This window comes from Camelus dromedarius, chromosome 4 (genome assembly GCF_036321535.1).
Source record: "Camelus dromedarius isolate mCamDro1 chromosome 4, mCamDro1.pat, whole genome shotgun sequence".
NCBI lineage: Eukaryota > Metazoa > Chordata > Mammalia > Artiodactyla > Camelidae > Camelus > Camelus dromedarius.
In genome coordinates, this window is record NC_087439.1 from 7466941 (window position 1) to 8620373 (window position 1153433).

The window sequence follows — 1153433 nt, forward strand, 5'->3', positions numbered from 1 at the left end:
GAGAAGTTAAGATTTTAGGAGTGACTCAGGATGATATGTTTTAAGGCAAGTGGCAAAAGGACAAATCACAAGGATGTTAATAATTCTGGTAAGCAATTGATTCAGATGTTGGCTTGAAGCTGGTTAGCAAAGTGAGTATAGAATGGCTTTACAGGCTAAGATCAAAGCTTCCAGATACCAGTTCTTCTATAGAAATGATTTGGTCATGAAAGCCTGAGAAAGGTGAATCAGTGTTTACAACTCCCAGGGTACAACAATTCTTGAAGATGGCTAAATCCACAGTATACTATACGAATGGATAAAATGGTGTTGAGATGAAGATTAGGGGTACATTGTGTTAGAACAGATTGACCACAAGAATATGGATTTTCTCAATGATATATAGTCCAGTGGAGAAGAAATCTGTGGTCCTCTACCCTATGATCTCTCATTAATGAAAGTATAAGAGTGACACAAAAATTGATTAATGGCCAGAGGAGGATTGGAAACTAATAAAATCTCATAGTTTACAATTTGAAAAGAGAGAGGCTTTGAAAGAGAAAACAACAAGAATTTTTTCTTTAATTGAAGTACAGTCAGTTACAATGTGTCAATTTCTGGTTTACAGCACAATGTCCCAGTCATGCATGTATATACATATATTCATTTTCATATTCTTTTTCATTAAAGGTTATTACAAGATACTGAATGTGTTTCCCTGTGCTCTACAGAAGAACTTTGTTTTTATCTATTTTTATATATAGGGATTTACAAATCTCAAACTCCCAAATCTGTCCCTTCCTACCCCCTTTCCCTGGTAACCATAAGATTGTTTACTATGTCTGTGAGTCTGTTCCTATTGAGCAGATGTGTTCATAGCGTCTTTTTCTTTTTTTTTAGATTCCACATATGAGTGATATCATATGGTAGTTTTCTTTCTCTTTCTGGCTTACTTCACTTAGAATGACAATCTCCAGGTCCATCCGTGTTGCTGCAAATGGTATTATCTTATTCTTTTTTATGGCTGAGTAGTACATTATATAAATATCCCATAACTTCCTTATCCAGTCATCTGTCGATGGACATTTAGGTTGTTTTCATGTCTTGGCCATTATGAATAGTGCCGCTATGAACAATAGGGTGCATGCATCTTTTCAAATTAGAGTTCCCTCTGAATATATACCCAGAAGTGGGATTGCTGGATTATATGGTAAGTTTATTTTTAGTTTTTTGAAGAATTTCCATACTGTTTTCCACAATGGCTGCACAAAACTACATTCCTACCAACAGTGTAAGAAGGTTCCCTTTTCTCCACATCCTCTCCAGCATTTATCATTTGTGGACTTTTGAATGATGGCTATTCTGACTGGTGTGGTGATTCTTCATTGTAGTTTTGATTTGTATTTCTCTGATAGTGATATTGAGCATTTTTTCACGTGCCTATTGGCCATTTGTATGTCTTCATTAGAGAATTGCTTGTTTAGGTCCTCTGCCAATTTTTGGATTGGGTTGTTTTGGTTTTGTTTTTGTTTTTGTTTTGTTTTTTGCTATTAAGTTGTATGAGCTGAACAACAAGAAATTTTTAAGTGAAATGGAGAGATTGTGGAAATAGGCTCCAGGTCTAGCCTTGTAGCATAGAAATGTTAGGAAAATGAATACTTCCCATTGGAGTAGGCTGCAGGGAAAGCAGGAATGGAGAAGCAGGAATGGTGAAGCAGGAATGGTGAAGGAGTGTCTGTGCACAGATTCCAGACGTAGGTGTAAGTACCCACAACGGGACTCATATTTCCTACATGACCACCTCTCAGCTTCCCCATTATTTTAATAAAGTGAGCAATTTGGATTTGACAACTACTAGAGATTTTCTCTAGTTCTAAACTTTTCAATCTTTTAATTCTCAAGAAAGAATTCTTTCTGTGAACGTCCTGGGGTGATGTAAGGCACAGACCCTCCAAGTGTCACTTGAACTCCCATGAACCTCAAATGCCCTAGGTGGTAGTTTAGCAAAAGAAAGAATACAAATGATGCATTTATAAATATACAAACAGAACAATAATCTAATCTGTTTTGTCAATAATACACCAATAAGATCACACAATAGATTATGGATGAGTAAGCAAGTTGTTTAGTTTAATTAAATGCAGAAAAATTCTTTTCCTTCAAGAATACCTTGCTCACCTAATCTGATCATCTTTTGATTTTCATTACTTGTGATCATTTCGCTCAATACATTTTCCTCTTGAAATGAATTCTTAGGAACATGAGCCCTTACTAAAGCCATGTTATATTAAATCTTCGATGACAAAGAAATGGAAGCTTTTGAAATTCTGCATGTGGGGTCAAATTTGGGGTATGAGGCAAAGAGAAGTTTGTGAGACTGAAATATTACCAAAACTGAAAGCTGGAAAAGTAATTCAGTATCAAAACTATCCTTAGCTCAAAGTGTCAACCACATCAATAAATATTTTTGAACATTGACCAGAGGTCTGATAGGTGTAACACTGGCTTAAAGGTTAGAACTTCACTGTGAAACATACTGTAGTAATCAACCATGACCATTTATACCATGGAATAAAATATTACCAATTAAAGCAATGAATCAGCTCTATAATTAAGTAAGTACTAGATTACAATGTTCCACCAGACGTATTTATGTAAAAATAATGAAAGTTTTTGCTAGTAAATAAAATATGATAAAATTTTGGTAAAAGAAATGAAGGAAAGCTATATACTTTTCTTTAGTAGGTTAAGTACCAAACTAACACTGTACCTCTAAGGTGAGTAACAGGATTGTAAGGAGTCAAGGGTGGCTTTATTTTTAATCCGCTCTGTTTGAAATAGTTTCTACAATGGTTGTGAAGTAATGCATTTGTTATGTAATAATTATATAAAAACTAAATATGAGATAAACCTAAATTTGCTAATACTTGGAAAATAACTCTTTCTGTCTCCCTGTCTCTGTCTCTCTCTCTCTCTATATATATATATTTATATGCATTTTAATTTTAATTAAAAGACAAAGGAACCTGTTTGTATGATGTACTCTTATTTTATATATATATACACACATATATATATAACACATACACTCACATATGTGCATATTATGCTATCAATAGTTTTAATTTTCCAACTTTTCCTTTCTCTATTCTCCCTGGGAAAGTAATCTCGCACAGTGCCCTTGGATAAAATTCCCCCAGGCCCCATGGCATTTCATTTTTCCTCAATCTCAGTTAAATGTTCTCATTCTTAGATAAAGTTGAAGTGCAAATCCAGCCTCACTGCATGATCTAGATTGTCTCATATACAATTTCAATAAGGATTCTACATTTGTACATGTCAACAAAACCTAACCATCACCTCTCAACTTTTAGCAGTTTTCTCACCATCTTCTACAGGCTGGCTGTGTGCAGGCAGGGAAAGTGATGAAGCGGGTCTTCTGTGAACTGGTAACCAGTAAGCCAGCTCCGTGCACACTGGATGTAGGAGAGCTTACAAATGACTTTGCTGCAAGGAGCTTTTTTGAAAAAGGTTCACAGCTGGGATCCTTTCCTCTGCTCTGTGCATGTATTTCTCCTTCAGGTGGTTGCCTCTTGTTTCTTCTTTTGTTAATGAGGCTTAAAACGTGGAGATTGTCATCGTTGTCATTCTTCTCTTTCTCTAGGCTGCCATACTTTGACAGGGACCATGAGGGATCCATGCCAATTGCTTGTACACTCACTGTGTCTCTGCTTTGGTCTCCTGGTGTCATCTCTCTGGGCCCCTGAGAAGACCCCTGCATCTTCAGCCCAACAGAAATCCATGGAACACAAGCAGATTCTAATTCGGAGATCTCTCCTGGCTCCACCACTAAAGCTCAAGGCACTCAACGGGTTTCTCATTTTCTAGATTTCTCTGAGGGAGAGTTAGGCCCAGACTACAATGTTGCAGAACGGCAGAGAAGTACATAACAAGTTTTCTGAGGTGCCGATTCTAAGTCTCACACCTCTAGGTCCAAGCTTGGAAGGCAGAATCACCTCCAGAAGCTCTCCTCTTGAGACAGCAAGATATCAGCTCCCTCCAAAGAAATCTCTTCACAAATCCTTTGTACGCTCAGAGTGTGTTTCATGTGCCTGATCTGGTTGGTGAGGGCAAGAACTGAAGATCTGTTTCTAGGAGACATTTCCTTTGTAGATACTGCTTTGATTTTTCAGCTATAAAATTTCACAATGATTTTATCTTACTATTTTTTTCCATCTTAGCCTCAGTTCCCCAGAAAGAAGATCATGAAACAGAGACTTACGTGCAAGTATTGTATTGGTTAGTGTTCCAGGGAGCTGGATTTGAGAGACAGGAGGGGAACAGTAAAAAGGAGGGGAAGATTAATACAAGGATGGAGAATGGAATTTACCATCACTATATGCTACTAGTTGCTCGATCCCATGGAAATGGATGATAAAAAAGTATGTGATATGCTTTTCTGGAACTTCAGTGCCCAGATGGTTAAAACTTTCGATATGGGCTTTATCTGAAGGACAACAATTGGGTTGTTAAGCAAAGGCGTCCACAGAAAAGGCAAAGGGCAGGAAGCAAGAGGGTACAGTGATGGACTGAAAAAGAAGCTAAAGGTTCCATCATGTTGAGGCTGATTATGCCCACACCACAGCAGCTGGAAAAAAGGCAAATGATAACAAGAGGAACTCAAGTTGAGCATAGGAGGTGCCCCTCGACTCCCATCTCACTCCTTGGGCTGCTGCACATGGTGTCCAGAATCTTCCAGCCCAAAAATTCACTGGCACCATTCTGGTACCTGGGCAAAATCCCAGAGGATTAAAGGGTGGTGCGCCTAACCAAGCTGGTAAAGCTTCCACTTCAGTGTTCGACTACATGTATGGGTATATGCACATATTAGAAAGGATACATAAGCAATTATTGAGATGATTACATTTGAACTACGCAATTGCACTCTGGGGGTAGAAAGTGAATTTCCTTAATTTTCTTTTTCCTTTTTTAAAGTTGAATCTGATATTTAAAAAAGAAAACTCGATGACGGTTGACTGAAGCCTTTCATGTACACCTCCTGAAGCCCATTTATCTTTTGATTTCTTCCAAGTAACCTGTATATTAAATTGGGTGACTATATAATCTCTATGCATCTAAGAAAGTATTTGCTAATATACTTTATTATATTACATTGTAATATATTATTTTGAAGGTTTCAAGATGTTACACAAATGGTATCGTCTTAAAGCATGAATTAACTGCTTTCAGTTTTCTTAGAATTATATTTTGAAAGATTATCCATTTTGAGACCCAATGCTCTGTTTCCATAGTGATGATTACCCGATGGTGTTCCACTTTTGAGAACATATAATGCTGCATTTACCCATTCTTTCCCGCGTGAGCACTGAAGTTTTCTCAGTGGTTGTCTATGCCAGGTTGTCCAAGTTGCTAGAAATATCCGTTACATATTTCCCTGGGCACGTGGGCAAGAAAGTCTTTATGGGTTATACCTGAAGAAGGACTTGCTGGGGCAAAAAGAATGTATATATTGAATTGTACTTCATTTTGCCAAATGGCTCGACAAAGTGGCTGCATAAATTTATATTCCCACAACAGTGCCCAGTGCACTACCTTCTCCCTGGTGGCGCTGTCAGTCTTCTTAAACCTTACCAATATAAATGATATGGAATGGCATCTCATCACAGTTTTATTAGGTATTTATCTGACTGAGGCTGAGCATCTTATCAAATGCTTATTGACTGTCTTGGTTTCCTCCTTTCTGAATTGCCTGCTTGAAGTCATTGCCAACTTTTCTATTCGATTGCTTGTCTTGCCTAATTTTTATGAGTTATTTACATATTTTGGACACTGAACCACTAAGAGTAATATACATGGCAAATATCCTCTCTGAGGCTGTGGCTTGTCATTTAATTTTTTTTCTCGTAGTGACGTTTATTGATCCAAAGTTTTACATTTTAATGTAGTCAAACTTATCAGGGTTTTCTTTTCTGTTTTTAAGAGAAACAGTTCCTATATCAGATCATAAACATGTGATCCTGCATTTTATTTAAAATATTTGTTTTTATCATAAAGTTTTTTTATTCACCTGGAATTGGGGGGGTGTGTGTGTGTGTAGTGTGTACAGACACACACAGGCTGTGCCATGGAGCAGAAGTGGGGTAGGGATAATTGGAATTAATTTTTTTTCTTCTATGTGTGTTAACTCTTGCTTCACCATAGTTTATTGAATTCTGTTTGCTCTAATTAGCTTTGCCATTTCACAAAGATATGATGATTCCATATAAGAGCTTTTTTCTGGTTTATTCTATTCTACTGGACTATTGATCTATTCCACTTCTAATACCATGCTGTTGTAACTCACAGAGCGTTACACTAAGTTGTGAAATTTGGCAGGGCAACTTTCAAGTTCTTTAAACTCACGTTAGTGACTTGTGGTTTAATTCATATGGATTTGAAGGTCAACTTGTCAGTTTCAAAACCAAAGCATCCTCCCAAGTTTCCACTAGGCACTCATTAAATTTATGCATTAATTTAGTTAGAGTGGGAATTTTTATGCTACTGAGAAGAAGACACATTTTATTACATTTTTTAAATGACTTAACATTATAGTTGTATGTTATTCTACCTAAATGTCGCCATTTTAAGCTGGTATCCAAGCTTTTTTTTTTTTTTTTTGAGAATCTATAATGTAAAATGTCACATTATTTTTAAAGATAGCCTGAATAGAAACAAAGATCAATTTTAGCTGAAAAACTCAGGTGCTTGTAGTTCCCTGGAGCTGTAGGCACCCGTGTCATAGTCGATGACAGGGAACTATGTAGTTCTCAGCCTTTGTGTCCTTTTTTTTTCAATTATCAATTATTCAATGATCTAAGTGTTCTTAATCGACATCCGTTTTACCTGTTACTGAGCTCAGGGTCTGCTGCTCGCTGCTCGAAAATCAATACGCAAGGGAGAAGCAAGTGTTGATAGAAAGGAAAGTTGCTTTTCATCAGAACGCTGGCAATTTGAGGGGGATGGTAGACTCAGTGTCCTCAGAAACCAACTCCAAAGATGCTGCTCAGTCATGAAAGTTTTTTTTTTTTTAATTTATGTTTTATTGTAGTATAGTCAGTTTACAATGTTGTATCAATTTCTGGGGCACAGTGTAATGAAAGCTTTAAAGGGAAAAGGGGAAGTGATCTCAGTCACTCATGGAGATGAGCGGTCAGAGTTGGCGTCGTCTCCCACTGCGTGCAGGTTTGTGGACCTCTTGTGATTTTTCTCTAAATGCTGTCTTGTTCACAGTTTGTGCACTAAATTACTAAAGGAGAAGCCAGGAAAGAGGAATGGCCGTCTGTTAATTATTTTTTCTTCATTTCTACCTCTTTGATCTACAGAAATAACCAACAGGTTAGCCAAGATATCGTGCAATCAAAAGATTTGAATAGTGTACCAAGGCCAGAGATGAGTAGAACATGGGGGCACCTGATTTTAAAAGTTAGTTACAGTGTAGCTTTGCCTAAATTGACAAGAAGAGGAGTTTCCAGTGGAGGGTGGTTTCCTGCCCAGGGCTGCTTCCATTCCTACCTATAAATGCTCATGGCATGCAGGGTTGAGCATCTTAAATTTACACTTTCGCTCTTCATGTTGTATGTTTACTAGGAGTCGATTTAGTTTTTTCCCAAAGCCTATTTATTCCAAATTTCATACAATACAGTAACATAATTTAATTATCATGTAAACCAATTAACATGAACATGAAAAATGACATTTATTCCATAAAACATAAGCAATATATTTAGGAAAGAATAAAGAAGAGGATACAAAAACATAAACCAGTCATATGAAGTGTGGCTGAGAGAAGAATGAGGGAGAATTATGTTAAAATAAGAAAAATTCTGCATTCTTTGCTTCAGGTTTTCACTTTTACTTTAAATAAAACAAAACTGAAAATAGCAGAAGTTTCACTGAGGATTCACCATTTATGCAAAAAAGAAACTTACAGCCTAATCAACCACTTATTTTAAATATAAAGTCTTGGCCCTATGATCAAAGATTAGCAAATTATCATTTATGTGTTCAGGTAAAATAATATTTTTTAATATTTGGTAAAAAAAATTTAAGGCAGAGATAGGTTCTATATATGTAATTTTAACCACTGATCCCTTTTGTCTTCCGTATATTTGTTTGGTTACTCACGGCACAGACTTGAAACCCAAAACTCTGTAAATGATTTCTACGAAGCTTGTCTTCTCTTTGACATGTTATCATTTGTGATCTGTGGCTCTAACCCTCCAATCCAATCCCATTCTAATGTTAAAATCTTATACCTCTTTTTTCACAAGTCAAAATTATCTTCCTGCAATTACAGGAATTTCTAAAGGAACGCTTTAAAAGAAAGGCTTTCTATCTTCTTGCACATTAAATTGAAAATGACTTCCCCATTGAGTAAAACACAGATAACTTGAATGTTTCTGAGAAACTCCATCAAACTCCATTCCTTAAGCAATACCTCTAGGCTGTAATGGTTTATCTCTTTAATCAAACACCTGTGAGCTACAACAAGGACTTAGCATATAATGGGTCATGGAATGGACTATTCATAGCCATTTTCTAAATTTGGGGGTAGAATACAGTTCCTGTCTTATTGCACAATTGTTTAATTGTTTTTATTTATCCTTCATGTTGTAAAACTGGTTGCCTTGAGGAGTTGGGTGCTCTGTTTTGTTTTGTATATCTAAAACATACTAATACAAAAAGCTGTCATTAGTTTTCTGGTTCTGGATGCAGAAACATCTATTTCACTTCAGAATGCATACTTATTTTTTGTTTGTTTTGTATCGTTTTGGTTTGTGAGAATATCCAGAAAAATGGATTTCAGCTTCACAAACATTGAGTCAGAAACTCCCACAAATGTCCCTGGAGAAAAATTTAGAGCCAGCCTAAATATGGATACAGATATTGCAGACCAAGATACCGTATTCACAGGATATGTATATAGTGTAAAGAATTAAGTAAACAAAAATCCAGCTAACATCAAGAAGTGTATTTCTTCATTTTATAAAGCAAATTCCCAACTATTCTTAGGATATGTATTCATTTACTGACATTTTAAAAAATATTTTGGCATGGTATAATTACTATGGCTTATAATAAAAAATCAAGCAAAGTTTAAATACTCTGTCAAGTGGAAATTAAATAATTTTATTTAATATGCTTTATTATTTAGTATTTAATATCTTTGTTAAGGATGGCTGGACAACATAATATTATAGAAGGATATTTATCAATTGTTACAGATTTATATCAATTATTAGCTTTAAGATGTTAGAAAAATGTACACTTTTAAAAGAAAGATTTTAAAAAGCAATTTAAAGAGTTAAACTCAAGTTCTCTTAAAATTTCCCATACAACATGTAATAGAATTTTAGTCAATAAATATTTTATCAAAATATCAAATATTTTTAATTAATATTTGACTATATCCAAAGTTGAAGCTTTGTTAATTTCACAAAGTCAACTATGCTAAGATAAATATAAATATTAGGCAGAAATTACTGCTGCCATTTTGCTATTAAAATATTTTAGTCACATTCATAAAGTTTTTATTTGTGTCCAGGGATAGCATTGCCTCAGCCCTCTCCATAGCTAGATGGCTTCTGACATCATTAAAAATGAAGTTTCAACTAAATTTCGTGATTTTTTTTGTGAAAAATACTTTATTATCTAATTACATTCTCATTTCTTCCCAATCTTTCTATTTTATTAATTTAAGATGTTCAATCATGGATACTGTTTGATCTAAATTTTTCCTTCACATGAAATCTTGAGATGTCAAAATTGGCAGTTTTCTTTTTCTTATACAAATAATATGTAGGTAGCCATTTATAATATATGAACATTTATCAAATAAGAATAGTTGAAAGAATCATAGCCAATGTGGAATTAAATAATGACCAACTGAACACATTTTTAACTTATTTTCCTTTAATTCCATAAATGTTAGCTAACATACAGTTAATTCTATCAGTAATATAAATATAATATATCAGTATTTCCATTTTTTTATCCCAGATTATTTAAATTTTATTTTTTCTCAAATACTATATAATACAGCAATGAGAATTAAATCATGGTCACTTCGGTAATATTTAAATTAATTTTTGGAATTTTTTTTTAAATTTTATAATATTTTTTTTTCCTGGGACTGCTACAGTAAATTATCAGAAGTTTGAAATCAAGCTATCACCAGGGTTGGCTCCTTCTAAAGAAGACTCAGTAGGTGAAATTATCTGATGCCTTTCTCCTAGTTTCTTGTGGTTGCTGACAATCCTTGGCATTTCTTGACTTAGAGAGTCATCACTCAGATGTCTGCCTCCACCCTCACGTTGCCTTACGCTCTGTGTGCCCCCTTCTTTGCGTCATAAAGATACTCTCATTGGATTTAGGGCCTGCACGAATGTAGTATTATTCCTGAACTCAGGTCTGGCTGCTCTCTGCTTGAAAATGAATACTGAGAGGCAAGTGCTGGTAGAAAGGAATGCTGTTTATCAGAACGCCAGCAATCTGGGGAGCAGGGTGGGCTTGTGTCCTCCAAACCAACTCCCAAGATTCTGCTCAGCCATGAAAGTTTTTCAAGGGGGAAGGGGATGTTATCTCAGTTAATCATTGAGATAAGGAGGGGCAGAGTCATCACCATCTCCCACTGTGTGCAGGCTGTCTACTTCTTGTGATCTTTCTTTAGATACTGTCTTGTTTATACAGTTTGTTCATCAGATGACTGAAGGGGAAGCTAGGGAAGAGATTTTCATCTGTTACTTACTTATTCTTCATTTTGATTTCCTTGGTCTATGGAAAGAACCAACATATTAGGCAAGATGTTGTGAGATCAAAAGTTCTGAAAAGTGTGCTGGGAGATGAGCAGATCATGGGGGCAGCTGGATTATGGCTAGTTAAAATGTAGCTCTGCTAAAGTGATAAAACAAAAAGATTTCCTGCTGAGGGAGATTTCCTGCAAACCCCCCCTCCAATCCCATCAGCTATCATTCCTTTTCTATGGGATTAGAGATTAAGTCCATCTTTTGTCAATTCCTCATGCTGAGAAAGGGCTTCAGGGTCTAAGGGTGAAAGATATTGACATGGGTTTGAAATATCTCTTTGATTACGATTTTAATTGTCTACTTACATATTACAATTATTTTGATGCCCACAAGGATATAGATTATTATGAGCAGTAGTGTTAATCCCATTCTCTTAAAATCACTTCTTGGGATTGTGTGAACCATGGAATCAGTCCTGCTCAAGAAGGAGCAGCTCATGTCATGACTGCAGTCTGGTCATCATGCAATTAGCTTTTTCAGTATCTGTAAAACAACTCAGGAATCTTCATCACACTGAGTCTGTGACTGCTTGAGCCTGCTCTTTTGTGGCTCAAAGAGGCCTGGGGGACCTCAGCTTTTCTACAAACAAGAGGCAGGGGACATAGAGAGGCTTTTGTATTTGGGGGGGTTCTGCAGATTTCTGTTAAATTCCAGTATTATCTCATTTCCATCCTTAGCTTAATTGCTTCTGCAAAGACCAAATTTTCAAATAATCTCATGTTCTAAGTTTCTGACTAGTCATAAGTTCTGGGAGGACATTATTCAACCCACTACAGTTAGCTCTGTGCTCCCCCAGTCCAAATTCCTATCTGTTCATATGGAAAATATATTCACCCCATCCCAATATCCCTAAAAGTCTTAACTTATACTTCAACTCCAAATCCCAAATTTTATCTAAGTTTAACCCACTCAAAAAGTACCAACTCTTACTCTCTAAATCATGTATAGATGGATCTAAAAGGTTGGTTCAACTGGGGCATGACTCCTCTCTCTACCTGTGCCCTGTGAAACTAGAAGATAAGGTCTTTGTTTCCAAAATACAGTGATGGGACTGGCATTGGGTAGATGACCCAATTTCTACAGGTAGAAACTGGACGAAATAAAGGAGCCATCATTTCCAAGCAAGTTTACAATATTGCAGGGCAAATTCCATCGGGTGTCAAGTCCTGTGAATAAAAATGTGTGGCTTATTGTTCTAGTTTATGAGCCCATCCTATCAGACTGACTCTTCTGGCTTCTGCTTCTGCATACGCTGCCCTGTTCTTGGCATCATTTTTTTTTTTTTTTTTCTAGAAGGGTAGCACGTACTTCCAGCTGGGTAGATTATCATTCCACTTCCTACTTGCACAACTAGGAAACTTTCATTTTGGACAGTCTCTTTCCCCTTCCAGTCCAAGCTGGCAGTGTTTCTGCTTATATAACATCCTTGACAGTCTTGCAGTCTCCCATATGTAGGTCAAAATTTCTATGCCATTAGACAAGAGGGCTCTCCACAGATTAGTCTAATTCTGGCTTCTGCTGAAATAGATTCATGACCACATAACTAAGTTCTGTAGCAAACTGTTGTCCGGCTAAATCCTTGGCCCTTTTTCCAGAGCATGCTTTGGCATCTTACGCAATTTGGATAGGCTGGAAATTTTGTGAATGACCAAATTCTGGTTCCTTTTTTGCTTAATGGCTCCTTCAATTTATCTTTTTCTTCACATTTGACAATAAGCAACAAGGAGAAGCCAGACTGTGCCTCCAAAACTTGTTGGAAAATATCTTCAGCTAAATATCCAATTTCATTACTGACCAGTTTTACTTTTCACTCAATAATGGAAGAAAATTCAGCCACGTTTTTTGCCACTTTATAACAAGGATCCTCTTTCATCCTAATGACCAATAACCTGTTCCTTGTTTCCTTCTAACACCTCAACAGAAGCACCTTTAATGTTCACATTTCTACCAACATTCTGTTCCTGATAATATATGTCTTTTCTATGCCGATAGACAATTTCTTTACCATCCTTTCCACTTCCTTCTGAGACCACTCCATAATCACCTTTTTCCATTTTTCTACCAGCAGTCTTTTCAAAGTAAGCTTTTCTATTATGCTTCTCCAAATTCTTCCAACCTTTTTTCCATTACCTAATTCCAAAGCCATGTCCAGATTCTTTAGTATTTATTACAACAGCAGCTACTTCCCAGTACCAACATCTATATTAATCTAAGTTTCTCTTGAGAAGCAGAACCAACTATCTATGTATCTATCTCTGTCTATATAAATATATCTGTACACACACAATTCAGCACAATTCAATCTGAGTCTGAAGACCTGAGAATTAGAGAGAGTAGGGGTGATGCTATAAATCCAGGTCTCTTCAAAATGTTGAGAACCAGGAGCCTGACAATTAAGGATAGGAGAAGATGGATGTCTCAGCTCAAGCAGACAGAACACATTTGCTCTTCTTCTGCCTCTTGTTCTATTCATGCCCTCAGTGGACTGGGTGATCCCCACTCCATTGCTCAATCTACTAATTCAAATGCTAATTTCTTCCAGAGACATTCCCACAGACACACTCAGAAATAACGATTTACCAGCTACTCGGGAATTGCTTAGCTCAGTCAAGTTGACACATAAAACCAACCCAAAGAGATGCCATAGCAAATTATCATACACTCAGTGGCTTAAAACAACAGGCATTTGTTTTCCCACACTTCTGGAGACCAGATGTCCAAAATCCAGCACCAGCAGAGTTGACTCCTTCTGGAGCTTCTAGAGGAGAACTTGCCCCATGCTTCTCTTCTGGTTTCCATCTGATGTGGGGATTCCTTGTTGTTGGTTTGATGTCAGTCCTTGATGTCCTGTCACTCCAATCTCTGCCTCCATCATAACATCACCTTTTTCTCTGTATTCCTGTAAGTCTTTTTCTGTTTCATGCAAGAACAAACTCTCATTGAATTTAGGACTCATCCTAACTTGCTATAATCTCATCGTGGTCCTTAATAACATCTGCAAAGACCTAACTTCCAAATAACCACATTCCAAAGTTCCAACTGAATGTGAATTTTTTTGTTGGAAGGGGAAAATATTCAACCTCCTACACTTACATAAATTGTGTTAATAACTTTCTGTCTGTGAAACTAGCAGCTTTAATAACAATACATTATTTAAGTGGATTTTACTCTTGAAACAGTAAATATGTATAATATATTTCAGCTATATTGAATAATAGTTCATCTGAATGATATAATGCCAACAAATTAAGGAAAAATGGAAAAGTTTTATTTTGAGTTATATTTAGAATGCATACCTGTATTGGGAAGTAAATATTTAGGCATTAAAAATGCACATGAATGACAGAACTTGAATATTATCGATACTGTTATTCAGTATTATTGATAACAGCATTATTGATACTGTTAATACTGACTAGATACGTTGGCAGCCGACATAATTGAAATAATGTCACCAGTGAGAATTCAGTAATTTAGTGTGCCTTCCAAAGGTCTGAAGCCAAAGGAAAAAAGAAGTAGCAATTATTAGCCAATAAAGCCTCAGAATGTGGACAGGGGTGTGGATTAGGCATTGACAATCCCAGACTTGACCCAGTTTTTGCATGCCACCTAATGAGATGAAATTTTACCTCCTTTTAAAGCTTGCTGTTCAGATCCTCATTTAAGAAAAAGTTAAATTTTCCAAAAGTTTTATATGAGTTCTCCATAAGAAATCAAACACTTATTTTAAGCACTTTTATTGTGGTATGTTTCCTGTACAGGAAACTACACACATTTCAGATGCACAATTTGATGAGTTTCAGGCGATGTAGACACCCATGAAACCACCATCAGCACAATCAAGACAGCTAACGTATCCATCACTCCCTAAGAGGTAATATTTTCAAATTCCCAATTTGTCCCTTTCCACCCTTTTTCCACCCTGGTAACCATAAGTTTGTTCTCTGTGTCTATACGTCTGTTTCAATTTTGTAGATAATTTCATTTGTGTCCTTTTTTTTTTTAGATTCCACATATAAGCAATATCATATGGCATTTTTCTTTCTCTTTCTGGCTTATTTCACTTAGAATGACAATCTCCAGGTCCACCCATGTTGCTGCAAATGGCATTATTTTATTCTTTTTTATGGTTGAGTAATATTTCATTGTATACAAACCACAACTTCTTTATCCAGTCATCTGTCTATAGACATTTGAGTTGTCTTGGCAATTGCTGTGAACATTGAGGTGCGTGTGTCTTTTTGAACTGTATTTTCCTCTGGATATATGCCCAGGAGTGGGATTTCTGGGTCATATGTTAAGTCTATTTTTAGTTTTTTAAGCAATCTTCATACTGTCCTCCGTAGGGCTGTGCCAATTTACATTTCCACCAGCAGTGTAAGAAGATTCCTTTTTCTCCACACCATCTCCAGCATTTCTCATTTGTAGACTTTTTAATAATGGCCATTCTGACTGGTATGAGGTTTAAATTTTGACTATTTCTTCACTAAAAATTTATGGATCAGCAATGAAACAGAACAATAATTAGCAATTTGATATGATCAAATATAAGCCTCAGTTTGATATAATGCTTTCTACACATGAGTATATCCACTGGTAAAATATGCAATGTATTTATTGGTTTTTACATTAAAAATTAAACATCAATTATAAGAATAACAGAGGGCATATCTAACTCTATAGAAAGAGGAAGTTTAATTTGAGGTCAAGAGACTTAAGTGATTTCTCTAGAAATGCACTAAGCAATATGGTAGCCACTAGCCACAAGGACCTCTTTAAATGTAAATTAATTAATTTAGATAAACATGAAAATACAGTTCCTTAGTCACAGTAGCTGTATTTCAATGCTCTGTCACCACTTCTGGCTAATGGTTACCATATTGAATAGTGCAGATAGAAAACATTTCCATTGTAGAAGAACGTTTTATTGACAACACTTTGCCTTCTAGGTATCAAATACTCAGTGTTGTTCAATGTGCATATATATGCACATACGTGTGATTTCACGTGCATTTATAAATCAACATATTTTAGATGCTAATAAATAGGTACTAGAGACTAACAATGAAATGTTCAAATAACTAGTCCACTGTGGTGCTAGGCCTACTTGCTTTTGGCTGCAATAAAATTGCATTACTGAATTGGAAACCTTACCTTTTCTAGAATACATGAATAGCAATGTGGCTCCCTGAGACTTGATTACAAAAACCAAGAACTTAAGTTCAGTTGACGCTCTGGTTAGAAGGCTGAGAAGAGAGACAGACAGCCTACTCTATCACTGGAAATTTACACACAGATTAAGTGAAACACCTGTCAGAGTGATGAATGGGGTTTCTTGTTATCTTACTGTCTCTATCATTTCCGCCTCCAGCTCCCCGCCAATGCCCAGACTGCATGGGGAAAGCAAGAAAGGAGAATTGTCCTGCATATTTTATTTCTGCTCAAGGAATATGATTTTTACATAGGATTGATCTCATTTTTACTTCATTAATCTTAGTATTTAGAATAATTTTTGCCTCACATAATCCAAAACCAACTTCTATAAGTCTTGTTTTTTTTAGATTGATATGGTAAGTCCTCTCTGTAAGATTAAAGGAAATTTATTTTGAAACATGCATTTGTGTTTTAGAGTCAGGTGGAATGAAGTAAGAAACTCCAAGACGTTCTGACATAGCAAAATAAGAAATACTGACCAATTGGTAGGTCTGGGGGAAGGTAAGTGTTGGCATTTTTCATGAAAATCTGCATGTTCTCTGTCGGAGTGCATATGCTATAAGAAGGAGTCATTCCATTGGAAGCGTGACCCCACCTCGCCCGCTGCCTGGGTTTATCTACAAGAGCACGGACAACTTTAGATGTAGAATTAGAGTGATGACTTCTCATTGTAGCTCATCTATGCAACCTTGAATAAACCACTTGGCCATTCTGAGCTTCAGTTCTCTTCTAGAACATGTGTTAATAAAATATTCCCTGCTTGCTATTTGACAATTAAATAGCATGAAACTAATTAAGACAATCACACCATCTACATTCATTTCTCACCAGGTATACACTGGACCCTAGATCAAATTTAGGCTTGCGTTACCTCATTTAATCCTCCTAACTCTACAAGGAAAGATTTATTATATTTATTTTGTAGGTGAAAAAAACTGAAGTTTCCTTAGGCTTAGAAGAGTGACCAGATATACTCAGAATCATGCACACATTTTTTTTAGTGGCTTCTATGCTCTAGTCAGGATTCAGTGACTAATTCCAGAATCTGTATGTCAATCAATCCATATACCTATATAATGATGCTCAGTAACGATTAAGCATTTTCAGATTATTGCCACTTTAAGAAGATTAGAAATAAAGTACCTGGAAATATCTTTGCCTTTCCACCCCTCATTTTAGAAATACATCTATTTTTTTTTTTTCCATAATACCTAACTGGACCACCCTGATCTTTTCTAGTTTTTTTGATTTTTATGTGCTAATATACCTCCAAGTACATTCAAATCCATTGATTTTATACTCCAAGAAGTTGAAACTTTTGATGACAGTGGTCACTCCTTGCATTTGTGCACTGCCATTTTTAAACAGTTAGACTTCCTTTCATTTCTTGATCATCTGTTTTCTCAGATGAGGGTGGTGTGGGTTCTTTTGTTCAAGTAGGTAGAATATGATTATCATTCTTACTTGACTTCTATGGTGATTTTTCCAAGGGTATTAGGAGGGAATCTGAGGAATGGACCATGTAGTTCCTAAGTCTTATTTCTTGTTTCTTTTCATTCAACATAAAAAGGTATATTATAGGACTTATAGGAAGAAAAATGCTCCCATAGTCACAGAGAGAAAAACTTGTCACAAGGTGACGTGCAGTATGATTTTTTGAACGTGCTCTGTAGGTGTGCTCGGTCCAACATGGTTCTGATTCTCACTCACCATCCCCCGCCTCAGACGTCCTCCCAATGTTCAGTATATCTCCTCCCCTTGCTGTTTCCCAGAAAGAGCCAGGAGAGTCTTTTTTTGTTTGCTTTTTGCACACGACTGCTTGAACCATATCACCTCATTGCTAATATTTTTCAGGTGCTCGTCCTTGTCTTTATTATCATCACAAAACTCCTTAATTTGGTATCAGAGGCTGTTTAGGACCTCACTTCTTTACAGTGTATACCATCCAAAAAACTGAGTGTTGCGCATGAATCTACACAACATGAGCTTTCAGGTCTCCTTGTCTTCTCAAGGAATGTTGCCTCCTAGTTTTTCCTCCCCGGGTATTCTTTCAATTCCATTTTGCAATGCATTAGTAAATTTGCATTATTTCCTCTTGCAGTCTTCCTTTTGCAAAAAAAAAAAAAAAAAAAATCCTGTGTTTGTTCTGGTTCTTGCAATAGAACAATGTGTTGGTATCATTTCTGATGAGTCCTCCATTTAAGGCAGGCGTGCTGTTTTGTTTACATTTGTAGCCAGCAAAGGCGATCACAGGATGCCTGGCCCTTAGTGAATAGAATTGACTCACTCTATTATAACTCTTCCCTGATGGGTGCAAGGAAAGTTAGATTTATATACTTAATGCACACATGATAGGTCTAATTATTAAAAAAGAAAAGTTCTATAACTCATAATTTGATTATTTGTCTTCAGCGAAGTTACAAGTCATTTTCAATTTCCAGACCTATGAGTCCATGAGTGCAAGCCCTTTAAGGCAAACTCCGTGTCTTGTTTACTAGGATGAGCTGTCCTTGTTCTTTCTTGTCATATGTCCACCTTTTAAGCTTGTTTGCTGTAGTTTTGGCTTCACAGACCACCAGTCAGTCACTATGTCGAATTCTTACTATGTGCCAAACAAATGCTTAAAAATTAAGAGATGTATATTGCTGAAACTGACAAGAAACGAGAGTGCAACTTTTCCGGTTTTTTTTTTTTCCAGTTCATAAATGGGAAAACTGAAGCTCAAATTGTTTAAGAAACTTATCTAAAATCTTCCAGCTAATAGATTCTAGAGTCTAACGTTTTAATCTGTCAGACATCAGAGCATGTATGTTTCATCTGCTACGTGATTATTGTGCATCAGTAAGTCATTATTAAACATGGCCATTTGTCAGTGCTCGAGATAAAAATTCCAGGCTAAGAAAAATACTAAATCACTACATATTGCAGATCTTTGGGGTGGACTGTAAATAGTTAAAACTCTGCAGAAATGATCAGATGACCAATTACCTTTCTTGCATTCTAGGTTCCCTGGCAAAACTAAACGCATTGAAATGCTCCTAAATACCTGAGCTGTAGCAGTCATTCTCCCTTTGATTTCATTTTTTACCTAGTGTCTTCACATCTTTTAGCTTCCTAAGTAATTTTCTTACTTTTCTTCCTTAAAGAAGAAAAATTCCTGATAAGGTTGACTCAAGACAGTTGACAGTGACATTACTCAGAGTAAATTTATGGATTGAAATGTACATCCATAGTTCATTGTCTGGTGAGAACTCTTAGTGTGTGTTTTGTAAATGTAAGTTGACAGCCAAGCTTAAAGACAATTCTACAAGATTCAGCCTCATAATTAAATAAGCTAATCCTGAAAGCCAGTTGGCTAAACCTGCTTTGTTTTACATGGATCTGAGGGTAGGAGACTTAGTGGCCTTGATGGTAATGAGTGCTAAATTTTATTTAAATTTATAAATCTTTTCATCATTTGGTTCTCAGTAAGTGTTTGTTTATTGCCTTTCTTGGAATTGAATTAAATCATGCTAAATTTAATTTAATTGACCCATATAATAAGCCTGTATCTGTACAGATGGTACAGATAATTCAACTTGACTTTTAAAATTTTATTTAAGTAAAGTTCTAAATTCATTGAGCCAGGTATGGAGTTAGAAGTAGGAGTGACAAAACTCCTAGGTTTTCTGTTACAAAATCACTGTGAAGTCCTAATTCAAATGCATTGCTGATCTCAGCACAACATTTTGAAAAACCTAACCCAGCTAAAAGAAAGAGGAAAAAAAGTTCAATAATTTAGAGTCTATGTGTAGGACTGTCATAAAAATGAAAAAGAAAATTGTTTTCAAATTAATCATATTTTCTTTTCTCTTTCATCTCAGCCAGCTTTCATCCCAACATTTGAGGGTTGCAAAACCTAAGTGAATATTTTTCTTTCAGTAACCAATTCCTATAAAGAATTTTTTAGCCAACCTTTGCTATTTGTGGTCTTTTTGATGATAGCCATTCTGACAGGTGTGAGGTGATAACTCATTGTGGTTTTGATTTGCATTTCTCTGATGATTAGTGATGTTGAGCATATTTGTATGTGCCTTTTAACCATGTATGTCAGACAGAGAAAGTCAAAGATTCTGTTATAACTTATATGTAAAATCTAAAAAAAAAAAACATATATATACATATATATATATATATATATAAAACAAAACAGAAACAGATTCAGATACAGAGAACAAACTAATGGTTCTCAGGTGGGGGGAGGGGCGTGATAGGGGTAGAGAATTAAAAAATACAAACTACTATGTATAAAACAGATGAGTAACAAGGATGTACTGTACAACACAGGGAATTATAGTCATTGTTTTGGAATAACTTGAAAGGGTGTGTAATCTATAAAACCATGGCTTCCCTCCTGAAACTAATATAATACTGTAAAACGAGTATACTTCAGTTAAAACAGAGAAATTCTTAGCCAAAAAAAGAGGAAAATTCTGGGTTCTTAATTTTTTTCATAGAACATGGTGCTTTCTTATTATGTGAATTAGATGAATGCATAAGCAATGAGATATTTATTCAAGTTGAGCTAGAGTTTTGTTGCTCCATGGAAACTTCTGTTTGCAGTTTTCAAACAAAAATCCACAAAGACATTTTGTATTGATTTGGCTGTTCCAAAATATCATTTATTTCTCCCCATCTTTGCGTAATCTGACCATTTCTCTCTCCCCTCCTGTCTCTGGATCTTTGCTCCTTCTCCACATTGCCACCAGGTTGTTCTTTCTACAGTCTTGCTTTGATCATTCACTAATCATGACCTCCCAAGGGTTTCTATAATCATTACATAACTTCAGAATATTTCAGTCCAGGATTCAAAGGATTAGAGAGTCTTTTTATTACCTCTTCCTTGCTGGCCTCCAGTATATCTATTTCACTTTATTCAGACTGAGCTGCCTCTGTTCCCAGTCTGTGATTTACATGCTTATATCTTAGAAAGATCACTCTCGATTCAGTATGAAGAGTGGCTCAAATGGTGGGAGCGAGAAGCTATATAAAATCTTTAGAAGGAAAGATAGCATAGATGCCAGAAAAAAAAAAAAAAAAAGAAAAAGTCAGACATGTAATGAGGATGCTTTTTTTAAATAAAATGAAATACACAGCAAGAAGTAGAAAGTATTGGGTTCCAAGGAGAAAAATGCTGAAGTTTGACAAATGATTACATATACATACCACGGTGAATTTACCAGACTCACTGAAGGAAAATTAATAAGAATATAGAAAATATATATTATAAAAAGGCTAACAGAAAGAACAACAATAATATGCAGCCAGTTTAATTTTTTTATTTTTAGAAAGTTAAAAGAAAAAAGATGACTTTACATAAAAAATGGAGATGATACAATGATATTTCAAGAAATTACAAATCTATCCATTGAAAGCATTGATTGGATAATAATGATCAAAAGTATATATTGTGTTGGGATAGTTGCTAGCAATTTAAGTGAAATACATTAGGGAAGAGGATACAGATTGAAAATACATAGAACCAGACAAAGCAGGAAGAAGGGGCCAAGGGAACTGTAGACCTCTGCATTCCTTCAGCTTCAGGAGTGAGAGAGTCATCCCCAAAAATACGTTTTGTGTTTCAATAAAAGCTTAATTGTGCAGGCGTTCCTTCCCACCGCAGTGGCCATAGAGCTCTCATCTTACCATAGTCATTTTTTCACAAGAAAATGATCCTGAAAATTATCTAGACCCTGATTTAAAGTGGAGTAGGATGTGACCTAGCCAATGCCTTACTGAAGGGAAATCCGGGAAGGGGTTTGAGACCTATCTGCGACACTCGCAAAGAACTAGATCATTAACGTTAAGAAGTTGAATTATACAGGAAAAGATTGAGTGAGGACTCAGTACAATTCGTACATGTTATCTGTCATGGGTTTTGGTGCAACAAATGCAAATACATCTGTATTTGCAGATTCACAGCATCACACTGGCTCTACACATTTGCACTGCTGCTTGAAGGACACTTGACCGAGAACAGTGATGTTGTCTTTCACCTGTGTAGTAATTTTAGGGATGGTGGCAGCCTGCTGTTTCGATATATGCCCTACCTTCTACTGCAAGTGATTAGGATTGCCCTATAAGAGAATTTATAATTATATTTGTAATTTAACTAATTACAAAAGATACTATCTGATGACATCCTTACATACAAAAAAGCAACCATAAATTATTGTAAAAGATTCAATTTTCAAAACGATATAATATGAAAATTATTGAGGGGTTTACAGAAATCTTGACTATAAAAATCATTTGCTTTCTTGGCTAGAGGTGCAGTCTCAGAAAAATCAAATTATTCCAAAATCATTGTGGGAATTCCGTGGGTTTTGAATAAACACATTAATATGATTCACAGAAAAAAGGGGAGTATGGAAAAGCTCAATCAGAAGTCCACATGAAAAATAAACATGCATTAGTAGCCTGATAGTTTGTAAAAACAGAGTAATTAGAAGAGAATTGAACCTACCAGGTAATATTTTTGGGGAAAAAAATAGATTATATACTCTGTTCTCACAACAAAATAAATTACAGATAGTTTGATGGTTTAAATTTTGAAAGATTACTATAGAGAAATTAAAATAAAAATGAAGAAATGTCATATTAAAATTAATTCAAGCTAGACTTTGTAATATGCAAAATGTAGAGGCCAGAACGGAAAAGACAGACAATTTGATAATTTAAAACTATAAAATTTCCATGTGAAAAAAATTATGCAAAGCTGATAGCCAACTTATAAATTAGTGAAAATTGAAGTAAACATGATAAAAGAGTGCAAATTCATTTAAGGAATAAAGGACTTCATTATATTAATAAGTCAATAGCTCATCGAAAAAGTCATATTAATCTACACTGGATACACAACCATACATATAATAACGCAAATGCAACACAATTTTAAATGAACAAGACGTAATTATTTTTATTTCCTTAATTGTGGAAATATAAATATTTTAAAATACCAAATTTGGATGTTTTGAGAATATAAGTACTTCATGTACTGCAGCAGAGTGAGTATTGCAATATATTTGGACAGGTTAGCAATGTTCATTAAAATTTTAATTGTATATATCCTTTGATATTAAAGCTTTACTTCTAGAAAATTATCTTACAAGTATCCATTCACCTCAGCATACATATTTCATAAAACATTATTCTGTGAAGTATTTTGTTGTTAAAGCAGAGAATAAAGCAATCTAATTGCCCAGAAGCAGAGTTGGGCTAAAAAATGTGGGATTTAGTACAAGGGAGTCCTCCACAGACAGGCACAGAAAAACTGAGGTGCTTGCGTGTACTGAAAGGAACATAAAGTCAATATGTTAAGTGTGAAAAGATATATGTCCTGCCTTGAGTAAAAAATAAAAAAGACATACTGTGTGTGTGTGTGTGTGTGTGAGTGTGGGTGTATGAGACAGACAGAGAGAGAGAAACTACAGGACACAGAACAACACGCAAACAACTGCTTGAGTGTGACTGGGGAATGTGTGCCCGGAGATCCAAAGTGGGAGAAACACATTTTCTCACTTTTCTGTCTTTGACTTTTTATTTTTTAACATATATGCGCATTATATTTTTGACTCTAAAAAGTGTTTTAAAAAACACAACTGCTATGTGACCTGAACTTGGAGACGGTCATCATGATAGAGAAAAAATAGCTGTGGAATTTAAACATAAAGATAGCGTTGTCAAAATCTGAGTTAGGGAATTCATGAGAAACAGGGAGTTTGGGAAAGTGTAAAATTAGTTCAATTTTGGATATCATAATAAAACTGAAATTATTCATTTCTCATAATGTGCTAGTCATAGTTTTAATTACTTTACATGGATTAATTCATTTTAATCCTTATAACAACTTAATAAAAAAGTATTAAGTTCATGATGCCTTTTCAAAATCCATGTCACAAATGCACACAGAGTGACTATGTCATTCATCACAGTGCACACCCGTCAAGTCTGGGACGCTCCCCGTCAATACATATAATCACATTTTTGCAGAACATCCATGCATATGTACCCTGAGTGTGATACAGAGAATCTTAGCCTCTAGGCCATCCTAACCTGAAAGGTTTAAAGTTCTTTTGGGACATTCAAGGAAAGGCATCCAGTTACAAAATTCAGAAAGGGATCTGGAAGCCATGACCGGAAGAATGATCATTGCAGGCAAGAGATGGATGGAATTATCCGAGGTCTGTGTGCATGCTGAAAGAGGACACTCCGTGGTTGAAACTGAAGTGGGTCAACATTGAAGGGACAGGTGGAAAAAATGGATTGGTAACAGTATGCATGAAGCATTCTCTGTACCCGAAAGCACCCCTGTATCATTGTATCTTATCTTTCCATTAACTCCATCAGGTGGATGTTGTAATTTCCATTTGGCAGATTAGGAGGTGGACCCTACTCGTTATGTAAGAATGAGGTCACAGGCTGGTGAATGTCAATGCCTTGGTGTTGTTCCAAAGACATTGCTTTTCCTACCACACAGGGCTACACAAAATGCGAGAGACTGAGAATCAAAAGTTTTTACCAGTTTTGCTACCTTTGTGATTAGCTACCCTTGACTTTTAATTAATTAATCAATTAATTTATTAAATAATTAAATTTTTTAAATTTCTTTCTAAACTCCTTAATTGTGTATTAGTTTAACTTTTATTTATTCCAGAAACCTCTATTGCATCTCCAGAGGTACTGCTGAGCCTGCTCGATGCTTGGGATAAAATAAAAAGTCAGTAAAATTTCCATTCTCAAGTATCTTATAGAATTAATAGGTAGCTAGTTACAAAATTAGGTGATCCTAGCTTTTCAGGGGGGAACACAAAATGCATTTGGGAGGTGTCAGAGATGACCTGTCCAAGGAGTTGACATCTAAACTCTAAAGTATGAATGGGAAAAAGAGGGCAAGTTCTTCCCGCAGAATCGTGAGAAAAATTCTCCAAGAAAACACAGCGTGAACAAATACATGGCACTGTAGACCAGAAAGAAGTTTGTTGTGGCTGCCTGATCACGTGGAAAGAGGGGAGATGGAGGAGAGGGCAGAGGGATAAAGGTCTATCTCAGGAGAGCTCTTTGTGTGCCCTGGTGAGAGGCTTTGTTTATTGCGTGCTGTCCGAAGTCACTACCAACATGTGTCAAACTCAGAAGGAAGTTTGACAATTAACTTGGAATTTCCTTTCCCATATTCATTCATGCATGTCACAGAGTCTGCAGTAAACAAACACACAGGTGAGAGCATCGATGAGGTGAGAAGTGCACAGCACGTGAGATATTATTTTGATTCTCTATCAGGGAGAGAGTTCCCGTTTTCAGTAAGGTGCTATTCCCATGGTTTGGATCATGAGTAACATAAAGCTTGGGTGTCCTTTCTGGTATTTCAGGACAGCGGTGGCACTGATGTAAGTCTGTCCAGCCAGTGAGCAGTAATGGGAGGCACCTGGACTTCAGAGTAGAAGGTCTTGGGTTATATGTCAATTATATCACAATAAAACTGGAAAAAAAGGTCTTGATGTCATTCCTGTCCTTTCCATTTCCAACAAAGCGTTACTTTGGGAATTTTTTTTTTTTAACTTCTTAAATCTTATTTTTTCCACCTGCCCAATTGTCCTCTTCAGAAACAGAAACTGTGAAGGTTGGGTTCTCATTCCTTCTCTTGGTGTTTTAAAACCTAAGATGAAACACATTTGTATTTTCCTTCTGCACCTGATTGTCCTTACCTCCTGGGTGGTGGGAAGAAAATTTGCTTATTCTATTGACATTTGAGTTTGCCAAGTAGAGGATAAAAAAAAAAAAATGAATACAGGGCACATGATTAATATTAATAATGGTAGTAAAAGCTCCCACAAAGGTTTCCCACAAATCTTTTATTATTTAGGTTCTGGTGCATAATGAACATTCTGAATATTTAATAACTGAGAGAAAGAAAAACCAACTGGAAGAATCTTGAGCTGTCACATATGTGCATGAAGAAGCCCCGTGTCCCCTGACAAGAGAGCACATACTGAATCTGTCAGTGGTGAAAGGCGACATTTTTTTGCACCTTGGGTCAAATGTCACTGAAGATTGAGAGTGACATCATATAACGAATACAACTTCCCACAGATTACGGAAAATATGTGTCTTTCCTTGCAAAGAATTTATACAGAAAGGTCATTACAGAGTTTATAAAATCCCACTGAAGCTGCTTCACACACTTCCTGTTTTTTTCACTCCGATGATACCATCAGGTGGTGAGGGTGGGCCTGGGCTAATTAAAAGCAGGCTGTAATCTGCATAGGCAGAGGCACAAGAAAAGCAGATCAAAATAATGGGGAAATGATGGAATTAAATTAAATTGCCTGAGCCTTTGCACTTTGTTTGTAGAAAGGCTGTTTTTGTTGTTGTTGTTTTTTTTGTTTTTCTTTCTTCTTCTTTTTCTTGCTACCTTCACAACAAGACACCGGCATCTCCTTAGGGCAAAGGCATGTTCTTTCGGAGCACATAAAGACTTTACGAGATACAAAGTTTTCTTAAGAAAATGAGATTTTTTTCCAATTCAGTTCACCCTCCAAATAAAATTAGTTTGGTGTATTATGTGCATTGTGGCTTTTTTCCCCTTTCTTTTTACATTCAGCATTTTTGAATATAACCACAGAGACTAAGAGAATAGTTGGGGGAAGAGAAGAGACCCCAAAGCAATTGATTTTTATTTGGAAAATGAAAAAAAGTACTATCACAAGAAAAACTGAGCCTTCCTTTTTATGGGATAAGATGTTATGTTGCATTTTTCCTCTTCATTTATAAATTGTCATGTTTCAGATGAGGTCTCATTACTATATCTTCTTTGCTTCCAGTGTTTTATTCCTACCCTAAAAAACAACAAAATGCTTTTCAACATGGCATCCCCAGTTTCGTCTTCACTAATGTCAATCTATTTATATTTGGCATAATGAAGTTTTCACTGAAAGACTGACAAGCCCTGAATCCAGGTTAGAAATCCTCTAAAAACTTACCGCCAGCTGGAATTTCCCAAATGTGTCTAAGATCACAGAGCCATTGGGTGTTGAGAAAGATTTCTCATCAATGTGTCATGACATCAGTGGTCCAGGATATTATAAAGTCTGAAGACTGACAGAGATCTGTTGGGTTAATCAGTCCATTCCCAGATCTAAACCAGGTATAAAACAAAAGCAGGAAAAATGGAAATCCATTCTATTCTGAATGTTCAAAACTTCTTAGGTATATAAAAAGTGCCCTATATCTTTCTACACTGATTTTTAAAACCCAGATACATTTTACTGTGCTTCAAAGTATTCTTCTTCATTTAATAGAAAATATGCCCTTCACATAGGAATGGAGCTATTAAAGCAAAAAGGTAATATCGTGTTTATATGTTATGTTGATAACCATGAAATCACAATATGCATATAAGAAGACAGGAAGAATGCTTTAGATATTAACAGTGATCGTTTCCAGGTGTTGGAATATGATTTTTTTCCTGCTTGGAATTTTAATCCATTTGCTATATTCTAAATGACAAGATTTTCTGTAATAATAGAAAACAATTACTGTAAAACTGCACACTGTAAACTATATTTTGGGTCAGATTCCCTACTACTTTGTATTGTGAAATTTCTGTATTCACATATAAAATTGAAAAAACCTCCATAGTTGAACTAAATTAAAGAGTGTCAATGACAGATATTGGCTACACGGTATACCATGGGTCTATTCACTCATTTATTTGTTTAATAACATGTCTGAGTGCTTGTTAATTGCCTAACAAGTTACCCACCAGGTGGACAGTAGGTACATCATGGACGTTTATTAAGTTAAGGAAAAACAGAGAAAAGCGGTGTTAGGTACTCTGCTGGGCAAAGCGTTTATTAATACGATCAAGATACCTATTTCTCTCTCTTTTTTGAGGACATATCTATATATATATTCTGAAAGCTCAAAGGATTAAATGTCCAGATGTCACTGATCAACTTTGGAAAATCTTAAAACAGTCCATCTCTTTTCTTTTAAAAGGAAAGAAACTCCACTTTGTGGCATTTTCTCTGCCATTTTAGCTGTCACTTCCTCCAACCCCTTCATCACGTTGGCCAATGGAAAAACAGTACCCCAACAGTTGCACAGTATCTGGTAAAAAGATATTTTTAATGCAATAACAAAAATCATGACAGCTTCTGTTAATGTGTGTGCTAAGGTGTGCACACATTTTGTCCTCTGAGTCGGTATGTTATTATTTCATTTTACAAATAATGAAACTGAACTAGGGGTACGTTATGTCCTTCCCCCAGTCACACTGCTGGCCAGGGAAGAGGCTGGATTGGAACCACTGTGTGTAGCTCTCTGGAGTCTGCGTCGCGTTCACTTCAGCATGAGTTTGATTCCATAGATTCTCACTAAGCAGGTTTTAAGGGTATTTTATAACGTCTCTAAGATTCATATAAGCCATCACTTATACCTGTCCTTTATTTTGTTTGTTTTTTCTTTGTTTCATTAAATCATGATTGACATACAGAACTGTGTAAGTTTATGGTGCCCAGCATAACAACTTGCCTTACTTATGTTGTGAAATGATGACCACAATAAGTTTAGTTAACTTTCATCACCTCATATATATTTAGAAGAACTTTTTTTGTGATGAGAATTCTTAGGATTTCCTGTCTTAATGACTTTCATATATAAGGTAGAGCAGCATTGATTACATTTATCATGATGTACCTTACATGTTTATCTTATAACTCAAAGTCTGTACCGTTTGACCATATTAATTCAGTTTCTGCACTCTCCTCACCCCCAATTCTGGTAACCACACATTTGATATCTTTTTTGTTGAGCTGAAGGATTTTTGTTTGTTTTATTTAGATTTCACGTATAAGTCAGATCATACTTTGTCTTTCTCTGACTTGTTTCACTTAGCATAATACCCTCGAGGTCCATCCTGTTGTCAGAAATGGCAGAATTTCCTTCTTTTTATGGCTGAATAGTATTCCACTGCATCCATTGAATGAATATACATATTTTATCCATTCTCTTCACAATGAGAATGTATTGTTTTCAATATTTTTGTTACCATGCAAACAGCACACACACATACATACATGAACACCTACATGTGAGGGTTGCTGTGTCTGTGTATAAGAGTTATTGGTATTCTAACAAACATATACTTAGGAGTGAAATGTCAGATCAATACATGTTTGATTATTCAGTGTGGCAAGAAAACGCCAAACATTTTCCCAAATGCTTTTATCAAAACACACAACTTCTAGTGATTTATGTAAATTCATTTTGACAGGCATTTTTTTCAATACTTGGTATTGTTAGACTTTATACATGTTAACAATCTAACGAATGTTAAATTATATCTGAGCATAATCTTAATTTCCACTTCTCTGCTAATCAGGATGACCATTTTTCATGTCTGTGGGCCATTCACATTTCCTCTTCTGTGAAATACCTGTTTACGTTTCAGTTTTAATTGGATTATGTGTAGGTTTCATGCTAAGTTATTTAAAAATTTCAGAGACAACACTTTATTGTATACGTCTTCTGTCAGTTCAGGGCTTGCATTTTCAACAACTTATGGTGAGTTGTTTTTTTTTTTTTAAATCAATACCCTAAATCTCTAACTTTCTTTCTGTGATCTTAAGATAAACTTCTGTACTCTGAGAAAACACATATTTTTCTACATTGACTTGGAAGAGTTGAAGTTTGGTCTTTAAAATTTAGGTCTTTAATAGTGTATAGTATAATATTATGATCCAGTTAATTTTTCCATGTGAATAATTGGAATATTCATTAAACAGTCATTCATCTTCTTACTTATCTATACAGCCATGTCCATCATTTGATGTTTTCATATTATTTATGGATCTGAGTTTTGTTTCTCTTTCTGTTCCATGTATTGATCTCTGTGCTTGTATGAAATATCATGATTAGTACAATATTATATGTCTCAATATGTGGTTGGCAAGCTCACCCGCCTCATTCTAGGACTTTGCTCTACTAAAGAAATTTAGAATCAGTTTGTCAATTTACTCACAAAAATGAACATCTACGATGTTAATTACAAGCAAAATTATAGATAAATTTGGAGAAAATTGAGACATTTATAATATTAAATTATTTTATCCGAGAACACACTACATTTCCTTAGTTAGTTAGGGCTTCTTTAATATTGTTCACTAAAGTTGTATGATTATCTCTGTTTCTTTGTTATATATCTTATCAAGTTTACTCCTTGTTACTTTATAGTTTCTTTGCTATTATAAATATTATCTTTGTAAGTTATCTTTCCCAAATCTTTTTAGCCCATTTATTATATTTTGAATTGTATAAGTTTTTGATTCTTATATTTCTAAAAAATTTGGGGTTTTTTGAATTCTGCATTACTATTTGAAGCACACATTTCTTATTCATGTGTTAATTTCATAAGCCAGTTAAAAAATGCATGTAATGATCTCATTGCCTGAGGACTTTCAGACTCCAAGACCTTGATTTTAGTTTTTACTGTTGAGCTGTTGAGTCTTATTCATGGTGGTCTGTCTCCTTTAGATCCAGTGATTTCATTTTTGAGCCCCTGTAAGCTTCGTAGTGATCTGCCGGAATCCTGGGTGGATAAATTGATGAGTCAGGACGTTCTTGGGCACTTAGAAATGAGGAAATGCAAATGATCTGAGATCAATGTGATCTTTTTTATGGGACCCCAGGGTTCTAGGCTTATCTCTTATCTCTCATCCAGTGCTTGTATCCCAGATCACAGTGCCAGTGGAGCATTTGGCCTTGGTGTTCCTCTGAATTTTGCATTTGGCATCACTACTTGTCTCAGTTTCTGATTTTCATAATTTGTGTGCTTGGGTCTGTTTGATCTGAGAATCTATAGTGATTTCCTTTACCTTAAAAACTTTTAAAAAGTATCTCCTACATAGAATCTAGTTTTTGGTTTCTTGTCTTTGTTTTTTGCTTGCTTGTTTGTTTTTGTTTTTTTTTCCTTTTTGAGTTAGAAGGTCCACAATTTTGTTAGAAATGGAGTTTACAGACTAGATATTTTGACTCTGCAAAAAATATAACTTGCAACAGAAGTATAAAAGAAATCTATGAAAACTGGTGCTATGATCACAACTTAGTTTGAAAGTCTGGGCTCTTTAATCTTAAGGTGACTCCTTGTCCCATAGGAAAAAATGCAAAAGCCCATAGACTGTTTCATACTTTATGAAAAAAAAATCATAAAACACATATTGCCGAAGTTTTGTTCTTTCATGTGTCTTTATCCCATCAACTCAAGATGTTAGGGGTCTCACTGATGTTAGCTTGGACATCCTAAATGTAGAATCCACTATTTTCCCAGAATGTTGACACTTCAAGATGACCGTGTGGGATGCCTGCTTGTAAATTCTTATGTAAGTTTCTGTGTGCCTGTCTTCACTGATCCAAAGATGCAATTCAGTCTTCTTTTCCCTCCAGCCAGTTTCCAGTCATTCTGAAGCAGCTCAGACTCTATCTTAGCCACTTCCCAGATGCAGCTGGTGCTAATTGCTGTGATGGGATAATTATTTAAATTCTGAAGCACTGAGTTGGTTGTTTGCATTTCCTATGCCCTAAGTCTGTACCCTGATATAGGAAGAGCCAGCTCAGGACAGGACCTGGGAGTGGTTCAACATACATTGGGCACTAGGTTTTCTCCCACTCGATGTCTGATTATACGAAGAGAAAGGTAGTTGCCTCCACCTCGGGGAGCATTCCCCTTAAGAGAGAAACAAGGCAGTTGAAACTGTTTTTTTCAGAATGAAGGATGTACACTGTTGGTGCATGTGAGTGTTCTTGTATCTGCTTCTAAATTAAATGAAATTTCTAGTCATCCAATACCATACATACACAGATAGATAAGTAGGTTGATAGATATATGGATAGATGGATGAATAGATTATAGATAGGTAGATAGATAGATAGGTAGATAGATAATGGTGTTATACAGAAGTAACCTATTAAGATCATGGAAAGAACAGAGTCTGAATTTGACTCCATCCGAGAAATTTTACCCTATGCCCTACCTTTCCTGAGAGACCGCTACCAAATTAGAGAAAAAATAAACCTTTTTAAAATGAGATCTGATATAATATTCCTTCCGTCTTAAACAGAAAGGATGCAACATCCTGAAGACTTGCTTGAAGGCTCAGCTACATTGTTGTTCAACATAATAGTCTTTGTCTTTGTCCATCTCTCTCTGTCTCTGTATCTCTGTCTCTGTCTCTGCCTCTCTTTCCAGTACCTTTGTGCAATCTGCCTGGAATGTGTTCATTGTATTAATGTCACCCGCAGCCACCAACTCTGCCCCAGCACCTGGATGACTTGGCTGGTTTTGTCACTTCATCTGGGAGGGGCTCCTTACCCCAGCATCACGTCCACGGGTCCTGTGTCGTCTCAGCAGCACAAATGCCGATTTCCGGCTTATAGCTATATGAGTAATTATTTGTGTGACACAAGGCACTCTCTCTCTCTCTCTAAGCCTATAAGGACAGAGATCATATATTGCATTTTCACCACTGTATTTTCAACAAAACATATGATGCAAAGCAGGCAATGAAAAAAGTTCTTTGACTGTTTCGCTAGATTGTGATTCTAAAATATTTCGTCAGAGTCAAAACAAAAGAGAAGAAAAGGTTTTCATTCTTCCCCATATTCTTGTATTCCTTAACAAGAGTTTTAAAAACTTATTGTTATTTTAATCACAATACAAACGTAATTCCAAATTCTGTTGGATTCATCATTTGTCTGGAGGCCTTATCATTTTAACTCAAGAATTTTCCCATATAACTTCATCGTCTTATATTGTTACATTTAATGGCTTCACAATGACATTAGGTGATGGCACCCCTGTCATGTACTTAATTCTTCTTCCCCGGCTAGACATGTGTTAGTCTTCCTCCTGGTCTTTTTTATTTTTCTGTTTTTGTGTATTATCTTGCAATCAACCATCTTTTCCGTGCAGAAAACTTTTAAAAATTATTTATTTTCTTTGGATACATTCCCAGAAGTAGAGATCACTATGTATATAGATACTTACAGCTCTAAAAATGTTTTCTTAAAATACACTCTGCCAGCAATGTCCCGGTTTAGATTTCTTATACTAATTATGTAGGAGCCCCATTCTCTCTCCTCACCTGCAAGATAAATAATTTTAGCAGCCTGGTCTGTACACTTGCACATTTTCCTCTGTGTTCATAGAAACATGAAAACATGAGTATACATGAAGAGGAATTTGTGTTTGTACATTTTTCTATTTCTTGATTTTTTTTTTGGCTCAATCTTCCCCCCCTGTAAATTAAGGAAGACCTAATATATCCTCTGAAATAACTGCTCACTATTGAATGGATTCACCAAATTTATTCTTCCCATAATAGGTGTTCAAGGTTGTTTTCAAGTTTTGTTTATGTCAGCACAAATAATACTGTCTTGAATATTCTTGTACATAAACTGTATATAGCAATGCTGTGGCTTTTAAACTCTCTAAAAAGATTCACACAAGTCAGACAACTGAGTCAAACACTATGTACTTGTAAATTCTAATAAACACAGTTAGTTTTCTTTCCAAAAATTGCTATAAATTCCACCTCTCTGCTACATGAAATATATATATATATATATATTATATATATATATATATAAAAGCAACCATTTGTCTGAATTCTTGCCGGGACCAATTGGATGCTGGTAATCTGAATTTTTCAGTCTTTTATGACTTGCCTGCTTCCAAACTCTGCCAATTTTTCTAAATGTAATTTGTTTTTTTCTCACAAATTTTAAGAACTATTTTCATTAATACATACACATATCCTTTTATCTGTCATATGGGTACAAATAGTTTATCCCAACTATATTATTTGTATTTTTTTCCCTTTTAAAATTAGTCGATGTACACAAATGTGCTGACAGCCTCAGTTGTAACAATTTTGTAGCCTCTGGCAGTTGTACAACTGAAAGTCTGCATACATATTTTTTTAATTTAGACATACTATGTCTAAATACTGAAGAGTTATAAAATGAACTGTTAAATGAAATATATTCTATTTCCCTACCTTAAATAATATACCTACCTAATTATATGGAAATCCAGTTGAAAATCTAGACTTCTACCCCAGATCATACATGACAGCATAGATATAACTGACCCCTGGACCATGTTATCTTGAGCATGGGCGCAATTTCACTGTCATTATTTTCTTGAATTTTTTTGTAGGTAATCACATTGCCTGCCAATAAGTGTCAATGATTGATAAATTACACAGTGTGAATACTTTTTTACTTTCTCCTCTCTCTTCTTTTTTTCTCTCTTTCTCACTCTTTTGCCTGCTCTTTCTTTCCTTTTTATTCCATTCATCAGTTCCTTCTGAACAATGTGGAGAAGAAGCCATGATGGTGGTGTTTTTCGTCATGTTCCTGACTTTTTAGGAAATTATTTTAAAGTTTCATGGATAAGAGAATGATTGCTGTAGATTTCCAAGAAAGGCATTTGATCAAGTTAAAAAGAAGCCTTAATATTTATTCATTATTTCCTAAAAACATAAATGTTGAATGATTATTTATCAAAATATTTTTCTGCATCTATTAACATGATAGTAGAATCTTGGTTTTCAATCTCTTTCTGTGGTCTGTAACATTTCTGATTTTGAACATCCCTTCATTCCTAAAATAATCATCTATTTGCATACTTTTTTTTTTTTTTTTTTACAAATTTCTGTGAATATGACTTTGACTCACTTTTGGAGTTAGCTCACTAAAGATTTCCAAGCTTGGCATCTGTTGTGGTTTTTGAATCTGTTTTTTAAAATGTTTTATTGTCCCTTGCCTTGATTTATTTTTATCTGTGTGTCTGCCTTCAGTGACCATGAACCCACTTGTTATGTTGCTTTCATTTGCTGCAGTCTCCCTCAGCACAAGCCAGAAGCCATACATTCTCAAGAGCATCTGGGAAATATGTTAAGTGCATGTAGATTACACTTTGTCACTTACTCGTACTGGGTTTTCCATGTTGCACGTGCGTGTTTGTAATAACCTCATTTATTAAACTACGCTATGTTTTTCCAGCCTTAACTGGAGCAGAAATTGTGACCCGCAATTGGGAACAGAAACTGGAGATTATCTTAAGTCTCCACTTAACCTTTGCCCATGTTTCTCAGTATATCCAGCATCTGAACTCCGCAGTTATTATCTATTTAGCTGGTGCTTCCAGCGTTTGCTTTGTCAGTTTCTGTTTCAGTCTCCCCTGCTGTGTTCCGCGTGAGTTTTGCTTTGTGACTAGACATCACTGCTCTGCCTTAACAGCCATCTTTCTTCATAAATCTAATATAATTTATTAATGCCATGAGCCAATCATAAATATTTAGGTTCTATGAATCAGTTCAAGTATTCTCTTAGAAGTAAAATACACATTTTGAGAATAGGGACACTAAGAAATTCTATCTGGGTCCTCAGAAGTTTTTCTTGCCTACTCATAGTCTCTGATTTTTGTTATTGTTGTTCGTCACATAGTTTTTTTCTAGATAGTTTATAAATTAAGCACTACCTTGATGAATGCATATGTATTGATTGCCAAGCAAATACTAGCCCCTCTCCAGACTTTATAGGAGTTGTAAAAAAAAAAATGACAGGCGTAGTTATGAAATATTCTCTCTGAAGTAGAAATCCTTAGTATTTAATTATATATGACAATATCTAGGATAGAATAAGTGAAAATCTAAGAAAATGGCAGTGAACTAAGAGTTAGGAGGTCCAGACTCACTTTGCACCCAGATTGAGTTCACATTAGGTATTGTGAAATCTTGCAAGTCTAATTTTCATATTAATTTTTAAATCAAAAGTAAATCAAACTTTTAAAATACAAGTTGCAAGCACATAGATGAATAAACATTTCCAACAAGTCTACCCATCTTCAAACTAACAGTTAACCATTTGGAGTCTGTTCTTTGACGTCTTTGTTGATACACATACAACTGTATATCCTAAAGAAGGCTTTTGTTTTTGGTTTTACTTTTCTACTGAAGAGTCATATTATTAAATAATCTCACTGTTTGATTGCTTTGTCTAATGATACACCAAGGGAAATTCTGCAAGTTAATGACTGTGGATAGGTCTCAACTTTATTAGCTAAAAGCCATTATAAAATTCGATATTCAAAGACTTTTAGGTTTTTGCTGCTTGTTTTTACCACTCAAGCAATTTTGCAATAAAAATATCTGCAAATGTATTTTTACATGTGACATATGACCTTTTTATTGATTTAACATTGATTCAAACAGTTAGGATTGCCATGTTAAAGTCTGTCATCATCATCATCATCATTATTTTTTATTTTTATTATTTTTACATTTTAGATACTGCAAGATAATACCCAAAACACTGTGGAGATTGTGATTTCCACAAGCAATGGATGAGACCAATAGTATTATCAACAGCCCATAATCTATCTAAATAGGTAGTGATATGATGGATTTAAATTATATTATACTATAATTTTAATGATTAATTACTATTATTGAGATGTAATAGCTTTATCAATCATTTTGATACCTTCAATAATCAACTGCCCTTCACAAATCTGTCAACAATACTGAGACAGGAAGAGAGAGGGCATCACCTGGGGACAAGACAAAGAGTGTGCTGTCATCCCTCACACTTACAGTGCAGCTGCTGTTGCTCAGTACTCCCTGATGATGGTGGTTGGAGAGAAAATGACTACCACGTCAGTAGTTACGTACCGAATGCCGGACGCTATACTGATACGTTTCAGTACAGAGGCTCATCCCATGTTCCTGGGGTTACTTGTCAAGTCGTGGTTTCCTGTCATCAGTATTTTGAAGGCAATAAGGGAAACTGACTATAGTTATAACAGAGACCACTGCATTTGTAATTTAAGTCTTTGATGGTGGTGCTATTTATGAAATTTTTACAGGGATAAAACATGGCTTTTTTATTTATGACATTAGTCAGACAGGGGCAATTTCAGGTGCTTCCTCTTGATATCTCCTTGTCTAATAACTCTTAACTTTCAATTATAAAGTGGAGATGATAAAGCCAAAAGTTTCTACATTTCTTTGAAAAGACCAACAAAATAGCAAACTTCTGACACAATTGATAATAGAACAATAGAAAGAGGTATTTAGAGACAGAGAAACAGAATGTCCACTCACAAACACGCATGCAAATCACATCACGTGCAAAGAGGAGACGTATGTTCAACTAAACTGGATATTTTTTAAAGGTATATCTAATCTCAAATATATACCAATACATTTGAAAACTCCTAGAAGGAACAATTTCCTAAAATATGTGTGGTCGCCAAAATTTTCTCAAGGGGAAATAAATAATATGAATAAACCTATAAACATTAAAGACAATAAAATCCTCTCCTAAATAAGTCTATTTCATAGGTGAGTTTTAAATGTCAGGTAATAACCAATGTTACTTGATGCATAGTACCATAAGACAACTATAAAAGAGGGAAATCTCTCAAAATTTCTTCTAGAGTCACTATAATCTTTATAACAAGCCAGGCAAGTAGTGTATTTACTTACTATTTTCACTCATAAATATAGATGCAAACATTTCTAAACTGTCTGCAAACAAAATCCAATCATGTGTAAAATAACATCATATGACGAAGTCAAGTTCCTAGGAGTGCAATAATTATGTAACACTGTCACATTTGTCAGTGTCTTTTACCGCATTATGAGTTAAAGTGAAAAGTCATAAAATTATCTGAATAAATGAAAAGAAATGTATTTGGTCTATTTTAGCACCCATTTGTCCTAAACCCTGAGAAAACTAGGAATGGCAGGGAACTTCTTTTATAAGATAAAGATTATCTACAAATCACATATTGTGCCTCAAGGTAGAACATTAGAAACTGTTATTTTAATTTCAGAAATGAGAAGAATATGTTATTACTGCTTCTATCAATATAGAAACAGAGGCTCAGAACAGATGAGCAAGAATAACAAATAAACAGCAATAAGAAAATTTGGAAGAAAGAAACAAATCTGTCATCAAATATAATATGATTTCCTATATACAAATATAGGGATTATAAAGGCAGATATAGACTATAAAGTTCAGCAGATTTGCAAGATATGTCAATACATAAAAATTAATTAAATATATATTTTATCAATTTATAGAATGTATGCTTTAAGAGTCTTGCATGTACAGTGGCCATAAAATGAAAGCCCCTAGGGATGAATCTCATAAAACCTATTCATGAGCCTTCAAGAGAATTAGAATGTATATTTGAATGTATACATACATATGCATTTATACTTAGATTCTTCTTTGTGAAAGGGCCAATATTGTAGATATTTTAATTATTCTCAAGAGTATCTACACTTTGAAAGTAGATTTAATTTAAAAAAATCTTCCAGAGTGTTTCATGGAACTTGATAAAGAGTTTCTAAGTTGTATATTAGAAATTTAAAACTCAGGGTTAGCTTGATTAGGGAGTATTATACAGAATAGCCCAAGGTGAAGACAGCCCACATGTCCATCAACTGACAAATGGCTAAATGAATGCACGATATATCCGTATAGTGGACGGACTGTAGTCATAATAAACAACTGATTCATATTGCAACATGGATGAACCTTGGAAACATTACCCCACGTGAAAGGAGTCAGTCACAAAACACGTACTATATGATTCCCTTACAGGACATGTCTAGACTAGGCAAGTCTATAAAGAGCAAAAGTAGGCTAGCATTTGCCTACAGCTCTATGGGTGACAGACACTAGAAAGTGTATGTTACTGGTACAAGGTTTCCTTGTAGCTGTTTTGCAAAATTATACGCTTTACATGTGTGGAGTTTATAGTATGTAAATTATATCTCATAAAGATGCAAATACAGGGTACAAAAATTTTGCAGAAAAACAGCTAATATATATTATGAGAGCATGCCTTGGACACTGTGATTGACAAACAATAGTGAAAAACAACAGAGAAGCCAGAGATGGACAGATGCATTCATAAACAATTGTTAAAATAGCTTTACAATAATTGAGAAAAAAGATGGAATAGTCAACAGATGGTTTTTGAAAAAAATAAAATTGAATCCTTCACATAGTACAAAAATATGTTAACGATAAATTAGGAGGGAAGCAAAATGTTAAGTCTTCTTGGAGGAAATATATAAAAATATATTATTATAATTTAGGGAAGGAATTATTAATCTAGCAAACAAATGGAAGAAAAGATTGATACTTTTATCAAGTGTAAACTTCTGTGCATCAAAAAATTACAAAAATGCCATAAGTCCCAGACTACCAGAAGTTATATGCAACAAATATATTACATCAGTATCTAAAATAAATTAAAGAACCACAAGTAAATAGAAACAAGATAAAGTCTAGTAGAGAAGGCTTATGAATAAGCAATTAACAGAAAATGAAATTCTAGCTAACGATGGACTTATGAAAACTGCTGACAATTTTCTACACTCATGAGAGGATAGAGAAAACAAGTCAAAACCACAAGGAGCCACCTTTCACATTCCTGTTCTGCTTTGGGAGAGGGGGCGGGGAACAGGCAGTACCAGGTCTGGATGAAGACGTAGGACCATCGGAGTGCTTGTGGATTGCTTTTGTTAATGTGATCACGGATGTTAAGCGCTGCCATCCCTTTGAATAGCCATTTGCTTTTTCATGTTAAAGGTGATAATACACATATCCTGTTACCTAGCACTTCGTTTGTAGACATACGTCCTGGAGAATTTCTAATGTATTTATAAAGAAGACACATAGCTTCATTTCTGTTATTAGATAGCAGTGCTTTGAGTGTGTGTCTATAAATGGAAATGTATGTTTATGTGTTATACATAACATTTTGTTGTATTAGTGAAACTAATACAACAAAATGCCCATCAGCAGAAGACTGGGTAAAGTAACTGATTTATGTACAATGAGACACGACACATGAGTGAAACCAGAAACACAGGATCAACAAAAGTCAACAGGAAGAATCTGACAAATCTACTGATTGAAAAAAACAAGTGACAAAAATGCGTATAATAAGAAACCACTTAGATAAACAAGCAAAACAAGACACACTCAGTTTTAATACAGAAAATGTTATACATGTATATAGTTACTGCAAGAACAGAGGCATAGGCATGCGAGTAATAAAATCAAGTTCAGATCCCTGATGATCACTAGAAAGGAGCGTGATTTGATACAACCAGATGAGCGTCAGGTACCACAACTAGTTGGTACCATAATATTAATTTATAAAGCTGGTGATGAGAGGAATTTTGTTATTTTATTATTTATGTCTTTATTATATTTTAGATAATTTATAATAAGTTAGAAAAACGAATTTGGTATATAACATATACTACTAACAATGGACATTTAGGAAATATGTAATTTACCTTCATCCTTTTCAACAACATAATAATTCTCCAAATTTTTGGAACTCTCAGATTATCCTCAAGTCAATGTACACATGACCCTAAACAACTTCTGATAAAAATCTTTAGAGGGGGAAGGTATAGCTCAAGTGGCAGAACACATGCTTAGCGTGCACAGGGTCCTGGGTTCAATCCCCAGTACTTCCATCAAAAAACTAAATAAATAAATAAACCTAATTACCTACCCCCTGCACACAAAAAAGGAAAGAACTTTAGTAATATTTGCTACTGCTACATGTCTTGGTAAGCAATCATACAGACCATGTTCTGTGATGTCCAGTCCAATGTGTCCAAAGAAAAAGATAAAGAACTAACAGGCTTAATAATGCTTGTTAAATTCATTCTAAAAAGAAACTATATATAACATTTTAAAATATATTTTAGGGTAGGAACATGGCTATCGTTACTGAATGAATTTTATTCAAATAGAGATATAATCAAATTGAAACTCAAGGTTAGCATCATGGTGGTGTAAGTTGTCCCTTCTTTTACTAAATAAATTCAGCATTCGTTCATAAACAAAAATTCCTCTGTGGGAGCTGTGTGGCCCAGCACCAAATGCCAGGGGACTCAGGTGGAGTATTGCCCACCTGTACATCAAGGAAGAACAGACCGTGGTACACAGAAGCTGTGGCACCAGCAGCTTCAGCCTTCTCACTGTATTCAGCAAGCACCTGCAGGGCGCTGACTTGAGCCAACATCCACAAGCTTAAAATAGCCTATATATCTTAAAATATTTCTGGAAATGGACATAAGATTTTTTAATCTGTGGGCAAGGGCACTAAGGCTAGAAGACAGGGATATGGGAGGGACACTTTTCACTCAATGATATGCTCTTATTTTAAATTCTGAACCCTGTGAATACGTGGCCCATTCAAAACTTAAAGACTGTTAACACTAGGGGAAAAAAAGAAAAGACAATCAAAGCCCAACTATTTACATAATTTAAGTACCCAAGCTCTAAACTACAGGGATCTTTAATTTCATGCATAGTTAAATAAAATTTTCTATTCGGGAAAAGAAGTTTAATTAACTAATTGCAAAACTAACAGTGTCCCCGTTAACCATTAAGTACTCTTTTCTGATTTATTCTTCCCTGTCATTAAAAAGGCTATTTGTGGAGAGGTGAATTTTGCGGGGGTACTCAGGTTTTTTAAGCCCCGAAGGAAATTCTGTAAGACTGACGCTTTTAGATATCTCATTAACTCCGTTATTAATTCATTACCTGCTGAACTGATCACTTACTAGGTGCTAGGGTAGAAAATGCCCGTCTCTTAAGGACTGTGCAATCCAGCAGTTATGCAGACGAATGCTCACACACACACACACACACACACACACACACGGATTGTGGATTCCAAATAAACAACACCTAGTCTAGGAAGAGCTGTGTGTGTGCGGTAATCAGTGGCTTCAGAAAGTGATATTCAGAATAAAGAATCCCCAAAATAATAAAACACATCAGTAATTGTGAGGGATGTAGAAAGAAACTGGTATCATTTATTTGGGCAAAGATTTATTTAAACAAAAGACCATGGGCTCCATGATCCACTGACCTTCATTCTAGAATGGTCAACAGGGACAGTATGGTGGCCGAGTGCATCTCGATACAAGGGATGAATAAAAAGTGTTCTTTCCTTTATCTCTTAAGCTCAATTTTTCATAATTGTGCAGAAGTTACTCTCAGGATCTCACCCATGGTGCATGAATTCAGAAGACACAAATGAACTTATTTACAACACAGAAACAGACACACAGATATTGAAAACAAATTTGGTTACTAGCGGGCAGGGAGGGTGGGAAGGGATAAATTGGGAGTTCGAGATTTGGAGATACTACTAGATATAAAATAGATAAACAACAAGGTCCTACGGTACAGCACAGGGAACTATATTCAATATCTTATAGTAAGTTATGATGACGAATATGAAAACGATTATATGTATGTATATATATAACGTATGACTGAAGCGTTGTGCTGTACACCAGAAACTGACACAACATTGTAAACTGACTGTACTTCAATAAAATATATATATGTGTATGTGTGTATATATATATATATACACACATACAGAAGACATAAAACTCAGAGGTGCCTGGGGTAGACACAAAAGACTGATGGTGAAGAATTTGGAGATGGGCAAAATTTTTGCAGGGGCATAGGATGGGAGAAGGCATTTCTCTGAATAACAATTTTCCCCCTCAGGCAGAAGCTGTTGATTTTAAACAACCTCAAGTAATTTAGTCATTTAATTTTCAAAAAGTCTTGCTACCCAAGGAGGTGCTAGAAGTCAAGCAATCAAATAAATTTAATATTCAGAGCGAGGCTATATTTTGGCTTTCCGGCAGTATTACATAATTAAGATAGAAGTTGAGATAAGAATAAAAGATAAGCAAACGTATTGCTTTTGTTATTGTCCATTTGAGTGATTCCTCAAAATTAATCTGCATTGAGTTGCAATATTTTTTGAATAATAATGCCTGGAGCTAATGTAAAAACCTTCTCCAAGGAGCTAAATGAGTTTTCTGGAGATTATCTAATTGGTCTTCTTAAAGGTGTGTGGAAAAGAGGACTGGAGCCAGGGGTCCCATGATCACAAGTGAGAGAATGCAGATAGGAAACTCTAACCCGCATCACTTGGCAAAGCAGTAGTCGTGGCTCCTTGAAGATGCTCTCCATGTCATGCCAGGTGTTCTCAGCTTGCCAGGTAGAGGCATAAACACAGGGCTTGCAAACGGAGGAGCTCAGGTCTGAAATTCCAGCTCTGTTAGTTGTTAAACTGTGTGATCGAGGACACGTCTGCTCTTTCCAAAGCTTCTAGAAAGAAGATCTTTCTGAAAATCTTCCTTCCCTCTGCAATAGGAACGGGCAGAACAGTAGCGTTTTGAAGATTTAATTAAATAATGCCTATGAAGCTCTGAGCACTGTAAGTTCCAGAGTAAATGTTCAGCCAACGTTACTTCCCTTGACTACACAATATTAGCTCTCAAACATCACATCCGATACAGCTGATACTAATGCCAGAACCAATATTTACATAATGTATTATGTTGACTTAAAAGGATCCGTCTGCATCCTATTCCTTCAACAGAGCCTTGACCGACTTCTGGACCATTCCTCAGCCTCCAGCTCACCGAGGCCCTGCGGCTTCCAGCATCTTCCATGGCTGTACAACAGACTCGCACCCTCTTCACTTTTCAGCTTTCTCATTTTTGTCCCTCCTGACCCTCAACACGGGACCTTCATTTTGGACCCCCATTTCTCCAGGCATTTTCTAAGTGATCTTTTCCATAAACTCATTTATATTGTTATTCATGGTTCCAACAAACTGTCTCCAGTGTTTTGTTTTGTTTTTTGCATAAGGAAAGAAACTTCCCAAAGGACGAATCCTATTATTTCACACATGGCTAATATTTAAGGGACAAACTTGCCTCTGCTGCTTTGTAAATCACGTGAATGGATGGGATAGGGGTTCAAATATCTTCTCAAGTTCCAGGGACTTTGTAACCATCTTCTCTAATTAAGAACTCAAGTAGTGTCTGTTACACCAGTGCGATTTATTAAAAAAAAAAAAGTACTTGCTCAGAAGGATATCATTTAAATCAATCAATTATATAGTAATATATACACAACCACATGCATAATTTAATTTTAAAAGTAGTATCCAGAGAAATTAAGTAATTTTTATCTTAAATCACACAGAAATGCTAAAGCCAGGGGACAAAATTTACAGCATAACGCTTAGCATGAGGCAGTTAACACAATTTTTTTTTCACGAACTAATAACAGCCACGGTCCTACCACTTCCAGAATGACATCACAATGTCTCATCAATCCCAGGTTGAAAATGCTGTTTTATTTAAATCCAGCTTATGATGTTTGTACGTCCAAGTGCCCCGAGGAAAGAAGGCAAAGAGAACTGATAGCTGTGTGCTTGTAACAGAAAAAAAAAACTAAATATAAGAATGTGATTGAGTTGAATTTTGAACATCCTGAGTTTGAAATACAATGGGACATTAAAGCGGAAATGTCGAATTCAGAGGAGGATTGAGGTGTTTGAATTTATAAAGGCGTTTCTGGAGTTAAGAATTTCAGGGGCATGAATATATTGACAAGAATGTGAAACCATTCCATTGGGTTTCTAATCAAATGCTACCATCCTCGTTTTTCATGACGGTTGCTGCATGCATGTTGAGTAAATGAGCAGATTATTAACTTCTGAACAGAAGGAAAACAGACCACCAACACTGTTCACCAACACCATACTAATCCCATCGCAATTATCAAGAAGTAATCATTAAGTTGCTTTTCTTTGACACAAATAAACAGTGACCATGTGTCTCTCAACTCCTATGGGCTTCAATTTTATCATCCATAAAACGAGGGTCTGAGCGAGACGCCGTTTCTATTTCCTGTCAAGTCAAAAGCTCCGATTTTATATATTGTTGAATGGTACTGTATTCCCCTGTTGCTAGTTTCTTAAATGCTTGCAGAGGGATTTTCAAAAGCCCACGATTAAGTGAGAGATCCTAGTTGTCATTCCAAGTGAGCAAAGAGAGGCTTGACTTATGCTCTAAAAATAATTTTATTGTACAAAAAGTCTATGAGGCCAGGAAACATATTTGGTTCAAGCAGTTGGTTTTCTTATTGAAAAATAGCACTGAATGTCTCATCCTGTTTTATCTACAGGAGACAATTTATTTGAGGTGACTTTTATGAATGTGTGACTTTTAACCTCTTATGACTCAGAGAATGGAATACAACTGGAAAAAAGACTTTTTTTGGCAACAGAAATTCAAAGGTTACGCACTCCAAGGAATTCTTTAGGAAGAAACAGGTGATTTTTCCAAATAAAGAGTAGCCCTGTGGAGACAGGCATTCATTAACTGTTTGGGAATTGCGGAGTTTTCAGAAAACTCTTTTTCTTTCATTTCTTTCTCACAGTGTGTTTACTATCTGCAGGGTCTTGTCAAGTGGCTTAGGTTCAGGGAGCCTCAGTTTTCACATGTCAAAATGTTAATATCATCAAGAACCAGTTCCAAAGTTCAAATTAAACTGTATTAAATGGTATTACATAAAGGTGAATGTACATATGTATGAATATATTTACATTATTCAATATAATTCTACCAAACACAGTACAGGATTTTAGTAAGCCCTTGAAATATAATATTTATTTCTGAATGGGGTAGTCATGGAATAAAATAAAAAGATCAAGCAGATTTTTGAGGGTTTGATATACAGAAGAAAAAGGTTAAGATACAGAATCTGAATGCGACTTTATATAATTGAATTAACATTTCCTGAGCATCTAAGCTATGGCAGATGCAAAGATAAGAATTCTTCCCAGAACTATCTCCCTTTATGTCCTCAGTTCTCCTGTGTGGTAAATGATGTCTTCATTTTACAGATTAGATCATTGAGTTTCAGAATTCAAGGATTCTTTCCAAAGTTTCACAAAGTATTTCTCTATGTTTTTGGTAGGTAAAATGCAGGTTATTTATTTAAGTTTGATTTAGATAAATGACTATTATTTTTAGCATTATTGAGTACCCAAAATTGCATGGAACATGTTTATACTAAATATACAGAGTTTATCTGAACTTCAAAATTAATTCTGTATCCTGGATTGACACTTGCTAAACCTGGTGACCCCCATCTATGATAGTACCCAGAAATTTTCACTAGAATACCCCTCTATTTCCAGTATTTGCTATCTAATTTAGGCATATCAAAATGGGTGTTTTGGGTCCATGCAGTAAAATGTAAAAGGTGTACAGAATTTGCAGAGAGAAGCTGCAAGTCTACGTGGCTACTAGTTGACTGGATAGCCTTGTAGAATTGTTCAATGCGTTAACACCTACTTTGTTTAGTATAAAATGAAAATTGTTCTGAGTGAGAGACCAAATAATCTACCTAAAAACTGAATGACTTAAAAATAATTTATTAGTATTATTATATCTCATGCATTTATGGATTAGTAACATGAGTAGGATGCAGGTGAGAGTTTCTTCTACTCATGACATTGACCAGACAAGTTTAGTCGTTGTCAGCTGACAGCTGGGCCAGCCTGGAGAAACAAAGACAACTTTTCTTTCAAGCCTGTTGCCTGATGGTTATAGCACAGAGGCTGGACTCAGCTGTACCTCTCTCTCTCCATCTCCAAGTTGTCTCTTCTGTGTGTCAATCAACCTTCTTCCACAGTGGCTCCAGATTCAAGGAGATCAATGTAGAAGCAATAGTTTCTTTTTCCTCTTTTTTTTCTCCAATTGAAGTATAGTCAGTTTACAATGTTGTGTCAGTTTCTGGTGTACAGCATAATAGTTCAGTCATACATATACATACATCTATTCCTTTCCATAATCTTTTTCATTATAGGTGACTACAAGATATTGAATATAGTTCCCTGTGCTACACGGTAGGACCTTGTTGTTTATCTATTTTATAGATAGCAGTTATCTGCAAATTGTGTATTCCCCAATTTATCCCTTCCCACCTCCTTCCCCCCAGTAACCATAAGTTTGTTTTCTGTATCTGTGAGTCTGTTTCTGTTTTGTAAATAAGTTCATTTGTGTTATTTTTTTAAGAGTCTACATATGAGTAATATCTTGTGGTATTTTTCTTTCTCTTTCTGGATTACTCCACTTAGAATGACAATCTCTGGGTCCATCCATGTTGTTGCAAATGGTATTACTTTATTCTTTTTTATGGCTGAGTAGTATTCCATTGTATATATCTACCACAACTTCTTTAGGGCTAAATTTGGAAATATCAGGGCATCACTTCTGATGCAGCCTTTTAGTCAAAATATTTACATGCCAGCGCAGGTTAATGGGAAGAAGAAATAGACAATGAGAGGAGTGTCCAAGTGTTCAAAGACTAAACACTGGATGAAGAAAATTAAGTGATAACATATGATTCACTACTTAGAAGCTACAAATAAATCAAATGGATGTTTATTTCTACTGTTATTTTATATTTTTTCACGTTCAACATACCTAACATTTTATCCTGTTTATATTTCAGTAACTGACACACTGTGTGCTCAATGACCAAATATATATGTATGTGTGTGTGTATGTGTGTATATATACACATAAAATAAGAGGAAAACAAAATGACAAAAACTGTTATGTACTCAAAATAATTAGAAATCTTCTAGAAAGGAATGTAAAAATTAGGTACATGAGGAAGGCCATTAAAAGAGAAGTAAGATGCTCTCGGTGTTTAAAGGAAGGAGTTGGTTATATCCTGTGGTGACAAATCAAGAATTATTGGTGTGTCCCAGTCTTGGGAGTCTCCAGTCTAGAGAGAACGAGAGTCCCTTAGAAGTATTTATAAAACAAGTTTCCTCTGATTGTTACCAGAAGATATTTAATTTTTCCAAAAGAATACCTTCAGTAGTAAAAGAGAAGGGAGTGGCTAAGTCAAAGTGAGAAATCAGGGCAAGTTTCCCTGAGCTTTTCATGTTTGAACTGGGTCGCCCTCAGGCAGGGGATGGTGTCACCCAATGGTGCACTGAGTCCAGAGCGTGGAAGGGGACTGGCGAGTGGCCAGGCTGGCCATGAGGTCTGCAAACACACTCGGCACAGTGTGTAAGGGAGGTAGAGCAGGAAAGGGACTAGAAATTGAGGCTGGGGAACTTCTGATGGCTTCACATGGCACAAGGCTCTTGGCTTGTATGGTCTTTCCTTAAAGGAACCACAGATCTCCTCTTTCATAAAATAAGTACCACAGTTACATAACTATTGGTGGGTTGTAGAAAAGAGACACTGGTTTCAGTGTAAGGCTGTAACAGAAGAAGTGGCTTTATGGCAGGTAGTGCATTACGACTTATATTAAGAACAAAAAACCATAGTAGGGAAGGTATAGCTCAGTGGTAGAGCACCTGTTTAGCATCCACGAAGTCCTGGGTTCAATCCTCAGTGCCTCCGTTAAACAATGAATTAATCAATCAATAAACAAACCTAATTACCTCCCCCCCAAAAAGTTAATAAGACAATAAAACATTTGAAAAAGAATGAAAAACCATACATAAGGAAGCAAATATAAAAACAGTGGCATGAAGAATGAAAGGACAGGGCACGATGGCAAATTCTATGGTTTTTCTACAAATGCAAATAAAGCATGAAGATTCACTCATTAAATGTGACATTATAAGAAAATTGGCAGTGGATCATTAGGTGACATTGCTGGGTTTGATCCTCAAGAGGAAGGTTGGAAATAGAGACAGAATTGGACGTCATTTGTGTAGAGATGGCTGTGAAAAACAAGACAGAGGGTAGTCTTCAAAACAGTTTCTTCATCTATTTAAAAAAAAAAGAGAGAAAAGAAGAAATTTTTATTGATAACCTACAAGATCTTCCCTCCATGAGCAAATTGATGCTAGGCATTTATTAAATACCAGGTTCTGTTTCAGGTCCTAAAGATACAGGTAAACATTGTCAAAGACTGCTCTGATGGAACTTGAGTAGAGTGGACAGAAATGAATAGTACATAAAAAAATAAACGTACAGACAGATAGGATAATTTTATACACCAGCAACTGCTGAAATTAAAGATGACAGGATAGGAAATGGTAACGGTAAGGCAGATGTGAAGACAGGTGGCTCAGATACAGGTACTTCTAGGATTCCATCGCTGAAGAGGGTGCACTTGAGCTGAGAACCTACATAATGAAAAGGAATGAGCCAGAAAGTGATCTGGGAAGGGCTGTCTCATGCAGGAGGATCAGGAAGGATGAAGTTTCCAAGAGGGAGCAGCCCTGTTTCAGTAACAGAAGGAAGGTCACAGCGGTCGGTGGCTGGGGCAGAGCACGCGAACCACAGGAAAGGAAGTTAACGGTGGAGGCTGAGGGAGGTGGGGGCAGGAATTCATAAGATTCCATTTGGTCTGAAGAGATGAATCTTGTGTTGAAATCCATACCGCAGCTTTCCACAGCATCAGTCTATATGATATTGCTCAAGTCCAACAAATGTGATGCCCACAGTTAGTAACTTCAGTCAAAGGAGGTATCTCACAGGGCTTAAAATTATTTTCAATAGCTTTATTTACTCCTGAGCTTCTTTTTCCCCGTATTCCATTTCCTGCTCACATTTGTATATGTACACGGGCACAGAAGGTAAAGATAAAATTAATTTAGTCACTAAAATGACAAACTCCCCGCCAGTGCCATCAGTTATCCAGATTGGACTAGGGTAAAAGTCAACAGAACCACTGTGTGCCAAACAAACAAACAAGCAAAAAAACTAAACACCTCTACTTTCATGCAGAGTCTAGAATACAAAACACATCCACTTTCCTTAAAGCCTAACTTGGAGCTTTTTCTCCCAGAGCTGTTTCTGTTTCTCTTCCCTGTATCACGGGCCAGGTAGCTCTTTGATGATGCAAAGCAGACGAGCGGAATCTTGTGATGACTTGTATGTCAAAAGGGACCAACATCAGAGATGTGGGTCAGAGAGAAGAGGCCAAACACAGTCCTGTCCAAATGCAAACATCAGGTGGGACCATTCACAACCTACTTGAGTCAACACACTAAAAATTGGCGATTGCTAAAACTTATCTCAGTGTAACTATTTTCAACATGTCTAGGCTTTTCTCTCAAGCACCTGCCACTGTGTATTAACTTCTGGGTTTCCCTGACCCTTCCCTTGCTCTGAATTCTTTAGTCTGCCTTATCATCTTGGGAATCCCAGAATGTCCTCCTGTGACTGGCGATGAGCAGACACTTGGTGATTATGTAACTTTTAACACCCAGAAAAAGAAGGACAGCACAAAGTAACAATGAAAACACTAAAGCATTGAGTACAACTTCTCATAGTAATAAAATCTCCATTACACCTAAATTTCATTTGACATTATATATCTTAAAGGTATACTTTGCCCAACTAGTAGCTTTTTAGATGTGTAATTTATTCCCATTTTTCTCTGATAAGTAATGATTTCAAATGAATCTCTGTATCTTCCCTTCAATTTCTATGTGAACCGGAAACTGCTCTAAAACAACTGTCTTGAAGTATAAAATAATAATTTTAAAAGAGAGGGTCTGAGAACCTTCTTGGTGAAAGGTCAGAAAGTAAATGTTTTAGGCCATTTGAGCCATCACTGTCTCTGTCTCAATTATCCAACTCAAAAATCCTATAGACAAGACATAATTGAACACATATGGCTGTCTTCTAATAAAACTTTCTTTTTTTAAAAAAAGGCAGTGGGTCAGATTTGGCTGGGAGGGGTCAAGTCAGAACTTTGCTTACCACTGGTTTAAAGCATGTTACTAGCGTCCACACATTGGATCTTTGCCCAAGTATCCAGTATCGAAAGTAAAATATTTAATCCTTCAACAACTATTTCAGAACTGGCTATTTCTGCCTTCAATTCTGCCAGCTTTACATATATATATATACATATAAAAGCTTTTTTACTAAAGGCAATTTTGTCTGATATTAGTCCAACCATTCTAGCTTTATTTTTGTCATTATTTTCATGAAATATCTTTCTTCTAGTCTTTCGCCTTCTACCAAATAATATCTCCAGGTCTAAAATCATCTAAAAAGAACTTATAGTTGAATCATGTTTTTTTTAATTCATTCTGTCAGTCTGTGGCTTTTGCTTAGACAGTTTAAAGCATTTACAATTTAAAATAATTCTAATAAAGATTTACTTCTATAATTTTTCTATTTGTTTCTGTAGGTCTTGTAACATTTGGTTCCTCATTTCTCCATCAATGCTTTCTTCTGGGTTTAGTTTTGTGTGTGTGTGTGTGTGTGTGATACATTTTGATTAATTTCTCATTTTCCTTTTTGTATAGTCTGTGAATTTTGTGTTTTTGTGTGGTTACCATATGGATTACATATCACATTCTAAAGACATAACAATTAATATGAACTGATGCAAAATTAATGCCTTCACATGCAAATCGTTGACTCCTACATTATTCCTCCACCTTTACATCAGTCAAAATACAAATCACAACTTTATGCATTGTGTGCCTAACATTATATAAGTTATTATATAATTGCATTTATCTTCCAATTCTGTAGAAAAAACATTTTAAATGGAATTATAAATTAAAATTATAATATTACTGCCTTTTACATTTGCCCATGTATTTACTTATATCAGGGAACTTATGTCTTCATATGTTTTGAGTTACTACCTACTGCCTTTTTGTCAGCCTGAAGGACTTTGATCAGTATAAGTCAGATCTAGTGTTTATCAACTCCCTCAGATTTTGCGTCTCAGTGTATCCATTTCTCCCTCATTTTTTAAAGGACAGTTACACAGGATATAGAATTTTAAGTTAACTTTCTTTCAGCACTTTAAATATCATCTCCTCATCAAATTCATAGAATAATTTGCACAGAATTGCAATAGTTCATTGATTGTGTATTTCTAGAGCCACAACTTTATTAATTAAAAATTACCAAGTACATGATATTTGTATTAAATATCAACACATATGTGACATTCCCTCAGTGAGAAAACAAGTCTAAAAAGAAAAAAATTATATATATATACATATATGCACATGCATGCATGTATATATGTATGTGTATAAGTGAATGCATGTCTTTCTGTGAACCTTTGTAGAAAATTAATTTTCTGGGAGGAATCCATATAAACTGGTCAAACAGTGTTATCTCTATGAGTAAAAGAATGGAAAATTAATTTTATTCTTTATATTTTTATGTGTTTTTCTCTTTCAATAAGTATGAAGATCGTGTTTCTTTTCTCATCAGAAAAAATATTACCTAACTTAATGGGAAATTATAAACAAATAATAATATAATAATAAATAATAACAATAAATAATAATTAATAATAACAATAAACAAATAATAACAAATAAGTAATAATAAAAAAAACACCACCAAGGACAATAACAAAACCCCAGCCAGAATGATTTGACCTGGGAAGAGACGATCGTGGAAGCTGAAAAGCTTGACAGAGCTTTTTCACATTTGTTTTCTCTTTTATTATGTGGAAAAGAGCGGAAAGAGACTTAAAAATTAATGTGTCCCTGACCTTTCAGTAGCATGTGAACGCTCAGGGAACTCCCTCTCATTGGAAAAGAATGAAAGTGAAGGGGCAGTTAATACTGAATGGAGCTCTGCCACCCAGACCTGAGCAAAGAATGCTGGTCAGGACTTGGATACCTAGTTTAAGACAAGGGGGAAGAAATACTGTTTCTGAATTATTAGTGTGTTAACTGCATTATCTCATATTAATCTGAACCATAGCCTGATGAGGGAGACACTACTATCTCCATTTTAGAAATGAGGAAACACAGGATCAGTGAGTCCAATTAAATTTCCCAAAAATACACAGCTAGGAAGTGACAAAATCTGAATTTATAACCCAGATTTTACATGCCAGGGTTTTTCCCTTCCTATTTTTAGAATACATTTTTTTCTTATAAAAATTACCATTTAAATATTAGGACATTTCAAAAATACAAAAAAAAGAAGAAAATTAAAATCATAAAATATGTTATTCAATTATATATAAACACTTTTTATAGTAATCAAATTATAGAGAATAAACTAATGCTATATATATATATTTTTTTTAATCAATGATGAGAACTTTTAATGGTACAAACATGTTGGAAAAATTAATTTAACCCTACAAATTCTGCACCAACAAGATATCCTGTGCTCAGGATTTTACTCAAGGGGAAAGAAAGTCCATAAAAAATTGTGTCCATACTTGTCAACAGCAACTTTTACAGTTCACTCCTATAATTTTAATAGTTCCCAATGCTGTCTTGAGAAGCGAGGCTTAATGAATATTCAAACTAAGTAAAAGATTCCCCTCACTTAGCACATTCCTTTCTCCACGAAGAAGACATAACCTAAGCATTTGCTGAATATAGAAATAGGTCATCATTTCGTGGCGTGATCTAAGAATTCCAATATATTTTAGACAAGAGAAGTTGACCATGGAGCAGCTCACTGTTGTGCACAGAAGGTGAAGTTGGAGAAACTCTGATTGTTGGAGGGGCTTGCCCGCTTCTACTGGCTTCAATGCAGCTCAGGTATTGATCCTTTGAAATGGATGCCTGAGTGGAGGGGAGGGAACAGCAAGTCCTTGTTCCCTAGACCCAACCCTGGGAAAAGGATTACCAGGACTTGGTGCTTGGTCCCTTGAATGGTTTGAAAACGCCCCTTGGGACGTGTGGATTCTCATGTTGTCTGCCATGAACTTGAGCACTTTTAGCATCTCTGCCATCTCTTCCTGTTAGATTGCAGGAATCTTGAACCGGTTCTTGGACCAGCGAATTGAGTTCCTTCCTCAAACGCGCGTCGACCCTCATCATTTTTCTGCCAGCATCAGTGAGGCTAAGTATATTTCATGAATCTCTGTCGAGCCTGGCATTCTCTACAGATGTCTCCATGCCAGCGCTCTCCTTTTGAGCAGCACAAATCTTGTCAGTGTGTTGGCATTTCTCCTCAATCAGTGCAGCCAGCGTTTCTGCCAACTTCTCTTCGTGTCTCCCATAAAGTCGGCTTCTACATGACTGAGCAAGTCTGAAAGTACCTAAGACCCCCACCAAGAAGCTCATGACAGGCAGACATGCCACCACTGTCTGCCCTTCTAGGTTCTGGAAAGTGAACCGTGACCTCAGGCCATTGGGCAGCAGCAACACCACGACCTCACTCAGTTTCCCAAAGAAGACCCCAAAGCCAAGCTCCACAGAGGACGGCAGCCCCTCCATGGCACTGAGCCACCACAAGGCTCTGCCCAGTCACCATGGAGCCATCAGCCACAACAAGCCCCACGGAACACAGCAACATTCCACCTGGAACCCAACCAGCAACTGACATCCTGGATTGGTCAGTATCTTGTCCGTGTTGGGGGAGGGGCTGTGTCAGAGAAGAGGTTTGTAACAAAAATGTGATTCTCTCCATTAGGGTCTAATGGTCCTTTCTCCTTCCCTCTTTACTTTTGTGTTGATCTCAATACACAAGACAAATGGAGTGAAGCGTGTCCAGGTTAAACTTATGGTTTCACACGTCTTTAAACTTTTTAACACTTGACAGTATCCGAAGACCCACTGTAGGAATCATATGTTAGAATCATATCCGTTAACCCCAGAATATACACCTCTGAGTAATGCTATATATTCGTGTTGTTCTATTTCAACTGATATTATATTATGTGTATGTTAACATTTCATCTTATTGTTTCACATAAACAATTGATTTTTGTATTGGTTTTGAGGAATCTTTCATATGTTCTGGTTATTAATTCTTTGTCACTAAATAAGCGGTAATAAGTTTTCCCAATATGTCTGCTGTCTTTTTTAACACAATGTTTACACTTTAATGAAGTAATTTTAGTCAGTAATGTCTCTTCATTCTATATTGGGTTAAAAATACCATCTCATTCACAAGCTTCCCAATATACCTCCTAAATTTTCTTCAAATACTTGTTTTTAGTTTGTTAGGACTAGGGGTTGGGGTGGTTTTTTACATTTCTATTTTCCCCATAACAGCTTTATTTTTTATAGAGTAACTGTAGGCTTTGCCAATTGTATATAATCAATGATCCCAAATTTTTTGGAAAATGACATTCTTCTCCCAACATATATAAAGGTAGATTTATTATATGAATGTCAATTTGTTGCTATGTTAATATCACATTACTTTCATTTTTGTTGACTTACAATTATGCCTCGTTCTGCTCATGCAAATCCTACCCTATCAGCCATCTTCAAATTTTTCATAACTACACCCATGTGTTTTCTTTTCCATGTGATGTTCAGGGTCAGTTTGTAAAGCTGCATGAAAAATCATATTTGACCATTGACTGGAAATTGTATTACAGTTATTACATTTATGAATTACATATTTTTCATTATATTAAATTTGTAGATTGACTTGAAGGAGAATTATTACTTTTAAAATATAGTCTTCCAAATGTAAGTTACACAATTTTGTCAATAGTTAAGCCATATAGAACAGATTTATAGCAAGGTTGGCAAAGGATGTAATATGAAAAAACAGAATCTGAACAATAGTAAAGAAATAAAAGGTGATAAATTGTGGAAATTATACTGCAGGCACTATGTGTATTTGTGTTAGTTATCCAAATTCATTGTGTGCGTGTGTGTGTGTGTGTGTGTGTATTTTAAGACTCTGCTGTTCAAGTAAGTTTTTAAACTGATGTGTTGGCCGCTTTGTGATATCTGAACAATAGTGTTCATTTGTGGGGTTTTTTTCTATTCCATGTAAACCTTATTACTGCCAGTCACTAGTAGGTATTTCCTAGACTTTCATTCTGATTAAAAGAGAATTGCTTTCCAATTACATTCTCTACTGGTTTCTATTAACATGTACAAAAAAATGCTTTTTCTATGTTGATTGTTGTCTGTAGTCCAATATCTCATTATTGTATGTGCTAAAAGCATGGTCAACTGATCAACCTACTCTTTTGTGTAGTTTTGTGATAATATATTCTGATGACAATTTCACCTTCTTTTCTAATATTTACACACGTGAATTTTTTTTAACTTCATTAGCATTTCCAATCCAATGTTGATTAAGATTTTAATAGAATTTAACAAGATTTTAAGAACGAATGTTTCTGAATGAGCTTGTCGTGTGGGAGCTAAGTAGACTGTATGTGAATACGTACGTGTCTATGTTCCTAGACACATAAGGGATTCTTGTTTGATTTTGGTTATTAAGGTTAAAATAGCTGGGAAGAAAGTCTTCATATTAGGAAGAGTCTACATTATCTGGAATAACATTAAGTGTACAACATTCCCATCATAGGGATCCCAGAAGGACAAGAAAGAGAAAGGGTCAAAAAGATGTTTTGTAAAGTTATGGCTGAGAATTTCCCAAACCTGAAGAAGGAAGAAGCATCCAGGTACAGGAAGCACAGAGGGTCCCAAACAAGATGGACCCAAACAGACTCACTGCACGACATACCACAGTCAAAATATTGCAAGTTAAACATAAGGAGAGAATTATAAAGGCATAAAGTTCCTAGCTGATAAAGCTACTAGCTGATTTTTCTGCAAAGAATTAGCAGGTCGGAAGGGAGTAGCATCATATATTCAAAGTCCTGAAAACCTGCAGTCAGGGATGCAGGAACTAAATGAAATCACTTCAGTGGCCAAAGCTGGAGCAATTCGAGCATCAAAATAAATAACATAGTTTGGAATTATAATCTAAGTCCAATGTATATAATCTAATATATATATATATATACACACACACACACACACATATGTATATGTGTATATATTTGTATATTCATGTATATATATGTATATTTTTCATACTGATAATACTTTAAGAAATTAGTAATTACAGAAATATTTGAGAAAACATATCTTCTGTGCAGAAGAATTCCAAATAATTTACTTAAATATCCTGCCCGGAGAAGATAGAGCATATCTCCCCACTCTTTAAGTGTGGGCACTGAACAGTGACGTCCTTTCAAAGAAAATGGTACAGAAAGGGAGATAAAAAGAATCAGTTTGCAGCAAAGAAATCTGTCAAACACTGTTGACCTTTGAAGAACAACAAAAAAAGAGCTAGTTATTTTACTAGCAAAACTGGTATATTCCAGAAGAGCAGAAAGTGGCAATTTGAGATGAGCAAACTATGGCAGAGCATGGGCAAGTCCAGAGAACAGAGGAGAGGGGCTGGCTTTCACAAGGGACAGGAGGGACCTGGGGAGAGCGGTGGTGGTGCTTCACTGGCTGCAGGTGGGCAGTGTGTTGTTGCTGGGTGGGGAGGAAATCCTCCTTCCTCCGGGGGTCTGAAAGCTGCTGAGTGATGCGTGTGTGAGAGCTCCCCGTTCAGGGCTTCTTGACTCCACTTTGAAAGAGATTTCATTTATTCTTCTTTTTTTTTAATTGAAATATAGTTGATTTACAATGCTGTGTTCCTGGTGTACAGCATAGTGATTCAGGTATACATATATATTTTTTTCATATTCTTTTTCATTATAGATTATTATAAGATATTGACTATAGCTCCTTGTGCTATACAGTAGGACCTTGTTTATACATTTTATATGTAGTAGTTAGTATCTGCAAACTCCTAATTCATCTCTCCCCATCCTTTTCCCCCCTGGTAACCATAAGTTTGTTTCCTATGTTGGTGTGTCTATTTCTGTTTTGTAAATAAGTTCATTTGTATCTTTTTTTTTTTTTTGGATTCCACATATAAGTGATATCATATGATATTTGTCTTTCTCTTTCTGATTTAATTCACATAGTATCATAATCTCCAGGTCCATCCATGTTGCTGCAAATGGCATTATTTCATCTTTTTATGGCTAAGTAGTATTCCATTACATATATACCACATTTTCTTTATCCAGTCATTTGTCAATGGACATTTAGGTTGTTTCCATGTCTTGGCTACTGTAAATAGTGCTGCTATGAGCATTGAGGTTCATGTGTTTTTTTAAATTGGAGTTTTCTCTGGATATATGCCCAGAAGTGAGATTGCTTAATTATATGGTAAGTCAATTTTTAATTTTTTAGGGAATCCCCATACTGTTTTCCATAGTGGCTGCACTAAACCACATTTCCACCAACAGTGTAAGAGGGTTCCCTTTTCTGCATAACTCATTTATTCTTTTTCACAGTATCTCAGCAATGTGATCAAGATTAACATGTATATAGTCAATATCAACATGACATGATAAATAAATGACACTTACCCCTGTAGTCTTCTTCCCCAAAACCCAACAAAAAGCATCAAACATATTCAAATAGAGGGATATTCTACAAAATACTTGACCAGAACTCCTCAAAATCATCAAGATCACCAGAAATAAGGAAAGTCTGAGAAACTTTCACAGACAACAGGATTCCAAAGAAATGTAACTACTAAATGTAATATGATGTCCTAAATGGGATCCTTGAACAGGAAAAGGATATTGTGTCAAAACTGAGGAAGTTTGAGTAAAGTATGAACTTTAGTTAACTACAGCGTATCAACACTGGTTCATTAAGTAAAAAAAAAAAAAATGAATCCCGTAAAATATTAGCAATAGGGGAAACTGGGTGAGGGGTATCTGGGAACTCTCAGTACCATCTCAGCAATTATCCTGTAAATCGAAATGAAGGCATCTAAGTGCCTATGTTCCAGGCCCTCTAGAGGGAGGGTAGGTCAAGAGATGAACAAAATAGAAGAACTTCCTGCCCCATTGAATTCATATACTGGGAAGAGACAGAAAACAAAGCAGTAAGAAAGATGATTTTACATGACATAAAATGATAAGACAGGAATGAATCCAAGGTTAAAATAAAGAATGACCCTGTGAGGTACAGTGGATGATGAGGCCGATGGGTATTTAACCAGGTTATCAGCAAGACTAGTTACAGCATTGAAACCCACAAAGCCTCTAGACCATTCACTCATATACTATTCAAAGTGAAACAACAATTTTAAAATAAGTAAAACATTTTCAGATACTTTTCTTTCCTTCTGACAAATTATTATTATTTTTTAAAAACACTTACCCAAAAGACTCTGCTTGCAGAAGCAGTAGCCTACATTTATTCTGAGCATCAAGAAACTCTATCTGAGCTTAGAATCTGGAAATTAAGAAAGAATCAGGGATTTCAAAAGCAAGGAAGGGCTAAAGATAACAATGGTTACAACAAAAGTTAACAATATTAACTAAAATATATTGAGCACGTCCTGTATGTCATGGATTGTTACTGTTTTACAAGTACTCTCTGCTTTGGTTCTAACAACAGCCCTATGTGGTAGGTATTATGTATCCCAATTGTACAGGTTAGAAAATTGCCACAGGGTAGGATTTGAGCTCAGCTGTCTGGGTCCAGAACATGTACTCTTAACCATATTACCATACTGCTAGCTTCGTCTTAGGTAACATTTGTTGAGTGTTCAATGTATGTTCTATAGTAACGCATTTCATTCTTGCTATATAATAAGGAAGTTTGGTCCTATAAATATCTCTATTGTAGAGATGAAGAATTAAAACTAAGTTTTCAGCCCAGGCAGTTCAGCCCCAGAGTTCACGGTCTTATCTATGTAGACACTGGCGCTGGGGTATGTTTGAAGTATTTTTAGGATAGAGATGAGCCAGGATAACCAGCACCAGAGTGATATTAGAAGATTCTACTTTGATTCTATTTTTTTTAATTTTTCTAAATTTTCTATTTTCTTTATCTGCATAATCACATTGACTGTTGAGTTTTTCATAGCTAGTATCTTTTAACTCCTTGAGTTAGCTTATTTGATGTCTTATTTTCTACAGTTAGCAGATACCTTAAAATATTTAAGACTGATTTTATTCCTTTGCCTTTAAACCTTGAAATGTTATAAGGAATTCTGAGAGCTTTGAGGTTGAAGGTTTGTACATTTTATGATCAAGCAATTCCACTCCTAGGTATATATCCTAGACTCAGCCCTCCCACTGTTGTACTAGGATGTCATTTCCACTTTTATCATACATGTATCTGTTAATACTTTCCTCCCTCTGTAGTTTACAAGCTCCTTTAAGGCAGGCACGAAGTCTTGTTTATTCACTTTTTTCAGTTCCCACAATAGTACTCAACAAAAGTGAGAACTCAAAGTATGTGTATTACAACATACTCAAAAATTTTAAAGAAAGTGACATAGTAAAGAGAATATATATTCAGCTATATCTTCTCCTTTAGGAAGTTTTCTATAATTCTTCAGACCTTTTCCTTCCCAAGTAGGTTGTAGGGGGTGGGTAGTTGCAAAATTTAAAAAAAAAAAAAATCAGAACAACTTTCTTATTGACAACTAGCACATAAAATATCAAAAGGTTTTACTTTTGGAGAGATAATAAAATATTAAGAAAACCTGAGAATGATAATATCTGAGACTCTCTTTTTGTATTGTGTACTTCACTGTATTTTGAGAATTTCAAGAGATTAAGGGATGTGTTGGATTTACCATTATGTAAGCATCAAATCCCAAAAGATCTTATCATTTCTTCAACACAGATAACCTACAACATACTTCAGTGCTTACATGACTACTATGGAATTCAAGTTCCCTACTCTCAAAAATACTCAGGTATTGAATATTTAATTTTTACCTTTCATCAGAGACTAAAGTTTAACTGTTATGAATTTATTGCCTAAAACTAGTCCATTTACTTTCTCCCAATAAGACAGTCTATACATATTTAACATTTCAGATGGCAAGAAATAACAAAAATCATTCTTTGCAATTGCACAACATTTAAATTTTTAATCAAAATATTTATACCTGAGAACTCATGAATTTTTAAAAACTTCAGGACTAGCAAATATTCAAAAGCTCATCCAAGGATGGAGGGTATAGCTCAGTGGTAAAGTGCATGCTTAGCATGCCCAAGTTCCTGAGTTACCATTCCCAGTAACTCCATTAAAATATAAATAAGTAAAAACTTAATTACCTCCTCCCACCCCCGCCAAAATAAATCACCCAAAATTCTAAATTATGATTAATTAGTATTTTAAGTTTATGCTGTACATCTAAGAAAAAACCAGAAATAAGGGCATTCAAATTACAGATGAGGACAAAAAAGGAAAGTGCCAAAAAACAAAACAAAAAAAACCCTGCCAAATTACAAATATGGAAATCAATGAAGGAGAATATTATGAGTGTAGTGGACAGTGTGGTGCAGCCGCATAAGGTAGCGGTGATGCTACTGGGGAAACAGCTCAGAATGGAGCCTGATTAGTCAGAAGGCAATCCTATCAGCAGCGTTTGGTTCAGGAATAAGCATGTGACTGCATGCTAGCCAATGAAATGCAAGGCAAGGTTGCTGCAAGATTTGAGGAAACATACTGTTCTTGCACTAAAGATAGCTAAAGGATTCTATGTCTATGAGTCTATTTCTGTTTTGTATTTATGCTTTGTGGTTTTTTTTTTTTTAGATTCCATATATAAGTGATCTCATATGGTATTTTTCTTTCTCTTTCTGGCTTACTCCACTTAGAATGACATCCTCCAGGAGCATCCATGTTGCTGCAAATGGCGTTATGTTGTCAGTTTTTATGGCTGAGTAGTATTCCATTGTATAAATATACCACATCTTCTTTATCCAGTCATCTGTTGATGGACATTTAGGCTGTTTCCATGTCTTGGTTATTGTAAATAGTGCTTCTATGAACACTGGAGTGCAGGTGTCATCCTAAAGTAGGGTTCCTTCTGGATATATGCCCAGGAGCGGGATTCCTGGATCATACAGTAAGTCTATTCCTAGTCTTTTGAGGAATCTCCATAGTGTTTTCCACAGTGGCTGCACCAAGGGGGTGGAAGGTGGGAAGGGATTGCCTGAGATTTCAAAATTGTTGAATAGATAAACAAGATTATACTGTATAGCACAGGGAAATATATACAAGATCTTATGGTAGCTCACAGTGAAAAAAAGGTGACAATGAATATATATATGTTCATGTATAACTGAAAAATTGTGCTCTACACTGGAATTTGATACAACATTGTAAAATGATTATAAATCAATAAAATATGTTAAAAAAAAAAAAGAGAGCTAAAGGAACACAGACTTTCGTTCCATGAGGATATCAACAAAAAATGCACAGCATTCTTACTATAAGTTAAGAGCAAAGGAATGTGTTTTGTATTGTGTTTTGGTTTTGCAAACAATGTAGATTGTAGGACAGAGTGGTAGAAACACCCAGATTTCCAGTGCCTGTGAGCCTGCGTTAACTTTAGACTTCGTATTTTGTGCACTAATGAATTCATAATTGTATAAAGCAGCTTGAAACAGGTTGTCTGGTATTTAAAGGCAAACATTTTAGCTACTAAAGAGAGTTCTAGAAATAGCTACTGTTAAAGCTATTTTCTGACATCCAACCTGCCAACTTTCTACCAGGGAGCTCTGCTCACAGCACAAGCCTTTCATAAGGGCAAGTGATAAAAGTCAACTTACCATTTTCACATGTACTCTTTGTCTTTTTTTTCCCCAAAATATTTCATGTATTTTTTTTATCACTTCCTGGAAGTAAGAGGGTATAAAAATTAGAAGTCTGATTATGGCTTTTTTTTTAATTACTTAGAGATAATGAACAGCAGGGCAAAATGGAAAAGGCAGAGTTAGGTGTTTGCACAGGAATCTATCAAGAAGAAGCCTCTCTTGTCTGGTCCTGCCATTTCTTGAGTGCTGAGAATTTTCCACTTACAGCCATTTTCCAGAACACTATGACTTCACACAATGCACTTCTTCAACTAGCTCTTTTTAAGGATTTGTCCTACATGAGGTGCTTACAGTGCTTACAATCGACAACAGTGACCCCTGCCTCTTAAAGGATGATGAACTGATCTGTAGTGAGTTGAACGCACTTACAAAATAAGGAAGCGTCTGGGCAGGAAACTGACATCTGTTGAGAGATAAAATTAGACCAGGGTCACTAGGTGTTTCCACATGGCGCTTAGGCGAGATCCCTCCCAACTCTCTGAAGTTTGTGGTTTCATCCCCATTTTATAAGTGTGGAGGCAGAAGCTTCAAAAGTTAAATAACTTCTAGAATTAACCCAATTGTAGAAAGGCCGCCTCTAATAAGCACATGAAAGATTTAAAGAAAATTTTATAACTGAATCAGGAATGTAGATTGAATGCCTAAGTCTGTAAATTTTTTGTGAAAAAGAATTCTTGAACATCTGAAAATATGATGCATAGTGTTCTGGAAGACGGTAAGGGATGCCATTAGCCGAACAAAATGCTGAAATGTAAGCAGCCTTTGGCAGGAAGAGCTCTTTGCAGGGAAGAGTTCTCTGTAGGAGGCCCCTTTGTCTTGTCGCTAACCTTAAACCAGCCACCCCCACCCTCGATACATCTCTGGCCCAAGTACACCTTTCAAATCTTTTGATCACACAATACTTTACCTAACGTGTTAGTTTATCCGATAGATCAAAGAAGTAGACATGGAGAATAAGTAATTAACAGATGACCAGACCTCTTCCCTAGCTTTTCGTTCAGTAATCTCACCAACAAACTGGGTGAACAAGATAGCATTTAAAGAAAAGATCAGAAGAAGCCCACAAGCCTGCCCGCAGTAGGGGGTGGTGATAACTCTGACCTTTATCTCAATGATGAACTGAGATCACTTCCCCTTTTCCCTTTGAAACGTTCATGGCTGAGCAGAGTCTTTGGAGACAGGCTTTGGGGGACACTGAGACCACCATCTTTCCAGATTGCCGGCATTCTGATTAAAAGCAACTTTCATTTATAACAACATTTGTCTGTCTTGAGTTTTGATTTTTAAGCAGTGAGCAGCAGACCTGAGTTTGGTAACAGAAGTGTTTCTGAATCATAAGACACTTTGGAAGTGAGACAGAAAAGTAAGTCTTCTGGAAGAGATGCCGTGGTTCATGCAATGGTCGGGGTCTTGGTCAGTAGATGTGAGATCAAAAAAGACCTCTGGACCAATAGTCAGAATGCTGGGGTAGGTAGAGGATGCACTTATACTGCAGAGTCACGGGCATATCTCCATGTAGACCATAAATAACCAGGGATGTGCAGACTGTGCCCCAAGATGACAAGCCCCGCTTTTATGATAGCTCTTACACGAACTCCTTATCACCACCAGGTGCAGTCATGCATCGTGACAACTTGTCCCTACAATGACGATGAAGGAGGAATTATAGAATACAAAAGGGAGCAGACTCAGCCAAAACAGCCAACACTTGAGGGAATTAAAATCAAGACAAAAGAAAAATTAATGGAAAGACTAGTACATGAAAAAAATGAGTCGGTAGGCCAAATAAAGACATTAAAAAATAAAGATAATACCCATGGTCAAAGATTAAATAGACCATTGCTTCACACACAGCTATGCAAAAGAATCTGACATTTTGACATTTGAAATGTAATCACACACAAATGGATGAATGAAACAGTTGAGAAGTGATATATCTTTAAATTATCCTAGAGCATGGCAGAAAAGGGCAAAGATGCAACTTGGGAAAGAAAATTCAACAGACAAGGATAGAATCAGAAATAGAACCAGAAGTAATATTAATATTAAATAAATATTATTATATTTAAATTGAAAAACACACTTTAGTCATCAGATTATAAAAGGAGTCGATTGTACGGAAAAGTATTAATATAAAAAGATCAATATCCAGACATGTTTTGGAGAAATTGTGAAATTTGAGGATAAAAAAAAATAAGAAAACCCCTAAAAGGAAAAATAGATCTGTTATCTATTGTAAAAAGATAACTGAGCAATAACTTCAAAGTTCATATGAACATCACTGTGTAAATGAGAATCTCATAACCCAGAAATACTAGCATTAAAATTAAAAATATATTAATTTAAACATTTATGCATACAAGAAATCGGAAAGTGTATTACAGCCACATCTCTATAAAAAGATAACTCAAAGATTTAAAGCAATAAAATAAAAAGTACAAATGTGGAAACTATGAAATAACAATATAATTAAACACAAAAAAACCAGGTGTCAATGTTATTATCAGATGAAATAGAATTCCAGGTGTAGATAGTAATAGGACCAAAGTGATTATTTTTCTTTTATAAATTGTTCAATTAACCATGGATATATAGCAACCATGTACATTTCTTTACATAGTTACACATTTCCTCTATCCCATGAGCTACAACAGCTGCAAATCGATAAAAATAAAAGTAGATATTTAAAAAAATCTATAATGTGAAGTTTGATTTTGAAAAAAAATTATCAATAAAATAGAAACAGGTAAATTATTTAACAGTAATCAAAAGCACAGAATCTATATAATTTATATAAATTTTACCTCACATGGAATGCTCATTTTTGGGGGGTATGACTATTTATTTATTTATTTATTTATTTATATTTATTATAGATAAGATAAGGAATGTGAGTTTATTGAAGTATAGTCAGTTTACAATGTCGTATGAATTTCTGGTGTACAGAATAATGTTTCAGTCACACATATGCATACCTATATTCATTTTCATATTCTTTTTCATTATAGGTTACTACAAGATATTGAATATAGTTCCCTGTGCTATAATGGAATGCTCATTTTTAAAACACATTTAGACCAACTAAAACATAAATACGCTTATTTATTAAAACAATGGCGAAACACCAGTGATGGCAATAACATTGACAGTGCAATGAATGGAAATTGAAAGTGGGAATTGTTACAGAAAGGGAGGGGGATCGATGGTGATCTGGGGAATTTTAAGGGATATAATCTGCTGTCTGCTTCTCTGATCTCAAGCTTATCTGGGAAAGAAAATTCTAGAGAGAAGGATAGACTCAGAAATAGAATCAGAAATAGTATTAAATATTAATATATTTAAATTTTATGGGCTGTAACATTGTGGTCGAAGGTCACGCAAACTGTTGAATTCTCATGGTCCAATTATGAAAGGTGCTTGGTCAGCTTTGTAAGACTGGGATAAAGGGTAAGGATGGAGAAGCAACCACTGATGGTCGGTGTGTTATAGACTAAATTGTTCACAGTTAGCTTTTGTTTTAAGAAATAATAATAAAATACCTGTTTGGCACACTGGGTTAAATGGGGAGGAGCTTCAGCTGCTCCCATCCCTACTGGGTGCTTCCAAGCTCAGGAGAACAGCATGTTGGCACCTACAGCCAATTCACAGAACAGTTGTCAGCTTGCATTGCTGTAGGAATCAGGCTCGGATGATTTAGAAGTGTAGGACTTAAGAACATGTGCATAACACAAAGAGAAGGCATACCAAAAAGGAAAATAAGACGATAAATATGTGGTTTAAGTATTTTTTAATATAGGATACTCTGTGTGTGTGTGTGAAAGAGACAGAGAGACAGAGACAGAGGCAGAGATGGAGAGACAGAGACAGAGAGATAGAGAGGGAGAGAGACAGAGAGAAGGAGGGAGACCTACCGAGCATGTTTGCCCTTTTCTTGTCCATTTCAACGTGTATATGAGCAAATTAGTAATTCCCCTTGAGTAATCTCAAAGCTCAAAGAGCTCTTACATTTTTATAGCAACGTGCCACATTCAAACCTTGTTAGGATTGTTCTTTTTATTTAAATTATACTAGAATGTTTGGAATATTAACACTGAAGCTCTTCAGATTTCCTCTTGTAGGAATAATACTCACAGTTGACTAAACTATATTCCTCAGTAATTACTCATTGATAAAAAAAAATTGGGGGATACATTACTTAGGTTAATTAAATGTTGTTTAACAGGCATTTCTGCTATCTTTCTACACAGTCAATTCTGAAATGATGAATACATTTGCTCATTATAATTATAATACATGAACTTTTTGGCAGACATGCATCTGGGCATGAAAATCACTCTTTGGATGTAGAACCCTATGTGCCAATTTTATAATATTTACAGATGCATATTGACCCTGTTTCCTACACACATACACACACACACACCCTAACTGGATACAGAAGAAATCCGGAGGATTAGAAGGTCATCAGTTTAGAATCAGACAGTCCTAGGATTCTCATTCATTGACTGGATGTGTGATTTTAGCATCTTTTTTAAAAATTGTCAATGTAATCTTGGAATTTGCTTCACAGTAATGTTGTGGATGATGTAAGTAGTATATAAACATCCTTAACACAGAACTTTCTACCTGATGCTCAGAATATGGTACCTGATACCATTATACACTGTTTAGTCAAAACTAATAATATACATTTATTGCTTTCTATGTTGCAGGCATTATTTTAAGGCTTCAGTGCATTAACTCTAACAAAACCCTGTGAGCTGGGTATTAGCAAAATTATCTCCATCTTATAGCTGAGATCACTGAAACACAGATAAGCTAAGGGACTTATCTAAAGTTACATAGCTTGACAAAGAATACCAGGTAGTCATTAATAGTGCCCCAAGCATCCTTATGTTGGTCTTTGTGTGAGTGGTGCTTCCAAATTCAGGTGCCTCATACCACATAAGTGACCAGGTATGGTCACAAGAGTTCTTCCTACTATGCCCTCCAAACCCAATTTCTCTGATAATTACATACCTCCTCCTTCTCTTTACAAAAACTTCTGTGATCCCAGGCCTGGTACCACTTCTAGGAAGCCATATTAAAATTGTCACAGGTCGTTTTCCTACATCTGAGGAACTTTGAAAATATTTTTAATATCCATTTCATTCTACAGTTCATGGCCATCTTTCACTGATTACTTTGAAAAGTCACCCTCTCTCCTTGGTTTAGAAATGGTGTGTTCACCATCCAACACACCGACCTCTCATTTACTTAACTTTTCAATTTCAATCACCTTTAACTGCTCTAAAAACTGTCAAATTCAAGTGTGTCACTTACTTCTACTACATCATATCATTACTTTATTCCATTACTTCTGCTCTGTTCTCTCTAATTTCATGAGCTTCATGTGGCAATGATTCCCAACCCTGACACATATTACAATTTTCAATAAGAAGTCAAAACGATGCATTTGCCTAGCCCCGACCAGCAGGGATTCTGATTCAGTTGATCTGTTTGAGTTCTGAGCATCCATATGTTTTAAAAATCTCCTCCTGTGTCTTAATACGCAGCTATTATTAACCCCCACTATTCCACATTCTTTCAATTAGTCCTTGTTTTACTAGGCAAAAAGTAAAGTCATCCCTCGCTTTCCACCAGGCATTGGTTCCAGTACCCACCTCAGGTATCAAAATCTGCAGAAGTTCATGTCCCATAGTAGGCCCTGCCTGTCCACAATCACCTAGAGATTCAACCTACCAAAGATCGTGTGATACTGTGTTTATTGGAAAAAATCTGCATACAGGTGGACTTGCGCAGTCCAAACCCACGTTGACAAGGGTCAACTGTGTTAAATTCGATGGAAGCTCCCCACTTCATCTTTTTTGAGTAGTCTTAACTCCCCTTTTCTTTTGGCCATAAGGTTCTCCAACCACAATTGGGCCATTACTTCTGCATTTCAATTCTTCCAAGTTTCTGTTCCATCTCTGATTCACCATGGGCTTCTCCATTCTCTTTTCCTCCTGGTCTCTTGTTCTCAAGAGCTCCCTAAAAAAACATTCTTCCCTTTTGACCAGGCTGTATATCTTGTGAAGGAAGATAGTCATATGTATTTATTCTGCTATCTAAAGTTGGAAACTCTGTAATAGTTTTAACTCAGTTGTATTTGTTTTGTCTTGTTTTGCTTTTTAATCCAGGCCATCACAAAGTCTGTTACGCTAATGGACAATGTAAATTATCAAATGGCGTATGCAGTTCTTACCATTTCTAAAACGAATTGGTCTGTGTTCTTCTTCCAACTTCCCATGTTTTCCTATTTTTTCTTATTTTTTCCCCTTTGAAAATTTCTTAGCAGCTCTTTTAAAAAATGCTGGAACACTGAAAAAAACCCTCCGATTATAAAAAAATAAGTCGTCTCAATTTATTCAGCATCATGACTGATGGTCATTAGGTCTTAATGTTCCATCAGATGCCCTACTCCAATGTCTTATCTCCGAAGTCCTATGTCACAGAAATCAGAAATATTAGGTGGGAAAAAGAAGGATTCTTTCCTGTGTTCTGACCACTAAAATCCGTAGCTATCACACCTGAGCCCTAAAGTGAATGCCTCCGGGCATCTATCTCTTTAGAGCCACAGTAAGTTGGCAAGACAGCTTCCATCTTGGAGACTTTCATTAGAAAAGCAAAGGAGCTGAGAATGAACCATTAGGGTTTATAGAGAGCGTTTTTTCAGAATTTGAAAGAAAGGCTCTGATAGATTGATAGACTTCAGAGGTCCTCCTGTCTAAGAATTCATCTCGGTTCACTTTGATTCAATTTGAACATCTCCTAGTTAAATCTACCTCATCTTTTAAAATGTCCTGGATGGTTTCCGAGGAGATATGTAGGTTATTTCCTGGGGGGAATGACAGGGCTTTTGAGACTAATGATTTGCCCTGGAGGATCTGGTCCTCCAGCAAGGGCTTACATTTCTGACAATATAAGAGAAAGGGGATTACTTTTTAACACAGTGGCCATTATTAAAGTTTCATGAAGAAGAAGATTAAAAAGGTTTTAGAAAATGTGCTAGGGCAGAGAAAGGGAACTGCCTGCCTAGCAGGGAGACCAGATGTTTCAGGTTTGTTCCAAGGATGATGGACAGATTGAGAAGAATGTAGTGCTGATATTAGGGAACAATGGATGATGCAGTTCTAAGAGTACCATCAGACCAGATTCCCAAGTTGTATATATTAAAGTAAATCAAAGTTCTCAACCTCAATGCTTGTGACACTTTGCATCAGACAATGCCTTGTTGTGGAGCTCTTCTCTGCATTGATGGTAAGCAGCATTTTTGGCCTCCACCCACTAGATGTCAGTAGCACCTCTGACCTCAGTTGTAATAACCAAATATTTCCCTGCTTGAGAAACACTGGGCTAACTGAAGGTTTTTAATTAGGAAAAAACATATATATCCTTTCTGAGGTAATTCTGGTGAGATTATGCAGAATCTATTGCTGAGTTGCAATAATGCGGAGAACCAGAACTAAACGGTGGCCATAAGAAGATGAGGACAAAATGTTAGTGAGAAGAAAGGGTTTAGGGAAACCAGCAGAGTGATGACTGAGCTTGAGGAACAGAGAAGAGGGAGGTTGATTGTTTCAAGGATGTAGGTGGTAGAGACAGTGAATACCGTCTTGTTCTCATTCCTTTTACTCTTGTGATTTTGTTGTGATTCCTTCACTTCCACCTTTGTGCAGGGACGAGTTGAATGTTTGTTCTTGATATGTTAAAGAGAAAAAATGTGCAGTACTTCGATGGTGATTTAGAATTAGTTATGGGTTAAAGCTGGAGAACAACTTTGAGGAATTACAGGTACAGAAGTTCTTGAAGAAATAATGTGATTGTCTATGAAGAGAAATCCAGGTGGAAAAATTAAGGAAGATGACGAATGTCATAGATAAAGTCTTCCTGTAAAGAGGAGGAAGAAGCAGGGGACAGGAGGAGGAAATGTCAGAAGGGTCAACAAAGACTCTAAGTCAGGAGGAAAAGGAAAAAAAAACCTTTCAAGAAGTTTAAAATCAACTTCAATATTTTGGGAAGTTAAAGATCATAAGACCTCACAGGAGACCAAGATATTTGTGTGAATGAAAGACAGAGATCATTTATTGAGTAGTGGTGGGGCTGGAATTAGATGAATATGAGTTATGAGGTGATGGGTGGTTACAGAGAGGCATATGATGAGGACTTTTCAACATTTTGTCAGAATGAGAAAAATAAAGAAATGGAATGTTATCCTGAAGGCAAATACAAATCACATAAACAATTTCTGAAGCTAAGTGATAGCTATGGATATAGGAGGAATGAGTAAATGGGAGAGAAAACAATTGAAAACTTGAGAGATGAATTCCAACTATTATGGATGCTGGTTAAATGTGGACACATCCCTGTGTTAGTGCGGCTTTCGCAAGTGAACTACTTCTTGCTTCAAGAAGTAGTTTTTGTCTTTGAGCTGTGTTGCACCTTTTAACAGAACTAAATGAGGATGACACAGTTGGATAGCGTATCTATTTATGCCAAAAAGAAAGTGCAAATCCTATGAAGCTAGCCATTTTTCAAGAATTAAAAATGTATGCCTACAAAAGGGAAAAGAAATTAACGGTGTTCTTTAAATGTCAAAATCAAGAGCAGAAGGACATCCACAAGAAACAATAATACTGGTGTATGTATACCCAGTGCTCCTGGATCTCCAACATGTAGTCTTTTTTGTTTTTGCTTTTTTTGTTTTTTTTGGATTTTTTTTAGTGAACTATATACTCTGGCCATTTGTTGCTCTTTAAACCTTTGCCATATTTTTGCAAGAGGCCTCAAATTTTCTCAGCAAAGATTATTACCCATAGATGTTGAAACAACGAAGTTGTGCAGACCATGTTTACCCAATTTGTTTCAGAAAATCAAACAGAAATAACTTACTTACCGGCACTAAAACAAGAAGCTTTAGTCATTTCAATGGAAGGACTTTATTTTTGTTTTGGTTTAGACATCAAGATGAGGACTGACATTAAAATGCAGAGCCTCAACCCTGCCTGTCTACAGCTCTCCAGATCGCTGCCTGCCTGTCCCAGATTCCCACTGTTGACTTCAGCTGGGGAAGGTAAAATATTCAAATAGATTCTGGGGCATGCTCTTGAGGTGAGTTAGAATTGTGGACAATGTACACATTATTCATTTAATGCTCTGTTTCAAGTCAAGGGTGAGAAACGAATGCAGTCACTAGATAATGTGAAATAATGCAATGTCATTTTTGTATGTATGGTCGTCCCTTGTATCTGCAGGGAATTATTTCCAGGAACCCCTGTGGATACCAAAATCCATGGATGCTCAAGTCCATTATAGAAAATGGCACAGTACTTGCATATAACTATACACACCCTCTGATATTCTTTAAATTTTCTTTAGCATACTTATAATAACTCATACAATGTAAATGATATGTAAAGAGTTATAAATACAATATAAATGCAGTGTAAATAGTTGCCAACATGTGGTAAACTCAAGTTTTGCTTTTCTGGAGCTTTCTGGAATATTTTCAATTATTTTTGATCCTTAATTGGTTGAATCCGTGGGTATGAAACCTGCAGATGATGAAGACCAAGTGTATAGTCATAGTTTTTTAAATTATTATTTAAAGTTAAAATTGAATACTTGATTATTCAACATGTTCTTCAACTATAACCTTAAAGAAATCAGACTGTGCATCATCAATCTTTATTACCATAGGTATTGGTGAACTTCATCTCTGTTTCCATCTACAAGTTAAAAATACAGACCACAGAAACTGACTACAGAAATTTAGTTCATGTGAACGTGTTGCTGATCTCAGGTTTGTCTGCTCACTGCTCAAAAGCCAATACTCGAGAAACAAGTGTTGGTAGAAGGAAAAATTGCTTTAATCAGAAAAGCCAGCAATCTGGGGAGAGGGCGGACTCATGTCCTGAGACCACCTCCAAAGATTCTGCTCAGTCATGATAGTTTTTAAAAGGGGAAAAAGGAGAAGTAATATCTATTAATCATTGAGGCAGAAGATTAGAGTCTGCATCATTTTCCATGGCGTGCAGTCTGGCTGATTCCTCACAATCTTTCTTCATTTGTTATCTTGGCCATGTGGTCTGCCTGCAGAGTTGCAAATGGGACTACTGGGAGGAGACAGCTAATCATTCTTTAACTACTTAGTTCTTCATTCTGACTTCTTTTAATCTAGGGAAAGAATCAACAGGTTAGGAAAGATCTTGTGTGCATTTAGCAGAGCTTAAATCAAGAGTTAGAGCAAATGTTATCTAGGAATCTCATTTTTATAATTAAGGTTAAAGGGGAACAGAAATAGACAAATAGGAAAGGAACAAAAGAACTACTTGCAAACCCACTTGCCAACCCCTAGCTACTTTCTGCCCACATTGTCCTAACTGTTACTCACTGGAGAAAGACTCTGGAATGCCTTCTTTGTGCAGGCCTTAGACTAGAGACTGAGGATAAAAAGAGGAAATGAGAAATACCTCCTACATTCTCATGGCTCACAATGGGGAGAATCACACAGAAGGTGCACCTCCACAGTAGGGGAGTGGGGAAGAATCAAGGAAACCTTCAACAGAGGAGGAGACCCGTGAATGACATATTGCAATATGCCAGGTCATCAGATGTGTTAAGGTGACTGGGCATCCAGGAAGCTAAAGCAGCAAAAGCACAGAAAATCCAGATTCTGAGAGCCCATGATGTATTGGCACATTTTAAGTTTTTCAGAATCTCCAAAGCCTGGAGAACATGGCTCCATGATTAAAATGAGGAAAGGCTTAGGAATAGCAGCGTGAGGAAGTTGCAATGAGAGGAATGTTCTGGAAACTGCATCTCCCTAACAAAAATATGATCAATATTGACTGAGAGTAGCCTTTGTGCTAATGGAGAATATGAGGAAGAGAAAGTCTGTCCTGCTCTCCAAAACCAGCATCTGAAGCTTCCTCCAAGGATGGAATTTTTGTTTTCCCTCAAGAAATCAGACAAAAAAGGCAAAGGATAGATCCTAAAGATCTTCTTGCCCTATTTTTTCCTGAAATGATGGGAGTCATAAAATGTTCTCAGCCAGAATGAGACATTGGTTTCACAATTCAAGAGGAGCTTTGAGGAATTCAGCAAAGTCTGGGTTGGAGGGGGCCATGGCTGGAGTCGGGGTGGGTGCTATGTTTAGCACTCTGTCTTGGGAATTAAAGGACACAAAGATGTGGTTGAGATGAGGCTATGAAACTCCTGTGGGACAGACTGGCATTTAATTTGTCTGCCATTGATCACACTTTAATTACTTCTGTTTTCAAGTGGCATTAGGTAATGAAGTCAGACAGTCAACTTCAGATTAGAATTTGCCCAATCGTTAGCCACAAGACATCGGGCAAATTCTAAAACCTACTTCCCTCCCTTGCTCCTTTCCTCTCTTCCCCTTTCTCACATTGAACACACACACTCTGGTCTGCCCATCTTCATCTCCTCCATTCTCCCAACACAGGTGAGCCATAATTAAATCAAATCGATTTTTTACATTTTTATGATCATGTGGGAGCTGCTGTTCCCAGTTGGAGCACATGTCACACCACCTTGACCTTCCCTCTCCTCTACAATATTTTAGTTGTGTTGCAGTTGAGCTTTGTTGTCATTTTCTATTTTCTTTCTGCCTAGTTTTCTATAAACTTGTAATTCGTTCAACTCTAAACCATCTCTCTCCATATAATGTTTCTGTCAGTTGTTCAGTGTTACTTGGTATTATATTGCTTTTATTTTTTTGATTGTTGAATAAATGAATCCTGGAGCCTCTGGTCTACTCTAGTTTCCCAGTTTCTACTACTGGAACCCCTGTACAGGCAAGGCATAGCCATCATCCTAGGCAGAATTTGCCAACAGAAATTGAATGGAAGCTACATTTGTAAGTTTAAAGTTCTAGTAAAAAGTAAACATCAAACAGGCAATTTTAATTTTAATAATATAGCCTAGGCAAACTGCTATGTTCAATAATCTATCGTTTCAGCATACGATCAATATATAAATTTAAGATATTATGTATCGCTTTTGTTTTTAACAAATGTTGAAATCCACAGTGTACTCTATATTGAGAAGGGATCAGCAAACCTATTAGCCAAATCCTGCCTCCTACCTGCTTTTGTAAATAAAGTTTTATTGGAACAAGTCCTTCATCATTTGTTCCGCATAGTCAATGGCTGTTTCATGTTAAAATGACAGAGTTGTCCAGTCTACAAGGCCTAAAATATTTACAACCTGGCCCTTCGTAGAAAACTTTTGCCAATTCCTGACTTAGGTCATGTCCCGATTTGGACTAACCACATTTCACGTTCTCAGCAATCTTGTGTGGATAGCAGTTTGCATGCTGAACACCTCTTCAATGTGTACCTGGAGATTTTGCTTTCCTTTCTCTTGGCTTATAGACTTCTAGTCTATTCTATTCTTCTTCCCCTTTTATTTTTCTTCCATGTCTTGGTAGATAGAGGATATCTTCCAGCATCTTTTCTAGAAAAAAGTGCATCTTTTCTAGAAAGTAAAACATTTTTTAAACTTCACATGTATATTGTATCATCAAAATGAATCAATCGATTGACTAGGTAAGAATATCCAGATTGGGAGGCATTTGTCCAAAATTTAAAATTTAGCTTCTTGGTCTTTTGACATTCAGGACTGCAGCTGAGAATCTGAGACTCCTTCCTATTTTCCTGATGTTTTATATGAGACTTGTGTGTGTGTGTGTGTGTGTGTGTGTGTGTGTGTGTGAGAGAGAGAGAATGTGTGTGTGAGTGTGTGTGTGTGTGTGTGTGTGTCTCAGGAAGCTTGTAGCATCTTCTCTTTGTCCACAGTACTCAGCGCCTTTACAAGGTTTAACCTGAATTTCTATTTATGAGTATTCATTTAAATATCCTTTACTAGTGTCACTATTTTTAGCTCCAAGTGGTGTCCCCAAAGCCAGAAACACTCTGTTTTGACTACTGTAGAAGATAAATCGTTCCTCTTTTTGTTACGAAGCAGTTGTCCAATTAGGCAAAGTGGGAGAGGGAATAAGAAGAAATATGTCTTTAGCCTCGCCTTCACCCCTACTATTGTAAGGAAGTGCTAACACCAGATTATGGACATTTTCATTTCCTTCCTTCCTTCCTTCCTTTTTATTTTGTTTTATTTTTTGGTACTTGGTGACTTGCTTTTTATTTTTTCTAAGGCTAGCTAAGGGTATATCTCTCTCTGGTCTGAAAAGACAATTTCCACGCATCTGTCTGCTTTTCAGTTTCCAAAACATTATAGTCATTATCCTTGCTTCTATCTCATTGTATATTTATGGTTGTAAACAAATTTTTTTATGTAATTCTCATGGGATATTGGGATAGAGTATGCATGTTTAATCCAACAACTTAAATAAGAGTTCCTCCAATTGCTTTTAAACTCATATTTCTCATATTTAGAGTGGGGGGAGTAATATTTACCTCACACAGTTGTTTGAAGACTAGAGACAATATTTTCCTAAACAATATTTCTCACCTATACACTCCATAAAAATAAATCAAACCACTTTGTTAAATGTCTTCAGGATAAGACACAGTGAGAACAAAATCAGATAATGACAAAATGAGAAGATTGTGTCACTAGACTTTCGCTTTCATAATTGGACTACAAATTCAATTGTCATTTGTTTGTACTTTCTAATCTCATTACTTCATATGACTGCTCATTTGTACTGTGACTTAGAGACAGATAGAACTCAGGCCAATTATAAAGGAAGTAAAAAGTTTGGTGAGGCTAGACTTTTTAAAAATAATATATATTCTTTAAATAAATCTGTAATCCTTTGTTTCCATACTATATATTTTTTATTGAAGTACAGTCAGTTACAATGTGTTCACTTCTGGTGTGCAGCACAATGTCCCAGTCCTGCATATATAGACATACATTCGCTTTCACATTCTTTTTCATTAAAGGTTATTACCAGATATTGAATATAGCTCCCTGTGCTCTACAGAAGAAATTTTTTTTTTATCTATTTTTATACATAGTGGTAAACACTTACAAATCTCCAACTCCCAAATTTATCCCTTCCCACCCTTTTCCCCCCAGTAACCGTAAGATTGTTTACTATGTCTGTGAGTCTGTTTCTGTTTTGTAGATGAGTTCATTAGTGTCCTCTTTTTTTTTTCTCTTTTTAGATCCCACTGATGAGTGATATTGTATGATACTTTCTTTCTCTTTCTGGCTTATTTCACTTAGAATGACAAAGTGCTGCAAATGGCATTATTCTATTCTTTTTTATGGCTGAGTAGTATTCCATTGTATAAATATGCCACAACTTCTGTATCCAATCATCTGTCGATGGACATTTGGGTTGCTTCCATGTCTTGGCTATTGTAAATAATGATGCTATGAGCATTGGGGTGCATATGTGTTTTGAATTAAGGTTCCTTCTGGATATATGCCCATCCATTTTGAGAAGAACTGAGTCATCCTAAAAGAGAAAGGACAGTTAAGCTCAGCAGAAGTCATCCTTCTGATGCTTTCAGGACTGGGAGCTCATGGGTACCTGAGTAGCCATCACAGGAGAGGTGGAGAAGCTACCCTTTTCCAGGAGCTCCAGCAGCCATGAAGCAAAGCATCCTCATTCAGAATCCAGTCTACAGAGCAGACTGTATCTGTTCCAATCATATTGCCAGGAGGCAATCAGGAAATGGACATCAAAAGAAAATTGAAGATCCTGAAAAGCTATGGACAGTGAAAAACCCAGAGGATTAACAATAGAGAAGATCATTAACACCTCAAGGGGCACTGGGAGGAGGCAGGTATATTTAGCCCAAGATCTGGGGTCACCAGGCAGAAGCTGGAACCCTGGTGTGCCTATTAAATTGGAGATGAGAGCCCAGAAGAAGTGTCACCTGGGCCCAAAACAAGGGAAAGAAATACGATGGTTTTTCCTTTCCTCTTGGTCTTGAGCTTATTTCAGTGCCTTCCATTGGTCAAGCCTGTTAGCAGTCAAAGCCTTGGTGGAAATGCAGTTGACAAGCGCCAATTTCAGAGCAGAGGGGAAGGTTGTGGAACGTACCTGAGACAAAGGTGCCCCAAACAACCACAGCATCAAATGAGACCTGCCCCCCTGTGGTACATGGTACAGAGAGGAGAGAGGGAAGCAGCGCAAGACAGAAGACAGAGAAGAAACCAGCTGTTTTCATCCCCCTGCCGCTCACTCCCAGACCCCTCTCCACGCTAAGCCTGTGCTCAGGGAGTCTAATCTCCGTAGTATTAGGCGGCCTGGCAAGAGCAGACCAAGTGCACATCCACACCCTGCCCGCGGCTCAAACTACACCCACCGCAGGCTGGTTCTATTCACTGGATGACTCACTGACAATAACAGCCTTTTTCCTTAGAAAAGAAGGCAGAGTTAGGAATTCTACGGATTCTGATTCAAATCAGGCTCTGTCTCTGTCATTACTCCTGATGTCATTCAAGTTGTTTACCCTCAGAAATGAAATGTCCTCCTCAGGGTGTGGGGGTAGCAATGTCAGTCATTAGGTTTTCCCAAGGACAACGCCGCCATGTGGACCAGAAAGATGCTTGCTAGTATTGGTCTCTCTGCAGTTTCATGAATAGGGTTATTTTTAATCTCCTCTCTGTCTATGAGAAATCCATTTATTGGATAAAACCCTTCATAAGCCTCTCTTTTTACGATAAAACTGTCAGAGAGGAGTTCTGTTTATCCATACATCTCTTTTCACCAAGCTCATTCCGCAGTGGCCACATGGTAGTTATTTGATATATTAATTATGAAGGGTCTGGAGGATGAAGTGTGTGGGATTCAGATGCTTGGAACCAAGTCCGGTGCCTGGTGGGCACTAGGTAGACGTTGGATATTGTGGTCCTTTAGATGTACAGATAAGCTTTTAGATCTCCCATTAAGTTATTAATATTCAATCAAGTGTGGCTTGTTAGTGGGGGCTTTTTCTACTATTTATTTGGCATTTATTTATTTATCTATTCATTCATTCATTTTTAAAGATGATTTTTCCAATATATTTATTATCCACGAATATACATGTGCACATAAATAATTGCCAAGATGCGGCCCCCTAAATACTTTGGAGAGACATAATCTGTTTTGTAGATGGCTTCCCTACACTAAATGAGAGATATCTGTATAAAAATCAGCACAGACTGAATGGAACCCCATGGTAAAATGGAATCTTACCATGTATGTATTTAAAAGGTACCTGTATATACACCATCTTGGTGGTTGCTCGTTCCTCCCATAATAAATGTTAGGAAATTAACTCTTGTTTATGCAATGCATCCATTTTATTTTTGCAAAAAAGGAAACAAGTGAATTTATGTTTTAATATGTTTTTGACATGTTTGCTTTACCATCTGTTTGTATAAAAACTTTGGTCCCTGATTTTTGCCTCTAGTGCTAAACTCTGTGCATCCCTGCCGCGTGCTGTCCTTCTGCACAATGTGTAGGTTGCAAAGAAGAGGAATCAATTACACGTCGGTCTGCCCTGGCAGAGGTCCTCACCTTAGTAGGCAATCAGCTACAAATCTACAGGTCTACAGCCTTACATCGCTTACCTTTGGGTCACTTTTGCTTCGCCAGTGGTCCTCTATGAGTTTGATTCTCTTGGCTTGTGCCTTTCAGGTAGGGTGATGAACACCTGTCATTTTTAGACCAATATAATTTTAAGCACTGTTTGTTTATTTTTCTCTCCTTCCCTCCTTTCTAAATAAAGATTATATCACCACCCATGACCCAGTACTCCCCCCACATACACTCCTCTACCACCAAAGGCACATCCAGCCACACTGTTTTATGTCCAATTTGTGTATCGTGATGAGAAATGTGAAAATCTTTGGCAGAGATCATTAATTTTATAGCTTGTGTTTCGAAAAGTAGTTCCTGGGCTATTTACATCTCTTCATATTAACACCTGAGAAAATGAGTGTGCTGAAGATATAAAACTTGAAAGCAAATTGTGTTTACTGTCTCCTTCTAAGTATAATTCATGGCTTAGAACAGATCTTTATGACTCATGATCAAATATTTTCCTGGTGTTGCGTTTGATGTGTGCTGTAGTGACACTGAAGGTCTTTGGGCCCTTTGAGTCCAAGGCATTTAGCTGCCTTTTGGATTTCGATATTCAAGGTGAAATTATTACAATTCATCTTGGCAGGGACAATTGCTCTTGAATTAACTGATATGAGTATGATGAGTTGCAAAAGATTTCCAATTCTGGAACTCAAAATTTATTCACCTTATGAAAGGAGGAGTTGAAGGGAATCCCAGAAGTTATATAAGGTCATTTTATTTATTCTATTTCATTAATTTTTAAAATTCAGCTTCATTGAGGTATAATTGATGAAAATGTAAGATATTTAAAGTATCCATTATGATGATTTGATATATGCATATATATTGTGAAAGGATTCCTGCCCCCTATTTGGTGAATTGATACGTGTATCCTCTCAAGTATTTTTCTGTTGTGTGTGTGTGTGAGAGAGAGAGAGAGAAAGTTTAATTTCTATTCTCTCAGCAAATTTCAATAATACAAACTAGTGTTATCAACTTGAGTCAGCATGTTTTATGTCAGATCACTAGACCCCAGAATTTATTCATCTTACAGCTGAAAATTTGTACTCTTTTGCCAACCTCTCCTTTCTCCTCCCATCCATCAGCCCCAGCAACCATCTTGCTACATCTGTCTCTATATGAGTTTGACTTTGGTTTTTAGATTTTATACGTAAGTGTGATCATACAATATTTGTCTTTCTCCATTTGGATCATTTCACTTAACATAATGTCCCCAGGTTCGATCCCTGTTGTCGCAAAAAGAAATTTCCTCCTTTCTCATGGCTGAATAATATTTCATTGTATATTTACACCATATTCATCTTTCCCTTTATCCATTGATGGGCAACGGGTTTGTTTTCATATCTTGGCTACTGTGAATAATGACGCATTGAACCAGGGATTGCATACATCTCTTCAATATCCTGTTACAACAGCGGTGAGAACACAGCCCACAGAAGCTTAAGGGCTTTGTGGCTGTTTTCACAAGAGAGAGGCTCTGGTTTGATACTGGTGGGCAGAGACCACCAGAGAGGGGTAGGATCAGAGAGGTTAATCAGTCGGTGATCAGACGCACCAGACTGCGTCCCACTCCACACCTCCTGCAGAATCACAGGCACCAGAGAATTACTCCAATCGAAAGTGAAAAGATGATCAGCCAGTGGCATTTTACCATTTCCCCTAGGAGAGTCAGCGCTCCTCATTTGTACCTAATATAAAGCCTCTGCCTTTGGAGCTGTGGGGTGAAAAAAGTGTAGGTGATTTTATACCCCTCCATGGTCAACCACCTGCAGTAAAATTCTCACTCAAAACAACCCTTCCCCATGTTCACGCTCGGCAGCGTGATAGTCAGCCCCCATCTCCTTCAGACACAGGAATTTACAGGCAAACAGATCCATTCAAGAGCAGAGGAAGCTCACGACAGCTTCTTATGCCAATTAGCATTGCCTTTCATCCATAGCTACAAACAAACATCCAGAGATTCTCACACGCCTTTGAGAAAAACAAATCTAAACAACAACAATAAAAAAAAAAAAAAGAAAAAAAATGAAGATGCAAAGTGCATACGCCCAAAGAAAAACAAGAATTCGAGGGGGAAAAAAAAAAAGAGAACTTAAAAAAAGCTAGGAGAAAAATAAAATACTGTCTTCATGAATGAATTGACTTATTAATAAGAGTACATATTTAGCAGACGTCTGCTATGAGCCAGACACTGTTGGGGCAGAGAGGGTAGGGTTACTGCAGTGAGAAGACGGGTAATGGCTCTCACCTCGTATCGCTTACTTTGTTGTGGGAAAATAGACACTGAAAAAAAAAAAATAGCAAATAAAAGATAAGTTCAGATAGCAATTAAGTACCAAAAAGGTATTTAAGCAGGTTAAAAAACTAAAGAGTTGGCGGTAACAAAAAACTGAGTCTGTCTGTCTGTAACAGAGAACACATTTATTACTTGGATTTCAAGGAAGCCTGGGGAATCAGGCTTTTATAGCTCCAGAGAAAATTACCCTGACCCAGATCCCACCACGAAACCAGTACGATGGAGAGATCGGTGATTGAACCCCTGAGGGCTCTCTGTGTTACCTGGCACCCTCATCATCAGACACACTGAGAAAGCACTGCCATGGTGGCTTTGGGACGGTCGATGGACTCGTCCCCTCTGTCAAGGAGAGGCGGCGACCCCACCTGAGACACATCACTAGCTTCCAACCTGAAGTCGAAGGTGGATGCCTCTGGTGGGGAGCCCTGGCCTTCCTAGCAGCCAGGAAGCGGGTAGAAGTCGGTGGCATTTTCAGTTCTAGAATAGGAGGCACACTCCGACTCATAAATGGGGGAGTTTTTTGAAATACAGGAAAGGGTTTCAGGTAGTGGGTTACCCAAACCAGTGACAAACATCTTCCACAGTGGATGGATGAAAGGATCAACTACAACTCTAGGACACACTGTCATCTTCCTCTGCCTTCTGTGCCTTCGTTTTCCTCATCCGTAAACAAAAGACCAGGATCTAATTATTGCTGACGTTACTCCCATCTTTTACATTGTAAGACTCACTGGTTCAAAGAGAAATGGCAAGACGAAAACAGTTCACACAGAATGTTCAGAACGAAGACAGATGAAGCCAAATGAGGAAAGAATTCTCTGAGGCAAACAAGAAACTCAGAGCAGCCTTGTCACGGCAAAATGATGACAGAATTCAGCCTTATAAGAGGGGGGAGAGGGAGAGAGAGAAAAAGCGAGAGAGACTGAGAAAAAACAGTCTACAGAGAGCTGAATCATGCATCTGAGAGGCAGTTGAATTCCGCTTAGAAATGCAATCATCCGAACCGACTGATGGAAGAACATAACGATGAATATTCCTTAGCTTCACATTCACGGCAGCGTTCTCCAGACAAAACTTACAATGCTGAGTGCCTGACCCGAAGGGGGGAAGGTCTAAGACTGTAATGAAGGCATCTCACACATTCATTCATTCAGCAAATTTTTGTTCCACCTTCCACATTTTTTTAAGGACGAGACACGTGCTCCCAGCTGGCAGTGACTCACAGCCTAGAAATCAGTGATTGCAAGATCACGGCACACGTCAAAAAGTTAGGAACACATGTGACATCAGAGAACAGAGGGAGAGTACCCAACAGCCCCAGAGGCACAAAAAATATGTCCAAAAAGTGTTTGACTTGATTTGAGAATTCAAGGTCAGCGCTGTTGAGATGGGGTTACATATGGACAAAGCACCCGGGAACCTAAGACGGGAGCCACGTCACACCAGGCTTTGTGCTTCTTGCCAAGTAGTTGACACGCAATCCTGGAAACAACAGACTGGCACAGAAGGAGGTGGAGCCCAGGACAAATTAGAGGATGGTTTTAATAGTGCCCGAAAGAAGTGATGATAGATTCAGGGCAAGGGGATGGGGTTGAAGGAAATAGCATGATGGATTCAAGAGAAAATACAGAAGATCAGTAAAGAAAAAAGCTGCAGTGTAGTATAATCCTGGGTGTGGTGTCCTCAAGCCCTAACTTCAAACTAATTTCAACCTGAAAAGTAGGACAAAAAAATATGTGTTTTTATATGTGTGTGTGTGTGTGTTATGGAAAAGTCTAAGAGGGTCTATTTTCACATCAGAATTGTTTTGTGATCAATATTCTGACTGCCACGTTTCCTAAATGTTAGCATTTTTATAAGGCTAATGTATTCAAGAAGCACTTGTTTTACGGAAAAGGTGGAATTTGTAGTACATCTTTAAAAACAGGTGATATTTATCTCCCCAGAAGGGAGAATGGCAGGCTCTGCTCCATGGGAAGCAGATTGATCGGTATCATGAGGTCGAAATGAGTCTGATTCGGGCTAGCGATGATAAGAAGATGACACCAGCTAAATCCACCAACCACATATGCAGAGAACAAGTGTAAAAATAATCAGCTTCCTCTGGAAGAACTGCTGATCTCCGCTTACCGGCGGTAGTAGGAGAAGGAACTGAAGAAGGTTGGTTTAAGAAATCATTTGAAGGCAGGATGGGGTTAAATTAGATGAGCGGACTGCCCCATGAGGGACAGGCGAGTGGCTTTCAGTAGCTAGGGAAAAAAAAAAAAAAGACGGGAAGAATCAGGAACTGGGAGGGTTGTGAGTGTTTCTAAGATCAGGAGAGATGGAAGAGATACACTTCGATAGCTGAACTGCGATCTAACAAAGAGACAAAACAGAAATGGTCATTTCAGAGAGCAGCACGATTACCTGTGAGAAGACAGGCGAGCTCTCAAAGGCGAGGTGTGTTTGCGGCACTGAGAGAGACTGAGCAGATTGGAGCCAAGGGCACGTGTGAGTGCGGGCTCGCCCATGCGCACCTGGGCTAGGGATGCTGAAAAGGAGGTGCCGCTCCGTGTTGGGGGTTGTAATGGATGAAGAGGGCATGAAGTTAGACAGGCAGGAGTCAAATCTTAGCTAATCTTCTATAGAATACCATTGAATTTGAGCTTTATCTGATAATGTGTTGTCATTAAGAAGACCTGGGACATTGTGCTGTACACCAGAAACTGACCCATTGTACTGAACGTACTTCAATAAAAAAAAAAAAGAAGAAGAAGACGGTGGGGAGGAAGGTATAGCTCAAGTAGTAGAGTGCATGCTTAGAATGTACAGGGTCCTGGGTTCAATCCCCAGTACCTCTATCAAAAAATAGAAGTAAATAAGTGAAGCTAATCACCCATACTGAAAAAAAAATTTCCTTAGGGGGAGGGTATAGCTCAGTGGTAGAGCGCATGCTTAGCATACACAAGGTCCTGGGTTCAATCCTTAGTACCTCCTCTAAAAAATAAATATATAACTAAACTTAATTACCACCCCCAAAAAATAAATAAAAAATTAAATTAAAAAATGTTTAATGAAGAGCAGGAGAACTGAAAAATTAAAAAAAGACCTAGGATAAGATTTGCAGTTTTGAAAGATCTGTCTTTATGGTGGACAATGAGGGGAGGTAGGAGAGAGACAAAACTGAGCCATTCTGTTTTTCCTAGTGATCCTCAAAATGTATTCTCTATACGAATCACCCAAGAATCTTGTTAAAACACAGATTATGATTCATTGGTTCTGGGTGGAACCTGAGTTTCTGTATTTATAAGATTTCTTTCAATTATAAGATTCCAATTGCTAATCCTCAGGCAGCATTTCAAATAACAAGAGTTAAAAGGTCATTTTTCTGACCCTGGTGAAGTGTTGACAGCCTGAAAATTAGACTGTAGCTGTTGCTGTACAACTAATTAGTCTTAACTAGGTGATTTCATGATTAGTCATATTCCTGATATGTGACACACATGAACTTCCATTATTAACAGCTATAACCACTTAAGAACGTTGACACAAGCCTGTAGCCTCTGGGTTTTCTCCTCTGTATAAATCAAAAACACATTCTATTAACATGTTTCCCTTCTTCATGTAAATACCTGTTCCACAAAATTATATGTCTGATTTTTTCCGATAGAGATATGAAAACAGGTAACAGAATCATAGTGCAGTTCTTGCGTTTCTCCAGGACTCACAGGATTGAGTTTCTGCTCCAGCCTGGAGAGATGGTGTAAATTAAATATGCCCTTTCCCAGCCTATGTTTGAACACTGATGTAATGAGGCTTCTGTTTCCTCTCCTGGACAAATTGATTTGAGAATCAATGAGAAGATTTTCTTGTGCTTTCATATTCTTCCAGTGCATATTGCTGTATTTAGTGACTGGTTTTAGTTAAAGAGTTACTGGGTATTCATTTTCTAAACACAAGAACCAAAGAAGAAGGGAATTTCTGCAGAGGTTTGATTTTTGTTGACTGGATCAAGCCATTCCCTAAAGTCACTCCTCCATCACTCCCTGCATACGTTTTATATATGATTTGAAAGAATAATAATGGATAGTTGATTTAGTTGTGAAATATTTTCTCAGGCTCACTTGTGGCTTTTATTTCTTCCTACCTCATGTTTATTCTTTTTTATCTTCTTGGCCCCTTTTCTAGTCTCACCTGGGAAATTTGCTTACTCAAACTACCCTCCAAGTTTCTCTTAATAAAATTAGATGCATATTGATTAAATAAAAGGAAGGAAAGTAATGAAATATTTCTTTGAAAATAGAAAAAAAAATAGATTTATTGTCAAAAACTGTGAATGATCAGAGATTTTAAGCCACGAAGTTCATCTGCTGGTTTCAGTGTCCTGAGAGGAGATACAAGCAAGACTCCTGGGTCAGGATCATAGGACATTAACAAGAGATTCAAGATCCAGTCCATCTTCCTTGTTGCCCCACCTACTTTCACAAGGGGGAGAGCCCCAGTTGGATGTCACCCCTGCAGTGAGTTTGCACCACAGCTCAGAACACTGAGCTTAGGGAATCTGAATATTTTATAACGGGCAAGCAAGCAAACTTGCCCAATATTTCCCCTAGAGGGAGACATGATCATGATTATAGAGGATGGTAAACAAATCTGCCCTCTGCTCTGGAGGGCGACGCTAGCTTTGTATTCCTAGGCTGTTCATTGTACAAACATCCTTGAAGAGACAGTCGAGTGGAGAAGATGTTAGTTCCAGCAGTTGAAAGAGGTTTAGAAATGGGAGAGACCCATGGACAATTATCTCCCAACACTTATAAAATGATTTTTTTGTAATTTAAGATATAAACCAACTTGATGACTCTAAAAGATTTTTTTAAATTTCATTTTGAGCAACTGCCACAATGAAAAGTCACCATTTCATTATTCAAAAAAGGCAACATTAAAGGGCTTTGGATTTTGAAAGTTGTGAATTTCATTGTGCTCAGCTACACCTTGATAAATAACTTTGGACAATACATCCTGCCTGCCTAAACCTCAGACACCAGGAACCCAAGGAAGGTAGAGCAGCTCTTCTGCAGCACCGATCTCCCAGCGTGTGCCTGGCGGAGTATCGAAGGCCATCACTAAGTATGTCTGCCTCCCACGTCCTTCTCTCCTCCCCTCACTCTGGGAGTTTATCCCTCTACATAACAGCATCCTCACCTTCTGACTCAGTTCTAAATATCATGAGGAGTGCTCACGTCTGCTATTTATGTTCCATTTATTCTCTGATTGACCAAAGCAGGAAAGAAAATGAGGTATCAGTATTTTTAGAGGCACAAAAAGCAGATACACTGGACCACATACCTTATCGCAAAATAATTGAAGAAGGCTGTAGTTACAGTGGTGCAACTGAATTTAGAATTATCTCTGGGCACCTTGCATAGCAGCTGGAAAAGAACAGAAACTTCAGAGCTATGCCCACCTGAAGCCTGACTCTGTTGGCTTAGTTGATAAACTGGTAAAGTTATCAGACCTGGATGATTTCAGTCTTCCACAAATAAATAAATACATAAAATTACTGATTCAAACACGTGTCTTTGTACATTGAAGTTCATTGTAGTTTTCCTGTGATATACATGACCCCTTTTCAGCTTTGACCTTTCCAGTTGGTTGTGATCAGTACAGAAATATTGTCATTAGTGAGCATTGTTCAATATTACATAATATTGAAGATAATTTTCTAATCAAATCAGTGAATTGCAGAAGGATCTTGGAAAGAGAAAAAAATCTGTCATAGAAGACTATCATTTTGATTTATCATAGAAAAGAAAATAAATAACAAGTTTGCAGGGCAGTATCTCAAAAAGACTGTATTTTGCAAGAGAACTGCTACTTCCTTGTAAGTATTGGGTGGTTTATAAATAATTAAAAATCTGTGACCCAATATTGATAAATTGCAGATACATCTCCCCTAGGGAGTTGAACAGGGACAAGTGACTGAGATTCTTGAAAGGCTATGACTGATGCATTCCTTCAAGACACTGCTTTTGCATCTGGAATGCCTCTAATTTGAAAAGCAAGAAAAATCTGGCGTGAGGAGTCTATTGAGACACCTACTTTCAAGTTGTAGCAGTAACATCTGAGCCCCGGTCTCATCATCTCTAACATTTCATATCAACCATTAGATCTATTAACAGAAAAAATATATATATAAAATCAAATGTATTTGCTCCAAGAACATAATGCATTTATGATGAAGAAAATGCAGATCGCTACAGATCAAAATGCCTCACCCCTGATATCTTATGATTAACGTAAACAATGAGCAAAAAGGTCCAAAATGTGTGAATTCTGTCAGATGATTGAAAACCATGCATTCACTCTGACTTATGTTTGAAGTGCTATCCACTGGCTTGGAGAATGGCCAACAGGCTAGACCTAAAGTCGGTTGACAAACAAGCTTATTCAGTCAGGAGGCTTTCCTGCGAGGCGCCAAAGGGATGAGAGTGGGTTGCATTTAATTTATCTTTGTTATTAATGATATGGAGCAGAGGATAAACAACAGAGAAATTAAATGAGCAGGCGATAGGGGATCGGAAGGAGTTTCAGGCCAGTGCAATATAATGATAAGCCCCAAAGCAAGCTGGAAATCCACAATGCACCCAGGAGATGAGAAAGAACTTTTCAAATTGGAAAATACAGAAATACACACAACAAGAAATAAAATACTTAAATTCAGAAAAAAAAAATTAAATTAAAAAGGGTCAAGTTAAAATAATTAAAACTTGCAAGACTTAGAGTAAATCAGATATGTGATTTTAACCGGGTCAAACAGCCAGGGACCTCTGAGCACTGTATTGACTTACTCTCTGTTGTAATTCATCACAATCGCCATGCCAAGTAAATGTATTAATGTTTATCGTCAATGTTTACTTAAATGAACATGTATAGATGGTTAGTGTGTGTCCTTCTGGAAAAATGATATAAACCAAAGTAAAAAGGACAATGAACTTGTCAAAATTCAGCTTCTTCGTGACTTTTTTTCAGGACCCTATCAGATGTAGTGGGGACTCTGGGGCAGGGAAGATGCCTACTGAAACGGGCTCCATCTGCTCTTGTTCCCATCTTTTCTTGTTTTCTTGACTAAATGCACTGAGGCTTATTGCTCACGTTGGTGTGGTCACTTTCCATGGATTTAAAACCTTACAGTCCTATAGCCCCACTTTGGAATTGCCTTCTATGAGATCCTAGTTATCTTTCAACTCTTTGAAAGAGTTTACAACGATTTTCATGATTTTACAAATTGTGAACCATAAAGGGGAAAATAGAAAAAACTTTATTTATTTTTTGTGCAGAAAAAAATAAAGATTCTTGAGAACAGTGTTTGGTGCTCACCTCTGTACATATTATGGCTGATTGCTTCTTCTCTCTCTGTGGGAAGTCAGAGCGAAGCTGGGATTGGAAACACCAATCAACATAAGAGAGCCAATTTATTGACTCCAGCTATAATAGACTTCAAGAAGGTATATAACAAATAACAAAACACTAAAAAAAAAAAAAATCAAGGGGCTGCTGAATTGGTCATAGATCCGCCAAATTGTGTTGGCTCAAGCTGCTAGTAATCACATTAAACCATTCTTGGAATAGACAAAACCAAGTATCAAATCATGGGCTCTCAGAATGGGAAGTAAGATTAGGTCTATATTAACCCTCTAACTGGTTGCATAAATTCCACATAAGTGGTCATGTAGCCTCCAATTTCTCACTTCCAGTGATGGGGAATTCACTGCCACACCAGGCACTTCGTTCCACATCAGGACAACTATAATCATTTGAAAGTCTTTTCTTCCATTAAGCCCAAATCTAGCGCCTAATAATTTCCACTTGTAGATCTTAGTTCTGCTCTCTGTGACTACAAAATAGAAAAAGCCTAACAATTCCACCTTAACATAAGCCACTCACTTTTTGCAGACAGCGATCACGTTAGCCTAAGTCTTTGGCATGGGCTAAATACCACCATTTTCCCAATTTTTCTCTTGATACACCCTCAGTTGCATACCTACCACTATCTTGGCCTCCTTTTATGCCTTCATCTCCAGTTTATCTTGGTCATTTGGAAGAGTTTTATGCAGGATTCAACATGCCACTGCTCTAAGTGGTGACACAGCATGAACCAGAGTCGCACATCCTCACCTGGTGTGAACACAGAGTTCATTCTATTACCGAAGACAACACCAGCCCTTCCAGAGCCTCTGCTGGCTGATGGTGGCTGTTTTCCACCTGCACTGGGTGCTTTCTTGTCCCTTCTCTCAAAGCTCTTTTTTCTCAAGAGACCATTGGTACTTCAATAATCTTCGAGTAAAAATGTAATTTCTCATGCCACAGTCCCTTGGTGGAGGGCATATGATGATTTTAAATCAATTATGTGATGGCACAGATACTTATTATTAAATTATTGATGAGTGAATGAAGAATCTAGTAAAGTAAATGGGGATTTGTATAGAGAAGAAAGTGGGGTAAAAGGACATCTCTCTGTAATAAAAAAAACCTACTTTTCTAACTTGTATGTTTTTCCTATAACCATTCCTAAAAAAAAGAATGTGAGGAGATATAAATGTCATCTTTGAAGACAAGTAGATCTGACCATGAATCTCTGCTCGTCCACCCATGGGAACTGAAAGGATTTGCAAAATTTCTCTAATACATAATTTTCTTCTTTCTAAAACTGAGATAATTCTAACATCTAGTCTGAAGATTTAAAATGAGAGGTAAGTAAAATAATGTATGAAATTGATGAGCTCAATTTAGGAGTATGAGGCTCTGCATGAATGCCCAGTAACTTCCTTCACCTCCCCGGTACCTAAGATATGACTCATGAAAAGTTTTAAGTCTGCAGATAACTCCTTAGTCATTCTGACTGCTCTTCTTTCAAACACAGCCTAAGAGTAGATAGATGCCTATGAATTGTGACCAGAGAGCAAAAAGGTAGCTTTGTCTCCAAGCACCCTCTCCACCTCACCGCCACTGTGTCTTGATTCCTTCTTAGTACTTTCTCAAATCTCTTTTCCCTGTGAAAGCTGAAGGATCAGGAAGTTTGGGGGAAACTGAAAGAAGGTAGAGAGAGGAAGATGAGGACATGAATCACTGACCACCCGGAGAAGGTCAGCTCATGAAGGATGCTCTGTACACCCGGGAAATGGGAAAGCCACAGAGTAAGTGACGTGGATGGTAATAGGGGGGACCAAATGGGATATTTGCTTCTCCTCCAATATTTATTTATATCATATTCCAGAATGTCTAGACCTATACCTAATTGGCATAGTAGGCATTCTACTACCTCTGCCCTTGGACCCAGCATGTGCAAAATTCTGTGTACACTTCCCAAGAGAGTAACGTCTCTGTTTCCCCAGTCCCATGGGGCTCCTGGACTTCAGCCCCACCTGGGGGTATATCACAAGAATGCCCCTCCTAATGTCTCTCTGCAGTTCCCTCTTTATGTTTCCAGTTGAAGAGGATCATTTTTGCTAGAATCCAGTCCTTTTTTTTTTTTAAATCTGATGATTGTTTAGCAGTCAGTTGTGGTTTTGTTGTAGTCATGTGGAGAGATGAGCTTGTGGTCCTACTGCTCCGCCATCTTGACTGGAACTCAGGAGGGGCATTCCAAAGCCAAAAGATAGCTGATCCAAAGGCAAGAAAGACTCATTTTTCACTTTTTTTTAATTACCAGAAGAAAAATAATAAGAGCCAGGGCATAAGACTCATGGCAGGGCATAAGGCAATTATTCAGGAGCCACGTGTTGTTGAATCAGGATGCAGAAGATAAGTGAGACGAAGGGCTCTGGATACCCCTTGGGGAGAGCAGGAATACTAGATTTGCATTGCCAGTGGACAATGGTCTCTGGGAATGGGAAATGGGATTCTCCAAGGGTTCAGACAGAAAAAAAAAAAAAGCCAAATATCCTTTTTAACTGTATCCTGTGCTATCCATGACCAAAGCAATGGACTAGTTCAATATCTTATATCCTTTTTTTTTTTTTTTTTTTTGAGGTACTGGGGATTGAACCCAGGACCTCGTGTATGCTAAGCATGTGCTCTACCACTGGGCTATAGCCCCAACCCCTTCTTACATCCTTTTGTTAAGACATTTTTATTTTTCAAGACCTAGAACTATTTGGAATGTAATAATATACATGATTAGGATAAATCCCACCACCACAATTATCACCGGCATTTTAACCAAACATAATGAAGTTGTTGGTTAGATCTGAGCACGTAAAACAAGAGGGCATCGGTGACTGAATCTGCCACAGTTACGCCTGGTCTGTTGTTTATTTTATTTTAATTCTGTCTATAGATAATGGTGGTGCCTGTTAACTTGCCTTGCTTTAGAGGAACTCTGGTTTTGGTTTGTTTCATTATGAGATTTTTTTTTTCACCTACAAATAGATATGATTACGATATTCTTGGCAACTGTATTCTGTCTCCTATTTACCATAAATGAAGTAAGTCAGAAAAAAATAATCCTTTTCTTGAATAAGAAGAATTTTAAAAACTACTTCTCTAAAAGAGCAAGTCAAATCTATCACCTTAATCATGGTTTGAATAAATCCAATTTAGTTTTTAAGGACTCCTTCTGCCCTAAATAATGTGCAATTTCAGTTCTTAAAAAGGCTATCTTGAAAAAGGTCAACTGAGCTGTGAGTCTTTTGTCAAGAGCTTTTATTTCAGACATGTATATAAAGCAGCCTAAAACCAGTGACTTCACTGCGTTCCTGTGCACACGTGCGTACACACACACACACCCCAGCCTTGGAGAAGAGCAGAACAAGATCATGCTGCAGAATCAGACTAACCCAGACTCAGTTCAATGCCCCTGAGTGTGCTAGCTCCGTGACCTTGGGTGATGCATCTAATGTCTCTGAACCTCAGTTTCCTTGCCCGCAAAACGTCTCCACGTTTATTGTACCAGGCTGAATAATGCTAGCACTGCTCCTAGCAAATGGAAGATGTGTATCATATAGTGGCCAACAGTTTCACCATCCACATGAATAAAGAAATTCGCATAGTGCCACAGATATAGATGCTAGTTAAGAAATAGCGATCGTCATTCTAAGTGATGTAAGCCAGAAAGAGAAAGAAAAATACCATACGTGGAATCTAGGGGGGGACGAAAAGGACACTATGAAATCATCTACAAAACAGAAACAGTCTCTCAGACATAGTAAACAATCATGGTTACTCGGGAAAGGGGGTGGGAAGGGATACATTTGGGAGTTTGAGATTTACAAATGTTGACCACTATAAAAACAGATTTTAAAAATTTCTTCTGGATAGCACAGGGAACTATGTTCAATATCTTGTTATAGCCTTTAATGAAAAAAATATAAAAATGAATATATGTATGTATGTGCATGACTGGGACATTGTGCTGTACACCAGAAATTGACACATTGTAATTGACTGTACTTCAATAAAAAATAAATAAAATAAAATAAAACAAAAAGTGCCTAGTGGTATAGTTACTTCTCTTTTATCCCGCATTAGGGGTAAATCATCAGATAGAATTACCACACACATAACTGACGAGGAATAAATGACAGCTGCACCGTGTGATATTAACCAAAAACTGTTCTTACACAAACAGAGCAGGGAGCAGCACCTCGGTCAGGACCACAGGCATAGGAGGCTGGGGACAAATGGTCCCGGTAAGAGGGGTGATTCGCAGTGCACTTGAAGCTCCAGGTACCAAGCTAAACCCACAAGAGCTGCTAAATAAGTGGTAGATATTAGGGTCTCCATAAACAATATCTGACCTGATCTCTTTATCCATTGTCTCAACTGCTTCACATGTGAATAAGGAATATTTACACTTCTTATGCGGGTGGTTCACTTTACTTGAGGCATCCAGTTTGCCTTTTCAGTAAGCCTTCTGGTATTTTGTTTTGCTTTCTTTTTTCAAAGTGTTTACACCTTTATTGATAAAGTCTTATCTAAAACCAACAGCAGGAGTCTGCACAAAGGGACTGTACGTGAAAGGAGAGAGGTGTCGGAGTCAGAATCCTGGTCAGTACAGGCAGATCCAGTACCTGCTGACAGGGAGAGTCCACACATCCTTCCCTCTGTGCTGGCGTTCCGGAGCTGGCAGTCACTAAACAAGCTCACTGCAGAATGCCGACGGCGAGGCACACATCTAAAGGGGGGCTTTCTGTTGAGGAATTTCCTCCTCTGTCCACAATTCCAAGAAGGAGGACCACAATCTCTTCCATCTCCGATGGGGAATCTGCCTTAGCCAGATTTCACTACCATGCTTCTGATAAAAGTGACTGCAGCCAAGCTAATGGAGACCATGGCTACCTGCTTTAAAAGTGCTTTGTTGTTTGTTCTGTTTGTTTGCTTTTGTAATTGGTCCTGGCTCAGAGCCATCTAAGCCTGCTATTAGGTGGAGCTTCTGATAGTTGACTAAATTCATCCAGGATTCACTGGGAAAACACACATATATTCTCCAAACAGAAGAACAAATAGAAATTTTCAAGTACTATTTGACACAAGCTTAAGGATAAATCGTATTTCGTGTACCATAGATTTAGACGTCCTAGGTTTGTGTGCCTACTGGAAATCAGGCATAAGTTCTCAAATAAATGCAGTACTTCTTCCTTTCTCCTTTGAATGTTTTTGTTGACTTAGGTTTATCACCTATACTCAGGAGAACGTATGTTTGATGTTTGAAGTTACCCTCAGACTTGCTAGAAAGGTGTGGGTCATGGTTATAATTAAGCAGACGAAGTCATGTTTCTCATGAATGAATTTCAGAGGCACAGGCCTTCTGGTTTATCTATCATTTCTTTGACAAAACCTGACACTCTTTTTTTAATTTTTTAAATTAAAGTATAGTTGATTTACAATATTGTATTAGTTTCTGCTGTACAGCATAGTGATTCAGTTACACATATATATTATTTATCACATTTTTATTATAGATTATTACAAGATACTGAATGTAGTTCCCTGTGCTGTACAGTAGGGCCTTGTTCTTTATTTTATATATAGTGGTTTGTATCTATTAATCTCAAACTCTTAATCTATCCCTCCCTGCCTTTCCTCTTTGCTAAACATGTTTGTTGTCTATGTCTGTGAGTCTGTTTCTGTTTTGTAAATAAGTTCACTTGTGTCATTTTTTTTTAGATTCCACATAGAATTAATATCATATGGTATTTTTCTTTCTCTCTCTGACTTACTTCACTTAGTATGACAATCTCCAGGTCCATCCATGTTGCTGCAAATGACATTATTTTATTCTTTTTTTTTTTACAGCTGAGTAGTATTCCACTGTATAAATATATCACATCGTCTTTATCCAGTCATCTGTTGATGGACATTTAGGCTGTTTCCATGTCTTGGCTATTGCAAATAGTGCTGCTATGAACACTGGGGTGTGTATATCTTTTCAAATTAGAGTTTTATCCAGATATATGCCCAGGAGTGGGATTGCCAGATCATATGGCAGCTCTATTTTTAATTTTTTAAGGAATTTCTATACTGTTTTCCATAGTGGCTGCATCAAACTACATGCGCACCAACAGTGTAGGAGGGTTCCCTTTTCTCCACACCCTCTCCAGCATTTATTGTTTGTGGGCTTTTTAATAACTACTGAATGAGTGAGAATATTTGCCAAGGATGTGATTGACAAGGGCTTAATTTCCAGAATATACAAACAGCTCATACAACTCAATAACAAAAAAAAAAAAAAAAAACAACCCAATCCAAAAATGGGCAGAAGACCTAAATAGATGTTTCTCCCAAGAAGACATCCAGATGGCCAATAGGCATGTGAAAAGATGCTCATTATCACTCATTATGAGAGAAATGCAAATCAAAACTACAATGAGGTGCCACCTCACACTGGTCAGAGTGAGACTCTGTTTTTAAGAGGTGACTATAAACTCTAGGATCTTTGGGGAATGAACACGATGACTTAAAGTTTATTCAGTATAAGTGACCATCCACCATCTTTCCTGAAAGTGGATTCAGATGCAAGAAAAAGGAGAAGAGAGAAGAAGGTGTTGGAAGATAAAGAAGGGACCCATGCTGGGGCAGGTCCTCCCATGGGGCCACAGGTGGACTGCAGGTTGAGTTGCTGCTCAGTGGTGTCTGCTCCTGGGCCCACGGGAAGGAGGGCACAGAGGTGCCACCATCCTGAGTCAGAGTGCAGAGCACAGACCTGCTAAGGCTGCTGGCAGTGCTGGGGGTCTGGAAGCCCATGGGGGTAGCGAAGGGGCAGGGTGGGGCCCTACGGACAAGGACGACCACCCAGCTCATGCCGTGGCTGAATCACTATCACGATGCCAAGCTGAGCATCATGGCAAATGAGCCAGAGGGGGCTGAGCTAATTTTCCGTGACGTTCTTCATCTTGCTTGTCAGAGTGATAACAAGACCATTGGGATGGCTTTTACCAGAAAGACACGGGATAACAGATGTTGTAGGTGGTGTGGAGAAGTGACCAAATTCATTGATTAGTTCAGTTAGTGATAGGGTAGAAATGGGAAACCCCAAAATAGCTCATTCCTATTATAGTTTTTTTTTGGCCTGAGCCACTGGGGAAATGATATGTTTAATAAATGACCTTCGGAAAATGAGGGAAAGCATAGATTTGGGGGTTAGTGAGCTAAAAATTCTGGGGCATGATAAATGTAACTTGTGTCTTAGCCACGCAAGTAGGAGTATAGAGCAGGCAGAGGAATATGCCATATTTTATTGATTCCAGGGCTCATTTTTCTTTCACACTTTAATATCAGTGTAAAATAGGAGTGTCTCTCCCAATCGCTGTTCTCGTCCATCACGGGTGGCCAGGGGCTGGTCGTGATGTGGTCGCCATCATCAGATCCTGGACAAGCTTGCTTACACTGTTTATATTTTCAGGACTTCAATTAAGTGCTGTGTAATGTTAGTCCTTTGTTATATCAATGCCTTTCTTTGAGTTATTGGAAGTATTTGAAACTCTACAGCATATAAGTAGCATTTAAGGCGTAGGAATGGATAAGATGCCCCATGGCATCAGTAAAGAAAGCAAGACAGTAAGACCGAACCTTAACCCAGTGACATGGCAACAGTTAGAACTCTTAAAGGCAGGGTGGGCTCAGTGAGGAAATTTAAAAAAAAAAAAAAAGGGTCATCAATCAAATAGACAGGAAAATGAAAGGAAGTGGATCCTAGACACCAGAGAAAGTGTTTACAGAAGGACCAGCTAATCAGCTGGGTGAAATGTTGCTGAAAGCTAAATTAACCCAAAAACTGAGGACCGACCATTGAAACTGGCAACATGTAAGCCTTCAGTGACCCTGACAAAACCAGGAACAGCTCTTTGGGAGAGGCAGAAACAGAGATAATTGACGTGACTCGGACATGAGGAAGCAGCATCATAGGAGGGAACCGCTTTGAAGAAGTTTGCAATAAGGAGGCAGCGAAAACACAGATGAGGCGTGTGTGTCAAGAGACCTATTTTGTTTAAAGAGATAAGATCTGACAGCCTGTGTATAAGCTGATTATAATGTCCTAAAGGAAAAAGAAAAATATGGTATAGGAAAGAAGGTGTCAACTGAAAAAAAAAAAAAATGCACAACCTGAAAGTTAAGAAGTATGTTTTATTTGGCAAACTTTCTGAGGACTTCAAGCCCAAGAGACAGCCTCTCAGATCTCTCTAAGGGACTGCGCTGAAGAGGCAAGGGGAGCAGCCAGGATGTATAGGAGTTTTTATAACAAAGTGCAGGTAGTCCGAACATTAAAAGATCACTGTTAATTAAGCAAAACCAGACATCTCAAGTTAAGGAATTTAGTGCTTTTCTATGTATGGGAAGATGCAAGAGTCTGGGCTCATTGAAATCATTCCTTCGAAATGCACCTTAGCTGTCCAGGGCCAGCATCCTGTGCTTTCACATTCTGAGTGCCCCCAGGGTGCACCATTGGGGTGGCCTCAGAGGCTAAGTACATGCAGGGGGTGCCCTGCTTGTGTCCACCCTGAGCTCCCTCCAGCTCACCATAATGGGCGGTGGTAGTGGCTGATGACCTGATGGCCACCGCATCCTTTGTTTACTGATGCGGCGGGCGGCATTCCTAGTCCACAAAGAAGACTAATTACGGGAACAAAGTTGCTAAGTACGTGAGAAGGGATGAGTTTCGGCCAGAGTGGGTTTGGCCTTAAAAGAAACAGGAATAAGGCTGCCTTGGCTGCCTTGAAGAACTTTCTTGACATTGAGTGGAGGGGAGGTCACACAGCTGTGCTAAGGGTGGGCAGAGTTATGTGCGGACAATGACCTGGACTGCGGACTAAGGTGCGGGTCTCCAATGCCCTCCTCTGTCAAGTGCGTCTACACCAGGTGCCTTTACATGACACCCACGATACTTACAAGGACTCAAGGCGAGTGAGATGCTAGGGTCGTCTGAACAGTTCCAAAGAGTCTACCACAGCAAGGCGCTATGATTGCCTTCCATCCCACTGCTGTCAGCAACATTTCCTCATCCCTGTGCCACTGTGTCTCTGTACACCACCCCCACCAGCACCCGGATTTATTTTATTAGCAACAGTAAGAAAGCCTTGCAGGAGGAGAAACCATGTGTTCCACTCCACGCGGCATGTTGCACGCCAGTAGCTTATATATCAGGACAATTTGGAACACAGTGGGTGCCCGGGATCTCCTGGTGTGACTTTCTTCAGGGTGTGATGGTTGTCCCAGCACCACCTGGCACCCCCAGAAGCCACCAACTGTTGTGCTTTGGAAGAACCCATGAAAGCCTGGGACGCAGGAGAAGATGTCAATACCATACATCTGCAGAAAATTAGAAGATGTGAGAGAATTGCTCGCATTTGCTAAACAAAGAGTTTGGGATTTTTTCTTTCTTTCTTTAGGAACTTCAGGTAGGTGCTGTGTGTTCATTTCTATGATTGCTGTCAACTCAATCCTGCAGATACCTGTGAAATTTCATTTCAGGTATGGCCTCAACCTTGAGGGGCTCATAGCCTAGTGACAAAATTGACGAGCACACAAGTACTTGTCTCAGGACAGCCACGTCAGGAGAAAGCTCAGGTGTCAGGGTTTCACAGTGGAATGAATCGATATCTCAACATCAAGCAGGTATTCAAGGACCTTGCTTCGGTAGTTGGTTTTGAAGGAGATGGTGGGGTGGAGGGGTGGGCCATTGTGGGAATTCCAGAAAGAGAAAACAAGCATTTTAAAAAGCCAGAGATATAAAATGGCAACATTTGGGAGACCTGTTCATTTTTATCACTCTTCTGGAGATGAATTGGATCTATTTTTTATTTTTCTGTGATCTAACCAAGGAAGTGGTCAGTAAAAGATGTACCTGAGGTGCGGTCAACACGGAGATGCATCACCAAGTCCCCTTCCGAGGAAGGGTCTCTGCCCAGCTGCGGGGGTACCACCAGCAGACCGCATCCGGCTGGCATCCGTTCTGGACTGCTCTTCAGCTGCAGAGAGTAGCCTCACCTGGGGACACCCTCTTCCTGGGATGACCCACGTGTGGTCACTGAGCAAGACTGGACCATCCAGGCCCAGCCTTTTGACTCTATACGAAGACCGCACCATCAGCCAGTATTCCCTCCAGGGCTTCCCGCCAGCGTGGCTGAGGCTTTGTGGGCGTGTGTGCCAATCCCATTTGCCTTTCGCAGGAATGGATTCCTATGAACACATTGCATTTTAAACTCCGTGTCAGTGTCTATCTCTGGAAAGCCTAAAGTGTAGCAAGGGAGTGCATGGTTGGCTGCCTTTAAGCTCTGGGATGCCCTATAGGAAAATATCTTTTCCTTTTTTTTCTCCTTTATAATTGATACATTCTTTTTTTTTTAAATATTTTTTATTGAAGTGTAGCCGATTTACAATGTTGCCTTAATTTCTGGTGTACAGCATAGTGATTCATTTATATATATGTATATGTTTTTCTTTTCATATTCTTTTTCACTATATCCCATTGCAAAGTATTGAATGTAGTTCCCTGTGCTCTACAGTAAGACCTTGTTGTTTATCTATTTCATATATAGTAGTTTCTATCTGCTAACCCCAAACTCCCAATTTATCCCTCGACCCCTTTCTTTCCCCAAACCATAAGTTTGTTTTCTGTGTCTGTGAAGGACATGAAAATATCTTTTTCTTATGGGATATAGTTTTTACTTTCAGTCGTATTCAATTTTCCTTAGTGAATTAAAAACTCTTTATAAGGATTTAAACTGTCTTTTACAACATTTTTTTCCATTAGAGTGTCAGGTTTTTTTTTTTTTTGTTTTTGTTTTTAATGTGAGAGGCAGTTGAGATTAGGGCATTGAAGGGCAGGGACAGGAGAGAGAGAGAAGCTTTGAGGAATTAGAAAGCTGTGACACAGAGGAAGCCGAAAAGCAGTAGGAGGGTCAGGAACCCAGTCGTCCCCTGGGTTGGGTAAGAGCAAAGAGCGGAATGAAGGAGATTCAGGGTGGAAACAGAAGATGCTGCCTGTTGGGGTGAGATGGGAACTAATCTCGTAATGCCATGAGGCAGCGCCTTGTTACAGCAATATTAATATTACAATACAGTGTATTGCTATGGTAATAACTCAGTATATAGTGAATATTACTATTTTCCGTTGTTTTCATTATAGTTATTATCAGAAAGAGAAGAGGGAGAGAGAGAGGTGAAGACAAGCTTCCACTGCTCTGTAACTGTGCCTACAGCCAGTCTTCTTGCCCGGCCAAACTGAAGAAGCAATTACTTAGCATCAGTAGTTAAGCAAAAATAAATGAACAAAAGAATGATAATTTTCTGCAAAATCTTTACACAAACACAAAAATGGGGAAATGAGAAACAAGAAATTAGAGATGATAATAAAACTTGAGGTAATGAGCATTGGAGAATTAATGGTGATTCATTCTTTTAATTGTCGTACAGATCAGCATGGATTCAGGCCATCTGCAGAGAAGAAATGTGAAGAAGAGGAGGAGAGGGGTCTGAATACCAAAATGATTGCAAAGGCTTCAAGAGAAACTCAGATAAAAGGCCTGTGAAATATTGAATTTGACATAAGCATTCAAGGGATTAAAAAGCTGTGGGAAAAAACTCCTCTCTCCTGTATAAATAATGAGGTCTGCTTAAAAGGGGTGTGTTTATCTTAATATCTGTTGTTTTGAGAGATATTAACCAGGTTTTCTTCTATGAAATAATTTTATATGTATTGTCAGGCAAGTAGCTTCAGAATATACTTCTTCTAAGTCAAAAGTTACCCATCAGGAGAACTTTTGTTTCAGTTTAGCCCAATCCGTTCATTTTGAAACTGATGCTACAGATCCCAAGGGGAAACAAAGTGGTTTATATGAGGAGACAGAGGTATCAGAACCAGGATGAGAGTTCAGGTCCTGGAACTCAGGCTAGCATACTTTAAAATATCACAAGATAGAAAGTATCATTTAATTGCAAGTAAGAAGTGTTAGGCAGTTAGATAAGTGGGGGCACCGAGCAGATAAGGTGGAGGAGAGGAAGGATGGTCCAGGAGATGGCGTTATGTCTGCCTCCAGCATAAAGGGGCTTTACCTCCTCCAAATGAGTGCCAGCAAGAAACCAGTTAGAATCTGACAGCCACGACTGGGTGGAAGTAAAAAAGACTTAACCGGACACAACCCAATGTTCATTGTATTATAATTAGCATTGCAGTTTATCAGCCCCCAACACATACCCCGTGGGATTTTCTGTGTGCATCATGGGCAAGGACATGCGCAAAAGGAGCCAAAATGACTGAGTATTCCAGGGACAAGAGCTGTCAATCAATCAAGAGACCACCTCTAAGTGGGGGTGTAAGAGAAAGAAGAGACAAAAACCCATTTTTCCTCCCTTGGATCAGCCTGCCTCCCTCCCGTTCTTAGAGATACACTTTTCCTTTTTAAATAAATGTTTTAAAATCTTTCACTACACAACGCACTGTCTCCCAACTGTAAACTTATCTTTCTGGTGTGGCAAGAACTGGGGTCTTTCCCTTTGGGGGTATCAGAAGCAGTTCCGTTTCTTTGTCAGAAGTAACAAAATTTTCTTTGTTTGCAATAGTGGGAATTATGAAATAACTCGGGGTGGAGGTATGATAAACTAGAGAGTGGAAGAAACAAGAGATTGGCCACCTTGTTGGTTTCTGTGATGTAAGTATTTACACATTTGTTCACCGTGAACAATTTCAATCCACTGAAATGGCATCACCAGACTTGAGCGAGATGTGCATAAACAGCTATAATCACAATCACCCAGACTCAGTTGGTGCGTGGCAACCCTCTCCAACCCCTCTTGCCTTCCCGGATGCTTTGTGTGCTCAAAGAACACATTCCTTGTAGGCTGCGAATAAGGTTAACTAGACAAGAAACAAAGTTCAGCTCCCCCGAAGAATCAGTAGAACGGATCCTGCAAAATGAATCACTTGCTTTTAAGGTCCTTAGTGAACAGGTGGGAAAGACGAAATGGCTCCAGATCTTCAGGGATTAGGATACAAGATAATATGCTTGAGAATCGTGTCTCAGTTTGTACTTTAGAGTCCTGGATCCGTGCAACTGATGTCATTTAATAACTTAAACTAATGAACAACTTTCAACACATAACAGAGCTTTCCTATTGTTCCCCATAATAGATGAGAACCAGAACTCTGTGTACAAAGCATCCGGGCAAGATGAGCATTAGAATCCTGTCTCCTGACTTCCGAACATTCTCAATCCACTCCTCTCTGCTGCCTTCCTCAGGCTTTTTTCCCAGGCACATTCCTCTGCCTGATCTATACTCTTGCTTGCATGGCTAAGACACAATTTACATTTATCATGCCCCACAATTTTCCAGGAGTAGTAATAAGTTTCTGTAAAACCATTTGTCTCTCCCAGAAATAGGAGGTTCTGGAATTTTTTTCCCACTGTGGGAGAATCTTAATACCAACTGTGCCCTAGATGAATAGCTCAAGCCTCTGGTTCCAACATCTCCCTCTTGAATTCTTTTATCTCAGCATGATATTCTTTCCTTCATGTGTTCATCCTCTGATCTACTGATAAAATATGTAATATACAGTAACAAAACCTCAAAATTAGCATTCAGAATGCCCGTAGTCTAAGATGGAAGGAAAACAGGGCAAAACAAAAACAACAAAAGTAATATCAGGATTAAAGAATAAATATAACAATGGATGCAAACACACATGGGAGACAGGAAGGGATGTGTGGTAGGCAATTTTCTTTGGTAAGCAATAACAGGTTTAAAGGGTTTTGGAGTTTGCCAATGGGTTGGGGAAAATGATTCAGGAAGAGGAAGTAGTAACATGTCCACATGTACAGGTGCTTTTTTCAAGATTTAATCAATGAGCGTATTTGCTCCTGGTATATAATCACTTTGTACCATTTTCTCTATCAATCCATGCTACTGAGTCCAAGGAATATCATACACAAGTGATCATGAAACATATAGACCTCAAATCTTAGCATACATTGAAAAAACAAAATTAAAGTTCTCACACTTGAAAGATTTTGAAAAAGAAATACCTTTAGATGTAATGTTCAGACCTTAGAAAATATATGAAATTGTTAGATCTAGGGGGCTGAAGGTTTGTTAAAGAGAAGGTAAAATAGAGTAGCTGGTGGTATCTCTGAGAAAGTGCATGGGTCTAGGGAGTGTTCTGAGCTGGAAGAATATTAATAGAACCCTCAGTTAAGTTTGGCAGTCTGAGGCCAGCCATCATCTGCAACCTGCTTTGGGGTATAACCCTGAACGGTACCTGCCTTTTAGGGGTTTCTCTTTGCACTGAGTTTCCAAAGCAGAAGAATCAGATATGTGCTGGGGAAGAAAGGAACCAAACTGGTAGCTTCATGGCTCTTATTGCCCCAGAGAAGAATGGAGGAAGGATTGCATTTCCCTTAGTCACTGAGAAGAATTCTCATTTGTTCTGAAGGACAATGTTGAACACTCTCATGACAGCATCAGGACCTGGGGATGCTGGAGGGATGAAGACAGTGGACAGCATGGCATCAGAAGTCAAGGTGGGGAGAGGATCATACCTGAGATCAGACAAGAATGAACGCCTGAAAGAATTCCACAGGATGTCGATGAACCCTGACTTTTCCATATTTTTTTCTCCCCACCTTTAAAAGAGTCTCCTGAGAGTTAAAGTAACCCCAGAGTAAAGAGAAGAAGGAAAATGAATTAGCATCCTGAATGTCCTGTTTAAGCTAAAGTAACTGAGAAACTCTGAAATGACTGATAGGGGACTGGAACTGACTAGACTGGGTTTTCAGCTCTCTAATAGAATAGATGATTTCGATGAAAATTTAGTTCAGATATAGAAAAACAAAGTGTGTGTGTATGTGTGTGTGTGTGTGTGTGTGTGTGTGTGTGTGTGCACACCTGCATGTGTATGTATGTAAAGAGGTTGGGGATAGAGAAAGATAACAGCAATATTAAAGGTGCTGAAAATTCATCAGAGGATTAACTTCAGGCAGAAAACTACTGGGAACTCTTGCAATTTGCACTCCAAGTAAAACTGATAAAACTTATGTAATAACAAACAAACAAACAAGCAAACAAACAAAAACATTTAAAACTTAAAGAAATCATCTGAAGGAGAAGGAGCAAATGAGGAAAGATCTTTTTAAGCAAATCTATGAAAATTTGTCGAGAATGGCAAGAGTACATGGTATTTGAATCGAGACTGATCCATCCCTGGACACTTTCGGCTCAGTAAGACAAACACTCCACTCCAGATTTCTGTAGCCAAGAGGACAGCACTCCCTTTCCACCCAGGATCCAGACAGAGGGATTTCTAGGACTTCAGCATTTCTTATCTTATTTCCTGGTGATTGTTGTTGAGGCCAAGTCCCGAGTAAGTGCAGTTGAGAAATGAGGCAGAGGGGGTCTCTTTTTCTGCCCATCCTATGCTGGTGGAACAGAAGCTCTACTTTGGTCATGGGATGCTAAGAATCCCATGCTTATAGCCCTTCCTCCAGCTCATGAGGTAGTGATAATATGCCAGGAGATGCAAGCCAAGAGGCTGTTGTCTCTGCTTCCACTGAGCACTCAACACCTAGAGCAGAGGTACCACTCAGAGAAAATAACTCATTGTCCACACTCCCAGTTCCAGAGCCCTGGCTTACAGATTTTGCTTGGGGGAAGGAGAAATCAAATGACTTCTTATCTCTTCCCAAAGGAACATTTTGCTTTTACTACAAAGTATAGAAAACCTTAAACCTAAGAAAATCTAAAAAGTATGATGAAGGCAATTGAGAAGAGATCTGTGGATCTGATGATGTCATAGCCTAGACTGTAGGCTATTTAGTTTGCCAACGAGAACTGGAGGATAAGAGAACATGGAGAAGACATCTTGCGATCAGAATAAATATCCAACACCAATCTCAGGTGATATTTTGTTTAGGGAGCCATGATTTTCTTGGAGTAGTTGTTTATAGAAGAACTTCTTTGCAAGGCATTTTTTGGAGACAGTAGAGCAATTGCTGTCAATTAGTGGAGTACAGAAGCTGGATGCAGTCAGGAAAAGAGTGGCAGAAAGCCTTACCAGTGCTACCGTCATCCCAGAGTGACAATGAGCATATGAAAATATGTGCCTTGCTGAGGAAAAACACCAGAGGCTTAGTGCTGTTTATGGGGGTAGATCAGTGGTGTGTTGACGTCACTAAAGAAATTCAGCTGGTCACTAAACAAATAAATAAGCAAATCATAATAACAAGCCTCAGAAGGGGGCAGAAACTAATACCCATAATTTCTACAATAAATTATCAAACGACCACTTTTCAACAAAAATTTATGAGGCATACGAAGAAAGAAGAAAGTATAGCTTGTACACTGGGGGTGGGGAATGCAGGTGATGGCAGATGACAGACGGCTTGTGAGAGCAACTAGATATTGGATTTAACAGAAAAAAGATTCAAAGTAGACATAATAAGTAGATTCACAATATTGAATGAAAGCATGATTCAGGAAGGATGATGACAGTGTAACATGATACATAATATGAATAAATAAGCAGACATGATAAGGAAGAACTAAATAAATATTCTGGAATTGGAAAGTATAATAATTGGAATTAAATGTTACTAGAGGGTCACAAAAGTAGATGTGAACTGGCAGGAAAATTAGTGAACTTGAGGATAGATTAATAAACTTTATGGAAGATGGAGAACAGAGAGAGTCATGGAGGAGAATGAGCCGAGCCCCAGAGAATGTGGGATACCACAAAGTACACCAATATAAGCATCATGGGAGTGTGAGGAATGGGGAGGACAGAGAAGAAAAATATTTAAAGAAATAATAACTGAAACTTTCCAAGTTTAATGAAAAAGAATAAATAACCTATACAGACAGATAGTTTAACAACTCTTAGGTAGGGTGAAAACCAGCACATCAGAGGAAATATGTTGAAAATCAAAAGACAAAGAGACAGGGGAGGGTGTAGCTCCAGTGGTAGAGTGCATGCTTAGCAGGCATGAGGTCCTGGGTTCAATCCCCAGTACTCCCTCCAAACAGAAATAAACCTACTTACCTCTCCCCAAAATAATAAAAATGAAGAAAAAAATTGTTTTTAAAAGACAAAGAGAAATCTCAAAAGCAGCAAGAGACAACTAATGTGTCATTTATAGGAGAAAGCAATAAAATTAACAGATGACTTAGCATAAACAATGGAGGCCAGCACGCAGTGGGATAGCATATGCAAAGCACTAAAATTTAAAAACAAAACCTGTTAGCCAAGAATCCCGTATCCAGCCAAGCTATCATTAAAAAATAAAAGCAAAACAAAGACTTTCCTAGATAAACAAACACTAAGAAAATTTATTACCAGCATACTTTCCTTATGAGAAATACTGAAAGAACTTCAGGCCTTAAACAAGTGACCTGACATGGTAATCTGAAGCCACAGGAGCAAACAAAAGGACACCAATAAAAAGGTAGTGATTTAACTATAAAGACACTGTAAATGTATGCTTTCCCATTTCTTCTTTTAACTGATTTAAAAATCCATTTCACGAGATCGTAAGTTTATAATGTATTGTTGGGAGTGTAACATGTAGAAATATAATACCGGTTTCTCTTGCTATCCAAAAGTGGAAGATGATTTTGAAAACTTCCTTTCATAAAGTGTAATGACATGAAGCAAAGAAGCAAGTTTACCTTTGGACACGTCTTGCTAACGGATGCACACAATAAATGTAAATAAAGCAGAGATGCTCAGACACAGTTCAAAGCGGTGGCAGCTTGGTGCCGAGATGCTGAGTGTAGTTCATGGCGATGCCCTTCTCACCGCTCAACGTGTGACCTGCCTCTAAAGTGTCTCACTGCAAAACAAATGCTGAATGCTAGGTTCACTCTGAGTGTTTTTCTACAAGCAAAAATCCTCTTCAGATTGCTTTTGGCTAGTGAAAACAGGTACTAATGTAGACCTTTTATGGAAACAAAGTGGCATGAATCAAACTTCAAAAGGCAAGGGATACCTACATATGTGTAATAGAATTACTAATTATGGCACAAAGGAGATGGGTGAAAGTAAATCTCTAATATGCTAAGTAAATGATGGCAGATGCTCAAGTAATAATTATAACAACTTATTATTCAGTTTACAGCATTAGTGGATATAATGTATATGAGCTATATAGGACCAATGATTCCATATGTTACTTGATTCAAGCTACTATACATTTAAAACTGATTCTGATAAATTAAATGTATACAGTAAGCCCTGCAGCAACCACTTCAAAAATCAGAAAAGATACAAACAACCGTTAATGAAATTAAAGTGCTACAATAAAACTTCTTCACTTAATGAAAGCAAGCAGTAAATGAAGGAGAAACAAATGAAAAGAGGTATGAGATATATAGAAAACAAATATTTAAACGACACATAAATTCAATGGTATCAATAATAACAATGTGATAATCTTATCAAAGGAAAGTGGTTCTCATATGTTAAAGAAGAAACAAAATCCAAACTTTATGTTGTTTATAAGAGGTATATTTATAGTCAAAAATACACAGATTGAGAATAAAGGTATGGGAAAGCATTTATCATGCAAACAACAACAGAAAAACTGGAGTGCCTATTTTAGTATCAGACAATAAAATTAAAAACAAAAAAAATGAGTTGAAAATAGTGTTCAAAAAATAGATTTTGTTTTAAAACATTACAAAAAGGGACCTCTTATAATGATAAAGAGGCCAACCCATCAGGAACAAATAATAATCATAAATATACATGCACCTAAAACAGAGCACCAGAGTACACAAAACAAAAATAACATTTTTGAAAAGAGACATAGATAATTCAACACCAATAATTGGAGCATTCAATACGCCATTTTCAATAACGGACAGAACAATAAGGCAGAAGATCAACAAGAGAACAGAAGACTGGAACATGAATATAAATCACCTAGTCCTGATAGATAGAGATAGATGGATAGATGGATGGATAGATAGATAGATAGATAGATAGATAGATAGATAGATAGATAGATATCGACTGATCAATTGATCAATCTACATATATAGGATGTTCCACCCAAACAGCAGAAAATGCACACGTCTCAAGTTTACATGGGATACACAATGCAAAGTATGTACCCAACCACAATGGAGTTAGGAAACTGATCATTTCTTTATCCTGAAAGAAAAAAGGATCAGAGGAAATCGTTTAAGCAGTAATCTATTCCACCGTAATTAGGAAGCTAGATCAGAGTTGATTAGATGAGCTGGAAGGAGACCAATTAAAGGATCTTGTCAGTGCTCTTTGTCTGAGTAAAGGCCCTAGAGGGGCCAATTTAGATAAAACTCACAAAACGTTACCTTTATCCTACCACTTTCCTTTTGAGTTTGTACTTTGAATCACAGACAACTTCTCAGCCAGTTCCAATTTAACTGCTATCCCCATCAATGGAATGCACTACTTAATAGTCAATTTCTTTTGGGGGGGAGGCAACACTATTAGCCAGAGCTTCTGTCTCTGTGAAGTATGACCTGACCCAATTAGAAGGATGCTGCTATCGACAACAACAACAAAGCCCAGTCCATGTAGTAGCAATAGTAACAATAATAGCCACAGCAAGGACAAGTGCCTAAAGCAAATAAATCAGAGTGAGGAGAGCGCGTACAATATCAACAATACTGAGAAATGTTTGGGCATGTTGGGTCTTCATCAATAACGTGTGAGAGAGTACAGTGTACATCAAAATGAGAGAGCTCTTAGGAAAAAGAAAGCCTGCATTTTGCAATGGAATTTTTGCCCCTGAGTTTCTTCCTGTGAATTGAGGCAGAAGACAGCCATCAGGTTAGTAAGGTGATTTTGACTAGGTTCTTCATTGATTAAAAGCCAGAGATACCAACCCCTATGCAAACTCACATGGGGGTGAAGGATAAAATTAACACTAGGTGGGAGGGGACACAAGAGCTCCTAGCTGAGCTCACCTGTGCAGACACAAAGGGGGGAGATGGAAATGCGGTATTGGACGTAACTCCAGATGGGATTCCCAACTGCAGATGCAGACAGAATGGAAGGTAGTGGGTGGAAAAAAAGCAGATGACATAAAAAGGGCTGCATAAAAGGAGGGTCAAAAAAATTTGGCATTAAGCATCAGATTGAGTGGCCCTATGAGTTATGGGATGACAACCAAGGTGTTTCTTGCAAAGCCCATTCTCCATTGGGTGGGTCAGAATTTCTGAGGCGGGATTGAATTAAATTTACCTGCCAGCCCCAGTCATCAAAGGGAAATAAGTTATTTGAGCAGGCAAGAGATTCTGCTGCATGGCGTGGGCTGAAGATTCATCTTAGGAAAAATCTTCATTCACAGTACAGTCAAGGGAATAAATAGAATGCCAATTAAACTTACATCTCCAGAAGTGTGGCAAATACCCATATTGACTGAGAAATTGCTCAGAAGTGCCTAAAGAGGTGATAATTGTGATACAGTAAATGAAATAAGCTATTGGCAGCACAATGTGTTGAATCATAAAATAGGGCTTAAATTTAAAAAGAAAAATCCATCAGGAGATGGTGAACACAACTGAACTACTTATTGATCTGCAGACACGACCTCCTCATTCCCCTCCTCTGTGCCTTTGCCGGCACATCCACACAGTCCAGATGCCAGCACACCTGGGATCTGTACTCCCTGGGAAGTCCTTCCATGATTCCTACCCCCTAAATGTGCACATATCCACTTCTCAATGGTCTGAGAATATTTTTGAACTCCTTATACCAGAGAAGCCTCCTTGATTGGTAGTTCATTATGTAGAATGAGCCTCCTACCCAGCTGCCCTCTTGCTAGGGTGTTAGATGTGTAATTGCAACTCCTAAAATGCTTTAGGTGGAAGAGGAGGAAATGAAGAAGAGGAAAAGATCGAGAGGAGAAGAGAAGGGAAGGGAAGGGAAGGGAAGAAGACCAGTGAACTGATGCTTAAGTGTTTAAAGTGTTGATGCTTGAAATCAAACACCGTAATTGGGAAGTGCTCATTTGCTCACATGTGGACTTACATATTCTAACCCATAAAACTCTTCCAGTGTATCCAAAGAGAAAAAAATGAGGGGTGGGGTGAGGATACATTAGGATGTTGGGATTAAGAGGTACACATTACTATATATAAAAGAGATAAACAACACGGTCCTACTGTATAGCACAGGGAAGGAACTATGTTCAATACTTTGTAATAACTTATAATGGACAAGAATCTGACAAAGTACACATATATGAAGTAGTTATGTATATATAAAAAGCATTTATACATAAAGTGTGTATATACATCTAACTGAATCACTATGCCGTACCCGTGAATCTGACATTGTAGACACATTGTTGTGAGACAAGGCAGATCACGACTGCAGGCAGTAAAAGAATTTACCAAAGACAACGGGTGAAAGTTGAAAAGGAGTTTGTTAGGTACGCTGTCACAGACAGCAGTGGACCACACAGAGAAGGGGTGTCTCTGTGTGCACTGATGGGGGTGAAAGCTTAGGGTCTTTTATGGGGAAGGGACTGGTGAACACAAGGAGTTGGCGGCTGCATGATCAGCTGGTGCACAAATTTCTGATTGGTTGTAGGTGAGGCAAGAAGGTGAGGGTCTGTGAAGGGGCGGTGGGATTTATGACCCTGATAAGGTGGAGACCTGGGTTGAAACAAACCAGCCTGAGTTATTGAGAGATTAGGCATCACCAAAGGGCTATTAATTCTGCAAGGGCAAGCACATGTCAGAAAAGAATATACTTTATTTTTGAAGGATCGCAGGCCGACATCTGGGAGCCCAGAAATGGGGGTCGTTGGCCTTTGAAGGATGCCAATTGGCCCCACATACATCAATTAAAAAAAAAAAAAAAAAAGAAAAAAACGCATTTATAATTTCTTTTGTTTAAAATTAGAATAATTAAGTTTTGGAAAGATTTAGAAAAAAGAAATAATTGTCAGTTGTCTGTGAATGGTTAAGATGAAACTTGGCCCAAACACAGAGAATCTGATAAAAAAGACAGGAGCAGTGAGGAGATCTCAGAGTCAAGAACATCTTCCTGGGTCCAGATGATTTCTCATTGGAACAGGGAAGCCAGGGCCATAGAACGTTCCTATAGCATCTGAACTGATACCATAAACAACAAGTGTGTTTAGAGGTGCCAGTGAGACAGGAAGGGGGCAGGACACAGCCATTCAAGGAATGACGCAGCAGTTAACACCAGGATGGCAAAAGATTCAACCCCCAGGAGGCCTTGAGGCTCAAGATGGTGAGAGATTTGACCTCTAGTGGACCTTGAGCTTCATTATATGCCCATTGCAATATATTAACATGGTGAATAACACACCCACAGGTGCCGTGGCAGTCTCAAGTCTAGCCAGGAAAGGTCAAAGAGTGGAAAATGGCCAACTTCCTGGGAATCCCAGCTGCTTCGCCAGGCTAGTTAGACTGGTCCTTCCACTTATTAGCATATGAAGACACTGAGCCCATAATAACTGGCAACAGGGCATCTTGCAGCTGCCCCCTCTCTCCCCCTCTATGAAGACGGCTCACACGCTGTCTATGGAGTGTGTACCTACTTTTACTCTAATCTGATCACCCAACCCCCACACCTCATGGCCTTTCTCTTGCCTTTTGATGTGTCTGTAAATAAATCTACCTTTTCTCAGCTGTGGCTCGCTCTTGAATTCTTTCCTGCGCGAAGCCAAGGACCCACACTTGGCAGGACATGTCCCGAGGGCTCAACCAAAGCCTGGGACATGGCCCTTTTCATGTTCCACATCTGTTTTTCCTGCATCATCAGAACTTATTTTATTCTTCACTTAGATGAATATAAAATATAAGATCACTGTGGTGATGTTTTTGCTCTTCCTTCTAGACTTACTCCTGATTTTTGGAAAGACATGGTTTAATGCAGAAATCCTTTCCCACAAACATTTTCCTACATTGCCTCAGAGAGCAACCCAAGGACTTAATGTTATTGATGAAAAGGAGGAGGATGTGAGAGGTTACATGATTCCTCTAAGGACTTTATCTCAGCATTTACAAAGCTATAGTTGGAACCCAACTCTTCTTATTCCCAGGGCCAATGCCTCTCACATTCTCCTGCTCTCTTAAGAAACCTCCATTTATGCGGACTAGCATTGAGGCCACAGGTAAACACTAACATTTCTCTGAGAGAAAAGGGCTCTGATCCAAATTCCAGTTGATCTGGAAAAGCCAGACTTTTCACAGAAGCAGGAATAAGATTGGCATTTTGGATTATGTTGGTTAATGATGACCTGGGATAACAAAATGTTCTCTGTCTTTGCCTGCTTCTGCGAACAGAAAAAGAGCAAAGAGCATCACTCATCATCCAATTATACAGGGGTTAAATTGCAACCTGCTACAGTCAGTGTGCCCTGAGGGGAATTCCAGATCCACAAACAGGATGTTGCACTTTGTGCTTCAGATAATTGCCCCCAGTTAAGACACATTCCTCAGGAAGAATTTCAGTGACCACGGATTATAGCATCCTCACCTACATAGAAAAGCACTAAAATCATTAAGTTGAGAAATCTGTTCTTTGTTATTAGCAGTGTTTTTTTTTTTAATCAAAATGCTTGACTACATGTATTTCCCAGCCAAAGATAACTGGGAAATCATTCCAGTTTCCCAGTTATTTTTGTGAACTGGGGTTGGCTGTGGAGGCTGACAGAGCCTGCTGGTCTCTGTCCTCAACTCCCTTCCCCTAACCTTGCTGGGCAGTGATAGTGGCTGTTGGCTGCAGCATTCTTTGTTTACTGATATGGCAAGTGGCATTCTTAGTCAGGTGACAATATTCTCAGAATTTGAGATGCTTTAAAAAAGATTAGCTATTTTCTCTTTAGTTATTATTGTACCCACCTTATAGTTAGAAAACGGAGTCTCAGAGACATTCAGAAATTTGCCATAGTTACACAGCTAAAGAATGTAGTGTGAAGGAAAACCTTCCAAAGTCCTGCTTCTTCCAAGAGACCGTATTTATCTCCCATATAGCCTCCAATGCCTTTTCCAAGGTGTTTCCTCCATCATCCCATTAAAGCAGCCTTCCCTAACCTCCCTTCATATCAGCATGACCCCTCAACATTTTTTGGTTGCTAAAGCATCTGATATAAGATTGTTCAAACTGTTGCTGGTGGATGCAACCGGTGCTCCGGGTTCTTGTCCCGTCCCAGAAAGAATTCAAAGACAAGACGTAGTGGTTAAAAAAAGTAAAGTGAGAATTTATTAAAGGATGGATAGTACACTCTTAAGGGGAGAGCAGGCAGGCTCAGGGGAGCGGCTGCCCTGAGTTTCTTTGGCAACTTAGTTACATAGGGTGTAAAAATGAATGGGTAGAATATTCACTGGGGAGGGAAGGGCTTTGGGGTCATATTCCCTGATTTTCATCCCATCCCCACGTTCCCAAAGGGAGGAGGGATTTTTGTCCTTATTTAGTCTAGATGGGAAGTGTCATGGCATTGGTGTATGATGGGTACATCTAACCTGCAAGGCAAATTTTATTGAAATGAGGGCATAAAGAGCAAAAGGTTACATTCAGACACTAGAAATTCCTATCTTTTCTCACCTTCCTTTGTTGGTCTCCAGGCCACTCATCACCCCAAAATGTATGACCACTTATCAGCCCAAAGGTTCCTACTTTGCTTTTTCTGCCCAGGGACCCCTGGTGCTTACATGATGTGTGGTTTCCTGCATTTGGCCCGTGCCCCTCCTCTCGGCCCAATTCCTGCCATTTGGTCTGTGTCTTCCTTTCTCTGCTCATATCTAGCTCTCTGCCTGCTCTAACAAAACTATAGTAATGATGGTGTTATAATTACTCCCGTACCTGTCAATCCTCCAGCTGGACTTATATTCTAGGGAGATGAGTCAAGATAGTCCCATCCATGTCTCCCTTGGTTGCAGAATTGTTTAATAATTGTTTTTAGAATAAATTGCATTCTCCTTTCAAAAGAAAACTGAATTGAAAATCCTATGGAAGAAAAGATTAATAAATTCTATGTTACAAACTTGCACATCTTCCTGTTAATTTCTTCCTTGTAGATAAAATACCCTGCATTATGATTGAACCCCTGGTCTTCCTTTATCTGAATGTATACCTTAGGAAGTTACTTACCTCCTTCTATTTCTCTCTCTTTCTTTTTTTTTTTTTAATTAGACATAGCAACTTCTAGTTTATAGGGTTGTTTAAAAGTTGACATATGAAGGCATTTAGCACTATGAATGGCACAGATTTTCTATTAACATCTTCATTCTTATTCTCAAAATTCCGACAGGATCTACTTACTAACCCAGAGCTTGTGATTAATAGATAGCCTTTAAAATTTTTATTTTCTCAAATATCTGTTCATCTGATTAAAAAAAAAAAAACAAAGCTAGCCTAGATATTGTATTTTTCTTCTGTAGTTGCTTCAGTATAATCCAGAGACACAGCGAAGTATCTGTTACACTATTCACCAGAGCAATCGTCAGACTAACATGTGATTTTATCTTTCTAGACTTGTGGCTGCCCAGAGCATGACGTGGAGAATGATTCTGAAGTCACATCTGAACTCTTGGAAAGGGTGCCAAGGCTGATCATCGAGGACTGTCATGTCAGGAGGAAGAGGGAACATATATATTGGGAACTGTTCATCTCTGGACACTGTAATTCATCAGGAAGTCACAAAAGTGGAAAAGAAGGACTTGGTAGCTAAGGTTGATGTTTGATGCATCCAAACACTCCTCTTGAGTCTTCAACTTGTGGAGTCCTGTCCTCTTCTTACTAAGGAGTCAGTGTGATAAAGGAAAATGGGTGTGAGAGGACAGCAATGTCCCAGGTCCCAGGCATGTCCCTGGGACCCACAAGTGAGGGTTCTTAGCTTCATGAGAGAAAGAATTCAAGACTGAGCCACAGTTGAGTAAAAGCTGATTTATTTAGAGAGATACATACTCCCTAGACAGAGTGCAGGCCATCTCAGAAGGCCAGAGAGGCCACAAGGTGTGGGGATGGGTGTTGAGTTTAAACTAAAAGTAGATGCACACTCCACAGACAGAGAAGGCAAGAGAGGTGGCCCCGAGATGTGGGTTAGTTTTTATGGGCTGAGTAACTTCATGTGCTAACAAGTGGGAGAATTTTTCCAACTGCTTTGGGGAAGGGGTGGGGATTCCCAGGAATTGGGCCCCTGCCTACTTTTTGGCCTTTTATAGTTAACATGAAAACTGTCATGGCGCCTATGGGTGTGTCATTTCGCATGCTAATATATTACAGTGCACATATGGTAAAGCTCAAGGTCTACTGGAAGTCACGTCTCCCACCATCTTGGGCCTCAAGATCTACTGGGAGTCACATCACCATTTGCTGTGTCATTCTTTTAAAAGTTGTACCCTTTTCCCTTCCCTCCTGTCTCAGCTGTGTTACCTCAGCTGATGCTCAGGGGACTTACAACTTGACTAAGCTGAAGGCTTCAGCACCCTACCCACCTTCTCTGATCTCCTGCTATCTGCTTTATTAGCATGTGTTACATTTGTTCTCTAATCCACTTCTTGAATTATTTTATCTAATACTTTACTTTTAAGTTCTTCATTGGTCTGAACCAACTCTGAGTAAAACTCATCTCAGATGCTGTGTTTCTTCAGCTTTGTCCTCAGTACAAGTACATGAGCAGCCGGAACACTAAAAACAGTTACTATGTGAAGGTGGTTATTTATATTGAGTGTTTGCTGCATGCTCAGCCAACGTGTGAAAAATGTTTGTATGATTCTCTTCTGAGAAATTCGAGGTAATCTATTGAAAGATGAAATTCCTTTGTATGTGAGACTTAACAATTAGAAAGTTTAAAAACATGGAATGGACCCATGGATTCTGAAGTGCCTTAGCCTCAGCTTCCCTGAAGGCAGAGCTGGAAACAGAAGTTTCCAATGTCAGTAGTTCATTTAAAAATGCGATTGTGGGTAGCAAGTGTGAGGGACAAAGGAGTGAACCGAGAAGAGGGAAAAGGTGAATAATGTATCCGTGAGGTGTCCATCGCCACAGGCCTTTTTGAAGAGCTCATGGAGAGCTTCACAGAACCAGCTGCCCAGGAGGCCAAGGGGAGAAGCATTGATCCAATGGCTCCTCTTCCCAGTTGGTCAAGGTGACCATGTGAGTGTCAACTTTGATTTTATTTTGGATTACCCATGATGAGCAAGAAGCAGTTTCCTGTGGCTATATTATGCTACAGAGTCAGAAAAACTCCAGGATAGGAAGTGAGAGGTCTACAAAACCAGGTCAAGGTGAAGCACTGACATAGTGCACCTGCGTGAACACGTGAACACTTACACCCAGCTAGTCCTGGTGGTGGTTATAGAGAATAAGAGGTGGGTTTAGAAGATAAAAAGTAGTGCCCGAGGGAAGTAAGACTGTCTGCTCCTCCTGTTCAGACCCATTTTGCCTTACATTAAGTCCACTTTGTCTCAAAGTCTCCTTCAAGTTGGTGACCAGTCATGGTCTCTACAAAGGCTCACTACAAAGGGTAAATGGAGTAAGCGAGGCTCCCCACTGTCATAGCTGGACCTCAGGCAATAATGGGTTTTTATCCTCTTCCTCTTCTATTCCAAGTCCTACAACCCTTTGCTTGCTTGATGCGAAGACCCAGGTATTATGTGCCTGCAGGTCCCTTGCCCTTGTTGATCTGAGGTTATTCATCTATCCCCTTCGCCCTTGCCACCTACGTGTAGGCATCGGGAGTGACCTTGATGAATTTCTGGGATTGTGAGATCCCCTGCTCACTGACCATATCATGAAGCAGAAGCTCTGCCCAACGGTAACCAGGGTTACTTACCCTTACTAGTAAGGCAACCCATCCTTTGCCTTTTGGTCCACGGGCAGGAAGAACCCAAAGTGTCTACATTATAATTGTGGCTTGAAGTTCTGAAGAATGGTTTCTCTCTGTCCCCTAACTGAACATTTCCCCCACCTCTGCCCCAGAAACAACACTCTCTACTACAGCACAGCTTAAGTTTGGGAGGAAAAGGAGAAAAACAATTTATAAGCATGTCGCTGTGAGTGATGGTAAAACGGACATCTTAACTTCCATCTTCTGCTTCAAGGACTCTAAGGGCTAGCTTTTGGGGGCATAAAGACCACATATGAGCAATTTATTCAGCACAGACACTTGAAAGATCACTTCTCAGTGCTATGCAATATTTTCTTTGAACTGGCATCTTCTCTGAGACCTTACTGGAACATCCCTTACCCAAGCCTTCTGTACCTCCAGTTACATAGTCGTTAAATATCTCAGTGGCAAGAGCTCAGGCCCTGGTTAGGGTCCACAGCATGCCAGTGCTGATTTCAAATGCCGAGTTGTCCTCTGTCACCACAGACATAGCTTTGTCCTAGAAACCTAAAGGTGTACCCTGCTAATATTCCATTGGGGCTTGCCAACTTCACACAGCATTTTTATCCATTCTGTGTAGTCACAGCTCCAGTAGATTTGCCAGGTCATATGACTCTGGTAGGATAGCAGTTTGCACCCCGCTTAGGCCTGCTGTAGAGATTCCCTTGTTTGGGACATTTCTCAAAACGGCCAGCCTTGTGAGTCACTAGGTGAGTAAGTGAGGGTGGTGTTTCCAAGCACAGTATGTGCTGACTGCAAAATCCAGAGGCCCACCAAGTGCTGTCTATGCCTCTTTCTTGGTGATAGCAGGAATGAGAAGCAGCAACGTGTTTTTGACCTTAGATACCATATCTCAACATGCTTCAAACTCTTGAACTAAAAATTCATTCATGCAGCAGATCCACAAATCCTTGCTGAAGTTTATCCCCTTTATCCTGGCACAACAGAGTCTTAGCAGGGTAGAGTACTTACTACCCTACTCATCTGATCCCATTAACATTGTGCCATCAGAATAGTGGGTTCGCAAGATGATCTAGAGGCCGGCAAGATAATCCACATCCCGTAGGACTATATTGTAAAAGAGAATTGAATTAACGTAGCTCATGGACAGTTAACGTAGATGTCCTTCCCAAAAATATTCTTTTTGTCAATTTTGCTTCATTTCAATAAAAACAGCTCTCAGTTTTGCTGATCTTTTCTGATGTTTTTCTTATTCTTCATTACATTTTTTTTTCTGCTTTGATCTTTGTCATCTACTTCCTTATGCTAAGTTTGGGCTTAGTTTGTTATCATTATCATTATTTTTTTCTCCTTGAGGTGTAAATTTAGGTTGCTTATTTGAGATCTTTATTTTTAATGTAGGCATTTATTGAGATACAGTGGAAGCTCTTGTTTATTTGAGACCTCGTAAGTTTTGGTATATTGTGTTTCTGTTTTCGTTTGTTTCAAGATTTTTTTCAAGACTTTTTTTGATTTTTAAAATTTCATCTTTGATCTGTTGGTTATTCAGGAGTGTTTTGTTTATTTTTCACCTAGTTGTGAACTTTCAACTTTTCCTGCTGTGATTGATTACTAGTTCTATACGATTGTGGTTGGAAAAAACACTTGATATGATTTCAATCTCTTAAAATTTCCTCAGTCTGTGTGTGTGTGTGTGTGTGTGTGTGTGTGTGTGTGTGTGTGTGTGTGTGTGTGTGACCTAACATATAATCTATTCTGGAGAATGTGGCAGGTGTACTCGAGCAGAATATGTATTCTACTACTGATTGCTATAATGTTCTGTATATGTCTATCAGGTCCATTTTGTGTAAAGCATGGGTCACGTCCAACATGTGTTTACTGATTTCCTATCCAGATGATCTATTCACATTTGAAAGCAGAGTACTGAAATCCCCGATTAGTATTGTACTGTTTCCTATTATTCCCTCCAGATCTGTTAGTATTTGCTTAACCAAGAAAAGTGAAGGCTCAAATAAATACAGTTATAAACGAAAGAAAAGACATTACAACTGGTACTGCACAAATACAAGGGATCATAAAAGAAAACTATGAACCATTGTATGCCAACAAATTGGACCACCTGAAAAAAAAATAGACAAGTTTCTAGAAACATGCAAACTACCAAGTCTGAATCATGAAGAAATATAAAATCAAGACCAACCAATAACAGATGAAAATATTTAATTAAAAATCTGGCCTGCATGGAGAGCTGATGGAACTTGCCCAAAGGCCACAGATCGTTGGCCAAGCACTGTCCCCACCGACGACCTTGGATCACTCAATCCTCATCCCACCCTGGAGGTGTGAGAGCAGTAATGAGGCAAGTTTACTGACCCTGGATGAAAAACAAGGGAAACAAAGTGCCACACTGTTAAAACAAAACAAAACAAAACAAAACAAAACAAAACAAAACAAAACAAAACAAACAAAAAAACAGGTTGCTTCTCTTACCCCACAGCTGGCTCCTTGGTTCCAAGCCATACAACAGGACATTTCGTGTTCCACAAACACTACATCAAGCCCAAGGACATGCCCCAGTATCTCTTTCTTTGTTCTCTTTTTTTCCCCACCAAAGTTTCTGTTTTAGGGCTGAGATCCTCTGGACTAATAGAAGTAATAGAAGATGATTGGTGCCAGGGAATGAAGGTGAGGATAAAAGACCCTGAGGCACAATTGGGGCTGGAGCCAACTCGACCAGTGACCTGGCTGAACGCTCTCCATTGGAGTGTCTTCCTTTTCTGTTTCTTTCCCTTTCTTTCTCTGAACAATAAAGTGGCTCTTTTTCACATTGTCCCTCTCCGTCTACTGAGAATTCTTTCTCAATCGGTGGGCAAGGACCCTCATATTTGGGGGGCTTGCCCACTCATTTGGTGGGTTTTCAAATCTGGGGCGTCTCTCTCTGCTAACAGGCACATTGGGGCCAGCATTTCAGAGAAGCCAGACAATGTGCCTGCAGTCCCGAGGTGCTATCCAAGCGGTCTGAGTCTAAAGACAGACTTAACCACTGTGCCCTGCTGGCCTCTTTTGATCAGTGAAATTAAAAAATTAAAGGAAGTGATGGAAAAATGACTCAATCTTGTAATCACTTTCTGATGAAACACTATTGCTTTTTTAATTGAAGTATAGTTGATTTACAATATTATGTTAGTTTCAAGTGTAACAACATAGTGATTCAGTTTTTTTTAGATTATATTCTGTTTAAAGTTATTACAAAATAATGGCTCTATTTCCCTATGCAGCACAATATATGTTTGTTGTTATTTATTTTATATATATATAGTACTTTATATCTCTTAAACCCCAATTTCTATCTTGCTCCCTGACTTCTCTCTGCCCACTGGTAACCAGTAGCTTGCCCTCTATATCTGTGAGTCTGTTTCTGTTTTTTTTTTTTAATTTAATATTTATTCATTTATTTTATTGTTTTAGATTTTAAATACAAGTGATAACATACATTGTCTTTGTCTGATTTATTTCACTAAGTATGATACCCTTTAGGTCCACCCACGTTGTTGTAAATAGCAGCATTTCATTCTCCTTTATGGTTGATTAATAGTCTATTTTTACTCTTTCTTTATCATTCTTTATCCATTCATCTGTCGATGGACACTTAGGTTGCTTCCACATCTTGGTTGTTTTAAATAACGCTGCTGTGAACATTAGCATGTGTATGTCCTTCTGAATTAGTGTTTTTGTTTTCTTTGGATATGTATCCAAAAGTGGACTTGCTGGATCCAATGGGAGTATTAGTTTTAATTATTTGAGCAGCCCCCATCCTGTTTTCCATAGTGTATGTGCCAATTTACATTCTCGCCAAAGGTTCCTTTTTCTCCACATCCTCACCCAAATTTGTAATCTGTAGACTTTAGGATGCTAGCCATTCTGACAGGTGCAAGGTGATATTATGGTTTTGATTTGCATTTATCTGATGATTAGTGATGTTGAGCATCTTTTCATGTGCCTGTTGTTCATCTGTATGTCTTCTTTGGAAATAATTTGTTATTTTTTATATCATGTTGTATGAGCTATTTACATATTTTGGATATTAACTCCTTATCAGTAATATCATTTGTAAATAGTTTCTCTGATTCAGTAGGTTGTCTTTTCATTTTATTGATGTTTTCCTTTGCTGTGCAAAAGCTTCTAAGTTTAATTAGGTCCCATTTGTTCCTTTTTGCTTTTGGTTCTTTTGTCTTAAGAGATTGATCCAAAAAATGATTGCTGTGATTTATGTCAAAGAGTATTCTATGTTCTCTTCTAGGAGTTTTATGGTTCCAGGTCTTACGTGGATAATTAACTATCTGAAAGGGAAAATAAGCAAACAACTCCATTTAAAATCATATCAAAAAGGATAAATAACCAAGGAATTAACTTAACCAAGGAGGTGAAAGACTTACATTATGAAAACTATAAAACACTGATTAAGGAAATTGGTGATGATACAAATAAATAGAAAGATATCTTGTATTAATGGATTAGAAGAATTGATATTGTTTAAAATGTCCATACTACACAAAGCAATCTATAGATTTAATGCAATCTCTATCAAAATACCCATGACATTTTTGACAAAAATAGACCAAATAATACTAAAATTTATGTGGAACCACGAAAGACTCTGTTTCCAAAGCAATCGTGTGAAAAAAGAACAGAGTTGGAGGTATCATGTGCCTCGACTACAGATTATACTACAGAGCTACAGTCATCAAAACAGCATGGTCCTGGCACAAAAACAGACACATGGACCAATGGAACAGAATAGACAGACCAAAAATAAGTCCAAGAACTTATGCTCAGTTAATTTACAACAAAGGAGCAAAGAATATACAATGGGGAAAAGAGTCTCTTCAATAAGTGGTGTTGGGAAAACTAAACAGCTACATGTAAAAGAATGAAATTTGAACATTTTCTCACATTTAAAAAATAAACACGGAGTGGATTAAAACCCTCAGTGTGAAACACTATTGTTTTTTGTGTGTGCCTTTTCATTTATTTTATTTATTATTATATTATTATTATTATTATTATTATTTTGACAGGATGGGGGGAGGCAATTAGGTTTATTTATTTTTGGAAGAGGTACTGGGGATTGAACCCAGAACCTCAAGCATGTGAAGCATGTGTCTACCACTTGAGCTGTACCTTCCCTCCACCATTGTTTTTAATTATAGTGCATTTCACGGACTCGTGGGACCACTGGGAGCCTCCTCTGAGGATGAGAAAGGGAGAGTGATGTTTCTTCTCCCCACTGCAAGGGGGCAGCTCCTGTAACACACACAGCATCATTCTCAGCTTGACACTAAGTCAGTACCCAGCTGCAAAGCAGAGATAAATGGGGACCTAATTGGTTTCCACATCTCAAGTGAGATGTATATTTATATTTATATTTATATTAAAATAATTTGATTTAAAAACAGTTCTGAATAATGCCCCCATATTGTATGTGATGAAGGCAGAAGGGAAGATATTTCCAGTTAAACACTTGAAAACATCTTACCCACAAATTATTTTTTGCCCAGTTTCCAGCAATAAATCCCAGAGAAGCTAATATGGGACTGGGAAAAAAATGTTTTCTTCCAGTGAAAGAGGGATAAAGAAAGCACATCAATCTGACCTTAATCTCTTCTGAGACACTCCCTGAGGAAATGTGGTCTTTACTGAAGTAACTGTCTTGCTGAGTACTTATAAAAATATTTCATCAATTTTTCTTCTTTTTCTATTAACTCAAGTATGAGTTGTGTTCCACATCCACCCATGACACCATGTAATTAAACCTTACCACGTTGTGTTTCAATTCTCCGTTTATTTCACTGTCTTCTCCACTAGACTGTGAGCATCTTGAGTCCACTTTGCATTGCGTTCTGCTTACAAGAAACTCACAGTCCATTTCTGTGCTTCTCAACTGTCCTTATCCCTTGTTGGTCCAACCAAGAAGATTTTTGAGGGACTTAATTTCTACAGTTTGTGTTATGAGAACAATACATACTTATTCTAAATATAAAGTCATAGCAAAATACTGAACCTGTTATTTGTTACTACCTGACAGCCATGTCACTCCTGGAACGCTCATCCCCTTTAGAGAGGAGTGTTTCCTCGCCACTGATTGTGAATAATTGGTATTGGCTGAGTAAAATCATACTGCCTTTAAACATCTGTATCTAATTGAATTAAACCACTATGAAAAGCTGGATAACTAATCTGCACTGTTTAGCATGTTTTGCATATGCGCATGTATGTTTTAGAGATTCAACTGGCGTCATATTTGAAGCAAGCATCCTTTGTCTACTATTGTCCCAGATTAAAATGGATATGTTTAATCATCAAAATAGAAAACTTCATGATAAAGCTGATCAATCTCTCTTTTTGCTGCTGTGAGTTTTTGGCCTAAGGGGGTGACTCCACTTGAAGATAAGGACACAGAAAATGTCATCCCCACTCCTCAGTTCTGAATGCTTCTGCTGAAACCGCTTTGCCTGTCAAGAGTCTGAAGCTCACGTCAATACATTTAATTTGGTCTCAGCTTTATTTTGCTCTGAATCGTGGTAAGCAGACCCCTTTTAGTTTCATAAACCTCACTTGTCCCCTTTCTTGCCTCACACCTTCCTGACAATGGCTCTTCTGCCCCATTCTCTTCTTGAAGTCTGTTTTCCCACTGGTCCTCTAAAGACTATTTCTTTATGCTATAGTTCATGGCAACTAATCCTCTAAAGACTTATTTCCTTTTGCTAGTTTATGACCACTAAAAATAAACAAACAAGGTGGAGATACTTTTCTACTGTGGAACTAATTTATTTATGCTTTTCCAATTACAGAATCTTCTCATCTGTTGGTCAATTCACAGCGATAACAATTCTCACAGACTGGTTGGTGGTGTCAGCCATGCAACTTTAGGCGAAGTTGTGGAATTTGGAAACGACCCCTGGAATAGCTGGAAAAACTCAAGGAAATATTTCAGGAAATGTGGTGGCTTCTGGCAAGTACATTCATTCCTGCCGTGTTCCCTTCCTGTGTACGTGCGCCAGGCACTGAGCTGGGCTCCGTGGGTGAGGGAGCAAAACCCAAGGATGGGTTCTGCCTTCCAGAAGGTGATAGCCGATTGAAGAGAGACTTGTGTACAGATCCCTGCAGCTCACCGTATGGTAAGTCACTGCTTCCAGAGTCCAGGCAATAAATACTGCAGTGGTTTAGAAACAGGAAAGAGTAATAAAATGTGAATTGGAAAAAAAATAAGTTCTGTCACTTATAGTCTCAGTGTCCAGAATCAATGCCTTTTTATGAATTAGGCACAGGTCAGCTGGCTTCAAACACTCCCCTTTCTTCCCCATAGTACACACTCCAACATTGCTCATGGAGTGGGGGCTCCTTTGTTTTCTTGGAGTTTATCTTGGTGACCTCATTTTTAATCTGTCTTCTGCCCTTTCAGCGTATCCTCTCATAAAAAGGCACTAAAAGAATCTAAAACAAATGGGAAAAAAATTAGTCCTTCTACTGTGAGCACTGGAAATCACCCTATGTTTACAGACATGGATGGATTTCCCATAACAGAGATTGTTTCAAGGGTTCCCCAATGTGGGACAGGCTCTGCAGTTAGCATTCTGAACACATTTTCCTGTGGGACTGACGTGTAAATCAGGGTTAGTTCTCAGGTCAACAATACCCACATAGGAACACATACAGTACCAGAAGCATCATGTTACACTGTTTTAAAAGCTAAGTTCACTGTAAAGCAACGCATTCCAGTAGAAATCCCAAAGAGGATCTAATTTGAAATTCCAGAAAGTTTGATATGGGATCCAGGGGAAAAGGTATCATAAAGAATCAAGGATTGACATCACTGTCCAACAGTGTATCTTTTCCCCCACTCCACCATTCCCAAGCTCAAGTTTCTGTCTTGAAAATTCTGGTAGAATAGATGGACGAGACTGTTCTGTATAGCACAGAGAAATATACACAAGATTTTATTTTAGTTCATGGAGAAGAAAATGTGACAATGAATATATGTATGTTCATGTATGATTGAAAAATTTTGCTCTACACTGGAATTTGACCCAGCATTGTAAAATGATTATAACTCAATAAAAAAATGTTTAAAAAAAAAGAAAATTCTGATCGTCTATATAATTACTTCTCAAACCACCATGGATAACCCTACCACTTTATCTTTCCAATATGTATTGTCTTTCCTTGAGCTCTGGGTTCTTGCAAAGTTTCTCTCCTGCCTTCCAGAAAGTACTCTAATTGAAAAACATTTCAGGGCTAGAGAAAATGGAAAATAGACAAGGGTCATGATAGCTATTTGAGGCATCTCCCATTTCCTTCTCTTTGTTCCTGACTGTAAGACTTTGGTGAGTGGTGGCTTTTGTTAATAGTTGTACCGCCATGGGTTCCCAAGGGATTTAACAGATGGATGCCTTATAACTATTTCTTAAATTGAATACTTTCCCGATATTAAAAAAAAAGCCTTGTCAATTTCTTTATAAAATAATGAACACACAGTTTAGTTTTATAATGCTAACTTCTTTACTTCTTGACATAAATGCCTACTATAATATTGGAAAAGCTTGCCATTGTAATGGACACAGAGTAGCTTGTGTTAAACATGCATGCCCGTGCATTGAATTCCTCAAAACAGAACTTCTCTCTCCCACTCCCTTTGTTAGACAGATGGACTACCTGGCAGTCATGCTTGTTCAATGTAACAAGGTGATATCTAGTGATATGGTTCAGTCCAAGGACCAAGTCATGGTAATAATTTTTGCCAGATATAAGGAACCAAATATTCGTAAGATGGGTTCAGTGAAAGTGTCTTCTTAGTGGAGACTAGGTAGTTTAAGTTCAGTAGAGCCAACAGCTGGAGGATCTCAAGTATGAATGGGAACAGAGGGTCAGAACCATAATTCACAGCATCAAAATGTGCACTGATGTTCTGATAACTAACTCTAGGGTTTGCTGCCACTTATGGTTGGACAGCTTAGGACCAGGATAGCAGAAAGGTACTGAATCCATTACTTTATGCTGTATTTTCAATGTGAAAATAGATAACCTTCAGAACCTTCTGTTGCACTTGGAAGAATGGAGATGATGTCAATCATTCATACCTCACTCATGTGGTGGGATAAAATGAATGTAGATTGAAAAGTACATTGCAAAACATATCATTGAATGGCCTCTTGATCTTACTTATATCTCACCTGAAGCCTTCATGGTCCATATCTAAGGGTAGACCTACATCCTTGCACAAGGGATGGCTTCTAATCGCTTTCTGCAGTTGAATTCCAGATCCAAATATGGCCATCTGTAGATATTTCCCATCTGTATGGTACTTAAGTCCTCTGAGGCAAAATGGCCTCAAGAGAATTCTTTAATGTCTTCCAGAAAATTTCATCCTTTTCTGAGTTATGACTGGCACCCCTAAGTGCTAAACCAAAAAATAAGCAGTCACCTTTATTCTAAACAACGAATCTAATTAATTTTTCTCATGCATTGTTGCATCTGTCTTGTTGCTACTACTGTTGTTATTGTCTTATTCCAGGCCCCCAGGTTGTTGCATTAACCTTTTAATTTTTTTTTTTTTAATTCCTTTCTGACCTGTCTTATACATGCTCTGGCACCAATGACAAAGTATTCTTTTGTCATTAATAAAATTAAACTTTTACTTTGACAGAACTCTTCATTAATGAGCACTATACGTTGTCAGTAGATTATCTCCTCTACCCTCACCTGGCCCCATTATTTGTCCCCACCAAATCCTGAACTCTACTCCCCAACCTTGATCAGTATTACGCAGCAAGGAAGGGGTAGATCAGGACCCAAACCCAGTTCTAATGACTTTAGGACTCTGTATGGCTTCCTTCACTTGCCTGTAAATTTGGGGGATTTTTGGTTTTTATAGCTGTCTCATTCCCCAGGAATTACATTCCACAGAATTCTCTTCCTCTTGCTTACTCTCAGAAGGTGCCTGGCTGTGTCTATCATAAGTCACTCCCTCTGGATAAGTGCATTGTGTCGTGTTCACTGAGATGGAAATTGCTACTCCCACCATTAACCCCGTGCCACCTCCTGGCGAGAGCAGCTGTCATTACAATCACCTTAACATCACTTAAAACCAGTCAGGCTATTCCAGTCTTTAAAGGATATAAAATCGATAGAAAAATAAAAATGTAAACAGTCACTTAATGAGTTGCATGTAAGGAAAAAGGTGTTTGAAGGGGCATGCCAAGGTGCTGCGGATGATGGGAACCAGACAGGCACTGCTGAACTCATAGATCAGGGAGAGCAACTGCATCTGAGTATCTGGAACAAGACACCAGTGTCCTACAAGGTATCGCCTGCATTGTCAGTGAAAGGAGTGTGGGGCAGAATGGGGTACCATATTGGGAAACTGAACACAGCATTAAAAGCTACATCATTGGAGGTAGAGGAACCTTTTGGAGGAGCAAAAATAGTGACACTAAAGATGGAGGTCTGGGAAGAATGTGATGGTGTGCCTCCTCCTGGTCAGTCATCCAAACACAGAGAGATGCATCCTCTGCATAATCTTAGAATCAAATGGAGACTAAGCAACCTAAATGTCCATGGACAGATGACTGTATAAAGATGTTGTGGTATATTTATACAATGGAATACTACTCAGCCATAAAAAATAGTAAAAAATAAAATAATGCCATTTGCAGCAACATGGATGGACCTGGAGACCTTCTTTCTTAGTGAAGTCAGCCAGAAAGAGAAAGACAAATACCATATCATTCCTATGTGGAGTCAAAAAAAAAGAGAGAGAGAAAGAGAACACTAATGAACTCATCTACAAAACAGAAATATACTCACAGACATAGTAAGCAATTTTATGGTTTACCAGGGGGAAGAGTGTGGAAGGGATAAATTTGGGAGTTTTGCAAATGTTAGCCACTATATATAAAAATAGATTTAAAAATTTTTTCTTCTGTATAGCACAGGGAACTATATTCAATATCTTGTAATAAATTTTAACAAAATAAATATGTGTAAGTGTACATATAACATTATGCTTTATGCCAGAAATTGACATATTGTAACTGACTTACTTCAATAATAAACAAATAAAAGCAAAAAAAAGAGGAGACTCGGAAGTCATCTTAGTCTCATTTCTATCCAGTTACGAGTTCCTCTTTCAGAGACGTAATCCAGCTTCTGCTTAAGGAAATCTAGTCCTTTCATTGTTAAGAGGAGCTGTTACTTAATTTAGTTACTTTTTCTCCTTATTTTGACCCTAAATCATTCTACAAATATCACAAACCAACAGACAAGCTCTGTTCTCTACTTTTAGGCGGAAAACAAAACAAAACAAAACAGAAGAGACCAGAAATGAAAAGAAAGAGCTCGTGCAATCTCCTACATGTCACCTTTAAAATGCGGAATTTGAAAGTGACTTTGTTCCTCAAAAGGGGGTATGTGTGTCTATACCTGAGGCACATCCAGAGATGGCAAAGGACACACGATGCCACAGGATCAACGCCGGTAAACTTCTTAGAGTAATAGTTCCATTCAGATAAAACATTGGGTGAGAACTCTTAATTTTAAATTTTAAAAGGGTTTGTATTACACCTGCACCACCTAATTTAATAGAATTTTCATGTTGGCTAGCCTCACGGATTTTATGAAAGCTGGGAGAGTATAAAACTTATATGTGCAAGAAATGAGTGGAAAATTTGGTTTAGGCTCTTTTCTGTTATAATTCTTTTCCTGAAGGTAAGTGATTTAATTTTGATTAAATGGACATCAACTTATTATTGAATAAAATAAAATATTTCACACACATTTATAATGGAATATGGATCTTAATATAGCACTCCAAGTGTTTTTTCAACCATTTTAGGTAATTTTCTGAGACGTCCTTGAGTAATGTATAGAATTTTATAGAAGCATGGAAATGATCCATCCCTGGTCTCCAATGCCAAATCCTCTACTATAATACAGCTTACTTGCTTTTATTACAAAAATAGTCATTCTCATTGCTTGCAATTTAGAAAATGTAGTAAAGAGAAACTCAAGAGTTAAGGTCATTTGTAAATAAAATTTGGCATCTGACTTTTTCTAATTACCAGCACATTATGAGCATTTAAGAGGTATCTAAATATTCTTAGTAAATAGAATTAATAATGGCTGCATATTATTCTGCCAGAAGTTTACAGCTTAATTTATTTAATCTTTTCTTTATTGGGTTGGGAACTTACGTTGTTTCAAGATATCCTCTGTTATAAACAATTCTTTGTAATGCCATTTGCAGCAACATGGATAGACCTGGAGATCGTCATTCTAAAAGAAGTAAGCCAGAAAGAGAAAGAAAAATACCATATGGTATCACTCATATATAGAATCAAAAGAAAGAAAGAAAGAAAGAAAGAAAGAAAGAAAGAAAGAAAGAAAGAAAGAAAGAAAGAAAGAAAGAAAGAAAGAAAGAAAGAAAGAAAGAAAGAAAGAAAGAAAGAAAGAAAGAAAGAAAGAAGGAAAAAGAAAGAAAGAAAAAAAAGAGGACACTAATGAACTCATCTACAAAACAGAAATAAACTTGCAGATGTAGTAGGCAATCTTATGGTTACTGGGGAGAAGGGGCTGGGAAGGGATAAATTTGAAAGTTTGAGATTTGCAAATGTTAAATGTTAAAATGTTATTTATAAAAATAGATAAAAAATAAATTTCTTCTGTATAGCACTGGGAACTATATTCAGTATCTTATAATCTTTAATGAAAAAGAATATGAAAACGAATATATGTATGCATGTGCATGACTGGGACATTGTGCTGCACACCAGAAATTGACACATTGTAACTGACTGTACTTCAATTTTTTAAAAAAACTATTTATTAAATTTAAAAAAATTGATAACAATTTTTTTATAAATATTTGTCATTTCATACCCTATGTTTAAAAAAGATTTCTAGAACAAAAAACAAAAAAAAGAAACAAACAAAATTCTTCTTTATTAAGGCTAAATAAATTATTCCCATGTGTCTCTCTGATACAAATCGATATTCTTATCTAAACAAGTCTTATAGATCAATCAGATTACTTATGAGTTCCCCATAGTAGGTAATCTTCAGACAACTCCTTAGCATACTGTTGCCCAGGGGAGAGGCTTTTGCCAGAAGTGAGGGCTGCCTTCTGGGAAGCCCTGTGCCCTCTGTCTGATAGGTAGAAATCTTGAACACTAAAAACACCTTCAGTTTTGGTAATTCACTCGAAGTACTCACAGAGCTCACTGAAAGCTATTACACTCACAGGTATATTTGAGAACAGTGAAAGGATACAGATCAAAACCAGACAAAGGAAGAGAGCTGGGGCAGAGTCTGAGTTAAACACTTTGGCCAGTGGAAAGTCAGAAGAGTCAAACGAGCTGCTTGACGTAGGCTCAAAATAATTTGAATATTCTATCCTCAACCTCGAAGACCTCCTGGAGAAAGAGAAACGTGTTTGAGAAGGAAAACATTTCAGAAAGAAGAGATAAACACAGTGACAGTAATATCTCTGAAGATAGTCATGGAAAAGTGAGGGGCCCAGAGGGGGGATAACTAAAACCCAGTCAGAGTGAGGGGACTGGAAGGTTTTGAGTAGGAGGCGGACAGTCAGGACAAATTGGGATTAGAGAGGTAAAAGTTAGAACAAAAAACTTTGAAAAGGCTTATCTCATGCCTGTACACAGGCAAACACGTACACGCACACACACATCACACAAGAACAAAATAATCTATGTTAAAATAATCAAGATAACAATAGCAAACCCTTATTGAACATATAATTATGGGTCAGGTGCTGTAATAAGCTTATTGCTTTTATTAACTTACTGTTTGACAGACAGTCACAAAGAACCAATTTTATCTTTTTTATTTTTGGTGGGGGCTAGTTAGGTAGGTTTGTTTGTTTGTTTATCTATTTATTTTAATGGAGGTACTGGGGATTGAACCGAGGACCTCATGCATGCTAAGCATGCGCTCTACCACTGAGCTATATCTTCCCCCTTATATTATTTTTAATCACTCCCAGTTGTGCAGTAATTCCACTGGGCATGACTGATGCCAAAATCATACCACCTGCAACTCAGCGTGTAAGTTTGACAACATCAAAACCTGTTTCCACCCTATTCAACAAGACACATCCACTGATTACACATTTAGATGTCAACACATTGACAACTTAGTATAAAAAATATGGATTCTTCTTCTTAATTTCTCTACATTTTCTGGACCAGTAACTAACAAAGCTGCACAGATAAAGCCCCTTCATGGATGTGTGACTGTGAAGCTGTACAAGACACGTGCCCCCAGTGGTCTCATGTTAGTTCTAGGCTCTGTGGTTACCATCTTGAAATTCTTAATAAATAGTGGACAAGAGAACCCTCACTTTATGCATTGGACCCTGCAAACTGCACAGCTGACTCTATCCAAAGGCCACACTTTGAGAAGCACTGTATTAATACACTGAATTGTTACAAACACCCTAAAAGGTATTTACTAGTGTTATCTTCATTTTCAGGAGAGAAACATGAAGCCCAGAGTGGCGGAGGTGCATACAGCTGGTGCGGGGACAAACAGACCTTAAGCCAGACAGTCTGACTCCCAAGCCCAGAGTCTTAACCTCATGCAAAGCAAGATGAATTTAGGGGAAATTATTAAATATCCAGTGTTGCCAAAACAGAAGAAGAAAAAGTGAAAATAAAAATCCCTTAACAGATTCTTTTCCACTATATGTGATTACAAGAAACTGAATCAGAAAAGAAGAAAAATATCTGTATGTACAGGTATAACTGAATCACTTTGCAATATACCTGAAACTGGCAATGTAAATCAACTACACTTCAATACAATAAAATAAAAAATCCCTTAACAGAGAAAAATAATTTGCCTTTGACCACCAGAAGGAATAGCAGTGCTCATTTCAAAGACACTGGAGTGTGGACAATGAAGCTTTACTTTCTGCAGCTTGGTGAAGACGGCAAGGAAGGATACAGTACCGGGCATTTGTCCTTCGTGGAGCTCCCACGGCTGTAATTCCTGTCTATTTGGAGTGCAGTCCTGCTAGAGATCCGAGTGTTCCAGAATCTCTCTCTCTTTTTTTTTTCTTTTTCATCCTTTCTTGCATCAGAGGATGGGCAAGTGACTGGGTATCAATGAGATGGATGTTCGATCCGCTGTATCAGACCAAAGGCTAGTGAGGGATGGGAGCAGCTACGGCAGAGGCTTCTCTCTGGTGGCTAAGGATGGTGGCAGTCTGTCTAGTCGTGGGGTCGGCGATGGGGCTGGGCCCATGTCCAGTGCAGAAGTCTCGGAGGTGCCTTCGATGGTGGCGTGGATTCAGTGAGGGGGCAGTGGTGTCCCTCACTCACGCAGTTCTGGGATGTGGGTGGTAGGTATGACCTCTTCTGGCGTCTGCACATTTACAAACCAAGTTTTCCAACCTTCACTACTCTGTGTGACATTCGTCCAATAACTTCCACTTTTGCTCGTATCAGCCCTAATGTGTGGCTTTGACTTGCTAATAGGAGCCCTTGTAAAGAAAAAGACCGAGTACAAAGAGGGCATAAATCTTGGCATTTCAAAAGCAAATGACGGCCCCGGAAGAGTGAGGTGCTCTGGGGCACGCGTGAAAGAAAGTACAAGTTCCCGAAACACCATAAAAAGGTGGAATTAGAATGAGGTTAATTATTCATTTTAAAATTAAATAGTAATAACCAAGATTAATAACAATCTTACATTTATGGAATGCGTTTCCTATTTGAAGAAACTCCAAGAGCCCATTTGGATTTATAAGCCAAGGTAATATATAGAACATAAAATCATTAATTAAAACATGAAATTCATGAAATATATACATCTTTAACCAGCAAGAAAAAAAAGATTACAGGAACCTAATTAGCATTCATCAGTAACAGAGTTTCAGGAAGTCACCAGCACTGGGTTGACCAGTTTTCCTTACTGATGCCTTCGTGGTGGACAGTCCTCTGCCTCTTTTGTCTTGGGTCCCCTAGCAACCCCTTTGGGCTACTTCCCCTCCTCTAAAACTTGTTCATGGCCCTGGATGACCCCTGCCAGCCACTGTCTCAATAACTGGGGGTTGGAGGAAGAGCCCTGGGGACTGGCACCTTCTCTGCGTCAGGACTGACATTTATACGGGCTTCCATTCCAGTCCCCTGGGCTGCAGGCCAGAGTTCTGAGTCTGGGGTGTCCTGGGTGGGTGGCATCTTGGAAATATAAACCATCCACTTCCTCATCGACCACCATCTCTTAGAAATACGTTACGCATTTGCATTTTAATAGGCATTTTATATGCTTTCTCTTTTAGTCCTCATTAACAATGCTTTTATTAAAAAAAAAAAAAATCTCATTGTCTAGGTGAGCACTAAAGTGCAAAGAGAAAAAAGAAGTAACTCACTCAAGGTCACAAGGTTTAAAATTGGAGGACTCTGAGTCCCAAACCCACACTAGCCAATGCTAGTCCTGCTCTGTCTGGATTCAATCTCTAACCCCAAAGACATGATCCCACGGGACAGAGTGACCTTGGTGGAGACAGAGCACAGGCCTTCCTAAAAGTGGTGTCAGAATTCTGTGTTGAGTTAGGGCTTGAGTCTCACCATCAAAAGGAAAACAATGAACAGTGATGGCCCCTGTCACACCCTATGATGGTGCCAGCCAGCCGTGTCACATCTCAGCCAAGGTCAGGGGCTGTAATCCCAGGGACCTGGGCTCATGCTCAGTCTTCCTCATACATGTGCCAAAATCTCTGCCAACTTATTCAACTTTCCCAAGCTTCTGTTTTTTCATCTGTAAAAGGAAATAAATAGTCCTCTGCACGGACGCCATTTTGTACTGCACCTGAAGCCTGGTTCCTGGATCCTAAGGTCTTGCAGCAACATTACACCTGTCACCTTGATATCACCCATTAATATCCATTGTCTATGTCTGTATAACTAAAAAGAGTTGATGTGTTTTGTATTTAGGAGAACCAAAGAAAGAATTCAGGTTTAGAAGAGAAAAGAGATGGCCAAGTTAGGGTGATGAAACTTGACCAAACCCCTGGGACTGGGGGCGAGAAAGAGGGGAATGGGCCAGCTGGATGCCTAGCAGTGCCCTGGGTGGGACTCACCTCTTACTAAGGCAGTGCAAGCAGTGTGGAAGCAAGAGTGAACCAAAGACAATTTAGGAAGTAAAACATTTAATTGATTGATTGCGTACATTCAAAACACCAAAAATATGAAACCTTTCTTGGCAGAAAATGATGAGCACGTTATTGCCCAATTATCTGTGCATCTCTCCTCTACCGCCTGCCATCTTGGAGGAGATGCTTTTCAGCATAAATTAGTTGAGATAGTAACTTCACTCTTTAATATCTTATCCATACACGTCTCCAGATCCTAGTCAGGCACCATATTAGGGTCAGAGTGAATGTTCTTTAGTCCATGTGTCACTGTTAGCTGGCTGGTAGGAGACTTCTAATATGACCGTGTAAGCCAGATATGGTATGTATGACCTTCTGAACAGGGAGAGTAGGTGGAGACGGAAACAAAAACAAAACACCACTGTCAACGGCAACACCATAAATCCTCCCTCAGGGCCCGATTAGCTTCCTCAGACCTGAAAATGTATGACTCTCCTAGGGGTAAATGTTCCCTGAAATACTCTGAATTCTTCTGCCTTGAATATCATCTCGTATTTTTTTAGCCATCGCCTCCCTGCAAAGGCGGGGCTAGTAGAGATTAAGGGATAGATCGTTTTATCGGAATTAAAAGGCATCTTCTATGCTTTCTGTTAAATATGATTTACCAGACCCTGTAAGGGAGCGAGGCCTCAGATGGTTTGACATTCATCTTCCTGATTGTCATCAACTGCACTGACTTGACTGGAGAAGTAGCGGGAAAGATGATCATTTTCCTATAATAAACACCCAACCAGGATAAGCCATCCAGATGCAAAGGGAGTTTTGAATGTGACCTTATGGGGAATGAAGCAAAGCCAGTTTAATGTTGACTGAAATGCCTTGTTCTTTCCCGCCAGCCCTTTTGTTTATTTCTTCTCCCCTTTGGAACTTTCTGCCAGTCCCTGTGGCAATTTCTTCTGCCATTTCATGACTTGCGCTTAGAATCTATGCAGTGAAAGGCCACTTCTGTAATTTAAAAACAAAACCACGTTGTTCTGTGGGTTAGAGAGATCCCCCAGGGGGAGAGGGCGTGAACTGGTCCAGGTGTGCAGGACTGACCTTCGCCCAGCAGAGAGCAGGCAGTCACCCTGCAGGAGTGATGGATGACACCACTGGATGCTCCCCAGTGGATTTTGTGTCCTTCTGCTGGTCTGGGGAACCAGCCTCCCTTCTGGTCTAAGCTACAATGGCTCTGATTAGTGGCAAATGGGTGAGAGAGAAAAGCTCTCCAGACTCCTGGAATGTGTCTCTCATCTGTACCTTGGACTTGCCAGGTCTCTCCCGCATCAGGACCTCTGTACTTGGTCTTTGTCTCCTCAGAGCACTGTCCTTAAGAAAATGTTATATCTGCTTCTTTTCTGCACCTGGGCCTCATTTGCAATATCTCCTTGTTAACCTATCTGAATCGCACACTCTAAGCCCTGTTACTCTCTGAAGTTATATTCTTCCCAACACCCAGCTCTACCCCAAGTTGTCTTCCATTCATTTCCTCCTTTGTTGTCAGTTGCTTCCCACTCAGAGTATCAGGTCAAGGAGAGCGGGGACTCGGATTTCTTCCTGGCTCTATTTCTTGCACCTAGAACAGGGCTGATGATGTAAACATGGTCTGAGATGGAACCAGAGTAGAAGGATGTGAGGAGTACAGACAGTGTGGTTATACCCAAGCCAGAGAAAGCTCAGTTTGAGCGCAGGCTCACCCTCTGTTTGCTCTTGAGTAGAATATTTAAATCCTCTGGACTTCAGTCCTTCCATCTGGGCACAGAACACCTAACTTGGAGGGAGGCAGGTAGAATTCCTGTTGGATGGGAGCAGAGACACAGAGCTGTCTTCTCTTCTGGCTTCTGTGTATCTATAGACGTATGGATTGGAGTTGCATTCAGAAGGTGCATCATTGAAGCATCAGTGGTGCCTTGGCTGCTGCAGATGAGGTGAGATTATCTGTGAAAGGTTGCTAGCAGAATACCAGGTGAGTTGGCACTCCGTGAGTATTAGCATCTTTATTCCCTATGACACTGTATCAAAGGTCCGATTTCCCTGACTTTTCCTAGACACTAACAGACCCCCCAGGTACAGCTAAGAGAGAGCTGCTGTTTTCTTTTTTTTTTTTTAACATTTTTTATTGATTTATAATCATTTTACAATGTTGTGTCAAATTCCAGTGTTCAGCACAATTTTTCAGTTATTCATGGACATATACACACTCATTGTCACATTTTTTTCTCTGTGAGTTATCATAACATTTTGTGTATATTTCCCTGTGCTATACAGTGTAGTCTATTCTACAATTTTGAAATCCCAGTCTATCCCTTCCCACCCTCCACCCCCCTGGTAACCACAAGTCTGTATTCTCTGTCTGTGAGTCTATTTCTGTCCTTTATTTACACTTTGTTTTTGTTTGTTTGTTTGTAGAGCTGCTGTTTTCATGCTTGTAGAATGAGGTGAAGGGTAGAGGGAATTAAGGGGGAAAAGGCAGAGAATAAATCTTAATCTTAGCGGGAGCATCTGGAAGACAATGGACAAAGGAGAGATGCTGTAAGGCCATGCCGTATCTGTTCAGCCTGCTTCCTCGGAGAAGACTAGACGGTGCCCATAGACAGCTGTCATCAGGCAGGTACCAAAAATCAACCTTTTGCTGCACCAACTATCCCGCTGGAGTATTATAGCAGCTGGACCTCAAGAGATCATCCAGCTCAAGTCCTACAAAGACAGCACTGCATCCCAAAGGAGTCAGCGCACTACATCTGAATCCCGGATGTGGTCCTCACTGCCTTGTTCACTTTGGACAAGCTACTCAACTTACATGAATCCCAGTTTTATCATCTTCAAACTGTTGATAGTATCACCTAGCCTAAGATTACTATGAAGAGTAAATGAAATATTTCAGGTAAATATTCCTAGCCCAAGATCTTCTTAGAGTAGATTTTCAATAGCAGGGACCTATTACCACTCTTTAGCAGAGAAATGACAGTATTTTATTATGTTTCATTGCATTCTATTGTGGTACATTTGACAAAAAAGCAACTGAGGTCATAATGTTAACTGATTTTTTTTCCCTAGGTCCCAAATTCCAGTAGAAAAGAATTTGGAACCACTTCTGGTGCTATTTATTCAGTGTTGGCTTTGCCCCCCCACCCCACCCCACTCCATGAAGCAAGGATTTGGACATTTTCAGTGACTTGATCAAGTTCCCGATGTTTAAGGATTTATAGGATCTCTTTTGCCTTGTCTGTTGATCAGCAAATCTATGAAAGTTTAATGACCTCTCAGAGTCTGGCAGGATGCTGAAAGACATTGAATAGATAAATGGTCTAGTTGGGGCTATAAAAAAATATTATTGTTAGAAAAGAACTTATCATCATCTGATTGTAACCCAAACTCCAAGATAGGTTAAAGGCACAAGAATGGCATCCTCCAAAAAAAAAAAAAAAAAAATTAGTTCTGCCTAGATTTTCTTATAGTTGTCTGTCTGATTCTTCAAATTTAGGTAGATGGGGAGATGGCACGAGATTCACACAGAAATGGTTGGAGGCCACCGAGAATGGGCTACGCCACCACGCTTGTGACAGTAAGAACGCCTTGTGTAAACACTGAGGGTAGATGTTTACCCCCGACTTCTGTCATCAGAACAGTCTGTGGAGAGGGGCACATCTAAGTGAAGGATGTTGAATATTGACAGAAAAAGTGAAGTAGAGGGTGTTTCTGCACAATATGCCACCAACTGATTACATTCTGTTCTGTCAGAGAAGTTTATTGCCGTTTCCTGGGTGCTTTTAGATTATACTTTCACTTTTCATAAACTCTGAGAAACTTCTCCCCAAGTTTATCTTATGTTTTGTGATCTTTCATATCCAGCATCTAGACATTCCACATTAAATGCTTGGCCACAAGGAGAAACTAACCACTATTTTTTCTTCATCCTCAAATGCCTTTCTCTCCAACTTGGGACTCTGATGGGAAGGGACCCGTCTTAAATGTGAGCACCCAGTGTGAAAGCCCCTTGAAGCAGAATACTGCCCAGGGTCAAGGAAGAGAAGTTTCACAGGCTGTGTCACCATCCTGGGTTGAATAGTGCCCCTCCCCACCATTCACTCCCACTGGGAATCTCAGAAGGTAACCTTCTTTGGAAATAGAGTTTTTGCAGATGGAATTGATTAAGTTAAAAATGAGACCCCCCCCCCAAGCCAAGGATGGATAAGGAGGAGAAACAAAGACAGAGGAGAATTTAGAGAACGCCGGGTGAAGATCATGAAGATGGAGATAGAGATTGGAGTAATGTGTCTGCAAGTTAAAGAAGGCCAAGGGTTCCAGCAGCCACCAGTACCTAGAAGAGGCCGGGAAGGATTCTTGGTTAGAGCCTTGAGAAGGAGCATGGCTCTGCCAACCCTGTGATTTTGGTTGTTTGGCTCCAGAATGGCGGAAGAGTGAAGTTCTTTTGTTGTACACCACGTGGTTTGTGGTACCTCATTATGGCAGCCAAATAAAGCCAGTAGTCATCTGCAGGGTGAGAGGAAATAGGATACAGACCATGGGAACTTGCAGGATGATGCTTTTATCAACATTTTGGGAATAACTGGGAACAGAATACCACTATAACATAGAGGGTGGTAGCAAAAGTGGCAACATTTATTCTGACTTCTTGAGAGAAAGAGATAAATTTCTGGCAACCATGAGCAACTTAGACCTTACAAGACATTCTCTTTTAGAGAAGACAGCATTGGATTACTGAGCCTCGCCATCTCCTGGATGGAAGTCTTCAGAAAATTCTCTCTCTCTCTGGTAAAATTTCACATTTCACAAGCCTTAGCTGGAGGCACAAACACGCTTGTCCATAGAAAGGACTATTGATCCTTTATCAATAATTGACCCTATATCAATAATATTGGCATATTATTGACTAAGAACATATTAATAAACTGGCACACTAGCATATTAGACTTATTTTTCTCCAGGTTCTCATGAAGTCCGGTTTCCAGTCTAGCAAGGATGGGGGCAAGATTCCACGTGTGGAGGATGTGACGGAGGGTAATCCCCTATCAGGGCAGGGATATCGACTTCATTCTAAGTGGAGTAAACACTCACTGAAAAATTATGAGTTCAACTCCTTTGGGAAGTTTTTTTAAATTCCCTCATGATACAACCACAGTTTACTGCAAATATGTGTAATTCCTGCAAATAATATTCCTCAAATTTGCCTGCCCAATGGAATCACCCAGGGAGCCTGGAATGTATTTATGCATGAATTTCACCCTTAGAGACTCGGACATAATTGCTGAGCACAGGATTTGTAAAACCTCCAGGATGTGGGGCTGGCAGAGAAAAAGCACAGCAGACGAGTAGCTACAACTTGAGAATTTTACCAGAAGTAGGTAGGACTTTCGTCTGCCCATGCAGAAAGATGACTTAAGCTAAATTTTGGCTTCCTGAAGAGATGGATGACTAAACGAGACTGCTTACCTTTCAGTCAGGTCTGTTGTCAGTGGAGACAGCCTGTTTCAAAATCCAGTACTGAGCCCACATATAATTCTAGAACTTTCTCCCTTCCACCCTACTCCAGGTCTTTCGGCCGGTGAGGATGCCTTTGGATGTGGAGAGAGAGGAGCTGACAAGAGCATCTGAAACGGAACAAGGAGACCCACCGACTCAAGGATTCCCATGAAAGGACTTTCTACAGGGAGAGAAGAAGGACCTCAGTTTGCACCACAGCTGAGCTGGGCTGGGCTGGAAAGGTGAGAACAGGCTGGCTTTGTTCAGGTCCAGCCTCCGTCCACAGAGACAGTTCCACACAGCTGTCATCGGACGATGATGGTGCAGCTTGTGCTCTCCCTCTGGGTTTCTGGAATTCTGCAGGTCTTGGAAAGCTGGCCTGATATAGAACACGGAGAACAAGACCTGTCCCCTCCCCAGTGACTTCAGTGCCACCTTCGTTGTCTGCGGATCAGCCCCTCAAACAGTAAGATGCACTTCTGCCCAGAACAGCCACTAAAAAGAAATGAAGTTTTTATCTCCTGCCTGAGATGAGTGTGGACAGGAGGGCAGAGTGCTCTGTGGGGAAGGGTGGCATCTGGATGCGACTGGAGAGTGACCTTCTGAAGCACATTGTTTAGGCTTTGTCTCCACTGAAAAGACTTGCAATCTCATTTCCCCCACAGGGTCTTCGTCTTTTTTTTTCCCCCCTTCTTTCATTTCCCCTATTTTCTTTTCCTCTTCCCTTCCCTTCTATCCTGTCCTGCTCTTTCTTTCTTTCTCTTTCTTTCTTCCTTCCTTCCTTCCTTCCTTCCTTCCTTTCTTTCTTTCTTTCTTTCTTTCTTTCTTTCTTTCTTTCTTTCTTTCTTTCTTTCTTTCTTTCTTTCTTTCTTTCTTTCTTCCTTGCTTTCTTCCTTTCTTTCTTCCTTTCTTTCTTCCTTTCTTTCTTCCTTCCTTTCTTTCTTTCTTTCTTTCTTTCTTTCTTTCTTTCTTTCTTTCTTTCTTTCTTTCTTTCTTTCTTTCTTTCTTTCTTTCTTTCTTTCTTTTTTTGTGGGAGGAGAAAGTAATTAGGTCTATTTATTTATTTTCAGAGGAGGTACTGGGGATTGAACCCAGGACCTTGTGCATGCTAGGCATGCACTCTACCACTGAGCTATACCCTCCCCTCTCCCTGCAGGATCTTAAGTTTTTGTTGTTTTTTTTTAACTTATTTAAAATATTTTCCTTTTTAATTAAAAAAAGTTATTGTATTTTTTAATTTTTTAAAAAAAATTTTTAGAGGTCTTAAGTCTTTCCACAGGTTTGCCCTTACAGGACTTAACTCCTCTTTCTACAGGAACCCTGAGAACAGCAGCAGTCCTTCACTCTCAGAAGGGTTAACAGCTGAGACGGGGGGAAGGGGTCAGGGCACAACCACTGAAGGAAGGACACAGCCTCTGAGGAGAAGACCAACTAGTTAGAACCGTGATGGCAGAAGATTGGACCTACAGTAGGCCTTGAGCTTCATGGTGCACCCACAGATGCCATGACAGTTTCCAGGCTGACTTTAAAAGGCCAAAAAGTGGGTGGTGACCTGATTCCTGGAAATCCCTACTCCTTCCCCAAAATAGGTGGAATAACCCTCCTACTCATTAGCATGTGAAATCACCAAGCCCATGAAACCTAACAACCCGCACCTCATGGTCACTCTCCCTCTTGCCTTCTGAGACGGCCCACACTCTGCCTACAGAGTGTGTATCTATTTTTACTTTAAACTAAACACCCCACACCTCTCGGCTTCTCTCCGTCTCACTTGTTGAGATGGCCCCCATTCTGCCTGTGGAGCATGGATCTCTTGAGCTGCTCTCCCTTCTGAGTGAGATGGACTGCACTCTGTCTGTAGAGTGTGCATCTCCCTTTACTGTGCCTTATTCTTGAATTTTTTCCTGCGCGAGGCAAGAACCTATTGTCTGGCAAGCCAGCTACTGTGTTCTAAAATCGCAAATGAATCTCATGAAGACTTTGCTCCATACCTTTGACTACGTGCTGTGCTGGGCTGAGCATATTTATTCAAGGGGCTTGGAGGGAAGAAGCAAAGATTCTGGGAGGAGGTGGCAGACCTCATCTGTTAATCCATGAAGCACTCAATACATATTTGGGTTGGGGAGGAAGAGAGAAGAAAAGAAAAAGAAGTGAGAAAGTGAAGAAAAGCAACGGGGGGCGGGGAAGCCAGCAAAGAGCTTGGACAATCTGATCTTATAAATGGGAAACCTGAGTTTGAACCCAGTCAAAGGAAAAGGCTATGAGTTCCCAGTGTGAGAAGCTGAAGGGACTGTCCTCTGTACCCCACTAAGACTTCCAGGTACTCATTCTTCAGGCAGAACCTGATTCTCATGCATATGAATGAAGAACGTTGCCAGCCATCTCAGTAAATAAAGGATGCTGCGGCCATCAAACCATCAGTCACCCCCACCCTGATGGTGAGCCCCAGGGAACTCAGGATGGAGACCAAGCCCTCAGCCTCTGTAGCCACCTCAACAGTGCCCCCTGAGGGGACTCAGGTTGGGAAAGGACAGGATACTGGCCATAGACACCTAGGTGCACAACAAAGGAATGATTCCAATGAGCCCAGAACTCTGCACCTTCCCATGCATAGAAAAGGGCTAAATTCCTTAACTAGTTTTCTTTACTTTTTTTTTTAATTGAAGTATAGTTGATTTACAATGCTGTGTTCATTTCTGATATACAGCCTAGTGATTAAAATTATCAGTAATCTTTTGACGTTCCAACTACCTGGTCTTTGTTGCAAAAACTCATATATATCCTAGCTCCTCCCTTTCCTCTTCAGAGCAGTCTCTTAGGGCTTGAGGTCCTCAGAAAGTCTGCCAAATAAAACATAACTCTCAACTGTTAGGTTGTGCACTTTTCTCAGTCAACAGGCAGGATTAGTCTTGGAACAAACAGTTAGAAGAAAGTAAAGAATGCTGGTTGATGGGGGAGTGAGGAGGGGAGCGGATGTGAGCTCCTAAGAAAAAGTCCACAACGCTCTGTGATGGATCAGATTGGGGAATGTGAAATTCCAAAGGGAAATATCAACCCGCTAAGTTGACACTCCCCTCCCCCTTCTTTCCCTGCCATCACCCCTTCTGATTGGATGGATAACCAAACTTCCTCAAATTTGTCAACATGGAAACCTAAGCCAAGTTGGAACATCATGTATGATTTATAAACTCATAACTCATCATGTCCCCAAAGAATTTGAGAAGTTTAAAACCACTTACAAAAGTCCACATAAAGTTTACACATTTGATGGCCAAATCATGGAGCACTGTTATGAAAAAAGAAGGCATTTTCATCTATTTTAATACATGAACACAGTTTATCTTATTGTTCACATATAAATGATTATACGTATATTTGTTTAGAAATAGACACACAGAGTTTCAAGCCTGAAATATGAGACAAGCTGACATTTTACTCAAAGATGCCGTTTTATTGGAAGATAAAAAGTAAAATCTGAAAATCTTACTAGTAAGAAGAGACCAATGTTGCAAAGCCAGGTGCCTTAATTGAATTAGTCACCTGGATCACGTGCTTCTATTTTGTTATAAAAGAAAATAAAAACTGTAAGCAGATAGCTAAGTCTAAAGAGATTTGAGAGAAAAAAAATTGAAATATTTTCACCTCCCAAGAGAAACCATATATCTATAAATGGGGACATGGGGAGTATATATTTTCCTCAAAACACATCTGTTTCATGCAAAGAAAATTGCTAGCACACTTGTATTTCCATACAGAAGATGTAAACTGTAATATTTTACACTTTGAATGGCTCAGAAGAACAATCTTATATTACTCCATGGATGGGAGATAAATTGATATTTTTCCCAGGCTTATTTTTCCCCAATTCCAGAGTGATTATGTCTGATTCAGTGAGATTACAATAGAGAGAGGCAGAGCTGAAATACAGGCTTATACACTATGTTCCATAGAAATCTTGGCGTTATAATGGAGAATACAATTCTGCCAGCCAATGTGTCTCCACTCACTGACTGAGTCATGACCAAACCCTTCCCCCTTCCAGTCTTCTCTCTGTCTGTCTGTCTGTCTCCTCTCTCTCTCTCTCACACACACACACACAGATACACACAACTCCCACTTATACAACCCAGTGATTCTTTTTTTGTTTTCATTTTTGTATATATATTTTATTGAAGTATGGTCAGTTTACAGTATTGTGTCAATTTCTGGTGTACAGCACAATGCTTCAGTCATACATATGCATACATATATTCATATTTTTGTATTCTTTTTCACCATAAGTTACTACAAGACATTGAATATACTTCCCTGTGCTATACAGTATAAATTTGTTGTTTATCTATTTTATATATGCCAGCCAGTATCTGCAAATCTCGAACTCCCAATTTATCTCTCCCCACCCTCTTTCCCCCGGTAACCATGAATCTGTTTTCCATGTCTGTAAGTCTGCTTTTGTTCACAAAGCAGTTATTCTGTCTTGTTACAACTCAATAAGTCAGTCCTGAGGCTCTGTCCCCTTTTATTCCAGAAGATCTAAGGGTTGAAACTTTATACACTGCTTCTCAATGGTGTTTGAACCCCCATTTAATTCGTTAATATAATAGACGGATATTCTTTATTTGGAACTGTAGTTTAAACTCTACGTGATACTTAACTTGAAACAGTAGTATCACTCACAGAGCTGATGTCCAAAGGGTGAGGCTGGATAAACCAAAAGGTCCTACTGCAGCGCACAGGGAACTATAGTCAATACCTTGTAATGGCTTATAATGAAAAATACGAAAAGAAATGCAAATATATGTGTGTATAAATGAATCGTGATGCTGTACCCCAGAAATTAACATTGTAAACCAAATATGCTTCAATAGAAAAAGAAAGGGTGAGACTAGCAACGTGTGATACCACACAAGAACAGAGGAAATGCTGTGTTCTCCATATTTCTTCCCACACGGGAGTTTATTTTCAAGACCGACCTGAATAGGAAGTGTTGGACATGAAAGCGTGAAAATCTCCTCTTTCGCTCCAGCCAACCAGAGGTGACCACACAAAAGGACTGCTTACGTTAGGCTGGACCAGAGTTACAGAGAATCTTATTGGCAGAAATAATTTTCCTTAGACCTTCCAGTGAAAACCAAAATGATCAACCAATCCTAAGAGACTTAACGCAAAAGAGTGAACATAGTCTATTGTCAACCACGGTGAGACAAAGTGAGGGTGAGAAATGCCTTCAGAAAGACCAGAACACAGACTGTTTAAACGGGGTTGATTGTTCGTAACTGTTTCTGAGGAAGGAAACACCAAAGCTTGTGTATTATTTCCCTTATGGTTTATTGACAATATCTGCCCATCATTTATTCTGACACGAGTTCAGACACATCTAATAAAACCCGGTTATGTTTTTTTAGGTACTGAGTTTTCTGATTGTGAGATGGGTGATTGGATTCAGTGGGTCACCTCTGGCTACCAGAGTAAATGTTCTGCTCCCAGGAATGGGGGAACCAAGTCTTCGGTCTTGTTTAACAACTGTACTTTAGTAAGTTGTCCTGTGTAGAACCTACCACGCATTCTATCACGGTACGTGAAATATTTCCACAATTGTCTGTAATGGATTTTTCTAATCCCTATTCTTTCTTTCAAAAAAATTCAGACAAAACTGACTCTGAACTGTTTTGTGTCCTTAGACCAAGACGGATAACTGACCAAAGTGTTCTGGAAGTGTAGTGATTTGTAATCACTTCTCACTCTGTGGTCTGGGGAAGCTTACTTAACCTGTAAGCTGCCGTTTCTCTGCATGTAAAGTATTATAAAAGACTTTGTGGAGCTGCTGGAAGGATTAAATCGATCCAAAGTCACTTACCTCATTACTAGTTTCGTCTTAGTACCATTCTCAGTGAATCATGAATCTCTGAAACAGAAAGTAAACTCAAATGCTAAAAAAGCCAGTGCCTTGGTTTTGAAGGGTTTTTTCCCCCCTTTTTCTCATCTTATGAGTCTTACTTATTCTCTGGAAGTCTGATTTGCTACAGAAAATTATTTAGCAGTTGAGGGTTGGTTTTCCCTCCACTGATGCTACTGAAAATTTTACTCCTGCCGGCAAGACAGGCTTATAACTCCTTGTGGTGCTCTGTCTTCTGCAGCCTCACCTGCTCTGCTGGCCAGTGAGGGGCCTTGGGGCTCTCAAGTCCTTTCTGCCTGCAGTGTCCTCATGTACCATAGAAGGAGATTTTAGAGTCTTTCTAAGAATTGAGCATAAAGCATTACAAAATGGCTTGCAGGTTTAGGGGGAAATGTTCTATGCAGATTAATGTTAACTTATCAGAACAGCAGTGTGGTTGCTTCCTTTTTATCTAATGAAAGATGAGAAAATCTCATCTTAATCTAATGTCGCTAGAAAGTAGTTCTGTTTTTTTTTTTTTAATCCTGGCTGTGACTATTTATAATAATTTTAATTAGTAAACTAAAAATAGTTAATGCCTTAGCTGGTATTATTTGTATAATATCTTGGCCACAAGATGACCTCTTTTACCTGTTCCAGAGCTGTTGAAATAAACCTCAAATGTTCGATGGCACGAACTCGGCGTCAAAATTTTCTCTATTTATCACCAAGTTATATAAACAGCTGATTTGTTTTAAAATCTTTTGAAGTCAGCTATTACTTTAAAAAAATGGGAAGAATAGTAGAAATCAAAATAGGAGATTTCCAAAATTGACTGTTTTTCTAAAAATAGTTACCATATGATCCAACAATCCCACTTCTGGTTATATATCCAGGGAAAACTCTAATTCAAAAAGATACATGCACCCCAGTGTTCACAGTATCATTTTTTACAATAGCCAAAACATGGAAGCATCCTAAATGTCTATCAACAGATGGATGGATAAAGAAAATGTGATATGTATTTTTCTTTTACTTTAAAAAAATAGACAATTGCAAGTAAATTATAATTTAGGTGAACATCAAACAGAACAAAAAATGTTGCAAGGAAATGAGAAAGAGCCTGTTGTTGAAAATGTGAGTGCATATTATTTTTTTAACAATATTAAGCGGCAAATATGAATTTCCCAGATGACTAGGCGTACATCAGCATCCATCAGCCCAAAAAAGCCATTAAAGATTTTGCAAAGCATCTTCCTTGTAACATGTATGTTAATGATGAAGCAACAAACCTGGTTGACAGGGGAGAACATGTTATTCAGAAATCTTCCACATGTTATAAACTGATGTCCTTGGATGGGAGTCGAGGCTGACCATGTCAACTGCAGATCGAGGGCTTGGCATCCTGGCGTCATTTCGAGGTGACTCGATTTTCTAATACACCACGCTGATGCTGCTCTAGACAGGAATGGTACCAAATGGGACTACGGGCTTTAATAGTCGGGGGGTAGGCTGGAACATCATCTTTGGGCAAGACACATGGCTTGTGTGAAGAGGAGTTTGGAACTAAGGGTACTGAATAAAGGAAAATTCTCTTTAGCTGCCTTTTTGCTGAGATACTAAACACACCTCCCCCAACGGCCTGAGGAAGTGTCACGTAAAAAGCAGTGAGACCCAAATCTACAGCACCCATGAATGCAGAGGGAAAATTTATATGCCACATACTGAATATAAACCAACAAACTGAGAATTTAACACAAAACTGTCAGTGCATCTGCAGTCTGTGAGCAATGCACCTGGCTCCCCAAGGTCACATCCATAAACGCAGGGTAAAGTAACATGTCAGCAAAAGTAATCCCCAATTGTATTGAGCCCACAAAGAAAACCCGAAACCACACATGAGGGAAAACCAAACGAAAGAGTCAGAAAGATTAAGGGTCCAAAGAACTTAAGATAATAAGACAATTTGATAGACACTATAAATATGTTTAAGATTATTAAAGGGATAAAAATAAGAATATAGATCAAAATGAAAGAAAGGAAGAATACTATAAAAACAAAATAGAGCTACTTTCAAAATGTACTAACTAGAACTTCTAAGAAAGGAAAATGTAATAATTTTGATGAAAAATGCAACAGGTAAGTTTAACAACAGACTAGACACAGCTGAACTGAGGACTGACCAGAGAAAACTCTTTGAAATGCAGGACTGAGAGATGAAGATGAAAAAAGTAAATAAATAGATGAGCAGTAATGAAACCTGCCTAGTAAAATCATATGATCCATTGAACGAATACCCAGGAGATATCGATGTGAATTGAGAGAACAGAAGAATGCTACATAAAACAGAAAATGGTGAACATTCTCCAAGTTTGGTGGGAGAACCCCTGGATTGAACAAACAAGCCCAGGGCTGAGCAAGATAGACTTAAATCCATACTCAGAAATTTTTCCAGAAATAGCAGAACACCAAATGCTGGGGAGATAACTGAAAAAAGAACCAGAAAAAAAATGGAATCATATTATTATCCCTGTGCTGATGGAAAGTAACTCTCAGCCGAGAATTCTCTGCACAGCAAAAGCAACCTGCCATTCAGCAGGGAGGGCACACTCAAGCTATTTTCAGCCAAAAGGAGTTGACAGGTCACAGATCCTCTTGGAAACAAGTTTAGGGGGGAAAAAAAGGATATTGGAACAAGGAGAAGGAACGCCAGATGCGATCATGAGCAAATAAACACAAACATAAATGAAAACCAGGTATCCACCAAAAAAGCAAAAACAAAAGGACTAATTTTGGATTTGAAAAGTAGACAGACATACAATTCTAAAGCCCATCATCAAAATAAATCATTATATATCTCCTCTATTGTTCATAAGGAGGGTGGTGACATTAACTCTAAACTTTCCTGTGGGTGCATGTTCTATTTTAAGGGAAACGATGAAAATAATGCAAATAAAAGAAAGGCTTCCAAACAGGGGAGCACAAAGCAATGAAACAAATTTTAAGTTTAGTGGAAAGATGGGAATAATTTTTTTTAAAAAAACAAGGTAACAGTATAAAAAATTTAAAAATGATATAGGGAGCAAATTTAATTTATTAATGATTTGAATAAATTATAAGTAGATTATACTTGTCTTTTAAAGCTTAGAAATTTGTAATCTGAGTAAAACATTATTTTCTTTAATGTATTTCATTTGGAGGGATGATAATGTAAATGATATCTTCTTAAAATTTTCAAATTCCAGTTGTCCATTGTGTGTGTGTGTATATATATATATATATATATACATTGTGTGTGTGTGTATATATATATATATATACACACACACATATATAAATTGACTTTTGTATGTAAGCCTTGTATTCTGCATCTTTGCTATAATCACTTACTAGTTCTAGGCGTTTGTGTTGGTGGTGTTGATTCTCTTTAACTGTCTACATAGACAATCATGTCATCTGCAAATAGACAGTTTTATTTCTTCTTTTCCAGTTAGCATAAATTTTCTTTTCCTTCTTTTCTTTCCTTTTCTTTCTTTTCTTTCCTTTTCTTTCTTTTCTTCCCTTTTCTTTTTGCTTTCCTTTTCTTTCCTTTCATTTTCCCTTTCCTTTCATTTTTCCTTTCCTTTCCTTTTCTTTCCTTTCCTTTCCTTTCCTTTCCTTTTCTTTTCTTTCTTTTCTTTTCTTTTCTTTTCTTTTCTTTTCTTTTCTTTTCTTTTCTTTTCTTTTCTTTTCTTTTCTTTTCTTTTCTGTCTGTTGCTTTAGCTAGGACTTCCATCCAATATGATGTTGAAAAGAAATATTGAGGGTGCACTCTTGTTCCTGAACTTAGTGGAGAAGCTTCTAGTTTTTCACCATTAAGCATATTTATCTATAGGTTTTTTGTTGATCTCTTAAGTTGAGAATGTTTCCCTTTATTCCTAGTCTTCTGTGAGCTTTTATCATAGATACACGATGCATTTTGTTGAATGACTTTTGTACTTCGATTGATACAATCATGTGATGTTTCTTCTTTAGCCTACTGTTGTGCTAGATTACACTAATGATTTTTGAATATTGAACTAGCCTTTTATACCAGGAATTAATCTCACTTGATTATGTTTAATGGTTTTTATATATTGTTGAATTTGATTTGCTAATATTTTGTTGAGAATTTTTGCATCTATATTCCTGAGAGTTATTGGTCTGTGGTTTTCTCTCTTATAATGTCTTTGTCTGGGTTTGCTTTAAGAGAATGATGGATTTGTAGAATGAATTAGCAGTATTACTCTGCTTCTGTCTTCTGAGATTGTAGAAATTTAGTGCATTTTGTTTCTTGTGTTTGGTAGAATCTGCTAGTGAACCCATCTGGCCCTGGTGATTTCCGTTTTGGAAAGTTATTAACTATTAATTCAATTTCTTTAATATATACAGACCTATTCACATAATCTTTTTGTTCTTGTGTGAATTTTGATCGATTTTGTTTACTACTACTACTATTGGATAAACATGTCATTGAGTTTAGATGGTTAGTACTGTGTTGAAAATTATTGCATCTCTATTTATAAGGGATATTGATCTGCAATTTTCTTCTCTTGAATTGTGTTTATCTGGCTTTGGTACCAGGGTAAGACTTGCCTCATAGAATGCACTTGTTCTATTTCAGAGGCCATCTGCTGGCAGAATGTCTTCTCGCTTGGGTGAGGTCAATCTTGGTTGCCCTTCAACTACTTAGGCGAGGCCCACCCACATTATGGAAGGTAGTCTGCTTTGCTCAAAGTCTACCTATTTTAAATGCAAATCCCATCCAAAAAAAAAAAAAAAAAATCCTCAAAAAAAAACATCCAAAATAATCTTTGACTAAATACCTGGGCACTGTGGTCCAGCCAAATTGAGCCATAAACTTAAAGCAGCACACCCTTACACAAACATAAACATATATGTATCATTTTTATTTTTCAAAATTAGTCTCTTTATGAAACACAGTGATTAAGAATAGGAGTTCAGGCCTTAGAATCAGGTAGATCAAGAATCTACCTATTTTATCTAAAATTCACTTTATTCTCTTCTTCATCCTCTGCTGCTGCTGTCTCTCCCTCCCCTTCCTCCACCTCCCCGTTCCTCCTCCTTCCCACTTCTCCTCCTCCCTCCACCTCCTCCTCCCCCTTACCCCTCCTCCTTCTGTTTCTTCTTCTTCTGTTTTCTTCATTTTCTTATTCTGAGGAGGAGGGCAGTATTACACACCCTTCTAAGGAGAGTGAGGGCTTATGAAGTAGTTAGAAGAATGAATTGACACTATGTGTGTGAAGCCAGACTGCCTATCTGGCCTGTAGGAAGGTCCCCACAGTGTGTCATTTCACTTTGGTTACTACTATGGTCCTTGCCTAAATATTAATTAAACAGAGAAACATTTCCTTCCATTTTATCTAAAATAACGTTCTCCATCACTCATTCACCCCCTCCCTTCTGTATTTCAGCACTCTAGGAGGGCAGAGGTCTTTCTGTTTTGTTCATCACCGTATTCATACAAAGTATCTCATATATGAATTTAACTAAAAAAAGAAGAGAGAAAAACTGAGTAAGTGGATTATCAATATCACAGAAAGCTGATATCTACTCCAACCACTTGCACACCTGTCTTCACCTCTGACTATATCTCAAAAAGGATTAAGACAGTTTTCAAGGCTAAGCGTGATATAAACGACTCTCAGTAATAGAAAGCAGGATGATATTAAAAAGGAAACAATGATCTTTTGTCAAAATAGAAAGTTTTACTCATTATTTACATGATTAAGAAAATAAATGAATAAGTCACAAACAGTGAGAATGTATTAAAAACAAAATAGAAAACCTATAGTTGGCAAAGGACTGGCATTCAGGATACATAAAGAATTCCTACAATTTAATAATAAAAAGCCAACCAATCTAAAAATACTGAGCAAAATATTTTGACACCTCACAAAAGAAGATATAATGGCCATTAAGCACATGAAAAAATGCTTAATATTATTATGATAACAAAGAAAATCTATGATAACTACCATCAGTGAGATACAGTTATCTCCCAGTAGGAGGGACGGAATTAAAGACTTGAAGGGCAGGAGACAGCTCAGTGGTAGAGCACGTGCTTAGCATGTGCGAGGTCCTGGGTTCCATCCCCAGTACCTCCATTAAAATAAATAATAATAATAAGTAAATAAGTGAACCTAATTACCTTCCCCTGCAAGAGAAAAAAATTAAAAAATAAATTAAAGACTGACAACAACGACTGTTAACAGGTATGTGGAACAGGAACTCTGTTACAGTGTTGGCATGAATATAAAATGATACTGAACACACATCTCTCCAGCAGCTCTAAAACCATGTGTGTACCTAAAATAAATGAAAAAAATATATACCTGCAAAATGTGTATCCCCAAAAATATATATTCACAGAAGTCTCTATCCACATATGAAAGGATTTTTACATGTTCACAAAAGTTTATGCATGATAAACAAAATATGAAAACAATTTGATATCAGAAATGGATACAGAAACAGCCTGATATATATACATGAATAGATAAACTGCAGTATATTCAGACAAAATATTATTCAGCAATATAAAGTGAGGAACTATGTACATCAGCGGTGAATCTCAAAAATATTATGCTGAGTAAAATAAACCTTTTATGAAAAATCACATACTGTATGATTCCATTTATATAAAATAATAATAATAAATAATAAAATATAAATGATAGAATCAAAATTAAAAGATAATAAAATAAACACATCCAATCTATGGTTGAATAAAAAAGAAAAAAAAAAATCAGAGTTGTATTTGCCTGTGGTGGGGGTGGAGGGAAACGTCTGGCAGAGAGGATAAAGACTGTTCATAGGTGGTTGTAAATTTTAGTATATTAATAGGAGTTTGGTCATACAGTGTCAAAATTTTTCAAAATTTAGCCAAAAATTTAAAAAAATGAGATATATGCAGTTTATCATTTGTAAATGTTTCTTCAAAGGGGGGAAACACTATTCACAAAACAATATACATGATATATTGTAATTATGTACGTAGTAGAGTATTCAGTATGTTCATTTATTTAACTTACTTTGAAATGCATCGGAAATGACAACTTAATAGAAGAAGAGAGGGGTGGATAGAAAGACAGGCATATGGTAAAGCAAGCATTATAAAATGTTAATGATAGTTTCTAGAGGTGTTTACTGTAAAATCCATTCCATTTTGTTGTATCTTTGAGGATTTTTGTAATAAAATGTGGGAAAACATGAAATGAGAATAAAAGAAAATAAATACAAATCAAAGAGACTGTAGGTTTTCAGACACCTGAGGTTTGGCTGCTGCTCTAGTCATACATTCAAGGTTTGAGTTTTCAAGATGTCAGGACAGAGGATGGATGAGGAAGGGCATGGAGTCCTTGTTGCCTGGACTTGGATGGCCATTGGCCCTACAAAGGCCTTCCTTGCTCTCAAAATATCACTTTAGCTCAGATACCAGCTCTCCAAAAAGCAGACATACTCCTCTTTCCCTTGTCTTTGAGAGTACAAAGAAAGCCATGTTTTCCAGGAAAGTTCCATTTAAATGTCAAAGATGTGAACCTTATTCCAAGACCACAGAGCCTCTGCTGCTGACCTCTAGTGATACCGGCCCCGTGAAATTTTTCCACAACAATCAAACTTCCTCTGGTTAAATCAATACCTTTAACTTGATGCCTGGAGTTTGGGTGTTTGATTACCACCGAGGGGTTCCAAGCATGCTGTTTCACTGAAGTTAGTTTAAACACTATTGTTCAGAAGAGGGTTTGGGAAGAAAAAGACGGTGCTATGTGTCCTCAAAAATGGATGCTCCGTGATGCAAATATTGCAAAGTGGAGAGAAAAGATTACAGAGTCCACACACTTTAAGACTCACTTTAGACAATTTTTTGCATCCAAAGCCTTCTTCATTTTGCAAAACAGACTTAGTTGCTCCAGGTTTAAGTAACATTCATCTTAACAATTTTGGGATGGGGAGGCATTAATAACAGTGTTCACCCTGCATTAGAGCCATTTGCAAAGAAAACTTTCTCCTAGACCATGAACCCTCTTAAGCAAGGCCAATAAATTTTTATCTCTATTTTTCATCTAGGTACTCAATATATTTACAAAGTACAAGTAAAATTAACTATTTAATAAATCACTGATTAATTAAAAATGGATCTGTTGGTCAACTTGTGTTTAGATTTTGATTCTACATATTATCCTATGCCACGTCATAAGATGGTGTATAACTTAGGAATGTTGTTACTGCAAATAAACAAGAAAAACAGCCCAAGTTGGCTCAAGCGAGAAGACTCATGTAATAAGAAGGTCAGTGATAAGACTGGCGGTAGATATATGTATATAATCTGAGACTAATGTGAGTCTGTGTTTCCTTCATCTTCTCCCCTTCTCTTCTAACCTATGATTCCCCACATTTTTGTCTTGGTCTCTCTTAGAGCCTTCCTCAAGTTCCCAAAGTGGCTGCCCACAGCCCTCAGGAAACATCCTTCCAGGTTCAGAGCAAGAATCTTTTTCCCTGTGTCCCAGCCGTAGTTCTGAGCACTACACTGATTGCTGTAGTTTGAACGTTTCCCCTTCTTGCACGTCAAAATTTTTGCTTCACATAAACTACCACATTCAATATACAATAAATAAATTAAAAAATCTGTAAAGAACCTACAGACTCTTATTTGAATGACCTATATACTGAAATTGTTTTTCTCAAGCATTCTTCGTATGCAATACTAGACAAATTGGTTTTATTGCTTTTTTTCACTCCAATTTATCTTTCCGCCAGACAGTAGATGAAATAGAAAACCACTTCCTTAATGTGTTTCTCCATCTTGCCATAAAAACTTAACAACTTTTCCTGGTTGCTAAAGCTTTTTCTTGCTTATCTGAATCCCACCTAGTCATCCTTCAAGGCCAGTTCAAATTCTCTGTCTCCTCCCTGGAAATTCTTTCCAAATATCCCAAAGACAAAGGTCTGGGCCTCCTGTCTCTGAACTACGATGATGTTTAAGGTCCTTGCCAATCATTTTGTATCACCCACAGTATATTCTCTGGCAGTGAATAAGGTCCTTTGTTTTGTACAGTAGATAGAAGCATTCTGCATGAACTTTGTGGCAACATTTCTCACCTTCATTTTTTCTTAGCTGAGATGTGAGCAGAAAAGGTACACATCAATCTATCCAGGAATAAAGAGGGGCCAGAAGCAGTATTTTCAGCATGTGTTTGGGATATGGTAAACATTCCAGAAGTTGTAGCTGCAATTGTCATTATTTTTGCCATTACCTTTTAAGGACAGATAATCTATACCAAAGTTTTTTGTTTTGGGAGGGTTTGTTTTGTTTTGTTTTTTTAGCTTCTGTTTTAGTTTTTTGTTTTGTATGCTCAACATATACCACAATGCCTTGAAGATCAATGACGTTCAATAAATTTTGATCGCATGTCCCCAGGTGTTATTATGTGCTATGGGAGGTTTGTGCAGTGGAAACTTTTAAGCATAAGATACTATATGCTGGTTGGAAGGTATCTTTTTAGTAAAATATTTATCACTTTTTAATGGAGTTTTTGTCTTTTGTGAAACTGTTTTGTCCCCGGTACATTTTTCAAGGGTCCTTGTCCACAGAAGTTCATCCACACAGACCGTATAACACTGAGTTATTTCTTTTCCTTTTTTAAAATCCTATTGAGATAAAACTCTGGCAGTAAAATAATTCAGCAGGGAAAAAAATTGCTTTTCATACGTGATGATTTTAAGGTGGACAGGCTCTCTTTAAGAACATTCTTAGAAAAGGATTTTCAACGAAAGTATTTGCCTCCACTGTGCGTACCTCTGGTAGATCTTCTGAGCTTGATTTTCCAGATATTTCTAAAATGAGTAGCTTACGTAGAAATATGCTATGTTGTGACATGCGATCATGATTTGCTGCTGGAGTGGTTTGAAAACATATTTGCAAATTATATATATTTGCTCTCCATCAAAAGACGGAGCCTACCTTCCCTCTCCAAGAAACTGGATAAGAATGTGGGGCTGCCTCAAGGAACAGGAAGTGACGAAGATGACCTGGCCTGACTGTCACAGCCGGTTTAAAAAGAGACATGCAGCTCATGCCAGTTTCTCTTGGGACGGTCACTCCAGGAGCCCTGAGCCAACATGTAAGATGTCCCACTAACTTGAGACCGCTTTATGGAAGGTCAAAGTGGAGAAACCTCCTAGAGACAGGGATGCCCGTGGAGCCCCACCTCGCTCAGGCTCCAGCTGCTTGTCTCCCCAGCCCAGGAGCCAGGCATGCCGAGAAGGGGCCCCCAAGGTAGCTCCAGCCTCAGCCACCATCTGACTGCAAAGGCATGAGAAATCCAAGTCAAAAGTGCTTAGCTGAGCCCAGTCTCAAACCCCCCAAATCGGTGATCAAAATATAATACTGCTAATGTTTCAAGCTACTGCTTTAAGACTGGTTTGTTTTGCAGCAATAAACAGCTGCACTAGATAACCGCTAGAGATAGCAATGTTTTTCACAAAGTTCTAATTCCAACATATCGAAGCCAATCAAAACTACAATGTAATAGTTTTCATCTCCATATGGGTGGTTGGAAACACTTGACTGGAAAAGGAAGACGAGCATTCGGTTCTAAGTGGAAGATAAAAGTGGTGTATCTAGTTAAGTCTTTTCCTCCCAATTTTTGGTGAGTATATTTCACATCGTGTGATAATAGAGGGTGCAGAATGTACTTCTGAGGTCTGACACACTAATTTACTAATGTGTTATTGATAACACTTATTATCTGTGTCCCTTGGCCCCACAGGAGAGACATTTTTCTCCAGTTTGTTCACTGAGGTTTCCCAGAAGGTAAGACCAGTGATGGACACATAGTAGATGTTCGATGTAATATGCAACTTTATCAGTGATCAGAAAAAAATTTAAAATACTGAGATTTTATTTCGAATTCATCAATCACAGATGACTTAAAGATCACAAACTCTAAAAGTTGACAAAAATGTAGAGAAGCAAGCTTTGAAGATGTAGCAATAGATTGTTTCTGAGATTTCTGTCCTTAATAAATGGATAAGTTGTGGCATAAACAATAGAATGTTTTATAAAATAGCTTTCAGTAATAAATCTGATCCACATGAATAAAAACTGAAAATTTAATGGAGAATGAAAATAAACTAGCAAAAGGATATAGGCACTATGATACCAATTATGCAATTAAAAAAGGAAACAAAAATTTAAAAAAGAAATTTAACAATGTATATAAATAATATACATTATCTAATGTGTATTTATATAAACTAGTATGTGCATATAAATGATATATTTTGATGGCCACACACATATATAGTAAATGTATAAAAGATTACTCAGAAGAATACATATGAACTTCAGAATATTGGTTACTTTTACTAATAAATGGACAGGAATGAAAACAAGAAGAAAAATTACCTTCATGGTATATATTATATTTTACATCCTTTATAAAATTTAAAAGATATGAATCCTAAATGGCAAAGTGTTACCGTTTGTTAAATCTAGTCGGTTGGTGCATGAGAACTATTTTTTTTGTACTTCTATCTATATTTGAAAAATTTCACAAAAAAGAAGGTAATTAATGTCGTCCTGGGATCTGTTTGTAATATTCCACAATAAAGGAGTAGATTATGTAGGCATCAGGAGAGAAGAATTCACGGAGAGCAGTGGGGCTCAGATGAGACATTGAACAATATTCCAGGAGCAGTGGTAAGAAAGGTTTCATAAAGCAGATAAAACCATCTCTAAGCTTTAATGACTTCTCAGGCTTCATGAGGGAGTCACACTGAGAACAGAAATCCCAGTTAGAAGACACTGTATAACCAATGGCTTGGAGACACGAGGGGAGATGCTGAGGCTGAAGCTAGCTGCTGTGCGGAGGACCACAGAGGAGGGGCCAGGCTGGTCCTCAAAGTGGGCAGAGAGCTGGATGCCTTGGTTGGCACCTCTGGTATAGACACGTCCAGGTCCCAGTGCTTAGTGGTGAAAAGGCTGCACTTTCCCCCAGTGGCACCACTAATATATTTTATAACCACAGCAAGTCATTCCTTAAACAATTTCCTCTTTTATTGGACATTATTTTCAGTATTAAAGATTAATAAAACTAGTAATATCAATGGCAAAGAAAGGAAATATGGATGGTAAAAATGTCCTTTTAATGAATTTTGTCTATATCATCATGCCAATCAAAATTTTAAAAAAATTAATAAAAGGGGAAATAAAGTGAAGAATACAGGACAAAAAAAGGCAAACAAATTACACAGATAATTTTTAATTTTAAATATATGATTCATGTAAGAACGATATGTCATGAGTGAATTAAATTTTATATCTATGAAACAAAAATGTTCTACCTCAGTTCCCACTTTTTGATGGATGGGTTAATCAATTTGATTGCAGTAATCATTTCACAGTATACGTGTATATTACATAATCACGTTGGACACCCTGAATGTGTGCATTTCTTATTTGTCAATTATATCTCAACAAAGCTGGAAAAATGTTTAGTCCAATATGAATTCCAGTTGATCACCCTGAAGTAACTGAAGTTCTCTTTCTATATGTTTTCATCACTGTTATTTATTTATTTATTTCTTCCTCCTACAGAAATCTGTGCAGTACCCTGGGCAGGCAAGACACAGCATAACAACCAATCTTAAATAATTCCAACCCGTTCCTAACTCCTCTTCAAGTGAACACATGCAGTGAGTCCAGCCAGACATCTCATTCCCTTATTCTCTGCCTTTCTTTAGTGGAATTGGAAACATCAGCTTGTAAGTAAATTCTTCAAGGTGTGGGATTTGACCAAGAAAAATATTACCTTCCCTACCCCTTCACCATAAACAGCCTTCTAGCCAGAAACAGCGTTTCCTGTTTGGGAAGGAGAGGAGTTTTAAGTTTCAAGCCAGTAAAGTTTTGATGAATAACTAGACATTTACAATTTCTCAAATGAGACTCTGTCTGGGATCTGAAGTACCTCTAGACTTTCAGCTAAGAGCTCCACAAGGTCACAGAGACCAAGGTTCACACAGAAGTAGAGAAAGGAGGTTCTTACTGTTCTTTCAAGCTGATCATTCCTGGAAATTGGTGGTTGGATTCACCCCACCGGACCCAGTATAGCACAGTCAAAAGAGTTTGTAAAAGTTTGATTTATTAGATAACTGTATTAGTCCACTAAGGTGGCCATAATAAAATGCCACCAACTAAGGGGCTTCAACAAGACCTTTGTTTTCTCGCAGTTTGGGAGGGTAAAAGTCCAAGGTCAAGATGCTGTCAGGCTAGGTGTGAGCTTTCTTCCTGGTTTGCAGATGGCCCCACCACCTCCCTCCTCCTCTACCTCCCAGCCTCCTCCTCACATCACCTCCTCTGTGTGCTCACCCAAAAAGAGATGGACAGAGAGCTCCCTGCGTCTCTTCCTCTTAGAAGGACGTCACTCCTATTGGATTAAGGACATACCCCAGTGACCTCCTTTAAACCTTCATAACCTCTCTGAAGGCCCTATCTCCAAATACAGTCACATTGAAGGACTGGGCTTCAACGTATAAATTTGCCTGGGGACATAATTCAGTCCAAAAAAATAATTCTGGTAGAGAAAAGACTAACTGACAAGTATTCTTGAATACTGAATTTATTTCAATACGATGTAACATCAAAGCATCAGCTGATGAGATGTGATAAAGTGCGGTTAGCAGTGAGGAGGGCAGGGCAGTGAAACCAGCCCAGGACGGGAAGGGAGGTCGTTGGTCTGCTGGTCCCAAGTCCTACTGTTTTAGCGCTGGTATCTCGGAAAGAGCCTGTCTTCACACCTGAATCACAAATGTGTGCTTGAGGGGGAGGGTATAGCTCAGTGGTACAGCGCATGCTTAGCATGCACGAGGTCCTGGGTTCAATCCCCAGTACCTCCTCTAAGAATAAATAAACAAACCTAATTACCTCCCCTTTCAAAGAAAAAAAAAATGTATATTTGAACAAATCTAGTTTAAAGAAGTTTCACCCATAAGAGTTTTCCTCAAAGCTATTTGACAATGTGAATTTGCTCAAACTTGTAATGTAGATTTGCCCAAACTCGTATCGGTAATGCAGTTAATTTTGATGAAAGAAGACAGAACATGAAGGGGGAAAAACAGGATACTATAATAAAGGAAACATTAAGATAATATAAAAGGACACTTGGAAAGCAAAATTATAATAGCGGAAGCTATCAAAGGTCCAAACCAGAGTGGACAACATGTGAAAGAAGAATAAAATGATGGAAGAATAGACCAAAAGAAAAAAAAAAAAAAAAAAGGGCGTGGGGAGCGGAGAGAGAGAGAGAGAGAATCAGACCCAGGTGCCCAAAATCACTTGTTCCACCAAGACAGATGGATAAATCAGAAAGGAGAAATTTGTCAAAGAGAGGTTGAACTTTTCAAGCCACAGCCTGGAGCAGCTTGCTGTGTGCAGGGCACAATGAACGGAAAAGCACTCACTCCAGACGGTAGTGTCGTGGAATTTCAGAACAGCAAGGGGAAAACCCACAAGGTTTTAGAAAGTGTAGATAAGCAGTCACCCTGTGGTGAGTAAGGAGTCGGCACGGTATCAGATTTCCCAGTCGCTACATCAGAAGCTGAAATTTCACTGGAGCACCGCCTTCACAATTCTAACAGAAAGCCTTTCCAAGCTACTAGCTCTGTACCACACCTGGCTAGTAATCAGGCATGAGAAAAGAGCTAGGTCTTTACGAATAAGCAAAGTCTAAATTTTTTCCTTTGCCTCATATGTTTTTCTTAAGATACACTCTTCCAAATCGAGGGAAAGAGCCAAAGAGCAGAAAGGCATGGATGGTATCCAGGCAAAGGGAATATAATTGCAAAATGAAGCACAGTGTATTAAGCTTCCTGGATGCCCGGGATGGGATGCCCCAGGTGGATAGCTCAGCAAGGAGGCTGGAAAGCCAAAGTCGTGGCAGGAACAGGCAGATCAAAGGCTTCAGGAGAAAAGGATGAAATGAAATCACAGACCTGATGTGTTTCAGCTTATTAAAGGGAGATGCCCGCGCCAGGCAGTTCAAGGATAACCCGGTGATAGGCATTTAGCCAAATAAGAAGGTGAAGATATAAGGAAATAAGGATTTGCAAGGGAATAAATGCAATTATTATACATTAATTGGCCTGGGTTGGACAATAGATATGTAGTCACAGTGATATAAACACTGATTATTGACGGAACCAACAATGATGGCTTAACTTTTCAGGGTGGATGGCAGAGGGTGTAGAACAAAGCTAAACCCTTATTGTCCCCAGTAGGAAAATCGTAGTGATACTTAAAATTGAAAAGTCAAAAGTTAGCTGCATAAACGTGTTATTTAGAAAAATAGAGGATGATACTGTTAGAGCAGGCAGAGAGCTAGATACGAGCAGAGAAAGGGGGACACAGAGCAAATGGCAGGAATTGGGCAGAAAGGAGGGGCACGGGCCAAATGCAGGAAACATACATCATGTAAGCACCAGGGGTCCCTGGGCAGAGAAAGAAAAGCAGGAACCTTTAGGCTGATAAGGGGCCATGCCTTTTGGCCTGGAGACCGACAAAGAAATGTCAGAAAAGGCAGGAATTTCCAGTGTGTGAATGTAACCTTTTGCTCATTATGCCCTCATTTCAATAAAATTAGCCTTGCAGGTCAGAAGCACCCATCAATCACGGACACCATGACACTTCCCATCCAGACTAAGTAAGGACAAAAATCCCTCCTCCCTTTGGGAAGGTGGAGCTGGGATGAAGATCAGGAAAGATGACCCCAAACCCCTCCCCGCCAATGAATATTCTGCCCATTCATTTTTACACCCATATAACTAACTTGCCAAGGAGACTCAGGGCAGCTACTCACCTGGGTCTGCCGGCTCTTTCCTTGAGAGCGTATTACCTATCCCTGAATAAACCCTTGCTTTGCTTGTTTGATCTCTCTGTCTCATTCCTGAGTTCTTTCTGGGATGAGACAAGAACCTCATCACTGACAGCACTTGCTCTAAGACCTTGGTGTTTAAACTCTCTAAGATTCTGCTTCCTTATCTGAAATCTAGAAAAGAAAGAAAGAAAGAAAAAAAAAAAAGAATGCTTATTTCACAGGGCTGTTATATTAAAGGAGGTAATTAGCATCAAGCTTCTAGCATCATATCTAGCATTTTAAGTTTCCAATACATATCAAGTATTCTTATTTGGTTCAGTTTTTTTTTTTTTTTTGAATTTTTCAGGGACTTATCAAATGTGTGTTTCCATCTTAACCCCAATCAACCCACCGGTTACTTTAGGACCAGCCTTGGTTCACTAACTGCAGAATCAACTTTGAAATACACATTAACCAGCCACGCCCAGACGTACATCTGAATCCTTGTCCTTCTCTCTTGTCCTTCTCTCTTTCTCGGGACACTTCTTTTAAGGAGGTGAACAGAGTGATGTCGGTTACGCTGAAGAACAAGGCATTTGGAATGACATCCTCTCCCATCAGCTTCCTCCCTCTTCCTTCAGGGACTAGTACAGCAGTTATTGGAGCAATGATGTGATCTTTTGGAACTACTTTGAAATGCCAGGACCGACCCTGTAGAGGTAGCGTGAGAATTAGAAATAATGCATGCAACTCAGTGCATGGAATGTACACTCATTAGAAGCTGTCATCACTGTCATGGCTGGAACGGAGCAGGGCCTGGTGGGGCTCTTCCCCTTTCCATGTCCCCCCTTTCTTGTTCGTAGGAAATAAGCCTCATTCAGCCTCCTTGACCCTCCCTGAGTTCCTAAGGACAGGCTCAAACGTTTGCTAATCAGGGAAGGGAGGGATGAGCAATCTGGAAACAATAGTGCAGCCTTGGGGCAGGTCCTGATTCCTCCTCAAATATGCATAACAATATCTTTGAGTTCTTCTGCAGGAACTAAGGCCCCCCCACCCAGGTGGCAGATGGCAACTTCTGGCTGAGCACAGGATTTCTGAAGCACCACCCTGCTACCTCCCCAATCAGCCAGAAGACAGCCTGCACACAGTGGAAGAAGACTCTGATCCCCTCCCCAAATGATTCTCCCTGAAAAAAAACACTTTCATGGTCCAGCAAAATCTTCAGAGTTGAGTATTGGACATGAGACCCCCGTCTTCCTAGGTTACAAGACCCCTGAATAAAGCAACACTGCCTTTTCCAACCAGCACTTGTCTTTGGAGCAGCCAAGCCTGAATTTGGTAAGGAGACTGCTGGCCAGAAGGAAATATTAACTGGTCATGATTTTCACTTCTGATTTTGATCATGATAAGTGCTAAGATTCCTTTTCTTTTCTTTTCTTTTCTTTTCTTTTCTTTTCTTTTCTTTTCTTTTCTTTCCTTTTCTTATCTTAATGGGGAGGTAATTAAATTTTTATCTTTTGATTCTCCCCCAAATATTCTGAAAATATTTCTGAACTCTCAATGATCTATTATTTTTCTCCGAAAGAATCATACAATTATAAATTGAGTGGCAAGGAATCCCAGAACACATCTTGTCTAGTCTCTTCATTTTAAGAGGAAGAAACTGAAGCCCAGGATGGTAAAAGACTGATTTAGACCCACACAGCTCATTAGGAGAATTTTTGCCTGGTCAGAGGGGTTTCACAAATTATGGAGCAAGGTTCAATTGCCTGTTCTTTGCTGAAGTTTAATAACATATTCTGCTTTTGGAAGTCTTTTGAGCATTTGAGATTTTTGAAACAGGTAAACACCCAGGATTAAATCACGACACTGCCATTCTCTTGGCTCCTTGCTCCACTCTCCAACCTTAACACAGCATCTGGGCTGTATCTTCTCTGCACAGAGATGAACTCGGATCTTGCCCATTCACATCACTAACCTGTTTAAAGCCAGGCTTCAGGGACAGTGAGCATATCGGGTACCCTGCTCCAGCTACCACGGAGCCATTCAGAAATGTGTTTTGTTTTTGTTTTTGTTTTTGTTTTGTTTTTAACTGACAGCCTAGCTCCCATCAGTTGACACTTTCATAGTCATATATCTGATACTGAAAGCCAGCACATTCAAGCCCTTCTCAGTTTTCATCTGAATTAATTCTGATTCTCCTAATTCCCCTTTTTGGGTCTACTGTGATGGTCCATTATCTTCTCAGCTTTCTCTCTTTCTTCATTCCCAGGGGCAGGCTCCCACAGTTTAAGGGTATTGTATTGCTTTGAATGGACCCAGTGGGAAACTTCTTCCTGACAAAAGGATCTGAGGACAGGCTAAGATGTTTAGGTGCCCTCAGCATACCTGTGGAGGATGGAAAAAGGCAGAAAAATCAAGACGAGAGAGACAATGGAATTCCAAGGCTCCTACAGCCGTCTGTAACTAAGACCATCCCTCGTGTCCAGCTGTGACAGGCTTAGCGGATGTGTCTGAGCCTTGAGTTCCCCTCCATGTGTCACTCTCATATTTCCCTGCTCACCCCTTCAGGCATATGAAATTACTGAGCCATCCCACACCTTGTGATCGCTCTCTCTCTTGCCTTCTGAGACGGCCCGCACTTGCCTCAACGGAGTGTGTATCTGCTTTACTTTAAACTAAACACCCCACACCTCTCAGTCTCTCTCCCTCTCACCTGTTGAGATGGCCCCCATTCTGCCTGTGGAGTGTGCAGCTCCTGAGCCGCTCTCCCTTCTGAGTGAGACAGACCCCACGCAGCCCATGGAGTGTGTGTCTCCCTGAGTAAACTTCCTTGCACGTCACTGTGCCTCGCTCTTGAATTCTTTCCTGTGCGAGGCAAGAACCTATTCTTCCACAATAATCTCACTTACCTTCAGCTTCTGTATGGAGGAAAATGGGGGTATGAACGCCTGGAATTCATCCTGTGAAAATCTGAAATAGTCACTCAGCATGTGGGAAGAGAGACGCTGCCACCATGGGTGGGGAATCAGGGATAATGGGCAGAATTCACCCCAAAATATTGGGGAAGATGATGCTTCCTTAATTCTTCAGGCTATTATTTTAGAAAAATAGGCAACAGTAGTTTGTTTCATCCTGGAACTCTAACCTGTGGAATTAGCTATGCAGACAAATTTTAGCAACTAAAATAGGGCTGAAAGAGAGACTGTCCTCATATAATAGACTTTGGGGGCGGGGGGGGGTCACCAATACTGATGTGAAGGTTAATGAGGATGGCGGGAGGTGAATTTTACTTTGTGGACGATGTCAGGACAGCTAACTAGGAAAGAAAAAGAAAAAAAGCACAAAGAACTTCTGTGTCTTCTGCTCACATGCTGTAATCCTGGGCCTGATGTGCTGGACTTGCATTCTCCCTCATCAGTCTCTCTCCTGTGTCCGGTCATCCTTCAGACTCATCTGGGTTCAAATTCTTGATCACATTCAGGGTACAATTTGAAAATTCTTAATGTTTTGTGCTAATTTTTTTGTTGTTGTTCTTGTTGTTGTTTTTCTTCTCCAAAAAGGTAACTCATTTATCAGCCCTCAGTCTTATCTTCCATTGATATTTTTGTTCTTAAGGCCGACTTAGACTCAAGCTGAGAAATCAACATGGGAGAAGCTGCATCCTCTTTGCTGAGAACTTTGTTAGTTTCATGAGGCTGCAGATCTGCACCAGCCCCGAGCTACATCTGCATTAGCGCCCTCTTTTGATAGCAGAGGGAACTGCATGGCTGAGAGTTGAAATGTCCAAGGTCAAACAAGGTGCTAGGAACAGATTTGAAGCTAGGATCCAGCCAGGCTTTTGACTCCTGGGCCGGTACACTGTCTGCTTTCATAACTAGAAATTAGTTAATGGGGTTTGGGAGACAATGTTCCATATTCACAAACGCTGGTGTACGTGGGATAACCAAAGGTCATCTTGTTTCTTTACCACAGAGATGCTTTCACCTTGTGCACACACACTGAACTCCCAGATTTGGAGAACACACTTCTCAAATATCATTGCTTATGTGGTTCTTTTTTTTTTTTTTAATTTTATGGTATTTTAGTTTTTCATAGGACATATATGTACAGCTGTTATAACTCTTTCGCAGACCACAGTTTAAATGGTGCTGCATTAATTACCCGCAGCCTTAACTCAGCCTGTTTTTAATGCCCTCAATCCCAGGGCCAGCATTAGTCATTCCATATCTATGAGACCACTGAAGACCTGGCGTGTAGTGGGTCCTATGTGAGTTTAAACACTATTTCTTATTTTCTTATTTTCATCATAATAAAAGCAAAGCCAGTGAGCGGTTAGGCCAAGAACTGAAAATGAATGGCAAGTGTTATACCTGAGATAGCCTACCATGCTACTGTTGGGAATGTAGTTTAATAAATGAGTTGGAAGTGGGGTGGGGGGGTGTAGCTCAAGTGGTAGAGCGCATGCTTAGCATGCACAAGGTCCTGGGTTCAATCCCCAGTCCCTCCTCTAAAAATAAATTTTTAAAAAAGTAAATGAACCTAATTACCTCCCCCTCCAAAATAAATAAAATGAAATAAATTAAAAAAATAAATGAATGGTCTAGAAGTCTTGTCTCTATCAGTTAAAAGTAATCAACTAAAACCTTAAAAAACAAAACAAAACAAAAAAAAACTTTCCTTAACATGAGGTTCATGTTTAAAGGGCATATTTATGAAACTCATCTACAGAAACTCAGTAATCGCTCGGTGACTAGAAGCTAGGGACAATATCTGAATTTTCTGGGAGAAACGAATCATTCACTTTCCTGCCAGATTTTCAGGATGTATTCTCAACTTTATGTATGTCTTTCTCAAATCCCAAATATTTTGTGGGATATCTTTTCAAATACTTTAAACTATTAAACTATTTTCTGAATACCCATCACAGGCCTCACTGGCCCACACTTCTCACTAAAGTTATTGGGGTATTTTAGTCTGACAAATCATTGAGTGATGCAACGATAGTAAAGGAGATGTCCCAAAGCCTTCTCTGTTTCCACGAGTGTCTCAGGGAGGGTACGAAGGTCTGGCCACTGCCCTCCAGAGGCTCAGATACTGGCGGGTAAGCATGCAAACGGACCATAGGCAGGGAAAGTCCTAAAAACAGAGGCAGGCATATGTTACTGAAAATCTCAAAAGAAGACATCTTTGGCATAGATGAATGATACTCAATGGAGACAGAGGTCTTCATCCTCACTTTAATTTATATTAAAATTTTGGTCTTCACTGACCTCTGTTTATCTTCCCATACAAATTCTTCCCCTTTCTGAGTACACATGTTTGCTTATCTTCCTCGTGTTCATCACATTTCATCACCTTTTCTTTTTTTTCAGTGGTGAACTTTGGCCAGCTTATAATATCATCTTGACGTATATTTCTTTCTTTTATATGAATAGTTTTGCCTTCCGAGTTTTATCCATAGATTTAACTAGCACATTCCCGATTTTTAAAAGAGCAATTCAGTTATAAAATGCAATATATTCTAGGACTCATTATTGTTAAATAATACATATGACCCTCGCTGAGACTGGGTCAGAGATAATCACTTCAAAGTCAGTTATTTTTCTATCAAAATATTATACTCAAGTCTGCAGTTTTGTCCCTTATTGAGAAGAATGCCCTTTTGAGGTGGAACTGATCAAAGTCTTCTTGAAAACAAGACAGATGGCTGCTCCATTGCTTTACTGTTCCAACTTTCTGGTACATTTTTGTGGAAATAAATTGGATTTGTCTAGAAAGAGTCATTCTCTTCAGAATCTTGCATTTAATACCGTAGGATCTCAGGCTGTCTTAGGTGACCCACAATAGGTTACTTGGTGGTTTTCTAGGATCTTTCTTCCTTTCTTTCTTTCTTTCTTTCTTCCTTCCTTCCTTTCTTTCTTTCTTTCTTTCTTTCTTTCTTTCTTTCTTTCTTTCTTTCTTTCTTTCTTTCTTTCTTTCTTTCTTTCTTTCTTTCTTTCTTTCTTTCTTTCTTTCTTTCTTTCTCTCTCTCTTTCTCTCTTTCTCTCTTTCTCTCTTTCTTTCTTTCTTTCTGACTGGTCAGTAACTTTTTAGAATGTTGTTTTTCCTCTCTTACGGGCAGGTACCTGGGGTCAGTGCCAGGGATCACGGCCAAGCCCACTGAAAGCCTGGAGGGCACAGCGTTCAATTCTTCTGATTTAAATATGACACTGCTCCTGGTTCTTCTTTATCTTTCAACATTGAGATCTGACCTTGCAACAAAACTGACAGTTATTCTCCTCAAAAAATTCACATCCAGCTTTCTTAAAAACAAGAAGTGAATAAGTCACACAAACCCTCAGGGTTTGTGCAGCTTTCTGTTTAAGAGTTCCACATTTAAGGAAAAACAGAGAACTTTCGATTTTCATCCTTTTTCCTTTTCTTTTGCTTAACATTGATTGTCTTACTGGCTGTAGTCTTAAATTTAATCCTTAAATAGCCTTTCCATGTTTTTCTGATTTCTGCTAAGCTATTTAGTTTGTCTTGTCTGTCTTATTTCCAAGGTGGAGATTGGGGTTACGGAATTTGATCTGCCCTCCCCACAGTGTCCCTTCTAACCAGACCATTATTTCAAGACTTCAGACATGATCACCAACCTAAGTATTCCCACGACCCAGAGCCCTGCGGTACCTAAGGACTCAGGGAATTGATATCTTACTATACACCCATCCTCCACTCAAGACACACAGGTTTGGAAGTTTAGAACTGTCCTATTGATCCTCCTGTACATAAACATCATCCACCCTGGGCAAGCAAAACCTCTTCTCTTCACAGTAATTCCTATTTTTCTTTAAAGTGACTCAACCTAATTAGATGTATAATCCTACAATTAAACGTATAATCCAGTTTTATCCTGGGGCTTCTGCAAAAGTGTCTAACTTCCTTTGGGTCTCCTAAAGGAAACAAGTGAGATTACATCAAAGGAGAGAGTTCGTCACAATTCACATTTATTGTGCTTTATGGATAAGAAGTATTTTGAAAAACTTTTCTCTATAAACCATCGAGGCATTTGGGGGTTTTGAGCACAAGCCACTCATTCTCCTTGCTTGGTCCTGCAATAAACCTTTCTCTCCTCAAAAAAAAAAAAAAAAGTGTTTTCATATTTACAGTCTCTTCTTTTTTTTTCTTCTTCTTCTTTGTTTTTTTTATTTTATTTTAATAGCAACTCTTTGAGTTAAGCAGGAAGCTGAGGTTATGCCTGTCAAAGCTGTGGCCCAAGGGGACCCACTATTTAAGTCCTTTCCCATTCAACTAACTCAAGAGCAGTCTCGATTTCTTTTGAATTCAACACCTCTCTACGCAGCGCTCGACTGTTTCAACCTTATTTTCTACGTTTGTGCGCACATTTTAACGGTACTGGACAACAGTACCAGGACAAGAGAAATTATGTTGTACCTCCACTTCTCACACTCAGAGAGGCTAGACTTCAAGTTCAATGGAGGGTTTGTCCAATTAAAGGGCTAGTGAACCATGGCCTGTGAGTCCAGTCTGGCCAGCTGCCTGTTTTTGTGCAGCCTCTGAGTTCATATTTTTTGTTTATTTGTTTGTTTGGTTTCATTTTTAAATAGTTGAAAAAAATCAAAAGAAAAAAATTTAACTTCATGACCTGTGAAAAGTCTATGTCATTTAAGTTTCAGTTTCCATAGATGAAGTTCTACTGGGACTCAGTCTGCTCGTCTGTTTGCACACCGTCCACACGGCTGCTTTCATCTCGCGAGGGCAGAGTTGAGTATCTGCACCAGAGACTGGCCCTCAAAGCCTAAAATATTTCCATCTGGCTGTACCATAATGATACGTACGTTTTCCCGCTCCAGGCTTGCAGGTGTAATAGTAACTATTACAGATTACAATTAATTACACTTTATCACAAATAAATAATATTTGCACCAGTCTGTTTAATTTACAAAATACATTTGCATCTCTGGTTTTTTTTAATTATGGAAAAACTCAGTGAATAAATATTTCACATTCGTATTACCAATTAGACACCCAAAGCTCAAAGTACTAATTTGATGGCCCCTGGGGTACACAACCAGAAAGGAGAAGGTTTGGACAGGATGGGAATCTTCTGACATCAAATCCACCTAATGCTTGCTTGGACATGGTAGATCCTAAATATAATTCCATTTCACTATTACACATCCCGTTTGTCACCTAGCTTTCCTCATCCCTATGCGGAAACTTTGATGCAAAAGGTCATTCTCACACCTTTGTGGGGCTGCCTGTTACATTTGAATAACAACCTTCTAAACTTATTCTGAGCTGTACTGAGCTACAGACAATTTCCTGAATTGGCACACTCACTCTCGTCTTTGTGCCTTCTTTCAAATGCTGTTTCTTTCCTTGTAAGTGCCTTTTTTGACCCAACTTCCAACCATTCTCTAGACCTGTGAGACACAAATGAATCAATACCTCCCTTGGTCATGTGCCGGCTGCCCCATCATTTGTGTTAATTAGATACAGCTTGCCATTTCCCCGCTGGCGTCCCCAGCTAGACCTGTAGACCCTTTACCAGCAGGTGCCATGTCTTATTATGGGATGATCTCCATCATCTCACTCAAAACACACATCAAAAGAGCACACAGATTTTTGCTGGATGAACGAATGACCAAGAGAATGAATGGTTGCTCTCAGATAACACACAACAGAGGTGGTATGACATAGGATAATGTTAACACTGTGAAGTCATCTTACAAATCATAAATGATGACAGACTAAGAAGATGTCTTTTCATATAAGGTCAAGTGCGGAAGAGCCCAAACGCACACACACAGTAAATCGATCTCTGTTTGACTTCGTGCAGTTTGTTTTGTAAGTCTGTGGGCCTTATAACATTTAAATAAGAAAAGCAGAAATAGGAAGGTCAGCATATAGCAAACTGCAGGCTCTCAATTCATATCACATCATCATGTTCCCCAGATAAGTTTACCAGCCTCTTCTTAGACCCGCAGGGAAGACACACGGGAATTGGAGAATATTATCACTAACCCATGAGTGCACCTGCAACATTCCAGAACGGGCTCTGTGGGTGGTGGAAGTTCTCTACCTGCTCATTGGGAGAGGAGCATTTGCTTCTTACTTGGTTGAACAGGTATGTGCTTCAAAATGTTTCCTGTTGGCCCCAGCTTCAGGTGAGCACTATTATTCCAGAAGAGACTGCCTTTCTAGACATCCATCAAAAAATTATCACCTACTCTCCCTGTTCACGAGAGACTGGCTCAGAAGTAGGTACATCACAGGGGGCTTTTTGCAGACACAAAACTATTCCTACTGTCCCAAGTCATGCTCTGCTGGTACCTCAGTTTCAGTGCCAGATTAATGTAACTGCTTAGAGCTTGAGAAAGCTTTGTCTTGATATTCAAGGCCTCTAACAACTCTCTTTAGCACTTATTTATCTTTTTAGATGGAGGTGACCCTCTAGTTTCCCTGAGCAGGAGAAGTCAGGACAGAGCAGGTGCATGAGGGCTCCAATAGATTATCTGAATTAGTTCTAACAGCAGCTGGGGAGAGCCAGGTGTGATTTAAGGCCGAAAGGATTTGAATCTTTACTCCTTCACTAACTAGCTATATGATTCTGGGAAATAGGAAATAACATTCCTATTTTTCAGATGAGAAAGTGAGTCACAGATCAGGTAAGAACCTTACCTAAAGCTACGTAGGTGACCGAGTGGGCACAGAATCCAAGTGTGTGTGACAGCAAAAGCTATGCAGTTCTTTTTAGCAAATCAGTTTTCTCAAGCTGGACATTTTTATTGTGCACAATGAAAAAAAAAGAGAGAGAGGGGAAAAGAAAGGAAGGAAGGAAGGAAGGAAGGAAGGAAGGAAGGAAGGAAGGAAGGAAGGAAAGAAAGAAAGAAAGAAAGAAAGAAAGAAAGAAAGAAAGAAAGAAAGAAAGAAAGAAAGAAAGAAAGGAAGGAAGGAAGGAAGGAAGGAAGGAAGGAAGGAAGGAAGGAAAGAAAGAAAGAAAGAAAGAAAGAAAGAAAGAAAGAAAGAAAGAAAGAAAGAAAGAGAAAGAAAGAAAGGAAGGAAGGAAGGAAGGAAGGAAGGAAAGAAAGAAAGAAAGAAAGAAAGAAAGAAAGAAAGAAAGAAAGAAAGAAAGAAAGAAAGAAAGAAAGAAAGAAAGAAAGAAAGAAAGAAAGAGGAAGAAAGAAAGAAAGAAAGAAAGAAAGAAAGAAAGAAAGAAAGAAAGAAAGAAAGAAAGAAAGAAAGAAAGAAAAAGGAAGAAAGGCAGGAGGAAAGGAGGAAAGAAGGAAAGGAAGAAAGGAAGAATGAAAGAAATTCCTCTCGTACAGTTTGCGTGTGACCATAAGAAGTGATGTGCCGAGTAGACCTACCATAGACCCAAACAATCGGTAATTATTTGATTACTGCATTATTATTGCCCGAGAATTTCTGGCTCACGCCCACGCTCTTCATCAAGCCGGCAGCCCTTAAAGGAAAGCACTGCACACAACAAAGGGCGCTGGGTGACAAGAACACGCTGTCACATTTTCCAAACCGGAGTGCGGGGGAAGCGCCCGGCCCTTTCACGGGAGCGTCTGCCTGCGCTGGCTCGCGGGTGACGTCGCTTCTTCTCCGGCCAGGGAAGGAGATGCTGTGACAGGCTTTCATTCTCTCGGGCCCCTTGGGGCAGCTGGGGCTCCTGAGAGGCCGAGGCCGAGCTGGATTTGCCATTTCAGCTGGTCAGCGCTGTCAAGAGCGCCCCTGTTTCCTCCCCACAGATGGGCTGCTCATTCCAACCTCTGCTCTCGGCCCCCGGGGGTGTTGACGTCAGGACTGGGCTGCGCCAAGTGCTTCCAAGCCTGGCTCGGATGTGGATGTGCAGGTCGGTGAGATCATTTACCTGATCCAATTCAGGCCCTTGCCAATCTGTTACTTTTAAAGCTTCCCGAAAAATAAAAGTAATTCCTATATAGTTTCAGCCTTTATTATTGAAAGTACAAAGAGGGTTTTTTCCCCGCGTGTTACGTCTGTTTGGACTGACGGTCATCTTTTTCTCCTCTTTATGTCACAGGCTTAAACCAAATACAGACAGATATGAAAAGAATGATGAGATTAACACAGTCCATCACTAACTTCTTTCACTCTCTGGTTACATGATGTAACTAGAAAACAGATCGCAAAAAAGAAGGTAGGGAACAGAATTTTTTTTTAGTACGTGAGTATTGTTTCACAATCTATTAAGCGATGAAGCACTGAACATCAGAAATGAAAGGTTCGTTTAGAGCTGTCCCTCAGCTGCTAATTAGAAGGGTTGGAATTTGAAGTCATGAGTGTCTGGCCAAATTCTCTGATCAGTTCTTCTGATACGAAGATGTATTGCAGAAATTTCTTTTAAGATACTGGAGTCATTCCATTACTTAGAATCCTGTACTCTCTTTTGGAGGGACAGGTGAGGGCATCTCAAAAGCTCACTGATGGCAGAACCAGAGCTAGACCTCAAGACATCTTCCCAGTTCCGTCCACAGATAAAATCTCCTGAACCCCCTTGCCGAACAAAGCCTTTTCTATACCTTACTTTATTCAACTCTGTGATATGGGTCATTTGTCATCTGTGCATTAATAAATGGTAAGGAAATCATGTTAGGTAGCTTTTATGGATGGATCTACTGCCCAGGTACCCAGCTAAGTGGTTAACTCTTCAGGCTCTGCAAAGCTTTTTATTTAAATTTTTTTGTATGTATAGTCAGTTTACAATGTTGTATCAGTTTCTGGTGTACAGCACAATGCTTCAGTCATACATGAAGATACACACATTCATTTTCATATTCTTTTTCACTATAAGTTACTGTAAGATATTGAATATAGTTCCCTGTGCTGTACAGTATGAACTTGCTGTTTATCTATTTTATATATATATTAGTTTGTATCTGCAAATCTCAAACTCCCAGTTTATCCCTTCCCATCCCTTTCCCCCACTGGTAACCATAAGTTTGTTTTCTATGTCTGTGAGTCTGTTTCTGTTTTGTAAATAAGTTTCTCTCTCCTCTCTCTTTTTTTTTTTTTTTGGATTCCACCAATAAGTAACGTCATATGGCATTTTTCTTTCTCTGTCTGACTTACTTCACTTAGAATGACAATCTCCAGGTCCATCCATGTTGCTGCAAGTGGCATTTTTGCTTTTATTTTTATTTGCCAATTTACATCTGCAAAAAGTAACAGTTACAGGGGTTTCTTTATTTCACCAAAACTGGAGGATGGGCTTTGATGGGACTTGAGCCCCAGCTTGCCTGGCTCCCAAGTCCACGAATCTCTACCACATTAGACTCTAAGCCTTAGTCCATGCTGTCCCCAACCTTCTCCATCACTTCAGCTGACCCCCAAATGGAGTTTTCTCCCCACTTCTTCTTCAAGTGCCTTTAAAAATGGTCATTGGTCCCTTCATCTTGCCAAAGCCAATGGTGTTTATCTATTCTCATCTGACTTAGTTTTTCATAGATTTTCAGTAGCATTTAAGGACAGTGCACTCCCCACTGATTAAGCATTTTGTTTTCTGGACTCCAACTTACCTAGTTTCCTCCTTCCTCAATGTCTGGTCCCTTCTCCTGTAATAGACCACTGCTCCAGGCTCTGTTTTCTAGTTACACTCATGCTCTAGGTGAGCTCGATGAGTCTGTCTCTCTCACGCACACATACACTCATCTATATGTGTAGACCTAAGTGTACATATACATATACAGAGCTCTCCCAGGTGTCTCTCTGGGCCCGACCTCACTCCTGAACTGTAGACATAGACCCTGATCTACACCCACACTCGTTCCCTGGTTGGAATCTCAAACTTAACAAAACCCCAGACTGAACTCATCTTCCCCCATTCCCACTTCACAGCCACCTTTCCCCAAAACAAAACGATTTGCTCTCATCCATTCAGTTGTTTAAGCCTCAAATTCTAATCTCTTCTGATTCTTTTTTCCCCTCCTACTTTCCTTCTAGTCCATCTGGGTCTGTGTGGCCCTAGCTGTCATCACAATCATTGCTGGGACACCCGTAGTCCAAGCCACCATCATGCTCCCCCAGGCTTCTGAAATGGGTCCCGACTCCTCTCTCTTCCTCTGCTTTTGTTTCCCTGTGGTCCACTCTCCACTGTGCCATCAGAAGAGTTTTTGCAAGTTCAGTCTGATAGTGTCATGATCTTGTCCTGTTTAAACCCACGTCAGTGTTTAATTTCTCTGCTAACTGACTACCCCACACACAGAAATCTGAATAAACACTCTATGAAGTGAGTTCTGTTTCATGACGATGTCTTTTGAGTATCTCAAGCAGTTGGAGTTAAGACTTTCTGTAAGAAGAGGAAAGCAGGGAGAGATAAGAAATCTGGCCGCTGTGAGTGGGTGTTGATGAAGGTTTAGGAGAGGCACCAGGTTTCAGGAAACCAGAACAGCCTCAGAGCCCTGAACGTGACTTCTGACCAAGTCAATGAACTTGCTCTTGTAGATGTGAACCGGGCGTACAAGTCAATATGAACCACTGGGCGCTGAGAGAGCCCACGGCAGCACTTTTTGGTCTGTTGAAATCAATAAACCCTGAGAGTGGGAGTTTCATGTTTCTCCAGCAGCCCCACAGCTCATGTTGTCTGGGAGTTAATGGTCTGAGGAATGAGAACTGGAGCCGAGGGATTAATTGTTTGACTCTTCATTAACCCAAGAAAACACAGCAAGACACATTTGTCTTCCACACAAAATCATACAAAATTCTCTCTTTATTAAATATACATTATTTACAGTTTAAGTCTTTCTTCTGTACAACAGGAACCATAGAAAACAAAGAAATCTAAGGCTAACTTTTATTTATTTTTTTTCCCCATACAGTGTATTAAGACTTGTTACGTGGTCTACAAAACTGACTTGGAACGAGGCAACATCACTTGGGATTCTGTTTTGGGAACGAAAATGAGCAGGTCCAAAGGAGAGGCTAGACTCAGGAGGATCTACAAAGAGAGGTGACCTGTTTTGTGCTTTTGCCATAATAAAGAGTCTGACATAGATTTTGAGGGAGGAAGTTATTTTGTACTTTATTGTTTACTTGTTCAAAAGTATCTCCCTACTCTTTCTCATTCTTCAAAAAGGAGGACCTCAATATTCCAAAGTGGGACCGATTGCCCAACTGAAGTGGACAGGGTAATATTCTATAATAGGGGTCAGCAAACTATAGTCCTTGGTTCGAATCTCTGACCTGTTGCCTATTTTTGTAAATAAAGTTTTATTGGAACACAGTCATGTCTGGACCACTTCCTGTGACAACAGCTGAGGGGAGTAGTTGCAACAGAGACTGTCTGTTCTGCAAAGCCTTAAATATTGAGTCTCTGACCCTTTACAGGAAGTTGGCCGACTCCTTCTCCAGCACACCCTGGGGACAGACCCTTGGTTTGCCCTCAGCCCTCATTCCAGCGATGTCTCTGTACCTTTTTGGCCTCTTCTGGTTGACTGGGGGAAGTGATAGCCAAAGACAGCACAGTCTGTCAGGAAGTCTGTCAACTATCAGATTCAGGAGAAAATTCTTGGTGTTGGACCTCACTGGATACAAAGTCCCTCTCATGATAGAACTCTGCTGTTGTAAGCAAGATTTGGTATTTTTTTGCATGAATCTTTAAGGCCGGACAAGTTTACACGGGTGGACACTGCCATTTAAAGAGAAGAGACTACGTTAATATTTGATGTGAAGACTTGAGGATGGGGTTGACTAATATGGGAAAGTCCGACTAGGCAGAAGCTCATTAATACTATCCCTCAGGTCTCACTGAAAGTTCTACTTGTGGGGAGGCCTTCCAAAGAGTCTGCAGAGTGATACAGCGATCCTGTTGCCTACCCAGCACATCTTCCATGTCCTCAAGGCTACTGCTGGCTTCTGAGGCAGGGGAGAATACACGGCTAATGACAGTGAAGACTGGGATTTAATCACTGAGACAATGAGCTTCACCTTTGGCTATGGCCTTAGACTACTCTCCTAAGTTTGTCCTGCTATCTTGCCAAAGTTCCCTTGGATGACTGGGGAGGATTGAGGACAACAGTGTTCCCAGAGAGCATCAGATGATGGGTCCTTGGCAGTATTCACTGTCAGGGATGGGATGTACCATCTTCCTCCTCTTCATGGCAGATCTATGCGTGGTAGGACCAATGGAGGGGAGACAGAGGCCATTAGACTGATTTCAGGACCTCAGGGCTTCTACCCATGGGGATCCTGATTCAGGAGAGTGGACCCAGGGAGCTATCTGACAGCCCCTTCTCCTTAAAGTTGTATCTGGGTGTTCACTCACTCCGGGCAGGTTAGGTCACTGTGGTGATAGCTCTAAAGCATCCTGGGACAATCAATCCTGATGGAATAAAAATCTTGGGGGAAAAAAAGATGTCACTGAAGTAGAGCTGGGAAGGGTCAAAAATATCATGCAAAGGTAACTAAGGAACATTTCATGCAAAGCCCATTGTATTGCCTCTTTCCTTAATGTGTAAGATGATGACCCAAGTGCACTAAAGAGACTCCCGAGTTAGGAGCCAGGAAAGGGGGAAGGGCGGCTGCAGGTGGATGATTCACGCGGAAGCCAAGCCCCTCCTCCTGTGGACAGGCCGTCACTTGTTGCCAAGCGTCCCTCTTCCTCCTCAACCTCTTCCCAGCAGGTGCGCTCAAAACACTGACACCCACTTTTGCCTCAGTCCTTGCTCACGTCTGTTCGGCCACTTTGTAGACTATAAACGTTATAAAAGACAGACGACTAGTTTACAAAGTATGATATTTCACTAAAAAATGTGCTTTTCTGTTCCCCCTCAGAGTACCTTAGTGCAAAAATAAGACCACCGTTACTCAAAAGCAGAAAAAGAGTTAAATAAGAAAATCTTCTATGAAGGTTTCAAATAACTGTCAACTCAAGTGGAAATGTGTCTCTCCCTATCAAACAGACATGTATGGAGGATGTCATAGGGAAGGAAGCTTGAGTAACAACCCTATTTTTACAATGTGTTTGTGTGTGTGTGTGTGTGATTTTTTTTTCCCCATTAGGAGGTTCAGCTATTTGGAATTTGTGAGAGCAGAGATGAAAACTAGGGACCAGCAACATCTGCCAACTAGATGTCTTGACAAGTAAGAGTGTGGGTTGAGGACATGAGAGAGGAGGGTAGGAAAGACCTAAGAATGCTGTATGGAAGTAATTCAATTACACTATGTCTCTGTGTGTGTGTTTTAAAGAAAACATCTTCAAACTGCACAAGAGGCATAAAATAGCACTCAGGAGCCTCCAAGTATTCTGAAGGTTTGGAGTTGCCTGCATGTTGTTCCATTAACCACTTTTGCATCTGCAGGAACAAAGAAAGCTCCTGATGTATTTGGTCGACTTGTGACCTGCAGGACAACCGAGGACTAAGTCTGCCCAAGCCTTGAGGTTAAGGAAAAATGAGTAGCGGCTTATACGCTGTGTCTCCAGTTCCCTTTGGCGGGCTGATCTCACAATGTGGTTTTGATGGATCGTAGCTCTGGGGGAATTCAAAGGAAACCCAGGAGTTGGTGGACAAGCTGTCAAGACTTTTTATAAGAAAGAACTCACAGCCTGATTCCTATCTCCCTGAACACCTTGGAGAAGACGCTCTGCCTGTCTCCTCTCAGTATAGTTTCTCTAACTGACTGAGCTTCCTGCGGAGGAAGAGAAATGTGCAATTTTTCAGGACTGGAACAATTCACCCAGAGCACAGAGTGGAGATCACTCTTAGAGGGACAACGCCTTTTAGTCGATTACTTACTCAAAGATACATTTCATTTCATTCTCAGAGATCTTCCAAAGTTAAGTCAAAAACAGTTGATCAGGATGAAGGTGGGTTTTAGGAGGAGCTGGGGGACAACAAAGATACCTTAAGGAACGTCTGGAAAAGCAATGCGTGCAATCGGTCACCAAGAGATGGCAAAAAAGAACTGAGAAAAGAGAAAGAGGGGTGCAGGAGTGGAGATTTTTGTTTCCTGCCTCAAAAAGAATGCCCAGGTCATCTTTAGGTCTGACCCATGGAAGAAGGACTTGCAGAATTCCCCAACCAGAATTAAAACAAGAATGGAGAGAATCCAGCCTCCCCAGAAGGACTGTGGACACAGAGACCGTTCATTCTTGCTGTCACAAAGGAGCCAATCCATCTCTCTCCACAGAAATATACCTGCATAGATAGAGATTTGCTTTGAAGAAGAGAAATGAAGCAGCTCATTGAGGGTGGAAGTAATAAACAAGAAAAACAATATACATACTTTGCAGAAAGTATCTATTTCTCTCAGTCTCTAGCAAAGGCTTTACAAGAACAACAGTGTCGAACCTTTATTCTCCATTTTATAGCATCTCATGCAAACCCCTAGTGCAACGATACCTACCTCCCCTGCTAGACTCTGAGCTTCCCAAGGGCAAGAATAAGGTGTGATGTATATTTGTTCACCTAATGCTTAGCGCAACCCTAGGAATACTGGGTAGTCAAGAAAAGAAAGAACAAAGTAGAGATCAGATTGTGTCTTTTGTCCTGATCCTCCTCCCCTCGCCCTGTGATGGGGGTTGGTTGGACAAAATATGGAAGTCAGGTTAGTACCATCTCTGTTATTACTAAAGGGAATCAAAACTGTTTTTTAAAAAAATCAGCCCTAGGATCCTTAAAAGAAATATCACATTTGTGGTTGAGTGTAGAGAAAAGGCTAAGCTTTTCTTAAAAAATATATCTAGAGGAGTGGCACATGTTTAATTCTCCAGACAAACTCTGGTGGAAACCATGGCAATCTAACCTACATGCACAATGAGTGATGCAGTGGCAAGTATTTATTTAGCGGAAGCAAATGTACTGTTGCTTACATACACAGACTCTGATGGGAATGACTTTGATGTAGTAGCCCCCTTAGAATGTGAAATTGCACGGGTATTTTTGGTTTAATAGTAAAGTGACCACATTCCATCAAATAATGTTGTAAACAGCAATTACCAAAGACTGAGAGTTACAGTGTCAGATCATGGGGTCCAGTTGCCCAGAGCGTGGGGTCGGGGAAACCTGATTACTGAAGCAGGAAAGGCCGATTAACGTGGGGATTAGGACGCTTTCAAGGACTGGGTGTTTCAGATGATGATTGTTCAAGAATCGGACCACTCACACAACTAAACAATTGCACAAAACTATGTGGATTTTGGTGCCATTGAGGGAAAGACAGGCAGAGTTAGCACTTATCTGTAATTGAAAGCTGTGTTCTCTTTTTTGCAGGGAGCAGCTTGCTTGCTCCTCAAATACGTCTGGTGAAAGTTAGTGATCTCTGGGGTTATGAAATATTCCAACCCTGTAAAAATAATTCTGGTTTAGCCCTGAGACTCTGCTTATAAGAGTGGCATGCAGATTGCCCTGTCTTGGTATTCGTCTTTAAGTCTATGAAACGTAGTAGGTGTGTCTCTGTGGTCTACGTATGCAGGGAGGTATGCTGGGGGACTCTGCAATGCAGATGCAACAGAGATGGAGCCTGACAAATTCTCCACCCTCCAGAACTACCTACAAGAGTGTATAAGTAGATGAGAAAAGCAAGTACTCTAAGTTGGCCTTTGCTAGTCCTCCAGTTCTCTCAGCACCATGTCAGCAAAATATAGTCCTCGCTCCTCAGAGACCTGAATAATGAGCGGTTCCAGCTTTATTACTCACACCTTTCTTTGCCTTTCCATTTCATTATTGGGAGATGCTTCAGGCTAAACCCACTCCACTTCATGGTGACTTTTATGTCAGGGGACAAAGGACTACGTAGCCAAGCAAAAGGCTGATTTATACAGCCTTTTTATGGAAATAGAAAATTCAAAAGTGAAAATTGGAAACAGAGGAGGACAGGGCAGGAGGAAAGAGTATTTAAAGCTTTCTCCTCTTATTAATGGATCATTCATCTTATTAAAGCTAGAAGGAAAAAAAGTGCCCTTGTTAGAATCACTTTAAAAGAAATTTACTAGCAGAAAGATACCATGGGAATGAGTAAGAATCCACAGAAATTTTTTTAAGGAGAATGTGTATTTAGAACAACACCTTAAAGTTGAGGAATCGGGTGACAAGCTAAATCCTTACCCCACGTGCTCGAACACTGACAGAAAAGTCTGACATGGACCTGAAATGGGATGAAACTGAGGAGTTCCTCAATGGGAGCCTCTTCACGCAGGAAAGTGTGAAACATTCGAGATGAGGGACACACTGAGAACAAGAAGGGATGCCTGCCAACTGTCAAGGCTGGAGAATGGAGATGTGGTCATTGTCTTCCAAATCGAGCCTGTGTTGTGAAAAGAATCAGCAAGTACTTTCCACATCTGTGGACTGTTATACCGGCATTCCCAGCATATGGAGCATTTGTATTGTTCCCCCGTTCTCTTTTCCCTTAAGATGGCCCAAAGGCAAAGAATGAGGGATGTCACTATAGCAAAATCACCAGGATTCTGACCGCCACATTGTGGAGCAGCTCAAGATACCTTCTTGAAGGAATGACTGTGTTTCTTGTATGTTTCCTTGTCAAAAGGGGGAAATGGCCTGACATTGATCACTGCCTCGTCTGGGAATGTATGCCTACAAAAAGAAGTGTGGTGGGCCTTTATACACACAGGATGCTGCAGATCTGAAACTGTGATGTGCTATAGAGCTTAAGGGCTCCTCTGAAATTAAGCAGTGGGGGTTCACTGGAGCTAACCAGACGCCTCGTATGACAGTGCAGCCTAAGCCTCTAAGATAAATGGCTCGGTGGACAGTAGTATGTCTATTCTAAAACGTGAAACCTCCTGTATTTATGTTCCTCACCAGATCTTTAGTGAGTGGATGGGAGGAAAGAACTGTGTTTGGTGTTTCTTTTCTTTCATGCAGTTTTTTGTATGTTTGTTTTACTTTGCTTTTTGTTTTTGCTTTTCTAAAGCTGCATTAAGATGATTTAAACTCTTTCATGGAACCAGGCACTATTTTAGACTTTTATTTGAATTGCTTTATGCTTCAGCATATATATATATGTATATGTATCAACATACATACATATATATATATATGTATCAGTATAATTCCAGGAATAACCTAGCTAACATTTCTTACAAAATTGGAAGAGGCGTGTTTGAAGTTATGGAACATCTACTTCCTAGCAGATTTCTTATTGTCTCCTGGTTTCAAGCTACTGGTTTCCACGCTTCCCCTAGGTTTCTGCTATTGTGTGCGGTTCTAAGTGTCAGCCCCAGGAGAGAGCAGTAAGAACAGAACAAAGAAATAGCTCACTACTATCAGGTGTCCTATATTTGAAAATACTCAGGGGCCAGGAGTCAGAGTGAAAAATGATGATGTGTTAGGGCTTCCTATGGGAAGGAACATTAATATGAAAGCAAACCTCTCTTTTCCTTTTAAAGTGCCGCCGACACAAACCAGGCCTTGGCATCTTCTTTCTGCACCCTGAGTTCCCTGGTAGGAGTGGACTCACAATGGGGGGGATGACTGTTAAATGCTGAAGTCACAGAGCTCAGGTTCAAAGGAGCCTGTAAGCCTGGGCTGCAGGGTGCCTCTTAGAAACTGGAAATACAGAACCGACTATTCACGTGTGCACACATGTGTCTCTTCCTTGTCTAAAGGGGTAAAGTCAGTCTCTTGAGCCAACACGTTCACCACAAGAAGTGTGTCAAAGAGGAAGGCAGTGGCCATAGCTGCCTGGTGTTCTGGGCTGGTTCAAGGGGATAGGTGCTGGGGTGGACGCAGGTATGTCCCCAGAATAAACAGAAAACAAGTAAGAGAAGGAGAATGACCAAAAGCAAAAGAGAGAAGGAGGAGGAGAAACAAACAAATGAAATGAACAACCGAGGAAGAGAATCCACTGACCCTGCAGTTCTTCAGATGAAATATTCCCGCTTACACTCGCTCACTGTGTTTTGCAAATCAATGTCATTTCTAAAGGAGCTGTCCAAATTTTCAGGATATTCCTTCTCCTTCATCTGGTTGGTACGATGTGACTGCTTGTGCTGGTAAAGGAAGCGGGTCATGATGCCGATGACGCAGAAGATGATGAATATCACCACGGCTATGACTCCTGTGGGGAGACGCGGGCGAGAGAGGGGACAGCACCGTCACAGAGCAGCCCATCAGAGAGTAAAGTCAGTTTTGATGAGAAAGCCACATAGTGGAGAGAACCAAACAAAACCAAACAAAACCAAACATCACACCCCGCCGCAGGTCCGGAAACAAACACGGACCTCCAGTCTTCAATGACAAAATACTTCCTCTTTCAGACTAGCTAGGAAGGGAGCAGGCCAGTTTAAATCAGAGAATGTTTTATTTCATCGACTAAGAACTCCATCAAGGAGACAGGAAATCAGACCAGCAAAGATTTCATAGACAATTTCTTCAAGATCTGCTTTAAAGAATGCATCAAAATCATTTTTAATCAGTGCATTTCTTTGCTACCTTGCAAATAAGCATCTTAGAACTACTCTAGCATCCTGGAAAGTAATAGAAAATGATATTTAAATATCTCACATCTCAACACATGCACTTTGGCTATAAATTTGTTTATGGTTTGCTAAAAATGTTTTGTTAATAATGGAATGTTTACCAAACATTTGGAGCATTCCTCCCTGCTCTGCACTCTCCTAGACTCAGGCTAGCTCGAAGATGGTACCCTCTGTCCCCCAGAGTCGACTGAAACGGCACACTTCTGTCCCGTTGCGTCAGATCCCCCTCTACTTTGATTGCATGTGATTTTACTGGATTTTGCTGGCAAGTTGTCCTCACTGACCCTAGGGTCTTGTCCCTATCTTTTCAGGAAAGATCTTGAGATGTGCACAGCCAAGTCAGCAAAGGGACAGTGAAAATGTGGATAAAATGTCAAATTTTAAAAGGGAACAAGAGTCTATACGTGAAGAGAGGTTTTTCAGCATTAAAATATTTGAAAATTATTTATGACATTCAGATATAAAACTCATTCCTAATAAAGTGTATTATCTGCTGGGTTTTTTTTTTTCTATGTATAATGGATATTGAGAAGATGTTTATTTTACAAAGTTATTTTTGGAAACCCTGCATTATACTTTATATAAGCACGAGCATTTGAGAGTTAAATATACTGAGTGCATATCTGACACCAATTTCTATCAGAGCTGAGCCCATGATTAGGATTGCTTACTTTCTAAAATATTCCTAAGCCAGGATGTGACATTTTTCCCCAGCAATTTTAGAGCAAGGCGGAGTAGAACCAGGTAAGTTAACAAACCTAGAAATAAACTGGATGTGGTGAGTGACTCTCATGAAGGGACTAAACTGCTAAACGATGAGCTACAGAACTGGTTTCTACTCCTTCAGTGCAGGGAGTCTTCGGAGTTGAAGACTCTGAACCTGCAGGAATTTTCCCTGGAAAGAACATCTTGCTCTTAAACAGGCTCACAGGAGCCTGGACAAGGATGGGGAAAAGTCAGCAGTTACAAGAGTCTTTTCTCCACCTGTCAAATGAGAAATTACAGGAAGAGAAGCAGGCACCAAAATGATTCCTACATTTCTTGTTGCCGAACAAAAGTCAAGGTGGACTCTCTTCCCTGAAGCAGAAATTCAGGTCAGACAATTTAAGAACATCCTTGAGGACAGGTTTTGTGTGTGTGTGTGTGTGTGTGTTTCCCTCACAATCTTATGGTAAGGATGCACCTCTGTGTTCCACTAACCATCCGTCCCTCCTCCCTCAAGACCCTACTCACTGGCTCTACTGTTATCTGTTTATCTGTCCCATCCCTACCCCACCACCCCTCCCAAGCTGTGAGTCCTTTAAGGACAGTGTCCCCGTCTTTCATCTTCCTATTCCTTTGCTTAGCACTGGTTCTGACCCACAGTGTGGACTCATTACAGAGAAGTTAAATAAATGGTTACTGGTGATGGTTAAGAGGAGAACCCCATCTGGCATGGGTCCGTCCATCTAGCCCGTGAGGCAGAGATGTGGGCATCTCCTCAGCATCTTACATTAAACAAGGCTTGGGAGTCAGGCTGTGTTGCAAGGCACAGGCAGACAGAAAAATCAGGCTCCTGGAGGCAGCAGCCAGGCTGAGGCAGAATAAAAGGGGGTGAGGCCAAGAGGCAATGAGAAAAGGGAAAAGAGAGGGAGGAGGGGCGGGGGCGGAGTTCACAGCAGAGCTGAGACTCTGCCCGGTAACCGTGCACACGGCTGGATGTGAAAACACAGTCCTGTGGGCTTCACCTCCTCTTTAGACCCACTTGGTGGAGAAAACCCGACAACCCTGCGGCTTTGCCCATCTGTCTGCCCCAACGTGGCTTCTTCCCATATGTAGCTTTATTGGTTTGCTTTGTTTGTGCTTTAGGAAAAGTGACAACTGGATGTGAGGAACAGGCTGCACACTGCCTGTCTCCAAGTACATTATCCAGCTGTTGACTCGGTGTTCAGCTGCCTGGTGGTTCAGGGGAGGGACGTGTCCACGGGGCTGCTGGTACCTGGCAGGGAGGGGAGGTGCATTTGACCATCACAGCATGTATGATGGACAGATTCATGTAAAAGCTCACAATCTTGTAGATCATGCAGGGTTCTGGGCGCTGGGGAGCTGCAGTTGAGGATAATTTCCTCCAAAGCACAGAATCGCTTACATATGCCTTTCCTGCTCTCAGCAACAAAGAATGGTTTACCTCCAATGACTGCCGAGTCGCTTCGAACTGCGTTGGTGAGTGGTTCTCGCTCGTCCGTCTTCCCAAAAAGATCTGAAACGATGAAAAGACACTCAAAGTCCTAGAAGGAGGTCTGTGATATGGAGTGGAGGTGACACACCTGTGGATTAGACCAGGTGCTCTCAGATCGGTGGGAGCTGGCATTTTGGAAGGAACCCAAACAAACACAAAGATAAAAGCATTTGAGGGACACTGCGTACACCGGGTGGTTTCAGGACCCCGTTAGCTTCTATGTGAGTTATGAGATAAGGGGTTAAAATAGACGATGGTGGTTCTCTGCTCATTTGTCCGCTCTGGCCTACAGCTTCCCTCTCAGCCTACCCTTGAAGTCCCTCTCTGCTGGGCTGGACAGTTCCTGTGCATGACTTTGGCTTCCTACCTCAAGGACACTTGCCTCTGCTTCAGAGGTTTCTGTAGCTGCAAGAGATTTCTAAGTCCATTAACAGGAAAGGACAAAAGTAGAATTAACACCCGCCAAGAAACCTTCACACATGCTATTGTATGTTCATTAACATACATCGTAGAAGGAAAAGAGCATCAAGTTTGAAAACACACAGACCAGAGTTTGAATCTTTGCTTTGACACTTATGGGTTGGTAACGTTGAGCTACATACATTTTAAAGTAACAATCTGCAACTATATTAAAAGGGGGTAATGACACCTTTAGGCATGCTTATAGTGCACATGAAATTGCCAGGACCCGTAGCATCTATCACTAGTGTCATTGTACCATTTACTCCTCAGAGAATGACTACAACAAGCTTATTATTTTTCCCATTTCACAGATAAGATTGTTATATCAAAGCCATTAATAACCTGCCCAAAGCTCTAGAATTCATTCATAGAAGATCTAGAATTCATCTTTACTATTTCTTTTTTAATTGAAGTACAGTCAATTACAATGTGTCAGTTCCTGGTCTACAGCACAGTGTCCCAGTCATGCATATACATACATATATTCGCTTTCGTATTTGAAGATTTAGAATTCAAATCAAGGCCAGCCAAGGGTCCACTCAGGCTCTTGTCTATTACCCGATGCCACCAACAAAACAAGACCAGTGACGAGCAGGGCAAAACCCCATGCCCTTTCTCTGCCCGTAAATCATAACTTATTTGGCAACTGACTGCCACAACTGATTAAAGCAAATCCTAAAACACTCTGAGGCACCTAGGATGATGGTAACTAAGAAAAGATAGAAAGGTATTTCAGGGAATGGTAAAATAAGAGAAGATAAATGGATGACAGTGCTGTGACACTTTCTTATTATTAAGGAAGGTTGATTTTAATCACATGAATTATTAGTTCAACAACCAGCCTTCCTTCCTGACCTCTAAACTCTTCATCCTCAGACCAGTAGCCACTTAAACAGTAGTGAATGTACATATATATATAAAATTATATATATATACATATAGAATATATTTTATATATAGAAAATATAAAATTCTATATGTATTCTATATGGAGAATATATATATTTCTAGCTACTCAACACATTAAAAGTAGGATTATTTACATATACTTAATACCACTCTAAGAAACCAGTCATAATTCTGTAATCATACAAGGCAAAGAACTGAGTAATCTTAGCTTTAGCCTGGAAGCACCTTCAAGACATCAAAGTAGCATGAGTTGGAGGTGGGTAGGGCTATACTCAGTGGTAGAGCACATGCCTAGCATGCATGAGGTCCTGGGTTCAATGCCCAGTACCTCCGCTAAAAAAAAAAAAAAAAAAAAAACAGATTAACAAAAGAAAAAAAATTTTCACTAGTGAGCAAAGTTCCCTTGAGTATTTTTTTGTGTACCTGATGAAGAATGCACCGTGGTCACTGCGTTCACATCTGAATCCATCATGGAGGCACAACTGGATTCTGTCAGGGTCCCTTGGACAGTTACAGGTGCAACGGTGACATGGCGCAGGGCTGCCTTTAGTGGTGCGATGTGGTCGTACTGGACGGAAGCCAGACATCCAACAAAACCCAGGGTGTTTGCTTTAGCAACTTCCGAATCCAATCCAAGATTATCTGCAATATGAAAGAGAATCAGTTTTTTTTTTCCAAACTATGCTCCATATCTTCTTTAAATAATGTCTGAAATTACAGAAATTATCTTGTTATTCTTGGAATAAAAGAAATTATCCCCTCTCTCTCCTCATCTCCTCTTTCCAAACTCCATCCCCACTACAAGTATCAGTGTATCAACCACATACAGAAAATTGCTAGGGCTATCTCTACTTTAAGATAACGTTTCAAATTTCTAAATTTTCACTCATGTATTTTATGAACTGTAACAAATACTTCATAAATCTCTTTTACACTCTAGATGTTTTATAAAATTTATATCATTATCTCCATCAGCATTTATTTACGGATACTGGTGATTAACTCAAGCATACGATAATGCTCATTACAACATTTCACTCAAAACTACAGCAAGGAAAAAAAAAAGAAAAGAGGCAGACAGAGAGATCAGAATTCAAAGTGGTCCTTTCAAGTTTATCCCATTCGGTGTTTTAAGTGCCCTGCACATGCTGACCATCTATGCAAGATGGTCACATGCTTAGTTCTGTCCATGGTTCTGATGGGTGAGCATGGGTTTTATATGACAGCACTCAACCTCCCGAAGAATCTTTGAGTCTTCATGGAAGATAAAGAGGCTATCATTTATGATTCATGGCAAGATCAAATGTCTCATTGTCTTCAAATTGTGTGATAAGATTACTCAGAAGCCCATTTCTTTATTTTAATAAGGATCATTTGAACAAATGGCTATGCTGCAATTACATAAAACTGCAATGCAGAATGAACTTTTTTTTTTCCTTAAGGCATAATAGTTTCAACAGAGCTAGATGGTCCAAATAGTTATTTTATTATGACAATCTGTTTATTTTCTGGAAATAGACAAGGACTTTCCTTTCTGTCAGGTGGAGTACAATTGAGTTCTATTCACATATGAGCAAAGAATGCCTCCATCAATCACGAAGCAAGCGTTTTGTTGGCTGCATTTAGGAAGAGATGTAACGGACAGAGCAAAATGAGAAGTTAACCTCCCTTAACAGAGCTTTTTCTAGTTTTTGACCTCATTATACTTCCCCACTTCAACACCCATGTAAACCTAATTTATCACCTCTCTCTTCTTACAGTAAAAAAAAAGAAATCATGTGCATTAATTTTTTGTGGCTTTATTGTAACAAATTAGCACAAACTTAAACACTTAAACAGAATAAAACAACACAATTTGTTGTCTCATGGCTCTGCAGAAATCTGACACGGGTCTCCTTGGGCTAAAATCGAGGTGCTGACAATCTGCATTTCTTCCAGAGAGTCTGAGGAAATAATCCATTTCGTTATCTCTTCTAACTCCTCCAAGCCACCCACATTTCTTGGCATCCAGCCCCTTCCTGTAACTTCAAAGCCAGCAATGCTGCATTTCCTTGCTTTTCTTCCAAAGTCACATCTACTTCTAATGATCTTCTTCTGTCCCCTTCTTTCACTTGTAAGAACCCTTGTGATTGCACTCAGCCAGATAATCAGGCATCATCTCCCCATTTTAAGGCTAGCTGATTAGCAACACTAATATGATCAGTAGCCTTACCTCCTCTTTGCCAGTGAGCCCAGCATATTCACAGGTTCTGAGGATTAGACACTGTCTTTGTGGGTCGATATTCTTCCTACCATTGCATTCTTCTAGATACTCCATAGCTGAGATCCTGTGAAGACTTTTCGGGTGATTGATAATAAAAATCAAACACAGATGTGAAGTGACACCCTTCTTCCAGTGTCAGAGACCATTGGGGTCGGGGAGGAAACTGCTTCTAAAAATTCCCACAAGTATCCTACGGTGGTGGTGCGTATCTGTTACTTACTTATGCAAGCATCACGAGTAAGCTTATTCCTTATTATAAGCTTAAAAAAGACAGGTTGTGAGCATACGAGACTTTTCAAACATTGTTATGCAACAGTCCTCCACACCACACAGCTTTAATTAAGATGAGGTGGTATTTGCCAGTTAGCACTAGAACTCAACTTACCGGGGGTAATAATTTAGAACACACATTAGCTACCCATTGGTAGTTATCACGGGGCAGAGTTAGAGATCAGAAGTCTTCACAGAAAGAGGCAGAAGACCAGAGAAGGGAAGCATTCTCTGGCAGGAAGTTTTTGCCTTGTAGGATTTCAAAGCAGTAGAAAGTGACATTCCACTGTAGCTCTGCCTCAAGCGTCTAAGTCAAAAGTGCCAGATCTCATTTTTAGAACTCATTTAAAAAGAAGCCCATATTGGTGCCAAGATCTTGGAAGGGCATTGCTATTGTGACTGCCATGAACACAAGTTCCAGGTACAAGAACAGGCACATGGGGGAAGTCAGGGGAAACAGCAAAACATGCTCATCTCTCTTTAGCGAAGAAATGTTTTGTATAAAGTCCTATCTCTAGGAACGTTTATTAAAAAATGTGACAATGAATATATATGTTCATGCATAACTGAAAAATTGTGCTCTACACTGGAATTTGACACAACATTGTAAAATGATTATAAATCAATAAAAAATGTTAAAAAATTATTCTATATGTATAAAAAGCAAACCTTGAGAGGTTTCTGAAAATAAATGAAGAGAACAAGTGTCTTTGATAGGAGAAAATATTCTCAGTGTGAGGCCCGACAAAATGATTTCTCAGATTGTTACATATACAGAGAGACAAAAAAATGGTAAGATGGTTCCCAATTATATTTGCTTCTTATAACTTTGTTAACTAATATATGGTAGGACACAATTACTTGCATTTGTTTAATATTTAACACTTACTGAGTACCTCCTCCGTAATAATGCAGTATTTTTTATTATTGAAATGTAGTTGGCATTCAATGTGATACTAGTTTCAGGTGCACTCTATAGAGATTTGATATGTACATACATTGTGAATGATCCCCATGTTAAGTCTAGTAACCATCTGTCCCCATACAGAGTTATTACAATATCATTGGCCATCTGTTCTCCTACGAAGTTATTACAATATCATTGACCATATCTCTTAAGCTATATATTATATCATGATGGCTTATTTATTTTATAACTGGAGTTTTATACCTCTTAATCCCATTCACCAATTTTGGCCACCCACCACTCTCCTACCCCTCTGGAGACTACCAGTTTGTTCTCTCTCTGTTTTAATTGTTTTGTTTGTCTTGGTTTTTAGATTCCACATATACGTGAAATTATATTATATTTATTTTTCTCTATCTGCCTTATTTCACTTTGCATAATATCTTCTAGATCCACCCATGGTGTAGCAAATGACAAAACTCCATTTTTTATGGCTGCATATTACTCCATTGTATGTATTCCACAACTGCTTTGTCCATTCATCAATCCATGGGCACTTACGTTGTCTCCTTATCTTGGTTGTTGCAAATAATGCTCCAATGACCTTGGGGTGCGTAGACATTTTCAAATTAGTGTTTGTTTCCTCTGAGTAAATTCCCAGAGGTAGAATTGCTGGATCATGTAATAGTTCTATTTTTACTTTTTTTGAGGAATTTCCATAAAATTTTCCATAGTGGTTGTACTAATTTACATTCCCAACCAACAGTGTATGAGGGCCCCATTTTCTCTACATCCTCACCAGTAGTTGTTACATGTTGTCTTTTTGATTATAGCTCTTCTGACAGGTGTAAGTTGGTATCTGATTGTGGTTTTGATTTGCAATTCTCTGATGATTAGTGTTGTTGACATCATTTTATGTTTCTGGTGCCCATCTCTGTATCTTGCTTGAAAAAAAGTCTATTAAGATTCTCTACTCATATATTTAATATTTTGAAATTGAGTTGTATTAGTTCCTTGTATATTTTGGATATCAACCCCATATTGGATCTATCATTTGCAGTATCTTCTCTCAATCACTAGGCGGCATTGTCATTTTGTTGATAGTTTCCTTTGTTGTGCAAAAGCTTTTTAGTTTGATGTAGTCCCATTTGTTTATTTCTGCTTTTGCTTCACTTGCCTGAAGAGACTCATCCAAAAAAAAAAAAAAAATGGTGGTAAGATTGATGTCAAAGAGTATACCCCTTTGTTTTCTTCTAGGAGTTTTATGGTTTCAGGTCTTACATTGAAGTCTTTAATCTGCTTTTAGTTTATTTTTCTATATGGGATAAGAAATTTATCCAGCTTGATGTTTTTGCATATAGCTCTCTGGTTTTCCCAGCACTATTTATTGAAGAGATTTCCTTTTCCCAGTGTATATTCTTGAACTACTTTGGTGTGGATTAACTGACATATAAATGTGGGTTCATTTCTGGGTTCCTTATTCTGCTCTGTGAGTTTTCTGTTATGTTTATTGATCTGTGTGTGTGTGTGTGTGTGTGTGTGTGTGTGTGTGTGTGTGTGTGTGTGCCAGTATCATACTGTTTTGATTATTTTATCTCTAGTATAGTTTGAAATTTGGGAGTGTGATATCACCAGCTTTTCTCTTCTTTCTCAAGATTGCTTTGACTATTCATGGCTTCTTGTTTCCATACAAATTTTAGAATTATTTGTTCTAAGTTTTGTGAAAAATGATTTTGGTATTTTGATGGGGATTGAGCTGAATCTGTAGATTGCTGTGGGTAGTATGGCTTTAACAACATGAATTCTTCCAATCCATAAACATAATATATCTTTTCATTTGTTTGTATTAAATTTGTTTTATCGATGTCATAGTTTTCTGAGCACAGTTCTTTTATCACCTTGGTTAGATTTACTCTTAGGTATTTTATTCTTTTTGATGTAATTATAAATGGGATTGCTCAATTCCTCTTCCCAATAGTTTGTTAGTGTATATAGACACACAACAGATTTCTGTGCATTAGTTTTGTATCCTGAACCATTACCAAATTCAATTATTAGTTCTAATGGTTTTTATGGCATCTTTAGGATTTTCTACATATAGAATCATATAATCTGCAGACTGTGACAGTTTTACTTCTCCCTTTCCAACGTGGATTATGTTTGTTTCTTTTTCTTGTCTGATTTCTGTGGCTAGGACTTCTAACACTATGTTAATAAAAGTGGTGATGTGGGCATCTTTGTCCTGTTCTTGATCTTAGGAGAAATACGTTCAGCTTTTCACTGTTGAGCATGATATTGTGTATGAATAGGTTTGTCGTCTATGTCCTACATTATGTTGAGATATGTTTTCTTTATACCCATGCTGTTGAGAGTTTTTGTCATAAACAGATGACACATTTTGTCAAAAGCTTTCTCTGTATCAATTGAGATGATAATGATTTTTTATTCTTCACGTTGTTAGTCTGGTGTATCACATCGATCGATTTGTGGACACTGAACCATCCTTGCATCCCTGAGTTAAAGTCCACTTGATCATAGTGTATTATCCTTTTAATGTATTGTTGAATTTGATTTTCTAATATTTTATTGAGGATTTTTTGTAATTGATGTGCTTTTTTCCCTTTTCTTTTCTTTCTCTATTCTTTTCTTTTCTGCCAATCTGGTTTTGTTATCGGAGTGATATTGATCTCATAGTATGAGTCCAGAAATATTCCTTCTTCTTCAATTTTTCAGTATATTTTGAGAAGTATAGGCATTAACTCTTCTTTAAATAATTGATAGAATTCACCTGTAAACTCATCTGGTCCTGGAGAGTTTAGATTTCTAAGAATTTACCCATTTCATCTAGATTGTTTCTTTTACTGGCATGTCATTTTTATAGTTATCTCTTATGATCCTCTGTATTTCTGTCATGTTGGTTGTAATGTCTCCTCTTTTATTTCTGATTTCATTGATTACATCCCTCTCTCTTTTCTTCTTGATGAGCCTGGCTAAAGGTTTATCGATTTTATTAATCTTTGCAAAAAACTAGCTCTTAGTTTCTTTCATATTATTGTTTATTATTGTTCAATTTCATTTATTTCTACTCTGATCTTTATTTATTAGTTCTTTCCTTCTACTACCTTTGGGTTTTGTTTATTGTTTTTTTCTGGTTCTATTAGGTAAAAAGTTAGATTGAGATTTTTCTTGTTTCTTGAGGCAGACTTGTATTGCTATAAACTTTCCTCTTAGATCTGCTTTTGCTGCAGCTCACAGAGTTAGGGTCATTGCATTTCCATTTCCCTTTGTCTCCAAGTATTATAAATTTTTGCTTTGGTTTCTTCAGTGACTCATTGGTTCTTTAGTATCATGCTATTTAGACACCACGTGTCTGTGGGGGTTTTTTGCAATTTTTTTTCCTTGTAGTTGAGTTTTAGTCTCACAACACTGTGGTCTGAAAAGATGTTTAATATGATTTAAATATTCTTAAATTTATTGAAACCTGTTTTGGAGTCTAAGATGTGATCTATCCTGGGGAATGCTGCATGTGCATTTGAAAAGAATATGTATTCTTCTGTTTTTGAATTAAATGTTCTATATGTATCTATTAATCTATCTGGTCTAATGTGTCATTTAAGGCCGTGTTTCCTTATTGATTTTCTATCTCAATGATCTACCCATTTATGTAATGGGGTATTAATGTCCCTACTGTTATTACATTACTGTCAACTTCTTCCTTTATGCTGCTTCCTATTTGCTTTATGTATTTAGGTATGCCTATGTTTGGTGCATACATATTTTCAATTGCTATATCATTGTTGTTGGATTGATCCCTTTATCACTATATAATGTCCTTCTTTGTTTCTTGTAACTGTCATTATTTTAAAGTCTATTTTGTCTGAAGTAAATATGCTACCTCAGCTTTCTTTCATTTTCATTTGCATGAAATATCTTTTTTTATTACCTCACTTTCTGTGTGTGTCTTTAGATCTGAAGTGAGTCTCTTGTAGGCAGCATATATATGGTCTTGTTTTTGTCTCCACCTAGGCATTGTGTCTATAATACTTGTTTTTAAAGTGTTACTTGTATTTTCCTTAAAGGCTCTTCTACATATATGTTATTATCATCCAACTTTACAGGTTAAGAAACTGACACTATGAAAGTTAAAATATATATAGGAGATCATGTGGTCAAGTTGAGACTTAAACCAAAATTGTTATGACTTGAAATGCCAAATTCTTTATGTAAGCTATGCTGCCTCCCTAAAAGACCTCCCCAAAATATCTTAGATATTTTTGAAAGATATTTTTTACATAAATGAGCTAAAAATAAATAGGTTGCAAAAACTAAGGAAAGCACAAGTCATTCTGAACTCCTCATTATATTAAAGATAATGTACTTCGTAATTAATTTTATTCAACTTTTAGGCTACACCTGCATTAGATTTATAAGGAAAAGGTGAGAGGACTCTTGTATGTGCTGAGCTACAAAATAAATATGGAAGACAAGCTTAATGGTAAATGTGGCTCCTGAGACGTGGGAGGGTGAGAGTGCAAACAAAGGTCCCTCTACTGGAAAACACCACTGTTCTCTTTCTCATTCACCCCAAGGTTTTTAGCTAACATATAAGGGTCCCATTCAATCAAGATGAATTACAAGTTTTCTCTCTCTCTCTCTCTCTCTCTCTCTCTCTCTATATATATATATATAAATGGTTTTGAGAAGTCCCAGGTCTCTTACAAATAAAAACCTTCAGAGCTTCTTATTTGAAACTGACATAGCTTCTACCTCCCAACACATTTTAAATATCATTGAAATATAGTTTCCAGTTCTCATTAGAGGTCCCCCCTCCCCTCAGATGCTGATGTAGAGGTGGCATGGTGTGCCGAAATAGCACAGGTTGGAGGTTAGACAGACCCAAGCTGATGGATTATGACCACACACGTACCACCATCATCATCTTTATTCTTCCCACTACTCATCCAAAGAGTTCCAAATGCCTTTGCCTAGACTCAATGGCCCTCAAAATGCCCAAGTGATACTGCATTTATATGCGAGAACTAGGATGTAAATGTTGAAACGCTTGCTGTGAAGACGAAATTCCCACTTCCTGGTGATAAATGTAGCACTAAACGTCTGAACGACTCAGTTGGTTAAGTTATTATAGACTAACTTATTTAAGCATCTTAAGACTTGATTTTCTACATTAATTTACAAACACTCATTTCTTCAAAGCAAAGCTATGTGCCCCTCTATAAAGTCAAAGATTTATAAATCCAAGGGAAATGGCACAGAACCAATTTTAGCCCTAGAATATGCAATACTTCACACAGTCACTATTGTTCAACACTAAGAGAATGATAGAGCCAATCCAGGCTAATTTTATGCAGGCAGTTTTTTTCCCCCTGGATATTAAAGAAGAAAAGATCAGCAATTTGCTAAAAACAGACATTGCTCTAGGATGTAACATGACATTTGCTATATGTCAAAAGCCATTTATAACGTTTGAATCATGAAGTGTCAAAATACAAGTCATGCAGACCCACATAACCCAGGGTTATGAGAGAAAAATGTACCATCATAAAATATAAATAGAGGAAACTGATGTTAATGGAAGGTATAAGCATTATATACAAGTAAAGAGTTTTTCCCTTATGAGTACTTTGTGGCTTTCAGGTAAGAGAGGAATGGTCTGAAAATTTAAGTACCAGGAGCATCCAAAGTTTAAGAACTGCATCTCTCAGATAAAGCTTCTAATCCTGAAAGGGGAATGCCAAATTACATTTAAAGAAATATTTAGCATTTACTTAATACGGTTGGAATGCACATTTGTACATCCTGTGTAGTTTCATCTTGGTGAAATAAGAAAGTGTGAGATAATGACAGCCACTTACCCATTAGGAAAATTAAGACACAGGGTCGAATAATTGTTTAAAGGAAATTAACCAGTTCATGGCCAATCCAGGTTTAACATCTAAGATTCTAGTTTTATGATCAAAGTGTCCCTATTTACTTTACACTAATGACCTATTTCTTAACATAGTATTTTGGACATAGAAGTTGCTAAATAAATATTTTTGTATGATTAAACGAGTGAATTGCACAGAGTCTGGCACATAGTAGGTATTCCATTACTCTTTAAGTAAAACTATATACATACAAATGATTGACAGACAGCTAGACAGATGCTAGTGATACAAGAAACCTAAACAAATAACAAAGGTTAGTCAGTCAACAAAAGTTCTAGCACTTGAGAATTCATTATCTCAACTGAACAACTCACTGGCTGAGGTCTAGTTTTCATTCTTTAATTGGGTTGCTTAGTTACGTGCATTATATAAAGGCAGCTCCATCGATACATGACAATCACTCCTGAATCAGTAAAACCTGAGCAATACGTCCAAATTTTAAAATTCTAGATTTCATACTCCCAATGTTAATTCTCCTTATTTTCCACAGAAAAATCACTTTTCTGACTTTAAGTCTGCAGTTTGCAAGTTGATGTGTAAACTTACTCCTTTGAGACTGAAAAAAAATACACACAAAAAAAAATTCCTCCTCGGGTGCTGATAATTTATTTGATGTGGGCTCAGACACTTACCTATGTTGTTTATGCTGTTAAAGGAAATGCGCAAAACTAGAGGCTGGCATGTCCCAACAGAGTCTTTTATCAAAGTCCAAAAATAATCCATATAAATATATTCTACTCTGATGTGGAACTGCTGTAACCAAGCAGACCCTGGGGGGCCTTCCCAGGACAGACCCCTCCCCCGTATCCTCTGCTGCAGCTCCTGTCTGAAGGATGCAGTATCTCATGTATGTTTCCTGAATTTTTCAGATGCTTAAAACCACCACCAAACGGAAGGAATTAATTACTCAATAATGGAGAGCACGTGGCCCCCAGACCTTCTGGTCCTCAGGGGTTGATGGTGTTGACTGCCTTGTTCCTTCAACATCAACCAATCACAGAGCTGTACACAAGCTGATCACATACCTGCCACTCCTTTCCCTTAACTGGCCTTTCAATATGCTTTGCTGAAACCTTTCAGGGAGTTTGGGGGTTTTCTTGGGCATGACCCACCCCATCCTCCTTACTGGGCCCTGAAATAAACCTTTCTCTGCTCCAAACTCCGATGTTTCAGTTTGTTTGGCCTCATGGTGTGGTGGGCACATGAACTTGCCTTCAGTAACATTGCTAGTTGTGAAGTTAAAAGCACCAAGAAGCGTGAAAGCCGTATTGAGCACCTCCAGTGATTTGATGTTATTTCATTTTTTGTGTGTACAGAGGCAGGCATAAGGCAAATTTTGGTAGGAGGCATTCTGCTGCAGGAAATAGAGACTCCAGTTTGCATTAAACATTACAGAGACAAGTTACCTCAAGTAACAAAGTGTTTAGAGTCAAAGAGGTCTCTGAGGATGGAATTTCAGGGGGTCTCCTCTGTGGCTTTCTTATCCTCACCTGGAAATGCAGTTCCAAGCATCACATGCAGATGCAACTGTGTCGAGAAGCAAATAATTAATAAATGAATGCATAAATCTGCCTCATTCTGTATTTCTTTTTAAGCCTGGAGAATCCTTTCTCAGAAACACATACTGTCGTCAGCTACCCTGCAGATATTTTCCTATTGGTCAGATTGTGTCCCAGGTTTATGCTACTCCATCACTGGCAATGGAGAGGGAACCACAGACATTTGCTTAGATCAGCAGTTCTCAAGACCTGTTTTTAATCTCAATTCCCATTTCCACTCTTAAAAATCCTGAAGAGATTTTGGATATCTGTATCTGTTTTGTATCTATCAATATTAACTGTGTTCAAAATTAAAACTGAGAGTGGTATCATCACACATCCCGTAGCTTCTGAAAAGCTCCATTCTGTAGTGTAAGAAAACAGGAGTGTCAACATTCATTAATGTCTGTTAGTAAAATGAAGATAGTTTTGACCTTGAGGATTCCTTGGAAGAATCTCAGAATTCTACCCTCCCAATGACTGACCAAACTTTGAGAACCACTGGCTCAGATCAATCAGGAGGAATCCTCAGGAATTAAAGATAAAAAAATAATTCCTAGGAGTGCACAACTCCATAAAGAAGCATGAATGGTTAAATAGAATTGGAATTCTGTTAGGAAGGGAAAAAGAAGTCACAGTAAATTTTGAGTAGGCAATCAAAACTGTCAGATACATATGTGGGAGCCAATTTCTGGAAGCCCAAAGAGAGAGGAGGAAAGACAGGAAGAAGGAAGGGAGGAAAGAAGAAAAAGAAAGAAAGAAAGAAAGGAAGAAAGAAAGAAAGAAAGAAAGAAAGAAAGAAAGAAAGAAAGAAAGAAAGAAAGAAAGAAAGAAAGAAAGAAAGAAAGAAAGGAAGGAAGGAAGGAAGGAAGGAAGGAAGGAAGGAAGGAAGGAAGGAAGAAAGAAAGAAAGAAAGAAAGGAAGAAAGAAAGAAAGGGAGGGAGGGAGGGAGGGAGGGAGGGAGGAAGAAAGGAAGAAAGGAAGAAAGATGACGAGTCATATATTGACCTGTATAAAAATTCGCATGTCTAGGTTGAATGACCTAAATTTGGTTGCCCTATATAAGGGAAAATAAAAATGAGCTATTCCTTAGGGACTGAATGGAGACCAGCCATCGGTAAAATTGCCCTGTTGGTGACGATTATATTTAGTGCTGCTTTTTTTTTCCTCTTTGGTGCCAATTATTTTCTATTCTGGTGCGTATCTGCATCACACATCTCATACTACTAGACAATACTGTGTGTCACTCAGGAAGGCTTTGGAGAACTGTTCTATAATAATAGAGGATACTTATCACTGAGCATCTTGTATGAGGGGTGAAGTATCATGCAGACAGAGGGCACAGAGTAGCTTTAAGACTTGGAAAAGATGGAGTACTGTGCCATTATACCCACTCTGCAGATGAGGAAAAGAGTCACAGGAATTCAAACTTTCTGTAGATAAAATTCCTTGCTCTTCCACTATATATATAATGTACACTACCCTTTGAACCACAGATCAGAGTTTAACAACCAAGCCCCCAGCTTGTCTGTCTTTACAAAATGGCTCACCTTGTAATTTTAGACAGTCAACTAGTACACATGGTGGCTACAGTAAATCTCTTTAAAAAGAGGCCATTCTCAAGGCTCCTGGGATAAGGCATGCAGGAATTTTAGTCACTGCAATTTAAATAACACCAGTCCCCCGACAACATGATCCAAGATATAAGTGTAAGTAATCGCATAAGGTACAAACTCTGCTGCTAGCTCTTCGGTCCACAAATTAATATATAAGTAACAGGCATGCATCAGGAGCAGTGACCAATCACATCATTTCCTTCAGAGTCTGTGCGTGCTTGGTCACTGTGCCATTGTTAATTCAGTTCACACTCAGACAGCAAAGCGTATGGTTGTGTAGCTTCTTTGTATTTCATTAATAAACACATGCAAAGTTTTACAAAAAAATAGAAAAGTCAAAAGAGAGAACTGGTCAACAAAGATGATTATGCAGTCAAGAAACAGTAAGTGATTACACTGGAAGGGAAAGTTAAATGCTAATGGATTTATAGAAGAAATAGCCAACACTGATATAAAAGGAAAGAACAAATTGATTCTATATTGAATCTTTTCCTTTGGCTCTGACCCTGTGCTCTGTCTCCTGGGCTCAGTCCTGCTGGTTCTGCACCTTTTGTAAAAGAATGTTGCCTAGAGCCTGATATAGACAGGAGAAGCCCTTCTCAAGGCTCTGACCTCTAAGGGTGTAACACTTTCCCATTCATATAGAGATAAAAAGTTGCAGAATGGAGAATAATACTTGTCTTGTTGGAGGTTTACAGGAACATAATGACCTGATCTACATGGTAAGCAGCAAGAACAAATGATTCTAACCCCAAGAGATTTGCAACAACCAACCACAAGCCCCCTCTCCCTCTTTTTTAGTATAAAAGGAGCCTAAATTCCAACTTGGGGAAGATGATTCTCCAGGACATTAGTCTCCCATCTTGTCAGTCTCCTAGCTTTCTGAATAAAGTCATTATTCCTTGTCCCCAACACCTTGTCTCCCGATTTATTGGCCCGCTGTGTGAGCAGAACAATTTGGACTCAGTAACACTGACATTGAGAGGCACTAGATCTGCAGTGACAGGAAACAGTGAAGGTGATATGAATTGATATAAATGATGTGGTTCATGACAAACAAAGTGACAGTGTCCCAGAGGAAGTGAGGCCAGCAAAAAAATTCACATTAAGGGACCTCTCCAAGACATTTCATGACATTAAAAACACACAAGATAAAATGTTACAGGTTGATCCAGAATTGGGAAGCAGTAAGGCAGTTCACCAAGGCATAGAAAAGATGTCACCTCCGTATTTTTCCCACACATCTAGAAGGCAAATACCATGAAAACTACTCTTGAAGTTTTTTACAAACAAATGAAAGACTAATTCTCAAGGTTTCTAATATTTTAAATGACAGTCTGCTAAATTATTATCAGTTTTTTGTCTGTTTCCCTAAGAGTGATTTTAATGTTTTGACAAAACCTTTTCAAAGATCATAGAACCAATTGCAATTTTTCTCATGAGTTATTAACACGTCTTTTGCTACTTTCAGTGTGTGCAGTCACCTTTACTGTTCTGCAGTTGTGTAAAGTAACGCCTGCTTCTATGATATCTATCACGAAATGATTGCTTAAGAAGTGCCACATGCTGCTTTAAGTGCCTTATAACACTCTGCCATCTTCTGTGACATTATGCCCATTTTAAAGGTAAGAAAATGGAGACCAAAGAGGTTAAACAATACAGAGTAACAGCTGGGAAGTGGTAGAGCAGGGATTTGAACCCAGCCCATCTAAGCTCATTCCCAGACTGCAGGACACGACACCAGCTGCCTCTTGCAATTGCCAGCACTCCTAGGACATGAATGATGTCCCAGCTTTGCCCCGCTCAAGTTAAGTGAACAGTTGGGTTGTGTTGATCACCTCACAGTCACCTTGCAAAATAGGAGTTATGCTACTGTCCCTTTCACAGATGAGTAAAAGTAAGGTTTAGAGAAATGAAAGAACGTGTCCAGGGTCTCACAATTAATGATGAAGCCTGATTCTAGACAAAGAGTCCAGGTGTGGGAAATGTCAGGTCATAATATATTGTGTTGAATAAATGTGGTCAGTGATTGGACCTTTAAATTCTCTTCTCACATGTTTCAGAACTTGGTAGATATTTCTCCTGTGAATTGGTTAACCTACTTCAGCAAAATGTGCTCCTCCCAGGGATCCAAACTCTCTTCCACCCTGATACAAGGAGCAGCTAACTGGCTGGCCACCCAATGACACCATCCTGGTTGATGATTGCTTACTTGCTTTTCTTTGGGCCAGCATCTCTGTGCTTTAAAATGAATCTGCAAAGACTTATGGAAAAGAAAAGCATATTTCCTGGGATTTTTATTCCAAGAGGGGGTTTGAAACTAGTGTGTTTTGCTGTCTGTTTCAAATGACATCACAAATTTAATTCAGTAAATATGAAATGAGGATGGACTGTGTCCAAATCATTGGTTATGTGGTCTGCAGAAAGACTGAGTCTGCTTAGCTTTTGGAGAAGCCAGGCTACAATTCCAGTGCCATACCCACCAGCTTGGAACAGCCCCAGCCCAGAAGCCTCCTGCTAAGGCAGCCTCCCAACCATGCTGGTTTAGAGAGAGCTCTTTCCTCCACAGCCTGCAGAAGCCCTCATCTACGGCTCTTGTCTCACACTGGATCTTCTGCTCTCTAGTATTGTCCTTTGAACTGTTTTCTTTGATAAACCAAGAGGTGGCCTCCAGCAGAACCAATAGTAACTAGTGTCAATGACCCAGATGTGGGCAAATCTATTCCTCTGCTGACTTCTCAGTACAGCAAGAAAACCCATGAAGGATGTTCCTAGCCCTCACTCATCATTTCTCAGTCATTTAGACAACTGTTCTTCATCTTTGAGCTTTGGATTTGGCTAAAATGCGAACATATTCTTCTGTCTTTCTCCATCTGATTTAGAGGGTATAAAATCACAAATTGTCCCTGTGAGTGATCATTTGCATTTGATGGCATGTATCAGAAAATCAAAAAGAAAAAAAAGGAACAGTAGCTTGAATCAAGTAAGAGCTTATTTTATTTTTTATTCCCAGTTAATGAGAAGTCTGATGTCAATTAGTTGAGGGTTGATATTTTGGCTCCAGATATCATCAGGGGCCCAGATTTTTTTCTAGATTTATACTTCCCACTTCATAGAGCACAGCTTTTTGCTTCTTCCTCATAAGAGGACTTGAGGGGCTTCAGCCACTACCCCTACGTCCAGGCACAGGAAAGTCAGGAGGACAAAGGGTAAAAGGGTACATACTTGCTAAGTCAGGCTTTTTGAAAACCCTAGTGACTTCTTCTTGGAGCCAATTGTCCATAGACAATGTTGTATGACCATTCTTAACTCAAGAAGGAGGCTGGGAATGTTCTGGTTTTAACTGAGATCTTTGCTCTCTCAAAACAGAAATGAAAATTAAAAACAGAAAACAAAACAAACAAAAAACAAACAAACAAAAAACCCACCACTGTGTTCAATTAAGATAAAGATAATGAATATTGAATGTCTGGTAGCCTGTGAACAGTCTTTGGCTCAATCCCCTTCTGACAAATAAACTTGCTTGTCTAAACTTTCCTCCAGTTAAGCTGCTACACAACATCTCCTCCAGAAACAGGTCTCATCTCCAAGGATTCAGAGTCCCTGGTTCAACATTCACCACTTCTGTTTATTAACATTGTATCCTTAGGGCAGCCACATGATATCTTTTGGACTGTTTCCTCATCTACAAAATCAGAATCCATGAAGTGCATGCAACTGGCAGATTAAAGGAGATCACCTTTGACACACCTTCTGTTGAGACACTCCTGTTTTCTCTCCCTTGTAATATGAGTTGACTTGGGACTGCTGTGCTCAGTGGAACACATTGCAAATAGTACTCTGATTGTTCTGGGACTAACCTTCCAGAGGGCTAGTACCTCTGCCTTGGGGACTGGGAGCCCCAAGTTACCATGCAAGAAGCTCTATCATCCTGAGAAGCCACGCAGAGAGACCTTGAGACTAAATGGACCTCAGCCTTCCAGATGTCCCTGCCAAGGTACCAAGCATGGGAGTAAACCTGTCTTGTCCACCAGACTGGCCCAGCTACTGGCCACATCTCACTAAGGGAGTCTTATCAACTCCGCAAGGAACTGAAGAAATCAACAGGGAAGCTCTGTCCAAGGTCCTGACCCACCAAACTCAGATATTTGAAAAACAGGTGTTGGGTTAAACTATCAAGTTACAGGGTAGTGTGATAGCAATTGCTATGCAAGATTCTACCTCGTATGTTTGTTGTGATGATTAAATGTAATAATGAAGGTAAAAGTCTTAACTTGTGGCCTGGCACATGGTAAATAATAATGTTCGGCTTGTACGTATATTATCCTCTAAGATTCCATACATCTGCCTGTGGAAGAAGACATTGGAAGGAGACATCTAACATGCACTCACCACCCCAGAACTAAGCATTCTCATTAGTGTATGAGCTGATATTTCACTTGGATTCAGTCATCCCATTTCACCTTCACACTTCATGTACTGATATGAGTGGTTCTAAAATTTCAAGCTCTGTATAATGGGTTTATGCTTTCTATGCCTTTTATGAAAGGCTATCTGGTATAGTGGAATACATAGGGTGTCTGGAGTCAGGCCAATCTGGTACTGCACACCAGGTCAGCAGGATTAATGGAAGGATGGGCGAATGTTGTTCCTTGAATCCTGCCCCCTACCCCTGCCATGCCCCAAGCAGTCTTGAAGGCAGGCATTAGAGTGCAAATATTTTATTTACAAAGTGAAGAAAACACTGGTGGTGGTGAAGATAAGGCTTGAAAGGAAACTAGTAAAGTTTTTTTTTTTTAAATCGCACCAACCAGCATAAAGGGCAACTAGAATTAAATCTTACTAGAAAAACTCCAGGAACCATTGGGAAATACACACTCAAACGTCAGACTTCTCCCTCCTGATGGTTAGGAATTGGGGTATGAATACACTGGTTCACAGGGTGTTCCCAGCAGGCATTAAATCCTTGACACTTCTGGCTTGTCACATAAACAGGCAAAGAATGCTTCAGCAGCCAGAGAAAGCCCTCAGCAAAATAATTCAGGTTTTGGATGCTGTAAATGAGCCGGCTCTGCAGTGATAAAGGCAAGAGAATAGGGTGGACCACCAACAGCATCTTCTAGGGGAACCTTGGGCAAGTTACAGAACCTTAATCCCCTCATCTCTCCAATTAGGATGAAGAGAACAAATCCACAGTGACTACTCTGAACTCCATGCACATTATTTCTAAGACTCATGGAACTCGCAGATATAGAATAAAGTTGGAGAAATAGCTGGGGCCAATAGAGGGTGATTGACTGAAACTCAGTGGTTCTATTAAAAATAACAATATCTAGCTCTCTTCAAATACTTCTCCCCATCTTCCTAGAAATGGCAATGGAGATAATATTGTCTTTGTTTACATAACTCAAATACTGTAATAAAAACAAAAAGAACATACTAAGCCAGAAGAAAATCCTTCTGTGAAATGATAATACAAAGCAAAAGCACCCACCTGTGGCTTCCATCCTAGGAATTACTGGCATTAGCAGTAACAGATAAGAGTATTTGCATTGTAATTCAATCAATAAGCACTCGTTACATTGTAGAGGAGCGCCTGAGTATGTGACTATAAAAATATTCCACACTATGATAAAAAATATGATACCACAGCTTAGAAAAAGAGCTCTCTAGATAAAGACAAAGAAAATCATACACTTAAGAATTCCATCTTCTTTCTATTTAAGAGGGGAGAGCTTAACTCAAGTGGTGGAGCACATGCTTAGCATGCACAAAGTCCTGGGTTCAATCCCCAGTACCTCCTCCAAAAATAAATAAATAAACCTAATTACCCACTCCATACAAAAAAGCATCCATAACTTTGCATCATATTACAGATAAAGTAAAATCAACAATCTTGACTTTGCAGGACCTAGAACCACCTGTTTATCTCATCTCACCCCAACTGCCTCAGCTCTGGGCTGTACAGAACTGTGCTTTTAAAGGGGACACTCCTTGCCAAAGAGTAGAAACTGTACAGGAGAGAGTTAGGAGACACAGAGTTTCTCACCTGCTGAGTTTTATCCCTGGCCTGAATTTCACAGGAATTCTTTTTATCATTTCCACTTTCAGATTCCCCCTTTTGCAATTGTCCCCATATAGTATCTCAATATTAGGCAGTCACTGTACCCTAAGCAGTGTGTTTGCAAATAAGTAATACGTACCTAGTCTTCCACATACACACGCAAGCACACAGACACTATTATTTAGTTATCAAGACAATCCTGATAAATAGCAATGATTATTCCTATTTTACAGATAAGAAAACCGAGGCCCAGATAAAATGAGGAAATTGCCAGGGTCTCAACCAACCAGTGGTTGAGACACAATTCAGGTTCAGTCTTCTCCCTGATGCCAGACCTGTTGCTCTCACAGTGTACTCTTCTGCCTTTGTGACCTGTGCAAGTTTCACTGCACTCGGCTATGCAGATGAGTCCTTAGCTGATGATAAATAAATAAGTGGCTGTCATTTATGACAGCCAAGACATGGAAGCAACCTGAATGTCCATCAACAGATGATTGGATAAAGAAGATGTGATATATTTATACAATGGAAATCTACTCAGCCATAAAAAGGAATGAAACAATGCCATTTGCAGCAACATGGATGGACCTGGAAATTGTCATACTAAGTGAAGTGAGTCAGAGAGAGACAACATTATATGATAGTATTTATATGTGGAATCAAAAAAATGATAAAAATTCAATTTACAAACCAAAAATAGACTCATGGACATAGAAAACAAACTATGGTTATCAAAGGGGAAAGGGCAGTGGGGAGGGACAAATTAGGAGTTTGGGATTAATATATACACATACTATATATGAAATAGGTAAACAACAAGAGCCTACTGTATAGCACAGGAAACTACATTCAACCTCTTGTAATAAGCTATAATGGAAAATAATCTGAAAATATATGTGTATATATTTGCATGTATATGCATAACTGAATTGCTTTGCTGTACATATGAAACTAACTTTGTAAATCAACTACACTTCAATAAAAATAAAATAAAATAAAATAAAATATAAAATAAAATAAAATAAAGTAAGTAGCTCTCTCCTAAATAAGAGTCATATATTTAGAGACATTTGGGGAGGTGGGACCACTAGCTAAGATCTTCAAGAAAGCTAAACCCACCCTTCATTGTCCATGGAAGCCCTGGATAGAAACACTCCTGAAGATATTTGTCCATGAGCCAAAGGATGGCAGTTGCAAATCTAAATTTGGTGCTTTTCAATGTTACTGACATATTGAAATACAAACCACAATTGCTAATAACTTAGATGTTACTCATAGAATTTTAGAGCTTCCAGGAGCAGAGCCCCAGGAAGGCTAAATGTTTCATATCTCATGTACAGACAAAGGAGATGCTTTTTCTGATCGACATCCTAGGGGCATCCTAGGTGGCTAAGGGCAGTTTCAGAACCGGAACCCCCACTGTATGAGGCATGGTTCTCCAGAGAAACAGACCAATGGGAGGTATAGATAGATAAGATATATATAATGTACATATTATTATGAGGAGTTGCTTTGTGATTACAGAGGCTCACAAATCCCAAGATCCGCCATCAGCAAACTGGAGGACCCGGAGAGCCAATGGTGTGGCTATAGTCCAAAGCCAGCAGGCTCCAGACCTGAGAAAGCCAGTGTTCCCATCCAAGTCTGAAAACCAGAAAGGATCTATGTTATGCTCAGTCATTCCTTCGACCCAGCCTTTTCGTTTGATTCAGGCTTTTAATTGATTGGATGAGGCTCACTCACATTAGGGAGGGTAATTTTCTTTACTTCATTGATTCAAATGCTGATTTCACCCAGAAACACCTCAATGTCTGGATGGTCTATGGTCAAGCCAACACATAGACTAACCATCACATACATAGATACATAGATCAACACATCTTCTTGCCTCCCTTGACTGAAATTTTCTTTTCCCCACCTCACGCAAGGGAAGTGTTGTTTTACCAAGTATCAAAACCTCACAGTGAGTAGATTACATGGGTACACCATGTATATAAACAGCACATAAGGGAAATTTTAGCCGTAGAAAAGACACCACCATCATCCTCCGATGCAATCAGATGGGATGACATTCTGAGCACTCTCCAGACAGAATCTTCCACAGAGCGCTGTGAAGTCCTGAGCCTTATTTGTCACCACGGCTTTTGGACAGCCTCCTTCCTCCCCGTTTGAAATCCCTTGGCATGGCCAACACCACGAGTCCCAAATCCCTTTAGTCTAGCAGCCCTGAAGTGAAACTAACAGCTTTATGTCTCTTGTCACAAAAGCACCAGGGGTGAGAAATCTCTTGTTAAAAAGGTTTTAACCTTTAAAAAGGATTCTCCCAGCAATTACATTGCAGAATCCAGACTACAGTGGACGTGGGTGGCGTGTGACTCCAATGCCCACGTTCTTTCCACGAGGTCAAGCAAAAGGAAGAGGCGTAAGGGTAGCTTGGATGGCTAAATGCAGAAGTTACAATATATTTCAAAGGAGAATGAGAGTCCCTGATGGTCCCATGGCCAGGCACATGTCTGCAGAGCCAATGAAAGGAGTGATGTCACAGCAAACCCCAGATACAGGCATGGGCCACACACAGGTTCAAAGTACGTATATAGAAATGGTGCTGCCCAGTGGGGTAGGGAGGGGGAGCTTAATCTTTAAAATGTAAAATGGTGGTAGCTCAGTGGTAGAGCGCATGCTTAGGATGCATGAGGTCCTGGGTTCAATCCCTAGTACCGCCACTAAAATAAATAAATATACCTAATTACTTCCCCCAACTAAATAAATAAATACATTTTTAAACATATAAAATATCATAAAACTTCCAAATGTCTGCCTCAAAATAATTATTGTATTCATGTCAGTCTTTTAACACACAGACTATCATTAAGCTCAGTTTCCTTTTATTTCTGATATTGAAAAGCATTTCTACCAATAGCCTGGTGATTCATCCACTGGGGTCAGCAAAAGTGGCTTTCAGTTGCCTTTGTTTTGTTTTGTTTGAACAGTGTTAAAAAAAAAAATCACTTTGGCATTAGGATTTTCCAAGTCCAAGTAGATGAAATTTCCATATATCTCAAAATCCTGTCATGCTCAACATGAGAATAAACTTCAAAGATCGTCTGGCAGACCTGGCAGCTCAAAGAGGACGGGTTTGCAGCCAGGAGATGTTGAACAGCTGCTGAGTGTCAGAGCTCTTGTGAGGATGGGCACTCTCTGGCCTCGGATCCTACTACTCCTTCCTACATTGGTTGTTAACAAAATCTCCTTGAACTACGTATTACAAAAAACAAACAAACAAACAAACAAAAATAAAACAAATAAACAACATCAAAAAACTGTTGGGATGGTAGCCAGTGATTGTTCTCATTCTAAATATTTTATATCTAGGGCTTAGCAAAGTAAAGTCCAGCAGTGTGTTTGCCTGCTCAGGGATACACACAGGTGAGGTCTTCAAAAGAATCAACACAACCAGGAGTCTTCTTTAAAGACCTCTTTGTATTAACAGAGAGCGTGAAAAACACAGCTTATAAGGCAGGATTCCCTGAATTGCTCCCCCTTCGCTAACCTCTGGGTGTGATGGTTTTGTCAAAGGTAGCAATATCCTCCTAGATATAAACCTAAGAAGATGTAAACCTGGTATTCAAATAAATGCATGTACACACGTGTTCGTAGCAGCACTGTTCAAAATAGCCAAAAGGTGGAAATAATGAAAATGGCCCTCAGCAGATAAATGGACAAACACAATGTGGTATAACCATTTAATGGAACATAACCATTTAATGGAACGTTACTCAATTGTAAAGAGAAATGAAGTATCAACATGTGCTACAATGTTTCTGAGCCTCAAAAACTACACTAAGCGGGGGAAAAAAAGCCAGAAGTAAAAGGTCACAAATTGCGTGGTTCCGTTTATATGAAATATCCTAAATAGATAAATCCATAGGGACAGAAAGCAGATCATTGGTTGTCAAGGGCAGGGAGGAAGGGGGAATGGGGAGTACCTGCTTCTTGGTTCAGGGTCTCCACTGTTGGGTGATGGTTGCCCACCCTTGTGAATGTACCTAAATGCCCCTTACACTGTAAAATAGGTAATTTCATGTTATGTGAACTTTACTTCAATTAAAAAATAAAACTACAGAGAGGGTGGGATGATGGTCAACTGATGGTTCTACCTGGCTAGACTACAGTGTTCTGTTAGTCAATCAAATACTAATCCAGGTGTTGCTGGGAAGGTGTGCTGTAGATGTGAATCAAATCCATAAGCAGTTGGATTATTCCAGATAATCTGTGTGGGTCTGATTCAATCAGTGGCAAAGATTTAAGAGCAGAATGGCTCTCAGGCTCCTTGAAAAAGAAATTCCACCTGCAGCCAGTTTATGCCTGAGAGTTCCAGCCTGAACTTCCTGATAATCTGCCCTGAGATTCCAGACATCAGACCCAGTCTCTATAATCACCTACACCGATTATTTGCAGTACATGCCAATAGATCATCACCTACTAATTAGGCTTCACTGGTTAGACCCTGACTGATACAAGTGGATTCCAAATTTGGAAGGCATGTCATCTAAAAGCCTTTGGTTTTCTCTTAGCCAGTTCAGCAATGATTGTGTCACCAAGATGGAAATCCTAGAGAAAGAAAATGGTTGCAAACAGTGTACTTTAGAACTTCACTCAGCCACACTTATTGGAGAAATGAATGAATAATTGCTATCCTATAGTCAACATCTTGCAGTAACCGATAATGAAAAAGAATACGAAAAGGAATATATGTATGTATATGCATGACTGAAACACTATGATGTACACAGAAACTGATGCAGCACTGCAAACTGACTATACTTCAATTAAAAAATAAGAAAAATAAGTGCTGTGGTGGTGTGGGATTGTGACAGGTAGGCAAAGGAAATGCCCATAGCTGCGGGCAAGGATGCTCGTTGAAAACAAAGGACATAAAAAGATATTTCCCCAGCAGATAATGAGATCCACCAGCTCTCTTTGCCAACCTGATGTTTCAGGACTTCCCACCCTCCAGGAGGGAGATTGGAAAAGTCTTTCCTAGGAAATATGCCTGTTCCAAGAAGAATGACCCAAAGATGAAGTTGATGTTTCTATAATTAAAGCCCAACTCTATCTTTCAGTGGAGCCCCCGATCGATGCAGTCTATTCACCTTGTTCTTAAAAATGAGCAGATTGCTCAGGGACTTCAGAAATCTGAGGAAATCCTCTAGCAGGAATGAGAAAGATCAAACGACATAACGGAAAAAGCAACAAGGCAGAAATGAGCGAAACCCAGGTAGACGCACACACAGATCATTAATACACTCAGAGTGATAAGAAAAGATAATTCAATCTTGAAACCTCATGTTTATCTCCAAGAGCTAAGCTGATTCCCATGGACAAAAACTTCCATTCATGCTTTGGGAGAACCACTTGACCTACATTTGTCATCAAGACCCCCTCCTCCTACAAACATGGCCAAGAGAGGTCCCAAGAGAAAGAACTCTTGCTGGAATGGAAGATCCACATGAGACTTCTGGTTCCAAGATCCGGAGCAGCTAACATGATATGCATTTGACATGCTTTCCAATGGGAAGACATTACTGCTCACATGGCTAGAAATGGTTGACTCATACACAAGGACCCGACCTTCCACCCAAGGTCCGTTGGGGAACAGCAGCCTGGCTACTGATAGTTTTACTTCTGATTTTTCCTTTCTCTGACCTCCTAATGCCCCTGGAATCCAATTTCCATGAGCTAGGCTTCCATTATTCTATAACTACTGCTTGTGTGCAATTTTATGTCCCTACCACATCCACTGGAGTTTTAAGGGCAGAAACAACATCACATTCTTTTCCAGTTATCTCAGGACACCTGGCTGCTGGGATCTGCACCCCAGGAGGGCTCGGCGTCAGCAGATGGGCTGATTGGTTCATTCTCACTCTTCCTGCCTCACCTGGGTCAACATACGGCACATCTGCTGGGATGGTGGCAGCTGGGCTCAGCTGTGACTGGGAAAGACATGAGACTAAGTTGCTCATCTTGAACAAATTTGCCAACCCCAGAGTCCAGCTCCATTGAATTATTCAAAATCCCTAAACTAAGTGTGGTTTAGGGGGACTGACTGCCTGATTTTTGCCCAGGATTGTTTCAGTTTTAGCACTGATAATCCCACATCCCTGATAATCCCTCAGTCTGGCAGACCAGAACGACCGTCCACCCTAGTATAGATGATAAAATTAGGAAGATGAACCCAGGCACCTTCCTCCTGAATTGAAAACAGGGACTCGTAATATGCAAATTAAAAGAACTGTATTGTTAGCCAAGACATGGAAACAACCTAAATGTTCGTTGACAGATGACTGGATAAGGAAGTTTGGTGTACACACACACACACACACAGACTACTACTCAGCCATAAAAAATGAATAAAATAATGCCATTTACAGCAACATGGATGGACCTGGAGATCATCATTCTAAGTGAAGTAAGCCAGAAAGAGAAAAACAAATATCATATGGTATCACTCATATGTAGAATCTTAAAAAAAGAAAAAAAATAAGACACTAATGAACTTACCTACAAAACAGAAACAGACTCACAGACATAGTAAACAAACTTATGGTTATCAGAGGGGAAGGAGGTGGGAAGGGATAAATTGGGAGTTGAAGATTTGCAGATACTAACTACTATATATAAAATAGATAAACAACAAGTTTCTATTGTACAGCACAGGGAACTATATTCAATAATATATTCAATACTTGTTACTTCAATACTTGTAGTAATCTATAATGAAAAAGGATGTGAAAAGGAATATATGTATGTGTATGTGTGACTGAAACATTATGCTCTGCACCAGAAACTGACACAACATTGTAAACCACCTAAACTACACTGCAATAAAAATTCTAAACACTCAATCTGCATAACAGTTATCAAAATTCCTCATATTGTAACTATTAAATGTGTCTTATTCCCAGAGATAAGGGTTTTATCGCCTTGGGAACAAGGATACTTGGGTTCTACCTCTTAAAAATGTTCCCAGTTTCACCTAATGTCTTGATTTGTACATAACAGAGGCACAAATGGCACGTGCTGAATGAATTACCTATGAATAACGCTAAGGTGTAATTTCCCTAATTCCAAATATTTATATAATATTATATTTCACGAGAGCCTTGACCTACCCAAAGGTTGTATTCTGGAGATACATTTTGAAAAAAAGTGAGAAAATATAGGGGAAAGAGAAAGCACATATCCAAGTTTTGCGGTGGATTAGAATAGAGAGCAATTCATTCTAAGACAAATTCAAACAGAACATTTCCAGGTAGAAAGTTTCCAGATTTACTGCTTTCCCCTCCCCACAGGAAAGCCAGCAACGTGCCTCTTTATAGAGCAGAAGGTGGAGAACATTAGTATGTTAGCCACTAGTCTCAAGTCCTGACTCTGATCCCTGGCCATAATTTTTGTGGAAGTAAAATGGAAAAATACAGGGACTGAGATCAAATATATCCTAGAAGTGGATGTCCTATGATCACATCTAAGCATAAAGGGCTTTATGTTATTTTAACCTGGCTTTTAAAAATTATTTTTATGTATCTTTTTGTGGGGGAGGTAGTTGGGTTTATTCATTTTAATGGAGGTACTGGGGATTGAACCCAGGACCCCGTGCATGCTGAGCACACTCTACCACTGAGTAGTACCCCTTATTTTAACCTGTTTTAATACTCAATGTATTATCACTAGTGGCATGTTCCAAAAATAAAATCCCAGTGGACGACAAAATGAGTCACCGGTAACCACATGACCCTCTTTGTGTTTGATTCCTTCTCCTCCTTTGTGGAAAAATGGCCAGAAATGTGATCTGTGCTGGCCCCACGTGTTCCTTTCAACTCCTGACCACTTGGGTGTTTCCATGCCCGCCGAGCCTGGGAGAGAGCTCGCAGGCTGGTTGCAAGAGTAGGCTATTCTTAGCTAGGATCCTCCTCACTTCCGTCCCTTGTCAACACTGACATCTCTAACACCGGCCCAGATTCCCCAGGCAACGGTAAACAAATCAATAGCAGTGCCACCAGCAAGGAACGGGGGTACCAGCCAAAGGAAAGCTGTAAGCCGCATGGCTGTGTGATCCCAGGGGCGGCAGCTGCTGCTTTCAGAGCCCACCTCGTGCCAGGCACTTCACACACGTGATGTGTTGTCTTCACAGCAAATCGATTAAAAAAAAAAAAAAGGATTTCTCTTACTTTACAGATGAGGAAACTGGAAATCAGAGTGGTAAACGGAGGACTGACAAAGGTAGGAAGTGACCATCGTAGGATTTGAGCTTTGGACTGTCTGATTCCAAACCCAGTTAATTTCCGCCTCACTGCCAAGCACCATGGTGAGAAAAAAGTCAGCGTGCAGGGAGACTGGAGGTCCTTACCCACCATCTAGCTGCAGCTAATTGTGTGACATTGAGGATGTGAATGTCCAGTCTTGGGACTTTTCAGTTTCTACAGCTCTAATGTTTATGTATTACCTTTTATTTTTCCTTCAAGAAACATTACGGAACACTTCATACGCACCGGCCAATATGGTAGCGAGAAAGATAAAACCATAAATGAGATGGTTAGGGTTAGGGTTAGGCATGCTTTAAAACACATTATTCATGAGGAGGTCAGATTAGACAAATGAGTCTGAAATATTTTATTACTCAGGGAAATAGTATCATTAAGAAATTTCTGGACGTAATATGAGATGATTACACACAATAATAGAATTTGAGTCAGGAAGGGCCTGTGGTTTGGAGATCTTTTCTATTTACGAAAGATCTAGGAATGACCATAAACAAAAGGGAACATTACTCAAGGAACCTATGCATTCAAAATGCAATAATTTTTCAGGAGTCTCTTGGGAAGCTATAAACTTGTTCCAAAGAAGACAACGTGTGTTTTTCAGAAAAGCAACTCTCAACCGTTATCTTTTCTCCAACATGCTTGGACGTAGCACAGTGCAGTTGCCAGATTATGCAAAATTCCAAACCTACCTCAATATAATGGTATCCTATTAACTTCTGGTTAAAAGACATAGCAGAATGTGAATGAGAAAAATCAGTGATGTTATTGCATTATTGTTTTGTCTTCCTAAGTGTCAACCTCATTCTTCAATGAGAACACTTGTGTTCCTTTTGAGAAATAACACTTCCCTATTCTCAAAACGTGTAGTTAATACTGAGCATAACCCTTCACTCCATCCAGGGCTGGGTGCATAACCCAAGCACGGCCACTCAGTGTCTGCCAGTCCCTTGGACATTGTAATCATCTGAAATTGTCACTTGACGCTAATGGGCCCTTTGAGACTCAATCCACAACTTTTTCTGGAAACTTTAGAAATGAGAAACTTTCTTTGCACCAGGGTTGTTGACATGGTAGTATTTAAGCATGGAGTTGGTGATTCCACCTTTGTCATCATCGGAAGTCTGCCTGAGAATAAAGCCCCATAGAGAGGCAAAGAGGGTCAAAGATGGAGTGAGAAACAGACAGATGGACAGACAAAGACTTATCATGGTCATGTTTGAACTTCTGAACCCAGCTGTGCCTGAAGCAAAGCCTGCACTTTGAACCTTCCATTTTCACCAACTATTACGTCCTCAGTTGTCACCGTTTCAACTGGTTGAGGCTTGATATACCCTCAAGACAACCTTACTTGACAGCAGGGCTCCCTCTCATCTTCAAGACTTGTCCTGGTTGAGAACTGCTCTGTAAGTTTGTGTCCCTCTTTGGAAGTTACCTCTATGGCCACTTTTCCAGACACATGAAAACAAAAACAGAAGCAAAATAAAACACAATGCTCAAAATATGTTCCCACAATTTTCAAACATCAGAAAGTTCTGACATGTACGGAGCCTGTGCTAAATACCAAACACTTTGCAAATGGCATCTCATGAGATGCTTAATCAGCTCTGTAAGTTAAGTGAATTCAGTGTTATCAGCTACAGACTGGACAAGTTCACAATGGCCACACAACAGTCATTACAGGAGAGAGAACCAAACAGGAGTCAGTTTGTCTCTAAAAAGCTGAGTACTGTGTACTGTGTATAAAATTTAAAAAGAGAGAGAGAGAGGAAACGGTCTTCCAAAACGAGTACTTTAAAGTACCCACCATTCAATTATATGCAGAAAAACTTCCTGTGCTTTTTCAAAATGGCAGGCATCCCTCAACATCTACAAAATGTTTGGGAAATGAGTTAATGTGAAAACCATCAGGGTATTTAGTCAGTGATGCTCTGATGTGCCTAAAGACAAGTTGGCTGGAAGTTCAAAACTGAGGGACCTGGGAGAATCAAAGAATCCTGTTCTAAATCCATAATCAGAACTCACTTCAAGGTAACAGGTCCAAAACATATGCAAGTGCTCATAGCTGGCCCTGCAATTTCTAGCTTAGCTGGGCTGTGTGCAGGTTGAGAAGGAATTCTTCCAATTTCTAGATGGCATGTTCGGGCCAAGTGAACTTTGAAGCTCCGTGGGCCAACAGTCATCAAAGCTAACAAAGAACGTCTCTGCCAGGTATGAGTTTTGACCTGTCATATTGGCAAGTAGGCAGGAAATTAATACACGCTGGCTGCATAAAGAAATAATCCTGAGTGCAAACCTCATTTTACTGTCTATTCAGAATCTGGGAGCTAAACGTTTAAAAGCAATACTATAATTCCTTTCCACCCACACTTCAACACGTTTCCATATTTTAAATAGGAATGTGCAGGATAGTTAAGAGTCTCCTCTTGGGAAAGAAAAAAAAAATAACAGCAGTAATTCCTTAAGTTTTCATTCCACCAAATATCTATATATTACATAGATATTAATGTATATCTATTTAATATATGTGATGTATACAAATATATAGATTATGTGTATATATATATATATAATATATATATACACGTAAGTTTGCAGTCAAATTTGATGATATATTCTGGCACTGTAAATTAAGAGAAACCAGGACCAAAAAGAAAAAAAAAATTTAAAAACAACAAAAAAACACAGTTTCTTTTAGAAGTTCCAAGATTTTTAAGTTCTAAATCTATCTGAATGTCCATGTTCTTATACCAGGACTGAGTTAGATAGAGACTTGGAAACACACAGATAAGTCAAACTACTTGAATCTAAGGAAAGCACTTCAAAATTTTCTGAAGAATTAAGTAATTTTCCAGAAACAGATGATCTTGTCCAAAAAGGGTGACTTCTCTAAATATATATCCTCTCTTTTTTTTCCTTTTTAAGGATAATTTCCCTTAAATCCATTGATGCAACAGACCCAAACCAAGAAACCATTCTTAAAAGTCAAAAAGAGAAAGTAAAATACCATATGATACCACTTATATGTGGCATAAAAAAAAAAGACAAAAATGAACTTATTTGCAAAAAAGAGACAGACTCACAGATATAGAGAACAAACTTATGGTTACCAAGGGGGAAAGAAGGTAGGAAGGGACAAAATGGGAGTTCTGGATTTGCAAATCCTAACTACCATATATAAAAATAGATAAGCAACAAGTTTCTACTCCAGCACAGGTATGCCAAAAAAGACAGAGTCAAAGAATGTCAGTAAACCAAAGAATCAACCTGACAACATTCCATGACTTACCTTTGGTAATTGCCCACAATACAGTTTTTTGGATTTTTTTTTTAATTGAAGAACAGTCAGTTACAATGTGTCAGTTTCTGCTGTACAGCGCAGTGTCCCACTCATGCATATACATACAGTCATGCATATATTCATTTTCATATTCTTTCATTAAAGGTTATTATAAGATATTGAATATAGTTCCCTGTGCTCTACAGAAGCTTGTTTTTTTTAAATCTATTTTTATATATAGTAGCTAACATTTGCAAATATCAAACTCTCAAATTTATCTTTCCCACCCCTTTTCCCCAGTAACCATAAGATTGCTTACTATGACTGCGAGTCTGTTTGTTTTGTAGATGAGTTCGTAATGTCCTTTTCCTTCTTTTATTTTTGTTTTAGATTCCACATATGAGTGATATCATACAGTATTTTTCTTTCTCTTTCTGGCTTACATCACTTAGTGTGATAATCTCCAGGTCCATCCATGTTGCTGCAAATGGCATTATTTTATTCTTTTTTATGGCTGAGTAGTATTCCACTATGTCTGTCTGGTCGATCTATCTATCTATCTATCTATCTATCTATCTATCTATCTATCTATCTATCTATTTATCTATCTATCTATTATCTGTCTTTCTATTATCTATCTTTCTATCTGTCTGTCTGTCTATTATCTATGTATCTATCTATCTATTATCTATCTTTCTTTCTATCTGTTTATCTATCTGTTTATCTCTCTATCTACCTATCTATATCTCACAACTTCTTTATCCAGTAATCTGTTGATGGACATTTAGATTATTTCCATGTCTTGGCTATAGTAAATAGTGTTGCTATGAACATTGGTGTGCATGTATCTTTTCAAATCAGAGTTCCCTTTAGATATGTTCCCAGGAGTGGGATGGCTCGATCCTATTACAATGCAGTTTTAACGTCAATGATTCCATGTGCTATTATCATGGACTAGTGGAAACTACTCCACAATCTAGGAATTCTCAGGAAAGAGAATGTTTTACTCATCATGGTGTGTGTGTAGCACATACCATTCAGCGCCATCATTGGTACGAGATCACCACCCTCTACAATGGTGAAATGGCCCTTCCTCCTACAGAACGAAAATGGATAAATCTGTTCTTGCTTTATGATGAAAAGCTATTCGTGGTACTGAAGAGAGTGGGGACAATAGATTCACTACTCTCGTGAGTGCTTCAAATCGACTGTGAAAAATGCTTGCAAAACCTTGCTTTAGAGTCAAACATGTCCAACAGGTACTAGACGCCTCTAAAGTTGTGGAGTAGGGTTACATTTGTCATAAATAGCACCCTTCCATGTCTGCACCATCTCTTCCCCTAGCATCTGTCCCTCCTGCAAACTCTTTCTGACGCACGAGGCTTACTTCCAAAGGGTCTGCAGGACAGGTGTCCCCACTTAATAATAAACCCGATCTCTGTATCATCTTCCCTCACCTCCAGCTATAGACCTTTCATAGACTAAAAGCATCGAGGTTAATTGTGGATCCAAATGCTCTTGTCTGCTGAACAGCGGTTTGGATGGGAAGGCAGGGACGTAGGCAAGATATGCTGACACTTAGCACAGTGAAGACACTTTATTGGATACTTACTCGATCACAACCAACTTCTTTGCTATCCTTCCTCACGAAGAATCTCAAGCACAATGACAAGGTGTCCCTCAATAATATAGTACCTTGCTTTAAATTTTCATCCTTTCAGTCTTTTGTATAGATGAATGGAGAGAAGTTTTTAAATACAGGAGGTTTCCAGGGCTGCGCCACACAAACCAGCTGCTGTGAAAGGAGCCTGGGTTTTCTGACCATGCAGCCCTTCTTATCTCTCCTCCCAAAATTCCTCAGGTTTGGTTGAAGCGAGGATTAAACGACTCAAGATATATTTAGGTAGCAGAGGGCATACAATAAACCAGATGCCCTCAAAAGTAATTCTGCTTCATTAAAACCAGACAAACACATTTGTAATGTTTTGCTAAGTTTCCACTAACAGGAAGAAGCCTAAGTTTGGGACGGGATTTGGAGGAAAGGAAGAGGAAACCAAGGCAATGAGTTATAAACCTACATTAAGTTTGCATCAAGGGAGAAATAACCTGAATCATGTTGAAGAATAAGAACCCTAGCCTCCAGCTATTGCCAAGTAAAGATGTTCAGAGCAAGACTCACATTTAAAACAGTGAAAAGTGGACTAGAAAATAAAATCACCTAACAGAAGAGGGAATAAACACAAAACCTCTTCACCTCAGATTGTGGCTGTGGATTGAAAAAAAACTGTGATAAAAATAATCAAATGACGTATTATGATATTGACAGGAACAACATTTCTACCAGAGGCTTGCTCTCATTTGGGCCTGGAGGACAAGTGTATACTCACTCTCGTACAAAAAAAAAAAAAAAAAAAAAAAAAAAACCCAAAGTGAGAAACTGAAATAATCTGAAATTGGCAGCACCACCTAGCCCCTGGCAGAAGTAAACTCAAATCTTGCCTGGAAGAAATCTTTCCAATGTCTGATGATCAAGGTTCCTGCAGATTAATTTCACCCAAGTATGAGCTCACACACACATAAACGCACAGTAATAAGAGAACAAACCACCATAGGAAAGAGTTAAAAAACAGAGAAGAATAGATTTAGATCCAACAGACTTCCAAGATTGGAAATATCAGAGACAGAATGTTCAATAAGTATTAGTGGAATACTTAAAGACATCAAATATTTTAAAACTAAGGGGGGACAACAGACTATCTCAATTAACAGATGTGTGTGGAAAAGAATTAAAGTAGTCCTTCTAGAAATAAAAAATATGACTGATGAGAAAATGACTAACTGAATGGGTTTTATGGGCTATTAGGCATAGATGAAAAGAGAATTTGTGAATTTGAAGATAAAACCCAATATACTGCACAGCACAGGGGACTGTATTCAATACCTCATAGTAACCTGTAATGAAAAAGAACATGAAAAGGGTTATATATATGTATGCTGCACACCAGATATTGACACATTGTAACTAACTATACTTCAGTAAAAAAGTGAAAAAATAACTCAATAAATTGGCCAGAATGCAAGTTAGGGAGAATAACACTTATTATAAGAAGATGGTATATTTCTACAATGGAATACTACTCTGCCATAAAAAAGAATAAAATAATGTCATTTGCAGCAACATGGATGCACCTAGAGATTATCATACTAAGTGAAGTAAGCCAGAAATAGAAAGAAAAATACTATATGGTATCACTCATATGTGGAATCTCAAACAAACAAAAAAGGACACTATGAACTCATCTACAAAACAGAAACAGACTTGCAGACTTCGTAAACAATCTTATGGTTACGGGGGAGAGGGGGTAGGAGGGGATAAATCTGGAAGTTTGAGATTTACACATATTAGCCACTATATATAAAAATAGATTTAAAAAAAAAGTTTATTTTGTATAGCACAGGGAACCGTCTTCAATATCTTGTATGGAAAAATTATGAAAATGAATATATGTATGTATATGCATGACTGGGACACTGTGCTGTACACCAGAAATTGACACATTGTAACTGACTGTACTTCAATTAAAAAAAAAAAAGATGGTAAGAGACAGGAGGATACAGTTAAAAAGTCTAAGATTTTTCTGGTGCATGTCTAAAATAACCAAGTAGAGAGAATAAGAGAGAAGCATTACTGAGACGCTGAGAATTTCTGAGAACTAATGAATAGAAACATATGAATAATACATAGGAACCAGATACACAGGAACTAATGAATAAATACAGGAAATGTAAACATAGCAAATAAGACAATTAAAAAGAAATCTACCATCAGATGTCTGGTAATAAAACTGCTGAACACCAAATTGAAAGAAACGGTCCTAAAAGTAGGTTGTGGGTGTTGGGAGTGGGGGTGATGAGAGTGCTTTTCAAGGTAGGACAGACTGAGAGCCACCAGCCTGTCTTTGCAGCAGCCACATTAGGAGACAGAAGAGACCAGTCATCCAGGGATGTGCTGGTGAGGGTTTAACCTGACTGTCCAGCAGCGGGATAGCCCTGACTTGCAGCGTTCCTGAGCTCCATGGCATTAACACTCCTGGTATGGTCTATTTCAGACTACCATTGTGACATCACTGAATGCAGAATTGGGCAGAGATGTGTGTATAACAGGTTCTTATGAGCCAGCCGAGCTGGCTTCAACATAACCATGAATAATTCTCAAGATATGAGGGAAAATGTCCTTCAGCATTGAATTCCAGGTCTAGCAAAATTATCTTCCAAGAATGAAGGTGAAGACTTTCTATTTTTCAGATAAAGTCTCTCTTACAGAGAAAAACTTCAAAATAATTTACTTTGGAAAGAAGGAAACCAAATCTGGTAAAAGGCGAGGTTCTGGGACAAGGCAATTAGTGACTGCACTGGTAAATCAAAAAAGCAGTGTCTACATAAAATAACAGTTTTCATTCAAGGGAGAGGGGAATGAGATGAGAAGGAAAGATAAAATTTAGTCTAGAAGTCAGTCACTGTTGACTGGCTCATTCAACTGCAATTTTGGAAAGGAAAATGGACATTTTCCAGACTTGACAGCCCTAGGGTTTTGGACACAGATTTAGCTATGAAAATTAGATACTGTTTAGGAATCTGGAAAGCTGGAATGGGACAGAAGTCATTTTTCAGGCTTTTTAGCTCTTTCTCCCGGACAGCAAAGTCATGGTAACGCGAAATGGTCTTTGCCACCGTTTTAACGAGACCTTCTGCCTCTTGGGAGTTGAGATGCAACCCTGTGGCCACGGTGGCATCTGGACTCTCGCTCAGCATTAGTGATGACCTCAGAGTTCACAGCTCTCTGTTAGTCAGCTCGGAACTGCTTGGGGAGCCATTCCAGAAGATTCCAACAGGAATGCACACTTCAGGGTTGCCACCATTTTGCAAGCAATTGATTTCCTGCTTAAAATGTCTCCGGTTGTTAATGTTTTCTACTCTGTACTGTGACTCAGAGAATAAGAAAGAACAGGATAGAATCCCAGGAAAAGGTGAACAAGCAGAAAAGAAGGAGGCAGACACCAATCCAACCATACCAGTAACTGGAAATTGTCAAGGGGCTTAAATTTGCCAATTGATAAAACTGAGGTGACCAGGTTGGATCAAATGATGTGCATTCAGCTGTAAGCTCTTCATAAGATTATATATAAGGCTTAAAAAAAAAAAGACTAAAAGGAAACATATGCAAATGATATATCAGGCTAACGTTAACTAAAGCAAAACTGAATTAGCTGTATTAATAACAGAAAAAACAGGTTTAAGCAAAGAGAAGTTCAAGTTAAACACCATCACTTCAAGTATGAAAAAAAGTTTAATTTGCCAAGAAGATATAAAAATTTCAATCTTGCCCACACCTAATAAAAGCCCTCACAGTACATATAATGAAAATTCACAGAACTTCCTGTAGAAAAAAAGAACACTCATTATCGTGGGAGATTTCAATCCTCTTTGAAGTTTTGGTGAGTTCGCAAAGAGATTAAGGATTTGCAAAATCCAGTAGTTGGGTTGTGCAAATCCTTAATTTCTTTAGGTAAATTTCATGTAAATTTAACAAAAAAATCGAGTCAACATTTTAAATTAAAATAATCTTACTTAATTGCGATGCTAATTTACTTTACTCAAGCTTCTATGAAGTCGATATGAAGGGGATGTCAGTTTCCAAACTTGACATGTATGTATCGCAGTGTTTCATACAGCAGACATCTTGGTTCTAGATCTTGGATATTATCGAGACCTTGTGCTTACTGTGATGAAAAGTATTTGCTTACTTATTTGTTTTAATAGAGACTGCTGGGAAGGAACAAACTAGAACAACAAACCTGTGACTTTGCCCAAGGTGAGTGACCTGATAGCCCTGAACTCGACTTCTGGGGAGAAGTTGTAACTGAGTCGGAGTTGCTGGTCCATCTGCGGGAAAACAGAAAACACAGGTGCATCAGCAGAGATCCCCGTGGACAGTGCATAAAACACTCCCGTCCGGAAATAGCTTGAAAACACACACAGGGCAGACTCCTCTCTGGGATGATCTCTCCAGAGAGATGAGAACTGCCTTGCTAATTCTCCAACAATGCACATAAAATATGCTTTTCTTTCCTCTTGGTGAAATAAAGGCTTTCACACAAGTCTGCTCCCTGGGAAATTCTGTACAGCTTCTGACAGGTATTTATCTCCCCACTGAGATTTTCTTACCAAACTCTTTGCTGCAAACAAGCAAATAAGCGAAGCCTTCTCGGGAGCGTGTGGTGCTGGATTAACATTAAGTGGAAGTCGGGCGCTCGCCTGTTTTTCCCTCCTTCTTGCCATTTGGTCTTTAGAGCCTTCACTGCTCCCTCTCCTCCGATAATTCTGACCTGGTCCCATTCAGGTGTGCACAGAGGGATTTTTCCCAAGCAAATATTTCAGTTTTACAAAAGACTGGACCCTGGGGAGGTGAGGCCTGCTGAACGGTTGCCACCAACAAGAACAGCTGATAACCGCAGCCTGCAGGTAAGCAAAAGCCGCCAGGGAGATTCTCCAGGACTTTATTTCTGGGATCGTCCTTTAGGAAGCCTTCATTTCCTTGGGCAGTTTTCTCCAGTTCCATCTCCTTGTTCTCCCCTCCCCATTTCAGGGCATCATCCACCATCCATGCCCATCTAGTCAAACCCTACCAGATTCTTCCAGGCTCTACTCTGAATATTCACATGATGTCATCCCTGGGAAAGATCTTCGTAAGGTATTTGCGTTCCTTTGTAAGAAGAGGAGACTAGGAGCCCTTCGGCAGTGTGCCCACCTCCAGGCTCCCAAGGGGAGCAGACCCCTTGGGGGGCAGCTGCTGGGAGACTGATACCCAGTACTCCTGGCTGCCACTGCCAGGACTCTTCCGCACCCCCTGCTGCTCAGAGTGAACCCCACCAGCAGCAACCTCTGCGTCCTGTGGTGGCGTCTGCTATGAGACACGTCTGTGGCTGTGACTTGTGCTATATGATTATGTGCATTATGGCTTTTTCATTTACAAAATTAGACTGTAATAATATTTGGTGTTTATTGAAGACTTGGTATGTATGAACCACCAAACTATTGGTATGTATGAAGATACCAAAGTATCCTTCCAAATGCATTCTTTTGCTAATTATCAGAGAAATGCAAATCAAAACAACAATGAGGTATCACCTCACACCAGTCAGAATGACCATCATTCAAAAATCCACAAACGACAAATGCTGGAGAGGCTGTGGAGAAAGGGGAATCCTCCTATACTGTTGTTAGGAATGTAGTTTGGTGAAGCCATTATGGAAAACAGCACAGAAATTCCTCAAAACACTAAAAACAGACTCATCATTTGATCCAACAATCCCCTCTCCTGGGCATATATCTGGAAGAGATTCTAATTTGAAAAGACACATGCACCCCAATGTTCACAGGAACACCATTTACAACAGCTAAGACATGGAAACAGCCTAAATGTCCATCAACAGATGACTGGATAAAGAAGGTATGGTGTATATATCCAATGGAATACTACTCAACCATAAAAAAGAATAAAATAATTCCATTTGTAGCAACATAGATGGACTTGGAAATTGTCATACTAAGTGAAGTAAGCCAGAAAAAAAAAAAGAAAAATACCATATGATTATCACTTATACGTGGACTCTAAAAAAAAAAAAAAAGGCACAAATAAACTTATTTACAAAACAAAAACAAATTCACAGACATAGAAAATATACCTATGGTTACCAGAGGGGAAAGAAGGTGAGGAGGGATAAATTGGGAGTCTGGGATTAGCAGATACTAACTACTATATATAAAATAGAGAAACAACAAGGTCCTACTGTCTAGCACAGGGAACTATATTCAATATCTTGTAATAACCTATAATGAAAAAGAATCTGAAGAAGAATATGTATATGTATAAATGAATCACTATGCTGTGCCCCAGAAATTAGCACAACATTGTAAACTGACTGAACTTCAATTAAAACAAAATGCACGCTTGGCCCAGAACACACAGTGCCACACAGTCGTGTCCCCTGGTCACGCGGCCCACCAACCACATGGCATGGTGTTTGCCTTACCTGCCCTTGCCTCTCTAGATACTGAGCAGCTGTAGACCATCACTGTGTTTTTATTGCTGAATTTCTGCAAAATTCATTCCACAAACATTTGAGCACCTACTATGTGCCAGACATCGTCCCAAGTGCTCCCAGAATCCACCCCTTCCAGGAAGCTTTCCTTGATGGATAACATGGTTAGATTAACTGAGCCTCTCCCCTGTTCTCACAGTGTTTGTTTTTTTTTTTCTACCTCTAACCTTGCATTTAAGATGCTGTATTGTAATGATCTGTTCTCGCTCTTTCTCTCTCTCATGCTCTCATTTTCTCCTACGAGGATATGGGCATTTACTGATGCACATTTTCTCTAGGGCCTACTAGAGAAACTGGTAAAGGAACTTCCAACACAGGTTTGCTGAGTGAATACATGTAAGTAAACGGTCTGTATTGATTCCCTCTCTGTCTCCCGGGCTATGGAGACAGAGTCCATCGCATCTCAGGATGCCTCTGGCCGCCAGGTGGCCTCCACACCTACAGATACAACATACGGTTTTCACACCCGTAGTCTCCATCCACAGTCTATTTAGTGCTCAGATGCTGTCCTGGACCTGAAGGAGTTTTCTCCCTGCCTTATCCTTACTGGCCCCGCCTACTCTCTGGAATTGCCCCTCCCAGCAGGGGCCAGGGTGCCGCCCCTCGTGATTTGCTGCCCAGCTTGGACAGGAGGCTAAAGAGACTGAGAATCTCCTGCTGAGTGGAGAGCAGCAGAAGATTCTCAGGACAGAAGGTTGAGCTGAGCCTCCCCTGGCTTCTGCCTCTCACCTCCTCCCCAGGATCCGCATGCTCGGATCCCTCTGCAAGTGATTCCCTGAGCCTGGACGGGCCCCGCTCACATGCCCCGTGAGGAAGCTCTAATCGTTCTGGTACACGAGTCATTCCTGCCCTACCTCTCTACTTTGTGGGGACTTACCTGTCCTGACACTTTACCCGGAGGACAAAGGAAAGAGAGAGAAGGTCAATAACACTTAGTTAAAGGGAGTTTTAAGAAAATCAGTATTTGTAAAGGTTTGGAAAGGAGGACAGGGTGACTCAGAGAAGGCTTGAGGCTTCTGGTGACTGGTGACTCTGGATAGCTGGGGGACAGGTTCCAGCTCTGACATAGAGCAAGAGCTTCACTAAGACTGGCCCAGGGGCTGGGTCACCGATTTGAAAAGCTTAGCAAATGCACAGGGCAAACTCCAACAACAAAACAGGGGATGTACCACAAATATTTATTTCTAATATATTGACATTTATGATAGGGCATAGGCAATCTCTGAAGTATTCAATGGGAAATTCATTATTTTGTTACATTTTGTTATGTTTATGTTATGTTTTAGTATTGTTTTTATTTTTAATTACTCTTGGTGAGGGGGTAAGGGGGTGAAGCACTATTTTCCTTCAAACCTTAGGTTGCCTGAAGACTTGAGCCTTCAGAACCACTAGGCAAATGACAATTCTCAGATTGTCACCAGGAGTTTGTCCTCTGGGCTGCAGCCCGGTCCCTAAGGACTGCTTCCTACAGCACACAGAGCAGAGAGGAGAAGGTATGACCATTCAGGGCCTGGAGGCCTTGGGAAGACCGTTCTGAGCACGTGGATGCCTCTGGCTGAGTTTAGTGATAAGCATCTGCCCTCTCCTTCTAACAGGTTGTGAGGAAGGTCGGGGACCCTGCACCAGCTGAGGGGTGAGACTGGGCATATAGCAGTAGCTTTACCTTTTCTGTCCTTACTGTACAGCCTGTTCTAAGTGAGGAGGAAAAAGGAACAGTAGGATGAGGGTAGGAGTGTCACAGAGACAAGTGTGTTGTGTTAATAAATCAATAAACTGATTTCAAGTTGAAAAAAAAAAAAACAATTAGACTCTCAGCCTCTGGATCTTTCTGCTCCTTCAGTGCTTTGGAAATCATATGTCTTCCCCCAATGTATGTTCATCATGGACTATTCGTTCTTTGGTAGAAATCCTTTAGCTGCAGAAGAGGAGGGAATACGCTTTACTGTTCCCTTGCTGCCCTATTTGTGTCTTTCATTGTTGGAAAAGAGGACAGGAAATATAAAGAAAAAGAAAAGGAGCCTTTTATACTAATGCCCACCAGAATGTGTCCCCAATGTCCCAGCAAGACCTCAGGCAAAACATATTCAAACAAGAAGTCTTCGTTTCCATCGCTTTTATCCTCCAATCTGGCTTCAGCCCGAATTTGCTCTGAAGACTTTTTGACCCCTAAATTCCAGAGTTAATTCTAGAGGTAAGTCCATTCAGTTATTATCACTCAGGAACTGCGATTTGTGCTGGGTATTTGCCAATTATTCCGGAACTTCCACCCAATCAAGAAAATGAACGGTCAATCTTGACTTCTCCCATAGTCCATACCCAAAGGGTCACCCAGTGCTACTGATGTTACTTCCAGACCTCTCTCAGTTCCCCTGTCACTGGCTGCCCACTGCACTGATGAGGACCCTCCTCTTCTCTTCCTGCCTGGTCTCTGCCTCATGTCTCATCACTCTCAAATACATATTTCCACAGACAGATCATAGCGCCTCTGGAAATGAAAATTGACCCCATGATACTTCCTCCTCCCCCTCCACAGGGCCAATTTAATGATCTCTACACAGAACAGTAAGCCTTGTGGAATTCATCCATTTAGTTCACATGTATTTATTAAGAACCTGCCGTAGGTTAGGCACTGCTCGACAAAGTGGGAGTTCCGTGGGAATGAAAAGAGACCAAAATCCCTGTCCTCGTGAAGCTTACATTCTAGAGGAGGGAGAGGGGACAAGACAGTAAGTAGGTAAGTTACACTGAATGCTAGATAGTGTTTAAGTGCCTTAGAGTTGAGGTCAAGGAGCAAGGCTGCTGTATTAAATACGGTGATCAGAGATGGTGTCATTGAAGATGACGTTTCCAGTGAAGTCCTGGCTGATGGGCAAGGACAGCTGGCAATGCAGGTGTATGGGCAGTAGCATTCCAGGCAAAGCAAGCTCAACCGAGTTTGAGAGCTCTGGGAACAGCCAGGAGGCCAGGGTGACATGCGTAGGCGACGGGACAGTGATGGGTGAGCTCAGAGAAGTCACATCAGGAAGGGAACAACTGGTGTGGGGTCGTGGAAATCCTCTGAAGCCACTGCTAGGTCTTTGGCTTTTCCTCTGTCTGAGAAAGGAAACGGTTGTGAAGGAATAGGAAACAAAGTTACAAACTGGCTTCCCTGATGCTAAAACTGCTGATTCGTTCTGACTAAGACATCCTGCAACTTGCCTTTCCTCCCTCACTGCGTTTGTTCTAACTCCCAGACTTTTCCATTAAGCTCTCCTCTCCGTACACATTCTTTACTGGGAATAGCTCTAACCCACAGGCTACGCTCCAGGAAGGAGGTAACAGGCTGATAACCTCAGAAGAATGGACAGACCCTCTGGAGGTCCCCTATGATGCCAAGAGGATTCATCAAAGTTAAGAGGAATGTAGCAGGCTGTGAAATGCCCTGATTGCTATCACATTTTCTGTTCCATCCAGTTTTTCTATAAAACCTCAAGACCCCAAACCCAAGATGGATTCACAGTCCCTAAGGCATGACCCTGCTGCGACTTCCCTTTGCCTGGCAAAGCAAGAAAACCATTCTTTTCTGATTCTTCCAAAACTGCCTCCGAGTCTCAACGCATGCAGAGGCCAGTCTTGTGGCAACAACTGAAGGGTTTTGGAGAGAAAAATGCTGCAATATGACTGATGTCTTAATAGGATCCCCCTGGCTGCTGTGTTGACAAGAGGCTGAAGTGGAACAAAAAGATGAGCAGGGACATGTCAATGAAGAGACAAACTTCAAACTGCAACAATTCAAGGAAAGGATGAGGATGGCTTGAGGCAGAGTGGAAGCTGTTACCATCAGGATGTTGCCTGTGAGAGAAAGAGAGGTTTCCAAGATGACACCACAATTTGAAGACCAAGAAAATGCAAGCATGGAGCTGTCAGGACCTGAGATGTGGAAGGAGATGGGGAAAGGGGATTGTGTGGGGGAAGAATCTCAGTAACTCAGCTGTAAATATGCTACCTTCAAGATGCCTAGCAGACATCCAAATAGCTCTGGAATTCGGCCAAAGGGCTGCAGTTAGATATACATTTGGGATTGGTCCATAAGTATAGACATGATATCTGAGAATGTGAGTTTGAACGGGATTCGCCATGGAATGAGTGTGCATGCAAAAGAGAAGGAACTTAGAGTCCTGGGATTCTCCAGAGATGAGAGTGTGGATGATGAGGCAGGACCAGCAGAAGAGATGAGAATGAGCATCTGTCAGAAGCAGGAGGAAGAAAAGGTGAGCGTGGTGTCCTTGTAGCCAAACACCAGTCAGCTTCAAAAGCAGAGAGCACCACTGAGTCAGATGCCAGCGAGAGGACACGTGAGGAAAAGGTCATGGATCTTGCAAGATCAGGTCACCTGAAGTGTCATTTTGAGGTAGCCCAGTGACAAGATCTTCATCGGGTGGGTTTAAGAAAAAAGGAAGAGGACATTTGGATACTAAGTATATAAGCAACATTTCCAAGGATTTGAGCAATAAACTGAAAGAGAAAATGGGGCCATGTATGAAGTCGATAGGACAGTAAGAAAGCTTCCCTTCCCTCCTGACACAGGGTTTTTGGTTTTCTTTAATGCTTGTAATACTTGCATGCATTATGCTTTGGGAAGCCATGTAGTAGAGCTGGAAAAAAGGGAAGGGGGGTGGTAATGCTGTAGTGATGTCTGAGATCTGGTCCACAAGTGGTGGGTCAGGTCTTAACTAGAGCCACGAACTGGCCATATTCAGCAACAGAAGGGAAAGAGGGGGAACAGACAGAGAAGCAGGCAGGTGGACACGTGTGCTGAGAGTGTGTGGATTTCCTTTTCTGAATGCTGCATTTTTTTTTTTTATAAGAAAGAAGGAAGCAAAGTCATCTGTCAAGAGTGGAGGTAGAATTGGAATTGTTGGTGGTAGAAGGAGAAAGAGAAGGGTTAAAATTGGCATCTAGGAGATCAGGAGGATGGGCGAATTTTTTAAAAAATGGGGTGATTTCTGGGTAGATTGAAAAGCTCACTTGAGGTCCTGATTCTAAAGAGGATGATGGGGACTCTGCCCATTTTCTACCGTGATCCACTGTCACCTGCTGCTGCTCCTCAAACCAAGATCACTGGACCTTTGTGGCGCGCCCTCTATGCACTACACTCTTTCAGACAGTTTTGCAGATCTTGACTCGGACCCTCTGCCTGAACACTGCCCTCTTTCTTCTCCACCTAACCAACTCCTACTCACCTTCCAGACTCAGTTTACTGCTAACTTCCTCCAGAAAGTAAATCCAGTTGACCCTTAAACAATATGGGTTTGAACCATGCAGGTCCACTTATATGAGAAGTTTTTCACCAGTAAATACTGCAATAGTACAAGATCTTCCATTGCTTGAATTCACAGATGTGGAACCATGGATACAGAAGAACTGAGTTCAGGGAGGACCATCCATAGCGACTCAGACTTTTGACTGTGCAGAGGGCTGGCACCCCTAACCTCCTCTCCTGGTTGTTCAAGGGGCAAGTGCACTGATGCCTAGATGAGAAGAGTGCCCTCCTCCGTGCTCCCACATCACCTGCGCACACTCCGACCTTAGACCTTGTCGGCCCCTTGTGATTCCTCCCACTCCTTATCTCCCTCATTATACCACAGTTATGGGTTATCAAAATTGAACAGGCATCAGGGTCACCTGCTGTCCCCTCGCCCCCAAAACAGCTTCTGGTTAAGTAGATCTGATGTGGGGCAAGAGAATTTGCATTTCTTACAAGATCCCAGGTGATGATGATGCTGGTGGGAAGGGGAAGGCGCTCTGAGGACCACTAGTCCAGTTCTCCAAAGGCCGGGGTTGAGCGCAGCTCACATCCAACCCCAGAACTTGGCTCCACACTTGGCTGGGCATCGACGCTCAGAAAAGTTTTCTTCAGCAGCCAAGACGCGTTTGGTTGAATGAGAAGAAGGGAAGTGAGTTACCTGAATGGTAAGCCCTCTGCCTTCTCGGCTGATCTTCAAGTGGTGCAGTCTCCTGTCGGCAAAGTTCTCCGTATCGATGGTGAATACGTGAGGTTTTTCCTTGCTTAGCTGATAACGAACTTGTAAGCTTCCTTGGAAGAAAAACATGAGAAATTAGAATTAAAAGCGGGACTTGTAAAATGCAAACATAGGATCAGATTGTCTTTTCATTGATTATGACTATTCTCTAGGGACACACGTCTCAATTCTTTCATCATTCACATTAAAAAAAAATTTATTTATTATTTTTTTTTACCATTTGCTGAACCCTGTTGTATTTTTTTTGAAGGGGCAGGTATTAGGTTTGTTTATTTAGTTATTATTATTTATAATGGAGGTACCGGGGATTGAATCCAGGACCTCGTGTATGCTAAGCACGGGCTCTGTCACTTGAGCTATACCCTCCCCCTTCATCATTCACATTTTTAAATGGTATTGCAAATATGCTGTTACTACAGCATCTAGGTCCATCTAGGAAATCCTGAGTGTAGCTGAAAACTGTGTGTGTGTGTGTGTGTATGTGTGTGTGATCAGAAACCACAATACCAGTTTGGAAAAGAAAACAACCACAAGTTTATTTTGTAATTAGATTATGAGAACTTTAATGAGACGAAGTTCTCTTCCACGCTCTTCAATTCCCATGACTTCCTAGAACTCACTTTCTCCCTAACTGCCTTCAGGGAAGTTCAGAACACAACGGAAAATACAAAAAGTTACGCAAGGCAGGACAGGGGAAAATAATCTGGGGCGATGGGGCCATCACCCAAGAGTCAGCAAATGGAGGAAGCTCTGTACAGCTGCGCCTGGTTCTCCTGATTCGCCCTCTCCTTTTGGTCCTGACCGTCACAGATGGGGAACTGACTGAGGGAAGACACTATCTATGAATCTAATAAACAAAAAGATGAATTGTCCCAGCTAGGTTCTCACTATGATTTATCTAAGGTACTATAATGTATTCTCCTCTATGGTCTCAATCTTTTTGTTCTATTAATATATGTTACATTTCTACATTATAAAGAGCGTGCATTTCTGTGTGTGTGAATATGGACTGAAATAAGATGTTCGTTGTGTGGAAATTATATGTGAAAATGCCTTCAGCCCCAGTCACGGCTTTGCCAAATATGCTTCTGGAATAGACATATATATATATAATCAGATGACTTTTGGTGAACAGAAGTATGCTGTAAAAGTTTTAATGCATCCTATTAATGTTGGGGCGCTCCAGATCTATCTTGTCTTTTTTTTTAAAGGTCTTCTGGCAAAATCCATGTCATTATTTTTAGAATTGAACAAATATATTCATGTCACTTAAAAATATTGGGGAGATCTCAATTACAAAAGAATGTGTTTAAACACAATGATAAGGAATCTACTTTAAGTCAAAGAAGATGTCGTCATATTCTATTAAACTTCCTTGCTACTTGCTGGACAAAGTTATGACCCCTTGGCTTATATCCAGCTTGAGTTCCTGCTTATGACTCCTCTTTCATCTACAATATTTTTTTCCCTTCCTCTGTTTTACAAGTGAAGAAACAGAGGTGTGGGGAGGTGAGTAACTTTTCATCATTTGTAGCAAACGATGGACGCAGATTTAGAAACTAAGTCTTGTTAGGTCTGAAGCGCATGGTTTTCCATGGAACACAATGGTCCCATGTGTTCATCTCATCCAGAATGGTCTTCCACTCCAAACTTGCCCATTAAGCTTGTTCCTACACAGACTCCAAAACTAAGCATGATTACCTCTTCCAGGAAGCCTTATCTGGCTTCTCCAAGGCACCCTCTTTGGCTCCTACAAGTCCTGTGCTCACTTTGATCCTAACACGTACTGGGTTGTGTTGTTTATTTACTCGTCTATTTCTTCTCTCCTTTTTTCCTTCCCTCCGTCCCTTCCTCCTCCCTTCCTTTTATAAAAAATTGAACTAAGTTTACAATGTTGTATCAATTTCTGGTGTACAGCATATAATGTTTCAGTCATAAATATACATACATATATTCCTTGTCATATTCTTTTTCACTATAGGTTACTACAAGATATTGAATATAGTCCCCTGTGCTGTACAGTAGGACCTTGTTTTTTTTATCTGTTTTATATATAGTTGTTTGTATCTGCAAATCTCGAACTCTCAATTTATCTCTCCCCACCCCCTTTCCTCCCTGGTAACTATAAGTTTGTTTTCTATGTCTATGAGTCTGTTTCTGTTTTGTAAATCAGTTCATTTGTGTTTTTTTGGGGGGGTGGGATGGATTCCACATATAAGTAATATCATATGGTATTTTCTTTCTCTGTCTAACTTACTTTTCACTTAGAATGATGATCTCCAGGTCCACCCATGTTGTGGCAAATGGCATTATTTTATTCTTTTTATGGCTGAGTAGTATTCCATTGTATCAATATACCACAACTTCTTTATCCAGTCATCTGTCAATGGACATTTAGGTTGTTTCTGTGTCTTGGCTACTGTAAATAGTACTGCCTTTCTTTCTTTTTTAAACATTAATTTATTGTTTCCAATTCCAGAGGCTAGAAGTCTGAAATAGTCTCTCAAAGGCTCTAGGCTAGGATTCTTCCATGTTTCTTCTTGTCTTCTAGTGGATGCCTGCATTCCTTGTCATTCCCTGGCTTGTAGGTGCTTAGCTCCAATCCCCTTCTTCTTCACATGACCTTCTCCCTGGGTGTCTCTGATAAGCCTATAGTCAAGACGGCTCCATTATTCAACAAAGGACAGCTATGTTCCTTTCAGCCATTTTACTCTTTATGTAATTCTTGACCATCACCTACTCATGATATTGTGAAATTTATGGACTGGAAACTCACAACTGGAAAGTCCAAAAGCTATCTAGGTGAGGTCTTGAGGTGAGCCTTAGGATAAAGATTCTCCCACTTCAGTTTTTTCAAAACATCATTTTATTTTGTTTTGTTTTCCTTGTTCCCACTTTTCCAGTTTTCTGACACTAATCTGTCTCAACACTGTCATTAGGGTGAGAATTATATACTTACTCGGCCATATGATTTCAGTGCTTTAAAAAAGACCAAGTCTCCCTAATTTTGCATGATACATTTCCACTTCTTAGCCCGACATGCAAGGGCCTTTTGTTACCTTTCCAACTTTATCATATACATATTATTCATAACTTAACACACCTGAACCATCAGCATCCCTTTAAATAATGCTCCTCCTTGTCTGTGTGTCTTTTATTTCTTCCCCTGGAAATTCCCCTGCCTCCTTATCTGTATAGCAAGACCCTCTTCATTCATTAAGACCCAACTGATGTGGCCCAGGTCAGGTAAGGCCAATATTATCTTTCCTTCAACTGTATTGTCACTGTGCTCACCGTGCTCAATTTATCATGCTTCATTTGTCTCTCTCCTTGAATTTAAGCTTCTCTAGGAGAAACAGCTGCTTACTCATCTTTGTGTCTACAGCAAATAACACGAACCTCTTATCTGAAGTCTCCAGAAGACATCTGTTAAATAAAATAGCTGGTCTGAAGAATGCTATTACCATTCACCAAAATTATAAATGAACCGTTGTTTGATGCCTACTGTGAGTCAGACGCTAATTAACATACAGTTATAATGTTACAATTCTATATTGAAGGAGTTCAGAATCTAGTTGAAGTAGGCGAAAACAAGGTCATACTCGCCTACTTATATGGCGACCATGTAATTAGGCTTTCAACCTATTCCTAAAGACGTTTTTTAAATCAAATTCTCAGATTAGAAAATATCATTTCAGGGAAATAAAATGCTCTACAAGCAAAACATAATCATCATAACTAATAATAATGATATCCATAATGAAATGAGGAATGCAGACCCAGGAGCACAGAACTTTAACAGGTGTTCTTCCATGACACCACGTTGGCCCCAAAGGCGTGTCTGGTCAAGAAGATGGAGGAGCTGATGTGAACAGAGAAGTGGCTTAGTCTGTGGACTTCTTTTCACTGTCAACACTCATTGACTTGACGATCTCATCCAGCGTTATGGCTCCAAACACCATCTTTTTTGGTGTCGTAGGGTTGCTGCACCACACAGTTCTGGTTGCTAGAGGTTTGAAATCCAAGTGTCAGCTGGTCCGTGTCTCTATTAAATGCTCTAGGGGAAGTATTTCTTTGTCTCTTCCTAGTTTCTGGTAGCTCCTGGCAATGCTTGGTGTTCCTTGGCTTGTCACTAAATCATTCCCATCTCTGCCTCTACTGTCATGCTAGGCGGCCTTCTTCCCTTTGTGTGTCTCTGTATCTCTAAGTCTCTGTGTCCATATCTTTCCTTTCTTAAAAGGACACCAGTGATTAGATTCAAGGCCCACTCTAGTCCAGCGTGACCTCATCTTAACTAATTACGTCTCTTATGACCCTTTTTCCAAATAAGTTTATATTCAGAGGTTCCAGGTGGATACAAATTTAGGGGAGACACTGCTGAATCTAGTATACTATGTCAATGCAGACCAGGTTCTAAATTTATATCCCCAGCCTGGTCTTCTGCCCGCCATTCCAGACTCCTCCATTCTATGATCTGTACCTCCAACAGTGAACTTACAATCTCTTCTTGATCTACTATTTCTATGACTCTTCCCAACTTGAGCATCAGCCATCCTATACTTCCAGGTGCTCTGCCAGAACACCGTGGCTTCCTCCTTGATGTCTTTTTTTCATACCTTATGTCCCGTGGGCTTTTGACATAGTTTTATGCTCCACTCTTTAGAATGTCTCTTGAGTCTAACCCCTTCTTTCACTCCCCACCGATTCCATCATTACCATCCTCACCCAATCGACCAACGTTTCTCATCCAGACTATTTCAACATCCTCCTAACTAGTCTCTTTCTAGTGTAATCTTTCATAGGCTGTTCTCACCAGAGCATCTAGAGCAATCCTGTTAATGCACAAATATGCTCATCAGGCCTCTGCTCAAAGCCCTGCAGGGGGTGCCCATCATCTTTCCCAGAGCAGAAGTCAATATCTTTGCTGTGATTACAAGGTCCTCAGGTCTTCCTTACCTCTCTCTTCATTATCTACTTCCCCCCCTTTGCCCCTGGGGCCCAGCCACCCTGCTCTCCTCACCAGTTCCCAAAGAACAAGCACACTTCTGTTTCAGTACTTTGCATTCCCTGTTTTCTCTGTTTGGAATGATCTTCTCTGGATATGCACAAGGCGACTCCACCCCATCCCCAACTCCGCCATGTCTTTGCTCAAATATCGCTAGTTTCAAGAGTTCTTCTCTTACGATCATACTACAACCTGCAAGATCCCCACCCTCCTCATACACGCCTCCGATTCCTTTACCTTGCATTTTTCCCAACAGAGCTTATCTTCTTGTAATATTTTGCTTCCTCTTACAATTACTATTTATTGCCTATCTCCATCCATTAGAATGGATAAGAGCGGAGATTTTAATAAGGTAGAAGCATCTAGAACAGAAAATTTGAATATGGTCCACCATACGTAGGGAAAATATTGTTTCAGACATACAAACCCTTGCTGGGTCATTATGTGAAAACATTTCTTACTGTAGATTTTGGCCAGACATTGTTGGAAAGGCCTGATCTTTCAAATAACTTTCTTTTTTTTTTTTACAGTATTATCACCAACCTACTCATGTGTTAATTTTTACGTTTTTCAATTTGTTTAGTGATTTTCATCCTATGTTTAATTGAAATATCCCTGATAAGAGAAATTTACCTGTATTTTCCCTGGGGTATTCTCAGTGTCAGGAAAATTTCCTAGCACATAGTCAGGGTGGGGTGGGGGAGCTCAGTAAATATTTATTATATGTTTTTTAATAGAATAAATGAATGAATAGGGAGTTTCAGTGATATATGAAATATATCTCCTTTAATCTCATCCATGCTTAAACATATAAAATGTAAGCAATTGGTCAAAGGTTGGTAATAATAATTATAAGAATTATCATTGCTATAGCTATAAATGTTAGCTATTGTCATAATCAGTATCATTAAAATATCATTTATTGCCCATTTTGTTCTAGGAATTGTCTTAAATGCTTTTCTCATATTTCATCTTTAGACCTCAAAAATATTTCATACACGTTAGTACTTTACGCTAACTGTACATATGGGGGAGATTTAATTTGTCTAGCCTGGTCGAACATTTAAATGTCAGCCATTTCACAAAGACTTGCCCTCTTACCTGACTGTGATCTGCATTTCCCAGAACCTCACAAACATGGAAGGGTGGCGTCCACGCTTGGCCTCCCTTCCTTAGCACTCATCATGTAAAGATACAACATGTAATAAAACCTATTTAGATGAAGGCATATCTCTGTATAATAATCCTACTTAGAACTCACCGAGAAAACATGAAAACACAGTTTGTGGCTATTCTGAAGCCAAACCCATATGTCCTGAGCTTGTTCTCAAATCACTGCATGCACAAATGCATGCTAAATTTCATGAGATGCCTCCCAATTAAAAAAAAAAAAAACCTTGCATTTTTAAGCTTCTTTGAAAAAGAGACAGCTTATACTGAAAGGAATTGCAAAGTTCGTGGAAGATAAAGTCAATTTTCATGGCAAAATGAAACATGATGGTTATTCGCCTTACTTTCTATCTTCGGCAAGGTGAGGACAGATTAGAACTGAAAAGAATCAGCTACCCTAAAGAAAATATTCTCAGCTACTTGAGAATTTCTCATGAGTCAGTAACTGCGAGGCACTGGGCCTTCCCAGATCCACTCAGCTATGATGGTTTTCCAGGGCTCAATTCATTTCTTATTCAAAAACAACCTTGAAAGCTCTCAGAGGAAGTAATAAACAGGTACCACGTCTTCCAGCCTATTCGGTGATGGGTTCTGGTTTACTTCGTTCAGCCCTATTCTAAGCACCTTCATAAGCAACAATTATCTTCTATTTCTGTTTACATTTGTACAGAATATTCTACGACCTCCCTTACCTTTAAGGGAAAAGTCATTTGCATTGAAAAGGAGACCCATTCCTGGGGGGTAAATGCAGACCCATCGTCTCCCTTCCGTGGGACTCTGTCTAGACCCACTGTTTCTCTACTGCCTGCATCACGTGGTGGCAACCTTTTTTCAACAAAAGGAAGATGCATTAAATTGTAAAATTGGGAGTTTATTTCTTTTTTTCCGTTGCTCTGTGTGAATGAAACCGAACAGGTTCCTCTGGTTCAGTCTTGCCCTCTGAATTTAGTCGTGTAGGAGGCACAGACCACGAAACTCCAGGGGAAGGACCAGCTGATGCTTCACGCGCTCAGAGGTTTCATTGCGCTACTAAAGATCTATCTGCCTTTCTTCTGAGACCTAATTAGTGTTCACTTACATTTAAAAACTCTCTCCTCTTATTTGTGTATGATTTAGGGGGTTTGAAGGCAATAGTAGTTAGAACTCGAGATCATAATTAGTCTTGAAAGTATTCATGGTGAGGCAGCTTTGTAAATTTTATGTTCACTTTTTACGATCCAGTTGCTTTTGAGTATAGATGCTTTTGATCATGGCACTTACAGTTTTACAATATTTGGAACTAATGCTAGTTGTGCGTGTGTTTGAACTTTTTTTTTTTTTTTTTTTTAAGCTTTGATGACCACCAATTCTAACGATACAAGGCAACGCAAATTCACTGGAATCCTGGGTCAAGATTTGTGATTTACTCCCTGGTTGGGGACAATGCTGCTGCTTCCCTGTAACAAGGAGCTCTTTCCTGCTCATTTCTTTACATCTTCCTGGTACCCAGTGCAGGGGTCCCAGGGCAGCACCTCCATCAACACAGAGTAGACTGAGATCCACGCCCCTGGATGTGCCAGGAAAGGTGTTACTGACACCGACTGAGAGAAGAAAGATGCAGCCTTTCTCCCCAGACACACACAGCCTGGTGTGCAGCCCAGAATAATAAGACCATTATGAGAAGGGAAAGGGAAATGCTTAGAAAAAATATGCAAAGGGAAGAAAAATCACAGGAAGTCTTCAGGGATGTTACACCTGAAGCGGAGTAGCAAAGAACACATCCAAGTTAGCCACGTGGAGGAAAAGAAGAAGGTGTTTCTAGAGGAAACAGTATGTCAAAGGGAAGGAGATGGAATAGAGGATGGACTGTGAGTCTGTGGTTGGGTGGAAGGCAGGTCTGCATTTGGAGAATAAGCAGAAAACCACACTTAATACAAATTTGAGATGTGAAACAAAATTGTGTTTCTGAGGAAGCCATAAACCTTATTGAGCCATGATTTTTTTTTAACTCATCCTTTTGCTTTTTCCAACTGTTATTTATAAAGTTAATTTCAAAGGCACTGCTCTGGATGACTGCTCAAATACATTTTCTAAGGCTGTCATTTCAGGCAGTGGGGTGGGTGGTGGTTTGACCCACCGCACAGACATATCCCTACAACCAGGAGCTGAGCCACACGGCATTCGATGATCAGATCTGAAAGGTACCCTCAGCATCCACCATCATGCGCACCACGTAACAGAAGGGGTAAGGAAGTACCACTCAAAAAATGTTGAGCATAGAATTTATACATACTTTTTAAGTTTAAAGAAATGAGAAGTGCAGCTTTGTCAGAATGGTACCCAGACTCCTGGGTCTCTGGGTTTTCCTAACGTCCATCAGTTCCAAGCAGGCTGCCAAGTTCAAGGATGGCAAAGCAGCTCGTGCTGGCTTCAGGCACTTTCATAAATGAAAATATAAATGATGGTCAATTAGAGATGATTTCCTAAAGCATTTTCTAAAATCGTTCACAAAGAGCGTGACTAGCTCATGAATAACTTCAGGCACTTTTCACAATGCAAAGTCATCAAGACAGAACCACAGAATCCTGTTTCATGACCCAAAGACAAACAGATGGCATTCTTTCCTGGGAGGCAGGGCTCCTCCGGTTTCTGCTGGTGGAGTCCCACCTGTTCAGAAGTGAAGTGAGGGTCCCGTCCGGGAGGCGGTCCCTCCCTAATTCCTTATTCTTATTCCAACACTAGCCTGAGTGACGAAAATGTTGATTTGCTTCTGAAAGATGCACTTGGAGAAGAGGATGGACATGTATGTGGAGGGCCTATTCTGTGCCTAGGCTTGGGCAAGCCCTTGTGTGCTTATTCAGGACATTTCACTTGATGAAGGAGAACAAGGTGGTACTTAGGGAATGTCCAGGATGCAGGCCCCTTGAGTCTGTTTCTGGCCCCTCCCCAAGATCCGCTCTAAGATTCCTGCACCCATCTCTAAGAGGAACCAGCCACTCCCCTGAGTCAGAGTTCATGGCAACAACAATGTACAATAGTGATTATATTCTGCTATAAATGTGAAAAAAAAGAAGCTCAAGGATATTAAACATCTACTGAAAGTCTCAGTGGGAACATGAGGTTTTGAACTCCAGACTTAATCCTCTAATCAATGCTGTGGATTTGGGGTAGGTTGAGAAGCTCAGGGGAGGGTCTCTGCCTACGAATGTGAGATAGAACAGAGAGAAAGACTACAGCAGCAGCCCAGAATACTTTCTGTTTTTCTCCCCAGTCTTTCCTTCCTTCCTGAAGATTGGATAAAATGGAACTGAAATAACAATAAAGAACAACATTGCCCCCAACAACATACTAATATACTGACTCTCTCACACTCATGCATTTGTCCACACGCACACTTACACACACAGTACCTCCTTCCTAACTATTCAGTTGACCTCAAAAAAGATTTAAACATCACTTATGCACCAAAGAGGGATGACAAGCAACCTTGTTGCCTCCCGAGACAGTGAATGCCCTGTAGCAGGCCTCTGGGAAAAACAAGAGCAACACGAATAATGGTCCTTTGAAGTGGGGAAACCAAGGGCCTTCTAATGATTCCTCCATATTTTACAGGTGAGGAAAAGTTGGGTTCAGAAAGCATGAGTGAGGTCATGAGAATGAGCCATGATGCAGTGATGTCATCCACTCGGCAGTCAGTTCACAAGTGTTTATTGAGCATCTACTGTGTGCCTTCCTTTTGTTGGTGCTGGGACCACAGCCAAGACTTCTGCTCGCATGGAGCTCAAGCCTCCAGCTCAGGATGGAAAGTAAACCCACATCTACTAACAAAACTAATGTCATGACCCAGACGAAGTGTCCCAGACTCTGTGGGAGCATGTAAAAGGTAGACAGGGATCCAGCATACTCAAAGAGGTCCTGTTAGAGCAGGCAGACAGCTAGATATGAGCAGAGAAAGGGGGAAACAGGCCAAATGGCAGGAATTAGGCAAAAAGGAAGGGTGTGGGTCAAATATAGGAAACCATACAATATAAAAAAACAGGGGCCCCTGGGCAAAGAAAGAAAAGCAGGAACCTCTGGACTGACAGGAACACATACATTTTAGGGTGACAAGTATCCTGGAGGCTGACAAAGAAAGGTGGGAAAAGGCAGGCCTCTCTGGTGCCCAAATGTAACCTTTTGCTCATTATGCCCTCATTACAGTAAATTTAGCCTTGCAGATTAGAAGCACCCATCATGCACTGATGCTATGACACTTCCCATCCAAACTGAAAAAGGACAAAAATCCCTCCTCCCCTTGAGAAGGTGGGTCTAGGATAGAGAACAGGGAATATGACCCCCAAACTCCTCCCTCTCCAATGAATATTCCACCCATTCATTTTTACACCCTATGTAACCAACTTGCCAAAGAAACTCAGTGCAGCTGCTCACCTGAGTCTGCCCACTCTCCCTTTGAGAGCATCCTATCACTTAATAAATCCCCAGTTTACTTTCTTGACCTCCATGTCTCATTTCTGAATTCTTTTGGCAATGAGACAAGAACCTATTCACCAGCAACAGTCCCCCCACCCCAATATTCTCCAATTCCTGAGCCAGTGCGAGGTCTTCACACTGACCATCCTTTCTGTAGCATCCTTCTACAAAACAACAACAAATGCACCTTCCTTTACCACTCCTGTGACAGCGATACATCTCTGAACAACCCTACCTATCAACATCGTAAAGTCCAATGCCCTGCCTGTATTCTCTAATCTGATCTCCACCTTTCTATTAGCCACATCCTCACAAATCCCCTCCCAGTATCCTGTGCTGTGGCCCAGAGGGGTTCATACCCTTGCAACCTTTATTGTGTTTCTTCCAAGTGTTCCTCATATACAGTGAGTGCTGCTCACCAGATGAAAGAAAGAATGCCCTTAAGAAAAACCCATGGCTAGGAGAAAGAAAAAAACTCATGTGACTTTTCCACATTGTCAAATGTATTTGTTCACTGGTGGAAAAGTTGAAGCAGAGACAGGTAAGCGTTTCTTGAAAGAAAAGCAATATATAATTGCACTTGAGTTTCCCCACCATCCCTCACAGATCTCCAGAGCTCCCCAGTCACCCCTTCTGATGGACCAAACGTTCTAGCTCAGAGAGCAGAGGTCAGAGTGGGACACTTGCTGACAGGAGGTGCCATTCCCCATGTAAAACTGGGCTAGGACATTAGCTAAAAGGCTTTGTACACCATGCCATGGGGTTTGGGTTCATACTGCAAAAGTTGAAAAGTCAGAGAGGGTTCACATGGAAAGAGTATTGTAAGTTACATATTTTAGAAAAATCACAAAGAACCCCCACCCCCAGGCCTCAGTGAAGGGAGTGTCCTGGGGCGATGAGGGCTGGAAGGTGGACAGACGACCTAAAGTCCTCTAGAAAGAGATCAGGCAAGATTGAGGAGATCAAAGATGATTTTGAGAGGGAAATAGCAAGACAGCAAGACCAAGGGGATTTGGTGGTAGGCTGGGTGTATTAAGGCAAGAGGAGAGCTATGACCCAAAGATTCCAGGTCTGGGGGTGATCAGAGCCCAGCTGGCTCACTAACCCCTCTCTGTGGCCAGCTGGACCACCCCTCAGTGTCTCCATGTACACCCTTCCTTCCAAGAGGGCTTTTGCACACAGTTCATCTCCTCTACTGGAACCGACCGCACACAACCAGCCAGCCCTGCCCCCGTTTCATCTTTCATTAGAGATGTTTCTCCCAAGGGGAAGTCTTCTCTGTGTCCCCTCCCCCTAGTTTTGATATGAGCTCTCAAGGTATCATGAATTTTATCATGTGAAACTTTTCATGGGTTGCAACTGTATTCCTTTAAGTGTAGTTACTTTATCAACATGTGCCTCTTCACACAGAAGCCAAACTCTAGGGTGACAGAGGTCCTATTGGTTTCACTCCTCTCTGTCTCTTCAGTGCTTATCAAAGACATCTGGCAGTCAGTGGTCAATAAATAGTCATCTGGTGAATACATGAAGGACTTAATTCATAGCTTTAACTAGAGAAAGTAGGAAGAAAAAAGACAAGTTTTAAAATGGGGACAAAATAGGTTTTGATGACTTAATTTTATCTGGGGTATTAAGGTTATGATAGAAATATAAAACTGAAGATGGCAGAGAAACAGCAAGAAAAGTGGGGACTGGAAATTTGGAGAGAAGTGGAGGCTGGACATGGAGCTCTAAGCGCCATCGACAGGGAGGTTGGAAGCCTGCCACCCTCCTACAGTCACAGTCAGTCAGACACGGCTTTACAGGAAGGGAGGAATGTTGCCTTTAGCTCAGTTCTTCCCGGCTCCCCAGCTCAAAGACGTATTATAATATGTGAGAAGAAAGCCATGTTCTTTCATGAGATACCCCATGCCCCTTCCAATGACAGAATCATTAGAGTTCCATGACATTGGAAGCAGCTCTTTGTAGAAACTGCCCTCAGCAGGAAACCCTATCCTTGTCACTTTAGCTACATTGTCACTAACTTTAATTCAGTCACCCCCATTCTCTACTCATCTCTGGCCACAAGCATGCCTTTCAAGTCTTTTGATCAGACAAACCCTTGCTAACATGTTGTTTTTTTCCCTACAGATCAAAGAAGTACAATGGAGAAAAGTAACAGATGGCCAGACCTATTTCTCAGCTTCCCCTTCAGACGTCTCATGAAAACACTATGTGAGCAAGATGGCATCTAAAGAAAGATCACAAGAAGTCAACAAGTCTGCACACAGTATGGGATGGCAACGACTCTGACCCCATAACTCAATGATTAGTTGAGCTTACTTCTCCTTTTCCCTGTAAAAATTCTCATGGCTAAGCAGAATCTTTGGAGTTGGCTTTGGAGGACACGAGTCCACCTTCTCCCCAGATTGCCAGCATTCTGATTAAAAGCAATTTCCTTTCTACCAACAATTGCCTCTTGAGTATTGATTTTCCAGGGGTAAGTGAGCTGGTCTTGCATTCAGTAACAATATGGTGACCCAGTTCAAATCTTGAGCCTGTGTGCTTGTCAACATGTTTTCAGAGAGGTAGGACAGAATAAGAGCTCTGATTAGCTAATCTTCCTGGGTCAGATCCCAGTACCTCTTACATGTCACCAGTGAGGCCCCAGGCAAATAAAATGGAGTCCTGGTACTTCAATCCTGTGTGCAAAATGGCTATAATCATCGCAGGGGCTTCATGAAACTGATCGAAGTTTTATTAAGTAGTTTAAGTGTACACGACAAATAACATTCATGAATGTTAACTCCTATCATGATCATTATTTAATCTCTCTTAACAGTTTGAAGATTCCTTAAAAAAACTGAAAGTAGACTTACCCTACGATCCAGGAATACCATTCCTGGGCGTGTATCTGGAAGAAACTAATTTGAAAATATATATGCACCCCAATATTCATAGCAGCGCTATTTACAATAGCCAAGACATGGAAGCAACCCAAATGTCCATTGACAGATGACTGGATAAAGAAGCTGTTGGTATATCTATACAGGAGAATACTACTCAGCCATAAAAAAGAATAACATAACACCATTTGCAGCAACATGGATGGACCTGGAGATTGTCATACTAAGTAAAGTAAGTCAGAGAAAGAAAAATATCGTATGATATCACTTTCTTGTGGAATCAAAAAAAAGACACAAATGAACTTATTTATAAAACAGAAACAGACTCACAGACATGGAAAACAAATTTATGGTTACCAAGGGGGAAGGGGTGGAGGGATAAATTGAGAGTTTGAAAGTTGCAGATACTAACTACCAAATATGAAATAGACAAATAACAAGGACCTACTGTATTGTACAGGGAACTACATTCAATACCTTGTAATGGCCTATAGTGAAAAAGAATATGAAAAGAAATATATATATATATATATGTGTAACTGAATCACTATGCTGTATATCAGAAATGAACACAACACTGTAAGTCAAATATACTTCAGTCAAGAAGAGTATATGACATATAACATTTATAAATATTAACTAGTACCATGATTATTATTTTGATTATTATTTAATCTCCCTAAAGTTACATTTGTAGTGATTCCTTCAGGAAGCAGTGAAAAGAATGCACCATCCTCATCACAAGTTGTCTCGGGCTCTATCCTTTGGGTCATCATTTGGACAGTTAAAATGATTCTGAAAGGAGCATCATTAATGCAACACCATATTTAGAGCTCCGTTTACACAGAGGGAAATTCGGAAGACGCGAGTGTGCTGTTGAACACAGACACAGCTGCCCGGAGAGCTGGTCTCATTACCAATTGATAAGCAATTGAATGTGTGCAATTTGCTCGGTAGCAGCAGCCTAGAAGAATTTTGAAAGGCCGAATCCTCATCTCAAGTTCAAATTTCTGCCTACTGAAAGGGAGATTTTGGAACAGTTTCCTGGGTGAAGTGGGCTTATATAGAAAGTAACCAGCGGTTCTTATTTATTTACTGTTTTGTAAACAAAACTGTGCTGAAAATATCACATTTGCTAGATCCTAATTCAATTGCAGATGAATTCTGTGCTCAACTCCAAAATGGCTCAAATAATTCTTCTACTGCTTCTCCTGGAGGAGGGACTAAAAATAGAGGAAATTGTTAAACAAATAGGTCTAACCTATCTGTATATATTTCATCTAGATAATTCCCTCCCGTAGGAAAAGAAATGAGTTATTTTAGCCAAAGATGAGTTAGTCACCAAGGTACTTCCAAGCCAGCAATTAACTCAGGATCGTAAAATTGTAGCCCATGTTTCGTTCACTCCTTCTCTTCTCATGTGTGTGGTTAATTAATGACCATTTCTGATGGCCCCAACTTAGTGTCAAGCCTTGGTGTTCCATCTAAAAGCCACTTACTGTCATCTGTCTGGTTTCCAAAACCCAGTTACAACATCATTCTCTCTCTATTCAAATTCTGCTTTGGTAAAATGGAGCCTGGTAATAATCCACAACTTTTCTTACAGGGGAAGATGAAAGATGGCTCTTCTTGCCCTTGGGTTGCGAGGGATTCACTCCTGTTAGGATGCTGAGACCAGTGTAAAACTAAACCCTAGGGATAAGTGTATCAGAAACCTAAAGGCATTATTTATTGTGAGTGATGTATATTTGCGAAAGTGCTCTGAGCTCTCTGGGGAACGCTAGAACACAAACACTAGGTACGTGTGTAATTAATAACCCTTCAGTAGGGATTATGGTCTTCCCGAGTAAGTGTATTTATAGGTTGACACTCACCAAAGATAGTTAAACAATTTCAAAACAGCTCAAGGCATATCCCCCCTGGATATAGGGAGAATTCATGTGCCGGACTCTCAGGAGCATGGGTGGCAGCTATCACAGACAAGGTGCATTTCAATTTCATCCCGGGAGACATTCCCATGGGAAATGACTCGCCGGCCTTACTTGAGGACTTGCAGGATGGAGCAGAGATGTCAGTAAGACTAAATGTGCACAGAATCCTCTCCATGAGAATCATAAAGCAAAACAAAACCAACCTCTGGTTTTCAGTTCTTCCTTTGATTAGCAGTCCACCAAGTGGACATGCGTGACTGACCTGAAGGTACGGATGCCATGAAAGCCAGCAAGGAGTGAGCTGTCTGTGGCAGAAATCGTTTCATTTCAGAGCTTCCTTCTGTTTTTCGATGATGATTCAAATATCATCCCTAACATAGCATCTTTGGACCAATCCCACTAATAATATACAAGCGTATTTGTAAGGAGTTTCTGGGCTTTGCAGAACATTTGATTAACTACCCACTGACTCCAGAATCACACAGAAGATCTCTGCAGTGAATAAGTTTCCTCCATCTGCTTCTCGGCACGGCTTCCCTATGGTCGTTCCCTTGGGAAATGCTATATTTTCCCCAATGTCCCTTCATTCTTGTTTCTACCCTCCCCGTCTTTAGACCTTTCTCTGCCTCATTACATAATAAAGTTGAAGGTTCTTACCATGCATGATGAACGACAGTTCCTAGAAGGAAGTGTCGCTGTTCTAACTGGGAGACTGGATAGGGCAGTGTAATTGTCGTGACATTAGTGTCTCCCTTAGTGATGATGGTGTGTGTGATCTGGGGCAAGACACGGAGCTGCTGAGTCAGGACAGAAGGAGGTAGGCAGACGTTCTCTGTGTAATTTTTTTTTTTAAATAACTTTTTTTGCAAGAGGTAGGTAATTAGATTTTTTTTTAAATTTTTAATGGAGGTACTGGGGATTATACCCAGGACCTTGTGCATGTTAAGCACGTACTCTACCCTTGAGCTATACCCTCCCCCCCTTTTTGTGTGAGCTTTGCCAAGCCACCTAACCTCTCTGCACCTTAGATCAAAAGAAGAATATTAACATCTACTACAGAGATGCTGTGTTAGATCTGAAAAAAAAAAAAAAGAAAAGAAAACTAAACTATGTTCCAACCATGCACGATGCAAAATCAGACATTCAACAGTCACTCACTGCTCAGAAGCCAGACACCCAGAACTACCCTGGGGACAGGGTAGTGCTAAATGCTGTGTCAGGGTTTGGTTTTATGACTCCGACCTCCTCATTACCAAACTAGCTTTCTGGAGCGGCTCTGGATGTGGGCATCCTGGAAGATGCTCACTCCCTAGGTAAGCCCTCTTCCTTCTAGGTGCTGGGCCAGAGATGTCACAGGAGAGCTTTACCAAGTTCTTCAAACAACCCTGGTGATTTGGCAGTGTAGACCTAATGCCTGAAAAGATGTGCGTCTACATCGATCCAGAAATTCTACATCTAGGAATTTACCCAGGGCAGTAATGGAAGCCCCAAAGACTCAGCAGGAAGTAATTCATTGTAACATTTAAGAAAAGCGTAACATGAAAAATCAATCTAAGTATCCAACAGCAGGCAAAATATGAACACACCATATAATCTAACACAATTTATCTGCTGGTATATAACAATATAGAAGGATTTTAGAACGTGGCATTAAATGAAAATAATTCTAAGACAGTATGCATAGTCTGATTACATCTGATTTAAATAGCAGTCGCCAGAGAGAGTCAAGTCACTGTTAATTACACTTTCCAAGGGAGGCACTGTGTCTAAGTGCTTCCCTTATGTCATCTTATTTAATGCTCGCAATAACCCTTCCAAGTAGGTATTAGCTGTGAGTCATTTTAAAGATGTCCTTAAGGCAAATACAACAGATTAAGGCTTTGAAGAGGCACCTGCTGGATGTGTAAGTGGTACCTTTAATGCCAGGGCGCGTTCGCATCCATGGGGATGGTTTCGTCCAGACTTCCCTTGATGTGATTTAGGGGAACCTGCTGTCCTGTTACTTACAGATTGCACCGTGCCCGTCCCTGCTCCCAGTGCCATTCAACACGAACTATCTCCCGGCAGCTTGCAGAGCACCCGCCCTCGCTGCCACTCCTCCCCTTCAGGGCCTGGATGTTTAAACAGGAACTGCCTCTCTCTGCGGGAAACAGCTGGCTGGGAAGCCTGCGCCTTAATTAGCCATTTCTCCCCAGGGATCTGTGCTCAGTAAATTCACTCTTCAGAGCAAGTACAGATGGTGAGATGAAACAACAGAGCCGATGGTCGAAAAATTTGTTTTGAAGGGAACCGTTATCTGTGACCATGTGTGGAGATGGTATATGAGGACACTAGACCTCTGTCTCCAGACTGAGAGCCACTCCTCCGACCTAACCTCTGGCCCATCGGGGTCAAGAACGGAGATTTTAGTGTTGAGTCACTGGTGTAAATCTTGGCTCCGTCCCTTTATTAGTGCTTGGTTTCCCCCGCGCTACCTCAGTTTCACTCTCTGTGATTTGGGATGGTGCTGCCGGCCCCCACTGCGTGGGACCATCCTCAGTTCAATGCCCAGGATGCAGTGTGCAGGCATCACACACGTTTGTTCCCTTTTCATCTTTTATCCTTTGGGTTTATGTGCAAGGCACGTAGTGGGTCTTCAGGAAACATCTGTTAAGCCAATCCTTATACTTTACTTATATAGACGCCACTCCTCAGGCAAACCAACCATACAGACGTCTGAGAACTGGCTGCAAGGAGGCGGAAACTTGCATCTTTGAAAACCTATCAGTACAGGTATGGTTTCAGGTATTTTACATATTCTTCCTTTTTTTATAGCACATTTTTTTAAGAGAAGTAGACATCATTCTCGAACTCTGTCCAAGAGATCCAGCAGCCCTTGCAAGGTCAGGGCTGTGACGACATCAGGGCCCCACGTGTGACCGGTCAAACCAGGACACTGCTCCTGACTCCAAGGTCTGTCCTCCCGGCCCATGGTCCCCTGTTAGCACCATGCGGAGGGGGCGCAACTAGGGGCTGACTTGGGACACTAGTTTCCTCCAACTTTACACAGCGGACAGGTGACCCAGACAAGGGACGACCGGAGACAGCAAGTTAAAGGGCTCCCTGTCCAGCAAGCCCCTGGATCTGAGGTGGCTGACGCAAGGAGGATGGGGAAAAACCACAGAACACAGACAAGAGGACGCAGCTGCCTTAAGGCACACGGCAAGCACTCGTGTGTATTGGCCTGACACAGAGCTACTTCAAAAGGACACGTGATGTCTAGCTGATAATTACAAGACAGAAGCAAAATGTACTACACAAAACAAACCCTGAAATGGTCCTGTTTTATTTAAAAAGAAAATAAGGGTGTAAGTGGGCTATGGTCTCCCTGACTCCCTCCCTCTGTCGTGAGATGCTGCTCTGTCTCTGAGAGGTCCAGGGTTCGGGACTGAAGCACTGCTATCTGGATGGCTTGAGTCTCTCCCGGGAAAGTGATGGGGTATGAGGGGTCAGGTCTGGAAGGCTTCACGATGCTCTCAGCGTACCACCTGTTAGAGAAGCTGCAGTCCCCCCACCTGGCTCTTCAGAGGTGACCAGTCCAGGATGTCCACCAAGGAGTCCCAGCTCAGGGACGTCCTGGAAATACTGTCCGGGGAAGGCGGTCATTCTCAAACTGGAGCCTGCCTGCGTCAGAGTCACCAGGGGACTTCTTAAAGCAGATCGCTGGTCCCCCCACCCCACCCAAATTGTCCAGTTCAGTAGGTCTAGGGTGAGGCAGCAGAATTGGCATTTCTAACACATCCCAAGTGATGATGATGTGGCTTGTCCAGAGACCACACCTTGATAACCTCTGGGTTAACACAGCACATCTGGTCCTGCAGTAAAATGGGGCAGGGGACAAGAGGATACCCTCCCGGAGCTGTGTTCTGGAGCACGGAGATTGGGGTTGGGGGAGGGGCTGGAAAGTGTGTGGAAGCCCCACTCACCTCCTCTCTCTCCTTCTCTCTCCACCTCCCACCTTAAAAATTTCTTAGTTTCCTTTGCATCCCTGCTCCCAGTTCTAAGCCTTCTCCATCAACAACCCTGAACACCTCCTGGGGCCCAAACTGCCTCTGAGAAAAGGCCAGGCAACTAACTTAAGATATTTTGCTTCACTAGCAGTTCAGGGAATGAGATTCAACAAGACAGAATAGTTCAGAAAGATTTTCAACCGGTACAAGTATGGTCCTAAAGTTTCTTAAACTAAGGTACCTCTTTCAGTGTTTAACATTTAATGTGGTGACAAATCTGAGTAAGGTCTCAAAATCCAAATGATTCAAATTTTTAAAAATATCATTTGAAAAGAACGTGTTAACTAAATGTATATAATATGAAAGTATTTTGGTCATATAAAAATAGCAAAGTGGACTAAAATGCAAGGCTATCCAAAATAGAAGTTTAAATCCCTAAAATTGCTTATTTAATTTAAAAAAAATTAAATGATTTAGAAAGACTCTTGAGCCCTCTTACTTTTCTATAGTTAAAGACATTTTTGAGGTTCAAATAAAAGCTATGCATCCTGTCCCCAGAAAATTCTCACACACACGCAGGTGGATCTAATTCCAGAGGCTCCGGGATGGGCTGGAGGGGTCACCTCACAGCTCCCTTCCAAGACTGCCTGGTGCAGATGCTACAGCATGTCTTCTGCAGAAAGCGTATCTCCCCCCTCCTCCCCAGATTCCACAATTAATCAGACCTCTGATTAGCACACACCTCCATGCCCTGAACTATAATCCCCCCCATCTCAAAAGCTGTTCTGATTGGGAACCGTTTGTGTTAGACCAAGCATTCATATCTTCAGCTCGAAGGTTCTGTTTCCCGTCTTATAATGTCCTTACTCCCTCTGCTCTTCCACAGAGCAAAGGACTGTCCCACAGCCAACCTGAAATAATCCACGAGGCTTTTCGTAGATCTGTCCCGTTACCTGTGACAGCGCTTCCGGGAGAGAGTCAGCTCACATGGAGCTTTAGATCAGCAACGACATGGAAACGTTCCCGGCACTGACACACCTAACTCCAGATATAGACCAGGATTTTTGGGGAGATGGGGACAATATAAGAAATCACTCCTATTGGAGGCAATCAATGACTGTTTTCCAATTATTTTAAGAATAAAAACTTGTTATTGTGACTATGAGTAAGGTGAAGAGATGGTACAGATCTTTGGCCCTGGGCGAGAAAAATAGATGATGGATAGCAGAACGTGGTACTTTTTAAAACCAGAAGTCAAAATATACATGTATATTTATATAATTTATAGTATATTTATAATATAAATATAATTTATAGTATATAATATAAATATAATACACATCTATGAATATGCATACACATGTATGTATATATGTATATTATATGAACAAACATGTATATATGTATGCATATTCACAGATATGTATTATATATTCATATATGATATATGTATTATGTATTCATATATATGTATTATTATAGATATACATACATAAATAGTGTATACAAAATGTGCATTGTGTTTATAATATAAAATTATAAATAATAATTAGATAATTGTTGTCATCATCCATCAAATTCTTAGCTTTTGCCACTTTTTTTATTGGCTACTCTCCCATGATTAAGAATTATGAGCAGCTGTAATATTTGTATGACTAGAAGTCTATTGTTTTCAAGAAAAAAAAAAAGGCATAGGTGAGAAAGAACAATGGGAATTCGAACTGAATTTGGTTTTCTCCCTGAGATGTTGCGGAAGTGTCACACCTAGGAATAGAAGAGCTATTGGAAGATGGGTAGGTGAATAAATGAGGCATAAGGTCTTTTGCTGGCTTGCCGGTCCTGCAGGCAGGCAGTTAATTCAGGGACTAGGACCAGCATGACCATAAAGGGACACAGGAGCACAGCCACCACCCGCCCCCGCCCCAGGCAGGCACCTCTCACGTCCTCCTTCCACCCAGGGCCAAACAGCTTCCCAGTTGTTCCCAGGGCTGCCACTATTCATCGGCGGGAGTCTCCACCTCTGGACAAGATAGTATTTTAAATGATCGCCATGACACTGCTTTCCTTGTGCCAACATTCACCGGGTGCCGAGACTGAGTGATGCGCCTGCCGACTCTCTGCCTCAGGCACCCTTCAGAGTGAACATCTCACCCAGGAGCCCCCTTCCGCGGATAAAACACACTAGCAACCTGCATCCTCCCAGCTCTGTGTCTATTCCTTTCAGTCAAACACCAAGCACCTGCGGGCAACACGCTTCTTCCTGTTTGCAAATGCAGCAGGCCACGAGCCGCCAACTGTTTGTGGCATTTTAGCAGGAACGTGGAAAATAACACAGAGCTGGAAGGAAAGGAACGACGGCTCCCAGATGCTTCTGGGGAAGGGCAGGGTCACTTGAGGAAAAGGACATCAGGACGGCCGCTGACTGCCAGCCCTGGGGGTGCGGCCTGCTGTTACATCAGCAATGGTAACGACAGAAACGCATCTCCCTGTACCGGTTCCCTACTTTGCGGGAGACCCTCTGGCGGGACGTCCAATTCTGGACCCACCACTGCTGTCAGCCCACACAGCTGCCCTCTGTGGCACTCTGGTTATTACCAATGGCGACCCTGCGGTGCAGACATGTCCGTGGACTCTGGTCAGCCAGCTGGTCCAGGTCACAGATGGGATGCGTCCTGAAGTCTACCTGCTTCGCTACCCTACCTTCTTCAGTCTGATGGGGGCGCCAGAGAACAACGTGAGTGGGGACAGCGCTGGGCGCCTTCGTGAGTGGCGTCCGCTGACCTGCCCACGTTGCGTGGCTAGTCTGCAGGAAAGTCAGGGTTAAAACCCAAGTGCTTATTATACACGTTACTACTCTTTCTGCATTCAGTCTACAGGGCACGGGGTTAGAGTGGGGAAGGTCCTCGTCGTGGGGGAGGGTGTGAAGGTGGTAATGGGAGTTCCGGGGACCGCGGGTGCATCAGGGAGCCAAGCATTTGAGACTGGGCCCGCTTTAGAAGGTGATGCCTACACCGAACACAAGAGCTCATAAATAAATAACAAGGGACATCCAGATATCTGGGTGACAGTGATGCATACTCGCTCCTTTAGCTCTTAATCTGGTGTCTCAGGGAGCTTTCCCAGAAATACCCCTCAAGAAGAGGTTGGTTCCCAGCCTACTCCCTACCTGTGGGTGTTGATTGCGGCGAGGGCAACCATTTAACCAGGGTGCCAGGAGCAGTGCCCAGTCGCACCTGTTATGAGCATGACATTATCATTAGCATTCCCTTTTACTGTTGGAAGGTTTCCTGCTTTGGGGGTAAATTATTGGTTGTACGACACATAGCATTTATGACAACATACTTGATTTTTTTTTAATGTTGTTTTTATTCTGCAAGACCATGAGCTCCTTGCGAACAGGAAGAGAGCTTTGGGCACATCTACATCCCCACATTTCAGGATGATGCGGGGAGCACAGAGGTACAGTGGGGGCTCAGTAAATATTGACTTGTTACTAATTAGAGTCTTCCTGAAATTTTCACCTAAGATGCACCTACCTCAGTTTCTGCTAAAGATCTATTTTTTTTTATTATTGAAAATTTCTCTCAGCAGGCAAACCACACACTGTCTTACAGAATCCCCCAGTACAGTTTCCCATTCTTTTAAATTCTCTTTTAGCAAATGCTCTAGAGATGAGTAAACATAACATCTGTATTTGCTATATAAAATCACAGATTTGGAATAAAATGACCCAGGATTTTCCCAGAAATCATTTGAGATGTTGATGTGTTGCTTGGACTTTATTGTCTGCAGCCTTATTTTTCCTTTCTCTCTCCCTTTCTCTCTTCCTTCCTTCCTCCTCTCCCTCCTTCCTTCCTTCCATCCTTCCTTCTTTCCTTCCTTTCCTCCCTCCCTCCCTTCCTTCTCTCTCTCTCTTTTTAAAGAAAGGGCTAAATAATTTTCAGATACAGAAATACTTTACAAAAATGACATTACCACATCTGGTTGGAAAGGGGCCACTAACCACATAATGTTTTCCACAAACAATCATGCAAAGGCAATCACGTTGATTCTTTAGATGGTTCGTGTTCCATAAATACACAGTAGTATGACTGTAATTATTTGTTTAATAGATTGCTTAAAATTGCCCATAATTCTAGTCTCAAACGATGAGGGGAGTTAAATAGGAAGATCTTGTAATGAAGAAAAGTGAAGAATCAAATTGAGAGACTCAGAGGCACGCACTTCTTTCTAAACCTAGAGAGGTCACCCCTGTGTAAACTTCCCCACACCAACCTAGCTGAGAAGAGGGTTGGGAAGGTGCACCCGGGCTAAGGTTCTGAGAGCTCACATTGGCCAGGAAAATACTTCGTGTTGAGCTCTGAGGCTGGAGATCATAGAACCAAGGGTCACAGAGGGGTAAGATCACATCAAAAGTCAAGCAGAGAGCCTGGTGTAAGTTAGGCTAAATGGATGGATAATAAGACTTGATCCAGATACTCGGCAGTGAGAGGAACGTCCAGGGTGGGAGGAGGAGTCAGTAGGTCTAGGGTGGAAACTGAGAGCCTGCGCTGCTCACAGGGTTCCTGGTGATGGAGATACTAGATACTGCTGGTCTGTGGACCAGACTTTGAATCTCAGGGACAGAGTCCGGAACCTCGGCTGGGTGTGGCGGTGCAAGTGCAGGGCGGTCTGTAGGACCAAACCCGGTTCTCAGCGCAGGGTCTCCATCAGAATCACGTGGGTCCCTGGTTAAAATTCGAAGTCCCCCAAACCTGGGATTCGGTTGGCTTGGGGCAGAACCAAGATGTTGCACTTCCAAGTGCCAACACTGCTGGTGCGGGGACCACACCTAGGGAGCTCCTGCTGGGAGGGCGTTCCAGCCGCTCCTAAATTCCAGTGGTACCCGATAAAGTCCTGGGCCCAACTCATCTCATTCCCTGCCCACTTTTCTGAGTAAAGCACAAAAACGAAAAGCCAATTTAGGAGTTGTTTATTACACCACACTCTGGAAATGGGGCCTTAAGGCAGTGATTTTTGGAAGTGTGGTCCCTGGACCAGCAGACTCAGCCTCCCCTGGGAATCTGAACAGAATGATGACGAGGCCCCACTCTAGACGTATCAAGACGGGGGCCCATCGACCTGGGATTCAAGGAGCCCCAGAGGTGATTCTGACACCCACTAAAGTCTGGGAAGAAGTACCTTAGGGTGAAAGAAAACACAGGTGGGAGAGAGAGACGTAGGTGGATATCATGGCAAAATCAATGCGCTAGAAATTAGATGACCTGAGATCCAGGCCATGTGCTGCTTCCCTTTGGTTTTATGAGTCTGGGGAACCGCTTGGGCTTTTTGTCTCAGTTTTCCTATCTATGAGTGGAGCAGACCCACGAGCCTTACTTCCTTACTCGGGTAATGAGGCAGGCTGTCCCATTTTCCTCAAATAACATATGTACACATCCTGTAAAAGGATTCTACACCCCTGCCCGAGGCTACGAGCCGGCAGTGCCCTAGCTGACATTGAGCTGACTCTCTGACTTGCCAAGGGCTGATGAGCAGAAGTTTTAAGAAGCACTGCCTGCTTCCACCAGGGTGTTTGCCCTTCGCCGCTCCTCCAAGACTAGAAAGTCCCAGAGGGAACCACTGCCTCAACCTGGGACTGACTGAGATGACACACAGGCAGCAAATCACACACGCTGACCCACCACCAGAGGATGAGGACTTGCTGTTGGGAGCCATGGAGATTCGGGCTCCGTTAGATGTGACAGTAAATCAGACTCATGTGAGCAGAGCAACCAGATCAAAAGACACAATGCACGATGTAAAAGCTTGCTGATTCAGTATAAGGTGTGGCCATATTTCCAGGAGGATTACAAAGGCTGAAAGCTGGAAACCAGTCAATTTAAGGGCTTGCCCAATAGGACGTTCCTAACTGGACTTTGTCAATAAGCTTGATTCTCCTTGGGTGGCGCCCCTTTCCTTTCTCCCTTGTTTGTTCCCCTTTCCTCCTTCTATTTCTCCTACTGTCTTTGTATTGTCATTCCCCACCACCTTCCCCACCTGATATGAGGAGCAGGGCTGGGGATACAACCAGAGAAGGAGGAGAGATGCTCCTGTCTTGGTTACTAATCAGGCATTGGTTTAGACCTCATTCCAGGGTACCAAGCCATCATTCTCCCCAGGTATGATAAAATGGGCCCAAAGCACTGAAATCTCTATTCTAAATGGATACAATCCCAATTATTATAATGACGAAGCCTCCTAATTAAAAATGTCTCAACATTTGACATCACATCCACCTTCTGGGCAAGCAAACAAATGGACTAACGGCTCCATACAAGTTCCAGCAGATGATAGCTTGACTCTGGGTGTGTAACACACAACAGAGGAAAGGGAACACAGTACGGTCAGTGCACACTCATGGAGGTTCTAGGACTATCTAGATCTGCCCAGTTCCAGAAGGGGAACCTTCTCTCTTCCAGGGCATTCCATTAGTTTACAAATCAGACAGGTATGTTTCTCTGAGGAATTAATGAAAGCAGCTGGTTTTCCCCTTTTCCTGTTTGCCCATTTCTGTCCCCTTCTGACCTTAAAAGAACCCAATTATAGAAATGAGATCACTAGATCCTGATTTGCCCTCTCCTGAATGCACACCATGCCTTACCTAACCTGTTGATTCTTTTCCTAGATTAAAAGAAGTAAGAATGAAGAATTAAGCAGTTAAAGAATGACTAGCTTTCTACCCCTGGTAGCCCCTTTAGCAGTCCTGCAGGCAGATCACATGAGCAGGATAACATCTGAAGAGAGAGTCAGCCCACCTGCATGCAATGGAGAAGATACAGAACCCAACCTCCTGCCTCAAGGATTCACTGAGATTCTCCTCCCATTTCCCTTTAAAAACTGTCATGGTTAAGCGAATCTTGGGAGTTGGTCTTTGGACATGAGTCCACCTTCTCCCCAGATTGCTGGATTTTCTAATTAAAGCACCTTTCCTTTCTACTGACACTTGCCTCTTGATTTTTGGCTTTTGACTGGTGAGCAGCAGAACCTGAGTTTGGCAACATTAGAAAGATTAAGCTATTGCACTCACAGGCTAAAATCCCCACAAAGAGAGAGGGCTAATAAGTGAGGTAGAGCCTGTGTGGAAAAGCATGAGGACCAGGAAAATAAATGTCAAGAAAAGAACTCCTGGTAAATGTGCAGCTGTGTCAGGTGAGGCAGCACTGATGGGACATCTTTGTGTCATGGAGCATGGTGGTGAGAATGTTTCTCTTGCTGTCTTTTCTCCTCCTGACTCTGTTTCTTAATTGACTTTTTTTTTTCACAGTTTTGCTGTTCTTCCTTCTTCTCATTCCTTTCATGTCTGTTTATGTTTCTTTCCCTTAATTTTATATTATCTAACCTGGTTCTCCCTGGAGCTAGAGGAGTAAGTCATGCAAACAAATCTCAGTTCATCAGGTCCTCAGACAAACTGCTACTTTAAATATAAATTTAAGCAGAACTCATAGACATAGAATACAAACTTGTGGTTGCCAAGGGGGCAGAGGGTGAGAAGGGACAGACTGGGATTTCAAAATGTAGAATAGATAAACAAGATTATATTGTATAGCACAGGGAATTATATACAATGTCTTATGGTAGCTCACAGAGAAAAAAATGTGACAATGAATATACATACGTTCATGTATAACTGAAAAATTGTGCTCTACGCTGGAATTTGACACAACATTGTAAAATGATTATAACCCAATAAAAATGTTTAAAAATAAATAAACAAATAAATTTAATTATATGATGGGCTAGCTACCAATTTCATGTAAGTGCCTCATCCACAGCATCACCAATTGTTTACTGATTTTTAAAAAATAAAATGATGATGAAACTGTAATAGAATAGATGATTCAAATTTCCAGCACACCTCAAGTAATGGGGTCCAGCAGACCCATGTTGCCATTTTATTAGTTAGAAAAAAATGTACCTGTAGGAAACAGAAACCCCCTGCCGTGATGGTGGGGAATCTAGAATGACACATGGAAAAGCTAGAGGGAACTTCCAGTTATTCAATCAGCTGATTGAAATGGATTGAAGCTGATTGAGTGAAGCTGTGCTGAGCTCTGTCCTAGGTCCTGAAGATATAAAAACTCCAGAGCATACATTCTAGTTTTCATCACCAGCAACAAACAAATGCTATAGTAGACTATAATGCTAGGTAATAAGTTGGTGAAAAAACACCAGGCAAAGAGAACAGCAGGGCCAGACTCGGACACAGTGTGGTCCTTATAAGCCCTACTCCCTGGGGCCATCACCTTGTAGTGTGTGGTCGGGTAAGGATGCTCAGATGCGATGACATTCACAGGGGCCTAAATGAAACTGAACCACTTGGTGTCTGGTGAAGGAGGGTTGCAGGCAGAGAGAAAGTTAGTGAAATCTCAGTGCATCGGCCTGCTCCACATTCTAGAACAGGGAGGAGGCTGGTGAGCCAAGCCCAGGAGAGAAGGTGGGAAAGCCTGGGGGTGAAGTCAGAGGCCAGACTGTCGAGGGCCTGTGGGACCCAGGAAGAAACCTCAGTTTCCTTCTGAGTGACAAGAAAGAAGTCACTGCATGGATTTGAGTAGAGGAGTGACAAGACTGGCCACCCACAGGACAAGAGCAGAGGGAGGAAGCCTGCTAGGGGGTGAGGGCAGCCAAGTAGGGAGAGTGATGATGGGAGCCCAGGGGCCTGGAGCAGTGCAGGAGGTCAGCAGTGCTTGGCTTCACAGTCCCTCCTGAAGCTGCAGATGACAGGATTGTCTGGGAATTCCTATACTGAAGATTTCTAGCATGAGCTCACTGCCAGTTTTAACCTAGGCAGGTGTCTCTGGGAGCCCAACACTTAGTCATTCCAGAAGTCACTGTTGGTCAGTGGGGTCTGGACGAGGGACCTAAGGAGGCTAGAACACATTAAGTGTCTCACCTTATTTGAAAATCCAGAATCTTCTTTGGAGTAGATATTAGTTTCAGCTGGAGACACAGCCATCTCCTTAGCTTCTCTGTCACATTTTCCAACATAGAGACTCACATCTTAGCTATTTCTGTAGCCCAGGGCTTAGCACGAGTCTGACACAGTGATGGCCCCACAGAGGTGGGCACAGTGTGGGATCACTGGTGTCACCTAGGATGGCAGGTGCACGGTGATTATACAAGTGGACCAATTTTACTCACTTTGATCATTGTTTTCAAATTCTCTACAATGAACCCCCTTTTTGCCCCTATATTAAACCCTCCCACTGACTGCTTTCTACCCTTACAATACCACTGGTGCCTGGTCTGATTTCAGCAAGCCATAGACAGTTCCTGAGCTGAAAGGCACTAAGGAAACAGAAGTCCAATGAGACAAATTTGATTTTCTATGGCCAATACTTTGTATTTGTGTTTGGAAGTGGTATTTGGAAGTATTTTGAAAGTATGTATAGAATGAAACCATCATTCGGAGCTGTATTTGGGACAGTACTGATTCTGGGCACCGAACAGTCATCCAGGGAGTTTAACAGCCCTTTGGTATTTCATGCAACTGCACACATCACGTCAAAGGGTCCTTAAAAGTCACCAAGGCCAACCTCATGGTAAGGATCAGAAAACTAAGGTCCATGGAAAATAAGTGACTGATCTAAGGTTACCCAGGGACTTTGCTTTAATTTCTATTGAACCATGATATGTAATTCTACTTATGTTAAGAAAAGTGCACATATCATGAGGGTGATGCTCCATGTACTTTCACAGATGGATGGCGTCCAGGACAGGAAAAACATTCCAGCGCCCCAGAGGACCCCTCAGATACCCTTATCATCACTGTGCCCCAAGGTTAACCTGTCTTATGCTTTCTAATTGCATAGTGTAATGTTTCCTGATATGGAAATTTATAAAAGTGGAATCAAAAAGAATGTACATTTTTATGTCCGGTTTCTTTCAACATTAAGTTTGTGAGGTTTATCAATTTTGTTTTATGCTTATATAAACCGCTCATTCTTATTGCTTTGAGAAAATATAGAAGAGTACCAAATTTTTAATGACCAAGAACACTATAAATGTGGTAGGAAGACTCTAAGGTGGACCCCACATTCAAGCCCCCTATATAGCCCCGACCCTTAAGTGTCGGTGAGATCTGAGACTTGCTTTCAACACATGGACTATAGCAGAGGTGATGGGCTGTCACTTCTGTGATTACATTTTGGGATTCATCCATTTATATATATGCTGGTACACCCTTGCTGGCTTGAAGGAGCAGCTTTGATGGCCTTTGGAGGGTACCATGTGGCCAGGAACCCTGGGCCACCTTTAGGAACTGACAGCAATGCCTACTCGACAACCAGCAAAACACCAGGAACTCAATCCTAAAACCCCAAGGAACTGAATTCTATCAACAACTCATGGAAGCTTAGAAGCAGATCTTTCCCCAGTGGAGACTGATGAGAACACAGCCCACCCGACACTGAACAGAAGATCCAGAGAAACAGCGCTTGGAATCTAGACCCAAGAGGCTGAGATACAAAGCAGGTGTTCTTGTAAGCCACTGAGTTAGTGGAAAGGTATTAGTTAGCAGTGGAAAACTCATTCAGGAACCCAGTTTCCTGGCTTTTTAGCACAGTGATTTTTATCCCTTTGTGCTGCTAAAAGTAGAGCAAACATCCCATAAACACCTCAACATTCTTTCTCTGTAACCCGTTTTCAACAAGAACCAATTTGGCAACCATAGATCATGAAGTACCTTAATCCTGGTTTCATAATTTAAAATATATATAACGTTTTAAAGGTCTCTTACCCTTTAAAAAGTCAATTATTAATTGGTGAGACACAAATGGGGAAACAAGCAGTAGAGACTAAGTTTGGGCATCTCGGGAAAACTTCTGGGAAGAAAGATCTTAGAGGAGGAAAAGAAAAGGAGGAGAGAAAACTGGGCTCGTATAATTCCATGGTGCTATTTTCAGCATGTATTTCCCATCGATGCTTCTTGAGCCCTTTGGAGCAATGCCAACCAAGGTGTGATGTGGACATAAGTCATTATCATCACAACACAGGTGCCTCACAGGAAGACGTGCCTGATGCAATACACTTGCCCGCAGGAGAAGAAAGCTCCCCGGCTCTGGGGAAATACACTTCTGATGGCCCATTTCTATTCCTTTTCTCTTTGTCTTTGATTTATTGCCTTTGCCCGGCTTCGGCATGACCCAGGCTTCAGCTTCCAGCACAAAATGATATTCCAGACTCTACTAAATATGTTTGTTAAGACAAAGGCAGCCAACAAAATTAAACTGCCGGCACCAAGATCGGTGGTTATTTTCAGCTGGAGAAAGATTAGAGAGGATTATTACTTTATCAAAAAAAAAAAAATTCAGCCACGAAACTAGTGTTTATTTCTCAAGTTCCTTTGGCTGTGTGCTGCTGTATCTCCCACCTCGCACAGATTTGGTCTTTCATTGCCAATTTGTTGAAAAGCCTGACAAATGTCGGCAGCCTGTGTTTTAGGACACTCAAGCTTACTTAGTTATTGCTACAGAGAGCTGGAAATTAGGGCCCTCACAGGGGGTTACGTGTGCTGTTTCTTTGACTTTTATTGTTGTGCTTTTATTTCCACCATCAGGTGCTTCATCTTTAATCTCGTTTGTCTTTCTAGACGTCCCACCTACAGATGGCAACTCAGACAACTAAAAACCCAAGAGCATGACCATCAGAGAGCCAATGACTCCATCATATTTTTTTCTCTATCTTTTTTTTTTTAAATTGAGTTACAATCAGTTTACAATGTTATGTCAATTTCAGATGTAGAGCACAATTTTCTTTTTTTTTTTTTTAAGGCAGTATTTTATCTATTTCAAATTGCCTCCCTTTTAAGATGTTTTTCCTCAGAACCTCTAATATACTTGGAGAGGAAAAATACCTAACCAAATTAGAAATAAGAGGATAAGAGTAATCTGTTTTTACTATCTGCTGCTTTTTAAAGTATTTCTCCCATTTTAGCTTCATTCATGCTTTTAAGTAAATTTGTTATCCAATTTCATTTATTTCCCTTGATTCTTGACTGTGCTTTAGTGAACCGCAAAGATGAGACAGTGAACTCTTTTAAAGATGAACCATTAGAATATACTTCTAAAAAGGCCCTTTGCTTGAGAAGAAAATGTGTTCTATTGTCATTAAAAGCTCTCAAGCAATGTCACTGGAGAATGTTGTCTGTAATGGTGGCGCATTTATCACGTGCAGACATGGGGCCCCCGAATGGTGCTGGAGCAGCCCTGGTCCCTGAGTTAGTGTCATTGTGGGGGATCCGAGAAGTCAACAGAGGTTGTGAAAAGGTGTGTATCAGGCTGTTGCAGAAGTCCATTAAGAGAGCACTTAACATAGTCTTTGGAAGGGAACCAGGGGTGCTTCCCAGAAGTGACATTAAACTTAGACTTGAAGAAACAAGAGTTGGCCAGCAAAGAAGGAATGAAGGTGGGAAAGGAAAGCATGTTTCAAGGGAAGGTAAAAATATACAAAGACCCAGACGTGAAACAGAACATGATTTATTCAATAATCAGAGTGTAACTCAATACGGGTAGAGGGTCCAGTGAGGTGTGAGGATAATAAAAATTGAAACTTCATAGGAAAGCAAGAACCTGGAATTGCGGAGTTTGGAAATAAGCCCAAGGGCAGTGAGGAGCTATCAAAAATGAGTGGCATACCCATATATCTGAACTTTAAAAAGATCATCCTGGTCAGAATAGAGAATGAGTCAAAATGCACAGGCCTAAGGGTTGTGAGAAGTGTTGGAACACCTTTGCAATAATCTGATTCTGAGATTAGGGAGGTCAGAACGAGGCTAATGATCATAGTGGGAATGAAAAGAATCGGACAGGTATAAAAGAGCCTGAGGAAGTAACTATGGTGCAATGCAAGGAGACGGAACACACCTTGGTGACTGATGGACTCTGGGGAGGCGAGGAAGAGGAAGACATGGGTGAGGCATCGTTCTGACTTGGGTAAACGTAGAGCACTTCTTGAGAAAGGGGAAACTCAAGCAAGAGAATATCTGGCTCTGTGTGTGTGTGTGCGCGCACATGTGTGTGTGTGTTGGGAGGCAGGGTTAAGCTTGGGGTCAACTGGGGACACACGGAGTTGGGGGAGTCTATGGGACAGCCAGGCGAAGTTGGCTCAAACACTTAAGACAATTCTCTTAAAGTCACAAAGAATCTCCATGAGAGCTAACTGAAGTCATGAGAATGAATAATCCATCTCAGTGAGGGTTTGTCTTTCCTCCCCAAAAAAGCCAGAACCGCCACAAGAAAGCCAACATTGAAAGGGCAGGCTAGGGACACAGTACCCACAGTATTTTGTTATCGCGGCTCAGTCAGACGAAGGCAAAGCCCAGAGGAGATGATGCAAGCGGACGTGCCCCTTAGAGCATAAAGTCAAAGTCAGAGGAAGCACCCAGAAGCATTACTCACTCCATGAAGTGCATGGAAGTTAAGGTCTGAAACAGATCAGGCAATGGGGCCACTTCGTAGTAGTCTGGACATGGACCACTTAATAAAGTGAACTTAACCATCAAAGAAATAGAATCACTTGTTTCTGATTAAATTTATTTCATTTATTCTTCCATTTATTCACTGAAGGACTCAGTTCACTAATGGAAGCCATGGAAACGGGGTATCGTGTGCAACTGTGCAGATAAGCATCTGAGATGTCTTCAGCCGATAGCCTTTAAGTGCATCTATCGGTGAGGGGAAGGACCCGTTTTTCATCAGCTAAACTGTACACCTCTTTCTTTATATTCAAACAATGGATTTTTTCATGCTTTTAATGATTTCTTATGAACATTATACATCTTAAAAGTCAAATAGTGTAAAAAGGCTTAAGATGAGGAAGTCACCCCTTCCCCAACACTTCCTGTCCTTAACCTGCCTCCTCTTTTAGTTCTATTAGTTTTCTTGCTATTTTCCTTCAAATGTATTTTATTAAAAATATCACTATTTCTTGACTTACAAATTTCAGATATTATATTTTGCCTTCTGACATGGAGGAATTACCTTCCTCGGACCCTGTCCCCTATGCCTCTAATACAGGTATACCATGGTTTTAGACAGGTTGGTTTTCTGACATAAATATCCTTTGCTGGTATCTATTACTTGCAGGTTTTCTGTAAGAGTCCTCATGTTAAAACCCTCTGTCGGTATGCCTCATTCTAGGCCCAGTTTTCTCAGTCTCAAAGCTATTGACTTTTTGGGCCAGATAATTCTGTGTACTTGTGTGGGGTGGGGGCGGGGCGGTGACTGCGCTGAGTCTTTAAGATGTTTAACAGCATCTCAGCATCTCCACCTCCGGTCCACTATACACCAGTAGCCCTTCTCATCCTGACAACTACAGACGTCTCCTAACAGTGTCATGCACTCCCTGGGGGGGGGGGGCAAATCCCGCCTATAGTTGAGAACCACTGGCCCTGACCATAGCCGTTATCCTGAAATTACCTTCCTGCTCTGCAGAGTGTGACCTATTTATTGGAACCCATATCTTTCTTTTGAAAATTCTGCTTCCTTTGGGTGAAGCACAGGGTGCAGGCGGGTCCTATGATGGCCCCCGGATGACTCCTGCCTCCTAGTATTCATATGGAAGCTCCCCCCACATGCTACACTATGTTTCCGGGCTGAGTTTAGGCTCTAAAAGATTTTGATTTCTGCCTGAAGCACTCTCCTTTTGTGTATCTCTCTCTTGCTCACTTGCTCTCCCCTCTGCCTTCCTCCCTCCATCACTCCTTTCTCGGTTGGGGTGAAGCCAACTGACTTGTCTGTGCAGCCCTGTCTTTGACTTGTCTTTGCAACTGACTTGACTTTGCAGTTTTGCAAAGTCTAAGAGCAAAGAGCGGAAAGCTCTTGTCCACAGTCACACAACGGAGTTTGGAGGAAGGTGGTCCAGTCCCTTCTCTTCCCTGAAGGCCAGGCCAAGAGTCTGATTCCATGAGCGACCATGAGACCATGAGCCAGAATCATGCAGCCAAGCCCGTGCCGGACTCCTGACCTCTCACAGAACCACGGGAGGCGATAGATGTTTGTTGTCTGAAGGTGCTCAATTCAGGGGTGATTCTTACATAACATTAGTTAACAAATACATTTGAATCATGTGGCATCTTAGTAAAGGTGCTTAGGAAGGTTGAAAGGATGACCTGAGATATCTCTGCCCTTTTATGTACAAATTCTTTTTATTTCTCCATGACACACAACTAATCACTTGATGCAGCGTAGAGTCCTAGTTTGAAACCCATTTTCCCTTAGAATTGTGAGGATGTTCTTCCATGATCTTCAAAGTGCCAGTGTTTCTGTTAAGAAATTGAATACTAGCCTGAGTCCTGATCCCATGTTTAGCAGATAAAGGATTTTGCCTTTGTGCATCTTCTGCTCACTGTGCTGTGGAGGATAGCACACTTTTAGATCAGATTTATTTCACTCTAGAAAGTGTTTTAAATCACATCTTTGCTCATGTCTCCACTCCATCTATTCTCTCTTTCTGTAAATCTTATTAGACATCAAAACGTGCTGTTCGACCCTCTGATTTTCTCTTCTGCTCTCATACTGTCTACTTTTATTCTGTGATTTGCTCAGCTTCCTGGGAGATTTCTCAAATTGTATTTTCCAATTTTCCAGGTCCTTAAACGATTCCTCTGTTGCATTTTCAGAGTCCTTTCTTTCTCTTTGCTAGTTTTATTTTAAAGCACCATGTTCCTGCTTCGTGGTTTTATAGATTCCCCTACTTCTTCTTTTTACTGACATATAGTTGACTGACAATGTCTCCTCCTTCTCTGAAGATGGTTTCAATGTTTTGTCTGCCTCCTGCCTTGTCCCTGTTTCCTTCAATTATCTGTGTTTGTTCACTTTGAGCTTCATCTTTCCTGTCGGAGGTTTTATGGGAGCATCTGATGGTCCTTGTTATCTGTTCGCACTTATGACTGAGGTGTTACAAACTGGACTGAAGATTCCACTGCGCAGGGGCTGAGTTTTTTCAGTAGCTGGGCTTCACTCTCAGGTCATGATATGGGTAAACTTTTTTTTTAGGGAGCATCTCTAACATCTTAGTTATTACACATATTCCTAATGGGGCTGTTCGGTTCTTCTACGAAAAAAATTCTTCATCTCTTGCATGGAGATGGAAAACCCTCACTCAAGGGCTCTCGAAAGAGGGCAAAAAATAATGCGAGGGGTCCCCAGCCCAGGGCACAGAGTGTCACTTTTTTGCTACCTTTAGTCTTTCTTCTCTCTCAACTCTTGACCCCACTGGGTCCAGTTCTTGTATGCTACAGAATAAACCTCTGGTCTCCTGAGATGGAAGAGGAAGGACTTGCTCACCTGGCTGGACATGGAAAAGTGGGTCTAGGGACAACAGCTCCATGTAAAAGCTTCAGCCCACTTCCCCCAGCTCCATGTCTCAGCAGAGCCTCTCTGATGTACAAACAGCCCAAGTCTGAACCTCTCCCACGCCTTCGCAGAGACCTGAGGCAGCTTCTGCCTCCATCTGCTGCCCGATTTTCAAAACTGTTTTGAACCTCTAACCCATCCTGAGTTCTCTCTTTTGTTCTTTGTCTTCGTGAGTTCCTACCTTTTCTCTTGTAGTTTTTCATTTCTTTATGTCATTGTGGAGGAGTTTAAGAAGAGACTGACAATATATTGGCGCACTCATCCTCCATGTTTAAATAAATAAGAACATGCCTTGCTTATGTGTAATTTTTCTGAACCCCCCCAAATTTTGCGGAATTCTATTAATAATTATAAAATCACTTGTTTTGAGAAAGTAGCACCCCTCCCATGTGCTGTTTCATTTCAAAATTTCCACTGAAGAGTGGTCGCCGTGTTTAGTTGGCTGGTCTCAGAGTGGTGGGCTCGAGCTGCACCCTACAACTTGCATCATAGGAATTGGCATCGAATGGTATTTTCTTTCCACCTGCTGGTCCTATGTGCCTCAGTACACAGCAAAGTACACTTTACCAAATATAAGAGCTATCTGGCAACCTCTTTTGTTGGCCATGCCTTTCTAAATATTCCAATGGGGTTTTAGAGCTCTTGGTATTTTGCCCCATCATTTTTGTCTGGTGCAATTCCCCCCCCCCCCAACCCCTTGATGGAGATGCTGGGGATTGAACTTAAGACCTCATGTGCACCAAGCATGCACTCTACCACTGAGCTCTATCCCCACCTCCTCGTCCATATTTTAAGTAGCGTTCCATCAGCAAGGCAGGCACTGTGAAGTGAGCATGGCATTCCTGACAGGCGCACAAAGTACCTGGAAGCCAGCACAAATACCAGAGAAGCCGACAGGTTCCACAGAGCTGTTCACACAGTAGAAGGAGGGTTCAGAGCAGCGAGCAGAAGAGTTCACAGCATGACAAGTGAGATGAGCGGGGCTGTTCAGCCTCACCGCCTCAGCTGTGTCTTCTTGAACAAGTCACTAACCTTTCTGTGCCTCAGTACCCTCATCTGTAAAATGGGGAAAAGTGGGCGCACCCAACTCCACAGCCATTGTGTCAGAACTGCGCGAACGGGTGTAAGCAGGTGCTGGAAGCGCAGCTCGGCACACAAGGGGCACTTTGAAAGTGCTGGCTGCTGTCAGCTGTTTTCCGGCTGGGAGGTCAAGGGCAGAAACTTCCACGGCACTGCAAGGCGGAGACCGGGTCCTCCTTGTCCTCACGACTGCACAAGAATACGGCATCCTGTTTCCAGAGCCTTCACTTCTAAGCATCAAGAGGTCAAGCTTCTCATTATAGTGGAAGCTCATTATCAATATCTTTAAATGAAGAGAAACGATGACAATCCAGGGCCCACTTGCTGCGCAGAAGAGAACTGAACGAGCCCTGAGTGTGGGCTTCCTGCTGAGTTTGTCCCGCATCCCAAGACGTGAGTGTCTACAGGTCAAGTGGGCAAAGGAGAAGAGAGATGTCTTCTTTTTTTTTTTTTTTTCTGAGAAAAGCTTTTTTCACACAGACTTCAGCTACTTCCTTCATCCTGAAGCCTCTAATTAGAATTCTAATCCGTAAGGTAAATATGCCGCCCCCTGTTCTCTCCACAAGCTTGAAACAGGAACATCAAGGTGGCTCAGTTACCTGCCAGCTCCTTGGCCCGTTTGGCGATAACCCTTCTTTGTATTTATCCCACATCTTTCGTCTGAGCTCCCTCAGCCCCTCTGCACACGGGATCTCATTATCCTCAACACCAGCACAGCGAGACCCTTGACCCCTGCAATTATCCCCGATTCACACATGACGGAGCCCAGGTTGGCAGCACACGCCATCCCTCGTCTCACAAACAACGAAGCCCAAGAACAGAGCAAAATTCTCCTGCTTCTCACTCTGCGGTTGTCAGCAACTGGCCTTGACGAGATGGCACAGGGTCGCTCAGTTCCTGGGAAATTTCTGAAGAGTTGTCTAAACTGGGAAAGTCCAAGCTGAGACGACCCAAAAGCCTTCAGAAAATACAACCGAAGTAAGCCAGCTCCACAGAGCCCCGCTGCCCAGATGGCACTGCCTCTCCCTGTGTATTACAGGTGACAGAATAGAATCTCAGGGAAAACATTTTTGAGGACATTAATACTCAATGAATAGAATGTATACTCATGACAATCTTCACTAAGGTATCTTTGGTGATCCACTGGGAGGAGCTGCTCTCTCTCCCCAATTTGGCCCTGCTGTCATCCTGTAAAGACTCTTCATGGAGTGTGTGAGGTGTTCCCACGCTTGCTGGGTCTGTATCTTCTCCTACTGGATTCAAAATACATCATTCAGTCCAAGAACACCAAAGCCAACTATGTGTAGGGTACTCTGCAAGATGCCAACATTACAAAGATCACTTATACATGGAAGCTGACCTCAGGAAACTTTCTGAAGCCAGCTACACCCTAGTCATGATTCTGAGCACACAGGATAAGATCTAGCTCATGACAGGTATCAGGGACTGAGTGCTTCATCCCCCTCAAATTCCTGTGCTGAAGCCCTAACCCCCCGTGTGGCTATATTTGGAGACAGAGCCTCTAAAGAAGTACTTATAATCACATGAAGTTATATGGGTGGAGCATTGATCTAACAGGAAGATTTTATTTTTTTTTCAGAAGAGACACTGGAGAGCTCTCTCTCCCTCTCTAACTCCCCACCTCCCTCTTCAAACACCCACTGAGGAAAAGCCACAGGGAGAAAGTGCACCTGCAACCCAAGGAGGGGAGCTCCCCCGAGACTCCGCCCCTGCTGGCACCTGGATCTCAGACTTTCCGTCCCCAGAACTGTGAGAAAACACACTTCCGTAGATCTAGGCGTCCAGTTTGTGACATTTTGTTATGGCAGCCCTGGCCAAGGAAGGCAGTAGGTATCAAATAGATGCTTGTAGAGTTCATTGAAATCTGTTTCTTTTGTCATTAGCCTTATTTCCATGGCAGTCTTTGATGTCTGCTCTTCACCTGGAAACTACCAATGGTGATTCGGGAGCCATTCTTTCCCTATTTTGGTTTCCTCGATGCCGCCTCACTCGCTCCACAGCCAGAGGTTGGGGTTGGAGAAAGAGTTTGCCAAGTGCTTAACTGTCTCCGCAGCTGTGTCCTGCTGGGCCTGGCCTTGTGGCGAGCAGATCTCCCCAACTCTCCATCAGCCCTATCCTTGCATTCACTCTCTCTCTGTCTTTCCTTTAGAAACATCAGACAAGTTTCCCAAAGGTCTGGTTCAGAGGGTATTAGGGAAAGCTATTCTTTAAGTTATTTTTTTCCATTTCACATTTTTCTATATCACAAGCTGCTGTCCACGCCTAGTGACCGCAGCTGCAGTGCCAGGCGGACACCCTGTGTCTCATCTTCTGCCGTCCTCAGGCGAACGCCCTGCTCATTGGTGCCCTGCCTCTAGGAAAGGGGTGACTGGCATGTCGGCTGTGTATTCACGTTTAATCCCAGTTATCCCGAACCTGGCGTTTTATATTCGTGATAACCCAAGCGTGCAGATCATTCATACTAGTTTATTATCATCAATAAGGCAACACAATGTGTTTTGTGCTTTACAGCCTACGGGGCACGTCCACTTGCACGATCTCATCTGAGCTCACTCTTAGCCTGACTGAGCTGCGATTTCATAATGCTGTTGACTGAGTGACCTGAACAACGGAGTTTTATTTTCTCACAGTTCTGGAGGCCAGCAGAGCCAAGGTGCTGGCCAGTTCAGTATCTGGTGAGGGCTCTTCTCCTGGCTTGAAGTTGACCACCTGCTCACCATGTTTCCACGTAACAGAGATGAGAGAGACAGAGAGAGAGAGAGAGAGAGACAGCAGTGGTGTCTGCAAGGACACTAGCCCTATCAGATCAGGGCTCCCTTATGATCTCATTTAACCTCGTTACCTTCTTACTCTAAATCCAGCACACTTGAATCAGGGGGTTAACCTATGAATTTTAGGGGGTCATGATTCAGTCCACAGTAACCTTCAAGGACCAGTGAGCACCCCACGAATGAACAGACCCACTACAGCAAAGAGTCGAGAACGATGCCCTGAACTCAGGCGTACCCATCATGGCTCCATCTCTCCTCTCAGACCCACCCCTCGGCACGTGGACCGACTACGTGGAACTGGAGATGCCATCTGCTCCTGCCCATGTCACTGTCCCTCCTCCAGAGGGAGAAGAGATCTCTCAAGGTCACAGTGTGTCACAGCCACGTTGTTGTGGGCTGGAGGAGACACCTGGTGTCCCCAAGCCAGAGAGGGCTGGAAAGCTCAGAAGTGTAAGAAGTGAACTGATTAAAACACAGTCTGGGAGATATCAAAAGACTTGGGGACTTTAAATTCAAAGCAGCCAAGTGATGCTTGACACAAGCCCAGAGATGGAGGTGATCAGGGCTGATTAGGGCCAAGAAGACAAGCCTTCTGTGGCATGCTTCTCTTGGGCTATTTATCAACATTCCTGTTGCTCTGAGGAACCCCAGCACCTGCCAGGGTCAGAAGGTGGGTGGTGGGGACAGCAGGGAGCTTTGAAGCTCTCCTGGGAGAATCAGCCAAGGCAGGGAGGTTCTAGGGTCACCCTAGCCCAAGCTAGACACTGTTGAGGATTGCACTTTGAAGACACTCCCTCTCTGGCTTCCTCTTTATCCCCATCTCCCTGGAGCCAGTCTGTTCCAAATGTGAAGTGTCTGGGTTCATCATTATTCCTTCCAAGGTGTGTGCAATCACACAGGCAGACAGTGCATCTCATGAATGTATATATTGAGAAAAGACTGATAAAAAGAAAACGCTGAAGCAAAGTCAGACATGCCATTTGGTGCTGGAGGGCACCTGAGCAGCCACCAAGGGGAGGTGACCTGGGAACTCTGCTTGGATTTCGTACACAAGTGATTTCATCACAGATCGATGGTCTTAGAATTATCACATATTCTAAATTCAATTTTTTAAAATTTCTACCATCAAGAAGCCAAGAAGGACAGATGATGAGAGAGTAGAAAAGGGAATTGATTGGAATAAAATATATACATCTCAACAATGGGAATAAAAAAGGGAAAATGAGGACCAATCAAAGGAACAACTTATTTTATTAAAAAATATAGTATCTGCATAGAGAACACTGATTTATCTTTCATGGACCAACTCAAGGGTCACTATCTCCATGAAGACTTTTCTGAAGACTTTCCAGGAAGAACTGTTCACTGCAGCTAGAACAGACCTCTAGGCAAGCATCTCTGACACATTGTGGTCCTTATTTGTTTTGGATCTCTGTTCCCAGACTGATCTTAAAGGCAGGATAGGAGCCTGTCTATCTCTGTCTCTCTGGTCCATGAAATAGTGCCTGCTACACAGTAGATGCTCTGTGAATATTGGTTACAGATGAGCTTGAAGGCGATCTCCCTGGTACCATACAGAAGGCAGAGCCATCACTCAATAAGATGCTGAGAAAGTTAAGTGTGTCTTTAGAACATCTCCTTCCCTAGACCCTTTTCCTTCTTCAAATGCCCATTGTCCCCCAACTGCCATGCCTCTGAGAAGTTTCCTTTTGAGAGAGGATGGAAGGGGGCAGGGCACAACCATTGAAAGAATGACACAGAAACTATCACCAAGATGGCGGAAGATTCAACTCCCAGTAGACCCTGAGCTTCAGTATACGCTCACTGAAATATAATAGGTGCTAAATGGTCCTCCCACAGGTGCCAGGACAGTTCTGAGGCTGAACGTAAAAGGTCAAAAAGTGGGTAATGGCCCAGTTCCTGGAAATCCCACCCCCTTCCCCAAAGCAGCTGGAATAATCCTCCCACTTGTTAGCACATGAAGCTACCCAGCCCTTAAAAACTAAACATCCCAACGCCTCGTAGCCTCCCTGGCCTTCTGAGATGGCCTGCACTCACTCTGTCTATGGAGTGTGCATCTCTCTGAATAAATCTATCTTCACTCTTCTATGGCTTGAATTCCTTCCTGAGTGAAGCCAAGGACCCTCACTCGGCGGGGCACATCCCAGGGATTCAACCAAGACTTGGGACATAACCATTCATCCTCTGGCCCCATTTTTCTGTCTCACGTCTTCTGACTCTCTGACCCCAAAATGCCTTCCTTTCTGCCACTCTTTTTCTATCTGAGAAATTAAAACCATTGTTTTCCTTTAGGAAGAACCTGCTTTCATTTGCAAAGACAGCAGCCCCTCACCCTGAATGTCTCTAGTTGGAGAAAAGTCGAGAACAATGATAAAGGATGAAGAAGAATTCCAAGGCTGTTGCATCCAACCCAGCCAGGGAGGGACCCATCCGCATGGCTTTGAATCACACTGCTCTTGCTTCTCTGGCCTGGACATCCTTATTAAAGACATTTGCCAAGAATTCTGCTCAAGATTTACACAGTTCATCCACTTGCCCCCACGCCCTGGCTTCTTCACCCTGAGAACTGAAATTGGAGCCATCTTGTATAATGGGGCCATAGGCATTTTCTTCCTCTTGGGAAGAACAAAATAGACTCCTTTTAAGAGTGACCCTGTCCTCATAATTTCCACCAGACTCCCAAAAGTGTCTTAAATCAAAGTAAGGTCAAAAACTTGTACCAACAGAAAACTCTTAGTCCACCTCGGAGAGATGGGCATCAATCTCATCCTAAAACCGCTTCCAGAGACTTTCCCAAGTTAACCTTTTACTGCCTTTGTTCTCCTGATCTTTTTTTTTTTTTTCAATCTGTAAATACTCTTCACTTCCATGAATGTTTTTAGAGGTACGTTTTCCACTAAAACGTACCAAAGTTAGTTGTATTCAAAATATTTCTAGCTTGTTACAATGCAGTGCCCCCCATATTCGTCACTGGCAGGTAGGCAGGTGGCCTAATACTGTGAAACTTCTGCAACAAGTTGTAAGGAGACCAATTCTTAATCCCTCATAGAAGCATTTCCAAGTCTGCAAATGGAGCCCTTGCGGAAAGAAATATGAATGTAAGACTACACAGGAAGGAAATGGAGACTCACAAAAAATAAGATTTGGCAAGAAACTCAAAGATGATTTTTCTCTGCCAACCGCTGCTGGAATTCTCACTATAGTTTCTCCAACAAGTCATCATTTAACTATTATTCAAAGACCCCTCTCATGACAAGGAATTCAGTGTCATACAAGGTATTTATGCTACTGCTATAATTCCTTAATTCTTAGCAGATGCATCCTTAATGTTAGGCAAAATCTAACTTCCAGCGAGATTGCTTGAGAAATCTGGGCAGCTGGTGTATCTAAATCATCTTCCAAAAACTGTAAGGTGGCTTTTGAGTCTCTTTTTCCTTACTGTGTTAAGACAGCACTGTATCCTGCGTCCCGTGTGTCTTTGTTGGTCTCCGCAGTTCCTGATAATGTGCAGCAAGACTAGTCATCACTCCGGCATTAAGGAAAGGAGGAATGACTGAGCGCACATCTTAGCCATGTTTCTGTGGTAGAAAGAGATGTCAGGAAAAGCCCCAGGATCCTAAATCACTGAGCCAGCCAGCACCACTATGAGCCAGGAGGGAAGGGGGCAGGGCATAGCCATTAAAGGAATGACACAGCCATTAGCACCAAGATGGCGGATGATTCGACTCCCAGTGGACTGTGAGCTTCAATATACACTCACTGGAATTCAATAGCAGCTACATGGCGCTCCTACAGGTGCCAGGACAGTTTCAAGACTACCCATAAAAAGGTCAAAAAGTGGGTGATGGCCCAGTCCTTGGGAATCCCAGCCCCTTCCCCAAAGTAGTTGGAACAGTCCTCCCACTTGTTAGCATATGAAGTTGCCGAGTTCATAAAAACTGACAACCCCCCGCACCTCATGGCCTTTCTCATTTCTGACTAAGATGGCCTGCATTCTATCTACAGAGTGTGTATCTCTCTGAATAAGTCTACTTTAACTCAACTGTCACTCACTCTTGAATTATTTCCTGTGCAAAGCCAAGGACCCTCATGTGGGAGGGCACATCCCAGGGACTTGACTGAGACCTGGGACGTGACCATCCTCTCGCCCCACATTTTTCCTCTATCACTCCTACAACAAGTGTTCCCTAGAGCAACTGGGGCGGGGCGAGGTGGGCGGGAACAGTCAGTCTCTGAACTGAGTGAGGGGAGTGGGGGGCACTCTGTTACTACCAGCGCCTTGGAGCCCATTTCTTGTATCTTAGACGGAGCTGAAAGGCTGGTACTTCTACACTACCCCTGAGATCTAAGCTTAAACAAATTTGTAAGCCACACATATCTCCTTGCTTCTTGCTCCTAGTCAGGATTCAAAACATGTAAATGCCTATGGGGTCAGGTAGAGCTTTCAATGAACTGAGACTTTAAAGTATAAGAAAATAGAGGATAAGGCAAAATTCAAGAAGGCCTTCCCAAAATAAGGAAAGGAAAGTTATTTAACTGGAGAATGTCATTCTAAGTGAAGTAAGCCAGAAAAGGAAAGAAAAATACCACATGCTATCACTTATATGTGGAATCTAAGATAAGAACAACAAAAGACAAACAAACTTATTTACAAACAGAAACAGACTCACAGACATAGAAAATAAACTTGTGGTTACCAGTGCGGAAGCGGGTGGGAAGGGATAAGTTGGGAGTTGGAGATTTGCAGATACTAACTACTATATATAAAATAGACAAACAGCAATTTATACTGTACAGCACAGGGAACTGTATTCAATATCTAGCAGTAACTTATGGTGAAAAAGAATATGAAAGCAAATGTATGTATGTTCCTATGTGACTGAAGCATTGTGCTGGACACCAGAAATTGACACAACATTGTAAACTGACTGTACTTCAATAAAAATATATAAAAAATATGCAATCTTTTGAAAAATAAATAACACTCTTAGTTTATCTCTTGTGGTTAAACATACCTACTAGACTTAGGAAGGGCGGATTGAATTCCCAAACTTCTCTTACTGGCTGTGGGATTGTAAACAAGATGTTTAATGCCTGTATGTCTTGGTTTCTGCAACTGTAAGATACTGATTATATTAACACCACTAATGACACAGCTCTGTACATTAATTAGAATGGTGTCCAGGGTAGAGTTTAAAATACATATGTTATAATATAACAAAGTATATGAAGTAATATACATGTAATCTGATATATTTTTATGATGCACTGTCTGTATCCATGAACACGAACCTACAGGTGCCAGTATGTCTGCAGAACCACACCCAAAAGATGCTTTGGGGGAAATCGTGCCTCTCAGTGCTCTGTAACCATCTTAACACAGTCCAAGCACATGAGAGCAGGATGACCTCCTTTAGAGGAAAGATCGCTGGGCTGATTACCAAGATACCTGGCTTCTGCTCCCAGCTGTGTCATGAATTAGCTGGCTGGCCTATGTGAATCAGTGAGTCCATGCCTCAGTGTCCTCAGCCATCCTTACTGACCTTTCAGAGACATTACAGGCGCCAGGTTTAAGAACTGACATGTTGATATACTGGTTCTAATCAGACAAAGGTCTGCTAATAAATAAGAGATCTAACTAATAACCCATAATGTTTTCCTTTTCTCTTATAGTCTTTCAAGACCAGACAGTCTTGGAATGACCATTCATAATCCTAATCTCTCTAGATCCTTTTTTTCCCCTTCCCTTCCATGTTGCTTTTATTTTTTATTTTATTTAATTTTTTTGTTGGATGTATAGTCGATTTACAATGTTGTGTTAATTTCTGGTGTACAACACAGAGATTGAGTTATACACACATGTATATATAGATACTGATATATATAAACATATACATGTTTCTTTTCATATTCTTTTTCATTATAGGCTATTCCAAGGTATTGAATATAGTTCTCTGTGCTGTACAGTAAGACCTTTTTGTTTATTCATTTTACATATAGTAGTTAGTATCTACAAATCCTGAACTCCCAATTTATCCCTTCCCACTCCCTTCCCCTCCTGGTAACCATAAGTTTGTTTTCCATGTCTGAGAGTCTGTTTCTGTTTTGTAAAGTTCATGTTGCTTTTAGAGGGAAGGAGTCCTGTGACATGGAGTTAGCTATTATTATTATTGTAAATCAGGGCCGATTCAACCCACAGGTCCACCAGTTTGGATCCTTGCTTGGGGCTCACACATCATTCTCAATTTTCCATGTCGTAAATAGTTGAAAAGCAAGATGGCACAAAGAAGAATAAACCCAAGAAAAAGCAGAGCAGGGGAAATTTCTAGAGTCTCCAACAGCCATCAAAACCTATGCCCTTCAACATCCCTTCTACGAATTGGGTTCTGTCCCTTGATTATTCTAACCTTTACATATTTCATTTTGTCCACCTTCTTTCCAAAATCTGATTCTCACAACCGAGCCCCATGTTCCACTAGGTTAAGACTCACAGAGACTACTTCTCTGCAAGACCTCAGCCATCCCCTTCCATTAATACAGCCTGCACAGATGCTAGGTGTTTTGACAACCCTCCAGAAAGGATATATGTGACGAGTGTCCTTCGGCAACTCAGCTACGCCTACGATATTCTCCTTCCACTTAATGGATCCCAGCACAGAATAAATAATAAAGAATTACTGCTACACCGTTGAGGCAAATTAAAGTCAATACATTCGAGAGTTCAGGAATGCGTCAACACGGGTCCTGAATACCAACTTTAAATCATAAAGGCAAAGTACAGTCAAAGGCTTGGCTGGAGATCTGGAAATAAGCTGCCCAGATGGGACCACACTGAGGTTGCAATTACGCAGAATTTGGAGGGCATCTCCTGTCTCTCCAGCCCAGAATGACACTCATCAGGCTTCGTGCCCTCAGGACTCACCATTCTTACAGAGCAGGACAGCCAGGAAGTCCTGAGAAGACGAATTGATGAAGAGCAGGAGGCTGGGGGCCCGGGCTGTCACAAAGCTAAATGCGATATTTTCTTTGGATGGAGCAGCGTCCGCGTAAATTGCGGAGGATGAGAAGCTTACGTTCTTGGTCACCGGGTAGGGTTCTTGAAACCTGTAAGTCACTGAAGTGCCAGCCTCAAAAACAGCAGAAACCTCTGCAAAATAGAAGAGAGGAAAAGACATATGAAAACATTTAGTCGCGTTTTCAGAACAGCAATGCTAGCGTGTTGATGGTGTCCTATGAACCAGTTACCGTGTGAGGGTTTTTGCAAGAGTTCTAGAATATGCTTCCCACCATCACTTTGAAGTGGCAGAAATCATCACTTCTATTTACAAATGAGAAACATGAGGCTTGCCAAGTTCGAGCACCTTGAACAAAGTTGCACAGCTAAAAGAGAGAACTCAGATTTGTGCTGTGAAATGTCAGTCCAGCTTAACATAGATTTGCAGAAAAACCATCATGTGCCAGGCTGGTTTCTCAAGAAGCAAAGATGAAATGTCCCGGCCTCCAGTAGAGTAGAGAGAAATTTCACCAGGATTACCTTACTTTCAGAACAGAAATCCTAACCATTCTGGCTGATGTTTTTCTTGTGTGTCTGGAAGATGTTAAGTGGGCTCTTAGCTACTGGGAGTAAGACACTGGGACAGAAGGCAGTCATTCTCTGTGGTGTCAGATAAAGTGCAGGGACCCATGGAAACAGAGGAGAGGAAGGCTGGGGAAACAGGATGAATTTGGTTTAAACCACTTGTTCAGTCTTTTTTATTTTAATATTTTTAATTGAAGTATGGTCAGTTTACCATGTTTTGTCAATTTCTGGTGTACAGCACAACAGTTCAGTCACATACATATATTCGTTTTCATATTCTTTTTCACTGTAAGTTACTACAGGATATTGAATATGATTCCCTGTGCTGTACAGTATAAACGTGTTGTTTATGATCATTCTTATCTTCACATTTTGTCCATCTTCTTTCCAAAATCTGATTTTCAGAACCATGCCCAATGTTCCACCAAATTACAACTCACAGAGACTACTTCACTCTAAGACCTCGACCATCACCTTCCATAAATACAGCCTGCACAGATACCAGGGATTTCAGCAGCCCTCCAGAAAAGATCCTGCAGGCAGGTGCCCACCAGCTCCTAGGAATTGGTGTTGAGTTCCAAAAAAAGAGCAAAGACTTGGGTAAGTAGGTTCTCCCCTGGGAAACAACTTCTATAGCCCAACATGTTGGGTAGAACTCTGCCACCACTGTGGAGAAAGGAAGCTTCTAGAGGCCAATGACATTCAATTAGCAGGAACAGGCAAGTCACGCCATCCTCCCTGTCTGATGTCCTCACTCCAAATGCTACCATTTTTGTTGCGTGGGACCAGCAAGGATTTGGCTTCAACACTGATCTTCAGACTCACTCGATTTCATGCTAGCTGTGTGGTCCCAGGTAAGGTAGTCAGCTCTATGGACTGTTTTCTTGTCTGGCCAATGGGAGGCAACACAACTCCCTCAACAGGATGTCTATGTGGATAAATTAGATGGATGTGTCAAAGAGCTTAAGAGAGTTAGCCAACACTGATTAAACCCATAGACTCTCCAGATTCAAAGAGAATTTAACCTAAACCCATCCCAGTTTCCTCCATGTAATATAGCTGTTTAATGATTGTGCATGTATTCAAAGGCTGAGATATTTTCTTCTTTCAATCAAGGCTGTTCTTAAGTTCACTCCCGATTTTATCTCTACACGGTACCAGGGCCGGGGGCAAAGTTTCCTTGGTATAACACAGCTGAAATGTGGCAGTAAACCTCTGTCATAAAAAGAGTACAATAAACATGAATCTATATGGGCATGATTAATTTATCCTTCTCCTGAATGGTCTGTAGAATATCCCCAATTCCCCATGAAATTCTCTGATTAAGTTGGTGGCACCTAGAACATAATCCAAACTGGTTTTTGCTCTCTAATTCTATTGCAAATTTGTTCTACCTTGGTGAAAACTGTAACAACCTGTAACAGTGCCAAAGAAATTAAAGTTGCATATTTTAGCAGACGGCTTAGCAGATTGGGAATACTGGCTCATTTTTACTGAAGGTTCAGGGAAAGTGTTTTGCATCTCTCATGCAGGTTACAACCTCGGTACTCCTGATTGCAAAATCTGCAGCAGAAACTTGTGACAGGAGCCCAGTTAATCATCAGTTTGATTAAAGTACTTTTCTTAATGTGAATTACCTCGGGGACATTTGGCCAGCATTTTGTGCTCTTATCTCCTGGTTAACAGAATAATGGCTTTTATTTGATGTTGGTGTATGTGTTCAAATGTAAGGATAATTCAGAGCATTTTGTAATGAATAGCATATTAAATACAGGCATTCATATTACATTTTTTTCTTTATACTCAGGACGGGAAATTAAAATGAAAAGCATATTCTAAACTACAAACGTCCTACTAAGTTTCTGTGTCCCCTCCTCCCCTAGCCCCAGTTTGAAGTATTTTTTATCGTTTTGATATTGTGAATTTCAACTTTAAACTAAATTCAGCCAAAAACCTGGATTTGATTATACTCTGTTTCTTTTCTTTTATAATCTAAGAGTTTAGACTCTCTGATCCTGTTTATGTTCTGTGATTGATTTATCTGAACATCCAAAATCGCTGGGGTAAATAGAAGAAAAATCTTCACTTGAAAGTGATTGTCAATGACCTTCAGGCCATGCCAAGGCCGCAATAACCAACATCAGCAACATCTCTCACAAGATCCCATTCCACCTCGGGTTATTCAAGTGCACACAGGGATGAATTCAGTCTTGCCGTGGCTGTAAGGATTGGAAGAACGTTTATAAAGGAACAGCACACAGTAGGGATGCGATCAACAGCAGCTGGTCTTTATAACAGTAAATGAATTAGATTTAGAATTAGAATAAGTATAAAGATCAGGCCTGGGTAATGAATGGGCTACCAGTTACACAGAAATCAGTCAGGCTGTAGTTGATTTAGAAAAAACTTCATACAAACTGAAAATAAATGAAACACTTGGAAATCCGAATGCTGAAGGGATATTTCATCATATTAAAAAAACTATTCTTAAAACTTTCTTATAATAGTCCTGTGGGTATATGTTTTTATGGGTCCTCATTTTTTAACAAAACCTATTGCAATATTTATAGATGAAGTGATGCGGTACCTGGAATTTGCTTCAACATAAAAAAGAAGAGAAATGGATGTTAGCATATAGACAAAATAAAACTGATCATGAGTTAATAACTGTGGAAGATATCTGCAGACCCATGGTCAATTAATCTTTGACAAAGGAAGCAAGAACATACAATGGAGAAAAGACAGTCTCTTCAGCAAGCGATGTTGGGAAAACTGGACAGCAGCATGTAAATCAATGAAGCTAAAAGACTCCCTCACTCCATATACCCGAATAAACTCAGAATGGCTTAAAGACTTAAATATAAGACATGATAAATCTCCTAGAAGAAAATATAAGCAAAACATTCTCTGACATAAATTTTAGCAATGTTCTCCTACGACAGTCTACCCACGCAATGGAAATAAGAGCAAAAATAAACAAAAGGGACCTAATTAAACTCAAAGCTTTTGCACAGCAAAGGAAACCATAAGCAAAAAAAAAAAAAGAAAAAAATAAATAAAAAAAGAAAACAAAAAAAACCAACCACCACCACCTAAGGAATGGGAGAAAATATTTCCAAATGGTGTGACTGACAGAGGCTTAATTTCCAGAATATATAAACAGCTCATACAACTTAGTAACAAAAAGACAAACAACACAATCCAGAAATGGGCAGAGGACCTAAACAAGCAGTTCTCCAAGGAAGAAATACAAATGGCCAAAAGGCATATGAAAAAAATGCTCAGTATCACTAATTGTCAGAGAAATGCAAATCAAAACTATAATGAGGTATCATTATAAATGCTGGAGAGGCTGTGGAGAAAAGGGAACCCTCCTACACTGCTGATGGGAATGTAGTTTGGTACAGTGATTATGGAAAAGAGTATAAATGATAAATGATAAATGCTGGAGAGGCTGTGGAGAAAAGGGAACCCTCCTACACTGCTGATGGGAATGTAGTTTGGTACAGTGATTAAGGAAGAGAGTATGGAGATTCCTCAAAAAACTAAAGATAGACTTGGCATATGATCCAGCAATTCCACTTCTGTGTATATATCCAGAGGGAACTCTAACGCAAAAAGACACATGCACCCCAATGCTCATAGAAGCACTATATATAATATCCAAGACATGGAAACAACCTAAATGTCCATCGATAGATGACTGGATAAAGAAGTTGTGGTATATTTATACAGTGGACTACTACTCAGCCATAAAAATAAAATAATGCCATTTGCAGCAACATAAATGGACCTAGAGAACATTATTCTAAGTAAGCCAGAAAGAGAAAGACAAATGCCATATGATACCACCCAAATGTGGAAACTAAAAAAAGGCACTACAAACTGATACACAAAACAGAAACAGACTTGCAGACTTAGTAAACAATCTATGGTTACCAAGAGAAGGAGATGAGAGGGGATAAATTTGGGAGTCAAAGATTTACAAATGTAAGTCACTATGTATAAACACAGATTTTTAAAAAAAAATTTTCTTTTGTATAGCACAGGGAACTATGTTCAATGTCCTTTAATGGAAAAAAATTTTGAAAACAAATGTATGTATGTGTATGCATGACTGAGACATTGTGCTATGCACCAGAGACTGACACACTGTAACTGACTGTACTTCAATTAAAAAAGAAATGTGGAAGTTAAATAATGGGTACATGCCAGTTCTGAAACTCTTCTCTCTACTACAGAGTATAATTGAATGTTTCTGTAATAAAAAGTTAAAAAAATAATATAAGTTGGCAGGAAAGTATTTATTTAAGATTTTTTTCAACAGGTTTTGGCAATTGCTAAATTACCTGAATATACATACTATTTTTTTTCACTGAAACTCCATTATTAAGGAAATAATCAATATATATTTTTTATCACAGCATGATTTAAGTGCAAAATTTTGAGGAATTAAAATTCCAAAGCATTCATAAAAGTAATTATTTAGTGGGACTTTAGATGTCTGGCATTCTCTCAATGGCTTTATGACATGCTCCTTAAATTTTCATCACAGTCTTTCATAAAGAATTTCATGAACTTTCCAAATTCTGTAGACAAGAAAACTAAGGGATCAAGATGTTGAATGACACAACCAGTGTCACATAGTGTAGACTGTAGATGAGCCAGCGTCTGACAATAAGCAGATCTGGTGTTGGAGATCTATTGCTAAGCTGAAATGCTCCAGTGATAGGGTGGGTTAAATACACAGAGGCAATTCTACCAGATGGAATATTTTGCAATCAAAACCAATGACATGTAAATTTGTAAATGCATCAGTAAAAACTGATAAATTATATGGGAATGCCTATGAAACAAAATAAAGAAAATTCAGGATATCACATGGAATGGATAGAATTATCTCAGCTACAATAAATGCAAAGGAAAGAGCTAGAAGAAAATCATATTTTCTTTTTATTCATTGTCTTTGAATGATTCAACTGACTTTTATTTTCCTAGATTTCCAAATGAATCTCCAAATAGAATGTCAAATGTATTCTCTAACTTGTTAAATTATTTTTTTTTAATTTTTAAATTGAAATATAGTTGATTTGCAATGTTGTGTTAATTTCTGGTGTATAGCTTACGTTTCAGATATACATATATACATATGTTATATATATATATATATATATATATATATATATATATATATATATATATATTCCTTTTCATATTTTTTTCATTATAGGTTATATTTTTAATTCAAAAAAATTAAATGACAGTCATTTCCAGAATCCTCAGGTAGTCATGGGATGAAGGCGGGTTAAAGACAAACACAAATCAAAAAATGATGTTGGAACAACTGGAAAGCCGCAAACAAAAGAACACAGTAGGGCTCCTACCTCACACCATATACAAAAGTTAACTCAAAATGTATCAAAGACTAAATATAAGAGCTAAAACTATACAGCACTTAGAAAAAAACACAGGCATACATCTTCAGGACTTTGGGTTAGACAATAACTTCCTAGATATAATACCAAAAGTACAAACACAAAAGAAAAAATAGATAAATGTGACTTCATCAAAATTTGAAACTTTCGTGCTTCCAAAGACACTGTCAAGCAAGTGAAAAGGGGAGAAGTTTTTTGCAAATCTTAGATCTATTATGAGTGATATTCAGAATATAAAAAAAAATTCCCACAACTGAACAATATGAAGAAAAATAACCCAGTTTAGAAATAGTCTAAAAATTTGAAAAGACATTTCACCAAAGAAGATACACACTTGGCCAACAAGTACATGAAACAATGTTCCACATTATTAGTCATTTAAGAAAATGCAAGTCAAAAATTACAATTTTGATACAATTGAGGTGCCATTTTGCACAGTCACAGCAGAACATCTCTTACAGAAAAGACAGTGACAAGTGTTGGTGAGGATGTAGAGAAACTGAAATTCTCATACATAGTTGGTGAGAATGTAAAATGGAACAGTTACTTTGAATAGAGTTTGGCAGTTCCTCAAAATGTTAAATGTACATGTGATTACTATGTGACTCAGCAATTCCACCTCTAGGTTTATACCCAAAGGAACAGAAAACATAAATCCATACAAAAATGTACATGAATGTTAATAGCAGCATTATTCATAGTAGCCAAAGAAAGGGGAAACATCCCAATGTCCATCAACTGATGAATGGATAAATGAAATGTGGTATACACAGACAATGGGATGTTATTGAGCTTTAAACTAAAATCATTTTGTTAAAGGAATGTTGAAAACATTATGCTAAGAAACCAGACACAAAAAGGCTACTGACTGCATGATTCTTTTTTTTTAAAAAATATCCAGAATAGGCAATTCCTAGCAACAGAAAGTTGGATGAATGGTTTCCAGGGAGTAGAGTGGGGGGAAAGTTGAATGGGGAGCAGCTCTAATGGATGTGAGATTTATTTTGGGGAATGATGAAAACGTTCTCTTATATAGTGGTGATGGTCCTGCAACTTTGTAAATATGGTAAAAACCCTTGAATTGTGCATTTTAAAAGGGTGAATTTCAGTATGTAAATTACATCTCCATAATTAGAAAAGGAGAAAAATACACACACAAACAACAACAACAAAACTATATATTGGAATCCTATGACCATATTCCTATACAGAATGAAATTAGGGTCAAAAAAGGGAAAAAGGAACCCGAAGATGCTGGATGGACCTCCAGCTCTGACATTTATTAGCAAGTCACTAAATCAATGTAGCCTTCAATATTCTCATGTGTTAAATGCAAATATTACTTCTTTCCTTCTAAGTTGGGGAACAAATGTTGTAGTCAATAATTACTAACTAATACATGTTATCATTCTGTTCTATCACAGTCAGAAACAGAAAGCGGGTCAGTAGACTGTGGTTCTAACCCAGGCATTGATAACAGACAAATGTCCCTAACTCCACCCCAGATAGCTTCAGTGTTTGCATACCCTAAAACACACATGCTATAGAGTGTTGGCCCAGAGCACTAGCCAGGAGGGAGCACCCTGGTCCAGGACCATCTTGTAGCTAATGGCTCCCATCTTGGTGCCAAGCCACATTTCCCAGAGGCAATTTGCATGGCTAAATAACGCAGTTAAAAGGTTCATCTTACCTACTTTCCTGCTAATACAAACGAACTTGTTTCCTTAGATTTATTAGATAAGGGGCAAAGTTTGGAAGCAGTGAAATATGAAGCCAGCTGAAAAGGCTAAGCACATATTTGTCTATTTCTCTTAGAGATCAAAATAAAAAGTGGGGGGACAGCCCTGCAGATATTTCAACAAATGCAGTCAAAAGATGTGTGGCATGGACAAACGACAATTAATGCCAGTTGTTTCTGAGAAAGGAGCCAATGGAAAACTCGGCTGAATTTGGAACAAGGTGATCTAGGATATGTTTGGACAATGACCCTGAAGAAATGCAGTTTTCCTTTCCTTTAATTTAATTTAATTTAATTCAATTTTATTTTATTTTATTTTTTCACAAGCGGACACTTGGGTATAGATCTTGTCAAATGATGCCTGTATACTTTGGTGACTGGGCTTGATCGTGTTTGTTCTGCAGGGGCCTCGAACGCAGCCTGTCTAAGGATGGTATTCAAAATTTTAGGGGAAGTTATTCAGAGACTTCCATCAGTGGGAAAAGCCAGGAGCACTTTGTCTGTCTTTGCTCATGTAAAGAGCCTGCTGGGATGAGACCCATTTATCTCAAGCTACATCCAGACCCAACACTCCCTTGGCTCCAAAATTTCTACCATAAATTTTCTCCCAGGAGCATGATACTTCCCAGTAATAATAAGCAAGTAATTCAGACTAACTGGGGAGAAGCTCAGTGTAAATGAATGAAGAGCTTAAACTACAGAGTCCTTCAAAGAGAACACTGGGTGCTTTCCCCCTAATTTCCAATGATAATTGGAACTAAATAGAACATGGTTTGTTAAGGGTGTTTGAAAAAATGTGTTTTAATGAACTGGAAATAAGTATTTATAATTTTCATCATTGTTCATATGTAAATAGTGTTTCATTTTAATAGGTTAAATGATGCTCTTGAAATATTGTTTACATTATTTGCTCAATAAAACTTTTTTTTTCCCGTCAATAAACTAAACTTAAAAAAAAAAAATCTGTGAAGATGGATAGACCGGATCTTCCGTCCTTCTGTTTGAAAAATGTGAAGTATTTATACAAAATAACAAGTTTTTATAGTTTGTAGAGTTACCTTGACTTTCTGTAGAGAATTTACACCAAAACCATCATTCCTTTTCCAAGGTATATATTTTTTCTTGGTTAGCTTTTGTCAATGCAATGAATTCATAAGTTTAGGAGGTGATGTGGAAAGGCACAGGGGCAGGAATTTTGACTTCTGGGCTCCATACTTAGCCTCCTGATGGACTAAATGTGAATCGTTGGGTAAGACTTTTAAAGCCTCAACCCCCACTCGTGTCACCTGCAGAGTAGGGAGATTTTACTAAATACATGATATTGATTTTACTGACTTACTCACGCTCTCCCTACTGTAAAAATGATTTACAATGGCTTAAAGGCCTCTAAGGGTTTTCCAGGGCTAGATTCTATGATTCTTTGAGCACATCCAAGGACTGAAAAATTGGAACTGAAAAAGTTAGTGCAACAGAAATCACAGTCCACCTCTCCCCATGCTCAGCGGGCTCTGGGCCACATACAGTGTTTCCCTGCACTTCCATCCAGTTTAACGGTACAGCCAGTATCCACACATAATGATGATCAGGACATGGAATGATGTTGAAGACTATACAGTCTCTAAAGAGAGGGAAATTGAGGAAGAGTAAATGACTGAGGACTGTGTAAGGGTGTGGTCAACCCTATGGCTTGACCACAGCCTGTGGGCGTTGCAAGGCAACACATGGGAAAAGCAGAAGCGCCAACGGTACCTTTTTTACAAAAGGGCCCTTCGTACGGTGAGCGGGTGCAGTCACAGAAGTAGCCACTGCGCTTCTCCACGCACTTGCCCCCGTTGTGGCAGACGCCGCCGTAACTGCTGCAGTGGCCTGGGCAGCCCGGCCGGGCTCCGGGCGCGGCCTTCGCCCTCTCCTCCAGGTCCAGTTTCTGCCCGTTCAAGTGGAGAGAGCGTATGCACCCTAGGAAGCCTTTCTGTCTTGATGATGTCCCCCCTAAGCCGTGAAAAATAAAAGGAAAAAATACATGTATAAATATAAGGTACAGAGTTCAGAATTTGTGGTTTCATATCAGCAGTAGTAAGAGTTAACCATTGTTCTGTTGGCACGTGGTGTTGAACTTTTTCGCTAAAGTTTCCAGGGAGAATTCGGAATTCAAAGAACCTGGGGAAAAGGCATGTATTTCTGGGATGGAAAATGCAACCCTCCACCAAAAAAAAAAAAAAAAAAAAAGATGAAGTTTCTATGTCTGAAACTATGGCTACCAAAGGGGAAAAGGATTGGGGGGTGGATTGTGGTACATCCTTAATCATTGTTCCTCACTGTCCTTTCCCTTGAGCCCTCAAGATGACTAGAACCACTAGGTTGTGTGTGTGTGTATGTATATATATGCATGCATATATATGCATTTTTTATATATATATAAAAAAATCCTGGTTAATACCCTCAAATTATTAGCTGGAAAATAAAACTCTCCATTTGGAATATAGAATAGAATGGCCACCCAACTTTCTGCTGAGGGTACATTTTGAAGGTTTTAGAGGAATTCATAATGATCAGTGCAAATTTTTCAAGAGCAGAGGAGATTCAGGGACAGAGTGTTTAGTCATCACTGGAAATCTAGGATTCTAGCAGCCTGCATCAGAGGATATTAAAACCATGTGTACTGAGAGACAGCAGCCAATAATTAAGCTAAATCCCATCCACAGATATTTTCTGGTGTCGAGAATTCTGGGAGATCCTAGAGAAAACACAGGGCCAGCTTGCCCTTAAAAAGACACAAATGTGATGTTTTGGGCTCAAGTCCATACAAGTGGATAAATGGAAGACACTCTCAGGTCTTCAAAGTCTACAAAGTGTCCTCATGGACCAGGGGAGGTGTGTCGGGAAACAGAAAGGGCGGGGCTCATGTGCCATTTGTTACTGTGTGTATCACTTCTCCTTTCTGAGCCAGTCAGTTGTAGTCCCTTGTGCTGCAATTTCATTAAATCTTGATCTAGTAAAAGACCAGATAAAAGTATATTTCCATCAGGGTGGCTACAGATGTGAATTCCAAATGTGTTATTCTGACCTGGAGCATCACCTTAAACAAGAAACAAAGCTGTACATTAAATAAATGAATATGTAACCTAAAAAAATTCTGGCATTTGTCTGCCTGGACGGGCGGACAAGATAATCATTAAAAATAGTGTTGGAAGAAGGGAGAACTCTGACTTCCTTGAATCACACCAGGCCATCAGAAGCATAAATATATGTACAGCCATCACTGGCTGCGTCTAAGAGACTGAGACAGGATGTTCCTAAAGGATTAATCTAGTCTCTTATTCTGGAGTAGTGATAAAACTCCACTCTATTTTCAGTTCTGATAAGTGATACCCAAGCAGGCCAGAAGGTCAAACCCAAATTGCTTTCTCCTGTCTGTCTCAATTTTAGTGAGTAAATCTCCTTTTAACCACAAGATAAATCAATTATAAATACCACAGATCACAGAGAGAGGTTCATGATTTCTTTCCTAGAGACTGTATAGAACAAAGAGAGGAGGATTTATGTAGTCAAATGCTTTGTTTTATTTCCCCTTATTTTGCAGTCACCCCCTGTGGTGGATTTGAATAATTCTTTATGCATCTTGTTCGTGGCATTTCTCTTCTAAGCAGAGAATTCGAGATTTATTGCACATTTTCTTGAGTGTGACTTAGTCAACACGGTTATAAATGGAGAAGAAGGTGGCTGGGCTGTTTCTCCGGCAGAAATGCACTCCTTGAGGTTTGAGACATGCAGAGTATGGTGAGAGTGACCCCAGACAAGGGGATCAGTTCACTCTTAGATTCTGATAAAACACAACAACACGGGAAACATGAATTCAATTGCCCAATGAACTAAATTTAAGTTTTCACCTGATTGCTGTTTATTCTTGAAGAGGGAGAAAAACTAGAAGTCAGGCTCCCTTTTTCTTCACAGAGAGGTAATACTGTAGACTAAGAACAGAATAGTTCTATAAAGATGCTCCCCTCCCACCCACACTCATCCCATCAGGGCATTGCTGGTCTCCGTTTTCTGACAACGTTACCAACTGCGTATGGAGTGTTGGTGGAAGTGTGAATGTTCTGTGAAACTTGAATTCTGTACAGAGATGCGGCCACAATCTCCCCTCCCCGCCCTCACTCCCAGCCCTCCTCCCCAAGCCTGTCCTGTGGATATGGTCTCCCCGTTATCTCTGGATCCATCTGCTTCTTTCCACACCAAGGGCTGCCGTCTTGAACTCCTCTCATCCCCACCTGAATCCATGGAACCCCCTTCCAGCAGATCTTCCCCCGCCTCAACCCTGACTCCTTCCATCCGTGGGCCACTTTGCAATCAGAGAGATCAACCAAATGCAAAAACTGGATTCTGCTATTCCTGTTTGTTGCCTTTCAGAGACTGGTCGTTGTCCTGAAGATCAAGCGCAATTGTTAGCGCAGCTGTTACAGCAGGAGGGATCAAGCCTCCACTTAGCTCTTCGTTCTCCTCCTTGTGCGCCTTCTGTCCTGACGTCGGTGCATTGGGCTTTCAAAACTATTAATGGCCCCCCAGCGCCCCATGGTCTCTCTTGACTTTGGACCTCCCCTTGGACTTTGCATTTAGGTGGGATGTTGCACAATGCACATCTCCCCACGGCTCACCCTACCCCATCCCTCAAACCTCACACCTGCACTCACATACATGCAATCTTTAGTCACATATTTTCCACCTACCCTGTATTTAATTAGTTGCCAATGTTTTTAAAACATAAACTGTTTTAAAACTTCTAATAAGTCTTCCATTGAAAAAAATCAGAAGCTCTGTTAACAGGAACCCTGTTTTCCTGCAGGATCAAGCTCAGCAGCACTGGGGTCAGTTCCTTTAAGACAGGCCATGCCCTCTCTGCGTGGCCGCATTTCCCACCAGGACCACTTCATTCATTCACCCTGCCTTCCTGGACCTTGCAGGTATTCGATTTTTCAACTGCTGCTCTAATATATTTTTCTCTTTACTTGTTGGCCTCTTGTCTGGAGTTCACTGTAAACTTGGAAGAATAACAATGACAAAAATGTAGCATTATCCTTAAAGCAGCTGAAAGTCATGTTTTTGAGGCTGCTACTTAATCTGCAAGCTGTTTAAAAATCAGAACAATACCTCTAATTTAAAAAAAAATCAAATATACCTGTATGCTAGAAACTTTACAATGAACTCATTCAATATTTAATAGGAAAGAAAATACTCTTCGTATTATTCACATTACACAGTTGAGGAAACTTATTAGTGTTGGAGAGGTTGCTTTGGCCAGAGTCAAGAATCAAACCGATTTTTTGTGGCAGAGCCAGGAATCAGACCGGAATCTCTTGACCTTCAAAGCCTGAATACCTTCAAAGCCCTAAAATCCTAAAATGAACTATTTTGATGAGACACCTTGGGTCAGTTCCACAGCTCACTGCTTCTTCTACATTCCTCTTCTCATTTCTCACCCGGTTTCTCCCACCAAGTAATATACACATATGCATTTATCCTCTTGGCTTCTGTATCAATCTTCTTGATCATGTGCACAATCCGTTCGCCAGCCTAGCTAGAAGCAATTTTGTATGAATCTCTTCTGTTGGCCCTTGGTATCAAGTGTGTTCATTATGGTGATGCTTCCTGGGACCGAGTATGAATCAACTCTTAAAAACGCTAGCATCATCATTCTAAGCTTGTCTTAGGAAACCTCCATGTGTCAGCTCGACAAATGCTCATCATTCCCGGAGAAACATCTCAATGCCTACTGCCCTCCTGGAACACAAGTGCAAGGCCCCCATTTCTCTTGGGTGTGTGTCCATTGCCTTTATTTCACAAGTGCAAACACAACTCCTGTGTGGAGGACCTTTTTTTCCTGGAACAATATTGAATGTACTAGGTTGAGGTTGTACTTCACAAAAATAAGCAGTGTAGTTATCTCTCTCTCTTCTTGAACTTGGAGCTGCTGTTTTCTATATGAAACACTTTGCATAAAGTCAAGAGCTGGCTGAAGTGCAGGTGCATGATCACCTAGATTTCATACTAAAGTGGGGGCAAGGCTAGCATACACATGATGAACAAAAGCAGACGCACCACCCATCAGTTATCTTCTGTGTTTATCCTGCCCCTTCCACTGGCAGAGTGTTGGTACCAGAAGGAAATCCCAGTGGAGGCTTCCATTCTAAAATGTAATTTCTTTAAGGACACGGCAGGTCTCTGGTTAAGTTTTTCCAGATGCAGTGATGGCTCACTCATGAATCAATAAACACACACTGTGCAATAATACAGTTTGTACTAATTGGTTGCCTACAAAGTAAAATAAGGATTGCATTAGTCAATTTGAACTAAGAGCTTAGTTCTGAAGCACCTTCAACCTGCTGGGCTTCACGGGCCCTTTCTATTTAACCCTCCCTACAAACTGCGGCACCCCAACAGAATGCCAAGCTCCTTAGAAAACTGGAAAAGGGTTCGCTGACGATGTAAAATCAGTTAAAAAACAGATTGAAATTACTTCCTTGTTTGTTTGGAAGACTTGAACGCTGTGAAAAGCTTTTGAAAAATAATTCAACGACACTTATCAAGATCCATTAAAGTGTTATTATCATTGGCCTTAGTCCATATTTTAAAAGAAACATCCTAGTTGGAGCTGGAAGGATGATTATACCCAGATTTACTTAATTTAGCTTTAAACACAGTCATTACTAATGTTTCATTATTTGCACATATAGTAGGGTTGTATACTTCCAATTCTCCCCCTAAATAATAATGGCAAATTATTACAATTAAAATGAAAATATAAGAATGTGGATGGATATAAATACCAATATAGAAAATCAATAATGGTCCTATACAGCAACAGTAACCAACTAGACCATATGATAGCAAGAAAAAAATCCCATTTAACAATCAAAGCAGCAAAACACCTAGAAATTGACTTCAGGTCTATGACTATAAAAATAAAATAATAAAATTTTTTCTTGGCTCATAAAGAGTATATAAAGAAATGATAATTTGTTTCTGCATAATTTAGAACATATGGTTATTCTCTTTAATGCAATAAAATTCCAGTTGATAACCCAAGAAAAAATATTTTCATAGAACATAAAAAGATAATTCTAAAATCCATAAAGAAGATGACTGACTGTTAAGAAAAGGAGTCAGGTCTGTGTGTGTCGGGCGGAGGGCTTCTCCTATTTAATATGTATCAAAATATACTCTGTACGTGGGATGTCCACGTGGTACCTGGGGAGTGGGGGGGAGCTATGCAAATAAAGCAGAGTAGGAAATTCAGAAACACACTCCTTATAGAAAGAGACTGTATACCTAATAATATATATTGGAGTTCCAAGCAACTAGGTAAAGGGGGAACCGTGAAATAAATGGAGATGAGAATAAAACGTTTTGGAAAACAAATACAATTACAATCCTACCTCAAAACCAGAAGCAAATTCCAGACGCAATAAAGACATAAAAATAACAGCAAACAAAACAACAACACACACAAAAACGAAAAATATTAGGGAAAATACCGTAGAGCAATTTAAAATAATACACTATTTATACTGACATGCTGTGTTTCCCATGGCATATGTTAAGTAAAAAAGCAAACAAAAACAGAAAACAGCAAGCACGCTGTATTATAATACATAGAAGTATACTGTTTATGTAAATATATCCACAAACAATAATATCATATGATGTTTCCTGAGGGTATTTAAACGCATGTAACCACCTTGAATAATGTCTGGCAAGTGTTACATTGTGTTAATATCTGTTGTCTGTCAGAAGAGTACTAGGATTATCACTGAATGTGTTTGTGTATTGATTGTACAATTTAAAATAAAACTTTTCATCTATTATGTATGTTCTACATAATGCTGTTGATCTCCTTTTTTGAGTCATTTAAGAAACTATTTATTATTTCAAGTTTCAAAAGAAACCCCTTGCTATAGAATTATGCCTATCTCAAAAAACCCTTTACTAGTCTATGTGGTATTTGGATATTAGCAAACCCCTTTCCCAGAAGCAGCATGTTGGTGCCCGTTGTGCGGGTTGGACTGTGCATGGAATGGCCATCTTTTTTTTTTTTTTTTAAGACCACAGGCTCAAAATAAAATTTGCCTTCTTTTTAGCAGAATGGTAGCAAGGCACAAGACTTTGCCCAGACAGAGTGCTGTATGTGTGCTGTATGGAAACCCCCATTTGGTCATTATGTACGATTTAGGGGGACTCGAGGAGGAAACAAGCGAAGACTTGAATTGTGTGTCTCTGTTGCCAGCAGAATTGTGGAGCGATGGGAAACCAGCCCCACCGCAGCTCACGGCGGCTGACTCAGTGGTCCAACCGTCCTGCCAAAGCTTCCTCTGAATGCCTGCCTTGCCCCTCATTTGGAGAGACCCCCCAAGAAAACACCAAGATGATGGGGCCAGAAAGCCCACCACAATCCTCATCACAGAGTCTGGAAGGGTAACCGGAGCCATTTTGGCTGAAAGGACCATCTCCTGCGTCCCAGAGACAAGAGCCAAGTCACAGCTCACCGTGCTTCCGCTGCCACAGTGAATGAAGACGGAAAATCACAGGTGCTCTCGCTATCAGAAGCAGCCTCCAAGGAGGACCGTCACCAAGGGCCCTTGCGAAAGCGCAGTGGGTACCGCCCTCCTTCCAAGAGCAGCGGGACAGGACATCTCATAAAGCCCCAGGCTTGTTCCAGACTCAGCTGGAGGGGCTCCCCCCTTCTCCCAGGCCGGCTGCCAGGCCAGGCAGTGCCCAGTAGGCAGCAGTTTCAGGATTTCTTGGATGTTGAGGCCCCTGGGAATCACTCTGGTTACTTTCTCCAGGGAGGCGCTCCTGAGGGGAGAGAGTCCCAGGAGCTGAACCACAGACTCATTCAAAGAAACAAGCAGATAAATAAAAGCCTAGAACTATAAACTTTAAGGATGCTCCCTAATAGTCTCACCTGACCTGGAGTGATTTTACGGGTGAGCCCAGGACACTCTGAGATATCGAGGGAGCCTCAAACTCACTAGAAGGACCACAGCAATGGCAGCTCACAGCCAATGTATTAACATCACCGTGACACTCAGATGCATTTGGGTAGGCACCGCTTCAGGGCTCTTTGCTGGCCCAGCTTCCTTTGTGGACGTGATGGCTGTAGTCCGACTAGGGACACACCATCGAACGTGGGAGGCAACTCTCTTATCAGGAAAATTAGCTGAAACTTGGATAGAAAGCAAAAAACATGGAAGATATCTGCCCAGTGGAGATGCAGCTAATTTCTTCTCAGTGCAGCAGGTGACTCCAAAGATGCTCTGGTGAACAACCGTTTCATATTTAACCCAACAACTTGATTCTAACGTTTTTGTTGCTGTTAAATTGCCCACACATATCCAAGCTTTTCAGACACTCCCTGAACTGGTCGTTGACATCCTAATGGTTTCCTCACTAATTAATGAGTTAAATAAAGTCTTTGACACGTGTACTGTTTCCATTTGCCCAAGACTCATGATTTTAGCTTTTTGAGGATTATATTTTAACACATACTGCCAGTATTAGTTAAAATGGTGTTGCTCATTATTGGAAAGTAGGAAACTGGTATGAAAAGGTCTTAATCCCACAATGCACAATAGCTGGGAAATAATAATAATAATAATAATATAATAATAATAATAATAATAATAATAATAATAATAATAATAATAATAAAAAATACAAAGCTAACAGAGGTTGGAAAGGGATAAATCTGAGAGCTTGGGATTTGCAAATGTTAACCACTATGTATAAAAATAGATACAAATAAGTTTCTTCTGTACAACACAGGGAACAATATTCAATATTTTGTAATAATCTTCAATGAAAAAAATCTGAAAATGAGTATCTGTATGTATGCATGACTGGGACGTTGTGCTGTACATCAGAAATTGACACATTGTAACTGACTATACTTCAATAAAAAAAAAATACTAAGCTATCTAAAGAGCTTATAGTCTTTTGTAATCATGAAGCAAGTTGGACATATTATCAATCTACATTTTCTTGCTGAGAATGTGGGCACCCACAGAGACCTTCAGAAATAAGGAAGGAAGCAAGGCAGCTTTGCAGAAGGGAAGGGAGAAGAAAAAAATGAGGGTGAACAGACAACGGGACAGTATGATGTCCTCTGATGGGACTGGAGCAAACATGGAATGCAGCAGGATCTGGAGGAAAGGGGAGGCTGTAGACATCAGGGACCCCAGAACGCTGCTGCTGTTGTAAAAAGAAATGAAAAACCACATACACACATATATATAATTGATCCTCTGCCTTGTACAGCTTCTAGAATGGAGCGAGAACTACTTCTTATTCCAGGTGGTGCAGGTGAGCTCCTAGTAAGTCTACACCACAATCTGGTTTCAAGGTGACAATCTCACCCTAATGGTACTTCCGATCCCTGTGCTTTTGATGAATTAGTTTCCTTGGGAAGGTGCACCGGTATGAAAGTTTGGAAGGGAAGGTTCCCAGGAACAAAGGTGTAGGGGGATAGGATGGGAACAGACAGCAGAAGAGCACCTGACCCCGTTGCTGAGAGGAGCACCATCTCATCGTATTAATATAGACCCAAGCTCCGAGCTGCAGGGAATACAATGTCCTGAGGTTTCTGTAGGCAATGGCCACTTGTGATACCCAAACAAGCAACAGGACAGCACAATACTGATCTCCCTGAGGTTCTGGACACTTGGGCTTCAGTGGTACTCCCAGAATTCTAAGTAAGTGAGTGACTGGTGAAACTCAGGCGAGAGATACTCTCCTTACACCCTGAGTGTGCACACATCCCAGGCTGCCTTCCAAGGGCTGATTCCCTGAAAGCCTAGGTCTCATATCAATCTATTCCCCCAACAGAAGGAAGAAAAGCAGCAGGATATCAGTGCACACTGTGTAAGGGATCTTGTCTGCAAGCTGTGTCCCCTGGGCCCCTTGGTTGGATAACCTACACACTACATCCTAAAGGACCTGTCTTAAAATCTCTCTTCCCTGTTTGATAAATCTATTAACGAACTTGCACTATGCCCAAGGATGTAAAGATAAATTAACCACTGTATCTGTCCACAAGGAAACCAGTAGAGGAGAGGGAGACAAGATCAAGTCACTATAACCCAGCTTGATAGGTGGAGGTGGAGGGTGGTTGGAGAATACACTCCCCTGGGAGAAGACAGTTCATCTGAATCATCACAGGTCTGTACCATCACCAAGACATGGAAACAACCTTACTGCTCATTGACAAATGACTAGATAAAGAAGTTGTGGTATATTTATGCAATGGAATACTACTCAGCCATAAAAAATACTAAAATAATGCCATTTGCAGCAACATGGATGGACCTCAAGACCATCATTCTAAGTGAAGTATGACAGAAAGAGAAAGAAAAATACCATGTGATATCACTTATATGTGGAATCTAAAAAAAACAAAAGAAAAAAGAGGACACTAATGAACTCATCTACAAAAGAAACAGACTCACAGACATAGTAAACAATCTCATGGTTACTGGGGGAAAGGGGTTGGGAAGGGATAAATTTGGGAGTTTGAGATTTGCAAAGGTTAACTACTGTATATATAAATAGATTAAAAACAAATTTCTTCTGTACAGCACAAGGAACTATATTCAATATTTTGTGATAACCTTTAATGGAAAAGAATATGAAAATGAATATATATATGCATGACTGGGACACTGTGCTGTACACCAGAAATTGACACATTGTAGCTGACTATACTTCAATTAAAAAAAAAATTTAAAGTCTGTGTCATCAATATACAGGAGTCTGCCAGGCAGCTCCAGGGTGGGATTCCTCATTCTAGTTTGAAGGACAGGACCACCAAAAGGGTATGAATCAAAACAATGCAAACTCAACCCTAAGAAATCCATTGGATTTTAGAATGTTTTGGAGAAAAAAATGGGAAAAGAGGAGGTATGATTTTATGGTTAATCCTGGGGAGGAATGCTTTGGCAATTCTAGTTCTTTTGTGTTTCCATACAAATTTTATTATGATTTGTTCTAGTTCTGTGAAATATGTCCTGTGTAATTTGATAGGGATTGCATTAAATCTGTAGATTGCCTTGGGCAGTGTGACCATTTTAACAATATTGGTTCTTCCAATCCAGGAGCATGGGATATCTTTCCATTTTTGTTAAATTTTCTTTAATTTCCTTAATCAGTGTCTTATAGTTCTCTGTGTATAAGTCTTTCACCTCCTTGGTTAGATTTATTCCTAGGTATTTTATTACTTTGGGTGCTATTTTAAAGGGGACTGTTTCTTTACTTGCTTTTCCTGTTGATTCATCATTAGTGTAAAAAAATGCAACTGATTTTTGTACATTAATCTTGCAACCTGCTACCTTGCTGAATTCAAAGCAAAGCATTACTGAAGAAAAAGAAAGAGACTGGACTCTCTCAGACTTCAGACAATACTACAGAGCTACAGTCATCAAAACAGCATGGTATTGGTACAAAAACAGACATATGGACCAATGGAACAGAATAGAGAGCCTAGAAATGAACCCACAAACTTTTGGTCAACTAATCTTCAACAAAGGAGGCAAGAATATACAATGGAATAAAGACAGTCTCTTGAGCAAATGGTGTTGGGAAAACTGGACAGCAGCATGTAAAACAATGAAGCTAGAACACTCCCTTACACCATATACAAAAATCAACTCACAATGGATCAAAGACTTAAACATAAGACAAGATACAATAAACCTCTTAGAAGAAAATATAGGCAAAACATTATCTGATACACATCTCAAAAATGTTCTCCTAGGGCAGTCTACCCAAGCAATACAAATAAAAGCAAGAATAAACAAATGGGACCTAATGAAACTTACAAGCTTATGCACAGCAAAGGAAACCATAAGTAAAACAAAACGACAACCTACAGAATGGGATAAAGTTTTTGCAAAAGATGAAACTGACAAAGGCTTGATCTCTGGAATATATAAGCAGCTCATGTGACTTAATGAGAAAAAAAAAAACAACCCAATCCAAAAATGGGAAGACCTAAACAAGCAATTTTCCAAGGAAGAAATACAAATGATCAATAGGCACATGAAAAAATGCTCAATATCACTAATTATCAAAGAAATGTAAATCAAAACTACAATGAGGTATCACCTCATACCAGTCAGAATGGTCATCATTCAAAAGTCCACAAATGACAAATGCTGGAGAGGCTGTGGAGCAAGGGGAACCCTCCTACACTGCTGGTGGGAACGCAGTTTGGTGCAGCCACTGTGGAAAACAGTGTGGAGATTCCTCAAAAGACTAGTAATAGACTCACCATGTGACCCAGGAATCCCACTCCTGGGCATATATCCAGAAGGAACCCTACTTCAAAAAGACACCTGCTCCCCAATGTTCATAGAAGCACTATTTACAATAGCCAAGACATGGAAACAGCCGAAATGTCCATCAACAGATGACTGGATAAAGAAGAAGTCGTATATTTATACAATGGAATACTATTCAGCCATAAAAATGACAACATCACGCCATTTGCAGCAACATGGATGTCCCTGGAGAATGTCATTCTAAGTAAAGTAAGCCAGAAAGAGAAAGAAAAATACCATGAGATAGCTCATATGTAGAATCCAAAAAAAAAAAAAGAGCATAAATACAAAACAGAAACAGACTCATAGACATAGAATACAAACTACTTGTGGTTGCCAAGGGGGAGGGGAGTGGGAAGGTACAGACTGGGAGTTCAAAATTGGAAGATACTGACAGACATATGTAGAATAGATAAACAAGATTATACTGTATAGCACAGGGAAATACATACAAGGTCTTGTGGTAGCTCACAGAGAAAAAAATGCCACAATGAATATATGTATGTTCATGTATAACTGAAAAACTGTGCTCTACACTGGAAATTGACACAACGTTGTAAAATGACTATAACTCAATAAAAAATGTTTAAAAAAATCCTGTGGAGGAATGAAAAACAAATGTCTCTTAAGAAAATTACTTTGATTTCAAAAGGTGTGTATGTCTGTGTGCACATGTATGTGATGCACAAGAAATCGACCTGATTCTGTCTCAGGTAGGGCTCTCCAGTACACAGGCTGTGAGATGAAGTTAAAAGGGGCAGGAAGCAGGGGTGGGCAGAGGAGAAGTGAGCTGTGGGGCAGGCCTGAGGACAGTCTGGAGCTAGAAAACCTTGGAGAGGTGGTTGAGCCTTTATCCCCTGGACTCGGTCGATTACTGCCTTGGACAGCCCTGAGAGGGATGTGATATGGTGCTGGTGTTTTACCAGCAGGGGCAGTACCCACAGGGAAGGACAGATGGATACTGTCCATCTGTCTGCCAACAACACTCCCAGAGGCAGGGCCTTCTTGAGTGGGGACCCATGCAGCCCCTCCCAGTGTCCACACCGGCTCCTAAGCCCCTCCACACATAGTAGACGAGGCCTGAGACATGCATGATGATGCCAAAGCTGAATTAAAACTAGGCACGCCTCACCTCCTCTGCAGAACTGCCTTCCCTTCCTCAAGTGGCTTTGAAGCCACATCCGTTTCTTGCTGGATCAGGAGAAACTTGGTCACAGAATGAGAACAGAGTGTCAATCTGCCAATTTTCAGAGGGTTTCTGAGGACAACTTCCCTTCTATCTCTCTGTCACTAGGCCCTCTCACCTCCTCCGCTGAGTCATCCGCTTTGTACCCAGAGCCTTGGAAAAACGGAAGCAGGTTACAGGCAGCTCGCTCCATCAGCACGCCTCCCTGGGTCTGATCTTCCTACACTAGGGTTTCCCTAGCTGTCCTGGTTACACCAGCTCAGTGGCACCTTGGCTTTGGAAAAGACTCCACTGTCCCTCAATTTGGGTCCTTCAGTGTCCAGGGAGTACTGTTTAATTTTCCAGAAAGATCTGGCTTGGAATTCCTTTTATATTACCACCCTAGCCCCACATAAACGGTGCCGTCCTGATTTTTTCTTCGATTACTGAATTTTAAAGTGATCAGAATGACGGCGTCTACCCTTGGGTTTTTGTGTGACCCGTATCTCTGGGCTTCTCTCCCTGGGCTGTATGAGAAAATGATGCTGTATTGCACCTTCCTTTAAAAAAAAAGTGTGACTTGAGATATGTTTTGCCAAAGGAAAAATTAAGGCTTAAAAAAAAAAAAGAAGAAAGTCAAACCAAACAAGGCACCTCAGCATTCTCCTTCAGCCTCCCATTATCAGTTCCATGCAGCCGTATGTGATGAAATGTGCTTCAATTAAAGCATAAGAGATTATTGGATAAACATTTCAAAAAGTTTGTGGAATATTAGGGGGTGTCAGACACTAACCTGGGCTATCGGGATGGGTTCATTGTGCTCAACTGTCAACGTCTCAAAGGCGAGACAACATTTCGTGGAAGGGGTCATTTAATCAGTCACTTCTCTGAAACTAAAAAGAACCAACGTTCTTTCAAAGCACTTTCAAGCAGAGGAGCCTGATTTTGTGGAGCAGGGGTGTTGGTGAAGAAAAGCGTGTGGGAAATCAGGTACATTTTCATCGTTATCCCCCCCTCCCATTGGAGAAGCATTCATTGAGTGACTGCTGGTCACTGAGTAACAAGGAATTAAAGCCTTTGTGGGACTTGTCCACGAAGCTTCTGAGGTCTCTTGTCAACTTCTTAGGCTAATCAGAACATTTTCTCTTATTTAGCTATTATGGAGGACATCAGAAATCATGCATTTTTTTAAACTAAGGGAAATGATTCAAGTGTACTTGATATATTTAATTTTGAAAATATAAACTTTGGGTGAATCAGACCTGCTAATCAGAAATTTTTAGGATGCTGAGAAGACAATTAGTTCTTCCCTGTTTTGTCTCACCACTGACACAACAATTCGTACCCTCCTCCACGCACAATGGTTTTATATAAAAGATGGGCTAAAAGGTGATTTCCCAGTTATTCCTTAATGTGAGGAAGTACCCCTTCTCCTGCGCTATGAGACATATCACATCTTCTCAGACAGAAAACCCTGCTGGCCTGTGTTAGGAAAGCCCCCCATGGAGGGCACTTATGAGGACAAATAGAAGTGACTACTCCACAGAGAGACTCTTGACCGCTTATCCTTGGGGACACATGTTGCCACCAAGCACCAGCTGACGACGTGAAGGTGTGCTTGTCTGGCCGGCTTCACGGCTGACCGTGCCCAGTCTGATGTGCTTCACCTGAAAATAGGAGTCATGACTGCCAATCAGTGCAGAAGCTGGAGCAGCACTGGGTGGGCTGGGGGAGTCTTTCCAACTTTATGATTTATCAGATCAGTGCAGTATTTTCCCCAAGGAGTTGTAAGTTGAGAGTGATTTCAGTTTACTTTGGCATTTGGACCAAAAAAGGAAGGGAAGAAAAAGGTGCCACTGAGCTGGTGTAACCAGGGAAAGGAAAGGAAAGGAAAGGAGAGGAAAGGAGAGGAAAGGAGAGGAAAGGAGAAAGAAAAGAAAGAAAGAAAAGGAAAGGAAAGGAAAGGAGAAAGAAAAGAAAGAAAGAAAAGAAAGAAAGAAAGAAGAGAGAGAGAAAGAAGAGAGAGAGAGAAAGAAAGGAAGAAAGAAAGAAGAGAGAGAGAGAATGAAAGGAAGAAAGAAAGAAGAGAGAGAGAGAAAGAAAGGAAAGAAGGAAGAAGGAAGGAAGGAAGGAAGGAAGAAGGAAGGAAGGAAGGAAGGAAGGAAGGAAGGAAGGAAGGAAGGAAGGAAGGAAGGAAAGAAGGAAGAAAAAGAAATCCATGAAAGGCAAAAAGGGTCAGAAGTAAAGTCACCCAAAAATGAGACTCACTGGTCCATGTCTTGACAAACCGTCCATCCTGTAACTGCAGCCTACTTGGAAAGATGGGCTGTCCCAATTGGGGAAAATGAGCTATTTTCCTTGCTTTTCCATACCCCTGGGCATGAGGACAAGGACGATGGTCACTCCGAACACACATGGAGGGAGCAGATCCTCAGATTGTAAGAAACCAGCTGCCTGACTATGTTCATCCTTCAGAGAAAGACAGTGACGACACTTGTTCCGCCAGGGTCCCATCGCCTGCTGACAGTCGACCTGGGGTCCACACCCAGATCTCGCCATACACTTTCCCCTGTAGGGGCCAGTCCTCGGTTCCTCCTGCTGCACCCTCGGATGGGCCGGCAGAGCCAGCAGGGAACAGCAAAGCAGAGGGGCGATATCCCCAGGAGTTTTAAAGATGAGACAAACATGAGACATTTCGGAAGTTCCGTGTTCTGCAGTTTCTCCGACCCTATTAAAGAAATGGGCCCAGTGAAGTGGCATGGTTGCAAATGTCCCTAACCATCACAGTGGCAAAAGCCTGAAGTTAAAATGTTGATTCCAGGAATCCAGTGACAGGGGCAGTGAGAAGAGGTACATCAATTGTATCCAATTCAACCTGTTTCGGGTACTCAGGAAGCACTCGCCAGCACAACGGCGACGCCCGTGGTTTCCTGGCAGAAGGATGCCGTTTGGATGGAAAGATCCTTCCGTGTTTAAAGGCATCGAGAGAAACATATCCAAATTAATATTTACATACTGCCACATTCAATCTATCTCAGTAACAGAGTGCACAACAATCATATCTTTTTCTGCCTAGCAAATACAAAAATCCAGTGTCTCTAAATCTCTGAATGAAAGGAAATAGGATTCATCATTTGGCTACTATACCTGAGTAGGGGGCTTGAAAAGAAAAATAAAACACTGAATCAAACACATTGGAATTACTGGGACTTCTGTAGGTTTTTTTGGCCGCGTGACATTTCTAAATGGACATATTGCTGAACACAAAACAACGAAATTCAAGCCCACAGACTAAAATGACCTCCAGCAGCATTTTTTGTCTTCTTCAAGTACATTAAGACAAACTCAATAAAGTAGAGTAACATCTGAGATGGAACTTATTGGAAACAAATACAAAAAAAGCCGGGGCTCTTGCTGCAGCCGACCTTGGCTCCAGCCCGAGCCAGATATCTCCCACAGACCCATCGACGTGCTCTCAGGACACACTGCATCTGTGATCAATTTAATTGAAACGTCTGGAGAGGAAAACCTGCAAGGAAACACAGCTGCCTCTTTTCCCTTTTGACTTGCACAAAGTTTATCACATATTCAGGCCATATGATAATTTCAGAGCCACATGAAGTTTGCATGAAGCGATTAAAAAAAATAATCCATCTCAATATACACCTTTCAGCCAGAAAGAGTCATAAACGTAGCCCAAAGATAAATTAAACTCCAGCATGGAATAAAATTTATGAAAATTGCGAACTACTTGAATTGATTACACCAAAAAAGACATTAAATCTTGATGACTAGCAAACTTATTCAGAGAAATAAAATGGGATGCTTAAATAGAATTAAAACATCAACATAAATTTTAAAAAAATATTTTAATAGTAAATCATGTCACTTATGTAGGTTAATGAAGTGAATGTCTTTTAATCATAAAAATGTTTTTAATCACTTATATCTTTGCTTCTGCTGGCTATGTAAAACATGACAGATGAAGAAAGAAATCTGATTCTTGTTGGGAAGAGCGATATGATATATTCTGTTACTTCCTTCCTTTTAGCTGGTGTGTTTTTAATGACGATTTTTCTCAGACTTACAAGTTGCACAGATCCAAATTTAAAAGAAGCAAGTAAGAAACACCCATTGATTGCTGATGGAGTTTCATTACTAGCAGTAAAGCTATGCTGTATTAGAGTTGGTAAAATAAATAAATAAGGAAAGAAAATTAAATCTGGGTATATTGGCAAATTTTGGAATTTATTTATACCACTGTTCTAAGTATCTGAACTCTAAGTTTTATAGAAGAGCAGCCTCTTGGCTTTGATAAAATTACATTACCCCTAACATGCGCTGCTCTGCTTTTTCCTTTAAAGTTGTACCAGCCCTGCTCAAGGGAATTTCAAAAAATCCTTTTTTATATTATACCTATAAGGCTGACTGTTCCTACCTGGGCTAATATGGCTAAGTTCTCTCTCTCTGTCTCTATGTCCTTCTGTCTCTTTGTTTCTCCCACTACACACACACACACACACACACACACACACACACACACAGAACCATGAGCCCTTTGAAAATTAATGCCATTGTCCAATTTCTCTTGCAATCCCTACCATCCAACAAGGTGCCTGACTTGTTTTAGGTGCTCACTATTTCTGAAATGAAGGAAGGAAGGAAGGAAGGAAGGGACTGACTCAGAGAATGGTGTTTCAGCCTTTCCAGTCCCCACCGCCAGCTGGTGGCGACCAGTTCAGTTGAACGACTTGTCTAAAGGCTGATTCTGAGTCTCATGGAGATCAACCAATGGAAAGACGTCTGCTTGGGGACATTCCAGGGTTACTTGTCTGTGCAAGTGTAAGGCAGCTGCCTCAGTGATGTGATCTCAGGGAGAGTCAAAGCTCCTGGTCTGGAAACCAGCAGTCCCTTCCCCCACCACACTACTGATGACCAAAATCCCTTTGCGATGCTGTAACATAGTTCACTACATGGTTATCAGTAATTACCAGGAGTTAGGTATCACTAGAAAGGGTGAAGGATGTCCCAGTGAATTAGAGTGGTCACTTCTTAAGGTGTAAATAGCTGAAACGTCCTTTTTGTAAGAGTAGACTTTGATTATAAGGATGAAAAATAACAGAGATCCTTGGATCTCTGAAGACATAACATGAACAAGGAGAAAAGATACCGAAAGAATCTGAGACCCCCTCAAAATTTGCTAAGGGATGGTATCATCTTCCCTTTGCTGTAGATAATTAATCTAGAAAGGAGGAACCTGTACAATTAAATTTATGATTATAAATTCTTTATGAAATAGTCTAATAATGTCCTAGTTCTACAGTAAAATAGTAATCGTCCTTGTTCACACAGTGGTCCTGTAGGGCGTTCGGCACAAAGGGCGCCCTAGGATGTCCCTTACCTACAAACAGCTGGCTGTTGAGCTGTAGCCGGAAGTGGCCCTCCTCTGACGTCTCCCTGGTCACCCTCGGGAGGCTGTCCACCTGGAGCGAGGTCTCCTTGAGGTTCCTCTCGGCTCGGATGTAATGCCACTGGTTGTCGTTCAGAACGGAAGGAGACTGAACTACGAGCTCTATGGGGCCATTCCCAACATCAATGGCGAAAATGATCTCAGACGGAGCTGAAACCAAAGAAGGAAACAGGTGGAAAGATGAAGGGCATCATCAGTGCATTTAGGGCACAAGCATATCCTGAATGAATGGTATACGTGATCATAAGTCAACAGCTAGGTAGGGAGGTCTTCGGCTGAAATCCCCACAGCACTGAAATTACCATCACTAGTAAGAATTACCAACTGCTAAGTCCCAAAGTCTATTTTGGGTCCAGTTGGTTCTCACTGTGATAATTCAGGAAACAGGACAGGGGCCAGGAGCACTGACGCTGAACTGACAAACATGCACCAGTGCCAAGGTTCTGGGCTTTCTGGGTCTATTCTAGCTTCAACATTGTCCTCACAGATAGCTATAAATAGTGAATTAAAATAAAATTTTTTAAAAAAGGGAGGCAGGTATAGCTCAGTGGTAGGGCACATGCTTAGCATGCATGGGGTCCTAGGTTCAATTCCCAGTACTTCTATTATGAATAAATAAAAACCTAATTACCTCCTCCTCCAAAAAAAAAAAAAAAACAAAATAATAAAATAAAATAAAATAAAATAAAATATAATAAAATAAAATAAAATAAGATAAAATAAAATAAAATAAAATAATAGTGGGTTAGCTAAGTAGCTATATTCCTACAGGGAGAAGACCCACACCCTGGAAAGTCCTAGTGCTCTGTATTATTCATTATGTATATTATAATATTTCATATATATAATTATGTAACATTATATGTATTTATATATTAAATATTATACATATATTATTCTATAATGTTATTTCATCAATACATATGATACAAGCATTCATGCTATTCCTATGACTTTTTTTTTAATTGAAGTATACTCAGTTCCAATATGTCAATTTCTGGTGTACAGCATAACATCCCAGTATATACATATATTCATATATGTGAATATATACATATATTCACTTTCACATTCTTTTTCGTTAAAGGTTATTACAAGATATTGAATCTGGTTCTCTGTACTATATGGAAGAAATTTGGTTTTTATCTATTTTTATATATAGTGGCTAACATTTGCAAATCTCAGACTCCCAAATTTATCCCTTCCCACTCTCCTTTCCCCAGTAACCACAAGATTATTTACTATGTCTGTGAGTCTGTTTCTTCTGTAGATGAGTTCATTAGTGTCCTCTTTTTTTTTTCAAAGAGTTTTTTAAAGATTTTTTTTAAAAAGATGCTCAGAAATTTTAAGTGCCTTGTCCACATCGCTGCAAATGGCAGTGTCTGGGATCAAACATGACTCCCCCCCTCTTCACGCTGGCCTCTTTCTTCCATGACTCTCTCTGCCCTTCTAGAACAATCTGCATATCGTAACAGGGAGCAGCGTCAGTGGTAATGACACCTATGACAATAATGATGACAGTGATAGGAAGATAACAGTGGTGGTCATGATGGTGGTGGTGGCGATACTGATGATGGTGATACTGGTGATGGTGATGGTGGCAGTGGTGGTGATGATGATGATGGCAGTGATGGTGATAGTGGTGGTGATGATGGTGGTGATGGTGATGATGACCATAGTGATGACGGTAATGATGACAGTAGTGGTGGTGGTGATGATGGCAGTGGTGGTGGCAGTGGTGGTGGCAGTGGTGGTGATGGTTGGGATGGTGGTGATGGTGATATTGGTGATGATGATAATGATGACAGTAGTGGTGATGTTGATGATAGTAGTGGTGATGGAGGCAGTGGTGGTGATGATCATAGTGATGATGGCAATGACAGTTGTGGTGGTGGTTATTTTGGTGGCAGTGGTGGTGGTGGCAGGGATACTATGACCACCAAGAGAGAGAGAAGTAACAGCCACACAGTGGGTACAATGAACTCTGCTAAGCACTGTACTAAGCACTGACCACAGATATTCTCATTTTTATCCTCAAAACAACTCTAAGAGAAAGGCATTATTTTTATTGCTATTTGATGGGTGAAAAAATGAAAGTTCAGAGAAGTGTAAATATTTGCTCTAACTTTCCCAGGTAGTAAGTAGAATCTTCATCATTTTTCTCTACTTTAGTTCATCTTGATGTAGTTTCCATTATTATGTAAGAATTCTAAATCTGAAGATTGTGGAGAGGTAAATTACAAATTGAAGCTGAAGAGAAGACAGTTCCCTTTCAAAGACTGGAGCTTTCCTGTTTGAGGCCTTCCCTTCCTTCTCAGGACCTTGTGATGCCCCCTCTCTGTTACTTTCCAACCAGGACATGGGTATTTATTTGACAAAGTCATCAATGGACAGATATGAATTGTCAGCAATACTAAAGGTCAAACATCACCCTGGATCACTGCCCGCTCAGCCTTTAAAATCTAACAGGAAGCCGATCTGGGTATAAGAAGCTGAGGTCTTGCACTTGGGATTTGGGACATCGACTGTGGACCCACTGTGACCTAAGGCAATTTTTTTTATCTTGTCACCTCTTGGTTTTCTCATTTGTAAAATGGGAATAAAAACTATACCTAACTGTGAGATTGTTTACAAATTAATCCTGATCAAGTTCTTAAGAACTATGCCTGGTACACAGGACGTTCTCAACAATGAGCGCTATTACTATTATTAGCATAGCAACACGGTTCACCCACCCAGGTAAATTGTCTTTGGCTCATAAACACATGCATTAAAAGAACCAGAATTGAAGGGAACAAATTGGATACAGCAATGAAGAGAGTAACTAAGTGTGAAATTGGCCCTATGAGCCATTTCCTGTTTCTTATCAGGCCCCTGGTGCTGCCTTGCAGCCGGCACATCTTGAAACCAAATAAACAGCTACTGAGAGATTAAACCTAAATTTACTTCTAAACAACAGGTGAAGACGGGTGAGAGCTGGAGGAAGGAATGCTAAGGATTTTGCTAAAAGCCTTTCTGAAAGCTGGTCCTGTGGATATTAAGTTCCATGCAGACAGCACATCTTTGGGAAGGGCTTGCTGGACCCGCCACCCTTTGTCACCTCCACCTCCATGTTGGTTTCCCATCTGTGCTTGTCTCTGCTTTAACACTCATCTCTGTTGTATAATGACCTGTTTATGGTCTGTCTCCTCAATAAATCTGCAAACTCTAGATGAACACCTCGTTTATTGGAGACCTGGAACCCAGGAATGAACTATGCATGAAGGAATCTAAAGGTTCATTCATTAAAATGTTACATTGCACATACTAAATGCAATTTTGGATTTTTTTTTTAGTTTTATACCAAGGTATTAGTTTCCTTAAAAATCTTTTTAAGTGATTATTATTTAACATTTACTATTAAATTTGAACTACTATGTTCAAACTATTCCTCTTAAAACTGAAGCAGAATCAGTGAAATGCAATACTAATAGCTAACATTTATTGAGTGCTTACCAGAGCCAGGCACTCTGCTAAGCATTTTTCATCAATCAGCTCACTTAAATCTCATGACCATCCTAAGAGAAAGGCAATGTTTTACCAGTGAGAGAACTGAGACACAGGGAGCTGACACGTTGCTCCAACCCAGAGGGGGCACAGTCAAGACTTAAATCCAGGTGATGTGTGTCTGGAGCTCACTGTTGAACTGATTCTTCCTATAACAAAACCTATGTCTATTTCCAAAACCTGTGTGCAGTCCCCACTGGCAATCAAAGCTAGAATGTGTAATGTAGGTGGCTAGAAACGATTGAATGAAAAAAATTAGTAAATGGTGATACCTCCAACCTTGGCTAGTGACTTCGTGGCCTGAGGCATAGGCAAACTAGCTCTCAGTTGTGGAGGGGAAGATGTGGAGGTAGCCCAATGGCCCTACTGGGAGAGCTGGAAGCTCTGGGGCTGCATCAGCTCCATCGTGAATGTACCCGCCTGCCTCTCTCCTTCCCCCAACTGTCTGACATCATTTACACTGTATGGTTCAGGACAAAGCTAAGAAGTTACCTCAGACTTTTGTTTTTTTGCTTGTTTGTTTGTTTGTTTGTTTTTATATCAAGCCATGTCCTGTGATAGGCACTGAGGATGCAGAGATGAGTGAGAAAAAAAATGGAATCTCAGTATACTTTTGAGAAGACTGACCAAGAAGGGGAGTGACTAGTGGAGGAAAGTCTCATATGCATAAGAGAGTATGAACCCCAAGAACTCCTAGGAGGTGAGAAGACACCTTCTAAAAAGAGGCTTCCTTAAACAGTGACACCATCTCTGTGTCCTCAGCCCCCAGCAGGTCAGGCAGGGGAGAGATCTCAGGGACCACTACGGAACAAGGAAGAAGATGCAAGTCTTTAATATAATCTCTTAACCTCTCTGACCTCCCATGTATTCATCTGTAAAATGAAAAATGCAAACTAAATGAAATATTTTTTGAGACAAGGACTTTTTGAGGATCTGGTGACAACTGGGGCTCCTATCTCCAGAAAACACACACACACATACAGTTTTGCATAAAATTGTCAGGACATCCTGAATGTCCAACACCTTATTATATGGAGGAAAATAATTCTACTTTCTTGAGTTCTAAAATCCTTGGTTCTTGAGGCAGTTTTGCAGAGTAGGGAATTCTTCTATTGAACAGAGAATTAAATCCTGCATTCCAAATCTCGCTGCGTGACTCTGGGTGTGTTATTACCCTCTGGGCTCACCTGCCTCATCTTGTATTGGACTGTGAGTTGAACAATGAAAATCATACTATAATAACCTGATGTTTATAGACAGGACTATTTGAAAACAAAGTTAAATGATGAAGATAAAGCATTTAGGACTGTCTTTATTCAGAGTAAATACTCAACGATTTATTACAAATATAATTATCATTAGCATTAATTTTTACTGTTCTTTGAGGATCTGAGGATTGTATCTTCGAGTTGCCAGCACATTTGATAATACTGTTGATATGATACCTCTGAAAAGCAGAACTCAAATTTCTCTCTCTCTCTCACTCATATAGATATAGATCTAGATATAAATATAGATGCTCCTCCATTCTTCTTCCCCTCTTTACCGTTATCGACAATTAATCACCTGGGACAACTTTAGACCCTGTCAGCCTGGAGGTGGTACCAGAGGAAACTGTATAACAAGCAGTAGCCTTTATCTTTGCCACTGGGAGCTGTTACTGCGGAACTTTAACTTATCATTTCTCCATAAACTGACTGTTCTGAATTTAAGATGCTACATAAGCTGGAGTTTGATGCCACCTCTTTGAGTTACTCATTTTCCCCTGTGTATCTTCCATGCAGACATGAGGTATATATTGTTAACAAACTTATGCTTGTTTTTCTCTTATCAATGTGTCTTTTAGTACAAGCTCTCAGCTAAGAATTCAGAAATTTAGAGGGAAGATTAGTTTTCTTCACTACAGGCTTTAGGGACAGCCAGCCCCCCTGCCCAGGATAAAAGTGAACTCTGGCAAAACCAATCGGCAGTCTTAACTTCCCTGGCTAGAGGCATGAGTTCACAGGTGGCCAGATGAGTTGCACATCAGGAGGACTGTGTGGCCAGGAGGCAAAGAAGTGTTTTCCCACCAGCTGAAATGTAGCTCTCTCTGGAGGGAGAGCTAGCTTTGACTGAAGTAGATATTCAGAAGGCAGAGCTGGTAAAGAAGTAAAGCAGACCACTGACAACATTGTTCAACTGCTGAATCCAACCAGAAATAAAGTGCCTCACCAATTATGGACTTAGTCACATGTCCCAGTACCACTGAATTTCCATCCTTGTGTCTATCAGTTCAGGTTGAGTTTTCCTTCAATTGCAGCCAAGTACATCTGATTGGCATATGGGTGTGACCAATTCCATTTTGCATAACTAAGCACCGAATGGGTGAACAACTTGCTCACAATTAGAGAAACAGAAATTTGCATCATATTGGGTTCAAGAAAACAGTTCCTTCCCATTATGCCATACTGATCTCAACAGCCTTTCCTTCTGTTCTTCTCAACCACTCTAAAATACCTATTTCTATTTGCACAGCCGTCGTGAGATAGTTGCCAAATAACTAATTTTTCTCAATCTCATTTGAAACACATCCACTAAGATTTAAGGACATAGTGAAACATCTTGCCTTTCGAGAATATGGGCTAATCTCAAGGTTGCAGAATTCAAATATCTTAGTGGGAAATGACCCAGAAGGAAATAGATTTAGAATTTTATGGAAATTTCTAGTTCTCTGTCCAACAACTTGGATATATCAATTTTGAAAACTTCCGTTCAAACAGTTACAAGGCAACACTCCTCGGGGGTGAGAGAGAAGTCTACTCTGAGCTACCACATCTGCGTGAAGTTAATTTTCTTTCTAAGAAGTGGATCTGTAAAGAAATCTTGCTGTGAACCCTTTAGGGTGAAAATTCCATCCTACATCCTGTGGCTATTAATAAAAAATGCAGGATCTCCCCATTTGTTTGTTTTTCCTTTTAAATTATAATAATAAATCAAAACATTTTAGAAAACATGAGGCCTTGTACTTTAAAAAATGTATATAAAATCTTCTTGTTTTCAAATAGTATATATTCTCAGATCTGATGAAAAGGGGTACACCAAACAATTATATCACTGGCTTTTAATTTTTTATCAGATTTCAAATATTGTACAAGCCAAAGGAGAAAATCTAGCACCCAGAAGTACAAACCAATCAGACACTGAAATGTAATTAACACTAAATCATCGCTCATTGCTTATGATAACACGCCATAACATTTGCTGCTGCTTTAATGAAAGAAAAGGCTTTAGGGCCCAGTTTTTATTATATTTGCATTGAGGTTATGATGTCCATAGTAGGAAATGGTTGGCATTCAACTCCACCTTTTCAGCCTGGCCAAGTTAGGTATGAGGGGTCTCATTTCACACTAAAGCCAGAAGCGTTTCCTCCCATTAATAGTCTAAATCCTTGGAGAAAAAGGAAGTTAAAACTACCAGTTAAAGAGATCTCTTCCGCTGTGTGTCTTGTGTTGTAACTGAAGAGGAGACACTTAGCTCCTTTGTGTTTTGCAGGAGACTTGTACCAACACCTCAGCCAGCTCCTCCAGACAGCACTTCTGTCTCCCTTCCTGGAGTTCTCAAATTTCCAAGCTTCTGTTGCTAAGACATTACTTATGCTTTCAAGGGTATTTCGTGCCATCACCTTAGTCTTGTAAAACGGTCAACTGCCTCCATGAAACCACAGAAAACATCCGTTTAGAGCCAGATAAAGGAGACGCCTAATGGCAAGCACAGGTTTTCATGGTCATGGGCTTAACAAGGACAAGGTGATGGGGGCAGTCCACCCTGTGTGTAAGAAATCAGGGGGCACACTGAGGGCAGGGAGTCAGAAAACTTACAAAAGCAGCTAAAAGTAGACCTGTATTTTTAAAATTATTATCATCATTGCCACATAGCAGTTATTCTAAGTGATGTCAGCAATAAAACATCCCTCCACCAAAAAATAAAACAAAACAAAAACAAAATAATGCTGTTGGTCTAAGTTCTAACAAATGCTGATGCTAGTATTTTTAATAATGTATATGTAAGTGTCAAATAATACATTTTATTACCTACCACTGATAAATGTTCTATTTAAGGGGGAAGTTAGTAGAGAAAACTTCTGATACCCCATTGGCTTGGCTTCTAAACGTGCAGACACAAATATATGTGTTTGTTTTTAAGAATAAGAATTCAAGTTCTGGTTTTTCATTTTTACAACTACTATACTATCATTGTTTAACTCAAAGCTATTGTTGAAACACATGAGTATATGGTATGATAGGGGTTGTGGACAAAAATTTCTCCCAAAGAGAACTTAAGCAACTCCAAACCCTTAGGAACTCGGTAAAGTTTTACCAAATTGAATACTAACTCATGATGCGTTTTCTGGTAAAAATAGTTCAGTGGATTTTTTTTTTTTTAATTTTAGAGATATTTGAAAGTTGGTAGGATTTATCCTGAAAAAAAAAAAAAAACAAGTAGGAAGTACTGTTAATTCCTGGAATTTATTATAAAATGGGATTTTTATGAATCTTTACCAAACTCAACCTTAAGTTTAAAAATCTCCTAAAATGTATATATCTGTTGCTTAATGTGAAAAATATTTTAAATTTAAAGTTAATTAAAAAGTATCCTTTGATCCACATGAGAGAAGATAAATGGGTAAATCTGATCATACTCTCCTTCAAACATGAACATGCAGAGAAAATCCATTCTGATGAAGTCATTCACAAATCTGTAGTAATAAAGTCTAAGGGGCAGAAATCTTTTTTTTTTTTTGGTAGGGGGGAGATAATTAGGTTTATTTATTTTAATGGATGTCTGGGGATTGAACCCAGGACCTCATGCATGCTAAGTGCACACTCTACCCCTAAGTTACACCTTCCTGCGTAAGAAGCAGAAATCTTAATGTTACTACTATTACTGAAACAAATCAATATGCGATTTTTTTTATAAAAAAATTAATGTAATGAAAATTATTTATATATTATATTGTCTTTTATTTTTGTACTGGAATATTTTTATTGGCATGATTATATATGAAGGTTTATTAACAGAACACTTCCTCATCCGTATGTCTATTATTTTACATTTGTCTTTATGATTATTACTGAATGTAACTTGTATAGAGGAGATGGGTTGTGAAAAATGATCCATGTCCTGGCATCAAATTCGCTATATACACCAATGCCCGTGGTGAAGTGGTTGGGAAACAATGGAAATCCTGATTGGGTAAGTCACATACTCCTAGTGATGGCATATAAATCAAGAAATCATTTCAGAGCAAATGTCTAACAAAAACACTGACCCCAAATGTGAGTGGAATGCAGAATACTAACATTTTCAGCTTTGCAGTGAAAAAGTTTCATGGTGTGGAAGTTTAGAGGAATAGGTGAGAAACACACATGGGTCAGATAAAGGACACCATAAAGAATTATCTGTGGGAATTTTGGGAATGTACTATTTTGAAGAGAGAATGGCTGATTAAACACTGTCAGGTAATAGGGAAACAAAAAGTATGGGAAGGAACTAGAAATAATCATTGCTAATTTTACAGAAGCCCAGGGGGACCAAGTTAATAGTCCAAGTTGTTGGTGGCAAAGATAAGACTAAAACTTCTGTTGACCAGTTACGTCCAATTCATAAGGGAGAGCACTTACAGCTTATTTCGAGTCGGATGAAGTCTTTAATGCCAAGGTTTTCTAGGAAAACTCCAGATAAAGCCATGGTCTTAAAAAAGAAGGAAATGTCAGCACTGTATTCCGCGTGGAAGGTTGGGAAGTGGAGGTAAGAGGCTTCTGTATAAAACGATACCGCATTCCAGAAGTGTCCTGCAAATGAAAAAAACCTTAAACGTGGTTCATTGCTTCAGAATAGGGTATAGGAAAGCATCGGGCATGTGGATAATTTTCAAGACTGGGGGACACTGCAGGGAAAAGGGAATGAAACACCTTGTGCTTATGCAATGCAGAGAGAAAGCTTCTTTCAATTTAACACTCACGGTCACCATAGCAACGCAAGGGACCAATTCTCCAGGCAGCTTCTGAGTTTGATCTGTTGGTATCCGTGATAACTATCTGAGTGACAGGCAAGTGGTCTTTGAAGGAAAGAAAGCCAGTATCATTTGTCCTGCAAAACATAAATGAAAGAACAAAGAGGAGAAAATGTAGAAAATCCAGGGACTCTTTACCAAGACTCCCCTTTTCAAAAGTGATGTGGGTGGGGGCAGGGAGGGGAGAAACAGGAGGCGTTTCATCTCAGAAGTACGTGTAAAAGTCTGGATGCCAATTACAAAACCCATGGCTGCTTCCAAAAACAAGTGGATGTTACATCTTCCCTAAGTCTTTCCAGAAACGCAGATAGTTTACAGAGCTGGCTGCTGCTTTTTGTAGCTAGGAGCACCCCTCCTGCCCATCGCAGTGCTGATGTAACATTAAACATGCCTCTTTTTCCAGGAAGTGATCGGCTACCTCAGTAACTAACCTGAAACAGGCATCACAAATCCCGCTGGAGATCCCTCCCGGGGCTTGTCACAGCTACCCGCCAACAGATTCTCAACAGCCTAGGACAGTTCTCATCTCCTTTTAAGTCTAGGTGCTTTATTCCTTTTTATTCTGTTTGATGTTTTCAAGATGTTTGTAGTTAATGACTCCAGCCTTGTCTTTCTTAATTATACAAATAGGAAACTGACTAGTCACCCTTTGACAAGAAAATTAAAAATGAATGGAGTTGAGCGATTTGTTGGGTTTTTTTTTCCTTTTTTTAAGTTTTTTCCTTTTTTTTGAACTCGTGGTAAGGACATACCATATAACTGAGTGAAAGAATGTAGGTAAGAAACTGACATAGAATGAATGTGTAACTATTTTGAGACAGAAATATCCTAGTGGATAAGTAACACCCCTGTGCCGTGGGTACCTGTAATTTCCACTCACAAATGAGGAAACTGAGGCTCAGAGATAAATTACCTGTGGTCATGTGGCAGAGGGGAAGGTCACATACCATCCTAAATTTAACAAGAATGCCATATATACACGGTAATCTGAGCTGGGCTGGATGGTATGAGGCAGCCTGACAGTCGCACACAAGTGGACTGGACTCCCCACCCACACAGCCTCCGGGAAGCAGAGGAGGGGTCGTCTTGTCTGTACCTGGGAACTGGGACACACAGCACCCGGCACCAACAATCAGGAAGAAATATATGATGCAGCAGTTATAACAAAAGCCCAAAGGAGCAAATTCATATTGGGTCACTCTCCATAGTCACAAAGATGTCAACACCACGCTCAAAGAAACACTCAAAATCAACGTTCTATTTCATTGTCATTTACATATTATTTAGGGCTCTGAGTTTAGAGACAAAGAAAACAATATCCCAGATGATTAATTAGGGAGATACGGCAAGGACCAAGTCGTGTGTTGAAGTGCTTTAGGGACATAGCTTTCGAAGCACACGATTGGTTCTGAAATCCCAGATCCCCAGTTTCTACTTGGGCTAGTTTGGGCAAATCATTTCATTTCTGAGACTCCAGTCTCTTTAGTTTTAAAATGCAGGCAATGTCTAGATCACAGAGTTATAGAGGTGATTAAATGAGACTATATAGTCAGCATGGTGCCTGGTTTATGCTAAATGCTCAAAAATGGTAGTGTTAACACACATTTTAGTTCTCATCTTTGTCCCTGAACCAGTCTGCAGCCTCAGGCAAGTCATCCTTTTTTATACATCCAGCTATGATTGTGTCTCAGAAACTTCATACTGCATAGAACATAGTGGAAAATTAAATGTTAAGATGTAGGGAACCCAACTCATGAGACTTGTGAAAACAAAACAAAACATAATAATTCATCTTGGTTATGGAAAAATCAAACATTCACCTGTACACATATCCTTACAGATAGAAACCAAAAATGTGAAGAAACACATTATCCGTTGTCTATAATTTGAGGACCTGCATTTGGAGGCCAAAGGATCTGGAGTAAGACTTCTGATTCTATCTGAAAGCACATCTATGACTGTTACATGGACACGGAATAAAATGTGAGTCTTCTGTTATCTTTACAAGCAAAATTGCAAAGCCAATTTCATGTAACCAAAGTGGAATAAAGACCAAACCCATATCCTCTCCTGAAGAAAGTTCATATTACTATAGGATTTTATTTCTCACCAGGTTTTTTGTTTTCGTTTTCAGGTTGAAAATGGTAGATTCGGAAGTCTGTCCATCAATGCTGACAACTGTCTCCCTCACACACGGTGACACCTTGCGTCCATCTATTTGATGTCTTTGTGTCAAAGTGGTGGAAATATACACGAAGCACTCTAAGAATAAAAATCTGTTCCAAGTAACAGAGGAAAGGAACTCCATCTTCAATTTGATGATGCAAAGCACATTACCAAGTATACTTTTTATATAAAAACTACACAAAGGAGGCTGCTCTCCAAAGTTGCTTAGCATGATAGAAACAGATACAAACTCGAATGCCTACAGGGGCCGGGAGAGTAATACAAATGAGTGAAGCCACTTTTGTTTTAGATGAAAAATGGAACCTGACACACAGCTTCAGGGTCGGGGAGGGGAAAGAGGGAAAAAGAGAAAGAACCAGAGGAAGACTGGTAGAAAGTAGGTGTTCCATCTAAAGGAGGCAGGCATCCATTCATATCAGGTAACTTCAATATTCACGAATGTCAGACCAGCGGGCCAGACTGGAATATTAACACAAAACTTCTTGATTTTTAAATCTTGGAGATGGATTTAAAATTATTAAAAAAAAAAAAACAAAAAAACCCTCAAAAACCTAGGGTGGGCATCATCACTGCTCTGGCCGGTAAACCACAGGTAATGGCTGTGTTCAGCCTGCAGGCATCAAGGGAATTTGCAAATTGACCTATGCACTTATGATAGATTGGATTTAATTCAGCGTGTGAGTGATAAGGTTGATTCAAACATTTCAAAGCATTAACGGGTAGAATATTTGGGGGGTGGGTGGTGGTGGCATCAAAAAGTGACACACATTAGGGTAGTAGCTACGGATACGTGGGGAGCCTACAGCTACGGAGTTGATGGTCTACATGCTCGTTTTTCCTTTGGCTTTTGTTTGAACTTGCCTTCTCAAGAGCAAACACTCCCCACACTCTGTCTTCCTTTGGAACGCTCTGCAAGGACTTTATAAGTACAGAAGTGTTTGCTTGGCCTCATGCACAGGAACTTGCCTTCGGTAACACTATGAATCATCCCCTTTGGGTGTCAGTAGTCATCTGTAACTAACATGCACAAATCCCCTCCACTTTCCACGTTCTGGGAGGTGGATGGATGCCCTCACCTGTCTGTGTTCCTCCTTTCTGAGGATGCCCTGGCCCCGGGCTCCCGGCTGCTGAGGCTGCACACCTGCAATGCTCCATTTCTCCTCTTCTCCTCACTTCCTCCATCATTCATGACCAACAACGTCCACCAACCTCCCTTTCTTGATGTCTCTGTTCAACAGCTTTAGCCTCATCCTCTCGGCCTCAGTTTTATTTTGAGGCCCAGAGCCTCAGCAACAGGGATCTAACCTGGCCCCCTGCTACTCATCCTCACCCCACCCTCCTCCTTCTTACTTGTGCCCACACCCCAGAGACATACACAGAAACACAGACCGACAGTCAGACTTTATTGCTTAAAACCTTTCAAGAAGTCTCTGTCTCTTATAGGTAGGGTCCAAATTCCCAAATATTTAACATATTAAAGTGGACAATATGATGCTATTTAAAACCACACTTGCCGGGGGGAAGGTATAGCTCAGTGGTAGAGTGCATGCTTAGCATGCACGAGATCCCAGGTTCAATCCTTGGTGCCTCCCTTGAGGAAAAAATAAATAAATAACAATGGGGAGGGTATAGCTCAGTGGTAGAGCACGTGCTTATTAGCACGCACGATGTCCTGGGTTTAATTCCTAGTGCCTCCATTAAAAAAAAAAAAAGTAAAAAAAACTTAAAAAAAGAAAACTATTTAAAAACATAAAATAACACCACAGTTGCATTTTACAGGAGGAGTTCTTCCTCAAGAAAAGGATCCATGAGTTAGAGGCACTGCTGGAGTGTAGGGTTGCCATTCTTAGGATCTACTAAGGGATGGCTCTGGGGTCCAGCTGAGCAGCTCATGTCCCTGGGGCCAAGGATGGAAGCTGCCCCTCTTGCCTTTCCCTGGCTACGTAAGCATCAGATGAGAGTTGGGCACACAATCTCATGTCACCTCCAGAACAATCCTATGACGGCATTGGAATCAGTACCTGCCTTGCACAGGAGGGGAAACTGCGGTTGACAGAGGTGATGTAACTTCTCCATGGGCATCGTTCAGGAGGGGAGAGGCCAGGGTTGGAATCAAAGCTTTTGCTGCAAGCCGCAGGCTCTCCTGTCCTCCAGGGAGGGAGGGGCTCTTTCATGAGTGGAAGCTGGTGTTCCCCATGTCTAGTCCACGTCTCCTACGGGCGGTGCTGGAACAGCACCGCGGGGCCCTGAGCCCTTGAGCTGCCCTCCCGGGTCCCGGGCTGACCATCCCCATTCCGTTCACACAGGCTTTCTCACACAAGATACACTTCAATTGATTCGGTTCAGTTTTCTAATTTGCAGTCATCTTCCAGCCCTGTGTTCACTGAGATTACACATGGGTCACCTTGACGGGAATTCTGGGAGTCCGCACACTCTTCGGTGACACCATTAGGAGTGATCTCTTGGTTTATTTCTATTGAGGGAGACCCAGCCTTTACAAGGTGAGTTTCACTTGTGAACTTTCGAGAGCAGCCCAGTTTGGGGGAGATGGGTCTCCAGTTCTCTTTCCTTTTTCCTCCCAGAGTTTGATGGCTGGATGGCAGATCTGATTTCTCTGGTATGCTATGTAATTATCCTATGCATTTTGTTGCATATGTGTGTATTTGGTTTTCATAGAAATTAGTTTAATGTCTCTAAATCAATGTTTCCTCTTATAGTTTATTTAAGATACTGTAAAAATTAAGAACATAATTTTTAAAACTTACAACAAACACGTTTTTGAGAACCGAATATCCAGCACATCTGCTCCATGTGCAAATTAATGCGAATGAACCAGCACTCCTCAGAGACAGGTACTCTCTTTTCTTTTTCTTTTTTTTTTTTTAATAACGTAAGAATCTGAAGCTCAGAGAGGCTAAATGATAGTTAATAAGTGACAAATCCAGGATTTGGATCATCCCACCACATAATGCAATATCACTTAGAGATAAATTACATTTTACATGCAGACAATGAGGGTCCTGTCAGCAGAAGCAGCCATAATTGTGTGTGTCCTGAGTGTGTTACATGTATTATTTCATGATATCTTTGCTAAAAACCTTAAAGGTAGATTTGCAAAGCAGACAGAACTATTTCTCCTCCTTCTCTTCTTCCTTCCTGGCTTTTTTCCTAATGATGACTCTTTGAAAACAATACAGGACCCTGGGATGTATTTGTAGTTGCCACGGACCTCAGAGCAGCACCAGGCGTGGTAGAAATGACAAACAGAGAGGCGGAACTGGAGAGGAATACAGCATCGTAGGGTCCTGTCACAGCATCCACAGCTGGTGCAGGGCTCCAGCAAGCTCTGAGCAAAAAGAAGCTGTAACTCCCATCTCCCTGGATGCTCTGTTTGAGGCGAGCGAGTCCTGCATATCTAGTGAGTTCTGTGGTGAAGCCACCTGCTCAGGGAGACCATCACTTCACCCCAGAGTCAAGGCAGCTACTTCTGAACTGACTCCCCTGGGGTCTGCACAAAGTCCTAAGTCCCTTCAGCACCTTGGCCACATCTACCCAAATAGAAAGGCGGATGTTTTAACAATTCTAAGCCAGGAATCTATGTGATAGAAATAATAATTTTAAAAGTGGGGAAAAAGTGTAAGTCAAGACTCAAAATATTCATTGCCACATTTGTGTCTAATAGTAAAACATCATTTACCAATAAACTGTGTTACCATTTTCAGATCAGCTATGAGTTATGATACAACAATACTTTGCAGCCATTAACATGGACAGGATGCATTTGTTCTCATGTTTGTTTAATGATGCCAAGTAAAATCTCTCCAAGATATATTTCATGTAGGAAAGCAAGTTGCAGAATAATAGGTTTAATATGATCTCACATTTAGTGAAAAATGAATAAGCTTCCATATTAATAAATACGGCACATGCATAGGAAGATGTTTATATGTAGAAGTCCCCTACATGCTGCACTATTATCTTTAGGTATAAATTACATATTGGGTAGAAGAGGATTCCAAGTGATAGTGAGGGAAGAGCTTCTTTATTTAATATTTCTGAAATATTTCATTTTTTTACAATAAGAATATAATAGAATATACTGATTTTGTAATAAAAAAAAACTTCCTAAATTTTAAAAACTCAGGACAAATTATTTTCACTATGCATTGTTAAATATAGATACCTACACTGGGTGAGTCAGAACTGACAGCTGTAAGTGAATTTGAAGAAAAGACAAAAACGGAGGCAGCTCATCTAATTTGGATCTGAGTCAGAGCTACCATTAGGTGAGTAACACCATATACTTCGAGGTAAGTAGGTACATTCACATAGAAGCCAAAGTCTCATTGCATTTCTAAGTAGAATTATAATAATTTTGGTATGCAGTGATTGCCCAAATTAAAATAGTTGTAGAAAATGTATTATATAAATATGAACTTTTAATCTTGATATTAACTTTGAGTTCTAGTTTTACTACCAAAGTGGTTTGTTTCGTTTGTTTGTTTGTTTGTTTGAGGGGGAAGGTAATTAGGTTTATTTATTTACTTATTTGATGGAGGTGCCAGGAATTGAACCCAGGACCCCAGGCATGCTAAGCACGTGCTCTACCTCTGAGCTATACCTTCTCCATCGCCCTGAGTTCCGTCAATTTTTGTTACCCACAATTTGGCAGTTACCCAAATAATGAGACTCTATAGACAATTTAGAGTTGGTACATTTGTACAGCTGGACAGATAGTTGAGGCAATAGAAGATTCAGTTTACATCTTTGTTTTCTGTAATCATAAGAAGGACTATTTCATAGCTATGTTTTGTTTTCTAGAACTCACCAGGTCTTAAATTGCTTATTAGATATTTTCCAAATGGAGGTCAGGATGGTGGCATCATTGAATAAAAAGCACAAAACAAAACACTCCTTAAGGCTACCCTTGGTGAAGTATTAACTATTTCACTTCATCTAGAATTCTATAAGATCATGACATGATATGTTAGTTTTAAATTATCAACCCTTGGCTATAAGTTGTGCTTTCCCATTTTTTGTATTGTTTCTTGTTTTCTGGAGTGTCTGACACCCTTCAATTATCTGCTATCAGATATACTGCAAAACATTCTATCAAAAAAAAAAATACCCTGAAATCCAGTCATGGGATTGTTAATGTGAACAAGGCAGTACCAAGTTGCCTTAGAATGCATGGTTTAGGTGGAAATGTAATGAGTGAAACAGCAGAACATAATTAGCAAGTGGAGGCCATATTTGTCCAGAAAGGGAGTGGGAGGAGAAAGGCATTCAGAAGTTCATGTATGAAGAACCTACCATGTCCCAAAGCACACTCTTTCAAACACGAGCTGCTGGCCCTGATTATATCATAGATGGCTGTGGAATTCAGAGACTTGAGTAAAAATCCTGATAAATCCTTCAGCATGTCTGCATGGAATAGCTCATAAACAGATCCATGCATAAGAAAGTTTAACTAGTAGAGATTGTACAATATTATTTTTTTTTCAATAAGAGATAAAGCCTTAATGTGCCCTGAAGTGATCCTTTCTTTTCTTCAGGATTCAGAATTCCCCATCTTAGGACACTGCCAAGTATAAGGCAGCCTCATTGCACCAAGCACCAAGTCTGGGAATCTCAGGGGAAAGTTTTGACGAAATCAAAGGAGGCTTGAGAGATCAAAGAACAGCCTATGTGAGGAAACAACAATCCTTAACTCTCAGCATCGCTTCCCCAAAGGCAATTATCTCATTAAATCTCATGGGAAAGGAGTGAAGGGCCTTTCTGAAAGTCAAGATCCCGGGACTGGATTAGACACGCATTTACCAACAAGGCAAATGTATAAAAATATTGCTTTTAGAGCAATGTGATCACTTCTGACTACTCTTTGAAACCAGGAGAAAATCAATCTGCAGCAAAAAGTTTAGGTTGAACTTTGGGTAAATATTTCCAGTGAGATAATAAAATATGGGTAACAACCAGCAATAAAATAAATGTCAGTTAATCCTAGAATGACCATGGCCTAACCTGAAACAGAGAAAACCAAATCTGACTCCATACGAGATCTGTTTCTGTAGCTCCAACCCTGTGCTCTGCTTCCTGGGCTCAGTCCTGCTGGTTCTGCACCTTTTGTAAAAGGATGTTGCCTGGAGCCTGAAATAGACAGGACAGCCTATTCTCAAGGCTCTGACCTTTAAGGGTGTAACACTTTTCCATTCATAGAGAGATAAAAAGTTGCAGAACAGAGAATAAAATTTGTCCTGTTCGAGGTTTACAGGGACACCATGACCTGATCTACGTGGACAGTGGCAAGAACAAAGGATTCCAACACCAAGAAGTTTGCAACAACCAGCCACACCCTCTCCCCTTTTTAGTATAAAAGCTGCCTGAATTCTGACTTGGGGAAGATGGTTCTCCAGGACATTAGCCCCCCATCTTCTCGGTCTGCTGGCTTTCCAAATAAAGTCACTATCCCTTGGCCCACAACTCATCCCTTGAAATACTGGCCTGTTGCGCATTGAGCAGATTGAATTTGGACTCAGTAACAAACCTACCAAAAGACAAAGAGGTAAAAATGTCTCCAACAGAAGTCATTCACCCACCACTCACTCATGGCTTCAGCACCATTTATTAAATAATTTCTCTGTGCCAGAGAAGGGAAATCAAGGGTTAAAGAGTGGTCTGAAGCTCCAGGATTCCACATACTAAGAAAAAACATTCCCTAAATATCCTGCTTTAAAAAAAAAAAAAAAAGAACAATAGGTTTCCATTTTTGAATGATCAGATGGCCAGGATTTGAACCTTACAGCATTCTCTCTTCCTATGTTATGCCATATCACTTGATACCAGGGTGAAGTAGGGGCAAGAAGCAAAGAACAGGGTTATTAAAAATCACATAAAAATGCCTGCACCTACTTATGAATAAATAAAAGAATGTTCTGCCGTGAAGAAAGAGAGCTTCATCTTAGTTCTACTTGGTTGTTTGGAGGAGAAAACTCTTCATCTGGGCTACGGGCCATGGGAAGGGGAACACTCTGGATCATGTCCCTGTCCCGTCCAACTTACCCCCCTGCCAGTCTTTTTATCATTCTACCACCATCCTCTGTACCCTGACATGCACCCCTCTACCAGCCACCACCTGCACAGCCCGACACCCTCCTGTGCTGTCTCCAGGTTGTAGATGGTTTTCTCTCCTGGTCTCACCAGCCCATTGGTCTGAAGTAGGTGGATCAGAAAGCACCTGAATGGGTGGGTTTCTCGACGTTGAGTCATTGTATTGAGGGAAAGGGCCTTGGTAAACCATCATCAACCATGAGATTGCTATTCATTACAAGATTTCTCATTTCTTTGTTTTCCTTCCTGTTTAGTTCTCTGGCTGGGATGGAAAGCCCAGGAGAAGTCAGCTCCATGATACACCCCATTCAGACGTCTCCCTGGGCCTTCCCTTCACTCTGAGAAGGACCCGTGCTCTGTGGTCATTGAGTTCCTTCTTTTGCCTCCTGCCACCCACCTCCCTCTTCTGAGCTGCCTTCCTTTCTCCCCCACCCACAGCATACTCACTTTTGCCATGTACTTGGGCCTCATTGAAATATATGACAGCAAGCTATTCAGTTCCAGAGGTTTATTAAAACAGAATAAAATATCAACAATTACCAGAATCTCAGGAGATAGCTGAGGATCTCCAAGCAGCCCCAGTTTGCAAAGAAACAGTGAAGTGAGGTGATTTGAGAGGCCCTGGGAGCCGTCTCTCTGGCATCCTCACTGGCTACCATAACTCACAACGCCAACTTAGCAGCTCCTGTGATGGGGTCAGCGAGGCCACCCTAGCACCTAGCTGGGATTCCAACTCTGCCCCCTTCGTCATGTGACCTTATCCAAGCCACTGATCTTCTCAGAACCTCCATTTTCTTCTCTGGCAAAAGGAGAGAATAAAACCAACCTCAAGGGTTGTTGGAATAATGTGAGATAGTGTCTGTAAAATACTAAGAACACCTAAGTGTATGATACTTAACATTTCTAAGAGCTAATATTGTCTAGGAGTCATAATATATTAAACTGCTGTCTACTAAATGCTATACCAGCTCAGATCAGTATTCTGATTATGTTTACCAAGAGCAGAAAGTTGTGGAAGTTTCTAAGGTAAGGATGTCAGAGCTCTCTTAGAAGCATCCAGACACCAATAGCACTAAAACGGGGATCCTTGTCTGAAATGAACACTTGAAATGTATGGAAAGCCAGTCTGACCACATTATCTAAGCATCAGGCTGGAAGAATCTTAAAGAACATAATTAATTCACAGCACTTATCCCTTCTGTAGAAGGTAATAGAATTGGATAGATAAATAATGGATGCATTTCCACAAGGCTTTGCCCGGTTTCATTCTGAATGTATATTCTACATCCATAATCCCTGTGACAGACCAAGCCATCTCATGGTTATAGGATTTGACCTTCTCCCCTGCCTCTATCTCCTATAAATACCCCATGTGAAGACTGTACAAAAACCACACCAAGATGCTCATCTTTTGCGGAAGTCATGATTTTTATATTCTCTCACATTTCCCTGTGTGAACACATAGAATGATTCCACCTCCCTATGCTACACTAATTTTAGTTAACTTCTTCCAGTTTTTCAAAACTTAACTCCACTTTTCCTTCAAATCTATCCCGGCCCATGTGCACCCCAGGTCTGATCCATTTGTGCTGATATCTATAACCAAAATCATCACAATGATGCACTTATTGCTAAATAGCCAGCCTTTTCTTGTCTACTGTTCTGTGAGTTCCTTGAGGGCAGGGATGGTAACGCTCTTGACTTTCTCTGCACAGCAGACTGCCCAGAGCAGGCACTCATCAGACATGAGGTATACGAGTAAATGTCAGATGGAACAGTACATAAAGTTGCTCTATAACAAATTATTTTTCAGATTCGTTTATGACTTGTCCTAAGACAATGACACCTAGCAGAGTTCAGTCTGAATTTCAGCCCCTGCTCCCTCTTGAGAATGATAGAAGGAACTTGCTGATCTCACCTGGATTGGTAAAGTCCCTCAGAAAAGTGATCTGGGCCAGCATGGCATTTAGTAGACAGCAATTTAATATATTCCAACTCCTAGATAACATTGTCACTTGAGGTTACCTGTCATACACTGAAATGCTCTCAGTATTTCATATACTACATCTCATATGATAGATATATGAGATGCTCACCATGTTACTCCAGGACTCTTATGGGTGAAACGGGCATCTTTACCCAGGGAAGTTCAAACCATTTGTCCTGATCCTTGGTAGAATGGTTGTTGAACAAAACCTGAATCTAAAATTAAATGGTGATGTCCTGATCAAGGTTGCTTGCCACAGAGGGTTGGACTTGATAAGGGTTTTTTTTCCCCTCTGGCTTTAAAGGAAATGGAAAAGATTATGAAATATGCAACAACCGGTGTTGACAAAGGCATGATGGCATCAGAGTTGAGGCAAAGTTTCTCTGAGCCCGGCCGAGATGATGATGTGTCAAGTCAACATGAAGGGCTCAAAGGTTAGTGAGGGACTGAGTAGGTCCGAGGAGGGAAAGACTGGAATCTGAGTTGGAGAGACGATCAGTGGAAAGTTCTGGAGAAGAAAGTGCAGACTCACATCAACGCGAAGTTGGTCTATTTCCACTTCTAAGTGATGTGACATCATTACGCAGCACCAGCCCTCAGTGTTCAGTAAATTAAGCCCAGCCCTGGACCTTTGTTCCCTCAGAAGGGAAGGCAGTGTTCAGTGTGGAAAGGGTTCTGCCCAAGGAAATGAAAGAGTGAGCGAAGATCCAAAATTCAGCCCAAAAGCAAGTGAGAGTTGAAAGTACTTGGGAGAAACACGCCCCCTCCTCAGTCACTCTTTGTATGTTACCTCCCATATCAACCTCTCTGATTAAACACAACGAAATGAAGATGTTTCCATTGAAGTCTATAAATCTATAAATGTCTAATGTCATGCGGAGTGAAGAAAAATTGAAGAATCAAAACAAAATGAGTGAGTCTAAGCTGTTGGTTGCAGAGGGTTGTGAATATGTTGTCATGGCAACACAACCTTTTAACCTTGCCCACCTCTCTCAAGCTTGGAGATCACCCCTCCTCCTCAAAGATGGTCTAAGTTCATCTATTCAGCTAGCTGCCATCAATGTCTACTGTACACAGAGTTGGGCTTGAGGGGTAGAATATTAAGAGAGACACAGTTTACAAACAGAACGCAAGTTATTTTCGATCTGCAGACCTCCTAGGATGCTGTGATAGAAGTCACTGCAGGGTAGAGAAGGGGCCAAGAGAACGGAGAAGTCCATTCAACTTCATCTGATTTTACCCACGTGAAGAGTGCGAGGTGGGGAGGCGGTACCCAGGACAGGTGTCTGGGGCCCAGCATCCCTACGGCACCCTGGAACGGTGGTCCATCCAGCATGACCTTGATGGAGCCACACGTTTGTTCTCTTCCTCACTGAACTGCGATTTGGACTTGAACTAAAATTTCATTTGAAACCATCCCCCCGTCATCAATTTAAACAGCAGAGGAAAAGCACGTGACAGAAATTTCAGCTGGGTTGAGAGAAGCGTGACATGGGAATCGTTAACTGTGCTTGAGTGTGATGGAGCGAGCACAGGTACAAAGCCAGAACCAGAGAACGTCTTAAATTCAGCCAAGACAAAAGCTGGCTGGGAAACGTCCTGCGCATATGCTCACGATCGACACAGCGAAAAGCAAGCCGCTGACCTGCAGGGCAGAGGAAAGCGGCTGTTACGGACATGTGAGCGAAACGCTAAACTTTATCGACCAGAGTAACTCAGTGTGGGGCAGTCAGAGAGACTCTGGTCTCAGCTATACCTGACTTCACATTTTGGATCTGCCACTCAGTCGACGTGTGTGACCTGGAGAAAATACTTAACTTCTCTGTAATCTTCATTCCTCACCCTTAAGATGCGAAAGTGAGAAGATTATGAAGAATCAATAAGCTGTTATGAGGACTAAATAGATGCTCAATAAGCATACATTTTCTTTGCTCTATTTTTATTGGCAACACTAGGGCAGGCTGGTGACTGGATCCTCAGTGGGTCAATGTGGGAATGAGGAAACTGTATAGTGACACCTCCCTGCCTCCCACACTCTGTCCCCAGACCCACAGCCTACCCAGTATAAAATCCCGACTAAATCCCAAAGCTAATGTTGCCATATTCTTTTGTTTAAAGTGAAAGTTTCAGAATATAAGGAGGTGACGACGTGGCAACAGGGTTTGTGTTAGGAGGGTCAGTCCTGGCCCTGAAAGTACTAGAAATGGCGATTTTCAAGGTCGAGCACAATCACAATTGTTCAGGGGCCCAAGTTCATACTGCATTGGGACATCTGATGCCCCACTTAGTACAGAGAGACCACGGCGCCCCCTTACCATTCATCCTTGTCGGCGTCACAATTGCAGAAGTGTCTAACGTCCAGGCAGGTCTCGTCCAGGCCGCACGCACACTGCTGGACCCCAGGGGGGACGCCGCCCCAGTAGGGGTGCCTCTCACCGGATCGCCCGATCCACCAGGTCAGTGGGGTTCCATCTGAAAGACAAGATACTTCACGAGTCAGAGTGGAGCAGCCTGGAGAGGGCACCGAGGGTGTCCCAGGAACCAACGTGAAAATGTTTTGAAGAATCTCTATGTCTGTGAGTCAGTTTCTGTTTTTTAAAAAATGCCAGAAACGAATACAACATTGTAAATAGACTATACTTCAATTTAAATTTTTTTTAAAAAATTAAAATATACGTATGCTCTTATGAGCAACACTACCACAAAAAATATTTCTATAGTAGAATATTGGTTAATCACAATGTTCAGACTCAGGGTCACACGGTCAAATGCTAACCAAATCAAGCAGGCATCACAATTGGGAACACAGGACTAGATTTTAGACCAACAAAACTGAATACATAGATACAAAATTAATTTTCTTTTAAAACCACCAAAGGAATAACAACACCATGATGGCCAAGATGAGCCTGACCTTAGTCCTCAGTTTCTAGCAGGGGAAAGGTGCAGAGAGGTGGACACTAAGGTGAAGGGGAGAGAGATGGCTCAGAAGAGGGGCAGCCCTGTCCCCTTGATTTCAGTCATGACAAAGATTAGCCCCAAGGTTACCATAGCGTTTGAATTGTTTTAAAGAGAAGTCATACGTTTCAAGTTCAAAGATCTGGACAAAAAATTTATTATGAAGGTCACTCACTATTGCATGAGCCAAAGACATCCTTCTAAGTGTCATATTTAACCCATACAAAGCCAGGATGCCACCTCTAATTTCTGGGTTTTGTAGTTAACGGAAAACTATTTTTGAATTTTTTCTTTGTCATCTTTTTTTTTTTTTCCTTTGCTAAGTTTAGTGTGGTAAAAACCTGTTGAAGTTTTTCTTTTATGATTGGGACTCTTTCAGTAGATAAAAATATTATCCAGAAGATGATACTATATCCAAAACAGCAAGTGTAGACAGAGATGGAGGGGTTATACACCATTAGGCTGAATGGGGTTAGGTCTAGGTTCCTTTGGAAACCACTGTATTGTTTCTGTTGGGCACACAACAGGCACTTAATATGTGTTTATTTAAAAATCAATGAAAGAAATCGTTCTTGAGAGCCATTTGTTATGATTTATCATTTTGAAGTGGAAAAGTAACATTTGTCTGAGGATGCTCCTAGGTGGAAATTGGGCTCAGTCAAGACATGATTTCGCATGATATCAAACATATCATGATTTACAAACATATCATTTACAATTTACTCTGTGTAGACAAATAGCAATAACTTTCTCTGAATTGCTGTTGCTGCTAATGTCCTTATGGGAGTCACTGAGGCAAGGAGGAAGAGAATGGCAATCTCAAGAGTTCAAGAACCTGTAGGTCATGAGAAGAAGGTAAAAAGATACCATGAAAAGCAGAAGTATCTTAGGAGTGTGAGTCAGGGGACAGCCAGCCTCAGGGGCTAGTTTCAGCCCCAAATACCTCCCTTCACTCGATCTAAAATGTTTCAAGTCTTTTTATTATCTTTTTTTTTTTTTTTTTACTTTTTTATTGAAATATAGTTGATTTGCAATGTTCTGCTAGCTTCTGGTATACAGCATGGTCATTCAGTGATACACACAAGTGTGTATATTCCTTTTCATATGCTTTTTCATTATAGGCTATTACAAGGTATTGAATACAGTTCCCTGCGCTGTACAGCAGGACCTTGTTGTTTATCTATTCTGTACATAGTAGTTTGTAGTCTAGTTAGAGGTGTTTGTTAACCAGCGTCTTCTTTTAAGGAATAATCCTAAATGGTGTCAATCCACTTGACCTTGTTTTGAACAGCTGAAGAGCACTGGGCGCTAGCTCAAATGAACTGCTTTCTTTCTAACTCCCAACTTCAATAACCCATCCTCACGTCCCTAGAGGGCTGGTGGGTTTATTTAGAGCATCAGACACTTTCAGGACTGGGTCAGCTTAGATCAGTCACGCCAGGGTGTGAGTCCAGGTGACACAAGGGTGAAGCTTTGCATCTTTGAGTACGCTTGCTGATGCTGGCTTTGGGCCCAGCAGTGGGAAGACGTCTCTCCACATCTCCCTCCTCCTGGTCCTGCCCAGACCTCTTCTCCCTATGGCATCATTAGGAAGCCACTGTTTGAAACAATGAGATTTCTGCACATACTACAGGTATTTTATTTCACTGACTGTAGTTGAGCATTTTGAGCTTAAAAAAACGAGAGAGGAGAAAGGAGCCACCGAATTTGTAAGGACGAACTGTCACGGGTGATTGTACTAAATGTTTCATGGCATGATCAAAACACAGATCATCCAAACACTGGTTCAGGAAAGAGTCTGGAAACCAATGAAAGAATTTTATATACTCATTCTTTCTAAATAGGATATAATTTCTAAAGGAACGTCTGGTCAGAAGGAAAAACAACCTTACCCATATCATAAAATAATGGTAGACATTCATCACAGTCAAGCTCTGTCTCACAGCTTGCTGGTCAGGATGATTCAATCAGGACAATCATCTAATAGTGGGATTAAGAGCGAGTCAGTGACATTAGGAATTAATTTTATAATGTTGTTCAACATTCTCTTCTCCTTGCCTATTTAATTGAAGCGAGCCCCAAAAGGCGGGTGGTGGTGCAGACAAGATGAATGATGTCACCTCTCAAAGCACATGATGAGTGACTTTGATGAGGTCACTTAAACCTATCCTGGACAAAGCTCCCTAGAAGGTACCACAGGGCCCTCTGCAGCAGGGCAAAGACACAACGGAGAACCCCAGTGATTCTATTTGCAATGTTTTGGATTTTTGATTTAATAATAATTTCCATTCTGATGGCATTTTATTGGACGAGCTGTAAGGAAGAGTCCTAGGAAGCTTGTTCAAAGTCACACAGTAATTGAAGGCCAGCCTGGACTCAAGGTTCCAGGTCCCTGAACCCCACACCACATGGTTCGTATCTTGAACACCCCCTTCCCAAAGGCTCACAGACCTTTTGCCTTTTAAAAGTGCAAAAAGACACAGAGATAAGGTAAGAAAACTTGAAGGTAAAAATGACCAGCTAGAGAAAAATGACCATTATTATAAATTTGCAGGAAATGATCATAGTAAATGAAGTCTGTGATGTGGGACTAAGATCGTTAGTTTGTGCAGAACTTCTCTGATGTGACAAACTCGAAAGCAGTAGTTTTTAGCTGTCGGGTGACACGAGGGAGGAGAATTCCTGTATCCACATCAAATAAGCCTTCCTTGTGTTGAGCCCCCGAGATGGGATGATTCCTATTTATAGCTTAACCTGGACTGATTAATATAGTAAACAGTAACGCATGAGAGGAGAGGGGGGTAGAGCTCAGTGGTAGACCATGTGCTTAGCATGCATGAGGTCCTGGGTTCAATCCCCGGTACCTCCATTAAATAAATAAACAAGTAACCTACTTACCTCCCTTCCCCACCCCACCCCCAAAAAGAAAATAAGTAAAATTTAAAATAATGAGAAAGAAATTAAGAAAACTAAAATACCTAATCTACACACAGTCAGGGAAATAGAGAATTACAGTAAATCTCTGTACTAAAAGGTCGTGTGTCTATACTAGTAATGCTAATTAAAAAACAAACAGACAAACAAAAACACCCAGCAGTGTGGATTGAGCATTTAAAATATTCCAGGCAGTTCTTTGCACTTTTTTATATTCTAGTTCACTCAATCTCCACAACGACCTTATGAGGCAAATACTTTTATCTCCTTTTGCAGATGAGGAAACAAGGGGTTTAGGCAGAAGACACATTGCTCGCCCAAGGTAACTGACTCAGCTGGTAAATTGCAGACCCTGGCCAAAGCCACAGTGATCTCTTGTAGGTGATAGCAAGAGACTCAAAAGGAAAATCCTTGCCTCCACGATTGTTCTGTCGATTGAAACAAAAATCACACAACGTGAGAGTTGTGGGTTAAGTTTCATTTGGGGCAAAATGAGGACTATAGCCCAGGAGACAGCATCCCAGATAGCTCTGAGAAACTCTTCCAAAGAGGCAGGGGGAGCTCAGTATGACACATGATTTCAGTGAAGGGGGCATGAAGTCAAGCACACGTTTAGATAGAGGCTGCTGCTAGTCACGAGGAGCAGATGTCACCATTAATGATTTTAGTGCTTTTCTGCATATGAGGAGATGTGAGACTTGAGCTCCTAAAATCTTCTCTTGAAAATATCTGACTATCTGAAGGCCTGTTCAGCAGTTTTCCCAGAGCACACAGTGCCTCATTCCTGATCTCCACCCTGAACTCCTTTCAGGGAGTGCTGGAGGTCAGCGGCTGCAGCGGCTCATGACTTAATCCAAGCAGCATTAGATGGCAAGTGCCAGCGTGATCGAAACCTTGTCGAGGCAGGTGACAAGTGCCAATTTTTAGTCAGCAGTTCCAGCCCCTAAAAGTTATTCTTAGAGCAGGAAATAGGGACTTTTAAGTTTATATCAGATGATTTAGCTCTGATTAACATCATCTGGTATTAGCTCCTTACAAGGATAAACCAAAACATCTTATGATGGCTCTGAAGACCTCATGGATCTGGTTCCTGACTTCTCAGCTGTATTTCCTTCCATGATCCAGTCCCGTCCACCTGCACTGATGGTCCACAGGCCCACACACGTGCTCTTCCAGGTCTGCTGCTTCTGCCCAAATCCACCCTCTCCTGGGTTTTCCCAGGGGCCGACTGTGCTGTATCATGGGATCCTGGAATTCAACTCACCTCCTCCCCATGGACCTTACCTACAGTACTCCAAAGTCACCCCATTATTTCCTTAGGCATACTTACTATACCTGAAATCTGACTTTTGTCTCTTTTTGTTGTTCATTTAGTATGTGCCTCATACATCACCCCTCATCAGAATTAGAGCCAGGGCTTCTGAGTTCCCACTCATGACTGCATCCCCAGCATGTAGAATAATCCTGGTCTGTGCTAAGAGCTAAATACTGACTTGTTGAATAAACAAATGACTAAACGCCAAGAAAAAAAACATCAACATAGAAAGATTTGCCAAAAATGACATTCCGGATTTGCAGACACACACACTACTATGTATAAAATAGATAAACAAGGTCCTGATGGAGAGCACAGGGAGCTGTATTCAACACCTTGTAACAGCCTATAATGGAAAAGAAAATGAAGAACATATATGTGTATGTACATATAACTGACCCACTGTGGGGTACACCAGAAATTGATGCAAACTGTAAACTGACTATACGTCAGTGAAAAATAATGTAAATTAATTAAAAATTTTAAAATCACACACACACACAAATAGGTGACCAACAAAGTCCTCAGAACTATATTCAATATCTTGTAATAACCTATAATGAAAATAATATAAAAAGAAATATATATACAAATATGTATATAACTTAATCACTATGCTGTATGCCAGAAATTAACATCATAAACCAACTATATTTCAATTAAAAAGCAAAAACAAAACTTATTACAGGAGTGTATATGATCGTGCTGCCTTTAGTCTTTACATGGGTATATTCACCTTTTGTATTTTAGGCCATCACTGAAGACATTAAACATCTTTTTTTTGGTCATTGTAGTGGTAGACCCAGAGAATGACACCTATCAAAGCTTTGACTAAGTGCTTACTATAAACATGGCATAGAATGAGATCATCACACAGGAAGGTGTCCACACACCAGCTCATTTGTGTTTTTAACACAATGATATAAAGCATCTACAATGGACAAGACACTTGCCTGGCAAGAGTATAAAAATACAAAACAAATGTCAGCCTTGCCGACAGGACCCTCACAGTGTAGCAAATGAGAAGAACACGTTAAACATTATCTTTAATGCAAGTTAGAATTAAGTAAATTTGAAGTAGAATTTTAAAGAACACGTCGAATGTCAAGAGGGAAAAACAAGCTAATGTTTAGTGAAGCGCACAATTCTAGAGAAAACCCCAAAGTCATTTCTATTTTGAATACACTTGCCATTTCTGTTTTCCAGCCAGGGAAATGAGGCTGGATTTCCATACCATTAGCATTCAAAACAAGGTTTGCACAACTTATGTCATTCAACTCTCCCTCCCAACAGCTCCGTGAAGATTTTCATTTTTATTTCACAGACAAATGGAAGCTAGGAAAAGACGAGTAAATTTCTCAAGATGACACAGATAAATAAACTTGTGTTTAGATCTTATGGGTCCAAACCCCAACAACGGTTTTGTGATCTCATATGAAACATAATTTTACGATGGGAATAAAAGGGTGTCACAGGTCTTCACTGAAGTTGATCTTAGGTCAAAATTATAAATATGAATCACAGAATTATTTTATTGGTATAAAGCTGCAGGGCTTTATTGAGTGTACATCCCCGACTCTCTTGGGAATATTTCAAACTGTTTTGTCTCCCCAACTACGTCAGTCTATTTATTGATTTATCTATCACACAATGATTCAAACAGTAAAATTCCTGCAAAAATAAATGTTGTAATGATTACCATTGTTTCTAAGAAGACCAGTTTCCCTAAACTCCTAAAACTTTGCTTAACAGCTACGTAAGGGACTGAGCAACTGGAACTTCTGTCTAGAAATCTTAGATCAGTGATACGCAGCATAGTTTTCTGTCTGACTTTAATCACAACGATCTGGTGTGCTGGTAAGAACACCGAGTCACGGGGTCCTTTCCCAGACACTCAGGGAGTGGGGCCCCGAATTCTCCACTTCTACCGAACTCATCAAGTGCTGCTGGAATTTTACACCCTAAAATTCTAGAATCGCTGGTTAGAAGGTTGGAACCTTATTCAAAACGTTCAAACAGCACCCTTGTATTCTGGAAAAATTCTTGTTTAATGACACTACAGATTGCTAAGTACTAATAAGCTTCGTTTTAGGTTTAATTCCATCATTAAAATGCCCGAATTAGGTTTTATTAGTCCCAGCTAAAGACAGATATAAGAGGAGAGAAACAACATACATAACAGAAATTAAGTTTCACTTGTCACTGAGAAAATGGTCCCTGAAGTCCACATGAGCTCATTTCTTCTATTTTGTCTTGGTCTATTGCAAACCTAGTCAGTGTGCATTTGATGACGCTAATTGTCTCACGAATTACTGTGTAAGCAATTCTCCCTAGAAGCTTCCCCAGTCATTCTTCCTTCTCTAGCTCCCAGCCCCACCCTACTTCGGCTCATTTTTTTTGCAGCAAACTCTGTTCCTTACTTTAGAAAGATGAGGGAGGTTCCAGGTCAAGTTCTTTTAATTTTCTTCCACTCAGACTCAAAAGAAAAAAAAAAAAAGTGGCCACCTCCCACTTCCAGTGTCCAAGGGCCCTCCCGCCCTCACGTTACATTTGTTTGGGTGGAAAGAAGATGAATTTGCTCCTCTACCCGCTCCCTCCCTCTCTCCGTCTCCCCAGCAGTCTGTCCACCGCCCCTCCACTTAGCTGTGCCTACCCGAATCCCTCCCTTCGTGGGGCCTGGCCCTTAAAGATACGAGATATGTTTCCTTTGTCCTTCTTCCTAAATATTCTATCTGTTACTTACAGACAAATGTCTACAAAAACTAGACTTCCCCAGCCCTGCATTCTTTCCTGAGTTGCTAGGTGCACATGAGGGTTCCATCAGTATTTTCCAATATGTCCTCACAAAGCGTGAAGAATATTTATGTGTTACTTGTTCTCCCATGTGTATATAGATGAAATATATGCACAGAGGTACTCACACATACATGTGCTCCAATAGCTCCTTGTCGGGGGAGAAGAGGTTCTTGCCTCGCACAGGAAAGAATTCAAGAGTGAGGCACGGTAGAGTGAAAGCAAGTTTATTAAGAAAGACACACACTCCACAGATAGAGCGAGGTCTGTCTCACTCAGAAGGGAAAACAGCTTAAGAGATACATGCTGCATAGGAAGAATGTGGGCCATCTCAGAAAGGTGAGAGAGAGAGAGACCAAGAGGTACGTGGTACTTAATTTAAAGTAGAAGTAGACACAGACTCCATAGACAGAGTGAGGGCCATCTCAGAAGGCAAGAGAGAGAGCGACCAGGAGGTGCGGGGTTGTTAGGTTTTATGGGCTAGATAATTTCATGTGCTAATGAGTAAGAGGATTATTCCAACTATTTTGGTGAAGGGGTGAGGATTTCCAGGAATTGGGTCACCACCCACTTTTTGGCCTTTTAAATTCAGCCTGGGAACTGTCATGGTGCCTGTGGGTGCGCCATGAAGCTCAAGGTCCACTGAAAATCCAATCTTCCGCCATCTTGGTTCTAGCCAGTTGGTCCTGTCCTCAATGGCTGTGCCACTCCTTCCGTGGTGGTGCCCTGCGCCTTCTCCTCCCACTTCATCCTGACCTTCTACTAAATAAATCAATGACAGTGTGTTAAAGTGAGAAAGGAGTGAATGCTGAATGGCTAAACAAAATGCCCTTGCGATCGTTCGTGTTGAAAGACCGCCTCTAGGTCTCTGTTACCATTTACCAAGACAACCAACCCACTGTGGTTTAGAGCGTGGGTCTTTCAAGCATATTGTAAATTCCTTCTGATGATGGCATATTTTGTGGGATTTTTGTGTGAAAAACATGTAAAGCGTCAGCATTTCCTATCATTTAATCTATGGGGACCGATTTCATGTAAATTGCAGAAAGTTAGAAACACACACACTTCTCCATGCTCTTGGTAGCCTGAATGTTCTGTTTAATTTCTTCTTTCCTCCTCTTGTTTCTTTTTTCTTTCTTTCTTTCTCTTCTTCTTTTTCATTCCCTCTCTCCTCTCTTTCCCTTTTTCTCTTCCTTCTTCTTCCCTCCATCCCTTTTTTGGATGCCCCTCCAACAATAACTTTTAATGTCCTCTCTTTTAAGCACATAAACACATTTCACAGATGCAAGAAGAATTGATCACAATTCTATCTACAATATTCTATCACTGATGGTTAATAGACATTACTTGGTCACATTAAAAAAAAAAAAAAAGGAAAAGGAAAGAGCTAGCAGGAAACCTTTATGTAAATATCTCCACCAGTCAAGCTTTCCTTCAAATTATAATCAGTGAGCAAATCCATCAAAGAGAGCACCAGAAAGACAAAGTGAGCTTGCTTTCCATGGTGCTAATGAACAAACAGAAGCCCCAACTCATTGACTTCTGTACTTGAAACATGATTGATGGCTGCAAGTCTCATATGCATTAGAGGCCTGAACAAAGCAGAGGCAGAGAGCTGATGGAGCCCACAGATCACACGCATTAGGAAATGCTGCAAACAGTGCGAGTCAGCGGTGCAAGAATGGGCCCAAAGCAGCTCGTCTGATGAATAAAATATGAACAACGCTGCAATTAAACAGACCAGAGAGAAGTGGCCAGAGGACCGTCAGCATAATGACAATAATAAAAACAGGATTTCATGCCTGTATCTCCTATTTCACATCCCTAAATCCGAATAATATTTATGAACCACTCTCCTGTTTATGGTTATTTGCAGGGGACATAACAAAAAACAAAGCAAGGCCATGAGTTTCCTGCCTTCAAGGATTTTTTTTTTTCTTCCACGAGAGCCCACAAAGGTCATTTAATTATTCTGGAAGATATTCTACCATCAGAAAATATATGAAAGTGATAATTCTGGTTTCTGAGCAGGAATATGCCATTTAAAAGAGTACTTCACATTTTTTAAAAAACGAGATAAAATGACCAGCTGAAAACACTCATTGACCATGTGGGTCCATATGAAGTAATTTTCTAAATACAAAAGTGAAAAAATATTGGCTAGTGTTTACTCAGGACTCACAAGGTACCTGTTGCTCTGTTTCCACATCATAAAAAGTGGAAAGTGAGAAATGAGATTACAAGAGGTTGGCAGTAATCTACCCAAGGGCACGGATGATTTGTAATCATTAAACACCCAGCATATACTAGGCAGTCAGTAATTCTTTAAACAAAATTGAATACATATACATATATATATATTGTACATGTTTGTAGACATATATGTCTGTACACACACATATGTGCAAAACATAAAGAACTCTCCTATTTAAAAAGTATGGTGGCATAAACACTCAGTGCTAATTCCAGTACAATCCCCCCAAAGGAATCATTGTACCCAAGATCTGAGACAGGACCATTATTGAGAAATCTGTAGCTATCTTGCTCACAGCCAGGAGCACATTGTATCAGATAACATGACGCAGGAGTTTCATCCTCCAAGAGTCATTTTGCTGCGACCGTGAGGCCAAGCAAAGTGACTGGAACAGAACATGATACACTGCATCCAGGGCTCGACCCAGCGCTGGCAAACCTTCCTCGTCTCCTGTCAGGAGACACCATTAACAAAGGCCGCCTTCTGGGATCTCAGTCAATTGTTACAAGTCAATTAGGGGGCCCTGCAGTTGGCAGAGACTGCTAGTGCATCACTGGTTGCTCTTAGAAGTCTGGAATCAAACTAGAGACGAGCGTAGTACCAAAGGTGGGCAGGGGGACTCTTCTAAGGGCTAACAGTTTTTCCACGACAATGGAATCCAAGCAAGACCTAAGATCTAGGACTCATTTCTGGTTGTATGGAATATTGCCCCAAACAGAGGGTAAGATTGTATCCTAAGCATCTACGATTATTCTGGAATTGTGAATAACAGCTATCATATTTCATCGTATTAGTTGCTATATGTGCCATTGTTTTATGTACCACTTGGAAAGAAATGCTACCAGCAGTTCAGCTAAAATACACCATTAATTGTAAGACTCATTCCAATTTCAGAGATATTAAAAATGTAAAAAGAATGGTGGCTTTGATTACGTTTACATATACGGTCAAGCTTCCCATGACTCATTTCATCTGCAAACTAATCTCCTTTTTTCTCTAGTCAGGAAAGTTGTCTCAAATTTAGTTTTTGTTTGTTGTCCACATAATGAGGATAAAGGGTGTCTCCAAAAGGAGACAATAACAGAAAATCCATCAGGCAACTAATAGTTTTCTTCTGAACAAGTAACCGCTGTTTACCTTAAATTAGACATTTAATGCAAATATTTCATAAACGTATTTCAATGCTAGAGTTCTCAAATAAGAGATGGGTATACATGTGGTGATTTCAAAAGAGGGCTTGGAAATTCTCTGGCGTTCCCCTTCCCTTACATCTAGGTGGGCTTGTGACTGCCTCAGCCAATAAAGCAGGACAGAAGTGACACAGGTGACTTGGCAGACACGGGCCTGAAAGGTCACGTCCAGGAGTTGCTGGTCAGTGATTTCATGAGACGCTTGCTGATTGCATTCTGTGAGCCTGAAATGCACTCACCCTGTCTGAATGCAGAAATGAGGTGCCCACGCCGGAGTCTAAGGGTGCATTTTTATTTGGATAAATACCAGGATAACAGAAAATAGCTCATCTTACAAATTGGATTATGGATTATCATTTAGTTTAGTTCAAGAATTAGATTATTTAGAAAAAAATCAGATTATAAAGAACCATTCAACCATCTTTCTGGGAGTAATCAGCTTCCCAAAAATATCATTCAGAAGATTCAAAAGGACTTGGAATCATATTAACGTTTGTAATCTGATATTTCTAGTCCTCAAATTTTACTAAAAATGTTACTTATTCCATTTTTTCTTTGATCGAGTCAGCTCTAGGTAGGTACTTACTTTTTTTAAAACTTTTGTGATAAAAAATAAATATATTATTTATTCTGTATTCTGAAGATAATTTTAAGTACCTCAAGGGAAAGAACAATATTATTTATATCTATTCATTTCTTTGACTTCAGATGGTTTTCAAAAAAACAGATACATAAATCCATAATAAAATATGGATTACAATTGTCTTAATGAGAACAGAAATGAAATTATGGAAATGAGTTACTTTTCATTCTACTTTGGCAGGAAGAGAGAAAAAGAAGTTACCATTCATTATATGTTTCTTAATCACAGAAAGAAGAACTCCAATCCTCAAGGAAGGTAAAAGTTTTTTGAACACTGAATTTTGAAAAAGCTTTCATAGGAGATCCTTTAACAGATGACACTAAGGAATCCCCTGGGAAGTGTCCTCACGAGCCTGCTCACCACAGAGGGATGCACTGAATTTCACATGGAAGAATTTCTTGAAGGACTTTGAGTAAAGGGATTTCTTGGAGGTCCTGTGGAGAAAAGCTAAGGAACTACTGTTGATGCATCAATGTATCACCATTAAGGACTAGCCTTCAAATTACTGGCTTGATCTAAAGAGTGAAGTTAAGGAACAGGTGGGACTGCGTGGCCTTGCGAGGACCCTCTCATCCCCTGATGCTACTCTTGTGAGCTGGGCTTTGTGTGAGGACTTGATAGAAGACTCTCTGAGAATGCTCTCTCTGATGATGTCGCTTTGAATCAGGCCCGGATGCTTTAGACAACGGATGAGATACTGAAAGCACCATCCATCCAGCCAGGAAAGGGAGGGAGGGAGGAAGGTGGACCCTTCTCCTGAATTCCCACACCCTGCATCCCCACGCACATGACTGTTCAGGTCATCTGAGCAGAGCAGGCTCTCAAAAAAACATCATTAACTGATGATGACCTGTGTCATTGTTGTTAGCTCTTTGTAACTAGAATTGGCTGGATTGTGACCCCCAACGTCAGACATTCAAGTGCCAGCTCCAAATACCTGAGAACATCTTCACAGTTGGAGACAAGGTCTTTAAAGAGGTGATGAAGTCAGTATGAGGCTGTTAGGGTTGGACCCCAATGAATCCAGTGTGACTGGTGTCCTTGTGAGGTCTCTTTCTGTGAAGAGACACAGGGGATGTGCATCCACAGAAGAAAGACCATGTGGGGACATGGCAGGAAGGTGGACACCTGCAGGCCAAGGGGAGAGGCCTCAGGATGGAAAGCCAACTTTGCCAGCACCTCCATCTTGGACTCTGAGAACTGTGAGATAATAGATTTCTGGTTGATTTTGTTTTGTTTTAACTGAAATATAGTTGATTTAGAATGTTGTATTAGTTTCTGGTATACAGCATATGATTCAGTTATTCATATATATATGTGTGTGTGTATATATATATATGTGTATGTATGTATGTGTGTGTGTGTGTATATATATATATATATTCTCTTTTTCATATTCTTTTCCATTATAGGGTATTACAAGATATTGAATGTAGTTCCCTGTGCTGTACAGTGGGACCTTGTTGTGAATATCTAATAAATTTCTGTTCTGAAGCCACCCAATCTGTGGTGTTTGGACAAAGCAGTCCCAGCAAACAAAATGAGTACTATTTAGGATTCCCCCTGATTTTTGAGAGTTTTGAATTTTAAATTCTCTTCATGATCTTAATGTTAAAGTTTCTCAGTTGAGAATTAAGTAATTCTTAATTATCAAGGGAGATGATGGTATCCAAGAAAGGACATAGGGCAAAACAAATTCAGTTTGTCAGTTTTGTTCCGAAAAGCTGCTAACTTCAATGTCGTCTGTGATGTTTGCTTTGACGTTTGCTTGGTTTCTCTGTCTGTTTCCAGCGCCTTTCATTTGATAAACCTTTCAGATAAACCAAGTGGGCACAGGTCCGTCTGGCAGTTCTGAGCACCGAGATCTGCCCTCCACCCAGAGGAAGAGAAAGTTGAGCAGTGCAAAGTAGTGTTGAAATACACTTTTTTCTTCTGTCTTTTGAGTAGCATTTGTCTTCATTTGTCTTCAGAGAAATGTAGCATTCTATTTTGTAGCTAAAGAGGGTATAGCCACAAAGATGATATATTGTGTCAATTCTGGGGGAAAAGTACCATGAATATATTTTGCTATAACAAACTGATTGAAAGTTGACCTTTTAATTTCTGAATATTGTGGTGTTTTGTGTTTTTAAAACTCCCAGCAAGGCTCGTTCAGGGAAAAGGAAGTCCCTGCTCTATCTTTTCTCTCCCCATGTCCTGTCTCTACAAAATGGAGCTCTAAAAGCAGCAGAGTCATCTGAAAATGCACAACAAATTTGAAAAATGGATCTTCTGAGTCATTTTAAAATTGGGGATTGAGAAAAACAAAGCAAAACAAAAACAAACAAACAAAACACTAAAAACATTGTTCTGCAAAATACCATCAGCTGCTAAGTTATTCCTGGTTTCCTCTCGACTCATCGGAACACAACAGGGATTGGGAAGAACAGCCAGATGTGATCTCAGCTTCCACTGGAGAGTTGGGAACACATGTTTTCAGAAAATATTCAAAGAAGGAAACTGCTTGGTTTTTCAACAGCTTGAGTGACAATATTTAACATTTAGTTAAAGTAGCTTCAGACACACACTGGAAAGACAACTAATAAATCAGTCAACAGGAGATATCCAGGAAGCACACAGTGCCTTCTCACAGATGGAGGAATGGTGCCCAGTTCTGGGGACTGGTCTCCAGGTGTGGGGTCAACATGAGAACGAAGCGACATTGAGATTGTGGAGGGACAGGTGTAACACTCAGATAATCCACATCCACTCTTGAGCTCAAAGCCTCACCCCCACCTCGTCCCCACTCTCAGTGTGGCCACCCATGATTCATTCATTCATCCTGGAGGGACTCGTACTTGTCTTAAGACTTCTCCTTTCCTTCTTTCCTCAAAGAAATCATCTGTGTTTCAGCAAAGAAACTAGTCTCCCACCAGAATTCTGATTACTGGGCCTTGGCTTCAAAGACCAATCTTATTGTTTTTCTTGTGAAAATCTCATAAGGTCTCCTACACTCTTGGCAGAAATGTCAATTAAGACAAACCTTCAAGGTGGGGAGGGTATAGCTCAGTGGCAGAGCAAATGCCTAGCATGCACGAGGCCCTGGGTTCAATCCCCAATACCTCCATTAAAAAAAAAAAAAAAAGGAAAAACTTTCTAGAGGAACAGTGACTATTTAAAGTTTTACCATAAAAAGCTGCTTATAAAGATCTTTAAAAAAATTTCTTGGTTAAGAGTATTCACCCTGGTATTATTCAGAGTGGAAAAAAAAAAGGATATACTATTTAAGTTCCCTCAAAAGAAGAATGATTAAATAAATTGTCACACAATCACACGAGGAACTATTATGCAGCCACGGAAAATCACCTCATATAAGAACTTTTCCAAATTTCTAATGTGGGTTGCAATTAGGAAAGAAAATTGAAAGTAAATGTCATTTAAAAATCCCTTTTTAATAATCGGATATCAGAAGAATTGATATTCCCACCATTTCCAGTCCCAGGAGAAGTTTTCGACCTGGTCGGATCACTGTTTATGTGTGCTTGCAGATTGTGCATGTTCATAGACAGGAACTTTGATTTCATTCATTCACCAAACACTTCTCTGTGTCAAGCACAGTATTACAAATCTTTGCGTCTCCCACGGTGCGTGCACGTCACAGGAGACGATGAGGAATTCGACACTTCTTAAATATGCCTTATTCACTAGAAATTGTAGGTGGTGATTTAGAGCTGTCATTCTATTTAAATCCTTTTAATAGTCTATGGAAGGAGTTTCATTTTACACGTTTTATAGCTGGAGAGACTGAGACTCAGGGAAGTGAAACAATCTTCCCAGGATGTAAAGAGAAGAACCCACATTTAAACCTGGACTTCTCAGAATCTATCTATGCTGCTATCCAGGACAGGGATGTCTCCCCTTCTTTTGGGGGACACGCAGTAATCTGTGCTCAGCAAAGTCGCTGGTGACTTTTCATGAGTCCCCGTCACTCCTTTACATCACGGATCTCATATCACTTGTTTCCAGGGTCTAGAAAATTCACAGTCTGGTCCCAAGGAAACAGAGTATGAGCACACATCACATCCAGTAGGATTACGTTCAGCCCATGTAATCACCAACACTGTTCCAGCAACAGCAACATATTTAAAGATGATGATTGGAATATTTTTGTTTGCTTGTTTCCCAATAAATGGGCAGCTTGAGCTCTTTTCTCTCCCCCCTGCCCCAACACATGATGAAACAGTTGGGAAATGCCACAAAACAGAAACAGAAAAAAACAAAACAAACAAACAAACAAAAAAACAATGTCAAGAAAATTCATCGATGGGAGCTTCCACTGAAAATGAGTGTGTTGGATGGATTTTTTATACTTTTTCTGGGTATAAAGGTGGGTTTGTTAAGTGAAAGTGGAAAGGAATATCTTTCTCTATTGCCAGACTCAGGTAGGACATAGGAGGAGCTTAATGAATAATAACAATTTATCTTTGTATTTTCATAGTTTTTCTATTTTAAGGTTTTTATGTTCCACATCTTGTTTGGTCAGAATGCGGCAGGATTGGAAATGTGCACATTCAGGTGAGATCAGCTGGTCCTCGAATTTAGTTGTTACAAAGATGTGGAACAAGTATGACAGGCTTTAATAACATCATGTGATTGGTGTGGTCGTGAACATGTAGCTGAACCCACACCCAAGCTGTAACATTTTTTTTCCCAAGTGGGCAAGAGATTTGGAACTTTGGGTATCCCAAGACATAAAAAAAATCTAACTTTTTCTGTGGGCTATCCTCCTCTTACTTACTCCGGTAAAGTTTGTATGAGCATATTCATATCTGGATGCATCCGTCAAAAAATCATGAATTTAAACAGGAACGAATCAACTAGTTCTGTTGAAGGTGAGAGTTCCTTGAGAAAGCACCACCCTCATCGCCCTTAAGTTTCAGATCATTGAAATCAGCATGGCTTCCATCATTGGTGCCGTATTTCCCAATACTCTGCGAAGGCTGGCATCTAGGTAGGTGCTTCCACAGAATCATACATAGTTGTTTTTCAATTATTTAAATTGCAGAGTCTAGGGTTTTAAGTCCCACTGACTGAATCAGAATTTCTGGGGATAAGGCCAAGAAATAAGCATTTAGCACCTCCCCAGATGCACATCAGTGTTGGGGGGGATCCTGTCCCACACCAGTGCTTGATTTTCCCATCACCTGTTTTATTATCTCTTTAAACCAATGTTTACTGATTGCCTCTGGGCAGGTGGTACTGTTCTGCCCACTAATGTGCGGCAGTCAACACCACAAGTATCCCCTCAATGTTAAAAAGCTACAAGTTTCAGAATTCCATTCTGAAATAGATGCCTTTCGTAGAGTAGAGATAATGCCAATCCAGCCGCACGCAGCCTCTCAGCCTCATTCTGGCAAACACAGCACACGGTCCCCTCCTCTATCCCCTCTGAATCACCATCACGCTGCAAATCAAACTGGATTCTCACCGTTTTAACTTTCCACCCTCCTCTGGAAATGACATCATTTGCTATCGTGGTTAAAGGAGACAGTGCTCCTGATTAAAATAATTATGCAGTGGGAGCTTGGCCAAATGAAAATAAAGTGTGGGGGATGATCATCTAGAGATTTAGCATCGTGCTGAACAGAAGAAGCACCCAGGGGATGAAGGCAGCGGGTGATTATGAGTAACGGGAAAGAATTAGGCGAAGAGACACTTACACTGAATACCGCGGAAGTTTCGCCAGACCAGCCCTATTTTCAAGCAGGATGATTTCCCAGGAGATGAATATTTATCCACAGGTTGTTGGAGGTTGCACAGAGACCAACAGCCTAATTTTATTTCGTCTCATCCTAACTAGGTTCTATGCCAGAAAAATCTATCAGCTAATCAATAGCTGTTTAATCTTCATTTAGTAGTTACCTATTTCAAAGAAACTGTGTATATATTTGTATTTACCGTTCACCAAGGCCACCCTGATATCCACCACCGGAGCAGGTGTTTGATTGCCAATGAGGGATGGAAGAAGTATAGAGAAATACATGATTTTTTCATTTCTCCTAAGTTTACAATCTAATGTAATTTAAAAAAACTGATAAGATGACAGTCTGTGAAAGATACTTAAGAGTTTTCAGGAATCACATAAGTGATAGCTTTCACTAACACTGCTCCTGCTACCTCTAATTTGTCCAGCAATTCCAGAGAGGGAGATATTCCACAAGTGAATTTTCCAAATGAGAGATGTGAATTTTTTTTACATGTGATTAGGAAAAAAAAAAAAAAACCAAAAACTACTGTAATATTTTCATGGCAATTTTAAACTGTCCTGGACTTTCTTTAGTAGAAGACGGCTCAAAATATTCCGGGTCATTGTTGCGAGCAAGAACTGTATGTACCAGGATTCGCTTAAGTATTTAGAGCGATTTTAATCTTTTTCACTTTTTAAATCATTTTCCTTTTGCCAGCGGTTGTGTAGGGGGGCTTGGCAGGAATATGAGAATTGAAAAATAAAGAAATGTCTATGGGGAAGAGAAAAGGAGAGAGTAAACAGAAGAGTGCAGATGAGTTTTTTCTCAATGCAATCTTCAAAAATTAAATGAGAGAGGAACTAAATCAAAGTACACCCGAGCTTGAAACTGTAACTGCTCACAGGGCTTTCATAAACATACATCTCAGAAGAGTTGTTTTAAGACGAGTTATAAACTTGTATTTTTATAGGTTCTGGTATGTTTCAATAGGAGGTCATGTTGGGAAGTCAGTTTGAGAAGGGGTTTGTTGTCATCTTAGCATCCACCTTTCTTTATTAGAGAAGGCAACAGAGACTTTCCGCCATCTGCATTCTCCCTCTTTGTATAGCAATGGAATTTTTCAGGGAGTAGAGTCACTGGAGTAAAGACTGTATTTCCAGTGCTTCTTGGCAGCAAGGAAAAGCCATGTGACTACGTTCTGGTTGGAGGTATCTGAGGAGGAATGGTGCTGTTCTTTAAAGGAACAACCACCCTGTCCCTAGCTGCTTCTGTATCACAGCTTCAGTGGGAACTTGGTACTGAGAGCCAGGATCATGCAGAGAAGGTCAGGTTCTCGGGGCTGGCAGAGCAGTGAGAAAGAGGAAGTTTGAATGGAAATAAATTTGGATCATTATGTGAGCGACATAAATGGATCTGTGCGAGACGTGGTTCTTGTCACTGTTGTTTCAGGACTCACATGTGTTTCTAAGGAGTAGGTTCCCAGTGTGAGGAGAACCATGCCCCGTGTCTTCCTTCCTTCAGTCTCCTCTGAGTCAGCCCAATGCCTGATGCACAGTAGGTGCTTAAATATTTGAAACGTGCCAGATGGCCTCCTCCTCAGTGAAATACCCACTAAGAGCAGCTACCATGTGCATCTGATCAAATACTGAACAGAGGCTGCATTTCTAGGGCCAAAAATGAGAACCTTTTTTTTCCTCCTGATTACAATTTCCTATCGTCTTCTTGTTTCTTTACCCCTTTGATGACATTTTATTTTCTAATCTATCTTAAAAGTTAATAACCAAAATGTGCTGGAGTTATGTCTAAAGGGTCAATGGGGAATTTTTTACGAGTCAAGAACATGCCTTTTGTGAATCTTTACAGATCAGAGGTTTTTCCAGATCATCTCTGGATTTGGAGATATATGTATCTGAGGGTCATTAAACTCAGAATGGAAATGATGTCAGGAAGAAAACCGAGAGACGGTGACATAATCTTGAAAAAGAAGAGCCCAGGGACTGGTCAGAGAGAGAGAGAATAATTGCAGAGTCGAGGGTGTATGAGAGAACATGGTTAGATCTGGAAATTATACTTAGTCAATTGGAGCACAGAGTACAAGGAGAGGAGTTTTTCTGAATGAAGGTGGAGAGAGCGGGAGATAGGGAGCCAGACAGTGATGGCCCTGACAGAGCGACTGATATTTCCCCGAAAGCTTATAGAGAGGCATTGAAAGATGTGTGTATCAGGGGAGATAAACGACCAGATTGTATTTTAGAAAGGACACTCAGGCAGTAGTACAAAAGCTGCTTTGAGAAGGAGGTGAGAAGGAACAAAATTGGAAATAAAACATGCTATTTGAATGTCATCAAGGTAGGAATAGAGCAGATATTCTTGGTAGCCAACCCAGCAACTCTCCTTCCCACAGACCCCTAATAAGACCTATATTTGGTAGAACGTAAACGAATAAAGAGCAGAACCCGGGATTAGGCAGTTTGGATATGAATCCTGGTAGCTATGTCGTCTTGTTCAAAACCTTTAACTTCCTAAGCTTTGGTTTTCACTTCTGTAAACTGGAGATGATCATGTCTACCAAATATGGTTGTTGTGAGGGTTAAATAAGGTAACTACAAGCAAATGCTCGGAACAGCATCTGGACTGCTTCAGTTTAGCGTCCTTATTGCTATTGTTGCTGTTCTTATTTGGCTCACATATCCCCCCTGCATGAGCCTCAGAGGAGGTGGGTCCCAGAAGAAAAAGTACTATTGTAACTGATCTAAACTGATCAATGTAATTCAATTTCTTTTTTAGTAATTGTTTTCAACAGAGGTGTGTTATACAATTCTGGCCAATTAGATGTAAAAGGATACCAGATCAGGGACGAAATATGAGTTGCAAGGAAGACCTTCTCTCTGTCAAGATGGTGAAACTTCTATGTTCATCTGGGGATCCTGAGGGTGAGGCTTGTAGAAAACATTGAAATACTGAAAGAAACTTATCTGTGGTGAGATGCTGAGTTAAACAATCCTAGAACTGTCCAGATATAAAACTTTTTGTAAATAAGATCATTCATCTCTTTATTGTGTAAACCATTTTGCACTGGTTTCTGTTACTTGTGGCCACAGCGTCTTGACTGTTTGAATTCATACAAAATAAGAAGATCTGGAATGATAGCAGATAGAGAAGGGGGAAGGAGGTGATTTTGAGAACATTAAGAATGCAGGATATAATAAAGGACCCAGCAATCATTGTTGAAGGCAAGGAGACAGGGAGAGTGTCTGTTGGTGCCACCCAGATGACTCATAGGAGAAAGGTTACTTGTGATGCTAAAGTTCACGAGCTCAAAGGACTTGGGAAGGGAAGAGGGGGGATCCTGTAGGAGACTGGGGAGCAGTAATGGAAAGGAGACCAGTAGAGCACACTTTCTGGAGACCAAGAGCAGGACTTTCAAAGAAATCAGAACGGACTCCAATGCCACAGAAAATTCAGCTCCGATAAGAACTAGGAAACATTTGTTCTATTTAACAATGACTTGGTCCCAAATTTCCCTGAAAAGAATAGTTTGAGAAAAGTGCTAAAAAATTGCTAAAATTTATTTTTTCAGTGGAGTAAGGAAGAAGCTGGGGATGAAAAGTTGGAGATTAGGAAATTTGGCTGCCAAAGTTTAAAGAGCGATGGAATCACATTCGTCTTCATATCTTCTGCACTGTGCTTGGCAAATCATTGATACGTAACAGACATCTGCTAGGTGGATGGATGGACAGATGGATGGACACACACAATGGGTATCAAGTCTCCTCTTGTTGAACTGAGAAGACTTAAGCATTCTAGGCTGAAGGACACACATTTATACATAGCGAATCCACTAATTTTCTACCCCAGGTCTTGTACAAAGCCATCCAAGAAACTAAAATTTCCCTTGAAAGACTGTTCTATTTAACTTTAGGGAGATGCTGCAAGATGGCAGCTCCATGAGCAGAAGTAGCCTGCAGACAGTGTTTTTAACTTGTCAAATGAATTTGCCAACATGTAAAACTCAAGAGATTTATCAGAAAGGTCTGGATTTCTGGGCTCACTGGGAAAATCAGAAGACCTGGCAGTACTGGGCTCACATTCCTACAAATACGTTTCCCTGTTAAGGCTGAACTTGGACCTCCAGTTCCTGTTCCCATCACCTCCAGATCACCACATGACCATCAGGCACTGAGGTCGAGCATCTGCTACCCTATTCATTCACCAGGGATGACAAAACTAACAAACAAAAACATGGGACCTGGATATGCTCTGTGTTTTTGTAATTTTGTAGTAGAATTAAAAGGAAAGCAACTATTTATTTTACTTTTATATCTATCAAAACTGGGGCAGCTAAGAAAACCAGGTGGTTGTGTGGTTAAAAAAAAAAAAGAACACAGCATGTTCCCTTGTTAAGTCAGTTACTTGAAACTCGGGAATAAGGCCAAGGAGTGACTGGTACACTTTCAAGGTCATACGAAAGCATTGGTTAACAGGCCCATCCAACACTTAATTCTCTAAAAGGTAATTACCTAGGGGATCATTTCTTTAAAGGATTTATCTTTATTTGACTTGCTCTTTTTATTACTGATGATAATTACATAAATATATTTTATTGAAGTATAGTCAGTTTACAGTGTTGTGCCAATTTCTGGTGTACAGCATGATGTTTCAGTCACACATATACATACACGTGTTCATTTTTATATTATTTTTTCATTATAGGCTACTACAAGATATTGAATATAGTTCCCTGTGCTCTACAGTAGAAATTTGTTGTTTATCTACTTTATACACAGTAGTGTGCTTCTGCAAATCCCAAACTCCCAGTTTATCCCTTCCCACCCCCTTCCCCTCTGGCATCCATAAGTTTGTTCTCTATGTCTGTGAGTCTATTTCTGTTTTGTAGATGAGTTCATTTGTGTCTTTTTTTTTCTTAGATTCCACATATGAGTAATACCAGACTCGTTCTTTACTAATGATTAGGACCACATACACGTTGCTTTGTAGATTTTTGCCCAGTAGAGATAAAAATGATCTCTAACTCCAAAAGTTATAATTTTATTGCCCTCTAAGATATTAACCAGTTTTGTCTCTAACAAAGGACAGTTACTGTAGCAAGCTTTCCTGATGTATGCTGTGTTCTTCAAGTGGTCTTTGAATCAGCTTCACCAGCTTGCTGGTTCCCTCACCAACGACTTTATAAATCTTTAATCTGTGTTTGTTCTATATTTGGATGCAAGTCATGGTTTTAATTTGATGAAAACTGTAATTTGATATCTTTGAGAAAGACAGAACTTTTCCTAAGTATTTCTTGTTTACAGAAAATGGGTCTTTCTAGAAATAATGCTTTCCATTATGTTAGCTGGCTGGCCTCTCAAGACACTCTCATTTGTGATTCCTATGAAAATGAATACACAGCAGTGAAGCTGGCAGCAGTTCTTTAAGCAATGATCTCTCCTTAATCTCAGTGGGAATGAATGTTATAATAAGGATTTCCCGAGGAAACTTGCTATCTTTCAAAGGCCTGGGGCAGAAGAAATATGAAATAAATGTGATGTTAGATGTGGCCCACTTCCGCCCAGGAGAGACTCCATCGAACTGAACGCAGGACACGGTGAGCAAGTTGTCATCGCAACTCAGTGCTCAGAGAAGGACGCCTCGAGCTGGGGTCTCTCCCCTGGTACAGTACAGAAAGACCCCGTTTCTGAAGTTTCTCTGTAGGCAGGTAACACATTAAGGAGAAACCACACGTGAATAACTGCTCACCCACCAGCGTCGTCAACTGTGCAGGCTTAGAGAACTCAGCAAAGAGGGAAGAGAGCTAATCACCGCTCAGCGACGGTGTGAGAATCCACCGCTACCCTAAACAAAGTCACACACACTCATTCTTAAAAACGCAGTAATAGCAAGGAAACTGTAGTGACCTCGCCCTCTGGGACCCCGGGAAGCTATTTCACACATGCGGTTCCCGCAGAGCCACATAAACACCGGGATCTGACACGATAGCAAAGAGCAATGCCACTGACAGCCCTCCTGGGCTGGTTTTCTCCTTGGACCTCCGACCCCCAGGATGCCCTCCTGCCTTTGCTTGCCTCTGCAGACGGCATCCCTGGTTCCCCCGTCTGCCGGCTGATGGAGGCACCAGCAGGAAGCTGAGAAGACATTTCCCTCTGGCCCCCTCTCTGCTTTGGTAGAACTACCCATGGTGGAGCTTCTTGACCACATCCAGCTTTCATCTGGGAGGCAGCCTGATCCCCTCTCCCGGCCCCACCTGCCCCCAGCTCAAGGGGTAGCGATGGCCCCCACGTTTGCTCGTGTCTGGGGGTCTCCACGTTACGTGTTGGGATCTCCGTTCCTGCTGTCACCACTGTAAGCAGCTCCTACGGTAAAGCCTCTTCATTGTGACTCAGCTAAAGTCTACATCACACAGTATTAAATGTGATAGAAAAAGTCCGCTGGACGAAATATATTAATTATAAACTCAAATAACATTATGAGCTCAACTCTCAATGATTTAAAAGTGATAAACACAATAACCAAAACACCCTATGGTCCGACAGGTGACTTGACATATTAGTTACCTTGATTCAAATGCATAGTTTCTGTTTACACTGCTATTGATATAATTTTTGTTTTGAACTGTATCCTGCCAGCATTGGGTAGTCTATGAAAAGTGATTCATACTCACTTACACTTCAAATATCCAAATTGGAGTAAGTATTTTGTGTAATCTTGCTTGCATGAAAAGAGAATTTAATACTTGAGGCTAATGAAAGGACATTTTCTTTTATAATTAAATTTGTTAAGTACCCGGAAGATAAAGGAAGAGATATTCATTTCATAGAAATAGAAAGAGAGGCACAGAGGTGTCAGGAATCCTACTGCCATGAACTGAGTCCCTGCAGAACTGAGACTAGAATCCAGTGCTCACAGCTCTGTTTACCTTCCCTCATCCCTGACTACGCCAGCGATTCCCGACCGGGGTCTAAATGGGATGCTTTTGTTTGCATTCAGTCTCCTGTGCCTGAATGGTCAAGAGACAGCAAGGACGGGGTAGGTGGAGGAAGGGAAAGATTTTTTTTCCTTCAAACATTATGTACCTCTACTGCACCCTGGATGTATGTAGATGATATGGTACAATGTGTGACGCACTCAATAAATGAGCCATTCTTTCTGGAAGTACTTTTGATTCCCGCTTACTTGAGAAAATGACATTTGCCCATACCACAAGTGAAACTTTATTTTAAATTTTGATGCCTTGTTAAAGGAGGGATCCAAGCCCTTTCGCCAACCTCTGCACTCCTGTGTCCATCATCAGGACACCCATTAGGGGAGGGGAAGGGTCAGGGTCATTGTTGACCAGAGACTACCACCCTCTCTCCTTGGTGTCACTGAATGTTTGGAAGTTTCTTCTCCTGCCCTAAGAGACTTTAAGGGCTATGAAAATCATGACAAGTAAGCAGCAAGCTAACCAACAATGCTTGGGGAGAAAATATATCAGATCGGATTTTCACCCAAGTTCAAATTGTCCCAAAATAAAATTACCCTGAAATGAGTAATCAGCACTGGGTTTTAGCTGGCTAAGAGGAACAAAAGGGTTGAAACCACATAAAACTTTCAATTCTAATTTTTTTCCTTTTTTTCTCTTCACTGAAGGACATTGACCCCAAGGGACACAAGACCCATCATTTTTAACATTTAGGAAAGAAGCACTTGCTGTTCTGACAACTCCACTTCAAACTGAGTGATGGAATCTCAACTGACATGGAGCTCGAATCCCAGCTACCGCTCCCCAGTTCTCAAGTGTGTCAAGGCCGAACCCACAAAGCCTCACTGTCTTCTGGGCCCAGCACCTCATGTGCAGGTAGGAGGGACAGGACCAGGGAAGAATGATCTGTTAGATTTCCCCTTCACCTGGGAAAACCAGAGGCCTGCAGGGGAAGACGCATAATGGAAGTCCTTACATTCTCAAGCCAAAAAGCATCCTGCATGGAGACAGCAGGATCTGAGCACATTTTACTGAGTTGCTTTACTCATTACAGTGCCAGTCTGTTTCCAGGCACTTGAACATCTTAGGAATTTGCTTTGATTTTGAGACCACTCATTTTATTACACAGGACACATTCTCCATTTTTTAAAGAACTGTTATCCTATCAAGTTGAATTCCTCTATTCTCATTACAAATCACCTACCATGCCAACCCCTGTTCATTTATCCAGTAGTGAGAGTGTCTACTATATTCCAGGCACTGATCTAAGCACCAGAGATACATCACCTGATTTAAACAGAATAAACACTACTTGCCTTAATGGAATTTGTACTCGAATGGGAAGTTACTCACCCACCCACACACATATCCCATGTATCTATAAAATATATGTGTTTGTGTCTGTGTGTGTAATGTTAACTATATACTTTACATTATGTGGTTGCATAGTGTGCAATTAAGTGAAAAGTACTAAAAAAAAAAAAAAAAGCAAAAGTAGAAGATTCTAAGGGGGATTTGATATGAGGAGAAGAAGAAACAGGAACGGCACTAAATAGGATTTCCATGAAAATAGACCTCCTTTTGTTTTATTACCCAATCTGTCACTCCGTGTCTTTTGATTGGAGCATTTAGTCCATTGGCGTTTATAGTAATTATTGACAGATGTGTGTTTATTGCTATTTTGAACTTTGTTTTCCAGTTGGTTTGGTATTTCTTCTTTGTTCCTTTCTTTTCCTTTGTTTTTCTTTTTGTGGTTTGATCATTTTCTTTTGTATTAGCTTGGTTTCTTTTTGGTTTTCATGACTCTATAAAATGCTTTTGATTTGTGGTTACCCTCCATGACTGAAACATTGTGCTGTACCCCAGAAATTGACACAACATTATAAACAGGCTATACTTCAATAAAAATACATTTAAAAAATAGACTTCCTTTAAAAAGTTCATTTTAGTCAGCTCAGGCTGCTATAACAAAAATTCCATAGACTGCATGCCTTGAACAACAAACCTCTACTTCTCACAGTTCTGGAGGCTGGAAAGTCCAGATGAAGGAGCGGACAGACCCAGTGTCTGGCTGTGTCCTCACGTGGCCAAGAGAGAGATCATCTCTCTTCTCAAAAAGGCACTGATTGCAGCCATAAGGGCCCCACCCTCATGGCCCAATTACCACAGTAAGCCTGCCTCCAAAATCATCACTTTAGGGATTTAAGTTTCCACATAAATATCGGGAGATACAAACATTCAGTCCACAGCAAAGTGGCACTTGGGTCAAACTTGGAGGAGGTGAGGGAGCCACTGAGCATCTACACGCAGGGAGATGGTCCAAGAGGTAAGACCTACCAGTACAGAGATGTTGAGACCTGGAGGAAAAACAAGTGTGCTGTTTACGTGGGGAGCACGGGCAAGTGAGGAGGGGAGAGTGTGCGTTGGGATGGAGACGGGATCGGGCAGCCAGGACCCGTAGGTATTTGCAGAGCACTGCAAAGAACACTGTCACCAACTGTACACGTTCTGGTGTTTTTCCTCCTGACTCTTTTTTCTATGTTTACACACCGACAAACATTGAAAATGGTTTGATGAAACAGGAAACATACAAGAGATTCTCTGTCTTATTGTTAGAGCAGGCAGGTAGCTAGATATGAGCAAAGAAAAGGGCACAAGGGTCAAATGGCAGAAAACAGTACATCTCATGAACTACAGGGGTCCTTGGACAGACCAAGAAAAACAGGATCCTCTAGACTGATAAAAAACCATACCTTCTGGGTTGATAAGTGTCCTGGAGGCAGAAGGGTGGGACAGGACAAGAATCCCCACCATCTGAAATATAACCTTTTGATCATTATGACCTCCGTCCAAATGTAACCTTTTGCTTATGATACCGCCATCCCAATGTAACCTTTTGTTCACTGTGACCTCACCCAACTTCCCAGCTGAGACTAAATAAGGACGAAAATTCCTCCTCCCCACCTGGGAAGGTAGAGCTGGGATGAAGATCAGAAAAGACGACCCCAAACCCCTCCCCGCCAATGAATATTCTGCCTGTTAATTTTTACACTCATATAAAGAGCTTGCCGGGGAAACTCAGGGCAGCCACCCACCTGGGTCTGCCCGCTCCTTCCTTGAGAGCGAACTATCTGTCCCTTAATAAATCCTTGCTTTGCTTTCTTGACCTCTGCATCTTGTCTCTGAGTTCTTTCTGTGGCAAGAACCTCTCACCGACAACACTATCAATGAATGAGACTTTAAAATGAGTTCCCATGATATGAAAGACATCCTGTATAAACACATTAAAGGACCGTATAACCGTCCACTTATCCTTCCAACAGACAGGTGGAAGAAAACAGACCTTGCCCCTTGCTTGTTCCTGGAATGCAGTGAGCTTCACAGTTGATGTCCAAACACTCCCTTGTTATATTTGTCATGCTTTGAGAAAACCAGGAAAAAAAAAAAAAAACGGCCTCTCACTTGGGTATTAATGGTCTTTTCAATGTGAGTCTTTTACTTTTCCAGGCAGAAAGCCCCCAAGAGGATCCCCCAGAGAACTCCCCCAGGGGGGGATAATTATATGTGCATCCACTGAGCTGGATTCGGGGCCGCCAGCTCTATCTCTGTGAATTGAGTTCTCTCTAGTTCATGCCTTAGGGTGGAAACTGAAATCCTGCATGTTATTATCCTAATAAAGAATACAGAACTAAAACAATTTAATAAAGGTAGCCCTTGTTCTTCTGATTTGCGTACCACACCCAGGAAAAAAAAAATCCCATCAGGCAACACTATTCAAATGGTGACAGCTATCAAAATTCATGGGCATCTGCCAGTAGGGATGGAACCAGCTTTCCACAGCTGTGGATGGAGCCTTAAAAACCTCAAACCTAAACCTGGGACAAACTCCTTAAACCTCATTTTGTCCTGTGAACAATAAGAACATGGGATTCACTGACTTGGCTGACACCATCAGGCACTGATCTATGATACACTCAAAAACAGCAAACGTTGTTCCAAGAAGCCTTGATTTTTTTTTTTTCCTAAGACAAGAGAAAGAAAGGAAGGAAGGAGGGACGGAAGGCAGAAAACTGTCATTCATGTGGATATTTGGAGCACAGAGGTTTAAAAGCTCGGTTTTACTTTTAAATAAAATGTATAGATGTGCATTCTGCCATAACAGCTGGCGAATTTAACATTATAATGTAAACATCTGTTCATGTTCCTATGTTGAAACAAGCACATCAGATGGTAATGTTTAAAAATTCAGATGGGGTCTTTAAAATAGTGCTTTGTGATAACGTCTGAAGTAAATGACAAAGTCAGGAAGAGAGAATGGGGGAAAGGGGCAACGAAATCCTTGAACTGTGCCCCCAACTCTCTTGAATCCTGCATCCCATTCCTCTGCCAGTCATCCTAAATTCAGTTATATCTTAATAGCTGCTTTTACATAATGGGAAATTTTGTTTCAACTCTCTATCCCCCAGGGCTGTGCAAAATTGATATAGGGCAGACGCTGCTTGACATGCAATTCTCTGGCCCCTTCTGAAATTCTGCTGAACTGTCTCTTTAGAGCAAATAAACCAGGTAAACTCAATGGCCATGGAATTGGAACTATTAAATTCAGGGACATAAAATAAGGCACTAGAAGAGATAACTTCCCACGCACAAAGACCTTAAAAAAAGAAGTTCACGACTCTAAGAGATTACCTGAGCGGCTGGAGTACAAACAAATTTGAGGGCAGCATTAATAGTCCCTTTCACCTGAGAAGTCCCTCAATGGCAAAAGTAAAGGAATAGCTAACAGGCTCAGAGAAGGGCAGCAGCATTCTGCATTGGAAATGATTGGAAGCACAGAAATGTTCAGGCTAAATGTAGTTCTTTTTTAAAAATAGTTTTTTAATTACAGTATTTATTCTTGTTTTGTTTTGTTTTTTTGGGTGTTTTTTTGGGGTGGGTGAGTAATTAGGTTTTTATTCATTTATTGTTAGTGGAAGTACTGGGGATTGAACCCAGGACCTCGTGCATGCTAGGCACACACTCTACCACTGAGCTATACACCTCCCTAAATATAGCTCTTATGATGACTGACTGGATGCCAAATTGAGATGTTCAATGTGAATATCTTCATTTCGACCAGAACAATTTGGTTTTGCTGTTGTTCTTCTTTCTCCCCTGGGCTTGAATGGATTAACTCCTTTGTGAGTGTCCAGATAAAGAAGTACTGAAACTTAGGAAGGAGACAGCAGACTCTTGAGACTGGAACCTTAAGCACTCTGCCGTCCTGACACACTAGACAGGCCTCAGTGACATCTGAACTAGCAACCTTACCATGTGATCCAGCAATTCCACTCCTGGGTATATATGTAGAAAAAATGAGAACACTAATTCGAAAAGAGGCATGCACCCCAATGTTCCCAGCAGCATCGCTTACAACAGCCAAGCCATGGCAGCAACACAAGTGCCCACCAACAGATGGCTGGATAAAGAAGATGCCGTGCACATACATACAATGGAACACTACTCATCCAGGTAAAAGAATGAAATGCGGCCATTTGCAGCAACATGGATAGACTTAGAGAATATTATGTTCATTGAAATAAGTCAGACAAATACTATATGACATCACTTAAACATAGAATCAAAAAAATAACACAAATCAATGTATATACAAAATATAAAACAAACTCACAGATATAAAAAACAAACTTGTGGTTACCAAAGGGAAAAGGAAAGTGAGGAGGAACAATTAAGGTATGGGATTAACAAATACAAACTACTACATATAACATAGATAAGCAACAAGGACCTACTGTATAGCACAGGGAATTACACCCATTAACTTATAATAACTATAATGGAATGTAATCTGCAAAAATACTGAATCACTATGCTGTGCACCTGAGACTAACACAATATTATAAATTAAGTATATTCAATAAAATTAAAAACAAAATAGAAAGGAGGACAACGTTTGCACCAGAAATGTCCAGAAAGGCTCAAGAAAAATAAAAATAACATCAGCAGATTAGTTACTTATAAAGCAAAAAGAAAAAAAAACAAAGAAAAATATTAATTGTAGAATTGAAGGAATATGTATATGAGTGTTCACTACACAACTATTAAATTTTCATATATATTTTAAAAGTTTACAATAAGATGGTGGGGAAAATATAATCAGAAACTCTGTTTGAATTAATCATAAAAATAATAAGAAGATAACCTAAGAAGGGGGGAAAATATTTTCACATAATATATCTGACAAGGGTATAGTATCCAGAACATAAAAATAACTCTTACAAGTCAACAATATAAATAAAAATAACCAATAAAATTTTTTTTAAAATTCCTTTGCTGTGAAGAGATGTTCTACATCATTGATCATTAGGAAAATGCAAATCAAAATCACAATGAGGTACTACTTCACACGCACTAGGATGGCCATAACAAAAGAGAGAAAGACTACAAGCGCTGGCAAGAATATGGAGAAATTGGATCCTTCAAATTACTGCTGATAAGCATGTAAATTGGTGTAGCATCTGTGGAAAACAGTTTGGCAGCTCCTCAAAAAGTTAAACATAGAATTACATAAGACCAAGTCATGTCGCTTCTAAGTATACATCCAAGAGGGCTGAAAACTAATGTTCACTCAAAAACTTGGACTTGATATTTACAGAAGCATGATTCTACAGATTTATCCAAATGTTCAGTAACTAATAAATGGATAAACAAAATATGATCTGTATATACAATGGAATATTATTCAGCCATAAAAAAGGATGAAGGCCTGATGCACGCGACCGAGTGAGCCGTGGCAATGTCATGATGTGTGAAAGAGACCAGACACAAAAGGCAGTACATCACATGGGTTTACTCTGATGAAATGTGCATAGTAGGTCTACCGACAGGGATACAAAGTAGATTCATGGTTGAAAGGGGTTAGGAGGGAAGGGGGAGGGAGACAGCCAGTGGGAATGGGGTTTCATTTTGGGTTGTTTGGGGATTAAAGAGTGGTGATAACGATGCAACCCCATGAATATACTGTGCTTCTACACTTTAACGTGGTGGATTGCATGGCATTGGGCCGCATTTGTATAACAGAAAGAAAGAGTAAAATAACAAGTGAAACACAAGGATCTGAAACTGGAAAGTGTACATGGGGTCTGGAAGTGACTTTATGGGTGTGACCATCAATCAAGATCGCCATTTTGCTCTAGCCACTTCAGCCGATTCATGTGACTATGTCGTGTGTGGTTTGTGACAAGTGCTGTGAGCAGCAGTGAGAGATCCACAGGAGGGTCTGGTGAGTGAGCAGAGGGTGGGTGGCTGGCAGGCCAGGCCCAGCCTCTGCAATCTGAGTGATCCCACTTCACAGACAGCCTTCGACCTGCCTCTGTCAAGTGAAGTGATGTTAAATCTGGTCTGAGCCACCTTTGTTCATTCGGAAGCTGTGTGTCGCCCCAGCCAGGCTTCTGGTGGGTGGGTGGGTGGTGGGGCGGGAAGGGAAGGTAGCCCTTGGCCTGGAAACAGCCTGCCAACACCGCTTCAGATATGGACCTGAGTTCCTCCACCAACCTCTAGGCTGGTCCTGCACTCACATCATACAATAACCATGCAATTGTGGAAGGGAACATATCTGTGTCAGGATGATTCACTGCAATAACCAGTTGGATACCTTTCCCTCCCTGTTCTAAGCAGATGACGATGCCTCCACGCTCCTCGTCTGAGGGATGATTTGCATCAAAAGGAAGGAAACACAAGCTGCTTGCAACAACCTCCTTACTTGCTTTTCTCTGCTGTACACACTCCAATATTGCAGCTAATAGCCACGGGGGAATGTTTAAATTTCAGTGTAAATTAATTAAAGTTACATATTCAGTCCCGCATGGGCACAAGCCGTATTTCAAGTAATCAATAGCCACATGTGGCCGATGGCTAGGATGGGGGAGCACTGCAGAGTAGAACGTCTCCACCATCACCAGATGTCCCCCTGGACACACTGGCCGCAGCTGCTTGGAGGGGCAGAGGCAGAAACAGGAGGAGGAAGAGAGACGTCCTTCTGTGGGAAGAGGACAGAGTGAGAGTCTCACCCAGGCTAAACGATGCCCTGGGAGCCATAGGTCCTCAGAGAGATGGGCTCCTGATGGATCTGGGATGGCCAGACCCTGGGCCTCAGCACCTCTGGTAAAGTCCAAGATGTGGACCACATCACAGTGGACACACTTGCCTGGACGATGGAGGTGTTACCTTAAAAATAGGTCCTTGGGGAGTTCGAGATTTGCTGATACTTGGGGGAGAATACAGCTTGGTGACAGAGCCCAAGCTTAGCATGCACGAGGTCCTGGGTTCAATCCCCAGTACCTCCTCCAAAAATTATTAAATAAGCTTAATTACTCCTCTCCCCCTAAGAAAGCAAAAACAAATTGGTATTTGCAGATACTAACTACTGTATATAAAATAGACAGACAAAAATCTTCACTGTATAGCACAGGGAATTATATTCAATATCTAGTAGAAATTTATGGTGGAAAAGGATATTAAGATGACTATATGTATGTTCCTATATGACTGAAGCATTGTGCTGCACACCAGAAATTGACAGAACATTGTAAACTGACTATACTTCAGTAAAAAGTTAAAACAAAATAAAACCACCAAAAAAATTAAATATATACATACATAGATCTGAGTGTGCCACACCCCTTTTTATAACTCTTCCATCATTAATTTCATCAGGGAGAAACTGAATCCCTTAGCGTGGCCAGAAAGAGTCTCTGGGATGAAGCCCTGATCATCCTGCTGGCCCACCATTCACCACTCACTGCCCTCGAGGCTTCACACGTGCTGAGATACTGTCTTCTTTCCGAAGATCCCACCTCTGTCTCCCCTCTGGGTCCAGGCACTTGCTGAGCCCTAATGGGCGCCTTGGTTTCCTCATGTAAAAGGAGTCTCCTAATGTAATCTCTTTCACAGGGTGGCTGTAGGGACTGATGAACCCAAGTCCTGCGTGGTCTATACTAGGGAGTAGAAAGGAAAATGACAAAAAGTGGTTGTGCTAGGTTGTTAACAAGTCATCAGAGGGCTAATGTGATGCTTCCGTTTGAGAAGCATCTGCCCTCCAGAGACCACTTCCGGATGAGCGGATCTCTGCTCAGGTTGCACAGGCCTTACACCAGACTTCTGGAAAGACACAGCTTTTCTTTCTTTCCTTCTCCTTCTCCCTCCACCTCCTCCTTCTCCCCCCACCTCCTCCTTCTCCTCCTTTTAATTAAAAGAGGGCTTTTCAGATCTATCCATCAAATTACTCATTAACATTGCTCACTTAAGATAAGATAAGCCTTGTTGAAGTTGCTAGGAAAAAAAAATCAGTATTGAATAAACGGAGAGATAACATTGAATTCAAAATCACGGCACTGACCTACAAAACACGTGACCAGTACTTCTCAAAACTGTCAAGGTCCTCAAAAGCAGGGAAAGCCTGAGAAACGACCACAAACAAGAGGAGCCTCAGGAGACATGACAAGTAATTGGGTGGTGGGATCCTGGAGCAGGTAAGTCACTAGGTAGAAATTAAGGAAATCTAAATAAATTATGGACTTTCGTGAATGATAATGTATAAGTATGAGTTTATTAATTATAACAAACATATCGCGCTGTTCTAAGTCATTAGTAGTAGGGGAAACTGGGGACAGGGCATTGGGAATTCTCGGTTTTAATTTTATTTTTTTCTGAAAATTTTAAACTATTCTTAAAATAAAGGTTATTTAAAGATCGGGTAGTCATAATTGACAAAACTTGGAAGCAACCAAGATGTCCTTCAGAAGATGAATAAACCGTGGCACATTAAGACATTGGACTACTATACAGCACTAAAAAGGAATGAGCTATGAAGTCATGAAAAGACATGGGGGAAACTTAACTGCATGTTATTAAAGGAAAGAAGCCAATCAGAAAAGACTACATATATACAATTCCAACCGCATGACATTCTGGAAAAAGTAAATCTACAGAGACATTAAAAAGACCTGTGATTGTCAGGGATTGGAGATGGGGGAGGGCTCAACATGCAGAGCACAGAAAATTTTTAGAGCAGCGAAAATACACTGTATGGCACTATGATGAAGGATACATGTCACTGTACATCTGTCCAAATCCATATAATGCACAACACCAAGAGTGAGCTCGTATTTCATGTTTGGACTTCAAGTGAGTATGATGTGTCAGTGTAGGTTCATACACTGTAACAGATGTAACGAAGGAGGCTGTGCATGTGTGGGGCAGGAGGTAGCTGGGGAATATCTGTACTTTCCTCTCCAGTTTTCTGTAAACATAAAGCTGCTTTAAGACAAATAGTCTTAAAATTAAAAAAAGAAAAAAACAGCCATTGGCAGCAACATGGATGGACCTAGTGATAATCTTATTAAGTGATGTAAGTCAGACAGAGAAAGACAAATACCATATGATAGCACTTATATGTGGAATCTAAATGAAAATGATACAAATTCTGTTTACAAACCAAAAACAGACTCATAGACATAGAAAACAGACTATGGTTACCAAAGAGGGAAGGGTAGGGAGGGATAACATAGTGGCTGAGATCTAACAGATCCACAGCACTATATATAAAATAAACAAATAATAAAAATCTACTGTATAGCACAGGGAACTATAATCAATTTCTTTTAAAAACATATAATGGAAAAGAATCTGAAAAAATATATATATATATATGTATGTGTATGTATAGCTGGATCACTTTGCTGTACACCTGAAACAAACATTGGAAATCAACTACACATCAATAAAAAATTTAAAAAAAACAAACAGGGCAACTGAGGTGTATAAACTCATGCCCCACTGAGTCGATGCATGTTTCTGTGGCTTAGAGTCATTAACCTTTTCCAAGATTCTCTTTCTTCCTGCCATGAGGTAGTTGAAAGGAACAAAATTTACTTTCTCACAAAGTCCTAAAATGCCATGAATTTAAACAGAGAAAGGAAAGACTCAATTCATCAATGATGAACTAGCCGTATCAAGAACCAAATCTTACCCATTTTGGAACCAGGTCTTATCCGGAAATTAAAAGAAAACTGTACGTGTGTGTGTGTGCGTGTGAGTGATGTTGTGATGTTGTGAGAGACCTGGGTAGGTCTGAGCACCAAAGAATGTCCCTTCCTGATTCTCATTTAGGAAGCTTCCAAAGTCGAATGGACTGATGGAAAGTCTACCTGGGCCATGGTTGTCTTCATGAGTTCATTGATTTCGGGATGAAGGAAGTATTTTAGAGAATTTTTAAATGAACACAACTTGCCTGTCCCTTTTAGGAACATGTAACACAATGATTTAGACGGGGACAGAGTACCTCAAAAGAACTTAGACCGAGCTGACAACGGCCAGGGAGAAATTAGCTTAATACTAGTTATTTAAAGATCACTTTTCACTGAGAGGCAGAAGGAAAAGAGTAAATGAACTTAAGGTGAAATTGGAAGGTAAAGGAATTATTTCTCTAGGATAGAAAAGATGCCAAGCCTGTTTATTTAATTTGAATTGAAATTTTAAGAGACAAAGGTGCAAGACAGAGAAGCGAGATCAAGGTTATTAATCTGTAATTCCCTGCATCTTTGACTTAGCTGCAAAGGAATGCTTGTTTGGGGGCAAAAAAAAAAAAAGCTTTTCAAAGCTTTCTTTTCAAACCCCAACCTCAACAGCAAATGCTCCCCAATATACCAAATTTTCACTGATAACATTTCTTCATTTTTCATAAAAATCATTCTGACAATCTTTCTCTGAATTATCTGAACAGGCCCTAGTGATAGCGAGTCACACATTTACCACCTGGGGTGAAGCTGAGTTTTTTGGTTGTTTTTTTTTTTTGGTCTCTAAATCTGTAGGATAAAAGCGTGGAGGTCTGAGGCTTCCCCTCAAGGTTCACATTCTGGCTTTTCTTCTTAAAATATAAATGATTTTGAACAAATTAACTTGGCTTTTCTTCAGCCTCAGTTTCATTGTCTTAAAAACAGGAGTGATAATTTTACCTAGAAAATTTGATTTAAGGATGCGAAGCAGAAACCTCTACAAAGAAGCTAGGACAGTACCGAGTGCCCTCAGCTCCCCTGCAGGACTCACCTGGAAAGCAGCTGAGAGTGTGAGCGTCTTGTCACCTGCTTTGCAAGGACAGCCTTGGGATGGGGTCATAAGTGTTCGTGTCTGTTGGACCAAACTCCCTCTAGCTGGACCTAACGTGGATTTCAGGTTCCTGGGCTGGACAGCTCCCTTCTGAGTCACATATTATTTTTTCAGATGTGTATTGTTATATCCTTCTCGGTGTGGGAGAAGCTTGTTCTCCGTGAGATGATTTGAAAATGTCTGACAATTTAGGTGCATAATTAAAGTCTAACCCATCACTGAGACTGTATTTTCTTGTATCCAGATTCTTCAGAAGTGTTCTGCAGTCAGCTTGGACTGGCTCAAGAGAGCAGATTGGTAAATATTCAGAAATTGTGTGAGCTGGCTGTGAAATACACGTTATTAAAAATTAAATGATAAAAGAGACACATGGGTTAAAATTTCACCTCTTCCTTTTACCCATATTTACCCCTCAGATAAGACATGCAGATGACTAGCACATTCTATTTTTGCCAAGAAAGTTTTCAGGGAAAAAAAAAATATATATGTAAGCACTGCCAACATATATGAATGAAAAGTTATTTTAAAATGGCTTTATAAAGACAAATTTGCTTTTAAAAATTAAATTACATAAATTTACACTGATTAAGTTTTATTAAAAACAAAGAGAATACTCAAAACTATTTTTCAATTATTGAACTGCCTTTCCCAACCCCCTGGGTTCCTGAGGTGGTTCCTGTCTGTTGTCAGTGTGTGATGTGGACACGGTCAAACAATGGTCCTGCAAGTCTCTGATCAGCCCCACCTTCAGGGGCCCCATGTCGGTGGCATAAAATCAGCCCTGGTGAGTGCATTCACACCACGATGACTAACGGCACAACAAATCAGAAAATTTCATTGTCTAGACTTCAGAAAGTGTTGGAGAAAACATAATACTATAGATTAAAGTTAAAAGCGTGTCATGTTGCATCTATTCCATTTAAATAACACAAAACATTGATGAAATATTCTACTCCTATTTGAAATCTATCATCTGATTCACCAAAATTGTTGTTCACATCACTGATGGATGTCAGTTGTTTACATTCTTATTTGTGAAAATCCTGATTAAAATCCAGACTAGCCCTCCAGCCCAGTAGGTCTGAGAGTTAGTGTCTCTGATGCCTCATATTGAAAAGGATTCTATCCCTTCTGGTGTTCATCTTGGTCATTTCAGAGCTTGGCACAATGTCTTGGACACATTATGTTCTCAACAAATGGTTATCACTGTTAAACTCTTCTGGGGAAACAGCGCTATTCCTGGGATTTTTACTTTGAAAACTGAAAGAGATCATCTCCAGGCATAGTCCAGAAACTACATTTTCATTATTAAAAATAAAAAGATGAATTTAACAAGTGCCAAATATATTTTCATTTTTCCCCATCCTTTATAAGACAGTGACGCACAGAAAGATTAAAACTCCTTGTCCAGGTTCAATAAGAGAGTAAATGGTGAAGCCAGGATTTGAACTTGTGACTGTGGAAACATGTCCAAAACTCATGCTTTTACCACTGTGGCCTGGAATCTTCTTTAAATACTCTAGGATTTGTCTCTGAAGAATTTCAGAATTCATGAGAAGAGACTTATGTGTCGTGGGGAAAAAAATGTTCTCTAGCTGATTTCAAAAGAAGAGATGAACGTCCTCTTTGAGGGACCATTGGGAGGGCTGAGAGCAAGTGGAAAAGCTAAACACTTAAAGAGCCTACTTGTCATCTGGGACATTCCCCAGGGACCGCCACATACTCCCCTGGCTTCTGGATCGTTCACTCTGGCTTCCATTCGGTAATGTCAGAAGATAATATCTTAAGCACCTTTAACCCCATCACCAGAACATAATTGGGGAATACTTTTTACTTATTTTCTCTTACTCTGTGTTAATATTTTCTTATTCAATGTTGGCCATAAAAGAAAGAAAGAAAGAAAGAAAGAAAGGGATCTGGAACAAGAAAGGTATTGATTTTCCTTCGTACCAACCCGCATGCTCTGGACTCTCATTGACACTCGTACATCACGGCCTCACCTGTAACTCACATCAAGTGTGACATCTTTCTTTCCCCCTTTCCCCCCTGGGGTTCAGCTCATCTCTGACAGCGTGCATTTCGGTGATCTATTACCTCTCAGGAAACTATGCCAAACTCAGTGTCTTAACAGGGGATCCCCACGGTTTCTGTAAAGGACCAGATAATGTATATTTCAGACTTTGAAAGCCATATTGGCTCAGTCACAATGACTCAGCTTGGCCCGGGTAGTGTAACAGCAGTAACAGGCAATATATAAACAAATAAGTGTGTCTGGTTCCAATAACCCTTACTTACAAAAATAAGCAGAGGGCCATGTGGGCTATAGATTGCTGACCCTTCCCTAAAAACAACCATTTGTTATTTCTCACAATTCTCTGTGCTGTTCTGCTCCACAAGTGATATTGGCTGGGACACGTTAACCAGGGAGCTTGGCTCCAGCTGGAGCCTGCCAGAAAGCTCTGCTCACACGTCTGGCACCTCAACTGGGGTGGCTGGAACCGCTGAGGACTTTCTGATCCAATTTCTCCACGTGGTCTGCTACCTTTCAGTCATCCAGCTCACACATCATTACAAGGAGCTCAGAGAGATTCCAAGAGCACCAACGTAAAAACTGTTAATTTTCCTGAAGTCTAGACAGATGACTGGTGCAGAGTTACGTGGTCAAAGCAAGTCATGGAGAAGGCAGCCTAGACCTATGGGGAAGGGAAATGAATTCTGTCTCCTTACAGGAAGAGTTGTATGTCCCTACAGGTATGGAAGAGGTTATCATGGCCAACTTTACAAGCAATCTACCATAGCACTCATCACATTCATCACATAATTTTCATAAGGTAATGGTGTGTGCAGAGGTACCAGGTCCCAGGAGTTCATGGTCTAATTGAAGAAAAGTGGGGCCACTGAGTCTACAGAAAAACTCATCCATTCCTCAATCATCAATGAAGTTTCCAATAAGGACCAGTCCCTGTGCTAGAATGCCAGGGACACTCTAAATACAGACACCTCTCCCTCTCCAAGGTCACGTGATATGAGGAACAAGGGCCGGAAAGGAAATAATGTTAACAGCATAATACATTCTAGACTAGAAATTTGACTAATCAGAGAACTGTGGGTGCACACGGAGGGGGTTCTGCATGAAGATGTTAAGGAAGGCTTTGTGGAAGAAATATCTTAGAATGAATAAGGAGGCATTGCCATGATGGGCCAGGTATGGGGTGTTCTGTGTGGAAATGGAGGTCAAAAGGGCTTGGCTGTTCCTACTCTAGGGGACTGTAGACAATCGGGTAAGACTGGGGCTGGAAAAGTCCAGCAGGGAAGAGTTACAAAGGCCTTGAGTGACATGCAAAGATGTCCCACATTCTCCCTGGAGGAAAAAGTGACCTGATGTAGGATTTCAGAATGGTAAGCATTGGAAACAACTGTGTAGAATAGAGATGGGTGAAAGGAGAAACGAATGACAGGGTACCTGTTTGAAGGCCATGACAGCTTTGTAGGCAGGAATTGATGACGACTTGAGAGAAAAAAACCACATTACAATCTGTTGTGTTTGTTCATGCTACTCAGTGGGGGGTGAAGACTGCATCAGAAGACTTTGACTTAGAGGAAAAGCAACACTTCAGGAAGGATGTCCAAAGAAATAAATTCAGAGCCCACTGTCTCACAGTAAGGTCTCTTGGATAAGACTGTTCTGCAGAAATTCAAAGAAATTAACACGACCTTCAAGATTTAAATCATTGTCCACTTCAATAGTGGACCTTGTAGTGGCACAATGCATTCTTAACTGCTATCTTTGTTTTATTCCAAGCAAGAATTCATATTAGTGCTGAAGTTAAGGTGTTTAAACAGGTTTTAGAAGCATCTCTTGTTTTTCCTAATTATATAAACAATGCTTATTTAGTCATTAGAGAATAATTTTCCAATAAGCGTAGATGAATGAGAAATTAAACAGAGTTTAAGAAGGGAGAACAGAACTTTCTCCTTTAGTCTTTCTTACATGTTCCCCTTCACCCCTGCCTTCTTCTAAAAAGTGTTAAGATTCATCATCCTATAATGAGAACAAGTAGGCGAAATGGAAGGAAAAGGAAATAGTAATGTTAATTTAATGTCTTACAGACATCTCTACTTAGTGCTCAGAGCAGAATCAATTGAACTAAGAATACAGCCAAGAATACAACTGAACATGGCCATGGAGATCGTGAACTGAGACTGCAATGCCATTGCTTTATACTCTAGAGTTAATCAGCTACCTCTGGTCACACTTCCCTCACATCTCAGTCATACAAACACCACACATACACATGTATACATGTAATTGCATGCACATGTATATGCATACCCACACACACACACACATACCCATGTATGTACACACACATGCACACACACGTACAGAGGACACTGTTCGATTGCAGAGCCTCTGCCAATGGCCCCATTCACCCCCCAGCCACACGCGCACCCTCTATGCTCATTTTAGGGTGGCTAATTCCCACTCATCCTCTGACTCTTTCTTAGACATCATCTCACTCAAGAATACATCCCCAGGGCCAGGGCCCTATAGCTACCTCCATCCTAACAATGGTTATTTGGTTTAAAATTGTTTGCTTGCTGACTTTTCTCCTCCAGTAGACTGTGGGCTTCTGAGGATCCCAGCTCCTGTATTAATTACCGTTATGCCTCCAGGAGTTACCACAAAGCTGGGCCAAGAGTAAAGGCTTGATGAATGGTTACTGAGCTCGATGTGGTGGAGAGCAAAGTGGGAGTAATGATGGCACTGAAAACAATTGTGCCCCAGTTCCCAGGAGCAGGACGGTGGCAACAGCTGATGTCTTCATTGAGGAAGACCAGTCTAATGAGCAATTCTTTATATCCTAAGTGTCAACATCATTCGCCCATAATTATCTGCCTGCTATTATCAAAAGGCATTACCACTGAATTCAATGTTTTCCCCACCTTTCATTTTTTAACGTGTACAGCTAACTTTTACCTGTGAATTATTCATAAAACATTTTAAATGGGTATAAGGTAATTGACCTTGTCTGCATGAGGCACCCATAATCGCACCCTGTAATAATTAACTCTCAGACGTGGGCCATTATTTAAGGGTAATGGCTTTTCATCAGTTTGGCAACACATTATTGCTTAACAGGTCCATCTGATACTATATTTCACACCTTCACTGTTTAATTACCCCCAAGATGTAATGCTGGCTTGCTAACCACTCGTCCTGAAATGAACTCAGTGCATTTCCAATCACAGCAGGGAATCTACCTCCTCTTTCTTAAAGCCAGAATTCTAGAAGTTGTCCTAGAACTCCAGACCATTCTATCTTCCTCATTTCCCTGCACTCTCCTTTTTCTTAAACAGTCATCAAGGCTTACCAACTTTTTCCTTGAAATTTGTCTCATCTTCTATCTCAGCTTCTGACAATGCCCCAGGTCAGGACTCAATAACTCTGACTACAGAACCAGGCTCTGTTATAACCCATCTCCCCTCCTCAGCCTCTCCCCTCAAATCCATTCTGCTGAGAATTCTAGAACACAAACCAGATCTTGTCACATGATTGCATAATCCATTCCAGACCCCCCTCCCCACCCCAAATGCCCTCAGGTTTCTGCTTGTTTAAAAAAAAAAATTAAACCATCAGTTCCAAAAACATCATTACCAAAAGGCTAGGTGATGATTGCATTTCAACAAAACAAAGACCAATCAGAATTTTTTTGTTGTTGGCAACCAATACCAGGTGTAGTTACACAACAGGATTTGGGATGGAGATTCACAGACAGATCCCAGCAATAAGCAATGTTTCCTCCAATATGTACAAGAAAAAAACTCAGGTCGAGAGGGCATGTGATGCTGGGAATTCCCACAGAATTTTCATAAATATAGCCATTTAATATATTTGAACCCCATTAGTTAGAAAATAGTGCTGGTAAAATGTACTTGAATATAGTCCTCGATTTTTGAATAAATATCTTGATAAGAAAATGTCTAATTCAGTATAAGGAAACAGGGTAAAATCAACTTATTAAAGAGACATAGTATTTCCTAACATTATGATACTCCAATTATATGAACATGGTTACTGATAACTACAAATAATTCTCTATATTCATCAACATCCAGAGCAGATTTTGAGAAGAGAATACATGCTCTTTTTAAGCTATTTTTAGCTATTTTTTTATGGCAGACTTGTAATTCAATCGGATCTTCCTGTCTGCCACTTACAGGTTTCTCTGTAGTTTCCATGCACAGGAAGTACCATCCTTTCTGAATATAGAAATTGCTTCCTGTGATTACCAACCACCTTTCACATCAATATTCTCTAAGCACTCGAGGGAGGAACTTCAGAAAAATGTAATTCTGCTTGAAAAGGAAACCCATGAGCCCACGAAACTTCTAGAACAGTGCATTTCAGATATTCTCTATCTTGTAACAGACTATGAGGAAGAATGTGAAAATGGTGAGATATATATGTATAACTTAGTCACGATGCTGTACACCAGAAATTAACGTGACATTGTACGCCAAATATATGACAATGAAAAAGGCAATACTTAGGGTGCTCTGAAGAATGTTAAATATGTATAATGAAATGCTTAATAACTGTTTAAGAAAGCATGCCTATTAAACCACTTATAGACATCTAGGTAAATTGAATGAATGCTCATGGAAAGAAGAGCTGGACCCACGTCAGCCAAGGTCCCTGTCACAATGCTGTGCTTGGACTCTTCACACAGCACCCCAGTGTATGCACCCCATTTTTGAGATACACTGACATACAGTCTTTCCGCGGTAACTATACCACTTCTCCCACCTCTCACCCTGGCCCTAGTCATCCAACCAGTTGCATGCCAAACCTGGAAGGACCACAGCCACAAAGTCCGCTAATCCTTATCCTATCAACTCAATTCTAGATGCAAAAGCCAAGAATTACACATCCACCACTTGAATGAATCCATTTCCAAAGCTTTAAAGCTAAATTTTCCAATATTGTAGCTGCAGGTAGTTAGTTAAGTTAAAACTTAAATTAATTAAGATGAAATAGAACGAAAAATCCAGTTCCTGACTCACAATGACTACATTTCAAGTGCTTCATAGCCACACAAGGCAAGGGGCTTACAGTTAAAGAGCATTCCAGCCATAGCAATAAGCTCTATCAAACAGCACCAATTTGGAGAATTTATTTGGAATCTTAAATAATTCTGTAAAGAACAGGAAATCAATAAATACGTAATTATTTCTTATAATTTCCAGTGCCTATAATTCGTATCTATTTAGACAAACTGAAAGCTTCAAAGTTCTGTGCATGTCTTCATAACCAACCATGCCAACATTTTGTGGCTTTAAATAATTATTTTATTATTTCTTACAATTCTGTGGGTTGGCTATGTCTCAGCAAGATGATTCTTTTTCTAGCCTTACTTGGAGTTGTGATGACATGGTAGCGGCAGTTGGAATGTCCAAGATGACTCCACCCCCATGATTGCTGTGTTGGAAGATTGTTGACTTTATCTCCATGGAAGGAGGCACACCCATGAGCTGGGAAGGCCAGGCTTATCTGGGGCACCAGGAAGGCTGGGCCTCCCTCTCAGCCTCCCTCTGCTCCCCCTCCCCTCCAAGCAGTCCCAGGTCCTCTCCCTCTGGAGGTGGGCCCTCTTTGGAGAACACTTAATACATCCACTAAATCACACCCACAACCCGTCCATGAAGTCTTCTGCCATTTCAGTTCCCAGTTCTACACATTTCCACAGGCCTGCTTTGCAGCTAGCCTTCCGATGTTCACTTAAACGTCACAGTGTCCTTCAGATCTGTCTTGAATCCATGCCTCCTTCTCCACCCCACTCCACTAAATAGGCATTCAGCTCCTTAAGCAAAGGAATTGGGCCCTAAATATCTATTATCTGTGTGCCTCCCCCAGACTTGCAGAACTTAGCTGAGTGCTGTGCACAAATAAAGCCTCTAGTACATTAGAAAATGAATTAAATTCACCCTCCACAGCCACCCATTCCAGACACCACTGTCTCTGTTCAAAAGCAAGAGAGTGTCCATCAATTTCTACGTAGGTTAATAGGACAATAAACTTTGGAGTTACATGGACTCAGGTTTAAATCCCAGACCCAATGCCCCATTACATCATATTGCTTCCAAAACAATCATAGGATCTTTATAATGCGATTGTGAAGATGACTCATATCTATGAAAAGTAAGTTACAGGGTAAGAAGCGAAAACCAGTTCAAGGCGAGATCAGCAAAAACAAGAACTCTTAGAGGAATTATAATGGGAAGCGTCTGGACCGTGTATTACTGAAGAGCTCAGTTTTTCCTCTTCCACGCCATTCCCTCTTTCTCACAGGAACCATCAGTGATACACACATATGCACACCCTTATTTTAGTGTCGAGTGCCTCCAGACTCCTTAAAGGCATTAACCATATAGACAAACTTGCCAACGAAGACTGCCTAGATAATACATTGCACTCATTTAAAAAAAAAATCTCAGCTGTAAGTATTGCAATTTGCTCTACTGAAAACCTGGATTTTAGTGATCCAGGATTGAACACCATAAAACTGCTTTTGTCAGCAGTAAAAATATTTTCAGTGCCTCCAGTCGTCACAAACACCACACGTAACTATTTTTCTTTCAATGCAGAGATGCTGGGATATTCAGACTCATAACCTACAAGGAGAAAATGTTATCAGCTCCCTTAGCCTTTGACACAGATATTTCTATAGGCAATTGAGATGATTTATGTGGGTACTAAGAAATAAAGTGTAAGCAGAAATGAGCCATTTTACAGTATTTATTCTGCACAGTCTCCAAGGTAGTGAAGGTGATGAGATCTGAGACAGGAAAATGGAAATAATGTGTCTACCCTCATTTAGACGAGAGGCAAAAGGGAAATGGACCCCTCGCACCTTGGCAGTCGGAATTAAAAGCAGTGTCCGAGGGGATTTTCTCTCAGGGGCATCTTGGCTCTCCAGTAATTTACATTTGGAAGATCAAGAGGCTTTATTAACTGATTTGAAGGTTGTGTATCTCAGAGGTGAGCTAGAAATGTACTCAAATAGAGTTTTAATCCCTGCGGCAGAAATGAGCGGTGGACTTGGAATAAGAGCAAAGGCAGGACCTTGGCCTTGGGTGAGGGCTGATGTTTGCAGGTGCTGTCACGCCTGGTGATGGACAGCCAGAGCCGGCCGAGAAGTCCGCCCCCACCATTCACATGCTGAGTGACCTTGGACAAGTTGTTTGACCTCCCAGCCCTCAGTTTCTCCAAATGTAAGATGAGGTCAGTGGTGAGAATTAGATGGCATTGTAACTAAACAGGACCCAGTGGAGTCTTCCCTGGGGCAGACCCCTTCCCCGTATCCTCTGCTGCAGCCCCTCTCTGAAAGACCCAGATCATAGTATCTCATGTATATTTCCTGAGTTTTTCAGGTGCTAAAAACCACCACCAAAGGGAAGGAATTAACTGCTTGATGATGGAGAGCATGTGGCCCCAGACCTTCTGGCGCCTGGGGGTTGATAGTGTTGACCACCCTGTTCCCTCCACATCACCTCAGTAGAGAATTGTGCACAAGCTGATCATGTACCTGTGACCCCCTTCCCTCATATGACTTTTAAACATGCTTTCCTGAAACCCTTTGGGGAGATTGGGGTTGTCTTGGGCATGAGCCACACTGTCCTCCTTGCTCAGCCCTGCAGTAAAACTTTCTCTGCTCCAAACTTCAATGTTTCAGCTTGTTTGGCCTCATGGTGTGGTAGGCACACGGCTTGCCTTGGGCAACAACATGATGCATGTAAATCTCTTCTCATACTTCTTGGCATAGACTAAGGGTTCAATAAGAGTTACTATAATTATCATTGGCATAGTTTTAAAATTATTTATTCACTACAGTTAAAACCACCCCACAGAGTGATATTATCAGCACTTTGTATCTAAAGAAAGTAAGACCACAGAATGGCCATCATTCAAAAATCCACAAATGACAAATGCTGGAGAGGCTGTGGAGAAAAGGGAACACTCCTACACTGCTGGTGGGAATGCAGTTTGGTGCAGCCACGATGGAAAACAGTGTGGAGATTCCTCAAAAGACTAGGAATAGACTTACCATATGACCCAGGAATCCCGCTCCTGGGCATATATTCAGAAGGAACCCTACTTCAAAATGACACCTGCACCCCAATGTTCATAGCAGCACTATTTACAATAGCCAAGACATGGAAACAGCCTAAATGTCCATCAACAGATGACTGGATAAAGAAGATGTGGTATATTTATACAATGGAATACAACTCAGCCATAAAAACCGACAACATAACGCCATTTGCAGCAACATGGATGCTCCTGGAGAATGTCCTTCTAAGTGAAGTAAGTCAGAAAGAGAAAGAAAAATGCCATATGAGATTGCTCATATGTGGAATCTAAAACAAACAAACAAACAAACAAAGCATAAATACAAAACAGAAATAGACTCATAGACATAGAATACAAACTTGTGGTTGCCAAGGGGGCGGAGGGTGGGAAAGGATAGACAGGATTTCAAAATTGTGGAATAGATAAACAAGATTATACTGTATAGCACAAGGAAATATACACAAGATCTTATGGTAGCTCACAGAGAAAAAAGTGACAATGACTACATCTATGTTCATGTATAACTAAAAAATTGTGCTCTACACTAGAATTTGACACAACATTGTAAAATGATTATAAGTCAATAAAAATGTTAAAAAAAAAAAAGTAAGCCCATAAAAAGAGGCAAAAATCTTCCCAAGGTCACACAACAATCAGCTGACTTGATGGCAAATTCTGTGCTTTTAGGCAGTGCAGTCAGTGTCTTTGGTTAGGAAGGCGCTGGGTTCCAGTCTACAGGAGAGACTTAGCTCTCCAAGTGGAAGCAGTGGCCATCTCCAGGCCTTGGAAAGGGTAAGGGGTATTAAAATTTTAATACCAGGAGTATTCGAAAGATCATTTTTGAATAAATGAACAAATGGTTAGTAAAAATAGACTCTGACACTGTTGCTGCAATCTAGCACTCTGAGCACGCAGGAAGAAGATGGTTAGCTCAGGAGTCTGCTTCTAGTTAAGCCTGTGTTGAGACACCGGGAGACCACGTGTTCCCAGCAGTTTCTGGGCTTCATTTGCGTGGCCACAACTCCCCACCACAGATAGACAGTTCCTGTCATTTCAGGGAGCTTCTGTTTACACATTTAGCTCTTGCTTCCTTCCCCCAACCCAGATTCAAAACTATGACAGTGGGTCTAATGGGCTGTTACACTTTGCTAATTTACCTATTAATTTTGCAAATGGTCTGTTTCACGGAAGATAAACTTTATCCTTTGGAAACATGACTTTTTTTTTTTTCTTCAGCACAGTCTGGCTAGAAGGATCCCCAGGCCTTGTGCAGAGAGAGAAGATGTATCATCCAAGGTGGACTTTCACAACTAACGACCTCCCCGGGGGCATCGTGGAGATAAAGTGATCACTCAGTAAAGTTAGGTGATCAGTCAGTCAATACATGCTAATTGCCTAAGATTTTGAAGGATGGACTAAAGGACTTTTTTTTTTTTCCTTTTCTATCATGAAAATGGTAGAAAATAAATGCAGTACATACATAACCTAGTGTGTCCAGAATTCACTAGGGGGCAGAATTTAAGATGATAAAAGCCACAAATATTCCCAGTAGTTCTATTAATGAAAGAAGCAGAAAAAAGACATTAATGAAGTTATCGGGAGAGGCTCCATACACTTCTCTGTTTAAAGAGTCCGCAGTGGACTCACCAAGCAGCCGAAGTACCTGCCTTCACAGTGTTTGGGAAAGGGTGGGGCACACTCTTCCCCCGGTGGCCGATATTCACAAATCAGCAACCCTGTGCTTACAGGGACTCCATAATTTAGATTAATGGGTGGAAATGCTCAGATTATTGGTTTCAGGTTCTAAAAATAGCAGCTTTTACCCCAATAAAGTGGCCCCGCGTTAAAACCAATACCCCAAACATACACACACACACCTACACATATGCCACAACTGCCACCGATTGTGACAACAAAAACCATAAAAATAGACTCATGCACACAAGAAACAAACTATGGTTACCAAAGGGGAAAGTGTAGGGGAGGGATAGATTAGGAGCTTGGAATTAGCAGATACACACTACGATATATAAAATAGATAAACAACAAGGACCTATGTACAGCACAAGGAACTATATCCAATTTTTCATAATAAGATACAATGAAAATGAATCTGAAAAAAAATGTGTATGTGTATTTAAAACTGAATCGTGTTGCTATACACCTGAAACTGACATTGTAAATCAACTACACTTCAATAAAAAATAATAAAGAACATAAAATTACTTTAAATAAATGAGAAAATTTATGATGATCACTATAGTTGTTTACCCATAAGAAAATATTTACAGAGTGACCGCAACATTTCTGTTTTGTACCCAAATGTTTTGTATCTTATTTTTGCATCACTAATTAGCAACATCTTTTCCTCTAGCTGGTAACAAGGCACAATTTGTTCCAAACCCAGCCTATACCCTTACAAGTTCAACACTATAAAATCAGCGCCTCTTCCAAAATGGCAGAGTGAGGATGCTGGTAAACTTAGCCTCTAAAACAACAAAAGTGCAGATAAAACAACCAAAATTAACCATTTCAGAACTCCAATAATTAACCTAACTCATTGAAACCAACCCCAAATTGCCTATCCAAGTGAAAGTACTGAACCGCAGGGAGACAGCGTGTGTGTGATTTTCTCTCCCACGCTCCTCCAGCTCGGGGGTTGCAATCTTGCAGACAATGGAGAGACCACGAGCTCCATTAAAAGCACCATCATCAGACCACACTCAGCCTTTTCTCCAAACTGGCATTTCCCTGGGAAATCTCCATTTTCACAGGGGGATGGCTGTTTGACTTGGAGCTCAAGGCTAGGCTGGCTGGGGAGGAGAAGGGTTAACTCCAGGACATTATCAAAACAATAGCAAAGCAGCAGCATCTCTGGGGCTTAATGTTGTGATTTCTGTTGGAGCATCAAGAGCCTGGTGTGGAATTTAACAGGAAATCTCGGAGAACTACAACATCACCAAGAATCTGAGAAGTTCCTATGTTGCTGGCCATCTCCAAGGTAAGAATATGCACATCCCAGAAAAGACTTAGAAGGGAAAGAAGGCAAAAGTCACTTACTTCTGGCTGGACTGAGGGCCCTGCACAAGCAGGAAGTAGTAGCCAAGGCTGTCCTGTAAGATGCTGGAAGTTCAAAGGCATGCCCATCCCATAGATGCCCTTGGCAAAGAGTGGAATATATTTAGGTGGTGCATTTAAGGAAACTTTCTGACTAGTCATTGAATGACCAGTAAATTATACTGACCCAGGTGTGCCAGGTTTAAAACCTAGGAAATCAGTTTTAAAAATAAAATTGAGAACTTAAACATATAAACAAGCAAACAAACAAAAAAACCTAGCAGTGAACTCAGAAGGTACACAATGCACAAAATACAAAATCTACAGAATCAGTCCAGGAAAGTCACTAAATGAATGAGTAGCAACAAGGGAAACAATAATAACAAAAACCCAGGAACAACAGCAAACCTTGGAGTGAAGAAAAACCTGGTAACAGAGTTGTTATAGTATAGCACCTAAACTTTTTAATTTTCAAAAAAAAAAAGAAGCATGCAAAGAAAGAAGAGAGTCTGACATACACATAGGAATAAAAGTAATCAACAGAAATTGCCCCAAGGGACCCAGATTTTGGACTATGAACACCTACAACGATCATTATGCAAAATGGAAAGAATGAATCCTTTCCTCCTAAGATCAGTAACAAGCCAAGATATCCTCTCTCGCTACTTCAAGTCAACATTGGACTGAAGCTTCCAGCCAGGAACATTAGGCAGTGAGAAGAAATAAAGTCATCAGTATTGGAAAGGAAGAAGTAACACTCTCACTATTTGCAAATAACATAATCTTGTTTATAGAAAATCTTAAGGAATTCAATAAAAAAGTTAGAGAATTAGTAAATGAGCTCAAGAATCCAGCAGGATGCAAGATCTGCATATGAAAGTTAATCGTACTTTTATATGTTCTCAATGAACCATCCAAAAATAAAATTAAGAAAATAATATATAAAAAATACATATATATATATATATAAAAATAAAAATAAAATAAGAAAACATAATAGCATCAAAAAGAAGAAAAAACTAGGAATAAATTTAGCAAAAGAATTTCAAGATTTATACACTATCAACCATTGTTTAATAAATTGAAGAAAATCTAAATAAATGAAACACATCCCATTACTATGGGTCAGACTTAACATTGTTAAGATGGTAATAATGCCAAATTATCTACAAATCGACACAAGCCTTCAAAATCAAAGCATTGTCTAGGCAGAAATTGACATGCCAGTGAACCCTAAAATTCACATGAGATTCAAGGGACTGGCAAGAGCCAAAACAATTTTGAAAAAGAATTAATCAAGTAAGAGGTCACATACTTCCCAATTTCAGAGCCTAATATGGCACTGCAGTCGTTGGGACAGTACGACACTGGAATAAGGACAATGGGTCAATGGAATATAATTGAGAGTCCAGAAATCAGCATCTACACTTACCATCCAATGATTTTTGACAAGGGTACCAAGACTATTCAATGGGAGATATTCGTCTTTAAACAAATGGTCCCAGTTCAATTGCACAGTTCGTGAAAAACAATGAAGTTGAACCCCTACCTCACAGCATAAATAAATATTAACTTAAAATAAATTATAGATCTAAATTTAACAGCTATAATTGTAAAAAGCCTGGAAGAAAACATAGGGATACATCTTGGTGACCTGGGATTAGGTCATGGTTTCCAAAAACAAAAGTGATAAAAGAAAAAAAGGATGTCAACTGGATTTTATCAAAATTGAAAAAAGTAAGCATCAAAGAGCATTGTAAAGAATTGAAAAACATCCCACAAAGTGGGAAAAATATTTTCAAATCATTTACAAGCACACCTCATTTTACTGTGCTTTACTGTGCTTTGCAGATACTGTGTTTTTTACAAATTGAAACTTTGTGGCAGCCCTGCATTGCCAGATAATGGTTAAGACTTTTTTAGCAATAAAGTATTCTTTTGTTAAAAGTATTCTTAATTCAGATCTGCACATTGTTTTTTCAGACATAATTCTACTGCACACTTACAGACTACAAAATACTGTAAATGTAACTTTTATATGTACTGGGAACTCAAAAAATTCATGTGACTCATTTTATTGTGTTTTTTCACTTTATTACAGTGGTCTGGAACTGAACCCCCCTGTCTCCGAGGTATGCCTGTATCTGATAAGACAGTACTCAGAATAAAAAAAAAGTCTTACAAGTCAACCATAAACAGACAATCCAATTTAAAAAAGGGTTAATTATTTGAATAGACATCTCTCTAAAGAATATATAAAAGTTCCCTATAAGCCCATGAAAAGTTGGTCAGCAATTACTGATTCAGAAAAGGACAAGGTCACAATGAGATATCACTTGACATGCACTCAGAAAGCTAAAATAAGAAAGACAGAAGATAAAAAATGTTGGGAAAGGTGTGTTGAAATTGGAACCCTTATACACTGCTGATGAGAGTGCAAAATGGTGCAGCAGCTTTGGAAAATGGTTTGGCAGTTCCTCAAAGTGCTAAACACAGAGTTTCATACGACCCAGCTATTTTACTCCCAGGTACTTATCCAAGAGACAGGAAAACCTACTCCTACTCAAAGATTATAGTTTAATGTTTACAGCAACATTATTCAGGATAGCAAAAATGTGGGGACACCTAAAATGCACATAAACTGATAAATGGATAAAGAAAATGTGGTGTATCTATATATTAGTGACGTATTAATAATTAATAAATGGAATATTAATTGGCAATAGAAGACAATTAAAAGCTGACACCTGCTACAACATTGAGTGCATTTTTTAAGCACTATGCTAAGGAAACATTTCCAGTTACAAAAGACCACATACTGTATGGTTACATTTACGGGAAACATCGAGAAAAGGAAAACACATACATACAGAAAATAGATTAGTATTTGGTTGAGGCTGGGGCATTGTGGGAGACAAGGCAGTTCGAGAGACAGAATGGGGAATCTGGAAATGTGAAGGGCATTATTTTTTAGATGTGAAAATTGTTCTTAAAAACTGTATGTATGTATGTGTATAACTGAATCGCTTTGCTGTGCACACCTGAAACACACCGTAAATCAAATACCCTTCAATAAAAATTTAAATTTAAAAAACTAGAAAAATTCGACTGTATTGATGTTTGCAACTCTGTGAATATACCTAAAACCACAAACTATAGACTTTGAACGGGCACATTTTATAGCATTAAAATACAGTTTAATAAAGCTGTAAGAAAAAAAATCAGTGCCTCATTATTATGAAAATATATTAAGACTTTGAAGTCAGGAAAAAAACTGAGTTGGAATCTCCAGTTTTCCCTTATAGTTGTGTGACTGCAGTGATTTCTAATTCTCTCTGTGACTCATGTTTTGGTCTACAAAATCAGACAAACAGTGCATGTGATGATCGAATCATTCGATGCACAGTGTAATTAGCCTGGTTTCTAGCACAGAGTAGGTGTTCAGTAAGTGGATGCTGCTTTTATGATCCTGGCAGATAGTTTATTTTTTATGGGAAGTAGTCCTACTGAACAAAGCCTACTGAATATTAAAATGTATCTTCATTCTCAAGGCCTTAAAGAAACATAGGTTAGCTGAAATATTAAAAAAAAAAAAATCAGGCTAAGAAGCAGAAAAGAAAATGTACTCACAAATACATAGACATTGTTTATGACATTGATTACTAAAACCCTTCAGGAATTGTGGATTCCTCGTCCTTTCCATCATGGCCCTCTGTACCAACACCACCACTGCCGTCAGTGAATCACATCTACTAGGAAATCACACTCTGAGCACATATTAATTTTTTAAAGATGACACAGAGCCTTAGGCCTGAGTATTGTAGTTCCTTAAGACAATACAATTATTATTTGTAATAAGCTTGACGCTTCTTATGATTGCTACCGTTCACAGGATTCCACGCCTGGCTTACTAGCAAATGAAGCTGAGCACATGGTTTGCATGGTGCGCGGCCCCTCCCTCAGGAATGACTGCCTGTAACGCTCACCATAACCTCATTTTGCAGATGAGGAAGCTGCGGTTGAGAAGAGCCGTGACATTGGCGTAGGTCATCAGCTCAGCTCCCAAGCGGTGAAGTGTTGGTGCTGTTTCCTCAGCCCATGTGTCTTCAGGCAAAAACTGGGTTACATTGTTCAATAAACTTATTTTTAAATCAAGATCGCCCTGGAAAAATCCCAGATGTGTGATTCTCTAGCTCAACTTAGCTTGGCCCCAGGGGGAGGTGGAAACTTTCTAAATATTGCTGGATAGTGATGATTATGCAGATAATTACACCAATGATGCAGTAACAGTTGAAGTCCAAGGGAGGTGAGGTAAGGGACATAAAACTGCTTTGACACAGCGAGAATCAGCCTCCTGGTGACAAGCAGAAGTCCCCTGCCAGCATCTCCTCCCCCTCAATGTCTTTTTAACTTAAGAAACTTTAAAATGATTTAGAATAATTTACAGCATAAAAAGAGATATTTAATCTTTTCTAGAGAAAGTTGCTAGTCACCTGTAAGAAAAACAAGCGTCGTAGGCATTCCTAAGATAAACACACTAAAATTCCATTATTTTTGGCTATTTTTATAAACCAGGCTTCTCACCAATAACTACTAATTTTTCTAGTATTCAGACATACCCGAAAGGAGATAAGAGAATGTCAGCTTCTAAATCACGTCCAGTATGAACTTGCGTAAATGCAAGGTGTAAATGAGAGTCCTTGTAAGTCCACAGGCACCTGACAGGCTCTGTTCCAGACGCAGGGAATAGCTTAGACTGTAAACAGCCACTAGCTTAGGGCTGGAGACATGCCTACACAAGTAAACAAATTACATCAGACGGAAATAACTGGTGAAGCAAAGTAAAACAGAAGAAAAGGGGGAAGGGAGTGCTGGGGCCAAGAAGGGTTACAGTGTTACACAGGATGAACAACAAAGGGTTATATTTATGCAAAATTCTAAAAGAGGTGAAGGAGCCAGGCATGTGGTAAACTGGAAAAGGGCTTTGCAGGCAAGGGAATGAATTCACAGACTCTAAGGAGGATTTTAGTTTTGACACCAAAAACACAAATCACGAAAGAAAAAATAAAAAACAAAAAAACCCAGATCATTGAACTTCATTAAAAAATTTTACATCAAAGGACATGGCACCAAGGAAGTTGATCTCCAGAGAATGGGAGGAAGTATTCACAATCATAGATCTGAGATGAGCCCATTTTCCAGAATATGTAAAACACTTGACAACAAGAAGGCAAAAATCCAAATCGAAAAAGGGCCATGGATTTGAGCAGATGTTTCGCCAAAGAAGACATACAAGTGACCAACAAGCACATGAAAAGATGTTGGCCATCATTAATTTTTAAAGAAATAAGACTCAAAACCATCATGAGGTATTCCTTCACCTCTGCTCGGAGTGCTGTAATCAAAAGGGAGCCATTGCTGGTGACGATTTGGAGGAGTGAAGTGGATCCAAAATATGGAGAGCCTGAGAAACCACCAGTCTTACTTTAAGTGAGATGCAGAGACGTTGGATCTTCGGGGTCAAGAAGAAACATACTTTGGCTTCTAGGTTAAGAACAAAATGGAGTGTGATGGAAAAGAGCAAGAAAATCCAGGTAGAAGGCAATCACTTCAGTCTAAATCAAAGATGATGCAGCTGGGGACTTGGGAAAGACCAAGTCTGAGGTGGGCATGGATAAATTCTAACTCTACTGGAGCACAGCCAGTAGGATGAAGCATGTTAGGAGGAGGCCTGGGGAAAAAGAGGAATCAAGGGTAACTCCGAGGTATCTTGGTCTGAGAATCTGACAGAGCGAGCTGCCATTGACGAAGCTGGGGGAACATCCTAGAGGAGCAGATACAGAGGGAAAAGATTAGAAAATTATTTCTACATGTCAGGAGACCATCAGGCAGATGGGTCTGTGAAACCTGCACTGAGAAAAGACATCTTGGCTGGATGTCTAAGTGTGAATCTCCAGCCTGAGGCTGAATTGTAGCCCTGAAGGAGATGCCAGGATGAAGAATTGGGCCAGGACCAAGCCCTGGGGTCGACAACTCATTTTAGATGTGAGGAGAAAAGAAAAAAAGCAACAAAGAAGACGGTGAAAACAGAGAGGGAGGGAGATGTAAACTGTAAAGCATTGTGTCTTCGCTCAATGAAGCGGGTATTCCAAAGAGGAGACAGTGATCCACTGGGTCAAGTCAAGAGATCACTTCCCAGTATTGCCATGGGATTTGGAGCACATTGGTGACTTCCCTAAGAGAAGTCTGGAGAAACTGTATATTCAAAGTGAATCATTTAGTATCTTCTAATGGCAGACCCAGGGGCTGAGAATATTAAAATGGATACCTCTTTGCATAGGTATGCAACTGGCTATAATAAATGGGATAAATAATGCCATGAAGATATGAGCCAGGTAAAAAGGGAATGGAGGGAACAGACATTAACTCAGCCTGCATGAATCAGAGTGGGCTTCATGGAGGAGGCAACCTTGGAAAAGAAAGAAGAGACATTACCCACGTGTTGCATGAGAAAGGCACCTCTGTTCATAGCAGCATTGTTTACAGTAGCCAAGATATGGAAACAACCTAAATGTCCATTGACAGATGACTGGATAAAGAAGATGTGGTTTATTTATGCAATGGAATACTATTCAGCCATAAAAACTGACAGCATAACACCATTTGCAGCAACATGGATGTTCCTGGAGAATGTCATTCTAAGTGAAGTAAGCCAGAGAGAGAAAGAAAATACCATACGATATCACTTATATGTGGATTCTAAAAAAAAAGAAAGAAAGAAAGAAAAGAAAAAAAAAGACAAATGAACTTATTTACAAAACAGAAACAGACTCACAGACATAGTAAACAAACTTATGGCTACCGGTGGGGAGAGGGTGGGAAGGGATAAACTGGGAGTGTGAGATTTGCAGATACTAATATACTATATATAAAATTGACAAACAAGTTCATACTACATAGCACAGGGAACTATATTCAATATTTTGTTGTAACTTATGGTTAAAAAAGAATATGAAAACGAATATATGTATGTTTCATTATGACTGAAGTATTGTGCTGTACACCAGAAACTGATGCAACATTGTACATTGACTATACTTCAAAAAGAAAAAAAAATTATATATATATATATACATATATATATATATATATATATATATATATATATATAAAACAACAACTGAAAAAAGAAGGAAAAACAAAAACAAAGGCACCTCGGGAAGTGGGGCCGGGCATGAGACATGGATGAGTAACAGAGCCTGCGTGTCTTGGGGAAGGAAAAGCACCCTAGCGCTGCCTGACCCTCTGTCATAGTGGAACTAGCTTTGAGTTTATTACCGTTTCCTCCTGCGCTAATAGTTACTTCACAACTTTTTATTATTAAGTTAATTGACCTTAAATTTACTAACTTCCTTTTAACTTACAATACTCTTTTAGCAGCAAGAGATTTGAAACCATGGGTTTGATGTGCTAATTGCATATATTTTTTGTAACAAAATGAAAATACACCTGTTGAGATGATCATTTGGTTTTTATTCTACAACTTGTCAACGTGGTACATCACATTGATTGACTTGTGGATATTGAAAAATCCTTGCATCTCTGGGATAAATTCCACTTGATCTTAAAGTATTGTTGGAGTTGGTTTGCTAGTATTTTGTTGAGGATTTTTGCAACTATGTTCATCAGAGATATTGGCCTATAATTTTCTGTTTTTGTGATGTTTTTGTCTGGTTTTGTATCAGGGTGATGGTGGCCTCACAGAATGAGTTTGTAAGTGATCCCTCCCCTGCAATTTTTTTAAGTGAAGTAAGTCAGACAGAGAAAGACAAATCACTTATATATGGAATATAAAAACAATGATATGAACAAACTTATTTACAAACCAAAAATTGACTCACAGACATAGGAAACAAACTATGCTTACCAAAGGGTATATATAAATATACGTATACACACACATACTTGTATGTATAACTGAATCGCTCTGCTGTACACCTGAAACTAACAACATTGTAAATCAACTGTACTTCAATAAAAAATGAAAACATAGGTAATCTTTTTTAAGTCCATCCATGTACCACATAAAACCTTCTTGTGTTTTATGCCCTTGGGAAACGCTGAGGTCAAGAATACAGTATCAGAAAGGACCCCTGGGGACAAATAAGATACTAAATAAGACATTTAAATGGTGACAAATTATTTAATATATAAGGAAAATAAATAATAATGAATAAGGAAGTAAAGGTAATAAAGGACCCAAGCAGGGAAGATAAACTGCAGACTATCAAATTTGGTGAATAAAATACTTTTGAAGGCTCACTTCATATCACCCAGTTTCCTGGGCCATTTCTTTCGACCTGTTCAATATACGCTCCATTGGCTCTTTTCCCCTCAGTATCTCTGGGACACATGTCAGGTGAAGCAGTTGCTCCTAAACCTTTCAATTAGTTGCTGAAATCTCTGGGACCCTTGGCGCTCCCTCAAGGATGCTCTTGAGTGAAGGTTTAAAGCGGAATTCACAAAGCAGAGCAACTTCTAGGCTTTCTCCACGGAAGCTCTGGATGCCAGAGGATTTCCTGGCTAAACACAGGACGAAAGCACGCTTTCACTGATGGACAAGAGAGCCTGATACCAGGCAGTGCTGCCAGGCCAGGGATTCCATGACACATTGCCATCCATCACTTACTTTAACCTTTATAAAATTCACTCTCTTACTGTAATGACCTTTCAATTCTAGGATGAAGGAAAAGTTCGTATTTTGTCATTTGACGAACGAGTCGCATCATATTTGTCAGAAGCACAGCTTTCTTGACAACTCCTCATCCTTTGGGTTTCTTCTCCCACCTCTGATCAATAGGCAAGCATGTCCCAAGGATGCTGCCCTTAGCCGTGAAGGAGTAAGAAAGAGACAAACAGGAGCAACGATCACCGTTCCTCGTCCATCAAAGTAGGTGCCACTGCTACCGTTAGATTTTCATTAAGCGGTCCAGGAAGGGGAAAAAAAATAGAGGGGAGAGAGAATAGACATGGAAATGGCTAGTGCTTAAAAAATGAAGCCACGGGGAGTGCTTCCCATGCACTATTAATGTTAATGTAGTGGAATTGCTCCATCCTCTTAATTAGATTCATAATTCTTAACCTTTAGGTAAACTGTGTACTCAGGCACGATGGAGGCTGAGAAATGAAATTAGCTCTGCCCTGAGGCAGGAAAGCACACATCCACCAAAGACCCGAGGGCACAGATGAATAACTGGGGGAGGCATTATACTTACCTTGATCAGAACAGCAGTGCGAAGCAGATGAGATGGTGCATGCTTAAGGGCCTGAGCACCTGCGTGCTCAGTGGAGAAGACGTGCTCCCATTTAAACTGTGAAATGCATGAGGTCACTAAGACACCAGAAGCCTGACTTATCACGTCAAGGACATAGAATTCCGTGGCACCCAGAGCACACGTGTGTAGGTTAAAGAATCCTCTGAGACAGCAGACTCCATCCTCCAATCCTTCATTTAGCAGGAGGAGGGACTGGATTTTTGGTGGCAATCAATCAGAACTCTAGCACCCTTAGCTGTGCCTATAGAGATGCATTCAAACTGCTTGTAGCATATGAATACTACTCTGCCATAAAAAAAGAATAAAACAATGCCATTTTCTGCAACATGGATGGAACGAAAGATGATCATACTAAGTGGAGTGAGTCAGAGATAGACAAACATCACATGATATCACTTATTATATGTGGCATCTAAAAAAAGTGAACTTATTTACAAAACAGAGAGAGACTCACAGACATTGAAAACCAACTTATGGCTCCCAAGTGAGGGAAGGCTAGATCGGGAGTTTGGGATTATCAGATACCAACTGCTATGTACAGAATAGATAAACAACAAGGTCTTACTGTACAACACAGAGAACTACATTCAATAATTTGCAGTAATCTGAAATAAAAAAGAATATGAAAAAGAACATACATATATGTATGTATAACTGAATCACTATGCTGTAGACCAGAAACCAACACAATATATAAATCAACCATACTTCAATAAAAAATAAAAATTAAAAAAAGAAAAAAAATCACCTGCAGCATAAACTGCCCCAGGCCATATTTTCATTCAGCTTCATTCATTGATTAAAATTTCTCCAGCTGTCAGATGTTTAAAGCCCTTCGTAGCATCAAAGGATTTCTACCAATCTCTAACTGCCCAGGCATTTTCACCTCCCCCATACCCCATCTTTTGCAGAAAGCACATCTAGCTGCCATGAATGTGTATTTTATAATCCAGAGTAAGTACCTCCCTTTGGTCCTATGCTATAGTCTGCCCACCATCAACGGCTGCCTCTGAAAGTCTGGAAAGAGCACAACAACGTCCCCAAAGGTAAAATATGGAGCAGCAGAAGGAGCCACCGTTATCCAAGCTTGTGGAATGGACCCGTGCAAGATGGCCCAAGGGGCTGTGGGGATGCTCACCGCCAGGGGGCGCTTGTGGTCCAGCGAACCAGCCCTCGTTGACCAAGGGTGTCCATCTCTCAGCTGTCAGACTGAGTAGGCCAGCAATCAGAGTATGAGGGAAACTATGTCAGCCACTCACTGTGGTGTGCCACCTCATCTTGACAAACAAACACACACCTGTGGGTCCTACTGCAGCGGCAACAGACTCATGGAAGCAGCATTAAAAGAGCCATTTGTGTGAATCAAAGAATTCGGTATGTTTTTTTATCTGTACACAAACATATGCATATAGAAACAGTTTTATCCCCAGGCATGCTCAGCCTTTGTGACTAATTACAAAGTTAATTTTCCCAATTTGCTTTGATTTTCAAAAAAAAAAAAAGAAAAAGAAAAAGAAAAAAGAAGGAATAAAGCAGTACTTTCCAAATAGGAGTTGTCCAATTTAGTTTGACATTAGCAAAACCTAATACTAAAACTGCAACGCTAACTCAATGCTAAAGCGAATTTTGATATCAATCAAGAATTTCACTTTAGCTGAAACTAAAATTCAGGCCATGTATATTCATACTTACAGGAAAATCTATAAATAGAGGTTTAAAAATAGCTTGTAGTAGCTTGGAGGTCTGGTATAGTTTTTTTGGTGTGTCCGCGTTAAAAAAAAAAGAAGAAGAAAAGAAAAGAACATGACACACACTATAGCAGATGAGAAGAAAAAAAAAGCAATATTGCAAATGCCCTTTTATTTCAATTCTTATTTGGCTATGACTTTTTTTTTTTTTTTGTCTTTTTTTCCCTGTTTTTCCCACAGGGTTATTGACATCGAGGCTATGCACCAATTATTGCTATTTCTTCACCTTCCAGGCATATGGTAGGATTATACATCCTGGCTCTTTCAGTTTGTAGGTACTTGAAGGGCAACAGAATGTGCCACCCCAAAATGCGTCATTTGGCATAAGGATTACTTTGAGCTGAAGACAACTGAGGAGACTCAGAGACAAGAAAAGCTCTTTTCCTCCCCTACCTGCCTGAAAGCAAGGACATACATTTCCAAGGTGTCCATCTCCCTTCGCTACCAAGAGGACAAAAAGTTCATCACCTGGAGACAACTTCAGAGCCTGTCAGCCTTGAAGGGGCACCAGAGGCATTTGTATAACAGACTTCACTAAGTAGCTTTTATCTTTGCTGTTGGAAGCCTAACACTGCTGTCCTTTATCCTATTAACTTATTAGTCTTTGTTGAAGATGCTGTATAAGCTGGAGTTCTAAGCCTCCTCTTTGAGTTACTCATTTTTCCCTGGGTATCTCCCACGCACACATGAGGTGTACATGTGAATACACTTCTGTTTGTTTTTCTCTTGCTAATCTGTCCTTTAGTTGCAAGGCTCTCAGCCAGGAACTCAGAAGTTTAGAGGAAAAATTATTTTGCTTCCCCTACACATTTCATGCTGTGTAATGAGTTGTAAGCAGAAGTAACAAATGTCACGCCCAGGCTGCAGTAGGCTGGAGGCACCCCAGAGTCCTCTCTTCCTTTTTTAAGGTGACACTTGAGAGAGGAACTACTCTGTCATTTTGGGTCCCAGAGGGAGAAATCATAGAGCAGAGACCCCAGCCAATCCATGAAGCATATCTGGCCTACTTGAAAAATGAAACCTCATTGTTTTAAGACTTTAAGCTTTTCTTTCCTTCTGTCCTTCCATCCTTCCTCCCTCCCTCCCTCCCTTATTGTTATGATAGTATAATTTACCCTATCCTGTCTAATATAGGAATACACATTCTTGCTTTTCAAAGTATTTTTGACCAAACTCTCATATGATTTTTACATATAAGAAAGATTTCTTTGAGTACCTATTTTGTACCAAGTGTCAAGTAAGGCTCTAGAAGAATACAGAAATGAATAAGACTCAGCAGTTATCTCTGAAGAACTCACAGAATTGGAAAAAGTCTCACTTGGAGAAGACATTTTTATTTCAATTTTACCACTCAAGAAATATGTGTCCTCTGTTGACTCTTAGCTGCCAATGAGTTAACCACCCAGGGCTCCAGTTGCCACAAATCCTCACCTCCCTCTAGGAAACTCACTGTGTTGAAAAGTTGCATCCATTGTGTAACTGGACCCTTGTATGTCAACATCATAACTTGAGGCCCTTGGGAAGATCACACTGGGTTACTTGCCTAAGATCATGTCTCCATGTTGAGAGTGTCTTCAGTTTTACTCAAGACACAAAATGAGACAAAATGCAGGATCTTAATTCATAGACAATTACCCAAAAGGTTTTTTTTCCCCTTCCTTTTTCCTTCCTTTCTTCCTTCCTCCCTTCCTTCTTTCCTCTCTCTCTTTCCTTTTCTTAATCCTCCCAAGGTGGTTTCTGCAACTACTCCAATACTCTGACATCTTATCTCTTGTAAACTCAATCCAAAAATTCTGCTGAATATACAGATGGATTGTTAGAGTGTCAGCAACTTCATTTCTGATTTTCTCCTTATCTGACTTCTTTTCCCTGCCAGTGATGTGTTCCAAGAGAGAATTAGTTTTCTATTCTTGGGGGCATCCTATGAAATGATTACCCAGATAGATTTTGGACTGACTGCTGACTGTATCTATATGATACAGTTTACTAGGCAAAATCCAGTCCTGGATTGATTCAGACAAGGGAATGTTGTATAACTGGTGTCGGGATAGCTGATGACCTGGCAGACTCAAGCAAAGATTGGTTTTGCTTGTCCAAGAAACTGAATTTAATCATAACGGGTTTTAAGATTTGTGTGCATTTCTGCAGATGTAGAGGGGGTCATGTGTTTCTTTACTTAACCTCTTTGAACCTCAGTTTGTTCATCAGCAATAACCTATATCCCACAAGCCATTGTAAGGATTAAACAAGGTGGTTTTACAGTTCATCTGTGTTAGGAACTGAAAATACTTGTTAAAAAGCCTGATACATTGCAAGTATTAGATTCAAAAACTATGCTTAATGTTAATATCTTTCCTTTCCGTCTTTCTCCTACTTTAAATGCCTCCTACATAGGGATTACTGGGAATCTGAAAATTAAAAAATACATACATAAGTGCACATATATATTATATAATATAATAATTATATAATGCACATATAATTATATAACATTATATAATACAACAATAATGTATATATGCACACCTTGTAGGCAGGTATATATAGGGAAGGGTTTGTTTTATATCTGTGTACATACGATATACGTACGACATTGTATATATACATATGACATTGTAACCAGCTACATCACATATAAATATGCTTTCCTCAGTAAATACATCTCTCCTTATTTGGTAGAACTATCACACCAAATAAGGAATCTGGACTCAAGATTTCAATCCTGCTTTTCCTTCATCCTCTCTTGACATCTGTGCCTTACCTCTAAGTCCCCTCATTTATATGACTGGAATAAAAACATCGTATTCAATGGTCGATATAAGAATATAAAATCATGTGTAATATGTTTCTTTTTATGTTTATAATGTGTCTATTGGAAATTTTTAAATTGTCCATGTAGCTCACATTGTATTTCCATTGGACATCATTGTTTTAGAGTCTACTTTATTGATCAAAGCCAAGCATTCTTTTCTTTTTCCTTTCTATTCCTATGGCCCCACGCTTCTTACCTCTTTCCTTGACTCCTGAGATAAATACCTGACTGATCTCTTTGTCTGTAGTTTCCTCTGGACCCAATCAGTTCTTTCTAAAGCCATATGGTAAATCTTTCTGTCAGATCACTCTCTAGCTCAAGGGGTCTTCTCCACTTAGTGGAAATTGCATCCACAGAAGCACGCTGCTAAGTGTCTGAAACATAGACACTTTCTTTCTTTCTTTCATCCTCTCTGCCTCCTGATCTTCACTAAGCAGCCAGAACCTCAGCTGCCTCATTCTTACAGTTTCTCCCCATTCCCTGAGGCTGAATCACACCACCCTCCTCTATGCCTTTTCTCATCACAACTCTGCTCTCCATGCTGTCTAAAAACTGATGACTTTCCATAGAAGGTCTCTGAGTTTTACCTCAGGGGAAGTAAATTCTCCTTTCCCGAACACTTTACTTCTTGCCGACATATACAGATTGTCTCTAATTCTGCCTACAAGAACGTAGGCTCCTAAAATTGTAGAAGCCCCAAGACCAGCCCCTTAACACATGCACTCGTAATTCCTGAAAAAGTCTACAAGTTAGGCTCACATGTGAGCCCTTTTGCAGATGAGAAAATGTGACTCAGACACTCAGGTTATATGACCTGACAACGGCCACTCAGCAAATAAGTGGCAGAGGAGAGGAACTCAGGTATGGTCTTGCTTCAGAGTCTCCAATGTCTTTGTTGTGCCAGGCTGAGACTCTAGTTTAACAGTCTCTGTAATACCTAGCACACTGATTGAAATTTCTCTCCAGATGCTCCACACACACACACACACACAACCATAAAGGCAGGCAGGAGGGGGAAAAAAAACCCTTACCACATTCAGTCCTGCCTCCCAGCAAAAGTGAAAGGACAGTAAAAACTACATTTAGAAAGGCATCTCTGTCATTTCAACAGAACTTAGGTAAATTGAGAACTTAAATTATAGCAACTACAAGTTTTCAACCATTTTTATCCTTCCAATGATGTGGGCACTATTCATGTTATTTTTGTCATCCTCATTCTTCGAGATGGGGAAACTGGGGCTTAGAGATGCGAAGCGCCTTACCTAAGGTCTCAGGGCTGAGAAGACAAGTTCTTGAGCCAAGACAAGGGACGTCACCCCCTTGGCTCTTCCCTGGACTCTGCTCCCCTTCCTCCGTCATGGGTACAGTGAGGACTCAGGCAGGAGGGAAATCCAGGGCCAGGTCTGACTCCCTGGTTACAAGCCAAGAGATGTCATCACAGCACGAGGTCTACGTTGACCAAGGTCATCTGTGCAGCTGGAATAATTGTATTTCTGTGTGTACCTCATAACCCAGCGAATATGCCATAAAGTACACAATGTAATGGATGTATAAACACTCTAAAGTAAGGAGTTATTATTCTTGCTATTCTTCACTTGTTATGACCTTAGGGAAGTTCATACCTTCTCTGCACAATCCGTATTACTGTATGGAAATACGTTCTGAGACGATCTGGTGCATGAAGGTGCCAAAAACTATCACCTACTATATAAATTATCATATTTCATGACCTTAAGAGTCTCAGGAATATCCTCTCTCTCTCTCTCCCTGATCTGTTTGTTGTATCAACTCCTCTCCTTCCTTTCTGTGATAAAAAAAAAACTAATAAACTATGACATGCATTTTAACTCACTTTCTGTGGGTTAGTATAGAATCATAAGTGTCAGGGCAGAAAAGACACCGAGAGAGCATCACATAAAACCTGGTAGGATTACCGATGGGAACCTTGAGGCCCATAAAATGTAAGTAACTTGCTCAAGGTCACAGGCTTGACAGTGGAGCCGAGAGCAGGACGGCAGCTCCCCCGCCCAGTCCAGCCCTCCCTGCTTCACAAAGCTGCCTTCGCCCTGTGAGGGTCCCTGCAGTGGGATGGCCAAGGGCTCTTGTTCTACCGTGAGCCCTCTGACATGGCATGAACACTAGAGACACTTATTACTCATTGAGAAGGGACTTCTATTCTTTCATCTGCTACTTCCTAATATTTGCCGGGCACCTGGTACACTTCTAGCATTTTGGGATAAAGTAGATAAATGAGACAAAGGCTTTCCCTCCTTCCCGGAGCTCACACTCTACAAGCCGGGTGTAGCACAGAAGAAGACAACAAACAAACAGATAGGAAGAAAATATTGGATAGTAATAACCTCTCAGCAGAATATTAAAATAAGATGAAATGGAACAAGGGATAAGATGGGTACTTTGGATGAAAAGTGGATGGAAAATTTAAGATGTGAGCTAGAATGGAAAGAGGAAGGAAGCTTTCGATCAGTACTGAGAGGGGGTGAGGGCCAGTTGGGAAAGAAGCAGAATCAAGGGAAATAGAGATGAGTCCAGTGGGTGGGAGGAGGAAGGGATCTGGGAGCTAGGAGCTGGGAGCTGGGAGCTGGGGAGGGGCCCCGGCTTGCAGAGCTCTGTCTGCCGCAGGCAGGAGTCTGGGTTCTGTTACAAGGGCACTGGGAAGGGTTTGAAGCCAGGTAACACGATCTCATCTTTGGCAAGATGATCACTTGGTTGTCGCATGATGTACAAGCTGTAGGAAGGGGGGTACAAGACGAGATGGGAGAGGAAGCAGAAATAGGACACACCTGTCCCATCAACAGATGATGATGATGAGGGTTATTTTCCTTTTAAAAAAGTTTCGGGGGGGGGGAGTAATTGCGTTTGTTTATTTATTATTTTTTAATGGAGGTGCTGGGGATCAAACCCAGGACCTCATGCATGCTAGGCACACGCTCTACCAGAGCTATATCCTCTCCGCATAAGGGTTTAAAGGGAGGTGGGAACAGTGGAATCGGAGAGCAGAGGCTGCAAGCCAGCCAGCTGCAGCTGATGAGTGAGTATTTGCTGGTGCACAGAACCGGGAATGGAGAGGGTGAGGAGGGAATGAGTCCTCAGTTTGGGCCTCGAGAAACCCAATGGTGGTACCATTTATTAAAATGAGAAAGAGACAGATGAGTGGATTCGAGGGGCCAGCAGAGGAGGAGACGCAGATGTGAAACTCTAAGACTCTCACTGGTGCTTTTCGGTAGGGCAACACCGCCTTGACCATAAGTGAGACGCAGCTTAGAAAATGAGTTTGCCTACAGCCTACAAGAGGCAGATCCCCCGACCGAACTCTTTCACTGGGCATATCTCAGGATTCCGAGACCCTCTCCTGGTAGCCCGGGGAGCCCACACCCCCTCGCTTTCGGAATATGTGATACAGCACTAGCTAAAGCCACAGTAGTACCTTGCATGTCTACCCTACGCAAGACACAGCGTCTACTGTTTACAGTTGACAGATGAGGAAACTGAGGCTCAGCAAGTCCGTGTAACGTGCGCAAGTTCGCCCAGCTAGTAAGCAGCAAAAGTGAACCTGAAGACCAGGTTTGGTGATTCCAAAATGTGTGCTCTTTTCATATTGCTGTCCCTGGACTGCATCTCAGATTAGAAAACAGGATTCTTCTTCTTTCTGTGGGTACCTTGGAGGTAAAACCGGTGAACACGGTCTTTCATGAGTGGGGAGGAAAATAAAGACTTCATCTAATTGGTGCTTGGGCAATCCACATTGATTATTTAAGTAATTAATGGTCTGAACCGAAATTCATTTGCAGCCAGACACATTTCATGCCTTGCATTTATGTGGAATAGTTTTTTGTTTTTCTTTTCCTGAGAAACACTCACATCTCTAGTCCCATGAAGGTGCATGTCTTCTTTGCAAAATCTGCCCACCTCTGATTTTGACTTTCTGTCCCCAGGGAAACACCACGAGTGAGTTATTAGAACATTAGGGAAGGTGGCTTTCAAGCACAGTAAAATGCACTGACTTGATTCATGTGATGGTCTTTTTATATTTTTTTAAGACCCGTGAAACTCTTAAAAACACATTTTAGCCATGCCACTTTAAGGGTGACAAAAGTTACTAAGAGGGAAACATGGAGAGTCAGACACGTTTCCAGCCTGAATTATAATTGACTAAATCAATGGGTGGCAGGACATCAGAGTGAAAGGACGTACAGTGAGTTGGGAAGATCTGGGTTTGATTCCTGACTCTGCCCAGAATTTGCTGTGTTTCCTTAAGCCAGTTGCCTACGCAGACATCATTTTGAAGATATGGTCATTTGAAACACGTCGGTACACACACTCCATTAAAATGAAATCAAATCTGCCTCCCTTGGGGTATGAACTAGCCTGCATGACCATCTTCAATTACTTAAAAAGCAGCAAAAATGAGACTGACTTCCAATGCTAGGTAGTCAAATCCAACCTGGCTCTCACCTGTCTCACTCTGCCTCGTGGGATGTTTGCCCCTGAGACCCAGGCTCCAGGCTGTGAGAAAGTCACGCAGCCACGTGGAAGGACCACATGTCCAACTGGGCTCCCAGCCACTTGCCCATCTGAAGACGCCAGCCCACAGCCAGCACCCACTGAGTGACTGAGTGGTGACCCCAGCCCCAGCCCCAGGTGATGCAGAGTGCAGCAGAGATGCTCAGGGCCTGCTGGACCCTGTCCAAGCTGCAGATGAGGGCACAATGAATGTTACCATGGTTTTAAACTGCTTACACTGCTAAGTATTAGGGTGACATCCTGGCTGACAACCAGAACAGAAGATGAACCTTTTCTTTGGCTACCTGAATCCTTTTTAAATCAGTTTCTTTCCTTCTCTGAGGTCTTTCATTATTCTCTTTTTCCTTCTGCAGGTTATTGTGGAATGCAGACGGGAGTTAAAGACAGAGAGGCATGGATGTGAAACAGTCTCCTGCCCTTCGTAGCTACAGGACTTCAGATGAGCTACCTAACTTCTTCGAGCTTCCCCTTCAATAAAAATGACGATGATAACACAAACTTCATAAGGCCATGGAGAGGACTGAACGAAATAATATTCAAAATACCAGGCAAACAGAAGGAGCTCGGAAGCCAAGAGCCAATCTCATCGGCAACAAGGATGACATCAAACAGTACGCGCTCTAGGAACCCTGAGCTTCTTTATAGATTCTTGCTGCACATGAAGCAGAAATAGCTTTTTATTAATGATGTTTCAAATGTCGCCCTGATATTTTGTGTTTTGGATGTCCTGGCAGAGTTCTGTAGTTTTGATTATGGGGCTCCTATGATAAGAATTGTTTTTAGTAGTATGGTGACGACCCGGTGTAGTGAAAAGACCATGGACTTGGGGATAAGTTCTACCCGCATAAATATAAATATAAATATAAATATAAATATAAATATAAATATAAATATAAATATATATATTGAGTGTGTGTGCATATGTGGAGGGAGAGAGAGGGGAGGGAGAGAGAGAAGTTGGAAAGGAAGCAGGGAAGGAAGGAAGGATGGAAGGAAGGAAGGAAGAAAGATGGGAGGAAGGAAGGGAGGAAAGAAGGAAATAAAGATATCTGGAAGGGATGTGCTGGTGGATGGAGGATCTCAGCTCTCTGATGGAGGCCTTTCAGATCTCTGAGTTAGGGGGGTAGAGGGGCAGCAATAAAATGCAGACGGAGCGGCCAGAACGATCACCTCAGCTCCGTGTAGCTGGGGCAGCAGGTACAAAGGGCTGTAGGTGATCGCTAGGCCCTTGGCTGACAGACCTGAGCTAGACTGCAGGGCCAGAGCTGTAAGATGTGGTTCCTGCTCTCCGGAGGCTCACAGCTGTTTCTAGCTCACCAGCCGTAGGGACCGACCTACAACATCTATGTGCTTGGCAAATTTGGGCTACCTGGTGTAGCCTGACTTAAATAAACTGGCGCTGGCATTTTGATATGAGATAGGAAGAGAAAGTGACCCCTTGCTTGTGTGCTCCAGTGACCTCCCTGTGCACGATGACCCACATCCGCCGTGCTAGGGCTTGGGTGGCCTGGTCGGGACACCCCGAACCTCATCTTCCCATCACCCCTCGTTGCTCTCCGCTGCCTTCCTGTGGCCACACTGGCCTTCCTGCTGCTGCTCAGCCTGGAAGCTTCTGTCCCAGCCCTGACATGTCCCACATCCTCCCTCTGGGTCTCCGGGAGGGTGCCCCCACCGGGCCCAGGGCCCTTCCCACCAGCCTACCTGAAATCAGACTCCCTGCGCCTGGTGGTTCTTGGGCCCTCGTTCTTCGTGACGTCTCTGCCTCTCCTTTTCCATGAACTGATTCTGTGTGTGTGTGTGTGTGTGTTTGTGTGTCTGCACACACGTGTGTTTCGTTTGTTTCTGTCCTCCCTATTACAATTACAGGAACAGAAACATTGTTTTTTCACTGTTTAATTTCCACTGGCCAAAACAAAGTGTGTGGCACCTAGGGGTAATCCCTTATCGTGTGAAAGAAAGTGTGATCATCTGTTAGTTGGTCTTGGTTGGTACAGGTACTGGGGACAAAGAGCTTTAAGTTTCGTCGACCCCAGAGTACTGTGGAGTGTTATTTCTTTTCTATCTGTAATTTGGCTTTTCTGCATCACAGTTCTTCACTCAGATTCCTAAGCCAAAGCATCCGTTTTGTGCACCTCGAGTGTTGAGCACGACAGATGGCCGTGATGGCTTATCCACTCAAGTGCATTCACGAATCTGTTTGGACCCACAAAGATTATATGATGAGATAGACCATTACAGAATATATATTGCATAGCATATACTAAATAGTGTGTAAATAAGGAATGTGTATTTCATTCATACTGTAGTGTACACACATATGTGTATATGTGTGTTCTAAACAGTATATTCACATATATATGGCCAGTTAGCTCTATGCTCACTAAAACATCATTAATTAAGGGAAAAGGGGATGTAAGAGAATTTTAGAATACTCTAAAACAAGCAGGATCTCGATGACTTTCAAATCCATTGGCACATACTAGGTCTAGCAATTGACTCTAAGTGGAAACACTCACGTGCCAGTATGAATAAATGAGCAGGAGCCCAAGACTGGTAGGGAGACGGGGGCCCTGGAGTGCTCTAGGACACTGCATCGTGAGTTCTGTTGAAGACCTTAAACAACCCTCACAACAAACCCCTTTGCATGACCGATTTGCTTGGCAAGTGGGTGGACCTGGAGGTTGTCATTCTAAAGGAAGTAAGTCAAACAGAGAAAGAAAAATACCATATTATATCACTTATACGTGGAATCTAAAAATGATACAAATGAACTTATTTACAAAACAGAAACAGACTCAACAGACATAGAAAATAAATTTACAGTTACAAGGAGGAAAGAGGGGTGGGAAAGGATAAACTGAGAGCTCGAGATTTGCAGATACTAACTACTGTATATGAAAGATAAACAAATTCATACTGTGTAGCACAGGGAACTGTATTCAATATCTTGTAGTAACCTATGGTGAAAAAGAATATGAAAATGAATATATGTATATTTATGTATAATTGAAGCATTTGTATGCCAGAAATTGACACAATACTGTAAACTGACTATACTTCAATAAAAATACATACACACAAAAAAATTCCATAGTCAGAATGAACATAATCCCGATTTTCCTAAAAATCCACCAAAACCAATCCTTGGGAAACCAGAGGGTAGGAGGGCTTTCTAGACACAGTCACACTGCAAACGGTGCCGTGAGGGCCACACACAGGCCTGACAGCCCAGAGACAGAGGAAGAGGAACAGATGCGAACACTGACTCACGGCAGGGCCGTCAGAGACGGACGCTGGAGAAGGGACACCAGACAGCACCTCCGCCTCCACCCTCATCGTCCCTGTGAGCACGGCGGAGCACAAGGAGGCACAGTAATTGATTTCCACAGTGATAACCCTGAGTCGTCAGCAACAGGTTACGTTTTATATTCAGAACTTTCTGTTCAAGAAGGCGAGGGAGCGTGGAATCCATTGGAGAAAGGTTTTCATTTCAAAGAGTTAAAAATTCTTTGAAAACTCTTTTGGTGCCTAAAGGGATCCGGGACAGTGATCTGGAAAATTCACTTACATGGAACGACATCTTCCCTCCAGATTCTAGATCAGGGAGGCAGTGGGTGGCAGTTCTTTTTCGGTGTTTCACTGGCTAATATTCTCAAACCTTCCAAAATTCCTGACTCTCAAACATCGGCTCCTAAGTTCCTTTAGGCTAAAGATTCTGATGCCTTTTCCTCGCTATTCCACATCCCTGAGGTACTCCAGCTTTTAATTTTTCTGCTGCAAAACAAATGATGAACTGATACTCACAAAGATTCCTGGCTCCCAGAGCGTGCATAAGCTTTGACCTAGCCCTCCTAGCATTTTGCCAAACGCTTTGGGGTTTTGGTTAGCAATCTTATTATTATTTTTTTTTTTTGCAATCCTTGCATAACTCAATCAATGATTCACTCCAAAATAATAATAATAATAACCATAGAAGAAACAGAAAGTTAATATGTTTTATCTGAGAGCAAACTATGTTTTTAAAGCATCATTTTCATTAAACCCTGCACTTTTCAGGTAACATGAGCCCTGCAAACACACGGGACTCTACCTGCCTGCCCTACTGACCTCCCTGCCAATGCTGCTCCCCTTGCATCCTTTGCCCCAGGGATAACTCATTGCTCTTTGGTGGATGTGCTGAAATCCCTGGTGCTTCCTCTCTGCCAGGAACACCATGTCCACCTCCACCCTTTCTATGTCTAGCTCAAATGCTCTTTCTCTGGGTGCCACGGCTCTCAAGAAACTTTCCATTCTCACAACTGTTGCCAGATGGGCGTGGTCACCGTTCCTCTCTTGAAGATGCAGAAAAAAATCTTGAGAGGCTACAGGACCTCCTCTAGGTAACACCCTGGGTACCAGGAGTCCCCTCTGAGCGGCGTTTCTCTCCACTGCACCGTGAACCACTGTAGCTGCAGCCCCCTTGCTGGCCACTCCCCTCTTTGATACTCCATGGTTGCAGGGCCCATCTGTCACACCACGGTGGCCCCGCGTGACCCACACCAAGGACCCAGGCAGGGGAGGGCCTTACTGGGAGTGTTGAGCAGACGGGACCTCCTGCAGTGGTAGGACACCTCCTGCTCACAGTGCTCCGAGCCATCAATCACGGCTTCCAGCTGCTCCAGGCTGCCTCCGTAGTCCAAGGCCATGGAGTAGGGCTTCTGGGTGTCGGCACCTCGCACGTGGGTCAGCTCCGTGCTGTTGTGCTGCACTGATGTCCAGATCTTGTCCTCTGCCCAGAAAACACAACCCAAGGAAGGTCAGAAGAGGATCATGCTTATATACCTCCATAAAGCTGGAAAAAATAAATAAATAAAAGAGAATCGGGCAAACAGAGTGATGGGCAGGAGGTTCAGGTACCACCTGGGTGACCTACTCAGGCAAAGAATTCGACCAGAGACTTTTTGCCTCTCATAGCTCTCCACCTAGAGTTAGTATAAGGGCTAGTTATTCTAAGACCTAAATCTGGGCAGCCTTTGCTCCACAGGCTTGATGCTAAAGCACTTAATGTCCAATATCTCATTCAGAATTGGCACGATCGAAATCAGAAAGAAGTCGATACTGCCGTGACAAAAACGAGGGGACAGTGAACAAGGAGAATCAGGCAGGTTCCCCAAGATGACACCGTGAGTAATTGACTAAGCAAGAGCTGGAGCCCAGGGTGTCCGGCTCCAAAGCCCGTTCTTCCGGCTCCTGACGCACACACTTGCTCACGAGAGAAACACTAGAACTCGGATAACTGCCCCTGAAAGCTGCAAGTACCACGATGAAAATAAGACCCATACCCAGAAAGGATCTGTAAAGTCTACATCATAACAAGGATGAGACTGTGTGAACCACAACGGACTGGCAATGCACTTAACTGCCTTTCTTACCATTTATTCCCCATGCTACCTCTACTGGCCAGACCTGTTTTAAGAGGTTTACATTGAAATAACCAGCAGAGATGAGCACCTTTAGATGAGGGAGGGAGAACACGTTTTACTTACTACAGGTAAGAACAGAAGGTAAAAAAGGGAGAGGAATTTTAGCTTCAGAGCTTGAGAGATCTGACTTGGAGACCTATTCTACCAATAGCAAGTTCGGACAAGTCACTTGACTTTTCCGGGGCTCAGTTTTATCATCAGTTAAAAAAAAAAAAAGAAGTTATAAAGTTGCAAGGCAGGATCTGGGAGGCATCAGACATTCTGGAATAATGAGCCAGACGAAAACATTTCCTGCAATTGGACCTAGAATCTAATTCTGAACATGCTCACAAATCAAGTGGAGGAGGAAATGGGAAAATGGAAAAGCTTTCGTTGTCTGAGAATCTTGCCCCTGCGTGACAACATCATGACTCTTCATAGAGTCTCGGAGCCGAGAAAGAACGGAGCACAGACATACGGGATCCTCTCCTCTCTCGCCCACTTGGTTTTACAAACAAGGAATCCAAGGTCCACAAAGTAAAGACATGATTTGAAACACATCTGTTAGACAAGAATGGTGAACATGTACAATGCAGGTAACCACAATTTCTAATTAGTACGACTAAGAAGCAGGATCATGACTGTTGGCCATGAAAAAGAAAAGAAGAAGGAAAAACTGGCAACTGAGACCCTAGTTTCAATACGTTCTCCACCTTAACTCTGTATGACTTGGGGTAAATAACTTTATCACTTGGTGCTGTCAATATATTAGAAATATATATCAATGTGTCAATAGATTAGAAAGAGGAGGAAGAGAAAACTTGGTTTCAATTATCTCCATTTTCCAACTCCTAAAAAAGTAAATATTTCCTGTAGCATCAAATGGAACTCTGCTCAAACGTTCTGACTCATCTTAACACTGTTTCCTCAAACCAGCCCACTGATAACCCACATCTCCGACATTTAATGGAGGCAGTTACATTGTCTACAAAGCCTGAAAGAAGTCAGAATGGAGGTTATTGGATTTTGATCTTGAAAGCAAAAATAAGACATGACTCAGAGTGGTAAAAAAATAATAATGTTGCACCAAAAATTAACCCGAAACCCCCCAAAGTGCTGAGGCCAATAAAGACACATGCGGATCAAATAACCAAAAAAAGGGAATTGTTCAATAATGCAATACTACAGAGGCAGAGATAAAGACGGACAATGTGGAAATGTTCCCGGTGCTTAGAAGAAGTAAACGAAAACCCAGTCTAATCTCTAATAATCAATGCTCTGCTACTGCCCCTATGCTAGGACATTTCTCATATATCATCTCCATTACTCATAACAGCCACGGCAGGTATCAATGTAGATATAGATAAAGGTATCAATTAGATACAGATACAGATGCAGATGTTGATATAAAGATGTAGAGACAGATGCAGACAGATGTAGATACGGATGAAGATACAGATGCAGATGCGGATATAAATATAGATACAGAAATGCGAAGGGGAGAGAAAGTAACCTCGTGTCCAGTCTCAATGTGTCCAATCCATCTGCTTCCCAAAGTGGTTCCCCCAGCACCGTTAAGTCATATGAATCCGCGTTTCCTTCCCAACACACACCGATCTTCACGTCCATGTATCCATTCATCTGATGGATCATACATTTCTTCATTGATCTGCTTTTTCCTTCACTAGCTCATTTTGCCAAAATCATAGTCTACCTTTGGCAAGATGGAAAAAGAAGCTATGTCTGAGAGACAAATCTTTTATCTTAAAGCCACACATAGTGCCAACCCCACCTTCTGGGCCATGAGAGTGAATTACAGTTTGACTGGTTCAACCATTGGCAGTTTTGACACAGGCAATACATAGAAGATACAAAGGAGCAATGGAGAGCTCCCCAGTGCTCCCCACAAATCACTTAACAGACATCGCAAGCCCTCCTTGCAAACAGTCTGGCGACCAGGAGGGAGACAGCTACCCAGAATCTAGGGCCTCTTAGCTGGCTTCCATTTCAAAGATGCACTTTGCCCTCTCATTATTTTTCTCCTGGGAGATCACAACACAGAGACTGAGAACAAGGAGACAACTGGACAGCATTTTTTCTCACTTCCTATTTTCTCTTCCACTCCGTGGGTAGCAGTGCAGACTAAGCCCTGAACCCTAACAAAGCATTAAAGGCCAGGGAGCAATGCCACTCAGGAGAGTCAGCTTTGATGGCCAGTGTCCCCGATGCTCAGAGTAGTATGAGGAAGGTCTAGGTGACGGTCTTCCAGACAACTAAAATTCATTTTGAACAGTCTTTTAGGTGGATGGAGGGCGATTCATTCAGGGACCCATACATACTTGAAATAAAATTGGACCCACAAAGCTAAATGTTCAAGATGGCAAATTTAGTCAATGGACGGTGGAGCTCAGTGGACACAGGTCGGGCTCTGTAGTCCGAAGATCTGGGTTTGTGTGCCAGTTCTAGACTTACTGGTCAAACAGCCTTGGTGAAGTTGGTACTTATCTAAGGTTCAGTTTCCTCATCAGCAATATTCAAAAAGCAGCATGAAGGCCACCTGTGCAGGGTGGCTGCAAAGATTAAGTAAGGGGATTTGTATGAGAAGGTCCATTAGGTAACTAAGCTATTAAATGGATTGAGTTTATCCATTAAATAGCTAAATAGCTAAGCATCCAACAGAAATATGTGCACCTTTCATATAAAGCTGTATAATATCCCTGTGCTAAGCATTTATGGATGGGGCATGATTAGTGCTGAATAAATGTTCTATGGAATTGTTATAGCTCAAAAAAAGAGAAGAAGGTATACAACATCTCTGTCTTACGGAACTCAGATATCAGTGGCTGATATTAACAACAGCACCACAAAGAAGGAGAAGTGAGTGGGGTCTTGTTCTCACAATAGCTCTTTCCCAGACCCAAAGTAAGCCCCCCAAACACCTAAAGGGAGACAACCTGAGCCCAGCCCTCTCTCAGCAGATCCACAGGGAAAACACATCAGATTCAAATGTCCCAGTACAGGAAATGCTCCCCTCCCGCAGTTCTGTGAACTTGGACTCCCACATGAGGAAACCAACAAGGGTTTCCCTGTAACTCAAGTAGGTCCAGGTTCATGCAGAGACAGAGGGATAAACCATCTAAATGCCACGATTGGAAAAGCATCACAAAATTCCCCTGGCTCCAAACACCACCCTCAGCCGGCCTGCCCCCAGCACCTGACCCTGCACCGCGGGACATCCATTGTAGGTTCTAAGTCCCCAGAGGTGCATTTAGGGCTTCCAGGTGCCATGAGCCAGGCTGGCTTTAGAAAGTAGCCTATCTGATTGGGATCCGTGTTCTGCTACAGCTCAGCAGTGAGCCTTTGGGCAAGTTAGATATGTCTCTGAAGCTTCCACATTGGAAAATGGGATACTGGCCCATCTTTTCATCCACAATAATATTATAATGATTCATTATCATATTTTACGTAGATAGACAACTGGTTGCCTGACACGCAAAAGAGTAAAGAATCTATTCATTAGAACTTTTCTATAGCATTGGAGTGAGGACTGGGACCTCATGCCTTAGAGAGCTGGGGGTAGGGAGCTCACCTGGCAAAAGAGGTGAACGAACAGTATGGACTGCAATTTCTAGTAACAGAGTTGCTGCTGTAGATAATAAATTATTACCATCTTGTTCAATTATCTTCTCCCTCTGAAACAGCCCCATGAGTCTCTATATTTATTTTCATTCCTTGCATTTCCTGAAATGTCTTCATAGACCAAGAAACCTGGATTATTGCCCTTGATACGATGGTTTCTATCTGGTTCATTTCCTGGTATCTCTTCTACTGTGTATCACCATTCAGTCCCATGACGAGAAACAGAGCCCTGTCTTTCTAACTTACTCAAAGGGATGCAGGTAATGAGTTATCCAAGACAAATTCTCGGCTCCAAAGAGGACTGCATTTGAAGATTTTTGAAGTAGCAGGAACCTTATTCAATTCACTAAGCATCTTGGTTAGCCTAAAGTAAGCTATTATGTATTTAAAATATTTGCTTTTCTATCCAATATACAGCTTGCAAATATTTTGTCTCATTCCTTAGATTGCTTTTTTGTTTTGTTGACTGTTTATTTTGTGCAGAAGCTTTTTAGTCCAATGGAGTCCTGCTTGTTGACTTTTGCTTTTATTGTTTTATTGTTTGAGAGCCAAAAAAAAAAAAATCATTACCGAGACCAACGTCATGGGGCTTCCTCCCTACATTTTCTTCTAGGTTCTTAGGTCTTCAGGTCTTATGTTAAAGTCTTTAATCTATTTCAAGTTAATTTCTGTGGGTGGTATAAGATAGGGGTCTGATTTCATTTCTCTGCACATGGTTATCCAATGCTCCCCACATCATTTGTTGAAGAGACTGTCCTTTCCCCATGGAATGTTCTTGGCTCCCTTGTCAACTATCAATTGCCCATATATGTGAGGGTGTATTTCTGGGCTCTCTATTCTATTCTACTGGTATACGTGGCTATTTTTATGCCAATATCATAAGTTCTAACTATGATAGCTTTGGGAAAATGGAGAGACATTGTTTAATGATACAAACTTATGGTTAGTAGACAAATAAGTTCTAATGCACAGCGTAATAATTATAGTCAATGATACTGTATTATCAACTTCAAAGTTGCTAAGAGACTAGATCTTAATTTTTCCCACAGGAAAAAAAAAATAATTGTGTGACATAAAAGAGGTATTAGCTAGCGCTATCATGTTAATCATGTTGTGATACATAAATATAAATCATATCCTGATATACAAATCAAACCAACATATTGTACACCTCATATGTACACAAAGTTACATGTCAGGTGTATTTCATTAAAAATTAAGATAAAATAAAATATTCGCCTTTTAAAAGCAGTGGTCCAGCCAATTCACTGGCATGTAGTGTGACCCAAATCCACACGAGCTGTTGTGCCCACTTTCAGGATAAAAGAGTTACAAGATGTAGACCATCAAGTAGCATGTGTTATAAAGGTCCAAGGCATCATTTCAAACACAGAGCAATGGGTTGTTATGGAGACGAGTAAAGTATTTCCCAGATCGCCTCGTGAATTTAGCTTCAAGTCTACCTCCCCATAGAGCTCTGAGATCCCCCAGGATGTGGAATGTATCATTCATTCTGGGTGCTCCGTGCTACCCACAGAGTATGTACACAGGAGGCAAGCACCCTGCTCAACTCTTTCAACTGTACCATCATTTTGGGAAAAAAAGTGGTGTGCGTGAGAATAGCAAATGTCTCATGCTGTTATAAGTATTCTTGAGATGACGAGTAAGTGGAGCTGCCCAGAGGTCTGCTGGGGGCATAGTTGGGGTGGTAATAGAGAGACCCTGCATTGTTTTCCTTGAGAATAGACAGGCCAACTTTGGTCTGGCATCCTTAGACCATCAGTAACTTGGCTAGCACCACAGGTCTCGCATCCTTAGACCACGAGCACCTTGGCCAGCACCACGGGTCTCGCATCCTTAGACCACGAGCACCTTGGCCAGCACCACGGGTCTCGCATCCTTAGACCACGAGCACCTCGGCTAGCGCTGAGAACCCCATAGGATTTCAGGTTTTTGCCAAACAGTCTAATACCCAGGATGTATTCTCTAAGGATCCACGTGTAAAAGGAGTTTCCAGTTATAAGACCAAAGCACACACACACACTCAACAATATCAACAAAAGTAAAAGGGGTTTCACGAAGTGTCGTTGGAGTAGCAATGGGTGAATATTCCAGAACATTCTATCTCCTCATCCCTGTTGTGAAATCCTTCCTGTTCAGTCACCACCCCAGGAAAGCTCTCTCTGAACCTTCATCCTGGGGCTCTAGGTGATCAGCCTGGTTCCTCTTGCTCTTATTTCAGAAACTGTAAATTATTTACACACGGAGCCAACATTTAACTTTCTTTCCAATTTTTTCTCTCATTCTATCTGATGGGTATTATTATTGTGATCATTATGATTAATAATAATGGTAATTCCAGATGCTATAAGCTGTTTCCTCTGTTGCCGTAGAGATCACCACTCAGAAGAAAGAACAAACTGAAGGAGATTGAAAAAGGACAGACAGAGAGACAAGAAATAATTCTGATTAATAAAACCTCATTCTATACACATATCTATTTCTTTGCAGAGCCAGAAAAAAAACCTGCAATTTTTCTATATCAATGCTTGGAAAGAAGGGAAATCTATAGACTGTCAATAACCAGCTTAATTGAACCTAAATCACTGTGGGAGCTGCTCAGAGCCCTTTGAAAAGTATGCCAATTCACTTACACTCCTATTGTCATAAAGCTAGTCCATATTAAGGTCCCTGGGGTCACTTCTGGTACAATTATCTATGTTGACAAAGTGAATTTTCTATGCCAAGAGTAGACTGCTTAAATAATTCTCAAAGGCCATCTATGCATAGACAGCCCCATGACACTGCCTGTTGTTTGCACTGACAGTTGTTTAATTTTTCATATGTTTGTACCTTATTGCCCCATTTAAATTGGAGGTGATGACTGACGGGTAGGTATCAGCTTGGAAGGGGCTTCTCTGGTCAGTGGAGGCAGATGTGAGCGAGGAAAGCAAGGGCTTTGGGATCAACACGCTGCCAGCTCTGCTCCTGGCCAGATTCCTGGGCATGGCAGAGACATGGACACTCCTCAAGCCTCAGTCTCCTCATCTGGAAAGTGTACACAATCCATGGAGCAGCGGAGTCGTGAGCACTGAATAAAGCAGGGGGCTGAGCTGAGCTGAGATGCTGGTGCAGGGTCCCAGCTTGGAAATCAGAGTTGACCTGCTGCAAGCCCATCTGATGAAGGGACTCAGGGAGGAGCCGGAGGCATCACTTCATTATTAGAACCAGTCTGGGGAGGGGGTGTGCTAAGGGGCTCGGTGCCAACTTCCTTTCAACCTTTAAAGGGTCGGGAGATGACAGGTGGAAACAGTTTTCACCTTCTTGAAAAGGCTCCAGAGTTCCTACGGGGGCTGTTTCCCCTCCCCTGTTCCTCAACTCAGCTGCCTAGGTGAGGCTCCCCTGCGCCTGCTAAAACCACTGCGGACACAACTGCTTTTAGTGTCTGGGCTTCTGCTGTTTGGGGGGAGGGAGTGTTACCAGTTTAAGGTTCCCGGTCTGGCCACTCTGCACGGTGCACTAGCTGGACACAGACACCGCAGCTTGGGGGGGGGGCAGGGGCCCCTTCCAGCCACTGCCGTCCTTCCACCTGCTCACCTGGACCGCACACTTTATGACTTCCAGACAACCTACTTGACCATGATTTATTCTGCTACTTCGCTCGAGCTTTTACTTTTTATGTACCTTTTTGAGGGGTTATTTTTCTTTTTCCTTGCTTTAAAATCACTGGGGAAAGAATGACTGGGGAAATCTATTTTATGATTTTGGTGGTGCTGGAGGTTGGGTTGGGGTTGAATGGATTTCACTTTCCCACATGGTGCTGGTTGGTTTCTGAGTTACAGGCTTATTCAAGGAAACAGTGCTGGAAGTCTAGTGGGTGCAGAACATGAAGTCAGACATGGAGGAGATGGTGGGGGCACAAGGCTGGTGCCACGCTGGACTTTAAGCTCAGGATGTTCACAGAGGGTCCTGGGAAAGAAGCTGACAGCTTGGCAGCAGCACGTGAGGGCAGAGGGGACCCTGTGGACAGGGGCAGTGTGCCTGCTTCCCAGGCAGGGCAAGAGGGGAAAGTTGGAGTGCCAATCCAAGGCACCTGAAGGGAAAAGGGCTGTGAGGCGGGTGGAGGAGGTTTCTGTGGCTGTGAGACAGTTTGTGAGGTCTTCAGGAGCATCTCTGGGGCAGGCACTGCTTTGGCGCATTCTGAGGGAAAACCTGGGTGCTCACACAGCCCGGAATCCAAACAGTCCATCTGTCAGTCACCAGCGGAGGGATGCTGGCACACTCTCTAACCTCTCTGAACCTCTGTTTTCTCAAAGCACAAATCTCTACTCGATACTTGATCATATGGATTAGATGAGGTAGACTCTAAGACAATATATGTAACCTAGTACCTGGGCCACAAGGACACAATCAATCGTAGCTGCCATCCTTTGTTTAGAAGAGCTGAGTTAGCCGAGACTGAACTCATAAGGGAGTGAGCTGACTGCCGAGGGATTGACTTAGTCCTAAGAAGGGAAACCCAGCATTCATGTCTCCTCGCCAGGTCACAAAAGAAGACAAGCCTTCTGTAAACGTGAGTCTACTGACTCTAGTTTCATGGGTCTTACATTCTGGTTCTGGAGGTGACAGATGAAAGCAAAGTGCAACGAGGAGAGTGGAGTTATTCACCTTTCTTCCAGCTGACATCTCTGCCTTGGAGTTCATTACAGTATCAGTGAAACTGCCAGCATCACCTGCGGTGGGAAGCCTTCTCAAACTCCACCGCCATCCTGTGCTTGTCTCCCTCAGGCGCTATTGCAATCACTTGTTTACTCAGACCCCCTGCGAAACTGGAAGCTCTACAAGGGGAAGGACTGTATTCATAAATCTTTGGATGTCAAACATCTGGCCCGCAGGAGGTATCCACTTACCAGTGAAGTCAACACCCAGCAGACTCCCAAGATTTTTACTTGCTTCAGTGACAGCTCTTGAGTTCAGCAGGAAAGTGATACATTGTAATAAACCATATTTCAGTATCTACTGGAAATTCTGCTGTGCAGCTCGGACTATTGTAAATAGCAGAATACTGAAACAATGTAAATATCTATCAACTGTCTAATGGAATAGAGTGAAATACTATGCAGCTGTAATAAAGACCACATACTATTGATTTCTTTAAACCCATCTAGAATGATTTCCAGGAATCAAGGTGCAAAAGACTTTGCTACATTTTGTGCAGGAATAAAGGAAAAATAGGCACATACAAAGGAAGGATAAACTAAATGGTTCTCTAGAGGAGATGAGTAAGAACAGAGTGAAGAGATTAGGAGTAAGAGGAAGATGTCCCTTGTCAACCACTTCTGTAACACGAAAATGTTTTACACAGTTAAAACATAAAATTATATCAAAAGGATGAAAAAAGCAAATCTCAACATTGAATATTAAACAGAAACCAAAAGCCTAACTATATATTAAATAGATAAAATAACCACAAGGGAGAAAAAAATAATTCAAGTCACTTTTTAAAATACAGTATTCTGAATATTACGTCTAGTTATGCATCCTTAAGATGTGTTCTAAGAACAAAAGTTAAAATTCAAGTGAATCTTAAACTTTACCTAATTATCAGTAGTGGTATGGCTGATACAATTCTGAGACTATTGGTGCATATTATAGGAGAGAATAAATTCATGACTATATTGATGTTGTTGGGATATTTTCTCACTGTGAGAGGGGAAAAATATATATGGAAGATAGAATGATGTGAAAAACATCTAATGGTGCTAGATTTACATTAAGGATAAACATACGAACTCATAATTTAAACACACATACACACACATTTTCTAGTTCTGGCCAAAGGCCAAGAAGCTATAAACAAACCAAACACCTAGATCTTAATTTTTAGCTACACAAAGGAACCAGGCTTCTTTGGGAAAATACCTGAGTCTGAGTCTAAGCAGAGAAAGTTCAAAGTAACATCTTGGAACATCTCGTGCTAGGAAGCATGGAAGGGCTCCAAGATGAATGGGGTCATGGAAAAAGACATAGGAGCAGAATTAAAGGGACCATTCCTAGCTACACGTGAGACAATTTTAACATCAATATGTTATCATGATCATCGTAACAATGTTTTAAAGTGAAATAATTTATGAGCTTCCACTGATACAAGGGAAAACAGAGGCCAGGTGAGAAACAAAGGCCTCTGTAGACAAGAATGTGGAGAAGAGTTATAAATGGAGAAGGAATGATAGAATCAGAAAAAAGGACATTGTACAAATTCCAGGGTAATAACTTAGGTCAAGATCATTAACGGACTGGAAAGAAATGTTGGGGAACAGGATATGCATTCAGTGTCTAAAGAGAACACCACAGATAATTTACTGAGCATAAATCACCTTCATGATGCAGAGAACTGCTTTAGCCAAGTGATGGGGAACTCCCGGGCATGGCACAGACTGACAGCCTGTCCCTCTTGAGGGGTGACATCACCCATGAGACTTTTTTGCCAACATATTCTAACAATGAAGAAATAATCCAGAAAAAGCAAAACAAAATATGGAACAACTTACTTAACAACCGACTTGTACACTTCAAAAACTTAATGTCATGAAAAGCAAATTAAATAAGTGGGTTAGAGGAAGAGATCTTCTCGTTAAAAGAGACTCAAAGGGAAATGACAAGTGAATCCCACGTGGGGACACTGCTTGAAATATGAATAAAAATATACAAACAGACACAGCTAGAAAAGACACCGCGGGGACAAGATGAATTATATATTGGATAACATTAACTGAAGTGATGTTTGTTTTCTTGTTGCAGTTTTAGTGTTTGGTTGTCTAGCACAGTGTCTTTATTAGGAGATACAAGTGAAGTCCGAAGGTTTAAATGATCACTATGTCTACAATTTGCTTTCAAAGAGTTCAGACAGAGAAAAACCATTTTATATGAGGAAGACAAGAGGAGAGAGAGAGAGAGAGAGAAAGAGAGACGGATGTGGCACAAATGTATGCCAACAGAGCAAAATGTTAACATTCGGAGAATTTAAGTGAAAGTTGATTGGATGCTCATTTCCGTATTCTTGCAACTTTTCCGTAGGTGTGGACCTTTCGGAATAAAAATTTGGAGGAAAATAAGAGTGCTTGACAGAATGCTTCGCATGTAATAAATACTCAAAACCTTCCTACTCTGCTCCAGCAAATCCGTGCATGTGTTCCTACAAAAGAAACACACACACACACACACACACACACACACACACACACGCAGAGACAAGGACGACTGCATAGCTGACTGAATAAACATGAAAGAAGCTGAACACATGAAAAAGTCAACATGGAAGTAAATAAGTGTGCGAATTTATGAATGAGTGAATGGATGGGAGTTTAATAAAGGAATTCAAGGAGTGAGTTGGTGAATTTGTGAATGAGTGAATAAATGAATGAAAGTCACACTGCGATCACGCTCCCCACCTTTGTCCTGAGCCTTCTGTTCCCATCCACTGTGGTTGGAACCAACTGGATGTGCTAACGGGTGTGTGAAGGCAATTTCTCTAAGTGCCTGTTAAAATTCTTGGCAATTCAAAGGTGACAATGCTTTAATTTCAGGGTAGTGCTACAGCTTTATGACTTAGCAGTTTTATTTAATGACCCAATTTAGCAGGAGATTATGCCGTCTGCTGCTCGTCCAGAGAGACCACTTGAGAGCCTAGACTTTCCACACAAGCAGATCCTCTTCCCAAGACCAGCCAGAAGGAAGCCCTGAGTGGTCAGCACACCTCAGCTTACAGCGCGATGCAGGAAACAGGAAGAGGGACATTAAAAAAAAAAAAAAAAAAAAAAGCTTCCCTTCTCTAAACTGTTGAATTGCCATCTTCTTCAGCCCAAAACAGTCCTCTGGAAAACACTTCACTTACAGAAAGCAAATTGTCCCTCTGAAATCGAAGCAACAATCCCAGTATTCGTCCAACTGGTTAAGCTGCTAGTGAGCCACAGCAGGTAAGCCACCCATGAGCGAGTCTCAAGCAGGAAAGGACACTCACGCTACCGGGAGACACAGCTTGGGGGCTCCTCCCCGGACTGAGCTGAGCCTGCTGCCGGTGGTCAGCGGACTGCTTCCAAGGGAAGAGGGGAGAGAAGGAGGAGAGAGAGCCTCGCTGCCTTCACCACCTGCTCTGCATCAGTTGGTCTCCGGTGACACAGTCTCCGATGACACTCATTTAATTGACTACCTGCCAATCACAAAAAGCTGGATTCATCACCCTCCACTGAGAGTGAGAGAAACGGAACACAGCAGCTCCAGGGCCTTGTTTGTGGCCCCACAGAAAATAATTATAATAGGTAATAAGCATAATCACTTGGAGGATGTGACTAGTCCCAGGCTTTATTCTGAGGCTTCTAACTAACGCGTTTGAAGGCATAAATCCTCATGAACCGTGTCCTTCAGAAATTGTAAGGTGTGAATGAGGAGCTTGGAATTTGCACAGGTAGAAAGAAGAAGGCGGTGGGGAGGCATGGCCAGGGCTATTTTGAAAACACCACTCTTGCTGTTGGGTGAATTATGAATCAGACCGGGGAAGGCTGAAAACTTGGGTGTTTTTTTACCACAAGGACGTGAGAATATGAATTCTGGGGACTTGGAGGAACCTATCATACTCACTTCTAGATTCTCAGTGTCTTGTCAGTGCCTGGCTAGAATAGACAACCAGCGTGAATTGATTCAAATGGAGGAGAGTGGCCTCCCATGCTTTAGACCCTTTGACAAGAAGTCCAGGCAGAGTGAGTGCCTCAGCTCTCACGGCCATGGCTGGAATCCTCTTCCCATAACTTACCAGCCCCATTAGCACATCTGCATCAAAAGAACAATATTACAGCTACTCCCCACTGATGTCTCTCGAGCTAGCCCTGTGCCCAGCAGATATTCAGCGTGATGTTATGTAGTCTGTAAGCAAGTGAAAACCTTCTGACAACAGCCCTTTTGCAGTGATGGCGACCCAACTGATGATAGAAACAAACACACTTGAGAACTCGAACCCAGCTTGTCCACGTAGAAGTTGGCAGGGCAATGGAAGCCAGTACTTCCTTTTGGAGTGTGTGTGTGTGTGTGTGTGTGTGTGTGTGTGTGTGGTGTTTGTGTTAGAAGTGGAGTGTTAGGGGTAGAAATCAGCCAATAGGAGATACGAGGGCAAAACTTTATTACAAATGCACATTGCATCAACAGCTGAATTTGACTTCTCTTTGGTGTAAAATACAGTTGCCGAAAATTAACAATGTACTAAGATGCTCAGGGAGAAATAAATGTGGCCATAAGTGAGTGGCCCCGTTATGTCCTGGGGAACTCTTGTTTCCAATACAGGGATAGACCCTGGTGCTTCCCACACCTTAACTGTGCCCTCACTGACGTTACTCCAACTTTGGTAAGCAAGATGGAAGACTTTGAGACCTAACTGGACACATTTCTTTCTGTCAATGACTTGGATGAGAATCTATTACCTGCAATCACACGGCACAATTATGTGCAGGAATATTGGCGAGACTCCAACAGCAGCTTCCCAGCCTACTCCATTATGCATGCTTTGATGAGTCTTAATGAAAACAGAGTCAGCTGCCAAAGGGGTGAGAAACAGAGAATCATCGTGGCAAGAGTGGGAGATGCGGGGACTTTTAGGGGGGTTGCAGACGGGTTATGAGCTGTCGGAGAAGGGAAGACAAGGTTTGCTTTCGAGATTTGATGAAACGTTCCTTGAAAACTTCTTGCAATCCCTAATGACCCCTGCACAGGTCTAGAAAGATGAAACAGACATTGTATCCATCCAGAGAAGAAATAAATGTGTCTTTGTTAGTGGTTCTAGACAAACCATATCAATACGCAGTGGTACTGCGCAGAGGAAAAACAGTGCGTGGCTGGGAAAGATCTCCTCACATCTTGACAAGGTGTCCTGTTGACATTAAAAATGGCAAAATGCAAACTGAGTAGAATGAGTTTCAGTGTCACCTTCTAAGGGAAATCTTGTCAGGGGGCCTCACCCTTTTAATTCTGCTTTATTGACACTAGAAGCTTCCCGTCAGAAATACTCCCTCCAGGTTCCTAAAGCCTCTGAAATCTCACAGCAAGGCAGAAGGAGTAAAGCTGACTTCTGGCAAGAGGAAATAGCATTCTTCTAAGACCAGGATGGCTCTTTAAATGGTATTAATGCTAGTAGGCAGCAGTGAGAGGAAAAGAGAACATGGTTAATACTAAACCATGAGACCTGGCTACCCTATTTCATGACCATGTAGGAACTTTGCATCTATATCCTATTCCTCAGATTAATCTTGAAAGGCAGACATTTTTATCATCTCCATTTTCCTGATAAGGAAACCAAGACCCAGAAATGTCAAATGACTTGTCCAAGGTGACCCATCTGGAAGGAACCAGCACTAAAATGTGAATGCCAAGGTGACTTCAAACATGCATGTCTCCTGCACATCATCCTTACATTTGAAGAAAAGAAAGGATTTGGGAGGCTGGATGACGGTAGAAGGTTCTGGAAGCAATGAAGAGCAGTAGGACACTGTTCACTCTTGGACTTGCAGAATAAGTTGCAAATGATAGGAATGACCGAAGCCTAGTTAAGAGTGCACATTAAAAGGATATCCAGTAGTTCCCAACTGTCGCTGATTTAATGGGACAGGCCATTTGTCTAAGGGAAATTATTGAAGGCTATTGAACACAACTTACAATGCTTAATGAAAATCGTTATTCGTTTAGTAATAAAAAGGAGAAAGGTAGAAAGAAAGGTGGTGGGGGAAAGGAGAAAGGTACAAATTAATCTTTAAATTGGCTGTGATTTCTCGCATTGCATTGACACTGGGCTCATTAGAGAGTGTGTAAAAGTAGATTCAGGAATTCCTGGTGCTCTGTTTCTCATTTTCCAACAGGGACCTCACAGCCCCATGGGAACACACAAGGAAACATGGGCGATTATAATGCAGTGTGCTCAGTGTCATGGTGGAAATATTCAGAAAACGACAGGAGAGCACAGAGTAGGGGCACACAAACAGTAGATGCAAGGTGTATTAGAAAGGGTTCTGCAGAGAAACAGAACCAACAGGATGTAAAAAAAAAAAAATCTGTATTTTCTGCCAGCACGTAACTAGCTCACAGGACTGTGTAGGCTTGGCATGTCCGAAATCTGCAGGGTAGGGCAACAGGCTGGAGACCTAGCTAACAGCTGGAGTTCAAGTGCAGAGACAGTCTGCTGGCAGATTTCCTTCTGCCTTGGAGGAGCTTAGTCTTTGTTCTCTTAAGGCCTTCAACTGATTGAATGAGGCCCACCACACTGTGGAAGGTAATCTGCTTTATTCAAAGTACACTGATTTACATGTTAATCTCATCTAAAAAGGAAGCAAAACAGAACACAAACAAACAAAAATCCCAGAAACATTAATGATAACACCTGACCAAGCATCCAGGCATCATGACTTGGCCGAGTGGAAACATAAAATTAACCATTGCACCAGGGAGAGCAGGAAACAGCTGAGAAACCAGTCTCCTGTCTCGTCAACCCACACTTCCTGTGCAGGCACCTCAGATGTTCACTAATTCCAACCACTTAATACGTCCTGCTCTTTCTCTACTCTTGTTGTTTCCTTTGTATCGATCCCAGTACCCAGAACTCTCTCACTCCCTGAAGGCATCTCACTCATCCTGCAAGGCTACTTTACATGCATTTTCACCCAGCAACACAATTCTGAGCACCCCCCCACCAGCTTCCTTGTGGTCTCAAAGGCATCTCTCCCCACTTGCCCAACCAGACTGACGTAGCCGAGGACGGTCACAGACTTCACATAACTGCTGAAAGTGTCCACATTCAGACCCAAGGACTTCTACCACCAGGTAGTAGCATGGGGCCCAGAGGTCCCCAGATGTGTGTTAAAAAACAGAACATTCCATTTCGGTATGTCACAGTTTCTCTGAGTTGCCTACTTGTCCCTTGATCACTCATCACTTGAGTGACATCAACTTGTACAATCAGTTAGCTCTCTGAGTCTCTCATTCACTGCATCCACCCTAACCTCACTTCCACTGAACCTACAAAGGGAGGCCCTCCCTGCTTCTGGCTGGAACCGGTTTAATGATTCCTGCCGCGTCTATTTGCATGCTTTGTGGATTTCATTCCCAGCTCCCACCTCGTTACCCTCCTTGATCCTTGATGAACTGGAATCATTTTTTCCCCAGGCTTCTTGGGATAATTTTTTTAAACAAGATATCGTCCATTTGTCCCACCAGATGTACTTGCTACCCTCCTGCCACCTTCTCTGTGCTCATGAGGGCTGATTAAAGGCATTACACGAATAGGCGCACTTGTCTTCTGATTCTAGCTGAATTTCCTTGATGAAGACATAGGTTTCCACCCATAGATTAAGGAGAGACTGAGTTTACTCCCCCAGCTCCCTGCTGGCTGTTCCAACACAGGAGGTCACAACTGTCTCAGGCATATCTTCTCCAAGTGCTGTCATCCTTCCCACTCTAACAACAGTCTCTCCTCTCACCTCTTCAGTCCTGATGGTGGGCACAGTCCCTTGGTGAGTAGGTCCCTAGTACCATCCCCTTACATAATTTCTTCCTGCATGTTCAGTCCCTAACTTGAGCAATCCATCAACCAGCTCCAGTCCCCAAAAGAGGGGGACAGTGCTTAAGTCCCGGCACGATCTGAGCAAGGGTCTTGCTGCTGATGCTCAGAAAATTGTTCATCTTTCATTCAAGGACAGCTGCACCATTGGCCAGGCTGGAAAATCACCTATGATGAAACCATTCCTTCTTTTCCCTGGAATTAAGCCAGCAGATTTCCTTGCTGGGAAACCAGAGTTCAGATTATAGACATTCCACAGCTTTTGCTTATTATCCCTACTCGAGTCAATTTTATTCTTTCTTTTCTAGTCATTCAGTGTCATGAGTTTGGCAGTGTCCTTGAGATGGGAAGCCCCATGAAAAAGACTGACAAGACCCCCAGGTAGGGCCACTACTCTTCTGCCAGCACCATCTGGTTCCCTGTCCCAGCACCATTATCTTGCTTTTTAAACTCTGAAACGGCTTACTTCTAGGAAAGCAGAACCTACCCCTAAGATTCTATTGGTTCCCTGAGCTAACTCCTGATTGGTCCATTTGTAGTGCTTCATTTGCATGGAGCTCACTCCTGATTGGTCCATTTTCCTCACTCCTGATTGGTCCATTTCTACAAAGTTTGTCCCTAATTAGTCATCTTTGTTATACCTTATTTGCATATGATGTTACAAAATGTTGCAAAGTCTAGACTGGCAGCCTATAAAAGCCTGTATAAACCTGCAGACATGGTCCAGAGCTTGGAGTGTTAACTCCTCTGGGCCCAGTGGCGTAATAAACCTGAATTCTCCAACTCTCCAAGTGCTGCTTGGTCTCTCGCCTGGATCCAGGTTGCTGTCACAACTGAGCTGTAACACCGAGCTATACCACTGAGCTGTAACACGCTTTGCTGCAACATCCTAAACTAGCAAGTCATCGTGGAGTTTGGTGGCCCCCATAGAAATGCAGGCTCAAGGGACCCAGAACCTGGGTCCTGACATTCATTTGCTCTTCCTAGAAATGTCTTCCTTTGCCCCTTCTTCTGGCCAACTCCTATGCTCCAACCAGGTCTCAGAGACATTACCTGCCTTCCCAATGTCTCTTTCATGGGAAGCTGGGTTAGGTGACCCTCCTGTGGGCTCCCAACACACTCTGCACATTATATTTCCCCTGTTGCTGTGTCTTCCCCATGATTAGCCCATGAAGGAGGCTGAAATGATACTGTTATGGGCTGAACTGTGCCCCCTAAAATGATATCCCAAAGCCCTAACCCTCGGTATTTAGGAATGTGACCTTAATGGGAAGTAGATTCTTTGCAAATGCAATCACTGAGACAATATCATGCTCCATTAGGTTGGACCCAAATCCAACATGGCAGACGTCCTTATAAGAAGAAGACACATAGAGAGATGACAGGAAAAGGTCACCTACAGTGCAGTCACATGGAAGCAGGGAGGCAACCTCTTGGAGGCAGAGATCGAAGTGCTGGTGCTGCAACCTAAGAACACGCAAGGAGTCAGCAAACAACCAGAGGCTGGAAGAGGCAAGGAAGGAGTCTTCCCTGCAGGTTTCAGAGTGGGTGTGGCCATGCCGGCACCTTCACTTCGGTCGTCTACCTTCCAGGACTGTAAAACGATACACTTCTGGGTTTTTTCAAACCACTCAATTTGCAGAACATTGTTACAGAAGCCCAAAGCTCCTAATGCAGACACAACTTTGTATCCTTTGCAGTTTGCCTGGTGCTTGCAACGTACCAAATTATCTTGAGCTGAAATCAACTGTGAGTCACTGATAGGCAGGTGAAAGCAGGCCGATGTGTATCCCCGAGGAAATTTACTCTTTCTTTTTTTCATCCATTTCACTCAGTCCTCCCTCCAGAGGCTGGGCTTTCCCTCTCTGCCACCCCTAGTCCCATGGTGAAGTGACCTAGAACCCAGCCTTGGGCGTGGAGGCCAACATTCCGTCCACTTCCTCAATGAGCCTAACCACCCCCTTAGTTACTCCCAGAATTCGCCCTGCTGTCCCCATGCAGAGATCATACTGCCTTACATCAAAGCGGGTAGTTGCTCCTTGGGCTTTGGGGACCTCATCCCCCCAGGATCACCCTGTGCAGGCGAGACGCACAGACTGAGATCTCCCAGGATGGGTGAGGTACAGCCTCACCTCTAGGAATGGGGAGCTAATGTTCCCCTGGGGCACAACATAAAGAGAGTTGCAGCTGGGATTCAAGTGCAGTTTTCCACGACTAAAACCTGGCCTTCACCCTCACGACATTCACCTGCAAGTGTCTGCAGACTGAGGAGAAATATCCTCTTTTCCTTTTATACTCAGATGATCTCGAGGAATTCTAAATGAGGAAGGTGTGTGGGACCCCTTGGCCCCAGACCTCTATTTTAGAGATGCACAGCCCTGTAGGGAGCATTCAGCCAAGCAGCACGAAGTGCAGAGAGAAAGAGAACCCAGGCGCCCTGCCTCCCAGCGCTGCTTACGCTGCCCGCGTTATTACACCAGTGATGCCCTTGAAAAGTGCAGAGAACAACAGTGTCATGCTTTTATAAACTGGAGTTAAACACAGAGCAAGTCTTCCTGGGCCATCTTCTCCCTCCCACCTCCTCCCTCCTCTCTTCTCCCTTCTTTCCTCCTCCCTCCTCCATCACTCTCTTCCCTGGACCACTTTGCCACACTTTTCCTAGTGCCGTAAGTCACTCCTATTTAAGAACGCTTAACATTTACTAATAAAAATATGTATTTGATCAGCATCATATTTATGTACTAAAAATGTTTGTCAGTTAAATACAGGGAATGATATACTTCAGCCTACACAGAGGTTTGCTTTTATTGCTAGAAGTATTTTAGAAAACCAAAACCAAAACCGAAAAACCTACATACTTCGCAATTGCATATGACCAGAAGAGCATCTTTAAAAGAAATCTCCAGTTATGCACAATACAGCCTGTCAACTCCGGGACACAATGTAGAGGTCCTGATTTCCTTGAGATCACTTCAGCAAAACAGCAACTTAAGTAAATATTCGGGGGGCAGGATATAGTTCAAGTGATAGAGTTCATGCTTAGCATGCACAAGGTCATAGGTTCAATCTCCAGGGCCTCCTCTAAAAAATAAATAAATAAACCTAATTCCTTCCCCCCTACTGAAAAAGTAAATATTCATCTGTAGCCATCCCTGGACAAAATAGCAAACATAAACCCTGAGAGAAGTCTTTCCAAAGAGAGGCAGAGAGTTCCATGACTCAGCCAGACCTTCTGTGTCAATATACTTACATTACGTTGGAGAGTTAAATTTGAAGCTATATTTAATGTATATATTTTAATTTCACAATATATTTTCATGATGTAAGGCCATGTCTATGTTTGTCTATTAAATGCATAACGTCAAAATATGTATTTAGAAAAGGACACATTCAGAGAAAAGCACACAGATACGTGCATTGAAAAAAAAATTCCCAAGGAAATTCTAACAATAAAATAACAATAGCAATCCTTGGATCATGGTTTATAAGATGAATTTAACATTTCTTCATATTTTCCTTTTTTCCTTACATTTTCTATAATTATCATGGATTATTTTTCATTAAAAATCACCATTTAAAGCAAAACATGTGCAATTCAAATTATCCAATCAATGTTTTAGTGATATAGGTGATTACTGCACCAGGTTTTGTTGGCTTCCTGAGCCTTGACTGTTAGACCCAGTATTTATTACCTCAAGCAAGTCATGAAATTCTCACATTCCCTTTCCTTCAATGTAAGATAAGAGTGAAAACATATCTGCCTCAGATTTTTGTTGCAAGGATTAAAAGGGATGGTATTTGTCAATTCTCAGTCCAGTTCCCAAAGACGGAACAGGCTGAGGAATTGCTACGCATCACCGCTAGTCCTGCTGTTATCTTCACACCCACCACTCAGCGGGCACTGGTCTCCTCTGCCTTATTCTGCAACCAGATCGCTCCCTCCATTTCTTTGTAAAGTGTGGACCAGGGAAAATTTGCATCAGAATCACTTGTAAAGCTCAGTAAAGGTGCATTGATTGAATTAGAATTTCAGGGTCTGGGAGGTCTCTTTTTAGCATGATTTCCCCAAGATCCCTATGTTAATTACATTTTGAAAGTAACGGACATCTACCTAGGAGCCCACTTCCTGAATAGGTGTATAGGACATTAGTGCCCAGCACGACCCTGCAAAGAAAACAATCATACAATTTCTAATTACATTATAGGGCTATTGAGAAGCAGTGAGCATACATTTTGGAGAGAGAAAGTATCACGGAAATGAAATGGCATCCAATTCCATGTCACCAGCATTCTCTGCAGGAAAAATGTGGCCCTCTGTGTTCAGATGAGCAAATGGTCAAGTGTCCTCAAGCACCATTTTGGCAATGATTTGCCCGCATTTCTACCTGTGATATTGCACTTTTTTCCCCCCAATATTACCACCTCATGAATGACAATGACTGTCTTATTTCCCTGCATATCCCAGGTCCCTTTCTGGCTACAGAAAGAGCTACACGGGTGTGGTCACCGTGTTGCAGAGAAGCCTGGGTCCTGAGGACTCAAAGATCCTTAAGAGGCCCCTACTTTCCTGCTTCATTGCACAATTCTGCCGGCATCTTCAAAGGCCAGTGCTTAAAACAAACAGGCAAAAAACCTGTATGTGCCGATTAATAATACTCGCAGTGGAGAGAGTGCTCGCATACTGTATTTTTAAATAACTGTTACATCAGGTTTGGGGTGTGGAATTTTTTTGTAGAATAAATTAGTGATCACATGCTATTTCTAACCCTACATAATAATTGACTCTTACTATGTCCTTACGTAATTTAGAAAGAAGTGGCAAGATATTATGAGGTTGGCAGGGAAGACAGAAATAGTCCACTTTTGTTGTTAGGCACTTACTGGATAATTCCCCTGGCCGGTTGCTCCAAGACATGTAACTGTCTAATCTCACCGCTCCAGGAGGTTGGAGGTACCATTCCCGTTTCACAGATGTGGGACTGCAGCTCAGAGGGCAGGTGGGAATCGCACAGCCCTCGGGGCCAGACCCACATTGAGCTTTCTCACTTCCTGAGTCAGAGTTTCCTATTGATTTTGACAATTGGTTTTTGTTGGTTTGGCTATTTTCCTCTTTTTTCTGCTTTTGACCTTTAGGAGAGAAGTGTCCTTGGCAAGCGCGGGAGAAAAATGCTGGACAATTAACTCTTGGTTCAGTGGAACATTATCAAAACCATCATCAACAAGGTGTCTTCAATTCAATCATGAAAAACAACCTAACTGCTAATTCTGATTATTTACCTGAATGCCATTTGCCAGACCCCTCCCCAAAGTTGGTCCTTTAAATTTGTATTTACACAAGTGTCCCCTTCCTGTGGATTTCCCTTTGCTCTGCACCATCACATCACGACATGAAGCGTGAGGGGGGACTTTGTACACTTACCTGTGACATTGCAGTACACTCGGAAAGGTGCCAGGGGACCACTGCCATCTGAGTCGATGTAGAAGAAACCAGCTGTGTTGCCTTGGTGCCTGTACGCCTCGCAGGATTGCTCATAGACAGCTGGAAAGACACAAAGGCAGCAGAGAGGAAATGATGCTTGGCTCTGCATTTCCCTTTGGAGGGAGCAGAATCCCCTACTTATATTCTTTCCCTCTCCTGCAGCCTCAACTCTCTCCCCAGCTCTTAACAAACCAGCGCCCCAATGTTTGATGGAGCTACATCTCCCTTCATCCTCACGTTCATTCTTCCAAACAGCTCAGAAGTTCAATCCTCCAAGATGTCTCCCTTGACCGCTTACATGGTCTTTCCCTTTGCTGATGTTTATGCCTCCCTGTCTAAGCTAGAACCATCATATGCTGTTCTGTCTCCCCTAGTGTTTACAGAATCTCTAAGAGTGATGGTGCAACAGCAAAGAACCAATCTGCTTCCATTCTGAATTTGTTCCTTTAGTTCTAACCCTGTGCTCTGTTTCCCATGCTCAGTCTTGCTGGTTCTGCACTTTTTGTAAAAGAATGTTGCCAAGAACCTGAAATCTACAGGACAGCCCATTCTCAAGGCTCTGACCTTTAAGGGTGTAACACTTTCCCATTCATACAGAGATAAAAAGTTGCAGAACAGAGAATAACATTAGTTTATTTGAGGTGACAGGAACATCGTGACCTGACCTATGTGAACAGTTGCAAAAACAAAGAATTCTGACACCAAGAAGTTTGCAGCAACCAACAACACCCCCTCTCCTTTTTAGTATAAAAGGAGCCTGATTTCTGACCTGGGGAAGACGGCTCTTTACGACATGAGTCCCCCATCTTGTTGGTCTGCTGGCTTTCCAAATAAAGTCCTTATTCCTTGCCCCAACACCTCATTCCAGATTTATTGGCCTGTCCTTCAGTGAGCAGAATGAGTTTGGACTCGCTAACAGTGGCCTTGTCTAGTTGGATGTTGTATTCCAGCATCCAGCAGAATGCCATGTTCACAGCAGGAATTCAAAAATGTTTGATTAGTGAATGAAAAACTGACTGAATAGATACAGTCATGACTTTTTAGTAATAAAATCAATTACTTTATCTTATTTCTGTCTACCCAGAGCTCAGCACAGTTGGTACCAGGTAATAGGTGTCCAATCAAATTTAGCTTGCTTTGACTTAATAGTGTTCTTTGACCTAATGCTCCCAACATGACAGCCGTCTGAAAGGCTGTTGTCCTGTGCAGAGTAATTATTACCCAGGTTATTTCCATGTGGGGGTCACATTGTGGGTAAGAACATGAGCCCTTATTAGGTGTCAACAGTGTGATTGCCACCAGACAACAGACCCAGGATGAGGCGATGAGTCTGTGCTTTAGAAAGATTGCAGCCATGGCTGCAGCCACAAAGATCTTTATGTGCTCAGAGAGGGGTAGACACAGCTATCCTGAGACAGGGACTCTGAACAATCTGCAGGTAGAAGAAATATATAAATCTCATTACACCAACATGAATGAATTTGGTGGGGTGTAAAGGAGGCATCTGCTGTCTCGTGCATGAGCAAGTAGGATGTCGTCTGATGCTTTAGACAAAGTCATGTAGCTCTGAGCAGCTGGTACACATCCAATTATGTCATCGTCTCATACTTAAAACACTTCAGTGGCTCCTAACAGCTTTCAAGACATAGCGGCAACTCCTCACTCAAGCCAACGTGCCCCTGAGATGAATGCTGCATCTCAGGAATATGAAGCCACAGTTTGTCACAATCAAGTGTGAGGGGTGCTTCACATAATTCATTACCAAAAGTTCGAAAGCTTGAGCGGGTTTGACTTTTCCCAAATTAGAGTGAATTCAAGGTTATCTTTGTTCCCATGTAATGTTCCCTGGCAGTCATATGTACTTTCTGAAGCTGTGGAAAGGTCAGAGGGAGGGTCCTGGTTTGTTCCTTATGTACTGAGCATAACATGCAGATTATTTCTGCTTGGCCAAACCTGACAACACACCTGGGTGTGTGTCACTGACAGGGTAACACACCTGGGTGTGTGTCACACCTATGAAAGTCAGTTCTTACATGTGTTGTACCTGACCCACCAGCCCCACGCTCCCAACATGACAGCTGTCCGAAAGTCTGTTGCCCTGTGCAGAGTAATTATTGCCCAGGTATTTACAGGTAGGGGTCACACTGGTTACGAACATGAGCCCTGGAACCAAACTGGGTAGTTTTGCGTCATAGGTCTACCATCTCCAGCCTGGAAGAGCTTGGATAAGCCACTTCCCCTGTGGTAGACAACCTCTAAGGTAACTCATCAGCACCTGGGCGTGTTCATGTCTTGCTCACCTCCCCTTGAAGGTGGGCTGGACTCAGGGACTTGCTTTTAACAGAATATGATAGAAGTGATAGACATCATTGTCAAGACCAGATTATAAAAAGACAGTGGCTTCCATCTTGGGTGCTCCCGGAGGACTTGCATTCAGGAAAGCCAATTGCGAGGTCCTCAGGCAGCCCCTCGAAGAGGTCCATGTGAGTGAGTTTGGGCGCTTCTGATGCTTGCCTGTGAGTGAGCTCTGAAGCAGGCCTCCTAGTTAAACACTGAAATGACTACCGCCCTGGCCAGCATCTTAACTGCAGCCCCGTAAGAGACTGAGCCAGAACTACCCTGCTAAGCTGCTCAAGGACCCAGAAGAGCTATGAGGTAATAATGTCTGGGGTTTCCAGATGCTAAGTTTTGTTATAACTCATTGTGCAGCAATGAATTGCTAACTCTCAAAGCATGAACTTTCTCTTGTGACTCTGGGCGTGAAAACAGTCTATCCCATGTAGTAAGGAGTCAAAGAGTTAATCCACGTACAGCACACATAGTGCTTGGCACATGGGAAGTGCTTGATAAATACAAACCATTATTATTATTGGTGGAGGTGTTATTGCATCGTTTCATGCTATGTTGCCTCCTCTTTTTTGGTCAAGTATTTGCTTGCTTGATTTCTTTCTCAGTTTTTATCATGAATCACAAGACTTGTTATGAGAAACCAATACGCCCCCCCTCTCTTCTATGCAGAGATAATGACATTTAGTTCTTAGTTTACTCTTTTAATATTGATTATCGTGTCTCCAAATTGCACGTCTATGTTGCTGCTTCTTGGCTTTCCATGTTTACAGGTTATCTATTCGCTTACCAATAGGAAAGGTGAGGATTTAGCTTTTTTATCACTCTCTCCAGACACAAAGAACTTTCCATCCCCCATACTGCCGTTATAGCTGTATGCTAATTTTAGCAGATCAATCATCACTGCTTACAGTAATGTGACAATATGCAGGCCATTCACACATATAATAATATTTAATATATAACGTGGTTATTTCCTTCCTTGAAGAGTAGCTGTTTTTTCTTGAAATTAATAATAGTCTCATTTTCTCTCTCTCTCTCTCGTTTGCCTTTTTTTCTAAGCATATATCACAAATTTAACTCCAAATTCATTGACAACTCTCTAAAAAGCCTTGTAAAATACTCAAGGGAAAACTACTTTAAGGGGATACCCATGGAGAGAGAGGGAGTGGGGGAGAGGGGACAGAGACGAAGCAAGCCAGACCTTTCTGAAAAGGGCATATTTTTAACTTAGATACGCTATACATATCTAAATAGCTAAAATACAAAATTAAGTCCACTAGAAGAAGAAGTACAATTCCTAAATATTGAAAGGGAATTAAAATCAATGAATTCAACTGCAAATTATTTCAAGTGATTTTGAAATTCAGTATTTTCTTTTAGCTTTTTCTTTTCATCAAAAAATTCAAATACATGCAAAGTATACAGAGAGTAATAAAATAAACCTGGTTTCAACATCAACCAATACTTGGTAATCTTGTTTCATCTATAATACTAGTATTATCAGTTACCCATTGCCAGGTAACGAACCACCCCGGGGTTGTCTTAAGACAAGAATCATTTTAGGATTCAGCGATTTAGGCTGGATGGTTCTTAGCCAGGCTCGAGGGTCCTGTGAGGGCTGCTCGTTCATCTGAAGTCAGTGTCGGGTCAATGGGACTTGCTGACCCAGGTTGGGGTGTCTCCCTCATGTAGTGGCTCAAACTCTAGCAGGCACGTGTCCACCGTAAAGTTTCTAAGAGCAGCAATTGGGCAAATACTTGTCAGGCCTCTGATTTGCGGATGCTCCTTTGACCGAAGCAAGTCACTTAGCAAACCAAACTCAAAGCAAAAGGTCCCAGGGACCTAAAAGAAAACAGAGCGACAGGACAGAAGTGGACTCTGTCACCAATTTCACGGAGCAGGGCCACACTGCAGTGCAAAGAATTTTTTATCTTACTAAGGGGTTGAGACGTTGGAGTCATTCGCTGCCTCAGTTAGCCTGCTGTCCTGATGTGCTTTCTCCTTAAACCAAAGTTCAGTTACTGGGAGAGCTCTGAGGGTCAGGCCTGGTAACAAATGGTTTTATTTATGGATATTGTAAATGAGCTCATAAAACAAGGTCTTTGCCCAAAGACACACCAGCTGGTAAGTGGTTGATTTAATTCTATCATTCCTTCTTGATATATTAGTGGGAATACTTAATACAAATAAAGTATCACTCATCAATTATTTGGTTTCCCTAAGCTACAAGATTGTATAGGAAAAGTAAGATAAATGCTTAATGTTTTGTCTTTAATTCATTACTTTCAAAATACTGAAGTGGTTCCTAGTATCCTCCAAAATGACCACTAAGAATATTTTTAGTTTTATTATGAACACATAGATTTAAACATATTTGAAGTTAAAAGAATAATTTGACTGGTAGTAAGCAGTAGGCTATACCTATCAGAAAAAAATCAAACACAGCAAAAATCTTAAAATACATTAAATAGCCTTATTGTTAAATAATATTGCTATTGATTCATTAAGCTATTACACACAGATTGCAGGCAAAAGCTAGTAACTACTTATACTATTGACAACAGAAAACTAAAATTTTACCATAAAAGATAAAATACAAAATGCAAAAATATATAAAATTCTGCAGTCATAATTTGAGTTGGTAATATCACTATGAGCTCATAAATTTTTCTGCATTTTTTTAATTGAAGTATAGTTGATTTACAATGTTGTATTAGTTTCTAGTCTACAGCATAATGATTCAGATATGTATTATATATATATACTATGTATATTATATATATATACATATTCTGTTTCATTACAGGTTACTACAAGCCATTGTAGCCAACCATAATTTAATTTTTGATGATATATATTTTCACTCTGGACCACTGAAAGCACTAGAAGCAACCTCTAGACTACAGTCTCTAAATACAATTTCTCACCAAAAGGAAGAAGGGTTTTACTGAGTCCCAATTTGGCAGGATGAGATCAGAATGCTTGTTTTGCCTGAAACCAAGAAAGCTTCCAAAAGTTAGAGTCATGTCAAAACTGGCAGAGGAGCCAATCTGATGGAATAATTTGAGACTCAGAAAGAATAATTTTTGTTTTATATATTTAAATATATAAAACCTACTGGCTCATTATTTATCTGTCTATATATCTGTTTCCCATCTATCGTTCTACTTAAATCCATTGTTCACCTGTGGAGGTTGCTAGAGAATAAAATTGTATTCTGAGAACTGGAAAGAACCCAGATCACAACTTGCCTTTCTTGTGTGGACTGTATTTGATGGTAATTTAATAGTTCATGAAAGACGTCATTAGAGAATGACTGAAGCCAGAAAGTACAAAAGGAATAATAGAATTCGAAAATCATCCTTTTATAATCCCCAGCGAAGTAAACAATTAGACAATGATCATCAAGGATTGCTAAATCATTAGATGGGAAATTGCTGGGGGCTTTTTAGTGGATGAATTAAATTAACAATACCCAAACTCACCGATCAGTCTCCAAAAGTGATTAAGGTGCTTATAATGGGAGGCAATAAAAAATACACAGCACCACCTAAGACATACTCTTGCCAAAAATTTGAAGCTCAGTCGAATCAAGTCCTGAGCTTTAAACAATAATTTGCAGTAAAAAGTTAAAAAACAAAACAAAAAACATGCTCAACTACATTTCAAGGATACAATCAGTTAAATCCAGATTCTGGGAGCATCTGACTCAATTTCTTCAAGAAATAAATGGCGACAACAGAACAGGGATGCAGGAGAAAAATCAATCAAACACTATGTTTGGATCTTGTCAGGATCCTGATTCCATCAAACCAAAGAAAAAATTTAGAGACCCAGAACACTTAAAATCAGATTTGGCATCTTTAATTTAGATATTTTTAATTTGGGTTGAGTATGATGGTAATGTGGTTATTATTTAAAGGTAAAATGTTCATCTTTGTTAGAGATACTTCTGAGGGATTTGTAGTAAAAAGATTATGTCGACAATTTGTTTCTAAAATATTCCATCAAAGAAAATGAAAAGAGGGCAGGGTAGCTGGAAAAAAATTGGCAGCATATTGATAAATGTTGAAACCGAGGGGAGGGTTTAGGGGCACGATTATACTATTCTATCTTTTTTGTGTATGTTTGAAAATGTCACTAATAGTAATTATTTTGTTTTAACATTTAGGCACTTCAGGTATTCTATGGATTTCAACTTCGTTGAAGAACTGTCTTCTGTACCAATCTGACCTGGGAACTGCGTCCATCCCGTCTGGTGCATAGATGTCTCCCCAGGTCACCCCTCCACCATCAGGCTGGGCAGTCCCTTTTGAAACTAGCTTTTTCCCTCAACATAATTCCCTTGAAATCCATTCAAGTTGTTTCATGCAGTAATCATTTATTTCTGTTTAATTGTTAAGTAGTATTCCATGGTATGGATATACCATCATTTGTTTAATAATTAAAACTCTGAAGGACATGTGGGTTACTTCCAGGTTTTGGCTATTTCATCTGTATTATTCTTAAATTCCCTAGAGGGCTTCCCCCTGCCTCTGAATATTTTTTTTCTTTAATAGAACGCATTTTCTTTCTTTTTTTTTTTTTTTTTTTTTTTTTTTTTTGCCAGCGGAGGTAACTAGATTTATTTGTTTCTTTAATTATTTTTAGAGGAGGTACTGGGGATTGAACTCAGGGCCTTGTGCATGCTAAGCATGTGCTCTACCACTTGTGCTATACCCTCCCCCTAATAGAATGTAATTTTTGATTCATTAATGGAATATAGCTCTAAAACCTCTGAAATTATTTATTATTACATATTTTTTTTCTCTCTGTATATAATGTTTCCTCCATGGTAGGGGTGCATGCATGCACCTGCTCACAAGCACTAAATTGGTTTATTTGTTTTGTGTTTTATTTTGGTCTCTGCTTTATCTGTCATGTTAGATTCTTTTCTGAGATGTCAGGTGACCTTTTAAGTCCTCTCATATGTAACAGGAGTCTTTAAAATACTGGTGGTTAGAGCTTAGCAAAACTTTGTGGTTCACCCCTCTTAGACTTTTTACTGCAGGGTCATCTGGCTGGACAACTTAGCGGGAAATCCTCATGTCAATGTATTTAGGTCTTTTCTCTTGGTCTTGTTAGCATCTATGATTTAGAAAGATATTTGATACAAGATTTGGAAGGTGTAAATGACATGGCACACACATGTTGTTTTCTGCTTGTCAGGCCAATGCAGAGTACACAGTGCTTCTGTAGATGACAAGCATTGTCACTCTTCTGACCTTAGATGTGAATGCGGGGCAGCCAAGCCAGCTGGGTTACCAACTCCTTTAGCTTCCCTAACTCCTGGCCGGATGCACATTTAGATCTCTCATGATCACCTCATTATTAAAGTTGAGGTTTGAAGGAGGTAAGAGTCGAGGTGTTTCTATGATCAACTGCCGACTGACAGGACCATTAAAAAAATAACTCACTATTATTTATGTGAAGTGTTAGAAGGAAGTGAAAATAAACACATATGTTCCATCCACCAACTCTTCCAGGCAGTACATACATGCTACTTGTTAACTGAATTGTTCTTTGTGGACATTTTGCCTAACACACTGTATAATATGCACTCTATACACATTTATTGAGAGACTAATTTTTTCAGTAACTCTGGCCTCTGAGAAAACGAAACAAAAGAGACATGGTTCTGATCTTGAGTAATTCAGAATTTTAAATTCATCAAAATTAATCTCAATGCAAATGGAGAATTTTATCAGAAAATTCTAAAATACCAATTTTTACAAAATAAAGAGAAAAAAGTATTTAAAAGTCACCCAAGAAAAAAATACAGCAGGATCCAATGTTTTCTCAAAAGAATCCTTTAAAAAGCAGACAATCCTAATGCTACTTATATTTCTCTAGAAATCTCCCAAATTCGTTATATGAAGTGAGTATAAAAGTGATTCCCAAACCTGACAAAGATCATATCCAAAGAAAAAAAATTACAAACTCACTTATGAATATCAATTTTAAAATTAAAAAAACATAAGCAGAGAAAACCCAATAGCATACTTAGAAGGTACATAATGACCAAGTGGCTTAATCCAAAAATGCAGGAGTGGTTCAATGTAGGAAACTTATTTGTGTGTGTGTGTGTGTCTGTGTAAAATCATCATGATAGGGCTAAAAAGAAAAACATGATATAATCTCTCTACTCATTTAAAAGACAATTAATGTGAAAAAAAATCCAAAATAAACTCTATTTTTTTTAAAAAAAAAGGTAATTAATGTGAATACATTGACGAGAACTTCACTCAGGTCACAAAATGAACAAAAGCAAGAATCTTCACTATCTCTACTAATAATTCACATCATCCTAGAGTTTGAGCCCCAGAAATTAGGTAAGAGAAAGTAACTAGAGGCACACAGCCTAAAAAGGAGAAGTGACAGTCTTTTTATAGATACTCAGATTATGTATCTGGAAATACAAAAATAATTGTTATAAATCTACTGTAAACAAAAGTAGTAAGTTAAAAAATCACATATGGAAATCAATAGTTTTCATGCATTCAGACAAAATTATAGAAAATGTTGATAAAGGACCCCTGCTTACAGTATTGAAGGGAATGACAGAAGGAAGGAAGAAAGGGAATGAGGAAGGGAGAAAGGAAGGAAGGAAGGAAAAGGGAAGAAAAGGGAAGGGAAGGGAAAAGGGAAGGGAGGGAGAAAGGAAGATCTCCAAGGATAAGCTTTCTGAAAACATCCAAAACCGAAATAAGAAAATTAACACATGCCTAAAGACACAAATATATTTGAATAGCCTCATAAGACAGCCTTTGTCTCATAATCAACATATATATTTAACACAATTTTAATCAAGAGACTATTAAGTTTCTAGTTTGTCTGCTTGTCTTATTTGATTACAAAGTTCATTTGGAGGAACAAATAAGCCAAAAGAGCAAGGGAAACACTGGAAAACAAGAACAAGATGGTGGGGCCAGGTCTACCCGATCTATATCAACCCACGGATGGATGCATGCATGCATGCATGGCTCAAGAGAACGTTGACCCAAGCAGAAGATCCAAAAGATATTCGAGTGCATACAGAAATTTAGTACATGATAAAGGAAGCAGCTCAAATCAGTAGGGATAAAAGTGATTTTTTAATGAGCAGTGCTGGGAAAATTGAGAAGCCACATAGTAAAGAAGCTGAATCCACTTGAATCCACTCCTCATACTGCACATCAGGATCAAAATTCCAAGTGAATAAGAGACTTAAATGCCAGAAAGTAAAATATATACATTTGTTAGAGAAGAACAAGAAATAAATTCTTTGTAAACAGGAAGTAGCAAAAACTTTATTAACAATGATTCAAAATCCAGAAGCAATAAAATAAAATGTAGGTGAACTTACTTATATTACAAATAAATAAAAAGAAAAGAAGAAATGTGTTTCTAAATAGAAAACAACTTCTGGATGGCAAAAGATTCCCAGAACAAATTAGAAAGACAAATTGACAAACAGGGAAGCATTACAACTTACATCACAAGCATTTACATTTCTTAAAAATTTTTGAAACTAAAGTAAAAATGACAAAGACAACAATCTGGTGAAATATATGTTAAAGATATGAACAGACAGTCCACAAAAAAAATAAACAAAAACAGCAGAAGAGAGGTCTGACCTTGCTCGTAATAAAATAAATGTTAATAAAAACTGGGTTGCCTTTTCTCACATATCAAATTAGCAATAATCCAAAAGATTGAGAACATGCTCTACTGGCAAATCTGTGGGGCGGAAAAAATCACTCTAATATATGACAAAGGGGATAAAAATCGTGCAGATGTTAGCTGTGAGATTTAGCATTCTCTGGCAAAATTACATAGGTATTTACACTCTGACCCAGAAATATCACTTCTAGTGATCTAGTTCAAGAAATGCTGGCAAAAAGAACTTTATAAAAATATATTATGGACCAAATGTGGCCCTCCAAAATCCATATGTTGAATCCCTAACCTCCCAAAGTGATGGTACTATGAACTGGGGCCTTTGAGGGGAGGTAGCAACATCTAAACCATATTATAAAGGCGGGGCCACCACCGTGTGATTAGTGCCCTTATGGGATCAGCAAGAGAGACAGGAGAGTTTTCCTTTTCTGCCATGCAAGGATGCAGTGAGTAGGGGGCCAAGTACAAACCAGAAGCAAGCTCTCTTTAGAAACCAGATCAGCTGGCACCTTGACCTTGGACTTTCCACCCTCCAGAACCATGAGACAAATGTCTGCTATTAGACCACACATCCTATGGTATTTTGCCAGAGCTGACTGAGACAAAATGCATTCAGTAAGATGTCTCACACCATTGACACCAGCAAAATGAGGGAACCGTTCCAAATGCCCATCAACTGGGAGATAAATGATGGTACCCACACAATAGAGAATAGTTAAACTTTGACAGTGAATGAAGTTTGCACATAATACTGTAGTGTGAGCTCCAGAATATATATATATATATGTAAAATATATATATATGTATGTATATGTATAAAATTTATTTATTTATTCATATATTAATGGAGGTACTGGGGATTGAACCCAGGACCTCGTGCACACTAACCACATGCTCTACCACTGAGCTATTACCCTACACCCCTAGAATATATGATTATGAGACAAAAGCCAAGTGGAATAAAGTGTGTATAAAATGCTAATATTTATCTGGGAAATGAATTTATTCGTATTTTTTTTCCAAAAAATAACCACATTAATGAAAGTTGATGGAGTGATAGGAATAGAAACAAGACATGTTTGAATATATGTGTTTCATTGGATGTAGTGTGGAATTATGTAGATATTTTACATAGTTATATGGTTATCATTTTTTCTGCAGTGGTAGGAGAGACATCATAAAGGTCACCGCCTTTAAGTGATGCTTTAAAACCTGAGTCAATGTTTACTGTGTAGAAACAGGTAGGTCCTCCTGGGCAGAGAGCAGCTTGAGCACAAAGAGGCAGCAGAGTCATAGGTGTATGTGTGATGCGACGTGTGGGTACTTTGGGACTGAATCCCAGGCAGGGTCCTTTCTTGTAGAAAACCTTCCTGCATCCTCAGCCTAAGTTAGATGGTCTTCCTCTCTGACCTGTGGAGACTCCGCATGTATCACTCATTTCTATCCTATTTTTCACTGTCTATCTCCTTTCAGTCTGTCTCCCCTGATAGACCTTAAATTCCTAGAATGCAGAGATTTTCCTCCAAACTGAAAAGGTAAACATTTAATGAATATTAGGTGAGCATTCCCATTGTTCCTAAAGGTTGAATTGAGCCAGACTGAGAGTCTATGGCAACTTCCTTGCTCTCCACAATACCCAGGAGAGCTCAAGCCAGAGACTTCCATCAAGCGTGTGCAGAACGCCTTGGTATGTCTTACACGAAATGTAAATTGCAATCGGAAGTCATCTACGGGAGCATGAAGGAAAAACAAAACAAGTTCTATCAGGGTAGAGATATGTCTCCACTAAAAACAGCAACTAACTTGTAAATGTGGGTGCTATATCCGAAGGTCTCATGTGACTGGCACACACTAAGATATGTGCTCTTCCATGAAAAGGACTGTGATTGACATATTCAGACTCTTTAGAATAGACTTTCATATTAATAAAAGCAGATGTGTAATGTAGCTGGACACCGCAGATGGGTCAGTGTTTTCATATGTAAAGAAAATTGTCTGAATCTAGTTCTGGCAGCTAATTTATTGCCTGAGGTACAGTTCGAAATGGCCTTGTAATGCCCACTCTCATTAGAGATAATGATAGTATTCCGACAGCAAAATAGTTTTATTTAGACCTCACCTTTTCAAGTACCAAGGTCAGAGCTGTCTTTTTCCTGCCCCACCATTTATATTCCAATGGCAGAACTATAGAAATAGACAAGAAACTTACTCAGGATGTATTTTTCAGGCCCTAAAAATGTTTCAGTCCTATCTCCTTCCTCCTTCCCTCTGTCCCTGGCAATCTATTCACCACATGATTGCATCTTTGGTTACAGATCTACATACACAGCTGACAGATACAAATAAGATCAAATTAATTCTAGTAATTAAGTAAATGCTTGTGAAAGCATTTTGCATTTAACAACCATTTATTTAATTAAGTTATGAACCCCCTCGTGCCATAGGTTTGCGGGACTCTGCCTTGGCCGGTGTTCAGTGAAGAAAAGGAAAAAGACTATGTTAAAGATGATTGGATGGGTGAAATTAGTTAAAAAAAAAATTCTCAAGGGATTAAATTAGAAAATAGATCATTTGCTGTCCCAGTCTGCACATAGCTGGTAAAGGCTGAAAATAGACCCAAATTCTGTAACGTTTTTGTCCCTTAAAAAAAGGAGAGTGGGGATGGGAAGAGATGAGTGGTTGGGGGAGGATACGGATGGGGGATGAGAGAGGTGAGTGTGGTTGTGAAGGGACAGCACGGGGTGTTCCTGTGATGAAACCAGTCTGCATCACGATTATGGTGGTGACTACACAAACCTGCACATGTGATAAAATTGCACCGACACACACACACAAGTGTTTGTCAAAATGGAGCAATCCCAGTAAGCAATGTGTACTTTATCAATGTCAGTTTCCTGGTTTTGATACCGTACCCCAATTACACGAGATGTTCCCATTGTGGGAAACTGGTTAAGGGCACACAGGACCTCTTGGTAACTTTTTTTTTTTCCAATTTTCTGTGAATTATATCAAAATGAAAAGTCTTCAAAACAAGAAGTGATCGAACATTTCCATTCCTAGGTCCATATGCTGTAGAAACGGAAAAGTATGTCCACCTAAAAACCTGTACATGAATGATCTTAGTTAGGAGTATTATTCATAACAAAAATTGTGTTATATCCATACAGTGAAACTGTATAAGGTAGTAGGAAGGAATGAAATACCGAGACATACTGCAACACTGGTGAAATCTGAACTCTGAAAAACGTTATACTAAGTAAGGGAAGCCAGCCACAAAAGCACACATACTGTATGATTCCATGTATATGAAATGGCCAATTGAGGCAACTATACAGACAGAAAGTGCATTCGTGGCTGGCAGGGGCTGAAGGCAGGGGTTGGGGGTGGGCACTGGAATGAGGAACAACTACTAATGAGTGTGGGATTTCTTTTTGGGATGTTGAAAGGTTCTATCACTAGGTGGTGATGATGGTTGTACCACTGTGTGAATATACTAAAATCCACTGAACTGAATGCTTCAAATTGGTGAAATTTATGATGCAAAAATATGCCTGAATAAACCCCCCAAAAGTCAAGGGGCAGGGTGTGAGGTCACAGGACAGGTCCCAGAAGGTGTTTTGAGTTCTCCAGGGCACATTGGGTGTCTGTTATTATCTTCGACCCCCGAGTGTCTGCGTAGAGTAAGATGACCCTGATGAATCCCCAAGACAAGAAGGATGTCCACATCCTCTCCACCTCCACCCAGGACTACACCCAAGATTAGAGGACATTCCATTTCCTCCTTAGAAACCACAACATATTTTATGAAAATAAAGGCTAAGCACCAGTTGCTAAATTCAAACAGAAAACCTTGCGTCTCTGTGCCTGTTACATACCTTGTCAACTTGACCCTCTACAGTCCAGTTAATTCATCCATAAAACATACAGTAATTATCCTTAATAATGTGTTATGTTGCGATAGATAAAATATAAATATATCAAGTGAAAATATAAACATGTAAACATGCTTGATATACACCTTTCCAGTAACCCCCATCTGAATTAAGTCTAGCTCATCAGGTTCATGGAAGCAAAGCAGTGGGGATCTTGAGTGATGAGCTGGCGGGAGCCTCAGAGGAAACTAACAGCCTCTAAAGCAGTGTGAGCCTCAGGCCAGCAGCAATTGGCATCGCCCTGGGCTTACTGGTCATGCAAATTCATGGATTCCATCCTGAATCAGAATCTCTGAGCATAAGGTTGTGGAAACTGTGTTCTAACAAGATCTCCAGGTGATTCTCCGCAAGCAAAAACTTGAGAAGCCTTGTTCTTAAAAAAAAAAAAAAAAATAGTGAAAGCCACACTTATTAAATAATAGCCAATACCATGAATTTTTTACAATTTTGTCTCATTTGCTAAAAACTCAAGTTTCTAATAAGTATGGACATACCCGTAGTCATAATAATGATTTCAATTTTTGCCCAGAATGCTAAGTGTCCATATATTTTTTCTCCCCCTTTTGTTTTGCCTGGTGATGTTGTATTTGGGGGGGGGGGGTAATATTCATCATATATTATATAAATGAAAAGCAATTACCAACTCACTCATTAAATAACCTGAGTGTCAGTTAATAATTTTATCATTTTACCATTTGATGTCATTCTAGAAAACTTTTGTAAGCTGATAGCTCTGAGTTCAAATACCACTGATGATTTATAAAGACCTTGGAAAGTTTCTTAGTCTCTTGAGTTTTGTTTTCTTTGCAAGATTTTTATAAGGATGAGAAGAGGTAAAGTATGGAAATTGAGTTTCACTCATAAGACATTCAATAAATACAAGGTACCCAATTACTAGCATTCATAAATATTCTAAAGCAAGTAAAACAGAAAAGAACTGAGTACATTTACACAGTTCTTCAGGGAAGTTATAAAATATGTACCATACCCTGACTATGTGTGAGGCATAGAGCTGGGTGCTGGGGACACAAAGGTGAATGAGATATTGCTCCTGCTCTCAAATGTTTGGTCAGGTGAAGGAGTAGATTTAATTGCATTCAGTGCATTCAGTATTCCTTGGATGATGATTTTTTCTGGAACTGGATCTTGAGTATCCTTGTATTCCCAGGGCTTTCCTGTTCACAGTAGGTGTTCCATGAATCGGTGTTGGTGAATTTAGAAACCTATGAATGAACAGAGAGAAAGCCCCATGGGGAGACCTACGGGGACAACATGTCTTTAGCAAACTTGCCCTATGAGAGACTTCTCTGGAAGCTGGACCAGAACTGATAGACTGAGGGCAGGAAGACAGGTGAGAAGACTTGCATTAATCCCCTGAAGAAGTATGAAGCTGTGAACCAGAGAGAGGCAATTGGAGATCTTTATAAAAAGAGGCATGACCCAAGGTCACTTTGTATATGTTTAAATTTGACAACAATAATCTATAACTTATCTAGGACTTCCTATATCTGGGCATCTCATGGGGAAAAAAATTCATCAGACATCCACTAAAGAGAAATAGAAAGAAGCATCACTTTCTTCTGGGGGAAAAAAAAAATGTTTACAAGTTGATTACACAAGGGTAGGATTTAAGGCTTAAACACATCACATCTGTCATTGTCATCCAAATGCCCACTTCAACTGGCACAAAGATTCAGTATTAGTCCTGGCCACCGCATCATACAGAAGAACAGAAATGTGAGGGAGAATTGTATCTGGCACAGGGAGATGAGAGTGAAGCATATAACTAGGTTCCTCAAGGATAATAGTCACCCTGTGGCACCACAAAGTCTACTCCTGTGCGCTGGGCACAGCCTGGGACACATTACACACAGAATCGCTAACCTCACACAGCAATGTTGAGCCTCAGCCCTAAGGAGGAGTAAACAGGAGCTCAGAGCAGCTCCTGACTCCTCTGTGCTCACACCCCGACCGGGAGCCGGCATCCCGCCGCAGCCCCGGCTGTGCTCTGCATACTCTCCTTCACAGGGAGAGGGTCTTGTATCTTATTCAGACACATTTCATGTGGAAAATCAAATATGATGCTCAGAGACTTATGTAAATAACAGTCTTCCCCGTAGCTAGCTTGGCAAACACGACCACCCTTACTTCCAGAAGTTCTCCTAGGTCCCTGGAAGGGCCCAAACTCCTAATCGTGACTTTCTGGCTTTCCTTATAGCAAAGAGGGTCTCAGACTGCTGTCACACTTAACTCTGAAAAAGATAATACCTGTCTTGTATTCGACAGGGGCTTCTGATCTGACCCTGTCTCTTTACCTCTCCCTAAGCTAAAAAAAGTGAAGCTTCTAAGAAGATAGACAATTAAAAGGAATATTTTACTATCCATTTGATTCATAAAAACCCAAGCAAAGCTGAGACCCAGAGAGGTGCGATCATGAGCCAGTATCTGCTCCAGGTTCACCTCCCTGGGACTCAGCTGGCCTCTCCCTGTGCTCACGGGGATCAGGGGTCTGTAACTCACGGGACTCCTTTCATCTGCCATGGAACAAAATTCACTAATGCAGAAGGCTGGGATGTTGTGAACAGATCTGATAATAAGGATAAATTGCTGGTTGATTGACACACCGGGAAAATACTCTCAAAGACAAGATGCCCTATCTCACTCAGTGACCATGGCTTTGGTATTGAAAGTGCCATCTGCTGAGTGGGGTGTCCACATGAGGAACGCCAACCTTTCTACCCCAGGCATGAAACAGTACAACAGCTATGGTGCATCCAGCTCTCCAAGGCCCGGGTCCAGGCCCATCCACAGTCTCTGATCTGCCTGCTCCTGGTCGGGGTCAGACACTGGGAAAGGGATTCATGTCATGTTCAGAGTGGCTCACTGTTTCAGGCAAGCAAGCCTTGATTTCACAACCAAATGGTCATTTCCTTGAGGAGAGAGTTTGTGGGGTGCAGAGGAAAAGGAGCATTTTTAAGCCAAGAAGTTTGGCATTAAAATCCTAGCTTTGTGGCTGAGGAGTTCCCTAAACCTTATGACGGCTCTAAGTTTCACTTTCCTTCAACACACAAGGATGCTAACAGATCTACTTCAGAAGGTGTGTAATGAACCCCAAGCAAATGCATAGCTAATGCTCAAGAGTACTCCAATCCGTTTCCGCTCCTTTTCTTGCCCCTGCTCGACTGAAAAGTTTCCTCCACATGCGTTCAGCAAGGATTATTGAAAACATTCCAGCCCACAGTAAACACACCTGCCCGGGATTCAGGTTCTAGAAACATCAGAACGCTTGCATTGAGCAGCACCCTAATTGGATGTGTGTCTCTCTAATCTGGTTAGTAAATATCCTTTCTGCACCATTGGTGTGTTCTACGCATCACTTCTGCTCGGCGATGACTGTATTGACAACTATATCACCACAACACTGAATTTTAGGGATGTTAAGAAGGAAAAACAATTTCTGTTCTCCAGCGGCATAATGAAGAAATGAACATGCCACATCGTTCACAATATATTAGGTTTATGATGAGGAACTGTACAAAGTCTAGTTTACATTTGACAAAAGGAGAGCCAGGCCCAACTAAAGGCATTAGTTGGATATTCTTGAGCTGAATGTGAAAAGCTATGTACAAGTATCCCGTGCTGACATGCAATCCTGTAGCCTTCCCGGCAGAGGTGACATCATGTTTTAAGAGTCAGAGGTAGGATGACATGGTATGTGTGAGCTACTAAGAGTAGTTTAGCGCTGCTCCAGCAGAAATGAGGTAGGGAGATGTGTCCCACTACCAGGCGTGAACTTTAGAAACTTCCCATGCATGACTCTCATTTTTTTTTCCCTGAACCAGCTGAGCAGAGGTCCCCAATGACCAACAAGGAGGTGGCCCCATAAGACAGACGTGGACTGAGTCCCTGTGGAATGCATGGGTCAGTCTCACTGCAGTGTGATCTGAGCCAACAAGAAACATCTATTCTGCCAAGCCGCTGAGATTTACAATTATTTATCACTTTACTTAGCCTTGGTCCTTAAACAGTTACTGGGAATTTTTTGAGAGCCAAGCTTGGTAACAAGCATTCCTAGTCATGGATAATGCAAATGAGCTCATCCAATCTGAGAGCTTTGCCCAAAGCCATCCCAGCTGGTAAGGGGTGGATCTGGGAATCTGACTTTGGTTCCCTGATTCTAAACCCTTTGTTCTTGCCTCTCAATGCTGAAAATAAACAAAAACTCATCAAATAGTTATATTGTGATCATAAGTTTGTAAAACTGGTCTCAAGTCAACAGAATCATAGGGCAATCCTAGAGAAAGTTTCTTGAAGGCGTCTTCAGAAATAATTACACCTAATGATCACTGTTAATGAGTTCAGGATCCTCTACACCGAGGCTACACTGATAAATTAATATTTTACATTTGCACACCATCAAGGATGGGTCTTCCTGTATGAATTGGTGAACGCCTATTTATTTAAGCTGTGAGAAAGATACAATGAATACAAATGTGTTTTTAATATGTACATACACAAGATGTACAATGAAGAGTTAACAAAAAAGACTTACGCTACTCTCACGGAGAGGATAATTAATTTTGCTCCTCAGTGTAGCTCATGTTGTTACAACTTGGGATGCCATTTCTATCCAGATTACACTTAAAACACATTGTAATTCTTCCTACCTCATCATGCTTTCAAATTCTTTCTCATCACAAAGTTCAGGGTATACTAATGGTCACAAAATCAGAAGACTACCGAGGAAGACACAGATCTCTGGGCTAGAGGTGAATTTACTATAAAGCCAGCGGAGTGACGTTTCAGGACCCCCGAGCAAAGCCCTCCATGGTAACCTAGCAACGTGTTCACACGGTTCTGAATTTTTGTAAACACTGTGTGTCTGCTGATTTCAATCAGAAAAGTCGACCATTGGGAGTTACACTCGGATCTGTGAAGAGGGTTCTGCTATGAATTTCTGGCAGTAAAATGTTCTCTGCAAGGCTGCTGCCTTTGAGTTGGATGCTGGAGCTTGAAGCTCACAGCTGAGAAGGGAAGATGCACGTGAAACGAGGCAGCAAGGACTAGCAGGAACCCCAGGAGGACGGACTGAAACCCGTGAGATTTCTTGTTACCTCTGACTTTAGTGGTGTGACTATCCTGCCAAAGCCGTGCCATTCATCTGGAGCTAAACGCACACGCACGCGCACACGCGCGCGCTCACACACACACACACACACACACACACACTTAGCCCAGCAGTCACCCATGCTGAGCCTTGCCCCTCGCAGGCGCGCCGAGTTTGAACAACCCAAGGATAGTGCATCCCAACCCCCTTTCAGACCTCCTGTAGTGTCTCTCTTGTGCTCTCTCCCAAGTGGAAACGCATTAGCAAGAAATTTCTGGGGAACATGATTCAATCAGCCTAAGCTGTCACATTGTAAAACCACCACACTTTGCAAAAGTGAGGCATTTGAATTGCAAATGGCTAAAATATTAAGTGAGACTGGTTAATCGGCTTGTCCAGCCCATTCTAATACTTCCCGTGAGCCTTAGGGAAGCCAGGGACTTTTCAGATCTGGTTAAGTGGAAGTATGAGTGGATACACACTTAATTTAGAGGGGTCATCACCAGGGCTGCAGCCCCTCACCCGTCTAGTTACCACCAGCCTTTGTGATTTAGGAGTCACTTCCGTGAATCCACCTGCTGCCTCCCATGCAAGACCAGGCAGCATCGTAAGCAGGGGATGCAGGGCAGGGGTCACATCTCCACAGAGACGCTGCCTGTAGCCTCCAGCACCTGGAGTGCGTATGTCGGGGAGGACAAGCCGAGTGTGAAGCAGACATGCCCAAAAGCTCATCCGGGGGAAATTCTTCCAAATCTTAACATCTAATTTATGAAACTGAACAGAAACTTTCCCAATTTCAACCACATTTATAAGTTTATATGGCCTAAGGAATGTGTGTGGGGGATGGAAGTTCTTGTTTGATGTGTATGGAGTTTCAGTTTTATAGGATGCAAATAGTTCTGGAGATACAGTAGTAAGAGCATTGCTTTATGAATACATTTAATACCACTGAGCTGCCCATGTAAAAACGGCTAAGATGGTCAATTTTAAATTGTGTTATTTTACCATGATAAAAAATTGAGTGAAAAACAAGTTTAAATGTTTGCCTACAAACATCTGATGATAGATTAATTTAGTGTCTAAAAAATGTTAATATTTAGCATCCATTATATTAAGTTTTGTTTATGAGGTAACCAGATAAGGAAATGGGATATTTAAAAATTTTCTATTCTGTTGTCAGATTGTTTCACATTAAAGTAAATAAACACCGGATATTTTGAAACTTTATGTGACGTTACAAATAATTAAATATGAAGCTAAAAAAAATTGTTTTCTAAATGCAATTTTAAAAAAGATTATTTTGATCCACCATAGTAGAGGAAAAGTTGAATTACTGTTTTATCTGAAAAAAAGTATAAAAGCATCAAGTAAGGAGGGAACCAAAAAGAAAGTAGGCAAAAGTTATAACAAAATAGAAGTGCAGTAAAACTGTGTCAGGAAGTTAACAAAAATTTGGTTTCTCATTCTAAAAACAATTTAGAAAAAAAATTCTAAAATGGGATCCCAGGAATTATCTAAGTTATGAACCTTTTGAACCCTCAACCTGTCCTGGTTCAGAGCAAAAAGAGACTGAGCCCAGCATCAGAAGTCGATTCGATAATAAGAAAAAAAAGAAAGAAAGAAAAAAGAAGAAGTCAATTCGTTCCAAGGTCACCTAGCAATGCCAGCAGGCTGGGCCGCCTTTTGCAAGGATATGCCTGAGCTCCTCTCTCAAGCAAGCAGGAGCCCCGGGCTCCTGGCTCAGACTCTGCTTGGTGTCCAAGGAAACTCATCCTGCCTTGGCCTTCACTTCCAAGTAGGGCGATGTGTGCTGCTGGGTCTTAGATCCTGGAAAACAGACAGATCCCCAGAGCCAGACCAAGAAGGAGAAGCCACCGACCATCTCTAGACTGCCATTTCCTCTCCTGTAAAATGTGACAGTGATGTTTATCTCGTGGACTGGTTTTGAAGTTCAATGGGATGCTAGGAAGTGCCTGTATATCTTCTGATGCATCCTTGGTCCCTGATCGATGGTAGCTTTATCCAGAGGAGGGAGAAACCAAGAGGAAGAAAATAAAAACTGAAATACAGAAGCTGTAAAGTCGAATATTGGAAGGACCCTGGGAGAATTCTTCAAGATGCCCAAACGTGGCCTTGAGATGGCTTTTAGAAAGAGGTATGGACTTGACTGCCTAGGAGAGAGGACGGAGGCATTCAGAGCAGTGAACCAACAAGGATAATAACCGTGGTCTTCCACCAAGACAAGCCGGACAGCCTTGCTGAATACAGTATACATTTTGAGCACTTGTATAAACCCAAATGGGAACTCGGGACAAAGATTTCTAGACAAAGAAGATGCCACCCCTGGTCAGACAGGGAGGGACACACAGGGTTCAGGGCAGAGGGCTGGCCTTGGGACCTAACGGAAGAGGGGCCAGGGAGAAATCTTGACTTTATTGGTTACATGATGTCTTCCGCTTCCCAGCAAAGGGACTCCAGCACCCAGTCTCAGCACTGGATCTATTTTCATCTTTTACAAATATACCTATTAAACCAAATTTAATCTGGATTGAGTCTTCAAGTTATCCTTCTGTCCTTAGATATCTTTTTTTTTTAATTTTTTTTGAGGGAAGTAATTAGGTTTATTTATTTGTTTACTTGATGGAGGTACTGGGAATTGATCCCAGGACCTTGTGCATGCTAAGCATGCACTCTACCAATTGAGCTATACCCTCCCCCTATCCTTAGAAATCTTGAGTTAAAGACCCTGGTGGGAAACTTAACAAATGGTGACTTGACTAGAGAAGTCTGCCTACCTCATAGGATCTAACGCTGGTTCCCAGAGTGGGCGAATCCAGGTAAGCAGCAATCACCCACCTAGAATGCAGTCTCCGTGAGTTTGCCCCTGGTCTGCACATGTCCACCAACCAACAGACAAGAGACGGCCGCTGACCCTCTGACCCAAGAAAACAAACTCATTCTGGATGGCACATGGCTCCTTGACACTGAAAGGGAACTCAATTCTCATAGCAACTTCAGCTTATAGTATTTCCTGATCGCTTGCATGTCAGCCTTCAAGTTTCATTTAAAGACAGAGAGAAAGCAGAGAGAGACATTTCACCATCTATTTTAATAAGGAATTTAAAACTGCTTTAAATCCCTGCCCTCCTGTCCAAAAGAGAGCCCCAGCTTAAGATCACTCCTCTCTCTTGGTCTCATAAATAGCTTCCCTGCAGGACTCTTAATACAACAGCGCAACTGTCCCCTGGGGGGAAGGTGGCCTCTGCCACAAGGGAGATCCTCTTCCTCTTCCCGGAGACCCATCTTGTACTTTTCTCCCTATTAAACTTGCATTTCCGGACATCTGTTTCCCTCCCTGTGCCCGCTAAGTCTTCAGGTCTGAGAGGATGTCTCTCTGCTGATCATTACCCGGGAACCTTGTCTTTTTGTTCAGTTTCAGTTTCCTGAAAACTGAAATCCGAAGTTACCCAGTTTCTGCAGAAACTCTCACAACACTTCCCCATCCCTGCTGCCTGAACTCTGCCGAACCCTTACAGACGTTCCACCAGGTCCTTAATGAGACTGTTTTATGTTGTCAGGCTTGAAAATTGAAAACGGAAGAGCTTTGATTTCTTAGAGGAATCACATAAAGGAGTCTGCGTGCTCCTTTAATTCTCTGTCTTCTAATTAGAAGACAGGAGTTTTGTAAGGAAAGGAGGAGACGAAAGAACACTTTCACAACCATATTATTTCAACCTTCACTTTTTCTTCTCTTTCGCTTTTATTCCCACCTTCACGCGACTTTAATTTACTATTAAGAGACCTGAAATGGTTTCTACTGCTGGAGAAATCAAAAGATCTGTGTTGTTCAGAGAAGAGTTTTGAAGGCTCGGAAAGTGTAAAAGAAGGTATCTCGCTCCAAATTGCTGGTGGCTTTCAGCTCATTCTCTCCCTTAAGCAGCTCATCCAGTCAACCTGATCTCCGTATTGGTTCTCAAGGCAGCTGCTTCTGACCCACACTGTCTCCATCAACACTCCACAGTCCTTCAGTGAGAGTCTTTACGGTGCCAACATTCCTCCCGCCGCCAGTGACTCCCATCCCCACATCTTCCCCACTTGTGCAAACACCTGCATCTCATAAGGAAGTGATCCTCCTCACTCCTGATGTTAAAGATGCTCCCAAACAAAGGGCACGCCATATTGCTCTGAACTCCAAAATTGCACTAGGGAAGAACATATCTGACTCCATGTGAGGTCTGTTCCTTTGGCCTTAACCCTGTGCTTTGTTCCTGGGGCTCAGTCATGCTGGTTCTACACCCTTTGTAAAAGAATGTTGCCTTTGGCCTGAAATATACAGGACAGCCCATTCTCAAGGCTCTGATCTTTAAGGGTGTAACACTTTCCCATTCACATAGAGATAAAAAGTTGCAGAACAGAGAATAAATGTATCTTGTTGGAGGCTTACAGGCACACCCTGACCTGATGGATGGGGACAGCTGCAAGAACAAAGGATTCCAACACCAAGAAGTTTGCAACAACCAACCACACCCTCTCCCCTTTTTAGTATAAAAGGTGCCTAAATTCTGACTTGGAGAAGGTGGTTTTCCAGGACACAAGTCCCCCATCTATTCAGTCTGCTGGCTTTCTGAATGAAGTCTCTATCCCTTGCCCCAACACTTCATCTCCTGATTTATTGGCCTGTTGTGGGGCAAGCAGAACAAATTTCGACATGGTAACAGAATCTCATCTATCTACTTCTTTAACAAAGAATCAAATGCTGCCTGGTCAATCAGTCCACATCCCTAGATTCTATTCACCAAATTTTTAAAAGTTTTAAAAACTTTGATATATACGTATAAAACATATATGTGCATATGTATAATACACATACATCTGAATACCCAGGTATACAGGAAGAGATACAGGCACATTGTACAGATACTGATATGGATGCAGATATAGATTATATCCTTTCTAGCATCATGAATCAGTGATGCTATTAGACATATTGAAGGCTGTGAGGAGGAGGGCCAAACATTCAGAGAGCTCTCCTATCATTTGCTAAACAGCACCAAGCCTTTAAAAATATGATTTCTATTTTCTCAAGAAATAATCATCAGGCTGGCAAAAATCCAGACTTTTGAGAACACTCTTTGTTCGTGAGTGCATGGGGAACTCTCTTATGCATTGCTGGTGGGAGAGAAAGTTGTCCCAATGCCGAGGGAAGTCAATTTGGCAATCAATGTGTAGCAAAATCACATATATCCTCTGATTCAGCCATCCTTCTTCTGGGAGTTTAACCTACAGATAGATTCGCAAGTCTCTGAAATGGCATATGTTCAAGTTTAACTCATTGTGGTTTTATTTGTGTGGGATTAGAAAAAACATCTTAAAAAGCCTGTGAATTCGGGCCTTATGAGATGACTGATGGCACTACTCTACAATCGACTTCCATGCAACTGAAAACAGGACAGTGATACTCTCAATATGCTGATAGGGAAATCAGCATACATGATCTGAGATAGACTGCTATTTGAAAAAAGCCAAGTGTAAAGCAGCATATATAACATGCATTTGCATTTATTTGTTTGTATTCCCACAAAGAAACTCAGGCAGGAGACACAAGCTACCTAGTATATCCTGGGGTCAGGTCTAGGTAGACAGAAGACAGGAATGGGAATCAGGATTTCACAGCCTATCTTTTTATACAGTTTGACTTGTGATCCCTGTCAACATATTACCTATTAAAACTTTAAAGATTCAAACACTGTCTGTATAGATTTAAAAGCACATTCTTAAAGTCTATGGATAGACTTCTATTTTAGACAAGATACTCCAACATGTTTCTCCCTGATCTTCCTTAGTAATTAAATGCTCACTGTGGAAAATAACACAAGAAGTAGCCAAGGTGAACTCTGAAATGGGAAAAGAGGAGAGAAACATGATTTGGGAGCTCAGGACTGAAGAGACAGCAGAGCAGTGATTCCTTACCCACATCTTGGCCCAAGAAGGTAACCCAAGTCCAGCATTTCCTGACCTTAATGGAACACAGAAGGCAGCTGATGTAGGACCAGACCATCCTCCCCAGCCCCCTATCCCACTGAATCGCAAGGGATTACCTCTGTCAGCATGAGGTAAACCTGGAAGTACTAGCAAGGGGGTACATCAGGGGCTCCAACACCACAAAGTGGCCAGTGGAAGGGGTCTCTTTCACCACTGGGGCTGACACTCATCTCTCACACCAAGAGACCCCGAGGATGCCAGGCAGCACCTCCAGGACAGATCCTGACACAAAAGCAAGCAACCTGACAGGAAGCTAAGGATCAGCCACTCTCCAGAAACACAAACTCTGGTACACAGTGTGGAATACTACTGAGAAAAGAAAAAGGCAGCAACATGAATGAATATTCAGAGAACTTCACTGAGTAAAAAAAAAAAAAAGTTTATTCCATGTAAACTGATGCAGTCACTATGGAAAATAGTATGGATACTTCTTAAAAAACTAAAAATGAAAGTTACCTTATGATACAGCAATCCCACTCCTGGGCTTATAGCTTGAGAACATTCTAGTTCGAAAAGACACATGCACCCCAATATTCATAGCAGCACTATTTACAATAGCCAAGACATGGAAAAAACCTAAATGTACATCAATAGATGACTGGATAAAGAAGACGTGGTATCTATCTATCTACCTACCTACCTACCTATATATAATGGAATATTACTCAGCCATAAAAAAGAATGAAATAATGCCATTTGCAGCAACATGGATGGACCTAGAGAGTATCATATGAAGTGAAGTAAATCAGACAGAGAAAGACAAATACCATATGATACCACTTCTATGTGGAATCTAAAATATGACACAAATAAACTTATTCACAAAACAGAATCAGACCCACATAGAAAACAAACTCATGGTTACCAAAGGGGGAAGGGGGAAAGGGATAAATTAGAAATTTAAGATAAACTATACAAACTACTACATATAAAAGAGATAAACAACAAGGACCTACTATTTAGCACAGGGAACTATATTCAGTGTCCTATGATAAACCATAATAGAAAATAAAAAAAATTTATTCCACCCACACATCCTTTCCTCTTTCGCACTGACACTAGCCTTTTAGAATCTCATCTTTGAATGAAGATTGAGGTACTAATACTTATCTTAACCTGCACCTTTTTGATTCTTGCATTGGGTTTATGTTTTGTGATTTAAAGGAACCATAAGGATGCCTATCACCTAAGAGTGAGACAAGAATTTCAAGAAGTCTTGCCCAAGATTGGACCCAAAGGCAAGAGATTATCTTCATTAAGTAAAATTTAAAGCAAGGGTAAGAGACAAATACAGAGTCATGTTCAGACTGCATAAAAGATCACGTGCTCAGTGTCTAGTTATACCAGGGCCAATATGGATAATACTGCAATGAGTGTTACTATTATGGCACGGTGCTACACAAACCCATACGATACCAGCCGTGCCCAGGAGAATTGCACCAGGTGAAGCAAAAGAACAATCTGTCAAGTGTATATAAGATGATACATCAAGCATAACTAAATATGGCTCAAGGAGATGAACACGGGCCCAGCTGAAAAGTGGGCAGAATGGAATGGTTGATTTTACATGTCAGCCCAGCTAGACGAAAGTCCCCAGTTATTCAAACATGAATCTAGGTATTGTTGTGAAGGTATTTTGTAGATGCGACAGAAGTCAACAATCAGCTGACTTTAAGTAACAGAGATTATCCTGAGAGATCTGGGAGGACCTCCTACACTCAGTGGACTGTGCACTCCAGTGTCCGCTCATGCCCTAAATCCCTTGCCCTGCCTGCCTGCCTGCCTGCCCCGTGGACTTCAGACTTGTCTGGCCAGTTCCCACAATCACAGAGGCCATGCTATACATTAAATCTTTTAATATCTGTCTCCTCCTGGTTCTATGTCTGCTTGAACTTTGCTTGATGGATACCAACTTTGTGTCTTATCTCTATTCCTCTCTGTTAATAAGAACCCCAATCCATGCAGGTCACTCTCCTTTGGCCATGGAGTCTTGACCACCCCAGCCACGTTCTCTGCTGAGCAGGGGCACTGACGTGCCAGGTTTTTAGCTCAAGCCCAGAACTCCTGAGCTCCCTGCCCTTCATGTCTCATCTCTTCCTCCATGCTCGGTGCCTATATTTTTATCTTTACCCATATTCAGTGTATTCTCTGACAAAGTACAACCTTGTGTTATGTTTTAAGTAGATAATATAGGTACCCCATCCACCCCCCCAGTCTGCCACTGTTGCTAGTTTGAATGTTTTTGAGAACAGGAATGGGATCTTCAACCACCCAGGCATCACGCATGGTGCTCCCTGTTGGACCCAGAGGATCCTTATTTATACACACCTGATGAAAATGTATGATTTCTGGAAGGGTGATCTGAAAAGAGGAGAGATTTACAAGACTTGGTGCCAAATGAAAAATAAACATCTCAACTAAATCTCAACAGCAGCCAAAATAGTGTTGTGGAATCATCTATGTTTACTAATTTGGGGGCCACTTATAACTGTTATACTATGAAGATGATAAAAGTATATCTATGTCATTTTGTGTATAGAAAAGCAATTTCTTCCCCTGATTGTTACCTAAGTACTTTCTGAGTCCAGTGACTTCAAGAACTGTGGAACTCATCAATGTCTTCCTTTATTCCAGGTGACGGAGGGGTGATAGGAGTCGGAGAAAATGATGGTGGGTCCTATACTTTGGGGGACTCATCAAACTCTTCAAGGAGGGCTTAATGCGCAGATGTCCATGGTAGGCTCACTGAGGACACAGCAAAGACTAACCAGAGAAAGTGAGAAGAAGGTTGAGTTCAGCTTCAAAGAGAAACAAACCTTCTAGCCACCAGAGACGCTCAAAAACAGCAGGAGGCATTAATCCACCTGTTCCTAGCGTATCCGCTTGAGGAAGGATGTAAATAACTCATGTAAATAACTTGTACTGAAAGGTCTGTTCCAAACACAGAAATCAGCATTTGCTACCAATCTAAAATGTATCTACAAAGGGCCAGAAAAAGTAAACATGTAGAGGATTGATGAACAAGACTAAGTAAACTGGGTGCCTCCTATATAGACACCACAGCTGATGCCCTAAGTGTAATCTCTTATTCAATCATCAAAAAAACTCCTAAGATGTAGATGTTACTATTTCTGTAGTTGAAAGGAGAAACCAGGGTTTTAAGAAGCTGAGTAATTTTTCCCAGGTGATTCAATTAATATTTGCTAGAGCCTGGATTTGAACCCAAGGCAGCCTAATTGTTAAAAACAATTCTCTATTCATCCTTCATCTCCATCTCAAAAAACTAAGCACATTTATTTTCTACTTGTTTTGAAAATCCCTTCATGATGTTATTGGGCTGAAGACTTTTCTTAAGGAGAAGCCAGAGAGCATTAAGTCCATCCTCTGACAGCCCATGAGCTCCAGGCATCCCCGGTTTGCAAGTTATATTATAGTAATTCTACTGAATGCTCACTTGGACATCATGCAGCAATAAAATCAGATGTTAGCAGACGGATTCACTTGCATTCTCTTCCAGGCATCACGACGGCAGGATCAGAGGCAGGAGCGAGGCAACGATTGCCAAGGTCTTCATCATCCCATTAGCTGCCAGCAGGAAATCTATGCTGCCAAAAACTGACTTTGACAGCTCCGCTGTTGACAGACTAATAAACTCAGTTACACGTCCTGCTATGACGATGGACAGCTTTATTTTCTTTGTACATTTTCTACGTATATTTCCTTATCCAAAAGTCCCATTTATGCTTGTATCTTAAAATCAGGCACCACGTACGCCAAATGAAAGATGATTTATTATAAGACAGTTTGAGAGTGAATGGGGGACTGGAGGTGAGAATTTTTTAAAAATAAGTTTTGAATTCAAAGTAGGAGCCTCAGTTCTTTCATCAAACTGAAAACAGGAAGTTTGCTTTTCTTCTTGGGGACCAAAGAGGAAGCCTAAAAGATGCCGTGGGGTATCATGTGATTTGTGGTTTTCTACTTTCTCTCAATGGAGAAGGAATACAAATACATCTCAAAAAAGGGCCAACAAGTTGAAAATTGGAACTGTGTTCTCTCAACATTTATTTTGTGTGTGTGGTATTCCAGACCTGCTACAAGGTACCGGGGCCACGAAAAGCCAAAGGAGCTCAAACTCATGCCAAAGAGAGAGCGAAAGGTCAATGACTGCAACCACTTAGGCACCTCACAGTGACACTCAAGCAGAGTGCTATGGGAAAGAATGATCCGGAAGAAAATTTAGAAAGAACATTCAGGGCTGAAAGAATGGCTGTAGTATCATATAGAAACTACACTTCGACAAAAATCAACATAACACATTTGACAAAATAAAAGAATGGGGTGATGAAAAGAATCTGATGCCTTTAAGGAATGTCAATGAAGCAACCTAAATGTCCATCGACAGATGACTGGATAAAGAAGATGTGGTATATTTATACAATGGAAAACTACTTAGCCATAAAAAGAATGAAGTAATGCCATTTGTAGCCACATGGATGGAACTAGAGATTATCATATTAAGTAAAGTAAATCAGACAAAGACAAATTCATATGATACAAATGAACTTATTTACAAACAAGAAACAGACTCACAGATATAGAAAAACAAGCTATGTTTCCAAAAGGGGAAGGAGGCAGGGGAGGGATAAATTGGGAGTTTGGGATTAACAGACACACACTACTACATATAAAATAGATAAACAACAAGGACTTGTGTAGAGCACAGGCAACTACATTCGATATCTTATAGTAACATAATGGAAAAGGGTACAAAAAGGAATATACATGTATAACTGGACCATTTTGCTGTATGCCTGAAATTAACACATCATTATAAATCAACTATACATCAATAATTTTTTTAATTTTATTTGGGAAAATAAGTCAATGAGAGCTACTGTAATTCCATGCATATGGGGACATGACTGAACACTGTGTGACTGACAAGGGCCCCACAGGATGCAGGGCCACACTGCCTGGGCTGAGAGGCAGGACTCTGATCATCGAAGTAGCGAGGAGCCTCGGAAAGATTTGATGTTGAGAAGTAATAGACTCAGCCCTTCTTTTAGACAATGAGTAACAAAAGCTAAATTTTAAATTAAACTTAGAATTTCACTGATAAAACCGTCTGTTGTCTAGAATGTGATACAGCAGGAGAGCCTTTTGCAGGGTACTCACACAGACAAGTCAGAGTCAAGAATATATGGATTTTTAATCCTACTCAGGTCCTATAACTGAACATCCTCGGGCTCTCCATTCTGAGGGGCTCTGAATCTTAGGTCCTTCCTCTGATCACTTGCCTTGTCCCTCACCAAGGTTGCAGTGGGAACAAAATGATGTAAACATGTCAGAAAAAAAAAGAATTTGTAAGGGAGGGTTAGCATCACACTTGTCACAGGGATGTCACACCCATTGACCCATGAATTTATCCCAATCGCAATCAGGGACAGATTCTATTATTTTTCCTTGGTATATGAAACAAGCAAGGCTCAAATCAGTGAAATTACTTGCCATAGGTCACAGTGTTACTGTGTTGTAGCATTTTAATGGAGAAAAAAATCTTTTCTGAATTTGATCTCTGAATCACACAGGCAAAGTATGTTTGCAAGATTCAAACTGAGCACGTTGGGAAATCCTTTATTTCATGGCAATTTAGATAAAGTCTCACTCAACTATTTAAAATAGAATTGATAAACTATATTAAGCAATCACACTGTTTCTCTCATTTTCTTATTGCTTGTTACTCTCATTATTTTTCCTAGTTGACCCACTCCAAATAAAAGCCATATGGGTTCAACTCAACCCAATGCTTCAAAGGCAAGATACAAGGCTTTAAACATGTAGGACCCTCACACCCTTCCTGTTACAACTTGTTCCTCTTTTTTAAATTTTTGATCATTTTTAATCGAAGTATAGTTGATTTACAATGTTCTCTTAGTTTCTGGTGTACAGCACAGTGATTCAGTTATACATATATATACTCTTTTTCATTACAGGTTTCTACAAGTCACTGAACATAGTTCCCTGTGTTAAACAGTAGGACCTTGTTGTCTATCTATTTTATATAGAGTAGTGTGTATTTGCTAATCCCAAACTCCCAATTTATCCCGTCCCCTTCATCTTTGTTAGCCATAAGTTTGTTTTCTATGTCTGCGAGTCCCTATTTTATAAATAAGTTCATTGGTGTCATTTTTTTCTAGATTCCACATATAAATTATATCATATGATACTTGTTTTTGTCTGACAACTCCTGGGCATGTATCTGGAGAAAACGCCAATTCACAAAGACGCATGCACCCCAGGGTTCATAGCAGCACTGTTTGCAATAGCCAAGACCTGGAAGCCACCTCAGTGTCAGCTTGTTTTTCTTTTAAAGGTTCTTCTTTGAGGTAACAATGTGAAAGGGTGCTCAGTGTTTTCTGAACTGCAATCAAGAGATGGGCTATGTGATCTGTGCAAATGTTATTCTGAGCTGGAACATCAGAAAACAGCAAAGACGAGAAACAGCATCTGTACAGTGTGATTATAACACTCTATTGTACTGCAACACACTTGTTCTGAGTTATACAATTGGAGCAAATCAAAATAATCCTTCTTAGTGACCATGCATAATCCATGTATAACGGACGTCGTACCCCTAAGGAATACGGGTTACAAACAGTATGCGACTTGCCCAAGGTCATTTACGACAGAGCTAGATCTGACTCAGGCCTCTTGTGCCTAGTCTGGGCTTCTTTCAGTGGCACTGTGCCTCTCTGTCCTATCACTAATGACAACACCTGTACCAGAACGTAATACTTGTTTAGTAATCTACAGTGTCAAAAATGTTCTCATGGCCGTACGATTTGGTAGCATAGGAAGATAACTTGTTGAATGTCTCTTATACGAAGAATACACCAAATACATAACAGATTCCATCTCACATGGAAATACCAAACCCCAAAGATGGTGCTAAGTGTTTTCCGTCCCTCAACTCTAGTCCACACAGCAAACGTTTCAATGAGTTATTATTGTTTTAGAGATCAAGCAACTGAGGCTGAAAAAAGGTAAGTAACTTGTCTAAGACAGGAAAGCTATAAATATAACCTAGATCTGTCTGGACCCAAAGCTGAGACACAGATGGAAAATGTGTCTTCAGATACTGCGTTTAATACGTATGTGTCCAAGGTAGTTGTTTCTAACTCACGGGGCACACCAGAGGTTTGTGTTTCTACAGCAATTTGTCTTCTGTTGGTTGAAATACATTAGGAATAAATGTTCACTGTCCCCGTTCAGTGGTCAAAGTGAATTTCAATGGTTCTCCAAGGGAAGTCAACATCAACAGTTAAATCATTTCCAGCTAATTATCATCTTTCATATTTTGGGCTCTTTGGCTGCTTCTAAAGATTTGGAATAAAGCCAAAACTTGTGATTACATTTTTTGCACATTGTCAGTCCAATCCAAGTGTTTGAAGCTAGCTTTACTGTAGCCTCAATTAATGAGAGGAAGGGGAGGAGGGGGGAGATAACACGAAAAAGGAAGGAAAGAACAGATGAAACAATTCACCATGGAGGAAATAACTGTGGGAAACTCTTACATCATTGAGATGTGTCCAAAAGGCAGAAGATCAATCCGAGGTGAATAGGCAACCTTCCTTCATCTTCCTCTCTAATTAGAAATCTTTGCATCTGTTTTGTTTTTAAATCTTACCATGCTCCAGAAAATATTTAAGAGTGCCCTTTCTTCCACTTAGAGATGTGGTCATGTGGAGACGAAGGGTTTTCAAGCCATCTAGAACTGAGTTCAAATCTCACGTCCACCAGCTCTGTGGCTTGAGACACTTGGGCTATAAAATGATGTTTGCATTCATTGATCTTCTACTGGGTATCAGTCAGGGCCAGGTATACAAAGGGGAATTCACAGGGCGTTGGCCGTTAGGAAGAAAGACAACATTGTGGAATAAATTCTATGTTAGTGGCTCCTGAAGGAAACAAGAGGAGCAATGTGGAGGAAAGGTCTGGGGAAGCTTCTTGCAGGAGTTGACCAGGTTACTCAAGCCAGGAATGTAGTAAGATGTCTTTCTGGTCAAAAGATTTGCAGATGGGAAGACCCCGTTGTTTGGAGCAGTGCCACAGTCTAACGAGGTCAGAGCTAAGGAGGTGAGGGGGCCTCAGAAAGTGAGAGGACATGTATAAACCACCCAGCACAGTGCATGACACTTGAAAGACACTCAGCAAATGTGTGTTCCCTTCCCCTTAGACCGTGCCTGGAGCGAAACAGAAACAGCCTCTTGCGCATCTGTATTTCCAATCTTCCTTTGATTCTCACCCTTAAAAGACACTCTCCTGAGACTTCTCCGCCTACCCAAGTCCAGCCCTGGGTTCAGGTGAGGCCACCCCTCTGAGAACCCTTTCCCGTCCATCCCACCTGCTTGGCCTCTCCACAAAGTAGCACCCACTCTGCAGTTGGCTTTGTGCACGTGACCTTACACTGCCTTGCATTACTTGTTTGTTAACAGATGCAATGACGTTAATCTTTTCTCCTGAAGGAGAGTAAAATCATCCCAATGGCAGGGGATGGTTTGGAATCACCTGGACTCTACAACCGCTGTGAAAGTTATCAATTAACGCATCCTCTTGGCACAGTGAATCCCTATACATTCCCACACCGCCGAAGTCACAGCTCCCCTAGAGAAAAACGGTGTCTTTCTTCCTTTTACTGTGCTTTTCTCCAACCTCTTATTTAAACATCTGTCCAGTCATTCAATTACCAACTGCCATGATGGAGAGGTAACCTGCGGAGGCCAGGCTTGGATGTGTTTATGATCTATTCTTAGAGCACTTCTCTCCTGCTTTGCTGGTGACCACTTTTCCTTTGTTCTTATTTTTCTTTGCCTCATTGTTCCTTCTTAGTTGTGTCTCAGTTGTATTTCCTCGTGATTCCTTGGAAATGCTTTACTCTGCAGGTTGGACTGCTGGTCTACCCTATCTGACTTCATCCGCTCAAAAGGCTTCAGCAACTATACACCCAGTGATTCTGATCTCCCCCCCAGGCCTGACTCTGGGATTTCCAGATACTTCAGCACCGTGAGCACCTCTACAGACAAACACTGCACCCCAAACTGAGCTGAAGACGGAGTCTGTGAGATCTCCTCTGTCTGGGTGTCCTCTATCTGATCAAATGGTAGCTGATAGCTATCAGGGACTTTGCACCTGCCAGGCATCAGCCTAAATCCTTGATGGGGATTCTTGTATTTAATCTTCATAATATCTCTATTAGGAGGTGATATTATTACTCCCATATTACAGATGAGGAAGTTGAAAGCACAAAGCACTCACATAACTTGTCCCTGGTTATATATCTGGGAATTTGTAGGACCTGGATTTGACACGAGGCTGTCCGGCGCAGACAGACCTGGGGATTTAGTAAGTACTTTTCCTCATTCATGAAGTATTCCAGACGACAAAGCTAAAAGGCATCCTTCTCTCTGCTCTGTTCGATTTGTCTTCAAGTCTGTTTGATCCAATTTTAGATATGCCTTTCAAGGCAGGTCTCGTCTTTCTAGCTGGCTCTGACCCTCACTATTTGCTGTTCCCACAATTGCAAATAGCACCTAGTAGCTCTCCTTTGCACCCCACCTCAGGACATGTTCCGCGGCACCATCACAGTTACATTTCCAAAAAGAAATTGATAAACAAAAACATCCGTATTAGCATGTCAATTCCCAGCATGAAAACAAAACCAAAGCATGGTGACTGGCTCACAAGTGCTCAACAGAGAAGCAGGCTCCTTCTCAATGTAGCACTCATCTTCTGGCCGCAAAGCCTGTCTCCCTGGCTTCCTCCTCTTCACCCTAGATTCCAGCTCTGTTAGGCATCTCAGAGTCCTCTGCTGCGTGAACCCTCACGTATCTTTGTCTTTGCACTTGTAGGTATTGTTCGTTCTCACCCTTCAAGTCTCTGCTCAGATGTCAATTACTGTAAAAACTTTCTCACGTCCCCCAGAAAAGAGACAGTGCCCTCACCCCGGGTACCGGATGCCCCTATCCGATCAGTCTGAGTATACAGCAAACAGCAGATAACGACCATGTGTCAGGGATCTGACAAAGGGTTGGAGACACGAAGAAGATTCAGACACCATCCTGTCCTTACTGAGACCCCATTTAACGGCAGCCTGAATTTATTTTATTTTATTTTCCCTTCCTGAGGAATACCTTTTTATTTCTTTTTGTATCATTTTTAGAAAGTTATCTTTTACTTTTATTTAAGCTTGTAAATTTCCTTTAAACATTTTTTATTGATGTATACTTGAGGTACATTATTATATAAGTTACAGGTGTGCAGCATAGTGATTCACAGTTTTTAAAGACTGCTCTCCATTTATAGTTATCATAAAATATTGGCTAGAGTCTCCTGGTTGTAGAAAATACCCTTGTAGCTTATTTTATACTGAGTAGTTTATACATTTTATTCCCCTCTTCCTGCTTGCCCCTCCTCCCCACTCGTAACTACTAATTTGTTTTCTGTACCTGTGAGCCTGCTTCTTTTTTGTTCTATTCACTAGTTTGTTGTACTCTTTAGGTTCCGCACATAAGTGATGTCAAACAGTATTTGTGTTTCTCTGTCTGACATATTTCACTTAGCATAATGTCCTCCACGTCCATCCACGTTGCTGCTTTTAAATAAACCTCTTGGGAGCAAAATCCATTGCCCTCCCTAACCTTTTGTTCCAACCACGGAACATCATGCAGTTAGTGGACCACCTAGGTACAGTTAAGATAGCTGAAGTGTTACCCCTCTGTGATGGCTACCTTAGAGTCTGGAGCCTGACGGCTTGGTATCCTCCAATCAATGCCTGGCTATTGACTGCCCAGGGGGAGAAGTGCTGTATCAGTCTTGGGAGAGAAGATGGCTGACTGACATCCTCTTGCCCAGCTGAAAAGTGAGCTGAAAGGCATTGTCAGGATGTCGGAGAGGCTGAGAAATAGGGAGGAGACCCTGAAAAAGACTCTTGGTTGTGATCAGACATCGGTATTGAGCAGAGCAAGGACGGGGTCCCACTCATGTTAGGGGACTTACGGGAGACCATCGGTAAGTACCTGGGTCACTTACAAAGTCTGCCAGACTCGGGAATGTGAGAGTGATTGTCAATTACATGGTAACTGACATCAGACATGTTTGCAAAAGTGACTTACTTGTTGAATGATTAAGTAAAATTGTGTGGAGACAATCTAAATGCCTATCATATAATTCACCTAAAAACAAATACTTTCTTTTATCTGGAACTCACCATGAGGATCAATAACAATTTCCATCTCAATATGCAAATGTTTTCATAAAAATATGTGTGAAAACATTTTATAAAATATAGTAAACAATTCTGGCTTAGAAGATGGAACAAGATATCAAAAAATCATGATCAGAGTATAAACCATAGCAAGACTTTAGGAAAGCTAGTTCAAATATGAATCAAGATACTTAAAACTATTCATCATCTTTGACCCAGTGATCCCATCCCTAAGCCTAGTTAGAGAAAACAATAGAACGTATGGGTTAAAAAATTACTGAGGCACAAGGCTGCTCACGATTGTGATGGATATAATAATAAATGTTTGTAATATTTGAAGTGATATTTATAATAAAAATGTCACCTCAAAAATTTTTTTTAAAGATTAAAATGATTGAATAGATTCCACATACGAGTGATATCATACGGTATTTTTCTTTCTCTTTCTGGTTGATTTCACTTGGAATGATGATCTCTGGTCCATCCATGTTGCTACAAATGGCATTATTTTATTCTTTTTTATCTCTGAGTAGTATTCCATTGTATAAATACACCACAACTTTTTATCCAGTCATCTGTCAACGGGCATTTTGGTTACTCTCACAGAAACAGACTTGCAGACATAGTAAACAATTTTACAGTTACTGGGGGAAAGGGGGTGGGAAGGGATAAACTTGGGAGTTAGAGACTTGCAAAACGTAGCCACTATATATAAAAATAGATTTAAAAAAAACAAATTTCTTCTGTATAACACAGGGAACTACATTCAATATCTTGTAATAACCTTTAATGAAAAAGGATATGAAAATGAATATATGTATATATATGCATGACTGGGACATTGTGCTGTATGCCAGAAATTGACACACTGTTACTGGTTGTACTTTAATTTAAAAAAAAAAAAACTGATTATAAGAAGAAAAGAATAATTTTTTTAAAATAATAGAAAATAAATAAAATGGTTGAATAAAAGCAAAAGGACATTAATAAGGCTATTTATCATGCAGTCATTAAAGTGGTATTTATAGATATTGTAATAACACATGAAAAGCTTTGGGAATAAAGGAGAGAGATCTCAGACTTCCCCTATGGGAAAGTGCCTTATAGGAAAACCATTGGGGCTTCAGGAATGAGTGAAAAGAGCTACTTCTGTGTCCTTTCTTGAGCGAGGCAAACACCCACATTGTCCCAAAACACAGCATGTCTATTCCCTCTTCACGTCCTGGCTCTGGCCAGTCAATACGTTTTCAACAGGGGACCCCGGTCCTCATCTCTGTTTTAATTTTAGCTGTCCTTGCTGCAAACTCATCCTACTTCTTTCCAGGATTTCATGATGATTCTAGGACACAGAAAGTTGATATCATCGCTCAGCCTTCTAGATCTGCATTTACAGTTATGGTATCACGCTGGCTCTCTGGGTCTCAAGCCATACGAAAGATGTCAAGAATGCTCCGTCACTAAGTTCACATCCAGAGGCTTCCAACACATCTCCCTTGCACGAGAAAGGAAATCAAATAGAGGGTTTATTGTGCATCTGAGGCCCAATTCCCTCCATTCCAGTCCCAGCTCTGTCCTTTGCTGTGTTGCCCTGAGGAAGATGTGGCCCTCTCTGCGCCTCAGGGTGCTCAGCTATGAAATGGAGATGATGATAACAATAATCACTTCACTTTATCAGTGTGTTGTGGACCAGTCTATGTATCAAGCTCGCATGATCAAAACCTCTTCCTTTACATCTTAACTTGGATTCATAAATATACCATGACCAAGCTATACTTTGAGGACTCAGTGGTTTGGTTTCAATGACACCCCCTCCTAAACTTGCACGTTGTATGAAGCCAATAATCACAGTAACCATCTCTGGTGGTCTGAGATCTCCGATCATCAGGCAGAGTGCCAGGACAAGATCTAGACCGAAAACATTGCTTTACCTTCAGTTCTACTTCTGGCGAATAGGATCCAACTTAGAGGAGAAACTTGCTAACCCAAAGATCTTATGGACACGCTAGTGTTCAACGTCAATTTATGGGATGTGGGATTGTCTCCCATTTCGCCCTCAGACAGGGAAGCAGCCATGGGTTGGAGAGGAATTACCAACATAGATTCACCCATCACCTCTCCCTAAGCAGGAGGTTTTGAACAAAGTGTGTTTGAAAAGTAACATAACTCGTGTACCAAGTTCTCCACGTGTCGTCAGGTGAAGAGGAAAGAAAACTGAAATACAGTGGTGATATATCTAATTTTAACAGCAACCTGCCACGTTTAGAGACTTCGGGAACTCCCATCGGGCAGTTACTTAGAGTCCATCACATTCTCCTCCTCGGCCAGACGCCCTCTCTGACCCGCAAAACCAGGCAGAAGGAAGAGAATCCTCTCTGTCCTGAGTCTGCACTGTTGGTTCCCAGTTATCAGGAAGCACCAACGATGCAAAAAACAAAACCAACCCTGAAGAGCTTGAAAAGACAAAGGATGGTTCCTCGAGACAGTATGAGTTTTAACTATTATTACAAATGCCAGAAATCTGGGGCTCATGACTTTACTGCTCTGACCGTGGGTGACTGTTTCAAGAAGACAGACCCCAACACACCAGGACCCTGCCGTTCCCAGACCAGCAGGGCTGTGACCGTGCACATTTTGCTTTAGCCTGAGGGGATCTGGTGCGCCGTCTTCTGTGTTTTAACAGCGCTCATCTCTGATCCCCCGCATTCCAGAGACAGGCTTCTTGAAGGCAGGAAAGCCTGGCTGGGTTGACTCGGTTTACAATTCTGACTCAAAGCAGTGCTCCTCACCCAGTGGGGGACAGAGAGGGATTTGTTAGAGGGAGAAAAATTCTGGAACTGCACAAGCATCTAAGGTGTGTGTGGCAAACCTCACAGCTGCCCAAGCACCTCTGGTTTGTCCTGTTGGGGTGCCCAGAAGGGAAGAAGGTGTTTAAAAAGCATTGCAGCCCGTGGTACAGGCACTGAGCAATTTCACAGAATGGAGAATGGAAACGTGTTTTAAGAAATGGTATTTTTAAGGCTTGAATTCAACATTGAGTTTCCTGCTCACCAACTAAATATTAACACCTCACCTCCAACAATTTCAACTTCATACTTCTTTTAAAAGCTAGAAAATCTCTTACTTTCAGCCTAGTGAGTGGAGAAATTCAGAGGGGAACATCCATAGAGATGAACTTCTCAAGAGATTGGGAATGTCTTTTAGGAGAAAGTGAGCCAAATATGCTTTAAAAATCATACGAATGTCGTCATGTGATTGGGCCAAAATTTGGGTCATTTTGCACTAAATCTTCCTTAAGTTTCTCTTGTCTCACCATGAAATTGGTGGCCACTCTGGTTGCCCCTGAGTTTCTCACGGGAGCACTGACATTCAGTCTGGCCGGTCCTGTGTACACCCTACAATGTATCTGTACAAGTGAATATTGTTCTTGACTATTTAGGGATAATATTTCTGGAACCAGGCTCAACCTTTATAGATTTGTATTTATGGAGCATCTGCAATACGAACATGTAATTTTAGCCTTCAGATGGCCCACAAGATTTTACTGGTTTTCCCTTATAGGATCTGTGACCAAAAACCTGAGCTCTGGAGGGTTAAAGTGATGTACTTGTTCTAGGACAAGAGCTTGGTAACACTTAGATCCAATCTCTCTCAGTCCAGTGTTTACTGCTCCAAGTATCTAAACAGAAATTTGTAAATAAAATGCAGCATGAGAAAGCCAGGCGGCCTTTTACATTTCTGCAGGCAGCTGACAGCAGTAACAGCATCCTGTGATGACCACTGGGCTAGAACCTCTCTGATTTGATCAAAACCCTCTATGGTCATCACTGGCCTATGTTACATTCTGAGGCACAGAGGAGGTTCCAGAGTGACTGAGAGGTCTCCAGGGATTAGAACAAATGTCGACATGATTCATCCTGGACCGGAGTCTGACTCTAGCCTGGCCGGCCTCCACCATCCCCTTTCTCTGTCCTGACTGCCATCCCAGCAACAGCAGGGACTCAAGAAAAGCAGGTGAGATCCGCCCCCGAGGGCAGCCTCCCTGCAGCCCTCAGAATAGCTCCAGCCTTGGCTTGACGCTTACATTTTTCTAGAAGGTCCGTCTCCCACCCTCTGCCTCCTGAGTCAATGTCAAAGCTCACATTTTCTGCGAAATCTCCCGCAACGGTAGCCGGCACCTCCTCCTTCTGATTAGGTCTTTGTCGGCCAGACTTGCGGCTCATGTCGCCCAGTTTGACATGCAATTCTCTAAACAGCAAACCTTCTCAATTTTGTCATGTGCTTTTTGTGTGGTGATCCCAGCAACACTATAAAGTCACAGAGGTCAGGGCTCACGGTATTAATTCCCTTTTCGCTGCTCACTCTTATTCTTTGTGTGCTCCCATTGGCCTCACTCCTGGCTTCCTTTCTGACCGGTTCTCACGGTCCACACCGTCCTGCCATGGAAATCTAAACGCAGGCTCCGATCCACATTCCGACCACAAGATCAGCTCAGACTTTCTGTCTGCAGCCCCCCTAAACCTGACATGCAATCGTGGGTACTTAGCAACGATATGCTGGTTCTGCTGTCTCAGCGCCCCCAGTAGGGTTCCACCCCCGCCCCTCTTGAATTTAGGGGTGGCCGCATGACTTGATCTGGCCAGTGGGATACGAGGGCATGTCGTGTTTGCCACTTTCAAGGAGATTTTAAAAGCTAGCCCAAGTTTCCTTGGGCTTCCGTCTCCCGGCCACAGCAACATTCCGGGTGATGGGGTCTCTGTTGGCCTCCCAGAGTGAGAGCACCGTGGAAGAGAGTCCCCTGCGATAACCTGGTAACACAGACAGGATGCGACTGCTGGTCACTTACTGAGATGGGGGTTGTCTATCACAGCAGCAGCACGGGGCCCATCCAGACGCCGCAGCTGACCTCATGGCCCTCCTCTTCGGCACCCTGTCTTGCCTCTGCCTCAACACTTGCCCGTCTCCAGGCTGCCCCCCCGGGCGGCCATGACTCTGTGATTTCAGGGCTTGTGTCTTCCACCCTCACTGCACGCACTCACCACACGCGCCCACCAGTGTTGACTAGACCCCGAAGTGAACCCTGGTGTTTCTGGGCTGTTCCCACGTTACTCAGAGCGAATCATGGATTGACTCACAGTTGTGACAGGTGGCGCCAGCATAGCCTGTGTCGCTGCAGTTGCAGTAGAAGGTGGCCCAGGACTGGGAGCAGCTCCCTCCGTGTTCGCAGTAGTTTGGCAAACACCTGAAGAGAGACGGAGCAAAAGCAGATGAAATAATCCAGACCAGACGGCAAAAATGTCTTCTAGCCAGCTCCATGGATTGACAGTGGAGATCGGTCTGCCGTCCTCCTGTACCTAAGTGAGACCTGAGCACATCAACATAACACCACACGTTCACCGCGAGGGGTGGGTCCATCCGGGCAGCGAAAAGCACAAAGCTGATTCAGGCAATTCCGTGAAGCGTTAAAACTCCAGTGCCCATTCTCATTGACCGCCCGTTCATTTGAAGTGCTCAGAATGTGGATGGTTTTTCATTTACCAGAGAACAAAATGGACAAAGATTGTAATTTTGCATTTTGGAAAGGTTTTGCGTTTTTAAAGGAAAGGGGAAAGGGGCAGATAATTGAGGTCATAATCCTCCAGCTTGTCTTTTGGGTGATGGCCAGGAATCTATTTTAAACAGCCCATGAAATTTTGAAAAGAGGATACCTGGTCACTGGAGATGTAAGGAAATTCTGTAATTTTAAAAGTGCCAAGGCCACCCTGAAAATGAGGCCTTTACTACTTACAATGAAAGCAGCATGGCTATTCTGAAAAATATTTTCACCGTACACTTTAAAAACTCTCTGAGACAATTATATAATTTGACCCAGCAATCACACTTAGATGGCTGTTGTCAGCATATATTTCAAAATACAAAAGCTACGTGGCTAAATTATCATTATTCACAATAGTGTCAGAATGAATTAGTTTGTGTGCAACACAAGAAAATGTCTTAGGAAAGCTGTAGTACGTAAAATTAGCGGGCTGTCAGAGAACTACTAGCAAACGATGTTAGCAGAAAGCACTGCAACAGACTGGAACTGGATGAAGTGAATATTCAAGACAGGAAGCATGCTCACGACGAAATAAAGCAAACACTTCATACTGCAAAAAAAAAAATGTTAAGTGTCACTTGGACTAATGGTGGTGGTGGCAATGTGCATTTCCTCTGGACAAAGATCACAGACTTCAGGGTCACGTATATCTGAGTTCAAATCCCAGTACAGCCATTTACTGCATGGTGTCTTTGGGTAAATCTCTACACTGCAAGAATTGTTGCTACAAAGAAATAACCGGGCAACTGTTCAATTTATAAATGAATAAAATTAACAGTAAAAGCAACGGGGAGGGACTAGCTCAGTGGTAGGGCACGTGCTTAGCATGCACGAGGTCCTGGGTTCAATCCCCAGTACCTCCATTAATGAAAAAAAAATGTAAAAAGGATAAAAGCAATGATAAATGATGAAATTGTGGAAAACCATCTTTACAGGATAAGTAAAATCCCATGAATTTCAACAGGCACAGGGTCTAAAGTGTGAGATTACAGAAGTGGTGTTACAGATAAAAAGGTTTACTGTGGAGCCTCCGAGCACGTGAGGCAAGGAGCTGCGGGATGATTTACCCTAAATGTCCTGTAGAGGTAGGAAACCCTCCAGCAAGGGTTGTCTCAAAGCCCAGAAACCAATATCCCTGCATACACTCAGACTTATTATGAGAAATTTTCTGCTCAGCACAGCGAACACACAATTATGCTGACAGGGCTTGTGTTTGGGAAAAGCTTATTGGTAACTCCGTGGTATCCAGCTAAGGCTTAAAAATGCAGAAAAAAAAATAGGGGAAAAGAGGACCCAGTAATTTTACGAGAGGACTTGTTGACAAAAATCCACCCAATAAATAAATAAACAAAATATGGGCCCTTCCTCACTCCAAATTCTACCCTTCTTCTTGACTTCCATCCCCAGCTCCTGGTCTGGATGGGAGAGAAAAGGAGTAATAGAATTGTCACTTGGAGGAGCCACGCTTTCCGCCCCACATGAACCTTGTGCTGAAGGGAAGTTAAATACACTTGAAGCATCAGTGGCATCAGGTACAAAATCCAAGCATGAATCTCTGCCTCCGCGTGTGCCCTGATGAAGAGCCGGGGAAGGACCGCCTGCCTCCATACTTGTTCTTCCTCCGCATCCCTTGTTTCCGGAGACTGCTTCTCCTGCCGTGTGCCTTCCCCCGTGTTTCCCCTCTGAAACCATCAAATCCTTACACGACATCCCTAGAGCTCCCTTCTAGCCCATCCCACCCCCTCCCCCGATGCCACACACACACACACACACACTCTGATCCCAGGATTGACAAATAATGGTATTATTTCTCTCTTCCCTCCCCCAACAAAAAGTTAATTGCTTTTTGTTTTTAATTTTGACATTTATTTCTTGGGAGTAATTAGTTTTCTTTCTTTCTGTCTTAATGGAGGTACCGGGAATTGAACCCAGGCCCTCGTGCATGCTAAGCACGTGCCCTACCACTGAGCTGTACCCTCCCCCCTGCAATGATAGCTGCTTTAAAGACTCAAAGTTGAGCAAAGTCAGGTCAGTAGGTACTTATCCTATAGTTCTTTTGGTTTTGGCACCAAGAAAGCTCAGATCAGCCACCTCTTCTTTAAAAATTTAAAAAAAAATTGGGGGGTGGTAATTAGGTTTACTTGTTTATTTTATTTTCAGAGGAGGAACTGAGGATTGAACCCAGAACCTTGTGTATGCTAAGCATGGGCTCTACCACTGAGCTAAAGCCTCCCACAGCCCCTTTTTTGATGGCTGAAGCTATAAAATAAAAGCTCAGAAGTTCTCATTGGCCATGAGAAGAAAGCTTGTCTGCAGTGTGAGAGACAGAGAGAGAAAAAAATGCTGAGGTCCAGGATACAGCAGAAAAGAGAGATGAGGGGGTCCTGACAAGATTCGTGGGGCTGATTCCTGGTGTTCCCAAGATTAGGGTGCATGCATTGTTTTAATCTATCTTAGATTCTGTGAGATAAACTAAGATCTTTCTAGGAAAACCCCCATTTGATTCAGGGTAGCCTGAGCTGGGATTCTTTTCTGTGAACAATCTTAACTTTTTGTAAAACAGCGTTCTTTAAATACAGGCAGAAACGGAAACACCAGTTCCCTTAGAAGTTCATGCTTTAAAATATTTTTAAAACTCAAGGTCACCAAGCTAAGATGGGCACTTAGCAGGAGGGATCTTGTGGAAAACTATCAACACTATCTGGGTCCTCCGAACATGTTTTAAAAAGCCTCACACAGACCTTGTGCTGCCCTGTTAATAAACTCAATTTACCAACAAACAAGTAGGCAAGAAATTCATTTGCTTATGGTCACTTAAAAAAAATGCTGTATTTCTGAGAGGGAAAAAGAGTACTTGGCTAGGGAGAAATCTAACATTCACAGAATGAGAAAAAAATAAATGAATACATATAGGGCTGCTTTTGAGCTGGATTCGTTTGGGTTCAACGCCCACCATGATTAGAAAAACTCATCTGTAAAGTAGATGCTCAAAATAAGACGCACAACCCCAATTTGCTTGTTTAAAAGGGGCAGTTTTACAAGGATCATTTCCGTATTCTTTAATCAGGTCATTTCCACTGGTGTTTTGTGTCTTTTTCTACTTGGTGTGCACCGAGCACTTAAGACATGAACCCGGGAAGAGGACAGGGGCATAGCGACTGTGGAGCACAGAGACTGTTACGTGCAGGGACAGCCACGATCTCAGGTAGAAGGCGCTTAATTCAGATCACTAGGAGATGATCATTCTGAATTGCTCTCTTCCAAAATCCTCATCATAATTCATATATCACTGAATCTGCTGGATAGGCCCGCTTGAGGCATCATCTGTGGTTGAACAAACAAAGCTTTCCACGTAAACACTACTGTTTTTGTCATATTCTTCCGGAGCCCAAATGAGCTAGCATCATGACACGTGCCATCCAGGACTCGGGGAGCAGAACGCACACATCAGAAGCCATTCCCTCTTGGTAAAAGCAGGGTGTGTGTGATCAGCAGGGAGATGAGAGAGAGATTTGAATGAAGGGAAGGTGGAGAAGAGTGAGGAATGGAAGGAGGGAAAACAAAACAATACAATAAGGACAAACGTCATATACACAAGTTTTATACAGGACTGTGTAATTTCCCACAAAATCCAAAATTCCTCCAGAGGGAGGGTGTAGCTCAGGGGTAGAGCTCACGCCTAGCATGCACAAGGTCCTGGGTTCAATTCCCAGTACCACTGTTTAAAAAAGTAAAAATAAAACCTAAAATTACCTCCCCCTTATTAAAATCAAATATTAAAAAAAAAAGAAAAAACTTCCAAAAGAGAAGGATCTTTGCTAGTTGGGATGGTAGACCATCCAGGTGAGAGATGACATGGGAGCAAGAGTTGTCCAGAGTGGACCACCGACCTCATTAATGGTCATGTTCATCTTCAAGAGTGTATGTGCTGGCTTCGCTGTTGTGATTTTGTGGTGTGAGATATGGAGGAGAAAAAAAATGCTTCTCCTGAAAGATGAACAGCAGGGGAGGCCGTTAAAGAAGTGGCTTCAGAGAAGAGAGTATTTTACAGGCTGTTGAGAGATTGACTTACTCGGAAGACTGGAGTCCAGTTTCCTGGTAAGCACATTTTCTGCAAAACACGCTTCTTCCCTATTTGCATTAGAAAGAATAGAGGGACCCCTGTGGTTTACCTTGAGAAAGATCTGACTGGTTCCTTCCCTAACCACTTTTAAGTGAGGTAGAGCACTTTTCCCTCTGGAGTGGACGAGGCCTGGGCAAACCCTGAATAGAGCAGTGGGACCCAGTAAACTTTTGGAAAATGCGGTCTCTCAATTTGTTTATCATTAGGAAAATTTCACAGAATAAATATGACTTTGGGGCTGCTCTTAAACAAGTCAGATTGCCAAGCAGCAGTCAAATCTCATGACTTTATGTTTCGAGTTCAGTTTCCTCTCCTGAAATCCAGACCCATCAATCTGGCTGCCCGCTTCCCAGTCCAACAGATGTTACAAACCGCATGCCCCTACCTGAATTTCTGACCTTCCTCACCCCTGACCCCACCTTCTCCACCCATAGCTTCCCTATCAGGAGGGCAACTCCGTACCCGCCACTGTCCAGACCCCCAGACTTGCAAGTCCTCTCCTCCCCCGCAGTCCACATCTGAGGTGTGAGCACATCTCCTTGGCTCTGCCTTCAGAACCTGCCCTGCATCGGGTCACTTCTCCTCACCTCCACTGCCCCTACTCTGATCCAAGCCAGCAGCATCTCTAACCCAAACTACTGTGATTCTCAGCTAACTGATCTCCCAGCATCCATGTCTGATCCCTCAGTATATTCCCATCGCAGGAGCAAGAGAGACCCTTCTCACATCTAAGGCAGATCGTCTTGAAACCCTTCAAGGACTCTGTTCTTTTTTTAAATTTTTTAATTGACATATAGCTGATTTACAATGTTTCTGGTGTACAGCAAAGTGATCCGTTTTATACGTGTATGTAAATCTATTCTTTCTCAGATTCTTTTCCATTATAGCTCATTATAAGATACTGGCTATAGTCCCCTGTGCTATACAGGAAGGGCTCCCAGTTTTCATTCAGGCAAAAGCAACATCCTTCAAATGACCTCCCAGTTCTCTGAACTCCTCTCTGCCCTTCTCCCTTCTCAGCATCTGCTCCAGGGAGGCTGACCTCCTCGCCCTGAAAGCACGCAAGAGGGGCTGCTTTGGCAAGTTCTTTGCACCAGGTCCCCTTAGCCCAGAATGCTCTCCCTATGTCCACACGCCCCACTGCTCACCTCCTTCTCGTCTCTGCTCAAACGGCACCTTCTCAAGGAGGCCCTCCACCATCACGCTATTTAAAGTTACAACCCTCCTTCACTCTGTGTCTCCAATCCCCCTCCTCAGCCCCCTTTTTCAGTCCTTAACACTTGACTCCCTTCTAATACAATATACACCCTGCTTAGGCATCCAGCTGCGTTACCTGTCTTCCCACAAAGGAACGTAAGGGTGTAGGTTGTGGTCTATTTGTTCACTGAGTCCCCCCTGCAGTCATTAGGGTAGGCACTCAGTAAGTGGTTGTTGATTGAATAACCAAATAACCATTGTATATGTGGGATGCAACAGCCTGCAAAGCTGGCCTCCTTTAGCTAAGCCTCTTGAGTTAACCACAGCCTCTCCCCACTTAATATTACCCACTTGCCAGGGAGCAGCACAGTAGGAGCTGAGTGAGGTACAGGGGAGAAAGGAGACTCACTTTTTCTAAGCAATGTAGAAATGTGAGGCAAGTAAAGGGAGCCTTCTGTGCAGCCGTGGGCGGGAAGGGACTTGGAGAAGGGGGAGAGAAATCCAGGTGCGGGAGAGAAAGAAGTAAGATGGAGACCATGAACAAGACCCTCTTTGGTGGCCTTTAAGGATGCAAGTAAAAGATGCGATTCATTTGTATTTTGGGGCCCTCACAACTTTATCTCTGAAGTACGTATGGAGATAATCTTCTCCAAATTGCTTGGAAGCAGATGCTCTTGGATGATGCAACTTAGAGTTCCTCTGAGATCATAACTATCATTCCTGGTAAGTCTGGGTACAGTTTTTGACAGATTCTAATGAGATCAAAAATCTGTTGGGGAAAGGCAATTTACCTAGCTAACTCATGCTGAGTCTTGTTACCTTTCACCAGATATTAAAAAAAAAGCAATGACCTTTCACCTGCCTTGTGACTTATGCAATAACGTTTACCCAGACATTCACGGTTGGTCTCCTACAAAATATCTCCACGAAGGAGCAATGGAAATTTGGCTTTCTGGAAGACTTTCCCCTTGGCAACAAGCTTGCAAGGAAACTTTGACATGTGCTCACAATCACATCTGAGACGTTGTTTTAATGTATTATGTTCTCTGTTTTATAGATGAAGAAAGTAAGACCAGATGAGTGTAAACGGCGCGTCCACGTGTGAAGTGATGGAAGCAGGCACGTGAGTCACGCCGCCTGTCGCTGAAGCCTGTGCTCTGAAGCCATGCAGCCCTCCCTCCACCAAATGCTACAGGATCCACCTCCCTAAAGTGACTGCAGGCATGCATCTTACAGCATCACTTCTGCAAACGATGGGAGGGAGGGAGAGGGGCTTCTCATAGGTACCCACTGATCCCAGAAATTAGTTAACAAACTTGGTGATGCATAGAGGTCTAGCCATGAAGCTAATGTCTCCTTGCATTCAAAGACAAAAGATGCTGTCAGTTTAGAGTTCTTAAAAGATACTTTTGCTGGGAAAAGAGGTCTTAATGGCAATGACAAATGGGTTTATTGGGAATAAATAAACCCACACTAAAGAATTAAGTGTATATTTATCATATAATTAGCATAACAATCTAGAAGTTATTCTAAAAGTCTTCTACAGTGCTGAAGTGTGGGAATGAAGGTTTTGATTCTATTTTCAACTGTTTTTTACTACTAACTTGTGAAATCTTTGAAATAATAGCTAAGAAACAAGAACATGAAAACGAATACATGTCTGTGTATGTGTGACTGAACTATTATGCTGTGCACCAGAAACTGACACAACATTGAAAACCAACTATACTTCAATAAAAAAGAATGAAAATGAAAAATAAAAGTAGGTAGCTAAGAAGATAGCCCCCACCTCTGCTCCGTTCTTTTTTTTTCTTTTTATTTGTTTCAGACGGCAAAGATTTTTTCTGCATTTCCTAAGTCTATCTGCGTTAATGTGATTGCTTCTAGATTCTGGCTGCTTTTGGTAGAAAGGCCTCATAAGTTATTAATGCAAGCCAGACAAAGCCATTTAACCCATCCAAAAACTGATGGCATATTATTTGACATAAACTTAATAACTGTCTAGTCCTACAAACACAGAAAAATGCAGAAACCCATCAAGGTCTATTAAGCAAAATGGAAAATGCATTCAGGATCCACCTTTCGTCTTTGAATGCAGGGAGATGAGCTTCTCAGCCGGCCTTCTGTGGTCCACGAGCATCACCAACTAGGATCGTGTCCACATCTTCATCTCTTAGCATCGTACATAAGTGCCTATTTTAGGCATAAAATGTTTAATCCCAGAAATTCATAAATTCAGTATCAAATGTCTAAGATAATCAAAAGCTTAGTGTTCATAATTTGGGGTGAAGAAGAAATATGGTACTGAAAGAAAAATAATGGTCCCAAAGATCTCAGCCGGAAACTTCTATGTGATGTAATTTGCATCTTTCTGGGAAGGAACTAGCATTCTTGACTTTGTAAGGCATCTTTATAGTGGATTCTAATAAGCATATTTATAATGGATGTTAATGAGATTAAGACAAATGTCACTTGATTGTCAACCTTAAGAGGAATCTCACTTAGGGCCTTAAATAGTCTTGCATTAAACCAAAGAGTCTAATAACCATTAATTAACTATTTTTAAAATTCAGCCTGATGAGGAATGCTTAATTCTAAAATAGGACCCTGTCAACAGTTGGATCTTTGAACTGATGGGTCTTTTCCTTTGTACCAAGATTTCAATAAAACTTTGAAAAGATTTTTTTAAATAATTGTGTGATATTTGTAGTCTTCAAGGGAATTTGGTTTCTTCAAGTATGAACCTTGCAAACTCCAATTTAAAAAATGTAAGATCACATTACTATATATAGAATAAACAACACGGACCTACTGTAGAGCACAGGGAACTATACTCAATTTCTTGTCCTAGCATAATGGAAAATAATCTGACGAGAAAATATACATATGTGTATAACTGAATCACTCTGTTGTACACCTGAAACTAACATTGTAAATCAACTATGCTTCAATAAAAAAAAAAAAAAAATTTAAATAAATAAATAAATAAATAATTTAAAAAAGTGTAACGTAACTGATTTAGACCTTAAAAAGCTTCCTTATTAGCACAGGTAGATAAATTAAGTTCACCAAAGTTAAGTGTTCATTTTCTGGATATTTAAGTTTCATACCTATTTGGCATTCCATTTTTTAATGCAGTAAATTAAAGTGCTTGGAAAGTAAATAAAACATACTCTAAATGTACTTTGAAATATTTGAAGGTATTTAAATAGCTAAATCCATACATGAGAGCATGCGTTACTCAAAGTCCTTTAGACTTGATTGCTAATATTCACTAGACTTATAAATAAAAGTTTTATAAGCTGAATTTAGAAGGAAACTTTAAAACACAGGATTTTTAATTTGTACTTCAAAGAAATTTAATATCACTCTTTGAAAGCAAAAATAAACCTTGCGAACTGTCTTCCCTGCATACAAGAATCCTCCTCTGGGGGAAGCACAACACTCTCCCCGGCACCTGTGTGGGTTCAGATCTCAGTTCCCGCCTTTGCCCCCGGACCTCCCATCAGGCTCTGCTCAGGCCTGGGATCCTCCCTGGGAGCAATTTCTATCTACTGACCCTGAAGCACTGAATTCCGTCTCTAGTCCCTGTGCTTCTGCGTGTCCCTCTGTCACCTTAGTGGGTACTTTTTGATGAAAATAACAGACTTTCTCAGTTTACTCTGCCAGCCAAATTTTCTTCCAAAATGCCCTAAACGTCTCTAAACAGTATTTAGGTAAATCTGTTTCTTTAAAGCTAGCCAACCTTGGGTTTTATTTTATTGTCATTAATATGCAAGTGTTAGGGGAAAAGTGTTACTGCCTTTCACTTGCATGATTATTATTTTTTAAAATTGGAGGGCCGTTCTTCTATTCTCTTCATGTTTTCTGACTGTGTCTTCCTGTTTTACACATTACTCCTCTCTAGCCTTGGCCAGTGTCCCCTGCGATGCTCCCTGCTGTTCATGCAGTGGGTGAGAACCGCTGCCTTCAGCACAGTGGCCTTTCCGGACCTTAAGTTCTGTTTCTGCTTTGACCTAGCAAGTCCACTTATTGAAATAATGCCCCAGAAACGCACTTGTACATGCACAAAGACATATGCATAATTATTATCATTATTAACAGTCAAAAAAAAGGAAACATACTCTACCATTTTGGGAATGTTTAAATCAATGATGGTACATCCACCCTATGGAATGCTATGAGGCAGTAAAAATGAATACGTACATCTCTGTGTAAGGATTTTGGAAAGTTTTTCATGCATAATATACTATTAAGTACAGAAAGCATACTGTGGGGTAGCATGTAGTTTCTTCTGATGTTCTCCTTGTTTATTTACTTATTTTTCAATTCTTATGTTTTGTTGAAGTGAAGTCCATTTACAATGTTAGTTTCAGGTGTACAGCAAAGTGATTCAGTTATACATATACATATATATATATGTTTCTCAGATTATTTTCCATTACAGCTCATTATAAGAATTAAATATAGTTCCCTGTGCTCTACAGTAGGTCCCTGTTGTTTATCTATTTTATATATTGTAATATGAGCTACTGTCCTATTGTGTTGTAGAGAGAAAAATTTCTAGAAGGAAGTAAACCAAATTGGTAACCTGTTAATAGTGGCTAACAGTGGGAATAAAAGTACCACATGACTCTTTGTACATTTCTGGGTGGTCGTGGTTTTTGCAATGAAACTGGGAGGAAATACATACAGGAGATTATATTCATATTTGATTTCGCTATGAGCCAACAGCAAAGAGGAACTCATCCACTTAGAAAACAGTCACTATGCAGACACAGTCAAGCTGTCCCAAGACACACTACACTCTCAGCCCAGGGATGCGACCAGCTGGACCAGAGAGGAAGTCCAGGTGAATGAGTTCCATTTAATGCATAAAATCATGGAGGTTGGGTTAGCTCTCAGCTCACCAGCCACAGCAGAGGAGACATTCAAAGCCAGGTCTAACAGATCACCCTACATCTCTGCCACGAAATTCTGGAAATAAAATTCAATGGAAAAAGCCCCTGCCACCCTGGAACAAAGCCTATCTGGTAATACATGCCTAGTGACCACTACTCATTATGACCCTCTCTCAATCCATGTAAATTTAAGTCACTTGTAAAAATTTAAAGGTAATTGTCTTTGTTCAGAAGATTAAATAAAGAAGTTGTGATATATATATATATATATATATATATATAGACTATTACTCAGTCATAAAAAATGAGATAATGCCATTTGCAGCAACATGGATGGACCTAGAGACGATCATACTAAGGGAAGTAAGGCAGACAGAGAAAGACAAATATCATGTGTTACCACTTATATGCAGAATCTAAAATGTGACACAAATGAACTTATTACAAAACAGAAACAGATTCACACAGAAAACAAACTTATGGTTACCAGGGGGGAAAGGAGCAGAGGAGGGATAAATGTGCAGATACTAACAACTATATGTAAAATAGATAAACAGCAAAGTCCTACAGTATAGCACAGGGAACTATAGTTTAATTTTTTTTAAAGCATTAAAAAAGTCTTTTGGCGGGGAGGGGGAGGTAATTAGGTTTTGATTGATTGATTGATATGGAGGTACTGGGGACTGAACCCAAGACATCACGCATGCTAAGCATATGTTCTACCACTGGGTTATACACCCCCCACCCCAAGAAAACGGTCTTTGTCTAAGGAAATAAGCCCAATGGTTAACTGTGCATACCTGAGTATCTATCATTCCACTACAGTTATTTAGACAAATGCACGTTTAGAAACATGCACGTTCCCCCAAAATTCCCAACTTGAATGCATCTAGAGAAAGTTATTTGTTAAAAGATAAATCAGTCTCAAAAATATTCCATATATTTTCATAAACACCTATAGAAACATTTTCCCTCACTATTAAATTTCCTTCTTCTCCATTTCCCATAACAGATCAAAATGAATAGAACATCTATTGGCAGGCCTTTGAAATTCCCAAACGTGCAGATAATCTGTTATATCTAAATGAGTCTGAATGTATTTATGCTCCACAGAGTTACTTCTCTTTTTGCGAATTCTCATCCTTTCTTCATACAATTGAAGGTCAGTTTCAATTTCTGTATACTTTTCTCAGAGACAAAAGAACAAAACATTTCAATAGTCCTCAAAATGCAAGCTGACGAATGTAAGCCCTTTAATGAAACTCATACGTGAAAAATCAGCGAGGTTGTGTGCATTCCTTTGTCTGTTTGCTTTCATTAGCCGCTGATTGCATTGATCTTGTTTTGGTCAGATAGCTTTTTCTGAAAGCTTTTGAAACCTATTTCTATGCTTCTCCATTCTAACAATTACCATAATCCCATTTTACCCCCACTGTCGAATTTTCATTATAATTGAATTTTGTTGTAATTACAGCAGAGGCAGACATGAAGGAATTAAGCAGATAAAAAGGAAAAGTGTCAGAAGTCAGCTTCCTAAATTTTTCCCAGGGTCTAGTGCACAGCAGGGAGTGGATTGTCAATTACTGTGGAGAGGATTCCCAGATAAGGGACAGAGCAGTCATGATCACACACACCAGTGATCCCAGAAGTACTGCTGGGGTCCGAGCAGAGCCAGGCACCCACAGTACACACACCCCTCCTCCCTACATCCACCTTGGATGGCAGATATTGTAAAATGAGGAGGTCCTCTCCCCACTCTTCTGCAAACCTAAAGTTTAGGACCGAGAGATGCTCAGAGCTCCTCAAAGCCATTTCTTCAGAGCAGAGGACGTTCTAAATCAGGAAGAATTCATCTGGGTGATTCATTCCAATACCGTTAATAAGAGAAGCAACTGGAGGCCAGGACTCTAACAGCGAATCATGGCTACCTGGTTACTTTGGAAGCAAAGATAAATATCCCCATTCTGCCGGTAATAAAATAATATGTTTTATAAAAAACCACAAGGGAAGAAAACGCCCTCTCAGCCTGATGGGGGTCATTTGGACTAAATAACATGAGGTCGAATTTCCCTAATCAATCCATTTGTCTCAATAACACAGAAGTGCTTCATCGTTAGGGAGACACAGCACACGATTTACAGACGGACTCTGCATCTCATGGCAGAGAAATCTCCTCTGGTTTTTCTTCCTCGTTATCAGTCAGGTAAAAGGTTGCATGTGCCCTGCAGTAGAATGATTCTGTTTACCATCATATAGATGGCGTCTCCCTTGTCAGGTTCAGGCTGTGCACGAGACACAAACAGTAGAGCCCTTTGAGGTTACGAGAATGGTCTTATTCTTAAATTTTAGGGCATCTTCAGATGAATGGGAATGATTCTACTGTCTGGTTCAGGGCTTCTCAAATTTTGTTTAAAATGCAGGCTCTGATTCAGTAGGTCTGGGGTGGAGCCCAAGGTTCTGCATTTATGCTTTTCCGAGATTTAACTTCCTCTTTAGTAAAATGAAGACAAAAAACAATCTCCAAATCATTTGGGGGAATTAAATAAGGTCTTGTAGAATATGAATAAGGATGAAACATTATTGTTTCCATCCACACTTGAAAGTGGTTTGTGACATGGACACAGACTGCTTTTTCCTTTGCTTTCTTTGTGGAGCAGTTATGTTTTTCCCAGTTCGTGGAGAGAGACAGCTTTGGTCTGCACTTGGCTAACCTCAGCTGGCTACTCAGCCTGTCTCTGCAGAGCTGGCATTTCCATTCTCTTGCTAACATCAAGAGCTGCAAAGAAAGGTCACACTTCATCTCTGCTCACTTAAGTTTCATCAGTGCTCCGTCCACTTGCGCAGCAAACCCGGCTTCCTGGAGGGAACTGGGCAGCTACCACTTTGTTTTCGTTCAGAGCTGCATCCCGGGCTTGAGGGGTAAGGCAGCAGAGACCTGAACCAAACTCAGAGGCCATGCACTGCCTGGTAACAAAACCGCTGACGGCTGCAGTTTGCAGCTAACAATTTCGACCACAGCCAGGCAACAACTTCATGGCCCTGGACTTCGTGTCCACTTTAGGAAGGGGCTCTGCATTCAATCTGAGCTAAAATCCTATGACCCTCGACCCTGGAAATGGCAGAAAAACAACCCAGGGAGAAAACACTAAATCCTTCCTTCCGAGAATGCATTTTGTTTCTTTCCGAGTTGCTGAGTTTCTATATTGTCTACTTAAAATTATGAAAAACAGGGCCTACAAAGTCTTATATTAATGAGAACCTGAGTTGGAAGCGTTCAGAACCCAAAATTAAAAATCCACTCCACAAAGTTCAGCCCTTAACTATGCCTCATTCGGACTTTGGTTCAGTTGAATTGAATGACCTGTTGACACTCAGTCAAAGATGACTGAGGCCACCTCTCATTCTTGTGTTTAATTTGTTCCCGCATGACAAAGAACAAAGCTGGAAGGCACCCTGCTCTCACTCCCTCCTACTCCTAGGGGAGATCTCAAGTCACCCAAATGTCTTTCTCCATCAAGTCGGAACCCTGCCCTGGAATCCGCGGAATGCCGTCTGAAGCCACCTCTGCTAGCATCACCCTGGGTACCAAAACTGCAGCGCCATCTCAAGGGTTTTAGGAAATAAATCATACATTGTGCTCCGTCTCTTTCCTTCCTGAATTTCCCCCAAAATAGTTATATATGGGAAACAATGTGAATCTGCTCACCACTTATGAAACGCTACCTTTGGTGTGCCAGACATAGTGCGAGGCTGTCACAATAATGACTAAAACAACCCTGTAAGACCATTATCACTGTCCCTGGGAAAGTGACGCCCACACATTCCAGCAGCTCATGTAAGATCACGGAAGTCTGACAGGCAGGCTGTAAATTTACGAAACAAAAGCAGGAGTCCCAGGCTTCAGAATTAGGAAGGAAAAAAAGAGGCACCAGGATTACCTTCGTGGGTAAATGTGTTTTATTGAGGGGAGGAGCCAAGGAAGGCTAGAGTCCGCTATGACACTCTGCAAAGCTAGCTTTTTGTTTTCTTTTTAAATTTTATCAGGTCTTGTTTTGGGGGAGGGGGATATTAGAGTTATGAATGTATTTATATATTATCAGAGGTATTGGGGATGGAACCCAGGACCTCCTGCATGAGAAGCATGTGCTAAGCTATACCCTTCTCCCTGTCATGGCAGCTTTTGAAGCCACTTTGTCCACACTCCTGACCACCTCCTGGGATTTTATTATACTCCAGGGTGTTAGAGCAGACAGGTAGCTAGACATGAGCAGAGATAGGGGGACGCTGACCAAATGGCAGAAAATCATACACCTTGTGAATAACAGGGGTCCTTGGACAGACCAAGAAAAACAGGGTCCTCTGAACTGATAAGAAACCATACCTTCTGGGTTGATAAGTGTCCTGGAGGCAGAAGGGTGGGACAGGACAGGAATCCCCACCACCCGAATGTAACCTTTTGTTCATTGTGACCTCATCCAACTTCCCGATCAAGACTAAATAAGGGCAAAAATGCCTCCTCCCCACCTGGGAAGGTGGAGCTGGGATGAAGTTCAGGAAAGACGACCCCAAACCCCTCCCCGACAATGAATATTCTGCCCGTTCATTTTTACACCCATAAAACCAGCTTGCCAAGGAAACTCGGGGCAGCCACCCACCTGGGTCTGCCCGCTCTTCCTTGAGAGCGAACTATCTGCCCCTTAATAAATCCTTGCTTTGCTTTCTTAACCTCAGTGTCTTGTTTCTGAATTCTTTCTGCAACAAGGCAAGAGCCTCTTGCCCCCAACAAGGGCAGCATTTCCAAAAGGATGTTATACTGGATGCGTAGCCTGCAGAAAGAAGGGTGTCACGGTCAAATACATTTGTGAAATTGTGACCTGCTTCTAATCAGTCCCCCTTCTGCTTAGTTTATAAGTGCATGAGAGCACGTGCACACACACACACGCACACACACACACGCGCGCCCTGAGAAAGCCTGCCGTCATGAAACCCCTTTGACTTTACTTACTCCTGCATTTCTCAAACTCACTTGAACAAAGAAATCATTTTCCACAGAATACCATTAACTAGGAGCCCAGTTCCCCACTGTGTAGAGAAAATGTGGATGACTCTATATTACGATGTGTTCAATAAGGACATTTCTGTTTAATCTGCTGACACAAAATTCTGAAAAAGACCGATCCGTGGACATCCCGGGGTGTTTCAGAAAATGCAGATTCCATGACGTCATCTCAGGTGGACTTTAAATCACCAGTGTTATTGGGTCCAGAAATACGCATTTTAAGACAGCTTTCCAAGTGACTGGTATGCATTGTAAATTTGAAGTTACTATCCAACAGGGGTGGGGTCGAATCTTAAGAATCCTTTAAACCATTGGCAACATTGAAAGGTGTGCTAGGTTAAAATCTGCAGCCTGCTGTGTGTATTCGAGGCTGTTTTGTGTGAGTGCAAAGACTCAGGTGAAGTCAGCTGTCTGATTACAGAGACCCCATTAGGTGGCCTTTACTTTGGAAAGCATCCTATCCAAAGGTGGGGTTCTCAATCTGGAAAAAACACTGAAATCCAGTCTTGACAGATTGATGGGACATTTAATCACCATGATGGTGACCCATGCAAGCAAGCCTCTCAAAAAATTGGTTATGTAATCCTACAATTCCAATTCTTGAATTTACATTGAAAGCTACAATTCACAAAGGGCCCAATATTTCCACCAGATTCACCTACGTGTTCTCTTCCTCTAGGTACATTCCACGGAGTCGCACAAGATTAAAAAGCTGTTAGTTAAACTTGAAATCAAACAAAGATAAGCTTTTGGATTTCTGGATTTAGGAATCCACTCCCCAACAGACTGACTGATCCAAACCCCTGCTAGTGAGTGAGCTCACATAGGTTTTGTTGGCTTCACAGGAGACCCCCTTACCCCAAAAATGCTTGAATGTGGGCAGGCAGTGTTTAGAGTTCTATCAACAACTCTAGCATGTATTACAAAATTTGAGATGAAAATAGTAAAGAAGATTCTCTTCTTTAAAGAAATTAGAAGCCATGACATGTTGACATTCAGTCTAAGATGAGGACGTCTTTCCTGATCTCTGTCCCAGCTCCGCCTTCCCAGGTGGGGAGGGAGGGAATTTTTGTCATTTAGTCCTAATCGGGAAGTTGGATGCGGTCAGGAATGTGGGAGTGCAGGGGGCGCTGCCTGGCCATTCCTCTCTCTTCTACTTGACGTTGCTCTGGAGAAATGGACTTCTTTCTTTGAGTGTCCGAGATTAAAGAGGTCTTAATTCAGTTCTTTAGCTACAGTAAGTTTAATTATTTGATCTCCTTTTTAAAATTCAGTTTCCTACCAACCTACTTTTACTTGACACATTCTTTCTTTAGAAATATTAGCATCAATCCAGGCATAGTCCAGCCTGACACTGATCCTGTGTGCATTTCCAGGGTAAGCCATTAAGATCTATTAGGCACTGAGCTTGACTTTCCAAGGCCAACGTTATTTCTTTTATTTCCAAGATGTTTGGAGGCTCATTTTCTAATGAAAATACTGGCTAACTATATAATCCTGGAAAAAGCATTTAACACCCACAAACCTCCATTCCTTCCTTTTGGAAATGAGGACAGTTTATTTTAAACATTTTAGTATAGCTTGCCATTTTGAACAAGATAATTAGTAGAGGGGAAAAAAATTAACATGGCACCTGGCCCATCGTTGAATTCGGCTAAACTCAAGTGACTAGTGAGAGTAGAATGTAGAAACAAGGAAAGGGAAAAACCTCAGAGGAGATGAAAAATAAGTCTTCCATATACTTGTTTTTTTTGAACAAAGAAGCTTTAGATGACATTTGGCAAAAGTTGGAATAAGCCACTGCAGAATTTGACATAGCCAAATGAATAATAACACTGTTTGTTTAAGTCTTTGTCAGGCGTGAAGGAAAGAAAGAAAGAGAAAGAAAGAAAGAAAGAAAGAAAGAAAGAAAGAAAGAAAGAAAGAAAGAAAGAAAGAAAGAAAGAAAGAAAGAAAGAAAGAAAGAAAGAAAGGAAGAAAGGAAGAAAGGAAGGAAGGAAGGAAGGAAGGAAGGGAGAAAGGGAGAAAGGGAGAAAGAAAGAAAGAAAGAAAGAAAGAAAGAAAGAAAGAAAGAAAGAAAGAAAGAAAGAAAGAAAGAAAGAAAGAAAGAAGAAAGAAAAGAAAAGAAAGAAAGAGGGACGGAGGGAGGGAGGGAGGGAGGGAGGAAGAGGGGAAAATAAAGACAGTGTACAGATGGTACATGATTCCAGTCCTGCTCTCTGGGTTCAAAGGAAACCTTGAATCTTCTTCAATAACCTCACTTGCAGATAAACAGCTGACAGTCCCAGACACACTGGCACCTTTCAGAAGCGTTTTTTGTTTTTGTACCCCATGCCTTCCTAATAGGTAAACAATGCCAATTTCACAAGCTTTCCCAGCTCAACCTCCGGGAGCTGCCTTCAGCTCATGGCATCCAGAGGGTGCACCTCCCAGATCCTATTACCAGAGACAAGTGACATTCTTTAACAATCACTGAAAACACTTTGCTTGTTTCTCCACGGCTGTCTTCTATTCAGACTCGCCTACTCTTGTAGAGACACCCCACTTTTTTCCCCCCTTAAAGCACAAGATTGCCACAAGAATAATGTGCTGGCATGCTTCCTTCCACTGTAATATTTATAGACGACATGCTCAAATACATCGCTAGGGTTTGCTTGTCTAATTTTATGATGGCCTTGCTAAACAGAAATACTGTTCTCGCTAGGGCTTGCAGAAGGAGCACGTCACACCACGTGAGCGAGGACAGCTGGCTCCAGCTGCCTTCATTAGGCACCTTTGCTCTTCAAACAGGGCGATGTTTGCTGTGAACCACGCTGGGAAATTTTTAAGATGAGAAAGCCACGAAGGGCTCTTACTCCTACATCATGGATGGCAGTCTCCAGAGATTGGGATGAGCAAAGACATTAAAGATGATCAAGGTCATTCCATATCTTAAGGCAGCATTATATCTGGCTCCAAGAGGCGTGCTGAGTTTCACAGACTTCACATGCAGATCATTAGTAGCTGATGGAGGAAGAAACTGACAAACTGGCTTCCCTGATGCTAAAACTGTTCGCTGATTCTGACTAAGACATCCTGCAACTTGCTTCCCCCCCCCCCAACTGCTTCTGTGCTAAACACCCCCCAGACGTTTCCCTTCCACCCTCCCCTGCCTATACATTCTTTACCGAGAATAGCTTTAACCCACAGGCTATGCTCCAGGAAGGAGGTAACAGGCTGATAATCTCAGAAGAATGGACAGACTCTCCAGAGTTCCTCTATGACACCAGGAAGATCCCTCAAGGTTAAAACGAATGAAGCACCCTTTAAAATGCCCTAATTGTCACCGCTTTTTCTATTCCATCCAGTTTTTCTAGAAAACCTCAAGACCCCAACCCTAAGAGGGATTCACAGTCCCTAAGGCATGAGCTGGCTATGACTCCCCTTTGCCTGGCCAAGCAAGAAAGCCGTTCTTTTCTGATTCTCCCAAAATTCTGCCCCCAAGTCTCAATCTGGCTTTCAGGGTGCAGAGGCCAGTTTTGTGGCAACATAGCTATTGTGAGCAAATGCTGTTAAGGTTCAAATAATTCAATAAATGCAACTGTAACCAAGCAGGGGCAGACCCCTTCCTGGGGCAGATCCCTTCCTTACATCCTCTGCTGTGGCTCCTCTCTGAAGGTCTCAGATAATAGTATCCCATGTATATTTCCTGAGTTTCTCAGATGCTAAAACCCACCACCAAATGGAAGAAATTAACTAGCTGATCATGAACATGTATGTGGCCCCCAGACCTTCTGGCACCTGGGGGTTGATAGTGTTGACAGCCCTGTTCCCTCACCATCAACCCATCAGAGAATTGTGCACAAGCTGATCATGTCCCTGAGAACCCCTACCCTTCATGTGGCTTTTAAATATGCTTTGCTGAAACCCTTCAAGGAATTCTGGGTTTTCTTGGGCATGAGCCATCCCATCCTCATTGCTCGGCCCTGCAGTAAACCTTTCTCTGCTCCAAATTCCCATGTTTCGATTTGTTTGGGCACATGGTGCAGTGAGCACACAAACTTGCCTTCAGTAACACAGCCATGAACCCTCGACTGACTGTATCAGTAACCTTCAAGAACGGCCTCTGAGAAGGCAGAATACAGACATCTAGCAGGGAACAGTCATGCACGGGGGCTCAATAAAATAGGAAAAATGCTGGGGACCTGAACATAAGGGAGGGTCGTTGTGAACTCAGGAGCCGCCAGGGAGACTTCAAAGAGGAGGTAAGATGTGAACTAGCCTTTTGAAGACGGGCAGAATTTTAACACAAAGCGCTGAGAAGGGAGCTGCACACCAGACAAGAAAAACAGCAGAAAAGCACCTAGAGGCTGGAGCGAGCCTGGCTGCCGAGGTCCACTCTGGGAATGCCCCCTTCCCACTGCTGGTTTCCTTTCTGCTTGTCTGTCAAAAGGCATCTCGCATGTAATGTCATGCTCCTCGGTGCCATGGTCCCCCATGTAAACCCCCGTGCCTTCGTGTGGAGCTCTCTTGTCCGTGACCTTCTTCCGTGGAGGCAGAGGTCACGTATGTGTATACTCTGGAGCATAGCAGATGCTCAGCAAATGCATACAGTGGGAAGGATGAATTAATGTCATAGCCAATAAAGACGCATAGGAAGGGAGAGGTGAGGTCATGGTGAAACGGGGCCGGACAGACCTTCCCAGGACAGACCCACGCCTCCCGTGTCCTCTGCCTGCCTCTTGTCTGTAGGAAAAATTTAGTCCAGAAAAATAAGAAAATACAGAAAGAAAGGGAAACAGTCATGCAAAACAAAATAATGTAGTTTAATCATTAAGTAAGTCAAGGACGTTTAGCTCCTCCCAGGGGCTCCAGATCGTATCCTGAGCCATGTCCTTTGAGCTGTCCTGTAGAGACTGAGACCCCCACCAGGTGGAGGAAGTTAGCCACGTGGTGACCAGACTGTAGCTGTGACAGAAGCTGCCACAGTTCCCAGAACTGGCCTCCAGGAAATGGGAACAAACCGACCCTGGAATTGAAGATGAAGTGTACTTGAAATAATCAAGATGACACTGATTGGACCCCTGCTAACTTCAGGATGACTGTGCTGTTCTGCATGAGCCCCCTCCCTCCGCCTGTGCCCCCCGAGGCTCCCCTTTAAAAGCTCTTGCTCAATGATTATCAATGGGGGCGTACGGGGGCAGCTGGCCTTTGAACAGGAGTCTACCCTCCCCCCACCCACCGCAGTTGCTGGCCTTTGGAATAAAGCAACCTCTCCTTTCGCCAACACTTGCCTCTATTGGCTTTTGAATGTTGAGCAGCTGGTCGTGCGTTTTGGTAACAATGGGACATCTCAAAAGACAGGCTGGGAGATTTGGACCCTTGTGTTTAGTGCCTCCAGTCCCATCATACACTGGAGGGCACGCGAAATGCATGCACAGAATCTGAATTTCTCAGTAACTAGAGCTGGAACAATACATGTGTGTTGGGAAGTGGGAGAGAGTTCTGTGGCAAATTGTACTAAGGGATCAGCAATTTAATCCCCCTATCTAAAATGTGGCTCTACACTTTAGAGAATTCTACCAAGAGAAGTTGTGTTACGATTTCACCGTGATGTGGAGAATGAAGCAGTCGTAAACAGAAATTGTAATGCAGTCATTTAGGGGGGCCCCTTTGTATGGGTCCCCATCCGACTGGACAGTGCATGGACTAGACGGATGTCCACCGTGGGATAACCAGCTTCTAGAACTACGAGGATTTGCCTTGCTTTTCATCAGTGCTTGGCTTGCCTCTACCTCTCAGACGTCTGGGACATTGAAGGATTATTTCATATCACGGAAAACAACAGTAATTTGTATTACTCTCCTCACTATTTGCCCAGGTCCCTGCTGACCCCATGTTCTCCGCCCCCGCCAGTGTGTGCGACTCGGCACGTAAACTCCAGAGCTGCACATTAATGTGAGTAAGCGAGGTAACTGGAATGGCCTTTGAAATGCACATTCCCCCTTTCACTTTCAGATTCTCAGGCTTTCCAGAATTGCCTGCTGAAATCTCATCCCCTCCTTTACACCGGTGTTTATCTAGGGGGGCAGACGTGGCCTTTTTTCCTGATTGTGCTAAGTGTCGGTGTACTTGGTACGATACTAGGGATGAGTTAGCAGGTCAGCCTTTAGCCGGGGCAGTCAGGTCTGTGTGCGGGGTGGGGGCAGTCAAGGGATGTTATTAACAGCAGACAGAGGAACTCCTAGCATATCCACATGTTTTGATAAAATGTAGGGAATTTGTGTTCAGCTAAAACCCCAATTAGGCAATCTTATGGTTACTGGGGAAAAGGGGTGGGAAGGGATAAATCTGGGAGTTTGAGATTTACAGATATTAGCCACTATATATAAATATAGATTTTAAAAAAGTTTCTACTCTAGAGCACAGGGAACTATGTTCAATATCTTGTAATAACCTCTAATGAAAAAATATGAAAACAAATATATGTATGCACAGGTATGACTGGGACACTGTGCTGTGCACCAGAAATTGACAAACTGTAACTGACTGTACTTCAATTAAAAATAAGTAAATGAATAAATAAATAAACACAATTTTAATACATAAACTAAAACCCCAGTTAGAAAGTCCCTTCCCATTAAAGACACCAGAATTTTGCACTTCTCAACCTCCGAATCCCTTCCCAGCAAACAGCGATTTAGGCAGACAACACACACAGGCCGGATGCTGAGATCAGAATCGCCAGCCAGAGGTTTGGGATAGCTCCCTGCCTAAATATGACGATGAAAACTATGTTTTTCAGCATGTAGTGAGCAGGTATAAGGTGTGGGTAACATCTTGTCATAATAAAATTAATGGTATTCTTGAGGCATCTCAAGAGCTCAGCCTATAAGGTTTGACGCATTAAAGTTCTCTTGTGTAACTATTAACTTTGGGTCTGTTTGTTTCCTTTGGTATTTTCCAAGTGTTGAGACCTCTTTCGTTTGGTCCACAGACTATCCCAGTGTTGAGAGAGGCAGGCCCTGCAGCTGGCCCGGTAAATCTTGTTGAAGCAATCTTTTTAAGATGAAGCAAAACCTACAGGGAAGATTTCAAATCTGTAACTTGAACCAAGTGAAAACATTAATCACTTGCCCAACAAAAATATAGGTTGTGTATGTAGGTAAATTATTCAGAAAGGTGTCATCCTTTTCTGCCTAGATACAGGCTTTCTGCAAGTCTGCCTTCCCATGATACACAAAGCCCCATTCATTCCTGTCTCTCTTTTAAATTTAAGAACTTTCATCTTCTTGCTCTTGGTCAATCCTTGCCTAACTTCAAGAGAGAGGCAGGAAAAACATCACCTCACTCTTGTATAACAACCTACAGTGATGGAATGGACACACTGTCCCCATCTGACAACTGAGGGAACAAAGAAATGAGGTGGTTAAGACCAAAATGAGGCTAACAGAAAGAGGAATAAAAATACCATATGATATCACTCATATATGGAATCTTAAAAAAAAAAAAAAAGAAAAAGACGCTATGAACTAAACTACAAAACAGAAAGAGACTCACAGACATAGAAAACAAACTCAAGGTTACCAGGGGAAAAGAGGTGGGAAGTGATAAATTGGGAGTTCGAGATTTGCAAATATTAACTACAATACATAAAATAGATTAAAAAAAAACAAGTGTATACTGTATAGCCCAGGGAACTGTAATTAATAATATGTACTAACCAATAATGAAAAAGAATGTGAAAACAAATACATGTATGTGTATGCATGACTGGGACATTGTGCTGTGCACCAGAAATTGACACATTGTAACTGACTGTACTTCAATTTAAAAAAAAATGTGTATAGGGAAAAAAGGTGGCTAAAATGTAAACAGAAGGGGGTTCACCACCTTGAAATCCTGAATCTGATTTTGTTTGAAGGTAAATTATTAAATATATGTTCAAGTCGGTTTCCTCACCTGCCAAGCAGAGAGGGCAACGTTCCCTTGGGGCACTGGGAGAGGTACAGTGAATGGTGTATTATCACTCTGCCCGTGCGTTGGAAGAGTAGCAGGAGGCTCTAGTTCAGCACTCAGAAGTCTGTGTCCCGGGGAAACCCAGGAGGCCAGATTCTTGCTCTATGAACTTCCTACGAGCTATCTTAATTCAAGATAAAAATAACATAGGGCTAATTTTAAATTTAGGTTTCACTGCAGACATGGGTGAGGACATTCCATCACAGGTCAGACCTGCTTTTTTCCCCAACTGAAAACATGCGAAGCTCCTTTTCCACTTCCAACTGTGTCTATAAATGGTACTTACAATGAGCCACCGATGGATGCTTTGGGACTAGAGAAAAACAGTGTTAAAGGCTTCTCCCCAGGAGCCCAGTGAGTGGACATCAGTGTGGATGAGGAAGGCCTGGATGTGACATTAGCCGTGTGGAAGGGCGCACTTTGGAGAATGGGGAAAATGGATGGAAGAAGGTCTTTATCTGGGTGTTGGATGAAGCTTATTAAGGTCATGATTGTGGGAAGGGAGCAGTAAGGAAGAATCTCTTTCTTCTTTGTATTAATTTAGAAGTGATTTCAGCACCGCCTCACAGAAGTAATTGGAGAACCTAAAAATCACCTTTTTTTTTCACATTCCGATCCAGACCGGATGTCCTCCTTAGCTTTCGCATCATCTGAATCTGAAATTTGTGGGCAGTGTTTCTTGGGAGTGATGCTCCCAACACCGACTGGTTCTGAGAGACACTGTCTTACTGCTCTCTGAGCACACGTCTCCCCTCAGCCTCAGAGATAGACTCGCAGGATGAAGCCCGCATCTTCCAAAGCACCCATGGGAATCCTCCCAGGTCCTCGCTCTGGTTTTGCATTTCAGCCTTGATATTTCAGATCACCCGTTGGCAGGGAAAGATTCTGACCATCTTCTGACGGGACAGCATGAAGCACTGCCCTGTTCTTTGTCAGCACGGTTGTCCACGCATCAAAGGCACCCCAGCCTCTTTCCTCAGGCACAGGTGGGGACATTCCGTTTCATCAAGACAAGGATCCTCTTTTCTTGTGAGAACAAGTGATGAGAGACAGGAGTTCAGTAACAGAACACAGGTGCACTCCTTCAGGGTCACCTATTCAAATCGAATCCAAGCTTCGTATTCCTCCAAAGCCCCTCCTCCCCACTGACATTCAGAGAGGGGTGAGGTGGGAGGTGGGAGGTGGGGAGAAGCCCAGTTTACGAAGCAGACAAATCGGTACTTTTCCTGTGTGGCTCTGGGTGCAGGGGCCTTACCAAAATCTCAAAATCTCAAAATCTAACTCCTCAAAACAGTCCCTCCGTGTCAGCCCCTCTATTCCTCCAACAGCCCAAAGAAAGAAAGAAGAGAAGGGTGGAGCCCTCTTTCCCAGCGTGTTTGTCTCAAGCCTGTGGCAAGGAGCTGTGTGGCTGATAAACCAGGCCCTCGCGGTGGTCCACCCATCGCACCCAATCTCCCTCCTCTTCCTGGGCTAATGTAACCTGCCTTGTGATGTAAACAAGAGACGAAAACACATCGTTTTCAACTTTGCAAGCTTGCTGAAGAATGTAGATGCCGCCTCGCTACGAAGGTACGCGTGGCACAAGGCGAGGACAGGCCTCATCTCTTCAACCAGACTCCTTGGTTGGTAGCCAGGCTCTGCCACATATTTGCTGTGTGACTTTGGACAAGTTACTGAGTGCCACTGTGCCTCAATCTCATTCTGTAGAATGGAGTTAATAATCTTACCGACTTCACAGTGTGACTGTCATACATACACCACACACACACACACAAACACATACACACACATGCACACACACATTTACAAGGTGTCCTGGCATACAGTAGGCATTATTTAAGAATTAACTGTTAATGTGATCTGCTACTCAGATTTTCAACTGTTATGTGTGCTGCCATGTCCCTGATGGCTTTGACTTTAAGTTCTCTTGCACGCACCAGTGCCAAAGTAGCCTTTCCCATCCAGGGGGACAGACGTCCAGCACCTCATTCACTCACAGTCCCAGCCTTAAGTGCACCCTTCTGCCTGGAACACCCCTGCTCCACTGCCCTAAACCCAGCCCACACTTCCAGTCCCTCTTGAAATCTCATTTCCTCAGCGACACTCCCTTGACTGACCAGCTCTGGTTCCCAAAGCCCATCTTTTCTCTTTCTCTGGCCTGTAGGCACTAGACCCTTCCTATCTATCTGGATTTGTGCTAGGGAAGAACCAATCTGACTCCATATTGGATCTGTTCCTGTAGCTCTAACCCTGTGCTCTGTCTCCTGTGCTCAGTCTTGCTGGTTCTACACCTTTTGTCAAACAATGTTGCCTAGAGCCTGAAATAGACAGGACAGCCCATTTTCAAGGCTCTGACTTTTAAGGGTGTAACACTTTTGCATTCACATACAGATAAAAAGTTGCAGAACAGAGAGTAACGTTTGTTTTGTTGGAGGTTTACAGGGACATCATAATGTGACACATGTGGACAGCTGCCAAGAACAAAGGATTCAGACATCAAGAAGTTTACAACAACCAACCACACCCCCTCCCCTTTTTAGTGTAAAAGGAGCCTGAATTTGTCTTGGGGAAGGTGGTTCTCCAGGACATGAGTCCCCCATCTTCTCCATCTGCTTGCTTTTGAAATAAAGTTGTTGTTCCTTGCCCCAACACCTGGTCTCCCAATTTATTGGCCTATCATGAGGTGAGTAAAATGAATTTGGACTTGGTAATAGACTGAGGATTCAGCATTTCTCGATTTGATTCCTGGCTCCACCAACTACTTAAGAATATGATCTTGGGCAGCTTACTGGATCTCCACAAGCACTGGAGGTCTATTTCTTAAAGACTCTCAAATCTGACTGTGCCTCAGAATCACCGGGAGGACTCGTGAAAACTCAGATTGCACTGGCCCAGAAAGCACAAGCTGGGACCTGGGAATACACAGTCGTAACACGTTGCCAGGTGATGCTCTCATTGTGGGTCTAGCATCCACTCTTGGACAAGAACTTTGGAGGAGATCCTGCAGAACTCCGAAGATAATGAAATTCAATCATATTTATAGAATGTTTGCACAGTAACTGTTATATAAAACAGAACTTTCCCTTTCTGCTATGAAAGAGACCAGAAATGGTAAATAAAAACAGCAGAAGTGCTCTTGTTCCGATTCCGGCCCCTCCCACGAGTGAAGGGAGAATGCCATATTGTAACATTTCGCACTTCAGAGTTGGAAACTCAGATTGTGTGGGCTGTGCCCTTCCCGTGGCTTTTCTGACACCCACTGGAAAAGCTTTCATTTTTAGAGAGAAACTAAAACATAGGCATTACCCTGCAATGCCATCTTTTTATATCGCCTACTGTTTTGAACAAACTCCCACACAACAGGGTGGGTTTTTAGCCCAAGTCTGTTGGTGGGAGGTCCTCCCACATTATGCCTCCCCACGCTCCGTGTTTACAACACTCCCAACTCTGCAGCAAGAAGGTAAGGAACTTGACCAGAGAGTTTAGCAGATACTTTTCTTAAAAGAATGTGTGTTGGGGGAAAAGGGAAGTCACTTATGGAGTGAGAAGCTGTATTTCATAACTGATTTTTGCCCCAAGAAATGTAGAGCAGTTTCCCACATGTGATTCACTCATTGGAACAAGCAAATCTGCTTAATTTAGGAAGTGTTAATAGGATGCAACAACAAAGACCCCAGGGGGAGAAGGCCCACTTCTGTACCTGTTTTTGCTGCGCACACTGCACAAAGCTCTCGGAGCTAAAAGAGCTCCAAGGACCTTCCCCGCTGCCCTCCCTCTATGAGGAAGGGATGCAGGAAGCGGGACACGCAACCAGGCAAAGCTTTGCCAGGCCCCAGGAGGCCAAGGGAAATCCATCTCTCTCAATCTTTGTGAAGGTTTGTGGCCACATTTTTTGGCGAGTGGAGTCACTCTAACGATAATGGTACCAACACCACCCACAAGGTGCGAACCTTACCTAGAAGGGCAAACTAAGCTCTGACTTTCTGAAGGACCAGCAGGTAAAATGACCGTCCTCAAAGTGACCAAAAAAAAAGAAAAGTTAGTTTTTTTGGCAGCCCCAGCGACTCTAAGACCCACACTCCCTTCCAACCAACATAGCCCTTCGCTCAGGCACCTCTGAGCGCTTCTGACTGTTTTCGTTTCTATTCACAGAGGCATCGTTTGTACAGGGAAGAAAGAGAAGAGGTAAGTGAGAAAGACCAAGGAAACTGGAGGGAGGTGGAATTCAGCTGCCCCCAACAGTATCCCCTTGGGCTGACTTCAACAGCCTTTTGGAGAGAGACACTGAGACAGAGTTGCTGGAACTTTTTAGAGACCCTCTGAGAATCCTGATCAGGAGGACAGCTGCCTGGGGGCCATTCCTCCCCGACACCTGTGCCACTTTGGTCCAGAACCCTTCAATCCCACTGCCTCCAGGGCTAGAAGTTTTAGGGCAGTGGTTCTCAAAGTCCGGTCCCAGCAGCACCCAGCAGCACCCTGGAATTTGTGAGAGATGCAAATGATCCGGCCCACCACGGTAAAATCAAAAATTCTAGCTGATTTGGGTTTTGACCAGCCTTCCTGGTGATTTTTGAGGCAAACATACTGGGGTTTGCCTGCAAAATGTAAAGGGACATTCATTCCTAGATTCATGTAAATTCAAGGTCTGCACATGAATGAACCTGGAAGTAAGGACCACCTTAAATTCTGTGCCCCAGGAACATCACATGGTTCCTTTACCACATCCAGGCCTAGAGAATCAGTGCTTTAGGAGAATCCAAAGACCACAACCTTGGCACCCAAACTGGTAAGCATGTTCGTAATAGGTGGTGGTTGGTGCCCCAGAGGGAATCAAAGCCCAAGGAAAGTCATCGAGCAGACTGATTTGAGGGTACAAGTGAGGGACATTTATGGGGATCCACACCAGAAACTAGCAGGGGTCACTGGGTCGTAGCAGCGGCTGGGGAATCATCAGAGGGAAATCTGGGACCCTCCCCTCCCCAAGGAACCTAGAGAGTCGCAAACCTTTGGCTCTAGAAACGCACATGGCAAACACTTACTGAGCATCTACTGTTTACTGGGCATGCAGCTGAGCACCTGACTCCTTACAGTCTGTCATTCAACTCTCAATGAAAAGATAGGTTTTATTATCATGGTTTTGCAAAAGAGAAAACACAGACAGAAAGGTTAAATAATACTCAAGCTGATAAACAGAAGATTGGGAATGAATCATGTTCTAACATCTCTCAAACCCGCTGCCACCTGCACTGGGCTCCCTGAATTTCTCCAGTGGTGACTTCTACCTCCCCTTAAGTGACCCATCAGCATCGCTGTTTGCTCCTCTAAATTTGGCTTCACACCTTGGATCCTGTCTCCTACTTGAACTCTTAGACAGCATTTGATGATGTCTTTCTTCTGCCCTGGACTTGGATCCCTGCAAGACTGCATATGGCTCCCAAAACCTACAGGTGAGATTCTTCAGCAAAAGTCCTTGGATGAGACACTTCTTGACCTGGACCACAAGGACCAGGACATCCTTACTTCACTCAGACCTAGCCTGACATCACGTACCATTTTGAATGCCTCCCCTTTAAATGGAATCTCATTAGGCACTTAAGGTTTACAAAGAATTTAATATATGACACATCCTGAGACACTCCTTTATTGTTGGGCAGAAGATGTGGTTACACATTTAGAGCCACAGATACACAATGACTGACATATCCAGCTCAGATCCTTTCGAGTAGATAGTGGAAGGGAGACAGGAGGGAAGGGGGCCTGGCACACTGCTAACAGAATGATACAGCCCTCAAGGCTAGGACAAAAACCGGATAAAACCAACTAGGCCCAAGATGGTGCAGGGTTTGACTTCCAGTGGACCTTAAGACTAATTACACGCTCCCTGTAATATATATCAGCTGCTAAATGACACACCCACAGGCACCATGACAGTTCTGAGGCTGACCATAAAAGGCCAAAAAGTGGATCGTGGCCCAGTTCCTGGAAATCCCAACCCCTTCCCCCAAATGGTTGGAATAATCCTCTCACTTGTTACCATATGAAATTGCCCCGCCCATAAACCCCAACCACCCCCACACCCCTGGGGCTGCTCTTGTCTTCTGAGATGGATGCATTCTGCCTGTGGAGTGTGTATCTCTCTAAATAAACCTATTTGTACACTACCATGGCTTGTTCTTGGAACTCTTTTCTGTGAGAACCCAAGGACCCTCACTTGGAGGCCTGTCCCAGGACCTCACCCAAGACCTGGGATGTGACCATCTCTCGCTCCCCCCATTTCCTGCAACACAAGGGAGAGAACCCTGGCAGTGTCTAACCCTGGACAGCAATTTCAACCCTGTGACCATGGAAAAGTGGACATAATCCCTTGGTCTTAGTTTATCCCCTCTTCCAAAAACAGGGCTATGAATCATCTCATTCTCCCATGCCTTCGACAGCCCTCTCTCTCCACATCTTCTTCTACTCAAGTATGTGCGTAAGACTGCCTTGGTCATTCACTCAATGTCTGTCTCTGAGGTTGAATAACCTAGGTGTGATTTTGCTCCATGGTAGTTTAGAACATCATGTCTCCCATATTTCAAGCCCAAGGGGTTGCAGCTCATGAAGAACAGTGCTTTGGGCTTGAGAACAAGGGACTGGAGATGAGCCGGCAAAGGAGGGATCACGGCTGCACATCATATACTAGAGGTTTCGAAAGACTACTGAAAGTGCCTGGGGTCTGTTGGGTCCCAGCTGTGACTCCCACAAGAGCGCACTACCTCCTTCTCCCAGCCTGTCCTTGGATCGTCAGTCACTGGGCAGGTCCCTTGACAAAGCCTCCTAAAGCCAGAACTGTCTCTGCTGCCAGAGCTGTGGACCAGCCCAGCTATTCCACCTCCTTTCCTTCCTGAGGCCAGAAGATTCAGCAATTTGCTCATCCTTGAGATGCATACTGTTAGTTTAAATCCTTTAGTCCCTGAGAAGGAACCCTCCCAACTGTGACACAAGACTTGTCTCCAGGTTGATGAGTGAACTTGTGTCATCTCAAAGGGAACCTGCTTGAAGGACGCCCCTGGAGGGAACTCGAGATTTTTGACAGCTGTGTGCCTCTTCTGTGAATACCACCTCAGTTTTCACTGAGGTCTTCCCACAGCGGAAGAGGCCCATTGGGGCCAGCAAAGAAAGGACACTGAAAGGACTGGAGGGGAGGGTGTAGCTCAAGCGGTAGAGCGCATGCTTAGCATGCACAAGGTCCTGAGTTCAATCCCCAGTACCTCCTCTAAAAATAAATACATAAATGAACCTAATTACTTTCTTCCACACCAAAAAAGTTTAAAAAAAAAAATGCAATATCCTGAAAGGACTGGTTTCCTCTGCGCAGACAGGTCCGCTCCCTCTGAGGGAGGAGAGGGCGTGGTGGGATGGTCAGGGAATGATGCCTGGCTCTCTATAACCCAAGAGGAGGGTGCGGTCTAGGGGAGGAGAGGCAGTCAGGCCAGATCAGAATCTGAACTTTCCAGACAGGAGCAAATGTAGATGAAATCACAGTCAGACTGTTCCTACCCCACCGTGGCCCACCGCACCCCATCCCCGCTCCAAATGGTCAGCTCCTTGAAGGCAAAACTTTGCACATGCCCTTAAATCACATTCGCATTGATGAACACATTCAAAATAACATACAAAACTCAGAAGCCACCTGCTTTTCTAACCCCTGCCTCCCTCTCCACCAAATGTTACATATAAGTTCAAGAAATAATTAAGCACAGCTTTTTTTTTTTTTTTTTACCAGTTTCCTTATGTTAGAGACACTGTCTGGTAAATCAAGAAAAATGTCCCATTTCCCCACTAAACTAAACACAATCCCCGATTATATAATTAACCAAAACACAGTTGTATGTAATGCAATTATACAGACTACAATTACACAAAAGTAATGATGCAGTGTCGATGGCAGTGGCTTCCAAGTAATCAGAAATAATGAGCACTTCCTCGATTAGAAATTAAGTTCGCATAAGAGATCCCTATTGATACATGTTCCCTGAATTGATGTACACTTTGCAAAAGGCCGTCCAGGCTGGTGAAGTCAGATGCTTCCCCCACGCCATTAATAAAGCCTAGAGGATGACAGCCATTCCATGCAGTATCTTTTATTCCGAGGTCTCTAAACTAGCACATTCTAATGAAGCGTACAGTTTATTACCCACTTTTCCAGCTGGTCAAACAGAAACAGAAATGGAGCAGAAGAGTCTGGAAGTCTGTGTGATTTGCTGAAGATCCCAGGTGTGGTGGTATTAATAGAGAAACATGGATATAATATTCCACCAAATGGTACCCAGCATTCCACACAGGAGAGATGGTGGTCTGCACAGGTGATTCCTGGGATGCTCAGAAGCACCTGTCACTTCTCATCATGGCCCTCCTGGACTGGGGCAGTCACCTCTCTACCTCCAGGCTGGTTTCTTTGCCAAATCCGTGCTTGTCACTTTTCCTGAGCACTCGTTTCCCTACACAAACCTGACTACCTTCCTTCCTGATGCCTCCTAGAGCGTGATGCTAAATTCTGCAGCAGACGGAAGTCCTCATAATTGGTACCAACCCACCTGCCTAGCCATACTCTCATCATGCGCTCAACCACCATGACCCTACCATCCCCACTGAGGTACATTTTACCGAATCGAAGACACCGCTCATAGTAACACATGCCATTATTTTATAGGCTCCTAAGAAAAAGAAATACGGCCAATTAAACTATTCTACACCATCCATGGTAAAATGAACCCCAATATTAGAGATTTTTAAATGAAAAGGAAGTTTCTTGAGTTGATGAAATGCAAGCTATATCCCATCCACACCCAGCCACCTGTTTCTCCACTGACACCCCCACTCCTCAGCCAAGTCTGCCTGTCCTTTAAGATTCAGCTCAACATCACTTCCTGAAAACCTTCCTGACTTCACGTCCCCAAGGCCACACTAAGTTGCAGCTGTCACAGGTCCCACAAACAGGGGTGCACTTCCGGGTCATTTGCAGCATGTGATGGTGATGGCTAATTTGTTCTCTGACGAAACAGGAGCAGAGACTTGACATCACCAACACACAGACAAGCACTTAACACGTTGTCTTCACCCACTCAACACATGGTGTTTTGACCAAGGTAAGTGGAATTTGAAGAGTGAAAGAAGTCAGGTGCTAGAGAACAAACACAGGGGACGAGATAAACCTTGCTGAAAATTCAGAATCCATCCTCTTTAAATTGCTTTGAATCTAGAAATTGCAAATATTAAGAGGAGCCAGCGCCCAGGAGAAACGAATAGAGAAAGTGACCTCGGGCTAGATTTGTAGGATGCAGAATGAAAGTGTTGGCTGGCTGTCCAGGGCCTGGTCTCCCCTACCCAGAGACACAGTGACTTAGGGGTGGTGACAGCAAAGATGATCCCCCCGGGGTCACCGTGTGCTATGAGCTCAGCCAAAACCTCTGTTAAAGGAGTCCCTCCCAGGGGGCCCGGCATCCATCCATCCATCCATTAAGGAAGCCCCTCACTGCAGTAAGGAATGAATCGGAGAGAACTAACTCCTCCCCCCTTGCTGCCTTCCTCTTAACTTCAAAGTAATCAAATGTTGTTTACGCATAAAAGTTTAATCCTTCCACAAATTTGTATTTTGATTTAATTTGCATATCCCATTTACTGCGAGTCAACATGAAGAGAGACTCAACTAATTTAAACCATTTTTCTCTGGGCCTGAAATCCTTTTAGAGAGATTTTTCCATTAGGCGACTCAATTATGTCTCCTGTGGCTGATGTCAGTGGATTCGAATTCTGGTTAAAGAAACTCATATTGAAAACAGTGAGAATGGGGGTGGGGGGCAGGGAGAACAGAGGAGAAGAGACAATAATTACCTGTCTTTGATGCTACACAGATCAATGTGTAAATCACTAAAATTCCCCAGGGAACCTTGCTGAACTGGAATGAGGTCCTTGGGTTGGTTATCGATAAAGATGAGCCTCATGCAGCCTTGGAAAGCCTTAATGGGGTTTAAACATTGGGAATCGGTGAGATTGTCAGGGCACCCTGCGGGACAGAGAAAAACACGAAGAAGAATCCTGAAATGATCAGTCATTGCTTCAGCGACCTACTGATGGAAGACCTTGAGGTCTAATTATTTGGGTGTTTTTTGCATTCACAGCAGTGCACACATTTTGTAAATCCTAGCCTTCTCAGAGAGGGGACAACACCGGTACACAGTGGGGCATACTCCATCACTCTATAGAACAGAAAACACAATGTATTCAAGGAAATATCAAGAATATTCCATTTGTCTCCAACTTATTTCTTTTTCCCTATTTGTAAGCAATTTGCCAATTTTCTGCGTGGTGTATTTCACTCGTTCCAAGGAGGCAACATGTTATAACTTGGGAATTTCCGTTCTGTCTGGAAATACCTTTTTAAAATTCTTTTTAAGCGATTTTTTTTTTTGGTGGGGGAGGCAGTAATTAGGTTTACTTATTTATTTTTAGAGGAGGCACCGGGGATTGAACCTAGGACCTCACGCATGCTAAGCACGCGCTCTAGCTCTTTGAGCTATCCCCTCCCCCTGGAAACACATTTCTGAATGCACAACTTGATTCTGAATTACACTTTCAAAGAAAATTATGCTTTGAGTAAGAATGGTGGCGGAGTGATTGTCTGGTTAATTGTCAGCATGAACAGGCTTCGTTCCCGAGAAAGGGACACCTAGGAACATAACTGGAATTTTGAAGCAATGGCAAAGCAAATCCAGATGACAGAGGAACTCAGGGTTTAAATGTACAGAGTTACAGGGCTGTAATCACATACATGAAAGGTTAACACCATACCCTTTTAAAGGGTGTTCTTTTAAAAATACACATTAGGCCGATTTAGCATCCCTTGCAACCAGGGCACACCTACCTCTCATTAAGGCAGGTGGAGAGCAAGGCGTGTCTAGGTGCTTGTGATCTTTATAAACTCCATCCCGGTGGTTTTAATAGGTTCAGAGCATATGGGAATGCAAGCTTGAAAACATGGCAATAACCCGTAAATAACTGGAAATTATTTCCACCATCTCTAATAGACAGTGAGTGCCGGGATGGAGCCCAGCAGCTGGCTAACAGCTCACAGTAACACTATAAAATGAAGAGATGCTGCATCTTCTAATTGAGGCTGGAGAGGAAATTTATGTAAGTTGACTATTATTACTCAAACTCATTTTTCACCTTCCTTAAGTTTACAGTCTACGTGTGGGGCATTGGTTTAAACACTCTTCAAGCCACAGATAAATCTTCCCTCCTCTGCCTGGAGCCCCTGAAAACCCACCTCCAAAAACCCTTCTTCAAACGGGGGCAGGGGAGCCACTCTGGCTTTGAGGCACTTCAGATGATTAAGTAACATTATTAATTCAACGTCATTTTCCCCAGAAATAAACAGAAGATTGCTTCTCTCTCTCTGCGGATGAAACATTGCGTGTGATGCTAAATTAAGCAGTCTGCGAGCTCTATATTTTGGGGTCTCCAGGACCTTTCTTCTACAGTGGTTATATCCCTTTTGCCAACATGGAGGACACAGATTTGGGGGGCGAATCCTGGTTCTACTACTCACACCAATTATTTCATCTCTGCAAACACCAGTCTTACTATCTGTAAGATAGGACCGATGGCCCCCACCTCGTAAAGTTACTGTGTGACTTAAATGATGTAAGACACAGAAAACATTTACAGAGAATGGAAGTGTTCCCTTTGGCAAGGAACTGGATATCCAGGCACCCACTGAGAAGATTTGAAGTGAAGGACAGAGGCTCATCCTGAGGCCATAAAATCAAACCACAAAGGTATAGCTCCACGTGGCTTTCCTCCCGCATTGGTGCAAAGTCCCTTTTGTATTTCAAAGCTTAACTGCATGGTGTGGGTAGGAGAGAAGTGATTTGCAAATTCTATTTAAGAGACTGCACTTTGTAATTTTACAGGACACCTCTCTTCTGTTTCCTAATGGAAAAAGGATGGGCCACGGTGGAACGGGCCCAGCTGATGCTCCATATTTACAACAGTTGAAGCCAGTCTGTGCATTCTCAGATAGAAAGCACCACACTATACATTGAAACCCTGATCACACTGACCTCTCCCAGCAACTTTGCTTTGTTTCCCCACATCCCTGATAAGGACCTTCAGGGACCTTGAGTGTCTTGTTCAAGGTCAGACAGCTACTGAGAGTAATTACCCTTTAGAGATTGCTTCTATAATGCAAACAACTAAGTCATCAGATATTAATATTTTTAGTGAAAAACAGCCTTTAAAAAACTAAATAAAAATAGACACACAATTGTAAAAAATGAAGCAAACGCCCTAATCCTATATTTCCATCCGTACCAGCTTGCCCTTGGGTCTTTGTAGGGGTAGGATCTGTACTGCCTGCTCTCTGTGGACTGACAAGTTCATGGGCCTTCTGGGTCCTCCCCAGTCTTAGCTGCCCCACTGCATGGGCACGGCCTCCAGGGACGTGGGGAACGCAAGCACAGGGGATTAAGAAAGCAAACCTGCAGAGCTACGACCGAGAAAGTGGAGGATGCTGGTTGGGTCTTCCTACCAGGATTTTTTTTTTTTTTTCTCTCGCAGGTACTGCTGACTGTTGGCACCCATTCTCCAAGTTTTCAGCTGAGTTTCCTCTTTGGAATGTGATCGCAGAGTTTGGCACGGCTACAGAAATCTCCTTTGGGCGTGTTATGTAACACCGGCTCTTATAGCTAGAGTTATTTTTTTCCCTCAGCACTGACCTAGATAATTTATATTTGTGCAGCTGTGAGAAAGTTTGCTTCTCATTATTTTGGGGCTGTGAGGGTAGGTCTGTGTGTGTGTGTGTGCAGTGTGTGTGGTGTGTGTGGTGTGTGTGCGCTGGGAGGAGAGTCTATTTGATAAAGAAAGAATCGTCCCAGTGAAATCATTGTCCACGCATCCTCCCTCCCTCCCTCCCTTATTGTCAACCTCAAAAGCTGGAGAAGTTTACCTCCAAAGTAGTAGTGGTTTCCAGAATAAATCTGCATCCGGGTGGTGTCCTGAGCCGGTGAGGTGGCATCGTTATCCAGAGTGAGAGTGATGCGGTTCCTCCTGGCAATGATGCTAACTGAGTGCCACAGGCCATCATTCAGGTTGCTGCCTGCAACAGAACCAGGAAGGACAAGCGTAGGGGTGACTGATTCGGGCAGGTGTGGGGGGAGTGGGCTGCCTCCTTGCCTGCGTGGTCCATGTGCATCATCAGACGGGCCCCTCCCTTCTCTGTGCTTAAACCGGCCCCCCAGCCACTTCCCAGCAGTCACCTCTCTTTTCCTTCTTACCACTTAATTCTATTATTTTCTTTCTAAAAAGTGGCTGAACAACTTCAGGCGTGTTTGGTTTAAAAACCAAAGGGCAAAACGCAAATTGGTCTGCACACTACAAACAAAGGTATATAAAACATTAATTGATTGGTTGATAGATGCATGCAGAGTAAAAAGCTAAAAGAAAATTCAGAATGTTCCCAGTGGTTTCTTTAATATTCTGCTAAATTGTATTATTGCTTTAAATTTTGATACATCTTTTAAAAATGTACTTTTTTGTAGAGTTTTATTTTATTGAAGTCTAGTTGATTTACAAGGTTTTGTTGGTTTCTGGTGTACAGCAAAGCGGTTCAGTTATACATACATAGTTATTATTTTTCAGATTCTTTCCCATTACAGGTTATTGCAAGATCTTTGTTTCCAAGGGTTTTTAATCTCTGAGTGGTGAGGTTGTCAGCAATTTTAGTGTTCTCCCATTTGTCTCCACGTGGCTTCTATTTCTTTTTTAGCAAAAAAATAAGCTATTTGTAAAAGCGAACGTAGATGAGGAAAGCTAGATTCCAAGGACATGCTAGGCAGAGGCGTCTCCTGTTGGAGAGAGGTGACAGACTGGTTCGGTTCCAACCTTTTCCCTTAGCTGAGTTACCCACCTGCGCTGAGTTCTGATTGCATCATCTGTAAATACCATCGTTCTCACTGTGTCATTGCTAAAGGGATCAACTGAGATCAAACAGGAAGTTCCTCGGGGCTGTTCGGGCCGTAGTGGGTGTTTATTAAAAGCTAATTTCTCTCTTGTTCTTTGGCCCCAGATGTCTTCGGTGCCCACTACCCCGCTGACCTACCTTGTTAAGGGAAGTACATTGGGAATAAGTCATGAGGGTTTCAACTATTTCCTACAAAATGTTTATCATTGATCAAGGCTCGGTCTGTGCAAAGCGCTTACGGAAGGAAATGTGGTTGTATCAACCAGTCCGGTCACAAAGACTGGTTTGTACCAAGAGCACAGAGAGCCATGCATTTCTTCACCCAGCAGACATTCACTCTGCTCTGCTATGTGTCGAGGTACCTTCCTTTGCTCCTTGCCTCAGCTTCCTCCCCTGCAAAATGGGGAGAATGATCACTCTCACAGGCTATGGTGAGAATTACACCAGTTAACACAGCGGCGCCTGCAGCACAGTACACGGCGCATCTCAAGGAGACAGCAGTGTTACCCAGAACAAACGGCCAGAACAGCAATGACAAAGGGCCCCCAGTGTTTGGGAGCGTGGGTGTGAACACCGTGTGTGCTCTATCCCGGGGTCTTCCCTATTACACGCAAGAGACATACGCAAAGCAGATCAAAACACTATCTTCTGAGAATTTCAGGCTTGGACAGAGAAGCCAGCAAACAACAATCCCACTTGCAAATCTGGGTGAAGCAGTGATGTGAGTACAGAGAAGAGAAGGGGCCTGATTCCACATAAGGATCTGGAAAAGTCTTCCACAGGCGAGGCGGTGACAATTTAGGGAAGCTTAAGACTGAGTAGGCGTGCCCTGATTATCAAGAATTCCAGGGAACAGGGAGCCTGTACAGAGAAGCAAAGGTCTGGGGTGAGAAGCCGGAGGCAGGTGGGAAGGGGGTCTGGTCACCCAGGGGCCTCGCATATGAGGCTAAGCACGGCGTTTCCACAATGTCCTTGGACACAGGACTTTGGACAGCGTGAGCCCATTGGATTAGAATCTCTGGGGATGGGTTCCTAGCATCTGCCTATTTTAAAAGCCCCCTGGATGATGTAACAGGCAGTGAGGAATGTAAATCGCTGCTTTAGGGTCTAAAGTCCACGAGGGATCTTGGTGTGGGAGCAGCAGGCGGGAGGTGCACATGCCAAGGTGCTGGTGTCGCATAAGGGACCGGGGGGGGTGGGGAGTCAAGGCTCCCAGCAGAACCCGGGTGCATCTTACTTGCACAGACCCCAGGGGACAGGGTGATGAGGTGCAGTGAGAATGAAGACTGAGGGCTGGATTAAGAGCTATTTCCAGAGGTAAGGAGCTCAGATTTGGGAGCGCCGCCTGCGGCAGTGCCCAGAAACCCCTCCCGGGAGGGAGGGAAGCTTGCAAAATCAGAGCAGCGTCTGCAGGCTTCTCATAATTGAGCCCTCAAGTGCTGGAGAGGCTGCCCCGGGAAGGTGCAAACCTGCCTTGCAGTGGGGCAGCCTGCCCCATCTGTTCAGAACAGCCCAGATGCAAGGGCCCCTCCCGCCTTTGCAGCCAGCTCCTCGCGCCAGTGTTTGCAGCAACCCTGAACATCTGCTTGGGCTGGAGAGGGAGACCAGGGGCCGCTCAGCCTGGAGGCCCCACTTCCTCCCAAAGGCCAGGGTTTGGGGCCCAACGATAGGGATTCTGCTAATGAGGTAGAAACTCTTGTCAGGTGTTTCCTGATGATAAACATTTGACTTCTGCCAGGGGCACTGGGGGGCACAGCCAGCTGTAGGTCTCCGGTCCTTTTGCCTTCATTTGCATACCAATTTAAATACTTCTGCATAATAAATGAGACTGCCTTTGCAGATAAACTATAGAAGAAGCTGGAAGGGAGTCAGGAACTAGTTCAACACAGAGGGTGAAAAACTAGCCCCTAAGAGCCCAGCTAGGTATCCACAGGGAAGAAGGAACACATGGAGGCCACAGGGAGCATGAAGTCTGGTTAGATACACCATCGAGGCATCGGGCAAGCTACACCGGCCTGGGGAAGAGGTCTGCTTGGTTACAGGGGGTGGGGGTGGGGATGGGAGCTGGAGCACGAGCTGGTGTGTCCTGACTTGGGGGTCCCAATCCCTTCCCACGTCAGAATCCACGTTTCTGTCTTGAAAATCATCCCCTAGTAAGGATTTGCTTGCTGGGTTGTTTGTTTTCTTTTTCCCTTCTTTTTTCCTTTTCAGTCTGCTTTCTTTCCTTTGGATCTGATGGCTTTTGATTTCTTCCACAAGGTCCCTGGTCCCTGCACGGGGAGCCTGTGTGAAGTCTCAGCTTGTAGAAAAGAATCATTAGAACAGGAGTTCTGGACGCTGACCACACAGAGATCACCTGGGGAGCTTCGGAAAAGGCAGGTCCCTGGGCCCCATGCCCGGTTAATTAAAGCAGACTTCTGCGGGCAGCCCCAGGTCTTGGGGCATCAAAGATCCCCAGAGACTCAGCTGTGTGGCCTGGGGCGGGAACTACTCCACGGGAGGTTTCGGGGGAGGAGGGAAAGCAGTTAGGGAAAACAGGACAGCTCAGAGGAGCTGACCAACCCAGACATAGATTCCAGGCAAGCCAAGGTGCCGCAGGTTGCCCTCTAAAACCCGGCTTCTACCTGGCCTCTCTTTTCCCTTCATTCGGTTAATGGACCCAAAATAACACCCCTGGAGATTCTTCAAGGTTTAGTTTTTAAGGTGGCTCTTTTAAAGGTACAGGTTTAAGTGCTATTCATTATTCACAAACTAGGCAAAATCAATTCTATCAGGTTGCTTTCCTCCAAAAATCTCTCCGAGATAATTAGCTCTTAAAAAAAATAGAAGTTTTCAAGGAGAGAGAACAGGAAAGCGTTACTTTGATGGGGAAAAGCCTTTTGGGGTCAAAGAGCAAGATATTTAGGCCCACGTTGGGGTGCTCAGCCCTCATGTGATTTAAAAGCTGAGGCTTAAAAGGTGAGACTTGGGTTCTGGGAAGTTTGTTGGGTGAGGACACACATAAAACTCCTGAACTTTAATGTGATGTGAAATAATATTTGGCTTCCCCAGACCAGCAAAGAATAAAACTCAGTTATACTCCATGTTTGTGGATCCAGAGGGAACCAGGCAATTTCAAAGTTTTGTACGTTCTTGCTGGAAGAGAATATACCAATAAACATCTAAACCCCTAAAACTACCTCCATAATTTTTATTCTGAAGAATGAATCCTAAAACAGTAACAGAGCTGCAGTCAAGGTTTATGGTAAAGGGAGTTTGTGATATCATGATTTATAATTTAAATTTATAATATATATATATATATATATATAATACATATAATATAATATATATAATGTAATATAATTTATAATATAAAAATCCACAGCTCCCAAATATTTCCAGTAAGAATAGTTTGGCTACATCAGATACTATGTATTCAGTAATATGGAATATAATACAATCATTAAAAAGCATAATGCCAAGAATGTTAGTCATATCCTGTTCAGCGAAAAATACTGCACGTAGTATGATTCCCATTTGGTTAAAAATGACAACAAAGAGAAAATACTGGCACGATGTCGAAGGACAGAAACATAGATTTTTTTTCTTATACAAAGTACTAGAATTCTCAAAGTCTTTAAAAAGTAAACGTTTAACTTTTATATTTTTTTTAAACTAGCATAATGTTTAGGCTGAGATAAAGGATAGGAAAACTTTTCATTCTTTTCTACTTCTTAGGCCCCATTGTTTAAAGTGGCTGCTCCCTGGTCCCAGAATTCAGCCTATACATCAGTATGAAAGGTCTTTTACAGACAGGGTTAAGTAAACTGCTCTGCACTCGCTCAGGAACCAAACTAAAGCTTAAAATGTTTTCTCATGGGGAAAAAAAAAGACACTTTTCAACCCTGCAACTGAACTTGGACATAAAATTTGAAACCCAGCCCAACTGTAAAAATAGCTCAGAATACATGCGATCAGGATGGAATATCTGCCAGGTGTCAGGCACTTTTTTAATTCCTAATTCTCCCAATAGTCCTGGTGGCCACGTTTTTGGGTCCTTGTGGTATTGATGCTAAACCAGAACGTTGGAGCCGCTGCCGGGGTCAAATGGCCACTCAGAGGCAGAGCCAGAATTCAAAGTGCGATGTCCGGCACCCAGACCAAGTTCCTCCTACTCTCCATGCTTCCAAACTAGCCATGTGCTGCTCGAGGAGCTGCTCTCATAGCCAATCACCTCTGCTAAGTGCTCTCTTTTACTGTTGACTTCAACTTTACTTTTATTCATTTCTATTTTTTAAACAGCTTTACAGAGAGAAACTTCACATACCGTCCAATCCATCTATGTAAAAACACACAATTCAATGCTTTTGAGTATAGTCACAGACTTGGGCAGCCATCACAGTTCATTTTAAAACATTTTGTAGCCCCCAACAGAAGTGTTGTGACATGTAGCCATCGGTCCCCAGTCTCCTCAAATCCCACCTCCATCCAGAGCCAACCACTAATCTATTTTCTGTCTGCACGGATCTGCCTGTTCTGGAGATTTCGTATCAACGAAATCATACGTTATGTTGCCTTTTGTGCCCAAATTCTTCCGCTTAGCACAATGTTCTCAAGGCTCATCCCAGGTGACAGCTTGCATCAGTACATCTGTGCGGCTGGGCGGTGCTCCTTTGCGTGGATGCACATCTTGTTTACACTCTTGCCAGCTGATGGGCATCTGGGCTGCTTCTGCACTGGGGCCGCTAAGAACAACACAACTCTGAACATTTATGTATGAATGTCTGCGTGGATCTATGTTTCCCAGTCTCTTAGCCATGCACCCAGGGGCAGAACTTCAGGGTCGTATGGTAACTCCAGATTTCACCTTTTAAGGAGCTGCTAAAGTGTCTTCAAAGTGGCTGCACCAGGCTCTCTTCTCCCAAGGCACCTTCCCCTTCGACAATCCTGAGTCCAAGCTTTGACCCTGTCTTTTAGGGAACTTTTAGCTTCTGAGAAGAATTGAAGTGCAATTCAACTTTTGTTTCTTCAGAACGTCTAGTTTGGTCTGACCCTGGAATTCTAGCTGACTTTTATGGCTTTGATCTTATTTTTCTAGTAAATATTATAAACCAAGCATCTAATGTGTTTTTAAATTTTTTTTAATTGAACTATAGTTGATTTACAATGTTACGTTAGTTTCTGGTGAATAGCACAGTGATTAAGTTATATATTATTTTTCATATTCTTTTTCACTATAGGTTATTACAAGATATTGAATGTAGTTCCCTGGACTACAGTAGGACCTTGTGGGGAAAGGAGGGGGCAGGGATAAATTAGGAGTTTGGACTTAGCAGATACAAACTACTATATATAAAACAGATAAACAGCAATGTCTTTTTTTTTTTTAAATACTGTTTTGTAGTGGAAACTTCCCAACTATTTACAGTTCACATTTGATGACACTGAAACTCAAAGCAGGTAAGCAGTATTCTGAAGACCTAAAAAATTTTAATAGGGGTGAGGTTTCCCCTTAAAGGAGATTTTCTCAACACCAGCACTGGATCTTTTGGTCTGGATAATCCTTTGTCGGGAGTGTGGTGTCCTGTGCTTTCCTTCTGTGCTAGGGAAGAACAAACCTGACTCCATATTAGATCTGTTCCTTTGGCTCTAACCCTGTGCTCTGTCTCCTGTGCTCAGTCATGCTGGTTCTGCGCCTTTTGTAAAAGGATGTCGCCTAGAGCCTGAAATAGACAGGAGAGCCCATTCTCAAGGCTCTGACCTTTAAGGGTGTAACACTTTCCCATTCATATTGAGATAAAAATTTGCAGAACAGAGAATAACACTTGTCTTGTTGGAGTTTTACAGGGACACCATGACCTGACCCACGTGGACAGCTGCAAGAACAAAGGATTCCAAAAACAAAGAATTCATACACCAAGAAGTTTGCAACAACCAACCATACGCCCTCCCTGTTTAGTATAAAAGGAGCCTAAATTCTGACCTGGAGAAGATGGTTCTCCAGGACATGAGTCCCCCATTTTCTTGGCCTGCTGGCTTCCTGAATAAAGTTGTCATTCCTTGCCCAACACCTGGTCTCCTAACTTATTGGACTGTCATGCAGAGAGCAGAAAGAATCTGGACTTGGAAATACTTCTTGTGTAGGACATTGAGTGGCATCCCTGACTTACCAGATGCCCCCACCCCCAGCAAAAAACATCACCTGCCATTGCCAGAAGTCCCCTGCATGGGACTGGGGGAATGGGAAGCTGAGGTTGGTGGGAACGTAGAATTTCTTTTGCTTGAGAAACACGGGATTAAAGGAATAATTTGGAGGTTGCAGAGCCTCAGAAAGCAAGCACTGTCTCTCTCTCGCCCTCCCTCTCTCTGTCTCTCCCTCTCTTTCTCTCTCTCTCTCACTTTCTCTTTTTCTCTCATTCTCAAATTCCTAACAGACCTTTGCATTTCAGCCTTTATCTTATTTCAGTGTCTTCCTTTAGGGTCTGAAGACAGAAACTTTGAAACTGAGTGGCTGTCCTCAAATCTTTAAGCATCAGTCACACAGTGACACAGGGACACACAGAGCTACAGCCCAGGCCAGAGCAGGGTCCCCAAGACCCTATTTCCAACCCCAGAAATAACTTGTTACATGTGTCCTCAATGCCTTTATTTGCCCGTTACCCTTGCTCAAGGCCCTGCCACTTATAATGTCTAGCAATTTAGACAGATTTCTTAATCTCCCTCCACCTGCTTCCTCATCTGTAAAATAGAGACACAATTGCCTGGCTGGACTTGGAAGTTTCTAGGCTCTGTCTTCCCTAGAAAACCCAATTCAGCTGTTTTTCCATATCCTTTCATACTAACCTTTACTTAATAGTTCAAAGGTAGTTTCAATTTTTGAGAGAACAAAGTGGGGAAGAGATAAATAATTGAATAAGGCTGTCTTAAAATGTCAGTCACATCACAGAAGAACATCTTGCAATTATTAGTACCATCTTGCCACAATTCAGGTCCTGAGTTTTTCCTAGATTCCATTTACCCATCAATGGTCAAATTCTATGAACCCTTCCCTACACTGGGTGGTTTGAATTCATGTATGTCTTAAAAACTCCTCTCTGACTTTGACTGCACCCCCTACCTGGGAGTACACTTTGTGTGATGGTCTCCCTTTTCCCAGCCTCCGACCTCTTTCTGGTACAGGACACATTGCTAGTTAACGATCTAAAGAGCAAGGTTATGACCCACTGAACAGCAAGTACCCCTCCTATGGTTCATGGAGCCCAGAGAATGAAACTCAAGACTGCTTATCTTGAAAATCTCTGCCTCTGTAATCAACTCTCCATCTGTCCTGCAATCTGATTTCCCAATATTCCTACACAAATCCCCTCCTCTGGCAAGGCTAGTGTATTCATTATGCTCCCAGTAAAGCACTTAGCTAATTGGTGCCCTCACATCCAGACTCCACTCCACCTGCGTGTTGCCCTCCCAGTTATCTTTCTGTCCAAATTCACCTCCACATCCTCCAATGCCCAGTTTTTGTCTGTCGAAAGACTTCCTCTCCTTAACTGCAGGGACAGGAAGCACCCAATTTTTGGACTTCTACCACAGTCACCTAGCACAGTACAAGACACACCGAAAGAACTGAATGACTGAAGAAATAAATTAATAAACCTGGAAATAAATAAAGCAGGCTTTCCTTGAAGAAATCAGCACATAGAAATTTCTCCTTTCAAATTCTTATAATATCCACAGTCTAATCTATTCACTGAGATCATGATATTTACCACCTTGTACTATGAGTTAACTTAACAGTTCCTCAGTGTAAGCATTATGCCCCAGTGAGATTCAAAGTTCCCAAGGGTCAGAGCCCGTGTCATGTTTCGGTGTCCCTCTCAGCCTCAACAGGGCACCACTGTGCCCTCTCCCAAATGCTCCTTGATTGACTGAGCATCAGACAGGCTGGATCTCCACTGCCAAGTGCCAGCAGCAGGGTCCTCTCTGGCACGTGGACCATAAATCACAGGTTAAACTTTTCCTAGTTGGTAAAGCCTGGCTCATATGTCAAGATAACCTGGATCCTCAGAACCCTCGGTCAGCATATGAAAGGGACACGGCTGTGTTTACCGTACCCTAGGGTCAGATATAAAACGTGACGAGTCCACAATTGATGCTTAAGGTGTTTCCCTAGTAAAGACTTGCATGCTTGGCTCCAATATCTACATGATAAAATTTAAAGTCAGTTTCAGAGACAGACATTCCGCTGTCACCTTTAGGAGACAGCCCAAACCTTGGTGTCCCTGACCAAGATTCTGCTTCGTCTTGTATCTGTCCACCTTTGCTCCCTGTGACCCAGGCACCCGAAGTCACCTATGGAGTCTTCCACTTCTCAATCTCCTTTCATTTCTCTCCTAGATTGGAGTATCCTTCCCCTCCTTCTTCGTTTGACTGAATTCTATTCATTTTTCAAAACCAAGCTGTGTTGTTCTCATCTGTAGGAAACCTCCCTTTCTCACCCCTCCTGGTGTTTCTCCTCTGTGCTCCCCCAGTATCCTGAACATCTGCCTACTGTATTATCAGCATCAGTACCATCCCTTCCAGCAGTGCCTGTGAGCTTTTGGAGGGCAATGCCTCCATCCTCAGGCTTGAGTACAGCACCAGCACAGAGGAGACACTTCAAAAGCTTCCTGAATTAGATGGGGAGAGGGAGCAAAGTGAATTCTAGGAAAGACTTATTAAAGTAGAAAATCTGAAAGCTCAAAGGGGATGATAGAGGTTTTGACGATCAGACTATTTTCCTGGAAAACAAATCTGGCTCCCTCTGTTTCTCTTTGGAGTGATTTGGAGAATAAGTAAGCCAAGAAATAAAATGTTTCCATTATCATTACACAGGCCTGAAAAATCTACTGATGCCTATGAGATCATTCTTTGGGTAGACATTCCCAACCTTTGCTTGGTACCTTGACGCTCAGGCAATTACCTTTCTCGGTTTCCTGTGACATGGGACATCTCATCACATTACTCTCTTCTGAAACTTGAACTCTGTGCTCAGCCAGAGAGTCTGTGGTGACAGTGATAGCCCTGTGGGTGTCTACTCGTTTGCCCTTGCTAGTGGGATTTTCTCATCAACGTTATCTTAGTTAAAGCACAGAGGCATTCATGACAACTTAATTGAAGCAGAGGATGGGGTTCACAGAGTCATCATGTCTACCTGATGTGCAGATGGCGGTGAGTTACAAATGGATGTTATGAAAAATGGCTGTGTTAGGGGAGCAGCACTGTTAATTGCAGGGCTGCAGACTAAAACCATCTGGCCACAGTATTAATAAGGTGAGCACTTTTATCCTTCAGGACACCGCTCCCCCAACCATCTCCCTACCTCTAGGAGCTCCACTGGCCTTTATCTAATTAGTTCTTCCCCTGAGTAGAGCTCATTCCTGGGTTTGATGCATTCTGCAGCATAGAATTGTTGTAACATGAATGTTTGTTTAAAAATCACTATTAACTCCTCTTTCACTGTGAAAATGCTACCCTTCAGAGATGTTGGGTGGGGTCGATTCTACAAGTTCATTTATTTGGACACCTGTTTATACATACAGTGAGGGGTTATAATAATTACTGAGGGCTTGTTATGAGCAAGGGTTAGACCAGCCTTCGGAAAATAGTGGTGAGAAAGGCTGACAGTATTCTCATTCCCAAGAGTCCTCATGTCCTCAGGGTGAGAGTAGCAGTGAACAACCCATTATGTAGACATGTAATTAATACACATTCTTATGGGCTGAATTGTGCCCTTGAATCCGTATGTTGAAGTCCTAACTGCCCAGTGCCTGAGAATGAGTCTGTATTTAGAAATAGAACCCTTAAGGATGTAACTAAGGTTACGTGAGGAGACCCATATCCAATATGGTGGGTGTCCTTTCAAGAAGAGGACATGAGAACACAGACCAACACACAGTGAAGGCCGTGTGGAAACACAGGGAGAAGGTGGCCATCTACAAGCCAAGAGAGAGGCCCTCAGGAGACAGCCCTGCCATCTGATATCTTCAACTTCTAACCTCAAGAACTCTGAGAAAGGAAGTTTCTGTTCGGTCGCCTCAGCTGTGGCATTTTGTTGTGGCAGCTCTAACAAATGAATACATGCATTTATACACATGCTTATGGCCAACGCAACAAAGGAAAAGAGCCACAAGACTAGATCATGGGGCCGCTGGTCTGCTTTGGGAAGGTTTCTTGAGAAAATATCAATTGAGATGAATTCTGGAAAAAACAAGTTAGATAGTGTCGCCCTTAGCTCTAGGGGGATTTATTTAATGCAGAGCGAGCCAATGTGAAATCATCAACTAACATCCATTATGGCTGCTTATTTAAGGGTATGTCACTAGAATTTCATCCTATCTTCAGCTAGAAAAAGAACAAGTCGGTCACAGCAGTCTATGACATCTAGAAACTTAATGACTGGTTAGAACGGATTGTGGAATTAGTAATTCTAGATTGCCCCCTAATTCTTAGTACTCAAGAAACTATAGAAATACTGGGAACATGCAAGGTGGTAAGGACCTCTGATGAACACTGCTGCTTATACCTAGGAATGAAATGGAATGAGCTGGAGTGACCCCTTCAGTAAGCCATTTGCCGTGACTAAAAGCCCTTCCAGGGCATGTGGTTGACCTCTGGGTGTTTGTTGGTCATGTTTCCTTTAACCCAGGAATTCTGTTCTGTGCCTGGTGACTGGCTTTAACTTTCTGTCTTCCTAGCTCAGCATCATTTAGCAGGTCCTGGCTGCCAGGCTGAGATTTCGCCAGCTGAAGACTTCCTCTTTTATCTTCTGAGCTCTGCTCAGTTGTGCTGAGACTCCTTCCTCGATGCGGAAAATTCTACTCTGGATTTGATGCCTCTAGTGATATCAAAGCAGCATACTGTGAGGCTAGAATGCTCTGGACAGAATATTCTCTAATGAAAAACCAAAAGTGGCCTCTTTGCCATGTGGCTTTACTGGTGCTGGTTCTATTTTCTGCAGTGACATAAACACTCAGAAACTCTCATCTGTGACAAAACCTGTCCCACAGTACAGTGACCCTTATCATGGTTCTGTTTTGTTCTCTCCATGTGAAATAGCTCTAATAATTACACCTGCTCTTCTTAACAACGCTTCAAGGTCCTATATACACTTTTTTTTTTTTACAATGTTGTGTTAATTTCTGGTGTAGAGCATGGTGATTCAGTTATACGTACATATCATTTTCATATTCTTTTTTAGTACAGGTAATTGCAAGATATTGAACATAGTTCCCTGTGCTATACAATAACAAGGTCCTAAATATTCTGATTAATTCCCTTACCAACAAATACACACACACACACACACACACACACACACACACACACACAAACACAGTACTCTAGTATGATTTACAGAAGGCTACAAATAAAAACCAAGCACACAGCTTCTGAGATTAGGATCCTTGGTACCTAACTCTATACGGATCCCTGAAGGTAACATGAAGGATCTTTCTGGAACATCCAAGCATCTCATTCACAAAAACCATTGTATGAAAGAAGCTAAGTTTGCCATTCTTACTCCACAAAATGCACCGCAATTTTGGGAACTGAGAAATGACCTATGGAAGGGAGTTGGCCCTGAGTACATCTAACTAAGGTCACCTACCCTGTTTTCAAAAGAAGGCTCTGGGGCTGAAGATAATAAGGGACAGGGTTGGCCTACAGTTTTTCTTCAAGAACCCATATAGAAGTTCAGAAGGGACGTTAGTCATTCTAGACTGATGTTCTCCTTTAGCTACGAAAGACAAAGGTCTAACAGAACACAACTCACTCACACTCCGCATCTATGCAGAACAGGGCTAGGCAGGAGCCCTGGGCTATAGCCTGAGTTCAAGCTCTTTGCCCAGACTGGTTTTTGAGTGGACACTTGACATTTTGGGAGGCACTAGAGCAGGGAAAAACAGACTTCAAATTTTCGTGACTGAAGCCCCCAGATCTTTCTTCCTATCCTCATTCCCAGCATCTACCCATCAGAAAAATAAAAATAACATTGAAATGTCACATTAATTTCACAATAATTATAGTGGTGCCTACTCTTTCTTCAGACTGCTTCATGTTTCACATGAAAGTCAAAACCCTCTGTGTTGATGGCCACAGGAATGAGCCAGGTGGGCTCCTTTACTTTTATGAAATTTCCTGTTTCCTTAGTAATCCAGACTGGTTTAGACAATAACTATCTCCATTCCAAGCACTTGTTTAAGGGCCTTTTAAAATAGCAGCCACTTCCCCCATTAAAAAGTAGAACTTGGATACAGTGGAGTACTACTCAGCCATAAAAAAGGAATGAAGTAATGCTATTTGCAGCAACATGATTGGACCTGGAGATTGTCATATTAATTGAAGTAAGTCAGACAGAGAAAGACAAATATCATATAATATCTTATATGTGGAATCTATAATCTTATAATATCTTAATATCATGTAATCACTTATATAAAGAATCTAAAAAATATATATATATGAACTTATTTACAAAACAGAAACAGATTCAGACATAGAAAACAAACTCATGGTTACCAAAGAGGGAGAGGGGGAGAGATAAATTAGGAGTTTGGGACTAACAGATATACACTACTATAAATAAAATGGATGAACAAGGACCTACTATATAGCACAGGGAACTACATTCAATATCTTATAGTAACCTATAATGGAAAAGAACCTGAAAAAGAAAAGAATAGATTTCTAAAAAAGATACATATAACTAAGTCACTTTGCTGTACACTTGAAACTCACACAACATTGTAAATCACCTATATGTCAATTTAAAGAAATTAACAAAAAAATAGAACATAGCATTGACTGTTCAGCAATAAGGGACAGAGTGGTCCCAAGACACATGTTTCCTCAGGACAAGAGATGAAGAGCTAGGGTCTGAGATTTACCAAGGAGGAAAGCCAGATGTCTGTTCATTTATTTAAGATTTGCATATACAGCTGTTCTGATTCCTGAAAAGAGAAATGGCCAGGCTCACTGGGCAGCAGGGCCCCTGGAAGGTGTTCTCTTTGTTCCTATGTAGACCTCTGTTTTCCAGGTGGGGTTCAGGGCACAGGAGTGACCAGAATGGGAAAGCTGTGCAAAGCACAGCAAAGTCTTAGGAAGTAGACCAACTTCTGCCAGTACATCAAGTCACTTCCAACCTTGGTACTTAGTGATAATCTGACTGAGGAATTGACACTGAGCATTTAAAAAGGTCTGAGAACAGTATGTCACTTATAGCCAATGGATATTTGTGTGTTAATATATGGATCTGCATAATTTACTCTATAATATTAAAAAGATGGCATTAGGTAAAGTACAGAAAAATCTATGAAGACAATGGAGTCACCATCATGTCAACCCCTCCTAGCCCCCCGATCCATCTATTGATAGGGCCATAAGGTTAAATGTTTTGGGAAAACCCAACTTTAGACTCTAATATACCTATTTTCCTTAGTAGCCTATTGTACGTTTGTTCTTTCATCTCAAGCAGTTTCTTTACATTTTGGTTGTTTAAAACAAGAGACAATGTAACAGATGGATATGAATGGCAGTGAGAGACAGCGTAGAGACTGTGGACTTGGGAATGCAAAGGCCTGACGTTGAACACCATCTCCATCCCCTTAACTTAATTTCTGACTCTCAATGACCTCTTTTGCATGCTGGTGAAATAATAACCACTTCATAAGTGTCAGGGGTTTTTGTTTAATTTTTGTGTTTGTAGTATTATATGACAAGGCCCTCACATCATGCCTGGCCTACAAGAGTTGCATGGTGACTGTTGATCCAACTGTCATGCCACTGACAGTGAAATGACACCCTGAGTCTTCCTTGTTTCCACCCGTGCGAGGCTTTTCGCAGAGATGACAAACAGAAAATAAACAAATATGCAAGGTTGGGATTGCACTGTTGTTCTTCACCTTCTGGAAATGTCATCCCTTGGAACAACTAAATTCAAAGGCCTTCTATTTTGAAGATGATTTACTTTGTACTTCTCTTCCTGATCTCCAATGCAACATACACAAAATGATCCCCCCTAAAAGCTACACTGTACAGAACTCTGGGAACATGAGTGAATGTGCAAGGTATCTATGTGATACACTTTCTGGGGGGGGGCCACCTTCTCTTTTAGACCCTGGACATTAGAAACACAAGTAAATATTTAAATATCTGGATTCTGTCTTCAATTAACAAAATGTAGTGCTATTTGTTATTCTCCATGAGGTTCCATCTGTCAAGGGGAGCCCCAATGACCCTCAAAAATTGTTGCACAGTAGTAATTAATTTCTATTCTCATATGGGATTTTCATATCTTATAAAGCCAATATGATCTCAAGTCTTAGAAAACAAGTTTCCCCAGAAATGTCAGAATGTAAGGGCAGAGGAAAGGATAAATTGGGAGTTTGCAATTGGCAGATACAAACTACTATATATAAAAGAGATAAACAACAAGGTCCTACTATAAAGCACAGGGAACTCTATTCAATGCCTTGTAATAGTCTATAATAAAAAAATATGAAAAGAAATGCATATATATATATATATGTATGTATGATTGAAACATGCTGTACACCAGGAAAAAATTTAAAAATAAATACTTTAAAAAATATTAATAATGTAAGGGAAAACTGTTCTTGTTTGATTTGTTGTTTGTTTGTTTGTTTGTTTGTTCTCCTGCCCTTTTTCCCCTGAGGTAGAAAACTCTCAGTAGACACAAAGCCTTGATCCATTTTAAAGAACAATTTAAAAAGTTCAAAAAAAAAAAAGTTCAGATTTTCCAAAATTCAGGAAATCCTTCTCAGGGAGACACTCCAGAAAGGGTTTTCTGAGACAGACATCAGAACATTTTAAAAAACTTTATTTACCTGTTTGAATTTTTGAGAAACATGTCTGAAATAATTGATAATTTCCTCTCCTTCCACAGCTGGGTAATGCGGCAGCTCTTAGCAGCCTCTCTCTCAGCCATAAACACATTTTAATGGACTGACATATGCTTAATAACACAGGTAGCACCTGGATGTTTTTAGAGCAAAGTGCCACTGGGGCCTGTCCTGTATTAAAACTGCATCTCTGACCTGAGGCCTACATGTCTCTGTGCTCAAACATCTCATCGATTAGAGAGAAACAGCCCAGTGCCAGCTCACATTTTTCTTGTTCAAATAAGGAGGCTCGAGGTTTAATTTTCATAACTCTGCACACGAAAAATGTTATGTTTCCAAGTGATTAACTCCCCTCCATGACCAGAAATCTTATACATTTTATAGAAGTCCCAGGACTACACACATTCACTCAGCTTTTATGACTCTGTAAAGCAAGGCCCTTTTTAGCCATTGGTCTGGAGTCAGTATGAAAGAAAAAGAGACTTGCTAAATAACATCTCAACGCTGTGCTCAAGAGTTTAGAGACACTCTCTCATTTAATAGCCACCACAGTCTTATGATGGAAGAATGCTTTCTCATTTTGCATTGTAGGTAGATGCCCACAATGATCCCTGAGTCCTAGCACCCAAGACCTTGGATGATCCCAGGGGCTTGAGCAAGGGCTAGACTGAGTCACTTGCTTCTAGCGAACAGAATATGGTCAAAGAGATGGCAAGCCACTTCCGGTATGAGATTACACAAGACTGTGGCTTTTGTCCTGGGCATTCTCTCTCACTCCCTCTGGGGTCACTCACTCTGGGGTAAGTCAGAGGCAGCCTTTTGGAGAGGCCATGGGGATAAGCTTGGACATGGATCTCTGAGGTGGGCCAACAGCCATGTGCGTGGGCCCAGCAGCAGATTTAGCCCCAGCTAAACCTTGAGATGCCCGGAGCCCCGGCCAACAAGTTGATTGAGCCAGATTCACCTAGTCAAGGGGCCCCTGGATTTATGAATCTTAGAAACTGAGACATCATAAATGTTGTTTTCAACGTCTACATTTTGGTATAATTTGTTATGTAGCTATAGAAAACTAATACACTCCCATTTACATACGAGACCTATGGCTACAGAGCAGTAAGGGGAAGAGGTGCCTTTTGAACCTGTCTGTCTGGACCCCCAGACCCAGGCCCTTCTGTTATTTCCAGGGGTCCAATGGGGTTTTTTTCCCCACTCATTGACATTTGAGGCTCTCCCAATGTCTGACCTGATCTTGACTATTAAGTCACATCATTTACTATTTAACTTACTTTTCTCTAATTTATCTGAATAACAAAACTCCCAGCCCAGTGGGAGAAAAAGACAATTGAATTAAAGAAAGACGCAGTGTCGTGTAATCCAGGATGGGTATCGGCCCAGTGTGCACCACGGAGGGGGATCTGACTCAGACTATAGAATGAGGACGGCTTCTCAGATTTCTTGACCAAGCAGCGTGACTTTGCCCCAGATCCAATGTCTGGCACGTGCTCTGACCTCAGTAAGTGCTTGTGGACTAAGAGAGCTTGCTGCTTCTGGAGGGACAGGAGACCGCAGTCGGGTAACACGTGAAAAAGGAGGGAGACGATTCCACTGCTGTGTGTTGAAGGGGCAGCAGTTAGAAGGACCAGAGAAAGTGCCCAGATTTGTCTCTTATTGCTACAATAGCACTTATACCATATTGTTATAAAAGTGAGCGTTTTCCAGACTTCAGCTTTCCGAGGACCTGTTTTTAAAGTTTTGCCACACCCTGATGCCAGAGGTAATAGTATTTACTTAATATCTTAAAATATATTTTTAAAATATTTTAAAAGACTCACTAATGTTTACTTGAAATGGAATTCAGTGGCTGTAAAAAACAAAGTCCTATGGGAGTGTGGGGTGCAAAGAAACTAGACACTTTGAAGTCAGACAGGTTCAGGATGAAATTATCTATCACCATGTGATTTTGGAAGTTATTCAGACTCCATGACTCTTCATCTAGAGAGTGGAAAATAGTATTTTTCTTGAATGAGCATGGCAGGGATGCCACATAACACATGCTGTGTCGGTGGAGACCTAAAAAAGAGCTCTGTAAGTGGTCTACATTATGCTAAATGGTGTTAGACAGGAATTCTTATCCCCATTTCTCGGATGAGACTGTTGAGGGGCAAGGAAATTAGGGGACGTGTCAAAGGTTACCAAGCTAAATCTGAATTCGGGGTTTTCCGCATAAGAAAAGAAAAATGTTGCTTCTCCACACTTAGGGTGAATTTGTGCCAATCCCGCATCCCCAGGGTCTGTATGTTTTGGTCGGAATCTCAGAGCAAGACCCCGACCTAGAGGTTTTCAGCAGACGATACCTGTGAGGATCTCGGCCGCGCGCTCTGTCACTTTCTGAATCACGAGTCTCAGGGTCCCACCCTCCAGGCTCAGGAGCAGGGTCCCTGAGCCCTCAGACAGCTCCGTGGACAGAAGGAGACCATCGTGGTTCCACGTTCGAAACTGGAAACTCACTGAGAGCCCGTCGATCTGGGGGGTGCCGGGCAGCAGCAAATAACTGCTGGTGGAGCTGAGGAACGTGACAGGAACAATTTGTGGCTCGGCGCAGGAGAAAGTGACGTTGCCCTGGAAAACAATAAACATCAAGTACATGAAAGCCATTTTTTATTCTGCAATCTGACAGTTGATAGAAACAGCCACCTGGAGCTGACCTTAATTTCAGGATCATTCTCCATTCAGCTGCAAGATCTTAAAGGGAAAGGTATGCCTGCTTGGTTCGGAAACACCCACAAGATTGTTTTCCATTCCAGTTTTACAGATTGCAGGGCTGTCTGCAAAGAGGTCACCAAAGACCTCGGGAGGGGTAGGGGGATGGGAAGCGGCAGACGTTTCTAGAGAACCAGAGATGAAAATCATGACATTCATTCAGTGAATCAGTATGGACTGCAAGTCAACTAGGTGCCAAGCACGAGGATACCTCTGACAGAGAGAGATGCACACACAAAAGCTTGGTGGCGAAATTAGCAAAATGACATCTCTGGGGAATTAGTCATTTCTGAACATAAAGTGGGGCAGAGAGGACCAGAGACCATGAAGGAGGTGCGGCAGAGAAAATGAAGGGAGGCAGAGATTAAAAGCCCTTTAAGCTTTTGCTAAAGTTATCGTTCAACGTTAGAAGCAATAAAGTGACATTGGCTAGATTTTTAATTTATTAAGAGTGTTTTTAGCCTATAATGAAAAAGAGTATGAAGACAATGATATGTATGTATATGGATGACTGAAACATTACACTGCACACCAGAATTGACACATTGTAACTGACTACAATACGTCAATAAGAAAAAAGAGAATATTTTCAGTAGCACAGGGAGAAGGGGTTTGCATGAGAGGATTAGACAGGGAGTAGTAAGTGGGCATAGACTAGAGTTAAGAAGACTGTTTTTTGATAAGTGAGAGGAAACGAATCCAGGATGATTAGAGTAAGAGTCTGCATCCAGGAAGTTACAGGAAAATAAAGAACTGTATCTATGTGCCCATCTCAGCTGAGTGCTGGAGTCCCTCTTACCAGATGAAAAGGAGAAGTCCTGGAAGACCTTACAGATTAAAATTGGTGTTACATTATGAAAGCCATTGGGAATTTTTATAGCCAATGACATCTTGTTTTTCACCCCTACCATTTGTTTCTTTTAGGTGCTGAACTGATCTTCACAACAATGCAGCGAGTTTTAACACAATATTCTCCTCTAAATAGTCATAGTGTAGTAGGGAAGAAAAAACCCCAACTCCATATGAGATCTGTTCCTTTGGTGCTAACCTGTGCTCTGTTTCCTGGGCTCAGTCATGCTGGTTCTGCACCTTTTGTAAAAGAAAGTTGCCTAGAGCCTGAAATAGACAGGAGAGCCCATTCTCAAGGCTCTGACCTTTAAAGGGTGTAACACTTTTCCATTCATACAGAGATAAAAAGTTGTAGAACAGAGAGTAACGTTTGTCTTGTTGAAGATTTACGGGAATATCATGACCTGACCTACGTGGAGCTGCAGGAACAAAAGATTCTGGCACCAAGAAGTTTGCAACAACCAACCACACCCCTCCCCCTTTTTAGTATAAAAGGAGCCTGAATTTGACTTGGGGAAGGTGGTCATCCAGGACATGAGTCCCCATCTTCTCGATCTGCTGGCTTTCTCAATAAAGTTGTTATTCCTTGCCCAACACCTCATCTCCCGATTGATTTGCCTGTTGTGTGGCAAGCAGAACGAGTTTGAATGTAGCAACAAGAGGCACATCATGTTTCCTCTAAATCTGTCCACAGCCACCGAATGATGCTATGCCCCGCCTTGTAGAGACACTCCCATAGCCAGCACTACTTGTGCAAAAAAGACAGAGAGTCTGCAAAGGGCACCTCCCAGGCTTGCCTGGCTGTATGAATTCGACATTCCACTAAGGTGGCCAGGTAGTGGGGTTTGATAACCTAGTACAGCCACTCACGCTAGAGCAGGTTAACCATTCAGCTCAGAGAACCTCATAGTCCAGATACACATCCCTAAATCACAGTGATGTTTATTTGGGCTAGTTGTACATTTCTGAAAACAAATATTAGTCTCCAAACAAACATCCACTGATGGTACATTTTTAATGATTCACTCAGCAAGTACACTGCTACAAGCATCTGCTTGCATTAATCACGCGTTGTCCTGGTTTAGATGTTTTCTTCGCTTTAGGCTAGATCCCCAGAAGTTAATTAATGTGTCAAAGGGCAAGACCCTCAATATCCGTCAAGTAACTGCCCACAGTTTATATGCCCCAGGGGGCCCAGCGTGAGGCTAAGTGCTTACATACATGTCTCATGTATTCCGCACAATGGAACTGCAGCCATTTAGAGAATGCACAGACTGGGTCTGGAGAAGTTAAGCAGTTCAATCAAAGTCATAACCCTCCTTAGCCATGATGATGGGGGGCAAACCTATGCTCATCAGACATGGAAGATGTGGTCTCTGAGACCTTCCGCCTCTGAGTGAATACACTATTATATATATAAAAAAAAATCCATCAACTTGCTTTTGCTATCCCATTGCTCTTTTAATTTTTATTATTTTGATTTCTGGTTGTTTTTTTTTTCCAAGATGAACTATCCCCACTGATGACAGGTTAATGGAGGCAGGGCTGTGGTATTTGTTTTTTGTTTGTTTTGGGTGAGGGGAGATAGTTACGTTTATTTACTTACTTTTTATGTTTAATGGAGGCACTGGGGATTGAACCCAGGACCTTGTGCATGCTAAGCACGTGCTCTACCGCTAAGCTGTACCCTGCCTGAGGGCTTAATCTTTTAAACAAAGCTAAATCACAAATGCTTCCCAGGGGAAGGTGGGAAATAGCGTAACTTAGCTTCTTCTTTTCTTTTCCTGAAGTCAGTATCACCTCCTCTGGTCGCAATTTGCCAGAGCAAAGCAGCACCCAATGTTTGAGGCTCTGTAGAAGAGGGAACGAACGGTTGGGAAGCAGTGATGGGGCCAAAGGCAGAAACAAAGGAGCTTATAAAATGCCCTCCCCAAGAGATTCAAAAGCCCAGTTTTATCCATCATGCCATTTCCCAAGTGTCCTACAGCTTGATGGTTATGGAAGGTGGTCCTCGGGACAGTGGGTTTAGAGTAACTGAGATTCTCCCTTTGTTTGATCAGTTCACTCACATCTGATGAGAGGTCCGGGGGCTCCCTTCCTCAGACTGGCTAATGTCTAATGGGTCCCTGTATTTGTGAAACAGGCAAGGGAACTCAGAATCCCTTGAGGGGCACTCCCAGGACACTGAAGTGTTCCTGGCAAGATTCTGGTGGCAGGCAAGAACTTCAAATCAACGCCTCAGGGATTCTCACTGGTTAAGGTAAAGCCATGGTTGGAGATCAACACTGCTCTACTGGGAGCAGGAGAACTCAGAATGAACTGGGACACAGACTCTGTCTGTAGGCAGTTTCTCTGGGTCACTGCAAGCCATGCCCCCACCACCACCACATTCCCTGCACACTGTTCTCTCTCGTTCTTGCCCTCATACAGCTGCTGGAACTGTCCCAAACTTCTCTGTTTTCAGAGCACTTCCCTGCTAACGTTCACCACTGCTGGCAGAAACACCACCATGTCGAGAAGCTTCGATACTCACCCCAGTCCACCCTCATGGGGATAAAGAAAAAAATCAGCTAAACAAAAAAAGGATGACTTTTGAAATCAGCATGGACTGTTTAATCACTGTCAATGACGCCGTTTGTGACTTCAGATTCCTTCTCTGGACAGCATCTGAGGGTGTCCCCAGAAATGATTTTGAAAAAGCATGCGAGACAACATACTCTAGAATAGCATTAAAACAGTGACAAAAAGTCGACAGTCTCTGTTCTATCCTGTATACCAACTTAATCTCTTTAATTCAACTTCCATCCCATCCCCGCCAAGAAGGACGGTCCGTTCCGCAGACTCTCTGTTCTATTGTACATTTAATTTGTTAGGAATTTCAACATGCATTCAAGGTGTCTCAGACGTGGTGAAACAATGTGCTAAGCACAAGGGTTTATAAGTTATACACATAAATACGATTCTGGTCCTCTGCATTCTCTACTCACTCAAAGTACATTTTGACTGTAATTGGTACAGAGTGTGCCACGATACAGGAATGTACCATGGGGGTCAAATCTTCAAGGTAAATCAACCCGCCCTGGCCCTACGGATGAAACTGAAAGGAGGTCACTATCACGACGATGGTCCTTTCCCCTGTGTATATGACAAGGCCTCCAAGGCCTTTCCTTGTGCAAGAAGAAGCTCCCTCTACATTCACGAGGTTAAATCCATGGTGTCTGATGTGCCTCTCCTGGTAACACCGCCATGTTTTGGTTGGATGGTGATTCCACTGAGCACAGGTCGCTGGTACCTCCAAGTGGGGGCCTCTCTTTGTCCCCAAAATGGCAGTTCTTCGCACCCTGGGCTTTTGCGTTTATACACATTTATCCTTCTCTAACAGACAAGGTATCCAGACGTGCTGGGCCAAAGATTAAGAAGCCATTTGTCCTTTGGGGATTCCAGACAATGTCTACTTTCCTCCTCTGGCATCCACCATGGCCTTGTCTTTGCTGCCCTCAAAACACAGAAGTTCCCACCCCACCTCTTTCCTCAGAAATCAAAGTATTTGATTTCTACGGATGAAGCATAGAACTTTGAAACCCGAAAGATCCATTCGCAGACCATCTTAGAGAGACTGCCCATATCTATGGAAAACCACTTTGCTTTGTACCATAAACAGGGGTTCTACTGTCCCCTGACTTGTGAAGTGGGATGGGCTCCAAAGATTGGTAAGTGTCTTGAAAGACAAGAACCACATTTGTGTCAGTGGAAGATACAAGCTCTTTTCATTGAGTCTTCCTCTTCCAGGAAGCCCTCCCTTTGGAGGGCAGAGAAAAAGCTCCACGTCACTCATTGCTCTGAAGACACGGTCCACGAGGGCTTACACAGAAGAAACCTGTACTCATCTGGAGGGTTACAAACTGCTTCCTGAGGGAAGAGACATTGGAACTGAGACTTTACAGAAGAGCAGATGTAACTACTTGGAGAGTGAGATGTGTTATCTGAGCAGAGAATGAAAGGAGTTTCTAATGCCAGAGGCAGGAAGGGGTCGGCACTTTCAATGACTTGGCAGAAGGTCAGCTGACTTCAGGTCCAAGGCCAGCGTGACAGCCGTGAGGTGCAGAGGGGAGGGCAGGAAGGGCCACCATCACTAAGCCTTTAGTCCATGTCGAGGGGCTCCAACTTGATTCTATGGGCAAAAGAGGATGGGGTGGGTGAAGGGAGAATGGATGCAGAGACTACATGCAATCATGTTGTACTTCGGATGCATCCCTCGGGGGCCGTTGGAGAGAGTAGAGTGTGCGTTGTGTGCAAGAAAGAACCACACTGCAGGCAGCAATGGCAGTGATGTAGACCAGAGCAGTTAAGGGCTTGTGGAGGGCTCTGTCTGGAACGGCGAAGGGGGAGAGAGAGGACTGCAAATGGACATTTTGCAGGTAACACTGATAGTAAGTCGTGTGCAGAGGAAAGGGCTGGGGAGATGGGTGTGTGGCTTCCACGCTCTCCACTTGCACAGGGACTTCAAATAGCAAAGAGCAGAGCTGGCCCTGGACCACCAGTTGACATCCCCTCCCACTCCAGTGTAAAGACACTGACTGCAAACAGAAGTCTTTAAGCCCATTTGGCCAATCAATTTGCACCCCTGCTTCCTAAACACACTCCCTGCCTTTCCCCCTCCCCCAGGAGGGGCTCCTTCAGGCTCTCCACTCACCTCCACACCCCCTCCCTCCAAGGCTGAGTAGAACTTCCTCCTGACACTTTCTGGATGCCTTTCCAGACCCTCTCCATCCTGGAGGGCGCTGCCTTCTCCATGGGTTCTCAGTGGTTTGTGTTACTGAACCCTTTATCTGTACATCCATACGTGGGTTACCACACACTTGTCATGCCTCTCTTAGTGCCTTCTAATAATTAGCTACTCTTTAATAAGTATCTAGGCTTTACATAAAAATGCATTTGGAATTGGGTCTAGAGCATCTTGCTTTGAACTCTGAGAAGAAAGGGAAATTGTTCGATGTAGCCAGAACTGGATTCTTATCATGAATGTTTACCTGGAGAATCATCTGTTCCCTCAGGTCCCTAGTTTTTGTTGCTATAGCTGGGAGAACAATGGGAGAGGGCACTGTGGGAACACGGGGACCGTGTCTGGCATTGTTCTTGACTAGTTGTTTTTCTGTTTTCTGATCGGTTCTGGGTGACCTGATTTGGCTCCCTAGGTGGGTGAAGGGGAAACAGCCCAGGGCACTGGGCCTTCCGGCAGCCCCCAGCCTCAAGCACATGCAAGCACAGTTGCAGTTCACTCCCCGCAAAGGAAAGAGCCCATCCCCTCACTGCGCCTCTGATGGGTGGGGAGTGGCGTTACCTGGGAGGGTAGCATGAACCAGAAATCGATCTGCCAGGTCTGGGACCCAGGTCCTCTGCCACCCAGGGCACCCAGCTGTCTCTCATCTGAGAACCCTCATCTGCCCTCTCAGAAAAAGGGAAAGGGGAAAAAAAAGTGGGGGATTTAAAGAATGGATCATTTTTTGTGTATTGAAAAAAAGACCTGGGGTCATCGATGGAGGTAGGCTAGGAACAGGCCTTGACTAAAGGAAGGATGAGTCTGAACCAGGTGTGTCCGGGGACCAAGGCAGAAGGCAGAGCAAGGTCAACATGGACAGACAAGGGAGGTGCCGGGCAAGCGGCCAGTCTGTCCCACTGGGGCGCCTCATAGTCACAGCACGTCTGGACACATCCTTCCTTGGGTCCTAAGAAGAGATGGTAAGTCAAGTATGGCTGTCCTGCTGCACCAGAAAACCAATTTTTCAGACCTCAGAGGAATACAGCAGACGCAGCTCAAAGTTCTGCTAATCTATACAGCTTTTAGAGTTTCCTAAAGGACCATGTCCAAGGGTTACTGTGCTGAGCTGTTATTTACAAAGCATTTTCATTGTGGGTGTTTGTTTTGTTTTTAATCTTCATCCACACATCACAACACCCTGCTGAGTGAAAAAATAGAGCTCGCGATGCAAGGCTGCGTTTCAATCATGAGGCAGCAAACAAAGCCAATCAAGCATTTATGAGCTGGGGGAAAATGATCTTGATCCAATCTAATTTGTGGGGAAAGATTTCCAAGCCAGTTGTTGATTACCCAAATGAGTACAACCATTTCTAATTTGATTTGTCTGAAAACTACCAGGACTGCCTGCATGCTCTCAGCAAATGTCAGGGAAGGCTGGCCTGGGAGCTAAAGCTGTCTTGGTGATTCACAAACTTGGGGTGGGGGGCGAGGCAAATGAAGGCTCTTTTGCATGTTTGGGGGAAGATGGGCTCCTCCCTTCTTTTGTTTGTTATCTGGTCAACAGACATTAATTGAGTTGTTCATCTGAGACCGGGTTGGTCCTAGTCACAAGAACACAGCCCAGGAGACAGGCAGGCTCAGACTTCGCCCATCTCGGCTTCTGCTACATTAGGATGAAGGACATGGGACATGTCATCCCAGCTATGATGACGCGCTCTGAGAGAGAAGTCTGTGTTTCTGGGTCAGCATGTAACAGGGGTTCGTGAAGTACCTTTTGATTTGAACTTGGGAGGACACATAGAAAGGAGTGGAGTTGGCAGCGGGGTTGAGGTGGGGGAAGGAAACAGAGGAGGATGGATACTGGGAAGAAAGGCATGGTGCATTTGGGGAATTTAAGGGAGACCAGACTCTTGGCAATAGTATTCACAGGCCAGGTTTTGTTTCTGCCAAGGGAGGCCTTCCAGGATGAAGACTGTCCTCCATAGGACTTCATTTGAAGGACACTCAAGAGAGAAGCATTTTTAATATTGGAGGAAAAGCCCCACTTACAGCCAAAAAGCATGGGCGGGCCGGCAGGGGGTCCCCCACATGGCCCTCTCCCTTGGTCTCCCCCGAGCTGGCTGCATGCAGTCACCAGTAACAGGGACCCACTGAGAGCCTTGTACCACCTTGGGTCTCAGAGACTCTTGACTTGGCCTCTATTTTGCCCCACCCCCAACTCCCCACAACCTGAAAGCTCTGTTTCAGGTCCCGGGCCGTGGATTCAGTTTTGACACCCTGCCTGCGTGTTTCTCTGTTTCTGGCCGTGTATTTTATGCCTATTCCTTGTGCATCAAAGATGAATGGTCCCACCAAGATTTTGGCTTTTCCAAGTAGTTGTGCCTTTCAACTTGAGGCAAAACCCAGAGGAAGTCCCTGGGAGTTGGAGAATGGAAGGGAATGAAAAACAGACCCATGATTAACCTGATAACCTCTTAGTTTTCAGGCACAAGACAAAGCTGTAACTCTATTTTGGGAACTCTTGAATTCCTGTTTCCAAATATTGTGCTAGGCTATTTAGAAATATGAATCAAGAAGCTTAAGAATATTAACAAGGCTTTTTTTAATACTTTATGTTCATGTCTACAAATCTATGTTTAGAAAATAATCTGAAATTAGACTAAGATTACACACTAGGCACCATTATTTATAACAATACAAACCTGGGTCTAAAATTAAAGCAATGTTAAGTAAATCATGGTATATCCATTTGACATACTATTCTGTTCCTGCCAATAACAATGGTTACAGTAAACATAAAAATCATTTACAACATAATACTGAATGATGAACAGAATATAAGTTTGCACATACAAAATCAGATAAAATGCATCTATATAAATATGCAGACATAGAACAGAGACTCATTGGCTGAACAGTGGCTCTCTCAAGGAATTATATTGATTTTTACCTAATACAGGGGTGAGGGTATTGCTCAGTGTTAGAGTACATGCTTAGCATGCATGAGGTCCTGGGTTCAGTCCTAATACCTCCATTAAAAATTAGTAGTAGTAGTAGTAGTAGTAGTAGTAGTAGTAATATAATAATAATAATAATAATAATAATAATAATAATAATAATAATAATAATAATAATAATAATAAATAATAATAATAAATAAACCTAAATTACCTCCTCACCCTCCCCAAAACAAAAACCAAAAAAAACTTTATTTACCTAATAAAATTTTTCGCTATTTCCAGTTTAGTTAAAATAAAGAAGTATAATTTTAGAGTGAATGTTTTAGTGAAATAGTTTCCAAGCATTGTTTTACTTGAAAGCTTTCAAAACCACTCCACTCAGGGTTAGTAATTGCTCTCAAAGGCATTGGTGTGGATTATTGAGAAAAAGAAGTAACAGCAGTTAATCCAGATAGGGCTGGAAACAGCTGGCTAAGAAAGCCAAGGACGATGACTTTTCAAATGGCTTCCATTTCTGAAAGATTTCAGAACCGCCTGTCCCGTCTACTGCAGTTTTTAATCAGGTGCCTATTCCGCTCAGGAAGGCAAAGGTAACAAGTCATTCTGAGAGTAAGGCCGAAGTAGGGTGATGTGTGCGTGCGTGTGGGTGTGGGTGTGTGTGTGTGTGTGTCTATTTTTTCCCTTTGAGTAAACTCACTTCTCCAAATGACTTCTCTTGGCAGACACACAGAGCAACCTTCTACGCTATGTGCACGCATATGGTGGTTTTTCATACTAAATTCACTTTAAGGAGGAACTAGTGTTCTTAGCTCTGAAAACATAATACAGGATTCTTGATTCTTGGGTAGAGACTGGAAAAGTTCAAGTGCGTGTGAAGGGCCAGTTGTCACCAGCTGGCCAGTAAGACCAAACAAACGTACAGCTCCAGAATGAGCATACGATAAAAAAGTCAGCATTTCCATTTCATTAGTAATGACTTACGAGATTGGAAGAAAACATTTCTAATTCTGGTATCTCTAAATAAACATTTAACGCTCACAATGAAAAAGAATATGAAAACGAATATATGTGTATTCATGTATGACTAAAACATTGTGCTGCACACCAGAAATTGACACAACATTGTAAACTGGCTACAACTCAATAAAAAAATTTACAAATCTTCCTGATAAAAATATTTTTTAAAAAGAAGCAGCTTTTGGAATACTTATATTTGGGGTGATAGGTACACTAAATCAATACAGTCTAATAGAAATATAATGTAAGCCAGAAAGAGAAAGAAAAATACCATATATCACTTGTATGTGGAGTCTAAAAAAAAGATAAATGAACTTATTTACAAAACAGAAACAGACTCACACATAGAAAACAAACTTATGATTACCAGGGTGGGAGGAAGGGGGTAGGAAGGGATAAACTGGGAGTTCGAGATTTGCAGATACACACTACTATATATAAAATAGATAAGCAACAAGTTTCTACTGTACAGCACAGGGAACTATATTCAATATCTTGTAGTAACTTATGGTGAAAAAGGATATGAAAAGGAATATATGTATGTATATGTATGACTGAAGCATTGTGCTGTACACCAAAAATTGACAGAACATTGTAAACTGAATATACTTCGGTAAAAAAATGTAAAATTAAATAAAACTCTTAATATAAAACAGAGAAATGAGCAATATAATGTAAAAAAAGAAAAAAGAAATACAATGGGAGCCACATCAATTAAAAAAATTGGTAGCCATAAAAAAAAGGTAAAATGAAAGAAATGGATATAATCTGAATTTGAATGTTGGGTAATTTAACTCAATACATACAAATATCATTTAAACATGCAACTAATATTAAAATCATTGCCTTTACATCACATCCCAGTTTGATATAGCCACATTTCATAGGCACATAGCCACATGGGGCTGGTGGGTACCATATTGCACAGCACAAGTCTAAAGCATCATTACAATGGTGGTGGTAGAATTGTGCTTTCCAATCCGGATACTGAAATAGAAATTGTACCACTTCTTACGTGAGAACTCCTATAGACTGACTTACTGTTCACAGAGATTTTGGCAGAGGTTTCTAGATAGCTGCTCAAAACCTCCCCATTCTCTCTGCCTTTCTGGGAGGTAGGATGCCAATGTAATGAGGCAATAGCGTTCTCAGCTGGGTGATTACATTTCCCCACTGCCCCTGAGATATGTGTGACCATGAGACTAAGTTGGGTTAAGAACAGTCAGGGTCCCAACAACTCCACAGGGCTGCTGGGACCTCTGTTTTTGTTTTGTTTGGAGGAGGGAGAGTTCACAGGTAGATGCCACCAGCACTTTACGTGGTCTCCAGATAACAACATCTTAAGTGATTGTTACGGGCTGAACTGTGTTTCTCCAGAATTGATACGTTGAAGCCCTAACCCTTGTACCCCAGAATGGGACTGTATTTGAAGATGCAACATTTAAAGGGTGATTAAGTTAAAGCCATGTCATTAGAAAGGGCCCCAAGCCAAGTTAACAGGTGTCTGTACAAGGAGAAACAAACTGCATACACAGAGAGAGCTCAGTTACACCCGCACCTACAGAAAAGGCCATCTGATGACACAGTTAGAAGATGACCATCTGCAAGCCAAGGAGAAAGCCCTCAGGAGAAACAAAACTTGCCAACACCTTGATCTCAGATTTCTAGCCTCCAGAACTGTAAGAAAATAAATTTCCGTAGTTTAAGCCAAGCCACCCAGTCTGTGATATTTTGTCACGGCAGCCCTTGTAAGCTAACACAGTGGTGGGGAGATTTTTAATAATTCTCCTTAATCAAATATTTGAGTTGAAAGGAATGGTAGAGCTTCTCTAGAGGACACTTCTCAGTTGTGGGCAGCACCAGAAGGAACAGGTTAATTGTGACATTTACCCAGCTAACTAGTGACCTAACTGGATGGAGAAGTCACGTCTGACTCATGCAGTGCTCTTTCTAATCAGGCAGTACCACTTCTGCTGGATCAGAGAAGCCGAAATCATTAGCAGAGCACCCCGAAGATCATCTTCTAATTTTCCATCTCTAGGCAGCTAAAAGTTGGATGGTGTGAAGGATCTTTTAACTATACGTACAGGTGTGGAGAGGATCAATCTTTCTTTCAGAAGTTGCTACAGTTTTGAATACGAAGATGTTCTTCCTTACTGATAACCAGACCCTGAAAGTTTACCTTGGTCATTATCATCATGACATAAACTCAAATAAACATTTGTTAAGCACCTGCCATCTGTGAGTTTCCTGACTTCCTCAAGGGAAATTCAAATTATTCCTTTCTCTTCTTGTAAAAAAATCTATTGACTTATCCGATATGTGTTGATCACTATTTTCATAATGTAATTTTACTTCAGTTAAAATTTAGAAACTCAGCAATCAGAGTAGGATATAAAATGTGCATATCACAGAAGCTGAGCCTAGATTTGGCATCGGAAAGACCAGGGAGGGAGACCAGGTTCTATCACTTACTAGTCATGTTTCTTAGGCAAATAGCTTTAATATTGTCAAGTCTCCTTTTTCACATTTATGAGACCACAAAAAATCCACTGTATAGGGTTATTTCAAGAATTAAAATACATAGCTATGAAAGTCAGTTGACAGGTTATCTGGCATATAGTAAATGCTCAATAAGTTATTGTTCTTATTATAGAGTATATAGATAATAAGAAAAAAATTTTTAAAAAAAGACTGGGAACACATCATTTGTATAATATTGATGGTTGCCTTTGTTGATGGGAAGACATGATTTTTTTTTCTTCTTTTCTGTCTTTCAAATTTCCTATAATCTGGAAACACTAAGTTTTAAAAGAAAATGAAAATTAAATATTGGTTCCTGTGTTGGTTATTCAGTTACATTGCTGTGAGGGCTGTGCTTTCCCAGAGCACTGTCACCTCAATTACCTTACTACTCTTATGGAACTCAGGGACCCACTACTTCCTATAGACTGCCGGGATATCTAGGTCACAAACCACTGGGTTTAATACACATGCTATAAACAGCCAAACCCAGGTTCTAAACACGTAATTGTATAGGTAAAAACAAACCAACAGAAAAGATGCTTCCATGGTCTGGATGATTTTTGCCAGTCATCACATTGAGTTCAGAGTCTGATAAAATGCACATGCTTTCTAGTTTCCTGGAAGAATACAGGAAAGGTTTTTGTTGCCGTTCCTGGATGGAGTATTTCATTTGCCCATGCACACAGAAAGAGGAACATTCACCAGAGCCTGCCTAGACAACCAAGGGCATCTTCTGGGGCTGCCTGGTCTTCTGTTCACCTTGAGAAGCTGGCACTGATGTTTCATCTCAGGATCCGACTCTCAGCTGGGGTTCTTGAGTGTCCCACACTAACATGGTGTGCTTATAAGCTTCCACCATGTGGCATGTGCAGCTGAGGTCAATGATGGGTTTCAGGGTGTATCCTCACCCTCACATCTCATGAGACATGAGATTTCTATCAGACACCTACAGAGGCTACGTATGTCTCTCTCTAGACTTGTTCTTGATCTCAGAGTTACTTTCATAAAGACTTAGTCAATCTTGTTTGTTGTGTTTTAACATGATCATTATTATTTTTTAAAGATAAGATGTTTACTTAGCTACTATATTGTATTGATTTCCAAGGAGGACAAATATGAATATTCTTTAAAGGGTTTGCTTCCTTGAGCGAAGCAAGGAATTTATCGACCTTGGAACAGCATCAGGGAAGAAACTCAAGCAGTAACTGGTCACCATGGGGGACAATGGATAACCCTATGGGCTGACTTAGGAATGGAGTGATGAGCTGAACTAAGATCTTAGAGAAAATGTAGACAGAAAAGGCAAGTAAATAAAAGTTTCAAAGGAGAAGGGTCAATGATGTAAGAAAAACTTGAGGTGAAATTTGAGAACTGGATCATACAAAATCCTCATGTTGAGGGGTAAATTGTTTGGGGGCTTCAAATGGAAGGCTGTCTACACAGCGTCCTAAACTTTTTGACTATGAGAGGTTTTTTTTTTTTAATGTAATAAGTTGTGTGGACCTATTAAAGAGAATATCTGTGGTTTCACTATTTTCCATTAGCAAATGCATAAAGACAGAGTTGATAAATTAATACTTTGCTATTCACAAGAGCCTGGACCTGTCTTTGAGATTCTGTAGCTCTGCTCAGGTGATAATTAAATCCTGAATGTATGTGTGTCTGGCTTCGTCTGCCCAACCCCCTCTTCCAGATGCCCAGGGCTTCTAATTTTCAATCTAGATCTTCAAAGGAAGAGGAAAGATTAGAGGCTGTGCCAGTTACCCACTTCTGAGTTGCAGCTCCAAAGCCACCCTACGGGTGATGCTGGAGCATTTCTCTTTTGTCCGCTGTCCAAATGGTAGGCTTAGTGGATAGAGGGCGCTAGAGAGACACTGCAGGACCGCAGCTCTTGGAAGACATCCTTTCTGGGTTCCTGTCCTACATGACTGTCTGTCAGTGGGAGCCCAGGTGCTCTGCAGTTGAGGTCCAGCTGCAAACTCAGCCCACACTCTCCCCATGGCTGGCAGCCTCCATAGATGGCTTTCTGGCAATCTTCTTTGCCATCTGCAGTTGCAGGTTCCCCTGGGAAGCACACCCTCTTTGGAAAGGTCTGAATCTCAGCCCAGGATGCAGGCAGGGGAGCTCTCCCAGTTCTCAGTTCCTTCACTGCCCACCTTCTCGGCCTAGAAGAAGTACCTGATTTTTTGCACTTGCTATTTCTGGACCCCTCACCGTCCTCTTTCATCCATTTTAGTAGTTAACCACCTTCTACTGGCTAACAATTTTTTATATAGAATTTTTCCTTTCTCACAACCCGGGACCCCGGCAGAGATGTCGTCTAAATCCTGTGACAAAAGGTGAAGACTTTCTAAGAAGCCAGCCCAGCTGTCCCACAAAGAACAGATCCAGGGTCAGTCCTCTACTTCTTTGGGGTCCTGGTGATTCAACATGGAATCTTTATGTAAGATTTCTGAGAATTTATAAAGACAGAAAAGGGTTCCTTTTATTGACTATTCTTCTAATCCAAAATTGGATCTGGAGCGCTTGACCTGCTGTCCGTGGTACAATGCAAGGACATTTTTGTGCCCCCAAAATGTTATGCAAAATAAAATGAGTCCATAGGTTTCATTATATTCTTAAAGGGTGCAGGCCCCCTAAAATGTTAATTATCACTGATCTAAAATCTTTAGTGCTGTACTTGTAGAAGGCCATTTGTATAACGGGATAGACATAATCATAGGACTACGGGCTTCGTGGGAAACATACAATGAAAGATGGCGGGCAATGTGGGACAATAAAAATAATTACGATGATATTATTAGATATTAGTGAGCCAATGCCTATAATATCCCAGGAGTCGCTGTAGGAGTAAAGTAGGTGTGATGATTTCTTCCTTGTAGATGGAGACATGGAAGCATGGAGAGGTTCAGTAACTGCCCAGATGCTATAGCTATTCGGTGGCAATGCTAAGACTTAACCTGACGGCCTTCATAGACCATAGTCTCTTCAATACATAGTGCTTTCATCTACCTAATGTCCTGAATAGCATGCTGAACTTGTGTATTTCTCAGGCCCCTCCTTTTCCCTCCTTCCTATTACCTTGGAATTGTCCAAGAGGCATCTTTCTTCAAATCTCATGTCAAGTTCTTGCACTTTCACAACTTTTATGAAGTTTTTCCTGACTCCATCATTTCCCCTCCTTATCTCTTGTAAACTCTGTTCAAGCCTTGCCAATCACGTGCGTGGCTGGGAATACGACAGTCAGAAGAACTGTTGGCCTTGCAGGATGGAGGGCAGGGGATATAGTCAAAGAAAGAAAGCAGAAGACTGTAAACTCAATGCTGTAAACCCAATGAAAAAGCAGAATCACTGAGAGGAACCAAGGAGGTAAAACAAACAAAAAGAGTCAAACCATAAAGGCAAAAGGAATGAGAAGAGAAGAAAGAAGGATTGACAATCAAAATGGCAGCCAGGAGAGCAGAAAGCAGGACACGGTCAAGGTCAGTGCCTGGGTTTTGCATTCTGCGTTCCCAAATGGTGGCCTGGTGCCCACAAGGAAAACGCTGGGGGCAGAGAGAGGTTTCAAGTTTCCCATCCCTTGAAGGCAGGGTCGTTTTCTTTGAAGACAGTAGATGCTTGGTAACTACATCTTGAGGACGCTGAGGAATGAAGTGCAAATTTGTGTCCTATTGGGTAAGTGTGAGGTTCACAGCCATGGAAGCATCAGAATCCTGAGAGTTTGAAAGATGCTGGAAGAGAAGATGGGCTCTAGAATTTGCCTAGTCAGGGCCAGCACACACAGAACCTTCAAAATGACTCCGTTCCCAACCTCATGATGGTTTCTGCTCAGAGATCATAGCACCAACTCCCGGTTGGGACCCGGCCCATGATTCTTCTTAGTGCTGTGCTCCAGGAGGCTGTAGACAACCCACTGAAGTCAACACAGGCAAGGCAGGAACACAGCAGGTTCCCACTGGTACACCCTACTGGTGCTTCCATCTTTATAGTTTTGAAACTTCCTAATTTTTTGCTCTATAGCCCCAAAGCCCCTAAGTTGCTCCTTGAAACTTAGGATTGCCTGCCTGGCTTGCAGCTCAAGGGTCTGTGGTTCACACAGCCTGGGGAAACTCCAGGACCATGCTCCACCTCTGAGCATCAGTTAATAATATTGTGTCTCATCCTGGTATAAGATGTTAGCCCTCCTTATGAGCTTGGTGGAGAATGGCTGAGTAGTGTCTGAACCGGCAAGGAGTGAAGGAGAAAGGCAGCTCAGCTAGTTTGGGAGAAATGGCATGTAGGAGGCGATACACTGAGTGCATCCCGGAAACAGAAAAAGGTCTGGGCTTGACGAGGGAAGAAGAAGCACTGGTGAGAAACTAGGCAGTAAACCTATATATTGGAGGACATGATTCAAAAGAATTTGAAACTCAAGCAGAAAAGTTGCCATCTGTCTTGCAGAAATACAAGAGCAACTGGTCTCAGAGTTTCCGGGGAGGCATTGAATCCCTGTGCAGGACTGACCTCAGCCATCTGCTTAATCCCAGAGGAAGAACCTACAGGCAGAGGCCAGAAACTGGACAGGCTGTGAGCCCTGGGACCAGGACCAGTAGGCGCTTCTGCCAAGACCATAGGCACCTAGGTTTAAGGAGATTAGGCTCTTCTCAGATACTCCAACCTCTGTGGCCACCTCTCTTCCTTCTGCCCAAGGCAAGGATTCTGCCCCAAATCCTGACATTGCAAGAGATACCCAAGAGAGATTTATTGGGCAATAAGCAAACCACACAGGGGCCATTTCTGAAATGCCTCATCCTCTTCAATTCCCAGGTAAGTGGTGCTATTCACAGATCTGCCCAAACTTGCTTTTCCTTTTTCTTTTTTTTTTTTTTCACTTTGACATGAAAGTCATTCAGGACCCTAGGAAAAAAAAATAGATGTATAATAAAAATGAATAAAAGCTGATGGTGTGGTGCTTTCCAGAAAGGAAGGAGGAAGGCTGTGAATGACATACTCACTGACTGTATATCATCGACTTTCCCTGGTCCTGAGCATAAAGTATCTTTTAGTAGAAAATGTGGAGACTGACGCCTGCCCCTGTCTGCCTCTCACAGATGTTTCAGGGACAGAGGAACTAATATGACCACAGGTCCATCTGTCATCCTTCCATTTACTGCCCTTCTGGCACTAGCACGGTGATTTGTGGCACTGTCTGTAAGACAGCTCTCAAAAGAAGATGCCTTCAAATGAAGGGATATCATTGTTGTTATTTTGAGAGAAAGAGCATAAAAAGAACATGCTCAGCTCCTAGAAGAAAAGCACCTGAGAGGATTTTGACTTTCATTTAGCGCCATTCTTTGGAAAGGCATTTGCATATTCAAATTGCAGGGGATCAAGAGGAGAAACTGGCAGGATGGGAGGGTCCCTCCTACACCACGGGTGGGTATGGAAGTTGGTATAGACTTAAACAGTACAAATGGAGTCAAAAATCCATAATTATTGACTCAATAAACTTCATTTCCAGTTACCTATTCTAAATTTTGGAAAATATTTTTGCATTATATTTGTAACCTCAGTGTTAGTTTTGGCAGTAAAAATTCAAACAGCTCAAATTTTAACACAGGGGAATCTTAGATGAACTATAGAGAATTGATTTAACATAGAAAGTATGTTTGTAAAGAGATTTTAAATGTTTAATCAAAATGTTAAAGTCACAGGAAATACTTAGAGAAAATGTTAAGCATCCAAAGCAAGATAGAACATTGCCAGTAAAATGAAGTCTATATTATATCAAATAGGTACTGAAAACAGAAATATGAAATACTTATAGATGAGAATAGTGTTTTCCTCCCTGGCTGGTGGGGTGTTCTATTCTGTGTATTCCAAATGGCATCAGTAATACACAGAAATGTAAATATTTTTCTTTTCTTAGTGGAGGTACTAGGGATTGAACCCAGGACCTTGTACATGCTAAGCATGCACTCGACCGACCGGTGAGCTATTCTCACCTCCCTAGAAATGCATATTTTTAACATTCCAAAGATGTTTTCTTTAATCACTTCAAGTAATGATTTCATCACATGAGCTAATGAAACTGGTCACCTTAGAAAAGAAAGTCATAGCACTGATTTAAAGTGGAACCATTTTCAGAAAGGATGACCATTTCATTATTAGTTTGTTTTTTTTTTAACTTTGTCATATTATTCCTCCTATGACCTTGAAGCTATTTAATTTCACTTGGCCCAAAGACAGAAAGGGAGAAACATCTTCATAAGCTAATAATTTAAAAATAATTTTGGGGGGTAAGAGGAGCCTGCAACACAGAAGTAGGTGATGAGAAGGTCAGATGGGTTGAATGACAGTGGCAGATGGCAGGAGTGCAGAGAGAAGGTGTGATGTGTGAGTCGCTTTTCAAATGATTTCTCCCATCCCGAGAAAGTACCATTTATCAGAGCATGATGAAACGCGATCCTGGGGACAAGATGAAGAGATTATAAGCTTCGCTAGACACCAGGGATATTTCTCTGAGCAATTTTCATGAGCTTGTGGGTCACAGGAAGAGAAGACAAAGGTTGACGTCACCACACGTGGTCACGTGTGCACATGCACATGCGTGTATGTGAATGTGAGTGTGTAAGTGATCTCATGGGTACACTTTTACTCATCTCTTCGCTTCAGAGCTGTACAAAATAGACAACCAGACTCCAATGAGTTGCGTGGCAGCAGAGGTGCAAACAAAAGACCATAAACTTCACAAACATCCACTATTGCTACTTATCCATACAACTGTCAGCTCCATGTCCACTGGACAGCATCTTTTTAAATACTTTGTTTTAAAGCAGCCCATCATTTGACCAAATCTGAACCAAAGCCAGTCATTAAATTTCCTCCAGTGAATGAGATTGCTAAGTTTCTTATATATTCACCTCAAACCCACTTCATGATGTATGCAGTTTGAGAATAAACTAAACTTTAGATCCAGGAGGCAGAACATGAGCTGTCTCCAATCTACTTTTATTATTTGTTGGGATCATAAAATAGGAAGTTATCCATGATTATGTACCAATTGGTGCTGCCAGAAACACTGGGTTGGGAAGACCTTGAGGCTTCCCACGAGACTGAGAGGAAATGCATTTTGTGATTGTTCAGCAGTTTCAGCTGTGAACTTGGGAGCATCATTATACATGCTTGGTATTGGCTATCACCATCCAATTATTTGGAGATGGTTGATGTCATCAATGAACTCCAAAGCCAATTCTAGGACCCTGGTCCTACTATTCACATGGGCTTTTTTTCTCCCCTCCCACTGAAGGCAAAGTAAAGTAGTGTGAGAATTTCTATGATGTTTTTCTTTTAAATGAACAAAAATCATTTTAAGACCTACAGTGAAGTGGGTGAGACCTCAGCCAACTCCCAGACAATTGTGTTACTCCGCTTGCCTCTGGGAGAAGGGAGGTAGGGCTCAGAAAAAAAGAGCTCAAAGCAAGCATCATTTCTGATGAGGTGGGAGGTATGAAATTAATCATTTTCAGGAAACTTGCAAGACAATATATTTCTTCTATTACGTATATAATAATCCACATTACAGGTACTGTACACACACTTCAATGGGCCATTTACTCCCTGATTGTTTGTTATATGGAGCTGTATTAGCATAAGGTGGAAGATTTGAGGTAGAATAGTGAGGTATTTTTCATGTCTACTTGAAGCTGTTAGTTTTACTGCATTTGGGATGTGGAGGATCGTCTGGTAGTCAAATCGAGCTATAAAGACTAAATTGAATTATTCCCACAGAACAGCTGTTAAATCTCCGGGGAGTGGGCAGGTCCCACAAGAAAGGAATGACAAATTACAACCGGGCTGGTGCATAAATGCGGTCTGCGCTGGATGAAGCCAAGGCTGGTGCCAGCTGGAGTCTTGAATCACATTTTGTAATTTACGGCTATTACCTTACACTTGCTGCCTGATTTGTTGCTTCCTTGAATCTCCTGCTAAACTCTGAACTTCCCCAAACTCAGTCACCGTGAGGGAGTCTGTGAACACCGGGAAAGGACAAAAACACTATCCCTCTCAAAAGTCCTTACGTAGCACAGCTGTGGCTTAGTGACTTGGAACAAAGCTGATTTCATAGATGATACTGTGTCTTTGGGGGAAACTTTAAGCCTTTGGAGGGGAATAAAAGAGTTTGTACTTGTAATTAACAGAGCAAACCATCCCTTCTCACAAGGAATTCCTAAAGGAAAAAAGACCAGCCATATAAATGTGTGTGTGTGTGTGTGTGTGTGTGTGGTGCCAGGAACTCTCACCTAAGTAAGGTGATGGAAGTAATTTGGGGGAAAAATAATGTGGTTTTTTTTTTTTTTCTATTTAAACTGTGAAGGTTAAAACTAAAGGGTGCCTTCCTGCAAAGTAAAATACTTTTCCTGAGATGTTCTTTTCCCCAGTCTGTTAGTGATAAATGGATTCTTTGTGCTTCATATTAACAATAGTGCCAATTAAACTCATAGGAATAAAATGATTTAGCAAAGTTTCAGGCAGCTTGGTAAGTGCTACAGTAGTTTCCAATCAACAAGACATTTATTAAAATGTTGGTTAATGATTCTCTCCAAAAAGGAGATGAAGACCACCCATATTCCAAAATGTCATGTTTTTCCTCCATGTTTTCTGTATTTTTCCTTTTTTTGCTCTGTATACTCAATGGTTTATCTCTTATTATATCTCATAACTAAATATATATTCTTGTAAAATAAATAAGTTTATATTGTGTAGCATAAGCAAGTATATTCAACACCCATAATGAAAAAGAATCTGAAAAGGAATATATACATGTATATGTACGACAGAAACATTATGCTGTACATTAGAAATTGACACATTATTGACTATACTTCAAAAAAAATCTTATCACTCAACCAAAATATGAATTTGTAAAAAAAAAATACATATATGTTTTCTAATGCATAATATGTATGGAGTTTTTTTTTTAATGAATGCTGTCATAGGACTCTTAGTTATATCTGAAGCCCAGGCCCCCCCTCCACACTTTGGAGCCCAGTTTATGAACAATGTCAATGAGCGATGTTTTCATAAGTTCCATGCATTTCAGTTGGTTCTGCCAACTCTCAGGACATCAGCAGATAACACCGCCCCACCTTCCAGGTGTGTTGATATTCAAGACATCAGTCTAAGCTAAACTCCTAATAGTGTATGATCTCACTGCTTTAGCAGATTAAACTCATTGAAACTGGTGTGCTATGAACTACTCGGGGAAAATAATATTGGGGAAAGGATGGGCATGAGTACGCTCTACATGGTTCGCGTCTCCTGACCTAGACTCAAAAAACGTGTTATCAGTGAGCTCATGCTTAGGTTAATTTGGTAATAAACAACCTTAGCGCACGTGCTTGAGCATAAGGCAGGGGCAAGCCTTTTAAAGCATAGCAACCTTTAACCCAAGCGTGATCTTCCTCAAGCAATCTTGTTTCACACCCTGGAATCCAACAGCCACTTTAAATAAAATGTGTTAATATATGGAACCCCCCCAAACAAAATATTTATTTACAGGTTGTTTAAAAAAAATAAAACATCAAAATCATTTAAATTTTATAGTTTGTCCAGAAAATCCAATGACCAGATCGCAAGGAGAATCTGAGTTTGCATGTCAATGATCGGGTGGTCTACTCTTGTCAAAAGCTTTCTTTGGGTTACCTTTTTTTTTCTTTTTCAAATGGAGGTACTGGGAATTGAAACAAGTATCTCGTGCATGCTTAGCATGCCCTCTACCAACTGAGCCATAACCCCACTCCCCAAAGTTTTAAAACAGTTTAAGGGATGTCTGCTTCTGGGAAGATGGAGTCGTGTGATTTTCTCTGTTTCTCCAACCAAGTACAACTAAAAAGCCTTGAACATTATATATAAAGGAAACTCAGTGGAAAGAAGAAAGCAAGCAGGTATTAGGATCTTGAGACCCATGGAGCAACACTGAAGAGTTCCCTAGATCTTCTTTTGCTTTATAGCTCCTAGACATGTTGCTGAAGAAGCCAGCAACTCAGAGAGACCAACTGGTGAAGACAAAAAATAGTTCCCTTCGGAAGCTTCCTCCTTCTATTTAAAGGACCAGGAAAGGAGCAGCACAGGGAGGCAGAACACCTTTAGACAACACCCACTCCAAACCTGCCAACAACCTTGAAAAAACTATGGCCACAGTCTCATCCAGCCATCCTCTACTAGGGTGCCCCAAACCTTCAGCCAAGTGTGGTGTCAGAGAAGACCACATAGGGAGCCTGGACTTTAATCCTTGTCACATAGTAGCAAGTCTCTTCCCGTCCTATCAATGGAGGCCACATGCCTAGCAGAGTCTGGACTTTCATTGCTCCCTAGACAGTAAAAAGGAAACCCACCCACTCCCTGCATGCATGCTGTCAGAGATGGCTTGGTGGGAAGACAGAATTTTTGCCAGAGTCCAGTGATAGCAAAGGCACTGCTCCCACACACACACACCCCCACACACCCACACACACACACACACACACACAGACATGCTGTGAAATCACCAGAGGTCACATGGAGAGAAGTAATGAGTTTTTCCCACCCTTCCCAGCCAGGGAGGTGTCAGTGAAGAGTTGGCAGGGAACCAGAACTCCTACTCCTCTACACCTAGTAGTAACAGGGATCTCCCCTACATTTGGGTGTCAATGGAGGTTGCGTAGGAAGTTTGGATTCAATATCCCTTTCCCCTACTGGACCAAAGTCAGAGGAAGGCAGCTAAAACAGAATTAAATGAGATTCATCATAATACATAAAAAGTTCAGGTTACAATAAAAAATGTTCTTCTTATACTAAGAAACAGGAAATCTCAAATTAAATGAAACAAAGCAATTAATAGATACCCACACTGAGATGGCAAAGCTGTTAGAATCCTCTGACAAATACATTTAAGTGGTCATTGTCATAAAAGTCCTTCAGGAAACAATTACATATTGGAGACAAAGAAGGTGATACAAAGCCTTAGTTAAAAATAGAAAAGTCTTAGAAAGGAAATAGAAGATGTAAAGAAGAACCAATTGGAAATTTTAGAACTGAAAAATATAATATCAGACATAAAATGAACAGAAGATTAGGGACCTGTGAGATTATAATGAAAGATCAAGCATTCATATCTCTGGAATTCAGGGAGGAAATGAGAAAGAGAAAAGGGCTGAAAAAATATTCAAATACATGACAGAATATTTCTCAAATTTGGTGAAAAACATAAGCCTACAGATTCAAGGAACTGAGTGAAACCCAAACAGCATAACCCAATGAAATCCACACCATGCCATATCATAGTCAACCTTTTGAAAGCTAAAAACAGAGAAAATACATTGAACGCAGTGCAAAAGAAATTACATGCTATCTATAGGGGGAAAAAAATCAAATGACAGTGATTTTTTTTTTTTTTACCAGAAACCATTGAGGCTGGAAGAAAGTGGCTCAAGCTTTGTCAAGTGCTGAAAGAAAACAACTGTGACCCCAGAATCTTATGTCAAGAGAACATATCCTTTAAGATTGGGAGAGATATCAAGACATTATAATATGAAGGAAACGTTGGAGAATTTGTGACCAGCACACACACCTTAAAAGAGTAAATAAAGAAAAGAAATGACAAAAGAAGGAATCTAGGAAAATCAGGAAGGAAGAAGGAACAACAGTGAGCAAAAATATGAGAAAATGCAATATACTTTACTTTTCCTCTTGAGCTTTTTAAAATTATGATTGAGAGGTGAAGCTGTCACATATTTGAGCCCTAACATGTCAATAAATTGAACAGTTTAAAAATAATATTGATATGATTCTAAATATATAAGGAGGAAATAAAAATTAAGGCCATTATATAATAAACGTAATTAAGACAAATACGTAATAAACAGGGGAAGGTAAAGAAAAGGGACACAGGTTTCTATATTTCACTAAATATGGTGCAATATCAGTAAACCATAATAAGTTATGTGTATAGAATCCCTAAAGGAACCATTTAACAAGAGTTATACATTGAGGCACATTCAAACACTAGATAAATCAAAAGGGAATTCTGAAAATCATTCAAGAAATACACAGGAAGGTGGAGAAAAGAGAGAAATGAAAAACAAAGGGAACAAACAGAAAACAAACAAAAAGACACATTGGAGCCCTAATACATCAATGACTTTAACATTAAATATAAATGGTTCAAAAACACTGATTGAGAAACAGAGAATTAAAAAACATGACTGTCCTATTTACTGTCTACAATAAACTCACTTCAAATATGATATAGGCAGGTTAAAAGTAAAAGAATGGGGAAAAATATATACATATATAAGAAGAAAACAAGAGAGGCTACGTTAATATCAGATTTAGTAGACTTTAGAGCAAAGAAAGTTATCATAGTCAGAGAAGAGCATGCTGCAGTGGTTAAAAGGGAGCATCCACCAGAAAGACACAGTAATTTTCAGCAATCCTAACTAGGTATGTACCAAATGACGAAGCTGTAAAATATATGAAGCAAAAACTGATAGAACTGGGAAGATAAAATGACAAATCCACAATTAGAGCTGGAAACATCCACACCGTTATCGATCATCTGCTACGTGCCAAGCATCCTACAAATAATAATTATTTATAAAAATTATTTAACTTGTTAACATGATAAATGGTATAAAGGGGATCTCAAAGACACCAAAAATGGGACCTCTCTTCTTCAAAAATGCCCTCTTTTTTAACAGCATTAAGTAGACAAATATAAAATTTCCAAGCAGTAGAATTTAATAGAATCTGTGGCTCTATTGTCGCATCCCTCAAGGATAACAAGGAGATTCACATTAGCCCAGGGAAGACTGCCAACTCTGCCCACTGCTGGCACAAACTCACAGTCAGGAAAATAAAATTCTGTAGGTGCCTCTAATGCGTTTGTTTCTCCCATTAACACGATGCACACTGATCACTCCCGACTTGGCCTCCACCTCTCCAATCTCACCTGGGACTCTGAACCCTGACAGGAGGTCCCAGGGGCAGGATGGAGAAAGCCAGACTTGCCCCTAAGTGTTAGAAACTATCAGGCTGAAAAAGATTTGGACTCACCACAGTGTAGATCTGATGCTTTCTTCTTTTAGCCAGGTCGATTATGTTTACTCCATTGTAGTAAAGGTTCTCAATACAGCCGTGGAAGTTTTTCTTCAGAAAGGTCCCAGGTTTGCCTGGTACTGGAATTCCTCCAAAACTAAGCTTTATGAGAGGGAAAAAACAAACAAACAAAAAGACTCCTAGTTATAAGCTCTGAAGGAACAGGAAAATGAACGTGAGCAAGTGAACTTCAGTAGATTCAATTGTATGCATGAGCCAAGTGGTTCAAATAATTATAGATCCCACTTGATTACACATTTAAAAGGATACTGATTGGCCCACATAAAAATAACTGGAATTGCTTGCTTTTTAAGAGCTTATTTTGCTAAACTATTTTACTTCCTTTCCAAACCCTTTTAACACTAAATAAAACAATAATTTACAGAAGGAGAAATAAAAAGAAAAGAAAATCTACAGCTTCACGTTTACCTCTTATGCAAACATCTGAGAGAGTATGGTCAAACGAAAGTCAAGGGATGAACAAAATATACCTCATGTAGACCTAGTTTATTCTGTACTGTGCCAAAAACAAACAAACAAATAAAAAAAACCCTGAAGTACACAGTTTTCCCCAGATTATTTTTCATAAAGATGAAACATAGGAAACGATTCAGATATTTATTTAAAGGAACTCACTGAGACTCAACAGAGTAGTATTTTACGTAGCTGTCAATAATGGTACTAATTAAACATTTGTTGTAAAATGGGAAAAGAGTAAATGCTGATTGAAAAAGGGCAGTTTCATTGGGTGCAAAGTGTGATGTCAACAATAAAAAACGTGTTTACAGTTTAGACTCGAGGACGTACGCTGAACTACTGGGAGGGGCAGTTGTCCCTGAGAAGGATATGGGAAACTACTTTGCTTTATCATCTTTCTTTCCTGTAAAAATTACTACAAATTACCTTTGCCATGGAAATACTCTTTTAAAAACAAACCTAATTTGTTATGAATATGCTTTCCCTGTATATGAAAGAGAAGCAGAACCATAGTTCCTATAGTCGTGTTTGTCCCAACACCATTTAATGAGTCACCCAGTTTTTCTTTGCAGCTTTGAAATGTTACCTTCAGCTTGCGCTTAAACCCTACAGAAGCTTGAGTGTGTCTCAGTGGGGTTTGTTCTCCTAATCCAAGTGTCTTCTATGAATAGCCACAGATATAGCAAAGGCTATTTCCAGATGTCTATCATTCCCTGTTAGTTCCATTTATTTTTCATTTTTTTTAAAACATATTCATCGTTTATTATTTCCGGTATATATGGCTGAAATACTAAATGTTTATCTCTTTCCAAGGCAAACCAGAACAGTACTTTTAAAAGTTTCTTCATTAAAATTTTTTCATTTAATTTTAAAAGTTTATTACAATTTTTCCATGTATACAAAAGTCATATACATGTGTGGGTGGGTGTGGTGTGTAAGTAAAAATAAAGGCTAATTAACAAGTATTCATCTACCACCAAGCTTAAGAAAAAAGTTAAGAAATACATAATAAATTTTGGTGAATTCTTCTAATAATTTTCAAAATACATTATTTTTATTTTCTATTTATTTTTTTATTTTTTTAAAGCAGTCAGTTTACAGTGTTACAGTATTAATTTCTGGTGTACAGCATTGTGTTTCACTTATACATGTAAGTATATTCTTTTTCATATTCTTTTTCTCTATAGGCCATTACAAGGTACTGAATATAGTTCACTATGTTATACAAGACCTTGTTTATTTTATATAGTTTATTTATCTATATAAAATATATATTTTTTATATATATAATAGTTAATATCTGCAAATCCTGAATTCCTAATTTATCTCTCCACTCCCCACCTTTCCCCCAGTAACTGTAAGCTCCAACTATTTTAAATATTGTTTCTTTGTACATTGTAATATATGATAAGGATTATTAATCCTGCTACCTACTTTTACTTACCATTGTTTTACTCCGTCATGAGAATTATTTGATATTTTTTGCCTATTTTAATTGAAAGTTTAAATTCAGAATAATTTTATTTAAAATAGTCTGTTGAACTTTTGATTGAGAATTCATTATTTTCATTAACATATTTAGTTGCGAAGAATAGATATTTTTGAAATATTTCGTCTTCCTGCACAAGAACCTTTTCTGTTCTTTTCTGTTCTCAAAATATTTTTATCTCCATATTTGCATATTCATCATTAATTACTATAAATTTCAAGCTTTTAAAATTTTCCATCATATGGAATCTAAAAAACAACACAAAACAAAAAGGCAAATAACTCACAGATAAAGAGAACAGACTGGTGGTTGCCAGTGGTGGGGGCTTGGAGGGGTGCAAAATGGGTGAAGGGGGTCAAAAGAAGGTACAGATTCCATTATAAAACAAATAAATCATGGGATGTAATGTACCACATAGTGACTATAGTTCAAAATATCGTATTTTATATTTGACAGTTGCTAAGAGAGTGTATCTTAAAAGTTCTCCTCACAAGGGAAAAAGAACTTGCAGCTGTGTGTGGTAATAATGGATGTTAAGTAGACTTATTGTGATGATCATTTTATAGTATGTGCAAATGTCAAATCATTATGTTGTACACTTGAAACAAATATAATGTTATATGCCATACGTCTCATTAAATTCCATTGTAAATGAGTTACTTTCATTAATTAAATATTTTATCAAGCAAATTATATACCTTATTGTTTCCTTTATCCACATACTTGTATATCAAACAATATACTTTTTAGCTAATTTCATTAAGCTTTTGAAAGAAATAATCATGTGACATATTTAAAACACTTTACTCTTTTTCAAGTCAATTTTTAATACATTTACTTGGTTTCCTTGTCCTGATCAAAACTTTCTAAAATAGAGCCAAAACTTTTTAAACATTAAATAATAATCGTGGTATAAAACTTTGGGAAACAAACAAACAAACGAAAAAGAACAGTCCTTTTGATATATTTCCCAGTACATCTAATACTGATTCTGACTTCACATCACATGAAAGATACCCTCTTACTCTCATTTTACACGTAAATCATTCATTTGCTTATTTTAGTTATTGCTTGTTTGAAATAAGAAATGAATGCTCAATTTTATCCATTTTTTTTCAAAAATTCATGTGATAACACAGGGTATTTTATGTTTAATCTATTGATGGGTTGAATTATATTAATAGATCATAAATTAATAGATTCTCTTTGATTAAACTACACTTGTGTTCTATTTGCCTTGAAATGTATGTGTTCATATTTTAAATTGTAAATGAGTTTGAGCTCTACTTTTTTTCTTTGGCCAAGTATTTAGATCAAGTCTAAATTTGTCTCTGAGTAAAATTATGGGAGTCTTATCTCTGACTTTATTTATGAATAACTTATAAATCTTGGGAAATATTTCAGAAAATGTTAAAAAATGAATTTGTTAATTCCACAAATATTTCTGTAAAAATATTGCTTGGATAATTGAACTTCCATGTTGATTTATAGCAGTATTCAATTTTTTCTTTAATTTGAGTCATTTGTATATAAAAAAATCAATTTCTCTTTTATAAATTGTATAAGTCAAATTTGTAATGTAAAGATATAGTTGAATACTTGCCACTTTTGTTTATTATTTTTTCAAAACACAATTTTTTAGAGCAGTTTTAGTTGCATAGGAAAACTGATAGGAAGGTACAGAGATTTCTCATTTACCCTCTGCCCTCACGTAGGCACAGCTTCTCCCCCTGTTCTCAACACCCTGCACCATGCTGGCTTGTTTGTTACAACTGGTGGACCTATGCTGATATGTCATAGTCACCCAAAGTCCATCGTCTACACTACAGTTTACACTTGGTGTTGTCCATTGTGTGGGTTTGCACAAACGTATAATAGCATGAATCCACCATTACTGTATCATACAGAATCGTTTCACCATCCTAAAAACCTTCTGTGCTCCACCATTTCATCACCTCTCACATTGGCCCCTGATTCCAACTCTTAGCAAACATTGACCTTTCTACTGTTTCAATAGTTTTGCCTTTTCCAGAATGTTCACACTGTTGGAATCATACAATATGTTACCATTTCAGACTGGCTTTTTTTCCACTTAGTAATAAGAAGTCAAGGTTTCACCTGGTCTTTTCAGGGCTCAATAGCTCACTTCTTTTCAGCACTGAGTAATATTCCATTGTTTGGACGGACCACAGCTTATTTACCCATTCACCTACTGAGGGACATCTTGGTTGCTTCCAAGTCTTGACAACTATGAATAAAGCTGCTTTAAACATCTGTGTGCAGGTTTTTGTGTGGACAAAAGTTCTTATTCTTTTCTATAATTTTCATATATACTGGCAATTTTCTTTCCATTTTTTTGTTCTTCTTCCTCAATTTGTGAAAAATAAAACAATGTTCTATTTCACTCAGCTGTGATTTCAGAAAAATATTAGTCATAGGGCATGTTTGAAAAAGAGAGAAAGGAAAAAAAAATCACTGTGTTAAATAGCAAAATGTAGTATTTGAATGACTTGGGGTAGAGGGTTTTTTTTAAGCCAAAGAGTATGGAGGATATTATATATAACAAAAATTATAATTTCCAATTACATTAAGGGGAACACAACTCTTTTCAGTCTGGGTAGAGGATATTTGGAGAAACTAGTGGAGATAAAAGAGTTACACAGTTTGGTACCTGCTCTTTGATTCTCTCCGGGAGACTGAAACCTGATGAAGTTTGGAAAGATTTTGGAAAACACAGGGAGTTATTTCTTCCCTGATTACTATAACTGTGATGGCTGTAAGCCTACTAAAGATGTCCCGAGTTCAGCATGGCCTCAGGGCAAAACTTAGCTGGAACGCAGACAGGTTAGCAATGGCTGTGAAAAGGGTCTGACGACTGCCTACCAGTGGTCTGATTCCTGGAGCACAATGTGAAGTAGTAAATATGTAAAGAGCTGGTAGCTGGACTTGGACATCTGAGAGTGTCCAGGTGACCAGACCTCACAGACCAGGGCCATTGTGGGTACCATGGACAGCAGCTGTGGAAGCTGAAGCTTTCTTCCAATGAAGAGCTATCCACCAGCCCCCCCCCCCTCAGCCAGTGATCTGCCTGGGGAAAAGGAAAGAGAAAGGGAAAGGAGAAATCCCATTACAAACCAATATGTACACAATAGTACAGTAGGTTTTAAATAAGTGCTAACTAGTCATCGTTCACTGTCAAGGTTAGATTTTTCTGCCATCAGGAAAAGCGGGAGGTGACGACCACATTGAATTCAGATGGGGAGAAGCAACACTGCATTTCTGCACATTGGAGTGTGAGTATAAATTTTTAACTTGTTTTATATTTTAAATTATTCAAGTAGCTGAGAATTTAAAGTAATAATTGTACTATTGAATTATATATTTAGTTCACTATCAGTTAAGTTAGAACGGAAAAAGTTGCTTCGTATATTGATTTTTTTTTCTTTCCCATGTATTATAGGTATTGATTTTTCTAAATACTTCATAAACACTTGTAGGTAATACTTAGTATTTACCTATTAATTTTACATTAATAATTCTTTCCCCCGATCACTTCCCTTCTTATTTTTATCTGATTTAACAAAACTGTGAGAGTAGAAATTGAAATTTTGCTCTAAACTAGGTTTCTGTCCATCAAGCTGTCCACATTAGGATCACTGCTGTGCATGACTGGGGATGGTCATATTAGTATAACTGTTATTGGCAAAAATTGAATATTAATCATTTTCTTTTTTTAACATTTTTTATTGATTTATAATCATTTTACAATGTTGTGTCAAATTCCAGTGTTCAGCACAATTTTTCAGTCATTCATGGACATATACACACTCATTGTCACATTTTTTTCTCTTTGGTTTATCATAACATTTTGTGTATATTTCCCTGTGCTATACAGTGTAATCTTGTTTATCTAGTCTACAATTTTGAAATCCCAGTCTATCCCTTCCCACCCTCCACACCCCTGGCAACCACAAGTCTGTATTCTCTGTCTGTGAGTCTATTTCTGTCCTGTATTTATGCTTTGTTTTTGTTTGTTTGTTTGTTTGTTTTTGTTTTTGTTTTTTAGATTCCACATATGAGTGATCTCATATGGTATTTTTCTTTCTCTTTCTGGCTTACTTCACTTAGAATGACATTCTCCAGGAGCATCCATGTTGCTGCAAATGGCATTATGTTGTCGGTTTTTATGGCTGAGTAGTATTCCATTGAATAAATATACCACCTCTTCTTTATCCAGTCACCTGTTGATGGACATTTAGGCTGTTTCCATGTTTTGGCTATTGTAAATAGTGCTGCTATGAACACTGGGGTGCAGGTGTCATCCTGAAGTAGATTTCCTTCTGGATACAAGCCCAGGAGTGGGATTCCTGGGTCATATGGTAAGTCTATTCCTAGCTTTTTGAGGACTCTCCACACTGTTTTCCATAGTGGCTGCACCAAACTGCATTCCCACCAGCAGTGTAGGAGGGTTCCCCTTTCTCCACAGCCTCTCCAGCATTTGTCATTTGTGGATTTTTGAATGACGGCCATTCTGACTGTTGTGAGGTGATACCTCATTGTAGTTTTGATTTGCATTTCTCTGATAATTAGTGATATTGAGCATTTTTTCATGTGCTTTTTGATCATTTGTATGTCTTCCTTGGAGAATTGCTTGTTTAGGTCTTCTGCCCATTTTTGGATTGGGTTGTTTATTTTTTCCTTATTGAGTCGTATGAGCTGCTTATATATTCTGGAGATCAAGCCTTTGTCGGTTTCACTTGCAAAAATTTTCTCCCATTCCGTAGGTTTTTTTCTTGTTTTACTTCTGGTTTCCTTTGCTGTGCAGAAGCTTGTAAGTTTCACTAGGTCCCATTTGTTTATTCTTGCTTTTATTTCTTCTAGGAGAAAATTTTTGAAATATATGTCAGATAATGTTTTGCCTATGTTTTCCTCTAGGAGGTTTATTGTATCTTGTCTTATGTTTAAGTCTTTGATCCATTTTGAGTTGATTTTTGTATATGGTGTAAGGGAGTGTTCTAACTTCATTGTTTTACATGCTGCTGTCCAGTTTTCCCAACACCATTTGCTGAAGAGACTGTCTTTATTCCATTGTATATTCTTGCCTCCTTTGTCGAAGATGAGTTGACCAAAAGTTTGTGGGTTCATTTCTGGGCTCTCTATTCTGTTTCATTGGTCTATATGTCTATTTTGGTACCAATACCATGTTGTCTTGATGACTGTAGCTCTATAGTATTGTCTGAAGTCTGGGAGAGTTATTCCTCCAGCCTCTTTCTTTCTCTTCAGTAATGCTTTGGCAATTCTAGGTCTTTGATGGTTCCATTATAAATTTTATTATGATTTGTTCTAGTTCTGTGAAATATGTCCTGGGTAATTTGATAGAGATTGCATTAAATCTGTAGATTGCCTTGGGCAGTGTGACCATTTTAACAATATTGATTCTTCCAATCCAAGAGCATGGAATATCTTTCCATTTTTTAAAGTCTTCTTTAATTTCCTTCATCAATGGTTTATAGTTTTCTGTGTATAATTCTTTCACCTCCTTGGTTAGATTTATTCACAGATATTTTATTACTTGGGGTGCTATTTTAAAGGGAATTGTTTCTTTACTTTCTTTTTCTGTTGATTTATCATTAGTGTAAAGAAATGCAACTGATTTTTGAACGTTAATTTTGTTACAAAATATTAATCATTTTCAAGCTAGTCTGCTGCTTAGTTCAGCTGGCAGCTGACAGAGTCTCAGTTCCCAACATTGGCTTTTGTCCTTGAACTCTGCCCATTTGTTGATTCATCCAGCAACACAGCTGGAAACCCAGTGCCCACCTCCTTCAGCCTGGCTCCTAGGTCTCTGAATCCTGGAGCTGTCACACAGGCAGTTCACATCAGGACAGGTTAGCCAACATCTCACCAACAGTTTTTGATTTTTGTATTTGGCTGATGTTTGATTTTATATATACACCTGTTTAGTATATGTCTATTTTTAATCTTATTTTTCATGGAAGTGTAGTTGATTTACAATGTTAGTTTCAGGTATACAGCAAAGCAATTCAGTTATTCATATAAATATATATACATATTCAGACTCTTTTCAATATAGCTTATTACAAGAAATTGAATGTAGTATATGTATTTTTAATTAGAGATCACACAATTATTATTTTACAACAGGCTTTCTCTTTTGATCTTAATTTTTACTTTCAATGGTAGTAATTTTTAATCTTGCTTCCATCTTACATACAATTAATTGGTGTACCTTTGTCTTAAAGTCCAACTTCACATATAATTTTCTGTGTTCTCTGCCATAAACATGTTAATTGCAAGCCACATATATCTGGTGTCTGTTTATTAATGCAGCATAAGACTACTTGCCACCTGAGGGAATTTAGACAAATGTTAAGTTTATTGCCAAGATTAAAAGGATGATCAATATTGATTTATTCTATTATGTTTCTTCATTTTTGACTATTGTCGCTTTTCTGCTTTTTGCTATATAGATTGGATAATGTTTAGTTTCTTTTTTTCAAGTTGACTTGGAAGATAATCCTTTTGAGTACTAGTTTTGGATGGCTGTCTATGAAGTAAGTCTACATTTTTTTCTTTAACCCCAACTTGTTCTGAACGTTAATTACTTAAACTATTTTATTATTTACTAATCTGTCCATCTATTTTTTCCACTTTGAAGAAACTCTTTTTTGTGGCCATTTGTTACAAAATTGAAGAAATTTGTGAGCTGTATCAGCATCTATGTCTCAGGAGCTTCTCTGGCTGGCTTGAGACCCAGATTTGCCTAGAACATTCGATGGGACCTTGATCAAAATACTTAACTGTTGTGTGATTCATTTTCCTCATATATAAATGAGGAGAATGTCTATCTCATATAAGCAGTTTTGATTGATTGGATTAATGTGAGAATTGAAAGACTAACTATACCTGAGGCATTTAGAAGGGCTCCCAGCTCAAAGCCTTCACTGTTCATAGAACTGCTCTCGCCAGGGGAACTTCTCAGGTAAGAGGTTCTTCCAAAATGATGTTTTGTGGCTTTATTTGCCCCAGTTTCTGAGTAAAACCTATATGGATACTAACTTTTCTAAGATTTTGCAGTCTGAAGGTTGCACTATTTTATGTTGATGTTTTATATCAGTAGAAATTAAACTAAGTAACTTTTCTTTTTTGATTTAATAAACAGACAAATTTTCTTCAAGATCCTGTAGAAGTTTTCTTCTGATTTTCAGATTTTCAGAAAGCTGGAATTAATATGCTGTGTCCTCCTTTGAAAAGGTCCATTGATCATTTTTAGCTTTCTGTTTATTTGAGAGGGACAAAAAAAAATAGAGAGAGAGAGGCCTTGCTAGAAATATATGTGAAACTATATGATCACTGTCTACTTTCAATGATTTTTCCTCACATTTGGGAAAACTAGTAATTGAACAGTTGAGTGTAAAATTCCATGTCACTCATTTTCAGGTAGGAGGCACATCTCAGGCCCATGTCCTTCTGCATTTTTATTCAGTCAGCATTCAAAACAGCATCACTTATTTTTATTCATTTATTTGATTTCCTAAATTTTATCCTAAAATTATGGTAACTTTTTTCAGTTATTTCAATTGCTGTGCTGTATAAACTCCTCTTTTTATTGCCTCATATGTATATCACTCTTGTGTCTATAACTGCCCAGGAACTTCCTTTAAATTTTGAGTCTCCTTGAATGAATCTGTTTTTAAGCCTACCTTGACTATATTCATTCTATGAACCTCTTCACTCCCCGATTTGATTGTCCAGGATGCTGATGACACAATTCTTCCCTTCCCTGCAGACTTGGGCACATTTCACCATGGGGCAGGTGTCCATGGTGCTGAACAGATTACATTTTAGGGCTCATCATCTGTGTGGAGTGGCCCAAAGGCCTTCAGTACACGGATCTCAGAGCTGTGAATCCAGCTTCCGTTACAGCACAGAATGGTTGTGATCATGTCAGGGAGCCAGGTGCCCTAAGCCAGTTCTCCCCAGATAGCAACAGGACCAATTCACATTTTTTTTTTTTTTTTTAGCATCTTGGCTTAAATGATACCATCTCAATAATCTCCACCCTGATCAGAATATCTAAACAGTTGCAACCTGTTTCCCTCAATCTTTGACCTCCCAATCCCACGACCTACATCTGTTTTTGTTCCCCTTTCCACAGCATTTGTCATCTTTTCTTTCATTATGCAGTCCACTTACTTGTTATGTGCATTGCTTACAGTTTGTCTCTCCTGCTAAAATGCTAACATCACAAGGGCAGGCGTCTTGGTTATTTTCACCGACGTATCCCAAGCACTTAAAATAATTCTTGGTACATAACAGATGCTGAATAAATATTTGTTGAATGTTTTGGAATATCTCTCTAAAAAAAAAAGTTTCTCAAGGATACCAGCCACATCTTGTTCATTCTTGAATATTCACCGCAAGAGGTATGATTCAAATAGCATAGAGTCAACAAATATTTGTTGAATTAGATCAAAAAGAACACTAGTAATTTACTTCTGAAAATGCTTCCCCTTACCGTCCTTCTTTTTGTCAGTCCAGCTTCTTTCCTTTCCTACTTTGCTGACCGATTTGCTCTTGGAGACCTGCAGAGTGAGTCTTTTATTGAGCATGGTGGTCTGGTCAGTGGAACCAGGTGTTAGATGGTCAAGTTTCACTCTCAGCTTCGGTGTCTTGGGCACCAGAGTTCATCTGGCAACCTGAAACCTGATGAGTTTGCTGGTGTCACAGGTGGGATGAATCCCAGGAGAAAGCCTGCTTTGATGTTAAATGTATGAGGCCCCAGCAGCTGCCACTCTGTCCTCCTTTGATCTCATTCCTCTTCCGCCTGACATTCGCTTGTCTTTTCCTCAGTCTTTGATGTTACTTCCACAACAATGCATTCATTTCTCCTTCTTGGTTTGTTCCTCTGGCCTTGTTTAAGTTTGAGACTCTTCCTGTTCTAAAGATTCCTTTTTCTGTCAGGCTTGGATTCCAAACACATTTGAAGTTTCTCATTAGTGAACATTTGTCTCACTTTGGCGCTGATAGTCTGTTTTGTAATGAAATGTATACAAAAAAAAAAAAAACAAGGATCGAAACGTCTGTCTTTTCTTCTGCCCTTTAAAACTTGCACTGGCTGAGTGTTTGTTGAATTACATATAGAGTTTGTGGCCCCTCTGGAGGAATGCTGTCAAAGGTAGATGGATTTCTGGCACTTAAGTGAGACCAGGCTCCTCAATTTTTTTGTCATATCTCTTGATTTTTAAATACTGGCATGAATTCAAATAGTTAAAAAAAATACCAAATGGGCCATCTGAGATGGTGGCATTCCAAAACTTTCCTGGCATCATCATTTTATGGATTCTGCTCTGCTCTTGGACTTGATCAGTGACTCAGTTTGTAACGTCTGATCTCTGTAACTTTTTAATGGATATAGTGCCTCTGACGTCTTATCTCAAGGGAAGGTAGTTGGTTACACTTTCACTTCTTCTTTATTGCTTCTGTAAAGAGCCTACTCTTTCACAAATTCCTGGCATCCCCTTATTTCTGCATGATAATTTTCCCTTTCCGTTTTGGTAGAGAAAAGAGCAAGCGATATCTGCCCCAGACGCAGCCCTGCATTGAATAGGACAGAGCCCTGATCTCAACAGCCCTTCTCGCGTGCATAAAGCCCCTCACCGGTGGCCCTGCTTCCTGCCCGTGCTCCAGGCCCACGGCGGCCCACCCCGCCTCCAGCGGGGCTTCTGACCCAAGCCCCGATGTCACTCCTTGCACTTGGGTTTGACCTCAGCCCTCAACCTTGGAGAAGGCTGTGTTTCAGCAATAATGACAGTGGCATTTACGATCAGTTTTAAACACTGGACCCCATGCTCAGAGCTCACTTTCATCATTTATTTTCTCTGATGTTTAAGTTACGTATTATTATTTGCTCCACTTTAAAGCTAAAGATGAGGTACGGAGGTTTAGCAGGTTTACTGAGGCCTCACAGTCAAGTAAGTGGCTCCTCAAAGCCCTTCAATTCAGAGCCGCATCTCTTAACCGCTGTATACCCTGCCATTATATTTTTCGGGGGGAAGGGGTAGGTAATTAGGCTTATTTGTTTATTTAATGGAGGCGCTGGGGATTGAACCCAGGACCTCGTGCATGCTAAGCACGTGCTCTACCACTTGAGCTACACCTTCCCCACTGAAACTGGACCATTTTTAAAACTGGAAGTCCCTGGCACACTGGCACACATGTGGTGAGGCTTCTGCAGGAGAAGGAAAGGAGAGATGCTACATAATTGTATTAGCAGAGACCACCAATATTTTCTCAGGAGCACATATCAGCCCCTCTTACTTTCTCTGCTGGAGCAACCCTCTGATTTCAGTCTAATAGCAAAGTCTGCACCAGGGGCTGATTCAGACCACTTTTATTGTTAGTGTTGCTGCTGGCCCAATCTGGTCAATGACTAGTCTAGGGTTCCTTCTTCTAATTAGGCACCTTTATACAGATTCACAGACATCAGCGTCTGACACAGCCCAATGGGTTCAACATATATTTATTTGTCTGAATGAACTTAACAGTATTTTAATGTTAGGTTATTTGGAGAATGAGTTAAACTGTGCAGGTTTCAGCATTTAAGCAAGAACTCATTGAAAATTCTAACTTCAGTGTCCCCAGTGCATCCAGGCAAGAGCGCCACCTGCTGTGGAACTAGTACCCTCGGGGGCCCCACTCTGCCCATCCTCTGGTCACCTCCTGCCCCACGGGGGAAGTATGTGCAAACAAGGGCAAATGACTATAGGTGGCTGCCACCTCCCTTCTAAACCATCATCTTCGTACACAGCACCCCGGAGTTCTGGAACAGCTCTGAAATTGCTTCGAGGGCCTGAATTCCCTTGTCCATCCTCCTGAGAGTGGACCACAGACCCACGGGTCTGAGGAGTGGCCATGGGGCAGCTGTTTACACTGTGGACATATGGGATGTGATTGTGAGCGTCCATTTGTCAAAGTAGGAAGTAGAACACATTTTTTTTAATTAAAAAAAAAAACTTTACTTTTTTTAAAAAATTTAGGGGGGAAGTAATTAAGTTTTATTTATTTATTTATTTGGAGGTGCTGGGGATTGAACCCAGGACCTTATGCATGTTAAGCACGTGCTCTACTGCTGAGCTATGCCCTCCCCCCATATCTTATACACCAGTTTGTTGATGTACTTGTAACTCCTTAAATATTTAGAACTATGTTATGTGGGCCCCCATCTGTACTTTTGCCTCAGGCCCTACAAGTGCTCACGTGAAGCCTGGGTAATTTTACAATATTTTGTTGATGATTACCATAATTTAGCCCAAGTTCAGCCAGCCTCAGAATGTGTTATTAAGTAATTGAAAACTACCAACACCACATCCCTGATAGCTGGTAAAATACAATAAGGAATTTTATCACGTGTTCTTTTGGTTCATGTTAATAAAAACAATGATATTTTGGACATAATAAGGGTACTGATAAATTCTTTCCATCCTGTTCAACACAAGTAGTTTATTTTCAGTACACACTTGAGAGGTCTTTATGTTCCTTCCCACCGTCCTAAAACGTGGGGAAACATGAAATTAGCAACTCCGCAAATCACAAATCTTAACTTTAAAACTAGGAAGAAAAGTGGCCGCAGTAAAAACGGTTTTGAGTCTTGTAAGCATGCAGAGGCCAGGATAAGGACCACCCCTCCTTCCGAGTGAAACCTGGTCACGAGGACGCTTTCTGGAGACTGGCCACACAGATCTAGGCTCAAATCCTGTTTCCGTTACTCCCTGGCTCGTGAGGAGTCGGGGTGGGAGACTGATCAGTCGCTTTTGTCTGGGTTTTATATCCGAGACATCTCCCTCACTAGGATGTTTGAAGGATTGAACAAAATCACCAAATGCCACACAAAAGAGGTGGTCATTTTTTTTTCCTTCCATTTTTCTCCCCTTATTTCCATTTTGCATCTACTTAACATGCCTTTTCCTTATCTTATTTTCTTCCATTTATTTTATACTGCTACAGCAGCTGCGAAACAGTTTCCCTGGTGATCTGTAGTGGTTTTGATCACCAAACAAACAGTTGTATTATGTGAGGCCAATCCTTTCATCGTGTCTGAGCTCTAGCAGAAGTGCCCACTGGGCAGTGCCAAGCTCAAGTAAGGGCAGCTAGGAGTGGCTCTGAGCACAGGGACCTACTATGAACTTCTTATGGAAAGAAAAGCAGGGTGTAAGTTGATGGGTGTAAGCTGATAGCTTTAAAATTCACGGAAATAAACTTCAAAAAAAATTTTCTTAACTATTTGAGTATGTATTACATACCAGACACAAATCTATAGAAATAAACTGAAATTAAAAAAAGAAAGTCTTAACCCTTATGATGAGCTTAAGTTCTATGGCTGGGGTGGGGATGAACAGATAGATAATTAAAAATAAATTAACAATAATATATTGTAAAGTGGTAAGTGTCTTTGAAGGAAAACTGAATAAACATTATTGGGAGGATGCAATTTTAGAAGCAAATAAGAAATATCTTTTAACCCATATGTTTCTTCTGTTGATTCAGTTTCCTATTAAAAATACTTTTTTGCATGTGGTACCAAACGTAAAAAGTTTAGAGTGTATCGTGAAGAATGGAGCTTTTTTCTTCATTGATCCTGCTCTTATGTGCTCATCCTTATCCTTCCAGAAATTTCTGTACTTTCAAGGTCAACACTTGTCTATTGTTTTAAACACAGACACTGAGACAGGAGGGAAGAAGGCAGGGCACGACCATTAAAAGAATGACAGCAATTAGCACCAAGATGGCGGAAGAGTCAACTCCCAGTAGACCTTGAGGCTCAAGACAGTGAGATTTGACTGCCAGTGACCTTGAGCTTTATTATACACTCATTGTAATGCAACAGCTGCTAAATGACACACCCATAGGTGCCAGAACAGTTTCAAGGCTGCCTATAAAAGGTCAAAAAGTGGGCAGTGGCCCACTTCCTGAGAATCCTCACCCCTTTCCCCAAAGTAATTGGAATAATCCTGCCACTTGTTAGCATATGAAATTACCCAGCCCATAAAAACTAACAACCCTGCACCTCATGGCCTTTCTCTTCTTCTGAGACGGCCCACACTCTGTCTATGGAGTGTGTATCTCTCTGAATTAATCTACTTTCACTCAACTGTGGCTCACTCTTGAATTTTTTCCTGTGTGAAACCAAGGACCCTCACTTGGCGGGGTGAATCCTGGGGACTCGACTGAGACCTGGGACACAGCCATCTTCTCACATCCCATTTTCCTACATCAATACTGTTTACACCGCACTGTACATTGGTTTTTTTTTTTTCATTTAACGATTTATACTGGAGATGATTCCACACCCGAACATTCTCTATAACAGATGTATAATCCTGCTGTAGGAGTTTGTCAGGTGCACACACACTACAAGGTGAGCCCAAGGTCAAGGCCTGAGAGACCACTGGTAAAGATAAAAGAGCCACTTCAGATTTGGATGATTTGTGACTTACACAGACAGCAGAGAAGTGTAGCCAAATATCCCAGCTCCCTATGTTTCCTGTCTCACAAACGAAAAAAGGTAATACTAAAACAAAAAGGGCCAGATGACTCTGCGGGGTGAGCTGTGGGAGTCCTCATTGCTACAGATCTGGGACTAGATTTCAGCTAATCAACTCTATGTGATGCAAGTCTATTATGAGAGGGCAGGGCAGACCACCTCTTGCCTCATCAGAACTTAGGAAGTACCAAAAAACTGTGTCATGACAGCCTCCTAGGGGGCAGGGAGGTGAATGGGAGATGGCCTTGGAGTCACCAATTGAAGGTCTCCATCCTCTTGAGTCTCAGGAAGAATACAAGGCATCTGTCAAGACTCAGATCAGCTGAGGAGTATGGTGGACCTGACTGGGTGGCCCATGTGGACAGTGCAAGGTCACTGGGGCACCTGGAGTAGCTGTTTCCCTTCAGGGCTTACCATAATTATTAATTAACCCACCTGTGATGGGCTTTTGAGGAGTTTCCAATCTTTATTACCCTTAATATGTACCCCAGTACACACATGTGCTTATAATTGTAGGATAAATTGCTAGAAACAGAATCATTGGATTGATGAGGACTTGTTTCGCATTTCGAAGATGTTGCCCTCTTTTTGCTATTGTATTAAGTACAGTCCCACTCACAATAGATTAAGTGATTCCTGTTCCTTCATACCCACACCAACATTAAAAAGATTTTATTCTTTGCAGTCTAAACTTAAAAAAAGCACTGTAGTATTTTTTATACATGAATATTCTTTACTTATTTTTCCACTGAGTTACTTTAAAAAAATATTTGTAGGGTCTTTTTATTCATTAACTAATTTTTGATGTACTTTTCCAAGTTATTAGGGTGGGTGATATCTTTATATGTGTATCTTTTTGTGGAAGTTCATGTGGATTTTCAAAAATATTGTATGGACAAAATTTTTCATATATTTTATTTCCAGGTTTCTGAAACTTATGTCATACTTGGACCTTCCATAATCTTTGATTATAAAAGTACTGGCTCATATTTTCTTTAAAACTTTAATAAAATTCATTTTTGAAGATATATATATATAGACACCTATTTTTTAATGCTTAGAGGGTTTAGTTGAATCTAGTGTTTTATTTTAACTAGGAATTTTTATTAAGATATTTTATTTAAAAAGGTCTTTTTAATATTTATGACATGGTAACACATAAATCTTATATTTTAAAAATATGTTTTAATACTTTTAATATGTTAAAAATATGTTTAATACTTTTAAAGTGGTTATGTAAAAAAGGATTACTGAGCATTCTAGATAATAAAAGATTTCTTGGATTGCACACTCTCAAAGAAATAGAATCTCACTAAGACCATAAAAATCTCTTTTCTAAAACTCTTCCACTCCAAGCTAGAAGTAAATGAATTACAATAATCTTAAAAGAGTAGAAAACTAACAAGATGCTTCTGAGTTGTTCAGGCTCGTACTTTTTAGCTAATCTGATGTTATGACTAACAGGCTCCCCTCCCTGTGCGCTCTTTTCTTAGAATAACTTAGCCTTTCACCCTAGAGGTCTTGAAATGTCATGCACTAAACCTCAAGAAAATGAGCAGACCCTCCTAAATTCTTCCAGAAGAACATCTTGCCAAGATGAAAGGAAAGTAGCCCCTTCTCACACCCTGATTGTCATCACCCTCCTGTTCCCATTTTTCTATAAAACCCCAGGACCCTTACCCCAAGGCAGGCTCACAGTCTCTAAGGCATGGCCTTGCTCTGACCTCCTTTGTCTGGCAAAGCAACAAAGCTGTTCTTTCCTGATTCTTCCAAAACTCTGCCTCTGCCTCTCAATTCGGCTATTGGGGTTCAGAGGGTGGTTTTTTTCAGCAACAATCTTTCTCACAAGCATTTGGAAAAAAAATCACATGAGCTGAGTGATGTGAACTGGGACAACATTCCAGTGGGAAGTAAAGGATCTACACCCTTCCTGCTTCTTGTTTTGTTGGTGGAAGATCCTATGAGCCTTTGTCTGTTTGTCTTCCAGGCAGGAGGAGAAGCTGATGACTGCACACCTGTGTGTGCCAAATTCCTTTCCAGATGCCTCATGGAAAGGCACTTGATTGATATTCTTGATGTAGTCTAAGACCGAGGACTGAAAGCTACCATATTTTCCAGCCAAGTATCTCCACATCAGGCTGAAATTTGAAGAGGAGCTTAGATTTGTGGAATGTACATGTCCCTGGTGTAGAGTTTGGCAGAGTACAGCTCGAGACCAGCAAACGTGCTCTGACAATGGGTCTCTGGAGCTCAGGGGCCTGAATTCAGTCATTCTTCTACTTGGTGGTAGCAGGGCTCATGTTCCACATTTGACTTATGGTCGATATCAAATTGAAAATGTGGATTCTGATTAAGAGGCAACATTGTTATGACAAAGACCTTAGTTTCTGTTCCTTAGATTCTTAGCTCTGTTCCTTCCACTAAGAGTGCTAATACTGCTTCTGAAACACAGCAGGACTCAGTGTGGTCCTCCTGGATACAAACCCTTTCTGTGTCCCCCATTTCTTGTTGGTAGGAAACAGGCTTCATTCATCTCCCTTGACCCTCCCTGAGCTCCAAAGGGCAGATTCAAAGAGTTGCTAATCAGGGAAGGGAGGGAATGCAGAGACTAGGGAGGAACAATCTGGAAACAACAGTGCAGCCTTGGGGCAGGGTCCTGGCTCCTCCTTGAGGAACACACAGAACACTGTGTCTTTGGGTTCTTCTGCAAAAACTAAGACCCCCACCCAGGTGGAGAATGTCAATTTCAGACTGAGCACAGGATTCCTGGAGGCCTGCCCTGTTACCTCCCCACCAGCCAATCTGAAGACAATCTCCACACCCTTGTACCCCTCATCCCAAACTTTGCCTATAAAAACTTCTTCTCCTTGAAAACCTTTGGGGAGTTTGGGATGTTTGAGCATGAGCCTCCCATTCTCCTTGCTCATCCCTACAATAAACCTTTCTCTGCTCCCAACTACTACCTCTCATTTTTTTTGACCCCTCTATGCATCGGGCACACAAAATTTTGCTTGGTGACATCTCTGGGTAACTAACTTAAGAGTTTTCACTTCCCAGGTCTATAAAACTAGTTAGTGTCACGTGGTAGCTACAACACAGGACCACTGTCCCCAGTGCTCTTCTCTCCCCATGGACTTAAAGGAGGGGAGTCTTCAAAGGCTGGAGAGCTCTTGTTGTTCCAGAGACTTGTCCCAGCACAAAACTCTCCTCACCCAATGGAGCCGATTTCTACTGTCTCTGCTGAAGTCAGTGTGTCTTCTTTTAGGTTCATGTGGCGGCACACCCCGAAAGGGGCTCAGTTCTCTGAAGTGGAGGTTGCATTAGAAGAACATTTCAAGATTTTTTTTTTTGGTTGTTGGTTATTTTTTCTCCTAGGAAACACTTTTTTTAAGGCACCAAGAAATTCAGGCTCTTCTAGAAGAAATTCATTCCAACTTGACAAATTGAGTGACATCCTTGGATTTCTTCCCCTAGATGCTGACATTCACTTTAATGCCACTTGTCTGTGACTCCATATGGATTCTCCACACTGGATACTAAAGGTAGGTCGACATTAGTCTGAAAATCAGTGTTAAATCAGGCAACTGCGTGAGCTTTAGAACCATCTCTCGGGCCATTAGAGGCAAAGTCTTTGGGGAACTAGTGAAACTTAATGATGATTTTATGTTGGCTATTGTCCTCAAGTTCATAAAATATATCTTTGCTTCAAGATAATTCCAATATTGTTTGTATTCTTTGTTTTTTCAGTCACTTAAAGCTGACAAAGGAGAGTGATTGATATTCATAGATTTTCAGTTATCAGCAACTAAAAAAAATCCTGCCCCGTATCTTGCCTTCTGAGTCAAAGAATGACAAATACTCTTTCAAAGTTAATGAATGGCCTCTCTTATCAATAGTGAGCTAAATGAAAATTAGGACCAAAAGAGGAGATCTTTCTTACTGCTCATGATAGTGATTGGGGAAAAAAACAAAGTCAGACCCTAAGTTTTCAATTATGCACCTCTACTGTTCTGTCACATATCCCACTGGTGACTGAAATTGTCTGCTGACAGGATTTCCAACCATCTGTCCAGCAACCCTCTCCATCCACCTCCAGACAAACCTAAGCAAAAGAGTTACTTTCAATAACCTTCAGAGTCACTGCCCTGAAACAGTGGTTCTCAAATGTTAGGTACATCAGAGACACCTGGAGGGTTTTTAAAAACAATTATTAAAAAATAAAATTATTGAGCCCCTCTCCCAGAGTTTCCAACTCTGTAGGTTTGGATGGGACCTGTGCATTTTCATTTCTGATACATTTTCAGCAGAGGCTACTTTAGCTGGCTCCTGAAACATATGTTCAGAATGGCTACTCTGTAACATAAGACCAGCCATGTCACTGCTCTGCAAAAAATTGTTCATGGGCTCCTTTTCCCATCAGTACCTGGGTCTGCCATAATTCTTACATTTTCTCTCTCACTAATCCCCTGCCTTAAGTGGTGTGTTGATAAAGGCTTAAAATCTGGCTGTTCAGGATCCTTACAATAGCCTTTAATAAAAAAGAATATGAAAAGGAACATATATATCATCCAGTTATATATCTATATATAGCTGAATCACTATGCTATACACCAGAAATTAACACCACACTGTAAACCAACTATACTTCAATAAAAAAAAAAATCTGGCTGTTCAGGGTGAAATGCACACACACACACCTCTATACGTATGTGTGTGTGTGGGCACACACTTGCATTCAAGTGTCAGATTATTTCATGACATAAGCATTGTGTAGACACAATTTACTGCTAATGAAAAATATGCAAACTTTTACTATAAATTCCATAAACTTATTGATTCTCATAAAATGCTTTTGTTGATTCTTCACTGAATTTTCATCCGTAATCACACACAGACTCTATCATATAGTCTTTTTTTTTTTTTGCCTTATTTTTTTTAAACAACCCTGTATAGATATAAAAATTATTCTTAACACACAGGTTGGAGGAAACTTCAGGCTTCAAGCCAGACTTGGCCTACAGGCTGCAATTTGCCCATCCCTGGTCTAGACAGTCCACAAAGCAATCAGTCAAAGCCTGATCGATAGCATTTGCCAATATCCATGGTGTAAATATCCCCACCTTGATGGATTTCACACTATTGAGCAGATGTCACTAAATCTGGAATTGGGAAGACCTGCACTGTAGCAGCCCCGTAGAATGTATTTCCCCCCATGCAGATAGAGCAGAAGTAAAAGTCAGAGACACATAGATAGATACACAGAGAGATACAGGGATAGGTAGGTAGAGATAATAATGAATTGATTACCTTTGAAAAATATTTTGATGAATTATAAGCTTATATAACTTAATTTCTCATAATGGCCCTATTTACCAGCCAGCTTACACAATTCCTGAAAACCTACCAGTTGGCCTTCTTGAGTCAGTACCAGCTGGCTCCAATGCACCACTGCCAGCCTATTGTTTCAAACCCCATAGACACTGGACCGTGACTCTTCACGCACAGTGTGCTCTCTGGCCTGGCCTGCCTTTTTCCCCTGCCTCATCAGGCTAACCCTGCTCTCCTCTCAAAATGGAGCAGCACCTCCTGCTGGAAGCCTTCCACCATCTTTCAAGGTTGAGCAGGTGCCCTCTGCCCCGATTCCCTCCCCCCACCCCCACCACCCCCCGCACAACTCTGCCTGGTGGCTCTCACCTCCTTGTTCTGCACAGGTGTTTCAGGCCTGACTCTGCTTTGAGAATGTGAGTCTCTCCAACTCAGAGGCTCTACCTTGGTATCTCTCTCTCTCTCTTTTATTTTTCGTGCCTACAACAGAGCCTGGCGTATAATCGAAGTACAACATAGACAACTTCAACTAAACTACTAGCCAAGATGGATAACTTGTGGCTGCCAGTTTGCAAAATGCCATGCGGCCTTCTTTGTGTTACAGACAGGTGCACCTCCTTGTGCTTCTTTTAGGTGAGAGCACGAAAGAACTAACCATCCATGTGTATTGGTCAAAAGTTTGCTTGGGAATGAAGATTAAAATCGAGGGCTTATCTTGTACATTTTCTGTTTCTTTGGATTGCGTTTATCATTTCTTTTTTAGTTTATTGTGGCATAATTGCTCTTTTAACTTTCTATTAGTACAATTTCTCTATTTCCTATTACCCTAGCTAGCTGACACTGACTTTCAAAAGAAGAATGCCTGAATGTAAGCCAGAGACTAGACAGACGGTGAAGACTACAAGCAAAAAAGAAAAAAGTTTTAAAAAGTACAACGGAGACTTGCTATTTTAAAACACCTTGTTAGTTATCACCGTATTGGGCAAGGCGTTTTCCCCAGGCTCACGGCTCAGACTCTCCGTGGACTCCTCCCCTGTGGGTCCCTGGGCTTAGATGGAGATAAAGATAAACCTCGATAAGATTTGTCAGGGCCCCTCATCTTCTCAGTTGCTCTTTGGTTTGCTGATTCTCTTACTGATTCTGAGCAAGGGATCTGGGGATCTTCAGGGGAAGTCAACTCACCTCATAGTCGATGTCTAAGGCATCCGCCTCGCCCTTGGTCCGGAAGTGCTGGGTATGCTTGTCCACGGTGAAGTTCACCTGCTTGCCCACCCGCTCGAGGAGGACGGAGTGCCAGTGCTGGTCGTCCAGGAGGCTGCCCAGGGTGGCCGCGGGTGGGCTGCTGCTCAGCCGGGGTTTGCTGTCATCTGTGAAGGGGACAGGGAGACGGGATGGCATCGGTGCCCCAGGGCAGCCTCTAGCGCTAGACCGTTCTACAGGCAAGACCACCTCTCTCCAGCCAAAGCTAAAGGATGACTCTTAGTCTACACGCCCGGAACGGCGCTGGGATTGGGGAGGAAAACCCGCCTTTTCCCACAGATCCCAGGGCCAAATTCTAGGTCAACTGATATACACACATCCCTGTAGACATGAAACGCCATGTTTTCAGGGCCTGCACAGTTAAATAATAAAAGGAACTATATACTGATATTGAAAATAGGGGTGACCACATTTAGAAATAATGTCCATTCTTTGCATTTGAGTGACTTGAATGGAGAAAGGGAATCTTGAGTTGTGCTTTGAAGGAAGATTGACCTCTGGATGAGTACAGGGAAGACAGAGGGTACACTGAGTTAGGGAAACCCCTGGGCCAAGGCCACGATGAGGAAATAACCATTTTAGCCTCCATTTTCACATGCCTACTCTATGGACGGCACTGAAGTAGGGATTTTATAACCTCCATCTTTAACGCTCTAAGGCAAAATTATTACATATGTTTGACAAATAAGGAAACTGAGGCCCAGTGAGGTTAAGCCCGGGCAGAGGTACAGCCAAGGTTCAAATCCAGGTCCACTGGACCCTTTGACTCTGACCTTGGCACAGCTCAGATGTGCTGATTCAGCCTAAGTTGAGCATGGAAGGCTCCCTGCCTTGGGAGGAGGATGTGAGAGATTCAGAGAGAGACGCATTTCTCAATCATGTCTGCCTGGTCCCCTCGCCTCTCTGTCCCTCCTCCAACTTTATGGAAGTCCCTGCCTGTACCCTTCTGTCAAAAAGATTATAGCTTTTTTTTTCTTTTTATTTTCCCCCTGCAGAATGGCTCAGACTTAGCAAAATGAACAGTTAAATGCAACTAAGTCTTGTGCATAAACCTTCTGATTTTTGAAGATCTGATGTATGCGGTACCCTTAGTAACTGAAAGCGAAATGTCTCCCTCTTCTCCCCTAAGATGTGTTTTTTTCACCAGAACAGCTGCCACAGCCCACTCCACAGTGTGGCATTAAGGGGGCAGGAGCTGCCACTTCCCCTGTAGGCTGCTCCCTCCCACCTCCAGTATGGTCCTAAGGCGCTCCCTCCTTCATCGAGCAACACTGTTGCTTCCTGTGGGGGAGCAGGTGGGGGCATCAAACTCACTGTCTTTGAAAAGTAAAAGCTGACTTTACTCAACTGATTTATTCACTGCAATATGTATTTGTTCCACATCGTTTGAGTTCTTACATTGCATCAAATGATGCTAATAAATTAATAGATATTTTCCCTTTTCTTTTTCCCTCCTTTCTCTTTCCTTTCCTTTCCACCTTCCTTCCTTCCTTCCTCCCTCTCTTCCTTCCTTCCTTTCATCCATAAGAAGGTATGGATATCCACCTGTCTTGCTCAGTGACAGATGATGTACAGAGGAGATAGAGGAGACACAGAGTTGAAAGGCACACCTCCCCCTCTGAAGTTTTCAATGTGGTGACTGCTAATAGGGACCTGATAACATGCATGCTGCTGGTATGAACATCAGGGTGCCCAGGAAATACAGGGGAGGGAGCTGTGGGGACCATTTGATAGAGCAGTGCCAGGCATAAATTTGGCCAGACAAGGAGCATTGTTACACAGCCAGGAGAAGTGCATGCCAGGGCTGGGGGGCGTAGGGGAACTCTGTAAAGGGATTCCAGGCAGCAGAGTGCCGTGACCATGCAGGGCTGGCTTACAGCCTCCAGGACAAGTGTGTTAGTGTGAGCTAGGTTACAGCTTGTGTTTTACTTTTAAGAAATGGGAGCCACTGGTGAATCAGTAAGTCTGAGATGACTAACTCAGGTGAACATTTAAAAGAGGTTTTATTATCCCACTCCTGGGTGTATATCCAGAGGGAAGTCAAATTTGAAAAGATATAGGCACCCCACTGTTCACAGCAGCACTATATACAATAGCCAAGACATGGAAACAACCTAAATGCCCATTGACAGATGACTGGATAAAAAAGTTGTGGTATATTTATATAACAGAATACTACTCAGCCATAAAAAAGAATAAAATAATGCCATTTGCAGCAACATGAATGGAACTGGAGATCTTCATTCTAAGCGAAGTAAGCCAGAAAGAGAAAGAAAAATACAATATGATATGACTCATATGTGGAATCTTACAAAAAAAAAGGAAAAATAAAAAAGAAGACATTAATGAACTTATCCACAGAACAGAAACAGACTCACAGACATAGTGAATAAACTTTTGGTTACCAGGGTGAAAGAGGGTGGGAAGGGATAAATTGGGAGCTGAAGATTTGCAAATGCTAACTACTATATAAAAAATAGATAAAAAATAATTTTTCTGTACAGCACCCACCACCACCATTGTCACCACCATCTTAATAGGCCAGAAAATCTGCAGAGTGAAAAACATCAGTAACTCCATCCTTAATCTCTTTAAGGATAAAGTCAGCTTTAGTCACCATGTCCTAACCTTGGCTCACAAAGTTTGCTATTATCATTCCATCTAATAATTACACTCTTAATTTTAGGACTTCAAAAGGAATAAAAGGCACAACTCCTTAAATAAAATGTAGCTACTTTTCTCTTACTGCAGCTAATGAAACCATAAACCTTAATTAATGCATTTAACTTTTCATGCCGAATAGCTCATGAAATTTTCATGAGTACTTAAAGCAATTTGTTGACCTTTACTCCAAAGTGAATTAATATCGCTCCTTTACATTTTCATTTGTTTCACCAATTTTTTTTTACTGTCCAAACATAATGAAAAATAAAACCCCATCTCACCAAATTTTTTAAAATACGTAAGTCACTAAGTATGGAAGGACTTATAAAAATGTTCATAACTTTTTACCTAGTAACCTACTTTCTGGAAATCTATCCTAAGGCGGGGAAAAAAAAACTGACACATAGTGATTTTTTTCCCTAAATATCTAATAATTAAAAAATTGGAGATAATGTCCAATCATTTGGAAAGAAAGAGAAAAAAAAAACTTGGAATAAGCTTGGATAGAATCACCAGATGGAATATTATGTAATCATCCAAATGGATTTGATGAGATGTCTATGAAGTACTTATTTCAAAAGTGTACTCAGTAGTGACTGCCATTTTTATGAAATAAAAAGTAACTTTTAGTAAAGGTGATATTCAATAATTACACCTTACTGGTTTAAAATATATAAAAGCAGGATAGAAGAGTATCAACATAGAAAAAATGACAACTATGGAAAAGGAGAGAAGCCCTGTGTGCAAACAAAAACCAAGAACGCATTTTCTCAAATATTAACAAAAGTTCTGATTTTTTTTTCTTTGTTTCAGAATGCGCATAAATCTCTTTCATAACGGGAAAAATAAACTTCATTAAATACATAATCAGGTCCACTGAAAACTATACAGGTGATGTGTGAATTATTGAATAGCTCCTGCATTGCAGGTTACTTTTTAATTAACAAAAAAATGGCAGGTGTGATGTATTTCATGCACTTTCTCCATGACTCTTTCTATGCTGATATTCAGAAATCGTGTATTAAAACAAATTGAGCAAAGTTAGTTTATGCAGTTTGATAAAGAGGAAATTCTGCTCTTCATCAAGCAGGATATTTTGAATTTTACCTACACGAGGTGTTACTGTGAAGAAAGAAGAACGTTAGCCCTAGGAAATGTTCCATTTTACCTAGACATGTTCATTATTAGAAGTTACAATAAAAACTTCATTCTCAAAAGCTTATCCAACTCTTTATCCTGTAATATATATCTCAAGTTTTATCTCAGTGGCCATAATGGTTCATTGACTAGTTTTAACTAGTTTCCAATTTATTATGGCAAGATAAAATTGCCTGTGGGCAATTGTGGAGAACAAAGACAATAAAAATATGCAGAAGCTACATTCTAGGCCAGCATCATATTAGAGTGGGAAAAAAAGAAACCTTTTATTACTAATTAAAGAAAACACTTGTTTTTATGTGGTTTGAGATATAATTAAAATGAAGCAAAGTAAATACTACTCAAGGTCCTTAAGCATATGACAATTCTTAAAGGAAGCTTGAAATGTTTGCCAAATATTTCTAACTTGTTTTTCTCATCCTCCTCCCCCACCCCCACTGCCAACATACTGATGATAAACATGTCAAATTCTTCACCCTTAGAACTAACATTTTTCTGGCTAAGGGTATGCATATTGCAATGTCTTCACCCAAAATTCTTCTTTGATTGACTCTTTTTCTTCCTTGGGCTTAACTTAACAGTTTAAACATGGATGCCACTTTTGAAATCTGTGAATTGCACTTGGCCTGAGCAAAAGGGAATGGAAACTTCCTTTTTTAAGATGGCATTTCAACAAAAAGCCACTCTTGCAAAGGGCTTGATTTATTGCTGATGAAATAGGTGCCACTCACATGGAGGTCCCCAGTGCCTGCCTCCATCTGATCTTCAAAATTAACCTTCCAGTTTTTAATTTTTCAGGTTACCAGAATTAGTGTTCACCTCTATTTTTTAAGCTTCTCTTCCATCAAGTGAGGTAAGCACTTGATGTTACATATGTTGCTTTGGTTATTTCTCTGTATGTAGCCCTACAAAAAGCTCCCTCTCAAAGAAGACACATGGCTTACCCAAAGACACAAAGAATTAGGGTTACCACCCAGCTCTGTCTGACTAAATAAAAAAAAGCTAATATTCTCACCCCTACCCCATTGGAAATACTGGTACTCCCACTCACCCTCATTTCTTATGTTCTGGCGTCTGCATTCCACCATATGCACCTGTAAGCTCATGTAGCTTAGCAAGGATGGAGGGTCTCAGAAAATAATTTGATGAACTGGGAAGAGGAGAGTCGTGGAATAGGAAAATGGGACAACACTAGAGGGGGATACGATGTAGAATGAAAAGACAAATTTCACCTCCATAGGTAATCCAGGATCGTGAAGACCCCTTTTTGGTAAAATTCAAGGCTAATGAATGTTCTAAGTACTCAGAAGCCTTTTGAAGAGAATAGCAATGAGCAGAAAGCCATGTGATTTCAGTGGACTTGACCCTCAAACCAGAGCAATCCTTACTTATCACGAAAGTAATGAAATACATCTTTTTAGTTGTTAAAGAATTCTAAATTTTATACAATAAAACATTCTCCAGATTTAGGGGCTGTTGCTCAAATCTGGCTCCTAAGTTGTATCCTCTTCTGTGCCTTTGCTCTCTCAGAAAATGCTGTTTTATTACCACTATGAGATATGGTTTTGATGATACATACTCATCTATTTTTAGTTAATATTATAAAATTAGAAAGTAAATAGAAATAATTAATCTACCAAGCTGGGACCTTCTTGAAAATCAGAACTGGTGAATTCAACTTTTAACCTCCAGTGCAAAGCTCAGTGCCTGGCTTAATGTACTTGCTTAATGAATTCTTATTACATGAGTGATGCAATTAATAAAAAGCCTGGTGCAACTTGTCCCACTGACACTTTGTCTGAAATGCCTGTCTTTCTCTCCTCTTTGCAATAAAATCTCAAGATAACTCAAGGTTAATCCATGAAGGTTTTCTGGACTCCTTTATCCCACCCTGGTCTCTCCATCTCAAAGTATGACACATGAATATCAACTTCCTGATATTTAATATATAAATGTTTCATGAAGGTTTATAACATTTTTATGATTAATGCCAGGACCTTGGGGTCAGATTGAGAGGGTTCTAATTCGGGGTCTTCAGCTATACAATCATGTGAACTATGTGACCCAGGGCAAGCAACTGGGCATCACTGACCATCAGTTTCTTCATCTGGAAAATGGGTTTGGATATAGTTTGTAGGATTGCCATACGATTTAAATGAAACACATGTGTAAAATGTCTAGTACATGCCTAAGTGAGGGCTCTCAAAAGCAGGCAATGCTTAAAAAACAAACAAAAAATCTTTCATAGTATTTAGTAGAAGTACAGAAGCACAAAAAACATTTTATAAATAAACACGATTTGGCTTATCAAAATGCCTGAATTTCAAAAAGCTAAAGAAAATGTTCATTTGACTCTCTGGAGAATGTGCAGAACCTTTGCTGATATCCCAGGATAGCTCAGTGGGGTGGTTATGAAATCAAATGCTTTGCCTCTGAACCAGACACGTGGCCCCAAGGACATCTGCTCCACACCTGTTTGTGCTATTCCAGGATCCTCACTTTCCTACAGCTGCCCTTACTGCACAGATATTCTGCTTCAGTTCAAAGGCACTGGGCTCTTGTAAGGATGAGTGACCTGCATGTAGTATTGATGTTTTGTTTAGTTCTTACAACAATTCCCCAGTCACATAATACCTCTGCTCTTTGATCCTCCCACCTGTATGGATGGGTTTGTGCTGTTGTTATTCTACAGAGGGCAAGCTGCCACAGGTGATCTGAATGAGATGTGTCAAACTTGGAAAGACGGATCTCTATTAACCCCCTCAAGGACTGAGAGAAGGAATCTCTTTCCCATTAGTAGCCTTAGAAAAATCATTACTTTACCCTAAGGAAGTGGTCAAAGGGGAGCACCTAGTTCAAGGTCAGCATTGAAAGGATAATTTCAAGTCAGCCTCATATGGGTAACTAGGTAATAGGAATCACCACATCAGCAAAGAGCATCACTTGTAAAGAACCACAGATCACTACATACATCTCCCAGGGCCACCCTCTGCCGCTGGCCATGGTGCTGAACCCCTCCACTCAACCTTAATGCCTTCTGCCCTTGGCCGTAGTGCTGAACCCCTCCACTCAGCCTGAATTTCTGCATTGTGAAGTCACAGGTTAGACAAGGAACACACACCAGAGGACTGTCACTAAAGGGACCGCTGCTGGAGTGTCTGCCTCAGCTGGGAAAAGAGAAACTTCCTTCTTCATTGGCCTATGCCATTATTTAGCCCATTAACTTGGGTTTTTGGATTCTCCCTCCCTCCCTCCTTCTCTCTTTTGTCTTTCTTTCTTGATTCATTTCTCTTAAGAACCTGATCATGGATGATATGAACTCTTTCCACTTTGAAGGCTGTGGGGCAACATGGAAAGAACATGGATTTTACACAATATGTAAATATTTTATATGAGTAACTAGGGAATACACTTGAAAAACATACCAAAATGTTAATAGAAGGGTGACTGCATTATAGGATTTTGAGTGACTTTTACCCTTCTTTCTAATTTTTTTCAAGTTTTCTAAAAGTGAAATATAGTTTATAATCTGAAAATAATAGTAAAAGAAAGTTACATATAACTAGATTTTAATAATGCTTATGCTAATCAGTAACCATGTAATTTGAACAGGTGATTTATTCTTCTTCAGCTTTATATTCCACATGGGTGAATTGGGGGTAATATTTACATACCCAACAAGGATGCTATGATAGGATACCAACATACTCAATATGTTCTGCAAATATCAGGGCCCCATCATAGGAGAGAGAGTAGCTCAGGCTTTAAGGTAAGCAAGCCAAAACAGAATAATGTGTATTTGTGTCAGGCTCTGCTATGTGAGATGAAAAGCCCTTTTTCCAATATACTCAATTTACCTTGAGTACCTACTTCAGGCAGGTGTTCCGGTTTCTGAAGATACAGCAATAAACAAAGGGCTGTCTTGCCCTCGTGGAACCTACGTTACAGATTTTCCATTACGGGCGTATCAAAGCTCCCTTGATTATCAGCTTTGATTTAATTATCATGCCCCTCTTTCCCTCTAACTCAGTGCTTCCAGGGATCTGCTGGCTCTAACTGAGTTCTGCAGAGCGGAGGTTCTAATATATGTCAGTGCCTCTCTAGAGAAGGAACATAGAAATGTATGCTATTTTACAGGTATCCTAGGTGACTGCCTAAAAGAGGTGAGTACAAGAAACAGTTGTGGTAAATGGCTAGAGATGGGTAAAATCCACGAGATGAGGAAAAGATGAAGAAATAAACATATTTTTACTACTGAATCACTCACTAGATGAGATTTCCCCTTATCACCACCAGTTAGAAATAGAGGGCAGATGGAATCCGGGAAGAGAGAATTATTCTACTTTCTTTGTATCACAGCAAGCAGATCTTCTTGATCTTAATATAGCCATTTATTTCTAGGAAGACCAGCATAGCACAGGGGGTGGAACATTCAGATACTGAGTAGAATAATGAGTAGAATTAAGAGCTTCTGTGTTTGGTACCTCACTATGTTTATTTACTGACATAAAAAAAATTCACTTTATAATGCTTTTAGTTGTCATGTTCATGCTTTGCAAGATAGTTATTATTAACCCCAGGTTGGAAACGAGTAAACTGAGGCTTTGAGGTTATGAACTTTCCCCATAAGAAATAGCTAGCACATGTCTGCAATTAAAATAAGATCTGCTGCCTGACCATGCCCACTCCTCTCAATCATGCTATACTGTGACTGAGGCTGGTGTACATCACTGGGTTATGCCTGTTGGGGCAGAGCTTTGGAAGGGCGACGGCATATCCGAATTGGGAATCTAAGTGGCAGATTCAGCATTACCTGCTTTACTATTGATAACTTTATGCATAACCCACAATGTTCTGTGAACCACTTGTAACTGGGTGTAGTGGGGGTGAGGGTTTACTCCATTCTCCTTTCATGAAAATTGAAGGCCAGGTAACTAAATGATATATTTCTGCTGAGTACTTTTATGCTCACCTTTCCTTCAATTCACTGATAAATTTCTTCTTTAGCTATGCTAACACAACCAATTAGGTTACTGAAAAATCATCTTCCCGCTATCCTCTGGGTGTGACTTGCCTTCTAAAGATGCCTTTGCTGTAATTTAATTGAATCCATTAGATTTAAATTTTATGAGTTAAACTTGGGATCCTGAAGTTCTCCCTGCTAACCCTTGAAGGCTAAGAAGATGCCCAGAAATGCCTCAGAACAGAGGCTTATATTGTTTGGCTCTGGGGATGAGTTCATGGTAATCTTCATTCTTCTGTTTCTCCTGCTAATTACTAAAAGAATTTCTTACTAAATACTAATTACTTAAATACAAAATGCATCTGTGATTTTTCCAGTCTTTCCTGCAACTCGAGCTCACAAACTCTGACTCTGCTTTCTTTGCTAGTCTTCTGCTCTGACTTTCCTTCTTTACTATTTGATACTTAGGTGATAATTCTCTCCCACAAGTGTAATATCCAGCCCTCCCCCTCATACTGATAAATGTCAAATGGGAGGCAGGGAGTAACTCTGAGAAAGTGGTCAGTTCCTTTGTCATCAGCCTGGCTCTTTTTCTACAGCAGAGCTTGCCTTTGCATCTTTGGGAATTTTGCTCCCTGCCTTGTGCACTAGGCACATCCTTCCTTCATAGGTGCCTTTCATGTCAAGGAGGATGAGCCTGTCTTTCTTTCCCTGGGAAGGGAAGTTGATTACGGTGAGATGCAGACCTGCATGTGGAGAGGCAGGCGTGATGGATGCCAACTCATAGAGGGAGGCCTGAGTCCGAAGCACAGAGAAGGTAGAGGGCATCCTGCACCCAATTAGCTGGCATTTGGCAAATCTAGGGTTACCCCTGGGATAAGCTGGACATTCAGAGAAAACGGTGTTTCCCTTAACATAACATGAGGATGCCCAGGAGCTTAGATTTTTCCCAACATACTAAAGACCCATTGTCCCCCCACCTAAAAGAACAAAATAAATTTAAAAAAAAAGAAATTGAAATGTTTATTTTTCCCCCTGAAACTTAACTTTCATAAAGGTAACAATTATAAGATTGTGGGCAAGTCTCCTTATAATATGTGTGCATTATAATAATGTGTGTTTAAACATGCTTAAGGTAAAGTTTGGTACTAAAAAAAAAGTTAATTATGGAGACAAATAAATAAATACATGAATAGCAACTAGCTAGTGGCACTATCCTCCTACCAAAATTTCCTTGTTTCAGAGAAGGTTATTAATGGTTTAAACATTTAAAAGTATGGTGCTCTTTAGCGGGGAGGGCACAGCTCAGTGGTAGGGTGCGTGCTTAGCATGCACAAGGTCCTGGGTTCCATCCCCAGTACCTTCATTAAATAAAATTTAAAAATAAATAAATAATAATTAATAAATAAATAATATCTAATTACCTTCCCCCAAAATACAAAAAGAGTTTTTAAAAAATGGTACTTTTCTTCTCCAACCTGGATAAGGAAATTGTGTCTCTTAGGTTGTGATCCAGGAACCTGCAGCTGATGCACTAGGAGAATAAGGAGCTGGGCTCTGCTACAGAAGGGAGCTCCCCAGGGCCCGGCCAGGGCAGGGAAGGGGCAGAGCCGGGGCAGGGAAGGGGCAGAGCCTGGCTTACCCAAGTTGAGGTGCAGGGCCAGCCTCCCCTTCTGGAGCTCCAGGGTGATGTGGTCCCCACGTTGCCCTTCTCCGTGGAACAGGACTCCATCTCCTTGCATGCTCTTGAACTTCAGAGAGATCACATCCTTGAGCGTGCTCATCAGTTTCTGATTGAACCTGTACAGGAGGGAGCTCCGGCCATCGAAGTCAGCAACATCTGATTCTGGGCACAAAGAGAGAGGGAGAAAACCGTCAGTGCCCATCCTCATCACTGCCCTTCCTCTCTGGGATCTGAGTTGTTGTCCAATTAATAGAAACGTTCCTGGCATCTATAGGGTCCCGACTCAACAGGAAACATATAGACTAGACCCAATCTAATTAGACTAGGGGAGCATTCATTTACAAGCAGCCATCACACACACAGTCAAAGTGAACTGATCGTCAGCCTGGAAGGAAAACCTCTCATTAGTGATATGTCAGCTTTTGCTTGAGGGGACAGGGTGTGAACAGCGCAAGGACCCTTGTCAGGCTCTGCTATGTCAGATGCCCGGTTGTAATAATTTCTCATGATTTACCTTCCCCATTAGTCTGCTTCTGATAGGTGAAGTAATGTGATCCTCCATCCAGGATCAAGGTTGGGGATGAAAACTACAGTTTATTGTTTCAACTCTGAACAGTACTGTCTTCCTAGACCTGTGCTGAGAAGGGTTCTGAGGGTCCCTTTAAGTTCAATGTTAAAGGATATACTGTAAAGGATGACTTACTATTTGAACAGAGAGGGCAAAGGCATTGCATCCTTATTGTCTCTGCCTTATCTTGTGTGGGGATGTGTACCATTTTAGTTTGCATGCACAAAAGTGTTTGCTCATTATTGTTAAAGGAAAAAAAAAAAGAGCAGGTCCAGTTCATTCCCAATAGGGTTCTTGAACACTTTAATTAATAGAAATTAGTAAGAGTCCAGATGAGAAATTCAAGTAAGGCTTTGTTGGGACTGGGATGGAAAAGAAGTAACAGATGCCCTTTCTGCTTCCTGAGGGGGGTAGGCTGGTACCTTAAATGGGGTGAAGGGGGGGTAGACCAGTGGGTCGGGCCTGAGGGGTGGCTCAGGCGGTCTGCCCACCCCCTTGGTGATGCCGGGTGCAGGGATCATGCAGGGTACCCTGATTTGTCCCCAACATCTCAGAAGTGGTCCCAGGTCCCAGGTCCCAGCCTATCTCACAGTAATCATGATTTGGATAAACGTATGGAGTAGATGTGTATAAACATGTCTGAAAATTGTACACCAGAAAGCTAAGAAGGACTTTCTTTTGGTTTTTTTTTTTTTTGATACAAATTGAGATAAAACATTTCATTAGTTTCAGTGTACAACATAATGATTAGATATTTGTATGTACTATTAAATGATCACTACAAAAATGTATCCTTGGCCGCCATACACAGTTACAGATTTTTTTTTTTCTGGTGATGGGAACTTTTAAGATCTACTTCTCTTGGCAACTGTCAAATAAGAAAAGTCTCACCTCATCAAACAAACAAGTATCTGAAAAGATTCTCTACATCACGTGTCATCAGGGAAATGTGAATTAAAGCAGCAATGAGATACCATTAACTGCACACCTATTAGAATGGCCTAACTCTGGCACACAGACACCACCAAATGCTGGCGAGGATGTGAAGCAACAGGAACCCTCACTCACTGCTGGTGGGAATGCAAAATGGTGCAGCCACTGTGGAAGACAGCTTGACAGTTTCTTGCAAAACTAAACGTCCTCTTGCTGTACTGTCCAGCAACCTAGCTCCTTCCTATTTACTCAAAGGACTTGAAAACTTAGGTCCACACAAAAACTGGCACACGGATGTTTATGGCATCTTTCGTAATTGCCGAATCTTAGAAGCAAACAAGATGTCCTTCAGTAGGTGAATGGATAAATAAACTGTGGCACATTAAGGCAAGGGGCTGTCATACAGCACTAAAAAGAAATGGGCAATCAAGCCATGAAAAGACATGGAAAACAATTTACATGTATATTACTTAATGAAAAAAAGCCAGTCTGAAAAGACTACTATATGATTCCAACCATATGATATTCTATAAAAACAAAACTGGGGGACAGTAAAAATATCAGTGATGGCCAGGGGTTGTGGGGAAGATGAATTAGCAGGGCACAGAGGATTTCTAGGGCAGTGAAAACACTCTATGGTATGATAGTGATGGATACACATAATTATACGTTTGCCTAAACTCACAGAATGGACACCACCAAGAGTGAACCACAGTGTAAACGATGTGTCAGTGTAGGGTCATCAGTTGTAACAAAGTACCACTCTGGTGGGGGATGTGATAACGGGGGATAGAGATACACATTTGTGGGGTTCTGTGGGAAATGTCTGTACTTTCCTCTTAATTTTGCTGTGAATCTAAACTGCTCGGAAAAAAATAGCCTGTAACAATAAGTTGTAACAAATAGCAACTCTATTTAGAAGGTGTTATTATAGGTTATTTTTACATTATTTCCCCCACTTTTTTAATCATAAAAACTTTTACAGAAAACTTTGGTTACTTATAATAAGAAAAATTTAAGGCTATTTAATTATAGCTTGAAACAGATTCATTATATACCATCTTATGTGGGTGGGATGTTGGTGAATGGGTGTGAGGGAGGGGGTGAGGTTATTCTTATTTGAAATCAAGGACTCGAGAGAACTCAAATCTGTATTATTCACCAAGCAATTAAAATCCTCAGCTTGAGCATACGCAGTGATAAATTAAGTGTTTTTTCTGTTTTGTTTTTGTTTTTTTTCACCAAGGAGCTAGAAACATCCTTTGGAAAGCTGAAATGTTGAAATGAAAATAAAAGTGAAATCATGCATTTATGGTTAATCAATTTTAAAATACAATTTCATAATTTAGTCCTATGGAATAAAGTGGTCCTAGCCCAGAGATTGCTGATGACTTCCTAGAGCCTAAAAGGAAAGAGTCTAGACATAAAGGAATTTTCACAGATCCCTCCCCCTACCCCTGTTCTCAGACTTTCCCCATACTGCTCGTCAGCGCCCTACCTCCGTCCTCTCAAGCAGACTCTGCCCAAGCCTCGTGGAGGCTACAGACTGCGAGCTGTGATCCATCACGGAATGATGAGGACCATGATGCAGCAAGATATCGTGGCTCTTAAACGGTGACAGCCACAGCTTGTAAACTGGGTCTCACTGGCAGCTCTACCTTTCTAAGACTTGATTTCCTCACCCATAAAACGGGGCCATTGTATCCTGCAGAGAAGACTGCTGTGAGAATTTAATGCTCCAGTCCACGTCAAGTGACGGGTGTTCAGGTCACCTGGGGAACGCTGCCTTCCTCATCGGACCACCTTCTTGCCCAGAGGGACGCTATTTCCCTCTTAGGTCCAGTGGCTTATGCCCAGGGGATGCAAGTTGGCCCCAAGCTTCCTGTCCTGCCGTATTTCAGCTTCTCAAACTACGTAAAAGTCTTTGTGCACAGGGGGTGCACCTTGTGTCTTCATGCTGTCTTCTGAGCCCTCCCCCTCTGCCTCTGCTCCAGTCTCTGGGTTAGGAACTGGGTCCCTAGGAGTTTAATGCTGAGTAAGTGGACGTGGGACAATTTGTGGACCGGGACACTAATACGACATGTTGTGAGCTAAAATGGAAGGGTACGCCCGGTCCCATAGGAACAGTATAAAAGTTCAAACACCGTACATGCCAATGGAATTGGGTCAAGTGATGACACAAGTAAGTGTGGGATTGGAGATACTGCTTACAGGGTCCACCTCACTCCCTTTGTCTCAGTCGGCAGGGCCCAGATGCTACCTCTGCCCACCCCTCCAGTGCTGTCGCCCCTGTCCCCAATCCATCACAGCCCTCACAATCTGCATTTCACTCCCTCAAATGTGCAGCTAATCTAGTGACTTAAATGAGGCTGTAAGTGCCCATAACGTGGGTTACCTTTAAGAAAATGCACTTCCAGGTCGCCATGAGACCTTAAGGGAAATGAGCTAACCAGTAGGACAGGAAAAAAAGAAAATGAGGTTGAAATTTAACAGACCTGGGCTTCCACTCTGGTTTTGCTACTTACTGGCTGGGGGATTGGAGACAAGAACCTCTCTGAGCTTCAGTGGTCCTGTCTGTGTATCTGTGTAGTTGGGCTAAGACAGCTCTACCAGAAGAGTCATTAGGGAATTACATAAATCGTACCTGGAAACGAACAGTCACCCAGTAACACTCCCTTCCCTCATGAATCCAAAGGAATGACTGCACTGGTAAAGCTCTGAAGCGTCATATGAGGGGGGAAGGGGGTGTAGCTCAGTGGTAGAGTGCCTGCCTAGCATGCACGAGGTCCTGGGTTCAACCCCCAGCACCTCTTCTAAATAAATAAATAAGTCAACCTAATTACCTCCCTCCCAAAATAAAATAAAACTAAATTAAAAAAAAAAAGACGAAAAAAAGATGGTATAAAGAACAAGGAAACTCTGTTTTGAGTTTGGGGTTCAGCCCCCCTCACATCACACTGAGCAGATGTTCACCCAAGCCTTCATCATCGCCTTCTGGCTCTTAAAATAGCTTCGTAACCACCCGATTCGACGTTTGCAGCCTCTCTCCTCTCCACAGCACCTTTGCCGAAGCCCTTCAGTAAACTCTCTCCACGCTAGGAATTAAATTTTAGTCTCTGAGACCCCACATGCCATGCAGTCTGCCTCTGTCCTCCTTGCCCGCCTCCTCCTTCCTCTGCTTCTTCCCCTACCCTCACCCCGCTCCAAGCAGGATGCATTTTCAGCATGTGCACACATGTGTCGTGTGCATGTGTGTGTCTGCATGTGGGGGCGGAGTAGGACACCAAGTACAGAGCACACTCCATGAGCCTCGTGATGCTCTAAATACTTTTCTGTGCATGAACTTATTTAATCCAATTGATCACCCTATGAAGAACACACTATTATTATTGTTGTTGTTGTTGTTGTTGTTGTTTTACAAATGACCCCACAGCACAAGAAGTTCACATTTAGCAAGGGGCAGAGCTGGGGATCCAACCTCCCTTATGGGACTTAGCCCCTCTCTGAGTGCTGAGCATCTTCCCAAGTGCTGTCCCTCTCTGGTCAATGCTCGACACCCACCCCATCAGCCTGGTGCCCTGCTGTTTCCCTAACAGCTTTGTCCCATCAGCCCGCCCCTAAGCACCCTGCCATCCCCTTGATAGTTCACCTCCCAACTGGACTTTGACACGTGGCTCTTTGCCAGTGTTTACACCCCAGCTCTCCAGCAGGACAGTGTGTCCCAGGAGGACAGGAGCCAGATGTGTACTCATCGCCTCATTAACTCCGAGCTCGGCACCAGCTGTCCCGACTACCTGTGAAACGGTTTAGTGACCCAGTGAAGCCTGAGGGCGGTGCTGCCAACTCTCCCCCCACTTCCTGGCCCCTGACTGGCCCCTGCCCCCAAGAGCTGGGCTGCCCGTCCACACTCACAGGGTTCATTTCTCCAGAGGCACACACTCTGCCGCCTGGGACCTGATTACTGCATGACTCACAGATGCCCATGAAAGCAGGGATGAGAGGCCCCTTTAAGGAGCCTGGAAAGTGAAACTTCCTCTGAACACCACTGAGGCCAATGAGAGAAGCACCTGGGCCATCGGAGAGAACTCAGGTGAGCACCCTGGACCTCGGCAACATTCATTAAGTCACACGCAAAATGCATCAGCCGTTTCACAAATGGAGAAACACAGTAAAAATTGTTTAAGGAGGATTAAAGTTTTCCCTCCACTGAATACTTAATAATTCCTCCAGACACAGGAACTATGTGAAGTATTCCAATCCCTAACTTGGATACAGCCCGTTTTTTTTATTGAGGTATAGATGGTTTACAATGTTGAGTTAATTTCTGGTATACAGCATAATGATTCAGTTATATATATATATTATATATATATATATATATATATATATATTTTTATATATATATTCCTTTTCATGTTCTTTTGTGTTATAAGTTACTACAAGGTATTGAATATAGTCCCTTCTACTATACAGAAGAAATTTATTGTTATCTACTTTATCCATAGTAGTTAGTATTTGAAAATCTCAAACTCCCAATTTATCCCTTCCCATCCCCTCCCCACTGGTGATGACAAGTTTGTTTTCTATGTCTGTGAGTCTGTCTCTGTTTTGTAAATAAGGTCATTTGTGTCATTTGTTTAGATTCCACATATAAGTGATATCATGTGATATTTGTCTTTCTCTATCTGACTTACTTCACTTAGTATGATGATCTCTAGGTCCATCCATGTTGCTGCAAATGGCATTATTTCACTCTTTTTTATGGCTGAGTAGTATTCCATTGTATAGCTATACCACTACCGCTTTGGATACAGCAGATTTAAAATGTTAACGATAAAGCCTGTATTTTTATAGTGTTGCTCGGAAGGGAAGCAAGTCTATTCTCTGCTGGGTTTTCCTCATCAGACACTTTGAACCACTTGGTCCTGATTCTCTCCTGTGGTACTTAATTTGCAGCCTGGGGTCTGGCTCTGGTGATTCTCACCTTCATTCATGTTGCACAAGCTTCCTGAAGCAAGATTCTCTCTAATGATACAAAAATAAAACCAGAGAAAAATGAAGACGGTGTGTCGGAAAGTGCAGGGCAGATAGAGACGGGATCGTATTGGCAAGAGGAAGACCTGTGTGAGCCCCTCAAGGTGTGGTTTTCAGGGCACCAAAAAGATAATGGACAAAACTAACTCTGCTGCCCACATTCTCTCTCACCGCTCCTCTAAGCCACATGCACACATCTTCTTATGGAGGAAGTACTCCATCCTCTAGAGGAAAGAGAAAGTAATTAGCATTTTTGCCTAATTTAATGTTCTTAACAACCTTGTGAGGACCATGTTTCTCCCCATTTGTGAAAAGGAGATGCCAAAGCAAGATTACGCACCCTGCCCCAAGGCACACACGTGGTGTGTGTTTGACTCCGAAGCCGTGGATGTTTCCCGATTAGAAAGTGGGGTGTTGGGGTGCGGGTGACGGAGGAACCCCTCGTACCCCGTGAGACTGCGTGTGATTGTCCAGCAGACATCAGGTGCACTCTAGGGGGCGTGAACATGGGTGTGCGTGTCAGGAAGGTTGAAAGGAGGTTTTCTTTCTCTTCAAGGTTGATGCTAATTTCCTCGTGGCCCCTGCCCCCCTGAACTTGCTCCTTTACTCACAGACCAAGTTGGATCAGAGCAGCTGCCCCTCCTGGGAGCCACATGCATACCTGAGAGGCTTGCTTAGACTAGACAGGAAATGCCCTCCTCACCCTCATCGTCTGCACTAAGCTTGAACCCCCTATCCTCGTTGACTTGGGGGATCCCGCTTCACCCAGACATTCTCCTATCTGAGCCTTTATTGAGCACCACCCCAACCCACAGTGTGTCAGGGTCCGTGCTCAGCGCAGGTCACTGGCAATAAACTCCACAGAGGTCCCGAGTCTCAAAGGCTAAGCTGGAGACAGGACCTCACAATCACACATCCCCAGTAAGGAGAGGATCCCAGAGGAGGGAAGTCTAACCCTCTCCAGGCTCTTCAGGGGGAGATAGCACTTCTCGGAGGGGTGCCGGAAGTTAGGCAGATGAGGGGCCTCACCAGCACAGGGAAGGGGCCACCTGCTCCCGAGGGTCAGACCTCAGAACCAGAGGGATCCAGACTTGCTGGACCAGTGGATCTAAAAGTGTGCTCTCTGCACCCGTGGCCTTGGGCTCCCCAGGGAGCTTGGTAGGGGCTCAGGATTTAGGACCTCTCTGCAGACCCAGGGAATCAGAGACTCAGGGCTTGGAACGCAGCCGCCTGCCTGTAGTCTTGTCCTCACTGAGGTTTGAGAAGCTCTGTGCAGAAGCTTAGAAGTGAGGAGCCCAGAGGCTGGGGGAGACAGCCAGAGGTTTTACCACAGAGCATCCTAGTAAAAATACAGCAATACAAGTTTTAATGGGGCCCTGAGATTAATGGAGAAATAACTGTGAAAGCATTTAAAGTAGGAAACGTGCAGGGCCAGTTGGGGTTTTTAAATAGAACTCTTCGAATTTTAGAAAATTCATCCCTGTTTCTTATTGGCCAGTGCAAATTCCAATCCTGGCCACCCAAAAGTCTTTTCTTCTTGGTGGAATTACCCAATTTCCTTGCCAAGGTGGCAAAGCCTCAATGTAGCCTTTTTGGCCTTCTTTTTCTTTCTTTTTCCTGCCACGATTACATGATGATCAACTCATCAGAGTTCCGTATTTTACCTGCAAGGCTGGCCAGGACACAGCTGTTAGGTATTTGCTTCCTGGAGTGAACAGTTTCTCCCTCTTTCTCAAAATCAATTTTTAGAATCTCCTCATTATGAATTCACTTCAGTTCAATGTGTGGTTGGTGAAGACGGTGATACACTGGCAGATTTCTCGAGAATATTAAGGTCAGGTCTATTGTGGGCCCAAGGAGTCTTCAGGATGGATGGGTCCTCCAGCTCACAAATGCCTTCTTTAAGGTCAAGATGAATCCAGCACACACTCGCCTCCTTCCCGGCTGCACTAAGAAAGACCAGGGCTGGCCAACTTCCCACTGGGCCCTTAATCGGTGACCCAGCTGTCATCTCTTGTTGTCTGAGAAAGACAGCGTTCCGGAGGCATATTCAGGCCTATTTGATAGATGTTGGTCGCTTGTCAACAAACCAGCTGAAAAAAGAGCCCCACTGAATAAAAGATTCCAAGCTCGAATCCCCAAGTGAGCTAAGAAGGAACAGGGAGTCTGTTTTCTCACTGGCCGGAGAAGCTGAGGCTCAGAGTTGACAAGAGAAACCATCGATTTCCCCTGAGAAAACCAGTGCCACTGCAACGTGATTTTCAGTACAATTACCGTTTGCAGCTTATCTCATGATACATCATCTAAGAAAAGCAATTCTTATTCAGACCATATGCTTTTGCACTGAAGACTCAAGGGTTTTGGTTAGCAATCCCCAGACCACAGAGGTTTCCACAGTCAGCTCAAATTTACACAGCAACTCCACCACTTCTGTGACTTTTCCAGCTCTTATCAGAAGCTTAGGATAACCTCAGATGAACCGCGAATAACAACAGAAGTTTCCAGAACTATCTGTGCCAACTCCTCAGAATAGCTTTTCTTGCAGAATTTCTGACATGTCTGTGCATGAGAGCAGTTGGAAAAACAGGAGAGGTCTTGAGAAGACAACATTGAAAACAGTCATGGTACGAAAAAAAAAACCAAAAAACAAACAAACAAAAAACACAAAACAGAACCAATGCTCTAAATTCCAATCCTAGCTTTAGCAGATAGACTTTTTAGCTCTGACAGTCTCGCTTGCCTTCTTTATTTTTATTTTTTCACTGAAGTCTAGTCAGTTTACAATGTTGTGTCAATTTCTGGTGTACAGCCTAATAGTTCAATCATCCATATACATGCATATATATGTTTTCTTATTCGTTTTCATTATAGGTTACTACAAGATATTGAATATAGTTCCCTGTGCTACACAGTATAAACATGTTGTTTATCTATTTTATATATAGTAGTCAGTATCTGCAAATCTCAAATTCCCAGTTTATCCCTTCCTTCTTCCTTTCCCCTCTGGTAACCATAAGTTTGTTTTCTATGTCTGTGAGCCTGTTTCTGATTTGTAAATAAGTTCATCTGTCTTTTTTTTTTCTTTTGATTCCACATATGAGCGATCTCATATGGTATTTTTCTTTCTCTTTCTGGCTTACTTCACTTAGAATGACATTCTCCAGGGACACCCATGTTGCTGCAAATGGCGTTATGTTGTCGGTTTTCATGGCTGAATAGTATTTCATTGTATAAATATACCCCATCTTCTTTATCCAGTCATCTGTCAATGGACATTTAGGCTGTTTCCATGTCTTGGCTGTTGTAAATAGTGCTTCTGTGAACACTGGTCACCCTTGCCTTCTGAAAACGTCTAGATTATTTGGGTATCTTAGACTTGTGGACACCTCTGAGCCCACCCAGTTTTGCCGTCCGATTTGAGTCTTCTCTAACTACAAAGACTACACCCAAAGGATGTGTTCATTTTAGGTGACTTCCAACATGGGAGAAATCCTTCCAGTAGTTTAAACTTAAATGCATAGGTAGATATTGGGTACATTCTGTACTCTTTCTGGTCTCTGTACTGAAAGGTGAGATGCAAAGTGATTCACACACTGGCCCTCCCATTCAGGGACTCAAGACACACAGAACTGAGAAGGCAGATGAATCACTCTCCTGGCAAAGGATGCAAAGAAGGAAAGGGTGATCCTAGTCTTTACCACCTGTGAGCCACACAGGGACTGGAGAGAGTGAAAAGGGGAGCAGGTGATAAAACAAAGATGACCGGCAGGAACGAGGACCCCAGGGAGCAGGCTGGGACATGCTGTCACCACAAGGTGCAGACAGGTTAACAGAGGGTTTCAGTAAAGTGGGGTATGGTTTCATAAATGTCACTCACAAGCTCACAGAAAGAGGGATCAGGGCGAAGGTGGCTACTGAGCAGGGATATGGAGAAAGAACCAGCATTCCACCGTGACCTGAGCCGTCAGAAGTCCTCAACCGCAGCACAAAATTGCTCCCTGAAAGTGTTCACCTAATGAGAGGCAGTTACATAATGGCATCAGAATTGGAGAAGAGAGCTGCTAGCCCCCGCCAAACTGGTTGGTATTTTTTTCCTAAAGGAAAAAAAAAAAAAAAGCTGTTCATGGTTTTCTGTTTGGGGGAAACTGAACACTCTCTGGTAATGATTCTATCCTGGCACCATCCACAGAACTCAGTGCCAGGAGACCGGGTGCGGGGGGAGTAACAGTAAATCAGTCCAGTGACCATTTCAACAAGGAGTAAACAGAAAACAAATTGCAGGAGGCAAGGCCTTGGCATTTGTGTGGGAAGCCACTGCTGCATTAAGCGGTTGATCTAAGTCTTAGGTCATTTTCCCTTTCAAGTTGTCCTGTACAATCGCCACTATGAGGACACAGGTCATGGGAATCAGAGAGATGGAGTCAGTCAAGTCACACACGGGGCAGCAAGACATTAGCCCATCAGGGAACTGTCTGCTGTGGGCGTTCCCTCCCTTTGCTGGCCTTACCGCAGGCTTGATTCCTCAACCTCCACTGCAAGCATTTACTGGTTTGCTTTTAGTAGCTGCAAAGAATTCTTGAGTTCCCAAAGGGCAGGGGTTGTGTCCCTAATTTCTCTGTCTCCAAAGCTTAGTGGAGGAGGGGTCACTGAGGTGTGTGCATTATCTGCTGAGGAAGTCTTAAGACTCAATCAATCAGTAAAGTTATTTTAGATCAGAAAGTTTGACTGCGGTGGGAGGGTACAGCTCAGTGGTAGAGCGCATGCTTAGCATGCACAAGGTCCTGGATTCAATCCCCAGTACTTCCTCTAAAAATAAATAAACCTAACTACCTCCCTTCCTGCCAAAATAAAAATAATTAAATAATACAGTGATTTAAAAAAAAAGAAAGTTTAACTTTTGTAGCATATCAATGTTTTTTACTGAATGTGTCTTTATTGCACATACATACATGTATCTGTCTCTTCATAGAAGAGACTCTTCTATGAACTAAGAGAAAGAGTAGGCAGATCTCATTCTTTTTAACTATTTTTTAAGAAATTTCTGGGCCTCAGTTTCCTCATCTGTAGAACCAAAGAATTGCAATGAAAGATCTTGGGGGTGTTTCCAGCGATAAAGTGCTCTGATTTCCAAAGTGGGATTCAAGGCTTCCACTGAGGCCTCCGAACCCCTAGGTCTGACAGTTACTGCCTTTCCCCCTCTTCTCCAGGATTTGGGGGCTATAAACTTGGCCTTTTAGGTTCCTGTAATCAGGCCATATGGATTAGCATGCCAAGGATGAAATTTACAACCCTGTGGCCTCCACTGCGTATGATCGATGGCCCAGATGATGAGAAAAACGAGAGAGAGAGGGCAGCTGAGGCTGGATGACAAAGAGATTTATTTGGGGAAAGGGAACATGACTTCAGCTCTGAGGCTGAGGAATTTTCGATGACACCATTTGGCAATCATTAACCAAATAGCAGAGAGTCTGTTTTGTGTGGATGGAAGGTGAGCTCAGCTATCAAGTGACGGTTGTAATTGTTAATGAGGGAAGCCTGACAGATCCTTGCACCTTATCAGAATGTATAATGCTTTTTAAAATTAATTAGTATTCCCCCTTTTTTAAGAAACTCAAATAGAAGCCCCCAAATGGAAGTCTACACAGCCTGAAGTCTCCAGAAGGCCTGATGAAAGAATCTTTAGGGATCTGCCTAAAGGTGTATAAAAAAGTTGACTTCCTTCTTTTGAGGTCCAGGTGGGATGTGGTCCCGAATAAGGAGGTAAAGGTAAGATGGGGAGAAGTTTGGCCACCAACTTAAATATCAGACGAAGATAATGATGCTAATACTTTTCGGATGCTTATCATATGCCAAGCACTATTTCAAGTAAATTGCATATAAGAAATGAGCACTATTATTACCATTCTCTTCCTAGAAAAAGAGACTGTGTCCACAGAGGACCTGAGTGTCCAAGATTACACAATCAGTAGGTAACAGAGCTAGGTTTACACCTCTGGGGATTTGAGTGCAGAGCTCATCTTTTGTATATAATATTAAATAATCAGTTTAATTATATAATATTGAACTGATATTTTATATAATAATAATGCCACACTATTAATTATACCATAGTATACTACTTTCAAACGTGTTTCCATGTTACTGAAAATCCTTAAGATTAACAATCACAGACGTGAAAATGACAATGTCAGTTATGAACGAGCTGACTCTCACAGTTAGAAGAGGATTTTGAGAGAATAGTTTTAAATTCTGGCTCCACGTAACACTTACCTGGGAAGAGGGAAAAAATGTTTATGCTGGGGTCCCTACGGTGATGATGATTTAGGAATAGTGTGGCCAGAGCAGGTACTGACAAATACATGTCCCCGGGTGATTCTCCCAGAGTTAGGTTTGAGAGCACAGGTGAAAGGTCAAGGAGCTCCTGGACTGGGCACTAGTTACCTCGGTCTCTAGACATCTTAACTGCACATGCTCGGAAATCGTAGGACACTCACTTTTGTCTTCCTAATACAGGTATTGGGAAGTTGAAAATGATGTTTTCCCTCTCATAAGCGTTCCCTGTATCACATGACTAAATGCTTTCAGACCCGCCGTGGAGGGCTCAAGGAGGTAAAAGCAGTATGGACTGTGTCACCTGGGGGAAGCTGTTCACTCAACAATGTAACTGCTTTAATTGAAATGGGCCTCATTCTGTGCTGAGAACTGAGTATCTCAGTAGCTATGCGCTGTAACGTTATGGAGTCCATAAACTGGGAGGTGAGACAGGTAATTCACAAGGAAATACACATGGAAATAACTATTAGATATCTATGCATGTATGTATATAAATGTATCTATCTGTGGATGGATTGATCAGTAGTGATTTCTGTACACTGGATGTTTGTATCCCCCCCAAAATTCATAAGTTCTATATGTTGAAACCTAATCCCCAATGAGATGGTCTCTGGAGAAGGAATCTTCGGGGAGTAATTAGGTCATGAGGGCAGAGCCCTCATGAATGGGGTCAGTGCCCTTGTGAAAAAGACCCTGGAGAGCTCCCCTGCCCTTCTACCAGGTGAGGACTTGGTGAGAAGATGGCCATCTATGAACTGAGATGTGAGCCCTCACCAGACACGAAATTTGCTGTGCCTCGGTCTTGGACTTTCCAACCTCCCAAACCGTGAGAAACAGATTTCTGTTGTTTATAAGACACTCAGTCTATGGTGGGTGTTCCAACGACCCAAGACAGTGATCAATGCTTTGAAAGAACAGCTTGCTATGTTTCAGGACAGGAAAATAAGAGTCACCTCATTTAAACTGGGGATCAATTGGAACCTGCCTGAGACAATGATGATAAAGCTGAGACTGGCTGAGATGAGCTGCAGGAGTTGGAGGGAGGGGAGCATTCCGGGTAGATGGGCCCTGATGTGGGAGAGAGCATGGCTGAGGGCAGGATGGAAGACTGATGGGGTCTGAGCCCAGAGAGGGAGGGGAGCTTGCTGGACGATGAGGCCAGTGAAGCAGGCAGAGGCCCAGCTCTGCAGGCTTGTCCTTATGCACAGGACTGTGGTTTGTTCCCAGTGCGGGCAGAAGCCATTGAAAGGTTTTCAGCAGGAAGTGGCTCAACTCTGTATTTTATGATGATCCTGCTGGTTGTTGCAGAGAAAATGGACCTACAGAAAAGAGGAGTGAAAGTCGGTTGCTGAGTTAAAAGTTCAGGTGACAGAAGAAGTGAAGAGGAAAAGAAGTGGACGTGTTGGTGGTGACTGATGGAGCTCAGTGTTCAATTTACTGAGGGAAGCAAGGGGTATGGAGATTTCGAGGAAGAATCTCAGCTCTGGTTTGGACAACAGGTGTATTTATCGAGGTGAGAAAGATCACGAGGAGAAGACACTGAATATGGGCAGGATACACATTGATTAAGAATTCCCTTTGGGATGTGTTAAATTTGAGCTACTTATGACATAACCAAACTGAGGTATCAATCAGGCAAATGAATATAGTCTTTTTAGAGCTCAGAAGAAACATTTGACTCAGGATGCAAACTGCAAACCACCTTTATAGAATTCAGTTTTCTTTTCTGTATACCCTGGAATAGTCATTCTTATCTTAAACGATTGTTGTGACGTTGGGAGTGTGAGTTGCACCATACTGTGCATATTGAATGGGGGGAGGAGTGTTGAGGAAGATGGTGGTGGCATTTCTAATGGAAACTGCTAATTTCATGATGCAAAAATGGACACCAGTAGGGAAGATACTGGCTTTCTCTCTCTCTCCCCTAGGAAGAGGCACCATTAATCACAACTAAGAATGCTGCTCATTTTCCCACCTCTTCTTCCCTTGCAGTCTCCCTAAGAGGTGATTTATTTTAGACAAGTCTATATGGACATCCTTTTTTCAAATGTGCCTCTTCATATTATCAACTAAACAAGGTAGCAGGACCCGCATCCTTTATTTACTTGGCTGACCAGCCTGAACATGTTTGGCCAAAGACGAATCAGTCTGAAAATTGATCAGAGAGAGAAAACACTCATGCGAAAGTTAGAAGCCACATACCCTCTTTGACAAGAGAGGTGACAGAGCGGGGACACCTGTAATGGGGGAGGTATTCAGTAATCCTCATGAGGATACAATGTAGCATGCTCGGCTTCCAGATACCCATGCACAGAAGGCGTGAAGAAGCCAGAATGAATCTGACAGACAGCAAGGAGAGGGTATAACTTGTTTCAAATAGTACCCATCAGGATGTTAATCTTATCTCCTTGACTTATCATGGAATTATTCACTCCATGGAATTACTGAGCAGTGGTCATCATAATAGGCGAAGACCTTGTGTTTTGGTCTTTGTAGAATGCAGAGGGAGACCACAACGATCCTACTTCTGAGCAGAGAGAGAGTGCAGGTGGCAGGAAGTTGAGATCCCGGAGCCTGCGACAACAGAAGAGAGAGCAACAGCAGACAGAGGTCTGAATTGGAGGGGGTCCTTGCCTGGTGGAGAATATGGTTCATTTTTCCCCAAAAGGCAACATGTAGTGACAACACAGGGATGTCTCTCTGTGGATACACACCTATACTAGTACTGGCCATCACCTCCCAAGCACAGGCTGTTTGCTAGATGCTCTGCTCTGTGCTTTACTCAGCAAAACTCAAAAATGACATCGTAGTCTTTACAGTAATTACCACTGTCATTTACAGATGAGAAACAGAGGCTCAAAGAAGTCAAGAGTATCTGCTGAAAGGTTTTATCTTTTTAAGAGCAGACCGTTTGTTCAACTGCTCATATCTGAATACACAAAAGGAATCTGTCACTCTGAACGTCCCTGTGACCACGGCAAAAAGATGGCCCTGAGGACACGAAAGTAACAGGAAAACCCAGTCAGTGGAGCAGTCACCCTGGCATTTATAAAAGGGAATGGAAGTAACCAGAGAGAAAAGATTTTAAAAAGATAAATACTGAGGGAAAATGGAGACACATCCTTACTTCTAGAGATCTGAAAACAGAATGAGCCAGAATAGGCTTTAAACACTTTCAGTTTAGGAATTGCAACCATGCTATTGTCAATTATTCAATGAGAAAAAGTGTGAGATAGTAAAGAAACTTATGTAGAAGGAAGCATCTGAAAAGCTCATAATTTTCAGTACATACATGAAACATACACATACAGTGGGGAGGGTACAGCTCAGGGGTAGAGCACGTGCCTAGCATGCATGAGGTCCTGAGTTCAATCCTCAGTACCTCCATTAAAATAAAGAAATAAACCTAATTACACCCCCCCCAAATACTCATACATGAGAGGAGGCTGCTGTTAAAAAGGACTATCATTAAAAATAAATACAATAAAAACTTTCCAAAATCAGTTCAATATCTTGTAGTAACCTATAATGAAAAGAACATGAAAATGAATAAATGTATGTGTATATATGACTGAAACACGATGCTGTACACCAGAAATTGACACAACGTTGTAAACTGACCACACTTCAATTAAAACACAAAATGAGTAAGGATGGCCAGGCTCTTGGTCTGAAACATCAAATACACAGTAAGACTCCATGGAGCGTACGAGCAGCTGTCAGACAGATCTAGGTCCCCGCAGGCAGCACTAGGGCATGGTCCCCACCTGGTCCATAAACAGACTAATGAGCAGTGAGACAGGGAGGCACCAGCTGAGTTCAATTTCCCAAGATAAGACCCCGCGTTGGAGCACAAACCATAAACGGGGGTCCCAGGACAAGGCCTGGGCGTCAGAAAGCAAGTGGTGTTTGTTCTGGGTGGTGAAGGACCACCAGGAGTCATCCTGGTGGAGGAGACTTGGGATAACTAAGGAAAGAGCATCAGCAAATATAAAAACGTAGAGTCAGGAGAGAGGCTCCCAGTCCGCACAGGGACCCGCATGTGCGCACGTAGTGGAAATTGAATGAGGAGGCAGCAAAATAAGGCGGGGTGGGGTTCAACATGCTTGAGAAGCATGGGCTTTTCCAAAGGCTACAGGGAGCCCTTGAAGGGGGCCAGCCAATGCACATTTCAGAGCGGTCTTGGAGATGGAGACCACCAGAGTGACTCCTGACGTGCTGGGTGAAGAAAGATGGGGGACAACTTGGCTAGTGATGGGGGGCGGGGGTACCTGGAAAGAAGATCCCACGGGATCGTGTGCCTGGGATCTGCCCAAGGAACCGACATCCTGGGATGTGTAAGCCAGGTTTGGAGGAAGCAAGAGAAAGGACAAACAAAGCCAAACAAAACCCCCAGAAAAGTCTCTGTTTGGGGCAGACCCTATAATGATGAGGGAGGTTGGTTGGCAATTCAACTCAGTCTGCTTTGCTGCCTCCAGTGAGGAGGATGCTTTGCAAACTGGAAAGGGTAGACTTGAGGAGGAAGGACTTGCAGCCCCGGGGAGGTTAGCACAGAGGAAGGGCTGCTTCCTACTTAAGTGCCTCTCCTCCGCCAGGCCGATGGATTCTATTTTCGGCTCTGGAAGACGGCACAGACGGCATGGGAAACGCAAGAGCAGAAAGAGGCGAATGTCTAAAGTTTCGCACTGTGCCTTTCCTCGCCTCTTACGCACTAACCGTTAAAAAAAAAAGAAGACACAGAAGTCTAGCTGTTCCCTGCTTCCTTTGCTGACAGCCCCTCTTGCTGCCTGGGGCTCATTTCTGCCAGGGAAGTGCCTACCAACTTTTGAGACTCAGCCGAGGTGTGACAATGTCACCTGACTCTTTCTGTTGCCAACAGTAACACTTATTTTCTCCTCCAGGTCCCCATGGCCTCCTTTGCAGATTTCTGGCAGGCACACGCAATCTCTCATTGTATGTTTGTATTTACATCTTTGTGGCCCCCATCTCTTACAATTGGTGATGCCAGTCATTTAACAAATACTGACTGAGTACCCAGTATTCTCACGACACTTACAATAGGTGGCAAACCATATGGACTGAAGTTACTTATGAAAAGGAATCTGTGTTCATATAATGCCATATGTCAATTACACCTCAATAAATAAGAGAAAAGGAAAGAATCTGGGGGATGATGAACAGGGAAGGTTGCCTGACAAGCACATCTATTGCCTTTTCCAAGTTTAGAGTCAAGTAGGAGGAGGCAGATGTCAAAAAGAAACAAAAAAGTACACAATTAATTTATAATTGCAATCATAAAAAGTTCTCCAAAGAAAAAATACGAACTGTAAAAGGTCCAGGAAAAAGTCTTTTTTTTTCTTTACATCCCTGAAGTTTTGTATGATTCTTAGTATATGTTAAGTGATAAATAAATGTCAACTGAATGAATAAATGATTGAATTAATGAGTTCTTTCTTTCCCAAATGGTAAAATTTAAATCCTAGGAAATTACAGAACTATGAAATTTCTGCCAGTCTTTAGCAACATATTCAAGGGAAATTTTGAGAAAAAAATTCATAAATCAAAAGACAAAAAAATGCTTCATTACAAACTACAATGGGCACGTAAATAGCAAGTAATTTCATGCTGAGATCATGAGACTGGACTGATATATGTGTTCATCCATTCCACCAATATTTACTGAATTCAGATGTGTGTCTAATGCATACTGACACTTGTAAGGTACGGGGCCTGCTCTAACCGACACTTACCTTCAGATGCACGGACTCAGAGAGACAAACAACCAACAAGGAAGCCAAGACAAACATGACTCTGGTCTGTGGCAGACAAATTAGAAAGCAAGGCAAAGCAAAACATGTCATAGAACCATGGGTTTATGTGTTTATGACTAGTGCACAGGAAGTAGTGCAGGGGTGATCAGAGTGAGCTTCTTTAAGAGGTGATGTTGGAATTGAGAATCACATTACCTGAAGGAGATGACCATGAGAATTCTGGGGAAAATAGATCTGGGCCCAGGGAACAGAAAGTGCAAAGGCCCTGAGGTCGGGGGGTGGGGGGCTGGCATATTTCAAGAACAGGAAGAAAGCCTAAGTGGACAGAAAGAAGTAAAAAAGTAGAAAGATGTTGAAGATGTAGGCCAGGGACACTCTGTAAGGAATCTGACTTGCCAGGAAGGCAATCCAAATGTATCTTAAGTAGGCAGGGGAATGATATGGCTGTATTTCTTATTGATGAAGACCACTTTGGCTAGTGCATGAAAAAGGAATTTGGGGAGACAGTGGTATGAGCAGGAACTCCAGGTGGAAATCTATTTAAATACTCTGGGAGGCCTGGCGGAGGACGAGCATGTGCATTTAGACTGTGTTTTGGCGGAAGGAAGCGGGAGAGCGACTGTAAACTGCAGATGAGCAGCAAGGAGCAGAGGTTCTGGGAGAGGAGACACCAAGCTGCCTCCTGGGTTTCTGCTCTAGCCAATGACTGAATAGCAGTGTCGTCTATGGAGACGGGAGATGCGAAAGAGCTGGCTGTTGAGAGACTGGTACCCAAGGGTTCTATTTCTGCTGTATCAGACTTTACACACCTATCAGATTACCAAGTGGAGGCATGAAGCTTACTGCACGTGCTGTTCCAGAGGCCAGGCCACGGGGTGATCAGCGTGTAGCTGGTGTTGACACTCATGGAACCCTGTAAGTCTCACTGGGCATCGAAGGGGCTACATGAAAGGTACAGATCCTGAGCCCAAGCCCTGAGAATGAGCAGAGGCAGCAAGTGTGATAAAAAGGAAGGCTGGGTTTTTAAAACCGGAAATATCTAACTGAGCCCTAATCCCTCTGAGAGGTGAATGCAGCCAGAGAAGTGCAGGGCCCACTGGACTTGGCTCCATGGAGGTCACTGGTGGTCCCAACGGGGCTGGTTTCTACAGAGCAGCCCACAGGGGTCAGTTCCCCAGAGAAACAGAACCAATGAGCTCTGCGGACAGAAAGACCGATGGCAAGGAATGGGCTTGTGTGACTGTGGGGGCTGGCTCGGCAAGTCTGAAATTCATCCGGAAGGGCAGGCTGTCTGGAGGGCCAGGCTGGAAACTGGCAGGAGAGACGCTGCAGTCCACAGGTAGAATGCCTTCTTCCTCAGGGGAGGGAAAAATTCAGTTCCGATTGGGAAACCTTTCAACTGACTGGATCAGGCCCACAGATTATCAAGCATAATCCCCTTTACTGAAGGTAGAATGACTGTAGACGTTAGCCACATCACAATGACACCTGGATTGGTGTCTGGTTGAATGATAATAAAATAGCGGGAGACCAGCGCCAACTGCACTGATATTGACATGTGAAACTGACCACCACGTGTCTGAAGACCCATTGGGAAGAGTTGCAGTGGGAAGGGAGGGGAGCAGGTGGAGACAGAAACAAGACATGTTCTGGCGAGAAGCCATTCTCTGAAGAGGGCGGGGGAGAGAAGGGCAGGCAGATGAATAGAGCCATAGGGTTTTTGTAGTTGTTGTTTTGTTTTACAGCTTATGCAGCAAAGTTTTATGTTTATAGGAATGAACCAGTAAAAAAGCAGATACGATGATGTTGAAAGGGAATTTTTGATCCAGAGGATATGCGGAGGTGTTGGTTTTATCTAGAAACAGAGAGAAAGAGATGTGTTCTTTTTTCCTCAAAGGAATAAGCACCGAAGCACGAGGACCAGTGATGGAAGACGACTTTGTACCAGTTTGAGGGTTGTGACGGAGGAGGGTGTTCTGTGTCCAGAGAGGGGTTAACTTCCCATCACTCGCACTTTCACCTGAAGGTAATTTATCTCCTCAGAGGATGCACATATTAGATGCAGAGCTTTCCCGGAGAGGAGTCCAGGTAGGGCTGGACCCAAAGTCAGGAACTCCTTGCCTTGTCAAGATCTGGGCTCTTGCAGATCTGCGAACCTTTTAATATTGGAGAAAAACTGCTCTGTTACTGTGGGCACTTTTCTTAAGAGAGAGTCCCTTGCTGTCATCAGATTCCCCAAGGAATCCATCACCAGGAAAAAAAAAAAAAATAGACACGCTGCCCAAAGGTCCCTTTCTACCCCGCGGTCGATTAGTTAACATGATGCTGTGCGTCTTTCTGTGCAGCCTGCAGAACCAGGGACAGGGGAAACAAAGACGCCGCCAAGAAGAAAGAAACAAAAGTAGGAGGGCTTGTTCAAGACTAATAGGATTATGACACCAAAATAGATGGCTGAAGTAATAACATAGATAATAATACAGATGCACTATTTATTTCCAGTATGAAAGAGCCACGTTGTCCTTAAAAAGGAACTTCTTAGTGACAACTGTGCTCAAGAGAAGAGATAGCGTGGGAATGTGGTGACCCCAGAGATCCGGGGTTAGGAAGCATGTAAGCCCTTGCTTTGCAGACATCTCTGGTTTTTGATGGAAGGGCTAGCGTGCGAGGCATTCTCCCCCTGGTCTAATGGTTTGCTGGTGCATCTGTCCTAAAACACATTTCTTTCTGACAGTGCCTTTTCAAAATCAAGACCACCATTTCACAGGTAACTTCCCTCTGTGCTGGACTTTATTTTCAGTAGAGACTCAACTTCCGTAGTCTCCCTGGGGAGCTGGCTAACACCCAGCTTTCTGAGTCCTTCTCCCCTGAAATCATATTCCAGGATGTAGGGGACAAGATTAAGGAAATGCATCTTTCAGAAACACTCAGATGATCCTGATGTGAGCGTTCTGCAGATCACGCTCTGCAAAGCAGTTCAAGCATGTAACTCACAAGGCACTCCGGTAACCGTACACGGGAATCTATTGAACGGGTCCATATTAAAGTGATAGTGATCGCATTTGTTCATTCATTAGGGGTCACTGGGTTTCAGTCTATAAGCAGGAGATGTCACTGCTAAGGTAGAAAAAAAATATTAAGATGCAATTTTAGATGTCAGTATAAACCCTGCAGGGAAGAATTATAAGGTTGGGAACCTCTCCTGCATAATCTTAACCTTATTCTAGAGTGATCGCCACCACTACCTATGTTTACAACCTTCCTCATCTGGGAGATGGAATGCTAGGTTTAAATTCAGCCCCAGCAACTCACAGAAGAGCGGAAGGCTTGCGTAATTCCAGGAGAGATGTATTCCATCACAGTGGGTGGAAATGTTTCTTCCCTTCCCATCCTAGAGCAAGGAAGGGGAGTGCCTTATAACAGCTCACCTTCCTTCTGCGAAAAACCTGAACATAAATTATTCTTTTACTGCAAAGACAAATGGTGGCTCAAACTCCCAGAGCTCTTAATTTTAAACTTTGTTGTTGCTGTTGTTGCTGTTATAAGCTCTTATCATGTGATCACCTCCAGGCTACTTCACCTCTAAATAAAAGAAGAGTTTTTCTACCTCTGGGTTGATTTTCACATTTTCAAATGCACGTAAGTAATGAAAGGGTAGCGATAACTTTCAAACAATGGCAATCTCATTCTCCAGGCAGATAACCCAGTGCAGTGTGGACGGGGCCACACACAAACGCACCGCAGCGCTGGGTACTTACTGTAGGAGCATCCGTAGACCTCAACCCTCATGCCAATCTTGCCAGTAGGATTCCACTCCAGGGGCACGAAGCGGACGAAGCGGGCTCTCACTGAGTGGAGTAACTTGTGGTGTACCACACTGTCAGCATTCATGTTTCCTGCAAAGGTCTGCAGGGAGAAAAGGAGGCCCAATGAGGTCCAAGGGAAAAAAAAAAAAAAAAAACATTATTTTTTTTTAATGGAAGTCCTGGGAATTGAACCCAGGACCTCACACATGCTAAGCACACGCTCTACCACTGAGCTATACCCTACCCTGCCAAGGAACATCAATTAAAATCCATCTACATTGCTCCATAAAGTCTCTCAGAGAAAATCCTCAACTTCTCAGGTCTTTCCAGTGAAATCTGACTTTGGTAAAAATTCAGCATTACATATTATATACATTTTTTTCAGAAATACTATACCTTATTCTTTAAGAAGTTCCCTCCCCACAATTTTATGAATAAGACAAGCCTAGCAAGTCATAAGACTTGACACCTAAAAGCTTTACTGAGGAAATAACAGAATGAATTTCTGATACTCCAAACATTCACAATCACTGTGGTGTGGGGGGGGGGCAACTGAAAATCTCCTCTCAGAAGGAAAGGCGTTTATAGCAGTAATTGTTACCATTAATGGAAGCCGGTTACTATGCTAAGCATTTTCCATTATCATTATTACCTTTTTACAGGTTAAAAAAAAGAAAAACAAAAAACTGACATCTAGAGAGAGAAAAGCAGAAGAAAAAAAAAAACCTGCAAATCATCTGATTGGTTAGTAATTGGTCTGGGATTCGCTTCCGAAGTTGTCTTATCCCAAACTTTATGGTTTTTCCACAGTCCCACACTCTTCAAATATTCCACTGTTAATCACTGCACGAGGAAGAACAGGAGGCTCTGGTTTTTATGTAATTTATATTCACATTTCCTTGTGAAGTTTAAGCAAAGGAACGCACAGCATGGGAGGTACCTGGTGCACTAAAATTATGCCTCCTGGCCTTCATTTGGGTGAATGATTTCTGGAGTAGAAGTTTTTCTGTAGATGGAATCCAAAGTCTCATGTCTAATCTTTTTTCCCCCCATTGGAGTCAAATGTGCATCAGAAAATTTACCATTTTAACCATTTTGAAATAGGTAGTTCAGTGGCAGTGAGGGCATCTCGTTATTGTGCGGCCATCACTGCTCTCCAGCCACCCCCAGGATGTTCTCATCATCCCAGTGGTACCTAAACTTTAAGACAGGATGTCAGCTAGAGCACGGATTTGCCTGCTTCATTATGAGTCATTACCTGCCTTCCTCTCCCACTGGAGTATCATAGATAAAGCCTCTTAGCATCAACCAATAGAAAGAAGATCCACTGGTTTCTCAAATGGCCCAAGTGAACAGCAGGTAAAGGCTTTTATCGATTTACTGGAATTCATTTCAATTATTTAAACCTCAACCTTGACTGAATCCTCATAATATCTGTGAATCTAGGGTACCTTGAACAATCTGACATTTCAGCTGGACATCAATCACTCCAGCTAATCACTCTGACATTGGGCAATTGATATAATCACTATTGGATCCCCCACGGGGGCTTTTGAGCAAGGGAGAAGCTCACCATTCATTTTGCAGCAAAACCTTGCTGCATGAGAATGACTTGGTGGAGAGAAATTCCTTGAGATTTGAAGCCAGTGTCCCGGTCCACAGATTTGTCAAAGGTTTGGCCATTATCTCAATTCAAAAAAGAATGACTTGAGGGGAGGACATGGGCTCAGTGGTAAAGCACCAGCTTAGCATGCAAGAGGTCCTAGGTTCAATTCCCAACACCCCTATTAAACAAATAAAGAAATAAACCTAATTACCTCCCCCTCTAAAAATAAACAAAAAAGAATGGCTTTATTTAGCAGGCTTATCTTCTCCATGTCGTGATTCCCACTTCAGCAACTGGTCCAGGTAGAAAACCGCCTCCCTCGCTTGCTCACCTGGGAAAGACTTTCCCCTATAGAGTGTAATTCCTTTTAAAATTGACTCTTGTTGCTACTTCTTTTGGGTGGGGGTGGGGAGGGAGAGAGATTTGAGGGGTTTCTCCCTGTTTTGGATGGAATGAAGGCATCGCACATTTTTCTACAGCCTAACTGGGGAGATTTCCATTAGTTCTCTGGACTCCCTGCTAATCCTGTACGCTATAAGCCACTCTGCAAGCATGTAGGCCCCTGTGTTTAAACAGTACTTGATTCACACTAAGAGTAACAAGGTGCCCTGGCCTGGGTTCTATGTGATTTGTAGACTGGCTATATCTTAAGCTGGTATTGAAATCCTGGCTGTATAATTCCAGATAAAAGGCTTATATTGGGAGCTTGGAACCCCTTGTAGATCTCTTATGTGCTGTGTGCGATGAAGAGGGAATCCTGGGGTCTCTTCAAAGGGGCCAGTATCCTGGCATAACTGCATGCATGGTACAGACACCTTACTCGTTCTGTCTCACTATTGTGCAATCTTGTGATCTCAGCATCTTGCAGTCTTAAAGTCTTACTATTTCAGAGTCATGTTATTTGCAGTCCCATAGTCTCGTAGGCGCCTGCCCAAGTGGACTCAAAGTTCTGAGATTTCAAAGCGTGCGATGCATGATCCCTGGGCCATCCTGGAGCCAGTAGACTCCAATCAACTCAGAAACCTTGAAAGCCAGAGGCAGACTGAATCTAAAGGAAGCTGCAGCCCTGCTCTCACCAAGTTCGCCAGTTCCTCTCCCTACAAGATCAAAGGCAATCCCCGCTTAGCAATGCAAGCAGCTGTAGGAGAGGACAGAAAAGCCCAGAAAGAATTTCCTCTCCAGGTGCTGAATCTCAAAGCCCTGCTAGATGCAGGAAAGCTACCACCCACTCAAAGCCAGCTCAAATGCTGAGGATAACAGCTGAACAGCAGGATGAGTGGCAGGTGACTTCTCCCAAGAAACAATGGAGATCAACCAACGCTGTAAGTAGGAACCGCTCAACCTTGCATTCTGAAACCAGCAAAAGTAGCTTGCAAATCCGAAGGAAAAATAAACGCAATATCATTTAAGCAAAAGCTGGGATCATGTATGACCTATAGACTTCCGCGGTGAAGAATTGCTAAATAAATTCTACCGTCTCCAGAAATTGGTGCCAGATGGAATGTTCAGTGTCCAAGAAGGGATGGAGAGCAAAGTGGTAAACAGGTGGCTAAATACAAGACTAGTTTTCTTTTTTTTTTCCTTAAATATTTTAAAAGCCGATGCACATCTAAAGGAAAAATAATCATATACTGTGATATTTTTAGCAAATGTGGATGTAAACACATGTCAGTAAAACCACGAAGGGTGGAATGTAGGCAAAGTGGAATCATACTGTTGTAAGGCCCTAAGATTATAGGATTTTTGTATGAGATTTCCTATTTAAGAGTTTCTATATAAGATTATACAAAAACGGTATGTTGTCAATTTGAAGTCAACTTAAGTAAGTCAAGAATGAATAAAAATAAAAGAAAGAAGGAGAGCCATAAAAGAGGATAGATTACCTGAAAACAATTCACAGGGGCACCAATCCTCATTTAATACAAAATAAAATGGGAAATGAGAAACGAGTAAATACAGAGGAGAAAATTAAGAAAGGAATTTGAAGCTAGTAGACGTAAACTTTCCCAACTGACGATTGCATTAAAAGAAGACGAGTCAAACTCCAAGTAAAAGGCGTAAACTGACGGGCAGAATAAAAAGCAAGGCCTGTTTATATACTTTTCATGCGATAGTCTTTTTCAATAATAAAGATTGACAGGTTGAAAGTAAAATGACAGGGAAAGACATTACATGCAAATAACAGACATAATGAGCCTGGAACTTCTCTACTGATAACAGACAAAGTGGGCTGTGTTACAAGGCACAAGAGAGTTTCAGCGTCATAAAGGGTCGATTCATCATGAAGACAGAAGCACCTACATGCACACACACCTACAGTAAATTCAAAAATAATCAGCAAGAATATTGACGATTCAAACAACATTACCGCTGAAACTGGCTGATTAATGGTCGTAGAATACTTCGCTGAACTCTGCAGACTGCACACTTTTTTCAAGGGCGCATGGAACATTTATCAAGACACTATATTCTACATAATTAATGTAAGTCCCAGTGAAACCATATTTTGTTTTCTGACCACAATCAAATTAAATTAGGGGTTGATAATAATAAATTATCTAGAAAACTCACCAATGTTTAGGAAGTTAATAAGAAACACCCTTCCAAGTAATCCTGCCTTCAAAAACAAAACTGTAATGGAAACTAGAAACTAGTTTGAACAATGAGAAAAACACTTACATCAAGATTTGTGGAACTCAATCTAAGGAGTCCTTAGAAGAAAATTCATGGCTTTAAGTGCTTTTTTTTTTTTTTTTAAACAGAAGAAGAAATATATAAAATTAAAACTCTAAGCTCCCACTCCAAAATTTTTGAAAATTTTTGGGAAAAAAGGGCAAGCTGCACTCAGAATAATGGTATATTGGAATACTACTCAGCAATAAAAAGTGCAAACGACTGACGTCTGCAAGAAAACATTACATGAGCACAAGCAGTCAGCCGTAGACAGCACACACGGTGTGACTCTCTCTGTGCGAAGTTCTGGAGGAGGTAGAAATCCAAGCAGAATTTTGCTCGATGGTGGGAGGCGGAAAATGACAGTAAGAGAATGTTCATCCCTTTAATTTGATCATAACACCTTTGTGAGGGAGGAAATCTGTATTCGCTTCTTTTTAAAACAAGAAGCTTTGTTTTGGAGAGTTTGAGTGGGGTCGTAAGTCATAAATCAATAAATGATCAAATTGGAACTGGACTATAGAGATTTTGATTAAAGCCAAGCGACCCTTTAATTTCATTGTCATTTTCACTCCCTCATGTCAGGTTACTGAAACCAAATAATTCCTGGGGCACAGTAATAGCTACCAGGGATGGGTCTCCCCCACATCAAGGTCTTGCTCAGCCTTCTGCATGTTTAGTTCATTTCCCTCCATTATCATCAGAAAGGTTTTAGCCAACTTCCTCACTGAAGGGGCACACCCCACGACACACACACACACACACAAACACACACACACACACACACACACACACACACACACCCTCATGCATACCACCCCCCCACACACATATTTAACCTTTCTAAATTTGGAAGACATCTTACAATTGTGCAGCTGGACAATTCAGCATCCCCATATCACGAGGAGGCCCCAAGAATCAGACAGGCTAATTCTGAATATTACATGCATGACTTTCTTAGAAGTTTTTGTTTTTGTTTTTGTTTTTATTTTTAAACTTTTTTTATTTAAATCAAAGTATAGTCAGTTTACAATGTGTTAGTTTCTGGTGTTCAGCATAGTGATTCAGTTATATATATATTCCTTTTCATATTCTTTTTCGTTATAGGCTATTACAAGCTTTTGGATATAGCTCCCTGTGCCCTACAGTAGTAACAAGTTGTTTATTTTATGTACAGTAGTACCTATCTGCTAATCCCAAACTCCTAATTTATCCCTCCCCATCCACCACCGTTATATATAGAAAAAGGTATAATGTCAATTTGAAGTCAACTCCAGGTAACCGTAAGTGTCTGGAACACAGTATTCCTTAAAGGCACATTGAAACAGCATTCAGTCACCCAAACCAAATCTGCCTGGTTGTTTCAAAGTCAGTGAATTCCAATCAGCCTGACGCGTTGTTAGTAGTGAGTTGCTGAACGAATGGGTGAATGAACGCAGGGACGTAATGGTTATGAATCTTGGTTTTCTCACCAGGAAAAGCGTGAAAATAAAATCTCCAGGGTGGTTGTGAATCTTACATTAACTACTACACGCAAATGACATTGTGTGTAGTAGATTTTCACCAAAACAAGTGATACTCTTATAAAGAGAGACACAGAGATTCCGAAAGCTAATTCTTGCATACAAATGCCTGGTCTAAGAATGTCTTTGGAAGCAATGATTTATGAATACCCTCCAGCCCCACGCAAGGCACTTGTCAATCAGACTGAAATTTTCAGAATGCCATTGAGGGATCTCCCCTTAAAAAAGAGAGAAAACTAAAACTAAGAAAGGACTAGCAGCCCAGAGCCAATTAGAAATATACTTTTTTGCTATTTAATAAAACATATTTAATAAGTCAGGGGGTAATGAACAGGCCAACTGCAGAGTTAAGACTGAAAATGGATAGACTCACTCAGTCTATCCAATCAGTGTTCCAAGCTGCTGTTCAGGGGTGTGTGTACAATGCATTTCAGACAGGCACTGAGAGGTAGAGGTTAGGCACTGGCCACTACTGGCTAACAAGACTTCTAAAATGATAGCCTTTAAGGAGATAAAAAGGATAATTGAAGTACTGAGTTCCCTTGTTTTTTAACGTGCTTGTAAGGCAGTGCCCATTGCATCCCCACAAGTGCACGTGTGGTATGTTTATGTGTAATTTCATAGGAGCAGTTATTCCAGCAGTTTAGTGCCTCCTGGCCCTTGAATGATGTCAAAGAGTGGTTCCACGTGTCTAGTTGGCTCTTAAAAATTTTAACAAAGAGGATGACTGATCCAGGACACTTTCCTCCCTGCCTCCTTTGCAGGGTCAAGGTCTCCAGAGTAGAGGAACAACTCAAGGAGTCAAGGCAATGGTGGAGAGAAACGGACCCTCCCACTTGATCGTGACCACCATGTGAGCTGTGCTACCTACAGTCATATACTCACGTCCTGCTCTCTTAGGAACTATGTCCTCTCACTCCCTCCAGGTTGTGTGACTGTATCACTGAAGAGAGATGTATTCTTCCTCTGTTTCTGGCAGTAGGATGATCCTCCAGTGGATGTGAGTGCCTCCTTGCACCCATCTCCGCCCGGACACAACCTTTATCACGCACGTGCTCTTGTGCAATCAATGCCCAAGTTGTCATTTTTCTCCTAGCCTCCTTGTCAGTCATCCTCCTGAAACACGGTAACTGGCCAATGGAATTTTAAGTGAAGTCTGAATATGGGCCACTTTATTATTACTTTACCCATAGTAAAGTTATTTGTGATGCAAATTTCCTAAGATATAAAGTCTCCAAACACATTGCTGAAACCCCCTCCGAATGCATCACATCCTTGCTTTTTCCCACTGACGGGATGTGGTAACACTTGCAGCAGAAGTCACTGCCTGACCTACCAAGATGGCAGGTAATGTCTTCAATTAACTGTCTCTCCCAGCAGCGCCTTCAGCGCCCAGCACTCAACCTCACGCAGAAAAGACTGGCTTCTTCTAGGTGCAGAGCACCGTGGCTGTGGCACTTGGATCCATACCACCATTTCCTCCATCCAAAGTGCTTAATTCTGCATCCCATTTCCTCAACATTCTCCTGGTTTGATGAATCAGTGCGGTCCTCCGTCATCTATTTGTATTAAAACTATCCCATCAATAACTCAAGCACAAATAGACCTCATTGAGTGTTAAAAGGCATAAGCACCAGGAAAGGACATTGGTAAAGCTATTTTAAAAATTGAAGTTGAAGGGCTTTCAAATCACCATTGGCCTCTGCCCACTAAGAGCTTTCACAAGTCAGCGTTATTGATTTGAAGGAAGTTTCTGAATTAAGTTGCTCAGAACTCTTCTTAGACCAATAGAAATGTTATGTACACAATTGGCTGTCATCTTCTTTATGATAATTGTTGTGCCTAGACCATGTTTTACTAGAACATAAAATATCATCAACTAATATTGTAGACGTAATGGGTATCAGAACCCACAGCTGAATAGAAAGTGGCTTTTATTTTCCCCTGGCTTGGAGGATCCAGACCTCCAGTCATTCTTGAGAATGCTGTGCATGTAGATGAATATTTGTTTAAAAATCAGTATCCACGTACGACACCAAGCTTCCTTATTGCCATGACTGTGTTTGTTCAGAGTTCTCACTTTTGTGTGACTTCTACCGTGTTAAGTCAAAGGGGCGGTGAAGCGACCGTTGATGGGACTGTCACGTATTTATGTTTCCAGCTCTGTGCTGAGAGCTGTAACACCAACATGTATGGCAGCTCGACCATATGGTGCACACCTGGAAAAGACTGAAACACCCGCTTAGCGACATCAGACTTTTCACACTCCGCTAAAGCAAAAAGCAAAAAGCAGGGGAGAAAAAGAAAAACACAATGCCTCTGCCCTTCTTCAATTTCAGAAAAAGGAATAGAAAGCTTTCTCAACTGCCTCCCGGCTGAAATGGGAACTGAGCCTAGAAGCTGACAGGGGGCCTGGCCTCCCATCACAGGACCCAGCATTAAGGAGACACAGCAGCAAAGGCTGGACCCAGGGCAAGAAAGAGATTAACCACCGTGTCCAAGGAAGAGCCGCGGGCAGAGTGAAAATCAAGAGAGAAAGACGACAGAGATCTTCACCCCCTGTGTGCATGGCCATGGCTTACACGTGATCCTGCCGACCCCTTCCCCTGTCCAGCATAACCTGCCTTCCTAGTGTGCTTTATTATCTTTCCTAAATGCATCACCACCTGAAAAAGCTACTCTGTATATTTACTTCCGTTTCTGTCTCTGTCCATGGTACTACAATTGTACTCGGAGTGAGTCAGGACTTCTCTGAGAATCACAAGTAAGATCCATAAAGGGTGACTCAGGAAAGGGCTGCGCCCCTAATTTATTTCATTATAGAGCCGAGCCTATTACTTTTTCATGGGGGCTCTTAAAGGAATCATGCTCCGTAGAAATGTGAAGCTGATAACATAATAAGGGAACTGCACGTTCACAGCTTTCGGTGGCCAAACCGAGAAGTGTTAAGACATCTTCTCAACGAAATGCATGACTAGTTGAAAGGAGAACTGAACCAATTAGGTATTAGAACTCCTTCGGCTGCAATAGCTCTCTCACGCTCTGAATTCCTGGGCTAGACAACTTCAGACAGGCAAATAGACAGCCAAGGTTCAATGGATGTAGTTAAGAAATCTTGTGCTACTCAGTCTCTCAGGAGCTATCCAAGGCAGAGACATCAAAGGGAGATAGTGGGCAGCTTCTAAAAGGACCAAGTGATGACAAGAATGTCCTAGGATGCTCTCACCCTTACTTCTTCCTCAGAGCTTTTTGGGCTCACTTCTGAAATCAATGTCCTCAGCAGCAGATAAGACACAATTTACCAGTCATGTAGTTGATTTTCTCCTAAGATAATTGAACTTCCTTGGATAGGAATCGTTAAGGAGGTAACAGATGCTCACTGGCAACAGAAACATGAAAGCAGACATTCTGTGTATCATCATCATCATCATCATCATCATCATCATCATCATTATTGTTATTCATTTTCCTGAGATTTGGATCTCCAGATAACCCTCTGTAGAGATGTCACCTCAGTGTCAGCCTTTGGCAAAAGCATGTAATAGGCCAAGTTTCTCTTCTCTCTCACCTCTTTGTCTCATTTGTGCTCTTAGCTGACTTTCAACTTTTTTCTAGTCAACTGTTAGTAACACAAGCAATGACCTGTCCTCAGGAAAAATAAGCATTTCCAGTTATAAAGGGACAATTGAAGCACAAAAGAAGAAGGGAAGGAGGGAGAAAGGAAGGAAGAAGTGAAGGAAGGAAGGAGGCAGGGAAGGAGGAAGGAAGGAAAGAAGTTTTTAATGTTAAAAGAATTAAATTATGATACTAAATAAAAGGGATCCAAATTGGAAGAGAAGATGTAAAACTGTCCTTATATACAGATGACATGATACTATATACAGAAAACCCTAAAGGTTCCACTCTAAAACTACCAGAGCTGATAAAAGAATTCAGCAAGGTAGCAGGATACAAGATTAACTTACAGAAATCAGTGGCATTTCTTTACACGAACAATGAAATATCAGAAAAGGAAAGTAAAGAAACAATCCCTTTTAAAATTGCATCCAAAAAAATAAAATACTTAGGAATATATCTGTCCAAGGAAGTGAAAGATTTATAAAGAGAACTATAAAACACTGACTAAAAAATGAAAGGTGACTTAAAGAAATGGAAAGATAGCCCATGTTCTTGAATTGGAAGAATTAATATTGTTAAAATGGCCATACTACCCAAAGCAATCTACATATTTAATGCAATATCAAATTACCTAGGACATTTTTCACAGAGCTAGAACAATCATCCTAAAATTTATATGGAATCACAAAAGACCCAGAATTACCAAAGCAATACTGAAGAAAAAGAATGAAGCTGGAGGAATAACCCTCCCAGACTTGAGACGATACTACAGAGCTACAGTAATCAAAACAGCATGCTATTGGTACAGAAACAGACATATGAGTCAATGAAACAGAATAGAGAGCCCATAAATAAACCCACACATTTTTGGTCAATTAATCTTTGACAGAGGAGGCAAAAACATACAAATGGAGTAAACAAAGTCTCTTTAGCAAATTGTGTTGGGAAAACTGGACAGCTGCATGGAAATATATGAAGTTAGAACACTCCCTCACACCATACACAAAAATAAACTCAAAACAAAGGCAACCTATGGAATGGAAGAAAATATTTGCCAAAGATGAGACTGACAGGGGTTAATTTGTAGAATATATAAACAGCTCATTCAACTTAGTAAGAAAAAAATCAAGCAACCCAATCCAAAAATGGGCAGAAGACCTAAACAAGCAATTCACCAGTGAAGACATACAAATGGCCAATAGGCACATGAAAAAATGCTCAGTATCACTGATTATCAGAGAAATACTAATCAAAACTAGAATGAGGCATCACCTCACACCAGTCAGAATGGCTATCATTCAAAAGTTCACAAACAATAAATGCTGGAAAGGCTGTGGAGAAAAGGGAGCCCTTCTACACTGTTCGAGGGAATGTAGTTTGGTGCAGCCATTATGGAAAATAGTATAGCGATTCTTCAAAAGACTAAAAATAGACTTACCATATCATCCAGCAATCCCACTCTTGGGCATACATCCAGAAAGAACCTCAATTCAAAAAGATATGTGCACCCCAATGTTCACAGCAGCACTGTTTACAATAGCCAAGATATGGAAACAGCCTAAATGTCCATAGACAGATGACTGGTTAAAAAAGTTGTAGTACATGTATATAATGGAATACTACTCAGCCATAAAAATTAATAAAATAATGCCACTTGAAGCCACATGGATGGACCTGGAGACTGTCATTCTAAGTGAAGTAAGCTAGAAAGAGAAAGAAAAACACCATATGATATTGCTTATAAGTGGAATCGAAGGGGAAAAAAAGAAACAAAAAAAGCCAAACAAACTTATTTACAAAATAGAAACAGACTCACAGACATAGAAAACAAACTTATAATTACCAGGGGGGGACATGGGTGGGGAGGGATAAATTGGAGTTCGATATTTGCAGATGCACACTACTATATATAAAACAGTTAAATAACAAGTTCATACTGTATAGCATGGGAAATCATATTCAGTATCTTGTAGTAACTTATGATGAAAAAGAACATGAAAATGAATATATGTATGTTCATGTATGACTGAAGCATTGTGCTGCACACCAGAAATTGACACAACACTGTAAACTGCCTACACTTTCAATTTTATATATATAGTGTGTGTGTGTGTGTGTGTGTGTGTGTGTATACACAAAAACAAACAAATAAAAAAATAGGATACTAATTTGGCTAATTAACTAGACAAAATACCTGAATTCTTGCTACAAGCAAATGAAAACTGAAGTCACTATCTGGCTTCTGGTTCCCTTCCTCCATCTCCACCGCCCCCTTCACCCTCTCTTCCCTGGACCACTGCAACAACCTCCAGACAATTTTTCTTCCTCCAGTGTTATTCCCATCTGACAAGAGAGTTCAGTGCCTTAAAGGTCCAGGGCTGATTTCCTAGACGCCCTGCAAAACCATCTGTTTTCTAAACCATCTGCCCCTTCTCTCCCCAACGTGCCCTGCTTCTCCACGTCAAACCACTAAGCTAATGCCATCTCTAAGCATCTTCTCCACTGTGTTCTCTTCAGCCTCTTTCTTTAAACTGGGGGCACTCTCCTTCTTTATCAGCATAATCTCTCCTGTCATAACGACACATCAGCAAAAAGGCTAGAATTTCTGCATGATGGTGATTTCCTCCTCTAGATCACAGTCACCTGAGGACCTCAGTCCTCATTCATTCTGTGTCTCTAGCACCTGGCACAGGCCAGAGCACACAGAAGATGGAAAGTACCAATTCTTCTCTTTACTCATTAACCTTGATCCCCCTTGAGAAGCATTACTGGACCCTGGGATGCACAATGTTGCGTGAAGCTGTTGGGTCTGGAGAGGGGCTATTTTTTTTTAAAAAAATTATTGAACTGTAGTTAATTTACAATGTTAGTTTCTGGTGTACAGCAAAGTGATTCAGTTATACATATGGATATATGTATGTATATATATATATTTTTTCTTTTCAGTTTGCAAATTCCAGACTTGTCTAATATTATGTATTAAACACGGACTTAAAGCTGAACCGTACCGATCCCACACCCAGCACCTCATCTACATCTTTATTCATCCCTTTGTTTTAGCAATGTGCCTGCTTCTCATCTATACAATTCTTCATTTTTGGAATGAATTTAAATTTTGGAAGAATCTTTAGCCCCACATTTACTACAGGGTAAGAACTGAAGTATTTTTGTTTGTTTGTTTGTTTTGCTTTTGTTTGTTGTTTGGGGGGATAATTAGGTTTATGTACTTAACGGAGGTACTTGGGGATTGAACCCAGGACCTCATGCATGTGAGGCACGTGCTCTACCACTGAGCTATGCCCTTCCCACAAGACCCAAAGTATTTTAAGTACTATTTTACTGATTTTTAAAAAAATGGATAAATGAAACACTGCCATGACATGAGACCTTGACACTTTCCTAGACCACTGAGCCTAGATTATAGATTTGAGTGTGACAAGGTTCCTGTGGCCCGCAGGCAGACTGCGGGGGTCTCAGAGGAGGGGGATCATAAAAAGGAAGAGGAAAATTCAGCCAAATGGGCTGTGATCTTGTCTCCATCACACTGGGACCTGGGTAAGTCTTTTACTTCTTTGTGCCCTGGTTTCCTCCTCTGTGAAATGGGGAGAACCAGTTGGTGTATATCAGAGGGCTCTGATAGGCTGAAAGGCGATGGTACCTGCACACTACTGAGCGGTCCCTGCAGGCAGCAAATGCTCATCACACACTCACTATTCATATTCTCCTTTTTAAAATAAATTTATTTTAATTTTTAATGGAGGTACTGAGGATTGAACTCAAGACCTTGTGCATGCTAAGCACGTGCTTTCCCGCTGAGCCATACCCTCACCCCACTCCCAATATTCTCCTTCTTGCTGTTAATATGTCACTTGTCAGGACAGGGTCAGGGTGGGCTCAAACTCTCCGTGGGAGTCTAAGCCACACGCGATCTGGGGCTGTGTGTGTGATGCTGGTCCAGGAATGCACGATTTCTGTCTCTCCTGTTTCCATGCCCTTTTTTCTCTTTCCATTAATGACTGGAGAAAAGCACATGATGGCTGTGACAACTGAGTATTAGCAACATATGAAATACGGCTGACATCTCTTCTAGAGGGTTCTCTATTTCACTCTCAACATTTTAAAACCTTGGAGGCTAGCCGCCAGGACAGACTGCTAGGTTAAAGCCGATCATGTTTGCTCATTCATACATGGGGAGAAACTGCACGATTATTTTGTAAGAAATAAAGCACGGGATTTCAATGGGGCCATTCATTTTGCCAAAGTAAAGCCACAATCCTGTTCAGTGAGACGAAATCTGGAACGAAGGCATGTGGACTGTGTCCAGAGCGAGCCCGAGCCTGGCGTAGGGGCACCTACATCCCCCGCCTTCTTTCCATAGACCCTAGAGAAAGCTGGGGAAGGATGTGCCCCTGGCTATGAGCGCAGGACATCTGGTCCAAGGCACCCTGTGGGGCAGCTATGTGAGTCTCTGTTGCAAAGTGACATACCAGAGGTCAAGGAGAGAGATGACAGGCAGGGCAGCCTGCGAGGAGGTGCTGGACTCTGTGTAAGTCTCGCATCTTCAACAAGTGATCATCCACTTGAAGCTTGTCTATGTTGTGATTTTCCTCTTATTCTCAATCTTTCTTCTTATCTCCAAACCCTACAGTTAAGTCTTACCGGGACTCTATGACAAGAGGGACCTGTGTCCTTACTTGGAGGATCTGGAGGAGCAGATCCTGAGACAGTAAAAGGCCAGGAGTCCTCCTGGCTGAGATAGGGAGTAACACCCGAGATGAATTTGAAGAATGAATAAGCCCTCCTTAGCATCTCAGAAAAACTCAGAGGGCAGAGCAGTCGTGGGAAGTGGCGGCTTAGCTAAAGCCACTTGGGCATTAAAGGAAGTAAGATGCATGAAGACCAGCGGTCCCCTTACACGGTCTGTACCCCTCACTTCACAGTATGCAATGGGAAATAGGCAAGGATTCAAATCTAAGAAAAACTCTGCTCACTAAGTTCCCTCAATCCTAGACCCGGACGAAATGATTAGGAAGGAAAGTACAAAACAGAACGTAAGCCCATCTTTGGAACTTGGTTACCAAGGAAACCAAAGAGCCAAACAAATTCCAGGCGTGCTCTGAGGTCAGTCTAGAATAGTCTCAAATGTCTGTCATATATTTATATTATATTATATTGGATGAATCCATTTCAACATGGTTTTACTTCTTTATGACATAATCTCACACTTAATTTCCAGGGCAGCTGTCAAAATGCATTAGAGCTCTTACCTCCATCAAAGAGATTTTGGGTTTTGATGAAGTTCCTTAACCGAGCTATTCGGAGATCTCATGTAACTTACCCATTCCTAGAGACTTGTAAAGGCAAACTGGCTTAAAGGATTAGCATTTTTTAAAACCGTTTTCCTTTTAAAAGCAATCAAAGCCATTTTTTTTTTCATCATTGGGGGTCACTGTTGAAGATACCCCATTTTAATCTGTTTAGATTATTTGACCTTTTCCTTGTCAGCTTTTATAGCTCTTTATTCCTGCTAACATTTCTTCACAGTAAGCAGTCCTGGTGTATATAGTAAATGCTAATTAGCCCTTTCAAAGGTTCCCATGATAAATATCTTAATGCCTCCTTTAGAGTTTCTGGGCACAAAGCAGAGATGAAAGAAGTCACTTTGCCTCGTGTCCTTATCCAAATTCATGTCTCCCTCATCCTTCCACCTCTAAACAACCTCTGATGGCTTGCTTTTTTGACTTTCTCACCTGCCCTTCCTGGTGCCTGGTCCCACCATGCCTTTTTTTTTTTTTTCGATGAGGACAGCAGTGCCCTGGATTAACCAGACTGTCACTGCTCCTGTGTGGATTTTCCACTCAAGAGCTAAAACAGAAGACTCAGAGATTACAAACAAAAACACTGCAGTGGACTCCTCCCCAAAAATGCCCTCTGCCCAGTGCAGGTGGCAATTTACTGAGGGCAATGAGTGAAGAAGGCCACTTTCTTTGGTTTTTATTGCCTGAATTACACCAGGCATACAGTGATGCGAGCAGGTCAATAAGTTGAACTCAACAAGATGACTTTATCAATTCCATCCATTTTAATGATCAAATTGTGCCTTCTTGCAATTTCAACTTTCCTGTATGTTCTATTCCTGTTAACATACCTAAATTGTTCAAAGCTTAAATTTATAATACCTTAAGGATGAACTATCTCATTCCTTATCCATTCCTCTTAACAAATATTATGCATCTATTACGTAGTTTTTTTTCACACATGAGGAATTTGTCGTTTTTAGTTAATGCATTAAATAGTCTCTGTGAGCTAGATTTTTTGGTACCCATCTCTAGAAGAAGACATAGATTCACAGATAGATCTCAAATAAATAACCTGACTGAGGCACCCCTCTGATAATCTGTAGGCTCAGAATTCAAAATCATGCCGGTCTGGCTTCAAAATTTAACGTTTCTGCTGGGCAATGCAAAACCACCTGAGAGCTCACCGTTCTCTGAACTGATGTCTGGCGTAAATACTTGTATCTCCTTGCAGAAATACCTTTATAGAACTGTCTCAGTTTTAGTCTTCTGCCTTTATGCATTTCTGTCTTGTGCAAAAAAGATGATAAGCTGATTTCTGTCATATCATTAATGCATCTCATGTTTACGTATTTAATATATTGTCCATGAAGATATTCAGTGTCCTTATATATGAATTTGACCCAATAATCCTGTGATCATAAGAAAAATCATTCACTTACTACAAAGCTGAATGTGTATTTTCTAGTCAGAGAGGGGATGAGTACACAATCCCACGTTACTGTAGCTGCCTTACATGCTAGAAAAACAAGCCTTTCCCAGGTGTTTCAGTTCAGCGCCTTGAACTATATTCTGCATTTGCATCTGTCCCTATGCTCAGCTCCGGTCCTCTCTCTCATGAGGCCTTCTTTCTCATGAGCTGACTGGGGCCAGCATGTGTGGTCCAGGAAGTGAAGGGGACTAGCGGGCCACCCTGGCTTTTCAGGAGAGAACCCAACGCTGAAAGGTAAACTCTTCTGCATCATGGGAGCAAATGTGAGCCAATTTAGGAAGTGGAAATTCCCTCACTGGGGTTAGCTACCAGGCTGTTAGGTAAGCAGGTGAGAGGTAAATCAGAGGATGCAGATGGAAGCAAAAATGATGGATGGATGGATGGAAAGACGGATGGATGGATGGATGGATGGATGGATAGATGGATAGATAGATAGATAGATAGATAGATAGATAGATAGATAGATAGATAGATAGATAGATAGACAGACAAGACAGGCAAGGATTTGGGAGTTGACTGGGTCAGCACTTGGATCATCGGGAGCCAAGGAGACGGATTAGCATATGGTTGTCAATAGGAAGACTGAACAAAACTCGCCTCCCTTTGATATGCTTAGTGATGTTTTTAAAGCCCTTCTATCTGATTCTTTAGCTGGAAGAGACTGGGGGCTGATCTCTGCTTCAGCGACCAACTCATGGTTTTGTTGTTGTGATTGTTATTCAGACTCGATTATAAACAAGGATACACAGGTCCTTCTCTGCACCTGTCTTCATCTCTGTTCTCTGGGAAAGTGAGGAATACCTTGTTTCTTGTCCCAGAGTAACTTTTCCAAGAATCTCCATTAGGTGAATAATTAATTTACTTGTTAAATATGTGCATTCCTTTCGTCTGTCAAAAGCAAAGCTCATCCTGGTGTGAAAAACATATTTTAGAAGGCAAAAGACACAACCTATGGGCTACTTAACCATATAAGGGTCTATGTAAAAAGTGTCAAATGAATTTAAAAAGCACTAGCTGTCATGTCCTTATTACTGGGAAACAATCAACATTAAAAAAGAAAAAGAAAAAACCTGCAGAATTGTATTTTTGAGTGTGACTTGGAATGGAGGACAGTGAACTTTCACTATTTCCAGCAGACAGTTGTGTCTCCCAGATTATAGCAACATGTATTTTTTTAAAGCAAAGCATTTTATTAGCTTTTCAAACTTCCTGTTTGTATTCCTTACCTCTACCTCAACGTTACAGCACAGAAAAGGGCTTTTTGGTTGGCTTGTTTAGTTTTTAGCTGTTACCTTTCACCCATCCCTACTGAGTGTGTTGAGTTTGGTTCTACTGAATTGAAGTTTTGGAAAAGGCACATGTGCAGTGTGCATGGGTGGGTGTGCGTGTGTGTGTGAAATCGGGGTTCCTTTGGTCTCTTAGGTGTCACAGACATAGTTCAGCCTCTTTGTGAATGAATGAATGAACCTTGAGCCCTTCTGTGTGCCGGGTGTTCCGTGAGGCACTGGGGATAATGATGGGCCCAAAAATGAGCCCTGTGCCAGGTGCTGGAAGTCAGGGCGGGGACACACATTAGTCTAATTCTCAAACAAATGAGTGCCTCCTTGTGCAGGGTGAGAAGTGGGGGGACACGTGCTCTGGGAGTGGACAATCGTGCACCCACCTCAGGGAATGTCTTCCCAGGGCGTGATGCTGGGCTGCCAATGGCTCCTCAGGCTGCTTAAAAACCAAGGCTTTTGCTAAACATGAAAAGGACATAACCTGAGGGGTGATGGGCAGCATTTTGGGGTGCTGCTGCCCTGTGGGAAAGGATTCCCTCTACAGCAGGTGCTCTCTTGGGCTCCCAGCCCTCCCCACCACTGCCCCACCCTAGAGGCATGTTTTTTTGGGAGACAGTCCTTGCTTATGAAGGCTCAGCTGAAAGTGTGACACCAGTCAGTATGGCCATCATTAAAAAGTCCATGAAGTATAAACTTGTTGTTTGTCTATTTTGTATAAAGTAGTTAGAATCTGCAGATCTCAGATTCCCAATATATCCCTTCCCACCTCCTTACCTCCTCCCACCCCCATAACCATAAGTTTGCTTTCTATGTTTGTGAGTCTGTTTCTGTTTTGTAGATAAGTTTGTTTGTCTTTTTTTTTTTTTTTTAAGATTCCACATATGAGTGATATCATATGGTATTTTTCTTTCTCTTTCTGGCTTACTTCACTAAGAATGACAATCTCCAGGTCCGTCCGTGTTGCTGCAAAGGGCATTATTTTGTTATTTTTATGGCTGAGTAGTATTCCATTGTATATTGCACAGGGGACTATATTCAATACCTTGTAGTAAACTATAATGAAAAAGAATATGAGAACGAATATATATATGAATGTGTATGACTGAACAATTATGTCATACACCAGAAACTGACATATCATTGTAAACTGACTATACTTCAATAAAAAATAAAATAAAATAAAACTATTAAACTGTAAAAAAAGAAAAAAATCCACAAAGGATAAATGCTGGAGAGGATGTGGATAAAAGGGAAGCCTCCTACACTGTTGGTGGAAATGTACGTTGGCGCAGCCACAATGGAAAACAGTATGGAGATTCCTTAAAAAACTAAAAATAGAGTTACCATATGACCCAGAAATTCCACTCCTGGGCATATATCCAGAGAAAACACTAATTCAACACTAATTCAACATGCACCTCAATGTTCAGAACAGTACTATATGCAATAGCCAAGATATGGAAGCAACCTAAATGTCCATCAACAGATGACTGGATAAAGAAGTTGTGGTGTATATAAATATATGGTGGAATACTACTCAGCCACAAAAAAAGAAAGAAAGAAAGCCATTTGCAGCAACATGATGGACCTGGAGATTCTCATACTAAGTGAAGTAATTCAGAAAGAGAAAAAAGAAACATATATCACTTATATATGGAATCTAAAAAAATGACATAAATGAAATTATTTACAAAACAGAAACAGATACAGACATGGAAAACAAACTTATGGTTACCAGGGGAAAGGGGTGGGAAGGGATAAATTGGGAGTTCGAGATTTGAAGATACTAAAAACTATATATAAAATAGATAGACAAGGTTGTACTGTACAGCACAGGGAACTACATTCAATGCCTTGTAGTAAAATATAATGAAAAAGAATGTAAAAAGAATATATGTATATATAACTTAAACACCATGCTGTAAGCCAGAAGCTAACACAACACTGTAAGCCAACTGTACTTCAACTAAAAAAAAAAAAAGTAAATCCTTTAGAGGTTAGTTTCACTAGACAAAAATAATCTGTGAAATAATTTTCCTTTATTAAAAAAATCACATTTACAAACACAAAAAAAAAGTGTGAGGAGTTAACCCTTGGAAGGGACTTATGACCAACGATGGTTAGAGTTTATAGATGAATTTATCCCCTTAGAATGTGCAGGAGCTTCCTGGGGCTGCTATGAACAGGTCTGGCCAGTTGGAATCCCATTCCTTTCATGGCACCCCCTCCTCCCTCCCTTTCCTTCACCCCTGCTTCCCTGGAAGTGCATTCCTCAAAGTAGCTTTGGCCTCAGCCTCTGTTTTCTAGGAAAGACTGGTTAAGGTAGGAGATCTGTGGACTAAATCCAAAATTGTCCTCCATTCTGCTGGAATATCAGAGTACCAACAACTCAGAGATTTAAACAACAGAAAAAAAATCCCTTCACTGTAAAGAGTGGATTCTAAGAAAACTAGCATTTGGACATAGTAGCCCAATGGCCAGTGGCTGGATCTGCTGTCCCCAGTGGAAGGATGACATCCTACTGGGCTCTGCACACATCAGGACACGGCTGGAGTGTGTGGAGGAGGGGCTGGTATGCTTTTAGGGGAGCTTCTACAGGATGTGATCAGAGAGTTAGGTGACTCAGAAGACATTTGGACTTGACCACGTGAGGAATGCTGAAGCCACTGAGGCACATCATATTGAGATAAACACACAACGGGTGGGAAGCGGGTGGTGGAAAGGAGATTAAAATCACCATCAGATAGTTACTGAAGAAAGGGGCAACTTCTTTTATGTACTTCTAAACTGCAGAAGTGGAACAAATTGGAAGACGTCATTAGGAGCGATGCTGTTGGAGAACAAAGGAGGCTGCATCATGAGGTAGCAACATCGCCTTCCCTGACATCTGTCCCGTCTCTGCAGGGACGTCACTGGCGAGGCCGTTCCTGCAGAGGGTGAGGGCCCGGCTGGCCCGTTGCCAAGGTCACGTACAACGTGGAGAGTCCAACCCTGGGTTTCAACACGATTAGTGCTTCATTTAGAGGGAGTCTGTATTGGAAGGCTCTTATGGTCCAGGATTTCCACCCCTTACTGGCCAATGACCTTCACACCATAAAAAAGAAATTTAAACAGCAGTCTTCAGCCTTAGGGATTCTGAGCAGCTATCACACCAGTGCAGGCATTTGGTGGTCGCAGACCAGGTGAGAGAGGGCAGTGTAGCAGCGTTCATCACAGCCACAAGGAAGACAGTGCAGTACTCCAGGGCAACTGACCACATCCCATCCCCTGGTGCCTTTCCCCGTGGGTGGTTCACTTGGTCACGCACTCATTCATTCACTCAACATGCAGGCTGGATACCGTGGAGATCTAGTGGGAAGGGACACCTTGGGAATCCACAGCCCAAAGGAAGGAAACACAGGAAGGGACGGACACATTGCCACTGAGCATGATCAAGAACGAAATACAGTTGGGGAGGCTGTCGTGCCTGCATCCAGGGCTACAGTACTAGCAGGACACTTCTCACTTCTTGGGAAAGGGCTGCTTGACTTGCCTCGAGGGATACCTCTGCCGGTTCTTGCTCAAGAAGGAAGCACAGATCCTGACACACTGAGGATGCTCAGGTGAGCCTGGGATTGGAGCCTGCCTCTGCCCCTTACTACTGAAGCATCTGTAAAAGCAGGTTCATTTATCCGGAAAATATCTTTGAGTGCCTGTTCACGTGGCAAGCATTGTAAAATGTGCGGAAGATTGAATTACGGAGAGAGAAAGAGAAAGACACGGACTCCGGCCCCACGGAGGAGACCCCGTGATGGCGGAGGTCATCGTTAATTGCACGCCGATTTGCTTCCACTGTCGTGCAGCACAGCTGCGCTGGGCGGGAGGCACGGGGCTTAGTTTGGCCACGGGTTCCGGTGCTAATAAGAGCCTCTCTCTCGGGGCCAGTGCTGGTGTCAGGTGAAATGACGCGTGCGAAGCGCTGAGCCTGACGGCGGGCAGCGCGCGTGATGGAATCCTGGCCCTGTTTACACGACGTCAATACTGATGATCATGCTTATTTCTCTCCACCGATGTCTCCGCAGAGAAAACACACACATCTCACCTACCAACAGCTCTTTTTTGTTTGTTTGTTTCACCCTGATTGTCAGGCCGGCGTTCCCTTGTACATGTACAAAACTAATTTATATTTTCAAGTCCTGTTCAAATGAAAAGTCTCTCACATCAAAAAGGGAGATGTGGGGTACGGGTCTGGCTCAGTGGTAGAGGGCATGCCTAGCATGCACGAGGTCCTAGGTTCAATCCCCAGCACTTCTGTTTAAAAATAAATAAATAGATAAACTTAATTACCTCCCCGTCAAAAATATAATGAAGTAAAAAAATATATATATATTAAAGGGAGGTGTAGTGGGAAACTTTTGTTCAGTGGCTGGGTTCCTGTTATTTGCAAAGTGACCACTAGTCATTTGCTAAGCATCAGCTGCTTTGGTGGAAAGTCTCAAGCCAGTGAGGGAGACGTGCCCCATATTTGAGTCCATATGGCATCTCTGCCTGGATCCTTCAGCCTGTCTGCAATCTCACCTCTCAGGATGGGAGCTACAGTTGGGAAAGACACGCAAAGCAGGGTGAACAGAAAAGCATAGTGGGGGCGCCTTTGCCCCTGAGAGCATCCGGTTCCTTTTCTGTAGCTTCTAAGACTGGGGACATGAAATAACAGGAAGAACGAAACAAATTCACAGCTTATGGAACATGTCGATGTGTTTTTCTCCTCAATCACAGGAAGGATAGAGGTTTTGGATTTAGATGAACTTGGATTGAAATTTACCTTTTCTAAGTCACAGTTCTCTCATTTTTAACATGAAGATCATGCACCTTTCCCACGTGGGGATGAAGATGTGACAGACGTAAAGGTCCTTAAAAATAATAATTACCCAATAAATGTCATCTCCCTTCCTGAGCACCCAAAGTTAACCTCCTCTCTTGATCCTGCACCAGACGTTAAAACAGGCTTCTCCAAAACCACCCAAGTAAACTTCCAAATCCCCCACTACAGCAACTCATAAGTATACATTCCCATATAACGAAGAGAAGAGAGATGAAATCCCGTTGCATACATTGGTAAACTTTTATACATTGTGACCGCGTAAACTCCATATGTCCAAGAATACTCATTCTTCTCAGGCACCCTTGGAAAATCTGTAAAAATCTACCCTACACAATGCCAAAAAAAGAGATCACCACAAATTCCAAAGAATTAGCCACAGAGAGACAACTGTGTTGTTCACAAATATTTTCAAGACCTAATAACATAGTAAAGTTTAAAAATTATGAGTCTGGAAACTCAATAATCCACTAATAATATAATAAATCATGGCATAAAATGGGCAATGATAAGAGAAATGACACAGATTTAGAACCGAACAAGTAAATGGCTAAACATGAAAGCTAAAGCATTATCCAGAGGGAAATGTGTAGCTTGGCTGCACGGATTAGAAAATGTGAAATTGTGAAGGTAAGTGAGCTAAGTCGAACCGACAAATGTGTTATCAGTCATATCCTGCAGGACCTTGCTATTGTCAAAGAGAAAATAAAAAAATGTATCTACATGAAGCAATTAGAGAATAAGATATATGTTGATTAAAACTCATGAGTTAGAATTCAGTGAGTTCAAACATGGCTGAATATATGCTAATGAAGCACTTCGCATGAATTAGTCTTGACCTTCAGCACAGTATTGCGACTCTTACAGATCAGGAAACGGAGGCTCAGAGATTTTTCAGAAGCAGTTAGCAAATGGTGGGGGTCTTATGAAGTTCAGGTTTTGCTCTGCTTTTTTTTTTTTTTTTTTATTCTACCACCCCACACTGCCTCCCACTGGACTACAGTCCCAAACCTATGGGCTGTCCAGACGGTGATGTCAGGGTGTTACCAAAACGCGGGTCTGTCTGCTCGCCGCTCAAAAGCCAACACAAAGAGAGACACATGTTGGTAGAACGGAAAGGCTGCTTTATTCTGGAGGCAGGCAACTGGGAGGTGGGCAGACTCCTGTCCTAAGGACAACTCCCCAAACCAATCAAGGGGCAAGAGCTTTTAAAGAGGAGTCTCGGGGGCACAGGCTGAGGGAGGCGGATCCATGCAGAACAGCAGTCAGCTCTGACAGTTAGTCGTGCAGGGTGTGATCAGCATCATCTTGACTACTTCAAGTACAGTCTTCCATCTTCAGTTCCAGGGGCTGTTTGTTCCCATTTCCTGGAGGCCAGTTCCAGGAACTGTGGCAGCTTCTGTCATGGCTACAGTCTGGTCACCAAGTAGCTAACTTCTTCCACCAGGTGGGGGTCTCAGTCTCTACAGGACAGCTCAAAGGACATGGCTCAGGATATGATCTGGAGCCCTTGGGAGGGGCTAAAAGTCCCTGACTTTGTTTAATGACTTAACTGTTCTAATTCTGTTTCTCTTGACAACTTCCCTTTGTTTCTGTAGTTTCTCATTTCTCTGAGTAAACTGATTCTTTGACTGAAGTTTTCCTACAGACAAAAGGCAGGTGGAGGACGTGGGGGATGGGGGTGTCCATCCTGGGAAGGCCCCAGGGGGTGAAGGTCCTACCCCATTTCAATGTGAATTCAAATAGCAGGGACCAGGGAAGGCTGGAGCTCAGAAAATCTAAAGAACTGTTACTATTGCCCCAGAGAGGACTGTTGCCAAGTGCTTTCAACCCCCTGAAGGGACAGTGACATGGGAAAACCCAGGACCCTTGTCACCCCTGGTTTAGGGATGTGGAACTGACTCTGGGATGCCTGCGACTTAAATGAAGGCGTGTGTGCAGAAAGGATCAAAAAGCAAAAACTACTTAGAGCTGCTATAATTTGAGTATATTTGAAAACTTGGCATTTCAAAATACACACTTGATTTTATTTCAAGAAAATGCCAGAATCTGAAGAATGTTAAGAACGCTTTAAAGGGGGCAGAGGGGAGGAGGATGACAGTCTTTCCTGTGTTAAACATCTTGTTTTGCTTTAAAAAAAAAAAATGCAGGCTCAATTTTCAAACATCAGATGTAGAAATTAAACCAGAAGGAATCCTGAGACTCAGTCAAGCACTGAATAGTTTGACTTAGTGGGTAAGAAAAAATGGCAGGGAAGTGTTTTAAGTGCTTAGATTTTACACCTTGGAATGCTCTTTCTCATATAAATACAATTGTCCTCCAGGTAATCTCATCTTGTAGGTGTCATTATCCTCACTGCACTGATGAAATTGGAGGTGCCTGACACCCTGGGGCTTTTATGCAAAAGTTCTCTATAATTATCATTTTCGTTGTCTTGATGGTGGACCTAGGTTAAAGGATTTAAGTGGTTTTTACAAGCTTTTGAAACTGGAGAGGGAAATAAGTGGAAACTGAAATCTGATGTTCAGATTTTGAAAACCACCCTGTTACGCTCCCCTAGATAAATTCACTCTCCTGGTCTCCAAGATCATTTTATGCCACGCAGCCAACCTAAGCACTTCTGCACTTTTATGCCTTATCTTCACCCCCTGACCGGTCTTCCCTTCTGCAGTTACTCCTTTTTCCTCAGTTTTCTCTTTCTCATGCATTGTTCACTTGAGAACGGGAACCTTCATCTTACAAAACAAATAACAAAACAAGGAACGAAACTGACTAGGTCCCACTTCCCGTTGCTGCTACCGCCATGTTGCTCTGCTTCTCTCCTTCTCTGCTCCCTTGATACCACTCCCTCCTTGCTTTAATCTTTCACTCTCTCTTAGCAGCTTGCTCCCTGGCTCTGCCATTCTTGTTTCTAATTGTTGGAGGCTCCAGGGCTCTGCTGTGCTGTGTACCATTATCTTCATCACCCAGAAACATCTTTTCCTAGATGAGCTCATGCGAGCCCTTGGCTATAACCACCACTGATATACTCGGTGACTCTCACGTCCAGGTGCCTGATCCTCTAGCAAAACTACTTTTGGGTCCTGCTGCACCCTCATGGGCTGTCTAATAGGTGGTTTAAACTTTAGAGCTGAAATAAAACCTTCCTGCCTCCCCTACACCTACTTCCTGACAAGTCATCTCTTGTTCAATACTTTCTCATCTCAGTAATGACACCACCGTGTGAAGATTGCCCTCAAGATGCTCAGTCTTGGGGGCCACCCTATTCCCAGCTTTCCCTCACGCATCTGAGAGGCTCTATCAAGCCTTCCCCATTGGCCCTATCAAACATGATCACTGTTACATTCTTGTCCGAGCCATAATCACGTCTCTCTTGAGTTACAGCAGTAACTTCTTAAACGGTCCCGCTCTTGTTCTGCCTGCTGTCCAGTTACCCAAAGTCGGCGTAATTGTTCCAACAGCTAAAACAAATCGCGCTACTCCCCCTTGTAAAACATCGTGTAGGCAGCCTCTGCCAGTGTGAATGAAGTTCAAACCCCAGACTGTTTACCAAGTTCTACAGGAACCCCCGCGTGATTTGTGTCTACCTCTGCCTGTTTCAGACAGGGAAGTATCAGCCCAAGGGTCACCAGCTCTGAGACTCCTGCCCGCCCTTCCCCAGAGAAGCATCACCCGCTCCATTTTCTAAATCATTTTCCATCACACTGATTAATATTTTACTTTTCTGTCTGGTGTGCATCATTATCAAAGAGCATTTCTTGTTGGTGTATTTTTTTTTCTTTCCAGTGGAATAGGAATTTTGTGAAGTCACGGACTCTATTTCCATTGCTGCTCTACGCCCAGATCTACAACAGTGCCTTGCACTTGGTCAGTTTCCAAAGAATATTTGTGTTACTGACTGGCTGTCAGTTCATTGAAAGGCGAAAGGGGGAAAAAGATTTATTTGGTCCAGTCTTTATTATAAATTTGAAAAGAGATGATATAAACCCATGGAAAGGAAAACACTGAGCAGACAGAATACATAACTGAGTGGTAAAATACACATGCGCTTCAGATCCTGTAAGGAATATGCTTGTTTGATGGAATGGAAATGAACGGATGTCTAGGTTCCTGTGCTTTCAGAGAAATACAGCAATTATCTACGTCTGCCATGCTGTGGGGCATATATTATAGTCCCCTGTATCCTCAGGAACAAACTCATTACAAACTGGTCACCAAAGTGAAAAAATGTGAGCATTGCAGGGAAAAAAAAGAACTCGACTTTGAACCTTAACTCAGCCACGAACCGGGCCTGGCAGGTTTCCTTATTTTTTGCATCCTCAGTTGTCTTAGCCTCCAAGATTGGTTTTAAGATTAAATGAGAAGATGCACAAAATGCAGTTCTCGCCGTATAATTAGTCTCAACAAACTACAATTATCAGTATCTGGAATACTATCTCCAAATACTAAAATGTATACCAAATGTACATTAAAGCCAATGATAAATCAGTAAACAGGATGAGGGTTCTGGATACACAAAGCAAACGAACTCTACCTAGAATGACAGAAAACCCGTTTTAAGAAAAACCATCAAACAAGCACAAGGCAAGCAAATATGTTAACCCAGGTCTTAACTCCAAGTCTGATTTGTGTTCAGTCTTCAGGAAAGGAATTCCCACAAGCAAAATAAGAGGAACAACGTATTCAGATGGGAACATCCTGACCATCTGCTGTCCTTGAGTATCACCATGCTCTTCCATTGACAGACTGTGTCACCTACATTTCTGCCCAACCCTAGATTCATTTTGGGGATAGCCTCCACCTAGGAAACTGATCTACCACCACCCACAGGAATTGAATCCCAGGACTGGACGCAGGACACTGTCTCCGGTGTTGAATTCTCCAGGAAGTCAGTGACCTCACGAATGGGCAGTAGCCATTTTCCACCAGGAACTGGAGAAAGCAAGCCTCAAATGCAAGATAATTCATATGCCAAGTGAGCTTGTTCCCTGGTCCTCCTGCAGCTGGAACAGCATCTCCCTCCATCAAGAGGTAAACAAAGACTAGCCAGGTCCACACATGTCAGTAATCACTGAGGGCAGCAACACCTCAGCACCAAACAACTTCCAACAACACTAGATGTATAAATGCACTTTTGTCTACCTTTATCTAGGTAGGTTTTAACTTCTGATGTGGCATTAACATATACATAGTGGGAGCTGTTGGTCACTACACATCTCCTTTTTTCTGCCAACCTCTGATCTAAAACAATTTTATTGTCTAAAAATTTCAGTTACAAGAGGAGACTTTGAGGTCATAAGGATGCAGGTGCCAGCAGACACTACTCTGAGAACGATTTGCAGTCTCCCGGGTCTGACACGGCTCAGAAAATTCAAGTTCTCAGCAACACAAGGACGTGTCTGAAATCACAACCCCATGGCCGCTTAGTTTTACCTTGGATGTCTGAACCACGGCTACTCCATTTCGACTTTCAGATGCATTCCCCTCCTCAAGACCAAAGCAGATGTACAATACATGTCCAAAAGGCTGTAAAACAGGCTGTTTCCGTCAGTAAAGTTTAACTATGTATAAGCCAGAATAACTTCCCCATACCTCAACATGTGCAGATTTTTTCATTTCCCCTTTTGATTGCAAATGTTTTCAATAAAATGCATTAATGATCAAAATGACCATCCCTTGATTCTGCGATGATGGTTCCTGCCCGAGGTTCAGATCACGTCCCTCAGTGCTGGTCCTCCTTTATATTTGCCCAGTTATCCATGTGGGGGGAAATCTAATCAGATATTGCGAACCTGCTCAGAGGTATGTTAATGGGAGACACATTATCGGCCATACATTTTATCACTTATACCCAAACGTTACACAGGCGTTGTACATGTGCTTTTAGCAATGGACACAGAGCAAGCATTGCTGTACGTCATGAGTAGCCACACTGTGACAACTCCGTCAGAGAATTCTCTTTCTATCCTAAACACTGGGGGCAACAGTGTGGTTGGAAGTAAAATAGTAACTTTTAATATTAATAAGGAGACAAACATCTGATAAACAATTCAGTTAGAAAATGTAGATTAAAAGCCAGCAAAATTTCAGACAAAACCAAAAAATGATAACCATCTTCATCAATTTACTCAATCCCGTATAATTAATCCTTTTTTACTAACAGTTTTATGAAATCAGGGTTTTCACCAGGCTTCTTAACTATCTTATCCAGCTCTGCAGTTATGATTTAAAAGAAACCTGTCCAAAAGTCCCCTTTAAGACTCTCATTGAAGATAAGGCAGTTTTGTGAAGCATCAGCTTCACTGTCTATGGACGACAAAAGACTTAAAAAGGCAAGGTTAAAGATCTGGTTACAATGGTTTTGACCAAGATGTTTAACCAAAGTGCTGTGGCATACAACATTTAAAGATAACAACTAGACTGACAGCATTGTACCAGGACACATTGAAAATTCAGAAACCTTATATAATTTCCAGAACATCTATATTAATAACTTTCATCGGCACCATATAATCTGAGGAAGCTTATCACTCATTTGACAATATCGTGTAGCTTAACATAGCAACCAATCTTAGTTTAATATTTTTCTCTGAAATGTCTCAGGGGTCCTCTGAAACCTCCCAAAGTTAGCTGAGGTCAAAAGAACTTTGATTAATTTTGATAAGAAATTTATCAACAACATCAAAGTTTCACATAGTCTGTTATCAGAAACATTTGTTATCACAAGCAAATACACTTGTTCTCTTAACAGAAAGGAACAAATCCAGTCATGTACCAGTCTACTTTTAATAACAAAATCCATTTACCGACTTATGTGTAATCTAATCTCAGCCTGACCACGCACAACTCTCCCTTTCTACAAACTTTCCATGTCCATAATTAGTTTGGCTTTTTTTTTTCCTTCATCTAGAAACAACCTTCTTTAGGACTAAAACATTTTTTTTTTAACTCAAAACATATATCCTACTTTCCCACTGTATACTGAAATATTTCCTTTATTATTTTTAGTAGCTTTGATAACATATTTAAATCAGAATCCTTGTCTCTTAGAAACCTAATTTCTAGTGAAAACCAAGAAGAAAGCAAACATGACCTTTTACATGAGCATTCTGTAGATTGGCAAACAAAAATACCAGTAAAATTTTCTAAAAACACGATTTTTATTGAAACTATCTCAGTGTGGCATGAAATATATTTAATAATAGTCCTAAACACCTTTAGTTCCTCTCTAAAGGGAAGCAAATGTTTAGTAAATAATGTTCCAATATCTTATTTTGTTTGGCAATGACTTAGCTATTCAACAAACTTCCATTATTTAACTTAAATCAGCACGACTCTAAAATTTCAAATTCCAAAATATCTGGAGAGATCATTTCTAAGCAGACGTTCTCAAAACAGAATTATTTCTAAAGAGTTCATCTAAAAGCTCTTACATTATTTGCATTTAATTCATTTATAAGAATTTCATCATACCACGTTAACTGAATTTTTTTTTTTTCTTTCTGCTGAGGAACTCTGCCAAGAGAAATGTGAACCATTGCCCTTCAGTAAACCTGGAACAATAAAAAGCATGTCTGTGTTGACTATACCAACAAGCCTCAGCTAGCTTCAATATTCAATCAGATATTAACTTAACAGGGAATGTTCCCTACACCACATGAGACTGAAATTTGTGCTCTAGCTTCTTTTATACTTAGAAGCATTTAATTTATAAGTGTTTACTAAGTGCTTACATTTAAGTCAATTAAATAGAGCCCTTTTACAGGTTAATTTTTACTTAAAGACAGACAGAACTAGAGATCTCATGGTTTTTCTGCTTGAGTTAAAAAAAAAAAAAAAACGTTTTTCCTAGAGAGCCCAGGTGGATCATTTATGTCTCGAAGGCACAGGAAGAGAAATGCAAATTTCTCCACTGCTTGCTTATACAAAATTTAACCACCTTGGCTATTTTCAGGGATTTTTTTTCCAGTTCCCAAATATCCACTTCAGTTTAAAGAAATAGCAATAATAGAAAATTTGATTCATAGACAGACAGACAGACAGACAGATCGATTTCGCTCACATTCGCATGACTCACTTTCAGCAAAACTAGGAAGACAGAACAGGGTTTGGACTCTAGGTACCAAGACACACACACACACACCCTCAAGATAAAAGCCAAATTGCAAAAGGACCACTTCCATGTAACACCACAGCCATCAGGGCTACTGTTCTCCAGATCTCAGGGAGCACTGAAGTCACACAGTGTTACAGTAAGAATATCACTTTATTTTTTCATTTATGGGAGCATAGTTGAAGATCTCCCAGTTTTGCAAAATACACTCTGGGAGGACTGTACATAAGATGGAACAGAGCTCTGGTCATCCACACTTAATTATTCAGGGCCATTGTTATCAAATGCCTAGCAAACAATAATTCAAAATGATCTCTCAGGGTCACAGTTTCCCAGCCCCAAAAGGGGGCTTCCTAACCAGCCCCCCATCAGTCCAAAAGGGGAGAACCCTGAACAGCACCCCTCAGAGGCGAAGCTGAAAGACCAAGGCTGGAAAGGGAAAAGAGCCCAACCAACGCTCCACAAGTGAGGCGAGTACAATACGGAAGATGCCCTGGTGTCCTCACACGTGAGCCCCGCTACCCAAGACCCGCAACGTCAGTGTAAGCACTGATACGCACACACACGCAAACCACAAACATGATCTCACAAACAAAAACATTAGACAAGGTGTAGCCCCCAAATTCCACTTCCATTCCCAGACGGGGGACTCCGAACAGACAGGCCCAGCTCCCAAAAGACAAGGGACCCAGAGTGGCTCACGATGAGCTCAGAGGGGCTCCCTTCCCGGTGGGACTGAGCCCAGACAGATGAAGAGAAGCCCCAGCCTGTGTGGGCTGGCAGGACTCACCCCCAGGTGACACCGAATGTCCCAGCTTGGACGTTGCTTGGCTCCAAAGGGCCTCTCGACAGGGAAGCTGCACATGCTGAGGGCATCCGTCCAGGATCCTCAGAGCCAAGTGACCTGGGGCAGCTGCTGGGCTCCAACTGGCAGGGGCGCGGACTGGCTTCACCAAAATTGTCACCTAAGGCAAGTGTGTGTGCCCGCCGCAGTGTGAGGCCAAAGAAACCAAAACATGGGAGTGTGGGGCAGAGAAAGGCTTCCTGCTGGGCAGAGCAAGGAAGACAGGGTGGCTCAAGACCCAAAAACTGCCCCCAAACTCCTCGAAGGGTTTCGGCAAAGCATATTTAAAGGCAAGTGGTCGGGGGTGGGGGGAGGGTGGCAGGTGCATAATCAGCTGGTGCGCAGTCCTTTGACTGGTTGCTGTGGAGGTGACAGGGCGGTCAACACTATCAACCCCCAGGTGCCAGGTCGGTGGGGGGGCACGTGCTGTGCACCATCAAGTAGTTAATTTCTTCCCTTTGGTGGTAGTTTTTAGCATCTGAAAAACCCAAGAAATTTACATGAGATACTAAGATCCGGATGCTTCCAAGAGGAGCTGCAGCAGAGGACACGGGGGAGGGTCTGACCCTGGAAGACCCCACAGGGTCCTGCTCCATTACACACTGACTTTAAAATACATGGGAAGAGAATTTTTTGAAGAATAAATCCTTCTACTAGAGCAAATTATTTCTAGCGGAAAAGGGGGTTTATAATATAAATAAGCACCTCCTCGGTTACCTAGTGGTGGGCTTGAGTTTTGCCTAGCACAGGATCATAGAAAGCTGGTAATAACTGCCTCTGAGGCTGCGGCTTTAAGACTGTTAGCAAAGATTTTTTCCCAGCTTCTTTCTCCCCAGGGACTTTTATTTTAGTCCCTCACATTTCTTTCTTGAAAGGCATGAAATCTAAATCTCACTCAGATTCAAACACAGGACACAGCCTCACACCCCCAAACCCTTGGAAGAAACCTGTTTACAGGTATCAATATTTCCATTTTAATATGTTGGAGCAGGCAGGGAGCTAGATATGAGCAGAGAAAGGGCGACATGGGCAAATGGCAGAAAACCGTACATCTTGAGAATAACAGGGATCCTCGGAAAGACCAAGAAAAACAGGATCCTCTGGACTGATTAAAAACCATACCTTTTCTGTTGATAAGTGTCCTGGAGGCAGAAGGGTGGGCAGAACAGGAATCCCCACCACCCGAATGTAACCTTTCAATCATTATGACCTCCGTCCAAATGTAACCTTTTGCTTATGATACCCCCATCTGGGTGTAACCTTTTGTTCATTATGACCTCACCCAACTTCCCGATAAAAGACTAAGTAAGGATGAAAAATGCCTCTTCCCCACCTGGGAGGGTGGATCTGGGATGAAGATCAAGAAAGACGACCCCAAACCCCTCCCCGCCAATGAATATTCTGCCCGTTCATTTTTACACCCATATAAAGAGCTTGCCGGGGAAACTCAGGGCAGCCACCCACCTTGAAGGAGGGTCTGCCCGCTCCTTCCTTGAGAGCGAACTATCTGCCCCTTAATAAATCCTTGCTTTGCTTTCTTAACCTCAGTGTCTTGTCTCTGAATTCTTTCTGTGACAAGACAAGAACCTCTCGCCCCCAACAAATACAGGAAATGAGTTAAAGAAAATAAATCCATGGTGCCTTCCCCAGCACCTCTCCGGAGGCCTGAAGCCTGACTCAGGGAGGAACTTTAACTCATTTCTCATTACTTTGTTCAGCGTAAGAGAAGAGAGGTTGGCCATCTGGACCCCTTGTGGAAGCTCACACCAAGATCAACATCTTCTTTAAAATAGGAGAAATCGGGTATTAATGTGGAATGGCATGTACACAAAAAGGAATTTGTGCAACCACAAACTGCCACCCCTCCCCAAACGCCAGAGTTTAGAATAAAATTCTCACGTGCCCGTTCAGCTTGGTGTGGCACGGAGCACCAAGCACATGCACTAAAGCCACAACATCACAGCATCCTGATGATTTAGGTAACACAGGCTCTCGGGGGTGAACAACTCTTATCCCTGCCCGGAGCACCTTAGCCGCTTAGCTCCAAAGTGAGCATCTCTGTTCCCGATCGCCTCCTCTCACCTGGGACACAACGCCTTGTAAATAACCATGGCAAGCGTTTCTTTTCTTTTCTTTTTTTTCTTTAAGTCTGAGTCAGCATTTACTTCCCAGTAACTTTTATTACTGTTCCTACTTCTGCCTTCGGGCACAATATTAAAAAGACAACTTTATGTGCCTTATTATAGATTTTCAATAAAGAGAGCTCAACTTTGTTCCGCGAATGTCAGCCGTCACTCACTCGCACTTCACCTGAATTTGTGACAGGCAGCATCTCTGCATTTCCATATGGGGGTGGATGGTTATTGCAAAACTAAGGGCCGTATTTCCCCTTATTTTTCTTAAAATAGATAATTTTTTTCAACCCCACGTTTCCAGTTAATTAATTTGAGACCGATTTTCTATTTTCTGCTATATTCTTCCTTCTTTTCAGTTTCACATCTGATAAAAAATTTACAGGCTTGATTCTGGTCCCAACTTGATGACTATACAGAGCGGCCAGCCAGGGTCTGTAAAGGCCTGCGGTCCCTTCCTGAGGACACCACTTTTCAAGGTGATGCTCTCATGAAACATTTGGAATATTTTATGTTCAACAGTTTTGAATTCATCAATGTCGCTATTTAATACATGCTTTCATTTAATCTATGTGAATGTTGAAGAGCATGTTAATATGGATGGCTCTATGTTTTTCTAAATTTTTTATTTTGAAATAACTTTAGACTTATAAAAAATTGCAGAAACAATTCACAGAACCCCTGTATACTGCTCGGCCTGAACCCCTTAAGGAGAACAACTTGGTTAAGCACAGTACAATTATCAACACCAGGAAATCATACTGGGGTGTTCTGTCACCTCTACTGTAGTCCTTGCCTGCATTTTACCAGTTCCTTGACTGTTGCCCCTTTTCTGCTCCAGGATCCAGTGCAGGACCCCACGTGGCATTTAGTTGTCACGTCTCCTCCGTCTCTTGTCATCTGTGAGAAGTCTTCTCTTGCTTTTCAAGGCCCTTTGACTTAAGGAGTATTTACCGGTCAGTTATCTTCTAGGATGGCCCTCAGGGTTTGACGGATGGTTTCACATGATACTGAAGTTTTGCATTACTGGCCAGAGTGCCCCCTCGTGCTCTGGCCAGTGCATCATGCTGGCCGGTGGTGATACACATATGCTTTATTACCTGTGACCTCAATCTTGATCACACAGTTGTGCTGGAGTTCGTGGGTCCCTTTGTTCTGGACTTACTCTTTTTCCCTTTGCAATGAATCCATGTCTTTGGAGAGAGACTTCGAGGTTTTGCAGATACCTTGTCTCTCCTCCAACTTTGACCCACTGATGTCGGCATCCCCGGGTGATTCTGGTCTGCTTGGTACTGTGACGCTCCCATGCTGAGTTTCTGTTTTGCCCGTTTACTCTACCTTTGTTAATTATCATTCATCTGTAAGGAAGAGCCATCCCCGCTCTCACTTTTTATTTGTGTATCCAATAATTTGTATCAGGATGGACTCCAAAGTCCTTAGCCAAATCTAAGGGTTATGATCTAATATGGCCATGATGTATTTTATTTCTCAAACTGGTCCAGCTCCATCTTTTATTCTTTCTGCCCCAGCTCTGATACCAAGCACTTCTCCAAGAATCTCTGGCACTTTTTACCGAAGAACAGTGTTTAGAAACCAAGGTCTTGGCACACAGTGTGCTCACTCCTACCGGACTAGGTCTGACTTACCCCTGGTGACATCTGGCCAGCTTGTAGTGGCCAGCATTTTACTTGCTAGGCACTCACATGTCATGCTTTAATGAAGGCATTCTATAATTTTGCCTAGGATAAATCTTTCACTTACCAAGCACATATTTTATGGACTCTTGTTGCTTCTACTTGTATTTTTACTTTCCTGGAAATGAGGACTACTTGGGACCATTCCCAGTGTCTGATCACATCTGTTCTCCGTAATTCCCGAAAGGAATTGTACTGACTTCTGTAAGTGCACTCAGTCACCAGAGATGTGACATGTCAGAGAACAGGACCCAGGAGACGTGAACTCATTTAGGGCAACTCGAATCTCTTTTGTGATCTCTCTACTGGTTGAAGTTCAATTCCCTGCTGACCTTGAGTGTTCAGTTCTTTTCCATCTGAATAAAACTATAGTTGATAAAACACTACATAACTTTTACTTTCTGTTTGATTGTTATCAGAACATATTTCTCCTTCTATAATCTTATTTTCACTAATATAATTATTTCCTAATATACCTAACTTTAATCTCATTTTATAAAGTTTAATTTATCTTTACTTAAAATTAATTCCATGCCCCTATAATTTAAGATCACTGTGGAATAAAAAAATCCCATAACGTCATGATTGGAGAGATATAGTGTACCCATCGTGCACACACAAACACACACACACACACATATAAAATTATGCAAAAAGTGAGATTATACTAAATATATATTACTATATCATTTTATTATCTAATGTGGTATCATGGTAGTAATTTCACATGGAAAATTACTTATAATTATAATTATTGATAACTATATTATTTATAACTATAACTATATTATTTATAACTGTAATTTATAACTATAATTTATAACTAAATAGCATGATAGGTCACTTTAGGTATTAATTGGAATTAATTTAACTAAATCTATATTATTATATCTTTAGTTTTTTAATATTATATCATTATCAGTAACACTGTAACAAGTCATCTTTGTAGATAAGCCTTTATCTGTATTTATAATCATCTCTTTAAGATCTTTAGAAGTAAAATCACATTGCTTCCAATGTAACTGGAAATATACTTAGTATAATTGAAAGTACTGGTTTACTATTTTTTTTCTTTAAACTTTTTTTGAATGCCTCGATTACTCTGGGCCTTAGGCTTGTAGAGAGTATTTTATAATCCTGTTCCATGCTTTTGTATTTATCTTTAATGATACAGCTTTCTTTACATAACTTGTAGATATCTTGCTAACATCTGAGTTTATCAATGAGTTTTTCATGCAACCATTTCAAATATTTTAGTTCCTCCTTTTAATTCAATTGTTATGGTTATTGCTGATTTTTTTTTTTAAATCACATTTTAATTTTGGACTATCTCCCAACTTTCTTGACATATTCCTTTTCTAATTGTCCTTTCTGGGAAGGACTATCACGGTCATCACTGAATGCATGTGCTAGCCTCCTTTATATGGATGAGACTAAATGCTTTCATGAGTCTTCTATTGTTTCTGATTTACAAAGCAACATCTCCTTGTGGATAAGCAGTAGTTCTCTTTATCCTTCCTTATGCCTTCCAAGAGTTACAGGTTGCCTGAAAAGCAAGTCAAAATTTTATCAAATGCTCCTCTACTCTGAGACTCCAAGCTAATGTCAAGAACAAGATGCTCTTCTAACACAGTGGTGCCTCCCACATGTGACTGCTCCATTCTCTACCTTTGGGCTGCCCTATCCTTGCATCTAGTTTGGATGGTAGTCTATTCCCTCAAGGACATAATTTCTGTTGCCTTTGTCTTTTGCATTTATGCAAATTTCCTCAAATGTGCTTAAACAATCAGGTTTAAGGAATTCTACATTGTAGCATATTCGACTCCATTTTCCTTTTTTTTTTTTTTAATTCCCTTTGGACATAGTTACACTTCTATTCTGTGCTAATATTATATTATTAATTTTTTATAGGGGTGACAATTAGTTTTATCTGCAATAACAGAAACCCTGAGTCCATCTGGTTTAAGTGAAAGAGAACCGAATATTTTACACACTAGTAAGTCCCAAAGCAGGGAAAGCTTAAGGTTTGATTGACTGAGTTCTATGATATCTTCAGAAACATAAGTTCTTCACAGTTGTCTTTCAACCATCCATAGGTTTACCTTCATCCTAGGGTTACTTCACTTCCTTGTCAATAGTTGGCTGCCAATGGATACCAGGCAACTAACTTGTTTCCTACATCCCTTCAACTGGAAAAAAAGTTATACCTTTCCGGCAGTAATGTATAAATCATCCTTTGTTGTCTGATTTGAAACCTTAGGGCATATGATCCTCCCCAATGGAGTAGAAACCCTGTACTTTTGAATCCACTCTGGAAATGGGATGGTGTAGACCCCATTCAGTCTATTCCTTTATTATCGTCATCTGAGGATTTTTTTTATAAGTTAAGATCAGATATATGATTTCCTGTACCATTCCACCTTTACTGTGGTTCAACTTTACCCCTACCAACTATGGCAACATTTCTCAAATTGTCTTTCAGTTACATGAGTCTCACACACGTACAAAATCCACGTATTTGTATTTGTCAGAGTGTTCATAACGCGTACGAGCACCCAAAGGTCTATGAGAAGCCCTGTGATTAAAAATAAAAGTCCCTTCTGATATATTTATCACAGCATTTTCCAAACTTACTCCGTCATGGAACTTTCACATTGCACATTGTTTCTTTGATCTTATGGTAATTATGTTTCCAAAGAGGACACTTTGGGACAAGCTCCTCTATCATACATAATTGTTATTTTAATTAGACATTTTATCTCTCATTTCATACTTTGGTAGACAAAGACGATTCTGGTAAGATTTCAGATGTCAGAGCGAGTATCTTTTTCCTGCACCCCATGAAGTACACTCAGTCTCCAGCCAAGGGCATTGAAACCATGATCCTGAAAAATCAAATTGTGATGTCAAATATCAAAGCCATAACCAGCAATTTGCACTTCATATCTGGCTTTATTCCCCTAATTCTCTCTCCCTTCATTTGGAGTGGGAAGTAGAAAATGAAAATGTCCCAAATCTCCAAGAATGCAGTCTGTTCTTAAGGACTTTTGTATTCTCTAGAGTGGTCCAGATTCCCTCTGTTCGTTCTTTTTGTTTTTTTCTGTGACTCTGAGAAGAGGCTGGCACTCAGGGTGTCTGAAAAGCCCTAAAGGCAAGCTCCCCAGTGGACAGGACCTGGAATCCCCACGCTGTATGACTGTTTCTCAGGGGTCACACAACCTGCCATGATCCACTCCTTTTTCTTTTAACCACTACAACTCATTTCCTTGTTAATGTTACATCACCCTAATTTTCCGCAGAACACAAAGCCCGCCACAGAGGGTCTAGATTTGGCATGCCATTCACACAGGAGGCTTTAATTTCGCTGTCTCTTTCCCCTTGTGGAGTATTTTCTCACTTGGTAATTGCTTGAATCCTTTTTCTCCCACCTCCATTCTTTATGTACATTTCCCCCCTCGGGGTAATTATTTTAGCTTTTTAAGTTATTTACATACACATCACCCATTGCCTGGCTTTAATTATAGTGAGTACTGATTGTTTTTAAATCTTCTAAAAGTAGCTGCCTTTTCTCTCTTTCCAGCAACTTTGCAACGTAAGTATTGTTTTGGTCACTTTGTGTTAAAGGAAACAAAGGCTGAACAGAACAGTCCCGTGACCACGTGGTGGGTAACTAGTGCGCCTGAACCCAGATGGCTCTGATCTTAATCTGATGCTCTTCCTGAGAAGCTCAGGGGGACTGCCTTTCCTCCATGTTGATGTGCATATAGTAAAATCACTACCGGTGCAATTACGAACCTCCTTACGCTGGTCCCACGGAGAATTTTTTAAACGTACATGTGACATATGTACACATACCATTTCTTACACAAATTCTATGTGCTGAAAACTACCAGAAGCACTTTAAAAGCTTCTGTTTATTCTTGGAGCACTTTCTGGGGCAAAAATATGTCATTGCCCATTTATTATGTCCTTGGATGCTTATGAACCACAGTTTGACAAGTTATAAAAATGAAGCAAAAATTTGAAAAGTTTTTTCACCCTGGCCCCAATCTACAATTTTAACAACCAGGGTAATTTTTTAAAATGCCAAAGCCGGCATCCCTTAGATAGTTAGTTAGTTAGTTAGTTAGTTAGTTAGTTCAGGAGTTTTTTTGGGGGGGCCGGGCGACAGGGAGGTAATTAGGTTTATTTATTTATTTTTAATGAAGGTACTGGGAATTGAACCCAGGACCTCGGGCACACACATTCTACCACTGAGCTATACCCTCCCCCAACCTTGCATCCCTTCTTTAGAGATTCTGTTCCAGTTGGTCTGAGATGAGGCTCCTAAGATGAGTATACATATTTTTAAAGCTCCACAGTTACAGCCAATCTGTAGGAAAAGTACAGAGCCTTGAGATTAAATGGTACAACAAAAACCACATATTTGACTGTTTTCCATTAGATCTAGAATCTCCAGATTCCTACTCATGTTATTTTTCTTGTAGGCTCAGTGGTCTGCAAGAGTTTTTTCTATGCAAACATACAAAGCCATTTAGAGACACTGAGATTGAGTCCCTGACTCCTCTGAAATGATTAGATGGAGAACATAGGTCTCTTGTTTCCTTTCTCCTGGAATCCTCTTCTCTCCCTGAGACCTGAGGGAACCTGGGGGCTCACCCCAGCAGGTGCCACCAGGTCGTCTACAACCACATTTCTTCTTTCTCTCTTTTCCTTTTTCTGATTAAATCAGCTTATCTTCAAACTACCAACTATCAATCTACTCAATTTTGTTTGTTTGTCTTAGACAGACAACAACTCTACATGGCTAAACATTGAATGGGTTTTCAATAAAGATTTCCCTTCCAATCCTCTACCCTAGCCATTCAGGCTCTCTCTCCAGAATGACAATCTTAGTTTCTTTCACATCTTTCTAGAGATATCTTATAATTACACAGTTTTTATATGTGCATTTAAAAAATTGTTTCCAATACAGTACCCTATTTATACTGCTTTGCATTTTACCTTTTTTTCCCCCACTGAATACTATGTTTGGATATTTACCTGTATCAGTACGTAAGATGCTCCCTCAGCCTTTTTTACATCCCTGTGTATTTCAATTACATCTCACTCTTGTACTGACGGACACTTGCTTTATTTCTCACCTTTTGTTATTACAAGAAAGTTTCTAAATGAATTTACTCCATTAGTTTGCCCATGTGGTGTGTATTTCTACGATACATTTCTAGAGATGAAATTGCTGGGTCAGAGTATACACATTTGTAACTTTGAAGGATGTTGCCAAATTGATTTCTTCAGAGGTTGCACCAGTTGTCACTCTGACCAGCTACCTGAAAATGTGGCTTTCTTCATATCCTCACCAGCACAGTGTGCTATAGAACACTATGACCTTCATGTCAATCAGACAGGTAAAATGACTTTTCCAGCACATTTTTTATTTGGCGTGTCTCTTATGATGATCAATTTTTAAAGCTGTATTTTTGTGTGTTTTTCTTATATTAATTCTCAGCATTGCTCTCATCAAACATGCTATTTTATTACTGGAACTGTTTCTTTCAATATAAACTTAAAAGGCTAATACATGGGCTAACCAAAGAGTTCAGCATTTTTATATGAAAAAAATCAATTAGCATTCCATGTCTCTGAATGATAAACACATATTAAAAAGCGGGCAGTGTAGAGCACGGGAACGCCCTGGCTTCACAGTTTGTTTGTGCTGCGTCTTTGATGGGAAGTAAATATGTGTTCAGACTCACCGTGCTGAACAGGAATGTGTTCAGTGAACACACTCAGGAATGTGAACAGTGCCAAATGCAAGTGCATTCGGAAATTTTCTGTTAGTCCCCTTCCAAGAATTGATTTTTCCCCCCGAGTAATTGCTCTTTGAATGAAGGTAATTAAATGGCCGTCATGAAAGACTTAGCATTTTAGAAAGTTTTTGTGAAATTTATAATTTTCCATCACCTTAGGGAGCCAAACCCTTTCTGCGGTTCAGATGGAGCACAGTTTACAACCCAAGGCCCTCAGAAATCAATTTATGCGAGAGTACAGCTTTCAGATGTGAAACAGAGACCCGGAGAGGTCAGCAGAATGCGTAGGATCACGCTGCGTGTGGCCGGCTGGACTCAGAAACCAGCCCTGCTGCCCCAGCACCAAGATTTCTCCTTATCCTGCTCTTCACTCACCAGCTCAAAGCACGTCTCTGTTCTTGAAGCAACAGCCCCAAACTTAAACTAATCGTTATCCCGAAGGGTCACCCTGAACTTCTAATTACCTTTTTCTTCCTTCTGACTCTGTATCACATGTGCCTTAACAGGATATTGACTTACTTACATGGATGTCCACCTTGGTGGGTACCAGTCTCAGGCCCGAGGCTCGCATCCTCTCTGCTGATGGGGACAATGGTACCTGATGGCCTCAAGTGAGTCCCTTTCTGGGAATTGCCCTCCATAGAATAGAAGCTATTCTATGCCCAATGCCATGTGTCTCCCCTAGAACCTACAACCCAAGACTGATCTGTGTCTGTGGGAGACTGGAATCATGTTCAATAGGAGCACCTTTGAAGGGCTCTCCTGGCTCCACAGCTGCCTGTGAGATTGGCTGAGGTCCTGGTTATGACCTCATCCCTGCCCCGACTTCTCCCTCAGCCTCGCCACCCTGCCTTCTCCTCCTTTCCACTGTTATTACTTCCAGAACACCTCCAAATGATCCTCCTACACCTTAATCTCTGTTCCAGAGCCTGTTTCTCAGGCAACAGCAGCCATGCCCAGCATACCTGTCTAGCCAGAGGCACTAGTCCCCTGGAATGTGCAGACACGGGCTGATTGCATGAATGGACCCATTCAGCATCAAGCGTGTGTTGAAAACATGTCGCGTGCCGCGTGCCGACCAGGTGCTGAGAGTAAAGGGATTAACAAAAGCCCAAGCAGTAGAGTGAAGGCTCTTGTGCCTCGAGATTAGAAAAATTTCATCTGGTAAAGAGGAAATTTAACGAGCACATGGTTGCTGCCTTTAAATATGTCACGGCGCCTGATTTTCGGCAATCCCAGAAAAATCCCTGAGCTGTTTTCTGTCTTATGTTTTCCTGGTTTAGCAATGATCACATTGCATATCACACTGCTCTCCTCTGCCAGCATTTTTATGGTTTCAGAATGGATCGTGGTGAGACTCAAACACCAGAAACATCGTATTCCCTTATTGCTACAGCGAGATGAGCTGTGTGGAGCCTTGGCGATGCGGGAGACATCTTCAAGGCCCCGCGTATGACTTCTGGTCCAGAGACATCACCAGGGATCCTCCGGTCTCTGCAAGCACAGAGGGTTCAGCCTCATATTTTGTTTTATCCGAACTGCTCTTCAGCCGGGTTCTGGTGTTCTGGTGGGTCACCGTGGGGTCTAACAAAGTTTAAGATACGTCATGTCAGGTTTGTCATGGACTCTGATTAAGGGTTCAAAGAATATAAATTTTAGAGGCAGATTGATGAAGGACTGAATCCTGGCCCAGCCACTTACCACCTGGGGGACCAAAGAGAAATTCACTGGTCCTCTTTAAGCCTCAATTTCTGCATTTTGAAAATGGGGCAATGTTATCTACCTCATAAAGTTTCTGAAAACAGAGGGGTGAGTATAGCTCAGTGGTAGAGCACATTATTGTGCATGGGGTTGGGTTTAATCCCCAGTATCTTCATTAAAAAAAAAAAGATTATAACAGAGGATTAGAGAGGTCTTAAGAGTACTTGGAAATGTAATTATTTAAATCAGTAATTTTGGCTAAAATATTTTTTTGGTGACAGTAAATACATTTCCCTCTGAGCTTATAGTTGGATTATGTTCTAGCTACCCTGGAAGAGGAAAGGGCTGGCAGTGTTAGATCAGACAGAGAGCTAGATATGAGCAGAGAAAGGGGGACGCAGGCCAAATGGCAGGAAATTATACATCATGTGAACAATGGGGGTCCTTAGGTAGACAGAGAAAAGCAGGAACCTCGGGACTGGGAAGGAATCACACATTTGGGGTGACAAGTGGCCTGGAGGCTGACAGAAAAAGGTAGGAGAAGGAAGGAATCTCCAGTGTCTGAATGTAACCTTCTGCTCATTATGCCCTCATTACAATAAAATTAGCCTTGCAGATTAGAAGTACCCATCATGCACCAACGCCATGACACCCCAGACTAAATAAGTCCAAAAGTCCCTCCTCCCCTTGGGAAGGTGGACCTGGGGTGGAGATGAGGGAATAGGACCCCAGTGAATATTCCACCCATTTATTTTATACCCTGGGTAACCAACTTGCCAAAGACACTTAGGGTAGCTGCTCACCTGAGCCTGCCTGCTCTCCCCTTGAGAGCGTCCTGTCCCTTAATAATTCCTCACTTTATTTTCTTACCTCCATGTCTCATCTCTGAATTCTTTCTGCGATGAGACAAGAAGGTAGATGCTACAGACAAAAGAAAAAGATGAGTGGGGTAAGGAATGTGGTGGGCGATTTGTAGCATTAAGGAGGTTCTTCAGAGAAGTATTTATTGAAAGGGTGAGATCTGAGAGAAAGGAGTAGAGAGCGAGCCGTATGTTATCAGAGGAGTGATCCAGAAATGAAGAACAGCTGGAGCACAGGTCCTGGCGTGGGCCAGCCAGAGCAAGGCAGCCAACGTGGCCAGAGAGAGTAAAAGAACAGTGGGGGCCAGAGAGGTCCCAGGAAGCTGCGAGTACCAGGTACAACTTTGCAGAGCGCTCTACAGACATCTCCATTTACTATCCTGAGTTCAGGAGGGAGTCGTTGCCTGGGATTGAGTACAGGAGAGACGTAATGTGATCTAAGATTTGAAAAGATGCCTCTGACTTCTGTGATGACCATAGATTTCAGGGATGCTGGTCTGGCTTGGAGCAGTGGGTAGCACTGGGGCGGTGAAAATTACTGGTATTCTGTAGACCCTTTTTGAAGGTAGAGCTGATGGATTGTTAATGAAAAGTTACAGGGATGTATCTAAGGTTTGGGAGCTGTTGGAAAGACTGAGTTGCCGTCCACAAAGATTTCGAAGGCTGAAGGTGAAGCAAGATTGGAGAGGAAGTCATTTTGTTTCAGGCACGTTGAGTTGGTGCAAGGAAGATGCTGAGAAGGCAGGTGGGTCTGCAAGTCCAGAGGTCAGGATGAGGATGTACTTGCAGATACACATTTGAGAGCAGATGAGATTAAGTCAGAGGAAAGAGAGCTATCCTACAATGGGATCTGATAAGGGTCTATCACTGATATAAGATGAAAACCCAAAGAGCAAAGTATCCAGGTAGCCGTTGAAGAAAGAAGGGATACAATATGATGCATGGTGGAATTACAGGTCCTGATTAATAGCCACCGACAGAGCAATTAGAAGGAGACGTTGGGAACAATCATAGTGCCTTTGTACCACTCACCAAAGCTGTGATAAGTACAGCATATTTGTGTATTCCTTGTTCAGTATCTGTCTTCTCCACCATATCATTGTCACCTTCTCTGAGTGTCTTCTGCTGTATCTTGAGCTCCTCAAAGGAACTGATTGCCCCACAGTAGCTGTGGTCACAGTAATTATTGAGCACTGATTGAATATATACAGAAAAATAAAATACAGACAATGACTCATTGACAGTGTGGCATGTGCTTATTTGGCATACAATCCATTGCTAAGCAGTAGGGTGTAGAATGAGCTAAGTGAGCACAATGAAGAGATGCAGAAAGGACCCCCAGAAAGGTCAAATCTAAGGCTGGACCTGGAAGACTGGAGGCAACGGAAGTTGACAGCCAGGTAAAGGCAGAGTCATGCTGCCAACTGCTATCACGTCTGCTTCCTTGCAGGCCAGCGGACAAGAGTTTCCTTTGTCTGACTTAGGCACCAAAATCATCCGTGGTAGAGAAGCTAAAAGAGGTGCCCAAAGTTACTGAGGTAAACAATGATTCAAGAATCAGAACGGAGCCCAGATTTTGGAATCATGGCGAGCGATACAAAAATAAGCCCAGCTGTTTGTTGAATTTACAGTGAGACACGCTCAATGTTTTAGGCAGTATTTAGCTGTGTCTTGTCAATGATATTTAAGGTGTTGAGATCCTACAGAGCAACATCTGTCAAAGCATCTTTCTAAAGAGAAGTGCTACAATCATTGAGTGTGTAGATACTTCAACAAAAACTAGACAGTATATTTAACTTTTACTTCTTCTAAATAAATTGTGACAATTTCATCATACTTTCCTAATTTACTAAAGATCATTTTCAAGGCATGTGACAATCTTGACTCTCTCGTTTGGTCAAAATATATTTATTCTCACTGCCAAGGCTTAGAAGGAATTTTGTTTATATCTCATCTATGAGTATTTTTATCACCCACTCAACACCCACGGAATTATCAAGCTCAGGAGGGAAAGATGAGGTCACTTCTGTTTCCTTTGCAGATGCTTTGTTCTGGCATTACACCTGTCCTTGTTGACAATGGAGGTGACAAATGCTAAAGGAAGCTCACAAAGTCAGCCTTTCCAATCATGGACATGCCCCTCTTCCTCTTCAATATCACGTCCAGTAAATTCAGATTAGAAATATCCAAGCTTCACTTCTTTTTTTAGGTTTCTTAAGTGGGAAACATAAAAATAGACCCTGTCTGTAAAAGCCATAAATTAAATGCAGTCATTTTGCCAGATGCAACATTGAACTTGCTTCTGGAAGTGTCTGAACTTCTGGGTTCACCTGTGGAAAATGAACTACAGGAATCTTATTCAGTGTACCTAAGTTTTCTACCAACCGTGGCTCATGGCTGAGGCAGCACAAAGTGTGGGTGTGGAAAAGTCGATTCGGGAGATGGATCTGGTGTTGGACCCTGTGGGGCTGTTTGCGGTCACACTGACCAGCTCTGGTCAATTCCAGCAGCACGTCCCCCAAACTGGACATGGCAAATTTAGGAGCACAAAAAGATGGTCTGGAAACTTGCACAGATTTTGTATTATGTTTTTGTAAATTCAAAAAGTGTATCTATTCTTTAAAGAGAGATGGAAAATGAGAGTAGATTTTTTTTAATTCACCTATTTAACTGATTTTCCAGAAAAACAGACTTCATATAAACTTTAGAGCATGTATCCTCTGATCGATTTTTAAATCCATATATTAAATGTCTATTTTAATTTTTTAAAGTATCACTCACTTCTTTTGGGAGACAAATTATACAGAAAAGAAAAAAAGTGATAAGAAGACAATGATAAATATGGAGTGTGAAGAACATAGGCCTAATTTAGGAAGAATGGATGCTAAACAAGAAAGAAGTCCTGCGTGGGGCTGGAGGTATCGCTGAGACACAATGAACTGAACCTTCTTAACCTGATGAGCAATCTGATTGTGATTATGAAAGGCAGGGCTACAGTCAAGCAGAATTAATGAGAAAAACTCTACGTATGGCAAAATCCAGTCACGTTTGTAAAATAGAATAATAAAAGGAAAATAACCTCTATTCAGAAGCAAAAACTAGATTGCTTAACTGAGAATGAGAATCAACTGAATTTTCTGTATATAAAACAATGTGGAGAATAAGCAAAAACGACCCACCTCTGACCCTTGGAAATATTTGTTCCCTGAGATAAAGCTGTGAACCAACAAAAACAGCTATTGTCACACTAAGTAAGCCAGAAAGAAAGAAAAATATCACATAATATCACTTATATAAGGAATCAAAAAAAAAAAAAAGGACACAAATGAACTTATTTATAAACCAGAGACAAACTCACAGATGTAGACAACAAACTTACGGTAACTAGGCGGGGAAAGGATTTGGGGAGGAATAAATTAGGAGTTTGGGATTTGCAGATACAAACTACTATATATAAAATAGATAAACAAGGTCCTACTGCACAGCACAGGGAACTACATTCAACATATAGTTGAATATATACATAACTCAATCACTATGCTGTACACCAGAAGCTACCACAATGTTGTAAATTGACTATATTTCAATTAAAAAAAAAAAGGCTATCTGATCAATATAACACCTTGTCCATCAGGCCTCACTTCAGGGTTCATGATCCTCTGGGTCACCAATGTTTCTATCTATCAAGTATAAACTCTGCCCCGTCCCAACCAATTCCTGATTTTGCAAGATTGTCCTTAAAACACTCCAGCCCAGGTCCTTGACTTCTAAAAATATCATCTGCCTTTCCCCTTCTGAACACGACTAAGACTCTGACAAGTGGTTCTTCCTCATCGCAGTAGGTCTGAGACATTAGCCTTCCTCGAGCAATGTGTTTTCACGGCTCTTTGAAGGAGTTGTCAGTAAATACTAGTAAAGAGCTAATCATTTATATGTGGAGTCTAAAAACTAAATGACACAAATGAACTTATTTACAGAACAGAAAGAGACTCACAGACATAGAAAACAAGCTATGGTTACCGGAGGAATAAATTGGAAGTCTGGGATTAGCAGATACACACTACTGTATACAAAATAGATAAACAACGAGGTCCTCCTGTACAGCACAGGGGACTATATTCAATGTCTTGCAGTAACCTTTAATGAAAAAGAATGTGAAAAGGAATATATGTATGTATAATTGAATCACTACGCTGTGCACCAGAAACTAATACAACATTGTAAACTGACTATACTTCAATAAAAAAATAAATAAATGGACAGAGTGTGAGCTGTCTGAGAAGGCAAGAGAGAGTGACCAGAAGGTGTGCGGGGTGGTTAGTTTCAACTGGCTTAGTAATTTCATATGGTAACCAGTAGGAGGATTATTCTAACTGTTTTGGGGAAAGAGTGAGGGTTTCTAGGAATTGGGACCCCCATCCACTTGTTGACCTTTTATAGTCAGCCTGGGAACTGTCATGGCATCTGTGGGTGCGCCATGAGGCTTGAGGTCTACTGGAAGTTGAATCTCCCACCGTCTTGGTTCTAGGCAGTTGGTCCTGTCCTCAATGGCTATGTCCTTCCTTCAGTGGTTGTGCCTTGCCCCTTTCCCTCCTGTCTCAGTAGCATTTTGTAAGATGTCAGCTTCATCTCCCCTTTGCTTAAAGACCTGTCTCAATGTGGCCCGTCCCCATCTCTGTGGCCCTACTGAGGGTCCATCTTGTGTCTCTCTCATATTTTCTACTTTCAGTTCCACGTCTGGACATCCTGCTTCAGTTCCACTCCCCCTTGGACCAGGCCTGAAACCTGATCACTTTATTGCTCTACTTACTTATTAAAATGGAAGAACACATTATCCAAGTATTTTATGAGTTTAAATAAATTTACCAAAAAGTTTTGGAATTGGAAGGAGGGGTCATTCATGAATGTCCAGCTTTCAATTACCCTGCCGGCTCCACTGAGACTCTGAAGCCACACCAAGTGATTTTTTCTTGTCTCACAAGCGGAGCACTTTTACTTGTCTTTGGGCCCCGGAATCTAAACTTCCATCCAGAAACGTGCTCGTTCAATCGCAGTTTTCACTACAGATGTACAAAAAGTAAAAAACACGTTCTCTGTACGTCTATGTTTATGGCACCTTTGGGTGGATCTCCTTGCTTTCCAAAGCAGCTGCAGAAGCTCAGAGAAATCAAGTGACTTCCTGAACGTGCACAATGGTTTGGTGGCAGATGCCCCGACTAGCGGTTAGAGGACCGGAGCTCTTCCTCCAGAGAAGGCCTGTCTCTGTTTCCGAGGCACTGGGAGCATAGATCTCCAGCCCTTGCCTTCTGCAGGGACCCCTGGTGAGCTACTGAAGTAAAGTGAGGCTCAGGTCCTCATGTGTGAGACGGTTACGTGTGTTTACGTAGAGAACGGTCACATGATGGGGCCCCCAATGGGTAAAGCAGTGCTGGACCCGTAATAAACACTGCATACTAATTCCTTTCTCTCTCCCTTGAGAAGGCTCTTCGCAACATGGTGGCTGGTACAACAACTCCACGTGTCATAAAGAAACAGATCTTCCTAATGATGCTTATTTCAGATGGATTTGGTGAAATGGGGCAAAGTCATTGCAGCAGACAATGTGTGACTCGTGTGACTCTCCTACTTACACACCGAAAGGCAGAAGTGTGCTGAAATTCTTCAGGCACCTCCTCTGGAAGGATAGCCTCCCCCACGACGACAGCTCAGTTGTTGCCTCTTGGACTCCTTCCTCTACTCCCAAGATTATGCTCAGGGTCTTTCCCTCCCTCACGCTATCATTGCAGTTACTAAGTTAAATTCTTTGCCTGTTTACTCCTCTGCATAAATGTCAGCCCTCAGAGCTGTGTATTTATAATTTTACTTGAGTAATACAATTGCAGAAATTAAAGTATAAGTAATATCATGGACAGTGGGTGAATGAGTGACTGTCAATCTCGTTTAATTCCAAAGGGAAATATTCGTTGGCACTACTGATTATTATATAATTCACCCCAGATCCTTGAACTCCGCCTGTCCAGATTACTCAGCAGATGTAGGGAAACACTTTTTCATTCTCCATGACTCTCTGTCTTTTCTATTCTGCTCCTTTTCTTATCTTCTCTGTTCCTCAAACTTTTTGTTCTTTTATCTCCCAACCGCTTACTCTCAACATGAAATTCTTGCTTTGAAAACCCATTCAGCTGAGCTTCTTCCATATACCGACACTAGCCCCCCGTTGGCACCTTCCATTGTCTCTCTGTCCGTGTTTCATGTGAGAGATGAGACTGTAACTATGCTGTCACACCGGCAAAAGCACTGCCACGGTGGCTGGCCTGCCTGCTGGAGAGAGTGAACTTGGGAAGTGGCAGAGGATGGCCAGTAGCAGTAAGATATACAACACAGAGTGGAAGGAGCTGTCCCAGCACTTGGCCTCTGTCTTGAATTTATCCCTGGAATTGAGGTGGAAGAAAGAAGTTGACCTGAAAGGGATCACATTCAATACCAGGAAACTTTTGGGGATAAGCAAGGCATTGGGGAAAGAATGTAGAGAGTATCTTTGGTTTCAGGAAGCATCTTTCCTAGGACATGTCTGCAAATACTTTCCCCAACCCCCTAAAAGAATGAGCTTCTTGGTTTGATGTTCAAAACTTGTTTTCTTCTCTAGAGAAATGTAACTATCAAAGATGCCATCTGCCGTGTACAGATAAGGTGATGTCTGGGGATGGGATGGAAGACTGTAACCTAGTGTAAGTTGAAGTCTTTGGAAAAATGGAGAGCTTAAAGGGAAATATTTCGAATGATGTTCAGGGCAGTAACTTCTTTCGGGAGACACACCGAAACCAGGGTTGTCTGTATCCATAAAGTATCAGGCAAAGCACTGAAAGAGAAGGTCATGAGGTAAGCAGCCCTAGCTGCTAACTTAGAATGCACAAAGGCTTCGCCACATGTGTTTAGGGGCCCCAGGAATTGTATTCTTAATCATCTGTATCTGGGCAGGATTATACAGACTCTACATGTAATATACACTCAAAAAAGTCCTATAAATTTGATTCAGAAATTGTTGATAAGGTAAAGTAGCAAAAAAAAGTCTAACCTTCTTATTTTGTTACTTAAAAAATATTACTCATGTCTCCTCACAAACTCTAGATATTAAGGTTTACTTTTTAAGAGTTGTGAAAAAGATTGATAGCTTTGTGTACACTTGTTGAAGAAATGTAAAAAATATAATCAAATTTTTTGAGTGTGGAGGTGTAAGAAGTGACCTTGAAAAAATGAAGGATTAAAAAAAGGAACAAACATTACTTATATTTCTAAATATATATAAACATATGTTTATGTATGTATTTGAATGTAGCAAAAGTATAATGGATATTTCAGCATTCTAAGTGGTCAGAGTTGGGAGGAGATTATGTTTTCCTGATCACGTTAAGTTTGCTTAAAAGAGTTCATAAGTCTTTCTAACAAACTGATTTTAGAAGTAAGTTTTCATCCTTTTGGTACTATCAGTAGCAGCAAATATCGAGCCTTTCCAAGTGAATTTAAGTTTAGAGATATCTGGAAGTCATTTTAAGTCTGGGAAACAGGTGAGTGAGCAACCTGGCTGCAGTGAACTGGGTTCACAATGATGGGGGTGGTGGGTAATTCTACGGTTTGCATTAGAAGTCTTGAGACCATCCCAGAATAAAAGTGTCCAGCAGTGTTATAACAAATGGAAACATCATTGAAATAAGTATGACTTCCCGATGTGACTAGTTTGATGGAAATGCTGCTTAATTGGAAGTATAGTTTATAATATGTTAAACAGAATCAGACTTCTCATGGGTGTGGTAGACAAAGGCTTCATACTAGACAGAGGGTTTAAACACTTTAAGATAAAGTACTAACAACCTCGTAGGACTTGAACAGTGATTCACAAGGGGGAAAAATCAAATGGCTCACACAAAGAAGAAAATATAGAGTTTAAAGTAAGATCTAGGGGGGAGGGTAGAGCTCAGTGGTAGAGTGCATGCTTAGCATGCACAAGGTCCTGGGTTCAATACCCAGTGCCTCCATTAAAAAAAAAAAAAGTAAAAGTAAACCTAATTACCCCCCCAAACAAAACAAAAAAAGTAAAACAAAACAAAACAAAACAAAAACAGAAAAAAGAAAAAAACACAGCAAGATCTTAAACTAGAAACATCAAGTCTGTACAATCTCTACTCATTAAGTTAGCAAATACTGAGTAATAATAAAACATAATGATACCAAACTGCTAAATGTTTGCAAGATAACAAACAATGAAAACATGTACTTCTGCAATGAGTACAGACTGAAAGGAGAATTCCTGAAAATAAATTTTAACTTTTTATGTGTATTTACACACATAGAGAGAGAATCATGTATGCAGATAGTTAGATGCATAGCTATGTAGATGACAGATGCTAGAGAAATGGATAGATAAAGGTTGATAATAGGTAGACAGTTGACAGGGAGAGAAAGATGGATGGATAGATAGATGGCTAGATGGAAAGATGGATGGGTAGATGGATGAGAGAGATGAGTTCAGCAAAGCTGTTGCATCTAAGATCAATGTATAAAAATTTAATTTTATTTTTATGTATTAGCAATGAATAATCTAAAAATGAAATCAAGAAAACAATTTAGAAAATAGTCAAAACTAATCAAAATAATTAGGAAAAATGTTAAAAGAAGTGCAAGATTCATCCACTGAAAACTTCAAAACATGGTTGAAAAAAATTAAAAATCTAAGTAAAGGGAAAAACATACTGTTTTTAAGGATCGAGCCTTACTATTGTTAGAATAGTGATACTCCCTACACTGATGAACAGACTCATCATTATCAAAGTCTGGACTGCTTGTTTTTCACAGAAATTTATAACCTGATCCTAAAATACATATGAAAAGGCAAGAGACGCAGAACCCAGAATAGTCAAAACAATAATGAAAAAGAAAAACAAAGGCAGAGAACTCATATTTCTCAATTTCAAAACATCTACCAAGCGATAATAAACATGATAGGGTGATCCTGGAATAAAGATAAAAATCCACAAAATTAAATCAAATGAAGAGTCCCGTAATAAACCCTTACACGTACTTTGACAAAAATGCCAAGACAATTAAATGGAGGAAAAAAAACAGTCTTTGCAACAAATGGTGCTGGGACGACTGACTATCCACGTGCAAAAGAAAGTGTTTGAACTCCTATTTTAGACCTATTTTATACCATTTACAAAAATTTATTCCCAATGGGTCATAGATCTAAATGTAAGAGCTAAAAATATAAAGCTCTCAGAAGAAAACATGGTGCAAATCATGATGACTTGGCTTAGACAATATTTTTTCCACACATGACACCAAAGCACAAGTGACAAAAGAAAAAAAAAGAAATAGACCGGGCTTCATTAAAAATTTTTAAAATATAAATTAAAAGGCACTAATTAGAAAATGAAAAGACAGCACACATAATAGGAGAAAATACTTGCAAGTCATGTATTTCATGTGGGTCCAGTATCCAGAATATATAAAGAAATCTTACAGCCCCATTTTAAAATCAGCAAAAGATTTGAATAGATACTTTTCCAAATTAGATATGCAAGTGTCCAATAAGCAAACGTTTGTCATTAAGGAAATGCAAATCAAAACCACAGTAGTTCCCCACTGCCGCTGTAATAAATTACCGCAAATTTAGTGGCTTAAAGCAACACACGTTTTATTGAACAGTACCGGATTTTAGTAATGCCATGTGCAAAGTTATTTCCAATCATCCCAATAGTGAAATCAGCGATAAAATAACTTCACATTTTGTCACTTAGTATATTAATAAAATTTCAGTTATTAAAACAAGTCTTGATATCTTCCCCTACCTTTCCGCTTTGTCTAAGAGTAGTTAGGAGAGAAAGTATTGAAGAATAATCACTTGTAGTTTATTTTTTAAATGCTAATCAGTAGAATTCACACATTTTAACGTGTTATTCATCAGCACTTAAAAATTTTTAAATCCACAACACACCCTGCATTTCGTTTAGAAGCCATGGGTGCTCTGTTGCTGCAGACTGTGTTCATAGTGTCCATGCTCAGAGGTAATACGGATGCATTATTTTACTTTCATCATCCAACTTACTTCCTCTCTGATTCAACATTTATGGTCAAAATGAAAAAGAAACCAAAGTAAACCGTAACAATCACAGCTCACAATCCTGCTAACGATTTTGAACTTCAAGACTCAAACAATGAAAAAAAAAAAAAAAAGACTCAAACAATGACATCGGTGACAGTTCCTTAGTTCCTTATCCAGTGTTGGAATTTTAAGCACGTGCTCTGCTCACCGCAATATCATGCTTCTTCCTGCCACTCAGAACAATTGGGATTCGGGTGAGCAAATGAGAGACGGTAGTATTTATTCTAGGGATAATACTGGGATCACCTCGAACACACCTTAGTTAAATTTTAAAACTTAAATCATTCACCACTTTAACACATGATCATGAGAGAAAAATATTTGCTGTACACTTTTGAATTGACTTCAACCCACTGGTGTGGCAAACTGTTCATTTGAAACCGACCCTTAGATTCTCATGTTTGGAACTTATGTTCAGTAGTTTTCATGGGACAACAAGGTCAAACAGTTTGGTATTTTGCTGTTTTTTTCTCAATTCTAACAATTACTTCAAGCGAATTGGAACTTTGGGTAAATGTAATTGAGTGGGAGCCAGGGAGAGGCTAGAAACAGAAGAGGGAAGGATGATTTTACTGAATAGAGTAAGAAAAAGTGGCCACACCAGAATATGAAGAAAATTAGCTGTGTGTTGGCCAAGCCACTCCAACTCTGTGTTCCTCATTCTCTCCTCTGCTCGACTGCAAACAGTTGTGATGAATCAATAAGACCGTGGATACGAAAACCACTTTGAAAAATAACAACTATCATGTAAATGTGAGGACATATGGAAGGAATTGTATTGTGAAGGCATCCGCTCCATTATTTCACTATGAAAGCTGACATTTTCATAAGCACTTATTTCCATTTCTGTTCCATTTGAAACCCTTGTTCAATTTTGCTGTACAGTTTCTCCTTGGGAAAGTCAGAATTTTGGCATCTGTCCTCCCCCATGCCAATGGCAACAGGTCTCCACATCCACACAACTGATAATGAGCTTGCTATCACATTGTCCTGATTGCCACCGAGTTTTTATTTAGGTCACAGTAACAGAGGGAAATATGAGCAAGAGGAAATTGTTTCTTAGAAGCCTGCCTGACTATCTAGCAATTGGGACTAAATGCATATTCTGACATAGTTAAAATATTTTGGAAGATGCGTGCATTCAATCTGTTTCAGTCGTAACAAAATCTTTCATGGCTTAAAATCAAAGAACTTCATTGCCTGGGAGCCAAAGCTTTTTGTAATTCTGTGAGATCTCTACTCTTTTTTTTTCCCCCCACAGGTAGGAAGATTGCCTCTTCCTTGTACAATTGTAACACTCTTCCCACTGATTTCCCATCTCTTCCATTTCTCTTCTCCAATCTGGTCAATGGACTTCTCAGGATGTATCTTCATCTACAACTTTAATCACAGTATGCTCCGGATTAAACACTGTCAAACATCTATCATGACTTGTTGTGGAATAAGGTGCAGGAACACGTCTGGCTGTTCAGGTTATGATGGGAAGGGACCAACATACCAGCTGACCATCTTGGGCATGATTTTCAACACACCGAGGATTTCCTTCATGTGAAATGGATGCTAATTTTACTTCTCAAAGCCATGGCATGTTTGAATGTTAATAAATACAAAGCTTTCAACAAGGTGATAGTCCTCTTTGTTTTCTTCTAGTCCCACCTACTTCTGTCCCCCCACATGCATCTCAAGTCCCCTACATACAGGACCATCGGCTCTTCTGTGAACAGAAACCTACAACCATCCACCCTTTTCTGACCTTACCCCAGATGCTGTACCCACTAGGAGGGTCCTCCCCACATCCAGAGGACCAAGACACACAGTTCCAACGGTACCTTCTCTATGAAAATGTTGATTCTCACCTGATCTAGATTTAAACTTGTCTCCTTTGACTCTTCTCAGCATTTCTATTATATTCCTGCTACAGGGGTGCTTGCTTTAGCCAGTCCTATTAGAGCATTTCAACAGAAACCTGATTCTCCCAGTGATATTGCATCGTTTCTTCTTCTTTTTACCTCTGCAGGGAGGGAAGAGCCTCTTTCCCATTTGCATTTCTTAGAGGAGAAATCTTGCAAAAAATAAGGCTTATAAACATTTAAAGGGAGTGATAAGAAGAGAGCTCTAATCGCCCTTCTAGAGTGTGAGGAGGGAGAAGGCACTAATTTAGCGAAGAAAAGGGGAGATGTTGGATGGATCTCTGAGATAAGACCAAGAACTGAACAAAGTCATAGAATTCTGAGTAAGAGGCAAGATACTGTAAGTACTATCGATGATGTGAACAAGCTGAGCAACTAGCTGGAGAGAGGGAATAAAAACAGTAAGACAGTCATCCCCGGGCATCTGCAGGGGATCGGATACTAAAAGATGCCTGCATCTGCAGATGCTCCAGTCCCTTTCATAAAGTGGCATAATGTATTTTATATAAAATGGAATAATGCATAATGTAGTTGGCTCTTTGCATCCATTAATTCCACATCAGCAGGTAGGGAGGGCTGACCGTACTGGTTTGAAGAACAGAAAAGAATAATGTAAAATCTGCATTAGAAACTAGAATTTCCCTACAAAATTTCTCCGCTAAAGAGAGAAACCCCTTGATCTCATCAATCTTCTATATGACATAAGAAAACCAAGAGAACTATCTGTCCTTCAAAATATAACGTGTGCATCGCGGTGTAGGAAAAAAAACCAATCTGACTCCATATTGAATCTTTTCCATTGGCTCTAACCCTGTGCTCTGTCTCCTGGGCTCAGACCTGCTGGTTCTGCACCTTTTGTAAAAGAATGTTGCCTACAGCCTGAAATAGACAGGATAGATCATTCTCAAGGCTCTGACCCTTTAGGGTATAACTCTTTCCCATTCATATAGAGATAAAAAGTTGCAGAATGAAAAATAACACTTATCTTGTGGAAGGTTCACAGGAACACTGTGACCTGACCCACATGGACAGCTGCAAGAACAAAGGATTCTGACACCAAGAAGTTTGCAACAACCAACCACACCCCTTCCCCTTTTAGTATAAAAGGAGCTTGAATTCTGACTTGGGTAAGATGGTTCTCTAGGACATTCGTCCCCCACTTTCTTGGCCTGCTGGCTTTCCCAATAATGTCATTATCCCTTGCCCCAACACCTTGTCTCCCAATCTATCGGCCTGTTGTGCAGTGAGCAGAACGAGTTGGGACTCGCTAACAGTAGGACCCGAAATTAAGCATAATTAAGAAAAAACACTACCTTGTTCTTCCTATAACTCTGCTTTTTATATGTCTTAAGAACTTGTTTTTTTCCATTCTAGCTTTCATCAGTTTGAAGCACAACCTTAGGCCCTACTCTAAGATATTGTTGTTTTTACACATGGAACACTATCTGAATTCTCACAACGGTCTTATGAGAGTAGTGTTTTTATACTGTTCGTCTTAAGGATGAGAAAAGTGAGGCAGAGAAAAAATAAGGACTGTGCTAGATCACCCAGCTGACAATAAATTTCAAAGCAGGGATTTTAACCTGAGGAATCCGCCAACTTAGCTTGTGTTTTCCACTGCTTTAATACACTTTCTCTCAAATATAGTATTCTTCTTCCTGATTGACAGTTTCTTCTGCCCTGTCAAGCAAAAGCTTAACGCTCATAGTTCGGACCGTGAATGGAAAAACTTAGTGCTTTACTTTAGGAGTTTCTGTCCACAACCATCACCCGTGCGTGCGCTCATGCGTGCGCGCACACACACACACACACAGACACACTGGTGCACACGACTAGTCCTTGGCCAAAAAGCAAATTTAATGCTTTAAAAATCATTCTGAAAACTTCGTAATTATAGCATCACTTCCAAGAGGAAGTGTATTTTGTGCAGATCATGAACATAACTTATCAGGAATTTTAAGCTCCAGGAACAGGCCCCCAGGGGATGAGTTATTCATGATGAGTCTTCTACAAAGAAACATCACTCTTACTGACCCTCTTGTGACCAAAATGCAAGTTCTCTTGGCTCTCTCCTAGGATGGGACTCCACTCTGGAACATTTGGCAGACACTTAATCCTATTTATTATTTGTTTGTTACCTGCATTTATCTTCCTTCTACTCACTTCATGTTTTCACTGTGGGAGCCAGCATGGCTGTGCTTCAATCTCTAGGCTCCAACTGGTGTGGCTAACATTCTTTGTCCCTGCGCAACGCCCTGAACTGTCCCACCCACCAGGAAGGGTGTGAGGATGACGGCGCCCAGCCAGGGCTGCTCACCCTCCCTGGGGAGGTTTGCAGTCACAATATTTTCCATTTCTCTGAATAAATGTATGGCAGCCAGGTTCCTAGTTATGAGTTCGTATCTTTGTTTTCAATACGTGAAGAGTTAGAATATAAAATCCCCAATTGGGCAGGAAGCTTGGAAATACCTCAACTCATTTTGTCTCTTTAGAGATGGAGAAACAGAGGCCCAGGCTAGCGGGAGAAGTGACTTGATCAATGTCTTTATTATATTAATGAACACCAGAGTGGAGGTCACAAAAAATTTTGACCCCAAGATTAATTACTTTCTACCCAGTTGTGTTACCGAGGGGTGGCTCGGGTGGCCTGCCTGCCCCCTGGGTGGTGCTGTGTGCAGGGATCAAGCAGGGTAACCTGCTTTTGCTTCTGACAGCCCCAAAGTGGCACTTCGGTTTTGGCTTGTTTGTATCTTGTTCATAATTGGCCCCAACTGCACATCTGTGCAGTTATATTTAGATCCTTATAGTTTCTTTGTGTTCTGTTGCTGGAGCTATTTGTCCAAGTGCAAGCACTCCAGTAAGAGGTCCCAGATTTCAGGTCTCAGCCTGTCTCATTTGCATTATAGGCAAGAAAAAAAAAAAAGAGAGAGAGAGAGAAAGAGAAAGGAAGGAAAGAAGGAAGGAAGGAAGGAAGGAAGGAAGGAAGGAAGGAAGGAAGGAAGGAAGGAAGGAAAGAAAGAGAGAAAGAAAGAGAGAAAGAAAGAGAGAAAGAAAGAAAGAAAGAAAGAAAGAAAGAAAGAAAGAAAGAAAGAAAGAAAGAAAGGTAGGAAGGAAGGAAGGAAGGAAAGAAAGAAGGAAAGAAAGAAAGAAAGGGAGAGAGAGAGAAAGAGAGAAAGAAAAGAAAAGAAAGAGAAAAGAAAGAGAAAAGGAAAAAAAAATCACTTCATAGAGACACACTGTATCACAGGCCCATCATTGATGGGATGAAGATTTTATAGGATTCCACCTTGTGACTGTGAATCCTTTCCTCCCCCCCCTTCTAGCAGTCATGACACTGGCTCAGTTGCTCACCACCAGCCCCTAGAAACTCTGTTACCGATTGGATGGCTTTGTTTCTATTTTCAGTCATTTTCAAACTATCTTACTTAGAGCTGGAATAAAACAAGTTTTCTTAAACTGTGTGCTTGTGTTGTTCCCACTCAAAGGATTTCTATAAGATCTCTTAGATGCCTTCAAAGTCATAATTAACAAAACCCTTGAGGTTAATGGAAACTCATTTTTTTAAAGACCTAGAAAAAAAAATCCCAAACAATGAACAATATGGCATTAAGAACCTACATTTCGATAATTACCTTAAATGTAAATGGAATCTCATTTTATGCAGTGGCCCCTTTGCATTGTGAAGAGCTCCTTTCCCACTTCTCCCCATTGAGGTCTCCTCCAGGAAGCCCTCTTTGCTGCCCACTCCCATCAGCTCAGTGACTTACAGTCTCTCTCTTCCATTACAAGCAGTACATTGTTTTAAGGTTGCCAGTTCACAAGACTGTCTCACTCACTGGACCACAAACACGTTGAAAGAAGTAACACATTCAGTCTCAAACACCCAGTACTTAAAACGTATCTCAACTGGCTTACCTATCACCCAGACCCCCAACCTTCAGGGATGCGCTGAACTGTTCTGTTATGACTGAGCACTTCAGGAATCCCTCTGGGTCCTGCCTTCCAGTTGCCACAGATCTGCTCACTCCCTTCTGCTATCTTTGTTCCAGTCCCATTTTCTCTGACTTTGTATCAACTTCCCACAGAACCATTTGGGTCTGACATATACACCAAGAAGCCTAGAAATCCAATGTCTAGGGCCCTGCCTCCCATAACCAATGCAGCCTGACATCCACTCCGGTTCTGGGAACTCCCACTGTCACAGGCCTGGGCTCGCAGACTGCCCGGGAAGGTAGTTCAGTTCTTCAGGGTGAAATAGAACTCCTGTCCCAGTAGACCCAGAATGCAGGGGCTTGTTATCGACCACGTGGACTGGTGGAGACTAAGAGCTCCACGGAACTGAGCCCTATCAGTTTTGCACACCCTTTATCCTCACTTTCCATCATAGTGCTTGATAAATATCAGACAATCAATTTTTTTTTTAAAAAAAAGCAATCAAGGTAAGAAATGTCAGTGAATGTGTCCTTTTATGGCTCTGTCCTTTTTTTTTTTTCAGACATTATTTCTCCCAAATTGAACTTCCAGATCTGAGCATGAGTATTTTCTCCTCCTCTCTCACTCTACTTCTGCAACCTCCCTCTAATCTCTCTTGCATTGTTTTCTCTCTTTCATAGACACGTGGACATGCATATGCATCTAGAGACACACATAGAGGTCGTAATTTTTTCCCTTCATATCAACTTTCAGTTTGAGTAATTGAAGGTGGAATATCACATGAGCCAATGCAAGAATGAGGTAACGCTTTCCTGCGGGAGCGATCACCATTGTCTTGATGGGCATCATCCTCAAGTTAATCCTCAAAGCGTCCCTAGGAGGAGGCAGGCTGGCAGACCTGATGTAGCTTGTCCTCTGCTTGTGATCTGAGCGTGCTGTGGGTGCTGTGTTACATCTGCACGCAGAGGATGCTGTGGTCTCCACCAAGGGCTGGGGCATCTGTTCCCTAGGGTCAAGGCCAACAGGCACCATGTTATTCTGTAGCTGATGCTCCCACCACTGGCTCCTTTGCTTTCCTGATTCCCTTGGGTCACTTGGTTAATGCAAGAGATATGCTGCTGAGTGGTGTGACTTATGGGACCCTAAGGATTCTCACACTTGTGTCACGACCTTATTCACATTTGTTTATAATGTTGGGTGTCGACCTGAGTCTGTAGGTTTCTGCTGGGAGGCTTCTCTGTAGCCTTAGATTCAAGTTCTGCAGCTAGAAGTGCGAAGAATTATGGACCTGAGATGTCTGGTTTGTAAATCCCTGACTGTCATGAGAACCTCAGTGCCCAGGTCAATGGCCTCTTCGAGGGAGGTGCTTATGACCCCTCTAGGCATATATGGTAACTCTCTCTCTTTGTGCCTGGTGCGCTAACTTCTAAAATCACACAAATTTATGGGATAATTTGTTAACAACATCATGGTTCTTTAATGAAAAAGAATATGAAAGCAAATATATGTATGTACATGCATCACTGGGACATTGTGCTGTACATCAGAAATTGACACATTGTAACTGAATGTACTTCAATGATAATAAAAAAACAGATCATAATCTCCCACAGAAAAAGTATGTTCCCACCACCTTTGTTTCTGTATATTGTAGCCCCTACACAGTGCCAGTCACGAATTTGGTGCTGAGTTAATGTTTACTCAAGAGTAATTTTGAGTGCCTGGAATGCCAGACAGGCAGCACGAGGTGGACCACAGTCTACAAGGCAAGGTTTGGTGATCCAAGAGGAAGCAACACTCTTATCATCTGAGCACCTGCTCCATGGACACATGTTACATGGAAAATTCCCACCACACAGGGAGGCTGTCACAAAGCAGCTAATAAAATGCCACCTAGAAAGGATAAAGAAATTGTGATATGTAAACACACACACACACACAATGAAATACTACTCAGCTATAAAAAATAATAAAATAATGCCATTTGCAGCAACAGGGATGGAACTGGAGATCTTCATTCTAAGTGAAGTGAGCCAGAAAGAGAAAGAAAAACACCATGTGATAGCACTTGTATGTGGAATCTGAAATAATGACACAAACGAACTTAATTGCAAAACAGAAACAGACACACAGGCATAGAAAACAAACTTATGGTTACCAGGGGAAATGGGGTGGGAAGGGATAAATTAGGAGTTCAAGATTTGCAGATACACAGTACTATATATAGAATAAATAAACAACAAGTTCATACTGTACAGCACAGGGAACTGTATTCAATATCTTGCAGTAACCGATAATGAAAAAGAATATGAAAATGAATATATGTACGTATATGTATAACTGAGACATTATGCTGTACACCAGAAACTGACACAGCATTGTAAACTGACTAGACTTCAACAAAAAAAAAAGGTTAAATTGCCATCTCCATCTGTCAATTTCTCAGTTGAGATTCCTCAACCGAGATCTAACCAGCTCTACTAGGTAACCATTTACACACATAATGATCATCCTGATTTTTATTATTATTACTATTAGTAACTTTGTTTTAATACAAACTGTCAAAACCTTTTATTACTCCTGCCCCTTCTTTATTCCTTTACATCGCCTGATTGCCTTACCTGATATTTGGCTGTCCTGAAATTTGTCAGGTTAACCTGAGGAGCTACACATGGTAAGTTCTCAAGTTTGTAACAGAATAATACTAGCTAGTAAATGACTTCTGACAGAGCTAGAAATGAAGGCAACCATTAACCTGTGTGTGTATGTGTGGCTGGCTCTGGAAAATTCTAAGGTTGTCATCTATCAAATAAGAATGATTTGTTGTCTATCCAGATTCATTTTGAAAAATAAATCAACAGGAAAATAGCTTATAAAAGCTACATAATAATTTTAGGTTTATATTTACAGCCTCAAATTCAGGAGACTCCAACAGAATCTGCCCAATTTTTTTTTTTTTAATACTGAAAAAAGTCCAGAATATCTCAAAACTCATGCTGAAAATTGGGACTGACAGTCAATCCAGATCTCGGAGACATTGCCACTAACTCCCAATCAAATGTGCTTGAAAAACACAGTCTCCAGACAATCACTGCTAGGTGGCCATTAAACTTATTTTTCAAATTACCTCTAATGAGCATGTATTCATTTATAATGGAAAAAAATCTCTTCCAAAAAATTCAGACTAGAATGAATATTTTTCTCTTTTATTTGATAATCAAAGTACAAGGTTAAAGAAAAAGTTATAATCCTTTTTTTATTTTTAGCCCAACACCCAATTTCTCCTACATCCTCTCATTGCTCTGCAAACCTGTTTTCTCCAGCCCGTCCTCTGTGGAGCTGTGTTGCAGCAGCCGCTTTAAAGACTTGACGCGAGTTCCAGAATGACAGCTCAGCAAGGTCCCGACAATACAGTGACTTCAGTCTCCCCCCAACCCAGGCACTCCATTTTCCCTTAAACTAAAGCCAGCAGGCATTCATTTCACAATTGATCTCATTTGCCACTGTGGCACATTCCTCAGAACTGACAGTACTTAATGCGGCATCAGAAATGCGTGGTCCAAAGTGGACTCATCTCTACTCTTCCATTTCCAGGACACACACTCAATACACAAATGCCCACAAATATGAAATGCGAGAAACGCTCGGAAAAAAATCCAACCGTGAGTCTAGTCTTTTTTTTTCTCGAAATGATGCTGAACACAATACCCAAATCCTTATGATTTTGTTTTGTTTTGTTTTGTTTGTACAGGGAAAGCTTATTCGATGAAGAGGTTGAAACCTCCCAGCCTGGAACGACCTCTCAGTACATGAGGGGAGGTGACCCTGGGCTTGCCTCGAAGTGACCAAGGCAGCCACTCCGGGGATTACAGGTGAGCCGTGCAGAAGTGATGCAGGGCCCCGCAAGTGCCTGACACCAGGCTATTCCAGTTAGAGACTCGATTAAACCAGCTTCTCAACATCACTGCTAGTAAAGGAAATAAATGCAAGGTATGATGACAAGGGGCAGCACTTCAGACCTATTATATTGGAAAAAGAAAAAAAAAAGCAACAGAGCCTTGCCAAGCAGTGCTGACTGGTGTGCGGGCAGGCAGATGTGGGGGTCCTTAAACACCACTGGAGAAAACGTGTATCGTTTCAGCCTCTTAGGAAATCAATCTATCCACATCCATTTCCGTTAAACATAAACATCCTGAGTGTAGAAAGCTCACTCCAGGGAAGGTAAGCCATAGAAATAATAGCGCCGGTGTGTATGAAATAAATGCAAAGGCGTTTACTGCAGCATCGTATGTGTGGCCCCAAACAGAATCAGAGTGGATGTTCACAAAGCAATGAGGACTCAAAACACTGCACCGTATCTGTGCTGTGGAAGATCGCGTGGACATTAACAAGGGGCAAGTGTGTGCCTTACCCGTTGGCTGGGAGGAAGCCGAGAAGGGGGGTATAATAGGGTCTTGATTTATGAAACACAGAATAACTAAAACTCCTGTGTGTGATTTTAACATATGAATCTATGATTATGCAGTTAGTTATAAAGAGATCTCCACAAGACACTTAGCATTGGCTCTCTAGACTAGTGGCTTTCACTTGAGAGTAATTCCTCCTCTTTCCACTGCCCCCCTCCCCATCCCTCAGGGGACAGCTGATCACATCTGGGGACTATTTTGGTTGTGACAGCTGGGGAGAGGGGTGTCACCAGCCTCTAGTGGGGAGAGATGCTGCTATAACGCACAGGACAGCCCCCCATCACAAAGAATGACCCAGATCCAAAAGTCAGCAGTGGGGACAGCAGGAAATGCTGATGCAGAGAATGAAGAAGCAAGAGGGGGTGGGAACCATGAGAGAGGGATGGATAATGTGAACAAAGAAAAGTGCCTTTCGTTTGTTAAAGAAGTCTGTGCCAACACACACACGCATACACACGCACATCAAACAAACAAGCAAATGCCGCATAACCAAATTGCAGACGACTGTCAGGTACACGCAAATCTCAGCTGACATAGGAGACTGCGCCCCCATCTCGAACTGTCCCACTTGAAAGTTTACCTTTCCTTCATGTAGCTGGGAGGTAGAATCTTACAAGGAGCTAGTGTTGGATTCATTTCATAGACGACCTATGAGACCTCTTTGTTCTCTTGGTGCCATGTTGAAAGTCAGTTGTCTGTCCACGTTTTTGCCATTTACCATATCGATAGCCCCCACATCCCAAGAGCAAAGACTTGCCACCTGTTTGGCCTTAGGTATTAATGGGGATGTTAATTGATGTGAAAAGCCACTAATGGAAATGAAGGAACAGAATTCCTGGGCAGGAAAACGTTTGTAGATGTCTGGTCGCTCTCTCAAGAAGATCTGGCTGGTTATCTATCGTGTCGGGAGGGTGCCCAGTGCCAACAGCAGGGGTGCCCACGTGAGCGCAGCGCCATCTTTGTTTTCCAAAGGCAAGTGATCACGTAGTCCAGGAAGGAAGATCCACATGGAATGAAAACCAGCCAGAAAACAGTTCTGGGAGGTTCAGGAATGAGTGCTCAGTTCCCCTGGGCGGAGGGAAGGTGTAGAAAAGTTATATAGGGAGCTGCGTCTTGATGGACAGCCAGGCCAAGTACTCTGTAATTGTCACTGTCCCAACGGGTTTGAGAGAAATGGAGGGAGACAGATGTAAGAGACAGAAACAACAAATGGACTGGAAGCGGGGTTGAGGGAGGGTGACGAAGGAAGCGTCCAGCTTTCTGGCTTAGGGAACAGAGTGGTGTGAGGTCAGCTATTAACATCAGGATAAGCTGAAATATGACAAAAAATATTCTGCTGCAGGATTTTCAAAGATCCTTGTTCTATTCTGTTCTCTTTTCTTTCTCTATTCTAGTCTCGTGATCTGAATCACTAAGATAAAACTGTACATGCTGTCTTCCAAACCCTTCCCTTGGTTTTTAATAGCTGCAACAATTAATAGAATTTGAGACAATCTTTGAAAATGAGGAAGCCTTGCTGTGGAGCAGAAAGTAACATAATGATCTCATTATTTCCCCATCACAAGTCTATGCACTGTACCTGGGATGTAAAGAAGGTTCATCCAGACTCACAGGGATTACTGATCTTCTAAGTCATACTTTAGCACACGTCTCTGTAACGATGGGTGGTGGAAATACATGTTCTGTTTACACTGAAGACTGACTTTAACATGATTTCTCGCTAACGTCATTTAAGGTTTTGGTATTCACTATAACATAAAAATACTGGCTTTTCTTCCTAGGAAAGGAAGCCTTTAGGATTTGGCCCCTGTTTTCTTCCCTGGCGTCACATCCCTGCCAATGGCCACGCCCTGCAGCTCTGTGGTCCAGGGACACTGATTAGGAAAAGTCTGTCTGCTGCTTTCCTCGGCTTTGCTTTCCCCAGAGATACCTCAGCCCTTCTTCCGAGTCTTCCTGTGATACTTCGGGGAAGCACCTTTTCGTTTCTCCTGCGAAGCTTTGCTCATATTCTACTCAGGAACTTTATATCATATTTTGCAACTTTAAAGAAATGTGTGAATGATGTCTCTGCTCGTCCGGCCATCACACTGCCGGTCTCATCTCTCCAGCACAGGTTCCGGAACATAATCCGGACCACACACGTATGTCCTATAAATACAAAGATTCAGATATGTATACGTGTGTACGATTTTGAATGATATGCCTTTGTGTGTGTACTTTATTTTTTATTTCTTTGGGTTTTTTTTTCAATGTTTAAAAAAATGTTGTTGGTGGGGGAGGTAATTAGGTTTATTTATTTATTTTCAGAGGAGGTACTGGGATTAAACCTGGAACCTTGTGCACTCTAAGCATGTGCTCCACCACTTGAGATATACCCTCCTCTCTGAATGTAGTTGACTATGGTGGCTTGCCGAGGTCCTGGTGGGGATGGCGTTATACCCAACACATGCTTCATGTGACCTTTCTAAAACCCAGAACATTTTGGATTCTAAAACCCCTCTGGTCCTAAGAGTTTCAGATAGAAAATTGAGGACCTATGCCTACGTCATAAGTGAATTATTGAGTGTAGACCCTGGCATGTATGGCTCTCTAGATAGCTTTTGTCAGTGCACTCTAGCTCTGCTGGACATGAGAAGGCCACCTTGCATTTTGCTTGATACATTACATCTTTTAACGGGAGCCTTGTAGCAGTTCTGTGACTTAGATATTGTACAGATATTTACTGCCAATTCACCAAGGTGATAATTGAGATACCAAAGGATTAGGCAACATTCAGACAAAGAAAAAGTAGGTAGGTGATTTCACTTGGAATCATATTTGAGTCCGCCGACCCCAGCCTAGTTCTTTTTTGCAACCCCCAGCAGGTGACCACACTTGTCCAGGGATGTTCTGTCTGCAGGCGTGGTAAGAGTCACATTTCACATCAGCAGATGTGCAGGAGAACATCCAGTTAGTTCTCTCTGGCCTCACCCACTATGGCGATCAAACCAAACAGTTGGGAGCTGCGGGCGGTATGAGGAAGGACAGGGAGCAGGCGAGCTTCCGTTGGGGGTCTGTTCCCATGTCTCTGTGTCTGGCTCTCTGAGCCTGGTCCTCTTCTGTAACTGGCCCACTGGGACACAGGGCGGTTGTTTCAGACCTCACAATAGCAGGTAAGAAGAAGGTCTGTCTTTTCTATTTTTTGTCAAGATTGAGGAACTTTCTTTTCAAAAAATTCTTTATTGAAATGTAATTGATTTACAATGTTAGTTTCAGGTGAACAGCAAAGTGATTCAGTTACACACATGCACACACATATATATTTTTTTCAGTTTTTTTTTTTCATTATAGGTAATTACAAGAGATTGAATTTAGTTCCCTGTGCTGTACAGTAGGTCCTTGTCATCTATTTCATATATAGTAATTTGTATCTGTTAACCCCCAACCCCTAATTTATCCCTCCCCATCCTTTCCCTTTTGGTAATCATAGTTTCTTCTATGTCCACAGTATGTTTTTGGTTTGTAAATAGAATTTGTATCATTTTTTTTAGATTCCACATATAAGTGATATCTTATGATATTCATCTTTCTCTGTCTGACTCACTTCACTCAGCATGACAATCTCTAGGTCCATCCATGTCGCTACAAAATGCGTCATTTCCAGAATCAGGAGCTTGCTTTCTCAGAAAGAAGCTCCTCGCAAAATTCTTCTCTGGCTCTTTCTACCTTTGACTGAAAAAGCAATGGACACCTGGATTCTTACAAAGTCGTATTCACCAGCATGAGGTGGTGGATTTTTCTTGAATCATTCAGGCCCACCCCTTGGAGAGGGGGGCTTTTATACTTGCTTGCCTGCTTAGCTGAAAATCACCTGGGAGAATGCGTAGCATCTCCATAGCCACCTGACAGGCCCACTACTGGAGGGACAACACCTTGAGAGAGAACAAGATCGACAGTTACCAAGGTTTTGGTGGGTGTAGCTCAGTGGTAGAGCTCATGCTTAGCATGCATGAGGCCCTGGGTTTGATCCCCAGTACCTCCTCTAAAAAAAGAAATAAGTAAACTTAATTACTCTCCCTTCCCCCCCACAAAAAAGAGAAAAACACATTAACCAAATTTTTTTTAGAGGTAGAAACCTTTACACACACTCACAGATACACACAAGCACACACAAATAAATCATCTTGTGAAACAACACTATTTATAGAACACAGGAGGGGAAGAGCTCTGGCAATAGTTGTGAAGCCCCGTTGCCCAAGGCAACCTGGGAGGCAGCGCCCTGGAGCCCTTGAGATTGGAAATCCACAGGGCCAGATGGTCCTTGAGCTCACTTTCAACCTCAAAAGTAGACACTCCACACAATCAGGTTTTTCTCCAGTGGGAGGAAGGAGAGTGCAGGCAAAGCAGAATACAGACTCCAGCAAACAGCAAAAGGAGGACACACCAGTTGCACGCATTCTACATGCTATTAACACAGATGTGTATACTAACAGCACATTCCAATATGTGTCCCTTAATTTCCTTTTTATATTTCCAAAGTAAAAATTGTCACTGACATGAAAAAACCACTTTTGATGTGTGTTTTAATAATGTGATGGGGAAATTTTTATAATATAAAATAAGCCACCTTAAATACATTCTTGTTTTGTTGTTTTTTGTTCTGTTGTTTTTTGTTTGGAGGAAGCTAACTAGGTATAATTAGGTTTTTATTTATTTTGATGCAGGTACTAAGGACTGAACCCAGGACCTTGTGCATGCTAAGCATGTGCTCTACCACTGAGCTATACCCAGCCCTTTAAATACACTCTTAAATTAGGATTTACTCCAGTGGACAGATGGATGGATGGATGGATGGGTAAATAGATGGCTAGATAAGTACATATGTAGGTGGTCTTTAAACTACCGAAATTATGGTGAGATAATGAGAGATTCATGTTTTCTTTATATATATATATATTGTATTATATAAAATATAATTGTATTATATATATATTGCATTATATAAATTGTATTAATATAAATATATATATTGTATTATATAAAATGAGCATGTATTACTTGTATAAATGGAAATGGAAATCCATTCATATTTATTCATTTAAAAGATCAAAATGGGAATACTGAGCTCAGATTGAGAAAAGTTGGATATGATCACACAGAGGCTCCCAACATTATCCACACAAAAATAATTCAGTCAGCTGGTGCCTCAAAGTGTCCCCTCAGCTAAAGTCGTGAATCAACTCTGGGTTGTGTCTGCTTCCAAAGACAAAATATGGGTCTCTCAGGGGCCACCAAGGAGATTCAAACAAGTTACAGCCAATCAAGCCACTTTCTAAGTCAAGCTGTGCTTCCTTTACCCCTGAAGACCAGGAAACCACGTTTGTGAAACAGGAAAATCAGTAATAGAATGCGGACAAAATTCTCCATTTAAGTCATTCAGATGAAGTAGCAAGCGATTGCCTGTTAGCAGCTCCAGAAATGCACAACTGAAAGCTTTACAAAACAAGGCATCATCATCGCATTATTCTTTGAGAATCCAGGACTCAGAAAATATACAGCATCTTGGTTTCTTTCTACAAGTCACTCATTGACCTCGTTTCTGAAGAGATCCACTGGGACAACCAGTCAAAGGCTACTTTGAAGAATGGGGAATATTTTATGGTATATTTTTGGTTATTAAGAATCACAATGGAAGTCTGATTTAGCTCTGTCACTAAAGATGGCAAAATAAAGGAAGCTACTAAATTCATCTGCAAGCATAATTTTGGTGTCCCAGGAAAACCATCAACAATTGAATGACAAAGAGGAATGATCTGGGTTAAGATTTCTGGTATCCCCTACCCCATAAACCACCACCACCTCCTGCCCCCAAATTTTGCTGGATTCCAGATAATTCTCTTGGGTTTGGCTGGCTGGGTGTATGTAGAATCCCATTAGTCACATGGTCATGAAAGGATGAGCCAGATGGTGTTAGCATAAATCCAAGTGCTCAATGAGTGCGAAAGGTTGAAGGGATATGAAAACAGAGGAAGAATTTCTTGTTTGTTGTTTTCTTCATGCTTACGCCAAGAGACAAATAGAAGCATATTAAGACAGGGAAAGAAAGAGACGTGGACAGCAGAAGCCGAATATTGGATTTCTAGGCCATTCTATCAACAGAAAGAGTCCTTGAAGCTTGGCTTTCTGTTGGCGGCTGTTCACATCTTTCTTGGGTGTGCTTTGGACCTGCCGCCCCAGCTCAGTGTCAGGGCTAGAGGTTGACTACGTCTAAGGAGTTCCAATGACATTAAAATTAGGGACCACATTGTGAACAAGTTCCTATCCTGGTAGGGGAAGGCTCTAGAACTTTTGCTGCTTCTGTCACAAATGTATTTGATGATTTGTTTTCTAAGAGTAAGTTAAAAGAATATTCCCTACCACACCTGACTGGTGGTGATTAATCGTATAATAATTGGGAGTAGTTACGTCATTGACTGTTTTTGGTATGAGTTGAATTTGCGAGCCTGAGCAACTCTTAAATGTTGATGATGGCACAAGGTTAACTGAGTAACAATGAAGAATGTTCTACATACGGATACTCGTCATTTCCAGCCCATTCAGAGCCCTGAGTCCTACTCATTCAATATTCCCCAGTGAAAGGACTGATCACTTGCAATTACAATGCTAAATTCTTACTCAATTGCAAAACCCACTCTTGCCCCAGTTCCACATTTCTCCAACCCCGTTCGTATTTCAAGCACTGCACCTTTTTGTTAAAATGCACTTAATATCTTCAAGGGCAAAGAATTTGCTCTTCAGCAAGACATGGAAGGTCTTGCATAAAAAAGCGCCTGTCAGAGACACTGGCTTTGTGGCTCCTGAGTCCCCCACCACTCACTTCTAATCCCACTTCTAGATCCTCCAAATTGCCTGCAGCTTGTTTATTGCCTTCCATTTACTCTCCACATCTCCTTCTGCCAACATCTCAAGACTCCCTGGAATCCACATTTACAGCCCTGAGTGAGGGCTCTCTTCTTTGTACACTCAGAACCATGAACCCACTTCTGTGAACACATCACTAATATTCCCTTGCTGTTACCAAGGCTGTTGTCCTAGAATCACACTCTTTCCCCTCCCTTGAATAGAAATCAATTACTCTTATCTAAGTTTCAAGAGGCAGCTGCAAAAAAACAAATAAAAAAAAAACCCCAAAAAAACAAGAGCTGGTTAGAACCAACTCAACCCAAGATGGGGGAGGATTTGACTTCCAGCTGACCCTGAGTCTCATCATACACTTATTGTAATGCATTAGCTGCTAAATGACACACCCACCAGCGCCATGACAGTTAGCGGTCGCCATGACAGTTAGCGTTCACCATGACAGCAAACAGAAAAGCCCATAGAAGGACTGAAAAGGGGAGTGGCATCAGTTCCAGCCCACACCACACCCCTGTTTTGCATAATTTATGAATATCCCTCCCACTCTTCCCAGTTTCCTCTCGTTTACCTCGACCCTACTATATATGGTGTCTCCACCCAAATTGGGTTAAGAAGTTGATTTGCAAAGTAGGTTGCCACTTCTCCGTTCTTTGGCCACTGGATAAAGCCTGTGTTATTTCAATGTCAGCATCAGTTTTGTTATTGGTTGCATGAATCTGATCAGAAAAAGTACCTCTCCCAGGCTAGGACCGGGGGTCTCAGCCTCAGCTAGCACCTGACCAATTTGCTAACATTGCCCCTAATTTTTAAGTGTCTGTCACTCCATATTCAATTTAATAAGGATAGAAATCAGGTCTTATTAATACCAGATCCCAGTATAGAGCCCAACATATAGTAGGATATTAATATAGTTTTATTGAATTAATACACATATGACCATCAGGCGACTTGTACAGATGATTGACTTCTTCCTGTGGGCACATTCAGAAACTGGAAAAGCTGAGGACTGGAGTGTAAGAGCTGAGAAGTGCTGTGGTTTGGCTTGTGCTCCCCCCACCCCAGATTCATATGGTCAGGCCCCCAGCGTGACTGTGTTTAGAGATAGGGCTTTTAGGTGGTAATTCAGGTTACTTGAGGTCATAAGGGTCATCGCATAACCCTGATGTGATAGGATTGAGGGTCTTCTAAGAAGAGGAAAAGACAGATCGTATTCTCTGGCACCACCAAGGAAGCCACACATCCAGAGGAAGCTGTCTACAAGCCAGGAAGAGAGTCCTTGCCAAGAACTGAATGGGCTGACACCCTGATCTTTGACTTCCAGCCTGAAGAAGTGTGGGAATAAATTTCTGTTGTTTAAACCACCCTGTCTGTGGAATTTTGTTATGGCAGACCGAGCAGGTAGAAAGTAAGAATGACGGTTTCTAAGTATAATCTAAGAAAAAAAAAAAAAGAGACAGAGAGAGAAAAGAAGACCATCCAAAGAGGCTCTAAGGAGAAATAAAATAAAAAGACTTGAAGTTTTCAAATATTATCAAAGTGAAGGAACTCATTGGTTCTAAATACTAGGGACTGAGTTTTATTTGCAGATACTGTCTCATTTTTTAGAAAAAAAATGACATGTACTTGGTTTACAATGTTGTGTTAGTTTCAGGCGTATAGCAAAGTGGTTCAGTCATGCATATACATGTATAAATATTCTTTTTCAGATTCTTTTCCATTATAGGTTATTAGAAGATATGAATATAGTTTGCTGTGCTCTACAGTAGATCCTTGTTTTCTTTATCCATAATACTGTCTCATTTTAATCCAAAATTTAAAAAAAAAAAAAAAACAGTAAAGAAAGTATCAGGGAGGTGATTCGTCCTCAGTGAACATAGGACCCACATAAGGAGTGAGGGCGAGTACTTCTCAGGATTCCAACACAGACCTGTCTCTGTTGGCCGTGGTCCTGCCAACCCCAAGCTCCCACCGTGAATCTGGTTAATGACTTAGCGAAACTTCATCTCCTTATCCATACCTTTAAAAATAGCCCTTTTAATCACATGTGACAGTGTCCTTGAAATCATTGCCTATTTTTCTTAATGAAAGTTTCCATAAATCCCATGGGGCCTTTGACACGCCTCTAATAAGAACACTGTTGGAAAAGATCTAAAAGTAAAAGGTTAAAAAAAGGCTTTTTGAAAGAGTCATTAGGGAAATTGATGAGACCTGTTTTCTTTTCTTTCTCTCTCTCAGGGCTCGTTAAGGGAGGGGTTGGGTACAGGAAAGGGGGCAGTGGAGGAAGGAAGGGAAATAAATTATAATAAGAAGTTATGATTTCAGCCAATCTTGACCTTTTCTTCTGAAGGGGTGTAAAGATAAAGGTTATTGTTAATAGAAGGGACAAAGTTTACCAGCCTACTAACTAGGAAGTCCCACATGTGTGCATGTTTTCTTTATCACTTAGCATCTTCTGCCTCCCTCGTTTCCCACCCACCAGAACCCAGAGATACACAATGACAAGTGTGTGTACACGCACACACACCTTCACCTGGAATCTAACCAGGATCTCCACATACAGCCCACATATGCCTGCATTAATACCAACACAATCCTGGGACACACCTGGCTCAGCTGACTTAGAGCGATGGAGAAATACAAGTCTACACTGTTGACAGGCACCTCTGAGGGTTCTCCTGCTTAAACTAGTATTTGAAACTACTTGTCTACCTCCACTAACTATTCATGAAAAGTAGCAGGTGCCTGTCCTTTGCAGACCTAAATTACCTACAGCAGGTTGAAATGTGTAAGTTACCTACCTTTATCTTGTGACATGTGCCTAAGGACTATCCAAAAAAATATTTCCGATGCCTGCTCTGTGGGAGACACCATGTCGGAACTTGGGAGGAATCTGTGGAATGGAAAGGAACACCTGCCTTGTGATGTCAGCATTCTGTCAATTTCACACAGAGCTCCTTTCTCCCTTCCATCTCTCAAGGATCTCCCTGGCAAACTTGGCTGGCAAGGAACAGGGGCCATGGGACACAGCCCTCACGGACACAGATGCAGAGTAGCTCAAGCTGGGGGAGGAAGAGCTCTGGGTAAAGTCCCCAGACTGTCAACGTCTGGAAGCTGGAATCCAGCCCTGACTCTGCCCAGGAGTGGCCAGGGGCCTTAAGTCTGTGTCTTAACTCCTCTCTCCTTGTGTGCCACCTGCATCTATTAACCTGAAACAACGTCTGTCTCCCCTACTCCAAAGTTTGTCTGTGAGTCTCAAGCACAAAACTAGAAGTGATTTTCTTCATTTTACTTTTATTAATTAATTTATTTTTTTATTTTAACCTTTACCTAATAGGTTTATTGTTGTGATACTATCTTAATTCTTTTTTTAAACATTTTTTATTGATTTATAATCATTCTACAATGTTGTGTCAAATTCCATTGTTCAGCACAATTTTTCAGTTATACATGAACATATATATATTCATTGTCACATTTTTTTGTGAGCTACCATAAGATTTTGTGTATATTTCCCTGTGCTATACCATATAATCTTGTTTATCTATTCTACAATTTTGAAATCCCATCTATCCCTTCCCACCCTCCACCCCCTTGGCAACCACAAGTTTGTATTCTATGTCTATGAGTCTATTTCTGTTTTGTATTTACGCTTTTTTTTGTTATTGTTGTTGTCAAAACTACAATGAGGTATCACCTCACACCAGTCAGAATGGCCATCATTCAAAAATCCACAAATGACAAATGCTGGAGAGGCTGTGGAGAAAGGGGAACCCTCCTTCACTGCTGGTGGGAATGCAGTTTGGTGCAGCCACTATGGAAAACAGTGTGGAGAGTCCTCAAAAGACTAGGAATAGACTTACCATATGACCCAGGAATCCCACTCCTGGGCTTGTATCCAGAAGGAACCCTACTTCAGGATGATACCTGCACCCCAATGTTCATAGCAGCACTATTTACAATAGCCAAGACATGGAAACAGCCTAAATGTCCATCAACAGGTGACTGGATAAAGAAGAGGTAGTATATTTATACAATGGAATACTATTCAGCCATAAAAACCGACAACATAATGCCATTTGCAGCAACATGGATGCTCCTGGAGAATGTCATTCTAAGTGAAGTAAGCCAGAAAGAGAAAGAAAAATACATGAGATCGCTCATATGTGGAATCTAAAAAACAAAAACAAAAACAACAACAACTTCATTTTACTTTTAAGTGGATTGAGAAATGTTCCTTAGTATTAAACAGTGCTTCATTTTTGCCATGACTTCTTTTTTGAAGGAGAGGGAAATTAGGTTTTATTTATTTATTTTTAGTGGAGGTAGTAGGGATTGAACCCAAGACCTCGTGCATGCTAAGCACGTGCTCTAGCACATAGAAGGTATAGCTCTCTACCCTCCCCGCTGTCATTACTTCATCAATTTATAATTTTTTTAATTTACTAGCTCCTTTTTCCTGATGAATATCTGTAAAAACGCTGAGCTCCAGGAATCAATAATCTCATTTCATCTCTGTATGGGTTTTATTACTATGTCCACTTTATGGATAAGGAGTCCAGCTCTGAGACTTGAAGCAACTGGCCAGTGTCCATGGTTCACAGGGATTGGAGGCCAACTCAGTCTCATCCAGAAACAGAGGCTTTTTCTCTATCTCACAGTCTGTTTTCAAATTCTACAATTTCACAAAAATGACTTTTCAGCACATTCTGTGGGAAGTTTGCCAATGCAGTGCTTTTATATTTATATATTAGTTCATCTTTAATTCCCCAAAGAGTAAAACAGCTGAAACTTCATTTAAGAGATAAATCTATAAGTCAAGAGGCAGGCTTTTCTCTCCCTGATTCAGCTTAACTTCTTATTTTTACACTCAAACAAACTGACCCTGTTCTTTTCCCGTGGTAACCTTTTAAGTCTGTTTAAATAGTTTCTGCCTTAAATCTCCTCTGCTTTAATTTTTCATGAATTTGATTTGAATCTTCTGGTAATTCAAGTTGTTACATAAAGCATTAGTCAATACGGTGCTTAGCACATCTGGTTTGATTTTCCTTAGTGGCATTGGGATTGGCTGTCCCTGCCAAAGGACATGGAAACAGAATATGTCAGCCCACTAACTGAACTGGTCATAAAAAATCATTTTAGAAAACAGGGCAGAGGCTGGCGAAAGGGTTGGAGGCAGAGTCAGAACTGTGGGTAAGTGGCCAAGACTGACAGGCTTGTGAGGTCATTCATCTTTATGCCAGAACATAGGACTTTCTTCCTTTTTTTTAAGTCTTCCAATGTTGGCAATGAAGGGAGAGTTTTCACGGAGGGAAAGGACATTCATGTAGGCTCCACGATTCTCCCTTGAAATTTTACCTTGCTGGGGGGAGAGCTTGCCAAATTCACATTCTCCCTTAACACGATGGCCAAATGTAGACGCAAATCTCTCCTGATACCCAGGAGTGCAGCATACTTGAGACTAAAAATTTCAAAGCAGTGTTTATCTAACTATAAAGTGTGTACAAATCACCTGGCAGCCTTGTTAGAGATGGCAAGTTCTGATTCAGTAAGCCTGGGATGAGGTTTGAAATTCTGCATTTCTAATCATTTCGCAATGGCTTTAGAGAAAGCTCTGCTAAAGTTACAGAGGACCAGTGGGGAAATAAAGCAGCACATCCCAAGAAACCATGTGATCTGGTCGCTAAAGCACCATTTACTTCCCTTCCAGTGTCTCTCCTTTCTTGCTCAAGACCTAAGAAACACCAGTGGAGCATCCATGGTCCCCTAGAAGACCCCTAACTATTGTTCAGTTTTTATTATTTCAGCTCAAGAATATAAGTCCCTGTCTTCTTACCTTCTGAGTCCCTGCCTTTGGGGACATGGCATTATTTTTTCCAGAATGATCTTAAAGGTCAATGGCTGTTCTCTCCAGGGATGACCAGAACATCCTATAATATGTTCAGAACACAATAGAAAAATAATGGCTGGGGTTCCAACCAAAAGCCCTTAAGTCTACAGACGTCAGGTCCAAGATAAAACCCTGGTGCAAAACATCAAGTGTGGACTCAGTGCCCCAGCAAGATGGGTTCCGGACGTAACAGATGTGGTGATGCCTCTTCATCCCAGCCACTGCTGGGACTGAGGGGAGGTCCGAGTGAGCAGGTATGCTCTGGGAGGAGTGCAGCAGATGCTGTCCTGTATCTTTGCCCATCCTGGTGTTGACCTTGCTTCACTGTCTTGTAGAACCTTCCCTGGATCCACCGTCAGCCTACATAATCTGTGTGGAACAAGGCCATCCAGAGACGCACGTAGGCCTGTAAATTGGCCGGCCGAGGTAGGTCCTACTCCTGGCTATCATTCATTCCCAGACTAGGATGTGACCATATGGAGCTCGGGTCTCGACTTTGGTCCAACTACTGGGAAAGAAAAGATGACTCTCTCTTGTGTTTGACCCACCATCAGGTTATGAACTTGGGACCAATTTTGGCTAGCTTGCCTTCATATAATGTCTGCCTGGGAGTGGAGCAGCCATGGAAGCTAGAGAAAGTGGGAGAAATGGAGAATGACTGGGAATGGGGAGGGAGACAGAGCTTCCGGGACAGATTTTGATTCCCGGATTCAGGGTTGCCTGCAACTGGTGTAGTTTTAAATGATCAGGTAGATCAATCAATCATGCCCCATCTTTTATGAAGCCATTTGAGTTGAGGTTCTGTCAAATGCAATCTCATGTTCTCTGACTAATGAAAAGTATTCAGGAGACAGAGCTAAATATAAGAAAGAGGAGGAGGGGCTTCAAAGGAGTGAAAAAAGAGTCTGGGTAGGAAAAAAGAGACCAGATTAAAACAAGACTTAGGAATCTCAGCAGGACATATATAGGCATGTGTATGATGAACAATAAGGAACAGAGACAAAAACGTGATTTTACATGCTTTAAACCCCAAAAGATTATATATATATATATATATATGTATGTATATATACATACATATATATATATATATATATATTATATATATATATATACACACACATATGTATATATATATACACATATTTAATAGTGTTTGGGAGTTTTGTCCTCAATTCTCCTAAATCCCAAACTAACAACTTATGGAAAAAAAGTCAGTGCTCATCAGAGACCCTGGCTAGTTTTGAATCCTTCTTTAATTCTGTGCATCTGCAGAAGTACGTCTCTGGATCTGTACGTGGGGAATGTCCTTTCCAATGTGACTCTCGCTCCTGCCTACCCTTGTGATTGCTTCTGTCACACTTTCATTCATGTGCCTGCTTCTCCCAGAGTGCTCCTTGGGGACCAGGTTGTGATTTCCATCCGTGAACCCCAGTGCCTTGCACAGGGTCAGTGCATAACCAAGGGAGATTGAATGAGTGAATATATGACTGAGGTCATCTTTAAAGAAACACCTGGCACCCATCAATACTTTTGCAAACACAGAAACCAAATGAAGAAGTCTCTGGCCATTCTCATATAGAGGCATGGACTGAGAAATGCCACTGTCCCTTTTCCACTGATAATAATTTCCTCCCTATTGTCTGATAATTGTTCTTGCCTTCCTCTAATTTCTTCTCCATACTGTAGCCAGAGTTTTATTTTTAAATGAGAGGTCTCCACTTAAGATCTTTTGACAGCCGTCTGATTCTCTCAGAACTTATCACTGCCATCAAGAACCTGAACAATCTGGTCCTTTCTTACCTGACTCCTCTAATTAATGCAGATTTAATGTGCTCCTCCTAATTCAGGTTATGCATTGTCTCTTCCCTCTCTGGGTCTACTCTTCCATTTCTCTTTCCATGGGTATTCCTTCTTCAGTGTCAGATTTTGACCTAAATGCCACTGCTTCCATAAGGCCTTTCTTGGCCCATCAGCTGAGGTCAAGCATTCTAGTTATGAATTCTCTCTACACGAAGTACTACTTTTTCATAGCACAGTAATGCAAAATATTTATGTTTCTAATGATTTGCTTAATTATCTCTGTCGGAAGAACACAGACTTAATAAAACTAGGCTTTTGTCTGTCTTGTTGACCATTATCTTCAGCACTTAGCAGTGTTCTGGCACAAGGAAAATTTGTGATGGTGGTGATGGTGTTGATGATGGTGGTGATGATGGTGGTGACTGATGGTGACCTGGAGAGGTAAGATAGGTAATGCCTCATCGTGTCAAAACAGCTGAGCCCAAAGAAGATGATCTTATAACCATTTTTGATTTCTTACAGATAATCCATATATTAGTACAATGAATTGGTGAAAATTACAATTCACTTTAATATGTTGATGTTTTCTAGAAGCTGGCAGAAGCAGTATTTTGGGCAGTTGTTTGTTTCTGAATCGAACACCTGTCTTTCTTGTTGTGACCTACATCAACAGCTGCTTTTCGCCTCTAAAGGCACGGCCAGCGATTTCTGTGACTGTGTTGTGGGCGAGCGGCTGCTCCGTCTGTCTTCCTGAAACATCTGCACAAGGGTTTGCAATGTGGAACCACCCAGCTTTGCAAATCCCCATTTAGAAAAATGTGTGCCATGATTGGGTACAGAGATTTACGTGTATATTGTCCAGACCATCTGGCTGTGGGTCCACACAAGCACTGCCCTGTTTGAGTCAATTCTGGGAAGGAATATTAGGTTTCTGTTTCCCTCATGTTGGGGAATGGTACTGGAGGCCTCCAACAGAATGACAGAATCTACCTCCCAAACTTTCACGAGAGGAAGTGAGGGTGTTTCAGTAATGCACGGAAGTTGATAGAAAACATAATGCATGGCAAACTGCAGTCAAATACAAGAAGGTATATTTGCTGAGGAAGGAACCATGGAGGTGGATATGTGTACCTTTATGTAGGCAAAGATCAAATATACAGAGTCTGCAATAAATAAATAAATAAACAAAAAATCCTCAAAGGAACAAAAACAAAAACAAAAAAAACAAAGAGCAACGAAAGATTCATTTGCTTAGCAGAAGCTCTCAGAACTGGAGGACATGATCCAGGCCAGAGATCTGGAGATGAAGCATGTTTCCAGGACAAAGAACAAATTTGACATCGGGTCACCTACTTTCTAGTAACCTTTCTTTCCTGTTTTTGAGGGTTTTTTTGGGGGGGGGTAATTAGGTTAATTTACTTACTTATTTAGCAGAGGTACTGGGGATTGAACCCGGGACCTCGTGCATGCTAAGCACGTGCTCTACCACTGAGCTATACCTTCCCCAATGAGTCAACTACTTTCTAAGCTAAATATTTCTTAACACCATGCGTAGCTTACCTAGAACTGCTTTGGTGGAGGGAAAGACTAAATTGACAGATTGAGGACATGGACACTGAAATGCAGAACTGAGCAAAGGTCTCGAGAAATCGTGCTTCACCATTATCATTACTACTACTGTTTTTATTTTTATTATTTTCCTTAAGAGCAAAAAGAGTCTACTTCACTGAAGTTTTCCCTTAAGGAGTCACCTCTGGTGGGTATCGTCTCCCAAATAATCTGAAATGCAGTGCTTAACGTAGACCCAGGAATGAGTCCCCAGAGAGATCAGAGACAAAAGGGCCAGAATAAAAAGGTCTTTTTTTCAAAATAATATGAAAAAAATTTAATTATAGTAGGAGAGCCAATACTTCCACACTATGCATAAATCTTTCCCTTGTGATTTCCCATCATATAACTTGGGGTAGGGGAGGGAAGAGAAGATAAAGGTTAAAATCAAGTGTGACAGGTCCAGGGGCAAAGTGAATAGTGTAATGTTAGTTTAAAAATTGTGAAAGGCGTGATGGTTTTAGAGAATGATCAATACTGTACGTAGCGAGTGCAGCTGTCCAGTTTGGAGAGATTACCTACCGACTCTGCAAAGAAAATAGAGATTCAGAGACTGTCAGTAGCAAGTGTTACATTGTCCAACATCAGGGCAAAGAGCTTGTGGTTGTAGCAACTGCTGACCCACGTCCTTGCAAAACACACAATGCCTAATCCAGTAACTGCAAAATCGCACACTGGAGAAGAAACAAATGTGTCCTCAGGTACTGCAGCTTCTTCAGGGCAGGTCGTTTTGTTTAAAAGAATGCAACAGTTTTGATTTTTCATCTTTATGCCCTCTACCAACGTATCGGAAGGTACATCTGTCTTGAAAGCAGAAATCCATTCTGGGGAGAATGCCCACGTTCTATGGTTCCTTCATTCAATCTGATAAATAAGTATATTTTCCTGTTGTTTTTCGAGGTTAAAACTTTAGGAGAGTCAAGCCCTTTGGCCCTCTGATGACCTCTGTAGAACCAGCTGGAGAACTCAGCTGCCAGAAAAGCTGCTGTCTGTACAGCAAACGTGTCTGTAAGTCCTGGCAGCCCGCAGTGCATGGAAGGGAGACAGAGGAATTCCTGGCAGTAACTACTTAAATCGCCCGTCCTCAGGATCAATTTGAAAGTCCTTACTGTGGCCGGCCAGCCCTTTCCTCTCTGTTGCCTGCTAACTTCCCTTCCCTCTCTCCCCTCCTCTGCATTCAGCTTGCAGCCCTGCTGCCCAAGGATGCACGCCTCCTCCTCTCTCTGCTCTAGGGCAGGACCACCTGCCTCTCCTGGCTTCACCTGGCTCATTCCCCCAACAGAGCAGCTTAAACATCTCTTGTTCCAGGAGGTCCTTCCTAGTGCACAGACGAGGTGAGGGACCCTGCTGGGGGTGGGGAGGGTCCTCTTAGCACTTGCCACAGTTTATTGGAATTATTCATCTTTCTTGTAATTCTGAGCCTTTGTCACTGCAGGAAAATTTGGGCCCAGTGATACGATTTGGACAATAAGAAGACAGATCTCTGTGGGTACTAAACCTCAGGTAAGATAAAACCCTACAAGAGCTAGCGCAATCAGAAGCAGGTGTAAACCGAGGAGGCTTCTCTACACAAAGAAAATCAAAATGGAGGTGGTATTGCTAAGGGAACCTTTACAATGGAGCCCCGAGGCCACTGGGAAGTGGGACTTAACTCATCTCAGCCTGGATGGAATCGGAACTTTTGACCACTTATTGCCTTTTTTTTAAATTGAAGTATAGTCAGTTACAATGTGTCAGTTTCTGGTGTACAGCACAATGTCCCAGTCATGCATATACATACATATGTTCGTTTTCATATTATTTTCCATTATAGGTTACTGCAAGAGACTGAATATAGTTCCCTGGGCTGTACAGTAGAAACATGTTTACCTATTTTATAGTAGTTAGTATCCGCAGATCTCGAACTCCCAATTTATCCCTTCCAACCTCCCCCTCTTTCCCCTCTGGTAACCGTAAGTTTGTCTTCTATGTTTGTGAGTTTGTTTCTGTTTTGCAATTAAGCTCATTTGGGTCTTCTTTTTTTTAGATTCCACATATAAGTGAAATATCATATTGACCACTTATTGTCTTAATGCAGGCATCCAAAACACCTGCACAATGTTCCAGAAACTCCAGATACTTATGAGACCCTCAGTCTACATAACCTGTGACAGCCAGTCCCTTAAGAAAATACTTCCTCTTTGTATCAGGGTCAATTATATGTCGTGCAAGACAACTTTAACAAACTTGTGGCTTCTGCCTTTATAAACCCTTGAGTCTTTCTCTTTCCTGGAACACCCTTTCTATTTTACCTGAATCTGTGTCTCCCTAATTCAATTCCTGAGACCCCAGTAAGGCTCTTTGTTTTCTGTAGCCTTGATACTAATGATTGTTCAATAGTTCTCATCCTTAATACCAGAATGAGTCATGAACTTGCTGCCTTGCTGCTCAGAGGAAGTTGAAATTCATATTCAGTCATGGATGTGAAAGGAGTTTTAAAAGGATAAACTGGTTTGCATCAATGGTGGCACAAGGAGTTAACCCTCACCATAAATTATACCTGTTCCTCTAAGTTTCCCTGCCACCCTCGAACATACATTGGAGCCATCAGTGGTTCCCACCAATAGACGCCTCTGAAAGCAGTGGGTACCGCTCAGGGAGCAAGAGGGGGCCACTGTTCCAGATGGCGGGGCTGTGAGATGGAGTCTGCCTGTCCACATCCAGCTAAGTGTGAGGAACAAGAGGCAGCATCTCCCGCCGAGTCTCAGAAGTTTGTCTCTTGTGACCAGTTAATATGGTAATTACTTAGACTAATGTCAAACTGGGTACTTTCAAGTGGAGAGCTTCTGGGAGCAGAAAGCAAGATGAGGAAGCTGTAATGACCCTTTCCACCTCAAAACAGACATTTCCTCTGCAGTCCATTTTTGTTGGTAACAGGAACAATCATAGGAAAGCAAGAACCTCCCAGATGACGACCTATAAAGGAACCTCCCCCAGAGAGCAAATATGAGCCCCATCCTTCAGGGTAAGAGGACACTGTAGCATTTGCTGAACAGGATTGCAGAGTGGCAGCAAGCCAGTGACCCTGTGTGGCATTTGTCACCTCCCCAACTTGCTTCTGTGTCTATGGTGGTGATTTTATTCCTGCCCCACCTCTGCATACTGGATGTGTATGTGTGCGTGTGTGTGGAGGTAAGGAGCTGGGTGAATGCTGAGGACAGGAGATGATATTAGTTTCTGTTTGTGTTGTCTTTTCTTCTAATTCTTCTTTTTTTATTGAAGTGTAGTCAATTTATAATGTTAATTTCATGCGTACAGGACAGTGACTTAGTTATACATTTACACACACTTATTTTTTTCAGATGTTTTCCATTACAGTTCATTACAAGAAATTGAATACACTTCCCTGTGCTATGTGGTAGGTCTTCGTTCCTTATCTATTTTGTGTATAGTAGTGCGTGTATGTTAATCCCAAACCCTTAATCTAGCCCTCCTCCTTTTTGTTTGTTTGTTTCTTTCTTTCTTTCTTTTTTGTTTTTATTCAATATCTTTATACCAAGAAAAGCCACATCCAGACTTTATGGAGACCCTGCCACACACCTGGATTTGGAAGTACATGCAATGATGAGGTACGATCTTGGAGCGCCTTCCTTCAGGAGGGGTGTGGCAGGTCCGATGTGTGGGGAGTCGGGAGGAGAGGATAATCTGTGGGAGAGGGCGGCAGGTACATGGGGACAGAAAGACTGGAGGTGACAGAGACGGTGCTCAGTCCTCCACGGTACTTAGCCATGAAATCAGATCTGCCCAGTGGACCGTCAGAACACACGTTCTGTGCCATTTCCAGCCAATTAAGAACAAATGTTCACACACACTCCATTTTGTTTTCTCTGCCATGGAAACTTTACGGGGTACTTGTTCTAAATGGCTTCGTACAGGATGGTGGATGGTCACCCAATCACTTCTGAGGTGACTCGACATAAATCTTTGTGGCATTAAACCACTGAGATTTCAAGGGTGTTTTTCTATTCTGGACAGCTAGCATTAATTACTTTGACAAATGGCATGGAAAGAATGTGCACTCGCATTACGGTCAAGTGAGCTGCAGCTTATGCAGTATGAACAAAACTGTATAAAACATACAAAGAGCAAAACCAGAAAGAGAATAGTCCAAAACATTCATAGGATGGAAAGATGTGATATAAATGGATACACTTTTTTAAGACTTTCTTATTTGAATAGACACACACAGTGTGCTACTTGGGCGAGGATTATCCACAAATTTTACTTACATTTTGCTCACCGATAGGATTCCTTTAATTGCTCATTTCTTGCCAGTGATTACCTCTGCCAGAGGCTGAGGCAAAATCAAAGTCAAAATGGTAGCGATCACAGACATAAGGAGAGTCAGAAGGAAAATTAACTCATTTCTGAAATAATGACGTACTTGAAGAAATTGTCAGAAAGGCTCCATTATACACTGGAATGTACAAGACGGAAGCCGAGGCCTCACAGGGAGACCTGTGTTGTCTCTGCCCCCCTGTACCATCCACCCCACCGAGACTCCTCCCACCTCTGCCCGGGGTTGAGCCCCTGAGGTGGAAACCTGAGACAGAACAGCCTTCTTCTCAATAAAAAGCAATCCAGAATGATCTGCACAGCTACTCAAAAGAAAAACAAAATTGAGAACCATGTTCAGGTCTCTAGTTTCATGGGAAGCTCTGTCTTCAAACATTAAGTATGACCAAGGGACGCATTATTCTGAAACACATCCGTGTGGTACATACGCTCTTCCACGGAAGGGTACCAGTATGTGTGAGCTGAGCAAGCTTTAAAAAAAAAAAAGGAAAATAAATAGGCTTTAAAGATCACATTATCTCACTCTAGAAAATTCCAGCAGCTGCCCGTAACCCCTAGCATAAAATTCAAACGTCTAACCAAAGTCTAGACACTCTAGAGGCATTTTATCCTCTAACTCTCCATCCCCAGAGAAGCATGTGCCCCTCATTCTCATTTTGTCCCTGACCTTCAGCGCCTGGCTTTCTTCCAGTCCTTCACACAGCATGCCAGGCCTGATCCTGCCCAAATGGCATTTCCACTTTCCAAGTTTTCATCCCGACTGCCTGCAGGCGTTTCCCTTCAGGACCAAAGATGGCTAAAGCCGGCTTAGCGAGATGCTGCTCAGGTCCACGTATCATCTTTTCAGAGAGGCCTTCCCTGACCTCTTGATTGAGAATATCTCCGTATCTAACTCCAGCCTAACCATTCTTTAAAATTCTACCCTGTTTTCATAACACTTGCCCCGATTTTAAATTGTCATCTTATTTCGCTTGTTTATTAATAGCATGCTCCTCTGTTGTGCCTGATGCGTGTTTCTGGGAATTAGCATTGGGCCCATCCCGCAGAAAATAAGGTGCCCATGAACACATCTTGGATGGACACGGAGCGTGGAGCACCGTGGCCGTCGTAGCTGCAACTGTGAGTTAATACAGGGCGAGAGCATCCGCAACGAGACCAGCGAGTCTTACACGAGTCTAATTCCGAACGCGCTTCCCCTGCGCGCCCCCAGCCTCTCTTCCAGCCTCCTGCCTGTTAGGTCGTCCCGCTGTCCCTCAACACGCCATGCTTGTCCTAATCTGAGGACGCTGTTCACACCAGTGTCTATATTTACACTCTCTTCTCTGCTGACCAGCTACTCAGCCTCCCAATCTCGGATCTTCCATCATGTTTCTTAAGAAATCTGTCCAGTGCAACCCGGACTCCTCCGCGGAAGGGGCGGCTGCTCTCTGTGGCCACTGCCTTCCGATGCTCTACGCTAGCAATCACATGTGTCTGTGATAATCGTCTCTCTTGTTTGCATCTCGGCCACCACCAGCAGAATTCCCTAAGGACACGCTCTGTGCCTCGTTTATTTTAGGCGTTATGCATAATGTCCAGAAGGTGGCAAATACCCAACAACTCCCTGGGCTTTAAAAATACAATCGATTGAACAAAAATGTAATTATTTTAAAATAATTTTCACAAGTACCCTTCCCATTATTTGCTTAACGTTAGCTTTCTACAAAGTACTGTTAATAATCTTTTAGTTATTTAAAACCTATTTTAAATAATTTATTATGCTTTAAATTGTGCATTAGATTTTTTATTACTATTAGTTCCTGATACTCAGAGAACATATGAAGTCATTCAAAAGACTTTGATGCCATTTAGTTTAAAAATGTCATAAGATTCAGAAATTCCACTACTTGGAATCTATCCAAACAAAATGTTTGCATTGCAGGTGGAGAGACATCCGTTTAATATGTGTGCTATTAAGTACAGTAGGGGAAATTTACAATAAACTAAATGCCCTTCTGTAGGGGAAGGATTGAATATCTTATTACGTATCATAAGACATTATTTTCAGGCATAAGGAAGATTTTTTAAATATTTTTAAATGCTATTTAAATTTATTATTTATCAAAAATAAATTATTACAATATAACATGTACTGGGTAATAATTTATAGTAAAATATGATACATAATATAGCATATAAATATAATCTACAGCCATGATATGTAATAATTGGTTATCTTTTTAAAATTAAGAAAATAAACTATTTTGCTAATAAAAGTATTTCTAAGAAATAAAAATATGATATGGTACATTTAAATAATTTTTAAAAGCTTGATACGGATGATTTAATTTCAATATTAAACACCAAGTAAGCAAGAGAATTATTCCTGTTACTTATTCATATACTTCAGTCAGTGCCTTGACCCAATCTGTCTATAACACCTCAATATTACATTTTTCTGAAAAATTCATTTTTTTCAATATGATCATATGACATTATTTTTGAAAATACAATTGCTTCCAGTTTTCTTTATAGTTTGTATATTGGAAATTGATACATTCACTTGACTCTTCAATAGATCATAATATTTGTTATTGTGAACATTATAAATACTGAGATTTCTTGCTAAATGCAGGGTATTCTCAATCCCAGTATTTTTTTTTTATAGAAGTGTTTATATATTTCAGCTCAAATATTTTCTTTTTTGAGGGGGGGAGGTAATTAGCTTTTTTTAAAATTTTAATGGAGATCCTGGGGATCATACCCAGGACCCCATGCATGCTAAGCACATGCTCTACCACTGAGCTATATGCTTCCCCAAAAAATATTTTCTATATGTAGTGTCTTTGCCTCCTTTCACAGTATCTTCTTCTGATAGATCTTTTTAAATTAAAAAATTCTCAAAAAATTGCTTCTATGATTCTCTTGAATGTTTTACAGATTTAGATTTATGTGATATCATAGGCTTTCTTAATTTCAACCCCTTCTGATACAAAATGTCTAATTAAAAATAGAAGTGCCATCAAAACATTCTTCCCGGAAGTCAAGACAGTCCAACATGCAATTACAGATTTTTAAAGTTCAATTTCGTACACATCTGAACGTTCATCATTTAATTTGTTCAGTTCCTCCCTTGCTTTTGTAGGAATAATTTGTGATATATTCTTGTTTGCAAGTTTTGTTTCCAGTGATGATAATTTTTGAAAGACCTCAAAAGCTAAGGTTTTCTGGCTCTACATTTGTTGAACACTTTGAAAGAAATACTTTTTTTGGATGAATTTTAAAGATACTGGGAAATGTTCCCAAATTAATGTTGAATGGAAATTTTCAAAATGACAAAGCTAAATAAAGCATCCTAAGAGAAAAACTGTGTAAAATAGTTCTTTTTTGGTAGTTCTAAGCTGTATATGTTTTTCACCTTGTAGCAAGTCTGAAATCAGGGTGCCTCTCCCCATCAAAGGCTCACAGCTAGCCATTGTGTAATTGTGCTGGTCACATAAAAATTATGTGGACTTGGACAGAGCTGGGACATATCATTGTCACTGTATTAGCTATGTGCATTGTTGGGACTACAAGTGTCGAGTTTAATGGGCATTTTAAATGGTATTAAGTACTGTACAATGATTCAGCGTTGCAAACACATTGTGTATGTGGACAAGTAAAAGCACAGGGAACATTATATTGGACACATACACATGGCTGTGTCAAAGGTGAGTCTGGACAGACAAATGATGAACGTAGAAGAGTTTTAGAAATATCTTAATTTTGTTTGACATCTATTTTCTTGTGCACAAGAATGATAACATGATAAAAAAAAAAAAACCTCTGCCTATATAATTTAAGAGGGTCAAGACATACAAAAAAAAAATTCTAAGTGATTAGAAAGACATGGTGAATTTTGATTTGGTAGCATTTTTTTCTTTCCTAGGAAATAATGGTAGGTCTTAAAATTGCTAGTATGTTAGATTAAATCATAGATGTATGCATATAAAAAAAGACTAGGAGTAAATTAGGAGTTCGAAATTGGCAGATACTAACAACTATATATAAAATAGATAAACAAGTTTATACTGTATAGTACAGGAAACTATATTCAATATCTTATAGTAATTTATGATTAAAAAGAACATGAAAAAATATATGTATGTTCCTATATGACTGAAGTATTGTGCTGTACACCAGAAACTGACACAACATTGTAAATTGACTATACTTCAAATAAAAATATACATTAAAGAAAAAGACAAGAACATAATATTTTAAAATGTTAGTAGTGGCTATCCCTGGCCTATGAAATTGCAAATGATTATAATTGCTTTAATTTATTATCTATAGTTTCTAACTAAAATATATATGTATAATTATTTATATAATGAAACTATTAATTAAAATTTCCAGTATTTGCAGTAGCAAGAATAAGTACTTATGTCTTGTTACTGAGTAAAGAAGGTATAATGAAACTTGTATAAAAATGTACATGTATGAAAATACCTATAGAATTAATAAAAATGAAACAGGAAAACACCAGAATGTTAACATTAGTGTAAAATGATGGCAGAAACCAGTGACAGAATTATGGATTCCAGTCCTACTTTCTTTTTGCCTATTTTTCATTAATGAATACACACACACACACGCACACACATATATATGTATAACTTTTATACTGTCAGTCAACAAAAACCAAAAAATACAGAAACACAGGAACCAACATGGAAAATCACTTCCATCTCCATCTTCAGATGGATGTGTGGACTGTCCGTGGAGAACTCGCATGGTGACAGCCATTGTGTCAAGTTCTCTACACATGTGACTTCGTTTCCTATCCACAACAAATATGAAGGGCGTTTACGATCGTCTCTACCTGAAGACTAGAGAAACTGAGGCTTAGGGAGGTCCAGGGACCGACCAATGCCTGTAGCAAGTAAGAAGGTGGAGCTGTTCTGTGAACTTAGATAACCTTGCTGCCAGGATCAGGCAATAACCACAGGTCCCTTTAGCAGCTCCATGACCAAAGAAGGTCATGAAATGCTTGCTGAGCGAATTGCAGGTGTGACTGTTCCTATGTGACACAATGAGACACTGAGCTAGAGAAAGACCACGTAACCTACTGAAGATGACCGAGCCATTCAGTGAGACCATTGGGTCTAGAATCTGACTAAACAAAGGTGAATACCTGTGAGTAATGGACATTGAGTTGGAGGTCCCCAAATCATGTTTCAAATAGTCCCACGGTCTGCCTGACACTTAGAGATCACGGGTCTAAAATTGATGTTTCATCATGAGGTCCAATTTCAAAGATCCATGAACAGAGGAGGTGCAGACAGTGAATCTTTCATAACAGCCTTGTAGTCCAGATGTGGCCTGAATTGATTTCCCCTTCCTCTGGCAGATGAAGGTGGAAAATAATTGCAGCAATAACTCATATAGTGATTTTCAAACTCAACACACTAGGAAAAATGCATTAAATAGCTCAAAACCATTTGAATACGGCATTCTGTTAGTTACAGAAAATGCTACAAAAGTGGCAGACACGTTGGAGCTGACTTGATGAACAGCTTATGATCAGATATGTGCTTTACACATATTATTTCATTTATGTGTAATTTAATTTTGTATTTAAAATTAAGTTACATTTAATTTTATAATGTAAAATGTGAAATTAAATGTAATTCTACAGTTGTCATAAAGGTAACTTTACAATGTAAAAAATTGCATGGAATTTTACAATTACCATTAATTACATTTAATGTTGTATTTAAAAATGTGTAATTTAAATTTGTATTTCAAAGTATCCATTGGACCTCACTAAATTAGAAAATAATTAAGCATTCATAATCATACCACAGACTATATATGTATGTATAGTCTTTTACATATAATGTCATGTGTAATATTAACTGTAAGATATGTATGTATAGACAATTTGGTAGAGCTTCCCCAAAATCACACCACTAGGTAAAAGGCTATACATACCTAACATCTTTTTTTTAAATTGAAGTTTATCGAATTTACAATGTGTCAATTTCTGGTGTACAGCATAATGTTTCAGTCGTACATATACATACATACATTTGTTTTCATATTCTTTTTCATTGTAGGTTACTACAAGATGTTGAATGTAGTTCCCTATACTTTACAGAAGAAGCTTGTTGTTTATCTATTTTATATATAGTAGTCAGTATCTGCAAATCTCGAACTCCCAATTTTTCCCTTCCCACCTCTTTTACCCTACTGGTAACTATAAGTTTGTTTTCTATGTCTGTGAGTCTGTTTCTGTTTTGTAAATACGTTCATTTTTGTCTTTTTTTAAATTCCACATATGAGTGATATCATGTGATATTTTTCTTTCTCTTTATGGTGTAGTTCACTTAGAACTATCTCTGTTGCTGCAAATGACATTATTTTATTTATTTTTTCTTTTTATGGTTGAGTAGTATTCCATAGTGTATACACATGTATTTAATGCTTTTATACTGAGTGTAATATCAGCCTAGGCCACAGGAGACAGTGTTAAAACATGCAAAGAACATGGTTACAGCAAGAATTTCTGGATCAAATTCCAGATTCAGTTGCTCATTAGCTCTTTTATCTCTCTGGCCCTCAGTTTCTGCATCTGTCAAATGGTGACAATTTATCTACCACACAGGACTCTAGTAAAGTTTAAAGGAAATAACATGCATTGAGTACCTGGTCCATTTGGTGCACTATTGAGCTAACAGTAGACATTCAGAATGAAAATTGCTTTAAAAAAAAAAAAAGCATGGGTTTTGCTTCCTTTTATTTCTTCTAAAATCAAACCAATTTGCTTATGTCTCAAGCAGTAAGCCCTTGTTCTAACATCATGGGGACTGATGGACAACTTCGTTTATTCAAACTCACACTTATTTATTCCTTTTAAACATATGCCTGTAAATGGCCATACATTTAAGCCATGTGAGATCAATCTTATACTTATTATTCCTTACTCTTAAGACAGTTGAAAACTCGAAATATATTAATTCTTCTAGTTTGTTGGCAGCAATAGTCTAGTCACCAACTTCATTGAAAACAATTTTTAGGAAAGCAATTCAAGGGTCCCGAGCAAAAATGGAAGGTATCTGTAGCTAGCGAAATGGTCTTTAAAAGATGCAAAAGAAAAAGAAAATTGTTTCACGGCAAGAACTCTTTGAAGACTGAAGCAGCACGACACAACAGATAAACGTCAGCAGTGATTGCTGTTTTGATGTGACTACAGTGTCCTCAGATCACTAACCACTCAATCACCCTGATCATATACTGCAGGATCCTGAAGGATCAATCAGTGATAATTATTAATGGTTATCAGGAAACTGAACTGTAAAATCCTAAAGTCTTATGTTTAGATGGAGAAACCGAAGTCATCTTTATTTAACCTCTCAACCAGTGTAGAATTTTCTTCTTTGCAGCCTGTGGCCTGTATTCATTGATTCATTTGTGCATCCATCCATCCAAGGAGTATTGTTTGAGTGCCTCTTATTTTCTAGACTCTGTTTCTGGTTTTGCTGACATACCACCAAACTAAACAAACATTTCTGTGGCCATGGAATGTCTGTGACACATAGCATTGCCAATCATAACAGCAAGTGTCCCTCCACAAACATAAGAAATATGTTTGATCAAAGAATTACTTTTATAGAGTGAATAATAGAGGTTTAAGCCCTCTTATATGTACATCCAGTGAAGGAAAGATGATCAGGATGTGCAAAGGAATAAATAAGTAATTTCAGAGAGTGATAATATGCCAGGAAGGAAATGCAGCAGCTGGAGGAGAGGTTGGAGAGTCACTTGGGAGAGGGCTGTTTGGGGAGGTGTTTCGTTAAGACAGCAGGGGTCCATGAGTTTTATTTTTTTTACCATCATCTGAGACACCATGATGATCACTGACTCAGAAACAAAGAATGTATCAGAATGTATGGGTTTTCCATTAAAACAAGAAAAAAGACTACAGGGATAGCAAAAAAAAATCAATTAAAAAAAAAAGAAATATTCCCATTCATGAGGAAGGATGAAATCTCTATGTGGGAAGGGCTCAAGTCTGACTGGTTCAATTTTCAAGGCTGAGGACGGTTTCCGGTATAGAGTTGTCAGTAGAGGCTTGTTGCCTAAGTGACTGGCTTGGTTTGGAGTGAAACTATAAGTGATGAACTGAACCAAAAAGCTCACAGGGAATGCCTTCAGAAAGTTGTGCTTACCTGGTGCTTAATTTCTAGCAATTTGGCTTTAGTACTACATTATCTAGTCTTTAGACCTTACTGGAATCACAATTTTTTTCCATTTTTGTAGTATTCAATATTCACTATAAATTTCAAAACTGTGTATTACTGAACACCAGTGCTTCAACAGATGTAGCTTCCCCTTGAACTTCTTGCTTAAAAAGAAAGAATCTGCATTCAAACTCGTGTTACCTTCCCTGCGGAAACAAAGCAGACCCCCCTCGTCAGATACATCGGAATCAAACTTAAAGTTGAATGAAGACGTCCCTGGGCTCCTAGCCCAGGGCTGGTTCCTTGTAAACTGATGTCAAAGCAACAGGACCTGGACTCTCATCACGATGGTTAAATCTGTGGACACACTTGCTGCTCATCATAGATGTAGTTGTAGTGCTCCCAATATTATAGTTTATCAGTTTTTAAAATACAGTCATGGTCCGATTCATGCTTCTCTAAAAACACAATGAATCATGAGGCGGTCATCATCACTGTAAATTGAGGGAATCATACAGCGAATTAGCAGGTAAGATAGGGCTTAGAAGAATATACTTTGAAGGTTCCAGCCTTAACAGGATGCAAGTCATCTGTTATCCTTAACTTATGCTCTAGTGTGTAGCATAGGAGCCCAAGTTCTTGCCTTCCAGGTTGCTTACAGGCTGTAAGCTGTCAGATTAGAGCCATGCGCTCGTTTCCTCACCTGCACAATGGGGATCAGGAGGCTACACCCCTCACAGAACACCTTGAAGAGTCTGAAGTGTTTAGCCCGGTCCTAGAACACGCGAGCATCCAGTCATAGCTAATACTGCTGACTGTTTATTTCCCATCAGGAGGATGTGGTTGACCTCTGTGAGTGGGCATGAGACACTGGCTGCTTCTCTGGCAAGTGCATCCTGCATGATGGATGGAGCCTGCATCCCTCGGGGACAATCACAGCCAATCACAGCCGTCCGTGTGGTGGCCGGGAGTGGGGAATGCTAACTGACCACTGCAGGCAGTGCACCCGGACAGTGAGCCTGTGCCCTGGACTTCATCACGCAGCACCCTCTAGTCCACTTGGTTCTCAGGGTTTGTTTGAGTGGGAAACGAGCTTCCAGGTGACTTACTGGAAGCTTCCTTGTCTTACTGGGTTTGCTGGAAGAGAATGGGGGGACATGTCCCAGGAGGAGCTTCCACTGGATGAGAGACACTGGACATTCTGGGGTGCTCCTTGAAAGACACCGGTCTATGGATGAGCTGCACTGGTGTCCCTGGGGGTGTTCTGCAAACACAGAAACCCAGGCTCAACCCCAGTTCTACAGAATCAGTATCTCCTTTAACAAATCCCAGAGGAGATTTTCGAGCTGGAGCCAGGTAGATTTGAGATGAATCCCAGAACCACTAATTAGTAGCTGGATGGCCTCAGGGAAATTAATTAATCCCTCTGGCTTCTGCTTTTCTCACAGGTAGGCTGAAGATAAGAATATCGAATCTGGAGGATGTGATCAAAATAAAAGGCAACCTGTTTAAAGCACCTGCCCCAAATTGTGGCAGATCAAAAAAATTAAAAATATTGACTATTTAAAAAATTAAAAATATTGTTAATAACATTTTAAAAACTTATTCTGGATGAAAAGTTATTCAAGGCTGGCGAGCAGGCAGATCCTGCTCTGCCCTGCTCCTTCCCCTGCCCCTTCCCCTGATTTAAATAAAAAAAGTTATCCAAATGATCAAACTCCCTGCATTTGATGATTTTCTGAGGAAAGTGTGAGTGTTTCAAGCAGCTTTAACAAGCACCCAGAATTACATTTATGAGGCTGCGGAAGGAGGGAAAATCAAAAACGGTGGGCGAGGGGAAAGCCAACATATAAAAATGGGCTAGCAATTTAAAAAGACTCAGTATAATGTAGTCCCCCCCTGCTTAATGTGTATTATGCAGGGCATAGTGAATTTCACTGATGATAACTCTGTGAGAAGAGTGCTTGTCCTATGTCCCAGGTATTCCCAGGGGTCCCAGGAGAGGGAGGAGCTTCTCCAGTGGCCACAGTTCACGATATTAATGATCTGGGGGATGCCCATGGAACTGCACTGACTCCGGTAGAGAATGCTACCTGGCATCCTATAAACTAAAGCTAGACATGGTCCCTGGAGGAAAAAAAATACACATATACACCAATGAATGTATCTTCACGCTTCAACCACTAGCTTGTTTTAAAGTAGCAAACCATACTGCAAAGCCGCTCTGTGCCTTCCAATTCCTCGAGAAGAGGGGCTGTTCCCACTTCAGTGCTAAGGCTTAGGACTAAAAGGGTGAGGTAAGCCTGGCTCTCGCTCTCAGAAAGTTCCTGGTCTATCAGAGAAACCAGACAAGGGGAAGCAATACCAAAAGCAAAGTAGTGTTTAAAATATTTAATGAGTTCTTGCCCATCAGGGTTTTGGCATCACCGTATGGGAACCAATTCCTGATGGAGCACAGAGGCGCCCAGCTGTACCTTTGAGATGGTGGATCCAGGGTGTTCCAATGGAGGGAACAAGACGGCCATAAAGTTATGGGGACAAGAGTGGTATTTGGATAGCTTGAGTATTTTACCAGTTGGCGAGGAAGTATTTGGCTCCTTCCCCCAGTTCAGCTACCCGAGAGCATCCTTGTCTTGCATGAAAGGTTAAGTACAGATACTGGGGCTAGCTTTGCAGGAAAAGCCCCCCTTCTGTTCTCAGGGGGCGAAGCAAAGCTTCCTAGCAAAAATCAGTATTGCCAAGACAGAGTGGGTTTCCGGTTGTCTTCTTTATTTATTTCATTCGGCAGGCTGGAAATTCACCTCTGCGTGCTTGACTGAAGCCTGCATCCTTCCTGGATTACCAGAGCCAGCAACTCCCAGAGCCCACCCCTGGCTTCCAAAGGCATCTCTGTCCAGATCCTTCCAGCCGTGGCACTCCTGTGGGTGCTCCAGCCGACTCTCCAGGTGGATGGCTCACCCAGCAGTCCTAAGCTGGTGAAACTTGCAGCCTCTTTGTGCTTAGCTTCCCGACAGCCTCAAACTCCCCACACAGGAGATTCTGAGGCAGGCTTTCACATGATTAAAAAGCACCCAGCTTCCGGTCAGAAATGCTCCAGGAAAATGCTGTCCAGCGGACACCAGAACAAGCACACAGGAAGCAGCTGAAGCCTGTCTCCCAAAGGATGCTAGGCCAGTCTAAGATGCTGGTGGGACTGAATCCTCCAGGTCACTGAGGGCAAAAAAAAAAAAGATTTGTTCCTGCCTGAGCCAAGCAAATCCCAGGCAGGAGGCAGAGAGGACCGTCAAGGCTCTGGGAACATCCAGGCAATGGTTTTCACGGTGACCAGAAAACAGGTTGGAGGCAAAGACCTCTGGACATCTCATCGGAGCTCCGGCTCTGCAAACCTCTGTCTGGGAAAATTATTTAACACCCTCTAAGCTTCTGTTTATTCATCTGCGAAAAAATATCATGGTAATGAGACACTGTCTATCTTAATAGAAACTGTATTCCCTCTAGGGGATCACTTTTAGGACTCATCTCAGGCCCTCGGTTTACTACCTACGTCCCCCTCGGAAGCTTATTCTTTCCGAGCTTCAGCCTTCTCACCTGTGAAATTGGAAAACATTATTTTGCTGGGTTGTAAAATTTCATCTGATCAATATCTGTGCGCGCCAGTCATGGGCTGGGCATCTTTGCGTGCCCTGGGGATGCGTCTATTGACGGATGCAAACAACAAAACAAAACAAAACAAAAAACGGTGCTGGCCCCGAAGAAGCTAACAATCTGATAGGAGACACATTTCAACTATATACAGGAATAAATAGAAAACTTCAGCTGTGATAAATTGAGGAGAGGCACTTGATGCTAAGAATATATATACTGGAAAGGTTTGGACCAGCTGGAAAGGCTGGCTGTGAATGTTCCCTTGCATGCGTCACATATCCCATCCATCGCAGACAATTCCAGTGAGGAATGAAGGAGGAATCATTCCGAGATGCCACGTGACTTTCACTTCAAGCACATGGCTCTAGCTTATTGAGTTCCTGACTCTTGATAACCAACACCTCAAAATCTCAGAACCGACTCTCATTCCCATTTTAGAAGTAAGTAGACTGAGGCTCGTAGTGGCTGAACGTTGGACCCAAATTGCTCAGCTGGCTTGCTTTTGAAATGCCGGATTCAAACACAAGTTGACCTGATTTCAAAACCCACTGTCTAGCCAACCATCGTCCTTCTTGCCCTGATTGAACGTCTATCCTTGTTGGAATCTCTACTTGGGTCACTTGTTTAAGCTTTAAAACACTTCTGCCTAGAAAGCCTGAAAACCACGCTACCTTGAATCTTTGCGTCTCAGACACGGCAGGCTGCTCGGACCTACGGAAGAGAGGGAGGACAAGGACGTGGTTTTTGAATGAGATTGAAGCCTGCAGGTGAAGGCCAGTGGGGCTCCTGGGAGGAACGGCAGTCAGTGTGCGGGACGGCTTGGTTAGCTACTAAAGAAACTGGCTGTTCGGCCTGAGCCTGGGGAAGCAGAGTTTTAAAAGCTGCTTTTGGCTTCCATCCTTGGTCAGCGACACCCCTGCAGCGACTTTGCGCAACCACCACAGAAGAACGCCAGCAAAAGCTCATTTCTCCCATTTTTTCTCTAATTGGTCCCGGGAGAGTCCACTTTTGCCAAGTTTCCTCAATTAGCTGGCTTCTCCTTGGGGCTGACCTGCAGAATGATACTAGCTTTATGGAGATGGCAGCCTTTTAAACTCCTCCATGTGTAAAAACAAAACAACATTGCCGTTTCCCGAGACAAAATTATTCACCTTAAATTTTCTATGGTAAAGTGTTTTCCATTAGTCTGTGTTTTCTACTTTGAGCACGGCCAAATATTTCACAAAATAGCTTTTTTTTTAATTGAAGTATAGCTGATTTACAATGTTGTGTTAACTTCTGGGGTACAGTAAAGTGATTCAGTTATACATACATACATATTCCTTTTCATATTCACAAAATAGCTTCAAAATACTTTTTTGGCAACGTGTGTTTTACTTTGGGTGCCATCACTTACTGCAGGGATGGGGGCTTGGAAAAGAAATAAGCATCAAATTAAATTCAGTTAATTTACTTAAAGTGTAAAAAACATATTTCTTACTGCAGGTGTTTTCCTTTTCATCTTCAAGCCAGTTTTACCTAACCGGGTAAGAAAGCAAGTGTGGGAGAAACACCTAGCCTTTTTGTGATCTTTCTCTTTTTGTCTGGTTTTTGAGAACCTGCGATCTTCAACAGACTGGAAAGCTCCTTGAAGATTCATATGTTATGCTGCCTTATAGCCCCATGGTCTTTGCTACATTCCTGGAGCAGTGCAGGTGCTCAGTAAACACATTTTAGTGATTAATTAAATATATTTGATTCTATTGCTAGAAGAAAATTACTAATGGAAAAGCGATGTCGGAATTTCCTCGTTCTAGGAGATAAAACAGAGGTCACTCCTCTGTTTAGGAAAACAGCTCCGTGAATATACTGGTTACGGCAAAGTGGAGACAAAGGCAGTTAAATGGCAGAGTGTCACGACAGCAAAAGGAATTTTCTTCGAGTAAGGCGGTTGCTGTGATGTAGAGGAATTGTTTAATAACTGTAGGTAAATAAGCAATGTGTTTTTAGAAGGATTGGGAAGGGTGGAGGTAAGGGGGGTTGCAGTGGGGCTGGCAAGACAGAGGACAGAATAAGGCTGAGTCCCTGAATCTAGCAAGTGTCACAAGAGAGTGGGCAACCGCACACACTCATTACACATGATGGCCGTGACTCCTGCCTCTTCCTTCTGTCCCACATTGTCCTCACCACGTCCTCAACCATGTGAGAACAGGTTCCGTGCAATTTGTGGGCAGAACTGTTTTATTTATTTATTTTTATTTATTTATTTTTAATGATTTTTTTTAATTAAAAAAAAATTTTTTTTGAGGGAGGGAGATAATTAGGTTATTTATTTATTTATTTTAATAGAGGTACCGGGGATGGAACCCGGAACCTCGTGCCTGCTAAGCACGTGCCCTACCACTGACCTCTCCCCGCCCCTCCCCCAGAATTGTTTCAATATAGCAGATCCATAAATTCAATTCTGGTGCGGGTACAGTTGGGTCCCCCAGGGCATCTTGCTTCACTTGTCAGAGCCTCAGTGTCCTCAATAAGAAAATGGAAATAGACATGCCTGCCCTATAGGATTGTTGCTGAGGGCTGAATGGTGGCGGAGGGCCAGTTAAGGTACTTAATATACAGTCAATTAAAGTTAACTTTCATGGCTTTTATCCTACAAGCGACTAGCACACAGAGCGTGCTCTGGGTGGTGACTGTTTTCTGGTAGGCATAGGGGGCTCATTCTGTACAGAACTGTCACACGACCTTGTCAAATCATGTGATCTGAGGTTTCTTAACTATTAGACACTCTGCAGGCTGATGAGGTCGCCAACTTAAGAAACCGCATGTCCTATGATTCTAACTAAAATGAACATATAAAACTCTCCAAACTGGAAGACTTGAAGATGAAAAATCTCACTATAAATATCTATGGTCAGACCATAAGCGTAAACCAGGACTGTCCCAGAAATGACCAGCGTGTGGTCATTCTAGCTTTGCTTTCTCTGGGCTTTGGGACAGCTAAAAGGGCCCTTTCAGAGTCTGCCTTTTTCAGTTCTCCAGAAAGATTTGATGCCAAACTTTGACACCTACTGATCCTTCGGTAAATATTGAATATAAAAGAGAAGGAACGAACAGAAACAAATGTAGGTGTATTATAACCTGAGGCATGAACAAGACCCATGGTAAATTATGTTATAGCTCTTTTTAAGGAAGTATAAAGCTTCCAAATACAGAACTTTGGCCATAATTAAAAGGGGGAGAGTTTGAAAAGAATAAAAGGGTTGGAAGGAGAGAGGAAAGAGATTCATTTATTGCACAGGTGAAATCAAGGCATGGAAACCAGCTGTCATTCAATTTGGGGGTATCTCCCTCTAATTTAGTTTGGGCTCTTTGTCAAAGTCACTGATCTTCAGCTAGAAATCACCTGTTGGAGTGACATGATTGGGTCTAATGAAACCACTAGACATCATCTTAAACTTTCGATCACTCAGGAAAGACACTGTATCATTCTCTCGAGGCTGGTTTCTTCAAAATTTCTTCTAATTTGCAGAAAATGTTGAAGTCGCTGCCTGTGCAGGGCTTTGTTTTGATTGTGGACAGACAAGCAAACACATGATTGGCCACACGGGGGATTAAGATGTGGTAATTTCCATATAAAGTTGACTATGATGAATAATTAGGCAAAGGTAAATATTTTCTAAAGTCTGTTTGGATTACTTCTCTGCAGGAGTAAATGCCTCACTTTTTTTTTTTTTTAGTTGAATTACCACATTCTTTCGGTATTCTTTCTTTTGAAGATAATTTGTGTTTCCTTGGCAGGAATTAATGTAATGAGTAGAATCTGCCTGTATGTGATTATGAACTTGTTAGTTTCAGTATCTCCCCTTCAGTATGGTCTTGGGCCTGTTAGGTCTGATGATCTTGGCTATTTTGAGCAAATCGATGATCTTACTGCCCAGTCTAACTCAGTCATGGGCTTCATCTTTGTTTACAAAACATGCCATGTCTGCCCTAAAATTTCCTTCAGCCTTCTTAGTGTTAATCACCTTCAGGGAAGATGCTGTTAGTACCCACTGGGGGATGAACTGGCCCTGACGGCTTAGCACACCGAGGACATCACTGTCCCAGCCGCTGAGACGTAGGAACTTGGCAGGAAGGTCGTGAGGCCGGTTACAGGATAGCCTGTTCCCCGGGGCTAGTCCCTTCTGCGTGTCTACACAGTGATTCCAAGCGCAGAGCCCTGACCTCAGAGGGACCCAGATTCACACGTTAGGTCCTGCGCTCACTAGGCACCTGACATTTGCTCTAGCAGCCCTGAGTTGCCTGGTAGATTTCTAACTGCAAAGGGTAAATAATCACACCCCCCCCCATTAAAACTGTCTTTGCTAGCAGATAAACCTAGTTCTAACTGATGTGCTAAGGTCATTATTGCAGCAACAGCAATGATAACAGTAATAATGCTAATTACGAGGGTGATTGGCTCAATATGGATTTTAACGTAACACAGTGGTACACAGTAAATCCTTTGGAGCTGAAAGTTAATGAGCATTGGTTTTGGCCAATCACTTAGATAAGAAATAAATATTGAAGTTTCCTGGACACACGGATAAGCAGACAGACTGTTTAGGTTTCTGCATAGCTGTTGTATCTTGCATCCAGTTTGAGAACATGACAAATTCAAGACCAAGGCTTGAGATTCATAGGACTTTTTGGGGGGGAGGGTGATTTATTTAATTAATGACTTTATTTGTTTTTAGAGGAGGTACCGGGGATTGAACCCCGGGACCTCTTGCATGCTAAGCACCTGCTCTATGACTTGAGCTATGCCCTCTCCCCCTCGAGACCTCTCAGTTTTTCTTCTTGAGCTGCAGATTATTCACGACAAGCACCATCAATAAAAGCCTCCTTACCCAAGGCCAAAGAGGGCCCGGCTTTTCCACCTCTCGTCTAATGGAGGGAGGCCAGGAAAATGCGCGGGGCCAGTCCTGCCTTGCGTGGCGGTGCGCGCGGCTGATGATTTAGGAGAAAACAAGCCCCAGGTCACGGTACAGACGTCTCTCCCGCAGGCAGCCCCGTGCCTGCCGTGGTTATAAGCACTCTGTTCTCGGTTGTGGTCCAGGAAGCGACATTTATATTTTACGTGTGGTGATGGGAGAGAGATATTTTGAGACAGACTCTCAAGGCCCCCGGGGCAGCTCAAGGTCATGAAGCCCGACTCTGCCATCTTGTGCCGGCATCATTGCCCCTGGAGGTGGTCCGGCTGGCTGATGCCTCCCGACCCCTTTTCTTCATGGCTTTGGGTCCTAGTCATGGGAATCACATCACCTACTTCCAACCCTGCCTAAGTAACAGCCTTCAGATTAGATCGCTCTAATATTTTTCACCCGTTTCCACTGGATGTGGTTTTCACCTGCTTACTGTCCGAACGCCTTTCCTTTGTTGCATGTTAACTTGTCTGTATTATTCTTTTAATGCGGAACACCCCAAGGTAATCCCCCAAGTAATTTTTTTTTCTTTTCTTTTTTTTTTTTTTACCAGCCTGGAGAAGACCAGTACTAAGCTCCTTCTCATCAATGCATTTTTGGGGAAAGAGAAAGTCATGCTTAACTGATTCAACTCTAGACTTGGTTCAAATACCTAAGTTTCCCAAACGGAAGAGGTATTTTTGACAGATTGAACTTAAACCTTTGGAAGTTCGGGTCGAAATGTCCTCTCCCTGGATGGGGCCCATAATCTGAACATGTATAGATTTTGAGGGGTTTTTATTTTGGTATTTACTATACATAGATATAATTTAAATAAATTGGGGGTCATATTTGCATACATGGCAACTGAGGGATAGCTGTACTTTTTTTTCTTAATTAGGTTTTTAATTGGATCAAACCTTTCGCTAAGTTAAAAGCAGAGACAGAATCTTGCCTCTTGAGGTCTTTCGTTTTTATTCATTTTCTATCAGAAGCATGTCTAACCCGCCCTGAGGCATGCAGTACTCATTTTCTCTCCTTCTTTATTTCCTAGTTCCCTGTCCTCATCAGCTTCAGAACTGCATCCGATCACACGTGGTGAATCGAAATTCATGGGGAAACTCTTGTCTAAGAAGTTGTCCTCGTATACCTTTGGCTTTGTGGCTCTGAACATGTTTCCCAGGAGTACAGACTATTTCAATGTGAAGTTTGCTGAATAAGGATGCTACGCTTATTTCTGAGAAAACTCATAGCCCTTGAAATTAAGGGGAAAAAAAAAAAAAAAAAAAACGACATTTCCCCTGGGCAAACATGGGGCAGTTTCATTGGCAACAAAGAAGCTTGGCAAAGCAACCAAGAGTGGCATGAGGAATGCGAGTGAGGAGGAAGCTTGGTGACTGCACGCAAGGCTGGAGTCCCTGATGGGGCCGTTGGGGCAGGCATTCAGTGAGAGTCACGCCCTTCAGGCTGTGGAGTTCTGCATCTCAGTGAGCAAGCAGCAACGACAGTGGACACTAGAAATGATGGGCGAGGCTGCAAAATAGTGCCGAGGGCCGTGCAAGCTTTCTGATCCCGGGTTAGAAAAATCATGGTAAAGATGTACTTCTCAGGAGGGAGGGTGTGGCTCAGTGGTACAGCGTGTGTGCAGCATGTACGAGGTCCGGGGTTCAATCCCCAGCATTTCCATCAAATAAAGTAAATAAATAAACCTAATTATCTCCCCCTCCGAAAAGTGTGTTCCTATAAACCAGTCCAGAATAATCACAAATAAAGAGGGTGGGAGGACACTTCTGGTGATGGATGTATTTATGGTAAAGATTGTGGTAATGGTTTCACAATGTCTGTTCATCTCCAAGTTCATCAAGTTGTATACGTGAAATATGTACAGCTTTTTGTATGTCCATCAAACCTCAAAAAAGGGGTTACAAAAGATGCTCTCTTTTAAAGACTTAATACCAAAGAGAAAAAGATCTGATACATAATGTTACATTATTATATATTGAAATAATAATATTTGGGGTGTATTGGTTTAGATAAAATATATTATCAAACAGTCCACTGCTTCTTTTCACTTCCTTGAGAGCTTGTCTGGAGGTTCTAGCAGGGGAGCGCAGCTGCTCATATACCCTTGACCGAGAAGAATGGTCCTCCTCTACCAGGGATGGTCTCCTCGTCGACCAAGCCTGCAGCTTCGGGAGGGACACACGTGGAGCAGTAAGGGAGGAAGGGGACCCCCGCCCAGCCAGCCAGATCAGCCGAATCAACCCTGGAGATCAACAGGGTGACAGATGTCGCAGCCAGATCGCCCTCACGTCCTCTTTCTGCTTTCTTAATGAAACTACCAGAAAATGTAAATTTGTGTATTTAGCTTGCTTTCTGCTTCATCGGAGTAGCCCTGGTCTGTCGTCTTTGGCATCACACAGATCCGTGACCTGACACCACCAGCTCTTCTATCTGGTATCCAAGTTACTTCAGGGACAACATCTGGATTATTGGTGTGAAGTCTGCCTATTTCAGAGCTCAGGTGAAGATAAGAGGTCAGTTACAGAGGGCACAGGTGTTACAGGGGCACCCCCACCTGTCTCCCCCTGGGGCTCCTTGCTGAGACTACAGCACCCAGTTGTGGTCCCAGGAGGGTGAACCAGGGTTCACAGCCCAGCAGGAAGGAGTTGGGGGGCCATTGCTTTTTGTTCCTTTCCAGGGCAGGTAAACAAACAGGGCATCCAAGATGGAAGCACATTTCATTCCTGCTCTGAGTGGGAAATAGAAATGTGGGTTATTCCGATCAGTGGTTTTAATGGTCAGGGTTAAGACAAGCTCTTTAAGTCTCTGGCATGGACGCGGATGGATTAAACAAGGAAGCAGAGGGTGTGCTCACTGTGGGGGACTCTGGAAGTCTGTCATCCTCTTCAAGGGATCGGGGCGTCTGCTGCTCATCCACTGTTCCATATCCGGACACCATTCTCACAACTGATCTGTGCTTGTCTGTCTGTTTTTACTGAAGGATAGTTGATTTGCAGTGTCATGTTCGTTTATGGTGTACAGCATGGCGACTCAGTTATACCGATGACTGTGTCTACTTTTTGTTCCCGTAGGTGGTCACCCACAACGCATCGCTATGTCATCTGCTAGGTTTTCTGAGCCCCAAATAGGCCTGAGAAGCAGAAAAGCCTGGTGGCATTCTAATGTTAGAGGTGAGACACTGAGGAGAGGGAACTAATATTCACTGAACACTTAATAGGTGAGAGGCGTTATCCTGGGTGCGTTGCACACTGTATTGTATTTAATGCTCAACGATCTCTTAGCGTGAACATTTAAATGACTTTCCTAAGGCTGCAGGGCTATACGTGTCACAATCAAGAGTCTCACCCCTCTTTGTGTCTTAGCACTTCCTTCGGAGAACAAGGTCAATACCTAAGGTTCCCCAGGAAATGACATTCAGGGTCACGCGTTTGTTTCCTCATCGGATGCTTCAAGGTAGCGTTCAGCAAAGCCCTGCATTACATTCTTTACTTTCCCAAACAAAACCAAAGACTCTTTGCTGTCTTGTTCCAAATTCATTTTTTCTAAAAATAATATTAATAAAATAATAGCACATAGAGATGATTTATTCAAGGCTTACTTCACAACTGGTGTTTTACACATGGTCATGCCATTTCATCTTTCCAGCTGCTGTGTAAGGTGAACACCCTTATCAAATTTCACAGGAAATAGGCTCAGAGAACTTAAGCAATTTGATCATTGACACACAGCTACTGAAGGGCAAGGAAAAGGCACTAAAATGTATTTAATTTACTAACTTCTTCCTTTTCTGCACAATGATAATTATTTTAGCGTCTCTGCATGGCTGAGATGCTAAAATTTGATGATTTAACATACTGCTTCTCTTTACTTTTCCACCCTTCACTAAAGTGGTGAAGGGCAGAGAGGATGATTTCCGAAAAGTTCTCAGCCTTCAGATTTGCTTTCTGTAAGCACATTCGGTATAAAAACGCCTGCTGGAGATACACTCCTGCCAGTTCCTATTAAAGACCATCTCAATCCACTTTCATAACATATTTAAAAGTAAAGTTTATTGCTGGAGAAAGTACCTACTTCATAAGCCAAAGCGATCCATCTCAACTGAACTAAAGAAAAGACATGAAAACTGGATGTCCAGATCAGGGATTGGGAAAACTAAAAATACCTTTGAAATAAGTTCCTTCTCTGCTTAATTTTTGATGATAGCTATCTATAGCAAAGTCTCAAATGTGAAGGGCCAAGAAAAAAAAAATAGGTTGATGTCCCGGGCATATGCAATTAAAACCTAAAAACAAAACTGAGATGAATTTCTCAAGCAGAAAACTACTTTTTAAAAAATACATGAAGTCCATTTGAGAAGAAGAAGGAGATGAAAGCTGGATATTTTTGCTGCCAAATTTTCAGATGAAAGCTGATTTATAGATTCGGAGACCCTCCTCAGATTTCCTGGACTCCATGTCTGTCTCTTCCCATTAGTTAGTCCTGCGTGTGTGCAGTTAAGTGATGTAGTTTTCCGAACCCCATTTTCATCATGTGATGTCTTTGCCCCAGACTGCCTTTCTCTCCATGTAGTCACATCCCACCGTCCTTTTGGACCACAGTGCTGGCCTCAGCTGTTGTCTTATGGCCTGAATGTGCCCCCTCAGAAAGTCAGCCCCCATCCAGACTATTTCCTTCACACCTTCTAATCATGTCTCTTGCTATTGTGCCTCCTAGAATTTAAGCTCTTTCCTTTTTAATTTTAAACTCAATGATCTGTCCAAGTAGATACAGGCAAATCCAATTTCCTCCATAAATGTTCTCTGATTTATTCAACCCAAATTCCTCTAACCTTTTTTCTGGACTCACCTGGCAATGTTTTCCAACTTTTTAAAAATCATACTCAATAATTATGTTGATAGGGGAGGGTATAGCTCAGTGGTAGAGCACGTGCTTAGTATACATGAGGTCCCGGGTTCCATCCCCAACATCTCCATTAAAAAACAAATAAATGGCTAAATTAACCTAATTACCTCTTCCACTTAAAAAAATTTCTGAAACATTATGCTGTACACCAGAAATGGACATTGTAAACTGACTATATGTCAATTAAGAAAAAATCCATTCAAGAAAAACAATAATAATTATATTTGTCTGCTGCAGGAGGAGGTGGTCCAGTCTTGGGGACAGGATCTCTGCCCAGCAGCTCCAAGGACTGAGCAAATCAATGACTCTAAGCCAAAGTAACCCATTCCTTGCCACAGCCTGCCAGTTAAGAAGCTCTACTTCATGGGATTGATGACTGTAACTTTGAAACCCTAAACTGGGTGTATATAGTGTGACCAGTGTTCTTAGTCTAACGGTGGGGAAACTGGGGCATAGGAAAACAGGGTCTGAGTTTTTTCATTCAGTCATTTCAATATGGCCTCGTAATTACCTTTTGGAACATACATATTTTGGCATCTTTCTTTTGATAAGAAATGTTGTTGCAACAAATTTTGCCTTGATCTAAAAAGACACAAAGTCGTTTAATGTATAAAGTTAAAAATTGCCACATCACTCGCTCAACAGACTTTCTCATGCAGCTCTTCACAAACTTACAGGACTCAAGTATTCTGCATGGACAGAGGTGACCCTGAGCTGTCATCAAACGTTTACGGAGTAAGACTGGTGCGTCCTACACACTCACTGCTGCCCGTCCCTGACCTTGGAGCTGTATGTTTGTTCCAGCCTCACCACAGTTTTGCAAAGTTGGGGGTGTGCCCTTGACCTGCAACCCGTGGTCCTTGGGCACTTGCAAACACTGTGCTCCCTCCTGCGGGATCTAACATCTGGCTTTCAAAAATTACTCAGAGATGCCTTATTTCTATCTGTAAACTCTGTAATGTAGGAACTGTGATGGTTCCCTCCCCCAGCGCAGTTCTGCCCTTATACACACCCCCGGATGTGGTTTAAGCAAGCAGGCTATCCGTCTGACCAAACGATGCCTCCGGTTTTCCAACTGAGCCAGGCTTTGCCTTGCTTGCTTTCAATCTGATTGGACGTTTTGACCTATATTAATAGTGGAGACCTTCAGACGTCCTTGTACGATGTATATATTTTTGGCTCCAGCGTATGCTGTAGGGTAAGGCTGTGGCTTGAATAGATGGATGTGCTCCAGCCGGTTACCAGCTGAAGGGCTGCCTCATCCTCTTACGTTCAGGGCTCTTCTGATCAGCCTGATTGGGCTTTGGGGTCTGTCTGTGCAGGCCTCCCTCTCATCACTGTCAGTGTTCAGTTACGGGGAGAAAAATCCCCCTCTGGCTGGCATGTTTCGTGGCCGCCCTTCCCCAGCGACCACAGGCACAGAGCACCCCAGAGCCCCAGTCGCTCCCTGGAAGCCCCCTGGGAAATCTGCAGAGCCCTGACCATCTCACCTCAGGCGCTGCCAGCAGATACATGGTCCCGGGCAGACCTAGAAGGAGACCTATCGAGTTTAACGGAGGTTCTGATTCGGGGCCGGTGGCCACTTCTCAAGGGCACACAGGGACCGGAGGGTTCTGCACTGAAGCCTGACTCTTGGAATCTCTGGTTTATGCAAGAAGGATGCCTGGAATTGTTAGCCAGGTTCACATTTTAATTTCTTACTTTTGCATTGAAAGCACTAGGAAGAGGGCGGGTACAGCTCAGTGGTAGAGCGCATGCTTAGCCTGCATGAGGTCCTGGGTTCAATCCCCAGTACCTCCATTAAAAAAATTAAGGAAGGGGAAAGGAAACAAAAAAAAAAAAAAAAAAAAAAAGGAAAAAAAGGACTAGGAAGTCAGCAAGGTAGCCTGTTTAAAATTCCAGCTTTCGAGTCCCGTGATCCCATTTCGTACCGATTCATTTCAATCACAACTTCCAGGCTGGGGTATCCCCCTTAGACCAGGTAGGAGGGGCCCTGTCCCGGGCTCCCTACGTTAAAGGCGCCCTGCTCTGATCCTCTTTTTCTGGAGTTACTCCCTCTCAGTGAGGACTCTGGCAGGTAATGAACTTGGCTGGAAACCGCTCCTCCTCCTGCATCGCAGGTACAGCTTCCTCAGGGGAGGTGGGCCAGGCCACAAGACTAGCGTGGGTACCCAGGGGGCCGAGGCATGGACAAAGGCCAGCTGAACAATGGGCGGGGAGGCGGGAATATGGGCAGAGGCTGGAAACGTGAGCTCTGACCCCTGCGATGTGCCGTCAGGAGTCACGTGTTCTGATCTGAACAGCTTCCACATTGTTGTGAAAATACATTGGTTAATAATAATGGAGGAGAAAGCACAGATTATTTAGCATGCAAGCTATTTAAGTTTGTCGGCGTGATTTATAGCTTCCATCCCTGGAAGCATATGTTACAATATGATATTCAGTATGATTTGCCCCAAGCCCCACCGTGGTCAGATAAAGTACTGTCTCTTTGTATGGACTGCAGTAAATTGAATAACCTCTATGAACCACAATTTTTTTCACCTATAAACAGGATAAGAAAAATTATCTTTGGCTTGAAGTTACTTTTATAGTATTTATAACAACACAGAATATAGATTAACTAATCATCAAATAAAATTTATTAATCTTTTACCCTAGACAATACTTATATTTTAATAATATTCAATTATAACGACTCACAAATGTATTGTTACTCTTTAAAAAAAAGGCAGTCCACCTTCTTGACTGCCTCAAACCAAGAAAAGTCTTGACAGTCACAAAGCACCGATTTATTCTTGGCTTTGCCAATATCTAATCTACCCAAAGACAGGGACTCAGCAAGTTCTGGGAGGGAGGCGGGGGGAGTACCACGGAGGAGGCTGGGCCCCAAGTTCACTCAGAAAAGGACAAACCAACTCCCTTTTAAATGAAGATTCATTTGTGCTGAAAGCACTCTTTGAAGAACTGAGCTGGGTCTGGATGTAACCGGAAGCTGTCTCACTCGGTCTGTTTACCCCACCCCACCGTATGCCATCATCTTCCTGAGCGGGGCCTCCCTTGGATAATGTTGGCATCTGCATTAGGAGCAGCATATTTTCAGCTGTGAGAAACTAAGTTGCTTTGTGTTTCGCTCTGCTCCTGGGTTTTCTATGTTACCTTCTTAAAAACAGTCCGCTTGCCAGGAGCACTTTCCCCAGATCCTCCCAAGCTGTGAACATAATCTTATATACTGAGCATTTTATATTATCCAAAGCTGCGTATTAGGAACATATATATTTCTCCCTAGATATTAGGCTGTATAAACAATGCAAGTCAGTCTCTTGGAAAACTACATACACTTTGTATATTTTTGTACCAAAATGCTCCCCCCCAATTTCATCAAAGTTGATAAATGAGTACAGAAACAGAAGCTGAGGCCTGAAGACTAATATATTTAGTCTTCCTGATGTACCGTATGCCTGCTCACTCTCCACAATTAAATGACATACATGGAAATGTGCAATATCCCAAAGAAATCCTGACAGCTTTATTAATTTTGCCAACAGCTCACGGGGTTGTTGGCCACCTGGGGAATATTTACTGAATCTCTTGCCTATAAGAAAAGTTACATGTGGAATGGAAATTAATCACCATGACCCCAAAGGTGAGGATTTGAATTTTTACTTGAAATGTTCACGCTACATAAATTCAACAGCCCTTTCTTTCCAAATATTCCTCTGAGCAGTACCCACTTTGTTTAGGATATGATTTTCACAACCTGTTAGAAAACACTTTCTAAACTTTTCAAATGTGTTTTTGCTACGGCAATTGTGTCCCCGTCAGACACCGCTCTCCTCCACGCCGTGCACATATTCTGTGCAGGAGCAGGTGAGGTTTAAAAATTCTGAATCTTAAAATAGAGTTTCACCATAAAAAAATGGGAGCGATAGATCAGATAACGCCTGCTTCCTAATGATAATGAAGACAGGAAATAATTTTAAAGCCTTGGCAGCCTGTTTGTAAAAAAAAATTTCTCATCTATCTTCCCCGTATAATAAATCCACATTATGCTTGAGCCAGCAAAAAAACTGTGTGTAATTTCTATTCTATGGAGGTGTATTTTGGGCAAGGCAAACAAGATGCTGTCTTTTCACCGGTCCTGGGTTAGCACACAAAAGACAAAGTGTCTCTTGTCGGATGAATCCTAATTGGCTGACGGGGCTGAGTTTTATGGCTTCACTTCATCTGCACATGAAGACCAGGAGCATTAATATGCAGGGAAGTAAAACATGATATAACGTTCACAGAGCAGGAGTTAAAGGAAGAACCCCAACCCATCCGTCAAGTGTGATCATCGCAAGACCTGTCAAGAGCAAGTTTCAGCAAAAATACACCTGCTGCGTGGGAGGTCGCAGGGACGACATCAACCAAATCCTACACAAGAGACACATCGGAACCACCTTTGGACAAATGCACTGAAGTAAATGAGATTTTATGCAGCAGAGACCGACATATAAATCATTCTGAGGGCTTCCCAACTTTTTTTTTTTTTTTTTTTTTTTTGCAAGGTGAAATTTCACTCTCTCCCGGAGCCACATGGAACCAAATCAGTGTCTGAAGTCTGCAGAAAAAATAAAATTTTATTCATAAATGCCCAGTGGTTGATTGAATCCAGTTTAATAACATGTTGACTCAGTTCTTCTAAATGGTTATTTCTAGTCACATAGACTAAAAAATTCTAACTGGTTTGCAGGCATGGTGACGCTGGCCTAGCATAGCGTAAGATGCCACAAACTTTCTTCCAAATCTATAAATAAAAGCAGATATTGTAGGACAGAGGGTAGAGCTCATTGGCAGAGTGAATGCCTAGCATGCATGAGGTCCTGGGTTCAATCCCCAGTACCTCCATTGAAGACATAAAAATACAAACCTAATTACCTCCTCCCAAAAATTAAAAAAAAAAAAAAAGTTTAAAAACCACTAAAAAAAAAAAAGTAGCCATTGTATCTGCAGATAAAAATAGCCATTTGTGGAGCCTTTAACATATACAAGATTCAAGAGATAAGACCTGGTAATTACATCAGTCTTGGGGGTCAGTAACATTCTTCGCTTCTTTTATAGACGAGGAAATTAAAGTTTGGTGAGATAAAGCAACTTGCTCGCTCATACAGCTGGTACGGACTGGAGCCTGGCTGTGGGACCCCAGGGGCTGAACTTGTAACCACAGGCAGTGTGCCAGGAGCAGAGGCAGCGGGGACAACATGGGACACATCTGAGACTCCGTGGTTCGTCTCCCGGTGGCTATTGCGTCCTCCGCTTGGATGTTGGACTTTGCGTTGACCCAAATCCTGACTGACCCCATTCTTTTTACCATTCTCAGGCTGCCAACAGAAATGTGAAGGCTCATTAACTTTGTGTAGTCCAGCCAGAGCTGCTGGAGCAAGAAACAGACCCCCAGCTCCCAAACCAGCCGTCTGTCATGGAAGTAAGCCAGACGGGACACACGCCCTGCACCAGCCCCGATTTCACATCAGGATCCTTGACCCGAACATCAGTTCCATTCGCTGCACCGTGAAGCCCTGCCAGAGTGCCTTCTCGCTGCCCTCACATGCTGTAATCTCTCCCAGGCACGTTGCCCTCCGTCCCCTCAGTCTCTCATCTCCGAATGCTTCCAGGAAGCACAGGCCCAGAGCGTCCTTTCTTGGGCTCTAAGAGCAACTGGAGTGAAGCATCGTGATGCATCAGGACAGAAGTGGATGTTAGAGTGGCCATGTGTCCCCAGTGAACGTGAAGAGGATTATGATTCCCCTGGCACAGCCAGAGTCAGACTGTGCAGAGATGCCCCGCAGTCCATTTGGACCATCCTGGATGCTGAAAATGACACTGGGATGAGGCAGACCAGCGCTGGGGAGCAGCAGTGGAGTGACACAGTTGTCACGTTCTGGATTCCAGGTGACAAAGCGTGTACAGGGGAGCTCTATTCGTGGTCCTTCCACACCAAGGTGAGGACAGGACCGCTGAGCAATCCCGCAACTGTGGGAGTGGCTGGAAATGTTCATCCTCATCCTTGTCTGAAAACCTACATTCCCAAAACAGAGAATGGATGTGTTTCCAACTGAAGCACCTTCAGTGAGAAGGCCCCTGGATTCACTAGCAACACCATTTATTATCTTTAAAAAAAAAAATTTGGAGGGGGAGGCAATTAGGTTTATTTTTATTTATTTATTTAATGGAGGCACTGCGGATGGAACCCAGGACCTCATGCATGCTGAGCACATGCTCTCCCACTGAGCTACACCCTCCCCATCTTTGTAACACCATTTATGAGTGGGAACCAAGAGTCTGGGTCTCTTACGAGGTCTGTGCTACAAACACTCCACGTGGCCTGCATCATAAAGTCAAATCCCTCATGGAAAGGAATTGTTGCAAACACACTGTCAGACACACAGACTCAAACACACAGACACACATTCACAAACACACTCACACACACACACTCACACACACACACACACACACACACACGATCGTATTACAGACAGATCCCAGTATCATGAAGGATGCAAATAATACAGGACTGTCTAGGGCAGCCTTGGGGGTGACAGTTGTCGGATCCACCCCAGCCTTTGAGTTCATGAAGCCACAGGAGCTGGTTGGAGGTGATCATTTGGGACCTCGCCGTTGACCAAATCTGGTTTCATTCCATCCCACCCTCCATGAGCCCAGTGTCTCTGCTTGATATTTGAAATTCAGTCCTATGTCTGGCCTCTTGGGCATGGCTGGTACTGTATCCCTCAGCTGTCTGATGCTAGGGTTTCCACGCAGAGCTCCGGTGGGCTGACCCTCTGGCCGTCCACAGCCGTGCCGCCTCAGGAAGGGTCAGCTGTTCTAGTTGTGGTGTCTTGGACTCTAAGCCTGACGTCGATCACTGGCCATGATGCCTGGTGTGTGTGTGTGCGTGAAGGTTTGGGCATTACTTGGTTAACTCAAAGACAGCCCACTGAAGGATGGTTTCTGCGTCTTTTAGCAACAGTCCAATTTATGCAGTTACTTACAAGAACAGGTTCAAATATTTATGTGGGTGAAGTGAACCCATTTTGTTAATCAGCTCAGAAGTCTCTCATCAGTGCCCATGGTTTGAGTATCTGGGTATTTCCCAAGGGCGGGCTGGGTTCCGTTACTCTGACACCGAGGGTTGAATACAGTCTTCCTGTGTATGGCACAGTGAGTTAGAATAAGGCAAAATGGCCTAATACATCACCCCTCTGTTGAGCACCTACTGGGCGGTGGACACATTTATGAGCTCTAATCCCCCAGTAATCTGATATGAGAGACAATGTCATTTGCATTTCACAGAAAATGAAGTTGGAGGAAGTACAGTGACTTCTCCAAGGGCACGGGGAGGTCGGTTGGCTGGAGCGGAGTCCAAAGGCAAGGCTTGCTGTCTGTGTGCCCCGTGCTCTTTCTGGCATCACTTCATCTCCTGCAGGGGGACTTTGGGAACAGTCTTCATGCACAAAGGAGAGTCAACGGAGAGCAGCAAGCCTCCAAATCATGAATGACCTTTGAAAAACTGGTCAGGATCACCAAGACAGGTCGGTCAGGAAGCGAATTAGTTTTTGGCAGGGAGTTGGGGAGGGCTGGTCTTTGGATTTTACCACAGGGACCCTGGAGCACATAGTAAGACAAATACACTGGTTCATGTTCTGTATGTTTTAGAAACAACAGCTTCTGTCCACTTGACCTCTCCTGAACGACGGCACCGTCTCTCAGGACTTACTGCTGTGCACCTGTTCCCTCCATTGCCTGCCCCTTCCTGGATGGGCATTCCAGGCCACATGCTGATGAATGGAACCTCCCTGCTTCCTGCTGCTGCCCAGAAAACTTTGGGGAAAATCCTGTGCGATCCTCCATCAAAAAACCCAACAAACAAACAAACAAACAAAAATAACCCTAGCCTCATTTTGCTGACCAGCAAAATGTCTAGCTACTTTACTAGAAGTAAAAGGGGACCAGGGAACACATTGTTAATATTAATACCTTAATGTCTTTAACTTGTAGAGGGATGTGGTATTCACATGCAATAGCCATGTTGGCAAAGATGATACTACTCATAGGGAAACCTGCCATGTGGTCAGTCAAGCCACCATCACTTAGGGTTAGGGTCAGGGTTAGCATTAGGGTTAGGATCAGGGTTAGCACTAGGGTTAGGGTCAGGGTTAGCATTAGGGTTAGGGTCAGGGCCAGGGTCAGGGTCAGGGTCAGCATTAGGGTTAGGGTTAGGGTTAGTGTTGTATTCACCTTACACTGGATTTGATTTGTGTCTGCACAATTATTTTCTCCTTCCCGTGATGAATGTATCGATTGATTCCACACACTCCTATTACATGCTTTTCAAAAGCCATCTCCTGCCCAGAATGGCTGGACTATAAATAACCAATAAGCCGCTATAATCATCACAGGAACACTGAGAGCTGCATGGTCCAATCTTCCCAGGACTCCTCGATCCTTTCAGTTAGAAAATCCTGCTGAGGTCAAACCTGCAGCCCTCCAACTACAGATATAGCATCTTTTCTCTTATTCAAGAGTGCGAGAACTGGTACCTGAACAGCCTATGCTTTTGACAGCCAAGAAGGAAGGAAGTGTCGCTTCAGAAATAGCACCTGATCTTCTTTATAAAACTAAGAATAGAGTTACCATATGATCCAGCAATCCTATCCTGGGCGTATATCTAGAGAAAACTCTAATTCAAAAAGATACATGCTCCCCAATGTTCATAGAAGCACTATTTACATGCGCATACATACACACACATATACATACAATGGAATACTACTCAGCCATATAAAAGAATAAAATAATGCCATTTGCAGCAACATGGATGGACCTGGAGATCATCAAAGTGAAGTAAGTCAGACAGAGAAAGATGAAAATCACGTGATATCACTTATATGTGGAATCTAAAAAAAAAAAAATGATACAAATGAACTTATTTACTAAACAGAAACAGACTCAGAGACATAGGAAACAAACTTATGGTTACCAAAAGGGAAAGCGGGGAAGCGAAGGAGAAATTAGGAGTTTGGCATTTGAGATACTAACTACTATGTATAAAATAAATAAACAGCAAAGTCCTACTGTAGAGCACAGGGAACTATATGAAATATCCTGCAATAATGTATATTGAAAAAGAATATATATATATGTGTGTGTCTCTGCGTATAACTGAATCACTATGTTGTACACTTGAAACTAACACAACATTGTAAATCAACTGTACTTTGATCAAGAAAAAAGAGAGCTAGCATCTTGCCTGAAGCTCCCATGTACACAGCGGTCTGGTGACAAGGCAGACACTCCGGCAGGCAGACCATCGGTGGGTGGAGCATCTCCTGAGGAAGAGAGTGCTTGTCCTCACTGATCTGGACATGGGAACTCAGAAAGAGGCAAAATCTGTGACCCCACCCACCCGGGTGGGGAGAATACTTTTGCTGCTGCTACTTATTACTACTATCACTGTCATCAGTCATTACTGACATTCTTACGTAAGTGGTGGCACCTGCCTCCTCTCAAAACTGACTCTTTTGGAGGACAGAGGCAAATAAAAAAAATAGAATAAAATGTGATATGTCCTCTTAAAAAGGCAGTTGTAGGAAAATGTGGTGGTGATTAATTCTGCTGGGAAGATATTTGTGTTTTAAAGATGTCTATATTTAAATGAGCTCCAACTGTAAAAAGGAAGAACAAATCTGACTCCATATTGGATCTATTCCTTTAGTTCTAACTCTGTGCCGGTTCTGCACCTTTTGTAAAAGAATGTTGCCTACAGCCTGAAATAGACAGTGGAGCCCATTCTCAAGGCTCTGACCTTTAAAAGTATAACACTTCTCCATTCATGTAGAGATAAAAAGTTGCAAGATGGAGAAGAACATGTGACTTATTGGAGGTTTACAAGAACATCATGACTTGACTTATGAGGACAGCTGCAAGAACGAAGGATTCTGACACCAAGAAGTTTGCAACAACCATCCACACTTCCTCCCCTTTTAGTATAAAAGGAGTTTGAATTTTGAGTTGGATGAGACGGTTCTCAGGGACATGAGTCCCCCATCTTCTCAATCTGTTTACTTTCCAAATAAAGTCATTATTGCTTGTCCTCAGCACTTTGTCTCCTGATTTACTGTCCTTTTGTGCAGTGAGCAGAATGAGTTTGGACTCAGTAACACAACTCAGGGAGCTCACTACCTCTTCAGTTGCTAGATGAACTGTATTGTCCGATAAATGTGGACCCCAAGAATTTTAGGATCAATGTACATCACTATTCAGAATGACTATTTTATTTTTTAAATTGTCATAAAAAATTCATGATACAATGAACCCATAACCCTCTCTAATGCTTTTATAAAATTATAATTTAATATAAATTGCATAAAATAAAATAGAAATGGAATTAGGGATACATCGCCACTGAAAAAGTAAATACAAGATAGAACTCCATCTCTTAAGATACTTACAAATGAGATTAGGAAAGGGAAAAATTCTTTAGTAAATACAATAATTTGTCAAAATTAAGAGGTGAAAATTGTACTCCATTTCTGTGCGTGTATTGTGTGTGTGCAGCTATAATATTATTGTATTTACCGCGAGTCAGATCTGTAGGCAAGGGATTCTGTTTTACATTGCCTGGTGTTTTAATTTCAGGATGTAGCTCTTTATTAATGGGTGAATTAACCTTTCTTTTCAAACTCTAAGAATTAATCTGTCTCATCTAAAGCATTTTGTATTATGAAACCTATAAAGCTATGATGGCTGGAGGCATTCCTGGTTATTGATATATGCATTTAAAATTATTCCACATTGTTTAATTTCAAATGACCACAGGTGAAGATCTGCATTATCACAGGTGTCAGTCAGAAGACAGTCTTTGGAGTCTTAGAGGTGAGTCTTAGAAGACAGTTACCATGCCATTCTCTTTGCCACTGTGTTACTTGTTTAGTGGAATTCCATTAAGTGAACCCTGTGAGAGCGTGGCCTCATATTTTCCTGGAATATTGTGTAACAACCAGAGGGCCAATGTCTTCCTGAAGCACAGCACACAGCAAGACTCAATTAGAACTTGTAGCCTTAAACGTACAGTACTGTTCATATTTTTCAAATAATGAAGGGTGAGAGAAGGTTCTGCATGTCTCAGACATCCAAAGAGGCATTTTAGTGTCATCTTGCATTTGCCCAACTGCCACCTTGGAACCCATGTATAACAACATATTCACCATCTTCCAAATTAGGTATAATGAACCCTCTTTCCTCAGCGATGTCATTAATCCAACAATTACTGTCTTGAAATGCCTGTCATATCATCTTTGGTCATGTGCAAAGATCATAATCTTGGAGCATCACTATGTGGCTAATTCTTGAAAACAGTTTGCTGGGAACAAATTAATGAGGCATTGCACCCTCTTCTTTCCCCTGACAACTCCAGCTGCTTCCTCCAAGTTCATCCATTGCCCACACTTCAGGTCTCTAGCCATCCAGAGTCAATGCATTATCGGCATTGCTGGTGGTGGGTGTTTTTCTCACGCCAAGCCATTTGCACGGGCCCCTTTTTGCTTGCGAGCTGATGTTCCTATGAATATGTGTGCTATATAAGGACAGCCTTAATGAGCTATGGGCAGAAGGTAATCCCTAGCAAATGCATAAATTGCATGGCTTTCAAGTCAAATTTATAATGATGGAGAAGTAATTTTAGAGAACACTTCAGTTTTATCACTGTGGAATGAAGCAACCAGGGCAAATAGTCAATGTATTACTATCAAAAATTTACTGTCTGCAAGGCAAAAGTAGAGAGATGGAGATGCATGTCAGACTGGGCTCCGTCTTCCAAAACTGCATTGTCCAGTTTCTTGGACAAGACTGGCTCACACGGAACAATGTTTGGAGGGATCACAACAAAACACAGAGAAGAATTGCTACAAGTCCTAAGAGATGACTCAACAGATGTGCAAGAGATCACTTCTACTTGAAGTCATTGATTCAGAACCATCATTGCGGGCTTGGGATGATGTCTGAACTGGATATTAAAAGACAAGAGGAAATTTCCAGACGTGGAGATGTATATGGTGAAAGGACTTGGAGAGACTGAAGGAGAATTCCAGGTGACGGTGCTACCATGAGTAAAGGCTTAAACAAAATTATTCTTTCATAGTTCTGGAAGCCAGAAGCCCAAAATCAAAGTGTCAGCAGAGGCTTCTGGTACCCCTTAGCAATCCTTGGTGCTCCCTGACTTGTAACTGCATCACTTGGTCCGTGCCTCCATCTTTTTACATTCTTGCCAGTGTTAATTGCTGTCTTCTCTTCAGTTTATAAGGAGGCAAGTCAATGCATTTAGAGCTCTCCCTAATTCTAGGATGATCTCATCTCAAGATTCTTAACTACTTACACTCACAAAGACCTAATTTCGAAAAGAAGTCCACATTCTGAGGTCCCAGGTGGACATGAATTTATGGGGGTCATTATTCAACCCTCTACAAGTCTGTGTGCAAGTTAAAAAGTGACCAAAAAGACAGTTTAAACTTGGAGCCCCTATACACACTTTCACTCAGTGGAGGAGTGATTTGGCTCCTCTGACGTTCTTTTGTGCGTGGTTTTTTGGGGGGAGGTTTTATTTATTTATTATTTTACTTATTTATTTGTTTACTTTTATTTATTTATTTATTTACTTACTTTTATTTATTTATTTACTTTTAGTGGCGGAGCTGGGGATTGAACCCAGGACCTCGTGCATGCTAAGCACATGTTATACCACTGAGCTATACCCTCCCCCCCATTTTTTAATTTTAAATTTTTGGAGGAGGAGGAATTACATTTATTTATTTATTTTTAATGGCGAGCCTAGGGTTTCTATACTGACTGCACGAGATCATACAGATTCCTAAAGACTTTGACCTTGTAAAATCACTGGAGTCTTACAACCTCAGTTTTACCCGTTGGTGGCCCTTCTATTGTGTTTAAACTTTAAACTCTTAATGAAGTATCACAGGAGACCTTGAATTGACATTCGGGGGAGGGTCATCCAACATCACTTAATATCTTAATAGCATGGCTTGTCCTCTAGTCAAACACGTTCAAAAGGTACTACACTTTGTTATCTTCTGAGTTAATTGGACGTTGCTCACTGTGAATTAATGGGCCCTGGAAGTTAATTGACCACATAATTTACCATCCAAACCAAAATATTTCTGAGAGTGAAAGGTGGCCCAACTAAAAATTACACTAGAAAAACAGGTACAAACAAGGGATTTACCTGAACAGCCCAGAAGTTGCAGCCGCCACTATACCTGTCCAGCCTTATCTCCTATGTCCCCAACACCGGTCCCAAGTTTCAACCAAACGGATGCCATTTCTGTTATTTTCTGAGCAAGTAAAGGACCGTATAAGTATTTTTTCCAAAACTCAAGTTGGTGGCCTGTCATGATACATACTCAGCTAATATATGTATTGAAAATGATGCAGTATGGACTTATTCACAGAGAGTATTTATTAAAAACCTCCTTTGTGCCCACACTGGGTACCTGCCTTTGAATAAGACATCCTTAGAGGCTCAGAGAGGTTAGGCGGCCCTGAAGATGCACACGTCAATTAGGCCAAGGGCCAGGACTGGGACAGAGGTTTCCTAATTACAAATCCTGTGTTTGTTCTACTCTGGTACCTCTCTCAAAAGGTTAAGTCACACCAGATAGAGACGATTCTGAATTTGGTGACTTAAGCACCTTCTGATCTTTAAAAAAAATTCTCTTTTTTTTTTTATTCTAGTATTTTATTAATTTTTTTTGTTCTTATTTTTTATTGGAAGTATAGTCCATTTACAATGTTAATTTCATGTGTTTGTCAAAGTAATTCAGTTACATATAGAATTTTTTTCAGATTCTTCTCCATTACATGCTATTGCAAGATATTGAATGTAGCTCCCTGTGCTATACAGTAAATTCCTGTTGTTTGTTATACATATAGTGGTGTGTATCTGTTAATCCCAAACTCCTAATCTCACCCTCCCTATCCTTAAACAAATCTTGAACCCTGATTCCTGTTCTCTTCCAGGTCCAGAATCTGTTACATCTTCTTGCCCACCACCCCCTCCTTGAGGTCTTATCGCCTACCTCTTTGTCTGAAACCTGCTGGTAATTGAGATTCTGGGTAACAAAATATTCGCTCACGTGGGTTTGTTTTTTTTTTTTTTCCCACAGTGGAAGGAGGCTAAGGAAAATGTGTCAGTAGTAAAACAAATTACAAAACAAGTTTGTGCTTCTGGAAATCAGTCAAAAGTCAGCATTTCGACTGCTTCATTTTGACCTGCTAGCCAGCCCATTCTGAAATGAATAAGCCAGACTCTGCTGTTACCCAGCAGTGCCAAGAATAGAGGCTGATACATGATTCTTGAGATTCTGAGCCTCCAGCCAGATGTCCCTCATGAGGTTCCATCCTAAACCAAGGCCCCGGGTTTTCATTTTGAAGCTATGCTCAAATGATTTTCCCTGGGACTGATTTAAACAAAGTGTCCATGGCTGAAAATCTGCTCAGTGTTCAATTCCAGGACCTCCAGGGGGTCTGTCTCGTTTCTAGACCCATTTACATTTTATGTCGTGTTAGTTAGTAACCCATCTCTGCCCCCAAGAGTGGCAGACACTTCATCTCTCCTGGGAGCCATCCTTACCCCAAAAGGGGAGATATTTAACTCTTCAGAGCCACTCAGGCCCTGCTCTCTGCCTCTTACCAGCCGGCACCTCACATGTCACGGCCTCTGGAATTCACAGATGCCACTGACCTAGAAAATACACTGGGAGTACGAGAAGGGCTATTTTTTTTTATGGTAAGAGTATTTTTTTTTAATTGAAGTATAGTCAGTTACAATGTGTCAGTTACAATGTGTCAGTTACAATGTGTCGATTCCTGGTGCACAGTCATACATGTTCATACATATATTCCTTTTCATATTCTTTTTCATTACCGGTTACTCCAAGATATCGAACATAGTTATTTTGAGGTAATTATAATCTTGCACTTGAGGGAAGAAAGGTGCCTTTTAGGATTCTGGCAAAGTCTTGGCAGCATTCACAGCTGCTCCATATAAGGATTCAAAGATTGCTAATTTGACCACCTCTTATATGTCGGGGGCGTTGGGGTCTGTAAGGTTAATACTTCAATGAATTCTTGCATCACTCTGAGTAGGTTTTATAAACTTTTATAGAGGTGAGCTTTGAGGTTCAGAGAGATAAAGTGCTGCTCAGGGTGACCCTGCTAGGAAGCAGCAGAAAATCAAACTCAGATTTGACTAAATCCAAAGTTCGTGCTCCAAATCTGCTCATAAAGGAGTATTGTATTAAGGACTGTTGAATTAAAAGAGACTCGAATGAAATGATATAATCCTGATCCAGTTTGAATAAAAAATCCTCCTTCTTCCTCATCTTCTTATCTAAATCCATGGAGTGCTGTCCCACTAGTGTTAGATAAACAAAGGTGGTTGTAAGTGGAAAACAATTAGTTCAGGGTCCAAGCTCCCTTATTAGTATGCGGTCTGCCAGGACTCTGAGAAGTGGTGCCCAATTATTCCCCAAATGCATGCATTTATTTTCTTTGACTTCTTTTTCTTGTTTTAAATGAGGAAATCACCCAAGTTATGGAACAACAGAGCAACACACCTAACAAATCTTTAATATGTTCCTTCATCTGGGATTATCCTGATTGGAGAAGAGCAAAGAAATGTGACTGTCTCAAAGAACTGTGATGGCTGGTTTTTAAAGTAAGGCAGCTGATACATCTGTATTAGCAAGCAGGTAGCTCTTGATTGATTGCGGACGAGTCGTGTAGTGGGAAGATGAGAGTTTGGACTCCAATGGCCCCTTTTCAGAACTCAGTCTTGCTTCTCACCTGGATCTGGGTTCATGATTCACTCCAGGAGCCTGTTTCATCTTTAAGTGGAAATAATCTCTCCTCTGCAGAGTTTATAAAAGCAGTCAGCACAAACGTGACCCACAGTAAACACTCAATATATGTTGCAAATACCGTTGTTTCTAATATGCCTAAAAGGTGGATTCAGGGGAAAAAAATACATGCAGTTGCAATCCCATCAACTAGTCCTTCTCATTCAAAGGTAATCTCTGCTGTGAAATGTTAGCGTCCAGCTTGGTCATTATGTCATGAAAGTCCTATGCTGTCTCTGTTCTCTGCACTTGAATACGGCTTTGGCAACTAGAAACAGAACCTGAGAATAACTTGGCACAATGTATGCATCATTGTTGTTGTGACAGCTAATCTCAATATTACAATTCTATTCTTTAAATTTTTTATTGAGGCATATAGTCAGTTTACAATGCTGTGTCAATTTCTGGTGTACAGCACAATGCTTCAGTCATACAATATTACAAAATAATTGGGGCAAAAATCTTCTGAATCCCCTAGTAACTGTCAGAAAGGTAAAGATAGTTTGAAAGATCAGAATTTATAATTAAGAAAAAAGATGAAGTGTGCTAAGATTTAAAGATACGTGCATGAGTATATACACATATATATACCCTATTTATTTATTTATTTATTTATTTATTTATTTGAAATTAAATTGTTGTTGTTGTTGTTGAGGGAAGTAAATTAAGTTTATTTTTTAATGGAGATACTGGGGATTGAACCCAGGACCTCATGCATGCTAAGCACACACTCTACCACTAAGCTTACCCTCTCCCTTTTTTATAAATAAATAAATATATATATATATATATATTTCAATTTATTTAAAGGTAAATGTACAAACATATATTTAAATCTATAAATATATATTCATATAATTTAAATCTATAAATATATGTACATATATATCTCTAGTAATATGTATACATATGCATGGGTACATATTTGTGTATATATAGACATACACATACATATGTGCATATGTATATATCAATGTAATTTGCAACTCTAGCTTAAATAACAGGATCACATTCTAAAAACAGCAGATTTTTCATTCATATCTCTTACATTTAAATAAGGTCATCTGTAAGGTTTCAAGTTTCCGGAAAAAAATTTGAACGTTTACAAAGTATTTTTACTGACTTTGCAATTACCTCACAAGTTTTTGTAACTGGGCAGTCATTTTTAAAACCTCTCTGCCATGTTGCAGGAAGAAAGACTTTCATTTTCTTACACGATCATCTGGCTTTTCCTTTGACCAAACTGACAAAGCCATTTATTCTGCTGTCATTTAATTGTTTTAGAACTTACTCATTAAATGACAGTCCATGGCAAAAAGAGAATTCAACTCGTAACGTGAGAAGGGTGAGGGATGGATGTATCGAGGCATCACTAGCCAGAGATGAGAATCCTGACCGAAGAAGGAGAAACGGGACTCCCGGGCATGCTGGGCAGCCGCCTCTCCCAGGGAGGTCCCCGAGATTAAGTGACCCGGGCTCAGCCGAGCAGAGCGGTGCTCCTCACCATGAACCACCTGGAGATTCACCTGCAGATGCTACCTGTGGCAGCCGTGGCATCTCTGGACCGAGCGGCATGGGGCAGGCGACTTGATGGTGGAGTTGAGGGGCAGACCTCCAGGCAGAGCGTGGCTGGCAAGCACAGGACCCGCCCTCAAGGGTTCCGTTTATTCGGGAGGCTCAGGGTGCCCCTCCCAAGCTGGGGCTCAGTGCTGCCTCTGTACCTGCCCAATCATTCTTAAGTTCTCACATGCTTACAGCACTCACATAAATACAGTGTCTGAGACACAACATGACACCCACAAAAGTATGCGTGACCTAGGGAAGGCTGGCAGAATCCCTGGGCGTAGAAATTTAGGGCAGAAAGTCCTGCCCCATGAGAGTAAAACTGGATGTATATCAGGGACCTCTCCCCTTCCCTCTTGCCCACACTCGCAGACGGTCCCACACAGGTAACATCTGAGTTGTTTGGAGCAAGGCACCAACTTGATCAGGCTTATCTACTTGGTCCTTACCAGTTCCTTCTACTTGCTTTCACAGTCCATTAATGGGACTCTGGCCCTCAATTATTGCAGTACATCGGAAATAGGGACAAATAAATGAAAATTGTGCATGCACCATTGCACGATCAAAATAGCTAATGGAAAAAAACTTCATTGCACATATTACACTGAGAAGTCAGAAACTTCACGCTCTCACCTATGCGCCCATCTGTGCATATCTTTTCAGTGTGTATCTTTCCATGTTTTTATCTTACCTCTGACTAAGGATTTCTACATTCTACTCTTGAAGTGTCCTTAATTTATTGCAGGCAGAATGTGCCTAACAGATGCTTGATTCCCTAAATTACAGTCAGATAAGACAGAATGTTAGAGGTCCATGATTCTCTGAGACAGATTTTTTGTTGTTGTTGTTTTTGCTCTGCAAGTACATCTCCCTTCCTACACCACAAAGCACCCATGACGTTCAGGTCAGAATAATTTCAGCCCGATTTTTATGACTCGCTCTCCCGACCTCCAATACTTAAAAAGATGCAAAACAATAAAGCACTGTTTCTTCTTTCCATGGACTCATGATTTAATTTCCAAATACGTCTTGAGTCCCTAAATTAAGAGAATTATTTTCCAGGCTAGAGTCTAAACAAATTTAGGACTATCCTTCAACTCATCTCTCTAACTCAGAGAGCGTGCACAGCCGCAGGGGTACCATGGGTGACAAAGCAGAGGTGAGGATGCCCTCCCGCACCAACGATGGTGATTGGTCAGGGTCAGGTTTGAAACACAAGAACAACTTCTGCCCACACTCTTATTTTGCTTGAGTTCTCTCCTTTCATTAGCATTGAGGCAAAAAAAAAAAAAAAAAAACCTGACCAAACAAACAAACAAAAAAACACCTGGAAACCATACTTCACAGGAATAGAAATTTGCGGTTGCTATATTATATTTTTGTCCTTAATATCAACCACGATCATTAAAATAATAAGCATGATGAAGCCTACTTTCCTTTGCACCTTTTTTCTTCAACACACTTGAGAGACTGTTAGCCTCCTTGAGGTCCCTGCCAGCCTGGAGTCTTTCCATCTGGCTAGAGCCAAGTAGACACCCAGGGCTCTAGACTTCGGCTTAGAGACCTTTTCTTTAGGTCAGTAACTCCCCCAGGTGCTTCTGTCTGCTAACAGGACTCCTCAATAATAGTCTTTAATGAGCTTGGGTGGGGAGCTGCCTTTGCCTGGAACCACACAGAGATCTTACCTTTTCCACTGAGTATTCAGTTTATTTAAAAAACAAAAACAAAAACAAAAACAAAAAAACAAAAACAAAAGAACACCTGACTTATTAAGCTTGTGTCCCATTTTGCACACAAAACTCAAAAGAGAGAAAACCGAGAGCTAGGGTTCTCGCTGGGCATCCTCACCAGGTTTGTCCCCTGCATGTCACAGTGGTGGTGACGATATCCATTTGTTTCTCTAGCACTGGGTAAGGCGCCCAGGAATTCACCCAGTTATAATTTACACAGTGTTTCTTGCAATGAGGCTCCTTGCCAGTAGCACCGGAATCACCTAAGCTATTGTGATAAATGCAAATTCTCAGACCCACTCCAGACCGACCGGATCAGAAGCTCTGCTCCGGTGCAGAAGCTCTGGACCAGAGATCTGCATCTTAATGAGCCCCAGGGGACATGCTGACATCCATTCATTTTTGAGACTCTCGTTTACAGACCACAAGAGGTAGGTTCACTTATTATACTTACTTAACAGAGGAAGAAAGTGAGCCTCCTAGGGTTTTAGTTATTTATCAAAGTCACAGAATCTCTAGCCGTTAAGACTTTAAAGCCAGAGATAATCTCTGCTAAAAAAAAAAAAAAAAAAGAAAAAGAAAAAAGATCATGGTAGTTGAAAGCTACATGAATAAAGGCTAGTGAATAAGATTTCTTCCTTCTGGTTGTTATACATAATTCAATATATTTACACAAAAAAGTTTGATGGTTTGCTACATGTGAAAGCTGAGATATCAACTCTAATTTCTCCTGAAATTAGTATCTCCAAAACCTAACTGGTTTATGCCTATTGGAAATACAAGTGTAAGTCAAGTTTCCCATGAACCATTAAGTACCTTAACACTAAGATTGATTTAATAGCAGTGGATTTGGAAGAATTAATTTTAAGCAGATCACCCTCCTTACTCTGATGTCAGCTGCTGGATCCTTTCCCATTACAAATGCAGCTGGTTTGTAGGAGACTGCAAACATCTGCTCTCCCCTAGAAAGTGTCCATGTGATTATTAATCCTGAAGGCTCCATGTGGACTCCCTGTCCCTGGGATGTGTTTAAATGCCACGCCTGTAACTGTGGGCAAGGTTTTTACTCCTTCAAGAGGCTAGACCCCATGTGGGGAAGTTCTCTGAAACATGTCAGCAAAGTCTACCATTAAGAAGGGCAAACAGATGGGTGTCAGTGAGGAACTTTCAAGGGCTAAGTGTGGAACCAGAGGGCTGGAGGGAAGACTGCTGATGCTGGGGTGAGGACCAGCTGTTGCTTCCACGATGCTAATTGGCCACTTGTTCCCTGGCCCTTTTCTGCAGAGATTCACCCAGTGATAAGAGGATCTCAGGTCGGCAACAGAACCATGAGGGCTTGAGGGTTTGAGGGTTTGAAGTTTTGAAGGCCTTTAATTGTTCTAAACTGGATCCACAGGGAAGCTCAGGGTTTGTTACCATGTCTTTCCCAATTCAAGCCATCAGGCAGCCCATAAACAGAAGGGTCTGAGCGGGGAGGTTCTAGATAAATGATGGTAAAAGGCCTGGAAGGTTCTAGATAAATGCCTGCCATGGACAGGGAGAACGGTCACTCCAACAAGGTTTAGTAGCATTTTCAAGGTCATGTAAGCAACCAAAGGTGCAGCTGGAATCTGACCATCTTTGAAAGTCTTTGCATTTCTCTTCATCCCTGTTTCTGTTGGCCTGGTACATGGTGAAAACTTGCCCTGCTGGTGGTCTCCATTAAATTGAGGGCAAGATCTTGAACATACCAAGCCCGTAAATGAGTTTTTAACAATGGCCAACTAGGAAATGAAAAGCTATACTAAAGCTTAGGTGTGTGTGTATATGTGTGTGCATGTGTGTGTGTGTGTGTGTGTGTATATATATATACACACACACATATATATATATGAGAAAACTAGCAGCCAAATATATAAAATAGATAAACAACAAGGTCCTAATGTACAGCACAGGGAACTATATTCAGAATCTTGTATTATAATGAAAAAGAATATATACACACACACACACACACACACACATGTAACTGAATCACTATGCTGTACACCAGAAACTAATACATTGTAAATTAACCATGTGTCAATAAAAAAAAACTTGAAAAATATATTTATTAGCATTTTCTTATACATAGTCTTTGTTGTTTAACAAAAAAATGTCAAAACAAAGTGACTAACACACAATGACTTACTTGCTTTGGTCTGTGGCTGAAGATGTGCTGGTACTAGAAGTTTACAATCTGCAGCCAGCCTTGCTCTCCACAGTTACCAGGGAAAACTTGAATCTAAATGTATTCATTTGGGTGTCTTCAATACTTATTATATATCTTCCTTTAAGCATTTGCTTATAGCATTTCCCCTAAAACAGAGCAGCACCCTGTGGGGCCTGCTGGGGGACAGAACCACCTCTTGTTTGTAGAAAAGCCTTAGTGTCCTAGGCCTTCCCCCAGTTCCAAAGGGCAACTTTAATCAGAGAAGTGAGAAAATGCAGAAACAATGGAAAGTAGTCAAGCAAGGCAAAATAATAATAGTTTAGCTATAAAACAAAGTCAAGGACTTATGTTCCTCCAGAAGGGCTATAGTAACATCCTGAGCCATATCTTTGAGCTGTTTTGTAGATATTAAAACCTCCACCAGGTGGAAGAAGTTAACTGCATGCTGACTGCCAGCGTAGGATGGGTTGGAGCCAGAAGGTTGATGATTGAGATTCCCAAACATTACTCTGTTACCTCACCATCAACCAATCAGAGAATTGTGCATGAGCTGATCACACACCCTGAGACCCTCCCCCTCATGCTGTCTTTAAAAACCCTCCCCTAAAAGCCAGTGGGGAGTTTGAGTCCTTTGAGCATGAGCTGCCCATTCTCCTTGCTTGGCACCCTGTGATAAATGCTGTACTTTCCTTCACTACAACCTGGTGTCAGTAGATTGGCTTTCCTGTGAGTTGGGCGAGTGGACCCAAGTTTGTTTCAGTAACACTCCTGCTATGAATTCTCCTCCTTTCCTACCATTTCCTCCTTCTACCTTCCTACATTATTGAATTTTTATTATGCATACAGCATTTTGTAGTTTCCAGGAAGCCAAAGTAACTAAACATGGTCCCTGCTCTTTGGACCCATCAAAGTCTGCCCCAGCCATGCGCTCCCTGCCATCAGGGCTCCTTACACAGATGTGCTGTGTTGTGGTGCCTCTTAATGGTCCTGCACGTTCACAGGAGGGACAAACATAACTTCAAGCCCTTTGTTATGCACGACACCCAGCATGGTGTTCGGTGTTTAATGAGAATTTAAAAGATATATGTTGATGGTAATGAGATTCTCACTCTTAAATTGTTTTCTGAAATGAGTTGGCTTAAAATACTGCATCAAACAGTGATCAATACTCAGGGTATTTTAGGCCAAATTGGCAGAATAAATATGTATAAATCATGAAGATCAGAGCAGCTCCCAGAGCGTTTAGAAGTCACTGGAGGGTGAAATCAGGGAACTGATGACCTAAATGTATAATCCATTGTTTCAATTGACCTTTGTGAGAGAAAATGCTGGGTAGCATATGCAAGCCTTTCATGTAAGACAGACTCCAGAAAGCTACAGAAAGTCACAGACCATCACATCATACAGACCAAAGGACTCTATGATAAAAGACTAGGTGGCTGATGTATCTGAGAAGAGGCAACATGATTTTTATAAGAGAAAATTGTCAACTGAATATGAATAAGAGTCCATGTATGCAGATAATGGTCTTCAGGGTTAGGAGAAGAGGAAAGGGCTCCTGACTGACTTGTACAAGATCAGTCATGGGCAACGTGGATAAGTGATTTAAAAATAAGACCCCTTATGTTAAAGCACAAGCACAAGTGGCTGTCTTTGAAATTTCATAGTGATAAACAGCAGAACATAAGGGAGACTGCAATGTGCATAGAGGGCAATGCATTTTGGGGACACTTAGGAGTTGTGTGTAGGAAACAGGTGTATTCAGGAAGGATGTGAACTCTCACACGAAGGACCCACGACTGAAAAGGTAATTCGTGGGTATAACAGGGACAGGAAGTGATTCCCCTGGAACATCTTTCAAAATGATTGGTAACAGGACTTTGATCTCTTTGGATTTGGAGAGTTAGAGGTTCCTTTGTTCCAAAGAAGTTTATCCACTTTACTGAACCCTGGCTAGCACTGCTGCTCAGAGTTAGAGTCTTGATATTTGTATTGATTTGGCATGTCGACAAGCCAGACAGAAAGAGATTTTTGGATGTGCTAAGATTCTAAAAGTGTTGCTAAGTTTGTCCCTGAGACACCTTCACATTTGATTATTTAGTGACATGGGGAACCCTGGCTTATATATAAATCATGAAGCATCACTCAGCCGCTGCTTGGTGGCCTCATTCATGAACATTCCATCCAGTGCCAGAGCTGAAACTCTAAAAATTGGATTTTTACAGCTTGAATATTTGTGACTGTATGTTGGACAGTTACATTTCCAGGATTCTTGTTTCATAATAAACTTTGAAAAACAAAATAAATCTCTTGAGTACTGGCAAACTGATATCCCATCCAAGGAATGTACAATAATTGTACTGCTTGGTAAATCAACTTAAAAAACATTACAAACTCTGTATCATCTGAAAATGGAAGATTTTCCAAAGACCACATGAAACCCTAATTCAAGAACTTATTTTCAAAACAGAAACAGACTCACAGACAGAAAACAAATTTATGGTTACCTATGGGAAAGGGGGTGGAAAGGGATAAATTGGGAGTTCGAAATTTGCAAATTCTAACAACTATATATATAATAGATGAACAACAAGTTCATACGGTACAGCACAGGGAACTATATTCAATATCTTATAGTAACTTATGGTGAAAAATATTATGAAAACAAGAATATGTATTTTCATGTATGACTGAAGCATGCTGTACACCAGAAATTGACACAACACTGTAAACTGACTATACTTCAATTAAAAAAAAAATATATATATATAAAGAAAAGCAAACAAACAAAAAGAGATGCCCTACTTCCATGCTACACCACCGTTAGTTAAGTCAATACTTGGTACTGATGGTTTGAGGTATTGACTTTTTTCTGAAAAATTAAACGGAACCATTTAGAGTTTTATAAAACCCTCTTGTTTGACAATTGCTTTCATCTTGTTTAGCAGGATTTACTCTGGTGAAGCTATAGTCTTACTTAAAGTGTTAAATTTAAAAAGAAAACTCTCAAGGTAATCTGTTTATTCAACTAGATACTACGGTGGAAAAAAAAATGATGAATATTAGCCGCAAGTCAGATTTTACATTCGTTCATGAAGTGTTTGCTAAAATACCCTGAGTCTCTGTTTGATGGCTGTTCTGTAAGGCTGACACAGTTTCAGAGACGTTGAGCATGACTTATAACATGCAGAAATACAGTTAGAGTTTATTGGTGCTTCTTCATTTTTATATTTTAGCAACACAGGTGAATTAAGCAATAGGGTTTAATGCTATTCTTCTGGAGTAAGTCTGACAGAGTTTACCATTAAGGTGAGAAAAGTAGATCAGTTTTGTGGAAATTAAAAAAAAAATCAAGTGTAGTAAAGAAGAAATAGAAAGTACAGTTTTGCAGTCAAGTATAAATTTAGGAATAAATCTTGGTTTCGTATTCAGGCACCATTGGTGTCTGGTTACGTGAGCTTGGGTTGCTCTCTGTGAGCCCCCCGCTTCTCCTTTAGGGAGACACTGATTGCTGAATCCCCAGTGCTTGTAGAAGAACACTTACTACGTTTACAGAATGACGTCTGCTCACAAACGCAGCATGTGATTGGTGGCCAGTAGGTGTGCGTTTCCTCAGTAGGGATTCGAATGGATGTGCGCTTTTCCAGATCTGAGCCTTATTCCTGTGCGTGACTCATCACGTGTGCCTGCCCCTGTCACCCGAGTCCTGAGGTTGCTTCCAGTGTTTGCATTTGACAGGTTGATCCTAAACCTCTTCTCCCAAGTGCCCAGCAGGCAACGTATCTCCAGGGAAGCCTCAGCTGGAATTTGACATCTTTGTGCACAACAGTTCCCCACCTCTTCTTGGCCCACCCAGTATCTTTTGCCTCCCCCCTAAAAGATCAAAGCTGTTTTGAGGGTGAGGTGAGGGACAAGGACAGGAACAGTCACCTCCCCTCCAATCCTGGAAGTCTTACTCTTTCTGCAGGTCTCGTAATAACCATTCAAACAGTAGTTCATGCCCTGTGTCCAGTCATAACAGGAATGGAGGCTGCCAGGACCTATAAGACTGGCCCCCGTCTCTAAGGGGCTTGGAATTTTGCAGAAACGCAGGTAATCCAGGAGGGACAAGAAACTGAAACAGGCCTGAAGCCAGCTGGTCACAAGCCCAGAGAAACTGTCCGTCCTTGGAACACACCCTGATCCAGGCTAAAAGCGGGTCATTTGGTTCTAAAGAAAATAAAACTCAAGTTTTTAAAAAATATTTAGACGAAATAACTCAACACTGCCATTCAATCTGGAAAACAAAGACCAGTTCTGATTGGAAACTCCAAAGAAAAGAAATGACCCCACGACCATTTGTCTCTCTCAAGTCAACAGAAACCCTGAACACTGTTTCCCAAAAAGGAAGGCGTGCTCATTTCTCTTTTCAAACTAAACAACTGGAAAATGTCCGGGGGCTTCGAAATTGGGAAAAACATAGAAGAGGCCCCAAAAGACTATTCGTAAGATGAAGAAAATCCATACTCTCTATAAGTCACAAGCCACCGCTACAGGCAACTCAGAATAAAGATGACAATTATAATATTCTCCACATTCAATCTGCCACAGTGAATCTTAACCCTACTTAGGGTTGCCGTTACTTCCAATTAGAAAGAGTGATGTGCAGGCAATTAACAAATAACAAGGGATAGAAAATAGAATTTTTTTTTCCAACAAAGTGTGACCAACACAGAAAAATGCTTGTGCAAACAACAGCCACTTGAAATCATAGCTGGGATTGAATTAAGGCAGGAAAATGCTAAGGAGATCATGAGAGGGAAAGATAATGCTATCAATTGCCAAATCTTCACATCGTACCAGGTTTTGAAAAAAAAAAATCTGGTAATGATCTTTCCCTATACCAAAAGAGACATGAGCTAACAAGTCATTTGGTGCATGAGTTTCTGGTCCACTCTGGGTGCCTTTTTCTCTCTGTCCCTTCCCCTTTTGGGGACAGCCTTTCACTTACGCTGTGGGGTCAAGAGCTTGGACCTTGTCAGGTGGAAGGGATTTGTGTTTCGTTTTTTTTTTTTACAACTTGGCACACACTGTCCTTTGCTTCCAAGCTGAAGATTGTTTATAAAGGCAGAATAATTCTCAATTTTCTAGTTTTTTGTATTTTTTTACCCTTTTGATTATCTTCAAAACTTGCATGGAGGCAGTCAAGCCAAGTGGCTTGAAAGTCAGACCAGATTCTCAGGCCAAGATTCACAAGCTGGGCAACTTTGGACCAGTTATATATCTGAGCTGGTTCCACCATGACAAGGTCTGGAAGGTGCCCGGTAGGTAATAAACAAAGAAGTGAGTAAATTAATACATACTCAGTAAATCAACACGTTCTCAGCAAAAATCAGGCTTCGGTGGTGTGTTTCTGTTTTTATAGATGACAGAACTGAGACTCACTCGGTGCATTACCCACATTACCAGAAAAGGAGGAAAATGCTAAAGTTTTTGCAACAGACACCCTAATTTCCCTCGATACTGGAGTCACGCTGGAGATGGAGCTCATACATGGTCTAATTATTTCTGAATGGGCACTCAACAGTTATGAAGCCACCAACAATCTGGATACAGGAAAACGACATAGACGTTCACTGGGTACCATTAGCGCATCTCAGTTGCATGCATCTGATGAGAAAAGATGTCCTACCCAGATGCCGTCTTCCTGTTTGTACTGTTTCCAGTTGCGCCCCGTGTCGCTGAACATCAGGCTGTAGCTCGTCACCCAGTCAGAGCTGCCGTATCTTCCCTGCGTGGCCACGGCCGTGACCTCCACCCTGCTTCCAAGGTCCATCTGGAGCCACTGCTGAGCGTTGGAGTCCGCTGGGGACCAGCCGCCCGTTCCTGGAAGACAATCAACCAGAGAGAGCTGGAGCAACATCTCACACAGCGACAGCCTCACCTCGCAGAGAAACAAAACCCTGTTCAACTAAGATGTCTTTATCCCCTCAGACATGCTCCACCCCTCTTCTTAGACCCCTGGTACTTCTTGACCCAATTTCCATTCTCCTCCATCTAATTCCCTTTCAGAGTTTAAGATTCATCTCTAATGCTGTCTCCTCTGTGATTCTTCTCTTGTCTCAGCTATCAGAGTTTTCATTTTCTGGATTCCTAATAGAATTTGCTTCATTTGTCTTTGTTTCTTTTACAACCTTCTCTTTTAACATGTCCTATACCTTCTGCCTGACTGATCTCACCTTCCTTCCTTCTTTTCTTTTTTCTTTTTCATCCCTTGCTCTCCCTTCACTGATCCTTATCGCTCTCCAGATACATGCAGCACACACACCGGGGACCTGACATTTTGCTGTGGACACAAAGAAGAGTAGTCATGGACTATGCCTTTGAGAGGCTGGCGTTCATTTATTGAGCGTATGTTCACTGAGTACCAGGAGTGGGTGAGGACTGAAGAGAGAGCGAGAGCGGCAGACAAAAATGTGTGATGTGATGCTGAAGGAAAGCTTTCAGAGAGGTAAACAGAAGGGACAAGAGGACAGAAAGGCTCGGTAGGTGACCAGAATGGACTAAAGAAGGTCACAGTGGAGTTGAAGTGAATATGGCCATTTCCTGAGCCAACAAGGTGCGATGGAGAAAAAGTTGGTGAGATGAACCTGGGCGAAGCATCTCAGAGAGATGTGAGGGAGCATGAGCACCCCTGGATCTCCCTGTTGGTCCACGTATCTGACACCCAGGAACACTCCAATATGCAAAGGAAGCCTTTGGGGCCCCAGAGTTATATTATGTGACACCATGGAACTTCATAGATCAATCTCAGCTCCTGCTTCTTTGGAAGACTTGGGGTCTAAGTTTTCTGCTTTTATTTCATATTTGAATAAAGAGGTCATTATTCATTCTTACTGACCCAAGAGTTCTCAAAATGCCTGAATCCAGAGTGGAACATATGGCAGGATGTCTCTGCCAGCCATGGTTGGGGTGAGACCATGAAACCCATCCCTTGATTGAGAACTTTGCTCAGGGTGTCAGGCTGGGTGGTTCATTGAATTTTCAACTGAAAGGCATTAATCAATAAATTCCTCTTTGTTTCAGCACAGGCCATTGAAAAACATCTAGTGATGTCCCAGTCTACTTTCTTGCTATCTCGGGAGGAGTCAGTTGGACCTCTTCTTGGTCCTGAGGAATTTCTGAACCCCGACTGGCTCCCCACTGCAGAGACAGCTTGTCATCATCTGGGAGTGGACACGTGGACACGGGTGACAGAGGACATGAGTGGGGCCCCACTCTGGCCAAAGGACACAGCCTACATGTTATGGGTCAATTTCACCCTCATCAACAGCTGTGCTATTATGCTTCTGTTTGACAAATGTTCAACAAATCTAAGAAGATTCAGATGCAGGAAAAGGCAGAGAAGCAGTACGCTCAGCACCAACCATGGAACGTCTTTATTAAGTGTTTTGCAAGACAGAAATACAGTCACAGACACTGCCAGTTGTGGTTAATACCCATTCTCTCTCCCTTCTGCTGTAATACACCTGTAGTGGGAGAATGGCTGGGCTGTGCTTTTCAGCATTCAATACAATTAGAGCTATGGCCAGATGGACACTTCTCCCCAGTAAACATGTGAGTAGAGGGTGATCTGTCACCTGCAAGCTGTTGAGTCTTTTCCCCTCTTGCTTTCCCTGTCCACTACTGATGGGTGCAGCCGACAAGGACGTAGCTGAATGCTGAACCCGGTCATGGAAGGATGCTGGGTGCCTACATCATCCTGAGTCAACTGCACTCTGAAGGAGAATTCATTCTTGTTCCAGTGAAGCTATTGTGCCCTGGAACCTTTCTGATACTGCAGTTACCCTAGCTTAATGCAAATACAAGATCTGGTGGAGTAAACAGAACCATCACATGGTACAGTGGGGGAAACCGAGACCCTGCAAGTTTAGAACACCTGGCACTCAGGTGTCAGGTACGGCCATTTGAAACTATTATATAAGGGGGAAAAAAAGCTTCTAAAAAGCCTAAAAACCAATAAGGAGGGGAGGCACTGGGAGGAGACATCTGGACAGGGATTTCGAGATGCGAGTTCCCAAGTACAATTTTATCAACTGATTCTGTCTTCACTTGTGTGCCCACAGTTCCCAGTCCATTCTGCTCTCTCCCAATTTCTCAAAGCCGACAGGGAGGCTTAAGGAGGAGGAGATACCACATTTCCAGGAAATCGAAGATTATTCAGAACCTACTCTTTATTTCCCCTTCATCTCTCCTGCTGCCCGTTTCATGAGGCCTCTTTCTTCTCAAGGGAAAAAAGCCAAGTTGTGTAAATGATACGATCTCAACATCGTGAAACTCTGACACAAAGAGAAATGTGTATGGTGACTTCTTCTGGGGGGTGGAAATCGGAGTGGTTTAATCCTTTGATCCTTTCACATGTAACGTGTTTTCTAGTATCAGTTGTGTTTCTTTTATAAACTGAGACTCATTTTTTACATGTTTATTGCGTTAAGAATGTATGTCGCAGTTTGAGAGCTGGGCGATATAACATGGAATTCTTTGAGCATCAATATTTTTTTAAATTATTAAACTTAAATTAATTTAATTAGTTTAAATTATTAAACTCAAACCTTAACTATTTCTCTTTATCCCTTATTGTCCACAACTAGACTTCCCAGTCAGGCTTTAGAGCTTTTCCTTCATTTATTCTAATTATTCTGATCACATTTGCGTATGATAAAACTGTATGCTAATGATGGAAGAAAGAAAAGACAACAAGGAACCCTCGCTGCTGCCTTGCAAAGGATAAAATCACAAAAGACTGACCCAAACCAAAGTGAAACCAAATGGAAACAAAACCAAAAGGCGGCGTTAATACTAAAACTATTTCTTCAAATCTGTCTAAAGAAAATCACATCTTCCATTTGCCCACAGTAAGGACCTTAGCTTATGAATCCCCTGAAATAAACCCAAATGGACTGGCTGCTTTTGATGTTCATTAACACATCAAGTCAAGAATTTTCCAAACCCAGGGGCTTCAGCCTAAGCTGGTAAAGCGGAGGCACACTCTCTGGGTGATAATTGCTGAGGACTCTTCCTCTGCTGTGGGAGATGCTCCCACATTACAGCTAATAGGCAAGACGCCCTGGGTTGCCTTGGTTGCTACGGCAAACATTTTTTTATCGCTTCCCCCAAACAATAAATGTGTTTTCACAGATGATGAGAGTAGCCTGAAGACACTATTTGCAGTTGCTCTAAAGACACGCTGTGCCCACACGAGCTTTCTGTCTCCGGATTATTCTCTAAATCGGGGTGTCACATACACGCAGACACTTGCGTTTGGCAAGTTGCTGGTGTGAACGCAGGCAGCCCTCTCTGGAACTGTGGCTGCGGTACCAGTGACCATTAACCGCAATTCCCATAAATCTGTAGTCTGAGCAAAATGAAATTTAATAGAATTTTAGAGGAAAATAATAAATTTAAGGGAAAAATCATCCCCTCTCAGATTTCTGTAGCATCTGAGACATGGGACCCTGGATGACTTGCAGATGGGAACTTAGTTCATACTTTCCACACCCCAAGCATCACACCTTACATCCAACATGACTTCACTTGAGGGAGAAGATGCAGCTTAAAGCCCAGAGACCTGGTCCAAGACCCAGCTCTACTCCTGAGGTTGGATGAGATGAGATTCTCAAATGTCCTCAAACCATCAGAAACACCTGGCAGGCTTGCAAAGGTGACGAGCCCCTTGGCCCACACCTGGGTAACTGACCCAGGCGCCTGACCTGGGAATCTGTATTTTTAGAAAGGTGCTCGCAGCATGCTGAGTGGTCTGGGAAGCAGTGTATGAGATAACCTCTAAAGTTTTGGCTCCACTACTCTATGAATAGTCGCTGTGTTACGTACTTATTTAGTGGTCCAAGTTAGCTTACATCCGACGAGCTAGTCTTGATTATTATGAACAAAAAATAGTAACCAGAAATCACCTCTGGATCGAAAGATGGACACTTGTCTCCAAGTTGATCCCCGCCTCCCCACATATCCAAACACAGATGGATACTTAAGGTCAGACTTAGAATTGCCAAGGACATCTAAACATTTGTGAGTTCAGAAGTGCCCATCTTTGCTCTTACTTGGACATTTTCATGCTCAGTTAGCCCTCTTGCTTCTCACCATCACCCCGCTTCCACACGCCCTCGGGGTGTTGGTTCATTCACAATAGCAGGGACAGTTGGATTGTCCTTGCTTAGTGTTCGGCAATGCCCCAGACACTTGGCAGACATCCACTCATCAGCATCACAGGAGATCTACCTGATAAGGATTATTGTCATTATCCCCATTTGACAGGAGGGAAGACCAAGGCCAGAATGATGGGGCAGCGTTTCCAAGATCACGCAATAGGTAAGTAGTAGAATACAGGACTCAAACCCAGAAAACTGACGCTAAGAGCCCAACTTCTTCACTGCTCAGCTCCACAGCCTCGCAGCAGCAGGGACAGAGCACCCCACCCTCCTCCTCCCTCTTCATAACAGCAACTCTCCCTAGAAACATGATTCACACTTCACATCTCTTTCAGAATCTCACTAGATTCTCATGGCCATCAGCAATAGCATTTTTGCGGGGAGGTACTGGGGATTAAATCCAGGACCTCCTGCATGCTAGACGTGAGCTCTTCCACTGAGCTCCGCCCCCAACCCCCAGTGATAGTATTTCTAACTTCTATTTACTAGAGACTAAACCAGGCTTAAAGTGTCACTTAGCATACCCAGGTTACTTGGGGAGACTGCTCTCCAACCCAGTTCTGCAAATCTCTCCTCCCTGCCTGAGATTTTAACCTGAACCAGTGACTAGAGAAAACAGGAAGTCACGCTTATGGAGAATTCTAAGCAAAGTTTAATGTAGGCAAGAGGTCCACTTCCCCGCTCAGCCCTCTATACCCTGGTGCTTACACCTAACTTCACATGCTAGGGTAGGCTCTCCTGGTAAAACAGGAAAATTGGAAGGTAACGCAGAAATTCCTCAGTTGCTACCCTTACTTCCATGTCTAACTCAGTAAGAGAAATGAGAATTGATTAATGTCATACACTGGAAATGGCACGAAACAGATAGGCATGTCTTTTCTAAGCCATATTTTACAACTGTCATTCAAAAAAAAAAAAAAAAAAGAGCGAATTTAGTACAGGACCAACAGGAGCTAAAATAATCACATATACATAGCATTTTCAAGCCTCATCTGTTTTAAGCACTCAGCCGGGCCATTTTTAAAAACCCTAAAATAAACCCCGAAGAGAGCGGGTTTCCTGGGCACGTGTTTCTCCCCAGATTTGCACACAGCCCTAAAAAAACCACAAGCGCCTTCGCACAAATGACTGGGAGTTTAGATTGAATTATTAGCTGCGTTGTTAATTATTAAACAGGCAGTACTTCTGTGAGCACAGATCTGAGATTTTGGAGGGGACAAAGCTACCTAGTGATGGTGATGAGTAAGGTGGACTCACCTGTAAATATTTAACTTTATACAGCAAGGGTGAGAACAGAAACAACATTCACAAACAGGCCCGTAGTGCCCGGGAGGGCTTCTTGTGTCTCCACTCTGAGCATCATTATGAACGGTTTGTAACAGGACCCGCATCTGGGCAGGGACTTCTGAGGCTGGGAGGCTGCTGGCTGGAACACTGGGCATCCCGCTTTTGCATCTGGGCACGTGGGGCAGGACCGAGGTGCTGTTGGATGGCCCTGGGCAGGGCTCCTACACCTGTATCTGCACAATTATTTAGGGACTAGGGAGCCTCTTAGGAGAAAAGTAAGTGGGGATTTGACCAACTACCCTGTGAGCTTCAAAATGGGTAAAAACCTGTAGGAAAACCTGGAGTGGCCCTATTGAGGCCAATCTGCAGGAGAAAATAAAGGAGATCATAAGAAAAGACTCATGTAAAGGAGGGGAGTTTGGATCCGAATGAGACCCAAGAATCGTAGTTAAGGCAGCTTCAAGGGCAGGCAGTGTCTGGTGGGGGCTGGGGACAGGGCACGCGCTGTGTATGACTTAGTCTGGGTTCCCACTTCCCAATTATGAGACATGGACTTGAGTGTAAGTAGTTCATCTGGGATCTGCCCCCAGGAAGCCAGTGAGGGCCGTGGAGATGAGACAGAGAAGGAAGGGGAACCAGTCCATGGCGCATTGGCAAGCCCTCCATTCCTGCGGGTGAGTCAGTCCCACTGATGTAGGATGTACTTTAGGGTTAGAGCAGGAGGAAAATGGGGTCAAACATTGATTGAAGGTTGCTGGAGGGCTCGGCAGTGTTTAAAGCACAGAGAAAACCCTGGGACAGAGAAGGGAAGGTGTGGTTCGTTACTGGGGTTGGAAGTGGTTCTGCTGGGGAGACCAGTAGGGCTCAACTCTGATCCTCTTGAGCAGGTGGAGTCATTCCCCAGTGCTGTGCTGACAGCCAGAACTGTTTCCTCCTCCAGGGATTTGCCCTTGACCACACAGAAGCCTTTTGGCCTGGGAAGCTACCACTTCCCATCTCCATCCCAGCCAGTGACTGACGGATACAAGGTTCAAATGATGGTTCCCCATGCCTCAAGGCGGGCTGACATTTATGGTGCGATCAGTGGTCCAGAACGCCCTCTTGGCATCCAAACGAAGCTAGACTTCAGTGGAGACCACACATCCTGCTAGCTTCCCATCCCTCAACTCCACCACCTACCGGCACAACCTGTCTCCGGAGATCATGCACGCCCCACCAATAATTTGAACAGAACGTCCCATCTCAACTCAACTTTTAAGATTTTGTTCTTGTGTTGAAGTGAGGAAAACCAAGGATCAGGGGTACCACGGGCTCTGAGACAGTGTGTGTACTTGGCCACACACTTGTCTGCCTGCCGTGTTTATGGAAGAGAGCTGGACTGTTACTCTGAAGGGTTCTGACATTTATTCCTCGGACAGTGTCTCTGTGATGTCTTCCTATAACTCTCTTCCCTCGGGAAGACTGGAGCCTTTAAGGGCCTCATGGATCAGAAAAATCTACCTGGCTGCACATTTCACAGTTCCGAAGTTACACAAGAAGTGAGGAAGGTCAGCAAGAGGGCATTTTGGAATGTAGAAAATTTGAAGTTCAGTCCCAAGGAGGACATTTCAAATGTGCCCCTTGGCAGGTCAAGGACCAGTGCACAGACCCATAAAAACACCCAGGCATTTTTAGAAACTTAGGGGAGAGGGTCATGAATATAAAACTTGAAAAGACTAGAACTACACTGTTCAATATGGTAGCCACATGTGGTGGTTTAAATTTAATTTTCTTTAACTTAAATGAAAACTTCAGCTCCTTGGTAGCATTAGCCGTATTTCAATAGCCATGTGTAGCTGGCAGCTATGGTGTCCCAGCACAGCTATGGAATATTCCATCCTTGGAGAAATTTCTATTGGTGAGAACTGCTCTAGAATTTCTCTTGTAAAATGGTGGAAGCTGAGTTCTCTCTTAATTCGGCAAATCAATACAATTTAACTCTCTCCATCCTAGAGGCCTGGAGAATTTTTAGTGGATTATTTATTCTTCATTTAATGAATATAAGATTTTTGAGCTCTACCCATGCATAATGCAGTCTAGAAGACGGAGCAGGCAGATAAGACACTCCTCTTGCTCTTAGGCGCATAGAGAAAAAGACAGCTCTCCCAAAAATCTTTGAAGGGAAAACGGAGAAACAGAGTTGAAAGTCGTTTAACTGCAGCTCTCATAGTGCTGGCCTTGCCACTTGGCACTTCTCTTTCATGAGCGGCATGTTTTGCCCATTTACTCTGGTTTCCTGAGGCCATGTTGTTTGAAGGACAGTGTCCAGACTATGTCTGGAGTCTGAGTGGAAAGGGTCACCTTCTACTCTGTGACTTTGAGAAGTGATTTCTATGAAAATAACACAGTTAGTGTCTATTTTATGAAGAATCAAAGATCAAGATTATATACATCAGCTCACAGATGTCAGGCCTTGGGCACAAAATGGGTAAATACTAGAGTTTTTTTTTCTTTTTTAATTTAATTTTATTTAATCTTATTATTTATTTATTCATTTATTTATTGGAGTATAGTCAGTTACACTGGGTCCATTTCTGATGTACAGCATAATGTAGAGTTTTTTTTTTAATGTAGAGTTTTTAATCGTTACCACAAGCCTGTCATCTTGGGATCATAAAAAGGAACTCTGGCCTTAGTTCAAACTTCCATCAGGAAATTACCCTTTTGATTGGAAGATGTGTAATATGACCCTACATAGCAAGATGTACAGCCTAAGAGAGAGAGGAAAGGAAGGGATGCAATCATTTCTTCTCTTGCTCCATATCATTATTAGTCTAAAGCCAGTCAAGATAATTCCATCACCCTTGACTGTGATTGGATTCAGAACCGAACACACGACCAGATACAGGTAATTGGACATGAAGGAACACCTGCTGGTGATGCAGCAGAAGAGTGGGTGAGTGGGCTTGGGTCCTGGGAGAGTTTCACTGTCCCAGACAGTGGTTCCTGGCCTTCAGCACATCACAATCACATAGGGAGCTTGGAAAAAGAGGGATGTCTAGGTCCTACTGGCAGAGTTTCTGGTTCAGGTGGTGTGGAACTGAATCCAGACAATCTGTGTTTTCTAACAAATTCCTAGGTGATGCCCACCATACTGCCGTTCTGAGGAATTACAAGTCAATGGCTTAAAAGCAAGCCATAAGAGGCCATGGTCTCTTTGTTTCTCACATTGTTGTGTCTGGCTGAGAGGCTGGGCAGCTTTCTTAGCTCCAGAAGGATGCTGACACTGAGGCTGGCGTTGTTGAACTGAATTCCCCAGCTCTGAAGCCTTTCACGTAGAGCAATAAATTTTATGTTTAATTCTATTAAAATGTTAAATAGAACACAGATATGGAAAAATCTCACCAAACACATTTAACTTAAGTTATTACAAGGTAAACAACCCTGCAACCACCATACGTCCTCTCAATTTCCATGTGTCTAGTGTCAATAATTTAATATTTTTTCAAGCTAGTGAATTTTCTTATGCTGGTGAGTTTTCTGTCACTTGCCCACAAAATTACCCTGACAAAGCTGTCTCAGGGATATCTGTCTGCTCTGGATGTTTGGGTGGAAGAGATTTATTAGAAGGAAGTCCTTAGCAGAACAAATGATAATAATTATTTTATAAAATCAGGATTTTAATCAAGCATATACATTGATTAGAAAAACAAAGTCCAGACATAATCAGCTGATTGCATAAACAAATACTCTAAGTCAGGTAAGTGTGGTTTCAAACACTCAAAGTGGCCCCAGGGAAGGGACCACCATAGAATAAGGGACATTTAAACTGGTATCCTGAAGAAAGATGAATTTCCTGTTCATATCAACTTCTGTTTTCTGCTTTTTTTTTTTTTTAGAGTTGGTTACAGCTTACTATTTTCACTCCACATGGTAGATTCAATAACCCTTAGCTTATCTTTTTAATGCCAATTCCACAATGTCTGAAGTGAAAGATATCTTCTAGAGAGATTGAGTGGATTGAGTAGATCCCAACTATTCCAGGTTAGACAAAGCAAAAGCATCCACCATACAACACGCTATTCAAATACAACTTATTTCTTCCTGTGTGTGATGCTCATGGCAGATACAGTAGCCAACTGCCAATCACTGGAGAAATCTGTATCACTGATTATGTTGCTCTTAATTCATGACTGTATGTTTCAGTTATAATGTTTTAAGTTAAAAGCAGTGAACTGATAATTGAAGAAGACCTTGTCTCTTCACAAAGTATTAGTGACATCAGATTGGTGATTCACTTAGCTAACATTTTAAAGAGTGCTACTTAGACATAAGATCAACTTGGCCTTTAAATAAAGGGTGAGTTGCATGGGCTTATCTAATGCCTTCGTGATGCCAAATACTGATGTTCAGAATTGTTGAAACATTATATTATTAGTGAGCAAACGTATTCATAAGACACCTCCTTCCCCTCTTAACATCGTTTTGATTTGCAATTATTCTGGCTGAATAGAAAGAGGGTCATCACACTGGATTTGCCTGCATTTGAGAAATGGTCCCAAGGCTCCCATTAAATAGCGGAAGATTCCTTTCCTGAATCTCTAAATGATCTGTAGCTGTCCCAGTAAAAGAAGAATGTCCCAGGGCATTGTTTAAATATCTAGGTCAGGTTAGCTTTGCCCACAGGCTTATTAGACCCCAGTTCCGTTATCCGGGCTGTGGAGGGAACATAGAGACCAGGTCTCTCTTTCTTCTTTGACGCCTGAATGTCCAATCTTTGTGGTTAAAATATTGACAAACTTAGCTGAAAGGCCAAAATTGCCGAACAGGGTGATTATTTAGTCAATAACACCTTTACTCAGATTAAGACCTCAGATCAACACGGAAGAATATATTAGCAAACAGGGGATAGACAGAATTCATTTCAAATCCAAGTCCTACCAAAAATTAGCTGTATATCCTTAGGTGCATGGCTTGTCCTTTCTGAGTCTATTTCCTAATCTTTAAAAATACAATACCAACTATCTTAGAGCACTGACATGTTGATAAAAAATAAAGATTATGTTTCTAAGTTTCTATTTTCTAGCATGACTTCCTCTTCATAATAACTTAGCTGACTTTGATTTCCTTCCATCCTCCCCTAGCCCTGACAGCCAGAGTGAAAAAAAGGCACAGAGGTAGAAACTGAAGGAACAGAATTTTCAGGAATGTGCTAGACTTGTACATCTCAGATTTGAATGTGAATGCAACAGCTGTGAACGCACAGGTGCACCAGAAGGTTTGATGCAAAGAATAAGATTCTGCATTTCCAATAAGCTGTCAGGTGAGGTCTATGTTACTATCCAGAGTACACACTTTGGGGAAACAGGGAAAGGATAAGACAGTGAAAGAAAGCTTAGAACGCCACATCTGCCTTGCCTGGAGCTGCTAGGACAGGACCAAAGAAAGGACAGTTGCTGAAAAGAAGGAAAGAGCCCTTTACAGGGAGAGGGGTAATCCAGTGACAGACTTGTGGATATCCCACTGTCTTTTTGAACCAGTGAGATCATATTCCTAGCGCATCTGGCTCAGCCAATCCAGATGGGAGACTGGTGCTATCTTTTGCATGCAGGCATTTTCATGCTGCCGGTGACATTGGATCCTCAGGATTGTCACTTGCTATCTGGAACAAATCCCTGGACAGTTGATATCGTGCAGATTGTGAGAACCCTGATTCCTGAACTGTTCTCAATGTGCATCTCCTCGGGAGGGACTGGTGAGACCAAGAAAAAAACCAACATCCAAAGACTTTCATGGGTCCTTAGATTTTGCAACCAGTGCTGCCCCAGGGGCAAAGAAAAAGGCTGCATTGATTTGGTGCCAAAGGGAAGCAAGGTCTCTAAGCCTCTTCATTCGTCCATGAGCCCAGGAAGCTGAAAATGCCTTGACACACACACACAAAATCAAATTCTCCATGGCAACATAATCATCATGCTAGAAACACAGTCTCAGCTCACACAGGCAAGCATCTCAGAAATATATTGAGTGAGGAAGAAGAACAAAAGTTTCAGGGAAGAGATGGGAAATGTGATTGCTTGCAAAACTTGATTGGTGGTGGGGGGAGGGAAGGATGGGAAAGAAAACTCCAGATCCTTCTTCTTTCATGGGGCCAAAGATGCCTCTTCCCATTTGCCGTCTAATCACATCGAGTCACCGAAAACCTTCCCCTGACTTTCAAGCCGGTCTAACCAGGGCTCAGTGGGTTCCTACTGTGCAACCTGCTCCTCCTCTCCCTCTTCCCACCGACGGTAAGTGCTTCCCACAGCCCAGCCGACTTTAAGCCCAGATCAAAGGCTTTCCTGCCACAAAACAAATCACATTCGATAGCATCAGGTCCCTGCTAAGCCACAGTTACGTAGACCGACTTGACAGCCCAGTTAATGGCACTCTGACCCCAGTTTAATGTGTGTGGCCAGTCTTTTCAAAAGTAATTAGTTCTCTTCTTTGCTTGTTATTTCTTTGTGTGGGGATGAAAGGTGAGGAATTCCATTGGGCAAATCCCTTCCTCAGAGGCGATAGCATTGTGAAGACAATTACCGTGGACTTTAAGCATCCAACCCCACTCCTTGTCAGCGCGTTGCCCGGTCCTTGGCTGCCGCAGCAGGACCTAAGGTCAAAGCCTGTTTCTAAGGGTGTGTTTTTTCTCAGAAAGATGGGGTTGCCTCTGACAGAACTTGCTTTCCTTGGAGTCTTGAGGGAACTTATTAGCACTCCTTTTCTACACTTTTCTTCTCAACTTTTGCCAGGACAAATGGACCCTCTCTGCCCCCTTCCTTTCTGGGTGTAAGATGAGTCAGAAATGGGTATGCTTGAGTTCCCGGAGCACACTGGAAGCAAAGTGGTCCTTAGTGCCATATGTTCAATGCATGACAAAGGTGTATGTGATTCCCAGGGGGTGTGGCAGTATTAAAAGTTGTCTGAGTGAAAGCAGCTCTTTTTCCTCTTTCTTGTTTGTACATTTCTGTCCCCCCTCTAACCTTAAAATAAACTAATTATAAGAATGAGATCACCAAGCAATTGAAACCAACTCCTGAATTATGACTCCTGAGTGCACACCATGCTTTGACTAACCTGTTGATTCTTTTCCTAGATTAAAAGAAGTAAGAATGAAGAACTGAGCAGTTAAAGAATGACTAGCTCTTCACCCTCAACAGCCCCCTTAGCAATTCTGTAGGCAGATCATGTGGGCAAGATAACAGCTGAAGAGAGAGTCAGCCCATCGGCATGCAATGGAGATGATGCAGAACCCAACCTCCTGATTCTTCCTCTCCTCTTTCCTTTAAAAACTGTCATGGCTGAGCAGAATATTGGGAGTTGGTCTCAGGACATGAGTCCACCGTCTCTCCAGATTGCCAACTCTTCTGATTAAAGCAACTTTCCTTTCTACTGACACTTGACTCTTGATTATTGGCCTATGAGCAGTGAGCAGCCAAACTTGAATCCGGTAACATGAAGATTTGCAGGGAGTTGGTCTTTGTAAAATAGTTCAGCAGTGAGGGGCTGCAAGAACACATTCAGCTCACTGAGGAAGACGTAGCCTTATGGATGTCAGGAGTTTGACAATGTAGATTTCATCTGGGGTGGATACGAGGAACTTCCCTGACAAGTGCATAGAAGGCTGAATGGGGTTGAGAGAAGGAATTTGTGAAATACAAGATACGTGACTAAATGAATGGATGGACTATATTAAAAAAAAATCCAGAACTTGGAAATCAAAAGAGAATACAGTTTGTTCTTTCAACATCATCCTCAGGCAATTTTTAGCAAGTCTACCCAATGATTGTTTAACTCTCAAGGAGAATGTACCTGTCATTTGATTTTGCTATTCACAGGTTGATTCAACCTTAGATGTTAAGAATCGGCATGTTAACTCATAAATGCTTGCCCAACAGAGAAGCTATAACCCTTCAATGTTTATTATCCTGTAAGACATTAACTAGTTCTGTGTCTGCCTAGAAGTTTTATTCTGATATTCTTTTCTTTGCTCTCTGTTCTGTGGCATTTTTATCTATGAAAGTGAGATAATATTAATCATACCTACAGGGAGGGCAATTGTGAGGACTGAGTTGATGTGCCTTAAGGGCTGAGACCGGGATGGCTCATGGAAGTGCTAAGTATATCGTGATTTTAGCTTTGTGCTGGCGGGCATAAGCTGCTTGCAGAAGGATTATAAACTAGGCACCTTATCTTACCTCACAGGGAGGAGCCTCACCTGATAACGATAGAACTAGTAGCAATTATCTGGCATCTGGCTGTGAACTTGCTGTTTAATAAAACACTATATGCAGAATTCAAATCGAAACCAAGATGCTTTTTGAAATTTTCACGCGTATCTGACATTATTCTAGATTTCAAACCATGTGGAACAGTTTGCTCTTTGGGGTATGTTTGAAGTCTACCCTCTTTTAAAATAAAAAGGAAGTTTAAAAGGAGGACATGTAGAAAAAAAAAGTTGTTCACTAGACAGAGCGAAAACTACTAGCCGTTTCAGTGGACAGATAGCACATTACTCTGTTTTTAAAAGGTGACAAATAAATTATTGCTTTAGGCTGATATGTTCAATGTTAATAAAAAATTACAGGTTTCTCGGCTTTCTAAATTTTACATTTGGAAAATGTGATAAAAATCTGTTCTTAATAATATTAACATAACAACATTTGTTTTATTATAAATATTCTATATTTGCTTATTTTCTATATATGTATTATATGTGTGTATCATATATTACTATGTACATCCATATATGCATCCATAGACAAGTATATGCATATGTAAACATATTCTATTACATGTGCATATGTGTATCCGACCATGTGCATATGCACCTTTCTCTACATATGTCTCTGACTCTGTATAAATCCAACCATATGAATAAATTTAACTCTTTATATATCATACCGTATATATTTATATACACATATGCACATCATTTATATTGTGTATATATATGACGTCAAAATTATCACTAACAACAAATGTTAGTTATTGATTTTATGGTAATTTGTATTCTCCATGTAAATTCTATATGAATAAGTTTTGTACCTATTTTTCCAACCACATGCCAGAGTTTCAGCACAGTGCCTGGCACATAATAAGTGCTCATTTAATATTAATAGAAGAATTGTTATTCAGGAATTCATCCAAACTAGTCATTTGCAGCCTTTGTTGGATTTTAGAATCACCAGGGAAGCTTGTAATTATTTACTTTCCTGATAACTGTGGTGAGTCCCATTCCAGACGATTAGTTCAGAACACCTTGGGGATGGGCTCAGGCATTGCAGTTTACAAAGCTCTCCAGGTTATTCGAATGTACAGTGCTTGGAAGAGAACCAGTGACCTACTATCTTCCTGAGCCTGTGTTTAGTTCCCCTAAGGGCAAGGATCAGCCAGGTGAATGGAGGGGAAGTTGTCAGCCATGGGAGCTGTGCTGCATGTTGGGTTCTGGGCCACTCCATTCCGACCCTCTTGTTACAGGGAAAAACAAATCTGACTCCATATGAGATCTGTCCTTTGGCTCTGACCCTGCGCTCTGTCTCCTGGGCTCAGTCTTGCTGGCTCTGCACCTCTTGTAAAAGAATGTTGCCTGGAGCCTGAAATATATGGAAACCCATTCGCAAGGCTCTGACCTTTAAGGGTATAACACTTGCTCATTCATATAGAGATTAAAAACTTGCAGAACAGAGAATAACATTTGTCTTGTTGGAGGTTTACAGGGACACTGTGACCTGACCCATGTGGACAGCTGCAAGAACAAAGGATTCCACCACAAGAAGTTTGCAACAACTAACCACACCCCTTCCTCTTTTTAGTGTAAAAGGAGCCTGAATTCTGACTTGGAGAAGATGGTTCTCTAGGACATGAGTCACCCGTCTTCTTGGTCTAATGGCTTTCTGAATAAAGTCATTATTCCTTGTCCCAATACTTTGTCTCCTGATTTATTGGCCTTTTGTGTGGTAAGCAGAATGAGTTTGGACTTGGTAACACTCTGACCATATCTCCTGAATGATCTTCCTGATTTAGACCCCAGCTGGGAGAAGGAGGAGAGGTCAGCCTCCTCTCTGTATACACTCATGCTAGCCTTGTGCTCAGGTGCCCAGATTTCCCCATGAGCAGGTAATTATAATAAACTGAAGCAGAGACATCTGTGTCCTGTCAGTATCTGTCCTTTAGGAGAGGAGCTGGCCTGTGATCAGACTCATTGCTTGCCCAGAAACCACAAAGAAGCTAGAGGCAGTAATGACCTTCTGCCACCACTCAACTGGGTGGGATTGAGATGATCCCTGGCTCTGGATGCCCTGTGGGAAACCCTGCAGTCAAATCTGCCCACCCATGTCTTCTCCTGGAATGATAAGTGGTCCTCCTTGCTCCAGTCTAACACTCTACCCTGCAGTGAGAAGGAGCTTTTGAATATGCAAGTCTGCTCTTAGCATGCACACAATGCTTCAAAGCCAGCATCACTGGTCCACTTTACAGATAAAGAACCGAGGTTGAGAGCAGGTAAGTAACTTACAGATGCTCACAGAACTTGTAAGTAAACGCTATAGGCAGCATTTGAACTCTGGTTAGTTTCCAAGTCTCTTTTCTTTCTAATACACCCCTCTTTAACCCATGTTAGTGAATCAATTTGCTGACATGTTTAGGAGAAAAACTTTGGATTCAGATGATTTAGATGTGAATCCAAGCATTTCTCCTTCTTAACCACGTGATTTTAGGCATGTTCTATGAGTTCCCTGAGCCTCAAGAAGCCTGTCTAAGATAAAAGGTCATAATGCCTACTTTACAGTATCTTTACAGAGACTAAATACCACAGTATGGGTGAAATGCTTTATAAAATTTTTGGCACAGAGAATTCATGAAAAGGCAGTATTCATAAAAAATTGTTATTAATATTTTCCTGCTGGGTCTTTGATTGGCCCTTCTTTTTCCTTTAGAATAGCATTCTTAAACTCCTTTCTCAACAAAATGTAGAAATTACTAAGTTGTAAGTCATTGATCCCATTATACCAGAATACTTGTGACATGCAGTATGAAGCAAACCATAAATACACAAATAAACATTATAAATCAATTTTTCTGTTAATGGAGATTCAAAGTTATAAATTAGAATATTAACAAATTAAATCATGCTGTACATTCCTAGAAACAATATCAATAACACAGCTACTAATTAGGACTTATTCTAGAAGGTAAAGATGAATCAAAACTGGAAATTTACTAATGTGATTGACCTCACATCTCAACGGGGAAATATAGTCAAGACTAATTCACGTGAACTCTGCTGGATCTGTGTACCTCTTGAAACTGCATACAATTTTTTTCTCAACTTGAAAAAAAGTTTCGCATGTTAATTTGATATGTAAACATCATCAGGTATTTAAAATAGTCTTTCAAAATTAAGAAATTCAACAATACTAATATATCTATATACACACTTTAAATGTGATTTAAAATGTATCTGTCTAGATATCAAACATCATATTTGTTAAAGGCATTTCACATAAGACGTTAAGTGCCCCGTTCTTAATTCTATTATGTAAAGACACACGTCCAATATTTAATCACAGTTATCTCTAGCTGGTAGGATTACACATTTTTTTTTTGTATTTTCTCATTTTTCGTATTAGTATTTTATATGTGTAAAATGAGAAACATTTATTATATTGTAAAAATGAGTTATTGAAGGAAATATCTTGGTAGAATTCATTCTTCCTTCTTATAACACGTTATAATAAGAATATATTTTGGTAGGTTTTTATGGTAAGTACACGAAATACAAAAATGAAGGAAATTAAAATTTTTAAAAACAATTTGTAAAAAATTCCTCATGATAAATCAAAGAAGAGTAAGGTGGGTTTAGGGGAACAGTGATCAGCATGCTTTGGATGTCCGTTACGTGCTGGGAAATCTGGTTTCATTCCATTTTAACCCCCTCCCCGTTCCTCTCCTGAACGCTGCCCTTGGGCATGGCCCCAGCGCGTGGAGACGCTCGCTTTACTCAGCACTCTCCTTTAGGGTTTCAATCACCTACTCACCAACTCTTCGGTGGAGTTGAGCCGGGCTGGGAGTACCAGCGAAGTCTGAGGAACTGGAAAAAGCCATTGGCGAGAGCAGGGAAGCCAACGGGTCATCGCAGTTGTCTAAAACGATAGGAGACAGAGAGAGAGAGAAAGTCATGTTAGCAAGAAATATTCCATAAGGAGTGTAATCAAAGCCTTAACCGCAGCCGCTTATGAACTACCTGCTCTGTCCGAGGCCAGTGCTCCTGTTTCCATGTGCCAGTTCAAATACTCCTCACAACAGCCTGAGAGACAGGTGGTAATTTTCTTTCACAGCTGGGGAAACTCAAGTTCAGAGATCCTAAGTAGTTTGTCCAGGGTCACAACACTGGGACCTAATATGACCAGAATTCCTGCCCAGATTTGTTTAACTCAGAAGTCCAACCATCCATGCATTCCTTTCATCAACCACTTGGGCAAAGCCTCAAGTTAGGGCTACTGAGCTTAGCCTATAAGAGAGAAGACTGTTTAAAAATGGGGAATGTTGTTTAACTACCCTCTCACCTTCAGGGAGGGTAAGGACCCTCCCTAAGGACCCTTGGAATAGTTCTGTCTAGAGAAACAGGATGATTCAGAATGTCTCACTCGCAGTTGTGAGAAAGTCTTTGGAAAATGACTTACTAAGTTTAATTATTCATTTCTATTCTATGAAGTGACAGAGAATAGTCTCCAATCTCATACAACCTTGAATCTGACATTTCCATCAGTAGCTACCCTTCCAACCTTCCCTAAATGTAGTAAGGCTCCCCTGATGCCGCCCAGATGTGGAACAGGGTGGAGCCATGGAAGAGGTGTGGTCTTGACAACATGGGTGTGTTCCCCAGATTGCCCTGATCATCCCATCTCATGTCCTGGACCCTGTTCTTCGCAGAGCATCGTGGCCATGTGAACAGTTTGTGATCAATCATTTGTTGGTTTGCGTTCTCCAATAGGTGACACACTCTTTGTGGGACCTTAGCAAATAATCTGGCATATAATAAGGTTTCAGTAAAGGTTCATTGAAAGAATGAAATGGTGAGGGAAGGAGGGAGGAAAGGGAAGAAGGAAGGAAGGGAGGAATCCACATAACAGTGACAACGCTCTTACTTTTCTCCCATTTTATGTACCATTGATCTTGCAGAACATGGCAAAATGAGCTCATGAAATCTAGACACACCTCGTTCAAAACAAATTCGAAACGCATTACTCAGTTCGAAGGAAACTTCATGGCATCAAAGGCTCTGAGGAAGAGCTGATTTGATATTTTTAAGGGGAAAATGTACATGGGATTAGGACGTGGCTTGTTTACCCAGCAAATTCCTGGAGAGCAGTATTTCATCTACTTGCAAGAAAATTAATGAGAAACATAAGGATTAAAATTTTGTTTGTTGAATGTGTAAAAAAAAATATCAACTGGCAAAGTGTATTTTGAGTTTTTCCCAAACACAAATGTTTGAAAAATATTTTGAGGTATTTGACGAACACACAATAGAGCCAGAGCCTCCCTGGGGAGGAATAACATGAAAATCACAGCAAGGGCACCTCGGAAGTGCTGGTCATTCTGCAAACAGAAAGCAGAACTCAGGGCCACTTTACAACAGGCAGAAGATGCTGGTGAAGGGGGTGGGGGTCCCTGCACGCTTCCCACACACTTGTTTGGAAATACAAATTTGTTACTCTGTTTATATGGTAGGAAACAATTCAAACGTAATGCAAATCTTCCATTTGCTTCTGCTGATTTCATCATCAGGAAACATTTGACTGCAGAAGATTGAACTCAGCCGAACTGAGCCCCAGATGAATACACCATGCACATGTACACACACACTCAGCACCACAAAGGATTTCTCTTTGCAGCTGAATTACGAACCTCACTTATCCTCATCTATGCTTACAATGCTCCTCCAATTTCAGATAAAACCCCTTCCACAATCTCCCAATAACTCAAAACTTTTCTAAGACCCACTTCTATAAGAAAACTAAAGACCTTTTGAAGGTCAAGTAATATTCATTATGGTATGCATTAAACAAATAACATGTATAAAACTATGCTTCCATTTTCATGAGGTCCTTTTTTTTTGTTTTTAATATATCACTAATGACATTTTTGAGTATCGTGTTCCTAACTTTATTTTCCTCCTTGGGCAGAAACAGAAATGACCTAATCATTTCCACTTAATTCAGTCAAATAAATATTTATTTACTATAGGGTCTTACTTTATGCTTGCCCTTGAATAGGCATGAGGATAAAGTTGAGTAAAATTGAGCCTCGGACCTCAGGAGCTCAGAGACCATTGAGAAACATGAAGATGTCAACAAATAAGTAAAGATGGAAGAAAGTTTCACCGACATTATGTCCAAGCCAATTAAATGGGTGTCTAATGGTGCAGCCATCCAGGCAAGCAATCTTTCTGGTCTCCCCAGCCCTGTGCAGGTGCCTTTCCCCCAGGCGCTGGCCTCAAGGAGAAGTAAGCTTCCAGCCCTGCTGGCCTCCTGATACCAGTGGTCGCTTTCCCCTCTGCCCGTTTCCTCTTCTGAGAAGTCCTTCCCTCCTGTCTCCCTCAGTGGTGTCGACGTTTCCACTTTGGAAACTGATGAACCCATTGAAAACGATCTGTGCTCACAGAAAGGGAATTTCTCAGGACCCCTTTTTTCATGGACTGTGTACATGGCAGTGGCTTTTAGAGGAAGTGTCTGAACATTTGTTCTCCTGTCTCTAAAAGTTTTCAAATGAGAAAGGAAGAAAAACCTTCCCCTCCCCAGCCCACAGAAAGTTCCTTCTGTCTTCTCAGCGCCACCTAAACAAACCTGACAAGTCACCTAAACGGAGACTAGACCAGGACTCAGACTGGTGGCCAAACTACCCCTCGTCATCAGGAATTAAGAGTGTGTCCATAAAACCATTCTGAATACAAAATTATGTATTATTTTTACATGCATCCTATTCTTAAAGCAGAAGAGAAATGATCCAGCATAAATGAGAATAATACCGTCAAACAATGAGGGTTTGAACTGGACAGGTCCACTTATACCGGATTTTTGCTTCAATAAATACCTAGGACAGCGCCTCGGGAATCACGGTGGGTGGGATCCGCGGATGCAGAACCCGGATCCGAGAGCGGATTTTCCACTGTGTCAGAGGGGGGCACCCCTCAACTCACGTTGTTCAAGGGTGAACCGTAATTATTATTATTATCATTATTTTTTTTTATTATTTCTGATTTGGGACAGTCTAGGATAGTGGAAAGTGTCAGGATTGTCAGAACCAGAGGATCCTCACTCTAGATCGGTCTCCTCTTTCCACTTGGTGACTCCAGATAATACATTCGATGCACTCAGCTGTTTCTCCGTCGGCAAAACCGGGTCATCTCTGCCATATCTAACCAGAAGATCATTTTTATAGATGAAATGAGAAGAGAGGCAGAAAGTCCCCCTTTAAAGGATAAACTGCAGTATATGATTTGTCTGTAATGTCTCCTGCGCTCCAGAGCAGCCATTTCAACACTTTTATTCCTGGGATCTCGTTTCTGTGTCACGAAAGCTGCACAGGAATGGACATCACCAAAAGCTCTTCTGTACTAGAGGTCTGCCATCGACCTGGGAGAAGGAGGATAGGAAGTGGAGGGGAGACGAGGGGTGACGCCACCGAGGGAGTGAGGACCACATTGTGTGGGGCAGTCCTTCCCTCCGGATTGGTAGCCTGGCTAAGGCTGGGCCGACATCACACCAGACACATGGCTGGGGCGGGAAGACACATAGCACCATCTGCTCCTCCATCCCTGCAGGCTTTAAATAAGCAAACCAGTGTGGTTGTCAGATTTTAGGCACCACTCACAGCTCAGCCTTCTGACAGCATGTTTGCACAACACTAAATTCATCCTTCGGTTCTTCCCAAAGTGTGGGGATGTTTATCTGTATTTACATGAGGGAAGAGGATAGGGTGAAGGAATCCGGGGAGGAGGAGAGATGTTTGCAGTTGAGGAAAAGTGTAAGGCGGGACTACAAGTCCAGTTTCCTGTGGAACTCACAACCTGAGACAGACTGTAACGATTTTCCCAGAAATGAACGTTGCATTGGTGAAGTAGAATATTTTCAAAATATTCCCTTAAAAGGCTCATTCTCTAAAAGACGTGTTGCAAAAATCAGGTGAGATGAAAAGGCTGTTTAAAAAATGCAGACCCTTATTCACATGTGATTAGTTATTGTCTATTTTCCTTCAATGAGTAATTTGCTGCCATCTTTACTGCTTTCCCTTACGACGTAAAGGCCACCTCCAACCTCACCCCACACCGGGGCAGATAAAAATCCACAACTGCGGGTATGACCTCTTTCCATTCACTAGGTGTTGAATCACCCTAGTCCGATCTGCACATGACTTAGCCCTATATTTATGGACTAAGACGATGTCAAAACCAGAAGGAACTCCTGAACTTGTGAAAGTTACAAATGAGGACCTCAGGGTTTAACTGCTCAGAATTAGTTAATTAATGGACTAGCCTGGACCAAAACTCAGAGTTCCTCACTCCCAGATGGTGACCACTAGGTCAAAATTACCTGCCACCTGTGCGTAGGTCTGGTAACCATTAGTTATATCATTCTTCAGAACGTTAGTTGTAACAAATGACTTTTTTTCTGCAAAAGGAAGGGCACAGTTTCATTTCCTGGATAACAGAAAATCACTGAAGGGTAGTTCATAATTTTCAAAAGAATTTGAATTTTTCTTTTCTATGTTTCTTGTGTCCTACCCACAAAAAAGAAAAAAGAAAAAGGAATAAAGGGAGGACAAAAGAATAAAGAAAAATGTCTTTGTTTCCTTATTAATATTTGTGTGGATCCTCAAATCCAGCATTTTATTTGATATTTTCTATCTGAAGAAGTGGGGATAATTTTTTCCTCAATGCATGCGTACTGTTAAACACTAAAGGTCTTCTGTCACATTAATTAAAAGCTAAAGACACAAAAGAGAATTCTGAATACATATGATATTTACACAGCTTCTTAGAAATTGTCATGAACTCTACTTTAAGAAACATTCTTTGTTGTCAACATATATTTTTATTCATCATTATTAAAATACGACTAGATTCACAGATGGTCCTGAAGTTAAATTGTGAGCACTGCCTTGATTACCAGAGTAAATTGTCTGTATACGGGGATTTGGAGCTTGTATTTATAGGTGAGATAAAATTCCTCTTAGCGTTACCCACTTAATGGCCTACTTTGTTTAAACAGCATAAAGCATGCATTTTGTGTAGTGCCTGCAGTGGTACTCAGAGGTGACAACTCATGCTTTTAGCTTCATTTATTTTTCCCCTTGTTACCTATAATTTCACTTAGCAAACAACAAAAATAAATACCCTAATATTACCCTGGAATCTGACCCTGTTCTGGTTTTCCACCGTGAAATCCTAAAAGATAAATTTACTACCTATTGAGCCGACCGAGAAACATGGCTCTCTAAAATGAGTCATGAAAAGAAGGTTCAACCTTCTCTACGCTGACATCTGCTTGCCTTTTGATTGCCTGCTGGATACACAAAGTTGTGCACTTCGCTGTGGAAAGACAGAATTAAAGTCAAGAACATAGACCCTGAGTCAAAAAAAGCCAAACATCTACTTTGGGTTGAAAGATAATCCATTAAAAAACAAACAAACAAACAAAACCTCCTTATGTTTATGAGCAATTACATGCAGGAACCCTTTGGCCCTGGGCCCTCTTCTGCCTTCTCGGTGAATGTTCCCCGGGTTTTACTTTTCTGGGTTTCAGATTCCTCAACCACAAGGTGGAGGTTCTTGTTGGTTTGTTCAATCAGCAGAATTTAAGGGGGCACATTTTAGATAGCAGAGTTTCCATCAGGCTTTAAAGAGAGTAAACGCAATTGCAACAGGTCCCTCCAACATGGTAGGGATGTCCACACCGTCACTGCCCTGCAGTAGCGGCTGGCGATGGACAGACTGGGGAGCAGCAGGTGCGCGGGCATCAGGCGGGGAGTGGGGTAATCCTGTCCAGGGATTAGTAAGAGGGCTCTGGGACTCTTTGGAGGCTTTTAAAATAATTCTATTCAAGATGTTAGGAGAGATTAGGTTTGCAGATACTGAGCTTCACTTATAGGTGCTTGCTAGGACTCACTGGTAATCAAACCCACTGGTAATAACTCACTCACTCACTCACTAGCTAATAGCCAGACAGCAGCGGCAGCCTTCATTCCTCCCGAGCCTCTGGTCAGCTCCCCAGCCCGGTGGTCAGCCGTCACTTCACTGCAGCGAGGGGACGCTACCATTCACGTGGGCTGGGTGAGCAACCTACGAGTCTCTGTTCATTTCACACTCTAGTCAGTGTCGAGACTGGGCTTTGAACCAAGGTCTGTGTGGCTCTTGGCACATCGCCTGTCTGAAAACCTGCTTCCCACCCCTCAAATGATGGCAGGGGTGCATCATACACTGGCCAGGGCAGCCTCCTCTTTGATCACCTTGTGTGACTTTAGCTCTTTCCTTCTTAGATTTTCAAGAACACTCGTATACGGCTGTCCCATCATCAGCCCAAACATGATGGCCCCAAAATACACTTCCCCAGATTAACTTCTTTCCTCCCAGATGACTCCCTTTCCCCAAAACTGCCGCTGATGGATTTTTTTTTTTTTTTTTGATTCGCAGGTTAGGAATGTCGTGTTCACAACTGTTGCTTAGTTTCATGTATTTTCTCCTTTTTAGCCTTAAGTCTAATTTATCAGTGACTCAATCTAATGTAACAAATGTCTCTGAAGCCTCTCATGTGTGAGGCATATGATGTACTGACCATCTGGGGCATACAAACATCATGTTGAGCAAGGACTTAAAAAAAACTTTTTAAAGGACATTATTAATTTGGAGTGGCACAGATAATTAGGTACTTACTTGCTTATTTTTAATGGAGGTCCTGGGGATTGAACCCAGGGCCTTGTGCATGCTAAGCATGTGCTCTACCACTGAGCTACACCCTCCCTGCCCAAGCAAGGACTTTTTTAATCATAATACTTCACATCTAGGACTATGTGTATGTTCAATAAATCTTTGTTGAGAGAAAGGATGAAAGGTACAAGTCCTACCATGCTTTGTTGTTGTTTAGAAAGATCTCTCAGATTCATACTCACTTTTTTTTCCTCCCTTGCCCACTCCTGGATGTTAATTCATGCTTTCATATATCATGTTATGATTTTACAAGTCTGCTGAGGCTCCCCTGGGCTCTACCCTCATTGGACCATCCTTTCTAAAATCCTGCTTTCAACGAATTTTCTTCACCAAGACATATGAGTCACGCCAGCCTTTAATCTGGTTACTACAAGTAGCATCATGAAGATGAAAGAATGAAGAGGAAATTATTAACAGATAACAGGTCCAAATTGAGCAGAGTGTCATTAATGGAGGCTCCCAGGCTGATCAGAGAGTCAGAAAATGACATTCAATAGACCGAGGTCAGGAGTATGGGGCTGGGATTGTGATGACATTTGTTCAGAGGCTGAGGATCATGCCCCCCAGAAGAATCCTTCTGACATTGTCCAAATTCAAATGTGCTAAAGCTATTAAATCTTTGGGACTCTGAATGGTCATAGTTTAACTGGATTAGCTAGAATACATGATATCTCTGATGGGTAGAAAATGTAAAATTTATCGATGAAAAGGATTAGAAGTTTCTGGAATAAGAGAAGCTGAGAGTGGTGGCTAGATTGCTTTGGAGGATTTTAGAAGAGACTGATAAGGGGAAAAAAAAGCAAATCTTTGAAAACAAAATGTTACCAATTTAAAAGCTTCCTAAATCCAACTTTGTTTCTATATATTCTCATTCCCTCTTCCCAGTCCTACCTCTCAACACTCCACATATCCACAGACACCCACACACCATCATAAAATAGTGTCAGACCAGCTTCAGAAGTTATTGGGTTTTAAGCAAAGCTAAATACATGAACAAATGATCTATATAATGATAAAGGGAGGAAATGGGGAAAATAAGATAAAAGCTTTAAAGAATGTAGAAATAATGTCTTTTGACTTAGGAAAGTGCATTGTTCAAATGATCATTCATGGGATATTGAAATGAAGAAAAAGGGCAGCTGAAGAATTGTGAAGATGGTGCTTCCGTCAAGTCAGAGATCATAAGAGTTGAGAGTTTCTCTCCTAGAGCTGTGTCTTTCTCAGTAGATATCTATTCTTTTTTGAATACACTGGAGCTAAACTTCCAATAGATAATCATGATCTTGTATTGAGTGATTCTACATTACACAGAAAATCCTGGTTACTCAGGAAACTATGATCTTAACGTGCAGATCGATCAATCCACACACAAGGATAAAAATCCTCTTCATCTTTAATGGGTCTAGGCGTAGAGTTCCTAAAGGAAACACTAACATCTCTGTGTGTCATCAATCTATTCTCCAGAATTTAGGAAAAATGCCTGATTGGAAAGATAGGCTTGAGTTGGGGACTGGCCAGCTGGCTGATAGCACAGCCAGATGAGTGTCAATGCCAACCATTTACAAGTAGATGGGGTAAACATGCACTGATAATCTGAACAAATATTGACTTTTATTGGTCTTTGTAGATGAGAAAATAATGCCAGCCCAGAGGTGGAAGCAGCAGTACTTCAAGATCATAGTCTGGCTGTGTGTGTGTGTGTGTGTGTGTGTCAGTGTGTGTGATTTCTGGACCAGATGGAGACTGCAGTGTATTTGGAAAGAGGCAGACATTGGATTCCTGCCCAGTCTAAATTCAGATCCTGACTCTACAGCTTACTAATTATATGGCCTTTGGAAAGTTACTTAGTATCAGTTTTCTGTATATATAATGGGGATAATTACTATATCCAGGCTTGTTATAAGAATAAAAAGAGACAATTCTTGTTAAATATTTAACCCAGTGATTGGCACAAAACCAGATAAACATTAGTTTCCTTTCTTTTCTTTTTTTAATCATAAAAAGTTTATTTCAGGTCAAGGAATATTATCAGGAATAAAGAGGGTCATCTCATAATAATAAAAATGTCAATTCAATAGATATGATATAAAATTTCTTAACATGCATGTGCCTAATAACAGAACTTCGAAACACATAAGGCAAAAATAAATCTTAAAGGAGAAATGAATAATTCTCTTTTGTATCTGGAAATTTCAGCCCTCCACTTGACAGAGTAAGTAAACATAAAATCAGGAGCAACACAGTTATCCTGAACAAAAATGTCAGTCAACTGGAGAGTTATCAAGCAACTCCAAAAGACATAATTTGTTTAAGTGATTATGAAAGATTTGCTTAGATCTACGACAGTTTGAGAACTAAAGCATGTCAATAAATCTAAAAAAGGCAAAAAGAGAAATAAGTTATTTCCCTTTACTTTTTACCCTTCTCTCCTTAGTCAGGCTTGTCATCTCTAGTTCCAGCCATTGTTTTTGAAAAATGTCATTTCTATTTTTGTTTTTTTTTGGGGGGGGAGGGGTTAGGGGAGGGGTGGTAATTAGGTTTATTTATTTATTTATTGTGATGGAGGTACTGAGGATTAAACCCAGGAGCTCATGCATGTCCTCTACCACTGAGCTATGCTCTCCCCACCCTGAAAAATGACATTTCTTGTACCCTCTACTGTGTCTTTTAGACTTTGTCCATCCAGGTGATTTTAACATGGTTTCTCTATCAGCTCTTCAGGGTACATTCTGTACCAAGAGCTTTTCTGTTTATGCATTACTTGTGCTCCAAGGCCGAACACAGTACACTTTCTCAGTTTGACCACATTTTTTCCTTGCATGCGTTTAATAGTTCTGAGACGCCATGTGCCAGGCATCATGCTCTCTGGTCCACAGACTGGTGAGACCAAAAAGAACAGGAAGTAGAGCCCCTCCCTAACATTACTAGAACGAGGCTGTGGACAATGTTTGCATTTCTTTCTAGCCCTTACATTTTATTTACTTAAAAACTTTTACCATATTGAAATAGGGCCTTCCATGTTTGTGTTTTTAGACTATAAGTTTAGAAAGCTGAGAAGCACTGCTTTGGGAAAGACAGTCACACCCACTGTATTTTAGAAAGTCTGTTCCGATTTCGGTGTAGAAAATGGAGCGTGCGTAGGTGTGTGTGTGTCCAGGGTAAGGATGGGGTAGGGGGATGAGGGTCAAAGGTGGGTGACAGAAGAACCCAGTCAAAGCCTTTAGGAATAGTAATGAAGAAGTAACGAAGACCTGGACTAAGACAATGGTAATTGGAACCGGGAGAAGCTAAGGAAATTTACTTATGTAAGAATCGTCATTGCCTGCTGATTTGAGAGGGAGGTGAGAATGAAGGACCACTTCAAGATTTCTGGCTTCAGAGACTCTAGGTTTTGTTATCCTAGAGACCTGGAAAGCTCACAAATCGGTTTGTAAAATTAGCAAATTTAAATCAAGCAAAAGAGAGATGATGAATGAATCACACAGTAAAATGATGTCCAAACGATACATAAAACTCCTCATCTTTCTGTCAGATAAATAGAAGTAGTATCAGGGGAGCAAAAAAAAATATATTTATACATCAGATGGCAAGTCATAGGATGTTATCAAGAGATGCATTCTTTCTTGAGAGGTGAGCAATGAGCATGCTCAAGGGGAAAGAAGGATGGCATTGGCCCAAGGCAGGTAGTTCCTCAGAACAAAACTCTAGTTCCTTGCTCCTATATGTCTCTTCAAGGTCAGACTCTTGGGTGCTTTTCTGCTGACATTCCTTGCTTCTCTGTCTATGCTCAGAACTGTCAAATTCCTGGCAGCCCCCAGGGCACTCTGTGTCACCCGTCTGTACCCCTCCACCTCTGACTCTGTCCCGAGTGCCTCCTTCCTCTCTTCCCCTCGTCCAACCCCATCCACTGCACTGGGTGCAGATGTCCCCAGAAGCCTGCCTTGATCTCTCCAAGCAGAGAGCACCACCTCCTCCTTGGGGGGTCTTTGATGCTTTTTCTGCCACTCCACTGGGAGGCACCGTCACAGTGACGGGCTGTTTTTTTTTTTTTTTATATTATTTTTCATTAAAGGTTATTACAAGGTACTGAACATAGTTTTACCTATTTTTATATATAGTGGTTAACATTTGTAAACTTCAAACTCCCAAATTTCACCCCCTACCTGTTCTCAATGTTCTCAAAAGACTTTTCTCACTGAAGGGAGGGAACCAAGCGGAGTTCAGAGCTAAGTTCCAAATCTGGTCCTTCTGTTCGAGTATGCTATTTTTCAAACAAAATTTATCCACACCAAAGCACTAGAGAGAAGACAATTTAATACGTGCTGATAAATATTAATTATTCTGAGATCCTCCGATAATCAGAGTACAATTTTGGAATTACTACCTTTTATGTAATTCAATACGAATCCTGAATATAATTTACTGGATCAGATTGCGGTGTGCTGTTTGCTAAAACTCTGCACTCTAGAGAATGTTTGCTCTTCAGAAGACAGGGGAAGGGGTAGGTTCCAACAATCTATTCCACCAATTGCTTCTGTCCAGAGAGCCTACTCATCTGGTATCAAATATGATCCTGCAGGACTCTATGAGATGACCTTCCAGGCACTCAACTATAATGATTTTTTGAAGACATTTCAGGCCTCTAGATAATGACTTTTTGGGGACAGGCTAAAAATAAAAGCTTGTTCCAGGCAAAACGCTTCAGAATGTTCTACTTTCCCTTGTAAAATGCCCTCCTCCTCCTCCTCCTGAATTACAATTGTGATTCTTAAGCAAACGTTGGCTGTAGCTATGAAGACATAAAACGCTATAAATGTTATATGGACGTGTCCAGGTAGCAGGCACTGTCATTTAAAAACATCAATAAAGTTTGAGTTGTGTTCCAAGTTTGCAAATTTGTCACGATCAGATGAGTTCAAGTTCCATTTTTCCCCCATCACCCAACCCTTCAAAGGATGCAGGAAGAGATGAAAAGGAACAGGGAAGCACGTTGTATTGTGTTCACTAAATATCTCCCATTTGGGAGGAAATCTTTAACAATCAAATAACATGAGAAAAGACACACTGGAAAGCAATTATAACCCTGGGAAAATTTCATTTCATTGCTGAAGACAGAAAGTGGTGTGTTTCAAATCCCTGAGCCAAGATTAACAGGGATGGAGGGAGTGGTCCATGCTCGTGAACCAAGACAATTAACTTTAACGTCATTACCAAACACGAGAAGTCATTCTTTCAAGTCTCAATAACCTCAAAGTGAGATGCACTCATTGCTACTTTTTCTTCCTTTTTTCTTCCCTCCCCCCACCCCAACATTGTACTTCACAAGCTGAATGGGCCTGACAAGGAGCCGGTTTGAAAGTTAAGGGTTCTTTCCCGGAACAAGGTTAAGTTTAGCTTTGATGACAGCACAGCTTGAAAATCTCCTGCCAAGCATTTCCTCCGGGTAAGAAGGAGAGGATTTTCACTCTCTCTGTCAGCTTTAGCTCTATCTCAAGTGGTGATGAGTCAAGCCTTGGAAGAAAGAAGACAGAATGAAGGAAATAAACCTTTAATGCCTCACATTGGTCCGAGAGGTCCAGACAGAATGTTTCAAGTGCATTTTGATGAACTGGGTCGCAAAGCCTAGTCGCCTGGAGTCAGCATAATGTGTTTGGAAGGTATTCCGGTCTGTTTGAATGAAATTTTAATCGGGAAGTAAATTTAGTGGACTAGGAAGATGTGAACGCAGGCCATTTGATACTAAATACTGTATTTTCATGCAATCTTGAACTGAACTTATATGAATACTGACAAATTGAAAAAAATGATTATTTGCTCATATTTGATATTAATTGATGCTTGGATTGGATAGTATTTTTTTTTCATTCTGGCTGAGGCTGCCTGTGCTTTTGGAAAAGGTGGATGCTGGGGAAATTCTACTTTGGTCATCTCCGTGTCATATTTAACCTCGGTTCCAGCATCCTCAGGAGTTTTACCACCTATTATGGTCCAGGCACCGGATTTTGATTTCCTGGGGAACTTCCCGGAAGAGTGTTTCTCAAGCCTTATTGACAGCATGAACTACAAGAGGATCCTGGTAAAACATAGATTCAGATTCGGGATCAGGTTCCCAAACAGCCCATGACGCTGGTACGCGAGTCATATGTGTGCAAAGCCTTCAAACACTGGTGGCCTCTCTCTTCTGGATTTCTCTTATTTTACTGTTTCATGGAACTGCCTCACTCACTGGCCCAACTCAGACCTCTGACATCTAGTGAACTCCTTACGACCATCTGGCCGAACTAACCCAGGATACTTCAGTCCATTGCTTTCATTTGCTCACAATCTCTTGACCACGCTTGCAATCTTGGACTGTTTAGAAAACATACAAGTGATTTCTACAGACCCTCTGCTCAACACTGTTACAACATCAGAGTACATCCAAGCCGAACTTGAACTAAATCACTGAGTAGAGACTAAGGGTCCACAATAAAAACTTCCAAAGGGAGACCCCATCCAGCCCCCTTTCAGAGGCTTTTACTGCTTGGAATTTGGAATTACCCTGAGTATGTGCATGGCAACATTCCCACGGTCTCCAGAGCCGACACGATACACAGACAAGGGAAAGCGAGAAGGATCTCTGCCTTCAGGTTGGTTCCACTCTACAGCCTCCTCTGATCCTGGGGCTCCAACTACTTGGTCCTACCTTCTTGAAATTTGGGATTCTGTCTTCTGCAACACTGGAGATACAAGTCCCCCGTGCCTTACTGAACTTCCTGATGTCCTGAGGAGTTTCCTTTGTCTTTTTGAGGATCTCCCAGACCCCTTGGCCATGGACCCTCGGAATCTGTTTCTGGACGATCTAGAATTGCTGGTAGGTAAACTCTGCTCCTGAAGCTGACATTTCTGTGGTCCTCACGAGTCCAGCCCTCACCTGACCAGCTGGTCCCCACTCACAAACCAGCAGGATGGTTTTTATTCTTTCACTTTATATGACTGAAGAGATACCGACATGAAATCAGCATTTAAAAATCAAGAGCCTTCTTCTGACAGCTGTCTGAGTGACCGCCCAATCACTTTGGTGAGGCCGTGGTGACTCTCCCACCGTTCGTTTTCAGTCCAGCTCTGATGGCAATGTTGCATTATCACTGAAACCATCCTACTGAGAATAAAGCATTGGGAGAAGCCTCAGTCCAGAACTAGAGGGTCCACGACTAAATGATAGAATGCATTTTTCTCTCTTGATTTATAGAAACAGTTTAAAAGGATTATATTAATATTTTTCACGTTAACCTTCTCCAGAAACTTAGGACAGGGAGAGACTTATGCTAATATTTGAATTAGCATCAGGCTGTTTTACATTATGACATACATCCTTTAAAGTATGCTTCCAGAAGCTTCTCTGCATAGACGGATCGGATCTCAATTATGCAAACACTGTTTTGGGGGCCAAGAGAAAGAAAAAGCAAAACAATAATACCGAAGAAACTAACAGACAGAATCTATAATTCTTCACCAATTTTGCCACCTTAGATGAAGGAATACTATGAATATGGAATGCCCCTTAAAATAGCCTATGTCGTAGACATTTGGGAACAAATCCAAGTATGCAAAGCCCTAACCAAGGTCAATGTCGGATGTAGCTGCCCTCCTGCACATATTCCTGAACACTCAGCTTTAGAACCAGGCTGTGGGTGGCTCCTGTCATTTACTGCTTCACGTGACAGTTAGTCTGTTTCTCCAAGGAGATGGTGTATCTCAAGAAGAGCCCGGCACTGTCCTCTGTTCTCCAGAATGGTGAGCCCCACGGGGAGATTACTATTGTGTAAAAAGAGCAGGATTTCAGCTGCCCACCCTGGAATTGCCTGTCTAACCTCTCTGAACTTTCTTTTCTTGGACATAAAATGAGACAGTTATCCTTTTGGAGTATAATTATGTTGGAGAAAATTAAATGTGATCACATAGAAGGGACTTAGCTTAGTGTAAGGATTTAATAATGGCTCATTCCTTTTCTTTTTCAAAAAAGCAGTGATGGTCCAATGTCTCCTGATTAGCTGAATGATTAATATGATTTCCATAATTATTATAAATTGCTACACTTTAATCTTGTTTGTGCCTTTCTTGGCTGAGTGTATAAGTGGTGCACAGACTTAAGAGAGGTCTTGGGCAGGTTCTCCCTGAAGATTTTGATCTGTCACCTCAACTGAGTGAGCTTTACAGGCAATTATACTGATGCCAGACACTATTTTGCACTCTGATGTCATGTACAAGGCTGAGACATGAGACTTCATCTCCCCAGGAAGGCAAATTCCCAGACTCTTCCCTCCGTGACTGATGGAAAAGATCCAATGTGGTATTTCTGGATGAGGAATGGCTGAAAGATGTCTCAAGAAATATGTGGACCTATGATGCCCATTGGAAGATAAGGAAACTTAGAAAGTGACCAAGTTAAGTCATTTCACATGGAGTAGGGAAAATATCATTGGACTTTTATCAAAATTTGATGTCCTATCTTTGTTTTTATTTCCATCAGTTATCCCAAATGTAGCAGAAAGCTGTTTCTTGATTTGCCTAGCACTGCAATGAACATTAAATAATGTTATGTTCTTGAGCTGGTTGCTGGTTTTTAAAAGAAGGTAACAAATAATAATTCCAACAACATTTTCGACTCATTTTGAGATGATTGCTCTGGGAAGGAGTGAATCATTTAAAATGTAAATGAATCTATATTTAAGTTAATTCTTTGTTGATCATCTCCTTGATGACAAATCACGCACCAGCCTCCACTTCTGTGCCCCACTCCTGCCTTCAAAAGAAAGAAGGAACAATATTAGAAAAAAAGAGAGGAAAGAAGGAAGGTTATGAGGAGGAAGGAAGAAAAGAAATAAGGGGGGAAGAAGGGGACAAATAAAGGAAAAGAAAACTAGTTTCCCAAATTGAAATTTTCTCAGAAATTTCTAAATTCCAGGATCATTTGGACTTTAATAAAATAAAATGATGCTTAACTCTATAAAAGTGAAAATGGGCATTAAATCATTTTGCAACTTGATTTTTTTTCCATTCAAAATTGACTTCAGATCTGCCCACACTTACACATCTAAATCTCACCCAATTTTTTTAAAGCTTTGTTTAGTTTTTGATCATGTGAGTATTCTACATTTAAATTATGCACTTTTCTGTTGAATTTAGGTTATTTTTAACTTTTTGTATGCTACAAATAATATTTCAATAAACACCCCTGTGTTTATGTGTGAGTATATCCAGAAGTAAGGTTCTGGATTATAAATACATATATAAAATAATATGCATTTTAATTTTTATCAGAAATTGTCATATTATTCTTCAAAGTGGTTGCATCAACTTGTACCCATCCCCCCAACAATATAAGATAACTGTACTTTCTTCCACACATTTCTCAACATTTGATTATTGTAAAAGTTTTATTTTTGCCAATATGTCAGATAAAACAATGTTTCTCAGATTACTGGGGTGGACAGGTTGTCTTTTTAATATCCTATTGACCATTTAAATTTCCTCTTGAACAAAATGATTGTTTCTACTCTTTGCCAACTTTTTTTGTTTTTTTTAATTTTTAATTTTTTTTATTTAAATTTTTATTTTTATTGTGCTCCTGGTTTTACCTTATCAGTTTTCAGAAGCGTAATCATATATTCTGGATCTCGATTTGTTTGCATGTTGTATAGTTCAGACATCTTTTTCCAGTCTTTCAGGCTGACTCTGACTCTAACCCAAGTTCCTTGCCATAAACATGGTGGTGATTCTGTCTGAAAATCCTGTTTTCTGTCCGTTCAGCTCTTCTCTATTTCAGGCCTCACCCTGCCCTCGTTTGACACGGAAACCTCCCTGTGGACCCTTCTCCTTCCCAGGCTGCCCGTCCTCTCCTCCATTTGCACACACTGCTACCACCAGGATGGGAGATGACAGTGCTCGTTCGCTCCACAACCACATGCTGAACTCCCCGAAGTTCTGGTCTCCTTGTTATCCATGTACCTCCAGTGCTTACCAGCGGTGGGCACACTGTGACTGGAGTAAGTGTGAACCTGAGCAATCACAACATAAACATTAGAGAAGAAAGAAAGTGACCCTGGCTCCTCCCAGGGTCTCGGGAGGTCTGGCTTGGCTGGAAGACAGGACGCTGATAGAGGACTACAGGAAGACGGGGGATACTGGGGACAGAAGGTCCCAATTGCATGGCATCTTGGTGCAGTTATAAGGACCCTAGATAAGGGGGGCAGGACTCCATTGAAGAAGCAGAGTCCTGGAAGGGAGTGGTTTCAGCCATTCGTGGAAAAGAGATTCTCCAAAGAGAGGGTAGAAATACAGCTTTCAAGGAGGACTGACTTACCTGGTAAGCAAGAAACGGGAGGGGTCGGGCTTAGGCAGCTGCAGCCTTGGAAGATGGTGCCACTGCTCTGAACTGTGTGGGAGGAAGCTCATTCCATGGGATGAAGGGAGGAGGCACCGGGCATCCACAGGGGTGCGTGGGTCCTCAAGACTCCCAGGCCGGGATGGGCAGGGAGGCTGGGCATTGGCCCAGTGGCACTTTCAGACAGGACAGCACTGCGGGCACCATCAGGAAGCAGAGGTGTCCAGGCTGCGAGGGAAGTGGGAGCTGAGGTGACCCGCAGGGGAGGCTTCCGTACCTGACACCCTGGTATGAGCCGTTTGAGAGAATCACAGGAAAGGAATAGTGGCTGGATTGACTTTTATTTCCAAGCCATGTTTGCTTACTGTCAGCACTTGTGATGGCAGAAGCCCGGGGAAGAAAGAAAATAAAACAGCGGGGTACCGCTTATTCCCGTGGATGAGGTAGGTGCTGGGAAAAGTGCTGATACCTTGTGGGCTGGCTCCCGAGCGCTCATGGTCCTAGGAGATGATTCAGCCTGAAGATGGCTCTGCTGTGGGGAACGGATGGGAGGGAGCCCCGTGAGGGGGTGGCCAAGCTGCAGGGAATCTGGGTTTCCATCAGCATTTAGGTATTAGACAAGCACATTGGAAAACAGCCAGAATGTGGGTAATTGGGGCCCCTGGATAAAGGATTAGGGATCCAGGTAGGGAGTGAGATGGGACAGCCTCAGAATAAAATCAGGGATTGAAACTGGGGTGCAATTTAGGATGCAGAAGGGGTTTTAAAGTTCTTAAGAGGATATTATGAACAACTTTATGCCAATAAATTTGAAAACCTTAATAAAAGAGAAATATTTGGGAAAAAAATTTAACCAACCAGTGATCTGTCTAGAAGAAACCTGTGTGTATGTGTGTGTGTGTGTATGTGTGTGTGTGTACACCAGAGTCTAACAGAGGAATTCTACCAAAATATCAAGGAACAATCATCCCAGCCTTCCAGAAATCCTCCCAGAGCATAAATGAGGAAGTTACCCTACAACTAATGCTCTGAGACTAACAGAAATGACTGAAACTCAGTAAGGACAGTGAAAAAAATTTCCAGACCACTGTCATCACCAAGAAGGTGAGAATCTTGACCAGGTCTAGCAATGGATTAAGATAATCAGCATGACCAAGACTGGTAAATCACAAAGAGAATTCAGCAATTGTCAACATGTCCAGACAGTTTCACGTTAGAAAATTGTTTAACACTATTTACCAAATTAAGACACAAAAGGAGAGAGAGAATGTGATTGGCTCAATAGATACAAAATGTCCAAACTCTTTATCCGATAAAAATATCTCAGCATCTATTCATGAGAAAAACTTTCAGCAAGTCAGAATAGAAGGTTATTCATGACAAACCCAGAGCAAATGTAAGACAAATATGCCTGTCAGGAGTAATTCTTATTCCATGCAGATCGGAGCCAGCCTAGCGTGGCAAGAAAAAGAAAGAAAATTTCTCATCATTGGAAAGGAGGGAGCAGAATTCTCATTATCTGCTGTGATGCGACTGTACACCTCAAAAACCCTCAACAATCTACATAGAAATTATTAGAATTAATAAGAGCATTCGTCAGGTTGCTAGACATACAAGAATCAATGTACAAAAATTGATGATGTTTATACACACCAGCTGCAAATTACTGAAAATATGATTTCAAAACCAGAAACTTTATAGTAATATCAAGAATCTTGAAAAAAAATAAAGTATGTGAGAAAATTATAAAATATGCTTAAAAGACCTTTTCAAAGGCTCAAATAGATGGAGAGAAACTCATTACGTCTGAATAGGAAGACTTAATATAGTCTGGTTGTATAATTGGCAATAATAACTCCCCCTAAATAGATCTATACTTTTTATTTTATTTTATTTTTTATTTTTTTGCATCTATACATTTATAGAAACTTGAATCCAAACCCCATGTCTGAATCCCTTTTCTTTTTGTCCCTCTCCTCCTTCCTTGCTTCTTAAATTCGGACAAGTTAATACCTATGTACCAATATTTGATACTAATATTAAATACTAAATACTAATATTTAGAAGAATAGACACCCAAGAATATGTAAAATATCCCCAATGAAGAAAAAAATAAAGAGTGTCTTGGTATTTGTAAAGAATTATTAAATATCTGTAGTAATTAAGACAGTATGAGCATTGGCCTGAGATAAAATATTACCACTGCAAAAATCAATCAATCAACAATTAATCAATCAACCTGACACAGCCCCAGAAACATACGGAAACTTGATTTATTATAGAATTGGTGCCGTGCATCAGTAAGGAAAGAATCAACTTTATAACTAATGGTGTTGGAAAAAATATCCGTTTGGAAATACATGAAATTAGACAAATGTCTATCTACTCCATACACAAAAATATACATATGGCCTTATACCAGGGAGATAAGATTTAAGTATTAAAGGCAAAGCTAAACAAAAAAATAGGAAACAACATAAGAGAGTGTCTTTATGACTTTGAGGTCGAAAACTAGTTCTTAAACAAAACAGAGAAAATTCAAGTGTGGAGGGTATAGCTCAGTGTTAGACTATGTGCTTGGTGTGTACAAGGTCCTGGATTCAATCTCCAGTGCTTCCATTAAGCGAAATTAAAAAAAAAATACAGGGAATTCAAATTACCAAGAAAATGTATTGACCTACATAAAAATGAAAAAAATTCTGCTCATTAAAAAAAAGTACATAAAAGAGAGTAAAAATACAAGCCACAGGTTGAGAGATCATTTTGGTAACCATACAACTGACAAAAATATTACAATTCAAAATACATAAATAATTCTAAAAATAAATTTTAAAAAGCAGATGGCCGAATAAGAAAATATTTTAAATATCTGAGAATTCATTTTTTGAAAGAGAAATTCAAATGTCTCACAAATTTAATAATAAAAAAATTCATTAGTATTTAAGCAAATCAAAATTCAAATGGAAATGAAAAACCATTTGGCACCCTCCATTTTAAGACAAAACAAAATTTCTGACAATAAGAAGTCCTGATGAGAATAAATAGCAACTGGAATGCCTACAAATCGCTTGTAAATTGGTACAAACGTTTTGGACAACACTTTGATGTTATTAACAAAGTTGAAGATAATGCCCAATTTATGACCACGGAATCCCACCGCTCAGTGCTTACTCTAAACAAATGTTTTCCCAAGTGCGCTAGGGTAAGTGCAAAATTATTCATGATGGCTTGGCAGAAAACTGAAAGCCACACAGAGAGCAAGTAACAATTGAATGGATAAACAGACGTATACGATTACAAAGGAAAATCATTCCACACTGAAAATACACCAAAGCGACATGAAAGACATCTGTGAAGTGCAAAAGACTATATATGGAGAGAGAGTAAAAAAGTCAAGTCCTAGAAGATAACACAGCAAATTAATTTATTTATATGAAGTTTAAAATGACATAAAGCTAAATAGAGAACTGTAGGTGACAGAATCTTCTTAGAGGAAGCACAACATTTGTCAGGATTTGGGGCATCTGCAAAGGTGGAGGGGGACAGGTTGGAGGCCACACATTGTCACAAGACGATGATGACATCATGGTCTTCCCTAAATTGAGATGGGGGCACGGCGATACGGATTCATTGCCATTATTCATATCCTTCGCATAATTTATCGATATTGTTTTATAGAGTCTCAATTTAATAAAAATGACTTTAGACACACTAAATATTTCCTGGGCATAAGAAAGTATATAAAATATTAAGCACTGATTTCAGAATCTGAGACACTGTATAAATACCGTTTATCCAGACCGCCTGCCGTTCCAACCTGCAGGCTTTTGAGAAAGTGTGTGCTGGCTGCCTCTCTCGCTGAGAAAAGAACTTGGGGAAAGGGCTGAGGCTCAAACTTTGAGAAGAGCCAACACTGTCTCCCAGGTTTGGGACTTGGGAAGGACGAGAGCAGATGACAGATCCTGACACTCGTTGCTGATTTTTGAGGCTGAGACACCATGTGGCATCGTGGGTGACCTCTGACCACCGTGGTGTGTTTTCTTTGCATTTTACTAATTTCGTAATTAATGATTACTAGCATTACCTTTTCTTGTAGTTAATCTCTTTAATTTTTTTTTAATGTGAGTATTTTACAGTGGAAATAGGAATTTCTAGATGCTTTGGGGTTCAAGACAATCCATTGGTATTATGCCCATAAAATGTGCTATACTTTTGTGGCAAGAGTCATCTTTTTGTTAATGAGCATGGGTGAACTTGTATAGCATCTTTGCATGGAAATATGGAAAACAATAGAAATGAGGAGTTGCTACTCATACAAACTCTCACCAAGTCGTCCACGATAGGAGTGCTACTGTGTTACGCCTGGGTATGCACCCAATTTTTTTTAATTGAAGTAGAGTTAATTTACAATGTTGTGTGAATTTCTGGTGTACAGCATGGTGATTCAGTTATATGTATACATATTCCTTTCCTTATTCTTTTTCTTTATAGTTTATTACAAGATATTGAATACAGTTCCCTGTGCTGTACAGTAGGACCTTGTTGTTTATTTATATGTTATTTTTTAAACTAAGCTCCTCACCCTCAAAAAGATCCTTCAAGGTATCTTTCTCGTTAACAGGAGGAAACTGAAGCTGTTAAGGGTACGTGATTTAGCTGTGAAGTGGGAGACTCAAGATATGAATCTCCAATTGACTCCCATCCCTCGCTTTTAACCGCTGTAGCCTGCTTATCCCTTACCACAACTCACAGAGGAACAGTTTTCTTACAGACAGAGCCCCATTCTTCCTTATCAGAGGCAGTGTCTTGAACAACTGAAGCCATTGTACATGGAACTTGACAATTTTCTTCTTCCTTTGAGTATTTTTCAAATCACTTGCCTGTTCAAGGGAAAAAAAAAAAAAAAGGCTGCTATTCTTAGTGAGTGCCATTTATGTTTCAAAAGGGCACTAACAATGGCTTGGCCCAAAATACTGCGATTCCTGCTGCAATTAGGGACATCGTGGAACCAGGAGCCCATGCTGTCTGCTCATTCACAGTGGGCAAGTTGGCCGTCCTTGACACGGCACACCTGTCCTTGAGAAGCTGAGGGTAAATCAAAGTTGCGTATCCAAAACCAGAGCTTGTTTGCCCTTGTTTAGACAAAAGAAAAGTGGGACTCAGGTACAGTGTGTTGAATTAATGAGATGCCTAATTTCAGGCTCACCTTCTATATTTTCCTCCCTTCTCTTCTCTTTTATTATCATTATTAGTGTTATAATATTTTTGTATTATAGGTTATGTGTAACTATCTAGAATGGCTTTGCTATGTTATTTTGTTATATATAACATTGTTATAATAATAATTATCATTACTGTTATAATATTACTATATTATAGATTATATAACTATATGCAATGGCTTTATATATGTTCTTTTGTTATGTGTAATATTAGTTATGTTATTATTTTTATTTTATAATAATGATTGCTATTATTGTCATAATATTATTGTATCATTATTATTGTAATATTATATGCATCATATATAGTTATAGAGAATGACTTTTATATGTTCTTTTGTTATGTATAATGTCATATATAATATATACTGATATATGTTGCACATCATATATTTATATATTATATGCTATTTTATTATATTATAAAATTATAGCTAAATAATTCTAAGTAATTTTTTAAAATATGGTTTTATTTTCAAATAATATAGATTTGTCACTGATTTAATAATTGGATGTAAGTTGCTTTCACATATTTGGAATGACTCGCCACCCTCTAAAGGATGTGTCTTTGGAACCGGGCCAGCACATGCATCCTTGTCCAGTGACGTCACATTCTGAAGGAGAGACACCGGGCTGCATCGAGGTATGTGAAGGGATGGTACCCTGTATCAGCGGGCCTGGCTCATCTCTGTAATGTGTGCGGGGTTGGTTTCATTAACATAGATGATAGCCAGCTGGGTTGCTCAGGGACAGCGTGAGGAGAGTGCCCTGATATGCCAAGTGCTGGAAAGACTCAGCAACCCAGAGAGAACAAATGTGGGATGGAGGAGGACTGGAGGCAATTGGAAGTGAGGAGAAGTTGCAACAGCTGTGTCCTGGAGACCATAACGGGGCCTGGACTCACCCACAGGCCGGGGGTGAGTGAAAGGTGGGGCCGTATGCAGGGAACAGGCACAAAGCCACAGCCAGAGAGACACGGTGCCAAGGCTGATGAGGCCATTTATGACCCGGAGCTGGTGGGCGGCAGTGAGGCCAGCTCCACACACGGGCCTGCTGGGCCTCACTTCTTTTGATGGCCAAAGTCTGCTCAGGGCCACGGTGGCCGCCCCCACCACTGCCCTTCCCTCCCCATCTCCCAGCTCCCCTACTCTCTCTCCTTTCCCAGGTGCACAGCAACCAGATGCAGGGGAGCCAGATCCCAGGCCTGAAACTCAAAATACTGACTGGGGATTGCTTTAAATAAAAATGGGTATTTCAGATTTCAGGAACAGGCTATGGAACAGGGAAAAGAATGCATTAGGGTCAAATGTGGATCCCACATGGCCAGCCAGGAATTGTTTTCCAAGGGAAGATCAGTGGTTCGGTGGCTTTTAAAATCTTAACAAACTATTTGCTTTACCAAACCAAGGATGTCAAACCAGAGCTTCAAAGATGTCTCCTTTTCCAGGCTGGAGGAGGGAAATCTCATTCAAATTCATCCTTAAAAAATACCCTTCTAAGGGTACAGGGTACAGCTCAATGGTAGAGCACATGATTGGCATGCATGAGGTCCTGGGTTCAATCCCCAGTACCTCCCTTAAGGGGGGGAAAAAAAAAGAAAGAAAAATTTTAAAAAAGAAAAAGTTAAAAACAGAAACAAAATATCCTGCTATTCAGACTTTTCCTTCATGTAACAAATTTCAGTTGAGCACCTGTTAGGTTGCCTACACATCCTTGGATGCTTGGTATATTGCAGTGAACAAAAGAGACAGATTCCCAGCCTGGAAAATCTTAACTCTTGGGCAATAGAGACAGACAACTAACAATGGACATAATAAATAAGTACAGTAAACCACATGTCATGGGTTGAATTGTGTCTCCCCAATCTTACCCCAAAAGGAAAAAGATATTTTGAAGTCCTAACCCTCAAAATCTGTGAGCATGACATTGAGAAATAGGGTCTTTGCAGATCTAACTTAATTTAATCAAGATAAAGTCATTAGGAGATGACTGGATAAAGAAGTGATACGTGTGTGTGTGTGTGTGTGTGTTTGTGTGTGTGTGTGTGATGGAATATTACTCAGCCTTGAAAAAGAATGAAATGATGCCATTTGCAGAAACATGGAAGAACCTAGAGATGATCATACTAAGGGAAGTAAGTCAGGCAGAGAAAGACAAATATCATATAATATCACTTATATGTGGAATCTAAAAAAAATGCATAAATTTTATTTACAAGCCAGAAATAAACTCACAGACATAGAAAACAAACTGTGGTTATCAAAGGGGAAAGGCGGGTAGGGACAATTTAGGAGTTTGGGACTAACAGATGCACATTACTGTATAGAACAGATAAATAACAAGGCCCTACTGTAGAGCACAGGGAACTACATTCAATAGCTTGTAATAGCCTACAGTGGAAAAGAATACAAAAAAGAATATATATATGTATACATATATGTATAATGGAATCACTATGCTATACACCTGAAACTAACACAACATTGCAAATCAGCTCTACTTCAATACAAAAATTTAAAGAGCTTCAAGGTTCACATCCTCTGTGGGCGGCCAGTCTGTTAGTCAGTTCTGGATGTCGTTCTTCTGCGACACTTTACTACTCCCTGACTGTCTGTGTCATCGAACCAACTACTGTCCTACTGGGACATGGATTTGTCCATCTCTTGACCTTGCCTGCTCACTCCTGTGGGCAGCTCCCGCCTCTTCCTCACCTTGCTCTCCCTGTGGAGTTCTCTGTCATAGGCACCCAGGGCCTCTCTGACACATGAATGTGTAGATGTTGAGTTGGCTTCCCTTTGCTCTGTGTGTAGTTCTTTCATTAGTTCCCTTCAAAGAACATCTTCCCATTGTTTTGTGTATTCTGTTCCTTGAAATAACCAATGATGGTCTCAAGCTTCTCCTTGCCAGGTAACATCATCTGCAGTGCTTTCAAATAATATTGCCTTGAATAGTGAGACATCTGAAGAAATTATGCAATGTGTCAAAAGTTTTTCTCTTTCTTCTTTTTCTTTCTTTTCTCTCCTTCCTTCCTACTTCTTTCCTTCCTCCCTCCCTCCTTCCCTCCTTCTTCTTTCCTTCCTTCCTTTTTTTTTTTTTTTTTTACTTCCCCATATAAATTGGGTTTGACTCCAGTTGGGAGATTTCACTGTCTAACAAAAAATGTCTCATTTCTTCTGCTTATTTCTAAATAATTCATGTCAATTATAAAACAGTCATTTTTCTCCCAATATGGTAAAGCAAGAGAGACATCTCTTGGCTAAAATAAAGTCTCTTTTGTGGAACATTAACACCATTTCAATGTGAGATATGGATTGGCTAATTTTATTTACAGATGGCTAAAATTAATTCTTGGGAATATTCAGATGTTAGAGGGTTAATATGCCAGAAGAAGTTCTTTGTCTAGTTTTAACTCTATAAAAATTTATTGATTTAACAGTAAACATGACCTTATATTATGCACCTGGATATGTAAAGAATTTTTATTCTGAATTAAAGATTGAGGTAATGCAATTAACTTATAAATCAAATTAACACCTCTTCCCTTTATATTTTGCTTCAGGAAAAAAAATCAGAGAGGTTAGTGTTATCAGATGAAATTAAAAAAAATACAAGCTATTTTTTGCTTTATGAATCTGGTTAATCCCCTTTAAATAAGCTGTGTAATCTATGTTCGCTATCACTTTTAACTTGGAAAAGTAATCCAGGCAAAACAACCACTTTCAGAGCAGTGGTTAATTTTAAGATGTCAATGAGACCAGAAATTCTAGTTTCTCAAAAACGACGAACCTCCAGATTCTAATAACATCAAGACACTATACCAAAGGGAGAGAATCTGTTCTTCAGGCTGAATACAATTATCACTCACGTTAATAATTACACTTGCCCATTATTAACTTCTTAAGCCCGATTTCCCCCAAGACATCTATTTCTGTCAACATCAACATTTGCCAAAAAATATGGCTGTCATAAACAGTAACACTAATACAAATTTCCTTTAGAGGATTCTGCCTCTTTTTAAGAAAAGGGAAAGAAAGAATAAATTATTAGTGATGCAGTTGAAAAAAAATTTGATGACCAAAATTGTGTAATGGTAATAAGGCCAGAAGGAAGGAGACTTGAACTGTCCCCTGGCTTTGCCTGTAACTAGCCCTTGGTGGCAGCTGGATTTATGCCTCTTTTACTGCATTTCTCTTAGTTAAACAGAACGTGTGGGCTAGGACCCTCTGGTCTTGTACTTAAAAGATCAATTTGGTGTGAGCTCAACTTTTGCCAGTGAAAGAATAACCACTTAATAGTTGGATTTACTGCCTTTGTAAGGGTGCAAATCATGGTAGAATAGGCTATCCATCTATCTCTCCTACTACTTATCTGTCTGGCTATTTATCCATCCATCCATCCATCCATCTATCCATCCGTCTATTCATCCATCATCCATCCATCCATCCTTCTCTATTTATCCATCTATCCATCCATCAATCTATCCATCTACCCATCTCTCTATTTATCTGTCTATCCATCTATCTGTCCTTCTATCCACCCATCTATCTTTCTATCCATCCATCCATCTATCCATCTCTTTCTCTATCCATTTACGCACAGACATGTACATAGATATTTATATGTGTTATTAACACCTGTATTAATTATTAGATATAATTTGAACTTATTAGTGGAATGGGTGTCTGTTGTTACACCGTTTTAATGAGGAAGAGGCAGCTTCAGAGATGTGGATATTGTGTGGGGAGTTTCCATTTTTGCCTCTCTTTTCTAGGGCACAAGTACTTTGATTGAGTTTTTCTCTTCTCACATACATTTCTGATTAATTGATATATAAGGAGGTGGTTACCTGCAAGGCTGGGATGTCTGATTTTAAGATCAGGATGCTTGACCCAGTAAGCATCCTTTGGGACCAGCATGGATAAATCTGTCAGTGGAGCCCTCAGCATCCACATGAGGAACGTGCATTATTTAAAACTACACTCACCCCTTCCTCCTTAATAGAGCCTTTAATGTCGGTCACCACCCACTATTGTTTCTAACTTATAAAAATGCTTAACATTCGACTTCTCCAACTACCCTGGATGTTTTCTCAAAAACATCACTGCTACCAATTTTTGGCTCAGATTCTATCCCTGCACAGAGCACCACAGCAAGAAATTCTTTAAATAACATGCACATTATGGAACAAAGAGAGAGGGAGAGAGCTCACCCTAAGTGGTATTTAGAAAAGTCCTCTAGCAAAACATAGGAAGCTGATATTTCTTAATTCAGGCATGAACGTTTTGTGTTTTCTCTTTGGAGAGAAGCCTCAGTTCTAAGGCTCTACAAACAGGCAGGCAAGGAGGGCATATCTTCTAATTTTCCAGATGCAAAAAAAAACTCAATGAGGTTAAGAGACGTGACCATGGCCCAGGAAGCAGATGGAAGGCTTGGTGTGAGCTTGGTGCCTGCTCTGCTCTGCTCTGTGGCGCTGACTTTTATAGGGGGTTGCGGAGGGCAGTTCTGTCTCACAAACCTTAATCCCCATGTCCTGGAGAGGAACTCAGTACCACTTATAGATTTAGAATAGCAATCCTGTGACCCTACAAGATGTTTTGGAATTCACTAGTAATCTAATGACAAAGGTCATGCCAATTCTTAAGATGCAGACCTCTGTCCGGTCTACTGAATACAAACAAAATGAGACAAAACAAAAGATACAAACAGAACAAGATACAAAAGATGCAGACAAAATAAGATACAAAAATACGAACAAGATGATTGGATAAAGGAGATGTGATACACACACACACACACACACACACACACACACACACACACAATGGAATACTACTCGGCCATTAAAAAGAATAAAATAGAGCCATTTGCAACAACATGGATGGATTTGCAGCAACATGGATGGATTTAGAGATTGTCATTCTAAGTGAAGTCAGAGAAAGAAAACTGCCATATGACCTCACTGATATGTGGAATCTAAGAAAAGAGGACACAAATGAACTACTTATTATTTATAACTTAGGTGATTGATTTATTGAATATGTGTAAACACACGCCACTGTCCTTTATGACTGGATTACCACATTCTGTTGATTGTTACTTTGTGGTTGGCTTTATTCCTTTGATAACTATGTAAGTTTAAAAAGCTAAAGATCTAATCTGTTCTTAGAAACAATGGACAGTACATATACATAAATTTAAAAAATAATAATAAAATAAAAAAGAAATTTAAAAAACACAAACAAGATATAAACAAAAGAAGACAAAGAGAAACAAAAACTGCCTCTCTGTAGGAAGAGGATTCTTTTCCCTGAGCTAACATGTTGACGAGAGTATGTGAGTGAAGATGGCCCAGGAAGTTAGTGAAGATTCTTGTTTTCAGTTCCATTCACACTAATATACACACACACATACACACATATATATTAATACACATAAGATTATATTAATATAAAATTATATATATTAATATATCATTTATATATATTATAATTTATATAAAATCTTTAATAACTTTCACGATAAATACGGTGACCAGTATTTATAATACTGGAGTTATCGTAATAGAAGCTCAGGATAGTACAGTGACCTGTCCAGGGTCAGAGGACCAGGAAATTTCAGAGCGGATGTGTGAGCATCTCTCAAAGCTGTATCCCTCACAGGGCCAGCAGTGGCTCCTGGAGTCACTCGGACTAGCAAGGCCCAGGAGAAGACTTTATGCAGGTTTTAAACAACATAAAGTATTCAGAATACTGCACACTTTATTGGTTTATTGTAACCCCCTCCACTGGTCAGAAATTTCTGTTTTATTTATTGCAGTCAGTCCAGCACCTAAAAAAATGCCTGACACAGGTGCTCAACAAATAAATATATATATATATTTTTTGCATAAACAACAGGAATTAAAATTTAAAATGACAATCCCTAATTTTCTGGACAATGCACCTGGTTAGAATATGTGTTTCCTACACATTTTGGTTAATTTCGATCTGACTGCTGGATGGAAGGAATCACTGAAGAACTGACAAAAGGCTTTATCTTCCAAATATGGAAATCCGTTTAGACATGGTCTTGGGTTCAATCATCAAGGCCAGACTCCAGGCATCCAGATGTAAAATCCCTCAGGCCACGATGAATCTCCCTCTTCACGACAGCAGACAGTCTAAAGCATGACAGAAGCCACTCTTTAATGCTGGCTGATGTTGAAATAATTCTCTGTCTTCCTCTCTCTCTCTCTGTCTTTCCTTTCTTTTATGAACAGATTTTTTTTTCAATGAATGTGTTTAATTGTAAGTGTCACTCTGGGTTTTATTAGAACTTTTCCAAGGATCATTGGAAACTGATTTTGCTGACTCATCAGCCTCTTTATCACTGTTTTTTGATGTTTGGTATCTCCTGTTCTCCACACTGGTCAGTGGGAATCCTCGCTGCTCAGGTGAGGGGTCTGAGAGCAATACTCCTAGAAAAAGAGGCCACCAGAAAGGCTTCTGTGTCTACAGTCTGTCCCCCCAGATCCAAATGCTCACCCCTCCCCCGCCTCTGTTGAAGTCAGCTCAGAAGGTCAGAACCCAGGGAACTAGTGAGATGAGAACATTTTCCTCCCCACCACTCGATGTCCTGACTCCTGCAGCCAGCCCCACGCCCTGCTCAGACATCCAGCGACCTCCGTCACCTCTAACAGCCCATAATCTCAGACGATGATCTGCCCTTGATTATTTATACTTCCAGGTGCTGAGTCAATGTCTTCTCTCTCTCTCTCTGCATTATTTGCCTTTAACCTGATCTCATTTTATGAAATCAAATCTTACCCCTTAAAAAATGGAGTTCGGGAAATTGAGAGAACTCGTTGGGGAAGACTAACTTTAAGCACTGCCAACTCGAACTGGGCAATTAGCTCAGTGATTGCTCGTTGTGAACGTACTACAGGTCAAACACCCTGATAAAAGCTGCTGATGTAAAAGTGGGGGAAGCTCAGACTTGACACCAGGGAGATGCCTGGTTGGGCGACTCACCGCTCTGCGTTTGGTGAATGCTGAAGCGGACAGCCCACCACATATACATCTACCTCCCCTCTTATCCCTCATATCCCAGATTTATTTTACTGCTTCAAAATTCACAGTCCCCCTCAGGTCTCTCCTGCTGCCCCTCTCACACGTGTACTTTGATAAATTCCCAGGGATTTCGATTCATTCTCTAACCCTCTCTTACAGATCACTTAAGGAAAGCACTGATCTAAATTTCTGAACCTAAGCTCTGGAATCAGACTGATCTTTGTTCAGATTCTGGTGCTTTTATTTTCAGCTGGGAGCCCTTGAACTTCTATTAAAAGGCTCTGAACCTCGGCCAATGTAGTTAATGCAGGAAGAATAATGTTTATTGGAAGGTGGTGTCGTAACATGCGAAGAGAGGATGGTCTTGTCTGTGAGGCACAGCGGCTGGTGGCACGCAGCGGTCTCTTCCCTGCACTTTGCCTTGGCGTCTTCCAGGGCACACCTCCCTCTCTTCCACTGTGTGCGAAGGACTTTGGAGCAGCGAGGAGACTGGAGGTGGGAAAAGAGGCGCTATTTTTATATTGAGCGTCCGATGAAATCTGGTAAACGTGGTCCTTTCACTTCTTTTTCTTCTCCCTCTGCCTCCCTCACTCCCCCAAGCATCAGACCCCAAACCCACGGTTCTTATTTCCTCCTTCTCCAAAGACAGTGTTTGCCTTTGATGAAAACAGACGCTTCTAGCTACAGGAGGAGAGGACACAGGAACACACAACGCACTAAGTTTGTACCGCATTTTCGTTCATTTTGCCAGTTAAATGCCAGCGAGGTGGCACTATCTCTTGAGAGGAGGCAGAAAAAATGAAATGATTGAAATCTGACCTTATAGGAGGACACTGGTGATTCTGAAGGAACACATTGCTTGTTGAATCTGACACTTCCACACATGAAATCAGGCAGGTGCGTGTGAGACGCCAGAGGAACTGAGAAGATCACCCCGTGAATAAAGTTTAACAGGACCAGCATGAAGACAGCTCTGCCCTCGGGGTGGAACACTTAACCACTGCTTCTCAGGGTGATTTTAACAGAAAATATAGAGCTTGATGTTTGACTTACTAAGGGTGTTGCCGGAAAAGTGAAAGACACTGCTGATTAACACATGTACATACACTGTATAGGCATCACCTACAAACACATTTATAGCTAAATTTCTGTATACAAACATGCACACGTGTATATATACAATTATAAGTTTGAGTGTATAACTTTTCATATGCATTTATATAATCAGCTTCCATAAATATGCATATTATTTGCATATGTTTTATATATGTGAGCTTGTGTATTTAAATATACACATAAGCATATGTATACTAACATATCTCGAAACACCATACACAGCTGTGGAACAGATGCATGCAGGTGTACACCAACAATTATAACACTATTTCGTATTAATGGCTCTCAGAATGTAGTCCTGGATTAGTACGATCAGCATCACCAGGGAGCTTGTTAAAACCTCCAATTCTCAGCCCCTTACCCAGACCAACTGCATCCAAAACCCTGAGACCCCAGCAGCCTGTGTGCTAACGAGTTCTCCAGGGGATTTCAATTTACACTTTAGACGAAGAATGGCTTTTCTATACAATATACAGTGAATGTACTTTGCACATATTTTATTTACAAGAGGATACACATGTGTCCTTATGTTAAACCATAAATAAAACAAATACTTGATTTGACGCATCGATGGAGAACCACTGCCCCTTAGTCAGGGGCTGATCCGCAGTTGGTGGGTAAACCTTTGGTGTGCAGAGGGGGCCCTGCTCACACTCCCTTCCCCGCACAGCACTCCCAGAACATGGGCAGTGACTCCAGAGGTCTAAACTCACACCCCCAGTATGGGTGGAAAGGAGCCAAGACTTAGAATGAGGTGTCTTAGGAGGATACGTGTGTGTCCGGTGTGCACGCCTCACCCCATCTCACAGTTAAACTTTACCCTGGTGCGGCTTACACAGGCACTGTCCCTTTAGTGGAGTTTGGGACCAATCCTACACTGAGTTTGGAGATAAATGAAGTATCCTCTGCACAGAACTTCAGCCTACAGTTTTCTGTGTTTGCTAACATACTTCTGCCTGGTTCCACAGGGGATGGAATTAAGAAAGGGTATGAGGGGAAACCCAAAACAGCAGAAGGCTGCATATCAAGAAACTTGTATCCACTTCTAGCTCTGCCCATGCTAGTCTGATCATCAAACACCTATGAAGAGCCTTGTACATACGATGGAAGTTTCTAGAAAAATGCAATGATTCACCTTTGCTTTTTGGAAACAGTCTAGTGGCTGGTAATATGAATGCACAAGATGAAACTGAATAAGGTCTCAAAGAGCAGCCTTGTGTGGGACTGAAAAATGGGCCGAGAAATAAGGCATTTCAACTGGGACTGGCAGATTAGGGTGCTTTACTAGGAGAGCTAAGGTCGAATGTTTCTAGACATGTAGATTTCTTTATTGGTCAGTTTGGGTGAATATAAGTGACCCCTGGCTGTGAGACCACTGGGTATCAATGCGAGATAATGACTTTGAGAGGAATTTGAAACGTTCCAAGCATAACACAAACACGAATATGCTACGTGTTTCAGAACATCGCTCTGAGACCAAGACAAACACAAGGGGTCTCTACATCCCTGGCTTCATTACCGCAGCATCTACAGCGCCCGCAGCCTTCAGGACAGACTTGCATACATGCTTCTCTCTCCTCAGTTCAACCCATGCATCTCTTTGTCAGTAAAACTGCCTACCATTCCAAAATATCCAATGACTTCTGAGTGAGATCTAAAGATCTAAAGACAGTCTTTCTCTTCAAGCTTCGGCTCTCTTTTGAGGTAGAGGGGGAGTAGGGAGTAATTAGATTTATTTTTATTTATTTACCTTTTTAAACAGAGGTACTGGGGATTGAACCCAGGACCTCACGCATACCAAGCACACACTCTACCACTGAGCTACCCCCGCCCTCTAAGTTTTGCCTCTTTGACTCTCAGTGCCCACAATAAGCTGGTCTACATCCTGGAATCTAGCACAAAGCCTCCCTACTGGCACTGCGGTTCAAAGGGGAATCTAGATTTTCATAACTTGTTCCCCAGCTTGGTCTCTTCGCCTTGTCTTTCTCTTCACCAACTCACTCTCCACACTGCCACCAGAATAAGGTCATTGGATTTAACAGATAAAAGTACAGGGTACCCAGTGGAAGCTGAATTTTTAGGGCAGAAATGAATAATGTTTTTAGTGTATGTCCAACACAATACTTGGAATGTGCTTGTACTAAAACTTACTTGTCTGAAATTTAACTATATTTTATATGACAGCTCTACACCAGAGTGTTGCTTCCAAGTATTAATCTGATCATACAGCTCTTTTATTTTAACTCCACCTCCCCGCAAAATGCTGGAAGGGAATATGTGGTCCTTTTAGAAGTGGTTCTTGCAAATGTAAATTAGTGCATCCACTATGGAAAACAGTATGGAGTCTCCTTAAAAAACTAAAAATAGACTTACTCTATGATCCAGCAATCCCACTCCTGGGCATATATCCTACATGCACCTCAAAGTTCACAGCAGCACTATATAAAATAGCCAAGACACGGGAACAGCCTATATGTCCATTGATAGATGACTGGATAAAGAAGATGTGGTATATTTATACAATGGAATACTATTCAGCCATAAAAAATAATAAAATAATGCCATTTGCAGCAACATTGATAGACCTAGAAATCATCATACTAAGTGAAGTAAATCATACGGAGGAAGACAAATATCATATATTACTTATACGTGGACTCTAAAAAATGACACAAATGAACTTATTTACAAAACAAATGAAATCACAGACATAGTAAACAAACTTATGGTTATGGGGGGAAAGGGGGTGGGAAGGAATAAATTGGGAGTTTGCGATTTGCAGATATTAACTACTATATATAAAATAGATAAACAACAAGGTCCTACTGTATGGCATGGGGACCTATATTCAATATCTTGTACTAACCTGTAATAAGAAAAAATATGACAAAGAATATGTGTACGTGTATGTATGACTGAAACATTACCCTGTACACCAGAAATTGATGCAACATTGTAAACTATCCTTCAATGAAAAGAATGCAAATGAAAAAAAAATTAAAAAGAAGTGTTTCCTGCAGTTATTTCTAGCTTTATCTCCTTCCAACCTCTTAGAAATGCAAATCCAAAGTTCCTATAATCCAGCCAATATATTTTCAGTCCCAAATGTGTCTCCATCATTTCTGTTGACTTGTCTTTGCACACAGATCTCTCTCTCCCTCCAACCCTGTCTTGAGCGCCTCCTTCCTGCCCCAAGCCCATGCACCACCCCTCCAGAATCTCCCCTCTGTTAGCAGGTGCATCACTTCCTCTGGAATCCCCCGCATTTCCTGACCTGTGCGGTTTTCTCTTCTGCTCTTTGTTAAAATCCTGGGTATCTGTCTATCTTCGACCTACGAACATGATCTGTTACCATGATCCCCTTATCCACCTCCCTGCCTTGAGCATGAACATCTGAGGGGAGGATGCTATCTTTCACCTCTCGACCCTCCTCGGCCTTTGAGATGTTCCTTGTGCATCACACTAAGAATGGGTTTTGAATGAATGTGTGAATAAATTAAGTCTATCTCATTATAAACTTCCATAAAAAAGAAAAAAAGAATAGAAAGCAGCCACATGGGGGGTTGCAATAAAATGCATTAACTGTGTTTTATACATTTGTGGAGTGAGAAAGGATTGACTGTGATTTACTATTTGATTAGATTGATTAATGCAATGGATGATGGTTTCTGAAAGGAAGCTATTCAACCCAGCAGAAGCACAGTGACATAAATTCAATATCAATTGATTTCCCTGGATTACAACACACTGAACATACATTTCATTTTCAACTTTTCAGAAGACGTGAATGTATTTCAAAGGAAAATAGACATTTTTACAATTTATTGAAAATAGTTACCAGGGTTTCAAGGTTGCCATAAAATAATTAGCAGAGACTCTATCTTTTAGAAAGCTATTATAAACGGAATCAGAGAAATGAAGAATTTTAAAGCCACTCATCACTTACAGACAGATATTTCATTCACTTGTTAAAATGTTTGTCTATTCTTTCATGAGTGAATGTTTATTAAATGCCAATCACTATGTTCAGTGGTCAGGGTACAAAAATAAATGGCCATAGAAAAGAAGAATCTAATCATCCTGAGGTATCAGATCTACTTCCTGGCAGAAATAACCTCTAAACTGGAGACTGAAGGATTGTGCAAATCACAAAAATGAACAAGCAGCATGTGAAGGGTCTTCCATATTGAGAGATTGATTTGCCACTTCTTTGCTACTTGCGAGAATGAATCACAGAGATTCTCCATCCAGTATGCAGAGGTTTCACGGTAAGGAAGGCAAAATTTAAGCTTGAAATGCTGGGGAGAATAAAAGTGAAAAAGTGAGGAACAAAATGGAAGAAAGCTTCTGACTGGAAGAAGAGAAAACAACCCAGCCAGGGTCGCTTTCTTGGTACTAAACACACAGGCAGAAGGTAAGTGGAGAGAAAACGTAATATCTTAGAGATGAAGAATGACTTAAAGGCAAGAAAGAGAAGGTGACATTACATGGCAGGTGCTTGGTGTTTGTAAAAACATTGGAGAAGTTTTCAAGTAACTGAAAAATACGTAAGTAGAAATGTATGGTTAAGGAACAGGAGAGATGAGGCTAGAGGATGTGTTCCTGGATTTGTCACTGATGAAGTGGGTTCCACAGCTTTGCTGTGCCAAGGTCAGCATGCTTGACTTGACTGATACGAGCCTCAGGTTGTCTGGAGGTAGTGGAAGCAAAGATGTAGGCTTCTGCAGTCAGACACCTGGGGTCAGATCTGAGTCTCCTAACAGCTGTGTGAGTTGCAGCAAGTTGCCGCCCATTCCTCAATCCCAGTTTCTTCATCTGTAAGACTGAGGTGATCAATTCCCCTGTTAGAAATACTTTGAGAATTAAATGAGATATTGTCTATAATTTCACTTGCCACGACTTTTAACGAGGAATACATAACTGCGTTTAGAATAATTACCTTTTCACATTTCCTTCGAAGGGAATGTGAGGGTGATTTCCAGTGCTGATTGACAATATTCCTGGAAGGGATGGGTACTAAGTTGGCAGATAAGGAACAAACACGTAATTGTTTTTCTGCCACTATAGAATAATGAGATTCGTATAATGACTACGAGTGTGCTCCCAAGTCTGATTCTTTGGGGGAAGGAATCATATTTAGAAAGGCTTAATCTTCAGTCTATTCCCCCCAAATTGTAGATAATTAAAGGTCTATGAGCCAAGTCAAAACTGTACTTAGCTGTTGGAATGACTTTTTTTTTTTCTAACACATTCAAAATCATGACATGCCCTTCAGTCTTATAGCCAACTTTAAACCCTAGTCTACTTGCTGTGTGTAAGGTCTACTGTACAACTAACGCTGCTATCATCATTGTATAAATAATACCATCTTCCACATGTATACCATGCATTGGTCATAGTGTTTGCCTCCCCCCACAAACCTGTAATGCAGGCAGGAGACACACTGTTAGGACAGGCAGCCGGACACCTAGATATGAACAGAGAAAGGGGGATGCAGGCTAAATGGCAGGAATTGGGCAGAAAGGAGGGGCAGGGGCCAAATGCAGGAAACCCTACATCATGTAAGCACCAGGGATCCCAGAAAAGCAGAAACCTCTGGACTGATAAGCAGTCACACATTTTGGGGTGACAAGTGGCCTGGAGGCTGACAAAGAAAGGTGGGAAAAGGGAGGAATCTCCAGTGCCCATGTAACCTTTTGCGCACTATGCCTTCATTTTAATAAAACTAGCCTTGCAGATGAGAAGCACCCATCATGCACCGACGCCGTGAAACTTCTGATCCAGACTAAATAAGGACAAAAATCCCTCCTCCCCTCGTGAAGGTGGAGCTGGGATGAAAATCAGGGGCTATGACCCCAAGCCCTTCCCTCCTCAATGAATATTCCACCCATTCATTTTTACACTCTATGTAACCAACTTGCCAAAAAAAAAAAACTCAGGGCAGCTGCTCACCTGAGTCTGCTGCTCTCCCCTTGAGAGTGTACCATCCATCCCTTAATAAATCCTCACTTTACTTTCTTAACCTCCATGTCTTGTCTCTGAATTCTTTCTATTATGAGACAAGAACCTAGTCACCGGCAACAACGCAGCTTTCCTTAGGTAAAGGAGGAATAAAATACACAAAAAGAAGTAACTTGCCCAGCCACACACAGACAGTGGAGCCCAGAGCTGGGACTGGAACCAGGACTCCTACCTTGTCACAATTTTCCTGTGGTTCACGGGATCCCTTCCCCACCTGACCTATGTATTTGCATATTGGTAATGCATTCCTAGAATATCTTCATGACGTCTGATATTCTAAATTAAATCCCACGTGGCCACAGCTTGATGACATACAAGGAAGGGAATTCTACATGATAGCATTTTGGCTCAGAAACACAATAAAATCACTCTTAGGAGCACAGAAATTCCTATACACTTTAATTCATTCTACAATTATTCATTGAACTCCCAAAGCTAGATACCGTACTAATTGGTAAGGCTATTCAAAGAAACATCAAGGGTTTTATAAAAGACATAGTATTATATAAAAATAAATATAAATAGGAAATTCATATTCAAGTGAAATTAAATGTAAAATGGTATTAAAAGTCTTTTAAAGGAGATCAGTTTTTATTGTCTTTTAATGTCTCAGTGTGTGAAAGAAAAATATTGCAAACCATGCTGTGGCCATCAGGTCATCAGTCTACTGCCACCCCTGAGAGTGAGCGGAGGGAACTCAAGAATCAGACAAGCAGGCAGCCCAGCCTCTGCTGCCACCCTAACTGTGCCCCCTGAGGGGACTCAGGACGTGAAAGGACAGGACACTGGCCCTAGACAGCTAGGTGCTTGTCAAAGGAATGAATTCAATGAGCCCAGACCTTTGCACTTTCCCATTGTCGACTGAAATAAATGCGCAGCCTAAACGTTGAGAGTTATGTTTTATTTGGCTAGAGGACTCGAGCCACGATGACAGCCTCTCAGATGGCTCTGAGGGACTGCTCCCAAGAGGTAGGGGAGGAGCCAGGATATACAGGAGCTTTACAACAAAGGCCAGGTAGTTGGAACATTAAAAGCTTACTTGTTAACTAAAGAAAACCAGGCATCTCAAGTTAAAGAATTTAGTGCTTTTCTCTGTATGGGAGGGAGCAAACATTTGGGCTCACTGAATTCATTCCTTTGACAAGCACCTAGCTATCTAGGGCCAGCATCCTGTCCTTTCTTGTTCTGAGTCCCCTCAGGGTGCACCATTGTGAGTGGCTGCAGAGCTGGGCTGCAGGCTTGTCTTCCCTGGGGGGCGGCGGCAGCCACTGATGACTTGATGGCTTCAGCATTCTTTGTTTACTGATGTGGTTTGCAGTATTTTTCATTCACACCATGCATGGAAAAGCGCTAAATTCCTTCACTTGACTACCTGGTTTTCTTAATTAACAGTAATTTTTAATGCTCTGACGACCTGGTCTTTATTGTAAAAACTCCTGTACATCCTGGCTCCTCCCCTACCTCTTCGGAGCAGTCCCTCAGAAAGATCTGAGAGGCTGTCATCCCGGGCTCGAGGGAATCACATCCTCAGAAACATCCCCCAAGTGAAATAGAACTCTCAACTTTCAGGTTGTGCCTTTATTTCAGTTGACAGGTATAAATGAGTGGACTCTGCTGGATGAACATTTCTGGCTTCTCTCAAACCCCCCTGCACTTCTCTAGCAAAAGGACAATTCATCGTGCTCCTGGGCGTCTCTGAGCCAGCTTTATTTTATTTTATTTTTTTCATAGAAGCTGTCGGCTTTTACCAGGCTCAATAGATCTGAAGGGAGAAGGAGGTACCACGCTGTAGCTGAGGGGCCCATTGAATGTGAACAATAAGAGGAAATGGACCAGCAGAGGAAGGCATTTCCTGTTACTTACACAGCAGAGCTGGAGTTGGCAGGGGGGTGATTTTTCCTTCCTGAAATCCAGAGCTCAGAAAATGGAAACATTTCTTAACTGTTAAGTTTTCAGGTAAGAAATTACCAAAGAGTATCATAATTCTTTAAATGATTTCTATCAATTGTTGGGATTAGCTATCATCAGTATAGTAAAACTCATCTTGAATTTATATGCTATTTTGGCCTCATCTAATATTTCTAAACTTCCCATTTTCTTTTCAATTTATATAGGTCCAGACTTTGGGTTCCTGACCACCAGAGGATGGGGGATGGCAATTGGGACTTACCACTGGGCACATTTATCTTTTCTCCATCTTTCACTAGCATTTATGTGCAGGCTGAAAACAAGGAGCATCCAATATGTACTCAACTGTACTGAATATTTTGTGGACGAAAACTGGGTCTAAAAATATACATAAAACATTAACTTTGCTATCGCCAATGACAATGGAAAGAACGAAGGGAAATTAAACGATGGTACAAAATATCTATTTCAAATTTCCATTGAGCGCTTCCAGAAAACAAGCAGAAAATAGACTCTTGAGAATCATATCTGATGTGAGCCTAAAATCTTTGCTTCTTCACCATTTACAGGAAATTGATTTTCTGTGATGGAAATCATCTCAGCTCTGTAGACTCTTTGAAGTCCTGTCAAAGACCATTGTGCATTTTCATGCATTGTTTGTAAACTCTCAGAATACACTTTCATGAAATTAATTGTGGTTCAAGCCAAGCTCCTTGCTCCCCCTTATTTACAGTCTTAATGTTTTTCAACTCATGGCTTTTCATCTCTTTCATTTAGTGTGGAATCATCTAAATCACATTGGTAGGGAAAGAAAAAAAATAAAGTACTGCAGGTTTATTTTTCAGAGATGCCCTCCAGGTTTCGATGGAAATACAAAAAAGTGTTTTCTGAAATAGACTTCTCCTTTGGGAGCAGAAGTGAGCAGACAGCAGCCCCAAGCACAGGTGTGGGGCCAACTATTGAAATCTAAAAGTCAAACCTATCAGGAACGAATCGGAATCCTATTAATTCTGCTAGAGCCACAGGGTTTGGATTTTAATAGTTGAAAGTTGGAAGTGCATTTGTCTTTTGGGTGAATTAGCATAAAACTCCCCTTCCCACCCCATGCGACTTGCAGACCGATGTTTCATGTAATTAAAGGCAGCATCTTCATCCTGAATGTTGATCGCTCCCGGTTTTGCAGAATGCAGTGCCTGACGATCATGTGATCACCCTAAAGGACACTTTCATGTCATTGTTTTGTGATTCAAAAAGGAGAGAAAGAAAGAAAAGCACACATTCATTTCCTAAGCGAAATTGATCTTTCCATGTGTACATTCCCCGTATCTGATTAAAGTTGCAGACTGAGCATCCATGCATGTGTATACACAGCCAGAGACAGGAACGGGGTGAGAGCGGATTGTGGGTGGGTGGGTGAGGGACTAATTTTGACAGTCTTTCTTGGAAGAGCTCTGAAATTCTGAGATAGATATATATATATATACACACACACACATACACTCTCTTCTTATTCAAATGACTGCCTCCAACATCTGTTTATAAACTATGCCAATCCTATGACAATAAGCAAACCACCAAGGGTCTAAGGGAAAATGTAGGCAGCTTAAAAGTCTGCCTTAATCTCTGGAGTTGAAACAAACAAAATAGAACCATCACCACCAGCATCACAGAAACAAAAACATTTCAAGCCCCAGAAGGTCAAGAAGTACCGCCTTCGAAGGACTGAGGCCGAAGTGGACTCTGTCATCTTAGTAGAACCCAAGCTTAATGGCTGTCTACCAGGGCCCGTGAAAACTACAACATTAACTGAGATGTCAGAATAACTAACGGATATCGCGGTACATAGGAAACACCAATTAATCCCTGTATTTTGTTCAGGCTGGTCAGCCTATAGACAGCTAGCAACTGAATGATAATATCAAGAACTCAGATAAGGTCTAGTGGAAAGCAACACGCCTACTTAAAAGGTGAAGACATTAGACACTAAGAAATAGTAAAGGAATTAATTCCATAGCCCAGCAATCATCTGGACTGTGGGGCCAACTGGCATCCTTCAAAGTCCAAGGACCCCCATTCCTGGGCTCTCAGATGTCTGCCTGCGATGGCTCAGCAGATAAAGTACATTCTTGACTGGGCGTGTTTCCCCTGGCAAACTTGTCAGCCCCAGGTCATGCCTGATCTCATGATAGCTCAGGCTGGTTCCTTTCCGCCCAAGTCTTCACCACACCAGTCAAACCTCCCTGCCCTTCTTAGATGCTGAACTTCCTAACCTCACCTGCAGCCAACCAGAGATGTGTGCCCATTGTGCTGTACACCAGAAATTGACACATCATAAATGACTATACTTCAATTAAAAATAAATAAGTTGATTAAAACAAAACATTGTGCACAGACCTTGTGACCCCTCGGTACCTGACGTGACCCTCCCTGATGAAAAACCTCAGCAGCCAGCCCTCAGTGCTCACACAGGCACCTCTCCTCTGAGTGACCTGCAGCTATCTAAGGCAGTGTGACCTAATACACTCCTTTTCCTATTTTCATTCTTTCTCTTTGGTAAATTCTTTTACTGCCCAGGCAGCGGCCTGCTGGACCCCACGACGTGGATTGATTGAAGGTGCAAAGTTTTACACATAGAACAGGTTCAACTGGAAGGAAAACAGTACCTAAGGAAAGGCCGTTTGTGGGAGTGGACACCTGCTTGGCGCATCACCCTGGCCTTTGCTTCTACCTGGGAGGTGGTGGGTGTGGGGTGTGCTACCTGGGTGGCCGGGGAGGTCTGATGCAGGCATCTTTCTAAACCTGAGTCAGCCTCAAAGTCGTCGATGGATCCCCAGTTGACAATCTGTGTTAATTTCTATGCATGCTCAGCCTGGTTTGGGCGTGGAATAAAAATTGCTAATAGTAACGGTAATAACTTTTGCTCTTTCTGTTTATTTTCACCCCACCTTTCCCTACGGAGGATTGGAGGCCCCCCGGGGTCTGTGTTGATGTTTCCATCTCACAGAAGATGCTCGACAATTTGAGTCGCCTCTTCCTTCCCGGGTCTTCCCTCTCCTCTGGCCCAGCCAAACCCTCTGCGGGACACGCTGGCCCATACTTGAAAAAAATCAAGAACGTTTCCTAAAGGATCCTTTCCTTCCGACCAGAGCAGGACAGGGTGAGTCCAGGATCTCTCAACATTCAGCTGAAAGTTTAATAGGAAAAAAACTTTCCCCCAGTCCATGGCGCGCTGGGAGCTAGCGTTATGGTTGTCACAGCTGCCAGCAAACAACAGGACCCAGAGGACGGAGGATCCCGCGGGGTCCCCTGGGCCTCACCAGGGAATCTCCAGCCGGCTCGCCAGCCCTGCACTGTTTCTGATGCTCGGGAAATCTCGCTCCTGCCCCAGGTCCCTCAGGGATGGGGTCCCTGCCTGCGAGGCTCTGTACTCCCTCAGTCCATGGGCTGTCTTCTCTTGAATGAAGGACAGAAAGCTCATTAAAATGTAAAAAAAAAAAAAAAAAAGAAAAGGAATCCTGCCAGTGGAGAATTATGTTTTAACAGTCGAGAGCCCTCTGCTCTCTAAGAGCCCAAGGCCTGTGAACACTTTTGCCTTCTCACCCTCTAAATAAACTTTTTTATATGCATGTATATATTATGTAAATATGTATTTTCAATGATAAATATATATTATATAAAGGTATATTTTTAAAGATAAATATAAAGGTACATTTTTAAAGATAAATATATTATATAAAGGTATACTTTAAAGCTAAATATATTATATAAAAACATATTTAAAAGATTATATACATTACACAAAGATATAATTTTAAAGATAAATATATATTTTTTCAATTTTTAGTGTAGTGAAGTAAGTCAGAAAGAGGAAGAAAAATACCCTACGGAATCACTTACACGTGGGATCTGTGCAAACTTTTAGGAAAGGCCCAGCGCCCCACGGCCGCTGCCCTGCGGCGGGTGAAGGCCAGGCCCGTCCGCCAGCCCCGGGGTGGCGGCTGAGCGGGGCGCGGAGAGCAGACGCTGCAGGCAGAACGGAGCGCAGAGACGCGCTCCCCGGCCGGGCCCCCGCGCGGCCGTTCGCGGGCTGGTTGCTGCCCTGCCTCCCACGGCAGGTGCGCCCCTGGTTAAGGCTGGGTCTGGTACTTCCGTCCGCCCTGGCGCTCTGCCCTCTCTTCCACCTTCGTTTCCTGCCCCCTCCCTGCGCCTCCCTTTCCTCCTTTTTTGCCGTAAATGTGTTTGACAGCCTCCTTCGGCCTCGCATCACTGGGGACCATCTTCAACAAACCTCAGGGGTGGACCATCAGCTCTAAGAAGGGGAAGGTGGTTCTTCGTGAACGTGACCTCTCTGGACTCTTGCAATCACGCGGGGTGGCCCCTCCTGCCCAGAAGAGCAGCTCTGACCTTCCCCCTCCCCGAGGCAGCCCATCGGTCCCTGAGGTCCCGTCTACACAGGCCTCTGCCCGCTGCCTGACAAGAGGTGGAGACAGTCTGTCCTCTGAGTCCCACGAAGGTTTCTGGAATCCTAGGGACACCACACGCGGAGGAAATCGGTTTCTCCACATAAAATGTGCTGCCTTGTGTTTACACTTAAAAAAAAAAAAAAGCAAGAAAATATTTTTTCCCCCAATAATTTTGATACAATGTTGGGAAAAGTGAGAATCTTAAAAAAAAAAAAAAGTATTTTATTTTTAACGGCGACTCCATGTGTGCTGAGCAGAGTTTAAATGGCCAAATAAAAATGGACCCTGGAATGTATCAGGAACCTCTTCCATCTCTTATGACCTTAACTCTGCAATCACGTTTGGACATAGATTAAACAAAGACCAGCTCTCAAACTTTTTCCCTTTTTTTTGAAAAGCAGAAGGAATTTTTTTGTTTTGTTTTGTTTTGTTTTGCTTTCTGAATTGCGTGTGGTTTCCATAAGCTCTTCTTTGGGTGGGAGGAGAAATTATGAGGGTTTTCCTGAGCATTGATTAGGAATCTTTTATTTTGAAAAAGAACTGTGAGGCATAGTTTGCAAAATAGAATGTGTTAATCTGGAGAATTTAGGGGAGATGATGGGACAAAAGGACAATCAATTAAGAAGAGCAAAGAGTCATCTGTCTTCATAAACCTGAGAGACAAGGTGGCCTTCCACCACGTGGAGCAGAGACCTTGGAAAGAACTGAACTTCCCGGGGCCATGACCGTGCTTCCTTGTGTTACACGCTGCCTCCGGATACAAATGACAGTATGTAAGAAAAGCAAGAAAAGGAGGAAAAGTGGGAACGGAGCAGGGCTAGTCCTGCCCATGCCATCCCGGGGGAAAGTTTAGAGAGGGGATGAAGGTAGTTTTGTCAAAGGACAGAGGGAGAGCTGTGTCTCTCTTGGGAACCCCTTGGATCCTACAGACCCCTCATCGCTCCAGTAACTTAGTCTTCATCTGTGTGAATATTCTAATTGTGCACCCCTTTGTCCCATTTCTTCCTCGTGGTGGCCAGCATTGCACAGAAAGAGACCTCAGGGATTGGAAATGGTTGCTTTCTTTTTGACTTCTGCTAACCAGCTTGTGTTGCTGGCCCAGCGGTAGAATTACCACCACAATTTAGAATAAGTAAAAGTGGAAGGCAGTAAGACAGCAAGGTAAGCAGGAGCCTGGCGTTACCCAGCCTAACGTTAGCTAATGATGCTTCCGTATCAGCGGATCCGAGCTGACCTGCCTCTCTGAGATCTGAGCAGATCTGGAGGGCAGCCACACCCACTTCCCCATCCTTGGGCTCCCTGTTCTTAAATCCAAGTAAGTGCAGCTAATTCTAAGCTTTTAATGATTAACTGGGATTTCTGTTTTATCAGCTCTAATGAGAACGACGTACCATTATTTTTCTAAAATCTTCCACATGTTGCTTTCATTAGGATTACAGCGCATCAGTTTTAAACAGAATGGCAGTCCGTGGAACCCGATCCACGTGCTGCTCACAAGCTCACAGCTGTTAAGCCACAGGAGAGAGATGTGATGAAATGGAGCAGGCAAAGCACAGCCCGAACAACCCGCTGTTTGGAGACTCACTGTTTGGGTCATTAGCATTCACGTTTCAATCAGAAAAATGAATTCTGTGATCTGGATATTTGGAGAGTCTCCATGTCTAGACCATACTCTTTCTTGGAATCAGCCAAGGTTTCACCCTCGTAATCCTCTGTGTACCCACCAGGTAACGTGGATGAATGAGTGGGCTGGGTGTGAAAGGGACCAGGAGTTTTGGGGGTTGAGGGCACATGCCTCATGGAGAGAGCCAACTGCTACACCGCTCCATATAATTGTGGTAAAATATTCATATTTGTACAACGAAAAGTCAACAAGCTGGGGCTTTAAATGTAAAACACTCCTGATTTTAAATATGGGAAATAATATATATATATATATATATATTTTTAAACACATGGACCACACATGAGCCACCCTTGTGCCATCAGTTTGGGACTTCCGCTCTGAACTGTGTGGATTTCCAGGGTAGCTAGCACCTATCTTTGCTTTTTATGTATTTAGTTGGCAAGGGGGCATGTTTTTCAGTGTCTCGTGCCCTGGAATGGAATGGACCACTGAATGTGTGTGGAATGAATAAGACACAAATGGATGCAATGGTACGAGACGGGGAGGGACTTGCCCACAGTCAAGTAATGAGTGGCAGGAGCAGATAAAGACTATTTCACGTTCTTTCTAATGTCCTTGGCCTTATGCTCAGCCTCTGCTCCAGCTTTTAGTGATGCAAAGGCAGAGAAAGAGGCTTGCAGACATTTATCAGGCTGAGCATATAAAGCCATTCTCAGTCTTTAATCTGAAAATGTGTGTCTCATGTGCCTGGGGCAGGGGAGGGGAGGGGAAGGTGACAATCCTTATATCACCTTGCATTTTGAAGCATGGACTATGTGCCAGACATTCTGGCAAAAACTACAGATGTGTTTCCTTATTTGATCATCACAAACATATCAGCCATTTCCATTTCAGAGAAAAAACTGTGGCAAACAGAGATGAAGAGATCTAGTCCCAAATCACGCAGCTGCTAAGCTGCATTCACTCTACACAGGTGCTTCCACATGTGCTCTTAATTCTCAAAACCACCACAGGAGATGGTCATTATTATACACTTTTTACAGAGGAGGGACACAACCTCAGAGGGCTTACCTGATGCACACGATCATACACCATGCCAGTGACTAGTTAAACTGAGATTAAATCCTGGTCTGTTGCTTCAAAAAATATGACTTTTACATTTATTACAATAGGTGCTCTGCTAGACATACTGGATGTCTTCTCATGATGGCTTATAACCATCCCCTGCAGGATATACAACAGGATCTAGATCCCACAGTTGAGGTCAAGCCTCTCCTCACAAAATCTCACTACTCTATGCTTTCATACCACACCCCCTCTCCCCCCACCATCAGGTACCTTAGGACAAATCCTGCAGCCTCTCTCTTTCCCATTAAAGTCTTCCTTCCACAGTGTCAGCCAGGTGGGTTTAAGAATACTGAAACTGTGTCATGTAAACCTTGCACAAAAGCTTCCCATGGCTCCTCATCACACTTGGAATCAAATTCAGTTCTCTTCATGTGATCTACGCGGTCCCCTATACCCTGTCCTTGCTCACTCATCTTTCCCCTCCTGATGCGTCCCTTCTGGAACAGCCACCTTGGCCCTCCTGGAGAGCCTCCTGTTAATCAAAGATGTCTTAGTCTCATGGACTGCTCCTTCCTCTGAGAATGTTCTTCCAAATGTTGCTCCCTCACTTTATTTCAGCATTTGTTCTAATATCAATTCATCAAAGAGACATTATTAGAAAAATATTATCTCAAATAAAGTACCTGCCCTAAGTGGAGTTTATTTCTCTCTCTTTCTCTTTTTTTTCCCACTTAAAGCTATCTGTAATTATATTATTACCTCTGTATTTGATTGCTGCCTGTATCCCTCACTGGAATGTAAGTTCCACGAGGGCAGGGTTTTTGCCACATTCACAGCTGTACCTAAGCACAGAGAAGTGTCTGAATATATCTGAACTGAAAAAGTCTCTTTGCATGAATGGCTGACTGACTCCCAGAATGCAGGCACACGCTCTCCCATTTGGCATGCCTCTTGATGTCTTCAGAGCCCAAACACAAGGAGAACAGTCATGTTTTGAAATCCACTGAAAACAAATATGATGCATAAACACAGACTTAAAAAAAGGAATATTTGGTTAGATTCCAGCTACGTAAGTGAAGCGAAGAACAGAGTCCCAGACCTTGGAACAGAGAAGGAAAATGATTAAGCTGTGACTGTTTGCAAGAGGAGAGCTCCATTCTTCTAAAACTGTACGCAGAGACAATAACTTGAACTTTATAAAAAAAAAAAAAAAAGAGGAGACTTATTCTTCGTCGTAGAAGAATGAATATTCTTTTTTTCCCCCCTCTTTTCCTTAAGTTGGAAAAATGAAGCAAAAGACAAAGGGGATATATCACGGGGCGAACCAGGAGGTTACACATAATGTTGAAGGCTGTTTATGATGGAGTCGTTTTAATTCAGTTGTAGATATGAGGGAGGAAAAACACATTACTTTCAAAACGGGAGCTTCAAGCAAATCCAGTGTTGCTTTCATTGACCTTTATGGGAGGGAGGTGGACAGAGTTTGCTTGTTTAAGTTCTTGGGGAATGATGGACCCCAGCAGCTAGCATTTCTGTCCGGTCTTCTTGGAGCATCGCCACGGGGATCAGATTTAGACCCCCATGCCTGACTCCTCGAGGCATGCTAATCCCGTCTTGACATTTGTAGTAACTGAAAGCTCTGTGGGTAGATTGATAAGAAGTTTCCCTTCCGAGAGTTTCCTGTGATGATAAGGGTATAAACAAAGTAACAGCGTGGTGGTCTCGCCTCTCGGGCTTGGAGGGAGCAGGTCGCTGTTCTCCTTGTGACCTGCGGGGGGCAGTGTGGTGTTGTCAAGGTCGCTGGCGTGCGGGTCAGGGGATGCTCGCATCTGGTTCCAACACGAGTTCCTCTTGGTCAATCTCGAGCCCTCATTTTTTCCCCCCTTGTGAAATGAAAGGATGGATGGTACTAAATACGCTCTATGGACTGTTCCCACATCTACAGTCCCATCATTCTAAATGTGAAATGGTGCTGGGGTAGTTCAGGAACAGGATGGTTAAGGAATATTTGGGGGTACGCTGTCACTCGCACCTTGGCCCCGCCCACTTTCTGTTTTCAGCTTTGAAGCGTAACGTTTACTTTAGAGAAACGTCGGTTTCAACGTGCTGCTCTGCCTACCTTGGGGGATTGTACCTGGTTACTTTAGGGGTGCGAGGAGGTGCAGAGAGGCCCAGAGTCATGGCGACATACCCAAGAGGCTGGCCCTGAAATACGCTGTATGATATATTTGGTGTTAATGTAATTCTCACTGTCTCTAATCCATGTGGTCATATAGTCACTAAATAATTCCAAGCTTAGCTGCAAAATGGGAACCGTTAGTGTTTTTCCCCTTTGTTAACTTTAGAAGAAATCTTTTCCCCGCCCACCCCCAAAGATCTTACCCTTATTTTGATTTCTACTTTTCTCTCTTTATTTCAAATTATGGATGAAGGTAGGATTGTTTTTAATAAAGGCAGAGAATCACGTTGCTTTAATTTTAACAGCAGGGCAGACATTTCCAAATCAGTGATGAGGGTTTTATCTGCCCAGTGTGGACAACTTGAGTTAAACTTACCAGCAGTCAAACTAGGTACATTGGATGGTGTGGTTGGAAAGCCCAGCCTTGCCATCTTTACCTGGGCAGCGTCTGGTGAGTCACTTAATCTCCCAGTGCCTTGATTTATTGTCTTTAAGATGCAGATGATAAAAGGACCTACCTCATAATTTGATTATGAAGAGTATATGAATTAATGCTGATAAAGTTCTTAGGACAATGCCAGGCACCAGCTAAATATGCAATATGGGTGAACTCTCAATAGGAGTCAATTTTTTTTATTGTTGTTCAAAAATAATCCTTTTATGAGGAGGGGGATCAAAAACAGAATTTTATCTACAAAAACACTGTTTTGATGACATATTCACATGCCCCAACTCCAGTCTCCACTACTCCTTTAAATGTATCCATCACTTCATTCAATAATTTCAATAAAAATACCCACCATTTATTGAGCACTTATTAAGTGCCAGGCTCAGTGCCATGAACTCTAAGTGCACTGCATTATTCAAGCTTTACTTTGTGGGATTTTTACGGAGTGGAATATGCATGGGGAGAAGAATAAAACACTTGCTCAAGGTCATTCGGGTCAAGGGCGCAGGACTACAGTCTGAATCTTAAGACATAATTAAAGATATATTTCAAATATCATTTCACCACGAGACATTTTCTCATCACCCACCATCCTCTGTGGAGTCTGTGGGTGAATTTTGAAAAGATTTCCAAAGCTTAAGTATCAGTGTCTGACATTTTCCATATTTTGATCTGAGGGTGTCATGGGCCATTGCATCATTAGCCGTTTGTGACCTAGGGGAGTTGGCATCTGTTTTTGTGTTAGTTTCTCCCTGTATTTGCATTGAGTGCAGAAATCTTTCACATTTTTTTTTTCCTTTAAAGTATGAAAGTCTATTTTAAAGTAAGGAAGGCGTCCAGAGATGAAGATTTAATAATGCCAGTGTATGGACTCTCACATACTTAATACCTTTTTAAAATTTATTGACGTCTACTCCTGTCAATAAATCATTAAGTAAGTGCTGAGTGCTTGCTAAGTGCTCATGGTCTTCAGAGCTGTCTTCCTGCCAGCCCTGTGAGTGCCTGTGTTTGCGTGGATCATGCAAGACCACAGACTGCTAACTCTGGTCCCCTCTGTCTACATCACTCTTCTAGAGGCTGGGAACCAAAGTCTGTTTTCTCCAAATCCCAGCCCCTCATCACCCCTCATCTCTGTCTCACCTCCAGTTCTCCCCTTCCCCGTAGTGGACGATGAGTTTGAAGTTAGAATGAACTTTAATTTATTAATTGGCTAGCTGAATGAACTTTGTAAACATATTTTTGTCTCTCTGACCTTATGTGTACAATGGGTGTTAGAATCTCTGCTTTGCAGGGTTGTTATGAAGATAATTAGAAATAAATGGATATACTAAGCAGTCGGTTCACAGAAGTTATTATAATCTCAACATTGCTCCGAGAAACACTGTCAACTTTGAGCCTCTTTTCTGGTCTGAACCTCCTTTTCTCATTGATCGTGCTGTTTGGTTTATCGCTGTATCTGTATATTTTCCTGTTGCACGGTATCTGGTTATTGCAGAAGATTCCTAAAGCCTTTGTGAAATTGGCAGGATATGGTATAAACACACAGTGTAAGCAAACAAATAAAATCAAATAAATAAATATAGCCTTTTGGCCGCAAATTCCCAAGGGCTTGCATTCTCTAGTTATAAAATCTGTCAACAATGATGATAATTTATAAATCCCAAAGAACCAACAAAGTGAGAAACGTAAAATTTAGCACAGGGCCTGCCTGTGCAGAAGCAATCCTAATTGCAGTCATTTATGTCAACAGCTTACCATATAGACCTAATTACCATGCCTCAAAATTGCATTATGTATATCATTAGGTGTGTGTCAAATTAACTCTGTTGTAAGTTGGATTTGATTATGCTACGATTCTCTACACCTGCATGCTCAGTTTTTCTAGTTTGTTGCGTATGTACTAGGGTCAATTGCTCTCAACGCCACCCCCCACCAAAAAAAAAAAAACCCAAGGCAAGACAGCAAACACCGGGGAGTAAGATACATGGAGTCAAACTTTGAAGACTTTATTGTTGGGGGAAGAAAGGGACTCGGACTATTAATTTGAGGACCCTGATGTTGATCTGCTCCTTCCCACTGTAATTTTGTGTTTCTTCATTCCCATGGTGGGAATACCCATCTTTTTCTTTATTAGCTTAAGAGAGGCTAACATGGTAAAAACAGAACGGCTTTGGGAATTAGTAGATGTGGATCCAAAGTGCTGCCATCTATTTGGTGTGTGATCTTGAGACAAATTCTTAACTGCTCACAATCTCCACTTCTTCAAATACGAATAGAAGTAGTATTCCATTGTAGACTGGATAAAGATGTGGTATATATCTAAACAATGGAATACTACTCAGCCATAAAAAAGAATAAAATAATGCCATCTGCAGAAACATGGATGGACCTGGAGATCATCATACTAAGTGAAGCATGTCAGGCAGAGAAAGACAAATACCATATGACATCATTTATAGGTGGAATGCAAAAAAAAATGACACAAATGAACTTATTTACAAAACAGAAATGAACTCACAGACATAGAAAACAAACTTATGGTTACTGGCAAGGGGAAGGGAGTGGGAAGGGATAAACTGGGAGTTTGGGATTTGCAGATATTAACTACTATATATAAAATAGATAAACAACAAGTTTCTTCTGTACAGGGAATTATATTCAATATCTTGTAGTAACCTATCATGAAAAAGTATATAAAAATGAATATATGTATGTATGACTGAAGCATTATGCTGTACACCAGAAATAGACACAACATTGTAAATTGACTATAATTCAATAAAAAAATAAATACCTAAAATAGAGAAAAAATGGGAATATTGATATCTACTTCTTAGGCTACTTGTGAGGATAAACAATATCTGTGAAGAATAGGAATACTGTTCAGTATTTGGGAAGTTTGAAATAAGGAGCAGACTCTCTTGTCCTCCTCTTCAAATGTATTGATCATTCAAGTCCCTGGATATCCCTCAGGTCCTTCAAAACCTGGATGAAATTCTTTTTTTTTTCTTGTGCATTCCTAGAATCCTTGATTCTTTCATACAGGTGGACATGCTGTTTGTTGATATTTGATAGTGAGCTCAAAAGTGGAGGTTTGCTTTCAGAAGAAGACCATAACCTTCTTATGTCTGTTTGCTTAGTTTTCAGCTGTACTTTGGAAGTGTCCCACTAGAACCACAGAACGTCATACATCAGGTGTAGATGGAAACCTAGAGGTCACCTTGTCCAGCGTCTTCATTATCCAGATGAGAAAAATCAGGACCCAGACAGGTTAAATGACTTCACTGTGGCCTCGTGGTTGGTAAGTGACAAAACTGGGGTAAATTTTTCAAACTGATCTTTTCACTAAGCAGAGGGGTTTGCAGACCATGACCCACAAGCCAGATCTGGCCTGCCACCTATTTTTGTAAATAGGATTTTATTGGAAGACAGTCGCATTCTTGTTCATTGACATATTGTCTATGGCTCCTGACTGCAGCCGCTGAGTTGAAAAGCTGCCGAAGAGATCATATGGCCTGAAACACTCGATATGGGTACCAGTTGGCATGTTGGAGATTTCTGGAACCCTGACTAAGAAGAACGTTCTCAAACTCCAACTCATAAGTGAATTATTACTCAAGTCTTTTTTTTAACTGAAGTGTATTTACAAGGTATCATGTGTACAACAAAGTGATTCAGTTATATATACTCTTTATTAGATTCTTTTCTATTATAGGTTATTGCAAGATATTGAATATAGTTTCCTGTGCTGTACAGTAGGGCCTTGTTGGTTATTTATTGTATATATGTAAGATACATGCATCCCCACATTCATAGCAGCAATATTTTCAATAGCCAAGACATGGAAACAACCTAAATGTCCATTGACAGATGACTGGATAAAGAAAATGTGGTATATCTATACAATAGAATATTATTCAACCATAAAAAGGGATGAAATAATGTCATTTGCACCCAAGTCTTTTTTTTTACTCGAGTGAACAAAAACAACCAACGAGCAATGTTCGTTGTTTTTATACTTAAGTGGCTTTTATATCCCAGGAGACACACAATGTCACATATGCAACATCAACATTACGGGGAATTGTTCCTGTCCGGGGTGTGACTGTGGAGAGCAAGTGGTGATACTCATGAAATATGAGTGCCTCTCAAAACCACTTCACATAACCCCCCACAACCCAGGTTTGCACTGACAATTAGGAAGTTCTTACTCAAAGGAGACTTGTTATGTTTTAATTGCAAGATTCCTATGGGCACTTAAGGCACCTCACTGTTTTGTTTGTCAACCAAGTAATCAACTGGCCATAAGCAGTGAGCCCCCATTCCACCTGCTCCACACCTGCAAAGGCTATTCAAGTTCACACTGTCATTAGAAAGAAACACCAAATATCTCCCTTGGTGGGATGCTGTGTTCAGATGAATTACATTTGGCTAACAAAAATAGCAACCTATGTCCAGAACAGGCAAAAAACTAGGAAGTGCTTTGAAGGAAATACATGAAGTATGCTGGATATAAATGAAATATCCCCTCAGAGCAGGGAAACAGGCATGACAGAGGCATCGACATTTGTGAGCACGTTAGCAAGCCTGGCATCGACACATGAACACTCAGCATTGTCTGTTACCACGTCCGGCAATCACTCTGTAGTGTGAGTAATGCTCTACACAAAGCGCTTGGGTTGTCAGTAACAGAAAAAGCCAAACTAACTGGTTTACACCAACGGGGAAATGTGTCATCTCAGGCACCAAGAAAAGGCACAGTGTTTCCAGAATTAATTCCATGGTCCAGCAATATTGTCAAGAATCCTTTTTTTTTTTTTTTTTTTTTGGCTGTATTTTCCTTTGACCAACTTTAGCATGTCATTTTCATTTTCAAAGTTGCCAAAGCAGACACAGTTATGACCAGATACAGTGAAGGAAAACTATTTCTTCCCAAGAACTGTTGCCTCTCTGGTCAAAGAAATCCTTCGCTTTGATGGAATTTCATCACATACCCCTGCCAGAGGCAGTTCCTGGTTGAGATATCAGACCTCCGTCTTGTCTTAGACTTTGGGGTTTGAGGTTGGGGTGGGGTCTGTCTCCCCATTGGCACACAGCTGGGTGGAACAGAGTGAACAAAATTGAACCAGGGACAGGAAGAAGGGACAGAAAGGGATTTGGGGACAGGCCACTCACAGCACCTGCCATGGGTCCCATTTAGCATATGGGTAATGAGGCTCAGAGAAGTTACGTAACTTACTCCAAATCCTAGAACGGGTATTTTTTTTCTTTGCTTTCTTTTTTTTTTTTTTTTTTGGTATTTATACCCTTCTTTCTTCTAAAAGGGATTGTAATAGATTAGAATTATTCCTGCAGTATAACAAGATAAAAAAAGACAGCAGTAGGGAAACTTCAGTAAAGGGACCACAGTGATGGCATAACTGGGAAGGAAAAATAAATTAGGAACATCAGAAATCAGAGGAGTCAGCATTTACTTCTTGCTCTCCTGACTCCCAGAACCTGGTTTAGCAGCCTCACCCAGAGCAGCAGAGAAGCCAAGCCCCAGAGGCACAGGGACAGGTGTTAATACATTTTTATATGCAGGACTTCATCTATCCATTCATTCAGTCCAAAATCTTTCTTGAATACTATCTAAGAGCCAGTCACTGGGAAGTTAAACTCCTAGCTCTGTTCTCAGGCAGAGGGCATCAGTGGGAGGCAGACACACAATCAAATGACCAGTGCAATTTGTTAAATGCTGCAGTGGACGGAGAACCCCCCAAACCAAGGGCGAGCATCCTCCATGATTCCCATGCCCCACTTTGTTTGACACTTGACAACACTGAGCCCCAAAGGTTTTGGAACTAACAGGAGACAGTTGGGGACAGACCCTTAAGTACTAGCTGACTCTTTTGCTTATGGTGTACCAGGCTCTGCCCCGTGAGCTTTGCACATACATCAGATCATTCCGTCCTCACCATCAGCCCACAGGGGAGGTATTCCTGTGGTCCCATTTTACAGAAGAGGTAGCCAAGGCACAGAGGTAATGAGGAATGTTCCAGGATCATGTTACTGGATATGTGAGGGAGCTCGGGTTTGACCCAGAACTTCTAGGTCTATGAATTCTTAAGAATGAGGCAAAATGCCCTGGAACAGACACTAGTTCCTGCCATTCCTGCAGGAGATGTTGGGCTGTGGTTGGACATTGACCCAATGATGATTACTTCCCTTCATCTCACAGCTGCGTACACCAAGGGTTGGAAAGCAAGGATCACTCTCGGGAGGTCATTCTGATGATCAGCTGTAGACCTGGGCTTCCAGTGTTGTCTCTCTGGTTCAGGTCCCTCCTCTGGGCCTCAAGTCATCTTTACTATCTCTCTGACCACCCCACCCTCAGCAACCCCCGACCCCACTACCTCCTTACAATTTTTTTTTCAGACTTCAGTCTTAAAGTCTTAATCCTAGCTCCAGATCAAGATTACTGATTGCAGCCATCTGCCAATTCTATTTGTGTTTTCAGAGATTATGTTATGTTTATTGGTGCAAATCTACCTTCCCCCACCGCCCTTCTTTGAGAGGCACTCTACAAGCTGGCCGGAGTCCTGTTTTGTGTTGGGGTTGGGGTGGGTAGCCAGACATGCTCACTGTCTCTAGAATAGCAAAGATTTGCCCCATCAAGCTTGTCCAGAAGAGGTCCAGCTGCTCTCCCCTCAAATGTGCAGTAGATTCGGCCATCGAGCTAAGACTTGCTCTCCTTGGAGTACCACAGCTCTTTAATCCCTTTCTTTCAAAAGCAAATATATTGATTTTATTCTATTTTGCTTTTGAGTTCATGAATCCTGTGGCTCAGTACCTAGGAAAAGGACTGGTGACAGACCTCAATATAAACCCTTCATGTTATGCAAATTAAAAATATATTTGCATTGCCTTTAAAGCAATTCAAGGGCTGAGATGTTCAAATAAATTAACCAAGACAGAAAAAATAAACATGATTAGGAAAGTCAAACTCCTGGAGATGGGAAAGAAAATGTGAAAATCCTGTTTTCCCTAATAAGCCAATTAAAACGGATATATTTTAAGTGGACCCATCACTAATAACTTTTACACGCACACACATACAAACACGCTTCACTTAACACATGGTCCTCTTTATATTTCCATATACAGGCATGGACCATGGGCTCGACTGAGAGTTCCACAGGATGCAACTGAATTGGGAAACTCAGACATGATTAGAGGAGTTTGAATAGCAGTTGTTGAAAGAACTAAGCGTGTTTAGAGTGTAAAAAGTGAAGGTCAGGTTGGGGCATTATCCCCGCCTTTGAATATCTAAAGGGCAGTCATGTAGAAAATGGAATAGACTCGTTTTGCATTGTTCCAAAAGTGCAGAGCGAGCATGACTGATGGGAGAAGTACAGAGGCAAGTTTTGGCTCAATGTAAGGATGAAAAATTGGAACAGCGAGTGCTGTCACAAAAGGGAAAGCTTTGCTTCTGGGAATAGCTAAGTCTCTCCCCAAGAAGGGTTTCAAAAATAGACTGGTGTGGCCATTGGTCAAGATTCTGTAGAAGGAACTCACGCATTAGTTGAACAAGAGCAGAAGCTCTCCATCTTGGCCATTAAACGTTCTGGTACTGGAATCTCACCAAAGAGATTCTGATTTGATTCGTCTGCGGTAGCGCCTGAACATCAAAGTATTTACAAGGTCCCCAGCTGATGCTAATGTGCAACCAGATAAAGAACCACGGGGCAGAGGATGCATTCGTTCATCCTGTTGCTCATTTGTTTGGCAGATGTTCATGGAGAAAGCACTGTCTGATCTGAGCTGGGGGGAGCATAGCAGGTGCGAGTGGTACCCACCCATCACTTGTATGCCTCACCCTTAACACTTGCACACATTGAACTTCCAACTGTGGCCCCTGCTTCATCTGAAGACTCTCTCTTCCAATATGAGCCCTCTTTGCCCATGATGGGGCAGGACAGAAGTGCCAGAGAATTATTTCTCCTTCAGGTACCCCCAGCCCAGCACTGATGGGAACCTACTCACCGCACAAAGGCATGAATCTGGACTGTGTTCTATACTGGCCCTCAGAGTTCCTTCAGTGGGATTTCATTCCCATCCCGCCTCTCCCGACCTCTGTTAACTGATAAAGCTGATAACACCCACTGTGTGATGCCCTCTCTCTCCTCCCTGACTCACTCCCTGGCCCCAGTGCTTCTCCCTTTATTCCCCAGACAGATCTCTTTGCAGTTGAATATTTGCCTTAGGTTCTGTCCCAGGGGAATCCACACCAAGCAGCCAGAGGGTAACTAGGCTCGTCCAGGCTCAGGGTGACCACATCATAAAAGGAAAGCCAACAAGTGAGCAAAACTTGTAACTAAGTGGAGCCATATCCCCAGTATTCCAATGAGATTAAGACCAGAGAATTTTCCTATCCGCCCCATTGCATTCAGTTCATATCCCCGTCAGAATCTGAATTCAGTGTGGTCTGGTGCCCGGGGTCACACTCTACACCAGTGTTCTATGTCCCCTCTAAGTGCTCTCATTGTAAAATGACTACCATTGTGAAATATTCATCAAGTAGAATTTTTTGTGTGTGGCCATCCCATATATCAGAGCTAGATATTTTTCTAGTCTTCTATTTTTTTCTATTTTCTGACTAATGTCATTATCCTTCCTCCCCTTTTCCAAAAATCCGTGAGTGAGTTGAACGATTTAAATCATGCCATTATGTTATAGAAGGGTTAAGTTTCTACAACTCTACTGTCAGTAATCCTAACCTCAACTTCCAACCCTAGCCGAAGGGTAGTTTTAAGTTGACTAATCACTCCTAAAATATTCTAAGCAGAACGAACCCCAGGGACAGTCCCAATGACCTTGATTCCAGAATCCTGTACAGAGCCTCACCGACAGTTTCCATAGCAACCGAAGGGGATGAATGAAGATGATTTTCATTTGCCTGTCTCTGAGTTACAACTTCCTTTTAATAGGAAACTAGAGGAGAAATGTGATTCCTACGCAGAGGAGCATATGCTAGAATAGGACAGGATTGCCAGCTGTTTTCCTTAGAACTGGATTTTAGATTCTGGCTTGTCTGTCCTCTTGAAGGTCCCTCAGAGCTGTCGTGTCTCTCCAACACCCTGGCCTGTTCATGGTGCTGCCTTGCTTGGATCGCCCTCCGTTTTCCTCTCTCTCTTTCTGGATTCTCTCCAGGTCCCAGTCCCATGTCTGCTGCTCTCTGCCTCCACAAAGCCTCCTCCAATCCTCATTGATCAATAACGACCCTGAATCCATACCAATTTTAGTTTCATCTGCTGTAGGATAGTTACTTCATTGTTCACAGGCAGGATGGCTAAGAACAAAGATGTTGGCCAAAGGCAGATCTGTGACCCCAGCTCTGCTTCTTGTTAACTCTCAGGACTTGGGTCCCTTGGCTTCACCTGCTAGCTTCTCATTTTGGTCCTCTGCACAATCTGGGTAATAATAGAACGTACCCCATAGATTTGTGCAAGGGCTTCAGTGGAATAATAGATCTAATATGCTTAGCACAGTGCCCACCATGCAGTATGTATTTGGGAAAAATCAGCCAGATCAGTGTCAACTTCTATCGCTGTGACACTTCGTGGGGGGTGCTCACATTGGGGGCATGGAAGGGACAGTCAGAGGGGCCCTGGTTTCACAACTTTCCTGCCTGTGCATCAGTACATGAAAGTTAGGGCTCATTCAGCGAGTCACCGCACCTCTCTGAGGCTCCAAGTCCTTGTCTACAAAATGCATTTGCCACCATCTGCTTCATGGTTTTGGTCAAGTTCAAGTGAATACATTACGGCAGGGAAAACACTTGCCACGATGCTTTTAGTGGAGCCCAATACATTCATTTCTTTGGTCCCACTTATCCTCTCACCCACCCTGTAAGATGTTGTAATTTTTTTTTTAATTTTATTTTTTATTGAAGTGTAGTTGATTTACACATTCAGTTTCAGGTGCACAGCAAAGCAATTCAGTTATACATATACATATATTTTTTTCAGATTCTTTTCCATTACATGTTGCTACAAGAAACTGAATACAGTTCCCTGTGCTATACAGTAGTTCCTTGTTTATCTATTTTATATAGAGTAGTGTGTATCTGCTAATCCTGAACTCCTCATTTATCCCTCCACCCTCCCCATTCCCCCCTTGTAACCATAAATTTGTTTTCTATGTTCATGAGTCTATTTTTGGTTTGTAAATGAAATTTGTATCTTTTTTTTAGATTCCACATATAAGTGATTCATATGATATTTGACTTTGTCTGACTTCATTTAACATGATAATCTCCAGGTCCATCAATGCCGCTGGAAATGGCATTTCATTTTTTATGGCTGAGTAGTATTCCTACACACACACACACACACACACACACACACACACACACACACACACACACACACATCATTATCCAGTCATCTGTTGATGGACATTTAGTTTGCTTCCATGTCTCGGCTATTGTAAATAGTGCTGCTATGAACACAGGGGTGCATGTATCTTTTTGAATTAGACTCCCCTCTGGATACATGCCCAGGAGTAGGATTGTTGGGTCATATGGTAAGTCTATTTAGTTTTTTAAGGACCCTCCATACTGTCCTATATATGGGCTGCACCAACCTGCATTCCCACCAGCAGTGCAGGAGGGCCCCTTTTCTCCACACCCTCTCCAGCATTTACTGTTTGTGAGCTTCTTAATGATGGCCATTCTGACCGGTGTGAGGTGGTAACTCGTGCTTCTGATTTGTGCTTCTTTAACAACTAGTGATGCTGAGCGTCTTTTCACGTGCCTGTTGGCCATCTGGATGTCTTCGGAGAAATGTCTGTTTAGGTCTTCTGCTCATTCTTTGGGTTGCTTGTTGTTTTAGATATTAAGCTGTATGAGCCTTTTGAATATTTTGGAGATTAGTCCCTTGTCAGTTGTGTCATTCGCAAATATTTTCTCCCATTCTGTAGGTTGTCAACATGTTGTCATTTTCTTAATCACACGGAGTGTCTGATGTTCACCGGATCATCAGTGCACCGTTAGATGACTGAGCACACATGTGCATTTGATACAAACATGTGCCGTGTGTGTCCAGCTACATTCATGGAGCTGCCATTGATTCCTGGGCCTGAGGTCTTTGGCCATCTTGGTAGAAGGACAAATAGGGATTATTCAGGCTGAAGAGACAAGGTGGCAGCATCTTCTTCAAAAGCAACTTCATAATAACTAACTCCTGTGTTATCTTTTAGACACAACAGTCTAGAAATGTATGCTTAAATGAATTCATCTTGGCAACCCACTTAAGGGCCTAAGGCCAGTGAGCGAAGACATTTAATTGAAGTTCCTATGACAAGGACAACCGAGGAGGACATTTTTAAAGTGTTGAAACATAGACTTAATTAGTAGCCCATTAGGAGGTCCAATTAAGGAAGAACATCGTTGCAAGGCAACATCTAAAATCACACGGCCAGTAAGTGACAAAGCAGAATTTTAAACGTGGTTCATCACACTGCCAAGTCCTCCTGGCAAAGTTGGGCCCTGACCAAGTCCTGAAAGAAGGCTCAGGAAGAGGGTCAGAGAAGGAACTGATACTGTGGTGGGCAGGCAGAGTAGGACGGGCCTGAAGGATGCGGGGTTGGGGGGTTGGCTGTGTTTCTGTCACTTCTCTGTTTGGAAGCCTTCCATGGCTTGGCATTGCTTTTAGGAGACAGCCCAGATTCCTGACACCAACCCAAGGCTTCCCAATTGTGGGCTGTGTTCCCGCTACCCTCCACGATCCGGGTACCTTGGGTTTCTTTTGATGGCGGGTTCCCCCTCCTGTGGGCCTGGACATGCACTCTTTCTACTTGATAGAACCTTCTTTTCTCTGCTCCGCTATGGGACCAGAGGTGGGGCGTCACATCCTAGACCCTGTGGGTCCTCTACTTAGAACGTCCCATGAGCTGTCTTCGGGAGACACCCCACTTTCTCATGTACTTGCACATGCATTTCCAGCAAAGTAGGTGTGAAATGAGTATCTATTTCTAAATGACTGAATAGACTCAAATGTATCAAAAAGAGGACAGAGCACTCTTCGTACCAGAGGAGGGGACGCTGAGCTGGATCTGTGACCCAGTATCTCTAGATCCTGTGTTGCCATTGTGTGCGCTACCAGCAGAGACCTGGCTCGTGGCTGCAACTTGCGTTGGGTACGTGAGTAAAGGAAGGCATAGAATTCATAAACGAAGGCTGAGACGTGAATCTCAGGCACGTTTAAGAGAACATGTCACTGCATTTCAAGTCTCATTTGTTTAACCCACTGAATTAAATATAGTAGGTGTCAAAGCATTTCAATGTTTCGATATAATAGCAATGTTCTTTCTAGTTTTGATCTTTTCAGGAATCAGGAATACATTTCACAGGCCCTTAGGGGAAAAAAAAGATATTCTGATTGGGATTCAAGTCCTTAATTTCCATGGTATCTTTTACAAATAGACGGGCTTCAGGACTTTCTTCCCCGCTCTACCAGTCACAGGATGTCTTGGAGTGATGCAGAAATGTCGAGAGAAACAGAAGCTGAGAATTTCAACCTGCCAGGACAGAGGTAACTGTGCAGCAGTGGCACCTGCTCAGAGGTCAGAGTCAGGCACCTCCTCACCAGCAGGACTGGTCCAGCAGGTCAGGAAGCTGCTTCCATGATGCTCAGGAGCATCTAGGGGACCGTTCTAGCAGCAACAAGAGACACACAGGTGGCCCTCCAGTTGTGAGCTGTGCAGGGCTTGTCAGTTCCATAGAAGTGGTAGGACGTATTTAACAGCCAGGGCTCTAGGAGGGGAAGAGGGACTGGCAGTCTGGACGTCACCGTTTGCCCCTTGTCCTCTCACTGATCATTTCATGCCTGCTCTCAGGGTTCACCACCACCCTTAAAAAGGGTTTAGTTTGGGGTTTTTTGTTTTATTTTGTCTTTATCCCTTCTGCTTGAAGAAAATTTTTTTTTAGCTAAAGAGAAATAATGCAGAAAATCATGTTATTTGCCCTAGTTACACATCTTAAAGTGGTCTCAATCCATTTAATGCAGCCATGAAGCCAGCTTGTTTGTGATATTAACCTCCATTTCCACTGCCATGGAATAAAGTTGATTTTTTTCTAGGCTCCTTTGCTCTGTGACAGGCACTTCCTTGGATCTCAGGGTCACAAACTCCTACTTCCTCCCCTTCCTGCATCCAGTTCTTCTTTGTAAGGACAAGCATCAAGATTTAATGTCTGAACAGACCTCTTCTCTCCTGACTCATTTATCAAGATTAAATATGATATAAAGGACTCCAAATAATGCAGTGGCTGGAAGAAGGGTGGAATGGAGTGGGAGATGTGGGTAGATTGACTGGAGGGGGGCTGGATGGTCTGGTCAGAAATAAAAAAGTATTTAATGGAACACTCACGAACCTGACGGGTTTCAGGGAAACAGGAAACAGACACAATTACTCTGGAATATAAAGCAACTAAAAAGGCATCTTTGCCTTAAATTTTACAGGAATTCAATATGTTCAAGGAAAACTGGGGTAATATTCATTAGTTCCATATATGTGTGTGTATGTGAGTGTTGTGTGTTGCATGTATGTTATGTGTATGTGTATATACGATGTACACACAAACACACATATGATGCCTTCTGTCTCATAGACATAGATCAAGGACCTGAGGCTGTGGCTGGGAACAGAACAACGCAGTCTTTCCCTTGTGGCAGCCGGCATTTCCACGGTAAAGTACTTTCATTTTATTTTATTTTTTAAAATGTGTTTCTGTATTTATTTTACAATAAACTTTTTAAAATTGAAGTATAGTTGATGTACAATATTATATGCTACAGGTATGCAATATAGTGATTGCCAATTTTTAAAGGTTATACTCCGTTTATAGTTATGATATATTTGCTGTATTCCCCCTGCTGTACAATACGTCCTTGTAGCTTATTTTGGTTTGTACCCCTTAATCCTCCACCTCCATCTTGCCCCTACCCCTTCCCTCTCTCCACTGGTAGCCACTAGTTCCTTCTCTACATCTGTGAGCTTGTTTCTTTTCTGTTATATTCACTAGTTTGTTGTATTTTTTTAGATTCCACAAGTCTATCCATGCTGTATACCAGAAACTAATACAACATAGTATTTTATTTTATTTTATTTTATTTTATTTTATTTTATTTTATTTTATTTTATTTTATTATTTTTAAAATTGTTGGGGGGGAATAGTAATTAAGTTTATTTTATTTATTTATTAATTTTTTAATGGCAGTACTGGGCATTGAACCCAGGACCTCGTGCATGCTAAGCGCACACTCTACCACTGAGCTCTACCCTCCCCCCACCAACATTTTAAATCAACTGTACTTCAGTTAAAAAGCAAACAATACTTTCAGGTTAAAGTATTTTTTGAATTAGCTTTTGCGACATGTAAACCGAAACTAAATGAGAACATTTAAAACCATTCAGTGTAGCTTCTAATCTTTGGAAACACGGGGCAGGTGACCTGGGAGACCTCCGGGTGGGGCCGGGCGTGAGCAGCAGGGGTGGACGTGCACACACCAGGCGTCTCATTTATTCAGATGCTCCCTCAGCTCCTGTTTCTTGACTCCCTCCCATAGACCAGCATCATGTTGATGCTGCACGTGGCTAGTTTTATTCATCCCTCAAGCATACCTGTGTCAGAACATCGCTTTTGGAATAGTCACTGTTTACAATGGCCGTTGCACGATGATGCAACGTATTTATGCCTTATGGACTGGTGTTTTCATAGACTGGAGGGACGCTCAGGGGTGAACTAGCCCAAGCCTCTTTGCAGAGCAGGACTTTCCTGAAGCCTCGACCATTTGGACCCAGCCATTTGGTGACAGGGAGCTCGCCAGCACAGGCAGGAGGTAGCCCACTCCCTCTGCCAACACCTGAAGTGTTGCAGGTCTGCCCCTGGGGGCAGTGTTGTCTGAATGAATACACTGTTACGGCAATAAATGCAAATAGTTATTTCAGTTTGCAGTTTCACCAAAAAACTCTGGGCATTACAGCTTTACAGCCCCTGATCTGTCTTTCTGAAATCCAGAAAGGGGTGAAATTGAACATCTGTTCCTTACAACACGTTTGGTGGAGAAATCTCATGCACTAACATTCTTTTTATTGATTCCACTTTGTGTGTGTAGTCATATGTTTCCTTGCAAAAATATTAATGTGTTTGATTAAGAGTGCTGACTCAGTGGCAGGGTAGAGCTCAGTGGTAGAGCACATGCTCAACATGCCTGAGGTCCCGGGTTCAATACCCTGTACTTCCTCTAAAAATAAATAAATGTAAGAGTGCTGACTCAGACCCTGTGGGTACTAGTTAATATACAGCACATCCACTGAATGTTTTCTCTAAATTTTGAAAACTTCTGAAAACAAACCTGGCCCCAAAGTTTCAAATAAGGTTATGTTTTGGCTAAGGTTCCCATCTCTTGAGGGATTTTGTTCAGGGTCTACCTTGTTGACAGTGAGCCCTCCTCTGCTCATTGTATTTAAAATTTCAGGGCTCACAGACTTTAAGACATGAGTCTGCTGTGTCTCCCTTTGCCTGGCGAAGCAATAAAGCTGTTCTTTTCTATTCTCCTTTCAAACAAATATAAAATAAAATAAAATAAAATAAAATAAAATAAAATAAAATAAAATAAAATAAAATAAAATAAAATTCCAAATCTCCCTCTTCCTCCAAGCTCTGTATCCTGTACATTTTTGCTCTTTTCCATGTCACCATCTAATTACTTAGAATATCAGCTGGCACAGAGAAAGTGTTATAAAGTATTTGTTAAATGAAGAAATGCGATGTCATTTATTTGGTATATTTACAGCTGATTATCTGTCTTGTGCACCCCCAGCCTCCCACCCAAATGTGAGCTCCACGGGGTGGGGCTGGTGTCTTCTGGTCACCAGAGATGCTCAACAAAGCACACTGAATGACAAAAAAAAAAAAAAACTACATTAGTTGAGTTTATCATTTTTGCAAATGAACCTTAAAATATTCTTTTGTTTTTATTCAGATAAGTTGATTTTAAAATGTTATAACTCAAACAAAGAAAACAAAAATCATCCATAAAGTATATGAGTCAAGATGCTTACTAATAAAACTGGGATATGCCTTTTTCTTATTATTTATTCTCAGTTTGTCTATTCAAGGTCAAGTTATAAGCATTCCCCATCTTGTGAAATATTTGTTGTTAAGTGTGAATTTTAACAGCTTCACAAGATTTCTAGTCTATGGATACAGCATAACTCCTTTAAGTTTATTTTCAAATATTTGCGTCCATAATTCTGAGGTGAAGCTTAAAATCTGTACATTGTTTCTTTATCTATTTAGAGTAAATTTCCAGAAGGGGGACTCCTAGGTGAAACGGCCAAGGTGTTAAGGTCCTTAGCATTGAAAGAAAACTTGAGAAATTTCTGATATTCCTGTGCCCTGCCTCTCGTCCAGAAACTATCAGGAGAGAAGGGGTGTGTGTGTGTGTGTGTGTCTGTTTTGGAACAACACTTAGCAACATGAATACCTTTGGCACATTAGGCATTTGGACATTTAGCACTAGGATCGAACTGAAGTGGCAGCTTCCAGTGGAAAGTCCACATGCCCAGGTATCAAGACAGCTGGAACCAGCTCCCTGGCTTCACATACCGGCTTCTCTTCTCTGTGCCTCCGTTTTCCCTTTTTTTTATTGGGTATGGTGGCCTCGGCCCCACCTGCTTTAAATGGGCTGTTCTGAAGATAAAACAAAATATTGCTCATGAAAGGCCTTTTATAATAAGACTTGCTGTCCTGTAAGCAGCTTTGGGCAGGAAAGGGCTCTTTGCAGGAGACTGCCCCAGCTGGAAACTCCTTTTCTTGTCACTTTAGCAAAACCATGTTATCATGCACCTTAAACCAGATGCCCTATGCCCTACTCGTCTCTGGCCCCAGCACACCTTTCAGATCTTTTGATCACACAATCCCTTGCCTAACCTGTTGTGTCCTGAAGAAGATCAAAGAAGTAGAAATGGAGAATAAGTAAATAACAGATGACCAGCTCTCTCCCCAGCTTCCCCTTCAGTGATCTCACGAACAAACCGTGTGAACAAGATGGCATCGGAGGGAAATTCATGAGAAACTGACAGGTCTGCACGCAGTGGGGGGTGGTGACAAGCGGACCTCCATCTCAATGATGAACTGAGATCGCGGTCCCTTTTCCCTTCCAAACTTTCATGGCTGGGCAGAGTCTTCGGAAATGGTTTTGGGGGGACACTGAGTCCCGCATCTCCCCAGATTGCTGGCTTTTCTGATGAAAGCACCTCTTTTTTCCACTGCCTCCTCTCGAATCACTGGCTTTTGAGTGGCGAGCAGCTGAACCTGAATTTAAGTAACAGCACAGCTGCCCCATGTTATTAACTCAACACACCAGCAGTGAACACTCCTGTCCACTGCACACTGTTCACCATCACTATCAACTTGTATCAAATTTTAATTCTTCCTATGAAACCCGAAGTTCAAAAATCCCATTAAGTGGACTTTAAGACGTCAAGTCCTCCCTATAATTAATAACCATGATTGGGCATGGAATTCTCAAAAATAGACTTATCTGTATTTAGCGACCGTATGTACTAATGGGAAACCAAAGGGAATAGCTAATGATAGACCAGCGTCTCCTCTGCCACTCCCTGGGGGACCTTTTCTCGTGTGACAAGGACAGGATCTCTGAGCGTCAGCGCTGACTCCATCCTCCCTCTGGTGAGGAGGGGAAGCTTCGTCTGAAGGGGGCTGTGCCAAGAAAGGGGACATCATAGGGCTGCACGTGTCAGGAGATCCTTCTCTTATCTTTAACGTCTTTCAAATGGAAAGAATTCTTTTTTCAGTGACATGAAGGTGACCAGATGGCGTTCAGAGGATTTTTTTCAGCTCTTGGAAGTGTGTGTGTGTGCGCGCACGCACATGTGCCCACACATGGTTGCGTGTCTCGGTGTTTGGAAACAGGAAGCTTTATATTCAATACCATATTTTATACCATTTATTGTGCTATAAATATGTCAGAATTTTTTGACTAAAGATAAAAATCATAGCCTTTGCCTAGGAGTCACTCACAGTCTTATAGGAGAAAAACAAAATAAAACCAGTTAAGTGGATAACTACTACACAGGTTTATTTCTTGGATGAAAGAAATTCTGAATGGCCCTTGGGATAAGGTGTAAGACTACTTGCCCCGTCTCAGCGCACAATAGACAGAATCAGCGGGAGTCCTGACAGGCTAATAAGAGTTAGATAAACAGGGTTTCACAGAGGGAACGTTCTCCATGCGAAGGCTGATGGTGGCGGGCAGATCACGGCTTCTTCTAGAATTGTGAGTAATTCTGGAGGGCTGATACAGAGCTCTGTGCGTGTGTGTGTGAGAGAGTAAGAAAGAGGGACAGAGGGGGAAACAGTGAGAGCAGGAGAGAGAGATGGAGAGAGAGAGAGACTGGAGAGGTAGCATCTGGAGAGACTCAGATCGTGTGGATTCTGATGTGCGGCATTAAGGAGATGAGATAGAAATAACAAAGCCACTTATTCTTCTGTCAATAATCAAATCAAATAAGCTTTCTTTCAATCTCAGGGACAAATTATTCAATTCGGTTTTGAGAGCAGAACATGGCTTCCCCCGGAGCTTCGGACGCTCTGACAATGCCGGGGGAGTTGAAACTTCAATGTGGGGCTGCTGAGGGATGAAATGGTGAATCTCAAAGAGACCCTTAGGTTGAAAAGCGAAGTTGAAAAGGCATGTGTCCTTAGCCCTAAAAGTCACAGCCCCGTAACCTTTGTGAATTAGGCTTCATAGTAAAGCTCCTTTCAGTTCAGCTCCGCTAAGCACACCAGCCCCTCCAGCACAGTGATGTTGAGTCAGTCTTAGTTCCCTGCGTGAAAACAAGGTATCAGTAACTGCTCTGGATGCATTGTGATGTGAGTATTTTTAAGAACCACAGACCTGTCCTGTGCTGGCTCCTCTGCTCTGGCCTGTCATGTAGGCAGAGGGAGAGGAGGGCAGACCTTGAGTCTCTGGTCGGGATCTGGGTTTTGCCTGACTTGGACCACAAGTTCAGTGAGGTGCTGACATGGGGAGGGGGGAGCCTTTGGCCTCAGCCTCACCATCTGGGGCTGTTCTAGATTAAGTTGCTGCCGGGGTTTTACACCCAGTCACCTCCACTTTCCAGAGCATGTTCTCCACCAATGTTCTTGGATCCAATTTCTACTTCTGACAAATGTTTTTGAAATAGGAAATGTAAGTTCCTTCTACAAGCCGAGTCCTCTTTAAGGAAATGGTTGCAATGACCCATTTTGTGTATTACTGCTTTAAGATCATTCCTTCCTACACCTCTATTCCTTTATTTGAGTCATTCCTCACCATGGTGACTCTCCTCCTAATGCCACCTCTTCAATAAAGCAATACAGTGTTTAAAAAAAAAAAAAAAAAAGAGTTCTGCCCTTAGCTTCCTCATCTGTAATAAATAATTTCTAACTTTCCTCTGTGATCTAACATTTTTCAACTCTTTGTTTTTCATTATCTGTGCTCACAGCGGAAGTTCTCCAAGAGTCCAGCGAGACTGAATTGCCCCCAAATATTAAACGCAGTAGAGGAGAGCTTGGCAGGGCACCCCCTTAGCTTGCTTCCTGGTTTATAACCCAGTGCCCTTCTCTGTAGGCTGTTTACTCCAGCAAAACAACATTGGTCTCCAGGTTCAGAACCCTCATGTTACCATGATCCTATAATTTCCTTCACCCAGAATGGCCCCCGGCTTCTCCATGCGTGCAAGTCTTAGCACCTGTTCAACAGCATGTACCGATCCATCGTTATCTCGCTGCTGATGACACTGCTTCTGCACCTGGCAACAGAGCTTATATACCTGTCCCCCCTCCTTACCAGAATGTGAGCACCTCAAATGTGGTTTTAATAGTATTTTGTTTTTCTTTTAGAGCATCCGAAAGAGCAATGTTTTATTTGTATTCAACACATGAGTACTGATAATGAAAAATTCTCTAGAATTGGACTCTACTTATGTAATTTGGTTCCAACCTATTAAATCCACATTATCAGTGAATGGGCTTCGAATTTTTGTTAGATCACCATTCAAGGTCAGAAGACTTCACTGAGCTTTTCTCTGCACCAAGTCCTGTGTGGATCCAGCCAGAATTGAGCTTTTTCTTTCTTTCCTCTCCTTTCTCATTTATATGCAAATAAAATCTGATTAAAATTAATATGGAGAGCAAATTTGAAATAAAATAAAGAAAAAGAGATGGCGTGAAACTGTAATATGTGGCTTTATTCATATATTTATACATACATTCATATGTTCAGAAAACACTGATGGAACTCAGTGCTGCGTCCAAGCCTGCTCTAGGCAGTGAAAGGTGGGGCTGGGAAGAGCCACCTAGCTCTTGAGGAATTCATGGCCTGGCGAAAAGACTGGTGCATACCCAACACAACATAACATGAGTCATGCTCAAGGGAAATACGAAAGCGTAACTCAGGGGAGGGACATCTCATCCAGCCTGGACTGGGAGGGGGCACCTGGCTTAGAGGATGTTATGTCTAAGAACCCAAAGAAGTTGGGAGCAGGCCATCCCAAAGACAAAACAGCACATGCGATGCCCAAAGTGCACAGAGCATGTTGAAACAAAAGCATGGTGTTTACAATTGCCAGAGCCCTCCTGAAGGGGCAATGCCACGGAGATGGGACAATTAATCCAGCCAATGTGTGTGGAAGAGGTCCAGGGCTCCCAGCCGGCCAGTTCCAGTGTGAGCTTGGCTTTGTATGTTTCATACACACACACACACACACACACACACACACACACAGAGGCACACGCACGTTAGTCCGATGGGCAGCACTAGCTGTCTCTTCCACTGCTGCTACTTCCCCCTCCCGTTCCAGTCCCGCGATGATGGCAGCAGTGGAAAAGGTTAAAACACCAAGGCTAGGGGCCATTTTTCAGGCTCTTGGATTCCGCTACAGCTCTGGGGCTGTATGGAACAGAACGGCTCTGGCCCCTGTCCTTGAGAGCCTCAGATAACTGCAAGAGGAGATTATACCTTTAGAACAAAAGGGGGAACTGCATTAAATTGGCAATTGGGCATCACTGTCTTTAAGTATGAGGACCACACATCCCCGATTATTCAGACAACACAACTTCAATGCTCCCCATCTAAAATTAGACAGCGTCTGCAGATTTAGGTCCCATTACTGCCACAGTGATACATTATGCAGGAGTTCGGAGAATCGCATGATGAATAAAGATGAAGACCATTAAGAAGTCTTCGAAGAGGAGGTTGCGCATGTCCTCGCGTTAGAGGACAGACTAGGAATAAATGAAGTTTTCATGGCAAAGAGCAACTTGTATGTGAGGCACAGACAAGAATCACAGCCTCTGTGAACACGCTAGAAACAAAACAAAACAAAGGAACAAGCCTTCCTAGGTCTCCACACCTCGCTTTTGTGGAGAGGATGATGGCGAAGTGGATGTAGATGTGGGTGGAGGTGTAGAGCTAGGTGAAAATGGTGGTGACAGGAGGTGAAGAGAAAGGATTAGGAGTGGGAATAGCCAGGTGGTGACACACAGAGTGTCCCCAAGGGGAAACTGTCTGTGTAGCTGCAGCGGGAAACGGACATGACTTTGGTAAATATCAGCTCTGCAGATGGCCCATTCCTCTCTTGCCTCTCTTCAAGCCCATCCTTGCTAACTCAGTGTAGACGTGTATCATAGAAACATGGGGGAAACGACGCAGCCAAGCTCACATTCTCCACATGTTTGTGGAGAGGCTGAGGCCCAGAGAGGTGTAAGATCATCCAGGGTGCCTCCTCTTCCCTGTGGCTGAGCTTTGGGGGGAAGCTGGGTTACCAGCTGCCAATGCTCCTGTTGCTCTCAGGAAACACACCCGGCCCTCAGTTAGAGCTGACGTGGGAAATGCCCTGCTCACCAACAGTACGGATTCTCAGAAACGTTGCAATTATAAGGCTCCAGAAGACTTCAAAACCTAGCCATTTGTTACTTATTCAGTGAACAATTATACTTTTTTTCTCTTAGTGTCTTACTTCTTGTCTCTCCCTGCTTTTCTTTTTCAATTTTTTATATCTTATTTTATTTAATGTTACTTTTTGAGTGTTATTACATTTTTTCCAGCATGATCATTTTGATGGCCAAGTGATACTCATTTTTTAATTGAAATATAGTTGATTTACAATCATGTGTTAGTTTCAGGTGTACAGCATAGTGATTCAGTTATACATATATATATATATTTCTCATATCCTTTTTCATATGAGTTATTACAAGATATTGAATATAGTTCCCTGTGCTGTACAGTAGGGCCTTGTTGTTTATCTATTTTATACATAGTAGTGGGTATCTGCAAATCCCAGACTCCTCATTTATCTCCCCCCACCCCTCTTTGCTTTCTATCAAGGACTGCACAGCTTCTTAGGGAGAAAAAAAGGGATTAATATGGAGCTGTACTAATTGTGTTGACCGACACTGTTCCTTTCAATTTTTTTTACTTCTCCCAATAATCTGAATAGTACATATTTTTATCCCAATTATACAAATGAGGAAACTGAAATTCTAGCATAAAAGCTCAGGTCAGACAACCATAAAAAGAGAGAGCCACAATTTGAAGCCTCGTGGAACTGATCACAAAGCTCAGTGCTGTTCCTGCAAAACGACCCTTCTTCATGGAGGGTGCGGTTTTAGGGTGGGGCCAGGCCTTGGGGGGGACTGAGGACTGGTGGCTGCTGGGATGAGAAAACAGGTGCTGATAAATGCAGATATATCTCAAAAGCTGGGAGTGAGAGGTCACGAGGGCTATTGACCACAGCCAATGATTTGTATTTCTGTGTCTTTCATTTCAATTATCCACATGATTTCCGGGCCTCAGAACCACGCACAATTGAGTTTTATTAGCTAGTGTGTTTTATTGACTAGAAGTAGACAATATGGATTTTATGAGATAGAAATAGCTTTGCTCCACACCCCTTGCTGGGGGGACTTCACTAACAGCCAGCTATCTGAAGAAGAGATTGCCGTATTAAACAGCCCACTCTAATGTTGTTTCCAAACTAATTTTTATTAATAGACCCCATAGTTTCTGCCTGGAACTCAAGTTCATTAATGTAAATGTCAAGCAAAGCTTACCATTCTTTTTTTTTTTTTTCCCAAGGGCTAATTAGTTTGGAAGTATTTCTTCATTATCTCACCACTCGGTCCCCTTAATGGAGACAGTCACATTGTCCTCACAATGCTTGCTTTTCTTTTACTCCAGGAAGAGAGTGAGAGTGAGATTCAGTAACTAATGGCCCCATGGATTGAACTCCAAAGGGACTCACTGGTGCACAGAGCTGAGACTTTCACAGCATCTCAACTTTGGCCTTTACAAATGAGTGAAGCGACAATTCAGCCCCACGTACATTTAAAAATGTGTCTGAGTGACACGTTGGAAGAATTAGCACATTATGCTGGTGATGTCGTGGGAAAGAACAGCAGTTAAGGACCCACGAAAAAGAGAAGGCTGCTGCAGCCACGTCAGCCCCCATCAGAGCTCAGCTGCTTTCCAGAAGCAGCAATAGACACTCTGCCCTTTAACATGGGCAACACGTCTCCCCTGTGTATTTTTCTATTCATTCATTCAAACATTGACTGTAGGTTTTCCATCCTCTGTGCTACAGTCGGTCACACAGACATGACCAAGGTCTGCTTCAAGCTCTTAAGGCCCCCACAGTCTTCCGGGTGGGATGGATCAGTGACTATGTGATGGAAAGAAAGAACCGTTCATGCTGCACTGAAAGTCGGTGCTGAGGACAGACCCCAAAGGGACCAGTGCTCGGTGAAAGGGGTTTGGCAAAAACTTTTCCAGGAGACCCTTGTGCTGAATCTTGTAATCCAGCAAGACAGACAGAGGAAGAGCCCCTCTGTGCAGAGAGCGGCCCGGCAGCGTGAGTCCTTAGCCCTCCTCTGTGGGACCAGGTCCTCCAGGGAGAAACAGAACGAGACATGATCACTGCAGGAGGATCTCCTTCTGACTTTCCGGGAGCTTGGACAACCCCGGGGCTGCCAGGACCACAGAAGAAGCTGTTGATGGGAGAGGTTTGGAGAAAGCATAGGGACAAAAAGGGCTTGGGAAGGAGAGGGACTTCCACTTGAAACAGAAGCAGCTATGGAATCAAAAGAAAAAAACCGGGATGTGAGTCTCACTTTGCTACTGGGGTGAGTTAGAAAAGTCAGTTGTCTGAATCTTAATTATGGCTCCTGAGAAATAAGAATTATGATTTCTGCTCTCTCTTTTTCACAGGGATTATAGATCAAATATATACAATGCTTTGGACATAAAAATGGCCAATAGGCACAGGAAAAAATGCTCAAAATCACTGATTATCAGGGAAATGCAAATCAAAACTACAGTGAGGTATCACCTCACCCCTGTCAGAATGGCTGTCATTAAAAATAAACACTGGAGAAGGTGTGGAGAAAAGGAAACCCTTCTACATGGTTGGTAGGAATGTAAATTGGTGCAGCCACTATGGAAAACAGTATGATGATTCCTTAAAAATAGATTCCTTACAAATAGAACTCCCATATGATCCAGCAATCCCACTCCTGGGCATATATCTGGAGAGAACTCTAATTCAAAAAGTTTCATGCACCCCAATGTTCATAGCAGCACTATATACAATAGCCAAGACATGGAAACAATCTAAATGTCCATTGACAGATGACTGGATAAAGATGTGGGGGGTATATATATATATATATATATATATATATATATATATATATAAACATACACACACAAACACATACATATACATATATGATGGAATACTACTTAGCCATGAAAAAGAGTACAGTAATGTCATTTGCAGCAACATGGATGGACATGGAGATCATCATACTAAGTGAAGTAAGTCAGACAGAAAAAGACAAATGCCATATGATATCACTTATATGTGGGATCTAAAAAAAAATGACACAAATGGACTTATTTACAAAATAGAAACAGGCTCACAGACATAGAAAACAGAAACTTACGGTTACCGAAGGGGAGGGCAGGGGGAGGGATAAGTTAGTAGCTTGGGATTAGCAGATACAAACTACTAAATACAGAATAGATAAACTACGAGGCCCTCCTGTACAGCACAGGGAACTATATTCAATGTCTTATTATAATTTATATTGAAGAAGAATATGAAAATGAATGTATATGTATAATTGAATCACTATGCTGTACACCTGAAATAATACAACATTGTAAATCAACTATGCTTAAATTAAAAAAAATAGACATTGTTTGATAATCATTAGGACCACGTAGCCTCCGTCCTCTGTGAGTCCCCAGACAATGATGAAGACCTTTGCTGACATATTCCTGGTTCCCATGAGACTAGTTACCCTTTCATAAATCTTGACTTAAGAATGCATGTCTTGTTTCCAGGCACCTGCCCCCACACCCTAGGTTAACTGTAAAATTGTCCTAGTGGCCCCTGGGCAGTGCAGGGTACAGCTGCCAAAGCTTCCAGAACATTCTCCACTGACCCTGATACACCCTGTAATGAACTGACCCATTGATCACTGGGAGCCGCCTGCCTCCTTGTTTGGTCTCAAGATGCCTCTGACTGACAGCTCCAGGAGCAAAAATAATTAACCAAGCTTCTGATCTACAAAATGAGGTTAATAAGGCTGATTCTGTTTACCTCACAGAATTATTCTAACAGTAAAGCCAGGTGACCGGTTTGGAAGTATATTACATAATATGGCCAGATAAATGCAGGTCGGTGTAAGACCATATTCCGTAGGGAATATTTGGTTATCTGTGCAAGAAAATCTGAATCCTACTGGTTGAGTCTTGTTCATCACACTCAATTATCTAACTGCATTGATACCATTATCTCTGCACTTCCTGAAGCCAGCAGAAGGATTTGGAGACAGAGAATGTGCATTCACTGTAGTGAATCTCGCCTACAATGTCCTGGGTTCCAGTGGTTACTGGGCTGTGCTCAGATCCCCAGCCTTTCCCACCAAGGGACAAGACAATGGTCCTGCAGTCTGAGCTTCAGCCTGTGGCCTCTTCCAAGTTGGGACACCCGCCTCTTTCTTCAGGTCCTGCTAGCTGGTTACGGATTGTTCCAGAGTTGGGCTGATCCCGGCGAGGCCGTGGATGCTCTGTGTCTCTGGCTTCACCTTCCTGGTTGTGTGTTCTCTGAGCCCCCAGCCCTGTGCCGTCATTTCTGCTGAGTACAATCTATGGGAGAGGTTTGAATATCCCTTTGGTGTGTGGATATCTTTTCTGCTCAGGTGCAATATGAACACGGGCTCCTTTTAAACCCAATGGCCCTGCCTCTATAGCTCATTTAAATATCCTTCTGTATCCGGCCGAGGTAGAGCATCCCTGTGTAATCGTTTTCCTCAATAGACCAAGTAGATACTTCCTAATACACTCGTGCCCGTGCCTCTTGGATGGTCTTATCTGGAGAAGCCCAGGCCCCTGGTTTTCATTCATTCTTTATGCACAAACATGGAAGGCTTGCAAGACAGAAAGCTGGATGAAACACTGACCTCGTCCTGGCTAATCCAAAAAGGTGGCTTTGTAACAGAAGGAGCCTATTTCTTCCTGAAACTTGTGTGAGTAGAAGGAAAAATATGTAAACAAAGGAGAGCTTATAACTTACCTGTGGGGCTTTTTTTTTTTTTTCCCTGTGCAAGTCTTTCATTTAGTTCATGCATAGAAACCACCCGCTTCCCTCAATGGAGAAATAAAATCAATGCCTTGCAGCTGCACTACCAAAACACGTTTGTATTGAATCTGCCTGGAGCCACTGAAGCTAAATGAATCCTAAGATCAATTCCCAATCCATTGCCTCCCAATCACTTGGCCATCAGGAAATCGTTAGATTTGCCAGAGCAATAACACAATTCAATTCCTGATTATGGAGTCGGGTGAACCTGAGGTTGAATCCCAGCTGTGGCTGTTACTGACTCGGTCAGCTTATTTCGCCCTTCTTCAGCTGCAGGAGGAGTTTGTAATGCCTCCTACGTAAGACTGTTGAGAGGATTTAGCAATCTTGTGTGAGAAGCATTTCGTGACATCCCTGTTCGGATGAACAATAAAACACCTCTCAGAAAGAGTGTGATCTTAAGAAGGTTGTGGCAGCAAATGCATCTTCACAGTATGGCTGTGAGTTAGGTTAAAAAAACAAAAAACAAAAAACTACTTTATTAGCCCAGTTTACAGATTGGAAAAGTGAGGCCCAGTCAACATGAAAAAACAGATTTAAGATCATGAACCTATTCCACCAGGGTCAGGACCATAACTCCAGTCAACTAATAATCTTAGGCCAAAACAAAAACACTCGTATTAAGAGAAAACAGGTAGGTTATGGCACACTACTTTTCAGATTTTTCGAAAGAAATCAAACTTCAAAAACAGCTCTGCTACTGTTTATGGGAGTATCATTCTGGGAATTTTTACACTTCTGGGGATTCTCTTCCTATCATGACAGAACATTTCTTCTTTCCCACTTACAAAATGGAGGAAGCCACCTAAATAATCTTAATTGATGCATACTCTATATTTATTCATTCGGTGTTTGAATGTCTGCTCTGACCATCCCACGGCATCCGTAGGCGCTAAAGGAGGAGGGCCTCTATTCAGAGGTGAGAAACGTCACTGGTGAGATAAGGCATATCTTCGAAGTAACAACAAAATTGCACCCCCAAAAAAGAAACAGGATTAAATATCAAAAAGACTCTGGAACACACAATTAGTGTTGGAGGAGCTTAGAGGGAACCAGAGGGGAAGGTTGGCTTAGGTGGGATGACCAGAAGTCCCGGGTGGCCCAGCTGGGTCTCAGTTTATGCATTTTCTTTAGGAACAATAAATGTGTTCCTTTCACTCTCAAAAGTTCTACGGTCATCCCATGAATAGGCCAAAGGGCAGTCATCTCAAATGAAAGGATCAGCTTGGCTGAAGAGAGGGGACAGGTGGCTGAGCAGAGTCTGAGCCACAGAGCTGTGGGGGTTGAGACTAAATCAGGGGAGCCCAGCGACTGGCCATGCAGAGCTGAGCTTGGGTGGACCGTGGCCACCAAAGGACAGAAGAGCCAGGACTTCTCGCTCCCTCTCCTGTCCACGCACAGCAGAGTTAGTGCTGTAAAGCCACCCCAATTACTACAAATAAGAGATAAACCTACTCTATGGCACAGAGAACTATAGTCAATATCTTATAGCCACCTATAATGAAAAAAAATTTGAAAATGAATATATGTATGTCCATGTATGAAACATTATTCTGTACACCAGAAATTGACCCAACATTGTAAACTGACTAGACGTCAATTAAAAAAAAAAAGCCACCCAAATTCATCACTGAAAACAAAAGGCAATTTTTTGGGAGCTTAGAGAAGAAATGAAAGATGGTCAGATACAGACCTTGGCAGTGTATCCGCAATTTGCAATTTTAAGAAGCAAATCCTTCTTACAGATAAAGGGACATTGAGAATAGGTTTTCAAAGTCTAAACATGACAGCAGTTTGGAGTCTTGAATTTGGCGAGTTGACAATCCAGAAAGGATAAAGACAAGGTCCCAGACTGGGATTTAATGCCAAAGACATTTCTTCACCTACAGTGCATGTAATTCACTGGGATTCTGTAGCACTCTCAGAATTAGGGAAAGTATCTGTCGACTCATTTCCCAGGTGACAGGAGGCTATTAGACTATAAGGTAGGTCAGCTGGGGGCATCCTCCCCTCCAAAACCAGATAGTAAAATAACAATCCAAGACAAAGAGATCATAGAGCAGTCATTTTGGAGCTGCAATGACGCCTTCCTTATTCTATTTAACACGGTTTTCATGTCTTTCACCATAAACCACAGTTTAATACCTTGTGCTGGAACAGGACGTACCTATCACGTTTGCCAAAATTTGTACAATATGCAATACTTAAGGCCATCTTCAAGCAGACAACAAGCAAACTCTCACATGAATATAACTGAAAATGTTGACACGTCTACCATCCACCCTCCCTCCCGTTCCCTTTGTCTCCTTGTAGCTATCTTCTTGTAGATATCTTATCTCCACTGAATCTTCTTAAACTGATTGAAGTAGGCATCATTGTCCCATTTTAAAGAAGCAGGTGAGGAGTCCTGTGTTTTTGGTCACATAGTTCTCCAGCTGACCTGCTAATGGGATAAAAGATCTGTTTGACCCCAAAACCCACTGAGTTCTTCTCACTGACTTTAGAGATTTATCGCTTCAAAGAATTTAACTCATGAATGTGTCCACCTCTGGAGAACACCAACCCCATTGTCTCCTCCTTAATGTGAGAGATTTTTTTCTTAAACTTTCTTATCATCAAATTCAATAGATTTCAATAGACGTAAAGATGGAGGGGGTGGGAGGAAAAGGCACCTTCCAGGATGTGAAATTGGCCTCAGGTTTGAGACGTGGTCTGCCCCACATTAGCTGGGCCATACTTGGGAAGGTTATTTTTATTTGCTTTTTCTTTTCGCATCTCTGTGTTTTGGTTTTCCCATCTGTGGAGTGGGAGAGACCAGGTTACTGTTTCAAGGATGAAACTGGCACAAAACAAGTATCTGTTACTTCTTTGTTATGTCTACCTCTTCCTTCTACGTTACGTGGCTGGGCACGTTTGCTTCTGGAGGTTATAAAGTTTCAAATTTGCTAATTCTGAAATTGCATGGAGCTCAGATTATCCATAGAAGGACCACAGAGTGAAGGAGAAAGTAAGATGAAGGAGAAATTACCCTCTTGGGCTTGAGTTTATCTTTGATGGCCTGTTGTGCTGCCAAGATCAAGGAGATGAACGCTTTAAACTTGATCTGATAAATAGAAACAATTTTACCAGAATCATTCCATATGCAAGCGCTTTAAAAATAAGCAAGAGCTGTTACGGCTTTAAATATATCTGTGCTTGACAGCCTGCCTAATGCGCCACGATTTAATTAGTAATATCATTTCCCTGGACTTAAGGTTATCAATCATGTTACAGTTATTTCACGTCTGGCTATCTAAATACAGCTGGATGGAGCTCTGGCATCGCTCCCTTCCCAAGGATGAGGGAGAATTTTCAAGGAGAAAATGGTGGCAGGAAGAAATGAGACGGCTGTATATTACAAGCCAAGAGACTCCAGCCCACCGACTGACTCCACCTTGAATAAATCCACAGCTATTCAGCATCTCCGCTCCTTCCACCATGGACTAGCTGATATGGAACCTCCAGTACAAGATGCACAAAGGAGCCAAGGAGAAATAATGAACACAAAAGCCAGTTAATCTAATTAATGGTGGGAAAAGTGCCACGCATCTGTCTCCGGCCATTCACACCAGGCTCTTCTACAGCCGTGATTTTATTTAACCTCATTTAATTAGCACTAAGTGCGAAATTGTTTGGTACACACCATAAAACTCGGCTGATGTTCCTATAAGGGAAAGCTCCGTGTGGGTTGCAGTGAGTGGCAGGGAAAGCTTTAGGTCTTGCTGTGGTTCTAAAAGCTGGGGACATTGGATCATTTCAGGCACCTTGAGGGACACAGGCAGCGAGTTCTTTAAGCCAGTTTCCTAGGGTACATCTCACAATTCATAACACACCCAATGTTTTCCAACTGTAGACTCTTTTAGAGCCCAATGCAGCCCTTGACCACAAAAGCATGTATGTTGAGTTTTGCGTCTCTCCCTGACGAGAATAAAAATCCTGAAGTCAGGCATAAGCAATAGTTGTGTTGACAGGGCAGACCTCAGTGAACCAAACGACAGAGGAAGGAGAAAGCCTCTGAAATACTTCAGAGATGAAAATAAGTGCAGAAAGCAGGGAAGGAAGATGTAACACCACGTGCCAGAGAGAACGCGTGGGGCAGGAAGTGTGGTGCTTCTCCGTCCGTGGTTGGCAGGGATGAAGCGTGCTTTATGTGGCCAGTCTGCGCTGGGACAATCACAGGGTCGGGAAAGTTCTTCGCTCCTTTCATTGGCAGCAAAGGCACCCATGTGTGTGTACACCTCTGTGGTACGAGGGAGGGGGCATTAACACCAGAGGCTTCCATCCTTTCAAAGTAAAGAAAAGCAGCCAATCAATGGAGGCGGCCAAGACTCAGAGCACTTTGGATTGCGGGGATCACCCGCACCCACTGCAACATTGTGATTAATTCTCATACATTTCTTATTCCAAAATCTGATACACACCAAAGACACAGTGAGTAAAGTCAACACACAGACCTCCCACATAATGCCTATCTTAAAACGAGGAGCATCTTTGGAAACAAGGCAAGACTATGGGTAACTGACTTCTTTGAGGTCGTGAACAAGATAAATAGCCTGTGTGTCTCTATTCAGTCGGTGTCCGCTTTTCTCTCACGTCAAACCAGTATTCTGACTCTTTCAAACACGCAAGACTCTTCTGTGTTTACTGATGTAATTTCTCCTGACTGCACTGCAGTGGTGGGAACCTGCCTGGAAGTCTCCAGGACTCTAACGCAGCCTCGGTTTTGCCCCAACATGATGTGTTGCTGGTTTGGGGCTGGTTGAGTCACTCTTCTGCACCTCAGTGTCCTCACCTAGAAAATCAGCTGGTTGATCAGACAATTCCTAAACTTGTTGCAACTTTAGTTTTTCCCCAAGATTGACTTCTTCGTCTCTAAGTCTTTTTGTATTCTATCTATCTTTCAAGGCACCACTTACATCTCAAGTCCTTCAAGGATGCTTGTCTAGACCTGGTCTTTTTTTGGTTTTTTTTGGCCTCTCCATCACGTGTTACTTCTTCATGCTCCAGAGATGCCAAGCCAGCTCTCCGTGGCTCACCTGTATTCCTTTCCATTTGATATTTCCTCTGCTTCTCCCTTAAATGTTCATTCTCCCTCTTTGCTTCTCCATCCCCTGTAACTCTGTGTAGGTTCTGGGAAGTGATGGAGGCCATCTGAGGGACGCCTACTATGTGCTCCCATATCAGGCTCAAGTCCCTGTTGTTGGACATCACGTCTTGCTGTACGTCATCACTGCAGTATCTGCCAATCTCGTCAGACTCTGACATCCACTAAGGATGACACGCTATCCCCGAGCGGTGTTTCTCAAACCAGGCTCGTAGTCGAGGGACCTGGGGAGCCTTTCAACATCCTGATACCCAGGTCGCCCCACAGAATAGTTAAGTCTTGAACTATGGGGTGCACCCTGACAATGAGTATTTTTTGGAGCCCTCAGGTGGCCTTAGAATGTCCAACTTAAAGTGTCCTATAACTGTTTGTTAATGAATCATCCCATTTGCTAGGTATGTGATCCTGGACAAATTGCATGGCCTCTCTAAACTTCAATTCCCTTCTTTAACATTGAAATGTAATTTTAGAATGTGGGCTGTTACGAGGATTAAGTGAGACATGCGTGCAAAAACCCAGTCCGTATTGGGCACTTAGCAAATGTTGGTGCCCCCTGCTTGTCACCTCCCCTAAGTATCCAACCCCAGGTTCCGACAGGTCAGGAAGCAGGCAGCTTGGATTGAGGAGCACGAGCTGCTATCAGAGAGCTGCTTTTCTTTGACCTTCCGCTACCCTCACTCCCCTCTATAACGCTCTTTCCACGTTCTCTGTAAAGCACTGGGTTTCCACAAGCAGGCTGGGTCACGATGGTTACGAAGTGAGCTGGCTTACCATCCTGCCACTTCCGTCCTGGAAAATAAGTCGCACTATTTGTGCACCCTCTCCTATCCCTTCAATCAGCCCTGTGACTGAGCATCCTCTGCAAAGGACAGGTCTGAGAATGACTTGTCAACTCTTCTAAGTTGAATGCAAGACGTGTAGCTTACACTCGTGACAGTCAGAGGCCAGTATTGTGGCTTTTAAGGCTCTTTATCAAAACGTTGAAGGATGCACATTTAGCTTTTAAAAGCTTGTGCAAGTATATGTGTGCATATATATGTATACATTACATATATACATATATATTTATGCAGAGAGAGAGATTTTGAAGTATTTATTGCATAGTCATGTTATTTTTTAAATTTTATTTAAGAACTAAAAAATAATGATTTAAAGATAAAATAGTGGTCTCTCTCTCTCTCTTCTTTTCTTTTTCTTTTCTTTCTTTTTTTTTTTTGAAGACATATACCAATGGGTCTCACATTTGACCATGACTTGGAGACCTTGTTAAAACTCATGTTGCTAAATCTCACTTCCAGAGTTTCTGATCAAGTCATCCTGGGGTGGAGCCTTGGAATTGGCATTTGAGAACCACCGCTCAGTGATTTAGTATGTTTTGTGCTTGAATGTAGAACAGAACAGTAGGTCGGTAAGGGTTTGTGAAGAAATGGGTGTTGCAGGAGGAAGTTCACCTCTGTGGAACAGGTCCTTTTTGGTATGGCAGTGCCATTTGATTAGAAAATGCACTGTTAAGTACTCATTGGATTATTGTACACTCCATTATACACTGAATATTCCTTTCCTTCAACCGTCATCCTAGCTCCTTACCCCAAAATCAACTGGATAATTCATAATTCAATGCATTTTGTTGTAAATTGGATAATTATTTTGACAAAAATTTGCTGGGCATGTGCTATATGCCATGCACTGTTCTAGACATTGGGGATACGTGTAGTCAAGTATCTGTTTCTGTGGAGTTTATATTCTGGTAAAGGGGATGAGTAAGAGACGATTTAATTAAATAAAATATATAGTGTGTTAAATCGTGGTAGAAAGCATCAAGTGAGAAAGTGGAATGGGGAAGTTTTGAGAAGGAGTGAAGCTGCCACAGGAAGATGGAAATCGTTGATTTGGATCACATCCTCTGAAAGCCAAACCAGAAAATTAAATGAAAATGAGGAAAACTTGAGCTGAAGTAACACTTTGAGAATTATGTTGACCTGTTAGTTTGTAGCACTCTTTGAGGAAGGAGGTAGGAGAGAAAGTTAACGCAAGGACTCTCTTAACGTTTTAAGGGTGATAGAACAGAAACATTGACAAAACATGTCAAAGACCTGTGCTTAAAGTTGTAATTGTTTTATTTTCTAAAAGTCCTGGCTTGCCTTACTTCAATCTAGAACACAGTCCAATGCAGTAGCTTTGTTGGAATCAAGGACCAAGTTGAACTGTGAAAAGCACGAAGCTTCAAACACCCATGACTAAGCAAGATGATGGAGGAAAAACGGCACCAAGGACATTGATGAGAGGTGGGGGATATCCGTTTCTCTAAGGTGGTTTTAATAGAAACTCTGATAGTTGAAAGTTATTAATAGACAAATACAAAATTCTCAGTAGCAACGTCCTCAAATATCTGGGAGTCCTGGGCTACAGATTTAAATTCATGTAAAAACAAAAGTCATTTTTAGGAGATAACTTAAAAGTATCTGCAGTGCTCCTGTACCCCAGCAGGACCCCGGAGGGCCCTCCAGGGTCAGACCCAACCCCCTACCCCGTATCCTCTGCTGCAGCCCCTCTCTGAAGTACCCAGATAATAGCATCTCATGTCTATTTCCTGAGTGTTTCAGATGCTAAAAACCCCCACCAAAAAGAAGAAATTAACTACTTAATGATGGAGAGCACGTGGCCCCCAGACCTTCTGTCGCCTCGGGGTTAGTAGTGTTGACCACCCTGTTCCCTCACCATCAACCCATCAGAGAACCGTACACAAGCTGATCACATACCCTGTGAACCCCTCCCTCACCTGGCCTTTAAATACGCTTTGCTGAAACCCTGTGGGGAGTTATGAGTTTTCTTGGGCATGAGCCACCCTGTTCTCCTTGCTTTGCTCCGCAGAAAACCTTTCTCTGCTCCGAGCTCTGATGTTTCAGTTTTTCTTTGGCCTCATGGTGCATTGGGAACATGAATTTACCTTCACTAACTCTCTGTGCACAGACAGGGAGTCAGCCCTGAAGGACTAAAGTGGAGTAAAACAGCAGAGGCTGGATGCACGGATGCAGTTAAATAGACCGTGATGTCCAGCCAGTAGCATCGTTCCTGTCACCCCTCCCCTTCTCTCTGATTCCTTTGAGTCAACGACTGGGTAGAAGAGTTTCACCCACTAACCCTCTTCACACCCTAAGGAAAGTCCCAGGTCATCTCCTCACGCTGCAGGAACTGAGGTCATACCCCTGCAAGCCATGCCTCTGTTTCACATTTTCTAGCTTGAACCCCTGCTGCCCACTTTATCCCTGTACCAAACACAAGGGGGACACTGCAAACTGAACTGCAATCTGATCCGAACTTCCCTTTGAAGGTTACCACGGTCACGTGTTCCTACCTGGTAGTTTTTTGTTTACACCTGAAAAACTGGACCCTTCAGGCGTTTAATGTTAATGTTTTTCCTTCATTGTTTCATGTTTGTGTTAACGGAGGGCGGATGCAGAGAGAAGGAAATTAACATTCATTGAGCATCTACTGTGTGCAAGGTGTGTGCTTTGCAAACTAGCAGAGTTCAGTTGCTTACGGCTCTTGTAAGAAAGGCAACGCTTTTTTTTGGTTTTACAGATGTGGAATCAGAGTGTTAGAGGAGGTGAATAAAATCTCCAAGGTGGTACAGTAAGTAACAGGAGCGTTATGTTAATCCCAGGTCTGTCAAACTTCACAGAGTGCTTGCTTTTTTCCCACTTAAGAGTTTCTTCTGGCTCTGCTGGCATCTCACTCTATTTTGTTTTCAAAACGTATCACCCTTTTCAATCGTATTCAAAAGCTGAGGGCTTTTCCTTGGTTAGAATGTCAATAATCCTTACGCCAAAGATCCTTACTCCCAACTCTCTGTCTTTAAGTCCCAAATTCTTAAATGGGGTGATTTTTGAAAATTATTTAACTCAGCGTGTCCGTGGTTCAAGAGGTTGGTATATGTTCATCGGTAAAATCTGAAACAGAGTAAGTAGCAAACTTAGTCTCATGGGAGCTGCCCATTCTGTTACGATGAACCGAGCTGTACACTCATGACTTTTCACTTTTTGCATGTTTGTCATGATTCAGTAAAACATTGAAATCTATTAAATACTGAATCTAAAACTTTACTAAAAGGATATTTAGAACCCTTGATTTTATATATCATGACATGATAATCATATACTATTATCCTAATATGCTCTTCCATATATATACACATATATAATAGCTTATGGACATGAATGATTTGGGTTAATTTTAAAATGCAAGATTGCCTTAACATTTGAAAATTAATCAATGTAATGAGTTATATTAACAATATAAAATGATATCATCATGGATGCAGAAAAAGTATTTGACAATTATATACCTCTATCAATCAATCAATCAATCAATCAATCATCAATCAATCTACCTATCTTCTATCTATAGAGAATATTGCATATACTAAAGTGAATTATTTATCGAATAAAAGGAATCTACGTATTTAAAATAAATCATATTATTGATAAAATTTTGAAAGATAACATTTTGTGATCAAGAATGAACAAATGTGTCTATTATTCTTATGTCTACTGAACATTTGACTAAAGGACTATCCAGTGCAGCAAGGCAAAAATAATGATTTAAATGGTAAGCTCAGAAAGAAATAATATGTATAATTGCCATTAATCACCATGGATGTAATGATGATAAACATAGAAAATATGAAAAAAAAATCCAGAGGTAAATTATTATGATTAATGAGAATAGCAAGGCCAGTGGATGCAAGGTCAACTTACTAAAGTAAATTTACTTTTGTATACTGGCAACAAATAATTAGGAGATTATGTTTGAAAAGTAAGTATAATTCATAGTAGCCTCAAAAATATCAAATACCTAGGAATAAACCTAACAAAAGAAGGACAGTCTTCTGTGCAGAAAATGCTAAAATATTATTAGCAGAAATATATGATTAGATTTAAATAAATGAAGAGAGAGAGAGAGAGAGACAGAGAGAGAGAAACCAGTTTCACTGACTCATGACTTAGTATCATAAAGATGTCAGTTATTCCCAAACTGATCTGTTGATTCGATGCAACCCTGATCAATATCCCAACACGTTTTGCTTCGGAACTGGACAAGCTGATCCTGACATGCATATGGAAGTTTAGAGCAAGCGACAAGAGCCAGTGGTGCACTTGAATAAGGTGGAGGGGCTTGTTCTCTCATCTACCAAGAATTAGTGTAACTACAGTCATCAGGATCATGCGATTTTGGGCTCAAGGTTAGACAAATGACAAATGGGATAGAATCAGAAACCTAGAAATAGAACCGTAGATACGGACACATGTTTTATAGCAAAGGTGACTCTCGAGAGCAGGTGGAAGATGATGAGCTTTGAGATGCTTTCTGGACGATTGGAAACAATAAAATAACATGTAGGCTGACTCCACATTGTCCATAAAAATCAAGTTCAGAGGGATTACAGGTATAAATGTGGAAGGTAGAACCCTGATGCTTCAGGCTGATAGAATGTCTTATGATTCCTTAGACAAGTTACAAGATGCCATAAAGAAACATAATGCCCAATTAGATTCTTAAAATGAAGAACATGTTTGAGCTTCATTAGGAGAGTAAACAAACAATAGGATGGGAGGAGATATTTGCAGCACATAATAGACCTGGGGGGGCCATTCTAGATATAAAAAGAATTCCTGCAAAATAAAATTTATGTGTATAATCCAGTAGGAAAAATGGGCAATACATTTCAACTGACCAAGTAGTTAATTTGCCCAGAATGGAGGTACAAGATATTTCTTCTATTTAAATTTGTTAAGCAATTTTTTACCCCCCACCCTTTTTTTTGAGCAAGAAATATAACACATGCGCAGAAAACTGTATAAAAACTTTAAAACCCAAAGATTTCTCACACTTTATAAGTTATTGTATGAACTTAATAATGTATCTTTTTACCGTTGTTATTCATTTGGAATGTTTCTAGTTTTTAAATCCTGTGAACAAGGCTGCTATGATCATTCCTGCACGTGTCCCTTGGCATATAGCTTGTGCATGAGTTTCTGAAGGATATACATCCAGGAACAGAGTTGCCGAGTCTTAGAACATAAGTATGCACTCCATTAAAGTTGGTGGATAAAAGAGAGTGGTCCCCAAAATATCTGCGTATATATATACTCCCACCAGCTGTACGTCAGCTCCTGGCTAACACCTGATATTATTAGTCTTGCTATTATCAAGAGTTTTTAAATTACAGGCCTTCTGTCACTTGTGCATGGAATTATATTGTCCTTGAATGAGTATTTCTCCAATTATTGATGGAAATTAATGAACTGTAACTGAGCAGGACCACGTGGGGCACTCCCAGGAAAGACCCCTCCCTGTATCCTCTGCTGTGGCTCCTCTCTGAAGGACCCAGATAATCGTGTCTCATATATATTTCCCAAGTTTTTCAGAGCACGTGGCCCCAGACCTTCTGGTGCCTGGGGGTTGATAGCGTTGACCGCCCGTTACTTCAACATCTACCAATCAGAGAATCGTGCACAAACTGATCACATATCTGCAACCCTCTCCATCACCTGGCCTTTAAATACACTTTGCTGAAACCCTTTGAGGCAGCTGGGGGTTTTGGGGCATGAACAACCTGGTCCTCCTTGCTGTGCACTGCAGTAAACCTTTCTCTGCTCCAAACTCTGATGTTTTGATTTCTTTGGCCTCACAATGCAGTGGGCACACAAACTTGCCTTCAATAACAGAACTCTCATTGCAGATAAGAACTTGAAAGAATCTCAAAAGAACATAATATTAAGCAAAAGAAGCCAAACACAAAATAATACATTTACAGAGGTCAAAATACACAGTGTTTAAAAGGATACTTGCTGCAGAGGTAAAACTATAAAAAGAAGTATGCAAATGATTTCCACAACAGTATGGAGATGGTCACATTTTCAAGAGAAGGAGAAGGTGGTTATGAGGACCTCATCCAGGGCTTCTGGGTTCTGACAATGCTTTTTTGTTTTGTTTTTTAACATGATTGGTGCCTACACAGGTCATCACTTTGTAATATATCATTAAGATAAGAATTTTTGTATTGTGAATTTAGGAGCATGCAACTTAATCAACATTTAAAAGAAAAAAAAATATCCTCAACAAGTGAGCTCAGTTGAGACATGAAAGGAGGGTGATGTCTAACTGCCCTGGCTGCACTGCATGATCAACAGGAACACACCAGCTAATAGCCCTCTTCTCAGGGGCTGTGACCAGATGGCCAGGAGACATGGTCCTCCGAGAAAGGCAGGTGGTCAGAACACCCCCTCAATAAAACTTGAGGTTTCTGATAAGAGGAAAAACAATGTTTTATGTTTTTGACGGAGTCCTGGGGCTGAGCTGGCACCCATGACCAAAAAGGCAGGAAACCTAAGGCAACTCAAAAAAAAACCAAAAAAAAAAAAAAACCCTAAGGCAGGGAGGAGGGCTAAAGCAGGAGAGCTATGTCTTTGAGAACTAGAGGAAATTCTATCAAGGAATGACAAACCCAAATACGTAGCATTGAAAGGTAGTCCTTATGAATATCAAAGAAGCCAGCCAGTGATGGGCTTTGGTTCATTCCCTTAGTTTGACAACTGGCCAAGACAAGTTTGTGAACAAAACCTTAAAACCTTGAGGAAGTTTATTTACAGATGCACCCCAATGCCATGTTCATGGTGGCACTGTTTACAACAGCCAAGACATGGAAACAGCCTAAATGTCCATTGACAGATGACTGGATAAAGAAGCTGTGGTATATTTATACAATGGAATACTACTCAGCCATAAAAAAGAAGGAAATGATGCCATTTGCAACAACATGGATGGACCTGGAGATCGTCATTCTAAGTGAAATAAGACAGACAGAGAAAGAAAAATACCGTATGATATCACTCATATCTGGAATCAAAAAAAAAAAGACACAAATGAACTTATTTACAAAACAGAGACAGACTCACAGACATAGAAAACAAACTTATGGTTACCAGGGCGGGGAAGGGGGGGTGGGAAGGGATAAACTGGAAGTATGAAATTTGCAAACACTAACTACTACATATAAAATAAACAACAAGTTTATTCTGTATAGAACAGGGAACTATATTCAATATTCTGTAGTAACTTATAATGAAAAAGAATATGAAAATGATTATATGTATATGTCTATGTATGACTGAAACACAATGCTGTACACCAGAAATGGACACAATACTGTAAATCGACTATACTTCAATTAAAAAAAAATTTAATGCTTCTTGGGAAGACACATCAAATATCGTCATTATATTTGGAACAGCAGAAGATTCCAACAAACTCCCATGGCTGGGACTCTGAGGTCCAGTGAGGGACACGTGACTGTGGGTGTAGTGGCATGTCTCGGGGGACCAGACAGAGGTGGGAAGGACCTGCCAGCACCACCACAGCAGTGGCCATGTTGACCTAAGGGGTGATGTGAAACCCTAAACAGATGTGGTCTAGTGACTCAGCTCTGACACTGGAGAAATTCTGAAGTCAGAAATGAAAGCCGTTACTTGGCAGGGAGAACCACACCAAAATTAATGTGGGGAAAGCCTGGATAGAAAACAACACGGTGTCGCAGAAATTTTTATCATCTGCGCAGGGCCTCAGATGTCTCAGACGCTTGGCGTTTCTTCTTGAGGCTGCCCGAATGGTTTTGTTTCAGGAACCTTGTCATTTCTTTGGGAGGGCTGTGTTACTTTGTCTGCATCACTCACAGGGCCCCGAGGTGAGGGGACAGTGATTTGAACTCCCGGGAGAGATCAATAATTTTATGTTCCGTGAATTATCAAATAATGTACACACTCCGGCAGACTCATACTTATCAGACTGCAAGCAATATTGAGCTCCTTAACAATGTCAGATTCAGGCACTACAGGCTGAAAATGAGTGGAGCCCCCGGCCCCCATCACTGCCCGAAAGGAGACCCCAGCTCATCTGTAACCATGGCCCCACCTACAATGTCACTTTGAGACCGGCAGCCTCGCTCTGGTCTGTTCTCACAATGGGCTTCCGGCTTCTCCAGAAATCCACACTCAGGCTGCACTCTCAGTAGCACCCCCATCTTTTTCTGGGTTTTTCCTTCGCCCTCCATGGCCTCTCCCATGGGTGTGGAATTTGCCCTCACTCCGTTTCATTTTTTTAATTGTCTGCCAGCCAGATCATCACAGGCATCTGATCGAGGGTTAAGTTAAGTGCTCCATCCAGCCATGCTTCTGCCTCATAAATTATTCATACATTACCACCCTGGACAGATCGCACTTTGATTACACAGGCATCTTTCTGTCCATTCATCTCCCAGATGAGCAGAGATCGTGGGAGATCAGAGGAGCCAGGTCTGGGAATGGGTAATGACCCCGGGTGTCCCCAGCATGCTGCCTGGGTGGTGAGGTCAGGTGAGGCAATGGATGGGAAAGTTCTGTCAGTGGTAAATGTACTGAATAAACAGACACGGTTGCCCTTGGGAGCTCTGCTCTTTAAGGGGATGCTCTGGGTCCCCTAGATCTTGCCTTTGAAAGCCAATCAGTTTTGTGACCCTGAGGACCAGCTCACACTCTCTGAGACTCTGCTTTATTGTCTGACAAATGAGGAGATGGACCGCCATCTCTCAGGAGGGCGGAAGGAAGCAGTGACCTCACACACACGGAATGCTGGACCCCCTCGCCCATGGTGGGTCCTCGGTAACCAGTCTTCTCTTCCCTGTGGCTCTTTGATGTCGTGGTTCATTTGGAAGCACCACAAATATCATGATTCATTTTTGTTTGTGTTTCTTTAATATGTGTATGTACTTGGCTGACAGTTCAATTCCAAGTTCCTGAAAGATGACAGTGTTTTTTTATTGTCCTAACCTCTGGCCCTCCCAGGGCCAGACATGATGCCCAGGATATGTACGTGATTTCATTGACTGGAAGAGCAGCCCACAGATGGCTTTACATGTGAAATCCCCATTCAGCCCATGTCCCCCCAACTTGTAAACGGGAAGCCTCATGCTTAGTGCAAAGGAGTCAGTCCACACATACCTATAGACCGTCTAATGTGAGGATGCCACGGATAGTAATACAGATGCTTCACTGAGCCGATGGCAAAGCCATCACAACCCGGAGAGGCGTTCTGCAAATGACTGGCCCTCCCCAAGCAAGTAAACAGCAAAAGGTGAGTTCCTACACCGTCCACGTGTGCAGTTCACTGAGCATCGCCTGCAGTGGTTCCTCAGGGAGCGTGTACACCATGCCATCACACACTAAAAGTCAGAGCGGGTAATCACGTTGTCTGTCTTGTACCTCAGTGACTTGGAGGGCTAACTGTGTGATTTGAGAAGCCCAGAAAAATAAAGATCTGGGTCCCTTCTTTAAAAACATCAGAAAAAAGGGTGCTGTAATTACTAAAATACAGATACATATATTTTTCTTTCTTCCTTTTTATTTTTTATCTGTTAGAGTGATCTTTTATTCAATGGCACGTTCTGTCAGGCAAGGTGATGCTCGCCGGGTGAGTGCGGCCCCCGGCAGGTGCCTGCAGGTCCTCCCTGTGACGCGACAAGTGGGCAGAGCAGCTCAGGCGTGGTAGTTCCCTGCCTCTGGCCGCCCCTTGGATGCTCCACGGTCAGAGCTCCTGGGAAAGTCAGGGTCCTTTTCTCGTCACCCTGTATCCCAGCCCACGGCTGATGGGCAGTCCTAAGGGACTGTGACGTCTGTCCCGGGACAGGCTTGGTACTCGCACTTGGGGGTGGGCAAGAGGCTTGTCTCCACCAAGTCTCCTGCCTTGTGGGCACGGGGCTGCCCACCTGGAGCAGGGACCGCTCTGCCACGAACCCTGAAGTCCTCCCCCAGCCATCCCTGAGGGTGCGCCCAGCCACATCCCTGCCACGAGGGGAGGCTGACAGCCGTCCTTGTGTGGGTACCAGGATGGGGGCATCAGGGAGGAAGGTGACGGCCCCAAGTCCATTGTGAGCTGAGCTCTACCCCTCTGCACGTGGTTCTTTGTCCCACTGGACGTCTCCTCTAGACACAAATTCAAAGGCCACATTAGTCATAATTTCCAGGATGCTCAAGTAGGGACCCTCTGGGCCTGGGGCCCTGTGTGAACGCACTGGCTGCTTGTCTGATTCCCTTATATTACTACGTTTTCTGGGATCGCTTGGCTAGCTACCAGGACGTAAGCTATTACTCAATAATTCTCTCAGAATTTCTGATTTAGTACTTCTCACACGATGGGGGCCGGGTAATAATCTGGTTTGTTGGAATGTAAAGAGGAAACAGGCTTAAGGGTGCATCTAAGGGGATCTCCTCTAAGAAACATACATGTGCTTTATGACCTCTGCTTGGAAAAAGCATTTTCTGATTACTTTTCAGTTTCTGAAAGGTATGAAGGAAATTGCTATTATATCTGGGCTGAAAAGGTGATTCACCAAGGCAGCGTTTCTACAAACTGGTGCCTGACTAACAGCAGCAGTCTAGGGACAAATACACCTTTTTTAATGTCGTCTAAAGGATTAAATTCAGGAATCCTTTATTTTGAACATATTAAAATTATCTGTATAGTAATTCTAATGTACAGACGATAGAGTAACATTTCTCCTTCTTTTCTGAGAAATGACACAGAAGCATAAGGAACAGGTATCAGAAGCTCAAATTATGTTACAAACACTGATAATCTAGAGATGATGTAAGAGAGAAAGGTTGGGAGGGCAAAGGGTTAAAGAATGAAAAGAGAAAAAATTAGCGAATGTATAACTCATCTCACAGTATTAGTTCATTTCTACACACTGTAAAGTACCAAAAGGGCTCAGAAAGTCAAATATGATCAAGACCAAAAAATGCCCATTGGATTTGACAATATGGAGTCATTGACAGCCTGACCAAAAAACCAAAACAAACAAAAACCAAAAAAAGAAGAAAACAACAACGAACTTTAATGAGCTGGGTTTAGTGAGACAGAAAGAGTAAGTGAGTAAATCACTCGTCTGGGACAGGCAGACTCTCCAGTATTTTGTGATGCTTCCCAGAGTATTGAGAGGGAGCCACCAATCTGTCCATCACATCTGTATCTGGAACCGACCAGTGTTCCTTGTGAAGAAGCGAATGGAGACTCAAAAAACAGAGACAAAGAGGATCCCAACGACATGCACTGATGTTTACAAAAAAGACTGTATGATGTCAGTCATTTGTTACGAAGGAATGTAGAAGACAGAAAGTTGATAAGGTCAATGAAGGATGAGTCGATCGTTTATAAAACTAAGTGATAATTATATAGGATTCAGCATAGGTTTTAAATTTTTCCTTAAAAATAGCCCCCAAAAAGTGAAAATTGTTTATGTTGACCACGTGGTCAAGAAGTTTGGCTAAACGGGAAAGTTAAGAAGGTGGTTGGTAGCCAGAGGCGAATAAGGGTCTAAGGTGATTAAAACACGCATACTGTCTGTTTATATTACAATTAACTGTATTCTCCTTCATTTTGTTCAGATATAACTGACATACATTGCTGTACAAAATTAACATGTCCAGCATAATGACTTGACATACATATATTGCAAAACGATTACCACCATAAGTTAAGCTAAGTGAATTAAGTCACCCAGAGAAAAGACAAATACTGTATGATTTCACTTCTACGAAGAATCTTTAAAAAAAAAAAAAAACCCTTAAACTCATAGGTTAGCTATATTTGAGTAATACAATATGTATAATAAATTAGATATTAATTATGTAAGTATTTATATGCATATATAAATATTTACAGATAACATACTCTTGGAAAATTTTTTTCTTTCTTTTTTTTTTTTGTTGACCATAATGATGCTTTAATCGAGTTTTGGAAAAATTTTATATGCAAAAATGTAAGTGCCCCAAGTAATAAGCTAACGTTTATTGGGCACTTTGAATGTACCAGGCACTGTCTTCAGTGCTTTGCCAGATTATCTCCTTTATATTACATTATAAAATGTTACATTACAAGCAGCCTTGGGAGGTAGGTAGTGTTTTTAATCCAGACTCAGAGATGATTAGTCCAAAGTTCAGAGAAACTCAGCTATTTTTACCAGGCTGCATTTCCCCCAAGGGAACGGGAGGCCGGGTTCTAGAGCACAGATGGAGAGATCAGATTTCATCAGAAGAAGATGCCTTTCTCAGGCCTGGAGATTGGGGCGTGGTTCCTATTTGAGTTAATGTAATGAGAGTAGAGACAGACAGACAGACAGACCGGGGAGCTTCCTCACTGCTTTCCAGTCCAGCTCTGTGCATTCTCTCGGTGTTACCATCCTCGGCAGCAGAAGAGCAGCTGGACCCCCACGGGACTGGGTGGCTTGCCCGAGGTGTGGCCACAAGGCCAATGAACGGCCAGCATTAGGATGAAGACCCTGTTCAAGTAACTTCCTGCCCTGCCCCCCTTCATCAGCAAAATCAGATGAAACCCAGGGTATCAGCACCCCCTGGGGAGGACTAAATCTCTCTATTTGATTACTCTGCAATTTCCCCTAGTAGTGTCTTCATTTGTTTCAAGCAGAGGTTTACTTATTTTTTTTTTTTTTAATTTCTTTGAAAAGTGGCCCAAGGGACTTGGATGAGTGCCTGTGGCATTGCTTTTAATATTCGCAAAAGAGAACTCAGAGGTCACTTATTTTTAATACAATGCATTTTGCTTCCTTGAGATTGAATTGTTTCAGGGAGTGGTGGAGGCGATCTGGAAGCTTCAGGGTTTAGGAGCTCATCTGTGGGGAGGTCGTGGTGGTCTTTCATATCTGCAGTAGTCCTGGGAGACTTGTAAGCACGCTTTTCTGCACGAGGCAGTGGCTTGCCTGTGATACCCTGTCAGGGACCCCGTCAGTTCCTGAGACAAAGGATGAGGAAGCTATGGTTGGTTTGAGACAGAAACGAATGCCCCATGTTCAAACGAGCATATGTCTAATAAAACCAACCTAATTCTATTTGGGAAAAGGGCTGAAACAAGGGATCGATGTGGATTGGCCATTTAAGCACCGCACGTTGATACCGCAGACTTGCTGTTTCCGCCTTAGTGTGAACATCAGGCACATATTGGCAGCATCTCCAGCGTGCTGCTCCATGGCGGCATTCAAACTGGACTGAGTGACTCCCTGAACCAAATCAACTTTCAGGCTCAACTTCGGGATCTATTCTGTATCAATGATGCTTTATCTGGACTTGCTTTCTTGCAGAAGGGGCTACAAGAAGTGCTTGGGATTCCCAGTGCACAGTCTCAGCTCACCGCAAATACATCCCCCCTCGCCTGCCTGGTGGGGGGTTCTTGTGCTCTTTTCCAGTTCTGTTCCTCCAGGATGACACCACACTGGAGGACAGCACTCATGGGGCGGTATGGAATTCTTGTTTTGAGTGTAGGATCAGCCTGAGTTAGAGTTTGGTGCCTGTTTTCTTTCACTTAATATGTGGCGATTGTAGAAAATCCCTTCATTTTTCTTAGTTTTATTATTTAATGAATGAAAATGATATGTGCTTTTAAAAGGAGAAAGTAATATCATATGTGTAAAGCAGTTAAAACCATCAGTGTCTTGTAGTAAGTGATGGAAAATGTTAACTATGCTTAGTTTCATTATCCTGATCAATATCATCGCTGTGAGTCATCCCGGGGCTCTGTTACCTCCCGAGCACCTGTGACGTAGGCTTGATCAAGTTCTGTGGGTCCAGCCCCTTTCTAGCTAAACCATATGCGAGAAGAAGGAAATGCTAAGGCATTCCAAAAGCTGCTCCATTGATTCTCATGATTCTTGACTCTTCCGCTCAATTTCCCAAACTTCAACTGTCATCTCCTTTTCCGGGAGAAAGTCGGTGTGGTACAGTGTCAGACTCTAAAGGGTGTTAGGCTGGAATCTTTCCTGAATCTGCCGCTTACTTATTACACTTACTGCTTACCAGATGCAGTTTTGAATAAGGTATTTTATTGCTCTGAGCTTAAGTTTTCTGTACGTTTCTTCTGTAATCTAGACTTGGTAGTGTCCAACTCGAGGGTATATTGAAGTTAGAGATGGATTCAGAGTGCCATACCAAGGTTTGCTACATAATTCAACTAACTTTTTGATGTTTAGCATGTGTCAGCAGCTATGCTAGACCCTAGAACACAAAAGCAAGTATGACAGACTTTACCCGCAAGGGTCTTTCAATTTGGTGAATGATGGATCTACTAAAACCGAGGTGGTCATTCTACTGAGTAACTATCCAGAAGTAGGTGAATACTTGGTGCCCCAGAGGAAAGATATCTCACCTACACTCTAGACTGAGAGGAGCCTTCCTGCGGTGGAGAATGGTTGAATTGAGGCTGAAGGGAATTCCAGGCAGAAGAATGTAAGTAAAGATCTCAAACTCAAGAGTGTACAGGGAGCAGTAAACCCATGGATATTATCAAAACTTACAGTGTCGGGGGGAGATGACGGAATTTTAAGAAGTAGACTTTAGCATCAGGAGACCTGTGTCAGAATCCCAACAACAAGACCCTTCATTTGTTTGGCACTCCCTGGGCAGGTCGCTCAGCCAGTGCAGGGTCTCCTCTGAAAAATAAGAATACTTCAAGTACCTTTCTCCCAGGGATATCGTGAGAATTTGATGAGCTAGCCTATATGAACATGCTTAATACGCTCTCAGAGAACACCTAAATTCTAGTTCTTATTGGAAATTGGTCAGGCTCGGGCGTCAGAGAAGTGTAATGACAGTTCAGTCAGAGCAATAATACAGATACGTGAGAAGATATGGCTCCTTTGGGGGCACAGAGAGAAAAACAAGTTGCCCGGACCGGTGGATACTGTTCTCCAACTCCTTCATTGGAATGAGTAAGACATGCTTCCTGTCCTTGAAGCTGGGCTGATCGGGGAGACAGACATGTGAGGATTATGCAAGACAGTTTCTGTCAGGGAGAATGAAAGAAATATGCTTGGAAATAGGTGTCCAAACCCCCAGAGGAATGTGTGCTAACGTGCAAGGAATGAAATTCACTAAATCAGCAAAATGGGGGAAGCCACTGGAATTTTTAAATGAGAATGACGGAACCAAATTCAGTGGTTTCCTGCATCCCTCTTGCCCAAAGAGATTTCCTTGTAGTTCTTTTAGCAAAGCTCCCCCGTGGCCCTCAGGAATGTGTTTTGATGGGTAGATAGATAATGAGACAAAACTAAGGCCCTCTAAACGCAAGTGGGAACTAAAGGAAATGAGTGAAAGTTGAATTACTCATGGGACAAGGATACTGGATTTGTTTGGGGGGCAGTCATGTAATGGAATAGAAGAAAGTGTGATTTATAAACGCTTCAAATATGGGCATGTCAGTGAAAACAGGAAAATATCAAAAATAACTTTGGGAGTTGGATGGGAGAGAATGCTCAGGGCGGAACTGGGGAGGATTCACAGTACTTCCTCTTGGAAGAAGAGGTTTAAGAGACGTTGAGAGACAGGTAGATTCAGCTTTGAATCTCTGCTCTGATATCTGCTCACTCTGCAACCCTGGGCAGTTACTCTTTCCCTATCGACACCTCAGTTTCTTTATCCAGAGAATGGAGCGGATGGTGCTGATCTCAACATGGTTGTTTTAAAGATTAAGTAAAATAAAGTCTGAAAAGCATTTACCACAATGACTGTCACTCAGTGTGCATTCAATACCTGTTGGTTGACAAAACAAAAAAACTAAAAATAAAGAAGAGAAGAAAAAAAAGGTGTCTAATGAAAAATTTTTTGGAAAAAAGAGACAAGTTAAAAGAAATAACTCCAGAAATGTGACATTGTCCTCAGTGGAAGACAGCGGAAGAGAGAGAGATTGGTTCATGGCTCATGCTGGAAATAATGCATCAAGTATCTCAGATGCTCAGGCGCTTTCCTGTGGAAGTAGGAGCACTAAAATTTGCTGCCAGTCTTGCAAGGCACTCAAGTTTCAAGGAAAGAGCCTGATGAGTAAACTGATGACTTCACTGCAGCATTTTCAAGGAAGGATTCTGTAGGAGGAGGGCGGGGTCCACCCTGGTTTGTTCTTCCCATGGCCCTCACCCTCAAAGGGTCAATTTTCCCTGTACTTTTCCGTGGCATCCCCCTGACCCTTGGTCAGGCCGCCATCTTATCAATGGGCAGCGTCACTCCTGAGGAAGTCGCCATCAGAGCTGGCGCCCACATCCACCCTCTCGCTGGTCCCTCCTGGGCACCTGCCATATTCCAGGAACTCTGCTTGCCTCAAAGCATGCGGTCTTCAGGGCCCTCAACAGTTCCTATGGTACCCTTGGCAATTTCAGAAAGATGTGCCCCTTCTCAAGTACTTTGCCTCCATAGAGTGGAAGTGTTTTGTAATATACTGGTTAAACACACACACGCACACAAGACTTTAGGTCCATCTTCCAGCACAAGAAAGCGTGAAAAACCCAACTGACAAAATGGCTTCCCTAATGCTAAGAATGCTTAATAGTTCTCTCTGCATGATTCACTCTGACTGACTTATCTTTCCTCTTGCTCTCCTATGGCCCCATCACTGTTTTACCTCCTTCACTGCCTACGTACTTAGCAACCCCAACCCCATGACTGCACCTTGCCCTAAATAACTTGTACCTTAACCCAGGAGCTATGTTTCAGGGAAAGAGTCATGGAACCATAACCTCAGGAGAATGACCAGACCCTCCAGGGTTTCTCCATGGCTCCAGAGGAGTCTGACCAGATAGAGAAGGTCAGGGGCTGATGACCTTCCAGAGCATCAGAAGGTCCCATGATGCCAGACAGACTTGTCAAGATACAGGAGTAAGTTTCACCAGGGACAATTATCGATCGTTATCACCTATTTGTCTACATAATCACTAAGCCCCAGTCCCTAGAGGGGTTCACAGTCTTTGAGACATTAGCCTGGAAAAGTAATAAAGTTGCTCTTTTGCTCCCAAGAACTCTGCCTCTGAGTTTGAACTCATCTTTTGGGGTGCAGAGGCCAATTTTTGATAACAAACATAGTTGTATGACTTTGGAAAATGACAGAGCAGAAATTAAACTCCTGGGAGCCTGAGTCTAAAATCCCTGCTTGGTCTGCTCTCTGAAACGCTGCTGAGTCAAAAGTGGCAGTTCCTTCTGGTGAACGCTTCTGCCCTTCCCTGCAAAGAGGAGAGTTTGACTTTTAATGTTTCGATCACCCCCTCTCATAACTCGCCACCTTGCTCTGAGTCATTGTACGGAAGCACTTCCAACCCATTAGGCATTCCTTCCCTTTAAGTCTGTGTTTCGAAACTCATTATTCAACATTTATCTACACCAAACTGTACCTGCCATCCATTAGGTCTCCATCAGCCTGAGGTGCCCGAATGTGCAAATTTCTCTTGCATCAGAATGCATTCCGCCCCATGATTTGCTGTGCCCCTGTGATTTAGCAGCACCTGCAAATTTCCAGGCTTGGTTTTGAACTCTGGGGCTGTGATCTAAGTAATATAAATCATGCAAGATCACGTGAAGTTGAAATAAGCTTCTTCATTTCCACCCCCATCAGGCTGCTATGCGAATGCAATGCTATTATCGCTGTGGCCCATATTCCGTGAGCCATTTTCCCTGTTTTATAACAGAGTTTGGAGATTAGAGAAAGGATGAAAACAAGAAGTTCAAACTGGAGATTGGCAAGATGAATTATCAACTGTGGTTTTGTTGTGCTTTGCCTTTTCAATGTCAAATGGGCGTTAATTTTTAATGTGACTATGGGTACATATTCCTCTTTTTAAAAAAAAGATTCTGCCATCTCCTACACTACCCTGAAACACCTAGTGTCTAGTCGATCACACTGAGGCACTTACAGAGACTCAGCAAGCCCTCATCTGGCACCAGATCAGTACTGAGTCCCTGATGCCTAAGCAATCACCCCTCCTTCAAAATGTTAAGTCAAACATCTACAGTGAGTAATCGTAACAGTTACCATTGACTGAACATTTCTCACTTGGGAGCCTGGACTGGAGGCTTCACATATTTACTGTTCCTCACCACACACCCTCAGGTAGCTTTTCTTATTCGCCACTTCACAGATAAGGTCCTGGAGGATGAGAAAAGCCAAGGAACTTGCCAAAACCACACGGTGAGAATACACCACAATAGCATCCTAATGTGGGTTTGCTTAATTCCATGGGCCATGGTCTGGCCCATTGCAATTCAGGGATAATACTTACGAAATAAAGAATGTGAACGAAACCAAGAAGGCCTTGTACAATCCAGCCACTTCACATAAGCTGGGTTTGTGCTATGCTGAAAGGGCCCTTTCTCTAACGCCATTCTCACTTGCTGATCGAGGTTATGTCTGTGAGAAAGGATGCCTTTCCCTCTGGGAAGGGGAATAAAGGTGCACTGCAATTATCCCTGGAACATAACGGAAGACGGTTGGAAGACCAGTTGTTTACTGGGAACAGAAGGGTCCAACCACTCAAAGAAGTGCACGCAGGCTGCTGAGATGGGAAGCGGAAGGCTAATCCCCATTACCTCGCTGTGATGACAGAGCGGGTACTTAAACGCACAGGCTTAAAAACACGTCAGTGGGTTGTGCTCTCTGCCATGTACGGGTATCAGTAGTTCTTCTCTCATTGGCCACTTTGTTTCCAGAACCCCAAATATGCTCACTAAATATCCACTCAATGGATGATGGTCCCCGTTACCATCCCCAGCCGACTGGCACCACATAACCTGAGGTGTGGCTCTTGGCGAGAGCTGCAAGCTATCCAGAAGGGGAAGGCAAAAACGGACTATGGTTCTGAGAAGGAGCAGGTGGGATGAAAAAGCAATCGCTGGAGAATGAGGGCTTGGGGGGCACGTTACAGCAGGCAGACAGCTGGATCTGAGCAGAGAAAGGGGGCTGTGGGCCAAATGGCAGGAACTGGGCAGAAAGGAGAGGGGCAGGGGCCAAGTGTAGGAAACCCTGCATCTGTAAACACCAGGGGTCCCTGGGCAGAGAAGGAAAAGCAGCAACATCGGGACTGATAAGCAGTCACACATTTTTGGGGCAACAAGTGGCCTGAAGGCTGCAAAAGAAAGGTGGGAAAGGGCAGGAATCTCCAGTGTTGAAATGTAACCTTTTGCTCATTATGCTCTCATTTCAGTAAAATTAGCCTTGCAGATTAGAAGTACCCATCATGCACTGACGCCAGGACACTTCTGATCCAGACCAAATAAAGACAAAAATCCCTCCTCCCCTCAGAAAGGTGGAGCTGGGGTGAAAAATCAGGGAATATGACCCCAAACCCTTCCCTCCCCACTGACTATTCTGCCCATTCATTTTTACACCCTATGTAACCAACTTGTCAAAGACACTCAGGGCAACTGCTCACCTGAGCCTGCCCGCTCTCCCCTTGAGAGTGAACTATCCATCCCTTAATAAATCTTCACTTTCCCTTTTCTTTTTTTTCCCAGTGGGGGCACGGGGGATTGAACCCAGGACCTCGTGCACACTAAGCACATACTGTACCACTGAGCTATAGCAACTCCAAACCCTCCACGCCGCTTTACTTTCTTAACCTCTGTGTCTCGTCTGTGAATTCTTTCTGTGATGGAGCAAGGACCTAGTCACGGGCAACAGGCAGAAGGCTCTGTGTGCTGAGCGCCAGGGTTAGAACAAATGGCTGTGCGTGCTCCTGGCTTGAGAAAGCAAAACAAAGAAGGAACAGGCTCAAGTGTCCGGAGGAGGAAGCAGGCCAGGTAAAGAGGAGAAACCTGCATCGGGGAGGAGACCCAGAGGAGGAAGAGAGCGGACACTCCCCGGTTTGCTCTTGGACCTACTGAATTTAGACACCATCATCTCTTCTGTCTGCAAAGTGATGAACAGCAAATTGAACCCAAATGCTAACTGCAATAGTCTTCATCCTCAAACTTTGGAAACACTTAGCCACACTGGGAAGAGGCAGGTGTCAGGGCAGAGTGGACAAGGAATCCAGTCATATTAAGTACTTACTGTGTTCAAAGCCTTTGGGAATTTGAATGAAAATCCATTCCCCTGAGAGCTAGGGCACAACCACTGAAGGAAGGACCCACTGGTTAGAACCAAGATGGCAGAAGATTCGACTTCCAGTAGACCTTGAGCCTCATGGCACACCTACAGGCGCCATGACAGAGCCTAGGCTGATTATAAAAGGTCAAAAAATAGGCAGGGTAGGGGGGTGTTTCCTGGAAATCCCTGCCTCTTCTCCAAAATAGTTGGAATAATCTTCCTACTCATTAGCATATGAAATTACCTAGCCCGTAAAACCTAACAACTCTGCACCTCGTGGTCCCTCCCCCTCTCACCTGTTGAGATGGCCCGCATGCTGACTATGGAGTGTGCATCTCCTAAGCTGCTCTCCTTTCTGAGTGAGACGGACCCCATGCTGTCCATGGAGTGTGGATCTCTCTAAATAAATTTGCCTTCACCTTACCATGCCTCGCTCTTGAATTCTTTCCTGCGCGAGGCAAGAACCTATTCTCCAACAACACCCCTACCACAGAAAGAATCATTTTCAGTGTGGAAAGACTTGCTTTGGCCCAGGCTTTACCTTCCTTCCTCCTCCTTTCAGGCACCTGGCCTGACGGGTCTGGCTCTCTGAGCCGTCAGAGCAGACAGAGTGGGGCAGGTGGAGGTCGCCCTGCCAGAGCGCTGGGTGTGGGCTCCTGGTCCTCCCTCCTCATCTCAAACATCAGAGTCACAGTGAAGCCAGAGGTCAGGGGACAGCCTCAGGGCTAGAAGTTAGGTCTGACCTTGATAAGAGCAGAGAAAATCAAGCTTGTAAGAGAACCCCCAGATCTGGAGACAAAGGGACTGGGGTTCCCCAGAATCCGAGCAGCCCCCAGGTTTGTGCTATTGTCTCCAGCTTAGCTGTGCACCTTGGGTTATTTTGTCACGCGGGGTCCTGTTCACATGCAGCTCCTGGGGAAATACTTCTCTGGTCTCAAACTAGGACCATGTGTGTTGCAGCAAACAACTGATTCTTTTTAGTCTTTTGAACACTGGCTTTTGTGACTGACCATGAATCTCTCCCTGCACTTGGCAGGTGGGAGTCCAAGGCCACATTTACCTCCTCCTGCTAATGTTTTCCTTAACATTGTTATTTCCCTGTTTGATTTTGGGCATGATTATGATTGCCTCCTTTATTCGATTATTGTAAGTTATGTGTAATTTTATACACGACCTCAAACACTGTTGGACTAAGGCAATGCCAGATCGCTTAAAAATGTGAGTGATGAGGGCAGACATGGGTGGGCAGACAGAGCCCAGTGCCCCAATCTCCACGGCCCTTCACATGGTCCTATTTGGGCTTTAAGTAGGTTCGTGACTGTTTCCACAATTGGCAAGTGCCCGAGACATTGAGCCGCGGTCAGGAGGGAAATGCTGGAGAAGAAATCTGAGGTCTGAACCAGCTCCACCACCCTCTGGCTGGGTGATCCCTGGGCACCTCACGAAACCTGTCTGCTGCTTTCTCTCCTCACCTATAAAATAAAAAAACCGAACTAGTTTGACGTTGACAAATTTGGCTCCTGGCTGGTTTCTATAGCCTTCAAGCTAACGATGACTTTTAAGTTTTCATAGAATTATTAAAGAGGAGGAATGAGGTGGCAGAGGAGAGAAAAAGGCAGCAGAGACAGCAAGCAGCCTACAAAAGCTCAGATGTGCACTCTCTGCTCCCTTGCAAGGTCCCCACTCCTGGACTAGGTGATGGCTGTCAACCAGCTTTCTCCCCGGTTCTATAACAAGCTTTACTCTAGTAAGCTGTTGACCCAAATAAATCCCTTAAACCTTCTGCAAATTAGTTACCCCCCACCGCCGTTCAATGGATATGAGATAACCTAACATTGTGATAGGAGAGTTGTGGAGCCCAGAAAGAGATCTTGGGTGTTTTTGTTTTTGTTTTAAGGAACAGGTGTTCAGAAAGCAAAATTTAATAAAAATACAAGGGCATCAGAAGTGATGGGGGTGGGCAGAGCTCAGGGGTAGTGTGTTCTTGGCATGCACCAGGTCCTGGGTTCAATCCCCAGTATCTTTGTTAAAGGGACTTTTTTTAAAATAATAATAAATAAAGATAAATATATGTTTTAAAAAAAGACGAGAAAAAATTTAAAATAATCTATCCGAAACAACAACAACAACAAAAAACAAAAAAGAAGAAGAAGTGATATAGGGAACATTATTCATCTAAGCCCATCTCAGTTGAAAAAAACACCACCCCAGCACAACTCAAAGGCGGCCAGAAGCCGAGCGTGGTGCACACACAAAGCAGAAGGTGCCACAGTCCACGGGAACTTCAGGCAGCGTGCACTTGACCTCCTTCGGGTTTTTCCATAGAAGCCGCCGGCAGTATTACACGCACACTCTGTGCTGTGCTCGCCTGAGAATCTCAGGTCACAGAGGCTGTTATCCGACTTCATGAACTGAGGACTCCTGATCTACCTTATGGTCCAGCTCTTCCTCCAAATGTGTGTGGATGTAACCAAGCAGGGCCTTGTGGGGTCTTCCAGGGAAAGACCCGTCCCTGTATCCTCTGTTATAACTCCTCTCTGAAGGACTCAGACAATTGTATCTCATGCAGATGTCCTGAGTTTTTCAGATGCTAAAAACTACCACCAAAAGGAAGAAATTAACTGCTTGATGATGGAGAGCACGTGGCCCCAGACCTTCTGGCGCCTGGGGGTTGATAGTGTTGACCACCCTGTTCCCTCACCATCTACCTATCAGAGAATCGTGCACAAGCTGATCAGGTAGCTGCGACCCCCTCTCTCACCTGCCTTTAAATAGCTTTGCTGAAACCCTTCAGGGAGTCCGGGGTTCTCTTGGGCATGAGTCACCCCGTCCTCTTTGCTCGGCCCTGCAGTAAACCTTTCTCTGCTCCAAACTCCGACATTTCAGTTTGGCCACACGGTGTGGACTTGCCTCCAGTTATGGACTTGCCTCCAGTTACATGGGATTTAACACAAAGATGTGTCAGGGCTCCCAAGCCACACGCACCTTCTTTCCACCTCTCTGTGCTTTCTTCTCCCTTTGAAAGTCACTGCCACTCATCCAAGGATATAAACTCACAGTCCTTGGAAGCCTGTCATGGGCCAGGTGCATTCAGTATTTTATCTTATTTAATTTTCTGAACAACTCTGTGGATAGCTCTTGTATATCCACTTTAAAGACGAAGAACTGATAAAGAGACTGAGGTTCAGAGTGGTAAAATAACATTCCCGGATCACAACCTAGTTATGGCGAGGTCACCGTTGCAGGCTTGTCCACCACCTCGTGTCCTGTCTCTAACAGCCGTGGGGGAGTGGGCCATGCAGTTCACTTCTCTCCTTCCCTCACAGTCACTCCATCACCCAGATCCGAGAGCCACCCCTCCTGGCATCAAGCCTGGCTAAATCCAGGCCTGCGCAAACAGCCCACCCCCTCACCCCTTCACTGAAACCATGCCTGCGTTCTGATTCATTTTGCACCAATTGAACGGTTAATCTCTGAACCATCCTGACACTATACTGTTCTGTTCAAAAGTCTCCGGTGTTCTTTTAATTCCGCTCCCATCACATCCGACTTACACTTCTGTCCCCATCACTTGGCCCTACATTTGAAGCTTCATTCATTTCCCTTGTGAGTCTCTCTCCTGATCAGAGGGGTCTGTTCTACCCTGTTTGAGGAAACTCTGTGCCTCCAGCCTGGCCCCATGTCTCTTTCTCTGCCACATCCAAACCCACACGTCTCTACCTCCTCACTCTCCTCTCACACTCTTTCTTCTCTTCTTAATTCCTGAGACACAAACCATTTATTCAGCTCCTCCTGCTTATTCAGCAAAACGGGCTTGCTGTATTTTATGGAGCACGGATTTTTGTTTCAAACTTCAGTTAATGCGTAGCATTATGCAAGTAATTCAGCCTCTCAAAGTCTCAGATTTCTCATATTTAAAAAGTAGGTAAATAATATCTATTTGGAAATGTTTTTCTGAGGGACAGCACAGGAACGCACCTTGTGTAATAGATAATACACAGCAGGCAATCAATGCCTATTCACTTATTTCCTTTTTTTTCAAGCTGCTACTGTGTTTATATAATATACCCTTCAGCACCCAAGCTCCACAGTCATGTGCTGTTTTCTCATTATTTCTTCAATGTGGACAACATGACGGGGGTGTCTTTAGAGCTGTCTTTAGAGCTGTGTTCATCTAAGCTGTATTCAATCCAACAATAAATGGGTTAACTCATTGCCCCTTTATTGTAGCAGAGGGGGCAATATGGAGGAAGGAGAGCTGAACTAGGAAATATACTTTGAACCCAAACTGTTACTCCTTGGGGTAATTTATTCTCAAAATCTCTCATGTTAGTGAATACTTCTCCCTCTGACTTTATGCATGTTATAAGACTTGAGAATGATATTCATTAAACTGATTTGCAAAACCTTTGCAACTCTGAAAATCTGAAGGAGGGCACAGGTCTTGTGGGAACAGTGTGGGCTGGTCAGTTAGCCCCAGGAGGGTCCAAAATTCCAGCTATTTTGTGTTCCACTTGTGTGATCTAGAGCAGGTTTCTCAAGCTTTCTGAAACCTGGATATTTCATATGTATCATTGGGAAAAGATTAGGAGAGTAGGGAAAAGATGAATGAGACAATGAAAGTCAATGCCTGGTGCATAGTTATCCAACAGAATGTCAGTGCTCTCTTCTTGTATTTAAAAAAAATCCTGAGGTCTTCAGCTTTCCAGAAAATGGAGTAGACACACATTTCCCTATTTCTGCCACTAGGTACAACTGAAAATTCTGAACATTATAACTAAAACAAGCTTAAGAAGACTCAACATTGGAGAGGACATGCAGGTTGGCTGAAGAACTCGGGACCTGAGGAACGACACAGTGGTCAGTGCCCTAACTTTTCTTCTTGCCTCATGTCTCAGAGGGTGGAACTGGAGAAGCTGAGAACCTGGAAATGCCAATGCGGGTAGACAAAATCACACCCCAACAGAAGCCTGTTATCTAGAGACAAAGATCTGGAAAAGAGCGACCAGTAAGTCAGAAAGCATGCAGCCAATAACCTCATTGCTCTAGGTAAAGACCACAGAAAGAGACAGAAAAAATAACCAGAAAACTGAAAGATAGAACAGTACAAATTACCTAATTAAAAAAATATATAGAAAATAAACTGAAAAAAAAAAAGAATAAAATTTCAGTCACCTAGATTCTATTGAAAAAAAAAAGTGTCATCAGAGTCCCAGAAGAAGAGGAGAAAGTTGATGAGGCTGAATGAAAAAGAACTCAAAGAAATAATGGATAAATGCATCCCAAATTTGACATGAGGCAAAAATCTATAGATTCAAAAGCTGATTAAATTCTAGATAGAACAGACCCAGGGAAATCCATACCAAGAGGTATTATAATTAAACTTCTGAAAACTAAAGACAGAGAAAATTCTTGAAAACATCCAGAGAAAAATGACATTTCACTCATAAAGGAAAAAACAATTTGAATGGCAGCAGTTTTTGCATCAGACATCATGGAGGCCAGAACGTCAGAGGCATATTTCTCATCTGATGAAGAAGGAAACTGTCAATCACAATCCTTACCCAGCAAAAATATCCTTAAAGAATGAAGAGGAGATAAGGAATACAAGAAATCAAGAAAATTCATCAGCGGCAGACCTACTCTGAAAGAACGGCTAAGCTATATGCTACCTCAACAAAAAGAAAATGATCAAAGGAAACTTGCAACATCAGGAAAGCAAAAATAACACAGTAAGCAAAAATATGGCTCAAATCAATTGGCTTTCCTTCTCCTCTTGAGTTTTCTAAATTATGATTGACAGCTGAAACAAAAAACCTAACACTATCTAATGCAGTTCTGAATGTGTGGAGAGAAAACATTTAAAACAATTCTATTATAAATGGGGGAGAGTAAAAGGTCTTAAAAGGAAATAAGCTTTCTATAATTTATTTAAATGGCACCAGTAGATTCTGATAAATTGCATATATATTTATACAGTAATACCTGGAGGAACCACGAATAAAGCTATATAAATAAACACACTCAAAAGCACTACAGATAATTCAAAACATTCTAAAAAGTTTCAAGTAGTCCACAGGAAGACAAGAAAAATAAAATGCAGAAATGAAAGACAGAGATAACACCCAGAAAGCAAAATCTTAAATGTGAAGCCCTAATATTTTGATATTTAAATCAAATACAAATGGTATAAAGACACCAGTTAAAAGACAAAGTATCAGAGTGGATTGTAAACATAGCCAAACTGTACGCTGTTTACAAAAGAATTATTACAATAGGTTGAAAGTAAAGAGAGATAAAAAGATATACCATGGAAACATTAATCAAAGGAAAACAGGAGTGGCCAGGTTCGTATCAAATAGAGTACACTTCAGAACAAAGAAAATCACCACAACCAGAGAGGGGTATTATATAATGATAAAAAGGTCCGCACACCAAGAAGATATAGCATCATAAAAGTTCATGCACCAAACAAGAGAATTGCAATATATGCGAAGAAAATGTATTAGAAGTGAGAGGAGAAAAGGCAAATCTATAATTATAGCAGACACTTTAATACCATTCTTTAAATAATTGATAAAACAGCTAGACAAAATATCCCCAATGTTCTAGAACTCAACAACACCATCAACCAACAAAAATAGTTGATTATACATTCTTTTTAAGATAGATCATATACTGGGCCATAAAACAAAGCTCAACAAATTTAACATAATTGAAATCAGATAGTATGTGTTCTCTGATCACAATGGAATAAAACTAGCCATCAATAACAGAAATAAGAAAATTACCAAACACTTGGAAACTAAACAGCACACTCCTAAATAATCCACTGGGTCAAAGAGAAGTTTCAAAGGCAATAAAAAATGCATTAAACTGAATGCAAATGAAAATACAACGTATCAGAATTTGTGGCATAGGGCCAGAGTAGCGAGTGCTGGGAAGGAAGTTTACAGGACTAGCAGAATGTGTCAGAAAAGCATTCAAGCCAGCAACATGAGCTCCAATCTCAAGCACTTGGAAAAGGAAGAGCAAAGAGAGCAGATGAAGGGGGAAAAAATAGGAAAGACAATAAAGAGCAGGAATCAAAGAAACTGAAAAAAAATAGAGAAAAATCAATGAAGCAAAGAGTTGTTTTTTCTATAAAGATCAATAAAATTGACAAAACTCTAGCAAAACTGACAAAGAGAAAAGAACAATGCCAGGAATGAAACAGGAGCTAGCTGTATGGACGTCAAAAGGGTCACAAGAGAATCAAAAAAAATAAAAACCTGTATCTCATAAATTTGAAACTTTTATGAAATGGTCAATTTCTTAAGAACATAAACTCCCGGAACCCAACAAACATGAAATATGTCTTTTGAATGGTCCTATAACTATTAAAGAACCTCAATTCATAATTTTTAAATTTCCCCCAAAGACGAAATCTCCAAATCAAGATAGAATTCTGCCAAAGATTTAAAGATGAATCACTATCAATTCTAAACAATCTCTTCTGGAAAATGGAAGAAACTCTTCACAATCCATTTCATATAAATTGTAATATAACATATCCGAGTATAAAAATATAAATAAACATAAATTTCCTCATGAATGCAGAAGCAAAACTCTTTAAGAAAATGTCTGCAATTAGAATTCAGCAATCTATAACAACAATTGTTCCCATTACCGGTCGGAGTTTCTCCTCCCCTCCCCTACACAGGGATGTTAAGCTGGTTAAGTATTTGAAAATCAAAATAAACTACCATAAAACAGGCTTAAAAAAACACAGAGGATAATATCAATCAGTGAAGTAAAAGCATTTGATCAAATTCAACACTCATTCATGATAAAAACTCTCAGAAAATAAAAACAGAGGGGAGGGGTCTTCCTCAACTTAATGAGTATCTAAAGAAGTTTTTACCAAATTTTCACACCTTATACAAAAATTACCTCAAAGTGGATCATAAATAAATTTTAAAGTAGACATGAAACTGTAAAAAGAAAATAAAAGCAGAAAACTATTAGGATCTAAGAGTAAGAATTCACAGGCTTGACATCAGAAGCGTAATTCATGAAGATAATTTGGACATCATTTAAATTAAAAACCTCTGCACTACAAAATACCCTGCTCATAGGATTGGAAATCAAGTTACTGAGTGGTAGAAAATATTTTCTAACCTCCTATCCAACCAAGAAGAGTACTGTTTAGAATATATAACTAACTTTCAAAACTCAACAGTAAGTGAAAAAATCAGTTAAAATTGAGCAAAAGACATAAAGAAAAATTTCACCAAACAAGATACTCAGACAGCAAACAAGCAAATGAAAGATGTTTGACATCGTTAGAGAGTAGGAGAGGGCAGATTAAAACCACAGTGATGCATCACTTCGTAGCCATCAGAATATCAAAAATAATAAACCCATGCTGCTGAGGACATGGAGAAACCGGACCACTCATATTGTGGGAATGCAAAATGGTACAGACACCTGGAATACAGTTTGGCAAAGTTTTTAAAAAGTAAACGCGCCACTACCATTGGCCCAGCAATTGTTCTTCTGGGTAATTATCTCAGAGAAATGAAAAATGATGTTCACAGAAGAAGATATGCATGAACTTTATATTGTCTTTATTCATAATGGCCAAAAATTGGAATTAACCTAATTCTCCTTTAAATGGTGAATAAATGGTTAAATAAACTGCGGCCCATCCATGCAATGGAAAAGTACTAAGTCATAACAAGGGAAGAATTATCAACACATGCAACAACCTGGATGAGTCTCCAGAAGTTGCACTCAGGGATGAAAATCAATCCCAGACTGTTACATACGATATGATTCCACTTATGTAACATTGCTGATATGACAAAAATTATGGGAATGAAGAACATTTTAGTGGTTTCTAGGGTTAAGGAGGAATTGAGTTTGGAGGAAACTGACTTAAAAAGGTCACATGGAGGATCCAGCGGTGATAGAAAATTTCTATATTTTGACTGTGTTCTTGTCATTATCCTGGTTGTGATGTTGCACTATCATTTTGCAAGATGTTACCACTGAAGGAACCTGGTAAAGGTACACAGGATCTCCCTGAATTATTTATTTCTTACAACTGCATGTGAATCTCCAATGATCTAAAAATATAAAGTTTCATTAAAATGAGGGATGATCAGGACATTTGCCCTATGCCAGTCCTCTTTGGAAAAAAGTATGTTTGCTATTTTTGCCCAATGCCTCTTATAAAGGCAAACTCTCACTGCACAACCCCTTGTCACAGAGAACTTTACTGCACCTAAGAAATTCTCCTTTGTAGACCTGATTCATTTAGACTTTTCAGAAGAAAGCCCCTTTGCATGCACAGCTCAGGAGAGGAAGCCATAGTGGAATGCTTACATTTTCCGAAGACAAGTCATAAAAAATGTTAGCAGGTACATGGATTTGAAGGGCTGTTAGATGAGACAAATGAGACTTATTTCCTGTGACTCATAAAGAGTGTTCTCTAAAGGTTGGTTCATATAAATGATCTCTAAAGGGTGGTATAAGAACTAGCATATTTCATATTAATTGTTATGTTCTTGTGGAAATGTATATGGGGAAAAATAAAACCAACACCTCTAGTAATACAAAATTTTCACTTAAATGGACTATACACATTCTCTATTAAAAATATACCTAATTTTTAAAGACAGTCTTTAAAATAAAACTGTGAGTAAATAAGACTATAGGTAGGTCACACTGTGATGATTTTGAGGGCTGTTTATGAATGCAGTGTGGGTTTTCATTCAGCAAATGTTTATTTAGCACTGGAAGTCTTCAGCCAGACCTAGCAAAATGCATCAAAGATGCTGGAAGGAAAGGTCTTACCACAGTTGATGTTTGGGGAAAAAGTGATCTCTGAGATCCTTCCAGACATTTCACATTCTTAGGGTCCATGATTTTCTGTCACTGGTTTTGGAGGAGTGGTGGAAATCAATGTATTGCGTAATTGGTGCAGACTTACTGAAAAGAATTATAATGACATTATTTCAAACTAAGGCAGAACAGTCAGAAAATTCCAGATCAGGTATTCTCAAAGTTGCTTGTCTCTGGATCCACGTCACTTTCCAGAAACTTTGCAGAATGGGTTTGGGGGCCTTCTCAAAGTTTCTATAGAACTGGGTCAATGTGATTGGAAAACTACTTTCAGTATTCTCCCAGATGAGTCTGGTGTGTGCTCTAATCAGGAATGACTGCTCTAGATTAAAAAAGCAGGGCACATCCACACTCATTCAGTGTTTCCAGGTCACTGCCACAGTCAGGACGCCACATCACAGTATTCTTTCTGAACTAGGAAGTGTGACAACTGTCTTTCAGTTTATGGCAATTTGAGGTTCACGTGTTTAGATGGCAAGATTATTTACGGCATTGACCATACTGTACAGATGATTTATCCTCCAGGATACTGGACAAAATACCTATTTTTGAATGGATTTTAGCTTACTAATGTAAAATATTTATATTAATTGTCCTAATGGTCTAAATTAATAAATACTGCATATATAGAGATAGAACGTTCACAAATGAGAAGCAGTTGGGAAGGAAGAGAGAGAAAATTGCAGGAAATTTTTCGTTTAATCCAACCCCAATAATAAATCTTTCCAAATACTTGAAAATGTTGACGCTCCATATTGAACAAATATTGTGCATAAACTTTATCCTTCCTGGATGGATGGTACATTTGCAATTCTAAAAAGTAACTTTTACCTTGTGATCTTAATGTGTCAGGCATTGTTCTCAACATTCTACGGCAGTAATCCATCTATTCTTCTCAACAACACTTGAGGTTAGGAACATTTACTGATAAGAAGGCTAAGACTATCCAAGTAACATGCCATGGAGCTGGGACTAGACCCCAGGGGTTTTGAACATGATTTAGCACCTACAAGAAAGACACTTGCAAAATTTCTCATCCAGGACCAATCATATGAAATATGCTGTCTGTAGAAACTCAAAATACACACACATACACACATGCACATACATATGCATGATGAAAACGAATGCTTTTGGAAATGACGGAAGCCATGCATTTTTTATATATTTTTCTCATCATTCAATCTTTGAAATTCTACTCAAGACCCACTAAACTGGTTTCACAACCCATCAATATATCACAATTAAATGTTTGAAACAAAACGTACATGGGCACTTGTTAGGTGTTAGTAAATAGTAATTAGAAATTAGGGATGGCACAAGAAAAAAGGATGCAGACCCTGTGTCTGAGTACCATGGTTGTAGGACACACAGTAGATGAGTGGTGCACAAAAGGCAAGTCACCACGGTGAATGCCCGCACACCTCGGGAGGGGAGTAGAGTGTCTAGAGCTTCCAGAAAAGCATAAAAGAAGTGTGCTTTTGGAGGCTGCATGGGGCCTCCAAAAGGATGTGTGTTTTGGAGCCAAGAAACCAGGCTTCAGATCCTAGATCTGCCGATTACTGAGCGTTCCCAGGCAGTAATAATAATTAATCTCTCTGAGGTCCAACTTCTTGCCTATTACACAGGAATAAGGTCATAGGCATTTTTGTTGCCAGGAACAACATACCCTTGTGCTCCTCATGAGTTCAGCCATGATTGCAGTGGACATTTCCATCTAACTCAGAGTCACATGGATGAAGTTCCATTTCTAAGTCAAATAGCTTTTGGACCTTCTAGATCTAACCATGGGTATTAAGAAGAATTAGTGACAAGCAAGACAATCTTCAGCTAGTGAGTAAATCCTCAACTTCCTGTCCTTGAAGAAATAGATTAGAAACTGTTGTCTGCCCTTCCCAGAGATCCCACGGGAATCCTGTCCCCTGTGCAAGCTGCAGGCTGTGACCCTTCTTGCAGACTGTCCCCATTTCTCCGTATGACCGTCCCCACTCCCATATTCCTGCTCCCTCCAGTCACCTCACAAATAAACACTCTGCACCCAGCTCCTTGTCTCAGGCTCTATCATCACAGCCACATGATGGCAGAGAAAGAAAACTGATTTATAAGTGGTTTTAGCTCATACAACTTAGTAACAAATAAACAGACAACCCAATCCAAAAATGGGCAGAAGACCTAAACAAGCAATGAAGACAAACAAATGGCCAGTAGGCACATGAAACTCAACACTGCTAATTATCAGAGAAATGCAAATCAAAACTACAACAAGCTATTACCTCACACCAGTCAGAATGGTCATCATTCAAAAGTCCATGAATGATAAATTCTAGAGAGGGTGTGGGGAAAAGTGAGCCCTCCTACACTGCTGGTGGGAATGCAGTTTGGTGCAGACTTTATGGAAAACAGTATGGAGATTCCTCAAAAAACTAAAAGATAGACATCATATGATCCAGCAATCCCACTCCTGAATATATATCTGGAGGAAAATATAATTCGAAAAGATACATGCACCCCAATGTTTACAGCAATACTATTTGCAATAGCTGAGACATGGAAGCAACCTAAATGTCCATCAACAGATGGCTGGATAAAGAAGATGTGGTATATTTATACAATGTAATACTACTCAGCCATAAAAAAATAATAAAATAATGCCATTTGCAGCAACATAGATGGACCTAGAAATTACTATTCTAAGTGAAGTAAGTCAGAAATGGAAAGAAAATTAATATATGATATAGTGGAATCCAAAAAAAAGAAAAGAACCAAACACTAATGAACTCACCTACAAAACAGAAACAGACTCACAGGCATAGTAAACAATCTTATGGTTACCTGGGGAAAGGGGATGGGAAGGGATAAATTTTGGAGCTTGAAATTTGCAAATATTAGCCACTATACATAAAAACAGACTAAAATCTTTTCTTCTGTAGAGCACAGGGAACTATATTCAATATCTTGTAATAACCTTTAATGAAAAACAATATGAAAACAAATATATGTATATATATGCATGACTGGGACATTGTGCTGTACACCAGAAACTGACACATTATAACTGACTGTACTTCAATTTAAAAAAAAAAAGTGGTTTTTGAGGATTATGTGACAGAAGTACATTCTACCCATAGTGGAATGCCTAGGGCATAAGTGATGATCAAAAATTGTCAATTGTCCCTACTTGAAAATTCTATCACACTGTGAAACCTATCTTTTGGAGGGTAAAGCCAATGTACTTAGACTAAAATATAATTTACAATTAAGAAGTAAAATAACGCCAGTAAGTGGTGAGGACAGACATTTGAACCCAGATGAATCCATTGTTTTCTGCAGCTTAACATATTTTTGTAGAATTTAACCCAGAGAATTTTTCCTTGGAGTTCATCTGAAGGGTGTAATTAAGGATGCGCACAAATAAAACCATCATGCCTATGTACAATCAACTGTTATGAACCCATAAAAAATAAGTTTACAGATGTAGAAAGATGTTCACAACATATTGTTGAATAGGAACAACAGTTCTGCGTATGGATCATAATCCTGTTTGTAAATATGTCATCCACAGGGACACATGCACTTACAAGGATAAGAAAATAAGATTTAATGACTATATACTGCAATTTGAAAAGCAGCTGCCCTTTCAAAGGTAGAGCTCTGGGCTTTGTTTGACATTTCATTTATTTTTCTCTGTATTTTATAATATTTTTTAAAGAGCTTTTTCAAATGCTTTCTTTTTTTTTTTAATGGAGGCACTGGGGATTGAACCCAGGACCTCGTGCATGCTAAGCATGTGCTCTACCACTGAGCTATACCCGCCCCCTCTATAATATTTTATTTTTAGAGTCAATATATATCATTTGAGCTGACTCAAACAGTACATTTGGCCCAACTGCCCCTGCTCCTTCAACCTCACCACGTGATCTTTCAGTCGGTTTTGTAAGGAAGTAAAGAAATGCCTTCACCGTGTTCTGTGATGTTTACAGCAGTGTAGCCTGAAGGAATAGCTCCCATTTTGAATCCTATTAGGGTAATGTTAAACCCCTAACTCCCAGAAGTTGATTCAAGTCAAGTTGTGTTACAAGCCAGCGAGAATCTGGGTCGGCTCTACCTAGTTGCGCTAACGCTGACACCTGAGACTTATATCTCATTTACTCACCTATTAATAATCAGAGACAAAATGACAGGAGGGCCAGTCCAAACTCAAGGCAAGATGACACTGACAGACCACTGAACATAGAGACAAAACTCAAAGAATAAAGGCTCTGAGGTGTGATGCTGGGTGACAGAAGATCAGGGTTCCTGTAGTGAATGTTTCTAGGAACCAGTGCCTAAGTCAATGTACCTTTGCCTCTGCACTAAGTTCATCACTGTTATGAGGCCACAGGTACATAGGGAATTCTCAAGCAAGACCTAATACTTTATGACAAAGATAATGTCAGGAAACTAGAGCTGGGGTGTGAATTTGAGACATCATCTCTGGATTCGTCACACATTTCAGCTTTGGGGGACAATCTGCTGCCAAGGACCTCTTCCAGGACAAAGTTTACAACTCTGATTACAGTTCTCTGGCTACACCTGTCAGATGTAAGGGACTGTACTAAGACTCATTTGGAAGCATGCTAGCCAGCATGTAGTTAATGAATCACCCTGCTCACAATAATAAATGGAGTACAGATATCAGGGAAAACAGCAAAAGATTTCTGAATTAATAAATACATGAATGAAAAAAATAAAGCTTTGCATATAAAAACCCATGCTACTGTGCCTCATTCTTCCAAGTCCTAAAAATAAGGCTTGACTTCCAGCCCCAAGTACTGAGATTATTCCATCGCTTAGTTAGAGATAGAGGGTTGGCACATTCTCTTGAAAATGCAAAAATGCAAAGGAGCCATCTGGGAAAAAAGAGGGTTGCATACAGTTCTCCTCTCCCAGCAGAAATTAGTGAGGGAAAACTTCAAATTCACCAAGAAGGTGTTTGTGAAATAAACCAAGAACAGAAAGGTGATTGAAAGAGGCTCTATATGGCCCATTGAAGGAAGAAAAACAAGGAGTAAGCCTGAAGTTCTCAAGCAGAAGGGCATAATTAGGGGATGGAAGATACAAGAAAAAGCATCAGATGTGAGCCTTTTTGTACTTGCTCTAAAGTTAACCCAAAATCTCCTCCAAAGTCTCAAGAAAATGGAGAAACTGGAGGCTGTGCAATTAGCAGAAGGTAGGATCCTCGCCGGACTAGAGCTCCTGCAGAATGAACCATCCTCCCCAAGAAGTAGAGTTGACTGAGGTCGCCAGTCAGAGTTTATCTGATGGTGAGAGGGTTGTGGGTAGGGGACCCAATCTGAAGCCAAAGAGTGTGAAGATGGTGTCTGGGGTGAGGCTCACCAGCTAGTACTTTAAATAAATCATTTAATGTGGCTTAATGTCCTCTTCCATAAAATGGGCAAAATAATAGTCCCTACCTCATAGTATGGGCATCCTCACCTTGCACGTTCCTGCCGTGCACTCATTCTACTCACCACAGTTTAGTTCAGTGACAAAGCCCTCCAGTGGTTCAAATTTCCAAGCATACCGTGGTACGTTAAGTGTGAGCAGTTGCAGGAAGTGCACATCTGGCTGCTAGCTCTCAGCCCACAATTCATCGCGTAAGTTAAGAGGTGGACAGCATGACTAGCAGCCATCACGTCACTTCTCTCAGAGTCGCCCGGGGATTGGATACTGCGCATCTGTTATTCAGTTCTGCACAGACAGCAAAGTACGGGGCTGTGTGGTTTCCTTGTTCCCAATGCTACACACGTGGCATTTTACAAAAGTGGGTCGTTGATACGGGATTTGGGCAACACGGATGAAACTGCAGTAAAGAAATGAAAAGTGATCACACTGGTAGTGAAATTCAAATTGAATGTGAATGGAGTTTTAGGACAAACAGGTGACCCCGGGAATGTTGACCTTGCTGCCCTTCAAGAGACTAAATATGAAGCCAGGTGAACTTAGGAAGCCAAACTTATCAACATAAAGGAGAAAAGTGGTTGTGACAAATGAGATGATGTCCCAGAGAAAGCGACCACGCCAACAATCTCCGTACTGTGGAGACCTCCGAGATATTTCATGACATTGAAAGTGCGTAATATAAAATATTAGCATCTGATTCAAAGTGAAAAAACGGTGGGTCAGGTCAACTCACCAAGGCTCAGAAACGATGCTTGCCTCATATCGTAAGCCAGACAATGAGAACAAAGCAAGCACTGCTCACACCATTTTTGATAAGTTTTTTGCAAAAAAAAAAAAAAAAAAAAAAAAAAAAAAAAAAAATTCAGTTCTGTGATCCTACTATTTCCAATCAAAGTGTTCTAAATATATAGTCATTTTGCTATTTTTCCATAACGCTATGCGTTTAAAACCAACCGTGTTTTTCATTTGAAAGTAATTTTTAAAAGTCACAGAACAATTATACTTGTCCCCGCTGAGTTTTGAGTCAGCTTCGCACAGTTTCAGTTTATCCAAACAAGGGGAGAACGGCTTGCATTGCTGTGAAGTTTATCACATTTAAATGAGATAAACTGTATAAAGTGGGTAGACCATGCTTTGCCTGTAGTGAATGAAGATTAGGAATAATCAAAATGACAGTGATACTAAGAATTGCGTAAAAGCATCATAATGGTGGTGATGAATGACTATTATTGTTATCTGTGATGTCAAGGTCATTGTTGGAGACACTAGACAGAAGATCTTGGGGCTTATAGAACCTGTTTTACCCTTCCCCCTACCTCTTCATTCTCTGCTCAGAAATAGAGGTCCCAGGCTAGTAAACGCTGCTTGAAAACCCCAGGGGTCTCTTCCCCGGAGCGTGGCTGAAAGGACGGGGCTAGGGGACATGAGCTTCCTCCTGCCCCGCCTTGTGTGTCTGCCCTGTTCTCTGTGCAGCTCTGTTCTCTGCTCTCAGGTGATCCTTTTGTTTGTTTCTGTTGTTTCTTCCTCTCACTTTTTCCATTTAACCACCGTACGACTGTCGCTCTAGGTCCAAGCTATACCCATGAAGTTTACTCATAAGTGAAAGGAAATGTAAAGTATTTATTTCAAATCATGCAGTTGAATAACATTGAGTCCCTGAGGCTTTTTAAAATCAGTCTGATTAGAGGAAACTCACAGCCCTCATTTCAACAAACACCGAAACTTTCCAAGGAAAAGATAGTTTGAACAACAGTGTCTAACCCTCCCACACACTCTTCTCACCCTTAATAAGTGTTTCTAAAAAGCACAATCTATGTTAAATCTTTAGCTGAATTTATGTCCTATTAGTGTGAGCTGGGAACATCCCCCTCTCCCACAGGGAAGAGAGAGCCACGTTCTAATTTCTGGAACATGCATATTTTCTTTATATGGCAACAAATTAAAAAAAATACTTTTGGCAGATGGGATTACGTTGATGATATTGAGATGGGAAGATTATCTTGGGTTATCTGAATGAGACCTGAAAGCAACCACATTTATCCTTACAAAAGGGAGGCAGAGGGAGATTTGACACACAGAGGAGGAGGCTTCAGTGGCCAAGCCTGGCGGGACGCAGCCACAGCCAAGGATGCTGGAAGAGGCAGGGAACAGATTCTCCCCCCGGGCCTCCAGCAGGAGCTTTCTCTGCCAACTCCTCATTTTTGGCCCAGAAATACCGATTTTAGTCTCCTGGACTCCATAACTGAGAGAACACATTTCTGTTATTTTAAGAAACCAAGTTCATGGTAATTCGTTACAGCACCCACAGGAGATTAAAATGTTTTCTTCCTAGATTTTGAATATTATCCCAAATATCTTTGTCTTTTGGTTTAATTCAAATGCACAAATCTTTATCCAGTACCTGCCAAGTACAAGGCAGATAAGACTACGGGTTTAATGAAGCCTGGGCTCCTGTATTGTCGGTGCTCATAGACTAAACAAGTAAGCGAACAGAACAGTTCCAATAGAGTAAAATTAACACCAATTCTGGAATTTGGTACAAACTGTAGCCCAGTTGCACGGTGCAATACTGTTTGGCCATTTAAAATGAGGTTGTAAACAAATGTGTTGATATAGAAACATGTTCCTAGACTTTGATCTATTAAAAAGACTGGACCATTAAAGAATTTTGATGGTGCATAAAAACTGTTCTGGAAGCATATGGTCCAAGACATGATTCATTGTTTTCTCTGGGTGGTAGGTTTGTAATGTTCATTTTCATCTTCTTTTTGTGTATGTGTGTGTGCTTTCCAGTGTCTTGATTTTTAATAATGAGCCAATATAAGTATTTTTTACTAAAAATTGTCTGAGTTTAGTGCCACTTAGGAGAACTTTTAGGATGGAAAAGGAACACAGAAGAGGGAGCTAAGAACATTTGCCAGACGGCATATCTCCTCATCAAAAGTCCCAAGCACAGTAACAGAATTACATCTTATTCTAACGATAGGTGCGCGGCCACCTTGGAAAATACAGATCATCTTTATTTAGTGCTCAGATGGCATCAGTCCAGTGGGGCATCATTTCATAACCGTTTCAGAGAGAAAAAGATTCATCACTAAACTGAATACGCATATTCTAACCCTCAAATATTACAATGAAATAAAATTAAATCTATTTTAGTTTTCAGCAAATGTGATGACTTTCAGAAAGTAACCCAGGCTCACACTCTGCCCAAGGCTAAAGTGAAATCATTTGGATTAAATGGAAGCACTTCAGAAGTTTCATGTGAGTGTCCGCTGTCCATCACGCTTTTCAATGTATGGGGAGAAAGGAGCTGCTGTCTGTCATTCTGCAAGCCACCTGTCTCCCTGCGTCCCCCGACCCCATCACAGGTACTGCCACAATGATACCCGGGGGAGCGGAGTAGAGATGTCCTAATTTAAGCACTGAGGCAGTGAGGAGACAGTCCTCTGATTGTTCCCTTGATGCTTCTCGCCAAGAGCGTATCCACTTACTGTTAATAGCCCCAGAAACTATTTCTCAATTTAAAACCAAAATCAGACTGTGAACACATCGTGCTGTTTTCGCTTTATGAGCCAGATGGACTTTAAGCTGATAAACCTCCAGACGGAGACTAACGTGAGTATCAATCCTGTGAACTAAATTGTATCTTTTACTTTTGATTCTGAGTCACCTAGTTTGTGGATCGTAGCTCAGCCACAGTGAGCTGAGAACACCAGCCATGAGAGGACGTCGCTGTTGCTCAGTGCCGGCATCCCTGTTTCTCCTGCCGTCCTGCCCAGGTTCTGCATTTGGATCCTTTGTGTTACTGTGCTGTTTTTCTGGGCATTATAGTTGCTGTTACGCATACAAAGTTGGCATTTACCTGACTCTTAAAAGCATTGATATTAGTTCCACTTTCAAGATGTAGAAACAGACACTCAGGGGGATTGAGAAACCTGACCAGAGTAACCATGCTTGAAATTAATCAAGCTGGCTGCTGACCCCAACTCTTTGTGGCTTGTTCATTTCCACACTGACACTCTGGCTCACCTCTGACTGTGGGCAGATCTCTTGCTGTTTGTACCCACATAATTAGGTTGAATAATGACCTCGGTAGCACCCAGGCACTAGGCTGGACGGATGCAGTGGAATTGTCCAGGAGGTGTGACACAGCTCAAGGTCTGAATCAGGGGCCCCACCAGTGTTGTGTGTGTTTTCTTTTGAATGCCAGCCACTGGTTCAATCTTAGGGCAGAATGTTGAGTAATTAATTGCTATTCTTTTGCTGGAATTCTCACCACTTTTCCTTACCATCAGGGTCTGTGCCTGCCCTAACCCGGCTGCCTTGTTAGGGGCTGCCTGTCTGATTATTTACGGCTTCAAGCGATTCATCTCTTTGATAAGTGTGGCAGCTCACTATGGGTGGGCACTAGGATGAAAAGAAATAATTAAACAAATGATTATTCCAGAATGGGGTAAAGTGAGCACAGAATTATGCGAGCACCTAGCAGAGGGGAGCAATCCAAATTAGGGTCAGAGGAGAACTTTCACAAGAGGTGACACTGAAGACAAAGCCTGAAGGGCGATCGGGGCCAGACCACAGTGAGGTGAGGGCGTTCCTGGCAGTGTGACAAGTGTGTCTGAAGGGCTGATGGCCTGTGAGGACACGCCTGCATTGGTAGGATTTCAAAGACATTCGGAATGGCTGAAGCTTGGGGTCTGGTCAAGGAAGGGTGGAGAAAAGGTGAGTAATGTGGTGGGACGGTTGAACAGAAACCTGATCCCTCATGTCTTCATAAGCTATTGTAAGGAGTTCTGACTTTATCCAAGAGCAATGAGCCACCACTGAAAATATTCTTTAAGCCAAGAAATGGTCCTATCAGAATTGTCTGGTGGAGAATCGAACAGAGGAGTGAAAAGTTGTGGACATCGACCAGAAGACGCACAGCAGTGCAAAGATGGCAGCCGGGACTGGGCTGGTGTCATCAGAAACGCAGCGAAGCCCATAGACCGATGAAGCTCACAGGTCTGACAGGACTTGTGACTGATGTCATGCCGGATGAGGGAAGGGGAGGCCAATGGATCCTTGCCTGGACGCCTCCCACCAAACCTGAAATACAAATTATAGCAACCCTGCAACTCTAGACCCCCATCCCACAGTGCCCTTCATTCTTGGCCTAAATACTGACTTGGAGCCCATTCATAGCATCATTTATATTCCTTCTGCCGTGAGTAGTAGAAACCCCAATTCAAATGTACTTAAACAATGCAGAAGAATTTTATCTTCGATATCCAGAAGTCCAACACTAAGCACAGTCTTAGTGTCACTCGATTTAGCCCCTCCATTGCATCATTGGGTTCTTTCCACACATCTCTTCCTTCTAGACACATCAGCTGCATCCTAAGTCCGGTTTTGTAGGTTTTCATGGGATAGTTTCCCACGACAATACAGTTTGTATCATTTCCAGCACGAGAAAGAGCCTGGCTTCTTTTCCTCAGAAAATATGGTGGATTTCACTTTGCATCTCATTGGCCCAGATGGGGCATAAGGCCGCCCCTGCCTGAACAAGTCTCTAGGATTTCATCTGGAGATATTATGCTGCCTTAAACCGATCACCCCAAGTGGACTGTCCTGTGTCTCATCTGAATCTGGATTAATCCTGCTACTTTGATGGCATCCCCTGTGTCTTGGGATCTGAACCTTTCTCCTGATCCACATCCATTATCAGACCTGATGATGGATTCTCCACATCTTCTCAGCCTGGACCCCTCTGGGTCTGTGTATGTACGATTCTTTCCTGGAGTAGAATCTGAGTCTTGACCCTGCTCTCTAGTCCATGCTTTGTGTTAACAAAGGTCTTCATCTCTGGGCCAGATGATTTCTGTAGCTCCCTAACTGGCATGATGTCCTCAAACGCACTTCTCTGCACACCTCTGACCTCAACCCCCTACCATGCTCAGCCAAGGAGTCCTGCACACAACTGCCAGATTTACCTGCACTTTTAATCATGGGGTCCCCTGATAAGACCTTTCTGTGTCAGAGTCAGATAACTGAGCCCCAAATCCTCTTTCCTCTTTCTAATAGATTTCTGCTAAGTTTCATCAGCACACGTGGCTTACATCACCAAAGTCTACCTCTCCTATGCTTCCTTGCAGCTATAAGTGAGCACAAGTTCCAACCAATGGGGAGAAGCATAAATTGATTTGGGGAGGGGCAATTTTTAGTTCATGTTCTTGAAGAGAAACCATCCTATCTCAAAGGATACAGCCAGGCGAACCTTAAAAGCTTACTCCGTTGTAATCCTGTTATGTCTTATACGTATTATGAGAGTTACATATTTAAATAGCTTAAATTAAAATTAGCAAGTGCTTGAATAAATGACCTCCAGCCTTTCTGGAGTCCAGGCAAAGACTTTGACTTTTTTTCTCTTTTTTCTTTTTTCTTGTATTCCTGGCGCTTATTGTAGCCCTTGGCATACAGAGAGACTCAAAATGTGCTTGCTGAAAGTAAGAGGTGTGTGTTGAGTACTGTGTGTCAAACAGAGTCCAGGCGCTTCCATAATTCTCATTTAATCTTTCTTCTGCATTAAACTTCTCTTTCCAGATCATAACTCAGTAAGAACGAGGACCAGAGATCTTCATATATTTTGGTTGGTTTTGCTACACATAGGATTTGTAAACACCTTTGGAATCACTTAAGTTGGAACTGCAGAGAAGAGGGGAGGGATAAATTAGGAGTTTGAGATGAACAGATACACACTACTATATATAAGATATATAAACAACAAGGGCCTCTTGTATAGCACAGGGAACTATATGTAACTTCTTGTAATAACCTATAATAGAAAAGAGTCTGAAAATATATGTAACTGAATCACTTTGCTGTACACCTGAAACTAACATTGTAAATCAATTGTTCTTCAATAAAAAAAAAATTTAAAAAATTGGAATTGTAGAATTTGGAAACATAGAATACCAAAGTCATAAGGAATCTTAGAAATTGTCTAAACCAATATTCTCATTTTATGAAAGAGGGAAGTTACCCTTGCAGATGTGTACTAATTAGCCTAAGATGACATAACTAGATGAGACAGAGCTGGAAAATAAAATGCGATCTTCTAACTCCAAGTCTAGTGTTAAATGACCTTTTGCAACGTGTTGTGATTTTTACTAGTTCCTAAATTAGTGCTTCTGAGCTCATAATTTGGCTGTATCAGTTTCATAAGCCTTATGGGAAATTAAAATGAAAAAAAGACAGCGTATTGCTGACCCCCAGTTTCCCTGATCTTTTTGCTGCAAGAAGACAAGCATCAAGAAAAAATTCGGTGGAATCCAGGAAAAAAAAAAACAAACAAAAAAAAACATAACAACAACTAAAAAAACCCAGCAAATACTTTCTAGTCATTAATGAGACTAACTCATAAATGAATAAATGTGATAGTTACCCACCCCCACCCCCACCCCAGAGACCTTGAGGTAAATGCAGAGATATAGAAGTGCAGGCTGGCTCCCCCATGGAAAAATTCCACAAAGAACCCTCTGCGAATTTTTCTTTCTTAAAAGAAAGAAAGAGAAAGAGAGAAAGAAAAGATGGAAGGAAGGAAGGAAGGGAGGAAGGAAGGAAAAACAAAAGCTTCCACAGAAGAATGGGGTTCCATCTTTTTGAGTTCTAGTTGACTTGGCCCTGAGGAAGCAATAGGATTTCCCCACATAAGCAATCTAGAATTTTCCCCACCTCTTGCTCTAAATCTGTGGTCACTGCCCTGTCCTTAGCCATGTCTTGTGTCATGCGAAGCCTCTCAGTTGTTTCTGGAAAGCATTTTTGAGTATCTATTATGTGTTGGAGACAGTAATTGGTACTCCAGTGGGGGAAAAATGATTAAAATGGGGTCCCAGCCTTCAGTGAGGTGATGGTTTAATAGGGTGTCACATGCAAGGCAGGTCATTTTCATATACTGTGTACACAGCTCTAGCTAAACTCCAAGGAGAAGACATGGCACATCCCGGGAGCAGAGACAGCTTTCTGGAGGACAAAACTCCTGAGCCTAATTTTAGGAAGTAGATGAACAAGGGTTAGTCAGGCAAAGATGGAGAATGGAATCACAGGCCAAAAGAAGTGGCCTCACAAGGGTGGTGGGAGGGAGTTTATTGGAAGGAGTGTACCGGAGGGGTAGAGGGTAGGAATGTGTGGGAAGGCTGGTAATAATAAGAGGAGGAAAGGTAGGTATGAGGCAAATCATGAGGAATCGTGTGTGCCAGAAAGTGAATTTTGAGATTATAACCTCTAGCAACTGAACAGAGTTACAGCTGCTAAGCCAGCAAATGACACTGTCAAATCTGCAATCAAAAGTATTGGGCAACCTGGTGCCTGGATTTAGGTGATGGGGTGAGGGTAATCCTGAAGGCAGTACACTCCCTAGGAAGCTATGATAACTACCCAACCAAGAGATGAAAAAGCCCTGGACTAGTTAGATGCATGCAGAGCAGGGGGTGGATTTGAGAAACATTAAGGAGGTAGAATCAACAAGACCCAAGTCAACCAGGTCTAAGGGTGGTGTGGGTGGGAGGGGGAGGTGGCTCTGCGCTTTTCTGCTTGCTTGATCGAGGATAATAGTTCCATCCATTAAGACAGAAACTCCGGAAGAGACACGGTACGTTCTGAAGAGGATGTATCAAGTCTGGATGCATCAGGGAGACTGGAATTCAGGGATTAGTTTCTAAGCCCAAATCTGATGTGATTCACTTGGGTGGCCTTGAGCTAATTATTAACCTGTCCCAGATTTTTGTTCTTACTTGTCAAATGGTGTGCTTGTCTTAGATTTACAACTTAATTACAAACTCATAGCCATGGAATGTCTTAACATTTTCTTTTCTTATTGTAGTTTGGTATCCTAACCTGGAAGAGGAACATTAGAATGCCCTCCTCTGGGGCCTTCTTTCTATAGAGTGGCTAGCGATGTGTCTGCCAGACACGGTGATTAACAAGCACCCCCAAAGCCCATATCTTCCTCGTAGCTTTAGGGTCAGAGTAGCTTTTATCATAAAAGGTGAAATAATGACCATCACTAGATAGAGACCAAATACAAGCTAAACAGATCACCAACCTTTTGGTCAAAGACAAAGTCAAGTTACAAATGATTTGTGTAGGCAAAAGCTATATTAAGTGCTGAATTAAAGACAACAGTGAAGCTTCTCCGTGTTAGAAAACATTTTTCCATCTTTGGAGGGAAAATGCAGTCATGAAACAAATGCTGAAGTTTTGTTCAGTGGAGCCCAGTCAGGAAGGGTTTCAGGGTGAGTCACGGTGGGGACTGTCCTACCTCGAATGTCCCTAGCCTTTCTAGAGCACTCATTCCTCCTGGAGACAGTGCATGTTTGGTTAAAAAAAAATTGAAAAGGAAATGTGGCCAGATTCCAGTCAAAGCAGCAAAACAGAATGGCACTGGCCACCCTAGACCTCTCCCAGGGGCCCTCAGATGAGGCGTGAACAGAGGCTGAGTCCATCCACTGCTGAGTCAACTCCACCTGCATCTTTTTCCTGACATTGGGTTCTCAGTCAAAAAAAAAAAAAAAAACCAAACCCAAACCCAAACCCAAACCCAAACCCAAAAAGCAAAAGCAAAAAGCATAAGCAGTTTAACTCAGTTAACTTGGACTGAAATTAGAATCTTTAGGTGACAAATCAGAGCTCTGAGGCACTGACAGATTTAGGGTCATTTGAGGGCGTTTGATTGGAAAACCCCATTTTATCACAAGTGTATTCTGGAATCTCCGAGTGTGGAGTTCTTCTTCTCCAAGTAATGTCTGTGATGGAAATACGCTTAGGCGTGTTCAAGGCTGGTCTTGATCATCATTTATCCCGGAAAGACCACAATATTTCTTTGGGGGTAGGCCACATAGCAAACACAGTTCCTTCTCTGCATTCATTCACTCCTTTGTCCAAATGCTCGTTTACGTATGTGGACCATCCATCCTGTTGTATTGAACAGACAACCTGCCATTGGTTGGAAATCAGGTGTGAGACTTTGGGTGAATTACTTAATCTCACTGTGTCTCCTCTTTTCCCTCTTCTAAATGGGAGGAAAGATGTTGCCTATATTGTGGGATTGTTGTGAGGAAGACAGGAATTAATAAATACACAGTGCTTCAAACAATGCGTGGAAAATGAACACCATTTGGCAGATCTCAGTGACTACTGCTAACATCGCAAGTCTGGTCACATCACATCCCATTTATTCTCGATGACCCTCTTACGCCCTGGACATTGAAGGAGAGACCATGCTGCATTTTTGCTTGCAATGCAAAATCTGACTATCATTAAGGAAATGAAATCAAACTGAGAATATTAAAACTTTATTTATTAAGTAGTTATTACTTACAATGCACTGCATTTAGCCTTTTATATATATTACATCACTTAATCAATTGATCCAACATATTATGCAGTTCGTATGGTAGTCAGAATGATGACCTCACAAATTTCCCATGCCCTGCTCCTCAGAATCATGGCAAAGGGGAAGGGAATTAAGTTGCTGATGGAATTAAGGTTGTTAATCAGGTGAACTTGAGGTGGGGTGGTAACCCCAGGTTATCTGGGTGGGTCCAGTACATTCACAAGTGTCCTCGTGAGTGGCAGAGGGAGGCAGTGGAAAGAACCAGAGGGATGGCAGTGTAGGGAGGGCTCAGGCAGGTGTTAATGTCCTTTAAGTTGGGGGAAGCAGCCAAGAGCAAAGGAAAGTGGGTGGCCTCTAGACGGCAGAAAAGGCAAGGAGACCGATTCTGTCCCAGGGCATTCTAAAAGAGATGCAGTCCTGCTGACACCTCGACTTCAGCCCTAGGAGACTCATTTCAGGATTCTGAACAACAGAACTGAAAGGAAATAAATTTGCATTGTTTTAAGGCACCAAGTTTGTGATCATCGTTACAACAGCAAAAGAAAGCCAACATACGTGTTGTGTGCATTAATCGTGACTAATCTGGAGCTACTGTCATGCCAAATAGGCTCTTGGACAATCTAATTGTTTATCTTAAGAAATCTGCTCTCTGGTTGAGAAGATGAGGAAGCAGGAGAAGAAGAGTAAACACTGAGAGGAGAATGAGTCAGGGAGGTGAGAGGTCTGAAAACTGAATCCCGTAAGGTGCAGCTGGGGTAGCTGTGGGATTCTGGAAGAATCTTGGGGTCCCAACAATTCCTCTTTCTAAGAGTGAGAGTTTAGACTTACTTTCCACAGTTGTTTTATAAAAGCTAGCATTCATTGATCGTAGAGGAAAACCCTAATTTGATGGAAGGTGAAAGCTAGTCTTATCAATAGCAGAATTCTCCAACAGGAGTTGGCAAACTTGTTCTGTAAAAGACCAGATAGTCAATTTTTTAGGCTCTGAGAGGCATACAGTATCTGTTGCATCTACTCAGTTTTGGGGTTATAACTTAAAGTCAGACATTGACCATGCATGGCTGTGTTCCAATAAAACTAGTTCAGAAAACTGAAAAAAAAAAAAAAAAAAGCAGAGTTCTCCATCAGGGAGGTCCTGCTTTTAGCAATCAGGAACGCACCATGGGTTACAGAGGGACCAAGACACTGATTCTCTTGGTTGTTGAGTACCCAGGGCCTGGGTAAACCAAGCCTCCTGCCAGTCACTTGAAACCAAGATCGGCTAACCCTTTACCAAGGGGGGCAGGCTGATTCTTTCATTTTCCATGTGTTCTAGGATGTGGAACATTGGTACAGCGCGTAATTCATGATGTACCTGGAAACAAATGACCTCCAAAGTCCAGATTCTTTTAAGAGTCTATGTGAAGAGTTAAGGAAGGGAAAGAAAGAGGGGGGTCAGAATCCACATGTGTTGAGTTCATTTTGTCTCATCTGCTACTTCACTTAATCGTCAACAAGGTTCCCCAGATGGAACTAGGTCTCTTTGGAGAAGTACAGTGCTAGGCACAAGTCAATTAGGAGGCAATCAGTGAAGGAAATGGGAAAGGGTACTGGGCTGGTTGAGGCGAGAGAACAGAGAAGACGGAGCTATGTGAAGGGGGTGGTTCTGGGCAAAAGGAGAACGTGGACAAAGACTTGAACTATGGGAACAGGAGAGCAAGCCGAGAAGGGCATGGGATGGATGCAAGAACACCTGGCAGGTAGAGTTGGCTCAGGGGGAGAGTCAAGAATTCAGTGGCCTTGAGTTCCAAGGGAAAACAAGTTGGACTTAAGCCACCGGCACTGGGGAGCATCAGAGAAAGCCAGACTATGTAAGGACTGGAAAAACACGGCTGCGAGTTTCCAGTTGTGAACCTGCTTCTGCCCTCCATGGGAATATTATGCTCAGCTCTGATCTTCTCTTTCCCAAGGGAATAAAGGGTCTTGGATCTCCGCTGGAACCTTCTTCTAGACAATCTCACTTTGATCCAATTGAACGATTGGTGATGGAGAACTTACTCCGTCCCCCTTCTAGGCACTGACAATTCAGAGATGAAGAGGAATTCTTCCCTTTTCTTGATGAACTCACAATCTGAAAGTGTGAGGAGTGACACACAATGTACACGCCAGCGAGACTTCCAGTGAGGTACAGAGAAACCTCCTTACCCCCACTGACCTCGGGAGTAATATCTAAGGATGCTGGAGCCTCAGTTTGGGGCTCCCACCTTCACACTTTCCTTTCTCTGAGCTCAAGCCTTTGAGGGGCTCACCAGGTGCCTGGATGACTGTTCATAGAAACGGAACACAGAACCTGACACATAGTAGGTGACCCCCAAATGTTTACCTGAATGTCTTGGTGCTTATGATGCTGTAACAGGTCTTCTCTTCCCCAGGGGGTTCCTGCGTTTTAAAGGAGCTTCCTTCTTAACCACAGGAGCAGAATGACCACAGTGAACGTTTCTGACCCTTTGTAAGATTACAGAGGAGATCATTTTAAAGTTAAAGAACTTTCTTTTTTAATTGAAGTATAGTTGGTTTAGAATGCTGTGTTAGTTTCAGGTGTATAGCATAGCGATTCAATTGTACATATACATATTTTTTTTTCATTTCATAAGTTATTATAAGCTATTGAATATAGTTCCCTGCCCTATACAGTAAGTCCTTATTGTTTATCTATTTTATATATAGTAGTGTGCATCTGCAAATCCCTAACTTTTAATTTATCCTACCCACCCTTTCCCCTTTGGTGAACATAGTTTGTTGTCTATGTCTGTGAGTTGATTTCCAGTTTGTAAGTAAGTTCATTCGTATTGTTTATAAATGATACAGTGTTTTTTAAATTGCGGCGGGGGAGGGTGTATAGCTCAGTGGTAAAGCACGTGCTTAACATGCATGAGGTCCTGTGACCAATCCCCAGTATGCCCATTAAAATAATCATAAAAGATAATAATAAATAAATAAATGCATAAATAAATCTAATTACTTTCCTCACCAAAATATTTTTAATGTTTATTAAATAATAAATAACTAAATACACCTAATTACCTCCTCCCCCTACATTTTTTAAAAATGTTTATTAAATCGGGGCAGTTGATGGTATACAGCTCTGTGGTAGAGTGTGTGCTTAGCATGCACGAAGTTTTGGGTTCCATCCCCAGTACCTCCATTAAAAACTAATAAATAAATAAGTAAATAAACCTAATTACCTCCTCCCCCCCCAAAATTTAAAAATGTTTATTAAGTTGGTATGATCTAGATACCAGCAAAAAGAGGACGTGATGAGGGGGTATGAGTTTAGAACCTGGTCTCATTTACCCCTAGCAATTACTGTGACACATGACTTCTCCTTTAGTATTTGACAGATGTAGATCCTGGAAACAAGTGACCCGCAGGGGCTCACACAGCCAGGAAGCGGTGGAGCCAGGATTCAAACTAAAGCCTGCCCAGTGCCAAATTTCACAATTCCTCACTCATTTTTGACCCACTGACCAGTCCTTCTGCACCTGTGGAGGCCCATAAAGCAGGCAGGCACACAGGTGTGCTGTAAATAGGCTGCTTGGGGTTCGTGCTTTTGGCTACCTGAGGTTGCAGTTTTTTGGCAGGACGTTTGTGCAACTCTGCTTCTCAAATGTTAAGCGTAGGCTTTCCTGTGGGTCACAGGAGGAGTTTCCCACAAGCAGCTGAATAATTTCATAGGTTCCCCAATCTGTTTTCCCCTGGTAAGTTGCCACCTCCAGCTGTCTCCCAAATGAATGCCATCAGGGCAGGTCTTTGCAACAAAACAAATTCACTCATGCTTTCCTCATTGAGAACTGCTTACTATGATGAGTCATGGCAGATGTCTTCTTGTGGACGGATTTCTCATACAGCAAGTGGATACAGGCATCTCTCAGCCTTTAATTCCATTCCATTTTGTACTTGAGTCTGAGGAGGGAAGAGGGCCGCCCTACACAACGTGAAATCAATTTCTCCTTAAGCTAAATTGCGCGTGTTGAGACTTTGAGGTTATGGACATCAGTCAACTACAGAAAAAGTCTTATAAGTCATTCACTATTAGAATCGGAAAATATTCAATTTCTTATAATGAGACATAATGGAAAAGAAACTGAAAATATACATACGTATGTATATGTATAACCGAAATTCTTTGCTGTACACCTGAAACTAACATTGTAAATCGACTACACTTCAATCAAAAATAAGAATTAAAAAAAAAGAATCAGAAAAGACTGGAAGGATTTTCATTTTCAACTTCATCCTTTTAAGGACACCATGTTTGTGAGAAAGAGAACTATTTCTCTAAGGGTTATGTCGCTTCCCTTACGTGACGCTCTGCCTGTGGTTTGGTGTTGTACGCATCAGATAGTTTTCATTCACTGAGCATGTACTCTCAGTTGGCATTTACAGGCTTTTGTCCTTGAGGAACTTGCCATCTTCTTGAGAAGTCTAAAGTCCCACATACATGGAATAATTTTACAGTGAGATCATACAGAAGCTATTCAGGCCTTATCAAAAAAAAAAAAAAAAAGAATCACAATAGTGGTTTCTCAACAATTTCTTAATGGCCGTGAAAAAAACAAGTCTGCCTCCCACCATGAGAGAGGACAGGAAATGTATTCACTGAGGACCTCATATGTGCCGGGTGTGACAACAGGCACCCCAGGTTATTTTTTAAATCTCCCACCACCGCCCTGTAAAACGGATATCACTATTGGTATGTTACAGATGGGAAACCACAGGGTTAGGGATGATGCCAACAGCTGACAGCCCAGGACCCATGGGTGTTCGGTCCGACCTGAAAGGCTGCACCATCTCAGTGCAGAATGCAGTTTCCCTTTGGGAAGCAAAAGCTCAGTTTTCTCAAGACGTTCACATGCTTAGAGGCTTTCAGGTGTTTTAGTTATTGCTCACAGGAACGTGATGTACATACATCATTTGTATACATGGATCCATTCTACGGTTACAGTTTTCAAACACAAACACATCTAATCAGTCCGTTCATGGTTGAACATTTTAATAACACTGCTAAGGGCAACTTCAACAGCTTAAGGTAAAGAATAAATATAATACATTAAAAATGCACTAGCATTATTGAAAATATCTTTTTATTTCCGTGACTTATAACATAAGGAACAATAAATACTTAGTCACTAAAATTTCAATAACATTGCCGGCAATAGTATTGCTGATGGTAATTTTGCTTTCATAACTTAAAAATACCTGCAAGGTAAGAAATAATTCCATCACCAGAGTAGGTGGGATGATAATTTACCTTACGGAATGCCAAGGGAAGATGAACAAGGCCAGTTTAATATTTCTGGCAGGTTGGATCGGCAGGAAGCAACTTGCAAAGGCACTTACTTAGAAGTACAAACTGGAGTCAGTAGTCGGAGGGAAAACTTCCACTTGAATTTCAGAAGGTCATTGATAGACAAGATTAAACCCATAGGACTGGCAGGAGACAGCCAGCAGACGTAGCAATTTATAGACAGATGCTTCTTCAATTAAATAATTGTTAGCACCTCATACATGTCATGTACTGTTTCCAAGTACCAGGAAGCTCCTAGGTTGGTGAGGAAGACAGGCAAATACATGAACGATTAACGTCCATGTACAATGTGCTTGAGGGGGAAAGGGATTGGGACCTGCCAATGCCTTGGGATTTATGGAAGCACAGAATATGGACATTTATCTCAGAATAAATGAGTTGGTGAGTAAGGCATCTCCTGGAATTCTAAGAGTGAGATGATTGATGTAAGCTAGTCTTAGAAAGATGAACACATCTGGTAGGTGAGCCAGGAATGGAAAGACCTTGACTTTCTGCAAAGACATAGTGGCATGAAGGATCAGACCATGGGACAGGTGCATAAGTCCTACAGCAGGATAAGGATGGAGAGGCAGTCAGAAGCTAGATTTTGCAAAACTTTATTTAGCATTCTATGGAATTTGATCTTTATTCTGGAGTCAGATGTTCCCAAATTTTTGTACGCGTAAGCTTTACCCAGCCAGGAGACCATTCAAGGAGTCTAATTCAAGTCAAAGATTCAGCATTTTATTTTATTTATTTATTTTTATTTTGGCGGGGAGGAAGGTAATTACTTTTATTTATTTTTGGAGGCGGTACCGGGGATTGAATCCAGGACCTTGCACATGCTAAGCATGTGTTTTACCACTGCTTGTACACTGCGAAGCATGTATCCTCCCCACTAAGAATCAGCATTTCAAATAATCTATCCAGGCTGTTTTACTTCAGGTGCTTCTGAAACTTCTGGTACGTCTAGGGTCACGATCCTAAAAGACAACTACTTAGCAGAAGCTACTGGAAGGTTTTTACTAGGAGAGTTGGCCGTGTTTGTCCATTTGAAGGTTGACCACAGTAAAGTATGTTATACATGGGATTGGAAGGTCAGAAACTGGAGTCAGAGTGAGTCCTTAGTCAGTTATTCTCATAGTCCAGGTGAGACATACATGCACGAAAATTGAGGCTGGACTTAATTTATTAGATGTTGGGGACAATGAAAATGACAGAATCAAGGGCTGACTCCTGAAAACTGGTGCTGTAATGCAGTGAGGGAATGTGTGGGCCTGACTGGGGGGCAGAGATGAGCTCAGAATTAGCAGACTTTTTGCTTATACTCATTCCAAATTCTTCTTTTTTTTTTTTTTTGATTGAAGTATACTCAGTTACAATGTGTCAATTTCTGGTGTCCAGCACAATGTCCCTGTCATGCATGTACATACATATATTCACTTTCATATTCTTTTTCATTAAAGGTTATTATTACAAGACACTGAATATAGTTCCCTGTGCTGTACAGAAGAAATTTGTTTTTTATAATCTATTTTTATATATAGTGGCTAACATCTGCAAATCTCAAACTCCCAAATTTATCCCTTCACACCCCCTTTTCCCGGTAACTATAAGATTGTTTACTATGTCTGTGAGTCTATTTCTGTTTTGCAGATGCGTTCATTACTGTCTTCTTTTTTTTTTTAGATTCCACATATAAGTGATATCATATGGTATCTTTCTCTTTCTGGCTCACCTCATTTAGAATGACAATCTCCAGGCCCATCCATGTCACTACAAATGGCATTATTTTATTCTTTTTTATGGCTGAGTAGTATTCCATTGTATAAATATACCACAACTTCTCTATCCAGTCATTTGTTGATGGACATTTAGGTTGCTTCCATGTCTTGGCTATTGTAAATAGTGCTGCTATGAACATTGGGGTGCATGTATCTTTTCAAATTAGAGTTCCCTCCAGATATATGACCAAGAGTGAGATTGCTGGGTCATATAGTAAGTCTATTTTTAGTTTGTAGGAAAGATTTTAAGATGAGTAGAGGCATATTGGGGTGGGCCTTCAGTACTCCACCACCACAAAATTTATTTCCTGGTAATGCAACTTGTGACAAATTACCCAGCAAAGTAACATCAAGCAAGCTTTTAAACAGAATATAAATAACTGCCTCTAATCATAGTAGCTACCGTTTATGGGGTCTGACACGGCCCTAGGTGTTTATGCAAGTCATGCCCTTGAACTCTCAAACAGATTCTATGACATAGGTTATTATCTTGATTTTTATAGTTGAGGAAAACAGAGACACAGGAGTGTTGACAGCTTGTTGAGCTGTTCAGTAACAAGGCCAGATTCTAATCAAAACTGGTCTCTGCCACCATTCTAGACCAGATCCCACACCTCTCATGCTCTTTGCTATCCTAACATAGAGACCGTTGACCTCATGGCTGATGGCGCTCCATTGTTTGGACTTAAAATGTTTGTCCAATAATTTAGTTTACATCAAAGATAAAGCAGGCTCAAGATGGGCTGCGTGCAGAGATTGCTTTAATTATATAGTTCTTGCTCCAATGGTGGTTCAGTCTGATGATCTTGGGTTCTGCTTTGCCTCAGCCGTAGGTGGACCATAAATTTTGGGTTTTTGCTTATTTGTATGCAGGTCTCTTCTTGACTGCCTGTCAGCAGGGCCCTGACAGCTACCTCAGTCATGGTCAGTTCTCAAACATTTATTGGGCATTTGCTGATGAATAAGAAATGAGGACGAACAGATGGTTTCAGACTAATGTGGTGGGTTCAGTGGTCAAGGTATACAGAAGGAAGTATGGGTCCCCAGAGCAGGGGAATCTAGCCCAGACTTGGGGAGAGAGTCAGAGACATTCAGAGGACACCTGAAGTCATTCTTTTTCTCTTTTTAAAGACTTTTTAAATTTTATTTTTTTAGGAGGAGGTAATTAGATTTGTTTGTTTATTAATTTATTTATAACGGAGGTGCTGGGGATTGAACCCAGGACCTCGTGCATGCTAAACTAAGCACATGCTACCACCAAGCTATACCCTCTTCCCAACCTGAAGTTGTCCTTAAAGGATGACTAGACACCAGCCAGGCATGGAGGCGCTGAAGGTGGGCTAAGCAGAGGAAAACCCACGGACAGAAGAAGGTACCAAGGAATTGAAATAGCGAGGTATGAATTCTGCCAAGAGTTCAGGATAATTAGAACATACAATGCAAGGCTAACTGCCCAGCTAGGAGGGAGAGCTGAGTTGAGACAAGTCAGACAGAACCAGGCCAACCAGGGTCTTGTAGCTGCAGGAGGGGGTGAGGGTTGCCCAGACGGAAGTGCATTTTATGTGGGTCATCTGAATCAGAGCAGAAGATGTGGTGAAAGAGGTCGCAGGTGGAAGGCCACACCACAGGCCCAATGACCTCGTTCTCTAAAGAAAGCAAAGGGAGTATCAAGAATTACTGAAGGGAGACTTCAGAATGGAAATCTACAAAGCACTACATGTCTACACGGCAGAAGGCACACGTTGACTCCCGCTTTCTCTCTGCTGTGAACACTGGGGACCTTGGTTGAAAGGGACTCAGAGAAATGCCCAGGCTGCCTGGAATCCCTTCTTCTCCCATTCTCTGCCTTGTTCAGTCTCCTCCGAGCACACCCCTGCTGGTCTTTGATGTCTGTGCATGCGCGATTACTTCCTGGGGTCAGGTTTGTTTGTTTTTTTTTTTAATTACTTGCAAATGAAGTTTGGTCTTTCTGTAGATACAGGCATGAAGTGAAGTCTTCAAACCCAGTAACTCAGTGATTTCTGCTCTTCATCCAATCAAATGTTAGGACCGTATCCGTTTTTCAGCTTTTGTTCCTCAGAGTGAAATCTGCAGACCAGCTCAGGCCCAGGGACCCTTTGTCACCAGTCCAAGATAAATAAGGTAGGTGCAGAATTTCAGAGCGATCATTCAGAAAGCTGCAGACAACTGGCTGCATGACTTTATCTATGTGGAATCTAAAAGGAAAAATTTGGCTTGTATTTTTTTTTTTTTATTTTGGTACTTTTGGTGTTTTCTTCATTCTACTTTTCTAGTAGTTCACTGTGTTGTCTTTTATAAAAGTACACGTCTGTGATGGACTGAGCCAGGGAGAGGGGTGTGGGAGGCCCTGGCCCCTCATCACAGGTGGTTTGAGATACTTGTTCTGCTTTACATTGCAAAATGATTGCCTTAAGGAAATCAAATAAAGAAAAACAGTCTTATTAGCATTTTTGAGTGACTACTGCCTGTCAGGCAGGTACATTGGATGTCTCACCTGACCTTTACCAAAGCTCTGTGACATGAATATTTTAATAGTCATTTTTGCAGATGAAAAACTGGATCTGGATGCACTATGTGGATTATATGGGTTGGGATTCAGCCTCAAGTCTATGCAATCCTTAAATCGATATTAAATTTAGCACCCCCTTTGCCCGGCTACAAAGCATGCAATTTATTGCTAAACTTAAACGCTTAGCTTCTTGAAGAGATGGAAAGTTCCTTAAGATCAGGGTCCAGCTCACACACCACTTTGAACATCCTTAATCCAGAGCACAGCCCTAGACGGGGCAGTGATTTTCAGTGTGCTCTGGACAGTCGGGCATTGGTGCCACCCCCGAGGGGCCCGTACCATCAACATGTTGCCTCAGAGGTGCCAGGCAGACCCGAGTTCTCTGGATGACCAAGTGAAGGCCCCCCACAAGCCAGCCAGGGCTTCTGTTTGGGGCATCTTTGCATCAGATCTTTATGCAGAAACAATGAGGCATCAGATCACCTCTTTGTGTCTATTGCGTCATTTTGTGAGAACTGCTCTTGTGTGCCTGTGTGTGTGTGTGTGTGTGTGTGTGTGTGTCTCTTTTGAGGGCAAGAGGGAAGACTTGGAAGGAAAACCAAGTTTAGTCCTTGTGAAGGCCCCAAATGCTCGCGGGTGCACACGCAGGCTGTAACATCACCCGGAAACATTGTCCCGCGCCGCAGCCAGTCCCCGCCCCGCCTCCGCTCTCTGCGATGTTCGGTTAACTGGACAATTGTGTGCACTTCTCTCTAGGTTTTCACCATGAACACTGAACACGCTGCAGCCTGGGAGGACGCTCCTCATGCCCAAGTGGATGATCTCCTAGTGCCGATTTCATTCAGAAAAATAAGGTTGATTGAAGACAGCTGGAGTATCTGAGCTGGTCCCTATTACAGTTTTTCTCTCAGCAGCTGCCCGGGCCCTGAGCAGGCTGTGCCGAGGGTAAGCTGCAGACCGAGTGGAAGACTGATGTTTCAGAGAAATTGAAATGCGGTCGGAAGTATCCAGCCTCAAAGTGCAGAGCTACGTCCTGAAATCCAAGGGGAACCGGGTGCCCGAAACTGTTCAAGGTTCTCCCCACTTCGGGGGAAAGGGCAGCTCGTGGAGACAGGACAGATGCAAAGTGAACACCTGTACTAGGGAATCTGACGTCCAGATGCTCCCAGAAAATCCGCTGTGACCCTCAACACATTTTCTCTGCCAAGATCTTTTTAAAAAATCTAGTTATTTATTTGTTCTTAATAATCACAATTATATGAGAAATATCTTCAAGGCAAGGCAGTGTAACCAGAGCGAGAATATCTCTCCTTGAGCGAGTGTCTACTGGATGTAAAGCACTCTGTTTAACGGATAACGGAAAAGGTAGTAGCTCCTTTAATCCTCTCCCTGACCCTGAAGGGGAGAAGCTGTTATCATCAGCTTACTGAAGAGGAGACGGACGCTCAGGAAGGACCCAGGCTAGTGAACAGGGCAGAACCTGAATTCAAACTCATGTGAAACTCAACCAGATGCTGCTATTTTGTATTTTTTTGGGGTTTTTGTGGGGGAGAGGGTAATTAGGTTTGTTTGTTTGCTTGTTTATTTGTTTGTTTGTTTGTTTGTTTTTATGGAGGTGCTGGGGACTGAACCCAGGACCTTCTGCGTGCTAAGCATGCACCCTACCACTGAGCTCTACATACCGTTCTCCTATTTTGTAGTATTGTGTTTTCCTCTAACAGGAAGGACAGCAGGCCTGATGACTTTATTCTGGTTTGAAAAATACAGGTGCGGACATTGAAAGGTGACATTTATGTGCCAAATGTGTGATGGTTCAGGTTGCAAATAAACACCGGCGTCATTCTTGGGGAGAGCGTTGGCTTGAAGACTCCTATGTGAGCTGCCACCACCTCTGCTTGTCTCCTGAGCTGCGGTTAAAGCACCAGACCCCTGGGACCTTCTGTATTGTTTGCCTCCACGGACCAAGGAGCAAGGCAAGGGCTCCTTCTAGTACCTTCCCTCCTGAGTCCCTGCAGGACCTTCACAGAGAGTGAGATGACCTGACCCTAGAGGCTGGTGGTGGCATCACAGGACAGGGACAGTGACACATTAGAAAGCCCTCAGATCGGTGTTTCCCAAAGTGACCTCCGCAGAGCAGTGGTCCTGGTAAATGAGATGTTTGGCTAAGCAACCAGGATGGTGGGGGACGAGGTTGAGGGGACACCATCTCTATTTTAGAAGTTCTCCCTGGCACATTAGCATATCAAAAGCTTGGAGAAATCCTGCCATTAAAAAAATACAAGACATTTTTATTCGATATAACCCAACATCTTGCATAATGTTCCTAACAATCAAATGCATAAATATTTCCCTTAGCGTCCGGCTCTAAGAACACTATGATAAATCTCTGCTGTGGGCGAATTAGGGCATCAGAAATGGTTCACATTCTCGTGAGACCCAAATAACAATGGCTTTGCAATTCATCATTGTCTGCCTGTGTGGATGCGTAGATGGCCAACACTACAGTCTAAGTGAATCAGGTTAATGGAGAAATACAAGGTTGCCTAAAAGAAAAAAAAAAAAATGTATAAACAAAATGATAAAGGTTTATTAACCTTTGCCATTTTTTAACTTGTGCCCAATAGAAAGTATGATGAATGCAACCAAATGTACAAAGAGTTCTGCAAATAACTTAAGGAAATTTACATTTACCTCCGGGTGTCCATGGACCCTCTTATCCCCACCCAGTTAACAAATCCTAAATAAAAATTAGAGGCAAACAGGCGTATGATGACTCCAGTTCTCAGATAGTACATTAGGAAGAACCCATACAATGCTTTACTGAGCACTTGCCTGAAACAGAAAAGAAGAAAGGGCAACCATCGAAAGACAGGTGAGCATTGTGCACAGGATTTGCTCAATAAACATGAATTCAGAGAAAGAATTCTCATTTTGCTGATAGGCGAATGGGTAGTTGAGAGGCTTCCTAAGGTCACATTTCTGGGGTGGAGTTAGGATTTAATCCTGGTTTTGTCCCATTCTTGAAAGAATGCCTTCGCGGCACCATGCTGCCAATTGAATGGGAACAAATGACTGCCGCTACAAAGGTGGGTGAGGAGCAGCTGTAGCTTCAAGCAGCAATCTGCTGGGGGGAGATTAGAGCTGTGCATGAGAAAACAGTCATACAGACGCAAGGAGCCATCAAGGACACAGAGAAACGGCACTGTGTGAAAGCGAGCAATGATGGTTTCAGCATAGGCTTAGGAATGGCTGTGATTGGACTGAGTAAAGGAGAAGTCCTCAGTGTGTGTGTGTGTGTGTGCGCGCACATGCATGCATGCAGGTGTGGGAGGCATGGACAGAGAACAGCATGAAAACAACGAGGGCGCCGGGGACAAGGATCCCCGGACCTTTCTGATCCCAACCTGTAATAAGGGGAGCAGAGTATGCCACCCCAAAACCTGCCTCTTTAGTAGAAGGATTATCTTCAACTGGTTAATTTTAAGGAACAGCAGACACAGGGGAAGCTCTGAGAACCTAGCAGACTTACCCTCCGGGTAAGAGACAATACATTTATTAGGGAAATCTCCACTTATTAGGGTGTCTTCCTTGCTGTATCAGGAAGAGGAGGCTGGAACTCTTATCAATGGAGAAGATTCCGATTTAAATCTGTGTAACAACCTTACCCTTGGTTACTGTGGCTTTCCTGGTAACCTCCCATGATTGTCTCCATCTCAACATCTTTCCTTTGTCTTTAGCTGAACAAAGTACTTAGATAAAGTCTTGGGCCATTTGATGAAGTTTCTCAGTTTGTCTGGGTCCCCTCCACCTATACGGGGGGCTTACATGTTATTCAGCTTCTGTTTGCTTTTCTCCTGTTAACCTGTCCTTTATTACAGGGAGATCTCAGCCAAGAACCTAAAATAGAAGAGGAAAAATTTTCCTTCCCTTACAGTGTCATAAGGCGAGGGCTGACTCAATGCCATTATTGCATACCAATTGTACACAACAAGCACTCAATAAATGCACACTTAAGTGCATGGGAGGGGATGGTGTAATGGGAGAGAGAGGCTGGCTTGTGGGAGACTGCACTTTCCTGAGAAGGAATCTAGATCTTATTAAAAAAGAGACCACAGGCCCAAGATAGAGTCACCTGTGCTCAGCCCACGTCAACAAATCAAAATTTAATTCCTAGCTTAACTGAATTTTCCGTCTCTCCCAGGAATGTAGCTAAGCAGTCACTGGTCAGCAGTCCGTGGTCAGCGGTCTCTGGTCAACCCCACTAAAGTAGTTCACCTGATAGACCCCTCGTGCCCTTCAAAGGAAGGTGACCTTGCCTAAAACAGTTCACTTTTTTGCCGGTAACTTCTTTGTTCTGCCTCCTTCTGCCTATAAACGTCTTCCGTGCTTCACAGCTCCTCAGAGAGCCTTTCTCTCTGCTGGGTGGGGTGCTGCCCCATTCATGAATCATTACAGAAAGCCAATAAGAGCTATAAAATTTACTCAGCTGCATTGTTTGAAACAATCTTGTACCTTTTGTACTTGAGTTATTGACTGTACTTGAACATACCTGGGACCCAGAAGAAAACGGCATAGCAGTGAGACCGAGGGCAGTGCCATGAGGCATGGAATGCTCCAGCGTGATGGGCTGACTTCCAGGTGAGCTACAGCCTTCCTACCGGATTTGTTTGAAACACCAGCACTGGGAACCAGTATCTCTACGAGAGCTGGGTTGCAATAAAGCGATACGGAGCATGCGGTTATATGAAAGGGACATCGAATGGGAAAAGTGTTATCAGACAGACCTAGGTCAGAGGCGAGCTCTGTGCACCACTGGTAAACTATAGCTGAGTTCCTTCACTGGCCCAGCCACATTTTCTCCTTTGTCAAATGAGGAACATAAGGTCAACCTCTCTCATGACAATCGTGGGTCCTGCAGCCATAGGGGACACGTCCACTTTCTAGCTTTGTGACCCTAGGCAGGTGACTTTACCTCTCTGTGCCTCTGTTTCCTTATGTACAACCCAGGGTTCAACATATACTGACCACGCAGGGTTATGATGAAGGTTAAGTAGGCTAATAGCTGTTAATAACAGCAGGTGTGACCATGATGAAGATTAATTGTGCTAGCAGCTGTAAATTACAGAATTGTTTCCAGTCTGTGATTTGTCCATAAATGTTAGGTCTTCTCCATCATTCTCCTTGTTCTTATGATCGCTCCCATGCAGTGAGGACTCAATTCTTATGCTGTAGTTGATGCTGAGGAAGGATGATTTGAACCAGCTGCCCTCTCAAGCTCAGTCTTAGGGATTTTTGAATTTTCGGTATCAAAGCAATCTCTTATATTGGAGATCTTAAAGGCCGTTCCAGTATTAACCCAATAAAAAAATGTCTGCCCATGGCTACATCCGCTCCTCAGTCCATCCTCACCGTCCTCTCCCGGCTTCCTCTGCACAAGGCACAGGACAACTCAGGGGCCATCCAGGCACCCTAAGGAAGCCTTTGGCTACTGTGAGACCCTTTCCCATCTCTCTCTGTAGACAGAAAGTCCCCTTAGCACTGACAACCCGATTGTCTTCTTTTCTTGCATGAAATGTGCCTCATCCTGTAACCTGAACTGGTAGGGGTGTGATTAGTTAATTGCTGTGGGCACCTGACATTTTGAAGGAAAAATGAACACCTACACCATCCTTCTTCTGATGCGATGGAAAATGGTTAAGTTTCAGTGGTTTCTCAGTGGGGGGCAGCTGTTTTCAGGCGGATTTCCAGAGACGTGCGAATTCTAGACTTTAAGCTGTTTCTCTTTGTCTTTTATTCTTTTGTGAGGGGATGGAAGGGGAGGGGTCAGGAAAGCTAAAGGGACAGGTTCTGAATACTTTTAAAAAGCCTCTACTCCTTGTACTAAGAATGTTCATCCATATTAATTCCAGATTGTTGGCGATGTGCATGTTTGACCACCAGCAAAACTGTGAAATCTCCAGTTTCCCTTCCCTATTTTTGCCTTTTATATTCTCTCTGGTGGCCTTTCCCCTTTGAGGGGCTCCTTTTCTCTCCCCTCAGGCCCCCAGAGCTCACAGCCCTCCTGTCAGGAGCTGACGAGGAAGGTGCAGTGCATGCACACTTAGGTAAGAGCCACTACCACTGGCGTCTAGAATAAGACCTTCCCCTCCTCCCCTCCCTGAGGGTCTGCAGGTAATGAGGCTCGCAGTGTCTTTCCCTCTTCATCTTTTCTGGGTCATTTGGAAATCTTTGCTGGGTGTTTTGGAAATCAGGTGAAATATAAGATCTTTTGCCAAGAGAAATGCAGAGATGCACATACATACACAGCAAGTTGTGCAGCATTTCGGGGGGTTCTCAGCACTTCTCAAACACAAAATGGAAATCCCTAAGCATCCTAGTGCAGGGTCCCTGTAGGACCTTCTGTGAAAGGCTGGGATGGGTGGGGAGAGTGGGCAGAGTGTTGGATCCTCTGTCAATACCACTTTCTTTTCTGACACAGAAAATTAGCAGTGGAGATAAGTCTTAAAAATGGATACTAGAATAAAAAGAAAGTGAGTATTAATATTATCAACGTCAATATGGTGCTTTTTTATCAGAGGATACTGAGAGATAAGGCATACACAAGTTCAACATCGTTCTGTGCTGTAACACGATCTAGTCTTAAGGCAAAAAGAAAAGAAAAAAGAAAAGAAAAGAAAAGAAAAGGAAAGGAAACGAAAGAAAAGGAAAGGAAAGGAAAGGAAAGGAATAGAAAGGAAAGGAAAGGAAAGGAATAGAAAGGAAAGGAAAGGAAAGGAAAGGAAAGGAAAGGAAAGGAAAGGAAAGGAAAGGAAAGGAAAGGAAAGGAAAGGAATGGAAAGGAAAGGAAAGGAAAGGAAAGGAAAGGAAAGGAAAGGAAAGGAAAGGAAAGGAAAGGAAGAAACGCAATGCTTGGAGAAAGCCATTTTCAACTGGTTGCCAAGCTGAAAGGTTTATAGAGGCCTTTAGACTTTCATTCAGAGATACTCTTTACAAAGCAGTTTTTTGTTGTTGTTGTTTGTTTGTTTTGTTTTTCTCCTGAGGAGTCCCTAAGTCAGAGAAGAGTGAGATCATTAACACATTCTGAAGTCAGAGATGTGTCTGAAATTTCATGTTTCATTTGAACATTCCATAAGACTTGATATGTTACTCCAGAATACATCTGTATTTCAATATTGAAATAATTTGCATTTCTTAACCTTTGAATGCAATTGGTGCTCAAGGGAAATGGGCTTTATTAAAATTGACGCGTGTGTGTGTGTGTGTGTGTTTCTCCATCATCACTGTTTTCTTCTAAAGCTGCATTTGAATAGCTTGGGTTCTGAGTTGGGGTCACCCTGAATGACAAATGTCCTCAAACATGCAGTGATTACTTCTCAGCATCCGTCATCATGACAGTTGAGGAGATATGAGCATCAAGGGCTTTCTAACACAATTTAAGCAGGAGTAAAAGCACAGAGTGTAACTGCTGACTAGGGGCTAACAGAAACCATCGTCTCCCCAAGGAGGCCTTGGGGACAAGGAACCTCAGGCTAGAGGGACTCTGTCTTCCACTATGAAAGTAGCCACAGTTTATATTCAGAACTTGAATGTGTTTCTTCACTAAGAGCTAAAATCATTTCCTGGTCTGGAACCGGTACTCAGAAAACCTTGTGAAATGATGTGATTTCCTCCAATCAATGAGAAACTGAGAGAAGCCAAGACTTGGCAGGGTCTAAAGTCTTCTCCTCAGTAGAAAGAGCATAGTGCTTTGGAGTTAGAAACCAGGGTCGGATCACAGGTCAACTGCTTAGGAGGTGTATGGACCTGGGCAAAGGACTTAGTCTCTCTAAACCTCAGTTTCCTAAGAAATGTTAACCATGTGGAGTTGTGGAGCAGATGAGAGGTAATGTAGGTGCATGCCAAGGTCTGATGCAGTAGGCGGTCAATTGTGGTAGATGCTATTACTATTATGTTACTATAAACAGAGGCTGCATAAGCTGCAGTTCCTCATATTGAATTGTAACTGGACAAATTCTGAATGAAAAGAAAAATAGAGGCCCATAAAAAGAAGCATGCAATTAAGAGCTTAAAGATGTAACTTGTATGGTATAGACATTAAGGGTTTCGAGGAAAGCAATAGTAATTAAGATGAGAGACAAGAAGGTTGGAGCTGAACCAAGGGGACGATCTGTGTAGACAGAGGTCAGGTGAAAGTTCATAGTTGACTCAATGGAGGAGAAGCCATCAAGATAAAATTTTGCAAGATATCCTTGAGCAAAGCGAGGAGAACCATTTGTATCAGCTGAGAGCTAATTAAGTGAAAACAGTGAATGGGTAAAAGAAGACATAATGGCCTTTAAACAAAATAGCTCTTTGATGCCTGCAAGCTTGATTCATTTCAGACTTGAAGGTTTATGTTGTAAAACCTTCCTGAATCTCCTTTGCCACCCAGCTTTCCTGATGGTCATCACACCGTGGCCACTGCAGTCAGCAAGAAAAAAATCTGCAGAAATGGTTGTTCTATTCTGAACATTGTATTTTAAATACATCATTGACCAAGTAGAATGCGCACAAAACAAGGGAAAGATGATGGTGAGAAGTCCAAGGAGGGGAAACCATGTTGCAGACAAACTGAAGGAAAAGAAGAGACAGGAAGACCAGGAGACGTGGAGTTGCTGCCTTTAGATATTTGTAGAAAAATCATGATGGAGAGTGGGGAGACTTGGTTTGGGATGTTCTAGATGTGAGCAGAGCTACAGGGAGTGATTTGGTGGTACTTGGAGGCAGACAGTGGAAGGAAAGATGACCGATTTAAATATGATTTTTGCAGAGGAAACTGAACTGTCCTGTGAAGTCATATTTCTAGGCTTATAAGAAGTAGCAATGAAGCAGCCAACTATCCAGAATGCTTTTAGTGAATGTGAAAATCTATACAGGTTATGTGGGTTCTGGTTCACTGTAGAACTACCAAGATCCCTGTTATAACCTGCCTTTTTCCCAAAAGCAAAAATCCAGCAGAGGCCAAACACAACCATCTTATTTCCACTACAATGACAAAATTACAGATTGTAATTCTGTTTAATTCATTTTAGAAATTGAAGACTAGGTTGGAGCAGGTAAGGAATCAAAGCCAGAACTGCTTCCTAACAGATCTTGAGATGCTCAGTGAGGTAGAAAATGTCATCTGGGTTCATGGCCTTCCCGGAGCTGTGCAGCCATGTCACTGTAGCTGTTGCGTGACAGCATGTGACTCTACCAAAGGTGGCCTGACCAGATGATTTTCAAGACAAGCCTGAAAGAGGAACCCTAAGGTCACTAGACAAACTGAAAACTGATGTGAAGTCGACTTCAGCTTTTCCCAGTCCAGGTCACATCCCCTTGGTCCCTCTTCACACTGTGTCCACCTCACCTCTGTCATCCTTGGTTTGTCTAAAGTCTTGGGAACAGTACAGCCAGGTCGTTACTCCTGCTCCTCATAAAGATTATAATCAATAGCAACACATCAAAAATATACATGTACAGTTTCTCCAAGGACACTCTTATCTTGTTTGTTATTCATGATAGCAGATCGTCAGAGAAGATATTATCACCCTTATCTGGGAAAAATGTGGAGTGAATGATGAGCACAAAGTCACAGCCAGCAGGTGGCAAAATCAGGACCAGGATTTATTTCTTCTTCTATTCTAATCCTCCTTCTACAAGACTAGATGTTTGATGATATCACTTACATGCGGAATCCAAAAAAATAAGACAAACATGCTTATTTTCAAAATAGAAACAATCCTACAGACATAGAAAACAAACTTAAAGTTACCAAAGGGGAAAAGGTGGGAGAGGGATAAATTGGAAGTTTGGGTCCTACTGTATAGCACAGAGAAATAGATTCAATATGTTGTAATAACCTATCATGAAAAAGAATATGAAAAATAATATATATATCTATATAACTGAATCACTATGCTGTACACCAGAAACTAACACAATGTTGTAAATTAACGATACTTCAAAAAAAAAAAAAAAAGACTAGATGTGTGTGTGTTTTGGACATTTGTTTTATTCAATTAACACATGAATGATTCATTAATGACTGACAGGCCTAAACCGGGTTCCTCAAACTTCAGCAATCTTGATATTTGGGGCTACATAATTATCTGCTGTGGGATGCATTCCTGTGCAATGTCGGGTGCTTACTAACATCTCTGGCTTCTACCCACTAGACACCAGTAGCAAACCCCAGTTGCAATGAGACAGAAGGGTTGGGGCAGAACACAACCATTAAAAGAATGATACAGCAATTGAGGACAGGACATAAACTGGTTAGAACCAACTCAGCCCAAGATGGCAAAAGATTTGACTCCCAGTAGATCTTGAGCTTCAGTATTCCATCTCTGTGATACATTAGCTGCTAAATGACACTCCACAGGTGCCAGGACAGTTCCCAGGCTGACCATAAAACTCCAAAAAGTGGATGGGGGCCCAATTCCTGGAAATCCCCATCCCCTTGCCCCAGATAGTTGGAATAATCCTCCCACTTGTTAGCATATGAAATTACCCCGCCCATTGAAAACTAACCACCCCATGCCCTGAGGCCCCCTCCCTTGCCTTCTGAGACGGCCCACACTCTGTTTATGGAGTGTGCATCTCCCTGAATAAACCTACTTTCAGTCTGGCTTGCTCTTGAATTCTTTCCTGCTAGAGACAAGAACTTATTCTGTGGCAAGAGTGACAACCAAAAACATCTCCAGGCATTGTCAAAAGTCTCCTGGGAAAAATCACTTCCAGCTAAACACTGTGGACCTAACACTGGAGTGAATTTGTTTTAAAAAAGAAGCAGAAACAAAATGAATTGCAGTGAGCCCTTACGTGTGCTGTGTGTAGGCATGTTTGCACATGCACACGTAGAGAATGGACAGAAAAACCTCCCAATGTCTTTGGCTTCTTCTGGGAATCGTATTGTCCCAGCACAACAAAGCAGAGGTGCCATCTTGGCTTTGGCTTCTAATGTTGGATGAGATTAGGGTGGTGTAAAAATGAGACTTTCATTGGCTGACAAGTGAGGTGTTTTTATTTCCCCATGCACGAAACGACATCATTTCTTCAACAAAGCCACACAACACTTCGCAATAGGAACCCAGTAAGTCGAAGTGAATTTTCCAACAAAAATTGATATTTATGCAGAAAACATAGAAATCTTTACCCCGCACAATGTGTTAACAAGGGGGAGAACATCAATAGAGTCATACATTCTCCCCTTGAATTGATTTTGTTTCACTCGCTCAGGTGTTTCTTGGATTAACCTTACTAATGAATTTTCACAGTGGTTTCTTCCCTCGACTACAAAGCCACAGCCTGTGCTTAATGATGACGTTCTTTCTTAAATCCAAGTCTTTTCTCAGACCATTAACGGCTAGAAAAGATTTGCTGACATCACACCGAAAGGACAAAACCAAGAACGCAATGTGTGTGGATTTTGCTATAGAAAAAAAAAGTATATATTTTGCATATGTAACAGAACACAGCCTGTTACAGTGATAGTTTTATTTAAATGTCTTACCAGTTCTTTTTAAGCCAGAACATTACTACATATATATATGTGTGTGTGTATATATATATATATATACACGAATATATATAATGTATACATATATGTGTGTATATACAAAAATATAGCTACTTAGTACCCAAAATTGATAAAACAGTGACAACAAAAACAATAGGAACTATTTCTGCTGTAGATTCACAATTTTAGAAAGAATTTCAAACTGGTTTGATATATTAAAAGATACCTAAACATGGGTGCGGTACTGACTACTGTTACTACGAAGTGAGCAATTTACAAATAAATACACACACACCACACACGCACAGACATATATATCGTGTCTCCAAAACACATAACACATCATAAGGTTTTCTCAAAACAACAAATCGATACCTCAAAACCAGAGGAACCACTCTGTAATTTTATGTCTCTTCCTGTATTCTTGATTTAATTAGATCATTGTTGAAGGAGCTCTGTGTTTCTCAGGTAATGGTATCTTGTCCTAAATAAATTCCAAGGCCGAGGTGCTCATTAATCCCATGTATGCTTATTGTCCATATGCTCAAGTATCATTATCTCCTGATTATGTTACTCCGATGTCAAGCTGAATGTATTTGAAGTTTTACATTCTGTCCATTAGGTAAAAGAATCATGTGAACTATTAAAAAAAAAAAAGCCACAGTAAATCAGAATGCAAAGGACGCTTACTGATCGCCGCCCTGAATCAGAGCACGCTTGGAGGGACGCGTTTGCACATCTCCCAAGAGCCTTTATCCATCCTCCTGGCAAAACACATTCAATTTCAGAAAATAAATTGATATTAATTTCCATCCAAATGCCCATTTCAATTCATTAGCTAGAGAGGTAAATATTCAGAAAGGTGACACCCAAGTCAATATTGACCTTGGGGGATGATGAATTTTGACATTCTCCAGAATAAGTGGATACACATGTGTATATACATGTAAAATTCTACCGGGTTTATTAAACACGAAAGAAAATAAATAATATCTCAAATTTTAATATACATGTACATGTATAGGTACGTATGTGTATATATAAATGATTTTATTCATTGTATTAAATTCTGTTAGGAATTCAGGGCAAGAGCTTTAGGGGTTTGCTCATATGAGAGTGCAGCGTAGATCTGAAAGCAATGTGACTTTCTAATGAATGGTACGCTAAGCAAACATGCAGGCGTGTGATTTCAATTAACACCCCTACCAGAGTCAGGCACCAAGACTGAGCCTGGATGTGCTACAACTTTATTCCATTCGTGTCCTTTCACCACTTCTGGTCACGTTGATTAACATCAGAGCACACTGAGAGGGCTTCAGATGGCAGCCAGATGTCCGTTTCTCACGCAAGTTAGGAGTTAGAGGCATGAGATGAGGGGGGAGCCCTGAGCTGGACCCTCTTACCCAGCCATGAGGTCTGTGCTTGGGTTTCACTTAACCTGCCTAACTTTGATTCAGCTTATTACGTGGTTACTTCGCCATTCACTATATGGCTAACGTGAAATCCCTTCTTCTGAAAAGGTCGAAGGGAATATCTGAGGTGGAGGTGGGCAATTCAAGGACCTTTACAAGATAATTTCTGTTTACCACAAGAATGGCTGTGGACGTGAAGATCAAAATGAGGAGACATTTGTTTGACAAGCTACTATCTTTTTGAGACAGGAAGGAAGGGGGCAGGGCACAATCATTAAAAGAATGACTCAGCAGTTAGCACCAAGATGGGGAAAGATTCAACTCCCAGTGGACCTTGAGCTTCAGCACATGGTCATTAATATACAAGAGCTACTAAATGGTCCTCCTACAGGTTCCAGGGCAGTTTCAAGGCTGACCTTAAAAGGTCAAAGAGTGAGTGATGGCCCAATTCCGGGGAATCCCTGCTCCTTCCCCAAAGCAGTTGGAACAATCCTCCCACATGTCAGCATATGACATTACCAAGTCCATAAAAACTAACAACCCCTGCGCCTCATGGCCTTTCTCCCTTCTGAGTGAGACGGTCCGCATTTTGTCTATGGAGTGTGTATCTCTCTGAATGTATCTACCTTTACTCAACTGTGGCTCGCTCTTGAATTCTTTCCTGGGTGAAGCCAAGGACCCACACTTGGCGGCGCACGCCCCAGAGACTCAGCCAAGACCTGGGGCACGGCCATCCTCTCACCCCAAATTTTTCCTGTATCATTTTCGAATCAGTCAATGCCAATAAGATTCTCTTGCCCTGAGACTTATGTAAAAGAGCAACAAGATAGAACAGATTTCAAAGAGTTAAACATAGGCAGTGGGGCAGAGGTAGTATTTAATAACGTCAACAGCAGGTCATGAACTGATGCAAACAGAGGCAGGTGGAAAGCATCCAGGTGGCATCACTGTTGTACACAAGCAACATGTTGACCACCATTGAAGGCATCGCCCCCACTTCTCCTTAAAACCCTCATGTGCCTAATCACTGTTGCATACAATGATAGACTTAGACATTCCTACCATTAAGGGTAAGGCAGGAGTCTTCACGTGGTACTTCCAGGGAGAATCAGACAGAGAAGAAGGCTGAGGGATCGGGTTCCGCCCCACCTCTCCCCATTTTCCCCAAAGCACCAGTCCGTGTAACTTATTTTACATACTGCAATTCTACGTAAGATTTCATTTTGGAGACCAAAATGTTCTTCTCCTAAAATAAGTTTAAATATTTAAGATCTTATTACTTAGAACACTAACTAGTTCTTTCTGAGAGCTAGAACATGGTGCTTATTAATTGCCTCGGTGGAAACTACTTCAGGATCCTCCAAGTCCTTTCTGGGCAGCAGCCAGGGATGCAGGAAAGAGAGGCAAAATTCAGAGGATGCTGATCATCCAACCAATCACTTAGCCTCTCTAAACCTAAGCAAGTAGGTCCACTGAGATGAGAAAAGAGCCAAAAAAGAGGACGGAGGAGAAGCAAAGACCTCCCAGCTGAGTCAAACAATAGCCCACATTGTTGAAGGGACAAAAGCAGGGTGCTGGAGGAGAAGGCCCAGAATTCCCTGGCCTGGCTTTCCAGGTGGCTGGCGATGAGAGGAAACTGGACACCGGGGGTGCCTCCTCGGTTAAGCAGACGCTGCAAGGCCAGCAGAGCAGATGCTCATCCCGGCGCCTAGTCTGGGGTGCAGAGTAATGGTACGGGCATGGGCTGGTTCAAAACGCTCCCTCCATCTGTCCCCACTGGGTGAAAATAGGTGAGGAGCTGGGTACAGGGCCAACTTTGCAGCCAAAGATGGAGAACAGATCTGAATGTCACCTGATCCTTGTTAGAACCTGTGATCTAAGTATCACGAATAAGGGTTCTCTTATTAGTGCCAACTTAAACAAAGACAGAGCATCCCTCCAGCGAAGTCTAGGACTGGCGTAGTTTGGTGAGTACGGTCCCTAGGGAGCACAAAATAGAAACAGGCACACTAACAGTGGACACCGATCATGGAACCCGCAAGGCCACCAATGATAGGGACAGAGCCTTAATGGCTTCAACGAGCAAGACAATCCACTTTTACAAACAGCTAGACTGACCAGAACTGTTTGCCAGAGGGACTTCTAGGGGTGGGAGAAGCACTGCAAGGTTTGAATAAGATGACCCCCACCCCCAACACTGGGGAGGAAACTGGAGTCTAGACTGACAAGCCTTTTCTTAACCCTAGATCAGAGAGATGCACTGGGTCTGCAAGATTGAACACCTCACGTTCAAGACTGGCGCGGCCTTAGCTTTGGGTTCAAGGAAAGGGCAGATAGAGTGAAAAAGAACATGGACCCTGGAGTCAGGGAAACGTGGGTTCTAATCCCAGGGTGAGCTATTTGATCTCGGGAAGTTACCTAACCCTGCAAGCCAGCACATCCTCACTTCGGAACAGAGAGAAGGACAACTATCAAGGAAGACTGTGGCGAGGAGCAGAGTGAGTCTCACAGCTGCCACCTCTGGCGGGAGGTGTATATTTGGGAACCCTGCCAACAAAGAAACACGTGGCTTTATCTCTAATCTCCAACGTTCAGTGTTCCTATCTGCTGGTTTCATTTCTTTTGACCCTGACCAAAGTTTCCTGATTGTCATAGAAAGAGAAGCATTAATCTCTCTTTTAATAACCTGGTGGCTCAGCCTGCCTCCGAGCAGAACGGTCCTGCCCTCCTTGACCCCAATCCAGTAACTGGGCAGAGCCCATTTACTCAAAGGTAAAGTCCGTGGAGGAGGCAGCCCATTGTCAGGTGACGCAGTGGGGGCAGCACAGACCAGGAGCGGGGCTGGGCAGACCGCTGACCCACGTTCCCTCCAAAAGGCTCCACTTCTGTTCACCAAGGAGGTGTGTGGGTTTCCATCCCTCCTGTGAACTGATAAGCCCTTCTCATCCCCCATGCTTGGTGTAGCATCATCTGCAGCTCACAGACCAGGCACTGGCGATGGGAAAGGATGCTGCCTGTGGTTCGAGGTCGAGAGGAGAGACAAGGAAGCTGGAAATTGTTCCCCGTCCCATAGGAATTCCAGAAGGCGTAAATAGGGAGGAGGAGCCACAGAACTCAAGCTTGTGCTCCTGGGCATGCGTGGTCATTTTCCAGGGGTTGAGTGGATCTATTTCACTCATTCATCTTTAATTGGAGATTGTGGAAAATTATTTTCCTTGTAATATAAACGTGGATTTAATATGGAGCTGGATGCAAATTTCTCTGAGTGCTTAAGACAAAATTCAAGACATTACATGCTCCAGCAGCCACGGGAAGTTGAGCTCTCAGATTCCCCTGGGTTCACATCCACTCTCTCTTTCTCCTTTTTTTTTTTTTTTTTTCTTTTTTTCCAGTCAGCCGCGCTCCAACGGCAATGTTGGCTTTGGCCATAAAACAAAAAAAAAGCCAAAGTCATTTAGTAAATGTTAATTGAATCAGCCAGAGTGAGGGCAGGAAGATAGAAGGGAGAGAGAGAGGTGGAGAACAGAGAAAGGGGGATCCTGGGAGGGGCGGGGGGAAGGAAGAAGGAAGGAAAAGAAGGAGCATCAGAAAGAAGGCAAATGGGGGTGAAGTGGAGGAAATGATGAGGGGGAGGAAGCAGAGAGAAAAGACCCAGGGAAAGTAAAGAGGTGCTTAGGAAGCTGGGCAAGGCCAGAGTGGAGGGCCACAGTGCCTTGGCTTTGCTCTGAAGGGACACTGTTATCTTTTGTTGTTGTTCTGTCTGCGCTACGTTGAGGGCCATCCCGATCTTCCTCTCCTCAAAAGTAGGCTTTCATGGATGTTCAGAGAAACGCACGCACAGCAGGCTTTGCCTAAGCAGTGTTTGAATGAAGGAACGATGCACTAGAATTTATCATTCATCGAGCAGGATCAGCACCTGATATTAAACCTGGCATTAACAAGAACAAAAGGACACGCCTACTATTTATTCACCAAAAGCAGTCTTCGGCGGTACCCAGGAGGAAAGCACGGCTCTCCACCTGAGGATTTAACTTCCATCTCCCTGGGTCTCCCGCAAACGGAAGCTTAGGATCCTGGAGACACTAGGCACATGCTCCGGCTCAGGTTTACTGACTTTTTCTCATGGTCTGTTCAAGGATACTTCCCCCTTAATGCTGACATCCTCAGCAAGGGCTTTCTGGGGGGTGGGGGGGAGTCCTCCTTCCTTTTCTAGATGAAGCCCTTTTCTCCACTCCCTTTGTGAGCTTTCCAGCAAATGGTCTCACTTGCCTGGAGAGCAGGGATCATCCTGTGACAGAGCCCAGGAGTCGAGTGGGGAACGCAGCTGGTCACATGTCTCTGTCAGGTGGAGACCGATCCTGCCCACAGTCCCTTTGACACAGATTAAAATGAGAACAAGTTTCGATTTGCCTGGGCGATCACTCAGCTCTCTGATGGGAGCGGAGGCCCTTCCATCTCTGCTTGGGAACGAAATGCAGTCGTCTCTGCCCTAACTGGTATTGTATCTGATGCTGAGAGAATCCACGCTGGGGTTCATCAGTAACCATAATAAGAAGTATAATTATTAAGTTCCCCCATTATGTGTGTTGTATCCAGAGTAACACTGACTTTATAAGGTCCAAGTTAATATCCATAGGAAATACTCACTGAGTGAGAAATAAATCAACCCAGAATTGTGCGACGTGTGCCCTTTCCACTGTCTTTTGTCTCCCCGCCCCACCCACCACCGTTGCCCACACACTCCACTTTCAGGCTTGTAATACAGAGAATCAGCCTGGACGAAATCAAGGTAATAACCCTTGACTCAGACATCATGACCATTCCTCTAATTTGCGCTTCCCCAACCCAGCACACTCGGATACCTGTCTCCTCTATAAACGTTTCTTCTAGAAAAGATCTCTTTCTCTCTGACAAGCGGAGTTCAGTCTAGATTTAAGTTCCTATGTTTTCTTTCCCAGGGAGGCTCTGTGCCTTAAGGCTTATCTCTGTGAATTGAGAGGCCCTTTCTCAAGTGTACAGATCTGGGGGCTAGGGGAGTTAGCAGAAGAGTTGTTTGGGGACAGATGGGTGGGGGGTGTTGGCATGCGGTGGGCTTTCCCGAGTGCAGTGGGTGACAGGTCCCTGTCAGGAGGGCCCTTAGAATTGGCCTTGATGGGAGATTTTCACAGTTGGTGACTGTGCCCATGTAGTTCAGCCAGGCAGCCCTGGAATCCAACAGATGTTCCTCTGCCTCCTCTCACATCTCTACACAATCAGGGGAAAGTCGATGGCAATACCCAAGGTATAAAAGCCAATGGTAATACTCAAAACATAAAAGCCAATGGCAATACCCAAAGTATAAAAGGCAATGGTAACACCCAACATATAAAGGTAATGGTGATACCCACAGTATAAAAGGTAATGGTGATACCCAACGTATAAAAGTCAATGGTAATACCCAGCGTATAAAAGACAACAGTAACACCCAAAGTATAAAAGGCAATGACAATACCCAATATATGGCCGCATGATAGAGAGAAGGAATGGGACAGAGAGGAAGGGAAAGCAAGGGGAGGGGGAGGGAACTGAACATATATATTCAGCAAACAGTAGCCTAGACTAACACCTACAAGCATCTGTCTCTTAGGCAGATTTCTTTAGACTGTCATTTGCCTTGGACTGTCTTCAGAAGGATATATCTGCTTCCAAAGGTGGGTAGTTAAAAATAATATACATCATGAGTGATGTTTTGACATTTTCCTTCACTTTCTTTCTATCTTCAACATTACTGTTGTCATCCTTTAAAACTCAATCAATTCAGCTGATCCAGTGAACAGATGGCATTAATCAACCCCCAGGAATATGCACAAAAGCAATTAGACATGTAGAGACATGGAATTTATGCCAGCAAATCAATTACCAATGATGACAAATCAACATGGCACTGTGTCGCCGGTTTCTCTTTCCACGGAGCCACCCCTGAGAGGAGCAATGCTCCCTAGTTCACCCCCCTGCCAGAGTGGGGGTGAGAACGGGGACGCAGAGGTTTAATTGCACATCCCTTAATGACTAGTTCTCACTCTGCTGACAAAAACCAGCGTAATTTACAGACTAGAAGACGCATCAGGGTGATCGATGCAGACAGCACGTGCAATGTGGTGTCATGCAAATATGAAATATACTGCGCTGAGAATATGGGCGTTTGGTATTCCCAGAGAAGAACTTCATTTCGGAGAACAGAGCACCTTTTCTAGCATCTATTGCTCTCATTTGTCAAAAACAATGGGAGCAGCTATAGAATATGTTTTAACCGCAAATCTGTGCCTTCTGTGGGTTTACTAGCTCATGTATTCCTATGTTTTGAATTTACTTGGCCAGGATTTTCTTTCTGATTCTTTATAACCTTTGCAGGTTCTGAAACTTTCTTCCTCGGGCCCTTATTAATTACCACCCGAGTTATTGTAATAATCTCCTCACGGGTTTTCTTGCTACTAGTCTTCGCTCTTTCGAATCCATCCTTCAAAGGGTGACTTTTCTAAAAAACAAAAATATGATTATGTATTATCTAATTTTGTGTCCAAAATCCTTCAGTGACAATCCATAGCTCAACAGTAGAACTCAAAGACTCCTATGCTTACCTGATCTGGTTTCTTCTTCCATCCCTGTGCCTATGAGCCACTCCTACAATTTGTCACTACGACATGCCTCCCTGTCATGCCGTCACCCAGAAGCCTGTAATCACCCCTCCTCCTGGCCCCATCTGGTGAAGTCTGACTGTAGGTCTTGGCTTGCATTTTGTTTCCCTCAGAGAACCTTCCTTGATGCCCCAGCCAGTCTGAGATGCTCCCCTGTGCCTTCTGTCCTGTGCTTCCCTTGTTATGATATTTATCACTTCAACGTGATCCAAGATGTGTTTTTCTGGCTGCTCGTGTTCAAAGTTCCCAGAGCTCACAGACTCTATCTTCTTATGCATCTTTATGTCTCCAGCCTCATAGAAAAACTTGAGTTTAGGAGAGAGAACCTTTCACTGAGACTCATTTCTTCAACAAACTTTTCAAATGAGTAACACACACAAACTATTAACACTTAAATCTCCCAACCGCAGCTTGAGATGACACTAGAGACTCAACATAATATTATCAGGGAAGTGTTATAGGTTTGCAATGAAATTGGATCTTTCCAGTAATTTACTACTAAAGCCCTATTAAATAGAATCGAAACTTTTCCTCTTTATACTGAACACTGGACTACGAGGAAGAATTTTTATAGCAATAGACTATATACAAAACCCTCATTAAAACTGCAAAAACAAGTTAATAAAATTAGCTCAAACCTAGGACTGAGGCCAAACAGGTGGAAGGGCTTTCTCTTTTAGGAACAAATGGCCATTTGACACATAAATAAGGTCATCTCAGCAAGGAAAGTTACAGAAATGAGCAGCTCTGTATAAGGGTAGGGGCCCTTCCTCCGGTTCTCATATCCAATCAAATGATCTAAGCTTTGGCTCTCTCACCTAACAGCTGAGCATTCTAACATCTTCACATTTCCAAAACTAGACTAAGTAATACTTACTAGTTAAAAATAAAAAAAAAAACATAAGGCAGATATATTTTAAAAGACTCCAGCAATTGGACCGTAGAAGGATTTTAGCTGAGAAATGAAAAATCTTAGTTGGAAGCCATTCGTTTAGTCTCTCATCCATTCATTCATCCAAGATTTTCAGTATTGAACATACACATTCAAATGAAGTGTGATCATCAGGGAAATTTGCATCTAGTTGGGAGTCAAGGACTATAATAAGTGTGATGGAAATACAGCAATAACATACAGGGACTCAGTCGGGGAAAGTGTGTGTGGGGGGGGGATTGGAAGAAAGTGACAGAACATAAAAGACGGGAAAGGGTATTCTAGACTAAGTAGACAACATATGCAAATAAATACAAGGAGGTATGAGAAAATGTGGCCTGATTGTGGAATGTGGGGTTCCATAACAGAGAAATTAGGGAACATGGGAGGAGTATTGAGGACCAGCCCTGTGCTGGGAAAAGGTCATACCTGCTATTTAATTAATATGTTTGATCTGACACCTATAGACTTACAAGTCATGATGCCAACAGAAGTAACTTTCATGGGATGGTTGGGTGTTCGTGTGTGGGTGGTCACAAGTCTTCATCAAGCCTCTGCCCTTTCCTTATCAAGTTTTAAACTGAAACTTGTAAAAGCGAAATGAAACATCTGGTGCTCATCCAGATATAAGCCTTCGTATCTTTGACCGTGTGATGTTTGGCATCGTTTTTACGGTGTAACTCAGGTGCTGGCCCTGGTGGAACTTGCTGCCTCTGTGGCCTTTGCTGTGGACAAAGCTACAGAGACTAAGCCCAGAGACCCCAAGGCAACATTCCGCAGATGCTTACACGTGGACCCCATCCGAATGCACAGGAATTGATTTCATTTCCTGCAGAGTCTGATCTTTGGAGAGGGATAGACATAGGTGCAGATCCTGATTTTTTCATTGCTTAGCTTGATGATCCTAGGAAAATGATTAACTTCTATTAACCTTAAATTTACTCATCTGTAAACTGGATTTAATAACGTCTACATAGCAGTGCTGCTTTCCCAAATCATGTGGACACAGCACATGAAGCGAGAGTTATAAAGTGCACAGCAGTTAGTGGGAATTAAAACCCTATTATGTTGTTATTCTAAATATAATTGCTTGACAATTTTGAGTACATCATCCCAGAAGTATCCAAATGGAATGGCCAGTACACAACATCAGCAGTTAAAGATAAAAGTGCATTAAGGCTAGATAAGAACTTAATCATCATTTGCTCCAATGTCTTTACTTAAAACACCAAAATCATTAGGATACGTCAATAACCTTTGCAAGGACACCAGCCAGAAAGTGTCAGAATTTTGATGAATGAAGACAACTTCCCTTACGAATTCAAAAAATGTCATTAATGGCTCCAAATGAGTACCCTGAAGCTTCAAAATGAAGTCTAATTGAGTGAGTGACTTTTCTATTCTGGCCTTTCAGGTAACTAGACCCTCTCCCCACTGTCCTATATGACAAGGATAATTAGCCTTGTCTATAGAGGTCATGTTTCAGCAGCGTTCTGGTAGAGAAGATAAAGGAATTTGGTTCACCAATGAAAGGTTGTAGAAATGTTTCCAATGTTACCACATTACTTCGTTTTGTAATAAATGGGCACTGAAAAGTAAAGCAATGTCGAGGAGGAAACCTGGGTTCCACTGAAGAAAGAACAGGCGAGAGGAGCAAGGAAAAAACAAAACTGTAGTTCAGAGTTTAGAATGAGAATAAGAGCCGAGTAGGAGGGTAGTAAGGTTATTTTTAGAGAAACGGATTTTCTCATAATTCTATACCCTAGGGTGGAAATTGCTACTCTTGTTTTTCACATTTTCCAGTTGTGAAAATATGAATCTGGTTTGGAGATGAGGACTATGTGGAGAGAAAAGTAAGAAAGTTCATTTAGATTGTCAAAGATAAACCTATTCAACCACGGGAAACATTTTAGGACTCTTGTGAACAAGCATTATAGGGCTTCCTTCACTTCTGATGACTCTAAATGCCATGAGAAGTTGACCACAAACTCTGTCCTGCTGAAAAAAAAATCTGATCTTTGTTTATTTGTGATAGTACCTCTTGATTGGGTTTGTGCATGAGCTTCAGATGACTCAAGGTATAGTGCATCTCTTTGTTTGAAGACCTTTAGCAATATGGTTGATATTTTTGTATATTTTAGATAAAGTTCTGCCTGTGAAGAAAGAGGCTAAGAGTTTTTGATTTCTCTCCCAAGACTGTTATGTTCATGAACTGAGTACAGATCAACAAAGAGATGAGACTCTGAGAGATCATTCAAAGTGACATCGGAATTAAAGCTCTTTATAATCACGTAAGATCCAATTATTGTACAGTAGAGTGGAAGTGACCCTCTCAGGGTCCCCGGCATTCCTCTCACCTTCTGACGGCAAATTCTCCCATTACCATCGGCCATCCACACACCTACTATTTGAAGAATCCCCTCTGCAAACTTTGAGGATCTATTTGGGAGCAGGTACATAGCTCAATCCTGTTTTACCCCTGAACTGGGAGCACAGAAAAGACGCATAACCTGAGGGGTGTTTGGTATCTTAGCTTTGGCATTGTTAGGCTAGACCTCCCAGCATTTCAAACTCCTGGCTTCACTTGAACCTGACTATCAAGTCACATTATTTCTCCTTGTGTCCAAGGAGCCTATATTGTATGCAAAATGGTTTTTCATTTAACACTAGCCTATCACAGCTACATCTGAAATTAACTAATTCCCTCAGGGTAAACCCAAAGGAAGTGTTGTAGTTATTTCACATCCTGAAAATCCGAAATGGGAGAATTTCCAGAGACTTATTGCTGGTTGGTAATTACGTTCTCCCACAGATTCGTATTATCTATACTGTAGCTGGCCTCTTAACCTGAATTTATTTTAATGTTGTTTAATTAGAAATTTATAAAATCTATAATTGGGTAAGCATTCATTTTTCCCTTGCAGATAATTGCCCAAATTTTGGTCAGATTATGAGAAAATCAAACACATTACACATGCACACACACATCCTATACACAGCAATAACAACAACAAACTATTATTAGAAGAAGGGAACCAATTAAAAGTTGTTTTTACTTGAAGTTCACAAGTATATCTAGGTACCATGGAGCATCTTGGGTAAATAATCTATTTCCAAGATGACTGTCGCAAATGACTTGAAATATTATTTCAAAATAAAGAAATAATAATCCTGGGGAAAATTCTCCACATGATCTATAAATTTATAGAAATTGACTACTTGAAAGAAGATTTCTCTTCCTCAAAATATGCATATAAATATGAATGGATTGGAGTTAAACAGTAAATCAAAGCCCTATGTCTAATGGATAAAGTGCATGGACAATAGAAGTCTGGAAGAACTGTGGAATGCTCTTTTTTTTACCCCCCTTAGAGGTTCTGCATCATAGGTTTGAAAGACCAAGCCTGAGTTCAGAAGTAATTTTCTGCTGCTATTCTATTGTTCACTGAATTAATACATTTCATTCAGCAAATAAAAACATTTAACATTGTTCTTTAAGAACATTGACCTCAAAATATTTAGCAAGCAGTGCGCATGCAATTGAAATGCTGATTGGAAATAGGAAAATTAAACTGTCACTGATGAAATACTAAAGCTCATTATCACCAAGTTTTATTTTAAATGTTCAGAATTAGCTTTACTGCGGCATCAGTCATGATAAGCATGAGCCTTAAACTCGTGCCATTTAGGTTTTATGAGCATTATTATAACATTAACCATAATTCAATTAATTTACAGAAATTGCCATACTATCACTTTTGTCCTTGCTCTTGAGAAAAGGCGCTGCATAAGGAACCCCAAGCTGTATTCCTTTGGAGTATGTTCTATTTATTTCACCCTTATTCCTCATCCCTCAAAACAGTCACTATGTTCAGATAGGTATATGTGCTAAAGGAAAAACGCAGCTAGTTCCCTGCCACACCTTTGCATCATTAGGACAATGCTGACCTCTAGTGTTGCAAGACGTAGAGAAGCTAACTCAGCCCATGCCTAACCCCCTCTTACTAAGCCACTTAGATGTTTTCCTAAAGCACCATGGGAACAATTTTACTCAAAAAGAGAAAAAAGGAAGAGGAGGAGCAGGAGGATGGGGGTAGAGGAGGAGAAGGAGGGGAAGATAAATGTCAGATTCTACCCTGTCCCTACCTAGTCTCTGAAATCATTTCTAAGCTATAGCTCTTTGGCTCCTCCCTTTTAGAGAGGCTGACCTCTTCAGTGCTCCTTTAGAGTACAAACTTTAATAAAACCTTTAAGGCACATTACCACTAACTACAGATTCTGGATCTCCAAAACTTCCAATCACAGGTAGAAGCACAGGCTCCAATCTGGACCATTCTCAGGAAACAACATTTCTCCAGGTGTCTTCCTTTGAGGTGTAATACTGGGTTGAGCATCTCTTTCTTAAGGTCCTCTTGGCCCTCAGAGTGGGGAGTGAGGTAGAGAAACTCAAAAGTTGAAAGTGGTCTTCCTACTTTTCTAACAGTGATGGTTTAGAGTACTAAAACAAACAAGTAAAAGTAATAGAACTGTCCCAATACGGTTACATATTTCCAAGGTTCACAGTGAGGTTAGAAGTTAAGGGAATAAGCCCAGGAACTTGAGGGATCTTGACAAACCATCTTTGGAAACAACACAGATGGCTTAATTGCATTCTTTCTCATTTAGGAGTTTCCAGGGCCGGAAAAACTTCCCTTTCTCTGCCTACAGAGGCAGCTGAGCAATTGAGCTTGAACCTCTGATGGCTTTAGCGATTTATTCAAGTTTGATGAACTGGGATCTTTAAATACACGGTGCAGGTGGCAGATCCCCAGGTGTCCAGCCTCCCTGCCTATTAAATTAAATGCCCTGCACTTGCCGAGGTTAGAGCTGGACGACAGAGCGTACACTTAGTGCATACTCATTATGTGTGTTCTTTGGCACACAGATTTTGGGGGTGGATTGTGCATCAAAGCTCTTCCTCCTGTAACAGGGGCAGCCATTGATCTTGTGGTTTGAATACATCGGGCCATGACTCTTAGGCCAAAACTCCCAATGCCATTAAACCGATGCCCATTGGTTGCAAGGTACCCCGACTGGAGCCTCTGCCTAGGGGAGAGCTGGAAGCCCTGGATTGTGAGGCACTGGGCAGACTTCAAATCCGAGCCAGGCAGCTGCAGGCAGAAAGCAGCCGCTGTCACCGAGTGCGGTGGCTGGCAGCCTCTCTGTCTCTGGAAGCTCAGCCCCCAGTGCACGCAATCCGAACCGGGGGCCCTTCTCGGGAAAAGCCCCGGCTGAGACCAGGCAGGCAGAGAACGCGGAGCTGACGGGAGGCTGGGGAAGAGAACCTTCCCTTGTCCCTCGAACTTTGCGATCCGAGGAGAAGGGCAGACAATCCAGCGGGGCTGGCTCCTTCGAGCTCTACTAACTTTTGGGATGGTTAGAGTGATAAAACACACCACTCGGCATTTCCCCCTTGTCCTCTGCTCGGAGCAGACACAATTGAACACGCTTGGGCAGTTGGGTGTCTTTCCGAACGCTAGCGTTCCCACCTCGTCTACCCGCCCCCAGCTCCCAGTACTCACAATTCGCCGCTGTTAATCCTAAATGCCACAGGCCGGAGAAGAGCAAAGTGAAAACGCTGGTCAGCCGTGGTCCAGAATCCATTTCCCCCGAGTGAGAGGTCCCTCCCAGTGGAATCCCAAATTCGCAGGCGCCAGCCGCGGCGTCTTCTTTCTCTTGCTCTCTCTCTGCCTCTCTCTCCACTGCACCGCCTGACCCCCCCACCCCCCCTGGAGAGGCACTCGCCGCTTCACTCCATCCCGTGCCCAAACGCTCTACGGAAAGCGTAGCGGGGGCTTCTCCGGAGCTGCAGATGTGGCTACAGTCCCCGCCACTGCCGCCGGCTGCACAAGCCTTCCTCGCTCGCCTCCTCCTCCTCCTCCGAGTCCCCCTCCTTCAAGGTGCAAATCCAAACCCAAGGCGACCGCAGGCGCCGAGCTAGGAAGACCGCCCGATCCACCCGGTCAACCGCTGGAGCTGGAATCAGCACCCGGGAAGCGGACAGCTCCTTATAGGCGAGCCGGGCGCGCGGCGCCGCCCCCGGCCAGGCGCGCCCCGCGCTCGCCTATAAGAGCGGCCTGGGCGGGGCTCCGCCCCGCGCGGGCGCCTTCCGCCCCGGCCGCCCGGCGCTGCGGAGCACTCCGGCTACCTGGAGGCGACCGGTGAGCGAGCGCCCATCTCCATCTCTGCCTCCGTCTCTCCGCTTCCCCTCCCTCCCCGACCCTCCCGACGTGGTGGGTGCAGCAAGGCACCGAAACTGAAACCAGGTTTTCGAAGAACGCTGCTCAAAGGATGCTTTTTCAAAGGAGTTGGAAGACAGAACGCATTAGCAAGAGGGAATGGAAAGCTTTGCAACGAGATGCTTTTTTGTTTTCCCAAAAGGAGAGGGAAGACGAATTTTCAAATAACACGATTTAATTTCCCCTCTACTTGTTCTCTAGAATGGAAGACTGCCAGGTATTGGTAATATTGGGGTTTCTGATCTAGCGGTTTAACGTTGTCCCGACCCCGCACCCAGCTCCCATCTCCAGTGGTTCATCCTTTCACCGCGGACTGCCTCTGCGTCTCCATCCCCGCCGCTGGCACGTAGCTTTGGACAAGTACTGCAAGGTGTGGGTGCTTTGGGGAGGTTCCCGGCGTCAGAGAGAGAGGGAGAGACAAATCGGGTGTGGTAATGATGAGAGTCAGGGTGGGGGTCCCGGTTGGCTCAGAAGAATCAAGATCTGAAAGCTCCTCTGGAAGGATTTCAATTTAAAAAGAAGGAGAAGAGTAGTTTTGGTTTCTTCCTAGAGGGTCCCTATTAGAAACCCTGGTTCTGTCTTTGGTGTTTAGTTTACAACTGGGGACTCTCCTGCTTAACCATAAATCAGCCTATTTTGCTTTTATTGGAAGCTGTAAGAAAGCTGTCAAAACTTAATAAAATGAGGGGCCCATAATGATTTCTATGTGAAGCTTGCAACCAAGTTGGGGTAGAGTCACTTCAGAAGAATCTTATGACTCCCTTCCCCCCACCCCCCTCTTCCCTCAGCAGTAACAAACATGCAGATTTATTTCACACTGTAGGTTCCTGACAAACCTTGGACTTCAGGTACCAGCTGCACAGCTACAGCAGGTTGAGCTGGGATTGAAGCGTGAATCTGGAGGTTAACTTTGTGGTTTTGGTTAGAGCTGGACCCACATCGTTAGAATACTAACAGATAGTGGAATGAAGCTGATTAGTGACACCCTGATTTTATTAGAGATGAAAGAATTCTGAGATTCTCTTCCTTATAAGTAAATGATCCTTCTGTCTCTAAGCTTCTAACTAAAAATAAATAATCACTTTGGTTAACAGATTCTTGGACAACTGCAATACTCCCCCAGCCCAGGCTTTAGCTGTGGGAGAAAGGCCATGCCTGGAAGATGGCAAATCACAAAAGATCAAAACTGAAGTGATCCAAGAAGCTGCCTGAGTGAGGAAGGGGTTAGGGTTCGACGTCCAGCTGCTGGGTTTGACTTCTCCTCCTCCTGAGGGCCCCAAGGGCCTGCATCCCAGCCCCAACTTTTGAGGATTCCAGGTTAAAAGCACCCATATGGCCAGTTTAATCACACTAGGACATCTAGGGAAACTGAGCAATTACCCAGATTTGTATGTTCTTTAACATTTAAACATTTTTTAAAATAAAAACAGTTAAAAAATATAATTTAAGTCCATTTTGCATTCTTGCCCAACCCCATTCATCTCCCACCATATCAAAAAGTAACCTCTTCTTTTTCATTTCTATACATTCTGTTTTTATACTTTTATTAAGCAGATTTACATCCCTAAACAATATGTAGTATTGCTTTGATTGTCTTTAACCAACATATAAATAGCATCATACTTTTTCATTTTGTACCTTTGCAATTTACTCAGTACACACACACACACACACACACACACACACACACACACACACACACGTAAATTATGTATTTGGATCATAATTATTTCATTTTAACTGTTGTATTATATTTTATTTTATGAAGATACCACAATGTATTCAGTAATTCATCTGCTAATGAAGCTACAGATTATTTCCTGTTTTTTTTTTTTTTTCCTCAATAGAAACCATATAATCTTGTGCCTGTCTCTTAGTTTTTCTCAACTATGTAATTAGGAGTAGAATTTTTGGATTGTAGGAAATGCGTGTCTTCAGCTTTAGTAGGTATGCCAGTGGCTCTATAAAATAATGTTAGCAATTCATCCCTCACCCCCAGCAGTGTGTGATTTCCTCCAGCTTCACACCCTTCCCAGCACTTCAAGACCTCTCTTTTTACACATGGGGAAATGATACCCAGGGAACACAGGTCTTTGTTCACTGAGTTTAATGCTCCATGCCATCATCCTACTTTCTCCAGCTCTCCAAAAAATGTTTAGCTAAATGTTTCAAATATTATGAAAAATGTTGGCTTCATTTTCTGACAGAATGATTTGAACCTATCTGTGTCAGTAAAATGTGCTTGAAATATACATTCAAAAGCAATCAGGGGCACTTTTTTACATGAGGCCCCCAGACTGTGAATGATCTCTAAGTTATTAGTAAATATTGGAACTCTGCATTTAGATCTCCATATGCAGAGTTGATATAGAGTATATAAATTGCACCTAATTTAAAATCCTATTTACAGTTGTAGCTTTTTTCCCCTCTCTCTCTCAAACACACCTGTTCTCAGAGCAACTTTGAGCCTTAAACAGCAGACATTTGTTTAAGATTTGTGAACATTTCAGTAAGAGTACTGCAGCTCTGAATGTAGTGGGGGTAAACAGCTGTTCCTCTTCCACGATAGTGTAAACAATGCCATCTTCTGGGGGCATTTTGCCAGCAAGTTTTTATTAGCTGTAGAATATTAATCACTATTAAAACTGTTTGCTGCCAGACTGATACTTATTTATTGAAATGCTTTTTGTAAACCTTTTAGTTGGATAAATCCACCTTTTGAACAGTGAAACAGCACCTGGGTAATCTCCCTTTTCCCTCGTTGCCTGATATAGGAGAATAAGGCATGTTGGCAGAACACCTTGTTTTGAAGAGGGTTAAAAGCCCTGCAGAGGTAAAGCAAGCAGATCGATTGCTAACAGGAGATAGGGAAAAATGGACAATCAAGATCCTCAAAATCTACATTTTTAAAATGACAAATCTGAACATCTTCTCAAGATCCCTAACATATCTGAGCTCTTTCAAGAGGACTGAAGTGAATAGTTCTGGGCTTTCCTGTCCCTTCAATTCTTCCTTGTGCATTTCCACTCCTTTCCCCTTAATGGAGCAGAAAGGAAGTAATTGTTTACAAACTGGAACCTTAGCTTTCAAATATTCAACAAGTTTTTAATCGTTGATTTTGTAATCTTCCTGTGAAACATATGGAAGACATGTTTGGCCATCTCTATGCTATAAATGGGCTCCTAAGAGGTGACAGATATTAACATGTTAAATAGCACACAAAATTAATGCCCCCAACCCACGTGACACTTGGAAATTTAAACCTCCCCTTCTAGTTCCCTTATCTTTACAAAGTTGATAGGTAAAAGTCGCTATGACATATTGTTACCTGGTATGGATGTGAGACAGGAGAGAATGGGGCAGGGCACAATTGTTAAGAGAATGACACAGCCACTGGGGGAAAAAAAAAAACAAAACAGGATATGACAAAAACTGGTTAGAGCCTACTAGGCCCAAGGTGGCGGGAGATTTGACCTCCAGGAGACCTTGAGCCTCATTACGCACGCATTGTAATACATTAACTGCTAAATGACACACCCACAGGCATCATGACAGTTCTGAGGCTGACCATAAAAGGCCAAAAAGAGGGCAGTGGCCCAATTCCTGGAAATCCCTGCCCCTTCCCCAAATAGTTAGAATAATCTTCCCCTTTATTATCCTATGAAATCACCCAGCCAGTAAAAACTAACCACCCCTGCACCCCGGGGCCTCTCTCCCTTCTGAGATGACTGCATTCTGCCTGTGGAATGTGTATCTCTGTAAGTAAACCTACTTTCACTTTACTACTGTGGTTCACTCTTGAATTCTTTCCTTCATGAAGCCAAGGACCCTCACTTGGCTGCCCGTCCCGGAAACTTGCCCAAGACCTGGGACATGACCATCCTCTTGTGTCCCATTCCTCCTGCAACAGGTGGGAGAAGAGTCTGTGTTGGTCACAACAGGTTATTCTGTTTTGAATATCAGTATTTTGGGATTATCTCACCATCACATATTATGATTTTGAAGCTGAGTCCCCCTAAATCCAAGTTCCTCCAAGTTTATGATTACCTACCCTGACCAAAATATTTTTCCCTTTCTTGCCCAGCATCTGTTCTCAAGATTGAGGAGTATCAAAGGTAAGGGTAGGATTGTAACTGAGCAGGACCCTGTGGGTGGTGTCCTCCCTGGTACAAATACTTTCCATGTCCCTGTTTCTTGTTTCTAGAAAATAGGCTTCATTCAGCCTCCTTGATCTTCCCTGAGTTCCAAAGGGCAGATTCAAACAGTTGCTAATCAGGGAAGGGAGGGGATGCAGAGAAAAATGAGGAATAGTCAGGAAACAATAGTGCAGCCTTGGGGCAGGTCCTGGTTCCTCTTCAAGGGACATGCAGAACTACGTCTTTGAGTTCTTTTGCAGGAAATAAGACACCCACCCAAGTGGAGGATGGCCACTTCAGGCAGAGCACAGGATTCCTGGAGCTCACCACCAACCAATCAGAAGGAAGTTACATGCCCTGCGGCCCTCACCCCAAGTTTTGCCTTTAAAAACTTGTCCCCAGAAACTCCCAGGGAGTTCAGGGTTTTGAGCTCTCCTTACTTTGCCCTGCGATAAATCTCTCTCTTCTCCAAACCCAATATTTTGGTTTCTTTGGCTTCACTGTGTGTTAGGTACAGAAATTTGAGGTCTGAAACCGTTTGTCTTAAGTTGAAAGACAACTTTTGTTGCCCCCCCATGCCTTCAAAATAAACTTAAAAAAATTTGATAAGGCAGAAAGTTAAATTAATTGCTTTATTTCATTCTTTTTTCATTTAAATGTTTTAATTTCCCCCCTTTTTTGGTCTTTCTTCTTTATAGTATGTAACCAGTAATATGCTGTACCTGTAGGGTGTAGGAAATGAGGAAATAAAGCCTGTTCTCATGGAGCGAAAAACAACTTGGGAAAATATGATGTAAACACATTAAAAATGAGAAAAATACAAATTAGCACGTGATTAAGTGCCAGATAATATGTGCTATCGGAGTTTCTAAGTTGACAAAGATTCCTTCCCCTGGGAAGGGAAACTTACAGTTGGCATAATGAAGTGGTTCTTTGTCTCTTTGTGGGGGGAAGGGATTTGAGTCATCTTGGGCCATGAAGATTGTTATTCAAGTCGGATTAGGTCAGGTGCGTTTGCCTTAACAGGAAAGTCAAATCTAAGGTAATGAGGGCAAAATTCTCCTTTTGCAGGAGAGTGGACTGTTCTACTGAAGAAAATGGACTTCAGCCAAATGTTGAGAAAAATTCATTTGAGCCTCTCCCTACTACTTCTCTCTCATCATTCTACCTCAGACTCAGTCTTGCCACCACAATGCTCCTCTTTGACACCAAAGCTAGTCATCTTATGTCATCTGTTTCCTACAAATAGAACAACCCTTTAAATGCCTTTACCTGAGCTGCAAGTTTCTCAGCTGGTAATGATGTGGGAAAAATGGATGTGGGGTGTGAGGAGGGCCTTGTCCCAGGTTTTGGTGGAGCCCCTGGGATGTGCCCCACCAAATGAGGGTCCTTGGCTTCAGGTAGGAAAGAATTCAAGAGTGAGCCACAGTTGAGTAAAGGTAAATTTATTTAGAGAGATAAATACTGCATAGAGTGTAGGCTGTTTCAGAAGGCGAGAGAAAGGCCACGAGGTGTGGGGGTTGGGTGGTCAGATTAGAGTAAAAGTAGGTACACACTCCATAGACAGAGGGCGGGCCAACTCCAAACACGAGGGAGTGGGAGAGGTGGCCGCGAGGCACCATGCTGTCAGTTTTCACGGGCTCGGTAGCTTCATATGCTAACAAGTGGGAGGGTTATTCCAACTACCTTGGGGAAGGGGCTGGGAGTCCCAGGAAGTGGGTCACTTGCTCACTCTTTGACCCTTTATGGTCAGCCTTGGAACTGTCATGATGCCTGTGGGAGTGTCAATTACCATGTTAATATTACAATGAGTGTATAATGAAGCTCAAGGTCACTAGAAGTCAAATCTCCTGCCATCTTAAGACTCAAGGCCTCCTGGGAGTTGACTCTTCCACCACGTTGGTGTTAATCACTGTGTCACTCCTTGAATGGCTGTGTCGTGCTCCCCTTCCCTCCTGTCTCAGTGATACGCAGCAATGTTTTCTCATACCCACCTCTCTCTCTTCTGTGGACTTCCTCCCAGCTGGTTGGTTTTCACTTGCCATTCAAGTCCAAATTCAGCTAATATCTCTTTTGAGTCTTTATTAGTTACTATGTGATATTACTGTTCGCATATGTTTTTCTAACTCGGTGTTTTCTCAAGAATAATCTGTCAATTAGTCACCAACTTTGAGTCTTTATCACACATGTTGGCTTTCAAGAGATGTTTGATGAATGAATAAAGTTTGATGCAAAAAGGCTTGTCAGCTTTTTAGAGGTTACACCCACCGTCTCACCCTCACCCCCATCTGCCTGTTGCACCAGAATTCAGAGGCTCTTTTGAGGCCTTATTTACCTTGGAAGTCAAGATATCAATTAGATGGAGAATCATGGGAATGCACTTTGGAATAATAAAGATATTATCCTATCATATTATACATTAAGCTAATATATTAAGATATAATCTATATTAAGATATATATAATATAAATTATATATAAATATAATATATATGGGGCATCACAAAAAATTCAATCAACGAACATTAATTTATGGAGCAATACTCATGTGCCTAGATTTACAGCATTTACTTTGGTTAAATATATGAGATTTATTTATGTATTATATGTTCCAAGGTTCTTATACACCCACAATTTCTAGGTGGGATGAATACCATATACAAAAATAAGTAACAAATGCTTATAGGACAGAAACAACTAAATTTCTGACTTTGAAATCCATCAAAATGGCAGAGATTGTTGGTTTCTTGATCACTGGCCATTTCAACTTCCTTGATTGTAAAGCAGGCTGTTGAAGAAACTGATGCCACCAAGTCTGCCACAGCAATTACATTCCCCTTTGAGAGTGATTAACTGGTTCTTGCCTGGTGGCCCAGCTCCGACCAATAAGACCCAAGTGTCAGGAGAGATTTTCTTCCTTGGGAGAAGGGAGAGGGGTGTGAATGCAAATCCTGCTGTCCCTGCAGATTTCCCCACAGCAAGGTCAGTAGACATGAAGGTGTGAGATTTGTCACTATGGTAGCCAACCTGGAAGCGTGGGAAGATGGCCAAGACATTGAATGGCAAAAAGCAGAGAAACATTTCATAGGTCTTCATTACAATGTTGAGCTATTTCCACTTTGGAATAATAAGTGTCTGTATCACTTAACACACTGCTAGCTAAGTTCTCTAGAAGAACGTAGAACATTTATTAAAAACAACATGAGGTAGACATCTTGACTTTGTTTCCTTTTTTAGAATTCATGGCAAAATTCTAAAGGGGGTGTATTAGCGGCTACATTTGGCAGATAAGGATACTGAGACTCATGAAATTTAAGTAACATTGCCCAAAGCACAGAGCTGTTATGCAGAAGCACAGAGTTTCTGATTCCAGAATCTTAGCCTATTGTGCCTTTGCTCAGTGCCATCAGTGCTCAGAAGTGAAATAAAATCTAAATCTTGTCTCTGTGTGTGTGTCTGTGTCTGTGTCTGTGTGTGTTTAACCTGCTCATTTGAGCTCAGATATGACTAACAATTTTATTTCTACTCTAAAAATTTCTCTGGAGGGTTACTGTTGTCTTACTTCTGTCTCTTGGGGAATAGCTGTCTCCACAGCTAACCTGATATTACTAAGTTTGTTAAAGAAAATTAACCAAGAGGAGCAGAAATCTGTTCAGTTCCAGGCATACACCTGGTCTTTAAAGAAGTCAGGCTGACATTTTGTGCTGAGAACCTGGAGCTGGTGTATAGAATTAAGAATATGGGGACTATGACATCCTCAATGAGATGGTCCAAGCCACCCACATGGGGTTGGCAGGGAGCTCCCTCAGCATGCAAGCACCCACTTTGGGAAAGTGAAACCCATAGGGCTGTTTTGACTGAAGGTGCAATTTCCATAAACCCCACCACACAAAGGAGGTACAGTCACAAGATTTATTATAGATGCTCCCTACCCCCCCTGCCCCCATTAGCCTGGGCAAGGGCAGTCCTCAGTTGCAGGTCAGGAGTGAGCAGGAGATAGAAAACAGGATAGTAACACACCTACCAGTGCTTATGAGATGGTTGGGGCAGAGGTCATTAACTGTTTAAGGCCTTAAATCTAAGTAGTTATTTTTAAAGTTACCCCAGGGAAAGCAAATTGGGGATTTAAACTCAAGTCCTTCTCTAAATGTCTAGACTCTGGGTGTGGGTAGGACTATCACACTGTGAAATGTCTAGGCAGAAACTCCTAAAAACAAAGTGCTTTTTTCTCATCACACATCTGAACATAAGATCTAGAATCATCACTACTGTGGAAACTCATCTATAAAATGTGAACATTTCCAAAGGTGTATTTTTCAGGAAATAAGTTATCTGGAGGAAGAACGAGCTTATTTCAAAAGATTATTTCATGATGTAACCCTAATGCATAGCATTTATGTCCTTTTATCCCCTTTGCATTTAAATCAGCATAAAGAACACGGTGAAAAACACCCATAATTTGTTTTTTATTGGCACTTTTAATAAGGTGGAATGAATGTTAGCCTAGAGCCAGCAGGGGGTGTGTTGACTAGTAGGAAGAAGAAAAAAAAAATTGAAGCAGATTTGAAGCAGCAGAATGAGAAACTTTGTAGGTTGTTCAATTATTGGGGGAAGGTGGAGAGGGCCTGCAAGAGGAGGCAACAGAACAGAAAACCCAATTTGTTGATGATTTATTTTTAAATGTTCCTTGTAACTCTGACACTGTGTCTATTAAGAAATCATGCAAACCCAAGAATAATACGTGTTTGTCACCCAACATACTGAATAAAAACATTATCTTAGTTATTTTTATTAAAAATAAAATACGCTGCTCCTCTTTCAACGGAAAACTTAGGGCTTTTCAATCACTTAAAGATGTAAAATTTAGGGAAAATTTTAAAAGGGATATATACACAGATATAAACATGGAGATATACAGGTATACATAGAGGTCCACTTTTTTTCTATATAGCACCAATTTTATTTCCATTTTCTTTATAAGCCAATTCATTCACTGTCTACTAAGGACCTTCTCTGTGCTAGCTTTGTTGCAAGGCACTGCAGATACTGGCTTAACTGGGGATAATCTGTGGTTTTGAGGAGGTAGTGGCATTGCGCTGAGGACAAAATACATTCAAATTGCAGAGAAACTTGCTACATGGTAAATCCACTGTACCTTTGTTTCAGCAAGAAAGACACTCTATTGGTCAAAAGAATCGGTACATACGATTAAAGAAATTGCCCATGCCAAATTATTGGAAGAAGGAAGTTTGCAATAAGAGTTAGTTGCCTGAATGTATTTAAATGGAACGTGTCCTGATTCCATTCACACAAGGGGTCACTTTGGGATCCGATTATAAGCCTTCCAATCCATCCACAGATGCTTGGGTACATACACAGTGCCTGCTCTGAAGCTTCATTCAGTTTCAGAAAAAGGATTGGCCCACAAGCAAAAAACAATCAGTGTATCTATAAATTTATGTGTCTCCCTATATAGACAATGGATTGGGAACCCTTGGCCCATAGGTCAAATCTGGTCTTCTGCTTGTTTTTGAACAGTACACAAGCTATGAATGGCTTTACAATATTTAACAACTAAAGGACCACATAAGAATACTATATCGTGACACATGCAAATTCCATGAAATTCAGATTTTGGGAAATACAAATAAAGCTTTGTTTTGTTTTAAATACAGTCACACTAAATAAGTCAGACTGAGAAAAACAAATCCTCTGTGTGATGACTTACTTGTATGTGGAATCTAACAAGTAAAACAGATGAATGTATGTGACAAAACAGAAGCAGACTCACAGATGCAGAGGACAAAGTAGTGACTTCTAGCGGGAAGAGGGAACGGGGTGGGGCAAGACGGGGTGGGGATTAACAGATACAAACTACTGTGTCTAAAATGGATAAGCAACATGGCTATATTGTGCAGCACGGGGCATACAGCCGTTATTTTATAATCATGTTAAGTGGAGTATGATCTATAAAAATATTGAATCACTATGTTGTACACCTGAAACTAATCTATTATAAATTGACTACACTTCAATAAAAAAAAAATCTACAAAAATATTTGAAAAGTCAAATAGAAAAATAAAGAAAGAGAAAAGAAAAATAGAAGTGAAGATGGCAAAGAGTACACGGAGCACAGCTCCCCCCATGAATACATCAAAACCACACGTACACGCGGAACAGTTTTCACCAGAAACTGGCAGAAAGACTCCTGTACAGCCAAGGCTGTAAGAAGGACACACCTGTACTTGAGTGGGATGGGAAGAAAAGCAATCAGGTTGGGCCCTGTCCCCTGGGAGGGGACTCAGAGGAAAAGGCTGATGGCGTGGGTGGGCACCCAACCTGGAGATTGATGGATGAAGCTGCAGCGTGGGCATCCCAGTCCTGGGGTTCGATGTAGAGAAGACAAATCTCCTTGGCTGTTTAGGGGGGCAGCTAGGACAAATGGAAAGCTTGGGGAGGCCTGGACTCCCGCCGTGCGGAGCAGGCACTCACTCGCCAGCCCCGAGGCAGGGCAGAGAGAGGTCTGCTCTAGCGGCTGCTGGGTTTCCTGCAGCTATCTTGCCATATGCCATAGATTGAGCTTTGCAGATGCTCTGACTCCACTCACTGCATGCCACAGTGTGGCACTGGACCTGGGGTGGCCATGACCAGGAAACATAGTCACCTGTGGGAGGCAGAGGTGATCTGGTCCTGGGGTGGAGCTCAAGAGGGCAGCGGTGGCCACTGCTGATATTTCCTCAAGCAGCACCCAAGAAGTCACCCAGATCTCTGATGCTGGCTGCTCTACCGCAGCTCCTCCTGTGCAGAGACCACAAGCACCCTCCTGTCCTGCAGAGAGTTTCCACAACATGGCCAGAGCAGCAACAACTAGGGACAGTGATCAGCTGTGAGAGACAAAGGGCATTTGCCCCCAGGCAGGGCACAGATTGGGTTCTGTGCTAGTGGCAGCTGGGTTTTCTGCCCCCACCTCCCTGTGAACCCCAGGCAGAACCCAGTGGACACTCTAGTCTTGCCTAATCCAGGCCACTGTGCAGCGCTGGGTCTGGGGCACCCACAACTGGGGAAGCAACTCAGCCATGGAGCACAGAGGAGAACTGGTCCCGGGGCAGAGCCTGGCTGGGGCAGCAGCAGGCTTCACTGATGCTTACTCAGGGACCTCTGATGGTGACTGGTCCACCACCGCTGACCTCCTGGTGGACACCAATAGCAGGTGCGGTGGAGGCAGAGGGCAGTGACTGGCTACGAGAGACAAAGGGGACTTGCACTGGATGCTGTGCCTGACTGGAGCCCCGGACATCTTCACAGACAGCGCATCAGACCTCTGAGCATGGGTCCCGCTTACTTCAGCCCCCACCTCCCAGGGGCAAAGTCCCCAGTGCCAGGAGAGGGAAGAACTCACATCCAAAGGGGACAGAACCAGCTGTAAAAAACAACGAAACCATGCCATGTGCAGCAGCAGTGACCTAGAGAATATTATGCTTAGGGAAATAAGTCAGACAGATACTATGTGATTATTCCACTTACATGTGGAATCTAAAAAATAATACAAGCGAATGTATTTGCAACCCCCCCCCCAAAAAAAAACCACTCACAGATAAGAAAATAAACTAGTGATTACCAAAAGGGAGAAGGAAAGGGGGGGTTCCAAATTAGGGATATTAAGGGATAAAAATACTATGTGTGAAATAGATAAGCAAAAGGATATATTGCATAGCACAGGGAATTATAGCCACTATCCTGTAATAAATTTTAATGGAGTATAAATCTGAAAAAATAACGAATCACGATGCTGAAAATAATGTAATATTGTAAAAAAAAAAAACTATTTCAGTTAAAGAAGATAAATAAATAAGACCACACTAACTTGCTTACATGTTATCCACGGCTGCATTTGCATTAGAATTGCAGAACTGAGGTGTTTCCAGGTGAACTGGTGGCCTGCAAAGCTGAAATTATTTCCTAGATGACTCCTTACTGAGCCCTGACATGGTCTCCTAAGCGCAGCATTAGAACAGAGCCCAAGGAACAGAAGTACTACAAAATACAGGGCAAAATATGGTTCACTCATCTATTCAGAATTCTTTCATCAAGACATTGTGATGTATCAGATACCATGGGTCAAGTCAATCATTAAAATAATCTCTCAACTCTCGGAAAATATAGACTAGATATGTAGGTTTATTGGTGCTAATTGGAGGGGGTTAAAATCATTTCTGCTTTATGGTTACCAGTGGGTAAAGGAGCAGGGGAAAGGGATAAATTGGGAGTTAGAAATTTGCACCTCTTGGGGAGTGATGGAAATGTCAGCTATCTTGACCGTGGTGGTGGCTTCATGGGTGTACACATCTATCAAAATTCATCAAATTGTACATCTGAAATGTGTGTAGTTTAGTGTATAGGAACCACACCACAATAAAAGAGTTAAAAAAAAAAAAACTTTTCTACTGAATGAATTGAGTTTAAATATTCACATTCTTATCCACTTCACTTTCTCTAAAAATATAAAATATTTTGTGGTTCCCATTTCTCTGATCTTTGGAGATTTTGGTTACCTTTTCATAACCTCCTGTGGCTCAGTATTGAGTGCAGATTTCCATGAATGCTTGCAGTTTAAATTTTATTGTGGCGTACTTTCAAAGTGAATAGAGAATGCAAAAATGGCCTTAACCCCTTACAGCTCCGCCAGTTCTCTGACTCACCCAACAACTGGATCAACACAAGAGCAGGTCCAGGTCCAAGAAGTGGTCAGGTGGTGAAGGCTCATATATTTCCAATGACTACCTACAATTGCCTTCCATACCAGGGAGGGCAAATCCAAGGCAATGGGAACTAAAGCCTGGAAGAGAACTTGTCTTTATCTGAAGGGCAGAAAAAGTTCCTTGATGAAGTAACTTCTGTGGTGAGCTGAGAAAGATCAGAGGTTGACCAAAAGGAAGACAAACAGAATTATTAGTGACCTCCACATGGAGAGGAGATTTGCTGAGAGTCAAAACTGTTTTTTGAAAAATTGTGAAGAATTAGTATTTATTGTAGGGATTTAAAAAAAAATTTAAGGAGGGGAGAGACGACTGGTTTCATATTTTATAGTTCTTTGGCTCCAAATACCGTTCCGCTCACTTCTCGTAGATGCGTTAATAGTTATGATGAGAGAAGGTGTTCCTCTTCCATTCAGCGGGTTTCAGCTTTATGTATCTCTAACACTTTACTCAAATAACAGCTTATGGAGTTGAGATTTGGTGTTCAGAGTATTGGGCAAGTATTACGTTTTCATCTTCCTTTTGGCGTATGATACAGAGGGCAATATGTTTAAATTCTTTCTATGTGTCAAACGACAAGGCACCAAAGAACAAAATAATTGTGAAAATCAGAGGTGAGGTAAATGAAATGAGATGCTTGGTGCCTGAAACGCTCATTAAATGGTTATTATTGCAGATTGTTTGGTGTCATTAGACATGACACTTTAATTTTCAGCAGGTCCTGTTTGGGACCACTTCATGTCTCTCACAAGCACAGCTTTATGGGGGTGGCAAGACCAGAGTTATTGTCTTCATCAAACATATCTCCATTGCCTTGGGGAAACAAGGCTTTAGAACGTGGCCAACGAAAATTTTCTAAATGTCAGACATCCGTCTGGCAATTGGTTCCTGATGGACAATGACTTATCTTCTGAAGAATTAGCATCAAATTTCAAAATCTAAATGACGATATTTCACCCTCAAAGAAAATGTGTTTTCAAATACAGCCAAAAGGAGTTGGTACGATAAAGACTGTCTTAAAATTGGATAGTGAGAAAAAGACAGATGGAAAGCAACTAATTTAGAGAGGATTTTAGAGTAAAGGCAAAAAGTTGTAGGTCAGTGATTTTTGTCAAAATGATTAGCCAATTGGGAAGGGCAGATGTGTAGATGTTGAAAATCAGAAGTTTGGTGATAAATTTACGAGACAAACACGTCTTGTGGAAATTTCATTGCTGGAAATTTACTGAGTGATAAATTTACTAGAAAAACACATCTTGTAGAAATTCCTTTGCTGGAAATTTACTGACTGGATCCCCACTGCCCATCACGGAACTCTCTTTCTTTGATACGATAGTTTAGGAAAGAATCATTCCACCCTTGTAACTCCAGGAAACATCATCTATATTAGTACTGAGATTGGAGAAACTTCAGATGGTTTCTTCCCAATGTCCTTGGAATTCTATATAAAATAGTATTTCCATTTTTTAAAAAAATTCAGAAAACCTGATTAATGGATTTCAAAATCCATTTCTTGGTTTTGTAGCAATTTTTCATCAGATGGAAGTGAACACTGGACTCAGCATGAGTCTATGAATTACCAGTGTGCAAGTAAAGATTTATAGGATTGGACGGAATTCAATTAGACTTGGGGGAAAGGGTATGTATGAATAAAGTATGCATACCATTTAACATTGCTCCAACTTTTCAAATGAGGGATTTTAATTGTTTCAGCTCACCATGTTTGAACCATTTGCATTATCACGTAATGATATTTGTTCTGCTATTAAACAGAAAATAAAGCAAGCCCGGACCAAATGTGTTAGAGGGAAATGGGAAGATGAGAACATCACTTAATAAATGTGTTGTAACTAAGAAGAAAATTAAAGAATTGCATCACTTTGTTTAACTGACAAAATGCCACGTTTTCCTGTTTGGACTAATTTAGCAATGCGGGTCATTTGGCTACTATTACAAAGACCTGGAATCTTCACTGATTTCTGCTCTTTCCTTAATTATATCCTCCCTTGGCACTCAATTACACCCTTGTCTGCCCACATGGGTTGATTCTGCACAGCAAATCATGGGGCATTGGTAACGGAATTAACATATATTTTCTTTCGGGGTGATTTCCATAGACATGTTTGATGCTCTTGGTGTATCAGGGCCCTGAGAGCCCTATTACGGATGTAGTATTAAGCCTTTTGCTGTGGGGCGTAGTCTGTGGAGGAGTCAAACAACTTGGAGTTAATACATTCAACAAACATTCTGAACACCTACCGGATGCCAGGTCCCATGGTGATCGCCCTAACTATTCGATGAATAAGACAGCTCCCCTCTCCTCAAAATGTTTCTACGTGTGGGTGATAAGAAGAACACCAAATCTAGCCAAGTATATGCTAAGTGATGAATGAACAAAGGGACGTCAGGGCAGGGAGAAATGGAATCTATCTTCCTGGAACTCAGCAGGGCTATGATTTTTTGAATCCAGAACTGATAAGTAAAATTTTATCTGTTCTGGAAGCAAAGGAGGAAATTTCAGGGAAAGGCAAAGGCCCAGAGTTGTGAGTCTGTGCTGGGGGAAAAAAATGAACCTCTCCAGAGGACTAGAATGGACGCTGCATGCCTAGGATGCATACAGATACAACGAGAAGGATAAATAGTAAGTTATCGATAGCGTCTGTATTTCAGGTTGGTCAGGAAGGAGGTTTGAGAGCAGAAGGCAAAACCTTAATCCAAAGTAAGGGCATTTTCACTGTTTTTTGTTATTGTTCTTGTTTTGTTTTTGTTTTTGTTTTTTAAGTGGAGATACTAGGAATTGAACCCATGACCTTGTGCATGCTAAGCACATGCCCTACCACTGAGCTATTGCCCTCCCCCTAAAGTAAGGGCATTTTCATGTTTAGGTGTAGAAAAGATTATAGATATTACTAATGGACCATAGAAATATAAGATATGACAATATTTTTAAAAAGTATTAAATTTTATTTTTATTTTATTGTGGTAAGAACACTCAAGATGAGACTCACTGTCTTAATGAAATTTTAAGTGTACCACACAGAATTGTTAACAGTACATGCAATGTACACTGTCTCTCTAAAGCTTCTTTATTTTACATAAATATTCCCTCTGTCCCTTGCCCTTGGTAACCACCACTCCACCATTGGAGTCTACGAGTTTGACTCTTAGACACCTCATAGTAGTGGAACCATGCAAGATGTGTCCTTCTGTGACTGGCTTATTTTACTTAGCATTATGTCTTCAAGGTCTGTCCACGTTGTCACATACTGCAAAATTTCCTTCATTTTTAAAGACTGAATGATATTCTATTGTATGTATGTATATATCTCATTTTCTTTATTCATTGATGAACATTTAGATCATTTCCCTATCTTGGCTATTCATAATAATTACAATAAATATGGGAATGCTAATATTCTTTCTAGATCCTAATTTCAGGTCTTTTGTATAAATACCCAGAAGTGGGATTCCTATATCATAGGGTGGTTCTATTTTTAGTTTTGTGAAGAATCTTTATATTGTTTTCCATAGAAGCTGTACGTTTTTATATCTTCACTAACGTTGTATAAGGGTTCCAATTTCTTTGCATCCTCACCAGCGCTTAATGTCTTTGTTTGGCTTTGTTTTTTTATAATAGTCATCCTAACAGGTATGAAGTGATATGCATTTTGGTTTTGATTTGAATTTCTTTGATGATTAGTGACATTGAGCATCTTTTTATATGTCTGTATGTCCCTTTAGAGAAATGTCTATTCAAGTTTTAGAACATTTAAAAAAAATTGAGTTATTAGATTTTTTTTTTTTGCTGTTGAAATTGTAGGCGTATCTTATATATTTTGGAAACCAACCCCTTATCAGATATATAGTTTACAAGTATTTTCTTCCATTTTATAGGTAGCCTTTTAACTTTTCAGCTTGATTTAATTCCACTTGTCTATTTTTGCTTTTGTTGACTGTGCCTTTGGTGTCATATCTCCGAAATTATTGCCAAGGCCAATGTCATGAATCTTTTTGCCTACGTTTTTTTCCAGGAGTTTTACAGTTTCTTCTAGCAGTTTAATGTTTATGGTTTTGATCTATTTTGAGTTGTTTTTTGTGTATGGTGTGAAACGAAGTCCCATCTCATTCTTCTGCATGTGAATATCCAGTTTTCCCAGCACCATTTTTTGAAGAGAGTGTCTTTCTCCCATTGTGGGGTTTTGGTGCTCATGTCACATATCAGCCAAATGTATCTGAGTGGACTTGTCTCTGGGCTCCCCATTCTGTCCCACTGGCCCATATATTTGTCATTATTTCAGGACTATGCTCTTTTAATTACTGTAGCTTTGTAATATATTTTGAAGTCAGGAAGTGTGATGCCATCCGTTTTGTTCTTTCTCAAGGTGATTTGGCTATTTGGGATACTTTGGATTCCATACAAATTTTAAAATTGTAGAATAAAAGAAATAATACAGATTAGAGCAGAAATAAACAAAATAGGGATTAGAAAAATCAATAAAATTGAGCTGTCTTTTTGAAAAGATAAACAAAATTAGCAAATCTTTAGCTAGACTGAGAAAACTAAGAGAAATGACTTAAATAAATACAAAAGAGGAGACTTAATGGAGAAGATGTAGACCTAAAAATTATATGACATACTAAAGAAAAAATAGTATAAATGCAGATTCAAAATTTAATAAAAATAGGTGTTTCTGTGTGTATATATACATCTATATATACGTAAATAATATAATACAATAAGCAAACAGTTAAATAGTTATGCTATAATAAAATCATTGTGGGATTTTTCTTTCAGAAAATTCTTTTTAGTGTTGTTACATCCATTAATGGTCCAACAAGAGAATTTCAAAATGTAGCAATGGATGCCATGGAGCCAAAGAAAACACTGATGGTGGCTAAATTAATTAAAATGTTAGCATTCTAATTATCACTGCTTAATGATATAAGATCAGTCTACAAATTAGATAACCTCTTGTGAGAAGTAGAAAGTAGCAGTGAGAGTTTATTGCATGCTTCTGATGAAGAATCTCACCATGGCAGTATGCGGTCAAGGAAGACAGAGTTGGAGAGAAAAAGCTGAGAAAGTGAACGCGGTTGGTTGTTTGCTGTGGGCTGGGCACACGCATGGGTTTGTGCTGCTGTCTTTCCTATACACCTGGGTTTACCAGCAGTGATGCACGTGAACCACTTTATGGGAGGATCAGGCATCTGTCACAGACCCCTTCCTCAGTTTCCTCCTGTGAAATGAAGGATTTAGGGTTCTCTCAGCTCTGAGCAGTATCTTATAGCAGTGTGGCCTTAGATGTATTCTGGAAAGACTTAGTGGTTGGGACCCACCATAATGGATGTATTTGACAGAAGAATAAAAGATGGCAGCTAAATGAAATGCCATAGACCTGTCCTAGTTCTGCATTGGAGTGGGAATCTATCTGCACAAGTTTGTAGAGGGGCTCATCACTCAGACAAAGCCAGATGGGACAGAGGGAAAGAACCAGCCTGAGGATTGCAGGATGTGGCCGATAGTCGCAGCAATCCCACTGAGTGACCTTAGGCAATTTACTTGACTCTCATTGGTCTCAAATGCTTCACCTGGATACAAGTCTAATAATAGGTTCTTCACCTTTTTTTTTTTTTTTGCAAGCCTTCCTGAATCAAATATTGTCCCCATAAGCACTTTAAAAACACCAGCAGCTAACTAAATGCTAAATACACAAGAGATGCCTAATATAAATAGTCATCGATGAAAGATGTTATTTGCTCTAATCACTCTCAATTTTTGCTAGAGTGAGATGACTACTGTTCACTCACTGCTGAAATCCTTAAATGGTATAATGGTTTCAGAAAACAATCTCATGATGTGTATTTGAACCATTGAAAACGACACTAAACTTTGACTCAGCAATCCCAGTTTTGGGGAATCCATTCTAAGGAAGTAACACTGGAAGGATATCCATTCGAAGAATGATATTTACACCAAAAGAATATAAAAGGCAGATAAATGCTTAACCATAGCAGAATGGTTACGTGAATGAAGGCATGGTCGATTAGAATATAATCATCTTGAAAATATTGGCAAAATACTAAGACTGCCTCTTTGTATTGTTGAAAAGAACATCAAGATACATCATATGTGCAGTATATGTGAACAGCTCTGTAAAACATATGAACATTAACTCTGGCAACATTTCTCTTTTGCTGATAGGAGTTTTCTAATTTATTGAATTTTCCAAGTGATATCTATAATTATACATTATTTTACAACTGGAAAATATTTTTCAGTAAATCTCAAGTGACCAAGTGTCACTAGTTGCAAAAAAAAAAATGCATGGTGAATGGTATGATTATTAAGCAAGTTATATCTCATATTATTTTATCTATTCCATTTATAAACACCACATGTGCCTACTATATTTAACACACTGGTGAGCACAGATTGACTGATTATTTTAAAATTTTATTTCGGGGTTTGTTTTAAGAAAAGTAGTTAGTGAGAGTTTAAAATTCAGAAGATAAGATGTAGTACATAAGATCTAAGACATATAAAGGCAGTTTTAATCAATGTTTTTCTGGAAGTGCGAACAAACTGGAAAAGAGAGAGTGTGAAAGGAATCTTCTGAACAACAGCACTGCCTGTTAAAAAAAAAAAAAACTCAAAGTATCACAGTGTGAATTAAGAAATGGGAAAAGGAGTGAGACAAAATTGCTGCATTAAAGAAAGATTTACAAGTACTATTTCTACCAGATCCTTAAATTAAGTCTTTTGATAATGTGGTCACCAAATTGTCGTTTGAGGTGTGATGTCCTTGTCATTTTTGCTCTTGAAGGTGGTTTCCTTCATTGCACCCACACTCATCCTTGCTAGATTTATACTAAGGAGAAAATGAAAAAAAAAAGCTTACAATTTGACATTCTAAATATATCTAGAAGATGTGTTCAATTGCACTGACTTCTTAAGGACACCTAGGTGCCTGGAACTTAGACATTTTAATTCAGACAAATCTTAGCCACAGTGTGCAAAATCAAAACCCTTCACAGGACTCGAGCTGGTTTAACTGTTCAGAGTTTACAGATTTCGTCTATCACTTCAAGTCCTTCATGGGTAAGAATATGAGCAAATGAGATACAACGGTTTGGAATCAAGATAGTCCATACTCAAAAGACTGGCTTTGCCCGTTAATACTAACTTGGAAGAAGTTGCTAATGAGTTGAATGGGGGTGATGATCACATTTCTGGAACGATTACAGGCGATAACATATGAAACCATGTTTAGCACTGGATGGGTACCCAACATATAAATGCACTTCTTTTTATACACGTACAGATATGTAAAAAAATTAAATGGGATCAGAAAGGTGCCTTCACAATCTTAATCTGGTAGGAAAATAGAAGTTGTGTTACAATAGGAGGGATCAGTTGCTGGGAGACAAATTAAAGGGCATTTTTCATGATGCATGGATGAGCTAATAAATACCAGAGGTGACTTAGCATTTATGGAGTGCCTTTGGGAAGGTATTATAAGAAAGATATAAGCTAGGGAAGAAATTGGTCAGGTGTCCAACAGAAATGAAAGGGATGAGATTGATTCCTGGTAGTCAGCCTCACAATAATGGAAGAGAAGATGCATTTGAAATCCTAAAGACTAGGAAACAAAATTGAGGAATCTTTGAGAGACAGAGGGTAATTTAAATATAGCTTCTCGACAAATAGGAGCTACATATGGCATTCACACCTTTGGCTAAAACTTCTCAAATGCAAAACATTCTGCAGGACAAAAATGAGGTTAAGGACATGACATGTGGTAAAAAATCTTTCCATTGAATTAACCGGCACAGGCAAGGATCATTAAAGCTATAGCTTTTCCATACACTGTCTTGACTCTCAAAATAGCCCTTTCAAATGGGAAAGGGAGTGAGAGATAAGGAAGAAAATACAGATGTTGACTTTAAACTATTTGATATTAAATAGACAAGAAACCTACAAACTTTTTGAGAAAATTGTATTGCTGAAAACACTATGAGCTTGAGTTAAATTGTTAATTTTTTTGAGATTCAAACAACTCTTAAGCCTTTCCACTCTCTCACAGAGCTGTATAGATAACTCCTGTGAAAGAGGAGATATTATTTCTCAATACCCATTTAGGATGAGTCCAAGAAGGATAAAGGAACAGCAATAATTCTCCAGAGCGTGTTCGGTTCCAGAGGAACCTTGAGTGTTTGGACATAGATTCAGGTGTAGTCAAAGAAGGTTTTCTGACCCAGAGCAGGAGGACTTCCCAATATCCATCCCATGAGAATTCAGGTTCCTATGGGGATCTACACCTGCCAGCTAGTCTCTTCCTTTTCCTTTTTCTGAATGAGATAAGGATGCCTATTGTGTTTTTTTTTTGTCTCCATTCCATTTTTATGGTCTGAGTCTAGGTGGTATGGATGATTTGTCTTTTGGGTTCATAAGTCTTTAATCTAAGACAAGTTATTTTTGGAACTAGTGAAAAAACTGTAGAACATCAACCCAAGATCCCAGACTTTGAGCTTAATGTCCTGGATGAATGAGGCTGGGTTGTTTCACTGGCTGGGTATAGAGTGTGTTACGTGGGTGGAAAAAAAAAAAAAAAACAACAAAGAAATGTTCAGTGATCAGAAGAGTGGATTGTGGCAAGGACAGTGGTGCTTACCCCAAATTCTATATAAGACCTCCTACTTTCCAGTCATTCTCCAGTTAGGCAGAGCCCCATGACTTGTTCTAACCACTAGAACTTTGGGTGGCAATGATAGGTTTTCCTTCTGGACTGGAGCACTCCAACGTCTACATACAACTTTTCACTTTCTTTTTCCATAGACCGGGAGGCTGTGGTTTTAGATGGAGTAGCTACAACACAGGGGATTATCCATTAGCCTGGAATGCCTTTTCCCCTTGAGACCTGAAAGAGACATACAACAAAGCAAGAAATAAACCTTGGGGATTGTTTGTTTTGTAACATGCACCTAGCTTATCCTGATTAGAATAGACATTATGCGGTACAAAGTTTAAGACACAGAGCGTGTTATTTTCAGAAACTCTCTGGCTGCACCTTCCCAGAAGGGGGTACAGTCTAATTTGCATTAATTGAAGCAACTCAGAAAAGTTATACGTTCCATGTGTGCTCAAACTACAACAGCAGAGCAGGAATAGAAAATCTGGAAGGAATGATCCAAGAACATTTACTAGGATTTTCATGTATTCATATAGCCTCTTCTGGGAAACTGAAGGATTTGGGAACATGTTTCTCCCTGATTTAAAACACCACTCCTTCATTCCATTTCCCTTTCTCAGGAATTCTGAGGTATAAATGAACCTCTTTTCCCCCTCTTTCTACCAGATCTTTTTAAAATTTACAGTCTCATACATGCATTGCCTTGACTTCAATTTTTCATCAATCACACTCTTTCTTTTCTCCTTCACAGAAGAATAGGAAAAATTCCCAAGATTTACTACGCAGATTTCTTTACTTCCAAGTCACATGACAACAATGTCAAGCCATCAGAATGTCTCTAGGCATGCTCACCAGTGGCTCCATGGTGGACTCAATGAACACTGCCATTCCCCAGCACACTTGGCCTCTAGTAAGCATTCCAAACCCTACCATTCTCTTGTTTTGAAGCATTCTTACCTCTTGGGTTCTACAGATTATTCACTGCCTCTTGCTTTTCTGATAGCTCCTTTACTGCTTTTATTTTCTTCCATTGAGTCTCTAAAGTTTGAAGTTCCTGAAGGTTCAATTTTAGATTGTTCTTTCATGATATACACTTGCCCCAAGTAGATTCTTACATTCCCGTGATTTCAAAGCTAACAATTTTATCCGAAGCCAAGACCACTCCTCTGAGCTCCAGATCCACAAATACAACTTCCTTCACACCATCTCCACTTGATGTCCAAGAGACCTTCAAACTTGGCAGGTCCCAACTACCTGACTTCCGCATTGCCCACTGCAGCAAACATCAATACCCTTTTCTGGGTTATTCAATCCAGGATCTCCTTTATCCCCTCCCTCTCATACACGCCCCCATCAATTCTAATCCACACATATTTCCAGAAACTATGAACTTTTTGCCATCTCCTCATATATCCCTTAGCCTGACCCACCATAGCACCTTACATGTTCTCCTTAAGTAGCCTTCTAAATGGACTGACTCCCTTGCATCTACGGTCCCCTCGCCAGACACTTCTCTCTCCTACAGCCAGGGTGATCTTTTAGAAACAATTCTGATCTTTTAATTACTCTACTTTTCAATGCTTTTCCATTGCTGTCATAAAATATTCAAATCTTTAACATAGTCTCCCAGGCCCTGCTTCTTCCTCTTTTATTTTGGCTCCATGTTTGATTCCTTTTATGCACCATGGTTTTGCTTGTTGCTTTCCTTCTCATATCCTTCTTCTATACTCTTCTCTTCTGAATAGAATACCTTGTCTCTTTACTATAATCTGTCTATCTGCAACTTATCTCTTACTTGTCCAATGTATTTATCCTACCAACCTCCTTCAATAGTATGTTACCGAACTCAGGTCTGGTTGCTCACTGATCAAAAATCAATACAGAGAGACAAATGTTAGTAGAAAGAAAAGTTGCTTTGAATAAGAATGCCAGCAATCAGGGGACATGGCAGACTCATGTCCCTCAAAGACCGTCTCCCAAGATTCTGCTCAGCCTTGTAAGTTTTTAAAGGGGAAAGGGGGAGTAATCTCAGTTCATCATTGACGTAGGGGATCAGACTTGTCATCATCCCCCCACAGTGTGCAGGCTTATCAGTTTCTTGTGAATATCCCTTATGTGCCATCTTGTTCACACAGTTTGTTCATGAGATCACTGGAGGGGAAGCTAGGGAAGAGATCTGGTCATCTGCTACTTACCTATTCTCCATTTCTACTTCTTTGATCTAGGAAAATACCAATATATTAGGCAAGGTATTGTGTGATCAAAAAGTTTGACAGGTGAGTTAGGCCCAGAGATGTGTAGAGCATGGGGACACATGGTTTAAGCTTAGTGACAAGACAAAAAGGGGCCTCCTGCAGAGTGCACTTTTCTGCCAAAAGCTGCTTACAAAAACCACCTCTAATTTCCTTTCATCACACTTATCATGCTTGTAATTATTTAATAACTTGTGGAATTTCTTTTAGGAAAAAATATATTTTATCTCTTGACTAAAAGAGCCATGTAAGGGAGAGCTCAGTTTGTCTTTTTCACCAATGTATTTTTGGCCCCTAGAATGATGCTTGCCTCCAAGTTGTCTCTCAATATATACTTATTGATTTATCGAGAGACACACTGGTTCACTCACATCAAAATCCATAGGGGATACATTTGAATGGACACATGGGAAAGGAAACACACAATTGTGCCACCAATGAATATACCTGCCTGTTCTTTGCATCGGTGGGATCCATGGTGCTCACGGAGACAGAGTTGTCTTGGGGCTTGTCTTCTGTCTTTGAAGGGGGCTTCTGAGGGAAGATAAGGAAGGATCCTGCCAGCCTAGATGGATGCTGAAGGAAGGGAAAGCCTGAAGTAGGATCTCAGGACAATTCTCAGTCTGGTCTGGTTCTCCGGGAGGAAAAAGATTGCTGAGACTTCCTGTTGGAGTCAGCATGTTGTAAGAAAGTTGGTCACAATTGGGACCAAAGCAATAGATAGGAATTAAGAGTGGATTTGCAAAGTTCATCCCCAGTTAATAACCCCTCTGAGTAAGAAGTTTATTGGGTAACAATAAAAACACTTCATTAATGTTATGTGATAACTGGATCCCAGGGCGCTCTTCTAAGCCTGTGGTATGTGTGATCTCATCTCTTTTTCACAGAAATCCTATTGGGTAGGTAATATTTCAATACTTTATAAGTGAGGAAACCAAGGAGCAGGGCATTAATCCACTTGCCTAGGAACTCAGAGTTTAAAGGTGATGGGACCACCATTCCAGTCCAGGAAGACTGCATGTGCAGAAGCTCAGCCCTGAGCTTTTCTGCAATTCTTTAGAACCAGGAGAAAAAAAAAAAAAGAAAAAAAACCTGTTTTGCTTCCTATTCAGATTTTACGTGAACTTAGTAAGAGGAACCCTGGCGAAAAATTTTTTTTTTACATTTTGTCTCCTCTGGAAACATTACCCTCCAATTCGTTTCTAGCCTGCACACAGGAGAATCCTCAGGCATTTGGTTTTAATGTTGCAAACATTACTTAAAAAATCAAGTGTGTCCATTCAGCTTCATAGGAAAAAAATGCACTACATTATTTTCAAATGCCGTTACCTGAGGTTTTGACACTTACAATCATATTTCCTCTCTAAACATGTCAAAGGTGCATACATTTCATAAAATTTTAATTTATTCTTAGGTTTGCATTGGGAAAAATCAGGCTTCACTGTCAGTAAAAGCTAAGGTGTAGGAATATTTGTAACTGGGGGCAAATAATAACTTGGTTGGTGACATCAGAAAGGGCTGAATGGATTTTTGATTAAATTTTCAAAATTCCTTTGCATGTGGATGAGGTAGAGAGATTTTTAGTCTAGTAGGTAAATCTTTTATACATATCAAAGTGTTAAAAAAAACAAAGCCCCATTAATGCACTTCCTTCCACAATAGTATGTTGGGATGTGTGTCGTTGACAAACTACCCATTGGCCCCAAGTATTGCCACACCAGACTTCATGTTGGTCAAAATTTTAACAGCGAGTCATTTTTTTTTTTCAAGTTTAGGTGGTATCTCTAGTTAAAATGCAAATATTGTGCCTAAGGAAATACATTTATATACAAATTAATGATTAACACATTAATATTAATTGGTTCTCAGATACGGCCTAGTGAGACAAAGTTGAGAATAGTGTTGTAAGGGACAGAAAAGAGACATGGATGGGAGAATGGTGTCTTTGGGCGGACATCATGGGCCGTCTACACAAGGCAGAGACCAGCGTTACGACAAATAGTATCTGGAGAACGGACAAGAGCAAGAGAGACCGAGCAGGGACATATAAAGGGGAGTTTGAGAAAGATATAAAATAAATTGTTTTGCTTCTGAATTTTTCTAGGGCTGACCATGACCTGGGTAAGCACTCTGACTATCTTATTTTAGCATCTTCAAAGCAGTTTTGGGAAAATCCTGAACCCTTGATTTTATTTCTGTCTATAACCCAAAGGTAATGGTGTCTTTAAGAATGACAGTCAGAGGTAGACAAGATGTCAGAGCTGGTGAGACCACAGTGCCCACCCAGAGTGAACTTCTCTGGCTGGAAGCAACACCTGGGGTGACCTCCTCCCCTTTGAAGATTCAGATTTAGTTCATTTGAGGTGGGTCCTGGGGAATCTGTAAACTTGACAAATAATATCTCATGTGATTCTCATAATTAGGTAAGTTTTGAAAACCCCAGTCATTTAATAGATTGAAAAAAAAAATGAGCCCTAGAAACAGGAAGGGAGACTTGCCTCCAAACCCCAAATCTAGTGATGAGAGTCTTGCTGGGTTACAAATCTGAGTCTCAATTCAAAACGCAGTGTTTCATTTACTACACACAGTCCTCCTCAGCTGTCCTTTGATTTATGTATTTGCAATACTAGCCTAATGCCTGGTCCCGCTTTTTGTCTCTGTGACTTCTAATGTATGCTACAACCCCCGTAAATCAGACGAGAAGGGTGGGGAGTAAAGATTAGTTCCCTCTGATGCCAATCTTTTAATTAGATCAGTCGCGTATGTCTCTAACAAAAGGGAGTGTTTACATGGGAAATGGGACAGAACCACAATGACATGGGATGCCCTCGTTTATGAGGGACCCAGAAGACAAGAAGGGCCAGGAGGCCAGAATGCTCCCATTTGCATGAAGGAGTGGTCCAGGGCTCACAACGCTGCAGGCTCCTGTTGTTAGAAATGGTAGTTCAAGTCCACAGACGTCTCTGGTGGCTCTGCCAGGCGGGAGGAGGAGGAGGGCCTCCCCGGAGAGCACCCATCAGCAGGCTGGAGCAGACCCAGGAAAGCAGGCTGCCTCGTTGTTAATGGCAAATGAAGTGTCGGCGATGCCATCAGATAACCTCTCTCCATCCGGCTCGGGCTCTTCCCTCCACATCATCCCCCGTACGGTGGTGCTTTTGGAATGATGCTCAAGCTAGGTCTGAAGTCTGCTTCCCTCACTCTAGAAGTGGCTGGTCGCCAAAGTGCTTTTGTACCGAGAACTAATTGGGGGTGAGGCGAGGTGATGTGGTCAGCTAGAGCAGAGGAGATGTCTAGGGAACCTATTTTTAACCGCCTTGGCGCCTAAATCAGCTGCTCAGAGGGGGAGCTGCTCAGAATGTTCAATAAGCAGATGCCTAATGCATCACACCTGAAGCCAAAGCAGTGCTCACTGGGGTGTACCTTGCTACAGAGAGGTGCATTTCTCACCACCCCACGGTTCAGCCCCCTACAGCTCCCCTCAGCTCCCTGCTTATCGAATGCAGTGATGCAGTAGGAAAAATAAACAGCTGCAGAGTGGGACACTCTTGGGCCAGATGGACCCCTTTAAGATGTATGACTTATGACTTAAGCCATCTGATCACTTCATCATCAACTGAAGATAATCCTTTTGCGCCTTCACTTTTAATAGGAATTCGTTTAAATTGACATGTCATTGTCTGGCAGATACAATCATCAGATTGTATGTTCCTTGAAGCCATAGTTCTGTTCTCAAGTGCCTCCCTATTCATTTCTGTAGCCCCAGGATTCACTCTGAAATGTGGTACAAAAAATAAACTTAATAGGTATGTTTGAGTGAATGAATGCTTTCAGAATGGGAAATGGAACTCAAAGTGCCATTTAAGCTTAAAATGGGTAAATATAAATTTCTCTCACAAATCCTTAATAGCCAACCCGTTCTTACCTCCTTCATATCACCTTCCTAACACCCTCCCAAACTGATAACCCTGTCCTCAAAATTTCATGAGCAGTTAATGTCTCTAACATTTATTCAACCTTGAGTGTATTTTTCACTTATGTATTTACTTATGTTTATGCTAAATCCTGTGCGATTTGAAGAGGGAAACTTCAGATGAATAAAACACAACCATCTTTTCCAAAGGTAAGAATCTATACACACTTACACTGAAATAAAAAATTAATCTAAATATAGTGTCTTGTTTTTCATAGAAGGAAACACAGAAGCATCAGAATAGAAACACTTAGCTCACCTGGGGGAGTCAGGGTGGTTTCTGGAGATTAATCCAATATTGCCACAAGTCCCTCCACTTACAGAATTGTCAAATACAGGTCTATGTGAGTGTGCATGTGTCTGATAAGGTAGAGTCTGGGGAATAGATTTCTTTATATTTTCATATGAACTCAGTAAGTTCTGGGAGGGAGAGATGACATAGCTTCAACTGATGATTTCCTCAGCTGTCTTGTCTATTTGTAAAGTATTCCTAAACTCATCGAAAGATTGACCCAGAAGCTAAAAGATTCTTTTAGTAAACCCCCAGAATGTTATTTTTCCCAATGGCACTGACAGCCAAATCCTACAGAAGTTGGGAACCATGTTGGCTAGTAGACTGTTGATTTAATTTGTATGACTGATGATGGAAAAGAACATGTCTGCATTACTCCATGGCTATCCTCTTAGAACAATGAGTGTAACAGACAACCCGAGGAGGTGGACGCCTCACATGGGGCTCAACTGATGTTATGCATGGAGCTGCCTTCTTAATTGTGTTGTGAAAACGGAGGCAGCTTGGCGGACACAATACTAGACCTGACTGCAAACCCATCATTCCTCTCCAGGAAACTGCACAGAGTGAAGACCCTAGAATAATTTTTCATCGACTGGTATTTGATTTTGAGGTGGAACAGGATGTTATGAACTCGGCTTTAAAGCTCAGGCCAAGCCAAACTTCATCAGTAGATTTCTTAATAAAAATGCCAGACCCTGCACGATCTCTATGCTTCAGCCTTACATCCGGCTGTTGTAATTCAACCTCTGAGACATTTTCTATCTGCAAATTGATGTCAGAGTTTCTTGGAACATAGTCTACCTCCTTGCGGCAAGAGGTACGTCCCTGAGTTGAGGCTGCACATTACTGTTGAAGTGTATCAGAGCTTAAATCAGGTGAGATTGAGAGGTTCTGTAGAAAAAAACAGTATCATTTTAACACGTTAGCATCCTTTCTTGTAACAATAGAAATGAGAGACAAAGATAAAGCATCTCTGAGCCTTGTGCATAGAAGACACTCAATAGGAGTGAAACACACTAACCTTCCGGTGCATCTGTTTGGGCAGACATTTTCATTGGTAAAGTAATTGGTTCCCAAAATCCAAATAATAGAAAATGTCCCTGTTTCCTGGCCCCAAACCCCAAGCCTTCTCTGAAACCTCCCTGCAATCCTGAGTTACCTGGGAGGCTTGAGAGAGAGCTGCTTAATGCTTTTGATATAAAAATGGCATGTGGAAAGTTACAGTGGTCATATGCATGAAGCGTTCACAGGGAATGGATGCTGGCATCCACCTTTGTCGAGGAGCTGAGCGAAATACTGGCTAAACTGCTGACACACCACGGACATCCTTGAGCACAGAGCAGAAAGGATGTGTGGTACCACTTAGTGAGTTCCTACTGTGACTCCAGCATCGGGTGAGTGATGCAAGCTTTGGGTACCATATCCCTAAACACGCTTCCAAGATACACATTGTACACCCATTTTTTTTTGTTGTGAAAGATGAAACTCAGAGAGTGTAAATAGCATTCCCTCAGTCACAGAGCTGAGAAATGAAAGAAGTTGAATTTGAATTCAGATCTAAGTGAATCGATCTTGTATTTTAACAAAATATCCATTTTAGGCCTTGGAGCAGGAGAGAGATCTATTGATTAGAAATCCCTGTTTTTACTGCTTTTCTACTTTTGCTGTCTTTTGCATACCCCATTTCCTCCAGTATGATGCAGTCCCTCCTCTCCACGTTATCTCGCTCCCAAAAAACCTTACCTTCAGCTGGATGCCACTGTTAATAACAGTGTCCTCAAAAGTCTCGCATTGCAAAGAGGTTGGGATTTTAATGGGGTTTGGCAAAAATGCTTCAAATATATAAGGTGTCAAAAGAATGCTCTCAAGAGATATGATAGATACGTGGTGTAAGACAGAGTTTCAGAGGGAGCAAGACATAAATAAAATTTTGCCCCAGTGATTTGAATTTAAACCACATTTAATTTGGATGCTTTTTCGTGACTGGCATCTAATTTACAGCCTTTATTCAACAAATGGTAATTGGCACAATTCTGTGCCAGAAATGGTCATGGCACTGGGGATACAAAGAAAGAAAAGTCTAGTCTGTGCCCGAAGGATGACATCCTCCCATGGGAAAGAGCGTCAACCACAGGCAATTAGAGCACAGGGCCACTGAATCCACGGTGTGGGGGCATCAGAGGCCTTCTAGACCAGATGATGAGATCAGGTCTTGCTCTCTGCCTCACCCCAAAGAAAAAGATGGGAGCTTAGTGGGAAAACTCATGGAAAATAGCCAGAAATAAAAGTAAGGGATTTAAGAAGGAAAAAGCTGCTGCCTCAAGGGTATGTGTGTGGGAGGCTGTTAGTCTGCGGAGGTGCCCAGCGAGTGCTTAAGTTGAGGAAGGTGATTCTTCTCACACTGAAACCAGTATCGCCAATTTCTCTGTGGCGAGGCTGTCCTCTTTGTGTAAGGGACGACTGCGACAAGGTGAATCCGTCCAGGATCCCATAGGGCTGTGGCGGCCGACATGGCAGCCTCTGCCCACGTGTGGCGAGGCAGCCCTTGAAGCGTGGCCGAGACAACTGAGAAACTACGTTTCTCGTGGAACTGAAATGTCCAGTAAGCGTAAAGGACAGATCACAGATTGAAAATTTAATTTGAAAAAGCAAATGTAAAAAACTCATTGATTTTTATCTATTGATTATCTGTCGAAGGTTATACTGGACTAAAGAAAAGAGGACATTAGGCGAACAGGAGAGGAGCATCCCCGGGAGACGGAACCGCACACCCAGAGGGGACGGGGCGTGAGAGCGGACGCCGTCTTCGTCGCCGGGGCCGCCACCGCAAGACGCTGCAGACCGGGCGGCGTGAACCACGGGAGGCGCGGTGAGCGGCGTCCGGGGCGAAGGGTGCACGGGGCAGGCGGGGAGAGTGATCAAGGTGAGGGCGGAGGCATAAAGGGGAGCGAGGTCGAGGAGTGGGGGCGGTTTGTGTCTGTTTAAGGGAACTGAAATACAGTCCCTGAAGACAGCATTACTGGAGGCTATGCCCATTTTTGAAAAAAAAAAAAATCCACAGGAATCATTTTTATTTAAAATCATAAGAAGTGCAGGTTTCAGTGATTGCGGTCCCTTGGGTAGTATTTTGGGTCTCTCCTTGAAGACACCTAACCCATTTGTACTGCTAGGCAACGAATTGCTCACTGAGTACAGAGCACTTTTTCTTTCAGAGTAAGGATGCTCTGGACACGTACAGCTGCCCTCCGACCAGCTGAGCTCTACTCATTGGCAGAAAACACAACCAAGCCGCTAAGGTGATTGATTAGAGATGCTTTCAGAAGCAGGGATTTGAAATTATTCTGCAGTGAGTGTGAATGTCCACCAGGTGGCAAACAGCCGTGGATCCTGGTCCAAAGGGACCTGCTCCCTGTTCATCCCACTGCCTCCTCAGTGAGAAAGGGCCAGGGAAGCACAGAGCCACACCTGGGGGGCTACCGTGTTGTCATCTGACATTTGACTCTCTTTGCTTCAGAAGAGGACACCTGAAGGGGGAGTGAAGAGGAGGCCTTGATTTTTGCAAGTATGAAGGCGCTAGCTTTACTTGGAGCTAAGTTTTAACTGAGATTTGGAAAGAATACTTTGGAAAGAATGCTTCATCGTGGAGTAAAGGGGACTGGAAAAGGGAAACGTGAATTTCCAGTGAGAACCCAGAACAGTGGTTTCTACTAGTAGACACGTAGGATACATAGCCTTCTGGTCTAAACATCTGCTCATCTTCTCAAAGTTTCCTAAAGGAAAAATAAAACAAACTAAAGATGTTCAGAAACAGTCCCTCTGTGAGAAGCCTGTGCTTGTCTTAAAGGAAATGCTGTGGGTTCCCGTCCTGCACATGCTAGGATTGGGCTGTGTGATTTGGTCCTGCCTTTGCCCTCTTTGGTCTTCAGTTTTCTCAACTAGAAAGTGAGGGTGTTGCAAGATTAATAATCCTCATTCACGACCACCAATGAAGCACTAGATTCTGTGCTAAATGATTGGTGACAATATCCACTGCTTTTCACAAGGACCCTGTAGTAGGCAACCATTTAAGCCTTCCCATGAGGAAACAGGTGCACAGAGTTAGGGAACAAGCCCAAGCCATGGGGCTGGTCAGTGTCGGAGTCAGGACATGAACCCAGAACTGGCCAGCTCCAAGTCTGAGTTTCCATCACCACCCAGAATGCACTGAGGGATGGTCTCTCAATGCCTATTGTCTCTGAGAAAGATGATAGACGATTTGAAAGGGTATTTAGAACACGATGACCTAGCAGTTTTATAAACTGAAAGAAAACTAGAAAAAACTTGAATAATTGCTTTAAATATTTTTTATGGGTTTCCTATTGATATTGCCCCAAACAACCACAAACAGTGGCTTAAAAGCAACACACATGTATCATTTTACAAGCTTGGACATTCGGAAGTCTGGAATGGCTGTAACTGGCCTCAAATCAAGGTGTCAACAGGGCTGCGCTCCTGCTGGAGGCTCCGGGGACAATTCCAGTTCCTTGTTAGATTCATAGTTCTCAGTACTTTACACATTCCCTCATCCAGTCAACACCTTCTGAAATATTGGAATGATGACAAAACTGGGACAGAACAAGTTCATACGGTTACAAGGTGACAGAGTGAAGATTCTAACCAAGGAGTCTGGGTCCAGATTCCATTCTATGAACCATCGTGGTATCCTACCTACCTCAGTAAATTATACTTGCATTATTGTTATTATTATAAGATTCTTCTTATTGTATCATTCCTGTTATTTCTAATCAACTTCTCCCTTTGGAATAACAAAATTCACTCTTCCGTGTTCTTTAATTTATAGCCAAGCCTGAGAAGCTAAATCACTCATCATGGGACCCGTATCTTGTTTAGTGCTCTGCAGCTGCCAATTATCCTCATATAAGAATAGCAGTCTTGCCTCCTTTTAGAGAATCTTTCAGAACAAGAGAGTTGGCAGAATCCCATCTTTCAGAGGGATACAAATTTTTGTCTTCATAAAATGGAGCTGATGACAAGTTTTGGGGGTAGGAGATCACAGGCTAAAGCCAATCATCAAATAATAATGCATTTGCAAAGCCTCTATGCTCTTGGAAGAGATATGAAGCTATAATTGATAATGTCATATAATGCCAGGTAAGGAAGAAAATAGTTCACCAAACATATGCAAAAATATTTATAGTAGCACTATTCATAATAGCTAAGAAAAAAAAAAAGAGGGAGAACAGCTCAAATGTCTGTTAACAGTAAACTGAATTAACACATTTTATATTTAAGGAACAGCTTAGTACAATAAAAATAAGTGAACTACAATCCCGCTTTACAGCACACATGAATCTCATGAAAATAATGCTGAAGGAAAGTTATATCATATGATTTAATTTTTAAGCTCAAAAACAGGCAAAAATCAGTGGTTTTCAAGGACTACGAAGAGTGGTTATTACTTCAGAGGGAGTAGAGTCACCAGGAGGCAGGATGAGGGGCATCTCAGGTGTTGCTGAAACGCTTGGTCTGGCTGCTGACTACGTGAGCACGCACCTGGCCGTGCACTGAGTTGTGTGTGTCACTGCGTTTGTTCTACTCGGTCCAAGTTTACGTTTATATAAATGGAGCAAATGGAGCATCAGGGATTCAGGGCAATGGGGTTTGCCTCTCTGAGCTGCAGTTTCCATGTCTGTAAATAAAGGAGCACAAGTAACCTCTACATTCTGCTCACATTGTGATATTCTGCGATGACTGTGCTTTGTGTTCGATTTTAAACCTCGGCTCCACAGCTAACAAAAGGATCACGATTTACACGTGTGTCGGAAGAGAGTGGCTGAGCTCAAAGAGGCTCAGTCCGTGTTTCTCCTCTTCCTTCAACTCCACATCCAGTCCATGGGATGGCCTGTTGACCCTGGGTTCCCACCGCTTTGTGCCGTATCCCTCTATGCCCCAGCTTCAAGCCTCTGTCAGCTCTCATCTGAAAAAAATCCTCTTCCTTGGAATCAGTTCTTCTATCTTAATTTCCCTTTACCACGGCAGCCAGAGCCTTTGAAAACAGAGGTTAGATAGTGTCACTCTTCTGCTCAAAATGCTGAAATAGGTCCCCATGTCACTCAGAGTAAAACCAAATTCCATGAGAATGGCCTCTGAGGTCCTGCACTCTCTGGTGTCCTGGAATTCCTCTGGACACCCCTCCTGCTACTCTCCCTCTGGCTTATTTGACTTCAGCCCTGCTTACCTCTCTGCTGTTCCTAGGGCCGGGGTGGGGGCAAACTTGCTAGTGTATCAGGGCACTTGTAACTGCTTTCCTCTGTCTGGAATGTTCTTCCCCCAGTGTTCATAAAACTACCTCCTCAATTTTCAAGGCTGTGCCCAAACATCACCTTCTTAATAATACTTTTCCTGATCTCCCTTTATAAACTGGCAAACTACCTCACCTTGGGGAGTCCCTGTCTTCTGGCTGTTTTGCCATTTCTCTCCTTAGCACCATGCCTTCTGCTATGTTGTATGTTTTATTCATTTATTTGGCTTATGCTCTCCCTCCTCAGTCAGCCACTGTCCTCTTCATCTCAGAATGATGGATCCTGGGGGGAAAGCCCGCGAAAGTGAGAATAAACCATCATCAAAATTATGAGAATTTTACTGTATAGATCATTTTCCTACAACTAGAAAGCAATCAGAATCACAACCTATTTTGAGAGGAATGGATTTGAGCCAGATTGAACACAATGAAAACAATCTACAGTTCTGAACAACTTCTCACCTGAACTTTCACTCAAGTTGTAAGAGCTCTTAAAGTTCCCTGAAAAGAACCTTTTTTTTAAAATCAAATGAATACAGCAATCCATGAAAGAAGATGACTTCAATGATTGGGCTGTTTGATATGTAAATGAAATGAGAGAGAAAGCCAGAAAGAGAGACAGAGGCAGAGGAAGACATAGAGAGAGGAGAGCAAAACAGATTACATTGAAAGATTATAAAAACATGTTTTGGGTCAGGAGGTTAAGATCATCAAAATCCATTTATTTACTAAACTGTTCCATATTGTCCTTCCCCACCCCAGCCTACACATTGTCCCACTTGAATCTTGAAAACCCAACAAGCAATTCCAATAAAGAGACCCTGCTTGGTGGTACAGAATACATGTCACGGGTGAAAAATATGCATTTTTTCAAAGGAAGTTTGGAAACATGTTTCAGGCCATCCAGTTTTGTAAAACAAAACATAAAATAGAGATATAACTCAAAAGCTCCCGGAATATCTATATACTCTTTCTTTATTAATGCAGTCCTATTTTTCCCTCTGTTTCTTATTAACATTCTCAAATTCTTCTATAGGAAATATGTTTTACTCATAGATTAAGAGAACAGGATGTTTTAAAATAAGAGTATGAAGATGGTGCGTTAAATTAAAGGTCAATACTTTATTATTAACTGTCTACAAGGAAATCTGAGATGTGCACAGAGGGCATAATCCTCCACCCCTGAGTCTTTGTTGCAGACACAGGCTGTTCCTCTGATGCCTCACATCTCAGCGGCTTTAAAAGAATCTGATTAAAACCAGAATGTTTATTTACCTAGAAGACTAAAAATACTTAAGGTACCTGAAAATTACCCCAGGAAATAAATACGGAACAGAGTTAATATAGTTTTAAACAAAAAAGAAAAAGCTTAAGGAGGACAGACCTCCCCTGTTTCTCCAGGGCCAAGACCCGTGGATGGAAATTTTAGGGAAACATACAGTGTGGAGCAACTGTATTCTGTGTAATAGTTGGAGCTATCTAAAAATGCCTTGGTCTGCCTGGAAACATAAAGCACATCCTTCCCCAGATTCTCCAGGCTGAGGGAAGATGGGCCCTGGTCAGATGGCTGAGAACAACCCGAGCTGCCTCCAGAGGGAGGCTATGCGAGCCTTTCTGACGTCCCTCCTCACCAATTCCAGAGGGAGGATTTGGGACCGTTAAGTTAGGTGGCGCTGGTCTAGCAAACCCATTTCAGTTCCTTGAATCATCTTCATAAAAGGTGTGTTAACTACGTGTGGTTGTGCTTTGAACAACAAACTTTGAGCTGTGTAGGTCCACTTATGAGCGGGCCTAACTACTACACCCCCCCAATTTTTTTTTTAAAAAACTGAAAAAAAAAAAATGCATTACAGCACTTCAGGCTCCAAGCTTGGTTGAATTTGAGGGTGTAGAACCCCAGACATGGAGTCCCAGATATAACATTGTATGTGGGGTTTCCACTCTGCTGAGGGTCAGTGTCCCTAACTCCGTGTTGTTCAGGGGCCAACAGCAATCCTAAAACAACATCTTGCTCGATTCTGATGATGTTATATGTTGTTAGTTTACTTTATATGTTACGTGTGTATAGGCACACACTCACGTATAAGCAGATGTACTCCGCATTTACACTGGTGAAATAAAGAAAAACATTCAAACTCTATCAGATAAAAATAATTACCAGTGATTTGAATGTTTTCAGAAATCTGTATGTTTCAGAACGAGTAGAGGTGACAGAACAACACAGTCTTCCTTAATTCCACCATCTAACATTAAAAGATCTTTTTGTCTCTGGTATTGTCTCCCTCCCTCCCTCCCTCCCCCCGTCCTTCCTTCCTTCCTTCCCTCCTTCTCTTCCTTCCCTCTCTTTCTTTCCTACCTTCCTTCTCACGCTACCAAAATACGGTAATTGAAACCTCATGTTACTAGAATATGACACATTATCTTCAGGAACACCAACAGCCAGAGATAAACTTTGTCCACAAGGATGGAAGGCAGCAGTGAGTTAAAAAAAAAAAAGGTAAACTGGACATATTCTCCTAGTTCCTAAAAAGAAAAAATAAGAGATGTCCATGTTGCTTTTCTTTCTCATTACATTTTATGTTGGTGACAAACCCTTGGCCTCCTTGGATACCTGGAGACACCTTGGAAACTGGTCCTCTTAAGCTGGTGAAGGTACCCAAGCCCCATGATGCAAGCCAAGGCAAGCAATTCAAGTTGTGCTGTTACAGATTATACTTATTAAAATGTATTTTTGGATGTGGTTAGTACAGTGCATCTTAAGATATAGTCAGTAAAGAGTGAACGGAGTTTGGGACAAACACACTTGAGTTCAGAGTGTTTGTGCATCACCTAAGAGCTGGGCCACCCTGATCATCGCTTCCCTGTACTGACCCCCTAGTACCCAGCTCTGAACGCACACAGGCGTCCACTCTCTGAGACTTAAATCAGATAAGGTGTGAAGGAGCCAGCATCGTGTCGGGAAGATAGTAGGTGCCCTGCAAACACTAGCTTGGTATTGTTAAGAAGCAGCACATTTTGAGGCTCATTTATACAAAAGCGTTCTACTTAAGGCTTATTTTAGCTAATAAATGGTGAGCAGAGCAAACGCGTAGAGATAAATATTCCATGCATGGGACTAAAAATGTCCACTGATCATCAGCCTATTGATGGAGAATGCTAAGGCAGGCACTTTTATTTTCACCCGGCTTTCATGCCATCAGCGTTTCCCACAAACGCCAAGATGCATAAATGCAGTGTGTCTCTCCCGAGCCCTGAAAGCCCTCTTTCGGCGTGTATCAGATCTCTAGCACGACCGGGCAAGATGGAACTGAAAAATGGAATAGGCAGCAAACCATCATTTTCACTCTCTGGCCAAATGGAAATCATCCTGCGAGTCCTAGCGCTTTGAGTCTTTGAGTAAAACCAGACGAACCGATCTCAGGTCTGAAGAAGGCTAAGTTCCCGTCCGGAATTTCCCACAGTTCCAGTTGGCACACGTCTTGCTCTCCGGGCCCTGCTTCCTCCTCGTTGCAGCTCGTTCTGTCTAGTTTCCTGTAAGTGCTGCTCTTCCTCCCAGGCAGGGAACTGCCCCTTTCTTCATTTCGTAACAGATTTTTAAAAAAAACAAAAATGAATTTTTAATACGACATATGTGTTTGTAGATTTTGTTTGAATTGAGGTAGGGTGGAGTGGAGAGGGGCCAGAATTCACAGATGCTCTTAGCATTTGTCGGGGTGGTGAGAAAGATGGGAACCTGGAGCCCGGGGACTCCAGAGGGAGAAGCACCCGGGAAAAGGTGTTGCCCAACTCCGGCCCTCCTCCCTCCCGCACGGAGCACAGACCAAGTCTGCGGAGCAGAGAACTTGAGCATTTTCTCGCTTCTTGCCAACCCTCACCCCTGTAGGATTCTCTCTGACTCCCCAAATAGAGTATCAAGGTATTTTCCCAAACAAAACCACTTCTTTGCCTAAGATAAGTTATATTTCCTCCAGATACAAGAACTTTTCAAATTTTCCTCTCCACATACTTACACTGTCCTGTCTCCATCAGAACCATGGGTCACCAACTTCCATGATAATCCACTGATTAAAAAAAAAATTAAAAATTTTAAAGAAGAAGCAAGCCTGGCTTTAGTGTCTGATCCGTGGCATCAGGGGACTAGCAGAGCTGGATAAGGACCATTTCTCCCACTAGGGTGAAGTGGGCATCACATGGAATGTCTCTTCACTCTTACCCTGTAACCCAAGAGGTGATATAAAATCGTCAGGGTGGAGACTTACAATGATGTGAGCTATATCGAGGGACTAAAGTCTCTTAACATCTTTCGTGTCCTATACCATCAAAACCGGAGGCTGCAGAAGCTTACCTCCCTTGCTCTCCCCTTGCCTTCATGAAATGCTACAGAGCTCCCTTTCTCATGGACTTTGTCCCCAGATTCAAGGCTCTGGGCTCCCAGGTAGCTATACACTACTGTTTCTACAGGCAAATTCATTGTCAGGACTTTCCAGGACATATGCTTCCAATTTTTGTGACCCCAAACTCCTCCTTTCCCTCCCATTAAAGACTCTGAAAGAGTTAAGCAAATTGGAGCAGCGTGGGGAGTCAGAGACTTAAGTCCAGACTGGGAAAAAGAGAGCCAGGACTCTAGTTTGCTCATGGTATTGTTTTAATGTTATTTTTCATTTAAGTGTAGTTGATTTGCAATGTTAGTTTCAGATGTATAGCCAAAAAGATTCAGTTATACATATACATGCATATATAACATTTATTTTCAGATTCTTTTCCATTATAGTTTATTATAAGAAAATGAATATAGTTCTCTGTGATATACATTAAGCCCTTGTGGTTTGTCTGTTTTATATATAGTAATGTTTACCTGGTAATCCCAAATTCCAAATTTATTCCTCCCTGCATTTCCTCTTTGGTAACCATAGTTTGTTTTCTATGTCCCTGACTCTGTTTCTGGTTTGCAAATAAATTTTGTATCTCTTTTTGGATTCCACATATAAGTGATCTCATATGATATTGGTCTTTCTCTATCTGACTTAGTTCACTTATTATAATCATCTCTAGGTCCATCCACATTGCTGCAAATAGCATTATTTTATTCTTATTTATGTCTGAGTAGTATTCCTTTGTATAAATATACCACATCTTCTTTATCCAGTCATCTGTTGATGGGCATTTAGGTTGCTTCCATGTCTTGGCTATTGTAAATAGTGCTGGCATGAACATTGATGTGCATGCATATTTTTGAATTGGCAATTTCTCCAGTTATATGTCCAGGATTGGGATTGCTAGATCATACAGTAAGTCTATTTTTAGGTTCATTAAGGAAGCTCCATACTGTCCTCCGTAGTGGCTGCATCAATTTACATTTTCACATGATATGAGGTTCATACTACAGTCAATTACTGAGAGTTAGAGGAGCTTGGTGGGTACCTTGTCCCCTGCGGTTGAGCTGTCAACATTCAGATCTCAGCTCTGCTGCCTGTTAAGTTGTGTCACCTTGAACAAGTCACTTAACCTCTTCTCTCATTCCTTTTTCATAATGGTTATCTCTAAACTATCACACAGTAAGTACTCAGGAAGTTTTATCTATTATTAATATTACTTGAAAAATTTACACACTCATCTGCAAATATTTGCTAAATGCCCAATATGCAGAAGCACTATACTATGCCTAGAAAGACAAGACACGTAAGTTCTCTATTTTCATAGAGCTTTCATTCTAGTGGGGAGGTGAGATTTCACAACTGTGATATGACTACAATTCTCCTCAATTTCTTTGTGCAAGAAAGAAGCAAGCAAACAAACAAGCAGAATTCATGGGAACATATACTAGAAGGACTTAACCCAGACCAAGGAGAGAGAGGCACTGTCTTCAAGGACAAGAATGCCGACCTCCCAGATGAGCCAGGTGGAGACGAGGTCAAGGGACAGAGAATCCACTCTTTCCCGATTAGCAGCCATGTGACTTCAGTGGGCTTCACTGGAGACACAGCTCTAGGGCTGAAACGTGACAAGTTCCGTAGGGTGTGTATCCCAGTGCCCTGTCATAGGGTTTAGATTAGGAAATTGCAGCCAATTCCACCAAGGAGAAATAGGCGGGGGGTTCTACGAATGGAAAATACAGCCCTTCTTGCGAGGTTTGAAACAATTCTCTTTACTTTTTTATTTAGAGTTAACTTGATTTGAGATTCCTCTCTTCCTTCTTTTCTTTCTTCCTTTCACCATCTCCTCCTCCTCCTTCCTTTTCCTCCTCCTCCTTCCTCTTCCTCCTCCTCCTTCTTCTTCTCCCTCTTCCTCTTCCTCTTCTTTCTCTCCCTCTTCTTCTTCATTCTCTCTCTCCCCATTTCTTTTGGCCATTAGTGATGGTAAAGTCCCTAGCTGATATTGGTGTCCACAGATATAAATAAAACCAAAGACTACAAGCTACAGTGAGACTGATATGGCTCTAAATCAGAGGGGAGGAAGAGAGAGACAGAGAGAGAGAGTACTCTTTAACCTCCTGTAACCAAAATGCTTTTTCTGAATACTCGTTCATACTTTCATTTATTTAATTATGCTGCTTGACCCACTCAATGCAGTCTTTCTTTTCCGATCTGATTAATTCCTATTCTTTCCGCAAGACCCTCTCTTCTGGAAGCCTTCGCTAACCGCCACCCCCCAACTTCCTGGGCTGGGAGCCTCTCCACACACAGCTCCTGGCTTAGTCATCTCTATATTCCTGTCACCCAGTGGAACACCTGACTCACTGCTTTCACTCTCTCTGTGTGTAAAAATGGCAATCAAATTTTCTCAAACTAGAATGAGCATGGTAGGAACGCTGGAGGTATTCAAACAGGTTAGACCAGTACTAAAATTTTTTATTGCTGGTCTAAGGTGAGCTAAGTTGATTAACTAAGAAGCATTGAGAAAGTTTTATAAAACCTGAAATTAACACACCATCCAGGTTGTTTTGTATTTGACAAAATCAACCCACAAAGAACTGAAAAAATTTTTAGCATGAATATTTTGATAATTGGCTTGGGATAATGTGGTAGAATAAATTCAAATATCACTTGAGGAATCACATGACAGGACCTGCAGGGTAGTTGTTGTTTTATTGTGGAGACAAAAAAAAGGGAATAGAAACATATGCACTTAATATGTGAAATATTAGGGAATGTGTGTGGTTTTCTTCATGCCCTCTCACCTATTTCAATTGTTACCCACTTCTTGCCAAATGCTGCTCATGTTACCCTGAGTCCACTGCTCATTGTGGGTCCAGCACCATCTTATATCAAGTTCCATGTCTAACTAAAGGTGGCCGTTTATATCTCAGTGGTGATGTGTCAGAGACATGTGGGTGCAGCTGGGGTGTTGCTCCCTGTTTGTCACTATAGATGAGTGCTTCCTCTGTGGGTGTGGGAGCCAGGACCTCCAACTGGCTCTTAGTGTGGAAGTTTAGCAGAGCCATTTCTGTCTCCTACTTCCCACCTAAATGCTTTGCCCCTGCTCTCATTCTGCTCTATTCCTTCTTCCTAGCATTGTGTCTTTGTTACATCTTTCCCAATTGGCTTTTGGAGATTGAGGATAAAATATCTTTATATTACAGTGGTTGTGAGGTAACTGTGTGTGTGTGTGTGTGTGTACTTAACCCAAGATTGGTGCAGTTCCAATGGAGGAAAATGCAGTCCGCCCCATGTACTGATCGTGGCATTAAACTTGCTGCATAAGTACACCATGCAGTTATCCTTTTTATTATAACTCACACAGGTCTAATGAGCTACAGTATCACCAGTGTGCAAGACTCACAGTTCTAATGACAGTGCCGAGTTTTATAAAAATGCTTTAAAACAGCAGTTGTGCCAAACAGCTTCAAAGCAAACTGCCTAACTGAGTCTGCTGTCCCATTACAAGGAGACGCCAGTCATCCTCCCAGGCAGGTGTGGGCAGCTCTGGGTAGAAGGTGGAAGGTCTTTTTAAATTTTCTGTGAACTGCTTCCACTGAGCCCTCCTGCAGACTCATGAATACCTTGTTCATTCCCTGAAGAAGACATAAACTTTTCATGCTTTTAATAGCACTGTAAAACTTCTCAATTTGGGCAAACTAGCATTGGGATTCTGCCTCCAACGCTGAGTAGCTCTTGAATTTTGGTTAATTAGCTTTCTCAAGCCAGTGTTTCTCAAAATGCAGATCACGACCTGTTGGTGGTTGTAAAATCAATTCCATGTTCACAAAAATATGTGAACCAGAATAGAAAATATCACAGTTGGTCATATGTTTTAAGGATTAAACTTTTGTTTTATCTTGCATAACATGATATATTCCTTCGTGTTTCTGAGTTTCTCATTTTTTTTTAAACGGTGCCATAAGCATCAGTTGCGTTATCTCCAATTATGATTTAACTATTTAAAATCTGTATAAAATCAAAGTTGACTATATCTCCTCCTCTCCACTAGGGCAGAGCTAATGGCTTTCCCAAGTATTTGGCTCTTTGTTTAGGAAACTACTCTAAAAGCTGGGTATTGAATGGAAGGTGAAGATTTATTAGCCTGTGGTCTTCAGAGAGACACTGAAGCCAAGACAAGGCTCAATTTTTCCACTGCAAAAATAGTTTGAGAAGGGACAGAGGTAGGCTGAAGACAGACAGCTGGACAGGGAGGGCAGAACGGAAGTTGAAGCCCAGTGGCACAGTGCCGGTCAGAGCCCTGCCTGCAGAGCTCAGCAGTGAGGAATTCCCATAGTAAGAATGGCTGAAAGATTTCCAACACTGATGTTTAAGATTAAGTTTTACGTATTGTTTGTTTGTTTATAAGTTCTCAGTGCTAAAACCAAAAATTAATAAAAGCAAAAAAAAAACCTAATGAAAATAAAACAATACAGTTTTCTGATTTGCCCTAGTGGACTGACTCTTTATTTTTACCGTATGTTTTCAGGAGAAGCACAAAATACTCCTCAATCCTTTGCAGTGATATATTATAAATGGAATTGTGTACCTTTTGAACTTCACCTTGAAGCTCTAACTCCTAGTGTGACCAAATTTGGAGATAGAACCTTTAAAAAGGTAAGTAAAGTTAAGTGAGGTCATGAGGTTGGGGCCCTAACCTGACAGGTCTCATGTTCTTTCAAGAAGAGGAAGAGATACCAGGAACATACTTGCAGAGGAAAGGCCATTTGAGGACACACAGCAAGAAGGTAGCTGTCAAGGAAGGGGAGGCCTCAGGGAAACCAAACCTGCCAACACCTTGATCATGGACTTCCAGGCTTCAGAACAGTGAAAAATGCATTTTTTGTTTAAGCCATTCAGTCTGTGATATTTTTGCTATGGCAACCAAAACCGGCTAATACATTGTATCGTTGTAGAAACGGCACTGGTTACTGTGCTTGTATCACAAGCATTCTCTGCAAGAAGTGAAATAGAAACTTAAAAAGACTAAAAAAAAGAAAAAAAAACTAAGGTAGAAAATTGAAGTCAGATGGTTCCTGGTAGATTACAAATACCCCTTCCCCAAATTCCCATAAATGTTAAGTGACATGTTGGCTTTACCTCATCACAGAGCCTAATATGAAACACTCCTTAGTGTTGTTAAGAGACAGACTGGAAGCTCAGAGCTACCAAGCAATTGACACCTGGTTTACATAAGGATGAAGTATAATGAAACTTACGTATAAACACACATGTTTGGTAAATGACCAAGAAGAAAATGAGACTAATATTCCTATGTGGATGAAAAGTGGACAAACGGATCCAAATATCTTTGAATGTATGTAGGCGAACTATTGGCAAATCAATTTATCATGCTTCTGAACAGAACACAGACTAATGTGAATATCAGAGTTCTTTTACTTCATACAGTAAGGACTTGACCTGGTGCATATCTAAATTCTTATATTAAAAACAAAAGACATTATGCATCAGTGGTTTACCATATGATTCTCAGAGGAAGTAGCTCAAAATGATTCTCAATTAAGTTCAATTTCTTGAAAGGAGAGCAAGAGAGAGAGCGAGATTGATAGGAAGGAAGGGATAAAGGAAGGAAGGGAGGGAGGGAAGAAAGAAGGAAGGAAGGAAGAAAAAGGAAGGAAGGAAGGAAAGAAAAAGAAAGAAAGAAAGAAGAAAGAAAGAAGGAAGAAAGAAAGAAAGAAAGAAAGAAAGAAAGAAAGAAAGAAAGAAAGAAAGAAAGAAAGAAAGAAAGAAAGAAAGAAAGAAAGAAAGAAAGGAAGGAAGGAAGGAAGGAAGGAAGGAAGGAAGGAAGGAAGGAAGGAAGAAAGAAAGAAAGAAAGAAAGAAAGAAAGAAAGAAAGAAAGAAAGAAAGAAAGAAAGAAAGAGAAGGAAGGAAGGAAGGAAAGAAGGAAGGAAGGAAGGAAGGAAAGAAAGTATGGCTGACTGAAATTTCAGCCTGCATCTGTATATTGGCTTGATGCACAAGCCTTTGCACTGGGTTTGTGTGTGCGCACATGTGAGCTCGTGAATGTATGTGTATGCATGTGTGTGTTTGATGCCTAGTTTTGAAATCTATGGGGTTCTTCTCCAGTCCTCCAGATTCTCTCATTCCTAAGACATGGTGAATCTGTGCTTGTCACTGCCTTAAAGCTGGGCATGGCCATCTGGCTTGATGCGGCCAGTGACATGTGAGCTGAAATGATATTTGTCTCTTCTGGTTGACATTCAAATATTTATTACATACCCTCCTCATTTTTATGGCAACCAGTTCAGGTTGGTGGAGGCCTGGAGTGAGGCCATTGTGACGCAGATCCCCGGTGTGCCCTGAAATGGACACGTGTGCATGAGCAATGATACTTTTTGCTTTAACCCACTAAGGGTTGGAGACTAATTGTTATTAAATCTGTCCTTACTGACACATGGCCAGGTGGGTTAGAGGGTATGCTCTGAAGTCTGACTGCCTGAGTTCTAGTTCTGTCACTGCCTGCAAGAACGGTGTGATGCTGGGAGAGTTACTTACCCTCCACATGCTAATACTGTGTCATCTGAAAAATGAGAAAATGAGGGTAAGCGTTGTATCTGCCTCTTAGTATGTATTTGAATAATTTATTATTATTATTATTATTATTACTAATAGAATTTCAAATAAAATCAATTTGGCTTCAAGGCATAAAAACGATTTCTTATTAAGTTTTGGAAAAACATTTAACAGAATTTTTCCCAAAGGAATTGACTTGGCACTTCAATATGTTTTAATAATTATAATACATCAGGAATGCTTATATATTACATTTTATTTAATTTTCGTGGCCATCTCTGAGGGGATAACTGTGTTTTTTTCTTTTACTGGCTGACAAAAGTTGTATTCATTGAGCACGAGAGCACACGGCCAGTTTTCTTGGCCATCCCAGTCCATGCCTGTGTCCAGAAACAGAAATGCTGACGCTGTGAGGTTAACATGATTTTTATGGCCATTCTAAGAAGTATTGTACTTTAAGCTGGATTCATTGCTTAATTCAATCAAACGACAGTAAGTAGAAAATTACGACTTGTTGGGAAAAATCAAGTTTGAGATCAATGGACATCAGTGGATATACAGCGTCTCCCACTCAGACACCTTCCTTCGGTAGCCATTGAATTTCCCTTTGGTCTTCCAAAGTGGCTTGTTTTCCAGAGGAAAATAACCAATCAATCAACATGGGGGCTTTATGGGGATCTTCATTGGTGAGAATTGTTAGATAAAAGCCTAACACTGCCCAGTCCAGCAGGGGAGGCTGAGTCTGGTCCAGGACCTGACTTCTTTACAATGAGTCCCTTCTTGAGTCCACATCCCTGGTCCTGGGAAACTTACCAGCTCCTCTAAATACCATCCTAGACATACTCTACCATTCTGACTGTGAAGCGAACACAAATTAACCATCTTAGTTGTCAATCCAGATTAACTGACTTGCTCTTCTGCTGAGCTGAGCAGTGGTTTGACTGAAAATGTAGACACTAAGTGAATGCGCTGGGCTCTTAGACTTAATTCTCTTTGCCTCCTCGCCCCTCTTTCACCACGAATCCTCTCTTTGCCTCATGACTCGATCGAGACATCTGTCCTCTGCTACAAATTATTTATTTATTATTTTGGGGGTGGGTGATAAGGTTTTTTATTTATTTTTTACTTGGAGTACTGGGGATTGAACCCAGGACCTTGAGCGCGTTAGGCATGCCCTCTACCACTGAGCTACATGCTCCCCGCATTGTCCTCTGCTTTTACTAGACCTTATAATGAAACAAAGCAAGGAAAGTCACATCCTACTGACTAGGACTGGGACTGGCAGCCCACCATGAGTAGTAAGTGTATTTTCCTTAGAATCTCAACACTCGGGGTATTTTTACTCTGAATGAAGTTGGCAACTGTTTACATGATTCATTCACTGTTGCGAGTGTGAGCAATTTCTGTACCTGTGTGAATGCATTTCCCCCATACTGACTTTCTTTGGTTGCTATGAGTCATGCAGGAAGGAGTGCAAAACCGTTTTCTGCTTTTCTGCAAAACCGCCTTTCTGCACAGGGTTATACAAAATGAGTTTAGCGGAATAAGCCAAGGAATGGAAGCCAAGAGGCCTGGGTTCCAGACCACACCGTACCACTTCTGTGTGTCGCAGTGGCTCCGGGACACTGAAAATAAAACCACCTACTTGTGGGCTTTGCTTCCTGGACTGTAAAACACCAACTGGGCACATGCACGATGGGGACTGGGAAGAGTTTTGAAAAATTCAAAATTCTTGTGTCTTTAAAAAAAATTCTGAACTATAAAAAGACCTCACGTGTAAAGATAGCCATTATGCTGCTAATTAAATAATGCAAAATTCCCAGGAGACGAGGTGTAGGCGATGAGTGAGCGAGATAGGACATGATTATTTAAATCATACTAATAATCATAATGGTTGCTATTGATTGGAAGAGTCCTATGAATTAGGCATAGTGCTAAATGCTCTAAAAGCGCTATTTTATTTAAATCTCCCATCAATCCTACAAATGTCGAATTCTACATTATCCCAATTTAGCCTGAGAAGACCTGACTTCAGAGAGAGAGAAAGTTGTATGGTCAGGATTTGACCTCAGGTCCAATGCTTGATTCTCAAGGTAGAAATGCCTGATTGTAAAGTTAACATCCTTAATCATCGCACTTTGTGGTCTCCCACTCATTTTATTCACAAGGAGTTCTTAATAAAAGCGGAATTTTTGTGAAGGGTTTGTGAAAAACCAGGATATTAAGTGAAAGCCACAGGTTAAAAAATTTTATGGTAAATGTGATCAAAACTGTAAAATATGCACATCATGTAAAACATGTCATCAGGGAGATGCCTATTATGAACTGAAAGAAGACAGTTGGAAAAGGCTACACACTGTATAATTCCAACTGCATGACATTGTAAGAAAAGTAAAACTATGGAGAGAGTGAAGGAACCAGTGGTTACAGGGGTTTGGGGGTGAGGAGAAGTGGGTCAGCAGAGCACGGAGGATATTTAAAACAGTGAAAATACTCTATATGCTACCGACATGATGGATATATACCATCATATATTTGTCCAAGTCCGCGATTGTGTAACACCGGAGTGAACATCACTGTGAGCTATGGACCTTGGGTGATTATCATGTGTCGACGTGAGTTCATAACCAACGTACCTGCCTGGTGAGTTCTGTTGATAATGGGGGCGACTATGCATGTGTTGGGGCAGAAGGTACATGGAAATCTCTGTACTTTCCTTTCAAATTTGCTGTGAGACTAAAACTGCTCTAAAAAATAGTCTTACATTAAAAAAAAAAAAGGTAAAACTGTAACACACACAGAAACAGGCTGAAAGGATTTATACACCAAAATATTAACAGCGATACTCTTCAAGATGTTGGACACTGCTTTTTAAAAAAAAATTATATTTGCTCTGCATTTGTGTATAAAGCAATTTATTGAATGAAAAATGAATATGCTTCATAATTGAATTAATATTTCAAAGTGAAGGACTCTTTCAAGACACCACCTCTCACAGCTGATGAGGGTTGTGTTAGCAATATTTTATGCACTAAATAGAAGACCATTCTGACACTTTCCAAGGAATGACGGTAATGACAGCGGATATTAATAAATGCTTTATGTGCTAGGGATTGTGCTGAATGCTGTGTAATTGTTCTCCCTTTAGTTCACACAAGTCCTTTATGCAGAGGGTCCCGTTCATCCTTCTATACTGTTGATTAAGTAACTGTGATCCCCAAAGTTAGACAACTTCTGAAGTTCACTCAGAAGTAAGTGATGGAACCAGGACACTTTTCAAAATGTGCCTCACTCCGGAGACGGCACCCTTTACCATTAAACAGCACTGCCTGCCCATCCACAGTCATAGAAACCTGGAAGGCCAGAGCTTACAGGTGACTTTAGTCACCCTTCCTATATGAGAACTGAGAAAACAGGCTGTAAGTATTTGGAGTCAGAGTCACAGGGAACATTTGGAATCTTACTGTTGACTCTCAATGAATTACTTTATCAGTTTCTCATTTACACTGATTTATTTAGTGGGATACAAGCAACCCATGTCCCAGTTTACCCTGCAAGCGATTTCCTTAGTTCAGAAACATTTGAGACAAAGCACACGCTCTTTAATTATAAAAGCAATTTTGGTTAAAAAAACGTCAGCATCTTTATTCATTGATGGATTGATTTTCAGAATGCCTTTAGCTGTGCAACCCAAGACTGCACAATAGGGAAAGAAACGAACGTTCAGAAATCACACAGAGTGAAATGCCTTATATTATGATTCCTGCTATTGCAGGTAAGTCCAACGCTTCAGAAAAAGTAGGCACAGCCGGGGTTGATTCTGGGATTTGTTTTGTTACCACGTCCTGGCTACCACAGTCAGGTTTGCCTATGATGTGACGATGCAGCCGTGATGTGACTCTGGAGCACCTTGTGGACCATTGGCCCCCTTGTCCCAAGTAACTGTCTCACTCTTGGTGCCAAGCGTTTGGTACTTTCTCGGCTCTGTTCATCACACATTCATCAAGAATCTGCCCTGAACCTGTAATTCTCCTGAGCACTGCAGATGCAATCACTAAGGCAAAATTTCCATCCTTTGGGACTGTTGGCTCCTACCCGTGGACTGTTTTATAACTCAGAGCTTGGTTAACGCAATGCAGAGTGCATTTTATGCACTGCTTAGGTCTCCAGAATGGAGCCACTGCCCAAATATTATTAAATTGGAGGAAAATTTAAGCCTGGAGCAAAGCAGTTGATGTCTTATAAGTCAAAGTTAATGGAAATGTCCGGCAGAGTGGAGACACAAATAGGAAAGAAAAACAAAGTGGACAGTTTTTTGTTTATCTAACTCTCAGGGAGAAATGAACTCAACTCACAAGTAACCACAGAGAAAGGCAGGGGTAGTTTTCTGAATAAAAGGAAAAGATGAGGGGCAACAGCCAGCGTGCCCTGTGGCAGTTCAACGAGCCTCTGATCAGTCCTCTGCAGAGAGCATCTGACCCTGCAGATCTCCGAAGCCCCTGCAAATGGACCACAGGTTCCTCATATCACACGACGGAACTCAAGAAGTCCAAGCTATGAACTGTTTAAAGTGCCACAGGTTAAAAGCAGGTACTCCTGCCCCCAACCTCTGCTCCCATCAGTCACCGAGAAGATCAGATACCCCACAAGTGGATTAAAATGACAACTCCTAGGTACCCTGAACCCTGTCCCCCTTTGATTCTTCTGAACTGCAAAAGTCATCTGAATTCAAAGGCTACACTATCCACATCAGCTAACCATGCGTGCGGTGACTTAACTCCATATGCTTAGGTGTCTGCCTAGATTCCATCACAGCTCGTTTTTTTAACAGCTTCATCAAGGTGTAATTTACATGCCAAATGACTCACTCATTTGTATTGGACAATTCAGTGGTTTTGAGTATACTCAGTGATGTTCAACTATTATCATAGTCAATTTTAAAACATTTTTATCACCTCAGAAAGAAATCTTATGGCCTTTAGTTATGACTCCCATAGATCATTGTGTGGACAGTAGCCCCTGGACCAACCTCACCCACTGCTGGGCAGGCACCAGCCCCAGGATGTCTTGGGCCCTAGACTTGCCAATCAACACGTTGATGCATTAACTCTGGGGCCCTAAGGCCCTGCAGCAAGAGAAGCTGGGACATGGCTCCATCTACCAGTGAGCCAGCATTAGCCCCTCAGACCTGGCCTCACGCACCAGTGGATGGGCATCAGTCCTGGGAAAGAAACTGCCAAGGGTGACGAAGACTGGTTGGTAAAGAAGACCATTGGCTTAGCTTAGATTGTTCCCCCAAACTCTCAGTCTGTTCTCAGTTATAAAACAAGCTTATTTTTGAATGCATCTTTTCTTTTTCAAAATTTCAACGGGGAATCTCAAAACCTGCCAAATATTAAATCTTTCATTTGAAAGCTTTTCTTAAGACTTCTTATTGATAAGAAATAATCAGGGCATGAGTTTGGGTTTACTTAATGAGAAATATTTTACTGTGATACCATAAGCCTACAAGTTAGGGTCCCCAGTTTTGGCTAATGTCAAGAAATTCCAAAATTGACATCTGTACCAGGAATATGTCAGAAAATGTGTCAAGGAAAATCTGAAGTTAATCAAGACATGGCCAGGGGTCACAAAGCTAATTAGTGTGCAGAATCTCCCTGTAAGAGGCAATTTGCTGTCACCACTCCTGGGTCCAATTTGAGAATGACCTCAAGTCACATTTCCCAAGAAGACAGTATTAAGGGATTTCATATCGAGGGCTCTGAGATGCTCAAAGGAAAAGGTACTTTTTTTTTTTCATTCGTTGATAAATCTGTTCCTTTAACTGTTAAAGTTCACTGGTTTATTTTTCACTAAACATTTCTCAGAATCGTGAAATGTTAATCAACGCTATCCATCTCAAAGAGAGTGATGTGATGGCCAGTCTTCCTCCAGCTTCTACAGCCAAAGGTGAAACTTACTGGAAATAGTGCCCCACGCATCACTGATTGTGAAATACGACGACACATGAAAGCAGATACACCATTTTACTCATTCATGGTCTCAAGGATAAAAATATGTCTGTAGACTGTCTTAAGTGCATATTTTTGTCCACAAGGTTGTGGAGTCACGCTGTTTGGTTTGTAACTGACCCCGCCACACACTAGCTCCATGAACTGGGACGAGAACTTTAACTTTTCTGTTCTTTGGTTTCCTCATATGTGAAATAAAGATAATAACAGAAGTTACCATGGCCTTGGTACAAAGACAACTTGCCATGGTAAAGGTTTTTGGAAGCCAGAGCTGGGTATTTTTTTCACATTCCAATTCATTTTTCCTCTTCTCATGTGGACGTTTGTCCAGCGTGCACATCAGCCTGGCATAGAGCCGCTTCCCTCCCTCCGCTGATTCCCGTGGTCTCTTTAAGTGTGCCAGCTGTGTTTTGATGTTGGTATTCATTTGGATACACAGAAGAGCCTGAACTAACTCAGCAAACGTTAGGTAATGTGCACACAATTTCATAGCTTCCTTTTCTTCCATATGGTATTTCATACTTTCTCATGTATCACACATAGATAGTTCTACAATCATGAATAGATTAGTTTATTTGAAATTGTTCTTTTCAAAAATGTGTCTAAATTACTAGTTCATATTATCATTGTTGTAACAACTATGCATTAAGTATCTTCAGTCCTGTAAAATCTCTCTAGCATGCCCCACATACTCAGAGGTCTTTCGAAAACTGGAAAAGTCTTAGGGGGAGGGTGTAGCTCAGTGGTAGAGTGCATGCCTAGCGTGCGCAAGGTCCTGGGTTCAATCCCCAGTGCCTCCATTAAATAAATAAATCTAATTATGTCTCCTTCCAAAAAAGCTAATTAATTAGAAACCTGGAGAAGTCTTGCAGCCTGATTCTTGGGGTATTCAGACTCTGTGGACTGCTCTGAGACTAATTTCAAACACAGGTGCCCTTAGGAAGCACTTGGCACAACATTCAGGACCAGCAGTTGAGTCCTTCTTATGTGAACAGTTTTTACACCTGCTATTTCTAATTCTCATAATAGTCATATGATGCCAGTAATCTCACTTCAGATAGGGAAGTTGAGGCTTGTGGACGTTCCACGGAAGTAACACGCGGAACTGAGGTCACAAGCCAGGACTTACTGCTATCAAAGCCCGTCTCTGTGTGCTCCCCCTACAGCCACGAGGGCTCTGAAATCAGATCCGTCTCAGATGGAGAGGCTGGCTGGCGAGGCAGCTGAAGCAGAGACAAACAAATTAAAGGCAGCAACACACGGGGACAGGGATTTATCCTAATGGATCAAATTGTTCACATTTGCCTGTAAGTTTGGGGGAAAATTACTAAGGATTATTTTCCAGCTTTTACATTTTTTTACGCATTAGGTTTTTGAAAAAAATCTGTTTAAGTGTTCCACATAAATAACTGAATGTCTGGATCTGACTATACAGAGCTTGCTACTTGCTAACATTACTTGTTATGTAAGTGAGGCTGCCCATTCAGACACATTGCACATTTTCTTAAGGGAAAATAAAATACTTCATACTTTACCTCATTAATCTCCTTAGCACTCCTAGAATTTCTAAGGAAGTATCTGGCTATACATATAAATCAGGTAGAATGGATTCAATAGGAATGATATTAGGAAAAGGCTCAATTTGTCAAGTTGACAAGAATGTTTCTTTGTTCCTGATGCCTAACCTAAAACGTAGGCCCTCCTCAGTGGTTACAAATCACTAAACAGATGATAATGAATAAGGTGTGGACACGAGAGAGACTATCATGTTTTCAACTTTGTGTTACTTAGTTACTCATTTTACAATATTTATCAGACACAGTATGTGCCAGCATTGTTTGAAGGCTTGCAGATACAACCCTGCACAAAAGGGGCAAAAATCTCCGCCCTTATGCACCTTGCCTTCAACGAGGAAGAGAAGATGATAAAATAGTAAATTACAAGCACGCACACGCGTGCACCAGTGTACCTTACGCTGCCACAGCATCTCACGTAGGAAGGTAGTAAGCGCTACGGAGAAAATGAAAGCAAGGGTGAAGGAAAGCAAACGTATCTTGAAGAGGGGGAGGTGCAATTATAAATAATGTGGCCAGAAAAAGTCACTGTGAGAAGGCTCTTGCTTTTTTTTTTTTTCCATCTTCTTCCTTTCCTTTATTTTTTGTTGCTGTTGTTTTCTGTTTGTTTTTTGTGTTTTAAGATTGAATGGGGAGAGGGAGGGATCCGCGCTGGTGCAAAGGTGGGAACGTGCTAATGTGCGTCCGCACAAGACCAGCAGCAAGGTGATCAGACCAGCGGGGTGGAAGGAGTTAAGTCCCGGGGAGACCAGGAACAAAGGAGGTCAGGTGGTTAATAAAAGGCCAGCTCCTGCAGAAGATTGTTCTACGGATTCTGGCTTTGGTTTAGAGACAGTAAGGTAGTAGACGACTTTGAAAAGAGTAATGGGGTAAGATCCTTATTTAAAAAGATCATACTATATGAAAACGAATATGTGTATGTATATATGTATATGCATGACTGGGACACTGTGCTGTACACCAGAAATTGACACTTTGTAACTGACTGCACTCCAATTTAAAAAAGACTAAAAAAAAAAAAAAAAAAAAAAGATCACGCTGAACCTTTCTTCTTGTAATAGGTTGTAGGATGTTACAAGAGGCTGGCGCACTGATTCCGTACCAACAGAAAGATTCCCAATCAGAGAGCAGAAAACACAGAGAAACACAAGTGAGCTACATTCCTGAAAGGAACTGGCCATTCCTAGGAACCAAAAGATTCCTGGGTGCTTTTATCTCTGGATCCAGAGCTAGAAGGATCACTCATAAAAGAGAATATGTGAGAAAAAGCCAAACTTCAGAGAAAACTTCATGACCATGTGAAGTCGGTCTGAAGGATGAGAGTCCCAGTCATGGAGTGAGTCAGCATCTATCAGCTCTTTCTTTTTCTTGGGCCGTTTGCTGTGGGGAGAAGTGCAAGAAAGACTCAGGGATAAGCAAATAAAATGGGCAGAGCTTCTCCCAAGGCATCTGAGACCATCACTTAGTGTAACGCAGCTAAGGAAGTCTGATGAAGAATTTTTGAAGTTAAAAAATAATTAAGTATAATTGGTTAATGTTGTGTTAGTTTCTGGTGCACAGCATAGTAATTCAATTATTTATATATAAGAATATATATAAATATATATATGTGTGTGGGTGTGTGTATATATGTGTGTATATATTATATATATATATTAGTACTGAAATTTTTAGCCACTGCAGTAAGGTAATAAAAAATTAAACTATGTGGATTGGAGAGAAAGAGATGAAATTCTCTCTATTTACAGATGACATAAATGTCTACATGGAAAATCCAAAAGAATATATAAAACAGAAAAACAAAAAAACTTGGAATTAACAAGTGAAGTTGACTAGGTCACAGGATCCAAGACCAGCACACATTCAACCAGTCACATTTCTATATAAGAGAAAGAAACATGTGGAAATCAAAAAAAAAAAAAAAAAAAAAAAGAAACCAAACAGTATCATTTACAATCATTATACGGGAAATGGAGTAGCTATGTATACACTAAACAAAACATGTAGAGGCTACGTATGCTTAAAATTACACGGTGATGCCAAGAGAAATACAAGAAACCCAAAGAGGGGAGTGAGAGATTCAACATAGTAAAGATGTTAATTCTCCCAACACTATCTATAAATTTAATATGATAACTATTAAAAATCTGCCAGTATTGGTAGAAGGAGAGATATATAGGTCAATGAAACAGCAGAGAACCCGGAAATAGACCCATATAAATATGCTCAACTGATTTTGACAAAGATAATAAAGCAATTCAATGGGTGGAACATAGACTTGTTAAGAAGTGCTATTGGAACCATTGAAGGCTCCTACAAAAGAGAGAGACAGAGAGAAAAACAACATTTGTACAGTGTTTGGGCCAAAAGCCTGGTTATGTAGGTGCAATGGAAAACAGAAGAAAAGCATTTGAATATCATAAACACAGAATATTGTTTAGAGAAGTTTTATTATAAGGGCTAGAAGGAACTCTGAGAGTAGAAGGGAAAGTAAGTTGGGTCAAGAGAGAAATACTATCAAGAAGAAACAGACAATGTTTTTAAATCTACAAAGTCATTTAACCAGCTATCAAAACTCTATACCTTCATTCTACATGAAATATTCATTGAATGTCTATGACAAGCCAAGCGTTATGCCAGGCACTGATCTAATGATGATCAAAACTGAAAAACAACAATGAAACTTTGCTTGCAAAGAATGTACAGTCCAGTGGAGAAAACACCCATTTAACAGAGAATCAGACAAAACAAATGAATTAAATGTGAAAGGTAAATATAAGGGACTAACAGCTGGAAAAATAAGGTTAATAGATGTCATGGTAGAGACCAGGGAAGGTTTCTCCAAAGAAGTGGTAATTGGACAGAAACTTGAAGCAGAGTAGAGGTTTCTAGACAAGGAGTATTGGATTAGAACAAGGATGGGCGTTCCAGACAGAACAACAGGGGCGAAGACTTGCGGGCCGAGAGAGTTCTGAGACACATATCTTGAACAAACAGGAAGCAAAACACAAAGCCCCTGGAGCAAGTATCAGGAGGGAGCTTTCTGCAACACAAGACTAGCAAGATGAATAGAGGCAGTGACAGGCAATCATTGTGGGCCATGTTAATATGTATTTTCTTCTTTATCTTAAGAACCATGAAATGCATTGAAGCAAATTTCTTTTAGCATAGCATTGGTATTATCGGAGTTTTCAAGAGACTGTTCTGACCACCACAGCTGATACTCACTGAGAGATGACTCTTGCCAGCAACTGTTCTGAGCACCATGTCTGTATCACACATTGTGTTACTGAGTCCAAACTCATTCTGCTCACCACACAACAGGCCAATAAATTGGGAGACCAGGTGTTAGGGCAAGGAATAGCGACTTTATTCAAAAAGCCAGCAGACTGAGAAGATGGTGCACCGATGTCCTAGAGAACCATCTTCCCCAAGCTAGGATTCAAGCTCTTTTTATATCAAAAAGGGGAGGAGGTGTGGTTGATTGTTGCAAACTTCTTGGTGTCGGAATCCTTTGTTCTTGCAGCTGTCCACGTGGTTCAGGTCATGGTGACCCTGTAAACCTCCAACAAGACACATGTTATTCTCTGTTCTGCAACTTTTTATCTCTGTATGAAAGGAAAAGTGTTCCACCCTTAAAGGTCAGAGCCTTGAGAATGGGCTCTCCTTTATATTTCAGGCTCTAGGCAGCATTCTTTTACAAAAGGTGCAGAACCAGCAGGACTAACTCCCAGAGACAGAGCACAGGGTCAGAGCTCAAGGAACGGATCTCATATGGAGTCAGGTTTGTTCTTTCCTATTACAATCGGATGTTCATAACAGCTCTGTGAGGTCTGTACTGTCATCCACGCTGAATGTGTGAGGATCTTAAGGAACAGAGCATTGATCTCGACCAAGTTCACAAAGTGAATCTGTAGCAGAGCCATCCCCAGCCGGCTGACTCCAGCACCCACACTCTTAACCCCCAAACTAAACTGCCCCCACAGTGTAAGAAGAGGGAGTTCCAGAGTAGGTGTGGGTGCCCAGTTAGAAGGCCAATTCAGCCATCCAGAGGAGGGGAGAAGAAAACTTGGTCCATGTGATCAAAGTGAGGTGGACAGAAGTGAACACATGGATTATGGTTCCCAGTGAGGAGCTATTTTGCCCTGTGTTCTCACTCCAGACATTTGGCAATGTCTGGAGTACATTTGGGCTGTTAGAACTTGGGAGGAAGGTGCAGCTGGCACCTACTGAGTAGGGATGGTGCTCAGCACAAAGGAAAATTCTGCTTTTGAGACATGTTGTGTCATTGGGGTCTAGATGACATTTAACATCATGAGCACAAATGTTATCTCCTAGGGTTAGAACATAGAATGAAATTAAACAATGGCTTTGGACCAAGCTTTAAACAGATCAAATATTTAATAGTCTTTTACTGAAGGAAGAAAAAGAGAGAGAGAGAGAGCAAGAGGAGAGAGAGACCAGAATGAAAGAGATCAGAGAAGTAGGAATAAAAAACAAAAGAAGGTGGTATTCAAACTAAGGGAGGATGATGTTTTTAAACAGTGGATAGTGCTGAGAGGGGAAATTTTTTTTAAGTCTGTTTCAGGGACATGAAAATCATTGTGTTCCAATCACGAGCTAATTTGTAAAGATGAGAACTTTTTGGTGTGTGCCCCCCCCACAGCATTCTGAGATGTAATTCTTCTAAACGCCTATTGACTGCTATGCAGCTTACAAAGTTTTAGACCTTATGCATGCAAAATGATAGATATTTACCCAAATACCATGAGGCGTGTGTTATTATCCTCATTTCACAGAAATGAAACTCAGGCTCAAGGATGTTAAGTCATTCAATGGAGGACATGTAAAAGGTGTATTTTGGAGTCTAATCCAAGAGGCGTGGGATGCAATGCCCATATTCTTACTCGCACACAACACAATAAGGAAAAGTTCTAAACTCAGTGGCATCTGCCTCTGTTGACTTTAATCTTCTGTGAAAAATCTGGATTCATCTCACTCTGATAGAAAATTGTTTTCACATGTTTTCCTTATTTTTGTAAGCAAGGTTGACCACGGGGCTATTAATCATTGCCGCAGCAGATAAAGCTGACTTGTAAAAACCAATCTCCATTATTCATTTGAAACCACTTTGTGGACTGAGATACTGTATCACCAAAGGAAACAGATGGTCCACGTCCCTGGTAAAATTGCTTTGCAGAAGCTTTCCTACCTGAGTTTTACTCTTTCTGAATCCATTCCTAACATATGTGATACTCAACAGATCATACTATACAGTCCACCTTTAATTACTTTGCAATGGGAAATATAGTGTATTTGTAAATGACAGTAGGGAAAAATATTTTATATGATAAATTAAATATGATGTACTCTGAGTTCAGATCTAACAATGAGAAAAAGCTAACTGAATGAAATTATTTCTCTAATTCCTCCTAACTGCCCTCCTTTTACCCAACTGGCCTGCTCTGGTCCAAGTTCAAAACTTTAGTTAGAAAGGCTTTTCTAAAGAATAGGAAAACAAATATATGTACGTATATGCGTGAGTGGGACATTGTGCTGCACACCAGAAATTGACACATTGTAACTGACTGTACCTCAATTTAAAAAAATAAAGTCTTTTCTAAAATGCAAATCAGATTACTCTGCTGTCCTATTTAAAATCTTTAAATGACTCCCCATCACCAGCAGAGAAATGATCTTGAGTAAGCTATTTAAATTATAACTAATTCAAGATTACAAAGTTAACAAACACATTGAGTTGGAAGTAAACCTCCAGCTTTCAACCACTAAGTTGCAATGAGTTTTTAAGCTCCCTTCCAAGGTCCAAATCCATCCCACCCTTTCTTTTTGTATGGCTCACAAGCTAACAAAGTTATCTACATTTTAAATAATTTTTGAATTGTTTACAAAATGAAATTTCATAACACATGGAAACTGCACGTAACTCAAGTATCAGTGTCTACTGGAAAAAAAGTTTATTGGAACACAGTCACTTAAATATTTACTATCTGGCTCTTTATGGAAAAAATGTATGTCAACACCTAAAGTAAAGACGATTGTTAAGAAAGAGAAGTAGGGAGCTAGAGAAATAAGTCGAGACAAGTTATGAAAGATAGAATTGATTCATCAAGAGATTTGGACTCGTAATAAATAAATTTACACATCAACACATATTCTTTGGAAGTTTTGCCTCTTGTAAATTTAATTGTATCAGACAGACAGATGTATATCACAATGTTGTCTGTTACATTAAACATGTCTGAAAACGTATGTATAATCTCCTGAGTGCATTTTTCTGTTTTATCTCTTTTGCCTTCAAAGAGCTATTCTCTCTCCTTGAAAACTCCTCCTTTAGTGTCTCGTTAACACTGACTCTGCTTTCAAATTTCATTCTAGCCATCATCTCCTCTAGGAAGGTGTCCCAACCTCCTCCTTCCCCTACTGGCAGGTGCACCTTGTCTGTGATCTTCTAGCTTATGCTTCTCTGGGTGATAGACATTTTGAAAAATGTTTTCTCATGATTGATTTCTATAATTAATCTCCTGAAAGCCTGAGAGTCTTTCTTGTTTTTCTTTTTATCCCTTGTGTCTAAGAAATGGCCGGACACATCATAGACACTAATACATGTTTGTGAATTAATATTCAAGAAATGCCACACAAATCTTTGACTAAATCTTTGATTTCATGCCCAGGCAAAGCCTGGATTTCCTCTTTGATAAAATCCCTGGAGATGTCAGAAAATCACAGTGGCCTGTTAGCACCTTTGGGAAAATGGGAGCCTGTTGGGAGACTTAGAGAATCTTTGTAAGAGACTCGAGCTTTGTTTAGCTAAAATACCTGTACACGTGATGGGGAAAAAAGGCTGTTAATCATAGTGAATATTCTCTGTTGATTTGGTCAGGAAAATCTTAGTACATAGGGGGTCAACAAACACCAGGAAGGGTGCTTGGGATGTCATGGGCATCCAATATGTATGTGGCAAGTGGAGTTTTAAAAGAACAGACCAGTAAATCACTAACTGGGGATACGGTGGGTCTGTCATAGAGGAGCATCGAAGTCCAGGCGCAGAGCTAGGGCATCTTCATAGAACTCTATGTAGTTCTGTTATTCAGAGTGAAAAACAGAATAATCATGATCATTATGGATGAATGAATGATGGGATAAATGAATAAATCTTTAAAAATGACACTTCTCTATTTGTTTTATTGTGCAGTGTCTTGAGAAGACACCATGTACAAGAAGAAAGTCCACTGAATGATGCTTTCCTGTCTCAACTTGTTGGAAAAGTAGGTAAACTGGAAAGTTAGATGGGAGGACACTTTTTACTATGTCATTTCATTCTTCTAACAAACTTGTACGCTGTATCTTTCTACTCCTACTTCAAATAGCAAGTAACTAAGGGAGGCCCAGGGAAGTTCACTGTCCTACCCCAGGTCACAGGGATGTCTAACTCCAACGTCCAAGGTCCTTCCCGTGTTACTCAGCATGCAGAAAAATTGGATAAAGGCAGAGAAATCTTGCTTTTCACAGTCTTAGCTTGAATGCAAATACGCTAACACGAGAGCCTTTTGAGACAGAGAAACAGTTCAGTTTAATGCCAGAAATAAATCTCCAGCTATGAGAGGCGCTTACGTCTGTGTACAAGAGCATTACCCATGCTCTGCACACGGATTATCAGTGATGGCATCATTGCACGAAAATTGTGTAGCATCGAAGTCTAAGAGACAGCCTACAAACCCGGGTACCGTTTTAAGGTGAACTTCAGTGATTTTTTTTCAAAGTTCCCCATCTGTTAAATCACAGAAATACCCAGTTTTAAGATGCCAGAGAAGACCTCTAAGGTCACCTATTCTTTATCCCATCATTTTTTTTTTTCCTGGTGGTGAAACCAAGAATCAGAGAAAAGAAGGAATTATATAGCGTATTAGATTGTAGCCTATTTGATCGAAATACATACAAACAATTTGCTACGTCTTTTATGAACAGCATTTGTAAGAGCACAGCACGACGATGGTATTACTGTCTTCATAATAGAGATAAAACCCCACGCTGGGAGGCTTCGGTGGTTTTCTCAGGGTTACACACCTGGTTCACTGACAAGATCGGCTGTGAGACTGACTTGGCTTGGTTCTAATTTCTGCTCACCTGTGCAGAAGGAGGGCCGGAACACAGACTGTCACACCTGATCGTGAAGTGCTTCTGCACCAGTGGCCCTGAGAGCGTCCCGCCCACAGGAGACTGCCCAGAAAGGGACAGGAGAGTCACGCAGGGGCAGGGAAAGGAGGACATAAAGATCATTCCAGTTCATTGTACGTAATTATGGCTTCCCTCTACTTAAAAGCCTCTGCCCAATTTTATCCCCCATGAAATCCCTTCCATGCTAAGTGCCCGGAACCTTCCTGCTCACCGACTGTACCCAGCTGCACTGGGGATTCCTTCTGTGACCTTGCCCGCACCCTAAGCCTTTCTCTGTCTCAGTTTCTCCATCCATAATGTGATGATAAACAATCCGTGCCCCTGAGCTCCTTGATGGGGGCCACAAAGGCATTAATAATGTAATTATTTCTAAAGCACTCGAAATCCTTAAGTGAAAAATGATATTAAAAATATCACCGCACTCCAAATACTCCCTGGCAGGAGACTTGAATGAGAAAATGATTGCTCTCCGCGTGGAAAAATTGGTCTGATGAGGTCCATAATTTTGCTTGAGAAAAATGTCTTTTGTACAGGGGTCTCAAAGCTTCATTTATTTTGCTTAGGGTGAGGTACACTGTGGTGTAAGGACCAAGGATAAAGGGTCTTTTCTCTACACTTGCACAGCTCTAGTGAAATTAGGAGAGGGGATGAAGTTACAAGGGTCCCCGAACTAGGGTTGCCAGAAAAAATACAGGACACACGGATACATTCACATTCCAGATAAACACAAACTAACATATTACATAAGTACATCTCAAGTATTACATGGGACATACTTAAACTAAAAATTCGTGATTTACATGAAATTCAAATTTAATTGCATGCTCTTTTTTTTTTTTTTTTTTTTGATTTGCTAAACCTGGCCCCTCTGTCTCAAATCCTACTCATTTAACTAAGTTGATTATTTGAGTCTGAATTGGTGGCACCCTTATGTGCAATGATTGGAAAGACAGGCAATGTCATCGCTCTCAGATAATGTAAACATTAAACAAATTATGTTAATGGTTTCCCGAAGTTGTGATTCCTCAAAGTCAAATGCGACGTTTGATTCTTCTTTGCATTTTCTGAATTTGGCATGGTGTTTGTAACACTGTAAGCACCAGATCAATGTTTGTTGAACAAGTGAGTGGATAAATGGCAAAGTGAATGAGCAACTTGAATTAAACTAAAGGAATTTAAGGAGTTTTGGGAACTCATTCAAAAGATAGGTTTGGGTTATAGTCTGTTACCATAATAATTCTACGTGGTAGGCACTTCTAAGGTGACTAAATTTATTAATTAACTTTTTTTTACAAGCATTTATTAAATTCAGCAAACATTTGTTGAAGGCTTTATACGTGCAAATTGTTGATCTTAGTGCTGGAGTGTACTACATATTACTTATCAGGTTATTTGTTATTAATTCTGGGGCAAATTCTACCTTCTTCCATTATAGAAATAATCACATCATAGTAATTTTTACTTGTAATTCATTGCAGATTGAGAATATTAGAAACAAAGTAACAATGTCTAGTGTTACTAAACTGTAGTCATGCTGTACTTTACATCTCCAGAATTGATTCTTTCTGCATAACTGAAACTTTGTATCTTTGAAGAACATCTCCCTTTTCCCTCACCTACAGCCCTTGGTAACAACCTTCCACTGTCTTCTAGGAGGGGAAATGTTTTTGGTTTCACATATGAGTGAAATTATGCAAGTTTTTTTTCCCCTCTGCTGGCTTATTTTATTTAGCATAATTTCCTCAAGGTTCATCCCTACTGATTGACACAGGTTGATTTGATGTCTTGGTTACTGTGAACAAGGCCACAATGAACATGGCGGTGCAGACATCTCTTCAAGATACTGATTTCATCTCCTTTAAATACATCATACCCAGATGGGGTTGCTGGATCATAAGGGTTCTATTTTTTGTGTTTTTGAGGACCCTCCATGTGGTTTTCCATAATGGCTGCACCAGTTTACATTCCCGATGGACCACATCCATTATGGTCCATGCCCATATTATTACATGTCCAATACGGGACCAGGATCCCCTTTTCTCTATGTGCTGGCCAATACTTACGTTTTATCTTTTAGGTAATAGACAGTCTAATAGGTGTGAGGTGCTGTCTTATTGTGGTTTTAATTTGCATTTTGATTTGCATTTCCCTAGTGATTAGTGATGTTGAGGATTTTTTTACATACCTGTCAGCCCTTTGGCAAAGTGCCTATTCAGATCCTTTGCCCATTTTTAAATCAGGTTATTTATTTTATCGCTATTGAGCAGTAGGGCTTCCTTCAGTATTTTGGACGTTAGCCTCTTCTCGGCTGTATGCCCTCCCATTCCATAGGGTGTCTCTTCACTTTGTTCCATGTTCCTTTGCTGTGCAGAAGCTTTTTAGTTTGATGCAATCCCATTTTTTTTTCTATCTTTGCTTTTGGTTTCTCTGCTTTGAGAATTATAGCCATAAAGTTATTATACAGACCAATGTCAAGAAGCATTTTCCTTAAGTTTTCTTCTAATAGTTTCACAGTTTCAGCTCTTATATTTCAGTCTTTAATCCATTGTGAGTTGACATTGGTATGTCGTGAGATCAGGGCCCCATTTCATTCTTCTGCATGTGGATATCCAGTTTCCCCAGCACCACTTATTGAAGAGACGATTCTTTCCTCTTTGTGTGTTCTTGTGTGTTCTTGGCACCTTTACTGAAGATCAGTGGACCCTAAATTTATTTCTGGGTTCCCTGTTCTGTTCTTTGGTCTGTATGTCTGTTTCTATGTCAGTACCACGCTGTTTGTATATTTTGAAATCAGGTAGCTTGATGTCTCCAGTTTTGTTCTTTTTGCTCAATGTTGCTTTGGATTTTCAGTCTTCTGAAAAATGTAAATTATAGAGTTGATTTTTTTTATTTGTATGAAAAATGCCCTTGGAAATTTGATAGGGATTGCATTAACTCTGTAGATTTCTTTGGGTAGGAGAGACATTAAAACGTTACTAATTCTTCCAAACTAGGAATACAAGATATCTTTCCATTTATGTGTGTCTTCTTCAGTTTGTTTCCTCAAGGTTTAATAGTTTTAAACGTACAGATTTTTGGTTAAATTTTAAACATGACTTTGGTTAAATTTCTGTCTAAGTATTTTATTGTTTCCGATGCTTTTGTGAATGGAATTATTTTCTAAATTTCTATTTCAGATAAAACTTTGCTACTAGTCTAGCAACTTTGTTGTTACTGTATAAAAATGCAACTGATTTTTTAAAAAAATTTATTTTTTATTGAAGTGTACTTGATTTACAATGTTAGTTTCAGGTATACAGCAAAGCAATTCAGTTATACATATGCATGTATATATATTTTTTCTTTTTAGATTATTTTCCATTATATGTCATTATAAGAAATTGAATACAGTTCCCTGTGCTGTACAGTAGGTCCTTGTTGTTGCAATGCAACTGATTTTTGCATGTTGATTTTGTATCTCGATCTTAGAAGAAAAACTTTGAGCTTTTCACTTTTGACTAAGGTGCTAGCTATGGACTTGTCACATACGGCCTTTATTATGCTGATATACATTCCTTCTATAGCTAACTTGTCAAGAATTTTTTTATCATGAAAGGATGTTGAGTTTTGCCAAATGTTTTTTCTCTGTCTATTGGGATGATCATGAGATTTTTATTCTTCTATTAATGTAGTGTATAATACTTACTGATTTGTGCATGTTGAACTATGTTCGCATCCCAAGGATAAATCCCACTTGATCATAGTATATAGTCTTTTAAACGGATTGTTAATTAAAATTTGCTCGTATTTTGTTGAGGATTTTTGTACCTATATTTATCAGGGATATTGACATGTAGTTTTGTTAATGTGTTCTTGTTATGAGGACAATTCTGACCTCATAAAATGAGTTTGAGACTATTTCCCGTTTTTCGTTTTCTGGAAAAATTTGAGAAGGGTTGGTCCTAATTCTTTTTAAATGTTTGATAGAATTCACCAATGAGCCATCTGGTTTCTTTTGTTTCTTGGAAGGTTTTTGATTACAGATTAAATTTTCTTACTAGTAATCAGTCTGCTTTGATATTCTATTTCTTTATGCTTTATCTTGGTAGTTTGTATGATTATAGGAATTTATCCATTTCTTCTAGATTGTCCAATTTGTTGGCATATAATTATTTAAGGTAGCCTCTTAGACTCCATATTTCTGTGGTATTAGTTGTGATGTCTCCTCTTTCAGTTATAATTTTATTTATTTGATTCTTCTCTCTTTTTTTTTCTTAGTAAGTCTAGCTAAAAGTTTGTTGACTCTGTTATAAAAATTGGAAAATTCACAAATACATGGAAATTAAACAACACATTCTTTTTGAAACCTAAAAATTATCTTGAGACAACTGAAAATGGAAACGCAACATACCAAAATTTATGAGATGCAGAAAAGTAGTTCTGAGAGGGAACATTTATAGCTGTAAACGTATGTATCAGGAAAAAAGGAAGATCTTTAAAAACGACCTAACTTTACATCTCAAGAAACTAGAAAAAGAACAGTCTAAGTTTAAAGGTAACACAAGGAAGAAAACAGCAAAGATAGAACAAAAATAAATGAAACGGAAGCTAGACACCAACTGACAAATTATTTAGAGGTCATGTTAGGAATACACATATGTAGGTGAAGAAAGAAATCAAGAGAGGATAAAACCTCCACTGAGATGTAAAATAGAGCCTGGGGCATGAGGTCAGCCCGGCTAGCTGTGTTTTTTTGTTTGTTTCTAATGGAGGTACCAGGGATTGAAGCCAGGATCTCACGCATGCTAAGCATGTGCTCTACCACGAAGCTATCCGTACCCCCAGACAACCTGAGCTTAATTTCTGACTCCTTTCAAGCTCTGTAATCTTGAGTCCACTTAACCTCTCAAAGAACAGTCTGTAACTACACGGCAAGACTATAGTAGAATCTACCGCCTGACGTAATTTGGAATGTTGCACAAGATAATGCAAGCGAAACACTTAATCTAGCCCCTGGTGGGAAAGACATGCTCTGCTCTCCTGTTTGCTTTTGCTATCATCCAGGCTATTATCACTGATGCCATGGGGTGAAACCCTGATGACTCATTTACTTGAAATGAGTGATTTAAAAATATATTGTGTATAAAACTGATATAGTTACATTCCAGAGTTACGTTTATAATTCACATAGAAACTAATATAAAATGCACGTATTCATACAAACAATGCTATTTGCAGGCCACATCGGACTCTGTGCCTGGATTGTTGTGGTATCATTCATTCTCCTTTGCCATTAAATTATTATGGGGATAATGTGTAAGAAGCTGTAGGGGAAAAAACACCCAGCAACTTGAGGAAGTACGTATCGGTGTGAAATAGGTGCTCAGTAAAAGCCAGCTATTATCAGGACAATTATTATGTTTCAGGTCCCTATATCTTGTTATCATGTTTAACTCCCCAAAATAAAATTTATGTTAGGGTTTATCATTCCCAATATACATAGGAGAGTAGAGAGGCTCAACGAATCAGGAATCTTTCATATCATTTCTATATCATTCATTTTTTTATGTTATATAATTTATCATGTATCATTTATATCATCAAGAATCATTTATATCATATAAATGAGCATAGTCTCGTTTATAAGTGGACTGATGCCAAATTCCATGCCTGTTCATTTCCCATCACTCGTTCAGTGGAAGTGTGACCAGGGTTGCGCTGCGGGGAAGCGGCCCCATGTAAATATGCAGAAAGGGTTCCAGGGTGGAGCTAAACATTTATTTTGCTCCATAATGGACTTGGCCCTTCAGCCCTGCTCTCTTTCCTAAACCTCACCCACCCTGATAACCATCAAATACATTCATAAACTGACAAATGATTATTACAGACCTTGACAACTGACACTTCTAACAAAAATGACGGTGCACTGAGGACCCTAAGTGTTCCTGGAGCCATCACACAGCAGATTCGGCAGCAGCACCCCGGAGAGAGGAGCACAGGGCTACCTGCTCTGCCACAGGACACGTCTGCGGGGCTGGAGGTAACAGCCGTGAGTCCCGGTCTGGTGATGCTGTTAATTTCAAGCTCTGTTAAATACATGAAATTGTAATTGTGCAATATCTTATTCAGAACAAAATTACAACTCCATTAACTGCTTTCCTAACAGCAAATAAATTACCCTTTGACACATAGTTTGCATGGGTCACGCAAAAAGAACACCGTGGACTGATTTGCCCCTGACGTCTTCCCTCAGTCTCTCTGGCTTTTCCGGATGGTCCTCGTTTTTCTCTCCGAGCTTTAGCTGCCCTGAGCCCTGCGCCTCCCCAACTCACTGAAGCCAGCTAATTACTAGTTACCCCGTTTAGGACCTCACTTCTGTCCTCCTTCTGAGACCTATGTTGTCTCCAGTCCAGTGGTTTAACTTTAGTGTTCATCGTCATCACCTGGAGACTTTGCTGAAGTAAAGATGGCTCAGCCCCACTAGATTTTCTGCTTTGAGGCCCATGGTTTGCATTTATAACAAGTTTCTAAATGATGCTGCTGGCCGGGGGCGTACTTTGAAAATCACTGCTCCTTCCAGAGAGATACCGGCCCAGAAGGGCTTTTGACTCAGTATCCAGCTGCTCACTGTGGGTAATCTATTCGAATCTTTCTGCTCAGTGTCTAGCTCTTTTCTCTAGATAACCAATTACGATGGAGTCTGTTCTCAGAATCTAAAACCCTTCAGCCTTGACCTTTAGAACTCCTTGACTAACCCCTGTGACCTATTCACAGAGCATCCCCACCTTGGCTGGTTACCTACACAATACCTGCTTCCTCTTTCACACCGAGTGTCTGTGGAGCCTGTTGGGAACAGTGAGGAAAGTCAGGCAAGACGCAGGTCTGAAGTCAGGCAGCTCTGAATCGGAATTCCAGCCCTCACGCTTCTGTTCCACATGTTTCCTAATCTCACTGGCTTTGCTTCATTATCTTCAAAGTCAGCCTAAACCACACCCAGCTTGCAGAGCTGTTGGGAAGTCTGCTTGTTGCAACAGGAGGTTCTCCAACTTAGGGACACATCAGACTCGCCTGAGGATGTGTGAAGGCACAGATTTCCAGGCTCATCCCCAGAGGTTCCGAGTCTAGGTGTGGGGTGGCACCTGAGCATTTGCACTTACACTAGGTACCCAGATGAGGCTGTGACTGGTCCGGAGAGCATATTTTAAAAACCACTAACTGTTAAAAACAAAGGGGTTAGCACAGGGTCTAGCCATCTCTAGGGAGTCAAAATGTATTTCCTTCTCTCCCTTTCTATTTTGGTTGGTCCTCATGGCCTTTCTTATTTGAATAGATGCACAGAAATGTCCTTGTTCCAAGGTCAGCCCAACCCGATTTCTCGAAATTTGACATTCTCATCCACCGGTTCACAAGTCCATTCCATTTTTATTCTTAACCCTCACGCCCAATCTGGTCCTGTCCCAGTCCGTTTCTTTGTTAATACGGCATCCTTCTCTGGACTTCAGGCTCTTAATGCCTTCTCCGTTTCTCTACCTTTTCAGCTCCCTGTGGCGTCTCCTCAGAATCTCTCCCGTAATTAGTCACGCACTTTGGCAGCAGTGAAGGCGTGAGACAGATTGTTTTCTGCTCCAGGGGAAGGCAGAAGATCATTTGAACTCTCGCTGTTGGAGAGTCTTTGAATGCAGCGTTCTGTTAAAACAAACAGACTGTCTCCATGCAGACAGCTGTGTCTGCCCCCCAACACTTTCAACTTTTGAAAAGCAACAGGAAGATAAAAGAGCATCAAATCTATTTGGAAATGTGTCCGCCGGCAATAAGCCTCTTGTTTCTTACTCTGGGAAAAGCTTCTGAGCTCTACTGTTCTTTTCATCTGCTGTGCCCACCTCCCTTCCCCGCACTTGTGCTCTCTGCCCTCCCACGTCCCTCCTCATCCCTTGTGCCCAGCTTACGGGATACAGAAGGCAAAGATCAGACTGTACTTTTCAGAGATAAAAGCCAGCGCACTCCATTTATAATGCCTTCCTCCTCCACCACACCTTTCATCTAAGGATCTTCACCACTACGTAAATGCTTTACAAAACTTGCTATTGTCCTCAGTTCCCCAAGGGGAAATTGAATATAAGCCTCTCTCTTTACGAGGCTGCATCTCATCCACTCCAATGGCTTGTCGACTAATTTAAGAAGTCCACGTGCTTTCCGGAGCCGCTCTTGTTTCTCTAAAATGTACTGACTGCTTAAAGGGCATTGTAGGTAAATATGAAGAGACCACTCTGTGCAAGAGCGGTCTCTCGGAATGAATTCTGGAAAATTAACTTTGGGACCAACTATATGTGACAAATGATATATGACAGATGGAGTGATTGGTTAAAAAAAATCAATTTTAAAATAGCACACCATAACAGAATTCACATTAGGGAGTCAGTAGACCTAAATGCATAATAATCTAAAGCTCATCATAAAGTTAAACAGAGAGCAGCACTTCGGCTGTGCCCCTCACCCGCCTTCCCCTCCAACACTGGACATTTTGGAGGCTGGAGAACATGTTTAGAAGTGTCATCCATCCTGTGCAGCATTTCAAGGAGTGTGAGACATCCAGTGTGCATCTTAAGTCGCTCTGCCTTCTGGAGATTAGAGAAATGTTGCAGCGTCAGTCTGGGAGCAGGGACCAAACCCCAGCCCAAGAAGTTTCATTAGCCCTCCTTATTGCTCAGTATTTCCTCTGACTAATCTTTCTTTTTCTCTTTTGTGTTAATACGATCTAAAGTTCCTAAAACAGAGTTTTCTTTAAATGATTCTGTCTGTAACTGGTTAGAGGCTGATCAATCCACACAACTTATGGTGCACTTACAGAGAGGAAGGGACGCAGATGACTCGTACCGTCAGTGGCACAAGCCTCGTTTGCAGAAACAGTTATCCATCATGGAAAGTACATTCACTGACATCCACTGACTGTCTGCTCCGGGGCATGGTGGTGCATTTATTATTTTATTTGTACTAAACAACCATGCTGTGTAGCAAATATCAAGCACCCAGCTTCTCAAGGCTTAGGGATGACATGTAACTTGATTGAATTTATATCCTAGCAAGAGAATCAGGGTTAGAATTCAAACCTGGCTAGATCAGAAACCTATATTCTCTACTCTTGGGAAAGATTGCTTCTACCCTAGATGATGAGAGAAATGTCGGCCCTGGCTTCATCACATTTAGTTGTTTTTTTTTTCCCTATATATTTATCATGGCTTTATATATGGAATTTAATTAAACTGAGCAATTAGACATTGGTATCTGCTCAGCTTGAACAGTAACTGGTTAGTGACTTGTTAGGTTTAACCGGCATTGAATCAGTAATAGTATGTTTAGATTTAGTTTCAAGGATCATTTAGCTAAGCCAGTAATTTTCCACGTCCAGGGGATGTTTTGGTTGTGCCAAGGGTGCTGTTGGTGTTTTGTGTGGGCAGAGACACATGGCAGAGAACAGGAGGGTCACCAAAAATGAATTGCCCTATATTCATCCCACTTCATTTTCAAATGCCTCAATGGACCTTCGTGAAGGAGGAAAAACTTGTTCATTTTACATATTTAAAAACTTGGTTTATTGCATAGTTTTACTGTTACTGAATTTTCTAGGAGTGCAACTAACCTGTAACTTGAGGCAAGGTTTTAGTCTTTTGAATGCTGCCAAGAATTGTTCACTCTTTTGGAAAAACACATCATGAGCAACAGTGCTGTAATATTTGAATTGCTAATAAAATACCTGATTCAGGCAGCTTCTGTAGCTGTTGCTCTCACTGTGAGTCTACGCATAGATGCAAGTATTTATTTCTTTATGTCTTCTTTACTGGAATTTCCTGGTCATTTGCATATTCAAAAGCACATTAATTCAGTATAAGTTCATTTCTTTTTATTTCTCCTTTATAGTAGTCTTAGAGCAATATTTAAAAAAAATTGTGTTGGTAAGTTACATTATCTATAAATTCCATTTCAAAATATTAAAGGGCACTGTGAAACATTTATTACAAAATGCTGTATTGGTCATTATGGGGATGAGAGCCATTGTGCTGCGTTCTCAATTAGCCTACACGAGCTCTCTGACATTTATCCTTTTTTCTTCCAAAACAAAACAGGTTAAATGCAGATTTCTGCCTTCCTCTTGACTGCTGTGGTCTTTATCTGCTTTATGCTAAGTGGAAAGATAGGTTTGTAGTACTTAGCTGTAACCCACATAATTCAGTTTAAAAGTATCAAGACAGTTAAAATAATATGGTCTAGAATTAAAACACCTATTAAAACAGCAGGTTACCACTATTAACCTGACAAAGATTAGAAAAATGGATAGAGCCCAGGGTTTGTGATGGAGGTTATAGAAACCTTCTCTTAGTGCTGCAGGGACTGGCGCTGGGGCACAGGTCTAAAGAGAGAGACACACAAAACATGTTTTTTGCAGTATTAGGTATGGTGGCTGAGAACTGCGGGCAATCTGTGTGGCAGCGTCGGGACAGTGGACAGGTAAACTTTTGGAGTTTCGTGCAACCTTACACTAGAATTACATTATGAAAGCAGTACATTAGACATACACATAGGAACGTGCATGAGTCTAAAACTTAAGTGATCAATACAAATATCAAAGAAAGATATGTTATTTAGCAATATGCTATTTACACAAATTTTGAAAGTGCGTAAAGAGCATGTACATTTTGCAACAATGTAGAATAACAAAAATACATAGTAAGCACGTTGAAAAAGTAGCTTTTAGTGGGCCAGTGCTATTCTAATGTTAGTGTTGGTCTAAAAGATACTAAAGGATTAACTTTTAATTGTGTTACAGTCTGTGCAATCAGATGCAATTTCACAATTACCTGTTCTACTTGTATTTCTTCATACAAAAGATGTAAAATTTCACAACAACCAAAAAAACCCTTCCTTTGTAAGCTTTTAAAAACCCAATTGCTTTCTCTTTAAAGTTGATACATATTAAGTGCTATGTAAGGGGTCCTTACAGGGAACATACGATTTCATGCAGGATGCTTTATTCATTGTCCTATGATACCCCTTTACAGTCTGGCCATCACACCCCTGCACTGCTGCTTCCTTCCACATTCCATCTCTACCCTCCGTTGCGAAAGTGCAGGAGGATGGAAAAAGAGAACCTGCTACAGAACAAGCCTGGATCCTCCTTCTTCTTATCCTTGGGAGGAGAGAGCCAGGGGGAGACTCACAGTAGACACTCCTATCAGCACCACCTCCTCAGGACAGCTCTGTGGCCTCCCGCAAATTCCTCCACGGAGTGAGTTCCAGTCCTTTGCAGAAGCAAACTGAAAAGATAGGCCCAAACCAGCAAGATCTGGTTCTCACAATCAAGGTTTGAGACGATGTTAAACAAAACAAAACAAAACAGTAAAATGGTTCTAACATAGTGCTATCACTATAGAGGAAGTTATTTATGAAAAGAAAGGGTACAAACTACCATATATAAGACAGATAAACAACTGTACAGCACACGGAACTGTATTCAGAACCTTGTAATAGTGTATAATGAAAAGAAATATGAAGGAAAGGAATATATCTATATCTATCTATCTATCTATCTATCTATCTATATATATATATATCTGAATCAGTGTACTGTACACCAGAAATTAACACAACATTGTAAACCAACTGTACGTCCATAAAAATCAATCAATAAATAAAGGGGATTCTTCTGGCCTGGAGATGCTAATCTCTGTTGGGTATATCCTACGGGGAAAACTTTTTTTTAACCAAAGCTAAAAGTTGAGTCAATAAATAATACCTGAAGACTATCTGTTCTCCTTTGCTTCAAACTTTTGATTGGAAATTCAATTCTCAGAGTTCCTGACTTCAAAATGGAAGAGCCCTAAATATGGAGGAAGGAAAAGAGACAATGATAAAAGGTTCCAAGGTGTTTAGTTTGTACAACAGAGTCCAGTCAATTTCATTGACATGTGTACCCTTGAATCCAATTGTTAGTGGCTCTGATAAAGTCAATTTGAAACTGTAGAATTGGGGCCCATGCCTGGAATGTGGTACCCAACCAGATGTCCGTGTCTGCACGGTCACCCTGGATACCATCTCTCTCTTCTCATTCCTTTCGCTGTACCTCAGTGGAGTGTCCAGCACTAAGCATGACAACTTATGCACATAGTTGAAAATAGCTCATATGTATGAGTAATAACATCCCCTTTCCTTTCCATTCTTTAAGTCAAAGGAATGATTTAATTTAACCAATTGCTCTATGGAAACTTGCGTACACCTATACTGTACATTTAATACAATTTGAAGTGAACCAAAACAAACAGGGCACAGAGATTGTGTTTTTTATGTTGTAACGTATTCTGTATCAAGAAAATTCTCTGCCTATTGTAGATGAAAAAAGAATTGAAAGTATTCCATTTAAGAAGAAAAAAAGGATTTCTACTAGGAGAAAATTTTGAAATGTATGTCAGATAATGTTTTGCCTATGTTTTCCTCTAGGAGATTCATTGTATCTTGTCTTATGTTTAAGTCTTTGATCCATTTTGAGTTGATTTTTGTATAAAGTGTAAGGGAGTGTTCTAGCTTCATTGTTTTACATGCTGCTGTCCAGTTTTCCCAACACCATTTGCTGAAGAGACTGTCTTTATTCCATTGTATATTCTTGCCTCCTTTGTCAAAGATTAGTTAACCAAAAGTTTGTGGGTTCATTTCTGGGCTCTCTATTCTGTTCCATTGGTCTATATGTCCAATACCATGCTGTCTTGATGACTGTAGCTCTATAGTATTGTCTGAAGTCTGGGAGAGTTATTCCTCCAGCCTCTTTCTTTCTCTTCAGTAATGCTTTGGCAATTCTAGGTCTTTGAGAGGCTGTGGAGAAAGGGGAACCCTCCTACACTGCTGGTGGGAATGCAGTTTGGTGCAGCTACTATGGAAAACAGTGTGGAGATTCCTCAAAAGACTAGTAATAGACTTACCGTATGACCCAGAAATCCCACTCTTGGGCTTGTATCCAGAAGGAACCCTACTTCAGGATGACACCTGCACCCCAATGTTCACAGCAGCACTATTTACAATAGCCAAGACATGGAGACAGCCTATGATGACTGGATAAAAAAGAGGTGGTATATTTATACAATGGAATACTACTCAGCCATAAAAACCGACAACATAACACCATTTGCAGCAACATGGATGCTCCTGGAGATGTCATTCTAAGTGAAGTAAGCCAGAAAGAGAAAGAAAAATGCCATTATGAGATCACTCATATGGGGAATCTAAAAAACAAACAAACAAACAAACAAAAACAAAGCGTAAATACAGGACAGAAATAGACTCATAGACAGAGAATACAGACTTGTGGTTGCCAGGGGGGTGGAGGGTGGAAAGGGATAGACTGGGCTTTCAAAATTGTAGAATAGATAAACAAGATTATACTGTATAGCACAGGGAAATATACACAAAACGTTATGGTAGCTCACAGAGAAAAAAATGTGACAATGAGTGTGTATATGTTCATGTATGACTGAAAAATTGTGCTGAATGCTGGAATTTGACACAACATTGTAAAATGATGATAAATCGATAAAAAATGTTAAAAGAAGAAGAAAAAAGGGAATAAAATACAGTTACAGAATGTTCTAAAGATGTTCTTCTGAGTAATTTTTTTGTAACGTGTTCTGTATTTCTTCACTTCTGTTTTTGACATTAACTGAGTCATTATGGTATACGATGGATTTGAATTACACACTTTTCCTCTGACCCGAGATCAGTGCTCACTAGGATGAATGGCAGTCTTGCTGAGACACAGGTTGTGCTCTGTGATACAGTAGGCAATTGAGCAGAGGTCAAGTCTGAGTTAAGATTATGAATGATCTAAACATGTGACCTTTACCCAGTAGGGCAATGGGGCGTCACTGCAAAGTATTTGACTGGGAAATTATATGGGGATAAACAACAACAACAACAGTGTTTTAGTAACCATCATTTTACAGTTGTATGTACTATAGAACATCCAATCTGGGAGCCAGGAAGACTTGAACATCAAGTCTACCTCAGCCAGTTTCTGGCTGCGCAGTTACTAACAAATCATATCACACTTTGTGCCTTAGTTTTCTCATTTTAAAATAGACATACGTATACTAAACTTTCAAGGTTATTCTAAGGATGGAATACATTAATGCATGCAAATCATTTACACATTATTTCACACATGTGTATTTTTAAAGATTTTTAAGATACTGCATGGAAATGTTCAAGGGATAAGCAGGGTTAAAGTGGGAGAAATTACAAGCAAGGAGAACACGTGGTCCAACCCACACTTCACTCTTTATCCAAATTATTTTAAAGCTTCGGGCTTAAAATGGAGACGCGTCTAGTTGGATCTGACCCAGGACACATAACTTATTTGGATCAGGTGAGTAAACCATACTGATGACTGTTTTATGTCATCAGCAACTGTGCAATCATATTCATGTCTGTTTTATGCAAAAAAAAAAGAAAAAAGCTGTGTGCTTTTGAGTGCTCGGCACTTCGGGGACAGAATGTGAGGTCATAGTTGGTTAGGATATGGCTGAGAATGTCAGCCACATAGGCTGACAGCACATGTTCCTACCTAAGACGTAGCAGCATGTGCCAGTCACAGGGCATCTGCCAAAGAAATGAGGATGCTAATATAAAAAAGTTAACGTCTAGAAGGATTTTGGAATGTCAAATGCTGCATCTTTAAAGATGCAAAACTTTCAAAGTATATATTTTCCTGCACTTGATTGCAACACTCCCTACCTGCCACTCCCAGCGCCTTTGCTGCACTTCAAGGTCTTTGCACGCACTGTCCCATATCACCCTCACAGCTGTCCCTGTGACAGGCATGTCCCCCGCATTGCTATACAGGAGACTGTCACACAAAAAGTGACTTTCGTGCCCAAGATCCCAAAGCCATTAACTGATGGAGCTGGTATCTGAATCTAGTTCAGTTTTTTCCCTGACGCAGTCCATGTTGGCTGTACCCAGTGGTGCTGTCATTGGGTGTCATTATTTGGGGGGCCCAAACCAGTAAACACCAGGAAGTATAGAAAAATGTTAAATGGGAGAGATAAAAGAAGAAATAAAAATGAAACCACTATTTTAATAATTGATTTAATAACATTACTATCCATGAGAGCATCGTCTGGGAAGCTTTTTGCTTCACCAATCCTGATTCTATCATTCTGATTTCCTAATGAATATAGACTTTCAGTCAACACCCAGGGATGCCTCAAACTCCTATATACATATCATTTAATGGAATCAAAAATACATGCATGCCTTTTTCTTTAATTGTCCTGACACAGAGCTACAGAGCTTGAAAGAAGTATATCAAAGTTAAAACTACTGTACACCCCACCACAGGAAAAAGTAGACTATCTAATATTTAAACTTTCTGATAAAAACACAATTGTTTCCCACTGGTGTTTACTTAGATGTGGTAATTATATGCACTACTCCACGCTGTCCGAACGACTTGAGATCACAGTCTTGGTGAGATCGCCTCTAGAATGCAGGACCGCTCTCTGTCAGAAAGATTTACTGATTGGAACCAGGATGTCAGTCCATCCCGGCCACCCCTCCCCTTCATGCTGGTGGCCTTTAGGGACTCTCCCCGCTAGACCTGACACTGCACACCACTTGGGCACCTTTGGAGAACTCACTGCTCTCACAGTCTCTTACTAGAGGCCAGCCCTGACTTCCCACCCTACCCTGCTTCTTCCATTGTCTACATGACACCCATTTACGTTTCAATCACTGCCTCGAGTTCACCAGACCAGGAACTCACATTTTCCTTCTCTCTTCTCTGCCAGTGGGAGCTCATCTCCTGAATGGCTGACTTATGTCAGTGGCTTCCCCATTTCGTTTTAAGAAAGTGAGTGGAAGAGGGTTTGTGGCTATGCACTCCCTTGAATAAATCCATTCTAATTTTACCAGCTCAATGTAGATTGATGCATTTCAGTGCTGGGGTGATGAAGTGGGCCTGACATCTTGCCTTTGACTGGGAGGGTCACCCTATCTTTCTACGGAGGGTGGCAGAACGAAGCTAGAGTTTGCTGAGAAGGTAAATCTGGTGCCAGATGAAATGAATCCAGAAGGCTCGTCCCCTCTTTAGGTTTCCAAAACGTATTTTACAACAAAAATTATTTTTAATAAAAATTAAGATACCATCATTTTATAAATTTGACCTCTGCTTCTTGTTAACAACAGCAACAATAAAAACCTCAAAGAATTAAAAAGTACAAAGAAAAAAGAGGAAGGTAAAAATGACAGAATGATCATTATTAACACTCCAGAAGTCTTTTTAATGGGTATGGACTGAATGAGACTTAAGAGCATTTGTAAACTCTTTGAGAGGTAATACAATTTTATTTACATTAGTTTGTATACATTGTCGCATCTGCTTTAACTTGAAAATAAAACAAAGGTGAAATTCAAAAAATTGATAAATGTGAGATAGCCATTTAATTAAAGCAAAAATATTGATTTCTAAAATATTCCTTCAATTAAAGATAACTGTTATGGAAAACATTCATATTTTACATTCACAGTGATTTCACATTAACTGCGTTTCAGTTTTACACGTAGCAATTTTCTCCCTACTTCAGAAGTGGAATAGCTCTCACAAGACTTCTCACCTCTTCCATCCTCTGACTTCCGTATTTTTTCAGTTAGTTAAAGAGAAAAATTAACCCTGTTAGAGTTCAGTACATTTGCTTCCTTTTCTATAGGTGCAATCACCAGGTGGCTTTTATTTTATGTCAGCATCTCAGAAGATTAAATATTCTTTGCTGGTTTGTTTGCTGTAGATTTTTCATTCCCCGGTCGTTTATTTTGGCTTATATGTTTCCTAGTTTAATCACAAAATAGCTATTATAAAAAGGTGTCATATTTGGGGTATTTTGATTTTAGATGATCTGTATGTTGTTTTTATATAAAAGGAAAAGTTGGCTAAATAATTAAAGTTTCTTGGACCATTTATAATTGCATAGATACTTACAGATGTGGCTTCACAACTTCTGTAGTTAAGTTAGAACTTTTACAGCAGCCATGTAGGTTGTTTGGATTTTGCCTTTTTTTATTATTATTATTAAAGAAAGAGGCATACATACAGCCTGTATTTCCAAGTTCTTACACACTAGATTATATCTTTCATGTCCTCTTTCCATCAATAAAAGATGGACTTGGGAGTATTATTTGCCCACAAATATTTTCCTTCCTTCTGCATCAATCCACTTTCCTCTGGCAGACTACACTTGCATGTTTCCCTTGTAGGTGAGTTGATTTAAATGACTAAATAATTTAAACATTAAAGAAATTGCATTGGAAGTTCAACCGCTCGTAAAAGTCACCTGTCCTTGCTGCCTCCACGTTTCTCATTCTCCCATGACTGCTGCTCAGTCTTGCATCCTTCCCACCCCTCCAAAGGCCCAGCCCTGATCACATCCAAGGCTGGCTTCTTGGTGCTCATTTTTATGCGGAGCGCCAGGAGCTGGGGATGAAGTCGACCATCTGTTCTTTCTCCTCTGCCACGTGTCTTGTATTCTGCCGGCTTCCATCCCTCTCTTCATCTTTTTTCTCTGCATCAACCTTCATCCTTTCAAGCCCCTTTTCTATGCCAGCATTTCCATTTTTAACACACCCATTTCTCCCCTTAGTGTTTTTAGCTTGTATTCCTCTTATAATAAGAATGTTTGTTTTTCTATTATCTCCTCCAAAAAGAAACTCTACACATTTTAAACCGAGTATGCATTTTTTTATGTTAAGCACTTGTTTCCTGAACTCAATTACCAATTCCTTCTAAAGCACATATATAAAAATAAAGGATGAAAAAGGTTTAGCAAGATAATGACAACCAAGATAATATTAGTATAGCTATATTAATAATAGTAAGGCAAAATATATAAGAAAGGCTAAATAATGAAAAAGAAATGTGTCAGTAAAATATGAAAATTCTGAACTTTATATGCATAATAATATATCATCAAAATATGCCAAGCAAAAAGTCACAGAATCTGAAGTAGAAATTAAAACCCACAATTAATACTGGTAATAATATTAATTTCAGTATAACAGCAATCTAGTAAGGTCATAGAAGGTTTGAGAAACCCTATCATTAAGCTAAAACTTAATTAGAAACCAACAAAAACTTCCCTCAAATACTTAGAAAACTTAGTCTTCAGAACTTTAATAATTTCAATTAATGCTGTAAATGTTCTTCTAAGTACCCTTTTAACTATGTGTCATAAGCATTGTTTGTACTGTGTGCTTTATTACTGAGCCACATGAATGCTTTCTAAATATCCATTAGGAGGGGAACCAAAGAGTAGTATTTAATTTGACAACCGAAATCAAAGTCTTTAATCTCACGGGAAAAACAACGCAAGAGAAATGGTCTTCAAGCATTAGCATGCATTGATATCACTGGAAAGACTTATCAAAACATAGGGAGTTGGGCCCTAGCCAAGAGTTTCTGATCCACTAGGTCTTGGATAAAGACCAAACATTTGCATGTGTAACAAGTTCACAGGGATGTCAGTGATGCCCATCTAGAACCACAATTTGAGAAATGATGGGAGTAGAGCTATGAATTAAAAGTTATAAATTAGAGGCAACAAATAGATTATTCTCCCCCAAAATGAGGGACAATTTGAGTTATTAGGAGCAAGGAGAAAATGACTTTTTAATAGAGGAAGCTTAAGCACGTGTGTAAGCTAAAAAAGAGATGAAGGTCGTGTAACAGAGAAGAACAAATCTGACTCCATATGAGATCTGTTCCTTTAACTCTGACCCTGTGCTCTGTGTCCTGTGCTGAGTCATGCTGGTTCTGCACCTTTTGTAGAAGAATGTTGCTTAGAGCCTGAAATACACAAGAAAGCCCATTCTCAAGGCTCTGGCCTTTAAGGATAGAACACTTTTCCATTCATATAGAGATAAAAAGTTGCAGAACAGAGAAAAACGTTTGTCTTGTTGTAAGTTTATAGGGACACCACGACCTGACCTATGTGAACAGCTGCAAGGACAAAAGATTTTGACACCAAAAAGCTTGTAACAACCAGTCACACACCCAACTCTTTTGGTAAAAAAAGAAGCCTGAATTCTAACCCAGGGAGGATGGTTCTTTGGGACACTAGTCTACCATCTTCTCAGTCTGATGATTTTCCAAATAAAGTTGCTATTCCTTGCCCCAACATCTAGTTTCTTGATTTATTGTCCTGTCATGCAGTGAGCAGAATGAGTTTGGACTCGGTAACTGTAGGATGATGTGTGATCCACGTAAAGACAAGGAATACTCTGCTCAGCAAGGTGAAGCATAGACAAACATAGTGAGGGATCCAAATTTTTGTGGGATTTTTTGACATCTTTTTAATGGAAGTACCAAAGATTGAACCCAGGACCTTGCACATGTTAAGCATGCACTCTACCACTGAGCTATACCCTCCCCTCCATGCTTTGTTTTTGTGTGTATTTTAGTGATTCAATAAATATTACTGAGAACTTGCTTTGTGCCTAATGCCACCAGAAGCATAGGAATGACTGAAGGCAGTCATTTCCTTCCATGAGTTCAGAGGTGAGTGGGACCAGAGGCAGAACAGTAAATGCCAGTTACAGTGGAGTCGCCTCAGGGAACAAGTCAGCCTGTGGTCTCCGACTGCACAGAAAGGAGAACCAAGTTAGTCTGGAGGGTTCTCAGAAGAAATGACACCTGATTTGAGTCTTTAAGTCTCATTTTAGGAAGATGAGGGGGATAAAGAAGGAAATTTGCATCAGATTATAAATTCCCTGGTTATAATAGATGCTTATTAAGTTTAAATTAAAAATGGAAAGAAGCATAAAGGAAAAACAGAGGAAGGGAGAGAAAAGGATTGAAGGAAAGATAAAATAGTTAAGAAAATTATTTTGAAGTAGGAAGTTATGTAGAAAGGCTTAAGTAGTAGCATTAGGGAAGCACTTGTACACTGTCATCTCCCTGGAGGGAGGGGTTCTCAGCGTCGGGTATAGTGAGGTACGTTGAGAAGCCAACTGGAGATGGATGAAAGGGACGCTGAGGCTCACGGGGTGGCGGCAGCTGCCATTACTGCAATTTCGTAGTGTCACCAGTCATGGGTGACATTTCCCAGTGTCATCCAATAGCCTGAGGTTTTCCATAAACCTTTCATGGCAAACAGCCTTGGCTAGGGATTGCCAGATGAAAGCCGAACGATACTGGACACTTTTATAAGGTCAGTGGGCAGTGTCAGATGTTGTTCATTAAACCTCTGTGTCTACCTTGGAACGGCCCTCTAGTCTGTCAAAGGACTTGGCAGCTCTGACTGCCCTGGGAATCTAAGTATCAATAATATTGTTTAGAAACCAAAGGATTTTGGCCACCAAAAGTGACATCTGGGGATAAAAGGAGGTGCTTTCCAAACTCTTGGAGATAAAGCAAATACTGTTGCCAGTTCTCCAAAGTAAATTCCCAATGCCTAGGAGAAGTCAAAGCACTTCCTGGATGAGCAGAAATAGCTACTTGGCTGTAGCTTAAAGAGTGATCTTAACATAAATAAAGAGAGAGTATCAGGGAAGGGGCATAGACATCAAGAGCCAATAAACAGAGACCGAGAGCAGCACAATGGTCTAGACTGTGCAAGAAAGAAGCAAAATACAGCAGATACATGCACCTAGTTAACAGGTAAGTGTTCTCTATGTAATTAATATGCTCCCTGGGATGACAGCTTGTGTGCAGTTGTCCTTGTGACTAACCACTCCTTCCTCTCTCAGGATGTTCGGCCTCAGAGATAGAGCACCTTGGAAACTCATCATGGTATGTGATGTAAATCTAAATCTTTCTTTCGCTTGTGTTATCTTCAAAGATGCACTAGCCATAGATTCAGAGCAGCAATCTTCTCCCACCATCAGGCATGCAGTGCCGCCCAGCCTCTCCTCCTTCCAGGGTGACCTTACCAGCAAACAACAGTGTCAAAAGGACAGCCTCTCTTGACTACATCCCTTGCACGAACCCGGTTGGCCTCTTGCCCTCTACCAGCAGCACAGGTTGACTTGTAAGCTTCCTTCTCTATCTCAATCCTGCACTACAAAAACATAGTTTTCTACACGGCAATCCACTTCATCTCCTTTCCCTTAATCTCCAGTTCTCTCAGCGATACCCTGAAGAATTAGATCCTGACTTCGCTCAGTGATGTGAAGGCACAGTCTGGTCCAGCTCTTCTTCTGATCCTCTATTAAATATGCAACACACACATGCACACTCACGCTGAAATCAGCAAGAGAATCACCAATTCAGTTGGTCCCTTTTTTAGCAAAGCAACTGACCCTTCAGAAAGAAAAAAAAAATTGCACTAGACAATATGGGGCAATCAAATTTGCAGAAATGTTTCTGTTTTGAGTATCAAAATTGAATCTGCTGCAGGAATTATGTGTGTGAGGCCAACTACATTTAAGAAAGGGAAAAATATATGCTGTAGTAAGACATTCATTTACAGGAAAACTAGTTATAACTTTATGTGTCACTTTCTGTTTAATTTCAGCAACTTCCATCCCCAAATAAAGGAAAACATTTTACGGATAATGAACAGGAGATTTAATATTGTATGGGTGACTAATTTGGTTACTTAAGAAAAAAATTGGAAATGAACCAGATGTTCTAAACGTGACTACTGCTTCTGTCATAAGGATGTGACTTTGGCTTGACGGCAATGGAAACTCAGAACTCATTATTTTTGTATGGCTTCTCCATTAGCTATAGTTCTTAGAGTTTTGCTGCTCTATTGGAATTGTTCATCTTGCTTCTTGTAGAAGTTTTTCTTGGTAAAGCCAGTTATGAGGATCCCAAATAAAACAGAATCGAAGAAATTGTATAAATCATTCTGGACCCAAATTCCTCCAGGTCTTTTTTTTTTTCTCCCTTTCTTCCCTCTTTCCTTTCTCTCTCTCCCCCTCTTTCTTTTCTTACACTTAAAGTTACCTCAGATTTCCTGTTTGCTATGAACAACTAGACTAAAGACAAACACTTCTTCAAATGATGTAGAGCACTAATACACTTGAGAAAATTCCCAGCAGGTACTTACTGCTCCTTCTCATGTGAACTTCCTTACTTCCATTATCCTTGCAAGAAAAGGGTTCATTAAGATGTGCTACTCAGTGATGCATTGAATGAGTTGTGAGTCACTCACACCTTAACACAAACTAGTCGAATCAACTCTATTTCTTTGTAACACCTTATCAAAGAAATGAACACTTGAGACAGAAAAAGAAGAGACTTTTAAAAACAGATATACTATTGCTGTGCAAAAGCTTATAAGTTTAGATGAAAAATGCTCAATATCGCTAATTATCAGAGAAATGCAAATCAAAACTACAATGAGGTTATCATCTCACACCAGTCAGAATGGCTCTTGTGAAAAAGTCCACAAATGATAAACGCTGGAGAGGGTGTGGAGAAAAGGGAACCCTCCTACACTGCTGGTGGGAATGCAGTTTGGTGCAGCCATTATGGAGAAGAGTATGGAGATTCCTAAAAAACTAAAAAAAGACTTACCATATAATTCAGCAATCCCACTCTTGGGCATATATCCAGAGGGAACTCTACTTCAAAAAGACTCATGCACCTCAATGTTCATAGCAGCACTATGTACAATAGCCAAGACATGGAAACAACCTAAATGTCCATCAACAGATGACTAGATAAAGAAGATGTGGTGTATTTATACAATGGAATAGTACTCATCCATAAAAAAGAATAAAATAATGCCATTTACAGCAACATGGATGGACATGGAGATTGTAATTCTAAGCGAAGTAAGTCAGAGAGAAAGATAAATACCAAATGATATGTGGAATTTGAAAAAAGGGGACAAATAAACTTATTTACAAAACAGAAACAGACTCTCAGACACAGAAAACAAACTTATGGTTACCAGAGAGGGAGGGGGTGGGAAGGGATAAACTGACAGCTCGAAATTTGCAGATACTAACTACTATGTATAAAATAGATAAAGAACAAGTTTATTCTGTATAGCACAGGGAAGTATATTCAATATTTTGTAGTAATTTATGGTGAAAAAATATGAAAATGAACATATGTATGTTCATGTATGACTGAAGCATTGTGCTGTACACCAGAAATGGACACAACACTGTAAACTGACCATACTTCAATAAAATATATAAAAAATAGAAAAAAAAACAGATACACTAGTAAAGTTAAGGTGACTAAGCAGACGCCCAAAGCTGTGGGATTAAGGAAATGGGGGTAGCTAGACACCGCCTTCCTCCACCTGAGCTGGGGCTACAGCAACCGGAAGAGAGAATAATAGAAATGTATCATATGTCAAAACACATTTATTTTTGCCAGCCTGACAAATGGAGTTCTCTGTTGGCTGCTTTGGGTTGATACAGTTACATACCCTGAAGAAAAGAAAATTGGGAGGTGCATGGAAAGATCTGTCTTGTCCCCCACTTTGGTGGTAACAAGACAATTTGCCAAAACTCTGTTGGTTAGAAAGAATTCTTCACACGACTACGTCACCGTGCAGCTCTTTTATGGAGCAGACTGGGGCAGCTTGCTCACAGGATACCACGGGAGTCTAGCCAAGGGAGCAGCAGCAGGCTCCCAGTTTGGTTTCTGGGCGGGTGTGTTTGCTTGTGCATGTCTATGTGTGAGCCTGTGTGCCCAGGAGCCCCAGGAAGAAAGCAGAGACCAGCCCCAGGAGGCTGTCCCAGGGGGTTACACCCTTCTGCTTTTATCCCTGCCCCTTCATGACCTTCTCCACCCACATTCCATAAGGCTTAGAGTCTAAAAGGTTAGAGCCCATCGTTCCAGACTCAGTTTGACGTCCCTTTTCCCCTGACAGGTGGACAGGCGGGCAGGCGTGATCCTGGAGATGGCTAACGCACCTGGGAAGTCAATATCAGCACACTGGCCTTGGAGGAATTGACCTAGAGTCTTCTGGGCACCCTTGGGTCCCCTACGTCTGTCCCAAACATGAGGCTGATCTGACCCCTGAGGAAGAGACGTCTAGGGAGTGGTGACTCGGTCCCCAGCGTCTCTGTATCAGGTCAGCCTGTGTGGATCACACACGGATCATTTCTCTCTCTTCGGTAAATGGAAGATTACCTTTCCTGGTTCCTAAACCCATAGAACATTGCCACATTTTTTACAAGATTATTTCTTTTTTCACTTACTAATTTCTTTGACTGGGGGCCTCATTTTTCTAATGCTGGTGGTAGGTTCACTGCAGTATTGCAAGAAAATGGTTCCCTGGTACAATGAGTTTGGTAACATCGGGGTAAACAAAATCAAACTTATTTTATGCTACAAGATATCTCAGATCCTTTATTTTGCTAACATGTATGATACACTCTAGGAGAAAACCTATTTTCTGTATTCTCTTGACCTCAGGGCAGTATCTGGAACTAGTGTCCCTAAGAACACAAATTAGAAAAGTCTGCTTTAGTAAATAAATGAAAGTAGAGCTGAGGGGAAACTATAACATGCAGGGAAGAGTTTAGATTGCTTGAAGCTTGATCTGGCTCTAGAAAAGGTTACAGGCACGAACTGTGCTCAATCTCCCAGCACTAGGCTGCACCGGTGAGCACAGGAGAGGGACAGTCATTGAACTAACTTTATCAAAACTATCTGGGTTGTTTGCAGAGTTGGATCTGCAGCCAGGATAGGGCTATGGGTTTTTTTTTAGTGTTTTTTTTTAACTGAAGTATAGTCAGTTCACAATGTTATGTCAGTTTCTGGCGTACAGCATCATGTTTCAGTCATACATGTACATACATATATTCCTTTTTATATTCTTTTTCATTATCATTTACTACAAGATATTGAATATAGTTCCCTGTGTTACACAGAAGAAACTTGTTTATCTATTTTACATATAGTAGTTAAGATCTGTAAATTTTGAACTCCCAATTTATCCCTCCTCACCTTCTTTACCCTCTGGTAACTATAAGTTTGTTTTCTATATCCACGAGTCTGTTCCTGTTTTGTAAATAAGTTCATTTATGTCATGTTTTTAGATTCCACATATGAGTGATGTCATATGGTATTTGTCTTTCTCTGTCTGACTGACTTCACTTAGAATGACGACCTCCAGGTCCATTCGTGTTGCTGCACATGGCATGATTCCATTCTTGTTTATGTTTATGGCTGAGAAATATTTCATTGTGTAAATACACCATGACTTCTTTATCCAATCATCTGTCAATGGACATTTAGGTGGCTTCCAAGTCTTGACTATTGTAAATAGTGCTGCTGTGAACATGGGGGTGATGTATCTTTTTGAATTAGAGTTCCCTTCAGATATATTAGGGCTATGGATTTCCAATTCAAACAGTGAGTGTGCATCATGGGTGGTAGGTGGGAGTGATTAACAAAGCAGCCTGGATAACAAAACTAAATGTAGTTTCTCTATTTTTATTTTATTTAAGTAATAATTACCTTCTGTTTCTTTATGAGGAATTTTTGTTTCTCAAAAGTTAATGCTTAATTCTGATATTTTAAAAAAGAAAATATTGCATGGAAATTAGTCAGAACTTTTTTTTTAAACATTAATGTTACTTTATGAAACACTAATTATTATAGAAAAATGTCAAAAACAGATGTCACTTGTGTGTTTAAGTGTTTTTCTTTCACAAGAAGAATATACTATCTGGTAAGCCAAGTATTTTTTCTCACCTGTAAAAAGAGATGTGGTTTGGACACTTGGTGTATAACCCTCTTTAAAAATCTAGGGCATATGATTCTTCCTTATCTGGGGAGATTAAAACTTACCTATACTGAAAAAAATTTTCAGTGGTGAAGTAAGGAACTGTGTGCAGATATGTTCTATAGACATTCGATGTTTAAATATTTGAAATACAAATAAAAGGGCTAGAACCATAGCAGTAACAGAGTGTAATTTTAGTTACTATGAAAGTTGCATTGACTCTGCCATCTCATTCCTTTTCATTATCAATCAGTCAGCCAATCATACTTTGGAACAGTGATTCTAAAATTTGGTGTGTATTAAAGTGTACATGTCCTTGATAAACATTCAGATTCCTAGGGCTCAAAATAAAGAATTCTGACTCTATAGATCTGGGGTGCAGTTAATAATAACCTCATAAGCTTCAGATGCCAGAGATCACAGGCAATTTCATTGTAAAGTGTGGACAGATCGCTCAAGTCTCAAGTTTTACTCAATAAATGAAACAATGTCAGAAAACCCTTCGAATATTAAATGAAATAATGTACGTGAAGTCTTTAACATAGAGAGGGCCATAACACAAAGTGAGCTCCTTTTTTGTTCAAGTATTTGTTGACCACTGGCTACATGAGACCAACATTTATTTCTGGGCTTGTTAGCAATGCAAATGAAGGAAGATGCACTTGGCATGGCCTTTGCAGAATCTATTGTTGTCTTGGGAAAGCCTGGGGCTGCAGAAGGGTGTGATTTCTCCTTCCACCCTCTTCCACACACCTTTCACTCCAGCCTTATTCTTCTGGTGGTTTAAGTCAAAGATCTGCCATTTTCTTCCTTCCTTCCTTTCTTTCTTTCCTCCTTCCTTCCTTCTTTCCTCCTTCCTTCCTTCTTTCCTTCCTTCCTTCCCTCGTTCCTTCTTTTCTCTTCCTTCCTTTCTTTTTCCTTCCTTCCTATCTTCCTTCCTATCTTCCTTCCTATCTTCCTTCCTTCCTTCCTTCCTTCCTTCCTTCCTTTCTTTCTTTCCTTCCTTCTTCTTTCTTTCTTTCTTTCTTTCTTTCTTTCTTTCTTTCTTTCTTTCTTTCTTTCTTTCTTTCTTTCTTTCTCTTTCTTTCTTCCTTTCTTCCTTTCTTCCTTTCTTCTTTCTTTCTATTGCTCATTCACTCCTTCCTTCATTCCTACTTGCTTTTCTGGAGGAAGTTCTCTCTAATATTCTTAGGGATATTGGATATAGTTAGATAGTATAGTCATTGGTAGATAAGATCTAAATCTTCCAGTTTGATAAATTTCTTTAATTGACTTCAACAGAAGGTATATGTTTGGGCTAAAATGTCAGTGTCTAGTTAATTCATGTTCATGAGACCTCATGCATGTTTAGATAGTATCGCCAAAGACATTTTGTTAATGGCTAATTTTGTACATTCTCACATTTTGTGGAATGTGAAAACTCTATCATTAACAAATCTGTATCTCCACTTAGCATTAATTGGGAGAGTAAAGCATTAGTGTCATCCGAAGATTGTCATGGAAACTTGTAGCTGCTTCGCTTGTGATAGCTGTTCTTGACTGACTAAATTTGGAGTTTTAATATGGATTTACTTAATATTTCTTAAAAGATACCATCAAGGGCCTATAAATTATGACTTGCAAATCTTGTGTAGGTTTGACTGAGTAGCCTTGCCCACACACGGCAATATTGTAATTGACATGTGTTCAAAGATACTAGGTTAATTCTCGGTAAGACGTCTTCATACAAGTTATCTCCCCCTTGAAGTTCCTGCCCCTTCTTCTATTTCCATCAAAATTTAAGCAAGGTGTAGGTGACACCGTCATATTATCTATAAAGCTTCTTTTTTGTTGTTTTTTTTTTGTTGTTGTTGTTGTTAACACTGCTATCTTCCTTCTTTACTGTCAGTTACATATTATGCTCTCCCCTTCAGTCTACCTTCTCTTCATCCACAGTTATTCATTAAACTTATGCATTCCTAGCCTACGTCAAGCTCAGAATTCTTGGATGCGACCTTAACTGTGACATATGCCCACTCATAAGAAAAGTACAGCTATTTGACATGTGTTTTATTTTCTGCACTTAAACATTTCTCAGACATCTGCAGCGTTCTATATTCTTTTATTTAGAGTGTAAAGGTAAATAAAAATAGTCTTTGTCCTTCAAGGGAACACAATCTAATGAAGGAGAAAAGCACATAGACTTATGATCACAATATGATCTGGTCAGTACTGTTACTGAAATGCAGTGTGATGTCAGAGCACAGAGAAAGAGCACATGGTCCACTGGGGAAAGATGCAGCCAGGGAAAGAAACAGGAGGTGGTATCTGAGCTGAACCTTAGAGGAATAGTAAGTAAGAGGAAGCTCAACCAGGGTTGGCCAAGATGGGACGGTTTTGAAGGCTGAAAGATAGTTCTTTGTTGGTTTTCTTTCCAACCTTAATTAAGCTCTCAGTGATCAAGAACCATGGGTCTGTCTTAAATGATAGCACAAGACTAGTCTCCATGGTAAGTACTCAATTACTATTTTCTAAGTGACTCTATTGACTGGTTAATAAAATGCTATTTAGGTAAGTACGGTTATGCCCTATTCAAGACACTTACCTTAGCTCTTCTGAAGATACAGCTAACAAATTAAGATGTACTTCCAGTCTTCACATGGGAATTGTAGGCAAAAATGGAAACAAGCAAACAGATAACAAGAACTTGTGTTTTCCATTCCTCTGTTGTGTAACTAACATACGACAGAAGAAACTAAGAAGTCAATATAACATTAGTTTTCTAAGTTTCTGATTGTTTCGCAAATTCTTCTAACCTTGATTTAAAGCTTTCTTTCCTCTATTTAGTAACCCCATGAGTGAGCTGACTTTTCTGCAGTGACACTCTGCTATCACCTGTGGGTTTTTCCCAGCAGGGTCAGTTGCAGCGTGAACTTCTGAGGATACATGGGGACAAGGAAACAAATCTATTCCCAGACACACTCGGCAGCACAAAGCTTTGACAAAGACTCCACGCTGAGAACGGGCCCCTAAAGTATCCCACCGTCACGTGACAGTCCTTTCACTTTGCCTGGGGCGGCTTCGGGCCCTGCCACACGGTATGGAGTCAACAGGCAGGCAGTCTGGTACTGGCTAAAGAGCTAATGAGATGTGTAGCTCCTAGCAAGACAGCTGACCTCTCCAGGTCTCAGCCAGTGCTCGTCCATAAGATGAAGAGTGGGTGCTGAGGTTCTGATAATGAAATCAAATGAACATTTCTCTAAAAGATATTCCTAATCTCCTCATTTCCTTGTGTTCTCAGCCTATCTCCCTTTCTTGGGTGTTAGGTGAATAGCATCATTTAATTCTTTTTCCTTTTTCTTTTTAAATTGAAGTGCAGTCAGTTGCAATGTGTCAGTTTCTGGTGCACAGCACAGTGTCCCAGTCATGCATATGCATACATATGTTCGTTTTCATATTCATTTTCATTAAAGGTTATTACAAGATATTGAACATAGCTCCATGTGCTATACAAAATAAATTTGTTTTTTATTTGTTTTTATATATAGTGGTCAACCTTTACAAATCTCAGACTTCCAAGTTTATCCCTTCTCATTCCCTTTCGCCAGTAACCATGAGATTATTTACTATGTCTGTGTATCTGTTTCTTTTGTAGATGAGTTCATTAGAAAAAAGGGGACACTGATTCTTTTTTCTTTTCCTTTTTTCTTTTCTTTTTTTTTAACTGAAATATAGTCAGTTACAATGTGTCAATTTCCAGTGTACAGCACACTGTCCCAGTCATACATGCACATACATACATTCGTTTTCATATCCTTTACACCATTTAATTCTTCAAGGCTCCTCTGTAGTGACTTTTTTTCTTTTAGAAAGCCCATTGGGACTCTCTGTCTGATATAATTTCTCTCCTTGCTGTCTCTCAACAACCTGTGTACAGCTGTCCTTGTGTTAAAAGCATGTGTCTCTTTGCACCCTCAGCTCTGCTGTAAATTCTTAGCACTGGAAATCTGACTCTTCATCACATCCTGTATGTCTGTATCTTAGTAGCTGCTCAGTAAATATTTTATATGTGAACAAACGAATGAATATGGTGGTATGTGCACATTGAACATATGTTACATATACTGTAATATCTCTCCAGCACAATATAAGAACCATTTTGTTACATTTCTAGTTAGTTCCCTTTTCAACTTTAGGGTCATAATATTGCATTATTGTTAGTTTAGACAGTTATGTTTTTTGTTTCAGGCTATACTTAACGTGGGCCATTGGTCACTTTAATCAGCATAAAAAAGTCTTTATTATTAAATTTTACATCAAAACTATATCAACTGAGCAAAGTTCTGTGGATTAAAAAAATTATATGTCTTATTGCTTTCCAAGTTTTACTGTTGTTTGTTTTGCAGAAGACTCAATGGATGAAAAGGGAGATGCAGTCAAGCTCTCCTGTGGCCACTCTCCAGTCTGTCATCCACCCAGAGGAGGGAGACCTCCTTTTTTTTCACTTAACTCCTACTCATCCTTCAGAGCTCAGCTCAGGCGTCACTTCCCCAGGGAAACTTTCCTTGACGTTCCAAACTGGTCAAAAATCCTCATACATCTCATGACTCTCCTTTGGAGCAAATTTCACAAATGTCAGTTTGCATATATTTACCTGGTTATTTAATTTTTCTGTTTTCCCTATTGGTTTTTGAGTTCCATCAGAGTCTGTGTGTTCATTATATATTCAAAATAATTAAAATAATATTACAGTCCAATGAAAAACTGAATACTGACAGCTCTTTATAAAGAAATTGTGTCACTATAAGCCTATTTCATTCATTTCTAGAATCCTCACTAAGAGAAAAGTCAACTGGGACCCATTGTCTTCATAACACAAGAATCAGATTTTCCCACCGACATCACACTGAATTACACTGTTTTAAAATAAAGTAAATTACTAGAAATTCTGAGGTATAGTCAAGACAACAGATCAGGAGATGCCTGTGATTAAAAAGACAGTTTGCTGTGCTTACAGATCCCAGAAAAGGCAGTGAATATCCTGCCGTGGTTGGGGGACGTGGGGGGTGGGAGGGACAACTGGAGAATCACGCGGGTCAGTCATGAGTCAGAGGGAGGGGAAGAATTATGGGTCAGAGCCTTTATTGTGATTTTTCATGAGAGAAAATATGCGAGGCAGGGTCAGCTGGCTCAGGATCTGCTCATTTAAAAAATACCACCAACTCTAGGGCATCGGGGCATTCCAGTTGCCTGTACCCCGTCTAGTACCTGACCCTGGCATGACTCATACAGGTGTACAGTGGCTGGAGTTTGAGAATCTAATAAAAGAAGTAGTTGGCATAGACTCCAGATTGATTGCTTTGTATTTGAAAACCATGCCTTCCAGGGAAAGTCTCCTCCTAAGGAGAAACGGAGGCAGGAGGCCAAGCCAGGTGACTTAGGCATAAGGACAGGTTGTCCCAGAACAAGAGTGTCTGGCACACGCCTTTAGGGCAGATGTAAAAGCATCAGGTCCACAGACTAGAAACAGAAATGAAGCCAAGCTGGTAGAAGGACAACTGAGGTGTAACACCTAGACTCTCAAGCAACTGAAAGTTCCCCTTTCCATGTGCATGGTGGGCACAAAGACCACTTAAAACTTTTCATTTTATACTTTAAAAAAAAAATTCCCCAAACTAGATGCTGTGAAGAGAAGAAAGAAACATAATTGTATTTTGATGTCTTACCTTATTTAATTCGCATGACATGACTAAGACATATAAAATCGATCTGGCAAATGAAGACACGGAAGCTCAGCAGAGTTAAACGATTTACCCCAAATTCACACAGTAAGCTGCTTACTGCATCTCTCAAGAAAGCCCGATTTTCCAGAGCATTCTACCTCCTACATTCTGCTGCTGCAACCGAAAGACAACATACACAGCATGTTTAGAGTGCTTCATTTGATGAAACAGAGGATTTGAAGGAGTTTAAAATATGAATTCCATTCACAAAGGATGCAGAGTCCATCTGGGAGACGAGGTATATATGTGAGTTTTCTTGCTACGTCGTCTGTTTATCCACACATTGTAGAAGAGTAAAGCCATATGTCATCTTGAATTAGTGCCCAGAATTTCTCTTTCTTTTCGAAATATCACTAAGTCAAGTTTGGAGGAGGAGGTGCCACTTAGGCACCTAATTATCTCTAGTCTGGACCAAGGAACCAACAAAGACTAATATATAAATAAATCATATGCATGGGAAATGAACAGGTTGTGGAACACGGGGGTTTAAGATAGAAGACTACAATGTGGAAGGAGAGAGAGCAGGCAAACATCTATAGTCTGAATTTGGGAAGCGGGAGGGAATTTTTAGTCATAGAAAAGAATTTGAAGCCGTTGGCATTGCTGCAATATAATCTCTCCACGTCCCCAAATCTACGGTAGAGTTTGGTGGCAGTCAGGAGAATGAGCTGAAAAGGAGCGCTGATTGGAAAGGGGCCGCTGGGAACCTAAGCTTGAGCTGACACATAAGTTATGGATCCAGCAGAAACAAGAATTCAGACCCAGGAAGAATGTGGAAACAGAATGTTGCTGGGAATGTATAGAAACCAGGAACATGTCTATAGGAGATGGAATGAGTGTGAACACCGCTCAGTAGACGGCAGCTATGGGGCCATTAACATCAGCGTTAATTTCACTATTTCACTATGGCCTTGACGGTATGTTCCATAAATGCTTATCAGATGAATTAAGTTCTCAGTTGCCCTCTCCCTTGCCTAATTTGTCCAAGACCAAAGCACTAGATGAAGGTGAATGTCAGTAGTACAATCTGGAATTTCAGGTCTTCAGTAGCCCACCCAGAACGGTCTGTGACTATTTCCAGCCTCATTCATTCAAGCACATAGCAGACGGAAGGAACATTTTCACCCTTATTTCTAGCAGGCTGAAGGCTCTTCCAGACTAGGCTGGCTGTCTCCTGAGGACGAGGGCACAGTCTTAGTCATCGCTGAGTCCTCACTCCGGAGCAGAATGGCTGGAAAGCCAGCACTGAATGGTGGTTGAACTGGGTTAGGTGTGTTATGTCAGGGTTGGGTAGATTTGACCAAGTGACTGAATGTAAAGGTGGGGAGGGGATGGTGGTCAAATGTGGAACTGAATTCCATCTGGTCCAGCTAAGTGTGAACACACAAAACTTCATCTTCTTCTCTGGCACTTTGAGTCAAAGGATCATTCTGACTTTTTTCAGACAGGTCAGAATCTCCATTCCTCAAAGCCAGTACTGTTGTTGTTTTAAATTTAATTTAGTTTAAATTTTGTTTTAATTTTTAAATTTTATTTATTTTTTATTTATTTGTTTTATTGAAGAAATATAGTCAGTTTACAATGTTGTGTTTTAGTTTAACTTTTAAGTTAGTGTAAAGATTATGTTTCTGAGTGTAATTTTCAGATTTCACGAGCTAGCCCTTCTTCGTGTACGGAGGGGACTGCTGGTAATTTACATACGGTCCACTTCATCAGTCGGTCTCAGTATTAGGAAGAAAAAGACATCTAATGAATGCTGCTCTTTTCTCCAATCTTACAGACATTTTGAACAGTGGAGAGGCCCAGTCCCTTTTAACTGTTCAACAGGTGAGATTTTCTCCCGATTGGCCATCATTTTATAACTCCAGCCAGTCCATTTGCTTTAAGAAAGATGGCTAGTCCAGGGCTAGTTACCAGTCCAAGGTGGTCCTTTCTCTCTCATCATCTTATTAAATAGCTCATTTGCTTCCTAAATATTCCTCCAGTATTTCAGAATGGAATTCATCTCTGTTTTTATAATATTTGGGGAAAATGTATAAAAAGGGCTGTGGGGCCTGAAAGCGAACATTTAACTTATTAAAAACTAAGTCTGGAATGGGTTGTTTGGTTGTTTCTTATTAAGTCATATGAGCTGCTTATGTATTCTGGAGATCAAGCCTTTGTTGGTTTCATTTGCAAAAATTTTCTCCCATTCCGTAGGTTCTCTTCTTGTTTTACTTATGGTTTCCTTTGCTGTGTAGAAGCTTGTAAGTTTCATTAGGTCCCATTTGTTTATTCTTGCTTTTATTTCTTCTAGGAGAACATTTTTGAGATGTACGTCAGATAATGTTTTGCCTTTATTTTCTTCTAGGAGGTTTATTGTATCTTGTCTTATGTTTAAGTCCTTGATCCATTTTGAGTTGATTTTTGTATATGGTGTAAGGGAGTGTTCTAGCTTCATTGTTTTACATGCTGCTGTCCAGTTTTCCCAACACCATTTGCTGAAGAGACTGTCTTTATTCCAATGTATATTCTTGCCTCCTTTGTCAAAGATGAGTTGACCAAAAGTTTGTGGGTTCATTTCTGGGCTCTCTATTCTGTTCCATTGGTCTATATGTCTGTTTTGGTACCAATAGCATGCTGTCTTGATGACTGTAGCGCTATAGTATTGTCTGAAGTCTGGGAGAGTTATTCCTCCAGCCTCTTTCTTTCTCCTCAGTAATGCTTTGGCAATTCTAGGTCTTTGATGGTTCCATATAAATTTTATTATGATTTGTTCTAGTTCTGTGAAATATGTCCTGGGTAATTAGATAGGGATTGCATCAAACCTGTAGATTGCCTTGGGCAGTGTGACCATTTTAACAGTATTGATCCTTCCACTCCAAGAGCATGGGATATCTTTCCTTTTTTTAAAGTCTTCTTTAATTTCCTTCATCGATGTTTTATAGTTTTCTGTGTATAATTCTTTCACCTCCTTGGTTAGATTTATTCCTAGGTATTTTATTATTTTGGGTGCTATTTTAAAGGGGGTTGTTTAAAGAGGCCATTAACTTCAGATCTGAGGCAGGTGTCACAAAAAGAATATGGACGCCTCTGCTTTCAAAGCCAGCGTATGACGTGCATTTGCTGTGAAGTCTGTGAATGAGTCAGTTCATTGCCTGCGTCTTGGTTTATCCATAAGAAAAGCAGGAGCAATAATTATTATCTAGCACTTGGTTTCTAAGACTCTACAAAGCACCAGGATGATGTGTGAGGCAGTAAAAGGATGATCAGTAAGTGGTGACTAACCACAGTCATTAATTTCAAATATGGGTTGATTTTGAAGTACAAAATATCTTAGCGAATCTGGGTCAATTACTTTGTTTTTCCTACTATCTGTCACATTGTTTACACAGGCTGAAGGCGTTGACTGAGTGGGAGGTTAGAATATCAGAGACAGAAAACTAGTATTTATTGAGTACTGACTTCATAACGACCTCTTGTTTTAGATACATTGTCATCATGTTTATCAAAAGTGATTCAATATTGGATGTCTATCATTTTTCAAAAAATCTTATGTCATTGAGTCCTTGTATAACCTTCTGTCTCTGTTTTTCAGATGAGACAACTAAGGATCTATGTAGTTTAATTAGTAGGAAGTAAATTTGGGATTTGAACCAAATCTGCCTGATTCCAAAGTAAGTGTAATTACTGCAGCCAGAAATTTACTGAGAACTTCCTTTCTGTCAAATACTCTTCTAAATATTTTATGTGAATTACTCCTTGGTCCCTTGTAAAAAAATCATTTGATCTAATCACTAGCGTTCTGAATCTAATTTATAGGTGAAGAAAATGAGGTGCAGAGAAGGCAAGCAAAGTTTCCAAGGTCACACAGCTAGAAACGTGAGCTTAGGGAGTTAATCCCAAATAGACTGAATCCCCGACTAATAGTCAAGCAACATGGACTTCTCTGGGAAAGAGGCTGGCTTTCACATGTTGCTCTGTGAAGGTTTTTCTGCCCCTAAATCTCCCCAAATTTATGTGGACCCTAATCCCCAAAACTGAGTGATTAAATTCCTGTATTTTTCCTTCTTCTTAAAATTTGAATATATTTTCAAGAACTATATATTGGTATGAACTATGCTTCTAATGAATGAGTAAATTCGACCTCAAGAGCACAGGAAGGATGGCAGATAATAATGTAAACCCTGTCCAGGAACTCAGTGCGGAGCAAAGCAGTGTCTATGAGCTCAAACCGCATCTTATTTGCAAGGTAGGCAAGTACAATGTTGAGGGAAGAGAGACTTTCTCTAGGAATGAGTCATGGAAAGACCCTAGAGAGATGTGGATCTAATCAAGAAATCCATTTATACTAATTCCGGTGGGCAAGGTTGGGCTGGAAGGATTAATGGGCACTCTGTTTCTCTAAAGGTTTTTCTAAAATAAAAATAAGTAAGAGCAATGGGCAGAAAGCTATGATATCCGCCTCTTAGACATCAATTCAAACAGCCATATTTACAACCTTGACTTTTTCTCTGAAGCTGACAAGAAGCAGGATTACTAAGGTCCTTCCCACAATGGCCTAATCAGTACATTTCAAGTGTCATTATAGTTAAGTTTTCAACTCTGAAGGGAGTTCTATAATTTTCTTTATTAATAGACAAAGAAATAGGCAGAGGAAGTCTAAAATCTCTGCTTAAAGGATGGTAGAGCTGAATGAGTTATGGTACAGCTCCGCTAATGCCTGAATTTTACCCCTGTGAGTTTAATTTTATTGCTTTTACACAAAGACCCTTCAAACGATAAACACTGAAAAAAATGTCTCTTTATGTCACATTATTAACTCCGCAGAGTGAGCCCAGGAGAAAGCAAGAGAGAGCAGGGTTTATATTGAGCTTTTTTCACATTAAAGGATTTCAAAATGATTTCGGGAATTGTCAATTTAGAGCTTAGGTATTTAGCTGCAGAGAAGCAGGATGAGCTGTCAAGGAATTGAATCAGGCATGGATGCCAAGCAGTGATTGTACAGATGGAATCCAATATACACAGTCCAATACCTATCACCTGACCATCTAGGAAAAGCCTGCTTGGCACGGCATCAGATACGGAGGAGAAGAGGATTGGACAATCCATTAGATACAGTGGCAGAGCCCAGCCTGGCCAGAAAAACCTTGCTACCCAGCCTGGAGTGAGCTCTTTTTCCCCTTCTGAATGCATTCAGTGTTGTATCTCTACATTTCTTTTTTCCCTGCAAATAATCACACACACATTTTTTACATCCCATTTTTACCTCTTATTTTTATCATGTAAATCTAGACTCTGAGGCTTACATTTTGTGTTAAATATAGCCCACCGACTTATTTTGTTTGGCTGACACAGGTTTTGGTTGTTTCAGTTTGAATGCTGTTACGCGGGAAACCGTTTCTTCATTAATGACACCATGCTTATTGTTCCACTGTCTTCCATCACCCGGTCCCTGAAGAAGGAGTGTGAGTTTGCAACTCCCAGTAGCTTACCAACTCCTGCAGAGTTACTCTGATGGATTTTAAGCTCATCATTTTGACTGTTCTTCAGCGGATTGTTCCGGAGCCTTAACTACATTTACACTGCTGTGCAACCATCACCACTGTCCACTCCCAGAACTTCTGCATCTTCCCAAACCGATACTGTGCACCCATTAAACATAGCAACTCATTCCTCCTTTCTCCAGACCTGGGAAACCACCGTTCTGCTTTCTGTCTACATGATTTTTCACTGCTCTAGATACCTCAAATATGTCGACTCGTATCTTATTTGTGCCATGGTGACTGGCATATTTCACTTACTGTAATATCCTGAAGGTTCACTGATTGTGTAGGATGCATGAGAATCTTATTACCTTTTAAGGCTGAATAGAACTCCATTGTTTCATATACCACATTTTGCTTATCCATTTATCTGTTGATGGCACTTGGGAGCTGCCTCGACATTTTTGGCTATTCCCTGCATTTCATTATTTTGGGTTTATAACTGGAAATGAAATGACTGGATATTATAGTAATTCCATGATTAATTTTATGAGGAGCTTCCATACAGTTTTCCAGAGCAGCCACACCAATTTTACAATCCCATTAGCAGTGTGCCAGGGTTCCAAATCCTCCACAGCCTCACCTGAACCCATCTTCTGTTGCTTTTTTATTTCTATAATAGCCACCCATCCCAGGGGGCACGGAGTCATGTCCCATTATGGTTTCAATTTACTATTTTCCTAATGATTAGAAATGTTGAACATATGTTAATGCGTTTACCAGTCATTTGTGTGCATTCTTTGGAGAAATGGTTATTCAAGTCCTTCACACACTTTAGAGTTGGGTTATATAAGTATTTTTTTGTTAAGTTTTAGGAGTTTTCTATATATTCTGGATATTGATCCCTAAAAGATATGTAACCTCAAACTCTTGGGATTGCCTTTTTAATCTGGTTATAGCCAGATTAAAGTTTTAAATTTTAAAGAGTTTTAAATTTTAATAAACACCAATTTGTCTATTTTTTTCCTTTTTTTCTTTGTGCCTGTGGTGTCATAACCAAGAAATCATTATCAAATCCAGTGTCATGAAGACTTTCTCTCATTTTGATCTAAAAGTTTATTATTTTTAGCTCTCACATCTAAACATAATCCATTTCACTTCACTTTTTGTGTATAGCATAAGGTAAGGGCCCAAATTAATTATTTTGTATGTGAATATCCTTTTTTTCAGCACCACTTATTAAAAATATGTTCTTTCCCTTTTGAATGATCTTGAAACTCTTGATGAGAACCATTTGTCCTTAACTGTGAGGCATTATCTCTGAGCTCTCTATTCTGTTCCTTTGGTCTACAGGTCTTTTGATGACAGCATCACGCTGTTTTGAGTACCACAGCTCTGTAGAAGATTAGAAACCAGGAGGTGTGAGGCCTCCAACTTTGTTATTTTTCAAAATCATTTTGGCTCTTCATGGTTCCTTGAGGTTCCATATGAATTTTGGGATGGATGTGTCTATTTCTGCAAAAAATCATAATTTCAATGGGTTTAGCATTGAATCTGTAGATCATTTTTGTACTATTGGCATTTTAACAAAGTTATGTCTTCCAACCCATGAACGCAGACTGTCTTTCCATTTATTGGTGTCCTTCAAAATTTCTTTCAACAATATTCTGTAGTTTTCAGCATAAAAGTCTGCCTCCTCGGTTCATTTTACCCCTAAGTATTTTGTTTCTGTTGATATTGTCATAAGTGGAATGCTTTCTTAATTTTGTCTTTTGGATTTTTTATCATTAGTTATATAGAAAGGAAACTGAATTTTGTGAGTTGATTTTGAGTCTTGTAATTTTACAGAATTTATATACCTAAGCTTGCTTGAAGATTTAAAATCCTTCCACTTATTATTAAGAGAAAAGTCCAAGTTCTGAAATAACTTGCTTGCAGATGGGATAATAGCCAGTCACCCACAAAATGTGCTATTAAGCACTAATACGGGGGCCACAAGCAAGGCAAGGCGGCTCTCCTACCAGAACTAACGGAAAAAGATACTTGTACTTTCATGAAGCTTATCTTTTAAATTAACTTTTGGCCAGCACAGCTCTAGGCTTAGGGTGACCCTCGTTGTAAGCAATGTGGCCATGCTGAGCCCCTGGACATGGTGCTAGCCCGAAATTAGGAGACAGTCATGCATATTTGTTGAATGTCAAGTATAGGAGTGAATGAGCAGCAAATCATACCATTAATCCCTTTATCCCTGATGAATTATTTTGCAGACGTTGTAGACAAAACTCTCATATTTGAGCTCCATAGGGCAAAACTGAATTAGGGACATTAACCTAAGTATAATATTTTGGAATGTTATATTTGTATAAAAACATCATGATATGACCTTTTTCTGCCACATCCCTATGCACCTCAGGGTCACTGACAGCAGGTAATTTAGCTATGTTTATTATACAGCAAACACAGGAATATTTCAGAATGCAGAGTGCTTTATTTCATCTTTTTATTTTTTAAAATATTTTATTTTATTTTATTTAATGGCGGTGCTGAAGATTGAACCCAGGGCCTCGTGCATGGTAAGCATGTGCTCTACCACTGAGCTGCACCTTCCCCCGTCATGTTTTTAAATTGCAGATGTGTTCTGTATTTTACTACCCTAATTCTACAGAGATGGAACATTTTAGACAAGAAATATAGAGACAGAGCCAGGTTTGTCTCTTCCAGAAGGCTGGCCTTCAGATGAATTACTCATATGCATCTAAATAAGGGAAGTAAATAGCGAGTGACACCCCACATCTGCAGAGGAGCTAAGGATGGATCTGAGAATCCATGGACTTTGGAGTTAAGAGGATGTTGGTTCCAGTCATGGTTGTGTGTGACATCAGACAAGTTGCTTTTTTTTTTTTTTTCTCAAATAGAAAATGAGATGTGTCTCAAAAATGCTTTAAAAATTACAGCCTTTCAATTATATTCCCTGTAGATGGCTGGGCGAGATTAATGGTAGGCATCAAGCCCAAATTATTTAAACTGATGTGGTCCTAGATAGCTATGTTTCAATCAAATGTCAATGGATATTTAATGAATATTTTTGTAAAATAAGTATTTTAATCAATTACTGATTAACTTCTTTGGATGTTACACAGCTCGGTTTTATAAAGAAAGACACACACACACAGAGACATATGCATATGTGTGGACACAAATGCACACATACTTGGCCATGGAAATCAGATTCTGAAAAACATTGATTTTCACCTGCTGCTTTGGAAATTTTGAGCTAATTTCTACTAAATCTATGTTTTCTATTGCCCTGTGAGCCAAAAGAATAATTTTGAACAACTTTTCTTGCATCTAACTAGGCTACACTGCCTTAAAGTTGGGGAAGAACATGAAAACACTTGACCCTCATCTCGTGGCTTCTGTAGGAAAGAACGCCCCATGTGGAGCTGGCAGTCCTAGTTATGTGCTGACTCTCCTGAGCTATCTCGACCAGCTGCTGGAAAATGGCATTTCCCTTGCTGAGGAATCTTACCTACAGGAGAAAATTATCCTTTCTGGATTTACAACAGGGTTTATTCACAGTGGGCGTATATCTGAGGTTTTGAAATCCATTATTTTAAATCACTTAGAGGAATGCCTCCCAACTGAGCTCATTTCCTGAACAATTTCAGAAAGCTAGTGCTAAAAGGGCGACATATTGCGACTGGTCATTTAAAGGAGCAGCTCTGTGAACTGCCTTCAGCTTAATAATGCACTGAGTTAATCTACACTCCATAAACCTCAGAGACCGATGCTAATGGAATCCTGAATCCTCCCGGCCAGCACATTCTTGTCCAATATGGCTGAGCCATCCTCCTCACACTGGATGCGTTTTGTTCCAGAATGTTTTTGTGCCTTACATAATTTGATTAAATACTACATGACTAGATTTCAAAAGAGTGCAGTAAAGAACAGACGGCTTTCTTTTCACATCTCTCTCTCCCCTTCTTTTTACTTTTTTTATGTTACAAAAACTAAGTTGAATGATTTGGAAAGGCTGGATAACATTGAGAACAAAATTTCTATCTGTTTTCCTTTTTACACTTTTGTGTTCTTTTTTGTTTTTTTCAAAAATTCTTATTTTTATTGAAGTGTAGTCAGTTTTCAATGTTAGTTTCAGATGTGCAGCAAATTCAGTTAAACATATACATACAAATATATATACATATACTTTCAGTTTATTTTCCATTACTGCTTGTTACAAGAAATGGAATATAGTTCCCTGTGCTCTACCGTAGGTCCTTGTTGTTTATCTGCTTTATATACAGTAATGTGTATCTGTTAATCCCCAACTCCTAATCTATGCCTTCCCCACTTTCCCCTCTGTAACCACAGTTTGATTTCTATGTCCACGAGCCTATTTCTGGCTTGTCACTTGTGTTCTTTGGTACCTCTTTTATCCAGCTTTCTCAGTACAGTATGTCATCCATACAGTTTTCAGGAGTTACTTAGGATTAAGGAATGGTGCCTGAGATTTTATATTCTATCCATTGTTGTAACAGCACTGATGATGGATTTACTCCATTTTGGTTTCAATTTTACCCTCTAATTCCCTCTTCTTTTTGGTCTCATTTTCCCTTTTCCTTCCTCCTCTGACTCCTTTTCTCCCAGTTCATTTCTTTGTTTCATATGAAACCACCTTCTTTTTTCCCCTGTTTGTCAATGGTTTGGGGGCTTTATATTCTATTATGATAAACTAGTGTGGTTCCCAAGAAAGCCCCAGAATCGTGAGACAGGACTTTTTGTTTTGACTCTAGGCAAGCATGCAACCTCTAACTTGTGGGCGTGTCCCATCTGTAAAATGTGGGCGATCAGTGATTAATCTTTCCAGATCCTGCGTAGATTTGAGGTGCTGGCACTTTGAGAAATATTTCAGTAAAATGGAGTCACTGTGGCCAACTACTTTTTCAAGCCACTGAGAAGCAGCCTGGGGTCAGAAACTGGGTAAGAGACAGACAGCACTTCTAGGCTGGAGCTATTTGAGAAAACTGAAACCCCGTGCCTTCAGCTATCTTGAGAGCTGTAGAGCTTTGATCTTGTCATGGTGATGGGCAAAATGAACAGATGCTGTCTAAGGCAGTAGTGCCCCGAGTCTTCCTGCCCCGCTGTTCGCATGACTTTTCAGATTTATTGGGTTTGAATTTCTGTCTGGCCGCCCAGCACACGCCTACCTGATGCTAAAGGTAATATTTTCCTTGGCTAGTAAGGTCTGCATTGTTGCATTGTGCTGTTCCATCAACACCAAAGAGACTGAAATGGACCCAGTGTCCAAATTTAAGGCCCATGAAAAACATTTCCAGGATGACAGGATCAGGCTGGTTCTGTCTGTCTTTTATTATCTTTTGCCATTCTTCACAATCACGACATTTCTGGCAACAAAATGAAACCACTAAATTCAATAAATATACCTAGGGAGAGCAGTGGGGAGTCAATCTTACAACTACATAGTAAAAGGCCTTTGAGGGAAAAAATATACACATCTAGTGGAGACAGAGGAATTTCAGGTTTTCCAAAATGATGGAAAACTGCTTTTGCCACTGCTGTACGTCTAGGACAAACATCACTCCTTTGCTGTTTTACAGACACAATTTAGGTTGTAAATAAATATCACCGGGCCTCAAGCAATAGTAAGTTGGAGAGACTCAGGTTAAAGAGGTAATGCTTTGAGGTTCTGTCTAATCAATGCCTTAAAACAGTAAGCTCTACGTAAGCAATGTATCATTTAAAGTCTCTAATTCTTAAATTCGTGAACACACGCACACATAAACACACTCACAGACACATTCTGTACTGTCACGTAGGAATTTCTCTCAAATGCAGGGATCCAGGCAGGTAGGAACTTAGGACATACACATTTATGAGTGTTTAACAGTCAGAGTAATCCAAAGTGACTGACAGACTCCAGGCACAAGCCGTCCTGAACGCCTTTCCCCTCTGCTCTTTACTTTTAAACCAACCTTCCTGGGAACTTCTTTGCTGCTTCTCTGAGATCTCCTCTGCCCGGTCCTAACACTCAGTGCACGCCTATCACTCGCTAAAGCTGTTGTTTAATTATTGTGCTCTCTCGTTTTAATTACAGGAGCGATGCATGCTTATGATAACCCTGATTTAGAAAAATGTAGAGATGAAGAAATAATTTCCCTCCGGCTCCTTTAATATTCTCTCAAGCCCTTTCTGTTCAAATACTTGTTGTAGAGGTATTTATTCTTAATAGGACTACATTTTCCCAAACTTTTTTGTTCTGGACACGCATGGGATCTTAGTATTTGCATAACACTTTACTTTTCACTGTAACACTAAAGCTTACCTGACTTTCTGCGTCAATATGTACAGACTTAATGCATTCTTTGTTTTTTTTTTAATATGTTAACATAAATAGTTGAATAAAAACAATTTATATTTCCCAAAACAGAAAAAAAAAAATAGTGAGAAGAGTAACACTGTTTTACTTATTTGCAAATCTCTTAGTAGAAAACATTTGTTTCAAGAAACTAGCCTGGTTGTTACCAGGGGTGGGGCGTGGGGACTGGAGATGCTGATCAAGGTGTGCAACATCCAGGTGTAAGATGAATAAATTCTGGGGATCTAATGTACAGTTTAGTGATCCTAGTTAATAATACTGTGCTATATACTTAAAGGGTGCTAAGAGAGTAGATCTTAAATGTTCTCGCCACAAAAAAGAAATGGTGATTACGTGACATGATGCAGGTGTTAGTTAATGTGATAGTGATGATCATTCTGCAATATATGTGTGTTCAATCAACACATTGTAAGGGGAGAGGGTATAGCACAAGTGGCAGAGTGCATGCCTAGCATGCATGAGGTCCTGGGTTTGATCCTCACTACCTCCTCTAAGAATAAATAAATACTAAATAACCCTAATTACCTCCCCACCAAAAAATAGATAAATAAACTTAAAAAACAAGAAGAAACACGTTGTACACCTTAAATTTCCCCAATGTTATAAGTGCATTTTATCTCAATAAAGCTAGACATTTAAAAAAAAAATTTTAAAGTCACTAAATATAAATGAAAAAAAACCCCTCAGCTTTTTCAAGTCATGCTGAAAAGCCAAGCAGAATTAGGAGTAAACATTGATCAGTGAACTTAATGCATTCTTTTTAATGAGTCCGTATTATTCCTAGCAATGGCCGTATTATAATTTAGTTTACTATGCCCAGTTTGTTCTCACTTAGATTATTTCCAGTGTCACTGTTACAAACAAAGCTGTGACATAGACGTGTATTCATGCTCCCCTGCATACGCGTTTCCCTAGATGAACCCTGAAAAAGACAGTTTCATTCAAAGGCTATGCATATTTAGAATCCAATAGGGCTGCACTAATTTTTTGCTCCGTGTCTACAGTTTATGAAAACAGCCAATCCATCTCCACGTCCCCATGGCAACCCCAGTATCAGCAAACTCTGAACAATTTTACCAGTCTGTATAGAGTTTGCTGCTTTAACCTACTTTTCTTTAGTTGCCAGTAAAGTTAGACATCTTTTACCTATTCATGGACCATATGAATATCTTATTTTGTGAACTGTCAGCTTTTATCCTTTGTTGATCTCTTTTTTGGGTCATTCGTATTTCTTCTTTTATAGTTACAGAATTCTTTTCAAAGTTTAGATATTAACTTACGTATCTGTTAGCTGTACCAAAAGAAAGTATTTTATTCCCTCATATGGCTTCTTGTTTTGTTTGTGGTACCTTTTGCTGTTCAGCTCTTTTAGTTTTTTATAGTCAAATCTCTTAATCTTTTGGGTTTCTAAATTTTTGTCTTTCTTATTGATTAAATATCCTCAAGTTCAATACAGTTTGCTAAATTTTCATGATGATGATACGATTCTGGTTTTTACATTAGATTTTTAAATCCATTCACCATTTATTTTGACTATAGGTAAGGTAGGGATTAAATTTTTTTCTAAATATTTAGCCAAATATCCCAATGACATATATTGAAAAATCAGCCTATTTGCCACTAATCAGAAATGTCACCATCATATTGTAACTCATTCTACACATTTTAAATTCTCTGATCTGGTCTAATGACACATTTGACAGTTTCTGAACCATATCCCACAATTTTAATTAACATACCTTCATATTGTGTGTTAATATTTGAAAGAGCAATTACCTTTACTATTCTTCTATTAAGAAAACTTAGATATTCTTATATAAATAATCACACAAATTCCAAAAATGAATATTAGAAAGATTCTAATGTGAAGTCCATACATTTATAGATTTTGAAAAATTAAACATATTTTAACATTGAAATTTTTTCATATAAAAACATGATTATCTTTCTCTTTATTAAGTTACTTTTTGTCTTTCCAATATTTAGTAGTTCTTTAGATCTTCTTTTTGACTTTATTCATAGACAAACTCATTTTAAATTTACTGTTTAAAAAATGCATCTTTTTAAAGTTAACAGTTCTAATTGATTATTTCAATAAAAGAGCTTTTACTCTCCTAGAATTCATTTTATATCCTGGCAATTTACTATAATAATCATTAATTCTAATAGCTTACAGTTTATTGTCTTGAGTATTTTTAGATAGTTATTAATAATGGTAGCCTTCTCTTACCAACATTTAACCTCCTTTCCTTTTTCTCTAATTGTATTGGCTAGAAGAGGTCAAAACATAGAGGCAGGAAGTAGAATGGAGACTGTGAGTCCCTTGTGGGAAGGAAGGGAGTGGGGAGACAATGTTTGCTTGGTACGAAGTTTCTGTTTGGTGTGATGTTCTGGAAATAGTAGAGATGAATATACAACCTTTTGAATGTGTAGGTACCAGTTGGAGAAGAGTTTCAGATATAGAAAATAAAATACAAAAATACCCAGAGATAGGGGAGTGCCTGGAGCAGGAGGTCAGTCTGAGTAGGATGACAAAGAGGATGAGGGCACGGAGGTGAGGTCAGAAACGTAAGCAGGGACCAGATCTTTACGGGTCTTTTAGAGTATGATGAAGTCTTTGTGTTTACTTTAAATGAGATCAAGCTTCTTAAAGGGTTTTGAGCAAATGGATCACGTAATATAATTCATGTTTTAAAACAATAATGCTTGATCGTATGTTGAAAATAGAGTGTTGGGGGGCCACGTTGGAACCAGAGAGGTAAGTCTGTATGTATTGTCACCGGTCCGGCCAAGGGGTGGCCGAGGCTTGAATTGGGCTGGTGACAGGATGAGTAGGGAGGAGTGAGTAGATGGAAGACACACATTGAAGGTAAAGCTGACAGAATTTGCTGGTCCCAGATTCGATTCCCAGTAACTCCTCTTAAAAATAAATAAACCTAATTACCTCCCCCTCCAAAAAAGTAAAATTAAAAAGAGTAAATAAATAAAATATGTGTAGTTTACTATATAGGAATCATACCACAATAAAGGTGTAAAAAATAAAAATAAAAATCATTAAAAAAATAAAATAAAGTAGCTTGGTGCCATAAACAAGTTCATATGTTGCAATATGATGCCTAAATCATAGGAGAGAGGAAAAGAAATTGATGATTCTAGGGTTTTTGGCTTTGAACAGCTGGTGACATAGAATTGTCCTTTACCAAAATGGGGAATACTGGTCAAGGAGAACTTTTCAAGAATTTCATAACTCATAAAATATTATCTACTGATACTGATGGATTCCAAACAATTGTCTTAGTCACAGGTCCTTCTGCTGAGAAGCTTGAGTAGGACATGGAGGATTCGGCCATATGACACTTCCTGGCTGGCTTCTCTGTAGTTCACAGGGACCTCCACGGCTTTGTAGTTCTGGATAAACTTCTCAGAGGCTTATACGAGCTGTCTAGGTAGGCAGAAGCCTGGCTCTTTTTCTGGAAACATAAATATAGCTAAGGCCATAGATGTAGATATGTCTCATGCAAAAGGCAGAGCACATGACTTGGAAGTTCTGGCAACTGACAACAGCGAGCAGGACAGGTAAGCTTTCTATAGCACACGGGATGCTAATTTAAGTCCTGAAGATGCTCTGTATGCAACTGAAACATGGCAGTGTTGCTGTGTATGCAGGTCAGGCACAGAAGCCCAAGGCGGGCTGTCAGTTTCAGGACCCAGGGAATTCTGACGGCAGGTAACCCGAACTCAGTCAACAAGTAGAGGTTTAGGGTGAGAACTCAAAACTGGGGCAGGTTCTGAATGGCGTGTGGCATTGTTACAAGGAAGGGTATGAAAACAGACAGCCCAGGACAAGGACAAGGCTTTGGAGTCCTTGACTTTCCAAGGATCTCTGCCTTCACATAAGAAAATAATTCACTGTTGCTCCCCGTTCGCTAGCCCTTTCTTTAGCCCCGTTTCTCAGGAGTTCCTGAGACTCTATCATTAAATGAAGCTGACAGCTGTACTGAGAGGAAAAACAACACGAGATGTGTCTCCATGGGAAGAGGAATCAGAGTTATCTTTGGCTGAAAGAGAGCGTAAGGGAGGTCTTGGAACGGAAAAGGAAGGAGCAGCGTAATCTCTGCATCCCTCGGAAGCAGAGCGTTGAAAGGTGCAAATAAGAGATGGCCCTGTGTATGAATCCACTGTTATATGTTCTGTATTTATCTAAGAATAATTCTGGTGATAAGTCACAGGCTGTTTATCTCTTTGACCCATTGATATAGGTAAGTCCCTTGTTAAATATTCACTGCCATTTAGACTTCTCAATTATAATGGTTAATGCTTCGTGCCTGGGTCTGTATGGTGTGCATGTGATCTGACTACCTTCATTTGTTTTATTTATAATTGGGTGTTTATATTCTTATCTGCAGAATGCAGATGGTGTGCACAGAGCTAGCGAACCCCTTCCACTGCAGATGCACCTTGACTTCTCTTCCGAGAACTAAACAGCCTGGTGTTACTGACGGCAATAGCATGCACTTGCCACTTTTCCTGGCTGAATTCTGGGGTTGAGGAAGGAGGGTGCTATCTCTCAGTGACCGGTGGGGCTTAAGCCGGGGTCACCATGCAGCTCACCCCCAGGGAAGCCTGCCATGTCGAATGCTGGTGTGTTTGTGGAAATGTCAGAGCTGATCTTTCTAATGACAAGGGAGATAAGCCAGCAGGCGCAGAAGTTGAGGTTATGAGCTGTTGCTGACATTACACGACTCCAAACTGCTGTTCCTCATCCGATGCCTGGCTGGGTCCCTGTTTTCACCAACAGAAGATCAGCGGATTCAGTTTTACATATCCTTCTACTGGGTTTCTTTCCACCTCATCTGCCTCAACAGTAGTTCTTTCTCTGCCAGGCATGAAGTTAGTCAGCACCATTTATTGCGTTTCCACAGTGTGTATAGACACTTGGAGAGATATATGGGTATTAATCACAGCAGGCTTCTTTGAAGGGGGTACTGAATAAATTATTATTTAATTAAAGCTCAAATCAAGGCTGATAATAAAATGAATGTCAGAGCAGTTGGACGGTTCCTGCCTGAACCAATTGGACTATAATTATATACGGCCCTGGACAAATCATTTCACTGGCACACGGACGCCTGTAAAAGTGGGCAACCTCAATTAATGGCTACTGTAAATCAAGGGATGGTGATTGCTAATCAGATGGGGGTCTTCCCACGGCAGTGAGTTAGAGTTCTGTGAAAACAATTCCATACCCTGGCCAAAGTAAAGAGAGACTGTTCTTTCTGAAAGCATCATGAATGAAGCCTTAAAAAATGTCGCCTTGAGCTTCCTTGATGTCACCATGAAGAGACTGGCTTCTAAGTGGATGAACAATGGGTCAGTGATCCCAGGTGGAGAGGGAAGTGAACTTGGAGTCACGCAGTTATAGATTTGAATCCAGGTTTTGCTCGTCAGTTGGAGAGTGATCTCAGGTAAGTTACTTGAGGTTTCCAAGGCTTAGTTTCCGTATTTGCCTAGAATGTATGACAATGTATATGGGCATGTATTTCTGAAATTGGAGATAGAATATATAAGGCACTTATAATATATTCGGCTCTAAATACTCATGGTGTTGATTGCTACCAGTTTTATAAATTAAATGTTTTTTGATTAAAAAGAGTCTAAAATTGCGACAAGATTCTATTATATTAAAAGCTTAGGGTTTGGGGGCTTATTTAGAATACCACCTGGAGCTACAGTTTTACCTAATTTGCTTTAATGAAACCCATGTTAACATTTGTTTTGTTTTTTTAATTAATACTTCTTTTTTAGAGCTGTTTTAAGTTCACAGAAAAACTGAAGGCAAGACAGAGATTTTCCACACTCCCTTTGCCTCCACACACACATAGCATCCCTGATTATCAACATTCCCCACATTGTTCACAACTGATGAATCTACATCAGTACATCATGATCACCCAAAGTCCATCATTTACACAGCAGTTCAGTCTTGCTGTTGTACGTTCCACGGGTTTGGACAAATGTCTAATGACATGTATCCATCATTGTGGTATCACCCAGAGGATTTTCACTGCCTTAAAAATTCCTGATGTTTTACCTACTTATCTTTCTCTTTTCACTCCCACAACTGCTAGCAACCACTGATTTTTTTCCTACTGTCTATACAGGTTTGCTTTTTCCAGAACAGCTGTATAGTTGGAATCATACATACGTAACCTTTTCCAATTAGCTTTTCTCACTTAGTAATATGCATTCAGCGTGCTGTTTTATTGCTACTCAGTAGCAATAAAATTTGTTTAAAAACTTGTTAGAGTAAATCAACAAATTATTTTTTATCAAAATCTGTTATTTTCTTCAAAATTTGTTAAAATAATTGGATACGCACCCTCCAACCAATTTTTAAAAGGATCACAGTTTGATATACAGATACAACTGCTTTAACTTTATAGTTATGCCATAAATATTTTCCTATGTCATTATTGCCGGATGTGAGCAATCACTGGAATCAACAGCTCATTGAGTACACAGGCTGTTATATATTTTTATTGTTGGATGCTTCTATTTCTAGTTTCGTACTATTACCAGTGATATGGCCAATACTTGGGAGTTTTTAAATTAAATAAGTATTTGTGGAGAATAACCATATAATTCAACCCCACTTTTCTGGGGATGTGTTAGGTTAGGTTACAGACTCCGACTGGTACTAGTGAAGATGCTGAAGACGTCTCCGTCCCCTTCACCGCTGCATCCTTGCTGCCCAGGCTAGTCTCTCCTTACCTTCTCCATCGCTACACAAGAAGATTATGCACAAATTCCTGGGTTTCCACCCCTTCTTCATGTCTAATGCTATTTTTCCAGTGATATATTTATCTTAATGACTATGCTTGGCCCAGAGACATTTTCAACTGTAATTTTTCAGTGGTCAATGTTTGAACAATGGTTGTGATGGTTTTTCAGTATTTAACAATTTTTTTAACTTTTTTTATTGATTTATAATCATTTTACAATGTTGTGTCAAATTCCAGTGTTCAGCACAATTTTTCAGTTATACATGAACATATATATATTCATTGTCACATTTTTTTCTCTGTGAGCTACCATAAGATCTTGTGCATATTTCCCTGCGCTTTAAAGTATAATCTTGTTTATCTATTCTACAATTTTGAAATCCCGCCTACCCCTTCCCACCCTCCGCCCCTTTGGCAACCACAAGTTTGTATTCTGTGACTGTGAGTCTATTTCTGTTTTGTATCTATGCTTAGTTTTTGTTTTTGTTTTTGTTTTGTATTTTAGATTCCACATATGAGCGATCTCATATGGTATTTTTTTTCTCTTTCTAGCTTACTTCACTTAGAATAACATTCTCCAGGAGCATCCATGTTGCTGCAAATGGCGTTATGTTGTCGGTTTTTATGGCTGAGTAGTATTCCATTGTATAAATATACCACCTCTTTTTTATCCAGTCATCATAGGCTGTCTCCATGCCTTGGCTATTGTAAATAGTGCTGCTATGAACATTGGGGTGCAGGTGTCATTTTGAAGTAGGGTTCCTTCTGAATATAAGCCCTGGAGTGGGATTCCTGGGTCATATGGTAAGTCTATTCCTAGTCTTTTGAGGAATCTCCATCCTGTTTTCCACAGTGGCTGCACCAAACTGCATTCCCACCAGCAGTGCAGGAGGGTTCCCCTTTCTCCACAGCCTCTCCAGCATTTGTCATTTGTGGATTTTTGAATGATGGCCATTCTGACTGGTGTGAGGTGATACCTCATTGTAGTTTTGATTTGCATTTCTCTGATAATTAGTGATATTGAGCATTTTTTCATGTGCTTATTGATCATTTGTATGTCTTCCTTGGAGAATTGCTTGTTCAGGTCTTTTGCCCATCTTTGGATTGATCTCCAAAATATATAAATAGCTCATATGACTTAATAAGAAACAACCAAACAACCCAACTTAACAATTATTTTTAACCTTGGATAGTTAAGTATTTTATTTAGATTCTTAAGTGTTTATGACTTATATACTAAATTTCCTTACTTTATAAGGTTAAGAACATATACTCCTATTTATCCAGTATCTGAAGGGAGACTCTAGTAACTTAGGAGAACACGTACATTTTCCCAATTATGTTAAAATGTTCAATTTTCTACAAGTATTAGGAAGTATGATGAGGGTCACCCCTTTGTGGACTGTAGGACACCACAATCTTAGTTTGGGGACATTGCAGAGAGGAGAATGAGTGTTGGAGGGGGACTTTCAACTGCACAGGAGGTGGATAGCCTGCCTGTCGCAGCTGCTGATGGTTCTATTTCCAGACTTTCTTTCACTAAAGTACAAGGGAAAATAACCTTCCAAAAAGCACACACCATAGAATTTAGTGAAGTTTGCTTGTAGTTTATAATAAACCTAATATTAATTTACCTTGTCAACTTAAGATGAACATTTATAATCAACCAAATGAGTAGTAATATATAAACTGATTTCTCCTTAACACCCTAGAAGATGACACCTTTCTTAAACAGTCTTCTCCAGTCATCATTCACCTCTACCTTCTTCCCAAGGTGACTTAAAATTAAGAATTTTTTTCAAAGGGTTAACTCTTAGGAATGCCTATATTCATGGGAGAAACTTTCTGCCAAAGTAGAAATGGTGCTTTGGATCTCGGGGACAAGAAAAAGAACATCTTGTGCCTTTTCCAAAATGTCAGAAGATTCTGAGCCGATCTTTCATTGTACAGTTGTGATCAGAGTGATCAGGCCAAAATACGGAATCATTGGAATTTACTCCAGTTGTCATGTTTTATTTCTAGGTAAAGTAATTTTTGTTCAGACAAGATTTTGTTCAATCAAAAATCAACCAACACCCAGAATTTATGATTTAGGCATCATATTGCAACAGTGTTGACATACGAACTTGTTTTTGGCACCAGGCTACTTTATTTTATTCTTTTAATGATTTTTATTTTTATTTTTTATACCTTTATTGAGGTATGGTTCCTGTATAGTAAACTACACATATTTTATCTTATTTTAATTTTACTTTTTTTGGAGGGGGAGGTAATTAGGTTTATTTATGTAGGAGTTACTGGGAATTGAATCTGGGACCTTGTACGTGCTAAATATGTACTCTACTACTTGAGCCATATCCTTCCCCCAAAACCAAGCTACTTTAAAGAAGGTTACAGCACAAGGCACTGATGTATTACTGGCTTGACCTTTTAAGAAATCCTGATAAAAGTGAGATGTATGGGAAAACATACCACAAATTAGAATCTAGAAACAAAAGAGTTCTAGACACATATATCAACACTGGATTTTACTCACACTAATAAAAAAAAGTTATACCCACTACAGAAAATCATAGAGTCATTACATATTTTTCCTTATGATAAGGTACATTGATTTAAGTTAAGGAGATTTAGCAAAAATTCTATCAAACTTTAGCCAAAGTTGTTTGACCCAAACTCACAAATGGCTCAGAAATAAGATCAAGGGTTGTGGTGATAGTGATGAGTGGATATGCAGTGTGTGAGTGAAGCGCTCTTACGACACGGTCTGCACCTTGTCTTTGTCACTTGTATATTTAGTGCTTTTACTAAGAAGCTAGGAGGATGTACAGAAAGCCTGAAAAGCAAAACATTAGGGTAAAGGTGGTCTATCAATTATCAGAACAGTCAAAATCAAGGGTAAAAATCCACCACAATGAGCTATAAGACTGAGCTGAGTCAACTGTATGAACTGCTTTGAATTACAATCAAAACCAACAATAACAAAGTAATTCTCTGCCTTGGTGTACAAATTCGAGTAGAGATAAACAGATAGAAATTTTAAACAATATATAAAACTGGTCAATCAGGGAACAAAGGCCTGACAATTGCAATTTATTTGCAAGTAAGGAAATACATTTCTATGAGACCCCATGAGAATGCTGAAAAGTTCATATAGAGCTATTGTTGGAAAACACTTGAGTAGAAGTAGATGGTTCCCCTTCCTCCCATCTCTGCAGAAACAACAACAAAACAGTGACAATGGATAACCCTGCTCACTACTGAAAACTCGGGAAGGGTGATACTCAGATCGACTGCTCCCGAAGAAGACCAACATCAATGTCTTTCCTCACACAGCTGTGTCTTGTGTGAAGTAACTAAAAGACATCTTGGATTCCATGAGTTCTCCAGAGACGGGAAAGGATATAGAGGAGACTGAGATGTCTGAAGAATGTGCCACTTAGATTTAGAGAATGACAGAGTCATAGGAGTGGTGAACGATGGAACCAAGTGGGTGTTTTCCCCACAGTAGAAATGGGCTGCCCTGGGGAGCAGGCAACAGCATTTGGGACAATGTCAGTTAGATTTGAGGGGGATTGTACCCTGGAGGTCCAAAGAATGGGGGGGGGGGCTCACCTAAAAGCAAGGTATCAGCCATGGCTCTTAAGGGAGAAATAGTGAGATGTCCTTGTCCTTTACATGTCAGGGGTAGTATCAGGAATGGAGCTTAAAACTATGTGCAAAATCCAGTAGACCTAGAATTCAGTAAGTCACACCATGGAGTGCCCTTGTGGCATCTTTGGAGGCATGACAGTGTCCTTTCCTGTTGAGACATGTGTTTGCACAGGGAGGAAGCCACCAAACAGATTTGATGGAAGGGATGTAGAAATGACAAGAGTTTCTTCAGGAGGGGTACATGTTATTCCCTGACATTGAAGATGAAAATAGCAAAAAAGCATATAGATGTCATAAGACTTACTGCCCATCAGGGGTCATTAATTCCCTCCTGCTCAATTTCCTGTGACCCTGGCCGTTTGCCTGTATCCGGGGCTCCTGAATCGGCTCTCTAGTTATTGATTCAGGAGGAGAGATACCTACATGTAAACAAAAAGCATCAAAGACAATTACCCTTACATTGTTTTAGGAATAGACACTAAATCTTAGAGTTATCTCCCTTAAAAGGGATGAATAAAGATGGAGGAAAAAAATAATACCAAACCCAAGAACATCTTCTATTATGTCAGAGAAGCAAAACATAACAATAAAAGGCAGAAATGCATATTTTTCAACAAATTCACCATAGGGAAGAGGAGTAAACTTTAAACAGCATCTGCTGTTATCTTAGTCAAATTGATGGAGCGTGGATTCTATAAAATGAGAGAGAAGATAGGAGAACGGTGTGGGGTGAGAAGTTAATTAAGCAGAAATTTCACACAAAGAAGCTAGATAATACAAAGAATGTTATAAAGTCAAATACGCTTCAACATAATTACAAAGAATACACATTAAATGTTAGCAAAAAAGATAATTCAAAAAGTAAATTAGTGATTTAATGGATGTGTGTGTGTATTTGATTGCCTAGTCAAAAAGCACTCTTTAAATTTTGGGGTACGCCAAAAGGAGAGGGAGGCAAAGCCCTATTCCCCTCTCCCTTGAAGAAGGGTCCATATTAATAGGGTCATGGGGCCGAAGCCTGGCCAAGTAGAGGGCACTGCTGAACGTCCAGGAGCAACAGTGCCCACACTGTGTCCGAGGTAGCTGGTTCCCGGTGATGCTCTCCTCTGCGCCTGGCCACCTTCCATCCCTCCCGCCTCTTTGAGTCTAGTTCTGCAGACTCACTCCTTCAGAGATTGATCAGAGTATTTGGATATACTTTCTACAAATGCCTTTTTGACTGAATACTGTGAAAATTTATGTGTGTTATTGGAAACCAAGAAATTGACTGATGCATACTATTTGGTGAAGAAACTTCAGTAAACTAGAGAAATGTACAAAGAAGAAATGATGCTGGGAATAAAGGCAAGGAAATGGTTATCCAATGTTTCAGCAGACATAAGAAAATCAACGCAGAATCAAGAATCATCAGTAATGCAACATAACAAAGCTTTCCTACTGAAACATAATATGAACATTTATATATTGAAAAAACTCATAAGTTATCAGAAAAAGATTACTTAGAAAGTATCGATATTTATAAAATATTTCCTTAAAGAATAGTGTGTCCATGGATGTGGCTAGAAGTCATAGAAAACAAGTGTTTGAAAATATTTAAATGAGTTTGGAGAGTGTTGGATGGAGCAGAATTCACCAGGTTCCTTGACTGGTGGACTTCTCAGAACCCTGACACGCTCGTGTGCACAGGGGTTCTTCAGGAAGGATGATACAGTATATTCCATTCCCCAAATTATTGGACCCTTAAAACTGTTTTTTCAAGTGCTTCTCTTGGGTATATTGTTTCACCATACACATTGGCAAATGGTGAAACAGTTTTTAGGGTCCAATAATCTGGGAAGTGGAATATATCCTAGTGAAAACCATGAACTTCAAGGCTAAATAATGAGTTATTTAAGCATCAGGCAAAAAAAAAAAATTGCTTAGAGAGGGAAAAAATCACAGTGACATTAGATTTTCCTACAGCATCACTTCCAGGAAAGGAATAAATCCATTTATAAATTTTGAAATGAAAACATGTCTCAAAAATGCTTTACCTAGCCAAGTTGTCACTCATATGAGAAAGTTACATAAGAAGATTCTCAGATTTGAATGGTCTCTGTTAATACAACACCCAACCACCACGCATATTTTTGCCTTTCTGTGAAAGATACATGCACCCCGTTTGAGACAAACAAAGAATGACTTCATGTGATTGAATAAAATCACAGTACTTTCTGGGACTCCAGTGATAGGGCATTGGGAGTGTCTGGGTTTATGAAAAAAGGGGTCTGTGTTTCATGTGGACTTCAAAAAACTGGACAACAGTGCACTCACCTGGTCACGGCTGATAAGAAATGAATACAGTGAGCATCGTATATTTTAATGGTTAACAGCTTCTGTGGGACTTTAACCATCCCTTGAAGGCCTCTAAAAAGGGCCTTAAGATGAATGCCCCCAATAAGGTTTTGCTGATGCCAGCCTTGCACATAGCACTGTGCTGGGTGCTGTGGAAAACATAAAAGAGGTTGAAGGGAATTCAAGTCTATTCTCCTGAGACCTTTTACATTTTGGAGGAGTCACTGCGAATGCTTTCCTACATGAATTACATTTTAACTATTTTAAGTGATATGAAATGCACAGGGCTCTTTCTAGATTAATGAAATAATGAGTTTGCCAGCCGTGGGGTGCCGGTTCCTAAGCAGACGGTTCGAGCACAACGCTGTGAGCTGGTCTTCTCTTTTCTAAAATCTCCTGGCCACATGGAGGGGTCTCGCCCAGCTCTCTGTTTTTATCTTGTTTTAACAAGATATGACAGTCATAACAGACTTGTTTATCCAAGCTGCTTCGTCAGAGTCATTACTGAGTGTAACAAGGTTAGGCAGAATTTGGTGTTATCACCCAGAATGGACGTTAACAATAGATGATGGTGCTAGGTGATGTAAAGTGTGTCCAAATATTTCCTTTTCTCCATTTGAAATGCATTTAATTAGATATTTTGACTATTTCCTTTGCTCTGATTTGGATAATGATGCAATTCATTTCTTATAATTATGTAGCACTGAGACATAATCTTTTTATCTGACACTCCTGGGACCAGAAGCATCTTAGAATTCATATATATATGAATTCTAAATACATGTAAGTTTTGGTTTGGTAATACAGGATGTATGTGACATATTTTGTAATCTACCCATCCTATATTTAAAAAAAGAAATTCCAAAAAGTAAAAAGATGACCTAAGTGGGAAAACTTAAAATATTTCATATCCATTCCAGTCAGTTTTGCCACAGATGAGTCCAAATAGAGTGAGCTTCTTCTGTTGCAAAAAAAACAAAAAGTTTTTGTTTTCCAAGCTTTATGGATTTCAGGATTATGTATAAATGGTTGTAAGCCTGTATTACCTTTTGGAAAACTCCTTCATATCCATGAATGTACACGAATACCTCATTTTATGCAGCGGCTGTGCCTCTAAAACATGGTTGTACACAAAAATCCTCTTTTATACATTCAAAACATCAACGTTTTGTTTTCCCTTGCAACCAGCGCCATCTAATCAGACACCAAGTTACAGAGATTCTCCCACAAAGGGTCTTTTAAGCCTTTTATCACTTTGTTCATAGAGTGTTCCTCTAAATTTGTTATTAGATGATTGAATTTGAGGGAACCTTTTTATTTTGTGCTTATCTGTAAACATGCCTGTCATAATGTTAGGCACAACAAGGAAAAGGTCAGATCCAACACAAATTCCAAAAATACTATAATAACTACTTCAAACATGCTATACCATTATTAATAAATGCTATGCAAACACTAAAAACTACGTTCACAAGGACTTAATATTATATCCTACCTTAAAGAAGGATAAAATTTATTTTAGCATAAATTTAAAAGTATTAAACTTGGACAAAATAGGAACTATAAAGACATACCCCCCCAAATTAATAATAGATCTTCTGACTTACAAGATCATTGAAGGTTGCTTTACATCTTTACACAAATTTGACAAGAGTTACTGTACATCTCTTCCATAATCAGCGTTTCATTGAATTAACTTAATTGAAAATAAGTGAATAATTCCTAGTAGTGATGACCATGATAACAGTGACTTTCAGAACAGCACACCCCCGAGAATCTGGATACATACCAAAACATAAGGAAGACTAAAACCAAAATTTGACTAGAAATACAACTTATATATTATGCAGGAAATAAGTATAAGGATTTAAGAAAAATCATTAATATCACAGCATGGAAGTACAGCATTGGAGTCAAGGGTGGTACATGAAGAAATCCACTGTCAATGGAGAAATCTTGTAGATCCAGAAATAATTATTTTCACAACTGTCGATGAAGAGCAGCGAATATTTCTGCCTGCCAGATGATATATGCCACCCTCAATCAGAAAGTCTTAGCGATTCTGATTTTTTCCTCGCTCAGCTCCTCAGCAACATGATGGGCTCACAGCGATTCCTCTCCATTCTCAAACCAGCTGATGAATATATGGATAACTTGAATTGCAGCAGAAATGATTGCTTCCAGCAAAATTCCATCTCTCAGACCCAGGGCATAGCACTGAGAAAAGACTTGCAATCCAGGAACTATGTTTTCCTGGTCCTTCCTGTCTGAATATGGCCACGTGACCAGTTTTACCAAGTGTGATTTGCACAGAGTTGATGCACTGCCACCCACTCTGCCAATTATCAGTTTATTGCCTCTCAACGATAAATTCGTAACTTTGCCTGCTTTATCATAATATAGCCAGGTCCTGCAAATATTTTTCCTTGCCAGTAGTCTAATGCCAAGCCTTGTAAAAAAAAAAAAAAAAAAAAAGGCAAAAAAAAAAAAGCACAAAAGGAATAATGGGAGAGGGAAGGATTTTCCTCTTGTGGTTTGTCAGAGTGGAAGAAATTTCCCTCTACCCTTCCAGGTTCTTGTGGATGGTCTAATAATTAAATTGACATGAGACAGGTCAACAAGAGGAAATTGAACAAAATTTTAATAACATGTATACATGGGAAAGACCGCCAAAAACTGAGTAACTCACCAAAATGACTGAAACCCTCCCTCTGAATAACATTTTCAGCTAAAGATAAAAGAGGATGTGAGGAATCGTGTTTTGGGACTGCAGAGTGGGGGAAGGCAAGTCACAGGAAGATGGAAAAGCAAATGTGGATGAATGTTTGCTGGGCCAGGCAGAGACCTAGGACACAGAGTGGACTCTGGGGTCTAGACCCACCAGCCCCCACCACACCCAGCCCATGTTCTTTGTGGACGCCTCTGATGACGCTACTATTCTGGGATCAGTGATTCTATCTAAATATTTTAGGCAGTTGGGGGAAGGTCAGAGGTTCTTCCTGAGTCTTTCAGGCCTTGGATTTTGAAATAATCGCATTTGCCAAAGAGACGTTTTGCGGTGGCAGGCTTTGCTCCACTACAGATTCTAGAGTAGTCTGTACACCGCACTGCTGCAGGGCACATTTGTTCTGCACAGCAAGACTCCCTTTTAAGCAGCTCTTTGCAGAAAAATGCCCCAGCAGGAAACCCCTGTTCTTGTCACTTTAGCAAAACTGTACTGTGACTGCCCTTAAACCAGGAACCCCCATGCCCCACCCATCTCCCCACCTCTGGCCTACGCACAGCTTTCAGATCTCTTATCACAGGGTACCTTGCCTAAGCTGTTGGTCTTTTTCTGTAGATCAAAGGCATAGAAATGAAGAACAAGTAATTGAACAGATCCAATGAAGAACAAGAAACTGATGAGCAGATCGCCTCCTGAGCTTCCCCGTCGGTGATCTCAGGAGCGAAGTGTGTGAAGGAGACAGCACCTAAGGGAAATTCACAAGGAACTGACAAGCCTGCACGCAGGGAGGGATGGTGTGGACTCTGGCCCCCGGTCTCAGAGGTCAACTGAGATCACTTCCCTACTTTCCCTTTAAAAGCTTTCACAGCTGAGCAGAATCTTCGGAGGCACTCTTTAGGGGACACTGAGTCCACTGTCTCTCCAGATTGCCAGCATTCTGATTAAAAGCAACTTCTCTTTTTATCAGCATCACCTCACTCACTTATGAATGTTAAGAGCAGGAAGCACTCGGCCCATGTTCTATAACACCTTCAGCTCTGGATTCCCGCAGGCCATGGCTTTCTCTGACTTTAGATACTGTACATTTTTTTCCAGCTCTTGACCCAGGTAGTGACAGCAGAGCCAGGAGCCCTAGGTAACCGAAGCCCATGGCCCAAAGTCACAGTTCCTCATACCCTCTCCTCAGGCACAGAGAAGAGAATCCTGGATGCTGTGAACTAAAATGCACATTTTCTCACAAGACAAGAAACGTCTAAACATTGAAAGTTGTCTCTACCCTTTGGCCTCCTCTTCTCCCCCGCTGTGCACTGTGCACCGGCATTTATGTGTCAACCAAACCTCCTGCACCGGCAGGAACACCTGCTCAGCCATAAAGAGCAACACTCTCCGAGCACCAAGACAGCTCCTTAAAGATGATCTTCCTTTCTGATCTTGTAGGGGGTCACACGATCCACCACTTTGTACCTACAGATCTGGATTTTGCAAATTGTCGATAATACATCATTTAATGTACAGCCTTCTGTCTCAAAAATCTTACATAATTGTGCTTTGACTTTTAATTGGCAAAACAGTTCTCCCAGCTTTCTGAGTATTCCCAGGTTACAATCCTCAATTTGGCTCGAATAAAATTTTCCATTTCTCTTTTTTTTGTTTGTTTTTTTTTAAGTATTTTTCTTTTTCTGTCTTTGTTTTCTTTTTTTTTTTTTGAAGTATGGTCAGTTTACAATGTGGTGTCAATTTCTGGTGTACAGCATAATAATTCAGTCATATTTATACACACATGTATTCCTTTTCACATTCTGTTTTCCTTATAGGTTACTACAAGATATTGAATATAGTTTCCTGTGCTGTACAGTATAAACTTGTTATTTATCTATTTTATATACAGTAGTCAGTATCTGCAAATCTTGAACTCCCACTCCCTTCCCACCCCCTTCCCCTCCTGGTAACCATAAGTTTGGTTTCTATGTCTGTGAGTCTGTTTCTGTTTTTGCAAATAAGTTCATCAGTCTTTTTTTAGGTTCTACATATAAGTGATATCATATAGTATTCGTCTTTCTCTGCCTGGCTTACTTCACTTAGAATGACGATCTCCAGGTCCATCCATGTTGCTGTCAATGGCATTATTTTATTATTTTTTATGGCTGAGTAGTATTTCAGGACATTTTTCACAGAACTGAAACAAACAATCCTAAAATTTACATGGAATCATAAAAGACCAAGAATTGCCAAAGCATTACAGAAGAAAAAGAACGAAGCTGGAGGACGAACCCTCCCAGACTTCAGACAATACTACAGAGCTACAGTCACCAAAGCAAAGATAATTTCTATCCTATACATAGCAGTTGTCTTACTATAAATTTACTGTAGTACTTTGCAGAAATGAAAAATTAGTCTTCTCAGACTAAGTAGAGAAATGTGTTTCTATGTGTAATGGATGCTCAGAGTGACTTGAACTTCCAAAACTGAACTCTAGGATTTAGTAATTTCAGCCTCTTCCTTTTGTTTCTCCAGCTTTAAGGCTAATAGCTCTTTCCCTAAGTGATTATCTCTAACATATCTTCGTCTTGTTCTCTTTTTAGATTCTTTAGTTATCTAGTTAACAACTTTACGTCTGATTAGTAATTCTTCATATTTTGCTTCTCTGTTAAAATAAGTGCCACGATTTCCACCACCTGCTAGGCTTCAGCTGTTACAGACAGTGGTACCAGAAGGGGTGCTGAGAAGTAGAAACACTATGAGGGGATCTGGGGGATTAACTGGGTTGTATCCTTGGGTCTGGACACAGCCTTGGCTCCTCACCACTGGGTAATGGGATGTGCTCTAATCCATGACAGACCATGTCTCCATGATTAACTAGGTTTTACCCAGGGTTGACTTTTTGTGATAAAGTACAATTAAGGAATGAGCCTTGGGTGATCAAATGAGCTCCTGTTGTCAAGTCATGGCAGTCGTGATGACTACAAGATACGTTCTGGGCCAGACTTTTATAATTATTCTGAAGCAAATACAGAGAGAAAAATTAACTCTCTCAGATCATTCAACTCAAGTCAGAGAGAATCAAAGTTCTTCTAAGGAAACTTTAAATACTTTCTTTTTTTCTTGTAGCCTCAGAGATTATATTTTCGAAAATCAAAGCCAAAATTTAATTACAATGCAATCTGAAAATTTACACCAGACTCCTGAAACTTGGAATAGGGACTTCTGGCAGAATTTAGATGAAGCTCAGAATTTTGAAACTCCAAGTCACTCTGAGCTCCCATTGCACTTAGAAACACATTTCCCTACCAAGTCGAAGAAGACGTCTTTTTCCGTAAAACACTATTGTAAATTCCCAAGGGTCTACAAAGTCTGATCTCATAGGAAGTCACATACACTTCCAAAGTATTGCAAGTTTCAAACTGTGAGGCTGAGGAACTGCTGGGATGGTGTTTGTGTCTCCGAGGGATGTGCAACCCAGCTAGACCTGCAAGTGTTGAACAAGCACTGGATTTAGCTGGTGTGTAGGAAGGAACCACTGCGGCTGTGGTGAAGAAGCAATAGGGAGTGCAAATGGGAAAGAGCAGATCTCGTCACCCTACTTGTGCCTAACACCTTCCTTTAGTGCCCCTCCTGGCAGAGACTAACAGGGGGGCAGCTGGTAAAACTCTGGTTCACAGAGTTCCCACGTCTGTATCACAAAGCAGAAGACCGAAGGTGGTTTGGGAGCAGAGAAGCAATTGCATAGTAACTGGCACAAGGAAGGAGCCTTACACCCTCCTGACCACCTCGAAGAAGACTAGAGGAGAGACAAGGGACCATAACCCAGAAGGAAAGGCCAAGGGCATCTGGGGAAACTCGGACAAGGTGATTATTCCTCGGGAGCAGAAACCAGCATCCACACAAGGAATGTGCCCCCTTGCCAAGGTAGGGGGTCTTCATAACATCTGTCTAGCAGGCATTTATCTTCCCTATGGAAACATCATATGTATGACTCTTATTTTTATCTTTCCTGAATGGGACAGTTTATTGCAGTTATCTTGTTTTTTCCTACCATGCTAAGGGAGGGTAAGGTGAGTTGACAAGCCTGCCAATCTCCACAGCCAGAACTGAAGGAGAGGACTGTGTATCACCCAGACAGCCTGGACTCTGAGCCGGCTGCTGTGACTAATGGGACTTTGGGTCGTCTTCCATGAGAGGGTGAATATATACTGTATGTGACAAGGGTGCTTAGTGATAATTAGTGATCTGAGGGACAGAATACGGCAGATATGGTAACTAAGCACCAACCTGTGACCCCTCCCTTACATTATATAGATGTATGGAGTTGCAGACTAGCTTCCCAGGCAGACACCACATTTACCAGCCCCCCACTCTATTTCTAGGTGTAACCCTGGGAGTAATTTTGTCAATGCAATGCTAACAAATGCAACAATTATTGCTCTGGGCCAGGGCATTTTAAATAGCAGATGCATTTTCTCCATATTTTCTTTTTTTCCTTCTGCTAACTGGGAAAAAAAAAAAAGCAGGACCCTAGTGGATAGTGTGATTTCAAGCTGGAAGGGACCCCTTAACTATCTCAGACCCATAACACCAACACCAGATTGTTACATAGGAAACAAACTTCTGTTATGTTACACTACGGAGATGTGGTGTTTTATTGTCACAGCCGACACAGTTACCCCATCTAATTTAGGAGTCTATGGCACTGGCCCATGACCTTTGGTCCCAAAGAACTTGGAAAAATCGTTTTAAAAAAGAAAAGAAAAAAAAAATCATGTGTTTTTTCCAGAGAAGAACATACATAGTTTGGGACAATTCAACTCTAGAAAAGAATTTATTTTTAGGCAGAAATGGTTTACTCTAGAGGAAAACAATAATATGAAAAGGAAAATAATAAAAGTAAAACAATAATAACAAAAATAATAAAAATGAAACCATCCATAAAAGTTAGATGTTATGAACGTAGACTAAAATTGTTACCTATATGAGCAAATAGGAAATCACATGTACATATAATACAGTTACAGAATTAACATGGGGTCAGAAGAGTGAAATAGCTCAAGGAAAACAGACAATAACAGATTAAATTTATAAAGTTTGAATTTTTCAAACAGAGAATATAATAATGAAAAGGGCAACTTTCCAACATAAAACTGGAAGAAACATTCTTGTGCTCCAGGAATTTGTTCTAAACATTGCCTAGTCGTTCCCCAGGATAAGTGGGGGTAAAGAGTGTCCGTTGTGTTTTTGAGCATAATGAAAAAAAAAATTCTACAAAGATGGAGAATGGACTAAAATATCAGAGGAAAAAAAGATTTCTCTGATTTCTACTCGATAATATCATCTTCCTATTTCAGAGTAAAATAGAAGATAATCCACATCTTTGAAGAGATATCTTGGTTGCAGTGAGCGTTTCACATCCAGTTAAGTCATTTTTTACATATGTGACTGCAACACAAAGACATTCCCAAATATGAAAAGATTCAATAATTTCACTACAATTTTTTTGAAGGGGGAGTTAATTAGGTTTGTTTTTTTATTTACTTAATGGAGGCACTGGGGATTGAACCCAGGACCTCGTGCATGCTAAGCATGTGCTCTACCACTGAGCTGTACCCTCCCCCCACCATTGATTTTTCATGGAGGAAAAAAAAAATAAAACCAACCCAACAACCAAAAAAGCATTTCAAGCTATGATTAAAAATAAAAAAATCTATTCAGTGAAAACTTAGGAATGTGCTTGCAAGATAATTAGCAGAGAACATTTTGTCCATTTAAAAATGGAATCATGTTTATGTAATTATGATACATTACAACATATAGTATAAATATTATAATTCTCAAAATAATGGCAATATGACACAAAGATAATTTTTAAATTATCACTTGATGCGCACAAAGCCAGCAGGTGTGGGGGTGGAAGGGGTGGAAGGAACTGTAAATATGCAGATTTCTTCATCTTTCATGAGGGGGAGCAACCACTACCGCTGTACTTCCGAAACTGATAAATGTAGAAACACAAATTTAAAACCACCTCCTCAAAAAAGCATATCTATTTTCATTCTGAAAAAAAAAATAAATACTTTGGGTACATGTTTGGCAGACTTTGGAGAAATGTTGAGTTATCTTCTTTTAGGATTCAGTTTAGATAAATGGCATGACACAAATTCTTATTTTGATTGATTTCATTTAGATGAACTCAGCTGACATAATGAAATTATATAATTACATATATTATATAATGAATTATAGCTAAAACTTTCCTCTTTTCACATTTTTCTTCTGTAGGGTTCCAAAGTCTTATTTCCTCCTAAAATTACATAACTTCACAGGAGTAAATCCACATTAAGCAGTCTTCTTTAATCACTTCTTGCTAGAGCATAGATTAATAATTGTATCATTTGGTTTCAGAAAGATGAAGATATAAACACTGATTTTGATACAGTACAGATTTATAAGTATTGCATGATATTTTAAAATCTCAGTTTTGTATGTTATAGTGTAGGGAAAACATTCATTATCACATTGTCAAAAATTAACAACCACCAGACTGAAGGTTAAATCTTGCTGACAGATAGATTTTCTTGGACTCCAATAATTTTTTTCCTTCTTTCAATATTTAGTTTGAAGAAAAAACTTACATAAAACTTGGCTGTCCTTATGAATAGGCCTTCTAGTAATATATCTTATTTCTTGTAATGGGTCCTTATTGAGGTGGTGGTCTTGGGGTAGAATCCTCCTTTTATTTTGCTACTTGATATAAAGTATTTATTTTTGACAGAAGCTGTGGCTTCCATTAACAGTATGTTTCCTTACTCTAATATGCAGGTACTGGCTTCATCTGCTCAATTTGGTAAGTGCTTTTGAATTTAGATCATTGTATAACTCAAGGAGACCACAATCACTTTTCTGTCTCACTCATTCTGTGCCTGAGAACTTGTAGTTTAATAAATATGGGAAATTCTCAAAAACTTTATTTTTTAGTTGCTTTACTTGGTTGGACTTTTCTAATATGTTAGTATATGGCTTCTTTCTCTGTATATAAACTCCCATTTTATTTTCTTATTATATGGATGGAGATAATACATTACTAATTTGAATTGTTAATGCAATTCTTTTCACTTCCCCCGATTAAGTTTAGTGTTGTATTTTGGTGCCTTTTAAACTGGTTAATTATTTCTATGACTTTTCCAATATTTTCTGAGATCTGGATTTCTCAAGGTAATCTCATTGGGTCAGGGGCTAATACGTTTTTAATAGACAGCTGGACTCTGTAAGCTAATGCTGGATTTAGTTTTGTTGTATTAATCCATATTCATAAGTTAGCCCAGTTTTCCTATTGTGCTTTTTTAAAAAACAATTTGTTCAGGGAGTCTCCCTCTCCTCAAAAACAAATTAAATTACATGAGAAATACCTTTTTTTCTTGTACACTCAATATAAATCTTTCAAAAATATGTGAGTTGAAATACACATAATGTAAAATGAACCATTTAGAGTGAACAATTCAGTGGCATTTAGCACACTTACAATGTTGTGTGACCGTAGCTTCTATTTGGTTCCAAACACTCTTCATCTCGTGAAAAGGAACCCCCACACCTGTTCATCAGTTGCTCTTACTTCTGCCCTACCCTCAGCCTCTGGCAACCACCGATGTGCACTGTATCTCTGGCTTTGCCTGCGCTGGACATTTCATAGCAATGGAATTATACAATATGTGACGTTCTCTGTCTGGCTTCATTCCCTTAGCATGTTTTCAAGACTCCTCCATGTTGCTGCATGCATCAGTAATTTTATTTCCTTTCATGGCTGAATGATACCACATGGCATGTAGACACCATAATTTGTTTACCCATTCATAAATTTTATGGACATTTGGGCTGTTTCCTCTTTCTGGATATTGTGAATAGTGCTGCTATGAACATATGTGTACGTGTATTTGTTTGAATACATGTTTTGGACTCTCTTCCTAGGAATGGAATTTCCAGGCCATATGGCAAGTCTATGTTTAACTTTCTGAGGAACTGCCAAGTGGTTTTCCATAGCAGTTGAATCACCAGCAATGCAGTGTCCCAATTTACCCAGGTTCTAACCAAAATTTATTATTTTACACTTTAATTTTAAAATCACTTTAGTGGGCACAAATTGGTACCAAAGAGTAGTTTTGATTTGCATTTTTGTGCTGACTAATAATGTGGAACGTCTTTTCAGATGCTTGTTGGCTATTTTTATATCTTCTTTGGAGAAATGACTATTTAATTCCTGAGCCCATTTTTCAATTAAAAAAATACTCTTGTTGGGTTTTATGAGTTCTTTGTATGTTCTAGATAACAGACTTATCTTAGTTGGTTTGGGCTGTTACAGGAAAATACCATAGATTAGGTGACATAAGGATAGAGAACAAATTTATTTCTCATAATTCTGAAGGTGAACATGTCCAAAATCCAGACACCAGCAGATATGGTGTCAGGTGAGGGCCCTCTTTCTGACTGACAGTTGGCTGCTTTCTTTCTGTCACCTCACATGAAGGAGAAAGGGCTCTGGTCTTTCCCTCTTCTGATAAAGGCGCCAATCCCACCATGGCGGTGTCCATCCTCATGGCCTCATCTAAACCTAATTAGCTTCAGAAGATGCTCACCTGCAGATATTATCAACATTGGGGGATTAGGGCTCTAACATACAAGTTTTTTAAGAACACAACATTCAGTCCACAGCAAGACCCTTATCAAATGTATGATTTGCAAATATCTTCTTCCATTTTGCAGGTTGTCATTTCATTGTCTTGATAATGTCCTTTGATGCACACAAACTTTTAATTTTTAGGACGTCTAATTTATCTTTTCTTAAAATTGTATTGCTCGTGCTTTTGGTGTCAAATTGAAGATTCCATTGCCAAATCTGAAGTCATGATGGTTTACCATATGTTTTCTTTTCACAGTTTTCTAGTTTAGCTCTTATCTTCGCACTGTTGATCCATTTTGAGTTTTTTTTTTTTTTTTTTTGTATATGGTGTGAGGTAAGGATCCAACTTCATTCTTTTGCATGTGGCTTTTCAGTTGTCCCAACACTATTTGTTGAATAAACCGTCCTTTCCTTATTGAATGGTCTTGGTATCCTTGTGAAAAATCAGTTGGTCATAGATGTATGGGTTTATTTCTGAGCACTCAATTATATTCCATTGTTCTACATGTCCATCCTTATGTTAGCACCCCATGATTGTGATTTCTAAATTCTTGTAGTGATTTTTGAAATTGGGAAGTGTGAGTTATTCAACTTTGTTCATTTTCAAAATTATTTTGGCCACCTAGAGCCCCTTGCAATTCATATAAATTTGAGGAGCAACTTTTCAATTTCTGCCAAAAACAGCCATTGTAATTTGGATAGATATTACATTGAATCTATAGATTGTTTTCAGTACTATTGGCGCCTTGACAATATTTCCTTCAAATCCAAGAGATCTTTTGATTTATTTGTATCTTTCAAATTTCTATCAGCAATGTTTATCATTTTCATTGTACAAGTCTTTCATCTCTTTGTATATAGTTCAGTCCTGAATATTTTATTCTTTTGGATGCTCTTTTAAATAGAATTCTTATTTTCCTTTTTGGTTTGTCCATTGTCGTTATGTAGAAGCACAACTGCTATTGTTTGCATGTTGATCTTGTACCCTGTAACTTCACTGAATTTATTAACTCTAGTTGTTATTTTATGAATTTTGGGGGGATTTTCTGTATAGAATTATGTCATCTTAGAATAGAGATAGTTTATAAAGTCTTCTCTCCAAATTTGGATTGTTACACATTTATTTTTCTTGCCTAGTTGCTCTGACTATGACTCTAATATGATGCTGAGTAGCAGTGGTAAAAGGAGGCATCCTCATCTAATACTTGCTCTTATCGATAGAGTTTCAGTATTTCATGACTGAATATGGTGTCTGCTGAGGGTTTTTTATAATGCCCTTTATCATGTTGAGGAAGTTTCCTTTGGTGCATCATTTTCTAAATGCTTTTAGCATGACAGATTGTTGGATACATCAAATGCGCTTTCTGTATCAGTTGAGTTGATGATACGTTACCCACCACACCTTTATTTATAGAATTCTTTTCTAAACTGTTAGCCCTGAAAAGTTTTCCATTTTTCTATTCTTATTGTATGGGTTGCCATATCTTTTTGAATAAAATATCATAGCTATTTCCTTACCAACACTTATATGTTGCCCTGTTTTCAAGTATGTAAAATAGGTACAAAAATTTTGAAAATAATTATCATCCTTTTCCTCTCTGTAACATTCTTGTTGTGGCAGTTTTGTCTCTGTTTTTCTCTTGTATGTTGTCTTTTTATAAAAATGGCTTTGAGTGTATTAACTGTTTCTAATTCTTCCTGCTGTTTTAAAATATCTCTTTCTCAATTCCTTCCTTCTGCTTTCCTACACTTATTTTTTAACTAAACTTTTTGTTTAGAGATAAATGTAGTTTCATCTGCAGTAAGAAATAACACAAACCCCACATATACTCTACCTAGTTCTACTCAATGCTAACATCTTGTGAAATTGTAGTTCTGTGTTATAATCAGGATATTCCTCTCAATACAGTCAAGATACAGAAAATTCCCATTCCCAAAAGGTTTCCTTATTTAGCCATGCTGACTTCCATCTGCTACCACCCTTCCCTAAGCCTTGGCAACCACCAATTTACTCTCCCTTCCTATAATTTTGTTATTTCAAGGATGTTACACAAATAAAATATATTATATGACGTTTTGGTATTGACTTATTTTTTCACTCAGCATAACTATTTGTGCATTCATTCAGGTTATTGTGTGTACCAGTAATTCATTCCTTTTTATTTCTGAGTAATATTGCATGGTATAGATGTGCTACATTTTGGTTAAGCATTCATAAATTGAAGAAATGGGTTGTTTCCTGTTTGGGGTTATTATAAATAAAGCTCATATAGGTATTCATGTATAGGCTGTTTTATTATTTTCTCTGGGAAGAATGCCAATTATGTAGTCATATAAGAAACTAGCAGATTGTTTTGCAGAGTGGCTGCAACATTTTACACTCCAACCAGCAATGTATGAGTTATCCAGTTTTTTTTTCCATAACTCTTCTGATATTTAGTGTTGTCACTATTTTATTTTAGCCATTCTAATAGATGTGTAGTGTTATCTGATTGTAGTTCAATTTGCATGTCCTTATTCTGTCATGCTATTGAACCCCTTTTCATATACTTACTTGCCATTAGCATATTCTCTTTGGTCAAATATTCTGTTTATGTCTTTTGTACTTTTTAATTTAAACTTTTTTTCTAAACCATTAGGTTTTGAGGGTTATTTAGACTAGTTAATTAGATTATATTTTAGATTAGTCCTTTGTTAGTTATGTAGTTTTCAAGTATTTTCTCGTTCTGGCTTTTCTTTTCATGTTCTTAACAAATTCTTCTATGGAGGAAAATTTTAAACTTTGATGAAGTCTTACTTATCATATTTTCCTTTTATGAATCTTATATTTGGTATAAGTCTAAGAATGTTTTGCTTAGTCCTAGATCCTGAAGATTTTCTTCTGTTGTAAGCTAAAATTTTTACAGGTTTGCATTTTATATTTAAGTTCATGGCCCATTTTGAGTTAAATTTTGTACAGTGCATGAGACTTAGGTTGAAGTTTGGTGGGTTTTTTGTTTGTCTTTTGCTGGTGTGTGTGTGTGTGCGTGTGTGCGTGTGTGTGTTTTGCCTATGAAAGTCCAGTCTTCATCCACTGGCAAAATTTTAAAACTGGTTAAATACAGTTCAAATTCTATTGTCTAACATGATCGTCTGAATCTAGCTAAAGAGAAACACACAGTGATTCTAACTGACTTTGCCTTAAGCTCATGGTCTAACATCACATGTTTTCTTACTTCTGACTATGTTATCCTGGTCCATGCTACGTTGCTTTCTTGTAGATGACTATGTCATTTTTTTTTTTTCTTTCTCCTCTGTCCTCCAACACTTCCTCTCACTAAGCTCATTCTTAGCCATTCTTAGCCTCATTTCAATGATAAAATAGAAGTAATCAAAAAATAACTCTGAGACTCTCCCACACATATAACCACCAACATGAATCTATATTTTCTCCTGTTCCTGTGGACGAGTCATCTTTATTCTTAACTAAGTGCTTTTTTTCATATATCACTTGGCAAATTGGACATTCAGTTTCATAACATATATTTTTAGTGCATTTGCCATTTTTAAATTAGTTTGTCTACTTTTCATAGATGTATAGATGTTCTTTATAAATTATGGATATGAATATATTTTCAACCTTTCCAGTCTTCCTGCACTATGTGTTGATTTTCACTAAATGATGTCTTTGGATAAACAGACATTCTTAAATTTGATATAAAAATTATGTCTTCTCCTTTATGTTTTACGCTTTTGGTAGTTTGTTTTAGAAATTTCTATTGTTTTTCCTTTTATAGGTAGATCCACAATCCCCTTCAAATCAATATGGGAAAATGGCATGAGGTTGGAATTAAGTTTCTTTTCCATATTTTGTCTAGTGGTCCCAAAAACATTTATTGAGAAGATTGCCTAATTTTTATTGCTCTGACCATCTATCTTTATTTTAATTTGTCTACATATGCATGGATCTGCTTCTTTTCTCTTCATTCTGTTACATTAGTCTAATTGTCTATCTTAGGCCAATGCCATTCTTTCTTGATCACTCTAGCTTTGTAAGAAGTAATTTTACTCAATAGAACAAATTCTTCCACCAAGATACTCTTCATGAATGTTTTGGCTATGCCTGTAACTTTTCATTTTCAGATTCTACTTAATCCATACTCCTTTATCATGCTGTTCTGTATCCTGGAGGGCTGATTTCCACCGACTCTAGCAGAAGCCTCCATGTCACACAACTTCTAATTAGATTTAACCACTGGGAAGCAGAGTCAATTAGAGGCTAAGCAATGAGTGAAATAAGCTTTCTTTTTCTTCCACTTTTGGTTTTCCTTTTCCTAGGGTTTCATGACTTGGCTACCTCACCCTATCAATGGCCTCAGCTTCTAATGAACTCTGTCATATAACTACTTTATTTAGGGTTGGTTCAGTAACATTTTCCTCTCTTTTTCCCTTTCAAGAAACTTTATTGGAGATATAACAACAACCATAGCAAATAAGAAAAGTCACAACCTTAACCTTATATTTCATAGCAGACATAAGTATGTGAATTAATTAATATACACCTTTTTTCTTTATGACTCATACATTTTGTATTCTCAGTTAAGAAGAATTATTGGTTTGTCTTAATATTTAGGTCTACAATCCATGTCAAATTGATTTTGGGAAATAGTATGAGGTAGGAACCAAATTTTTTTTTCATATTTTATCTAGTAGTCCTAATATCAGTTATTGTAAATTTTGTCTTTTTGTTGTCTGTTTTTGTGCTCCTCAATTCTACACTTGTCACAAATTGTTTATACAAGCATGTGTTTCTTACCGTAGCTGGAACAGAAGACCCCAGAGGAACACTGATTATCTTTAAATAGGTGGTGGGAAGGTTCCGTACAAGCAGGAAGATGAGGAAATGGTATCTATATAAGCACAAAGGTTAAAAAAAAAAAAGGGTAATAAATATTGTGAATTATAAATAAGGTTATAACATAAGTGTTTGGTTATAACATTGGTTACAAACTAATAAAAAATGAGGTTGAGGGAGAGAAGATTGTGAGGAGATTTCATTTACAGGCTCCTGATCAACTTATGTGTTTCTTTTTTTTTTTAATTTCCTGTTTTTTTTTTTTTAAATTTTATTCTGGGGGTAGGTAATTAGGTTTTTATTTATTCATTTACTTTAATGGAGGTACTGGGGATTGAACCTAGGACCTTGTGTATGCTAGGCGCACACTTTACCCCTGGGCTGTGCCCTCCCTGCTATGTACTTCTTAATAAAGAGCAATATAACCCACTGAGTTTCTTTTTTGACATGACAAATAAAGATCTATACATGCAAATAAAAATAAATAATAAATAAATAAACAAATATATCTAATTTTCTTCTCCTTACTCTCTTATTCTTTGTTTTATTTCTACTTGCATTAATAATTTTTGGCCTTCCTTAGAATTTTATTGTAAATTTCTGATCCTTTTTGGGGCAAACTTTATAAATCAATCAACAATGATGTAAAAGTAAAAATGGTATTCAAACTTTGACACAAACTTAGTAGATTCGTATCATTTATTCTATGTTGAAAAAAAGTAGTTTGTAGGAAAGAAATCAACATTTCAACCAGGGAGAATTAGTTTCAAGGTAAATAGCTTAGCGATGTAATCATCTCTCTACCCAATGTTTACAATGTGAGAGGCTGGCTGATTTGTTTGTGAGGTTATTTCTGAGATGCTAAATATGATTAGAATAAATTCTCCCTCTGGGTGCCCTTGTACACCGTAAAACAGAGACACACTGACTACTAATAGAAAATCAAAATCTATAAATAAATTGAGTCACCAAAAAATACTAGGCACCATGAACATTTTATTATTCAATATGTTTTTTGCTAGTGGCCTGTCTTCTTATTCCAAAAGATCTATGTTTCTCTAAACCAGGCAAACATTTAATATCTAATACTTTAAAGCTCCCTTTGCATAAGCAAATGTTCTCAGACATTTAACAAATAAAGAATATATATCTTTGCAGAAAACATAAGAGCATAAGATGCTGAAAAGAAATATTTCCAGGTTCTGGATGGAACCAGGGAACATCACAGTAGAAACTTTCTCTTTCTTTCCTTCCTTCCTTTTTTCCTTCCTTCCTTTTTTCCTTCCTTCCTTTTTTCCTTCCTTCTTTCTTTCCTTCCTTCCTTCCTTCCTTCCTTCCTTCCTTCCTTCCTTCCTTCCTTCCTTCCTTCCTTTCTTTCTTTCTTTCTTTTCTTTCTTTCTTTCTTTTCTTTCTTTCCTTTCTTTCCTTTATTTCTTTCCTTTATTTCTTTTCATCCTCTCTCTCTTTCTCTCTCTCTTTCTTTCTCTTTTTATTTCTCTCTTCATCTTTTTTTTTAGTGCAGCAAATCTTTCAGGAAATTATTCTATTGAATAGTATACAGATTTAAACAAAAAAAATCTGATTAAAATGATTATTTGGCATTAATTTCAGTGCAATAACGGTGAAAATGAATGGGTCATTCTAAAGAGCTTAACTTGATAAAATATGAAATTCTCATTGCTATTGATGTCTATAAACACTTAGCCAATGCAATGAGAAATTTGGTCACTTTATAAGCATATTGGAAAATTGACAGGAATTAAGGACTATGATGAGTTTTCTGTTAATCTGTTAAACACAAGTAGATATCACCAAACCATGTATGCATGCTCCCCAGATATTGATGTCAGAGAATTCACCTGCAAAAGTTCATGATATAGGATTAATTTGTACATTTTGAAGGAAGAGCTTGCCTATTTATTACTAAGTAATTGACATAAACATTGTTCTGTGATAATTGTCCATGTTTTCAATTATTTTGGCTAGGAAATTTCACAAATCTCAGAATCATAACTTTAGCTCCTAGGTAGTGACTCATTCATGTTCTCTCTTTTTCTTACATATTTCATTCATGTTAGGTATAATTAAACTTATTTAAAGTTGTGGTAATTTACTGTTTTGTTTTTTCTTTTTAAGATTCCACCTCAATCTTGTTTCTGTTCTATAAACAGAGGAACTACCAATCTTACTTAGTTCAGGAAAATTCCATTTTACAATTATTGTCCAGGCATTTAATTGACTTAATATCTGTCTTATCAGCTTTCACTATCAGATTGTCATGTTTGTGACCATAGAATATATGGTCACCCTATGAAAATAAAGCGTAATTCAAATCACAAATTTTGGCACCTAAGATATTAGCTAAATCTTATAAGTGAAATGTGTTGAATAACTAACACTCTAAAAATAAGGGTTTTTTAGGACAGGCTATAATGTACTTTAATTTGTGGCACAAACCAGGTAGACCTTCACATGAGAAAAAGCTGTATGGCTAAACAAATTGAAAACAAGATGTATTCAGAATAGCCCCAAACTGGAAACCAGCCAAATGCCCATTAACTGATAAATGGATAAATACATCGTGGTACATTTGTACTTGGAATGTTACCAAGCCACAAACAAGAGTGACGTACTGATATATTCTACAACACAGATGGATTTCAAAAACATTAGGGTAAGTGAAAGAAGTCAGTTGTAAAATACCACACATTGTATTGTTGCATTTTCATGAAGTGTCCAGAATAGGCAAATTTATAAAGATAGAAAGCAAGTTAACTATTGCCCCAGGGTGGGGGTGGGTTGGAGTAGGGACAGGACTAACTGAAAATGGGTGTGTTGTCACATCTCAGGATATTGAAAATGTTCTAAAGTTAGATGACAGTGATGTTGGCACAAGACTGCAAATATGCTAAAACCCACGGTACAATTGCAACGGGTAAATTGCACGGTATAGAAATTATATCTTAATTAAGCTGTTTTATCCACAAGGGTTTTCTTTTTGGTGGGGGAACTACTTTCTATCATTTATTAGTAAATCTACTCATTCAAAATCAATCTTGTTGAATCCCTGATATTATTATGCAGATTTACCTCACCCCAATTAATTGTGTGTTTAGAAACCAGAACTTAGAAACCATGAATGAAACAGCCTCTGTCTGAACTTGTTAACTCAAGTTAATCTGATAGAAAAGAAACAGTTTACATGACATATAAATTTTTCCACAAAATACAGTCGGCTTGCTTTCTGACTGTTAAAATATTACTATCGAATTAGATCACTCTTCATCAGCATGTTAATCAGAGATAAAATAAAACTGTGAATGGAAACCTCTTAGGAATTCATGAATCTGTTTTCAATATTTATAGGCACCTGCTGTGAATTTCCAAATCCTAGAATGGAGAACATGAAGGTTATTCCTCTTTAATCAACCTACAATCTTTCAAAGGATTTCTAACATTATTTTGAGCCAATTTCGAGAATATTACTTCTAGCTTGTCCCCTGGCATCAATGATAATATAAAATTCTCTTAAAACTCATCAGCTATGGATTTTTCAAAAAGTGAAGGACATATTCCCTCCAAATACGTGTCATTTTGAATGTATAACACCTACTGGGACAGTCATCTAAATGAAAAAGAGAAGGTTGGTGGGTGTAGCTCAAGTGGTGGAGCACATGCTTTGCTTGCACGAGGTCCTGGGCTCAATCCCCAGCACCTCCTCTAAAAGTAAATAAGTAAACCTAATTGCCTCCCCCCACAGAAAACAAAATAAATTTTAAAAGATACATTGAATGTCACAGGAAAACACTGACTGCGATCGGAAACAATACTTCTCTGAGTATGTTATTCAGGTAATCTTCCTTTTCCTATTTTTTCTTAAATTCCAAATCTGATTTTTTAAAAAGTTTGTAAATGTTTCATTATTTATACTGTAGATGTTATTTACTCTGGTAAAGGATACTAGAAAATCAATTAAATTCACCTTGACCTACATCCCCTATACATAGCTGTATTTTTTTAACTTAAAAATCTTCTAAAATTTAGTTTTTTAATTTTATTTTAAAATTATCTTACAGACAAACTGAATTTTTATATACTTTGATAAATATCAGCATACCTCTAGATCCTTATAGCTACCACCATAATCAGGAAACAAAACATTTTCTCCAACCCCATAAAACACCCCCATGTTATCCCTTAATGGTTGCCCTGTCCCTCCCACTCAAAACCACTGAAAACGGCTGTTCTGTTTTCCATCACACGAGTACTGTCTTTTTGAGACGATCACAAAAATGAAAGCATGTGATATATGACTTTTTGAAACTGACTTCTCTTCCTCAGTATAACGTCTTTGAGATTCAACCAAGTTGCATATAACGCTAGTTTGTTCTTAGGTTATTCCTTGGTGTATATCCTTTCAACAATCAAATGCCATTTAGGTAATTTCCACATTAGTGTGATTAAAAATAGAGCTCCTACAAGCATTTCGGTATGAGATTTAGTGCAAATGTAAGTGGTCCTTTCTCTTGGGTAAATACCCAGGGCTGGGTTTGCTGGGTCACATGGTATGTCGAACATTATAAGAAACTACCACCAGTTTTATAGAGTGGCTGTAACATTTTGCTTCTTCACCAGTCATTTATGAGGGTTCCAATTAACTTTTATTATTGTTTCATCCATCCAAGCATCTGGTAATATTAATATTTTCCTCCGCCTCCTCCTCCTTCTTTGGCATTCTAATAAGTGACATGTAAGCTAATTACTGTGCAATGAGCTTAATATCGGCATGTGTGTTGTCAGCTTTGCCATGAAATTAACTCCCTTTCCCAGCCTCAATTTCTGTGTTTGCCAAACGGGAACTGAGGCCATTTTTTCCCTGGTTTCTATCTAGTGTTTTGTAGAGTTGAATTAGATACAAAAGCATTCAAAAGCATATAAAACTATGCATATGAAATACTTATTTTGATAAAAATCACTTTTTATCTTTAACTGTTGATTCTTATTTTAACGCAGAGGGAATATCAATGATTAACCTTTAAACATGTCTAATGAGGTTATGTGATTTTGAGGAGATAGGTAGCAGAAGGTTTGACATGATTTATCACATTTTATCAGGTTTTTATTTAATCCAGAATGAATAAATATTCTTAACACATAGCAGCATCTAAATTGGAAGGTACTAAAGGTAACTGTGAAGGGTCTGCAAGTTTTAGGAACTAGAAATCAGAATAACAGATCTATTTTAAAAGGTAAGCAAATATGTAAATAATTGCATCTTAGGAGATCAGATGCATAATTGCAAGTATTTTTCCATTAGTTTTCAGGGGAAAATATGTACACACAGCTGCAAAATTTTGCTTTTCTCTTTTCTCTCTGTAGGGGAAATTTCTAAGTGAAGGGCTGAGGGATTTCATATCAGAAACTTCATATTTTATTTTACTTGGAAATAGTAATGAAGAGAAAAATTCAAGAACACAACATTGCCATTTTTACCTGCATCACAAGTTCTAATTTGTAATAAAGGAAATAAGAGGCTTAATAATAGTATACTCTACAAATATGCATTTAAGGGTCAAAGAGAAAGACAGATTCTGCATATAAATATTTCATTGATTGCAGTGGACTATGTCTGTAAATATTTCACTCTGGTCTTTTAAACACTCTGTGCTTATATAGTTTCATCATGAAAAAATGCTATTAGAAGAAATATGTGACTTTCCAAACTGGGTTACAAAAGCTACTTCCACTTCCACTTGGGCACTACAGTTTTATCCAATGCCATTTATCCATTGCTATTTATCTCATTCCAAAATTCATTTTCATATTTGTCAGAAACGACACACATCATGGTTATGAAAGGTTTAAATTTTGATCCAAATATTAGAGCTTTATTTTTCTTTGTCTTATCCACCCCAAAAAACTTTGTAACTCAAAACATCAAATAATGGCAGGGACATAGAATAAGAATTTTTATAGACATCTTTGATTGTTGTAGCCACAGTGGACTTCCAGTATTTCAAGAGCAAACTTTCTTTCTCAGATTGTCCATATAAAGCCAGGCATCTATGCTGTGTAGAGTGAGAAGGTACGGTTTGAGACTTGCCTCTGGAAAGCATTCCCTGCTAAACCTTGATCAAATACCTGAATTCATTAATCTTAATCATATAAATGAGAATGATAATGAAACCATTAGTAGCATCATCCATTCCACAGAGCATCGTGAAGATGAAAATAACATGATGTATATCAAAATGTGTTAAACTGCAAATTATTTAAAAATGTGGGTATAATTATCAGAATAATCTTAGGCCATTAAGTTAACAAATGAGTATATGATTAAGATAATGATAAGAATAATACTTTGAGAACATTTATTCCTGATCAGGCACATTGTCAATATCCTCCCCCTACTCCATTTTATCTTGCCCCCCACTCTCCAAAACCTTTGGTGTGTAAAGGCAGTAGGTCTGGCCCACACTAACCTGACAAAAGCATTCTGATTATGTGTTCCTCCTTTGTTCCAAGACCCTCTGATTCAAGATTTTGAAATTGTAAATAATTTCAAATTCTTAAGACCTTCAAAATGTTGCCTTTGTTTATCCAAATAGCAATAGAGATTGGCTCTATGAAATGTTACCTTATGATCATGTGGGCATTATCTCAATGAATAAAATGTTTGGGGTTGCAGTTTCATAATACCCTAACTCAATAGGTCAAGATGTCAGAAAGAGGGGTCTGATCAGGAGGTCAGTATGCTAGGCAGCAAATCTTGCCCAGAACTGTTCTACTGAGCAAGGCAAGTTATCAGCCTTGGCAAAAGCCTACGCTGCTGCTCATACAAAACAATCCATCCATTTGCAATGAATAGAGAGGGAAAAAAACAATAAACATGCAAATGTGCTCCCATTCTTTACAAATAGATTTGTATACTTCTTCAGTATAAGAATGGAGAAAATAGGAACAGAGAGACAAAAGCAAACTTTAATAGTCTCTAGAAGGAAAAAAGAAAACTTGAAATTTATATATTATAGTCTGAAAGTTTTGCCTAAAAATAGAGACTCTCAGGATAACAAATTTCTCTTAATTTATAATTAGTTACTTTTAATTTTAAATTTTTTAATTTTTTAATGGAGGAGGTGATTAGGTTTATTTATTTATTTTAACAGAGATACTGAGAATTGAACCCAGGACCTTGTGCATGCTAGGCATGCACTCTACCACGGAGCTATACCCTCCCCCTTAGTTACAATTAGTTATTAACTATTTGTTCCATATTATCAATTTTAGACCATAAAACTACCCTCATTCATGAAAACTTAACATGATAAAGTTCATATATGAATACCCTAGAGCTAACATGAAAGCTTTTCCTATGATCTGGAATAGGAAAAGGATGCTTGCTTTTCTCACTTCTCTTCTACCTAGCACTGGAAGCACTAGCTGGAGAAATTAGATAATAAAAAGAAACAGAAGTCACCCAAATGGGAAAGCAGAAGTTAAAATCATTCCTGTTCACAGATGACATAATCTCATATGTAGAAAGGCCTATAAGATTTCACACCTAAATAAACAACTGAAAAACCCTATTATAACTAACAAATGAATTCAGCAAATTTGCGAAATGTAGCATACACACACAAAAATCATTTGGGTTTCTGTACACTAACAGTGAACAAACCAAAAAGGAAATCAAGAAAATAATCAATTTACGATAGAATAATAAAACATAAAGCACTTAGACATAAACTTAAGCAAGCCGGTGAAGGACTTGTACACTGGAAACTACAAAATCTTGCTGACAGAAATTAAAGAAGACGTAAATAAATGGTCAGACATCCCATGTTCATGGATTGGACTATGTAACACTGTTAAGATGACAGTACTACTCATGGGTGTGTGTATTGATTCCATGCAATCCCTGTCAAAATTCCAATGACATTTGCAGCAGATGGTTTTGGGAGGATTAAAATCTTTCTCTTTGTTCTGCTTCATTACTATTCTGCCAATAGACAGCATTTATGTAAAAGAGAAACAAGAAAATCATTTTAATATTTTTTCATTTCATGAAGTATGCATCCTTTATTGGAAGCTGTCATTCACAAACAAACAGCCCTAATGTAATTTCACAAGAGACTTCTGTGCAATTAGAACTAAATACATAGGTTACTGAGTCTAATACACTTTCCAAGGAGGCTATTACAAGGTGACCCTACCTTATTAAAGGGTTATTTCAAAGTCTGTTATCTTAGCCTTAGCCTTAGCCTTAATTTCTTCTCTATTATGTAACTCTTCCTTTAAATGCAAATACCTGTTTTAATATGTCTGTAACATTAGATGGTTGGCCTGGGAAATTTCCCTCAGAATTATTTCGCTTGTCCCTACATGTATTTTCCACATGCTTTTTGCTGAAGGGTTATCAACATTGCATCTTTCCCCAACTCCATCTTTGTCCAACTCTTTCTAACCAAGCCTGTTGAGTTGCCATTGGAATAAATGGCTGAACACAAACCAGTCATCCTAGGCTGAATCTGGCTAATAGTCAAGTTTTATTTTGCATGAGCATCTTAGTCTGCAAATTAATTTTGCATTTGAATTAATTACCAACAAAAAATCAGAGAAATTCACATTAGATAACAGACTTATAGCTCCCTCTAAAAATGAGAGAATCTGGTAATGGAGGGCCCTTATGACAATATCAGTCAGAGCTGAGTGGAGTTTGCCCCTTATACATGGAACACATAAGCTCCCCATCATCTGACCCCACCGCATTTACCTTACTTCAGTAAATTTATTTAAATTAGTTGGGTGACCGGCCTCTCTGTGAGCAATTGCGTTTGGTGCATTCCTCACCAGCTATCTCTGGAGGGATTTCAAGAAGGAAGTCTCAGAATTACTGAAGCACTTTGGCATCATTAGACTGTTCATGGTTTGTTCCAAAGGAAAACAATAGCACACATTTGAGGTAGTAAGTTCTGCAAAATTAAAACAAACACCCGCGTACACCTCAATAGTGTCATTATTTTATATCCCTACGGCATTTTTTTTGTGGTATTTATGCTGCTGCATATGTAAGACTACTGCCTTTTCTCATGTTTTGTGAGAGTTACATGAAGTATGAACTTTGGTCCATGGAGCTAAGCAGTGCAACGAGTGCAAATAAGATGCATTATTTTTTGATTCATTTCTCTAATGTGCTTCTTGTCCTGACTTTAGCAATTACATTTCCTCTGCTTTTTGGTAAGAAAAATCCTTTTGTTGTGCTGCTATTACTGTGCAGTTGGAAATATCTCACTTCATACCCTGTCACAGTCTCTGTTTCATGCTCTGAGAAGAAATCAGTGGGTTTGACCATTTTGAAATATTTGACGTGAAAAGCATAGTTTATGTGGCTTCAAGTTCCGTTTCTCAGCTACTTCAACTCAGAATTTTGAATTAGAGATACAAATCAGATGGGATTGTTAAAACAAACATGTCTAAAACATATTGTGTTGAGAAGCTTTTCCTGGCACTACCCTCTCTTTGTATTATTTGACTACTTTCTATTGTTTCTCTTTTTACTTTTATGTGTTTTCAGAGATGCCAAGTTGATGGCTCTTGAATCTCCTTAGTTGAAGATACTGACTGTTGTCCCTAGGCATTTTGAGAGGAAAAAAAAAATATTATCTCTACTGGTAGGTGATGACAATAAGTGTAAATGCCATTAGATTGTTCTGGAATAAATTGAATCAGCCCTGCAATGCTGTTATTAAAAGGTATTATGATTGTGTATTGTACAATCTTCAGAATATAATTCATTTTCAATGCCTGAGACCAGCCAAACCCTGAAAAAAATTCTAGTCTAGGTTTGAGACTAGATATTAAATGGAGTTATAAGTACCTGGTTAAATAATTGATGTTTTTACAAAAATTGTTATTTGTCTGATTTTCAGAAGTTCTCTTTCTAATGAAAATTAGAATTTCACAAGCATCTGCCTTCTACTGTTCATGAGACATGAGGGTTATTTAATATCTAGGCTTCATTTAAATTCCTAGGAGTAGTCAACTCATTTTGACAAGTGAGGATATGTATTATTTCAGCAACATATATCCAGATTGAACTAGGTCTGTCCAAATCATAAAAAGTAATGACTTGCTAAGGGATGTGTGTGTGTGTTTATATTGCAAGACATACTCAGTAAAGCTTGAACTTTCATAGCATGATGTATTACTCATCCATTGCTGTGTGTGTGTGTATATATATAATTGCCCACATTTTAGTGGTTTGAAACAACAGCATTTGTTATTTCACAGTTTCCAGGGATCAGAGTCCAGAGTGGCTGTGACACTCTGCCTCGGGGGCTCTCAAAGGCTGCAGTCAAGACTCAGTAGGGACTGTGGTCTCACCTCAAGCCTGGGTGGGGAAGAGGATCTACTTTCATGCTTACTCACGTGGAATTGACTCTCGTGAGCTGTTGGACTGAGGGTCTTGTTTCTTTGGCTGTAGACCAAAGGCTGGGCCACCCTCAAGTCCTTGCCACATGGGCCTCTCCACACAGCAGGCAGTTTCATTAGATCTGGCAGCTCAGAAGGCCAGAGAGAAAGTTTAGACAAAATTCCATAAACCAATCTTAAAAGTGACATCCTGTCACTTTTGTTTGTATTTATTGGCTACAGAAATGAATCAACAGGGGGTGAAGACCAGGAGGCAGGCGTCATCCAGATTTATATTAGAAGCTGCCAACTCTAAGAAATATATAATTACGTATATGTAATATAACATGCTGCATATGTAATATATGCATATCTGTTATGTATATAGATATGTATATATTATATATTTATATTACATATATATACTTATTGAGGAAAAACAGGGAAAAGGGCAAAGTCACAGGTGTGAAAACACCAAGGTGTGTACAGAGAAGTCCAACTTGAAAACAACTCCAAGCTTCATAGAGTTGTTGGAGAGTCAGGTACACAGCTGCAGTTGAAACTGATGCGGTAGCGGGGCGGGGGGGGGGAATGGACAGGTGCGCGTGTGTTTCGTGGAGAGAGGTGGTGGAGAATGGCCCACTTGCAACGCCACCTAAGAGCTGCGACCGCACCTTTTCATGATGGTGAGCCACAGAAACGGTTTAACCAGGATGAACATCACAATGGTTTAACTCGTAACGATCAGGTTTGTATTTTGGCAAATAATTTTTGCACAAAACACTTCCAAAGCATGCTGAATTGTGTTACAGTCTGGAATGATTTTATTCTTTTTTCTGCCTCTATTTTGAAATACATCTAAAAAGATCTAACCATTACTTCACATCCTTTTACTTCAATAAAATATCTTGTCTCCCCCTCTCTCCCTGTGCCCCACCTTTGGGTCTGCCATTCCCATTCCGCCCCTCTGAGCTAACCTAGGATTCTTTTCTTCTTTGAAGAGGCAGGCTTTCATGAAGATTAAAGGATTATGAGCCCAAAAACCTGATCTGCTTTATACTAGCTGTGTGACCTTTGTCTTAGATTTCTCACGACGAGGGCAAATAACATCCACCTTACAGTGCTGTGACAATTAACTAAGTCATGCAAAGTGCCTATACCCACCTTCAGTGCCCGGTAAACAGCAGTGATCGCCCTTACGCAGCTTATAAACCTCGTTATGCCTGATGCTTCTTGGATTTCCCAGCCTACAAATTCTCCCTTTTCTGAACACGCAGCATATATTCCAACTGCATTACAGATATACGCACACACACACACACATATATGTATATATTTGAATATTTGTTGAAAATTTTGCATATATAGTTCTTAACTATAAATTCCCAAAGAGCTTATTGTATTTATGTTTGTAAATTCCTGTATGCTCATTTTTTGATAGGCCACTCACACCTACATGAATAGAATAGATTTATTTTTTTAATCTCTCTACACAAATACATGTATAGAGAGAAGATAGACTATGGCATAGGTTGTAGATAATAATTATATATTTAGATAGTAGACAGTTTATTTAGAGTATGTATATATATAATGGTTGCCATGTGCAAAGCACTATTTAAACACTCAGCAGTTAAATGAATATAAGTATGTCTGTTAGTTTATAATTGTCTTTTCTTATCTGAGGGACTAGGTAAATATTGACTAATCCTATGAGATGATTACAACCAATGTTTAATACTAACATGGAATTTGCACTTGAACAATGATAAAATGCCTAAACTCAAAGAGAACTAACAGAAATGTTTTCTAAGTAATTTTCACAAGGCTCCGAGGTATCTTTTGTGGATTTGTGGAATCTTGGCTGGAAGAAGGGAAAAGGTCAAGTCTTCCTTGTGACTTTGTCCCTCTGTTTCCCCATCAGAATGGTAAGACCTGGGGCAGGTGATCTGATTACAGGGCGGCTCAGGTCTCTGCAGGGAGAGGCAGGACCAAGGCGGAACTCGTGGACAAAGGGCACGTGCCTGCTGACAGCCGGCTTTGTAGCTCTTGTTCAGAGCAGAGGTGAGACAGGTTCCTGTGTGCTGTCTCATGGTCCTACTTACCGCCCTGAGGTCGGAACTGGAAATCAAGATTATGCATTTGGTTCGGGTGGTTCTCATGGAACATCCTTTATCTGTCTAACTCAGGATTATCGTTAAGACAAGGCACAGACACAACTGAAGTAAGGCAAAAGCTTTTATGGAATAAATTAACACGTGGGCAGAGTGGTAAATTCCTTAACACTCAAGAATCTCAGATGGTGGGAATTTCAGAAACTGAAAAAGGAACACAATGAGGAATTTTCATTGGATAAAAGCCCTCTTTCTTAACCTATGAATGATATTTGTTTAATTTACATATAAGGCAAGAACAAGCACAACCTCTGGGTTTATTTGTGTGCATTTGTTTGAGGGGGAGGAGGGTTTTGGAAGGAAGTTGAAATAAACAAACAAGCAAACGAAACAAAGTAAATCATATAACCTTATGGAATTTGGACTCAGAAGAACGTAGATTTAAATTCTAATTCTCAAGGGAGGGTATAGCTCAGTGGTGGAGCACATGCTTAGCATGCACGAGGTCCTGGGTTCAATCCCTAGTTCCTCCATTAAAAATAAATAAATAAACCTAATTACCTCCCTCCAAAATAAAAACTCCAAAAAAAAAAATTCTAATTCTCTTGCTTTGTAATTGTTTGAATTTGGGCTTTTTTTTTTTTTTTCCAATTCAATACTAACATTGGTCCTTTGGAAATAAGAACAGTGATGTCATTTTGCAGGCTTATTGGTATTTAATGATGTGGAATATGTAAAATGTCTTGCAGAGCATGGGGCACAGACTGCATGTTCGGTGAGAATTTGTCCCCATTCTCTTCTGGTGCCTTCTGGTGTCCATCGCTTCGCTATGGGCCAGATGACCGACTCTGCTGGGAACCATTCAACTGACCTAGAAGCTAAGCAAGCTCAGTGGTGTCAGTGGGTGGGGGCCTCATGAATCTTGGTTGGTGGTGATGGCGTGGTGGAGACTGTGCTGTTGGAATCTCAGATTTGGATGCAGGGCACCTTGGCTTCTGCGGCGGTATGAACCCAAGTGCTTGCTTCTGGCTCCTGTGGAGGGAGACAGGAGGGTAGCAGCAAGGATTCTGTGGGCATTTGTTAAAATGGCTTTTAAATGATAACACTGACTGTTTTCACATCTTAGGTACACAGCAGAATTGGAAACAGAAGTAAATCACCTTCTTGGGCTCTTGGCACAAAACCAACGAAAGAACCAAAACGACTTTAAAAAATGAGAAAAAGAGATGTAAAATTTACATTTAAATGTGCTCACTGATTTTTTCATTTGCATACAATTAGTTAACTAAAGAACCAAGGTTTCGAAAGGTCAGAAGACACCTTTTTACAAATGCAAAATTCCATTTTTCTAATCATTGCAATTAAAAAAAAAATCCCAAATTAGTGATTCACGTATGATTGCCTTAATATATTCTTAAATGAGACTTGGTGACTCCTGCAAAGTTTGGAGGAGAAAGAAAAATTTATTCCTCTCAGTTATTTTAAGGTGTTATATTGGACCATTCATGGTTCACAAATAAAAATGCTTAAATCATGTAAATATTGCTCAAGTCTTGCCCTGTTTCTACCACATTAAGGAAAGAGTAGTGACCTTGTCTGCCTTCGTGAGCAGCTTGACAGCCTTAGGTTCAAGTTTCATGTGTGTATTGTTGGTGATTTTTCTTTCTTAACCATGTTACCTCAATCAGAGAGACCAAGGACGGCAACCTCATCTTCCTCTTCTTTCTTTATTTTCAACAGTCCTTTACATTAACTCATGGCTTTCTTCTTATACATTTCGCTGCTTAGACGTGAATTCATTTAAAAAGGGAGTGGACTGGTATGATCATGATGGTGTCCTTTCCCTTGGAGGGTTTTGTTGTGATGACCCCAATTCAGATGCTCGGTCCATGTGAGGAAAACTTGGGGTCGTCAAGGTGATTTCTTCTGTCTGGTAAGAATCCAGGGGTCCTTGTACTTACTGAAATCAGAGCAATATAGTGACTTATAATTGTCATTGAGGGAAGAAGGGGACAGTCAATTTAGAGCAAGGAATTTACTCCTTTAATCTTCCTTTACTCCCCCTGTGACATGGCAACATTCAAGTCTTCCTTAAAATATTTTGGAGAGTATTGACATGTGGCCTTGAGGGCCAAAGTCACAGCATTTGGCTGACAGTAGATCCATAATCAATTTTGGTTAAATTCTCTTTCCATGATGGCTTCAGAGACACTGACCTTCATGCCAAGAGAAGGGTTTGGGCTGGAGGAGAAGGACACAAGCTTTAGTGGGTGGAAATTGCTAGGACACGAACAAAGCAGAAAGGAGTAAAGTTAAATGAACTCTCTTTTCAGAATCAGAGAGACAGCTAAAAATGCTTTAAAATGATAAAATGTTAGCTAGCACTTATAGTTATGTCTTCTGGCAGGTGGCCCCTTGTCTTTTCAGCAGTTTCGAGGGGAACTCTGCTAAATAAACCACATACCTTTTTAACCAATCTCAAGACATGAAATCTGTATTTCTCACTAATCCAAGGAAGCATATATTTGAAAGCCACCGAATGAAAGAGAGTGGCCAGTTTTTAAAATATCCAGATGCTCGAAGCTATTCTGGATACCTTATCTTTCATCAGATCAGACAGATTCTTTCCTCTGGCAAATTTCTTCATCCCAGCCTCTGTCTCCGGGGGACAAGGTTGAGAGATGTGGTCACTCATCAGCTGACTCAAATCATTTAGGGTCAAAAATGAGGTTTTGACTAAAATAGAAAAAGACCATGTATACCTGAGTTTAGCTGACTGAAGTTATTCAGGGAGTTTGAGGACACTTTCAAGCAAAGCAGAACTGTTTTCACTAAGAGCTTGGCCTCCCATCATGGCTACTTGAAGACCACACGGCACACAGTAGGGTCTCCAAATAAATACTAACTACTATGAATCACTGGAGTCAGAGTCCAAGGAGGATGAGCTCCAAGAGGAATTAATGAGGATTGAATTAGCTGCCTACAGAGGTTTGCTTAAACACGAGCAGCCTCAGCAAAGATGGTCTTTCCATCTGCAAAGCCCACAATAGAGAATCTGTTTCTTCAGGAAGAGCTCCGTCCTTTTTGAGGGCTTATCTAATTCTTACCTAATCCGGTCACGTCAACCCAGGATAATCTCCCTTTCTTGAAGTCAGATGTGCCAAATAACATAACCTCCCCCTGGGGAATGACTGGCCAACCATGTGGATGCAGGGTGGGTATCCCACAGCATGAGACTCTTGGACACTGTCTTAGAATTCTGTCCCCCAACAAATGGAACGCCTCGAGCTGTCTTCACCAGATGCCATCATCCCCTAGCCATCATCTTCATTTTCATGAGGTGGGCATGTATAAGACCAGGCATAGAGACTGGAAGGGGGAACTGTCTCTTTGCTAGTGGCACCAAAATCAGTGGTTTACTTTTTTTTTTTTAAAGGCAAAGCACTTTACTTTTTATTAGGTTTGGGGGATACAAGCTTTATCAATCCTTTACACATAACAAAATGTTTGAGAATCTCCAACCCATATTTAAAAAGGCCGTCTATTCAACACATATTTATTTGGGGTAATGACGGTAGCTGCAGGGTCTGCTGCTTTTCGTGTAGCTCTGGCTCAGCCCTGTATCTCAGGCAGAGCTGTCTCCTTCTCTGTCACCTCTTGAGGCTCCGATGTCAAGGCTGTGATAAACGTGACCCGCGTGAATTCCCTACCGGCACACACAGTGATTGGAATTTCTGGAGACAGCATCACTGCACGGTGTCTGGCACTGCAGGGAAGAGCACAGTGGGGACAGTGTCTTTGTTCAAGTTCAAGTCTATGAGGAATTAGGGTCAGCAGGCTGGCGCCTGTACTTTCTATCTGTGCTTCAGATAAGAGAGAATAATGAATATAATGGAGTAAGTAGTTGGCTTTGTGCTTTGTTTATGATTTTATCGACAAAATGGGACCTTCTCAGTACTTCCTGACAGGCTTGAACACCCATGGGGGCAACTATCTAAAGTTTCAGGAGTTCAAAAACATGCAGCAAAAAAGAGAGGAAACTCATTTTACTCATCAGTAGGTGTTTGCCAAATATCTTCTCCGCACACAGTCCTGTTTTAGACACTGTAGGAAATGTGAAAGAAGGAGATATGACATAAAAAAATATATATTATACATATGTTATATACATATATATAATATACATATAATTTCCTGCACACACTGGTACCACAGCTATATCTACAACTGTATCTATTTCTTTTTTTATTCATGATTTTCTGTATTTTAATTTTTTCCTTTTTTTAATGTATATATTTTTATTGAAGTATAGTCAGTTTACAATGTTGCATTAATTTCTGGTGTACAACACAATGCTTCAGTCAACCATGAGCATACATATATTAGTTTTCATATTCTTTTTCACCAATTACCTATTTCTATATCTTTCTATCTTTCTGTCTATGTTCCTTTAAAATACAGATTTATTGGTTATTAGTAGATCACAAAAACCTTTTCACAGAATGGTCACTAGGAAAACTTCAGCTGATAAAGCAAAATAGAAAGATAACAAAAATTCTGCATGTGAAAAACTCTCTACAGTAGGCATAATAATGATTCCCCCCAAAATGTCCACATCTAACCTCAGAAATCTGTGACTGTGTCACCTTACGTGGCCAAAGGGCTTTTGGAAATAGGAAACTAATGCACCCTCATTCTTGGCAGTTTATGCACACCCAGTTATACCCCCGTCCTGTCCAACGTGGTCTTAGCAAATGTATCCGTTAGCATCCATTTCTATGTCCCAATTACAAGCAAATCTTAAATTAATCCTTCCTTTTGAGCACCTCATGTTTGGGTCATGTCTTTGTTATTTTAACTTCTTTTCTGTCTGAATTTGACAGTATTTTTTTCTTGTCAGTCACCTTTAATGAACCCTGTGATGCTGGAGCTTCCCTTTGGCACCATTTAATTGTCATCACATAGCAGTGCCTAGAACATGGGAAGTTTCCTGGTAATTAACTTTGGTAAAATTAACTACCTCGTTGTTTAAGTCTGACAATAGTTAGATCTTTGGTATAAAATCATCTGCTTACATGATTTTGTTATTTATAAATATAACTTATTTTATTCTTATCCCTATGATAATCTTTCTTCAATCTGAACTTCTCACAGCAGTTTCTATTGTGGTGCTTAGTGTAATTTGTAGTTTTGTCTTTTTCTTTTTAATTTATTTTTATTGAAGTATAGTCAATTTACAAAGTGTTAATTTCTAGTGTACAGCATAGTGATTTATTTATACATATATATTCCTTTTTATGTTCGTTTTCATTATAGTCTATTGCAAGTTATTGAATATAGTTCCATGTACTATACAGTAGGACCTTATTGTTTATCTATATTGTACATCATAGAATCTGCAAATCCCAAACTCCTTTCCCCCTGGTAACTGGAAGTTTGTCTTCTATGTTTATGAGACTGTCTCTGTTTTGTAAATAAGTTCATTTATGTCCTTTTTTGGATTCCACATATAAGTGATATCATATATTTTTCTTTTTCTTTCTGGCTTACTTCACTTAGATCTATGATCCCCAGATCCGTCATGTTGCTGCAAATGGCATAATTTTAATATCTTTTATGGCTGAGTAGTATTCCATTGTATAAATATACCATATCTTCTTCATCCAGATATCTGCTGACGGACGTTTAGGTTGCTTCCATGACTTAGCTACTGTAAGTAATGCTTCTATGAACTTTGGGGTGCATGTATATTTTTTGAAGTAGAGTTTCCTCCAGATATATGCCCAGAAGTGGGATTGCTGGTTCACAGGATAAGTCTATTCTCATTTTTTAAAGGAATCTCCTGTTTTCCATAATGGCAGTACCAAATCTTGTTTTTTTAATTGCCTCAAATATTTTAATTCTCCAGCTAAAGAAACAAAATTTTGAAGATAATGGCAAATATTGTACTTTTCTTAAATTCTCCCACATCAGTAGTCATAAAAGAATTAAACAACTTTCTTTAAAGATTTCTGAAAGAGGGTAGGAATCATTCAAAGGCATTTTCATCCTATTCAAGTCCAATTTAAAGGTTAAAATTAATATTTTTCAGAGAATTCCTTATACCTCTGAACCAATGTATTTGATAAATGTCTAGTCTAGTGCATTCCAGTAAGATAATGGTAATTCCTTAAGGACAGATATTTGAAATATTATCTGATGCTCAAAGAGGGAATCACAAAACAAATTAAGGGCATTACAGAGTGAAAACACCAGTTATGATTACAGAGGAAAAAAACAGCATTTAAAAATAGAGAAAAGTATGACTTTTGTATTTATAGAGCATATTTTTATTGAAGGTGTGGCAAGTGCCTTACCAGTCATAAGTAAGAGACATAAATATGTTAACATTTCAAGAGAAAAAATGTCATATAAATGCCAGCTTACTACTTCCACTGCCAAGGAAATTGAAGAAACACATTTAAGTTGCTATCTCCCTCACTTACGGAGTGTGATCATTCGCCTTCCCCTAACAAGGGCTCGAAAATTATGAAAATATTCTGCATTATTGATAGAATACAGTCATGACAATGGATTTTGATAACATGTCAACATGTCTTGAACCTCATTCGTTCAAGAAGCTCAGTTCACACCACTCCTTTTCAGTTTCCGCCCAGCTCACTGGCCCCCTAAAGTTGACAAAGACCGAAGTTTTTGCCTCATTTTTAAGCCCCTCTATACTCAGTTATCAATCTGTCTCCCCTGCACTGCTCCCCCTCATAAGAAAAGGATCTTTTGAGAAGGAAGAGCGTTCAAGGGTGAATTCAGGAAGGGAAAGCTATTAGGTACTAGAATCAGCCAGACACAGGGGGCCCTGAATGAGCAGCTTCTTCAAGGATGAATGCTTCATACAGGATGTTTGTGTTTTGTGGGGGGATTTGAATTGTTTTGTATCTTCTTCCCAGCAACCAGTAAATATGCTCCTTCTGCATAGAGACCATACATTTGTTTAATATTTTCTTAATCTCTGAGATTGCCTAAATAATCAATGAGCACCTGTTACATAATTTAGTTTGTTCAGCCCATGTAAATTACTCTCCATACACAATTCCAAAAAGTTATTACAGTGAGACCGCTATGTTTCTATGTCCTTCTCTTTCAGAAAGTATTCCATCTACAGAAAGTACACGGAAAATACAGACTATGTGTTAGTGAAGTGAAATAAAGTTTTATCCAGGAGACTAGCGTTTTGACTACACTCAGTACGGCTTACTTAAAAGCAGGGGAGAATACACCACTTTGCCAGGTAATCCAGTAACACGTCACTAACATACGAGTTGACCTTTGGTGATTTGTTTATCCTTGCTGACTCTCACATTTCTAGACACACTAACTCAGTGCAAGCATAAAGAACAACTTGATGGTGCCAGGAAAGGGAAGGATCGGCGGTGACCATTGCCTGACGAAGGAACGTGAGGTGTTCTGCATAAGATTCCATTAACATCCCTTTGGTGCCGTGTTCATCTGTAACCCCAGGGAGGAGAGAAGTGCTTATTACTATCTTAGACTAGCATAATAGGGACAACACTGTTTAAAAGGAAACAGCTGGAGTGCGATCTAATCTCCATGTTCCAATTTACTTATGTATAAAACATGCATAAAATATTAAACCTCCCTGAATAATTTGTCTGCTCTCTGTTCCTGGTTTGCCTCAGCCCTGCCAGAGCAGCAGTCCTGGCTTGAGAGAACCCAGGGACGTCCTTAAATAATACATAGATTATTTAGAGAACAGAGCTTTTATAAATTTAATATTAATTGGACTGAACCATGGTAATTATGTCTGCATCGTAAATACATCCTGTTGTTCAAGCCTTTCTTGTTGATGCCATTTGACCTCCCTTGACGGTGACAGCAGGAGTGGCAGAGCTTTGCACCAGCTTTGAGGAGTGACATCAGATTAAATTAAGCACTCATGCATTTATGGAAGAGCATAGAAATGCAGGAATACATCCAGAAGGGATGAATAATGCATCAGAAAATTGCTCTGTAGTTACTTGGTCGTGTGTAGATAATGTGAACCTGTGGTCTTGTAGGAAACTTCTGATACATTTATAATGGCAAGAGACTGTCCTTTAAAATTTTATGCTATATATTTCAATATTTTGTTGAAATTGTCAGCAAAGAGAAATTTTTTCCTCCAGTATAACTTTGTATCAATGACTTACTGTTGTAAGTAGAATACTGTGCTTGACTGTGTTAAGCAAAAACAAACATACAAACACACACTCCTCAAACCTTGAGAAACTTACAGCTTGTATGTCAGCCACTAGGATGGCTGGTATCAAAAAACAAGACAAAACTTAAAATAACAAGTGTTGGTGAGGATGTGGAGAAATTGGTCCCATATGCACCGTTGGTAAGAATGTGGATTGGTGCAACTGCTATGGAAAACAGTATGCATGTTACTCAGAAAATTAAAAATAGTTAACATAGAATCCAGCAATTCCATTTCTGAGCATGTATCCAAAAGAACAGGCAGGGTCTTGATTTGTACAGTTATGTTCATAACTGCATTATTCACAATAGCCACCAGGCAGAAGCAATTCAACAGTCTATATGGAAAAGAATGGATAAACAAAATATGGTATATACAAAAAATGGAATATTATTCAATATTAAATAAGAAGGTAATTCTGATACTTGCTATAGTGTGGATGAAACTTGGGGCCATTATGCTAATTGGAATTAGCCAATCACAAAAAGACAAACATTATGATTCCATTTATATGAGGTGTCTAGAGTAGTCAAACCCATAGAATGAGAAAGGTGTTTGGTAGTTGTCAGGGGCTGAGAGGTAGGGGAGTTGGGGGTTGTTAATGAGCACAGAGTTTCAGTTTTGTAAGATAGAGAAGTTCTCAAGATTGATGGCACAACAATATGAATATACTTAGAAATTGTTCAGATGGTAAATTTTATGTTATGTGTTTTTTTACCACAATCATTTTTTCAAAGTCTCTATCAATAATTAAGTCATAAATGCATTATAACAATCGGAGAAGTATCTGAGTGATCACATGGTTAGACACTGAATATACGCAATGGCTGATACTTGGGGGGGGTGTGCACTAGGCTCAAAGTACCAGCTGCTCCCACTGACCAGCCATTCATTATAGCCCATTCAACCTGGTTGGTTGATGCTCACTCCCTATCAGTACACACACACACACACACAGACACACACACACATATTAAACATGCGAATCACACTGTCTCATGCCTACAGAGCTGGAGACAAGTGGGGTGGTGCAGACAGAAACAGATCCTCTGAAGTAAAACAAGACCTGAAGACACACGTTCCCTGGGAGAACCTGCTGGTGGCACAGTGGGTGGATCAGAATAAAGTCAGTTGGTCTTCATCAGCCCAGAAACACCAGGTAGCCAGAGGTGAGAAGTAGAAATCCCGCTGGCCACTGAGAGAGAGAGGCCAGGCTAGGGAGTAAGGAGGATGGTTTGGGATATTTTAGAAAGATTTCAAGGATTATCAAAATGTAACTCACAGACACAAAGTGAGCAAGGGCTGTTGAAAAGTGGCACTGTTAGACTTGCTTTATGCAAGGTTGCCACAAACCTTCAATTTGTAAACAAATACAATACAGTGAGGCACATTAAAATGAGGTTTGCCTGTATATTAGCAATTAACAAGTGGAATTTGAAATTGAAAACACAATGCTATTTACACTCAGTAACCACTGAAAGGAACTATGGTATAAATCTAACAAAATATGTACAAAATCTATACAAGGAAAACCGCTGAAATAAATAAGAACTAAATAAATGGTGTGATATCCCATGTTCGTAGGTAGGAAGACATTATTGTCAAGATGTCAGTTCATCCCAAATTGATCTATTGATTCAATACAATTTTAATTACAATGTCAGCAAGTTATTTTTGTGGGCATCAATGAACTGATTCTAAAGTTGATTTGGAGACGCAAAAGACCCATGATAGACAACAGAGTATTGAAAGAACGAAGTCAGAGCACTGACACCACCTGACTTCAAGGCTTGTTATAAAGGTACAGAAATCAAGACAGTGTGATACTGATGAAAGAACAGACAAAAAGATAAACAGAATAGAGAGACCAAACACAAGCCCAAATAAATGTAGCCAGCTGACCTTTAGTAAAAGATCAAAGGCAATACGATGGGGTAAAAATTGTCTGTCAACACATAATACTAGAACAATGAGACAATGACATCCAAAAAAATCTATACACACACCTTTCACTTCTCACAAAAATTGACTTGAATTATGACCTAAATATAAAACACAAAACTATAAAATTCCTAGAAGATAGTCTAGGATAAAATCTAGATGACCTTCTGTATGACAATTTTTAGATACAATACCAAAGGCATAATCTATGACAGAAGTACTGATAAACTGGACTTGGTTACATTTTTTTAAAATCTGCTTTGTGAAAGACACTGTCAGGATGAGAAGACAAGCCACAGGCTGTGGGGAAATATTTGCAAAACACGCATTTGATAAAGCACTGTTATAAAAAATGTACAGAGAACTGTTAAAATTCAACAATAAGAAAACAACCAACCAGCTAGCAGATTCCCATGGGTAACAGACAATTGCCTTGCAAGCATACTCTTCACATATAAACCAACCAATCTGGAGTCCAAACCCTCACCATCATCTCCATCAGGTTCTGCCACTCTGGGGCATTGCCACCTGCCCTCACCACCCTAGGCAGAGACCAAACCATAGGAGGAGCCCCAGCTCAGCAGAACCCACTGGAATGATTCAAACTAGCCAATCCTAAATCTCCCCATCCTGCCTTTCCCTTTCTTTCTCCAAGAAGCCACAGTAAATTACCTTGCCCATGGTCCTGCCGGTCCCTTTGCCTCCAGACAGACCTGGTGTTTCACTTGTTCCTCCTCTGTGGTGTGACCTGCCCTCTTCTCTTGGGAACTATGAGTAACAAATTATCTTTCCAATGCCAAATGTCTCTTGACCTGTTGGTCTCACTGACCATCAAATTTTTATTAATACACCATATCTTAAAACACATTTAAAGAAGAATTAGCACCAATACTTCTCAAATGCTTCCCCCAATTAGGAGGCAAGACTTCTGAACTCATTCTGTAAGCCCGGCATCACTCAGAAGCCAGAAAAAGACACTGCAAGATAGAGTAAAACAGACCAGCATCCCTTATGAATGCAGACACACAAATCTTAATCAAATGCCAGCAAACTGAATACAACTACATATTAACAGAATTACATATTACGACCAGGTGGAATTTACCCCAGGAAGCAAGGTGTTTCATAATAAGAAAATCAATCCATGGAAGACACCACATTAAATGGAATTAATGAAACACACACACATGATCATTAATTGACACAGAAAATGGGTTTGACAAAATAAAATACTCTTTTATGGTTAAAATACTGAGAAAAAGAAGAATATAAGTGAACTTAGACAATATGATAAGGGGCATTAATGAAAAACCTACAAATAAGATTATGCTTATCGGTTAAAGACTGCAGTCTTCCCCACTAAGGTCAGGAAGGAGCTTGCTTTCATTATTGCTATTCAGCATTGTACTGAGGGTTCTAGCCAGGGTAGTTAGAAAACAGATAAAATAAAAGCATGCAAATTCAGAAGAAAGAAGTAAGATGATCTCTAATCACAGATGGCATTATCCTGTATATAGAAAACCCTAAAAGGTCCACCAAAAAAACAAAAACAAAAAAACAAAAAAAAAAAAACCTGCTAGAGCTATAGAATGAATTCAGCAAAGTGGAATGGTACAAGATCAAAACCCCAAATCAGCTGTGTACTCTCACAGCAGACAACCTGAAAAGGAAATTAAAAAGCAATTCCATTGAAAATCATGCACAATAGAATAAAATCTCTAGGGATACATTTAACTACAAGGTGAAATATTTGTTCACTGTAAACTATAAAGTATTTCTGAAAGAAGTTAAGGAAGACCTAAAATTAATTGAAAGACAGTCTCCAGTTCATGGGTAAAGAGACTTAATTCTGTAAATTTGTCAAAACTATCTGAAGTGTCAGCTTACAGATTCAACACAATCTTTATCAAAGTTCTGTCTTCATTTTTTTTTCGGAAATGGAAAATCTGTTCCTTGAATTCATATGGAATTAGAAACCAAGTGTACATCAACTGATCAAATACACATTCAGTGGAATATTATTCAGCTATACAAATTAATGACATTTTGATACATGTTACAACATAGATAAAACTTTAAAAAAATTATGCTAAATGAAATAAGCTTTACACAAATGACTAAATATTATACAATTTCACTCATATAAAATACATGGCATAGACACTTGTCTACTCTATAGATGAGCGATATGATATGTACACATATATCTGTTCTATATATGAGTAAAATTTTATGTGAGTGAAATTTCTCTTCCATTTCAGAGAAATGGAAAGTAGATTACAGTTACCTAGAGCTGGTGGAAGGGAGGAATGGATACAGAGTTTATGTTTGGAATGCTGAAAAATTGTGGAGTTAATAGTGATGGTTACACAGCATTGTGATTATAATTAATGTCCCTGAATTTGTCGCTGAGAACTGGTTAAAATGGAAAATGTGTATGTTACACTTATAGACACATTAAACATTTTAAACAAACAACCTAGGTTTAAACTCTTGCTACTCTTTGTTGCATTTTTGATACTAGATGAGTCACTTAACCTCTTCTACTTAGTTTATTCACTTAAAAATTGGAAATAACAATGTTCTCTTATATGCTATCATGAGACCTAAAATAAATTACATTGCATATGCCAGGTGTCTAGCAGAGCATCTTGGACAATACTGAGTGTCCCCCACACACCTATTCCTTTCTTTTCTTCACTTACTTTCCCACTTTTATCATTTGCATCCATTGGTTAATTTGTTTTTACAAAGCAACTCTGTCAAACTTCAATTTTTAAAAATTAAACTCTTTTTGTTGTTTAGAATAGCTTTAGATTTTTAAAAAAACTGTGGAGTTTCCGTATAACCCACATCCAGTTTCCCCTGTTACTAACCTCTACATTCAGAGAGTACACTTGCCAAAATTAGTAAACTAACATTGATTCACTATTATTAACTAAAGTCTATACTGCTTTTAGATTCACTTAGCTTTTACCTAGTGTCCTTTTTCTGTCAGGGTCCCATCCAGGGACCATGTGACATTTAGCCGTCCTGTCTCCTGAGACTCCTCTCCGCTCTTCAGTTTCTCAGACACAGCTTGCTCTGATGACACTGAAAGTTTACAGGAATCATAGGTGTTTTGTAAAACACCCCTCTATTACAAGTTGCCTGATGTTTTTCATGATTGCACTAGAGTTTTGGGTTTGGGGAGGGAAAATCATGGTGGTAAAGTTGCCAACTATCAGCATGACTCATTAGGACTGATGTTAACTCTGACACCTGGCTGAGGTCCTGTTTGTCAGATTTATTCTTTCTCACCACTCCTGCACTGTAGCAGTAATAATAATAGTTAGGCCACATAACACTTATTATGTGCCAGGAACTATTCTAAACACTCTTCATTTATTACTTTTTCATGTAATTTCTTCCATAGTTAAATTCTCTGCAGTTTTTATTCCAATACATATTCGTGTATCAGGCTGCAGAGGACGATCTCCGTGTCACCTCTTTCAAATGAAAAATTATTTGCATTTGCCTAACTATGATTCTGTGGAAAGTCCATTTTTTAAACCTCCTACAACACTTCAATTCTCAAACATGTTTCCTAATATTAACTCATTTTTATTAATATGTATTCATTTTTCTCATTCAGTGGCCATTTTTCATGCCTACTATTTTTGAGGCTTATTAAAATATATATTACTTTCAGACTACTCCCAAGCACAGGTGGGTTATCTGCTATAAACATGGACATTCTTAACATTTTTATTCCAGCCCAGTTTGATCAAAGTACTTTGACTTTTTGCTTAAATAAATGTTTTGAAACTTAAGAAATTTCAAAACCTCTGTTTTTTTTACAAGTAAGCTAAAATATACTTACGATTCCTAAATAGAAAACACACAAGGGACATGACCTTAAAATAATTTGAGAACATTTACAGGTTGTTTTGTGTATGTATGTGCACTTGAACCTACAAGGGATGTGTGGGAAATGACATTTAAAGCTACAGTGTCAACGAAAATTGTTAATTAAAGTAAATTTGGACCTAAGAAGCATTTTTTCTAAAATATCCTGAAAAAGTTATGACTGGAGATTCACACTTCTGTGTTTTTTCATTAGCATGTAAACTGTCTTCCTGAATAGATTTCCAGGTTTAAAGGAAATGGCATTTCATTTGGTCGTCGCTAATACTATGCCCACTGGAAGCAGGGACGCCATGAATGTTGATTATCTGGCTGTCAAGGGAAGACACAAGTCACCAGCAACTATTTGTAACTGGTGTGACTCTCGTTCCACAAACTCAGGTATACAAGGAGTATAGCTTTTTAAAATTTATCCATTTAATCCAACTTTATTCTACTTTCAGCTCTTATTTTTTTGGGGGTGGGGTGGGGGAAGAGGCACATGTGGAATCAGAACACACCTGCATCTTAGAGTTCATTCTGAGCCCAGTAAGTCCACCTTCTTTATCTTCCTGGCATGGGGAGAGTGTTTTTCACATGTGTTGGAAGGAAGACATCAATTCAAGGGCAGGAAGTGGATGGTCATTGACTTCCTCGTGTGATGCAAGGTCTGGCGACACTGGTAATGCACTGGTGATGACCTTCTCCAGCTTGGCAGAACCAGCTCCAGTTGGCTGTATCTCCCCTGACTTGTTCTTCTTTGTGTTAAGTGATTTCTGAATGGAGCCCATGTTTGTTTGTTTGTTTGTTTGTTTGTTTTACTAGTGCTTTCAGAACTTTCTCCTTTGTTTCTCCTTTCTTCTATCTCCTGAGATCTGCCTTTGGTTTTCCTCTTTGGATTCTGCCTTGTGTGACTGCTTGACGACTGAAGCAGAGGAATTCTCTTCACACTTGGCATCCACCAGGAGTTTTTTCCTTGTGGGAAGATTTGTTCTTGCTTTGACTCACAACCTCTTCCTCTGGGGATCACCCAGTGTCATTCTTGACCAATCCCCAAACTGTCCTGAGAGGCATCCGTGTGGCTGGATTTCTGGCATGGAACAATGGGCTAGTGGTCCTCCACGGGGGAATCCATCATGGTCAACGGGCATCTGATGAAGACTGGTAGACAAAGGTGATGTTGGAACATGGCTGTAATCAGAAGACTCCTAATTTGAGGAACAAGAATCAGAATAAATTAGTAAGACTCTATGGCATCCTTTCTCATGTCTCCTCTCATGACTGTGAGACACATTGTGAGTTCTTTCCAACTCTTGAGTATTTTCTCTGGCGTTTTTTATTTTATTGTATTTTATTTTTCTGTCTATGGTCAGGGACGTGGAGTGGCTACTCGAGGCTTCCCTATGCTCTTGGTAGTCCTCCTCCATGACCTCCTCCTTCTGAAGGGCATCCCTGGGACACTTCCTGGAAATCGGCATTTTTTTCAAGTCTCATTCATCAATCTCAGTGTTTTCTTCAACAGGAATCACCTTTTTCCACTGGGCCACCACTAATTCTCTAGCAAATCTTCCAATGTGCTTGTGTTTTCACAAGGTATTCATGTCATCATGACTCCGGTCTCTGCAAGAATGGCTACTGTGATAGGTAAGGTGGAGGATTTATTCAAATATTTCTGTATCTTTTTAAGGTTGGGTTCACAGCCAGGCATGCCTACAGTGTGTCCACAAGTTGGAACATCTAGCCTGCTGTCAGCACCATCACTGGGAGTGCTTCCTCACTGGAACCCAGCTCTCTTAGTCCTCAGTGCAGACTGAGGTCTGCTTGACCCCATATGGTCTTTGCACCTGGGACTCGGGTATGCATGTCAGGAACTGGAGACCACTGTCTGGCCATGCTGGGAAGTCTTGCTTCTGGTCCTGGGTATGAGGAACCAAAGCTTGAAATGACACTCCACTGTGCCATACAAGACCTAGGAAAGCCTCAGCACCAGACCCTGTCCTGGTAAACCCTAACCATAAAGTACTTCCACTTCTGCAAAGGAGCTGTGGACCATGCCCTGACGAACACCTGTCACTGGTCCCTGGGCTGGCCCGCCCCCTTCCAGACCTGAGAGTTAACAAGATCAGCCAATCAGTAGCAACCACCCTGGCTGAGGGCTGTGTGCCAGGAGTTGGCTAACTTAATTTCATCCTCAACACAACCCAAGGATACAGGCTATAATATCCTCATTTTGCAGGTGAGGAAACTGAGGTTCCGGGAGATCAAATTAACACACATGCAGTCACATAACAGAAAGAGGCAAAGCCAGAATTTGAACCTAAGTCATGTAGGTCAGGTGTGAGTACCTAGAGACAGAAAGAGCTTTTAAAGGAGTTTGTCTAATATCAAACAGCTTAGCCCTAGAGGATGGTAGTAACCCATGTGTCTCATTTTCCCCCAAAGCAGTGTCTGGTACGTAGGTACCAAATAAATCCACTTGAATGAATGAATAGGTGAATGAATGGTCATGTGCTCTGATGAATCTGCCCATCAGGATGGTCCCTGAGTCAGACCAGCCCAAGACCTCATCCTTGAGGGCACTTTCCCTTATCCTAAAAGTCTAATCTTTACTCTTATTATTCCTGCTACTAAAAGGAACAACTAAATAGTATTAAAGTGTCAAAATTGATTACAGCTCTCTGATTAGGTCAGATCAGACCAGATTCTAGTCAGAACTTCAGCCTGGCCTGACATCTCCCTTAAAGTAAGGAAGCCAATGGTTGCTCTTCCCTATTTTATTTTTCCTTTTATGTGGACTATTTTAGGGCAGTTTTAGGTTCACAGCAAAACTGACCAGAAAATACAGAGTTCCAATAAACCCCTTGCCCTTACAAGGCACAGCCTCCCTTACGGTCAATATCCCCACCCAGTGTGGTGACCTGGTTGCAACTAATGAATCCACATTGCACATCATTGTCACTAAAATTCATCAATTGAAATAGAGTTTGTGAGCCTACTTATGGCCTCACATAAGCACAGACTGCATGCACATCCACGTCCCAGCTTTCAAACCAAAATTGTTTATACTGCTCTGCACCACATCAAAAATGATTGAATTTAGCTTTTATCCCAGTTTAATGGCAACAGAATCACCTATCAAAGCTGCCCGTTTTTTAAAATAAAGTGATATTTTCAGGTTTAGTCCGTGTTTTATCCACTTTTTTTGAGAGCCCAATTTGCCCAGCATTCTGGGATTCAGAAAGTTCTGAAATACCAGATCGACGCAGGAAAAAGCTTGGCATTCAAACAGGCTGGGTCATATTTTTGGTAATTACGAGGACTGATGCATCAGAAAAACTTAGAATGAAATCTTGGAAATAGCAGATATGCACTACATTATATAAAATAGATAAACAATAAGGACCTACTGTATAGCACGGGAAACTATATTCAATACCTTGTAATACCATATGTATATGTATAACTGAATCAGAGTGCTGTGCACTAGAAATTAACTTAACATTGTAACCCAACTATACTTCAATTAAAAAAAAAAAAAAAAGAAGCAAAAAAGAAATAAAGTAAGAGAACGATGTCCAGAGTTCAAATCCCAGCTCCACCATTTACCAGTTATTTCTAGACAACAAAAGCAAAACAAAAAATAAAAATATAAAAGTGAACTACTCCCCTGGGTCTATTTGATGTGAATAAAAATGAATATTTACCTTTATGCTGACCTGCAATTACTGTAAGTTAGGTGTATGCCAGAAACTAGATTCATTTCAAATCTGAATACATAATGATAGCATTTGCCTTTTAGCTGGCTATGGAGTTTGAGTGCAAAGAAATTCGCAGTAATCCAATTTCCCACCAATGCGTTTCATAAACACAATCAAAACGCCCTCAAGGCAGGGGAGAGGGAGTGCTGCTTACTAGATGTGTGGCGTGGTTCTGGGCATCTACAAAGCATGCAGCAAATACTTTTTGTTTAAAATAAATAGAACACAAATTAAAGATATAGAAGCCAGGATGGTGGTCTTTGATAAATCGCTTAATGAGAGAAAATGGAGTGATTGCTCATGTGTGGCCCAATATTGCCAGACAGGAAAAAAAAAAAAAAGTCCTATTAAAGCTACCCTAACAAGCCAAAACACATTTATTTATTAGAAGTCTTTGGCGCCATTCCTCCAACCAGTTCCAGATGCTGTGCATAAAATTTTTAAAGCACGGAGTATTCAAAAATAGCAGTGAAATAGTTGGGGAAAAGAGTTGGAAAGAGTAAAACTCAGTGATGCTTCAGAAAAGTTGGGAAAAGCAGGCCACAGCAACTTTTTAAAATTAATTTTCTGCTGTGAACTCTGACATATACACAAAATTGTATGGGCATGTGTATAACCCAGCAAACTACTCTAAACTGAAGAGATACTTTATGTAAGTACCCCCAATTACTGACACTGTCAGCATTCCCCAGGCCTCTGAACACTCCTTCTGAATTACAAGCTCTCTTTCTCTGGAGCTAACCATGTCCTGCTTGGGATGGAAATCACATATTTGCTTTGTCTTCTAGGATTACCACTCTATGGTGCACCTGTAAATGCAACTACCTAGTTTTGCATAGTCTTGAGTTTTATATAAATGGAATCACGCTACATGCGTGTTTACATACTTTAATATGTAAAAATAATATGTAATAATATGTATCATGTTAAAATAGCACTATGGACTTAATGCTGTATTTTCTTTTCAAAATATATATATATTGATTATCTCTGTCCACTAATGACCAAGGCAGTAACAATTAACATCCCCTGTGCCCAAATAATGCAATAGAACATCTAAAGGAACCAAGACCTCTCAGATAGATAGCCAGTTCCAGTCCTGGAGCAGAATTACTAGATGCCTAGATGTGGAGATGAGGAGAGTCTTGGCATTCTAAATGAATTCTGCAAAAGACAAATGATGGACGCGTGGATGGATGGATGGATGAATGGATGGATGGGAGTGTGGATGCATGAACAGATGAATGAGAATATTCTCAGTTAAACTGCACTGCAGCCCTTCTTTGAGCCTGTGTATCCCATGCAGCTTTTAAGGAACGGCTCAGATTGTACCCAGTCCCTCATGCTTTTCCTAATTCCGTGGTGTTTTGGTTGACAGCTATTAATTGTAGTCACATGATCAGAGCAACAGACACATGAAAGAGGGGAAAAATGCTAAGAGTTATAAAAGGACAGTGTAAAATACATCCTAATATTTCCTAGTGGTTATTTTAGGAAGCTTTGGTTGTGAGTTGTTTTTGCTTCACCTAAGAGAATTAATTCTTTATGTTCAGTGATGTAACTTCCCTGGTTAAAACCAGGGCTCTGGTTTCAAAGGTTCTGTCTCAGCCACAGGATATAACTCATCCTGCCTCTGCCTTTCTGGTTCCTTCCTACCTCTCCTGCAATATCTTTCTCCTTCCTTGCATTTTACTGGTCAGCCACTCAAAACAATCTTATCCATTCCCTGTGTATGTATGTATGTTGTGCAATTTCTCTGTGTGATGGCTCTGCTGGGAGTCACATCCAGTGCCCTCCAGTCCTGTCCTCTGCCCCAGTTAGTTAACTCCCAATGTGTCTTTAATATGCAAGACTGTCTTCTATAAAAAAAAACATTGCATTATTTTAACTTGAGACCAGAGCTAGTGCTTAAGTGCCCAGCAAAGGGTCTAAATATCCTAGAAATATTTATTATGGTTTGTATTTAATGTTACATAGTATAAAAAAAATTAAAACAAAAAGCTTTCTATTATTTGGTGGACAATAACAAGTATTTACTTAGGGTATTTATGTATGTATATATATATAAAGAGTTATACATGAATTCCACTCATCTTACTGTTCAAAACATAACTCAGAATTGTATAAATGGCTATAGGTAGGAATACTCAAGACCTCAGGTTAAGACAAGACAGCCTTGTTCACAAGAGCAGAACTACAAGCAAGCAAACAAACATTTGAATTAAGACCCAGCTAATATCTAGCTCTGGTTTCTATACATGAGTCCCCAGCCAGTCTTTTGCCATAAGAGACACGTTTATGAATAACCATTTAGACAATCTCCAGAAACCTTCAGATAAAAGTAATTGCTTTGTGTAACACAAGGTGAAGTAGTCAGCTTGAAAATCTGTCCTGAAATGGAGTAAAGCAGTCAGTTCAGGGGCATCCTATAAATATGGATTGTGAATAGCTTTTTTCACTGCCCTTAATTTCATACATTTTTAAGCCCAGTGAGAAATCTCATTTGAACCAGTTCTTTTCTCTTTTCTTTTAGAATTTATTATAATTGTTTTTATTGAAATGTGTTTTACCTCCTGACGTGCTATGATATTGACTATATGTATCAATCAGCATTTTATTGCATTATCTTGTAACCTTTTAAAATAATTGATCAGACAATAAAAATAAAAATGGACATTAATTGTGTTGAGGAAAGTTTTACTTCCTCTTCAACTTGATCTATTTTTCTTCCCCAAATGCTTAGAAATTGCTAAGAATAATTTGACGATATCAATAATAAATTTGGGGAGCTCTGCTGAGTAGATATAAAATGACAAACTTAACTGAATTTATATTAAAGCAATTTTCTGCTCATCAGAGTGAGATGAGAAAATTAATATGTAAACCATTAAGTTAGACCCAGATGAAATAGATATTTGGAGATGTTATTGCCAACAGTTGATTAAAATCTCAAAAGGAAAATGCTTTAGAAAAATTACTTGACTGTATTCAAAATATGTTCACTAAAATAAATTCTTGAAAGATATAGCTTATGAACTATGTTGCCTGTTTTTTATGTCCTTTTTAATATCTTTTATGTATTTATGTATACATATATATTTCTTTTCTTGAATATTTTGTTACAACATTTCCATTTATAACACAGAAGATTGTATAAACTGATTCATCAGGAAAGTTTTGATTAGTGGCATAATTTTCTCTTTAATTCTTAACTACCTTGAAAGTAAAATCAAATTCTAGAACTAAATTTAATGCTTTCTTTACAAATGAAAAAAGAAAACAACTGTTTCTTGGCTTCTTAGAAAGTTTTATGTTCAAATCAGCTAGATAGGAGTTCAACATAACATAAGCTTATAGGACATTTTGAGGCTTAAGGTTTCCCATTTATAATGTTAAAATGTATTAACACCTATCTTAAAGGCATCATCATAAGATTAAGTGGACTATTCTATCCTTCACCAGATTGTGAAGTCATATTTCTGGTAATAGTGCAAAACCCAGTGACTTTGGAATAGCATTGTACTTGACAGCTGGAAACCAGTTTTCTCCTAGGTTCCTCATCACCAGATATTTCTGGGTGCATCCTGGAGATAGTCATAAGTGAAAGCGAGTTATTGTTGACACCTTGACTGTCTGTCTGGCTCTCAGGACTGATCCACCCCTCCCATAAACTGGGCCGTGCGATGCCAGGGAAGATGTCAACCAAGGATGAGTGAAAACAACAAAATTTTCTACCATTTGGATTTTTTTTTTTTTTTTTTGGCTGGGCATTGTTATGGTTGTTGTAGTTCTTTGGCTGATTTCCACAACTCCTATAACATTATTTTAGTCATTGTCTAGCTGCTTATTTAAGGTTTCCATGGGAGAAGAAGGGTCTGGAGTTTCTTAGTCCATCTTTTTTTGTTTGTTTTCATATTCTTCTTCATTAAAGGTTGTTACAAGATTTTGAATGTAGTTTCCTGTCCTATACAGAAGAAACTTGTATTTTTGAATCTATTTTTATATATAGAGGCTAACATTTACAAATCTCAGACTCCTAAATTTATCCCTTCCCACCCCCTTTCCCCAGTAACCATAAGATTGTTTACTATGTCTGTGAGTCTGTTTCTGTTTTGTAAATGAGTTCATTAGTGTCTTCTTTTTTTCTTTTTGTTTAGATTCCACATATGATTGATATCATGTGGTATTTTTATTTCTCTTTCTGGCTTACTTCACTTAGAATGATGATCTCTAGGTCCATCCATGTTGCTGCAAATGGCATTGTTTTATTCTTTTTTATGGCCAAGTAGTACTCCATTGTATAGATCTACCACAACCTCTTTATCCAGTCATCTGTCGCTGGTCAGTCTATCTTCCTGTGGGCATCACTCCTGGCCTGGCATTTTTCTCAACAAAAGCATGTAGGCAAAAGTGGGACAAGCCAAATGAAAAAAAGAGAAAAACAGGATTTGAGTTGAGACAGGTAATGGGGATTCAGGTAATACAGAGCTTTTTAGACCATTATAAGGGATGGGATTTTTACTTTGAGAGAAATAAGGAGCCATTATGGGTATAGGGGCAGCATAGTCAGGAGAAGTGACTGAAGATTAGAAGTAATACAGTGACTGATGTGTGAGTATAACGGACTGGAGGCAAGCAAGGTGGACAGCCAGGAATCCATTGTAACGATCCAAGCAATCGAACCCAAGTGGTACCTGTAAAAATGCTGTGATGTGCTTGGGGTATATTAAAGCCAAAATGTCTTCCTGAAGACTGAATGTGTGATGTGATCAAAAGAAAGAGATTCAGAATGGCGCTAAGATTTTGGGTCCAAACAGGTGGATAATTAATGGCCATTGATCCCAGGGGATGTTTGGAACAGGGAATATCTGGAATTGTTCTTGACAACTTATTTTCATTTTTGGAAAATCAGCTAATGCCCACCAATGTGAATCTTTTTAAGATTGCACTATAGGAGTTCAACTATCACCCAGTTCCTAAAAGAGGTAGATTTTCTCCCTCCATTTAATCTACAGCTTGCATCCCTGTTTCTCATCTGCCATCGAAAGTTAAGTTGATTTATATCAACTTAAATCAGAAAATTTATATTGGAAATATAATTTTCCTTGAGGGAAAACCTCATCTGTAAGTCATGTCTTCTGACACTGACCCAGTACAGCAGTAATACAGAAATACATAGTCCAACATCTTTACCTTCCTAAATGACGCCACTTGTCAGACATTCAAATTCCAATCCGGGTTGAATGGTGGCAAACTCTTTAGAGCTCCTTGTCACAACCTCTTCTCTCGTAGGAAGGAAGCAGCAGCCTTCAGGACCTTCTCCAGCAATTTTAAACTTAGCTTCTCGTTTCCTGGGAGTAACTGCTCAAAGAAGAGCACACAGATGTGTGATGATCCCGCAATAGTGTACAGGTCACATCGTGCACTACGTCTCTCCGTCAGACGAGAAAAAGAGCCTATGAAGTAGCCCTTAGACCTGGCTGTGACAACTGAGCTATACATCAGATTGTGTCCTCTGTCAATCCACATCTGACGCCACAGTCAGCACACGGTGAGGCTCCCCTTCATGTTTGTCTTCAGTAACAATGAGTAGGTAAGTACCTGGTTGACACTTTTTTTTATATAATTGAAGTACAGTCAGTTACAATGTGTCAATTTCTGGTGTACAGCACTGTGTCCCAGTCATGCATATACATACATGTATTTGTTTTCATTAAAGTTATTGAATATACAAGATATCGTTCCCTGGGCTATACAGAAGAAAATTTTTTAATCTATTTTTATACATAGTGGCTAATATTTGCAAATCTTAGCCTGGTTGACATTTGTGTCACTTAAAAATCAATTTCAAGTTTGCCTCAACACTGGATAAAGGCAAATTGTCAGTATAAATTTAGTTTTATTGTTTACTAGATGAGAACTGCTTATAGCTCTTACATACTATTTTTCCCTCCAATGTAGTCTACGGACATATATTTTATTTAAAACAAGGTCTCAGTTTCAGGCTGATCACCTTTATATCATGATTAGCAGCACTACTTGGAAAATCTATGAGGCTTTTTTTTGGGTTTTTTTTTTGGTGATAAGAGGTCCTTATTTGAATTATATGCTAGTACATATTAACATTTCGTTTTATCTTTAAGTAAGAGATCGGTTTGTTGTTTGACTTTCAATTTGAAGAAACGAGAAATAACAGATGTGCTTTAATCATTAGTAGAAGGTGAAGGTTTCTGTATGCTCTCGGGGACGGTTTACTCTGGGAAGCTCTTCCTAGGCTGTCGATTTTGAATAAAAGGAATGTGGGACGGAATCCTATAACAAGCCCTGGCAGATGAGGCTGGGAAATCAAATCCAATTAAATGGGTTCATATGGAGGAGAATATAACCAAAAAGTCAGAGCTCAAGGAAAAGTCTAGGCAGTGGAAGGGCAATCAGTCCTTCAGGAGCTGAAGAGCAGGATGAAGGACGACAAACCAAAGCGAAATAAATCCAGAATTATTTTTAACATTGGTTCTCTACTATTAAAGCATATAAGATACTTGTAAAGTAATTTGTACGACAGCTCTTGAATAAAATAAAGCTTCAAATTTGGCAATATTATGGTCATATAGAAAGTGAATGGGTGGAAAATATTATAAACCATATATTTTTATGATGTGTGTGTATTTAAATGGTTAGATTTAATCTCCAAATGGAACAAAGTTAAACCATTTACTCTGATTTAAGTTTGATTAATGATCTTCGATCTTTCATTTAGAGAATATTTTAGTATTGATCTGACAGTGTATTTGTGCTATTTAAGTGTTTTGTGGGGGAAAACAAGACAATTTAGCAGGATATGTTGCAACCAATTCTAAAACTGGTTGCCAGATTGCCTTACCCACATCATAAAGGTTTGAAAAAAAAGAAACTCAGAAGCCTGAGCTACACAAAACTGAAATGTCTCACACATGATGTGAATCAGATGGTGGCAATCTGAGGGGAATTTTTCACACTGTTTTCTGCTGCATTACAGTATGTTTAAATAAATTTACACTTCTCTTAATCAGTGTTCCTTTTTCAATTTTTGATTCTAATTCCTGCTGTGGTTAGGCAGTGCCATATCGTCTGCATGATTTTATGTCATCTTTTGAGTGTTTTGCATAAATGCTTGGTGATTTTAAAAAAAAAGTAAAAACATTATAATGTTAAGGATGTAATTATTCACATTTACAATTCTCCATGTCTACAAGATAATGCTTTTGGGCAAATTTCTTTTATGGTCTGAAGTGCATTTTAAAAGCTTTGTATTTGAGTGTAATGCGAACAATTCCATTTTTAAAGAATTAGTTTTCAATGCTTTTTTTAAATAAATGACTCCTTTTTTTCTAGTTAAAGTGTTTCTATTTAACGTGTGATTATTCCCATACTTGAATTTTGGTAGACATTCATTTTTTTTCTTTTATGATTATCGCCACGGTAATAATACTTGGCATATATTTAACACTTTGTAGTATATAAAAATGTTTTCCTATTGCTTACCAACTTCTTTTATCCACACCAGATGTGAGTCAACAGAGATTGTGGCATGTTGGCATGTTTATCATTGACTGATATAGGAGGTTCTCACTTGTTCCTTCTTTCTATATATATATACGTATATATATTTACATGTATGTAATATTTCTATTCATATATGATATATAATATATATAAGTGTATAAATACATTCATACACACACATACACTCACAGAATTCATATCTTGATATCTTATGTAATGATGGGGCAATTCCTTGCTTGATCTTGTTCCAATTAATTCTGTACCTTCAAGTCTTTGTCTCAGCCAAACTTGGATTAAGAAAGAAATTTCTAGGGATTATCTAACTCAGTTTTTCGGTCATCAGAAAACAATGATAAAACCCTCCTTTCACTCCTTTCAAATTCAAATATCTTAGGATCCATTCATTATTTTCTTTCTACCTTTTTGTTTCAATCAGATGTTGGACGACTTAATCAGTACTGTACTTAGATGGAACCATGTTTGCATTTTTTAATTTTTATTTTTTATTGAAGTGCAGTTGAATTATGATGTTAGTTTCAGATGTACAGCAAAGGGATTCGGTTGTACATGTACATACACATATATTTTGTTCAGATTCTTTTCCATTATATGTTACTGCAAGATATTGAATATAGTTCCCTGTGCTGTACAGTAGGTCCTTGTTGTTTATCTATTTTATGCACAGTAATGTGTATCTGTTAATCCCAAACTCCTAATCTATCCCTCCCCACCATTTCTCCTTTGGTAACAATAGTGTGTTTTCAGTGCCCAGGAAGCATCTTTATCAGTGAATAAAGTCCATTAGCAATCGTTTCAGGGGTGTTAGTAGTTTGTTGATGTTCATCTTGGCTTTTGTAAGTAACTTATGTTTCCCAATTAGATTTCAGCCAGATCTTTTAAACTTTACAATACTTACTTCATATGTGTATCACTCAGAATTCTATTCCACTTGACTTAAAAAAATAAAATATAGACATAAGCAAAATGAAAAAAAAAGCCCTAGGTGGTGGTCTTCAGGAGCAATTAATTCAGATGCCTGAAATATGTCAATAAAATTCAATCTCTCCCTCTCCCTCTCTCTCTCTCCCTTTCTCAGTCCCTTTCTCTCTCCCTTAGCCCCACCTTCTGTGTGTTTCCTTTACTTTTGGATAACATCTTCCTTTCTAACAGAAAAATAAACACAATTCCACACCTATAGCTTCTCATCTTCAAGATCAATAGCAGCAACAAAAATGCAAGCTTATCACAAAAGTCAAATAAAGTGGCCATGCCTGACTCCCATTAGACTAAAATGGGGAATATGACCATTCTTGGTCAACTGCAATGGCCTGGAAGAAAGGATATGCTAATTGGCTCAGGCCAAGCAGGACCTCCACCTGCAGACTGGAGAAGGGTTGCCCACCCCAAATCTGACTTGAGAGAAGGAATTGTTGAAGAAGTAACAAATGCTCTCTCTAATCAGATATTTTTCTTCTCCTTTTTGGCTGGCTTTTTTGACATTGATGGATAAAACAAAATATGAATCTGATGACACAGACTTTCAAAGAGAATTCTGTTGAAAGATGAAGTCATAGGAAATACAGGACTTAGCCTGCAACTCTGCCAAAATGATTTACCTTTCTGCATCCTCTTGTAGTACTCAGTTGTCCCTGCAAAGAAGATCCTGGGTCACAAGACCCACTCTCCCTTGCATGTAGGGTTCGCCCTGTGACCAGTTCTCACCTGTGGCCTACAGCACAGGTTCCATATACTACAGAGTCTTAGGGGTTTCAGGAAGAGTTGTTCTCTCTTTCTTAGTCTGCCATCTCGATGTGGAAAACTCAGGCACTAAAAGATGCCATGAAACGGAAGCAACCTAGGTCCCTGAATCACCGTACGGCGGTAAGCCACCCCCACCACAAACATCTACAATGGGCTATTACATAAGGGAGAAATAAACTTCTGAAAATTGGGGCTTTAACTATTGAGGAGCTGCTGGTACTCTGATTAATATAAAATCAAATAAAGATGGACTAATTCCTATACTAGCGATTTCTAAACATTACTGTTCATTCTATTATTAACACAATCCTGAGAGAATGAACAAGGAGATGGACCTTATCTCTTCTTATAATATTTTTTCTTTTGAAATGGAAATAAAGTCAATCTCTAAAACTAAGTCCCTGGAGAACAAAAATATCACTTGCATTGGACCATGCATCCCATATTAAATAGAAATTACTATTTAGAATAATTATGTCAGCATTCTACCCATGGGTAACTTAAAATTGTCTTGACTCACTTTAAAGGAAATTCCAGACAGACGGAGGAAGCCTAGAAGGGAACGGGATTTGGGTATGTGCAGGGAATTGTGAATGGTTATGACTCAGGATGTCTTGAGCCGAGAATATGAGAGGAGAATTTAAGCAATGATGCTGGAAAGTTGGCACTGAAGGCCAACTTAAGAAGTTCAGATATACCCCAAAGAAAGTAGAGTCACTGAGGGGTTTTAAACAGAGGAGTCAGGATTTTGTTTCGGAAGGGTCACCCTGGGCTTCAAGTAAAAGATGACTAAGTAAGTACTCTTCTCTTTGAAATCAAATGAAAACAAAAAGAATGGGAAACAGGAAGTGCCATCTATAAGAACTATGGAAAACTAACCAACTACAAACCATAACCTGTAAGATTCTGCCAGCTGTAGTGACAAAACAAATTAATACCCCAGAGTTCATTAACAATGCATGTTTCCAAAAGTTACATGCTAATTAGGAATCCACTGCTGAGATCAATAGGTTTTGGGTGAGTGGAAAAATTTCCAGAGTGTTACACACTTCTCTACTGACATTGCAGAGTAGCAGGGAAGATGCAACTGAATAAAGAAGCAGGCGGGCACTATGTTTTAGCAAGAAGAAGGTTGTCAAGACGGAGGATAGAAAACATTTTCTTTTTCAGTTGAGTATCAAATTTTGTTAAAGAGAAATAAATTTCAAATGGTCTCATAAAGGACCTGTGACATATAAGGTATTATTTGTCCTTAATTAATTTCCTGCTGGCCTGGAAAAGAGCCAAGCTCATGGGGTTGAATCTGGTTGACAACGGTTCAGAGACAATAGAGACAGAATCCAATGGCCTCTGGGCCTGACTCAGTCCTTTGATTTCTCTCCTTCACCCTCTGTCATCAAATGAGTGAGGCTTAAAAGGTACCCAAAATGTATAATACACAGACATATATCAGCATGATATCCACCTAAAGATATTGCAAAAACAGGAGATTGAGCCAAAGGACCACAAGAAAGAAACAAGATCAATTATTCAATCAAATCAAAGCACAATATGCACACATTGCTTCACCAAATCTGCCTGTAGCAAAAAAAGTTGTTTTAAGAGAGACCCCATCCTGAAGACAACAAAGAACCGAGTTAGGAGAGAGTTTAAATAATCTTGATCCATCCTAAATTAGGATGCCAACAGTAAAAGTAGATGCAATGGTACAGATCACCGTTGTCTGCCTTTGTTGTTCAGTTATCGGTGGGTAGATGACTTGAGTTCACATCTACCATATGCTCAAGCTCAGTTCTCAGTAGGGTACGGCCAGAACAAAGAAAGCTCAACCCTTTGCCTGGACAGAAATTAATCATTACTAAGAGGTTTAAAACTGTGAACCAAAGAGAACTTAGGGTCTTTATAAAGTAATGGCAATTTTCTGATACAATTATCTCACTTGGGACGAAAAGAATTATAAAAAAATCTCCATGTCCCATCCTTCCCCAAATGCCCTGACCACATGGTAAGGGCTTTTAATGACAGATGCCCAGTGCAAAAATATTCCAGTTTTCTTTGGATCAGCTCTCTTCTTTTTGGATTTATTTACTATTTCATAAGGTTTGTTTCATAATTTTCTGAATATTTTTGAGACAGAGAGAGAGACAGAAAGATCCTCTTCTGTATTATTAACTGCCAATTATTTTGCTACTCTCTAACTACACAGTGGGGTGGCCCACTTATATTTCCTTTATCATCATAATTTACAAATTCAGAATTTTCAGGTTTAAAAAGGAGCCATCAGATCATTTATTTTTCTGACAAGCCAGTAAGGTCTGGAGCAGCATTTTGTATTAGAGCTTGTTAATATTTCTCCAGCAAAACAAATTAGCATGCATTTGATGTGAGACAAATAAGGACTAAAAATAGGTTGCATCATTTCATGTCAGGTGTTCTCATAAAATGAGTTTGTGGCAAATGTTTTTCAGGTTTTTAAGACATATTGGCTTATGATTTTATAAACATTAATAGGAAAAATGTTATAAATCTGTTTTTCTATAAATGTAATGGTGCCACGCCACTGTTACCAGATTCTAAGCTCATACTGCTTACCATAAAAGAGTCCAGTGAAACAAGAGACCAATTGTTGGGGCAAGGAATAGCGACTTTATTAGGAAAGCCAGCAGACTGAGAACACAGGGCACTAATGTCCTGGAGAACCACCTTTCCCAAGTCAGAATTCAGTCTTCTTTTATACTAAAAAGGGGAGGGGTGCAGTTGGTTGTTGCAAATGTCTTGGTGCCAGGATCCTTTGTTCTTGCAGCCGTCCGTGTACGTCAGGTCATGATGTTCCTGTAAACCTCCAGCAAGACAAATGTTCTTCTCTATTCTGTAACTTTTTATCTCTGTATGAATGGGTAATTGTCTACCCTTAAAAGTCAGAGCCTTGAGAATGGGCTTTCCTGTGTATTTCAGGCTATCAGCAACATTCTTTAACAAAAAGTGCAGAACCAGCATGTCTGAGCGCAGGAGACAGAGCACAGGGTCAGAGCTAAAGGAACAGATCTCATATGGAGTCAGATTGGTTCTGTCCTATTACATCACCACTTCTAATACTTCAGTGGATGCCCAATTACTACATGATAAATATCAAAACCCCTGAAATAGTATACAAGATTCTCCATGCTCTGATTCCATCTTACTGAGCCAGAATTATCCTTGACCGATTCTTGCCTTGAAGTTTATGTTCTAGCAATAAGAAACCCATAATAGTCTGTTATATGGGTTTATGTCTTTTATTTCCAAAGAAATATTACACTTTCGTCACTTCTTTTCTTTATCTGGATGGCCAATCTTACCTCTTATTTTCCCTTTGCCTGTGTAACTCCAGCACATGTTTTAAGGCACATCCAGAATCAATCCCTCCAGTGAGGCTGCCCTGACAGAACATCCTATCGCTCAACCATTCACTCCACTGCCCCCTGCCGCCCCCTCCCCACCCCCACTCACACTCTGTACACACAGGAGCCCTCTGAGTTCAGTGTTCCTGCCCCTATTTTATCATCCTTGGTGATCGTATTGATAATCTCTACCAGTGCATTCATCACATTGTATCTTGCATTTGTTTATATCCATTTTTCTCCATCCAGATTGAGTCTTTAGGGAAAAAGACTCTTCTTGTCTCATCTTTGGATCCTAAAGTTTTTAAAAATAGGTGATGATGCTTGAAAGATGTGCATTGTTGAGGGTAAACAACAACGTGTAAGAATGAATACATGAGTGAGTGAGTGGGTTTCTCGTGGTGGGGAAACCTGTGAGTCTCCCTTTGGTTGTGAGGTGGAATGGAGGAAAGCAGTGGCTTTGCTAGTGTCATCAATGGTTGCCACGCCTTGGGATCCTTGAGTTATTTGGACAGCGTTAATTGCCGAACTTTGGAATGGGTTATCAATATGCTGCCTGCTCCAAGTGCCCAACCTATGCACCAGCAAGTTCCTGAATCGTCTGCATGTTATGTTTTTAAAAGTAGCTTATGTTGGTGGTAACTGTCTCACAAATGCTGTTTCTTCCGGATAAATGATCAGCTGGTGCTAATCGGATTCTGCTACCTGAAACCATCAGCACCATCCGGGGGATCATTTGTCTCCCTAAATACACTGTAGAACAACTCTCATCATTTAAATGCAGTGCGTTTTAAATAAGTGAGCTTTAATTTCAGGGGAGTCCGCTGCAAAATAGATCAATATGACGCCACCAAGCTCAGACAACAGGAACTGGTTGTAAACGCTTCATCTGTCATGTTTTCACTTGGTCTGCTGTCAGCAGAAAGAGTGTGGCCAGAGCTTTTTTTTTTTTTTTTTTTTTTAGTGAGTGGCATGTTTGGTTATGGAGTATATTCAAGTGTTCAAGGTTAAAAACACTATAGTTTTGTTTATTTTTCTGTTGGTTAGAATCAATGCTTAACTCTTCTTGGCTACCTCTGCCTAAAGATTTTATAACACAACCTGTGGTTAGAAGGCAATTATTAAAGGGTGAGTATTTGGGTTCCCCTATTCTGCTCTGAGAAAACTATTTAGTGGCTCATTTTTTCCTTCCTTCCTTCCCTCCGTCCCTCTCTCCTTCTCTGCCTCCCTCTCTTCTCTTATACAAAGAGAATTTTTGAGCACCAACGTACACCAGAATTGGGACACTAGGATTTCAAATTCAAATAAGATATGGTTTCTGGTGAGGGGAGGCTATAGCTCAGTGGTAGAGCACATGCTCAGCATACACAAGGTCCTGGGTCCAATCCTCAGTACCTCCTCTAAAAATAAATAAATAAGTAAACCCAATAACCTCCCATCTAAACATACATAACTAAATAAATAATTTTAAAAAGTTATGGTTTCTGTTTTGTAATAGTTTATTATTAGAACATTATGGATAATCCTAGCTACCTCGGGGGATTTGCTGATAATATGGTAAAACACATGGCCCATGGGAGGAGTTTGAGAGTGGGTAGCTGTTTTCTCTTCTCTTTCTGTCTGTCACCCTCTCTCTCTCTTTCCAACCAGCTATTTGGTGTCCTCGTGGTCTTTCAAAATAGTTTAGACCTGGGAAGAGAAAAGACATTACTTAGATTTAATGTTTCTGCTAATTAACATTTTGATAGAGAAAACGATTGATTTGGGAGAAACTAGTGTCTGATTTTAACATAATCTTGGATGGAAAATGTCCAAATGTCTTACGTCTGCAACATTAGCTGTCTTATCTCTAGATGTTTAGTTTTCATCCAGTCGACTGGGATCTGAAGTTTCATTTCATAGGATCTCTAACCTGAATGGATCCTACAGAATCCTTCAGGGGAGGAAGCTGAGAAGCGGGGTTCCAGGACAAGTACGAGGCCCCACAGAGAACCAAAGGGGGTCCAGTCGCAAGATGTCTGCCTGCGCCCTAGTCCCTCATATCATGATGAACATAGAGCAGAAAACACAAAGGACATTTATACTTGTTTTAGCCCAGCTAACACCCCTGAGTTATGACCTAATGAATCCCCTTCCCACAAAAATTCCTCAAGTGCACCAGACCACCTGCCTCTCCTTAAAGATAAACTACACCTTGCCCCAGGCTTAACGAACTTAGGCCCTCAGGTAATGAACCAACTAACATCTGGAAACTTTTACCACAGCCCTCTTCCTTAAAGCACATTGATGGTCAGGTCATTCACACATAGACACCGCTCATCTGTCTGCCTGCTGTTGCATGGAGCAGCGTACCGAATAAACTTCTTTTTTTCTGGTAAATTCTTTCTTGTCCCACAAGAACTTGTGAGGTCAAGGAAATAAGAGTGATGCCCAGCTAGTCAGTGGCAGACTGTAGACCACTTATCTTACCTGATGCCCTGAGATTAGGCTATGTCGTCTGGAAGTCAGTGAAGTGAACCAGAATAAAAAGGAGCAGGTGAGTAAGGAGGACTTGTTAGATAAAATCTAAAGAGTCTTGAGTCTATGTGAGCAGCGCCAGGTGATGCCCGGTCACCAGGTGACACTGCAGTGACCCTGACTTCAGAAGGGAGACTGCCTCTCTGTGGTTCCACATCACCATGAGTCCTAAGTCCTGGGCCCATGAGTGATTTACTAGACAAACTGAGAATGATGTCAATTGTATGATTTTATCAACAGCCCCCCAAGATTTACCTTTTTTTTTCCCCAAGATACTATGAAGTCCATCCAAATTTCAATCAAGCCATCTCTTTAGTATTTAATAGAACAGGTGACAATTTAAAGTGTTGTGTGATGCTGAAAGGCAGAGGATGGGCAGCCGGAAGGGGAAGGCCAGGATTTAGTCTCAGTGGCTGAAAACTGCGTCATTCTTATTTTCTCATCCTCATCCCTGAAGTAATCTCAATGGGTTTCCAATTCTGCTTCTAGTCAGGCTCAGAAACACACAGCACACTTGCTCCCTGTTAGGTAAACGGAGAGATACTTGCCTCCACACAAAGTGAGCTAACATCTGGGGGTAAGAAGAGTGTTGCTCTGAATTAAACTTTCCGGTGTTGGAGATGCTTAAAAGTAGAGCAGAAGCCACGAGCGTCAATCCTAAAGCGACTGAAGATATGTGAAATTCCAGCATCCTCTTTCTGTGCAGGAAGCTTTGCTGGCAGCAGCAGTGTATGGTTTCAACCTGTAAAGAGGGCTGATGTTCAAGGGTTTGTTGTTACTTGGCCAAAAATCATGTTTCCTTGTCATTATCTTTTTTCTTCAAACGGAATAGACCAGAACACACACACGCTTTGTCATGTAGGGCCCATTCCTTCCTACACATGTATCTGTGTGAGCTGTTTCCTCGATCTGGAGTTTTGGGGTGTGTCTCTCTCCAGATTTCTCATCTTTTTTTTTTTTTTCCTCTTCAGTTCTTTTCTAGGTTCTGTCTCTTTTTTTTTATCACTTCTGTTATTCTGTGATTTTTTTTTCTCCTTTAATCTCCGACATCACTCTTAGAGTCTGTTCTATGCCTTTCATGACTTCTGTGCCATCTTCAGTTGTCATCGGCAGAGAGACAGTGGAGAGCAAACACAATTCAAAACCATGAGCTATCTGCTACATTGTGGCTCCATGTTTAATTGTTTCATCTGCACGATGCGAAATGATATGCATTAGGTGTGGGTGATGTCGAGTGAGAGGATCGCGTTCATCTGTGTGTTTATGAGTTTGCTTTACATTTCACTTATGTGTCATTTTTGAGGAAACGAAAAGGCTTTTTTTTTTTCTTGGTCATTTACCCCATAACTGCAGTTCTAAGTTAAAAAATAAATGCTCAATAAATATCTGGATAATTGACTGAACTACTCCAATTCCTGTGTAATATTACGAAGGTCTTCCTGTGCAACTTTATCCCATTTCGGCTATGACTCTGAAGGCCAGACGATGAGGTGTGCAGCCATCACCTTGACTGGTACCATCACCTCACAGCCCTGCTTTCTTGCAGATCAGAGTGGGTGGAAGGAAGATGTTCATTCCTGCCCTTGGCTTCTCTCTTCGAGTTAGAGTACAAGGAGAACGGATCCAGGCTGAATAATTTGCTTTGAATAACAAACGGCATTCACATGAGTACATCCAGTAAGTGCTTCTGGAGGATAATGACATTGATGATCTCTCCTACCAAAAAAAAAAAAAAAAAAAAAAAAAAAAAATCGAGCGGAAGCTAGAAGGATTGAGTTTTTGAAGTAAATCGGAAAGAATTAGCACATTTATTATGATCCAGGAATAGCTGGTGGGGGGGCACTCTCCTTAAGCATTTTTATTCCATTCCATTTCTGCACATGTCTGGTACTTGTCACAACAGCTTCAGGCAAGTTGGGATAATGAAAGCAACATATGGCATTGGAAGAGTGTCAACACCAGACAGAAAGCATGATTTACAAGGCGCGGTCAGGGGACGGGATGGAGAAGCACTCATGGGAGGTCCTATCTCTGTGTTCTGTGAAGTCTGCCCTTCTCTCATTATTTTTATCACTGCCTTCTTTTCCTATTGTCTTTCTTTAAACATATTGACCATTAAAACAGGTGAGATTATTGTCTAAAAACAATAGCTGGAGTCTGTCACTTGCACCAAGACAGATTTTGATGAGATATAAAGAAACACAGACTCCGTTTAATGTCGGGTGAGATATTTCTGCATAATGAACAAGAAAGAGAAAAACAGGTTATGAGTGATCAAGTCTAGTCTGATAAATTATTTGGTGTTACACAGAAAGACAAAATATAAATAAACAAAGTAAATGGGCCAACACTATTTTTAAAGACATCCAGATCACTCATTCGGATGAGTGGTCATGATTATTGGAAAACACTGGTACTGGTTGCATAATCCTCACAAAATCTTAAAACTAATTTAGACAATTATTTCCCTGCTGGATATCAAGACCATGTCCTCACTTAACATTTTTCAAGATCATGCTTTTTTTAAAAAAGAAATATGAAAGTTTTAGAATGAACACAAATTTTTGGAAATCTTTTTGTTTGTTTGTTTGTTTGTTTGTTTGTTTTTAAATTCTGACTAGAAATTCTGCATAGCTCCACGGAGAACAAGGTTGTGTATTAAAGAGTTTAATATGAGTTGTACCAGGAAGAAGAGTCTGCAACTAAAAATATTTGGGAAAATAACTTTTCTTGGAGATGCTTGATGAAGGAGCATCTCCAGCAAATGAGTAGGCTTATTTTAGAAAAGAAAATTGGCTGTGGTCAACGTATTTTGTTGGAGAATTGTGGTACTGGGACATACACACCTGAGAGACAGATTCTCTTTTATAAGATGTGATTAAAAAGATCAACTTAGGGGTTGCTTAGATAGGGAGACAGACTATAGCTGTGCTGGACGAGGCTGATGGAGATTGGAGCCATAGATTACCCTTTTTGAAACAGGCACAGTAAAACTCAATCCACAGGGGTATTTGGAGAAATAATTATGATAATATATGCAAAATATCCATTTAAGTGAAGCTTAAGATGACTCAAGAGTTTCACTACTGGAGATATTCCTGGCCCTAAGTTTTGAAAATAAGCTGAATTATTTATTTTCTATAAAGTTACATAAACAGTGTATATGTTTGCTTCTGTTAGGAAAAAAAGAAAAACAACAATATGATTTCTGATTTATTTCTTGGCAAAAACAGCAGTGAGTCGGTGTATACAGTACAATTCAAATAGAGGGCCTGCCTATTTCAAACCTCTGACAAAGTGAGAATCTTCAGCAAGATTAACATTTTAACTGACAGCAAGGAGTCTGCTAAGTCACAATTTAGGGCTGATTTGTTAGCTGAAAATTACTGTAACCAATAATGGATGTTCCTACGAAAAAATAGTCATGGGTAAACAGGATCTAAATATGCATGAGGTCATTTTGTTTCAAGAGTCATAACTCAGACTGGCATCTAAATTCTTCGCGGAGATTATCTTTCCTTTGTAAAACCTTGTAGGACAGAACTGAAGTTGTCCAGTTCTATTCAGAACCAATGAATATTTTATATTAGTTCATCTCCAAGTGGTAAAAGATTTACGTCTTGAGGACATTAAAATTAACTTAAGAGATTGATGCACAATAACAAAAAATGGTAGCTCCACTTTGAAGTTAGAATCATGGGGAAGACCTTGTTCTGAGACTGGCAACCTGCCACCGAAGGCGCAACCCTGTCCAAGGATGCTCTGCTACAATATCTTCCTCAGGACACAGGTCGACAGAATTTTATTGTATTTATTTAAATAATCCGCTTGACAATTGTTTCTTTGATGAAGTAGCTATTTCCAAAAGGTGCCCTGGGGCAAAAATGGTGAGACTTAAGACAAGGTGATCTCATCTTCCATAATTACAAAGAACACAGAGCAGGAGAAGGTCTTTAGACATTCAGAGTTCAAATTTTGGTGTGTTTTCTTTCACTGAAACATCAGAATCAATAATACGGTAAAAAAAAAAAAAAAAAAAAACCCAGTGACAATACAGCCTCAAATGCAGAATTGTTTGCTTGTTCACTGCAGCTTGGATCTGTGGTTTCCTCAAAGGAAGAATTTATTTTAGAATTTCAGATGACAGGACTAGGGTGAGAATCCTTTGGGCAAATCGAGACTAGTCCTGTGCCTTCAGCAAAGGGGAAAGTAGACGTGAGGGCAAAGTTTATTTCAGTAGCAATTTTAAGAGGCACGTCTAGAGCCGGGAGACTTTTCATCGTGAGAATGTAAGTGTTGCAAGCCATCACTCAAAAACCCAAAGTCAAATAAAGGTTATGAATTTGAGTAAGTTGTTGACTTTGTGAACTTGGTTTCTTCCTCTGAAAAGTCACGATGCAAATATTTACAGGGCGAGGTTGCTGATGAAATGTGATGATTTATATACAGAGCGCAGAGTAGGTTCCTCATTGATCACGCATGTACGTGCAAAGCAGTTCACGAAATATCTGAACTGACTTCAGGAGGACATTCTCTTTGGAGATCTGAGTATGAGCAAATGCGCGTTTACCTCTGAGTATAAGTGTAAGTGTGATAGAGAGAGCCGAAAAGAGAATAGGAGGGTGTGAGAGCAAGAAACTTCCTGGGAGGGAGAAGGACGAGCTGTCTAGTCCAGTCTGTGTGAAGCAGGAGAGAGATGTGAGCTGGGTTTCTCCCTCTGACCCGTCGTCGGCTCCCTCCAGGTCCAGCCCTGTGATGGGGATGGCACCGATCAGCGGTTCTATACTCATTCCACTCTTCAGCCTGCTGAGTTGACCCAGGGGGCAGGGCTGGAAGTTTCCTTTCAACTCCCAGAAAGGATTTTGAGACTTTTGGTTCTTGTGACTGCAGAATGGTTTCTGTCATGAGTTTCAATCCTAGTGTACTTTAAACTACAAAGATCTAGCACAAAAGGACGTGGTGGGACCACCTTCAATTTTCATGAATATCAATATACTCCTGAAAGACATCCCAGACCCCTCACATCCACAGGCACCAGGGACCTCAACTGTAGGAGGAGAACCACCATGCCTAAGCTCCCAGGGAACTCAGGGGGGCTCCACGGTGTTGGCTCACGTGTTCCCACCAGCAAACTCTCACCATGCTGAGTCTCCCCTGCTCTTCAGCTCCTGCTCTTAACTTCTGCTTGTCCCCATGGGGTGCTGGCAATGCCATTGAAGGACAGACCCATCAATGTCTGTGCCAGGAATGAGTAGCTACACCCCCTCAAAGCTTCCGTGTCTCGGTGGGACATAGAGATGGCAATGGGGCTCAGGACAAGTCATGCTGCTTTCCCTACTGGAGCGGTTGGGTGTGGGGCAACTTGGGCACGTTTTGTCTCTCGTTCCCAGAAGAATGTCCCTGTACCTAGAGTTTTTCCTACTTCTCTCAAATATCTCCTCCAATCCCCTTTCACCAAGAGTTCAAGCCAATTCCAACTTCTTAACTCAGAGAGGTAAAGGTTCATACTAACCTCACTGGATTTCTGATAGGATAAAATGTGGCACTCCGTGAGGAATTTCTGTAACAGTGCATGGCATGCAGAGAGGGCTCAATTAATAGGAGGTAAGTTCACATCACCATTACTACCATTATTGTTGGCACTAAGAAACGTATTTGTGGTTTTTTGTTTGCTTTTTGGTTTTTGTTTTAATGAAAGATAAATGTAACATAGTCAAGAATCCTGAAGAAAAATGTTGGTATGTCACTGCCCAGGAATGTTCCTAAGGCATCTGGAGAGACTCTCCAGTCTTATGATCTTATCTTTCAAGATTTTGTTTTCCCTTTTAAGTCCTTTTCAGGATTACATTTCTGAAAGGCAAGTAACATGAGTTGTTAAGAATGTGCTTTGAAGAAGTGAGAATCTTCAGTGAATTACAGATCTTCTTGGACTTATGATGGGGTTACATCCCAATAAATCCATCATAAAATGAAAATATCATAAGTCGAAAATGCATTTAATACACCTAACCTACCAAACATCATAGTTTAGCTTAGCCTGCCTTCAGTGTGCTTGGAAAACTTCTATTAGCATATAGTTGGGCAAAATCATCTAACACAAAGATTATTTTATAATGAAGTGGTGAATGACTCATGTGCTTTATTAAATATTGTACTGGCAGTGAAGAACATGCTGGTTGTCTGGGTACAGAGTGGTTCTAAATGCACTGGTTGTTTATCCTTGCGATCATGTGGCTGACTGGGAGCTGGGCTCACTGCCCAGCATCACAAGACAGGATGGAGTGTCATACCACATATCATGAGCCCAGGAAAAGATCAAAACTCAAAATCTGAAGTGCACTCTCCTCTGAATGCATATGGATTTTTCCCCATTATAAAGTCAAATCATCATAAGATGATGATATGACAAGTTGGAGATGGTCTGTGTTTACATTTCCTGAGAGTGTGAGATTAAGTGAGAGAATAGTGGCAGGGGAATGGTTGGGTTGATGACATCCTGCCTTTGGCATGTAGGATGAGTGTAATTCACCTCCCATAAATTGTCTGTTTTTGTCAGATGTCAGAAACACTGTTCAGTTTCACTCAGTGTTTGATCTAGTTGGAGCCTTATGTCAACATCAAGTTTAGGGCCATTGTTACCCTGAAATCTCAGCTGGGCACCTTTGTAAGTTTGTGTCCCACCAGGCGGAATAGAATTTTCGTGTGTGTGTGCTTAGAAACGCCTTTATTCCGCCAGCATCAAGCAGTGATTAGAACAATGGACTTTCCCATTTGGTTGCACAGGATTTTGTCCACCTGGTGATAACTCTTTCCAATCTGGTTTCTAAAGGTTTCTTAGCAGTGGTCTTCAGACACTGGAAATGTGTTTGAGAATCTTCTGGAAGGCTTGTGGAAACACAGATTGCGGGACCTCAGCCCCAGAAGATCTGATTTTGTAGGTCTGGGCTGGGGCCTGAGAATTTGCACTTCTAGCACATTCCCAAGTGATGCTGTCTTTCCAGGGAGATGCTGTGAGAGTGGCTGCCTAGAGGATTTCTTTCTCTCTGTGGGTTTCTGGAGACATAGGATAAAATGTCATGTTTCCTTTCCTGACAGATAACATTCCATACTGGATTTTGGATGTAATTGCACTTCCTATTTCTTACTAAAATGCTTTGGTAAAGCACATGTTTTCAACTTTTGTTCAGAGTGAGGGATAAATAAAGGGCTGGTAAACTTTTTTCCGTGAAGGATCAGATATTAATTATTTTAGATCACAGTTCACGTACAGTCTCTCTCGCAAATAGTCATTGTGGTGTGAAAACAGCCACTGACAATGTGTAAGGAAGTGGGTGTGTCTGTGCTCCGACAAAATTTGACTTACAGATCCCAAGATTTGAACTTCATATATGATGTATGTGTCATGAAATATTGCTATTCTTTTGATTTTGTTCAACCATGTTAAAAAAAAAGACAACAACTTAATTCTCAAGACATAAAGAAACAGAACAGGACCAGGTTTGGCCCCCAAGTCTTACTTTGCTCTCCTGTAGGATGGATTCTGGTGCCCAACGCATCAAATGATCAATTACCATTATCAGAATACAGAGGAAAGCTGTGAAGTCTCACTTCTTTTGTCCCCTACAGGAGGAGTTTCCAAGGACCGAATGGGTTGTATTAGAATCACCTGGGAAGATTATTATTGTGATAAATTCCATCTCTGCCACCACCCTCCAACTCAGATTCTGATCTTTCAGGGCTGGAAGGAGCTGGAATATCTTTTTTTTTCAAACAAACAAACAAACAAACAAAAAGATAAAGGTATGTGTGATTTTAATGCTCAGTGGGTTTGGGAAGTGGTTCCATTTGTGATAGCCACCACAGGGCTGGGTAGCGTGGACCCCTGGTGAGTCACTACCTTGGAGGTTGATGAAGCTTTTCATATTTTCAGGCATTTTTTTTTTCCGCTGGATTCTGCATTACAATATCTTAGAACATGAGACAAGAACTAAAAATAAAGTAGATTTGGCTAATGTGTACCTAGCCTGGGATGGAGAAATTCAGCAGACGGAGCTAACTGAACCAGCAACTTTTACATCTGAATGGAATTAAACTTAATCTGCCCACTGACTTTTAATCTCCAATCAAAAATAAGCTATGGAAAATAGGTTTCCAAAAATAAGTGTCAACTTAAGCCATGTGTTCGACAATGACTGTGAAGTTTGAGGGAAACACTAACAAAAATACCTTAATCTGACCCCATGCTTTGAGTCAGGCTGTTTGGGCCAAAAAAGGGCAGCTCTGCTGAGTAATTTTCTTTAAAGCACAAGAGACAGTTAGACTGAAGGAATCTGAGGCATAAAGATGCATGTTCTACTTATATATAAAACAGAGACAGACTCACAGACATAGAAAACAAACTTATGGTTACCAGGGGGGATGCGGGTGGGAAGGGATAAATTGGGAGTCTGAGATTTGCAGATACTGCCTGGTATATATAAAATAGATAAACAAGTTTATACTGTATAGCACAGGGAACTGTATCCGATATCTTGTAGTAGCTTACGGTGAAAGAAAAAATGAAAACAAAAATATGTATATTCATGTATGACTGAAGCATTGTGCCGTACACCAGAAATTGACACAACATTGTAAACTGACTATACTTCAATAAGAAAAAAAAAAAAGATACATGTCCTTAAAAAAAGAATTCTTGTCCTTGAGATAGTGCATTAATTAATGCTGGCAAAGTAATCTCATGATAAAGTATTGCATTCTTTTTAAAAGTGTTACTGTAATTGAATGGCATGTTCTGTGGGAGAGGAAAAGAGCTCCCTCTGAATGTTCGACTAATTGTCACTGTGCAAAGCCTCCACCAGCACCACCAAGCCTGACTCTCCTCATGAGTATGAGTTGCAGATGACATGTGGCATTTTTCTTTTTCTCCCCCACTGAAGCGTCAGACTCCACCAGAAGGAGGCAGTGGCAGTTCTAATCTCATTTGGCAGCCTTTTTCTTAAATACACCCCAGTCCTTTTACTCTTTCCTTCCTTCCTTCATTTATTTATTAATTCATTCGTTGTTTAATTGAAATACAGTCAGTTACAATGTGTCAGTTTCTGGTGTACAGCACAGTGTCCCAGTCACGCATATACACACATGTATTCGTTTTCATATTCTTTTTCATTAAAGGTTATTACAAGATAGTGAATATAGTTCCTTGTGCTATGCAGAAGAAACTTTTTTAAAATCTATTTTTATATATAGTGGTTAACATTTGTAAATCTCAAACTCCCAAATTTATCCCTTCCCATCCCCTTTCCCTGGTAACCATAAGATTGTTTTCTATGTCTGTGAGTCTGTTTCTGTTTTGTGTAAGAGTTCATAGTGTCCTATTTGCCTTTATTAATTAATTTTTAATTGAAGTATAGTTGATGTACACTGTTGTGTTAGTTTTCTGGTGTGCAGCATGGTGATTCAGTTATACATACACACTCTTTTTCATATTTTTCTCTTATAGGCTATTAGAAGCTGTTGAACATAGTTCCCTGTGCTCTCCAGCAGGACCTGGTAGTTTATCTATTCTGTATATAGGAGCTTGTATCTGATAATCCCAAACTCCTAATTTAACCCAATGGCAGTGTTGAGTCATGGAAATGGCAGTGATCTGGGTGTTAGGAGTGACCTCCGAGTCATCCACATCAGTCCTACTTTATACCAAAGCTTCTCACACAGAATATGGAGCCAATCCACTGGTTCTTCCTACCCATAGGGGTGAATTGAGAATGAGATCCCTATGTAATAATTTTATTATTCTTCTTCTTATGGTAACTGTTCCTCAGCTGGGTCTGTTTTGGAGCTTGAGTCCTGGGTACTGTATTTGAAATGGGGTTTCTTTCCTGATGAAACCTGGAGTGGGGGAAAGATGGAGGCTGAGAGCTAAGGTCCTCCTGCAGACTTCGAGGCTGGTCAAACCAGGAAAACCTCAGTTAGTCATTTATGTCCATAGGACCAATGCAGTCCCATAAGTGGTGGGCATAACCCTTCAGTGGACATGCCAGACAGCTTAAAGACACAGAGTTGGAGCAAAATAATCTAAACAAAATGTGGAAAGTGTGCTGCTCATTTTCACGCACTGATATCAAAAAGGGCACCTGCTGTGTCGTACACGCTTCCTTTAAGGATAATCACCTTGCATGGCAGCCCCATCACGTGCAGTCTCTCTCCCGTTCGTGATGTTCCCCTCAGATGTACAAGCGTATCTTTTCTTTAGTCGTTGTTGGTGATGGTTTGCTTTCATTTTATTTTATTGTCTTCATACTAACATTTGGTCAGTGAAGCCTCAAGGTTTGGCTGTGAAGGGAGTGAAATGAGAATGGACTGAAATCTATTTCTTGCCCTTCCCCGTTTCATGGTTTAACACATCTCTCCATTTATACTTTTATGTACTTTGCTACCGTTCAGCATAATTGCATTTTGCTGAATTAATCTAAGCTATTCTTCCAATGCTAAGTGGATCCTGTGCTCTCAGAACTCCATTTGCATTCCGAGGAAGTGATTTGCTGGTTGTTCCCCACCTGAAAGAAATATTTGGTGTTCCTCTGACTTCAGAATCAGTTACATCGGGGTTCAGATCTTCACTTAGCTTATTACTTGCAGTGTCATATTGGGCAAATTATACATTATCTTGGGGTTTTACTTTTCTTTCCTGTAAAATGGAAATAAGACTATCCATTTCAAGGGGGAGGGGATAGCTCAGTGGTAGAGCGCGTGCTTAGTATGCATGAGGTCCTGGGTTCAATCCCCAGCACCTCCACTAACAACAGCAAAAGACTATCAATTTTATAGACCTGAGCTAAAAATAAAATCACCTCAAATTTTCATGCCTCAAACTTAGTACCATGGCATAAAAGAGATACTTGAAAATATTCCTTAGGGGGAAAAAATGATGAATAGCTGAGATTTGTGTCCACTTTTCAGAGAGAATGCCAAACATTAAAAGCAGATCCTCTGCTCTGTGCACTGCTAAGCATGACGTTACACAGAGGAGAGCGCCTTTCTGTCCTGTGTGTCGAGGGCGCTTCCCAGACCCCAAGGCTAGATGGTTGTTTCTTCTCATTGTTTCTGGAGGATGGTTAGCACTTTGCAGACTCCAGTCCCTCCTGCCCAGTCTTATTTCAGTCTTTTCTCTTCTATCAAGTCTTCTTCCACCACCCTTGGCCCCGGTGCTTTCGCTCATCCTGACCGTTATAGGGTATGCTTCCTAATGTGTTACCATGCCGGTTAGCAGGGGTTCCCAGACACTGATCAGATCAAAAGAATCGCCTGGCTCTTAATAAAAATACAGACGAGGCTGACTCAGGCACCTCTCATCTGTGTTGCCTGCTGCTGTCTGTGGCAGCGAACCCAATAAACTCCTTTTCTAGTCTTCTCCTTCATCTCTGGTAAGTTCTTTTACCAACCCATGTGTCACTGGCTCACCATCCCGCCACCATGGTGTCTCACAACAATTTCCCAGAGTTTGTGTAAGTCTACTTCTGTGTCTTGTTTCTACTGGCTTTTTCACGGAGCCTTGTGTCCTGACTTGAATTAACCTTTGTGCAGAGGCCATTGCTTGGGAAAAATGGAATCTGAGGCTTCCCAGAGTCCCCGGAGAGAGGGATTTGTTTCTTCCATAGACAATTTTCACTTCCTTCTGTCTGGTACCCAGGGCTCTACATTCAAGGGCACCTCAAACCTAATGCCTGGCTTGAGATTCCAGAGGGGAGCTTGGCCCGCAAGTCTGCTCAAGGTCACGGGGGTGGGGCTGCAGCCAAGGCCCCTCCAGGACAGCTTTTCTTCCTCCATCTTCCAGCAGTGGTCAGCAGCCAACCTCCCCTGAGGCCCTCTAGGATCCTGAGGAAGGGACAGGTTATTTCTGGTTTAAACTCTCCTTGGCAGACGTGGGGCTCTCTGGAACATCAGCCTACAGGAGGGACTCCAGGAAGACCCCCACCTGGATCACAAGCCCCTGAGTCCCTGTCTGTGAGCCACTGCCCCCGAGGCAAAGAGGCTGAGCCCCCTTGTCTCTCTGGACTCAGATTTTCCCTCAACTTTGGCCTGAGTGCTGGTGACCAACGTATGAGCCCTTTGATGTGTAAGGTGATGCTCTCCGTATCTCGTCTAGGAAAATGCTGTTTTCGTTGAGAGGGTTACTCAGGCTCTGGAGTTATTTTTATATGAGAAAATACATTCATTATTAAAAAAAAAAAATACAGACCAAGTTCTTGTTAGAAAAAAAGAGAATGCAATCAAATCAACATGGCCTTACAGTGATACAACCTTGTCCACCAGCTGAAGGGGTTTTTATTTGTGATCTGGAAGCTTTACATCTAGTAAGCATTTCCTGTGGTCTCTGAAGATTTGGGTCTCTGAAGTGGGCGTGTGTTGTCCTTGTCTCTTCTAGTCAGATTGTTAGAGTCAGTGCAGAGGGGCCCACGCTCATGCCTTCAGGCCTACGCCATCCAGGCATGAAGCAGATGAGTGTTGAACAATCCCGTCTACAGAATAAATTGTCTGGAAAGCTCCTAGTATAGACCAATGTTTGGGCTCCATCCAGGCCAGTAATATCAGCATCTGTACAGCGGGGTCCAGGGTTCCCTAGGTGATTCCAGCGTGCAGCCAGGGCTGAGTGGCTTTTCAGTAATTACCTATTGATTTATTCATTAGGTGAATGATTTATAGGAAACTCTGTTGCGTTGGGCTGGGGTGGAGAGAGGAATCAATTCTCTTAGTGACTACTGAGGAGGTTAAAATAAACTGAAGAAAGAAAAGGGGGTGAAACAGTTCAAATGAGGAAAATTGAGGCACGAACAAGGGTTGATGGTAGTTCACTGCATTTTCTCATCGCTACCTGCTTTCCTGTCTCTCATCTCAAAGGCACTGGATTGTTGCCCTCCCCACCTGCACTCCTCACATCACCCCCTAAAGAAGGAGCTCCTAGAAGTGCCAAGGATGAAAGCACGTCCTCAAAATGAATCTTTCTGCCTTTTCTGGTTGCTGTATTAATGCAGAGTCAGGGTGCTTTATTCCGTCAACCAAGAGTGACTCAGAGAAGACATAGTAATTACCCCAAAGGGAAAGAGGTTGACTTTGCAGGGTTGTCAGGGCAGGGCTTGGTTCCAGGAGGGTGGGGAGGGAGAGGAGGTCACTGAAGATTCTAAGCTCTTCGGTCAAGTTTGCCACAATAGAAAATCATGTAAAGATTTTGAGTCTGGCACTCACACATGAATAAGAGTGCTTCTGGTCTACATCATGACAGAACAAGGCACAGATGTTCACGCTTACTACGTCCATGCAGCATCATACTGGAGGTGTCCTGTTCAGAGCAATGAGGCAGGAAGCTGAGGTAAGTGGCACAGGGACTGGGAAACAGTTAAGTCACTGTCCCTATAAACAGACAATAAGACTGTATATGTAGGCTATCCCATGGAACTTCAAAAAACTTACAGGATTCAAAGTCAATAGACAAAAATATATTGTGTTCATGTTTACTAGCAGTAAGCAATTACAACTAAATAAGAAGGCATAATCTCATTTTTAATAGATTCTGAGATATTAATTTTTCAAATGTAAGCTAAATTTATACTTGGCTATAAACCCAAGAAAACATGTTTAGATTCTTTATACTGAAAACTATAAAAAGAGAAATCAAAGGAGACCTAAAGAATCAGAGGACATAGCATATTGGTGTTTTGGAGGACCCAACATTTTAAATATTTCAATTTTGCCCAAGCTTAACAATACATTTAATGCAATTCCAATCAAAATCCCTGAAGGGTTTATTGCAGATATAGATAAGATGGTTCTAAAGCTTATACAGAAAGGCAAAAAGAATAGAATAGCTCAAAGAATTTTGGGAAAGACAGACATAACTGGAGCAATCATACTGCATGATCTGAAGACACTGTAAAAGTACAGCAAACAAGACGTCATGGTATTCACGGAGACAGACTGATCAACCTGAGCAAAGAACTGAAGGAAAGCTCTGCACAAGTCGGTTCATTTGGCTTTGATGAAGGTGCAGAGACAAGTCAATGAAGCTATGAGATCTTATAACAAATGGTTTTAGGATAATTAGACAACCAAATACAAAAATAAATACCGTGGTACATGTCACACCTCATGTTCATATCAACTCAAAAATTGACCATAGATTTAATAAAGCATAAAAGAGAACAGGAGAAATCCTCTGTGATCTGGGTTTAAGTAAACAATTTTTGGACACAATACCGAAGCATAATATAGAAAGAAAAAAAATCAACATTTCATTAAATTACAAATGTTTGGTCTAAAAAATATACTGTTCAGAGGATGAAACAGTCATCCATAGAAACTATTTGCAAATCACACATCTGCTAAAGAACTTGTACCTAAATTATATAAAGAATGCTCAAAACTCAAATATAAGAAAACAAACAAACCAAAAAACAAAGTAAAAAACTTGAAAAAAATACTTGAACAGACTTCTCACCAAGAGAATATAAGAATGGCAAATACACAAGTGAAAAGGTGGTTGACATCAGTAACCACCAGGGCACTTCAAACTGTAGCCACAGCGAGATATTCCTACCCAGGTGTCTGAATGTGAGTTATGGTTCCACCATTTCCCAAAGCTTTCAGCTCAAGGAGTTCTCAGAATGTGAATGCTACTGCAATGAGCTCCAAGTAAATAATGGCTATTTTTTCATTTTTAAATATTCATTTTTTATTGAGGTATAGTTGATTTACAAGATTATATTAGTTTCAGGTGTACAACAAGGCGATTCAATATTTTTTATACATTATACTCCATTTAAAGTTATTATGACATATTGGCTATATTTCCCATGCTGAGCAGTATATCTTTGTAGCTTATTTATGTTATACATAAATATTCTTAATATGTTTGTGCATCATGGATTTTGAACTGTGGAACACACCCTTGACCATACTTTCTTCACTATCTGTACTCAAAACTTTAAGGATACTGTCTCTGTCCACTGATGAAGCCAAACAAAGGTCCATGTCTGTTGGTTAAATCTATAAATTTCCTTTACCTATTCAACAAATATTTGTCAAGCTACCATTATCCACTAAATGCAGGGGTCACAACACAAACAAAGAAGATCTGTGTCTACGGTGATGGAGATCTCAGCCAAAAAGTAAGGCTGATCTTTATAAAACAATCACAAAATGAATATAAAATATGAAAACTATTGTAACTTCTCAGGAGAGAACACAGATTATATTTGGTGTGATGTATTATATTTCTCAAAGTTTGTAATTTGCCTTGGGAAACAACAGAAAGTATTTTCACTCCTTTTTGGATAATGGGGAAGTTCAGCTCCATGGAGATTCAGGGCTTGTCAATGGTACCACAGAAGTGAAGTCAAACCTTTCTCTGTCTTAATTCAGTCCCTTTCCACTCTGCCACATCATCACAACCAATTCCAGAGAAAGAGAAACAGAACTTTTACCCGTATAATCACGTGGACGTTTTAGAATGAATGCAGTATACCAAGGAGCCAACATCAAATACGTCAAAGTGTCAGGAATATTAAACAAAAATTGGCAGGTAAAAATATGATTCAGGCAGTCAATTTCAGATGCCCATTTTGGCTGGAATATGCAATCTCAGAGAATCTGGAGAATTAAAACTGTCCCTTTACAAAAATGTAATATAATAATTAGGATTACAGAGATTTCTTTCATTCCTGCTCTCAGGAAAAAAAAAAAATTCCCCAAATCAATTCACTGTACTCTTGTTATTAGAGAACATTTAGCGTGCTCCGATATTTCAAGCCAGATGGCATTCCTTAAGGATGTGTGAAAGGAGATTTCTAACTGTAACCTGAATAAATATGGGTAATTTTCATCATCATTATATATGTCTTTTTCTCCCTAACCAAGGAGTTAAATACAATAATGACTCATGTATAATTAATGTCAGTCTTAATTCTCTAATCTTGAGAGGCTTATTCACTGCAAAATTGCATATGTCTACAGATGATTATCTTTCCTCCTAAACTAGCCTCAAGAATAAGCTGCTATAATTGAACTAAGTATGCATAAATTCAGGTTATTTTTTTATACATTGGAAGTCATTAATTTGCATGTTGCAAAGCATCCTATATTATTACAGTAACAAGATCTTAAAAGGAGCATTCAAGTGGATTCTCTTCAAAATGTGTCTCTTGACTGAGACATCTAATATCTCATGGTTCACCTTAAGAGCTGCGAAGATAAGCTATTGGGAGCTTGACTGATAGGCTGTGTAGAAGTGCATCCTAGGATGTAATCCTCCTCAATCTGATGCTGTGGGATACCCATCAATAGGCAGCAGAGCTTCCCCCAGACGGGGCTATGACTTCCCTACCACAGACAGAGGATGTCGGGGGAAGAGGCTTTTCTTACAGAGCCTCCACTGTGTGCCAATTACTGTGCTCAGGTACCAGGGATACAAAAAGCAACAACCAACTATCCACGGGCTCTAGTCCTCTAAAATCAGGGAGGGAGGCAAGACAGAAGACAACGGGGATGCAATGGGCATGTGGTGTGACTGACAGCTTCATGGACAGAGGAGACCTGACTCCTTCGGACTCATTGGGGAGGACAGCCACAGAAGCCTCCAGAAGGAGGTCATGCTTGAGATCCGTTCTGTAGAAAGGTCCTGAGTCCAAAGGCAGGCTGAGTTTGGTAGAGGAGAGGAGAGGAAACCAATAGAAGAAGAAAACTAAAAGCCTGGGGACTCTTATCATTAAGGGACTTGCTTGCAGGTGTACAGACCTGCTTTGGGTAAGCCATGCATCTTCCACCTCAGAGTACTCAGCAGGGAAGTCACACCGTCAAGTGTCTGTGCATCCTAATGCTGACTGCCTTTGAGAGCAGCCCCACAGTCCTACAGTCTCACAGGTGAGAGAAATGACGTGGTGTCAGAGAGGATCACCCAGGTGTCATTAGAATCCAGACATGTTAAGGAGATAGAATGATGTGACCTCAGAGGGGTCTCAAGGATGTTTTCCAGATTCCTGATTCAGGAGATGGGTGGAAAGGGCATAGAGGAATGCATGTAAGAAAAGAGAATTTAGAGGAAATGATTATTTCAGTTGTGGATACACTGTGTTTGTGGTTCCTTTGGGATCTAGAAGCAGAGCTACTCAGAAGTCAGATTTGATACTAAGGAGAAAGTCCTTATGGGAGAGCTGTATTCAGGAGTCATTGGTAAATCAGATTATGAGGAAAGATCTATTCATTCAGGGGGAGTGAAATTTACATATAAACCTGTGCTTCCCAGACCATGGTGCCTGGACCACCAGCAGCCTGGACACCTGAGAGCTTGTTAGACATGCAAATTATTGGCCCCGGCTCAGAACAATTGCATCAGAGATTCTGAATAGAGCCCAGAGTTCTGGGCTTTAGTAAGTCCTCCAAGTGATCGGATACACACTAAAGTGTGAGGACTACTGATAGAAAAAATTTTTTGTGGGTCATAGATATTCTGAGTATTTGCTGGAAACTATACACTTTCCTGTGGACAGGGTCAGGCTGCTTCAGGAAATAGACATTTTACATTCGGTAATCAGTTCATGAAACTCATCCAGTGACACTTAAGGAAACACACCAACCACACCCAGTTCTATCAGCACAATCACTGTGCCCTCGTCTGCTCTGCTCTGCTCTGGCCACCATAACAAAATCACAGGCTGGGGACTTACACAACAGAAATTCATTTCCTCACAGTTCCAGAGGCTGGAAGCACACGATCAAAGTGTCCTCAGGGTTAGTTTCAAGCTTCTTCTCTTGGACTGCTGTTGAACAGCAGTTTTCTGTGTCCTCGCACAGCCTTACCTCTGTGCCAGGGGCGGGGTGGCAGGAGGGAGGGAGAGGGGAGGAGAATAGAGGGAGAGACAGAGGAATCTGCTGTCTCTTCCTCTTCTTAGAAAGATGTCAGTTCTCTCAGATTAAGGCCCCACCCTTACAAACTCATTTAACCTTAATTACCTCCCTAAAGGCCATATATCCCAATAGAGTCAAACTTGGCTTTAGGTATGAATTTAAGGAGACAAAAATGCAATTCATAACAACGCTGGATGTAGAACTCGGGGTCAAGGACTCCATCTGAGCTGGTAAAACACAATGAGAATTTCAATGGATTTCTGGAAAAAGAGATTTTATCTCTTCTGCAATTTGACCTGAATTTATCAACGGGAAACACTGGCAGCCATTCTGACACCATATGGGATGAGACTGTCTTGGAATAGAAGGGTCTATTATAAGGTGGGGAATCGAGCAGTGGAAAAAGAAAAACATTTGGTGCTGCAAAATATTTGGGCTCTGGATCACACTTTAACTGTAGCTCCCCCTGATACTGTCATTTCTTGAAAAAGTATTTCCCGTTTTGAGGACATTTAGGTTAGTTCTGTCACAAACAAAGAATTCAGAGTTAGACAAGATTAGATTAGAAAATTATCGGGAACTCTTCTCTGCCCCTGCTGGGATACACAAGTTCATCCTTCCCTTTCCCTCTGCAGACCAGCTAATCGACCCTCTCATGTACATGTGGGAACAGACACCCCAGTTCAGAGCTACCAACCTTGCTGTTCTGTAACCAATAACCAACTGATCCAAACCTCAGTGTTCTGATTCCAGGCGTCCTAAATATGAAATCTCATTAGTATTCTTAAACTCAGAAGTCCACCCTGGTCTTGGGAGTTATGGAGACTTAAAAGGTCATTCACCTGGAGGATCTCAACAATCAAAACTTGAGCGTAGGTGGGAAGGAAAACCCGGAACTTGTGAAAGGCCATTGGCTGATCGCCAGCTCTGCATCGGTCAGGTGGGAAGGGAGGTCACACCACAAGGTCTCTTCAGCTCTCATCTGCAAGGGGTCCTCATTGTTTCCATGCAGTAGGAGTCACTCCACCTGTCACCCACTTGTCTTTTAGTCCTGGGAGTCTGTTGTGCAGAGATGCAGGAGACCAATCCAAATCATAGTTTCCGAAGGTTGGGTTTTTGTAAATGTCGAAAGACAGAACACTCAAACTGCTTTTGCTTTTTAAGAACTAAATAAATACTTTCTTTGCTTGGTTTTTAAGTATAGGTTTTGCTTCCCTAATTATCGGTTCCCTTAAGATTAAAGAAAAGAGAGGGGGGAAGAAAGACTGAATCGCAGAGTTGGAAATAACTAAAGGAGAAAAAAATTTCACAATATGTATAATACTTTTATTGAATCAGTACCCAGAAAATATTGTGGACAAATCATCAGCAGGTGCCGAGGTGTTTACATTTAGGGATATGAGCATGTGATGAGAACCCCATCTCCTGCAGGGAGACAAAACAAGTGTGAAATGAGATGTCCAAACTGGGTGTCTCATTAGAGGGAACAAAGGTGCCAGGAGGGCCTGCAGCCCACTGTCTCCAGACGTGAATGGCTCTGATATGACAAAATAATACAAGCAAGTTGTTCTGGTTCTTGATCATAATATCCCAGGAGCAGAGCAGAAAATGGAAGCTCTCAGCTGTGTCCACATAGCTTCTCTCGAAGCAGCAGATGATTAATTTCCCTTGTGCTAATATTCATGATGGCAAACAGATAGTCTCACCAGGATCCTAGGAAATGGAGGATGCGAGACCACATCCAGGGTACAGAGTGTGAAAAACTCAAATAAACCTCAGCCATTATCTTGGTTCTAACAAATTCCGTGTTAATCCAATAAGAGAAACTTACCCCAGGACCACTACCACTTAACTGGGATACCTGTATTTTTTAAAAGCTGAATAAACCTTTCATTCTTATAAAAATATTGTCAACATCTAATCAGAAAACCTAAAAGAACCTATCTCTCTACCAACCTGTATCCATAAGTTTAATTCTGAAAGATAACCTCATTTAATAGTTTAATGTAATTTCTCAGAAAATATCCACATCTGTGCTTCCATATATATGAGCATTTGCTAATAATTTTATGTTTCTTCTTGAGTATGTTTTTCACTTAGTATTTCTTGGAAGTGTGTAAACTCCCGTTCTTTTTGATGACCACATTGTACCTATCATCAAATTTGTACATGAACTGCTCTTTTCTTGGTTAACCCTTAGATGATTTCTAGTTTTGTTTGTTTGATTGTTTGAATTTTGTTTGTTGTATTTACCATTAAGGAGCAATGCTTCAAAAGACATTCTTGTATGCAAATGTTCACATCACACAGATGTATACATTCAGGACAAAGTCATAGAAATGCAACAGCAGCTGTTGATGTTCAGAAACAACGTATGAGGCATGTGCAGTCACACCTGTTAGAGTTCGGGCTGTTGCGTTACTTTGCTAGTTATGTTATCCAGGTCGGCCATATGCTTATCTGTGCTTCCCTACTTGATTGATCATGGAGTTAGATAGGCAGGCTAATTACTCATCGCAGAGCTGTATTTTGGACCATTTTCCCTTTAGCTTATTAGTATTTTTAATTTATATATATTTGATGTAATGATATAGGGGAATAAAGATTTGTGGCATTTAGATCTTCAATAGCTAGAATACATTTTACTAGAATTAAAACAATGACATTTTCTGTAAAGGGCCAGACAGGAAATATTTTAAGCTCCTTGGGCCATGTGATATCAGTAACCATTTCCCAACACTGTGCTTGAATAAAACGGCATAATTGTTTGTCATTGGCATACTTATATGGCCTTATTTTCTACTGCATTTTAAATATTTTTATTTATAGCTTATCTAACTTTTGCTTTTCAAACTTTACCACATTTTTATACTTTGAAAGATTTACAGACTTTTTTCATGTTTTGGTTGAGCGTTTTATAACTAAAGTATATGCTTAAACATATTTTTCTTCATTCATTTTTAAGTAGTGCTTATTGACTTTGGAATGAAAAATGAGGAAATAAACAAACATACACTAGGTCCATCTTCTGTAGCTTCTACTTCTCGCTTTTACTAGCATTTAAAAAATGCATTGTATTTTTTCAACACAATTCTCACAACTTTTTATTGTGCTTTAATTATATATTTTAATTCATTTGGTTACAACACACTTCTCTAGATAAACCATGAATGTCTAGATTTCAATAGCAGCCAATTAAAAAAAAGTCATGGCTGTGTTTCTTGAATTCTTGCATTTTTGAGCAATTCTTGAACATATGGACAATGTTATTTTTGCCTTTATGTTTGAACAACAAAGTTCTAAGTATCAAATTCTTGGCTGGCGCTTTCTTTCCATGGCTATTTCGTGGACTTTCTTCCATTGTTTTCTGTTGTTGCTGGGAAAGTCGATACTAACCAATTCAGGAAACAATCCAGTTTCCTCTTTTTAGTTATTTGCTGTATACAGTTTTGGCTTGGATTGATGAAATATATTCTATTTTATCATAATATTTGTAGCTTCAGATGAATATATCTTAGGTTAATTGTTCTTTACCAGTTTTTCCCAGATAAGGTATCTGTTTTCAATGTACAGACTCAAGTAGTGTTCTTTTTCCAAGAAGTTTTCTTCTACTATGTTTTAATAGTTCTATACTTTATTTCAAGTATAACATATGCTGGAGTAACAGCTTCTGTTTTTAATGTGTATCTTTTTTTCTCTTACTGTTTTTAACACTCTAATTTTTTTCTAATTTATTCTGCTTGATAGTAACAAGATTTTTTTTTTCCATATCCCTAATTCTGTTTTCAGCAATGGCTCTTTAAATTTTTTTGTTTGTAAGGTGGATATTCATAGCAAATGGATTCATTTTTCTTTTTAATTCATTCTTGGATTGCTATTTATATTCTTCTGTTGCATTATTGAGTTGTTTTATAGAGCATAATTTATTTATTTGGTATCCTATAGAAATGTTTGGTGGACATCTACTTTATGTTATGATTCTTCTTTTGATCTACATCCATTTTATGACTTGTTATGATTCTTACTTTTTTTCATATAATTTGTAGCCATAGGCTTTACAGATTTATTTTTATTATTCTTACTCATCTTTGAAGGAATCATATTTTCACAACAGCAATCATCTGAAGAACATTTTAGGGAAGAGCTTGGGGTATAGGTGGGTGAGGTATGCAGCTTGAATTCTCCTGTGTTCAGATAAGTTTCTGATGAATTCTGCTATGGTGATATTATAGGGGGCAGTTGCCATATGTTCTTCATCTCTTTCAGGTAAAAAACACGTCTCTTCTCTCTCTCTGTCTCTTTTTTCCTAATAAAAATGTCTTGATGACTAACTATGGAACTCCATATGGCTCAGTGTGTTTGTGTATGTTGATTCTGTTACCAGAGAGTGTAGGTTCTTGTCTCACAAGGGACAAATTCAAGAACAAGCCATAGAACAGTGAAAGCGAGTTTATTTAGAAAGAGACACACTCCATAGACAGAATGTAGGCCATCTCAGAAAAGAGAGTGGCCCCAAGGCATGGGATCATCTAGGAAAGTGAGAGTGACCCTAGGAGATACACATTTCATAGTAAAGTGACAGTAGATTTGTTCAGGGAGATACACATTCCATAGACAGAGTGTGGGCCATCTCAAAAGGCAAGAGAGATGGCCCCAGGGCATAAGGTTGTTCATTTTTATGGGCTGGGTAATTTCATGGGCTAACACATGGGAGGATTATTCCAACTGTTTGGGGGAGGGGGCAGGGACTTCCAGGAATTGGGCCACTGCCCCCTTTTGGGCCTCTTGTAGTAACACACCCTGGGAAGTGTTATGGTGTCTGTGGGAGTTCCATTCAGCAGGTGATGTCTTACAATGAGTGTGTAATGAGGCTCAAGGTCTCCTGGAGTCCAGTCTCCTGCCATCTTGGGCTGAGCTGGTTCTGACCAGTTTATGTCGTATCCTCAATGGCAGTTTCATTCTTTCAGTGGTTGTACCCTGCCCCCTTTCCTCCTGTCTTATCTCTACTCAATAGCTCCATTTGCATGTGCAAATCATATCTCAAATCTAGGGTGTTCAAAATTGGCTCCTTGATTCACACTGGCCCCCATGCACCCAGCAACACGTTCCACCTTGGACGTTTTGCATCTCAATTAATGGCAGTCCTCCACTTACCCCGACTAAAAGCTGAATTCATTCTTTACCCCTCTTTTTCTCTCATATCAAAGTTTCTAATTTTTAAGGGAAATCCTATTAATTCTATTTTCAAATTTGTAAAATAAAATTCATATTTTATGGCAAGACAAGAAAAATTTAAACATAAACAATTATTCTCTGCCCTTTGGCCTCCTCTCTCCCCACACTGTGCATTGTGTATCTGAATTCTATATTGACTAAACCTCTCCCATTGGTAGAACTACCTGCTCAAACATTAAGGGTAACATTCTCCCAGTATCAACAAGGAAACTCCTTAAAAAATAACATTTCTCCTTGATCTTGTAAGGGGTCACATAACCCACCACAATGACACTTAGATCTGGAGTATGTAAACTGTAAATAATAAGTGATTTGATGTATAAACTTATAAAACTGTGCCTTGATTTCTAACCAGAGGAGCAGTTCTCAGAGTTTTCTGAGATGCTCTTCTCAGGTTACACTCCTCAAAGTTGACTCAAATAAAATTTTCCATTTCTCTCTTTGGTCAACTCAGTTTGTATTAACAAAATATATCCATAGTCTTAGTTCTGCTCGTTGTCTCTATTGCTGTATACGAGACATTGAAGTAGGCTTTTCACACATCTTTCTGTTTCTACCCTAGTCTCCCTCGAGTCTCTTCTCCAACCAGCAGCTAGAGTGATCCTGTTTAAACAAAAATTAGATAATATCATTCAACTTCAAAGCTGCCCATTTCACCCACAGCTGTTAGCCTCTAACCCCTACAAAGAGAATGTGTGTATTTTCGTAGGTAGGGAATGGAGAAGAGTCATTTAGAAATACTCTTAATCAGATGGCTGTAGATTCTTGTACTCAGTGATCCCCTTCAAGGTGGAGGGAAGTCGGAATATGTGGCTACTAAGTTATAGACATCTTAGACTTGGCAGACATGGGCTCTGAGATCAGACATACTGGGCAGGCTGTCCCGCAGTTTTACGTCCCAGCTGAGAGAACCAGGCAACCGCTCAACATGGAGATAACATCTCAAATAATTAAATGAGACTAGAAGAGATTGCCTGTACAATTTCAAGTACATTGTACAAGTCTAGCACATAGTCCAATAAAGACTTGGTTCCCATCAAGCACTTCCTAATAACTATCAAATGCATAAAACCCTGCACTTATAAAACAGAGAAATTATTTACATTAGGAAATAGTCTTAAAGCAATTTGAAAGTGATAAGGTAAAGAAAGAGAAGAGACAGAACAGACTCCCTCTGACTGAGTTTACTGTTTTCTGTCTGGCGCGAGCAGATTAAGTAGAGACTTATGTGGGCATAAACTAACTACATCACAAAGTACTGGCTTCAAAGTGGCAGAGAAAGAGAAATACTGAAGCATTCCAACCCAGATGGCTTTGCTTTAGAGGATAGCTTAAAAAAAAAAAACAAAAAAACAGCGAAGGTAATTAATTCTACAGAAATTACATTTTCATCTGTATCTTTTAATTCTTCATTTCCTTTTCCTATTTTTATCCATCACTTTAAGCTCTGCTATTTTTTGACTATGATTAATGGTGAGTAGGGCAACAGAATTTTATTTTAGACAATTGGCATGCTGAAGCTATCTGAAATTATGAATCTTACCCAAACTTGAACAAAAACTCACACACGCAAAAAAATTTTTTTTGAAGTTTTTGTTTTGTTCTTGTGGGGTTTGTATAGGTTTCTCCTAGGAGCTAAAAGGAACTGAGCAGATATACTGTACACTTCTGTCATTCCTCTTTGTGCTTCTAGGTGCAGTCCCAGAGCTTCTTTCTTAGAAGCATCAACACAGTTAAACAGGACAGCAGGTAAATGAAATAGGTCATAAAAATATGGAGAATCTGTAATGGATTTCTCAATTTCCTCATTACATATGCTTCCTGGAAATGTCTCAGAATTGTGGAAAAACAATAATTAATCAAATCATCGAGCTACTAATTAGTGTGTTCCTCCTTCATTTATCTGACTTCATTTTCTGAATTATCCATGTTGCTTCAGGCATTATAGAATTCACACTGCTCTCTACAGATAGATCAGGCTCATTTCTTTTCTGACCTTTGCTCAGCATGGCCCTCTCTTGCCAAATCTTTTCATATGACTCTCTGATCCCTCTAAGATTCATCGACTGCAAACTTCTCTCAAGTTCCAACACACTAAAAATTGGTGTAAATGCTGCATAGAATGAACAAGAGGTTATCATCTCAAGAATATGAAAGAATGTCAATGTGATTATTAGTTGGCAATTTGACTGTTGGTAACAAGGGCAAAATATCAGTTGCAAATTTCTCTCTCCATCAAAGCAGCCCAAACATAAAGAGTGCAATGTTAAGATTCCAGGATTCTTCAAGTTTATTCCTTTGACACCCTCAGGAGTACAGTGCTGTTCTGGCTCCTGAAGCCACATGTTCATTCCAGCCAGCATTACATAGTATAACTCCTTCTGTGAGAGTTTCTCATCAAGTCCATCCATGGGAGCTTTGATAAGGACTCAAATGCTAACCCAAGCTGCATGGAAGTCTTTAGTTGGATGGTCTTATGTCCAGTTGGAACTTTGGGTTCTGAACATACACAGAAGTAGAGGAAATGAGTATGGAAATACTAAATACCTCTTGTCTTCCCATCAATACAATCTGCCACCAGGAAGAGAATGTTTTAGTCTTTCCTATGCAAGATTCCAGAATATTCTGCAGTTCCGTTTCTGTTCATTATGAATTATTTAGTTGGCACTCTAGTCTTAAACATTGGTTGAACGAGCTTTGTTAGCATGAACTGGTATCTTCAAATCTCATCAAACAGGAGTGCTGACAAGTCTGAATTCCAGGGCTGTGAGCTAACAAATGGTAGATTTTACCATGGCAACTACCACTTCATAGCATAACTTAGTACCCAACCAGTCAGTCTCTTTTGGACAATATGTCTCTGAAAGGCCACGTGCCAAAAGAACATATTCCAATTTGTACATTTTCTCTCTTCCAACCATATGGACACTCAATCACTGTCTACCAAAAACCAATTCCAAGGGCATGTCTCCTGCTGGAAAACAGAATCCTGGTCTCTCATTTAATCTGTAGAGCTAACTCAATTCTCCACTGAGAGTTTCTTGGACTCCAAACACACTAGGCCGTTTTGATGGCAAATAAGTGTATTACTGAAGTTTGTAAACCTACATATCACAGCTTCCCCAACATACCCATGCTCTACCATAACAAGACCAATAGTCATGGAAACATGGTGAATTGACCTTCTTTGCTTATATGAATCTTAAAACAAAAAGTGGTATTTTAGGTATATAGTCTTACATTTTCAAATACATTATGAGCTTCTTTAGGAAAGACTATTCCTTGTACTATAAGCTGGACTGTTAATAGTTATCAATTAGTGTTTATGATTTGAATATTTTATACTTTATGCACATGGGCATATGGCCAGAATATGATAATTTAATACCATGCAGTGATTATTAAAGATAATAACTGTGTCATCTAATTTAATTTTTGGAAAAGGTCCTATGATGTGTCCATGAGCACTTTGAATATTTGGATGAAGATGCTGAGGTTATGGTAGTGCTAAGTTGAGATCCACTCTAAGAGCGTGTGGAGGAATTTTCAAATTAAATTCTAAGCGTAAAGCCTCTTTAATTTAGTAAATCAACATAGGGTTCCTTCCATAATTCTCACTTTCTTCCTATACCTGTTGGCTATAAAGATACTGAGTTCACCTGTGTATATAAGGTCAATATTATGAATAATTATTTACCTTCCATTATGCACAAACACTCATCATTATTGTACTAGAATGAACAAAAGTCTATTTGTTTAGGTTTTCATATTGTTTGAGATATCTTTGAACAAAAGTTCCACAGAGATAGATGATATCTGAAAAATACAGAGAACTGCTGTTAGAAAGGGGAGGAAAGCAATAGTCTTTTTGCAAACTATGTGAATTATCAAGCTGTTTTGTTTACTTATCTGGTAAAAAGTTCTCTGAGCGTTGGGATTCCCAAGTTTTAGAAAAGATTAGAGTTAGACAGCTGTCTTTTTGCTGTGTCCTGACGTGGTGTAAGGTGGGCGGGGCAAAGCAACCTTCTCCAGCCTCTCTTTAAGGGCACTAGTCCCATTCCTGAGGACGCCGCCATCATGAAACTAATCAACTTTCAAAAGCCTCACCTCCAATACTGTCGCACTGGAGATACAAATATTCAGCCTATAGCAATTTGTTAAAGCTTTTCTCTAAACCAGACACTTTCAGGGTATTTCATATATATTATAGTTCTGAGGTATCATGACAATCTCTGAAGTGAATATTATGATCCCATTTTACAAAGGTTCTAAATAATTAATTGGCTTAAGAACGCTCACCTAAGAAGTAGTGGGGCCAGATTTCTACCCAGAGATGGATATCTGACAAAGTCCTGGCTTCACCCTTGGCAAGCTAAGTGAATCTGTTCAATTGTTTACTATTTAAGATTTTGGGTTTTTATGTACTTTTATTGTGAAAGGATAAAAAATATGTTTCAGAATATTGTTATAAGCATTAAACAAGACAATGAACCTAAAAACACATTGTAAATAAAAAAGCAAAATTTTAAGTGTTCTTGAAATACCAGGACATCAAAAAGAAATCTACACACATACTGCGCTAAGTATTAAGACATGATGGCGATGCTTGGTACCACAGAGAGAAGAGATGTGTGTCAGATTTTGTAAAGAAATGTACATTAAGCAGGGCAACAAAGATGTCATGGTGTGCCCACATCAGACAGAATGTAGGCGTGAGCACCACAGGTGGAAGACAAGGTGAGTAATTGAGCGGAAGCTCTGGTACACCGGACACTGAACTGTGACACTGGAATAGCAGACTGGGGCCAGAAGATTAGGACAATCCATGTGGAATGATGATGGACAAGTTATATTAAAGTTTAAATCCCTGCATTAAAAGGATTACTAAACATTAGCTAGATTTTTTTTTACTATTTTAATGAACATTTATATGGCAGTTTACACATATTTATTCACTAGTCCTCATGATAACACTGAGAGGAAGGTATTGTCAATATTACAATTTTAGAGGCAGGAAACTGAAGCATAAAGAATTCTGTCAAAGAGAAAGAGCAGCAGATGCTGGTTAAGGGCAGCAAGACAGATTTTATTTAGACTACCGCAGTGAGGAAGAGACTCCAGTATAAACTGAGCTCAATTCTAACTAAAATGAACGGCGAACGGAAAAAGGGGTATTGAGAAAATGGGAATTATAGAAAGGAGATGAATGGACAATGGAATGGCGATGTGGAGCAGGACAAAGTCCATTGTGCAGTTTGGTGGCATTGTATTTTCTTAAGCAAAGACTCAGCAAGGGGCTGAAGGCGCCTTTAAGGACACCACCAATGGCAGGTGGAAACCAGGGTAATATTTGGTCAAGTATCTTAGCATAGTGGTCAAGCAAGTTCTTTGTGCCGTGGGGGCATCCACAGTTCACTGAACAACATTCACACAACTAGTCATTGACAAAATCAGGATTCCACACCAGCCTCCTGGCTGCTGAGTGCATGCCGAACCCTGATGTGAAACTTACCACTTGCTAATTCCAACACTTTACATCTATTTCTTCATAGCATTTATGGCCCAGTTTATGCATATTCAGATGTTTGAAACCTCTCTTGTGGTGCAACATGTTTCAGAAAATGTTAGATGTATCCACACTGTTATTTTGGACTTTTGAATGTAATTCCTGCAGATTTTTGACATGAAATTATTTAAACCACTAAAGATGTTGCCTCAGTTGTTGTCATGAATCTGGGTTGGAAGTGGCTCTTCCCTGTTTTGTTCTATACTTTCTTAACGATTGTCATGGAAGAAAGTGAATGTGAAGTAACAGATGTCTGAACTTTTTTACTTTAAAACAAAACCAAATAAAAATCCACCACCACCATTAACCACAAGGCAGAAACGTTCTATATTGAACTTACTCCTCGCTGTTTTTTGGTTTTTTTTTTTTCAATTTCTCTTGACTCAACACTTGGTTTCAACTGATCTTTTATTTGATCACTGTTCTTTGAGTTTTACCAAATTTCAAGATTGGGCTTATCTTGGTTTCTTGTCACCCAGGTTCTCAGCACATAAATTTAGTTGAATAGTGAAAATCATTTGTACACATACATGATCTCCTCTTTCCAAAGGTTTCCGTGAAACTGAGAGAGAAAGAAGGTATGAGCACAAGGTGGCTGGGTGTGTGGGGAGGGAGAGACCCAGAACTTCAGGGTCATGATCAAAGGCTGTCTTATCCTCAGGAGAGCAGCTCAACTCCACCTCCTCCATCAGAGATGCTCCAAGAGTTTGGCTGAGATTCAGTGACACTTGAGTTTTCCTTGTGGGAAACTCAAAGGGCTCAAACAGAAGCAGTCCTCACTTCTAATATGCAAAATAGCCTTAGAAGTGCCCTGTAATATAGTAACTTCTTTTTTTAAAGATGGGAGAGGATAAATGCACGTGGGTTCTAGTGAAATATATGGCCCCTAAGGATCCATGCAGGTGGTGAGACTGAAAATAAAACCCTTACCGCTAAACCATTTTGAAATACACTTAGTTTGATAATTGAGCAAAATAGGAAAAAAAAAAAGACTAATAAAATGCATGTTTGAAAGAGCCTTGAGCCAGAAATATCCAGCTATGATTGATTTTTGTATTCAGCAATTTGAGTAGCTTCAACTTTATATATTTTGTCATTTGTCATCTGCAGGCTGATAAAAGGGAGGAGCCAATCTCTGTGCAGAAATTATACCAAAAGGAAGGAAAAAAAAAAAACCCGTATCAAACATTTAAAACACACACACAATCAAGGCACTCATGTTTCTGCACTTCACGACACCTTAATTTCCATCAGCCAGTGCAGCTGTGTGCTTCCCACCGTGCAAAGTCTCATGAAGGGTACATTAATTAAGTCATTATGCCCTAAGAGATAGGTATAATTACGAATCTTCTCACCATACTATTTTGAGTTTCTAAAATTCAACAAGTTAGAGGCTGAGTGTTTCTTTTTTTTTTTTTTCCAAATGCCACAGGAGGCAAAAAAAGCCAACAGCAACAAAAAAATCCCAGAGGCACAAACTAACACACTCCTTATTATAAAAAGGCTACCTGAGCGCAATCTGCACAGAGGAATGAATCATTTGCCCCTCTCAGCCCACTTTAAGAACTACCATAACAAACTTCCAAGCAAGAAGCACCAAACATGGTTAGGTACATGCACATGTGAGAGGAATTGCCCTAAAAGAAAATGACCAAAAGGAAACCAAGGTTGGAGAATCTCCCTTCTTCCATCTCACAGGGATGCAATGCGTAATTATAGAGTGGAAAGACAGACAAGATAAGACAATACGGTGCCATTCTCTCTAATCTCTTTGTGAGAATTGCAATAAAAGGTATATTTAGTATGTTTGCATGAAAAGCCCCAAACACTGAGGACCATATTCTATACCATAATCCAGAGAGCTTGTTTGCATTTTAAGACCAGAAATATTGAACAGCCAGAAAATAGATTGCATTTTTGTCACAGCATACAATTATCTATTTTCCATAGATAAAGTCTAGATTCTTCAAACAAATAGAAGAAAACAATTAAGATCAGAAAGAGGATACTCTAGTTATGAGGAGGGGAACCAAATTTTAATACAGCTTGTCTAAACCAGCCAGGGTTTAAAATTGGATATTGGATAAAATTGAATATTGGAAAAGTAATGTCTAAAATGCTGCTAGAGTGAACTTGATGTAATCTCTTTGCATTCAGAAATAAGATTCCTCCAGGTATTTGTAACTGATTCAGAGAACAGAATAATTTATTTCAAAATTTAAGGACTTCTAAAGATTGAGTAGGATGTCTTTATTTCAACTTCAAGTTGAGTAACCTCCACATGTATTGTCAGTGCTGGATCTACATACCTACACTTTTATGCAAAAATTTCTTTTTGCTACAAACTATCTTTTTAAAATGTTTGTTAATGCTTACCTCTCTCAATAAGAATACAAGTATCTTGAAAGCAGACTTTGCATCTTTTGAATTTACCCAAACTCTCTATCCCATTAACGACTTCATTCTAATTTGCCGTTGTTATTTTCAAGTTGTCTTTATAGGAAACTCCCTTTCAGTTAAATTTGTCAAATGAAATATAACACAGTAGGTAAGCTGGGAATTCTAGTTACAACTCCACCTTTGTATAAGTTCCTTAACTTCATTTTGTCTTAGTTTTCACGTCCATAAAATGGGGGTAAAGCACCTGCCTCACTGAGTTGAGAAACTTACGTGGTTTAATCCATGTAAAATGTTCACGGCGCTGTTTCACACACAGGAAGCACTCAATCGATGTTAGCTGTTATCATTTTACCACAAATACATTTTGTGCTTTTACAAGTTTGCTCATTCCACTTCTTGATTCTTTGCCTATATCAGCCTTCCCATCCTTCAAGGAGAAAGCTGATTCCTCAGCTTTGTGAAGACATTCCTGAACTTTCTGGCCCAATCAGCACCACTTCATCTCACAGTTAGAAAGCTGAGTAAACATTTTATCATCCCCTTCTCAGAAAAAATAAAAAATAACGTGTCTCCCATGTTATAGACATGCCAAAAGCCACTTTGCAATTCTCCATAGTAACTGTCACGTTCAAATAGTCACACTCTATTTTTTCACATGCTACCTCCATGGGCAATTAAATTCCTTTCATTTCTTGCTTCATATTATATATCCTACCTGAGCCATTCACCACCTACTATTTATAATTATTTTGTGTTCTGACAAGTTTGGAATTCCAATTGATTCTCTCATGGATCAGGTGCCTACATTTTTTCTCTGTATCTCATTTGACTGCTTTATTATTCCTTCCCTTTCAAAATGGCTATAAAGACTCAAATTGAAATCATGGCTACTTCTTTGTAGTTAATCCCATATGAAGTCGCAGGACATCAGCATCAAGGGACATGCACCATTTAAACTTCGACTGAGGTTAATGCCTTTTACGTCTATCAGCAGAGCTTGACGTAAAACCCCACTGAACTCTTCTCTGAATCACTGACTCTCTTATACCCCAAAGATGGGGCAGCAAGAAGGGTTGAAACCTGGCATCAATAAGGAAACCTTTCAGGCTGGTACATGTGTGTACTAGAAATTTATGAGGGACAGGGAGCTAGGGTCCTGGCCCCTGTGTCTATGGAAATGGAATGGGGAAAGATAAAAAAAAAAAAAAAACTCTTGGTGTGCATGAACAGAGATTCTCTCTTAAGCATTTGGTATCAGAAAATTCTCTGCCTTGGCCTATCACATGGACCAAAGGAGGTCGTTCGGCCTCCTAACTTTAAGGGATGTAAAGACGTGCAATCTTATCACATGCCTTAAAGGGGAAGATGTGTAAACCCTTGGTGTAGCAGCACTAAAGATCAGCTTGTGCGCATTTCAACATTGACCAGAATAAATAACAGAATATGACTCATACAGAAAATTTTTTATTGTCAAGTTACCTAACTTTCCCAACTTAATTTCTGCAGTTATATTATTAACCCAACACAAACCAAGACTTTCCTTCACACACATAAAGACATCAAATAAAGTCCAGGGTGTCATGTCCGCAGTGCCCGGCTTCTTTTTCCACCCTGCTTACCTCTTCCATCCCACGTGATGGTCAGTTACATCCACCTTGCTTCCTCCAGACCAAAGAAGCAACCCCAAAGCACACGGACAAAGGAGACTCCCCAGCAGATAAACTGCAATGTTTCGCCACCCACCTGTCCTTTCTAAGGTTATCATTTCCCTGGAAGAGTAGACCGACTCATCAGCTGGATGAGACAGCGGGTCCGAGGAGGTGGAGGTGCCAACAGGGATGTTTACAGAGGCAGGATTTACAGGCTTGACTTGGCTGCAGGGCGTTAAGATAAAGCTGGCTTAGGTGTCTGACACAGATATTTTATCATTATTTGTTTGAGTTGCCCAGGGACCATAAGAAAAAGACTGGCAAGCAATCAAGAGATTTTTCTGACAGCTGAGAAGACATATGTGAGGACAGAGACACTGGTCCAGACAGTCTTCACAGGCTGTTTAATATACTGTATATCCTTGCACAGAGCTTGAGAGGGTCACTAATGCTGCTTTGGCTTATCAAGTAACCTCTGTAGGAAATCTCTCCATTCTTTGGGGAAGCCTCTATCTCGGGTGAAAAACAGCTCCTGTATAGGTGATACTCATATAAGACATAAGCATACAATTTCCACTTGGACTCATTCATCATTTTTATTAGGAACCAATTATTCAAGGCTGTAAGATATAATGAAAAGAAAGTCTTGTTAATACTAAAACGTCCAAGAGAGTACTTAGGGAAATTAAATAGACTGGAAAACATATGTTAGATGTCTTCCAAATTAGAATTTGTAAATAAATGATTCTGGTCTAATCACATGGCGATTTACAGGGACATTTTTGGTAAAAATGATCACATCACAGTCTCTGACAAGAATTTAATACAGATTGAGCTATTTGGCTTGCTGCTTGAGTAGTTTTAGAGATTTTATTTGCCATTAATCTTTTTAAACACTTGGCTTATTATTTTACTCAAGAATTCTGTTTTTAAATCAATTATACAATGAATTTTGAAACACAGCTCAGTGTCTAAAGTCTGAAAATCTATCAGCCTTCAAGCCCACTGCTCTCCATGGTCCTGACCGTATGGCCCAGGCCCTTGAATAGTAGAACACACACTCTTCTGTAAGACTGTACCCAGCCTGTGCTACAATGTTGTGAGCTATTTTGTAGGTCCATTGGCTTTGATGAGAGAAGATAAGCCAGAGCTCTGACTCTGGGTACTGGGACACACAGAGGCAGACAGGAAATCTTTGACCCCACAGATAGCTTGTCAATTAGTTCATTCAAGCAAAATCATTAGTGCTGAGTTTGAGTCTCGAATGGTGATAGACATTTAAATGGAAGAGGGGGGAAGGAAGAGGTTGGTGCTAGGGAAGTCATACACAGATATAGTGCCGTGGAGGCAGGCTAATGTTCCTCCTAAAGGCCCGGCCCTTCTTCTAAGTTACATGGCTGTCTTTTCCCTATTTATCTTGCAGCTCTAAGATAGGTGGAAGCTATTAGGTTTGGGACGATGAAACATGTGTGGACAAGACATGAGCAATGAAGCCACGTCACAATTTAAAAAGGCCTCTATCCTTGGACTTTGACATTTTCCCTTCCCAAGGTCTGAAGCCCTGATGTCACAATTGTCCACATCCCACCACACAGATTAGTACAACAATCTACAGGTTTTTGCGGCAACAATGTGGAAGGAACTTGGGACCCTGAATAACCTTGTGGGGTGAAACTTCTCAGCTGTCTTTGGAGAACTAGGCTGCCACATCAGAGAAGCAAACACCTTTTTAAACTGCTTTACTGAGGTCTTACTTGTTCTTTTTTCCACCCCCCCCAACTTTTTAAAAAATTTTACAGTGGATCATTCACCCTAAATAATTCATCACTTTATTTGAGGTGTTTATAAACTCGTTCAGCCTAATAGGGAGCACTTAACTTAGACATCATATAAAAGCCACTTGAGGGCAATATTCTTTTTAATACTCAAATATATATACTAGGAATTGCATATTAGCACCCAGCAGTAGCTTATGGAGTGGGCTTAACTTCTTCTGTAGAAAGAACAGTTTTGGGTCCTGGGTTTGCTTGTGCAGAACTTCATCTGAGTTAACCTGAATCACCCAGTTTTTCTCTGGCTTGTTTCCTCCTTCTGACTCTTCTGACAACTTAGACAAGTGAGCTGGATATCCCTTCCTCTTTCACAACCTTAATTTGATGGACGTTAATGGATTTTACAAAAAGGCTCTCAGGAGCAGCAGAAACAGGGCCTTAGGTAAGGCTGCCTTTCAGATCCAGAACCATGTGTCCAGATGTTGTCAGAGCCAATGGACTGGTATCCTCTTCTAACCTGTCACTCACACTAGCTTCCTGACACTTAGCCTGAGCCAAATGTCCTCCCTAACGTATTTGTTCAAATGTGTCCCAAATATCTGATAGTAAGTGTACTTTTGCCAGGAGAAGTATACATCAAAATACTTATGGCAGTAAGTAATCAATGATGTCAAATAAGGGAGATAAAATTACATGCACTTCTTAAAAAATTAACACACCTTTGTAGCCTTTAGAGAGAAGAAAATACAGGTGCTTCAGGCTACCAAATAATTAAGCTATAACTTAACAAGAGAAGACTATTAGGTGAAACAAAATAGCTAAATAAAATGCCCCTTTCCCTACTTTCTGTTTCCTGTTTTTCTCCACAAAACATAGAAGAAATGAGTACTCAGATGGGAAGCTTAGATCTTTTTGATTTTCTAATTTTTCAGATTCACTGTTGGAGGGTTTAGCTTCTCTGTAGATTCCTTGCTGCTCATCTACATTTAAATTAAGCGCCGATCTCCCTCACCCTCCTCCCTCAAAATAATCTTAATCAGGGTGGTCAGGCATGTCAATTTCTTCCAATTACATGGGGCATCACTCATTCTATGTCCAGGATCTTTTTTCCTCCTCCACAATTTTACCAGCGTCCATCATTATCAGTGACCCTGACATAATGACATCTGAAATGAATAAAAAAGGAGAATCACATGAGAATAAAGAGTTGTCAATCTCTTCCTCTTCAGTCTATGACATATTGAATATATGTATAGCATGTCAGGGGTCATTATCTAAAGGTGTGTCTGGAGGTCACTGCTACCTTATACTCCCCTCACTAAGGAAAACAGTAACCTTGAACTTCAGATTCCATAAAGGACTGAATAAACAAATCATTGCACTTAAATTTAAAGTTTTTCTGATATACATATTTATAGATATAGATATCTGTATGTAAATATACTATGTGTATGCTTTCTCTCTGTATGCAGATAAGCAGAACAATGGATAATTATACCTATATATGTGTCTAGATATACCTGTACCTCTGTATATATATTGCATTTGTGTTTATTTTACAGATCAGAAAGCTGAAATTTAAAGGAGAAGTAAGCTCAGCAAAGGCACAGAGCTAATAAGTAAATGAAGTGAATTCAAAGCCAGGTTCATTTACTACCAGCAGACACGCCAAGATTCAACTGTCTAAAATAAGAGTATAAAGAAAAATTAAGGGACTGAGACTCCAGCCTCATTCATACCCCTTAACAACCACCAGCTCAGGAATGACCACTGAGTGATTCTCCATTTGTTTAAATAATCTATGTTTCCTCCAATCTTACCGACCTGTGGTATCAAATAAAACTGCTGGAGTGGTGACAAGCTGTGAGCACTCTGGGTCAGTTCTCAGTTACAAGATGTCCTCAGAGTCCAATTTCTTGAAACGCCACATTTGGGTCTCAAGTATTCATAAGTACCGCAAAAGATTTTCATCTGCTGCCTTTAGACATAGCTCTTAGGTGTCCGCCCTGAAGTTTCTCACAAGTTAGGCATATGTTTCAGTATCAACTTCCTGTGGTTAATTTGGGCTCCCGGCACGGACTCTGAAATGCTTTCATATTCGGATGTGCTCTGTCACTCTAGCGAAGAAGGGAATGTTCGCTCCGCCCCTTTGGGTTATGGATTCACAAAGGCTCTGGGTTTCTCATGTTGGCGTGTTAGTGACAGTTGGTTTGCAGCCTCATCTTACAGGTACTTGGATGTTAGCCCTGGAGATTGGTTTTGAAAACACACTGAAAGGCTTATAGCAGGGTCTAGTTATGACCGCTTCACCATTCCCCTCCCTAAGACAGCTAGAAGTTGAATCTGTGTCACAGGCATGTGTCTCCACCTCTTCTGCTTAGGGAGAATCTCTTCTTTCAGATTTCTTAAAGAACACAGACTCTCTGCTCCCTGTGAGCTCTTCCAATGTGATTCACTCAAGAGTTGATCCTGGGCTCTAGGGTCACCTGTTACATTTATTTTTTATTGAAAAGTTGATAGAGACTAGAGTTGGAAAAAAATCACTGCAGACCTCTTGGGTCTATCTCTCCTAGAGCAATTCACTATGCAACGTGGCTCCTTTTATATAAATATGATAATTGTGTTATGATGATGCAGTTTTGAGGTTGCAACTGAATATCTTCATTGAACTGGGTATTGCAATAATGCTTGGAGCTGGTGGGCTCTACAAATACACCCATTCAGCTCTATAATTGCGTGACCCTCCAGCTTCTATTTTATGCAGACAGATGCAACCAGGCCAAGCTCTGCAGCCTTGCCACTTTGCCTGCACTTATGACCGGTAGCCAGAAATGTCATCTCTGACTGTGATTGAACAAGAACCACCAGTGCCCTGTACCCACAGGCTGCTGCAGTATTTCCATCTTATCTCCTTCCATAAGCACACATCCGCAGCAACAGGTTGGAAGAGATTGTGGGAAAACCTTCCAACTGGACACCAGGCTCTTCCTCTCTGTTTAAGCCAAGGTATGTCAGAAGGCAGTCATAAAAGCTGGGACATTATGCTCAGTGAAATGAGCCAGGCAGAAAGACAAATGCTGCACAGTATCACTGATGAGTGGAATCTTAAAAAAAAAAAAAAGTCAAAATCATAAAAATAGAGAGTAAAAAAGTGGTTCCCAGGGGCTGTGGTAGGGGTTGGAATAGGGAGACATTTGTAAAAGGGTACAAACTTTTGTCAGACGAATAAGGTCTGTAGATCTTACACATTGATCATATACATTGTTTACGTATACGTGGTGACTGTAGTTGGTAACCCTGTATTGTAGAATGGAAATTTGCTGTGAGTAGAATATAAATGATGGGAACCCTTGCTCAACGTATATGTATATCAAAACACCACAATGTACACTTTAAATATCTTAGAGTTGTATATGTTAGTTATACTTCAATAAAGCTGAAATTGAAAAAAAAAAAAAAAAAGCTTCCTTAAAAAGTCCTAGTTCTCTATTGTTAGACATAGCCAAACGGTAAAATCCAAAGTTGATTTGTAACCTGAGGGCAGCTTCTGGCCATCAGTTGTAAATAACGCCGAGTCGGTATTTAGATGAACAGTCAAATCCTCTAGACAAGAGAAAAAACAGGGAAAAGTGAACAGCAACTGGACTTTATAACGATCACTCTCACTCACTGAGTCACTGGCTCCATTCTCGGTCGTGTGTGTTAGCCAACTGCCTCGCCCCGCCTGTTGGGTGAAATTAGCTGGCAGAAGGAAGATAAGAGATTTGTTAATGGCATACGCAATCGGGAAAGAGAGTGGATTTTTCCATTCTTATTGACAATTGATAGAAAAATATGGAAATTTAAAGAAGAGAGAATTAGAACTCATAAAAGGACTCATTGCTGACTGTTAATTGCCAATTGTTTACTTTTCCAGACATTCCATAATGGATGCTAAGAGAGAAACCGGCTAACCCCTAATACTGGGTAAGAATTGAGCAGGATATACAGCACATGTGTGCATGACTCTGTGTCTGCAGTATATTTACTTTGGTGCTGCCTGAAGGAAAAAATGAATGGAAATGAAGGACCTTGGAGTTCATTTCCACTCCTAGGAGTCAAAGGAATTGTTCAGAATATTATGAAGGAGTTATCATTTTAAATGCAGCTAATGTGTCTTTGGAGGCACGGTGATTGCAGACAGTAGAGAATTGAATCTCCTATTTGTAATAATAGCAGCGAGAGCAGTGCCATTCATCAGAGATGTTTCATGAGACAGGAAAAAGTGCGGAGTGCAGCCAAATGGAACGAGCAGATAAAGGACCCCAGCGCAGCATGGGGAAGGATTCCTGGGAAAATTGATGTGTCCCCAAAGGGCTATCTGCTACTTAATAATAAACATGATTTGAGAAAAATGAAAGCAAATGACTGCGAATAAGGGCAAAAGTTAATCAAAACAACTTTGCCAAATGGTAAAAGGCATCAACTAAAGAGGCAAGGAATTAAAATGTGGGTATTGCAAAAGAAAGAATTAAGTCCCTTGCAATAAGGATATCATCCTCTCTACATTTGCAGATCTTGTCCCATCTTCAAAGAGTTTCTCAAGCCCTGCTACTTCCAGGAAGCCTTCCTAGGAAATTCAAACTCACTTTAACTTAGCTCCACTCATCTGGCAATACATCCTGGGTCTGGGTGTCTTAAGGGTTCAGTAGAGGGGGTCAGGGAAGAGGGGGAAGTGGTTCATATTTAATGGTTCACAGGACTCCACATCTCCTCCTCATACATGGCAACTGCATTTTTCCGAGTGTTCAGGACATAAAAATTGAAGTCATCCTTGGCTTTCTTTTTCAATAGGCTTTACTTTTTAGAGTGTTTTACATTGACCAAAAAAAATGTGAACATAGTGCAGAGAGCACCTGTACACCCTGCACTCAGTTTTCCCTGTTATTAAATCCTACAGTAGTCTGGCAGGTCGGTCGCAATTCATGAATCAATACTGATAATTTTTAATTAACTGAAGTCCATACTTCATTCAGTTTTCTTTAGCTTTTACCGAATGCCCCCTTTTTTCTATTCCAGGATGCCGTCCAGGGTAGCAGTGCCTTCTTCTTGTTGGGGGCACCTGGTTCTCAGACGTGCCTTGTTTTTGATGACTTGAGCAGGTTTGAGGAGTCATGGTGGGGTATTCTGCAGGACAACCCATCATTAGATTTTGTCTGATGCTTCTCTTCTAATGAGACTGGGTGTATGGATTTTGGGGAAAAAAAACATAAGGGTAATGGGCTATTTTCATCCCATTATATCTTTGAATCTTTTTTTTTTTTTTTTTTTTTTTTTTAATCTCAAAGAGCACAGCCAACCCATTAGCAAATCCCATTGGCTTATCCGCGGGCATATCACCAGAATTTAATCAAGCCATAACCTTCCACAGCTACCACTCTGGTCCATGTTATCATCCTTTTCCTCTTGGGTGATTTTAGAAGCTTCTTAATTGCTCTCCCTTCTTTCACTTCTCCCCCCACAGATAAGCCAGAGTTTTTTTTTTTTTAATATGTTATTTCGCTCCTCAATTAAAACCCTCCAGTGAAATCCCATTTCACCCAAAGTCACAGTCCTAAACTCCTTACGATGGCCTTCAGGGACCCGTGTAATCTAGCCCTCACCACTTCTCAGACCTAATCTCCAAGCCATTGATACTCACGACCCACCTCCTTCTTGTCTCATCTGCCTGTGTAGAGGCTCACTGTTAATGGGCATCTCTTCCTGTCATTTCCCAAGGGAGCGGCGGAATCCCAGTGAGATATTACACTCTGAAACCATCACTCCTTGTACCTGATATGCACTTCACAGCTCATTGGCTGAGGTTAGAGGCAATATAAAAGGGCTGCAAGCTGCTGAACTAACCAGATTCCAAACTTGGTTTGAGTCCCATACTCCACAAAATAATTTGTATAATCTATGCTTATTTACCAAGATCCTATGAAACTAACCCACAAAGAAAGCTTTCAGGCCAATACTATCATCTGGGATAAATAAGAATAATAGTCATTATTGTTTACACTGACTGTGAGCAAGACAGTGCTTATCCCTTTACATACATCGCACTGACTCTTGAACATTCCGGTGGATTCCATGTCATGTATTATTAAATACACCCTCTTTTTCCTGATGCACACAGTTCACAGATGGTGGTCCCTCTTTTTCTCTCCAGCTTCACCTCTTTTCATTCTTCCTGCTGTGTTTCAGCCACGGGCATTTCAATCCCATCTTACCACATTCCCCACACTGTGCCTGGAACGCTTCTCCACAGGACTTCGTATAACTTACATCATCACAGTCCACAGGGTCTCTGCCCAAAGCCATCTTCTCAGAGAGGCTTTCCTGGTCCCCTTGGAACATAAAGTCCCTTCTTCTCCTAGACTGTCTAGTAATAAGCTAGTAGGTGGTAGAGCCAGAACTGTCAGTGGGTCTATAACCTCAGACTCCTCCACATGGCAATCACTACCCAGTCAACACCTCATCTTCTTAGTGGCCATTTTTGTTCTTTATTTTTTCCCACCAACCCAGGTTTTCTGACCATGACATTGCCCCTGCCCTCACTGCCTCTCTACAAGACTTCTGTTTTCTTCAAAGTCACAAATTACTTGTTTCAACTGTGAACTCATATGAAGACTTCCTACTTGGAAGTGACCTTCTGCTCTTAAGGTCTCCTGTGCTGTGTCTATGGTCATCTTGTGAGGCTTCTTAAAAACTGTGTTATTCAGCAGATCACTTCATGGTTACTGTACCTCCTTACTAGATGAGGTGATTATTGATTAAAGAGACTATGTTTCATTTTTTTTGTACATTTGCAACTTTCTCTGTGCTCAAAATTTGTTCTGAATAGAGTGATTATTCAGTCACATTGCTTGAATTAGAAGCTTTTGGTAATGATGTGGAAATTCTCCTCGGTATATATATTACATGAAAAAAAAGTACAAAATGATGTGCATAACATGAAAATGTGAATAAAAAGAAGCTAAATATATATTAGTACTTACTTGTATATGCATAAAATGTCTAGATGGACACATATGAACCTAAAAAGTGTGATTACCCATTTGGGTGGGGAAGATCTATTCGCATAGAAATATATGTGGGAGAGATTCTTTTCATAACTTTTTTCTGAATCTTCAACTATGATAATATATTAACTATCCAAATGAATACATAGGAGGAGAATATAAATACGTATAAAAACATCTGAGATGAATTAGCTTTGCTCACTCTGTCTGCTGGGAATATAATGCTAGAAAACTGACTTTAAATTTGCCCACTTCTTTATAGTTGGATCTTTGTCAAAGCACATAGTACTTTTGCCATTAAAATGGCTACTTTTTAAAATGTATCCATTCAACACTTAAACTGACCAGACTTAAAAATAGAACATGAACAACTCTGAGTAATATCTAACTCCAAAAGAAACACTCAGTGGGCAATATTCTTCTGAGGCTATGTAGGACTCTAGCCCATGTTTGAGTGACTGGGTGGTAATTCTTCTTTGTATGAATTTCCATTTACTGTCTTATTTCTTTGGCTCAGTGTCTTAGCTGCCTGTCGCTGCTGTAACATTTCACCACACACTTAGTGACTGAAAACAGCACCCACTGATCAGAAGTCCACGTACAACCTACTTGTGTTGCCTTCCCCACAGAGTCCCATGGACCAAAATCAAGGTGGAGGCTGGGTTGTTTTCCTGCCTGGAGACTCTGGGAGAGAATCTACCTGCTGGTTCATTTAGGTGGTTGACAGAAGTCGGTCTCCTTTCCCCAGCTGGCTGTCACCTGGGCATCGTAATCATCTTGCAGACACTACGGGATCTCCCTGGCCCTAAGCCCTAAGCCCTGGTAGGTGGGGCACCCCTCACACGCCCCTTCCTCTCCATCTGTCTGACTGCAGCCTGAGAAACCTCTCAGCTTTTCTGGGCCCATGTGATTTGATTGGACCCTCCTGAATAATCTTGGATACTCTTCCATCTCAAGGTCTGTAGTTTTCCTCACATCCTCAAAGTCCCTTTTGCCACGAAACTTAACACATTCACGCGTTCTGGGGACCAGGGTGTCGGCATCCGTCCTGGGTGGCATTAAGCTGCCTGCTGGGTTCAGAGGGTTCTCTTGTGACCACCAGGAAACGTGTTGTATTTAAGCAGTTCAGGACAAGGGACTTCATCTGAAACACAAAATGTGCAGTCCTCAGTGCAGTGTTCTGTGTAAAAGACAATAAAAATTCAGGACAAAAGTGATTGTAAATATTGAGCCTTCGGCTTTCTAAGTTGTTTCCTCCAGATTTGTTATTATGTGAAATAATGCAAGACTATTAATTATGCAATCAATGTTATAATGCCACCTCTGCCACCGAATAGCTGTGACTTTAATTCAATTTCCTGAGCCTCGGCTATTTTCATCCCTATTTGATCCGGAAAAAAAAATGTAAATAGTGTGATGAGTAGTTGGAAAATCAGACAGAATTAAAGAATTCATACTTGTTCTTTTAAACGTCTCACCTTGGGGATCTGCTTTACATATTGTGATTCTTGAGACTGCCTCTCAGAACTGTATTCCAGTGCAAATGTAAGAGTGGAATCGGTTCCTAAAATTTTGTCTAATCATGTAAATCCCTTTTAAATGTGAGACTCATCATAGCATGTCCAATATTCCTCCATTTGTTACCATCAGCAAATTGCTAAATGCATTGTTTTCTTCCACTTTCAGATCATTAATTAAGATGTTTTTGGTAACCAAGCATCACCCAGACCCACACACCTCATTAAGAACCTTCTGGCACCAGAGTCTTTGGGCCATTTATCCGTTCCAGTTGGCCTCAGTCTCTCAGTCCACTTACATGTGAGAGGCTCATCAAATCTGACTGCAATCAAAGCTGCAGATCGGGCTCTGAGAAGCCACCACAGACGTTCAGAGGAATCACAATGAAATCAGCATCCTCCAAATAAAAATTAGGTCCCGTGGTGGCCTGGATTCAGGTCTCTGCCCGTAGCTCGGTGGTCCACAGAACAGTAAGTCTGAGGCAGCATTGGGAAAAGGGACAGTGCATGTGCTTGGAAACATTTAAGTCACAATGATGATATGACTATGGAATGGCTCTAGGGCATAGAAGTTACTCTCAAGTTGCAAGTTTTGCTTGACTTCAGTAACTGGGTGGAGAGTGATGGCATTTCCTTAGAGAATACAGGAGGAACAGTAGCTCTTGTGTGTGGTGGGGGTAGGGGTGGGGGCTGTGAGAGCAGGGAGGAGTTGTGACAAGTCTGTTGTTTTGTTTTGTTTTGTTTTGTTTTAATTTTTTATTGATGTGAAGTTGACTTACAATGTTAGTTTCAGGGGTGCAACAAAGTGATTCAGTTATATGTATGCATACATATGTATATTTTCTTCTTAGATTCTTTTTCATTATATGTTATTATAAGAAATTGAATACAGTTCCCTGTGCTCTACAGTAGGACCCTTTTGTTTATCTCTTTTGTATACAGTAATGTGTGTATGTGACAAGTCTGTTTTTATGAGATGTGTCTGATACATCTCGGGAAGATCTAAATAGTGACATCTAGCAGTTATTCCAATACAAGTGTCTGATCGATAATCAGGAGTGTGGTTTGAGCTTGGACAAGGGAGTAATCAGAGTTCAGGCACGCAAAATGGAGCTGCATGGTCATCGAGGATCTGGTCTCAGACGTGTCCCTGCACCGCTGAGAACTTGAACTTCTCTGTGAATCATACCAAACCCAAGGATGCCAGCAGTTTTTAAAACAACATCTGCCAGCAGCAACCGCATGGCCTCAGGATTGTTTCTCTTGTAACTCTGCAACCATTTCGGACCCCAACCAATCCTCTCTTGACAAGTGCCCTGACTTCCTGCTAGCTCCAATGATAATTTTGATAAACAACTCATGCGATAAACTGTGGACTTGAGGTTTTTGCCTTTATACACTTCCTCCGTTTTGTGGTCCAGCAGAACACAACTCAGGTGCCTCTGGAATCTCTGTATCCTGGGATACCATCCTAAAAAAAAAGAAACATCAAATACACACCTTTTAATTTCAATCAGTTCTTCGTTTCTGAAATTTTGGTTAACAGAGTTGGAGCGCATCCTAACACACAAGGTGACTAACAGCATCCAGGTAGATGAACTCCATCTGGAAGAAGCTGTGTTGAGAAGAACACTGACAACTGTGATGGAGACAGTTATGTGTAGCCGGGAGTGCAAGGAAGCAATAGTTTCAGGGTAGTGAGAGCATTCAGCAGTAGCGAATATCACCAACTAGTCTGGAGCCTAACGCATAATGTTGTGATTCAAGTCTTCTTTCTAACCGTCAATAAACTCCTGATGCAAGGAGAGCTGGCTCTGGAACTAGGCTGTGCCTGAGATGGAATGGCAGCTCTGTCACTGAGAGAGGGGCACAGAGCACACTCCGTCACTTCGCTAAGCCTCGGTGCATCACGTGTCCTATCTGGGGGGCTGTCTCTCCACAGAACAGGGAGGTGTCCTGGTGATGTACCTCTATCATCACGGGAGGGGCACATATTGCTCCCATGTAAATCTCAATTAAGTGGCTCATGGAACAAGACTTTAGTCATTTTTGTTCATGGCTATATCCCTAGTTTCCATAACAATGTTTTTGATGGGGTAGGTGTTCTGCAAACTTTAATGATTAAGTAGCAGATACTTCCTTTATGGTCACTAACACTACATAGACCTGCACAATTCATTACGCTAGATTCTAGTGACCAGGATAATGCCAGTTGAAATGTTTGAAAAGATAAATGGGATTTCTGAATTTGGTCTTTGAACTGGAGGATAATTGATAATTTAGTTATGAGGTGATTTAAGCAGATTTATTAACAATTGAAAACTGGTCCTGATTATAGATATGTATCAATTTAATATATTGGACAAAATATATTAAAGGACTCATGTATTTAAGGAAACTTGCCATTGAAGGAGATGGAAAGAAAAATAGAAGAGAGACTGCCACCAATAAATCTTCCAAATTTCACTGATAGGATACTTGCTAAGCAGAAACCATCTCCGTGTGTCCTCTCTTTATCTATATTATGGACTGAATGTTTTTGAGCCCCCAACAAAATTCATAGGTTGAAGCCCTAACCCCTAATGTGATGGTATTAGGAGGTGGGTCCCTTGGGAGGTGATTAGGGTTAGACAAGGTCATGAAGGTGGCGTCTTCATGATGAGATTAGTGCCCTTAGAAGAGAAGACACCAGAGAGCTTGCTTGCCCTTCCTGTCTCCATGAACACACACCTGGGAGAGGCCATGTGAACACAAAGCAAGGAGGTGCCTGTCTACCAGCCAGGAAGTGAGCACTCACTGGTAACCACATCTGCCTGCATCTTGCTTTTGGACTCTCTATCCTCTAGAACCATGAAAAACAGACATCTGTCATTTAAGCCTCCTCATCTAAGATATTTTATTGTCATAGCCTGCGCTAAGACGTCCATAAACCTCACTCTTTCCAACATCTTTGAAGCTCTGTTAAAACTAAAGTGATGGCAGATGGGTTCTCTTGTGGCACAAACTCATGAATAATTGGCTTTTGCTCATTTGGTTGGTGACTTGGCTTTATTTTTGTCAAAACTCAGCCATATGACCTCACCCAACTGGAAGGGAGATTTCAGTGTGTTGTTTATGTCCACAAAGTAGAGAAAAGCAACTTGTCAGAAGCTAATCAGCCCTGCCACATAAAATACAGAGGTGTTGTTAAAAGAGAATGTTTATTTAATACTGCAATATTCATAACAGCAAAATCTTCAAATAAGCCAAATGCAACAATATTTATGAACTTATCACTTCTGCAGCAGCGTGTGAAACTGTCAACTTTTTTTTTTTCCTTGAAACACTCTTTTCTCTCGACTTCTGTGGCAGGACACTGTCCTCATTTTCCTTCTTCTCAGGTCCTTGGCAGACTTCTCCCTTTGCCCATCCATCAGATGTTGGATTCTGGCCTCAGTATTTGTTTTTCATATGACCCATTCTCCTCTGGCAACCCAGTCAACTCTTTCAATTTCAGTTCTTGCCTATACTCCTGATAATATTCAAATATATTGTTTTCAACTCAGATACAGTTTCTGAGTTTTAGATATGTATCTTCAATTCTCTGGTACACAAAACCGTTCCACAATCAGTTTTTTTAAATGAAGAAATAAAGATTGTTTCCTTTCCACACCACTAACTGGAGTCCTTTTCTGAGATGGTTTGTCTTCTTTTTTTTTTTTTCTCACAATGGAAAAATGAGTGCCATCTTTACCATTCTTGTGTGTCACGTGTCTTACGTAATCAAACTCCAACCCTGTCAGTCTAACCTCTCTAGAGTCCTTTGAGTTGTAGGCATTTTCCCATTCCTAATGCTGTTGATTTAATTCTGTTTAATTCAACATCATCTTTATTAAGGACTATAGAACAATGATATTAATTGCCCTTCCCCCTGGACTATCCACCTCTTATTTTTAATTTTTGTGTCACAGTCAGAATAATATCACTAAAAGGATTGTGGCTAAGATGGTGGAATTAGGAAGACCCCGATCATCTGAGATACAAACAGACTGATTCCAATAATGAAACTGAATCCAAAATTTTAAAAAAATCCCAACAAACAAAAAGTCCAGGACCAGATGGCTTCACAGGAGAATTCTACCAAACATTCAAAGGAGATTTAATACCTGTCCTTCTCAAATTATTCCAAAAAATTGAAGAGGAAGGAATGCCTCTGAACTCAATCTATGAGGCCAGCATCATCCTGATACAAAAACCCAACAAAGACATCACAAAAAAAAAGAAAATTATGAGCCAAGATCACTAATAAACAGATCTATCCATCTATCTGTCTATAAATATATATATAACCGAGGTCACTAATGAATATATATATATAAATCCTCAGAACTATTAACATATTATATAATATATATATTATATGTATATAAATCCTAAAAAAAATTAGCAAACCAAATTCAACAATGTGTTAAAAGGATCATACACCATGATCAAATATGATTTATTCCCGGGATGCAAGGATGATTTGACAAGTGCAAATCAACCAGCTTGATATACATTAACAAATTAAAGAATAAAATTCACATAATCGATCATTTCAATGGGTGCAGAAAAAGCTTTTGACAAAATTTAATGTCCATGTATAATAAAAACCCTCAAAAAGTAGGTGTTGAGGGACCATATATTAACATAATAAAGGCCATATGTGACAAAACCACAACGAACACCATGCTCACTGGTGAAAAGCCGAAAGCACTTCCTCTAAGATCAGAAACAAGACAAAGATGCCCACTCTCACTATTTTTATTAGACATAGTGTTGGAAGTCCTACCCACAGCAATCAGACAAAAAAAAACAAACAAAAGGAATTCAAATTGGAAAATAAGAAGTAAAACTTGCAGTGTGGGCAGATGACATGATACTATATATACAAGTTCCCAACACCACCACCTAAAAAAAAAAAAAAAAAAAAAAAAAACAACTATTAGAAGTAGGAAATAAATTCAGTAACATTGTAGAATAAAAAATTAATATACAGAAATCTGTTTTGTATTCATATAATAATAACTAACTATCAGAAAGGGAAATTGAGAAAGTAATCTCAATTACAAATGCAGCAAAAAGAATAAATCTAACCAAAGAGGTAAAAGAAAATACACTCTGAAAAGTATAAAGCATTGATGAAAGAAATTGAAGGCAACACAAACAAATGGACAGATATACCATTCTCACGGATTGAAAGAATTACTATTATTAAAATAACCTTACTACCCAAGGCAATCTTATGATCCCATGCAATTCCTATTAAAATACAATGACTTCTTTTTCATAGAACTGGAACAAGTAATCCTGAAATGTGTATGGAAACACAAAAGATTCCAAATAGCCAAAGCAATCTTATCAAACTTATCCTGGTGATCACTTCACAAAGTACAACAATGTCCAGTCCCTAGGGAGTACACCTGGGACTAACGTAATATTGTGTGTCAACTATATTTCAGTAATGATAGTAAAAAGGGGACAGTATCACTAAAATGTGGTGAGATGTGCTATTTTTTGGTCTAGTCGCCAGTAAATCAGTGTTTTTGCACTGCTGGTATCTGTATTGTCAGAACATAATTGTGCCAAGAGAGTAACTTCTCTCCTTGTGACATAGACTTATTACCAAATGCCCTCTTTAGCTGTTTTGGGCTTTATTATATTCCAGAATCTAGGAAAAGAAGGACATTGAGGGAGAAGGGAAAATACTTAATCCCAATCCAGGACAAATAGTAATTTAATTAGGAAGTATTAAAAAAAAAAACTTTCTGGGCATTTGAACACTCACTCAAGATAATTTAATTGAAAATGTGTTCACATAATGTTTTATTCTCAGATTTACAGTGCATGGAATTAGGGTCATTCTCCCTAGGTGCTTTGAGTATTTTATTCATTTTAATTGATTCTAGTTTGACTCCTGAAATTTTTTTTTTTTAAGTTATTAATAGAAACAGTTACCTTGCCCATAGGGAAGTTCTGCATTTGTGGCCCAATTGAAAAGCTTCGGGATTGGGCCTCCTAAATCAGCATTCTTCATTCGCACTCCAAGTTTGTGCAGGCTTGCATCACAGGTCGGGGAGGGGCATGGAAGCAGTGGAAGCAAAGCAAAGTAGCAACGGGGCAGCGCTGCAGTGGAGAAAAGGCCTGTAGCTGCACTCTTAGGCTATGAGAAGATAATGTTGTTCTTTACTATTTTATCCCTTTCTCATATTCAAGATTGGCAGCCTCTATGATTAGCTCTATCAAGTTGCAAGCAAATTGCTTGGAAGAGAAAGTAAAAATTAAGTGCAAGTCTCATTTTAGCAGATGAGAAGAGTGAAGCTCAGAGAACGGAAAGGGTATATGGACAAAGAGCTGTAGTAAAAACAACTACAGATCTTTGCATCTGTGTTTCTGATCCTTGAAACGTTACCTATATTTGGTTCATCTTGTGCATAATACATAACCTCAAAATGGGTGGCTTAAAAATCACATTCGTTTATTGTCTCCTAGTTTCTTTGGTTGGGAGTCTGGGTACAGTTCAGCTGAGTCCTTCACTCAGGGTCTCACAAAGGTTACGATCAAGGTAGCAGCCTGGACTGCGGTGTCGTCTGAAGTTTAGAGTCTTCTTCCAAGTTCCCGTGGTTATTGGCAGACTCATTTCCTCATAACTGTGCAAATCATTGTGGCTATCTTCTTCCAGGACAGCTGGAGACCCTCTTAGGCTTTTAGATCCTTTGGTTTAGGACTTACATGATGAAGTCAAGCCTACCCAGGGCATTCTTCCTTTGATGACTTCAGAGTTAACTGATTTGAGATCTTAAACGCATTGGCAAATCTTTCCACCTCTATAATATAGTAATAACCAAGAGACTGATATCTTACCATATTCATAAGGTTTTCACTTTCTTTAGGGCAATTTAACAACATAGATAAAGACACAAAGTGAGATGTCTTGAATTAGACAGCCTGATTTCAGAGATTGTCTCTGGCACTTACTGATTTAATATTTATGCAACCTACTTAGTCCTTACCTCGGCTTTTATGTCTTTGTTTTCCCCTTCACAAAAATAAGATAAAATACATTCACAAACCAGGAACCTTTTGAATTACATGTCCGGTAGAAACCAGAAACTGTTTCTTGCCATTTGATCACGTTCTTCATCTCTTGTTTTCAAGTCAATGCTGCCTTGTTTCACTGGGTAATATATAAGACAGTTATTAGTCTTTTCCTTTGAACCCAGAACTCAATTTCTTTTGACCTAAAACTTCAAAACTTTAATAAATAAAATAAAGTAACTGCATTTATTTGACATGAAGAAGATTAGAAAACCAACATGAATGTCAATGGTTGGCATATGCTAGGGAATGAGTATTAATAAGATGCTTTGACCTTGGCCACATTTTCTTGCCTTTAAAACATATTTTGAAAAAAAAGCAACAAAATGGCAACTCTTCAACATGGATCTGAGACCCAAAATGAGACTGTTTTGCATTTCTGTGTTTAAATTATAAGACTACTAACATTTGAGCGAGTTGGGCAAGAATCAAGTCTTACGAAACAGCCCTTGATTGGCAATCAGCAATTAGAAATTTCAGAATGTTCAGAAGGCAATTTTGGATAAGTATCTAAGCCTGTGGCTGCATGCCTGATCCTTTGCCAATATTTTCATGTATCTGAGTTGCAAAACGGAGGGGAAAGTTTCCCAGGTACGTGTTGCCTTCAGGGATATTTCCAATGCTTTCTCCATTTAAGGCAAAATGGATTTATTTCACAGTTTTTTTCAAGCTGTGATTCATTTTTGAAGCAAGAATGTGGAGGTAAGTGAAAAGGCAAAAATAATAATAATAATAATGAATCATTTGGTACATATTTTGTACCTGGCGTCTTTCTCAACCCCCAAAATAAAGAATTATCACTTTAACTTTCCAGATGCTACATGACTTCTCCAAAGCTGTTAAGTGTCTATTCTGCATAAGAGTCCAGTTCTATCTGACCACATGGTTCACAAGGAGAAGAGCTTGTACAAGGAAGTGGAGATCATTCTTTCTTGTGGAGACTGTCAGAGGGAAACAAAACCAAACAATTTGCAAAATTAGAAGAGATGGTGAAACAGAATTTAAGTTTTTCCACTGTGTAGTCTCTGAGTCCTTCATTGATTTATTCATTCACTTTAAAACATTCACTAAGCACCTACTATTCACCAGGCACTGTAAGAGGCCTTTAAGATACATTTATGAATGAAATAAACAAAACCTTTGGTTCTTTAAAGCTTGTTTTTGTATGGCTCAACGGATTGTGAACAATGCATACACAAAGAAGTAAATTACATATATGTCAGCAGATGATGGGGCAAAATGAACAGGCAATAAAGATCAGGAGTGCAACATAAAACAGGATGGTCAGGATGGGGTCTACTGAGAGGAAAATCATGGTTCAAAAATAGAACAAGGTGAATTAGATCTGAGGGGTTGAGAGGGAAAACAGTAGAGGAAGACGGACTGAAAATTAAGTTGAGGGTTAGTGTAATCTCTTTTTTTTTTTTCACTACAAAAATTCACCCTACATCTGTTCTGTTTTCAGTTCTGCTGGAGGCCACGGCCATCGTGTTTCTTTCTTGTCTCTTCCTTCTGTTGTCCCTTCTCTGACCATTTCTAATTACCCATTTACTTTCTCTTTATTTTTCTTCATTCTCCTTACTTTTATGACTCATCTTCAAGACTTGTTCCATAATGCATGGTCTTATTTTTTATATTTCTCTTATGACCCCTTACAACTTCTACCCAAAACTTCCATGGGATACTGTGCAGAGGACATGTGAACAACTTTTTTTCCTTCTTGCAAACTCTCATCTATGCCTTATATTTATGCAAGGATTTATTAGATCTTTGTGCTATATATTCTCCATTTGACTCCCAAGGTTCATTTCTCACCCCTGTTAGGTGTCCAGGAAGTGGTCCTCTATGGATCATACCACCTAGCTGTCTTGTCATCATACTCGCAATGGATTTCACCCAGATCACAGGACCAAAAGGAAGTGGTCACCCTCATCTTCCTCCTCTTTGACCCAGTTTTTCAGTGGTCCACCAAGATCGCAGCTCTTGTCGGGTAGCCCTCTCTTCCAGCTGCAGTTCCTCCTGGTAACCCTGCACTCTCTTGTCCCTTCAGACAAAGGCAGCAGTGACTTTCTGCAGTCAAGAGATACTTCACCTTTTCTTACTTCTATGTACATCTCTGTAAATACTCCCTTCACTAACCCCTCTTTGAATGTCCCTTTTTCATGAACCATCTGTTTCTCCCTGAGACTGTGACTTACAAGATCTTCATCTTTCTCACCTTATTATTCCATAGCAGGGTCAAACTCTATCAAAATTAAGTGGAATAGGTTTGGCTTAATGCACATATAAATATCTCCACCATGCTCATCAAATTCATGAGGACTTCTTAAACTACAATTTGTCTTGTACCAACTACGTGCCAGATACTAGATTAAGTGTTGTATATGTGTTATCTCATTACATCTCATTACAGCCCTGTGAGTGGAAACTTTCTCCATTTCATAGATGAGGAAACTGAGGCTTAAAGAGAACATGAGCTTTGTCCACAGTAACAAAGCTTGTTATTGTTGGAAACAGAATATTAACCCAGGTATCTATAACCTCAAAGTCCATCCTCCATTTAAATATAGTTTTGGAGAGAATTTCTTCATCCAGTGTACTTAATTTAAAATAAGTAGATCTCTTAAATGATCCTTAATATATTGCAAATGTCATTGAGATGCTTGGTGGGGAATTAAATGGTCTTAAGAGATCCCAAAGAATAAAGATAAAATAAAGTTCCAACAGAAGGGCAAAAATCAGGAGGCAGACTGAAAGACACATTTTTCTTTTCTTCTGAGAGTAGCCCATATCAAGTTTTTTAAAATTTTAAGTCAGCTGAGTCTCCGAAGATGAGTGTGAGCATCCTAATTCCTTTATGAACTGAACATACAGTAAGAAGCATGCCATGTTAGGAGCTCTTTAGAATGCTGAAAGCTTGCTCATTGACAGTGATGCTGATGAGTCATGATACAGAGTGCCCAGACTGTAGTTTAAAATTTTAAGGAAACTGTCATCAAAACCAAGTTCTGCCAATTTTACTAGCTGTTTGATCTTGAGCAAGTCACTTGACCTGGCTGAGTTTCTCCCGATTAACATGAAAACTGGATATAACAATGACTACCTCATAGAGATTTTGAGTATATTCATTAAAAACAGAAAACCTAAGTGAAAACACTTTAAACATTATAAAATGTCGTAAGACATACAGAATGATTTTGATGAAAGCAATACTCATTATCAGAAAGGGCTAGGAGGAAATCTTGGAGATAGTGAATACCACTTGTTTAGAACCCTAAAAATTGACCTTCTCTCATGAAATATCTTATTCTTTATTTTTCTCCGATTGCTTCACTTTTGGGGAACTTCTCTGAAGCACTAAAGCATTGCTAGTAAACTCAGACATGCCTGTGGTCAAACTGTTACTGAGTCCAATCTCATACTACTTACCACACAACAGGCCAATAAATCAAGCGAAAAATTGTTGAGGCAAGGACTAATGATATTTGGAAAGACAGCAGACTAAGAAGATGGTGGACTGGTGTCCCAAAGAGCCATGTTCCCTGAATTAGAATTCAGGCTCCTTTTATACTAAAAGGAGAGGGAGTAAAGTCAAGCATTTCCTGTTTCTGGTCAGCCACAGAGAGGATGTGTGAATTTCTTCTCTCTCGCCATCATTCACAGGTGGGCCTGGCCAGGATATTTCCTGTGAGCTGAACAAAGGCATTTTAGCTTAACACTCATTACGTGGGAGGCAAGATTTCCAGAGATGGTCCATTATGTCTAATTTAAGCTTATAAGCAATATTCTTTTAGCAATCAACTTTTAGCAAAAGCAAAAGAACACAAAGGTTAAAGTAGAAAAAAAACCAGATCCAATATGGAGTCAGATTTGTTCTTCCTTACTACAAAACAATGACTTTTTCTCTTAGCTTTCTGGCTAACATAACCCTCTCCCTTTTTTGTTGGGGAAGGATACAAAGAAGGTGAAACTCAATCATGAAACGATTTATGTGGAATAATATGAAGTGTATACCATTTCCTATTACATGACTTATCCATGTCCTAACATTGACCCTTTTTCAACAGAATTTGAAGTAACTTATAATAAAAGATATATAAAACAAGGTGATTGGATTAATGTTAAGCATCAAAAAGACATACTAAAAAAATTTAATGATATCAAATTTAAAAAAGAAAAGAAACCAAAACATGACCCTGAAATAAGCTTTTCAATTAAAAATGACAATTGTTTCCGAGATGCTTGTCAGCCTGAACAAAAGAGGGAAAACATGACTCTTAATATAAATGAGAAAAGCATGAAAAAAAAAACCTTGGAGGTGAGCATATTATATACTTGTAGACCCAGAAATAGCTTCATTGTTTTCCCTAATTAGAAAAATAATTATAATAATAGAGAACTATTAATATTTATAAAGTAACATATTTTCATCTCAAAGTATAGAATAGTATTAAAAGGAAAACTTAAAACACTCATAACATTAAAACCCAAAGATACTAACTATTCATACGGGGCATGAGTTTTATTTTTAAAATTGTTTCTATACATACATTTTTATAAAAATTGGATGTAATCATATTCAAAGTGTTTAGTAAGCCCTTTTTGCTCGTAACAATATGTAATGGGTATTTTATAGTATCAGTAAAGAAAGATATCCAGTTTTCATTTTAATGGCAGCACAACATTTTGGTATAGATATTGATTAAATAATTGTGTTTTTATGTGTGCGTGTTTGTACAGAGAGAAACAGAGAGGCAGAATTTGCTTTTTTTTTTTTTTTTAAGTATTTCAATAAGCAATTTTATGTAGATAACTTCTCTGTTTCTCCTAGTATCTCTTTAGAGTATTCTACTAGAGATAAAGTTTCTGGACAAGGGCATGCAGTATAAACTTTCATAAAACAGAAACACATGAAAGTTTGTTGTCATTATTTATATATATATTGTTTATTGCAAATATTTCTCTCTCAACTGTCTATCTGTCTCCTGTCTATCTTTCTACTCCGAAAGACAAAACATGGCATTATGACATTTACTTGCATTTCTTTGCTTGTTGAAAATAAATGTCTTTATACATATGTCTTTAAAAAATATTTCACTTCGTGATTAGTCCTTTAATACTCTCAGCCCATTTTACTACTGTTTCTTCTCTTACTGATTTATGAAATGCTCTAATTAGAGATGTTAATCCTTTGCTTTCAACTGTGAATTAGTTATCTATTACTTTTGTTAGTTTACTTTTTGGTCCTTAGTTTGTTGTCTACGTTTATCATCTTAAAACTATCACTTTTATAAGTAGCTATACCTACCTATCTTTTTTTTTTCTCTTTTGTGCTTTTACTTGACTGCCAAACTGAAAAGAAGCTTCTCTAATACCACAAACTTGTGGGGTTTTATTTCAGCTCTGAATTTTACCCCAGTAGATTTGGAACATTGTTTAATATTGTTCATCTACAACTTGTTTGGGTGAAAATTATAAAGTAACTATAGAACGTTTTCTCCAAAATAGTGACCTAAATATTTTTAAATAATATATTATTTTCCTGCTAACTTAAAATGACATCTTTCTCTTATTCTAAATTCTTTTTCACAGTTGAATCTGTTTTTGAACTTTATAATCTGTTCTTTCTTCTGTGTTAATACCACACTGCTGTAATTGATATAGCTTTATTCCAGAAATTAGAATTTTCTAGGGTAAATCCTGCCTAATTATTCTTTTAAAATTATCTTATCTGCTTTACAGCATTTGTTCTTCTGGGTGAATGTTAGAATTATTTTGTCAAAATATCAATCAAGTATCAAAATTCCACTGAGAATCTGACTTAAATAATTTTATTTAATAATATATCCTATCATCATTAAAATGAAATAACTGTATTTAAATCACAGACTGAATTCTCATTACAGGATTTCTGCTTAAAAATGTTTGATTTATTTGGGAGAGAATCCAAGAACCTAGAAGGTTTCTCTAGTTATTCCGATTTTCTCTATGTCCCTGTGTAGAGTTTAATACTTTCTTCATATAAGCCTTCAAAATCATTGTTTGCTTTGCCATATTAAATTCATCTTGTTACTGCAATTGGGACTTTCCTTTTTCTTTCATTTTAAATTATTCACTGCTGGTATATACACAACCATTATATATTTATAGAGTTATATGCGGCTACCCTGTCTCCTTAAATCTCTGTCTCTGTCACACACACACACAGACGTGCATACTTAGACAGTTATTCATTTATTTTGAATACTTACACATCTTTTTGATTTGACAGGGAGACAACTCCACCCACGAGCATTAAGACTCATTTCTCTTTTCTTCCTCATTGTCGATGCTGACATCGACGTGACCCTCCAATAATGACAACTAACAGCAGTGAGACCAGCTTCTTTCTCTCGTTTCTGACTTTAATGCAACGGATTCCACCATTTCACATTTAAGAAGGATATTTGCTGTTATTTCTAAAGACAGTCTTAACTATTCCTTTTTTATGAAGACTTGAGGGGGAAAAAATGGAATGAATGGTCTCAAATCTTAAGAAAATTTCTTAGCTTCTACCTAAACATGATGTTCAATCTGAGACAGCCTCCCACGGGGAGCACTTGAACATGGTATAAAAGTGTAAAAGGGGAGAGTTATAATTTTTGGTAGCTCCAGTAAGTAGAGAATGCTATGAGACCACAAATACCAAAGGTTCTGTCTGGCATAACCATGTTTTTCTCATTTTCAATGTGTCTCTGCTGAGAAACACTCATACAGCCTTTTTTTCTTCTTTAACGTCCTAACGTTATGGGTTAAATGAGTAAATGTCATGTTTTTCAGAAGGAAATTGCATTCCAAAATGATACTGTAGTTGATTATGACATCCTGGACTAGATTAGGTCATATTTTATTTCAGAATTTTATATCCACATTCATAAAAGAGATTGAGCTAGATTTTTTTACACAATCATATATATATGAAAAGAAAAATTCACATGTTAGTGTTACTTTGCTGTCTTCTTCTATGTTCTATGTTTATTATGCTTTCTTGCAATTTTTCCCTCCCAGATGTTAATCGTATCTCCCCTCACCCCTTAATTTATCTGAAAGGTATGAACCTTACGTTTATTCCACCAATGGTTAAATTATGTATTCCAATCTAAAATTTTGTAATAAAGTCACATGCAACAAGAAAAAAAAATCATGGAGTCAAAAATTTTGGAATTTCTCTCTTCTGACACACAAATCTCACTCAGAAAATGTTAACTGGGAGAAAGGGATGATTGTGTGAAGGGAGAAAGGGACGATTGTGTGGATGGAGACAGAGCTGGGAAGAAACCCCAGGCAGTCCTCACTGGGTTTGGTGAATGGAGGCTGTTAGATTGTCAGCCTCTACCCCACTTTCTTAGCCTCATCTCTATCCCATCCCCATAAATACCTTTGAGGATCCCCTTTGTTTCCAGTAGTGGTTGAAAGGTTTCTTCTTCATGTGGACTGGATCTTTCAACAGGACATTTGAAGAGGAAAGCAGTCATGTGTGTAGGTTTGCCCCCATGTCGTACCTCATGCAGATACTAGAAGAGATTGATTACCTAGCTCCTACTAAAGAGGACATATGGTAAAATAATGGGTAGAGGCTTAAATCATGCAGTATTAATCTTTATCTTTTCTGATGCTCATTTCTTCTTTTAAATAATACTGATGTATACATATGTTAAGAACATAAAATGGTAATAAAAGTCATGATAACTAAAAGTCTCTATCCCATCTTGACCATGCATCTAATTACCTGAATAAGTTGTTAA

The 1153433-nt window shown here is 40.6% G+C and overlaps 1 protein-coding gene and 3 non-coding genes across 4 annotated transcripts; 1 reads left to right on the plus strand and 3 right to left on the minus strand.

Annotated features, from left to right (window-relative positions):
• Nucleotides 1-174884: 174884 nt before the first annotated feature.
• On the minus strand, nt 174885-915917 carry CNTNAP5 (contactin associated protein family member 5). Its single transcript, XM_010979356.3, has 24 exons — nt 915723-915917; nt 751999-752103; nt 734128-734321; nt 600770-600917; nt 578334-578537; nt 567829-568013; nt 545750-545893; nt 520159-520423; nt 501915-502064; nt 498800-498971; nt 465188-465294; nt 423605-423724; nt 401081-401281; nt 328246-328402; nt 314599-314726; nt 314258-314428; nt 304983-305201; nt 286802-287041; nt 277223-277447; nt 230510-230640; nt 222258-222345; nt 186622-186840; nt 184777-184848; nt 174885-182188 (listed from the first exon to the last, which is right to left on the minus strand). The coding sequence occupies exons 1-24, from the start codon at nt 915802-915804 to the stop codon at nt 181992-181994; spliced, it is 3924 nt and encodes a 1307-aa protein (XP_010977658.3). The 5' UTR covers nt 915805-915917; the 3' UTR covers nt 174885-181991.
• Nucleotides 207456-207529, plus strand: TRNAP-AGG (transfer RNA proline (anticodon AGG)). The gene has a single exon. It is a non-coding gene; the product is annotated as a tRNA-Pro (tRNA).
• Nucleotides 613469-613543, minus strand: TRNAV-CAC (transfer RNA valine (anticodon CAC)). Its single transcript has one exon. It is a non-coding gene; the product is annotated as a tRNA-Val (tRNA).
• On the minus strand, nt 785458-785531 carry TRNAT-GGU (transfer RNA threonine (anticodon GGU)). Its single transcript has one exon. It is a non-coding gene; the product is annotated as a tRNA-Thr (tRNA).
• Nucleotides 915918-1153433: the final 237516 nt, after the last annotated feature.

What these genes read in the sequence shown, in the direction of transcription:
- CNTNAP5 (XM_010979356.3), bottom strand. Translation starts at nt 915,804, where the DNA reads ATGGATTCTGGACCACGGCTGACCAGCGTTTTCACTTTGCTCTTCTCC. An exon ending in GGTCTACGGATGCTCCTACA is followed by an intron (nt 578,538 to 600,769) that starts GTAAGTACCCAG and finishes CTTTGTGCCCAG; the next exon opens with AATCAGATGTTGCTGACTTC. An exon ending in GGCCCTGCACCTCAACTTGG is followed by an intron (nt 568,014 to 578,333) that starts GTAAGCCAGGCT and finishes TCCCCTTCACAG; the next exon opens with ATGACAGCAAACCCCGGCTG.